Source organism: Myotis myotis, unplaced genomic scaffold (genome assembly GCF_014108235.1).
Source record: "Myotis myotis isolate mMyoMyo1 unplaced genomic scaffold, mMyoMyo1.p scaffold_m19_p_5, whole genome shotgun sequence".
Lineage (NCBI taxonomy): Eukaryota > Metazoa > Chordata > Mammalia > Chiroptera > Vespertilionidae > Myotis > Myotis myotis.
The window spans coordinates 13,198,890-14,352,322 of record NW_023416357.1 but is presented as its reverse complement, the minus strand read 5'-3'; the positions used below and the strand labels follow the sequence as shown (position 1 = coordinate 14,352,322).

The following is a 1,153,433-nucleotide window of genomic DNA, read 5'->3' as shown; positions in this document are numbered from 1 at the left end:
GAGCATCTGCCCCTGGTGGTCAGTGCACATCATATCAACCGGCCATTCCACCATTTGGACAATTTGCATATTAGGCTTTTATTATATAGGATTGTACTGTTTTCCATATGAATAACTTTAAACCTACTTGTGCCCTACCCTGTATTTTCTGAGTACCTAACCAGGTTCTGAGGGTACCAGAATACAACAGAACCAAGAAAAAGCCTGGCTCTCCTACTGCATACTTTCCAGTTTGGGAAGACAATGATAAACAAGCAAATCCATATGTAATGTGCAAGGTGGCTACAAGTGCTGGTATGAAAAACGAGGTGGGGTAATTGGTGGGTTAATATTTTATTTATTTTTTATTGATTTCAGAGAGAAGGAGAGAGGGACAGAAACATGAATGATGAGAGAGAAACATTGATAGGCTGCCACCTGCACACCCCCTACCGGGGATTGAGCCCACAACTTTGGCATGTGCCCTTGACCAGAATGGAACCCAGGACCCTTCAGTCCACAGGCCAATGCTCTAGCCACTGAGCCAAACCTGCTGGGGCGGGGGTTGATATTTTAGAAAGAATTGTCAGGGAAGCTCATTCTGCAAAAGTGAATTTGAGCATTCACTTTTATTAAATAAATAAAATAAAATAAAATGAATTAACTTCTAAGGAGAGGCTGCACCCAAGGAATTCTGCTGATGACTGAAGATATGAGGGTAACCATGGCTTGCATGAATACTAGTAACCAAGACAATGGCCACGTGAATGGCAAAACTAAATTCTAGAAAATAACAAGAGGGACAGGCTCTAGGTTTTGTTCCACTACTTATTTGATTCTTAACCCATGAATTTACATACAAATATACATAACCATACACACTTAATTTGTCATCTGGATATAATATTTTTATTCAGATTTTAAAACAATATCTTATTGGTAAACTTGAATGTGTCTCTCTTTTCTCTTAAAACTTAATCATGCAAAAATAGTTACTGGCTTTGTAAGTGAATTTTTGTTAGCTATGATCTAAAATAACTGTAAATAATTTGTGCCTGGACATTTTTTGTTTAGAAACTAGAGGCCTGGTGCACAGATTCGTGCACATTGAAAGGAAATTAATTAGAAGGTGGCTGGTGGGACGGGACGGGACTGGGTTAGATGGGCCAGACATGCCCTGGAGCCAACCTCCCATGGTGTCTCCTGCGGCCAGCTGCACCTGGGGTGGCACAGGGGCTCAAAGGATGTCTGTGGAGTGAGCAGAGTCCCTCCAGAAGGTGGGGTCCCTCAGCCTAGCCTGTGGGGATTGGGCCAAAACTAGCAGTCTGACATCCCCCACAGGGTCCCGGAGTGCAAGAGGGCACTCTGCAAAGTTGCTGTCACTCGGCAGCTCCTGTGTTGAGCATCTGCCCCCTGGTGGTCAATGCACATCATAGCTACCAGTTGGTCAGCCAGTCAGCCAGTCAGCTGGTTGCTTAGCCTTTTATATATATAGATTTCTGATTATGTTAACAGTTAAAGCTGAAGTTTCCAATAAGTTTTAATAATTTCCTACTTATATGCACAGAATGTCTTTGAGTGAGATTCCAATTGTAACTTATCTGTATGTGAGATGCAAGCACAAACTACCTTTTATTTACAACAGTTAGAAAATAAATACATTTTATAGAGTGTTATAATAAACTAAGATCACAATAAAACATTAAATAAACAACAAGTTGATCCATAGCAAGCTTTTGTTCCACTAAATCATAAAGAGGCTATTCCGGTTGTGTAACATACATATTCAATGACAACTCTAAAAACCATTTCAGAAAGAAATATGATGTGATTCCAAAATAGAATGTTCTGCTGGAATGTGATTTTAATTTATGGTATCTGATCATCTTTTCCTTCATATACATGCAGAGCCCAACTCAGAATGAAAACTTTATTTTATAGAGACTAAGATTAGAATGACTAAATTATTTTCATCATCTAAATTCAGTGTATGCTTTGAATTATATTATTTGGTAAAATGTAAATTTAAAATGGGCTGATTATTTTTTGCCTTTACTTAACAGGAAAAAATATTTCCAAAAAGCTTCAGTATACACACAACTTCATGATGATGAAAAATTGCCTCCTTCAATCAACTACCCTGAGTTCATTCATTCAACCAATACAGGGTGTGGCAAAAGTAGATAAAGTTGAAATTTGATAGTAAAATAAAGAAAACTTTGCAGACATGTCACAAATGTCTTAATCTCAGAGGAAAGCAGACTGGTTTCCTTTCGGTTCTGTGTGTGTTCTCACCCTCCCCATGAGCCTGTGATGGTTCAGGAGAGACATATAGAGGACAAGACCAACCAAGAGGATTAACCTGCATTGGGTATTTTTCCTTTGACCCTCATAGGTTTGATTGATATTTTCATCACTTTAATTGCTCTTAATTATACGATTTTTCTAATGAAAAAGAATAATTTACACCTATTAAAACAGAATTTTAATGTAAGTAATCATTTGGTTTCAGCAGTAAAATTTATGATAATACTTGTGCCATGCAAAAATGTTCTCTAATACTTCGCCCACACCTTCTGATAAAGAAAACCATTACCTAGAGTTATCCCTGTTGGTGGTGTATTCTTACTGAATGCTGAGACAGGAGTGTGAGAGAAATGTTTATGAAACACTGCACCTCCCAATTGTAGAATACAGTCACTTTTCATATTTATATGGTATGTTCACAAAGATGGACCACACAATGTGCCATAAAATAAGAATTTTAAAAAAATATTAGGGTTAAAACCCTATATATTATATATTATGAAATATTATGTTCTCTGAACAAAAATATTGAAGATATTTAGAAAAACCTCAAATAATTGGAAATTTTAAAATGCATTCCTAAATAATGCATCATTGGTGAAGACATAAAACAAGGGGTTAGAAAATGTTACAAACTCAATGACAATTCAAATGTAACATACAGAAAGTGTTAGGACTGTAGGGCAATACAATCCTTAATGGCCATTTGTAAGCTTCCCGCCACCGGAGAACAAAAGACCAGGAAAGATTTGCTGGACACCAGGAGTCAGACCATGTAAGGAATGGAAACGATCCTAAAGACACCTGATCGCACATCTGCATTCCCTCCACATTCCAAGCCCACCAGCTCGGCCCCCAGACCCACTGACAACAACAGTTTCCCACCAGTGACTGCATATAAGGGTGAAACTTCAGCTTCTGGGTGCTGCCATCATCGATCCAATGTCCCCTTGGCCTGGTGCTGTGTAGCCCTTCTCTTTGGATATCCCTTCCCCCAACCCCTTTCTTTAAATAATTTAAAATGTTCTTCATCACCCTCTGAGATGGCTATTTAACCTACCCACATGCACCACCCTGCTAGCCAACCATGTTAACCTTTCAGAAAGATGTTGAACTCAGCTAAAACCATACTTTTTAGGGTATTGATCACTTTAAATACTTAAATTAGAACTGAAAGTCTTAAATAAGTTATCTAAGCTTCCGTCTTAAGAACATAGAAAAGTGGAGCAAAATAAATCCAAATTAAGTAGAGGAAAGAAAAGTAAGAGCAAAGACCAGAAAGTTAGAAAAAAATACATAAATTTTTTAAAAAACAGTTTGAAAAGACCAATAAAGTCTATAAAAATCCCAGCTAGACTAATCAAGAGAGATAGAATAAATTATAAATATTAGAAATAAAAGGGGAGGTTATTACCATAGATACCACAGACATGGAAAGAATAATTATAAATAACATTATGATACCAAACTTGATGAACAAGCTGGATGAAATGGACAAACATGTTTAAAAAACAGCTCATCAAAGCAGACAGAAGATGAACAAAAAATCAGAATAGCCTTACTCTTTTTTTTAATTGAATTTGATTTTTTTAAAATTTCCTACAAATGAAACTACAGGCACATATAATTGCAATTGTGAATTCTGTAAAGCATTTAAAAAAAGAAATAAGACCAATTTATGCAAACTGAATAGGAAGAGGAGGGAAACCATTTCACTTTATGAAGCCAATATAGAACTGATACTAGACATTTCAAAAAAGAAAAGAAATACAAATAAAGTATTGATTGATTACAAACCAGTGTCATTTATGGAAAAAAAAAGGAAAAACACAATATTTGGTATACTAATATATACCAATATTTGGGTATATCAATATCAATATATATATCTCAATGGTCAATAACCTGTTTATTAATTAACAGGAAAGGAGTAATGGAAAGCCAGATAAACTAGGCATGCCATTCTTACAGCTTTGCCAGGAAGCTGCAGTTTAACACTCTCCAGGTCTGTTCCCAGCAGATCTCTGTGGGAAGGGACTGGACAACAGATGCATGCCCAGTAAGGTCTGGGTGACATGGGAAGGTGCTTGGCTGGCAGTCATATCTTCGGGAGCAGGGCATTGGCCAGAGTAGGCGTGGCCACTGCAAGGTCACAGAATCTGAGACTCAGAAACTCCTGAACAAAGCGAGTTCTCCCTCTTAGCCCTCTTGCCCTCCTGGTTCTCTTGTTGTAGGGGGCCTGCTCCCCTGCATTCACCCACATGTCTCATGACCATCTGGGACTCACACACAATGGACTAAAGGATTACAACTAGCCTGATGCTTTGGCCATGGAACAGAAACTTTAGACAGTGGTTTTGCTTTTAGCTCTACTAAAGCCCCGGCTGTATATTTTCCAGGTCTGGTTTAAGGGAAATGGAACTTTGCAACCCAAGAGATATAATTTCATGGGAATAAACCTTCCTACCACATCTCATTCTACCGTGCAAGTCTTAGAAAATTATTTTTCTCAAGATAGCATAAGAACCCCACTCCCACCAGCAATGGAGGAATTTCACCCATGCAATCCTCCAATAATAAAAAGAAGTGACTTTTAGAAGTATAGTACATCATGACCTAATAAGTTATTCCAAAGAATTCAAGGTTATTTTCACTTCCAAAAATCAATCCCTATCACAAAGCATGCCATATTCTGCATGGATTCTACCTGCATGACTCACCAGCACACTGATTTATCAATTTTATATTATCCTAATCTCTAATGACTTTCTACTTCACTCAATTCAGAACCTATTTTTAGTTACTTTCTGAAAATTTTCATCCTCTAAACTATTTTGGATTTGAAATTTTTACGACCATGAGCCAATTAACCCATTCAATTTTTACAAATCTTTTTACCCTATTAATTTTAGTCTCTAAGTTAGATTCCATAGCTGTAATCTCATCACTCTGTTGAGGATAATTTAAATTTAATTCATCTGTATTCATTCATGTTTTCTGACAATATTTCCATTCTAGAAAAGCCAGTGATTGAATCTATTCTCACATCCAGTTTTATACAATAAAATTTTATACAATTGTGATTCTCACACACTCACAGAATGAATGGTAATACCTAAATTCATAATCACTATTCTGAGCAGGACCCTCACCACTAATCAATACATTTTACAGGCAGGTAAACAAAACTCTTGGCATTCTACGTCAAAGAAAACACAAATAATCAGATTGATATTTCCTCAACTGTTTCTTACCAAATATAAAAAAATTGAAATGCATCATCCCCATCATTTCTCTTTCCATAAGATAATATAATAAGATCCTGTCTATGTACTACGAAAAAGCCAACTCCACTTTCTGTAGGCTGCTTTCCCACATCCCAGTGACCCAGGAAACTATGTTTTCCTATATCCTGCCTTCACAATATTTTTAATCTGGCATAGTCTCTCTCATGCCTCATGTTCTGCCAAGAAGCTCAGATGACACTTAGAGCTATTCATTAGGCTCACTGAGCAGCAACTTTGGTAAATGTGCATGGTGAAAACAGATGGGCTCCAGCTGCAATTTGCCTACAAAATCCCTTCTTTAACCTTAATTATGTTCCTTATCATCTCACCATCATTGAGGAATAATTGGTGCACTAAGAGAGACAGGACCTAAGAATATTTCATAACATGGAATTCAGGTAACATAATCTTTCCATTTTCTTACACCCTATGGTAAGGTTGTTAAATCACCCCATGTTCTTCTCCTTGCTTTGCTCTAAGAAGTGAATTAAATTAAGCATGTATTGTTAGCATCTTACTCTAGTCTGTTCCATGATCTCTAGAATAGCTTGCTTAGTATATATGAGACAGTACTAGGTAATTTTCCATACAACATTCCCCCGTCATCTTCTTGTACTTTCTGTCTCTCTAAATGGCACCAACATTTCTATAAACAAGTCTTCTTTAGAAATATTTCCAACAATGGATGCGATTGTTGAGTTCAGGGATTTATCTTACTTCTGTTTGGCATTATTGACTGAATTAGGACACCTTTTAATTTTCATAGCCCTTAATTTGTTAGGCATTATGTCTGAGTGTCTATCTACCAAAGTACTCTGTACATTCTATGAGGCAGGAACTAAGTTTCCATTCCCAACATTGTATTTAAACATCCAGCAGAGTACTGAGAGATGCTCTCTATGTATGTCCGTTTGCTAAATAAACACTCAATAGAGTTCCTTTCACATAGTAGGGATTCATACTGTGTGCAGAGATGGTTGGACCAGAAATAATCTTTAAGAAGAATTTAGAGTACAGTGGCAAAGTACCTTGAAAAAAAAAACGCATTGGCTCTATGATGGGACACATTGATAATAGTAACAGAAGTTGAAGAACAGCTGATCTTTGTTAAAAAAAAAAAAAAAAGTCACCTCATGCTTTGAAAACCCGAGATGCAAATAAATGTAGCAAATTTACTGAAAGTTCAACTTTCATCTATTTAGAATATTGACTCAGATGGCTGAGGGATTTTTAAAAAAATCTTCCCTTTTGTAGCAAAATAAGCTAAAAAATTACTAAAAATTAATCTTTTGCTTCATTTTTTCCACTGAATAACTGATAAAATATTCAATAAATTTATATTTGTATATTTAATTAAGATTAGATAAAGCTGTGTGAGGAAGTTTCAGTGGGACCAAGTATTCTTCCATTTTGAAGTAAAATTTTTTCGCTGCATATACCTGTAAAGGGAAATCTATTTCTACATTGCAAATCTTGTGCCAAAATAATAATTTTCAAAATAAGACCTAATTTGAGGCAAATGTTAGATGTTTTCTGATGTTTCATAGGAAATTTATCATTTCAAAAATCAAATAAAATTAAGTCTCATTTTCTTTCTGTACTTTTCCCTTTGGTCTTTTCACTATCTAATATATGATCTATTTAACTTGTTTTTTTCTTCTGTGTCATCACTGATTCTCCAGAGTTAGCACTGACTGACACGCAAAGCAGAGTAAGAATGTACTCAAATCCATTCTCTTTAATGAATAATTGAATTAATTAATAAAAAGAAACAAAATAAAGTTAAGATTGGAAAGCTATTAAGTAGAATTCACTCAAACTATGTCAGAACAAATTAGGAGGTTTACAAGCTGCCCAAATTAAGCATGATTGAAATATAAAGAAAAGGTGGTAATCAGCCATATAACCTTACGATAAATACATTCCTCCATACATATGCACACATGGGTACCTATTTTTCAAAAGAACATAGGATGCAAATGTCTGATAAGTAACAAAGTCTGAAAGTTAACTTCAAGAAGCAGAAGAAAACTCCCTTAAGTCTTTTTTAAATAGAACTTAATAAAAATATAAAGCAATAAATCAATAAACCAAGAACTTAAAATTATGATAAAACAATGGAATGTGAGCAAAAGGATATTGTTTGCCAAGAAAAATAGTTAATAACTCACATTAAAAATCCATAAAATAAATTAGGAGCAGCAAAGAACAGGATATACAAATTTGAAAGGAACTTGAATCAACATAATATTAAAATTACTTTGAATTAATTTGACAGGTCTCCAAAGGGTTGCTTATAGCTAGTGTGTAATTTCTGCCTGAAACTGACAGACATTTAGAACTTGATATATTCCACTGTTGAACTTAATTCCTCCACGAGAACACATAGATGATCTATTTGCATTTAGCCCTTTTCCTCTTTTCATATTATTATTGTCTTAAAGAAGCCTTATGTGAATTATTCAAGATGTCAATTTATATAATACTAGGGGCCTAGTGCATGAATTTGTGCACCTTGGTAGGAACTGTGGACCAAGGCTGCAGTGCCCACAGGGGTGGGTCTCAGCCCATCCCCCGCACCCCCACCTTGCCCCTCCCACTGCAGCCCCGGGTCCCCTCTCTGCCAGCAGCCCAGCTCCCGCCGCCACTCCCACGCACTCATGGCGTGCCAGCCCTCTCACCTGCTAACAGCGCAGAGTGATTGGGGCTGGCGCCAGCAGCGGGTACAAGCAGAGCCAGCGCCATCAGCGGGTGCAAGCTGCGGCTGCTGCCCCAATCGACCCTCAGGTGCAGGGGGAGGTGGAGAAGCCCTCAGGGGCAATTGGGGCAGCAGCTACTGCTCACATCCGCTGATGATGCTGAGCTATTGGGCAAGTGGGGCCAGCACCTGCAGCAGGTGTAAGTGTCGGGCAAGACAGCGGTGCACAGGAGCAAAGAATTTTCAGTAACCACCACTGGCTCACCCCGATGACAGCGACCGTCGCCCCACCTTGGTCTGGCGCCCCCACTCACCTGCTCCACCATTCTGCCACAGCCAACGCCACCATGTTCCGCTCTCTGCCACCTACTGCTGACGCCCGCCATGTTCTGCATATGCCCCCTGGTGGTCAGTGCACGTCACAGCAACTGGTTGTTTGGTTGTTCTGCTGTTCGGTCTATTTGCATATTAGGATTTTATATATATAGATCAGTTGGTGATTTTCCTTGGTTATTCAATATAATCTTTACTTAAATATATTTTCTTTTAATTTATTCTTCAAGTTCATCTTGTATAAATCAGAAGCTTTACTATAGAATTATATAAAAGCCTTGTTATTTAATTTTTTTGATAATTAGTCACTTTAAGAATTATTTAAATCTAATTTTTTATCCGTGATTTTTAACATAAGTTCAACCATTTGGAAACTCAGAATGTAGGTCAAGCATAGTACATTTAAAATGTTTAAATAAAACGTCAATAAACTAAGGCATTCCATGTCCATGGTAACCAGAGTAATCATGTACTTAAACATGGTATTTAATTGAACATGGTATTACACTGGCCAAAGCTTGGATTACCAACTCCATGCTGGTACCCTTCCCAGCTCCTCCTATCTGCAGTATCCTCTGACAGGAGCAATTCCTGAACATCCCGGAATTTTTTTTCTTGAGATGGATGAAGAGAATGCAGGAGATGTACCATATTATTCTGCTTAGAAACGCAATATAGTCCCAATATTAATAAGAAATTGCCTGAGACTAAGAAGTTTAAATATGTGCTGCCCTTCATTTGTCAAAACATATTTAACAATTGAATTGAAGCAGTACTCTTGAAGTTTGCTTAACAAATCTGCTAGAACACAGTGTAGGAATTATTTTTCTTATCTTGTTACCACAGGATCTCCAACACTTAGAACAAAGTCATGAACAAGTAGGCACTCTGTAAATATTTATCAAATACTATGTTTTTGATGTATATATGTAAGACATTTGTTTTTATTATTCCAACAAGTGGAGGAATGTTCTCATGAAATCACTGATGATTTTTTCTGGTTTTAGGAGTAAAGAAAATATTAATTTTCTTTGGGTAGCAGATGGGGATTTTTCACAACAATTTTAATCATCCACAATGTAACTATATTATAAAAATTTAATATTAACTTCTAATTTTGTTCTGCCTGCTAACAGAAAAATTACTTCTTTGACTCCAGGAAAACTTGGTGAATTGTTTTTTGATAGTGAAATTCTTTCCACTGAAAATGAAAACTTACTAGTAAACTCCTCTGTGAGTCCCTGTTCACATTTATTGGACTGTTGGCTGCAATCCTTGGACCCTGGACACTGTGTTTCATTCATCCACATGGATCCCCTAAGCCACTGCCGCCATATTGCTCACTTCTTCATAGTTATTCTACTTTCTGGCTCAGGATGGGACTTGCAGCTTCTGGGAATTACTCCTTGTTGCCTGTTGGTTATACCAGCTGAAGACAGGCAGGAGACCAAGCACTCTCATATTCCACCAAAAGAACTTGGTGTTTCTTTGTCTAATCTGCCCCGCCAAAGTTCTGTCCTGAGTGCCTTCAGAAACTTCCATCAGTAATTAAATCTATGGCTGCTTCTCCCAGTTCTTTATACTTCGCCAGCCATTTAAGTTTTCCTCACTTGGAGCTGTGAACCAAAGTCTCTCATTGTTGCATAGTATTTCCAAAGCTAGCATTTAGTCTCCAAAACAGGACACTGAAAATGAACCCTATGTGAACTTCTACTCCTATTTTTCTATTATTTTCTTTATAATTGTATTTTTGGTATGAAAATGTCAATGTAAATAATATAATAGTATGAAATATGCGTATTGGTTATAGATAAGTGTATATCTACATTAGCATTGGTGCTCCAAGCATCAATAAAGTTGGGCAACCTAAAATATGACACTTGTGCTTTAGGGCACAACATGTATGTACCAAAATCATAGCATTTAGGAATCAAATATAATGAAAACTCAATGAGGAGTTTCCCAAAATCAAAACATTCTCTCCAGCAAGAGAGAGCCTTTTTCTTTAAGACATCTCCCCTATGAGATTTAAGAGCCTATTTTACAACTCAAAGACTTGAGTTCCATTTTTTGGTTATGTATCTGTTTTACTAAACCTGGAAGAACAGTATCTAAATAAGCTGTTTTTGTCATTTTACTTTAGAAAATAATTATTTCAGCAATTTTGTCTATAATGTGCTAACTTATTTTCTCTACTTATGGTTTTGAAAAATGTCAATGTTATGAAGGAGTTAACAGAATAGTAAAATGGATGACATTTTACCTAGATTTATCAGATTATTAGCATTGGCAAATTTATGTTCTCTCTCTCTCTCATTCACAATTCTGAAAATTGAAGAATATATTCTTTAGACCATGTCATTTCACAAATAAATATTTCAAGATATTTTAAAAAAACAAGGACTTCCTTTTACATAACCAAAATACAGTCATCAAGTACAAGGAACTTAACACTGATATATTGTCAAAACTTCCCCAATTTTCCCAATGATATCCTTGATTACTGCCTCATCTCACCCCTGGATTCAACTGCCACCTACTACACACATTTTGCAGTTAGTAACCACTTTCTCAATCTTACAGTGAACCCAAATTTGTATGAAAATCATTATTTCCATAACATTACTAATAACAAAGCAACTAAGAAAAATTCAATATTACTTTGCAATTGTTTTCATGCTTAGAATACACCCCACTGAGAGTGAACAGTCAGAGCACTGAGATTAAAAGGTTCCTGGATGACCCTTTGCCTTCTGTATGCAAATCAATTTGATAGATATCTAAGTGGTAACTAAGCCTGCCTTAATGTTCCCCTCAGCCTGACCTCCCTTTCCTTAGTACTTAACTTTAGAAAAATCATAATTATAAAGTCTTCCTCTTCTACATCCCAGGAATGTCTTTATCACAGACCCTTTGAAATGTAATCATCAAGGAGATAGGGCTCCTACCTGTAGGACTCTATGGGTGGGTAAGAACGCAACTTTCCAAGTTGCAAAGCTACTTCCTGTCAAGAAGGTGCAAGAAAGCTGAGTTTTCCTAGGCATGCCATTTGTGCAGCATTGCCAGGAAGCTGCAGTTTAACTCTCTGGGAAACTACAGTTTTAGGGGCATGCCCAGTAAAATCTGGGGTGACGCAGGGAAGGTATATTCTGGAAACAGGTCATTGGCCAGAGTAGGCCTGGCCACTGCAAGCACAGGAAGATTTAAGATATTTAATCTTCTAAACAAGGAGCTGGCTCCCCTGGTTTGCTCTTGCTTGCTCACCCTCGACTCCTGACTTGCAGGGCTCTCAGGCTCCTGCCTTCATCCACATGGCAGCCATGTGGACCTCACACACAATGATCTCACAGACTGCAACTAGCCTAATGCTATGCTGGACCCAGCTCCAACGTGGAACGGAAGCTCTGGATGCTGGCTTTGCTTCTAGCTCTACTGAATCCTCAGCTATGCATCTTCCAGGACTGGATTTTAAGGGAAACGGGACATTGCAAACCAAGGGATATAATTCCATGCAAACAAAGCTTTATACCACATCGCAACGTCCCATGGGGACCTCCAGAAATTATTTTAGCGGTACCCCAAGAATCCACTCCCACTAGCAAAGGAGAAAGGCAATCCACGCATTTTTCCAATAACAAGATGGCTTCTGAATCTTGTAGCATTTAATGCGTGTCAGTCTGAATTTTTCCTGATATGAGAATTAAAATCCCTGCTGTCTATTTCCAGTTTTCTTTGTATCCCCTTATTCTTTTTCCCTTTCTGACTCCCTTCATTTTAGGGTTATCTCTTATATACAGCATTTTAGAGGTTGTGTTTTGCAGGCTGATTGGAAATTTCTGATATTTTAATGCTTGGATGAAGCCCATCCACATTTATTCCTATAACTAATTTGATTGTATTTACTTAGTTATTCTGCTTTCTATTGAGTCTTAAGGGATGTCTGTACTTTGCTCCAGAGGTTCTGTATATATACCAATGCAGTTACAAAGCCGTCAGTCCCTTTTCCCTTACTGTGGCATCTAATATTGTGTTTCAGTTCCGTGTGATTTATTTGACTCCCACTTACTAAAACTGTGACAATGAATAAATTTACATTAATTTTTCTTTTGGTTTACCCTACTCATCACAGTTTTTACACTGTAATATTTCTGTGTTGTTATACATATTGTCTTTTCATACATGAATCCATGTTTGTCTAAGTATGAAATCTACAATTTTATATATTCAATTCCCTCCATCAATCCTTTTGGAAATTATCCATTTTAATTCTTGATTGGATAAACCAATCTCTGAGTGAGTTATGTGGTATTTTTCATAAATGAATGTTCTCTGATTTTTTTGCATATTGAAAACTTTTCTAGCCTTGAATTTTGGATTACAGCTTGGCTAGATATAAAATCTCTCTTCACACTTTCTTTCCTTTATTTTATTGAAAATGCTGAAGTTTCTCTGATTTGTATATTTAAGTCCAATGCCAAATAGATTTTCATTCCACTGTAGCTGACTTATTTTTTTTTTTGCCTAAGGCCTTGAGTATTTACATTTATTATTAACATTTTTTCATAGTATGTCTTGATTTTGAAAGCTTTAGGTCAATTTTTCCAGGTACATAGTGACTCTTTAAAAATTCAGGTCTTCTTTTATTTCCAGAAATAATTTTTGGATTAGAGTATTAAAAGTTTTTATGTAGCATTGTTTTTTCATTGTCAAAGTTTCATTAAAGTATAATGAATTCTTGTCCTATCTTCTAGAGATAGAACTTGTTTTCTGATCCATTTTAAATCTTTAAAAATTTTTGTTTTCTTTATTTTTTTCAGTGCCATTATTATTATTTTTGGTGAAATCTAATTTCCCTTTAGTAATTTTGTATTTTTGTCCAAAATAATATACCTATTTTAATTTCACTCCACTTTGTTATTCTATTATTAAATCAATCTTTCTTCAATTAATTTATTGGTTTGTTTAATTTTCATTTTATGTTTTTTCTGATATTTTATTTCTTTTGTTGTTTTCATTTATTTCCCTAGTTTCTTAACACTTCTAAATAGGGAATTTTATCATGCCTGCAATAGCTTAATTAAGGATAATTAATTCTGGTTCAGAGAGTTTGTCAAAATTTTTTTTTTTTTTTTTTTTTTTTTATTGATTTTCCACAGAGAGGAAGGGAGAGAGATAGAGAGTTAGAAACATCGATGAGAGAGAAACATCGATCAGCTGCCTTCTGCACATCTCCCACTGGGGATGTGCCCGCAACCCAGGTACATGCCCCTGACCGGAATCGAACCCGGGACCCCTCAGTCCGCAGGCCGACGCTCCATCCACTGAGCCAAACCGGCCTCGGCTCAAAAATTTTTCTTTATTGTGATTAGTGTTTGTGGAGAATTTTTGATTAGCTGGGTTTTAATTCTCATAGCCTATTGTCTTCTTATTGTAGATACCATCTGCTAATTTCTACTTGCGTTGTAGCATCTTATTTTCCTAGATCAGTAAAATGGCTCTGGTTAGTTGGGATGGAGGGGGGCTTCTTGCCAGCTACATATCCACTGACATTAGCCATTGGACCTTGGTTTGAAATTATTAAAAAGGTTTTATGTGACATAATGTGCTCCACAAATCACTTTATTTAACAGTAAAAGACGCAAAGCAGAAAAAGAGCACACACCCAAATAATAGTTTCATCGGAAGTTTGTGAAAAATATCAGGTGTAAGTTCCAGACTGTACCACCCCTTCCCCTTCCGTCCCCCCCACCCCGCCACATACACACACACTCACACAACACACACACACACACACACACACACACACACACACACAATCATCCTCAGCTACAAGAGGGTTAGCCTTGTAATACAGCTACCAACTATCTAGTAAGTCTCATTAGTAATTTTTATATCTGGATATAGTTTCCTTGGTACTACATGAATCAGTGAACATAACTCAGCCATCTTACCAAATACATTCATCAGGCAGTACTGCACCCAGGTAAACCCATAGTCATGTATGTGCTCTGCCATAAATTTGGTGCAAGGTTTAGGTAGTCAGCACTTTCTGAGAAACCTACAATTTTCTTACCTAATTATAATAGAAGAGGATTTGTGCTTTAAAAGTAATTACTGAGAATGCAAACCTATTAAATATTATTTCAAAATATTATCCAGCAGTCATTACATTCCTCTGTTTTACTGCAACTTTAAAAATGGACAAGCATCCTATCTATAATTAAAATTAATTCTTAACAAAAATAAACTTACTCTCAATATGGATGGCTATAAACCTGCCATATGGTGATACTCTTAGGTAAGTAATGATATTTCTTGATAGCTTCTGTAATCTTTATAAGTCTGATTGATTATTTTGTTTCCCTCCAGAAATTTAATTATATTATTTATCAATATTTGCCTATGGTCAGGCATATTACAAACATTTAACACAGTCCCTTTACTTTTAGGAAAGGAAATTTCTGTTACTGAACTGCGTGAAGGCAAGTGTTTTCATCTCTTGGGCTTACTATTGAATTCTGATTCTCCCAGATGGGTGACTGAGGCATAGGCTTTGCTCACGAATCTTTTTTGTATGTTAAAAAAATAGTTGAATTTAATCACAGTATATATATATAGTCAAAATTGATTTTTTACAGCTATTAAAAAGAAAGGAGCCCTGACCAGCAGCCCAGTTGGTTAGAGCATTGTCTTAATACATCAAGGTTGTGGGTTCAATCCCTGGTTGGGGCACATGCAAGGAGCAACCAGTGAATGCATAAATAAGAGAATGTTTCTTATCTTTCTCTCTCTCCCTTTCCCTCCCTCCCATCCTTCCTCTCTAAGGATAAAAAATTTAATAAAGAAGAAAAAGAAAAAAAGAAGAGTCTGGATCTTGCCAATATCAATATACAATATCTAAGTTGGCTTAATAACTATTTTAGCTTTATGATATCCTTAGATGATAAACCAAAGGAAGTTTACCAACACAGCTGCATTTAGCATTGGGCAGAAACTGAGGGGAAGTTTAACTAGTTTACCTAGATAATACTCATGTAGTTAATATCTAACCCTTGAATTTAGGCAATCTCTCCACCACCAATTAAGAGTATAGTGTTAGAAAAAAATGAATTAATAGGAGAGTAAATATAGACATAAATTGACACAGGGAGCTGCTCCTATAAAATAGTACCCTATAATCTAAAAGTTACACAATGCATAAAGAAGCACAACACAGGCTCCAGAGGACCTGAGTGAGTCACTGGAGACAAAAAAATCTAAAAGACAACCTGAGTAGCATTCCTGAGTGTCTGGCAGATTAGGAATCAAATCCTTCCAACCAAAAAATTACACAAAAACTAAAATGAAAAGCTGTAACCTTACTGGTATCAGGAGGCTGTTGAAAATGTTGAAGGAACAGGCACCTGTTATTGGATTGTTCCTGCGGTGGGGGTAGTGGGGGGTGTCAGGTTAAAAATATCTCCCAGGCATGCTATGTGCTGAGATCGCTGTTACGGCTTTGGATGACTTACACTGGTGACACGAATCAGTTAGAAGCATTTACCAGCCAAGAAAAGTGATAGTTCCTGAGAACACCTAGTGCATCCAAGAAATTCATTCTTCTTTCACACACGCTGAGACATTCTCACACACGGGATCTCAGTCTTGGAATGCCCTTTTGTGGATTGTCAAGTTTAAGAGAGTTGCTTTTGTTATACTGGATAAGCTTCACATGCAGAAGGAAACTATAAAAATCTCTTGTTAAGCTGCTGGAGGAAGGAGTATGCATTACAAGATGCGAAATTTAATAACGAATTTGATATTCTGCTATGTATAGTTTGTCCTGAGGACTATTAAGAACTGAAAAAAAATTGTTTTTAGTCACTAAATATGCATTATATGTCAGTTTAGTCCACACGCTATCAAGTAATTTAAACTGAAGAAGTAAATTGATGATACATACATGATTGTATTTTTGGTAGTTTGACATTGTATCTGTCTTGATATTTTTTTCATTAGGAAACTTTCAAGCCATGTAAAGTTACTTGTCTGTTTCAGGCATTGGTGGGGGTGAGGGACAGCTTGTTTCAAGAACATTCCCAAGACATCCATTTACCCTCCAATCTTTTCTGTCTGTCGTATCTTGTCCCACCATGTGCCGCACTGTGCTGGTGGTCAACACTGGGGATCACAGGGACACAGTGTCCTAAGTGAACACTACTCTTCACCACAAATCTCAGCAAATGACTTGGTGCAGTGGTTGTAGGAGACTTCTCCCAGCCTCCCTTGCTTGCCTTGGTGATAATCATGAGCCATTAGTGTTCATAGAAAAGGAAGGAAACACTAAGAAAAGAACAATTTTAGATGGTATGCTACCATTAGAATATGTGGATGGAACTGGTACGGGAAGTCAGAAAGGAGAAGTCTGACACCAGGGTTGAGGGTCCTGCCTCTGGAGTCAGATTGCCCAGGTTTGAAACCACATTCTGGTGCTTACCATGCTGTGTGGTCTTAAGAAGTTTACTCACTGCTCTGAAATACAAGTTACTCGTTTATCGAAGGGACATCAAAGCACCAAAATCATGATGATGATCGAATTGTTATGAGGATTAAAGAACATAAAACAGTGAAACAACTTTTAGCAAAACCTGGGACATACACAGTGATCAAGACTAATTATAATTACAACTAGAGGCCCCATGCACAAAATTCATGCAAGGGGGCTTGACCCTCGCAGCCACGGCGGCTTGCCTAGGCCTTCGCAGCCCTGGCTTTGTCTGGAAGGTCATTTGGCTGTCCGGTCTAATTAGCATATTGCGCTTTTATCATTATAGATTGTCCAAGGGGAAACATTACCAGGTCCAGCATCTCTGCAGCAACACGTCCTTCAAGCCTCCACAGCAGGTACCTTTATCCCCCCCTTTTCAGTGTATTTCCCCTCATCACAGAGGTTGCTTTTGTCCTTTAATCTGTTTGGAAGAATAGATGCCAAACTCTGGTTGTTCTAGACCAACTCTCCAGTGCAGTTGTATCAAGAGAGTCCAGGTATTTTGCTCTATGAATCCAGTGCAGGTTTCGCCAACACAAACCTGATACATATTTGAGATCTCCTGCCAGAATGACACAACTTCACTCTCTTCAATTTCCACAGCTGATGGAAGTGGTACTTCTCAGTCGTGCATAGGTTGGGAAAATGTCTCTCTCACCATGCCTGCCCCTCTCTGCTTTGAAATCTGCCAGGTCTTAACCCCTCGTGAACTCACATTGTTCAGATACACTCTTCCTGACAATTTCTCCTGCACACAAAACCAGGCTAAAAACGGCCCTTCACAAGCTTACTCAGTTCTTAGAGAAGTGCCCCTGTGTCCCCTGAGTCTGCCTGGGTGTGTGTGGAAACATGGAGCCGTTTTGATGGGGTTGCTTTTTCTTCCAGCCTCAATCTTTTTTGAAAAATAAAAAAAATCACATATTTGATTTTTTTCAAATGTCTTTAAACAAACTGTAAAGTATAATATAATAGTCCACTGAGTTACATAATATTTCTTAGATTTATTTCCTTTTGTGACCCCATTATCCACTCTCAACACCCAGTAAGTAAAGTAGGGTCTTATTATCACATCTTAGCACTCGAGAGTAAGGGAATTTTCCAGTGTCAGAGATACTCAACTCTGGCAGGAAATATTTGGTTATATAAACATTTAGTTTAGGGGCATTAACTAATTACTAATAAGTTATTTATATATGTAAATATATTGCCATTTTATGTTATGGATATAAAATCCAATAATAATAATGCATCAATATGAACAGCAAAGTGTCCCTTATTTGCTTTCTGGTTCATTGTGATAATTAAAACATTGGTATTTATCATTTCTTTATGGTACTTTTTATACAATTTAACTTTTATTCCTAAGTATTGGATGTGAGGGCGATCTGGCTGCGACTTCTGTCACCCCATTGATCGCCAGGGTTGATTCGGCTGATCTGGCTGGCTAGGCGGGTGTCCCCCTCCTCCCTCACCGATCCATGTGCGTCCCTCCCGAAGCTGCGCGCTCGGTCGAAGAGGACGACCTTCCCCCCCGAGGAGAGGACCGGTCTTCGGTCAAGGGTATACGAGTAGCTGCGCTCCCCTGCTAGAACCTCCAAACAAGCTCTCAAGGTCCTAAGTATTATGTTGAACCATGTCAAATTGTCATTTGTGATCATCCTTAACCTACATAAACTGCAATTGATAGTGATTCAAGCTAATAGTAATACCAAGATCATATGGAGTATACAAAAATTAGATATCTTAGCATAAAATACTTCATTTAGGTGACACTGTGCAAGAGGAGAGAATGGACAAAGAGAGATATTTTCTCATAATCATTTTGCAATTTCTTTCACCCCAAGCCTGCATCTTATGTGTAGATCAATTATAAAGGTTAGGGATAACATACATCCCTCAACATATAATTATTAAAGAGCTAAATATGTTCTATTACAAAATACCCACCAAAGAACAATAATGAGGCCCAATGTATGCTAGTTTACTTTTTTGAACATGAAAAATATCTTTGTCTTCATAGGAAATATATTGAAATATAGTTTCTGGACTGAAGTGTCAATTTCTTATTTTTAAATATATTTTTACTGATTTCAGAGAAGAAGGGAGAGGGACAGAGAGATAGAAACATCAATGATGAGAATCATTGATCAGCTGCCTCCTGTACGCCCACACTGGAGATTGAGCAACCACTGAGCCACACTGGCTTGGCTGGTGTCAATTTATTTACAGAAAGATAATTAAGTATGAAAACTGGATATGCGTTCTCAATAGTTTTATATAGAGTTCAGCAAGTCAAACTGCTTTTATGACTTACATTAAAAAATATAGGGGAGGTATTAATAAAAGTCTACTTGATGAGCACACTGGGTCTGATGTAGGTAAACATTAGGAAGACATTTCCGACAGTGGTTGCCAGCTGTGCAGACCATGTGGGGAGGACACACTCCATGGACCAACATAAGGAGAAAAATCATGAGGCCTGCTGTAAAAGTAGAAAAACAGCAACGTGACTTTAAAATACATCTGGGAAATATAAGCCCAAAAAGTGAACTTTGATCCTTTGCAGTTGTTAAGTACTGACTGCAGAAAATGAATGACATATAGTTGAAGTCAGCAAAAAAAGGTTGCGATAGTAACTGAAACAATTACTGAAAATGGGCAAGGTGAATCCAGAAAAACAGCAAATGGGGAAGATTGTCATTACGTTTCCCATTTCCTCCAATTTTTCATTCTATAAATGCTGCTTACAGACAGTCCTCAGCTTGCTAAATGACCTCTATCTAGAGAACAGAGACACTCGCATTCCCAAACGGAGAGCCCACATTTCTTTACAAAGACAACAGCCCAACTGGTCCTGAGGGAGTAGGGTGGGGAAATGTACAAAGCTCTAAAAAGCATAAACAACTTAAAAGAACAGAGAGCAACACTGTAATTCATTGAATTTAAGACGCCATATATTTTACAGAGCATCATTATTTTATGTAGCATTAAGGAGAAAAAAAATCTAAGACAAACTATGGCCACAATGTTTCCTGATAATTTAGCTTTAGTTTTGTTCTTATTAAAAGAGCTCTTTCATAATTATTTAGACAGTGAGTTTTATCACTTATCTATGTCATTCATAGACAAAAATTAAAAATACCAAATAAATTAGATTTTTTAAACCCCCCAAAAAGAACAACCACAATGGATATTCTTCCTCCAAAGAATATTTGTCCCTGAGAAATATTTGTCCACGGCTCTCATTCTGTACATAATAATTTTTCTTTAGTACCGAGTCATAGTGTTGTCTTTGGAATATATTTCAAAAGGCAATTAAACTCATGGCATGCAGTTTACTTAACTGCAACTAAAGAGATGACGATATGAACCCCAGGGGCTGAGTTTATCATTGCACAGAAGCTATGACAACTATAAATAACAGGCACCTATCTATCTATTTATTTTTAAGGTTTTCACATTCCTTATTAGAGAGAGAGGAAGGGATAGGGAGAGAGAGAAACATCAACGTAAGAGCAGAACATCAGCATCCAATCGCACCAGCAACCTCTTGACGCTCAGGACAGGACGATGCCCAACCAACTGAGCCACAACACTGGCCAGGGAAATGGGTTCTGTATCTTAACCTGGTTAGTAGTCACCTGTGAACATATATAAAATCATGGACTGTACACTTCAGATTAGCATACTGAATATACTCTACCGCAGGTTTGTTATCCCTTCATTTAAAAATATTAAAAATAATTTATTCAAATAGTCTAACATGGTTTATTTGTGACTCAATTCAATATTCTTCAGTTCGTTCCAGTCCTCAGATATATTTAAGTCACTTATTGTCAAAAGTAACTCTCCCAACAGACTTAGTCTGGTATAAGTCATTTACTCTTTAGTGGACTTGAGTTCAAGTGCCTTGTTTTCCCTCCATCAGCAAACTGACAGCAACAAATTAGTTACTGTTTTAGGGTCAATGAGCAGAACAATATATGTTCAGCATGAAACCAACTGTGGTATTTGAGATTTTAGAAGAGTAAAACAGAATCACAGAAAGAATTACAGAAATGACCTAGGAAGTTATGCATTTAAAATATATGTTACCAGGATAGCCATAGAAGAAGAGAGATTTACCCACCTCCTATTATTCACTTTTGCAAAATTCAGTCTACTTTGAATACACTGGCTTAGATATATTATGAATAAAAATAGGTTCTGCGGAATGATACAAAAACATAAGCAGAAAACATTAGGTTAAGTGCATTATATGAACAAATTAATTATTAATTTCACCCCTTCCTCCCCAAACAGCACTCTACAGTGACCTTTTTAAAAATTCTATGTAAATTAGGGACAACCTATATACGGTACTAAAATACAGTTATTTCAAAGTAAACATGAAGTGTTCAAAGGCATTTTTGTCTGCATGTATCATGTTGGTTGCAATGTGTGCAGGTCTGAATTTCAAGTTGCTCCTTGGAGAAATGTGTAAAAGGCAAAACCTATCCAGAGAATAATCGGGGATGTATAAAATTTGGAAATGTGCAGATGCTTTGATTTCACAATGTAATTTTCAGAGTATCTGCCTAAGGGCACGTACTTTTAAGGACATGTGATGCAACTTAATTTAAAACGTAAAAAATTCAAAACAGCCTAAGCATTCCAGAGCTGGGAGCTGGTTTGGAATTCAGTGCTTCATCCAATGGAACACTTAGTAGCCACTGAAATTACAAGGCAGACATATGCATTATGACACTAAAAATTGCTCCTTATTAAAGGAAAAACTGTAATTGCTAAAAATATATAGAATACCATATATATTATACACCTAATTACCAAAGGCTATTTTCAGGGATAAACAATAGAAAATCTTCTAGTGTATTTTTAAGTTTTTACATTAAGCAAAAAATTGTATATACTCAGCAAAATCACAAATCACAATTCCGTTTTTTTCAAACCTGCAACAGCATGAATTAAAAGGTGAAGCTGGTCCAATCATAAACAGCATATTTTGTCAATAGCCTCAAAATTACATGTAATAAATCAACAACAAAAATGGTCCAATTTTTTTCCAATTTTCTCATGAAAGACACTAATTTTGTCTTAAGTAATAGAACAATATTTAAAGTATCTTTGTAAAAATTTATTAATTGTGAGAGTAATCACAGACTTTGCATAATTCTGTTTCTCAACGAATTCTATATTCAATTAGGAGACTGGTGAAGATGAAAAATGAATTTACAACTGGCCATATAATTGAGAAAGTAGCTCTATAAAAGAGGCTTTTATTCCTCTGTCTCTTGAATACATATTTCAAATCACCACATACATCACTTATTAAAGAATTAAATATTCTATTTTCTGACACCCATCTGCTATTTATTGTGTTGCAAATATCTATTCTCTGTTTCTTTATATTGCAATGCTACATATTTAAGTAAGGAAGTGCCTTTCCCTTTGAGATTGAGTAGGGCACTAGAAATATTAGAAAAAGATCGTCCACACCCTGAAGAGAAAGAGAGGTTTTAACTATTGTTATCCATTGCTCATTTTTCCAGCATCTACTGAGACCCCAATTGCCAACGTTAGCCATTCAGGTTTGTACGTCACAGCCTCTGACTACAAAGGGACACAGCTTGTAGGAAGCCAAACTATAATCACCTGGAGCAAAGCATCCTCCAAAGGCCAAGGGCAGAGTGCAATGGGACCCTTGGCTGCAGCTGGATGAAGGAGAGAGTCAGAGAAATAATTTGCTAAGGACATTCAAACTGCTTAAAATACAACCTCCTTTATCATCGCAATCATGATCATTTAATCAGAAATAAGATATCACTTCAGTTTATAACAAAACTATTTAAAAAAATAAAAAATAGAATCATCTCAAATGTATGTTAGTGCATTCATAGTCATACAAAGCAGGTTAGGAGTCTTTTAGAGGAGGGACTAAGCTAGAATTATATCCATTCGACCATGTCAACAAACCGGAAAAAAAAGATCAAGAAGGGACTTCGAATGATTGGCAGCTAGGAGACATGAGAAACAATATTGGAATGAAGATTTGTGTAGGAAAGAGTCAAGAGCTAGGACAAATCATGCTTGTTAACAAATGATAAGTAGCATTTTCTGTGTACCGGGCACCATTTTATGTAAAAGAGTTGGTAATGTTAAAAGACTGCAAAGAATATATATATATATATATATATATATATATATATAGAGAGAGAGAGAGAGAGAGAGAGAGAGAGAGAGAGAGAGAACATATAGTATATGTACTATATATAAAGTATTTAAAATTTTAATCCATCAGCTAAAGTTTCTGTTGAGGAGTTTGGAGTAGGTTATCATGATGACCACATTTGAATTTTAGAAAAGTAGCTTTGACAGTAGTGTAGTTCAAACGTGGAAGGCCTCTGGTTAGACAGATGTTGGAAAAATGATACCTATTCAAGGTTTGAATCAAAAAGTCTGTATCAGTGATGTGACCACTGGAATGGAGGAGTCTCAGCCAAGAGTATGGAGTAAAACAACCTAAATTTTGTAGGCAATTGGATGTAGGTATGGGAAAATAGGATACCTATGTTGACTGTAAGTTTTCTCTGTAGATTCAGTGGATGAATGCTCTAGTCACTAAATAAAAGTTATAATAAGAGAGAGAGGATTAAGAGCTTGTCTTACAAATGCTGAATTTCAGGAAGCTATGTCACTTCCTGGTAAAAATGATCTGTAAGCAGGAGAAAGTGCAAGATTCTAAATGCATATCTGTGCAGTTACCAGGAACTTTTTTTGAGCAGCAGCAAGATCTGCAAATAGAATAGGCATAACCCCATAGAAATATGAAGATATACTCGTAGATAAAGTATAATTGGTTGTGGCAAATTTTGTGGTTGACTCAAAAATCTCTATTTCTCAGCATGGTCAGTCTAAGCAAGGTTTAGACTTGAGAGTGTAGACCAGAAATGAAGAAGTGATTTTATTCTGTCTACTGAGCTGTGTGGAGAAGTTAGATGGTAGGATTTTTGGAAAAGCATTTCTTTACGTTAAGAAAGAGACAAAAAGAAACAGTTTTTCTCTTCTGTCTCTGGGATGCAAGGCTTCAAAGTGCTGTAGCTACATTACTGTAGGTTTGAGAGTAACATCAGCATGGAAAACAACAGACTGAAGGGACAGAAAGAATCTGGTTCTATCAACACTGGGGTCATGTTGGATTTCCTTGATGTGAGGTAATAAGTTTTCTTACTATTCAAGTCATTTGAATTTAGGGCTTCTGTCACGTGAAATCTTAGTTAAAGGTAGTGATAGTTAATTTTGTCTTAACTTGACAAAATTGTGGTGACAAAATGTTTGATCAAACATTTGTCTACATGTTTTTATAAAGATTTTTTTAGACATGATTAACATATACAATCAGTTAACTTTAAATAAAGCAGGGGTCCTCAAACTTTTTAAACAGGGGGCCAGTTCACTGTTCCTCAGACCGTTGGAGGGCCAGACTATAGTTAAAAAAAAAGCTATGAACAAATTCCTATGCACACTGCACATATCTTATTTTGAAGTAAAAAAACAAAACGGGAACAAATACAATATTTGTATTTGCATGTGGCCCGTGGGCCGTAGTTTGAGGACCCCTGAAATAAAGCATATTATTCCCCAGCTGGCGTGGTTCAGTGGTTGAGCGTTGACCTATGAAGCAGGAGGCCATGGTTCGATTACCGGTCAGGGCATATGCCCCGGCTATGGACTTGATCCCCAGTGTGGAGCATGCATAAGTCAGCCAATCAATGATTCTCTTTCATCATTGATGTTTCTATTTCTCTCCCTCTCCCTTCCTCTCTAAAATCAATAAAAATTATATTTAAAAATAAAATAAAGCATATTGCCTTCGATAATGTCTGTGGGCCTCATCCAATCAGCTGAGGCCTTAAGAGCAAAAGTGAAGGCTTCTTGAAAAAGAAATTTGGCCTCCACATTGCAAAATAGAAATTCTGCTACAGTTTCCACTTTTCAGACTCAAAACTGCACCGTCAGCTCTTACCTACATCTTCAACCTGACAGTTTGCCCTGTGAATTTTGGTCTCTCCTATTCACATTCCTTAAATCTCTTAACATATTAGTACACAACTGATGCTGTTTCTAGGAAGAAACTGACTAATACTTTGGTGCAGTAGCTTGATTTTATAGTTATTATTTCCAAATTATAGGTAATAATGATAATTTATAGGAAATAAATATAATTACATAAAATCCATCATCTGATTGTTTTTCTTTTAAGAAAAAAAAATCTACATTTAGTATGCATCTGGAAAACTAACAGATTTAAAAAATCTTAGTTTTAGGTTCATTTCATTAAATTTTTATTCATCTAAAACTAGTGTTTTCAAAAATACTAAGTGAATATTTTTATGATTATTTTTAACTTGAATTGAACATGGCCTATTTTACTTTGCTCCATTTCTTTTGTGTTCTCTGGATCTGGGTAAGTTTTTCATCTATTCTTTTATAATGGCAGAGTTATCTTACTTTTGTTTTGTACAAGGAATTTTCCCACAATAAGATTAAAAACAATGTGAATACTCATCAAATTATGATGCCCATGTGTTGAATTACTAAAATGGTAGGTTTTTTAATGCAAATGATTATTCTGTTTTCACTTTGTATGCTGCATTAAATTAATCATTGTAATTTATATTTGATGAAACAATTTTAAAGTGTTTGCCAATAAAACACATGAAAAATAGAACACAAATCCAACAGCAATTGCCATGAGATAGGCATCACTATGAGGGAAAAAATCTATTATCCATAAAGTGAAAAATATATGAAAATAATTATACATTCTTGGTAAAAATAAAAGTACTATAAATTTAAGTGAATAATGAGATGTGGTATTGTAATATGCTATATGAGTTAAGTCTCAAAGGAGGTGAAAACAATTTTGCCAAAAAATGATGAGATATAAAAATTTTCCAGTAACTACAGAGTGTAGGCAGTTTTATTATTATTTTTTTTTGCCTTAGGAATCATTAGGATATTGTAAATTCCACATAAAATCAGATGTACCTTTCATTTGTCTGATTGGTCTCAATCTGAAATACCATCAAATATATATAGAATGGGATTAATAACCAAAAGCCTCAAAAATGTAAGGCTAAACTACAAACATTCTAAATATCCATCAATGATTTTTCATGGATTTATAGAGATAGTTTTTAAGTGAAAGTAGGTAGATATCATTAACAGGTGTCTATTGGTGTACTTTAGCCCAAAACTTTGCTGGTGGCAAAAATGATAGAAGTGAAGCTGTCCTACTTTGGGCACATCATGAAAAGTCAGGTTCCTTAGAAAAGACATAATGCTGGAAAAATAGAAGTCAGCAGGAACAGAAAAGGACCAAATATGAGATGGATTGACTCCATAAAAGAACTGAGCAGGGAAGGAGAGGACAGGGCATGTGGACATCACTGAATCTATAGTTGGCTCTACTCATAGCATGTAACAATAGTAACACAGATGTAATGGGAGCACATACTTAAAAGATGCTGTGGAAAGCTGCAAAATCCTGATTGCCCTTACTTAATTGGCCAACATTTTCATTTTTTGGAAGGATATTTATTGGCTAAATATATGCTAGTAGTCTAATGGTGCTGAACATTATGCTGAAGGGCAAAGTGATGAAAATGAACATGTGCCTGCTTTCCTATGCAGGAGCCTGCCATTCTTGATTGCAGATCTGGGGCTAAGAAACACACGGACATGCAGACATTGCAACTTTATGACAAATAAATGAACAAAAAAACAAACAGGATGAAAATCAAGCAATTTATTTGGCAACAAGGGGCAAAAACTGGTAAAAAAAAAAAATACCCTGGATAATGATATGTATCACTAGAGAGAAATAATGACTAAGTCTCCAAGTTCATATGAACACACATGCACATTCAAATACACCCAGAGAATCATGGACACATACACACTTTGATATTTCCCAGCATTAACCAGCCATATATGTGTTGGGCTTTTAATATGCATATCTATTAATTTTGGCCTGTTGTGCATGTGAAGTGCTCTGAATCGACACAGATAATTATTTACTTTAAAAAATGACCACATGTTTCCCCACACTGACATTCTTATCCTGGGTAACACAATAAAAGCCAGATCAAATGTCCTATGCATAAAAATTTGATGTCTGTACCATAAGCAAGGGATGGGGTGAAATGAGTTATCTCTACTCACAATGGGGAGAGAGACAGCGGCTCTTTTCCTCTCCTATCGGGGTCTCCTTGGAAATGTAATGGGGCTGGGTCCTCCCTCCAATTCTTTAGAATAGGAATACAACTCTCCAAGAGTTCAGTAAATCATGTATCTCCAATATCCCTGTTGTCATTCCTCCTTGAAAGGTGGGAGTTTTCCCAATTTCTAGAGTTGTAAATTAATTTTTTATTTTCAGGAGAAATAATTAGAAACTTATTCTTAGCCCAGGAGCCCATTTCAGCAAAATTAGTTCAGAAAACCCTGTGTAGAAAAAAATAGAAGACATTTTCTCCATGATGCCACAATAGTTAAACAACATAATTCATTACATCTGATAATACAAATGGTAAAGAAAATTAATGGGGTGCTGGGGCGAAAATTAAAGGGGCATTTTTAAATGGCCAACAGAAACATGCCTGAGGAGGTAAATTTTAAACTAATACATGAAAGTGGAAAAGAGCAGACTATGAATTTTTAGACAAAATTAATAGCAAATGAAAGAACTTCCTGAGACAGGAAAAAGTTCAGTATATATAAAATTAAAATAATAGTAGTAATAAATAAGATTATTGAAAATGAGGTAAGGGAAATATGTTGAATTTAATTTCCATAGTTTATTTTCTGGATGAATTTCCTGAGTTTTGACCCTGTTCCTGTGGGAGTATCATTGAAAATCTTTACTATCCTATATAATAAAAGTCTAATATACTAAGTGTCCAGTTGTTCAGTTGGCCGTTCAACCAATCGAAGTGTAATATGCTAATGATATGCTAAGGCCACTCAATTGCTCGCTATGATGTGCACTGACCACCAGGGGGCAGACACTCCGACCGGTAGGTTAGCTTGCTGCTGGGGTCCAGCCGATAGGGACTGAGCAAGATGGGTTGGACACACCCTGGAGCCCTCCCGCAGTCCCTCCGGCTGGCCAAACTCCCGCATCCCTCCCTGGCCCTGATCATGCACTGGCGGGGTCCCTGCGGGGAGCAGACCTAAGCCGTCAGTCAGACATCCCCTGAGGGCTCCCGGACTGCAAGAGGGCGCAGACTGAGCTGAGGGCCCCTCTACCCACCGCCCCCCCACCGCCCTGAGTGCACAAATTTCATGCACTGGGCCTCTAGTATTATATAACAAACTAAGTTGTGAGGAAATACTGTATGTTGGCTAAGAATACAGCTACTAGACTCAGACTGTTCTGCCATGAACACTGGCCTCCAGACCACCATTGGTATAAATCAAGTATAAGAAAACTGTCCCTTTAGGAACTTGTGCTTTAAGATACCTGTTCTCAAACAACTCTTTGCGTGCACCAGTATCACCTAAAGTACTTTTAAGATACAGATGACTTGGCCCCACCCCAGAGCTTCTTATATAGTAGGCCTGGTTTGAAACTCAAGAATTTACATTTCTAAGATGTTTCCAGGTGTTGCTGCTGATGTTGCTGGTGGTGCAGAGACCACATAGTCTAGATTCAAGAGCTCTAAATATGCCGTTTTCTGAGGTTTGCATTACTGGCAGGAAGAATAAGAAAGCAATGGTATTTTCCATGGTCCAGGAAAATCCCCATTGCACACTTTCCTCAACAATCACAGTCTCTTCATCTCATGTGTCATAAAGAGACCTTGCAGATTAATCATAATCACATGGGCATCATGATGGTAAGTCCAGGACACCAGGTCAGCTCTCATCTCCTACACTGCAATTCTCCTATGCTTCTACACTTCTCTGTTTCATTTTCCTTAGCCTATCTTTCCATACAGGTCCCAAAACCCTTCCAAAGTGTCCTCTGAAACTCACTGTTTATCATTAACAAAACATTCTCTATTCTCAACTGCTTCTCTTTGACTTCATGTTTAACTAAAATTGGACTCTTCTCCACAGCCACTGAGTCCCCTTCAGTCCCCTCAAGCAAGAGATGTTTTGTCTTCCATACCTCCTTCTATTTAGCATAGAGGTAAAGTAGATATCTCTGTTTCTCTTCATTGCCATTTCCAAACCCTTCTCCCTTACTTTTTTCTAAACTTTGTCCCCAGCTTTGAATGTCATGTCAGCTGCCCACTCTGTGCATTATCTCCTAATCAGCTGTTTTGATGAAGATTTTATCACCTGGTTCACTTGGTCTCTGACAAACATTTTGACTTGATTCATGATAATTTCAGTCTATGAACCTTTCAGAATAGTTCCTTGAGAGATTGTATCCTCTATACACTTTCAGTCATTCATTCTTGGGACATATCCCACATTTTGTTATTGATTCTGTTGAATTTAATTTCCTAAACAAAATGAAAATACATTCCTTGTATACCCCCCCAAATAAAATAAATATTCTTTCAGATATATGGAGATTTGGAATTCAAAACTAAGCCATATTTTTAGATTAATAAAAATATCAGTATATAAAATCATATAAAGAAAAGTCGAAGCAAACTGAAGGTTATTGAAACTTAATAGGATCCTTTTCATAACACTCAAAGAAATTTGTTAATAGAAAACTTTTTTATTGAGTGGTAACATTCAATTTGGATAGCATACACACTTTACACTGCATATCAGATACAATAAAATGGCCAAATACAGATGTTTCAACCATCTGTTAGAAAAGAAAAAAATTATTTCAAAACTGTGATTGAAAGGATAATTAACAAATGAATAAAATGGAAATAGAGTCATTACTATTAATTTACGTTGAATTCCACATGAAAAGTTGGCAGATTTCAGGTCTCATTAGTATTATTGAGACTGTTAAAACAGAAAAAAATATCATTTTCTCATGAAATATTAGAAGACAGTCCCACTCAATAAAGAAACAGGCTAGATTAATCTACTCATTTATTCGACAATCTCATCCAACAGCCCAGTCTGCAGCATTAGTCCTAAGTTTAGGCAAAGCTCCTGTTTCTGAACTTCCGACATTCACTGTCTAATAGTAGAGTGGCCCTGGAAAACACTCCTTTTCATTCATCCACCCATAAGAAAAGCAGTGGGAAATCTTCACAATTTATGTTTAGGCTTTCAATACTTTCAGTCATTAAGATTTGCCTATTTTGCACTATGATATTGTGATTAGTAATAAGAAATAGATATTTGCTCCTCATTCCCAGTTCTATCTCAGAGCTTCTGAAACCCTTGGAATTTCCTAAGTGAAGTGAGTCATAAAGGAGTATTTTTATTATTATTATTATTTATGAGGTGACTTTTGTAATGCACCTACGAATGGGGGCAGGTTGCCAGAAGAACCAATCAGGGGAGGGGGGCTAGTGGTAGAATCAATTGCAAATGAGCAATGATTTAAACAATCATGTTTATGTAATGATGTTGCCTCTGGTAACATGTGGAGATTTGGAGAGGGTGGCTTGCTCATAAAAGTATGGATGGTCCAAGCTCTTTCCCTATACTTTGCCATAGTCATCGCTTCCATCTGGCTGTTTCTGAATATCATCCTGTAATAATACACTGGTACTCTATTAGGTAAATGTTTCTGAGTTCCATGAGCAGCTCTAGCAAATTCATCAAACCCAAAGAGGGAGTCACAGGAAACTTGGATTCCTGGCCAGTCAGTCTGAAATGCTGGGGTGGAGTGGGTGCACAGGCTTGTAGGGCTGAACCCTTAGCATGTCGGATCTGACTCTATCTCCAGATAAACAGTGTCATAATTGAGTTGAATTTAGGAGAACCAGTTGGTGTCTCAGAGCATTGGTTTTTGGAGATGTAGGGAAAAATCCACTCCACCCCTGCCCCAGAGATTAGTAGTTTAGCAAAATTTCAACAAGAATCTGTAAAATGGGGAATTCTTAGAAAACTGTAGTAGGCACTGCAGTACTACATAGAAAGATTTGATGGAAAGGGAAAATAAATATGTAAAGATAAATGTTTCTTTGTCTTATATTTATATAAAGCCAATCCTGTTGAAATACATAGCAGAAAACAATGCAAATAAATGTTTTGTGCCTTTATAATTTAAAGACCAACAATAGTACTCACCAATTCCAATTAAGCCAAGATTATATCTAAAACTGAGTTCAACTTTTATCTACAATAATCATAAAGTTGGCTGAAAATATTGGGTTTTAGTGTGAGGATTAAAATCTCTTTGTTACTGTAACAATCATAAGAACATATTAAATTAAAACATAATTATAGAGTTTGATTAATAATACCAACAATTTCAATGACTGGATATATAAAAAAACAGAAATTCCATTTAGGTAAAATAATCTTATAAATACTTCATAGAACTAATATATTCTTACCAGGGTGCAGCTAAGAAATTTGTAGGAAGAAACAGTGCAACAAGAATTCCAATCATATTACAAAATTAAGCCAAATTAAATAGAAGCCTTTCTAATAAGACTTTTTTTTAAAGAGTATGTGGGGCCAGATGACTGTTAAAGAACACAATTCAGCCCTACCTGGTTTGGCTCAGTGGCTAAAGCGTCTGCCTGCGGACTGAAGGGTCCCAGGTTCGATTCTGATCAAGGGTATATGCCTAGGTTGCGGGCTCGATCCCCAGTAGGGGGCATGCAGGAGGCAGCTGATCAGTGAATCTCATCATTGATGTTTCTATCTCTCTCTCCCTCTTCCCTTCCTCTCTGAAATCAATAAAAATATATTTAAATTTTTTTTTTTAAGTAACACAATTCAACTTAGTAACTGAAGATCTAATTGGCTTTTTTAAACAAGTCGTGAATCAAGCTTCATCCCACATAGCAGCTAGAAGGACATTCAGAGAGGTTGTATAAAATGGGAGGTTTTGTAGAAAGGAGAGTGGGGCAAGGGAGCTATTAACCAAAGATAAGAAAGGATTGTTTTTAGATCCGGACGTCTTTTGAGAGGAAGGAAAAGGGTAAGGGTTTTACCATGCAAATAGCCTCTTATTTCTAGAGGGATGGAGAGGGCCCAAGTGACAGATTACCTCTTAGGTGTTCAGAAAATTCCACACTGGTTGGTTAAGATTATATTTCTGGGAAAGGCTGAGACAGCAAGCAATTGGATCAGGTACTAAATCTGGTTTGGTATCATGAGCTTTAACTCAACTGAGGCCCTGTAAGGTCTGTGATTTTCTCTTTAATAATACTATATTGAAAAATTCAGAAATATCATAAAATGTGATTAAACCCATAATATAAACTCAGTAAATACTTGAAATAATGAATTGACTTACTGCTTCAAACTAACTAGAGATTTTTACATAAATTTACTTAAATCAGAGCCACTAATCAAAATGCTTCACCTCTGGATGCAGGACCTGAGTTACATGTGGCTTTATGTATAACTCAGAGCTAGACCACTCTAATCCCTTCGACAATAAACTCTGAATTACTGAGTTTCCCTCAGTAACTGCCTCCTAGAGCAAGTCATTTAAGCTTATTGACTCACAAGTTCCTCATTTTTAAAAAAATATTAAGAATATTAGCCCTAGCCGGTTTGGCTCAGTGGATCGAGCATCGGCCTGCATACCAAAGAGTCCTGGGTTTGATTCTGATCAAGGGCATGTTCCTTGGTTGCAGGCTCCTCCCCAGCCCGGGTCCTGTTCAGGGCTGGTGAAAGAGGGAACCAATCAATGTGTTTCTCTCACAGCAATATTTCTCTCTGTCATTCCCTCTCTCTTCCACCCTTGAAAAAATCAATGGAAAAATAGCCTCGGGTAAGGAATGAAAAAAAATAACAATAAAATAAAGAATATCAAAGTTTTCTTATGGGTATTAAATAAGATAATGAACTGAAAATGTTTTTTTTTCTATTACATAAAGCACTAATTACTATTAAAAATCATAGTAATTATAAATAAGGTGTTAAGAACATACGTAACTCACCCCAATCAAATAGCCTAAATAAAAATCTCTCCTTTCAACTCCAAAAAATTATCCAGAACAAATAAAGATGATCCACCCAACGAAACTAATTAAAATTTGTTTTAATCAAGTCCAATTGAGAGGCGTTAGAAACAGGATTAGGCAGGCAGGGCAAGGGGTGAAAGGAAGGAGGAAAGACAGACGTGACCTTTGGAGCCAGCTAAAACTGTTGCAGGATTCCAGGGCAGGAAGAATAGGGAAACTGAGACAGGAAAGTTAAAACAAGACCAAACAACGTGGGCAATTTGCAGCCAGCTTGTAACTAACAAACCATTATCTTCCCCAGCCAAGGACACCAGAGCAAATGGTTAAAAACAAAACAAAACAAAACAAAAAAACCTAACCTACTTGATGAGAGAATGCAGAAAGGGAGGGGCAAGAGGAAAGGAAACAGGACCTTTTTACCCCCTAAGCCAGTGGTTCTCAAACTTGGCTGCACATTAGAATCACCTGGGAATCTTTTTAAAATTCTGATTTCTGGGTCTCATCCTCCGGAAATTCTGTTTCTCTGTTACTAATGTTGTGGCCCCACCCCATAACAAAGAAACAGAATTTCCGGAGGAAGAGGCCCAGAAATCAGGATTTAAAAAAGATTCCCAGGTGATTCTAATGTGCAGCCAAGGTTGAGAACCACTGCCCTAAGCAGAGAAGCCAGCAGTCTCAAGGCTTGGCAAGATAAAGTTGCCAGGTGTTTTTTCATGAATTCTGGGAAAGCCACAACAAAGTAAAAAAGGAACCTTGAGAATTAATCTGTACCAAAACAGTCAGCAGAGGAATTTTGAAGCCTATGGACAGGAGGGTATATGATGCCTCCGACCCCCACCCAGCCCGCTCTTCAGATTAGCCAAGAGCCCGTCTGTGTTTCTTGAGCCACAATACAAATTGCTTGCTTTGCTTTGCTTTTTCAATAAAGATGCATGCTTTAATTGCTTTAATAAATTGGATTTTCACAACACAGTCAGGGTCTCTCATATAAATTCATTTATATGAGAAGACAAAGAGCAAGGCTGGGGACAGCCCTCCCCCACTGGCTCAGGGGGCTGACCTGTCCAGTAACTCTCCTCTGGTGTCCAGGAGAGGTGCCAATAACAAAACCATAGAAATGCTGGTCTTGCGGAAAAGCAGAATGCCACAAGACAAGAATGTTTATCTTACACGTGCAAAAGGTTGCAAGAGATAGGGGAGGAAGAGGTAAAAAGAGGGGGAGCACCAGCTGGATTTTAAAATTGTTGCTGGACAAAGAAGACAGAGGAACCAATCAGAAAGTGACCCGGGTAGATAAAGAACAGGCTTTGGGTAAATATAAAACCCCTAGACCAGTGAGCCTGAGTGGCAACCCATTAATGGGACCCATCCCTGTGTGGGGAGTTTGTATCCACTTACAGTAAATGTCCACACTTTTGCTCAAATCTTCTGGTCTGTGATTTTTATTCTTCAATTTCGTGAGACACAATCCATGGAAGAACATCAGCTCACCATTCAGGTAACACAATGACATAAGCAGGAGGCAGAGAACACTCCAAACACCCAGATCTAGCAAAGCCAGCTTGAGAATCCATTTGGGGGCAGATGGGGCAAGGAGATACTCTGTGGAAAACAGGGTAAGGAAGAAAGAACTAAAGATGCTCAGGTCACTAATCATCAGAAATGCAAATTAAAACCACAATGAGATAACACCTCACACCTGTCAGAATGGCTACCATCAATAAAACCTGTAGATTATTCATCACAAAGTGGAAATGATACTTTAACAATAAAGAAAACCATGTGATCCAACTGATTATCACCAAGTGTTGGTACAAACGCACATCATGTGAATCTACTCACGAGGAAACAGACAAAAGCAATTGTCTGACAACTTACCTAGGTTCTTCCAAATTATCAATGCTATGGGGAAAATAAAGAGGCCTGGAGCATTACTCTAGATTTGAAAAAGTTAAAGAAAGATGGAACCTTAATATAGTGCATACTTAAAATGGATTTTGTATTAAAACAATGCTATAAAACCTATCAGGAAATTGAGCAATTTGAAAATGTTATCAGTGCTAAATCTTTTAATGTGTTCATTATACTATTGTAATATCAGAGAGCATCCTTGTTCTTTGAAAACTCATGCTAAAGTACTTAGCAGTGAAGTGTATTATGTCTACAAAATTTTCAAATGGTTCATCAGAGAAAAATATGATTACATATATTTATCTAAAAGAATAAGAAATACAATGAAATTTAAATAATTTTGGTATAAAGGATCCGAGGATGCTCATTAAACTATTCATTCAACTTTTCTGTGTATTTGCAATTTTTAGCATAGTTATAAGAAAAAATATACTTGAATTCTTACCTGGGCTATCAGACATCATAATACAATGTTATTAGGCTGCTTAATATATTCAAAACCAACTGGAAAGGTACAATAAATTTCATATATCATCAACTTTTCCAAAATAATAGTTGTAAAATTCGTCATTGGTTACAAAAAATATTTTGAAAATAACTTGTTAAAATAACCCTTAAATTTCGTGGATTTATTTAGTTTTCTCTTAAGAAAATCACAACATAAGAAAACAGTATTATCCCTATCCTATATATTTTATAATGTTAACTGAAAACATGGATCCTGTCCAAAAAATATACATCTGGCAAAGGAAACCGCCATGTACAATACTGAAGGCAAGGTCTTCGGATCATGGCTTAACTAAAATGCTGATGGGCTGTGGCAGTGGCACTCCCGGGGACTCAGCTTTCCTCCTTGCCAGTACCATCACCATGACAACCTCAATTACATGTACTCATCAGCTAATTGATACTTCATTGGGTTTTAACATCTTGTTCCATGTTCTTCACTGAGAACATCAGAAAGGACTTTTGCTCTGGAAAGATCACAATAAAAGGCCTTGACCCTGGTCAATCTCATGCTAAAAGTCCAGGGTACTAAATAACCAATATGGCTTCTCTCCCAGCACAGTTATCTAAAGTGTGGATCTATGTTCATACATCAATTTTTGAGTGAAGAATAAAATAAACATGGCCTGAAAAAAGTGCTAACAAACCTATCAAATACATTAATTTTGGTGCACTTACTTCTCTTCTTCAATGTCAAATTTTAAAAGTACAAAAATTGCTACTGACATGGCATTCCTCCTTTGCTGTTGATCATAACTTGTCATATAATTTTTACTGGAATGCTTTCATAATAATTTTCAATTTCCTAATTACTACTAACATCTTAATGTGAACTATCTAAAATATATTTATTATACTTCATTCATTTTCCTTTGTGAAAATATTAGTAACTATTTAAGTGTGTATTTTTTTTCATATAAATTGCATTTTGTCCTATATCACCTTGCTAACATTTATCAAAATTCCTACTAGACTTGAAGTCCAGTCAGGGAGCCCAGCCTTTCTTAGTTACCATGGAAAGCCCAGTTGATAGCACAAATTCAGGGTTGCCAATTGTGGCAGGATGAATGACAGCCCCTCCAAAAATGCTCGTGTCCCACTTTTCAGAACTTGTGAAAATGTTGTCCTATATGACAAAAAAAAAAAATTGTATATCAGATAGTTAAGGATTTGGGGCTGGGGAGATGATCCTGGATTATCCCACTGAGCTCTGTGTGACCCCCTGGGATTTTATAGGAGGAAGGTCAGAGTAAGAGATCTGAAGAGGCTATGCCCCTGATTTGAAAATGGAGGAAGGGGCCAGCAGGAAGGCAGGTGTGTGGGAAAGCATGGGACTTGTTTGGAAAGTCTGTAAGGAGGATTCTCCAAAAGGTCAGGGGACTCTACGGCAGTGATTCTCAACCTGTGGGTCATGACCCCTTTGGCAGTCGAACAACCCTTTCACAGGGTCACCTAAGACCATCCTGCATATCAGATATTTATATTACGATTCATAACAGTAGCAACATTACAGTTATGAAGTAGCAACGAAAATAATTTTATGGTTGGGTCACAACAACCATAGGTTGAGAACCACTGTTCTAGGGGGACCTTGCTGAAGGCAGCAGCCCCTGCCTTGACTTCTATAAACAAGTTCAAGCTCCTGGGTGTTTTACTGGAATCTCTATGTTTAGTCTTTAGACACGATCTTGTAGAAACATGTGCTTTCTCAAGGATGCTTACCCTACTGATAGTATCTAATAGTTAATTTTAGTTCAAGCTGTTGTTACAATAAAAGCCTAAGGAGGCAGGTGAACAGGGCTGCTTGGTTGCTATAGCCAAGCAGTCCCTTAGCCCTCTTTTTCACAGAATCATATGTCAGAGTCGTCCATTCATCCGTCGCTCAGGGTCTGCTGGTCAGCCCCAGCACAGGTGGACTCTTAAAGCTGAAAAGACAGGAAAAGTATTCTTCCATAGAGCCTCCAGCCCTACTGACACACTGACTATAGTGTGGTGAGACTGATTTTAAATTTCTGCTGTCCAGAACTCTAAAATAATAATTTTTGTTGTTTTAAGTTATAACATAATTTCTTATAGTAGTAAAAATTAATTCCTCAATAAATAGTTTTTGGGGATTTTATTGTTACAAACTCAGTTTTTATGCATGAAGACAATTAGATCAATATGTAAATAGAGTCAGGATCCAGATAAGATTTTTCTGACAATAAACCCTATGCTACTTTTATTAGATTTGCTGAATTATGACAGTCATTCCCACAAGACAGTTGTATGAAAACTGGACTCTGCATTTGGTACTGAAATATTTTTCTGCATTAACTTTATTCATTTTAAGTAAAATAGAGAACAGCAAATAAATGAGTTTTAGTATGTTATGATGATTAATATGCATTTCTGGATTGAATGTGGTAGAATCAAAATGTTACCTATGAAATATACTGGTACCACTTTTTGGTATACTTGTAATTTATGCAGAATTTTTGCTTTCAGATAAACATAATTAAAATGGTGGAATGAATGCTAAAAGTGATTTCATATATTAAGTAGTCATTTTGAAATAAGTTTTAGATCTTCTCATTTATAATCATTTAGTACAAATTCAACTTCTATCAACAATTTCCATAATGTAAGGCATCAATTTTGGTGTTTCATGTTACAATTAATTATATATGTTTCAGCATGCACATCATAAAAATGCAAAGATTTCTAAAAATCCAGTTTATTGAAGTATAATTACTAGACAACACACCCTTAGAATGTGTGCTGTTTGTTGAGTTTTGATAAATGTATACTGTTCTGAATTCACTTCATTACTGCTGTGTATGTGCTCCACATGAGTGACGTAGGTGCTTATGTAGGTGGGTTCCGACTTACAGCAAAAATCGCATTATGTAGGAACAGATCTCAGACGTAACCAGAGGACCTACTGTATATTTTCTTTGTAGATCCTTTAGGTTTTTTATATAATCACTAGAGGCCTGATGCACGAAATCCTTGCAAGAGTAGGCCTTTCTTCCCCCAGCTGCCAGCACCGGCTTCCCTCTGGCACCCGGGGCCCAGGCTTCCCTCACAGCCCTGGCTTCATCTGGAAGGACATCTGGTCTAGTTAGCATATTAGGCTTTTATTATTATAGAAGTCATCTACTAATAAAGGCAATTTTACCTCTTCCCTTCCAATCTGTATTTTTAAAAATTTTTTATTAGTCAGTTGTAAAGTACTTATTCCTCCTGTTTTTCAAGATTTCATGTAGGTTTGGTACTATTTATTCTTTAACCATTGGTAGAATTTATCCTTAGAGCCACCTGAACCTGAAGTTTCTTTGTGGAAGGTGTTTAGTTATATATTCTATTTCTAAATTTGATGCAGGTCAATTCATATATTTACTTTTTCAAGGTTTTGCTGTGGTAATTTTTATGTTTCAAAGAATATGTCCAAAGTTGTCAAATTTGTTATCATAATATTTTGATAATATTACCTTGTTATCATTTTAATTTATCTGTAGGAATTTAACTGATGTTATAACATACACGAATTAGATATAATTTGTGTTTTCTTCATAGTCAGTTCAGCTATAATTTTATCAATTTTATTGATCTTTCATAACTTTGTATTTCTTGGATTTTCCTAATTGCTCTTTTTTTTTTTTTGCTTTAGCTAATATGTTTATTATTTCCTTCTTTCAGCTTTCTTGAGAATTAATTGGTCCTTTTTCTAGTTTCTGGCGATAAAAGATTAGATCATTATATGAGATTTCTCTTGTTTTTTTAATATAAATATTTAAAGTTATAAATTTACCTCTGAAACAGGAACTTTTGGGGGTGAAAAAGACAGGTTTTAGGAAATTTTGGAAATTAAGGGGACCATGGAGGAAGCACAGGGCTGCAGAGCAACAGAAGGTATATTTCCATAGAATAGGGGAGCTGGAAAGCTGCAACAGGTAGTTTTCCATAGAATGAGGAAGCTGGGAACAGCCAATGGTCTACATTTACAAAATAAAGGGAAGGAAGCCCTTCATCCAGAAGGAGAAGAAGAAATCCCAAAGGGAATAGGAAAACAATAAGGAAGGAAGGGGAATTACTATAGTCCAAGGGAATAGTGACCAATCAGAGAGATATTGTTATGCCCAGATTTCAAGGTCCCAATAGACCACCAGGGAGCCAGCTGAGTCTGAGGCAAAAGCAGAGAGTCTTTATTTAAACTAGTTTGCCCCCCTCCCTCCTCCCGTCAGCCACACTCGCTGACGCAGCAGCAAGCGGCCAAGAGAGCGCGAGCGGCCGAGAGAGCGCAAGAGCCCCGTGGGAAGAGGGGTTTAATAGGGGGGTTGGAGTAAGGGGAGGAGAGAGGACTGTGGGCCCTGCCGATTGGCCGGGCGCAAGTCGGTGTCTTGTTACACAGGATGTGGTCATATCTATGGCGCGCACGTCCCTTGATTGTCATTGGTTAGTTTAAAGAAATCCTGGGTGTGGCTAGCAGAGGCTTGGGCTTCCGGGAAGAAGCTCCTTGCCGAGCACATGGCTAAGGCTGCTGCCCCAAAATGGAAGATCCTGGGTAAGATGGAGGGTGTAGCCCTTGCCCTTTCAATATCAAGGCACCAGGATCTGCAGCCTTTATAAGCCATAGGGAAAAAGAACTCAGTGGGACCCTTTTCCCCCTCCCCACAAGGGAGTCCATTCTATGAGACTCCTCCCCCTCCCTATGAGGGAGTCTGTACTTGTTCTTTAATAAATCTCCACCTTCGCTATACCATCTCTGTCAGTGGATTCACTCTTCTACTCCGGTGGACAAAGAATCTGGGTTCCAGTCCAAAAAATTCATTTCACCTCTAACCACTGTGTTAGCCAAATACCACAAATCTTTTTATTTTCAATTACTTGAAAATATTTTAATTGAACTTTTCATTATTCAAAGTGTATTTTTATTTTCCAGATATTTTTGTGTTCATAGAGATTATTTGATCTCTAATTTAATTCCTCTATATTCAGAGCACATACCTTGAATTTTTTTCTCTCCTGTTTCCCTTCACCTGTTAAATCCATCCAATTATTTTTACTTTATTTCAGTTACTTAAATTTTCAGTCCTAGAATTTTTGTTCCTTTTTTTATTGTTTCTAATTCTCTGATAAGAGACTTCCTGTTTTCATACATTTTTTTGAAAGCTAAGTTTCCTTTACCTTTCTGAGTAATTAATCACAGCTCTCAAAATCCTGATTTTCTAATTCCACCTTTGGGCCATCTCCAGACTGATTTCATTTCATTGTATTTTCAATTGAGAATGCTACGTAATTTCTTGACCCTTTTCATGTTAGGAAATTGTTTCCTATGTTTAGAAAAAAAATTGTATTTCAATGGAAAACTACGAATTGTCTAGAAGACACTCTCCAGGTTATATTCTGACTCTAGTTTTTCGTCATTGAGCTATTTTATAATTCTGCAAATTTGGGGTAATTTATAGATCTACAAATTCTATTCTATCTGTTGAAAGTTCAATTGACTTTCTTCCTTGCTGTAGAAAAAAAAAAGTGTTGCCTCCATTTGGGAACACTCATTACAATATTCCTGATATATATCTTTGGAACTAGTTGTAACATCTACCTGGTCCCTTCCTTGACGAGTGAATAAAATAAAATATTTTACATATGTTCATTTTTGTACCTGTATAAGGCTCATAATTTTACCTTTTCTTTTTTGAAAATTATCTTTGACAGTGTCCTAGATATTATGATGTTAAGATGTGGAAACTCTGAAATCTATTACTATTCTCTATAAGTAATGTTACTTTTTTTTTAGCAGGCAATTAACTTGGTTCACCACAAAATGGAAATTGTTTCCTGGACAGTAGCTCTGGCCTCAGTTCTGACCTGTTGTCTCTGAGTCTGCTCCACTCAGGTGTGGTTCAAAGATCAGCCATAATGTAGTCAGACAGAAATCTGAGATCCCTTCTCTGGCCTTTCAGAGAAATTACCAGTCGTTGTGCTAAGTATCTTGCCCCATCTTCAATGTGACTGAATTACCCTGACCTCTAAATGTGACCCTGAGGCGAGAAAGATACTGGCCTTCTACCATGCCCATTTCCCAGCTCCATGTGAGCCCACTACTCCTGGACAAGAAACAATGGAAACAGACTCACTGCCCAACGTCTCTCAGAATCCGCGCTTCACACTGGCCTGCTTCTGTTCAGACAGCTGTGTATTATATCACGTTCAGATTTTATCATTGCTCTCTGTGGCAACATTTGTCCACCTGGACCTGCTCAGTCATTATGGAAAGTCCCATTCTGAATGTACTAAGGCTTTGAGCAAATGTAGGTCCGCTATGAAAATGAGCTCTGTGCTTAATAATGTATCAACATACTTAAGTTTATCATATGCTTCATAATATTGGGATACATGTACATATAATTGGAACACATACATTGAATATATATTATATTTCCCCACATTATAAATGCAGACAAATATTTGGATAATAGTGCAATTTTTATAATATAAAGAATTAAACATGTAATATTTTTTCTTTAAATTGGCTGTAGTACATATTATGTCTAAGAAAATAAAATAGGTAAAAATTGAACTTTTGAAGTTACATTCTATTGTGCCTTATTGAAAGAAAGAAATAGAAAAAAAAAGAAGACAGTGATTAAAAATCGTTATAAATGAAAGGCTTGATATAAAAATAGAATCAAATTTTCATGAGCTGCTCATTTATCTTCATGCACTTTCGTTATCACCCTTTACAAAATGCTCATCTTTACCTGTGACTACATCTTTTATTTCCCTTTCCTATAATAGCTTTGTATTTATCCTCTAGATGGGATTTTGCACTCATAACTCTCACACTCCTTATTTCCATGATGTAACAAAACACGGGCTGTTGCTATGGCAATGATCAGCATCTTACAGCCTGAGCCACTGTGATTACAGGTCCCTAGTGCTAGACTCTTTTTCTTTCAATCAACTGCAGAGATCGCTTTTGTTCCTCTATACACTCCAGATTCAGTGCTTAATGTGCTTTGATTAATATTTCAAAGTTTAACCAGTGTAGGAAGGTGTTAAGTGGTAGTGCTTTATCTGCATTTTTTAATAACTGCATTGCTCAGCCTATATTATTTCCCTGAATCGCAGTAAACTAGGTGTATCTGAAATTTGAAAAAATGTATTAATCAGTCTTGAAAAGGTAAATGTATTTTACAATGTATTTACATGCGATCTGGGTAGTCAGACTCGAATCTTACACATACAGATAGAATTATAAGAGAAATCTTTTTATTCAAGTCAGGTCATGACCCTGAATGTCTCCCTGCCAGAGGACAGGAAGGCTATTCAGGCCACATGGAGAAGTCAGCCAAAGCTGACACTACCAAAACAGTACCTTGCATTTATCAAGTTTCAGCCAAACATCTAGCTTGCAAGGTTAAATATGGGCATGAAATTAGACATAAATTCTGCCTTCTTTGCTAGGTATGTTCACAAGTGAAAGGCCCCTTCTCCATGGTGTAATATACGTATTTATTGTAAAGATGTTTGTTATACAACAATAGATAACTAATACAAATGGAAAGCTCATTTTATGTTCATCATTATACCGTTTATGCCACTTCAGTGGTTGGAAGATGAATAGAGACTCATTGCAAGATTCCATGGAAAAGGACCTCTTACCAGCTAGAGATCACAGTCAGCACTGTTTCTAGGTCCTGGCATGTTTGGTATCTTTCCCTGCTCACCTCACATCTGAGGTTAACCCAAGGACTCAGTGTATATTACGAGGTGAATTATTAATGTTTATTAGGAGTAGACAAAACAATTTTATGGGCATAATCAATTCTGTGCCTATAAATGGTAAAGAAGAAAACAAAGGTTGCATGCATGCTGCCCATTATTCCACTCCTCAGAATTAATTCTGGGACTATGATTATGCTATTATTTTTAACCATATTTCTACTAACTCGCTTAACCAATAGAATACTTCATGGGTTTAGTATATGCTACAACTTGAACACTTTTTTGAGATACGTAAAGGAGTATTAGCACTATGCATCAGTAAGAGGAAACTTTTAAATGGTAAGCTTATTCAGATTTTCAGTGGGATGTACCAAATTTAGGTGTCAGTTTTAACTCCCTTTTCCTAACCCTAATGGGAATATGTCTTCATATCTTTCTATCCTTACGAAAATATTTTTAATATATATTATTGATTTCGCAGAGGAAGGGAGAGGGAGAGAGAGAGACAGAAAATCAATGATGAGAGAGAATCATTGATGGGCTGCCTCCTGCATGCCCCCCATTGGGGTTCGAGCCTGCAACCTGAGCATGTACCCCGATTGGGAATCGAACCATAACCTCCTGGTTCATAGAGTGATGCTCAACCACTTACTGACCCACGCCAGCCAGGCAGGAAAATCTTTATTGAATATAACTGTTACTGAATTGATAGAAACTTACCACTAATTCTTCTGAATTGCAGGGTAAATTTTCAAGAATTTCTATTTCATTAAGAAATAGATATATCCAAAAGATCCGTTTATCAAAAAATATCTTCATCAACTGTTCAAATTTGGTGGAAAAAGCAATAGCAGCAAAAATCATTCTACATTGGTGATTCTAGCAAACAGCAAGTTTAAATATATCCAAAAGGGAGAAAAAATCAGTATTTTTGTTTAAAATGAAAGCCGAAGTGTAGCAAGCAAGTGAAGGCATGTTTATGAGGAATAAATATGCATGTGGCAGCTTAAAATGGTGAAAATGAAAATGCAATCAGTTCTCTAATGAATTAATAGGTACAGCCGGGACTCTCATGTTACTTTATGTGAAATAGCTAATGAGCAGAAGAGAAGTTGCCCAAACCAGGGTAGTCAGCACATCCCAGAAATCCACTTGCATTTTAAAAAGCACGTGGCTATAGCTTCAAAATCAATGTATTTTCCTTTCCCTTCTACATGTAGAATAGGTTGTTAATTTTTAAAATCTAGAGACATAATAAAAACAGGAAAAGCTTAAAACTACACACTGCATACATCGCATTTGCACTTTCTTTTTTACTTTTCTTAATTTGCATTGTTCTTTATATATGAAATGTATAACTAGTTCCTCTTAAAGAACTCCTTTGTCCATCCCAGGAGAATGATACTTCTAAGAACCTCTTCACTAACACAGGTAGAAGTAGCACATGTTGGCAGGACCAGGTAAGTAACTTAAAAGACTGGAGTTCATTATCTGGCACACTTGAAGGGGTTACCCCATCAAAAGGCCAACTTCTCTTGACTTAAGTCATTTGTGGACATGTGAGAATAAAAAGATAATATTGATTGATTAGTGAGTTTTCCAAGTGGGATTCAACTGCTTATTTAGATAGAACCTTCTGTTTTTTAAATACTGATACCCAGGTCAAACGATTTAAAATGTTGGGAAAGCTTAGTAAAATATGTCTGGTTGCAGGTGACTTGAAGTAGTTATAAGGTAACATACACTGCAATACTTCGCCAGTGGCCCAACCTGAACTCCCCCCTGGTTCTCCAGCTCAGAGAACTAAGTGAGAGGCTCATCGCCAAAACCGAACCAACCACACTCTCTGCTGGGGAGTTGAAATACAAGAGAAACCCAGGTAACTACTTTGGGGACAAATCATCTTATGAAGCATCAACAAATATAGTAAGAAGGCCCCAAAACTCTAGGGAATTATTCATGTCTAACCCTGCTTCAGTCTTTTAGGTGAGTTCCAGTAGTTCTGATAAATACATTTTCATTATCTCACCCCTCAGGTAGCCTGATTTGGGTTTTATTGCTTGAATGGGGAAGCAAAACAAACAAACAAAAAAACACCACCTACCACTTCCAACCAGAAAACCTTAATTGAGATGGGAATCAGTCATTTTCTTTACATACAACCCCTTTTTCTATTCAAGTGGTTTTCAACCTGGAGAAAGACTGAGCTTCTAGGGGTGTTTGAAGGAGGGGAGCAGCATTTTTTATTGTGCCTACAATTATGGGAGGCAGGTGTTTTAGGGGGTGGAGTTTGCAGAAGTTCCAGGGATGGTAAACATCCTGCAATTAGAGGCACAGCTCTATGCATAATGTTTTGTTCCATTCAAACACCAAAAGAAATATTGCTTTGTTTCTAGAGGATTCCAGGAGGAATGCAATGATATATCAAATAACATCAATAATTTGCTGTTATCAATAATTAACATCAAAATCCAAGATGTCAAATAATACCTTTTTATTTGTCTTCACAAACTTTAATTTTGTTCTTGAGTGGGTAGAATATGCAACAAGATATAAAGTGGCTTGGAATACTTTTTTTAAAGAGGAAGAAAAAAATAAAAGATATATAGTCTTGAGAATCTTAAAGCCAAAGATTATACTTTCACACTTATCTGTCTGCCAGCTTTTACAGAATGAAATCCTCTATCACCCATCTTTCTCTCTCATGTGATCACTAGAGAGAAACATGAAAATTTCTTCACTTTTCATTATCATTTATATTTGGATTCCCTACTAAAAGAAAATCAAAGTTTTCCCCTAAATGGCATCCACTTATTATTTAAGTAGAAAGTTAACCATTTTTACTGCTAAAATAACATGAATCCATTAGAGAAAGTATTTAATATATGCACTTGCAGAAATTAGGTTATATGCACTTTTGGTTCAGAACTCCTTGAAAACTTTGATGAGTATGCAAAGGTTGTGAGAAGTATGTTGTGTTGTAGGTTGCATTGTGATAAAGCTGAGTAAAGCAAGAATTGTTTACATTTCCTTTAGCCTCAGTGCAATCTCCTTTGTTATTCAAATTAAGCTACTTTCTTTAAACCCTTCAAACTCCTTCAAGTACATCTGTCATCCATATCAGATCTGGTGAACATATGCTTACTGAACATCTGCCACATATCAGAAGACACCTCTCAAATGCAAGAGTTGTTGGTTATAAATAGAAGCACAGTGACATCACAGTCACAAAGAAACTGATAGGGTAGTATTTTTTAAAATATGTTTTTATTGATTTGAGAGAGAGAGGAAGAGAAAGAGAAACACTGATGTGAGAGAGAAACATTAACAGGCTGCCTCCTGCATGGCCCCTACCGGGGATCGGGCCTGCAACCCTGGCATGTGCTCTGATCCGGATTCGAACTGCAACCTTTTGGTGCACTGAGCCACACCAGTCAGGGCATGATGCAGGATTATTTTTTATTATGGTTGTGGGGGAAGGGGGGATATTTCAGGCAATCAAAACTTTATTTCATTAAATATTGTATAAGTCTCTTCTTTTTTGTTACAATTCTATTGTAAATACTTGTATATTTACACAATAGCAACTTCACAATATTACTAGTTGCCCAGAGCAGTCATCATCTCACAGCTTATTGTAACATGTATAAGTAACTTGCCTGGAATATTGTAAAAACTGAATGTCTATGAATAAATATATAAAAAATTCTAAGTTATTGTTTTAATCAAGTTTCATTCTAAATCATTGACTTCTCAAGATTTTGAACTGTATTTGGAGCACTAGGTAGGTGACTGCCTGAAAAATATATCTTTCACTAAAATAAAGAAGGAAGGAAGGAAAAAAAGAAGGGAGGAAGGAAGGAAGGAAGGAAGGAAGGAAGGAAGGAAGGAAGGAAGGAAGGAAGGAAGGAAGGAAGGAAAGTTAGTTGACTTGCCATTCTTTAGTTAATTGATAAATGAGAGTTAATCTTGAAGACTGTGCTCCAGGCACTCACAATATCATTCCTTAATTCTGAGAGCAAGAACTAGACTGTGGTAAATGCATGGAAGGAAATATATTCATAAAGACAGGATGATTTGTTGCTGAACTTGGTGTGAAATTCTAAGTGAAAACCTGAGTCAAGCCCAGAATTGTGTGAAAACAGTTGACATGAGATCCCTACACTTCTAACTAGAATCACAAATACAATGTTCCCACTTGGAATATGAGTTACCATTTGTTCCTGAAAGATAACTAGGAAGGCATTGCTAGGAACTGCAAAACAGCAGGTGGTTTGGAAATGGATAAAACTGGACTGCTTTCTGATTCTGTCACGTATAATCTACAGAAAATCTCCTTAATGTTGCAGAGTCTCAAATTACTCATTTGTGAATATATGAATGATTATAATATATATCTTAAATGATTTTTATCTTAAAGGATTGAAAAGTGCTTTGCCAAGTGCCTGACACACAATAGGTGCTCGAATATATTACTTCTGTCCCCCCACTGAAATCAGGACAGACCCCGCCTATCCAACTCCTATATATTTTTTTTAAATTCAGCAAACATTTGTTGAGGACCACTTTGATAGGTATTATAGGAGATATAGGGCTGAAATAGATAACAACTCTGGCCTCTTAGAACCTTAACAACTTGAGTTCAGACTCAACCACATATATAACAAAGAAGGTGATGACTGCAATGTTAAAGTTCAAGTCATGTGGTGGAGAGTGAGATTAATGCGAGCTAGACAAATACCCAAAGGTTCCTTTGAGAATGTGTAGGGCAAACACAGACTAAAGCTTTGCATCTTGTGTTAAGCCTTCCCTGGTCAGTGCAACCACTAGTGAAATCTATTGCTTCATGTGTGGTAGTGTCAACTCAGTTATTGGATTAAAAAAAATGTTGTCTGGCCAATGTTGCTCAGTGGTTGAGCATCAACCTATGAACCAGGAGGTCAAGGTTAGATTCCCAGTCAGGCACATGCCCAGTTGCGGGCTGAATCCCCAGTGTGGGGTGTGCAGGAGGCAGCTGGATCAATGATTCTCTCTCATCATTGATGTTTCTATCTTTCCCTCTCCCTTCCTCTCTGAAATCAATTATATATATATATATATATATATATATATATATATATATATATTTTTTAATCTTGAGGTTAGTGATTTACATCAGGGTTATTCTAGTGCTGAATTACACAATGGGGTAATAGCAGGTAAAAACCCCTAATTGGTTTGAAATGTATATGTAACATTGTTCATTCTAAGGATGCTTTTATCTATAAAATGTAGTGCTCATCTTGCTAATCTTAAGAATTGGTATGATTTAACGAGAAAGTATCTATCTTGCCTGTCAAAAATTATAGAAATGGAGGTTATTTTTATTGTAAGTGTGGCTCAACTAGTAACTGTTGATTGACTAAAATTGTAATTATATGGATTTTCCATTCTCTAAGTGAATCACCGAGATGTTTCATTGAAGACATCTAAATGAATTTTTAACATCCTATTTTAAAATTAGTCAACCATACAAGTGATATATCCAGACAACTGCTAGAGTGCATTGAAAATAGTAATATTTTCATTGTTATAGTGCTGATAATATCTCAACTTTTGCTGTAGTAAAATGATGCAAAGCTTTGTTAAAATAAAAATGAAAATCTTATCTTCAACTCCACAGAAAACACTGAATTGAAAATTTTGAGAAAAATAAGTTTTTACCTTGAAAAGTTCATTGTGATTCAGATTTTTGGGCAATGGCCTTGCAAATAAATGGAATTATAATTTTTTTGCATTGTTTTCATCATTTCCCTAATGAATCCTGTACCTCCTCATTCCTAGAGCTGGAAAATTTAGAACACATAACTTTAAAAAGTAACCTAGTTTGTCAATTGAGTTTTCATTGATTTGATATTTTTACTTTATTAAGACAAAGGCAAGCTGTACTTAAATATCAGTCTACAGAAAAGCAAAAGGTGAGATTTAATTTAAAGTGGGGGCAGGGGAGTATTAAGGAGGACAATGCTTATCTGAGCCACAACAAGTGGGTCTACAATATAGGTCTAATCTACTGGACTATATTATTTTGCAAAATGTACACGATTACTTTGGCTTTAATTGTTTTTTCATGAAAATGAAGCTTGATAATGCCATCTTTGTAGGAAAATTTCAAGTGTCAGTAAGACTCTAGTTACAATTATATTTTAAATGTTTATTGAAAGGTACTATTTATAATTCAAACAATAAGTTTTCAAGCTCCTTAAAAGTTTCACATGCAATTTCACATTAATATTGTCTAGGAAACACTACTTAAACCATCAATTTGCCAGTTACGAACTATTTATTCATTAAAACAAGGCCCAATAAAAGCCATATTTAAAAAGAATAAAATTAGGTTTCAAAGTGTATTTTTTAATGCCAACCTTGTGCCAAATATAAATCTCTGCTAAGGCACAGTTATTAGTTAAAAAAATAATTTGTGGTTTTTACACTACTTTAGAGTTTGTTCAGTTATGTTCACATTTTAAAATCTTTGAAGGAACACCAAGGGTGGGCCTAAATGGAAGGCTGAATGAGGGGAGGACTCAGGAATTCAGAGACCATTGGTTCTACGCTCAGCTCTGACTCAATCAACTGGAAACTAGGCTGAGAGCCACCCACCCTCTTCTTGAAAGCTCTTTTCTTCTACAAACATGAGCTGGATGAACTAGATCATCTCTACATTTTGACAGAGCTCAAAAAATATATTTCTTTAACTAATGGAGGAGTGGCAGTAAGGAGATTAGTCTTTATATATAAAATACAATTCAATAGTAACAAGTCCCAAGCATTTAAAATAAATTAATATAAAAATTAGCAGTTAATTTCTTGGAGCCCAATATTACATCGTTAATAAAAAATCAGTTATCACAATAGTCATTTGAAAATAGAATCCCACCCTACCCAGTTTGGCTCAGTGGATACCTGCAAACTGAAGGGTCCCGGGTTAGATTCCAGTCAAAGGCACCTACCTTGATTGCAGACTCCCGGCCTTGGTTGGGGACATGCAGGAGGCAAACAATCAATGTGTCAATCTCACATCGATGTTTCTCTCTGTCTCTCCCTCTCCCTTCTACTCTCTCTAAAAATCAATGGAAAAAATATCCTCATGTGAGGATATTTTAATTATAAAGAAATCTTCCTTCTTTTGGAATACCTTAAGCAGAATCTGGACTAAAGGATTGGAATTCACCTAGCCAAATGTTCACATCTTTCCAGACACACTGTAACTGCCTCACTTCCACAAATCAAATGGTTTCCCACTTGAAGTTCTCTATACTTTTCATCATGTAACCATTCATAGCATACTTTCTTGTATTTGTCCCTAATTGCCTTCTTTAAAAACTTCAATGATAGTAGAAATCACTGAGATGATTAGAAACTTGAAGTTTAAATTAGGTACATTGTTCATAATCAAAGTAAAATAAGAGAATTTATCTAGTGGAGACATGCTAACTCTATATGGATAGTTTCAAAAATGTAAAATATATGAAGCTGCATATGTGATGCCTTCCTTCAGGCCATTAATACAGGATGTAGAAAATAACCCTGTACTGATGCTAGAGAAAAATTGTCACACAGCCTGTGCTCCCAAGGACTTTTCCCTCACATATGACCTTCATTTTTCTTTTTTTTGCAGTGCTACCATCTTGGTTCATACCACATCACTCAACACCTGGATTACTGTAATTGTTTCCTAAAAGTTCTTCCTGCTCTGCCCTAACGTATTTTCTTTAGATCTATTTTTATTGACTTCAGAGAGGAAGGGAGAGGGAAAGGAAGAGAGAAATAGAAACATCAATGATGAGAATCATTGATTGGCTGCCTCCTGCACTCCCTCTACTGGGGATGGAGCCTGCAACCCAGGCATGCGCCCTGACATGGAATCAAACCCTGATCTCCTGGTTCATAGGTTGAAGCTCAACCACTGAGCCACACCGGCTGGGCCCCACCGGTATTTTTCTTTTTTCTTTTTTTAAAATATATTTCTTTATTGATTTAAGAGAGGAAGGGAGAGGGAGGAAGAGATAGGAACATCAATGATGAGAGAGAATCAGTGATTGACTGCCTTCTGCACTGCCCCTACTGGGGATCAGCTTGCAATCCAGGCATGTGCCCTTGGCTGGAACTGAACCCGGTACTTTTCAGTCCACAGGCCGATGCTCTATCCACTGAGCGAAACCGGCTAGGGCGTCACCGGTATTTTCTTAAGTCAGCTGGAAAGATCCCCTTAAGAAGACAGTGAATTGTGACCCTCAGTTTCCCTCAGAGTTTTTGCTTTCTGGGATGTCTCTGATCTGCTCTTCCAGTTACGGCCCTCTTGCTCACATTACTCCATCCACACTGTTGACCATGCTTTGCATTTAAAAGTCCTATCATGTTCCTCATTTATAACCAGCTATTTCTTTTTCCTGAATTATTCTGCACCCAGGTAGCCACATGGTGAAAGCCCTCCTCTCCTTCAATTTTTGTTCAAGTATTGCTTGTCACAAAGCTTACCCAGATCACTCGATTTAATAGCGTCACATTCCACCCTCCTATGCCACTGCATCATGTCCCATCTGTGCTGCTCCTCATCTCCTTTCCTCAGTGTCATGTCACCAAATAACATACCAGATTGTTTGCATGTTCATTATAAGTATAGTTCTTTGTTTGTTGCTTCCGTTCATTCCCTGCTGCTAAAATTCAAGTTCCTTTAGAGTGGGGATATGTGTCTGCTTGGTTCACTGGCATTTCACAATCCCCAGGACACTGAGGAGCCATAACTGACACTTAGGAATAAATTGCTGAGTAATCAAAATGCAGTGAAGTTTATATGTAGGTACACTGTTAAATGCAAAAATCCATTTAAAAGTAAGTCAACAATATTCACTATCAGATATAAATATGTAGCTATCAATGGACTCTCTTGAATGAAGAGAAAAAAATAGTGTTTTCTTTGAATTTCCTACTTAATAAAACAGGAGTTTCTCCCTCCACCCTCTTCATTGAATAACAGATAATGAAATATAATCAATGTCCAATTTAACTCTATCAAGTTAAATTAAGCCTCTAACAGGCATAATAAAATGAAGTCATAAATGATAATCCTTCCACTAGGCATACGATTTTTGCAGGTTTAAAAGTTTTGGTAGGATTGAAAATTCTATGGTTTATCTCAGATGTTTGCCAATTTCTACCAGGTATGTGATAATATAATGAGTTTTTTTCTTTAACAAAAAAGATGTTTCTGTCTTAGAAGGTAAATCTCAAAATTTAGGGCTGTGTGAAGGCTCTAATTTTCATGGCCTACAAGAAGTTTCCATAATTGATTATCTCTGATTTTGAAAAATATAAGCTTTTTTTGCCTACTTTTGTGCTTCTACAGCCAAAATATGTGGTGAGGCAGAACGCCAGATAGCAGATTTATTTCCTAGGACCTTGTATTGGCCAAACATTATGACATAGACTTCATTAAATAGTGTTTTTTAAAAAAAATTCAGAAATATTAAGTTGATAATATGTTCTATTTTGCCTATTATATTTGTATAGGGTCACCTATGATAATGACTAATATAAAACATTATTCTTGTGGTACAGTTAACAAAACTAGAACTATAAAATAATCTAGACACTTTTAAAGCATTAGAGTTATTTACTCAGCATGTTTTTCCTGCAAAATATAACTTCATGGTCCTTTTCTTGTCATCATTCCAAGGATGGAAACCAGAATCTCCAAGTTCAATGATGTACTTGCCAAGAAATGGCATTCTCTATTTCCTGTGGGGCTGAATTCTGTAAATCCAGAGTAGCAACACACCCTTTTAATAGGAGGAACTTGCAGACATAATTTCCATGTATGAAACCCAGCCTTTATTTCCTTAATTGTGGGATGTCATATCTAATCCAATGGCATTTTATTTTGAATATTACATCTCTGGCATGGCCATGGTTGAAAATTTGATTGTTGTTTCCCTATGCAAATAAGTATTTTGCCATAAAATTAAAGGAATCAAAAAATCACTTAGATGAATAGTTAACAGTTGTTAGATAATAATTATGAATCTAATTCGTATTTTCAAAAGAATTTTATCTTTTAGCAATTCTTTGTTCATTTATACTACATATACAATTTCCCTAAGGTAAGTTTTCATGAATTCTGAGTGATCAGTTAGAAAAGTCACCTTTAAAAAGTGTGTCATTCCCATTTTCCCAAGTAAATCCTTTAAAGCTGAAGGCTAGATTTTTTTTTAAGTTTTTTTCACAGTCCTACCAGAAAATAGAACATTAAAACAATATCAGCAATATTTCACGGCAAATAAGTGCAGTTAAACTTTTCCTCTTTAGTTTCATCTTGACCTACATAACTAATTCTTATTCCCCTGATCTCTTGAATCAGCAGTTCATCTTAAGAAACCATCTGTTTCAGCAGAAATCTGGAAGCCATGGCTCAGTCATCTCAGAACATGAGATGTCTTCTGCTTCCAGAGGCAATGTCACCTGAGCCTGAGCCTGAGCCCACGTTCCTACTTCCTATCCCAACCATCAACCTGTCACAACCTTTCCTGATAACATTCTGAGAAACTGGTCTTTTTTGTTATTTCTCCCATGAGATTTAATTTCTGATTTATAAGCTGTAGCAGGAGTTTTAAAGCAATAACAAAAGAATAATGTTGACAACCTATTGAGATAAGACAAGATCAGAATGGAGGAAACTAGCCCTAACCAGTTTGGCTCAGTGGATAGAGCGTCAGCCTGCGGACTGAAGGGTGCCAGGTTTGATTCTGGTCAAAGGCATGTACCTTGGTTGCGGGCACATTCCCAGCAGGGGGTGTGCAGGAGGCAGCTGATCGATGTTTCTCTCTCATCAATGTTTCTAACTCTCTATCCCTCTCCCTTCCTCTCTGTAAAATATCAATAAAAAATATATATTAAAAAAAAAGAATGGGGGAAAATAGAATTCCTTATTGTCGCATGAAACACAACCAAACCATATGGAGTCAGGTACCCTGAAGAGAAGAAGATATTAAGACCAGTGAAGGCATTTTCTAAGTTTCCCAAACTTTCCAAACTTTTATGAAGCATGTGTTAAGATTTTCAACACTTACACGTGCATTTTATTTGTAGAAACAAAATTTTCTTAAAAATCAAATCACTAACAAATACTGTGCTAGAGTAGGCACATGCATTATGATGAGGATATATTTATGTCAATTATAAAATATAATATAGCTGAAACATTTGCGTTAAAATTATGGCAGTGATAAAAATAAATTTCCTTGCCTTATTGAGCTAATTCAAAATACAGAAAATAAATGTTCTACATAGCTACTTAATTTAGCATCCCTCCTTACTCACGAGTGTCATGCCTCCCAGTAACAAGTGTCTGGAGGGGGCACCACCCAGCAGCCACTTGTAAATCAGGGATTTTAGAAAGGCAATAACAACAAGCGTTATCAGAGGAGAGTTACTATTATGCCAATAGTTGAGTACAGTCATAGGCATCTCAGACAAGCAAGAGGTGCAGTCTTGTTTACATTGCTAAGGTTAGCACTCTTCATCTGAAGAAAACCAGCATTATTACAAATTTTATCTGTGATTAAAGTTAGAACTTTTATTAAAAACAACTCAAGGCCATAACAAAACCCAAACCAAAAGCACAATAAGTTAATGGGTTCTTAGGAAATAAGAGTGTTCCGCTAAAAATATTTGTTTTCTGGGAAGGATACACTGATGACATGCACTGTTTCTGTCTAAGAACAATTTCCTCCTGAGTATTTCATTCCTCTTTATTATTATGTATTTTTAATTATTTACTTAATTTTTGTTAATTATGATATGCATATGCATGTTAAGTTACATAATCATGTAATATAACATTAGCTTTAAAATATTCTAACTTAACATACTATAACTAATATATCACATTATTCCATATATATTACTAAAGGCCTGGTGCACAACATTCATGCACTGGGGAAGAGGGGAGCTCAGCTGGGCCTGCGCCCTCTAAGCCAGTGAGGTGATATCCCCCAAGGGGTCCTTAGCACTGCCATGGAGACAGGAGAGGCTCCGGCCACAGCTGCTGTGAGCCCAGCTTCTGGCTGAGCAGCACTCCCTCTGTGGGAGCGCACTGACCACAGGGGCAGCTCCTGCATTGAGCATCTGCCCCCCTAGTGGTCAGTGCATGTCATAGTGACCAATCGTTCCACTATTTGGTCAATTTGCATATTAGCCTTTCATTATATAGGATATTCAACATATATAACTGATATATCACATTACCCTCTTATTTACAATTTACTATGTTTTTAAAGAGATAAGAAAAATAAGCCAAATGTTGCTTTGTGACTAATTACTTTGGTTCCAAATAATCAAAGTTTAATCAATTTTTAAAAAGCCAAAATGTTGGAAATTATACTTTGAAGTTTCAGAGTAACACAGTCACTGAAACAGCAGCTTTCAGAGGGAATTTGTCTATTTTGCATTGTGACTAATTGCTGGAAAGGCGGTTTCTTTCACTTGAGAAGCGAAGGAAACAGGAGGAGGGCTTGAGGACATCCTGGCGAAGGTCTGAACTCCTGATGATGCTGAGCTGAGCTGAGCCCTAGGAAAGGGGGCGCCTCCCTCCCTCCCCTGTCCTTGGAAGGTGCATTCTACCCACTGTCCCCACAGAGGCAGCCACTTTCAAGGCTGCAGCCTGAGAGAACGAGGTGTTACTGGGATCACCTGACGGTCTATGTGACGCAATCCTGCTACGGCCTCCATCTGTAGCCAGAGAAAGCCCACACACTGAATTGAAGACACATGCACCCGCACGTTCACTGCGGCGTTCCTCACAATAGGCAGTGTGTGTAACAGTTAAGGTTTGGCGGGTGGGTGCACAAAGCTACCCTCTGGGCGCTCCCAAGACAAGCCTCCCACTTCCGTTCCGTTGCTTATTAACCCTGCCACCTACCAGTCTGGAGTCTTCGTCGTCCTCTTTCTCCATCGTCTCCTTGCCCTCCTGGATGGAGGCCGCTTTTTGGAAGGAAACTACGCTTGAGTTGAACAACGCAGGTTTGGACGGTGCAGGTCGGCATATAGGCGGATTGGTTTCCAGCCAGCAGAGCTGCCCATGCATCCCTGGGATTCGCATCGCTAGATTCCACAAACCGCGGATCAAAAGCAGTATTTTGGGTTTCGCAGCTGCAGTTTCTAAGCCGTGGACTCCCAGCCACGGGTTGATAATACTGCTTTCACAAAACCGCGAATACTACAGGGCTGACTATAATTAGGTTTGGATGAGTCCAATGGTGCACGGGGATTTTTGACTGTGAGGTGCCCCTAACCTCAGTGTTGTTCAAGGGTCGGTGGTAATAAACTGCTTTATCAAGCCAGGCATCAATGTCGGTCAGAGGAGCTTAATTCTGCAACCTAATTTCAGGGAGCCAGTGGAAGGCACATGCCTCTGTGTTATCATATCCAAATCGCATGTGAGTCAGGTCAGGTGGGTGAATTCTTGGTGGGATCTCCAAGTATTCTATAAGAGAAAAAAATAGTGTAAAAATAAGAGAGATCTCTACTCGCAGGTATAATGCATGTAGAGAGGGAGTCTAATTTTAAAGAGCTACTGGCATCCAGAATGTAAAAGGAAGTTGTCACCTATAATTGAAGTCATTGCATGGCGGTTGAAAATTTTGACTGGATAATGCCAGTTTCATTAAAAACCAGCCCTTACTACTTATCATGGCATATTTCAAAACAGCTTTTCAGATACTCCTGTTATCCAAACCTTCAAAAACTCGCGTTACTTGTGACATATCAGAATGCAAGGCTGTTAGAAATTTGTTTTCTGGGTTAGATAATTTGCTAATATAATCCAAGTGGCTAAGACAAAGGGAAACATTAATTTTGCTTTATCATTTTCTTTTTTTTTTCCTTTTTTTTCAAATACATTTTATTGATTTTTTACAGAGAGGAAGGGAGAGAGACAGAGAGCCAGAAACATCGATGAGAGAGAAACATCGATCAGCCGCATCCTGCACATCTCCCACCGGGGATGTACCAGCAACCCAGGCACATGCCCCCGACCGGTTTCGGCATATCATTTTCTTAATAATGGCAATACAGTCAAATAAAGTATACAATTGAAATGTGATATAAATATTTACATGAAATAGTTTATACCAGTTTATTATTTTAAAATATTTTAAGTATCGCCCTAACCGGTTTGGCTCAGTGGATAGAGCATCGGCCTGTGGACTCAAGGGTTCCAGGTTCGATTCCGGTGAAGGGCATGTACCTTGGTTGCGGGCACATCCCCAGTGGGGGGTGTGCAGGAGGCAGCTGATCGATGTTTCTCTCTCATCGATGTTTCTAACTCTCTATCCTTCTCCCTTCCTCTCTGTAAAAAATCAATAAAATATATTTTTAAAAAATATTTTAAGTATCATAAAAGATTAACATTTAGCTTAATATTAATGCTGAAAAGGTACTCTCCATGAAAATAACTCATTTGAATTATGAGAGCATGAACAAATACATTTATAAAGATCTGTTTGGCTTATGACTAAATTAGCTCATGCAGGAATACTCTGAGTATTGTAAGTAACTATTCTTCTATCTGTAGATAATAAAGTCATTTTGCAATTATATTAATAAACTAAATTTACAAGTTCAAATGATAAAGAAACAGAAAAATAAAACAAAACTGCACTTCTAAGCATAAATGTAGTAAACACACACACTTCACATAATGTGATTTTTTTAGATACTGCATTATGTGCCAAACCCTCACATGTTCTCAAAAATTTTGCCACACTTAGATTTCTTAAAGATAAGCATTTTAAAAACAGATGAACTGTGATGCGGGGAGTTGGTTCTCTCTGGCTAAAATATTTCTTAAAGCAAATAAATGATTTATCCTGAAGAAATGAAGAAGTATTTCAATGCCATCTTTCTCAACAAATGAATAAATGGGTTGATTAACAAACGAAATTGTATAGGAACACTGATTTGAGCTTTTTAAGAAGGCATGATCAGTGCTCTAGAAAATCAGTCATTGGCAAATAATAGAAAATAGAAAGAAGTATTTAGAAGCCCATTGCAGTTTGTTTATTTTATTTGATTTCACCCTCTCCCTTTTCTTCCAAGGCAGAATTGAAAAGCTCTTTTCCAGTGTCAGCCAATATCAGGCATTTTGCCAGACAGGCAAAAAAGCGAAGGTAATATCATAAAGAGTAATGACTAAATTTATTTTAGAGCCTCTGCTTCTGTAGCTTTGGAAAGACAGTGATTCATTGCCAGGGAATCAGGGTCATATAATCAAAAATCCCTGTGGTACCATTTTTGACCTTTAGACCAAACACGTGTTTGCAGAATGGAAAGCTGAGCAGGAAGCTTGTGTTCAAAACGTGGCGTAGTTATGCTTGGTGTTTCACCTGCTAGACAGTGCTCCTTACCAATATGTCCGTCTGTGGAGCAGGTGCCCTTGTAACCAAAGGTCATATTAAGAACTGAAAAATAGAATGGCTTAAAGGAAGTCATATCCAGTAGTACTAATCCTAGCTACCAAAGAATGTAGAAAATAATTTAAAAGGAAATATTTTGGGGGAAACATTTCAGAAATGGTATTCCTACTGGTAGACTTAAAGCAGAAGCTTCTAAAGCTAAAATGCTAATATATATATGGGTTGGCTTATGACTAAATTAGTTCATTCAGGGAAACACACACACACACACACACACACACACACACACACACACACACACATATATATAGTTTAAACACATAGATGATTTTATAATATTGTAGAACTAGAAAATATGTAATCCAAGCTATGTGAATCTGGAATTGGAAAGTGAGAAACTGATGCCATCTCTTCTTTTTATCTGTCTCTGACTGTATTATCTAATGCACTCTCCTACTTCCCTCAAAACACAAATTTGCTGATGAGAGATGGAGGGAGGAAGCTAAGGAAAGAGGGAAAAGAAAAGAGAAAAACAAAACAAAAGAAGGGAAAATGGCCCAATCACTTTCTTAGAATCCGAAGTCAGATTAGCAAATACTTTGGCAGAAAGAAAAAAAAATGAGGCATGATGGAATATGAAATGACAAGATTTCCTGATGCACTTAGGAATCTGTGAATCCACAATTGGAGTTTGAGTGACTTATGGATTTAACAACTCTCTTAACAGAAGTCCATACACCTGACTAGGGCCTACAAGGTCCTCCACCATCTACACCCTGCTAACTTTGCAACTCTAACCTCTCCTGGCTCTACTAATTTATTTACAGGTCCCATGCAAAACATCCTCCTGCTTCCCGGACTTGGCACAGCTACCTATACTTCCCCTGCTGGATGACGAAGTCCTGGCCATCTCTCCAGGCCTCCCCGTCTATAGGAGGTGTTCCCTAACTCACACTGAAAGACCTCAATGACCCTTCATCCATGGTTTTCATAGTGGATTTTACAAAGCATTTAGAAAACCTTGATGTATTTCTTTCTTGTATCTTTATGTCTCCCTGGTAAACTGAACACACTGAATGTAAACTAGATGAGGTGTCATCTGTGTCCATACAGTGCATTAGTTTGCAGCTGCTAAAAAATAACATAGACATAATTATAATATAAAATGCTTAAAAGACATTGTCTAATTGGCAACTGCAAGAATCAACAATAAGTAAAATAGTAAAATAATGGTTTAAGTCTTCTCCAGTACCAATGGCGATTATCTTTCAAGAAATTCCTTTTGAACAATTTGTAATTGGTTACATAAATAAGACATACAGTAAGTGTTAGATTGCTAGCAAAAAGTGATGCCCTCTCACCATTGGTAACATGACTTTGGAATTCTTCCCTTTGAATCTAGGCCAACTCTGTGACCTGCCTTAGCCCTTAGATGCTGATTCTGCTATTTTTTGTAAAGCCCCGCCCACATGAGAAGCAAGCTGGGCTGACCTCCTGAACCTGAGGGACCATGTGGAGCTGGGCACAGTCAAGTAGACCCAGCCTAGGTCTCCCAGTCCAGCTAGATCCCAGAAAACCAACACGGAAGCATGACAACTCAGCCTAATCATAAGACCATCACAGCAACATACCAGTAGATACATATGAAATAATAACTTTTTACTGTTTGGAGCTTCTAAGTTTGGGGGGGTAGTTAATTATTCAACAACAGTTAACTGACACAAAACAACACATAATTTTAAAAGAAGAAAAATATCCCCTTACCTTAGAATAGGGAGCAGACAAATGCAGCTAAGATCAAAATGATAAATATTTTACATAGAATAACAGATAAATGAATCAGTACAAACCAGTATCTAAACTAGATTAAATATTGTATTACAATTATCCTTTTTCATAGGAACATTTTTGTCAGATTACTTTGCGAAAAAGTTATCACTAGCTCAGGTTTTTATATTCACATAAAATAATAGTGTCATAATAAAAAAATTGTATTCATAAGAACATAAATATTTATATCAATTCCTATTACTATATTGCTGTCTGGAATCTAATATTCTTGTAAGTTATATATTTAGACTAACAAAAAAGTGATTGAAAATACGTCCTTCTTATTTGATTGCCTAGCTTTGCCATCACTAAGATGGAGAAACTGAAACATTAATTTCATTCTACTTCATTCCATTTTTTCTTTTTAATCTCTTGGATGAATGACTGATTTTTATCAATATCATGATTTATTAAGCTATTTCATTATCTGGAGTATTTATATAAAGATTAATAATCTTTCTATTAAATAACTACTGTCTATCAATAAAGGTTTTGAAAAATATATATCTTGTAGGTAAATGTCACCATACATATAATGAAGAACATAGTTCCATTTGAATCATGCTTTTTATCTCACAGACCAAAAGAAATCACATTTACTTTATTCTGTATGGGGATTTCAATATTGATTTGATTAATTTTGTGCATAAGTCTTCGTGTTTTTAAAATGAATCATAATGCATCTTTTCTGCTTTGTCCTAAAGAGTCAGGAGAGTAATTCAAGGGCCTTACCAAAGTTTTAAGATTAAGGGTTTTAAAGTCTAAGGACTTCAAACTAGATATTTGTGTTTAATAAATGTGTAGTTTATACACATTGGAAAATTCAGAACCATGTATGAAAGAAAAATGTGGAAATGTAGAAAATTTTACAATGCACTTAATTTATGCTCAAGGCTTCAATCACAGGATCATAGAGCATATTGCTGAAGACTATAATAATATCACATATATGTTGAATCTAAAAAAGCCAAACTTGTACAGACAGAGAGTAGAATGGTGGTTACCAAGGGCTGGGAGATAGGAACTGGAGGGAAACTTACAGACAATTTGGTACATATTCCTAATATCTCAGGTGAGCAGCCGGGGTCCAGGACATCACCTGAGCTCTAAAAGCCTACACGGTGCGGTGAGCAGTTGGAAATAGCATTCATATCGCCCACTGAAAACACAAGACCAGAGTTCTATTTTTGAGTGTGTGTTTTTTTCTGCACAATTTATTGTTTAATTAAATACTGTATCAGTCATCTTCCCCCAAAAGAGTATATAAATAATATACTGCCTACGGAATGTATTCCATCCACTTAGGTAAAAATTAAGAAGGTTCCTTGCTATGTACATCCACTGTCTTATTGTTTCCCTCAATAAGTATTATTAGTCTCGTAAGTTTCACTAGCAGAATTAACCTGCTGAAATGTCATTCTTCTCTACATGCCTAAATCATTATATTAACACGGTAGTGATTGGCCAATATAAATCTAAATAATAAAATTTTGTGTAAATAATTAAAGTCTTTCTGAGAAATCTATTTTTACTTAAACTTTTAGAGAGAAAGCAGTAATTGAGGCATTATGTTTCCTGTCAGCACTTTGAAAGCTGACTTATGGCCCACACTTATTTTAGGCTTGGGGGCTGAGATAATGTTCATTTAAATATAAAAAGTTTGCAATGCTTCACCATAAAGTAGCAATATATAAGCTTTCAAGAGCCAGATAATACTCCTCTGTGGTAACAGAATAACTGCCTGAGAAAAAATTCTGGATTAGTCATTGCTTTGACTCTTTCATTTTCTTGAGCACTAAGCCACATTTTATAAGACTTAAAGGCATTTCAAACAATGAAAATGCTGTTGGCTGCTATGCTTACTAATTTTGTTTCTCTATAAAATCGTAACAATTAAAAAAGTCATTTTTATTTTTTACTTTTTCTTTTCCCTTCTCTTTGTTATTGCTTTTAGTAGGTAGGGAGAAAAAGAAATAAAAATAATTGTTTTCCTTTTTCCCAGTAATCCAAAGAAATTCATGAGACATTCAATGAACAGAATTTATGCCATAATTTTAATGAAATTACAGCCATAGCTAGGTGATTGTCAGTTGTATTTTATATAAAGCAACTCCTGCATTTATGGCCTTTGGAGCATCTGTGTGTATATCACTTGAATATGGCTCAACCAACTTTCCCAAAGTAAACAGACCCATGATACCAGCACCCAGTTCAAGAAATGAAAAATTATCATAATACCAAACACACACCTATACTTCTGGGCATTACTCCTACCCACAAGGCAACAATTATCTTAACTTCTAGACCCTAAGTACCTTTTGCATGTTTTTTACCTTCTTATAAATGGCGTATGATAGGTCACTTTTGTGCTTAGCTTCTTTTGTTCAATATTAAGTTTAAAATATTTATCTATCTTGGTGTATATAGTTGCAGTACATTCCCATTGCTAATTAGTATTTTAATTATGCAAGCTTTAAAGAATTGAAAAATCAATATAGTTTATATATAATACATATATTTTGTTCTACATGGGTATATTCTATGACAATAATGAAATCTGCCAATTGACAAGTTTTTAAAATAAAAATAATTATTGCATTTTCCAATATTTTAAAATGTTGGCACTATTTTAAAACAGTGCCACTGTTTTCCTATAATGTTTTCCCTTTGCCTTTTGATTTGCTAAGGAGAAATATGGAAGAAATGTAGCAAGAAAGGAAAAGTAGGAAATATAGGTTACCATCTCCACAGTAAATATTAAAATTGCTCTATCCAAAATAATTACATTTCAAATATGTAAGTTGGTTTGCATTACATCTATGTTCTTCAATATAATGAGATTTTATATTTTGCGTTTGCATGATGCTTGAGATAATAGGTTTTTTCCCCCATTTATATTCCATGTAACTTAGAAAGGGCAGTTATATGACTAACTCTTGTACAATACTGTGGTGGAATATTTTAAAAAATAAATATCATCTACAAAATAAGACTTGCTATCACAATTATGATCTTAAGGAAAACCGTTTTGGGACCTGAATATGAGGAAGGCAGGTCTAGAGAAATAAGAGAAGCAATTAATCAAATATGAAGGATGCAATGGTCCTGTTTTCACAATACCTTTCATTCTTTTTCTCCCTTTTGAAAATATCACTTTCACATCCTGGCTTTTCACATCCCCTGCTTCTCCCTCACAATCAACTACATATGACTTTGAGGTTGAATTTGAACATGATATAGGCAGAACGTGATCATAAAGTTAGGCAATTATAGACAACTTTCAGGAGGATCTTCAAACTCAAAGATATATTTCTCCATGATAACTGTCTGTAGGCCTTATGTCATTTACGGCATTTCCTTAGCTGGTAGTGGAGAGCCACATCCATTTCTGGGAGGGTCAGTGCTGGCCACAGGGAGATCCACAGAAGTGGGAAGTCTTTCTTAGAGGAGTGAACTCTCAAACCAGATGGTTAGATTGCCAACATTTGAGAGTCTAGGGAAGTGGAATGATTCAGTTATGGGAAATGAGAACCAAGGGTCCTTCTACAGGCCATGCAAATTTGTGAGAAAGTCGGGGCCCATGTTCTAAAGGGCATTATGCGGGGACACAAGGAAATGATTTAGGTAATAGGAGCAAAAGTCACGCATTCACTATTTTAAAAGCAGGCAATTGGCAAAGGTTAGAATTCTAACACTCAGCTGCTGGTGGATGGATAGTCAAAGTTTCAACATTAGAAATTCTGATTTTAATCTGAATTATTCAGTGCTTAGTCTAGGATTTCTCATTCTTCTGCTGACTTGGGATACAATTGGCCTTGGACCTGCAGTTCTGTTGAAGGGAGACAGAGGATTTGACAGCCAACATTGGACAGATACAAGCTTAACTGTTCTTTCTCCACCTTCCTCTTTACAAAATTAGAAGGCTTATTAAGATCCTCCTGTCTCTAAGGCATTTTCTTGGTCTGCCATCCTCAATTTTTTCCCATCTTTTTAACATTTCCCCCCCACAATCTTTGTAGAGGTTAACATTTCTTAAATTCATCCCAATGATCTGATTCTGAAAATTCAGACTCATTGAAATAGCAGAATTAATCTAGCTATAAAAACAGACAGAGATCAATAGTATCTAAGGCCAAAGGAAAAAGTGAGGGAGACTGTGATGAGAAAATTATGCCCAACCTCACCTTTTTATTTCCCTTGGCTTTGGTTTTTATTGGATGCCATATTTCTGGGGGAACCATTTGCATTTGCTGCAGGTAAATGCTTACGTTCAGAATTTATTGAGACAGGCAGCAGAAGGCCAAGGTATAGGCCAAGGGTAACTAAAACAGGGAAGGAGCATTGGGCAATGATGTATATGAATATGAATATAAACTTTGTGGATTAGACAAGCGTTGGCATAAGGAGTGATAAGCATTTACAGAAAAATATAACAGACGTGCTTTTAAACAGATAGAACAAAGGAAAGGACTGACCCAGTTTTTGGTTGTTGTTTTTTTTTGGGGGGTGCGTTATTTTCATTTTCTTCATTCCTAAAGCTGCTCTGAGTTGCTACCAATAACTTCAAATAAAAGATGGTCCTTAAAATTGTAATGCATTGCATGTAGAAATAATTTTTTTTTAAATATATTTTATTGATTTTTTACAGAGAGGAAGGGAGAGGGATAGAGAGTCAGAAACATGATGAGAGAGAAACATCGATCAGCTGCCTCCTGCACACCTCCAACTGGGGATGTGCCCGCAACCAAGGTACATGCCCTTGACCGGAATCGAACCTGGGACCCCTCAGTCCGCAGGCTGACGCTCTATCCACTGAGCCAAACCAGCCAGGGTGGAAATAATTTTTGTTATAGTCATCTAACAAGTTTTAAGAGAAGTGGGATATAATTTATACTTAATATAAATCCAGTCTCTAGATCAAACTCTTAGGCAACACGTATGTAATTTACCCATTAGTATGATACCATTTCCCCCAATATAAATGCTCAATGATATTTTCCATTTGCAAACCTATGGGTTTAACTGAAGACAAATATTCTTATGAAAAATGAATAAAAGAAAAGAAAAAGCTATGAACTAAACATATTTTACACAGCTTCCTTTATAACAGGTATATTCTTTTAGCACAGATTAACTATATCCTCTCCTGAATAAGGGAGTTACTACAGAGGTCACCAGACAGGGTCAAAACAGAACTAGGGAAAAACTCAAATGTCTTCTTCTCAATGAGGCTTACACCGACCATCCCATTTATAAATAGTGCCTCCCATGCCTCTTGTTCTCTATTTCCCTTGGCACATATCCCTTCTGATTCGCTGCATGTTTTTCTTGTTTATTTTGCTTATTGTATTTTTCCTATCTTTCCAAGGTAGAATGCAATGCACTGGATCAAGTTATTTTTCTTGGGTCAGTAGCATACCCCCCAAAACTATAGAAGTTGAATAAATGGATGAACAGTTTAATTAAAACAGAAATTGTGGAGCCTGGCTCTGGGCAAGCAGCCTGTATAATGATTATTCTGCTTCACCTCTGAATCCAGTACTGAAGGTAACTCATAAGAGTTAACCCTTTTGGGTGAGGATAAAAGTGAGGATGTGTCCCTGCTAGTGGATTATTTTAGGGAGTCTTCTCTCGAGCTATTTTTAAAAAATATATTTTTTATTGATTTCAGAGAGGAAGGGATAGGGAGAGATAAATAGAAACATCAATGATGAGAGAGAATCATTGATTGGCCACCTCCTGCATACCCCACACTGGAGATCAAGACCACAACCCAGGCATGTGCCCTGACCGGGAATCGAACAATGACCTTCTAGTTCATAAATCAATGCTCAACCACTGAGCTACGCAGGCTGGGCTTATCTAGAGGTATTTAATCTTGCTGCCTTGCAAACAAGAGTTCAAACATATCTGAAGACCATGATAGCCACCTGATAATTACATTTTTTCCTCTCTAAAAAGCCTCTGCCTTCTCACAATACAGCCTGAGGTTTGCCTGTGAAGAATAGACCTGCCTTGGTAGCACATGAGGGCCTAGGCCATTGCCTGACTGGACACAGAAGGGGACACAGCTCAAGGATGTCCTGAGAGCAGTGTTCTTGCAATAGAGGAAACCTCTACTCACTGGTGGCTGGCCAACCCAATTTCTAAGCAAGGTTGAATATTGAAAGAAAAAAAAAGAAGAAAAGAGATGCAGAAAAGTAGAGAAACATACGTTTTATAGATGTCCAGTTTTCCACATAAGGCTTCTAAAATTGTTTTATCAATTATACATGCATTGATAGACCTGAAAAGGTGAAATAATACATATTTGCCACCAAAAGACATAAAGGATATCAAGGTTATGTATAACAATGTAATTATTTGATATTCTCTTACATTTGCAAACTATTACAATAATTTTCACTGGCAATAAAAATTCTCTCACATTCCAGAGTCAGATATAATTATAATAACTGCCATCAAATGTTAGCATTGTACCTTAGCAATTACAAAGAACTCCCTAGTATGTTGCTGCATTCAAATTTAAGGGAGAAATTGACTGTGAACTTTGAACCAATTTTAAAGCAATAAATCATTTCTTTCTCTTTTTTTTTCTTAAAATAAAGGATATACATGGGAGTAGATGGGTTGCCCCAGTATTCAGTGCAGTAGTAACTTTATAAACTCAACTATTACAGTTATTTCAAAGTTAAAGAGATTTACCCTTCACCTTGAAAGATTTATTAGATATACTAGCATCAGATCCGATCTCAATTCTACTCCAGAAGTGCCTATATTTCAATTTGTGAACTGTTTTAGCGATCTTTGGTTGACTACACACATGATGTGGAGGACTGTGTATTGCATATAAAGTATTCATTTCTACCAGTTTCCACTATGATTGCTATTTCATGTAATTACTTCTATTAAAAAAGATTTCATATATTCTCTTTCTATTCCATTTTTATAACATGGATGCAGCATTACTTACTTTGTATTCCAAGAAGACATTCAGTTTTCCCAAGGGTTTCTATGTTTCCTCCCACTTACATTGCAACCATATTGAGGACTTCAACAATTCATCAGGACTCTGACACCTTGCCAATCTGTCAGGAAAGGCAGCCGTTTTTTAATCAGCAAAGTGTGAGGGAAAGGAGAAAGAGAGAGGGAGGGTGAGAAAGAGTGAGGAAGGGTGAGAGAGAGAGAGAGAGAGAGAGAGAGAGAGAGAGAGAGACTTTTTTAAAACACAATTTCTTTCAGTCACTCCAGAATTACAGATTATATAAGAAATTATGTGTGAAATCTAATGAACAAAATAAACTGATGAATAAAATAGAACCAGAGGCATGAAAACAGATGGAGGAATCTCGAGGGCGGGGTAGGGGGTTGGGGGGAAATGGGGCGAGAAGAGATTAACCAAAGAACTTATGTGCATATATGCATTGCCCATGGCCGCAGACAAAAGGATGGTGAAGGCCTGGAGTGGGTGGGAACTGGGCGGAGGGAGGCACTGGGGAGAAACAAGAGGGACATCTCTAATACTCTCAACAATAAAGATTAAAAAAACAAAGCTTTTATGAATTTGAAAAAAAGAAATACATTACATTAGTCTAATAACTAACATGATATTGAAATAAATGAGGTTGCAATTTGTACACTAAGGATTTTCAGTGCTAATGTGAAGGAAAGGACTTAATTTTGTATTCATGACCATGAAATATGGCTACATAAAAGGTATATTTATGGTATAATTATTTCTCTAAAATTAAAAAGGTATCTAGCTTATTCTATATAATAAAAGGCTAATACGCAAATTGTCCCTTCAACCTAAGTTCCACCGGAAGTTTGACCAGGGAGCGGGGCCGGCCTGACAACCATTCGCATCCCTTCTCCCCTGCCGCCCACCCCGCCCCCCCCCCCCCCGCCCCCACCGGCCCAACCCAATCAGCCCCAATCAGGGCCAACCAGCCAGACCCCACCGGTGCCTCTAGTTAAATATAATGAATAAATATAATGGATATTTTTACATATAGTTATAATGGAGATGACAAAGAGAGTAGAAGAAAGAATCTTTGGTCCTTACCAATCTTTGGTCCTTACTCTAGACCAGGGGTGGGCAACCTTTTGTGAGTGCGTGCCAAAACCAGCAAAATCTCTGACTCAAAATTCTTCTGCATGCCAACCCTAATTTTTTGAGAACATGTTACGCCTAATTGATATCTCTTCAGGCGTACGTATGTGAAGAACCTTGAAGAAATAATAAAATTCATTCGTGCCACAAAAACACAGTATATGATGATGAAAAAATACATTTATTTTTTAATGTATACATGTACACTGATGCCCGACAGAAAACTTTATGACTCCGTTTGATATTATCAGTCGGACTTTTGCTGCTGCATCACTGATGACAGAGATTTTACATCAGGTTTATATTTCATGACCTTCAGAGATATGCACGAGCTACAACTTTCATCCGTCAGGCTACTCCTATTACGAGACTTAACAAAATTCATCACTGAGAACAAAGATTCACAAGCGTATGTGGATGAAACTAAAACACTGGTCGGATCTAGGAAGGCAGAGAGAGTTAAGACAGAGGCATAGAAATTGCTCTTCCCCTCTCTCATCAATCCATGTCTATGGTCTTTAAGATAACTTGTTATGTAAAATTATTTATTTATCTAAGATACACCTACACTGAATTTATCTGAAAAATAAAAAAGTAGATATTAAGAAAAAAATTGTAAATGGAAGATTACAATAGAGAGTTTCGCGTGCCAGCAAGAGTTACTGGTGTGCCATGTTTGGCACGCGTGCCAGGGGTTGCCCACCCCTGCTCTAGACTCCAGATTCTTTTCTTCTTTTTGTATTATTGGGGGGAGTAAAAAAAGCTTCTTAGTTAATTTTGGGTAAGAATGTGTCCTGTTTTCAATAAATTAGAGATCAACCCAAAGCCGTGATACACTGACAAATTTAAAAGGCACTCTTGGCCCACCTGGCTGATTTCCAACAGCACTTTAATTCACTGCTGTTCTCCGGACACCAGATCATATATGTCTTCGACTCCTCCTTATCTCATTTATGAAAAGGTTTTAAGCAAAGCCTTGTATTATTTATGTCAGCAATTATTATCCCTAGTCAAGGCTTCTCTCAAATGAAATGTATTAAAGATTTCCTCAAATAAAACCAGCCAGATATATTTAAATCAATGTTTTTCTGTGTCATGTGTTTATTACAAATTCTGGTCATTTTTGATAATTACTTTAATGAAATATGAACCATCCACATGTGCCTTCGAGGCAATTATAGCTGAAGTCTCTGATTAGAAAACAATTACCATATGAAATATCCAAATGACTGAAGGGTGTTTGTCACCAGCCATTTGCCTGGGAAGAGCTGGGATGTGAGTGCGCTGATGCAGTGGTGTTCCTCTGTATCCTCAGCACGCTTGTGTGTGTCGGGAGCACTCTGTCGTTGTGTGTCTCAACATTTTAAAGTTTTCTGAGAATTCCACCAGAAGCTCTAGCTTCTCTGCTATAAAGGACACGTGAGAGCAGGTGAAATTGTCAATGTACAGTGGAGTAACCTCAACGTGTGTTTCACTTAAATGCAAAGAGGAGACATTTGTTAAAGATGATTTCTTAACAGATTTATATATTATAAATATGTTGGCCAATTTTTTGCCAAATATGAAGAAAATAATTACAGAGACAGGACTTGGCTCTAATGTAAGTTTTAAAGATCCACTCAACTATTCAATGCTGGGCTTTCCACCATAATGAATAGCAGGTCCGATAAGTGAATATTAAACTTATGCATAGTAATAACAATATTATGGTATACTTACTACCTATATATCTTATATCTAAACTTTTTTTCTTCTAAATTCTTAGCTTCTCTGAATCTTTTGATATCTCCCATTGCCAGCTTTAGGACAGTTTCCAGAATTTCCCTAAGAGCAATTATTTTCTAAACCATTTATTTCACTACAATAACTGCAATTATCATATTTGGCACATCGATCTCCAGCTGAGAACTGTCCACACTGATTCTCTTATAGTTTTCCTTTTCTAAATGACTTTTTTATAATTTCTGTCACTTCAGGGTCATATTCTAAAACTGATGTAATTTACATGGATTGTCCAAGCTATTCTTCCTAGTTTACCACACATAGGTTTTTCACAGATAATCAAGTTATTATTGGGTTAAAACAAAGTTCTACCAAAATGGAGGATCACAATGCTTAGTAGAATTTAGGGAGGACTCTTTCTTGAGTCCTTATATATATTTTTTCAGGTGAGCATAAAAATATATACTTCATTTCCAAAATTGTTTTCATAGTAAGTCACTCTTAATCCAAAATAGTGAATCTAAATTGGAATACAATTTATTCATTATTTTCAAATAACAACATTTTTTTCTATGTATGCTAAGTTTTTAGATTTTGTGTGCCTGGTTAACTTAATTATATTATATTGATCTAAATAAATTTTTCATGTTTGGACATCAGTTTAAAAGCATGAACTATCTGTTGAACTTGGGTTTCGTCACTAGGAATTTCCAGCAATATTATAGAAAGGCAAAGATCACTGATATGCATGTTTTTCAAAGACCAGTTCCATATGATTAGCTAACATTTAGCTAATGAAATGTTGGTACTTCAATCATGAAAAACAAAAAACAAAAAAACACTGATCAGGAAATGATGAATCAGAGTAAAAACCTATGTATGTAGTCACTATTAAGCAATTGTTGAATATTTTATCTAAATGTTAAGGGCTTTTCTGTATAATGATTACAAAGTCAGAAAGGTTACCACTAAATTGCAGAATATTAATGGATAAAGAACTCTGTGAAGTCTTTCTCCATTAAAAGGAAGAAAGACTTCACAGAATTCATAGATACCTCCAACTGGGATTTTGTTGAATTCAGGAAACACTATCACCTTTACCTTCTACCTAGTAGATGCCAGTAGTGCCCCTTCCCCAGTTGAGACAAACAGAATGTTTCCAGTCTTTTGCAAATGTCTCCCAGTGGGCAACATTTTGGGGAAGCATTGTGTTTTAGATGAAAGTCAAGGAAACTTTTCTAAATTCCTACCATGTGCTTCATGTTCCATTTGTTAACTTATCTAATAGTAAGATATTTGACATTTTTAAACCTGTGCCTATAAAACTAGGGAATTTATCTAACACATTGAGTGTATAACTGGAAAAGTCATCCAGTACTTCCTGCCTGCACCAGCTCCTGCTCCAACAATGATTACCTACCCAGAACACCAATCAGGATTTCTCCCGTGGCCCTTGTTCACCACGGTATCCAGATTTTACTTATCCTGCTTGTTTCAGAAGATCTTTCCATTTAATTCTACAACTCATCTCCTGAACACTTTGATTCCCTATGCCACCTTCAGGAATATCTGCAGCACCTCAGAAGGCTGTTCCCTTGTAGTGTACTCCCTAAGCCCTGAATTTATACCCCTAAATTCAGGGCTTAAGGAGATTCACGTAAACTGTGAACAAGTGTACTGTTATCTTAGCTGGACTGTAATTTATCTGTGAACAGCTGCCATTCAGTATTCAATAATATGTCCTTTGATGCATATCACATATATTAGGACATTATTTTTTAATAGAGAAATGAAAGAGAAGAATTTCAAAGAGTGTAATAAAACACTCTAATGATTTTGTGCTTTCCCCTTCCGCCATACATTGCAGCCCTAACCTCACCTCTCCTGCTCTAATTCAAGGCCAATTGCCCATGGATGGGTAGGCTAATGCTCACCCCCAGGGCCAATACTGCAGTTTGACAGGGGATTCCCTTCTTCCTGGGTGATGCCCCTGGAGCTGAGTCCCTTGGTTTGGTCTGAAGATTGTGTGGTGGATTTCAGCTCCCACTGACTGCATAGGCTTGCCAGGTGCCTTGGTGGAGGGTCGTAATTGAACAATCAGTCTGAGACCTTTTATACCCTTATATAGTCCCTGAGGAGAATAATTTCTTATCTTTATCTCCATCATCATCATCATTTTGTGGAAATTATGCTATTTGAATGAGGGCATATGCTATTTATGTCCTTCTAAATATTCCACTTGAGATAAAGTCCCCAGTTATAAGCATTACATAGTCCTCATGTCTTAAAAGAAATTTTAATTTTGTATTAGTTAGGAAATAAAGTTTCTTTACTATCTTAAGAAGTGTATATGATAGTATATGAAAACAGACTTTATATTTAGGTCAAGATATGATCTGTAAATAGATTCAAAATTATCTCAAACTTACTTTTTGCCTGTGTATTATTTCTTTTGGGATAAGTCAAAAGGTGCCACAATCGACTGGAAATTCTATTAAATTAGAAAGAATACATGCTTTTTCAGAGACCTGCCATGCTGGGGACCCAGAATGCTTTCACATGCCTGTGTTCCAGGCCCCAAGCTCCATGAGGACCGAAGCTTCCTAGTTCAGGACCTTGCCCTCTGTATCTCTTCATTTGGCTATTGATTAGTGTCCTTTCATACCCTTTGTAATAAATCATTAATCTAGTGAAAAAAGAACAAATTGTAAGTGCCTAATGTCTAATGTTCATATAAATTTAAAATCTGGGCCTTCAGACAGAATTGAAAATCAAAATGACAGATTTTGAATAAATATAACATCACATCCTATTTTTAGAAGTTGCTGTTAGTAATTCAACTGACTATAGCTGAATTTTATGATGCTCAACTCACAACACTCTCACGGGTGTTAAAGGAGTTCCTGTTGTGATGCTCTTTAGATTATCAGAATTGTCAGCCCCGAAAAGATCACCAAGTTAATTGTGAAAAGCAGTGCTCCAAAGGGACACCCGCTGTGACTGTGTAGGCCAGTGGTTCTCAACCTTCTGGCCCTTTAAATACAGTTCCTCATGTTGTGACCCAACCATAAAATTATTTTTGTTGCTACTTCATAACTGTAATGTTGATACTGTTATGAATCGTAATGTAAATATCTGATATACAGGATGGTCTTAGGCGACCCCCGTGAAAGTTCGACCACCAAAGGGGTCGCGACCCACATGTTGAGAACCTCTGGTGTAGGCTCTCTTATGTTTGCCTCAAGGATAAGACATCTCCTGAAATCTCCTTTCAAATGGTTCTTCTGAACATACACAAGTTCCTGCTAAAGCCCTACCTTGTGCGACCACAGTGAGTAATAGCCCTTCCATGCAGAAAGGTTCCTCTGAGTAGAAAAACATATTTGGATTAGTTATAATTTGAGAACTTATACTTTCCTACACTTGAATAATTTAAAAGTTTCAAAGTTCACTCCTATTTACCATGACTTGTCAAGTAACTGGTACTTCACATGAAATCAATCAAAGCCTTGGTGCCGCTCCCTTGAATTGGTGGCTATGATCAAGAATTCTTAGTCATCCTCAGGTACTGAAGGGAACAGTACAAAGCACACTGCTGGCAGGCAGCCTAGTCACCTCTGATAATCATCTATGAATAGCAAATGCCTCCGCACCTTTATAATTTAAGACCTGAGCAGGCTACTGAAGCCTCCTTTGGGGGTACTGGTCTCCCCATGTGCCTTTATGTGGTCAGACCGTCTGAATAATAGGCGGCAAGGGAAGACAGAGTAAAAGTAGAGAAGAAGGTCACCAGCAGCCATCACTGCTCTTCTCTAGTGGCACCTCTATAAACCCTACACACCTCTCAAGGAAAGCTCTACCTTGTACTACAATGATCCCATCAAATTCTTAAGAAGTTTATTTTGTCTATGAACGTCATCTAATTTTTTTTATTTTTCAGGGTAACATTAATGAAGAGAATTTCTTAAACTTTTTGATAGGCAAAAGAAAGGAGCTGTCTAAAATGGACATATAGATTGCATATAGAGGACTGCTAATATGAGCTTCTGACCCAGATATGATTTTTCACTCATGACTCATCAAAAAGAACTCCAAAATAATATGCATATATATAAATACATATGCATATCTTGATATGTGTGTAACTTATAAAATCAAGTTCATTAGACACTGCAGCATCTTATTAACAGATATCAGTAGTGTCTGTTAGGGGAACATAGTGGAGTTATTTATATATCTTGGGGGGCTGGTTAAGCAGTTTAAGGCAGGATTTTCAAGGTGGGGAGCAAACTGTCATTATTTGTGATCTAATCATATAGGATTGGTAACCATAGTGACACTACATTCCTACAACAAATCTGATTGATAACTAAAGTGTTTGTTCACAATCTATTAGAATAATCTATTAATTTTATATGAGAACCTCTGGCCCAGATGAGCTGACTTTTGGCCTAGAATCAGTGTTCAGCAAACTCATTAGTCAACAGAACCAAATATCAACAGTACTTCTTCAAAACAGACTCGCCCAGGTCAAAAACCGACTTCTGCGCTTGGGCCAGGAAGTTTCAATCGCACTGTACGTGCGTTCCCGCACGTGGTATTTTGTGGAAAGAGCCACACTCAAGGGGCCAAAAAGCCGCATGTGGCTCTTGAGCCGCGATTTGCTGACCACGGGCCTAGATAAACTGTATTGCAAACTCTTCCTGAGTAAAAGTGATTTTTTCCATGAGATGATGTGTGGATGGATAATAGGAAGTGCGGAGGTAATATTGGGGGCTGGGAGACCACTAGTTATATATAGATCAAGGGTGTTGACTTGAAAAGGATGTTGATGGAGATACCAGTCAGTGAGCAGATGTGAAACACGTCTGAGAAACAGAATCAAGAGAGTGAAGATCAATGAGGGAGGTAGAAGGGCCAAGAATGGCTTCTGGATTTCTAGCTGGTACTCGAGATGGATGGTGATGTCATTCACTGAAATGAACACGGAAAACTTGAATCACCAACTGTTACAGAAACAGTTCTTGATCTTCACTAATAATTAGAGAAAGGCAAATTAATAGGAAAAGGAGCTATCCCATCATTTACTAACATCCAACACCTAACTTATAATTGGTGAGGGTGAAAATGAGAATACTAATACTAATTGATAAGACCTCCTGGAGCCATTTGCCAACTCTTAGTAACGTTGAAAATGCAAACACTCTGAGACTCAGCAATCCAGTGGTGTGACTAAAGAAACTACATTTGCCTGAGGACACTCATCCTCGCATCTTCACTGTAGCCCTGCTTTTTTGTTGCTGTTGTTAATCCTCATCTGAGGATATTTTTCCATTGATTGTTTTAGAGAGAGTGGAAGGGAGAGGGAGAGACCCACAGACAGAAACATTGATGTGAGAAAGACAACCAACACATATTGGTTGTCTCCCACACAAGCCTGACCAGGGATTGAGCCTGCAACAGAGGTATATACCCTTGACCAAAATCGTACCCAGGACCCTTCAGTCCACGGTCCAAGGCTCTGTCCACTGAGCAAAACCGGCTAGGGGTAGGCTTGCTTTTTATAGCAAGTGAGGGAACCTGCAGAGTTCCTTCTCAGGTATTAGTTATAATTATTTTCAAACATTGAAGTATTCTGTAACAGCAAAAAGGAAATAAATTGTACCTATATGTACTAACATGGAAAAATAACTAAAATGTGAAGTTAAGTTCAGAAATTGCAAAAGGTTATGTACATTGTCATACTGCTTATGTAAATTTTAAAGGCACAGAACAATACTATAAGTTGCTAATAGTAATACAAATTACAAAATGATAGCCAGGAATTACTAGCACTGTTTTATGGCAGTGACTCCCTCTGAGGACAAAAGGCATGGGGGCACCTTATATATGCAATGCTAAACAAACCAACAAATTCAAAATAATGATTTATTATTATTTTTGCCGATGGTCTTAGGCGACCTCTGTGAAAGGGTCATTCGACCCCCAAAGGGGCCGCGACCCACAAGTTGAGAACCGCTGCTTTAGTGTGTTGAATGCATTGGCATAGATGCGTTTTGTGTAAAGAAAATAAAAGGAGTTTTCAAAAATGAGAACTCTAAAGCACACAATAATGATAATAATCTAATGACAACCAGAGGAAATCAGCCAACTCCCAGGCGAAGCAGACAGTCTGCAGTTAGACTGGAGCCTTCCTCACTCGCCTCCCATAGGAGCCCTTAAATTAAAGCAATGTTTCCATGTCGTGATTATTTATTTAGTACCATCTAATTTGTCTTACCCACTTCCTCATCATTTTTCCTCTCTTTCGTTTTTTCCTCCCTATAAATGTTTCTTTGGAGATGTGGCTGGTGGAGCAATTACACTTAGAAAATAAAAGACTGTGATAAACGATAAATTATTTTGTCCTCTAATAAGTCTTGAATCATAAAACTAGTTCTAAGTTATATAAATAAAAAAATTAAAATGTATATATGCATAAGTACTGAGGGGTGAGAGCATCGAGGTTAGATGAAAGACACTTGGCCTATAACTACACTGAATATCTAGTACTAGGGGAAATCCCAAATGATTAAATGTATTATATATACTTTAATCACTGAATGTGATCTTAAGCTTTCCTTTGTAAAAATATATGCCCTTAACACTTGTAAAATTATACATCTTCCTAAGTCACCATAGCTCATTTCATGTCTGTATTTTAAGAACTTTTTGCCTTGTGTTTTGCCTCCAAGAATCTTTGAATTTTTGAAGATGAGATCAGTATGTCTCTGTGGAGAAGATCTTCATAATTTATATGTTTTTGATAATTTCTAAGCAAACAAATTCCGCTGTAGGGCCGACATCGTGATGAATTTCATGTCCCAGAGAATATTAGTAATTTAAGCTCTCTGCACACTGAAGTTCTTTATTGATTTTATTTAACCCTTAGGACCTAATTTAAACTGAAGTCTTCTCCGCTTCTAATAGAGATATGGAAAGAGTTTTGAAATAAAGGAATCATGCCAAAATAGTATTTCAGTTTTTATTTCTCAGTTCTTTCTCAATCCTCTCATCTAGTATTTCTTTTGTGTTAGGCAGGAATGGGACCTGGATGCCATTTCAAGGATCTTGAAAAAAGTAGAATTAACATAGGGAACCCATCCTGTTCCCGAGGTTCAATCCTGATTTCAGTAATTCTCAAGAAGATGGAGGATCTAAGGAAAGTCAGTACATTTGGGGGTTTCTCAGGACTGAAGTTATTTCTAGAACAGAAGGGAAGTTCTTGTTGATTCCTCTTTATATTGAAATTTATTCTTTGAATTTGGAATAAAAATGTCTCCACAATGCATTTTATTTATGCTTATTTAACAAGGACTACATAGGCACTGTTCTAAGGGCTTTATGTATAACAACGATGGTTATCCCTTTTTGAGGTAGACACCGCTATATCCCCATTTTGTAAATTAGAATTGTGAGGAGCAGAGAGATTGGGTCATTCACCACAAGGTCACATAAGTGGTTAGAATGGATCCCAGGTATTCTGCCCGCAGGACCTGTGCCCCTGACTACATGTGATGCTGGGACAGGCACAGAATCTTATCTGAGCTTTTGGTGCACAATGCTGTCTACCATATTGGAATGGCTGTTGGAATGATCTAAAAATAAAGTGCTCTCCATGTTTTAAGAATTTTTAAATTGTACTTAATTTTGTCCCATTTATTAAAGGGATATTTTCTCATCTGCTAAGAATATGTTCACCTGCCTCTCTGTCTTTTTGGACTATAACACTGTCAATCCTTCCATTCTTTGTCAGGATCAGAGCAGGGGAAAAAATGATGCCTGCTCTTCTACAATGTGTTCACACTTCACCCCTTTGTATTTATTCCTGCCACCCAGTATTAGTTCTATTCATTTTATTTTTCTCTTAGCCAAGTCTCCCTCCATCTATCATGGCTCTCTCTTGCTCAAAAAAGAACTTTAAATACCAGTGCTTGGTTCCTTATCACTTCAAAAAATGATTGATTTTTCCTAACAAAAGCCTGGAACATATCTAGACTCCCCTCTTATTGCTATTCTTAGTACCAATCCTGGTGAAGACAATGCTACACAAAGAAAACTTATCTGTGAGACCCTTCACCCTGACCCAACTCCAGTTCCGTGGAAACACAATCCTCAACATGGTCTTATTTTACCTTGTCATCCCATCTTATCTGTCTGTTGTCTGACCTTGCTAGGCCCACTGTTTTTCTAGCATGACCTCAAACTCATCCCATGAATGTGTAAACAGTGGTAAAACTTACACCCCTTTAAATCTGAGTAGAGCCTTCCTTTTCTCAGAATAATTTCATAAATACATGAAGTTGGAGAATTCTGATCCACTTTGAGGAAGTGTGCCTTTCTTTTGATGTATATTTAGTTACTAATTCATAAACGGTATATATTTAAAATATCTCTCTATTCCATTTCCAGATTTTATTATGTCTCTCCTGAACTGTTAGAATTGTTTTTAACTGACTTGTTTCGAGGCATTCTATCTCAATCCAGCCATTTAATATTTTTTTAAAATATATTTTATTGATGTTTTACAGAGAGGAAGGGAGATAGAGAGTTAGAAACATCGATGAGAGAGAAACATCGATCAGCTGCCTCCTGCACATCTCCTACTGGGGATGTGCCCGCAACCCAGGTACATGCCCTTGACCGGAATCGAACCTGGGACCTTCCAGTCCACAGGCCGATGCTCTATCCACTGAGCCAAACCGGTTTCGGCAACCAACCATTTAATATTTTAACAAATATTCTCAATGCATACTTACGCTTATATCCAAACAAAGTTTGGTAAAATGAAGTCAAATTACATATTGTTTCTTTCCTTTACAAAGCTCGATAGCCTAATTATGTGTATGTGTCTGTGAGTGTAGGTGTGTGTGTATGTGTGCTCATCTTTCAACATTGCAGCCACATTAACTTTCCTGACCATAGATTTGATTATTATATCCTCCTGCTTAAAAGGTTAACCCACACATTTGCCATCAACTAATCTTTGACAACACTGCCAAGAATATACAATAGGGGAAAGGACAGTCTATTCAATAAATAGCATTGGAAACTCTAATATACTGTTGGTGCAACTTTTCAGGAGATCTGATTCCACCAGGGCCAGTGAACATGCAGGGGCAGCTTATCAGCTGGCATAGTCAAGGGCCCACACTAAATTGTCTAATGTTTTCAGGTGCCTCTATGTGGGGAAATTGTCAGCAGCTTATCTTTTCAGGTTTCCTTAATTACTGAAATTTAATTTCCTATAAAGGCTCTTCTCTCTTTCCTTCTGCATGCCCTAGCCCTCTGCCTAACCTACATCTTTTAAAATTCTGTGCAAATGTTGATTTGCATTATGTGTATAAAATAACCCCCCCCCCAAAAAAATAAACAACTCTACTCTGAATTGAAATTTCCATGTAATCAGAAATAAAATCCAATACAGAGCCCTAAGAGAAAATGTAGATCAGAGCTCCTGTCAGACATATGTGGATATGAGGCCAGTTTCCCATACATCCCTTTATAGACAAGCTCACCACCTCTACTTCCCACCCCCTGCATGCACACACATCTCTGCACACACACACAGATAATCATGTGCACATGTGTACACACAGGAAACTTACTTGTATTTTATTTAGGAGCTGAAAGCACTAAAGATCACATAATACATGCCAGGTAGCTTGCCATTGCTCTCTCATTTCTGGGTTGTACATGGATAAATCACAAGTATCTCCATAACCCCATAAAGACATGCATGGGTCATTAAGACTATGTGTGTTTTTCTCAACAATTATAATTGCAAGCCATTTATATAGACAATCCCATTTAGAAAGATTTTCTTCTTTTTCTTATGTAACTTTTAAAATTCATTAAACATCTTTGAGAATAACTAACTAGTTGTATAATTATAAAGAAGAAAAGACACTATTAACCCATGTTACTGAGAATAACAGTCGGGTTGTATGTTTTGGTTGTGGATGCAAATGAGTAGTTCCTTGCTGATTCTAACCAGCCCTCTGTAGCTGGCAGTAGGGTTTAGAGATAACAATCCCAAAGAGAGATTTTATCATTAATTTGACCATAAAATCCACAGAATCTTTACAGCCAAGCGGAATAATACAGCCCAATCTTCCCACTTTATGGGAAAAACTGTAGCTCAGAGACTGAGGTGACTCAATTCAACTGGAATTAAATCTAGGCTAGCTGACATTCTTTTCCATAGTCAGCAATGTCTATAAAACAAGAATAAGTACACATTTAGGCTGATTCATATGCATTTCTATGCTCTGCATAATTACTAAATTGTTTTGTGAATGTTTTTGATGTACATACACTGAATTTTCTATAAGTGTGATTAGAGATTTACTCTGCAATCTGCTACCAAAATGGTATATAAGAATTGTACTTTCTTTCAAACCTTGTAAAACTTTCCCAGTCGTATATGGATGGTGTAATGTCAATCATATTTTAAAACAGAGATATCTCCTCTCTGAATTTTTAAGTATTCTGAAAAGCAGAAGAGGTTTCATTGTTCTGGAGCCAAATGTCTTAAGTATAAATGCATTACTAAAATAATTTTAACTGTACAGAGTCACTTAAAAAACAAATTGTGCTTAAAACCAGGTGAGTTGTTTGCCTTGCAGATCAATAAAGTAACGTTGGTGATTGCATTGTGAAAATTACAAAGGAAATAAACACAAGTTCAAAAAAATCTAAGTGCACTAAACAAAGAAGCACCAAGCCAAAATTATCGAAATGAATTATAGACATATGAATAACCACATGTGTTTTACACATGGGTGTTTCCAGTTGCACCAGTTTAGAGTGGCTTTTGTCAACTTTTAATGGGAAAGAAGTTTAAAATGATATCATATTAGTTTCCTAAAGATGCATTAACAGATTACCAAAAACTTGGTGGTTTAAAACACACACATTTCTTGTGTTACAGTTCCCAAGGCCAGAAGACTGCAGTCAGTTTCACTGGATTAAAATAAAGGTCTTAATGAGGCTTGTTCTGTCCAAATAGAGGCTCTGGAGGAGAAACTGGTCTGGTTTCTTCCATTTCTAGAACTGCCCACATTCCTTGGCTCCTGGCTGCATCACTACAATTTCTGTTGCTATAGTTACACTGCCTCCTACTCTGCTGTAGTCAAATCTACCTCTGGCTCTCTCTTTTAAGGATACTTTTTATTGCATTTGGATAATCAAGGATAATCTTCCCATCTCAAGATACTTAATCACATCCCTTTTGTGGTAGAGGGTAACAGGTTCCAGAGATTAGGATGTGGATGTCTTTGGGGCTATCATTTAGTCTTCCATGGAAATGCTGGGATTATTCCTGATGAACAGGTTAGCAAATGCAGTTAGACTTTCCTTAAATCTCTAGACTAGTAAGACATTAACCCTCTTTGTCACCATCAGTCATCAATAGGATTGATGTTGGAAATCTTACCTTAGGTGATGTCAATAATTTATTGAATCTGTACCATCACAAGAAACAAGTTTTGTCCAGAAAATAGATAATTTATCTGTGAATCTTTTCCTAGACAAGCCTTTGAGAGGGACTTTTAAACTACATTAAGAGAATGCTAGCATTGATCCTTGAAGCTATTCATTACTGCATTATTATTGGCATGTAGCCATCCCCTAATGAAATAATAAGCCCTAAACGCTGGGCAAAAATAGCCAAGTTATAACAAAGATTGAGTCATAATCTAGGCTTTGGATAAATAGATCAATGGTAGATGCCTGATTATTTTGCTTTTTTAAAATTAAAGTATCACCTAATTATAATATTCGATCATGTGAATGGGTGAGAGATAAAAGGCATTTATTCCATAGACTTATATACTACAAAGTAAAGCAACTATTTGAATAGTTCAGAAATTATGTAACAAGTTAAGCTTTTTGGTAAATATAATTTATTCAAGAGAAACATAACTGTTTTTAAATAGTTGTTTGTTTGTTTGTTTTTTGCTTAAATTTGCTACACCTCATCACTTTCTCATGCCGGCACAGCTTTAGCAAGACACATTGACCTTTTCCCCAATTAGATAAGAAGTTCACATTTACAGATGCAAACTCAGTATAAATTATTTTTCTAACTTCTCTGTGCATGGACCTGTCCCAGCACCTGCAAAACAACTGCATGTGGTAGAACTGAGGTCCAGTCAACTAAACAATCATAGATGTTTAAAAGAAGAGGAAGAAGAGAAAGAGGGGAAGGGGAGGAGGAGGAAGACCAGAAGGGGGAAGAAAGAGAAGGGAAGGGAAGGAAGTTTTTCATGATTATGAAATTAACTAAATTGGACTCCTCCAAACACAATTATCTGACTCATTCAAAAATGATGGCATCTTTAATGACTTTAGTAAGCCAAATCCCCAGAGAGTGGTAGATGATTCTCTCTGCTGATGGTGCATCCTCCCAGATTGCTTAAAGACTTCAATAGCATTATCTATTTTCAGCATAAAGCACTTATACAAATGTTTTACACATATTGTGAGACATACGCTCACTTTGTGCTGCTCTCAAGAAGATGCTTGAAAAGAAAAACATTATGGCACTTTCTAATGATTAGTTCTGGAATAAAAATATTAATAATTTTTGTTTGTTATCTGTTTCCATATATTCATTGAAATCACTTGTTAGTATTTTGTACAATTTCTTGAATTTTATATCATTTATTATTCCATTTTAATATTTTACCTCCTATTTTTCTAACAAAATTTCGCTGCTAATATTTTAATAATTTAAATAATGGATTAATGTTTAATAATGTAAAATAAATATATTATTAACTATTAGATATTAAGCACAGTTTTCTGTTTCTGACTTTAATGAACATGTTTGTGTTTTTCAGCACAAGTTTATCATATAGCACACAGTCATCTTGAGAATATCATGGCATTATTTTTTGAAAATTATCAGAATTATTTATTTTTTTTCTTTTTTGAATATATATATATATATATATATATATATATATATATATATATATCCTATCTAATAAAAGACAAAAAGGGTAATTAAACGTACCTCCGCTATGCTTCCCATTGGCTAATTGGGGTGATATGCAAATTAACTGCCAACAAATATGGCTTCCAAGAGCCATGCAGCTGAAGTGAATATGAGACTTGCTTGCTCCAGTGATGGAGGAAGCCAAGGTTCCCCGCCTGCCGCAGCCCGGCTCTGAGCTCTGAAAGCAACAAAGTTTCAATTATAGAAGTTAAACAAACCCCAGATACCTGCTTTCAGTGGGCCGTGGCCTCAGAGCTGGAGCCAGCTCTCAGCTCCAGTGACAGCAACAATGTTTCAATTATAGAAGGTAAATAAATCCCAGAATAAAAAAAATAGAAAAAAAGGAGAGGCTGGGAGCTTCAGTCGCTGGCCAGCCTGAAAACGGCCCTCAGCCCCTCACCCAGACTGGCCAGGCACCCCAGTGGGGACCCCCACCCTAAAGGGGGTGTGGTCGACCTGAAAACAGCCATCAGCCCCTCATCCAGGCTGGCCAGGCACCCAAGCGGGACCCCCACCCTGAAGGGGGTGTGACCAGCTGCAAACAGCCATCAGCCCCTCACCCAGGCTGGCCAGGCACCCAAGCAGGACCCCCACCCTGATCCGGGACACCCTTCAAGGCAAACCAGCCGGCCCCCACCCATTCATCAAGCCTCTATCCTGTATAGTAAAAGGGTAATATGCAAACTCACCCTAACAGCAGAAAGACTGGGAATGACTGGTCACTATGACACACACTGACCACCAGGGGGCAGATGCTCAATGCACGAGCTGCCCCCTGGTGGTCAGTGCACTCCCACATGGCGGACCTCTGCTCAGCCACAAGCCAGGCTGATGGCTGCCAGTACAGCGGTGGTGGTGGGAGCCTCTCCTGCCTCCTCAGCAGCGCTAAGGATGTCTGACTGCAGCTTAGGTCTGCTCCCCGCTGGCATGTGGACATCCCCCGAGGGCTGCCGGGCTGCCAGAGGGATGTCTGATTGCCAGCTTAGGCCCAATTTCCCGGGAAGCAGGCCTAAGCCAGCAGGTGGTCATCCCCCGAGGGGTCCCAGACTGCAAGAGGACACAGGCCGGGCTGAAGGATACCCACATCCCCGAGTGCACAAATTTTTGTGCACCGGGCCTCTAGTATACATATATACACTGAGCGGCCAGATTATTATGACCACCTTACATTTGTAGGCAAATTAGCTATAATTTCACACTGAAGTTGCTAGAGAACCAGACCATTATAAATAGGGAAGCAGGTTGTTTACCACAACAGTAGAAGTGATTTTTTTCTGAAGATATGGGTAAGCAACGTGACTTAATGGTCTTTGAATGTGGGATATGTATATATGTATGTATATACATATATATAGTATCCCAAAGAATGTATACACACCTTGAATGATTATAAAGTTAGTGTTTATTAATATTGAAAAGGAATAAAAGTTAAGTGAGTTATCAGCTATTAAAGTGTGTATACATTTGTTTGGGACACCCTATATACACTGCAATAAGAAGCTTGTTACACACCTTAAGTAACAAACTGCTTACATTTTTTTTCTATTCATTTTATAGATGTTATCTAAAATAAAATGTTAATTCTACTCAAAAATACATGTCTATATTCATTTAGAACATTTCATTGATTGAGTTCAATTGTATTTTTCCCACAAGTGTTGTGCCTTAGGCTTTGTTCAGATCATGTAAGATTTAATGTGCAAACAAATATACTGCCTGTCTAATATTCTGTGCTAAAATGACATGCTTTTTCAGATTACCTAATTATAGAACCACAGTGACAACCTGTAGACAAAAAGAGCCTATGGGGCAAAAACCTATGCTATCAAGACTCCCATTTCATTGCTTCCAGAATGGAAATGTGACACCCTTTGAATTATAACTATTCTTTCCATAAGTACAGTACATAAGCAATTTATTCAAATGTGCTCACATAGAATTGCATTTTTAGAACACAATGTGTGAGGAGTTCCTAAAAGTGATGCAGCATTTCAATGTTAAACAATGAACAACTAGCCAAGATGTATTCTATTCTGCATGATAAAACATCAGTGTCTTAAACATGTTAAATTGCTTTTGAGACGCTTCAGTGGTCTTGATGATACCATCTACCCTACTAAACCAATCCATGTCTGGGGAATAAAACTCTATTCAGAATTCTCCTTTCAATATAAATATGATGATATTGGCCAAAGTAAGATTTTTATGTAAGTGAATTTAGATTATAACTCAATTCTAAAATTTTAAAATAGTGGTATTAAAATGGAATGAAATAGCATGCTAGAAAGGGTTTTCTGCTCCTACATGTGAAACAATGTTAACTAATTTTCAGAATAAATTACACAATTATTTAAATTTATAATATTTAACAAAAATATATATTGTTTAATTAATGTCTAAATAACAAAGTTTAAATTCCATTTTTTTTTTGTCTAAATCTGTTTTTCCATCTTGATTTCCTTTTCCCTTTTATTCTAGCAAACCTACAGTCAATTAAATTTTATCATCCTGGAACAATTTCCAATAAATTCCTGTCTGTGTTTATTTGCTTCCATTCTTCCCTTCACCAAAAATAATTTTCTTTTTCCCAATGTTTGCCAGACAGGGTTTACCCAAATGTCATATTGTCCTCTGAAAATACATTGCATTTATGAACATTTATTAACCAATTTTATGAGGGTTACTTACTTGCAAACTACTTGAGTTCAAATTTTAGGAAATAGTAGATATATGCTTAAATTTTATTTTAGAAAATATTCATATGAATTAAGAGCTTTATTTCCCCACAAAGATACTCAAGTTCCTTTCACTTACATCATTAGGTCATTTTCTTCTCACTCTCAGCAGTCCCCTCTGGTTTTCATTGACCCCAAAGTGACCTATCTCTTAGTCAACCCCGGTATTTCCCAAGAGCCCACATCTACATGTGTGCTTCGTTGTTGCAGAGTTTCAACCTAATGTGCCCCTGGAAACACTAACTTAATTAGTCTAAGTCTGAGTTCACCATTCTTCTGCCATTGTGATATCTGCTGTTGGTGGTGCCACTATATTTTTAGTAACCAAGCCCAAAACTTGGACATTATTTTAGTCTTCACTTTCTAACCTCCTTTGTTCACTTCACCACCAAACCCTCAGCATTTTCCTTCTTGTCCAGTGATCTCATCATTATTCTTTTTCTTCATGATGACTATTGCCACTGCTTAACTCAGAGCCAGAATATGTTATGTGATCACAGTAGCTTTTTACCTTCATTTTATCTTCCACTCTATAATTATCTATCCTACAAACTGCTTTTAGTTCAACCTTTTTCCAAGTTGCCAATCTGTTATTGTAGAGATCAGCCTCAAACTATTAACTTTTTTATTGTCCTCAGAAAATATTTAACCTCTAACTATTACACATGGCTCTTTATAATCTGACTTCTTACGTTTGCTAAATGTTTTCACAAACACACATAACCAGTAATTTTTTCAACATTTTAAAATACAACTTGATAGAAGTTAGAGTACAGCTTAAAAATCATGTTTCCTTTCAGCGGTATGAAGTAAAGACCATCAGTGTTGCTGGTTAAGGATAATTCCTCCTCTGTTTAATGTCACAAAGAAGTATAGTCAATAAGGTTGGAATTATTTCAACAACAATTAGCAATTGTAACTGTGATTTTCAGATAAGTAGATGATCCTCTACACATCTTCAGTAGTGAGATAGACAAATGACCTTTCTGGGCCCATAGAAACTAAGCAAATGCCTGAAATCCCAATGGTTTCACACCTGACACCACTACTTAGAGCATTTGAGCCTGGAAAACTTCCCAGCAGGCAAAAGCTGTCAAGAGACTTGGTACTAGAGCAATCTCATTAATGATCTCATTTAAGTTCTGATTTTGCTCAGGATGGCTGGAAGAGTAAGTCAGCAGTGTAATGTGGGGCAACGTTTCCAATGCTGTTCCTTTGGGGTTCGTTCATTTCAATACACACTTGCTGAAAATATTTAAATCAAGTTAGTTATTGAGGCCATTCCTCTCTTATCAATATATACAATCAGACTTATAATTCCAATACCTATGATACTGGGATGTACAACCACATAATCTCAAACCATTTTCAAATGATAGAGATGCATGCCAAAAAGAATGTAGGAGAGATGGGTGTTGTTACAACCTTAAGATAATAAAGAAAATATATTTACCCTTCCCCTGTCTGCAAACAATGAAAACGAAGAAGGAATGGAAAAGAGAGAAACCTATAACCAAAACTACAATATCTGTGGGGAACTGCCGAGGGTGTTGAATATGTGGGCAAGGGGTAGAGGACAAAAGAGAGGACCCCTGGCTTAGAGAATCCAGTAAAATCTCAGAGCAGAGAGCTCCCCCGTAGGTGGCCTCATCCTCATCCTAAGGATAATAGCAAAGAACTGTTGTTTGAGACAAGACCTGAATAGAGAGAATGTTATGTGACCTACCCTGAACCATGTTGGATAGCATGGCATATTTAGGGAGGCGAGTATGAGTCTAGAAATCTCTGGATGAGTCAACTTTGCAAACCACAAGGCAAGGAAGACCCCAGGTGGTTGTGCACAGCACTGCACTACTAATCTTGGTCAGCTGAAATGTACCAAAGCTAACTCACTTTATTCACTCAATACATACTTATTTGAATGCGCATTATGTGCCAAGCATTCGTCTTTTGGGTGTCATGAATGAACACAGCAGACAATATCTCTGCCTCTATGATCTCTCCGTCCCATGCCGTCTCAGCCTGACCAATCACGCAGACACACTCACATAATACTAGGTTTTCATGAAAGGCGTGGGTCCTTCCTGCAGGCATTCCTGTACATTCTTATTTTTTGATATCTGTTCTAATAAGAATTCCTCCCATTTAAATACAAATAATGAAACAGAAATTAGACTTGAAGCTTAGTATAGGTATTCTGTAAGGAAGAAATGATAGTGAACAGAAAAAATAAAAATCAAGGCACATTTGAAAGAAAAAGTGTACTTTGTCAGGGAGCCAGACAGATTGCTTAATCAAATCCTTATAGAGTCCAACAATAATAAAAATGATCTCGGTAAACAGAGCTCAAAACAAAGGCTCATGTAGGACATTATAAAACAACATAAAGGGATTTTCAACATAAGAAGCCAGAGCTCAGGAAAGAAGTCTAATCAAAATATAAAACTGTCAGAAAACTTCTAGTCACATTGGAAGAGTGACAAGGAGAAAGGGTGCTTCATTTGAAAAAGACCTGGCAGAGGAGAATAAGAAAGTCTGTGAAATACAAAGAAACACACAAATAAAATAGGTTCAATATATGCTTAACTGTGTCCTTGGTGAATACAAAATAAATAAGACCAAATGATATAATTCAAAGAAACTTGTTTAAAATAAAGAAGACTTGACTCCATAAATTGAAAGATACCCCAATATCTCTCACACAATTAATGAACCGTTATCTATATGGAGTCCTGTCTCGTGATTTTATGAAGTCTCCAAAGTACTTACAATAACTGGGTAGAAAAGTGTGAAAACATTAAATGATAGAATGCTAAGGTTTGTAGCAAAGTGTCAGAAATACAAGGTGGTTAAAAATAAGTCTTATGACATGAATTTTTTCACTCTATTGCATATTTAATTATGTAGAGATTTTCTGTGGATCCCAAATGCCCCTGTTACACCTCTTCCTCCTGTTTGTCATTTACACATTTCGTAGTTTCTCAGCTCCGTGAGGATGAAGGGGCTCAAAGCAGCGGGTACACTTTCCTAACTGCCAGCAGCTCTAGTTAAAGGTTAGGAAGTAGAGACATTTAATATACTGAGCTAAATGTGACTAGGGAATCACTTGTGAATTTCAATTCATTCTACTCTCATATCTCCTCATCTTGGGTAATTAGAGTTAGCTGTGTTTATGTGATCAAGGAGAGATTCTGACTGTGTTGTTGGTAAAGTTATTATAGAACAAGAGATAGCTACTAATAGAATTTGAAATTTGTTATATGCTCAGTACACTTACTATTTTCTGAGCATGATGTTTTTACATGTATTTTTTAAATGTACCAGTATTGCTTACCTGTTCATATTATGCTGAAAACTACTAGTACATTTCACAAAATGAAGAGTTGAGAAAACAGATTGTTCATTGAGATGAAGATATAGAAAAGTGAACTACCATTTATTCAATATCCACTTAAATTTTATTTAGCTTCTCCTAGATACCAAGCACTCTTCTAGGAGGTATGGATACAGCCTTCAATTAGAGACAAAGTCTCTTTAGTCATAGATTGGACATTCTGGTGGAAGCAACATGTACATAGATTGGATAGATAGATAGATAGATAGATAGATAGATGGATAATAGATAGATAGATTTAGGAATCATTTTAAATGGTTATTATTTTTGTATTTTCATCTATTATGGAAAGTAGTGTTCATTTATTTTCTAAATGTTTTCAGTCAAATTTGTTTAATAGATTTTAATACCCCCACCCCTCCCGCATTGAATTCCTTTGGCATTTTCATATTAAAAACATAAAATTAGTCATAGCCAGTTTGGCTCAGTGGATATAGCATCAGCTTGTGGACTGAAGGGTCCCAGGTTCGACTGTGGTCAAGGGCACATGCTCTAGTTGTGGGCTCGATCCCTAGTAGGGGATATGCAGGAGGCAGCTTATCAATGATTCTCAGCATTGATGTTTCCACCTCTCTCCCTTCCTCTCTGAAATCAATAACAATATGTAAATTAAAAAATTCTAAAAACAATACCCCCCAAAAAAACACACCCATGAAATTACAAGTCTGGATCCATTTCTGAGTTCTCTTTTTTATTTCACTTATTTGTCATTTATTATGCCAGTAATATAGTCTCGATAAGTTCAGCTTCAAAATAAGTGTGAGGTCAAATAGTATAAGGCTTCAACTCTGTTATTTTTAAAATTGCTTGAGATATTCAGGCCTTTTACATTTACATATTAACTTTAAAATTAGCTCATTTATATCTAAAAAAAAACCCTCATTGCTCCTTTGATTGAGAGTGCATTGAATGAATCAAATTGCAGAAAAATGACATTGCATATTCTGATCTGTGAACACAGCTTATTTAATTTTTTAAGTCTTTTTAAAATTCCCATAAGCAGTATTATATTACTTTTATTGTACAATGTTAAGTTTATTCCTTAAGCATTTTATGTTTTTGAAAACTATTTCATTTGCAACAGATTATTTAATTTTATATTCTATTTTTTGCTGTTAGTTTACAAAAAAATTATTTTTTACATACTAGTTTTGTATACTGCAACTTTATACCTTAACTTACTAGTTAGTGCTAATAATTATTTTACAGGTTCCTTAGAAATTTCTACATAAACAATTGTGTCATATGCAAATAAACAGTTTTATTTTTTTCCTTTTTCCTCATTATAACATTTATTTTGTTTACTTACCGAATTGTAATAGCTAAGACCCAGTACAATATTGGTCATAAGTGGTAAGAGGAAGCATTTACCTTGTTTATTATTTTAAGAGCAAATGGTAAATACTCCACTATTGTTAATCATGTTAGACGTTGGGATGTCTTATGGCCTTTATTATATTCAGAAAGTTTGCTGCTTTCAGTAGTTAACTGAGAGTTTTATTATTATGAAGAAGTATGAGTGTTTTTTTCAAATGCTTTTGTACATTTATGGAAATGATTTTACAATGTCTCCTCTTTATTTTCTTAACAAAGTAAATTGCATTGACTTTCAAATTTTATATCAAACTTGTATTTCAGTGATAAACAATATTGACTTGATCATTATGTTATTAACTTTTTACATATTGCTGAATTCAATCTGCTAATGTTTTGCTGAATTAACTTTCAATCTATCATCTACTTACACCTTTAACCCTTTCGCTTTGGCCAGACATTTTTTAAAATCTTACTATTAGGTGCTTCTATATTTGTGATTGCAATGGACAGTTGACCCTTTTATCACTATCCATCTGTCTTCCCATTTTTCTATTTACATAAATAAATACCACCTTCTATGTGCCAGGCTCTGCTTTAGTTGTTGAAATACAAACAAACAAACAAAATATTAGAAGTAAGGCTTTCTCTAAGTAATTCACAATGTAATTATGGAGGAAAACAGCCAAACCAATAATCAAAAATTGGTGTGATAAGTCCTACATTTTAAATTATACATCACATAATATGTGAGCACAGAGGAAAATGCACCTTTACAGAGGAGTTGGCTTGACCCATCTGTAATCATCCAGTTGCATGTGTGCACAATAATGCATTTCAATGTGTCACTGTCCCTGATAAGAACAGCTACATAGATTTTGAGTAAAGATTTTATGATCCACTTTGCTGATGTTAAAAGATTGATGCATTGTCTTAAACTCTTGTTTAAACACAACACGTTTGCCTAACTACATCATTCTTTTAAAATATTTTTATGTGCCTGTAACCACATTGTGCAGTTGATTAATATGAAGTTATTCCGAACATAATCGTTTTCCTTCTTTAGGTTAGGATCTTTTGACTGAATTAATATTCATCATAGGTATTAGGCAGAAGGGAACTCCAATCTGGTTACTGGGTAGCAGTAATCTTGTACATTTGCCAATGCAGTGACTAGTACCTCCAGGACTTTCACATCAATAGGCAGTAGAGATGTTTTCACCAAGCAGCAGACAGGCTATCGCAGGCCCATAGATATCACTGTAACTTATCAAATAAATGGAATGTTGGATGAAACAGTTTCTCTCACAATTAATAACAAGAATACAAGCTCATTTCCGTATTGAGAAGCAATGAGAGATTGTGTCTACCTTCTCATGTGGGGTTTCAATCTATGTCTAACCAACTGCAGAAGTATATTGCAAGTTTCATTGCTTGGAAAAGAAGCTGATGAGTATCATGTTGAAAATTTGTGCTGTCTACAGGCAGTTATAAGCTAGGCAGTAATATAATGAGTCTGTCACCCAAAGTCATCTATCACCTGTCTCATCATTAAGATAGCTTAATTTCCATAATTGCTAAATTACATAATCACTTCTCAATGCATAATTATTAAATGGAGTTAAGCATTGCCTAGGCAGTGTCTGGATCATCAGCTTCAGGTATTTCAATTCCTTAAAGATGAAGCCAATGGCTGTGTCACACACATCTGCATGTTTCTAGAAAGAATTAGTAAATTGAACATATATTATAGATTGCATGGTTTTCTGTGAGCTCCAAATTGGTACATTTTGGTAATTTTACACATCACGTCCCCTTTTTGTGATCATTAAAATCCACTGACATAATCATTCTATAAATCCCTGGAAATCCACAGCTCTTGCCTTCATGAAAATTTATGTAAACTGATTTTTTGAAGGTTAAAAAGCAGTAATAAAATATGAAAACTATACACCTTTGAAACTTTAGGAATTACATAAATATGATTATTAAAGTAGATTTGTGATAATACTATGCTCAAAATATACACTGTGTCATAAATAAGCAATTTGCTTAAAAGTTATGTGGTCCGTTTCCTTTTATCATGGGATCATCGAAGATCATAAGACTAACATATGATGTTAAGACATGGTAGTTTACAGCCATTACTTTGCAGGACATCTCTAATGTAGACTGTCATTTCTTACTAACTTTTGATGCTTTCTGAGTAAGAAAAAATTATTTTTCTCGATTTATTCTATTTGTCTAATATACAACACTAACTCTGAATTTTCATGAGTCTTGTTCAAACATCCATTGATGAGCTGGTTTTTAGATTAATAAATTTTTATGTGGGCTTATACAAAATGATTGGGTTCTAGAGTTTTCCATTTGGTAAAATACTGAAACAATGTTCTATATAACAATTTGGTGGGGTTGGAGGGAGCTGGTTTAAATTAAAAACATCACTTCAGAAATGCTGTAAAATTCATGTTCTTCCTCAGTAGTGTGTAAAACTCCTTACATACCAGTAGATAACATCTGGATGTACCAACCCTAATTAAGCAAAGACAGCAGGAAAAGACCTCTTTATTGTTACTCATTTGACACCTGCATATTTCTCATTAAACCATACACACCAAAGAGAAGTTTCCAGGACTACCAAAACCTACCTCTACCTTTCACTGTTAAGCCTTAGACAAATCAGTAAAATGAAAAATCAACTCTGTATTACAATTTAGAGTCTCAATTGCCTTGCTTAACTTTAAAAGTTAGCACTTGCCCTGGCCAGTGTGGGTCAGCTTTGTCCTATTTACTGAAGTGTCACAGGTTTGATTCCTGGTCAGGGCACATAACCAGTTTGCAGGTTTGATCCCTGGTCAGGGAGAGTACAGGAGGCAACTGATCAATGTTTCTCTTTCTCCCTCCCTCCCTCCCTTCCTCTATCTCTCTCTAAAATCAATAAAAATATGTCCTCTGGTGAGTACTAAAAAAATTTTTTTTTAAGTTAGCACTAATGAATCTCAGAGGGAATGCAGAGGTGGGTGGTGGGTGTGTGGGAGGAGACTAACCAAATAACTTATATATGCATATATGCATAACCCATGGACATAATTTTATTATGTAACTGTTAAATTCAGTATATAACTTTTTATTCAAATGTACATGATGTATTTTAGGCTTTGAGTTTTAATAACACCAGAAATAAGGCCAATTATTTTTTCCTTTCAGAATGTGTTATCTTTCTTCAAGAAAAATAGTCCAAACAGGACCCACATAACTCTGTACTTGAGAAATATTTCCTGGGGGGGAAATGTTTTATGTACAAATAAGGTTTGGTAAATACTAAATTATTTTCTCTGTCTTGAACGGTCATGTTTCATACCAACACACTGCTGTCTCTGAAAACTGCTGCAGCAAAGACTCCCGTTTTCTTTGATGATAGAACCTTTTTGTGTCCCACTGAAATCCCTATTAGTATAAAATCTTGTGCAGCCTATCCTAGAATAGTCTCTTAGTTTAATTTAGTATTTGCGAAGAAGAATCTCATGCCAGAAAGCTAAATAGCTCCCCATGGAATACCAAGGCCCAATCCACTTGAAAGGTTGGCTTGCCTGGGACAACATGCCAACATCTGGCAGCTGGAAAAGTAGTGGGAAAGTCTGAATCAAATCAGGCCATGTCTTTCAATCCCTAAGCCCTCTTCTCTTCACCTAAAAAATAAAAAGTTTGAAAATGCCTTTTAATCAAATGTAACGCTAAGTGTTTTTCTGAATAATCACAGGGCCGCATTGAATAGCAAGTCTCTCGGGACCGCCAGAATGCTATCGTTTCCATGCTTTGGTTGGGTTGAAAAATGGCAGAGGTCCCTTCCAGAGCTACTTCATTTATTCTACAGAGGAAGCAATGACCTGTCTTTGTAATTCTTCGCAGTTGCACTGTCCTTTGTCATGTCACCACAGTACTTCCTTTGATGGAGCACACAACTAAAAATTAACATCCAACATAATTTCATATTTTTATTGATCATTTTCTACACATGATAATTTTGAGTGTAATACACAGCTCTTGAGTTTTCCATTCAATCAGTTTTGATAAATTAATACACTCACATAAACCACCCTCCTATTTTTTTATGTCTTTATTAATTTCAGAGAGAGGAAGGGAAAGGAGAGAGATAGAAACATCCATGATGAGAGAGAATCCTTGATCAGCTGCCTCCTGCATGCCCAGAGGGGACTGAGCCCACAGTGGCCTAGGCTTGTGCCCTGACTGGGAATGGAACCATGCCTCCTGGTTCATTGGTCAACACTCAATCACTGAACCACACTGGCTGGGCAACCCCACTGCTATTAAGATAAAAAATTATTTTGGGCTGTGCCAGGGGTCCCCAAGACCAACCCTCCTCCCAGATTAATGGTTTTCTTGGAGGACCTCAGGACTCAGAATATAGTCATACTCACAACAGTAACTTATTACAGCAAAAAGATATAAATCAAAATCAGCAAAGAGAAAAGGTGCATACAGCGATGTCTAGAGGAAACCAGGCAAATCTTTCAAGAGTCCTCAGTCAGTGGAGTCTCACAGGATGAGATTCATTCCCCCAGCAGCAAGTTCTGAGGATACATGTGGAATGCTGCCTGCCAGGGAAGTGCATTGCAAACTCAGTGCCCATGGTTTGTATTTGAGTTGTTCCTGTAGACATGATCTTCCCAGCATGTATGAAATGATTACACTCTGAGAAAGAAAGCAGGTCTTCGGCATAAATCAATTATTTGCATAAACAGTTTAGGCCAGTGAATCATTCTTATTAGAGAATTGTGAGAACCCTCCAGAAATACAAATTCTCACATGTCAGTCAAGGGCCAACCTTGCAAACAGTACGTGCTAAAGTTCAGATAAAATTCAAATAAATGAATGAGTTCTCAATATTTTAGTAACTAAAAGTACTATATTTAAATAAAATGTTTTGGCATTTTGTGGAAAGTAAATATGTTAAAATGAAACATTTCTGCCCTGCCTGCTGTGGCTCAGTTGGTTGAGCATCTCCCCTGGCACCTAGAGGTCACCTGTTTGATTGCCAGTTAGGGCACATGCCCTGGTTTCGACTCCATGCAGAGGGCATCCAGGAGGCAGCCTATCCATGTTTCACTCTCACATCAATGTTTCTCTTTCTCTTTTCCTCTCCCTTCCTCTCTCTCTAAAAATCAATTTATATGGTGGCGAACCTATGACACGCGAACTCATTTTTTTGGTTGATTTTTCTTTGTTAAATAGCATTTAAATATATAAAATAAATATCAAAAATATAAGTCTTTGTTTTACTATGATTGCAAATGTCAAAAAATTTCTGTATGTCACACGGCACCAGAGTTAAGTTAGGGTTTTTCAAAATGCTGACATGCCGAGCTCAAAAGGTTCGCCATCACTGGTCTAGAAGAATCATTTTTATCATGTCTACTATTATAAAGTATTTGACATTGAGCAAGATAACACAGTTATTCTTACCTCTAATTAATGATGAAGAAACCAAGGCTTACTCACTTGCCAAGTTTATAAATCCCAGAAACAGAGCTCAAACTCGGTCCTTTGAACTTCAGATGAAATGTTTTTCCCCTTTATCAAATTGCTCCTTGTTTGATAAATTTTAGAAACACGCACAGCTAATCCTTAATGTAGAATTAATTCATTATTCAGATGTCGAGGCTGCCACATTTCATTAACTTTCTGGGTGAGCAGGAAGAAGTGGTAAAATCTTAGAATGCTGATACTTTTAATTTTTAATGTAGCTGGTGCTTTTCAGGGCCTTAAATTGATTCTCCACAAGATGCAGTATCTTGATGTCAAGGGTAAACAGCTTAGGTAATCCAAAAATCTAAAGTAGGAATTCTTTTTTTATGATATCTGCTTTTGTTTTTCATTTCCTAGGAAACTTATTATAACCCCAGTAGTTTCCCTGTCAGTTACACATATGTACGTATTTGCAGTTCATCAAATGTATTAAATTGAATCTGCATATTTTAGATAGGAGCTTAAGTACTAGTATACTGTGACACCTACTGCGTCCCCAGCCCGGCTCACCAAATCTGTTCCACCCCAGCTTTCCGCATCGAATCCAATGGAACTGATTAGGTTATTTTCCTGCAGTGAGTGTTGGCTGATAACAGCCGCCTTACCTAAGGGGTTTTCTCTCCCTCACCTCAGAGGCTGCACACTCATCACATGTAGAGCTTGGCCAATGGTGACTGACACGCAGTACACATATCTGCTCACCCTGCACCAACCAAGGTAGGATAAGGAGCCCTTCGGTCAGGTTCAGAGCTCCGTGGGATTAGAGCGAAGCCAGCCTCCAGCTGAGACCACATTCTTGGCCTAGCTCCTCTGGCTAAGCTGTTGCACTGCCCTCATCCCCCCTCTGAGAGCACTCCCTCAGAACATCACTTAGAATAGAATCAGCATCTCAAGCTCTGCTTCTAGGGAAGCTGGACTAGAGCAGCGTTCAGTGAAAATCTTGTGAGTGAATGACTAGGGAGGAATTGCCCAGCGAGCTCTGTTCATGAAGGCGGTGGGCTTTCTCTACAAAGCAGAAGAAAATCTGGAGCATAGGATAAATCCATTTGACTCAACTTTTCTGAAAGTCTCAAAAGGCAACACTATTTTTGAAAAAGGAGAAAAGTATAGAAAGAAGGGGGAAAATGTCAGCTTTTCTTGTTAAATAAACATTACATGTATCACATCTTTATCCAGTCCTCTCTGGACCTTGAGAGCATTATGCTAAGTAAAATAAGTCAGTCAGAAAAAGCTAGGAATCCTATGATTTCACTCATATGTGGGATATGAAACATGGACACAAACAGCGGTGTGGTGGTTGCCAGAAGGAAGGCGATGAGGGAGAAGGAGATCCTAATATAAGGAGACAGGAGAAGATTTGACTTTGGGTGGTGGGCACAGGGTGCAATATACCAATCTTGTAACATAGAAACCCACACCTGAAACCAACATGTCCATGTTGGCCAATGTCATCCCAATAAATTTAATTTTAAAAAAAGCATTGCATGACCTAATCATCCCACAAAAATGCATAAAAATCATAACAACATATTAAAATAGCTAATTGTTTACTAGTAAAGGCCCTATAAAATATCCACACACTAACTCCTGGAGTTTGTGAGAACGCTACTTGGAGAGCAAGGGAAATTGCAGTTGCAGATAACATTAGGTTTGCTAATCAGCTGAGCATAAAATAAAGAGATTGTCCTGGATTGCCCAGGTGGGCTGAAGGTAATCACAAAGATCCTTTAAAACAGAGGCGGAAAGTAGAAAGGGGTTTGAAGTTGGAAAAAGATTCCCTGCCTGCTACCCTGCCTTTAACGATGAAGGAAGAGGCACCCATGCACCAGGCCTCTATCCTATATAGTAAAAGGGTAATATGCCTCCCAGCACCGGGATCAGCGGAGCCACAAGGCCTCCCGGCACCGAGATCAGTGTGACAGGGGGCAGCGCCCAAACCCCCTGATCGCCCTGCGGCTCTGTGTGTGACAGGGTGCGGTGCCCCAACCCCCTGATCGGCCCTGCTCTGTGCATAACAGGGGGCGGCGCCCCAACTCCCCAATCGGCCCTGCTCTGAGCCTGACCAGGGGCTGCACCTAGGGATTGGGCCTGCCCTCTGCCACCCGGGAGCAGGCCTAAGCCAGCAGGTCGTTATCTCCCGAGGAGTCCCAGACTGCGAGAGGGCACAGGCCGGGCTGAGGGACCCCCCTCCTCCCCGAGTGCACAAATTTTTGTGCACCGGGCCTCTAGTGTTACTTATAAATATTTATATAACTTTTGTTTCCAAAAGCCGTTTTTGAAAATAAATTGTAGAGCAGAGGAAATATTCAAATCACACAAAAAGAAAATGAGATTCCAACCATAAATTGGAAAATATAAAAGTTTATAATTGAGAGATTCCTAAAGAAAATGTGAAAGTGTGTTTTTTTTTTCTGTAAGTTACAGAACTTTGCAATTGTATTCCTGCTGAGCAGAAGGTAAATTGACCTAAATTTTATATGCTCTCCAATTTGTGTAGTAGAGAACGGCTTGAGGAAATAAAGTTAGAGAATTATCATTCAGTTTCTTGAAGGAACATGCCTTCGATTGCTGTATTTTATTTATTAATATTGATTTCTGTAACAACTTCACAAAGACACATATTTATTCTCCACTTCAAAATAAATTATTCTTTTTGGGGGGAGGGGAATGATATTTTAAGTTTTCCAGATGAAATGTTATCAACAAAATATTGAGCTGACAGCTTATGAAATCTATACTATTAGGCCATAGAGAAAGAAAAGAATAATTTCCTATCAAGAAGCATGTAGCCCAGCCGGCATGACTCAGTGGTTGAGCATCGACCTATGAACCAGGAGGTCACGGTTCAATTCCCGGTCAGGGCACAAGCCCCGGTTGCTCGGGCCTCGGTCCCCAGTGTGGGACATGTAGGAGGCAGCCAATCAATGATTTTCTCTCATCATTGATGTTTCTATCTGTCTTTCCCTCTCCCTCTCCCTTTCTTTCTGAAATCAATACAAATATATATTTTTAAAGAAGCATATAAATTAAGACAATATGAAGAGTGAGAACAAGAAATAGCATAGGTACCACTGTCCAGAGATAGAACCTGCTGGGATGTCTGAAGCAGATGCCTACGCAGTTGTAAGGTGAGTGTTGGGAAACCACAGGCTCCTGCACCCATTTTTACATCTACTCCAGCTTTCTACAAGTTCCTGGGTCTCTTTTTATCAGGCTTCACATCCTCAAACTACTTTCTTCCAAAAATCCCATATGTGGAGTCTAAAATGCAAACGCATCTGCAATACCTATACCTCAGAACAATGTGGAAAATTAAATCATGTGGGGGAAGATGAAGAGAATAAAGAACTTACCCCTTTCCCTCCGCCTCCATTTTTCTGTAACAATAGCCAAGGGATCTTCCTTCCAGGAGACCACCTTTCTGGTGGAAGTTGCAATGAGACAGAAAATGCCATCTAGGTGACTGGCCATTCCCTGTGAGAACGCACCATCTCACAGGCCTCTCAGCCAGAAGTCCAGTTCCCTGGGCTTTGCTGGCTGAGGAGAATTCATCCTGCCGACTTACATAATCAACTGGTGAAATGGCCAAAGTTTCAACATATTGGGACTAGGAAGGTAGCTGCAATTTACCAAGAAACACAATAAGAAGCAATGAGAAGGAATGGAAAAGCAAAGGAAAGGTTGAGAATGTGAAGGGAAGACATGACTGTGGAGTGTTCTCAGTGCGGACTCAGTGCAGAAGGTGGTGGTCCAGGCATTATAATCCAGATTCAGCAGGCCCAGCGCAGAGAGCCTCAGGGGTGAACTCTCATTCGCCATAGCAGCTAACATCTGCCTTCTATCAGGAGAAAGATACCTGTATGCTTGCATGGGACAAACAAGTCACCTCCTCAGGTTTCTCTAAGTACATACAATGGAATGTTAGGCTCTTGGTTCTTAGAAAACTTTTAATTTTTTTAAGAATTGATAAAGTTTGCATTTGATATAAATAAGGTTAGTAATTTTTTTAAAAAAAAATCTCAAGTCCTGGCTGGGTGGTTGGAGTAGCATTCTGTACACCAAAAGGTTACTGTTCCATTCCCAGTCAGGGCACATAACTAGATTTTGGGTTAGATCCTTGGCTGGGGGGCACGTAAGAGGCAACAGGTGGATGTTTCTCTCTCACATCCATGTTTCTCTCTCTGTGTGTCCCCTATCTCTCTATATATAAATAAATAAGCATATCCTTGGGTGATAATTAAAAATATCAAATTGAAGATCATTACTATTTGAATAAATATAATTTAATGTATGATTTCATATGAGGTCTTTATATAGTGTCAACCTTAAAATTTATTCTCTAATATGTATCTAAGCCTATCTTAAACATTACTTCAGTTTAATTGTACTTTATAATGTTATGGAAAAGTTTTTATTTAAGTATTAATAGTGCACAAGTAGTTGGTTCTTCCAGATTTTCCATTTGGCCATGGGTAATGTCAGTCATAATGGGAGGCAGTGAAACATCATTGTTGAGAATTTCAAAATCCTGAGATGCACTAAACAGAAGCTTGACAAAGGAGAAACACAGCAATAAAAATTTAGATGCTTGAAAAGCTACAATACAACTTTTCTTAATTAGAAGCGTAAATGATGTCATTAAAACCCTGGGATACATTCTTCATAATTCATATCTAGTTAATAATGCAACAAACTGTTATTTATACCAGATAGACATATGTGCCACAAAGAAGTGCCTACTAAGCCAATTAATGCTAAATTCTCACTACTGGGAAGGCAGTCTACTGTACCAGTAATGATAATTATATTATTATTATAGATAATATATAGCATTTGCTAGTTGCTAGTCTAAGTACTTGATATATGAGTTCACAATGATACTATGAAGTAGGCAATATTAGTATCCCTGTTTTCAGTTGAGAAATTGAAATTTGAGAAGTTTAATTTGCTTGTCTGAAGTCACACGGTTATTACGCTTGCCAAGATTGGATTCCAGAGTGTCTGTCTTCTAAGTCCAAGCTACTAGACGATGTGCCATTGTGCCTACACTATTTATTTTTCTATTCAAAAAAGTTAATTAATTCTGCTATCCTTTATTTATATAACAAATTAAAATACAAATTACAATTTTAGAAGAGATTATTTTGATGGTATCTCTCAATAATAATGATATTTTCTTTCTGAGAAGAATTGATATAATTACTTTTAAGGGTTTTGGATGATAATCATTCACATAAATACAATTTAAATTTAGAAAGCTAAATCTCATAGATTACAAGTTTATTCATGAGATTTCTTGTTAATACTGAATCAATATTCCTTTTCTCATCTAAATCAGCATATTATAATGGCAGTTGCTGATATTCATTTATTCAGGAATATTACTGAATACTTTTTTATGTACTAAGATAATTTCTAGGAATATCCAGCTGGATCAGACAATGAATCTTTAAATATATGGATGGAGAGTAAAAGACTTACTGAGACTTTAGAGGAAAAGATAAATACATCAATGCATTGCCATTCATGAATCACTTGCCATAAAATTTAGACAAACATATTTGAGCTAAGTTTCACTTTCATTTCTCAATGACAACAGAAAGCCATGCGATGAGATTTCGAAATGCAAGAGTTTAAACAAATATCTCATTGTCCTCCAAAGAGTGATACTTTCACAACTCCTGACCAGATGATATAACTGTAATTCTTTCAAAAGGTGCTCCTCATTCTAGTTATTTATAATGATTCTTGTTAAAATTCAAGAATCTTGGCCACACCCTAAGGTGCTCCTTTGCTCTTAGATGGAGGATATCTATGTTGTATCCCCAGTTTTCACAAGAGGGTGTCAATTCTATCTTAGTTCAACTAGTTTTTAAAAATGTGTTGTATACCTATCAAGTACCATATAATATCATTTTAGGTGTTTGTAAAAGGAATATGATATAGAACTGACTGCCATTCTGTATCATCAGAAAGTTTGGTTGAGACAAATATATATGAATATGATATGTGAGATTAATAAAGACATGAACTTCATTAGATTTTACATAACTAAAAGTATATAGAAAAATATCTTGCGTGTTATATGCCACCTTTCAATGTTCTCCCATAAAATGCTGACTATAATTTCTCCCAGTTTGGTCCAAATCATGTTTTAAAACTTATTGATGCAACTATTTCTTCATGATTCTATGTCATGAAGCAAAATTTAAGTTATTCCAGGCACAAGAGTTAATGGGGTCATTCTTCCAATAAGTCTGGAAAACTTAGTTATTCAATATTACTTAGAATTTATGTTTATGAGCACACTGATACTGGTATTGAGCATTTGTCTTTGGATTGAAAGGTAATTAACATAATCAGATATGGTATTAATTTCTAAAACTTCTGCCCTACATTGAAACAGAATAAGGAGAAAAAAAAGAAAAGAAATATATTCCACAGGCCCTCACTGATATCTTACAGAAAGGATATCTAAAAGCAACCAATATTCTATCACCATCCAAATGTACCAGTATGCTGATCATTATAGAACTGAAGTTCTGCACAAAATAAAGTTATAAACAAAAGGTATTCTCTCCCTGCCTCTTGAGAACCAGCTCAAATAAATAATTCTTGAAATTAATGCCAAACTGGTTTTAATTTAATCATTACATAGGTAGTTTATATATAATACAAGGCACCAGTTATCTTTCATATGTTTAAGCCCCAAAGGGATCTAAGGATCTCGGCCAAACCAAAGAATCTATTTGTTCAAAACAAGAATATGAAGAAGTAAAAATGTCTATACAAAGATGTCAAAGATTCTCATATTTTGTGATAATATTTTCCAGCCCCTTCAACTTAAAAAATGTCAGGGTAGTTAAATTTGGATTATTTTTTCCATATATTCTCTACCAACCTACTCTTAAGTAATTAGAAATCCATTAATGACATCAGATTTTTCTTTACCCAGTAGAGGGCAGTGCTACATACAGAAACCTGTATATTAACTAAGTTTTCCAGACTTTGTGGAAGAATGACCCCATTAACTCTTGTGCCTGGAATAACTTAATTTTGCTTCATGAAATAGAGTCAAATCCAGAGGAATTAAGAGGTAATCACGACATGAAGAAATAAAATATGCACATAGCTAAGCAATAACAAACCTGGCCAGAATTGATAACACTAATCTTATTGTTTAATATGAGTTATGGAGATGTTTTTGAATAATGGGTTAAATAGATATGAACATGAGAGTCATAAATTGGGCAGTTTTTCAAAATTAATATTCAAGAGTACTAGGAAATATATAAATTATCTTTGTTTTCCTCCTGCTTATTGGAATTAAGATGGGAAAAGTCCTTGAAGACCAATGTTCTGAATGACATCATATTTTGGTATGATGTAAATTCTAGCTGTTGAAGCTTTTACTACATTTGGATCCCCACATGAGTGACTCATTCCTTCAAATTGAAAATCCCAAATTTGTGATCTAGTTTTATGTCACCATATATCTTGTGATGACATCAACATACTAACACCAAAAATTGAAGTAATATTTCCTAACAAACCTCCTTCTCAAAGATATGGAAAAAAAAACCAAAAGATCATTTTTAGCCTTTGTGCACCTTACTTTAAAAATCCAGGAGATGCAATATGTGTGTCTGATCCTCAGGGGGAAATAAAATCTTGTCTTTTCTACTATCTATAGCTTTATTTATTTTTACTCAATATAATTGTCAAACCTGTTCCTAAAAATTGCTACTGATTTGTCAACTATACAACTTTGATACATCTTGAGTGTAATGTTTACCTTCAAACATTTCCACAATATTTCTTTACTGAAATATTCTTTTTAAAAAGATATATTTGTATTAATTTCAGAGAGGAAGGGAGAGGGAGAAAGAGATAGAAACATCAATGATGAGAGAGAACCATTGATTGGCTGCCTCCTGAACGCCCCTACTGGGGATCGAGCCTGCAACCTGGGCATGTGCCCTTGACTAGAATTGAACCCGGGACCCTTCAGTCCACAGGCCGACGCTCTAGCCACTGAGCCAAACCAACTAGGGCTGAAATTATTCTTTAAAACTTTGCTTTATTTGTAAACTTTATTCTGGATGTTTCGTCTTTAGACTTACCTCTTTCCAGACTACGTTTACGAAGAAGGAATTTTATCTTCTTAATTTTGTGATGTGCTTAGAAATATTTGATGATGAGGATGCTGATGACCATGAAACTTCCACGGGATTTCTTCTCTCCTCCATTATTTAAATCTCAGCTAAAAGGAATGTCTGAAGAAAAGATTTAATAAACAGGAGTGTGAGTTAGACATTCACAGCTAATTTATGTTGCAGCACCTAAGTCAACACTGCCGTATGCCGCCTCTCCTATTAAATTGCTCTGCGGGGAGGAGATGAAATTGGTAATTTGACGGAAAATTACTATTCAAAAGAGTTACTTTAAAAAGAAGACACCGTCCACCAAAATCTCCAGGAACCAACTACGAGTTGTTTTATGTTTAATCATTTGACCTGAAAAATATGAACCCAAATTATTCTGCTATCATAAAAAATTCATTGGCATAACTATTAAATGAGGAGAAAAGAAGCTAATGTGAATGAGAGGAAACTATCTTATGACACCGTGAAATGCTCTTAGTTTAGTTCTAAGCTCTGCCACTTAGTTGAGTTAACCCCAGCTCTTATATCATTTAATTGGTGGCAGCATTACTTGCCTTGGAAGACTGATGCTTGCATTGCAGGCAAAGGGTGACAGAGCACCTATCTTACTGGCCAGGCTGTATTTGTTGCTTCGTAAATGCTGATGACTCTTATTAGCTCTGCAAATCACTTTTTGTTTGATGTTGGGCAAATTACTGACTTCACTGAATCGCTTCTGCCACCCTCAAATTGGAACTATAATTCCCACCTATCTTACCAAGGAGTTTTGTTAATTTGAAAAGAGATAATAAATGAGTAAGTGTGAAATCATTTTGCAAGCGATAAAGTGCTGTGTAAATATTAGGATATATAATTAATTGAGAATATATAGAGGAATTAAACTGGCATAAGAAAAGCTCTTTTGCATATTCGATCATCTGGGGAAATTGTTTAGAAAGATTATTGTCAATGAGAAATTTACATTGGCTCGTAGAGAGCAGATTATTATTTACAGCACTGTTAGAATTTTTGTTTGTTTGTGGAAATCATGTTTATGTGCTTCAGACGTTAGCCTGAATACTGATGGATTGATTTAGGGGACTGGAACTAACCATGTATCAAGACTTCCAAGATACATTTGCAATTATCCTTGTAAATAAATTTTATTCTATAAATAGGCAAGTTCCATATTTTCACTCAAGAAAAGTTTTGTTACTAACATTTTACTGATAAGAAAACCCTGGTCAAGATTACAAGAATTATATATTCAGAATTACTGATTATATCTATTACTTGGGAGTTCCTTAAGGAAATAAGGACATGGATGCCTTAAACCTATAGTCTCTGAAAGAGCGGTGCAAATGAGAAAAAAATCCAATCTTAGGTCACTGTGAGGAGGGTCATTACATAACAAGCATCATCAAGAGCTAAGACCTTCTGAGGACCATCGTAGAAGGAGGTGCTGGAGAGCATTTCAGCGCCTCTTCCTCCAGACAACCACGGCTCCCTGTGTCCTCCAAATGCCCATTCACTCTGTCTTACTCAGTGGACAGGAAAAGACTAGGTCTATGCTTAAACAAACATTACTAGTAGTTGTGAGACTATTGTTAATATCTAATTTATCTGTCCACTAGTTTATCCATGATTCCCCAGCCTCCTAAACATAAACACTGATCAAACTAACATTTAGATATTGATAGATAGATGATAGACAGATAGATAGATAGATAGATAGATAGATAGATAGATAGATAGATGATAGATAGATAGATGATAGATAGATAGATAATTTGAAACTTGTGGAATTGTCAAGCCAAAGCTTTATTTTTTATCTTATAAGTGGTAACAGTCCATATTAATAAGAACAAATGGGGTATGAGAGGGGTGTATTGTCCACTCTGATGAGAAGATACCCTAGACAATGGTATCTTTAGAGACCTGATGTTTGAATCGGTTTGCCAATAAACACATAGATGAACATCATTTTCTATGGCAAGTCCAGCTGCTTAATAAATCAGAGCAACATCATATTTTGTAATTTCCCCTCTTTCATACTTACAAACCCTCTTTTGCCAGTTCCTAAAACATTCCATGCTACTTCCTACCACAGGCCCTTTTCACATCCTGCTTGTTCAATCAGGTCAGGCTCCTCTCGCATGGGCTGCCACAAAACTGAGACCCTTCCCTTAGGAGTACCTACCTGTAACATGTATTGTGTGACCGTTATGTCTATCAATATGTATTTCCCATAACAATGGAAAAGACTAGAAATGCCTTCCCACATGAAAAGCAGGGCTAGTGTCTATTTTATCATTCTTGTGCCTAGAGACCCTTGTACAGTGCCATACTCATAGTGGATACCCAGTCAATATTACTGGATAAATGCAGTTGAGAGGTGTAAGCAATTTAAGCAAAGTAGGCATTGCATTCACTTTTACAAGACTTTTGGGTTATTAGGTCTCATTTTTTAAAGCAAAAGATAATATAGGCTGTTTTATGGTTAGACTGTGGCAAAAGGAAAGAAAATCTGAGAAATAATGAGGTACTGGAAAGCATCTCTTGAATTCTGTGTGTAGCAGCATCAAATGTCACAAATAGGTGGAAGATTATGGCCACTGAGGGAGCTACTGATGTGGCCACATAAAGGACATTCTGTGGAGAACTTTCCAAAGAGCGTCAGGAACAGAGAGCACATGGAAGGTTGCTCCTTGAAGAGTGGGAGGTGATTTGGGAGTATTAATGTGTCCTTGTATACTACAGAAGACGGTAGCAGAGGGTGATTATATAAGAAAGATGATAAAATAATGCTTGCTAGAGGATCCTTGTGACTGTGAAATCATGGACATTTTCTCATAAAACTGGATAGGTGCTTGTTTGATATATGTTGAACCAATTGAAAATAATAACATGATTATACCTGAATAAGATGGAACAAAAATATCTTCAATTGTATCCATGGAAAGATAGCAATTTCAATTCCTACTTGTTACAATGAGGAAATGTAGTGTTTTCTTCCAGATAACCACACACGTTAAGGACAGAAGTGCAACTAGAACAGAGCTCAACATTTTTCACCAAATTTTACAAAGGCTTATCAGCATTATTGAATTATATTGTAATATGAATTTCAGCATATGATAAAGGAATGCAAAGTGAAATGCCCTTGTTCTAAAGAAACTGCTTCTACTAATTAAACCGTCATTAGTGAAAACCATGTAATTGTATTTAATTTTGATGAGATGATATGCCTTTACTCTTCAGAGCAGAGAGTGTTTCTATAGCTATGCTAACACTTTTCACTTGGTAGGTATCCAAGCACAGCCCTTTGAAAGTTATGTACCATATAAGCCAAGGACAATGTCTGGTGTTTGTTTCAGAATAGAAGCAATTCTAGATTAATGTGACAAGTGGCACTGCCCCAGCTGCACCCATAGTGACTGCATTTTGGCTTTACAGTCAGCGCCAAGACTAGATGGAGTCCAACATGTCTATCTCAATGCACTTTAAATCTGTAACATTCAGAAATTTAGGAATGGGAATACATTTGCTTCTCTGTGCTTTAATATATATGCATAATGGTAAATTCAACCTCATTTTCTTCATTTTATTTATTTGAGCAGCAAGTGAATGGTCAACAGTCAGGTGCAAAATAGGAGCCATGGGGAAAAGAAAAAATAATAAAAATTAATATATATATATATATATAGTGTAATATGCTAATTAGACCAGACATCCTTTCTTCCAGACAAAGCCTCGGGGTTGGAGGTGGGGAGGGGCGGGGGAGGGCGCGGCAGAGGCCCTCAGGCATGGCAGCCGGCCAGGGCCGGGGCCAAGGCCCTTGCACGGATTTTGTGCCTCTAATATATTTTGTCTTATAGTCCAGCAAGGGAGGATACCATGCTATACATATTTTTCCATTTAAAAAATTTATTTATACTCCCTTGAAACCCACTTAGATATTGTTGCTATGCCAAGTAAGAGTTGAAAATCATTACTATTTAGCTAAGAATTCAATAACAGTACAATTACATTATTAATAGTTATAATTAAATTATTTATTTTCAATATTTTCTTCCACTAAATAATGTTTTCAATTAGAACCACAGGAGTAATTTTTAAATGGTGAAGATTCGATTCCAAAGAATATCAAAAAAAGCAATTAAAAATGTCCAAAAATTCCATTCTCAGATCCATGCTTTTAAAACATTGTTTTTCCCCAAAACATATATTTTCCACAACTTCAAATAAATCTTTCCAGCCATCCAAGAAGTATTTCATTATCTGCAAGAAGAGTGAGCATTATTGTAGCACCCTGAAATATACCATCTGGGGTGTCAAGCTACGGCCAATAAATGGTTACTTATTTTTACCAAATTCCTGGGGCAATAGTGGGGACTGGTGTGGAGTAATCACTGGCAGTGATGAAGAGCTCTACAATCACTTGCTGACTGTGACAGGGGCTTGGTCCAAAAAGAAGAATATTTTCCTTTTGGCAGGAACTCACCTCTGAACTAGCAGCCCATGGATATTCATTAATTTTAATTAAATGAATTGAATGTCCAGTCTAGGTACAATTTTTCAAACCCAATTAATTAGGCACTTAAGGTGTTGGCAAAAGTCACCACAAGGCTTCTAGCTATAATTTTAAGAATTTAAAAGATGGGCAAGATGGCTAGGAATTATACAGGAGTCAATGCAGCAATTCTAGCTGAAATGGGGAGGGGTGGTGGTGATGCCGTATGCACTAGAAAGCTCAGCTTATTTATATACTTGAGCACAAGAAATTTAAATTAAAATGTCAGTTTTAAAACAACCAGGGTGAAGTCAGGGTACTAGGGAACAAACAACACTGCCTAAAGAAAGAAAAAGATGTCAGATTTATTTTATTTCTCACTGTGAATAGGAGCCAAGTTAACATCTTGTGCTGGGAACACCTTTTATCTTCTCAAGTCATATCTGACTTGTTAAGAATATTCATAATTTTTCTTCTTTTAGCAAAGTTTTAGTATTTTCTCACCTAAATTGACCATCACTTACGTTTAGTCATTATGCTCCAGGCTACATTTTCCTGAGAGAGTGACTTCATACACTGTGGCACGCATTTTTAAAACTTCTATCACAATCCATGCCGATGCTGCCTGATATACCATCCAAAATACATACATTCGCACGGATCCTGGCAACGTTCCCGCATGCAGAGCAGTGCTGGTTTTGCTAAGCCCGTTTTAAGGACGAGACGATTCTCTGGGGGGAGGAGGAGGAGCAGGCGCTGTGGCGAGTTCAGGAAGATTGGGGGCTAAGGGCTCCAGGTGAGGGATTGATCCGGAGCTGATGCAATGGGGTTTGACTAGACTCGCAGTGGTTCTCAACCTTCTGGCCCTTTAAATGCAGTTCCTCATGTTGTGACCCAACCATAAAATTATTTTTGTTGGTACTTCATCACTGTCATGTTGCTACTATTATGAATTGTAATGTAAATATCTGATATGCAGGATGGTCTTAGGCGACCCCAGTGAAAGGGTCGTTCGACCGCCAAAGGGGTCGCGAAGCACAGGTTGAGAACCCCTGGACTAGAGGAAAGACGGAGAGCGCCGATGTAGAATGAGGAGACTGATGCACTGTGTCCAGTCCAAAAGGCAACAAGATGCTGTAAGGGCAGGACGGGTCCCACTGCTGAGACTGGCAGCAGATCAGGACGCTATGTGTACAGTAAGTCAGAGTGGGTAGGGGACTCAGGTGGAGAGTGGTGTGGGACAAAGGCTGTGACTAATGTGAGGGTACAAAATAATTCTTTTCGGTTGCCCTGGCTCTAGGCTTTAGAGTAGAGTTCATGATCTATGAGACCCTTAGAGGACAGACAGAAAAGGAAGCAAACAAAAGTGAAATGCTAGTGATTAACTCATCGGGTTATGTATAGTAGTGAGTATCTATTACTGTATGTCATTGTAACCATATATTTTATATATTCTACATATGGAGAGATAGAGACAGAGGGGCAGAGACAGAGACAGGGCCTACTAGGTACATATGAATGTGTTAGATTCTGATCACTTAAAACTGAAAGCCTACATTTTGGATGCATAGGTCTGAGATTGAATCTAATTAAAATGCCTTTGAGAATGAAAGCCAGGCAGTGCATAATGAGCTCAGCCCTCCTGCTGAGCTGGCCTGACCAGAGCAGGGGAACTTTATGAGGAGAACAGGTGTCTCCGGGACTCAACGGGAGGGGGCAGCCCTGCCTCTGAATGGGACTGAAACAGGGTTTTCCTCCTCCCACCTCAGCTCATCTTAACTTCGTTTATTTAATCTTCTTCATCGGGCTTGCTTCTTTTTTCCCTGTCGTACGGAATAGAGAAACAATGTTTTCTCCATTGTCAAACTCTGAGACGCAGGTGAAGTGAATAAGTAAATGCCTGAGGAACACATTTTGCTCAGCTGAGCTGAGTCCAGGCAGCTCTGCAGAGGGCTGTGTTCAGGGCATAATGCCCTGCCTCTAGCCTCTGCTAAGTTGGAGGAGGAGAGAATTTAATAAAAACTGGAAGGGCCAAGTTTTAAAAATTGTTTCGATAGGGGTCTCACATGTTGTAAATTTTGCTCAGTATCTGATATGTCTGGATTGTGAAGTCATGTATATAACTCTGAAGGGTCAAATGCTGCTCAGAAACTTGTGGTAACTGAGGCGGGGGGCGGGGGGCGGGGGGCGCAGGATTTGTGCTTTGTCAACTGCCACCCTAAATAGGGACACAGTAGCAAAGATGCAGGGTCACTAAAACTATGGACGTCTCTATTGGAGGTTTTCCTTTTTCCTGGGTGAAGGCACCTGACTCCTGGTGTTTGTGAAAGGCCTGGGGCTGGAGGACCCGTGGGCTAGACTTCTTTACTCCAAGTTCTCCTCCAGGTTCTCGTGTTATTGCTGCCCCTTGTGCCTGGCGCTTGCCAGTCCTGAGCTGTCTGGGGAGCCAGAGGGATCAGCACGGCTGTCACCCCTACCTTGCTCCGCACCCAGCTTTCTCCACCCTGCTCTGCAAGTGAGCCTCGTCTGCATGCCTTCCTCCTGCCAAAGCACTGTCCTGTTGCTCTTCTGTTCACGTGCCCCTCCCAGGCCCTGCCTTGTCACTGTGAGATGGGACCTAGTTTACACTTCGACTGTCACTTTAGCAGCAGTCAGGTGGTGCTCAAGGGTCCCAGATATCAACCCCCACTGGGACAATCACCAGAGGTGCACACAGGACAGCTGTCCTTTGTACCAGGGGCAGCAGGGGCTGTGCTTTATCACCACACAGACAGTGCGCACCAGCATCAGCAAAGGAAAAAGGGACTGTTGGAATGGTCATCTAGAAGACAGGGCACCTGCAAGCTGGACCCTGAAATCACAGGCTCCTCTGTGTCCCCCCCCCCCCCCGCCGCGTCCTTACACTGTGTGCCTGCCCACTGTCCCCGCAGTGGGCACTGCTCCCAAGGACGCCGCCCCAAGGGAGCAGAGTGCTGTGGAGGCCATCTGGATAGGATACATGGCTGAACCCAGTTAAGGCCTCTATATAAAGCATTAAGATTCTGGTTGCTGGATGCAGAGATCTACTCGTCCGTCGTTGCCCATGAATAAGGCTTGTGCTGTTGCTCCCTAGGGAAGTAGGGGTGAGGCTTGGAGTCCACTCTGGACAGAGCTGCCCTCTGGCCTTGGCCTAGGAAGGGCAGCATAGGAGGCAGCTGTTGGCAGATAGCACAGGTATGGGTGCCACCCTGGTACTGACAGGCATCCCCTTCTTTCTTCAGTCTCCCCTTGTCCTCCACATATGGGCAGTTTCAGTGTTTACCCAGGAGTCCCTGAGGTTTGCTAACCAACAGACAGAGACTGGAGAAATGCATACCCAGGTCCCATGTCCTCTCCCCTCTGTGGGGAGCCGGCACGGCCATGGCAATACTCATGCCAGCTCAGCCTGGTTCAGTGGCCCTGAGTGGGGGCAATGAAGGATTAAGAAAAGACAGTCAAGGGAATGAAAGCTGGGTCTCGGTGGGACGCTGCCCCTCTGATGGACAGCGCCCATGCCCACAAGCCATGTCTTTATTTTATAGCAGATGCTGCCACGAGGCAAAGTAAGGGCATGATCAAGTTGTTTACATCATTCTCATGGGTTTCAGTCTCACTCAACTATATGCACCTGAACTCTATCACTCAGGCACATGGGGCCACGTGTTCGGACCACAGGTTCAAGCTTACAGCTATAGATGTTGGCTATAATTGTGCTGGGAAGGCTCTGCCCTCCAGCTGGGACTTGCACGTGGCAATGAGAGGACTGTGCCCTCTCCTCAGTCCAAGGCCTGAACCTGTCCAAAACACTGCAGCCACGCCCCACACCCCTCCAGCATGAAAAGTGTCCCACCAAGTGTGCTTTCTCCAGCAGTGAAAATGCAGCAACACCTTTGCCCTGTTTCTCCCAGGGGTCAGTTCAAGAGTCAGAGCTCAGGATTTTTATTAGGAGCTGGTCCTATAGGCTCCCTCTGCCCACGTGTACACCATAAATTGCATTGTTTGGACAAACAAACCAGGCACAATGAAACAAATTTATCCGTTAGGAACTGAGAGACCATTCTGAGAAACAAGTTCCCAGAGGCCAACTACAGGCCAGCCCTGCAAACAGGACCTTTTAAAGTTCAACCCTGCCATGTTAACTTAACTCTTTCCTGCACAGCTGATAAAGGGAGGTACATATATGTTAGGAAACAACATGAGTAACAAGACTAAAATCCCTTTTGGTTTAGGCAGCCACTCAAAAGGGAGGTTTATGCTATAATAAATCCATGCTAAAACCTGATTCAGGTAATAAATAATATTGGAAGTCAGAGAAGTAATTATTTTTTTCCTCGGCCAGCTGAGTTAAATCTCAGATTTTTATTTGGATTTTGAAGCATGGGCAGAGGGTAAATGAATTTAGAAAAGCATAAAACAGCATGAATTAGCATGTAATTTTCTAAATAAATGTACATCATAGGGCAAAAAATAAAAGCATCCATTTCTCTAGAAATGGAAGCACACTAGGAACCATATGGAGGTAAGAATTTATAGGTACAATAGTGGACAATGTTGAGCAATAAATGTTGACATTCTGCTATAAGCCAAGAGAGCTATGAAGGCTTTTTTCAGGAGAGGGACATAATGCAATTGATATTATTGACAGAAGCACCTGTGGCTGGTTCCTATGATGGTTCTCTTGGGTGATTCCGGAGCCTTATGTTGGGAATGCGTGTAGCCACCTGAAATTAGGCTGTTAAGAATTAAAGGTAACATATTATTCTAACATCAATGCTAGAATGAAAGTATGCATTAAAATAACCAGCTGTACCTACGGTGTTGGGGGAGGGGAGGAAGTGGTTGAAAGTAAATAAGAGCTTTTGAAGGGATGAAAATCAGAGAAAGTTCCAGATTTTGGTTCTCAGCTTCCTGACTACACAGTGAAAGAGAGCTGCAGAGGGTTGCTTGTTTAATTCTCAGAGTCACTGAGGAGAAAATATCCCCAAGCAGAAAAACTGTCCCTAGAATTATCTTGATATAACTTTCTCATCATGGGTCTCAGGTGAGAGTGGCATGATGTGTTCACCCGCAGACCATGCAGTAAGTTCTCACGGTGCTGTTTCCTACAACAGCGCCTCATGGGAGTCCAAGGAAAACTGCCCCAGGGAGCTGTCATGCTGTAAGAGTTCAGGACCAAATGGTTCCCAGATGCAAGGCTCAGGTGACCTGGTTTAATAAATGAGGAAATCTCAAGGACTCCAGAGTCAGCCTGGTCTTTCTTCCCGGATCATCCATAGTTTATAACTTCTTCCAAATCACCCTATGACAATGCTAGACAGAGACAGTCCCTGGTTGTGTTCTTTAGTGAAGAACTGGACTGTAAGTTCAATGAATCTGCCCACTGATAGTTAGCTTTATTTTATGTGATTTTAAACTAATTTTATGTTATAATATTTATAAAACTGTATCCAAGATAGCATGGTTGCTTCCCTTGGAGGTGAGTTTCATAGTTTTTCTACAAAGTTCAGCAATTTTGCTTTACCCCTCCTCATCTAGGTGTATCCCTAGCCTTGCTCTGGGGGTGTACCCACAGAGTGGTCTCTAGCCAAATCTCTAGATTGAACTACTAATCTCGGGTAGAAAATCCCAGGTACAGAAGAAAAAGCTACACAAAATCACAGCCAACACCAGATTGTGCTAAAATTTATAGCTCAAACAATCTGATTTCTTCCAACCAGTAAACTGCAGGATAAATAAAATTTAAAAAGGGTAGAGACTGGAAAAGGAAAAACAAAACTGTTTTATTTGCAGATGAAATGGCTCCCTACATAGAAAATCCAAGAGAATCATGGATGCTGGATAGAATATCAATAGAAAAATTGTATTTCTCTACAAAGTAATAAACAGAGAATCTAATTAAGAAATGCCCGCTTGTCATAGCAACAAAAATACAGTGTTCTTAGGAAGAAATCAAATGGAAGTTGGCCAAGGATTCTATATAATAACTTGGGGGGAAAAACACACACACAAAAGAGAAGTTCTCTAGTCAGAGGTTAGATTCAATTTTTAAAACAAAACTCAAAATGTGTTAACCATGAGCCATTCTGATTGTGGCTTGAAAGCAATTTTGACTCAAGTTTGAAATAAAATTTGGAGAGCAAGTTCTAAAATAAGTATGAATATTCAAAAGCTCACGAATGGCCTAAATACTTCTAAGGGAAGCAAGATAGGTGGGTTTGCCTGTCAGACACTAAAATATACTACAAATCTGTGGTCCAGGGATGAATATGTAATAACATAGAGTACAGAAAGAAAACATGAAATACAGAAACTATAAGAGAGATCCAGCATTGTAAATACAGGAGGGTGTGGAATTCTATACAAGAAACAGTGCTAATGTGATGGGCATTTGAGTTAGTCTATCATTTTGTGTTATACCTAATGCTGCTATGAGCAATTGTATGCATGTTTTTGCATGGACATCTATATATATAGACACCTAAGCAACCGTTTGACCATTTGAACATTCGACCGGTAGTTATGATGTGCACAACCACCAGGGAGCAGGTGCTCCAACCGGTAGGTTACCTTGCTGCTGGGGTCTAGCCCATTGGGACTGGGCGAGGTGGAGCGGTCCCTCCCCAGCCCCCATCGTGCACCTATGGGGTCCCTCAGCCTGGCCTGCACCCTCTTGCAATCTGGGACCTCTCGGAGATTTCAGAGAGCCACAGGCCAGGCCGAGGGATCCCACCAGTGCATGAATTCATCCACCTGGCCTCTGGTATGTAATACATTCTCTTGGGTATTTACCTGGGAATGAAATTGTTGGGTCCTATAACTCTATGTTCAACATTTTCACTTCTAACATTGATAAATGAATAAGCAAAATCTGGTATTTGGAGTATTATTTGTCTGGAGTATTATTGGCAATTAAAAAATGAGGTACTGATAGACACTACAATATGGATGAACCTTAAAAACACTATGCTCTGTGAAAAACGCCAGGCACACAAGACCACATTTTGTATGATTCCCTTCACACAGCATGTCCACAGTTGGCAAATCTTTAGGGACAGGATACACATTAGTGGTTCTGAGGGACTGGGGATAGTGGGAGATGGAGAGTGACTACTAGTGAGTATTAGATTTGTTTGGGGTGTTGAGAATGTTCTGAAATCAGAGTAGTGATTGTACAAGTCTGTGAGTGTACAAAAATCCCCACCAAGTTGTACATTTTTCAGACAACTTGAAGTTATGTGAATCTCTTAGAAGCTAGAATAAAAAGCATATTATCGCTGCTGAATTTTTAGATCCAGAGTGGGACTTCCTTATCTTTTCATTTACTGAATTGCCCATTTTAGAATTAGCGCTCTTTGAACTGAGATAAATTATGTTTTTGAAGATGAATGAATCAAAGTCAAGTGAAAGAAATTAGAACTTTTAAATGATGTCCAAACTTTAAATTATAAAATGATATTACCCATTTAAAAATATATTTTATTTTCATTTCATGTTATTCCACTTTCCGATTACTAAGAAGGCTAACCAGTCAAGGAAAATACTAATAATATATATTTCAACAGAAAGAAAAAGGAGAGAGTATCCTGTGCTGCTTGTAAAATGCTAATTATAACACAGTCATCCTTTATAATCATGCAAATTCTAGTTTTTATTAATTAACATTAGACAGATTCTGCTGTCTTTGATTTATTAGAATGTTTTACATAAGGATGATCTGCTCACTGCACTATTTTTTTATTTTTTTTAGCTAGCATAGGGTAGAAGTTTAAAATAGATTTCCACTTCATCTTTCTAAGTTGTAAATAAAATTCAGCACAGAATAACTGTATTGCTGGAATGATGAAAAACAAAACACCCCAAAACCAAAAATATCTTCTAGAAACAAAGAAACTTTCTTACTGATGAAACAAATGGCACCTTACATAGACTGGGATTGTCTTTGGGATGATTTATCAATATGCTTAGAGATAACTGGGATGTTTTCAACATGAGTGCATTATATAAAAACTAGAGGCCCAGTACACAACATTCATGTACTTGGGAGTGTCCCTCAGCCCAGCCTGCACCCTCTCGCAGTCCAGGACCCCTCGGGGGATGTCTGCCTTCTGGTAAGCCGGCAGTCGGACATCCCCTTGAGGAGTCCTTAGTGCTGCCTTGAAGGTGAGAGAGGCACTTGCCACCACCACTGCACTTGCCAGTCTTGAGCCCAGCTTCTGGCTGAGTGGCGCTCCCACTGTGGGAGCGCACTGACCACCAGGGGGCGTTGAGCGTCTGCCCCCTCATGGTCAGTGTGCATCATAGCGACCAGTTGTTCCTTCAGGTCATTCGATTTACATATTAGGGTTTTATTATATAGGATAATGGGACATACAGTTATATAAAGTAAAATCACTGTCGAGGTTTATTATATTTAAATTCCCTTTTGAAACAATCATTTTTATAGTTGTTTAATTTGTGTAGATAGTTAAATAAATTGAATGATGCCCCCACCATGTTTTATTGACTTTGGATTTTTTTAAAATAACTTCTAACTGGGGGATGCTACAATCAACATAATTTTTTATTGTTTACTTTTAGTGTTGCTTTCTATTTTCTTATGTATTTGTTTCTGTTTGTTGTGCCATGGAGGGCCCATTGATAGTGTGAGTTTGATTATGTGTTAAAGCTTCTACTTAGTGTATATATTATATTTGACTAATATCTTGGCCAGGATAAAAACAAATATTTCTGTCTTTATTGTGTATTAGCTGGGTTAAAAATTTGAAGAAACTTTCTTACTGATGAAAATTATTAAAGCATATATTACATTTAATAATAGCAAAGAACAAGGAAAGTAAGAATAAATTTAATAAAATATGTGCTAGAACTCTATGGAGAAGATTATAAAACTTTATTGAATGACATTAAAGAAAGCCTAAATAAACAAAAAGCTAATTTCTCAAAATTGTTCCATTCTTTGCATAAAAGGAGGAGTGCTTTGGAATCCCAAGCAATCCGGCTGATTCTAGAACATTTTGCTCGGCCTGCACTGAAGAACTGTTTATTCTAGGGTGTGGGAGATGGGCACAAAAGTTTGAAAGAAGGCACAGCCTCAGTCAAGACTGCATAGTATGATTTTTAAAAATTAACTAGGACGTGAACTGCCAAAACACCAGCCCTAACCTATTCCTGATGCTCTCAAGAGCCTTTGCACCTAATACCTCCCCCTCCAGCAGGCTGGGTTATGACTTGGGCACCGTATACGCATGCCAGTGTGTGAAGTAGCGACCGAGTTCTGCTCTGCTCCACCAGGAGGGGCTACATCGAGGGAAAGAACCCTTTTGTATTTGCCTCGGGAAGAATAGGTGCTCAATAAATAGACGTAAAAAAAAAAAAAAAAGTGTCCTGGATTTGATCCCTGTCTTAACAACTACGTATGTGAGTTAATTACCAAAAATGTAAATGTAGATTTTTCTCATTTATAAGATGGGGTCACTGATCCTGCTGCCCCTACACTGCAGTGTGGGTTAACGAATCAAATGAGATCGTCTGTGAAGGTGAGCTACAGACTGCACATCACTCCTCAGGGCAGAGGAAGGTGTTAGCTATCAGTTGTAACCTTTGTATTTTAGTTAGTTAGTTAGTTAGTTAGTTAGTTAGTTAGTTAGTATTTTCATTCTCAGCCGAGGATATATTTTTTGTGATTTTTTTGTTGGTGGTGGTGAGAAATAAGTGGAGTGAGAGTGAGAGCAAGAGCGAGAGCAAAAGACATTGATGTGAGAGAGAAACATCCATTGGTTGCCTCCCCTATGCACCCAGAATGGGGATCAAACCCGAAACCGGGGTACGTGCCCTGACTGAATTGAAGCTTTGACCCATTGGTGCAGGGAATGATGCTCCAACCAAATGAACCACCCAACCAAATGAACCATCCCACCCCAGTAAGATAAATGTACTTTATTTATCTTAGAATTTTATTAGTGTCAGTTTTATTGTTATTATTGATATGCACTCCAGTGATTAAAACTTACATAAACATTTTGATAGGTTTTTTTACAAATGATTCTTTTAAATATGAATTACTTCTAAACTTTTTAAAATGTCATGTATGTTATGATTCCCTCCTATTGTGATCTCCCAAGTGTGACACCTTTAAAAAGTGGCATGTGGGACAATATCGAGACATGCCAGACACTATCAGGACAGGCAGGCCAGGCAATCTGGTGACATGCCTGACAATAGAGAGATAGCAAGCACAACACAGTACAAAAGGAGAAGGAAATGTTGAATTTCACTGCAAGACTCTAACAGCACAATTAAGGAATCAGGCAGAAGCAACCATTTCTCAAAGACTGGAATTAGGTATTTATATTCAATTGGGATATTTTAAATCATTTTTTAGTTTCAATTAGAGTTGACATACTTCATTATATTCATTTTTAAGCTTTAAAAGTCCAATATAAGGAAGGGAACTGGGAAGAGAGAATGGGGGGAGGGTCTCAGCTTATCTACAATCACCAAAAAAATACACAAAAAATCACACACACACAGTAGTTCAACCACATGCAAAGTGGATGTTAAACCTGCCTGCATAGCCGGCAAATATTAAGAGCAAATGCCAAGGCAGTCAGGTCTAAGTGTTGATGTCACAACAGGCTAGAAAGGCGCCTGATTCAACCATCAGTTGTGCATGGGACACACAGCTACAGGCAGGACAATATCACCACACACAGCTACAAGGGCCATATGGCATTCATGAGAGGTAATAATACTAAGGTGTAAAAATACTCACAGTATAGTCTCAAATGGAAAGAGCCTAATTGTTTTTTAACCCAATATTTATTTATTTATGTTATGTTCACTATATTTATGCATCGCAAAAAGTTTGTAAGGAAATGCACAGGAAATGTTAGCCATATATTCAATAAAAATTTACAAAAATAAATTTGGAAAAGACAGAACAGCAGGAGTGAAGGGTCATTGATAAAATAGTATAAACAATCTGAGTTTTGCCTCTTGTATTTAGTAATTCATAAATTATTATGTAAAGAGAATCAGACGTTTGTGTTGGTTCCAAGTCTTGAAATTTCACTGCTACAAAGGAACTTGGAGCATGTTCTAAGAAATTAACATCTTTATTTTCATTAACCACCAAATAAAATATTCCATTTCCTCAATTACAAACATGGGCAACAAACCCCAGTGGTATCAGTAGTACTCTTGACTGTCACACAGAGAAATCGCTGATATTTTCATATCCTACTATGAACTTCATACATCTCAAATTATCATTATTTTGAAATTACAAAAGTTATTAGACACAATTGTTAGGCCTTTATACTTAATGTGTTAATAATTAAACACACATATTACTAAATAGTAAACTGTTACATAATAGTTTAATACAGATATTTATAATGCTCATTTTAGAATCTTATGTATTTTATGAACTTTATTATATTACTAGAGGCCCGATGCACAAAATTCATTCAAGAGTAGGCCTTCCTTCCCCTGGCTGCCGGCACTGGCTTCCCTCTGGCACCAGGGACCCAGGTTTCCCTCAGGCTGCTGGCAGGCACCAGGGACCCAGGTTTCCCTCGCAGCCCTGGTTTCATCCAGAAGGTCATCTAGAAGGTCATCTGGAAGGTCATTTGGCTGTCCAGTCTAATTAGCATATTATACTTTTATTATTATAGACTAGAGGCCCGGTGCACGACATTCATGCACTGGAGGGGGGTGTCCCTCAGCCTGGCCTGTGCCTTCTCCCAGTCCGGGACTCCTTGGGGGATGTCCCTGGGGAGCGGGCCTAAGCCAGCAGTCAGACATCCTCCAAGGGGTCCTTAGCACTGCCGCAGAGCCGGGGGAGACTCCCACCATTGCCACTTCACTCACCAGCCATGAGCCAGGCTTCTGGCTGAGTGGTGCTCCCCCTGTGGGAACACACTGACCACCAGGGTGCAGCTTGTGTATTGAGCATCTGCCCCCTGGTGGTCAGTGCACGTCACAGCAACCAGTCATTCCGCCATTCAGTCGATTTGCATAATAGGGCTTTATTATATAGGATTTTGAGAAAATCCCATAGGCTTTATTAACGTCTCAATGGAGCCTATGCATCATATTTTTTAAATGATTGAGAACCTGCCTTTGAGGACATCATATGCCCCATCCTCCTAGCCTTCCTCCTCCAAGGGGTGCCAGCCACATCCACATCACCTAGTAAAATGCAGCACCACTCTAAAACTGCTCAATCAGAACCTGCATTTCAACAATATCCTTTGGTGATTTTTCAGTGTGTTATTCTGTAATATTAATATATTTCCTATACTAGGACTCCCTTTAGCACATATACAACTTTGGGATATTACCTAAACATTAGTCAATTCACCAGCATAAAAATAAAACAGGGAGAGAGAGAGAGAGAGAAATAGAAATTCCCATTCTATTGCTAATAAACAATGAACTTTCTGGGTTTAATTAGAAACAGACACTATTTACCTGAAATAATTATATTAAATCCATGGAGGAAATAATGTTTCTAGGTTCCAAAAGATGGGACTTTGGAATTGTCAAATCAAAACAAAACAAAAAACCATCTTGCTTCTTTTTAGTCCAGTTTTGGAGTTTAAAAAAATCTATGAGAATATGTGCTTATCTTGAAGGCAGGGAAGAAGGAAGAAGAAATAAGTCGCTAGGGAACATTAGGTGCATCTGATGAGCAGTAGCATCTATATTTAAGGTTTGTGAAATGAGAAACAGGAGAGGAAAGAGATGACTGAAGGAAAGCAGACATGGGCATATTACTACACTTTATTTACCATCCAGTTTTGAAATTTAAACAGATATCTTAACATCTGCATTAATTTGAAGGGTGCTTAGAAGTAGTGGTAATACCTACATTGATTTTTCAAAGAACTCCAAAATGATGCTGAACTTTCAGAATTCCAAGTTCTTAAAGTAAATGATGCAATATCTTTCTTTGAAAATTTTGACTCAGTATTTTCCTGCCAAAAACCTTTTTAGAAATACTGCCTTCCAAGAATATAAATAAAATGATTAAGCACAGAATACTTTCGAAGTATGAGATAAGGCAACATGCTTATGTAATGACACTTTCTGCAATAAAGTTAAATGTGCATTTTTATTATTCCTTTTCAGCAATATTTATTGACTACAATGTCAAAATTCTGAACAGCTTATTAAGAAATGAGTGGGTGAGCAAATACTAATGCAGCAACTTCACTTTTTAATCCCATTGATTACAGTTTTAAAAGCTATATTCAGCCAGTAATTTTTTAAATAACTGCAAAGGTAGCACAGGAAAGAGTATATTATACCTTAAAGAGAACATTTTTCCTAAGAGAATCATAATCTATCATATCAGAAACTAACATGAACTTTTTCTTCATAAGAAAAAAAATGAAAAATATAGGTGAAAGAGATAAAAGATATTTGCAAATAAAATTGAATATTCATTGCCAACTTTACTATTAGAAAAACAGCTGCATAAATAAACATAAACAATGAGTGACTGAGTTACAGTTCTTTCCAGGGACAGAATTCAAGATTCAGTGTCACAGGAAATGGGCTTGCATTGAACACAGGCCACTTGGAAACAGGGCAGTGAGACCAAAATCACTCATCTTTGAGAATCAAAGAGTGACTACGATGGTGGGCTCTTCCCCACCTCACAGTGGTACCTGTGCCTTCAGGCGGGCAAGTGTCTCCTGTAGTCTGCCATCCTGAATTCTCTCTCAATCCCTGCTCCTGTCTTCTAAGCACACAATTTTATATCTCATTTCCTTTACTAGTCAAACATTTTGCTATAATTTGTTGAATGTTTACTGTTTTCAAGAGTTTGAAACTTAATGAGGACACAAGACAAGTAACCTGTGTGCTTGTGGTGCCATGTGGCAGCAGACTTCCCATCGGGGGGACTTTTCAACAGGGGGTGTCCGGCTAAGACACTGTGCAGAGAGCCCCTTCAAGGATCGTCTCAGCTTCAGAGTCCTCTCTCCCAAGATTTTGGCCACTGTGTTCTGGTCTTTATTCAAAGACTTAGGTGGCTGGGCTAGAATGGCTTGACCATTACATCCCACATGGAACAACTCTGCAGGCCCTTGTAGCTCCAGAGCACCTGTGGGCGTGGCCAGGATTTTATCTGTCTCTGTGGCACCTTTACCTCTCCCTCTGCACAGCCCTACCTGCTCCCTCTGCTATAAGTGACATTGAACGCATGGAAACTCCCTAAGGAGCACCTTGCTGCTTGGCCAATGCCTTTGTCTGAGACCCTGTTTTCTGGGACCCACACTGAGACGCTGCTGCTTTAGGAAAGCAAATAGGCAAGAATGGGTCTTGTTCTCTTTCCCCCTCTCTCTCCTATTAAATCCGCTCTGTCTATAAGTCTATTATTTCAGATGTATTTCAGTTATCTGCCAATTTAGTTCATGCTAAGCACCTCCCCAAAGTGTATTTTAATGAGGAGCTTTTTGAAGGTGACATTGCCTTGACAACCCAAAGGAATGAAGCAAAGATGCTAGAAAAAGAGGTAGGGGTTAACATTTTAATCCAGGCAACTTTTTAGCACAAGGCAATTATACAATTAAGGGACCATTGCTTTAAATTCTAGGAAAGCCAACGCTCAGGAGGTCTCCGACCTCAAAATTAACTCCTATGGAACCAACCAAAAGCACTGTCATGGACACAAAGCAACGCACTGATGAATCTCTGAGGATCATTTGAGGATCCACTTACCTTATTCCTTAATTGCTTCTAAAACCTCCCACACCCTTGCCGCCTCCCGAAACACACTTATAAGGATGTTCTATTGCCTGTTTGGAAATGTTAATGGATCACAGATGCTAGAATGCTTGCTGACTTTCCAGAATTGTCATCAGGGAGGGCCAGAAATCCAGGCCAAGGGAAGAAGTTATGTGGAGCCATAATTTGGCCTGTACCAAATGCCATTTATAAGAATATCTTGCAGGATCAGATATTCTCATCAGCACCTTACATAAACCATTTAAAAATCATTTACATAAATGACTCGGGATTTGTTCAAAAGCTTTTCAATATTTCTAATATGTCTAAACTATCCTTAAATTCATGCACATGCTAACAGATCTGTTTAAAACCCAATCCTGGGGTAACCGTGAATCAATAGTAAAAAGCAAACTAACCCCAAACTACTGTTTTGCTTTGCTTTTTAATTTACAGCTTCAAGGCAGTAGGAGTGGAGGGAAATCTAATTTACTTCTGGCAAATCTTGTTCCTCCTCTGAACTAGAACATGCGTCTCCTGAACATGTTCCTTTTTTTCATCCTTTTACTTTTTCCCCTGTTTTTTCCTCTTTGTCTTTTCACTTCCTTCCTACCAAGCAGAGATGTTGGGGAGTTTGAGTGTAAAGAAGCAGTTCAAGACTTTTTTCATAACCTGAGTGTATTTACACACGTGTGGACAAAAGACACGTCTGTCTTTCCTTCATGCTCCAATTAACTACATATATTGTAAGTTCCTAATTCAATTAAGCATTGCATAGGTTGTTCCTAAGTACAACAATAATCCCCAAAGTTTTGCCTCTCTGAAACTGGCTTCACAAACAAGGTCTCTTGCACATTGCTTGTAAAGGACCACTGACATATATAAAGAACTGTAACTGGACACCCTGGCTGGTTTGGCTCAGTGGATAGAGCATCAGCCTGCGGACTGAAAGGTCCCAGGTTCAATTTCAGTCAAGGGCACATGCCTGGGTTGTGGGCTTGATACCCAGTGGGGGGCGTGAAGGAGGCAGCCAATCAATGATTCTCTCCCATCATTGATATTTATATCTCTCTCTCCCTCTCCCTGCCTCTCTGAAATCAATAAAAATATATATTTTTTCAAAGTGTAGATGAGCCCTAACCGGTTTGGCTCAGTGGATAGAGTGTCACCCTGCGGACTCAAGGGTCCTAAGTTCAATTCCGGTCAAGGGCATGTACCTTGGTTGCGGGCACATCCCCAGTAGGGTGTGTGCAGGAGGCAGCTGATCAATGTTTCTCTCTCATCGATGTTTCTAACTCTCTATCCCTCTCCCTTCCTCTCTGTAAAAAAATCAATAAAATATATTTTAAAAAAATAAAAGTGTAGATGAAAATCTGAGAAAAAACAGAGATTTTTTTAAAAAAAGAACTGTAACTGGAAAATGCATTTGCAGTTATCTTGTAAGCAATGGAATCACAATAGTGGAAAAGAAGAAATCACTCTTTACTAAGGTTATCTTATAGTACACTGTGTTGTGTAGTAACCTTTCTATAACCTGTTATAAAATTCAAATATTGCAAATTCACAGAAACTTTATTTACACCATCTGACACCAGAATTATGAATATTATTGTTAGCAATATAATTAGTTGTATTTCTTGCTAATATAAAGAGATAATAACAAAATGTTATTCTTTATTCCTTGAGAATTTATGGATAATATTTAGTAATGAATTTAAATAATTATTGGAATTTTAATAATACATGTAAAAGCAACAGTAAAATATTTTATACATTTATGTATGTATTTAATGTTCATTTATGTATGTGTTTAAGCAATAACGCTTAAATACCATAGATGTTTGAACTTGGTTTATAACTTCAAACTGATATATATCCAGTTATTTTTACTAATAGTAAAACATTTACTTTAGTGTAGTCTGTCCCATTATGTTATAAATTATCATTAAAATATGCATCCTTTTTTATAAAAATGTATTCATGGTAATAATTAGGATGTTACACACTACTGAATACTTTAATGAAAAAAGACAAAGGCTAGAAGTCCAAGTATTTTATACATAAACTCTCAACAGGACCTTAAAAATGTCTCTCCCACTTCATCTTTAATTTTTGCAGAATCAGATACTCTCATCAGCACAATTTAAAAATTTAAATGAATTAAATGAGCTCCAAGTCCCATTGGTTGCTCCCAAAAATGTCATTATTCAAATGCATTCATTTTTAATCTATTTTGAAATATTCTAAATAACTATTGCTTCTCAGACCTATGAATAACATGTGAACTAGAGCAGTTTATATGTTACATGATATATATATATATTCTTCAGGAAAGCACCCTGGTTACATGGAATAAAATGCTTTTTTCAGCCCTAACCGGTTTGCTCAGTGGATAAAGCATCAGACTGCAGACTGAAGGGTCCTGGCTTCCATTCCAGTCAAGGGCATGTACCTTGGTTGCAGGCTCGATCCCCAGTAGGGGGCATGCAGAAGGCAGTTGCTGGATATTTCTACCTCTCTATCCTTCTTTGTTCCTCTCTGTAAAAAATCAATGAAATATAAAAATATGTGTGTTTTTTTCAAATTGTAAAAATAGTTATGTTTCTTTTCTTATTGAAAAGACTATATAATAAAGCAATATAAATTCATTATATCTAACCATTTAATTTTTCATTTAATATTTGTTAAAGCTCTGAGCTTTTTATACTGACAGAAGTGAGTCAATAGATTTCCAAGTCCTCTCATAACCTTCTATGCAATGTATAGGTGAGACTTAAAGCACCAGATCGTGTTGAAAGACTATGCACTTGGCCCTAGTTCAATAGGGGTTTTAAAAATATGTTTAGTTTTATTCACTTTTAATTTGAAATAAATGTAGACTTACAAAACAATTGCAAAGATAGTTCAGAGATTTCCTACAAACACTTTACTTAGATTCCACTTACGTTCATCATACAAATATTAAAAGTAAGAGGTAAACATTGACACCAGATTGTTAGCTGAACTACTGATCTTATTCCGATGCCCCCAGATTTTTCACAAATGTCCTCCTTTGGTTCCCGAATTCAAGGCCAGATATCACATTGCATTTAGTTGTCCTTACTTCTTGGTTTTCTCTAGCCTGTGACAGTCCCTGGCATGTTCCTGGGTCTTATCAATTGCTACGCATTGTCTGGAGCCTGAAACTAAACTCTATTGTGTGATTTTCGGATTTAGAACTTGGCTGTTGGCTAAAAAATCCATATAGATATGCACTCAACCACTTCTTCCAACCTACAGCAGTTATTTTTCCTATCTGAGCTTTTCTTTGATTTGCATTGTTTGCTCACTGGCTCAAGGATTTGCAAAATTGGTCCCATGGAATATCATACTTGTTTTTTTTAGCAGCTATCCTACTTTTCATTTCCCAAGTCAGCCCAGCTACTAAAAAAAGAAAAAAAAAATGCTTCCTCTACAGAACCAAGAATACATAGTCCTTTGATAAATTTCAGATGTTTTTCATTTGTTTGACCCCAGAAAGTTTTGCTTATTAGCTCGCCTTATTTTTTTGTTTGTTTTTCTGTCCCCCCCCCCACCCCCCGTATTCTGAGTTGCCAATGGCCTTATGTTCCTCTGCAAAGGAAGTCCTATGGCTTAAGGCAACGCATGAAATACATAGATAATGGTAATTTTTCTTCCAACTATCTATTGGCCATTGTCATGTTAATAGTGGGAAAGATTTTCTCCATAAGAAAATCTTTTCTTTTTGTATTTTGGTATAAGAATTAAGGTATTAAGATGATTAGATTTAGGTAAAGATAACTTAATGGAAATCATGCTTTATTTCTAACTTATCCATTATGGAATCTTAAGTATAGAGCATTATTCAGTTTCTCATTTGATTAAACTAGGAACCACATTCATATTCAGTTTATTTGGAAACAGTATCATTTATTTATATATTTCTACCTTAGAGTTTTCTTTTTAAGTTTTACTTTCCATATTATTTTTTATAAAGATCACTATGTTCTTAAAAACTTGCATAGACATCACTTTGGTTTTATTTTCCCACGGAAATAACAGAAGGTCTGAACCCTGAGAAACATATATTTGCTCTCTCTGCCTGTCACTTCTCTGACACTTTCCGAGGCTTATGAGGAGCTGGGTCATGTGCCGTTTTTCAGTTGCGTCATGTGCTGTTTTTCAGTTGCTTCATGTGCACTACCAAGCTTGTCATGTGCCATTTTTCAGTTGTGTTTCATAATATAACACCATTTTCTGTATTGACAGTTAACTGTTGAGACATTACTCAATATAGGCAGGTTCCTCCAGCATAAAACTCTCGCTCCCACGTGCAGTTTAAATCAGCAATGTCAGGTGTGGGGGCCAGGGCTTGGCCCAGATAAGAAGCAAGAGGGAAATAGACATGCACTCAAACATTCGGTATTAAACCATAGCTTGAATCAATCATAAGAATTATACTTGCATCCCAAAGCACACTTGGCAAAATATAATTCTCTGTTACTCTTTCCAGAATCTCCCTGTCCATAGTCACAGCCCACTAGAGTTCTGAGTTATTTGCAAAACAGAAGAGTTAGACCTATGGTGTGACTGTAATTTAAAGATGTTATTTTGCTCTTCAGAGTCCCCAAAGCCTATATAATTTGTGCATGCAATTAAATGTTTACCATCATCATTTAATCATCACCCTTTCAAAGCCATAAACACTTATATATTATCATGTTTGTGTGGAAGAAGGGAAGTCATTTGGAAAATCATTATTATAAGAAAGATCAAATAAGTCAGCTTGCCTCTGTCACATCAGCAAGTTGTCCTGGAAATTTCTATCCTAACTTCTTCTTTTGATCTCCTAGCATTTAATGACTCACTATCAGCATCAAGGCCTTTCCTGACATGTGGCACCAAATATTTTGGATAATTCCCATATCTAAAATCATCAGGCCTAATCAGTAGTAATGTTTCCTACATGAAGCCATGGGGGGAGTACAAGTACTACGTTAAACTAAGAATATAAGGAAAGAAGTTACCACACAGACATTAGATAAGAAAATACAAAATGATGTCCAACTCTATTAGAGTTGGACTATTATAACTCTGAACTTCTGAGGCTAACAAGGGGCTCTCAGAAGAATGCTACACCCCAGCTAAACCATCAGTACTGACTGTTCTCCAAAACAGCACCAGTCAGTGATCTCACTGTCCAGGAAACAGTGATACAGAAGCCACAAACAGCAGATGGCTTTCGGAGATGGGTGAAGCCCACTGGCAACACGTTAGCAGGTATATTACAGCTACATCTTACTCCTGATGGAAAAAAAGACAGAACAGTGCAAGACACAGGGAAGAGAAAACAGTAGCCTCTGGAGAAGAAAAGTATAAAACTATGAAAAGGAAGGGGGGTGGTGGGAGCTTGTAAAAATGAATAGAGCATTGAAGCTAAGCAATAACACAGAAAGATAGTGAAATTTGATATATTTTGGCCAGCGATGGAAGTTGGCTCAGTGAGGAAGAGATGAAGATGGCCTTGGGGAGTAATAGAATCAAAGAAGCAGGGAAAGAAAAGCTGCTCTGTATGGTCTCGTCGTTTGGAGGCTGAGTTTAATTTTTTAAAAGTCAGGTTTCATAGGACATAGATGTACAGAAGCAAATAAAATAAAAAATTTCTAACATACAGTGGAGTGTATCTGAAACTCTGCTACTCTGTTGTTGTTTTATTAAATCCAATATCAAGTTAGATAGAATACTAGACTTTACTACACAACACAAATTTTTAAAGAAAAAATAAAACCAGCCCTCAGCATTTTCCTGAGGAAGACTTAGGAAAAGTATGCAAAGACACTGCGTAGCTATTCTTAATAATATAATGCTGATAAACCTGAAGAGAAATTCAGGAATGAATCGTCCACTCACTTTTGTTCAATATTGTCAGGAAATAAAATTTGTAAGCATTCTTAATAGAAAATAACTAACCTTTATGTTCAGATTTCCAGTTGTCATTCCCTAAAGTACTGTAGGTATATCCATCTCTGCTCTATGATTCCTACATTCCTACCACTTTCCTCATCCCCAAACTCCGCACTCACCCTAGATACATTTTCTTCGATTTTCTCCTGCTGACAACTACATTTCCACTCCAATTGCATTTCCTATTTCAGGCTTGGAGCATCCAGTTCTTTCTTGATGCTCTGCATTGACAATAATGGCCAGACACTTTGCAGGTGAATGCATGATAAATATTTAGTCCAGTTCAGACAGTGGAACAGGGACCAGTATTCCCATACATCTGCCCCCATACAAAAACAGTCTCTCTAACAGAATAATTTTTTAAATATATTTTTATTGATTTCAGAGAAGGGAGAGGGAGAGAGAGAGAGAAACATCAATGACGTGAGAGAATCATCGATTGGCTTCCTTCTGCACGCCCCACACCTGGGATTGAGCCCACAACCTGGGCATGTGCCTGGAATCAAACTCTGCCCTCCTGGTTCATAGGTCAATGCTCAACCCCTGAGCCACACTGCCCGGGACCACAATAATTTTTTTAATGTTCATTGTCCACATGAATTTTGAGTCATTATACAAATTCTTATTCAGTGTTCCATAATATTGTAAGTAGAATGTCACAAGCCACACTTGTCCTTAATGATACATCAAGAATATTATTCCACTTTTGTAAGGTAATTTTATTTTCTTATCACCTATGTAAGTTATCTATTGCTCATAACAAACTATCATAAACTTAGCAGCTGAAAGCAACAAATATTTCTTATAGCATAGGTTCTGTGGGTCAGGAATCTGGGCACAGATTATCTGAGTGCCACTGGCTCAGGTTCTTTCACAGGCTGTAATCAAGGTGCCAGCAGGGGCTGCAGTCTCATCTGAAGGCTCAACTTGGGGAGGATCCACTTCTAAGCTCAGGCACATGGTTGTGGGCAAGATTCATTATCTTTTGGGTTTTGGACTGAGGGGCCTAGTTTGTCACTGATTATTGATTGGCGGTCTTCCTCCTTATCTGTGGGACACTAACTAGGGAAAGTCACAGCACGGCAACAGCCTTCCACCAGAATAATTAATGAACAAAAGAGGGTGAGCAGGATGTCTCTTTATAACCCAATCCCAGAAGAAACACTCTATTCTTTAATCCATGTTCTAATTGTTAGAAGTGAGTCACTAGGTACAGTTCACACTTGAGATAAGAAGATTACAGGAGGGCATGAATATTAGATGATGGAGATCTTGGAGGCCATCTCAGCGGCTGCTTACTGCATCATGTTTAACTGCTGATTTCCCAAAGCCACGTGGTAGACAAAAACTGAAATGGCCCAATGCCTCTGGCCTGTACAACCTCCTTTAAGAGAGGGAGGTTATCTGCATGAACCTATCTGAATCACACAAGCCCTTTCATAGCAGAACATTTTCTGCATTTGGTGGCAGAAGATGCATTCAAAGAGAGTAGATGTTTGAGAGGGATACAAAACAAAGGGGATTATTTCTTGTTGACTTTGAAGATGAAAAGGGTCACATGGAAAGAGACAGAGAGCAGCCTCTAAGACAGTGATGGCAAACCTATGACACACGTGTCAGAGGTGACACGGGAACTCAGTTTTTTGGTTGATTTTTCTTTGTTAAATGGCATTTAAATATATAAAATAAATATCAAAAATATAAGTCTTTGTTTTACTATGGTTGCAAATATCAAAAAATTTCTATATGTGACACGGCACCAGAGTTAAGTTAGGGTTTTTCAAAATGCTGACACGCCGAGCTCAAAAGGTTCGCCATCACTGCTCTAAGACATGGGAGGAACCCCAGGCTCACAGCCAGGCAGGGAGCAGGGATCTCTGACTTATAGCCACAAGGAAGTGAATTCTTTCAACAGCAAGCATGAGCTTTGAAGCAGGTACTTCCCCAGAGCCTCCAGATGAAAACTTAAAGCAGCCAACATTTTGATTTCAACCTTGAGGTACCCTCAAAGGAGAATTAACGCACATCCTGCCAGACTTCTGACTTACAGAATGGGAGATGATAAATGGGTGTTGATTTAATCCACTTAGTTTGTGATAATTCGCTATGCAGCAATAAAAAAGAATATACCCAGATAATCAATGCTAGCCTTCTGAGGCAAATTCCTCTCAGAGATTCTTTGGTGTTAAGGGCATTTTATACAAACATAAGCTTTTGTGTAGTAGTTCTGTTTTTATGGAATTTTAAAGCTATATTTAACAGTATGTATTACTAATACAGACCAATATAGTATATATTACCAACACACACACATATATAGAAGCATCAATGCATATGTACATACATATACGACAATATATTAAATATCTTATATAAAGAAATAGATATCTAATTTTAAAAATTAATCTCTGAGTATTGCTTTCTCATTTATTGCAGCATGGCCATTCCCCCAAGTTTGTAGTTAATATTCTCAATCAGTATTTCTCTAGAGTTGTGGGTGTTTGACAGCAAGCTCAAAATATTTTCATAATAATACTAAGACTTTGGTTACTTTCTCATTCTCTCACAAGCACATAGTATATTTTTCCAGAAGCTATAGAAAATGTGATACCACAATAGTTGGATAGAGAAGCAAATATGAATATTCAGGTATTTTCTATGAAGAAATTCAGTAAAGAGATTTTCAAAACGAAAATAATGCCACTTTTCTGTTATTTTTCATTTCTGAAAATGGTATTTTCCATAAAATTTTTGTATCTTAACAGATAGTAGATTTATTATCATATTGTAAAATTAACTCATACATAATGATTTTGCATTTTCTCAATATTAATTATGTATATTCTCAATAATTTTTAAAAATGTAAAGTAAACCTGAGACAAAACATTTGAGAATTCCTTATCTAAACGTTTCCTTTTCGTAGGTGCTTTAATAGTTCACTGAGTGAATGAATCACATTTTATACTGGGATATTTGTTGACTTTGTGAATATAAGATCACAATTAAAAGTAAATTTGAAAAGCCAAATAAAATAGACCATTAAGGAGAATCCAGAGAAATAATAAAGAACAGATTCAGACATCCTTCCCTGAATTATATACTTCAGATGATGTAATTTTTGAATGACAAATATAAATGTGGAAAATGTTTTTAAAAATCATAAGGAATCAAAAGAATAATGCCTTAGAGGAGTGATGAAAATTGAGCAAGTGTTTGCTATGGTACTTGAGTCATTCCAGCATCAAGTGTGAAGTCCAAAGTTTTATCCAAATATAATCTGAATCAGGTATGGGTGAGACTCAAGGTATAATTCACCCTTAAGCAAAATTTCTCTCCAGCTGTAAACCTGTGAACCCAGACAAGGTATGTGCTCCCAAAAATACAATGGTGGGACGGGCATAGGAAATACATTTTCTCCAAAAAGGGAGAAATAGTAAAGAAGGAAAAGGTGATGGGGTCCAAGCAAGTCCCAAAGCTAGCAAAGCAAATTCCATCTGTAGCTCAAAAGCTCAAAACCGAACCTCTTTGGTTCAGTGTTCTGCCCTCCGGGCCCACTAGGTGGCAGCATCCCCCCCACAGCTGGGAAGGGCTGCCCTGCCCTTCAGCTTAACAAGGTGTCACCCCTGTGTCTCAGTGATGGCCTTGCCTCTGATCACTGGGTGAGGACACCCAGGCCCATCAACCCCCAAACCAGAGAGGCTGCCCCACACTTTGAAAGCAAGGAGGAGCCAGCCCCACTTCTGGGTCAGTGATGGGAATGCCCCGAGGATCTGAGTCCTCTTAGGCACCATTCTGCAGTTTGACGGTGCAGTTCAGAGCCAAGCAGGGCTAGGGTACTATCTCTGAGAATCCGAGAATCCAACGTCCTCTTTTCATTTTCTCCCACATCCTCTGTTCCCTTTCGTTCAAAATGGCAGTGTCTCTGCTGATATAATCACATTTCTACTCCTGGCTTTTGCTGAATAGGGAGGAATAAAAGTTTAGAAGAAATACATGAAAGTACCTGTTACCACCACTTCTATTTAACAGTTTTTAAAATCTCAGGAAGTGATTTTAGTGGGGAAAATAAATAATATAAAAATGGGAAAATAAACCTGAAGTAACAAATTAGCATTATTTGCAGATGTTCAACTGTGAAACTACACAGAAAATGCAAGAATTTCTAAAAACAATTTAATAAGTAAGCAAGGTTGTTGACTAAAAAGGTAAATATGCTATATGTAAGAGCAGATTCATAACCTGGAAGAAAAATTAGAAGAAAAGTGTCAAAATAATAGAATTTTTAGAATGCCACTTACAATAGCAATAAAATATAAAATGCCCAGGAACAAACATGACAAAGGTTTGCATGAATTTTATGAAAATTAGTTACATTTTAAAAGAACTAAATGAATTGCATGATTGCCATAAGAAAAGATTGGAATACTAACATTTGTTAAGACGTTGGTCAAGTACAAATTGATTCATAATTATGGGCAAACTCCTGAATAAATTAGATGACTATCAAGAACTTTAAATGGCCTTAGAAAATATATTTTTAAAGAAGACAAAAGCAAAATACTAGTATGAATAATAACAATAAAGATTAAAAACTGTTTTTTACCTCAAAAAACAGTTCTTAAAAATGAGAAATGGAACTTTCCAACCAAAATATTTTTACTATTTACTTCAACAAATAATTTACTTTTCAAAATAACCTAGAGCTCCTAAAAATGAAACAACCAACCAATCCAATGGAAAAGACAAAATACATAATCAGGCAATTCACAGGAGAAGATATCCAAATAACCAATAAGCATTTGAAAAGTTGTTGTTCCACCCCTTAGTAACCAAAGACCAGCCAATTAAAACTAGAGGACAATTAAGTTAGTGTTAATTACAATTTAATGCTAAACAGATTGACAAATACCAAGTCTGAAGATACCGCGTGCTACTGAGGATATAAGCAATCAGATTCTTTATATCTACTGTTGGAAGTATTCATTGGCATATGATCTTTGAGAACCAGTTTGACAATATCTAGAAATAAAAAAAATAAAACAAAAACTCAGAAATTCCAGACATTGGTATATCCTAAAGAAGCTATCAATCATGTGAACAAGTGACATGCATACAAATGCTCAGAGCAATATTGGTTGCCTTTGGAAAATATCAGAAATAATATTCATGTTCATCAGCAGGCAACTAAGTAATCACCTGTGATATATTCTTGCAAAATAATAATGTACAGTGAAAATTACTACATTTCAGCCGCATGCACTCACAATCTATAATAATAAAAGCAAAATATGCTAATTAGACCAGACCAGACGTCCTTCCGGATGACCTTTCAGATGAAGCCAGGGCTGCAAAGGAAGCCTGGGTCCCGGGTGCCAGAGGAAAGCCGGTGCCGGCAGCCAGGGGAAGGAAGTCCTACTCTTGCATGAATCTCATGCATCGGGCCTCTAGCACTGAATATAATTTGAGTGGAATAAAAGTTAGGATACAGGAAAACAATTTTGTAAAGCTTTAAAACATGTAAAAATAAACATATTGTATATATGAAAAATTAACACCAAGTAAAGGAACTGGTTGTCTGTAGGGAGAGAGAAGGGCTTCAACTTATTTTGATGTTCAGTTCATGTTGAGGCTGAATTATTTCAAAGTATAACTCGACATAAATAAATATGTTACAACCTACATAAAATTTAAATTTGTTTTCCCCCTTCCTTCAACATATTTTAAATATATGCAAGAATTTAAAATTACTTGAAATAGGCAACCCTGAGTTGCCACTTTATCTTTAGATACAAAAAAATGTTTTAGAAGTTGCATTAATTGTCATTATTACTATTGTTTTTTCTAATAAATAACAAAAATCTCTTGTCCTTTTCCCAAGGATATCCAGGCATTAAAACAGTAAAATGATTTCATTGCAAGCAGCATTGAACATTACTAAAATCAAGCTGTACTTCAGCTACCTGGAAAGAAAATAAACCATGATTTTGACAATTGTAAATTAAGAGTTTGTATTTTCCTGGAAACGAATTAGTAGTTATAAATTAGTGCCACTTTTTGTGCTAAATGAAATTGGGTATAATTTTTATTAAATTTATATTGACATCTTTGAATTACATAAATAGTGATGATTTATATCTAAATTGAAGTTTAAAGCAATATATGAGAGAAAAACCTGGAAGACATTAATCAAATGATATAATATTCAGTTGAACATGCATTTCTGGTTTTTCTGCCAGACATGGTAAATATAAATCTGTTTCTCTAAAAGCAGTAAAACACCAATAAAATGATGAGGTATATTCCCAATTAGTAGTAATTCAACAATATATTTGAAAGCAAATTGGTAAATTATTAACTTTGTGTTTAAATATGTAGGCGACATTTTCTCAGATTTAGTAGATAGAGAAACAAGAATCAACTTACAGTATAAGTTATTGCTCTTATGGATTTATTGTTACATTCTATTTTATTACATTTACTCTCAATTTCAACTATTTTGAAAACAATTAAAAATTTTGATATGTTCACCTTTATATTTTCAATAAAATATGTATTATTCCAAATTTATTCATGTGACATTTACCATATCCCATCTTAAAACAACTTATTAATTCAAAGTTTTTAAATTATTCCTAAAACTTGGGGCAAAGAATATCAACAGACTATTTCCTCATCACTAAACATTTACTAAGCATGTTGTATAGTTTTCAATATATAAAAAATTGTGCACATTTTTAGACTGTTAATGTTTTAGACATGTTTATCTCCAGCACACACTTGTGACCTTTTCAAAAAATGTTCAGAGCCTCCAATTAATTTTGTAAGTAAAGACATTTTCACTCCTCTCTCTGAACAAAAGAAAGCAATAAAGAGCCTGCAGCATAGAAGAGGAAGAGGAAAGTATATAGTCAGTGTAACTAGGAAACACTATTAATTTTTAATTGGGAAGAGGGCCTCCCAGGCCCAGTGGGAATAGGTTAAGAGAGCGTGCCACAAGAGCACAGCGACCTCCTCACCCTGTTTCTGCGTCACTTAAAACTGTGGAACAAAACCCCTGGACAGGGGTCTCTGTCGTAGCTTACTGACTGTAATCAGGGGCTGGAGAATGAGGAGTTGAATGAGAAACTTACAACATTCTTTTACAAAAAAAATAAAAAAGGCTATTCACATAGCCATGTGGAGAGGGAAGCTGGAGTTCTGTGGCTGCTACTTGGGTTAGCTGAAGAGGAGTAAGGCTCCATACACACACACACAAAGAGAGAGAGAGAGAGAGAGAGAGAGAGAGAGAGAGAGAGAGAGAGAGAGAGAGAGAGACGTTATTGCATAGTGAGCTAAAAATTACCTCCTTTTTTTCTCAACTACATTCATATCTACCAGTGCAATTCATCATATTAATACAGTAAATAGGAAAAAAAACCTCATGAAAGTAATAATAATAAACCCTCAGGAGAGGTGGGAAAATTACTTGTAAATATTCAACACATTTATGATAAGCAAATACACTAGGAAAGTTCCTTACAGTGATAAGTGTATTAAAAATCCACAGCCAACACCACATTAAACGGAAAAATAGTAGAAGCATTTATTTTAAAGTCAGGAACCAAACACAGGTGACCACTCTGGCCAATAGTACAACGTGAAAACATGACAGAGAGTATTATGTACAAGACAAAGTGATGAAATATTTGAGATTGCAAGGAAAATATTAAACTATCATTGTTAAGAGGAAATATGTTTTTTTAGGAGAGTATTAGATACAAAGTGTATTAGGAGATTACGGAGACAAAAATCCATTATCTATTTCAGGAATATTGCCAGTTGCAAGATCAATATGTAAAAATAGGTAGTTTTTGATGAAACAACTGTAACAATTAGAACACTTTTTCAATAAAATAAAAATTTTGTTTTGATAGCAAAATGAAATAGAAGGTACCTAAGTATAAATCTTAACAAATGATGTATAACATTTCCATGAAAGAAACGATAAAGTATACATATAAATAAAGATGACTATACCATCAGATTTTATACTCTTCTATTCTGTGTTCTTAGAATTAGAAAATGCACATTTAAAAACCGCACTACAGGCCTGGCTGGTTTGACTCAGTGGATAGAGTGTTGACCCAGGGACTGAGGGTCCCAGGTTCGATTCTGGTCAAGGGCACATGCCTGGGTTGTGGGCTTGATCCCCAGTAGGGGGCATGCAGGAGGCAGCCAATCAATGATTCCCATCATTGATGTTTCAATCTCTCCCTCTTCCTTTCTCTCTGAAATCAATAAAAACATATTTACAAAAAAATAAATAAAAACCACACTATACACCTTGAGCTAGGTTTTTAAATATCTACTGATGCCAATATCCAAATAGTTTAACTTTGAAAATAGTACTACTCTTAAGGTAATAAATTAAGTAATTTTTTGTCTAATATATATTTGATATATGGATTTATATGAAGCAAGTTATTCATTTTATAGGTGTCATTAATGGAGAACTTTAAAAGCAGCCCAAAGACTCTGAAAAATGTTTTCTAACAAGCAGCCCATTGGCCCTAATTTTAGATCCAGGCTCTGATTCCTGAATATTCCCAATCAGACTGACAGCTCCTGTGATGTCGGCTTTATTTTCAGCATGCAAGTGGAGCATCCACCATTCTGTGGTCCTCCTTCCTTTTTACATTTTGTCTTTGCTTTTTTTTTTTTTTAAATCCCCAAACCATTGATTTCCCCAGGGTATGCCATTTGACAATTTGGCTACTGTCAGAACCTTCTCTTTGAACTTTTGTCTCCAAACTGAATTCCACAATTAATGAGCAAAACTTCCCAAGGCTTAAATACTCAAGCTTCAAAAGACCATTTTCAGGGAAAACATATAGAGATATAACCATTGGATTAAAAGCACGGGGTTCAAAGGTAGCCTTTAAATATATATATTTGATTTAAGAAAGGAAGGGAGAGGGAGAGAGAGAGAAACATCAATGATGATGAGAAATGAGAAAGAATCATTGATCAGCTGCCTCCTGCACGCCCCCACTGGGGATCAAGCCCATAATCCAGGCATATGCCCTTGACCAGAATCGAACTTCAGGACCCTTCAATCTGCAGGCCAACACTCTATCTACTGAGCCAAACCAGCTAGGCCAAAGGTGGCCTCTTTAAAGGGACAATACTTTGGATAGATAAGGTGACTCCAGGTCAGTAAATACTTTTGGAGTGCTTCCTGTTGAAAGGAAATAAATTCTCCACCTCTGCTCAGTATAATCATTTTAAACACATTATTTTAGAGTCACCATTGATTTTTAAATTTAATTCATATGTAAATATTTATTAACATTTCATTGGCATCAAGGTGTGCTTATTTGTAAAATTTTATTTAACTGCAAGAAAAACTCATGCACCTGGATATACAACTGTGATATTCTTGCATCCCAAGTCAACTTGGACTAAAAAAAAAAAAATTATTACAGATTAAAATATCTAAAATAAAATGAATTCCAAGATTGTCATCCATATTCATTTTGTCATCCAATTCAACCCTTCTGGATAATTGAGATATTTAGAGGACCAAATTTAGCTAACAGAAGGCTTTGGAGGTGATGAAGGACAGACAAAAGTCCCATGAGGTTCCTTCACCAACAGGAATTGCTGAGGTCCTCAAACCATTCACCTAAGGGCTCTGTCTTGAGAAAACTGTTTCTCAGCTGCTCTTTCTGCTATTCCTTTCAAAACTCCTCCTCCAAATTAACTAACAAAAAATGGATACTCTAGTTAACTGGACAATAATAAACAATATCCTATATAATAAAGATGTAATATGCAAATGGTCATTACACCGTGAAGCATAATGACCAACCTCGTAACAACGGGATCACGGATCAGCAGGAGGGTGGGGAAGCAAGCTACAAGTGAGTGGTGGAGAGCTACAGGAGGGGGCAGGGCAGCAAGCTATGAGAGGGGGTCAGGGGGAGCTCCAGAAGGGCGGGCAGCTGGTGGAAAGCTCCTGGAGGGCAGCAGCAAGCTATTGGCAAGCTACTGGCACATGGATTCATGCACAGGGCTACTAGTAGAACAATAAAAATGGAAATAAGTGTACTATAAAGGAAAAAACAGGAATAGGTGTGTGCTTTTAGACCAGTGATGTCTCCAGTTTTTAATAGTCCATTACATGTTTTAATGACAATCCAGGAACTCATTTATTGGGAGTGGGTTTTTACAGGTTTACATACTTGTAATTCTATCAAAAAAATTGATGGTAGGCTAAAATATAATGTGAAGTAGAAAGTAAAGTTTATTTGTATGTACAAGTCTTTATATACTTGAACACTAATACAGTTTTTTTACACGAAGGCAAGCATGGAAATTTAACGTGTGGTAAGGCAGGATATTTTCAAATTATTTCAAACCAATTTGGAATGCCTTGGAAAAGAACAGTCATTTATAGTTAGAGTGATTTCCTTATTTCTAGAAGAGAACAATTCACTCTTTACCACCATCACAGCTAATATTTCTGAACAAATAGGTCTGTCAAGAAATGAGAAGCCTCTAATAATCCTCAAAAATGTTCAGAATGGTGAAATTTCAGGAAAGATTTTCAATGATTGACTGTTCCATTTACATAAATTACATTTAAGACTCCTTTGTCATCTTCCCCTGGTGGTACCTTAATGTGCTCCTTCCCTAAATAATACGTTGTCAGTATGGAGTTCATCAGTCTCAAATGCTCTTACTCAAAATTTACAAATGCTATAGTAGCATTACTAATGTTTTATGTTCAGTTTTCTTAATCATGTGAAAATTATTTTTAAAGCCATAAAAAACAAAACATCACCATAAATAATTTATTTTACTTTCACAAATAACCTGAAATGATAGTGAGAGATAAGTGTACATAAAAGATGCATATCTTGCCCTAACCGGTTTGGCGCAGTGGATAGAGCGTCGGCCTGCGGACTCAAGGGTCCCAGGTTCGATTCCGATTAAGGGCATGCACATTGGCTGCGGACACATCCCCAGTGGGGGGCGTGCAGGAAGCGGCTGATCGACGTTTCTAACTCTCTATCCTTCTCCCTTCTTCTCTGTAAAAAATCAATAATATATATATTTTTTAAAAAAGATGCATATCTTACAAATTATTCTGGTCAATTTCCATTTGCTCAATTGGTTTATAGTTCTCTAATTTAATTTTTAATTAACAGACAATGTTGGATTTCAAGAAAAGAAATAAAGAAACATGAAGCCTATGATCTATTCTATTTGTTACATGTGACTTTTTAATTATAGCAGAAAGAAAATATTCTAAAATATTTTAATGAATTATAAATCTTAAAATTCAAAACATTCAAGTCCCAGAAATCTAAAAATGGTGACCCTCCAGTATAGTACCCTCTATATAAAGGAATGGGCCATGGTGCAAACATCAAAATGAAATGAAAACAATCACAATCAGGTTGAAGATACATTAAAAGATGATGGAAAATGATACCTACAGGTGAATCTAAAGAAAATTAATCCTGTGGAGATGCTTTAATCTTCAGTCTTGAAGAATATTGTGATAATTCCTTCATGAACCTTCACATGAAAAATGTGAAAGAAAACTTTGATTCGCTGTGTCTTAAAAATTTGTTGGTTTGTCTTAATCATCGAATGTATCATTGCAGGAGCATTTATTAATCTTCATACGTGCAGAATTATATTAAAATAAGCTTAGAATTTTTTAAAAGTACTAAAACTGTTACATTATTTACAAAGACCATAAATAATACAGTTCTAATTATTAAACATGGTATCATAAACCTAAAGACAGGCATTGTTATTTTAAAAAGACAATATTTTGCATAACAACAGTATAGAGACCAGTATAGAAATAAAAACATATGTGATTCTGATGGATGAGCAGAGATGGAAATTGAGAGAGTATAATGAGAAATTAAATTCTGTGAAGAGAGGGTTATTCACATATTTAAAAATTTGAAGTAATGATATATCATGTTTTTTTAAGAAATTACAGAAAAAAGCTATTTTTAATAAGTTGTCATCTTTACAATATTAAAGTAAAGAATTATTGCCAAAGGAGAGGGGGTGGAGTTGGGTATTAAAAAAAGAAAAAAAAGAAAAACTATACATCAAAATACCATTTCTCATCTACCAGCAAAAATCTGAAAGTCTGAAAAAAGATTCTGCGGACAATGTTGTAGAGAAATAAGCATGTCCATATATTGTTGTGCAAGTGAAACACATACATAATAACAATAAATACATTTTTAAAAACTCCACCTATAAAAATTGCGAAGCAGAAACTCTATAAAACATGCCAAAATGATCACTAAAATGTTGCTCTGCCTCGCTAGCTATCTGGGGTGAAGAGACCTGCTCCCATGCCTAATTCACACTACTGTGTTCTAATTCCTGCGAAAACTCTTCAAATTCTTGCCTGTGCTGCCCGATTGTTTTGGGTGGGCAGTCTCTGCGTAGCTGGCATATCTGAAAATGTAGCGCTCCTTTCACAACCCAGAAACAGAAATCAATTTCTAGACGCGCAGGAAAGAGTGCCTGCGTTAGCCTCCCCTGGCTTACGCTGCTTCAGTGATTACAAGTTAATTGATCTTTTCTCCTCTGAAAAACCAGCCTAAATCCATGGTTCTCTCTACGGAAGCTATAATGAGAAATGTTCTTCTGTCTTTGGAAGCACATATTTTAAGCCAATCTTCTGGAACAGATTTTTTAAGTGTAGAAGCCCCATCACTTCAAGAATACAGTTAATTTTCCCAATGATTGTATTTGAATCAAAACCTCACAAATATTCTTCTCGCAGGGTACTTTTGCGACGACGTTTCTAAGAGAGACTGTAGGAGGAGGGGAAACTATCCGCAGGAGTATACAGCTTAGATTTTTAGTGTTTTCTTTCCTGTTTCTTTTGTGGAAAAGAAGTGAAACGGAGGTGGTAGAGAGTTTTTCTGTTGAGGGTTTGGGTGTGAGATTTATATATTTGTTTCATCCCTCTGAGCAGTGGCAATAGAGGAAAAGCTATCAAAACCTTCCTTGTGCAAGGTTTCATGTGAGAGAATTTAATCTGAGTAGCAGATAGCATCAGGCTTGCAAGAGTCTAGACATTTCTGCCCCAGGGCTATTTTTAAGCAATTTCCCCTTTTCCTGTCAATAAAATTTGGCATAGTTCTACATGCTCCCTTAATAAAATAAGGGGAAGGGTAAATGGGAAGCCATTCTCCCATCTAATTAGACCTCAAAGGTGAAATCAACCAAACAAATAAAATTCTGACTTCCATATAGAAAAATATGACATATTGCACGTATTAAGTTTGTGTTATTCAGACTCCCTTTCTTCATCACATTTATATTATGTCACTAAAATCATAGATTAGGATTGTTTGGTTTTCTTTGAATTACCTAAGTTCTGATAGTTTTCTTTATAAAAACATGTGGATATTATCAGTTTTGGAATTTCTCCTTTAATAATATTGTGGGGAAAACAATTTGAATTTCATGATTTCTGTTAAGATAAAATAACACAATGGAGTGCTCGCTTCGGCAGCACATGTACTAAAAAATAACACAGTGGAATTGTACCCAGAGCCATTAGTGAAATACACAAATCATTTTTCAGAAATGATGCCAACTGAAATGTTTCTTATGTTTTAAATATGGCCCTTAAACAGAAAATGTTCTTTATATCCAAAGACACAACCATCTCTGATATTTGTTTAATAATATTTGTGCTTGTTTATTTTAATAGCAGACTGAGGTTTTCTAAGCAATGTCTTTTTCATGGAAGCATGGAACAGAATGCGGAATCTCAGGGGAGGGTGAGTGGGTGAGAGGTAATCAACCAAGGACCTAGTATGCATATATGCATGGCCCATGGACACAGACAATGGGTGGTGAGGGCCTAGGGCAGGGGATAGGGGCGGGCTGGAGGGGGTCAATGGGGGGGGGGGGAACATATGTAATACTTTCAACAATAAAGAATTATTTTTTTTAAAAAGAAATGTCTTTTTACCTATTGATGTAACTTAAATTATTTTCTCTAACAGCTTTGCTTTTTATTAAAAAGTGTATACCCAAACACCATACTAAAGATGTGTGGACAGAAATGCTGCCATACAGACACTTGGAAGCTTGGGAGATTGCTGAATCTTAGAGGGAAGGCGGGGATGGTGGGTAGGTGGGAAGAGATCAACCAAAGAACTTTTATGCATTTATGCATAACCCATGGACACAGACAATAGGGTGGAGAAAGCCTGGGGCAAGGGTGGGTGCAGACTATACAGGGTAAATGGGGGGAAAAAGGGGACAAATGTAATACTTTTAACAATAAGATTTTTTTTAATGCTGCCCTAAAACTGTTATTTTATTGTTAGAAAAACTGAAGCATAAAGATACCAAGTGACCTGAATTTATAGTAACAGACTGAAATATAACACATTTCTAGTATAATGTTCACTTGATTGATCAATACTAATGGCGGTTACCAATGAAATACTTGCTATTTTGGTAATAGTTGATAAGTATTAATGAGAATAATCATAATAATTTGTTTCATGCTATTTACCTTTTGTGTTTGTTTTGCTTCAAAATACTTCACAAACACCCTCGAAATGAAAATATACATTGTCTGATGTCAGAAATGGGGGAAAAATACAACAGGGAGAAATTTGAGGAAAGAGTCAACAATAACTAAAGACTCAAGTCAGAATTACAATTTAGATATCTCAAAAAGAAATGTAATTCTAAGCTACCTATAAGGCAGTGTCACTATCAGGTTACTTTTTTATTTTGCATCTTCTCTGCGCAGGAACCTCATTTACCAGATTTGCTTTCAATGCAATAGGCCTCTGTTTCTTAAGGTCGGGTACAATAATAGATACAAAGACCATTAAGGTAAACATTGCTTCTGTTTCACTTATTTATTTGATAATCCTGTTTATGCAAGCCAGACCAGGTAACCTTTCTTTAAGTTAAAAGTATAAATCCACCAAACACACTGACCCTTTCATGAATATTAGCATAACATTAATATAATTCATGGGGTTGTTTTGGGATATTATCATAGTGTTCATAAAGAAGCACATATGACAGGAGGTCACAAAGAGCTAAAAATAATAACTGGCAATCAGTTCAAACCATTCTTAGAGTCCCATGTGTAATACTGCAATATCTTCTGACTCCAAATCCTGAAGGGATTAGGACACATTTACAGCAATTAAACAACACTCCCTTTTAGCTCATGAAAGGGTCAAAATCTATTTTTGCAATCAACTGCAATTATTGGTCCATTATCCACTTACCCTCCGAGGATGGTATACGATCCTGGACCTCCTTAAACACATGTGCTCCCAACACGTCAACCTCAAGGGAACAGTCATCCAAATGTAAAGACTACTCAGTAATGGCCAATCATAAGATAAAGTTAGAGCACTCAAGATAGGTTGCCTGAGAATATTCAAGTAAATATGCAAAACTATTAGAGGCAGAAATAGAATATTGGGGACCAGCTATAATTGTAAGAAATATTGATCAGGCTCCGTTAACCGTGATTGCTTTGTTCTGATTAAAGAAGGCACATTCTAAATGGCTGGGAGTTGCACAGGGGACCTGAGAGCTCGCCTGGAAATGCAGCCCATCCTCCCCATCAGGGAGCTGCCTATTATCATGGAAAGATTAACAACCTTGTTGCAGAAACCAGAGCTGCCAGCCCTTTGAAGACCCCCAGCCTTTGCATACCTGCAGGCCTTTGCAAATCTCCAGCCTACTTTACCTGTTAACTGCCCATTTGGCTACCCTTTTGCCTACTTCCCCATGTAATCTTTGACCTCCTACCCAGTATAAGCAGCTGGTTTATGGCAGGGGCAGAGCAGATTTTTGTGGATGACCTGCTTCTTTCCCATACTGCCCCCACTTCATTGGCTCAAGTAGTGGCAGGCAGTGCAGACCCATTGATTGTCCGGTTATAAAAGTAATAAAGTAATTCTGAAAATGCCCATCATAAAACATATGAGCAAGCATATACTGATTATATCAATATAAATAATATTTGGAGAGTTGTGAGAAAAGTCACAAGAATTCAGATTTGACATTTCAAACACAGAAAACATAGAGTGTGCCTGTCATGTGCAAAGCAAGGTGCTGGTGCTGCCTTCCTCTCCAAGTTAAAAGCAGAACTCTACCTGCCAAGAGATTTAGTGAGGAGGTCCAACAGGTGATGGCTTTGAGGTGAGATGTGATTAACATCCTATTAGGGGTGCAAACTATGCTGGACCGTATTGCGACTTAAATCACTCCTGGCTGCAGTAGCCAGGGAACATTTAAATTTTTTTTAAAATTTAAAAATATATTTATTACAAAGAACATTTCATCTGATTGTCATCCTTTCTGGCTGCAGTAGCCAGGGAACATTTAAAAAATTTTTTAAATTTAAAAATATATTTATTACAAAGAACATTTCATCTGATTGTCATCCTTTCTGGGGAATCTCAAAGTTATCTGGGCGAGTTAAATTTATGCCAGTGCATTTTCTGAGCCAGGACAGGGTGGCGAGGCATCCCTAAGACCTGTACCCCTCTGTGTTTCAAGCTAATATGACAGAGAATGAAGTCATTATTCTAAGGAAGCACACATAGCTCAATTCTCAAGCCAGTAGGTGGCAAATGACAGGGAATCCTTTGGTTCTGACAGAGCCAAAGATTGTTCTGTCCCCCTGATATGCTGTACTGCTTGACCCTCTTTGGGACAAAGCCAACACGATTTGAAGTTCAGTGGCTTAGAACCACTTCTTGCCTCTAGGAAAACTGACAACATTTTTATAAAAGAAATGGAGCCACGTGGATAAGTGCTGGCTGAGTTCATGTGAGTCACAGCCATTTCCACATTTCCTGGAAGATGTTTCCGTTGGTTAAAGATTCCCAAGATGGGAAAACAATCTGCGATATCACAGCTACGCATTTTGTTTTCACCCAAGGACTTCCTCTCCAGATATTGATCCGCTGGCTGCCCATCTCTCCCCTGAGCCAGCTTGGTGAAAAATCATTACAGGGCACAGTGACAATGGTTTCCAGCACACACGAGGTAAAGCAAGTGTTAGGAAGGCTAAAAATGTCCTATTGTCATTGTCATATCGAGTTTATCCATTCATTTATGAATTAATATTCTGGTTAATCAAGGTTTAGTTAAACAACCCTTGGGGATATTTCCTTCTTACTAAATGAAAGAAGAAAGAAAACGGGGCCAATCTTGCATATGTATTTTGTTTATGCCAAAGTAAAACACGGATCTCATCAGAAAGTTTCTAAAGCAGTAACTTAAAAGCTCTTCCTTACCAAACTTTCCAGAGTAATCATGTTTTTACTTCATTCTGAGGTCAGGAAGAAACTCATGTCTTATGGCAGCTTTATTCTCTCTTTGTCCCTGTCAACTTATAGTTATTTTTTACAACTTTAATTACTAATGTTTCTCACATTTAGTGCAAAGTATGTAAATTTGAATTACATGTTCAAATTATTACAACACTTTATTTACAGTTTATTGAAACTATAAATAATTGGATTCTCTATTATTTACCTAGATTAAGATGCTCATGTAATTGGTGTCAAAGCTTTTCTGAAGTTATTTCTTCTCACTAGCATGCTGCTTTTTCTTGTTCCTGTGTAGAAAATCCTGCACTTCATTCAAGATTCATTTCAAATCCAAACCCTGTTTAACATCTTCATTAAAGAAATTAACCACTATGACTCCAGGGCATATAATTTTGCCACAGTTGCAACATTTACCAGTTTTGCCACTATCCTTGCATTTTTATGGTTTCTACATAAATATTTGTTTATTGACTCAGTTATTCAATGTCTATTGTTTAATAAATGCCATCAAGTATTCTAAATTTTGCAAAGAAGAAAAGATGACTCAGACATGGATATGTTACTCATAAATCTTTCTGTTCAGCATGAAAGGTAGAACAGTTACATAGATACCTTTCGTGTGGAACTGAGTATATAAAGGAACATGAGAGGCACAGATTAAAAGTTACAGGAGCTCATAAATAGGAAAGGGAACATCAGAATAAGATGAGGAGGAGTGCAGTGACCACATATCTGGGAATTTTGGGCTTTACTCTGTAACGTAAAAGGAATAAATCCAGTTTTTTGACAGGAGAGTTAAATAGTCAGTTGTAGCCTTAAAAAGAATTAATCTGACAGCAATGTTATGCTGAATCAGACTGAGGATAGCTGGGCTGTGGGAGAGCACTATCCTATGTGAAACTTAATGAGAACCAAGGTTAGGGAAGTGTCACTGGAAGTACAGAGAAGAAACAGATTGAGATATATGTTAAGGGTAATTAGCTACACCCAGGCACTATCAGTTGATAAGTTATTGGAGGTATGCGTGGGAATCAATGGTGTCCCCAAGTTTTTGGAAATGAATGACTGAAAGGTTTGTGGGAAAAGGAATGGTACATACAAAGAAAAAGAAACCTAGTCTGGGAAAGATGGGAATTTCAGATGGTTTACTCAATGAAGGTTAGCAAGTCCTCATCTAAATTTTAGAGGGCATGCATGCAATATGAGCAGGAACCTAAAATCTATGTAGAGATATGTGAAATCATGATATAATAGAACTTCTAGGGAAATGCATAGAAAGAAAGACAAAGACACCCTTCTTTTTTAGGGCGATTCCACAAGGGAATTGACAGAAGGCTGTGGTTATCTTGGTTTGGATTCCTGGATGGAGGGGACACACAGTATTGACTTTGAGAGATTTTTATATGGAGACTTTAAACCACATTGATGATATGTAATCATTTCAAAACCTGCCCCAAGGATTTTATGTACAGCAAAATAAGAGGACTGGATTATGTGATCCAGAAGTTTCTACTCTAATAGTTGCTAGTGTCTTGATCTTTATGCACTTTTCCAAAATTTACTCTAATCATGGATCTTGGACTTTCATAAGATGATAAGACATATAAGAAAGACTCTACCCTAGAGTGCATAACCCCAGAGATCTCACCACAGCTGCCTTCTTGTCTTTGGGCAAATTTCTTCTTTTCCTGACCCTCTTTTTCTTTTCAATCTGTGAAATGAAGATCTTGGGATAAATAGGCCTTTTTTCCTTTCCTTTTCTTTTCTTTTCATTTCTTTTCTTTTCTTTTCTTTTCTTTTCTTTTCTTTTCTTTTCTTTTCTTTTCTTTTCTTTTTAAACCTCACCTGAGGATATTTTTCCATTGATTTTTAGAGAGAGTGGAAAAGAGAGGGAAAGACAACAAAAAATATCAGTGTGAGACAAAAGCACATGCTCTTGACCAGAATCGAACCCAGGGCCCTTTGGTTCCCAGGCCAACGCTCTATCCACCGAGCCAAACAAACCAGAGCATAAATAAGTCTTAAGACACCACATGTCATGGGTCTAAGCTAAACAGCACCATGCCTACCTATGCTACCAGCACATTTTTTTTTTACAAACTTTCTATCACTTGTCAACTGTAATTCTCACTGCTGGTCCATTAGACTTCTGCAACTCACATAACCTCAGTTTAAACAGGAAAAGATGAAGGTCTACACCAGGGATTTCAAAGAGAGCCTCAGTCAGCACAGGGAGCACATACAAAGGAAGAATGACTCTCAGATGAATATTACTAATTAGATATAAAAGACAAAATGGAATCAGACATAATTCTGCCCGATAAGCCTAACATAATGATATTTGAAAACTATTGTATTTTTAGTAATAAATTAACTTTTAATATGGGTTTATAACACAATTATCACGTTAGTATTGAAATTTTATTTATTAAAATAAGCTTGAGGCTTGATATTATCCAGTGTGTATTTTAATTGTGTAAATGTTTCCCATTTATTTACTGTTCACTGGTATTAAAGATTGCAAAAACCTCTTACAAAAGTACTCATTTTTAATTATTGTGACTACTTTTACCAATTTATATTAGAACCATAAAATTGAAAGCTGAAAATAATTTCATGTGAAAAAATCAGTTTAATAACTGTCATAGTTTTATAAACCTTGGTTTCATATTCATGTTAATAACAAAAATCTGTGTCAGATATTTCCTTGGCTTTTAGTAATCAGATTGCTATAGAATTGAGAGCAAAAGTTCAACCCTAACATTTATGATTTGTTCTAAGTGTTCCTTTTGAGTATGTTGCTTTCTGTGGTAATGTATACTAATAAAAAATAATACTCAAACTAATTTTTTTTAATTGGTTGATTTTTTAAAATCTAACCCCAAAGCATATTTTAGTCTATTTTAAAAGTATAACCTCCATTAATAATAATAAAAGATAATACATGTGATTTAACTTATTTTTCATTCCATATCAAGTACAAGTATGGAGGGCCCTAGCTGGTTTTCTCAGTGCATAGAGCATCAGCCTGCAGACCGAAGAGCCCGGGGTTCAGTTCTGGTTAAGGGCATGTACCTTGATTGCAAGCTCTTCCCCAGCTTGGGACACAACCAATTGATGTGTTTCCCTCACATCAATGTTTTTCTCTCTTTCCCTCTTTTCTTCCACTCTCCCTAAAAATCAGTGGAAAAATATCCTCCAGTGACGATGAACAACAACAAAAAGATCAAGCATGGAGGGACCTGGAGAATATTATGCTAAACAAAATAAGCCCGTCAGAAAAAGACAAGTATCACAGGATCTCACTCATGTGTGGAATCTAATGAACAAAATAGATCCAGAGACAGAGAAGCATGGAACAGACTGATGGGATGTCAGAGGGAAGGAGAGGATGGTGAGTGGGTGGGAAGAGATCAACCAAAGAACTTGTATGCATATATGCATAACCTTTGGACACAGACAATAGGGTGGTGAAGGCCTGGGGCAGGGGTGTGGGGTGGGCTAGATGAGGTGGGGGTGGGGAGGGGAAGGGAACCTATGTAATACTTTCAACAATAAAGATTTAATTTTTTCAAAAAATCAAGTTCAGCCCTAACTGGTTTGGCTCAGTGGATAGAGCCTTGGCCTGCGGACTGAAAGGTCCTAGGTTTGGTTCCAGTCAAGGGCACGTACCTTGGTTGCGGCCACATCCCCAATGGGAGGTGTGCAGGAGGCAGCTGATTGATGTTTCACTCCCATCGATGTTTGTAACTCTCTAGCCCTCTACCTTCCTCTCTGAAGAAATATACACATACACACACACACACACACACACACACATATATATATATATATATATATATGATCAAGTTCAAATACATGAACTTAAAGTATGATCTTTCAGTGTCCCACAAAGTTCGGAACACTTTGAAATCCTTACTTCCGAGCCAATTTATATGGAAAGGCAATAGAAACCAATAAACACATTAGGATCTTATAAATAATTCCTTGATAATGAAGGAATAATATCATTGATAACTTTTAAAAACCAGTTAAAGGGCACTAACTATAAAGCACTGTTCAAAGCATTCCATTGTTACTGAATCAATGGGGGGAAAAGGGAACCCCTTTTTTGATGCGATCAGGTCAATACTACTGCTGTCCTTAGTGGGAAAAGGAGAAAACTGAGGTCCAGCAACATTTTTGTTTAGCTAGTTGCCTGTGGTCATGCAGCTGGTCTACATAATCCAACTAATTTCAGTCTGGCTAATTATAATTACGGGCAATGCCTATTATATCTATTGGGAAGCACATTTATCTGTAAATTTTATTTTGAGCCTCACACACACACACACATATACATACAAAAACAAAAAAAAACAAAACAAAAAACCCATAAATTAGATGAGGTTTTATAAACATTAAAAGGGTTAGATTCAGTTTCAATAAGTTTGTCACCCACACTATTAAGAGGCTTGTTCAAAATTAGACTATTTGTCATCTCTTTGTAGACTAGTTCATTTTAGATTTAAAAGAAAATATCCTGCCCTAACCGGTTTGGCTCAGTGGATAGAGCGTCAGCCTGCGGACTGAAAGGTCCCAGGTTCGATTCCGGCCAAGGGTGTGTACCTTGGTTGCGGGCACATCCCCAGTAGGAGGTGTGCAGGAGGCAGCTGATCGATGTTTCTCTCTCATCAATGTTTCTAACTCTCTATTCCTTTCCCTTCTCTCTGTAAAAATCAATAAAATTTGGTTTAAAAAAAAAAAAAAAAAGAAAATATCCTGATGGAATGGGATTAAGGAAATTGGTACTTGTAAACTTTTTTTACCACTTACTTTAGTTCTACCTACCCTGGGACTTTCACCTCTTTCTAAAATTAACTCAACTTCCTCATTATTAAAAATAAACCAACACTGAAATTATTAATTTCTAAAGTTACTTACCAGTGGCAAACCCTTTCTATTTGTATTAAAATCTACAAAATATTTTTATAAATAGTAGCAAACTATAAGATAATTTCTGATTATGCTACACCTAACAAGGAAAATAATTGTATTCTTTTAACTATAGAACATTAATGCATCAAATTTGCTTTACATACAGCACCTGCTACATATGAAACAAAAATATAATTTAATTGTAATATTTACTTCCTATAAGTGTATTATACCACTTTAGATTTCAACATAAAATCTCCTGACACAGGAGTAGAGTTTTGCTTTTAATTATAAATTGTCCAAGGGAACCATTAAACCATAGTGAAAAAAATATCTTACGGAAACAATTTTGAAATCATCGTTGCTATAAAACCACGATCTTTCCCAAGTTTGATACACAGTTTGTTTATGGGCCACCTTTCATTCTCCTTCTCAGGGCCTCATATTAAACATTCCCAGCTGTCTCTTACCCCGGAGACGGCAGCTCAGGCACAGACCAGAGCTGCACCTGGGAGAATCTGGATCCCTCTTTGTCAGTATCCCCCGGGAAGAAGATGCTCATTGGAGAAGGGAAGGGAAGAGGTAATTTGAGGGAATGATTGTTATATAGGCCGTGGATACCAACTTTCTTTTAATACAGACCCATTGAAATGCACCGCCGCAGCCCTGGTGTTATAATTGTTTTTTTAAAAAAACTTTTGATGAGCACTTGTGCTGCTTCCATACCATGGCTGTTGTAAATAAGGCTGCAATAAATATAGGGGTGCACATATTCTTTCAAATTTTGTGTTTTGTGTTTCTTTGGATATATACCCAGAAGTGAAATCACAGGGTCATAAAAAGGTTGTGGTACATAGATACAGTGAAATACTACTCAGCCGTAAAAGAAAATAAAATCTTACCATTTGCAACAGCATGGATGGACCTAGGGTATTATACTATGTGAAATAAGTCAGTCAGAGGAAGACAAATTCCACATGATTCTATTTGTATGTGGAATCTAAAGAACAAAATAAAATTGAAACAGACTTATAGGCACAGAGAACAGACTGATGGTTGCGAGGGGGAAGAGGGTTTGGGGGCCTGGGTGAAAAAGGTGAAGGGATCAAGAAGGACAAACTGATAGTGACCAAATAGTCAGGGGGATGGAAAGTACAGCACAGGGAATACGGTCAAAAACTTTGTAATAAGTATGTGTGGTGTCAGGGGGGTCCTGAAAATATTGGAGGGAAGACTTTGTAAAGTATATGATGTAAAGTGTCTAACCATTATGCTATATACCTGAAACCAATACAAAATAATATTGAATGGAAACTGTAATTGAAAATAAATTTTTAAAAGGAACAACAAATAAAAATATCTTAAACAGCCTCATTGAAATGTAATTGACAAACCATAAAAGAGAATCATCTAAAGTATAAGGTTCAATGGTTTTCAGTATGTTCAGAGAATTTCATCCCCTCAAAAGGAAACCCTTTACTGTCACCCCCGCCCCCCCAACCCTTCCCAGAACCCTAGTTCCCAGCCTTAGGCAATCATAGTCGGCTTTCTGTCTGGATAGATTTGCCTGTTCTCCCCATTTCAAATACACGGCATCGTTGTTTAAAGCACAACCCCTAACTTTACCCTGCCATCTAAAGCGCATCCCAACCCTGAAGTCCACTTATTACTCCTCCTAGTGGAAACCACACCTTTGTGACACTGAAGTCTTCCTCATTCTCTTCTGTTCCATGAGCGTCTGATATTAAACAACAATCAAACCCTCGCTTCCTTCAGCCAGCTGGCCATCATTCCTCCGCACGTGACGGCCAGCCCGCCAGCTGACTGCAGAGTGAGCTGCAGTATCACCGACTCCATTAGCTGCAGAGCTCCAGCGGGGAGCACACCTTCCGCCAGTTTATCCATCCTTGCTTGCCAAGCTGAGGAGAAGGTGGACCTGCAGAATGGAAAGTGGGAAGATGACCTTTGAAGAGTTAGTAAGGTGAGTTAATATGTTCACAAATTCACGATTCAGGTAGCAGATCAATATACAAATTAAATAACAATGCCCTTCGATGAGAATTTCCAGCAACGTTAGCCAGGTTTTGAAAAGAAAGGCCTCTCTTTTCAATCCCTTCACTTACCTGTTAGTTGAAAATGCAAATCTAAGTCCCTGATGTTTTTAATTTTGCTTCCTCTTGCCTATGCGGTGCTGCAAAACCCTCTTTCTGTTGTTCACCATCCACTGTAACTCTACTTTCCTGTTTCAACCTCCAAGTCATAGTTTTCTAGTAACTGTTACATTCTAAATGAATGGAATTCATGAATTCTAAGTAGGAGAAAATTACACTTGGAAGGAAAACTTATATTTATTGCTAAATGAAATATTATCAATCCAATTGCTCTTTTATTCTGAATAGCCAGAAAAAACACCAGTATCAGTCACCTTGGGATGTTATAACAATACCACAGGCTGGGGAGCTTAAGCAATCAAAATTAATTTTTTCTTAGTTCTGGAGATTGGAAGTCCCAGATCAGGGTCCAGAAGAGTCTGTTTCTCCTGATAGCTCTTTTCTTGAGTAATATCTCCTTGCAGTGCACATTTATGGTCTTTTTTGATTCATGTGCAGGTGTGCATGGGAGAGAGAGAGAGAGAGAGAGAGAGAGAGAGAGAGACAGAGAGACAGAGAGAGAGAGAGAGAGAAAGGTCTCTGGTTCCTCCTCATCATCATATAAGGTCATGGATCTCATCAGATCAGGGCCCTACTCCTATCATTTAACTGTAATCACCTCTCTAAAGTCACATCTCCAAATAACATCTCATGGAGATTTTAACATATGAATTAGAAGGGGACACAATTCATTCCTAACAAAATCCAAGTTGTAGTTGATTATACATAATAAATTTTCTACCATATTAATCACACAATATCAGGGAGATACACAGTAGACTCTCCATATTCTAACTATCTAGTTGATGTGACTTTCATGCATGCTGATACATTAATATTCATTAACCGATGTCTGCATTCCATGGCATTCTATTCCAATTTTTAAAACCAGGATTAATTAAAATAAAATAAACTTATTTCTATCAGATCATAAAATAGAACTGAAAAAAAACCCTTTTGAAAATATTTGTAAACCACACATCTAATAAGAGGTGACTATCCAAAATATATAATTAATTCATACAACTCAATAGCAAAAAATTAATAAATGAAATAACTCAATTGAAAGATGAGCAAATGAACAGAATAAACATTTTTCCAGGGGAGATGTATAAATGGCCAACAGGTATATAAAAAGGTTCTCAACATCATTAAACATTAGGAAAATTAAAATCATCACAAGATACCACCTCACACCTGTTAAGATGGATATTTTCCAAAAGACAAGTGATAACAAGTCTAGGCAGGGTAGATTTTAGGTGGGATTATGAAAAACAGCATGGAGTTTCCCCCAAGATATCAGAAATAGAACTACCATATGATCCAGCAATTCTATTTCTGGGTATATATCCAATGGAAATGAAATCAGGAACTTGAAGAGATATCTCCATTCCTAGATTCATAAAAAAGCTGTGTGACATATGGAATACTATACAGCTGTAAAAAAGAGCAATCTCTTACCCTTTGGGATAGCATGGATGGACCTGGAAAATATTATGCTAAGTGAAATAAGCCAAACTGAGAGAGACAAATATCACATGATCTCACTTATTTATGGAATCTAGTGAGCAAAATGAATTGACCCACAAAATAAGACCTGAAGCATAGAGGCAATGAACAGATTGACATACTAGTACTTCAATGTTGGGTTGGGGGGACGAGGAGAGATAAACCAAGGAACTTATCCTATATAATAAAGAGGTAATATGCAAATTGACCCTCATAGTGTAACTCCATCACAAGATGGTGGAGCGCACAGCGGGGGTGGGGCAACCAGGGCAGGGCCAGCGGCCAGTCTGCATGGCTTCCACCAGGGTTCCTGCAGCCCCATGGGGGCACGGGGTCCTGACAGCCGCTTCACATGGCTTCTGCCAGGGTTTCTGTGGCTCCGTGTGTGTGCCATGGGGGTGGGGCCCTGCAGCTGCTCCACTCAGCCCAGAGGCGGGGTATCGGGGCATAACTCCAGGACTCAGGGCCATCCTGTGGTGCTCCGGCCACACGGGTGGGACTCCAGTACTCGGGGTGGTCCCATGGCATGGGGGGGGGGGTGTCCTGGGTCCGAGTAATTTCGTGCAATGGGTCACTAGTATACTTACATGCATAGCCCATGGACACAGGCAGTAGGTTAATAAGACCTGGGGGACAAGGAGGGGAAGTGGGGAATGGGGGATATCTGCAACACTATCAACAATAAAAATATATATTAAAAAAGAAATTTGGCAGGTAAAATATTTGGCAACTTCAAATATTGGTATATATATTTAAATGGGATTTTGCCCAAATGTAGGTTTAAAAAAAAGGACTCATATTTGTCTCATGGAGGTGCTATCAGGATTCATGAGAAATGAGGCTAAACAGGCACAGAGCAAAGGCACATTGATGATGGTTCTTTCATTCCCATGGTGCAGTGAATTTCCAAGATGGAAATTCATCTCTTCTTACTGGGAGACAGGCACCCTCCCACACCCACAGACAAGTTCAGTCCTTTTCCTCCCACTGACACTGGAGGGGCTTCTGAATCCCTAGACGATGGAATACAACAAAGTGATAACACTTACCTTCTGAGGCAAGGTCATTCATTGAACACAGGTTCTTCTTGGCTCTCTCAGGGGTGTGTTCTTTCTCTCATTCTCTCCTGCTCTCACCCTCACTCTATCAGAGAAAGAACCACCATTGTGAGAGAAACCCCAGTCTCCATGAGAGACCACTTGGATGTATCCCAGCTGACAGTGCCAGCTAAGGTTTCAGCCAACAGCCAGCATTAAACCCAGATCCGTGGATGAATAAGCCTCCGATGGTCTTGCCCCAGCCTTCAGATCTTCCATCAGAGGCTGCACACCTGCAGCAGAGAATAGATGTCCTCACTGAGTCCTTCAATTCCTCACCTGCAGACACTGTGACAGGTCAATAAAGGATTGCTGTTGTTTTAAAGCCACAGAATATAGTGGCAATTTACTATACAGAAAAAGGTAGCTACTCCAACTTTTTTTTATATTCATTGATAGAAGTTTTAAAATGGGTAACTCCTCACCCCTAAACACCACTGCTACTTGTATTGACTGACGCAAATTTCATTTCACAAGCTAGTCTAGGGTATACCCCACAAATTGTGATCAGATCAAACTCTGAGATGGTGATAGTTGTAATAGCGGGCAAAAACAACCGTAGGCCCAATACAATCAGACAACTAAAGTCATGATACATGTCTTATATTTGTTGTCAAATCTCAATGAAAGTATACATTTTCTAAATATCATAGTACTTTATTTAATTTATATTGACAGAAAATAATAAATGTAATATATTTTTAAATGTAACTAAATTTAATATAAATGCTTCATACCTTGTATTTTGTTGTCATTGTCACTGAGCCTCTTCAGCCAATATCACAGTAGCAGCCAGCCCTCTCATATCACGCAGTGTCCTGCCAGGGCATCCACTTTGCAGAAAAGGAGTTGCAGGAGTAGGCCCACCTCCATGGGACCCACTTGTCTTATCACATTCCTCACCACTCAGGGGTGGCTGGTAGAGGCACAGCTGGAGTGCCAGCTCAGAGGTGACCTGCTCTCAGAACACAGTCTACATTGGGGTTGAAGGCCTTTATATAGTGCTGTGTCCCTGAGAAGAATACATGGGTCAGGAACCAAGGGGTATGAACAGGATAATCCCGTTTTACAAATTATGCTTTCTGTCCCTGTAATGCTGGACTCTTCAGGTTTAGAAGCCCTGAAGAAGGAACACTTTTACCAGGGGACACCACCAGTTGTCACTGTCCCCCAGGCCCTTTGGGCAAGGAGAGAAGTTTATTGGTTCCCTAGGTTTGCCATAACAATTCACCACATAGGGGAGGGGCTTAAAATCCACAGAGATCACTTCTCTGGCAGTTCTGGAGTCTGGACATCTAAAAATCAGAGTTTTGTCAAATCAGCAGGGCCTTGCTTCCTCTGAGGCTCAAAGGAAGAAACGCTTCTTGCCTCTTCCTAGCTTCTGATGGCTTCACGAATCCCTGGCTCATAGCTGCATTGCTCCAGTTTCTGCCTCCATCTTCCCCATGGCCTGCTTCCTTGTGATTGCTGTGTGCTCCTCCCTCTTCTTTAGAAAGGTGACCAGAGGGAGAAGAAAGATGGCGGCGGTATAGGCAGACGCGTCCCAGGTCGTGTCCCTGAGCAAATGGAGTGAGCAGCTGAAACTAGTAACATCCACCCCGAATTGGCGAAATTCCTCAGCTGGCGAGACGGTTTGCAGCCGGGAAGAGCAGAACTCCCCTGGAAAGGTAAAAAAATCAGGGATTTGGGCAGGAAAGTTCGCCAGACCTCTGAGCCCAGAGAGTCAGAGGGAGACCGCGTGGCAGACAGCCGAGTCCCTTGGGACAGGCACAGCCCCTGACGGGGGGAAAGGAGAACCACGGGATTCCTGGCGCCGCCGGGGGAATTGAGAGCTCGGTCTGTGATCACAGAGGACTGAGCCTAAAGGGGGCAGCCTGAAGAGCTGACCAGACCATGCAGTCCCGGTAAGAGAAGAAGCTTACAGAAACCAAGCCTTCCCCGTTTCCGCGGCCGGCGTTTGTTTGTTTGTTCTCACTGAATCCTGTTCATGGGACATTTCGGATACAGACACTCACCTGTGCTGAAGAGAGGGAGAGTGTGCGGAGGAGTGGAATCTGGGGAGAGACTGAGGAGAGAAGGGGGGCCGGGAGAGGTGGCAGCGAATTGAGTGCTGAGTCACCCCTGAGCCCAGGACTGAGGCAGCCATTCTCTCCGGAGAGTGAGACTCCTCCCCCCAGCCCCCAGGCAAGGAGCACAGCCACACCCAGATTCCACCCTGTAGGAGATCAAGGATTAAAATAACCTGATCAGTCCCTGGGAGTTAACAGGGTCTGGCCTATAGAGGGATTTTCAATCCCAGCAACAACACAGCACTGGTAACTCTTACGCAGCCAGCTCTGGGCAGTGAACTTCCACTGGACAGAGAGGCCCTATAGCCTCAGAGGCCAACCCCAGAACACTGCCACCCAGAGGCTGACCCACAAACTGACTCTTTGCTAAACACAAAATAAGGCAGTCTGGGAAACAAATGCGGCTTGCTTTAAAATAAGGACTGTGGTTTACAACACAGAGGAACAGGGTATCGCAGGGAAACTCAACACTCTCCTGAATACCTGGCAGGTCTAAGGTGAGCCACACTGAAGAATAGAAGAACCAAAGGACCTTCACTACTGCAATATTTTTTTTTTTCTTTTTTCACCTTTTAACTAAGAAACCAATTTTTTTCTTTTTTTTTCTTTTCTTTTTTTTCTTCTTCTTCTTCTTCTTTTTTTTTTTCCTCTTCTTTTTTCCATCACCTGATTTTACCCTTTTAATTACTACCTTCTTATTTTTAACCAGCATTATTACTGCTACCATTTTATCATTTTTTTTTAAAGTGCCATTTTATTTTCTCTTTATTTTATTTTGGGATTAGTGTTCTCCATTCTATTTTCATCGTTATATTATTGGTTGTTTCTAGTTTGCATTCATCTCCAGGGAGCTGTTGCTGGAATTTGTTGGGATTAATGGCTGTTCTATAGGAGTATTCTCCTCATATAAAAAAGTCTCTTCCCCTCTTCCACTTCATTCTCTCTTTTCGCTCTTTTTTTTTCTTTTCTTTTCTTTTCTTTTCTCGCTTTTATTTTCCCCCCTCCTTTTTCCCAATTTCATTTTTGCACTCCTTTTTTTGGTCCCTAATTTTCTTTTCTTTTTTCTCTTTTCTCTTTTTCTCTTCCTTCTTCCTTATCCCCTAATTCTCTTAATTCAGGTGGTCACCTTTATTTGGGGTTATTAATATCGTGAATATATTTGTGTATAGTGCCTGGTACGTGGTGCCTTGCTGTGTTGTATTTTGTGCCTTTAAAACAACGCAGCAGACCCAAGCAACAGCAACCTCCTGAGCACCACACCCTCTGCTGAGGAACAGCAGCTGTATGTGAAACCTTGCCCCAACAGCCAGAAGAGCCACCACAGCTGTGAACAGCACCCACCAGAGGAGCTGCTGCCAACTGAAGAGCAGCTGCTACCGCAACCGCCCGAAGAGCAACCACAGACCAAGGAGTCACTGCCACCAAGGGAGCAGCCACTGAACGACTCAACGTCTAGATATGTCAGCGAGATCAAACATGGGTAGACAAAGAAACCCCCAAAGGAAAGAGAAGGAGGACTCTCCAGAAAAGCAGCTAAGTAATACAGAGGCATGCAACATGACAGAAAAAGAATTCAGAATAAGGGTCCTAGAGTGCATAAACCGGATGGAGGAAAAAATCGACAACCTCTCCAAGAAGCTAGAAGAAACAGATGAAAAAATCAACAACTTAAGTAAGACCCAAGAAGAAATGAAGAGTGATATAGCTGCAATGAAAAACTCCATTGAAAGTATCAACAGTAGACTAGGAGAAGCAGAGGACCGAATTAGTGATTTAGAAGACAAGGAAGCAAAACACACCCAAAACGTACTGCAATTGGAGAAAAAAATGAAAAGACAGGAGGAGAGCCTAAGGGAGTTTTGGGACAACATGAAACGAAACAACATACGAATAATAGGGGTACCAGAACAACAGAAGGATGAACAAGGATTAGAAAACCTATTAGAAGAAATAATATCAGAAAACTTCCCTGAGGTGGGGAAGAAAAAAGTCACACAAGCCCAGAGAGTCCCAAACAAGGTGAACCCAAAAATACCCACACCAAGACACATCATAATTACCATGGCAAATGTTCAGGACAAAGAGAGAATCTTACAGGCTGCAAGAGAGAGACGGAAAGTTACATACAAGGGATCTCCCATTAGATTGTCAAATGATTTCTCAACAGAAACACATCAGGCCAGAAAAGAATGGACGGAAATTTACAAAGTGATGCAAAGCAAAGGACTGAATCCAAGAATACTCTATCCAGCAAGGCTATCATTCAAACTTGAAGGGGAAATAAGAAGCTTCACAGACAAAAAAAGGCTGAGGGAGTTTATCACCACCAAGCCAGCAATGCAAGGAATGCTAAAGGGACTGGTATAAAAAGAAGAAATAAAAAGCTCAGAAAGAAAACAGCCACACAAAACCAGAAATGCCTACAAACAAGTACCTTTCAATAATAACTTTAAACGTAAACGGACTAAATGCTCCAAACAAAAGACATCGAGTGGCTGAATGGATAAAAAAACATGACCCATACATCTGCTGTCTACAAGAAACCCACCTCATTAGAAGAGACTCACACAGACTGAAAGTGAAAGGATGGAAAAATATCTTTCAGGCAAATGGAAAGGAAAAGAAAGCTGGGGTAGCAATACTTATATCGGACAAAATAGACCTCAAAGTGAAGGCCATAACAAGAGATAAGGAAGGCCACTTCATAATACTAAAGGGATCAATACAACAAGAAGATATAACCCTGGTAAACATATACGCACCCAATGCAGGAGCACCCAAATTCATAAAAAAACTCCTAGAAGATATCAAAGGAGAGATCGACAACAATACAATCATAGTAGGGGACTTTAATACACCACTGACAGCACTGGATAAGTCCTCTAGACAAATAATCAGCAAAGATACAGCAATCCTAAATGACTCACTAGATCAGATGGACTTAATAGACATCTTCAGAACACTTCACCCGAAAGCCAGGGAATATACATTCTACTCAAATGCTCATAGGACATATTCAAAAATAGACCATATATTGGGTCACAAGCAAAGTATCCCCAAATTCAAGAAAATTGAAATCATAAAAAGCGTCTTCGCAGACCACGATGGCATAATATTAGAAATAAACTACAATAAAAACAACCCCAAATACTCAAACACCTGGAAGCTGAATAGCATGCTATTAAATATTGATTGGGTTACCAATGAAATCAAAGAAGAAATTCGAAATATCCTGGAAACTAATGACAATGAAAACACAACAATCCAAAACCTATGGGACACAATGAAAGCAGTCCTGAGAGGGAAGTTTATAGCTCTACAGGCCTATCTCAAAAAACAAGAAAAAATGGTAGTAAATCATCTAACTCTACAACTCAAAGAATTAGAAAGAGAGCAACAAGAAAACCCCAGAGTGAGCAGAAGGAAGGAGATAATAAAGATTAGAGCAGAAATAAATGACATAGAGACCAAAAAAACAATACAGAAAATCAATGAAACCAAGAGCTGGTTCTTTGAAAGGATAAACAAGATTGACAAACCTCTAGCCAGACTCACCAAGAAGCAAAGAGAGAGGACCCAAATAAACAAAATCAGAAACGATAGAGGCGAAATAACAACAGACCCCACAGAAATACAAATGATTGTTAAAAAATACTATGGACAGCTCTACTCCAACAAACTAGACAACCTGGAGGAAATGGACAAATTCCTAGAAAAATACAACATTCCAAAACTCAATCAGGAAGAATCTAAAAATCTCAACAGGCCAATAACTATGGAATAAATTGAAGCAGTCATCAAAAAGCTTCCAGCAAACAAAAGCCCAGGACCAGACGGCTTCACAGGGGAGTTTTACCAAACATTCAAGGAAGAACTAAAACCTATCCTCCTCAGACTACTACAAAAAATTCAAGAGGAAGGAACACTTCCAAGCTCATTCTATGAAGCCAGCATCACCCTAATACCAAAACCAGGTAAAGACAACACAATGAAAGAGAATTACAGGCCAATATCCCTCATGAACATAGATGCCAAAATCCTCAACAAAATCTTAGCAAATCGGATCCAGCAGTACATCAGAAAGATCATACACCATGACCAAGTAGGATTTATCCCAGGGATGCAAGGATGGTACAATATCCGCAAATCAATAAACGTGATACATCACATAAACAAATTGAAAGAAAAAAACCACATGGTCATATCAATTGATGCAGAAAAAACATTTGACAAAATTCAACACCCATTTTTGATAAAAGCTCTCAGCAAGGTGGGAGTAGAAGGATCATACCTCAACATAATAAAAGCCATATATGACAGGCCCACAGCCAACATCATACTCAATGGACAAAAACTAACACCATTTCCCCTAAGAACAGGAACAAGACAGGGATGCCCCCTCTCACCACTCCTGTTCAACATAGTACTGGAAGTGCTAGCCATTGCAATTCGGCAAGAAGAAGAAATAAAAGGCATCCAAATTGGAAAAGAGGAAGTAAAACTGTCCTTATTTGCAGACGACATGATATTATACATACAAAACCCTAGAGACTCCATCCAAAAGCTACTGGACTTAATACATGAATTTGGCAATGTAGCAGGATACAAAATTAACCCCAAGAAATCCGAGGCATTTCTATACACCAATAGTGAACTTTCAGAAAGAGAGATTATAAAAACAATCCCGTTTACCATCGCACCAAAAAAATTAAGCTACCTAGGAATAAACTTAACTAAAGAGGTAAAAGACCTCTACTCAGAAAACTACAGGACGTTGAAAAAAGATATAGAGGAAGACATAAACAGATGGAAGAACATACCGTGTTCATGGATTGGTAGAATCAACATCATTAAAATGTCCATACTACCCAAAGCAATCTATAAATTCAACGCACTTCCCATTAAAATACCAATGGCATACTTCAGAGATCTAGAATGAACTCTCCAAAAATTCATCTGGAATAAAAAAAGACCCCGAATAGCTGCAGCAATCCTGAAAAAGACCAAAGTAGGTGGGATCTCAATACCAGATATCAAGATGTATTACAAAGCCACTGTTCTCAAAACTGCCTGGTACTAGCACAAGAATAGGCATATAGATCAATGGAATAGAATAGAGAACCCAGAAATCGGCCCGAACCAATATGCTCAATTAATATTTGACAAAGGAGGCAAGAACATACAATGGAGCCAAGATAGTCTCTTCAATAAATGGTGCTGGGAAAATTGGACAGATATATGCAAGAAATTGAAACTAGACCACCAACTTACACCATACACAAAAATAAACTCAAAATGGATAAAGGACTTAAATGTACGACAGGAAACCATAAAAATTCTAGAAGAATCCAAAGGCAACAAAATCTCAGACATATGCCGAAGCAATTTCTTCATTGATACAGCTCCTAGGGCACTTGAAACGAAAGAGAAAATGAACAAATGGGACTACATCAAAATAAAAAGCTTCTGCACAGCAAAAGAAACCATCAACAAAACAACGAGAAAACCCACTGTGTGGGAAAACATATTTGCCAATGTCATATCTGATAAGGGCCTAATCTCCAAAATTTATAGGGAACTCATACAACTTAACAAAAGGAAGATAAACAATCCAATCAAAAAATGGGCAAAGGACCTAAATAGACACCTTTCAAAAGAGGACATTCAGAAAGCCAAGAGACATATGAAAACATGCTCAAGGTCACTAATCATCCGAGAGATGCAAATCAAAACAACAATGAGGTACCATCTCACACCTGTCAGACTGGCTATCATCAACAAATCAACAAACGACAAGTGCTGGAGAGGATGTGGAGAAAAAGGAACACTTGTGCACTGCTGGTGGGAATGCAGACTGGTGCAGCCACTATGGAAGACAGTATGGAGTTTCCTTAAAAAACTGAAAATGGAACTCCCATTTGACCCTGTGATCCCACTTCTAGGAATATATCCCAAGAAACCAGAAACACCAATCAGAAAGGATATATGCACCCCTATGTTCATAGCAGCACAATTCACCATAGCTAAGATCTGGAAACAGCCTAAGTGCCCATCAGTAGATGAATGGATCAGAAAACTGTGGTACATCTACACAATGGAATACTATGCTGCTCTAAAAAGGAAGGAACTCTTACCATTTGCAACGTCATGGATGGAACTGGAGAGCATTATGCTAAGTGAAATAAGCCAGTCAATGAAGGAAAAATACCACATGATCTCACTCATTCATGGATAATAGAGACCATTATAAACTTTTGAACAATAATAGATACAGAGGCAGAGCTGCCTCAAACAGATTGTCAAACTGCAGCAGGAAGGCCGGGGAGGGTTGCGGAGCAGGAGGTAGGGGGGTAAGAGGTCAACTAAAGGACTTGTATGCATGCATATAAGCATAACCAGTGGACATAAGACATTGGGGGATAGGGGAGGCTAGGGGACTGTCTAGGGCGGGGGGATAAAATGGACACATATGTAATACCCTTTGTAATACTTTAAGCAATAAAAAAAAAAAAAAAAAAAAAAAAAAAAATAGAAAGGTGACCATCACTGATTTTAGGGCCGCCCTAGCCCAGTATAACCTCATTTTGTCTTTTGCTTCCATCAGCAAAGGCTTTCTTCTCAAATAAGAGTACATTCTGAAGATCATAAGGTCTCATTCTGGTGGACATAAATATTGGGGGACCCTCTTTGACCTACTATGAGGAGGCCTGGCAGGGGTCACTAACCTTGGCAGGGGTTATCCTGGCAGGGGTCACTAACCTTGGTCATAAGGAGGTTAATGGCTATGTTACAATGGGAATAGGAAGGAACATAGGGAATATTACTAAATCCTTAAATATATAAACTATGATTTTATTAATACACTAGAGGCCCAGTGCACGGATTCGTGCACTGGTGGGGTCCCTCAGCCTGGCCTGTGCCCTCTTGCAATCCAGGACCCCTCGGGGGATGTCGGATAGCCGGTTTTGGCCCGATCCCCACAGGCCTGATCCAGACAGGAGGGAGCCAGATCCTGTGCATTGAGCATCTGTCCCCTGGTGGTCAGTGTGCATCATAGTGACTGGTTGAGAGGTCGCTCAGTCATTCGGTCATTTAGGCTTTTATATATATAGGTGATTAATACTGATGTTTTCTCAGATATATTCAACTCTATATTTTTCTATTGATATATAATTTACAGTCAGTGAAATTAATTTGGGGCATAAAGGTATATGCGTTTTGACAAAATTATTGGAAAAAATTGTTATCTCAAAGAAAAACCTAATTCCCAGGATTATATAAGAGAAACACAACTTTGTCCTTCGAAATCGTCTTTGTAACCCATATGGTGTTTACTCTAGCTACATATAGTGTTTCAAGGCAGGGGGCTTATTTATTTATTTATTTATTCATTTATTTATTTATTGTTGACAGTATTACAGATGTCCCCCATTTTCTCCCCATTTCCCCCCCTCCACTCAGCCCCCACCCCACTCCAAGCCTTCCCCTACTAGTATTGTCTGTGTCTGTGGGTTATGTATATATGTATATATGTATGTCCTTAGAAGACTCATAGTTCATATTGGTAAAGCCTGAAAAAGCAGTTCTCCAAATTACAGAGAACTGGTGTTAGAAACTGCATCCGCACATGGGGTCAGGCTCCCATATCATACTTCTATAAGTATGACTAGTTTATCCTCTTCCTTTAGCACAGCTCTGAGTTTCAATGCCTAAAATACACTACCCTTTGCTCACCAATGGAAGCTTTGCCAACAATTGCCTGACCCTAATATCTTCAAAGTAATGTGAATCTCCTCTGGCACCGGTCATATTAGTGATGTGCTCACAGCCATCAATGTAACCTTGAAACCAACCCCTTCCAGTGCAAAGCATGGGAACCTATACACCTACAAGTCAGTCTTATAAACTGTCGAAGGTACTCTATAGCAGGATTATCAATTATTTATAATATTATATTTTATTATTTTTCATCCTCACCTGAGGATATGTTTTTATTGATTCCTGAGGGGGAGAGAAATATCGATGCCTCCCATTCCTGACCGGGGATCAAACCTGCAACTGGGTATGTGCCCCTGACCACAAATCAAACCTGCTGCCCTTTGATGGTGCACTGATGACACTCCAACTAACTGAGCCCCACTGGCCAAGGCTATTCACAGTATTATAATTACTCATAGATGCAGGATATGACTAAGGTTTGAAGAGTAATGTGTCTTTAAAAGAATTTTGTAGGAAAAAAAAGTAAAAAGAGTTCGTGGTTACTAGAAAACGCATAAGGTTTTTTGCTTTGTTTTGCGTTTCACCTCTGAAAAACCCAGAGTTTAATTTTTCAAGTCCAAAGAAAAATGAAAGCAACAACAGCAGGTCTTGTTTCAAACTCCCTCTCCCCATGAACTTGAAAGGCACATACCACCTATGATCCTGATTAGCCTGAGTATTGAACCCTCACTCCCCGTGTGCGGTGCTGTGCACAGATTCCTCACTTTCTCCACTCCACAAGTGAAGGGGCTGTTTATTATTCTAGGAACATGAACATAATATGTGTAGCATATGTTAAAATATATATATATATATATATATATATATATATATATATATATATTAATTTGTTAAAATACAGGATTTTCCTGAAGGCACCAACAAATACTTTGCTAACCCTAGCTGGTTTGGCTCAGTGGATAGAGCATCGGCCTGTGGACTGAAGGGTCTGGGGTTCCATTCCGATCAACGACACATGCCTGCAGGCTCAATCCCCAGTTGGGAGTATGCAGGAGGCAGCCAATCATTGATTCTTTCTCATCATTGATGCTTCTATTTCTCTCTCCCTCTCCCTTCCTTTCTGAAATCAATAAAAATATATTTAAAAAAGACAAAAGAAACACTTTGCCGAAGAAGGGAAAAATAGAACTTTGGCCTGGATCTGAAAGAAGCATAGGTGTTGGCCCAGGCAACCAAATTGGGTAGAAGAGACACTAAGTTGAGGAAGTAAATTCCATATAAAGAGAAGTGATGAAAAAAAGGACAGAAAATGGTGGCCCCATAATACAAAATCTCATAGGAAAAACTTATGTGGAACATCATAGTTCGTGGTAAAATTTTAGAAGTATTAAAATTCAGTGCAACAACATAAAAAAAAAGTGTATAAGCTTTCAAAAAGGAAGACACCAAACAGTGATTATTTGTTGACAATACAGTTGCCTACCTAGAAAATGCAAATGAAAAATCCACAAGCTAGTAGAAGTACTGAGAGATGTTATCCAGGTTGCTGTCTCCTGCTGTTCCTGTGCGAGTTATGATTCTAGGTAGCCTTCCCTCTCCTAATCCTAATCCTTCCTCAGTTCACTATTTCCTCTCCTGACCACATTGTCTGGTACCTTAAGCTTAATTTTCCCATATAGATTTTTATTCTGATATCACCATTAGTCTAACTTTCTGTACATAAGTTAACCATTCATAGGAATTATGACGCCATTTTTTTTCTTATATGGAAGTGAAATTATCATGCCCTAACATATAAAGATATATGTGTCATTTACTTGACTTTCTCAATAGTTTCTGCCTTGTCTTTTATGCCAGATACATTTAATGGGGTCACCCCGGGGACCACAGCTCTGCAAATTCTACATTTCACTGCAGTTGGGGAAAGAAATACCCTGGTTAAGATTCAACTTTACAGAACTGAACCAGGCCCCACTCGCAAAGGGTCAGCTCTAATCTCAGAGGTTTATCAGAATGTTCCAACCAAGTGAATGACAGGCTGGACATTCAGTATTTAAGAATAATCAATAATCTTATATAAAAAACCATACTCCTTCTCCAACATCCAGTGATCTCAGTCTTGTTTCAGGAGTCCTGAACTGCTCCCTGTGCATGGAGTTCAGAATCCTTGTTTCTTTTTGTAGGGTTTAGTGACCAATAACAGAGAAAATATAACTAGCTTGGTACACGGCTATTTTCATATGCACTGTCTTTGTTTACTAGGGCTCCCATAACAAAGTGCCACAGGCTGGGGGTCTTAAACAACAGAAACATATTTTCTTACAATTCTGGAGGTTAGAAGTCTGAGATCACGATGTTAGTAGGGATGCATTCTTCTGAGGCTCTCTGCTTGTCTTGAGATGGCCATATTCCCCCTGTATCTTCACATGGTCTTTCCCCTGCATGTATCTGTCCTAATCTCTTCTTCTTATAAGGACACTAGCCTATTGGATTAAGGCTCAGCCCAATGACCTCACTTTAATTTTAATTACCTCTTTAAAGGCCCTATCTCAAAATACACTCGCTGGGGGTTTGGATTTCAACATATGAATGGGGTGAGCAAAAATTCAATCAGTTTCATACACCAAGGAACCATTTCCCAAAAGTCTTGTTTTGTAAATGAAATTGTCATAGATGGTCTTCATGTTGACTGATTCCTACACAATCTGCTCTGCTGGATGTTTCCCAGTATGTTTTGCTTATGATCTCTGGAAAAGAACCAATAGTGATTATAGATCTTATTATGCCCAAGGCACAACTAACACATTACAAGCATTTTGCATTGAGGATGGTCCCCATTGACCCTTCAGCACTCCCATCCAATTTGCTAAATTGAATGTGGCTTCACGTTTCAAAGTTTGATGCTTTGGGGACATTTCAATTCAGATAAATCACCATATGAATTAGTTATGCTTTTATATCTATAGTTATTTATCCTGACAAGAAATGCAAGGTCCGGGTAATAAAACAGAGCAATCTTAATGCTGGTTCCCCATGCCCAATTACCCCAGGGCAATGCAATATTGCCTGTTATCACCTGCACACACGTCTATAATGTAGACACACTGGACAAAGGGGTGACTCACACCTCAAGCCAGACAGCTTGAGATTTCACCACACTACTCAGAACAGCATGCAATTCAAAACTGATAAATTGTTTATCTCTGGAATTTTCCATTTAATATTTTTTAACTACACTTGATTGTGGGTAACTGAACCCCAGAAACTGGAACTGCAGATAAAGGGAGACTTTTGTACTTGGCATATAATATTGTGTAAAATTAAGGTCCAATATACAAATTTGGAGGCGATACAAATATTTAGTCCATTGCAGCCACTATGCTTCCATTCATCTTATCATACTTTTGAAGATTCCATCAAGCACAGCTTGTTTTTATGGGGGATTCCTGAAAAAATGGCACTTTTCAACCCAAAATTATCTGCCTCCATCTGTAGGACTCTCATCCATCTCTGTCTTGGTCTGACACAAGAGCATCTTGCTGCCATTGTTGCCTCCCCAAAACCAATTTTCCACAAAGCAACCAGAATTCTCCATTTAACTTTTAAATCGGATCGTGTCTTCCTTTTGATCCAAACTCTCCAGTGGCTTCCCACTACACTTAAAATGCAAAGGTCTTCCATGACTTAAATGCTCTTCATGGTCTCATCCCTGGCTGCCACAGTGGCTTTCTTGTCAGTCTTCACATTTGCTCAGAACCCTCTCCCAAGGCCTTCACTGTTGTGTGTCCTCTGCCTCAAGGCAAACATTCTTCTAGATACCCTTAAATCATTTTTTTCTCACTGTATTCAAATCTATACTCAGATGTCGCCTACTTAGAGACGTGTCACCTGGACACCCTTTCAAAAGTAGCACTCTTTAAAACTCTAGCACCATTTTCTTTGTTATTTTTCTTCAGAGACATTAGCACTTACAAACTGATGGTAAGGATGAGATCTGGTGTTTACTGACTTTCTTTCCCATAGAAATATCAGTTCTATGAGGGATGTAATACTGCTGTCGCATCAGTACCAAGAGCATGATCTGCAACTGAATTGGCTTTTGGTAAATATTTGATGAACAGATGAGTGAATGAATGATTGAATGAATTAGGAGGCCAAAAGAGTGAAATTAGAGGGTGACTGGCTGAAAGAACTAAACCCTAAATTATTGGTAAGTAGCTAAATTAGATATGCCAAGAATTAGTAGTAAAGAAACTTATTTAGAAATACAGAGGCAAGCACAGTAAAAAATAATGATGAAGGAACTAATGTTTGATGTATTAAGTATTTACTCAAAATTTAAAATCAAGCCTGAAAGACATTTTAATAAATAGGGAAATCAAACTTATGACAATATTTTATCTGGAAATAGATATAACTTATGTTTCTAAGTAGAAGACATTTAAATTACCTATTGTTAATTTTTGCTGAGAACTAGAAAAAAATTTAGCTTTAAATAAAGCTGATTGAGTGAAGCACAATTTGGTTGAATATTTCTGATTCAGAGCAACTTATTGAAGTTGAAATGAAAAATTTTGTATGACTTTAGCATATGATAGTTCATCAGTGTAAACAAATGAGGTTAATTTATGCTTAATGAAAAACAATGATAAATTATATGGAAAGAGTGAGAACTAGGAAACTTGAATTTAAAGATACATGTCAACCTTAAAATAGGTCTTTTAAAAATTGGTAGTGCAAATTCATGAATGTTAATAATAAAATTAAATCTAATTAAAAATGTAATTGGAAAAATAAAAATGATTAAAAAAACTAATTGAAAATAATTTAGGAGAGTTTAACTGTATGAAGTCAAAAATTCCAGGAGAGAACACAGAGTTGTGAGAGAGTAACAATTAATGAGAAGCAAAGAGACCAGAATTTTAGGTGGCAGCTATCAGCAGCTGTACTGAGAGTCACAACTAGGGAGACTCTAGATGAGGTACCAGGTGTAATTGCTGCTTAATTTTCATGTCCAATGATACTAGGATAAGGTAGCTGCCCACGCAGGTGGGGGATTAGATTAGCTGGTGTCACCAATGCTTGCTTCTGACTAGAATTAGCAGCAACTTGCAATAGTAGGAAATTAATCTTCCCTTGAAGGCATTAGAAGGAAATTTCCCTGAATAGATCCAGTGAAGTGGGAAGCAGTTGGTTCCATGAACACTAAACTTCTCACCACCTGGGAGCAGCCAGTGAGTGGCTTGCTGTCCAGAATCTCTGGCTTGCCTGGCCAGCGTGGCTCAGTGGTTGACCTTCGACCTATGAACCAGGAGGTCATGATTCCAGTCCTAGTCAGGGCACATGCGTAGGTTGCTGGCTCGATCTCTAGTGGTGGGGGAGGGAATGCAGGAGGCAGCCAGTCAATGATTCTCTCTCATCATTGATGTTTCTCTCTCTCTCTCCCTCTCCATTACTCTCTGAAATCTCTATCTATATCTCTATATCTCTATTATCTATATATCTATATAGCTATATATCTATCTATATAGCTATCTAATTATCATCCATCTATCTATCTATCAATCTATAACAAACAAACAAAAAACCAGGATCTCCAACTCCCCAGTTGGATTTGTTCATGCCATGGTATTCACCTAAGGGAAGAACTTCAGGTTTTCTCCATTTAATTTCATTTTGTTAATGTCAGACCATTGTGCTCATCTCCTGAAATATGTTTTGAGGCTTTGTGTTGTCTTCAATTCTTTGACTTTCTTTTCTCTTTGACATTTTTCTACTGTCCAACCTGATATTAGGCTTTCTGTACCTTCATTACATCTATCAGCTGACAGGATGACACACAGCAAGACCACTTACAAACTACTGGGAGGCCTTTTTTCAGGTTGATGTCTATCCCTTAAATAACCATAGAAATCCATTTCACAAAATTACTCTGCTCAGTATTTTTTTTTTTTTTGGTCTGGAAGCTTTTTGCAAAATATTTTATGTCCTATAAAAATGAAGATAGACAAGCTCTGGAGAAGTCTCCTGAACTCTACCAGTGCAGGGACTGTGTTACAGAAGGAGGAAGAAATCTTGATAGTGTGTGTGTGTGTGTATGTCCAGCTTGAAAGCAGAGTCACTCGAGTAACCCATATAGATAAGATAAACTTGTGCTTGGTAATGGCTAAGTGTTCAGAGAACAGGGTCATTAATATGGGGCAAGAGGCACTGTAATGACACCTGAGACTATCATGGTATCGAACTGCATTAACATTTATATTATTTTTCTGAGTTATCAAAGAAAGATTTAACTGTATTTTCCATGCTCTGCTTAATAAACCGAAAACGAGTCTTTCACAAACATTTTACATGAACTAGAGGAAGGTTCGAACGCTTTGTGGAATCTTGACATATATTGCAAGCTAACCACTAAAACTGATATGATGATGTGTATTTCATTAGCATTTCTCCATTCCAACCAACCAAATATTATATGCGAAAAAGACAGCAAATTTGATAGGGAAATATTGACATTGCAAAGCTGTTTAAATTTTTATGTATATTATTATTAAAATTATTTTAGTGATTACATATTTCATACTTTTATGTGTTTTTACAGATTTATATTTAGATATTATAAATATTCCATAACCACATGTATAATCAGTAATTTTAAAAAGAATAAAATAGCAACCTCCGTTTACTTACCAGTCAGCTTAAGAATGGGTACCTGAAAATGGCATGGAAGCTCTCTGGGTAAACCAATAGTCCCCACCTGGGACATGTTAACTCCTTATGGTACCATTCAGTTTAAGAAAGTCACTTAACATGTGACCAAATTTATATTTATATATTCTTCCCCTAAAATGTATATCCTCCATGACATGTCTGTGATAACAGGTTCCTTCCTTACTCCCCATTCAAAATTTCCTCCTTCACCAAGCTTATTTTTATTAAAGACAACACTAACACAATCATATTCTTTTATATCCTGATGAAATGTTCCTCTTTATCTCAGCATATTCTCTTTGTCTTGAAATTTATTTTATCTAACATTAATATTGACACTTTAGCGTTCTTTTGCTGATTTTTGCATGGCAGATCTTTTCCCATTATTTACCTTCAATATATTTGTGCCTTTGTATTTAGCCTCTGGTAGGCATCATACACTAGGATCTTGTTATTTCCACTGTCAATATCTGCTGTTTAAATGACTGAGCTATGAACACTTAACCTAATTATTAATAAGGTTTTAGACCTAACAACGTATTCAATTTTTCTTTGTTCCTTCTTTTCAGTTCCTCTCTTGCTTGCCTTACTTTGAATTATTTGAGTATCTTTAATATCCTAATTTGATTGATCTACTGTTTTTCTAGCAATATCTCCTGGTACTATTTTTACTGTATGTTGCTAGAGGACATAATGCACCACATCAATGAAGTTACAGAAAACTTGCAACTATATGAATCCCTTTACCTTACCACCAACTGACTGACACATATTTCATCCTTTCATTTGAGGATGTCTTTAATTTGTCATCATGCCTGAAGTATATTTTAATAAATTTCTAATTCTGTGTTGACATTCATTTCTTTCTGCATTTTAAATATTTTGTTTCATCCTTTTATGTGTTTATAAATTTCTTCAAAAAATCTATGATTTCCCCAAATTATTATTTTCCTGTATGCAATGTGTTATTTTTTTATCTGCTTTTAATTTTTTTTTCAATCTTTAGGTTTTCAACAAACTTATTGATCCCTTTTCCTTCTTTTTTGTATGGTTATTCTTCCTTTTTCTTTCTACACCTAGTATGTTTTTTAATGTATTCTGAATTTTTTAAGTAATATCTTGAAGAGGCCCTGGGTTAGTTATTTTTCCTCAAAAATTTGACTTTTATGTTGGCAGACAGTGAAGTATCAATGGAAGACATTGACCTGTCAGAACCTGGTTTTAAGCTTTCTTCAAAGAAGTCTAGTACAGCTTTCCACCCAGACTTCTATGCTGGAGCCCTCAAACTTAAAATGTAGCTAGCCTTATTTTTTGTATTAGTTTGCTGGTAACCCCACACTCTAACCTCTGCCTTTTCTGCCCAGTAAACCACTTCTCTTGCTTGCATAAATGAACCACACCCAGATGTTTTTCCTAGGAAAAAAGCCCGTATAAAAGTAGGGCATCCTTTGCCTGCCTACTCTCCCTCAAGGATAGCAGCCTCACATTGGCAGTTGTCCAATGCCTGCAACTTATTGCAGTCATATTTTTTTTTACTTGACATAATAGGTATTATAGATACTGTTGTTGTTGCATCTCACAGGCTTTAATACACATATATTGTTTATCTTTTATGTGAAAATAATTCAACTTTCTTAAGTAGATTTATATTGAAGTAGTATAGGACAAGTTCATAACAGGAAGAATATTTTATTTTCAATATCTTCTGAGTTACTAATTTCTGACTTAATTTTACTGTTGTCTAAGAATATACTCATATAATTCTATTCATTTTAAAGTTGTGACTTGTTTTCTAATCCAGCATATGGTTGATTTTGTCAAATGCTACATGTGCACGTTATAATAATTTATATGTAATGGGCTAAACAACATGTATTAATGAAATTAATTTCAGTTATTATATTTTTAAGTTCAGAAATTCCCAATAGATTCTTTCTAGATTCCAATTCTGTGGTGAATTTCTTCATCTTTTCATGTTTTCTTTTTTCTCTATCATTTCCTACAGTCTTATTTTCTTTTGAACATATTGGTCATTGTTATTTTAAACATCTTGTCTGCTAATTCCAATATCTGGGTCACGTATGGTTGTAATTCTTTTATATACTTGTTGATTGGTTATTGGCCATTTGCTCCATTTCTTGCATAATAAATGTTACTGAATACTGGAGACTATCCTATCTAATAAAAGAGAAACATGGTAATTGGCGTACGACCGCTACCCTTCCCATTGGATAGTCAGGGCGATATGCAAATTAACTGCCAGCCAAGATGGCGGCCGGCAGCCAGGCAACTTAAACTGAGCATGAGGCTTGCTTGCTTCAGTGACAGAGGACTCCAACATTCCCCGCCTGCCTTGCCGGCCTCTGAGCCTACAGTTTGAACATTGTAACAAATATAGAAGCTAAACAAAACCACAGAAACCTGCTTTCAGCGAGCCGGGATCGCAGAGCTAGAGTTGATACAATTTCGATTATAGAACCTAAACAAACCAGATACCTACTTTCAGCAGCTGAGGCCTCAGAGCAGGAGCCAAGCCTCAGAACTAAAGCTGGCCCAGAATAAAAAAAAAAAAAAGAAAAAAGGAGCGGTTGGAAGCTTCAGTCACCCGCCAGCCTGAAAACAGCCATCAGCCCCTCACCCAGACTGGCCTGGCACCCCAGTGGGGACCCCCACCCTGATCCAGGACACCCTTCAGGACAAACCAGCCAGCCCCCACCCATGCACCAGGTCTCTATTCTATATAGTAAAAGGGTAATATGCCTCCCAGCACCAGGATCAGTGGAGCCACGAGGCCTCTGGGCACCGGGATCAGTGTGACAGGGGACAGTGCCCAAACCCCCTGATCGGCCTTGCTCTGTGCCTGATAGGGGAGAGCTCCCCAACCCCATCATCGCCCTGCAGCTCTGTGTGTGACAGGGTGCGGCGCCCCCACCCCCCCACCCCACGGGCCCTACTCTGTGTGTGACAGGGTAGAGCCATAACCTCCCCATCGGCCCTGCCCTGAGTGTGAGAGTGGCGGCACCCCAACCCCCTGATTGGCCCTGCTCTGTGGGTGGTAGAGGGTGGTGCCCCAACCCCCTGACCCGCCCTGCTCTGTGCATGACAGTGGGGAGCTCCCCAACCACCTGATGGGCCCTGCTCTGTGAGTGACAGGGGGGAGCTCCCCAACCCCCTGATGGGCCCTGCTCTGTGAGTGACAGGGGGTGGTGCCACAACCTCCCCATCGACCCTGCCTTGAGTGTGACAGGGGGCTGTGCCCCAACCCCCCAATCGGCCCTACCCTGAGTGTGACTGAGGGTGGCATCGCAACCTCCCAACCCGCCCTGCTCTGTGCATGACGGGGGCAGCACCCCAACTCCCCAATCGTCCCTGCTCTGAGCCCGATCAGGGGCTGCACCTAGGGATTAGGCCTGCCCTCTGCCACCCGGGAGCAGACCTAAGCCAGTAGGTCGTTATCTCCCGAGGGGTCCCAGACTGCGAGAGGGCACAGACCGGGCTGAGGGACCCTCCTCCCCCCCGAGTGCACAAATTTTTGTGCACTGGGCCTCTAGTCTATTTTATAAAATGCCAGTGGCCATAATGCCATAACGCTGGAATGACCAAACGACCGGTCACCAAGAGGTGCATGATGGGTCCCATGGCGGCAGCAGGAGGGACTCTGGGTCTTGCGTGATTTCGTGTGCTGGGCCTCTAGTATTACATAATTGTGGGAGTTTGCCTGAAAGAGTTCACTCTTTCTCTGTTCACCGCTAATCCAATCAGGGACTTAGCTGAACTGGGCTGGGGTAATGCTTGGTTTGCAATCCTGAACAGAAATTCACAGATATTAAGTGACTTTTAAGGACCTACACAATCCTCCAACATAAATATAAAGAAGAAATAAAAAGAAAGACACCTAAAATATTATTTTACTTTGTGTAAGTGCTTGATCACAATTAGGTAGCAGAGCTAACGAAGTACTCATATACTTGCTCCCGTGGGTAGTAGCACCCCAACAATAATGGCTATACAGACAGACTGAGATAAGAGCATTCTTCGGGTGAGCTGTACAATACTGGTGATGTTACTCTTAATACTACGAACAAACCTGGATCAGCTTCTGAACAAACCAAAGTTAAATCTTTTTGTAATTTATATCTTAGCAGCATTCCTGCAAAATTCAATGTTCATAAAAATCATGCAAAAATGTTTCTTGCAGTAATGTAACCTTGGACACTTGTGAATAGGTTAACAATTATGAATGATGGGTAGAAGCCGTCCAAAGCCATGAAGGATACAGGCAACTTTTCCTCCCGTGGGACTGTCCATGTACTGCAGAATGTTTAGAATATGTGGCTTGTGACCATGAAATCCTAGTGACAGTTAGAAAATACCCTCACACATTTCTAAAATGCCTCTTAAAGAGGCACTAACCTTTCCATTAAGAACCATTGACCTAGATGTTTAGTGTAAAAACTAAAATTTTGTAGGTGACATTTAAAAAAAATATTTTATTGATTTTAGAGAGGAAGGGAGAGGGAGAGAGAAATAGAAATATCAGTGATGAGAGAGAATCATTGACTGGCTGCCTCCTGCACACCCACTACTGAGGATCGAGCCTACAACCCAGGCATGCGCCCTTGACTGGAATCGAACCTGGGACCCTTCAGTCCGCAGACCTACGCTCTATCCACTGAGCCAAACAAGCTAGGGCGTACTGGTGACATTTTTGTACTACATTAACCGTGCCTTAAAATTGAACTAGAAAGTCTAGATGAACCCTGATGAAAATTCCCTGGTCTACTCTTTGGATCTCATTGTATGCAATTTCTCCTTCCTATTCTTAAGTGTAGACATTAAGGCAGTCAATTTAGGGAGTCAATACCTTCATCCTCTAGAAGCCTGGTAAATCTATAAGCATTGCTGATAAATCATAGCATAGAATTTATTTTTCCTTCTGCCAGTGTCTGTTATTAAGATTCTGTGCCAAGCATCACACTCCATTATTTGATGCCTTCTCTATCTGTATATGCAATTCATCAATGTCCGTCAACCTAGACTTCTAACCCACTGTCCAATTCTGATCAATAATGTTGAACCTTTTTTCTCTATGCCTAACCAGCCTACATTGAATTTAGATATTTTAGTACCAGGTTGTGACTTCCGATTCACACATGTGGGCATTTACTTAGACATGCCACTGCTCTCTGACTGCTTCATTGAGTCCAGGTTCCATTGCATCTCTAAGAACCTCAACCACTGTGAATACACTCTCTCTATTCCTCTCCTTGCTTTGCTTCAGCACATGAGGTCCTATTTCCTCACCATGCTACCTCTGTCCTGGCATAAAAAACAAAAACCCTTGGAGAGGAAAGACATTGAGAAAACCTGGAAGGAAAGGAATTGAGTAAAAGAATTGTCAACACCTCATAGCACATAGACAATTAGGGGGAAATGTGGGTCTCTGAATGTGGTTATCTCCTCAGTGGCTTCCTTTTCTTCTATCATCCAAGAATGACAATCCTATACAATAAAAGCTTAATATGCAAATCGACCCAAGGGCAGAACGACTGGTCGCTATGATGCACACTGACCACCGGGGGGTAGATGATCAATGCAGGAGCTGCCCTGGTGGTCAGTGCACTCCCACAGGGGGAGCGCCGCTCAGCCAGAAGCCGGGCTCACATCTGGCGAGTGCAGTGGTGGTGAAAGGAGCCTCTCCTGCCTCCGTGGCAACGCTTAGGAGCAGTGATATGAGCAGTAAGGAGCAGCGAGCAGGCAGGTGGTAAGGAGCAAGGGGTCCCGGAAATCCCCTGAGAGCTGGGGTGAGGGATCCACTCCCCAGTGTACAAATTTCATGCACAGCGCCTCTAGTTTATACATAAACACCACAGGATAGGGATTTTGTCTTATCTATTGTTCACTATTGGCTCTCTAAATTTTGCCCAGTGTCTGAACCACAGTAGAAGCTCAATATACATTTGCTGGGAAATGAATGAATGAATAAACAAATGACACCATCATTTGAGTAGCAGTTGTATTAAGAGCTAGTTTGTGGGGAAGTGTGAAGTTTTTAATCAAATAGTGAAATGACCCGAACATTGATCTTCTCTAACATGCTTAATTCCAATTAGTTAACTATCTGGAAAGTCTTAAAAAACAGAGTAGAATTCTCTAGTAACAAATGCGTATCTTTTATGACCAATAACAGCGTTAATTAGCCTCCCCTACATATAGGTATATACATGTATAACATGGATAATTATTATGACACTACTGAGCTACTATTCTAGAGACTTTGGTTTAAAATTTAAATTGTATATTCTAAGGGACTGTCATTACTTTATTTAAATGTGGGCCATCAACAGTGATCACTAGCATAATTTATATCTGAACTTGAGAAATTTCCATTTGTTTATCAATGGGTAATTCACATTAAACATTACAGAAACATTACCTTCTATTTGAACTTCAACAGTAAGATGCAGTTCTTTGAATTGAACAAGGATCTACTCTCCTAACATTGGTATATTTTAAACTATAAAATGATACATAAATTTATAAAAATATTTTAATTATTGGGTTTTATCCCTAAAATTAATTAAAACTTCCATATAAAAATATATTTGCCTCAAGTTTTGGAAAGTGATTTGAAAAATCAAGAGATACAGGAGTTAGTATTTAGATGTGATTTCTGTATCACATAAATGTATTGATATATAAACAGAAGAAGAAACAATAAAGATTTCTCAATTAGAATTGAGATTTATAATTTGAAGAGAATAAGCTAATAATTTTCTGATCTCTTAATGAATTGAGGAATTCAGAACATTCCTTTTTACAGGAATTAGCAGAAGTAAGAGGCAAAAGATGGCAGTAGTGAGTCGTTCCAAGATCTAACACTACACATGATCTTTTTACTTTAATTTTTCAATATTACCTATTTGTGCATTTAATAATATCTTAAGTTACAAGTTATTTTAAAATAATAAAAATCACAAATGTCCCAATGGAATCAGGCACAGAATAAAATAAATCAAAGTAGTCAAGGGCATCACTGATTTCCTTAAATACCCACCTCACCCTCCCTCTGAAGAAGTCTATAGGGGCTGTCTATGCAGGGGTGGGCAAACTTTTTGACTCGAGGGCCACAATGGGTTCTTAAACTGGACTGGAGGGCCGGAACAAAAGCATGGATGGAGTGTTTGTGTGAACTAATATAAATTCAAAGTAAACATCATTACATAAAAGGGTACGGCCTTTTTTTTTTTTTTTTTTTTTAGTTTTATTCATTTCAAACGGGCCGGATCCGGCCCGCAGGCCGTAGTTTGCCCACGGCTGGTCTATGGGTTATTTCCAAAGATCACAATTAGAAGATCAGGTGTATAATTGCTCATCTCAAAAATTGACTCTAAAAAGTCAGTAAACAATTTTCTTAACTTATATATATATATATATATAGGCATAAAAGATATATACTGTCTGCAAAGTATCTATGCATCTACTTCAAATTTAATCCAAAGTGTAACTGATATGTTATACTTCCTTCCGCAAATGACTTCTTGAGTTAAAAGATGCAAAGAGGAGTGTAGATTTTAAAAAAATCTGACTAAAGCTAAGGTGGGAACAGAGCATCCTTTGAAAAGTAATGCGGCCTAATGGATACAGTGCTGCTAATTCGTCTTGTACCAAGTGCTCCACAGTAATTGAACTGCCTTTCTGACAACTAAAGTAACAAATATAGTTCAACATGCACTGAAAAATGGCCCTGCAGTGTCTTTCCTCACAGGAGTCGGGGCTGTTTCAATATGGAGAACTACTTTGGGAGGTGAGACCAAGCCAGTACATACAGGTCCAGCCTACGGGTAGGAGGATTAAAAATAAACATTTGCACTGCTGACAAAAGTCCCTGGTGTGATTTGCTGCTCCTTGCTTTTACCTATTTAACCTGTCTCAAAGTTTCCTCCTTTGCTCTTAAAGTTATATTTTAGCTTACTTCAAAGTATAATAAAGAATAGCCCTGAATAAATACTCAAGTCATGTGCCTTTGTTGGACAATGTCTTCTAACACAAGAGAAGTACTTTGTTGCCGAGACTCATCAGGCCCAAACTCCCTCTGATAACAATTTCCTGCATTCTGTCTGCTTATCTGGGTCTCAGAAACCAGCCCTTGGGAGGGATGGAGTGGAGAGATCACAACCCCAGACAGTCTTGTCTCTACAGGATCAGGGATAGTGAGCTGTGACCTAATTTGGGGGCCACTTGCCCTGGCCCCTGGGCAGGCTGTGCTCTGCCTGGGTGAAGGGGCGGGTGAAGGCCCAGAGGACTTCCTTGGCACATGGCATGAGTCCTGTTTCCTAATGAGACGTTCACTGTTCACTACAGTGATTGTACTTGCTGTATTTCACTGCAGGAGAGGCATGGATGGAGTCAATGAGCTGTCAAACCACGAGACCATAGAGAAAGCCAATCTGAAAATTAAGAACGCAGTCCAGGGCATATAGAAAGACTATGGGAAAAGAACAGGCGAGGGTTTGCATTTTAGCCCCGAGAGGGGAATGGGGAGGAGGAGGAAGAGAAAGGGGCAGAGGTGCGGAAGTAGAAAGAAGGACGAGTGGGAGCAGCAGCAGGAGGAGAGCCCTGTCCTTGAAATGTATCTCAGGTCCAGACTAGAGGAGGGTCTTTCTTGCAGAAAGTTTACATCTACTCCAGATTCAAAACCAGAGGGATTTTGTTTAGGGAGAAAGTCTTTCCATCTGTGAAAAGCATGTTTGATCTGAGCACTGGAGGTGACTGTAAGACTGGACGGGCACTGTGGGGAAGACTGTGTGTGGATGCACATCCTGCCTTCTTTGCTCTAGAACCATAGGATTGGAGAGCATCCTCTCCACCCAGCAGCATGCACATTCTCGAGCTATTCTAGAACCCCTCCGCCCTTGTCCCTTTGTTTGCAGGCTGACAGTTGCCCCCCCACAATAAACAGTCAGCATCTGCCACGGAAATGAAGGAACCGGCCCTTGGAGAACCGGTCCCAGGCCTTCCCCGTGTCCCTCCCAGCTCTAGCCGGGCTCCCCAGCAGCCTCCCATCTCGGGGCCGGGGCGTGCGTTCCCAAGGATGCTCGGCCCTCTCCCAGCCCGCGTCCTCCTCCCCTCTCTCCTGCTGCTGCTGCTGCTGCCTCGAAAACCAGGAGAAGTGGAATGCGCACGGCGAAGCCTCGCGCTCTCGCGGTGGCACTGGGCATGCTCGGTGCCCAGGGCAGGTTTGGGCGGCGGGGCGGACGCTTCCTCAGTCGCCGGGCGCCCGAGCCGGCCGCCGAGGCATAGGTGGAGGCTGAGGCTGCCGCGCGCCGCGGGAGGAGCCTCGCCCTCGGCGGCGGCGGCGGCGGCGGCACAGGTGGCGCGGGCCGCGCGCTGGGCGCAGCTCGGGAGCGCTCGGCGCCGGGCGCCGCGGCGGCTGCAGGCTCGCGCCCGTGGCGGCAGCCGGCCGAGCGGAGCGGCGGGTGCGGCGGTGGCGGCAGCTCTCCCAGCCCGGCCGGCGGCCGCGGTGCCCGGAGCCCAGAGGAGCCTCGAGGAGCCCGGAGGAGCGCCGGGGAGCCCCGAGTCCGCGGAGCGCGCGGGGCCGGGCAGGGGGCGCTGCGCTCGCCGCGCTCGGAGGGGCCGCCGGGCCGGGCGCCGCGCACTCGCGTCGGGAGCCGCCTCTCCCCCGCGGCGCTCGCCCCGGCTCCCCGCCAGCAGCCCTTGTCCCGCGGCAGCGCTCAGACAACAAAAGCGGACGATGCTGCAGGGCAAGGTCCTGACCTTGCCCTGAAGCCGGGCGGCGGCGCGCACGCCTTTCCCCGGACTGAGGAGCTGTCGCTCGTGGCGGGTGCATGTTCGCGAGGAAGAAATCGGGCGCCGCGCCGTTCGGTGAGTTGCGGGCGCCAGGCGCGTCCTTCCCCGCGTCGTCCTCCTCCTCCTCGCCGCGGGTTGGGGTTGGTCCTGGGCTCCGACTGGCGGCGGTGGCGGCTGCGTGGTCCTGGCCGCCGGGGGAGGACCGCGATCGCTCCGGGTCCCCTCTCGGATGACGGCTCTCCTGGGAAGGGGGGCCCGGGTTAGTGCCTTTCTTTGGAGCGTTTACCAAGTGGCTTCTCGGCGTGCTCCCCCTCCCTGCCGCCCGTCTCCCCTGGAGGAGGCGTATATAGGGCAACACCAACAATACTGCTCCCTACCACCGTCCACAACATACACGCTGCATATATGACGTCCCTAATATAGAGAAGAGGACGGGGTGGGGGCGGGGAGGACTTCCCTCCAGTCTTTTGCCCTTATGTTCAATGTCATTATGATGTTTGGCTAGAACAAAATGGAAATACTTAGTCATATGCATCCATGGCCGTGTCTTCGGTCTCCCGCGGCTTGCCAGCCCCACAGCCCCCCTGGGTCTATATTTAGCGGCTTCCAAGCGAGCATTTTCCGCCCGATTCACCGGTTTCGGGGGGCTTCTGCGTCCTGACAATAGATAGCGAGGTTCTGGAAGGCGCCACCTGAAACCCAGGTTTGGAGAGCTCTGACTGCGTGCGGGAGACTGCGTTGCGATATTTGGGTGACCGGTAATTAATGGCCGAGAGGAGAGCTGCTGCTCCCTTTTGCAGACCTTCCTCTTCTTCTGGTGTGTAATGTGTTTCCATCGATTGCTACTCAGCTGCTTGGAGCCACTATCGTTCAGAATTAAGTCATTAAATGTGGTGCAGCCTCCCTGGTCTGCATGGTAGGAACACAGTCTCAGGGATTGTTGGCGTGTGTGTGTGTGTGTGTGTGTGTGTGTGTGTGTTTCCCACAAAGAACAGTTACTTCCCAAACGCCTAAAGTTGTGTTTCGCAGTAAATGTGTGAGGGGGGTTGGGGGGCAGTGAAGGGTGTGGGAAAAGAGGAAAAGGGAAGCAGGTCGTGGTGCCAAGGTGTTTCCCCCCCTCGTGTGCCTCCGCTGCACGATCCCATCTGATTTGCTTTGGCTCTGAAAGGTGGCAGTCACATGCATGCCTAATGTTATCAAGTAGATACGTTGGTTTAAGGAAAGGGGTCTGTTGGACACCGAGTGCTGGGCCTGACAGGCATAGATGTTCACTTTGAGGAACTATGTGACCAGTGTTCTAGACGCTGGGCATTTTCTGCAGGGACTTCCGTGGAGACAGGGAGGTGCTGAAACTCCCTAAGAGTTACCTCATTGTGCATCCCTCCAGTCGCATTTGGGCTGCTGCTGGTAGTTCAGTTCATCTCTTTGCTGTTACTAATTCACCTGCAGGACTAAAAGGTTTTGGAGCGGCACCACTTCTAAAAATCCCATGAAGTGTTTAATACGACCATGATCGAGTTACAGGGATGAAATTGCATGATTCTGAGGGCTCGCTCTAGAAGTGTGACAGATAGGGGCGGGGGCATCCTCAAATACGGACTCGCTGCTTTAAACCGCTGTAAAATCTCTTTGCCACACGCAGAATCCATTTTCTCTGTTTTGGGGAGAATGTTAAGTGGCATCCGTACTGGTCTGTGGGTTACAAGATCGGAGGGCTTGAATGGAGATGGTTGCATTTGGAGTCAGATGTTGAAATCTGGGAGTCCTGTAATCATACAGCTCGCACGTCTCAGCATTGCAGAACGGTTAGGCAGGTTTGTACAGCGTGAGTTAAGTGGGGAGAGAGATTAGGTTTACCAATGTTGCGTTAGTTTCACCTCTGCCCACTCGAGAACTTTACAGGAGCACTTTGAACATGCTGTTTTGCTCATTGCATTGCTTTAATATAAAATTTCTTTCAAAAACAAGCAGTATGTGAAGTAAATGTCCATTTTTCTCTTTTCTCCTTTTGAGTCCTAGGTTACGGTTTCAAACATGGTTCTTAAAGGACTAGTAGATATTGTTCTGTGCCTATGTGTGCAGACAGAGAGCAGCTGAGAGGCATGGGAAAAACTACATGGATTGTATACGTGAGTTTTATGATATGTTGTAGATTGAAAGTGAGAGTACCTGATTGAATGGCAGTTGTAGTAGCTACATGAGTTTGTTGCTTTAATGAAATTGTCATAGCCCTGTGGAGTGAAGTTATTTAATTTGGTGTATGTTTGTGTAGTCGTATAACCTACTCATTATAGATGTCACTAATGTTTTCATTGTAATAAAAGTCATGCACTGTCAAATTGCAGTATTTCCATCAACTTCACATCTTTCACAGTAGAATACAGGCCAATTCCTTCTCCCAGTGAAACGATTCATCAGAGAGAAAAATGAAATTCAAATGATATTGGTTTGAAAATGCAGTTCATATTTTTGTTACATAATTTCTAAGGGTAATATCACTTTCATAATAACCTTTAAAATGAAAAAAAAAAGAAGTAATAATATTCTCAAATGTAACATTACTTTTGACATATAATTGAATACACGGCGCTCTTCCTGAAAATGTTATAGAACTCGCTAGTCACTGTTGTGCTCTATCGAAGTTGTCTTTTGTGTAGTATGCATGCATGTGGAAGAAAAGAGTTCTCCAGAATAATTTCATCAGGTTGTCCTTATGTAAGAAACATTAAGCTTACATTTAAAGTAATTTATAGTAGCTTGTCCATAAAGCCAGGTGTACTTTGTATGAACTAATGCATCTGGTTGTAACCAGCCAATTGAACTAAAATGGGAACTGTTGCGAAGTGTTCTTTGGCTTTCCTGATGATTAACCCTAGAAGATAAGGAGCACCCATTTATGCTTGTTTCTCTGTGAACATTATTTTCACTTTTTTAGTAGGGAATTAGTGATGTTAGTATCACTCTTTCTAAAAAGTTTCAGTTTTTTAAAATAAAGATTGGTTGAGAGTTCTTTCACTTGAACACTGTAATTCAGAGGATAAAAAGATACCTACAGAAAACAGGCAGATCCCTTTAAATCCAGTACTTCCATAGATGATTTGGTACAATGGGTCTTTGCTGGCTGATTTACAAGTCAAATTCCTCCCTTGGTTTCCATGATGGGTTTCATCATCCATGATGTGAAGGTGTCCTCAGGGCTAGATTCTCTGATGGCTTTGTGATACCTGGTGTGTGGATGTGGGAGAAAAGTTAATTTGAGTGGGAAGAGTTCATGATACTTGTTGCTGGCTTCAAGTTTATCTGATTATGTGCCAAAGCAACAGCTTTTATATCAATGTAAAATATTAAACATGTCATAGATAAATAGTTTCTATCACATTGTCTGCCAGTCTAGCTTACTGATTAAATAAACTGCCTGGTTGAGTTTAATGAATCCAATTATATTCACAAACAGAACTTTCAACACAGGAAACTCACAAGAAGTATTTTATCAGACTGTGCTTTTAGTCCATTAAAAATGTTAAGACTGATAACAAAAATATGCAGTTATGACACCTCTAGTTGTTTATCTTTTGATCACATAGCAGTTGAGTGTAATTTAAAGCTCTGTATCATGGTTAATTGATTTGTAGGAAATGACCTAGCCATATTAGGATATTGAAGTTATACTCTGTATCAACTAGTTTTTGACAAATTGGAAAAAATGGCTAAATAAGTGAAACAGTGCTTTTTAGAAGCTTCCTATGTGAGACAAATATTCACCTGTATCCTTTGGCGAGATTTTTGAAAAGTTATCTGTAAAAGGAATTACATATATCGAAATTTAATATTCCATTAATTGTAATTTTAAGTCACGATATATTTCTAGAGAAAAGCTGAGCTCTGCCGTATAATGAATATATATAAAAAATTGTAATATATCTTAAAATATTGGAATATATATAAGTGTAATGCTGGTTTGGATTCTGCTTCAGCTAGGTGCCGAGATGTGGAGAGAGCAATGGCTTTGGATGGATGGATCCTAGCTCAGTCTCTTCTTAGCTCAGCCCTTGGCCATTTATGTGATACTCAGATTTTAGCTCAGTATTATTAGCTATAAAATGGGTACAATAAGACAAAAGATAGGTTTTGGGATAACGTAAGTGAGTATATAAGGAACTTGTAAATTATAAACATTTGTAGAAACACAAGAGATCTTTATACACATATTAAGATGAATACTATGCTTCATTTATGTATTATAAAAATATGTTCTATAGGCCACCACTCTGTACAAAGGCTATTAAATGGATATATTCTCACCCTACCCCTATTTTAATATTATTTCATTATGTATATTTGCATATATAATATGTCAAATGTTCTACTCTGCAACGTAACAGTCCTTTATGTATATAATATTTAAGCTAAAAGAGAAGTAAATGATATATCCCAGCATCATTATTGAAAAAGATTCCAACCTAATCGTCAGAAATGGCAGACCTTTGATATTCTTTTGCTTTTTTAAACCTCATCCAGGGATATGTTCCCATTGATTTTAGGGAGCGAGGAAGAGTGAGAGAGAGAAACGTAGATGGGTCACCTCTGGCACGCGCCCTGACTAGGGATCAAACCCGTAACCTTGGTATGTGCCCTGATTGGGACCAGAACCCACCACCTTTTAGTCTGTGGGACTATGCACCAACCAACTGAGTCACCCAACCAGGGCAGAACTTTGATAGTGATTAAGATTAAATTTTCTACAATAATTAATATTGTACAAAGGATATTGTAGACAATTTAATAAGCATCACTCTTGGTTGAGGTCAGATGTTAAATATCTGCTCTGCTTAGAACCACAGAGCATGAGTTCCATCATAATATCGTTGTGACAAAGAAAAGAAACAATTTGTTTACCTAATAAATAGGAGGCCCACAGCATCCCATTCCACTCCATCTGCCTCCTGTTAAACTCAAGTTCTTAAGAAAATAAAGTGTGTGCATTGGTACCTTTTTGAAATAAGTGGTCATTTTCACATATCATTTCACTCTTAGTAGCTTCAGTGAAATACTCAACTCCTCTGGGCTTGATCACCCAGCTCCTGCGAGGTAGAGCTCTGATCTTCAGCAACGTGATTTTATGATAATAACGCTTGGATGTACCGTAGAATTTGCTGTAGACTGTGACCTGTGGAACAGTTGATAATTTATCTTCAGTGAGAAAAACATTCTGACAATGAATTTGGTTATTTATATTCAAATTTATGTGTCGTTGTAGGAACTGCCAATTATAAATTACCAGAGTAAAATACATGCTATAATAAAATACCTTTCTGTTTTTTTGGATGAAATAGGCAGGTGAGCCAATTATGTTTGACTAAAAAAAAATGTAAGTTTCAAAATTTCTACAAGTTTTGAGTGATACAGAACAGATTAATAAATGGGTTGTTGTTTTATAGTGTTGGATTACAGCAATAGTTAATTCTATCATTAAATTAGTATATTTGCTCTTTATAGGTAAGGGTGGAATTTTTCTTATTAATAACAGTTTTGTCTAATGTGGTTATCACAGCTGTCCTTAGAAATTCGATCAAGTATATATGTATTAATAAACATGCATTCAGTAACAGGTTTTATATAATTTATTGTTTTGGTTTAAAAGCCTTTTGGTTTGGTTCGTAATCTTATGCTTAGTGTAATCTTTTCTCATTTGAATATGCAACAACATAAACCACAGAAAGGTATATATTTACCTTAAATTATAAAATGAGCAGAAATGTGGATTGTTTGGTATTTTTTAAGGACCTCAATAAATATCGCCCCCACTAACCCTTCCAGGTTTTGAGGAAGTTGGAATATTGGAAGAAAAAATATAAAGGTGAAATGTTAGTTTTGATTAGATATAGTTTAGTATGATGCCAAAGGACATCCCAGGACACCTCCCCCCTCCCCCTTCCCTCCCTTCCCCCCTTCGTCCCCCCCCCTCCCCAGACACACACAGGGACAGAGCTTCCTCTGAGCACTAGAGCCCAAACCTTGCTCTCTCTAGGCAGAGAGACCTCCAGAGGAAGGAAGAGGCAGGGAACGTGGAGGGCTGGGGAAGGCCAGAAGTATTTCGTTAATTAAGTTCCCTTCCCCTGGAAGGAAGCATCCCAAGTAGGGAAGACATGTTCCTCAGTGACATGGTGTACAAAGAATTCTAGTTGTAGAATTTGGGATATGATAGCTTGCACAGTATTTTGCTTAGTACTTGAGCTTTTTAAATATTTCATGCTATTTTGACACTATATCAGGAATTATCAGGGGAGTGTCTAATGCCCTGGCTGATTTATAGAGAGTATGGTCCATGAAATTCAACTGATTTATGTATTGCCAGCTTTATAATAACTCACTCTCAGTATTTCTGCCTTACTCCCCATGCTAGAGTTTGACTGCCAGTAATTGGATGGCTTTGGAAGTGGTGAGAATTAGGCATAAAAAGGACAAAGTCAAAATCTGACTTCCCAACCATATATAAATGATGATCCATGCAAGCACTTTTCTCCCTCCGTGTTGATAATTAGAGTTCGGCTGTCTTTTAATGTTTTAACTTTTAATAGGAGCAATCATGGATACCGTCAATAAAGAAGAAGGAATTGAATTTCCAAATAGACATGATGTTTTATTTGACTCCGAGCATGGCTACTCAACCAAAAAAAAGCTCACTTCTTAAAATAAATTTTATTCTTCTCTCTCAAATATTTTATTTGGACTTTCAAACATTAGAGTAACATAGCAGTTATTACCTTCAATAACACAGAATAATTTAATTTCCAGGAAGAGCAACTTCTTTGGAAGCAAACCGTCTCCCAAATATAAAAGAGCCAAAATTCAGTCTCTCGTCTCTAATGCAGTCCTTACTGGTGCTGAGCATGCTTCTGTTTTGGAGTCCCTGGATGAGGGAGGCGGTAGGGAGTCCTCCAGAAAGGCACACAGGTGTAATGGGCTGTGTCAGAGACTAGAAATCATGTCACATTTACCCAGGACCTGAGGTGGTGCAGGGAGTCGGGGGCACATATTGGGTGGATGAGATTATCTGGCTTGAGTTGGGTTGGAAAGAATAATGTGAAATCCGTAGTACTAGTAGGTGCATGGATATATCAGGGAACCTCTTTCCAAAGAAGTGTCATGCAGCTATGAATTATCTTTTCAAATAATAATTATAGGGGAAGTATTCATGGTACTGAAGGTTAAGAAGAAAGTCAAGGCTAAATACTGTATTGAATATGATACCCAGAATACATACCCACACACGTATCCACACAAACACAAGAGCATAGCATTTATGGCAGGGTGTCAAATGTTTTGTTCTTTTTAGATGATATTTCCATCAAATATATCATAGTTTGATATCTATTGCTCAGAAAAAAAGCATATTTTTAAATTTTTGAAAATAATATTATATATTTGCTTTGGGATAAAGTTCATTAATTAGCTGGGTGTCTACATGGGGTGCATCTTCTGCATACTCTAATCAGGCCTATACCTAGATTTTCTTTTTTTTAAATTTGAGACGTATTGAGTAGATTTAGCAAGCTGATGGCTTCTTGAGAACTCTATGGCACTTGAGTGAACTATTCTTTTTTTTTTTAAATTCTCACTCGAGGATATTTTTCCATTGATTTTAGAGAGAGTGGAAGAGAGAGGGAAAGATGAGATAAATATCGATGTGAGAGAAACACATCAATTGGTTGCCTCCTGCACACGCCCTGACCAGGGCCCAGGCCAGGGAGGAGCCTGCAACCAAGGTATGTGTCCTTGACCGGAATCGAACCCAGGACCCTGCGGATTGCAGGCTGATGCTCTGTCCACTGAGCCAAACCGGCGAGGGCAGTGAACTATTCTTTTTCAAAAAAATGTGTGTTTTTTTCTGATTTCAGAAAGAATGCATGCTCATTAAAAATTTGAAATTATAACCTGGCCAGTGTTGCTCAGTGGTTGAGCATTGACATATCGATTCCCAGTCAGGGCACGTGCCCAGGTTGTGGGCTCCATCCTGAGTAGAAGGTAGCCAACCGATTCAGGAGGCAACCAACCAATTTGATGTTTCTCTCTCATCAGTGTTTCTATCTTGCTCTCTCTCTCCCTTCCACTCTCTAAAATCAATAAAAATATATTTAAAAAATTTTTTGAAAATATTGAAATGATAAAAAGAAGTTAAAGTTTATGCATAAGCTCAAACCCCAGAAATGACTATTTTTTTAAAAAAATATATATTTTATTTATCTTCCACAGAGAGGAAGGGAGAGAGATAGAGAGCCAGAAACATCGATGAGAGAGAAACATCGATCAGCTGCCTCCTACACACCTCCCACTGGGGATGTGCCCACAACCAAGGTACATGCCCTTGACTGGAATCGAACCTGGGACCTTTCAGTCCGCAGGCCGACGCTCTATCGACTGAGCCAAACTGGTCAGGGCATGACTATTTTTTTTTTTTATCAGAAATGCTAACCCCTACACATTTTTTATTAAAAGATTTATCATATTCTGTTTTGTTACTTTTTAACATGTAAGGTATTCATTTTTAGTGTTTGGGTTTCACACTTTTTATAACATCATTTACTTAAATAACTTGCTATTTTGGGGTATTTTCTGGCGGTATATATGATGCTGTAATTGAAACTACATAGTTTTCATCAGATTATTTCTGCAGATTAATTCCAAGAACTCGATGTTTTCAAGCCTGCAACCCTGGCATGTGCCCTGACAGGGAATAGAATTGGAGACCTTTTGGTGTATTGTATGACACCCAACTAACTGAGATGCAGAGTCCCGGGCCATTTTTTTTTTTTTTGTATGAGTTGGAATCAAAGATTTCCTTGTCTGTAAAACTAAATCTCTGACCTCTGTTACTAAATGGTTATAAAATATCCCATAGTTGTAAAGATATGCCATTGGATGTTGTCCATAGGAAGAATTCTCTTTTATTCATCATTGGAAGTAATTCCTGTTATCTCTTTATACCACTTCAAAAATTGTCACACCAAATAGCTCAAAAAATGGTTCCTCTGTGTTTTTGTCCCTTTTGCACAGATAATTGCTGTTTAAAAGGGGAGTAGAACGGAGCCCTGTTGTTCCTCAGAGATTGAAGTCTGCACAAATGTCCCCAGAATATTATTTTCTCCCCTGGTGGGCTGCTGAGTCTGGCACCTGGAAGGCTTTGTCAGAACAGTTTTAGAAGTGTGAACTGTAGCTGGCTTCCATTTTCCGAGCATCTTTCCTTAAATACTTTGAACAGAATTTCAGAGAATTCTGATCACTCTAACTAGAGCCTGTCAATAGAAAGAAATCATGTGTAAGTCATGAAAAACAAACTTTAATTTGGTTCTTATTCTCAAAACCTTTGAAGGAAGTACAGAGGGAAGTTGCTATTCCTCATTGTGTTTCCTAATGAGCAGCTAAGTGTGAGCCACTCAAGAAGAGATGCTACTCATGCTTATAGGAGTTTCAGATATGGGTCTTTTTTTCTTATACATCTAAAATCTTCTTTCTGTGGCTGAGGGCAGGTTGCATGATACATTATAGAGTGAGTTCACAGTTCTTGAGCAGCTGAGCAGATTCATGGGTGCCCTTAGCTTGTCCATGTGAAACCAAGGAAAGAACAGAGTGTGAGAGGAGAGCAGCAAGAGGATGGCTGGGGAGGTTGACACTTGCTTGGGTGACGAATGACGGGTGGCATCCCTTCTTCCTTGGCAAGTACAGCCTGTGGGCACAGAAGACTGTGTTCTGCTGACTCTGATAGAGGGGGTGGGAGTTTGGTTAACACTTAGTGAAAAGTGTGGACGTTTTAAGTAAGAAGAGGCAAGTAGCTTGAATTAGTTTTGGCAACAAAACTTTTTTAATGGGCTGGTCGATTGCTCATTGATTAATCCACTCACTCAATAAGTGGTGCTGATGATAAGTTTTGAAGAAGCACTAAGTTATAAACAGTAGCAAACAGCGTGCTACTCCAGAGCTAGAAAATCTGTCCCCATCCGAGTAGTTTAGCCATTTCCTCTGTCTGAAGGGTGGTGAGCTACTTCTGTTCTTTCCAAACTAGGATTTCAAATGCAGGTGACTAGTTCCCATCACAGGTTGGACATTCTTTCTTTTCTTCTATGTGTCAGCTCTATTAAAATGAAGGAATTGCTACTAGAACTCGAGCTCTTGTAGTACTCTACACAAATACTTTACACCGTGTAATATATGTGGCTTCTTCCTGGTGGCCTGATAGAGTATGCATTTCACAGGGGTGCAGTTATGCCTACAGAATGGCAGGTGACACACAGCCGCAACTGGGGGAGCAGGGTGACAGCTGATCAGGTGCTGCCTGGCATTGAAAAAGGCGTGGGAGGAAATATAAGCAAAGTGATTCTTTTGAGTTTTATGGCATGCTAGTTGTTGCAAGTGTTTTCCCATATGTTATCTTCTGAAAGTGAGGATCAGAATTTTGAAAACAACAGAAGAGATTTTTGAACCCAGAGTAGCGTTTGTCAGGTTCGGCTATTCTGAGACGCTCCTTAGTTGACATTCACCTGAGTTTAAAAGCATGTGCTATTTCTCAGTTAGTCATCATTCTAGCTTAATTGGCAGGTCCAGGATTTGGTGGCTAGATGCGTTTTTCAGTCCTGACCCAAAGAAGATGCTCTTAAATGCAGCTACTTTCACAGTTTCTGTCAATGTCCTTTATGCTTACACCCCTGTATTTGGTGCCCATGGACTTTTCTTCTTCTTTTTACTTTTTTGGACTGAATTGCTTGGTGGTCCATAAGGGAAAATTCTATTACTTAGATAGCTGCTCATATACTATCGGAGTAATTTCAGTTTTTCTGCTGAAGAGTTTTAGTATAAGTAGAACATTATTACCTATATGTTTCTTGCTAAGGTATCTTTGATGATAGATTTCGCTGGTTATTTGGCAAAAGGTAGGATTGCTTCCACATCCAGGAGGCATTGAGAAGGGCAGTCAAGGCAGGTGGGTTATCCCTGTATATGCACATGGTCATCAACACTTTGCATGTGGAAAAGTTTGCTGTCATCCTCAAGAAGCTAAGCTGCATATTAATCTAAATATATAGATATAGTATGAGGTTTCAGGTGTTGCAGTGTGCAGATGTGTGATGTTATACAGAATATCATGTCAGAATAATTTATGAAACTGTTTGTGGATCACCGGGAGAAGATGATAGAACATTTTGACAGCAGGTCTATAGACTGCTCTGTAGCACTGAGTGGATAATTGAGTACCATGCTGAATGGCATAAGTACTACCTCATTCCAAATGTGAGAATATACTATGTTCCCCTCAGTCACAGAAGTTAGAAGAAATATGTGTTCACTGGCTTGTCTGTTGTGATGGTGCAACCTGACTATGGAAGGAAATGAAAACACTCTAAGGGATAACTGAATACCAGGACTGCGTGGCTCAGACAACAGATACTGTTTCTCACAGTTCTGGAGGCTGGGAAGTCCAAGGTCAAAGTGCCTGCTCATTCGGTTCCTGGTGAGAGCCATCTTCCTGGCTTGCAGACAGCTGCCCTCTTTTTATGTCCTCGTCCAGCATTTTCTTGGTCTCTCTCTCTCTCTCTCTCTCTCTCTCTCTCTCTCTCTCTCTCTCTCTCTCTCTCTCTCCCCCTCTTCCTCTTATAAGACCACCAGTTCCCTCATGAAGGCCTCATCTCCTGACATAATCTAATGCTAACTCTCTCCACAGGCCCATCTCCTCTTTGAAGGTTGATCATTACAATTAATTCAAAATTCATCCTATACTGATGTAGTACAAATAGGAACTCACAAATATTAATATATATCTGGCTTCTAAGTGGATGCCCAGGCAGGATAAAATTTTAATATAGAATAATCATTGAATCATATAACAGAATATGTTGAAATGGGAAGATGGAAGACAATCTATGACTGCTTGAATGTCAGAGATCAGTGTGATTGGTTAATAAGCTGGTGTGTTTCCATGTACAGATGGAATAGGATGCTTCTCCCTATCAGGCTGGTTGTTGCATGATTTCCTGGTGTCCTCAAGTGTAGCAGGCTATTTTCAAAGGCCTATTGTCTCATATTAAATGAAATACAAATATGCCAGCAATTGTGCTGCTGGAGGATATTAAGCTTACTTTTAGAATAAAAAATAGACCTGTACAACGTTTGTGTTTTCATAGAACAGTAATTATCATCGTAAAGAAAAATAATGGGCTATAAAATAAAGGGAATGTTGATTTAAATAACTTTCCAGACTTTTTTTTTAAAAAAATGATGACATACATTATCTTAAGAGAAAGTATTGGTATTAAGGGAAAATTGTGAAAAATATTATAAATAATTATTGGTATTATTAAGGAAAAATTGTGAAAAATATTATATATAATCATCAGGAGTGGATTTATTTTCTCAAGATGAACTTATATTACATTTCTCATTATATTTAAATTGAAGATGCCATTTATGATTTGGAATATTGCCAACTGAAAGAAACGCTAATTATTTGAAATGAATACAGAATCATCCAAATGTCACACTTGACATAAATAAGGCCTTGAATGATATATGTTGAAAATTTTGTTATTTGTTTTATAAGGAGTAAATATTAGTGTCAGGGATATGGGATTTTTTAATGGCTACATAATAAAATATTAGCCAATTTATGTGATTTCAATAGTGGTATTTTAGTAATTACATGTTTACTTTTATTTCATCTCATACAGGAAATAGTTAATATTATCAGGAAGAGAAGTCTTTTGCTTATATAAACTTCTATATATCAGATTTGGATGCTGCTATCACAAAAATACCCCCCCCCCCAATTCTTTTGATTTAAATTAGCTATGCCTTTAGTCAAATGCAGTGAATTCTTGCAGTTATTGAACTAATATCATTAGGTTGGGGAGGCTCCTCTTACATAACAAGAGTATTTTAAATAGGTTCCTTTGATTCTTAATTTATTGCCACTTACTCAAGCAACAATTTGGAGTAAGTTGTTTCTTGGAGCACTGTGTTGGCTACATATTTCGGCATCTTTAACTCTGAATCTGTCTGTAAATCATGTCTTAAAATCACTGACATTGATCAGTGTTGGAGAGCAGTTTGGGGATTTGTCACTGAAAGTGTGTCATCTGTGTGCATGCCCAGATGCTGGTCACCCCATGAGCTCGGTGGAAGGTGGCATTCTGGCCCCTTCTCACAATACTCAACCGCACTGTTGACATTCAGCATGATGTCTAATAACTTCAGCTTTTGGCTCTAACTCTTATGCAAAGAAGGAAATGGGAACTTTCACACCTGATTGTTTACCAAGGGTAGTACATGCTTCGAAAAGCCTTTTATTTACAAGTTATTTTGGGAAATTGAAAAACACAGACCCAGGTCTAACATAGCTCTGTTGTTGAGAGTGTTGGTTGGAACCATTTGAAATTGCTAACATGCAACTGCCTTTGACCTACAAAAATGGCAATCTAAACCTAATCACTAATCTCATTAATTGAGGAGCTAATTTTAATAATTGCAAAATTACATATATCCTTTCCCCCTGAAATTCACCAGTTAGTGGGTTAATAACAAATAAGAGATTCAAATTCTTTTGTGTTTCAAGTACTATGGGACATGTGCCAACTCTTGGGTCATGGGGGAAATCATTGATTGGATTAAGGTTGGCAAGGCTGGAAAGAATTAACTTACATCCCTGCGACAGTTAAAGAACTGTCAGCTGGTATGCTGGCCCTGGGCAGCAGGATGCAGGCTGTTACTCTGTCATAGGTTAGGTCATTACTCTGCCTATCTACATCAGTGATTACCTTTCCTGTTTTCTTGGCCTACCTCTAGGCTTGTGACTTTGGTCTTTAAGCTGCACAGAATTCATTTAAAGGACAAATAAATGTAATGTTCTAATATTTTTATGAAACTCCTTTATCCCCACTTTAAAGTGTCATATCATTCTAAATGATACCAGAGCCCATATTTGAATGTCATTCATTTATATGATTGAAGCTCCTGAGTCTTGTTCAGACATTTACTTTAGGCTAGATGTGCTGCTAATACTACATTGGGGTCATTAAAATATACCTTAGTTTCCCAGAATATAAGGAAGCAATTAATAAAAAGTGTCAATTAGAAAATCTGGTTTATAACCTTGATATTATGTGTTGAAAATGGCAGTTGATGTTTGTGACTTCCTCCTAAAAACCTATAGCCCATTCAGTTATGAGAAAAACATCAGGCGAAGCCTAAATAAGAGACATCTAGGAGTGATCAGGACTCTTCAGAACTCCCAAGGTCATGAAAAAATAAGGAAAGTCAGAAACGGTCACTCAGAGGGAGTCCCAAGAGACTTGAGGGCTACATGGGATTTGGCCTCGAGGGGAGATTCTGGAACCGGATAAGGACTTAAGGAAAAATTAAGTAAATATGAGAACAGTATGGCCTTTAGTTAATAATAATATATTGCTACTGGTTCATTAATTGTAACAAATGTGTTATACTAATATAAAGTGTTTATAATAAGGTAAATTGGGTGTGGAGTATATGGGAATTCTCTGTATCATTTTTGCAACTTTTCTGTAAACCTAAAACTATCCTAAAAGATAAAGGTTATTTTTTAAATTTCATTTTCAGCCCTAGAAGTTTTTAAAACATATGTTTAAAGTTTTCAAAGATCTCAGTAAAGGAGAGGACATTTAAGTTTGATTTTAATAAGCTCAAACTGTCATTAAATTGATTTGTTAATTAATAAATAGCAGGTCAGCAGTAACTATCTTTTTTTAGCATTCATCTCCTGGATTTATGATTAGGGTGAGGGAAGGGAGAATCATTTCTCAAAATTACAAAAAAGCAGTAAGAAAGAAAACCTACTCTATTTTGTCTGATGATAGCTTATTATCTTAAGATATGGCTACATTTGCAAAATTTCGCACTTAATACATTTTGTTTAATATGTGGCTTTTAGAGAAGTAAAGGACATTTTCATCATCTGCTTTGAAAATATTTTAACAAGTAAATGGGAATCTTTACCTTCTTCAATTTACAAAACCAATAAATGCAATTAATTTTTATTTTATGAATCATCTTACTGATAACTTGAACGCCTAGCCACTAGCCAGCTTACACAAGCCATGCTATCCCCAGGTTACAAGATTTAGCAAATGAAAATATAGAACACATAGTTAAATTCAAATTGCAGATAAGCAATAGTTGTTTTTATTTTTTCAGTGTAAGTAGGTCACGATTCAATTCCTGGTTCAGGTACATGCCCGGGTTGTGGGCTCATCCCCAGTTTGGGGTGTGTAGGAGGCAGCCAATCAATAATTATCTCTCATCATTGATGCTCCTATCTCTCTCTTCCTCTCCCTTTCTCTAGGAAATCAATAAAAATAAAATAAAATAATAATAACTGTAATATTTGATGAGTCTTTATTGTATGTCATAGACACACGTTACTTGTAGTAGAAGGTCTTCTTGATTTATTAATTCTTCAACATCACCATGCTTAAATGCTACTTTCTTGCACCAAGCCTCCTAGTCTTACTCTCAGCTCAAAGTGAACTCTTATAGAAATTTTATTCTCTATTCACTATGGAGTATTTCATATATTACCTTTTATATTAATCATCTGCTAATTTGTCTGACTGTGACCTTGAAGAGAAAATCTGTCCTAATTCTCTAGATATGTCATATGAATGCACATAATACCTTAATTACATATTTTATGATTGAACCAGGAGGTTGTATATCCACTAAGATAAGCTAGGTTACGCTGCTTTACCAAATAGATACCAAATTTCAGCAGTTATTGCATTTCCATTGCTATGATCTTGCCTTTTCCATCTTAAGCCCTTCCTTGATTTCACTGTTCCTAGCTTTAACAAATGTACTCTCAACATGAAAATTAAAAAGGGTAGACATTGGTACATCCTCAGTATGGGTTGGTGGAAGGTGGGAATGGAGGCTTAGATGATCCTAGTCACTGAGGGCCCAGGCTAATGTCTCCTGCATCTTAGTACATTCTTCCGTGATCATTGAGGTAGAGAAAGGGAAGTGGAAAGTTAGGTCATCTGTCACTCAGTCCTATTCCAAGAAGCAGAGTGAATTATGAGCATATATCCATGCCCAACTCCAGGGGGAGAGGGAAGCCCCATCCTACAGTATGTCTAGAGTATGGGTCGGCAAACCGCGGCTCATGAGCCACATGCGGCTCTTTGGCCCCTTGAATGTGGCTCTTCCACAAAATACCACGTGCGGGCGCACACGTACAGTGCGAAGTTGACTTAAAACTTTAAGTAAAGTTTATTAAGTTAATTTTAGGGAACATTGTGGAGTGAAAGAAGATGTAGTGTTGAGGATTGAGAAAGGTATGTTGAGATGGTTTGGCCATATAGAGAGGATGAATGAAAGGAGATAGACGAAACAAGTATACAAGAGGAGTGTGGATGGGAGAGTTGGAAGGGGTCGACCTCAGCGAACATACCTCAGTCAGATTGAGGATGTTTTTAGCAAAGGCCAGCTTAGGAGTACCCTAATTAAGTTCATAACAATGTACCTACCTATATAGGTTAAGTTTAAAAAATTTGGCTCTCAAAAGCAATTTCAACCATTGTACTGTTGATATTTGGCCGTGTTGACTAATGAGTTTGCCGACCACTGGCCTAGAGAATGGGGAGAATGGGATACTGGTGCACAGCCCTAAGCACATCAGAGAAAAAAAATGCTGGTGGCAGCTTTGAATGCGAGTTGGGCAGCTTACAGTGACCTTTACCTTTATGGGTTAGCCTTTGTGAGCCTGCAGGTTTTATGAGTAAACAAAACTTGCTTCAGAATTCTTGTACATAAAAAACAACAACAGGATTTTGTACAAACATAGGAAGAAATGAATAGTAGCATCTCATTAATGGCACAGAATAAAGTGTGCATCATGATCAGAAATACATATTCTGATATCATGCTCCACTAAAATGGTTGCACACTCCAAAGTCATCTTGCTGGTTTTCGATATTTCCATGAAAATTAACTTTACCAGTAATGCTGTTCCCAGATGTGAAGAGAAGATCAAAATTTCCCATACTAACACACGCATGCATATCCATGCGCATATAGCGTTTTTTAAATAAACTTGAAGACCTGATTGCATTTCATTTTGGTGGAAGCTTTGCATCCTCTCCAGAGACACTTGCCAATTTTAAATGTCTCTCTTTCTCATCTCAGTCATTTCCTTGTTCTTCTTGACCTTGTTCTTCTTGCTAACACCTCCAGGACCTCAGGAGCTAGGGTGTTATGGTCAGATCGGGCTGCTCCAGTTGGCATTCTCCTCTCCATCCCCCTCCATGTGGGCACCGTCTCCATGGAAACCGCAGGCTGCTCTGCAGGCAGCTGGGTTGCGCCAGGCGGCTGGTGCTGGCAGAGGCAATCAAAGAGTGAGGAGGCCTTGAAGAGCCCTGGAAAAAAGCTTCCAGTATAATTGCTGAGACAGAAATGAAAAATGTTATTAATTTGAGACATCCATGCTAGTGATGAAACTCCCTGAATGCCGCATCTCTCCTTGCACCTTGCAGAGGTGGTCCTCCCACATCCACGTGCTGCCTGCTCCCCGGGGCCCCTGTTTTCTCCTGGGTTCTGAGGAAATTTGGGGAGGCAGCATGGAGGTTGGGCAGGAGACAGTCTCAATGCCAGGCAGCTGCTGACATGAGGGAACCTGCCATGGCTCTTAGAAAATAATATCTGGGGAAAAAACATAGACACCAAATGTTGTGGCTAGTCATTCTTAAGCTGCAAACTTCAGCTCAGGGTCTGGAAATAACTCCCAGTCACTTGTGCAGGTGCACAAGCTTTAGAAGAGTTTTCTGATCTGATTATACACAGTTTCAGATTTGAGTGATAGAACACTTGCCAAACACTTGCTCCCCCTGCATTCTCTAAGCATTGACCTACCCTGAGATGGGAATAAGTAGAAGTACAAATGCTGTTAGTTTCTCAGGAGCCTCTGAACCCGGCCTAACTGGGACCTGGCCTCCTCTCGGGGGAGCTCATCCTGGAGACAAGTGAGTGGACTTTTACAATAAATGGCACATCTTGCTGAGGAGAGAGAGCAAAGAAGACAGGGAAGACATTCTTTAGGGAACAGAAATGAGAAAAAAAAGTGCAGTTTTTATAATAGACTGTTTTATAACTCTGTTATTCCATGTTTGTTCATACACACTAATGTAGTTTTTTTAAAAATTGAATTTATTGGGTGACATTAGTTCACAAAACCATAAAGGTTGAAAGTGTACAACTCAATAAAGCATCATCTACACACTGCATCATGCACCCATTGCCCCAAGCAAAGTCTATTTTTCTCCCCGTCTTCCCCCACTAATGTAGTTTTTCAAGTATAAAATGAAAAACAATTCAGAAAAGATATAATCGCAACTCTGAGTATGTTTTTTATTGCTTCCAAAATTTCTGTTTCTTTTGTGTCCCTCCCTCTTAGTGTGTATGAAATTAAGTTATTCCGTAAAGCTCCTTTAAAAGAAGCAGGCTTGAATAGAAAGCCTCTGCATGTCTTTTCTTATATACAAGACGTATTGATTTGATTCTGCCATACAAAATGTCTAACAATTTTGCACGCTGCTCTCTGGTGCTTACATATTTTTGTTGTTAGGTGGGTTTATATATAGTTTATAGAATTTGATGTTTATAATTTGAAATTGTATTTTTTCTTTCCCTTGTACTATAGCACTTCTTCCCAAGTGAAATAAACGTTAGCCCTTCGCATTTTGATTCTCTCATGTCTTTCTAATATAATGTGATTATGATGATAATTATTTTTATTGAAAGTGAGGAATGCTCCTTCAAACTTATTTTCCAGCTGTGGATTGGGCAGTAATATGAAATACAAACTTCTCATTCTAGATACCATAAGCATTGGGGAATGTTTCCAAGCATATGCAATTATTAGTAATACTGAGAGTTCAAAATTACTTCCTTATATTTTGAAAATTGCTTCCTTTGCAAATTGAATATGGATGATTTCTTTCTTGCTTGATTTATAAGGATAGTTTAAATTACTTTCAGAAGTTAACTTTGAAACATCATAATCAATTATAGAAAGTGATTATAACTGAATAGCAATTAAAACAGCAAATGGCAAAACTCAAAGAATGTATCTAGTATAGTATATAGAGACTAATATTTAGCATTTCATTTATATATTGGAAAAGAATAATAATTGACTATTAATAATTGATGCGTTCATCTCAATAAATTAGAAAAAATGGGCAATGAAGTAAAATGAATAGAAGCAGATAAAAAGCAGCTATTACAAATATGCATCTAAAGTCAGTCCTAAGAATCCAAGCATGATTTAGTAATAGGAATCTGTTTTCTCAGTCACAGGTGACTGCAGCTTTTCCAGCAGAAGAAATTTAATGTAGGGTATTGGTTATATAGCTGAGAGAAAAGCTAAGAATTCAAACAAGAGCAGAGAAGTAACTCAAGAACAACAAGGAATTATGTGGCCCCCACATGTCAGTAGTGCCGAGATTGAGAAATGATGGCCTCAAGAATCCTAGCTCTGGGTTTTCCAGTGGGAGAGGCCCATCCAGCAGGATACAGAGCCGTGGAGAGGGTGCAGCAGCTGGCAGAGGCTGTGGGAGGTGAGGGGAAGGGTGGGTAATACTCTGCAGTCTCCTCCTACTCAGCCTCCAGCCTACTCTCAGGGCCTCTCATTGGCTCAAGTCAGCAGGAAGGTTGGTGCTACAGATGCACAGAAAACTGCCTGCAAGGCAACCCCTTGATATAGGACAGAGCTGGGAAGGTAGAGGGTGGACCTGAGGACATCATTATGGACTAGCCAGCAGTTACTGTAATTGCTTCATGTAACAGATGAGGGAAAGAAATAAATGGTCATTTCAATCAGTGTTTTAAAAGTTTCAATAAATTTCAATACTAGGTCATAATTAATAATTCTTAGTAAACTAGGAATTAAAGAGATTATTCTTAACCTAAGTAATACTGAATATATAGGTTTATAGTGTCATTTTAATCATGAAAACAAAAGAAGAGGTGTTCTCACCACTTTGTCCTCAGCCATCACAATAAGACAAGGAAAGACAGAAGAAACAATGAATTGGAAAAAGTAAAATGTTTAAAAATATTTGCAGATAGCATGAATGTTTACATATAAATCCTGAAGGAATTTTAGAATTAACTATCAAAACTATGAAGAGAATTCAGCATGTTTTCTGGATCAAGTATCAGCACGTTCAATATGGCTTATTTCTTTCATGCCTAATGTATAGTGACAATTCATTACTTTTAAAAGTTAACTTAGAGACATGATAACTAACTTTAGTAGAGAATGTTTATAATTCAAGGTCAACTAAAATGGTAAAAGAGAAAAGCAAAACAGTGTTAGGTTTAAATACTTGTTTCAATCCACAGCATTATTAAATGCTTACAAATACATGGTATGTTTTTAAGATAATCTTTTATCCAAATCACAATCTTAGGCTGTTTCTCTCAGCTTCATATTATATGTAAAGTTAGCTTATTATTTTGTTTAAATATTTATATGACTTTAATATGTATGTGTGTATTGAGAGTCAGTTGAAGGAATGTGATTAAATTAATTTTAGTTCTATGATTGTGTTAAACTTGTACACTTTTAGAAATAGAATTATCTGAGAAATGCATTTGTGACCCAGGTCACCTTGTTGAAAGATTATATATTACAATCTAATAAACATATGTATGTTTGTGTGTGTGTATATATATATATATGTATAGATATATATTTACATATATATAATCATAAACATGACATAGTTTTTCTGTTTTTTTCAAGAGAATAGAGCTGGCCATTCAGCTCTGCCAGAAATTAAAGAGATGCCATATTTTTAGTCCCATCCAATCTTTCTTAATTGTTTTAGAATGGAGAGGTGACTTATATGCAGTATGTTTATTTTTATTTTTAAGCATATGATTAGATGGAAAACTCATAGAGAGTCATTGAAATAGCCTTGTGACCTAATTCACTTTGAAAGATAAAAATATAGCGGTTAGTGAGAAGAAACCTTAGCTTTCTCAGGATATGTCTCTGTCCACGCCCTGTTCGTGGGAGCAGGTGCACCGTCGTTCACTGTCTGCTGGCTGCCTTGTTTGATTGGAAAAGATGATCATGGGTTAGAGTAACTGTTTCCATGTTAAAGTGTCAGTTCAGGTCATTTCAGGTAGTATCACGATAATCATGAATTTTTAAATATCTGTGCACAAGTGTGCTCTGCCTCACACATTATAAATTTTTTAGAACTACCTTTTAATTTTTATGTCATTGCATAGTAGTTCTGTACAGATGGGCAAGAGACCACTGAATAACTACTGAGGAATGAATAAGTTTCTGCAGAACATATCTAGAAATTATCAAATCAAATCATACTACTTCTTTTCCCATCTCCTCTAAAAAATGTTTAATCATCTCTTCTTCCCAATAATAAACCAGGAAAATTTCCAATGAAAACTCTTACTACCGCTTTGACTTTTATTCTCATTTCACCTCAAGTCTCATAAGTTGTGAATACTTGTTTAATTTTAAATTACTAAGACATTAACAACATCACAAGGAAGAACAAAGTGTTCCATGGAGATCATTCAGACACACAAGTTGAGCCTCTAGAGCAGCGGTTCTCAACCCGTGGGTTGCGACCCCTTTGGCAGTCGAACGATCCTTTCACAGGGGTCGCCTAAGACCATCCTGCATATCAGATATTTAAATTATGATTCATAACAGTAGCAACATTACAGTTATGAAGTAGCAATGAAAATAATTTTATGGTTGGGTCACAACATGGCCAGAAGGTTGAGAACCACTGATCTAGAGGGTGCCAGAAAGTCTGTCTTTGGTACAGTTTATGAGAACTTGGTAAATTGTCAGATAGATCTTACCATATTTTCTTTTTAAAAAAATAAGATTGCTATAAATCAGATAGTTCTGAAGTTAAATGGTAAACAGAAAGGATGGAATCCATGGAATAAGCCTTCATTGAATGCATTTTTATGGGTTTGCTTCAAAATAATACAGAGAATGAGCTATTTCAGTAGTTTGAATATAAATCAGCAGTTATGAAACCAATCCCACAATCAAATGACTAACTTAGTCTAGTCCTCTTACTTTATAGTGTCACATTCACTCTTCTTGTGGGTTTTAGAATAAAGGCTATTATTTGATTGTAAACTTGAGAAATATTACTTTGGCATCGATAACCTTATTAATTATTCCAAATTATAATGGGCTGACCACTGCTTAGAGATTACATGCAATATGAATATTTTTGACACAAAGTGAATAACATTTTTAATGTCAAAATATTGTCTCCCCTTAAGACACTCTCTCTCCCTCTCTCTCTCTCTCTCTCTCTCTCTCTCTCTCTCTCTCTCTCTCTCTATATATATATATATTCTCTCCCTCCCTCTCTCTCTCTCTCTCTCTCTATATATATATATATATATATATATATATATATATATATATATATAAAAGTTATGGCTAATTACCATGTTTCTCTTTTATTATATAGGATATATAATATATATTTATAGGATATATAATATAGGATTTATTATATAGGATATATATATATAGAGAGAGAGAGAGAGAGAGAGGGAGAGAGAGTATATATATATATATATATATATATATATATAGAGAGAGAGAGAGAGAGAGAGAGAGAGAGAGAGAGAGAGGGAGGCCCGGTGCACAAAAATTTGTGCGCTGGCGGGGGCGGGGTGTGTCCCTCAGCCCCACTTGTGTCCTCTCACAGTCTGGGACCCCTCGGGAGATAACGACCTGCTGGCTTAGGCCCACTCCCGGGTGGCAGAGGGCAGGCCCAATCCCTAGGTGCCTGCCCCGCAGCTTCTGGTTGGGCTCAGGGTAGGGCCGATTGGGGGTTGGGGCGCCGCCCCCTGTCACACTCAAGGCAGGGTCTATGGGGAGGTTGCGGCGCCACCCCCTGTCACACACACAGCAGGGCGATCAGGGGGTTGTGGTGCCACCCCTGTCACATACAGAGCCAGCCGATCAGGGGGTTGGGGCGCTGCCCCCTATCATGCACAGAGCAGGGCCCATCAGGGGGGTTGGGGCTCCGTACCCTGTCACACACAGAGCAGGGCCGATCAGGGGGTTGGGGAGCTCCCCCCTGTCACACAAAGAACAGGGCCGATCCGGGTGTTGGGGAACTCCCCCCTGTCACGCACAGAGCAGGGCCGATCAGAGGGTTGGGGAGCTCCCCCCTGTCACCCAAGAGCAGGGCCGATCAGGGGGTTGGGGAGCTCCCCCTGGTCACACGCAGAGCAGGGCCAATCAGGGGGTTGGGGAACTCCCCCCTGTTATGCACAGAGCAGGGCCGATCAGGAGGTTGTGATACCACCCTCAGTCACGCTCAGGGTGGGGCCGATTGGGGGGTTGAGGCGCTGCCCCCTGTCACACTCAAGGTAGGGTCGATGGGGAGGTTGGGGTGCCGCCCCCTGTCACCCACAGAACAGGGCCGATAAGGGGTTTGGGGCACTCCCCGCCCCCATCACACACAGAGCCGCAAGGTGATTAGGGGGTTTGGGCACTGCCCCCTGTCACGCTGCTCCAGGGGCCAGGAGGCCTCGCTGCTCCGCTGATCCCGGTGCTGGGAGGCATATTACCCTTTTACTATATAGGATAGAGGCCTGGTGCACGGGTGGGGCCTGGCTGGTTTACCCTGAAGGGTGTCCTGGATCAGGGTGGGGGTCCCCACTGGGGTGCCTGGCCAGCCTGGGTGAGGGGATGATGGCTGTATGCAGCTGGTAACACCCCCTTCAGGGTGGGGGTCCCCACTGGGGTGCCTGGCCAGTCTGGGTGAGGGGCTGAGGGCCGTTTTCAGACTGGCGGATGACTGAAGCTCCCAACCTCTCCTTTTTTCCTTTTTTTTTTTATTCTGGGATTTATTTACATTCTATGGCTGTCACTGGAGCTGAGAGCCTGCTTTAGCTCAGACCTCAGCTGCTGAAAGCAGGTTTCTGTGCTTTGTTTACTTTCTGTATTTGAAACTTTGTTGCTACTCCAGTTCTGAGATCCCCGCTGACTGAAAGCACGTTTCTGGGGTTTTGTTTAGCTTCTATATTTGTAACAATGTTTCTTAGAGAGCACCTCAGAGCCCAGCAGCGGCAGGCGGGGAACCTGGCTTCCTCCGTCACTGGAGCAAGCAAGCCTCCTGTTCGTGTCAGTAGCCTGGCTGCCAGCTGCCATCTTGGTTGGCAGTTTATTTGCATATCGCCCTGATTAGCCAATGGGAAGGGTAGCAAAGTTATGGCTAATTACCATGTTTCTCTTTTATTATATAGGATACACACACACACACACACACACACACACACACACACACACTAGAGGCCTGGTGCACAAAATTCGTGCATGGGGGTGTGTGTCCCTCAGCTCAGCCTGCACCCTCTTCAATCTGGGACCCCTCTCACAGGCCAGGACTGCTGGCTCCCAACTGCTCGCCTGCCTGCCTGCCTGATCACCCCCTAATCACTCCCCTGCCAGCCTGCCCCCCCCAACTGCCCTCCTCTGCAGGCCTGATCGCCCCCAACTGCCCTCCTCTGCCAGCCTGGTCACCCCTGACTGCTTTCCCCTGCAGGCCTGATCCCTCCCAACTGCCCTTCCCCTGTAGGCCTGGTCCCTCCCAACTGTCCTCCCTTGCAGGCCTGGTTTTGTGTGTTGGAGTGATGGTCAATTTGCATATTACCTCTTTATTATATAGGCAAGAACATTTTTGTGATATTGAGTGTTCAGATTGTAGCTACTCACCATTTCCATTTTAATATTGGCCTTAGATAATCTAGTATCTCAGGCATCACAGTGAACTTTTCTGAGCTTCAGATTCCTTCTCTAAAATGGTGGGGTTTGCAGCCTCTAAGATTAAATACTATTTACAGTCTGATAAGAACCAATTTTCTGGTTCATAGATGGCCATCTTCTTGCTGTGTCCTCACAGGGCAGATGGGACAAAGGAGCCCTCTGGGATTTCTTTTATAAGCCCATTTCATGAAAGCTCCACCCTTATCACACAATCACCTCCTGAAGGCCCAACCTTTAAATATTATCAGAGTGGGGGCTAGGATTTCAACATATGCATTTTTTTTGGGGGGGACACACAAACATTTAGTCCATTGTTGGTGGCTTAGAAGGAACCTAATTCCCGAGTCTCCACTAAAGGTTAATTTTCTTTTTCAAAAAATATTTTTATTAATTTTAGAGAGGAAGGGTAAGGGAGAGAGAGATAGAAATATCAATGATGAGAGAGACTCATTGATTGGCTGCCTCCTGCATGCCCAACACTGGGGATTGAGCCTGCAACCCAGGCATATGCCATGATTGCAAATAGAACCGTGACCTCCTGGTTCATAGGTCAATGCTCAACCACTGAGCTGTATCAGCTGGGCCAAAGGCTAATTTTCTATAAGTTAATGTAACAAACTTAGGTCTTGATCAGTCTGTAGTAAATTTGACCTTTATACCTCGTATCTGACTTGGAATTTGTGGAAGTTCCCTCCTGGTACTGAGCTTCATTGTCCTGTCAGTTCTTGCCCCAGCAGGTCCTGGGGCCAGTTCCCCAGGACTGGATGCTGCAGAGGCATCAATAGCATCAGGCGGTGAGAACTGTTCTTTGCTCCTCAGAGATGTGAAGATGACAGGTTTTCTTGCTCTGTCTTGTCAAAGCCAGCCTAGCACTTGATGCATTTTTAACACATCCTTTTTATAGGAAATTGAGCTAAGGGAAATTTTAGTTTATTACCAGGTTTATTGAATTCAGGGAACTTTGCAAAAGCATGTACATGGTTAGCAGATCTGGGTCTCAGATATTTCTACCTGCATAGCTAGGTCATGAGGGTCACTGTCTTTCCATTTCAATGGCTGGATAGACCACCAAGCAGGGCCAGCTTTCACGTGGAGCAGGGTTTCTCTACCTCAGCACTGTTGGCATTACAGGCCAGACAACTCTTGCTTGGGGGTAGCCACCCTCCTGGCCCTCTCCATGAGGCCACTTTGATGGGTGCAGTGGACTCCAGCATGGCGCCTTTCCCACTCACAGTCACTCTGCATGTATTTGCCCAGTGGTCATCATGCCCCAACATTCTAAATGCAGACATCCTGAGGTTTTCATCCTAATATCGATTAGCTGCTGTGTGAGTATAAATATCAGAGCCACTCTCCATCCTGGGAGACTGTTCATGCTGCTCCCATTCTGCACAGTTGGTTTTTCTTGGTTGATTAAAGATGAGACCCTGCAGATGGTACCAACTCTGTGCTGATTGGGGAAAAGACTCTCACGTGAGTTAAATCAGGACATGAGGAGAAATTTTAGATGTCCATCATGGCTTGGATTCTATTTCTGTTTTTAATATGTTCTTATGATATATAAATAGATTATTTTCTTAAGTCACAATATAAGTTGGCATTGCTCTGATCTGTGCAAGTTCTTGGATTAGGATCACAGCTTTGCATCTGACTGGCTGTGTGGTTCAGGAGTCCTTGTCTGACTATTTGATATTTGCCCAGGCGTTATTGAGCATCGATATTGTTCAATGCACGAGTGATTGAAAAGCGTCTCCGTGTCTTTCACTAAGGGAAAAGTGATTGATCTTCCAAGTTACTCTCAGTTATAATACAAAATGATTCTAAAAGTGAGGATTGTTTATCTCTCAGATAGTAACCTCCAAGTTTCCTGCTAGTGCGACAGAGCATCCACTTAATGCAACAGAACTGCCATCTTCATGGAAGAGAGAAAAATCTTAAACAACTCATTAAAGTTCTGATTGGCTGATTATACTAATCTGAGTTGTTCTTCTTCGTCTGTAATGTTTTATGGTGATTTCGTATTTTCTTCCCACAAATAAAAACAAAAACAGCAATTATTTCTCGCCTCAAATAATTATTGGATGTTTTTTTTTTTTTTTTTCTGAAATCGGTCCAAAGTCTGAGCAAAGGGCAATTTTCTTGGCTAGAATTCACATGGTGTAAAATTAGCACTGCAGCTTCTAGCAAGTTTGTACTTCTCTGGAATAACAACTTGTTGACACCGCCCCTGGCTTCACCATATATTCTGCACTAGCCAGCCAGCTGGATGTCCTAGGCAAGGTCATTATGCCTTGGCAGTCCAGAAGGCATCAAACTGCGAGTTCGGATCAGCCTCATGTGATATTCCATACTGACTTGTGATGTTCAGAGGAGGCTGGGTAGAGAAAGTTGAATGCTGTGTCATGCATTTGTCACAATGATAGATGTGCTTGCAAATACTCAGAAAAATTGTTACAGCTTATCTGCTGCTCCTGATAAGGTGTCAGGGAGGCAGCGACTTGGAGTGAGTTCATGATGACTGGAATCGTGTATCGATTGGGACCACACAGAATGGCACGCAGTTATTGATCATTCTCAGGATTCTAAGAGAGACCTAATGACACGTGATTTCTCTCTCTCCCTGTGCATTTTGCATGAGAGTAGTGTAGCTTGTTATCAGGCCAACACAGGAAAGATTATTCCATTATAGCAAGAGCTCTTTTACTTGTTCACGGGGAAAATGCAGTATAATATCCGTGATGAACATTTATTGAGCACTTAGGATGTTCCAGGCACTGCGCTCCACACTTTATATTCAAAATGTCCTTAATGTCTCCCAGTGAGTCTCTGAGATGGATTTATTTTTTAATTTCCTGTATCATCGATGTCAGCTAGAGCCTCCTGATTGTCGTAGCTGGTTAACCTTGGCCTGTAACTCCCATTTATATGGTCATTGGGCTATGGGCGTCTTCCACTGTTACAGTTCCTAATAGTTTACTTTCTTAGGTTTCCCTGTAGCCAGGCCCTGGGCCCTCACATGCTGTATCAGTTATAACCGATTGTATTAATTTTCTGTTGCTGCTGTAACAAATTACCGTATCTTTAGTGGCTTAAACAACACAAATCTATTCTTTTATAGTTCTTTAGGTTAGAAGTCCAACATGGGCCTGACCTGGCTGAACTCAAGGTGTCAGCAGGGCTGTGTTCCTTTCGGAAGCTTCCGGGGGAGGGTCCATTTTTTGCTTCTTCCAGCATCTAGACGCTGCCCACATTCTCTGGCTTGTGGCCCCTGCCTCCATCTTCAAAACCAGTGACACCTGGCTGACTCCTCATATCATATCCTTTTGACCTCCTAGTATGCATTCTTTGTTCACTTTTCAGAACCCTCGTGAGTTGCTTGACATAATTCAGGATGATTTCCCTAATTCATCAGCTGATTAGCAGCCTGTATTCTATCTGCAGTCTTAACTCCTTTTTGCATGTAACATGAAATAGTCACAGCTTCCCAGCATCAGGATGTAGACATCCCTGAGGGGTGTCCCTGCTTTTCCATACTGATTCTCTATTAATAAGCTGTTAACTTCTTTGCTGGTCTATTAATAAGCTATTTATTTCAAGTATGGTCAGAGTTTAAGTTTATTGAAGGCTAAAGAAGTTGATCATTAGACCACTTTCCCCTCATTTCTCTTTTTCTCTGTAGTTATTGGCAAACTTCCCTCCTTTCTCTTCCCATCTCAGGCCCCTTGAAATCTCTCTCTGTCAGTGACAGATGGGTTACTAAAACACCAAAACAAAACAAAACAAAACAAAACAAAAAATGAAATAAAACAAAACAAAACAGAAAGGAACTTCAGAATGATAGAGTATTCTTCCTGAAAAGAACCTTAGTGAGTATGCCTTTCTCTATCTCCTATTAATCCTGTTTACAGATTATGACCACCACCAACTGTGCTTACACAGGTTAGGGGCCACTTGACGCTGATTGGAGACATGTGCTCTTCGCAGGGGAGGATGGGTGGTGGTGCTACCTGCATCTAGTTTCTAGAGCAGGGGTGGGCAAACTTTTTGACTCGAGGGCCACAATGGGTTCTTAAACTGGACCGGAGGGCCGGAACAAAAGCATGGATGGAGTGTTTGTGAGAACTAATATAAATTCAAAGTAAACATCATTACATAAAAGGGTACGGTCTTTTTTTTTTTTTTTTTATTCATTTCAAACAGGCCGAATCCGGCCTGCGGGCCGTAGTTTGCCCACGGCTGTTCTAGAGTTAAGGGATGCTTCTAACATCCTTCAGTACACAGGCGGGTCCCCCACGAAGAGTTATCTGCCCCTAATGTTAGCAGCCTCAGGATTGAGAAGCTCAGCTGAAGATAATGGGGCTATGAGATGGGACCAGGCAGGGGTCTGCCGGAGTGCCAGGCCCAGGACTGCAGACAGCCAGGCAGGGGCTGAGACCAGGAAGTAGAGCTGTCATTAAGAGAAGCAAGATGACACTTTTGGATAAACTTTTCACTTTTCTTGGTTGTAAGACTATGCATTTGTTTTGCATGAATCATATTCAGAGAATTTGTGAATATCCAAATGCAATCTCTTGCCTATGTTTGGCTTCCACAGTTCTTGGTGCTACAACAATGTTTTCTACTAAATAACTGCAAAAATGTTTCTAAGAAGAGAGGCATAACTTGTCTCCCTTTAAAATTAAATGATGACTGGTTACTGTGAACTAAGCCTTTTTTTTTCTTGACTTGGATGTCAGTGAAGACCCTTGCTGGTGCATCCCTGAATCAGCTGTTAGAGGCCCACCTCTCATTGTGGAGGTCTGTGTTTCTTGTTTGATGGAAACAAATCAAATCAACGAATAATTTGGAAGTGGAGATGCTGACTGAGCAATTAAATAAAAATTTGCAAGTGTTTATGATCCACTTGTGGAGAGCCAAAAGAGAAGGCTCAAACCATCGGGGAACTGAATTTTGTTTTTAGATGGACCACAAATTAGACCTTAGATAAGAAGATGTTATCTGAGTAGACATCTACCAATCTCAAATATCTACCATAACTATTTCATAGAGAACGGTGGAGGGAATTCTAGAATTCAAAGGTATAAAGCCATGCCTTTGTCTCAGATAATTGTAAATCAGACTATTCTTCATTGTGTGTTAACTTCTATAGAATATGTTACCTTGAAAAATGTGAGTATATTTAGACAGAAGCGCTGTTTCGGTAGAAGAAGCAAGTTCTGGATGGTGATTACAATTTTATTCTGCTTATGTACTTGTAGCACATTGATATTTACCTAGATGTTGTTAAGTTGCGCTTCCAGTGCTCAGGTTTTATTATTTTCATAAAAATCAGCACTAAAAAGTAAGAGCTTCCCTCCCCTCCTGCTTTGCCCATGTAACACATATGCAAGTACCTATTGTCCTAATAATTGAATTTACTGCTGGAAGCTATTAATGATTTCATTGCCCTGGTAGCATCCTTCCATGTAATGCTTTTATCAATCAAAAATAATTGGTTTGGAAGCTAGGGCGGCTCTTGTGCCTGGGATCCTGTTGTGATATACCTGGCGCCATAATTTGATTTATCCCCATTGAGTATGGGGATCCTTGTGATCCACAGCCCTCAAGTTCTGAAAGGTAATAGTTTTCAGGGTATATTATTGATGCTAAGAAACAGCAGTTATTTGGTAATCAACAATTTTATTATTGAATATCTGTTTGCATAACAATATTGGGTACCATGAAGAATGTGTATGAATATTAACATATAACTTATTCTGTTTAAGAGAAAGCTTTCAACTTTATTAGGAAGACATGATTTAAACACAAGAATATTTTCACATTAGTTTAAGGGTTAAATGAAAAATGAGAAAATGGATGTGATCAGGTTGTATTGCTAAAACAGGGATCGCTAAGCTGGGTAGAGCCTCCAGATTGTATCTGAGCTGCAAAACTGAGTCTTGAAGTCTAATTAGTCTTTATATTTTATTTCAGCCCTGTGGGATACAGAAGACTATTTTTATCTTGTGTCTTCAGATGATGTTCACTGAATACCATATTCATATTCAATTTTGATATTCAATTTAATTTAGCTCTTTATTTCTATCACCTTACTTGTATTCAAAAATGGATTGGCAATAAATATGAAGGAGTTTGAGAAATGTTAGGAGGCTAATAATGGGAGAGATGGCTAGTGCAAAAGGAAATATACTGACATATAACCAAGAAATGATGTTTTAATAATTGTGATAAAGTGAAGACTCCTTTTTGAGGGAAGGGTAGTAACTTGTCAAAATTCATCTGTTTAGGATTATTTAACACATTAAAACTTCTACTTTAGTACTGATGTTAAGAAGTGCATCATTTTTTTCACTATCCTAATTATACTATACAAATGGGTGTTGGCTCTTTGAATAAATAGAATATAAGTTTATTTCAAAACTATAGTGCTTTTAAAGTATAAAAAGGTCACATTAATGAATATTTGGATGGATTCCATGATTTATAAGAAAACTTCCTCAAAATTTGACCAACTGCCCTTAAAGTACTATAGCAAACAATTATTGTAGCAAACACCATCATACTTACTAGTTTCTATTGGTTAAAACAGAACAGTCTGAGCAAAGTTTCATGACAATTGGTACATATTTATATGGTATAAATGTAGATATTTGGTTAAATCAGCACTTGGAAAAAGTCTTGATTTTTAAAAAAGAATATTTTTATTGATTTCAGAGAGGAAGGGAGATGGAGAGATAGAAACATGAGTGATGAGAGAGAATCATTGATTGGCTGCTCTCCTGCATGCCCCACACTGGGGATCGAGCCTGCAACCCAGGCGTATGCCCTGACTGGAAATCGAACAGTGACCTCCTGGTTCATAGGCCGATGCTCAACCACTGAGCTACTCTGGCCATGCAAGTCTTGATTTTTATTTTCCACTTAATTCCATTTCACCATAGAGTAGAAGGTGATAAAAGCTATGGGAAAAAATAGAGTAAGGTAGAAGAATCAGTATGAAGAGACGGGGAGAAGTATTTGACATTCAGAATAGAGTGGTCAGGGTAGGCTACATGAGAAAGTGTCGGTTGAGCTAAAGTTTCAAGAAGATGGGACAGTTAGCGTTGCATACCTGGGAGAAGAGCAAGGAAACAGTCAATGAGCCGCCTAGATATGAGAATGCCTAATATACTTGTTATAACAAGGAGGCCAATTGTGGCTAGAGCACAAGGGGCATACATCATAGGCAATGTAGTCCTGACATCAAAGTTTTTATGATGTCAATGTAGTTTGACATCAGTGGTAATGGGAGACAAATCCAGTGCTTTGTGGACCCCTGAGCAGGCACTTTGTCTCTCACTGTGCAGAGTTTTAAGAAGAGACATGTTAATTCACAGTTAAAAACATTTTAAAAAATATTTTTATTGATTTCAGAGAGGAATGGAAAAGGAAAGATAGAAACACCAATGATGAAAATCATTGATTGGCTGCCTCCCTCACAACCCACACTGGGGAGTGAGCCTACAACCCAGACATGTGCCCTGACCGGGCATTGTACTATGTCCCCTTGGCTCATAGGCCAATACTCAACCACTGAGCCAAGCCAGCTGGGCAGTTCACATTTTTAAAGAATTCTCTCATTGCTCTGTCAAATTGTGTTTGGGTGAGGGTGGAAGCTAAAGCTCAGTTGTGGGGCTCCTGTAGGGATCCATACAAGAGATGCTGGACTGAACAGTGGTATAGAGATGGTGATCATATTTTGGGTATGTTCTGAAGGTCAAAGGATTTGCTAACAGATTGGATGGCAGTGTTAGAAACAGAAGGGTAAAAGATGCCTCCAAGTTGTTGACATAGCATTGCCATCGGTTGAGAGGGGAGAGAGTGAAGTTTGAGAGGGGAGTTCAGTAAATCACTTTGGTTTTGTTATTGTGTTGCAATTATATTGTGTTATGCAGAGTCTATGTGACAACAGTTTATTAGTCATTGAAGTGGAGGTGTCTGGAGCTGATCGGAGAGGGCTGAATGGGACTCTACAATGTAAACGTGGTAATCATATCATCTACATAAAAGTGGACAACATATGTGCTGAGAATTGTGTGTTGTACTTTTTTTTCTTTTCAAGTCATTTTCAATGGTTTACAACCCAGTACCTTTGGGAAACTGTTCTTTAACAATGCTATTTAATTGTGATTTGCAATAGAGAGATTTCTGAAGACATGATATTTACCCTTTAACAACAAAAAGAAACCTTATATTTTATGGGGAGAAAATTTTTACTGACAGTACTTATAGGCATGTAGTGTTTTACGGGCGATCTTGGAATAATGGGGACTTGCCAATCTCCTTCGAAATCTCTGATATTTAAATGCCAAATCACAGTAGTTGAGGTCACTGCTTGAACTAAAGTCAATGAAAAGTTCTAATTTGTATTTAAATCACCTGGTTTAGCTTCTTTATAAATGTGCTGTCAGGTAAATTACAGCACTTCTTTAAAAAATGGACAACCAACCCAGCTCTGGCTTCCAAAGGAAGTAATTATTTCAATTGGTAAAGTTCTGTGCATGTTTTTAATTTTTCCTATTTTTTTAACTGCAATACAGCTTATGGATATCATAGAATTTTAGATGGAATTACCGGAAACCCAATTAAGATGCTAAAAAGCATCTTAAAATTTACAGATGAGCTTAAAAGTACTTAGTTCTAATAGAGAATTGGTTAGTAGCCTCTGTGTTAATACGTTATTGATCATGTATCATTGGAAATTTTGCAAAATATGGTATTATTAAAACAATAGCATTCACAACTATGCTTTAAGATTTACTAAGAAGGGAGTTGTCCAAAAGTGTTTACAGAATTGACCAGCAGTTGAGGCATTAGTAAAGCTGTAGAAAGTCATTGCATAGAGGGAAGTGCAAATACTATTTTGCTTGGAATATGTAATGCTTCTCAGCAGATAAATTGAACATGAGATTGAAATATTTTTATATCTAGTGAGCCTTGGTTACAAAACATCCCTATTAAAAATGGAACTTTATTACAAATACACCATCAATACATTCATATTCTTTATGGATTCACTTTATAATATGTAATGAAATCACTTGCTAGTTAATTCCAGTATGAGCGAGCAAGTATAATAGAGTTAAGAACCCTGCTTTAAAAAGTACGCATCAGAACCAGAATTGATTGCAAGAAGTAGCGATTTTTTTCTTTCTCATACTTCTGCACTTTGTATTTTTGTGGGAAATTGAAGTGGAGGTGCTGAAGTACTGATAGACTCGATGTTCCTCTGGCATTACCTGGCAGATTGGAAACCCGGGACATATAAAGGAAAGTCCAGTCTCTGAATGAATTTACACTTCAAATTCACTATCCAATAAAGTTGTTGAGTTTTGACATTTTGTACTGTAGCATCATCGGATGGAACCAGCAATATTTTAAAGATTTAACCCGGTTGGTTGTGATTCATGAGTTGAACATTGACATTTGTATAAAAATAGAGCAACAATTAAAAATTGATTGTTTTCTTTTCTTACTGTAACCGTTCTTTGCATATATGGTACATTAAAGACAGGGGTATACCTAACTTTTTCTGGCAGTATCTACTGCACTTTGCTATGGTAAGAGCAGATATTGAGGACAGAGTGCTTAATATAAATACATAAGCTACCTGCTTTCATGGTGCGCGGTCTTATGGGGGGCAGGGGGCAGATGTGCTGCTGAGTGAAAGGCTAAGTGGGACAAAGTCAGGATGCTGGGAGAGAGAATATTGGGAAGGGACTAATGTGGCATGAGGTGCACATGAGTAACAGACACCTAAGTGGGTCTAAAGGTGAACATTAATTATCAAGGGAATAAAGAGGTTGTGGAGAGGGCGTGTGTGTAAAGACTCTGGGACATGAAAAGTGTGGATCCTGAATTGAACGAAGGCCAGTGAGAAGCAGGATGGTGACCAGGACAAGCCCTCCAGGTCTATGTGGAGATTCAAGGGCCAGATCATACAGGACCTGAGAGTCCCCTTTTATCTAAGAACTGGCAGTTTATTCTTGTGTAATAAGTTCGTGATCATGCGTCTGTGGATTGATAGAAAGATGTTTTAATTATTTTTTGTCATTGCTGTTGTGTTTAGTATATCTTGTTTTTCCAGACTTGTAGCCCTCTGAAGGTGTGCATGGGGAACTTAACTTGGGTGGAGATAGGGCAAATTGCAGTCCCAGGCACTGTGTGTAAATATAACATGCTTGGCCCAGAAATGAACTGCTTAAATCATTCATAGGAAAGGGATGTCAGTGTTACAGGAGAGAAAGGATTCCACACAGGATGGAGCTTGGGCTGTGTGTCAGCAGAGAGTCCTGAAGGAGACACTACTGTAGCAGTTTAGAGTGTGGTCTAGGATCAGGCTGGACACATTAGCTTTGCAAACTTGGAGACCCTCTAAGTCTTAGCTGTGAAACAGGGACCATCACTGAGCTACTTCATTAGGTTTTTCAAATAAACGAGACAATGCATGTACAGCATGTAACCTGGGAATGGCATATCTAAGCTGGCTGAAATACTAGCTTTTATTTTTGCTGTTCCTACCACTTTTGTTGTTATTTGATTAGATTAGTTACAAGTAGAGTGGACAGGCACAGAGTAATTAATGTTTTGGAACTAAAGAATATGCACCTATTATAAATAAAAACACTGGATACACGATTCATGTAGAGCAGTACTAGAAGGTCAGATTAGAAAAATTGGAAAAATATTGGTGTTTTAGTTCTTGAAGTATAAACTAACACTTGTAGACAGCAAGTGGAAGCAGTTCTGGGTTTATTCACTTAACAAACACTTCAAGTTCTCAATGTCACCCAACCTTCCACCCTCTCACTCTATTCCTATCAACTGGGTATTTCACTATTAGTACCTGTAAAATGTGGGGATTTCTTTGTGTACCTCCATGCTGATGTCATTATCCAGAGGTACTTAGTAAGACCAGTCATGCCATTTATGTTACTGGACAGAGTCTAGAGTTGTTCTGGAAAATGGTTGAGATGGCTTATAGGGATGCATTGGTAATGAAGACTGAATTAAAACCAGAGGGAAAAGAGTGGAAAATAACCATGAGCAAATCTAGTGTAAAGTTACTGTAGGAAGAGGATAGAGCTGGGTCTGAGGCCCATTATCTGTAATTTCACTGTATCGCAATCATTTTGTGGAAGAAAGTCCATCACCAAGAACATGCTGTAAGGGGACCCAGACTTGTGTGGGCTCCAGGCGAGTTTCCTCAGGAACCCACAGTGGACATGCCTCCCATCAGAAAGTTCTCCCCGCTCCAGCACGAGCAGCCCTTGTCAGACTCATGGATCCTGGTTGGAAGATTTGCATTGAATTCTTAATATTTTACATTTGTATTCTTCCTTGTACTGTATGCTATGTGCTATTTCAAAACACATCAGAGAGCAGGGAGGCATACTCTCCCATACTAGTATATAAAGATGATTTTTTTTCTTTAAATAGCATAGGTAATCATCGATTAAATATATACATTTGTAGCTTAGTTCAAGCTTAATTAAATATGATATTAAATAGTTTAACCCCTAATTAATGTATATTAGCTCTTATGCTTATTGACCCCAAAGATCAAAGAGAACACCCTTATGAGTCAAGATCTTTTTACATTATTCTGGACCCAGATGATAAGATTTGCATTACTCATTAGAATACAAGTATAAATTCATTAGCAAAGTGTGGTTGGATCATATTATTCTCCTGCGTACCACCATCCCAGCAATTCCAACTACTAGGAAGAGCATCTTTACCATGGTCAGCAAGGACATGCCCCTTTGACCTCTGGACCCCAGCCGTGCATAGACCAGACGTGTCCCTGCCTCAGTGCCTTTGCAGCTGCCACATGTTCCTTTGTAAACGTTTTGAAAGAACTTCATATCTTGATACAGCTGGCTCGTCTTTATCATCTTGTGCCTTATTTAAAGGTTTTTGTCTATAGGGAGCCTCATTCCTATATTTGTTTCCTTATATAAGATTTAAATTAATCATGTGAGAGTAAATAATATAAAATATGAAACATATTTTTAAAAATTATTTAAAATGAACTTTATAAATTGTTATATATATTTATTTTTATTGATTTCAGAGAGGAAAGGAGGGGGAGAGAGAGAGAGAGAAACATCAATGATGAGAGAGAATCAATGATTGACTGCCTCCTGCATGCCCCATATTGTGGAGCAAGCCTACAATCCAGGCATGTTCCTGACTGGAAATTGAACTGTGACCTCCTGGTTCATAGGTTGACACTCAACCACTGAGCACCACTGGCCAGGATAAAATAAACTTTAGAATTCAGGAATCAAGTCCTGATGTGAGTACAGTAAGAATGGTTTTCAAATACAGATATCTAGTGAAGGATGTGATATTTTTTAAATGAACATTTTAAATCAACTAATTGGGCATTAATATATCTTTATCACTGACTAATTTTAACTATTTAGGGGGTTGTTTGGAAATTTGATAAATTCGAGAATAAACAGTCTTATGTAGTATTAAAGGGATTTCGATAATCATGTGTTCATTTTGGTTTGACATTCTAAAGTGTTGTGATTGTGCTTTTGTTTCTGTGAGAATAACATCGTATAAAACTCAAATTTATTCTGTCTGAATATACAATTTAATCATATTATTTATAGCCCAGTTTCAGCCACATTATCAGTAAAAGCATCATATCCCATACTACATACACATTGAAGGAAGATAAATATAATTAGTTTTAAACCTGGAACCACATTACACTCACCCATTAATTCATTCTGCAGACCTAGTCACTAATGCCCTGATACAGTCTGTCCTACCATGCTTCCTTCCATTTCATCCTCTTCACTTCTCTTTTCTGCACAATTGTCTGTTCTTTTAGTCTCCATGTAGCCTCTTCCCTTTTGGAAACTCAAATTCCTGTTACACCATCATCCTGAGCCGAGTCTCGTGGATAGAGAGAAATGTAGCCTTTCTCTAAAATCTTCAACTTTGTACTGAAAAAGTAATAAAGACTAAACTCTCACAGTGACACTCATGTCCCAATTACGTGTCCAGCCTCTTTTCCCACAGCATCCCTTGTTACCTCCTTTCCTCTGGCCGTGCCTGACCAACTGCTGTTGAGATCGTTCCTTGCATAGCTAACCTTCCAGAACTTTACTTAGCTTCTCCTCAGTGGTGACAGCTGGAGCTACATTTGGCTTCATATTTTTGGTAGTCTTGTCAGGTCTGAATACCTCCCAGTATTATAAACTCCAAGGAACCAAGCCTCGTGTTTTATTCTTACTGTCTTTGCCAGTTAATGGCATGGTGGCTGACACACAGTTATTGCTGGGTAGATATTTGTGAGTTGAAGATTGTGTCCTGCCAAGCACAGTACAATTTACCAATGACCACTCTATTTACTCAGTGTTTTCTACAGACATTTTCTTGCAACCAAACACTAGAAACTAGTCACTCAGACAAAGCAGCAAAGAATCAAGTTTGATTCTCCATCAGTATCTTTTCTCTTGGGAGTCAATGGGGAGGGCAGTGGGTCTCAGACGTTGGTTCATGTCCCCACCATCTGGGGGCTTGTTGTAACTTAGACTGCTGAGTCCCAGACCGACAGTTTCTGACTCCATTAGTCTTGCCGAGGTCCAGGAAGGTGCATGTCTAACAGGAATCCAGGGGATGTGGTTGCGACTGTACCAGCACCCCACCGAGAGAATTGCAGGTTTTGCGGGAGCAGCAATGGCTTGGTACTCTGTCCTGAATTACTGAGTCAGAGAATGCACACTTGGTGGATAATCAGGTCATGCATATTTCATGTGCCCCTTTGGTTTTTTAAATTAAATATTATTGGGGTGATATGTGCCCCTTTGGTTTTAGAGTTTCTTTACCTAATGAGAAGGTGCTTCCCCACCTCTGCTCCTCTGGACTTGACCTTATTGGCAGGGCGAATGTTTTAACCTACTGAGTGCGTACATGGAACGTTGCTTTTGTTTGTTTTCTCATGCTTGATTACCTACAAGAATTTATGTTGATCACAGATCTTCTCAGTGCTTCCCAGGTGGGAGCTCAGTTAATCCTCATGGTATTCCTAGGGGTTGATTCTATTTTTCCAATGAGGGCAGGTTAGGCCATCGGTCTGAGGTCATATCCACAGTAAAGGTATGTGAACCAGGGGTCTCATCAGGGCATCTCACCACTTCCTTTGGTCTCTCTTTAGGTAAAAAGAGCTGCTGTTGTCCTTGTTTCAACTGTGGCCTGATGCCTTCTCCACAAATCCTTTTGGCATCTCCTGTTAACCCCTGGTTTAAGGTGCCCTCCGGGAATCACAGGATTTTTACGCTTGAGTGCAAAAACCCAAGGAACCATCACTCTTTAAGAAAGTGTGTCTTAATCAGATTTATTTTGGTCTGTGAGTGCAGCTGCACATTACCATTACAGTATATTTTTACCACTGGCTTTATAAAAAATGACAGCGCACGGCAAATGGCCCTGTTCTGAAGAAAAGAGTGGGTCCTCTGATCATATGATCTTGCACTTTTGAATTTATAGTTTTACATGCATCATCATATTCGGTTTTAAACATAAAAGCAACAACAGAAAACTGTGAAACATGGTCCTGATTTTACAAAGAAGGAGCTGAGTCTCAGGGAGGTGGAAGAAATTATTTAAGGCCAAATCATAAAAGCAGAATCCAGATTTAGTTCTAGGTTTTTAGTTCTCAGTTCAGTGCGGATGTTCCTTCATATTAGGAAGGGACATTAAAATGAAGTATGCATGCTTTCTAAAATTTAGGGGAAATTTTGCAAATAATGAATACAATTTTTAAGTTAGATTTCTTAGTATTCACCTATTAAACACATGTTTACTGAGCCCCTTCTTCGAACCAGGCATTCTTCTAGGACCTAGGTGCTTGGAATATATTAGTGAACAAAACACAGAGACACTTATTACTCTGGAGTTTATACTGTAATGGTGGGAGACTGACAATAAGCAATAAACATAAACGAGTAAACTACATTATATGTTAGAAGCCAACATGTTTTATAGAACATAAAAGAGATGTATAACAAGGCAAGGGAGAAAGGAGAGCAGACAAGGGGATGTCATTGAAATTCTACTTTGGGTACTTAGGTAGAAGTGACCCTTATGCAAGAAGTAGAGGAGGTGAGGGAGTGGACCATTAACCTGTCTGGGAGAAGACTGGGCCAGGCGCAGAGAGCAGCAGGGATAAGGGACCACATATGGGGGTGGGATTTGTGAATAGCAAGAAGGGTGATGTGTGTATGGGGAGAATAAATGGGAATACTCTCAACCATAAGAAGAGAGGAAATATTGTTATTTGCGACACCATCAATGGTCTTTGAGACTACTATGCTATGTGAAATAAGTCAGAAAAAACTAAGAATCATATGATTTCACTCATATGTGGGCTATAAAACTGAAACTCATAGGCACAGACAACAGTATGGTGGCTACCAGAAGTAAAGGGTTAAGGGGACCAAATATATGGTGATGGATGATGATTTGACTTTGGGTGGTCGGAACACAATGCAACATACACTGAGTGGCCAGATTATTATGACCACCTGACGTTTGTAGGCAAATTAGCTATAATTTAGTGCTGAAGTTGCTAGAGGGCCAGATCATTATAAATGTCTGAATAGCACAACATACCTAAGTATCATTGCTGATCAAGTTCATCCTATCATGTTGATGGCATATCCCAATGGAAATGGCTTCTTCCAACAAGACAACGCGCCATGCCACGGTGCTCGTATTGTGCAGGAGTGGTTTCAAGAACATGAGGGAGACTTAACCTTGCTTAGGTGGCCCCCACAATCACCAGATCTCAATCCAATTGAGCATTTTGGGGATGAAGTTAAAAGAGCCATCAGGCAACTGGTTCCACAACCATCAAATCTCACAGAACTGGACAGTGCTATTCATCAGACATGGTGTCAGATTCCTTTCAACATCTCATGGAGTCAATGCCAAGAAGAATCGCCGCAGTATTGAAGGCAAAATATGGCCCAACGAAGTACTGATGGGGTGGTCATAATAAACTGGCTACTCAGTGTATACAGATCATGTATCATAGACATGTACACTTGAAACCTATATGATCCTATCAACCAGTGCCACCTCTGAAAGGCTTCTTTTCTTGAGCATCCAGATGTCAGTGTTGAGTCGGCAGAGGGAGGAGGACTCTAGGTCCAAGCTGGGGAGAGTGCCTCCATACTCATCAGCATGTGCATGTTGCTTAAAGCCAGGAGACTGGATGAGATTCCCAAGGAAGTGAGTGTGAATGGATAAGAGGAAGTAGGGCCATTGAGCTCTGGTGCAATGTTGTGGGGAGGTCAGGGAGAGGAAGAAACAACAGATGAGTGGGAGGAGTGGCCAGTGAAGTAGAAGTTAAACCAGCCAAGTATGATGTCCATGAAGTCAAACAGGACTAGGCAAGACTGTGGTTGTAATGAAGACTGCAATAGTGTGATAGCTAAACCAACCAGGCTTGAGAACTGGCCGTGCGTTTGGCACAGGTATGGCCACTGTGGGTCCTGAGAAGAGCAGTTGTCATGGGTGGCAGGAGTACACACACAGTGCAATATATAGGTCTTGTAATATAGAAGCCCACACCTGAAACCTGATGTTGACCAATGTCACCCCAATAAATTTAATTTAAAAAAATTGAATGGAGTGTACTCCATAGAATGTGAGACACAGGGGAGGTTGGGGAACGTGGATTCTTCGCAGAAGTTTGCTCTGAGAAGTACACCAGTTTTGGGCTGCTTTAGTTAGGTTTCCCTGATTCAGTTCTTTGGGGGGTGGTACAAAAAGAGAGAGACACACACACACACACACACACACACACACGCGCGCGCGCGCGCACAAACACAAACCAACATTGAAAAAGAGACACAGAGAAACAGCTAAAACAAAGACAGGAGAAAGGAAGGAGAGACACAACAGAATGGTTGACTCAGAGAGATCACTGGGGACACAGCTGCGAGAGGGCACGTGTTAAGGACAGACACATTATGAAACCTGTTCATTTCCAGCTTCCTCTTTTCTTTCTGATGAATAATTAATTGGGTCTTCTGTGAACAAGTGATTCAAATACACATTTTTAGCTTTCCATTATAATTTTTTTACTGTAGATTTCAGAGATTCCACGGGCTATTTCCAAAAGCTCAGTGTAATTTCAAGATCAATTTCAGAAAAGACTGTTTTCGAACACCATTTAAATAAAAATGTTGAGGTTTTAAAATTAAAATGTACAGTATCTTTGCCCTAGATGTGTGTCATGTACTCAATAGTATGTGCATCACCCCGATGGTGGTTTCTCTGACGAGTGATGCAGCCAGTCTCCTTTCAGGAAAGGGAGCTGTCAGCGGTCTCCTTTGCACAAGGCTGTGCCCATGGAAGTGCCCATGTAAATAACTTTTCTCACAATATGGTCCTCAGTTCGCTACCTATTCTTGCTGTTGTTCTTTATTGCCCTTAGACCACGATTTAGTGTTGAAATAGGAAAATAATGGTTCAGGATAATACTGATCATGTTTTGACTATCATTATAGAAGAAATATCCCAGTATTATTTTTTCTAATTTGAATAATGTACTATTTAAACCTCTTTTGGACTTTAAAACACCACCTTTGATTGTAATGAACAGCTTGTCGTGAGCGTTTTGAGGTTACTTGCTGGGTGGCATACTTGGGCTGAGCACAAAGCCGTTGACCATGATAGGCACTGAGAATAGGAAGTCAGTAACAAAGGTAATGATGAAAATGGGGAAGGATGGAACAAACGAATGGCATTGGGTATAGATAGGAAGGGAGCAAGGTTTAGATACATACACTAGTAAGTAAGCTGATTTTTAAGGAGAACAGATGTAGATGGAGAGGGAAAGAAAGCATGGGCTGACTTGAGCAGGAAGCAGAAACTACACCGTGACTGTTTGACCAGAAATCATACTCTTCTCAGAACCTTTCACTCGTCCCCTCTGGGAGCCTGGCATGCATTCAGCTGCCCTCTGTCCTAACCAGCTTGTCTTCTACTGAGTAAAATGTAAATAGCTTATTCTGGCTAAGTTTTTGGATCTCAAGACTTAGATTTTTTGAGATTACCATCAGCACATTATGAAACATGTGTCTACCAAAATCATAAATGGAATTGTCCAATGCCAAAGTGGAGACTTGGCAGCGACTCTTAGGCCAAGCCAACTCCCGGCATTATAAACAGGATTTCTTGTTTATTCGGTACCACACGCAGGACAGTGCTTCTGTGAGAAGGTCCTGCATACACTCTGTTGAATGACTTGAAAATAGGATCACCCGGCAGGCCTGTGTTGATTAACAAGGCTGCACAAAGCCAACTGCCCCTGTTGACTTTGGGTGGGTGAAACCAGTTACCATTGGGCCTAGGTTGGAGTCAGGAAATATTTTTAAGAAATAACTAGAACTAAGAAAACAGTACAATTTCTTTCAATCATACAGAGTAAAGACTTTTCTCCCAGCAGGTAGACTTTAGGCCAGGATCTTTTTGGTGGCATTTAAATATCATTCAAATAAATGAAATCCACTCCACGATGAACCATCTGAACAGCAATGCTTCTGTGTTTTCATCTTAAAGGTGACATTGTTATTGGTACATGTATTAGAGTTTTCCTGAGTAACAGACCCAGTAAGGCAGAGAGAAAGAGAGAGAGAGAGAAAGGGAGGAAGTGAAGGAGGGTGAAGGAAGATATATATAAATAGAGAGAGAGAGAGAGAGAGAGAGAGAGAGAGAGAGAGAGCGCGAGAATGTATTTTAAGGAATTGGCTCAAAAGTTTATGGGGACTAACAAATCTAAAATCTGTAGGGCAGGCTGGCAAACTGGAAATTTAGGTAAGAATTGATGTTTCTATCCTAGTCCATTTGGGCTGCTATAACAAAATACCTCAGACTGTGTAGCTTATAAACAACATACATTTCTTTCTCACTGTTCTGGAGGCTGGAGGTCTAAGATCAAGGCGTCAGCATGGTCAAGCAAGCAAGTTGCTGACTTGCAGACTTCTACTGTGCACTCATATGGTGTATGAGGCAAGGGAGCTCCCTTAGGCCCCTTCTATAAGAGCATTATCCTCACCTGTGAGGGCTTTGCCTTCATGACCTAATTACCTTCCATAGACCCAACTCTTAATGCCATCATATTGGGGGCTAGGATTTCAATATGTAAAATTTGGGGAGATGCAAATGTTCAGACCAAAGCTGTTATAGTCTTAAGCCCAAAGTCTGCATGACAAATTAGGCTGGGTTCTCAGGATGGGTTTCTATGTTGTCCTAAAGCAGAATTCTTTCCTCTTTGAGACACCACAGTCATTTTTCTTAAGGCTGATTGAATGAGGCCCTCCCACATTATGAAGGTAATCTACTTTACTTAAAGTCAACTGATTGTAAATGTTCCTCATATCCACAAATACCTTCACAGCAACGTCTATACTCATGCTTGACCAAAGAACTGGGCACCATAGCCTAGCCTAGCTGACACTTAATATTAAAAAAGTAAATGGGAAAGCTTAAGGTATTTATCCTATCTAATAAAAGAGAAACATAGTAATTGGTGTACGACCAATACCCTTCCCATTGGCTAATCAGGGCGATATGCAAATTAACTGCCAGCCAAGATGGCTGGCGACCGGCAGCCAGGCAGCTTGAAACTAACATGAGGCTTGCTTGCTTCAGTGACGGAGGACTCCAACATACCCCGCCTGCCACTGCAGGCCTCTGAGCTGCAACTATAAGCAACTATGTAACAAATATAGAAGCTAAACAAAACCCCAGAAACCTGCTTTAGTCCGACCAGCTTCAGCCAGCAGGATTGCAACATTGTAAGCAAAGGCCAGAAACCTACTTTCAGCAGCGGAGGCCTAAGAGCTGGAGTCAAGCCTCAAAGCTAAAGCTGGCCCAGAATGAAAAAGAAAAAAGTGCACAAATTTTTGTGCACTGGGCCTCTAGCTTTCTCTATAAAAAACTAGAGGCCCAATGCATGAAATTCGGGCATGGGTAGGGTCCCTAGGCCTGGCCGGTGATCAGGGCCAATCTGTGGGGCAACTGGTGGGATAATCAGTTGGGGGGAGCCCTGCTGGTGCTCCTCTTAGCCAGCCTGGCTCTGCCTGCTCACTGGCCTTACCCCCTGCCACCGCAGGTTGCCTCTCTCTACAGGGAAACTGGTGGGGTGGCCAGGGGGGGCCCCTGCTGGCACCCACTTTGGCTGGCCTGGGGCCTGCAGGCTGGGGGCAGCTCCTGCATTGAGTGTCTGCCCCCTGGTTGTCAGTGCATGTCATAACTATCAGTTGTTCTGATGTTTGTTCTGCTGTTCAGTTGACTTGCATATTAGGCTTTTATTATGTAGGACTAGAGGCCCAGTGCATGACATTCCTGCACTCGGTGGGGGGATGGTCCCCTCAGTCAGGCCTGTGCCCTTTTCCAGTCCAGGAGCCTTCGGGGGATGTCCGACTGTTGTGGAGGTGGGAGAGGCTCCCGCCACTGCCACTGCACTCACCAGCCATCAGCCCAGCTTGTGGCTGAGCAGTGCTCCCCCTGTGGGAGCACACTGATAACCAAGGGGAAGTTCCTGCATTGAGCGTCTGCACCGTGGTTGTCAGTGCACATCATAGCGACTGGTTGTCCTGCCGTTTGGTCGATTTGCATATTACCCTTTTATTATATAGGACAATATGTTTAAGGAAGTTTAGCTCAGATAGTACAAAGGGGTATTGCATCTATTTAATATAGAAACTTTTGTTCTTCATTAATGAGATGCAAATGTGTTTAAGTGAAATACTGTGATCTTGGATATGCACCCCAGATACTATTTTCTTGATCAGTTCTCAGTAGTAGAATGGATTTGAAAATAAATGACCAAAATAATTACCATTTATTTTTAGAAAAATTATGTGGTTTTTTTATCTTTATTGTTGAGATTATTACAGATTTCCCTCTTCCCCCCCCCCCTCCACTTCTCCCTCTCCCCCCAGTTCCCACCCCACCCCAGGCCTTCACCACCCTGTTGTCTATGTCCATAGGTAATGCATATTTGCATATAAGATCCTCATACACTACCCTCATATTTTTGGATTCTATTTTCTTTTGGCTCGTCTGGTTGAATGTTTTCTGCTTCCTCATTTTTCAAATTGTTGATTTGATTCTCAGAATCCTCTATTCTACTCTTGAATCCCTGAAATATTATTTTTTATTTCAGTCAGTGTGTACTTAATTTCTGACTGGTCCTTTTTCATTTTTTTTTTTTTTTGGAGGTTTCTAGCAGATTCTTGAGTAGCCTTATAACCATGGTTTGAACTCTTTATCCAGTAGTTGCTTTTTTCTATTTCTTTCATTTGTGACATGTTTCTTTGTCTCCACATTTTGGCTACTTCCCTGTGTTTGTTTCTATGTATTGGGTAGAGCTGCTATGCCTCCTTGAGTTGGTAGAGTGGCCTTGTGTAGTAGGTGTCTTGTAGGGCCTAGTGGCTCAGCCTCCCCAGTTACCTGAGCCTGGCACTCCAGGTGCACCCCTTTGTGGGCTGTGAGCACAGTCTTGTTGTAGTTGAGACTTTATTGCTGTTTGTATTACTGGGAAGAATTGACTTCCAGGCCAGTTGGTTGTGAGGACCAGCTGGGACTACATTGGGAGAGCTGCTGTGCAGGAAACACCTCTGTAGAGCAGGACTTGCTTCCATGGGGCTTTGGTGCTTACTGAGTCTGCCTCTTGAGCATGTCACTCATGGATGTGAAGGGTTGTAATCTGGTATGGTCTGACACTGACCACTGGATATACTGGCTCTTAGGTTTCCAGGGAGGTGTAAAATTAGCCACTGCCTTGGGCCACCCAACCCAGCAGGAGCTACAGAGAGATCCTTTTTGTATCAGGTTTGGAAGTGCCCAGATGAGGCCCAGCTATGAAGCAAGGCAGGCTGGTGCTGCTGCTGGGTCTTGGGCCTTTTATTGACCCAGCTTCAGCTTGTTTCAGAGATTTTACCCTGAACAAGGAAAGGCCATTCATATGCGAAAGCTGCTGCACACAGCATGGGTGGGGTTATAAATTGGATGAGGCTGGGTCTTAGCGAATCACCAGAGCAGACCAAACAGAAGTGGCTGCCAGTCAGCCCTGCGACCTGAAGGTCCCACCATAGGAACAATGATCCCTGGGAGCACATCTGCCTGGGAGAAAGCCGCCCTGAGTTCCTGCCCTGAAGCCAGACAATCCAGTTCCTCTTTGTATGTGTCTGTGTTGCCCAGAGCCTCACCCTGGTGCTAGAGCTACTAGGAAGCAGGACCTTGTAAGTTCAGTTCGTGGTGATGCCCTTTTAAGAGGAGCAGCTGGGTTTCTAGCAGTCTCTATGTCACTGAACTCCAATCCCCACTGGTTTTTACTGCCCGTAGGGACTTCTTTTCCCAGCTCTGGGACCCTGGGCTGGGAGTCTGGTGTGGAGCTGAGACCCCTTGCTCCTCCGGGCGGCCTCCACAGAGACAATCTCGCTCCAGATTAAAAACGTGGCCTATGTGGGTGCTGGTTCAGCCTGTTCCATGCCTCTGCACCTCCTACCAGCCTCAGTGCGCTTTCCTCTTTACTTCTGTAGTTGTAGGGCTTCCATTCAGCCAGCTTTCCCGTGGTTCTGGGTGATGGTTGTTCTGTATTTTAGTTGTAATTTTGATGTGGTTGCAGAAGGCGGCGAGTACAGGCATTTACCCGTGCTACCATCTTCATATCTCTATCAAATTATGTTTTTTATATAAATAATATTGGCCTTCTTTCTCATTCCTCAATCTTCTGTCAATTTATGCATTACAATGTATAGTAGGGGTAATACTAATATAAAAAAGTACATAAAGTGGTATATTTGGTATAAATAATGTGAATGAGTCCATGCTTTCTATATAAATTAGTTGTTTGTTAGCACCTACTTTATTGCCAATCTGTTCACCTTAGAATTTCATATCTGGGGAATATATTTGTCTTCACAAAACAATGTTCATCATTTTTAACTTGACATGAAATTTAAGCCTACCTTTTCCACTTATGTTTCCTATTTCCTTAGTTTCTGGCAAAGAGGAGTGAAACATCTTTTTATGTTGATACTCTCTTGTCTTTGTATGTGGAGTTTAAATGAGATTTCTCTATTAGCACCTTAGCTCATCTTTGTCCTCATCTCCTTTCCCCCAGCTGCTCCATGCATTTTAAAGCATGTACTTGTAGCCAGACTTCTGGAGATGACATGTGACACTGGCCTGGACTTGGCTTTTCCAGCCCTGCAACACCCGTGGTTTTCTGACTTGGCCATCCTGGGTTGCTGGCCATGAATAGAACTTGGCCCCGGGGTCCTAAGTTTAATGTCTGCTCTCTCTGTTTCCCACTGTACTAGTCTGAACGTAAGATTTCCTAGGAGGACTTTCCTAAGGGCTCTGAGAAGCATCTGGCACACCCCATCAGGTCGTCTGAACCTCCAGCCCCAGGTCTGAAGCTGCTTTGCTAACAGGAGTTTGATAGCTGCCTTGCTAGCAGAGAGAAATTCCTTCCTTTCCGGTCTGCCGGGAGCCGGTCCATGCTTGCTGTTTCAAGGGACCTGGCATATATGGCATACTGTTCTTAATATGTTTGCTCACCTTCTTGGCACTATGTGTTTTAACCGAGGTCTCTGAGAAAGGTTGTTTCCCCAGGTAGGGATTTTCCCCTGAAGTTAGGGAGGGAATAAAACCTCTTAACTAAGTGCCAGGCGGGTAATTAATCACTTTAACTACGAACAATCATGCTTAAGCTACATAATCTTTACTCCCTGGAATGGAGATAAGAAACGCCCTAACCTTTGGAATAGAGATTGATAGGATTGGAATCAACTGGTATAAATACAGATATAAGAAGACAGAACCAGGAGGCACAGAACCTACACAGAACGTTCTCTAGAGACAGAAGAACTTCGCTGGAGAGAACATGGCAAAAGATCCTGGACAGAAACTGGCCTCAGAACCTAGAGACAGAACCTAGCGAGAGAACATGGCAAAAGATCCTGGACTGAACCTGACTACAGAAATTGGCAAGAGAACCTGACTAGAACCTGGTGACTGAACCTGGCTGGAGAACCTGGACAGAACCTTGCTGGAGAGCCTAGCAAGGGAACATGGCTACAGAACCTGGCTGGAGAACCTGGAGAACCTAGCAAGAGAACATGGACACAGAACCTGGCTGGAGATCCTAAGCAGAACTTCGCTGGAGATCCAGACCAGAACTTGGCTGGAGATCCTGGCTAAAGGTCCTGGCTAGGCTGCTGATCAACTGAACGCTGCCTCTGTGTCATTCCTTCTTCGCCAACTCCGTCCACACCTTTGGGGACCCCTGGACCTGCTGGGATTGGACCCCGGCACCAGTCAAGGATAAAACATCTTAATTACAGAATCCCTCTGCCCAGATCAATCAGGTGTGGGCGTGGCAATGACTGCTGGGGCTGGATTGCTGATTAGTTGGCACACTTTTTTCAAATTACAAAAAAACCAACTTATTATGACCTAATGAGAACCTAATGGGTTTTATTGACGCTCAAGTGAAAGTTGTAAAGGCTTGTTTAGGTCCAGGCACTCTCCTCATGACATCCCTCTCTTCCCATCTCTTAGTTCTGCTTTCTTCTTTATCTTCAGCAGTGCCAATATGCCAACGGGAGTTCCAACTTTATATCCCGGGAGTTGAGCAATGATAGGATAGAGTGTGCTCTCTCCTGGTGATTCCAGAAGGCTAGAGATGGACTCTGGTTGGTCCAGTTGAAGTTTCATGGGCATCATACTGGCCTTGAGGATGGAATATTCTGCCTGAGCAGTCCTGGGTCAGGATTTTACTCACATATAATATATGACCCTCACAGTACCTGGGTTCATTATGGGTGGAGACAGATATGGAAGCAGTTGGTAGCAGAAGCTTTGGGTGTGAAGACATGACCTGAGCAAAGAAAAAAAGAATGGCATGGTGTAGGACTGAGGTAGTTCAGTACTCAAAGGTCAGATAGGGAAGGATGACCTGGCAAAGAGAGAACGTAGGACCACGAGAGAGGAGGAGGAAAACCAGTAGGATGGGGCATGCCCTTAAAGCCAAAGAGAAAGGATTACAAGGGAAGCATTTTGGGCACATCTGAAGTTGCCAGGGGGAGGCGTAGAAAGTATTAAAATGTGTTTCTTAGGTTTAGTGGCATGGGGCTGAACAGTGTTCTCAGCAAAAGTCTTCCCGTGAAGTGGTGTCAGGGGAAGCCAGGCAGGAGTGGGCTGAATAGGAGTTCATGCTCTGTGTTTATATCAGCGTTTATAAATACTTTTTGGTTTTTGTTGGCAAGAACAAGGATGGGCTTCTGTACAGTCATATGGATTTATGCAAAGTAGTGGCTATCTCTCTGTAGGAAGTAAGGTTTGGCATTGTGGGAATAAAGTAGGAGGAAAATGGAATGATCCTATGACACAACAAATTCGAAAAGATTTACAACCTACTGATCAGTCCTAAATTTGTGGTGTGAGTGGTAACTTATTTTCCTAAGCAGCATGGCCAGACACACTATATTGATGCTGTTGATTTGAACTTTATTTATTTTACAATAGTTTATATTTATTTTGTAACTTTAAAATATATATATATATATATATATATATATATATATTAGTTGTAAACTTAAGGAATTTTAGTCTTAGTGGCCTATTGGTCTTTATTAAGGTAACTTTACAATAAATGTAATTTAAAATTGGGTATCCTTTTTTTTTTTTTCTTGAAAGCTATACCCTTTAAGGCCAGGTTTTGTTTATTTTTCTCCCATAGGACCTAGTAGTGTTTGAACACAAGGAAGCAATTTGATAAATAGCTTATCATTTACTTTTGACCAAAATAAATTAAAGGTAGAAAGACAGAGGGCAGAAATTTACCTTGCGTAGCATGAAATCTGTGAATGTTAGTAGAAGTATGGAAAAATCTTATTACTATAATGTTCTTACTGGTATCTTATCATATTTTAAAGATAAGCATAAATAACTTTTTTACAGAATTCTAAGCAGTGGCCAGGTTTGTCACAACTACTATTGTTATTGAAAGATCTTCATATACTATTCAGTATAACCCACAAATAATTCATTAAGAAAGGTATCTATGGATATGTTGGCATAATTGTGTTTTTCATTTAAAAGTTTCAGTATCTATCTCCACATTATTTCCAGCCATCCCTTAAAAACACAGCAACTTTGCCATCTGCACAGCATGAAGCAAAAATTTGATAAATAGCTTAAAATGTTGAAGTGTCATTTTTCTGATATTTTTCTCAAGTTGATGACATATGGTGTACTTCTAATTTTTATACTAGGATTTCCTTTTCAGTCACTGACATATATTTGATTTTTTTTAAAAAATCACGATATTCCTCAGGTAGAACTGGTTAATAAAACAGTTGCTTTTTTTTTTTTTAATTGCTCTTTATGTAAATCTATTTCTAGTCTGAATTTTTAGTTTTTAACATTTTATTAAGCATGTTCACCAATTTGCTTCTGTATTTTAAGTTATACAGGGTGGGACAAAGTAGGTTTACAGTTGTTTGTATGCAAAATAATACAATAATTAATAATAAAAAATAAATTCTGTTTCATGTACTCACACTGTAAACCTACTTTTGCCCCACTCTGTACTTCTCTGTATTTCCCATTCATTCATTCATTCATTCATTCATTTAAAATGAGCTAGGCTATGTATTTTAGGTATTGGGGATGTGTCAATGGAAAAATGAAAGTTTCTTTTTTCAAAGGGCTTATGTTTTAGATATTTAATTTAGTTTATCTGTATATGCCTTTCTACATGAAGATGAGGTACAATTCTTGGGGATCTAAACATTAAATGAAAAGCCATTTCCAAGTTTTAATATTTTATTTTATGGGGATTTAAACTTTTCATTTTTTGTTTATATATATCAAGTCATAGGTTGTCTTGATTACCCTTGGTTTGCTAGGCTTGTTGTAACAAACTACCACAGACTGAGTGGTTTAAAGAACAGAAATTTATTATCTCACACTTTTGGAGGCCAGGAGTCCAAGACCACGGTGTCTTACTGAAGGCTGCGAGGGAGAATCTGTTTTGCATGACACCATGCCTGTGGTTGCCGGCAGTGGTTGGTGGTCCTTGGCTTCTATTGCATCACCCCAGACTGTACCACAGGCATCCTCCCTGTGTGCGTGGCATTTCTTCACGTGGTGTTTCTTTGTGACGGCACCAGTAACATTGGATTAGAGCAGTGGTTCTCAACCTTGGCTGCACATTAGAATCACCTGGGAATCTTTTTAAAATCCTGATTTCTGGGCCTCATCCTCCGGAAATTCTGTTTCTTTGTTATGCGGTGAGGCCACAACATGAGTAACAAAGAAACAGAATTTCTGGAGGATGAGGCCCAGAAATCAGGATTTTAAAAAGATTCCCAGGTGATTCTAATGCGCAGCCAAGGTCGAGAACCACTGGATGAGAGGCTCACTGCACTCCAAATAGAGCCTCATCTTAATTACTTCTGCAAAGACCCTGTTTTCCAATAAAGTCACATTCTGAGGTTTTGATGGTTAGGACTTCGTCGTATGAATTTTGGGGGAGATGCAATTTCACCCATAATTACCACCATGGAGTGGATGAAAATTATTCATTTAACGAATATTTATTATATACCTACTAAGTGTAGTATTGTGTTGAGGATAAGTGATGAAGTTATTGTGATAAGTGATATGGAAGTTATTTTCTAAAACCACATGTTAAGCCCCTGATTTTATAAATCTGACTGGCAGGTCAAACTCATAATGGTGATAAGACCCGTGCTCTCATCCCTGGATGTGCCATGACTAAACATTGATGACAGAAAGCTACTTTCCACCCTGGAACTGCTCTCCTACAGCCCCAGCTCCCTGGCCATCCTCAGCCCTGGAGCGCCTGGAGAGTGAGGCCCTTTGCCATGCCACGTTCGGTGACCCAGTGCAGGCCATCTCGCAGCTCCTTTCACTAAGTAAGCAAGGCCACAGCTTCCTGGGCGCCCAGTCCTTTAGGGGATTTCTCTGATCCTCGCCTTCCTGCTGCTCCTTGTGATGTGGGGATTTGACCCTGACACTGCCCACGAATCTTGACTAAGGGCACTAATAAGATTTACCATATATAGATTTACTCTTAAAAAAGTAGCTTTTGAGGTGAATATAGTGATTAACAAGAAAAAGGACCTAGCTTTGCAGATTTTCTGAAAACTCATCAATGCATTAAAAACCTGGCAACAGGATAAGCATGGCCTCTCTGAAAGAGACGAGATTCAAGTAAACTGCATGTGCTCCACGAACCCATCAGTTCCACAGTTAAAAATGCAATGATAGACGTTCTGGGCGATGCTACTTTACTCCATAACAGATTTCCCAATTTGCAGAATGAGTGAAATAATTATTGCTTTTGTTTTAATGAGAGTCTGCAAATGCAAATCCTAATTTGCTTCAGGAGGTGCATTATTAGACTTTAGAATCTGGCAAGGAATGGCATGTTGGTGTGCACACACGTGTGTGCATGTGAATGTGTGAGCCTGTGTGTGTGTGCGCGTGTGTATGTGTGTGTGCCTGTGCACTTGAATGCTGATGTATGTCAGCCTATACATCCCTTACTTAGAAGTACTCATAATGCATTCAAGATAGACGGCTTTATAAATTTTAAAAAGCCTTTGGGGAGCTATTACATATCCTTCTTAGAAATATGTATTAAAATATTTCTGTAAGGATATTCATTGTTAAATATCACCTAGGTTTTATTTGGAAAAATATGGATTTTCTTTGGTTAAACAGAAATTCCCTTCCATTTACATAGCACTAGGGGATGTGGAAAGTTAGAGCTGGGAGGCATGGTAGTGCAACAGCCAATGCCCTCATTAAGTGCTGAGCAAACGAAAATCTCAATAATTTGACCATGATGAGAGCAAGAACTGAATTATTTTGAATCTAAATCAGACAGCAGTGTTTGAATCACTCTGGGCCACTGATATTTCATAATTTGAAGATAGACCCAACTACTCTTAAGGTTCTCAGTGCCAGATCAAATGAGATAATCTTTCATTTCCCTTTAAAAAGCCTGGTTCTATTAAAACCAAATAAACAATCCTCGAAAACATTTATTTTTTGAGATGTTATTGATCCAAATAGGGTCAGAGTCAATCTCTTAGGACCATAAATAATTGCTGAGCATCTTTAATGGACATTTAGAAGACGAACTACTTGGAACTACTGAAGTATGAGCCAACATTTTGTAGTTTTATCTTGGAATGAAGACATGATAGTTATTTTCTTGGGCATTATCTTCAATATCATAATGGTGAGATAGATACTGCTTGCCAAACTGTTGTCAGTCTTGATTATATTTTGCTGAGATCAGGTTAATGGAAACAAGGAGGCTTCATTTGTTTAGTTATTCTTTTCTCCTGCAGTACTGAAGCGGGCTAGCTGGGAAGCTTGACAGTTTGGGTAATATTTGTTCTAATGGAAGATGTGTAATTTATCCATGAGGACGTTTAGCAAGGGTAAGTGGCACCTTCAGGAAAATATTCATCTGCAAGCATGAATGTCAGTTCCTCTGATCATGTTATTGTCTGCCTGGATTTCCACCATTCATTCTCTAAAGAGAAAATGAAATGTTGTAATTCTTTTCTGAAGGGAAAGAGAGTGCATTGGAAACTGCTCGTGAGGCAATGTTTTTTATAGGCTTTTATAGGTGGCTAGGTTTTCTTGTTTCTTTTTCATTGCCATATTTTCAGATTATTTTGTAAGATAAAAAATACAACCTTTTCATGACTCTTAGATTCAGTGATGAATCTGTGGTAGTGATGAAATTCCCTGTTGGGCTATCTCGGAAAACAAGTGGAGATTCTTTACCTGCCCTCGATCACATAACATTAAGGCCTGGCTCCAATCCTGGCTTCTGGACTGCGCCAGGTTAATACTTCCTCCATACAGTGGTGCTCCATATGTTTGAGGAGAACTACCATGCCCACTCCTGATGGTCTCTAAAGCAGAACTGTCCAGTCGAAATAAAATGAGAGCCACATAGGTAATTAAAACTTTTACGGTAACCATGTAAAAAAAGTGTGACTAGAATTAGATAAAATTAATTTTAGTAATATATTTGAGTTAAACCAACACATACAATACAACATATCATTTTAACATATTTAAAATAATAGTTATTGAAGCCATACTTCACATTTTTTTTCTTACTAAGTCTTTGCAGTCAGGGTATATTTTACACTTACGGAACAACTTAATTTGGGGCAGCCTCATTTTATTTTAATGCTCACTCGAGGATATGTTTATAGGAGAGAGGGAGAGAGAGAGAGAGAGAGAGAGAGAGAGAGAGAGAGAGAGAAAGAGAGAGAGAGAGAGAAACATCGGTCAATTGCCTCCCATACATGCCCTGACCAGGAACTAAACCTCCAACCTAGGTATGTCCCCTGACTGGGAATTGAACCCACGACTTTTTGGTGTACAGGACGATGCTCCAATCAACTTAGCCACCCAGCCAGAGCAGCCTCATTATAACCGCTAAATGTTCTCATGTTGCTGGCTACTGGCTACCTTGTGATAGCACATTCTGAACTAAACATCCCCATTGTCTTTGGATGACCTTGATAGTCTTAGATATTCGTGTTTTCCCCTGTCTAACTGATCTTATCTCATTAATGTGAGATCACAGGCACCCCTGTGTTGCAGATGTGGTCTTTTTAGACAAGAATTGAGCTTTACCTGGTCTCATCTGGTTAAAAGCCTCAGGGGTGCTTCCCAAATTTTGATGTGCATAAAAAATCACTAAGAATCTTTCTTTCCTCAGAGTGAGATCGTGTAGGTGTGAAGTGGGTGTTAAGATTCTGCATTTCTAACCAGGTGCAAAGAAATGCTGATAAAGCTGGCTCAGAGACCATACTTTAGATAGCAAAAGCCTAGAACAACTTTTTGAGGGAAACTCTTATTATCAGTTATTCCAAATTATACACATCACTGCCAAAATGCCTCCTGAGACTTTCTTCATATGTTTGCTACAAGACCTCTCCATGCTATTCTTCTTCATTTGGTTTTCTAATCCACAGTATTAAATTTTGCATTTGTTTCTGCTATGTCTTATAGATTCAGCCCACAGATGAATTGGGCATAAGAGGTCACTGGGGATCCTACTTCTTCAGTGATGTATTTAGAGTCACCTCCATCTTTATGTGATCCCTACTCCTGATGCCACTTACTCAGTATCATCCTTCATGTCATAAAAAAAGGTCAGGTTTTCTGCATTGAAGTTTATTTCATTTATTGGTATTTTTTAGAGTATGAGAATCTGAGTAGTAAATAATTCAACAAATTAGTTATTGCTATCTGATGAACAAGATAAGCCAATGTGGGATCCTGAAAATTCCTTGCTGATGTTCAGAAAAAATGCGTGTATTGTGTCTCTTCATTTATTGAAAGAATAAATGTGTTGGGAAAACCAGACAGCCACATGCAAAAGAATGAGACTAGATGACTATCTCACAACACACACAAGAGTTAACTCAACATAGATTTTATTCTTGAATGTAAGCCCTAAAATCATACAACTTCTAGAAGAAAACAGAGGTGATAAGCACTTTGACATCAGTCTTGGCAATGTATTTTGAATCTCTTAAAGCAAAGGCAACAAAAACAAAACTAAGTGAGACTACATCAAACCAAAAAGTTTCTGTATAGCAAAGGAAATCATCAACAAAACAGAAAGGCAGCCTATGGAATGGGAGAAAATATTTACAAATCATATATCTGATAAGGGGTTAATATCCAAAAGATAGAAAGAACTGACTCAACTCAATGGCATAAAAACAAAAACAAAACAACGCAGAACAAATTTGATTAAAAAATTGGGTAGATGCCCTAACTGGTTTGGCTCAGTGGATAGAGCGTCGGCCTGCGGACTGAAGGGTTTCGGGTTTGATTCCGGTCAAGGGCATGTACCTGGGTTGCAAGCACATCCCCAGTAGGGAGTGTGCAGGAGGCAGCTGATTGATGTTTCTCTCTCATCGATGTTTGTAACTCTCTATCCCTCTCCCATCCTCTCTGTGAAAAATCAATAAAATATATTTTTTAAAAATTGGGTAGAAGAGTCACCAGGTAGGGGTGAACAATGTGAAATGATTAAGAAGTGTAAATTGACAGTTATATATTAGCCATAGGAACATAAAGTACAGCATAGAGAATATAGTCAATGATATTGTACAAACTATGTCTGGTATCAGATGGGTACTAGAATTATGGGGGAATACTTTGTAAAGTATATGATTGTGTAACCACTATGCTGTACACTAATACAAAATAATATTGACTATAAACTGTAATGAGAGTAAAAAAAATAGAAGATCTGAATAATTTTTCTGAAGAGGACATACAGATGGTTAATAGCTACATGTAAAGTTGCTCAATATCACTAATCATCAGGCAAATCAAAATCATAGTGAGATATCACCTTATACCTTTTAGAATGACTATTATAATAAAAAAAGACACGACATAACAAATGTTAATGAGAATGTGGAGAAAAGGAAGCCCTTTTGCACCGTTGAAACCACTCAAGAAAACTGTATGAAGTTTTCTAAAAAACTAAAAGGGGAACTACCATATGATCCAGCAATACCACTTCTGGGTATTTATCTGAATAATTAGAAAACACTAATTCAAAAAGATATATGCAACCCTTTTTTATTGCAGCCAAGATGTGGAAGCATCATAAATGTTAATCAATGGATGAATGGACAGAAATGTGGTACATATATACAATGGAATATTATTCAGCCATAAAAAAGAATGAAGTCTTGCCATTTATGACAACTAAGATGGGCCTGTGGCTATGTGAATTAAGTCAGGAAGAGAAAGACAAATACCTTATGAATTACCCTATATGTGGAATCTAAAACCAACCAAACAAACCACCGCCACAAATCAAAAAACAAGCTCATATATACAGCAAACATGGTGCTGGTTGCCAGAAGTGGTGGTTGGGCGGGGTGGTGGGGGTGCGTGAAGGGGCTCAAAAGGTACGCAGTTCCGTTATAAAATAAATAGGTCGAAGGGATGTAAAAAAGAAAAACAAAAACAAATAAAGGAAGAAAGAGTGTGTCTATTGCACAGCAACTTTTGTTAAACAGCCTTCTTAGCTTCAAAAGAAGAGAGCAGACCGAGCCTCTAGACGGGGAATGTTGGGAAGGAAATGAAGCATAGTGATAGACTCATATGCTTGGTTCCAGGGTCAGAGGTTCTTCAGATGAGCAGATTGAGCAAACTCCTCACCGTATGGCTTTCTTCTGAATGAAAGGTCTCAGAGTCACAGGACTTCAGAGCCTGAGGTTCTATTAAATGCCGTTCCCGTCCAATTCTTAATTTTACAGAGCAGGAAACCCGGACATAAAGAGGCTACCTGATTTTTCCAGGGAAAGCAGGGCAGTTTCTAGACAAGATCTAATGCGTAATGTCCCCTCTGTGGAAATGCCACCACCCCAGAGAGCCATTCCCTGCCAGGGTCACTCCTGGCCCTACTTCATTTTTCTCTTGTACCGCCACCACTTTGCTATTTGTTTCCTGTCTAACTCAACCTCTAGACATGGAAGGTCCAAGAGAACAGCCATTGCTTGTTTTCCTGGTTTTATTCCAGGCGCCTGACACAGAGTGAATGGTCAATATTTGTACTGACTTAAGCATTGTAAGGCTTAAATTCAGTGATCCATATTTCAAGTTTAATTCTTTAACGGCAGTAATTTATGGGGTGGGGGAGTTGCAATGTCTCTAGGGTTTTTTCGTTTGTGTGTGTGTGTGTGTGTGTGTGTGTGTGTGTGTGTGATATTTTGTCTGGGATTAGTTAATTGCTGATCTGGGAGGTGCATGTCTTGAAAGGCTGGTGGTAATGCTATGGTGACCAGCGTGAGAAAATCTGGTTTTAAAAAACAGGCTAGTGAGAAAGGAGATGAAGAAAATTGCATGGTGGATGGTTATTTTTTCTTTCTTTGTTGTTTGTTGTGAGGAAATGATTCCTTGGCCATTTGTAGAAAATTGGGTGATTTTGACTGTAGCTTTCTCAGATCTAAAATTGAAGGGATATCATCAGGCTGAGAGGTTTGTGGTGAGAATTAAATGAAATAATACATTTCAGGTACTCATGATGGTGTTTAAAATAATGTTTATTATGTTAATACCATTTACATGAAAATATAATTTAAATACATATTTTATGTAATCTATTTCTCAATTACGTTGGAAACATATTTTTAAAACTTGTCAGTGGCTGTCTGTTAGGATAGGTATGGACATTTAAAAACTGGAGTTTCTAAATTACTCCATCACACATGGACAATCAGACAGATTTGGGGTGTTTCTTGTTTTAAAGTTGAATACACAATTTCCCAACATTCCTACCTATTAAACCTATAATGTCTCCTTGTCCCCACTTCCCACGAAAATTAACCTCAGAATGCTAATTCTGAAGACTCTTTACCCTGAAGAGCATGGAGTCCTATGCACAGGCACTCAAGATACTTAATATGAAGTTACACAGAATTACTTCGATGGGCCCAGCTTGCAGCATTCAATCCAAATGTGAAAGTCTTTAATGGTGAATCCATAGAGACTAGGCATCTGCTCATTTAACATTTATTTCATTGAAACATACACAGCAGAGAGCCCATGTGTATTGCTTTGACGATTCAGGTCACTAGGCTTCACATTTCTCTGGATGCAGTTCATAAATAAGAAATAAAAGCATCCACTAACCTGAGATAATTAATTTTGGGCACACAAATCCTTTCACAATGCATTTTTAAAATGATCTTCAACATATGGTAGTAAACAATATTTCATAAAGAAATATCATTTATACTATTTTAAGCTATGTTGTTGAGAGATTTTTGTACTGATTCCATTTCCTTAGGAAAGACATGCATTATATATCTGTGTGTGTGTGTGGGGGGAGTTGTTTGTTTGTTTTGTTTTTAGTTGTTTAGAATTCTGTCTGCCTCAGCAGAGAACTTACATGTAGTTATGATTTTTTCTTACAAATAAAAATATTGCAGTAATTTGAATAAAAATTTTAATTAAAAGATCAGATTATTTTAGTGATTAAGTTTCCCAGTAGAGGTTATTTAAAATGGAAGATGACTTTACTGTTCAAAGAATGATCACTTATATTTAAAATGCCTCTTTATGGCAGTTTTAAAACATATCCATAAATTTAATTCTTTTTCCCTTGAATATAGACTAGCTTTAGTGACTGGATTCTAACAAGTATGATACAGCAGACTTATGACTGCTTAGGCTGGATCATAAAGGGCTGAGCCGTTTCCACTGGCTCTCTCTGTCTCTGGAGACACTCACCATTACAGCGCTGAGCCTGCCTGTAGGAAAGCTGACTATGGTGAAGAGACCCGATGAACAAGTCACACAGAGATTGAGAGAGGTGCCCAGGGTCCCACATGTTCCAGCTCCCAGTTGTTTGTGTCTTATTTGAGGCATTAAACATGTGAGATGCCTCTAGTCCCAGTTGCTCGTGATCTGATTGCAACCACATGTAAGACCCCTAATGAACCTCACTTAGCTGAGCCCAGGTAACCCTTGGAGCCATGATAGGAAGCAATATTTTTTTTTAAATGTCATGTTTTATACCACTAAACATGGGGTAGTTTGTTACACAAAAATAGACACCTCCGGAACACTCGATATCTTCTGAAAGGTTCTCATGGTGAACCTAAGTTTGGTGACACAAGTCAAGAAGTGCAAAACTGGAATGGGGACCCTGCCTCCCCTTTCATGGCTCCTGGAAGGAAAGACCTCAGTTTTTAGGCAATTGTATCTAATAAAAGAGAAACATGGTAATTGGCGTATGACCGCTACCCTTCCCATTGGCTAATCAGGGAGATATGCAAATTAACTGCTAGCCAAGATGGCCGCCGGCAGCCAGGCAGCTTGAAACTAACATGAGGCTTGCTTGCTTCAGTGACGGAGGAAACCAACGTTCCCTGCCTGCCTTGCCGGCCTCTGAGCCTGCAGTTAGAAACATTGTAACAAATATAGAAGCTAAACAAAATCGCAGAAACCTGCTTTCAGCGAGCTGGGATCTCAGAGCTGGAGTTATACATTGTTTCAATTATAGAACACAAACAAACCAGATACCTGCTTTCAGCAGCAGAGGCCTAAGAGCTGGAGCCTCAGAGCTAAAGCTGGCCCAGAATAAAAAAAGAAAAAAGAAAAAAAGGAGAGGTTGGGAGCTTCCGTCACCCGCCAGCCTGAAAACAGCCCTCAGCCCCTCACCCAGACTGGCCAGGCACCCCAGTGGGGACCCTCACCCTGAAGGGTGTGTGACCAGCTGCAAACAGCCATCATCCCCTCATCCAGGCTGGCCAGGCACCCCAGTGGGGACCCCCACCCTGATCCAGGACACCCTTCAGGGCAAACCAGCCATCCCCCACCCGTGCACCAGGCCTCTATCCTATATAGTAAAAGGGTAACATGCCTCCCAGCACCAGGATCAGCAGAGCCGCAAGGCCTTCCAGCACCGGGATCAGCGTGACAGGGGGCAGCGCCCAAACCCCGTGATCGCCCTACGGCTCTGTGTGTGACAGGGGGCGGGGCCACAACCTCCCTATCCGCCCTGCTCTGTTCATGACAGGGGAAGGCACCCCAACCCCCTGATCAGCCCTGCTCTGTGCCTGATGGGGGGAGCTCCCCAACCCCCTGATCGCCCTGCAGCTCTGTGTGTGACAGGTTGCAGCACCCCAACCCCCTGATTGGCCCTGCTCTGTGTGTGACAGGGTGCAGTGCCCCAATCCCCCCCCCCCACGGGCCCTGCTCTGTGTGTGACAGGGTAGAATCATAACCTCCTCATTGGCCCTGCCCTGAGTGTGAGAGTGGGGGCGCCCCAACCCCCTGCTCCACCCTGCTCTGTGTGTGACAGGGGGCGGTGCCCCAACTCCCCTATCGGCCCTGCTCTGTGCGTGACAGGGGGGAGCTCCCCAACCCCCTGATTGACCCTGCTCTGTGTGTGACAGGGGCGGTGCCCCAACTCCCCTATCGGCCCTGCTCTGTGTGTGACAGGGGTCAGCGCCCCAACCCTCTGATCGGCCCTGCTCTGTGCATGACAGGGGGTGGCGTCGCAACCTCCCCATGGACCCTGCCTTGAGTGTGACAGGGGGCGGTGCCCCAACCCCCCAATCGGCCCTACCCTGAGCATGACTGAGGGTGGCATCGCAACCTCCCAATCTGCCCTGCTCTGTGCATGACAGGGGGCGGCGCCCCAACTCCCCAATCGGCCCTGCTCTGAGCCCGACCAGGGGCTGCACCTAGGGGTTGGGCCTGCCCTCTGCCACCCGGGAGCAGGCCTAAGCCAGCAGGGCGTTATCTCCCGAGGGGTCCCATACTGCGAGAGGGCACAGGCCGGGCTGAGGGTCCCCCCATGCCACCCCCCGAGTCCACAAATTTTTGTGCACCAGGCCTCTAGTCTATATAATAAAAGCCTAAGTGACCGTTATGGTGGAACGACCGGTCACTATGATGTGCACTGACCACCACGGGGCAGATGCTCAACACAGGAGCTGCCCCTGGTGATCAGTGCATTCCCACAGGGAAGTGCCACTCAGCCAGATGTTGGGCACATGGCTGGTGAGCGCAGCAACACTACTGAGCTGTGGCAGCAGGCGCAGCGCCGGGATGAATACAAGTGTTTCTACGCCTGGTCTCAATTTGGGCTCCTCCCTGGCCACCTGCCGCTTGGTGCACTGCTATATCCCCCAAGGGGTCCCGGACTGTGAGAGGGTGAAGGCTGGGCTGAGGGACCCCCCTCCCACCCCATGCATGAATTTCGTGCACCGGGCCTCTAGTTAGATAATAACACACCAAAATATCAATTCCTGTTTTCTACTTTCATATGTGAATATTCTGGACTTGAATTAAATGAATCATATAAATATTGTCATTCTATCACTTTACTTTCATATTAGAATAAATATTTGGTCATAGCTTCTCTTTTAAAGTTAGATTAGGATTTCTTACCTTTAAGTTTTATTTATTTTTTTTATTTTTATTTTTTTTTGGTTTGTAATTTACATAATCATGATTTATTTTCCTAATGTTTTTTTTTCATTTTTTTTTAATTAAATCTTTATTGTTCAGATTATTACATTTGTTCCTCTTTTTTTTCCCCCCATAACTCCCCTCCTCCCAGTTCCTGCCCCACCCTCCGCCCTCACTCCCCACCCACTGTCCTCATCCATAGGTGCACGATTTTTGTCCAGTCTCTTCCCGCATCTCCCACACCCCTTTCCCCCCCAGGAATAGTCAGTCCATTCCCTTTCTATGTCCCTGATTCTATTATAATCAACAGTTCATTCTGTTCATCAGATTATTTATTCACTTGATTCTTAGATTCACTTGTTGATAGATGCATATTTGTTGTTCATAATTTGTATCTTTACCTTTTTCTTCCTCTTCCTCTTCTTAAAGGATACCTTTCAGCATTTCATATAATCCTGGTTTGGTGGTGATGAACTCCTTTAGCTTTTCCTTATCTGTGAAGCTCTTTATCTGACCTTCAATTCTGAATGATAGCTTTGCTGGATAAAGTAATCTTGGTTGTAGGTTCTTGGTATTCATCACTTTGAATATTTCTTGCCACTCCCTTCTGGCCTGTAAAGTTTCTGTTGAGAAATCAGCTGACAGTCGTATGGGTATTCCCTTGTAGGTAACTGAGTTTCTTTCTCTTGCTGTTTTTAAGATTCTCTCTTTATCTTTTGCTCTTGGCATTTTAATTATGATGTGTCTTGGTGTGGTCCTCTTTGGATTCCTTTTGTTTGGGGTTCTCCGCGCTTCTTGGACCTGTAAGTCCATTTCTTTCACCAGGTGGGGGAAGTTTTCTGTCATTATTTCTTCAAATAGGTTTTCAATATCTTGCTCTCTCTCATCTTCTGGCACCCCTATAATTCTAATGTTGGTACGCTTGAAGCTGTCCCAGAGGCTCCTTACACTATCCTCGCATTTTTGGATTCTTTTTTCATTTTGCTTTTCCGGTTGGGTGTTTTTTGCTTCCTCGCATTTCAAATCATTGACTTGATTCTTGTGCTCCTCTGGTCTGCTGTCGGGAGTCTGTATAATATTCATTATTTCAGTCCGTGTATGCTTAATTTCTAGTTGGTTCCCCAATATAAGATCGAGGGTCTCATTAGTTTTCTTGTAGATCTCATTAAGTTTATCGGCGGCTTCTAAACAGTTCTTGAGAGACCTTAAAAGTGTGGTTTTGAACTCTATATCTTCCATTGACAATTTTGTCCTGTTTCTTTGTCTCCGCATTTTGTTATGCTTCCTTGGTGCACCCCCTAGTGGTCTTTGTTCGCAGTCTTATAGTTAAATCTTGATTGTTGTAGCTAATTCCAGGGAGGGTTTGACCTCCAGGCCAAGTGGCTATGAGAATCAGCTGTGTCAGCAGTGAGAGAACTTCTGTCCTCTAGGGAGGTGCTAATCTAGCCTTTGCCTGAGGCTATCCGGCAAATGCCTGTGTGCAGGGCTTGGGCAGGGCGGGTCGCACAGGATCAACAGGGTGGGCCGGAGAGAGCAGTTATGGCGGCTCTCAGTCCTGTCCCCAGGGGCTCTGCCTCTCTGAGTCCCAGCACCCGCTTCGAAGCTCAGAGAGAAAGCTGCACTCGCTCTGACCGAAGCCAGACAGTCCCGCTTCTCCCGTTTGAGTCTGGGTCCCTAAAGACTCGCCCGGATCTGGAGCTCAGAGTCTGCGACTCCCTCCCGATTGAAAACGCCAACCGCGCCCTCCGCCGCCAGCCCGCTCCGCGCACTCCGCACCTCAGAATTTGACTTCAGCACTGCGCCTCCTCTGAGTGTCCGTATGCGTTTCTCTTTCCTCCTAGTTGTAGGACTTCCACTCAGCCAGCGTTCCTGTGGTTCTGGGTGATGTCCCTTCCGTTTTTTGGTTTTACTTTTGAAGTAGTTTTTCAAAGCAGCAAACTCCGGCGTTAACCTATGCCGCCATCTTGGTTCTCTCCTTTAAGTTTTATTATAAGATGACCCAGTATGTCAGATGCCAATATAAAAAAAAAAAAGGGGGGACAAATATTTTTAAGATGAAGATTTTAAGGTAAACTTTACTATCAAAGATGTTAAAATGTGAAAAAGTGGATACAATAAATGGATGCAACATAATATTTGATATCAATATTCTCATATTCTACCAAATAATTTTAACAGTAAAAAATTAAGACAGGCTCCATGGAATGATGCTTGAGTTGGGTGGATCTGTGTTCTAGGGTCCGATCATTCTAATCTGTGGACAGCAGAATCATATTACCCCAGTTCCATAGCAGTGTAATTATCATGTATATCTGAATCTAAAACTGGGGAGCTGGCAGGAAAGGAATTACAAGAAGCATACGTAAATCCCAGGAATTGTGATGTGTTGTGGAAGCAAAAGGGTGGAGTTGTGGAGAATTTCCTAATGGGGACAGGAAATTCTCCTATGGGGACAGGAAACTATGTGAGCTACGAGACTCCATCTGGGATGTTGGGAAGGGCAGGTAACATGAAGATACAAAGGAGAGAAAGCACAAAGAACATGAGTCGTGTTTTCAGAACAGAAGCTGTGTGTGCAGTTGATTGTCCCAGCACAGTGAGAGTCCCGAATCAGGAAAACCTGTGGTAAGTGCCTGGTGATACTTCATGCTCCAGGTAGTGAGAATTTGTCATAGGGTCGTTGATATTCTGATGGAGGTGAGTAAAGGGGCTGGAATATTAATAAGAGCATAAGCATATCTATTTGACTGTTTCCAGAATTGATTTATTCTCAAAATGTGACACATAAATCCAATAACCAACTACTTTGTGGATATTTGTGACCAGAAATTGCGTACCTTATTTTCTTACTCTAGAATATAGAGTAAGTCAGTGGTTCTCAACCTTCCTAATGCCGCGACCCTTTAATACAGTTCCTCATGTTGTGGTGACCCCCAATTTCATTGTTACAAATTGAACATAATTAAAGCATAGTGATTAATCACAAAACAATATGTAATTATATATGTGTTTTCCGATGGTCTTAGGCAACCCCTGTGAAAGGGTCCTTCGACCCCCAAAGGGGTCGCGACCCACAGGTTGAGAACCGATGCTCTAGATTATGTGCCAGAGTCTTTGAGATTGAAGAAACAATCAAAAGTCTTTGAGCTGGGGAAACAAAAAGAAAAATTTCAAAAGTTCTTGTCCAAAGTAGCTGATTGGTCCTCAAAGATACTCATAGTAAAAGAGCTGAGAAACATACAAATCCAGTTACTCAAACCTAACAGCTAAGGCCATGGCATAACTTCCAGCTATGATTTGAGATTCCAGATTGCCACCTCTTACAGTGACCCGTCTTCCCTGTCCTTGACTGGTATTCCCTGCCTTATCATATACTAGTTAACACGCACCCACCCCCCCCCAAAAAAATAATTGCTAAACATTTCATAAAACAAAAAATAAAGATTTGCTAAAAATGTAATAAAAGCACTGAAGTCATGAGGCCTTATCAGTTCTGTTCCTCAGATTTTGATCACTGGCAATAATGTATGTTTGTATACATTTATTGTATATTTACACTTCATAAAGAAGCCAATCTCCAAAGGTTACATATTGCATGGTTTCATTTATGTGGTATTTATGAAAGGATAAAACTGTAAGTGACTGAGAACACATCTGTGGTTGCCAGGGCTTAAGGGTGAGAGGAGGGTTGACTGCAAGGGGACTGGGAGTATTTTGGGTGCTGGGAATGTTCTGTGTCTGTACTGTGTGCTGGTTATACAAATTTATACATATGTTAACATTCATAGAACTGTACATTAAAAAGTTAATTTTACTGTTTGTTAATTTGAAAATAAAATTTTAAAAATGTGAAGCCTACAAGTAAGGGAGAAGATGGATTCATGGTAAAAGCTAAACAAAAACTTATTCTATAGAGAGGATAAGGGTACCTGGGGGGGGGGGGGTATTCCACAACAGTGAATTTCCAAGATTCTTCTCTTGACTTACAAAAATAGATATGGATATGTGTGTCAATATATGCTATATATGTGTATGCATACACCTATGTATGCATATATGTATATATTTTTATAGTTGAACTAGAAGCCCAGTGCACGGATTCATGCATATTGAAAGGAAATTAATTAGAAGGTGGCTGGTGGGGCGATACTGTGTGAGATGGGCCGGGCACGCCCTGGAGGCAACCTCCTGTTGTTCCTCCCCGGCTGGCCACACCTGGGGCAGTGCCAGGATATGAAGGGCATCTGCGGAGTGAGCAGGGTCCTTTTGGCAGGTGGGGTCCCTTGGCCTGGCCTGCAGGGATTGTGCTGAAACCGGCAGTCCAACATCCCCCAAGGGGTCACGGAGTGTGAGAGAGCACTTTGTAGAGTTGCTGTCACTTGGCACCTCCTGCATTGAGTGTCCGCCCCCTGGTGGTCAGTGCGCGTCATACCTACCAGCCAGTCGGCTGGTCAGCCAGTCGGCCAGTCAGCCATTCGGCCAGTCGTTTAGCCTTTTATATATATATATATATATATATATATATATATATACATATATATATATATATATACACATACATATACACACATATATATATATACACACACACACACACACACACACACTAGAGGCCTGGTGCATGAAATTCATGCAAGGGTGGGGGGCGCTGTACCCTCCCACAATCTGGTAACCCTCGGGGGATGTCCTACTGCCCTGTGGATTGGTTCCAAACTGGCAGTCGGACATCTCTCTCGCAATCTGGGACCGCTGGCTCCCAACCGCTTGTGTGCTTGCCTGATCGCCCTTAACCACCTCTGCCTGCCTGCCTGATCACCCCTAACTGCTTCTGACTACCTGCCTGCCTGATTGCCCTTAACCCTAAGCTGCCTACCTGACTGCCTCTAACTGCCTCTGCCTTGGCCCCCACAACTGTGGCTTCGTCTGGAAGGCCATCCAGAATGACATCCAGAAGGTCGTTTGGCTGTCTGGTCTAATTAGCATATTATGCTTTTATTAGTATAGATATCCCTTACAATAAATGAAAGTGGTGTTACTTCTAAAATAGAAAATTTTACAATTGATATCATCTAAAGAAACATCTCATCACACTTCTGAGATGATCATATGCTTTATATGTTGTTACCTGGGAATGGGTCTGTGGCATGAACTGCCCTATATTACCTGAGAAATAGTCAGATAACCTTCTACATTAACCGGGAGTGACAATATAAAGAGGAAGTGCTGCTGAAGTTCTAGCCATTGGCTTTGATTTTACTTCTGCACAAGTACACAAGCTTTCTTCACTGATTTCTATCTTAAATATAGGATTAAGTTAAATTAATTTAAAGGAGCCCCTATTAGATATCCTGTCAGAACAATTGGTTGGAAAGAGATTGTTTTAAACAGGTAAATTAATTTATCTTCCAGTGGTGGTGTTATCTTTTTATTATTATCACTTACCGTTATTAAACTGTGATTTGTTATGTTCAGTGCATGGTATGCATTGAGTGGATTCTATGAGTATTAGAGCTTCATCTGAGAGCCAGGAGGCTCAGGGAGGCCCTGAGACACCGCCCACAGGGTGGGATGAACTGGGAGCCCAGCATAGCTTTGGTCTTTCCCTTTCCTCAGCCATGGACTTTAACATGTTCGTTAGTCCTATGTCTCCTCAGGGATCTCACCTTGAAAGGGGGCAACTGGAAAGGCCTTGCAGTTAGGAGGGTGGGAAGGTCTTGTATTTTGTAGTTCTGGTTCCTCCAAGGTGGGAGGCTGGATTTTTTACTCCGTGATGTAATAAAAGGTCATTTGTAATTGTATCCAACTCAGGGCCCAGTCGGACACAAGTGTGCAGGGACATATTCCATTTAACTGAGTGCTTTCAGATCACCTTTGATCTTAAATTTAGAAATCGAGGCGGGCAATTACTTGTTTTGACTTCTCATGTTATCTAGTGAAGGCAACTCAGAATGCATCAGAAGAATGCCTGCAGATGCTGGTGTTTGTAGGTGTTGTGGATGAGAGTTAACATGGGTGGAGTGGGAGCAAGAGAAGCAGAGGGAAAGATCATGATGTCATTTTGTAAAGCATTTTTTTTTCCAGTGCATATGTTTATGAAAGCGGCTATCTTATTTTTGTCACCATTTGGTGGTTCAAGTAATAAGAGTGTTAGTTTTTTGTCATTGGATGTGTGCTTTCATTTTATTCCTTAAATTTCTCTTTTTCTTAGATTTCACCTGCTTCCTGGCTGCTCCAGAACACACTACTCCCATCCCTCCTCCTAGCTCACCTGCCTCCCCCACAAATGTTTAATTTGTCATGACATTAGTCCTTTGGTTCTGTCATATGATTAACATTTTTCAGGATTCAAGTTTGTTCCAGGGTGCTTTGAAGATTTGGTGTATAATATATGTACAATTTAACAGATATGTTTTTTGGAAATACCTTCTTCCAATCTGTGACTTGTCTTCATTTCTATGACAATACATTTCAAAAAGCAGACATTTTATATTTTAGTGACATTCTGTTCTTTAATTTTTCTCTTTGATGATTCATACCTTTCTTGAGCTTGAGGTCTTTGCATGATGCAGGGTTACGAAGAGTTTCTCATGTTTTCTATAATTTTTACATGTTATTTTTACATTAGGTCTGAGATCCTTTTGAGTTGATTTTTTTTTATATAGTGGGATGTTCTTTTTGTGCATATTTTTACAAATATGTCCAGTTATAGCATCAGTTATTGGGAAGACTTTCTTATGTCCAGTGAATTGTGTTCATACATTTGTCAAAAAGCAGTTGACTTCCATATACGAGTGAGCATATTTCTAAATTCTTCTATTCCCTCATCCATATGTACATTCCTAAGTCAAAAGGCACTGCCTTGATTACGGTAGCTTCATATTATGTTTTTAACAAGGTGATATAAGTCCTTTAACTTAAAAATTTTTTTAAATTATTTTTGGTCTTCTCTATACCATGCAAAATTTAGTCAACCTGTCAATTTCTGTAGAAATTACTGTTGTAATTTTGATTAGGATTACATTGATTTAAAGATTAATTTGGATACATCAAAATAATATTGAGTCATCCAATTCATGAACAAAATATATACCTTTCCTTAAAAAAAAGATTTTTATTGATTTCAGAGAGAAGGGAGAGGGAAAGAGAGAGAATGATGAGAGAGAATCATTGACTGGCTGCTTCCTGCACACCCCCCACTGGGGATCAAGCCCACAGTCTGGGCATGTTTCCCTGACCAGGAATCAAATCCTAAATTCCTTGTTCATTAATCAAGGCTTAACCACCAAGCACCCCGGCCAGGCACCTTCTCTGTATTTTCTCAGATCATCTACTTATAATTTGTACTGCATAAATCTTGTGACATACCTACATATCTCATATTCTTTGATAATATAAATATAATTTTTATATCAATTTCCAATTGTTCACTACAAGTATACGTAGATATAGAGGAAAGTACTTAAGACAGCAAAAGCTTTCATTATTCTACTTAAATTGTTGACCTTTATACTCATGTGCATATTCATAACAATAAAGGATTGGATAAGGATGCTGGTAACACAGTGTAACTGCGTAATCTTTGGAGTTTAGTGCTTAGAAGTGCCCACACTGTGTATTATACTTTTCATGTAAGCATTTCCTTGGATGCCATTAGTAATTTCTACTAAAGTTTTGTATGCACAGTAGAAGATGGCACTATGTGATATGTAATAGCCTGCACATCTTTTACATATTATCATGAATAATACCTTCCCCCAAATTTACCACTAATATGAGATTATTGCTCTTATTTATGAAGTTTTTATCATGTAAAGATATATGACATCAATTTGGTTAATGAAAATTAACTGTGTAACAGCTAAAAATGCAGTGGGTTTTTTTTTAAAGACTAATCATTACACTGAAGATATGAGACTATCCGCAGTGACTAATAATTTGGGTAGGCCATGAGTGTGGCTGTAATGTTTTTAGAATCAAGCTAAAAATAATGCTGTTTTCTTTGAAAATATTTGAGAACAAAATTGAGTCAATACAATTCCTGATTGACTGTAATCATCCTTCTAACATAAGCCAGCCCAAACTTGAAAACACAGTCATCAGGAAAAGCTGCATCCATCATTGGTAGTTTCTGTTACCTCGATCTTTTCACCTTTTTGGAGGGTACTAAGTGTCCATGTTTGAAATCTTCACCGCCTGTAGCTCTTTAGCACTTCTTATTGTAATTAGTATTTTACTTCTGGAAAGAATTCTCATTAATTTAGCTCAGTATATATTTGTATCTTTGACACAAGTATTAAAATTATGCTCAGAATATGGACTCAAGGAAATGGGAATGAAATATAGATCATCAATGATTAGAATAATTAAATCATTTTAACATAGCAATATTAAATGTATTATTATCCTATCTAATAATAGAGAAACATGGTAATTAACCGTAACTTTGCTACCCTTCCCATTGGCTAATCAGCGAGATATGCAAATTAACTGCCAACCAAGATGGCGGCCGGCGGCCATGCAGCTGAAGCAAACAGGAGGCTTGCTTGCTCCAGTGAAGGAGGAAGCCAAGGTTCCCTGCCTGCCGCTGCCAGCCTCTGAGCTGCACTCTAAGAAACAATGTTACAAGTATAGAAGCTAAACAATCCCCAGAAACCTGCTTTCAGCCAGCCGGTCTCAGAGCTAGAGCTGAAACAGTGTTTCAGTTATAGAACCCAAACAAACCTAGGTCTCAGAGCTGGAGCCGAGCCTCGGAGCTAAAGCCATATAACATCAATTTGGTAAATAAATCCCAGAATATAAAAAAAAGAAAAAAAGGAGAGGTTGGGAGCTTCAGTCACCCGCCATCCTGAAAACGGCCCTCAGCCCCTCACCCAGACTGGCCAGGCACCCCAGTGGGGACTCCCACCCTGAAGGGGGTGTGACCAGCTGCAAACAGCCATCATCCCCTCATCCAGGCTGGCCAGGCACCCAGGCGGGACCTCCACCCTGATCCGGGACACCCTTCAGGGCAAACCAGCCAGCCCCCACCCGTGCACCAGGCCTCTATCCTATATAGTAAAAGGGTAATATTCCTCCCAGCACCAGGATCAGTGGAGCCGTGAGGCCTCCCAAACCTGGGGTCAGCGGAGCAGCGACGCCTCCCAGCACCGGGATCAGTGGAGCAGCGAGGCCTCCCAGCACCGGGATCAGCGGAGCCGCGAGGCCTCCTGGCCCCTGGAGCAGCGTGACAGGGGGCAGCGCCCCAACCCCCTGATCAGCCCTGCTCTGTGCATGACAGGGGGTGGCCCTGCAACCTCCCCATCAACCCTGCCTTGAGTGTAACGGGGGCGGCGCCCCAACCCCCCAATCGGCCCTACCCTGAGCGTGACTGGGGGTGGCATCGTAACCTCCCGATCCGCCCTGCTCTGTGCATGACAGGTGGTTGCGCCCCAACTCCCCAATCGGCCCTGCTCTGAGCCCAACCAGGGGCTGCGGGAGAGGCACCTAGGAATCGGGCCTAAGCCAGCAGGTCATTATCTCCCGAGGGGTCACAGACTGTGAGAGGGCACAAGTAGGGCTGAGGGCCCTCCCCACCCCTGCCAGTGCACAAATTTTTGTGCACCGGGCCTCTAGTTGTTTTATAAAACAAAAAACTGTAATTTAACAACTTAAAGCAATATACATTGAAAAATTTTTTAATTTTCATTGAGGAATTGCATTTTATTTTATTAATTATTTTTTAAAATGTATTTCTCAGTTAGAGTTGATATACTATGTTATATTAGTTTTAGGTGTACAACATAGTGACTAGACACATCTAGTTTATGATGTAAAAAGCCTAGTACCCATCTGACACCATACATAGGGAATATAGTCAGTAATACTGTAATACTAGGTTGTACTTTACATCCCTGTGACTGTTTTTATAACTGGCAATTTGTACTTAGTAATTCCTTCCACCTTTTTAACCCAGTCCTCCAAACCCCCCTCTCCTCTGGCAGCCCCTAATTCATTCTCTGTATCTTTGAGTTTGTTTCTGTTTAAAGCAATATTCCTTTATCGTCTACTACAGGCCTGGTGCACAAAATTTGTGCACAGGAGGGGAGGCCCTCAGCCCCGCCTGCACCCTCCAATCCGGGACCCCTTGGGGGATGTCCAACTAATGGTTGTCCAACTAAACCAGCAGTTGGACATCCCTCTCGCAATCTGGGACTGCTGGCTCCATACAACTCACCTGCCTACTGGCCTGATCCCCCTAACTGCTCTCTCTTCTGGCCTGATCCCCCTAACTGCTCTCCCCTGCTGGCCTGATCCCTCTAACTGCTCTCCCCTGCCAGCCTGATCGCCCCTAACCACCTCTGCCTCAGCCCCTCCACCATGGCTTTGTCCAGAAGGACATCCAGAAGGTCATCTGGAAGATGTCCAGTCTAATTAGCATATTACCCTTTTAATAGAATAGATGGTTTCTGTGGGCAAAGTGGGCCTCATGTTGCATAGTCTCTCACAAGGCCTAATTCATGCTCTACAGGATCATCTGAAGGTTTGACCGTGAAGAATCCCCTTCCATGCTCACTCAGTTCTGTTAGTAATATTGAGTTCCTTGCAAGTTGTCAGGGGTGGACAAAAGTCAGTTTACAGGTGTGAATATGCGAAACACAGTTTATTCTTGCATTATTATTTATTAACTAGAGGCCCGTTGCAGGAAGATTCCTGCAAGAATATGGCTTCCTGCGGCTGGAGCAAAGCAGAGAAGGGAGCGAAACAGAGAAGGGAGCGAAACCCGCTGAGACGGCCTTTGCTCCTGCCTCCGCCACCCCGCTTGCTTCCCTCCCACCTCCGCTGCCCCACTTGCTTCTCTGCAGCTTCGCTCTCTTCTGCAGCGCTTGGCTTCCTTCTACGTTGTCTTCAGTCTTCACTCCGTGTCTGCGTATGCAAATTAACCGCCATCTGATTGGCTGGTGGGAGTAGCAGAGTGATGCTAATTTGCATGTTTCTCTTTTATTAGTGTAGATTATTGTATTATTTGTATTACCACTATGAGCCAACCTGCCTTCCATATATAGTGCATAAGTATGTAAGTAGGTATAAGATGACAGTATTTTCTCCAACTTTATTATATAGAATAAGTAAAATAATATAGGTGAAAATTCTTCATTAATGTTGATTTTAAGTAACATTAAATTTTAATTTATTGGTACAGAAACTTTACATTGCTCTGCACTTTTGAATTGATTTAAATTTACTTATTTTCATTTCATTCTTGGCAATCTTCATGTCATTTCTTTATCTGGCTAATATCACTACTTAGTGAAATCTGTCCTCTCTTAATGAGCCTGCATTTTGCAGGGATTTTGATATTTAGATATAATTTGAAGATATAATTCCTTTAGCAAGCAGGATCCTGACATCCACAAAATTTTCATGAATGAGAATCCTACAAAATCAGAGGAGAGTTTAAAAATTAGTCCTTCAAATAGTATTTACTTCTTGTAATATACTAATAAATCTATTAAATAAGTCCTGAGAAATTATAATTTAGCACCAGTTTATCATAATAATGAAAATACAAATTCACTACTCATACTTAGAAAACTTAAGTCTATATCAACGGTTCTCAACCTGTGGATCACGACCCTTTTGGGGGTCGAACGACCCTTTCACAGGGGTCGCCTAAGACATTCGAAAAACACGTATATAATTACATATTGTTTTTGTGATTAATCCCTATGCTTTAATTATGTTCAATTTGTAACAATGAAATTGGGGGTCACCACAACATGAGGAACTGTATTAAAGGGTCACGGCATTAGGAAGGTTGAGAACCACTGGTCTATATAATAACCTCACAACCAGAATTGTATCATTCTCTCTGCAGTACTTTTATTTGATATTTGTTTTATTTTGATCCAGTGGAGAAAGCCTTTTATTTGAGTGATATTGCAGAGTCCTTCACAGAGTGAGGCATGGGCATTTCTAGCAAGATCCTTGACATTTTCCCATTAAAACTGCAGCCTGGATATGATTCAAAGTAGCTTAGTCTTAGCCATCAGTGGCTCATCCTTTGCTGTGTAGCTCTGCCTTTCCAACTGGCTGGGTGCCATTCACTTGGCTTTTCCAATATACCTTGCAGCTCTCCATCCATCAGCCCACGTACTGTCACTATTACTTGCAAACTTGAAGGTACTTAGGACAAACCTGTCTCACTGTCCTAGAACTATTTAAGTCAGCAATCTATTATAGTGTTAATGAACCCATCAGTGAATTCCCACACACAAGGACGTGAACTGCCATCATCTACCACATATTTTAGTTAAATGCATGTCCACTGGGAACTCAAGTGTTCTGCAGTGTCAAGGTATCATCACTACTTATATGTGAGACTCCTAATTGAGCTGTGTTGGTATGCAACAGTACATTCTGTTTCTAAATATACACACATTTTTAAATCTGCACTGGCATACTTTATAATGTTTTAGGTACCACCCAATGAATTTGTAAGTACTTAACTTTCATCATTGTTAAAAAGACATATAATGGAAAATAATTGATCTGTACAGTATATGTAAGTGATGGAAATATGTCAAGTATAAATAAGTAAGCAAGCACATATTAAAAAAATAAAATTACCATAATAGTTAATTCTATTAGGAATTTTATGGTAGCTATAATAGATTATACTTCTCAAATAATTATGCAAATTCTTACACAATTTACCTGGAGCAGTAAATGTGCCCATCAATGACTTGTGGTAAAGCATAAAAATTATAGCTTCATATTATAGTCTTATTAACATTTCAATTAAAATACTTATGAAAAGTGTTTGTTCTAGAACAGATGCAGACTATTTTAGAAAGTGGTTGATGACTTAAAGGAAATTTATGTATCACCAAAAATATTAGTTGCTAGGGAAATATTTGGATATGTATATGAGTTCATTCCAAACCCAATTAAAAGCAGAACTAGTTGAATACACTTCTGTAACAAGTAGTAGGGAGATGAGAGTTATTCAAACTATTAAAATGATAAATTAACAGAACACTTCAAATTGTGAAGACATTCCAAGGTTTGGGCAGTTGAGGCTGACCTATACTATTTCACTTCATTCTAGAAGAACATCATACAAGTAAGATTCTAAAAAAGCCCAATTATATGGCTTCATGAAGATATATTTCTGAGCATGTGTGCACATGGGGAGATGGGCATTTAGATTGCTTTGGTCCCATAAAGCATGAAAAAAAATTAAATAATCATGGGATTTTATTTGATATATCTTAAAAATCTGATAGAATGGGCTTCAGGAATGGTTTGATCAGGGTTTCATAACATGTCTATGTGATTACCTTCACTTTATCCTCTCCTAAGAGGAAGCTTGATCCCAGACTATCTTCCATTATCATAAAAACAAAGGCTCTGATAGTTGTGGGTTTCACATCTCCAAATACATTATCCAGATCAAGGAATCTTCTTTTTCTTCTTCTCTAAATGAAAGCACTCAACTTTGCTTTTATTTTCCTGTCTTAGGTTTTGCCCACATCTGAGGTCAGTAGAATGACCCACTTGGATATTAGATTTGGGATACTGGTACATCCCTATCCGAAGTTTTGTTTTAATGTGATGATCAAGGCAGTTCAGTAAAAAGCCCAGGACTACTGAAAAACGGGCTAGAAAAGTAATAAATGCTGGGGTGATTCCACAGTGTTTGCTATTAGGGGGGATGTGAAATAGAAAGCTGGAATGATAAATAAGGGCCTTAGCCTGTCAGCCTCAGGATAGTTTCCAGGCTTGCAGTTATGCAGTGACAGAAGGGACTGGGGCCTATTTCTAAACCAACCTTTTAGCTAAAGAATATATTTTCAGAGGAATAAAAATTTTCTACTATAACCTAATAGTAAAATAGGGCTAGAATATCAAAGATTGCAAACATAGAGTAATGATAATGATATGTGTTTGTAATTAACATTCTTAATTTGATTCCTGCCCCTCTGGTGACCTCTCATCTTTATTGATGTCAGCGTTCTCATCTTGATCCACTCCATATAAAAGAGAAATATCTTACTGAACACTTTCAGTTCACTTTCTCTGTTCGATTTCCCCTCTGTGACTGGCCATCTGTCATGTACTAATTTCACTTCTGTGTTTGGTATTTATGTCTCTTCTCTAGAAGGAAGCTCCATGAGGGCAGAGATTTCAGACTATTTTGAACATTGAATTGGAATCACTATTCCATTTGGTAGGTCTTTAAGAATTAGTTGATGGATACATTGCCATATCCTATCTAATAAAAGAGAAACATGGTAATTAGCGTACGACCGCTACCCTTCCCATTGGCTAATCAGGGCAATATGCAAATTAACTGCCAGCCAAGATGGCGACTGGCGGCCAGGCAGCTTGAAACTAACATGAGGCTTGCTTGCTTCAGTGATGGAGGACTCCAACGTTCCCCGCCTGCCGCTGCAGGCCTCTGAGCTGCAACTCTAAGCAACTATGTAACAAATATAGAAGTTAAACAAAACCCCAGAAACCTGCTTTAGTCCACTGGGCTTCAGCCAGCAGGATCGCAACATTGTAAGCAAAGGCCAGAAACCTACTTTCAGCAGCGGAGGCCTAAGAGCTGGAGCCAAGCCTCAAAGCTAAAACTGGCCCAGAATAAAAAAAAAAAAAGAAAAAAAGGAGCGGTTGGGAGCTTCAGTCACCCCAGCCTGAAAACAGCCCTCAGCCCCTCACCCAGACTGGCCAGGCACCCCAGTAGGGACTCCCACCCTGAAGAGTGTGTGACCAGCAGCAAAAAGCCATCATCCCCTCACCCAGGATGGCCAGGCACCCCAGTGGGGACCCCCACCCTGATCCAGGACACCCTTCATGGCAAACCAGCCGGCACCCACCCGTGCACCAGGCCTCTATCCTATATAGTAAAAGGGTAATATGCCTCCCAGCACCGGGATCAGCGGAGCCGCAAGGCCTCCCGGCACCAGGATCAGCATGACAGGGGGCAGCGCCCAAACCCCCTGATAGCCCTGCGGCTCTGTGTGTGACAGGGCGGGGCCACAACCTCCCTATCCACCCTGCTCTGTTTGTGACAGGGGAAGGCGCCCCAGCCCCCTGATCAGCCCTCCTCTGTGCCTGATAGGGGCTCCCCAACCCCCTGATCGCCCTGTGGCTCTGTGTGTGACAGGGTGCGGCGCCCCAAACCCCTGATCGGCCCTGCTCTGTGTGTGACAGGGTGTGGCTCCCCAGCCCTCCCCCCCTGCCCCACGGGCCCTGCTCTGTGTGTGACAGAGGGCAGTGCCCCAACCCCCTGATTGGCCCTGCTCTGTGCCTGACAGGGGGTGGCGCCGCAACCTCCCCATGGACCCTGCCTTGAGTGTGACAGGGGGCGGTGCCCCAACCCCCCAATCGGCCCTACCCTGAGCGTTACTGAGGGTGGCATCGCAACCTCCCGATCGCCCTGCTCTGTGCATGACAGGGGCGACGCCCCAACTCCCCAATCGGCCCTGCTCTGAGCCCAACCAGGGGCTGCACCTTGGGATTGGTGCCACCCAGGAGCAGGCCTAAGCCAGCAGGTCGTTATCTCCCGATGGGTCCCAGACTGTGAGAGAGCACAGGCCGGGCTGAGGGACCCCCCTCCCCGCCGAGTGCACAAAAATTTGTGCACTCTAGTATCCTTATATTATGTTACAGCAACACTTGAAGTTTATGAGGCTGGCATTTTACTAAAGATTTTTAAAGAATGTATTGACTGAAAGCACTCACATATGTTTCTTGGGACACTGTGACTGATGCTGTTCTTAACTTTCCTCTGTCCAGGAAGGACAGTGTATTAGTCAGCTCAGGCTGTAATAACAAAATACCAGTCAGGGCAGCTTAAACAACAGAGGTATGTTTAGTCACAGTCTGGAGTCTAGAAGCCCAAGGTCAAGGTTCAGGCCAGTTCAGTTTCTGGTACAAGCTCCCCTCTTTACTTGCAGATGGCCACCTTCTTGCTGTGTCCTCACAAGGTTCTATTCTCATGAACTCATTTAACCTTTATTACTTCTTTCCTCCAAATGCAGCCATACAGGCTTCAGCATACAACTTCGGTGCAGAGCGAGGAGACAGACATATATATTCAGTCCCTAACAGACAGCTTATCTGTAGGTCCAGTGTCTAGAAGGAGGTTGGGCTACTAAGCCTTAAATTAGAGAATGACAGTGTAACTAAATATCGTGTGATTTTACTGAACAGATAGCTGCTATTATTGAAATGGGGGAATTTATGACTAGTTGTCCCCTTTTATCTACTAGTATAAATGCCAAAATGAAAGTAAATCAGAAATTTAAATCACCTTTTAGCCCTTAAACCAAGGGTCCTCAAACCTTTTAAACAGGGGGCCAGTTCACTGTCCCTCAGACCGTTGGAGGGCCGGACTATAGTTTAAAAAAAAACTATGAACAAATTCCTATGCACACTGCACATATCTTATTTTGAAGTAAAAACAAAACAAAACAGGAACAAATACAATATTTGTATTTGCATGTGGCCCGTGGGCCGTAGTTTGAGGACCCCTGTCTTAAACAATGCACAGCATAAAACAAGGGCATCCGTTGGACCCTGTCTCCTACAAATTGAGAGGGGGTGTATCTGGCTTTTAAATGCACAAAATGGAAACTTTGGCCATTTACATCTTGACTTATGCAAAAAGAACTTCTGATGACCTTTTAGATTTATTTGTGTTAATACAGCATCTTATTTTATTACAGTCCCTTAAAAAAAATTGAATCTAGGATCATTCAGGTAAACAAACCCCAAGAGCACCTGCTTCCTAGGAAATCCAATATACATGATTGTGACCTGAAAAATCCTCATTTTTTTTCTAGCAATGTTTCTTCATTGCAAACTTTTCATTTTTAAGATGATCCCTTGTGACTTAAATTGTAATGAGCATATCTAAGTCATAATACAAACTACAGTGAAGTTCAGATGATTTGTATAAAATAATACTATCATGGATTCAGATATTACGAATCATTTTCGCTATTGCATATCATAAAGCATATCTTTCTTTAAAAAATAGGTCCATAAGTTCTGACTCCAGGTATTGACTAATTTACCCTGGGATTTGAAACTCACATTTAAGGTGGTACGATGATATTTAATTAGCTGATTTAAGAGGTTCATTGCTTTTCATTTTAATCAATAGTATACCTGAACAGATACACACACCCACCCACATACAAACACCAGTAATTTGTTTGCTCTCTAAATTATAATCATGCTGTACACTAAGCATTAGAAACAAAGTTGTCTTTCACGTTAATGAATTTTCTGACATAGTACAATTGATGTAATTGCAAATTATTTTTATAGTAAGTGGAAAATACGCTCATTTTTAACTTAGAAATCAACATTTGTTAAAAGTAGTAATCTACATTTTAAAATTTAATGCAATCCACATTTACTTTTCAAAACATTGCTTGAGGCAGTTGTTTGACATTTCTTATAATTTATCAGATTGCTTTTTAAGATTAAGCTGAAAAATTAATTTGTCATAGTAAATCTTTAAAAAAAAGTATGTCTTCCCAAACACCACAACCATCCTTAATGAAGGCCTTTCTTTGTTTTCATCATCAGTGTCACAGTTATTGTTAATTGCTTTTTAAGCTTATGTCATAATCTTAGCAATTTAACTCCAATTAACATGATAGCTCAGATGGCATCTTTAGCAAATGCTTAGGCAATGTACATCACACCATTTAAATTTGCGCTTGATACCAGATGCAGATTTTCCTTATAAACATGGTATATTATATGCAGATATTTCATATATTCAAGAATATGAAGTTCAAATTGGGTGCATCTGCTCTTACATTTACTCTGTATGTTTAGGGTGCCAAGTTTCTCTGTGCACATGGTTTTCTCAGTATTTAAAAAGTAGAGTATTATCAGGTTTCATGCGTTTGCTTAATAGACTGACACTGTCTTTGCTCCATTTACTGGATCATTAAGGACAGCATTCAGAGCTGATGAGTTTCTCAAATACTCATCTTCATTGAGAACTGGTGCAAATCCACCCTCCCAAAGCACTGACTTTTTACAGTAGGGCTCCAGTGACCTCCTTCACACCCTGCACCCTTGTAACTGTTATTGATTGAACTATGTATGCATTTGCCAAAGATTCTATTAACAGCTGTTTGCAGTTGTCATTTTGTTTCTATCCAACTACATGGCGAGCCTTCTATGAGCCATGTCCCATTCCTGTGTCTTGGTACAAAATGGAGTGTTACCCTGTCACTGTACACCGGTGATAAATCAATATTTAGTGATGAGGAGGAAGTGTCACTTATGTCGGAGACCCGGAAGTCCATTCTGCCTCAGTTAGTCCTTTCCCTGGTACAACATATGAACTTCTATCACGGATTTAGCATATGCTAGATTCATGCTTTAATGGTGTCTGATGGAGGTGGGTAAGTTCAAAATCAGGCAAAGAAATGTTCCTTGATTTATGATATAACCTTCTCAATGTATAGTCTGAGCCGCAGTGGTCAGCAAACTGTGGCTCGCGAGCCACATGTGGTTCTTTGGCCCCTTGAGTGTGGCTCTTCCACAAAATACCATGTGCACATACAGTGCGATTGAAACTTCGTGGCCCATGCACAGAAGTCAGTATTTTGTGGAAGAGCCACACTCAGGGGGCCAAAGAGCCGCATGTGGCTCGCGAGCCGCAGTTTGCCTACCACTGGTCTAAGGAAGGAGGACTAATTTAGAATCCTGCCAAATTATTTTGAGACACATATACTTTATTGTGTTATGTATGGCTTTACATCACTTTAAAGATTATGTAATTATATGGAATGCTAGAATAAATAGCACTAGGATTCAGTTGTACTAAGAGTCTTAAAATAAGGATGCTATAGTTAAAAACCGGGTTATGAAATACATCTAGATTCCCCACCCCTATCACAGAAAAGTTTGTGCTTTCATGGTTTACATAAACATTTGGAATTCAGCTCAGGGATCAACCTGCCCCCTTCCCAGGGGGTTGCATTCTGGGAATTCTCTTTCCCTGATGAACACAGATTGAAATCTCCCCCAGCAGTCTCAGTGGTGATAGGCGTGGCAGCTTTCCCTGCTTTTGGGCTTGTGTCATTAGTGGATCAAGTTAATTTCCTTAGTATCTTCTTGAATGATTTATCAGCAATTGGCAATACTCTCATTTCCACTTTCAACATCTTTTATAATGATATGTAGAATGAAATTTATTTATAACCACTAGTCTTCTGGTCACGTAAGTATGGTGGTGAAAATGTGCTGTGCCTTTCAGTACAAATTAGTTCTGCTGAAAGGTTTTTAGACCATGGATCCAGGTTCTGATGGACTGGAATGAATAATTGAAGAAGGATAAAATTGTTTTAGAGAAGAAATCTTGGTATAAGAGTTAACATGTCTGGATGATTGTTCAGAGGCCCAATAGTGTGATGTGTGCAAGTCCTCAATGACTAACCCGCAATTTGGATATGGAAAAATAAGGCTCTGAAAACCAAAAGCTCTTTATGTGTTCATGGGAAAGTCACCGGTGGCAAAATCTGACCTGGACTGATAACACAGTGTATGTGGGCATGGTTCCTCCCACTTAATGGGAATATTCATATTTCTGCCTCAGAAATATCACCATGTATGGTTACAAATACCACCCCAGATGCTGCTGGTAGGTCAATCTTTCTAAATCCAAGAGAATTTTAAAATAGAAACACATACAATTCCCAGGATCCAGATGACCAACCGAGGAGCCTGAAAATGATAAAGGTGAATTGTTTTTATTAAGAAAATGCTGAGAAGAGATCAACCAAAGGACTTGTATGAATGCATATAAGCATAACCAATGGACATAAGACACTGGGGGATAGGGGAAGCTAGGGGACTGTCAAGGGTGGGGGGAAAAATGGACACATATGTAATACCCTTTGTAATACTTTTACAAAAAAAAAAAAAAAAAAAAGAAAAGAAAATGCTGAGGTCATGATCAGGCATGGAGAAATGTTGCCATCGTTAGGAAAATGTCGGTTCGTGTTGCTAAGCTGCAGAGAATGGCTGTGACTTACAGTGTCATTGATGTTGGTGCCTCTAATAGAGAGATGATGGAAGCCAGATCCAGGTGAGTCCAAGGTGGTGGACAGACCACCCAGCAGAGGGAACCTATTAAAACGCGAGCTGTCTGGTTGTAACAGAGATGAACTCCTGGCGGCTCTGAAAAGCAGTTGGCATGAAAAGCCCAGAGCTACAGAAAAACCCTGAGAGGATCTGATTCTAAATTAAGGAATTCCCAGTGAAAGTTAGGGTTGGTTTAGGAGATAATGGATCTTTGTAATCATTGAGCTGCATTATTATTGCCTGTTAATGTCTCTGTACCCCCTCTAGACCACGGGGGCACATCTATATTGTTGAAGGAGGGGTCCTCAGCTTCAGGCACGTGGCTTGGCAGGAGGTGAATGCTCATTAAATATTCAGCAATAAGTGAATGAACTGTGCGTGGCTATGCTTCAGTGACTGTTTGCACATGATGTTTCAAATCTACGATGTTTGCTGTGTGGTAGAGTAAGGCAGGGGAAGAAAGGGGCCACGTGCTTCCAGGATCCATTGGGATGGAGAAGTGGGACTTATTTTCAACTGCGTGGTTCATGTCATCCCATCCAAATTCTAACATGTCATGGTACTCTCCATCTGTTGAGGATTTTCCTATTTTTCTTTATACCAAAGTGAAAAATAAGAGTGACAGTCACCTTAGCAAACAGCACATAACTTACTCAAATACAGCTGTGAATCAGACGTGTCAATTTATTTATAGGCTTAGCAGTTTGGATACTAATGGCCGTTTTAATATATATTTCATAGAAAACCATGGCATGCATTTCCTTTGAGTTAAGTAAGCCAACAGGAACATACATGGGTGGACTTGGTATGTGCAAATTGCAGACAGAGTGCCAAGGAGAAATGTCTAGTGTTTTACAGTTGGCTTTGCCATATCTTTAATGATCAGACAGTTTGCAATTCTCAAGTTATATTGAGATTAAGTCTGCATTTTCCAAAATTGTCAATAAACTGCACCATGGAGGTCACAACCATGGACTGTGGATTATATGCGCCCAATACCTTGGTACTGTATTTGCTGAAGTAATACTGGGGAACATTAATGGCAAAGGAAACAGAGGCTGATGAATATTATCTATAATAATAAAAGTGTAATATGTAATTAGACAGGACAGCCGAATGATCATCCGGACGTCCTTCTAGATGACCTTCCTGAAGAAGCCGGTGCTTTGAGGGCTGAGGCAAGCTGCCGCGGCTGTGAGGGCCGAGTCCCTTGCACAGATTTCATGCATTGGGCCTCTAAAGTCTGAGGAATTCAGGGACTTAAAAGTTATAAGTACCAAATACTGGGAAACAGATGATAATAGGGATAGTGTAAATGGGCTAATTCTCATTTATTAAAGTAGGAAGTCAAAAGGCGATGTCTAATTTGCTACAAGAGACATTTTTGATACATTATTTCAAGATCTGAAAATAACCACCAGGAGAAGCACAAATAGAAAAATGTTCAAGTCACCAACACTGAATGAGGAAATAAATGTGGAAGGAAATGAGGAAGAGTTGCTTTACAATATAAATCTCACTGAACACTTGACATTCTTAACATACATGTATTATCTTAATAATATAGAATTTAAAAAGAGGTGATATAAACATTGGCTTAAGATAGCACATTGATTCAGGATTTTAAATATTTTATCACAAGTTAATGCATATTTCTTAGTAATTTAATAAATACAGAAAAGCATAAGGAAAACTAAAATAACCTCTGATCCATTCATTAAAAGGTAATTGCTACTAAGAATGTAGTGTATATCTTACCAAATACCCCATCCCACACACACAACCCACGTGCACAGTGCTAGTATACTTAGTACAAATGAAATTAGGAGGGCAATTACTGATCATCTTTTTAAAGGAACATTTATTCATGATAATAAATAATCATAACTGATATTTATGTTTGTTATGGTAAATATTTTTATGTGGTTTATATATGTTAATTCCTTTTATTTCCTGGTGTCCTATAGGTGCTTTTACACTCTATGTTAGAGATGACAGAAATACAGAGTGTTAAGAACTTAAACAAGACACACTGCTAGCAAAAGGCAGATTCAGGAAATGAACCTTGGGTGTGAATAAGCAAAAGCTTGTCTACAAAATTATTATTGAGTGTGTCCTACCTTATGAAATGTAAATTGGATATTAAGATACCTTTGATCTTCAAATTCCTTCAGGTATTCATTCAGTATTCACCACATAATGTAGACTCTGGTTATCAGTTCTTATTGCTTTCCTTTGCTTTAAATTTTAGAGGTATAACATTTTTATTTTTATTTTTTTAATTTAAAGATTATAAAAATTGGTTTATTGTAAAAGCAATTCAATAAAACCCAGTTAAAATCGTATCCAAGTGATATCCAAAAACAACCAAGAAGAAGTTAAATGCTTTTACATTAGGAACAAGGACATAAAACAAGAAAGGCCACATTGAAGCTGTGATTAAACTCTGGAGGAGAAAGGACTCAGGTCTCCCTCAGGTCAGTACTGAGGGGATGATAAGATCAAAGTGCTGGTCAGGTACCTCTGCTAGAGCACTGAGGTATACCTGGGCAAATGAAAGTGGAGGGGAAATGGAGTCCATATTCTCATCTTGTGTGATTGAAATTTTAGGAACAACTGCCTTTAATGACAGCACGATGCAAGATAAGTCTTTTTTTTTTTAAGAAAAAGAAGGTTATAAAATTGTCTATCAAAGTCCTACTAAGTCTTTACAATCCCCCTCCCCATCCTGTACCTTACTTAGAGCTACTCTGCTGACATGTAAGATATGATCTTGATTTTTGGCTTACTGGGAAATTGTTGACACTCCTTCCGAGTATCTTTGATCTTCTGCACATTAAAAACCCGGCATGCTATATCCATATTCTCAATTATGCATTCTAGGTAGAATTTCATTATTACTCTAAAAAAAAAAATCAATGCATCTTCAGAGTGCCCATTTTCCCCCAGACTTAATTCAAGATTTAATCTTTTTGCTGTTTTCTTAATAAATGCCTTGGAGTTAATTATTATGAGTGATACAGCAGTGAATCATTATATACAACAAAGTGATTTCATTTTTTGAGCACTGAAAATACTTAATATAAAACTTCTGATTCCCAACTTTTTGCACTCCTCTAAATTTAAGTGTCAAAATACTTAGATTTTGTAATTAGGAAAAAAAATCTATCTTCCCTAGCTGAGGTTTTACATGGCAGTTTTAGACTTGCTCCTACTTCTGTATGCTGAGACTTGACCCTGGACAGTATGATACTGTAAGATCATGCTTTAGCTGGTAAAGTGATCAGGTAAATAAATGTATATTGGTAGTTGCATTTAGCAAACCACTGATCTTTTTATGCTCCCTATACTTTTGCCTTTCCCAGAATATCATATAATATTTTGAATCAGACAGTCTGTAGCCTTTTCAAACTGGCTTCTTTCACTTAACAATAGGCTTTTAAGAACCATCATTTCTTTCCATGGCATGATGGCTCTTTTATTATTATTTTTTAAGTGCAGAATAATATTCCATTGTACCACAGTTTATTCATTCATCTATTAAGACAAATCTTGGTTTCTTCCAGTTTTGGTAATAATGTATAAAGCTACTATAAAGCATCACATGCAGATTTTCCCCTCAGCTCTATTGAGATAAAATTTACATACAGCATGTAGGTTTTTAAAATTTTTTCTTTATTAAGGTATTACATATGTGTCCTTATCCCTCCATTGCCCCTCCAACCCCCCACTCATGCCCTCCTTCCCCTCCCCCCGGTGTCTGTATCCATTGATTAGGCCTATATGCATGCATACAAGTCCTTTGGTTGATCTCTCCCCCTTACCCCCATCCTCCCCTACCTTCCCTCTGAGGTTTGATGGTCTCATCAATGCTTTTCTGTCTCTGGATCTGTCCTTGTTCATCAGTTTATGTTGTTCATTATATATTCCACAAATGAGTGAGATCATGTGATAGTTATCTTTCTCTGGTTGCCTTATTTCGCTTAGCATAATGCTCTCCAGTTCCATCCATGCTTTTGCAAATGGTAAGAATTCCTTCTTCTTCTTCTTTTTTTTTTTTTTTTTTACCGCAGTGTAGTATTCCATTGTGTAGATGTACCACAGTTTTTAATTCACTCATCTGCTGATGGGCACTTGGGCTGTTTCCAAATCTTAGCTATGGTGAATTGTGCTGCTATGAACATAGAGGTGCATATATCCTTTCTGATTGGTTTCTAGTTTCTTGAGATATAGTCCTAGAAGTGGGATCACTGGGTCAAATGGGAGTTCCATTTTTAGATTTTTGAGGAAACTCCATTCTGTTCTCCACAGTGGCTGCACCAGTCTGCATTCTGCATAACCACCAGCAGTGTACGACAGTGTATACTGTGATTTGGTCACAGTGTCTTTCAAAGTGGCTGCGCTTTTTTACATTCCCATCAACAATGAATGTGACTGTTGTTCTTTATCCTCAACAGAAATTGGTGTTATTTTTTTTTAAGCTGTTCAAGTGGCTATATAGTGGTTATCTGATTGTTTCAATGTGTGATGTACTTTTTTTTTAAAGAAACCATGATTTCTACTTGAAATAGCATCTACCAAGAAGTCCCTGAATCAGTCTTTGCGAATCTTATTCCAGAAAGTGTCGAGACTTTGAAAAAGTGGGGAACTCATATGAATGCTCAGAATAAAGAGCAGGAGTTATAATTTAGTTACATTTTTTTCTGGTTAGATTAGAGCACAAATATGAGTGAAAAACAAAAAACAGACAGTATAGCAAGAGCAGAGATGGGGATGAGTGGACACTTGCAATAAAATGTTGATATCTAGGAGGAGAGGCATAACATTGTATCTCCCTTGGAAACAGTAAGAGAAACAGGCTGTAGAATAAGAAATCAACGCATCTCACACTAGACAGTGACAGCCTGCAAAAGCCCAGAAGATGAGCTGTATAAGTCAAATGGCAAGAGAAGGTTTAATTTCCTTATTATTTCACTAGCCTTAAATTCATGGGCTCTTATCTTTCTCTCTCCCCATGTGTTGAATCACTAAGAAGTCCTATTGAATCCACTTCTGAAAAAGCACTTGGCGCCCTAATTTGTGTCACCCAATCATAATTGGATAATGTTAAAGCAGCCAGCTCTATTCAATCTTGTATATGTCAGGTCCATTTTCCCCATTGTAATGAAAATAATCTCTTAAAAACACGAAGTTAAATATCTCAATAGCTCCTCTTCCTCTGAGTGTTGAGTTATTTAATTTTGTTAAAAGCCTTGTGTGGGCTCATTCCTTCTTAATAAACCTTTTATACATCAAGATTTCCACTTATTTTTATGCTCTAAGTATCTTGAAATGTGTCAAGGTTCCTAATGTTTGCTGTTTTAGAGCAAATCTAGTATACTAGAGTATACATTTTTGACAGCAAATATTGTATTTATTAGCTAGTTGCTCAAATATAGGATTCAAGTATTGTTAGTTGAATAGATACATATTTGCTAAAATAGTGTTTATTATCATGCAAGTAATAGTTAAATTATCCAAGTAGGTAATAGTAGGAAATTGTTAAATAAATTAGGCTAGAATCATGTAGTTAGTGGACAGCTCTGTATTATTAAAATCATGTTTGGGTTGTGTCCAACCTGGTAAAGTATTTGTACTATAGCAAACAATAAATAAAGCTATAATTGTAGTATGATTCTAATATGAAACACATATACAGATGAGTTTGGAAAAAAGTATATCAAAATATTAATATCTAACGAGTGTCAGGATTATTTTATTTTTTATGCTTTTTCTGTACTTTCAAATATCCTATAATTAGCCATGAAATTGCTCCCCTCCCCCCCCCCAAAAAAAAATCACTTAAATACCTTGGTTAGTGACTTGCTATTATAGTGTTACTTTAACTTTGACAATAGAAAGGTGCTGGTTTTATACTTGCACACACACACACACACACACACACACACACACACAAAACACCCACAAAAAACAAACAAACACAAAACAAAATAAAACAAAAAGGAATTGCTGCCTATGGAGATTGCTCAATTATTTACCTGGGATGTACCAGACATTCTCATTTCAAATGCTGTGCGATACAATGTCCTCCCAGAAGTATTGCAACAATGGAAACTATAATTAGAGAATTATCATGTATAAGAAAAACCCGGCATTGACTTTAAGCATCTCTGTGCCCACTCCAATTAGGTCATTTACAACTGAACAAAAGCCCAGGTTTTGTTACTAAACACAGAGCCAAAAGCAGATGTGAGTTAAAAGAGATTCCCAAAGAAGCTGTATCATCACTTCAGTGTTTCGCACTTAGAAAATGAAGCTAGCACTGTTACTCACCCTAGTTGGTAAGAGTTTGCTCATTATTACATTTGCTGTGTATTGGCTCAGAAAATAAAACCACTGTGCAAACATATACAAAAACTCCATGCTTAACTGGTACCTCTCGGCTACCAAGACATTTGCCAGTGTGCTATTCACTTAACCTGGGGAACAACTGCAACAAAATAATGTGTTTATTTTATAGGGTAACATTTTAAAAGATCATTATGGAAGAACACTCCAGATATTGTCCAAGCCATGTTTACTCTTATAGGAAATGAGTTTCTTAAATACCTTTTTCTTGCTTTTTTTTTTTTTTTTTTTTTTTTACCTTTTTAGCACTGAAAGTCAAGAAAGTATGAGAAGTAAATTCTAAAACGTATTTTTATGATTTATAAATACTGTAAAGTGTCTTTAAAATAAGACTTAATTTTAAATAAGAATGATTAGATTTCTCATTAGCTGAAGCTACTATGACCAAAGGTTATTTATTATTCTGCTGAAAGTAACTGTCTCTGCCTCATTATCTCAATCGATTCCATTTTTATCAATGGTTATTTCACATATGCAGAGGGGTCAAGTGAAAATATTGTTACACTAGAGGCCCGGTGCATGAAATTCGTGCACTTGGGGAGGAGGGTCCCTCAGCCCAGCCTGCGCCCTCTTGCAGTCCCGGAGCCCTTGGGGGATGTCCGAATGATGGCAGCCTGACATCTTTAGTGCTGCTGCAGAGGTGGGAGAGACCCCTGCCACAGCCCCTGCACTCGCCAGCCATGAGCCTGGCTCAGGGCTTCTGGCTGAGCGGCCCTCCCTCTGTGGTAGCGCACTGACCACCAGGGAGCAAGCAGCTCCTGTGTTGAGCGTCTGTCCCCTGGTGGTCAGTGCGTGGCATAGCGACCAGTCGTTCTGCTGTTTGGTTGATTTGCATATTAACCTTTTATTATATAGGACAAGCTTCTTTAGTGGACTGAAGGTGATGTCATTTTCTCCACTGTCACTTGGGCAGCCAGCAGAGTGTCTGGCACACAGTAGGACCACAATGAATATCTGACACGTGGAAGAATAAATTAAGGAATGTATGCTGGTCGTTTTCTCCTTATTCAGTCTGCTATTTAGATCACCAGACTCAATAATATTCTTCATATGTATTATATGGTTCTGTGATGACAGTACTGAGTATATCACTTCTACATTGAATTTCGAAGTATATGTCTCCAGGTGTTTTATGTCATCAAGCATTTTGTGTTTTTTTTTTGTTGTTTTATTTTTTAATATTTTTTTTATTGGTTTCATTGAGGAAGGGAGAGGGAGAGAGAGACAGAAATGTCAATGATGAGAGAGAATCAATGATGAGAGAGAATCACTGATTGGGCTCTTCCCGCACGCCCACCACTGGGGATCGAGCCCGCAACCAGGGCATGTGCCCCTGACTGGAATAGGACATGGGACCCTCCAGTCGGCAGGCTGACCCTCTAGCCACTGAGCCAAACCAGCCAGGGCTGTCACTAAGCATTTTGAATCACAGAGACAGGATCCAGTGTTAGGAGCCCAGATATCTGTATGCAATACCACATTGCATCCTCTTCGCTTTCAGTCCCTCTCAAGAGCTCTGTATATTTCGAATAGGTTGCTACACAGGAAAAGCCAACACTAATACTCTGTGACATTAGTAATTATTTGAAAATTTCAAATTCCATTCAAAGCTCAACATCTGTTTCTATCAGGGTTTTCCACATAGTTTACATATTCTGTTGTCACAATGTGTCATTGTTATGGACTAAAAGCTTGTTTTCAATCATTTAACAATATATTGCTTTTAAAAATCTTTTTTGAGGATAAGATTATTTTTCTGTGGCAATGGATTTCTAAAATATAAGCCTGCCTGAAAATATGTTGTCCAGTTTATCAGGCACAACTCTCATGTATTTAAGACTTCTTCTGATGCACTCTTTTTAAAAATTTGGCCTTTTCCTCTGAGTTATTCTCTAAATTTCTATACATTAAAATAAATTACTTATCCAGATTCTTCTGGGTAAAAATCATTTTTATTCAAACCTACTCATTTGCTATTTGATTCATACAAAATTGTGTTGTTTGTATGCCAGTGTGTACATATTTAAGATGTATTTTTCACAAAAGTATTGAATTGCAAACATAATTTTCTATTTAATATAACATATTAGGATAATGTATTTCATAATTCATATTACCTAGAAATTCTCTCTTTAAATGGTTTTACATTAGTATTCAAATTTGAAAATAAATGCTAGTACTATGTTGAAGATTTACAAAGAAGTAAATTGAGGTTTATAGAGGTTAACTTACTCAAAGAACGCTCAGAAAGGAAAAATATTGAAAATGCAAGATTTTATATCAGGTATTAGATTTCTGAAACAGCATTCTTATCTACGAATGGAAGTGCCAGTTGCCTGCACTAAATTCTGCAGATGAAAACAATGATCATTTATACCATGAGAGGCACATTTTCTAACCATGATTTATACTATATTTTATATGCCTAATAGAATGTATCCAGTATGTTTTAATGCAAAACTTTTTTTTCATGTTAGCTTTCTACTGAATACTTGTTCTATTATATTTGCAGAAAACATCATTAAAGCATGTGCTGTTACTTTACACACACGCATGCACACACAGGCATGTGCACACATCAGTTAGGACAGGAAGATTCTAACGTGCAAGAAAACAGTTTCCAGTGAAAAAAGCTAGTATTTCAAATACTTAAAGAAGTAAGTTAATATCTTGGTTTTAAAAAAAGTAAGCTATTAAAACACTTTCTCTTTTCACTTTGGTATATTTAAACTACATCAAGAGTTTTTAATAAAATTTACTGATAAACATATACAGGAAAAATATTGCATATTGCATATTACATGGTTACTGAAGAGACAAAGATGCATATTGACCATACCTTCGCTATGCCTTAAGCCACGCCCACCAGCCAATCAGAGCGACTGTATGCAAATTAACCCAACCAAGATGGCAGCCGGCAGCCACGGAGCTGGAGCGAGCAGGAGGCTTGGTTGCCCCAATGATGGACGAAGCCAAGCTTCCTGGCCGGCTGCTGCCTCCTCTCAAGGCAACAAAGTTTCAATTATAGAAGGTAAATAAACCCCAGATACCTGCTTCCAGTCGCCATGGCCACAGAGCTGGAGCGAATAAAAAAAACAAAAAACAAAGGAAAGACTGGGAGCTTTGGTTGCCGGGGGCTTGGTCAGTCTGAAAACAGCCATCAGCCCCTCACCCAGGCTGTCCAGGCACCCCAGTGGGGACCCCCACCCTGAAGAGGGTTTGGGCAGCCTGAAAATGGCCCTCAGCCCCTCACCCAGACTGGCCAAACCCCCATGGGGTGAGGGTCCCCACTGGGGGGCTTGACCAGCCTGCAAACACCTATCAGTCCCTCACCCAGGCTGGCCAGGCACCCCAGCGGGACCCCCACCCTGATCCAGTACACCCTTCAGGGCAAACCAGTCGGCCCCAGCTATGCACCAGGCCTCTATTCCATATAATAAAAGGGTAATATGCAAATTGACCCTAACAGCAGAACGACTGGGAATGAGTGGTCACTATTACACACACTGACCACCAGGGGCCAGATCTTCAATGCAGGAGCTGCCTCCTGGTGGTCAGTGTGCTCCCACAGGGGGAGCTCTGCTCAGCCACAAGCCAGGCTGATGGCTGCCAGCACAGCAGTGGTGCCGGGAACCTCTCCTGCCTCCTCAGCAGCACTAAGGATGTCCGACTGCAGCTTAGTTTGGCTCCCTGCTGGTAAGTGGACATCCCCCGAGGGCTGCCGGGCTGCCAGAGGGATGTCTGACTGCCAGCTTGGGCCCGCTCCCCCAGGCAACGGGCCTAAGCCAGCAGGTGGACATCCTCCGAGGGGTCCCAGACTACAAGAGGGCATAGGCTGAGCTGAGGGACCCCCCCGAGTGCACAAATTTTTGTGCACCGGGCCTCTAGTCCTATATAATAAAAGGGTAATATGCAAATCAACCGAACGGCAGAACTACTGGTTGCTATGCTGCGTACTGACCACCAGGGGGCAGATGCTCAATGCAGGAGCTGCCCCCTGGTGGTCAGTGTGCTCCCACAGGGGAAGCACTGCTCAGCCAGAAGCTGGACTGACAGCTGGCAAGTGCAGCGGCAGTGGCTGGAGCCTCTCCTGCCTCTGTGGCAGTCGGACTGACATCCCCCGAGGGCTCCCAGACTGTTAAAGGGCACAGGCTGGGCTGAGGGACACCCCCCCCCCCCCCAGTGCATGAATGCCATGCACCAGGCCTCTAGTCTATATATATAAAAGGTTAAGTGAACATCTGACCGTCCGACTGTCCTACCATCCAGTAGGTATGATGCGCACTGGCCACCAGGGGGCAGATGCTCAACACAGGATATGCTGAGCTGCGGTGACTTGGCAGCGGCAATTCTCAGGTGAGGCACCCCGGAACCAGAGAGGAGGGAGCCCGATGCCTCACTGGGCTGTGTGATTCCACCTTCAGCTATGGGTTATGTTGTTGCTGGGGCACTGTTGGCCCTCAATCTGCTTTAGTGCTGAGCTGCGGTGACTAGGCAGTGGTGGTCCTTGGTTGATGCATCCCGGGGGTAGAGAGGAGGGAGCCCAGGTCCTTGTGGGGCCGCATGATTCCACCTTTGGCTGTGAGTTATGTTGATACTGGGTCACTGTCGGCTCCAGTCTGGTTTACTGCACACTTTCATTTGCATTTCACACCCTGTACGACAGCGACTTTGCAGAGTGCCCTCTCACACTCCGGGACCCCTCGGACTGCCGGTTTCAGCCCGATCTGCGCAGGCCAGGCTGAGGGACCCCACCTGCCAGAGGGACCCTGCTCACTATGCAGATGCCCTTCGAGCTGCAGCGCTGCTCCATGGGCTGCCTGCAGCAGAGGGACTGCAGAAGACTGGCTCCAGGGCGTGTCAGGCCCTTCTGCTCAGTCCCGCCCTGCCCCGCCGGCCACCTTCTAATTTCCTTTCAATGTGCATGAATCCGTGCACTGGGCCACTAGTCTTTTTATAAGTCTGGCAACTATACTATAAATTTAGACTATTACAATATATAGATATAGGAAAAGTAAGTCTAAATCTAAAAATCAGTCTCACATTTTTATGGTATAGCAAATATTTATTACCAAACACATTTCGAAACAGTCTATTATTTTTATAATTGTTCTTGTATAAAAAGTACACATACAGTTCTTTTCTCCCTCCCTCTCTCCTTCCCTACCTTCCTCTCTATCTCTAAAAGTAATCAATAAAAATTTAAAATATTGAAAAATAAAATCCACATTCAGAAATATAATTCTATGCATTTATATTTAGATTATTCAAGTAAATAATGTGGAGACATAAATTTAGAGATGAGTTTCTTGAGAAGAACATATTCCATACTGAACTTTCAATTTAGGGTAGGATGTTTGCAGGTGATTATTACATAAAATACTTCTGCATTTTGATCTTTGGTCATAATTTTTTCCTGTGACATGCCATGGACGCCTAAATCTTGAGCTACATTCAAATGAAGTAAAGATTCGTCCCTCTTAACCCTGCCCATTTCAGTCGCCCTGGCTGGGGGCCAGGCCGTGCTGCAGCTTGTGCAGGAGCAGGCTGTGAGGATGACATGAATGCAGTGGCCCTCATGCCTTATCTGCAGCCAGGGGGCTCGCACTGCAATGGTCAGTGATCTTGTTGTTTTTCAGTTGTGGTGAATGGAGGAGACTTTTTAATATCTCTTCACAGTTGTTTCATCAAGAGAGCTCATTTAAGAAAAATATTTGGCTTTTTCACCAAGTCTCCCTAACCCCCCCCCCCCCCCCCCCGACAGTATGCTTTCTGTATCTATGAGTCAATTTCTGTTTTGTTTGTCAGTTTATTTTGTTCATTAGATTCCACAGATAAGCAAAGTTATTTACTATTTTTCTTTCTGACTGCCTTTTTTCACTTAGCTTAGTACTCTCCAGGTCCACCCATGTGGTCGCAAAAGGTAAGATTTCCTTTTATTTTAATTTATTTTGTTTTTTTTTCTTTACAGCCAAGTAGTATTCCATTGTGTAAATGTACCACAGCTTTTTAATCCACTCATCTACTGATGGGCACTGGGCTGCATGTGAAAAGATGTTTAATGTCACTAAATATTAAACATCTGATGAGAGAGATTCATATTAAAACCACTATAAGAGCCGAAACCAGTTTGGCTCAGTGGATAGAGTGTCGGTCTGTGGACTGAAAGCTCCTAGGTTCGATTCCGGTCAAGGGCATGTACCTGGGTTGCGGGCACATCCCCAGTAGGAGATGTGCAGGAGGCAGCTGATCGATGTTTCTCTTTCATCGATGTTTCTAACTCTCTATCTCTCTCCCTTCCTCTCTGTAAAAAATCAATAAAATATATTAAAAAAAATAAATAAAACCACTATAAGATATTACCTCATGCCTGTCAGAATGGTTTTCATCTATAAATCAACAAACACCAAATGTTGGCGAGGGTGCAAAGCAAAGGGAGCCCTTGTGCACTGGTGTTGGGAATGCAGACTGGTGCCCCCACTGTGGAAAGCTGTACGGAGTTACCTTAAAACCTTGAAAAATGGAACTGCCTTATGACCCAGCAATTCCACTTCAGGAAAACATATCCGAAGAAACACAAAACACTAATTCGAAAATATATATATATATATATATATATATATATATATATATATATATATATTTTTTTTTTTTCCTGTGTTCACTGCAGAATTATTTACAATAGCTACACTATTTTTTTTCTAAGTTTAGCTCATCTACCTTTTCAACATGTGTATTAAAAGACATTGAGAAATGATAGTGCTTAGTAACTTCCTTTGCCTTATTTGCTCATGCAAACAAGCATTGATATTAAAACAGTATTAATATGAAAAGTTTAACTGTGAGTAAAGGTGACTAGAGTCTAGTGTTGGATTATTGAAGCACAGCCTCTCCGAGGTGTGTTGACCTGCAGCAGGGAGACGGGCTTCCCTGTGGTCGGCAGGTGAGGGTGGAGGCAACAGCACAAGCTTTACACCTTTCACAGCATTCATTGTCAGTCCTTGTAAGTAACTCTATGATATGGGTATTGTAGTCAAGGTGAAACTAACACTATTTCTCCAAAAACTGCCTCACGGGAAATAAATCTGGGAATAATTCTAGTGTTAGAAGAAAAATAATTCCAAGTAATTTCATAGGTATATAGAACCAATAGAATTGGCTGATGGATTGAATATAGATTGTTAGGGCCACTGTGACCAAACACCACAAAGCAGGTGGCTTCAAACAACAGAACTTTATTTTCACACTGTTCTGCAGGCCAAGACCGATACCCGGGAGTCAGTAGGGCTGTGCTTCCTCTAAAGCAGGAGGGAAGGATCTGTCCAGGCTCTCCTGTAGCTTCTGGTAGTTTCTTAGCTGGTGACAGCATAACTTCAGTGTTCGCATGACATTCGCCCTGTGTGCCTGTCTGTGTCCCATATCTCCTTTTCATAAGGACCACAGTCATATTGGATTGGGAGATCACCTTACTCTAATTTGACCTCAACTAATGACATCTACAGTGACATGAGTTCCAAATAAGGCTACATTCTGAGCCATTGGTTAGGACCTCAACAAAGGAATTTGGGGGACACAATGTAACCCATAACCAGTGCTGTGTGTGAAAATAAGAAACGAATCCAGATTTTGGGGGGCTGGGCAATCAGAAAAAGGGAACTGCCATTCTCTGAGAAAGGGAAGACTGAGAGAAGCAAGTGGGTGGGGAAAATTAGATGTGGGACCCAGGAAAGACTGAGTTAGATAGGCCCATGTGAAAAGTGTAGGTGTAGAGTTAGGATCAGTGTTCCCATAAACCTGTGGGAAAAGAAGAAAATATTCATATGATTTTCTATCTATGGAAATTTATATCAATAACTCATTGTGTGGCCCAGCAGGCATAGGAGTTCTCTCAGTGTTTGAGCATCTACCTATGAACCAAGAGGTCACAGTTCAATTCCCTGTCAGGGCACAAGTCCGGGTTGTGGGCTCAGTCCCCCATATGGGGCGTGCAGGAGGCAGCTGATCAGTGGCTCTCTCTCATCATTGATGTTTCTATCTCTCCCTCTCCCTTTCTCTCTGAAATCAATAAAAAAATATATTTTAAAAAATAACTCATTGTGTGAAAAAATATGCTGTTCATTGAATAAGATAATTTTTAATTATCCAAAGCATCTATAATTTAAAAAATAGTTAATCATGGCATGTATTAAAGAGTTCTGTAAATGTAGACTGTTCCCCCCCCCCCCCCCTAAACAAATGTAGCTTATGCATTTGATCCCTGAGTTAGTTTATCATTTCAAGTCTTTGTTGGCAAGAGTTTATTGGCTGTGAATGGGATCTGGCAAGGAAGCTTTCCTTAGGGGATGAGGAAGTGGAAGCAGAATAGGAGCATTGTGCACTGCTAGAATATTTTTCTTTCAAGAGGACATTGCTGTTTTATTGGTGGAAGTAACCATGGAATTTGATAATTAAAAGAAAGAATAAGCAAAACTCTAGGCGACAAGAAGTGAGAATTTTATAAAAAGCCATGTCAAGCATGAAAAATATCTTGAACACTCTATTCATTGGCCTTGATATGCTTCCTCTTAGACCCCTGCTGTAATCATATTTGAGTATCTGAAAGCTCACGCTTGCACAAAAACGACACAGGGAAGAAGTCTCTCAGGGAGTTTCCCCCCTCCTTTTAGTAACATACATAACATGTGAGGATAAAATATTCATTGAGTTAAACAATATTTTTGAATTATTTGAAAACGGAAAGCAAAACATAAGGTTCAGAACTAATTTAATAGTAACAGGTTTGTGCTAAGAACCATTAATGATGGATTTTTCAAATATAACATATTTAGATAATAAAAATGTACATGCATTAATGTTTTAAAGAAAATTGGATCTTGGCAACTAAATCAATCATCTTGCCTGATAATTTTGGGGGGGTTGGACATTGCAATAATCATTATCAGTCCTTTCTTACTGTGTAATTAGAGCATTGAGTTTGGCAGGAGTTCTCTCATTTTAACTGATTATCATCAGAGAATAAAAATTTTTGAGACTGCCTAGTCTGGAGCAGAGAAAAGAGAACTGATGGTGAGAAATTCTGGTTTCATTCCCAGATTTAGAATAGCTCCATCATATGACTTGGAAAGCAAGTAAATTAATTCTATTTGTAGAATGTTAAATGCAGTCACCCACTTTCTTGGCATGGCATCCACATCTTTAATCTTGTTTGACCAGAGTGAAACCAGAATGCTGATTTTTGCTTGCCTAGAGAATCGGATCAGATGATATTAATTATCAACTTAGTTTTATCAATTAGAAAATATGGAGTGATGAGGAAGGTGAAATTCTAAAGAATGAGGTTGGCACTATCAAAGAAAGGTTTTGGATTTGAACGTTTGGCGGTAATGAACAGAGGCCATAAATGTGAGTTACAAGGCAAGAAGGAGTCTCAGTGCCCATGACGCTATTTCATCTTTGGTGATATAATAACATTTGGTGATATAATAACCTGTCTAGTGTCACTATGCCCCAAGAAATTGTGTTTTTATGGCGATGTTTGTTAAACATATTATCAAATATATTCCAGCAGTTAAAATTGCACCCATTACCAATGAAGAACATCCTAGACAATGTTAGTGATTCTTTACTACAGTTAGTCATTATGGTGTGAATGGCTGTTTTCTCTGTCCCTCTCAGCCATTGTTCATTTGTTCGGGTTGGTGCACAGTTCAGAACATGTTCCTACTTCTGCCCTTGCTGAGAGTACATTTGACTTAATAGCAACATTTCCCCATTTCTGGCACTGTACCACCTTCCTCTTGGTGTACTTCACTGACAACCTGCATCTCCAAGCCATTCCCTGGATCTGATCCATCATATCCTCCTAGGGCTGCCATAACAAGTTACTCCAACTGGGTGGTTTAAAACAACTAAACTATATTAACCTAGAGTCTTGGAAGCTAGAAGTCTAGAATCAAGGTGCTGGCTGAGCAATGCTCCCTCTGAAGCTCTCTAAGGGAGGACCCCTCCTTGCCTCTTCCAGAATCAGGAAGCCCCAGGCATTCCTTCCCTTGTAGCTGCATCACCATCATTCCAACCTCTGCCTCTCTCATCACCTGGCATTCTCTCTGTGTGCAAGTGTCTTCACACTGTCTTCCCTCTTTTTATAAGGACACCAGCCATTTAGGAGCAAGAGCCTGCTTTACTCCAGTGTGACCTCATCTTAACCAATTATATCCTCCGAGATCCTATTTCCAAGTAATGTCACCAGCAAGATACTTGGGATGGGAGAGCAGAGGCCCTCAACATACCTTCTGAGATGATGCAGCTCAATCCCAAACAATTGCTACTTGGGCTGCTATTCCTACCAGTTGGTTTTCATCCCCTCCACTGTCAGACTGCCCCAAGATCTGGCACCAGTTCACTCTCATAAGCCTACCAGTAATCCTTTCTTTTATGAGTGATATGTATGCATTTCTTGTGTAAATCCTGTGCATCACTTGATATGCAGAGACCAAGGAGACATTCAAAGAAGCAAATGTTTATGCCTGTGCTCATCAAGAAAAATCATCACCATCGTTATTTATAGGAAACCTTGTGTACCAGATACTCTATGACCATTAACTTAGTCCTTAAAGCAGTTTGCAGTATGGGTATTATATCAATTTTACAGAGAAGGACATAGGTCTCAATTTACACAGTAATGAGTCACAATGGGCCACCAGATGACTCCAAAGCTGGTGCTCATTCTGCAACTATATGACATTGCCACTGTAACCAGAGGGTTTTATTAAATTGTTCTTTGAACAAGCGGTGACAGCATATGGTGGGCACTCAATGGGTGAAACATAATCTGGAGGGATGGCGTTGCAAAGGCTGACAGGCCAGTGACATCCTGTAATTCGAGTTGGTTAACCAAGGGAGACTATTTTAGAGAAATTGAATCATATAAGCCAGCGGTTCTCAATCTGTGGGTCGTGACCCCTTTGGGGGTTGCCTTTCACAGGGGTTGCTTAAGACCATCGGAAAACACATATATAGTTACATATTGTTTTGTGATTAATCAGAATGCTTTAATTATGTTCAATTTGTAACAATGAAATTGGGGGTCACCACAACATGAGGAACTATATTAAAGGGTCGCGGCATTAGGAAGGTTGAGAACCACTAATATAAGCAATACAGGACCCTATTGCCCAAACTAGAAATGGAAAGCAGGTTAAGAAATTATAGGTCAACCTTCATTTTAAGCATTCAAGCAAAAATCCTAAATAATATAAAATCATACATATATAAAATAATCATATCAAACTCAGTTTCATTTCAGATATTCAAGAATGGCTCAACATTAGAACACTAATTAATGAAATTTCATATTTTGTTGTTAATTCTCACCAGAAGATATTTTTTGCATTGCTTTTTCAGAGAGTGTAAGAGAAGGAGAGAGAGGAGAGAGAGGAGAGAGAGAGAGAGAGAGAGAGAGAGAGAGAGAGAGAGAGAGAGAGAGAGAGAGAGAGAGAGACATTGATGTGAAAGACACATTAACTGGTTGCCTCCTGCAAGCATCCCTACCATGGGTGGGGAGCGAACTCACAACCCAGGTATGTGCCCTTGACTGGGAATCAGACTCGCTACCCTTCTTTCTGAGGGTCAGTGCTCTAACGACTGAGTAACCGGCCAAGGCTTAGTGTTTTAATATTAATCAGGGGGAAAAAGCCCATGGTCATTTCCACAGATGTCAAAAATATATTTGATAAAGTGTTATACTTTTAATCATAACTTAAAAAAGTATCATATATGTTAATCATAATTTAAGAAATAATTCTTTTGGCAGCCCTTGGCCTTTACTCGAATTGAAGGCAGTCCTCTGATAAATTTGAGGAGGGTACTAAGGGTACCTAGGGTACTTAGCACTGCCTTGAACATAAAATTATCAGGCTGACTTAATGTGCAGAAATAACTTTAATAGCTAGACCAGGAAAGTCCTGAATACCACATTGAGTTGTTTAAAATTTAAGTTGTTTAAAAAAGGAATCATCAAACCGAGCAAAACCAACTGGAGTTAAGTTTAGATGTGGCCATTCATGTAATAACTTCAAGTTTGAAATCTGGAAATTTTGATAAAGACAGTGAGAACAAAAGAAATAGCATTGGATTTTTTTAAGCATATCTTTTTTATTTGTTGGGAAATCTGACATTAATTTATAGAACTCTGTCACTACATATTAACTTCTGTACACATTCATGGAAAAGTACATTAAAAATTGAAATTCTTAGTAAAAAGTGAAGATGACCTCCCAACTAAATGCAGCTGTATTTTAAAATTACTTTCACCTATCTAACTTAAACTCCAAAAATAACTGTATTAAATGATCTTCCCAGAAAAGGCCCTTCCTAACTCATCTTAAATTCAAAATCCAGATTGTTCAAGCATACACTCACACACATGCCCACACATGTGTACACACACACACACACACACACACACACACACACACACACCAAGAGTCCTGTAATAAGTGGTGTAGTAATGTGAACAATGTCCAATTATTTTTAATATAAATCACAGAAATTTCAGGTGAAGTTTCAATAATCCTTTGTGTTCATTGAACATTTTAAAATGATTCAAATCCAGCCCACTAATAACTAGAAAGCAAACTTTACAATTCTACATAATTAGATCAATAGCAGATAAGATTAGAGTAGTCCTAACTGGAGAATCTATTTTATGGTGTGGCCACGATGGCTGTATGGTGGCATATACACAAGTCCCAAGAAACATGGCTGAAATATAGGATTTAATCAATCAACAATTACAGTTATTAGCATTGTTCCATATATTTTAACTATGATTTATGTTCATTCTCAAATCTTTTTCCGAGTTGGTAATGTAGTTGGAATCCTTCCGTATATCTTGATTATGAACAGACGTTTCAATCTAGGAGTACAAATGCATAACAATTTTGCTTAGGCCTATTTAAGCAGAACATTGTATAAAGATACCATTGTTTAAGTTAAGAAAATTTATTCATATTAATGAAGACTTGCACTAAAAGAAATTTTAGGAACTTTAATAACTTGCCCACTGTTGCATAGTCCAGAAGGCCTATATCAGGGTGATTCCAACCAAAGCATGTCAGACCCAGAGCTGATTTCTCTATGAGGACACCTAAATTGTTGCTTTGATGTGACTTTATTACTTAAGCATCATGATCATGGAGGACAAGTATTAGGAGGGTAAGGATTCCCTTCCTCCAACATTTCATGATTTGACTTCTGGTACCCAGTTCAATGCCAGTACTTAGAAAAAATGAAACTCTTGTGCAATAATAAAATAAAATGTAGCCCTAGGCGGTTTGGCCAGTGGATAGAGTGTTGGCCTGCAGACTGAAGGGCCCTAGTTTCAATTCTGGCCAAGGGCACATGCCCATGTTGCAAGCTCGATCCCCAGTGCGGGTCGTGCAGGAGGCAGCTGATCAGTGATTCTCTCTCATCATTGATGTTTCTATCTCTCTCTCCCCCTCCCTCACTCTTCCTCTCTGAAATCAATAAAAATATATTTTAAAAAATACATAAAGTAAAATGTGGGCAAACCCTAAAGTATCATTGGGTAGCACAAGCTCAGTCTATTAGCACATTGTGAGAACTTTGGAAATTGAAGATGGGTGTTTGTTTATGAAAGTTATTAAGGAAAAAATGCCAAACTTAGAAGGAGAGAGAGCTTGAGGAAAATTTCATTTTTTTTTTACTTCAGTTTCTTTATTCCTAAATAAACTAATTTACATCAATGGTCCTAGGACAGTTTCATATCACCTTTGTCACTTTGTTTTTGTTCTGTCTAGCATCTGAAATATCGGTCTTCTTGCTCCAGCCTTTACTAACTATAGGCAAGAAGTGGATTTTCAGCAACCCTTGTTTTTATATAACATCTCTCTGGAAAATCAGTAGCATTTACTTTTGTGAGCTAGGTACCAAGGGACTTAAGGTGTAATGCTTTGTTTACAATCACCTCAATGATTTATTAGAGAGCACCCTGGGAAGGTGCATCACTTTAAAAAGTGTTAATAAATTGAGTAACAGAAAAAAGCCTCCAGGAAATAAGCAAGTTGAAGAATTTCCTTCTTACACTCCACTTTTCTAAACTACAATAATGACAGCTATGGAAGTGGCTTGTGATTACTGAGAAAGAAAAAGCAGTCACTGTGACTGGGGAGCCGACCTGGTGCCCAGAGCTCCGCCTGGGTACTCACCTGGTGCTCACCATTACTTCTGGAATGGATGCTCCGGTTTAGTAGGGTGAGGCATGCAGCAGTGATCTGGGCACTGGGGATGCTCCAGGGAGCACAGGTGCTAAGGGTGACACCTACGGGACATCCATTCCTGGCTGTCCAGCTTGAGAGGCTAGTCATGCTGCAGGAGTGGTTTCCTTCCCTGTCTGGTAGCTGAGAACCAGGGAGGCGCTGAAGTTCGAACACCCTGATCCCTCTTACCAGCATGTCCTCTGTGAACGCTGCATCCATTGTGGCTAGGGTTTAAGGTCTGGAGAAGGAGCTGACGCACAAATGGATACACTAGACAAGAAATATAAATTTAGAAGGCATGGGGAGCCAGGCAGAGATCTTACTCTCTAGCAGAGAGGCTACCTGAATCCCCGCACACATTTGCCCTTTAGCAGAGCAAACAGGCATATCAAGGTAAAGTTTGTTAAACATAGAAGGATTATCAGGTTAGGGGATTGCCTTCAGCCATTTGGCCAAAAGCAGGGCAATATTATACTGATTTTCAGCCCTGTGGAATATCAAAGTCCATCAGCCTTCTAACGGACTTCTCGCATTTATAACTGCTTGTTGGTCTTAGCCTCTGGCAGTCCTCCTTCCTCTTTGGCAGCAGTTCTCAACCTGTGGGCCGTGACCATCGGAAAACACATATAGCATATCAGATATTTACATTACGATTCATAACAGTAGCAAAATTACAGTTATGAAGTAGCAACGAAAATAATTTTATGGTTGGGGGTCACCACAACATGAGGAACTGTATTAAAGGGCCGTGGCATTAGGAAGGTTGAGAACCACTGCTCTATGGGGAGTAAGGGGGGGGCCACAGAGTTCTCCTCTCCTCTTGAGAAAGTTGGGAGCAATCCTAGTAGCCCACCCCCCAAATTCAACCAAGGCAGTTCCTTCTGTGTGTAAATGCTATACTGGCTGCTAAGGGTTTTTTCCCCATATAACCAGCAAGTTTGGGATACTATTATACAGTCTCTTCTGCAGTTTCCTTTTAATTCCATTAACAGTATGTCATTAGCATATTTTCATTTCACTCCTTCTCTTGACTGTGTTTAATAATTTAGATTATTTTGGTAGAACACACATTAAGCAACCAATTCATATTTTATTCACTTTGAAATAAAGCTGAACTTAAAAGAATAGCTTTTAATATTTGATGTTCACGTGACTGAAAAGTATTTAAAACGGTTATCTTGTTAAAAACCATGATGATTTTCCTTTCTCTACATCATCATTATTTATGCTATTTCTTTAAATATCTCTACTTGTCCTACTTCCAGAGAGCTGGCTTGTAAAATAATTAGTGAGTGTTTTTGACCAACACTATCCTCTTCTAGGTCTATGTGGATACTATAATATCGGCACATGTTAATAATGGTTCACTGTACTACAATTCTCAATATACATGGTAACTCATGTGTTTTTTGTGATGAAAATTATGTATGCATAAATTATTGCGATTAGAGAAACAACTCTAATCAAGAGGAATTTTTCATTTTTAATGTGTGTGTGCATATGAGCAAGTCAGATACACATATAGTCACTTAATTTGCGTTAACATTAGATGAAAAATGCAGTGCAAATTATCTCTGTATCAATTGTATCCATAAAGCTGCATAACAAATATCACAGCATTAGTGGCTTATAACAATGCTCATCTGTTATCTCACAATATCCATAGGCCAGTGGTCCAGACAGGGCTTAGCTGGCCCTTCGCTCAGCATGTCACCAGGCTCAGGTGAAGGCATTGACCAGGCTGCAGTTCATCTGCAGAGTCAACTATGAAATGCTCCACATTCAAGATCCTTCAGATTGGTGGCAGAACTCATTTTCATTTGATTGTAGGATTAGGAGTCTTGCTTCTTTTTAAAAAAAATATGTATTTTTTTTAATTGATGAGAGGAAAGGAGAGAGAGAGATATAGAAACATCAATGATACCAGAGAATCATTGATCAGTTGCCTCATGCACGTCCCACACTAGGGATCAAGTCCGCAATCCAGGCATGTGCCCTGTCTGGGAATCAAACTGTGACTTCCTGGTTCGTAGGTGGATGCTCAACCACTGAGCCACACTAGCCGGGCTGAGTCTTGCTTCCTCAAAACCTATAACGGGATAGTCTTCTGCTTTAAGTCTCTCACTCCAGACCTGCCTTTTAAAAAAAAAAATTGACTTAAAGTTGTTTACAGTATTCTTAAACTATGTGTTTAAATTATCTGCACTAGACCTGTTTTTAAAAAGCTAACCTGATTAGGTCAGGCCCACCAGTATAATATCCCTTCTGATGAACTGTTAGTTGATTAGAAACCTTCTGCCTGAAAGAAAAAAATCACTTTATAGTCAGTGGAGAGTCGTTCATTATATTTACAAGCCTTGCCCACACTGAAGAGGAGGGCATAACAAAGGGCCTGAATATTTGAAGGCCATTTCAGAGTTTTGACTTCCATATCTCCATTCCTTGGAAATACCTCCCAAATTCTGTGATCACTGGTATTCTTTGACTCACTAGAATATGATAAAACCTGTATTATTTTCATTAGTTAAGCATTTAAAAGCAAGTTATTTTCACAAAATTTTTAAAGTTACATATTTTCCATTTCTTTTTCTCCCCATTGTCCATTTGAAGTCCATGAGCATTTGTTTGATTTCCTGTATGTTTTTGAGTATGTCAGCTATTATTATCATTTTGCCATAGTGTAGGCCATTTTCAATGAGTCCATAATAATCTTACAGTATGAAGTGTGTGTTTGTCCACTGATTCCCAATAGTAAGTCTACTTATTCCTTAGTTGTTTTTGTAAACTGTCTATGTTTTGGTTCTGCTTTGCTTTGTAGCAGCAACTTGGGGAAAATAGTAGGTAGTCCAACCACTAAACGTGGCTGTGACTTTCTGCTGTGTAAGTGGGTTTACAAATCTTCTCCCTGGCCCTTCTAGTTTCTCTGCTGACTGCTCAGGCTGCCCTGGAGAACCAACACCCAGGACATCCTGGGAAGGGGACCACAGCTCTGGTGATCAGGGCCTGACCTTCCCCTGGTGGACCTGGAAGGAAACTAGGGTTTCCCTGAGCTGTAAGGCAGGACAATGGTTTTTAGAAATAGAACAGGTATCATGGGTTTATTTAGATATTTTCCCAGAAGTGGGATCACTGGGACATCTTTACTTTTTTGAGGAAACGCCATACTGCTTTTCACAGTGGCTGAACCAGTCTGCATTCCCACCAGCATTGCATGAGGGTTCCATTTTCTCCACATCCTCGCCAGCAATTGTCGTTTGTTGATTTATTGATGATAGCCATTCTGTCAGGTGTGAAGTGATATCTCATCATAGTCTTAATTTGCATATTTCTGATGATCGATGACGTTGAGAAACACTGATTCTAAAGAATATATGTACCTCTATGTTCATTGCAGCGTTATTTACAACTAGAGGCCCAGTGCACGAATTCGTGCACAGGTAGGGCCCCTCGGCCTGACCAGTGATTGGGCTGATAGAAGCCATCTCGCCCAGTCCTAATCAGGGCTGATCGGGGCCAGCTGGTCAGGGGTAGGGGTCCATGGGAGGTTGGCCAGCTGCGGGAGGTTGGCTGTGGGAGCACATTGACCACCAGGTGGTCAGTGTGCATCATAGCGATTGGTCAACGTTTGTTCGGTAGCTTAGGCTTTTATATATATAGATAGCCAAGATTAGGAAGTAGCCTAAATGCGCATCAGTAGATGAGTGAATAAAAGTGCTGTGGTACATTTACACATGGAATACTATTTATCTGTTATATATATAAAAAAGGAAATCTTTTTCTTTGCCACAGCATGGATGGAACTGGAAAGCATTATGCTAAGTGAAATAAACCAGTCAAAAAAAGACATACCTTATGATTTCACTTGCATGTGGAATCTAATGAATAAAACAAACAAACAAACAAACAAACAAACAAAATAGAACCAGACTCATAGATCCATAAAACAGACTACTGTTAGAGGGGTTGGGGGCTGGGAACTGGGCAAAAAGGTGAAGGGATTAAGCAAAACAAACACCTCATAGAGGTAGCATTATGGTGATTGCCAGAGGAAAAGGGGAGTCGGGGGGAGGTAGAAGAGGGTAAAAGGGGGATAAATGGTGAAGGTGGAGACTTGACTTTGGGTGGTGAATACACAATACAATATACAGATGATGTATTATAGTATTGTACAGCCGAAACCCATATAATTTTATTAACCAATGTCACCCTAATAAACTCAATAGAAAAATAGAGCAGATGACATAATTGCAGGTGGCAAATGGGAAGAACTGCCAAGAGGAAATAGTGCACTTGGCAGTTCCTAGTGGGGTTCATGACCAGGTCTGCAGTATATCCAATACGTGAATGCAAGGGGCCAGAAACTTCTTTTGCCTGGCTCTCTTTTGCCACGTGGAGGTACACCAACTAGGGAAATCATCTTAACTTCTCTAAACCCCCTCACTCATCTCTCCTCAGGTGACTGGAGAACCTGGCTTTATATGATCTCTCTCTCTCTCTCTCTCTCTCTCTCTCTCTCTCTCTCTCTGTCTCTCTTCTCTCCATTTCTCTATTTTGTAATTCATTAAGTTGGCCAAAGGCAGCCTCAATCAATTGGTCTATTTATATATGTGCTTCAGTAACAAAATTCCTTTTGGCACACAACTATGAGCCACAGTCTTCAAAGCCCACTAGACCAGCATTAAAAGTAAATTTTTTTATGTCCACTTGCCTGAATCTTGCATCAGTCTTTGGTCCTAAACTTGGCCTCTAAACGTACGTTTAGAGTAATATTTTAGGGGACTGAACAATGTACTAAGCGCCCTAAAATATTAGCATCATAGATCTTGGGAAATTGGGTATAGTCATGAGATAGATCAACATGTAGCAGATAAATAAAATCCTAAAATCATAATGCAGTATGATAATGAAATATTATTGCCCTTGTGAGTCTTCAATCTGATTTCTTAAAAAGGAAATTATAAAAATAGTAAGTTTACAAAAGATAACTTTTATATTTAGTATTTAAGTAGAACAATGATTTTCAAACATTGCTGCATATGAAAATTATTTCCAGTCCACACCCCAGCCAAGTTCCCTCAGAATCTCTTCTGGACAGGGACCCAGGTATTAAGATACATTTTATAAAACCTATAAAAACTGGCTCCAAAGTATAGAGACATTTAAGCATCATTGCAGCCATAATTTAAAAGTAGTATGTTGCAAACGGTGTTTTGAAATGAGAAAGAGATGGTAGATAGCAAATACATGGTGATGCGATCCAATGTAATAATTGTGATGCTTTGTGAATGGCTTTCAGTGTGGAGAAATGCAGAGGAAAAAGGATTGCAAGTATAGTTTTTAAGCACAGATGATCAATCAGTTGTAAACGTGCATAAATTATCTATTGGGTAAATTATCTGTTAAGTCCAGGAGAAGCTGTGATAACAGCTGGCCTCCATCTAAGTGACTTGCATGGTCTAACAGCCCGTAACCAATGCCATAACTGCAGCCATATCCATGTTCAATTAGGACTGACACCAGCAGCTTGTTGGACACTCTCCCTACGAGGCAGCCTATGATTCTCCCTTCACAGGGGAATTGGAGTCAAGAAAGCTTGTTTCCATACCTGTTTGTGTCTGTTGTGTTAGCACAAACAGGTAATTTAGCTAAATAGCATCTAAGCCCGTGGAAAGGGAGGGCAACGTGCAACACTGTTATTGTTTAAAGGAAAGGTATGCTAAATGCTGGAAGGTCAGAATAAAAAGATAGCTGTTGGATTAGGATGTATGAGAAAGCAGTTAAAAGTATGGTAAAAACTCATAAACATACAGTAATGGTCTGCTGTCCTATTTCAGTTTTGTTTTTTAATTCCCCTCCTTCTTTCAGTAACCTGAGACAGGGGTCATGGAGGAAGTGCCATGTGTCACCTAGCATGCATGAGGATGATGCGGGCTTTGCATCCAAGGCCCAGAACCTTCCAGGGGCAGACCCAAAAAGGGCCTGTTCTGCCATGAAAAGGTGGGAGATTGAGTGTATATCATGTTCTGTGTTTGAAAAAGAAATGTAAGGATATGTCAATTTTTGTCATTTTTTTTTAACTGTCTTTTTAAAAATTTTGTTAGAAAACTCTTATTTTGGAATAGTTTTAGGTTTACAGGATTATTGTGAAAATAGTACAGAGAGCTTCCACATGCCTCACACCAAACTTTTTCTATTATTAACATCTTACATTCCTATACTACATTTCTCGTACTTAATGAACCTATGTTGATATATTACTACTAATTAAAGTCCATAGTTGATTTACATTTCCTCAGTGTTTTTTCTACCATTGCTTTCAGTGCCAGGATCCCGCCCAGGAGACCACATTGTATTTAGTGGTCCTGTCTCCTTAGGCTCCTCTGGGCTGTGCAGTGTTTCTGACCGTCCTTATTTTCAATGACCTTGTCAGTTTTGAGGACTACTGGTCAGGCATGTTTTTAGAATATCCTTTAACTGGGATTTGTCTGATGTTTTCCTCATGATTAGACTGGGGTTTATGGGTTTTGGAAGGAAGACCACAGAGATAACCTGTCATTCCCATCACATCATATTAAGGTTGTGTCCTGTCAACATGACTTATCTCTGTTGATGTTGATCTTGATCCCCTGGCTGAGGCTGCTGCTCAGAATCACTTGGATAACTGACCATTCACATCCTTGGGTCTGGAGATTTTGATTCTAAAATTAAAAGGTATAGATGACAGGTGGTTGGTACAGATAGTGCATGGGCTGGCATCTTTGGACTCTGAATTTTTTTTATTGTGGTCCCATCTTGGAACTGAGGAGACAGAAGGAAGCTAGGTAGGTAGGGGTGGGACCATAGGAGGAGGTAGTATAACCAGGAAACCAAGTTAGGCAGAGTTACTAAGACAACCCAGTTGGGTGGGGAAGGAAGGGCATATGCAGGAGACAAACTAAAATATATGGATGTTGCTTAGCAAGACTGGCAGCTTGCAAATAACCAATCACAAAGCAGTAAGGCATATAAACCAATCCCAAGGACGTTGCTAAGGGAAAATTCCTTGAAAGCACCAATCAAAAACTAGCAAGACATGTATTTGCCCCTAGATTAAAAAGGGCAAGCTTTCTCACTCCACTCCCTCTCCAAGGCTCACAGTGGTTCCCTGTCATTGTGAGACAACAAACTTGGACTCAAACACCCCACTTTGGTTTCAGAACCAAATACTAGGTTCTGAAACTTCTAAGTGTATGTCATAGACCAGTGGTTCTCAAGTGCTTAGGAATGTCAAATCACCTACGAAAGCTAATAAAGAACACAAGAGGGCCAATGAAAGAGTTAGCACCTAAGTGTTTGTATTTGTTATCAAGTTTTTCAGGTGAATTCTGATATGACTGATGTTTGAGAACTAAAAATAAAAAAATGTTGGATGCAGGATCATTTTTCTGTGGATGATGCCTGCTGTTCTTTTTTTCCTAACAAGCACCCAATTCCCTACCTCAGGCACAGTTCCTAACACTTTTAGAGAGCCTGCCTTTCCCAATTTTATGGTGGCTTCTGTTCAAGATTCAGGGAGCTAAGCTTTGACCAACACCTGGTTAGTCAACCAACTCCATGTTACTGGTCTCAGATCTTGATCCAGTGCTGGAAATATGAATCAAGTCAACCTCATTCACTGGAGTGCAACATATGAATGGGAAATAGTAATATAAACATTGCAGTAAGCAAACTCAATATATTGAATGCTGACACATGAAATGCCATGGACAACTTGACTCAAGAAGTGTTTTGTAGTCAATAGTCAATGAACTGATTATCTAGTCATGGGTAATATGCCATCTTTGGATGAATGATAGATGGGTATTGTTAAAGTAATTGTGTACAAAAGCTATGTTTATTGAAGAGAAAGGTGATTCATTTGTAGCTGAAAGGCAAATTCAGATGTCAAGAGATGTTCTTTGACATTTTGCTTCCTGAAGGTCAATTATGGTAGTTTATTTAAACAATTCACTGAGTATATTAAAAAAAAGTAATTGAAAGGGAGAATGTGGCTATACAATTAATTTTTTTGAAATGACAAAATTATATCACATCCCTATGTCAGGAATATTGCATATTTGTTGAATCTTTCTTAATGAAGATGAAAATATTTAACAAGTAATCATCCTATAAATTACCCTTTTTGAAATCTAGGTTTTATATACTGCTTTTTATTAAAAGCACTGACAGCCAATAATATAACTTACCTAATTATTTATTATAGGGTGCTTCTTAGGTCTCAATTATTTTGATCATTATTATTAAAGACTTGTAACTACTGAATGTTTAAAAATATTGCTATCCTCTGGTGTGCAAGATTATGCCTTTTTTTTTTAAAAAAAAGGAACATGCTACTTTTGTTTGCTACATGATTAATTTGGTAATAATTCCCTGGGCTAAAGAATCATGTAATAGCTATAATCACATATATTTTATGTGGAAATCCCAGATCAGTCTCTCATCAGCTGTTTGTGATGTTGAGTATGTTAATTAATCTTTCTAAGGATTCGTTTTTCTATCTATAAAGCAATTGGCATTTTGATATTTCTGATTCTGTGGATAAAAATAATTTATGCAATAAGCCTAGCATGCAGTACATATTTAAATAATGGTGCCTATTTTAGACTCTCAAAGATTGCTTCTGTTACTTTTTCCCATCACTGTCCCTACAGAAAACTAGAGGCTTATGATTAGGAATTTAATTCACAGAAAATATTCTTTAAAATGCATTGTTGATAAATATCATATAGAAGTTGAAAATTTCCAATTCCAGTGTTTTCAACATTTTTTGCCTTTCTTCCTGATGGATGAGATGGAGTTCTTAGCCCCCTGTTCCCCAAACTCACTGTTCTGCATCCTCAGGACCACAGCGAAACCAAGACTTGGGTGCCCTCCTGCTCCCCAAGTGTATTTGATTCCTAAGGCTGCTGTAACAAATTACCACAAACTGAGAGGCTTATGACAGCAGAAATTTATTCTTCTATCGTCGTGTCAGAAGGGCCAGCCATGCTTCCTCCAAAAGCTCAAAGGAGAACCCTTCCTTGCCTTTTCTAGCTCTAGTCGGTGGCCGGCAATCCCTGGTATTCCTTGGCTTGTGGCAGCATACACGGATCTCTGCCTCCATCATCACATGGACAACTTCCTTGCATGTGTGTCTGTGCCCACTTGCCCTCTTCTTCTAAGGATACCAGTCATTGGATTAGCTCCACCCTAGTCCAGTGTGACCTCTTCTTAATTTGATTTCATCTGCACTGACTCTATTAACAAATAGGGTCTCATTCACAGGTTCTAGGTGAACATACATTTTGGGGGACATGATTCAAGCCAGTACAGCAAGGCTACAGCCATATGCTTCATCCGTAGTCCCTTCTGGAAACCGGGGCTTCTCATATGCTTTTCCTCTCTGACTCCTCTGATGCAATCAGCAGTACCATCACAACCCATAGCCCTCCGTGAAATTCCAGGGGAACGGAAGGGGCCAAGCTCTCTGTGTGATATTATCCACGTCAACTCATTAGGTAAAATGTCACAGCTGTAAATCCTCCATGAGAGATATTCTCCATGAGAAAGTGATGTCGAATAACAAGAGAGTTGGGGACAATGCAATGGAGGGACAGGTGACAGTTTTTAAATAGTCACTGCTGTGCTGATCGTGTTTATCTCCGGATACAGGGTGGGGCAAAGGTAGGTTCGTTGTGAGTATGTGAAACACAGTTTATTATTGTATTATTTATTCATTATTGTATTTTTTCCATACCAACAATTGTAAACCTATTTTTGCCCCACCCTGTGGTATTATGTTATCTCAATTTTACAGATGAGGAAATGGACATTTAAGTTACATGACTTCTCCAAAGTCCTACAATTAATACTTGGCAGAGGAGATTTTTCTGTCCGATTTTCTCCAACTCAAACATCCACGTACTTTTCTGTTCTCCAAGAACTTAGGATATTTCTTTTTCTCTTTTTTTTTAACTGCCCACTGAACTTCTATCATCTCTTCTTACCTGAAGTCGGAATAGTGGGGTGCTCTGAGAAGACAGTGGGGTAGAAACTGTGCTTTTCCCCATTCATTGAAAGAGGTATGTTGCAACCACACGCTGACTTGTGACTGAAGACACATTTCCTCTACATCCTCTTTACTTCTCTGTTTTCTTAAGTCAGACAAGATGTGCGTTTTGAGGGACAGAAGGAAAACTAGAGTAGATATAAGAAGTGAGGAGCTGGTGACTGCTTTTCCGGCTGAACAGTATGGTAGGTGGAAAACCACCAGCATACCAGGACTGTCTCTTCTACCTGCAGAAAAGCCTGGTTAGCTGGACTGCACATTAGTTTAGGTGTTTGGATTAAGGACCACAGCCATTTTCATTTGAATCCTTGAAAAAAATTAAACAGTATCAATGAGTTAACACCAAATTGAGTCGTATTCTACAGTTGAAAAAATATACTCCTTAATCAACGTTGAGATATATTTTTTTCCATTTTGCAAATGAAAATTTAAGTGACTCCAATAATCAGCACCACTAGCATAAAAACCAGTGTTTCAGACAAAAGCCAGTATTATTTTTTTCTCTATCAACAAATAAGCAAATTGATTTAGGCCTGAAATATATTCCAGTGAAGTATTCTGTATATTTCTTGAATGATAAATGACACAGTAATTTTAAGGTCTAGTCAGGTTTTCTTTTTTTTTTTTTTTTTTTTCAAAACTACTACTTGAATTTCCTTCAGCTCAACATTATTTGATAACCAGTTTCCATCCTACAGATTAATGTACTAATTAATCTCTTCTTGTTTGACAACATGTTCACTATTTTATCTCCTCTAACAAATTGTTCAGAACAGCAGGTGCAAAATTTAAAAGATAATGTCTATGAATCAACCCTATTGTTCATTCTCTTAGTATTAAAAGTCGAATTTAATGGCTTCTACATGATGATTTCTTTTTAAAATTGATTGGGTATAAATTGGCATTTTTTTTCCCTGTGCTTTTTTTTTTATTAGGTTCTGATATATGAAAACTAGTTGTAAATCAAAAACAAAATTATTAGTGTTCTGTTCTTAAATAGCTTCTGGGGCTAAGGCTCAGCTTGGCATAATTTAATCTGCATCACAATAATTTCCAAATTAATTGGCAATATTCATTAAATAAAAATCCACTGTTTTGAGCAATATGATTAATACTGCATAAAATATGAAAGCTAAAAATAACAATTTGCTGCTTGAAAAAAGTCATTACATTTGTGTGGGCTTCCAGACATGTTTAAATTCATAGGCAGATGGATTTTTTTTCCTGCCCTCTTTTAAATGTGTTAATGAACATTATTGAGAGGAAATTTGGGCGGTTAGTGGCCTCCACTGGTATTTGAGACTGATTTCATTGTGGGCAGTCATCATTCAGCACAGAAATCTTGCTCCGTGATACCACAAATCCAACTCATGCCAGACAGACTGATACAAGATGGTGACCTGGGTCATCTTATATTCAGCTCTTTGAGGCAACAGCTCATCTCCCTTAACTAGTCCACTATGTAATTTCTTTTTCATATTCTACAATCATCACAAGTCTGAGTTCGGAGGAGTCATTCTGAGAACTTCTACCTGAAAAGGTAGAAGATATATTCATACGACATCTATTTTACCCCCTTGAACCATATTCTAATACAATATTTTTAAATTCTGCTCCAAATTTTCAGGCTCCCTGACTCCTGCTTTAAAAGAAGAACTTTGCTTTGATCTGTTGGGCTTTGTGTGGAATTTCATTGGGACAAAAGACTCAACAGGCAGAAGATCAGACAACTCTGTCTGTTCTTCTGAAATTGAAAGGGATTTGACACCTTTTAACGAAAGGGACCCCTGTGTGTTTTATCCATATTTTACTCTTTAGAGCAAAGTCCTTCACCATTTAGGATTCATGTACCTCTTTGAGAATTTTATGTCTGTTGAAGCTTCTTGGTAAAATTCACCAATGCATAGGCATCCAACTATTCAGAGGCAATTGAAAATATTACAAATCTACTATAAGCCCTTGGGCCCCAGGTTTAGAATTATTATCTAAATTTTGTGTCATTATTGTTATTAATACCACCATGAAGCCTGAGACAAAAAAGTCTTGCCACTTGACTTTATAGTCTTTATCAAAATAAACTCATAGAGGTATAATTTTAATCTAATAAGAAAAGTTTACACATAGTTACAAGAAAATATAAGTATTTATAAAATATCAGAAAATCAAAGGCAGAAATAATTAGGAAAAGAGTCCAAGATTGAATCAACATTAAAACTTCCAATTTCTAAACTGCAAAACCAATTGTAAAATATACAATAGTGTGACAAGGAATAATTTGATACATTCATATGCTAGTTAGAGAGTCAATCTCTCACCTATATAAGGAATAATCTATTAAGGAAAATCACTGTCCCACAGTAGAAAAATGGGCAAGACCATGAATGTGCAAATTGTAAAGTAAGGAATAAAAATGGCCAGGAGGAGGGAAATATTCATTTTCCCTCCTAATCAAAACTATGAGGTAACTCTTTGTCCTTCAAATAACAAACTTGATCAAGAACTCCTGGTATCCAGCATGGCATTCTGGTGTGCCTACTGAGCCCATAAATTGACCAACCTCCTTGGAGTGAAATTCTTCAATGTGTTTCAAAAGTCCTAACATGATCTAGGGCTTCAGGCAATAATCCCACACCAAATAACTTATTTAAGAAAATGGGCAAAGAAGCAAAAATATCTGTTGCAATCTCTTAAAATAGTGGAAAATTGTAGACAAGTTAAATATTCAAAACAGCAGATGGAATGGATAAATTACAATGCATCACCTAATTAGATATAATGAAGTCATTAAAATGACACTGAATAAATTATTTCTGATATAGAAGGGGATCAGGAGAAGATAGTCATTAAAGATTCCATGTTACAAATTGACATATAATCTTATTTGTAACTATGTGTCTGCTAAAAATATCACAGTCATACAAATTCAAATTTTTTAATATTGATTTTCTCTAAATGCTGGTGTGTTAAGTATTTTATCTCTATTCCTTTTAAAATATACCTGAGGCCCGGTGCACGAATTTCTGCACAGGTGGGATCCCTTGGCCTGGCTGGCAATCAAGGCCAATGGGTGGGGGGAGGAGGGCGGCTTGCTGAGGGGAGGGACCACGGGAGGTTGGCCCCAGCAGCAAGCTACCCAACAGCCAATTTTGGGAGGTATCGGGCTGCCTCCTTATTCCTGTCTGAATCTGGGGTGCGGGTGAACCAGATTCGGAGCTGTTAGGGCCCCAGCAGCAAGCTAACCGATGCCCGATTCTGCAAGGAATCAGGCTCCCTCCTCCCTCCTGTCTGGGTCCCGGGTGTGGGTGAACGAGATTCGAGGCTGTCAGGGCCCCAGCAGCAAGGTCTGGGTCAGTGTGCATCATAGCTACCGGCCAGTCATCCTGTCGTTCTGGTCATTCAGTTGTAACTGTCACTTAGGCTTTTATATATATAGATTGCTTCTCTGTATTTTATATTTTACAATATAGTCCTGCATTAATGGGATAAATGAAAAAATTTTAAAAAGTTTATATCAAATCCTAAAAATAATGCTGAAAATGTGCACCTATGAAAATTGTACATATTTCCAGGATGGTAAAAATCCAGATCCCTTTCCTTTTTATATTATAAAAACTTCTAATATTACATATAAATGTGTACATGTAATTTCATATATGTATATTCATATATAGTGATGTTATGAGTATATTAACAGGAATATTTAATTCTGATAGGACCCAACTCTCATACATGTTGAAGAAAAGAAGTGGTTTGTGTTTTGTTTATAAGGATATAGTTGAGTCTCCCATAACCCAAGAGGAACATGGCTGAGTCTCAGGAAATACATGAAGCTAATCTTTTAGGGCACTTGCTGTGTTTTTTTCTCTGTCTCTCTCCTCCTGTTAACCTCCCTTTTCTGGTCTGTATGGAGGGAATACAGAAACTCACTACTCTCAAATTTTACAATTTATAGCTGTGGCCATAAAAAAATGGGGTAGTCTCCCTGGGTCCCAAATTCAATAACCCGAGACCAGGCTCTCTCTGTCAGATGCCATGTACAGAGAGTGGCTCAGGTGGGATTTAGCATTGTATGAATACATGTCAGCTCCCTCCTGGATCACAGGGTGCACCTGGGTAGTTCCCTGCATACATTAGGAAAAATTCAACCAAATTGAAAATGCACCAACCATATTAAAGTTTTTTTTTTTTTTTTTTTTTTTGCATAACCCTTGACAAACTAATTCTGAATTTTCATTAGTGTTTCAAAACTTTTTACATATTCTAATTATGCCCACTTGATGCAATATTAGTTCAGTACTGAGGATCCCAATTAAGAATAATATGCTATTGTCCTGGTCAGGTAACTCATTGGCTAGAGTGCCGTCCCAATAAGTCAATGTTGTGGGTTAAATCCGGGGTCAGGGAACATTCGAGAAGCAATCAATGAATGCATAGATAAGTAGACAACAAGTTGATATTCTCTTTCTCTTCCTCTAAAATTAAAAAAAAAAAAAGAATAACAAGTTGCTATCAAATTCCATGATTACCAGTTCTGTGTTTTGAAAAATGTGGAGACCTGGAGACCTGGTTTCCGTGTGTCTCTAAGCCTGTGATGCTGGTGAGGGCTCCTAAGCCCCAGGACGTCTCTGTTTCTTCCTCTCTAATATGTGACTCTCCTTTCAGAAGCCTCTCCCATGCCTAAACGCATAGGCTATTCTTAAAAATGGAACCCATCGTGGTAGTTGACTTGAATAATTCTTACAGGCTGACTATATTCCTTTGAATTTATTAGTTTTTTTGAATTTCATACATTTCCCCAGAATTCTAGCAGAATATAGTCCTAAATAATCAAAAGTTATTAAACCTGGAATTAGACTGCCAACTTATTTTCAAATTGAACGTTTAATTTCATAATTGGAAAATAATACATCTGTCTGCAGAAAATCAGTGGGTTTGGAAAACAAATTGTGTGTCAATAGTGTTGGTACAGAAAAAGTGTACATCTTTATGAATGGCCCAATTATCTTATTCCAGGAATTCGAAAGTATAATTACCAATCATTTATAAGGTAATGATTTTATTTGAATTCCTTATCTTGGGGCATGTAGTGTGTGTGTGTGTGTGTGTGTGTGTGAATTTACATATATATGCTGTCGACTGTACAGTATCTCTAGGTACTGTCTGCTTTGATGTTTAAACTTTTATTAATGTAATTCAGATAATGTAATTCTGATACGAGGTAATCAAATAGCTACTTCAGTGCTGCAGGTAAATGGATACTATATAAAGATTAAGAAAATAAATTGCCATTTTTAAGCTCTAGAAGAATGCTATGTTATATAGTATTTTAATATTTATGTATAATGTACACTGTAAGTACCTTGTATGAATTATTCAAAGACCATATAAAACTAAGTTCTTTTAAGGATTTAGTTGTATAGCCATAAACGTGAAAGGATTGTCTTCCATTAACATGTTATTATTGTAGTACCTTATAAATATGTGTGTTATCTACGTCATTTTCTGTTCATACTGTTGGAACCAGGTGGTATCAGCCTTCAGAGAGACACCCTGGAAGCCCCACCACTGGGCCCCAGGAAGTTACCATGGAAACAGCCTCACTGCAGTTTTTGTCTGGGTTTTCAAAGAGAGGTGCCTGTGAAGTGACCCAGCACTAGATCCAAAGTTTGAGACCTACTGACTTGATTCAGAAGGGAAAGGTATCCATTATGTAATACTAGAGGCCCGCTGCACAACATTCGTGCACTGGTGGGGGGAGGAGTCCCCTCAATCTGGCCTGCTCCCTCTTGCAGTCCGCGACCCCTCAGGGGATGTCTAGCTGCCTGCAGTCAGACATCCCTCTTATAGTCCAGGGCTCTCACAGTCCAGGACCCCTTGCTCCTTACCGCCTGCCTGCAATGGAGGTGGGAAAGGCTCCCGTCACCGCAGCTACACTCACCAGCCACGAGCTGGGCTTCTGGCTGAGCAGTGCTCCCCCTGTGGGAGCTCCTGCATTGAGTGTCTGCCCTCTGGTGGTCAGGGCACGTTATAGCAACCGTTTGTTCCGCTGTTCGGTCTACTTGCATATTAGGCTTTTATTATATAGGATATGGAAGCCAAAGAAAAAGAAAACACTCTTCTTTCACCTTTAAGAGAAATTGACTTTATTATGTTAGCTGAGTGAGCTCTTTCCTACAGAAGCAAATCTGGGTCCATCACTGAGTTCTCCAAGTGTCTGGGGACCCAGGATCCTGAAGACATGGGATTCAGTGTCCTTGGGGACAGTCTGTTTTTCTTGGGAGCATTTCAGTGATTTATCTGTGGCACTGGTTTGTCCTTAGAAATGAACTTCAGGTAATGCCTGTCAGGCAGCCATAGATAGGATGTGTTTGTGAGAGCCAGGGTGCCTGGTTGCTGAACCCAGTCAGGCAGCCAGGTTCTGGGTCTCCTTAGTCACTCATTGCTTATGTAAGCTTTAGAAATGCTTAGGGTCCCAGAGGCCTTGGCTCTTTAATTACATCCTGACTGGGGAGGAGGCTCTTTGGGTTCTGGGTGGCCCTGTCTGCCCCTGATTTATCCTGTGTCTATGCTGTAGGACTGTGGTTGTCTGAAAGGCCACAGACTAACTGAGAACTCAGAAAACTTGGCTCATTCAGTTTTGTGAAGCTTCGTGTGAGAGCTTTTTCATGCTTAGTACTATAATTAGAAAAAAAATTGCTATGACCAGGCATGTCAACCAACATTTTGGATTATTGATAGAAATGAAGGAGTCTGTCATTTCAACCTAGAATTTTTATATTTTAAGAAGTTAGTGAAACATTATTGAAATATTCTCTTAATTGACCAATAAAACTATGAGGTATTATGCGTGATATTTGTATGTCACATATTTTTCTTTTTACTTAATTTGATAAATATTACCCAAATTTACTTAATTTGATAAATATACAGTGAAGTAGCCAGGGATACAACAGAGACTCTGTCAACAGAACTCACAGCGCTATTTATCAGATGTTTGTAGGTAACAAGCTTGCTTCAAGCTGCCTTCATTCCTTCATAAGTGGACATCCATACTTGGTCAATGGGAAACGAATACAGGTGCAAGAAGAATTGTGCCCTATGGCACTCTGCCTTGCTATGCATACTCCAGGAGTCCAATTCAATATTCTTACTGAAAACATTATGCTGCATGTTTACCAAAAGACAGCAAGAGAAAAGCAGGCATTCTTCTGACTCACCCTGCAGAGGGGATGTAATTCTCGTCTCACTTTTCAGTCATCTCTTGAGTGTACCATATGCTTGATAGTCTTTGTCTTAGAGGTGCTCAGGCATGACCTCTGAATCTCTGGGAGTGGAATTGGAGAAATTCAGTGGTCAGTGTGTATATATGAACAGACAGCGATATAAGCAGAGCACACTCACACTCACACTCTCATACCTGCAGGCCTATGGTACCTTAGTAATTAACAGACATTGTAGGCAATGGTTTTCCTGCCATCAAAGTAGTATTGAAGTGGTATTGAGGCTTCCATGTACAGCTGTATCGGTTTTATGCTGCTCAACTCTAGGGGACATCATTCATATATATCTGTGCTCCTCGGGTGTGCTTACGATCTTGTTACAATACTAATTCCATTCAGCTTCTGGATGATAGCCAATGCTGCTTGTGTACTGACCTAATTGAGTAGCCAGTACCCAGATATCAGCCTGGATGCTGACCCTAGACTTGAGCTCAGAGGTGGAGTTAAGTTGTCAGTGAAACACCACTCTCCTGGCCACAGCTATGTGTTACATTGATTGACCAGTATCTTGGTTCTCCTCACCTCTAGTGCCTATAACTGTGAATACTAACTCACAAACATTGCCCTCGAATACAGGGTTAGTTTGAGATTTATGTTACCATACTTTAAAAGCAAGGAAAGGAGAAGTAGAACTTATTACACATCAGTCCATGGGTAACAGGACTAAACAGCTTTACTTAATGACTTGCATGGAGCTCACAACAATACCCTGGTCTGAACCAAGGGTCAATTAAGTGTCCAGCAGGCTACCCCTTCTGAACATCAATGGCTCCAAGCCACCAACACTAATATTATTCTAACTTGCACTATTCCTATGCAGTGCTTGTTACTTATTCTCCCTATAGGATGTGCATTTACTCAGTCAGCCAATGACATGGTGAATACACAAGTATCCTATAAAATAAGAGGGTAATATGCAAGTTGACCGAATGGCGGAATGACCAGTTGCTATGACACACACTGACCACCAGCCTGCAGGCCCTGATCTCCTAATGGGGAACGGGGAACCGGGGGTGGGTGCTGGTGGACGTGGGTGGCACCAGGCCTAGGCCCCCGCCCCACACAGAGGCCGATCTACAGCGGGGGGTGGGGCTAGCGAGCGGGCTGGAATGGCCAACCTCTTGGATCCTCACCCCAGCATGCAAGCTCCGATTGCCTGATGGCGAATGGGGAACCGAAAGTGGGTGGCAGTGGGGGGGCGGGGGGGATGGAGCCAGCTGCCGGCAGCTGGGGAAGATGACCCTGATCGCAGGCTAGGCCTAGGGACCATACCCATGTATGAATTTCATCCACCGGGCCTCTAGTCTGTAAATAATTTATTACTGGAATGTGATTTAATTATTAAATTTAATGGAAAAATAACAAGCATGTATAACTTGAGTTCTCATTACAGGAGTGAAATGGTTAAAATGCCTGGTGTATATGTCATGGGATTTCCCAATATTAAATTTTATAGTACTGGCTTTATGGTACATCTTTTAGAAAATCTAAGCCTTTCTGTCTATCTCTTTGGTATCTACAGTTATTAAGAAATCATACACAATCCACAATGTATAATGGATGTATTCTACTGCAATGAATGGATAACAATTTAGTATTTCAAAAATAGTTTTAATTGAAAGTTTAAATAAATATTGTAATAACTCATTATTAATAAATTATTTAAGTCATGATCTGATCCTAAGAAGTTTTGAGTCACTTTGACAATCCTGTGACCATCTTGATGCTGATTCCTGGCATCCCTCGACTTTGCCCTGTTGTTACCTCCTTATCTGAGCCATTTGTACACAGATGACCAGAGGTGTCTTCTAACAAGGACTCTGTCTGAAGTCCTACACCTTTTTAAAAATAATTTTTAGACTGCACTTGGAAAAAAATGTTCAAAATGTTAAAATCTTACCTTGAAGGTCATTACTGCATGTATGAAATCCTTTAATTCATCACTAGGTTCTTCAGGATATCTAAAGAGTGCAAATTCAAAAGTGTGGACACAAACCCACTCTCTCTGGCCTGGACCTCCCTTTCTTTCCAGTCACATCTTCTAGGTTTTTTCTTTAGGTTTCTGCTCCACTTTTCTGATCCATTTGGAAGCCTTGCTGTTTGTGTTACTGCCTCAGGCCAGCACACATGCGCCCTGTGACAGGAGCTCACCTTTCCTCCATCCTCCTGCTGTTGCCTCTGCCTGTCCTGCAGGACTCAGCTCAGCGTGGTGTTCCCCAGGCACCCTCCTGACCTTCCTGTCCCTGCCTGGCTCTGTCAGAACATTAATCTCACTGCAGCCACTGTCTATTCTTCTGCGCCACCTGCCCCCCTTGGAACTCCTCACCCCCGCTCTGTGACTTTGCTCCTATGCCTGGTATTCCCTGGGCTCAGTGCATAAAAGAGGGGCTTCATGAACACCTGTTGTGTGAATAAATTGAAGGAAGAAAGAGAGGGAGGGAGGGCCATACCTGAAGAGAGATTTAGTGACTCACTTCTTGAGAATAGATTTTACAATATTCACAGTGCCCCAGGGCCAACAGAATCTTCACAAATTTACAGTCCTAGTTTGTGCTAGTGAGATGATGTTCCTTGCTTTATATCTAAACATATTTTTCATAGTAAAACTTTCATTTCTGTGAATTGAACCTGCAATCTTGGCTACTGGAATGTAAGCACTTTGTAGTAGACAATGCTTTTCTCATTCACTTCTTGACTATCAGTACCTAATTCATTGTCTGGTCCCTGGAAAATAAAGATTTTTAATTACACAATGAACCAAAGGCATCACTACAACAAGTTTAAGTAGCTAATTGAATGAACTGTATCAGTTGGCGTCCTTGGTTACAAGCATAGTTCCAGCGATTGGAGCATGGACATCTTTGGGGAGCCTTAGATTGTGAGCCCAATTAAGGGAAAAGATCATTTATTGGAACAATATGAGATGCTCATGAAAGAAAAGGAAATGTCCAAAAGCCAGGGTTTAGGAAGGGCAGGGCCCAGGAGAACGTTAGGGATATAAAGAGACTATTACTCAGTAACTATGGAGTGTCACCTTCGGGAGAATTACATGCAACTGTTTTCTATCTTTATGTTGTTTCCTGAAAATTCAGATCTCAGGAGGAGCCCATTCAATTAGGACATGCTCACAACTGGCCAGGAAAGCATGGTATGTTAGTTCCTACTATGACTCTAATATTACCACACGTTTAGTGTCTGAAGACAACATAAATGTATTGTTTTGTAATCTAGAGGTCAGTTGTCTAAAATGGGTCTCACTAAGCTAGAATGAAGGTGTTGGTAGCTGCATTGCTTCTGGAGGCTCTAGAGATAAACCCATTTCCTTCTGTTTTCCAACTTCTGGAGGCTGCCCACATTCCTTGGCTCATGAACCCTTTCCATCTTCAAAGTCAGCAACTGCATCACTCATTTTCTTCTGTTGTTACATCTCCGTCTCTGACTCTGATCCTATTGCCTCCCTTTTCCACTAATAAGGATCCTGTGATGATAGTAGGCCACCCAGATGACCCCAGATAAACTTCCCCGTTCAGGGCAGCTACTTAGCAACCTTCCTTCCATCTGCACCAATTCCCCTTTGTCATGTTTTGGAACATACGCATAGTTCCCTCGATTGGAGCATGGACATCTTTGGGGAGCCTTAGACTGTGAGCCCAAGAAGCTTCATGCACCCTGTGATGGATAATTCCTTTTAGGAAAGTCAAGTGCAACAAACAAAATCAGGGAGAGGGGCTACTGGCCAGACAGAAACAATAGATTTCCCCTGCACATGTTGAAGTTTATAGTGTCCAATTTTAACACTAAAAATTTCATTTGAAAGATGTTTCACCTTGCAGTGATGTCTGAAGTTAGATGAGTGAATTTGCCAATATTAAATGTCTAATGTAGTATTCAGGGAAGCCATTCCCCACTTCTTCATTACTCACTTTGAAAACTTTGGTGATGCCAGTTGACCACAATTAAAGCCAAACTAGAGTTTCTTCTACAAAAGAGTTGCCCTAGTCAGTTGACCCATAGGCAGGTGGGATACTAATAAGTAAAAAAAACAACAACACAAGAACAAAAACAGAAAAGCAACAACAATTATTACAGAACAGGTCACTTTCTCACAATGAAATAGTCTAAAGGATTTTCAGTCAGTTACCTTGTTTTCATAGGATTGGGTTGGCTGGAGTAACTGGGGAGAATGTAATAGCTCTTAAGGAAAATGTGTTTCTCCCATTTTTGTTGCCTCTCAAGCTTTACTAGCAGCTAGTGGAAAGGGGTTCTGTAGCTTCTATTAAGAACAATTGCCCAGACAAGAGTCAATTGATGAATTATCTTTCTTTTGCTAAGTCAAATGTGTGGTTTCAAATTCAAACCCACTGAGAAGCAGGAGAAAAGAGGACACAGGTCAGTGTTTTGGGTTGATTGGCCCGTGCAGCAGATGTACTTCCTGTCTGGAGCTGCTCCTTGCCATTCCAAGAGAGCTAATTCATATTGCCCTAGATTAAACTCACAAGGTCAATGCAGAGTACATGAAAGAAGCCAGCAAAGAAGAAATATGTTTGAACACTGTCATTTATCTTAAAGCAAGCTTTCATTTGGAAATTGTAATGCACCTTATTTCGTCTTTCATTTACTTTTTGAAATAATTCTTTTTTGGATCATTTCTTGTCTTGGATAAGCAAGTGTTTCATATTATACATAAGAGGGCTGTCCAGTGCCGGGTTCTTCCTTTTGGTTCATTGTGCAGGATTGGAAGCTTGCTCTAGACATTATAGTATGTATCTAATAGCCAAAACTTATGGTTTTATTCTCTGCTCTATTAAAGATGCAGGGTATGACCTTGAAAGCATTACTTAATCCCTTTATGCCTCATTACCCTCCCATTTATAAAATGTGTCTGCAAAGAGTCCTTGCTCTCCTCGGGGCTGCTCCTGTGCTTCTGGGGTTTTGCTCTGTGCCAAGAAGAAACAGAATGGTTGTCATTGCAGAGGCCTGGAGGTTCGAGGAAGTGAATTGAGATTTTACTTAGTTATACCAGCAAATATATTTTTCTTATTTAAAGGTTCAATTTACCTTGCACATAATTACAAACTAAGCATAGTAGAAATCACACATAAATGTGAATAACAGGTTTTCTTCTTACTAATTCAACCAATACGACTTGCTGTACATGATTCAGTCCTTCAATTTTTTTTAGTTCCCACATTTTTCTAATCATGATAGAGTCTAGTTTTCCAAAATTTCTTAATTTGTAAACTAAAGTGGTCAATTTAATCTTAAATCAGAAGTTTTCTTGGTGACCAATATATAAGCTACACTTCTTTTTTTTAATGAGGGTGGGCAAGGTATAAAATCATGTACCTAGGAGACTTTGGTTTTTGATCCTGTGTGTGCCTAAATGGCAACTGGATGAGGTCTGATCCGGCCAAAGCAGAGTTACTCTAGTAACTTGAATTTAATGACAGAGTGTGTGGTATGATATCCATTTAAATATGTAAAATTAAAATGCATTACTTTGTTATTTAGTTCTCTCTAGTTACCTATATAATGAGTACATTATGAGTAGTTACATATGATCTTGAAAATAAAATCTACATTAATTTAAGATGTTCTTCACCCTATTATTTGTTCAATTTGTTCAGTATATCAATGAAACTTTGATCCTGTGCTCAAAGTTTAGAGATGAAAAAACACAGTTAACTGAGAGAGATTTTTTTCTCAACTGTGCACATTATATGTGTGGTACACAGAAGTTAGATAATGATTTTCCAATAAGATGATGTGTAGGTTTGTTATTCTAAATTAAAATTCAGTCACTTGAACAATTTAATTTTAGCATGGTTCTCAGAGTAATTACTGTTTCATAAAAGTAGTCTATCAGACAGCTTTGCCTCCTGCGGATGCCACATACAGACACAAAGTCAGGGGAACTGAGTCAGGATCTGTGTGAAACAAAAGGTTCTTTCTAAACCCGCCGTTTTTTCCTTGTGGAATTGTTGACATCAACAAGTACCAGTAGCCACTTGTTTCTAAAATAAATTAATAAATGACTCATTGATCTGGTAAGTAAAGATTCCAGGCCAAACAAATGATTATACAATGAAAAGACCAGCTAAATAATCACATAACAGACAGAATAGGTTAAACGTTACAGTTCATTTAATAGTCATTTATTCATTCATTCATTGACTCACTACATAAGTATTGAGGAACTTACTGGTTTAAAAAAAAAAAGGAATGATAAAAGAAAACAGAAAAGAAACCAAAAATCTCTTTAAACCAAGAGGGCAGGGGAGTGTAGTGAGGTTCTGGGGTGGGGGAGGATGGGAATGGGCTGGAAGAGGTTAATGGGGGAAAAAGGAGGACCTATCTAATACTTTCAACAATAAAGATTAAAAAAACAAGAGATTGGGACCAGTCAGTAAAGAGAAGCCATTTAAAATTTGGGAGTCATTAACAAATACATAAAAGTGTATTCATTTGATTTTTAACTTAATTGTACCTGTGTTCACTAATTTTACAGGACCTAGGTCATTTATTTAAATATGGGTCTACCCCGAAGAGTGCCAGATAAACATTTTTCAGACCCCTCCCTTACCCTGATCTCCCCTGCTTGCATCCTTTACAATTTCTATAACGAATCTAAGACACCTGTGAAGCATTTTTAGGGAAGAATCCTTCTAGATGTTTATAAATTTTCCCTAGCCTCTTACATTAATCTATAATTAATTCCACAAAATTTTAAAATGGCTTATCTTAAAGGAGTCTCCCCAGAGCATTTATAAAGAAACATAAGTTCTTATTCTTGATGCAATTATGTCCAATGGTTTACATGTCTGTAACTGAATAATATAATTATAGCTTAAACTGGAATGAAGGATTTGGATACAAAACAATGAGCTCCTGGAAAGCTGCTCTGTAACTAGTGAGGGCAAGAGAGCCTCATGCAGCTGTGGAGTGGACAGCTGACCAGAGGTGCAGTAGGGTCCGGTCACTGCAAATGGAGCCAATTTAAAGCACTCCTAGAAATTATGCTGGTCATTGTGCTAGGCACTGGGACACCAAAATAATAAGTGATCTGAAGACATTCTGACTTTTAAACTTTCCCTCTTTGCAACAAAGATCCACAGTTTAGCTCCAATGTCCATGTTTATTATTTTCCCCCAGAGCACCCCCTAAGTGAGAGGAGACTACATACTATTTATTTTTTGTATGCAGTATTCAATGCCTGTTTCTGGCCTAGCATACTCTGTGGCCAGTGAATTATTTTTAAATTAATGAACTATTTTCAAAATTGGTATCAGCACTGAGGAATTCCATAGACTAACACGGATTAATAGTAGTTGAGAACAACAAGCTGTGTGGCTTTAAACAATCGCTCTTCCCTTGGTACCTTAGGGAGGTTAACTTCTCCAGACCCCAGTTTTATCATCTGGAAAATGGGGATAATAATAGAAGTGCAGTATAGGGTTTTAGTATTAATTGAGTCAATACTGGTGAAGAGTTTAGAAGAATGCCTATTGAAGAGTAAGTACACATTATTAACATTTTCATTTTATAAAAATATTTGTTCAATTGTAACTTAAAAACTTAAATATAATATCATAGCTATTTAAATATAACTTCATAGCTATTTCCTCATTTGCACAAGAATATTTATAGCTAATACTTTTTAGTAATACCTGCTAGGATTGGTATGACAGTTGTTTGCCTTTTTTATTGCTTTTTCATCGAAGAACTATAGAAATTAATTGATAGGGAATCTGACTATAGGAAAAATAAATACAAGAGAAAAAATTGTAGTTGACTATGTATAAGTTTTCTAAACAGATATTGTATTTACATAATTGAGATTTTAAATATTTTAAATATCTTTGGGTAATATTTCCTAACACCACTGGACATTAGTATTTTAAAAGATCAATCTCAAATGCTAATTACTATGTTTTTAATAACCCTTGCATGTTAATAAGATTTTCGCATTCATTAGAAATTAAACCTCCCCCCTTTTTGAAAAAAAAGTCCTTTTTTTTAGTCTTTATTGTTAAGATTATTACAGATATTCCTCTCCCCCCCATTGCCTCCCTCCACCCAGTTTCCTTCCCAACCCAGACCTTTGCCACCCTATTGTCTGTGTTCATAGGTAATGCATATATGCATATAAGATCTTTGTTTAATCTTTTCTCCCTTCCCCTTAACCCCCTTCCAGATGAGAATCATCAGTCTGTTCCATTTCCATGCCTCTGATTCTATTGTATTCACCAGTTTATTCTGTTCAATAGATTTCTTATTCATTTATTTTGATTTTTAGATTCAATTGTTGATAGGTATGTATTTGTTGCCATTTTGTAGTTCATATTTTTGGTCTTTTGCTGCTGCTGCTTCTTCTTCTTCTTCTTCTTCTTCTTCTTCTTCTTCTTCTTTCTTCTTCTTTCATCTTATTTCTTCTTCTTGTTCACTATACTTCAACATTTCATGTAATATTGGTTTGGTGATGATGAACTCCTTTAGCTTTTTGTTGTCTGTGAAGCTCTTTATCTGACCTTCAATTCTAAATTATAGATTTGCTAGGTAGAGTAATCTTGGTTGTAGGCCCTTGCTCATCACTTTGAATACTTCTTGCCACTCCCTTCTGTCCTGAATAGTTTCTGTTGAGAAATCAACTGACAGTTGTATGGACATTCCCTTGTAACTAAGTGCTTTTCTCTTGTTGCTTTTAAGATTCTCTCTTTGTCTTTAGCCCTTGGCATTTTAATTATGATGTGTCTTGGTGTGGTCCTCTTTGGGTTCCTCTTGTTTGGGGTTCTCTGTGCTTTCTGGACTTGTAAGTCTATTTCTTTCACCAGGTAGGGGAAGTTTTCTGTCATTATTTCTTCAAATAGGTTTTCAATATCTTGCTCTCTCTCTTCTTTTGGCACCCCCATAATGTGAATGTTGGTATGTTTGAAGTTGTCCCAGAGGCTCCTTATACTCTCTTCATATTTTTGGATTCTTTTTTCTTTTTTGCTGGTCTGGTGGGGTCTTTTTTGCTTCCTCATATTTCAAATCGTTGATTTGATTCTTAGAATTTTCTACTGTTGAATCCCTGTATATTATTCTTTATTTCAATCAGTGTATGCTTAATTTCTGACTGATGCTTTTCCATTTTTTTGGAGGTTTCTAGCAGATTTTTGAGTAACCTTGTAACAGTGGTTTTGAACTCTATATCCAGTAGTTTGCTTTCTTCCATTTCTTTCATTTGTAACATGTTTCTTTGTCTCCGCATTTTGGCTGTTTCCCTGTGTTTGTTTCTATGTATTGAGTAGAGCTGCTAAGTCTCCTTTAGTTGGTAGAGTGGCCTTGTATAGTAGGTGTTCTATAGGGCCCAGTGGCTCAGCCTCCCCAGTCACTTGAGCTGGGAGCTCTGGGTGCACCCTTTTGTGGGCTGTGAGCACAGTCTTGTTGTTGTTGAGACTTTATTGCTATTGGTGTCATGCGGAGGAATTGACTTCCAGGCCAATTGGCTGTGAGGTCCAGCTTTGACTATGGTGGGAGATCTGCTGTGTAGGAGACACCCCTATGGAGCAGAACTTGCTTCAGTGGGGCTTTGGTGCTCACTGAGCCTGCCCCTTGAGTGTGTTGTTTATGGATGTGTAGAGTTGTAATCTGGTATGGTATGACACTGACCACTGGGTACACTGGCTCTTGGGTCTCCAGAAAGGTGCAAAGTTAGCCACTGCCTGGGGCCACTCAACAGGCACTACAGAGAGATCAGTGGATTCCTCCTATTTGTATTGGGTTTGGAAGTGCCCAGATGAAGCCCAGTTATGAAGCAAGGCAGGCTGGTGCTGGTGCTGGTGCTGGTGCTGGTGCTGGATCTTTGGCCTTTTATTAATAGGTTTGGGACTCCCTGACCCAGCTGAAGCTTGTTTGAGAGATTTTAGCCTGAGCAAGCCCAGGGAATTCATATGCAAAAGCCACTGTACCCAGCTTGGGTGGGGTTGTAAATTGGATGAGGCGGGGTCTTGGGGAATCACCAGGGAAACAGAAATGGCTGCCAGTCAGCCCTGTAACTGGGGAGGTCCCAGCTCTGGAACAATGATCCCTACAAGCACCTCTGTCTGGGAGAAAGCCACCCCTGAGTTTCTGCCTTGATTCCAGACAATCCAGTTCCTCCCCTATGTGTCTATGTTCCCCAGAGCCTCACCCTGGAGCTCAGAGGAAGCAGGACCTTTTAAGTTCAGTTCATGGTGGCAGCCTTTTAAGAGGAACAGCTGGTTCTCCAGCAGCCTCTGTGTCACTGAGCCCCAATCCACACTGGTTTTTACAGCCCATCGTTCTTACTGCCTGTAGGGACTTCATAGGGCACTTCTTTTCCCAGCTCTGGGACCCTGGGCTGGGGGTCTGGAGTGAGGCTGGGATCCCTTGCTCCTCCGGGCCAGCCTCCGCAGAGACCATCTCTCTCCAGATTAAAAAAGCGACACTTGTGGGTTGCTGCCCAGCCCATTCTGCGTCTGTGCACCTCCTACCAGTCTCAGTGTGCTTTCTTCTTCTCTAGTTGTAGGACTTCATTCAGCCAGCTTCCCAGCAGCTATGGATGATGGTTACTCTGTATTTTAGTTGTAATTTTGATGTGATTGTGGGAGGTGGTGAGTACAGGCATTTACCTACGCTATCTTCTTTTTCAATATTGTCATTCTTGATTGAAATTTCATATATGAGTCATCTTTTGGAGGTAGTAAAAAGATTGACAATAAATAGAGACATAAAAATATTGATTATAATCAAGTTTATCTTGCACCTTTTTTTTTTTCAGAAAGACCAACAATAGCACAATAATATTGCCACATAAAACATATGAATTATTTACTTAATTGGCAAAAACTTTATTGCTGTCTCTAGACCAGCCATGGGCAAACTACAGCCCGCGGGCCGGATCCAGCCCGTTTAGCTGTTCTATCCGGCCCGCGGAGCTGAAAGAGCGGAGGGTTCTCTTGCTCTCCCCTCCGCTCCTTCACCAGCAGCAGTGTTAACATGTATTAGTTCACACAAACACTCCATCCATGCTTTTGTTCTGGCCCTCCAGTCCAGTTTAAGAACCCATTGTGGCCCTCAAGTCAAAAAGTTTGCCCACCCCTGCTAGACCTAAAGCCACAATTGCTTTTTTATAAGGGTTAGGCTTATTTCTTTAAATTCTTTAAATACTTGAAATCTTATAATTCACTAATTTTATAAGAACTGAATACCAAAATATATGACATTCTATTCAGGGATAATTTGTGTATTAGAGATTGGCCATTGCTGATAATGAGAGATACAAACATTTAGAAAAAGAAAAAAGTGGGAAAACTAATGTTGGAAAGAGACTTGTCCCCATATATAGAATACTTTAATTGTGAAATAAATTATCTTTAAAAATACAGTAGATAAATGGTATCTGGAAACATATAGAGAACACATATACAATACTGGAAACATATATAGAGAAATTTATTTTCAAACAACTTTCCTGAAGTTTGCCTTTGGGAGTTTGAACAAGTCTGGCCTCAGAGAAGATAAGGGGTTCATAACATATTAAAAAATGTAGGCATCATGATGACTTAAAAAGATGACATTCTATCTTCAAGATTTAGGTTTATTTAAAATTACAGTCATAAAAATTATTCCCCCAAACTGATGAACATTGTTTTGTAATTATTTTTGTAAAGTGTAATAAAAATTATTACATTCAAACCTTGAGAATCTTGAAGTCTAATTAGAATGATTTATGAGATGTCGGATGTTTGGTTTAAAATCCATGATCACTGTTGACTTCTGACTTCTGACACTGGACTTGCTATTCATTTTTTAAGTGTCATTATTCTTTTATGAAATGAAGTTTCTAGTAATTATTATATACATTTGATGTGAGGGTCAGAAGATTTTTATCTGTAATCTCAGTAAAGTGGATTAAGTGCTGTAAGAGAAACAACACTCACTTGAAAAGTCATAGAGTGAAAGATGACATTTTTTTTGTGTGTGGTTGGAATTGGTGTTTTGTCTGATGCATTCTACAGTTTAAAACGTCATTTTATGGACAGCGACACTGATAGACATTTTTTTCAAGGAAGACATATAAGTAGCCATGTATATGAAAAGTGCTCAGCACATTAATCATCAGGGAAATAAAAACCAAAATGACATATCGCATCAAATCTTTGGAATGGGAAAAAACAAGAGAGAAGTGTTGTCCAGGATGTGGAAAAAGGGGAATCCTTCTACACTGTTTTGGGGAATGTAATTTGGTATAGCCACTATGGAAAACAGTATGGGGGTTCCTCAAAAACTTAGAAGTAGAACTACCATATGATCCAGCAATTTGTGTTCTGGGTACATATTGTAAGAAAATGAAAACAGCATATTGAAGAGATATCTGCACCCCCGTGTTCATTGCAGCATTATCCACAGTGGCCAAGATAGGGAAGCAACCTACGTGTCCATCAATGGATGAATGGTTAAAGAAGAGATGAATATACTAGTATCTTCAGCCTTGAGAAAGAAGGAAATTCTGCCACTTGTGGCAACATGGATGGACCTTGAAGGCATTATGCTAAGTAAAAAGTCAGACAGAGAGAGACAGATACTGTATGAACTCATATATATTAGGGATCTAAAAAAGCCAAATTCATAGAAACAAAGACTAGAAAACCCGAACACAAATTGGCAAAAATTGGGTTAGGTATTGATAATCTCTTTTCATAATATCCAGTTATAAATCCATTTGAAATTATTTATTGATCAAATAATGGGATATTTGACCTCCCAATGTGTAATATTTAATGAATATATATGTACAAGACAATAAGAGGTATTTTGCTGCATAGCCTTTACAAGTACAATAAAACCTCTTGTACAGATATAATTTAGATTTAACTTCCTAAGAAAAGAAATTGTGGGTTGTAACATGCTAATTATATCACTTAAAATTTCAAAATTTCTTGTCTGTGGGTAAAAAATGTCAACATATCTTGGCAACTATCTAAAGTTATTCTGGCTCTTACTTAGTTTGTTTTTACTCTTGTCCTTTTAAGGCCAGTGGAGATACTTATTTTAAAAAGTTTCAAATCAGTGGTAGCAACTGAAGTTCTTTAAGAATAGGAAACTCTGTGTTCTATAGTTAGATGTAAAGCAATGGCAATTCCCCTGTTGTGATGGGCTATACATATTGGCTAAGGAGTGAGGATATTTCCAGTGTGAGATTTTGTTCTTGAGTGCCCATTGATAGTAATTTTTTTTTTTTGGGGGGGGGTGTTGTGGGAGGGGAGAAGTGTGGTTGAGCTCCAGTATCATGAGAAATTGTGAAGTGGCAGGCAATATTTATAATCAATATGCAGGCCAAATTCCCATAATTTGAGTCGACACTTTCAAGTAGTATGAAGAGAGAACATGGTGCAGGCCAATGTGTGACTGGCATTGGGGGCTTTTTGTCTAATAGATTGTGACAGTCAGAGTTGGTACTTTACAGTAGTTAAACTGTGGACTGGCTTTAGAGAATTATTTTTGAATTTATTTTATTTTTTTTACCAGACTTTGTCCTGTCAGTTTATGATTAGTAGAGGAATATAAAATAAAATAAAAACTGCATATTTATTTAAACTATTATTAGGAAGAATATTTGGGAAGACAGGTTGCTTTTCATTTATAAGCTTAAAAGCTATGGTTCAGTGATACAGTGTAGGAAATGGATGGTGAGTCTTTAGAAGCTGTGGGAAGGGAGACTCCAGCACCAGGGACATATGGCAGCAACAGTATGTTCTGGGCAGTCAATGTGTGTGAAAGCACTGTGTTAGAAGCTGTACTAAGCATGCTTCTCTGAAGTTCCAGCCAAAAGAATAGTCAATCTACCACTGAGCCTCTTTGTTACAGAATGAATTAGAAAACTCCTTCCTATTTAGGGAGAGTAAAATGGATGGTATTGTGCCTATGTCAATTTCTGTTCAACCTGCCATCATTGTGACGGGTCTCTAATTGCAGCATCTTAGACTTTATTTCTCTGGCATAAGAAGAAATGCTTCCATAGCTTACTAAACTCGTGAAATCAGCTGTTAAAACATTCATGGAATCTAGGGGAGCTTGGATGGTTATTGATTCCAGAATTGGGTCACTGTCTTTTTTATTTTCAGTAAAGATGAGCCCTGAAATTATATATTGTTATTATCACAATCATTAATTTCGTCCAGATATATTCCCCCCAGAAATGTAGACATATGTGTGGTTAGTAAAATTATACATGGTTTGGCTACTTTAATAGTATATATTTCCCAAACTCAATAATTTGAGCATTTCTATTTTATAAACTTGGGAAGATTTATAGGACATTTATGTACCAGTCACTATTGTAAGTGTAAAACCCTATGATAATTTTAAGTAGAGCTCATGATGAATTATAAATGTTCCTTCATTAGAACTTATTTAGTAAGCATTTAATGATGCCACCTCTTTGCCAGGCACTACTTTAGACCCTGTGGCTATAGATATGCATAAGACAGTTTCTGTGCTCAAAGAATTAATAATCAATTAGGAGACACATCATGGAAAATATATGGTGTTTCCATAAATCTAAGATAGTGAGTGATATACCATTGATTTAATATTCTTTTTAGTTGTGACAGAAAATCCATCCCAAATGGCTTAAAGGAAAGGGGTACGATAGTCACATTAAGAAGCATCCTAATTTCAGCAACATCAAGAGGTTTTCAAAAATCCCGAAAGAAGCAAGATCATTACAGCTCACAATGCTTGAGGAAATTTCACAAAGGTAATGAAAGGGGAAATGATTTGTCGGATTATTCAAAAAGGCTACAGAGAAGAAGAAATGCATCTATGGCACCACGAGACAGGAAGAATTTGACAGCCAAACAAGTCTTGGAGATGATAAAAGCCTACAGGAAGGGAAATTTGACTCACTAAGGTGTGTTCGGAACACCTGGAGGTTGGTGCGTCACTAGTGTAAGGTGTTAGAGGAGGAGCAATGGAACTTGAGAGTGGAGTTTATGCCACTAAGAATAACAATTCAGGTGGCCTTAAGTCTGTGGTGATATTTAGGTTGGTCCCATTTTCTTCAGTGATTAATAGCTGACCCAAAATGGATTTCCTGACCTTCCATGTTAGTAAGGTTCAACCTCTTAATGTTCCCAGAACACACAGAGCAATCATCCCGTGTTGACCTGTGAACTCGGCACTCAGATTCCATAGCTCTCCACCCTACCATCATGTCTTCCACTGCAGAACCAAGAGACTTGTGTCTCTCACTCCATGAATAATATCTCATGTCTCACCCTCACCTTGTCTGATAGAATTGGACATTTCTCTACCTCCTGGCTCTGCCTGCTGGCACCTTTGTAACTGTATATTTCAAATATGGCTCAGTGCTTCTTCCCATCCATGCATTGTGCTCTTCATGGATTTTTCCCAGATTCTGTTTGCAAGTTACAAGTTGCAAGTGTCAAGTCCCAGGAGCCCCAGAGCCTGCTTGATTGATGGCTCCATCTTAGAAGCCAACAACCCAGGGAGTATATATTCGGGCAGTGGACTAAGGCAAAAACCTTACACTAGGCCTACAATTTCAGAAAGCAGCTTTCTTGAATCTAAATAAAAAGGTGTCATCTCAAGTGCTATTTAGAGAAATGCTCCTAATGCAAAGCCCATTTTACTTATGTTACATGCTCTACTAAGCAACCATTATTGATTTTACAATAATGGTGCATACATTAACTCAACAAGTATTTATTAACTGGGTGCATAATAGATAGTGAACTAAGTGTGGGGAATTGAACGTAGAACAAGAAAGATTGAGTTTCTGCCCTAACTGTATTTAGTTATAACAACCATTAATTATTATATTATGTATATTATTAGGAAAAGCTGTAATTTTTAATTTCTCTTTGAAAGGAAGAAGCAGGGATGGATATTTTTTGTGTGTACAATGAATGATGCTGTGCCATTTCTCTTGGTAGTGACATACTAGTTATAATACAGAATTGCAGTTTTGGTGAGCAGAATGATTGCACAAATGAGGTATTCAATATTCTTGTTCATGTTGCTAATTTATATTAATCTACACATTCTCTGCACCCTAATATTAATAAGGTGGTTATGCTTATTCTTCAATTTTACATAATTGTGGTCTTTTAAATGTCCCTGTGGAGTGGTAGGCTATAAAAATCCATTCAATGTGTTAAATTATTCAATTTTAATACATTAAATTGCATATGTACATAGATATATAAATAACAATATTTGAAGTATTCTAGTGACCAATCATTATGATCTTGGGCATGAAGTGATGACAAATTATGAAAGTGATGCCTAACAATGGGAGCAAAGCTAAAGGTCAGTCTATTGTGCTAACATTTCTGTGTTTTAGAAAACAGGTTGGAGAACTGGGAGGGGGATTTTCTTAAAGAAGATGGGACACCTGAAAGAAGGAGATAAGGCTAGGTGTGGCAGCACACTCGGTTTACTTGTTGGTTTTGTGTGAGGGACAGGAAACCAAGGGTGTTAACACCAGAGATTCTCCAACTGAAGCCATCAGCTAAAAGGAAGAAGAGATTTTAGAAGTGTCTAGCAACTTTAAGGCAAAGAATAAAAAGGGACCTGCCTAAAGAAAGAGAAAAAAATAACATTTAACAAGTAGTGTTTAGAAAACCTCAATTTTTACATTCCCCCAGTCACATCAGAGTGTAGTTTCTGTCTAGAGTTGCTATCAGGTGAATTGGATGATTGCGCAATACAAGAACTCATCAGTTATTTTGTTGACGATGGCTATATCTTGATGCTAAAGTCATCAGTTTCTGGAGAGAAGTGGCTAAATAATTAACAAATTTGAATTATTTAATGCAAAATAATACTTTTATTTTCTTTCTGTGTGATAGAGGTCAGTAAAATATAACATTGAATGTAGTCCTTGAATTGAGAACAAGAGTTTGGCCTTCCAAAACATAGGTACGATTTTTTAGAAATATTTTTTTATTGATTCCAGAGAGGGAGGGAGTGGGAGAAAGAAATAGAAACATCAATGATGAAAGAGTATCATTGCCTCCTGCACACCCCACACTGGGGATCTAGCCTGCATGTGCCCTGAATGGGAATGGAACTATGATCTCCTGGTTCATAGGTTGGCGCTTAACTCTGATCCACACCGGCTGGCTAGATATGATTTTAACATGTTACCAAGTATAATGTAAATTTATAGTACTCATGCTTGGGAAATAAAAATTTAGAATATTCATGTGAACCTCATAATCTTATTACATGTGAATATAAGAGTTCAAATTGAAAAAGAGCCTCACTATATGGGGCTACCTGCTTTTGCTAGTATTGTCATCCCAGCCAATTTCTCTAAATGTTTTACTGTCTCCTGTCTGAAAGTGGTGGTAATATGGATGTTCTTAAGATCGTGTTTTGTGTACCAGGATTATTTCATACCAGTGGGCATTTTCTTTTGTGAGCTTGGATTACCCAGGTGTTCTGATTTGAAGTAGCACATGCCTTTTCCTGATGCCAACAGGATATATCCAGTGAAGGTGTCAACAGAGAGCTGTTTTAAATAGTTTTACCCTGCTACTCTTCTCAATTAGCTGTCCTCTCAAGCCGCCGCCTGAGGGGATTCAGAGGATGGAGCTGAGAACAATCTAATGTTGCCCATTCTCGTCTGCTTGGGCTGCCATAACATGATATCATAGCCTGGGTGGCTTAAACAACAGAAGTGTATTTTCTCAGAGTTCTGGAACCCAGAAGTCCAAGATCAGTATGCCGGCAGGGCACATTTATAGCGAATCTTCTTCCTGGCAGCCACCTGTTTTCTGTGTCTTCACAAGGTGGAGAGTAACACCTATGGTCTCTTCTTCTTCTAAGGACAACAGCCCTATGGGATTAGAACCTCACCCTGTGACCTCATTTAACCTTCATTACCTCTCTAAAGGCCCCTTCTACAAATATAGTTATACTGGGGACTAGGGCTTCAATTTATGTATTTGGGGGTGGGGTGGGGTGGGGATGCAGGTGGCGGTGGGGAGCAAGGAATTCGGTCTATAAAACTACTCATGCATGTGAGGGCATAGAACAACATGACTTGGAATTGCTGGGTTTTTGTTGTTGTTGTTCTGTATTTTCTAGACATAGCACTTGTAAGTTCTGCTAGAGAATTACCTCCCCCCAACCCCAAATTTGACACTATTCTTTCCTTATCATTGTCTCTTTTCCTCCTGTTGAAGATGGCTTTGTCTCGGTGTTTGTAGATTCCCATTTAACTACGGATATAAAGACTTATTGCACAGTAATTATATAAAGAATATGAAAAGGTGTTGTGTGTAGGATGGGAAATATGTAGGTGTTGTATGTGGGAAAATGTCCACTGTGCTTGTCAAATAAAAACAAAATCAAAGGGATGAATTTTTCTCTGTTAGTTGGTGAAAGCAGGACAGGATGTGAGGGGGACGTTCTCAGGGCACTGCTGGTGGGCAACAGGGCAGTTTGTTTTGGATCCTCAAAGTCTGAAGTATGCACAGCTTCCTCATTCCATCAATACCAGATCTAGGAATTTATCTATTAAAAATGTCAAAAATGTAAAAATGGAATAAAAATTGCAAAGAAAAGATAAATTATGATACCTATGGTTATTGAGTACTAAATATTTTGTTACATTACTATAGAAAAATTTTTGTTGATATAAGAAATAGTTCATCCCCTAGCTGGTTTGACTCAGAGGATACAGCGTCGGCCTGCAGACTGAAGGGTCCCAGGTTCGGTTCTGGTCAAGGGCACATGCCCAGGTCTGGGCTCGATCCCCAGTGGGGGGCATGCAAGAGGCAGCCGATCCATGATTCTCTCTCATCATGGATGTTTCTCTCTGTCTCCCTCTCCCTTCCTCTCTGAAATCAATCAATCAATCAATCAATCAATATATATATATCCTATCTAATAATAGAGGAACATGGTAATTAACCGTACCTCCAACATGCTTCCCATTGGCTAATCAGGGTGATATGCAAATTAACTGCCAACCAAGATGGCGGCCGGCAGCCAGGCAGCGAAGTGAACAGGAGGCTTGCTTGCTCCAGTGATGGAGGAAGCCAAGGTTCCCTGCCTGCCACTGCTGGGCTCTGAGCTTGCACTCTAAGAAACAATATTGCAATTATAGAAGGTAAATAAACCCCAGAAACCTGCTTTCAGCCATCAGAGCTGGAGCGAGCAGGACCGCAACAGTGTTACAATTATAGAACCCAAACAAACACAGATACCTGCTTTCAGCAGCTGAGGTATCAGAGCTGGAGCCGAGCCTCAGAGCTAAAGCCAGTTCTCAGCTCCAGTGACAGCCATAGAAGGTAAATAAATCCCAGAATAAAAAAAAAAGAAAAAAAGGAGAGGTTGGGAGCTTCAGTCACCTGCCAGCCTGAAAACGGCCCTCAGCCCCTCACTCAGACTGGCCAGGCACCCCAGTGGGGACCCCCACCCTGAAGGGGGTGTGACCAGCTGCAAACAGCCATCATCCCCTCATCCAGGCTGGCCAGACACCCCAGTCAGGGTGTGACCAGCTGCAAACAGCCATCATCGCCTCATCCAGGCTGGCCAGGCACCCAAGCTGGACCCCCACCCTGAAGGGGGTGTGACCAGCTGCAAACAGCCATCATTCCCTCATCCAGGCTGGCCAGGCACCCAAGCGGGACCCCCACCCTTATCCGGGACACCCTTCAGGGCAAACCAGCAGGCCCCCACCCGTGCACCAGGCCTCTATCCTATATAGTAAAAGGGTAATATGCAAACTGACCCTAACAGCAGAAGAACTGGGAATGACTGGTCACTATGACACACACTGACCACCAGGGGGCAGACGCTCAATGCAGGAGCTGCCCTCTGGTGGTCAGGGCGCTCTCACATGGGAGGAGCTGTGTTCAGCCACAAGCAAGGCTGATGGCTGCCAGTACAGCGGTGGTTTTGGGAGCCTCTCCTGCCTCCTCAGCAGCGCTAAGGATGTCCAACTGCAGCTTAGGTCTACTCCCTGCTGGCAAGTGGGCATCCCCCGAGGGCTGCCAGGCTGCTAGAGTGATGTCTGATTGCCATCTTAGGCCCAATCCCCCGGGGAGCGGGCCTAAGCCAGCAGGTGGTTATCCCCTGAGAGGTCCCAGACTGCGAGAGGGCACAGGCCGGGCTGAGGGATCCGCCCCCCCCCCCCCCGAGTGCACAAATTTTTGTGCACTGGGCCTCTAGTATATATATAAAATAGTTCATGATATTTTTCTGAGCAAAATAAAGTGTTTAATTAAAAAGCATTGTGTTGAGACCCCCTTATGTAAAAGTTATAATGCAGAATGAGTCATTTCAGAAAAAAAATCAATAAAATATATACCAAAATATCAAAGTGCATACACTATCTGGGGTGGCGGGTTTACTGCTGATTGCTATTCCTTTGCTGCATGTGTGTGTGTGTGTGTGTGTGTGTGTGTGTGTGTGTCTACATTTTTGGATTTAGCATAGATTAACTTCTAATTTTTAGTGGATTATCTCTAATTAAAACTGAAGTACTTACCCATAGACTGTGAAGTCAGGAGGCTTAAGGCTGTTTATGTTTACCATTCAGTGATCCATATCTCTGTTCTGGCAGACTTTGCACAGCCCTCCCGCTCCTCCCTGTGCTGTGAGATAAGGAGATCGGGAGTGGAGGCTGATAGGCTTCACCATCCATACATAGTGATGACCAAGTGGTTCAATGAACTCCGGATGTGAAAAATTATGAACCATGAAAATTATTCCAAGCCATTTTTGTTCAGGAACAGAGGTTGCCTGGGTCACAGTAGCTCTGTCTGAGGGGGATAAGCCTTGTGAATTTCACTACTCTTTCTTTTATTGCTATAGGAGAAAGGGGGTGTAGATAAACAAACTAAATTATTATTTATATTCTGTGGGTCAGAATTGTCAAGTGCCTAAGGATATACCTTGATTCATTGCCTATTAAATCACATATTTTATTATGACAGGTTACTGTCATAGTTTTAAGAGTTGCATTTCATATAAATTGGTGTGTAGACAGCATTTAGGAGACAGTACAGGTTATGCAAAATAGGTTGACACATCAAAGAACACTAAAATAGGAATGAAAGGAGAGAACATTTGGGCTCTCGGTCTACTTATGTTACCTAATAATTTTGGGACCTCATATAATTTTTCAAAAAAAAAATGTGTTGATGATAATACTGGCCCAGAGCCTGAATTCACGTAGGCCCAATAACATTTAGGAATCACAAATGTTAGAAAATAATTTAAAATATATGACTCCTCTTTTCTCAGCTTTGGGCTGTCCTTAGAATCCCCTTTGGAAGCCACAGGCATGGCTATGGGTGCAGATGCAAAGCCAAAGGTGCATCTTCCACTAAGCAACAGTGACTTAGCCTTTTTCTTTTCTTCTTACTTTCCGCTTCTCCCCCTTTCCTCATCTCCCAAACCTCTCCTAAACCTAAGGGCATGGCTTTCAGGCGATTTTACTTGGACACAGCATTTGTTCATCTGTTTATCTACATCCTCATAATTGAGACTTGAACAAATAAAAATAGCAGGTATGAAAGCAAGTTGAATACACAACTGCACTTTATTGTCTACCTGATTCCACCACCATAATTATTTAAATCTGTTCCTTTAATACTATTGGCATTCATCACCTAAACTACTTTCAATAGCCATGGCTGCATTTTACCAAATTATATTTACTTTGATCCTTACTCTTTTTTCAAACTCTGCTTCCTAGTATTATTTCCCCAACCCTCTTTGTATATATTGTTTGTAACAGACTTGTTTTTCCAATGCTGTTCCAATCCCTATTGGTAGCAGTATAAAGAATTTACTTCTAAAAAATTAAAAACAAGTTAAAACTAAGTGGAAATTTCCAATGAGCAAATTAGATGACCATTTTTTTTGTTTTTTTATTATATATTTATTGGCATAAGAAAAGGCCAAATTTATAGAGAATTTTCATGAGTTTACTTGAGTGGCCACATATACTGGGTGCAAGATCTCTGCTCTGAAGACTGCTTTGGAGTGTCTTTTATGCATTAAAATTAAGGAGAGGATATAGGAAAACTGGAAAAAGCACAGTGAGGATTGGATTACAGGAGAGTTAACAAGATTATGTGTTCCCTTGAGGGTTAATATTCTCATCAAGGGGTAGTACTTTTGGTATTTCAAAGGCATGTTAACCTAGATGCACAAGAACAATGGACAAGGCTGGCTTAAAACCTTTTACTAAAGTTATTGACTTAGGGCATTGACTACCCACCATGGTCTGCCCAGTTAGTAATTAATAGTCAGTTCACCCTATCAGGTTACTTTCCCTAGACTCCTTTTCTTCCCCCTACACATATTTTAAGGAAAATTTGTAATGGAGCCCTTTGGGTTTGCATATCCCTAAATTATTAGCTAATAATATAGTGTTAGGGCTGCTATGAAAATTATGTCACTTAGTGTAAAAGCCAGAATGTACAGACACAGTGTAATAGGAAATACCTTTTAGCATTCACAGAGCACAAGTGCCTGGAGGGACATGGAATAAGATAGCTTTAGGTAAGAAAATACCCTTTATTTAGTCCTAGCCTTTTATATGAATGATTTTGTAATGCCTCATTAAAAATGTTGTCAGTTGCCCAGCCAGCATGGCTCAGTGGTTGAGCATTGACCTATGAACCAGGAGGTCAAGGTTTGATTCCTGGTCAGGACACATGCCCAGGTTTCAGGCTCGATCCCCAAGTAGGGGATATGCAGGAGGCAGATGATCAGTGTTTCTCTCTCATCATTGGCATTTCTATCTCTCTCTCCCTCTCCCTTCTTTTCTGAAATCAATAAAAATATATTTAAGAAAACAAAACAGCCCTAGCTGGCTTGGCTCAGTGGATAGAGCTTCGGCCTGCGGACTGAAAGGTCCTGGGTTCGATTGCGGTCAAGGGCACATGCCCAGGTTGCAGGCTCCACCCCCAGTAGGGGGGCGTGCAGGAGGCAGCCAATCAATGATTCTCTCTCATCATTGATGTTTCTCTCTCTCTTTCCCTCTCCCTTCCTCTCTGAAATCAATAAAAATATATTTAAAAAGAAAACAAAACAAAAAATGTTTTCAGTTAATTATTATTTCCTATACTGATGAGCATTGCTAGATAACATATGTAACAATTATTTTGGTCTTATTCATTTGTTTAAGACAAATGCAATGGTATAAAATATTAGTATAACCTGTGCATGTGTGTTCATTTATGAACTGGGATGATGTTATGAGTTTCTCCTTTCTTTCATAAATGAACTCAGACAAAACAAACTATGGCAAATGAGCTTTGCTAGATTTAAGGAGCTTTGTTTGCACAGAGTAAGAACTTGGTAAATATTTGTGGAGTGGGCTAGTTATTTACTATATTTTAGAAAGCCAACTAAATTTCTTATGTTAATTGTGCTGTTTCTTAATTATTTATAAATTATTAACCATTTCTTTCTGTGATTTCTGTAGAAAGGGGAATATAACAGGTTTTCTTTTTAGGTTGAAATGTACCAATACCCAAGTAATAAATTTACCTAACAGATATGTAAAAGTGGTTTGACTAGCTTCTTTTTAAACTCAACATTTCTTTATATCTTTACTCTTTCTTGTAATCTTATTTTCCATTTTCCTTCCCCCATTTATCTCAAAGATGAAACACAAAGTTGTGCATGTATTGTGGAATTTGGTTGGGGTTGCTATAGGAGAAACTGTTCTATTTATTTGTTTCCCCTTCTGCCATTTTGTTACGGGTTTTCTCTGTAGTTCATAATTTTCATTTTGCCAAAGTATATGGCTTAGAGTTGCCTGATACTTGTGTTTGTTGACAGTGACAACATCAGATTGCATTGAGCGTGTCCTCTTGCATTGCAGGAGCTATGCCTGTCCCCGACCAGCCTTCGTCAGCCTCAGAGAAAACCAGCTCCCTGAGTCCTGGCCTAACCACCTCCAACGGGGATGGCTCAGAAACAGAAACCACCTCTGCCATTCTTGCCTCGGTCAAAGAACAGGTAGAAACATTCCACTTATACTTATGGGAGTATTTAAATAAAAAGTTCTTTCCTGTTGAATAATGATCATTGGAAAAATATTCATGATTTACTAGTGGATTGTTGGCATTCATTATCAAATTAATATAAATATATGATTACAGTTGTTTTTGACTCCATGTTTTTTTTTCATAATTCAGGCAGATATTCTTGAAATAATAGCCCATAGGGCAAATACAACTTTACAGTCATACTTACATATTGATGAAGTTTTGGCAGATTTGGTGACGGACCTAACTTTTAATACTATTAAATGCACTAAGTCAAATAATTCGTCTTTAGAAAATATAAAGTGTAATAAACTGTCAAAATGTATCCACAGGGCTGAAAAATTAGCATGTGTGATAACAGGTGAATGTAATGTTGGGTCAATGCAAATTTGCCTTCTCAGTGTTTCTGAGAGGATGGGTCTGGAAGAACACAAGAATTTCCCCTTTAAAACTAATTGACATTTTGATTGTTTCTTCTTTCAGCATTACTTTGCCATAAAAATGAATAAATAAATAAAATTTGAAGGCTTAGATCTAAGCAAATTATTTCTTAAAAGTCTTGTTCCTTGTAAATAAGAGGTAGTAACTAATTAAAGAAAGCTGGAAAGTCAGCATTTTTAATCACTTCTTTTAGCATGTGCTAGAATATAAGTGAGAATTGTTATTAACAAAGCATCCTGTGATTGGGTTATGTGATTTTTGGATGTTGAATTAACAACCACAGTGGGTGAGAGTGACATAACTTATCTAATTTCAAGAACATCTCAACCAAGCAATAGTCTAAATGGGGCAATAAAGGATCGTTACTCTACTCAAAAAGGGACTCTAGTTTTTTGTTTGTTTGTTTATTTTTTATAAGTAGGGACTAATTTAGGTAAAAGTAGGAAACCACCTTTATGCTCAAGCTATCAATAAGGAAATTGAAGGAAGAGCCATTGACAGGCCCTGGCCGGTTGTTCAGTGGTTAGAGCATAGGCCTATGAACTGATGGGTCTTGGGTTTGATTCCCAGTCAAGAACACATACTTTGGTTACAGGTTCAATTCCCGGCCCTGGTCAGGGCTCGTGCAGAAGCCAGCCAATTGCAGAAGCCAACCAACTGATGTGTCTCTTTCACATTGATGTCTCTCTCTCTCCGTCTCTACTCCTCCTTTCCATTCTCTCTACAAATCAGTGGGAAATGACGATTTAAAAAAATTAAGAAAAAAAAAACCAAAGTGTTCCACCAGATCTGGAGGTGTGCAGCTAAGTAGGTACACAAAAGAAAGTTAAATAGCTTGGTTGAATAATATAGTTTGTAAAAATAGTCAGTAAGCAGGAGATAAATTTGAGGCCTAGGCAATTGAGGCCTAAAACAATTGCCTGATTAGTTTACTTTCAAGTGCCAACCTGGGAGAGTTTTCTGATTATTTTTAAGGAACAATGGAAAAGGTGAGCACAGGTTCATGCCACTCGTCTCCATACACAGGGTACTGTTTGTAATGGTTGGATTATGCCACGCTTTCTTATTTTGGTATGATTTGGAAGCCCTGCTAGGCCAGTAAATTCAGAGTAGTGACAAAATATAAAACATAATACATAACTTTAACAAGAAAACTCCCAGACCTGTCTGATGACAACTATAACATTTTGTCAAAGGACATAAAGGGATTCAGAATAAATGAAAAGTCATGCCACAATCCTGTGTAGGAAAGCTTGATATCATAACCACATTACCCACTCCCAAATGGCATATAACGTTTAGACAGTTCTGATTAGGAAGCTGTGGCTGATGGTTCATTTCTTTGGCAAACTGGATCAGACTATATTAAAAATTACATGGGAAGTATAAATATATGAGGCCAAGGAAATTTTTTATAAGAGAGATTTTCACTTTACCAAATATGTTCATCACAGTAGTGTCCACCTGCCCACAGATAGAGAGAATGATTTCTAGAAGATATAGCTGCGGGTTCAGAACAGGTTCAAACATGTATTCGAGTTATATGTATTTGAAGTATTTTTGTTTTAGCACAAAGCAGTGGTTTAGATGGCATTAACATAATTGGCTAACCATCTGGAAGAAAATTAAAGAACATAACTCAAAACATATACAGAAATAAATCTCAAAAATAAGCAATGTAACTGTATAAAATAAACTATAAACACATTAGAAGAAACATTGGGAAAAAAGTTTATAAATTACAGATGGAGCCAACTTTTAAGTATGAAAGGAAATTCAGAAACCACACATGAATGATTGGTGCAAGTTGGCAAAGTGAATACCAAAAATAATAACAAGCAAAAACTCAACATAAAATGTAGAAAAATGGGCCAACAGAATATACGTGCCACAAATATATGCAAAGTATTGATATCATTAAAATAATAAGATTTCTGGTATTGATTAAAGACAAGTGAAAGAACAGAAAACTAGGCAAAAAAAATATGAACAGACAATTCACAGAGGTAAAATGCAAGTAACCAATGAATATTTCTCACCATAATGTGCTAATCAGGGACATAAATTTCAAAATAATATTATTTTCTTTAATCTACCAAATAATAAACATCTAAGTGTAGTATATATTGTAAGCGAGCCAAGGGTTAAGGTTTGAGGAAATTCACGTTCTTTTTAATTCAAAATGGGGATGTGCATTGTTGTTATATTTCTGAAAATGATATTTTCCTATGAATTAGTATTTGAAATGTTCAATAGCCTTTGATTAGCCTAGCTTAGACTGATGTTTTATAAAACTGAGTGAACTAGAACATAAGATTTTTATGCATATGAGAATTTACTGTAAAATTAGTTGCAATAGAAAAAAAACATAAAATTATACTGATTGATGAAGAGTTGAAAATATGATATATGTCTTTTATGTAAAATACTTCATATGAAAGATAGCAAACATATATTCTGAGCTGACTGCCATGTAATAGGTTACATAGTTGATTTGCTCATTCATTAAACATGCAGAGCAACTTATATAAGCAAAGCACAATAAAGGGTAATAAAGGAAAAGTATATGTAAAGAAAACTATCTGATAGAGGTCATTGGAATAAGTTGTTAATGAGACTAAGTACACAAGTTCTTAGGCAGGTTAACTGCATAGAAATAAATTCTAGTTTATCACTATATAATGAAACTTAAGTCATGCAAACCCCAGGTCATGAAATGCATCCCACATAGCATTATATGGCATGACTAAGATATTTGTAACTTAAACCTTAGTATCTTTGCACTCAGCAGCTATGGATTGCTCAATGAAGAGCTGTTCATTGATTTTTTTCCTTTGTTCTAATTTCCTGTTTTGATTGCTTTTTAACTGGTAAATTTTACACTTTTATATCAACATAAATAGAACCATGAATTCTGTTACACCCTGTGGGTAATTTCCTGTGTTTCAGACCATTTCATTTCTGACTGTTCCCAAGTCTTTCCTCGTATAGGGATTTAAGAGAGAGATAACTGGTCCCCATTTCCTGTCCTGTAAGTGAATGTCTTCCACCAGAAGAGGAGGAGAGGACAGAAGTGGGGTGTGTGATATCCCGGTCATATTATTTGAATAAATAACTGACAAAGGTGATTGATACCATTTATCACAGATGTGGAGGCTAATGAGTAAGACAAGTTGAGGGATTTATTTTTAAGGATGGGAAATATTCCTATGATGATGGCAATGACCAAGAAGATATTAATGATGCTTGGGGAAGGTGGAAGAGTTTGATAATTTCAGGAGAAAACTCACTGAGTAGGTGAGCGTGAACAGGATCCAGTACAACAGTGGAGGGAATAGCGATAATTCATTTGTGAGAGCAGGAGAGAGGCCACGGATGTGGTTGCAGGTAGGCGGATGGCTTGTAGTCTGTGTAGTGTTGGTCTGAGCCAAGGTGAAGAGGCAGAGGCCGTGAAGATGAAGGATGCAAGAGAGTGGTTATTACGATGGATCTTGGAATGACAGTGATTGTAAGGGGATAAAGACAGAAAAATGGATAGGGGTGGTGGATTCACAAAGTGAATTCATACACATGGTGATAGCTTGAGAACCTTGGGCTTGAAATCAAGAATTTAAAAACAATTATAATTAATGTCAAGACCTAGATATGCCTCTGGGAAACGAGATCAAAGAAAATCTTAGCAAATCGGATCCAGCAGTACATCAGAAAGATCATACACCATGACCAAGTAGGATTTATCCCAGGGATGCAAGGATGGTACAATATCCGCAAATCAATAAACGTGATACATCACATAAACAAATTGAAAGAAAAAAACCACATGGTCATATCAATTGATGCAGAAAAAGCATTTGACAAAATTCAACACCCACTTTTGATAAAAACTCTCAGTAAGGCGGGAGTAGAAGGATCATACCTCAACATAATAAAAGCCATATATGACAGGCCCACAGCCAACATCATACTCAATGGACAAAAACTAACACCATTTCCCCTAAGAACAGGAACAAGACAGGAATGCCCCCTCTCACCACTCCTGTTCAACATAGTACTGGAAGTGTTAGCCATTGCAATTAGGCAAGAAGAAGAAATAAAAGGCATCCAAATTGGAAAAGAGGAAGTAAAACTGTCCTTATTTGCAGACGACATGATATTATACATACAAAACCCTAGAGACTCCATCAAAAAGCTACTAGACTTAATACATGAATTTGGCAATGTAGCAGGATACAAAATTAACCCCAAGAAATCTGAGGCATTTCTATACACCAATAGTGAACTTTCAGAAAGAGAGATTATAAAAACAATCCCGTTTACCATCGCACCAAAAAAATTAAGCTACCTAGGAATAAACTTAACTAAAGAGGTAAAAGACCTCTACTCAGAAAACTACAGGACGTTGAAAAAAGATATAGAGGAAGACATAAACAGATGGAAGAACATACCGTATTCATGGATTGGTAGAATCAACATCATTAAAATGTCCATACTACCCAAAGCAATCTATAAATTCAACGCACTTCCCATTAAAATACCAACGGCATACTTCATAGATCTAGAACGAACTCTCCAAAAATTCATCTGGAATAAAAAAGACCCCGAATAGCGGCAGCAGTATGTATTACAAAGCCACTGTTCTCAAAACTGCCTGGTACTGGCACAAGAATAGGCATATAGATCAATGGAATAGAATAGAGAACCCAGAAATCGGCCCGAACCAATATGCTCAATTAATATTTGACAAAGGAGGCAAGAACATATAATGGAGCCAAGATAGTCTCTTCAATAAATGGTGTTGGGAAAATTGGACAGATATATGCAAGAAAATGAAACTAGACCACCAACTACACCATACACAAAAATAAACTCAAAATGGATAAAGGACTTAAATGTACAACAGGAAACCATAAAAATTCTAGAAGAATTCAGCGGCAACAAAATCTCAGACATATGCCGAAGCAATTTCTTCACTGATACAGCTCCTAGGACACTTGAAACTAAAGAGAAAATGAACAAATGGGACTACATCAAAATAAAAAGCTTCTGCACAGCAAAAGAAACCATCAACAAAACAACAAGAAAACCCACTGTGTGGGAAAACATATTTGCCAATGTCATATCTGATAAGGGCCTAATCTCCAAAATTTATAGGGAACTCATACAACTTAACAAAAGGAAGATAAACAATCCAATCAAAAAATGGGCAAAGGACCTAAATAGATACCTTTCAAAAGAGGACATTCAGAAAGCCAAGAGACATATGAAAACATGCTCAAAGTCACTAATCATCTGAGAGATGCAAATCAAAACAACAATGATGCCGAAACCGGTTTGGCTCAGTGGATAGAGCGTCGGCCTGCGGACTGAAAGGTCCCAGGTTCGATTCCGGTCAAGGGCATGTACCTGGGTTGCGTGCATATCCCCAGTAGGAGATGTGCAGGAGGCAGCTGATCGATGATTCTCTCTCATCGATGTTTCTAACTCTCTATCTCTCTCCCTTCCTCTCTGTAAAAAATCAATAAAATATATTAAAACAAAACAAAACAAAACAACAATGAGGTACCATCTCACACCTGTCAGACTGGCTATCATCAACAAATCAACAAACGACAAGTGCTGGAGAGGATGTGGAGAAAAAGAACACTTGTGCACTGCTGGTGGGAATGCAGACTGGTGCAGCCACTATGGAAGACAGTATGGAGTTTCCTCAAAAACCTGAAAATGGAACTCCCATTTGACCCTGTGATCCCACTTCTAGGAATATATCCCAAGAAACCAGAAACACCAATCAGAAAGGATATATGCACCCCTATGTTCATAGCAGCACAATTCACCATAGCTAAGATCTGGAAACAGCCTACGTGCCCATCAGTAGATGAATGGATTAGAAAACTGTGGTACATCTACACGATGGAATACTATGCTGCTCTAAAAAGGAAGGAACTCTTACCATTTGCAACGTCATGGATGGAACTGGAGAGCATTATGCTAAGTGAAATAAGCCAGTCAATGAAGGAAAAATACCACATGATCTCACTCATTCATGATAATAGAGACCATTATAAACTTTTGAACAATAATAGATACAGAGGCAGAGCTGCCTCAAACAGATTGTCAAACTGCAGCAGGAAGGCCGGGGAGGGTTGGGGGGCGGGAGGTAGGGGGGCAAGAGATCAACCAAAGGACTTGTATGCATGCATATAAGCATAACCAATGGACATAAGACACTGGGGGATAGGGGAGGCTAGGGGACTGTCTAGGGCGGGGGGAAAAAATGGACACATATGTAATACCCTTTGTAATACTTTAAGCAATAAAAAAACAAAAAAAACAAAAAAAAACAAGAAATGAGAGAGAAAGCTTTTTGTGGACTATGTGCAAGCCCGTGTGAGAATAATGACAAAGCAGTGGTGATGAGAGAGAGTGAGCTGAGCCTGAATCATCCATCAGTGGAGAGACCCGAGGTGGCCTCATGACCCTGAGAAGTACAGACACATCTGCTCATGATTGGCCCGAGCACAGCCACCCTGGTCTTCATTTGTGTGTTTACACTCTTTAAAAATTTGTTAATAATGTTGGACAAGACTTTGCATTAATGCATGCTATGTAGGTCTTTGTATTTTATCTTAAATCAGTGGTTCTCAACCTGTGGGTCGCGACCCCTTTGGCGGTCGAGTGACCCTTTCACAGGGGTCGCCTAAGACCATCCTGCATATCAGATATTTACATTACGATTCATACCAGTAGCAACATTACAGTGATGAAGTAGCAATGAAAATAATTTTATGGTTGGGTCACAACATGAGGAAAAGTATTTAAAGGGCCAGAAGGTTGAGAACCACTGCCTTAAATAAATGTTTACTGTATTCTTAAGAAAAAAACACATGACTTTCTGAAAAATATACTTGTTTCATAATAATATTTCTTTCCCTTCAGTTGATCAATGTTTCATCTGATCATCAATGCTTCCAAAGTTAGCATCGAAGGGGTCTTCATACATAAGTTAAAAAAATCCTGGGGCATTTTTTAAATCTTTAGAGTTCCTCTAGTTCATTGACCTTGGTAAATTATTATGGCTTGGCAAATGTTTGTAATAATTCTACTAGCCAGGTATATTCATGAATAGATTGCATAGCAAATGTCTGGGTATATACCAGTATATGCAAATGTGTCTATTCATTGCATTCAATTGTGTTAGTCAGGTGTCTACTTACTGTACGCCTGGAACTATGCTTCCTCTGGGTGATACATGGATTTAGAGTTTACCTTAAAGTAGTTATCAATGGAGTTAAAACTAAATACATAAAAGAGCCATAAACTCTTTAAAATCTGTACATAAAAGATTAAGAAAACTCTCTAGTCCTTAAATGATCAAACTGCAAATAATTTATGGTGATAAAAACATTCTTTAAAATTGACAGCATTTATAACCACAGACACACTATTTCTATAGTAATTTCTCTTGCTGTTTAAATTCCACACAGATTGTAAATCATAGTCTTGATTTTAGAGGAACTTTTCAGTACCATTATTTAGGATTTTGGTAATTGCTAGGTGGTAAAGCAGAAGTCCTCCTGCTTTTAATCATTTTTATTACTGTATTTGCTACAGGAAAGCAAGGGTAAAGGCCTTGCTGAGCTTTCACTATCGGCAAAACTGTTGTACAGAGCACTTTACATAGGCTGTGTCATATGAATGAAGGTAGTAAGCATTTAAATAGATGCCTCATTAAAAATCTAATGAAATCTTGATCTTTTACATGGATTCATGTGATGCTAGCATGCCTTTGTTTTTATTTAGCTTCTACACTTATAATTGTGAAAACACATTAGCTCTGTATAACAAGAATATTATTGGAAAGGAACACGTTATAAACTGCTTCCTTGATTAGTATTCTTCCAGTGCCACATATCACTGCAAGATCTTTCAGCATTATTAGTGTTACCATAATGTGCAGCAATAGTTTCTGATAATGAAATGTGGAAAATGACCTATAACTATTAATCAAATTTCAGAGTATATTTTGGAAAGCATCTTATAAAAGTAATGGCAAAATTATCATCCATGAAAAAAAGGAAATTAAAACACCTTTAAGAAAGGTCAAGAAGATAGAGACGGATTATGAGCAAAGACTAGTGAACTTTATATTCATTTAGTCAGAGAAGAAAAGAATTATACATATCACACACACACACACACACAATGCCACAGTTGAACTTTCTTTGTATATCAAAATTATAATGAGAATTACTTAATTGATGATCTTTCACCTTGTTTCAAGTCACATGCCCATTGAAATATTTAAGAAAAACATAATTTTCCTGAATTTTTATTATAGAACATAGACTACATTAGGATCATTGTTGGTTTCAAGATGGATTGAGATAGGAAGGCACAAGGTAGAACTCAGCCAGAAGCTGTGGAACTGGGTCCTAGTTAATGGTATAGCTCATATCAAGGAAGGGGCAGAGCCCAGAGTCAGAAAATATCAGAAAGCCTTGTGAATATCCTACGCACAGAATGGCAGGCAGGGGTAGACTGACCACATTGGGTGTTCATACTTCCAGCAGGGCAAAGAAAGACCAGGGCTTATGTCGAATTCTGGAGTTCAGAGTAGGAAGGAAAGACTGATGAGACTTACTAGGCTTGATGTGAGTCTGTTTCTTTATGGATCTTTTTCATCACAAAAATAATGGTAGGGACTAGAGATCAAGGAAAAACAAGGATCATAAACCACTTGTGTAAGAATTAATTTAAGAGTTCAGTCATGAGTGAATAATTCGGGAGTGGATAATCTTTTTTCTCAGCCCCCACTGCCATGCTCCCTTATGTGTATTCTATTCTTGCTGGTTAAGTTATTTTGACTTTTCTCCTAAAACATAATTTTTCCCTTAAAATTTTAGTTTGTAACTCAAGACACATATGCTTTAATCTATCTTTATAATCAGCTCAAATTCTCTTCTAAGTATTAATTTATTTCCTGTCTGCTCTTTCCCCTTTGAAGGTATTTTTTCTAGAGGCTATGATGAAGGAAATATAAATGGACTAAGCTTTCATATGCTAAATTAGGAGATAAGCTTTTAGTATGTGTGGCTTGTAACATGACATTATGGTGCATTTCTAATGCTTCTTTCACATTTATCATTAGAATTATTTGTTAGATATTTCTGTGTGAAATCACATTATTTTAAATGTGATATTTTAATATTTTAATGAATTTCCCATTATAAAATAATTCATGCACATTGTAGAAAAGTTTAAAAACTCAGGGAGGAATGAAGTTGAAAAGTTTATTTAGAATATTACTGCAACTAGAGGTTGTTGCAAAGATTTAGGGAGATTTCTTTCCAAGATTTATACAACTATATAATTATTTGTACAATGTTATATTTTGCTTTATAAATATTTATACTTGATATAGTTAACATTATATTAAGAGTAGTTTTTCATATCATTAAATATTATTTGTAAACATTTTCCTAATGGCTGTGAACTGTGATTCACTGTGAATTACTTAATATTACAATGTTATTTAACTTTTCCATCTTTGTTGATCACTTAGGTTGATTCAGTTTTCACAAAATGAGAAAAAAAAGACATGTCATGCTTCCTGGTACATAAATCATTGGGTCTACTTTGACAAGAGCTGCCTGGGGCAAAGTTTTGAGAAAGAGTTTTAAAGACCCTTACAAACTCACTGGGAAAATATCTACTACTTAATTACTGGGAACCACAGGCAGGACCTATGAAACAGGAGATCCTGGGTATAACAGTCAGTGCCCTACATAGGGTTTACAAAGTAGGAAATTAACAGACAGAATATTCTAAAAGGAGTAAATGGGGAAAACATGTTCAATATTCAGAGAAACTAAACCAAGTATCTTAGGAATTATCATAGAAGAAGAAATGATGTTAAATAGTATCTCAGAATAGCAAAAACATTTTTAAAGCATACATATTAAATTTATTTACAATTTATATTCTTTTCAAAATACATTATGAATATCTATAAAATAGAAAATATGGGTAACATTTTCTATTTATGATCAAGAGGTTGATAATTTAAAAAAATATATTCAGTTTTCCTACCTAAAGCCATGTAGTAAATTGTTGTACAATTGAAATGAAAAGTTAGATGGTTTTACTCTGAATCCAGTGCTCTTTTTATTATGCTACATTGTCTCATAATCTATAGTAATAAAAGCATAATATGCTAATTAGACCAGACGTCCTTCGGAGCATCCTTCTGGATGACCTTCTGGACGCTGGGGCTGCAAGGGAAGCCCGGGTTCTGGGTGCCAGAGGGAAGCTGGTGCCGGCAGCCGGGGGAAGGAAGGCCTACTCTTGCACGAATGTTGTGCATTGGGCCTCTAGTTTAGATATAAAATGGTTTATGATACATTTACTGTCTTATCCTTTTATAAGAGAAAAATTTCTCTATAACCAAGGTTTTGCTGATTTCAAGTTTAATGGTTCCCCTGCCTGCCTAGGTCTTATTTAACTAAGAAAAGGAAGGTGTGTAATTTTACACCAATTTGATCTGCCTTATATTTTTGGAGTCTGAAGGAATTGTTAATGGCAGTCCAAACAAAATGAATTCAAGGAACTTAGATACCTCATTGTGAATGTCTGCAGAGAAGATATGGGAGGAAGGGAGTTCTGTAGGTTGAACCACAGCATTGCTTTTCTCCAACATTCCTGTTTCTGAGAGGCAGTGGTTTAGATGGAAGTTATCTTTAGCCTACATCAGGAGCACAGGTAAACAAGCCCCAGGCAGCCCATCGATCATGTTCACGTTGCTATCACTCAGCTGCCATCATTAAAGGAATGTGCAGATCCATACCATGGGCTCTAAAGGAGCTAGCTATACGGTCCGCTTCCATAGAAGAGTGAAGACCAGCACCCTCCTTTTTGACTAATGACAAGTCCTGACTTTCACATTCTACTCAAGGCCTCTGGAAGCAGCTGGACCCCTTGCCTTAGGAGAACAGACACAGTATGAGTAAGACCAAAACTAACAAATATAACTTTTGACATGTAATCTTCAGCATTTAAAGTAGCCAATACTAAATAGATCCACTCACCAAGTCCATATATATTTACCTGGGGATGCCTCCCGAAGCTTACATGTCCTGGAAGGTCTGCGGGATGAGGAAGTTATGTACATAATTAAAACTTAGAATTACAAAATAGTTCATCCGAGATGATTCCCTCGTTGTTTTAGGCAAGTACAAGCAATCCCATGCACATTTTGAGATTGCCATCTCTTCTGCTCTGGGAAGTAGAATTCTGAGATATCAGTTCAAGGTGTTTAAGTCTGAGTTGATTTGTAGTTTTTGAAGTACAGTTGTAGCCCTGTTGGCCTGTACCCACACCCATGCCTGAACAGAGGAGAAGCCTCCATGAAAACAAAACATCTGCTTTGTATCCAATCCACCTATTAGCTAACTCAGACACTTTTCATAAATAGTACCATGTACTCCATTACTTGTCAGGGACCTGAAATTGCCTGCTATAGACCTCCTGTCAAAGGCCAGCGGCAATTTATTCTTTTTTTTCTTTTCTGTGTTCTTATATTTAAAGTTTCTTTTTTTAAATGTTTTTATTTGTTTATTTATTTTTAATTTAAATTACTTATTGTTTAAAGTATTATATAAGTCTCCCCCCCCATTGACTTCTCCCCAGCCACCCCCATCCCCTAGCACATGCCCTTCCTCCCCTCTCCCCCGCCCCATCTGTGTCCATTGGTTATGCTCATATGCATGCATACAAGTCCTTTGATTGATCTCTTACCTCCTCACCCCCCACCTTCCCTCATAGGTTGGACAGTCTGTTCTATGCTTCTATAACTGGTTTTATCTTTGTTCATCAGTTTATGTTGTTCATTATTTTCCACAAATGAGTAAGATCATGTGATATTCTTTCTCTGACTGGCTTATTTTTCTTAGCATAATGCTCTCCAGTTCCATCCATGCTGTTGCAAATGGTAAGAATTCCTTTTTTTTTACAGCATCGTAGTATTCCATTGTATAGACATACCACAGTTTTCTAATCCACTCATCTGCTGATGGGTACTTAGGGTGTTTCCAAATCTTAGCTATTGTAAATTGTGCTGCTATGAACATAGGTGTGCATATATCTTTTCTGATTGGTGTTTCTGTTTTCTTGGGATATATTACTATTAATAATCTAGAGTGTAATATCTGTATTTTGGGAATTCTGTTTATATCAGGAACAAGTTTTCAAACCTCTACTGAAACATCTTCCAACAACTCAACTTTAATAATGATGTAGTTATATGATGACTCAACTTTTATGGGGACACGAGATAAGAAATGACCAGACTGGGAACTTTTCTGGATTGTATGGAAACCTGATACTGAAAACCTTTCCCTCACTGTTGTGACTTGATTTAATAGAAATGAAATGTTTTAGTGCTAGGTATATAACACTGCTGTTAATATTAATAATAATTAACAACTACAGCATTTTCTGAAAAACACTTGATTTTATTGAATTATTTATGGAGTAGGGTTATGGCCAAGGGAGCCTCCTAACATTTGGTTGCCAGCCTCCAGAGCAGCTCCAGACACAAAAAATATTTCCATATATTTGTATTGAGGGTATGAGTTTATAAGTTAATTTAGTGTGTTTTCCTATTTTATTTTAGCTCAAAAGTAAATGTCTTGCTAAACTGTGATAAAAATCCTTGGCTTAGTTATGTGGAACAAGGGTCTTGTCTCCACTGTTATATTGATTATGTTCGTTTGCCCTTTTTAAATAGTTGTATTGGATCTCTGTCTAACCCTGTGAGCTACCTTCACATGGTTCAGAATTAGCCCATTTACATTGATGAATCCCAGGTCCCTGGAACTATAATTTCCTCTGTAAACAACCTGAATCGAAACTCATTTAATTGGTTGGAATGAGATATTTTCAGCTTAAAATTAGGTACATTAACTTAAACCTATTCTTCATTAATAAAATATATAGGAGATAGTCTTTGTCCTCAAACTAGACTGCATGCCTTATTTCAGCAAAAGGGAAAAAAATAAACAATTATCATGTTATCACATGAATCATCAACTTCACATAAAACACACGAATACCCAGTTCTTTTTGTTTATATGCAATTATGCCAAATATTTGTTGATTATATTTTTTAATAATTTTAAACTACCCTTTGAAAGCATACTGTTTCCCCAAGTATTGAGCGATCCAACTATTTGCTTATTATATGCTTATTTTGTATTTCCCTTGTATTGGGGATTTTTTTTTCTTATTTTTACTTTATATATATTTGTGAGTGCAGACACAGCACCATCTGTATTCCTGGCTGACACCAGCACCAACTTGCTAGCATTTCCAGTGAGCCATCTTCAGTTGAGCCTCTGGTCAAGTGGCCACAACTGATGTCATTTGGAGGAAAGGCAATCTGTTCTCACTGTTATTTGTACACTGATGACAAAAATAAACAGTTTTTATAGTTGTAAGCAATAAGTTTTGAGGTAATTTGCTGTTTAGAAGTTGATAACTGATTTACTCATTTTTCCTTATTTATAGAAGTCAGTTGGTCCTAGCCAGTTTGGCTCAGTAGATAGAGCATCAGTCTGTAGACTAATGGGTCCTGGGTTTGATTCCAGTCAAGGGCACATACCTCGGTTTCAGGCTTGATCCCCAGGCCTGGTTAGGCATGTGCGGGAGGCAGTAAATCAATGTGTCTCTCTCACATCGATGTTTCTCTCTGTTTCTTCCCCTGTCTTCTGCTCTCTCTTAAAAAATAAAAAAATTTTTAAAAAAAGCAATGGAGAAAATATCCTCAGGTGAGGATTAACCAAAACAAAAAAATAAAAGTCTGTTGTATTAGACCATCCCTATAGTTTTCTGTACTACTAAGTCTCATCATTCTACACATCCTGAGGTAACTTTCAAAGCCAGCTTATTGAAGTAGAACTCACATATTATACAGTTCATCCCATTCAATGGTTTCCAGTATATTCACAGAATTGTGCATCCATCACCATGATCTAATTTTGAAAACCTTTATCCTCTCAAAGACAAACTCTGTGCCCATTAACAGTCTCTTCCCATTCTCCTCAAACCCCACAGCCCTAGGAAACAACTAATATATTTTGTGTTTCTATAGATTTTCATTAGGCAGCCATTATATATCAATTAAATTTTAAATATATTTGTGAATGGCCCTTTTCACTTATCATACATAATGCCACAGGGTTCATCCATGTGGTAGTAGGCATCATCAGCACATTCCTTTTTATTTCCAAATAATATGCCATTATATTGCTATATCTCCTTTCATTTACCCATTCATCTCTTGATGGCCTTTTGGGTTTTTTCTACTTTGGGGTTATTGGGAATAATGTCATCATGAATAATTGTGTACAAGTTTTTGTGTGGACATATGTTTTATTTCCCTTTGATAGAGACCTAGCAGTAGAAATGCTAGGTCATGTGACCATTATGGGCTTCACATTTTGAGGAACTGCCAAACTATTTTGCAAACATGCTGCACCTATGAGAGTTCCAGTTTCTTCACATTTTTGCCAATACTTGTTGTCTGTCTCTTTTCTTATAGCCATCATAGTGAGCTGAGGTAATTTTTTGAAATGGACTGCTAAACCAGAGCCAAAGGAAACATGCCAAAAATCCTATGGCAAATTAATATTTTTTAAAAAATTTAAACATTACATTAAAAGTCTCTATCAGTATATTTACATTGCAGACAAAATAAGCTCCCTAATGTGAGTTATTATAAACCTCAGTATTCTTGGTTCAGCCTACCCATGCCTCTGAAGAGTCTAGAAGACAAATTATACAGGGCGGGGCAGAAATAGGTTTATAGTTGTTTGTATGGAAAATAAAACAATACTTAATAAGTGATAATATAAGAAAAAACTATCCTATACTCACAACTGTAAACCTACTTTTGCCCCACCCTATGTAAGTTTCAGATGGAATAACCAATGATATTTGGTGTGCAAATTATGATGGTAAGGTGGGATGGATGGGTAGGATGGGAAGGAAAGCTAGAGAAGATGTCTCCAAATATTCATGATGGAAAAGGAGTAAACTTCTATTGGTCAGCTGATAGACAACTGAGAAGGGAATTAGGTAGGATAAAGGAGCAAACTTAGGGAGAGACAGATTTCAGATTTGTGTTAGGAAGATTCTTAGTTGCAAACTGAGGCAGCTTCAAGCAGAAATGAAATAATTGAAAGACTTAGATAAGTAACAAAATAATTTGGAATGCCCAAATAGTCAGGCTTGGGGTTCATATTGCTAAGGGCGGTGGCCAGTTTATTGGCAGTCCACTTTGGGGGTGGGTTCAAAAGGTGGATATTTTCTTTTTTTTATAATATATTTTTATTGATTTTTAGAAAGGAAGGGAGAGGGATAGAGATAGAAACATCAATGATGAGAGAGAATCATTGATAGACTGCCTCCTGCACGCCCCCTACTGGGGATCAAGCCCACAACCCAGGCATGTGCCCTTGCTGGAATCAAACCGGAACCAAACCGGCCAGGGCAAAAGGTGGAAATTTTCAAAAGTGAAATAAATGTGCTCAAAGATGCTGGCAAGTGACAAATTTAGCAAAGTACCAAAAAGCATAGCTGGTTACTGCTTTCTCTTCAGGAAATCCACTAACAATCAGTGATCAATAGCAGGCTTTTAACCAGGGGGTGGTGGCACATGAAATGTGCAATGGCTACCTATACCTGTGGTGATTTGTGATCCTTGCAGTCCAGGGTGGTGCTGGGTGGGGCCTTTGCTGCCAACTTCATTCATGCCTTTCCACATCATACAACAAAATATAATTATTTTCTCCCTAGGTTATGAAACTAGAACATGAAAAGAGTTGGGAAGGATATGTGCTTAGTGTTACCTAACTTTTCCCCATTCCATCCCCCCAAAAACCAAAACTACCCATAAATTGAAAGAAAGAAATAGTGAATTTGTAGTCATTAGAATTAAATAAAGAGAATCTGAATGAGTATTATCAAGGACTCACATTGAATAGAAGGTTTAACTAAATGAACTCCGGTGTCCTCCAAATATTAAATATTTTTGAGTCTGGCATTCAACTTGTTAAGTGAAATCTGCTTATTAGTATTCCATCACTAGATTTAATTTTACAACTCGTAAAATTTATTACAACTTTTTAATATTGATAAAGTTTAAATATAGGATAGGACCAAAGTATGTTTATAGTTGTTAGTACATGAAGCACAGAGTTTATTCTTGTATTATTATTTATTAATTATTTTATTATTTTCCATATGAACAGCTGTAAACCTGCTTTTTCCATACCTTGCATATTCAGATTTCTTATACCTGTTAGAAGTGTTTTCTTATATGCATGCATTTCTAAATGTTTGGCATCTATTGACAGAGCAGTATTATATGTAGCATTAGAAGCTATTGCCTCTATAGTGAATCCAGTTAAAGACCTGAGCTAAGATATTTGATGAACCTTTGATAATTAGGGGATAAATCAGTTGCCATTACTGGTCTAAAACATTTCTTCCAGTTTCAAAGATAAGTTATATTTTCAGATCTTCTGCTATGACACAAAGTAAGCTAGTAGTGGCATTTGAAGAAAAGGTGTCATCATGTTTTAAGGATTTATTCTTAAGTAGATATGTGGTTTGGGCCAATATTCAGCATGGTGGAAAAAGTGATATATATGAGATGTGTAGATTTTGTTTAAATTACTCCAGCATTTTCTTACTGAATAGCCTTGGTTAAGGTAACATCTCCCAGAAATTGAGTTTGATTATCTAATAAAATAAAGGCAATCAAATCTTAGAATACAGATAACACATATTAGTTAATTAGTTGATTACAATCAAATGGGAATCCATGCTCCTTAATTAGTTTATATCAACTTGATGAGTTGTTCTTCGCCAGTCTTTCTTAGAAAATTAAACATATACACAACCTTAAACTCAGGATGAATTCATGAAACCCAAAGGTAAATAGAATTTGTTTGTTTGATTGTTTGTCTGTCACTTAGGAAATTGGGAAACAGGAAGAGGGCATTTGACTGAGATAGAACCATAATACATTAGCCTTTAGAATTTTATTTATTGTCAGATTCTTACATGAGATGGTCTATAAATATAATGTTGAAGAAAGAGTGTGGGAGGTTTTTGAAGCTCCTTGATTTACACTTAACTATGTTAAATTTCAACTTTCTGGGAGAATATGTAGATCATTTTTTCTCACTTTTCTTAATTAAACTCTTCATAAAGAAATAAAGAAATGTGTCTAGAAATCAGAACATTTGTGTTTATGTGATTTAAAATTCTCTGAAATCACAAGTGTGTAGCCAAGTCTCAGAGCATGTCTGATACCAGAAGTCTGGGGGAGGGGGGACTAAAGAAAGCAAGTTGCCTTCTTGTCTTGGTCTGCACATGGGACAGTTGTGTTTGAGAGAAGGGAAGACAGTTCCTACAGAGGAATGAGCTCAGAGCCAGAGCAATTTAACCCATGTAAATCAAATCCCTTATTTACTTAATTAGCTGTGTGCATAACTAAATTGCTACTCTTTTTATTTTTTTTTATTTTTAATTAGAATATAGATTTTTTTAAGTCTGATACTTTATAATAATGGAGGGTCCTTCAAACCTGGTATAAAGGACTCCAGAAGTACACCACGAGAGACATAACCTCGTAGGGGTGGCTGCCAGGCTCACCCTAAATTCCTACTCTATGCACTGTCCCAGACACCCAGTGTGTGTGTTGGCCACAGAGAACTGAAGCATAATTTCTCTGAGTCTTTTAGTCTCAGCAGTGTTTATTGAGTGAAGTCTGACAGTCTACTGTACATCATTTGGATAATTGGAGACCTTGTTTTCTACCCAGTGAAGCAATCCAGAGTGGTTGGTTCAACTTTTTGAGAGATTCAGTGAGATATCCCAATATCCTCCCAATAAATTATTTTTTGTTGTTTTGTAACCTGAAAACCAATGGACCAGGCTGTCTATTGCTACGTGAGTCAATTAAGCAGAGACTGGGTTGAATCATATGAGCATTTATTCCAATAATGCCAACAGTATGGGAGAGCAGCAGGTCATCCACAAAAATTGGCTCCGCCCCTCCCCATAAGCCAGCTGATTATATTGGGTAGAAGGTTACGTGGAAAGTAAGAATTATAAGCGTGGGGAAGGTTGTAGGTTACAGGCACTGTAGGCTGGGGGAGGGTCCCAGAAGGTGGTTGCCTCTGGGCACCTCCAGGACCAGATTACAGGCAATAAGGGTTGCAGGGGTTTTAAAGGGCATGTGCCTCTGGGACTAAATTGTTTCAGCCATGAGGTTGTAAGTCTTTCCATAATGATTGGCAGCTCTTGGGAAAGGAGGATATACTGACTACATTTTGATGTGAACTCCCATGTCCCAGGGCATACAACTCTCAGCCAGGTTAGAGTGGGCTTTCTCTAATCAGAACAGAACAATCATGGTTAACAGAGCATGATTAATATTTCTTATAATTATAACTGGTCCCTGAATTTCTCTTTCTGCCCCTAACTGTTGTTTCGTCATTATTGTTTTTTGCTAAACTAGTTCAGTTTGAGTATCTGTGACTTACAACCAAATGTGTCTTAGCTAAATCCTGTACTTTGGACTTGGTGGGTAGCTTTTTAAAGGAACACCCATGACTTTCCCTTCTCTAAAGATGCATACAAGATGCTCTTTAAGAGTGATCAGTGAGTTGAAGCATTATAGGACATTGACTCCTGGCAAAATCAAAAGAACTGAATTTCTAAAGAGCAGACAGAGAAATCTGCTCCCCTCACTTTGTGATTTGGGCAACATTCTGTCGTTGGTTATAGGATCTTTTCCTTAGGTGAAAAGACTTGATTGACTAATAAGAGAGTTCTGGAATTAACTATTAAGTCAATTATTTGGAATAGCTATTAAGAAGTCATCACAAGGAGCCAGTTTCCTAAGAAGGAACTATCACAACTTACCTTGTTCCTTGTTGTTGTTTTATATTACCATACGGATAAGAGCTGTGACAATCTGAAGATAAAGGCAGTGTCTGGTGATGCTATTCTTGTGTAAAATGAGTAAATCCGGAGTTTATGCCTGCTAGTACAGCTCACCTCTGCAGTGGTCAAGAAAGAATAAACTTGCTCAGAGAGAATTGAATATTAAATTGGGGCATGTTTTCTTTTTCTGTTTTTATATCAGTCTGCCTGGACATGGGCAGTAGAGGGAAATTCAATCTAAGACAGAAGTCATGCTCCCTCAAACTTAACATATTTTATTTTTACAAAACTACTATTGTTGCCCTTAATAATGATAATCATAATAATAACAGCTAAAAATTATATGCTGTTATGCAAATAAGTTTTCATTCTTTATCTTCCTGAATTCTTACAACTTAGATATAAAGAAAGTTGTATTATCCTCATGTTAAAACGAAATGAGACCAAGAGAAATTCTAAAGCTTGCTTAGAGCCTGTCAAATTTCAGAGTGGGATCCCAAACCTAAATTTTCTTGCCTTTAAAGTGAGTTTGCTTCCACACTACTCTCTAAATGTATGTGAGTGAAGCAACAAATGTTTTGCTCTATAACTAGTTGAGTAAGGTATTTTAGAGAAAAAAGAGAAATTCAGGCAATGATCTTTAAAAAAACAGAGTTTTTCCTAGAAATAAGTCATTATCCCTGGTACGATAAAAGCATTTAAAGATTTGTTGAGGCGTTTGTTTCTATCTCTGGAAGATCGACTCCCAGTCAATTTTGCTGGGGTTTTCCTTTTTCATTTTCTACAATTTTAGCTCCACAAGAGTACTCCACCATCAGATTCATTCACTCTGTTTTCAGATACAATCGTGAGGAAAATCTTTCAGGTTCTCTTTAAAAATAAATTAAGCCACCACTCACAGTAAACAAACACAGCTCATGCAACAAAATTAAGTATAGGGGATAATTTACAATTAAACTAAAACTCAACTTGCTGTTAAAGCTACAGTCTTGTTACAGCCATGGGTGTAACATGGAATCTTCAGGGCACCCAAATCGCCTTTGCCATACTTCTAGGAAAACAGTAGATCAAGACGGCAAGTTTAGGTTTTCTGGTTCCAACCACTAATGTTAGTCTTCAAATGCATCACAATTTTTCTTGTATTTTTGTACCTTAAAAAAGATTCGGAATTGTAGCCCTATATTACATTTTATAACTTCCTATTAAAATGGAGTTGACTTTGCCCTAGCCATTTTGCTCAGTGGTTACAGTACTGGCCCAGTGGACTGAAGAGTCCCAGGTTCAAGTCTGGTCAAGGGCACATACTGTGTTGCAAGCTCTATCTCTGGCCCAGGTTGGGAGAGTGCAGTAGGCAACCAATCCATGTCTCTCTACAATTGATGTTTCTCTCTCTCTGTCTCTCCCTCTTCTTTCCACACTCTCTAAAAATCAATGGAAAAAATGTCTTTGGGTGAGGATTAACAGAAAATAAATAAAATAAATAAAATGGAGCTGACTTTTAAATTCTCCAAGGATACTGAGGTTGTTGGCGTAGGCTCTTATCTTCCTGGTGAAAGTACTAGGAAAAGAACTGTTCTGTGTTTGTGTCTATTTGCATTTCTTATGTGGCTGAGTGCTAAATATCTCTATGGAAAATAAGTGTATTAGCCTTTATAATTTTCACTATGGAATATAATTAATAAAAATATTAACGTTATACAAATGTCTTTCTCATATTAGTATATATTTTTCATTTAAGCCATCAAGTATAGTGATTGTGGGATGTTCCTAAACTTTAGTTTCAGAAATTAATGACTGTTTAATGTTATTTTACTCTCTGTTTGCGATATGGAAAAGAATAAAATTATATCCCAAATTTATAAAAATATTATTTAAATTATTCCCATTTGCTCAGCATTAATTGTTAATTGAGTTTCAAATAGATAGGATAATTTACATTTCATTAGAGTTTGACCTTTATTAGCACTATGATATTCTTATTTAAATTATCTTCATAAATTAATTTTATCTTAAGAGTGTTCTGTGTGCTTTTAGTGAATTAAAAACTAACACTGAAAATGTTTTAACATTTTCCTGATGTCTTGGTGTTATTAGTGGGAATACTAAATTTACTGAGTTTCATCCATATTTATAGAAGCAAAGTCTATGCTAGAGGGTCCTATATCCCAGAAAGTCTATGAGAGTTCCTTTGTTTAATATATTCCCAAAAGCGATTTTTTTTAAGTCACCTACCACTTTGTCATTAAAAAAAAATGTAGTGAAAACATTTAGCTGTGTGAGCTCCGAATCTCTGACTTTCACAAGTGGTAATTATAGAATAAAAGGTCAAAGCAATTTTCTCCTAGTTGATTTTTAAAAAGTGATTGTATGTGGATAGCCTTTTACAATTTACTGACTTCTTCTGAAAACATATTTTGGTTTAATCTTGCACTACATCATGTGATTGGCAGGAGTCATTTAGTTAATTTCACCCCACAGGTAAGGAAACTGGGGAAACATAGGGCTTAAGTGTCTTCTCCAACATTACACAAATTAAAAGCTCCAGATCCAAGATTAGAATTCATGTTTGAATTTCTAAGAATCCTATATAATAAAAGGCCAGGGACCATAGGCATAATGACCAGAATGACCACTCGACCAGTCGCCATGAAGTACATTGACTACCTCTCGGTCCCTCCCCTCCCCCACTTCCTTCACCCTCCCACCCCTGCCCACAGGCAAATGAGGAACCACGGAGAAGCTGGGTGGGTAGTGGTGGGGCAGGACTGGGGACTGGCGAGCTGGTGGAATGGCTGACATCTTGGCCCCTCCCCCAAGCCCACAGGCTCCGACGGTGAATGGGGGAACCAGGGCGGGTGGCAGGAGGACCAGTCTGGCTGTCAGGCCATTGGGATCCTCAGCTCTTTCGGGCTGCTCTGGGGATCAGGCCGGTGGGAAAGCTGGCGCGGGCAACTTCACCTCCATGCGTGTGCGCGCTGCCTGCTCAGGGCAGCTCCTGCTGGCCCGCTGCCATCGCTGCTGTTGCTGGTGCTGGGGATTGCAGCGCTGATGGAACCTGCCGGGCAGGCCTGCAACCTACCTGCCCTGGCAGTGGAGGCAGCGTTTGGCCCTGATTGCAGGTTAGGCCTAGGGACCCTACCACACGATTTTGTGTGCTGAGCCTCTAGTAATAATAAAAATAACTAAAAATTGAGAACTTACTCTGAGCCAAGTACCTGTACCCCACCCATTATCTTACTAATCCTTCTCACCTAGAAGCTTATACAATTGCAATGTTCATCTGATACTTTAGTAAACGGAAGTTTAATGATAGGAGTTTCCCAATGCCATCTGGATATTATGTGGGAAAGAATGAATGCTTAAGATATGAAGGTTATTCATAACTGAGAATTTTACAAAATATATCTTAGTATATTTTGAAAATTCTCTATGCTTCAGTTTTGTTTTGTTTTCATCTGTTAACATGTGGTTAATAATATTATCTACCTCACAGGGTTGTAAGAATTTCAAAATTAATGTATGCAAAGAGCTTAAAACAATGCATGATATGTAGTAAATACATGATAAATATTAGCTATTATTCTTATGTGATATTAGCCTAAGGATATCTGCTTAATGTTTTATTTAAAAAGCAATAGTGAGAGCTGAACATTTATGTTAGGTAGCTTGGTATTAAGCCAATTGAAACAGAAAAATACATTTCACATATAACTAGCAAGTGGAGGAGGGAGCAGGCTCAGGTATTTAGTGAGACTAGATACATAAAGTTAAAGTTTATGTTGATCTTCATCAGTTCCTTCTTCCTGGATCTACCTTGAGGGCTTGCATTAATAAACCTTCAATGAAGAGAAAGTTTAGACATCCTTTCATTGCATCTGAGATAAGCGTGCAGGAAAACGATTTTTGGCTTCTTTCTCAACTACTTAACCACCGACTACATTTCTTTTTAACTTCCAAGAAGTATTTAGTTTATCACATATACACAGCCTTGGATTCATGTCTCAAAGCTGGAGAATAAATTCCTTATAATGGTTAGAGGCTCCACCCAGTTTAAGTTAGACATAACCCCTGTGTCTCTTCATATATATTGGGCTGGGGTTTTGAGAGCATCTGTTGAGGAGCATTGCAAGCGATGTCCTAAATGAGGTCATTTGCATCATATTGTGGGGGCAGCAAATTAGGTATACAATATCGTCTTGGGAAAGTTCATTCATTTGTTCATTCAACTAGATATAGATTTATCCAATCAACAAACATTTATTGCACTATGGTATGCCATAACTGGAAAGATTAATGAAAAATTGTGCTGTTTCAAGAAATTTAAATAGTAGAGCAGGAACGTATGGAATGACTGACAAAATCATAGGATAAAAATCATAGCAGATGAGCTGTATGATAACATAGAAAGAGAAATGGTTAATCCTAGTCTAAGAATTGAGGAGAAAAGAATGCCACCACGTAATCTGAGTCTTGAGGACTTAGTACAAGCAAAAAGTAAGGGGAGATGAGGGATAATGTAGTGAATATGCCTTCCTAATGTGTTTCTTCTCTAGTCGCTGTCTAGACCATATAGAATGAGGTTTTTTCTCAGAGGGTTTGCTGAAATCAAAGAAATAATCCTAGCCATGCTATTGGTGAGAAGGTTTATTACTTTGACCTATAAGTGGACCTGTTACAACAATAAATCCATATGTGTCACTGATGGAAAATATCCCTCTTGAAGTTGGTTGACTATGAAAGTTTCCCCAAATAACTCTTTTGGTCCATGAGCAGTCATTAAGGCTGCCTCCAGAACAGAGGCATTGTGATCTAAGGATAAAGTCTATAGTCCCCAGGCAGCAGGCAGTTCCTCTGAAGTTGCTAGCAGTTGCAGGGGGTAGGGGAGGTGGAGGATGGGGGAGGGCGAGGGTGGGGAGGGGCAGTGTTGCCATCCATATCTGGGGAATTCTGGGAGCAGGTGATGCCACTGTGGTATCGCATGGTGTCACCACAGGCACAGAGACGAGAGAGGAGATTGCCCAGGAATACTAGTAGAAGGCTTGGGACCACTATTCATTCATATTGTGTATTACTTTTCTGGGTCATCCTCTCTGTCACTCCAAGTTGAAAACTGTACCGTTTTCCTCGTGATAATAAAAGGCAGTGTGTTCCAACAGAGAGAGTTTTGATTCTGTTCTGTAGAGAGTGGAAAATCACAATAGAAGGTGGGGGTGGGGGTGGTAGTTGTTCTGGTGGCACTGGTTGTGTTTTAAAGCCGGGAGATGCTATGATCAGATAATCCTTTGAGGAAAAAAATGACCCCAGCAGTCTTGTTGAGAAGTTAGGAGCTTTTGCAAAGCTCCAGGAGAGAGAAAATGGGAGCCTAACCCAAGCAGGAAGCCTGGAGAATGGACAGGGGTAGGAGTGAGCTGGAATGAGAGGATTTGGTCCCTGGTTGGATGTTGACAGTCACAGGCAGGAGTTAGTGCATCCATGAACCCTCATGTGATTTAGGAAATGGAGACAAAGCAAAGCAGATCGAGAACCGAATTAAGTGTTCTTGGCTATACCCTGCCTACAGCTTCCCCAGGGAATAGTCACCTCCTTTGCCTGCACCCCTCTGGGGATCCTTAGTACCCTGTAAGTGGTATTAGAGTTAACTGTGTGCCTTTTCTCCCTAACTACATTGGAAGGTCTCTATGGGTTTAAGTTAATTTCTAAAATGAAAATGTGTTTTATATTCCATGTATCACAGAATACATTGCATTCATGGATTTTAAGTGAAGCACTGCAGGCATTTGCCTAAATAAGTACCTCTTGGTAATAATCTACCAATGAGATTTTTATAGTATCTACATTTAATTTTCTTTAAATGGGCGTATTTTCTGTTTTTAAAATATACTTAGATGACAGTTTCACTATAGTATGTTTTCGCTAACAATACACGAGTTTAATATTAAAATATAGTTCTTTACAAAATATCTCTGTATGAAAAATATCCCAATCTTATGTTTACTGACGACATCATTTGTATTCTTTTTACATAATCTGGATACTTTGTTTACCATTTTAAAAATGATGGAAGCAGTTCTCTCTGAGATGCGTTTTTGCTTTCTGCACATAACTTTGGACTTTGGACATTGTTTCTGCTGTTCATCATATGTTCCTAGTAAACAGGAAAAAATAAAATAACTCAGAAAGTGCTTGGCATTACTGTGTACAGTTTTACGGTGCAGTATTAGTTCAGCAACTTATTTGATCTGACATTTTGACAAGTATCTTAATAGATCAGAGAAAAGAGAAGCTTTTGCATGATTAAATTATACTATGAAACACACACACACATCCTGTCGCAGTGTAGTTGAGACTTCTCCCAGAATCTGCAGTCACTAAGAGATCACTGGCACCTCTGTTTAACTGGGCCAGGAGTTAAAGCCGCTAATGCCCTTAAAGAATAATGGCTGCAAAAGCACTTTGAACTCCTAAGTCTCTGCCAGACACTGCAGATTGGCCAAGTTCAACTACCTTCTCCCTCTTCCAAACTCTGTTCTAAAAATGGAAGAGGTGATTTTATCTTTCAGCGTCTTCTGTAGCCAGGCGTGCCCGGAGTCACAGATCTGACAAATAAAAGCAGAAACCAACTGAGATTTTTGAGACAGTTCTTGCTTTTTTGAAAATGGTCAATGCATTGTGATTCCCCATGATCCTTGCCTCAAAAGTGGACCCATGCCTGGAACTACAGCAGCAGCTCATGGCCCTGAGCTGGCCAGCAGCACACACCCAGGCAGGGGAAGCATCAAGAAAGATGGAGCCGGGGTCATAGCATCCTGGCTTTACACACAGAAGTCCTGGACTGAACACCTCCAGCCTCACATGCAAGAAAAATAAGCCTGTAGTGTTAGATGTACTTATTCAGATGGTACCGATGGACATCCTAGCAGATACAATAATAGCATGTTAAGGAAAGAGTCATTGTTAGTGCTGTTATAACATTACAAGTACTCGAATCTCTCTAATGTCTAAAGAGGACCCCGATTAAACCCTTTGCAGAAGGATGAAATCTTTTCTTATTTAAAACCTTTCAGCCCTAACCAGTTTGGCTCAGGGGATAGAGCGTCGGCCTGTGGACTGGAAGGTCCCAGGTTCGATTCCGGTCAAGGGCATGTACCTGGGTTGCGGGCACATCCCCAGTAGGAGGTGTGCAGGAGGCAGCTGATCAGTGTTTCTCTCTCATTGATGTTTCTACCTCTCTATCCCTCTCCCTTCCTCTCTCTAAAAAATCAATAAAATATATATATTTTTTTAAAAAAACAACCTTTCAGCCCCCTTTATTACTGTTTAACGGCTCTCTTTAATAAGCTGAGGCACATTTTACATTATTCTAGAAACGAGATCCAGCTGATTACTCTCCACTGGGTATTTTCATATTTTACCACTGATGAATCTACTCAGCTATTCTTTAGGTTTAAAAAATCACCTTTAAAACATATTTTAATCATGTCAATATATTTCCTATGAACATATATGAGCTACCATTTAAGGATAACAGACATCTCTGAAGATTTCTATAAGGAAGAACCTGCAATTCTAAAAATGCAGCGAAAGCTGCCTTGAAAGTATTGGGAAGAAATAAATCACCAGCTATCGATGGGATACCCATAGAATTATTTTAAGGCACAGAGACTGAATCTGTTGAAATCCTGACAAGAATATGTCAACAAATACGGGAAACAAAACAACTGCCTGTAGACTAGAAGCATTCAGTATGCATCCCAGTCTTCAAGAAAGGAGATGCCAAGGAGCACAGTAACTACAGGACCGCTGCTCTATTTCCCACTCAAGCAAATTCATCCTCGAGGTGATGTAGCAAAGGCTACCCTATATGGAGCCAGAAATGCTGGGTGTCCAGCTGGATTCAGAAAACAGGCACTTGAGATCCAATTGTGAGCACTCGCTGAATACTGGCGTGCTCCAAAAAATTTCAGAAGGTTACTCTATGCTCTATAGACTAAGTAAAGCCTTGATTATGTGGGTCATGAAAAGCCATGGGTTGTTCTGAAAGAAATGGGCGTGCCTCAGCACTCGATTATCCTGACATAGAACCTGGATTGTGAACAGGAAGCTGACAGGACAGAGTATGGAGAGAGAGATAGTTTCCCATGGGCAAAGGTGTCAGAGAAGGGTCCCCTTCACCTCCCCATTTCATCTGTATGCAGAACATACTGCAAGAAAAACTGGAGTAGACTCGGAGAGGAAGTTGGAGTGAAAATTGGTGGAAGAAATATTATTAACTTAAGATATGCCAATGACACCATCTTACTGGCAGAAGTTAGCAATGATCTGAAATGACCTCTGATGAAAGTGAAAGAAGAAAGTGCCAGAGCAGGGCTGCATCTGAACATCCAGAAGACAAAAATCATGACCACGGAAGAAACGTTCAACTTTAACACAGATAGTGAAGACACTGAAATGGTTAAAGATTTTACCTACCTTGGTTCAGTTATCAATTCAAATGCAGATCAACCAGGAAATCAAAGGAAGTCTGAGACTTGGAAGGGCAGTAATGGAAGAATTACAAAGATCACGAAGAACAAAGATGTGTCATTAGAGACCAAGGCTAAGGTCATCCATAGACTCCTATTTCTATTTACTATGTACAGGTGCGAAAGCTGGATAGTGAAGAAAGCTGATAGGGAAAAAACTGGGTTCATTGGAGATGTGGAAATGTGTGTCGAAGGAGAACTTTGAATACCCTGGGCTGCCTGAGGATGAACAGATGGGTCCTAGAGCAAATTGAACCGGAAACATCCCTGGAAGCCAACATGGTACAACTGCAGCTGTCCTACCCCAGGCACACCATGAGAAGGCAGGGTTCTTTGGAGAGGACGATTATGCTGGGAAAAATAAAAGTAGCAAGAAAAGAGAAAGACCAGATATGAGGTGGCTTGACTCCATAAAAGGAGCCATAGGCACAAGTGTGCAGGAGCTGAGTAGGGCAGGTGAGGACAGGACATTGTGGCCACCACTCACTCATGGGGTCACCAGGAGTCGGAGCTGACTGGATGTCACGTAGCACACAGGTTTAAAGTCCCACCTTTTAAAAGATAATATTTTTAACCGTGTTAATGTATTTTTCCTGACAATATATGAGTTACCATTTAGTGTCATAAATGAATGTCCTAGAATTAGCAAAATACAGAAATTTAGAGTTGAAAAGTTCTTAGAAATATTTAACTCTCTTTTAAGATGTAGAAACGAAAGCTCCAAAAGGTTAAGGAAAGTCAAACAGTGAGTTATCTACATGGTGACATTGAAGGCCTTCAAGGCTTTTTTGAAGCTTTTTTCCCTTGGGGAAGCAGAGGAAATTTTAATTTATGGATTTTGTAATCATAAGTTGTTGCTGTTCTAAAATTTTGCTTATAAAATGCTATTTCCATAATAGAGAGAGTAGGAAGAAAACATTAAAATTTTTATTTCCATTTAGGTTTTATCTAAAAAGTAATTGAACTTCTATCATTTACTCTGTACGGTGGCAGCCACATGCCCTTTGGTCCTGGTTTGGGCATGGTGGATTGTCACTCATCTGTTGTAGCCTTTTTTTTATTTTAAATATCTGTCTTGACTACAAAGCCTGGAAAAGTAAAAAACAACAACAACAACTATTTTCCAGGCTCCTTTTGATTTTGACTTTTGGATTTGTTTGAGGTTTTTAAGGGTTGGATCACTTGCAGTATGCATATATGCATAACCCATGAACACAGAGAATAGGGTGGTGAAGGCCTGCGGTGGAGGGGTGGGGATGGACTAGAAGAGGGGTCGTATGTAATAAGTTCAACAATAAAGATTTAAAAAAAAAGAAGGCAAACATCGCCTTAGCCAGTTTTGTCAGTGGATAGAGCATTGGCCTGCAGACTGAAGGGTCCTGGGTTTGGTTCTGGTCAAGGGCACCTACCTTGGTTGTAGGTTCTATCCCCAGCCCTGGTTGGGGAGAATACAGGAGGCAACCAGTCTATGCATTTCTCGCATGTGGATGTTTCTCTGTGTCTCTCCCCCTCTCTCTAAAAATCAATGGGAAAATCTCCTCAGGTAAAGATTAACAGAACAAAACAAAGGCAACTATCAGATGAGGTCTTCCTCTGCCTCTGAACGGAGGCTAGGGAACACCATTAGGTTCATGCATGTCAAGGAGAGGCTGGTTCTGGCAGGCCTGCTCTGTTTCCGAAGTCACGCATTGTCAAAATTCACAGTGATGGGATGCTTCATTTTCAATCTTTTACTGTAGTGGCTACCCTGGTGAGCAAGTTCAGAAAGTAAAAGGAGCTAATAATGCAGTGCCTAGATCAATCTCAAAAACATTATGTTAAGTGAAAGAAGGTAGACAGAAGAGGGCGCATAGTCTCTGATTCCATTTATAAGGCATTCACACAAAAACAAATTACAGACAGATATTTCAGTGGGTGCCTGGGGATCAGGGGCAGGGCTTGATGACAAATGGACAGGAGGATACTCCTTGGGGTGATAAAACTATTCTATATCTTTCTTGTCCTGATGCTTGCATGCTTGTAGACATTTGCCTAAATTTGTTAAACCTTATACCTAAGAAGGGTGAATTTTACTTAATGTAAGTTTTGCCTCTATAAATTTGACTTTTAAAAAATGGTTGGAGAACACTGGTCTCTCCCCGTGTGTGTTTTATCGCCATCGTTCAGATCACACCCAGGGAAACGATTTCGCTTTGGCCTAAAACAATACACATTTATTACTTCACTGTTTCTGTGGGTCTGAAGTCCAGAATCCAGTTCTCTGCTCAGGATCCAGATGTGTCTGGGCTGGGTTTTCTTCTGAAAGCTACCGGAAGCTATCTGCTTCCATGTTCACCCAAGTTCTTGGCAGAATTTATTTCCTTGCACCTTTAGGTCTGAGGGCCCAGGGTTCTTGCTGGTAAAGGGCTGGAGGCTGCCCTCAGCCTAAGAGGCAGACTGTGGGCCCACAGTTCCTAGCCCTGGGGGCTTCCCAGTGTGGCTGCTTACCTCCTCAAGCCAGCAGCAGAGCCCCTCCAATGAGTCTGTTAGCCAGATGGAATCTTAGATGATGTAGTGCAATCACAGGTATGACATCCCTTCACTTTGCCATTTTCTGTTTGTTAGAAGTAAGTCTCAGCTCCTGCCCACACTCAAGAGGAAAGGATAACACAATGTTGTAAATGCCAGGAGAGAGACAAGTGTGTCTATGGGTGGCGGGGGGAGGGGGGACAACCTAAAGTCTGTGTGCACCACGGACAGGAGGAAGCTGTAGGGGAGCTTGCTGGTTACTGATGGGGAGAATTTCAGGGCATGGTGGACACAGGTGTGAAATGGGGGAAGGAGGGAGGAGTGGGAGCTGAGTTAAGAGCAGGGAATTCCTGAGCATGTGAGGATGAGGGTTTGGCAGGGGGCGGATGGAGCAAAGGTTCAAATTTGACTCTACATTGCAGTACTTCCCTGAAGAAAGCTTCAGTCTCTCTAGATGCCAGCTCAACTCAGATGAAAAAAACAACAACACACCAACAAAACGATATTTCAAGAGAATCAAAATGTATCTATATGAATAAAATAGAGAGTAGAAGTTTCACATTTCTGCCTCTAACTCACAGCTCAGCCTCAGATGTCTTATCCCAAATATCACTTTATATATATCTATATATCTATATCTACATCTATATCTATGTCTATCTATATCTATATCTATATCTATATTTATATCCATATATCTATCTATATATATATGTATATATGTATACTTTTACAAAAACAGGATCTGCCTTTTGCCCTTTCCATTTTATACTACTTTTCTTTTTCTAGTAATTATTCGAATTATTTTTTAATAGCAGACTGGCTCAAGATGGGCTCAAGCATGGAACTGGGTGGGGGAGGTCCTTTTGGCTGGTATACTGCCCTGATGTGACCTGTTCCCACGTGTACAACGGGAAGCATCCTTGGACTGGAGGGAAAAGAGTGGATCAGCCTGGCAGAGGTCAGTGTGGTGTGTGCCCCTCATAGGTGTTTGATTGAGTATTTGATTATTTATTCCTGTACTACTGACAAATATCAGTTCTTCAAATGCTTGTAGCCATTTTCTTTCTTTACCCTCTGGCTTCATCTTCAGAGAGTTTCTCTATTTAACTGTCAGAAAATAGATCATTGGGTAAGACAGTGAGGATTCTCTTATTTAATTCCAGAGAAATCTGCCTTCTGCTCAAGCTCTGGAGAAAAACACATTGGCCTTGGTTATCCTCAGTTGGGTGTCACTGGGTTTGTGTTTGTGTTGTAGATATTTTCCGTGTTTCTTATTGTGATTGCATCAATTATTTTCTTTAATTCCAGCCAATTTCAGGGAAGGGGGCCAAGGAAATATCCTTCCCGGAAGTAGCTTTTCCCTTCAACTATGAGTCACAACTAAGTTGTAACAGCTATGTCATCATTAGGCCTGACAGAGAGTCTCCAAAGGAACAAGCCGAGTGTATATTCATTGAGCCTGTAAGCTTAAGTGTATTTGTCTTTTTACGGATTAAAGGTTGGAATGCATTCATTAGAGCTGTTTTAAATGGAATCTCTGGGACCAGCGCATTCAGTTCTAACTCTTAGGGACCTCCCTCATGTTTGCTATCACCTGGGAACCAGAACTTGAGCTGCATCCCTGATGCTCAGGGCTTGAGTCTGGGATCCCTATGTGTGATGGACGTGCCTTTAGCCCTTGAGAGGCAGTCACTCATATTTTCATCAGGGCCATGTTAAAGTTAACCATCTGCTACTTTCTGTCATCTGTTTCTTGACCTAAGTGAAAAATGGTATGTGTCACTTCAGTTCTCATTAGGTAGGCATCTGTATGCTGAGACGGCTCCGTAATTAATCTTCATGTAGTGAATGTCAGCCAAGGCCATGCGTGGAATTGTTCTGAAGTGTGAGCTGTCTTCACACCTTTGTAGGTGGTCCTTTGAGGTCAAGCCTGAACAAGATTGATAGGACGAGCACCATTGAGGATTCTTAGATAATTAATTTCAAAGAGTTTGACTACATTTAGTCTTTTGTCATTGCGATTAAAACAGCGTATTCAAAATTTTTGTTCAAAAGTCCTTTTTTTCTTCTTCTATATCCTCCTCATGAAAAATGCAAAAATTGTAGGATGTAACTAATGATGTCTTGAGTTAAAGATCCTAGTACACATGCTGAGATGCTACATAAAGATTTCAGGAGAACCTCTCAGACAAGGGATGATTTCTTGAATCTTTCCCTCCAGGATAATATTTCCTTGCTCCTTCTTCATATTTCAGCTACTAATTGGTTCTAATCAAAGACATTTGGTTTTGATAAAAATATATTTTGTATCTTCATTCCAAATTATTTGGAAAATATACAAGATATCTAGATAAATAATTAAAACCCAGTCTTTTAAAAGAACTATCTTTTTTTTTTTTTTTTTTTTTTTTGCCAGGGCCCCTGTGGCTCAGTAGGTTGAGTGTAACCCAGTGCACTGAAAGGTCGCCAGTTTGATTCCCGGTCAAGGCACATGCCCAGGTATGGGTTCAATCCCCGGCTGGGGTGCATATGGGAGGCAACCAATCGATGTTTCTCTCTCACATCAATGTTTTTTTCTCTCTCTCCTTCTCCCTTCTCTCTCTAAAATCAATCAAAACATAATAAAAAATCTTTTTCAGACAGAAGACTGAAAGTCATTTTTATTGATTTACTAAATACCCTGTGCAGTTATCTGTCTGCTCGCTGTGGAAGAGGAGATGGGAGATTTGGTAGGTAGATAGAAGAATTAAATGATATGGAAGAAGAAGACCAGAACAGGTCAAGGACAACAACTGGTCTACCCATGAGGCATCATGTTGGCAGGAAACACAATAAAGCAAGTGCTCTCGGGTACCTCCTTCATGACATGGAGATGTGAGTCTGAAACTAATTTTAAATAGTGTCTGTCAGAACGGAGAAATAAACTGGGAGCTACAATCAGATACCGAAGGATTGACAGCTGTGTTAGTTATCCCTTACCACAATAATGCTGTATAACAAACAGCTACAAAATCTCAGTGCTACACAAAAGGAAGCCTTTATCGCTCACAGCTCAGCTCTGCTGATCTGGACTGTATTCCCTTATGTGTCTGGGGTCAGCTGGATGTCAGCTGGGACAACAGGATGCCCAGTTTCTACTCACTATGTTTCATCCTCCCTAGGCATGTCCTTGCATATTCTCTTAGCAATGGCTGAGGCATGAGATGGAAGACACACCCAACTGCACAGTGCTTTTTATGCTTTTGCTTGTGTCATTTTGGCCATTACCAGTTACATGGTCAAGCCAAGAGACGGCATGCAAAATTCATTCTTATTAAACTCTTATTGAGTTAAACCACTAATATTTTTGGGTGTTTTTTAAAAATATATTTTTATTGATTTCAGAGAGGAAGGGGGGGAGAGAGAGAGAGAGAGAGAGAGAGAGAGAGAGAGAGAGAGAGAGAGAGAGAAACATCAATGATGAGAATCATTGATTGGCTGCCTCCTGCACAACCCCCTACTGGGGATTGAGCCCACAATCTGAGCACGTGCCTGACCGAGAATTGAACTGTGACCTCCTGGTTCATAGGTTGAAGCTCAACCACTGAGCCACACCAATTGGGCTAGGGTGTTTTTAATGCAGCATAATCCAGCCTATCTTGACTGATAAAATCATGAAATATTTTCTCAGCATTATTTTTGTGTGACAGATGACAAATTATATGGATAATAAATACTTACAGCCATATGTTTTCTAAGGCTTTATGAAGGAAATTCTATACTTACACTTTAAGGGGCTTATATACTTTATAAGGGGTCATAATATTTCTTTCTTATACGTTCTTATAGTTTCATTCTTATATGCATGTATAAGTATATATTTTTGTGAATTATAATATACAGATTGTTACAGTTAATGATGTGGATGAAATTGCATCCTCATATATTGTCATGGCATATACAATCTCATATGAAACTCATCAATAATAATTCCATATCTCATTATAATTTCAGTAGGTTAGCTTAAAGTAAAATAAATATAAATATTTAAATGTATAAAAATCCTTTGAGGTGTATGTATAATCACTTTGTCGAAGATGTCTATTGACTGAATTTGATAATATCATTAGGCTGTCAGTTAACTTCTATTTGGATTCACTTATACTTTACACCCTTTTATCGTGGGCATTCAGCTACCAGTTCCTCTTATCTGGCCAGCAGACTGGTTAAAATGCAGCCTTGTCTCTGATATCCAGTGGCAGATTTCTTCACATGGAAGGTTTCTAGCTGAGGGTGTAGTGCTGGGGGCTCCTCTTAGGAGCTTTCCTACTGAAAACTTTGGTCTTATTAAAGCAGGAATGAATACTCAGAAAGCCTGTTGTACCTTCAAAGAAAGAGGAGAAATGTCCACCTGTGGCCCATGAGTATCTTAAAAAACCCCTTTCAGGATTCTGACAATTCAGTCAGACACCACAGAAGATTATTTAATGTAGAACAATTTTAGATGATCACAGAATATTTAACCAAAATGAGCATCCTTTTAATAAAGCAGCTGCCATTTGATTACATGTGATACCAATGAAACAAAGCTAATCTTTTGAGAGTAATCCTGAGTTTGCATAGATTCTATCATCACTAACTTCTTAAGTATTCTCTCAGCAGAATGTTGACATCTTAACCCCAAGCCCCTAATTTCAAGTACATTGGTTGTTTTAAAATGGCCTTTCTCTCTTTAGCTCAGTTGTTCCATCGGACTCTCATTTCAGGATCTCTTGGTTGACTCCTAGTTTGCTGGGCTCTCTTACTCCTGCTCCCTTGCATTCGCTCACATGGCCCATGGTTATGTGGACCCCACACACGATGGCGTAATGAGGTGTAACTGGCCTGATGCTGAACTGGACCCGGCTGCAACATGAAGCAGAAACTCTGGACACTGGCTTTCCTTTGATCTCCACCGAATCCCCAGCTTCTATGACTAGACTAAGGGAAATGGGCTTTAGAAATCCAGGGATGCAGTTCCACACAAATAGAAATCACTCATCCTCCCACGGGGGTCTTTTTCTCGAGATATCAGAAGGATGCCATCTCCAGCACTCAGTGAGGAAAGGGATACCCTGCTTCCACCAATAACAGGACAAAATTTATTTTGGAGGTTCCTCCTTCTCTTCTTGTTTTTTAAATACTCTTTTCATCTTGGCTCTTTTCTGTTCCTCTCACTGTGCCTTTGAAGAATGTTATCTTCCCCTTATTTTCATTGCATTGCTGAAAATTTATAGAAGTTTTTATCCGATACTTTTTTTTCATTGATTTAGTGTTTTTCACTCACTTGCTTGTGCCCCAAGGACAATTTAAACTTAACACATCCATAGCTAATCTCAGTTTTTCTTTGTTTCTAACCTTCTCATCTTGTCACCCTTGCTCTGGTTCTCAGATGATTCAATCATCCTGCCACTTCCAGGAAAAAGCCCCTTCATTGCACACAGCCGATTAATTACCAAGCCCTAATTCTCCTCTTACCTCTTTAACATCTGCTCCCCTCCATCCCTACCTCCACTTAGTTCATGCTTTTATGACTCCCTACTCTCCGCTCTGTCTCCCAGTGGGCTCTTGGACTTTACTCTGATTTGTGCCAGCCTATTCACACAATGACAGAGCAATGTTTCTAAAATGTAAGCCTGGCCATATTGTCCCAACGCTTAATAGTAAGATTGAGTGTAACAGACCTTTTCCACAGATATTTACTTGATAAATGTTGGAATAATTTGTGGCGGTTTTAAAAAGATTGCTCTTGTGGGTGGGTGGGAAGAGATCAACCAAAGAACTTGTATGCATATATGCATAACCCATGGACACAGACAATAGGGCGGTGAACATATGTAATACTTTCAACAATAAAAAATGAAAAAAAAGAAATATAGTCAAATAGTAAGCCCTAAAAAGTATATACTAGTATACTTCTAAATAAGGTATAAGTCAAGAATAAATATCAAGAGGAATTTTTAAATGTTTATAACTAAATGAAAATAAAAACAATGTACCAAAATTTGGGGAATACAGCAAAAGCAGTGACTAGAAGAAAATTTATGGTATTGAATGCATATATTAAAAAAGAATGATCCAAAATCAATAATCTAAATTTCCATCTTAGGAAAGAAAAAAAAGGAAGGAAATTAAGTCAAAGTAAGCAGAGGAAAATAAATAAAGATAATTGGAGTAGAAATCAATGAAATTAAAAACAGTAAATCAATACAGAAAATCAGTGAAACCAAAACTGTTTTTTTAAAGAATCAATAAAATCAATAAGCCTTTAGCCAGGATACCTAGAAAAATAAGAAAGAGGACACAAATTACTAATATCAGAAATTAAAGAGAGGACATTACTAGATTCTATGGACATTAGAAAGATAATAAAGGAATACTATGAACAACTCTATGCCCACAAATTTGACACTCTTGATGAAATGGACCAACTTTTTGAAAAATACAATCTGCCAAAACTCAATCAAGAAGAAAAGATTATCTGAAAAGATGTTGTTTCATTCCTTGTAATCAATAATTAATAACATTCAAACAGAAAGTCACTGGCCCATATTGGTTCACTGGTGAATTCCACCAAACATTTAAGGAAGAAATGTTACCAGTTCTCTAAAATCTCTTTCAGAGGATAGACACAAAGGCACTACTTTCTAACTCATTCTGTGAGGCCAGCATTACCCAAATGCCATCACCAGACAAAGACATTACAAGAAAAGAAAACTACAGACCAATATCTCTCATGAACATAGATGCAAATATCCTCAACAAACTATTAGCAAGTTGAATAAAATAAAGTATGTAAGAATGCAACACTGTGACCAAGTGTGATTCATCCCAGACCTACAAGGCTAATTCACAATTCAATAAGCAATTAATGTTGCCCTCACATTAACAGACTACAAAAGAAAAATCACATCATCTTATCCATAGATGCAGAAAAAGCATTTGACAAAATCCAGTGCCCATTCATGATAAAAACTAAGTGTAAACTAGGAATAGGAAGGAACTTTTCTCAAAGTGGTAAAGACTATCTACAAAAATCGATTGCGCACATCATATTTAATGGTGAGAAACTTGAAGCTTCCCCACTAAGATCATGAGCAAGACAGAGATGTCCCGCTTACCACTCCCTTTTAACAGCTTACTGGCAGTCCTTGCGTGTTCGACATGCTTTGTTTGGGAATCTGGCTTTTTTTCATGGATGCTTCCTTCCCATCCTTCAGTTTCCATTTAAATTATCTCTGCTAAGACAGGCCTTCCCTGACAGCCCACTTGAATAACCCCCACTCTTCACCCAAAGTTAACTCTACCACACCTGGAAGTTACAGAGGTGAAGAGCACAGACTGGCCTCAAATTGGCCAGGTTAAAATTCAAAAACAAGAGTACTTATCCCTCTATCTCTGAGTTTCCTCATTTGAAAGGCAGAGATAATATTATGAGGAATAACTTACCTGATAAGGTTGTGGTTGGGGTTTTGAAAAGGTTGATGTGTGTCATGCACTGAGGATAGTGCCTGGGACATAGAAATCCCTCTGTTAGTGATTAGTATAATACTAGAGGCCTAGTGCATGAAATTTGTGCATGGGTAGGGTCCCTAGTGGCTTCTGACTGCTTGCTGGGATGCTTCCCTTCCCCCAGCCACCTGCCACTGCTGCTGCCAGCCCCGCCCCCTGGTTGAACTTATGGTCGAACTCCCGGTTGAGGGGACAATTTGCATATTAGGCTTTTATTGTATAGGACTAGTGACCTGGTGTACAGATTCATGCACATTGAAAGGAAATTAATTAGAAGGTGGCCGGCGAGGTGGGACTGGGCAAGACAGGCTGGACACACCCTGGAGCCAACCTCCCGTGGTCCTTTCCTGGCAGGCCGCACCTGGGGTGGCACTGTGGCTGGAAGGGCATCTGTGGAGTGAGCGGGGTCCCTCCAGCAGGTGGGGTCCCTCAGCCTGGCCTGTGGGGATTGGGCCCAAACCAGCTCTTCAACATCCCCCAAGGGGTCCTGGAGTGTGAGAAGGAATCTGCAAAGTTGCTGTCATACAGGGTGTGGAATGCAAATGCAAGTGTGCAGTAAACCAGATTTGGGGCTGACAGTACCCCAGCAACAACATAACCCACAGCCAAAGTTGGAATCACACAGCCCCACGAGGAATCAGGCTCTCTCCTCTCTGGCTCCGAGGTGTGTCACCTGAGAACCGCCACTGACAAGTCACTGCAGCTCAGCAGCTTCTGTGTTGAGCATCTGCCCCCTGGTCATCAGTGCATGTCATAGCTACCAGTCAGATGGACACTTAGCATATTAGCCTTTTATATATAGACTAGAGGCTGATTGCAGGAAGATTCTTGCAGGAATAGGGCTTCCTGCGGCTGGAGCAAAACCGAGAAGGAAGCGAAACCCGCTGAGGCGGGCTTCGCTCCCACCCCCAGCCACTGCGGCTGAATTTGCCCAATCCGCCCCCAGCCACTGTGGCTGGGTTTGCCCAACCTGCCCCCAGCCACTGCTGCTGGGTTTGCCTAACCGGCCCCCAGCCGCTCCGGCTGGGTTTCCCCTCCCGCCTCCCACCATTGCAGCCTTGGCTCCTTTACTGTGTCTGCGGCCTCTACTTTGCTCCCTTTTGTAGTGCTTGGCTTCCATGTTGCCTTCAGCCTTCGCTCAGAGCCGGTATATGCAAATTAACTTCCATCTTTGTTGGCGGTTAATTTGCATATCACCCTGATTAGCCAATGGGAAGCGTAGCAGAGGTACGGTTAATTACCCTTTTTGTCTTTTATTAGATAGGATATTAGCATTAGCTTATAAAATAGAAAATAAAGTTTAATACATTTTAGTTGCTTATTTTTTATTCCCTCTTCTACAATAACACTGTCAGGGCAGGAATTATATTTGCCTTTTTAAAGACTATGGCCCCAGCTATTTCTTGCACATGGGAAAACCTTAGAAAATATTTTCTGAAAAAAATGAATTCAGATTAGACTTTTGCAAATAAATTAAACTATGTTGCTGAGACAGAAATGGTTTTGTGAGGGCAATGGAATGACAGCTGCTAATAGAATTGGGTGAGGCTTTGTCATTTCCAACCTCTACATAGCAGCTAAAAGTGAAAGAAGTTCTCAGAACAAATCCTGCTGTGATGGCAGGCATTTTTAAGGCAAACATTGATCCTCAAGCAGGCACAAAGGAGTTCATAACATTGTCTGTGGGATCATAGAGAATCCTCTTAGGCATGGCTGATCTTCAGCTGCTACTCATTGGCACAACCGTATAGGCTGCATGAATCATCCTTCATGCTGGTTGGTATATAATTCCTGTCTGGGTTCCCAGAGGGCTCCTGACTTCCCTTAGGATCTGCAGGAAGTCAGCTTTAATGTCTCCCAAACAGTTAGTAGCTGGCACTTGGATGCCATTAATTTCAACAATGACAGGGCATTTCTAATATCTGTGATGCTAACAAACCACTAATTTCACCCATGCAAATTTATTATGATGCAAATTATTAAACTATCTGCTATTGATTGTATATAAAGATAGCTGAGACTCTGGCTGGCGCCTCCCTCTGGAAGAACTGGCTTCTGATTGGAAAGGGACTAGATCAGTCCTGGAATAGGAACTCCTTAGGAGGCCACGTGATCATCTTTCAGTGTGGCTTAGACCAGGACTGCAAAGTGCAGCCCCAGCACCAAATCCAGCTGCTGTCTGGTTTCCTGGGACCTGTGAGCTAAGAATATTTTCCAATTATTTTTAAATAATTGAAAAATATTCAAAAGAAGAAGAATATTCTGATATGAAAATTATGCAAAAGTCAACCTTTAGCATCTATACAGTTTTAGAGGAGCACAGCTTGCTCATTTGTTTATTCACTGTGTATCCCAGCTGTGGCAGTGACGTGGCAGAGAGGACGAGTTGGGACAAAGACCTTATGACCCATAAATCTGAAAATATTTACTGTTTGTCCATTTATGGAAAGACTTCATTGATCCTGGTTTAATATAAATGAGGGCAGTGTTACACTGTCCATGCTCAGTGTTTTAAAGTAAATTATAGATATCCATAAAAAGCATAAATATCTATAAAAAATGTGGTAAATGTTTAAAATAAATCAGACATTGCAGGTGATGTGAACTGTCTTGTAAGATTGTTTAGTGATATTGGACAATACTTAGCATGTACTAAATATTTAAAACAATGCAAGACAAAATCTATACTAATAATAGAGGAATATGCAAATTGCCCAGGACGCCATCACAGTAATAGTAATGACCAAACAACAGGCTGTGTGGGGCGACAAAGCCAGCAGGGGGGTTAGTGAAGGACAACAAAATGACTGAACAGCATTCGGCATGGGGTGACCAGGCTGGCAGGGGCGTTATTGAGGGACGAACAAATGACTGAACAGCAGGCTTTGTGGGGCAACCAGACCAGCAGGGGGTGTGGGAGGACAGTTAGGAGTGACCAGGCTGGCAGGGAGGGGAGCAGTAAGCGGCCACCAGGCCGGCAGTTGGGGGGGGCAGTAAAGGGCAACCAGGCCAGCAGATGGGGGCAGTTGTGGGTACCCCAGGCCAGCAGGGGGTGGCAGTAAGGGATAATGAGGCTGGCAGGGGGATAGTTGTGGGCGACCAGGCCAGCAGGGTGGGGGCGGTTGGGGGTGAACAGGCTGGTGGGGGGGGGGCAGTAAGGGGAAATCAGGCCAGCAGGCAGAGGCAGTTAGGGGTGATCAGGCAGGCAGGGGGGGCAGTTAGGGGCGATTAGGCAGGCATTGCTCCCAGATTGTGAGAAGGTTGTCTGACTGCCGGTTTAGGGATTGGGCCCAATCCCTAAACCGGCAGTCGGACACCCCCCGAGGGGTCCCAGATTGGAGAGGGTGCAGGCTGGGCTGAGGGGGACCCTGCCCCCATGCATGAGTTTTGTGCACTGGGCCTCTAGTACAATTTATAACCACAGTGTTAATATTTAATATATGTATTAATGAGAAAGAGGTGGAACAAATTAAGGGATAATGGGTAATAATATTTACTTTGCTGTATTGCCTTAATACATGTATATTTATTCTAATAAAAAAAAAACTTGCATCAGTTTTAAAATGACAATCCTATATAATAAAAGCCTAATATGCTAATTGTCCAGTCGACTGGTCTGCCATTCAACCAATCAAAGCGTAATATGCTAATGATATGCTAAGGCCGCTCAGATACTCACTATGATGTGCACTGACCACCAGGGGGCAGACAGTCACCCAATTGCTATGACGTGTACTGACTACCAGGGGGCAGACACTCTGACTTGTAGGTTAGCTTTCTGCTGGGGTCCGGCTGATGGGGACTGAGCAAAGCAGGCTAGACATGCCCTGGAGTCCTCCCATGGTCCCTTCCTGGCTGGCCAACCTCCTGTGTCCCTTCCCGGCCCCGATCGTGCACCAGTGGGGTTCCTCAGCCGGGCCTGTGACCTCTTACAATCCGGGACTCCTTAGGGGATGTCAGAGAGCTGATTTCAGCCTGATCCCACAGAAAGAGGATTGGTGGATTCTTTGTCCCTAGATCAGTGGTTCTCAACCTTCTGGCCCTTTAAATACAGTTCCTCATGTTGTGACCCAACCATAAAATTATTTTCATTGCTACTTCATAACTGTATTATTGTTACTGTTATGAATTATAATGTAAATATCTGATATTCAGGATGGTCTTAGGTGACCCCTGTGAAAGGGTCGTTCGACCGCCAAAGGGGTCACGACCCACAGGTTGAGAACCGCTGCCCTAGATCTTAACGATTCTAAGGTGGAAAATTCTACTCCTGAACCATGATGGAATGAGAAGTCCTAATCCAATAAGTAGGACACAAAGCTGTCAAGAGAAAAATATTGTCCCCTTAGGGCTTGCCACTGAACAAGAACTTGGATGGATTATGATGGGATATTCATTTCCTCTAAGGCCAGTTACTAGACACTGGTCTTGAACAATAAGTGATGTGACAGGACATGACAGAATCGGCATTTTTAATAATATACTATAGAAACCATCTTCCTCCTGTGTGTGATCCCTCTTCTTCAGGCTGCCTCTTCCTGATCTGACCTTTTTATGATTATAATCTGCCTGCAGTCCTCTAGTTCCACAAGCCAATAATGTTGACTGAAGGCCATACTTCTTTAGGTAACATCTTTCAAAATGACCTGCTGTATACCATAGTTTTGGAGACTCCCATGTGTATTTAAGGTGACAAGTAAAGTTGAGAGATTCTAAGTCCTATTTAGTTTCCATTGGACTGAGAATCTCCAAAAAGACTTGATTTTCCTATTCAGCCAACATTGATTGAGTGTTTACTTCTTGAAAAGCAGTACTCAAGATACTGCCGAACAGAGGGAGAGGGAGCAGGGGGAGATATACAGAATTAGAAATTGCAATCCTTATATGAGTATTTTCTGTTCTCTGTTAGATAAACAGTCAATCCTTTAATGCCCTTGGCTGGAGTTGTAGCCTGTATCGACTCCTTCTGCTTCAGTATGGTGCAGATCGTAGAAGTGCTACGCTTGTACTGCTTCGCCAAGTGGAGCCTTGACTTACGAGTTTAATTCGTTCCGTGACAGAGCTCGTAACTCAAATTACTTGTATGTCAAGTCAATTTTCACCATTACAATGAATTGAAATGCCATTAATCCGTTCCGGACACCCAAAAAACAACGCCATTGTTTTGTTAAATGTTTTTAAATAAGAAAAAAGTATTTAAAAATAACGAATATTGTATAAAAAAAATACTGAACAATAGAATGTAGTGCAATAAACTTGTTTTATTAAGTTTAATGTACAGCATTTACCTTGGAGATCAAACGACTTAAAGATGCTGATGGAGTTGGACGAGAAAGGCTGTACTGAATAACTGAATAACTGAATCTTATTTGCTGATTTTTGCCCTTTTTGCCACGCTTTCATCACTTTCATCTACAGGAGTTTTTGATAAAAACCTGTCCAATGAGATCTGTTTCATCCTCCCATTCAGAATATTTCTGAAATGAGTTAGGCAAGTGTCATTAAGTAGCTCCATCGCACGCCCAGTTGCATTTTTCTCTGGGTGTTTCTTTTGAATAAAGTCTGAAAGTTTCTCCAACATTCCCAACATTTCCTTTATCTCACTTATAGAGATAACCTCCCCCTCCTCCTCCTCCTCCTCCTCCTCCTCCTGCTCCTCCTCCTCCGTGTCATCTATTTCCTGCAAAACCTCCGTGTGCTGCTGCGTCTGGAGCTCCTTTAGCTCCTGCGTTGTCAGTTCCTCAGAGTGCTCCTCGATGAGCTCGTTGATGCCACCTTCCTGTATAACCGCGCTCGCTGCCTCACCATGTCGGACAACGGAGTGAATGCCGGTCCTCTTTTTAAAATTTTCGAACTAGCCCCAGCTGGCTTTAAACAGCTCGCCCTATGCCTCGTCCATTGAAGTGCCTGGGATCTGCTGCAGCAAATCAGCATAAATAGCTCGTGCCTTCTCGCAGATTATAGCCTTCGTCACGGTATCTCCTGCGAGCTGCTTCTCCGTTAACCACACCATTAGCAGCTTCTCCATATTTTCATGGATAGATGTCCGCTGTTTAGAAATTATTTTAACGCCCTTGGCTGGAGTTGTAGCCTGTATCGACTCCTTCTGCTTCAGTATGGTGCAGATCGTAGAAGTGCTACGCTTGTACTGCTTCGCCAAGTCAATTACATGCACACCTTGGCCATGTTTTTTGATAATTTCTTTCTTTAATTCAATGCACATCATCCGCTTCTTCTTCTCAGCACTGTCCTTCGCACTTACTTTCTTCAGACCCATGGTTGAAAAAACGAAGTTTTGCAAAATAACTGCAAGCACAAATGCGAGCACAACACTGATGCTTCAACTAAGAGCTAACCGCTTAAAGTGAACGAGTGAGACACGTGATGCTGGGCTGATGTTGTGGCGTTCACTGTGACGTTCGCTGCGCCAACTAGCGGTGGGGTATCTGAAGCTGGCTCGTAACCCAAATTTTAGCTCTCAACTAAAAGCAAAAAATCAACCGAGAGACGGCTCGTATCTCGAAAAACTCATTAGTCAGGACACTCGTAAGTCAAGGCCCCACTGTATTTGAAGACTCTACATTTTTTAGTTTGCCTACTTGCTAAACTTTGTTGGGAACCCCAAAATCAGTATTTACGTTTCCTTGGGTCATTAAGCAGAGTGGTGATAAATGTTAGTCACATTTGCCATGCACATTTCCAGCTGAGATCAAACAAGGTGACGCTTTACCTTCTGGGTCCAGCTCTCACAGTATAAACAAGGGTTCTTTTGGCAATCTACTCTGTGACCCTTTTTCCTCTTCTTTGATTTTTGTTTGTTTGTTTTGTTTTGTTGGTGCTTTTGCTGTTTAAAATGGCCCGGAAGCATAGTGCAGAAGTGCTGTTCTACTGTGCCCAAGTGAAGGAAGGTTGTGCTAGTGTGTGAGGTAGGCTTCATTCAGGCTTGAATTATAATGCTATTGGCTGTGAGTTCAATGCTAATGAATCAAAAAATATGTATTAAATAAGTGCCTTTAGAGAGAAACACACATAAAACAAGGTTATGTTGATAGGTTGATGACAGTATTATCATCAGGTTCAATTTTCAGTGCCTCAGGGCTCACATTGACTTTGTAGAACATCACTACTATGAATAATGAGATATTGTATTGTATTATGGTTAGGCTGGCACTTTAAGGAAAATTCTTAGAATAATAAGTCTTAGAATCATTTATTCAACAAATATGTGTTGAGCATTTCTGTTGGCTGACTGTGTCATAGAAATGTACAGTTTAAATCTATATATCTTATTAATCAATGTCACCCAATAAATTTAAATTTAATTAAAAATTAAAGTAAAGAAGTGATCAAAAGACACAAATATTTCTGCCCTCATTGAACTTCCATTATAATTAAGATTTATGAATTTCTAGGTGCCTGTGCCAAGTACTTCATGTGTATTATATAATACTTTCAACAACACTACAGAGTAGGTATTTTTTAGCCCCATCTTAAATAAACTAATTCAAATAATTTAAATAAGTTACAAGATAAAATACAGTATCTTGCAAACTTAGGTTTCAAACTCAAGTTGACTTGATCTATAGTCTGTTCTCCTAAATGATCAACAACCATATACTGAGAATATAGTCATAGAAAATCCATATGATTCCTGAATATTTAAGTTTCATATACTAAATGCCACAGGAGAGAGAAAGACTTCAGATTCAGGTGAATTTTGCCTCACGGTACTAATTTAGTTTTGCCTTTGGTAGACTCTCTATCATTTTGCTCTTTGGAAATTAGAGTTGACTTTTGGAAATGTTCTTGGTTTCTGGACTCTGTGAATTTACATGCAGCAATATATGAAAATGGACAGCGCAGCAACTTTTAGGATTAAACTTTGAAGAGGTATGGAGATTTTTACTAAAGTTTTGGGGGAGATAAGAAGAGATTTTAGCAAAACAATTTATTTTAAGATATTTTCTTTTTTATTTTTCTTTGTCCTTATCTTTTGGAGACTCACTGTCTGATGGAATTTTTAAAAAATCAAAACAATTCTGCTGTTTCCTTGGCTGAGATCATTACATTTTGTTAACAAAAGCTTTACTTTTTCTTTTCAACATGTTTTTATGTTAGTATGCTGTGATTCATCTGTGTGAAGTTATTGATTTTATATGAACCCATAGTGCACACAGCAATGTTTTCTATAATTAAATGATCAAGTTTATTGTTTTGTAAAAGGGGTGTATTGCTGACAGCACAATTTCTGAAGTGAGAGCCCCCACTTGCTTGAGTGGGAAGAGCTGGTTGTTCCTTTGAACTTTATTTCACTTCTAGGTGTTACTGTAAAAATGAAGAACCTTTTGAGTACCATGCAGTTTTCACTAAATAATTCTTTTTTTAATTAGTTTGTAACATTGTTTGACAGATTTTTTTCTTATTTTCCTGGTTAGTTGTACATTTAAGTTGCTGAGTTGCTGTGTAAATATTTGTCAACAGTTACATGGTTTAGAAGCCCTGTGCCAATGGCTGGTACATGGGATGCCTTCCCTTCTGGCTCATTCCTGGCACGGATTTTATTTCCACATCACAATGCATTTTCTTTGATTTTGTCACTTTCACTTTACAAATGTGACAATTTGAAAATTGCCAAACTTGGAATGATACCCTTTTAAAACTCATACTCACATTATTGTGTTTAAGAGAAACAGACAGATTCCTGATGTTTTGGCTAGTGCTAAGTTCTCCCGGTTTTGTGTAAGGAGGGAGAAGAATGGGGATTCGTTCACATTGTCCATTTGCTGTCCCAGACTCAAGGCCAGGCATCATAGTGCTGCTATGACAAAGTAACTTTCTCTACCACAATTACTCTATTGCAAAGCAATGAGAGGATCAGTAAGCCTCATATTAAGTTGGAGGAAATGAGTTTCCTTACTTAGCTTTCTAGGTAATTTGACATCACTTATCCCTTATTTCTTTATGATCACAGACTCTTATAACTTCTATTGTTAAATGTCACAATATCATCATAAAATATGGAAATTCCATTTTTTAAACTTCTTTACCAAGTTTTCTACTTTGTACTTTAAAATTAGTATATTTCATGAATGTATATTGTTCTGTAATATTAAATATTATATATATACTCATAATAAACCATGTTGTGTAATATTTTAATGGGCTAATAACTAGGCACGTGTTACCCTCATACAGTTCATTAGTGAGAGCTGTCTGTTGAGGAGGACCCAGAGATCCTGGCTCTGGGTCACCTGTCTGGAGCTCACAAATGCTCCTGGAAGAGCCCTGGGTCAGTGTACTAGTAACTGTGTTTGTACTAGTAATGTACTAGTAACTGTGGTTTGAAAGCCATCTTGACGTTCATAATTAGAAAGGACCTTTCTGGAGGGGGGGGGGGGGTGATACCTATCTGTCTAAGGACTAAAGCACATACTCTAAGATCACAACTTCTTTCTGAAAGCAAAATCACTGTGAAAGGCCTTCCATTCCTTGGGACATAGGAATATGGGCCAATGTGAATCAAACACAACCAAACAAACAAAAGCAATATTCATTTGTCTGTTTTTCCCCAGAGCTGGCACAGCTGCAGAGACCTTTTAACAATGCCTGGCTCTTCCCTGAAATGCTGCAATCCTAGCACTTTTGCCGGGGTAACATTTTAGAACCATTGAGAGCTCAGAATTCATTTCCTCCAAAACCTTCATGTTATACATGGGGGGCATGGAGACAAAGGCAGAATTTTGTGACTTGGAGCTAGTCTGTCGCTCAATCATCATGATGGAAATACACCTTTATGCTGCCTGCAGCTCCGTATGCTGTTTCTCCATGGGATTTCAACAGAGATTTCGGATTTGCCCTCTGTGATTTCAAGTGGCTTTTTGAAGGAGAGAGACTGAGAACTCATTGCTGCTGATTAAGGTATCTGCCCCCTGGATCATTTTAGCCATGACATGTCCAGTTCCTGGTGTATATTTACCTTCCCTTAAAAGTTTACGAAGGTATGCAGTCATTTTCTCTCTGAGCACTTTATAAAGAGCAGTCTTTAGAAAAGAAAAGGAAAATACTGATTATTGGTGAGGTACCATGAAATTCAAAGATAGTCTTCAATAACAATGGGACCATTAACTCAGGTTGTGCTATGAACCATTAAAAAAAGATAAATATGGGTTTGGAAGAAAATCACCTTTATACTGGATTATGAGTGTTATATTGATGATTTTACTGTAGATTATAAATCAAAGTTCATATAATTGATTTAGGAGAAAGTAAATATTAAATGCAAGTGAAACCTGCTGAGCATACTTAAAATTGTTTTGGTGACTTTTTAACACCTCATTGGAGTTTGCATTTTGACACAGAAACTTAATATTCTGGTTAATACACGTTTTTAATTTAAAAATGACTGTTCCTTATTTAAACTCCTTGAGGCTCCACTATGTGTCTATAGATTTCTAAGTGATATGCAGAAACTACTTACAGAGATAACCCAGAAACATATGGTAAGTTAGCAGGACAAACTGGCCAATAAAAAAAAAATTGGCATTATAAACCAATGCATGAATGACTGGCAAATAAATGATGTTCCAAGAAATTTAATAAGCATCCTTATTTAATTATTATGCTTTCCACACATTTAGCGTGTACATCCTAATTCCTTCTCCCTTTCTTTTCCTCCTCATTCATAGGTGTTTATTTCTGTGATATTTCAAGGGGCAGGGTTGTTTCTGTTGTTAGTTTTTAATCTCATTTTGAACAGCAGATGACAGGCCAACATGTTTAGTGTTTTAGTCTCATTATTTGTTTCATTTATAAGAACAAGGACTCTGCTTTACCTGCACTTAACAGAGTTCTTGATGCATTTTAGTTGGTTAGTAATTGCAGTGGTGCCACGGGCTATATTAACTGTCTCCTTCTACTGTTCACCTTCTGTTTGTTGTGAAATGTTAGGATTTATGTAGCACCAAGTCTATTGACCTTTGTGAATATAGCAAAAGGATTATTAAGAAATAAATTAAAGAAGAACGGTTATATTTTTTCTTCAAATTTATACACAAATGTCCTTCCGGGGTACATTGCATGGCATATTTTTATTTTAAGCACTCTCACCATTCTAGTAGGCATGCTCACATTTTTATGTGTGTATACAGATGTCATTGGCACACTGTGCAAGCAGTTCTTAGTAAATTGGTTTTGGATCACCTGTAGAATATTGCACGTTAGTGTACAGGGCAGCCCCCAGCACCTGGGTCTGTCTCTGTCATCTTACTTCCATCTGCTGGTTTCTGATCAATATTGTCCACAGCTCAGGAGAAGTACCCAGGGCTCAGATACAGAGAATAACTTCAATATTAAGATCTATGTATCTCGGAAGAGAATATGAAATTGCCATATGTTAAACCAGACTGCAGCCTCCCATGTCTTCTTCATAGAAACCAGAAAGAATTCAGATGCTACATAACTTTATGCTATGACTCAACCACAGGGAGTTACAGATAGGCCTTGGGCTGTTTCCAGGTCCCTGGGGGCGAACAAGCCGTGCACTTACCTATACATAAGGGAAGCAAGCTGTTCCAGTCATTTCCTATGTGGACAGCTTGTATGCTTCTTACTATATTGTGATAATTGCTTCAAAGTGTGGCCAAGAGAATGCCGCTGAGAAATAGTAACCTTTCCTGATAGGTCAGTGGGGCTTCATAACGGGTAATTAGTAAACTTGTGGGTACCTGGCAAGATCTTTCTTTTTGATGGATATAAGCTGATTTGGTTTCAGGAATTAAGCATGAAATTGTAGCATGCATCTACATGGATGGCCACTGTAATTGCCTTGCAATAAATGCCTCTATAATTAAGATTACTGTGTACTAATAAAAAGGGTTGGCTTGTGCAAATAAATTAGTCTTTCTACTTTCTGTTCCATTTATTCTCCCATCATTAACTTTACCAACTGGAAATGGAAAGGGCGTGTTTTGTTATCTCAAGAGCCAGGAGAGCCCTTTAGCAGGTACATGGTAGAAGCCCAGTGGAATAGTAGCAGGGTCACATTCATTTAAAAAGCTAAACCAGTGCTGTATGGTACCCTTGTATGTGGGATCTAAAAAGCTGAACTCAAAGAAGCAGACACTAAAATGGTAGCAGAGGCTGAGTGGTGAGAGAAAATGGGAGATGTGCTCAAGGAGTAAAACTTCCAACTACAAGAGGAATAAGTTCTGAGATTTTATGTACAGCCTAGTGCTTATGCTTCATGATAATACAGTATATGCTTGAAAGATGCTAAGACACTAGATGTTAAATGTTCTCACCACAAACAAGAAATAGAAATTATGTGATGTGATGCAGATGTTAGCTAACACTACGGTGGTTAATCTAATCATTTTGCAATATCTAGGTATATCAAATCAACACATAATACACCTTAAACTTACTCAATATTAGAAGTCACTGATATTTCAATAAAGCTAGGAGGGTGATGGGGGAGAAGAAGCCAAACCAAGAAAGAAGATGGTAAACTGAAAGGGCAGGACTTAGATGTCAGTGTGGACACAGGCTTTTGACTTTAAAAAAGTAAAGTTTTTATTACGTTCCCAAGATGTCAATCTGCAATCACTTAAATTCATTCATTTGTGTCTCAATCTGTGGACCTGTTTTTTTTTTCTTCTCATTTTACTTAATCTCCAGACTTCGTTCATATAATAATAGTATTCTACACAGTTGAACAATCCATCCTTGTTGAAATACTTCCCTTGTTCAGTACAAATATTCTTCTTCTCTGGGTTTCCTCTTACTCTTCTGGCTCTTCTGTTTTCTTGACCAGTTTATTCCTTCCCATCCAACTTTGAATATTAAGTAGAATAGGGCTCAGCTGGAGCCTTTCTTTGAATCTCATCCTGTCGTTCCTAGTTGAGCTCAACCTTGCCCATCACTGACATCTCTAAATGACAGCAACAGTCCAGTCTTATCCACTGCCTCTAACTTTGTACTTCACTGCCTCATAAGCAATACAGACCCAACGTGCCCACAACTGAATGTGTGGTTTTCTCTCAGAAACCTAGTTCTCCTGGAACATTCCCCTTGTTGGTGAATGGTATCTTTACTTACCCGACTGCAAAGCTAAAACTATGGGAGTCATTCTTAGAACCTTCTCTTTCCTTGCTTCTCATGACCAATTATGGAAAAAGCCTTGGGTGTTGGTTTTTGCTCCATAATGGATATATTATTGATTTCAGAGAGGAAGGGAGAGGGAGAGAGAGATAGAAACATCAATGATGAGAGAGAATCATTGATCGGCTGCCTGCCTCCTGCATGGCCCTCACTGGAGATAGAGCCTGCAACCCAGGCATGTGCCCTGACTTGGAATCAAACCGTGACCTCCAGGTTCATAGATCAACTCAAACATTGAGCCTCATCGGCTGGGCATCTCCATGATATTTCTTGAAAGTGACCATGCTACTCACCTTTACAGCTACCCCATTCATTTGTGCCATAATTTCTTTATGTCCTCCTGGACTAGTTCCCTGTTTGACATCTCTACAGCTATAATTACTCTCCTGTTCATGTTCCTAGCAGGAGTGTTAGTATTTTGGCTAATTGTAGTATATATTGTGCATATTTTAATGTGGTCCTTCTCTGCTTAAAACCTTTTTAGCTCTTTCCATTGTTTTAAAGCATGTTTTTTTTTAACCTCAGCATTATTAATATTTATGCCAAACAATTCATTTTTGTGGCAAAGACCTGTGCTTTGTAAGATATTTAGCATTATCCCTGGTCTCTAACCACTAGATGTCAGTAGCATCCCCATCCCTATAGTCCTGACAATCAAAAATGTCTCCATTTCATACTAAATGTCCTGTGGCCAGGGAGGGGGTGAGGGTGAGGGTGAGGGATAGGGCATGGGAGGGATTGTGGCAAATTTCTCTGCTCAAAAACCATTCCATATGATCTCACTAATATGTGGAATCTAATGAACAAAATAAACTGATGAACAAAATAGAACCAGAGGCATGGATACATGGAACAGACTGACAAATGTCATATTGCTGGGTGAGATCAGTTTGCATCACAAGGAAAGAAAGGAGAGACATTCATATTTAAAAAATGAAGTTTCTATGCCATTAAACAATGAGGACAGGCCCTGGTTTTTTCACCCAGTGCCCAGAGCAGGTGATGTTATAAGTATTATTAGGTAGAATTCAACAAATCACTATCAAGTGTGGTAGACTGAATAATGAGCCCTCCACCCCTTAATATATCCACACCCTAATCCTCAGAACCATGTTAACTTAATATGGCCAAAGGAACTTTGAGAATGGGATTAGAGATGTTTTTATTTTGGCACCAACTCATTCCATGTGGTTTCATTGGGGTCCTTGATTTTAGTACTAAAGGATAGGGATGTGACTTATGACTAGCCAAGCCAGGACCTGATCTCACTGATAAGTGATAAGACCTTGGGTGGGCATTATTTCAGGAAGGACCAACCAGAGTCCCTCCATGGAATATGGATATAAGGATGCTGGAAAACTACAGTCTCTCTGCTATAGACTGAATGTTTATGCCCTCCCTAAAATTCATATGTTGAAACCCAACTCTCAAAGATATCCTATTTGGAGATGGGGGCTTTAGGAGGTGAGTGGGCATGAGGATGGAACTCTTATAAATGGGGTTAGTGCCCTAATAAAGAGATGGCAGAGAGATCCCTCACCCCTTCCACCATGTGAGGACACAGTGTGAAGATTACTAATTATAGACTAGGAGGAAGCAATCCTTATCAGGCTCTAGCTCTGCCAGCACCTTGATCTTGGACATCCCAGCCTGCAGAGCTGTAAGAAATATATTTCTTTTGTTTATAAGCTACTTAGTTGTAGAATTTTGGTATAGCAACGTGAACAGATGAAGATATCATCTCTTTCTCTGAGATCTCAAACTTTTAGGATGATGTAACCCTAAAACCATTGGTATCCATCTTGCTATTACATGGAATATGCATATCTGTCAAGGTGACAAAGCACAGAAGGGCACTGAGGGATTGGGGAGGGGAGAATCACACACACACACACACACACACACACACACACACACACACACACACACACATCTTTCCTTGGTTTCTATAGAAAGCTGTGTCAGAAACTCACATACTCTGGACTTAACACTTATATGAGCCAGAAAATTTTACTTTTTTGCTTAAATTAAGCTGTAACTTGCTATAGTCCAAACACAGTACATTAAAATAGCATCTGTTAATTTTTACTAAAGGAAGGGTAGCCTTACTCTGTTCATGATCTGCATGGCTTGCATTTTTTTTAGCCCAATTAATTCGTGAGGTGATGCAAAGGATGCAGAACCTCATGTTAAACTTAATCCATGGCTAGTATCAATGGTGACTGGTGCCAGAGGGCTTTTCCTTAGTAACATTTAAATTCTGAACCAAGGCTGATGGTTGTCACAGCATTAATGAATCCTCCTAATTTCATTTGAAATCTTTTAAAGCTCTGCCATCTGCATGGTGGCAGCCTGGGCTATCCAACTGAAAGATCACTGGGTGGGGAGTTTTGCTTTAACTCTTGACTCAGCAGGTGCACAACTCTAGCCCCTCTGTTATTTTAAAATAGATTCCTGAAGTTTTGAAGTCGCCACTCACAACACCCAGTCTCTTCTTAGAAGTTAAGCTGCTGCTATGTAATTGGTAAATGAAAGCTTGTTTCTGTCAAAGTAGGATGTAACTCCAAGTTGGCACCCAGAGGATTGGTCTGATCTTTAGTTCCCTAAAATATCTGCTCAGCTTATTTTTCTGATAGTGAAAGGAATGCAGACAGTATATATATGCATGCTTATTGTCAAGTGCCAAGTAATGTTAAATTGCTTATTGTCGAAGTTCCAATTTGATATTGGATATTCTCCAAAGGTCTGTGGTAGAGTGGCTATTTTTCCTACAATGATGGAGTCTTTCCCCACTTTTTTGAGTTCACTACCTATTTATGGGAAAATTGGACCATAATAATATCTGGAAGGGTAGAAAATAAAGACGAAAATACATTTCCAACCTTAGTAAGACCATTGGATCAGATTAACTTGACCTCTGCCACTAATCCAGACTTCTGGTTACAAATGTCAATAATATCATTGGATAAACATGAATGACATTTAGGTGTTTTGTAAGGAAACGACACACACCAATGGTCAAAGTAGAATTAACTTGTATGTTCCCTTTCATGTTGTTGAACAACAGCAAATGGGAAAATACAAACTTGAATACAGGGGTTTGTATAAGACCATATGTACATTTTTGAATTGCACATGTTTCTCAAATACATTATTATGCATCAGAGGTTTAAATATTTCTACTCAAAGCCATTTCCTTTTCTGCCTCTTAACATGTTTTCGTATTAACCTCCAATTCTAGGGAATGGAATTCACTGTAATAGTCTCTCTGGTGTTTCTTAACTGGAAAACCACTTAGAACCCAAAAGTAACCATAGAATCCATTAGACAAGCCAGTAGAGAAAGGAAGGTGGGTTTACAATGGCAGCAACGAATTGAGAACTAAGCTTTGGATTATCCTTTAGAGAGAATGAGATAATTTTGAGGAAGTGAAATATTTGATATATTTAAATTTTACTGCTAATGCATAAACATGATCAAAGTAGTACATTTCATAAGAAAATTCTGAGATTAAGAATCAGAAGTCAAGAAGAATACTAGAAAACCTCAACAGAACATAAAATATAGTTTATTTGCTCCAAAGAGGAATGGCTCAATAGCTTTCTCACCTTGGGATGAAAATTCTGTGAATGCCTGGTAAATATGGCAAAATCATTTGTGATTAAAGTTTTTTCAGTTACTGTAAAAATACATAGCTCTGAGAGATCTGGAAGATGTTCATCTTTTTTTCTGTCACTGTAGTGAGCATCCCAAAACAACATAGACAGCTCAGTATTCTACTCGCTATTCTAAAACTTGGGAGATTTACATCACTCATAAATATCCATCCAGTTTTTGTTTGTGAGTTCCTCTCTACTCTGTTTAATCGCAGAATTTTACCTCACTCTTCTCCTTAACTCTTCCCATTAATTGGGCTCTAAACCCCCAGGACTGACAATGCTGAAGATGTGTGAAGCATTTATTTCAAGGCCATATTTCATGACTCTAAGAATTTCTCACCTATTTTCTAAGTTATTGTGACCCAGTTGAGAGTAACAAAAGAATGGTGACAATAATAAGCTATGATGTAGAATTTCTTACTGCTTCTAATAAGGCCCATCTCTTTAGAAAGCAAGGTGATAAATAAAACTTTTTATAGCCGAGAGGCAATAGAGAAAAACAGAGAAATTATATGTAAGCAATTGAAAAAGGTTATATATGCAGGACTTCCATTCTTAAACAGTTATATTCAGTGAATTTATACATGTGTCATTCACAGGGAACAGTTTTGATTATTGTTACATTAAAAAAAAAATCTCTTCAGACCTGGCTGGTGAGGCTCAATTATTGAACCAGGAGGTCAATTCTTGGTCAGGGCACATGTCCAAGTTGCAGGCTCGATTCCCAGTGCGGGGAGTGCAGGAGGCAGCTAATCAATGATTCTCATCATTGATGTTTCTATCTCTTTCCCTCTCCCTTCCTCTCTGAAATCAATAAAAATATATTTTAAAAAATTTCTTCAAGATCACCTATGATTTGAAGGACTGACAGAGGCAAAGTGCAGGGGGAAAAAAGGAAGAGAAAAATGAAAATATAAAAATTGGAGAGGGGTCTGGTTACACAGAGGTGGTGAGAGAAGGTGGGGTCTGAGAGGAGCAAGAACTAGCCCACTGCACCTGCTCTGTGATCACTCAGGTTTCCTTCCCCTCTTGCCCAGTGCCGTCCTAACCAGCATCCATCTGCTCTTGGATTCAAAATGTCTGTACTCACCTGGCGAACACAGGTTCCATTTAGATCAATCTCTGTTGGCTATGTCAGTGGATATTTCAAAAATGGGCTAAAAAAGATTGTACTTTGTTTTACCCTGGTTCCATGATCGGCAAACCGCGGCTCGAGAGCCACATGTGGCTCTTTGGCCCCTTGAGTGTGGCTCTCCCACAAAATAGCACATGCGGGCCCGCACGTACAGTGCTATTGAAACTTCGTGGCCCATGCGCAGAAGTCAGTATTTTGTGGAAGAGCCACACTCAAGGGGCCAAAGAGCCGGGTGTGGCTTGCGAGCCACGGTTTGCCAAGCCACAGTTTGCCGACCACTGACCTGGTTGGTTTATTTCCCATTTCAAGTAGAAGTATGGCTGATGAAGGACTCTCCTCCTCCTCTTCCTCCTCCCTTCCTGCCTCCTCCTTCCTCACCGTTTTTTTGTTTGTTTTTAAAGCAAATGCTGTGCTTTCTTCAGTGCTGTCTTACAGATTAGTTCCATCTGAAATATTATTCTAAGTATTTGAATCAACTCAAAAATTCTGCCTTCCCCAAGTAGCTTATGAAGCACTTAATGAAACTAGGTACATGTTGTATCAAATTGGCTCTTTTATACTTACTATCATTTTGAAAGCCCCTGGATAATTTCATGAAGAACAGCTCTCTAGATAGTATTTCATTTTAACATCTACTTGTGTACCTTACATTTGACATTCAAAGTACACTGAAAGACAACATCTAAACTAAACAAACTGTGTAGTTGTTTAGGACCCAAAAATTCACTACATTTACTCATTTTAATTTTCAGATAACTTTTTCTGGTAATTGCACACTTATATCTATTTCCTAACCTCTGCGAATGAATATGCCCCTCCTCTTTTTTTTTAAATGGGGATGAATATGCTGAAATCAGGTCAATTGTTTTAAATTGAATCGATCTTCCTTATATCTTGAACTTCTCCAGTCATAACTGGACTGGGGTGATGCACAAATCAATAACCTCACTCTAAGCCAACACCTGGGATACTTCACTACCCCTTTTCCTGGTTCTGATTTAGGATTTGTGTTGATCAATGACAGCCTTCAGCTAATGTCAAATTACAAATAAGTTTTTTCAGTTTTGTACCCTATTTTTTCTCTTATCTGAAGTCATGAATAAAGTCATGCCTAAAGTGTCATCTCACTTTTAATGTAAAAATCAGCTAAATTCCTAATATTGAATAAGTAAATCATCATGCTAATATTACTGGAATCCTTGATGCTTTGGGCTTGAGGCCATTGCAAAAATTCCCAAACAATAAAACACTTTCTTCGTAATAAAATTTTAAACTATGGGGGAAAAGAAGATTAGACTGAATTTCCAAATGTCAAGTAACAACATCTCAAGTTAATTTTAACTCATAAAAACTGAAGCATCTGAAAAATTATTTACTGTAATTTGAAATGTCTTCACTCAATGTTTGAAGCAGCTTTTCATAAATAAAAAAGAGATTGCAAAATCCACAAACATGCATTCATAATACAGTGTCATTTATATCTGTATCTATACATAGAGTGAGAGCTATATCTATAACTATATGGAGAAAATTTTTGTAGAGAGATAACTACAGACAGTAAAAATCGACAACACAGAGCTTCTATCTTCCTGCTCCCTACTTGGGTGGGAAAATTACATTGATCTCACTTAAGTTACAGACTTTCTGGAAAATTTGGAAGGAGTGATGTGTTCCCAAAATGGAGTCCCTGGATTTCATGATTGTATAACCTGTCAGTATTGAAGTGACCAGCTAAAACATTAGATTCAGCATTATTTGTATCCCAAATTTGTGGACTTCATCTCAGTTTCATCGAAATCAGATTCTGTTTGAAGTGGAGAAGAAACTGTTCACTTTACATGACAAAGGAGTAGTTAAGACTCACCAGTGCTTTTTATTTTGTACAGCACAGAAGTGGGCTAGGCGACTAGCAAAAAGAGAACAATTTCAGTGATGAGGCACAATCAGTTTCATTTTATGTTCCCATGACAGTGCACTTTTATTTTCATCCAAACATATTCCTCCAACTTAATCTTGGAAAAACTTTTTTTTTTAATTTTGTAAATTCTGACTATTCAAAGGATCCCATCTATGAAAATGCTTTGTGAAACTTCCTCTCTGAAGGGTGTGTCCATCTTTCTAGGAAAAAAACAATTCTTTCTGTAGCCTTTGTCCTCTTCTTAAAGTGTTGTTCCATTCCGGGTTTGTAAGGTTTGGTTTTCCCTTTGAGCTGATGTAAACCTGCTGACTTGAGCTGTTCTTTCTGGGAAGACACAGACCAGGGTGCATAGCTTAGCCAGGTAGTGAGGGGCAGATTGCAACCTCTCACGGCCTTCCTGTCCATTGCTTTTCTGACAGTGCACACACTGTGCAACGAGACCTGGATGCTGTGATTTTATCTCAGGTTGCAAATTGTCTACAGGCTCTTATCCCCGTAAAGCTTCTGTTTGGATCTTAAGTCTCATCTTTCCTCTCTATCCTTTTATAATACAAATTCCAGTTTGTTTGAAGTAAATTTAATAATAGTATGGTCACATTCTCAGAACTTTGGAAATTATATTTCTTTGCTTATAATACATGTGATTCCTAAGTGGTAATTAAGAAAAATATGCTGCATTTTACTTCCTCCTGACATAGCATCTTAAGCATGTCCCCGTTCTTGTGAAGTAGGAGAGTAACTGGTCCATTTGGAGGGACAAAAGCCAAGGATTCCTGAAGGTGAGGTGGGCAAGGCTGAGGGCAGTGACTGCCAAGAGCCGTCACTTGTCATTTAGCTGGTCTCTGAACACATATCTTACTCAGTTCTCAATTCTACATCCATAATAAGATGGAGAAAAGAATAGGAAGTTGATGATTTATTTAATACTAGAGGTCCGGTGCATGGGGTTTTTTGGCCTGGCCTGTGGGATAGGGCTGAAATTGGCTCTCTGACATCCCCTGAGGGGTCCCAGATTGCAAGATTGTGCAGGCCAGGCTGAGGGAACCCACCTATTCACGATTGGGGCTGGGGAGAGACACCGGAGGTTGGCCAGCTGGGGAAGGACTGCGGGAGGGCTCCAGGGTGTGTCCGGCCCATCTTGCTCAGACCTGATTGGCTGGACCCCAGCAGCAAGCTACCCTACCGGTTGGAGCGTCTGCCCCCTGGTGGTCAGTGCACATCAAAGTGAGTGGTTGAGTGGCCTTAGTATATCATTAGCATATTATGCTTTGATTGGTTGAACGGGTCACTGGACAACCGGACACTTAACGTACTAGGCTTTTATTATATAGAATGTGTGATATTATGTAAATCTGCCATTATGGAACCTTAAAACTATCCAGGAAATACCCATGTTCGATGCAATATCCCATAGAGCATAAAATATAAAAACCAAATTGTATCACCTAAAAAGAGAGAAAGCCCTTTTGTCACTAAGTTTACTAGTATTTTCCTCTAAGTACAATCCCTAAAGAAAGCAACATTGTGTTTGAGGAAATATAGTAAGAATTACAAGCAGGTCTCAGGAGTCCTGTTTTATTAAGTAATTGGCTTTATGCTAGAACTAGATGTGTGCAGAGCAATTTATATCACCCTCTACAACAGTTCTTTAATACAGGTGTCATATCCTCAATTCTACAATAAAACAACCAGTTGGAATACCTTGCTCACTATCTCAGAGCAGTGGAGCTGAGATTCCCAGGCAAAGTGCCCAATTGCCTGTGTGCTGGGCACCAAATCTGTGATTTACACATTTCACTGTTGAACTCTACACTGACATACACTATGCACCAATCAGAAATACATGCCCAGTTATCTATGAGCTCACCCAGGACGTTAGTTACTCAGAAAAAAATCTGTGTGTGGGGAAATTAACTTCCAGTTTATCCTCAGACTTATCAGCTAAAGAGGACCAGCACCTTGAACACTAAAAAACCAGGTGACACCAAAAGTAACCATTTCAGGGATTTCTCATTCAAAGGAGCCGTTCCTTTAACTGGAGTTCTTCCTTCAAAGCGATGATTTCACAAAGCAATTAATTTGCTTTCATTCTGTAATTACATACTTCATATGCCATTCCCTGAACAAGATCTATTGGAGCAGTTCATTCTGTGGAGAATGAAAAATAAGTTGTCAATTCCAGCTTTTCCCGGATCGGTATCCATGGGGGCAGGTAGCAAGTCACATGAATTAGAGCTGATAATTTGGAGGAAAGTATTATCAGCCCATCTGAGACTCAGGAAATGAACAAATGTTTTCCCGGTCACGAATTTATGTTATGGAACGTAAAGTAAGGTATCTATTTTGATTTTTAAAATCTTCTTAATACAATCAGGCCTGAAAAATTCCTTTTTTATGTTTCTCAAAGTATGGCACAGCATCACTTTTCTTTGCAAATGCTGTTTTGATAATAATATGGTATGTGCACAAGTTTGATAGACATATGACATTTTGAATACAGATATCAACGTTGGCAACCGATTTCTATTATTATAGAGCAGCATTTTCATTAGCAGCTTCAACTGAAGTATTCAGATATGAATGAATTTTAAGACTAAACCCTTTTAATTAACTCCTCTGTAGCTCTGAAACATGTTGGCAGCTAATGGAATTTGAAAATGGAGTAGCATCTGGTCTTGCGATGGTTTCTACCTCCTTGGCTCACTAAGAAATGCTTCTTTGGAGTATTGCCAATCAAATATCTTCTACCATCATTAACATTAAATTGACAAACTAATGTAATTCAAGGGCATAATAACTTAAGTTACTTAATGCTATTAGCCATGAATGCAATGGTAAAAATAAAGGATACTTTTAAATAATGTTATGCATATCTTAACATTGTATAATTATTATCTAACTAGAGGCCTGGTGCACAAATTCATGCACCAGTGGGGTCCCTCGGCCTGGCCTGCGGGATCGGGCCGAAACCAGCTCTCCGACATCCCCTGAGGGGTCCCAGATTGTGAGAGGGCACAGGCCAAGCCAAGGGACACCACCAGTGCACGGTTGGGGCTCGGGAAAGACGCAGGTGGTTGGCCAGCTGGGGAGAGACCACTGGAGGGCTCCAGGGTGTGTCTGGCCCATCTCGCTCAGTCCCAATGAGCCCGACCCCAGCAGCAAGCTAAGCTAGTAGTTGGAGCGTCTGCCCCCTGGAGGTCAGTGCATGTCATAATGACTGGTCGACCGATCTCCTGTCTGCCCCCTGGTGGTCAGTGCACATCATAGTGAGTGGTTGAGAGGCCTTACCATATCAATAGCATATCACACTTTGATTGGTTGAACTGCCCACTGGACGACTGGACACTTAGGATATTAGGCTTTTATTATATAGGACTAGAGGCCCGGTGCACGAAATCTGTACATGGGGGGGGGCGTGTCCTTTAGCCCGGCCTGCACCCTCTCCAATCTGGGACCCCTGGCTCCTAACTGCTCGCCTGCCTGCCTGCCTGATTGTCCCTAACCACCTCTGCCTGCCAGCCTGATCACCCCCTAACTGCTCCCCTGCCAGCCTGACTGATGCCTAATTGCTCCCCTGCCAACTTGATCGCCCCCAACTGCCCTCCCCTGCCAACCTGATTGCCCACAACTGCCCTTCCCTGCTGGCCATCTTTTGGCAGCCATCTTGTTGTGGCATCATGTGTGACGCCATCTAGGCTTTTATAGAGGATTCTTCCTAGATCAAGTTCTGAATCCCTTCTGGATTATTTTATTAGAAACTAGGGGCCCAGTGCATGTATTCGTGCACCTTGAACGGAACTGTGGGCCGCAAGGCTGCGGTGGGCACAGGGAGGGTCTCGGCCCATCCTCTGTGCCCCAGCCTGGTCCCCAGTCCCCTGTCTGCCAGCAGCCCTGCTCTCGTTACTGCCACTCCTATGCACTGATGGCGCCGGCCCCGCTTGCACCCGCTGATGGCATGGAGTGTTTAGGGCCAGCACCAGCAGTGGGTGCGAGCAGGGCCAGCGCCATCAGCGGGTGCAAGCGGCGTTGCTGCCCCGATTGCCCCTCAGGAGCAGGAGGAGGTGGAGAAGCCCTCAGGGGGCAATCGGGGCTGGTAGCCGCCCGTCTCACCCACTTACAGCACCGAGCAATTGGGACCGGCACCGGGCACTGGCAGCGGGTACGAGTGGTGCCTCCAGTGTTAGCAGCAGGTGCGAATGAGGCTGGCACCAGCAGTAGGTGCGAGCACTCAGTGGGACCACTGCGCACAGGAGCAAAGAATTTTCAGTAACCACCAGAGGCTCACCCTGATGACAGTGACCAGCACCCTGCCTTGGTCTGGCACCCCTGCTCCACCATCCTGCCATGGCCAACACCCGCCATGTTCTGCACGCACACACTGGTGGTCAGTGCACATCATAGTAACCGGTTGTTTGGTTGACCGGTTGTTCTGCCGTTCGATCTATTTGCATATTAGGGATTTATGTATATGTAGATAATCTTATATTTATAGAGAGTCTTTGAATTAAATACACATACTTTAAGACTGTGTGTGAGTTAAGAATCTGGCTTTATTAGTTTCCCATTTCTAAGACTTCATTAGAATTTAGTACTTGAAATAATAATTGATCAAGAAGGATTGTTCTACTGTAGCAATTGAAAACACATACATTTTTATATACAGATGTAATACTAATTTAAGGAGGGGTACTTCATAGTTCATGATTTTTCTGGTTGTTGTTATAAAGAAAAAGACCATCTGGTTTGCCAGCATTAGTTGTCTTTTCTTTCAGGAATATCTCTATATTACTCATTAATTACCTTAATAATTTGACTCTGTTTTCTACTTCATATATTGACAAGTGATATCAGTAACAGTGTACATTAAAATATTGATTGCAAATAGGAATGGAAACTTAAGTTCATGGTTGACTAATTCCTTTTTAATGGGAAATGTGATTTTATTTTCACTATAGATCAATACGTAGACAAGTGGAGAACATTAGTATAATCTAATTTTCATTAGAAATTTATATTTCAAATCAATTATGCAGATACACTTTCAACAATGCCATGGTCATTTTATTTCCAAAACATCCAAATGCATAGAAGGCCATCTGTATGACTTGGTGGGTGCAATGTTTGAGTCTTGCCTTTATTAAGACCCGGATTTAAGGCATTTATTTGAAATGAAAATTTTTAAAAGTAACTAGGAACCATTTGGTGTCTTCCTTACTTCCATAACTTCCTCTAACTCATTACTTAATGCAATCCTAGTTTTGACCTAATTTTCTGGTGCTTTTCCTCTCAAGCGAGTACAGGCTGGAAATATTTTGGCTACTTTATTTGCTGGTGGTGTTTGTCTAAGCAATTGTCTGGTAATCATGTTTAAGCTGGTAGAATGAGTTAAAATAAAAGACTGAGTTTGCTTTTCCCATTATCTACATTAATTAGGACTCACTCTTTACTCTGAATTTATTTATGTCTCTGAAAGTAATAAGGAAAAGAAAATGTATTTATTTCCATCTCTGGGCCAGAAATCTAAACTTTTTTTCCCTATTTAGTCTTTCCAGTCAGAAAGAAGTAATGGCTTTCCAAAGAGGAGGAAAATAGCTTTTTCCATTTTTGGCATCCACAGTGGCTCTCTCAATGCCCTAGCAAAGATAAAATTTGCCAGAAGCTTTAGATATGTGTTTTCATGAAACTCTTCTCTACATATTTTAACATTACATCAGAATAATTTTAAGATGATTTAGTCAGGTTAGGAAAAGCAAATTTTGAGAAATGTAAACTTCTGAAAAGATAACTTTAAAGAAATTTACAAGATTAAAAAGGGTTGACATTTCAAGTGCCTTCATTTAACAAGTCAGGTACTATGTTTTTTAACGGTCCAAGAGGTAGTTATTAAATGGCGAGAACTGTAGTTCTGGTTCTGTTACCTTTATTCATGCAGACTTTTCTTACCTTTTTGAACCTCAGATTTCCATCTCTAGCATGAACAATCTCTAAGATGTCTTCAAAGTAATATATTAGGATCTAAATGTGCCAAAACATAGAGCTTCTTGGCTTTATCTAGTACTAATTTCAAATCTAGAAGTTCCTGCTTATATCTAATCTCTTACTATCGATATATATAAAGAGGTAGTGTGCTAATTGGTCCTAGCAGTGTCACAGTCATGACTGCGAAGGAGGAGGCTGCCTGCGCATGCACGGTGGGGCATTGCTCCCAGAGACAGGGTGGAAGAGGCGAGGCACCCGGAGGAGGCCCGTGCCCGGAAGGGCGGGGGTGAGAGCCCATAGTGCCCCCCTCATCAGTCCTTCACCCACTGCTCACACTCAGAGTGCCCCGCCGCTCACCTTCCTGGGGAAGGAGCACAATGCAACAGGCGGTAGTTTTCCACACTCTCCTCTGGGGCCATGATGGAACAGAGCCGCCTCATTGCTCCTGAGATGGGGCGGAAGCAGGGAGGCTCCTGGAGAAGGTGGGACCAGCCCAAGGTGACTCCAGGGGCTGAGGGCAGGGCTTGAAGCGGCCAGAGAAGGCCAGAGGGGTCAGGGGGCTTGGCCAGGTGCACTGGAGCTCTACATGGAGAAGTTCGGGTGTCAAGGAAGGGCAGCGGTTGGGTGGGCAGGCTGCGCGATTTCGCGTGCTGGGCTCCTCATAATAATTATAATCGATCTTTTAAAAAGTTATTGATTTTCTAGTAACTTTTGTAACAAACTGCCTTCTGGGGCAGGGTGGGGGGTGGGGGGTGGTTGGTAAAACAAATGACCAAAAAGCAATCTCCATACATTTATATTTGAATCCCTAAGAAATTATTTTTTAGAAAAACTGGACTGACTTTTCTTTTATGTTTTCTTCTTTCTTAAAAATATATTTTCATTGATTTTAGAGAGGAAGGGAGAGATAGAAATATTAATGCTGAGAGAGAAGCATTGATTGGCTGCTTCCTGAAAGCCCCAAACTGGGCTTTATTATCACACTAGAGGCCCGGTGCACAAAAATTTGTGCACTCGGGGGGGGGGGGACCCACAGCCCGGCCTGTGCCCTCTCGCAGTCTGGGACCGCTCAGGGGATGACCATCTGCTGGCTTAGGCCTGCTCTCCGGGGGATTGGGCCTAAGCTGGCAATCAGACATCCCTCTGGCAGCCCGGCAGCCCTCAGGGGATGTCCACTTGCCAGCGGAGAGCAGGCCTAAGCTGCAGTCAGACATCCTTAGCACTGCTGAGGAGGCAGGAGAAACTCCCACCACCACAGCTGTACTGGCAGCAGTCAACCTGGCTTGTGGCTGAGCAGAGGTCCCCCATGTGGGAGCACCCTGACCACCAGAGGGCAGCTCCTGCATTGAGCATCTGCCCCCTGGTGGTCAGTGTGTGTCACAGTGACCAGTCATTCCCAGTCTTTCTGCTGTTAGGGTCAGTTTGCATATTACCCTTTTACTATATAGGATAGAGGCCTGGTGCATGGGTGGGGGCCAGCTGGTTTGCCCTGAAAGGTGTTCTGGGTCAGGGTGGGGGTCCTGCTGGGGTGCCTGATCAGCCTGGATGAGGGGCTGATGGCTGTTTTCAGGCTGGCCATACCCCCTTTCGGGTGGGGGTCCCCACTGGGGTACCTGGCCAGTCTGGGTGAGGGGCTAAGCGCCGTTTTCAGGCTGGCCAGTGACTGAAGCTCCCAGCCTCTCCTTTTTTTCTTTTATTCTGGGATTTATTTACCTTCTATAATTGAAACATTGTTTACGTCACTGACGCTCTCAGCTCTGAGGCTGCGGCCGGCCGAAACCAGGTATCTGGGGTTTGTTTAGCTTCTGTAATTGAAACATTGTTGCTTTCGGGCTCAGAACCGGGCCCTGGCAGGCCGGGAACCTTGGCTTCCTCCATCACTGGAGCAAGCAAGCCTCCTGCTCGCTTCAGCTGCATGGCTGCCGGCCACCAACTTTGTTGGCAATTAATTTGCATATCTCGCTAATTAGCCAATGGGAAGCATGGTGGAGGTATGGTTAATTACCCTTTTTGTCTTTTATTAGATAGGATGGATAATTTGTGTCATTACAACCAAACAGTTGAAAGATTTAATATGTCAACTTGGGACACACTCACATGCACAAACACTCAAACTAGATGAATACTTTAAATATGCAAGTGTTCAATAGTCCCAGACAATGTATGAATAATGGAAACAGTGTAAATATCACCATCTTCTGTTTCCCAATTTGGGTTTCCCCCCATTGTATAACTCACTCTTCTCCTACATATATACAGATATTCTCAAATTTCTGTGCAAAACTCAGCCCTATCTAGAGGCTCTAGACCAGCCGTGGGCAAACTACGGCCCGCGGGCCAGATCCGGCCCGTTTGAAATGAATAAAACTAAAAAAAAAAAAAGACCGTACCCTTTTATGTAATGATGTTTACTTTGAATTTATATTAGTTCACACAAACACTCCATCCATGCTTTTTTTCCGGCCCTCCAGTCCAGTTTAAGAACCCATTGTGGCCCTCGAGTCAAAAAGTTTGCCCACCCCTGCTCTAGACACATGTTTTTTCATCTACTGGTCATTTCCATCTGGGTATCTCCTCTTTCAACATGTTATCTTGGCAACTTAAGATGATAGAGTGATATAATTGTTCCTAAAGTCAGCTACTCTTTTCCAAATCCCTTATTTCTAGTGATTGTACCTCCCATTATCCCCAAATCAGGGAGGCTGCAGACCTTTGATTGTTCTTTGATTTATACATTCCTTGTACTGCACTAATCCGGTAGTAGATATTTCTAACATGATTAACTCCTGTGCTTGCATTAAATTCTAACATAACTTACTCCTGTGCTTGCATTAAATTCTAACATAACTAACTTCTGTCCTTAAATTAAACTCCTCACTGCCTCCATTATTCTTCATGACCTCATTGCTTCATGTGGCAGCATCATGACTGGTCTCTCTAGGCAGAGAGCATCCCATTCCCAATCACTTGTTCAATTAAACTTCCTCAAGTACAAGCTGCTGATCCCACCTCATCAACTCAGAATTCTCCAAAGCTTCCCCTTTGCCAATCTCATACTCTTTATTGGCAGCTCAAGAAGTCCAAAATCTAATTCCCTCCATCTTTTTACTACTTCAATACAAGTACCCAGTATTCTAATCTGTTTAGTATTTACTAGAAATACTAGTAAGGGTTCCCAAAAGGGTTCCTTAATGTTAGTTAAATACTATTACTACAACAATATCAGTTATTCTTAACTTATATTGACTGAAATTCTGTTTCTGGTCATAAAGAATTAACTGACAGATGATGGACTCTTCTGACATAAGCAATTAAGACACTGAATACATACCAGTACATGAGGCATTTGTTTTCAGGCTTTGGAAAACAGCTTGTGCAAGCTTGAGTCTTAAGAGCAAAGAAGGATCTGAGGAGTCCAGCTTTCTGCCTAGGTTTCCCAGTACTGACATGGAGGGGAAGTGGAGGACTAAATTAAGGAGCAGATAGAGTTTGGTGTTGCTGAAGAAATGAGGACTTGAATAGCAGGGTATCAGAGACGAGGAAAATGTAAAATTTGCATCGGTCAGTTCCTCAGGCACTTGGCTGAGGGCTGAGTGCTCATGCACAGAATGAGTCCCAAAAGTCTCAGCTAGAACAACTCATGGAAATCAGGAAAACAGTTCACTTGCTTTCAGTTACTGGTTTATTAAAATGGCCACAACTCAGAAACAGCCAAGTGAAAGAGATGTTTAGGAAAAGGTATTTGGGGGAGAGGAGTGTATGGCACTTCCATGCCCTCGGTGGGTGCACCATTCTCCCAGCACCTCAGTGTGCTCACCAACTGGGAAGCTTTCTGAACCCAATCATTAAGGGGTTTAGAAGGTATTATGGAGGTACCATTGCATAGACATCATTGTTAAATAAATGGCTGGCTGGTGATAACTCCATCTCCAGCATCTCTTCCTCCCCCAACCCTCAACTGGAGCTAAAATCCCAAGCTTCTAATAAAGGCTTGGACTTTCTAACAACCAGCCCCATCCTTGTTTCAAGAATAAGCAAAACTACTCAGTGATGACAGAAATCAGATACTGGTCAAGCACTGAGTAGAATGGGGGTACGGGGCAACTTTTAGAGGAGGTGGAAATGATCTATACCTTTATTCAGGTGTGAATTACCTGCTTGTATATACATAGAGAGAGAATTGTATCAGATTATATTCTTACTAGAGGCCCAATGCATGAGATTTGTGCAAGGGGCTCGGCCCTCGCAGCCCCAGCAGTCTCGAACCTTGGCTGTCTTGCAGCCCATCCCCGCTCACTGGTCATTCTGGAAGGTTGTTCCACCGACTGGTCTAATTAGCCTGTTAGCTCTTTATTATATAGGATGTGTATTTCACTTTCAGCAGATTTTATCTAAAATTTTGAAAAAATATTTAACTACTTCAATAAGTTCAATGTGAACTGGAACAACAACAAAAAAGAATAAGGAAAAATGCTTCTGCAGTTCACCTCTTCTGCTTTTTTGTTTACTTATTTTTTAAATTTATTTTCTCCTACTTAAATCTCACCAGTCTCCCAACCCCATTACAGATAGCCTCTGGAGGAATTGCCTTCAATATAAATGCATTTACATAGCAACAACCTTATAGCTATTTGTTTAAATAATATACCTATAGATATAAATGTGCACTGCCTAAGGCAAATAATATGCCTGTTCATTCAAGAAAGTAATGATTGAACCAGGCATTATGCTGTAAACTTAAGAAAAAAGATACTATCTTCGTCTTAAAGGGTATTTTTGTTTTGAATGATTTTGTTCATTGAATGAGTCTATTATTAGACTTCGACATTTATTTGACAGGAAATATTACCTAAGACACTCACTAAAATCTTTTCCAGACTTTAAAGATAACAATGTTGTCCATTCCATTGTGACTCATGACTTCAAGGACCTCACAGATAACGTTCAAATCAAACAACTGAATAAGTAACTTATAAAATTCAGACAAGTACCAAGTGCTCTATGAGGCTAAAGAAGCAGCCTAAGGAAATGCCCTGGAGGGAGGGACGTTTAACTAGAGACATGAAGAAAGAATATTAGGTTCAGCCTTACAACCTTACAATATTGCAGAGATCCCACCCTTTTTGACCTGCAGCAATGGCAGTTACATATGGCTCAAGCTAATATCTACAAGAGCAATGTTTCTGGCCAGAGAAGGACATGTGGAAAGGCCCCCAAAGAAAACCAATTTGTGTTGCATTCAAAGAGCTGAAAAATTTAGTTCGGTTCCGGGAAGGCTGAGCCCTAGGGTGAGAGTTGAAACTGGAGCGACATACAAGATAAACATTATAGAATCAGACACCCATTATTTCAGAATGGCAATGACAAGGAACAAACACTGGGCTTGGGGGAGAAAGAGAAAAAGACAGTGAGAGACAGAGAGCCCTGACACAAAAAATAATGGTTATCATCGAAGCTGTATTTGGTCTTCACATTCCTAAGCTGGGTTTTGGGAGCAGCCACTACACCTGTGTGGGGAGAGTCCACTTAGGCTCCACAAGTCTTTATTCCCATGTTCGCTCTTAAGTCCTGGCTGTAGGGCTGTTTGCCACCTGGTACACTTGCATTAATATACCTGCTAACTCTGGAAAGCTATAATGCACTAGAAAATATGAGAATTATGCTTGTATAGGTATAGTCCACAGCTAAGCTTATTCTTCTATAGGAATTAAGGATTTATTCTAAATACTATCCTATATAATAAAAGCCTAATATGCTAAGTGTCAGGTCGGCCATTCAACCCATCAAAGTGTAATACGCTAATGATATACTAAGGCCACTCAACAGCTCGCTATGATGTGCACTGACCACCAGGGGCAGACAGTTGACTGGTCGACCAGTCACTATGACATGCACTGACCACCAGGGGGCAGATGCTCCAACCTGTAGGTTAGCTTGCTGCTGGGGTCCAGCCAATCAGGACTGAGCAAGATGGGTTGGCCATGCCCTGGAGCCTTCCTGCGGTCCCTCATCAGCTGGCCAACCTCCCGCATCCCTCCCCAACCCCAATCGTGCACTGGTGGGGTCCCTCGGCCTGGCCTGCATCCTCTCGCAATCCGGGCTGAGGGACCCTCCCCCCCACCCCCCTGCCACCCCCGAGTGCATGAATTTCATGCACTGTGTCTCTAGTATACTATATTGACAATTTTTGCAACAAAACAACCTATTTGTGCACAGTAGACTGAAATTAATTTTTAAAATTTTTATTAAAATTTTAAATGTTTCCTAAATGCTATCTGGTTATACTCACCATCCTATTTAATAAAAGCCCAGCGACCAAATGGCAGAATGACCAGAACAACCAGTTGACTAGTTGCTATGATGCACAGTGACCACTAAGGGGCAGATGCTTAACACAGGAGCTGCCCCCTGGTGGTCAGTGCGCTCCCACAGTGGGAGTGCCGCTCAGCTGACCGGGATGAGGGGCTGCTCAGGCTGCAGCCACTCAGCTGACTGGGATGAGCAGCGCTCTCATAGCAGGCCGATCCCCGCAGACCACGCCCCCCACCAGTGCACGAATCCCATTCACTGGGCCTCTAGTTTTATGATAATATTTAATTCATTGTAGATGTCTAAATTCTTTTCACTTATCCTTTGTACACTAAATAAAAATGTGGCCCAGCTGACATGGCTCAGGGGTTGAGTGTCGGCCTATGAACCTGACTTCCGGTCAGAGCATATGCCTGGGTTACAGGCTTGGTTTCCAGTGGGGGGTGTGAGGGGAGTGAAGGATGTGGCCAATCAATGATTCTCATGTTTCTTTCTCTCTCTCCCTCTCCCTTTCTCTCTGAAATCATTAAAAGTATATATTTTTTAAATGTGACTTGTTTGTATTACACAAATCCTCGATATATAAAATTTCAAGTTCCGTAACTCTTTTTGAAACACATTTTAACAGCCAATAATGCTAATTGTCAGGAAATGCATTCATATAGTGCAGTGTAAATTTTTAATTCACTCATTTGTCACTTCCTCCTGTCAGCACTTTCCCATCATTTATGGAGAGCTACCATGCTGAGTGCACTGAGCCAGGGGCTTAAGGGACTTCCAGACATTTACTGTGCTGTGTTTAGGGCCTTGACAAAGATGAGGGATGTCAGGTTTATCAGTTTAGTGAGTTTCCCACTGAATACAGCAATACCCAGTAGCATAGGGAGTCAGGAAATAAGGGCTTTTCAGTAATGGATCCTGTTTATTTGTTGGTTGTCAGTAATTTAACTTGACTCCTTCTGATCCGCCCTCTAAGGGCGAATGAACCCAGAATGCACCACCACCATCAAGCAACCGAATGTTGCTGATATGCAGACCACTTTCCTTGATGCATATTTCTTTCTTTCTTCTCTTTGTTCTTGGTCTTGAATGGATGAGTTGAAATAAATCTTAAAATGTGTCTATGAGACTGATGCCATATACAGATGATGTATTATAGAATTGTACACTTGAAACCTATACAGTTCTATTAACCAGTGTCACCCCAGTAAATTTAGTAAAGTTTTCCAAAAGGAAAACAGAAGAGCTTTTCGAATGAAACACAGAGGGTCCATTTCCTACACATGCAGAGCTTGAGAACTGTGTGTGACATGACTACCATCTGCCTGAAAGGGATTGTAAGAGGCTGATTTTAAGATTTTAAAATGTGAAAAAGTGTGCATCTCAGAATTATTGGAATGCACTATTTTACCATTCACTTCTTTTGTTGCTATTACTGAGCTTGTGTAGTTAACTCAAAGGTAGTAATTGTTTATCTTATGGGGCTCTGCTTTAAAGCTCATCCAGCAGTTGAAAGCTTGGAGGCTTTCTCTCACGTAGATTCTCACCTTCCATGGGTCAGTAGGAGCAAGTTATCTCTTGAGGCGGGGAGCTAGTGGGTTTGTTGGAATCACCTCTTCGGTAGTTACTGGACTAGAGAATCTGGATAACAAATAAACCTCAACAAATACTCTGAAGACCAAAAATGTGTTTGTGTAATCTCTTCAGTCCACATTAATATGGAATTTTTCTCTGGCCACGCGCAGAGATCAGAAGTAGAGAGATTTCGTAGAGAAAACTTCAAAGGAAAGGTTCTAAAGGCCCACACTGCCCTTACTTTCTTGAGTGTTGGATGCGATCATTGCAAAGGGTGACATTGCAAACAGAATTATGCAAAGAGCAGAGACAAAAAGCCACTTATAGATTTTACTTCTTTTAAAAATATTTTTTTATTGATTTAAGAGAGGAAGGAAGGGAGAGGGAGAGAGAGAGACAAAAACATCAATGATGAGAGAGAATCATTGATTGGCGGCCTCCTGCATGCCCCCTCCTGGGGATCAAGCCTGCAACCCGAGCATGTTCCCTGACCTGGAATCTAACCATGACCTTTCGGTTCATAGGTTGATGCTCAAACACTGAGCCACACGGGCCCGGCGGATTTTATTTTTGTGTAACGTGTATGTGAATTAAAACTGAAGAAAACAACACATACATCATAGAGATTAAAAACATCCAGGTTCATCATGCTTGATATTCTGGTCTCTCTGACTTCAGTTTGTATTCCCATGCCAATTTAGAGGTGTGCATCTTTTGTGTAATTTGCATCTAAGTTCTAAAATCCTTAAAAAAAACACACGTTGGAGTGGCATGCAGTGGTTCTCAACCTTCCTAATGCCGCAACCCTTTAATACGGTTCCTCATGTTGTGGTGACCCCCAATTTCATTGTTACAAATTGAACATAATTAAAGCATAGTGATTAATCACAAAAACAATATGTAATTATATATGTGTTTTCCAATGGTCTTAGGCGACCCCTGTAAAGGGTCGCGACCCACAGGTTGAGAACCGCTGATTTAGAGCTTTTTTTTAAAGCTTAAATTATATATTTTTAATTAAGTCAAAGATTAACTTGCTTCAGGTATAACCTTTACAATTCTGTTACAGAAATAAGTCAGAGATTGTTGGCTCAGTACCTCCCATAGTAAAAACCATTAAAAGAAAAACAAACAAAACATGGGAACTTGGAGCCACTTTAGTGTCCATTTCAGTTACTGAAACCACAAGTGTGTGTAATGTGTACTTCCTGGGTAACCATACATGCCATGTCTGAAAGCTACTTAGGGCAGCTTCTAGCCCATTTGGGTTGATCTCATTTGATTCCTAAGCCTGAATGAAAATGAGCAATGCATGTAGCAAAACTCTCTGCCATTTGCATTGCGACTTATTTAAATAAAACGCACATGGCTTTGAACTGAACAATGCATGTCTTCCTTAAAATTTACCTTTTATATTACATTCAGAATGCTTTCAAGTGAACTTGGAAGGATTCATCATGACCAGAATAAGAGGAATAAACCCTTTCCCATGCTTCTCAATTTTATTCACATATACTAGTAGTATATCCATATTGTGGAAAGCAGAGTTCTACTTGGTGATGCACATCCTCAATTGAATGTGTGTAGCCTATTTTGCAGGATGTGAAAAAGCTCTGACACACTTTAATAATAAAAGATCCAAGAAATATGAATCAGTAACTGACTGAACGTCAGAATCTCAAAGCCCAGTGTTTCTTTAACAGGTTAGATAGTACACACATGACAAAAACAAATAGGAGAAGCTCTCTTACTTAGCAAAAACTAGAGGCATTCTCACTAAAGGGGAATATGGGACAAGTATGTCTAATGAAAAATATATTTATTTAAAATTTCTCAGAAATTATTAAACAAAATAATTTTTTAAAAGGATGTAAAATGATAAATTTGGATATTGAGAAAAAAACCTAGATTTATTTTGATGACCTCCCTAAATAACCCAGGCCAATCAACAAGTAAGCAATTGGAATTTATAGCTTTTAAACAGTGTAGTAAGATAATATACAAAAATGCTTTCCTGTAGACTAGTAATAATAAGATAGAAATAGAATGAAAAGTTCCCATTCACAGATATCAGTAATTATGAATAGCCAGAAATACACTTTCTCCATGATTTGAGAGGTAGACTGAGAGCTTAATGACCAAATGTCATAGGTTCTGAAGCCAAGACAGTGTATAAAAATACAAGCTTTGCCATGCATTGTCTATGTGATATGAAACCATTTTAAATTTGAAGAGACATCTTTTTGCCTGCATTCTTTGTGAAAAGAAAATAATAATGTCAATGCTGTAGGGCCGTGGTCGGCAAACTGCGGCTCATGAGCCACATGCGGCTCTTTGGCCCCTTGAGTGTGGCTATTCCTAAGCCTTAGGAGTACCCTTATTAAGTTAATAACAATGTACCTACCTATATAGTTTAAAAAATTTGGCTCTCAAAAGAAATTTCAATCATTGTACTGTTGATATTTGGCTCTGTTGACTAATGAGTTTGCCGACCACTGCCGTAGGGTCATGGTGAGAATTAGTTAATATTTGTGAAGCTTTAAATTATGCCTACAATGTAGAACTCTATCTATATTAATTATATTAACAATATAACATTTGAATAAAAAATGTAGACAATAATTGGATAAAGAATAATCGTAATACACAGGAAGGCTTAGTAGTCAACACTCAATTCTCCCAAATAAATATGTATATATTTTTCCAAATCTGAGCCAAATATCAAGAAGAATTTTTTTGTTTGTTTTGTTTTTATGATAGTGATAATGCATTATAATCATACTAGAGACCCAGTGCATGAAATTCATGCATAGGTAGGGTCCCTAGGCCTGGCTAGCATCAGGGCCGATTGGGGCCTTCCGGCTGCCGACCGGGGCTTTACTTCTGGCTGCCAGCTGGAGCCTTCCTTCCCTGGCTGCCAGCCTCTGGCCAGGGTCTTCCTTCATTCTATATAGAGATTGGGTACAAGTTTCAGAATCAGACAACCTGGGTCTCTTAGTTAATGGTTGCAGCCTTCATTCTCCTAACATCATATGATTAAATTAAATTATCAGTGTCTATAAAGCTCTTAACTTCATTCCTGATCCATAGAAAGCAATACTTAAATAATAGTCGGCTGTTATTAATATTTTGGGGGAAAGGATTTACTAAAAGTTAATTGCACAAAAAATAGCCAAATTATTATTAAACATAAGAAGTGGGATGTGGGGAGGAGAGTGTTGCTGACTCGGGGGATTATTCTCCTAGATATGGAAACCTGTTATCCTCCACGGCACTTAGCACAGTGTGGCACAGGCTCAACAATGAACAGGTGAGTGGAGCTGAAGGTAAAGTATAAACACAGATGACAGCGATAGTACACAGCAGCCCAGGGAGGTCTGTTTTATATCTGTCCTCCTTTAAGCATTTCGCATAGAAATTAACCACAACCCTGAAAGACAGTGACTGTGGTTACCCCTGAACTACAGAGGCACCGGGAGGCTAAGGGACCTGCTCAGAGTGTCGGCGTGGAATTGAATCTGGGCAGCTGGTTGTAGATTCCAATGGCAGTGGGAGATTTTACTGTTTAGTAGAGTCGAAATTATAGATCACTGAGACATATTTGAAGAGTTCAGTAAACAGTGCTCAGGTAAATAGCCAACTGGAAAATTATATATATCCTTACTTTCTAGGAATACAAATTCCAGATCCATGAAATATTTCATTCTGCTAAATAAATCGAAATAAACCTGAGTGAAATAATCATGGGGAGGACTTTTCAAAGTGTAGCAAGGTGTAAATCCGGACCCAAATGGATCCGTAGATGATTCTTTTCTGAGAAATGGTTGAGTCTGTGGCTTCATTGGCACCAATCAGCAAGGTTTGATCAGCTTGGTGTAGGGGCTTTTGAGGAAGATATCTGTTCAACCATCCATGAAAAGTGAGAGCTGAGACCTGGAGGTTAGCAGGGCAGGACAACAGCCTGGCTCTGGTGACCTACATATGAAGAGAGAACCCAGGCAGATTATATTCTGTTCAGTTCATTTCAGTAATAGAAGCACCCGCTAGGTGCACTGTGCTGTAAGTATTGTCAATACAGGAGTGGGAAAATAAGTAGTGCTTTCTCTGTCCTCATGGGGGCAGTTTACAGTCAGCTGAGAGATAGAGAAAACTGCATAAAAATTATAATACAGTCCGCTAAGCACTATGGTAGATGCCAGGGTACTTACTGTAGGGTAAGAGAGGCACTTAATACAGGCTTAGCACTTATGGAATGCTTCCGAGACAAAGCACTATCTAGGCTAAGATCTAAAAGTTAAGCAAGATGTAGCCAAGAGTTCCTTCCTGCTCCTCTTCCTGTGTCTGTTTGTGAACACAATTATATTCCATCCAGGTGGTAAAGAGAGAAATCTGGACTTCTGAGGAAGCCGGCAGCTAAGCAATTAGAAATGTAGGTTTGCAATCAGGAGCAAGAGCTTGGCTGGATTTTCTCTTCTGTTATGTTTTTATAAAACCAGCAGAATTTTTCAAAATACATTTCTGGGTATCATCCTTATTTAATGGTGACTGTTGTTAGAATCAGTGATTATAGCTATTTGCCTAATACGTCCAGCGGAGCTCTCGCTTCTGATTCCAAGCCTACTACATGTTCTAGAGATTCAAAGCAAGGAAATAAATTAATTTATGGCCATACATATTACATAAAGTGACACTTATATATCTGGCATGACATGTTCCTATCAACCTTTAAAATCCTATTATCGAGGTTGTTTTCACTTTTTCTTATTGATCCACTTATTGATTCGATTATTAATGAAACTTTCCCACTGTGGAGAAGAGCGGCCGGAGTAATGAAGCCAGCGCACTCTGGACTAAGTGATTTGGTTGTGCTTCATGCAGTAAATATTTACCAAACAAAACTGGGGGTCTGCCCGATCATTGGCCTGCCGTGTGTATTTGACAGCTGGAATGGGTCATTTCGTAGTGTTCCCTCCTCTGTACAAAAAGTTGTTCTCTATAATAATTATGAAATCAAGTCCATAATAATGACCTGAAGCAAAAGTGAAATGAAATTTTCTTTGATTTTACTTTGTATGTATCTTTGGGCTGATAGAGCCAAACAAACAGATATTACAGTACAAAAGAGAAAAGTAATGGCTTAATAGTTCTTAGTACATTAGTGGGGGAAAATTAGAAAAAACATTTTCGGCATCTCAGAGTAATGAGTAATAACATTACAATTTAATAAGAAGTTACATTATAAAAGATGACTAACAGCCATTTTTTATTCTGAACTTGTAATTGGTAACCAGTAAAATATTACATGCATGCATTAAAATTTGCATGTGTATGCACAACATTACAGTTTCCGGTTTGCAGTCTCTTGCTGTTTCAAATTTGAAATGCAAATAAAAGGGCACATGCTTACATAGAATGTAACTCAAGATGTGTTTCTTTGCGTTACCATCACTGCACTATCTTGACTTTGAATCTGAAGTCAGGACTCTAGTTCCACAAGGGGTTGCAGACACTGACTGCAAGTTCAAACATGCTGGACCACTGCAAAGTCCCCTTGAAATGAATGCAGGTGGCCGAGTCTGGAAGGTTTAGGGAGGTCGACTGTATAGCAGGAAGATATATTATGTGTATTACATACAATTAAAATTCCACAGTCACCACAGCAATTAAGTAGAACTTAGACCAATAGAGACTTTAGGGTTCAAGGAGTATTTGATCTGTGGCATGACTTAGAGATGCTGAACGCTGTGTGAAAGAAAAGCCCAGGAGTTTCCTTTGGTTTCTTAGTATCATTCTCCAAGGACAGAGTGTGCCCTATTGCCTGCGTCCAGGTGCTCTGCCCCCAGTGCCCCACCTATGGGCACCCTGCATCCTCTTCCTTTAAGACCTGGCAGTGACAACTGGTCTCCTGTTAGCACCCTGTCAGCTTCCCTGTGGGAAGGGTTAGGGATGGAGACATCTGTAATACTATCAACAAGAAAAAATACATTAAAAAAACAACATTAACAAATAAATAAAAATGCATTATGGCCCGCTTCCAACTGAATATGTAATTTGTAGATTTATTCTAATACTCATTATTTTCTGCCTCCTAATGTTAGAATCCGAGTTCCATGAAGACAGGGATTTCTGTGTGTCTTCATCACTGATATAGTCCAAACACCTGGTCAGTACCTGACATGTAATGGGCGCTCAGTCAATATTTGTTGAATAGCTATATCTAGAGTTTTACTATGTGTCATTGGGTACAAAGTTTTCAAAACTTTGTGTGTTTTTTTCCACTTTAAAAAACAGTTTTCCATCATTTTTCATGTCAAGCTTGTACCATTTAATATTCATGGAGAACAACAAACAATTACCCTAAGCCTTGTGGGAGAAGTGTGATTACGTTATGCACCATAAAGAAAAGGCTATTGGGAATGTAATGGAATCAATGAACAGCTTTATCATTCTTAAACATATAAATTGTTTTATATTACCTAAATGAATTCTTTCAATAAGCTGTGAGCAAGGCAAAAAAAAAAATCCCTTTTACTCTTTTTCTGTGAAGGGGATAGATGCTAAAATAGATTCAATGACTTTTTCTATGGGACACAATAATCGTAGTAGAATGGAGGTTGGAGTGCAGTTTATCTTGTTTCTGGACCAGTGATGTGTCTGGTTTACCTATTTAACTCTTGCATTGCACACATTAGAGTGAATTAAAAGGTACTTACTTGATGTTCTTATATCATTAAAAAAACAAAAACTATTCCATAATTTTACAGGGAATCACAAAAGGAGAGGATGGCTCACCTTTTCTGAATTCCTGCACTGAGAGAGGGGGCCTTGAATATATGCATGGCAACCTTTAGAAAAACACCTTTCCAGCACCTGGAGCTCACCCTGTGTCTCATAGTAAACCCCGGAGTTTATTTCATTTTTTCTGAATGAATGCTGCACTCAGTACAAGTGAAGTACTTTTAAGGCATGCTCCTAACGTATGTGGCTCTGGCATTTATCGTTCCGTTAATCAGCAGAATTGATTGGGCCTATTATTCCTTTATCACACCATTGATTGGCAGAGGTTATTGGGCTCATTATTCCCTCAGAAGCTCTGTCCAAGAGAATAGCTTTGATAAAATAAATGACTGTTTTTAACCAACAATGTCTGCGTAGCTCGGCAGCCTTAAAAACGTAAATATTAACAATATGAATTGCTGACAGTGATGCCTTATTAGATACTAGACCCTGTGTTCTGCTTTTCACATGTCACATATCTCATGCCACATCTGCACAAGTGCTTGAAGAGAAAGGTACAGCTCTTTCCTTTATGTTGCTGGGGACACTGGGCATGGGGAATTTTCAGGCCTGAATAAGTGGGGGCTGTTGAGGTTTGAACCCAGATATGTGTGACTCTAAATCCTGTCTCTTAATTATTAATCACAGTTATAAATGTACACATTTTTCCCTTGATAGAATAACACTATATTTATAGATATCTACATAAAATGAAATGCCAGGGATTTGAACTCAGTCTGTGCCAACCCTAATGAATTGTTAATTGCTGAGGAAATGTTCAAAGTTTGCAAAGCTGTCCACATCATGGTGATTCTATTCATTAAGTGAATCTTAAATAACCCTTAATATAATTAGCAATGAAAAGAGACAGTCTGTGACTCCATATAATTTATGTGCATAATAAAGTCACCATTGGCATTGAATTACTTGTTCCCCCCCCCTTTTTTTTTTGCAATTTGCTCTCAAGAATTGCTTGTTAAATATTTTTCCCCCTTTTATATATTTAGTAAACTGTTATATCACTAAAGCAGTAAGATAATATGAGGAAAGCATGTGCCTTTTACATGATTTCTGAGTGAGGAGTTCTGAGACTTCATCCCCAGCCTACTAGTACATTTGGTTTGAACTTTCAACATGCTACAGTACCCAAGAGACTTTTCTGTATTTTTGTATGTAAGGAATTCCATTTGCAAGATTCTACATGGGCATGGACTTGATAAAGGTTTGCTCTTGTTGAGGTTCTACAGGGTTTTCAGGCGACTTTCATTGTCAAGGTAGGCCTTGGGTTCTGCATTTTGTTGAAGTAGTATATTTCTTAGGTATTAAATAATTCAAGACTCTATTGAGAGCGATCTGAACTTTAATCAGTTTTTCTTTCGTTCCCATGCTGAGAAAGGGAAAATGTGTTCTGAGAAAACTTAGGTCTATTAAATAATCTGAGGAAGAATAGATTCTATAGTTAAATAATTTGTGAAAATGGTACATATGATAGCCCTTTTGGGGGACATCTTAAGGTGCATTAGCCCATTAGAGGTCCCAATGCATTTAAGTTTGCCTGACATAGAATTTTCCATATTATTGAGCAATGGATTTTCTTATATGTAACAATTACTAATATCCAATGGAACTCAGGGTAACGATGATAATATTGTATTAGAGACAGGATGCTGTAACAGTGAACCTATTATTTAAGTTGAGAGTATTATTTTGGGCTATAATACAGGTGATCTTTTAGAACACTTAAGGATTGCCTACGTGTTGTATAATCAGTGCTTGTCAAACTTGACTGTCCACATGAATTACCTGGCCATCTTGCTAATATAAATTGATCCCGTAGGCCTGTAATGGGGCTCAGGTTTCTAATAAGCTCTTAGAGAAGGCCAAAGCTGCCAGGAAGGAGACAACACTCTGAGTAACAAGAATTTAAATCAGGGTTCTCACCCTTGGCACTATTGACATTTTGTGCTGGATAATTCTTTGCTGTGTGTTGTGTCCTCTGCATTGTAGGGTGCTCAGTTACAATGCTGGCCTCGACCCACTAGATGATTATATAGCGGTAGGCAGCACCTCTTCACCCGTTTGGCTACCAAAAATGTATCCAGGCCTTGCCAAACGTCCCTTGGAAGTAGAATCACTCTCGTTTGAAAACCACCCATTAAAATGCTTGGTTGACTTCGAAAGTATTCCTTCTCAGTTCCGATGGAAATGATTGGCCAAAACCAGAAGGATATTTAAAATGTCACAAATCATGGATTTTTTTTTCCTTAAAAAGCAATAAGAAAGTAGCCTGTTCAAAATTGAGGTTACTGGAAAGTAGTGGGTGTCTATGGTTCTCTTCAATTTATGGAGATAGTTGGTGTGCACTTATTGACCTTTTCCCAGGGAACGTATTTATAGTTCTAAAGGACTTTCTAGAACCAGAGAGTGAATGGGCTTCAGAGAATTGAAGGGCTCGTGCAGACCCAACAAGGTAATTTAATAAGACGTCCAGTCTGTTACTGGAGTACCTGTTATTAGACTAATGTGAATGCTGCTTGCGATTTACTTTAAGTAAAAGTAGAATTAAGGCATAAAAAAAGATTAGTGAACATAAAATAAAATAACAAAAATAAATGTTGCTAGCTTTCTGAGGAGTGAATTCTTTAGTGAGAGAGCCAGGGGCAGAATGTATTTGAATGGAAAGCTCAGACTGGAGGGATTTGCATCATAGCTCGGAAGGCAAGAGACTTGCTTCAGCCAGGCCTGGGCACAAGTCATTACTCTCCCATCGGGACAGCTGGGAATAGGAAAATGCTACCTCCTCATCTGGTTCAACTAATCTAAAATTCTTAGAATGTGTTAACAAAACTTTAGTAAATCTGAAACTAATTCATTTGACTTTAAAAAAAGAGGCTATTATCTTTTCTCATTACAAGCAAAGACTTTGGAGACCAGTTCTTTACATTAAATTTTACATCTGACTTGTTATACAGTATTACTTTTCTTAGGCAGATTAAACTCATGTTCAATTTATATCACTTCCAGGGCCCTGATGGCTTTATCTATAAAATGAAGGCTTTAGATTAGATGATCACTATGGTCTCCTTCATTCAGGTTCAAGATAACATGTTTTAGTAATTCTATAATAGGTTTTGAATGGAGGGAGGAGAAACCAAAGTGGCTGTCAAAATGAAATGTAAATAATAATTTAAAAACACATAAATATGTATATTTTACAAACAGTTACTTTTTTTGGTGAATAGATTGATGGGCTTACGGTATGTCTTTTTTATGTTGCTAACAAAATTTCAAGGTCATTATCACTATTTTCAAACTGAAGACTGAGGCATTTATGTGAATTAGAAATTGATACCACAGATGTTGTGTGTCAGTTTAATTTTTAGTGGCATTCTTCTGAGGCTAAAGAAGTGGAATTCTGTACTAGGAGATTTTGATAAATAAGAAGCAATTCAAATAAGAATAACTTGTCATATAAAATTTTACAAGAAAAGGAATTGGGAGAAAATTAACTACAAGGTGTATTGACATACAAATTCTCAAGATGAAAATATTTTTAAAGTACATTATGATTGAGCAAAAGCCAGCATCTCAACTGGCTTTGGGCATTTGTACTGATTTTTTTCAAGGGAGCTATTAGCAAGACAGTCTTTTCATACACCTCTGTACCCCTGAGTTGTGTGTTTTATTAAAATGCTTTATTGGCAAGAACTCAATTTATTGGGGAGCATATACTTTCCCTCTATTATTTAAGCAAAACTCATTGGGCTTTTACAAATAGAAAACATTAAGTAAATATCTCTCAAGATCATGTTTGTATTATGAAGGTGAAAATTTTCCTTTAAAATTTTACAGCTGCTAAATGAAATGATTGTCTTGTCATTCAGAAATTGACATCTGTTGTGGTAGTAACTTCTTTTTCTTTCGGTAACTTTTTTTTTATGCTTTTCTGGATCATGATATTATTTATTCCTAATACAATACACCTACACCTTGGCACCCAGAGAAATAAATTCTAAATCATAAAAGCCCATGTGAGGAATTGCCTCCAACCACCAAAGGAAGGTCATTGGGTAAAATTTATGTGGTCTCCACTGCTCTTTTTTCATGCTCCATTCAACACCAATGTGCAGGTCTTAAGCTTGCTCTCTGTGTGCACTGATAAATAGATCTGCTTCAAATGGTTGCACTCCAGCTGGTTGTCAGGATGACACACTTTATAATGTTTCAGAAGCATCTTCCAGACTTGGGCCTGATTTCCTTTGATTAACAGTGTTCCACTTTTTCAGGCAATGGAGGTAGTTAGCTTGCCAAGTTGTATCAGAGGCTGCAAAATTATCAAGAGGGAATAGAAATACTCACTGAAGGTGGTCTGGACTATTGTATCTGCCTCCTATTAGTGTCTATTAGTCACTTGTACAGCTCCCCTCAACTTGGGCCTGCATTTTATTTCTAGTAAAAGTTTCATTCTGCTCTTACTGAGGACATGAAGCCTCTGCTATCACTCAAATCTGCATGGGCATAGCAAAGCACTATATATACTGCTTCTCAAAATTACTTCCTAATTTAATAGATATTTTATTCCATAACTAGAGGGCCAGTGCACAGATTCGTGCACCAGTGGGGCCCCTCGGCCTGGCCTGCGGGGATCAGGACAAAACCAGCTCTCTGACATCCCCCAAGGAGTCCCGGATTGTGAGAGGTTGTAGGCAAGGCCAAGGGACCCCACCGGTGCACAATTGGGGCCAGGGAGGGACCATGGGAGGGCTCCAGGGCGTGTCCAACCTGTCTAGCCCAGTCCCCATTGGCCAGACCCCAGCAGCAAGCTAACCTACTGGTAGGAGCATCTGCCCCCTGGTGGTCAGTGCTTGTCATAGTGACTGGTCGAACGATTGAATGAATGGTTGGACACTTATCATATTAGGCTTTTATTATATAGGATAGGAGAATGGGAAAGAAATGCTGATATTTCCTATAGAATGATCCCAGGCAAGTATAGATTTGAAGTTGGCTGTAGCTATAGCTATAAAACATTTTATAGTGAACTTATAGACAGTTTGTACGTGTCTTTAATTTCCATTGGAAGTATGATATATGTGCTAAATGGGATATGTTTCAAAGGATCATCTGTGGTGCTCATTTAAAGGGCAGGCTTTTTATTTTTTTCTTTCATCCACTGAAAACTTCCATTAAAAGGTTGTAGAATTGTGAATTCCAGTCTGCAAGGCAAGACTGGTAAGGTGCCTGCAAGCGGGGTGAGCATAATAGCCTACCTACAACACTAAGAATAAAGGATACTCCTTCCTATGGGAAATGCAAGGCACTGATTTACTCAAATACAGTCATCAAAACAAACAAAAAGTGAAGTTAGAAAAAAGACATGCAGAGTGTTGAGATGTGGTTGAGAAGTTGTGGCAATTCTGAAAAACAATCAGAGCAATTTTGAGAGCTCTAGAAGTTAGTAATAGAACTGTATTATCGAGGAGCAACTAAGATGGCGGCATAGGTAAACACCGGGAAATTATCGCCTCACACAACAATTGAAAATTACCGCAAAGGACTGAGCAAACATCATCCAGAACAACAGGAAGGCTGGCTGAGTGTAAATTCCACAACTAGAAGGAAAGAAAAGCACGCTGAGAGCCAGAGGCGCTGCGGAGGTGAAGTGCAGAGGTACGGCGGCGCGCGCGCGCGAGGAAAGGGGGTGGCGCCTGAGGACGCGGCTGTCTTTTTGAATCACAAACTCCCGACGGCTCTGAACTCCGGTTCCGGGAAGTCTCTGGGGACCCAGGTCTCATAAGGGGAGAAGCTGGTCTGTCCGGCAGCGAGCGAACTTGAGGGCGGCTTTCCCTCAGAGGTGCTTGCAGCCGTTACCGGAACACTGAGACGCGCGACTCCGGGCGGAGAATCGGCCATGGCCGCTTTCTCCGCCCTCTGACTCCCTGAGACCCCGCCCCACCCAGGCTGCGGCAGAGGCTTTTGCATGTGAATGTACCTAACTGCAGCCGAACCAGGCAGACCTGGAACTTCCAAGAGAAGGCCCAAGGCCCCGCAGCGGCTTGCATTGCTTCACAGCTGAGCCTCTTCGTGGCTCCTGCTGTGTGGCCTCAGGCAGAGGCTGAATTAGCACCTCCTTAGATCCAGGAGCCACTGTACCCAGTGGTCAGAGGGGGTCCATCCAGACTGCAACTCCTCAGATCCATAAGGGACGCACTCAGGGAGCAGACTCAGTGAGCACCAAAGCCCCACTGAAGCAAGTCTTGCCCCAGAAGGGTGTCTTCAGCACAGAAGTTCTCCCACTTTAGACACAGCTGATTCTCACAGCCAATTGGCCTGGAGGTCAATTCCTCCCAGTGATTCTACAACAACCAAGGCACCAAGAGTGCACCAAGAGTGTCCACCCCAGGTAACTGGGGAGGCTGAGCTACTGGGCCCTACAGGACACCTGGCGCACAGGGCCACTCTATCAACACAGGGAAGCTGCCAAAATGCGGAGACAAAGAAACAGGTCACAAATGGCAGAAATGGAGGAAAGCAAACGATTGGATATAGAGTTTAAGGCCACGGTTATAAGGTTTTTCAAGAATTTTATGGAAACCGCCGATAAATTTAATGAATCCCTCAATAAGTATAGGGAGACCATGGAGGACATGAAAAAGGACCAACTAGAAATTAAGCACACACTGACTGAAATAAAGAATAATTTACAGAGATCCAGCAGCAGAAAAGAGGATCCCAAGAATCAAGTCAAAGATTTGAAATACAAAGAAACAAAAAATACCCAACCGAAAAAGAAAAAAGAAAAGAGATTCCAAAAATATGAAGATAGTGTAAGGAACCTCTGGGACAACTTCAAGTGTACCAACATCAGAATTATAGGGGTACCAGAAGGAGAGAGAGGGCAAGATATTGAAAACCTTTTTGAAGAAATAATGACAGAAAACTTCCCCTACCTGGTGAAAGAAATGGACTTACAAGTCCAGGAAGCGCAGAGAACCCCAAACAAAAGGAATCCAAGGAGGACCACACCAAGACACATCATAATTAAAATGCCAAGAGCAAAAGAGAAAGAGAGAATCTTAAAAGCAGCAAGAGAAAGACAGTCAGTTACCTACAAGGGAGTACCCATACGACTGTCAGCTGATTTCTCAACAGAAACCATGCAGGCCAGAAGAGACTGGCGAGAGTTAGTTTTTCTATGTCCTAGACAACATTTGTTATTATTTGTCTTTATTTCAGATATTTTGAGGAGTGTGTAATGTTGTCTCACTTTAAATTTGTGATAATGAAAGTTATATTAGTGCCCCTAAGTAAAATATTTTACATTTTTCAAAATTACTGTAGATTTTCTCTAAAATATCTGAAGAAACTCTATTTTGTCCAAAAGGAAAACTGATATGTTATTGATATTATCTTAAGTGATATTACATATAATATTATTAAAATGATGATATGTACCAAAAATGATGAGCCATTCTTCCCCTGACATTTCACAACACAAAGAAAATTTCAGTAACATGTGTCTATATTATTTAGACATAGGGTGTCTTTTCGTACTAACATAAAATTGATTCTTAAGGACATTTGGACAATACCATTTTAGATATACGAATTTTATTTCATGAGGTACTTCTAATCCTTTTAGCTCATATTTTATTAAATTTTTCAACTTCATGAAGCATGTTTTATTACTAGGTATTAATTTTACATAAAATTTCATTGTTCTATGTTGCTTTTGCTATTTTTAATTTCCAAATAACCATTTTAGACCAAAGGTTGTTTCTATATCCTCAGTTGGTGCCCATGTGGTCTTATGTTTGAAAGGAGGCATGAAGGTGAATACACGAGGAAAGTCTACCTTCTAGGAAATTTGTCCAGAAATAGATATGGAAATTGCCTTTTTTTACTGAAATTTCTTTTTGGGTGGTTTTATTGGCTCATAAAAATTTTTAGAGCTTACGAAGACTTTCAGCAGTATCTTGTCCATTCATTTTATTTTAGAAATGAGAAAAATATGGCTTGACATCTGATTTAAGCTGTAGAAAACCTTGAACATTATCCAACTTTCCCTTATATTAAAAATTAACATTTGTTCTTAAGAATAAATAGGGTGAAGTGAGTCTTTATTAATGATAATTATGGATGTTTTTGTGGTAACTTAACACTGTGTCTCTTAATCTAGTTTGAATATCTTTAGTGACAATGTATTTATTCTATTTTGTAAAATACAGAATGCAGTGTTTTTTAATTTGAGCATCTTATCTTCAATATATATTTCAACTAGTAAGGCCTGTCTTTGCCAAATAAGTAATAACCATTTCATAGTAATAAAATCTGTGTATCCTTGTTCAGGAAAAGAGAAACAGATGGAATCCAGAAGAAATTCCCAAGAAATATGCAACTTTGATATGTGATAAGAATAGTATAACTTGCAAGGATCTTAGTTTACTATGGGCAGAGGATATAAAGCTTCAATATTTTAAAGACCTAAATGTGAAGATAATCTTTAAAATGTATAAAATATGAAATGTATAGAATAACATGTTAGAGAATATATTAATGACATCTGGATAGGAGAAGAGTTCATGAAGAAGTTTTGTTTTTGTTTTTTTCTAAAAAGCAAAAATCATAAGGGAACACATTGACATTATGTCTTTATCAGAATTAATATTTCTAATCAGGGAGGGCCAACATGGAGAAAGTAATGCATGAAATAGGTGACTGGGAAAAGATGTGTTTATTTACTAGCAGAGAATTAATACTGAAATTTATAAGGAAATAATCTAAAGAAGCGTAAAAAGGAAAAACTTATTCTATTAAAATGAGTAAAGTATGTAAGTGGACAAGTTGTAGAGACTGGAAACCTCTTTTAGTAACTTGTGAATGAAATTTAAGGAAAAGATTACCTCTCTACACTGGTCATTTTGGCAAGAATGGATTCTATCAAGCACTATCCAAAATAGAAGGCGGGAGGGAAGGGAAGCATCCTGCCGATGCTCTTGGTTGGCATGAGTACTGCCAGCCCCTCTGGAAGCCAGGGGAACTAACTGGGTGAAATTTGGTCTGCATGTTGCCCAGTGCCCCGCACTCCACCCAGGCATGCATTACCAGGGATATTTTCCTAGTCCCAAGGAGCCCTGTGACAGGCAAGCATCACAGCATTGTTTGGCTGCAGAGTGGCAAAGCTCTGTAGAGGAATGCATGAGCAAAGAGTGACGCATGGAGAACTCTGCATCAGCCCAAAGTAATGAATTAAATTTCTGTAGAGACACAGGCACTTAAGAGCAGAATGTTGGATGAAAAAATAGGAAACAGAATTAGAATTAGAATGCACAATATATCCTCTTCAAAGATAAACCTATAACTAGATCATATGGAGGTGGGATTAGAAGAACATATATTAAATACACTTAGTGAGTTACTTTGGAGACTGAATTGAAGATAGAAGATGAAGAGGAGGATGGCCAAATCAAACAAAAACAAACATTAAAAAAAAGACTGACTTTCTGTAGACCAACAAGAAGATTTTCACTGGGGAAGAGGGAGTACACAGATTTCAATTTTTTCTCCTATTAAAAAAGTAAGATATTTTAACTTACAATTAATTAGGTTTTTTCTCAACCAGTTAAATGTGGCATCTTATATCCTGTTTGATTTGGGGAACAACCATGTTTTAAAATAGCAATTGAAGAAGTGTTCAGATTTAAACAGTGTGTGGCTACAAACAAAACATACAATGGATAACACTGTACATGGGCATATCGGCCAGTGGTGTTAGCTCAGTGCTTGGTCACCAAGGCATGATGTCCCCTAATTGCTGCTAGTTTTTATTTGATAAGTTCAAGCTGCTCCGTTTCTGAAATGGCAATACTTAGATGTTTTCTAAACAGATACCATTATCACAACTGTTGATAGTTCACCACACAGATCTGGCCCATCTCCTTCTGTCTTCATTGGCTTCAGGCTTATTGACTCTCATAGGAGTAATTTTGCCTTTCTGGATTAGGAAATAGAAGTATAGCTATAGTTCAGTAATTCAGAGATGCTTAGCATGCATTTTTCAAAAATATTGACATGGAACTTACTTTTGAATAATAACTTTTAACATTTTCATGCTAACTAGATTGATTAATATTGAATTATAGCTACTTAGAGTGGCAAGGTAACTTTGTGGTCACCTGGTCAAACCTGCTGCCCTGGACTAGCTCCCAGGACTTGCATCAGCCACCTTCCACATAAATGCTCTCCTGCATAGAGGAATTTCTCCTCTCACAAATTACCCTGTTCTGTTTTTGGACACTTGCAATTGTTAAATAGTTTTTTCCCATCAGCTTTTGTCTCACTTTCTGGAGCTATGCCAAAAGTAAAATTCAATTTGCAAATAAGTTCTCCAGACATTTCAAGATGGCTGTCGTGTCCTTCCAAGTCTTCTTAAAACTTGTCATCACTCATTCTTTTATGGACCCTTTACCACCCTAAACATTCTGTAATTTGAACAACCATAAATCTATAATAATAAAAGCATAATATGCTAATTAGACTGGATGTCTTCCAGACGACCTTCCGGACAAAGCCAGGGCTGTAAGGGAAGCCTGGGTCCTGGGTGCCTGCTGGCGGCTGGAAGGAAATCCGGGTCCCAGGTGCCAGAGGTAGGCCAGTGCTGGCAGCCGGGGGAAGGAAGGCCTACTCTTGGCAAATTTTGTGCATCGGGCCTCTGATTTATAATAAGTAGAAACAGTGGTGAAGAACAGTCAACTTCCTTAGCCTGGTCTAAACACATTACTAATGCAGCATAAAATCTTACTGATATTTTTAGGGACCAAGTCATACCTACACCTCCTCCTATCAGTGTAGTGAGTTGGTCAACAGCCTGGCTTTAGACCCAGAGAGCCTAGGATCTGACTCCATGTTGTGTTACATATTGTTTGCATGACTTTGGGTGGGTTAGTTAAGCCCTCCCACTTGTCAATGGCCTCATCTTTTATTTAGAGAATTGGGTATCAAAACCTTTTAGTGTTAAAAGGATTGAGTTAACTGATATTTGTAAAATGCTTAGCACTTAAACTAATGCAGAACAAATGCTCAATAAATATTTCCTATGAATTTATGCTCTTCTATGCATGTTATTAAGCTTCAGTGCGTTTATCCCAGACTATAAAGTATTTTTACCTGAAATTAGAACTTTTTATTTTTCCTGTTTAAATGTCATCATTTAGGATTTAAGTCATTATTCCAGCATGAAGAAAACTCATTGATTTCCTCTGTCCTCCAAGTAATAGCTACCCCTATGCAAGTCACAAATTTAATAAGAAAGTCAGTTGGGTGCTGTAAGATAACACCCTTTCGTTTGAAATAGTAAATACTATTTTCATGTTGTCATTAAGCATCTACCTATACATACTGTTACCCATAGTAAATGTTTTCCATTTTGTCTGCAGGACTTCATCTACAACTTTCACAAAATATTTTTTGATATTTTAATGTAGGCAAACATTAGGTTATATTAAGGACCACATTCAAGTAGAGGAGGGAGGTGTTAAAACATTGCTAGAAGCACTGTATGCACATCTAATAAAATGCACAACAGAAAATCTGTTCAGTGGAACTACTGAACAGCTGCTGGTGACTCTACCTGGATTAACTAGGATCTGCTGTGCAGAGCTGGTGACACCTGGATAGGTCTTGAAGAATGAACAGATACAATGAGATTTAGAGGGCATTCCAGGATTCAGTGGTCCCTCCTTATCCTGTTTCACTTTTTGCACTTTCAGTTTCCCTTGTTCCACTGTGGTCCAAAATATTAAATGGAAAATTCCAGAAATGGACAATTTATAAGTTTTAAACTGTACATCTTTCTGAGCAGTGTGATGAAATCTCCAGCCATCCCACTCCTCCCCCTCCCAACATGAATCATGCCTTTGTCAAGAGTGTTTACACTTAGTAACCATCTCAGTTAATCATATTGACTGTCTCAATATCACTGTACTTATGTTCAAGTAACCCTTATACTACTTAATAATGGCCCCAAAGTGCAGGAATAGCGATGCTGGCAATTTGGATATGCCAGAGGGAAACCATGGTGTGTGTGTATGTCTAGGAAAAACCATGGTGTGTGTGTGTGTGTGTGTCTGTGTGTGTGTGTGTGTGTGTGTGTGTGTGTGTGTGTGATTCAATACAGTCTGGCATCCACTGTGGATTTTGAAATGTATCTCCAGTGGATAAGGGGGTACTGTACTAGGAACAACCTTCTCAAGTCCAGAAGCTTTGTTTCACAGAATTTCCTATTTCTCCCAGTTCTAATAAATCTATCAAAAAGACAAAAGATCTGTCTTACGGGATTTGTTCTAGATGACCCAATTTTGGAACCTAGTGGTCATAAGTAATTTTTCAAATGTTTTCCAAACATCTCTGCAAATTAACTCAAATTTTATTCACCATCTGTCCTCTACCTGGCAGCTAAAATAGATGAAACCAGCTTAGCAGAAATAGTGAAAGAGCTCCCAGCACATCAAATAAGATACAAAAACACTTTTGCAAGATTTTTACAACTTAGATTAAAATACCAGTGGGTTGGTTCTTCAAATTTGTGTGTATGTAAAACTCTTCCCATGCTTTTACTTTCCTACATGCATGTAAAATCTAATGTGTAGTCTGGAGTACAGAATTCATTTTGTAAAAAGCATGAGCCAGTGTGTGTGGTGGGTGGGATTGGGGTGTCATATATCAGTGGTAAACTTGCTGTCTTAGCTGTGCCACAGAGAGAACATTAATTACACAGTGCCAGCCACGAGAGACAAAGTTAGAGAGTTTAGCAAAATGGAAAATACATTTCAAGACCAAACCACTTAATGACTTAAGTGACTTGAACACCCTGACTCTTCAAGTTGTGATGGTTGAACATAATTTTGTAATTAGCAATGTGTATGTTTCTAATACATTAGTGTTTTATATAATTTCAATGAGTTATGCAAATGTCTTACCTGTAAGCTTACGTTTTAGTTTTTACCTCATTACTAAATATCATATATGCTATAGTGTTCACTTATAAGACAATGCAATTAAAAATTTTAAATGAGGTAATCAGCAGGCCAGAATAAGCAATCAGTCTGAAATATGCAATCAAATGAAATAAGAGGTCAACACTGCTTGGTGTTTGCGGGGACATAGACAAGTTGGTGTCACCATGTAACAAAAGACTTGGGTGGAAGAAACGTCCTTTTGATGTGCTTGCAAACAAACGCTTCATAACCAGTTCTTAGATTTTAGTTGGGTAGTACTTCCATTATGGCCTCAAGGCTTATTTTACATCAGATATCTGATATATAGTAGCAACCCCTTATCTGCTTGGGATATGTTCTGAGACCCCAGTGGAATACCTGAGACTGCCGATAGTACTAAACTATCTATCTATCTATCTATCTATCTATCTATCTATCTATCTAGCATCTATCTATCTATCTATCTATCTATCTATCTATCTATCTATCTATCTATCTACCTACCTACCTACCTACCTATCTATCTGCCTACCTACCTACCTACCTATATACCTGTCTATATGGTTGTTTTCTTCTATGTACGTTACGGGTTCCTTTTGGCATATCCAAATTTCCAGCATCACTACTCTTACACTTTTGAGTCATTATTAAATAATATAAGGGTAGCTTGAATATAAATACTGCCACACCAGCACAGTTAATCCGATGACTGAGATGACTACTGAGTGACTAATGGGTGGGGAGCATCTACATGGAGTTGCTGGTCACATCCCAGGCTGGGCAGAGTGGGAGAATAAGAGACTTCATCACTCAGAATGGTGCATAATTAAACGTTATGAATTGTTTATTTCTGAACTTTTTAACTTAATATGTTCAGACTGAGGTTTTCCTCAGCTAAGTGAAACCATGGAAAGGGAAACCATTGTTAAGGGTACCATTGTATCTAGTACTTTGTGCTCAGTCTCTGAAGAGGAAGATGATGCCATTTGATACTAGTCAGAAGATTGTTTTTAATTTAGTCATCATTTGGCTTCACGTTGTTTCTGTATTACTAGGTTTTGGCTTTGCATTTACATTTTTTATGACTGCTTGGCGTCACCCATTACTTCATGCCATAAGCATCTTTGACTCAAAACGTCATGTGTAGGGCTGGTCTGAAATAACTGATGTTCTTGGAATTGTGTCTATAATAAAAGTCATATATATGGTGGTAGGAGAAGGATATCGTTGACTGATCTAAGGGTTACATGCTATTCATGGTTGGATTTTTGCGAGATCCATTTGACCACTCAGGATTTTTGTATTGTATCTCAGATAGTGTCATTCAAAGCAGTGGGCTGCTAGCAAAAATCTCCAAATGGGATCAGTTTATCTTATTTCAAAAGTTACTTGGGATGCCTAGTTGATTCTTATAGTGGAAGCTTCCTCAAATGAAGATAGCTTGGGAAAGATAGACTGACTTACAGCTTAGATGAGGACAGTTTTTCCTGAAGTAGTGCTATAAGCAAGCCCTTGAACTCTAAAGATAGACACCTAGAGATGACAATTCTTCAAGCAAACCTATCAAGAGATGGGCACCAATATTAGAGGTTGCTAAGGTCCTATTGTAATGTTTTAAAACATCTTATTCCTGAGGTAATCTTACCAGTCTTCTCACCTCCTCATTGTGCTCATCCTTCCACACAAACCACCTTTCATGTCCTCACCTGGGGCCCTGCTGCTGGCACTCACTCTGCATAGGGGTGAGTCTGATTGACTCCCAGGGGGCCAGCGTACTCATTTTCATCTCAGTCTGTGCTTCCATGGAATTTTACATCTGAGGCACAATACTTCGAGAGGACCGATTTCTAGTCCTCCTAATATTTTTACTTCATTCTCCTGTATGCTATATTGCTGAAAGAAGCTACAGTAACTTTTCATATTGCCCTTTTCCATTGGCAGCAGCTGACTGACGAGAAGTTACATCCACCGAGGAGAATTTAGATGATCCTGTTTATGTTCACACAAATGAGTTTCACTCAGAATTCATTAAACTGAACTTCTTGTACTCCTCTGGAATAGGTATTAGCAGTGAAAAGTATATGCTAGTAATTTTAAAGCTTAATTTATTGTATGTATCTAATCTCTGTGGGAAACACCAACGCCATTAAATTTTTTTTTGTTACCTTTATTTATTGATTTTAAAAAATATATTTTTTCTCTCTTTATTGATTAAGGTATTACATTGTGTCCTTATCCCCCCAATGCCCCCCCCCCCCACTCATGCCCTCACCCACCTGGTGTCTGTGTCCATTGGTTAGGTTTATATGCATGCATACAAGTCCTTTGGTTGATCTCTCCACCTTACCCTCACTCTCCCCTGCCTTCCCTCTGAGGTTTGACGGTCTAATCGATGCTTCTCTGTCTCTGGATTTGTTTTTGTTCATCAGTTTATGTTGTTCATTATATTCCACAAATGAGTGAGATCATGTGATATTTATCTTTCTCTGACTGGCTTATTTCGCTTAGCATAATGCTCTCCAGTTCCATCCATGCTGCTGCAAATGGTAAAAGTTCCTTCTTTTTTATAGCAGCATAGTATTTCATATTGTAGAGGTACCACAGTTTTTTAATCCATTCATCTGCTGATAGGCACTTAGGCTGTTTCCAAATCTTAGCTATGGTAAATTGTGCTGCTATGAACATAGGGGTGCATTTATTCTTTCTGATGGGTGTTTCTAGTTTCTTGGGATATACTAGTATTCCTAGAAGTGGGATCACTGGGTCAAATGGGAGTTCCATTTTCAGTTTTTTGAGGAAACTCCATACTGTCTTCCATACTGGCTGCACCAGTCTGCATTTCCACCAGCAGTGCACGAGGGCTCCTTTTTCTCCGCATCCTCGCCAGCACTTGTCGTTTGTTGATTTCTTGATGATAGCCATCCTGACAGGTGTGAGATGGTACTGCATTGTCATTTTGATTTGCATCTCTTGGATGATTAGTGACTTTGAGCATGTTTTCATATGTCCCTTGGCCTTCCTTATGTCCTCCTTCAAAAACTAAATCTAGGTCCGTCGCGCATTTTTTGATTGGGTTGTTTATCTTCCCTTTGTTAAGTAGTATGAGTTCCCTGTAAATGTTGGAGGTTAAACCCTTCTTGGCGATAACATTGGCAAATATGTTATCCCACACAGTGGGATTTCTTGTTGTTTTGTTGATGGTTCCTTTTACTGTACAGAAGCTTTTTATTTTGATGTAGTCCCATTTGTTCATTTTATCTTTAGTTTTCATTGCCCTAGGAGCTGTATTGGTGAAGATACTGCTTCGGCATATGTCTGAGATTTTGCTGCCTGTGTATTCCTCTAATATTTTTATGGTTTCCTGTCTTATCAAAAAACTGACCACTTTTAAGAGTATATATAATTTAATGAGTTTGACAGATGTGGCCAGTCATGTAATGACCACCATGATCATGATAGGAAACCTTCCCATCACCCCAGAAAGTTCCCTGTGCCACTTTGAAATCAATGCCTTCTCTACACTCCCTTACCCCTGGCAACCCTTAAGTTATTTTCAGTCACTGTACTTGTGTTCTTCCTAGAATTTCATAGAGTATTTAGTCTTTTGTCTGATTTCTTTTAGTTAGCACAATACTTTTGAGGTTCATTTTTGTTATCAAGTGTATCAGTGATGTATTTCTTTTTTTACTTTTGACCAGTATTTTATTGTATTTGTTTATCTAATCCCCATTATTTCTATTTTTTGTGTGATTATGAATAACATTAAAGTACAAGACTGTACTTGGTCATATGTTCATCCTCTTGGATAGATACCTAGAGGTAGAATTGCTGGGTCATATGCTAAACTTATTTTTTTTTGGTTTTTGTTTTATTTTTAATATGTATTTTTTTATTGATTTCAGAGAGGGAGGGAAGGAGAGAGAGAGAGAGAGAGAGAGAGAGACATCAATGATGAGAGAGAATCATTGATTGGCTGCCTTCTGCACACCCCCTACTGGGGATGGAGCTCGCAACCCAGGCATGTGCCCTTGACCCAGGACTTTTCCGACACTCTATCCACTGAGCCAAACCAGCTAGGGCTAAATGTATATTTTTTAAAGGAAACCACCAAACTGTTTCCCAAAGTGCCTCTCACCTTTACTTTCCCTGGCAGTGTGGGAGCTCCAGTTTTAACACATCCTCACCGTTTTTATCAGTCTTTTCCCACTGTAATATTTCTAGGCGTTGTAGTGGTATCTCATTGTGTTTTTAATTTTTGTTTCTCCAGTGACTAGTCCTTGGATCTTTTTATATACCTATTTTATCATCTGTATATTTTTCTTTTTTGAAATGCTCATTTAAGTCATTTGCCTGTCTTTTTGAGACTTCTTCATTGTAATAATTACTATTACATTTATTATTAATTACTAGGGGCCCATGGTGCACCTTGAAAGGAACTGTGGGCCTCGAGGCTGTGGTGGTCACAGGGCGGGTCTCGGCCCATCCTCAGCGCCCCTGGCCAGCCCCTCCTGCCACAGCCCCTAGGCCCCTATCTGCCAGCAGTCCCATTCCCGCTGGCTGCCACTGCTCCCAAGCGCTGATGGCACCGGCCCCACTCACACCCACTGATGGCATGGTGGAATGAATTTTTGAGGACCAAGTTTTGTCCCTATGAAGACTAAAAGCAAGACACAAAAAACATACTGACTCATAGCTATTTTGTGAAATGTCATTAACTAAATATTCTTATCTACCTTTACGCTATAATACTTTCAGCATGTGCTTATTGTTCTATATGCTATTTACAATACATTTTGTTGATGATTATTGTAATTTTGGTTTTTCTTGTGGCTGTTGTTAATGCCAGATTAAAAAAAAATTTTTTTTTTGCAGATAACTGCCTCTAAAATATAAACCACAACTTGCAGTAGATTGCCTGCAGCTTTAAGCAATGGTGTGAATTAAGCAATGTATTTGCTTTTTGTCAGCTTAAGTGCTAATTCCTTAAAGACTTTGCTAGATTAGACCTTTCTATTCCAGATCACAGTCATTTAAAGACTTTCTCCATACAGTTATTCAGATGTGTAACTTTAAAACTGTATTGTATATTATTTTCTGTCTCTTCTAATAAAATATAAGCTTCAATAAGGCAGGGACTATTTCTGTCTTTCTGGTTTTATATGGCCTTCACATAGAATTGTGCCAAACACATGTAGAGTTTTTTTTTTTTTTAAGTATTAATTAATGAATCAAAAACAAAGACTTACATTTTCTGGTCTCTAGAATCTTCATCTGAAAACAGAGAGAACAATAGACTATGCTCTGAGCATCCAATGAAATCTATATATAGAATCCTCATCGGAGGATATGCTTGGAGAGAGGAAGGAAGAGAGAGAGAAACATCTATGTACATAGATCGCTTGCCTTCTGTAGGCCCCCGGACCTGGGAACCTACAACCCAGGCATATTCCCTGACTAAAAATTGAACTGGCAACCTTTTGGTGTAGAGGACAGTTCTCATGCAACTGCGCCACTCCAGCTGGGCCCCAATGAGATCTATTCTAAAGCCCTTAGCACTTTATGTCAGTTTGTATCCCTTAATTTTATACTTCCTTATCAGCCTATAAAGGAAATAAAAATAACCTAGTGCAAATTCATGAATGCATGCTTCTCCTGGTTTGACATTTTCCCCTATAAAATAAAGAGTAGTCTGCCTGGAGGTTAGAAGTCTCATACATTATATGGAGGAAGGAATAATTCAAAGACCAGCAGGGCAATTTAAGTACTATCTCATTCTCATCCAGTGGGAGTAGTTTGCCAGTAAATGTTCTTATGGTGCCAAAAAGAAGCATGCCATTTCATTAATGTTACTTTGAAGGACATAGTAATAGTAGGTTAAAATATTAACAATGAACCAAAAGGTTTTAAGAAGTGGAAATCTCACATGTTTGGGAGTAAAATGGCCGACTTAATCATTCTGAATGTAACGTGAAAGATATTAGTTTTATTTGCTGGTTTGCTCTTTTATTTCTTTCGGTTTTTTCTCCCTTGATATACCTTCTCAACTCAGTTTGAATGTAAATACATGCTTAAGAAGACGTTGTATGAAGGTGGGAAGCGCTCAGATCTCTGCCTTTGTGGGGACAGTTTTGCCTCTGTCAAAGGCATGGCTTTCTAGAAAGAACTGGGCAGAGCTGCAGTCAATATGATCATTTTAGCCATTTTAACTGCATGGCCAGTCTAATCAATGGTGCCAGTTAGGATGATTGAAATAAAACCAGATCAACAGAAACTATTCGATTCAAGAGCCAACATAAATACAGCTGTGATCTCTATTTTTGATAGGGGGCTTTTTACAAGAAAACAGTCCAAACTGCCTTGTATATTATCATTATTGTGTTTACTACAGAGTTCCTTAGATGTAGCTGCTTTTTATTGATGTTTTATATTAAGCTGGCTAGCCTTTATCTCCAATCGATGGTATAGTCATCATGCTTTACATTGGTAAGAAAATAAGTTCATTTAAGAATTAAAGTAAATCTTCCCATGGGAGATAGAATATATTTAATATAAATTCCTATAAAAATCATAATTTTAAAAGTATATTTAGAGCTTGCAGAACATATTACATCATTCCTAACCAAAATTTTATGTTAGGTAATTATTGGCAAATATGAAAGAATGCACAGGTGTTGTTCTATACTCTAAGTAAGCATATGATTTAAACCTTATATTCAGGGCCTAGTTTCTCATACTTAGAGACTATTGCATTTTAAAGTATCCATTGAACAAATTGGCATTTAGTTTTATATTGAAATGATGATGAATACTTTATTTTTGAAAGAGTATATCTTGCCTGTAGTATATTTAGAAATAATATATCTCTTCTTTCTCACAAATGTCTACTCTATTGTAAGAAAGAAGAAAGTCAATCCATAATTTCACCATTATACAAGCTACTTTAAACAGGATAATTGCTATATAAATGTCATCTTGACATTAAAATAGAAATATCTCCAGAGTAAAATGGATTTTGATTAATAAATTTTGACATTGGCAAAAAATTTATTAGAAAATATAACAAAAAGGCAGATGGTATGACACTCCAATGTATCTCATTGACAACATTATTCAGTTCAAAGGGGAAAAGGGTGTCTCAAGAACTGATGCCATACCCAGGACAGAAATTCTGTGACTATCCTATATAATAAAAGTCCAACGACCAAACGGTGGAATGACCAGATCAGTCAACCAGTCGCTATGACGCGCACTGACCAACAGGGGGCAGACGCTCAATGCAGGAGCTGCCCCCTGGTGGTTAGTGCATTCCCACAGCGGGAGTGCTGCTTGGCTGACCAGGATGAGTGATGTTCCCACAGCAGCCTATCCCCGTAGGCCACACCTTGTGCACTGGTCCTCAAGTTACATATCGGAATTAATGTAAATGTTGTTAATGAGCCTCAGAGGACACTGAAAGTTTTTTATATTTTTTTGTTTTTAGAGGTGGGTTGCACCTTAGTCTTATTAAGCAATCTAATCTCTTAAAACAATGTTATATGTGAAGAGTTTTCCTTTGCATTTAAATTTCCTGTATAACAGGTAACTTGAAAAAATAGGAAGGTGTACAGCTGGAATTCATTGTACCTTGGCATAAATTGGTTTATTTAGGTCATTAGAAATTCATATACATTTCAGGAATACTGAATATATATATATATAAATCTTTATTGTTGAGATTATTATGGATGTCCCTCTTTTCCCCCTACCCCCCACCCAGTTCCCACCCCACACCAGACCTTTGCCACCCTATTGTCTGTGCCCATAGGTAATACATATATGCATATAAGATCTTTGTTTAATCTCTTTCTCTCCCCCCCCCCCCCCCCCCCGCCATCCCCTTGCTTCTGAGAATTGTCAGTCTGTTCCATTTTCATGCCTCTGATTCCATTTTATTCACCCACTGCCTGGGGACACCCAGCAGGAGCTACAGAGAGATCTACAGATTCTTCCTTTATGTATCAGGTTTGGGAATGCCCAGATGAAGCCCAGCTATGAAGCAAGGCAGGCTGGTGCTGTTGCCAAGTCTTCAGCCTTTTATTGATAGGTTTGGGGCTCCCTGACCCAGCTGCAGCTTATTTGAGAGATTTTAGCTTGAGCAAGGACAGGCCATTTATATGCAAAAGCAGCTACAAGCAGCTTGGGTAGGATTATAAATTATATGAGGTGTGGTCTTAGGGAATCACCAGGGTGGAGCCCACAGAAATGGCTGCCAGTTAGCCCTGCATCCCACAGGGGCAGTCACAGCATAGGAACAATGATCCCTGTGAACACTTTAATCTGGGAGAAATTCCCCCCCCCCACCCCCCCCCCGAGTTCATGCCCCAATGCCAGACAATCCAGTTCCTCCTCATATGTGTCTGTGTTTCCCAGACCCTTGCTATGGTGCTGGAGCTCAGAGGAAGCAGGACCTTGTAAGTTCAGTTCTTGGTGTGGCCTTTAAAGAGGAACAGATGGGTCTCCAGCAGCCTCTGTATCATTGAGCCCCAATCTGCACTGGTTTTTAGAGCCCATAATTCTTACTGCCCATAGGGACTTTTTTCCTATTTCTGGGACCCTGGGCTGGGGGTCTTGACTGGAACCCCTTGCTCCTCCGGGTAAAAAAGCAGCATACTTGGGTGCCAGTCCGCCCATTCTAAGCCACTACACCTCCTACCAGTCTCAGTGTGCTTTCTTCTTTACTTCTCTAGTTATAGGACTTCCAATCAGCCAGCTTTCCAGGAGTTCTGGATGATGGTTGTTCTCTATTTTAGTTATAATTTTGATATGGTTGTGGGAGGTGGTGAGTATAGGTGTTTACCTATGCCACCATCTTCCTTCTTCCCCTTTATAATATTTTAAGGAGATGATTAATATTACTTCTGATTATTTTTGTTTCTATAAAAATAAAACTTCCAAATCAGAAGGCATGAGTAATAATATACTGAAAGATAGGGATTATCATCAAACAAAAAAATTTACTTTCAAAAGTTTCTTTTGTAAAATCACATCTCTTACTACCCAAAGCCAGTGCCACTGAAGAGATAGAACACAGTACCTGCTCTCTTCCTCTCAGTCTGCTTTTACATATACATATGTTTAGGTTTAAAGAGTTATACTCTTCACCTTTTGTAACTTTCCTTTTCAATTTAGGGTTTTTGAATACCTAATATTGGGATTTTATGTCAACAGAAATGAAAAGGATTTGATGTTTTGATTTTAGTGGAAAATATTTCTTGACACTTATTTGAGTTGGAAATACAATTAGTAGTAAGATACAGTCCTTGTGATCCAATAGCTCAAAGTCTAGAGAAGGCTGAATCTGCGAGGTGCCTGTGAGCACATGGTGATCCCTCTTTGTGGAGTGAGGAGCAAGGAAAGTGTCCTCTGACAGTTGACCCCTGAACTAGAGCTGAGCAAAGGTTTCCCATAGTGGAAAGGAGAGTGGTGATTGGTAAGGATTCCAATGGAAAGAACCAAACTGCAAAAGGCTGCAGTGGAGTAATGAAGGACTGAATCTTTGTGTGCATGATGCTGTCATTGTAGAGACACTTGGGGTTCTCAGGGCCTGTTTGCCAAACAGGACTCAGGAAAAGAGGACCTGGTTGGGGTGTCTACCTCCTCTTATCTGGGTTCAAGAAGACCTTTATTATTGCCTCCTGATAAACATTGTATAGGCTGCAAACCCAAAAGACTCCATGATTAAAGGCAGATGTACCAGGATGGTCCTAAATCTTGCTTCAGATGAAATGCTTATAAATTCTACTTGTAGAATTGACAGGTTTTTCCTGTCCAGAGAGAATTTTTCTACAGACTTAGACCTTAGATTTGTATTCCAACTTTTGGTTCCAAATCACGGCCTACCTCTAGTCTCTTTGCCTTAGGTAGAGTGTCTCCTCATTTCAGCAGAGAAGAGCATTCTTTAATAGTTTGAAATAGTGTTTTTTTCCCTAAATATATACGCAGTTAAATAAAGTTCAACAATTATAGCCAAATAAGTAATATATCATTTATATTGGAAATATGAAATTACCACAGTTCTTTAAGACAAATAGAACTCTGGATGATATTTTTGGATCAAAATTTTTGCTATGATTGATGTAGGCAACATTCATAATAATGTTTTATCGCTAGTTATGGATCATTAGAAACCAAAGGGTTTTTTTCTATAAACAGAGGAAGAAAAGTGGCGTATTGGAAGGTGGGTACCCTCCTCTGAGAGTAAAATTCAAGCATTAAAATTTAGTGGTTTGTAAACCTGGGGAACTCAGGTCTTCTCTGGGTCTCAGTTTCTCACTTTTGAAATGGGAATTCTATTGTTCTCATGCATGCCTTCAGGGATTGTGGTGACTATCACATCAGATTATCACAGGCTTATCTTTTAAAGTATTTTGAATGCTCAGCTATTCTTCAACAATTTCTCAACTAAACAGTTTAAAATCTCTAGTATTTTTAAATAAATCTACACAAAACAAAATGAAGCTTTTGAATGTTATTTCCTTGATGGTACAGACCCAGTATTTTTTCCATTCCAACCTAACAAGGGTTGCTTTGCTTGGCTTGGGTTCCATTTATGAAAGGCATTGCTTTCCTCTGGTTAGCTGGGCTTTTAGTATCTCTACTCCAGTGGAATGGCCTATAACTGTCCTCTGTGTGTTTAGAGAAAACTCAGTGTATGGAGAGCTAAAGTCAAACTTTGTATCTGGATGTAGTCATAAAATTCTTTGTCATGAACACTTATATTGTTATCATAAATCAGCATAACAAATACTAGGACTCAAACCAAATTGCTGCCAAATAAATCAGTTCTAAATTTCTCCACATGTTTAAAGGAGGTCATTGTGTAGGTTAAAAGATTCTCATTGTGATTTTGTAAGGAAGAAACTATAATGACAAAAGCTTGATATAGGCTGGTCAAGTGAAGGAAGTTTATTATCACTGAGTTGTAAGGTCATGATCCCAACCTTGGGTGTGAAGATGGGGAGCTCTCATGTTCAAGCTTCCCCTTGAAAGTTGGCTTCAAACCTCAGGACACCTGGATTCAGGCCAGACTTTGTCTAGATACATCTTCCCATGACTCAAACACAGATTGACAAAGCATTCATGTCTTCCTCTTATATCACTGGTCAGTGTTGGGCATTATTAGTCTCTATTGGACCAAAAAATAAGTTTTGAAATCTTGTTCATTATTGATATTATAAAATATACTATTGCTCTCCCAAAAGATTTTAAAAAAATCATTCTTCTGTTAGTGGTGAATAGCACCAGATGTTAGACCTCAGTCATTGAGTTCTGGCTAAGAAAGAATTCAGAGTCAAGATTCAGATACAAGCAAAAGTTTATTTGGAAAGTCACAGAGTAGTAAGTGAGCCATAGAAGAAGGGAGCCAGGTGAGTTGTGTGGACTCAGGAAACCAGTTACAGAGGCAAAAGCAGGGCCCTTGGAGCTTTATCAGTGAGTGATTAATAATCCTGCCTCATTTAAGGCTGACTGTCATAGTCACTGAGGGTCAACTGAGATCCACTGATTTCTAAAGAAATTCATACTCTTAAAGAGCATACATTTTCTGTGTTTGGTAGAAAAAAAATTGCATCCCTAGGTCAACTATTCATAATTCATCAAAAAGAAAAAATAGCTTCATGTTTTGTGAAAAGTAAACAGAAACTAAACCATACTGGCTTTCGGGGGAGATAAACAATAAATATGTAAGAATAAATAATAACCAAAGATAAAAAACAGGTAAGAAGTACATGTAATGTTAGGTAGTGGTTGGTTGTATGAAGATAATAAAATACATGGGGCAATGAAATTGAGAGAGAGTGGGAGAGGGGCTGTCAAGATTAGCTGAGGGAAGGCTTCTCTGGGTAAGAACCATATGTGCTAAGGCTTAGATGGAGAGCAGGAAGCAGCCAGGAAAGGGGCTGGGTAGAGAATGGTTCAGGCTAAAGAAACTGCTTCAGATAAGTGAAGAAGAAAATGCCATATGTTTAGAGCTTAGTAAAAAGGAAGAATGGTGGAGGCAACGTCAGAGAAGTAGGCAGGAATCAAATCCAGATAAACTATGATGAGATGACAATGATGGTGGTGGTGAGGATGATGATGATGATTGTTTTATCAGAAACCATTTGAATATCTTCAGCAAAGGAGTGAATGATGTGATTAAAATTAGAAAAACTCTCTGGCTGCTCTGTGGAAAATAAAGTCTAGAAAAAGTGGAGGTGGGGCAAGAAGGGAAACTGGGAAACCAGGTAGATGCTGTTGCAGAAATTCAGAGCTGAAATGATGGACTAGTTGGCATGAGTAAGGATGATGTGAAGGGGTAGAGTTCAGGGTATAATTTGCAGGAAAGCAGAACCAACAGGAAATTGCAGATACTTTTTTTGTGGGATATAGGAAAAGATTGGTCCAGAATCCTTTCTATGTTTTTGTCCCCAAGGACTAGTGGTTCCATTTACAGAGATGAGGAAAGATTTGGGGTGATGGTATGGGGATAATGGGAGAAATGACAAATTCTACTCTTTATATGTAAACTTAGAGAAATAAATACCCATTGGAAATGGGAACTAGGTAGTTCCCTGGCTGTGTCTGGAGCCCAGTGGGGAGGGCAGAGCTGGGATGAAAGCATTGGGAATCATCAGCATATAAATGAAGTTTAATGGCTTGGGCCTGGACCAGATAACATATATTAATTTTCTCCTTCTAGTCATATGCTTTCTGAGTGTCTGTGAATGATTGTTTTCCAGAATTTAACAGGACTCTATAGCTTCCATTGCTCTGGGTGGGTTGACAGTACATTTAGCATCCTACCTTAATTTCGCAGATTCTATTTTTAGGTTTGTTGCAAATTGTTGATAAAATTTACAAGTGCTACACCTTATAAGAGTATTTCCTGAATCCTTTTTATGGTTGATAATGAACTTGAGAGTCTCTTACGATGCACAGTGTCAACCGTAAGCACATTTCTTGCATATATTGTAGTCTTCCCTTAATAGAGGAGGGTTCTTTTCAAGACCCCCATGGGATCCCTGAAATCACACAGATACTACATCTACGATTCTTTCTTGTACATGCACACCTATGACAAAGTCTAATTTATAAATTAGGTGCAGTAAGAAATTAACACAGTAACTAATAATAAAATAGAATATACTGTAATAAAAGGTATGCAATTGTGATCTTTCTCTTTCTCAAACTATTTTATTGTACTACTAGAGGCCTGATGCACGAAATTTGTGCAAGAGTAGGCCTTCCTTCCCCCAGCTGCCGGCACCAGCTTCCCTCTGGCACCTGGAACCCAGGCTTCCCTCCCAGCCCCAGCTTTTTCCGGTTTAATTAGCATATTATGCTTTTGTTATTATATATATATATATATATATATATATATATATATATATGCCTAGCTTGAATACTCTGGACATAGTGTGTGAGATTTCATCACAGAACTCAGAATGGCATGCAATTTAAGACTTATGAATTGTTCATTTCTGAAATTTCCATTTAGTATTTTTAGGTTGTAGTTTACCATAGGTAACTGAAACAAGAAAGTGAACCATGGATGAGGGGAGGACTGCTTTTGGAATTTTCCTTATAACAGAAGGCATATGCCTTTTGAAGTTGGAGGATGTTATCAAAACTGCCTTGTTCATAGATGTTCAATTCAAGTTCTGAGTTTTTTCCACTTAGAATGTGGATAGTTTGACATTTGTAACAGGTCTAAGTGAAATAAAACAGTAGTTGAATAAACACAAGAAATGCCATGGAGAAGTGGTTTTATCATTAAGACTCTTGAGCTACTTATTCCATAATTTTGTATGGAGGATTAATGGTCAAATACTAGTAACTTGTGTCAATTGAATTGCAGATTTTTAAATCATCTAATAAAATAAAACTTTAACTTCTAAGTGATTTTATGCTTGATAATTAATATGTGCTTGCTGTTTCTTTAAAACTATATAATTAAAATTGTATGATTACTGTTTCAATTATTTTAATAGGTCATTTTTCCTTGCCATAGTTTCATCTATTTTATGTTAAATGGCTGATAATATTATATGTGTGAGCCAAACAGAGTGTATTGCTCAAAATATTTCTGTGCACCTGCCTCAGAATATTATGTGTGTGAATTAGTTATGGCCACTGTAACAAAGCACCACAAACTAGGTGGCTTGAAGAACAACAGAACTTTATTGTTTCTCAGTCCTGGAGGGTAAACATCAAAGTTCTGGGTGTGCTTCCTTCAAAGGCGTGACAGAGAGTCTGTTCCATGCTCCCCTCGGCTTCTGGTGGTTTGCTGGCCACCTTTGCTGCTTCGTGGCTTATAGACACATCACCCTTATCTCTGCCTTAAGCTTTAGTGCTTGTTTCTATCCAAATTTCCCCTTTTTATAAGTCGTTTTGGATTCAGAACCAACCTAATGACTCCACTTTAACCTGATTACATCTCTAAAGACCCTGTCTCCTATTACAGTCACATTGACATCTTCTGGGAATTAGGATGCCAGTATATCTTTTTGGGAGAATACAGTTCCACCCGTAAAAATGTGTGATCCCCTGTCCTTCCTAACATTTCCAGTTTTCTTTAGACACTTTATGAACAAATCCTGAAGGTGTTCTCTCGTATGTGTATTCGTAGAAGCACACATGTAGCCTGATTTATGTGTTTATGACACATTTATGAAGCTGATTTACATCTCTAGCTCTGACCACCCTTCTGCGCTTCGAACTTATATTTCCACCTGCTATTTAGTCACCTCCAACCAGAATAAAGATAGACATCTCAAGCTTAACATGTTCAAAGCAAATTTTTGTTTTCTATTTCCCTCCTCAAATGTTCTTCCATCATTCTTTTCCATCTCAGTAAATGTTCCCTTTATCCCTCTAAACTCCGTGCAAAGACCTGAGTCATCTTGATATGTCTCCTTCCCTTATTATCTTCTAATATTTATCCCATTGCTGTATATGTTTTGTATTTCTGCTGTAAGAAATCACCACAACTCACGCTTAAAGAAACACAGATGTATATATCTCATTGTCTCAGAAGTCACCAGGGGTCGGTCTCATTGGGCTAAAATCAAGGTGTCAGCAGGCCTTTCTTCTTTTTTGGAGTTGCTGGGGAAGAATCAGCCTCCACATTTATTCAAGTTGGCAGCCAAATGCAGTTTCATGCAGTTCTTGGGTTGAAATTTCCATTTCTTTGTGGCCTGGTGTCTGAGTCATCCCCAGCTTCTAGAGTTCACCTGTGTTCTTTGGCACACGGCTTTCTCTCTTCTTTTTCAGTCAGCATTTGTGGCTTCGAATCTCTCTGACCTCCTCTTCTATCTCTCTGGCTTGAGCCAGAGAAAATTCTGAGCTTTTCAGAGCTCGTGTAACTAAATTAAGCCAACCTGGATAATCCAGGGTAGCCTCCACATTTTTAGAGCAACTTATGTGTGACCTTAAGTCCATGTTTGAAGTTCCATTACAGTAGAACTTACTTGAATGTTTGGTTGAATAACCGGGGCACGGGATTTTGGGGGGCGGAGCATATTTTTAGAGTTCTAGTCACAATTTTCATGTTATTATCATACCCTGTTAGCTCCCATTTTTTAAATATATATTTTTTATTGATCTCAGAGAGGAAGGGAGAGGGAAAGAGAGAGAGAAACATCAATGATGAGAGAGAATCATTGATCAGCTGCCTCTTGCATGCCCCCCACTGGGGATTGAGCCTGCAACCCAGGATGTGCCTTGACAGGGAATTATACTGTGACCTCCTGGTTCATAGGTGGATACTCAACCACTGAGTGATGCTGGCTGGGCACTGTAGCTCCATTTTAGCACACTTTTGCTTTTCTTCCTCCACCACTACCAGCATATCACCAGACATCATCACAACTTATCCTCTTCACTGATCACTTGCATGATGTCTATGAATGGTGGCTTTTCAGGTCCAAACAGAACTATTTCTTCATAGCTTATATTGCTCCAGCTAGTTTCCTATTACATTAAGCATAACATATTAAGTTGATCTTCCTAAAAACAATCTGTCAGATTATGTCACTTAAATACCTCCAATGACTTCCTTTAAAACCAAACCCAAACCTTGAAATTATCTACAAAGCCCTGGTAACTCCTACAGAAGCTTGATCACTTTACCAGACTATTCTGTTTTCTTCATACATTTTTTCATGTGAGAGACCATCCTTTTCATTTAGTGTAGGTGTTAATTGTCTGTGATGCTCCTTGGAATGTAAGACTTGTCTGTTTTGTTAGCATCAAATCTTCAGCTCTTACAACACATTTGCATTGTCATTATTATTTAATATGTTCATATTCCTATAGAATTTAAATTGTTTGTTCAGGTACACATTTATTTCATAGCATGTGCCTATCTGCTGTGAGAGTGTCACTGTGCTGGGTACACTTCCTGACACGGACACTGTGATGAGTATAAATATGTATTAGACAAGCCCTTAAACCCACAGAACTTGTAGCTTTAATCTCATTGTGCTTTCTATCACCTTTGACTGAACTAGGCTGTCTGTAAAAATGTTACTCTAATTTTATAAAGAAAGGACCTTCATTTACGACAAGTTGAATGACTTCCCCAAGGAAACCTGGTGCTGTAACTAGCTGTTGTCCCTACTGATTCCTTTATGAATCACACCACCATTGTAATTTATCCCAATGTTCTTGGAGTACAATAAATAAATTAATTAGTCAATAATTTAATTCCAAGAGCGAATATATATCATCATCATGCTTTTGTTTTATGTCTTCTCTTTGTCATTTTTATTCCTACCAAATGAACAGTTATATGGGAGATGCCTGAAAAGAAGTGACAACATAATGCTACACAAAAGGAAAAGTTTGCAGACCAAGAAAGAAGGAAGGATAGAAAGGTGAGATGATCTGCTAAAGGGTTTGGAGTCATACCTAAGGCTGGTCATTCCTTCTCTAGTTCCCCTGGGAACCCAAGAGTAAGCACAGACTCATTCCTTTACGACTTGGGACCCAATCCTGACTGTGACTGTTAATTCCCCATTGTGTATTTCCTAGTGCCTGGAGGAACAAAGGCCAAAGTATGTCTGCAAACGCTAAAATGAAAGCATCCAAAAATGCTCATGAAAAATCTCCCTCTCATTCTTCCACTGATATTCTTGGGGATTATAGATGCTTCATTAATTTCTCTCTCAATGCAAGCATATCAAAGCAACTCTTTTAATAAGGTACTTTCTGAGGTATTGGGGTATGAGTGTTTAATTAGGGTCCAGATAATATTAGAGCATGTTGAAAAGGTGACCCCAGGCTTTCTAAGGGAGAGAGGAAGAACTAAGATTTGGAAAGCCAGAGAACATCACAGCATGGGGCAGGAGAATAAAAACTGCATACAGAAAGGGGGACACACAAAAGTAGGGTTAATACCCTGCAAGGGGGGCCCCAAGGCTTAAGGACACGCTGTGCTCAGATCCAGGCTCCATGAAACACCAGCTTGGTGCCTGACACAGATGCTCCCATTCTTGAATCTCTCTCATCTTTAATAAAGGAAAATAGCACTTTACTTGCAATTGTGAAATTTGTTGTGATATAGATAAAGAATTCTACGCAATGTCTACATTGTAGTTACTGTCTAATTCAGTGATGGCGAACCTTTTGAGCTCGGCGTGTCAGCATTTTGAAAAACCCTAACTTAACTCTGGTGCCGTGTCACATATAGAAATTTTTTGATATTTGCAACCATAGTAAAACAAAGATGTATATTTTTGATATTTATTTTATATATTTAAATGCCATTTAACAAAAAAAATCAACCAAAAAAAAAAATGAGTTCACGTGTCATAGGTTCGCCATCACTGGTCTAATTCATGGTAACAAGCAGAGCATTTGTAAGTTTCCCAGGTTAACTAGATGGCTATGGGGACACATGTTGCCTTAGCGAAATGCTGCATAAATGAAATACTGCCTTTATTCCAATAGCTGACCTCCATAGACCACTTTCAAAGGTAAAAGGAGAAGCAGCCTATGAATATGTTTGCTTGCCAAAAATGCAATAGTAACTTTCTGTATTCTATTTCCACACCTATGTGTGATAGTAAACTAATAAATACTTTTGAATTTCAGAATATCCCCTAATACTATACATTTTTCAGTTACAACTGAAAATACTAATTCATCTGTCAGGCCATGACTAAATGCTTACCATGTACAAGTCATTGTAAGAATAAAAAAATCTGATTTGTTTAAAAGGGATAAAATTGAGTTTCTAGAATAATCTGGGACAGATATCACATATTTAGTATTTCCAGAATAAAGGTGGAGGACTGTAAGCTATGTGAGGGTGGGGCCACTTCTGTGTTTTTTACTAGCCTTCAGGTTAGTACCTGGAGCATTATAGATGTTTAATAACTATTTGTTGAATGAATGAATGAAATGCAAATGAAAACAAGAATCTTCTCAAACTATTTAATAATTTGTTGTGCTGATAATTGACCTGTGTGTAGTATTTACCATCTGTCATAAACTCAGCTGCTGACCATCTATGATGGCTTTTATTTTTAGGAAAAATAATATTCCTGGGTTTTACATTAAAATAATATTATTACAAAGCTGAATGCAGCACTTCAATAATTAGCCATGTACCGTGGATTATTTTGGGGCCTTCAGTCTATTTCACTTTCAAAGCATGTATGGGGATGGGTGATCTTGGTTTCTTAACAACAGACGGGTGTTTCAAAAGTCCTGGTGCAACCCATGAAGTACTGGCGGTAACATAGACAAGGGATCCTAAAGTTGAAAACCGTCAACTGCTGCAACTGTGATATTTAAAATTATAATGTGTATAAACTCATTATGTTTATGGCATGGTATGGTTCAGGTTAAATGCATATACTTAGAATCTATTTTGGAAACTAGAATGGACGACTTCCATATTTATTGAAAAGTAGATGGCCACCTTTTTAATATAGAAATGCAGATGAGTTTGTTCAACAGATTTATGCAGCTGTGACATTTATACTTATATGCTGATGGTGAATACATGTTGCATTTTAGAGGTAAAGGCATAAAGCAAACATGTCAACCTCGCTGCCCTCGGGCCGCATGCCTTGTTTATTTGGCCCATGTTAGCCTTTGAGTTTGACATGCTTGGCATAAAGGGTCAGCAGTTTGTTTGGTAAGATACATGTTGTGAAATACCCTCCTCTAAATGCCTCTAAATGTGCACACTGACATATGTCCATGGGGAACTTGCATTGTGTTGCTTTGGATTCTGAAATCTTAGATGACAAAAACCATGGAGCTATTGTTGGTATCAACAGTGAAAAAAAAAAACCACCCCTAATTTTTCTCTACCTATAATTCTCTAGTTATATTAATATTGAAGTGGTGATACTAGTACATTATTCTGAGATATTTGCAGTGTTAAGAATAAAATTATGCCCTAGGGTTTGGATCAGTGGATAGATCATGGGCCTGAAGACTGAAGGGTCCCAGGTTCAATTCTGGTGACGGGCACATGCCTGGGTTGCGGGCTCGATCCCCAGTAAGGGGTGTGCAGGAGGCAGCCGATCAACGATTCTCTCTCATCATTGGTGTTTCTATCTCTCTCTTCTTCTCCCTTCCTTTCTGAAATCAATAAAAATATATTTTTTAAAAAAGAATAAAATTATTATGTTGGCATATGTCCCAATAATGAAATAGATTTTTTAAAAAAAGAAATTATGACAATTTCCATAACAAGAGAAACTGAAGCTCATAGTGCTTCATGTCCCCATATTATTGAAGGGCCTTAATTTCCACACCCTGGAGGCGTGTTCTTGCCTGCCTGCACAAAGGATCCTAGGAACAGGTCATTTTGTTCCTTTTGGCAAAACTTCCCAGAGAGTTGGGTGGGAGAGAAGGGTTGAAGGGGTTCAGTGCTTTCTTTAATAAGTATTACCTCAATATAGTATTTTAATATCTGCCTGAGTATTTTTTATAATTAGCTTGGTAATTTAACTTCCCAAATAAAAATTTTGATATGAATTATCTCTCTGTTATTAAAGTCATAATAGCTTTCTGGTTTTAGATATTACTATCTAATTAAATGACTATTAAGATCAAAAGTGATAATTTATATAAAATCATTTTGTAAACTATGTGGCAATAGATATATTTGTTATTATTATGATATATTTTCTCATTTAGAAAAGTATGAGTTATTAAAATCTTAATGAGTTGTGAGAAGTGAACAATTAAATATTAACAATTAAATCTAATGAAATAATTTTAATAAACTCACAGTGACCAAGGATATTCAAACAGACCACATTAGAATTTAGAAACCCAAGTTTTATTTTTAATGACTTGAATTAAATCTGTTCCAATTATTTATGGCTTATTATGATGCCACTTCCATTCAGGGAAATATTTTGCACAAGGGAATAAAATTCATATTATAGCAATATACCATTTTCTATAGCATTCTAAGAAGGAGTCTGAGAAATGGACCATAGTGGGAGAGGACCATTTCAATTACATCATAAAGCTGATGAAAATTATTCTATGGAAAAAGGAAGCAAAACATTTGTAAAACTAGCTTTCCTGTAATTGTCATATCATCTGTTGCTCAACATTATGTGTATGTGAAATGTACGTATGTGTGTCCTTGTTCATATATATATATATATATATATATATATATATAGCCACATAATTTACCTTCTTTTGTTTCATTGATGAGATATTCTAAAATATTTCTGCATCCATATATAGTATCACTAAAATAGTGTATTACTCATAAAAGATGTCATTGTTGCTTTATAAAAGTTGAATTACTGTATTTGTTAGATTTAGAATTCTTTACATTCTTTCATTTAATTCAGCTATTTATCTGTGAGTTTTCATTCTCCCCAGTAGACAGGCCCTCATGGATGCCCTCATAATACTGTTCTTATTGCATGTTTATCACTAATACTCTCATTACCTCCAACTTCTGTGCTATTCCTGCTGGGCTAATTGCTGACATTTCTTTCTAGGTAAAATCTTTCATTACCAGCATCATTGTCTGAAAGTGTTCTGCCCAATAATTTTAAAATACTATTTACTGCATTAGTCTTTATTTTAACAGATATGTCATAAAAATATGTTGACATATTTTTTTTCAACTTAGAAAAATAAAATATACAATGGACTTAATATATTTGTACAACATATTGATACATATTATACATAGATAGATATTTTTAATACTTTTTGGAAGATCCAAATCTCACTTAGAATTTAAATATCAACAAATGCTTTTCTCACATTGATCCAAAAAACAATGTGCTCACATATTGATATACTAGAGGCCCGGTGCATGAAATTCATGCACTGGTAGAGTCCCTAGGCCTAGCTGGCAATAAGGGCTGATCTGTGGGGCAACCGGTGGGGCCCCCGCTGGCACCCACATTGGCTGGCCTGGGGCCTGTGGGCTGAGGGCAGCTACTGTGTTGAGCATCTGCCCCCCTGGTGGGCAGTGCGTGTCATAGCAACCAGTCGTTCCACCAGTGGTTCCACTGTTTGGTCGATTTGCATATTAGGCTTTTATTATATAGGATTAGTAAAAATACATATGCAATCCTCTTAGTAGGTAAACACCTCAGTGTTTGTCTTGGACATCTAACTATATCAGATGAGGGAAACATTGTTGATTGATGGAGAAGTGGAAGTTGGAATCATCATGTGTTTTAATTATGGGTCATTTATGCTCAGTTTATATCTGTGATTCAGAATTGGATAACAAACATTTATGGTTCCAATATTTGGGATTTCCTGAAAGTAGGTACATTGATGCATTTTTGAGCCACTTCTTAATTTTGGTATTCCTCAGCATGTAACTGAAGTATCAATTTGGTGGCAATAAAATGTCATCAGAATATTAGAAGAAACTTATACCTTTGAGGTTCCCATGTTACGGTAAGAGCCTCAAGAAATTGGATAGTTATTTCCATGCACCGGATCTTATGGAAATAATAGCTATGTGGCCTAGGAACCCCAATGGGATGTCTAAACTACATTTCATTAATCCCTTTCTATTGTCTCTATCCATCACTGACCTGTACTCGCAGGCATAAAGGTCATTTTTGATCCATATAAATAAGCAGAGTTTCAAAACTGTTTGTTTTTTAGGAACTAGCAAAAATAAGGCAAAAACAGCAACAACAAAAAGACAGAAATCTTTATCAGCCATACATAACACATTTTGGAGAAAATACCATATTTGGTAAATACATGTGGCAAGTTCAAGATTTCATTAACAAATTGGGTTATGAAGAAAACAAAATACACAAAAATGTCATTAAATAAGTATAATTAAACATGTTTTGAACTTTACAAAAAAATGTTTTAAAAAACACAAGCTTCCAAAAAGATATATTAGAAATAAACTACTCATTTGAGATAAAACTTGCTGTGATAATTAACTTTCCTCCTTTGGCACTTATTTCTTTCATTTTTCCAGGACATTGCTGTGGCATCCTGATCTATTAAAGCAAATGGACCCTTGAATGTTTGTTATTGTTATAAACGCTGTACTTACTTTTGATGTTTATGAGCCAGTCCTTCATGTATTGCATACATACATGTATGGAATATAATGAATATTAAAGTTTTCGACTTGTACTTATTGATGAAATGTTTTAGTTCAGTTCTGTACTTTTTATAAATTATCATGGTGACTGAAGATAGATGTTTTCAGCTCTTGGTCTTCACTCCATTTGTTAAAAGGCTGTAAAAGTAATAGTAACTGCCGGGGTCCTGCCCCAGCAGGTCCAGGGGTCCCCAAAGGTGTGGACGGAGTCGGTGAAGAAGGAATGACACGGAGGCAATGTTCAGTTGATCAGCAGCCTTGCCAGGATCTCCAGCCAGGATCTCCAGCGAAGTTCTGGTTAGGATCTCCAGCCAGGTTCTGTGTCCATGTTCTCTTACTAGGTTCTCCAGGTTCTCCAGCCAGGTTCTGTAGCCATGTTCCCTCGCTAGGTTCTCCAGCCAGGTTCTGTCCAGGTTCTCCAGCCAGGTTCAGTCACCAGGTTCTAGTCAGGTTCTCTTGCCAATTTCTGTAGTCAGGTTCAGTCCAGGATCTTTTGCCATGTTCTCTCCAGCGAAGTTCTTCTGTCTGTAGGTTCTGTGTAGGTTCTGTCTTCTAAATTCTGTGTCCTAAGCTCTGTATTCTAAGTTCTGAGTCTTGCTGTCTTGTTACATCTGTATTTATACCAGTTGATTCAATCCTATCAATCTCTATTACAAAGGTTAGGGCGTTTCTTATCTCCATTCCAGGGAGTAAAGATTATGTAGCTTAAGCATGATTGTTCGTAGTTAAAGTGATTAATTACCCGCCTGGCACTTAGTTAAGAGGTTTTATTCCCTCCCTAACTTCAGGGGAAAATCCCTACCTGGGGAAACAACCTTTCTCAGAGACCTTGGTTAAAACACATAGTGCCAAGAAGGTGAGCAAACATATTAAGAACAGTATGCCATATATGCCAGGTCCCTTGAAACAGCAAGGATGGACCGGCTCCCAGCAATAGTAACTACTTGCTCTCTCCCCTCTACCTGTAAATCTTCCCATTGGAGGTTTAGTGAAGGGGAAAGTGACTTGCGTTTCCTTTCATTTAAGGAAGTGCAACTAAATCATCCAAATGTAAACAGATAAAGGATTTTTAAATCCCTGTATACAATATGGACCTTAAATGACCTATAAAATGATAAGTAAAATCATAGTTGGTGGAGGATTACTTAATAGGTAGATTTGATGGGGACAGCTTTGGAGGGCTGGCTGGCCTTGGAACCTGGCTGATTCACAGTGCTGGAATTACTCTTCATCAGAACTTTCTTCCTTGGTGTGGGGACAGGGGTAGACCGTCTGATTTTCGTAGTTGTACAAACTCCATAAAAACACGATGTTTTGGTTTTTAGGCGTGATTCCTGGAAGACACACGTAAAACTGCATAAATGATCGCTAGTGGTTCAGAACACCATGTGTGAAAGCACACTGTCTATTTCATCTTCTGGTTTCACTACTTATAATCTGTGCCATTTGGAGCAAATTACTTAATCTCTCTGAATGTCTTTCCCCATCTATAAATAAGATAAAAACTTTCTCCTTTCAGATATGTGCAGAAACAATAGTAAAATTCCTTTCTATGCTAAATTCCTTTCTATGCTTTTTTGTTGTTTTTTTAGTAAAATAAAAAAGACCTCTATTCCTTATTACATGAGGATGTGGACAAAGACAGTTCAGGGATGTGGTAAGCAAGGTCTTGTTATCCAATGGTGAGTTACCTACATAATATCATGCCAGCTCTTCTTATTGTCATTATTTTTTATATTCCCCAGTCCTGAATGCTCAACTGTGAAGTGAGGAAAATCACATCATTGGCAGAGGCCAAATTATGAACTTAGAACAAGAAATAGGTAACATAGCATAAATCTACAGAGCCCAGTGTTAAATTTTCCTCCAGTCCATCAAATAACATGAGAAGTTGTGAAAATGCCAAGGAAATATTTCATTCCAGGTGGGCAGTTATGGAGAACAGCCTCCTTATATAGGACATTTTTTTACTTCATTTTTATTTTTATTTAGGAGATTTTAAGAGGTGTAAACACAGCCTATAGCAGTGATGGTGAACCTTTTGAGCTCGGCATGTCAGCATTTTGAAAAACCCTAACTTAACTCTGGTGCCATGTCACATATAGAAATTTTTGATATTTGCAACCATAGTAAAACAAAGATTTATATTTTTGATATTTATTTTATATATTTAAATGCCATTTAACAAAGAAAAATCAACCAAAAAAATGAGTTCGCATGTCACCTCTGACACGCGAGTCATAGGTTCGCCATCACTGGCCTATAGGTTTCCAAACAAACACTAGTTTCAAATATGCAATATCAATTCTAGAACTAGCTTCAGTTGTGTCATAGAGCCAAGGCCTCAATCTTCTGGATTCCGTATTTGGGAAATGTATAGAAATAGAGATGTTTTCCAAATGTCTTGTACAAAATTCTTCAAAATTCTCTAAAAAGAATGAATTATTTTAACAAATGATAAGGCACTGAGTCTGTTGTGACTCACATCTGTTTCATATGTAGTGTTACAGAACGTACAAGCACGGCTCTTTTATTAAAGACTAGTGTCCTGGTGCACGAATTCGTGCACATTGAAAGGAAATTAATTAGAAAATGGCCGGTGGGGCAGGACTGGGCAAAATGGGCCAGACATGCCCTGTAGCCAACCTCCCGTGGTCCCTCCCTGGCTGGCCACTCCTGGGGTGGCTTGAAGGGCATCTGCGGAGTGAGCAGGGTCCCTCCGGTAGGTGGGGTCTCTCGGCCTGGCCTGTGGGGATTGGGTCGAAACTGACTGCCATCCCCCAAGGGGTCCCGGAGTGCTAGAGGGCACTCTGCAAAGTTGCTGTCATACAGGGTGTGCAACGCAAATGCAAGTGTGCAGTAAACCAGATTCAGGGCTGACAGTGTCCCAGCAACAATATAACCCACAGCTGAAGGTAGAATTGCGTGGCCCCACAAGGAATTGGGCTCCCTCCTCTATGGTTTCAGGGTGCATCACCCAAGAACTGCCACTGCCAAATCACTGCAGCTCGGCAGCTCCTGTGTTGAGCGTCTGCCCCCTGGTGGTCAGTGTGCATCATAGTGACCGGTCGGATGGGTGGAGAGAAACTTAGCATATTAGCTTTTTATATATAAAGATCAGTTTGGACTTGTGAAGGCTTGCTCCCTATGCTGCACCACACACATCCAACCCCAACGTAGGACAAAGAACCAACTCAGAGATTGTCCTGAGGCATTCAAGAAGAAATGGGACAAATACACTAGGATTCATAAAAGTTTGCTGACCAAATATTTCAATACTGCTTTCAGTTGAAAAAAAAATGTTGACAAACAAAAAGCATGAGGAGAGCGGTAGAGCGTAGAGTTACAGTAATGCCAGCCTATGGAACCTGTCCTTCTGTAACCCCTCTTCCATGACAGAGTACAGCAGCCACCCTCCTTTATAACTTCCTGAGACACAAGTTAGATATTGAAAATAAGAGGACAGTGTTCCAGAGGAAATGTAAGAATTGTGATACTACCCAAGAAGAACTTATCCTACAGGGAATCATTATACCAACATATTTATGTAGTTACGATTGGACATATTGAAATGTCTCACATTTTTAAGAATATACTCATGTTTGTATCAAATGCACCCCTGTGATTTCTTTGAACCTTAATTTTTTTTTAAAAGAATATTTTTAAAGTATTCTCTTTGGCCAGTGGTTTAGCCAAACACATTGTGGGAAGGACTTAAAATGCTTACTCATGTGCACTTTCTTATTGGTATTCCTTAGCTGTCTCAGCCCAGGGCAATGACATAATACTTAAGTCCTGCCAAAGAAACAGGGCCCACTCTGTTTTGACAGAGTATTATTCATGATCACCACTTTACATAAATGTTAAAGAATATCAAATAAAGACATGAGCTAATTATGCAAAAAAATGAAACAAACGCTTCTCTTAATACTCTGAGATTAAGATGCAATATTCTTAGTAGTCAGATAAAATGAGTTATGTCTTATAAGACAGTGTCTTCAATATGGGATTGAAATATGGAAAAGGGTAAAATATGATAGACACTTTCCATCTGAGTTCTGCCATAAGGAAACCCTCCTTTGTAAGTTAAAATTTTGCATTCTGCCAAGGCATTTGAGAGAGAGAGAGAGAGAGAACTTTAAAAATCTGCATTTGCTATCAATAATATTATTTGGAAAGTGCATATATTCATAGTAAAACTGGTGCCTTGTGGCATTTTAGGGGTACTCCATAGAGCATATGTGTTTCAGCCTCTGATTAATGCATTTTACAAATCGTGCCCTATATTCATTCTCTTGTAATAGTTGCTATCATGTAATTGGTAACTGGGGATTCCTGCCTTCAATCTTTGTTTATGCCAAAGATACACATTCATATGATTGCTCGCTTATATGGTCAGAAAGCCAAGGAGTTTGCTGAACTGTTGCCGCATGGTCAACTACATATCCTATTTGAGAAACCAAGGGTGCTTTGAGTACAGTGAAATTAATTTCATGCCAGGTTAGAGCACTGCCCTGAAATCCTCTGGTCTTCTTAATCTGTCCTTGCATGAGCTTTACTTTAAGGCATAGAGTGAATGAAAGTGAGCAACTTGTCTGGTGTAAAACTCCCATATAAAAAGTTTATGCCCAGATAGGGCAAATGAAAACTAAAATATATTTTATTAATGGGATTTAGTATAGCCTATACTCCTAATTACAGGGCTCAAACTTATACTTATTCAGGAGTGAGTGCTAATGTATGATGTCATGTGTTTCCCCCCTCTAAGTACCAAATGTCCTATTTCTGAGTGGATTTGACACTAGGTCATGTTTAGCAGCAGCAGGCAGCACAGGGCTTTTGGTCTTATGGGAGAAGCTGTCACTACCAAGGCCCCCAGGCAAATGTCCAGCATTGTTTGTTTGACTTCCTTCCTCTAGCTTTTCTCCTCTTCTTTCCTCTCCCACGGCCTGCAATCCATTCTCACCATGGACAGCAGAGATAACTGCGGACTACAAATGAAAAGCTGAGCTGGCCCTAAAAATATTACTCCTTGCAGCTATTTAATTGCAAAAGAACCTTTGCACTGGAGTTCCACTGTGCCCCTTGGAAGGCAGGCTCAGTAATTTGACTGTCAATCATTTGTAATTTTATACCTTAGAGTCTGGAGGGATAATAAATAGAATTAGAGAGTTTTTACACTGGAATGCTATTTCTCAGAAAACGAAAAGCCAAAATTTTTGGAGAGTCAAGCCTTTAAAAAATAGTTTGTAAAGATAATGTTTTATTAAAATAGCAAACCAAACTCTTTACATTAAACTTATTTGGAAACCGTTCTAAAGTTGGTCACTTATTTATAGCTAGAGGCCCGGTGCATGAAATTCATGCACTGGGGGGTGGGGGTCCCCTCAGCCAGGCCTGCGCCCTCTTGCAGTCCGGGACACCTCAGGGGATCAGGCCAAAGCTGGAAGGGCGACATCCCTCTCGCAATCCGTGATCCCTCCTTCCTTACCATCCGCCTGATCGCTGCTCCTTATCTCTTGGTGCTGCCACGGAGGTAGGAGAGGCTCCCGCCACCGCCGCTGCGCTTGCCAGCTGTGAGCCCGGCTTCTGGCTGAGAGGCGTTCCCCCTGCGAGAGCGCACTGACCACTAGGGGGTAGCTCCTGCATTGAGCGTCTGCCTCCTGGTGGTCAGTGTATATCATAGCAACTGGTCGTCTGGTTGTTCTGCCATAATGGTTGCTTAGGCTTTTATTATATAGATGTTAGTGCTTTCCTATATTTTTTTTAAAAAATATATTTTATTGATTTTTCACAGAGAGGAAGAGAGAGAGATAGAGAGCCAGAAACATCGATGAGAGAGAAACATCGACCAGCTGCCTCCCGCACATCTCCCACTGGGGATGTGCCTGCAACCAAGGCACATGCCCCTGACCGGAATCAAACCCGGGACCCCTCAGTCCACAGGCCGGCGCTCCATCCACTGAGCCAAACCGGCCTCGGCAGTGCTTTCCTATATTAGTGCTACTTATTCTTCTACCTTACTGTCACTGCTAGTAGATAAAAGTGGCCAGTACATTAAAATGCATTTTTTATTTCTTTTTAAAACTTTTTCTCAGCAATAGGATTAGTTGTTCAAAAGGACCACAACATAGTGAATTATTTTAGAATTGATGATGCCACAGCAAATAGTGATTTTTTCATCCTCCAGTTCTACTTTTATTTTGTAAGAATTAAAAATTCTTTATTTTCTTTTAAAACAAAAATGGTAAGGATATTGCTCAACACCTCTGAATTTAAAATGGTACATATTTATTTTTTAATCACAAACATTAATAGGTAATTAATGTTCCTATTTTCATGCATGTCTGTTATAATTTCTAAAAATCTAGGATTGTAAATAATTTAGAGTTTGTTTTTTAAGTATAACACACATAAGGAAAAAGGCATATATCAAGTATACAGCTTACTCAAGATTATGTGTGTAAAGACAGCTATAATAGTGCATTTGGTTATTAATTTATTTTCTTAACAGAATAGGATTTCATTTTGTACATGTATTATACTACTATCCTTTGTCATCTCTGGGCATTTCTGTAGTGTTCAGTTGGGGTTGATATGCATATTGCTGGTATGAGCATCACAGAAGATGTCTTCGGGTATACTTATGTCCACATTTCTCCTGAGTGTATGTCTAGGAGCAGAATTGCTGAGACAGAGCATGTATATAAATAGTTTTAAAAGAGTTTGGCAAACACCAAATTTCTTTTACCATTGTACATCCCCACTCAAAAGGCAGAGAACGTATAACTACAGAAAAATAAAACACCCCCCAAGTAACAAAGAAGCTGTTCTAGGTAGTGAGTCACATACTTTGTTTTCATAGCCTAAAGACATTTTAAAAAAAGAAAATGCATTGAATCAAATAGAGACAAAGAATACATCAAAGGAATAACAATGAGCTGGCCATGCTCATGGGGAAGTGGGAACAGATAAAACCATTGCTGAAATAAAATCATATCAGAAGCATCAAGAAGAAGAGATAATGCGGAAATACAAGGACTGCTAAGATGAAGTAAAATAGAAGAGAGGGGGAAAAAGACAAAAACAACTAAAAAGAAGGCAGTAGATATAGAAGAGAGAATGGATCTAATGTATGTGTGGTGGCTGCTCTCACCTGGGAGAGTAATTCTCCTAAAAGAGTAATATGAGCCTGGCTTTTTAATACTCTTTTTCAATGTTCAGTGTCAGAGACATGTGAATGATTTATTCGTAGATATTGTATAATCGTTTAAGTAGGGCCATGAGTTCTCCAACTCCAGGATTGTCCTCATGGAAAATGAGTGTGGGCTGTATTTTTGGAGGCAACATTTTAGTTGAATAAAGTGTCTGGGGTTGTGAAGCAGGGATATTTTCTTATCTTGCAGGCAACAGAAAATCTTATCAAATATGCATGGACAGGAAATACAGGCACCCATGAGCCTTTCTTACCTAATTGTCTTAGAAATGACAGACTCAATTAGGACCTAGATCAAAGTACGTGATTTAAGTTTAGTCATGCAACTGTATTAAAAGAGAGTGGGACTGGTGTGGGGAGATATGTACTGTCTGAAGGTTTAATAAAAGCTTGTATTGTTTTAAATATAATCAAACCTAATTTTAAAAGTCTCCTTGTTCTTAATTGAGTTAACGCTAAGTAGGATCCTTTTCAAATGAGAACTAGTAATTTTTCTTTTCAACATCATCAAATATGATGAAGAAAACATTTATTCAATAATATATCATCATATTAATAGCTATGATAGCCTAATTACTTTGGGGGGTTATCTCTGTTTTAAATAACTTGCTCCAGGTCATCTAATTATAAAATGTGGATCTGGGGAGCACTTGGTACATGGTTCAATAAAAAGTGTCTAAAATACTTTGCTCAATTTATGTTTTTTAGAAGTCATGGTTAAAAGAGATAATCAGGTAAAAGACTCAGAATTTATTCAAGGTACTATAATAGCTGGGGTGGCTATCAGCGCATAAAGTTTAGCTTCAAAGTCAGCATCTAGACAATTTCTCTTTTCTGTGAGTCTTTTGGGTTGTTCATAGTTTGCCACATTTTATGCCTTTTTTGAATTACAATGTCATTTTATAAATTGAAATAATTTCAGGAAACTGGTGTTTGTCACGCTGCCTGTCTTTGAGTCAAAAACTAAATAGGTTTTGAATATGAACTTCAAACAAATTTGAATCTGTCTCTTGCCTTTGAGTTCACCAAGGAAAAAAGAAGTCCAGATTCAGTTTGAGAAAATTTTATAATTCTGTGGGATTTCATTTTTTTTTTTTAATTTTCTTTTTGTTATTTTTATTTTTTTCACTGTTGAGATACAGAGCGCTAAGGATTCAGATGTACCAATTCAGGGCAAAGGAATGGAAGATTAGAAAACTAGAATTTGCTAGGCAGGGTAGTGGGAGGGTCCTTTTGTGATGAAATGTTGCATAAATAATGCCAATGGGGGTCTAAATTCACTGTTGCCATGGAGACCTTTGTGCCTGGCTGAACTCAATGCTTTTCTCTTTTTAAGAAGGCAACCACTAGGCTTGTGGTATCTCTGATGCGTCTTGCTTTGCTTTTTCTTAAACTGCTTGCAAGAGAAAGCAGAAATTAAACTATGATAATTTGGCATCCCGAATTTTTCAAGGCTGTTCTTCCCGTCCTTTCGTGATTTTTGAGCTCTTCTGGGGTCCTTTGGAAGCGGGGAGGGAGGAGCAGGTGGGAGAAGCCTGGAACCGCCTGCACTGCTGCCTGGGCTGCGGGGAGAAAGTCGCCCCTCATCTGTGTGACTAGGCGACTTGTTTGCCTAACTACAGTTTTGAAGTGTTTAAGGATCATTTGTTTCCAAAGGTAAAAGAGAAAAAGTGAAAACTAAACATATCTTTCTTTCTTTTCTTTTTGTTTCTTTTCTTTTCTTTTCTTTTTTCAATTCTTTCATTATTGATGTTGCTTTTGTGATGTTTTTGGCTAAAGTTTTAAAACTGCAGGTTGAGTGTTCTGGGTAGAAAACATGGGTGGGATTGATTTCTGGCCTCACGGTTGTCAGTTTATTCAGTGCATTGATGTTGAAATTGTAAATGGCAAGTAACTGAATTAAAGGAAAGCAATTGCAAGGATCGATGTGCCATTTTCTATCAGCTAACGGTTATAACTGCTTAATAATTGTTCTAGTAAGACTTAGGTTGTCATAGATATAGCCTTTAGATTTTGTGAAAGTTATGATTGCCCATGTAAAGAGCCATTTATATTTAAGTAGTAAGTAATTAAAAGTTGATTTGGAAACTGTGGGCCTTTTTCTCATTGGGTATACAATTCACTAGTAACCTCATCCAGAAAGACATTATTCATTGAGAATAAAGGCATAAAAATTCCCTGATCAATGTTACTGTGTAAAGCCACTGCGAAAATTCAGTATTGGACAGCTAACTTGTTGCATTGGCTTCCCTTTCTCATAGAGAATAGTTGGTTCTCAATGATCAGCTTTACATTGGAAATATAATACAATAATTACATGTTTTAATAATTCTAAAAGATATAAATGAGATGCACACATCTAATAATTATGGGAAAGCTTTACCATACAAATTTTTCTAGATTGCTTTTATTCAGATAACTCATTGAGAGAATCATTGACCCAAATTTAGGACTTCGTAGACACCAATTGTATCACCTTTAGAGTTAACAATATTTATAATGCTCCATAGATTTTTTAAAAAAATTGACTTCAGAATTTCAGACAGCTGATGATTATAAAGATGAAAATCTATGGGAGTTGTATATTCTAGTGTTAATGTATTTGTAAAACAGGTATACATTGGAGAATTGTAGGTAATACGGAATGCCTGGAAAGTCTTGAAGTTTTTATCTTTTGAGTGTTTCCAAATGAATGACAAATGACAGAGAATAATTTTCAAGTGATGTCAATCAAGATAAAATTTCTACTTGATTAAAATTATTTGAAATTTTAATGACTTCGTAGCTCATGTACTAAGTACAAATAATGACCATGTTGACACAAAGAAATTATTTATTTTTATCAAAAACATAGCACATGTTTTAGAATTTTAATCCTCTAACGTGGATAAGATTTATTTTGAAGATACTAACAAGGGAGTCTCACTTATTTTCTAGGGGTACCTCTTAGTAAATATTTCATTCAAATTAATTAGAAGTTACAAGTTTATGTTAATCCTATTAAGGCTCAGAGACCTTTTCATTTTTAGTGAATGAAAGTAAACCTTAATGATATAGATTGAAAATACTGAGTTAAGAAAACTTTAATGTTGAGAGTGTTTTTTATGCATTAACTGTTACTATTAATAATACTGCCAAAATGTAAAGGTAAATGATTGTGAAGCTGTACTTTAGGAATATAGGGTCTAGGCCAGTGATGGCAAACCTTTTGAGCTCGGCGTGTCAGCATTTTGAAAAACCCTAACTTAAACTCTGGTGCCGTGTCACATATAGAAATTTTTTGATATTTGCAACCATAGTAAAACAAAGACTTATATTTTTGATATTTATTTTATATATTTAAATGCCATTTAACAAAGAAAAATAAACCAAAAAAATGAGTTCGACATGCGTGTCATAGGTTCGCCGTCACTGGTCTAGGCATTCATACTTTGTGTAACATCAATGTAATGGGTTCAGGAGACATTAAGTCTTCATTATAATGCATGTTATCCAAATAAAGAGTTGTGTGTTTTTTTAAATAAAGGATTAACTAGCTAGATAGCCCATTACCCCCACAATGCCAGAGAGAAAAATTTTATATGGGAAGGAAATTTAAACTATTTGCAAGTTTTGTGTGTGTTTTAAATTCAGATATGTATATCATGTGGGTGCATCCAAAGATTCGTCCGGTTGTAGTCTAACACATAGCAGAAAGACAAACAAAATTTGACATCAAAGAAATATGCATTCTCAGGATTTCTAAATGCCTCTTTGCAAAATCCTTTCTGGGTTATTAAGTTTTATGCACACATTAAGAACAATAGTTTCAATTGTTTAAAAAATATATTTACCCAGACAATCACAGATTGGGTCCAACTCGGTTAATTACATTGTCAGGTTGTGGGATTATAGCTAGAAAGTCTAACCAAATGTTCTAGTTGGCATGATTTACCTACACAGATTTGTGTTTGTATTTTCACAAGTAGCTTACCAACTTGGAAATTCTGATTTAGAGTTCTGTTTTATGGTTTTATGATTCTTATGTTTGCAATACCTTATATTCAGCAACTTTTGTTTCTTCCCTCCTGTGTGCTAAAATAAACATTGCATGAGGTGCTGTGTACAAAAATAGAAAGAGGTATTCCCTAGGGTCCAAGAACTAAAAAATCAGGTAGGGATGCAGATGTGAGAACTAGTGACTGTAGTGCAGTAAGATAATTGCTATAATGGAGGCATGGCCAAGGAGAGCATGAAAAATGCTCTATACAGTGCATTAAAATACGCTAATATGCTCTTCCCAGCTTCACTGAGATAAAGCGAGGTTAAGTGACTTGCGTGAAATAACTGGTAATGGATGACTATGAAGATTATTTCCCGGTGGCAGCCAGAGAAATCCTATGAAAATGTAAATCCTATCATGTTACTACTTTATGCAGAGTAAATGCAAAGGACATACAAGCCCCATTGTGATCTGCAGCCCTGTCTATTCCACATTTCCTAAGTTTTCCTTCCCTCTTTTCTCTGCTCCAGCATACAAAACTCCTTGCTTCTAGGTCATAATCCCAGCACATGGCCTATGCATTTGCCATTTACCTATGCTTAAAACCTTACCTTCCGCCCTGGCAGGTTTGGCTCAGTGGACAGAGCGTCGGCCTGCGGACTGAAGGGTCCCAGGTTCGATTCCAGTCAAGGGCATGTACCTTGGTTGCAGGCATGTCCCCAGTAGGGAGTGTGCAGGAGGCAGCTGATCGATGTTTCTCTCTCATCGATGTTTCTAACTCTATCCCTCTCCCTTCCTCTCTGTAAAAAATCAATAAAATATATATTAAAACAAAAAACAAACAAACACTACCTCCCTATTAACCAGTCACCCCAATAAATCTAATAAAAAAAACCACACACACAAACCCCCCCCCCCACACACACACACACCACCTCACCTCCCCAAAGCCCAGCCCAGATAAGCACATGCCTCACTCCCTCATTTCTTTCTGATCTCGGCTCACATGTCACCTTGTCAGTGAGTTCATTCTTGGTAATCCAACTTAAATTGCCTCCCCCATCTTCTTTTCCTGCTTTATTTTCCTCCATTGCCTTTCCCTCCAATGGGTCTCTCTCTAATCATTGGCCCACTTGGTTTAACATCTGTTTTCTCCACTAGAAGGTGAACTCCAGGAGGGCAGGGGTTTTTGGCTGATTCTTTTGGTCAAATACAAATAGCAGAATAGGAGTTCAGAATGTCCCTGTCTATGGCAAGATCTGCGACCACTGATGGTCTCTTATCACTCTCTAGCTGTAGAAACTTGACCAGTGTACTACTCAGCCCCTGGAGCTGTCTATTGCCTCCACCAAAAGAGGTGTGCCTGTTACTATAACAGTGTATTCAATCTCTAAAATAATAAATTATGTATTTTTGTAATTTTTTAATATACATTGATGTGAAAAAATTATGCAATAGCCTATATTATTTATGTGGTCATATTCAGTAAGCAGTTCTGTCAAATTTCTACAGAAAAAAAACACACAACATACATTCTTAGGATCCTAAAAATCACCAATAAATATTAATCATGTCCACTGTGGTATTTTGTAGATTTTGGCCATATCTAATGCTGGCTTACCTCAAAATTTGTGGATCAGATCACTGGCCTCTGTCTCATTAAATTCATCCTACATTTGACAAATTTAATTAAACTCAGTGCATGTAGTTTTAAAAATAAACTCTGCCAGCTCTAGGAATAAACACTTTAATGTACCTAATTATATAATGACCTCCAGTGTGTGAACATTTTTCAAAGCCATGAGGGCCACTTCTTCTAAAAACCAAAGTATGGAGTTAGTCTACAGCTTCCAATGGCACTAGATTGTTTTTAAAGAAGAAAAGCTAATGTTCGCTGCTGGTGAACTGTCTATTCAGTATGAAGCAAAGAGATTTTATAGCCTTTCTGCATCCCATAAGCCTCAACTGCCATTTCACTTACAGTGTAACATTTAAGCACACACTCTCAGAGAGGAACTTGCTGGGGTCCAACCCCAGCGGGTCCAGGGGTCCCCAAAGGTGTGGACGGAGTCGGCGAGGAAGGAATGACACGAAGACAGTGTTCAGTTGATCAGCAGCCTATCCAGGATCTCTAGCCAGGATCTCCAGCCAAGTTCTGGTCTGGATCTCCAGCGAAGTTCTGCTTCGGATCTCCAGCCAGGTTCTGTAGCCATGTTCCCTCGCTAGGTTCTCCAGCCAGGTTCTGTAGCCAAGTTCCTTCACTAGGTTCTCCAGCCAGGTTCTGTCCAGGTTCTCCAGCCAGGTTCAGTCACCAGGTTCTAGTCAGGTTCTTTTGTCAATTTCTGTAGTCAGGTTCAGTCCAGGATCTTTTGCCATGTTCTCTCCAGCAAAGTTCTTCTGTCTGTAGGTTCTGTGTGGGTTCTGTCTTCTAAGTTCTGTGTGTAGGTTCTGTCTTCCTTGGTTCTGTCTTCTTAGTTCTGTGTTCTAAGTTCTGTATTCTAAGTTCTGTGTCTTACTGTCTTATTACATCTGTATTTATACCAGTTGATTCAATCCTATCAATCTCTATTACAAAGGTTAGGGCGTTTCTTATCTCCATTCCAGGGAGTAAAGATTATGTAGCTTAAGCATGATTGTTCATAGTTAAAGTGATTAATTACCCACCTGGCACTAGTTAAGAGGTTTTATTCCCTCCCTAACTTCAGGGGAAAATCCCTACCTGGGGAAACAACCTTTCTCAGAGACCTTGGTTAAAACACATAGTGCCAAGAAGGTGAGCAAACATATTAAGAACCGTATGCCATATATGCCAGGTCCCTTGAAACAGCGAGCATGGACCAGCTCCCAGCAAATTCCCCCTTTTTTATTTTTTAAAAGCAGGCATTAAAAAGAAAACCCCGAAATGCTCTCTTATATCCATTTTAAGAGTAGGATTGGCGCTTTCTGCTATTACCTGAGTCCTGATCTATCACCCCAGGGAGAGCTTGCCAATCCTGCACTTTCCTGGGGTGGAAAGGCTGCAGTGGGGTTAAGGCCTACCTTCTCCCATGCCTTTACATTTACCGTTCCTTCCTCAGAAAAGCATGGACATACTTCTTGTATAAAACGTTCTGTCTGACTGGGAGTAACCTTAATTCCTCTGCTAGCAAGCATATATGTTAAAAGATCAATACAGAGTCTTCTTTCTTTGGACTCAGTATGGCACATCTTCTCAATCTAAGGATCAATACAGAGTCTTCTTTCTTTGGACTCAGTATGGCACATCTTCTCAATCTAAGTTCTGTACTATCCACCTTCTTACCCTACTTATCTTCTATAGGGGGGTCTGTAGCACCCTGGTGGAGTCCTATCCGTCCCGAGTGTGGGGGTTCTCAATGGAGGGGGCTTACCTAGGGGAATCCTTTTCCAGGGGTTCCAAAAGGTGTGGACGGAGTCGGCGAAGACTATCCACCCTCTTCCTATGGTGGAGTCCTATCCGTCCCGACTGCGGGGCGCTTACCTAGGGGTCCCTGTTCGGGCGCCAGATGCTGGGGTCCAACCCCAGCGGGTCCAGGGGTCCCCAAAGGTGTGGACGGAGTCGGCGAGGAAGGAATGACACGAAGACAGTGTTCAGTTGATCAGCAGCCTATCCAGGATCTCTAGCCAGGATCTCCAGCCAAGTTCTGGTCTGGATCTCCAGCGAAGTTCTGCTTCGGATCTCCAGCCAGGTTCTGTAGCCATGTTCCCTCGCTAGGTTCTCCAGCCAGGTTCTGTAGCCAAGTTCCTTCACTAGGTTCTCCAGCCAGGTTCTGTCCAGGTTCTCCAGCCAGGTTCAGTCACCAGGTTCTAGTCAGGTTCTTTTGTCAATTTCTGTAGTCAGGTTCAGTCCAGGATCTTTTGCCATGTTCTCTCCAGCAAAGTTCTTCTGTCTGTAGGTTCTGTGTGGGTTCTGTCTTCTAAGTTCTGTGTGTAGGTTCTGTCTTCCTTGGTTCTGTCTTCTTAGTTCTGTGTTCTAAGTTCTGTATTCTAAGTTCTGTGTCTTACTGTCTTATTACATCTGTATTTATACCAGTTGATTCAATCCTATCAATCTCTATTACAAAGGTTAGGGCGTTTCTTATCTCCATTCCAGGGAGTAAAGATTATGTAGCTTAAGCATGATTGTTCGTAGTTAAAGTGATTAATTACCCACCTGGCACTAGTTAAGAGGTTTTATTCCCTCCCTAACTTCAGGGGAAAATCCCTACCTGGGGAAACAACCTTTCTCAGAGACCTTGGTTAAAACACATAGTGCCAAGAAGGTGAGCAAACATATTAAGAACCGTATGCCATATATGCCAGGTCCCTTGAAACAGCGAGCATGGACCAGCTCCCAGCAGGAACTCTGAATTCAGTCATATATTGCGTAGCCTCCACATCAATCACAGGTCCTTCTTCACGAATTTCAACTGCTTTCGCTCATTTCGAGCCCTCATGCCCTTCTGAACCAATTTCTGATCATTTGCATTAGCATTCATAGAGTTTATGTGAGGGATCCTATACTCAGCATTGTGATGGTAAAGGTAATGAAATGTAGGTGCCGAGGTTGGGGATCATCTGCGTGCACGTTACTCATGGAGCACTTCTGCCAGAAATTAGGAACTATAAACACAGGAGTGAAGATGAAAAAGCCTTATAGCGGGAACCTCTGACTCAGCTGTGGGGCTGTGCTGAGTAATCGCAGGCCCACGAGTTGTTCCTGGTTCGTTTTCAGCACAGGTAGCTGACCTGACACTATTTCGTAGACCCTGGCACATACCAGCATATATTTGGTCAGTTCAGTTCACACATATTGGCCACATGGCATATACTTTTCATGTAGGGTATATGGAATTAAATAGGAACTTCGCATTTTTCATTTAAAAACATAAATCTGACGTTATATTTGTTATTGCTCTGAAATAATAACTGATATACTTACTGGGCAGATCCAGTGACATCCTGATTATTTGCTTACAACATCTCACAAAGTCCCTACGTGTTAGATAGTATCTCTGTACAATAGCTGAGAAACATTAAGCTGAGTAATTATTTTGTTAGGCAGTATGTCTAAGATCCCAGAAATTAGTGCAAGAGTTAGGACCCACGTGTGCTTAACTCTGAAGCTCACTCACCTTCCGCCTTCTAACCATAAGCACTGATGAATTTAAGCACGTCACTTCGTTTTTGGAAAACTTACTTAGATTTTTTTTCCCGTTTACAGATATCCCTTTTACATCACCCCATCCCCATCCTGCCTCCCCCAGCCCCACACCCATCTCTCCCTCAGTTTTTCTTTACTCTTTACCTCTAGCCAGATACTCCAGGCTGTTCTCCCAAACTGTTTGACCCACTAGTCAGTGTGTTACTGTTTGGAATCCTACAGGGTCTGGAGCTCAGGGATTGGTAATGGGGTGCAACTGAATATCCATATTAGACTTACTTGAGCAGCTGTTAGAAATGCAGCTTCCTTCTCACTGTCTCCAAGGCTGGAGTTAGATATCTGCATTTTTAATGGGTTCCCTGGAGGATTGCTAGACCCATGAGCATTTGGAAACCAGCTATCTGATTTTATAGATTCAGAAACTGGCTGTGAGGGAGGAGGAGAGGGACAAGTTCAAGGGTGATCTGAGAAATCTCTGTAGAGAATTGGCGGCTGGATAGATTAGAGCAGTCCTGTCTGCCATGTTGGAGACTCATGCAGGTGTCAGGTTCAAGGTGATAAGAGATTAAAGGGGTCATCATTGGCATGTAATTGATCTCAATCTTGTATTATTCTAGGCCTACTTTCTTCCATGCTGTATGTGTGCATGCACTCATAATACAAAGAGAGAGGGAAATATGTGATCTAAGGGAAGGTACAGTTGGCCTGGATACAAGGATGGGCCTTTTAGTGCTAAGAAGGTGAATGGTAGACGTGGGTGATGGCCTGATCTTACCATGTCCTCCCCATTCCTCAGGCCACTTCTTCATTCTCTCCTCACTGCTTTCATTTGCAGCCATTGTGTTGCTTGTTTTATTGAGCAGCTTTGTGTATCATTTTCATCCTATCCAATAAGCCTATGGATGCTAATATTTCCAAATCATCTCATAAAGATGTTTTTAGTTAGATGGCATAACAGAGTTATTACTGCATTACAATTTACTGAACTTGTACCCAGTCGCTGTTCTAAAGACAGAAATAAAGAGATCTAAACCCACTGCCTTCGTGGCGCTATCAGTGCAGAGGATAAATCGATGACTATTATGACTATTATTCCTCCAAACAACAACAATCTAGGGATCGAGTGTGTTATGGTGACATGGAGGCCACATGCATCGAATTTATCAGTCAATGTCTGTAAGCTATACAACTTTCTTATCACCCTTTTTTGTAAAAAACATTGATATTGGGGGAAAACTTCAAGAACGTGTGAGTTTTTATTGGAGACAAAATTTTTATAGTATTTATCCAGGTTTGAAATAGGCCCCTTAGCTGTGGTGTAGTGGGAAAAAATAGGGGCCTGCAGGTCACAGGCTTGGTTTTTTATGCTCCCAGTACAGTCCAATTGTAGGACTTAAAGAAAATGTGGACATGCTTTGTGCATGACTTTCTCTCCATAAGAACTGTGATATTCTTAACATTGTGGTTCAAGTGCAAAGTGATAGCATTTATAAAGTATATGGTAACTTCCCCTTTCATCTATAGAAGGACATTTTACTGGATCAAGATTATGGGTGGAAGTTCCTGTATTGTACCAGTAGACCTTTATTTTTTGGTAACATGCTGTTCACCTTAGAACAATGTGGATGTTCACTACTTTTGAAGGCAGAATTATAAAGGGGCTTAACATTAGAAGATGAAGGTGCTGCCCTGCGGAATGTAGTCCATGTTCAGAAAGTTCACCGTTGGTATTAGCCCCCTGTGCTTCAGGCTGTCAGCAGAAAATTGGACAATGTAAGGGCAGTTCCAAAAGATGCAGTTGGGTGACTCTTGCCTTCTAATTCCTTCCTTTTCTTTCTTTATCGTTGTTTTTGGCTTTTGGGAATTTTGTTTCCTTGTTTGTTTGTTTCCTTATTGGGGTAATATATTTGGAGGAAGAACAGTGGAGTGCATTCAGGTCCAGCTCTGGTATTAACTCTACTTCATTTTGCTGTATTTCCCCTCAGAGGTCCCCGAAGAGCTTTGAAGCGGCTCAGCCTAGTCACTTAATCCCTCTGCACCTCAGTTTCTGGACCTGCAAAATTAAAGGCTTCACCACTGTGATCCCTTCCAAATGAAGTGAATAGGATTTTATTATTTCTTCTGTAGGGCATCCCAGTGCGAGGTAGGGGCACACTGTTTAGCTTTGGAACAGAGCAGGATGGCTAAGGCGGGATCTCACCTGGATCCCTGGCCCAGCCTGTGTGGGTTCTCACTTAGGGGTCTTCAGCCTTTGTTAATGTCACTCCTCAATCAGGAAAAGTCTTTTGAGTAAGAATATCCATTACTGCTCATTTATTTTTACATTGATATAAATATACCACTGTACCAAAAAATTTATATTTTAGAAAATACAGGGTATCCCCCCAAAATATATATACACACTTTGAATAATTATAAAGGCAGTGTTTTTTAAAATATATTTCATTGTCAAAATTGAGCTGTCAGCTGTTAAAGTGTATATACGTTTTATGGGGACACTCTATATAATAAAAACCTCATTTTAATAGTGAGAACAGTAAGTGTAAAGTGTAAACATAAGTGAAACTTTACTTTCCTTACCCCGGTGGATCATCTCATGTACCCCACTTCGGAGATGACTGCTGCCCTCATTGAGCTGCACAGCTAAGCACAGTATAGGGAAGTTAACAAATTCAAATTCAAAACCTGTGATATAAGAAATGGGTACATTTGTTAAGCTCGGTTATCTGTCCTTGTGAGACACTCTGTCTTGATTTAGGGGTCACTGATAAAGATGATCACATCATGGTGAATGACTGTTCATCATTTGTAAAATGAATGCATAATAAGTACCAACCATTCTATTCTGATTGGCCCAGAAAGGAGGCCAGTAAGACAAATGTAGTTACTAGAAGACAAACCAAGGCTTAAGCTGATCTTTGCATGCTGATGACATGTATTAGGCATGTGTTTATATATCTCTTTGGATCCACTGTTTAAGATTATTATAAACATGAAAATGAGTCTGTGGTGGAAAAGCATTGAGGTAGGTACTTTCTATTTAAAACTATAATTAGCCCTGGCTCAGTTGGTTGAGCATTGTCCCATGCACCAAAAGGTTACTGGTTTAACTCTCTATCAGGGCACATGCCCAGGTTTCAGGCTCAATCCCCAATAAGGGATATACAGGAGGTAGAGCCAAGTGATATTTCTTTCTCACATGGATGTGTCTTTCTCTCTCTCTCTCCCTTTCTCTCTCTCTCTCTCTCTCTCTCTCTCTCTCTCTCTCTCTCTCTCTCTCAGATAAATAAAAACATATTTTTTTAAAAAAACTATAACCAAAGAATTTGGCTCATGTCTTTAAAGCAGTCTTATAGAATTTTCTGACTACCCAAAACTAAGAAAATTACATGTGTGTGATAAAGATTTAGGTTCCAAGAAAAACCTAAAATTCTGAAAAAAACATGAGATTTCAAACAAAAAGTTAAAATCTGGTGTATATGTCCAGCCTTGTCTATATGCTCAAAGGTATAAATTGCAGATGTATATCATGTGTGGATGTATGGTTTGGCAGCAATTTGGGAAGAAGGTGCTAGAGGTTTACTTGAATTCAAGTTTCATATAAGGTAACTGTTAGGCAAGTTTAAGAAAGCTAATCCAATCCTAGGTTACATTGATGTTTCAATGCAACATGCAGTTTCAATGCTACAAGTCATGCTTAAGTACTTGACACTTTTCAGATTGAGTTTGGAATAGTGTATGAAATGTTGGGTATTTTGAACTAAGATTCAACAAATGAGAGAAAATGCAGAAGTGTGGCCAGAATGAGGAGACTCCTAAAAGCAATGCTGAGACCTCTGAACGGTTCCTGTTGAACTTACAGAAAAGAACATGTGGTTGCCCAGCCAGCATGGCTCAGTGGTTGACTGTCAATCTATGAACCAGGTCATGGTTCAATTCCAGGTCAGGGCACATGCCCAGGTTGCTGGCTTGATCCCCAGTGTGGGGCTTGCAGGAGGCAGCCAATCAATGGTTCGCTCTCATCATTGATGTTTTTATCCCTCTTTCCCTTCCTCTCTCTGAAGTCAATTATACGTGTATATATAGATTGATGAGAACGAGATGCAGTTTGGGTGTGTAAAAATCTAAAAACCCCACCATGGTACTAGCAGCACCCACTTTCTTGCATGCTAAGATTTCTGGAGATAAGAGGAGGGGTTTCAATTTTGAAAGCACTGCCCAAATGATTCATGTATACCCATTGTTTAAGGTAGAACAAGAATGGGGAAGTTAAATTATTCACATAGATATTTATTCATCGTAAACCTAAAATTCCATGAGAATACCTTAAATTACATACCGAATGTCTGTTCCTCTAACTTAGCAACCAGTTATCCATGGGCAATTTATTCCATTGTTTCCTGATATGTAAAATAGAAATAATAACTATTACTAAATAGTGATATTATTTCACAATCCCCATGGGTATCCACCACAAGAAGAGAAGGAGGACATTGCTTTTTTGGGAGGGATGGGGGGGAAATGGCTTAAGTTTATCAAAAGAGAAAGGTTCTCCATGCTGAATTTATTTAGTACGATACAATTTAAGTCATTTGGCTTAACTAAATACAAGTTCTACAGTATTTATTAGATATGCATGTCTTGTTGACTACTTAATTTCTGGATAGATTATTGATTTTCCCACTTGAATAGCAAGGGGAAATTGTTTTGCGGAAAACTGGCCTAGTATGTACAAAACAGCTGCTGGAACCCCACGCAGCCTGCTGCCCAGCTCTGCAGCCAGGGGGCTCTGCCTTCTCTAGCAGGTGAAACTCTAGCTGATGGAAATGACTGTCCCTCCTTTGGCTGTTCCTAAGAAGGCATAAACAAAATATTGGCTGAGCACAGACAGATGTTAAGGTTATACTCTGCACATGAATTCATGTACTAGAATTCACTTTAATGGAGTCGAGCTTATGGTGTAAGATCTTGGAGCTCATTATAACTAAGTTGTTATGGGCTGCTAATTTGCTAGAAGCTGCTGTATCATGAGCTAGCCCAACTGCCTTGATGGGTCTCCTGGTAGTTAATCTGGATTAAATGTGAGTCTTTTATTTTTTCCCCTATGGTCTCACATAATGATGTTAGCTTGTCTACAGTGTGACAAATTCAGTGTACCAGGAACATCTGGTACACTATTCTTTATGAGTGAAAATAAGCCTGCAAACTTTGATAATGCACATCCATTAAGACACTTCTACGTATTGGGGAGATGTAGAAGGATGGTGACGATAGAAGCGATTTATTGGTCACAGTTCATTTTGCTTCGACATACAGAAACTCATTCAACAGCGGCATATTCATCAATGCTACATTTCAGCAAGTTCTTGTGTGTTTATCAGGATGCAAATATGGATATATGCCTTGTTAGGCTGTATGTAATTCATTCCCAGCAGAGAAACTTCAAAAAGGGAAAAATAAAATTAAAGAGAAAGAAAACTAAAACCTTCACATCTTGAAGATAGGTTTAAATTCAGTCTTTTGAAGTTGATCTGAGAACTGATCATGCTGAAATGTTCCACGAAGCTACTCTAGTGAAGAGGGATTTTTTTTTTTTTTTTAATTAAATCTTTATTGTTCAGATTATTACATTTGTTCCTCTTTTTTTCCCCCCCATAACTCCCCTCCTCCCAGCTCCCGCCCCACCCTCCGCCCTCACTCCCCACCCACTGTCCTCTTCCATAGGTGCACGATTTTTGTCCAGTCTTGAAGAGGGATTTTTTAATTGAATGTGTAATGTTATAAGAAATGAAAAGTAGAATAAAATCCTGTCATCCCATTTTGGTTTACACAAGTGGATATAATAATGTTTTTAATATGTTACTACGTAAGAAATGGGGAAATATATTTCACAGACAAAACAAAGGAGTTGACATGAGTGTGCACATTCATATATCTTATCAAGAACAAGAAAGGTCACTGGGATGGCTGTCACTGTGATATTGTCTCTACTGTACCACCAGCTGAGTAATCTTGAATTATTCACTTAACCCCTCTAATTGCCAGTTTCCTCCTCTTCCCACAAATGGATTATATTTCTTAGACTTTATGTTCCACTGGGTCATTTGAAGATAAAATAGATGAACCATACAGCTGTTATTATATAAGTAAGAAAAGCATTATATTCTCATATTAGGGTGCAGTGATAATAACAACTCCCTCTTACTTGATGTCAGCCCCATAGGTTCCCTGAAGAGTAGATGTGACAGTAGCAATTAAAAATCACTCTGGAGGCAACGAGGAAGGGGGGCTCTGAAAGATACACACACGAAGAAAATCACAGGAAAGAAATGTCAACAATATAAATGAAGCAGAAGAGAAATGAGACTGTTTCCTGGGCTGTAGGGGCTGATAGCTATCTGTGACCACAGTGCCAGGGGACTTTACTCTGTCCACCTAATTATGAAAAGCGCTACAGTTGACAAGGACAGTTAGAGATAGGCGAACAAATACCCTACATTATATCCTTGTAATGTAGTCCATGTTAACACTGTTGACCTTCACATGTCAAAAAAAACAACAACAGTAAAGACCCTGGCCAGTGTGACTCAGTTGGTTGGGTGTCATCCTATGCACCCAAAGGTTGCTGGTTTGATTCCCAGTCAGGGCACATGCCTGGGTTACAAGCTTGATCCCCAGTAGATGGTGTATAGGGGACAGGTGATTGATGTTTTTCTCTCACATCCATGTTTCTCTCTCTCTCCCTCTCCATTCCTCTCTCTCTAAAAATCAATAGAAAAGGAACCAGTTAAGCTTTATTAACTATTTTCTTGTCAATAAAACAAATGACTTCAGTAAATTTTCAAAGGTTTTCTTACTTGGAGTACAGAAATAGATGAGATGGTGCATCACATTCAATGACTGAGGATATCAGTTCACTGTTGAATAGTTACCTTTTAAGTCAGAACTTTCAATCTACTTTGTCGAATATTTAATCGGGCTCTACACTCCAATCAAACTGAACTCTAATTACTATGTGAAACAACACATGCACACATTCTGCATTTGCCTAATTCAGTGCCTTCACTCATGCTTTTTCTCCTGTCTGTAATGCTTTTCCTCCACCCTTTCACATGGTCAGAGAGCGAGCTTCCATTGTACATCTCAGATGCATCCTTCTGCAGGTGCCTAATTTATTCCTTCTTCCCACCCCCTTCCAACATCCCTAATTTGTCGTCATCTTTTAAATCCATTTATGTCTCTCTCATCACAGTTTAGCATTTTACTTTGTATTCCAGTTAATGGTGTACGGATTTCCACTTGTTTACTACACTTAAATACTACCAACGTGGTCTGTATTAGCCAGGGTTCTCCAGAGAACAAGAATTGATAGGATATTTAGAGATACAGAGAAAAAGAGTTATTATGAGGGATTGGATCAGGCAATTATGGAGAGCGAGAAGTTCTACAACCTTCCATCTGTAAACTAGGGGCCCAGAAAAGCTGTTGGTGTAGTTCCAGGCCAAACACAAAGACCTGAGAACCAGGGGAACCAATTTTGAAGGCACAGAGAACCATTGAGTGCTGATGCCTGGAGGCAGGAGAAGATGGATGTCTGGGCTCAAGCAGAGGGAGCAATTGTCTTTCCTCTGCCTTTTCCTCTATCCAGGCCTTTAAGGAATTGGATGGTGCCCACCAGCATTGCTGAGGGTGATCTTTACTGAGTCTACTGATTCAAATGTTCATCTCTTCCTGAAACATTCTCACAGGCACACTGAGAAATAATGTGTTATCAGGTACCTGAGCATCTCTTAGCTCAGTCAAGTTGACACATAAAATTAACCATCAGGGCCTAGCTGGTTTGGCTCAGTGGATAGAGTCTTGATCTGAGGACTGAAGGGTTCAGGGTTTGATTCTTGGTTGCAGGCTCCATCCTCAGCCCTGGTCAGAGGAGTGCAGGAGGCAACTAATTAATCTGTCTCACATCAGTGTTTCTCTGTCCTTCCCCCTCACTTCCACTTTTTCTAAAAATCAATGGAAAAATATCCTCTGGTGAAGATTAACAACAACAATAAAAATAACCATCACAAGATTCATACCTGAAATAATTTTGTACCATGTCTTTTCTACCTGTCATTCAATACCTTGTAGAATGTTTCACACATAATATCTGTTGCCCTATTGTTATTTTATTCATTCATTCCCTAAATGTTTATTTGACATCTGTAGTGGGCACTACAGATGTGGATGAAAAGGTAGCATTGTCCTTGCCTTGGAATCAAACATAAAAACTCCAAAAATAATTGTGACTTGTGGTTTGCTGCCAGACAAGTAATCATGGGTGGCTCAATTCCCACTTATAGTTTCTGTTAGTGAGAAGGTGGTGGTCATTTATGTACCAGATAAATTTGGTATTGTAGAGCTGAAGAGCAGAAATTATGCAGAAATGTCACCATTCAGTTGGGGAATAATTTTGCTTTCCAAGGATCTATTTAGAATTTAGATCCCCCTGAAGAGATTTGAGACATCTCCTTATCCTGAAATACTGATAGATGCTCAGCTCTTAAAGAGCTACCAGTAAAATACATTAGAAAATTTTATGTTAGGAAGATGGTCCATCATAGGAAAATTGATTATTCTGCCAGCAAATGATATAGCATGAATGTAAAGGAAAATGTCACCTTCACAATTGAGTTGTTTTTTTTTTTTAATGTGGATTTCTTGAGTATAATTATTCCTATGGTTGGACATAGTAATTCTACTATTTTATTTATAGGAGGTAAGGAAAACTAAAATAAGAGTGTGTGAAATGGTAAGCAGTACTCATTCCCCATTAAGGAAATTTGTGTTATTATTTTGGCTGTAATAATAGCCTCTCTTAAAAACAGTAAGAGTAAATAGTCCTAGAGTTTTGAGTCAATGGGGTTCTGAAGAGTTAGTCGGAGTTAGACTTCCTAGTTCTAGTCCCAGCTCATCTTTTGGGGAAGCTACTTAAACTCTTTATATTTGAGATATCTCAGACAATAAAATGTCTACCTTATTAGGTCAGTGAAAGGAATGAATAAGCTAAAGCACTCAGAAGAGTATATGATACATGCTAAGTAAATACTTAAAATATTAATTTACTATTGTCATAAATAGTCATTCCCAAGCAGGTGTAGGCATGAACATTACAAACGGAAATGTTTCAAAAAGTGTGCATATCAGGTCCCCATTACCTATGAAATTTCATTCTGTAGTTCAGGCATTAAAATGAGTTTGTGAGATTATCATGACATAATTGAGAGTCACTAATATAATAGTATCACTAAATTATTTATTAAACCTAATGGGTTTTCACATCATCTTAAGCTACCAGGAAATGCTGCCTACTTTATTCCATCGAGTCTTTATTTTATTTAGATGAATTAAACTAAACATGTTTTATTTGGGTAACAAGGCACTTGGCAAGATAAAATGGCAGAACAAAGCAGACCCAGCTTAAAGGATTGGGTCAGAAAGATGTGTTTTATTATATTTTCGTTTTATTGAAACTGTTCTGGAAAGGGGCCTATGATTCCACTTCAGGGCGCTGATTCCTGTCATCTTCTGTCTTGCTAGGTGACCCAGGATGACATTGCGGTTGTTTAAAACATTTCTCTGTCAGTTTTGTGAACTTTTGCAGACAGCTCTTTGCCTCTGTTTTTGACTCTGCAGCGAGGTCTCCGTCGTTGTACAGCTGACACTGATTTGTTCCATTCCATCTTGACATCATGGCTTGTTCTTTCCAGATTTGTTGGACACTTTGCTGTAGGGTTCCTATTATTACCCCGTCAGTTGTGCCACCTTCCCTTCACATTTGGCTTCACAGCGTGTCTCAGTGGTATGAAATTAGCACTGCCAGGAGTTTGTGGCTACAAAGTCAACTCATTCATGTTAAATGGAAATGAAAAGTATTGCGGAGGGAAAAAGGCCACCCAGGATCAAAGCCTTGATGAATACAGGTATGAGAGACACCAGGAGCAAAGCCCATCTACACGGTGGAAAACTGGCCTTTCATCTTCTCTGCTGTGCCACAAACCAGAGGACAGGGAACCACAGCCCTAGACTCTGATCCTCTTCCAGGCAGAATAACATCTGAGGACCACAGATTTAAACAATGATGCCAACCATAGTTCTCTTTGTAATAAAATATATCAGAACATTTGCACAGTCATGGAGTCAGAGTCCCGGCAGTCATTGACTCTTAGAGCCTGGAGAGTAATAGCAGAAATGGGCCTCCATTCTCTCATTTTACATAGAACTGGCATGATTGTGTTGCTATTGGTGCTTCTAAGATCAGGGTCTTAGAACCTGATGTGGGATATGGTTTTGCTTGGAGGGAAAGTAGGAGGACCAACCTGTGTAACATAGAGTATACTGGTTTAGGGCGTTCGGCAGATGGTACAAAGGCCAAGGGCATTGTAGGTTCACCCTTAATCGGGTATGCACTCCTTTTTCTGAGAATTCCAAGTTCCTTTCAAAAGGGACCTGACCTACAAATAAAGAAGGTAAATTGGACTCTTAGATGAACTCCTACTCCCTCTTGGAAATGGCAATGTGGTAATGAGACTTTTTAAAAGGGAAAACACCATAAACCTAGAGAGTGGATGAATAATGAACTGTATTTCACCAAGTTTGAAAGGCTATAAAGTTAGTCACTTTGTGTACTACAAAGAAGGCAACAATGCTTTTTAAACTATCCTATATAATAAAGAGCTAATATGGAAATGGCCGTCATGCCGTAATAGCTCAGACACTCAACACTGGGGAGAGAGGAATGGGGACAAGCCAGGCACAAATGAGCTCGTGAGAGAGGAATGGGGACCAGCCAGGCTGTGGCCCGAGAGAGGGACAAGTCACCTGCCATGTGGTCCCAGGCACCAGTGGCTGTCCCTGCACCTGCAGCCCTAGAGAGGGACAAGCTGCCCGCCCTGTGGTCCCAGGTGCCTGCAGCTGCGGCCCAGGTGAAGCTGCCTTCCCATAGTCCCCTGCAGCTGTGGCTGGCCCGGTTGAAGCCGGCCTGGCTCCTGGGTGCCTGCGGCTGGCCAGAGGAAGGGAAACCCAGGTCCTGGGTGCCTGCTACCGACCAGAGGAGGGAATCCTGGGTCCCAGATGTGGGCAACGCAGAGGTGGTTAGGGTCAGTCAGGCCACCAGGGTAGCAGTTAGGGGTGATCAGGCAGGCAGGCAGAGGTGGTTAGGGGCAATCAGGCAGGCAGGCAGGCAAGCGGTTAGGAACCAGCGGTCCTGGATTGTGAGAGGCAGTCAGACATCTCCCGAGGGGTCCCAGATTGGGAGGGAAAGTAGGGGGACCAACCTGTGTAACTTAGGGAAAGGGGTCCCAGATTGGAGGGAAAGTAGGAGGACCTACTGTTGCAGGAGGCAGGTGACTGATATTGGAGAGGGTGCAGGCCAGGCTGAGGGACCCCTCCCCCCCATGTGTACAAATTTTGTGCATTGGGCCTCTAATCTCTATATATAAAACCCTAAGCGACCAGTAGACCGGTCGACCATTTGGTTGCTATGATGCGCAATGACCACCAGAGGAAGACGCTCAGTGCAGGAGCTGCCCCCTAGTGGTCAGTGTGCTCCCATAGCAGGAGCACTACTCAGCTGACAGGCGCCAGAAGCCAGGCTCATGGCTGGTGAGTGCAGCACGAGCCTCTCCTGCCTCCACGGTGGAGCTACCGGGCTGTGGTGGCGATGGAGGTGGCGGCAGCAGGTGCAGCGGGGCCAGGATGAGCAGCACAGCGCCCGACCTGGGCTCAGGCTCCTCCCCAGCCACCTGCCGCTTCATGCACTACTACATCCCTCAGGGGATACTGGACTGCCGGTGGGGTGTGCAGAAGGTAGCCAGTGATTCGCTCTCATCATTGATACCAGCAGTCCGACATCCCCCGGGATAAAATGAGTCTCAACTCCAGGATAACTCAGGAGAGTGTTTAAAGCAACGCATTGAAGTTGAGAGTGGGAGAAAGTGAAATTTTACTTATTAAATTGTGAGCCCCTCCCTGACCCTGGCCTCTACTCCACACAGTTTTTGATATAGGGGCAGCCAAATGTTTACACTTAAACCTGGAGCGTGGGAGAATCTTCTCTAGGAGTTTTGCATGCACACCTAGTGGTTCTGCAAGAGCATAGCTAGCAATTCCCACTTATGCTAAGAGTCTGACAGCTCACTAAACCTCACTCTGCCTCTCCAAATAAAAGCAGGGAACTTAGATGTCTCAAAATGCCTATTACATGAAAGATAGATTCTAAAACAAACAAAACCATTATAAACAGTAACTATGCTGAGAGAAGGAAACAGAACAGTATCATCATTGAGAGAGAAAAGAGATGGCTTCGCATCTATAAAATGAATCCTAGATGAAAAAAAGAAATATTCAGAGGAAAAACCATTTCCTAGAAATTAAAAGTATATTGTCCAGCTGGTGTTGCTCAGTGGTTGAGTGTCAACCTATGAACCAGGAGGTCACGGTTTGATTCCCTGTCAGGGCACATCCCTGGGTTGCAGGCTTGATCCCCAGTGTGGGGTTTGCAGGAGGCAGCCAATCAGTGATTCTGTCTCATCATTGATGTTTCTATCTGTCTTTCCCTCTCCTGTCCTCTCTGAAATCAATAAAAATATATTTTAAAAAAGTTTAACAACAGCAATGAACCATTTGTTAGTGACCTAAATAAGTAAACAGAGGAAACTTTCCAGAAAGTAAAGCAAGAGGTAAAGAGGTTGAAAACTGGAAGAGAAAAAGTACTAAAAGAAGACTCTTAAAGAACTGATGCAGATTTTAATATCTGAATGCTGAGTTAAATAAAAAACAATAGAAAGATGTTTAAAACAAAGAGGAGAAAAGCATAACTTTTCATTTCAGTAGAATAGACTAGGGTTGAACAACATAACTTTCTAAAATGTCCAGAAAATGTTTAAAAATATATTTATATCAAGACACATCACAATTAAATTTTAGAACAGTAGGGACCAATAGAAGACACAGTTTTTTAGGAGGAAGAAAAAGCATACAAAAATAACAAAAGCTCAGAACGTTTTGCAGTTCTCAACAGTGACACTGGAACTCAGAGGATAATGTAGTAGTATCTCAAAACACTTGAGGAAATAATCTGTCCGACCTAGAATTCTCTATTTCTCTACCCAGCCTTAGAATTACATGAGAGTAGAATAAAAATATAAAGTCTCAAAAAACTGCCTCCCACTTAGTCTCTCTCTGAAAAAACCTTTCGACTAGAAAAAGAAAGTGATATAGGAAAATGAAGACAACAGGTCCAGTAAAGAAGGAAACCACAGAAGAGGAACGAAGGAAATCCCCAGCATGGAGGTGAAGGGAGGTCCCCTGGTGACAGCTGTAAGGAGAGGCCAAATTAGAGCAAATTGGAAGGCATCAGAAGAGATTTCCTCCGTGGGTGGAAGTGACATATTTGATTATGTTGAGAGAAGTTTATACAAATTGAGGAAATTTTTTGGTTGGATTCATGATAAGTACATAGACAGTGGAATAAATGAACAATAATAATAAAAAAGGCAAGCTACTCACATAGGGAAAACAAAAAATTATGTATTGTTGTTAAAGAAATCATGTAATAAAGCGTTTCCAACATGATATTGTTCTACCTAAAATTGCAGGTTGTTTCTATGGGGAACCTGTGGGGAGATGAGAAATGTGTGTAGGCATGATGACAGTTGGAGAAATGGAGCTAAATTCTCATCTTCCATTGTGAGAATTCAATTGATGAGGCCTATAACTAAAAATTTAAGGAATAATAATATTAGGAAGTTAATTGAGATATGGAAATAAAAGTCAAAAGCACTTGCCTCTGAAGAAAGTAGGGATTGCTACTGTTTTTCAAATAAACTTGAGACATATTTGGCCCATTTCAATTTATGTATGTACAATAGGATTTAAAAATAATTACAGCCTGGCTAGTGTGGTTCAGTGGTTGAACAATGACCCGGGAACCAAGAGAGCACTGGTTTGATTCCAGTCAGGGCACATGCCCTGGTTATGGACTCAATCCCCAGTAATGGGTGTGCAGAAGGCAGCCGATCAATGATTTTCTCTCATCGATGTTTCTACCTCTCTATTCCTCTCCCTTATTCTCTCTATAAAAATCAATAAAAATATATTAAAAACAATTATAATTTTTCTTTATAGAGTGAAAATATGAATGACTGTGATATATAATTTTATATGGGTATTTATGTATTTTATACTTTATATATTTTATATGTATATATGTGATCAAGTATTCAATGACTCAAAAGAAAAAAAGCAAAGAAGAGGAAATTCCAACAAAAAAGACACCACCAGATAAATCTTTAACAGTTCTTTCACACACTTTTATTCTTACAAATGATTAGAATGATGAATTGAGAGAATAACATGATGATGAAGACTTTCCATAGAACTAGTGATTTTCTTAAATTTTTGAGAAGTATTCTCTCATGCAATTGGGGTCTTGAAATACCTTCTTTGAAAAAAACTATTGCATAACCAACCACTTGGCCATTCCATTCCAAGAAGCTGCAACACCAGGACCATTCATAAACAATCACTTACCTAGCCAAGTTACATATCAGGCACTTTGCTTTCAGATAAAATGATGATGTGTGGCCTAATTCCCTCCTTAATAAATTTACATCTAGGAGGACTACAAATGCTTGAACAGAAAGTCAGGATAAATACATAAAGTACAAGAATAAAGGCATAAACTGATTATCATTGGGTCACAAATAATAGTATTGTACACACTTGAGAAATCATTAGAATGGTGGTCCTTCTATTGCTCATTGATAGAATTCCCTTTCTCATTTAACTTAACTCAGCAGGAGGAGCATCCAGGAGAAGCCTGGAGCCTTCACTACAGTGGTAGACCTAGGAAGTCCCATGCCCCCTTCTGCTCTTGTCCCTCATGCCTTTCACCATTTGAAGGCTTTGCACAAGACCACTATCTTGTGTCTGAGTGGATGCTGGTCATCAATATTCCTTTTTTGTTTTTTTTTTCTATGGAAGGAGAGTTTGACAAAGAAGCATGGATGAGTCCACACAATCTCAGGATATGTTATGGGTCCACATTCCCACTTCGTCTAGCTGGCATGGGCAGTTCGAATCCTATCATTGGATTCTAGCAGTCAGATCCACATTGGATTCTAGCAACTAGATCCTCTGGGGATTCTAGCAATCAGAGCCACAACTGTGGAGTCATGTTGACTTCCAGTGTCTAGCATCTCATCCATCTTCTCCATTATCCACTCCTGTCTAGTCTCTTTCCCACCTTCTCATATTAGAGAAATCATGGCCAGTCTTTATTTACTTAATTCACTCTTTAGTCTGAGGTTTTGTATTTTCTCAAGTCTAGCTTGTATGATCCTAACTGATGTTATCCCACAATGTTAAATTATTTATTGAAAGAATTATTGAAAACATGAGTATTTGTTTTCTGATTTCATTTTTATGAGTTAGCTAAGCCTCTGTAAGAGATTTACATGCTTTTATCCATTTAAAATATTTAATAAACACCATTTAATTAAGCCAAATTAATGATTCATTTAGTCTATTTAGGGCAAAGTTAGAAAACTGTATAATTTTTTTCTTATAACCCGAATGTATTATGTGACTCAATGTGCTATTCTAGGAGAGGTGATCTTTTAAATCTGACTCCTCATAAATTTTAATGAACTTTGGCATCATACATTGGCTACTTTTATAAATTGTTATGATCTCTAAAACAAGACAATTTCTACATAATGGGGAGATTTAGGTCTAACACTACTTTGTGTTTTCTTAAAACTTCCTTTATTGCAGGCTGTCCTCTCTAATCCACCCACTGTTTTTCATTCCCATGAGTTCCCAATTTCTCTGGATTGTTTCTGAATCATATTTTGGAGTGGTTTTAAAGCAATTTTATTTAAGTATACCCGATATACCAAAAATAGCTTCATATATTTAATGTGTACAATTGATAAGTTCAGATACATATATCTACGTACACCCACAATAATCATCACTACAAGCAAGGTAAGAAACACATCCATCATCTTCACACATTTCCTTGTGTCCCTTTTACTTTTTTTGTCTTTGTTTTTGTTATACAAATGCTTAGTATGAAACATACCCTTTGACAAAATTTTAAGTGCACAACACTGTATTTTTAACTATAGGCACTATGTTGTATGACAGATTACCTAGAACTTCTTCATCTGGTATAACTGAAACATTTTACCCACTGAACATCAGTTCTATAATTCCTCCAGCTCCCAGCCCCCGAAGAGCACCATTCCATTTTCTGCTGCTATACATTTGACTCTTAGAGATTTCTAATATAAATGGAATCATGGGATTTTTGTCCTTCTGTAACTGACTTATATTACTTAGCATAATGTCTTCCAGGCCCATCTATTTTGTCACTAGTGGCATGATTTTCTCTTTTGGAAGGCTGACTAATATTGCATTGTATGTATGTATGAATGTAGTATATGTTTGTATGTAAATATATTTTTCTTTAATTATTTTGGGGGCATTTAAGTTGTTTACATATATTGGCTATTGTGAAGAATGTTGCAGTGAACATGGGAGTGAAGATACCTAGATCCGGATTTCAATCCTTTTAGATATGTACCCAGAAGTGAGATTACTAAGTCGTATAGTTCTATTTTTAATATGTATATATTAAAAATATATATATGCAGTTTTACTAGTGGCTACATCATTTTACATTTCCACCAACATTGCACAAATCTTCCGATTTCTTTACATCCTTGCCAAACTCATTATCTTTTGTGTTTTTATTATAGCCATAATAACAAATAAGAGGCGAAAACTCATTGTGGTTTCGATTTGCATTTCCTTGATGATTAGTGATGTAGAGCACCTTTTTATATGCCTGTTGTCCATTGTATGTCTTTTTTGGAGAAGTGTATATACAAGTATTTTGCCCATTTTTGTGTTTGTTGTTTACTATTGAGTTGTATGAGGTTCTTATGTATTTTAGAAATTGAGCACTTTAAATATCTTCTCCCATCCCATAGGTTGCCTTTTAACTCTGTTAAAAGAAAGGGAACTTAGCAAATAGAAGTTTTAAGATGTTCACACAAAGTAATATATGTAAAGCACTTAGCTCAGTGCACATACATTTATTTAACCCTTTGTATGCCATAATTTTTTAATTAAATTCAAAATATTGTGGCGTGTGGGGATTGTTCCCGTTTTGGACACATGGCAGTTAACTGCTTAACAGGTATTTATTAAGCACCTACTATGTGCCAGGACCACTCTAGACCCTATATACAGTAGCAACCTAGCAGGAAAAATTTCTGCCATGTATACTGTCCTAGTAATTAAGCACTCGATAGTCAGCACTCAATAAACATGTTAGCCTCCGGTTTTCTTAGGTATTGTGTTATTATATTAATAAAATGTAGTGTTTCAAGTGAAGAAGAGAAAAAAGTACTTGCTCCTTAAGGGCCTTGACATTTACTGTGTATTCCTTAGCAAAGCACAGAGGGATAATTCACTTAATTACTTGCTTGTTTCATATACGCAGTGACAAAGTAAGCATTTAATGAATGGACATTTTTAAAAGGCAGCACATTGATTCAGTTCCCTTAATAAAGAAAATGTCAATTCAATTAAAAAGTCATCCAGCAAATAAAAAAAAAAAACGACCCAAAGGTAGCCTCGAATTTTAATACTGCAATAGTGAACAACATTTTTTAAGTATAAAAACGTAAGTACTTAGCTGGTTACTTGTTTATTTTGTGTGAATTTTTAAATATGATGGAAAATATTTATTTAAAAATCAAGCATAGAGAAAATCTGTTAGTTCTTTAAAAATTATACAGCTTTCAACAAAGATATAGTGACAGGATCGGGAAATATTTTCAACAGCAACAAAAACATACAGACCAAAAAAATAAAACACCAGTTTTCAAGACCCTGAATTTTAGACACTGAAGGATGGTGATTCCTTAGAGACGTGAAACAGAAAAGGTGAGCCCTGCAGTTGTCCCAGCTTACTGCCTTGGGAGGCTTTCTTCCAGAACGTATAGAAGGGGTAACCCAGGCAGAGCCAGAGAACTTTCTGAGTTGGGGAGACAGCACTAAGAGTCCAGAAGCTAAAGGTGGCTAGAATTTTCAGGGAAAAATAGAAGAAATGATATTGCTATTCAAACAGAGAACCCCTGAGATCTGCAAAGGTTCACCTACTCTTATTCAGTAGAGAACTGAGCAGCCCATGTGTGTAAGGAAGCGAAGGGGCTGGAAGAGCACCATCTGAAAGAATGGGAGGAAATAACACCTATTGCTCACACCAGGGCTAAGATATGTGCCAGCACCCACCAGCCCAGCTGGGAAACCCCACGGTTCAAGTAATGCTGAGTAGAGGACACCAAAGGGACTGCCTAGGCAGTGTAGGGTAATTAGTCCTACACCCAATGCTGTTCTGTTGCTCCTAACAAATCGATACAAGACTCAAATGTAACAAATTCCTTCCACATAACTGTTCCCCTGAACAGACCTTAAGATATCTGTAGGAATATGAAGACAACCAGGACAAAACAAGGTAACATTCAAATGTTTTATGTTCAAAGATCACCACACGTGAAGAGGAGTAGAAGTGGAGCTTCATACCAAGGAGAAAAATCAGTCAGTTGAAATTGACACAGATGCTAGAATCAGGACATTTAAACAGTTTTTACATGTGTTCCATATGTTCAAAAGTTAAATAGAGCCATGGAAGATATAAAAATTTCCCCAAAGAAACTTCTGGAGATGTTTGATTCATCTGAGATAAAAAAATACACTCGATAGGGTTGATGGTAGATTTGGCATTGCACAAGAAAAGACTGGTTAACTCAAAGACACCAATAGAAATTATTGAAAATGAGATACAAAGGGAGAGAAAAAGTTTTTTAAATGGGAAAAGAATTTCTGAACTGTAGGACAATTCCCAGTGACCTAGTATACACTTAACTGTACTCACTGAAGAAGAGGAGACAGTAGGGAAGATAAAGAATTCTTTGAAGAAATAATGGCTGAAAATTTTTGAAATGTGAAGGAAACCATAAATCCACACATTGAAAAATCCCAATGAACCCCAAGCATAAGAAACATAAAGGAAACTACTCCAAGGAACATGAAAATCTAGTTATTCAGCACCAGTGAAAAAGAGAAAAATCTTAAAAGGAGTCAGAGAAAGAAGACATTATATTAAAAAGCAAACAAAGATAAGTAATACCATAGATTTTTTTCTTTGTCAGAAGCAATGCAAATGAGAGGACAGTGGAGCAAAAATGTCTTAAAAAATGAGGGGAAATAAAGACTCCTGTGAGCCATGTAAAGCTGGAAAAATTTATCACCTAAGGAACCACATACAAGAAATATTGAGGGAAGGTGTTTAAAAAGAAAGAAAATGATGCCAGATGGAAATACAGATCCATAAAAACTGATGAGGAGCACTGGAAGTTTTGACTATATTTGAAAGGCAGTTTGCAAATGAAAAAGTGTCTCCTATCACCTCCCATTGATAAGAGTGAAATGGAGAAAGTATGCAGTGATGTCACTGCCTTAGAGCAAGCACAGGCAAGACAGTGTCTGTCCCAGGACTCAGAATGCTGAGCTGTGTCACCCTATTGGACTGTTTGTAACATATGCAAACATGCAGCAAATTGAAGTCCTTTAAATTATACAAATAATGAATTTCCATCTATCTATAAGGAGTTCTCTATAGTCCTCAGGTATTGTGTTTTTAAGGTGTTATCAATTAAAAGATATGAGTTGGTTTACTGTTATACAGAGAAATTTAAGATACTATATTATACAGCCTGGGAATGAAGAATCTTCTAGAACTTTCATATTTTTGTGGATGAAACTGACAAAAAAGAGCAGAACTTGAAGGGAGAAGAAGGGGAACTTAGCTGCACAAAATATGCTCAGCATAAGTCTTGGTAGTCACTCTTTACAAAGAATCTTTGCTGTCCTTCTGGATTTATAAGAATAAAAGTTTGATCTCAAACAACAGCATGCTCCCTAAGTTTAGCACCCCAAAGGGAAAAGTTGAGCTGTCATATATAGAGTGTCTCAAACTTAGATCCCCTAAAAAATGTCAACAAAAATTTCTGCTCTTATGGAAAAGAGCAAGGATATTTTTAATTCATGTAGAGGACACAATAGTGGATCCCACTTTTTAAAGGCCTCACCCAAGAATGTTCCAGGATAGTACGTAGAAATAGCTCATCTTCTCTGGAAAGACAAATCCTTGCAACGTTGGGAGTTTTAGTTTTCCCAAACTGACCTCAACCCTATATTTCAATATTTTTCAGCATTCTTGTTTCTTAATCACCAAAATATAACTGTGCAGGTATTTTTAAAAGAAGTTAAATGTGACATTATAAAACATTTCTTTAGTTAAAACATGTAATTTGCTTTCATTATATTTATTTAAAAACTAAGTGTGTGGGAAAGTAAAATATAACAACTAAACTATTGTACAAAGTCCAATATTTGGAACAGCCAAGATTCTTGATGTACTCACTGAATCATTTTTCATTCAAGTTAATCCTTTAACAGTGGAATTTGGGCTGCTCTGTAGAACCATTCTTCATTGGTTTAATTGGCTATTTTAAAAAATAATATAGCAAAATGTCAAAAGTTATTTCCTCAGTAACTAGCCTGTATAGAATCAGTATCATTGCCTTTATGCTTAAATTTAAACCATAAAGAAGTATACTAGTAGGTTTAAGCACTGCTTTTTTCAGTCTACAATAGGTAAGTAATATGAAAATCAAATTAGTATATTGAGGCAACTGAAAAGCCAGTAGGGAATAAACACTATACTTCAGATGATAGAAAAATTAAACGTTCCACTTTTGGTATCTGGGGTTGCTGGTCATCTGCCAAACATAGCATAGGCTAATTTTTCATGGACACTGTCTCATTTAGTCCTCACCCAAACCCATTTTACAGATGAAACAATTGATATTTAGATTACATAACGTATTCAAGGCCCTGCAGCAAACGGGTCCCAGGACTCTGATATAAACTTGGGTCTGTCTGAACTGCAAATCCTTCTTTGATTCCACATCAACATTCTCTACTTCTTACATTTGACATTTTGGTTAACCAGATATTTCCCCTCAACTGTCCTGTCATTTGGGTCTAAATTCCACTTTTTATACAGATGACAGAATTAATCTTTTTGGTGGTTTTCTTTCAGGAATTACAGTTTGAAAGACTGACTCGAGAGCTGGAGGCAGAACGCCAGATCGTTGCCAGCCAGCTGGAGCGATGCAAGCTGGGGTCAGAGACGGGCAGCATGAGCAGCATCAGGTACTGGGGACCCCTTCCCCGTGGTTCTGTGCCTCGAGTTGCCAGGGAAAGTAAATGGTGGGGTTTATCTTCTCCTTACAAACCTGGCAGTGGAACCGGAGCATTCAGTCCGAAGTTGGAAAGGAATGGTAACCGACCTCATTTCAGATGTTCAAAAGAAGTCTGAAATGGCCTGGTTTGTACTTGAAACTCTTTTAACAAAATTACTCCCTGCCCTGAATGCAAATTATGCATCATTTTGTACAAAAGAAGGCTTTTCGTTCAGGCAGGTTGCTTCAAAGCAGGAGATGCCATATTACAGTCTCCCAGTTTGTTGCTCTTTTCTAATGATCTAGAGTTGCAGGTTCTGGAAATGAGAGAGAGAACGTTTCTATGCAACCTGTATTGTCTGCTAATATATGATGCTAAATTATAAAACTGCTCCTCTTGTATACACCACACATTCAATTGCCATGTGTAAAAAATATTTCAAATCCATAGGTAGAATGATTGATTATTAAATTAGGGGTTGGTTTGATGTTATGAAATATTTAAGAGCAAAACAAAATATAGTAATTTGGCCACAGAATAAATGCTCCACCTAGGGCCTTGTTTTTATATTTAAAAATAAAAGTGTGTGTGTGTTTGTTTGTGTGTGTGTGTGTGTGTGTGTGTGTGTGTGTGTATGAAATTGAAATAAACACATACAGTTCTATAAGTCAACTTTCATTTCTCAGAAATGCATTGTACTTTTCTGTCATCTTCTATGTTGTGTTCGATGCTACATTTCTTATGGACATATCTTGGTTAAGGAAATAATAGTTACTGTGGCAAATAAACTTCAACATTATAGTAACTTTACAAAATAGCAGATTGCTTTTCATTCATGCCACAGATAGAGGCAGGAGATGCCGGTCAGGGAGCTGCTTCCTTGCTTCCCTCTATGCCAGGAGCAAAGGCCTAATTCTTGAGAACCCCTATGGCCTCATTGTCAAACACATCACTGCACCCACAGCCCATTGGTGAGAATCAGTCACATAGCCTCTCATAGATTAGCTGGGCAGGGATTCCTAGTCCTGGGGTCAACAGGAAGCAGGAGCTTGAGTTTGGTGAGCTCTTAGCTACCTGCTGCCACAAAAGAATTAAAACACCGCTATATCCATTGCTCTAAAGCATTTATCATTGCAAGAGTAAATCTGTGGTTGGAATATTTCATTTTGGAGGCACCTGCCATTAGTCTTTTAACATTTTTCTTGTGTTCGTGGAGCAGTGGGTATACTTTAAATAGAAGTCATTGCGACTCTTACTGTTACTTGAATGGATAGCGTTTTCAATTGCAAAGCTGTATATGGAATGTGTGGAAACATATCCACTTCTGTAATACCTCAGTAGTAAGAAGCAGCAAGTAGATAAATTGTGGTCTCTTAAACTCATCACCAATTTGTCTGAACACCCAAATTAACAGAAACAGGATAGACAAGAAAAAGTGATTTGTGTCCATTTGAAATTGTGTTCAGAAGGTTGACTGGTGGAAGGTGGCGAGAAAAATATTTATAAGTGTAGGTTTTTATTACTGTATGTATTGAAGAGCTGGTTATTATTGCTGAGCACCTCCTCAGAAGCTAAGCCTGATTCGGGGGTTCATGAGCACCACTGAATTGACATCTCTTTGGCTTTGAAACCAGTTGTTTCCCAATTGGTCAGATTACCTGTTTAATGCATATTCTTAATCTTTCTGTGTGATATTTTTGCATACTATACATCTTTTATTTTGTTTCATCCACCCCCAGTCCCTGGTAGGAGAAGGTCTGGGGGACCATGTTGTACCCTGTGCCTCAATTTCCAACTTCTGATTGAATCAGAAATGGACATCTAACCCAAGGGCAATCCGTCCAGTGAATAGCCTGAAAGAAATTGGGCTCTTACTCTTGAGAAGGTGAAATAAGTGACCCCAAATCTGTGACCTCCTGTGGTGAATCCTAAGAGATGGTGGCCATGTGGTTTGTGTGCCAGTGGAGGAGCCTGTAGTGACAGAGACCATCTTGTTTCTGAATGTTACAGAGACCAGTTCAGTTATCACTAAGACTGCTGCATCTCTGATATTTCATTTACATTCTTAACCCCCCTCCCCTCATTTTATTGGATTGAGTTGATTTCTTTTCTCAGGTCCAAAGTGTCTTAGATAGAACACATAATTGAGCTACCAAACTAGACAGAAAAATTACCCATGATGGTGTTCGGTTCTTCACCTATAACTTGTATCCTTAGCTCGCAGCTCATAGTACATTAGCAGTAATTCTGTGTTAAATGTGTATTAAGTAGTAGTGTTAGGTGCAGCGGATACTGCCTAATGATTTCCCCTGCTATACACCTCTATAATATTCGGTCTTCATCAAGCTTAATTATTTTATATTTGGGAAGCCTCTAATGTATGAATCTGCATTTGAATAGTACAAGCAATTTACTGATATTTCACTGGACAAAATCCAATACATAGCTTCCGTTTTTTTGGTGTGTTTGGTCATAACCTAGTAGTTTGTTCAGCTTCAGAAATGCACCTTTGGAAATCCAAGTCTTTATAAAAGTAATAGACTAACCTAGTTAGCACATCAAAAGGGATATTTAAAAATAAAAAATAGAATATAAACAATTTTTGAAAAAGGAGGACAGGTAAAGAAGTCTGATAATTTAGATGTATCATATTCTGGAGGGGTAAGAGTTTTATAACAAAAATAAAACAAAATTAAATATTTTTCAGACTTCTTACATAAATGATAAAAATGATAATTCTATTTTGGTTTTCCTCTGCCTTTATTGGTGATAGGAAATTGCGTCATCTGATTTCTCAGACCTCATTTCTGGTAGTCACAATGACAGTTTGAACTTTTAGAAAAATGTTATTAGTATGCATTTAAACAGTCAACTTTATAATAGTCAATCAAATAAAAAACGAGAGCACTGAGAATTTGGAGAAGGGAGAATCTGGATCCCGTGTTGTAGCATATCAGCTTCTGCATTCAAGTGTCTACGGTAGAAGTAACTACAAATAGGACCATTGTGGTCTCGTAGTTAAACTCTTCACAGACTTTTCTAAACACCCAAATGCATGTTATAGCTTCCAGAATCCAGATCATTTAGTGGTTGTCTGAGTGTTATCATTCTCCTACCAAGAAATTATTAGTGCTTCTCATGGCAGCTATACTTCCACCATTTCTTCCTATGTTGGCTTTTCTCACTCTGCTTCCAGGCCAAACCTCTCCAATCTATTGGATACTTCTCCCATCCTACAATTAGTTTGGTTCCATACCTTCTCTCTGATTCCTCGAAACCATCCAGACCTGAAGCTAGAATATTATTTATTCTGATAGCTCCCTTTATTTAGGGTCATGATAAAAATCCCTCTTGCTAGTAACCCACTCCCACCCTTTGGCCAGTTGAGATTACTTGGCTCATACCTGTCCCTCAGCAAAGGTTTGCCCAGGAGGTCTTGTCTAGCAGCCCCATGATCCATTTATTCCCTCCTAGACTTGGACCCCTGTTTTGGTTTTATAAGCCCAGTGTTCTGAGGACCTTCCTGTGTCCACGCCCTTGTCATGCTCTACACCCCTGTAGCAGCATTCTAATTCACCTCTTTGGTTGCTATCTGCACAAATCTACTCTCTATGTGGTGTGAGTTAGATATGCATATGCATAACTCAGAATCATGTCTATAAAGGACCTTTCCCCCCACTTCTGCTAATTCATAAATATACCAGTATTTCCCAGTCGATGCCTATGACCAAGGAATCCCTTCCACCTAGAATACCCTCCCTTTTTTGCCTTGTCCCTTTCTCCTGGGGATCTATATACTCAGCTGAGGGCTCACACCCTTCTGAATGCCCTCTTGACCAGTCCAAACTGGGCCAGGTATCCCTTTCTTGGGAGTCATTAGAATTAACAAAGCAATGAGGATGAGCCTCTGTTGACCCTTCTAGAAGTTCCCTGCCACAGAATATTTTAACCTTCATTCAGAGGATGTATAGGGATTTCTTATGTGCTGCTGAAAATTTAATGACAACAAAATTGATGTCTACTTAAACCCCTTGATTCTCATGGGCACTAAAAACGTAATGGGAGAGAAATAGATTAAAATCACAGTTGTACATATCTTATAAACTCCTCCTAAGGAAGATCTGACTCTTGAAAGGCATGATGATGATGATGATGACAACAATGATGATAAGATGATGAAGATGATGATGGTTGATGATGGTCTAGAGCTAGAGATAAAGGAAGTCAAGAAATTCAGTGCTAGAGATATTTGACACATGATAAAGTCTTCCTTGCCAGTGTGGGTAGCAGTGCACGTGGCTCCTAAAGGCAGCGGACGATCCCTGACTTACAGAGAAGAGGACCTCAGTCTTATAACCAAAATAAATTGATTTCACAGCTTGAATGAATTTGGAAGTAAATTAGTTCCCAGAAATTTCCAGAAAGAAAAGTAGCCCAGGTGAAACTCTGGTGATAGACCTTATAAAACGGTGAACAGAGAACCCAATTATGCCATGCCTGAACTTTACAAAACTTGCAAAACTGTAACTTAAAAAAAAAAATAGGCATTGTTTTAAGTTGATAGTAATTGGTTACAATACTTTTTAATAGGTTGTGTTAGATATTCAGGGTGAGGCAAAAGTAGGTTTATGGTTGTTCGTATGGAAAATAATACAGTAATTAATAACTAATAATACAAGAATAAACTCTATTTTGCACACTCACAACTGTAAACCTACTTTTGCCTCACTTGCATATTATAGCAAGTTGAATTATGAAAGGTTTTTATTAGAGAAAATAAATTTTACTTTGTGACTGTATTCCATTCAAAAGTTTAATTTGTATATCCAATTTTATTTTTCATGCATATACACATGCATTTGAATTTACATTTTAAACAACATACTGTTTTGATTCTAAGAAGTGGAATGTATTTGAATGTGGAATGGAGTCGTTATTTAATGTAGAATAAGAACAACTAAATAAAGCAATCAATTTAGCTTCACCATTTTTAATGTAGATGCCCAAGCCTCTGATTGGAGTTATATATATTTAAAATGACAAATGTAATATATACATGAAAATGTCTTGCTCTCTTTTTCCCACAGGTGAGCTATTGAATTTCTTGCAAACACACTTTCACAAATATCTGCCATAGTTTGGATAGTGGAGTACAAAAGGAATTAATGTTACAAGTGCTATCAAAGGTTGTTCTCTTTATTAACTAACTCCTGTGAGCCCAAATGCCAACAATTCTATAAATAGCCTACAGATCTTCTTCATTCCTACAAAGAAGCCAGGCTCATTTTAGAGAAAATGCTGACTTCTGGTTTAATTAGTTACTGGTGAAGAAACACACGTCAAGTAGTCCCATACATTTATGTCACAATGAAATGTTTATATTTAAAAGCATGGTCACTGAACTTTCTTAAGGAAATAAATCATATATGAATATAATTGTTTCTCAAAGTCAGACATTTTGTGCATTTTTAAAATTTTTCTATAGGATATGACATCCTTAAAGAAGTAGATACTGACATTTATTCTTTTATATGCAGAAGGAATAAATCAATCAAAATATTTTATTTTGAAGACCAGACATCTTAGATAATTTAGTAATTTTAAAATTTTTAGTTTTTTAAGCATTTTATTATGTTATTTATATATACATACATTTCCAGAAAGAGTTATGTAGCCAAAGATTAAAAATTACTCATGGTCAGAATTCTAGATTCTGACCATGCTTGCAAATAAAAAATAATCATTTTCAAATAAATTATTTTTAATTTAATTTTTTATTAAACATTTTTTTAAATTAGAGAATAGCTGTTGATTTCATAATAATTTCTCATGTGGTTAAAATATTGCTCTTCCAACAAAGTCATACAGATTTATTTAAATGAGACATTTAATTTATTGAATTGGTAATCAGAAATAACACTGCAGTGGCATTTGTGAAGTCATTTAGAATGTCTGCTTCATTATAAAAACAGAAGAAAAGAACAAAATATAAGGACTATAGACATACTTTAGCGTTGTTTTCTGCATTGCCAATTTTATTTTCAAACAAGTATTTTTCTCTTGTTTCCTTCCAATCTAAATTCCAGAGCAGAAACCTCCCTCCAGAATATTCTCCATTTTCTTGATTGTCTTCATGAACCCCTGTTCTTCTTGTCTTAATATATTTTTTTCAATTGCTTGTTTTTAATGATGAGATAATTCTTTTAGGATTTCTTATTATAGTTTTCCCCTTTTCCTACATAAATTAGGAGAACATTCTAGAATACTTTCTGGGACTTCAGGGTTTATGTTCATGATTCCCAGCACCATCACATTTCTGTCCAGACCTCCACTCAGAACGCTTTCTCCTTCAGAGAGAACATTTACAGCTAATGCTTGTTTAACTGGGAAGCATTTATTTCTCTAGTTATTTTGTGTGTGTTTTTTATCTCCCAGTTGTCACGCCTCTGAGCCTTTCCCACCTGCCTGGAGTCCAAGGTCCCTATGCTGAGCCATTACTTTAGTACCCTAGTGCCTTTGAACTTCTAATCCTGTAGCAAAATTTACAACCTGGATTAAAGCTGCTGCCTTCTCCTCCCCTGCTGGGGTCCAGGGGTTCCCAAAGGCGTAGACGGAGTCGGCGAAGAAGGAAGGACACGGAGACAGTGTTCAGTTGATCAGCAGCCTAGCCAGGATCTCCAGCCAGGATCTGTGTCCATGTTCTCTTGCTAGGTTCTCCAGGTTCTCCAGCCAGGTTCTGTAGCCATGTTCCCTCGCTAGGTTCTCCAGCCAGGTTCTGTCCAGGTTCTCCAGCCAGGTTCAGTCACCAGGTTCTAGTCAGGTTCTCTTGCCAATTTCTGTAGTCAGGTTCAGTCCAGGATCTTTTGCCATGTTCTCTCCAGCGAAGTTCTTCTGTCTCTAGGTTCTGTGTAGGTTCTGTCTTCTAAGTTCTGTGTCTTGCTGTCTTGTTACATCTGTATTTATACCAGTTGATTCAATCCTATCAATCTCTATTACAAAGGTTAGGGCATTTCTTATCTCCATTCCAGGGAGTAAAGATTATGTAGCTAAAGCATGATTGTTCGTAGTTAAAGTGATTAATTACCTGCCTGGCACTTAGTTAAGAGGTTTTATTCCCTCCCTAACTTCAGGGGAAAATCCCTATCTGGGGAAACAACCTTTCTCAGAGACCTTGGTTAAAACACACCGGCTCCCGGCACTCACCTACAGGGAGCCATTGTTTAGCCTTCTCAGCAACTAGAAGTAAGTGCTGCCCCTCTTCTGTTTTCTCCCCTACTCTCTAATTCCCCAAGTGCACGGACTGGAAGTATATGCCCAAGAATGGTCAGCACATGATAACTGTTCAGTCAGTACTGAATGAATAAATGATGAATGAGTATACAGTACTTTTATTATTCTTATTCCATTGCTATTGTTGCAGAAAATTCACCAGTTTTATTAACCTGTAAATATTACCATCTCTCTATATTCCAGAATATATCTTATATATGATACATATATAATAAATTATAATTCATATAAAATATTATACATTTTTCTGACCAAGCTGGATCAGAATATTATGTTCATTATTCATTCTAGTCAGTTTTCTTTTTGGAATAGTACCTGGACACCAAGGCCTGTTGGTTTGATGTACTCTGTGTGTGTATCTGTGGTTGATTTGGTCTCATACTTTCACTCTGATCTTAAGAAGATGATGAGAATAGTGATAACAATATCAATAATAGTGCTAATTTTAATAATTATAATGGTAGTATTTATTGAGATTCCTATAGGCCAGGCACAGCATTAACTGGCTTATATACATCATGCCATTTATTCCTAATCAGCCCATGAGTTAAATTTTATTGTTAAATATTGTAGAATGGAGAACACTACAATTCAGAGAAGAAAATTCACTTTCCTAACATCCAACAGATAGTGACCAGTTACTGATGTTTGATCCCAGGTATCTTTATGTCTCAAGTACACATGCTAAAACGCCTCGCCACAATGCTTGTTCTTGAATTATGTTGTAAATGACCATCTAAAAACCCCAGTTCATTTTTACCCACTTCATTTTGGGACTTATTTTCTGTTTCTTTTTCCTCCTCCCTTCCCCATCCCAATGATTATTATTATTTTGAAGTCTTTATTGGAATATGTTTCTGAGATTCATTCTTATACAAATGAAGTAAAGGGTGTTCATATATGTTATCATTGCTTTTAAGTACATCCAGAGTAATTATTCATTATTCTCTTGCATATTTCCAATAAACAAATTATACTAATACTTATGTCTATAAAATGCTCATTATCCTATAATCTTAGTCTCTCCAGGCTGCTATAAAAGAACACTATAGATTGGGTGACTTATAAACAACATAAATTTATTTCTCACATTTCTGGGGGCAGGAAAGTCCAAGATCGTGGCACAGGCAAATTTGGTGTCTGCTGAGAGCCTGCTTCCTGGTTTATAGATTTTGAGATAGTTTGGCTAAATCCTGGGGTAAAGATAGGGAACTGGAACAGACTGTTTCACACTGAGCAATCACATGGAGTGGGTCTTTTAAGAAATAATAACTGGCTCCATTTAAACAAACGTGATGCCGTACTTCTGAGGGTCCAGCATGTTAATCAACATTTCTTGAGCTCCAGGTGTGAATATGATGCAGCTCCTGGCCTCCAGGTGTTCAGAGAGAGGCATCTAAGCACGGAAGGCATGAGATAATTCCTTGGTGCCGTGAAGGGAACAGGAAGTCATGAGATGGTTTCACAGACAGATATTTGTGTGTTAATCATGTGAAACATTAGCAGGGAATGAATCAGGATAAAGGCACTGCTCAGAGGGAGAGTGCAAAGTCAGAAAGACAAGAGTCAATTTTGGAATCAGTGTGGTTGGAATAGCAAGTCCAAGGGACAGAATATGTTGGATAAAGGTACAGACAGACATAACCATTCTTGTGAGCAGCCATATAGGTCAGGCCAGAGACCTAGAGACTTTGCGTTTTGTTGACTGGGCAATCAATAGAACGTGAAGATGGTTTTACCCAAGGACGTGATGAGGCCAGCTCTAGCTCTGCCAGCTGCATGGAGAATGAATGGGAGCTTGTGGAGGCTGGTCTTTGCAGCACAAGTTGGAGATGGTAGCTCTTGTCCAGGAGATAGGTCAGAAAACTTCCAGTAAGGTCCTGAGCCTTTACATTGGTTTCATTGTTAGAGTTGGCAGGGTCTGCAGATTCATCTGTATTAAAAGAGACAATGTAGGATTGCAAAATTATTTATTTAAAAAAAATGTAAACATTTGATAGGTGAGGCCAACAATCTGAGCTTAGTTTCTACCACAATGATTGCCCATTTTCAAGAAGGAAACGTGGATTTCTTTTTTATTTCATGTACGTGAATGTATCCTAATTCCCCTTTATCCAGGAGAAGCTATCATAGAATTTTAAATTTAAGAGATTGCTGCGTTAGCAGCAGGCAGCAAAGATGTTACCTAATTTGTTGACAGTAAAGCTGTATTCACAAGCCTCAGCCCTCTCAAACATCTGTTTGTTTAGTACCTCAAGAGCTGAGGAAGTTTAAAAAAATCTTCACACATTGTTGCTTAGTCTTACGCACTTATTTGAGAATTTAACTCTCAGCAAGATTTTATTGGAAAGCTCTATCCAAATGAATGACTGCCAACTTTACCCCAAACTTAGCAATTAACCTCTCTCTAACGTGTAAATGATGGTCTCCACCTGTGGAGAGCTCACTGCCGTGTCTTGACATTTCTCATTTAAGGCAATGAGTTTCATTCTGTCTTTTGGGATGTAGGTACTGCCTGTCATACCATAATTGCCCAACAAATTCGGAAGCTCTGATTTTAGGAGGTGGCACAGGGTGCTATTTATGACAATGGAGTTTGGAAACTATAAGGTTTGGATTAAAATCTTAGCTCTGCTTATTGCTATCTTATGTGACTTGGGAAATATACTGGTCCTTCAAAGACTCCATTCCTCTGCCTGTAAATTGTGAAGAATAGTACTTACCTTGGAAGTTGATTGTAAAAATTACATGTTAAACTGTGTTTAGAACAAATAACAGTGTTTGTCATTGAGAAACTATTAGATATTTGTGGGTTGGTCCTCATCCTGATTAGTTAATTAATTGCCATGACTATTACAGTTATGACTTATTTGTCACATGTACAAATAGATGTGAAATGTCATTATCTTCATAAAGAGATGCTATGTATTTATACCTTCTCTTCTTTTATTTAGTAAGTGGTTATGATGATATCAAGTTAACTGAAGACAGTGTATTCTAACTATTGCTGTTCTCTGCCAGGGAATACCACAGTAAAGAGGTGTTCTTAAATTAATGGGTGAACAATATGTATGTAATAATATAGACATGATTCACTGAAGCATCATACTGTTTAAGATACTTTCTCATTATCACAAAAATTGTATTTGCCCTCAAGTGGATAGTTGCTTAAAGTCTCTGTGATTTTGAGTGTCTATGTCCTACTATTAGTAAGTTTCACTTAATGCCTTTATAACCTGGTACTAGAAAAGAATTTTACCAAAGAGATGAAGGTGGGGACAGAGAATCCTCAACATTACTTAAACATTGGAATGGTTAGCATTTTTTAAGGCTTTTGGGGACTTTGATGGGCTTAGGGGCTTCCCTTTGGAATTTGTGACTGAAAGCTGAAGTCTGCCTATCAGGCCCCTAATCCAGGGAAGCATTGCCCATGGTCATATGGTGGGTTACTGGGGTCAACAAAACAAGGAAAAGTCTATAGGAATGTGGGTTTGCAAAGTCCTCCCTTTGTGAGTGTGAGATTGCATTAATCCACTCATTCATTCATTCATTCATTTACTTATTCAACATATAGAGATCATGGACCTATTATATGTGTGTAATAGACACTAGGAGTATAGCTCTGAATGAGGAAAGCAAGTTCCCTGACCTCATGTAGCCTTCAGCCTAATGCTGCCTTTAGGATGTGACTTTACTTAATAGGGATGTGAACAAGATCTTTCCCTTCTTAAAAATGCCCTCTCTTTAAAAGCATCACATGATCTCACTCATAAGTGGAATCTAATAAACAAAATGATGAAAAAAATAGATCCAGAGACATAGAAGCATAGGATAGACTGTGGAATTTCAGAGGGAAGATTGAGGTGGTGGGTGGGTAGGAAGAGATCGACCAAAGAACTTGTATGTACATAATACATAACCTATAGACACAGACAATAGTGTGGAAGGCCTGGGGCGGGGATGGGGGTGGTATAAGGGGTCAATGGGGGAAAAAAGGAGACATATGTAATACTTTCAACAATAAAGATTTAATTTAAATTTTTTAAAAAATAAATAAGACTAAAACTGCTCTTTTTAGTGTCTATAACAAAATGTTTTAATCAAGTTAACCTTCACGTGCATGATCAACCACCTAATACTAAGAGGACACAGCAAATGCAAAATCATATTTCCAAAGAGAGAATTAAATGAGCTCAATTCTATTTAATCTGCCCTTTGGGGTTGGGACGCAGACATGTATTTTAAGCTTAAATCTGGCCATTTCAAGTACATATTATATTTGGCTAATGGACTAGCATTCCAGAGGGAAAAAAATTAATCAGAACTCAGTTCCGTGTGCAACTCATGGAGTCAGAACAAAGGAATCAGAAACTAATGAAGAAATGAAGCTCCATAGAATATTTGAAAGTTTTTAAAGAAATAGTAAAAAACTACAAAACAAGGGAATTTTAGGAAGTAAGTTATAGAGGAGATGGCAGTCTTTCTACCAAGGGATTGGATTCACCATTTTTCACAGAAAATTTAACTTGAATTATTATTCCCAGGGAGAATTCTTTCAGTTAGAAAAGTACAAAATCAAGTAAAATTCTGAGATGCTATTTGAATACAATAATGGAATAAGATACTTCCAAATAAAATTATTCTATTAAAATGGACTGGTGGCCTATTTTTAAAATGCTATCATTTTGAATAGAGCTTTAGTAATAAAGAAAACATTTTAAGCTTATGCTATACAAACATAATTTTTGGAAACTAATCTTTTATTGTAAGATAGTGGTATGTAGAGTATTACATTACTATACTCCATCTGTAATATATACAGTGGAGAATCTGTGGTATTGTTATGTGTGTAGTTTAAAAATGCCATAGGCCTGCTGAGAAATAGAACTTGATCAGTAGTTGGAGACTTTCCTGCCATTCTCTCCTGGTATCTCTCACTCAGAGATCAACACTCCACTGAATCTGTGTTTATTCTTTCCCTTGAATTTCTTTGTTTCCCTACACATATGCATCCAAATATGCAAGATATTATTTGGTTTGCCTGTTTTTTAATCTTGCATGATTATGTTCCATATTCTTTGCAACATGCTTTTTTAAAACTCAACTGTAATGTTCTCCAGGTTTTTTTTTTTTTTTTTTTTTTTTTTTTTTTTTTTCATGTTGATATGGGTGCTTGAGGATTATGCCTTTTTTTTTTTTTTTTTTTTTTTTTTACTGATGCCTCCTAATTTATCATGTGAATATGCCAAATGCATTTATCTTTTCTCCTGAGAAGAACATTTGCAGACTTTGCAGGTTTTGCTTTTAGAAACATATGGCTTGGGACATAATTATGCAGGACTCCTCCTGAGAGTGTGTAAGCGTCTCTCTTGGGTGTGCATGGAAAAGCACTGGCTGTCTTGTAGGATATGAATATCTGCAAGTCCTCTATAAAGCCAAAGAGCTTTAAAAGTAGCTATTCAAACTTACATTCCCATCAGCAATGAATAATCTATTGCTCCATGTACTCAGAGAAACTTACTCTTTTCAAAGTACTTGTTGGTGCTGTTGGTGCAAATATGGTGGGTTTGAAGTTTGCATCTCCCTGACTTCTGCACCAAGAGCATTTTAAATAAATTTATTAAATATTCATTATTTTTCTTCCATTAAATGCCTGTTTATGTCTTTTGTACATCTCTTGATGGGTGGTTTTTCTTTTTTTCTTATTTTAATTCTCAATATATTTGGATACTAATCTTTTGTTAGCTGAATGTTACAATTATCTTATTGAAACTTGTTTCATTTTTTTATGTCTGTTTCCTTTATGATTTATGTTTTTGGAATATTTTTAAAGAAATCTTACCTACTAAAAACAACATTAAATCAATGTCTGCTATTTTAATAATTGCAGAGTAATACCTTTTGTTCAGTAAATTATTGAATTCATTTATAATTGTGTTTTGTTTGTTTGTTTTTGAACTTGCAAAGGTAGAGATTCAGTTTTCTTGCATGTAAATAAGTGGTTGTTCCAATACCAACTATTAGTTAAGATGCCATGTCTATCATGTATCAAATATTTACATATCTATATTATACTTTTGGAAATTGGGGGAAATTATAACTTAATCATTTTTATTGATTTTATATTTTTATTGATTTCAGAGAGGAATGGAGAGGGCGAGAGAGATAGGAGCATCAATAATGAGAGAGAATCATTTATTGGCTGCCTCCTGCATGGTCCCCACCGGGAATCAAGACCTCAATCCAGGCTTGTGCCCTCATGGGGAATCAAACAGTGACCTCCTGGTTCATAGGCCGATGCTCAACCACTGAGTCATGGTGGCCAGACTACAGCTTTATTATTTTGAGTCTTTCTATTTATGAACCTGATGTCAGTCTATTTTATTTAATGTCTTTCAATTAAGTTTATAAATTTATTCTCAAAGGCCTTGCACTATTCTTTGTTTCATTCATTCTTAAGTTCCTTGGAGTTTTTGTTGATCTTGGAAATGTTATCTTTTTTATAAGGTACAACTGCTAAGAGTTTCTTTTTTATATAAAAATGCAGTTGATTTTTATGTATTGATCTGATAATAAGCAAACTTGCTAAACTCTCTCATTACTTTTGTAATTTGTTCCTAGAATCTGACAGGGTATTTGTGTGAGTAATCTGTGAAGATTATAGAATTAGGTCTTCTTTTAAAGTCTTGTTAACTTTGCTCTAGCTGGTTTAGATCAGTGGACAGAGCATTGGCCTGCGAACTGAAGGGTCCTGGTTCCTTTCTGGTCAAAGGCACATGACCTGGTTGCGGCTCAATTCCCAGTAGGGGGCATGCAGGAGGCAGCTGATCAATGATTCTCTCTCATCATTGATGTTTCTCTCTCTCTCTCTTCCTCTCCGTTCCTCTCTGAAATCAATAAAAATATAAAAAAATAAATAAAATAAAATATTTTTAACTTTCACTTTGTTTTATTTTCTTTTTGTACTGGTAAGAAGTGGGGTAGAAGAGTAGACAACCTTTTTTAAAAAATGTAATTCCTTTAGTCTTTAGCATTGTAAGAACTGCTTTGAGGTTATTATTTTTTATGCTTCATTTATTTATTTTTTTAATTTACTTTTATTTTTGAAAATATTACAGATGTCCCCTTTGTGTTTTTCCCCACCATCCTGCAACCTCCCCTCCCAGGCCATTACCACACTATTGTCTGTGTCCATGGGCTATGCATATAAGTTCCCTAGTTAATCTTTCCCCACACACTTCCATCACCCCTCCTACTCTCTGGTTCTCAACCTTTCTGATGCCGCGATCCTTTAATACAGTTCCTCATGTTGTGCTGACCCCCAACCATAAAATTATTTTCGTTGCTACTTCATAACTGTAATTTTGCTACTGTTATGAATCATAATGTAAATATCTGATATGCAGGATGTATTTTCATTGCTACAAATTGAACATAATTAAAGCATAGTGATTAATCACAAAAACAATATGTAATTATATATGTGTTTTCCTATGGTCTTAGGTGACCCCTGTGAAAGGGTCATTCAACCCCCAAAGGGGTCGCGACCCACAGGTTAAGAACCGCTGCTCTAAAAGTTGTCAGTCTGTTATTTTTAATATTTTTATATCATTCAATTCACTCATTTAAAGTATAAAAGTTAATTATATATAAAATGGTTTTATAGATATATACAGTCTTGAAACCATTGCCAAAATGAAATTTAGAACATTTTCATCACCCCAAAAAGAATTCTCATACTCTTCCCAGCCTTTTCTGGTCATTTCATACAAATGGAATCATGCAATATGAAGTCTTTTATGATTGGCTCCATTTACTTATCATGTTTTCAGAGTTCATCCATGTTGAACCATGTATCAATGCTTCATTCCTTTTTATTGCCTAATAATATTCCTTTGTATGGCTATACCACAGTTTATTTATCCATTAATTTGTTGTTAGATGCTAGGTTGTTTCCTATCTTGGACTATTATGAGTAGTGCTGCTTTGAACATTAATGTGCAAGTCTTTATGTGCATATGTTTTCATTTCTGTTGGGTATATAGCTACAAGTGGGATTGCTAATCACTTGCTTAATGTAGTTTTTTTATAGATTCATTTAACCAAGTTAAAGTTACTCCTTTGAATTCTTTATTTGTGTTTCATCACAAAGAATTATTAAATTTTAGTTGTTATAGGTTTCAATAGCTCATTGCTTTGTGTGGCTTAGTATTCCATTGTATGGATGGATATACCACTACTTGTGTATTCAATTCAATGAGTGAGTTAAACATTAACAAATAGAGTGAAACCAGCCCATAAAAAGCCTTCAAACTATCTAGTTGTTACAAATAAGTAATAATATATCTTCTGCCCTAAACTCCATTGCCCTGCTACAGCGTCCTTAGATCATGGAGTGACTGTATATTTGTAGAATAATTACTTGGAGTGGACAGCACAGTTCATCACTTTTCTGATCAATTCCTCTTATACTTCAGCATATAGAAACATTTTTTACTGCCTGGGATGTTTACGGACTTAATCTACATAGAAGATGATAAGAAGACCTGTCCATGCCATCTATCTCTGAATAGTTTTCAGAGTTAGACCTGAGAAGAATTCAGCGACTTTAGCAGTAGTTGCTTGAGCGGATTCATAAACAAAGGTTCATTCCATTTACTTCCAATACCTTATTATGACCCCAGAGTGCAGTTAGAGGACGTACACATGTTTTTTATTGAGTTCTACATATGCCAACAATCATATATCTTGCTTACTCTGAGATTTTTATGTGAAGACTAGTGTTAATAAGTGAGAGTACTAGAATCAGAAATGAAGTTCAGGGAGAGCCTGTGGTGCTCACCCCAAATGTTTAGCCTCTGTTCCCTGCTGTAGGTGTTGCAGGGCCCACATAAATGGGAGGTAGTGTGATGCATTAATAAGGCCTTGTGGTACTCCAGAAGAGGCTTGGGTTGATTTACACACCATTAATAGTAAAAATGGAAGCCATTCTCTTTCATATGTTTACTGAGAAATTGCTTGAGTTGAGTTGTATAGCAAGCTTTTCATTTCTTTCAAAAGTATAATTTTAATAACTTGAATGGATTATATGCTTTCTTGAGTTTATTATTAAATACATAAGTCTTTCACTACCTTGCCATTATTTAAGTAATATAATGTATGTAAAAAATTTAAGTGGTGAAGTACGATGTAAATGGAAGTTGTTGTAGATAATAATAATAAAATATTTTGCAATACTAGCTGCTGTATATTACCAACTTATGACAGCATCTGTAGCCATCAAATTGTTTATTTTAACACTAAAGAAAGTTAACAGAATTATCATTCTGAGAGTTCACTCAAATAATGAGCAGAAAAATCTGCAATGTTAAAAGGATGTTTGAAATCATGAGTGAATAGAGTCATTTTAAAATTTTACATTTTCTACCTGTTTTTCTTTTCCTCAAAGGAAGGTTGCTTTTACCAGACATTAGGTTTCTGCAGCATGATACAGGGCAAGTGGTTAGAACTTGACACAGTTTGTTACTGACTGTGAATCTTTACTGAATCTAAGCTTTGAGAAGTATCCTCTTAAGTTTCCTCTGTAGCAACCCCTCCCTCACAGCTCATGCTCTCAACAGATAGAGCCTTTTAAATTGCAACAAACGTTCTCAATAGGGGGCAGTGATGGCTCCAAAGGGGCAGAACTTGTTTTCTGTTGGGAAGGGCAAAATCACCTTAGACATTGTAGTGCTCTGTGGTCCTCCAAAGGTCACAGTACATAAACAGATTTGCAGTGTATCTGTGGTGTTAAAATTGCATGGGGAATAGGGGTTTGAGAGGGAAAAGTCTAAAAAGACTCCTAAGGGGGCTAATAATGAAGAAAGGTAGGAAATGATGGCTCTGAGAATCTGGAAATGTCTCATATAGAACTCAACTGCTGAGGCCTGGTTTGCATTTGGATTCCTGTGCCCTGAGGAAAGTTTATTGTAATCAAATAATAGAATCCATTTACTGTAGGTGAAGTATATAAATGTTCCCTTGTCAAAGATAAAACTATTTCCTGTCCATTATCTCTAGCCCTTTATAGAAAAATGTAAGTGTGCTTGTAATTCTCTAAGGCTAGAAGCTTAGTTATGCTTTTTCCCTGATCCCTAAACTCTTGTTACTAAATTAACAATTTGAGGAAATCAAAGTCAGAAATTGATATTTTCCTAATTGGGGTGTGGGGACTCTTTTCTATAGTTGCTTAGCATCACAAAATCTAGTACTAAACTACTACAAGTAATAGTTAAGTGTGGTCCAAGGGTGTTTTACCTTAGCGGTTCTCAAGTCTGGCTGGACTGTTAGAATCACCTGGGAAACATAAAAACACTGATGCCTGGGCCCCAGCCTCAAGGAGTCTGATGTCACTAGTTGGAGAAGGAGCCTGGGGACTCATAGCTTTTAAAGTGCCCCTGGTGATTCCCTCATGCAGCCAGGGGTCATGGCCTCCTCTTTGAGCTCTCCAATAGCCTTTTTTCATCATTAAAGATGCCCAGGGATGTACACACCAGGCTTCAGATCAGACCAACAGCTTGGTATTCTATGGTCTAGTCCTCGGTGTCTCTATGGAAGGGCTGGACTCTGAGTCTACAAGAGACTAATTTGTAGCATTTGTCATTTTGAAATAATAATAATAGCAGATATTCATTGAACCCTTGCCTGTTTTAAGCACTTTTTGAGGAGTTAACTCATTTAATTTTCCTACCAATCTATGAGATAAGAATAAACCATTATTATTTCCATTTTCAAGTGGGGATAAACTGATAGGAAAGAATTACCTTGGGATTTAAACATGGGCATTATGACCACACATCCAGATAATAACCATTTCCTCTACTTCCTCTGGGATTCTCAATGACTCTTGCAAATAAAGTGTGAGCACTTGCTCACATGGAGCAAAGGGATCTATAAATACAAAGGTGAAGGGGAATGGGAGCAGCCCTCAAGAGGACCCGTCCTCAACAGCATAATGGTGAGGAACATGTCATAAAGAGCTATGCCGGCCACATGAAGGTGCCCTGAAGAGGGACTTTGAAGGAGACGGAGATTTCTTTTTTTTTTTTAATATATATATTTTATTGATTTTTTACAGAGAGGAAGGGAGAGAGATAGAGAGTTAGAAACATCGATGAGAGAGAAACATCGATCAGCTGCCTCCTGCACATCTCCTACTGGGGATGTGCTCGCAACCCAGGTACATGCCCTTGACCGGAATCGAACCTGGGACCTTTCAGTCCGCAAGCCGACGCTCTAGCCACCGAGCCAAACCGGTTTCGGCAAGAGATTTCTTGAAGCTGAAGTGAGCAGCAAGACCGTAGGTGTGCATGCAGTTCATTTTCAACTGGAGCCATGTGGAATAGTGTGTGGATTTATAGAAATATTAGGTCAAATGTATGAGATTTATAATAACCAGCCATGCAACCTTTATCTCTAGCAATTGCATATGGTTCAACCTATGAGAGAGGGCAGTTCCAGTAGAGAGACACATGACAGGGCCATGAATGTCTCTGTGGAGATGGATGACCTAGCATCGGCTGGAGAAGGGCTGTGAATTACACTGGTCATTGGAGTCACCCATGACCTGCTCATTGCATCAGTATTACATGGAGTCAACTCTTGCAACTGAATGACTTGCTCATCTAGACCACAGACCTGTACTAATGATTCTTCAAAGAACAGCAGCACAGAGTGACCCCAGTATCCCGAAGCCACTTGTAAATGACAAGGTGATTAGAAGACAGGTGCAGACATATTTCATTTGGGCTGACACCGCTTAGCTTCAGGCGGTGTGGGAAAAACTTGCTGAATGGTAGACCAAGGACTGCGCCCTGGGCCACAGAGACAAGTGAGCTCTCCCAAGACACCAGTCACTGGGAAGGGGTAAGAACTCAAATGTGGATGCACTCTGTAGACAGCCAGAGTGCCTTCTAAGTCAAAGAACAGCCTTAAGTGTCTTCACACGTACACACTGTTTAAGGAATCCCGTGTCTCGCATCTGCCATGGGGTGGACCTGGAGAGCAGCAACCCTGACATGTCCATCTTCCAATCCCCCACACACTGAATGCAGGGCACCAAGACCCATTTTACACTTAAAAGTTGAATTGATCTGAAGTAGACACCACACATCTAGGAAGCAGCAACTTAATGTTAATAGCGATACTTTTAATTAATCTTAATAACAATAATTTAGGGATTTAAAAATTGAGTGTACATGCCTCACATAATTTTTATAAGAATTATTTATGGCTTTTGTTGATGTCACTTAACGTTTATTATAGACAGCCAGGTGAAAATTCTTAGCCTACTGGAAAACTATGTAGAATTGTTTATAAGAACTTTGTCATTAAGAATAACATCCTGTGAATTGTTTGAGAGTCCTACAAAACAGAAGGCATCGACCTAAGTGTTCCCAGCCAGTCTGATTAGAAAAGAGCTCTTCACAAAAAAATAACTAACAAGGCACCAAGCCCTGGATTACTTCCTTTTCTCTTTATTAAGAGTCTGTATATTGAGTGGAATGTCATTGAGTAATGATGGAACATACAGAATAAAGTAGTTCAACTGCCACATTACTTACTGGGTGTCTTTGCACCCAGAAAGTGTTATGAAATTAGCAGAAGCAGCAGCATTAATGGTAGGATTAATCTTTGAAATTAAGGAAGAAAATCATTATAATAAATAAATGTCTTTGACCTGTTGATACAGCATCCCTTACTTTGATGTGGTAAGAATGCTCTTAAGCATAGTGGCCCTTGGTTAAATGAGAAAGCTATTAGGTTGATGAAAGTGTTGAAATGAGTACAAGTTATAACTGTGCTTCCTTTGGATGAGCAGAGATTTTGGGCAGAAAATTATTACATGATTGTCATAGATTTGTATGCTTCACTGCGTGTCTGCAAAAATTCATCATTTTTTCTTCCCTTCTCCCACCCTTCTGTTAGGTGGGAATCCTTACTTCTATACTATTCCAAATAATTGGAAACTGAGTCTGTCTAATACTTAAGGGATTCGAGTCTGTGCTCAATCTGCTAGTCCCAGGGAAGGGATTGGTTTATAGACACCTGCTACTTTGCTATTTGGAATAAACCAGTAGGCACATGGATATAATCTGCTCTAAAACAGTAATCATTCAGGAAGAGTTTCTTCAGATTTCCTCCATGGTGAATCCACCAAATGGCAGATTGGCTCTTGAGTTCCTTCAGGATATTCTAGGAATATTGTGTGTGAGTGTAGAATCTTAAACTGGTGATTAAGGAGCTGGGAAGTAGCACTTACTATTCAACACTTTATAATATTATTTTACCAGATAATATAATGAAGAAATATATATATAAAGCTTATGAGTATGTATTTTATTCAGTTCTATTTACTTCTTTTTTATAAAGGATATTAAAAATATGCTTTTCCTAACCCTATTTCTAAAGCTAATACCACGCTTTAAGGCTATACTTCACCCTTCTTCTTGCTTTTGGGAGGAGTCCTCCCTTCTAAACCCCATCCTACAAGAGCGCCCATTCCCCCAACCTAAGCATATCTTCATCATTTGTCATTGCTTTTCTTCCCCACCTCAAAACAGAATAAAAAGGAAATAACATCTTTAAGGTAACTATTTATTCTCTGCCTGTAGGATACTGATGCCTAACTCTAAAGAATCATATAATATCTGAGAATCAATGGATTTTTCAAAGCTATGAGCTGTACAATGTATATTAATTCTATTCAGTCCCATAATGTTTTTGATGAAAGTTTTTAATGCCAATATTTGCACTTAAGTTTGTATTGAGTTACACCATAACAAAACATGTAATTTCTACATTATCTTTCAGATATTTAATTTATTAACCTGCGGGCAAATTTTGCTTCAGAATATTGGAGTGCCAGAAAGATCATAACTATGTTAAGGTTACCTGGGTCATCTCTAAGTAGTGCTTTATAGATGTTAACCAGCATTTTCCTCAGAAACTCAAATTAATTCATGCATAAGGAACCATTGGGAATGCTTATCTATACAAAGGGTCAATGGTATATTCTGCCTTTATTCCAGTGGTTTGTGAACTTGAGAGTGCATCAGAATGACCTGGAAAGCTTATTAAAGACTAATTGCTGTGCCCGCTCTGCCCACCCCTCTAGTTTCTAGTTCAGTGGGTCTCGGATCAGGGCCAGGAAGCTGTATTTCTAAGTTTCCCAGTGATGCTGATCCTACAGGCCCATACCACACTGAGAACCACTGCTCCAAATAATTAAATGCATTTTGAAATCATAAAAGCTGATATTTATTGGGTGTTAACTATGAATCAAGGGCTTCTTTAAGCATTTCACTATAAGATTGCATTTAAATCTTACAGCAAGCCCATGAGGGTGGTTCTGGGGTAACGCTGTTTTACAGATGACGAAACAGAAGGTGACAGTTCAGGATACTTTTCTAAGTCACCCAACCGGTCAGGGTAGCCCTGGGATCTGAACTCAGGAGTGGAGGTCCAGAGCTCATACTTGTAACACCAGGTGGGGGGGGAAAAGCCTTCCTAAGTCAACCATTTTATAAGTTTCATTAATTGTATAATTTTCCCACTGCACATTTTTTTGCATTTCACCAATTCCATATTTCTGAGATGTGTCGAATATTGAAATACCATATATTTTATAATATCTGTGAGATTAAAGATGAAGTAATACTTTTAGCTTCCTTCAATCTGTAAGTACCCATGGAATAAACAAAGAAAAAGCTGGCTCCTACAAGATTACACTTGTCAAAATGATCACCTTTTAATGGAGAGTAAAGAAAGCATGGCAAGAAATTTCACATGATACTACCTAAGGGAAAATTATGTATAGGAAGCAAACAAACTGGAGAACAAAATATAGCGCAGCGCCATCGCACACACAAGAGGATTTCTACATGGGCATTTTGAAGCACACTTTATGCCACATTTCAGGCTGTTTCTTTGACAAGGCAGTGCAGTTGATAAAGTGAGAAAGTGAATCATTTTATTAGAATTGCTTCTCTATTTTAAATTAATACAGATTAATTAATGTTTCATAAGAAGAAAAATGTGGTTGTTTTTATTTTTTAAGTGTTAGAGCAGGATGAGTGGGTCCTCAGAAAAGTATTTGAGAAAAAGCTAGCTTATGTGTTTCTCAGAATATTTAGCTCACAAACAGGTCCCCTTACTCCAATGCATTTTATTCAGGTAAAAACTCTCTAAAGAGGAGGCGTCTCTCACAGTTTTAGACAAGGAGCCTGAGACTCCAATTTGAAATGCATGCGGCAGGTCCCGGGGCAGAGTTTCACCCCTGGAGCTACACTATTCCCCAAGTGTCCTTCCAGGAAAATGGAACTCTAATGCCTGTAACAACCTGGAGACCATGGGAGTTCACAGTTATATGCAACAACCTTGTGGTTTTCAATGTTACCACAAGATGTTCTTACTCATCAGATTAATTAAGAAGGTGGGAGGGAGAAAGGCTGTTTTTGTATTCCTGCCATTTGAGAAGGGAAGGATGGATGTTGATTTTTGAGGTGGAGGTGGAGGTGGGCTAAGGAGGGAACTGTTTGCTTAAGATGATCCTGTAAGTCACCGTGTACAGAAGCTGGCATGCTCTGAATACATTCATTCCCTCAAACAGGGAATGCAGGGCGCACTCAGCGATGCTGTGCAAGCTTCTCCCCCCTGTGCCGTCTAGATCACCAGGCCCTGTCTTCTCAGAGTGAGGTACCAGGCCCAGGCACATCATCACCTGGCAGCTTGTTTGACATGCAGCAGCTCAGGATGCTGGGGTAATTTGAAAACCTGTCAGGGTTTGAGAGAAGCTGCCTGAGCGCCCCTCTAATAGTAATACTTGTGTCTCCATGTAGCCAAAGAGAGGAGCTGCCTTAGATGAGGATGTTGATGTGGGCGGGGAGGCCTTTGAAGGAAGTTCATGGGCCACCAGGGACCGAGGGGCTGTGCTGGATATCAGGGCTTAGCTGGGGCCGGGTTCCCCTGTGCCTCCAGGCTCCAGCTGGACCGCTGGCCAAAGGGTGCTCACTACCCACGTTCTTAGCAGCTTTTGTTCATGATTCCCAGTGGCTGCTGGGAAAGTATTTTCTCCCTGGCGTAGCTGTGGGCTCCCAAGTTTCACCCCAGGGGGAAGGAGTATGAAGGTCAAGTCCCTATAGTACTTCAAGGAACCATTCTTGAGTATGATTTATTTAACAGAGCTGTTGAGGGCCATTAACTGATGGCTCGGAAATACAAGCGCAACCTATCGTGTTGTTTCCTACTAAAAATGCTTCTCTGTTTAGGAATTCAGTCTTATATTTGATGCAAGAATTAATGCACATTCGATACTTTTAGGGAAGACGGCTGACCTCTTCTGCACATGGATGTCAGCTCTTCCTGACTCCTCTTGGCTGGAGTGTCTCCGTGAACTTGCATTTCCACCTTTCCCCTTCTCAGCCCCCTGGGGCTGCCACTTCATGTAAACAGCAGTGGCTGGTGTTAAAGTTTCTACTAATTGCCTTATCATTTTAAAAGAGTCATTAATTGCTCACATAATTTCCTCTTTTCCTCTGAATCTCAGATTCCTTTTATGCAGAGTGACTACTTCAAGTGCTTCCCCATCCCCTTCCCCCCTTTTTCCCTGTCAGGGGGGCAACAACAGGCACCCCTTGGGTGAGTTAGGAAATCTTACCTCAGCAATTAATGTAAAAATGAATGCTATCAAATATTGCTTCAAGTTTACTTCCTGAGCTAGCAGATGTCTAGTTTTCTCCAAGCCCCCTTTTTATTTTCTTGAGCCTATAGAAATAATTGAAAATGATAGAAAAAAATATTTTAGACACAGTGTTTTTCTTATTTCCCACTAATTTCACTGATTTCATACCATATTTAAATAGTTCTGTTCTTTGTAGATTGCTCACCCCAACTTGCATATGTATATACAACACACAGTATACCACATACCACCCGCAGTAACTCACATGCGCGCGCACACACACACACACACACACACACACACACACGCACACAGAATTTATACATCAAGGGCGGTGCATCAAGGACTATGCCTGTTTAGTCATGTATTTCAGCCCCTGGCAAGGCCGATGCCCTACAGTAGATGCTCAATGGCTTAATAAAAATTTGCTTTATAGTTTAAAGATCTTTACATCCTTTTGACTAAAAGACTACTTTAAAATTTTGAAATTGAAATTATCTTATAGGTGCTATCTCAGAAACAGTTGGAAATTAAATACCTTTTTTTTCTAATAAGTGCTAGCGTTTAGGTTGGGTTCCCCAAGAAGCCCACTCTATATGAAGAGTAGCACATTGGAAGTTTTTGGGGTGCTCTTGGAGTTGGCGCTGTAGAAGGAAGCAGGACTGGGCTGAGGGAGAAGTTGAGCTGTTGGGTCCTCACAACAAATGCCCCAGTTGAACTACAGGGCAACTGTAGGGTTTGCTTGGGGCAAGGAGACTGAGCCTCTATACCCCAAAGTCAACAGGTCATGGGATACAGACTGCTCCAGGAAGGGAGAGAGAGTCTTTGGCTGGGCCCCTGTACAAGGGGCTGACAGCTGAGGTTGTCTGGTGGGTGGTCTAGCAGCTTGGGGAATTGGCACTCACTTCCTGAGGGGATCTGAGCAGAGCATCGCAGCACTCACTGCAGTTAACATGTCTTGCAATAATGTTACTGGACTTCAGCAGACAAGCCAAATCAATGATCAAAATAATTGTTAAGTGATGCTTAGTGTAAAATTTTGTGTAAACAGCAGACTATAAATATCCATGTGCAGTATATCAACTGTGTAAAATATTCATAGACAGGAAGCCTAGAAAAACATATCAAAATGATAGGTGGCTTTTATTTTGTTCTTTACTCTTTTTCAGAGTGGTCCTATTTTAATAATTAACATTGACTACCTATGGTAATAATCCCCATGGCATTGGCTCATCTTAACTGTTTGAATTTACCCCAGGGGCCATGATCCCCTTCTGTTCCCCACTTCCTTATCTGTCACACGCATAGTTTTGATTAATTTATTTAGTCCTTTCTTGTTTGCTTCTGTTCCAACACTTGCTGTGTTGCCATTGCCCTACTCCCATTTTTCTTGGCTACCCTTACTTTTTTTGGAGACAGTAGTTCACACTGGATCAAACCCTTTAGTAAATTCAGAATGAGCAGTTCTAATAAGGTATTGATGTTTTCTATCACTCCTCTCCCACCAGTGGAGTAAGCCACTAAGGATGATTATGTCTATAGCACGTTATTCTTATTGCTTGCAGGAGAAAAAGCCTTGTGTTCTATTGCTCCTGAGTGGTTTATTTTAAAAATTCTTCAGTGTTAACAGGGTGTGTGTTTGCAGGTTAACCTTACTTTTTACCCTAAGGAATATAATTGGCAGTTGAGAACCTGAAATAGGAATGGTCACTGCCTTCAAAAATGAGTACTGTAACCCATCCCAGGGGGCTGACCAATCAAAAAGAGTGATGGAGACAGGAAGTCATGGATGAGGCGTGATGTGAAGACATACATGTGGTGCAAAATGTTGGCAAGGCCCTACCACCCTCATGTGGTGTCAGATTCTGGGAAATCTTGCATACTAGGACTTTGAGGGCAGTGCCCTGTGGGACATCTCCCCAGCTTCAGAGGACTGGGTCTTAGAGGCTGGCCATTCCTGCCAGGCAAATGCTGCTATGTCCGTTTTGGAGTGAGCAGTCCTCTCACCTGGAAAGTTCTGGCCCCAAGGCCTGAAAGCAGAGAGAGTGACTCCCCCAAGCAATAAACATAAGCTCTATGACTTTTGTGTCTACGTGGCCCAATTGGATCTAAAACTGTATTCTTTTAAACCACGTAATGGTTGTAGTGACAGGATTATTCACCAATTTTTTACCATCTTAGGATATTGATATTTACCGAAATAAGCTTTCAGTTGTTTATTCATTATGAATTTAGATAGTATGAGCCACTCTGGAATCTGCCGGGAGCCGGTCCATGCTTGCTGTTTCAAGGGACCTGGCATATATGGCATACTGTTCTTAATATGTTTGCTCACCTTCTTGGCACTATGTGTTTTAACCAAGGTCTCTGAGAAAGGTTGTTTGCCCAGGTAGGGATTTTCCCCTGAAGTTAGGGAGGGAATAAAACCTCTTAACTAAGTGCCAGGCGGGTAATTAATCACTTTAACTACGAACAATCATGCTTAAGCTACATAATCTTTACTCCCTGGAATGGAGATAAGAAACGCCCTAACCTTTGTAATAGAGATTGATAGGATTGAATCAACTGGTATAAATACAGATGCAACAAGACAGCAAGAGGCAGAACTTAGAATACAGAGCTTTACAGAGAACTAAGAAGACAGAACCTACACAGAACCTACAGACAGAAGAACTTCGCTGGAGAGAACATGGCAAAAGATCCTGGACTGAACCTGACTACAGAAATTGGCAGAGAACCTGACTAGAACCTGGTGACTGAACCTGGTTGGAGAACCTGGACAGAACCTGGCTGGAGAACCTAGCGAGGGAACATGGCTACAGAACCTGGCTGGAGAACCTGGAGAACCTAGCAAGAGAACATGGACACAGACCCTGGCAGGAGATCCTAAGCAGAACCTCTCTGGAGATCCAGACCAGAACTTGGCTGGAGATCCTGGCTAGAGATCCTGGCTAGGCTGCTGATCAACTGAACACTGTCTTCGTGTCATTCCTTCTTCGCCGACTCCGTCCACACCTTTGGGGACCCCTGGACCTGCTGGGTCTGGACCCCGGCAGGAATCCTCATCTCACACTTGCTTACCAGATGGAATTATACTGACTGATTTGATGATGCAAACTTTGAGGTGGGCACTTAGAGAGTTAAAACCAAAGGGACTGTTGTCAGGGAGAATCTAGGATGCCCATTTGATAGAAACATTTTGGTATTCTCAACTTAGCAAACTACAGGATACAGTATAGCTTAAAGCTCAGGGAAAAGTACAGCTTAAAAAAGTAATCTTATGGCATACAATATGTAATTTTCAAGATAAATTGCTATTTCTAAATAATACAGGAATGATGGAGTTATCAGTGCAAAAGGATTTTGATAATTCTCTTCTAGATACCTAAGTGCATATTGTTCTGAGTAATTTTAAAGATGATAAACCAAAGAAAGATCTTTCAAATCCATGATTTTAGATTGTTTGAAAATACCATTAATCTCTTTCTAGCCCTTTTTTATGAAAATATTTCTAACTCTATTTGAAATTTTGCTCTGAATAAAGCTTAAACTAGCTGCATAATCTTGGGTTAACTCTGAAGTCCTCATTCATATTCATGGTTTTGCTAGAGATATAGTAAATCCATTGCATGCTTTGTATTTAGGAGACTACAAAACCAATTTCCAAACTAAACTTTATTTGATTATGCTCCTGTGAGGATATTGCTGTTTTTGTTTGTTTTCTTTTTAAAATTTACTTTATTTATTTATTTATTTATTTATTTATTTATTTATTTATTTATATTGCTTTTTATTGAATCTTTTTCTTTCCCTGTGAGTTTCTTGTGAGCACCAGAACAGAGTTAAAAATAGATCAGAGCTGGCTTGTGTGATGTAGAACCATAATGTGTATTTCTTATTTATGAGCTATAGAAGAATTTCCTTTCTCTTTCTCTCCTTTTCTGAATATCTACAAATCACAGATACTTCATGGAAAGAGGGCACTGGCTTTACAGAACATTTGATTTTTTAAACGAAATTAAATAAATCAGTTCTCAAACATAACAATATCTCCATTAAAAAAAAATCTATGTGTTTCACAAATGGATAGAACATTAGAGCTGAATCTGTCCCAGCCTCTGGTAGTGTGTTCATAATTAACATTCGTGGGTTAATTTGGGAAAACTTCTTATATGATGGAAAAAGTGCTGCCTTTGGGTCAGGCCTTGCTGTCCATCTCCCTTTGGTCAGGGGTCAGCAACACCTACTTCTCAGATTTCTCAGCTGTGAAACCAAACATAGCCAGGCTGCCTTGGTTTAAGCATTGCCACTTCCTGCAAGCACCCATCTGCCCAGGTTAGCACAGCGGGGTCCTGGGGTTTCTCTTTCCAAATATTTTTATAGCACCACAGATGTCCACACATGCCTTATGACATCTGTCAGAGGATCAGAAACTTGGGTGTGTCCCCTGAAGACAAAGGCATAAACTGCCAACCCCAGAAAGCTCTGGTTGGTCCTATAGCAGCAGGGGCCACTTGCTTCTGATGATGACACACAGCCTCTGTCCCCCACTGAGATCAGGGAAGACAGGGATTCATTCAAAGTAATGGCGGCCATACCTGTCTGACTGCTTCTGTTCCACAGGTGTCAGTGCTCATTTCCTGTGTGGTTCTGATCCAGACTGTCCCAGGTGTCCAGCTGGGAATGGCCAGCAGGTTCAGTTCTCAGTGGCCATCTCCCCTGATGCAGGCTCAGGCTGGATTGGGCGGGGGTTGGCATCTGTGTGTACTGGACATTTGGTATAGAGATCCCCGAGGACTCAGAAGTCCCTGCCACCAGCCCTAGATCCTGCATCTGCCTTCTGGTGGATTCATAGAGACCTTGTTCCCTATTCCATCAGGGCTGTCCCAGTCCTTCTCCTATATTTCAATTACTTTGACTTTCTAAAATCTCTAGTGAGATGGAGGACTAACTCCCACATATATATAAGAAGAAATTTCATTTTTAAGTGATCCATTGGGAACAAAGATTATTTCATGGGTTGCTGTGTTTTACTTGATGAATTCAAAGTATGCATACGAATGAAAAGCTGGCCAGTCATTCTTTAAGAGCATGGCTTTGAGGCCCCCAAAATATTTCAAAAAAAAGTCTGTGCATGCAGCCCAAAGCAGGCTTGGCTTGAATTTACGGTGATGCCTTCTTGATGGATGATATTGTCATTTGGCACCAAGTACAATTGCTGGAGTAACACCATGTTCATTCTTTCTGAACCCTTTATGAGATGTCTGGGCTTAGAGACCAATTGTGAAAATGACATTGATTGATAAGTCCTCTGGGGATTTTAAATGTGCCTCTCTTTGTATGTATGCCTATACATACTGAATGAGGTTTGTTTGTTTGTTTTTAATTGAACCCGTTAATGTTGTTGTATTACACTAGTTTATTTAATTTTCTAGAAGAATCTGTTTATACCTGTTTGGAAAACCACTCTAGAATCGTAATGCATCTCAGTGTCCAAATCATAGACTTTGCCATTATCTATAACACCTTAGGGTCCCATCAGGATGACATTCATTACTCAAATGTTTATTGTGTGTCTCTGTGTCTGTTGTTTTCTATTAAGTGGCAATGGAAAAATAAAGCATAAGATCACCCTCTTTTCTATAAGACTATAAAGTAAAGTTTAGAAGACACTAAGCTATTATGTCACTGTTTTTAATATTTTCATATATGAAACTAGAGGCCCAGTGCATGAAATTCATGCACTCTGGGAGTCCCTCAGCCTGGCCTGCACCCTCTCACAGTCTGAGAGCCCTTGAGAATATCTCACTGCTGGCTTAGGCCAGCTCCCTGTGGGCCTAAGCCAGCAGTCAAAGAGCCTTAGCGCTGCCACAGAGGCAGGAGAGGCTCCCGCCACTGCCACTGCACTCGCCAGCCGTGAGCCCGGCTTCTGGCTGAGTGGTGCTCCCCTTATGGGAATGCACTGACCACCAGGGGACAGCTCCTGTGTTGAGCGTCTGCCCCCTGGTGGTCAGTGCATATCATAGCGACCGGTTGTTCAGCCGTTCAGTCAATTTGCATATTAGCCTGTTATTATATAGGATATTAAATACAGTGAAATGGTAGCTTAGAAGAGTATTATTGGTGACAGAGTTATTGGTGAGAAACTATCATTAGAAGAGAAAATAATAAATTCCTAGACATACATACTGGCATGTCTTAGAAAGGGATATTGGTGGGACAGCCATTGACTCCGTCTGTACTTCTGTTGATCCAAACTGAATTTTGTTTGAAATAGGAAGGATGATCTGTGGAACATGGAGATAAAGAGAGGAGGCAGAGGGGAGGAGCTGAGGCAGGGCGAGTGCTGGAGATGTAGAGTCCGGTCCAAGTTGGAGGTGCGTTGGAGGGAAGGTGAGAGCCATGGGCATCCTTGCAGATGGCCTTGTTGAGGTCTCTTGGTGGTTTTGAGGTTGTGCCAGTGTGAATGGGAGTCAGTCATGAGTATCTTGGTCCATTCACACAAGTAGCCCTGTTGGCAGACCTGGGTGCTGGTGTGTGGGTGGTCTCAGGTGCCAGATTGCCTGAGGTCCAGGCCAAGCTCTGCCATTTACAAGCTCAAGGATTTGGAACATGGCATTCTACTTTTCTTTTGCAGCTTAGATTTCCCTTTTTAATTTTTTTTTTTTACTGTGGTAAAATATAGATAACAAAATTTATAATTTTAAGTGTATAATTCAATACCATTAAATACAGTCACAGTATTTTGTAACCATAACTATTTATTTCTAGAACTTTTGCATCTTCCAAAACGGAAACTCTGTGCCTTTAAGCAATAATTCTCCCCTCCCTCCTCCTAGTCTCTACTTTATCTCTATGAATTTGACTATGAATTTGACTCATCTAGGTCATTTACCTCCTGTAAACACAATTATATTACAACATTTCTTCTGTGTCTGACTTATTTCACTTAGCATATTGTCTTCATCATGTTGTAGCATACATCATAATTTTATTCCTTTTTAATATGCCACTGTTTGTATATATCCCATATTGTTAATCCACTCATCTACCAATGGACAATTAATTGTTTCCACCTTCTGGCTACTGTAAATACTGCTGCTGTGAACATGGGTGTACAATGATCAGTTTGAGTCCCTGCTTTCAATTCTTCTGGCAATGTATCTAGAACAGTGGTTCTCAACCTTCCTAATGCCGCGACCCTTTAATACAGTTCCTCATGTTGTGATGACCCCCAACCATAAAATTATTTTTTTGCTACCTCATAACTGTAATTTTGCTGCTGTTATGAACCGTAATGTAAATATCTGACATGCTGTATGTGTTTTCCGATGGTCACGACCCACAGGTTGAGAACCACTGATCTAGAAGAAGAAATTGTTGGTTCCAATGGTATTTCTGTGTTTAACTTTGTACCTTAGTTTTCTTATGTATGGAAGGGGGATAATGATAGTGCCTAATGAGCAGAGTTGTGAAGATTAAAGATTGGTGCATATGAAGTGTTTAGACATGTTTAGAGGGGAACTGGTGTATGGGAGCTGGTGGATTTTACCTGGAGACACTTTCTTGTAGAGCCCGCCTGGCAAGCACCTAGAGGTGGGGTCTGAGCATCAGCACTTTTACCCAACAAGGCAGCTTGCCTTCCTAAATTCTTTGGAAAATTAAATATGATTTATGTTTTCTAATGTGAAAATTTTATTCGTAGTATAAAACGACAGTGTATCTCTTTGTGCAGTCTATCATGTTAACTTGGAAACACCCTGTATATTGGCTAAAGCCTCCTGGTAAAGGGGGTTATTCAGAGATGCATTTCCTGTTGACAATTCAACAATTATTGATAACTGATCATCCAATAAACAATTCTTATGGCCAATTGTTCTCTGAGTGCTGTGAGTTGGGCTAAGAATGAAAACTCTCCTTAGAGTTATACCTCCAGCATGGACACTTGGCCATGGCTAAAGAGCACTAAAGCCCTGGACAGCGTATTTCCCGTGCGGGTGTTAGTACCATGGATGTGTTTGCTCACAGTCATTTGGAAAAGGTCATATTACAATAAACATCCAAACCGCTTTCAGCTTCTTTAGCCCACCTGCTTTTCTAAATCCATTGAAATTATTCTGTTTAAAGTCCTGTGTCAAATAATATACAGAGCATCTTGAGAATGTGAGTGAGCGATGGATCAATGAAGGCAGCAGCTAAAGGACTCCGGAAAAAGGACAACAATATAGTCTTTTTAAAAAGAAATCTGATGGGAAATGAAGGGACGTTTTGCGAAATGAATTGATTATACGAACAATTTGATATATGATACCAGTTCCAGTGTGTATTGCCATTGGAGAATGTTCATACTTCACTTATTTTGTTACGGACAATACTTGTATTGAAGTGTGTTGGTGCTTTGTTGAAAAGAGAAAAAGTGGACTTTTTTAGAGAGAGATACTTGCGAAGGAACAGACAGAAGCTCCTCACCCCGATTGTCCTCTCTCACCGATCTTCAAATTGCCTAAAATCCTTTTGGAGAGGGCTTTGTTGGGGAAAGTGTGTGAACAGAGTTCTCCATGCATGGCCTGTCGCGGTCGATACCCTCTCCAGGCCCACTGCTAAAGCAGCAAGAACTTGCGTGCCCCTTCACTGGTCCTTCTAGACCCCAAACAACAATAAAAATCCTGTTTACTGATGCTTGAAGTTCTATTAGCCAAAGAACAAAAGCTTTCACTCTGCAACTTACAACAAGAATACTTTCGGTTGAATGTTTTAATGTGTTTGTGTTGAAGTCAGGGTGTGCTAAGTCAGGGAGACCATTAAAAGGGCTGTTTTGTTATCAGGTGAAAGGGCAGGCATTGTGACTGAGTGCTGAACTGGAGGGGGAGTCAGGCAGAGTGGGGGTGGGAAGGTGGAGACCAAGAGTGGGCATAGGTGGGGTGGGATGCCAGAGCAGTGAAGGAATCGGAGATTCTAGCTCACGGCTTTACAGCTTCTCCTGTCTGTAGTCTTACCTTCAACTAAGACAGTTGCAAAAGGAACTGCCCCTTAAGGGATTTTTTCCTGAACAAGCATTTCTGCCCATCATGATTTATGAGGATCACTTTTTAAACATGGTTGAACTTGTATAACCAGGGGATTAATTAGCTAAGGAATCAGTGTGACAATAGCATAGATAAAGCACCAGGACCCAGGGCCGTGGGTAGAGACCTGGCTTTTGCTCAGGCAGTGCCTGGTGAAAGGGAAATGAGAGATGCGGGAGATCTGCGTTCCCCCGGTTATATCAAGGAGTGGTCAGCAGTGCTGACCGTGTTCAAAAGAGCTCATCAAGAGAGGGAGTAAGTAGACCTGCTGAGAAGGGTGAGCAGGATTTGGAGATTTCTAGTCAGGTTCTCTTGCCCATTTCTGTAGTCAGGTTCAGTCCAGGATCTTTTGCCATGTTCTCTCCAGCGAAGTTCTTCTGTCTCTAGTTCTGTGTAGGTTCTGTGCCTAGGTTCTGTCTCTCTTGGTTCCGCATTCTAAGTTCTGTGTTCTAAGCTCTGTATTCTAAGTTCTGTCTTCTTACAACTGTATTTATACCAGTTGATTCCAATCCTATCAATCTCTATTACAAAGGTTAGGGCGTTTCTTATCTCCATTCCAGGAAGTAAAGATTATGTAGCTTAAGCATGATTATTCATAGTTAAAGTGATTAATTACCCGCCTGACACTTAGTTAAGAGGTTTTATTCCCTCCCTAACTTCAGGGGAAAATCCCTACCTGGGGAAACAACCTTTCTCAGAGAGGAGACCTTGGTTAAAACACATAGTGCCAAGGTGAGCAAACATATTAAGAACAGTATGCCATATATGCCAGGTCCTTTGAAACAGCAAGGATGGACCGGCTCCCGGCAGCTTAGAAGCATTTCAGCCAGAGGAGGCCAGGTTGGGGGTGGGGAGAGGCAGGGTGGAGCTTCTCAGACACCAGTGAATGGGCCAGTCCATTCTTCTCAATGTATTCCACTTGGTCACTATAGTATATTTATCCTAAGTTCCTCTCTCAAGATTTGTGGACTCCAGCACCTGGTAATCTGCACCGGAACAGTCACTAAACCTGTGGACACCTGAGAAATGTCCTTATAGTATAGAGGGTTGAGATTATCTTGGTATAAAGTTATGAAATATAAATAAAGTATTAAAGGTTTTTGTTTTGGATATTGATGTGTAGGATCATTGATTGTGGGAGGGACTTGATGCTTATACAACTCTATGCATTTATGTCTACTGGAAAATTATTTTTAAAGGCATAGTAACAACTCCAAATCAGAAACCATAAGAATTTTAAACCAAAGTCTTATGTGATTTGAAAACACCAGTATTACACATCCACATATTACTGCAGATATTGTAGAATGATTTGCTTTAGAGATAGAACACACCTTGCAGAAAACCTAATTTTTTTCTTCATAATTGTAGTATGTATTAAGTCTTGAACAGGGCCAGTGTGTGTAGATTAAGTGTGAAATTAGTACCGATTGTGTGCTTTTTAAAAATATCTACATATTCAATAACAAATGACATGGGGAAGCCAGACCATGGCATATGCTCATGCCAAAATGTCCTAGTTTTCACACAAAAACTTAATTTTAAAAGTGATTAAGATGTATGTGTGCTTCTGTACAAAAATATATGTGTATGTGTGACTTATAAAGACATTATTTATTATGTTAATTTTTTTCTTCTGTTCAGAAATGCCTGTCTTCTTTTTTAATCACCAAGAATGGTCTCTGTGTCTATTTGGAATAAAGGGATTTAATTAGTCCTGAGTACTGTGATCTGATTCCTGCTATGGCCCTTATCACCTGCCGTCTTGTCACGGGCAGGCTGTGATGAGAATAAATGAGACCCACTGGTTTATGATGTCTTTGGACTGTGTGAGAGATTTTCATTCATGTGGAGAAGGAGCTGGCTGGCTGCAGCAAATCTGCATTGTGAGTGCTGATTGGATATTGTCTCCCTGAGATAGAGCCAGGATGGAATGTTGAATTCTAAGGGGGAAAATGGAGTTGATTGTAGTCTGTGGCACTGTTTCCGGAAGATGATGCTAACAAAACCCCAGATTGTGATGATGGGTTATTATTGGAAACTTAGAATTGTAGGATTGGAAGAGAACTGCCACGTTTCAGAGAAAAACTAAATCCTGGATGTAAGGTGACTTATCAAAAAAAATCACAAAGTCAGGACTATACAGAGAGAATTTGGGGACTTCCAGTCCAGGGCTCTTTCCACTAAACCATACAGTATAGGGATTGGATACTAAACTGTCTCCATTGTGTGGATCATGCAAAATGTATGATCTTTATTCCAACAAGAACAAACTTAAAAATCTTTTTAAGTGACAATATTAAGTAGATTGCACTGTATTTAACATTTGCCTATTTGCTATTTAATGGTTTTAATTCGTACATTCTTTCATGCCAGACAGAAGAGCTAATGGGCAGGCAGTGTGCCTGCTTGATTTGCGATGCATCTTTCCTCACTGTGCTTTAACAGTACTATGGAAGCTGGTCTCAGCCAGCTGATTATGCTGGATAGGTTACAGCACCGTTCTTCCTACATGTAATCAGTAATCAGTAATCAGTAAAGAGCAAGGCAGGAGAGTTTATACATTTTTTTTTATTGAGAGAGTGCTTAGTGTCACTTGTCATTGTAATGAATATGTAGCTCTCTGCATCATCTAATGGATTGTTTGTGATTGGCTGTGCGCCCTTCAGTCATGGAGCATCTATTGTGTCTGCTGTCCCTAACATTGTGTCCAGCCTAGGAGGGATGCTGCGTGCTCTGCCTCAGTGCAACTACAGAAAGGGAGTAATACATGACCAACACACAATATACATTTACTAAATGTTTAATTTCTGCCAAATACTGTGGTAAGACCAGAATGCTAATAATGTATAGCAGACTATTTTAAAAGAATGTTAAGAAAATTCAAAGTATGTGGGTTGATTATACAGTTGTTTAATGGTGATGGTAGTGAGTATGATGATGGATGCTCATGCATTGAGCATTTACTATATTTACTATGGGGCAAGCATTGTGTGAAATATTTTACTTGGATTATTTCATTCAATCTTTAGAACAACTCTTTTATTGTTTTTTATAAATATGGACCTCATTCTTTTTTTAAAATATAATTTTATTGATTTCAGAGAGGAAGGAAGAGGGAGAGATAGAAACATCAATGATGAGAGAGAATCATTGATCGGCTGCCTCCTGCACGCCCCCTAATGGGGATCGAGCCCACAACCTAGGCATGTGCCCTTGGCCGGAATGGAACCTGGGACCCTTCAGTCCGCAAGCCGACGCTCTTATCCACTGAGCCAAACCAGCTAAGGCACAACTCTTTTTAAAGAAAAAAAAACACCTCATCCAAGGATATGCTTTTTCAAAAACTATTTTTATTGATTTTTTAGAGAGAGAGAGAGGAAGGAAGAGGGAGAGAGAGAGAAATACTGACGAGAGAGAAACATCAACATTCATAGGCTGCCTCCTGCACACCCGCACCACCACCACCACCACCACCACCACCAGAGATTGAGCCTGCAATCTGGGCATGTGCCCTGACCGGGAATTGAACTGATGACCTCTTGGTGCTTCGATTGACACTCAACAACTGAGCCACACAGCCAGGCCAGAACAATGCTTTAAGGTAGAGCTATTATTATTCCTTTATGAGAATGATAAGGAAATAGAGTCTTAAATAGAGTAAATTAATTGCTCAAGAATAATCAAGCAAAATTCAGTTAGAGAGAAGGACCCTCTGATATACTAGTATGCCTGATGGTAGATACAATTCACCTGGCATTGCAGTTACTAGGGAGGGGGCAAAATTAAAAGAGCTATTGCAAAGTAAATAGCATTTAAACATGTGTGACCATTTAACTTTGAAAAAACATGACAAAAGTTTCGGTACGTCATTTTTCTGCAATGCCCAATTTTTCTTGGATATCAATGTTTACTTCTAAGTAGTAGTAAGTACATCATCAGCTTGAACATTCTAATTACTCCTCTACTTCTCCATGAAATAAAATAGGAAAGATAGTAAATAGGAAAACAATGAAAATTGCATTAAGGAAACTATAAACCAAACCGCACAAAGTAATAATTTCCATTTGTTTCTTTAGGTTCATGTAATCACACTTTCCCATTGTGAAATGTAAATTGTTATCATCATTAGCATTTCTTCTGAACAGAAATCCGGACTGTACTAAGTCTATTTATTGCAGACTGCTAAGTGCTGATCTCTGGCATATGGTAGATGAAATAATACAGCTTCCCCACAATAGCTGCTGAGCATCAGCTGGAGATAAAAGTGGGGGCTGCCCATCTGATGAGCTGTCACTGGATGAAGGCAATCAAAAGTAGGAGGGCCACACTTTAAGGCCAGTCTAGACAGCATTAGGCAGGACTCAAAGGAAATTAAATAAGGCCTTGGAGAGTTCTGTGGGTGACAGCTTGCTATGACTGAATTCAGGCCTGATGCTAAACCAGAGGCTTCTCAGAAACACCTGTAAGAGGTACCCTGCTACTTACTATAAGCTTAATCACCTTAGTACAAGCCTCACTCTGCCCCCATGATTTGGGGGATCCCTCCTTGATGAGAGGGTGGTTAAATCTAGCCTGATTTCATTCCCCAGTGGAAGACTTATACTCCTGGTAGGTATCAAGACTGAAATAGCCCTTCTTTTTAATCTAGGTTTATCTTAAGAGTCAGTATTGCAGGTTAATGGTAGTACTTGGAGTCAAAAATTATGATGCAGATTGACCTAGGACAGTGATGGCGAACCTATGACACGCGTGTCAGAGGTGACATGCGAACTCATTTTTTTGGTTGATTTTTCTTTGTTAAATGGCATTTAAATATATAACATAAATATCAAAAATATAAGTCTTTGTTTTACTATGGTTGCAAATATCAAAAAATTTCTATATGTGACACGGCACCAGAGTTAAGTTAGGGTTTTTCAAAATGCTGACACGCCGAGCTCAAAAGGTTCGCCATCACTGACCTAGGATGTGAGAATCAATGGGTTGCAAACTGCAGACAAAACAAATCCAAACTTCTTCAGAAAAGAGATCCCCAAAATAGAGATCTTCTACAGTCATTCCTTACCAGGTTAAGTCAGTTCTTCCAGAAAGAGGGGATTAAAGTTTGTTCAATTCCTTCCTTCCTTCCTTCCTTCCTTCCTTCCTTCCTTCCTTCCTTCCTTCCTTCCTTCCTTCCTTCCTCCCTCCCTCCCTCCCTTCCTCCCTTCCATTAATCATTAGTCCATTCATCATGCTTTCTTGGATGCAGAAAACCCTTATTAAATACTCCTGGAGCTTACATTCTAGTGTGGGAGACAATAAACCAGTAAATAAGAAAATAAAATCCAGATAATTTCAAACAGCTTGTGTCTACCTCTGGAAGTGCAGATACAGAAGCCAAGTTGCCAAAGGCTTAGGACTGAAGCACCCTAATATGTATCAGTTAAAAGAAAGAAAGAGGCCATAGAAGAGAATGAAAAATAAAACATAAAAGCCTGTAAGTCACAGCGGCCAAGAAGAGAGGATTTCAAGGGGAGTCTGCCAGGCATGTTAGATTAGAAAATGTGTAAGATGAGTTAAGACTAGTAATTGTCAGATGTGTTAAAATGGAAGGCCTTGATGATGTTGGCCAGGTCAATGTCAGAGAAATGGTGGGCATGAAAGTTCAATTAAAGTAGGTGAACATTAACAAAAGAAGTGGAAGCTTTTTTGAAAAGTTTTGCTGTTAAAGGGAGCATTAAATAGTATTGCTGGGCCCTATCCGGTTTGGCTCAGTGGATAGAGTGTTGGCCTGTGGACTGAAAGGTCCCAGGTTCGATTCTGGCAAAGGGCATGAACCTTGGTTGTGGGCACATCCCCAGTAGGGGGTGTGCAGGAGGCAGCTAATCGATGTTTCTCTCCCATCAATGTTTCTAACTCTCTATCCCTCTCCCTTCCTCTCTGTGAAAAATCAATAAAATATATTTTTAAAATAAATAAATAAATAGTGTTGCTGGTAAGATTGTAATGATCAAGTGCGTGGTGTATAAAATCAGACTGAGCTGAACCTTCTGGCTCCAGTGTTAGCGAGCCACGATAGAATGAACCAGTTGCTTAGCCTTACTGAGCCTCAGCTACTTCATCTATAAAATGAATTTAATACTTGGCACATGGGTTAATTTTTTTCTTTCCATATAGTTACATTTGAATGTATGTTTGGGAGTAAATAGAGGGCATAGAAATAATAATAAAAAAGAAGAATCAGTAGATATTTCGTGGGGAGTAAAATTTATATTATCTTAAAATTACTTCTGTAATATTATTACTTAAAGTAGTATTACCCTATCCTAGAGAGAATAATTTAGACATGTTGAGAATCACTTTAACTTGATTTTGCATGCAAGTAATTTAGTTTCGGTGAGGGTAGATGTAAAGGCTTGGCCTTTTCATATTCTTCTTAGATTTATTAATACATTTATGTTTTAGAGTAGTTAGTAGATGTGAAATTATAGAAGATCAAATTAAGTCAGTGATTGAAGGAATAAGTGGATAATTGAATGATGTGAGTGTATTTTGTGCTGAGTTCTTAGCACTGTGTACTTTACATATCTCATATGGGATTTATACATAGCAGTCAAGGGTTACTTATTCAGAAACTAGAACTCCCTGATATCTGAAATATTGAAATTTCTTTTGATATTGGGGAGCAATTATAATACATATAATACAAGAAATATACATTTCCTTTGCAAGATTTATTTTAGGCAGTAAGAACAATGCACATCAACAATGCAATAGTTATCACTATTAATAACTATAGTTACTCTATTTACTTAAGAGGGCAGTGCCTCTAAATATATCTGGTTTTAAGTTTGCAACATTTTTTTGGAAGCAGGAATGGGAAAAGAAAATCCTCACTTTCCAAATGGAAAGACTTGTTAACTTGGTGTGATCATTTGGAAGTAGACGAATGACTAAATGCTGGGCCTTCTGATGGTCATGTGTGACCTTTTGTAACTGGCTTCTTTAAGTTAGCATAATGTTTTCAAGGTTCATTCATTTTGTAACATATTAGTACTTCAATCCTGTTTATGTCTGAATAACATTCCATAGCCAACTTTATTCCTTTGCATGTATATACCCAGTTGTTGAAAAGAGTATTATTTCCCCCACAAATTATCTTTCACCATTATATAAATCAGTTGTCTTTATTTGAAGGATCTATTTCTGGATTCTCAATTCTATTCCATTGATCTACACTACACATCAATCCTTATGCCAGTATGGCACTGCCCTGATTACTGCAGCTTTTTAGTAATCTGCATGGAAAGTATGCGTTTTCCACATTTGTTCTTCCTTTTTAATATTATTGGGCTATTCTATCCCCTTGCATTTTTGTATGCATTTTAGGAATAGGTTGTCAATTTCTATAAAAAAGAAAAAAACTGAGATTTTTTTCATAGAGATTGTATTGCATCTATAGATTAATTTGAGTATTGCCATTTTAACAATTTTCAAATTTTCATGAAATGTCTGCAAATTTATTTAGATCTTTTTTGTTTTATTTTTTCAACAATTGTTTTAGAGTGTAGATTTTGTACTTCTTTTCTTAAATTTATTTCTGAATAATTTATTTTTGGTGCTCTCCTTTTTTTTTAATCTTCACCCAAGGATATTTTTCCATTGGTTTTTTTGAGAGAGTGGAGGAGAGAGGGAAAAACTATAAGAAATACCAATGTGAGAGAAACACATTGATTGGTTGACTTCTGCACAAGCCCTGAGCAGGGCCTGGGACAGGGAGGGGCCTGCAACTGAGGTCCATGCCCTTGACCAGAATTAAACCCTGGACCCTTCTGTCTGTAGACTGATGCTCTATCCATTGAGCGAAACCTCTATCCATTGGGCCAAACCATCTAGGGCTGGTGCTCTTCTAAGTGAAATTTTGTTCTTAATCTCATTTTCAGATTGTCTATTGCTAGAGAGTAGAAATGCAAATGAATTTTTATATTGATCCTGTGTTCTATAACCCTGCTAAGCTTGATTGTTGGTTTTAAAAGATATTTTATGAATTCTTAAGTTTTCTTTTGTGTAAGATCATATCATCTGTAAACAGAGAAATTTTTATTTCTTCCTTTCCAATATAAATGTCTTTTAGTTATTTTTCTTATTTAATTGTCTTGGCCAGGATCTCCATTTTCATGATCAGTAGAAATAGTGATAAGGAACAACTTTGTCTTGATCCCCGTTTTAGAGGTTGTAACTTAAGATGTCATTCTATATAATAACAGTCTAATTGCTAAGTGTCCGGTCGTCCATTCAACCAATCAAAGTGTAATATGCTCATGATATGGTAAGGCAACAAAACTGCTTGCTATGATATGCACTGACCACAAGGGGGCAGACAGCTGACTGGTAGGTTAGCTTGCTGCTGGGTTCTGGCCAGTCAGGACTGATTGAGATGAGCTGGAAACACCCTGGAGCCCTCCCGCAGTCCCTCCCCTGCTGGCCAATCTCCCACATCCCTCCCTGGCCCCGATTGTGCACTGGTGGGGTCCCTCAGCATGGCCTGCACCCTCTCGCAATCTGGGAACCCTCGGGGGATGTCAGAGAGCTGGTTTTGGCCCAATTCCACAGGCCAGGCCAAGGGACCCCACTGGTGCACAAATTCGTGCACTTGGTCTCTAGTTACTTATAATTACCTATATTGTCAGTGAATTTGAAAATTGTTACTCTTATTCACTTTCTTGTTTAATAATAATGAAACTATTGTACTTAATAAGTTAAGTAAGTATTTTTACCTGTATTGAACTATTAACAAGTTTTCTTTTAACTATATTAAAATATTTTATTAGAGAGTCTATAATTTTAGAGCATTTTAACAGAAAAGTGTACCTTTGAATATTTAGATTTTCCTTGTAATTGAAATTTTAACTGCATTAGTAATTTCTGCTGAAATTCAAACATAAATTTGTTATTTTTAAAGCCCAATGCCGTGCTATGTTCATAAAAAGACATACTTTGTAGTGTTGTAAAAATCATGTAATTATAACTTTGTGGTTTGCTTTTATGTCCAGGATTAACAGTTACAAAGAAATTCAAGGGTACACTATGGTATAGAATATATTCTACTTCAACTTAGATCACCCCTTGGTTATAACACGCTGAAGCCTCTTAACCATAAATTAAGTAACTATATGCACTTGTATATGTTACCTAGTAAAATGGAGCCCTGCTAGTTAAGCTACACCATGAATTGGATCTCATCTGAGACTCTATTCCTCTCTTTTGACATTGCATTTACTGTGGGCTTGTCAGCAGGAAGAAGCTAGTAGCTTCATTTTGTCTGCAGGGTTTCACATCATTAACCTTTCAGTGTCATTTTTATTATATGTGGAAAATAAATGGACTAATATTTGAAGGAAATCACTGTGGTATTCCCCATGCAGAGAAAATGCACTTTCAGAGTGAGGTGACCATGATGCTTCAGCAAAGAAAAGCACCCCCTTTTGTTAGGGAATTGGTTTTGTTGGTGTGGATTAATGAGATACATGTTTTTTGTTTGCTTGTTTGTTTGCCCTGCCTTTAAGGAAATTTGGTTGATTTCACATTCTCATTATAATATACAAATGTTGGAGCATATTCTTTTCATTAAGTCAATGCAAAAAATATGTGACTGTATTCTATAGAGATATCACTGCATAGGATTCTTTGAGGTGTGTGTGAGTGTGTGTGTGTGTGTGTGTGTGTTTGCAATTTTGGCAGGAGTAAGATTAGAGTTTAATCAAATGGGTACTTTAGAGGTTTATTTTAATATTTCCTGTGCATATGCCTTAAATACCAACTCTTGTGCATAACTGTCACTGAACATTCATGCAGCCTTGCTGTTTGAGGTCATACTGTGACATTTAAAGATGAGACAATTTTTTTACTGCAGGGAGTTTAAGGGACAGTAAAATAAGCTTGACAGCTGATCATGCTTGAAATGCATTGTGCAATTATATAGAGGAAAATAATTTTAAATATTTGTATTATATTCATACTCTTAAATGTATTAGTAGTTCAAAATTTGTCATGTGAATATAGCAAGGGAAAGAACATAACTATCTTCTTTCTAGAACAAGAAATATTGATACAACATCAATTCAAAACCCTAGATTATCTTGCCTGTATTGCCAAGTAGTAGGTTTTATCTCAAATCTTTTAATACAGGATGGGCAAAAGTGAATTACAGTTGTTCATATGGGAGAAAACATGCGGACTAAATAAATAATAATACAAGAATAAACTCTGGTTTTTTTACTCACAACTGTAAACTTACTTTTGTCCACCCCTGCATATATCAATCAAAACATATAGCTAACTACTGGTTGATATCTTCAGTGATTTATTTATTATAAATACACTAGAGGCCCAGTATATTTATGACATTTGTGCACTGTTGGGGGAGGGGGGGGAGTCCCTCAGCCTGGCCTTAACCCTCTTGCAGTCTGGGACTCCTTAGGGGATGTCCAATTGAGGGTTAGGGGGAGTGGGCCTAAGCTGGCAGTCAGACATCCTTCGCGCTCACCAGCCGTGAGCCCAGCTTCTGGCTGAGTGGCTCTCCCACTGTGGGAGCGCACTGACCACCAGGGGTCAGCTCCTGTGTTGAGCGTCTGCCCCTTGGTGGTCAGTGTGCATCAGAGTGATTGGTTGTTCCGCCTTTCAGTCAATTTGTATATTAGCCTTTTATTGTATACTAGAGGCCCGGTGCACAAAAATTTGTGCACTCGGGGGAAAGGGGGGGTCCCTCAGCCCGGCCTGTGCCCTCTCGCAGTCTGGGACCCCTCGGGAGATAACGACCTGCTGGCTTAGGCCTGCTCCCGGGTGGCAGAGGGCAGGCCCAATCCCTAGGTGCAGCCCCTGGTCAGGCTCAGAGCAGGGCTGATTGGGGAGTTGGGGTGCCGCCCCCTGTCATGCACAGAGCAGGGTGGATCGGGAGGTGGCGATGCCACCCTCAGTCACGCTCAGGGCAGGGCCGATTGGGGGGTTGGGGCACTGCCCCTTGTCACACTCAAGGCAGGGTCAATGGGGATGTTGCGGCGCCACCCCCTGTCATGCACAGAGCAGGGCCAATCAGGGTGTTGGGGCGCTGCCCGCTGTCACTCACAGAGCAGGGCCCATTAGGGGGGTTGGGGCTCCGTACCCTGTCACGCACAGAGCAGGGTCGATCAGGGTGTTGGGGAGCTCCCCCCTGTCACGCACAGAGCAGGGCTCATCAGGGGGTTGGGGAGCTACCCCCTGTCATGCACAGAGCAGGGCCCATCAGGGGGGTTGAGGAGCTCCCCCCTGTCACTCACAGAGTAGGGCCGATAGGGGAGTTGGGGCACCACCCCCTGTCACACACAGAGCAGGGCAGATCAGGGGGTTGGGGCGCTGCACCCTGTCACACTCAGGGCAGGGCCGATGGGGAGGTTATGGCTCTACCCTGTCACACACAGAGCCACAGGGCGATCAGGGGTTTGGGGAGCTCGGCGATCAGAGGGAAAGGCCTCAGCTCTGCTCATTCCTGTGCTGGGAGGCATAATACCCTTTTACTATATAGGATAGAGGCCTGGTGCACGGGTGGGGGCCGGCTGGTTTGCCCTGAAGGGTGTCCTGGATCAGGGTGCCTGGCCAGCCTGGATGAGGGGATGATGGCTGTTTGCAGCTGGTCACACACCCTTCAGGGTGGGGGTCCCCACTGGGGTGCCTGGCCAGTCTGGGTGAGAGGCTAAGGGCTGTTTTCAGGCTGGTGGGTGACTGAAGCTCCCAACCGCTCCTTTTTTTCTTTTTTTTTAAATTCTGGGCCAGCTTTAGCTCTGAGGCTTAGCTCCAGCTCTGAGGCCTCGGCTGCTGAAAGCAGGTATCTGGTTTGTTTGGGTTCTATAATTGTAACACTGTTGCGGTCCTGCTCACTCCAGCTCTGAGATCCCAGCTGGCTGAAAGCAGGGATCTGTGTTTGTTCTATAATTGAAACAATGTTGCAGTCCTGCTGGCTGAAGCCCAGCTGGCTGAAAGCAGGTTTCTGGAGTTTTGTTTAGCTTCTATATTTGTAACAATGTTTCAAACTGCAAGCTCAGAGGCCGGCAGCGGCAGGTGGGGAACACTGGATTCCTTCGTCACTGAAGCATGCAAGCCTCATGTTCGCTTCAAGCTGCCTGGCTGCCGGCCGCCATCTTGGCTGGCAGTTAATTTGCATATCGCCCTGATTAGCCAATGGGAAGGCTAGTGAAGGTACAGCTAATTACCATGTTTCTCTTTTTTTTTAATATATATATATATATATTTTATTGATTTTTTACAGAGATGAAGGGAGAGAGATAGAGAGCCAGAAACATCGATGAGAGAGAAACATCGATCAGTTGCCTCCTGCACATCTCCTACTGGGGATATGCCCGCAACCCAGGCACATGCCGTTGACCGGAATCGAACCTGGGACCCTCCAGTCCACAGGCCGACGCTCTATCCACTGAGCCAAACCGGTTTCGGCACCATGTTTCTCTTTTATTAGATAGGATTAGGATGGTAGTCTTTTCTCCATCACATTGACCAAACATTTTGCAGCCTATCTTATGAATTAGATGTGAGAAGATTCAGGAATAACAGGCATGACCTATGCTGTCTAGGCTTTCACTGTTGATTAGTTGGGGCCAGTTTGTAAAACAAGTGTAGTGTTAGGTTGTGCTTTCAGGGGCATGTGTCCAGGCCCCTTATTTCTTACAGAGAGAAAAGGAAAAAGAGAGGGAATTTTAGCAATTGAGTCCTGCAACTCATTGAAGGGATGAGGTGAGAATGAGTCATGCACACAGCTGAAGTGTAACCTAGTGGAGCTAGATTTCCCTTGAAACCATTCTGCAAGTGTCCCTTTGTAACCACTCCAGGGTCCTTGGAAACAGGGTTCTTCTACAGACTAATGTCTTTGTCGGGGGTGGGGGCAGGGTGCCACGTAAACTAAGTAGGCCATTATTAGAAGTGAATGAGTTAGTGCCACCTGCATGAAGATCTGGAAGGAATTAAGGGAGAGTTTTGTGCTATAGAGAAGCAATGAAGTCAAGAGAGGAATGATTTGGAATTAGTGTGAAAATACTAGTTTGAACTGGAGAGAAGATGTGGTATGGGAGCATCTTTTTGTTTTTCCCTGCTGATTTTGGTCAAAGCCAATGTAATTAATTATGTGCCCAAGTTGTCTCACTTGTTCTTGTCATTAGCCTTGCTTTCAGAAGAAATCATGGACCAGAAGAGTCATTTCTCTTTCCCTTAGTGCCCTGAGTCAATCAACTGGTAATTACTTCCTGTACCTACTCGGGGAGGGTGATGAAAGGTGAAGACTACATTAGCAAAATGGAATCTAGAAGGATGAGTAGAGTGTGTCAAAGATAGGAAGAAGAAAGTGACTTTAAGTCCTTGTGATAGTGACACAAATACATGAAATCTGGGGTGGGATGCAGGGGTAAAAATACATGGGAACTTATGCTGGTGGATTAACTGCAGTCAGGGCCCAAAGACATTTGTTTTAATTTCACTCTTTGGGAAACTGATAGCAGAATTTTAGCCTTAAAAATAATTTAATGGAGGCACTAACTGCTTGGATTTGATTTAGGAAAATATTTCAGCAACAGTATGTAGGGACAGTGTACAAAGAGAGGTGGGGCACTAAAGGCAGAACTTACAGGATTTGGGAACAAGGTCAGTCATACATAAATCACAGAGCTCAATTCAAAATGAAAATGTGGGACTTTTGTTCAAAATTGTTAAGAATTTTAGGATAGTAATATGAAAGCATTAAACTAAGCACAGACTTCTTCTAAGTGCAGAACTCTAAGCTACTGCACAAGTCATGTGCCCATGAGGCCAGCCCTGATTGGGGAATAAGTGGGAAGTGAGATAAATACAGGACACTTGTGGATTTATATTTGAATGAATGAATGTGCCATTGTTCCATCAAATGAGAATGAACTCAGACAGAAAATAGCTTCATAAGAATGCAAAGCAGATTTATCCTGATGATTTTGAACTGACTTCAAAAGAAATTTTTGGTAATGCCCACAGGCAGTCAGAAGTATGAATGTAGAGCTCAGCAGAGAGGTGAAATCTTGAAGAAAGAGCTGAGTATTAGCAATATGCAGGTGGCATATGATGCCCTCGGGGAAACTACGTAGAATGAGAGTGCACATGACCTAGGACAGAAGTCCATGGATCACCGGAATACAGAATGGGGGGGGGGGGATTTCTTATGATGTCTTTTCAACTCAGTATCCCAGCCTCAAGCTCAGTGCTTGGCATATAAAGGGGAAATTAATGGGCAGGAGAAAAATAAGAGATAAAATAATTATTTGGGACAAGATACAAGTTTTCACTACAGTTCTAGAAATTACATGATCATCTTCCAGATGTCCCCAGATGGACTTGTTCATCACCCTCTAAATTTGAGGAAAACTGAATGGAAGGGGAAGTCCTGGAAGTTAGGGCTCCTGGGTTTCTGTCTTGACTCCCTGCTCACTAACCTTTGCCAGCTTACCCTTCCTTCTAGAAACAGTCTTGGTTCTGCCATCTCTAATCTTCCCTACAGCCATGGCTCTGGATCAATTATTCTAATTTCCTGACACATCCTGGGTTAAAACTTTGGTTTTGATCTTTGCCTACAACAGATAGAAACCAAATAGAATGATATGTCTGTGACTCATTAAATGTTAGATATTTTTTCTTAGAAAAATGAAGTGACCTTTAACATTTTCTGAGAAAACATGATGGAAATGCTGAGAATAATGATTCCTTTAAAGAATAGCTCCAATCAGGTCTCAGCAGGACAGCGTGAAATGCCACAGGGCTTTTACTGTGCAAGGCCTTATTATCATAAAGTTCAAAATCTTGGACATACTACCGCATCATCCAAGTTTCCTGTGTTATCATGTAGAAACTCTGCTACATTTTCCTTTGTATGATATGCTGATGAAAGCTAGAGAGAGAATGTCTATTCAAATGCATTTTAATGAGTCTATTTACTTTTTAATTTCTTTCGTTTCTTACATAATTTTTAGTGCCAGTCGCAAATATGTGCAATTAGAGAGAGTCCTCATAATAATTAATAAAAGAAAAATACAATTTTAGATTATTCAATTACACAACCATAAACATAAAGTACAGTTGTCATAAATGATACTATGCCCTGGCTGGTTGCTCAAGACACATACCTCAGTTACAGGTTCAATCCCTTACCCCGGCACTCAGGGGCACATTCAGGAGGCAACCAATCTATGTGTCTCTTGACACATACCTCAGTTACAGGTTCAATCCCTTACCCTGGCCCTCAGGGGTACATTCAGGAGGCAACCAATGTGTCTCTTTCACATCAATGTTTCTCACATCAATGTTTCTCTCTCACGTCAGTGTCTCTCTCTCTCTCTCTCTCTCTCTCTCTCTCTCTCTCTCTCTCTTCCCCCCCCCTCTCTCTCTTCCCCCCCTCCCTCCCTCCCTCTCCAACTCCTTCCCCACCTCCCAACACATACTTTGTAAAAAAATAAATGGGAAAAATATCCTTGGGTGAGGATATAAAAAAATACCTAAACAACTCAATTATCTCCATTCTTTAATCCTCATCCTTTTCTTACTTTTCCCCATTATTTACTTTATTTTCTATTTCTTCCCCCCTCCCCCACAAAAAAAGATCTACTAGATAGGAGAAACAGGAGAAATGTAAAGCTTTGTCATATTAAATAAATGTTAGAAAATCTATGGGGTGGCTTTTTAAATAGATATTTTTTATAGTTCCATGTGTGTAATTTCTGGCATCCTCTATTTGTTTTATAAGCACCTTTTATAAGTATAAATGCCTGTATTTACAGAGAATTGTTCCCATTAGAGAATAAAACTCAAATCTGTTCAATGATGCAATGCCTCAGGGAAACCAACAGAATGCCAGACTGGAATTACTGTGAATGTGGTCTTTTTTATTAACGATTAATTATTTTATCTTTGCAATACTCTTTTGTATTTTAAAGCAATTGATGGATTTTGTCTTAAAAACATCAAAGGTATCAATAAGTTACCTATGTCAAAGGCAAGTTATATAAATGTCATATTAAAGTCACCCCAATTTTGCAATATTTCTAAGTAATTCTCTTCAATCATGCATTCATATTACCTGTTCTGTAGTTTTATGACAAGTTGGAAACTGTGCTGCATCCTGGAGAATATTTTTATATTACATGAATTTTTCTAACTCTAAACATTTTTTTATTTCCACACTAATATTAAAATTTTTTTTCAGAGTGCAACAGAAAAGAGATTATTTCACTTAATAATATGTTGATATATGATGTTTGGGGCTCCATTAAAGAAAACCAATTTTCTCTTTCGCTTTATCATATCAGAAGCAAAAGGGCAGTCCTTTCTCTCTACCACTGCATCTGTTGTTTCCACCTGAAATCTCAAGAACAAGGTAATTGCTTAGCAGGCCGTCAACATAAATGCTAGGAAAAAAGTCAGCCTAAAGCTTGTATTTAAATGAATATGTGGAAGAGACAACTTTGGCTACAAAACAGACTCCTGGTTTTCCCCTCAGAAAAGCAAGTAAGCAAAATTCTCCTGACCCAAGGAGAGACCAGCTATTACTAGTAGCTGCATTATTGCCTTAGGATAACTCCTCAGAGATAGAATATTATTTTATATGCTTAAAGTAATTCTAAATCATAACAGCCATAACATAAGGGACCTGAAGACAAAGAGATGTAGTAAATAATGTCACCCTCCTTAGTAGCGAATGCTGACAAAATAAAACTCCATTGCCTTATATGCCTAGTGTATCCTGGCATAACGCTTATCTGTCCTTGTTTGCTGGAGGTTAGCCCACTCAGAGTCACCCTAAGTATTTCTGAGCATTGCATGTGGGCCTTCCGGGCCTGGTCATGGAATGTGCACTCTATTACTTATGATGGGGAGAAAATTTTTTTTAGACCTTTCTAGGTTCTTCTGGTCTAATAAATCAACATCAGACAGATTAAGAGGAGAAAAGCAAATTTCACTATGTGCAAATGAGGGCCCCAAGGAGACAATGACACCCAAGGCCAAGCCAAGATATTGAGGCTTATATGCCATCTTGAGCTAAGGAATGGTATAGGGGCCTGGGACTTCAAAGGACAGGAGGATTGTTCACTGGACAGTAAAAACAGATGTATAGTAATTAGATGCTTGCCCTTCTATACAGACATGTCATTTATATAAAAGTTATCTCATTCTGGGTTAGGCCTCTGTCTAAATTTTTTAAGATAGTTAAGGGAGAAGTGAAAGTTTTTCTTGAGTCTGGTGGATCTTGATTACATTCTGCTCATTTTTGGCAATCTAACCCATGTTATGTGGGACCAAAACTCAGTCCATTTTCTAGTCATAGATTTTCCTTTTATGGGAGTTCAGGTTGGGAGCAGACCGCCCTTGTTACCTGCTCTCCCATCCACCCTCCTCCCCACCTGAGAACTGCTTGGAGTAAATGTGGACATCACTTAAACACAGACATAGAGCGCTGCTTCCATGCTTCTGCATAAGCATAATCTGGCTCAAAACACACTCAACGCAAATTACTAAACATTACTGAAAGTTCTAGGCTGAAGCACCTGCAGGGTTCATATGTACCATCTGTGTGACCAAAAGTACTCCCCAAAGTAATACCCTCACCCAAAGAGGAAAGTCTACTGTAAAGTCAAATTCCATTTGCCAGTATCAAATGCAAGACCTGCAATACTTCAAATAGCACAATTCTGGCTTCAGAAATTCCCCAACAAACCCCCATCATGACAGAACCAGAACACCATAATTAGCTGGAGATATTAATCAACCATGGCAGGAAAATGACGGCAGTTTCCAGAGATACCTAACATCTCCCCCAAATATAAAATGTGGGGGTTTTGGAACAATTTTCAGGATAAAGAATAAGCAGTTATTTTCCAACTTAATGTATAATCATTTAGATTGAATCGAACTCGGATTTTTTCAAGCAGTCATTCCACTAACATTTAAACTGATGATTCTGTGCTGGGGATTTTAACTGCAGTAGAAGCTAGATATTGTTAACCTAAAAGTAGTCCCTAGCCTCTAAGCACTCAAATGCCCCAGTGGCAGAGAAAGTCAGATGTTCAATACATAATGAGGCAATAAATATTTTTAAAAGGTGAGAAATAAAGCATGGGGAAAGAAGCAGCATCAGGGTAGGTTGCAGATGACCTTAGGAAGACTGTCTCATGTGAGTGTTGGAAGGTAAAAGTTCTCTGGTAAGCACTACGCTGACTTCATGGTACATTGATTTGCACGAAGGGAACAGGTAGAAATAGAGAATCTGAACATCATATACATCCCTATACTCTAATGAGGTACTGAATGCTTACTGAAACTTGGACACAAATGATAGTTAGACCATTCTTTTGCAGAGATCTCTTTTTAATGAGACTCTTGATACTGCTTTAATACGTCCCTTTTGGTGAACAAATAAGCTAAACAGTGCTTATTTTCTTCTTCTCAGAAGTGGCTTTTTAATCTGATTATCCTTTGTTATACATGAAAGGGAGATTATTCCCTAACAGTAGGTTGTTTCTTCTCTCACCAGAGACTTATGTCAGGTTAACAGGTGGTAAGGAAAGGATATCAAATTCCAGGAGAGAATTTGGTCTCTGGGAATTTGGGTTGGCACAATGTGGCTGTTCTAGGTGCATGGTGTGTGGAAGCAAGAGGATACATCTAAAAGAAAGGCCAAATAACAGCGCCAGGTGGGCCATCACCAGAATGTGCACCTAAGGGCCTACGGAGAAAGGAAGAAACTCTCAGAAACCCAACAGGCCTGGAAGTCCTAAGACAGTGAATGATCCAAGTGGAGAGAGAGAGACACAGAATAATTCTCTAGTTACTAGTCGGCACCAAGATAATTTACGTGATTTCTGCCCTCTAATGGGAATATGTGAATAATCTAGCACATAGTGAGCCCAAGTCAAACTCATATGAAGTCTGATCTTGATTTTTTCAACCAAAAAGTTTACTTAGATTGTGACAAATGTATAATTAGTAATAAATAAGCCAGTGTTGGCTAACAACTTTTGGGATTTATTTCATATGATTCAGAAAAATGTGTGTTTCCTGCCACATATTTCACAACACATTTCAAAATACCATTACTCATAATTAGATTTATATATAGTAGAATACATTCATGATTTTTTTTCATTTCTTTTCAACCCATCCATTACTGTATTACGGAAAATCCATAATGAACATATAGTCTATTTGAAGAGAGAGATGCTAGATAGATATAGATATCTACAGATATATTTCTCTCTCTCTCTCTCTCTCTCTCTCTCTCTCTCTCTCTCTCTCTCCATATATATATGTATATATATTCATATTTAACATGGTAAATATGTTTTTATAATAGTTTTGAAAAAATGTCATGAAAACATGGAGAAGGCACTCTTAATTTCAAAAACGTTTATTAAGGAGAACATCAGTTAGTGATGGACCTTGCAACAGAGGTAGGACTTTTATGGTCATAAACGAGCGCAGAATCTCTTCTGCACCAAGGGAATACAATGACTGGAGTGCTGGAAATGTGAAAAAGTGCTGTGGACAGCAAATCACAGGTACCTGCCTGCCAGTACCTGCGACAGGAAATTGGAAAGGTGGGTTGAGGTCAAATCATTAAATGCTTAGAAGCCTGGATTGATTCTTCAGGTGGTAAAGAACCATTGTACATTTCTGAGCCATTTAGAAACATTATTATTAGGTACATAATTGGCAACTATATAAGGGTGATTTAAAAGCAGAGAGGAACTATTATGGGTTAGTACTCTGCAAGGCAATTCATGTACAATATCCTGGCGAGGGGCCTACTGCAGGGGACCAGATGAAAGATGACCAGATGTAGGTTGATAACCATGTGAAAAAAAAAAAAGAACACAATTCAACTTAAGACTAAATCTGTAGATGTGTGGCAGGATTTGATAACTGATTGGATGTGAGGGTTAAGAAGAAAGTAAAAGTGACTCAGAAATCGATTACTAGTCTCAGTGTCGGGAGCTGTGACAATTTTGTTACTGAAGTTGGGCACAGAGCAGAAACACTCTTTGAATTTAAGGTAATGGATTAAGTTTTGGACAAATTTGAGGTGACATCAGTGCATCCATATTTAGCAAGCAGGTGAAGCTACCATTTATATAGGGCTTGCTGTGTATTGAACTTTGCTAAGCCCTTGATATGCATCATATTGTTTATAATATTATGTTTATCATTTGATTATCATTGCTGATATTTGATCACTTCTGTATTTTTAAATAAAGGAAAATAGTCTTAATTAAGTAACTTTTCCAAAGCCATACAACTTGCTAGCTTTGGAGATAAAGTCTCACCCTTGACCCCCCCTTTGGTCACTGCCCCTAGAACAGTCCTCAAACATGTAGATTTGGAGTCTGGGCGAAGTCAAGGTAACGATGTAGCTTTAGAAATTAATCATTTATTCACAGCTTTTGCTGAACTCCTGCCAGTGGCCAAGTACAATGCTCTGAGCTATGAAGTCCCAGACAAGACCACCCTAGAGATGTGAGTTGAAATAATAGGCTAGAATTAAGGAGTTGTGAGCAAGAGAAAGGTAATTTTCCAAAGCACAGGATCTTGGGTTGGGCCAATGAACACACCACCAAAGAACAGGAAACATAAGTAGTCAGAGAAATAGGAAGAAAAGCTAACCCAGTTAGCACAGACACCAGGAAAATGGTATGTCAGTACTTGAGAAAATAACTTGATGAGAGAAGATTGTGAGGAGCTGTTGACTTCTATAAATTGGCGGTAATGACATACCTTCTGGAAACCTGCCAGTAGTGAACTTTTGAGGGCATGTGAAGTGCATACCTGGAGATAGAAGGAAACTAACATTTTAAGAATTTTGAGCATGAAGGAAAACATAGAAATGGGAGAATGGCTTAAAGGAGAAGCCAGACTGAGAAGAGGGCTTGGTTTTTGTTTTGTGCCTCAGAGTTTTTTGTGTTTTCCTTTTGTTTTCTGACCCTACAACCTGAGAAATGGGGACAATATGGCAAAATGGAAGTACTCTGTTCTTAAAAAGTCAACAATGGTGGGCAGATGGTCAGGCAAATGAAAAAGCTGGCTGAGCCCTGGCCTGTTTGGAGCCTCGTCCCATACACCAAAAGGTTGTGGGTTCAATTACAGGTCATAGCACATACCTAGGGTGTGGGTTAGATCCCTGGTCAAGGTGCTTACCAGAGACAACTGATAGATATTTCTCTCATACATGATGTTCCTCTCTATCTCTATCTCTATCTCTATCTCTATCTCTATCTCTATCTCTATCTCTATCTCTATCTCTATCTCTATCTATCTCTATCTCTACCTCTATTGTCTCTGTCTCTGTCTCTACTTCTCTCTCTATCTTGCTCACTCCCTCTCTCTCTCTAAAATCAATAAACATTTCCTCAGGTGAGAACTAAAAATAAGTAAATAAAAGCTGATTTAAACAGAAAATCATAATGATGAAATGATGATACATACTTACATCAAGCATTTTATTTTAACAAAAACTGTACAAATATTAATTCCTTTGCTACACTTTGTGTGAAGCTGGGCCTTTTCTTCGAATGTGGGCGGGCTGATTTCCCGTCCTCCCATCCATCCTGCACTGTATAAACTGCACATCTAATCCAGCCTCGGCCTCTTCCAGTTCTGGTTTCGCTAAAGAGAAGGGATCTTAGAGTTACTTGCAAAGCTATTTGAGCACAGAAACCTTCTTGACTAATTTTTTAAAAATGTATTATTCTGTTTATCCTCTCCCATTTTTTTCATTAGTGATTCAACAGTTATTAATAATGGCTTTCTGGAGCATTCAACCTACTTTTCATAGAAACATCAACTTTCTTTTACAGAAATATTTTACCAGTTTATACTAGGACACAAGCCTACACCAGCCTCCAGGTGGGAAACTAGTTGAAGTCACCCAGGGCAGCAGAGGGGAGGGCCATGGAGAGACTATGGCCTTAGGACCACAGGGCAAACAGAGAGCAGTTGTGGCCTCTGTGGGTGGAAGTTCCGCTGGATTGTTTGGGAAGGAAGCCCAGGAGCAGGAAACCTCAGCAAAGGAGGGTGCAAGGGCACTGCCAGGTCCTAAAGCTGTTCTTGGGTAGATCTGAGTGAGAGGTGTTGTCCGGGTCCCATGCCCAGGAAGTGGTCTTCAGATGTTCCCTGGTAGAACATCTTGCCACAAGGGAAAGACTCAGCTCTCAACAAATGTCTAAGAAAAGAGCATGGAAGCCAGGCCATGATACTGGTCCTCAAATCAGACTCCTCCATCCCCACTACTCACCCCTCACCAAGTTGAACATTGACCTTGAAGGAGTGGGAAGCCCCGACCAGCAGGCTCAGGGTATAAAGGGAAAGAAATGCAAGGCAAGCAAATCAACAAGAAGTGAAGCACATCTCCATTTTAATAGCAGAGGCTTCTCAACTGAAGCAGGTCCTAGCTCAGGAAGAGGCTTGGTGAAATGTTACATATATTGTAGAATGTTGACTTCTAAAAGAGACTGGACATTTTAATTACTGATTTTATCTTGCTTTTGTGATGATAGTGACCAAAGGACTTCTGCAATTATAATTTGAATAAGTATAAAAGGATGAATAAGACTAGTAATAGAAAGGCAGAAAAATAAAAAGAAGTCCGGGGGGGGGTGGGGGGGGGAGACAAGACCACCTGCCCATGATTTTATCCGGGGAGTGGAAATGCCCCTACAGAGAGGGTGGAGTTGGGATTGGAGAAGCAAATGCTCTGTTGATACTTTTTGTAGTTATCCTATGTAATTTTAAAAATTACTAATAATGACCAAAAATTCAGTTTAGCTTCCAGATAATGTCAGGCATAAATGCAATGATTCTTTTGAACTCTCATTCATATTTTTGTGCTTTAATAATTATCTTTCAAAGTGAGGTAATAGTAAAGTCATTTAGATGGAAAGCCTGATCCAAAATAATTCTGAAAGAATTTTCTTTCTGGGAGTGAATTCCTGTCATGCTGCTCTTAGAATGGCTCCAACTCCCAAGATCAGAGATTGCAAAAGATCTAAGGATACATACTTAGGTTTAGATACTTTTTCTACCTCTTATTTACTATTACATTCTTATTTGTCCCATAAATAATGATCACATGGCATGTATGGGCATTGTAGAGGGTACAAGCAGATAGATATAAGCAGTTTGCAGAAAGAAAAATAATGCTCAATCTAATTGTAAAATATGTAAAGGTCTTCAGCTCTCTCTGGCTTGCCTAGAGTTTGGGTGAATTCTTTTTGTGTTTCCACCCTCATGACTAAAGCTGTCTATGTATGAGGTTAATAACCCTGCACAGAATATTTGCTTTTGAATACAAACAATATCTTAATCTACCTCCTTATGCCATTTGAATCCTTAACAAAGATGCATTTATTTATTTATTTGCTTATTTTTTTAAAGCATATCATCACTGTTTAAGAAATATGTCCAAAATGAAAGCTGGGAGCAAAAGTTGACAGTCATATAATAAACACCTCTAAGAAGTCACTTGGGCCCTTTGAGGCCACCTAGATTACTAATCTTTCCATTGATTTCAGTATTTCTAAGCTAAGTGTAATAGCCCAGAAGAAGTAAAGGATTATAGTCATTGTTTCTATCAGAGTAATGAATGTCAAGAAAGTAAGACTTGCCAACTCTTATTAATCAGGAAAATACCCCCCTTGTTCAGACACTTGCCCATGCGGGAGCTGTGATAAGCTGTGCTCTCCCTGCCTGCTATGTGCACTTGCAGGCTGTGTTTATGTGACTGCGGAAGGGACAGGTGCCTGCTGACCCCTATGGAGTCATAAATCCTATACTCCCTTCCTACAATTTCTAGGCTTATTTTGGTTTCTATCTTCAGTTTCATTCATTTATGCTATTTCTAATGTAAATGTAATAATCTAGATGGCATTTAGATTTTCATACACTAACTATAGGCATTATTAAAATGTACATTGGAGCTCATATTTGATGTTAAAATCCAAATTGCACACTTATACATGTATTTCCATTTCCAGTTCTCTATTCATTGTATTACCTTTGTGTAAAATGCACTTCGCCTCCATTTCAGACCATAAAATTTCTACCTGTATTTCAAGGTCCTCTCTTTCAGGGTGATTTCTTTAACACACTGCTTTGGGATTGAGAGCTTCCTTCTTCATCTTTTCATGAAGACAGGGTGAAAAAGAACATGGTAGAAAGATTCTGTTCCCCCCAATGGAAGCCTTGAGTTTCTAGTTTCTTTGGAAAAAAGGTATCAGTTTGTTTAGTCAGTTCCTAGAAAAAACACCTGGCACATCATCATAGTCACATAATAGATCTTTGTTGAATTGGACTGAACCTATGAGTGTAACTGTGAATTTCAAATTGTGTTAGAAGGCACTCTCTGTGTTCAGAGATAGGGCTTTGGTGGCTTTTGCTTTGGGCATGCTCGGGTGGTCCTAGGTCAGGAGAGATCCAACAGTCGCTGCCCATTGGTCATGGGTGGCAGCTCTTGCCAGGAGCACAGGGTTCTAGAGTGTCATCCTCATTCTGGGGGTATAGGGCCCTTATCTGGTAAGAGTTCATCTTGGAGGCTCCAGCCTTGTTCTTGTAATGTGTGAAGCTCCAGGCTTTCCCTCAGCTCTCAGGAATCCGCTGAAGATGAGCTCCAAGACACAAGTCTGTTGAGGACAAGAGCTGTGCCTTTTTCATCCTTTTATTTAGTGTTAGTTTGTTTTGAACTTGTAACCACAGTGCTTTAACAAGTTAATGATCAGTTAAGCCCTGTCTCCCTAAGTGAGTCTGCTGGAGTCCTCTGATTTCTAGGAGTTTCAAAATATGCTTGAGAAGCACAAAAAGTTAAACAAGAAAATTCAATGAGGAGATATTACAAGGCAGTTGTTGATTAATTACAAATTAAGAGGCAGTGACGGCTGACATGCTTACGTTCTGCCAAATACCATCCTTATATCAGGGATCATTAGGTTTTGACTACATAAGTAATAACAATCCTTTGTTTTCTATGAGTAGTAGATTTTGACTCTACCTGAGACAGTATAAAAAATCAATTCTATTTATGATCTTCAGATAAGATGATAGTCTGCTCTGAGATGCATTTAACATTGCATACTTCACAGCCTAGAGTTCAATATATTTTTTATAATATGGAGCTATTGAAATAAGGAGCTGGTCAATATGTGCAGTGACAGGCTGGGATAATTACATGCAGTACTCATTTTTCTTGCAGACAGACAAGCATGACTTTGAGACCCAGCTCTAGGGTTAAGTAGGCCTCCTCCTTCTCCAAGTGGCCTGGTGTGTCTGTGTGCACCACCTCTGTACTCCCCCACTCCGACTGCCTGTTTGAAGAGTAGTGAGAGAGCAGTTGCAGGGCCCCTGGCCTTGTGCAGTCACCCTCAAGAATTCAGGATGGATGCTGTCTCTCTCCTCCCCAGAGTGTGGGGCCAGTCCCACTCACCTACTGAATCACCAGCATTTCAGAGCCCTTGTCACACTCCCTGCTTAGTGTGGTCCAAAGAGTGCACTTAGTTGTTGTAGTAAAGTAATTTGGTGAGTGGAATGTGGAACTAGTGGTCATGTGTAATACCATTTCTATGAGAAAACGAATTTCACATTCAAAACAACTGGCTGATGAAGGGCTTTTGGAATATACTACATAAACAGAGGCTTCTAATCCTGGACATTCCCTTTATTGAGAGTAATGAGGGAATTCCGTGTCTTCTCCTAATTACACAGAACTCTCCCAAATTCATCACGTAGATGTGTAGTGTTTTATCCAAGTTCCTAACTTGGGGGAGGTAGGAGGGGAACTCTGAAAACCTTGTATGCATTTTTTGATGGATTAACACACATCCAGCACCACTTCCCCAGAAGAGCTCTATTTTGTACATCCTGTGCCTAAAGAACAGCTCTACTTGTACTAGCCCCATGAAGAAAGCTTGCAATCAACCAGTGATGACCTGAATCGCTTGTAAGATGAAAACCAAATGTGACTGATGTGAACTGCTTGATAATTAGGGTGCCCACTACTTGCCCAACAGAGAAATAAGACTGAACCTGGCCTGGTGGTTCTGAAACCTGTTTGTTCCCAAAAGTCCCTGAGGTTAGCACACACACTTCCATGGTCTCTACTATTTATTCATGCCTTACAACAATGTCAATAGATAAATAAACTTAAAACATAGCCCTGACAGGCTATCAACGGTGCTATTTTATCCAGATAAGGGGAGACAAATGAGGAGGCATTCTGAGGATTATTTAATGTAGCACTCTCAATTCTGAATATTATGATAGAGGATGCTGAGTAAGTCAGTTAATTAGGAGGGGCCATGAGGCAGGATATGGGATGAGGGCGGCAGAGGAATTGCAATAATATTATAGGAAATGACTTAAGACACTGCCAGCCATACAGTTTCTCTTGGGGAAGAAACATCCTTGGGGCCATTGGGTTGAGGCAATGTGCAGTATGTGTGTGTTGGGGTGGGGGGTTAGAGGAGATAGAGAGGGAGCTTGGAATGGCTTTGTGTGTCCCCAACCATATTCAGCCCTCTGCAAGGGAGACTGGACTCTGAACTTTGGCGAGATTATGTTGCAAAAGTCACCTAAGGGTTGAGCTTCATGACTTGGTCTACAAAGTGATGGGAGAAAGGTGGCAGCAAGAAGAGAGAAGTCCAAGAGCCAGGGATGAACGCTCTGCCCTGTCTGCTGGACTGTGCAATATCCAGTGAGGGACTGGGGTGTTCACCCACCCACATGATAAAAGGCTCCAATGCACCATGTTGTACACTTAAGAGGCAGTGATGGTCTCAGCTTATATGTAGGTTTTACACACAAGGGCAGTTCAAGGTTAAATGCTAGCATAAAAACCTGGGTTAAATCTGTTACTTGAGTCCTTTGGACTTAGCCCATGACTCACTTGGTGGGCCACTATGCCTTAGGTTGCAGGTGCATTTTGGAAATTCTTTAAATCTTTGGCATGTGAAGTCACTGATTGAGTAACTAATTATTATAAAGAAATGGAAGAAATAATGTAAATATTAGCAATGTTACTGAAGTCCTTAAGATACCTGTCCAGTTTTTAAAGTGAAATAATTGGCATTTAGTATGCCCTGATTAATATTTCAATTAGTTAAAATATTTTGATGAGTAGTAAAAATAGTTATTTGACTCAAAAATGTTTCCATTTTCAAAACAGAGTCAGTTAAATAGAGTCATTAAAACATTATAAGTCCTACTCGTATAGTTTTTGATCAGACAGTAACTGCAGGACGTACAGTAGGCAGATTATTGTCTTAGGGGCATCTGTTCCTTCAACTCTCATGCAAATTATATTCTTAGGGATGAAAGAAACTTTAGTGAACTTTTAAGAAAAGCAGAGAAGCCCCACCGGTGTTGCTCAGTGGTTGAGCATCAACCCATGAACCAGGAGGTCACGGTTCGATTCCCGGTCAGGGCACATGCCCAGGTTGCCGGCTCTATCCCCAGTGTGAGGCATGCAGGAGGCAGCCCATCAATGATTTTCTCTCATCATTGATGTTTCTATCTCTCTCTTCCTCTCTCTTTCTTTCTTAAATCAATAAAAGTATTTTTTTAAAAAAACAAAAGAAAAGCAGAGAAGATAAACTTTACCCCTCCTGTACTTAGAGAGTGGGATTAGTAAAATATATTAACAAATATGAGAAATAATCAATGATGAAATGAGACTTGGAGTCTAACTAGCATGCTGAGAATGGAATGTGTAAGTGATATTTTCTTGTCTTTTGCTCAATACAATAACTATTGCTTTTTATTTCCTCGATCCGTATCATAGGCATAGTATTAAATATGCCTGACCTCAATGAAATATGGAACATTTCTCCATTTCTGAAATGGAACTTTTCTATTTTATTGCTATATTAACATTTGAAAAAAATCACTTCATATCATTGAGTCTTTCTGAAACCTATCAGGAATAGTGAGAGCCATCTAAATAAGAAATATGAACATAATGGAATTGCCTACAGTTCTGACACATTCATGGCCGTTTCACTGAGCACTTTGCATGACTTTGCAAGCTTGCAGGAATGGGTGTGCATTTCACAGAAGAGCAACCAACAGGTGGCAGCACCTCTTTGAAAATTATTTATATTTATTTCATGCCAACATTTTTTTTTTTCAAATTCTTCTCACCCATAGTTGAGCCATATTATAATTGGCATGTATACATCAGAAAGCTCCCTTTCTTTGCAAATAAGATGACTGCAGTAACAGGACTGAGCTTTAAAAAATGTTTGCTTCCACTGAAAAATGAGACTTGTCCTCTTTAGTCAAATGGTCCATCATGTATGATGATACAGCAACAAACCCACTCCTCTTTCAGAGTCAGAAAATATCCATAAAGTCATCTAATCATTAGCAATTATTAATTATCCCTGGAAGATTTAGAATCTTGCTTATGAGGATGAAAACGAATATATTATTAGGGACCAAAAAGAGATCTTTAATTGTAAATTGAATTAACAATTTTTTAAATCTAAATATTTTTAGGCATAAATTATACCAGTTTTTTTTATAAAAAGCTTTTTAATCACTGTGATATTTGACAACTCTTTAATATTATGTATGTTAAAATTGTCAAAAAATATTTCAGACATTTATAAATCTAACTTTCTTCAACTATTAATTTGCATTTATACTAGACTAACATTTTGGGTATCCTTAACCTTTTTCATATACTAAAGATGTTATAGAGAAAATTAGCGAAGCTGAATTCAAAATTATTCCCCAAACAATAGCTTCCTATCTGGAAAAAAGTGTTACGTAAAACCTCATTGACTCAGGTAAAATAAAGTCTGGAGATTGGCATTCTGTTTAATGAAAGTTTATTATGAGCCTTTATAGTTAACCTAGATTAAGCTCAGTAAGGCTATAGCTTGTGTTAGTCATGCTTTGATAAATACATTTGTGTGTGTGTGTGTGTTTCTTTTTTTCATATAAATTTTAGGTAGATGTAAATGACCTAGGCAATTAGACTGTCAGCTCTATTAAAGCAGCCATATGATAATTTTCTGTATTTGGCATATCTAGATGTTTAGAGAATGAAGATGACATTCTCTATAGGATTGTAATAAATTTTAACTTTAATTTGTCTCTTTGAGGAATTACATGACAAAAATATACAGTTCTAAGCCATCTTAAAGATCAGAAGTTTCACATCTGCTTTTAAAGATCAGAGATTTTCATGTTTTGATCTAAAATTTCTGGTGAAATCTTCCTCAGAAATGCAGTCTTTAAGTCAGCCTAGATGGGTGACATTTTAAGTTGCTTGGTAGGTATGGAGCCTAGAATCTCACCTCCTTCCCCTGTACCCCAGTCAGCATGAGAGACCTGAAACCAGGGGATTTTGTAGACCTCAGGCTAAAAGGCAGGGATGTAGTTCGAGGCCTTAACCCTTTGGTTTAGTGGTGGTTTTTGTTGTTGTTGTTTATTTGTTTTAGTATAATGTTATTTATTTACTTATTTTCTCCTTAAATGGGCTTCCAGCATTTATTTGTTAATTTTTATTAAATTTATTGGGGTGACATGGGTTAATATGATTATATAGGTTTCAGGTGTGGGTTTCATCTGTGTATTTAAAAAAAGATTAAAAAATGTATATTGCACTGTGTGCCCACCACCCAAAGTTAAATCTTCTCCCATATATTAGGATCCCCTTCAGCCCCCCCCCCCCCCCCCCGCCCATTTCCTCTGGCAACCACCACACACTACTCAGCCAGAGAAAGGATGAAATACTGCAATTTGCAACCCTTTGTTTTTTCAAATGGCTAGTCAGGATTTGGATCAGAGCCATGAAGACTGTTAAATCAAACCCAGTAAATTGAATAATTGTATCAATAAAATATATATTTTCTTTTACAATGTGTTAGTCCATTTTTTTCACAACACCCAAAGAAAATCAATGCTGGTAGAAGAAAGAGAAAGTCTAGGTATAGATACAGGTATAGAAATGTATCTGAAAATTAATTCACAGAAATTATATATATATAATGAGATACATAGACATTTTCTGATAATTACACATACTTATAAATATGTGTAACACACACCCACACCATTGTCCTGGCAGCAAGACATCAAAATTTGAAGAATGAACAGCCTCTTCTAAAGGGAATAATCCTAGTCTATAAGCTAATTTGTCACATGTTTAGTAACACTAGTTTAGCGTTTAAACTTCCTGGAGCCTTGAAGACCTTTTCTGAGGAAAAGCAAGTAAAATACCTATTTACCCAACTTACCCGGTGGCTGTGGAGAGCCTGTGAATTAGCACTTGCAAATGTGTTTTACTCACATAAAGCGGCAGATATATGGATGTGTGCAAGATGGCATTATGTGTTATGAGATTTAAGGTAAATATTCAAGTGCAGTACCCAGTTTCCATTTCACACATAAAGATATCCAGCAGCTGATTTCATAATTCAAAGGTTATGATCATTTTTGACAGCTGTTCTCGCTCTTTTGAAAATATTTTTGCTAAGCAAGTTCTCCTGCATGAAGTAGTGTGTTGGTGACAGCAGAGTGTCTAGAGAACCAAATGTTCGATGGTAATTAGAAAGAATTTGTCATGAGTGGTGGCTGAGTCGCTGGATTCTGTCTAAAGTGTGTTATTTAAGACACTGACTGGGTATCTGCTTGGAAATCAGACTTGACACGTTAGCATCTTCCCATTGTGGCATCAGCGATTGCTTCATGGGTCCCAGCTCTGACAGGGAACCGGAGCGCTTGCCAAGAGGGGGTGTTATGTGATGACTGTTTAGGGGCGTCTCCAGTCTTTCCAGAGCATCCATATAGAACTGGCATCTGTTCTTCTTAGGAGGACGATCTGCATCTCTGTCGTAGGAGGCAGGATGGGGATAAGATTGTGGACTCTGGAGCCAGGCTGCCTGGCTTGGAATCTTAACTCTGCTTCTTCCTAGCCCTGGGAATTTAAATAAACTCTTTAATTTCTCTATGCCTTAGCCTGCTCACCCATGCATTGGGGATGGTATTAACAACATGCCTATCTCCTGGTATGGTTGAAAGCATGTATGGAAAGCACTTAGAAAGGTCCCTGGTACCCAGTAAGAGCTATTTAATGGTTTGCACTTGTTGTATAGCAAGTGGTCCATCCCATTACACATTCCAAAGTGGAGACCTTGCCCAAGAACCTGGAGGGGGTCATGCATTACTGGGGAAGCAGCGCAGTATCAGGGCAGGTGGGTCCCAAGTAGTGATCGTGATTATAATTGCATAGTACATGGAATTTGAAAAGCATCAGGCCTTATAAAAATTCACTCTGTCTAACTCCTCAAAAATCTGGAAATTAGCAGTCACATTTATCTCTCTTTTTGATTTCTTTATAATGGCTACAGTGTCCATCATAAGCAGTCTTTCCTGTTTTTATTATAATGTGTCTTCTTTGGCATATTTTATTTCAAAGAAGGAGTTGACTAGAAATTATTCAAGACTTGTGATTACTTGTGGTCATGCATCCTGATATATTTATTAACAGTTACGAATGTGAGGTTGCAGATTATCTAAGCAATGAAAACACAGTGGGTGTGTGTCCATACATGCATTGGTTCTATCTTTTCTTAAAGCCAACATTTGTTGTCAGGCACAAAAACTGGAATATAAAATTCAAAATGAAAAGGCTTGAGACATTTAAGTAATCCTCATTAAATGACATTTTGAGACTCGATCAGGTCTTTAGTTAGTGCCTAGGCCCTGTTCGCCCAAGAGAAAAATGTGTGAAAAATGTGCATTTAATTTCCAAAGCAATGAATGAGTTGAAAGCCATGGGGGCAAAAATCTATATTTTTTTTAATGTTTGTGTTTTATAAATAACACACAAAGGAAAAAACTCAACAGATTTCTCAAAATGTATTATCATTTTCAATTGGTAAAAAACATAATTGCGAAATATTTTTCCATTCTTTGTTAATATCTGGCTTCAAAACTGCATGCATCATTATTTTTTCATATGGAAATTTTGGAAATCTCATAGACTGGAGTTTTAAAAATGGTGTTGCAAGGTTCTGTAGCAAAAAGTCAAATTTTAACGCAATCAAGATACAAAGGGAGACTGAGCAGAAGTTTAGGTTTTGCTTTATTTTGAGGTTTGCTTCCCATCAGGGATGCTATGGGCCTTCAGTGTGGGCTGAAGCTGCCACTGGGCTGCCTGGTGAGCACTTTCTAGAATATGAATCCAAGCTTTTACTACAGCACGTGAAACCAAGAGGCATCGCAATAATCACAATAAACCTAGAACAAAATTTGTAGAAACTGCCTCGTTTGCATTCACTAAATTGTCATTTCACACACAGCTGTGCCTGCACATGATAAAATTGTTTTCCTAATAACAAATCTAGTTTTTAAAAAACTATAAATAAAATGAATAACAATTGAATGTGTGTTAGGACACCTCAGTGAGCCAGCACAGAGAGTAAAATGCGAATGTAAAAGTTATGTGGGCAGCAGTGTGCCAGTTGCTGACTGCATTATTGCTCATTAACTTTGTTCTCCTTTGCATATTTGGTTACATTATCCAGAATGCATCTCTCAATTCATTCTGTTCTCATTTCACTGGAAGGAAGTAGAACCGTGTGTTGAAAAGCTGCATTTTCACATATTTACTTCTATTCAGTGATTTGCAGAGCACATTTATTGAACTTATAAAAAGAAAATGAGTCGACAGCATAAAATATTCAAATAGATTGCCTAATCCAGCCATATTTTTATAGCTTATACATTTTATCTAGAAAAGGGACAAAGTACCTCTGTAGTTTAACATGAAAGGGACAGTGAGAATGTGAACAGAAACTTTGAGGAAGGAGAGAAAGGTGGCAAATAAGCACCTGGGACAATGTCCAGCATCATTATCCACTGAGGGAAGGCAAACGAAAAGCCTCTGCATACTTACTTATTGGAATGGCCCAAATTTCTTAACAAAGACATTTTTAACAGCCCTGGCAATCAAAGTTCTGGTGAGAGTGCAAAGGAACTGGAACTCTTTCTTATCTGTTGCTGAAAGGAATATGAAATGCTAGACTCTGAGAACAGTTTGGCAGTTTCTTATAACATAAAGCATAGCAGTACTTAATCATAATCCAGAATCAAACTTCAGGGTATTTACCCTAGTGAAATTTATACCAAAGCTGTGTATGCACATTGTCCGTACTACCTTTATTTGTGACGGTCAGAAGCTGGAAACTACCCACATGTCTTTGACAAGTGAATGTTTAACCTAACTGCGATAGAACCACTCCATGGAGTACTACTCAGCAGTGTACAAGGACAAACTGTGACCCCTGCAACCACTTCAGCGACCCCACAGATATTTGCTGAGTGAGGAAGACCATGACGTCAGACAGAGTCATAAAAGGGAAAACAGATCACTGACCGTCAGGGGCTGTGGGTGGGGAGGTGTATCCAAAGGGGTTGCATGAGGGAGGGTTTATGGAGCAATGGAACTGTTCTGGTCCTGATTATGCTGCTGTTCACATGTCTATGTCTGTGTTAAAATTCACAAAACTATCCATCACAAAGAAAATGACCAATTTTATTATGTGGTCACTTCAATATTTTTATTACCGTTGTAGGTTGGCATATGTCTAAGGTGCTTAAGTAAATTCAGATATGAAAAAGGTAAAATCATTGGCAATTTGAAAAAGTTTAAGATCTGGAAGGAAATTACATTTTTAGTAAGCATGTCCACGATAGCCGTTATGGAACAGAAGTGCCTGCATCCCAGGCAGCACTTCCTACATGGGGGAGTGAGGTGGTGGAGCATTTTCATGTTAACAGGTATATATTTATTTCAGTGGATATTTAAAAAACATGAATAACATGCCTGAGCCCCAATGTCATGGGTAGTGTTGCTTAAAAACAGGCTAGCTGTAAAAATGATGGAATGAAGTAAAGCCATTTCAATAAATTATATAAATAATGGTTGATTCAAATATAGCCAAGAAAATTGATTCAAAATTATGAAATACTGAGCAGGTCAGTATTTTTGACATAACCAGCCTTTTTTTAGATTACAAGCAGCAAGAAAGAAAAAGTTATATAAGGAAATGACCATGTGGTCAGATTTTTAAGTTACAGTAAAAACAGGAGTTTGTTTCTGGAAAAAGAACAAAACACAGCACTGAGAATTTCTGTTGTTTAAAAATAACGGTGTGTGTGTGCAAGTGTTATAAAGCAAACTCTAAAGTGCAGAACAGGCAAGAGAAAACCAGTTTTACATTTCACAAAATAAAAACTAATAAGACAGGTAAAATGAAATTCAAAAAAATGTGTTGTCTCAGTTTATTTCAAATTATTTCTGACATGACCATTTAAAGCCTGGATTCTATGTTTTATTAGGGCTATTCCAAGAAAGAAAAGACAATCTTATTAACATACAAATGCACAAAAATACATAACTTTTTTCGTATTTTAATTGAGCCAATTAAAGTATTGTTTTTATGTGAACCTAAGTATGGACATTAAAAAAAATTGAATAATGTTACATATTGTCCAGGGCTTTGGGTTCTTATTATGCATGTCACCTCCTTCCAAATAAACTATCGGTAGTATAAACTATATTTAGAACTATTAATAAACAAGTAGGAAACCACAGTTCTTCAGCAGTTGATTATGTCTATTAAATTTTTAATTATTTGGGGTAGGATTTTCTTAAGTTTGAGATGAAAAAGAGTTTCACATTGCAATACTACTATGCAGTTTGTTTAGGTTTGGAATCATTGGAGATAAACTGGTGATGGTTGTTGAATTTCTTTTTACTTAGTAAATCTCTCTTTTATCCTCCTTCATCCTCATCCTCCTTTTTCTTTTCCTTCTCCCACTCTCTTCCTTCCTCTCCATCTCCTTTGCTTTTCATTCATTCCTCTCCCCTCTTTACCTTCTACCCTCCTTCCCTCACTCCCTCTTTTTTCTTCCTCTCATTTGTCCCTACTTTATATCTTTCTTCCATCTTATTACCTTCTTTCCTTCCTTCCTGGACAGAGAATTTCTGGATCAAACAGTAAACACACTTTGTTCAGTAGTTACTGACAAACTCATTTCCTGAAAGGTTTTGCCAACTTAAGCCAGTATTGTGAGTGAGCATGTCTACCCATCCCCTGCCAGGCAGATGAACACTGGGCATTATCATCAATATCTGATTCTCATGTAAATTTGCATTTCCTGGATCACTCCTGAGAGTAAGCATATTTCCTTCTGTTTTTAAGCAATTTCTGTTTCTTCTCCAATAGTGAGTTCTCTACTTATGTATTTTGACCATTTTGGGGTTTTTGCCTTTTTCTTTTTTAAAATATATTTTTATTGATTTTACAGAGGAAGGGAGATGGAGAGAGGGATAGAAACATCAATGATGAGAGAGAATCATTAAGCTGCTGCCTCCTGCATGCCCCACACTGGGGATGAAGCCCGAAACCCTGTATATGCCCTAAGACTGGGAATGGAACCTCGAACCATGACCTCTTGGTTCCTAGGTTGACACTCAACCACTGAGCCAGGCCTGCAGGGCTAATCTTTTTTAATTAGTTAGTTAGTTAGTTAATTATTATTAACTTGGCTTTCTTTTATACTATTTTTATTAACTTTTTAAAATGTATTTTTCGCCCTGACCAGTTTGGCTAAGTGGATAGAGTGTCGGCCTGCGGACTGAAGGGTCCCGGGTTCAATTCCGGTCAAGGGCATGTACCTTGGTTGCGGACACATCCCCAGTAGGGGGTGTGCAGGAGGCAGCCAATCGATGTTTCTCTCTCATTGATGTTTCTAACTCTCTATCCCTCTCCCTTCCTCTCTGTAAAAAGATCAATAAAAATATAAAATAATTAAATAAAAAATAAATAAAATGTATTTTTCTCTTTTTCACCTTTTGACCCCCTTTTATCCAGTTTTTTCCTCTGGTACTCAACACTTCACCTCTGACAATCACTAATCTTTTTTTTCTGTATCTATGAGCTTGTTGTATTTTCTATCTACATACAACTGTGATCAAATGTTGTTGTTTTTTCTTTCTCTGACTCATTTCATTTAGCATAATACCTTCTAGGTCTATCCACATTGTCACCAATAGCAAGATTTCATTCTTTTTTATGGATGAATAATATTTCATTGTATAACTATACCACAATTTTTTTAAAATATATTTAAATTGATTTTTTACAGAGAGAAAGGGAGAGGGATAGAGAGTTAGAAACATTGATGAGAGAAAAACATCAATTCAGCTGCCTCCTGCACACTCCATCCTGGGGATGTGCCCACAACCAAGGCATATGCCCTTGACCGGAATCGAACCCGGGACCCTTCAGTCCGCAGGCCGGCGCTCTATCCACTGAGCCAAACCAGTCAGGGCTATACCGCAATTTTTAATCAGTTTTTATACCAGTGAGCACTTAAGTTGTTATAGTATTTTGGGTATTGTAAGCAAAGCTACAATGAACATGGAAGTGCATATATCTTTTGGGGTAGTGTTTTCATTTTCTTTGGATAAAGATCCAGAAGTGCAATTGCTGGATCATACGGTAGTTCTAATTTTAATTTTTTGAGGAACCTCCATGCTGGCTGTACCAATTTACATTCCCATCGGTGATGAACAAGGGTTCTCTTTTCTCTACATCTTCGCCAGCACTTGTTATTTCTTGTCTTTTTGATAAACCTATTCTAACAGGTGTGAGGTGATATGTTGTTGTTTTTTTATTTGCAGTTCCCTGATGTTTAAGGATTTGAACACTTTTTTATGTACCTGTTGGACATCTATCTGTAGAAAATTGTCTATTCAGGTCCGTAGAAAATTGTCTATTCAGGTCCTCTGCCCATTTTTAACCAGATTGTTTGCTTGTTTTTTGCTGTTGAGTTATATGACTTAATATATTTTGGATATCGGCCCCTTAGCAGACATAGGGGCAAAGTGCCTTACATGCCTTTTAGAAATAGAGAGTATATTTGTCACCAAATATTTATCCTCAGTCAAAGGTGGTCATTTTAGTGTCAGGTGTGAGAATTTAAATTAACATTCAAAAGACTGCTTTGTGAACATAAAATTTAGAGAGGAAAAAAACAAACAAACAATCAAACACAGGGGCAGCAAGGATCCATGGACCATGATCTGCAAGGTATAGATGCTGCTTTTCCTAGTGAGTAAAATGTTGCTTCCCTCTGGATATAGCACATTCCCATGAAAGACTCACCCTTCCTCCTTGTCAGCTCTCTGTTTTTAGATCCTGTGCTACATCAAACGTAACACACATTTACTCGTTCTCACACAGGCATTGTGCTACTGTCTGTACACGGTCTTCTGTGTATGCTTTGGTATATGTGAGCCAAATGACCAGTTCAGACCTGAAGTGAACTCTGCTCAACACCATGTGGCCGATTCTAAAGTTTGTATGCAGTAGTGATAGGAGATGTTAGAGAAGCAAAACTCTTGATGAGAGCTTTCCATATCAGTGAGTCCACAGGTTGCACAGCAGAGGAAGAGCATGGGGAGGAGTGCAAGCAAAGCCAAGGGTGTGTGAGAGCACTTGGAGCGTGTGTGGAATGTGGAGTGATCCTCAGCATAGCTACTAGAATGTGGGATGTGTGGTTGAGATGCCATTGCAAAAAGCCTGGCTGCGGAGAGCCAGTTGGTGAGGCCAGCAAATTTGTGCCGCCATGTTGACCCAGGCTTATTCTGATTTCTAGTTCTATCCTGTTTGTAATTGCCATCCTCATGTTCTCCCTCTTAAGTCACTTGTATTAGCAAGCTAGTTTTCCTTCCCCAAGGTCTTTCGAGGCTCTTTCCTGCCCCACTTTGTAATCTTCCAATATACTTCTAGGAGTTGACTCCCCTGTAGCCTTTATTGAGCAGTTTGTTTTCAGTACCAGAAATCATTCATTTGTTTGCCATATATTTACTGAGAATTGACACATGCTAAGAACATGCATTACTCAACCATAAGGATCAAGGTCCCTTCTCTTTCAGGGAACCACAGACTTTAGACACGAGAGAAGCAGGGCAGCTCTAAGGCAGCAAGAGTGATGGCCAGTGTAGAAAACCAGAAGTTACATGCTCCATCTAACAGCATACAAATTCCCTCTTTTAAAACACTGATCAGCACAATGAACCAAGCCTGCCAGTTGGGTCTACTCCAGCTTTAAATGCCATCTGTTCTCTGCCAACTGCCAAATATCTAAATCCAGCTCAGAATTCTCCCTTGAACTCCAAACAGCCCAGAATTCTCTCTTGAATTCAAAATTCCTTGCCCCTAATTCTCTTGACCACTTGGATATTTAATAGGCACCTCACACTCATCATGCCCAAAAGCAAACTTTTGATCTCACCCATAGCAAACCTGTTCTTTCTGCACCTTCTTCTCCAAGTCAGAAAATAGCAATTTCATGCTTCCAGCTGCTCAGATATGAAAACTCAGGGGTTGTCTTTGACTCACTTTTTATCACACCGAGTAATTCATTAGACCCATTGGCTCTTACTTAAAAAAAAAAAAATCTATAATGCAGACAATTCTTTTTGCTCATCTGCAACCACGTTTGTCCCAGCCACCACTGTCCACCTATTTCCAACGTTGTTCCCCTGCGAACTCCTATCAATAGCAGATAGAGGGAGCCCATAAACAAGTCAAACCTCTTTGGCCCACACCCCTCTATGGTTTCCCATCTCAGAGGAAAGCCGTATACCTTACAGTGGCCTTAAAGACTACGTACACAGTTTTCATTTTCCCTCTTCTCATTGCTTCCTTCTTCACATCCCACCCCCACACAATGCACCCCCCACCCAACACTTTTTGTCCAGAACTTTCATCTCCTGGTTGGTTGATACGTCTTTTAGATAATCTCCAGCATCAGGGACTTCACATTTGCTGAGCCCCCACCCCTACCCCACACACTAGTTAGTTATTCATTTCCTCACCTCCTTCACGTCTTTGTTTGAACAAATTTGTCTCAGTCACTTTTTGTAACCAAACTAAAATGACATTCACACACCCAGGCAGTCTCTATCCTCCACCGTTGTTTCATTTTTCTCTCCTGTCTGTTTTACTTATGTGTCTCCTTTTTGGCACCTTCTCCCCTGGAAAGTTAGTACCTGGAGGGCAGGGATTTTTGATCCTTTTACTCACTCCTTCACTCCTGGCCCCTAGAACAGTGTCTGACACATGAAAGGCACTCAGTGACTCCTTATATAAGGAATGGGTAAATGAATGCATTCAGGAAGGCTTCTGTTCACTGAATCTTGAATATTCTTGAGGTCAGTGCTCAGAACACTTACTATTCAAATGTTGTAAGCCTGGGTCCACATGGCAGCACAAATTTGCTGACGTTTTATAAAGGGGCCTTGCTCTGCAGACCTCTCTCTATAGAGACCTCATATGAGGATACAATCCCCAAACTGAGGAGCTGCCAGAAAGAGGTGATGCAGCATGCAGAGGAAAGGCCCTGGGAATCCGGACAGCGCCAGTGCCTGCTGCGTGGAGGTCAGTGCCATAGAGGCCAGAGCATAAACATGTTCATGTATGAATCTGGGCTTCAATGATGGGAGAGGGTTAGACTTCACAATACCTTTTGAACTGGTACAAAGACCTGTTCTTCAGACCCAGGGAAGCAATGGCAGGGGGTCAGGCACTTCGCTCACCCCCTGATGCTATGTGCTATTCTCTCTCCTTACAGTCAAAAGACTGCATAGGAATGCAGATAGAAACAACAGAATTGCAAACATTCCAAGCAGTGCATTCTGAGCCGTGCACAAGCTGCTTATGCCAGTGATGCTGATTTTGGTGACTTTTCAGCATGTCTAGGACTTCATCAGGGAATACACTTTATAACCTAACCCCGCCCACACAAATATGACTGTTAAAAATAAATAAGGCTTAAATTTTATATGCTTGAGGCACCCAGATAATTCCATTTTTTTAACTTTATTTTCTTAATTATTTTCTTAATTATGGCTGACAGGGTAAGGCAGGCGAGGAACTCCCCAAAGTCTTGACACTTAATGGAGAGCCAAGTAGCACAGTCAATCAAGACAAATGCTGTTTTCAGGCAATCTTTTTAAAAATCCAAATTAAGCTAAACAGCACATGCTGAATAAGATATGGGGATTATAAGTAAACACAGATAGTTGTGTGTTCTATGACCCTGCATTACCATGATCCTGCAGGTTACCGTGTTCTTTACAGTCCGCGGCACTGCTGCCTGGTGGGTTTCTGGGAGTTGACAATGGCATGCAGAAGATTGGGCGGCATGCGACTTCATAGTCATGCAGTTTGATTGTAGAACCTTGATTCACTTTTTCCATTGGTTCAAATTTGAGAGTGTACCTTGACGAGGGGATATAGGGTATATTTCTCCTTTTTGCCTCGGTTTCAACGTGACTCAACACAGCTGGTTGACTGCCCACTGCATTTATTTCCCACACTGCTGGATGGAAAACACAGCCCAAGTTCCTGCCTTCCGAGGGTCTCTGGCTTCTGCCAGCACAGGAAGTTTCCCCAACATCAACACTTTCCCCACCCACCTGACTTCCCGACAGCCCACCCCACGCACCACAAAACTACTGACTGCATGAGGACTCCTTATTTTCCAAGTTTTTTAAATATAATTAATCTTTCTAACTATGTCTACAGATAGACACACACACATATACAATAAACACACATATTGTTGGATCATAGAGAAGGTGTGTTATATTTTAGATTTAGTTAACAGGAACATGTCTAAGTAGTTCATCACAATGAAGAGCTATTACTGAACTGGCATCAGACATGCTACTGGGAGTCTGAAGGGAGTTTTCAGTGTTCTTCATCTAAGCCCCTAACTAACATCATGGCAGTAGCATGTGGGGAAGAAAGTTCTGTAATCAGTTCCTTAAAGTGATACCACAGGAGACACAAACTTTGTGTGCTCTGTGCTTTGCTGGTGGAAATCTTAAATCAGGAAGCAGACATTACCCTGTCCAGTTGCTCAGAGTGGCATTGGTGAATTTAGATTCCCAGTTTGTTTGCCCCTCTGGTGTTTAGTGTTTAGTGTGTAGAAGTGTTAAAAAATCCTCTAGGATTTTTTAAAAATTTGTTTTTGTTGATTTTTAGAGAAGGGAAGGGAGAGTGATAAAGAGATAGAAACATTGATGAGAGAAAAGTACCATTGATCAGCTGCCTCTTACTGGGGATCGAGCCAGCAACCCAGGCATGTGCCCTGACAGGAATCAAACCTTGACATCTCCGTTCCTGGGTCAATCCTCAGCCACTGAGCCCTCATGGGCTCCAGGAATTTTTAAATGCCTTCATTGCTAAAGTTGTTATGACAATGGCTAGGTTTTAAGTGAAGTAGACATGGAGCATAAGTCTCCATCTGACCTCTCCTAGCTGTAGATCTAAGCCTGCATGCATTTTTTTATGTTCAGATTTAAACTCCTGGGATTGACTTTGTTAAACAGTTCCAAGTTCACAATTAATTGCAGTGGTGATGACTAGCATTGCTTTCAGGGAGCAGGAGTGTTCAAAGACCAGTGCAAATTTCAAAGGACTGTGGAATAAAATGTGTAATTAGCTTGGGCCAATGGTTAGTTCAGCTCCTCTAGGGGAACAATGGCATATACCTTTGGGAGGAAATCAAGCAGCAGCAATATGCTTGGTTTAAGAAGATCTTAAAAGAGAGGCTGTTTTCTCCGGTTCAAATAAATGAGCAGATGTGGCTGGTATGATGTGTTTTGACAAAGTGCTCCAAAGATACGGTGCTTAAAAGACTGAAAAGCCACTGTTCCAGCAATTTCCATCATCTAAGAGCCACACGGCCAGATTTCACAGGTCACACACAGGAAATGAAAGCAGTTTATGAAAGTGCAAGGGACAGGGGCAATTTCAGAGCCACAGGTAAAATGCAGGATTTTACATTCAATCAGCTGCATTACAAAAACTGCTTTTTGTAAAATAGAGATCAAATTCAGAGGTCCTCTAAGCATAGCAAAGGCAGTAGACCCATGATAAAAAGCTACAAGTTGATAAAATACGGTGGGAGAAATTTAAAATAACTTTGTCTTCTATGAAATAGAAGAAAAATATGACACACATGTTTATATCTCTCTCCATTCATACATATGAAAGAGAAAGGCTAGTTGAGAGTCTAGTAAAGGCAGATAATGAAAAATAATTCTGGTGCACTTGTGAACAACAGGCAAGTTCAATTTTACCATAGTCATAATGTTTTTTTGACTGAGTCAATGTGAGATAAAACTCTCTCATCCCAAACTGGCTGATTTAGGGTAACATCCCACTATTTGACATCAATCATATTTATTTGCTTGATCTTAAATCCCTAAAAATTAATTAGGCAGCACAATAATACAAGAATCAGTGAGTCACTATTTATACACTGTTTTCTTCTTTGTCCCTACCCAAATGTTCTAAGGAAAAGTGAAAGCCATCACCAGTGAGAAGAAATTTCTCATAGACCATTGTAACCATAGTGGAAAGATGCACTTGTAAACTGGGGTTAGTGTCAAGATAGGCAATTCATATTCAACTCATCAACATTTTTCCTTGGACTGAGTCTACCTTCCTAATAGGAGTATGTCTACTCTGTTCAAGATTACCCTCATATAGTGAAGTTGTTAGAAAAAAGTACAAAATACAAAAGTTGCCTTTCAAAAATAGGTCTTATACAGTTGAGAGTTAATAATGGTTTGTGACAGTTAATAATTATGATAATTATGGTATAAATCACAACCTGTTAATAAAACAATGAGACATAAGAGATCTGCTTATAAAGCTGTGAGGCTGAATTCATAAAATAGTCATTCAATGTGGTATCATTCTTCTGATATTCAACTTATTCAGTCAAGGCAGAAAGAAACATGACTGAGGGCCAAGTATTTCCTTAGTCAAATAGTATTAAATGTTGACTCCACAATGTTCTATGTTAAAATGAGACCTTATATAAAAAGAGGGAAGTTTCATCACAGGCCCTTCAACAATAACTAGGACTCATTCATTCCTGTACGATATTATAGCTTGGAAGGGAAAGGCAAACAAATAAATAGCTAATAGCACAACAATTACTTCAGCAGTACACCATTATATACTATTGTTTTTAACTATAGAGAATGTGACAACCTTATATTTATGTAGGACTTTATACTTTAATATGTTTTGGGCTATATAATAGTAATCAGGTGAGTTGAGCATATATTTTTTGTTCTACTCAGAAATAACACCTTCTGGGTATATCTACATTACTGGATAGGAAATGAATGTTATTTACAGTAAGAGAAATTTGTGGAAAGATGTTATGGGAAATATTGCTGGGTGAGTGGGTGTGTGGAGTTTTTAATATGTGCAAGTGGTATGGAATCAGCCGCGTTTGTGTTCAGTTCTGCCTCTGTCTGCCGATAGGATCACTGGGAGGTTTCCTTACCCATCGGAGCCCTCCATTGCCTCACATAAAAACATAAATAAAAATACCTATCTTGCATTATTTTTGAGAAGTTAGAGGGAATTTGCATGTAACTCACGAATATGATGCTTGGCACCCAGTAAATTGTCCAAGTAATAACTCTTATTTGCAATTATAGCTGAGCACAGAATGGTCAAGTGGGAATTTAAAGACATTCAAAAATTCTGAAAAGTCATTAATAATGTAAGACTATTGATAGAGTTACAAGTCCTTAAGTGGTTTTCCAAAGTTAATTAGTTTCGGAATCATCTGGTTTGAGTCCGGTCAGGCTTGACAACAGGAAGTAATCTATTTCTTTTCTTCGTATGAATATAGGACATAAGATGCCCAAAGCAGCCCCAGATTTAAATATAGAAGTAGAAGAATATAAAGGTTTCATACTAGCCTCTACTTTTCTCTATCAGTTGACTTTGTGCACCACTCTTAGATTTTTTGTGTCTCAGGTTCTCAGTTTGCCTCAGTAGCATTGGAAATCTTAACATATCAAAGTTTGGACATTTCTTCTCTCTTGATTGAAGCTTACTCTTTATATGTATGACTCACATAAATTCCTTCAGAGCAAGAGTCTAACCAAAGGTTTTACACACCAAAATTAGGCACATGGGCCATCCTATTGGACACAAAGTGATTCAAAATTATGTACTGAAATTTTTATACAATTAGTTGTTCACTTTTCGGTTCTAAGGGGAATAAAAGGCAATAAGAATTAGTTGTTCACTACTCCTTGAGTATCTGGAATCCTAAATTTAATTTCTGGCAATATGGCCACTTGAGCAAGCTGTGACAAGTCATTGAACCTCTTGATCTTACTGGACAAAAAAGTGAAAACCAAAAACTCATCAATTCTATATTCTTTCACTTTCTGCCCATATTCAGTATAGCTCACAGGCTATACACATGAAATAAAGCCTGTGAGCTAAATGGTTTTGTTTGCAGTGTGAAGATAGAAGGGTGGTAATACCTGAGACTTGCTTAATGTATAACCTCTACTTTGAAGCCTTTCCATAGAAGCTGGGTTGGAGGTTCAGAAAACTCTCCCTGTAAAAGCAGCAAGACTTTGCTGGTCACCCCTCAGCTTTGCTAGGCAAATACAACAAGATGTCACAGTAGCATGTCTCTAACATGCAGAGCCATGAGGGACAAGTGGGTGTACACAGTGCCAGCACTGCAGACACTTCAGGGGCCTCATGGAAGTTAATATGCAATAATGAAGACAAGAGCTGAGAAATAGACATAGGCTACTTGCTGAACTAATGGAACTCAACCTAAGGGGTTTGGTTTGAATGCATAGAATGACTTCGAGACTGAGATATTGCTGTTATCGTGGCCTTCAAAAATACTTTAAAAGAAAAATAATAATTTTCCCCATCTAATATTCACAATGGCACTTCCATGATCTTTGAGCAGACACATGTGAGGGCCACTTCTGTCTTATTGCTGTCTCTGTGATTAGTCTTCCAAGAAAACCGCCAAGCCCCACTTCTGTCTTTTGAAAGCTACCCATCCTGGCATTGACTATCCATGCCAAGGTTAAATACTACTTCCTTCAAGGTGCTTTTCTGATTCTCATGTATTGACCAATTTCTGTCCTAGTCTGTTTGAGCTGCTATAATAACAATGCCATAGACTAGGTGGCTTATCAACAACATAAATTTATTTCTTACAGTTCTACAGGTTACAGGTCCAAGATCAGGGTGCCAGCATGGTCAGATTCTGGTGAGGGCTCTCTTCAGATTTTCAGACTGCTGATATGTGGCAGAGAGCAGAGAGAGAAAGCAAAATCTCTAAGACTCCTATAATGGCACTAATCCCATTCATGAGGGTCCCACCCTCATGGCTTCATCTAATCCTAATGACCTCCAAAGACCCACCCTCTTTGGGGAGTAGGGGACAACTATTTTTCTCTTTTCTCTGTATTATAATATTTAAGTGATTTGATATTCCCCTTGAATTCATTGGGAGAGCCTTAATAAGTCTTGCTTATTTGGGGGAGAGGAGGACACAATACCTTACCCAATACATGGATTAGAGGTTAATAATTAACAGGGTTATTAAATAAATAATAATTATCTATTTTAATAATTAATGAAGTCTTAACCATACATATCATGTTGCATTTTTTTCTAATTTCACATAGCCAGAACACAAAAATCTGAAGTTACTAAGGTTCAGAGTTTTTTCTCTGTGTGAACTAAATGATCATGTACAGATAGCTCTCATTTTGTGACCTTATTGGTAATAGCAGTGGTTCCTGCAGAGACTTTCATTAAATCCTCTGATCTCAGACCTTGCCTGCTATTCCTGATCCTGCTTTGCTAACTTTCTTCTCAGTTCCCCACCTCATCCTTGGTGCTCTCACAGCAAGTTGACTGTGCAGACATCTGCTGTGTCCTTTCCTTAGTGCTCCAGGGCAGGTTTTTAACTGTCCCCTTATAGGAACATCTTCCCGGGCTTGGTGACAGAGCCATTTGCCCCTGTTGGTGAGCACACCAGTGAATTCTCCTCTTCAGCAGTGAGAGCAAGCCTGCTTGGGCTCCCCGCTCCTGCTCTAGAAGGCACTGTCAGTGCTGCCCCATCCAGAACTCCATCACCTTCTCAGCTGAGTGGATGCCCTTGGGATGCCAGGTGTTACTTATGTCTTCATTACATGGGAGAGGGAAAGCTTATTACTTTCAGTAAACCACATGGATAGTCAATGCCAGGATGGGGCTAGAAGTTGCTGCAGTTACAGTTGCATCTTATTGATTTTGCATTTGCTCTCCTCCCTCTTTCCCACCATTGGCTTGCCTAAGGTGATGCCATAAAATCTTTGAGAATGTAATTATCATTCATTCTCATTAAGTCTGGTACTTGAAGGGTCTGGGTATAAAATGAATCCCATTATGTTAGCTCTTGAGGTCTGGCAATTCCTTTTCTATTTTCTGCTAAAGATTTTGACCTGCCACTAAATTTTGAATACCGGTGGCACTGCTAAATCTTAATCAGTAGTGGTCTCTCATTGGAGATGAGAGGAGGACACATTTTGTTTTATCCATTTTACTCTCTGTATTGAAATTGATGTCATGTAATTGTTGGTCGTTCTAACACTTTCATACTGTACATCTTCCCAAATTAGAAAATATACTTTAAAATAGAAATCAATAGCAGTCCTAGCTATCTGTAAGAACCTGTTAGAAAATGTAACAGTATCAGATTTCAGATTTATTATCAGCAAAACTGTAACATTCTTGGAAGTTATTTCAACAAAAAATGCATGGAATCTAAATGCAAAAACACCAAAATGACCCAAAGTATAATCAGTTGAAAGACTTTATGTATACACTAAACATTGAAAAGATATAAGTCCTTCCAAAATACATATAGATTGAATAAAACGTCAGTTAAAAACAATTCATTAGGGATGAGGTAAGAATATAGAAAAGAAAAATTAATTGAAAGTGTATCTGTAAAAATCAATGGCTAAAGCTATAACAATTTTTTAAAAAAACTAATGAGAGGTAATTTTTTTTCTTCAATTATAAAAGCCAAAACTTAATTAATTAGACCCGCAGGGTACTAGAGTTAAGCATGTGATTCAAAGCAATGGCAAAGCATGATAATTCTACTGATATTGCTGGTTTTCCCATCAACTAGAAAGTAAGAATTAACACGGCAGTAAGAGTCTAATAAGTTAAATGTTTTTTGGCAATCATAAGGATTAAATGAGAATCTACCCTAAATAAATCAGGGTGAATAACTACTCATATAAAATGAGAACCTCACACAGTGATAGCGTTTGCTTCCTCAGCACATAAATTTAAAAGCAAGAAATTAAGCAATTTCAGGGAATATCTTTGGATAGTGTAATGCTATCTCCTGAAAATAAATTGAAGACTGAATTGTTTTACATGTGGTAACAGGAAGGACAAATGGACTTGCCAGCCTGTGTTATGGACAAAATGGAATCACACAGATTTATTTGCCTTAACAATTTTAATATTTAAATGGTACCCCATTCCAGTACTGTGGCTTTACTTTGGGAACTATGTTAAATTCCATCTAATATCTATTCTTCTTGACAGTGATATTTTCTCTTTGGCCTTCAGAACTCCTACTTTGAAATTAAGTCTTTACAATGACAGGAAGTTCCCATATCAACTTTTCTCAAAATTATTTTGACACAGTATTTAATGGATTGACTTCTGGCCTTTATAGAATGATGTGTCTGAGTTTCTAAAAGTCACAGTCACTATGTGTCTGTCAGATAGAGAGGGACACACAAATCAGTAGCATGTACTCCCAATTTGTTTAGCATTTACTGTTGGTAAATACCTTTATCTAAAGCAATATTTTTTTTTCCTGGAATTTGATATTTACAGACATTGATAACATCACTAACTATCCTTCAAAGATAGTAAGAAAGAATGCATTCTGAGTATAACCAGTCTTTGTTTCTCCTTGTTAAAGAGAAAAAAACTTTTCTTTAGTAGAAAACATTCAAATGTATTAAATTTTATTTCTTAGATTATAACATATATATATATGGAATAAAAAGAAAATACAAAACTAAAGGCTAGAAAATACTTTAAAATTATACATTTTGTACCAAATAGTAGTTAGAATAGAAAGATTTGGAATCTGAGAAAACTGGGTTGAAGCCCAGTTCTGCCTATACTAGTCTCATAATTTGGGGAGGATTTTTGAGCCTGGCAATTCTCAGTTATTAGGGATATAAGTATTTACCATATCAGAATGTTATGAGTATTGAATGAGTTAAAGAACCTAAGTGCTTAGTGTAGGGCCTTGCAAAACAATGTCAGCCCACAATACCAAGGAACTAATATTGTTTCTTTGCTTTTGTTCAGATTAAGATAATACATTTCCTATTTCTCATGGAGTATGTTATCTATGCTGTCACAAAGCCACTGGATAAGCTGAGGCTTCGAGATATGTTGCTCTCTATTTCGTAGTTCAGGAGTTGGGCAAATAAGAAATTCTGATCATTGAAGTAGTCACCTCACAGACTTTGCCTTGTTTCTCCCCATCATCCTAATAAGGGAATATAGCATAATTAATAGCAGGCATGCAGGTTTTATCTCTAGACATCATGTGTTCAAATCCCTGCCCTCCAACTTACTTAGCAGCAGTTCAAGTTAGAACTTGTTTCAATTTTTTGTCTATAAAATGAAGGTAATAAGCTAGGCTACTTCCCAGGGCGGCATTGAGTGTATGCAATAAATATTAGTTAATCCTGTTGTTTTATTTTGCCCTGTAAGCAGAGGAAACCATGGCTCCAGTGTGCTTTGTAATATGCCAGTGGTCATGTAGTGGTAAAGATTTTACCCGGATGTCCAAGATCAAAGTCCTTGCCCTTTTCTCTGCATTTTGCTAGCTCTCCTGGGTTTAATGTTACAGGGGATATGAACATGCAGTGAATTAAACAAATTAAAATGGGTAATTGGGAAGAATCCTCAGAGAGGTTGGATTTTGAAAGACAAGTAAAGTATGGATAAAGGTATAGGGAAAACATAAGCTCAATGAACTATAACTTACATAAGTATGGATTTTATTAGGACCTACATTGAGTGCAGTGAATATTCATGAATGATTAGACAAATAACCCAGCAAACAGACTAGAGTCTGTTCTCAGGCGTGGGATCTTAAGGGGATTTCGTGGTCTCGGCATCATAAATCACAGGCTAGCAGAAGAGTAGTTTAGTGCCTGGTGTTGAAAATTGGCTCACTACATGGAGAAAGATTACTTTTATCTCAATATTAAATTGTATAATTTCATAATCTAGGACAATATATTGGTAACTATGAGAAAGAAAAATATTTCTTAAACAAAATACCCAAAGACTGAAGCATAAGCAGAGAATTTGATGTATGTGACTACATCAAAATAAAAGACTACTCCTTTAAGGAAAGACATCATAAAGGTGAAAGCTGGGGCAAGGTAATCGCAACATGAAAAAGGGACAAAAGATTCAATTATTTAGGGTACACAAAGGTTAGCACATACACTAGGGGGGCATAATAATAAAATACAAAATAAAAAAAAAAATGGACAAAGGAAATGATCAGGCAGTTCACAGTAAAGCAAATGCCAAGACGTGTAAAAGTAAGATAGACATTGCTAATTGTGATGGTTAATTTTCTGTGTCAGCTTGACTGTCCATCAGCTGAGAGAACCCTGACAAATACATTAATAATCAAAAAATGCAAATTAAAACAGTAAGGATGTAATACTTTATGCCCTTCCATGTGGAGATTATTAGAAAGTCAAACAATATTAAATCCTGGCTGGGATGTGGGCAAAGAGGCGCTCACATTCCATGTATAAACAGGCACAGCCACTCTGGAGCCAGACTGTGGCTAGCCCAGAACCCAGCATTTTCACCAATAGATATATACAAAGGAGAAATTGTACAGCAGGACCATTAAGAAACTCATCTCAGGTATCAAGTCCAGCATTTGGTATGGATACAGGAGCTGGAAGCATTTCAGTCTCCATCATTTGAGTCATGGACAAGAAAATGTGGTTGATGTACCTAAAGGGTTATTGGGCAGCAGTCAGCAGCAATGAACTGGATGGTTCTCCAAAACAGAATGTTGTGTAAAAAGAGATTATTTTAAAGGTATTAGAACATGTATGTGTTTTTAAAATTATTCATGCTAAAATATTACATTTTATCTGATAAACATAGAAAGGATAAATAGGACTGTTATATATTTAATTTATTAGAGAAATTGTGTTGGGGTTAGGTGTGGAGATAGAGGATGAAGGGAAAAAATAATAAAATACAATTGAACAACAGAGGAACCTTGCAGAAAACCTTCTTAAGGGTGTGCCATGAACCAATGTTGACCATTAGAAGTCAGTGTACCACAAGTCTTGAAAAGAGAAGAAACCTGACAAACGCCACCTCAGCCAGGTGATCAGGTCACCATCAACAGTACAGTTATATTGATGCCATGTACCTTGTTTGATGCAATGAAATTGTCACTTTACTTCTGTGGCCTTCCTCCCCAAATACATCATCACAGTCTTCTCATGAAAAAACATTAAGACATATCCCAATAATGAGACATTTCACAAAACTGCCAAGGTCATCAAAAAACAAGTCAGAGAAACTGTCACAGCAAAGAGGAGCCTGAGGTGACATAGCAACTACATGCAATGTGGAATCCTAGAGGATGGATTCCTGGGACCAAAAAGGAAAATTAGATGAAAACTAAGGCAATCAGAATAAATAACATAGAATTATTATACACCCTACAAAATTTATTTTGATAATTTTGGGGAACCTCTAAAGGATTGACTTATATTAATTCTAGAGCAGTGGTTCTCAACCTTCTGGCCCTTTAAATACAGTTCCTCATGTTGTGACCCTACCATAAAATTATTTTCGTTGCTACTTCATAACTGTAATGTTGCTACTGTTATAAATTGTAAAGTAAATATCTGATATGCAGGATGGTCTTAGGCGACCCCTGTGAAAGGGTCATTCGACCGCCGAAGGGGTAGCGACCCACAGGTTGAGAACCACTGTTCTAGAGCCTTGTGAATGCTACTGTGCACAAGGAACAGCAGATCATGGGACTTTATTTATTTTTTATTGATTTCAGAGAGGAAGGGAGAGGGAGAGAGAGAAACAGAAACATCAGCAATGAGGGAGAATCATTAATCAGCTAGCTGTCTCCTGCATGCCCCCTACTGGGTCTCGAGCCCGCTACCTAGACATGTGTGCTGACCAGGAATGGAAATGTGACCTTCTGGTTCATAGGTGGATGCTCAATACTGAGCTATGCCAGCTGGGCAAGATAAGGGGACTTTAAAGAGCCAGAGAAGACAAGGCTGAGTGCCTGAGCCTAATAGGGAGTAGTAGTGAGACTGAATAGGAGGCAGGTGGCAAGTGCATAAAGCATTGGAGCTAATGGCACTTAATCCCTGATTAAACAGGGTGAGGTGGGGAGAGGGGGGAAAAGTCTACTATGATGGTTTTCAAGTTGAAAATATAATGTTTGGAAAAGTTTACAAAAGAAAGAAAAATGGTCTTATTATTTAAAACAGTAAGAAAAAAAAATATGTGAGAAAGTCTTCTTAGAGTGGACGTCTAAGAAGGTGGAGAACTTTCTAAGGAACTGGCCTTAAATGTATGGCTGTGGCTTTTCTAGTCTTACCCAGACAACACGTAGAGGCTGTCATTTGTCAGCCACCATGATGTGATCATTTCTGTCTGTAAACAGCAGTGTCAAGTGATTGACTGACTTCTGTGAACATGAATCCAGGTTTCAGTGCCCTGTTGCTCCAATAAATGCAGCCGTTTTCCACCTGTCTGGCTGGGAGTGAATTAAGAGGATCCTGGGCTTACTGTGGTTCCTTCTATATTGATTTATTTGACTTTCGACAACATGGCTGACTGAGCTGATGTTGACTGGTCTTCCTTCTGTGTATGATAAACTGTTAGGAATTATCCATAAAATATAACCAAAAAATGTTTCATACATAGCTTATCTTTAGGGAAAAAAGGGAAATCTTTAGGAGAAAAATGGAGAAATCAAGGGATTGCCACATAAACTCAAGGCTTTAAGATCCAGATATAATCCAAGAAGAAAGAGGACCAGATACGAATGGCCTGCTGCTATAGACTCAATGTTTGTGTCCACCCAAAGTTTATGTATTTACAAATACCTAACTCCCAGTTGGTAGTATTTGGGGGTGGGGCTTTTGGGAATAATTAGGTCATGAAGGTGGAACCCTCATGAATAGGATTAGTGCCCATATATACAAGGCCCCAGATAGATCCCTCACCTCTCTGCCAGGTGAGGATATAGCAGGAAGCTGGCCCTCTACAATCCAGGAAGAGGACTCTCATCAGAATCTGGCCATGCTGACACCGTGATCTAGGACTTCCAGCCTCCAGAATTGTAAGAAATAAATTTCTGTTAAAGCCACCCACTGTATGGTACGTTGTTATAGCAGCTGAACAGGTTTAGATACCACCCACATAGGCTGGATGAGGAAGGAGCTAGAAGAAGGTATCTGTACAATGCCTGGCAACTGGAAGAGATCAACAGAGCAACTTGCACATTCAGTGCCTTGGGTGTTCTCCCTTAAGAAACCTAGACATCTTTGAAGGTAGGGTCTGAACTTACACTATGTATGTTGTGCAGAAAAGATTAAACTGAAAACTTGTCTAAACTGAGGACCCCAGCATAGGCAAATGTCATACTTCTCTGAAGGGCCCTTCCACAAAGCAGATCTTACAAGAATTCCACAGAAAAGAAGAGAAAACTCCACAGAAAATGAGCTCAGAGTTAAAAATGTCAAGTGACAAAAGGAATGAGTCACTATGAAGGAGTCGCCATTTTGAAAAAAAACAGAATGATTAACAATCCAGGAATGAGTTACTAGAGCAAGATGAAAGGAACAATAATTATATGACTACTAGAGGCCCGGTGCACAAAAATTTGTGCACTCTGGGGGGTAGGGAGGGTCCCTCAGCCCGGCCTGTGCCCTCTTGCAGTCTGGGACCCCTGGGGAGATAACGACCTTAGGCCTGCTCCCAGGTGGCAGAGGGCAGGCCCAATCCCTAGGTGCAGCCCCTGGTCAGGCTCAGAGCAGGGCTGATTGGGGAGTTAGGGCGCCGCCCCCTGTCATGCACAGAGCAGGGTTGATGGGGAGGTTGTGGCGCCACCCCCTGTCACACACAGAGCAGGGCCAATCAGGGGGTTGGGGCACTGCCCCCTGTCACTCACAGAGCAGGGCCCATCAGGGGGGTTGGGGCTCTGTACCCTGTCATGCACAGAGCAGGGCCCATCAGGGGGTTGGGGCGCCGCCACTCTCACACTCAGGGCAGAGCCGATCAGGGGGTTGCGGCGCCGCCACTCTCATACTCAGGGCAGGGACGATGGGGAGGTTATGGCTCTACCCCGTCACACACAGAGCAGGGCCCGTGGCGGGGGGGTGGGGAGGGTTGGGGCACCGCACCCTGTCACACACAGAGCAGGGCCGATCAGGGGGTTGGGGCGCCGCACCCTGTCACACACCGAGCCGCAGGGTGATCAGGGGGTTGGGGAGCTCCCCCCTATCAGGCACAGAGCAGGGCTGATCAGGGGGTTGGGGCACCTTCCCGTGTCACAAACAGAGCAGAGTGGATAGGGAGGTTGTGGCCCCGCCCCCTGTCACACACAGAGCCACAGGGCGATCAGGGGGTTTGGGCACTGCCCCCTGTTATGCTGATCCTGGTGCCAGGAGGCCTCGCGGCTCCGCTGATACCGGTCCTGGGAGGCATATTACCCTTTTACTATATAGGGTAGAGGCCTGGTGCACGGGTGGGTGCCGGCTGGTTTGCCCTGAAGGGTGTCCTGGATCAGGGTGGGGGTCCCAACTGGGGTGCCTGGGTGAGGGGATGATGGCTGTTTGCAGCTGGTCACACCCTTCAGGGTGGAGGTCCCCACTGGGGTGCCTGGCCAGTCTGGGTGAGGGGCTGAGGGCTGTTTTCAGGCTGGGGGTGACTGAAGCTCCCAAGTGCTCCTTTTTTTCTTTTTTATTCTGGGCCAGCATTAGCTTTGAGGCTTGGCTCTAGCTCTTAGGCCTCTGCAGCTGAAAGTAGGCTTCTGGCCTTTGCTTACAATGTTGCGATCCTGCTGGCTGAAGCCCGGTGGACTAAAACAGGTTTCTGGGGTTTTGTTTAGCTTCTATATTTGTTACATAGTTGCTTAGAGTTGCAGCTCAGAGGCCTGCAGCGGCAGGCGGGGAACGTTGGAGTCCTCCGTCACTGAAGCAAGCAAGCCTCATGTTAGTTTCAAGTTGCCTGGCTGCTGGCCGCCATCTTGGCTGGCAGTTAATTTGCATATTGCCCTGATTAGCCAATGGGAAGGGTAGTGGTCGTACGCCAATTACCATGTTTCTCTTTTATTAGATAGGATAAAATTTGAAGAAGGACCAAATAGAGTTTCTAGAAATGAACAAGTATAGTCACTAGCATTAAAGCCTCATGGGAATGTTTGAGTAGCCCAAGTATGTCCATACACTCCTTGGACATTTCAGGATAGTGGTCAAGAGCCTGACAAACTTCTTGGATACTGTCTCCAGAGGGTGATCTGAAAATGTGCTGTTCTTTTGATGGGTCATCACTTCCTGTGGTTTATGCCAATGAACCATTGAGATGGCTTCTTTCTCTCCCCACATTTTTATCCTGAGTGGGTTTATTTCGTTTGAAAGGTGGCTCATAATCCCCCTATTTTTACACCAAAAGTATCATAGTGGGTTTATTATTCATCTTAATGATTTTCTATTTTATGATCACACAATGAAAAAATCACTCTTCCCCTTTCCCCATCATCTCCATTGGCCAAAAACCTGATTGATACTTAGGGACTCTGATTCCAAAGGATCGGATTACCTACCAGTTGCTGATTCTCCTTCATGGGCTGAGAACCACCCTAACCCCAGGATACCTGGCACCCAGGTATCTCAGCAGAACAGTCTTCTGTTAATGTTAGTTGTGCCTCAGGCCTCATTCTTCCTGCTGCCTTTGCCATATCTTGGTGTAGATTTGAGTAATGATTCCAGCTTGGCATTTTATAGTGAGACATTTTTAACTCTCTAATTTGAATTAATGAAAGAAGTGCTTTACTTAAATGAGAAAACCTATGCCCAGCCAGCATGGTCATTGGTTGAGTATTTCAATTCCTGGTCAGGGCACATGCAGGGAAGTTGTGGGTGGCACTGGGAGTGGGACCTTTGGAAATGATTTGGTCATGAGGTTGGAGTCCTCAGGAATAGGATTAGTGCCCTTATAAAAAAGGCCCCAGAGAGATCCCTCACCCTCACCTCCCTGCCAGGTGAGAACATAGCAGGAAGCTAGCCCTCTGCAAGCCAGGAAGAGTACTCTCACCAGATTCTGGCCATGCTGGCTTCCCGATCTGGGACTTCTAGTCTCCAGAACTGTGTGGGGCTTGCAGGAGGCAGCTGCTCAATGATTCTCTCTCATCATTGATGTTTCTATTTCTCTCCCTTCCTCTCTGAAATCAATAAAAATATAGTTTTTTAAAAGGAAGACTAGCACAGTATCACTAAGAGTCAACACATTATTTCATCCTATTCTTTTTATAAACTAAATTTAAAGGGAGGGAATTTTTCTTATTTATCTCCTTGCCCCACAAAAGTCATGTGTATGTATTAGCTACTTAAAGACACTTATTAAAAGTTCTAAGTACTTCTGCATATCTTAAAAATGGAATATTAGTCACACAATACAACTAATTGGTAAGAATTCACTGGGACTAAGTCTCCAATAATTGCTGCTTAAATAACTCTTGAATTTTTGTAAATACATAAATACCCCCCACGAGCTCTAACACTTTTTTTTTTAAATTTCAAAAGTCTAGTCAAAATGTGCTTGTTTGTTTTCCTACTTATTTTTATACATAAATACACACATGGAGATAGGAAAAGAAATTACATTTCAAAGCCAGAACATGTCCCATATTATTTACCATCATGAATGTTCTTGGTAGGGTCCTGCACCAGCCCACCTTAGAGAACCGGAACTGACAGAGTTGTCACTCAGCCCAGAGACCCTCACAAATGTCATGACTCTCCTCAGCCTTGGGCATGTACTAAGACATGGCTGCAACCATAGAAAAGGAGAGGGGCATCTCAGAGCTGGACTATTGCAAATAAAGCCAGGTCAAGGGGAAACCACGCAGGAAGAGGAAGGTGAGGAGTGAAGGAGGAAGTGATCACATGTGCTAGCCGGCCTGTCGTGTCCGGCAAGTGTGGGGATCCTAGCTCTCCTCACCCTCTTGATGGAACCCACAGCCTGTGCAGACTCCATGGGCACTTTCTGCACATCTAGGCCATGTCGAAGACTTGGCTTCTGCCTGTGCTCTTATATGGCTTCCATGAGTAACCTGTGAGCAATCCCACCCTTGGGCCTGGCATCTGGGCCTTGTCTGGGCTCTGTGCCTTTACTGTGTTATCCCCCTCTCCCTTCCAGACCACACTCACCATGCCTGGAATCCTGGAAAGAGTGGCATAGCAGTTTCCTTTCATTGTTGATTCTACCTGTATAGCATCTCTGCTGCAGTACATGTGTGTGCCGAAATCCGACTGTCATGTAGAACATCATTTCCTTCGAGAATGAATTTGTCACAAGGAACTTATAGGTGATAGAGGGGCGGGCATGTGGATGAAAAAGTCTCCATCACTGTCATACAGATTCTTCCAGAATCAGCACTCACAGGGGCTTTGGATATACTGTCACCTCGTCGGTGTCTCAGGAGTCTGGGGTGGGGATGCTCTTCAACAAGAAGTTTCTTGCTGGTCATTTTTAGAGGCATGCTTTTTTTGTAAGTGCTCCCGATCAGACTGGAAGATGGTCGCTGGCAATATTTAACACTTTGGAAAAGGGAGAGACAGCAGACCAAATTTTCTCACTATTCTTAGTAGTTTTTTTTTTACACTTAAATCTGTAGACTCCTCTCTAAATGTGATGTGTCATAATCAGGCATTGATTTGATTGTAGAATTTGGAAGACACTAGCTAGTCCATTTTGTCATATATTGTTTTCAGTTATTTTTCAGAGACAATGGAATTGAAGGAACCCATTAGCAAACTGACAGTTGAAGGTCAGGATACTGACAAAAGGGCTGGAACTCAGTAGCTCTTTACGACAAAACATGTCTCTTTTAAAAATGTCTTATCTGTTTAAATTATAAAATAGAAACTTCCATCATCAATTTTAGTGGTGCCCCTAGTCTGTTTCCATAACACCAGGGAAAGGGTATCTCCAAGTGGCCAACTGCACTTGTGGACTGGGGTTGACCACAGCTCTGAGGGAGCCACCCTGCACTGTGGGAGCACCCACATTTTTATCATGAAATCCCAAGATATAACAAACTCCAGATGGATTTGGTCATCTTCTCACTGGTATTTTTGGAAAGGCGAAAGCAGACCAGCCTGCTAAATTTATTTAATCTGCTTAATTGGTTTTCATATTTTCAAGGTCTGAACCGTTTTGGAAGGAGAAGCAGATGTTGTGTGATAGCTCTGAGTTTTTCAGGAGCTGCTGCTGCAATAATTACAGATCTGGAGCCACACAGTCAAAGGTGATCTTCTCTTCCCGGCGGTTCAGCAGAAGTGACGATGACCAGAAAACTGTCTCATTTTTGTTTGTCTGCTTAACCCTCGCATTCCAAAATTGGGGCACAGTTCCAGTGAGGATGCCCAGGCGCCCAGTTGCTGCATTTATTACGTTTCAGATATTCACCACTTGCTAAGACATGCTTACTCATCCACAGTGATGGAGAGCAACCCATTAACTGTACTCACTTTGTGAAAGTAGCAACACAGGCTGGAAGAGAATGCAAATGAAGAACAGGCTAGCATTGGGTGCTTTGTACTATTTCATGAATGAGCATGTGTAATGAATGACTGGGTTTTTTAAGAAAAATTTTAATACAGCTAATGGGGAAACTTATGCAGATTAATAACAGACACCAGTAACTATGTGAAATTATAGAATGGTTTTAGTAATTTTTAACATAATTATTTAAGAAAAACATGTCCTCTGGAAGACAAATAGTTACTAAGACTATGAAGTCTAAAAAGTATTTTGGAATGAGAAGAAAGAAATAACCTTTTACCTAGGGATAACAAAACAGGCAAGGGGAGATCACTCTGGGATCTCTACCTGTAGTTAGGGTAAGTAGAGAAGGTATTTCCTCTTCCATGTTGTCAGGAATTCTTAGTAAATATGGTCAAAATAGCTGTGAGCACCTACATCAAAGCCATGCTTGAATATTCCTAGAATTTTTGTTAATAAAATATCTGAGTCAGTCTCTGCTCTTTTTATCTCTTAAACCCCATCTTCTATCCAATAACCAGTCCTGTCACCTTCCTTTCCTAATTCAAAGAGGATCAGGCAAGCGCCTCTCACCACCTCCTGGCCTGCCTGCTCCACTGCCCTGTTGAACCTGCAGAGTTGCCAGGGCCCCATCACTGGCCTTTTCAGGTTGAGTTCCCCGACAGCCTGTTCTCAGCAAGGGTCAGCATGATCCTTAAAAGCATAAGTCAGAGCTTTTCACTCCCGAGTTCAAATATTCCTGTGGCCTTTCAGGATGCTCAGGGTAAACTTCAAAGTCTTTATAGTGACTGAGCTCATCTTCTGATACTCCACCCCTCTCTGGGCTTCAGGTGCTCTGGCCTTAGGGTGCTCTCTCCCCTCCCCTCCAGGACATTGAAAATGCCCTTCCAGGCCTGGGACTTTGCTCCATTTCATCACCTGCTTGCTCTCAACACCTGCTCAGTGAAAGCCTCCCAATACTGTCTTTAGAACTGACCCTTTGGTACTGTGTATGCTTGTTTTCATTTTTATCGTCTTCTCATGTGCTACATATTTATTTACTTCTTTATCTTATTATCTTTCTTAAGTGTAAGTGAAGGATTTTTTTTTAATTGTTTGGTTAACTGTTGACTTATAGCAGCCTAGGAATGTTGTAGGGAATCAATAAATATCTGATGAATGCATGAAAAATCCAACATATTTACAATTTAGTTTCTTAATCACTTAGTTATTTAATCTCAAAAGTGAATTTTAGTTGTCACACAAGTTAACTGGAGATCATTAAAATTGCTTCTAAACTTACATTAATTTTGGCCGTCTTTGCAGCACTTGCCTTACCAATTACTTGTGAATGGAAAAGAAAACTAGAAATCTGTCTCTCATTTACATATAAAATTATATTTATAAGGAACATTTTCCTGGTAGCCAAAGCTTAGCTGCACCTGTGATCCATAAACACCGACCTCTTTGCCCAGTGATTTCTAATTCACATGTAAAAGCAACAACAACAAGGAATTGAGTTTTTGCTGTTTGCAAGCCAAAAGGAAAAAGGATTTCTAAAACTCCATATATGCTTTCTTGAGTATGAATACAGCGATGGCAAGGGGTTTGTGCTCTGAATTAATCCTGGTAAAGAGAAAGTCAGAAGTCGGGAGAGTGGAGAATGATTCTGGGAAGTGTTTTCCTCTCTAACTTATTAGGATTGAATAACCACAAGTGATTCCTGAAACCACATAACTGGGAACCCTGTTTCCATTACACTCCTGTTTATCAGCCTGAGTAAGTCAATGATGGAAGTCCCCTGTGTCAACTTATTACTAAAGTCACAAGTGTAAGATAGAAAAGTGGATGTACAAAAACCCAAAACAGCCAAAGGATAAACGATAGTCCCCTTATAGATTTATGGATATTTATATAACTGTACAATTTAAGGAATAGATTCCCTTATGAGTATATTTTCAAGTTCTGTGCATAGTTAACAGGAGGAATAGCCCTGTTAATGTACCATATACCAAAAATAAGATTATTATTTGAATGTGTTTTCTAACTTGGCCAGAAGCAATATAATATAATTACAGTACACTTGAAATGAAATGTTAAAGCAGGAGCATTTAAATTGGCAAAGCTATTATGTTAGACTTGTGCGATTAATCTTTGAGAGGAATGGCAAACACATTTTTAATGAGGTTTAAATGTAGGAGGAAGATTGATGGATAGTCCACACTTGGCATCAAGACTGAGGAGTCTGCCAATGCAGGGAAGGGGGGCACCACACAGAATCCGCATGGGGCAGAGGCGGTCTCTGGATGGTTAATTTTGCTGTCCTTTGGCTCGTTTTCTTACTCTGCGATCGTTTATTTACTGTAGACCAAAGTGAAGAAACACAGAGATTGGAATTGTAGCAGCTCATTTCTTTGTTGACATCTGTAATAATTTAAACAAAACACTGTTTCACATAAAAGTTAGTTGCTTTCCGAGATCCCATTAATGGAGTTTAGTTCTCATTTATATTTCTAAATGTAATTTTTATTTTTATTTTTGCTTCAGTTTTTGTGTTGACATTTTTCTAATCATAGCTCATTTCAATATCCTTATTATTCTGCAAAAATTAAATATAATATTTCACCCATAAATGCATCTGTAATATCTCAAGACTAGAGCCTGGTGACAAATAATGAACATTGACCAACACCATGCCAGGCAATGGGCAGTGAAGAGCTGGGAAACCAGGGCACACTGAGGCCTGGAGCCAATCTGAGAGTCGACGTCTGGCAGGCGTCAGTGCTTTGCCTTGGATCAAATCCAAAATGAATGCTAAGAAGCCAGGCCATGCCTGAAGGAAAGGAGGAGGATCACCTGAGTTCTCTGCTGGAGATAAAAATGATCTAGATTCTAGACTCTAAAATTAGAACTGTGATCTCTCTAGTTCCCAGCTCTTGGTTCTTGGTCAGAAATTATGCCCTCTGCTGGTACAAGTTGGCACAATGTACAGATGTGTGTTTAAACATCAGTGGAGTATAGTGAGGAGAGGGGCAATAATTCATCAGTGATGACAAATCTCTGTGATGTATAGTGAGAAGAGGGGCAATAATTCATCAGTGAGGACAAATCTCTGTGACCTTCTGTGGAGGCCTTGAAACCACCTGCTATGGTTGGAGTGTTTGTGTCTTTGTCCCCAGATTCATATGCTAAGGTCCTAACCCCCAGTGGGATGCTATTAGGAAGTGGGGTCTTTGAGAGATGCTTAAGTCATGAAGGTAGAGCTCTCATGAATGGGATTAGTGCTCTTATAAAAGAGACCCCAAAGCCCTCTCTCCTCTTTCACCTTGGGAGGATGCAATAAGAAGTCTACAACCTGGAAAAGGTTCCTCACACAACCATGCTGGCACCCTGACCTTGGACTTCCAGCCCCCAGGACTGTGAGAAATAAATGTCTGCTCTTTAGAAGACAGATTGTCTATGGCAGTTTTGTATAGCAGCCAGATAGATGAAGATATCACCATGCCCTGGTCACCACCTGGCAAGGGATGTCAGTCAGCTCCTACCCTTGTTTTCTTCAGTCACCTTTTGTTAATTCAGTTCAGACCACAGGACTCAGTATAATCTGGGTATCAACCATGAAACAGCCATACTTATATTGCTTTATTCTTGTGTGACTTTTTAAGCTTTACTGAGAATTTATGTAGATGGTACATAGCATCTCTCAGAAGCAATGACTCAATTCTTCTTTTTCTTATCTAAATTTATTTCTCAGAAAATAAATTCCCCAAATTTTGAGTGTAAACATTTAATTTTTTAAAAAAATATCACTCAATTGTTTCCTTATTTATAGGGAGTGTTGGCTCAACTATGCAAAAATTAATTCCAGCTTTGAAATTCAGTAATTTTATATTTGTTTATTAGAGCTACAGCATGCTTAGAGTGAGTTAGGTCAACCACATTGAGGGGACAGGAGTCTCAGGACCTGTTGTCTCTGGGCTAGTTCACCCCAAGAAAAAGTCAGTCATAGAGTTTTGAAACTAGGCTACCTTGAGACACACCTGGTTCTAAGAGCCGAGAGGCTCCTGGGCAATCTCTGATTCTAAACCTTAGTGGACCTACCTGGACATGTTCACCCCTTGGCTTTATTTCTACATTTAGTCTCTTGTGCTTATAAAAGGGTTGAGTGTCGACTGAGTTGGGGACTGTTATGCCTTCTGAACTTTGATGCATATCCAAGTTCATGTGCAGATGTGATTTCACGTATTTATTTATTTATTTATTTATGTACATTTACCCAACACATACTTATTTAGTGAAACCTTTCTATATAATAAAAGCATAATATGCTAATTAGGATGTCCTTCTGGACATCTTTCCAGACAACCTGTGAGGTGAAGCCGGGGCTGTGAGGGAAGCCTGGGTCCTGGGTGCCAGAGGGAAGCTGGTGCTGTTAGCTGGGAAAAGGAAGGCCTACTCTTGCACGAATTTTGTGTATTGGGCCTCTAGTATTTCATAAACTTCTAGAGCAGTGGTTCTCAACCTCCCTAATGCCGCGACCCTTTAATACAGTTCCTCCTGTTGTGGTGACCCCCAATTTCATTGTTACAAATTGAACATAATTAAAGCATAGTGATTAATCACAAAAACAATATATAATTATATATGTGTTTTCCGATGGTTTTAAGCGACCCCTGTGAAAGGGTCGTCCGACCCCCAAAGGGGTCGCGACCCACAGGTTGAGAACCGCTGTTCTAGAGGCTTAAGCTTCCTTCAACAGCAAACAATCTTAACAAAATATCTGCCTTTATGAAGTTCACACCTAGTGGGAGGAGAAAGAAATTGAAAAAGCATAAATAACAATGAGAAAGAACAGGCCGGGGAGAGTGAAGAGGGGAGTGCTATTGTACAGAGAAGAGTCAGTTAAGGTAACATGATATTTGGGCAGAGCCCTATGGAGAGAAGAGAGGGAGTAACTGAGCCTTGTCTGCAGAAAAAGTACCAGGATTAGCAAGTGATAGCACATGAGTAGCCTGAGTGAAGGACAGACCCAGGAACAGGTAGGAAAATCCAGAGGAGCCACGTTTGGGGGTAGAACATTATTCAATTAATAGTAGAAAATAGTAGAAGGTGCATGTTTTGGGTTCTCATGTACAAACGTGTTTCTCAACATTACAATACAAGTGAAATCTAGCATCTCAACATTTAAACTATTCCAATGTAAATCGAATTTAGAAATTGGCTGGACAACTAAAGAAACAGATGGCAAAGCTTTATTCTTTGCATTTCTTCCACTGGATTGTTTTCTTAGGCCACTCATGCTCTATTCCTTCTAACTCTTTCCTGAGATAGCGCATGCTCTGAGCAGGGTGGGATGCCTTCAGCAGGCTGTGGGTGAGGGGTGCCATGGTTGCACCTGTCTGAAGATGCCTTCTGACTGTATTTGTAGAGTGGACTGTTGGGGACAGAATGTGTTAGAAGCAAGATCATTAAATTTGCTCTCAGAAAGACCCAAGAATTCTGTCCATTCCAAGGGGGTGATCTTTCAAAATTGTGGTAAATATTATTTGAGAAGGGTTCACCTTCATCAAAATTCTAAGCATGAACTCTGTAATATAAGAATATCATTTTGTCAGGTGGCTGGAGGCATTAACCCTCAAGTTCTTTACCTGTACACAGACCACAAGGTTTGTGAGAGGTGAGCAAAAGAATTATGTTGAATCTGAATACATATGTAGGTACTTGCAACATGATATTAACCTTAAATATCAGGATTACAATATTGACCAAACTCACTCTGGCAAGTTTACACATAACCCCTTCCATGCAGGTTTGAAGTGATATTAGCAAGTATTCATTTTGCAGCTTTAAATGAAGTGTCTCTTAATACCTCTCTATAAGTTCTGGTTTTAGTGATAAATGGAGAAGAGTTACCTTTCTTGTCTTGAGACAAGAGAACTATCTGGAAACATTGTCCATCCTGAGAGCAGGGGTATTTAGCAGTGTATGTTCAGGAAGCACTTGAAAGTCTAACACCATGGTATTTCTCCTCTGGGCTCTTAAAAAGTACAAAGAAGATGAATATCTTTATCTTTATATAAGACAAAGAAATACCTTTTCATTGACTTGCCAAATAGAACTCTTTATGGTGTGGTTTTCGAGCTTAGGGCGCTACTTATTTTTTTCATAAAGTGACAAATTGAAGACTGACACATCCTTTAAAGAGATAAGATTCAAATGAAAATCTAGGACTCTGGTTATCATATTTTTAAGATAGAGTTTTGTTTTTTTTTATCACCAGCAGCCTTTATTTCTTACTGGTAACACATCTTTGAGGTAGACCAGCACTGTCTACTGCACAGATGAATAAAGTGAGATGGAACCGTGAGGGGGACCCATCCCCTAGTCTTTGGGTAAAGAGCTGGTTTTTACAACCTAGAAACATTTCCACTATGCACGTGGCTCACCAAATCCAAATGATCTTTGCAAAACTGAAGTTCCTGAAATTGTACACTCAGCCAATATTTTAAACATGGGCTTATATCACATTCTTTATTTTCTCCACGGTGCACATCTCAGATCTGATCTCCTGGATTTAGGTGAAGGTAAAGTAAAACTAAGACAAAAGTTAGGAACAACAAAAACAGCATTAAAAGAAGTTAAACCCACTGGCTTGCAGCAGGAATTCTAAGAAACTTCTCCTGTATGTTAATGTGTCTGTGATTCTCCAAGAGGAAAGTGGAACCTATATAGTGTTTCCCAAGTGCACATGGCCAAGTCAGGGAGCAACGATTAGTGTCTTGCAGGATACTGTCCCCCTGGTTCCGCTCAGAGAAATAATGAACTGAGAGGCAGGATTCGATCTCTCTGGTTCCCTTCCCAGACTGCTCAGGGACGTTCATATCCACAGATCTGCCCCGAAGTCTCCCATTCATGATGCTTGTGTGGAAATGCACGTCAGGATAACTCATCCCTGCTGATCTTTTCCTGGGTCACATTGTTTCCAGTTTTGTTATGTCACTCAGAATTCAACAGCTAGTTTATACATCCTATCTGTGGATGTATAAACTCTACCAACCATGCTTCCATCCATGCCTCCATGTGGGTATAGAACAGCTCTCATAGAGCTTACCCAGTAGGTTTCCACAAAGATGCTCTCTCCTTCTCTTACAGATACACAGCCACATGTTTTAGCTTTGAAGTCAGCAAATCCTCAGGGATTTCCCTGAGTTTACACATTGGGGAAGACTAGAGAGAAGGAAGGGGTCAAAGGTTGAATGGCTTAATAAAATGCTGTTTATTGCACACTAACTAAATAATGCTAGGCTGTTTAGCTCTTTAAATGTGTTAACTCATTTAATCTTAAAAGCTCTTTTAAGTACATATTCTTATCATGACACAAATACGTGCTCAGCTAGTAAATTGCAGAACTGGAATGGAGTTGAAGTCCAGGGATCAGATTCCAGAATCTGTGCAAACAACATTGTGCTGTTTTGCCTCCCATCAGTTAGCATGACTGTTAAGTTTCTAAGGGAGTTAGGAATAAAAGGGGTTACAATCAGAGAGATAACAGTGGACTCCAATAGGCAGCTGAAATGGAATGGAAGCAGATGTCCCTGCAGTGGAGATGGGCAAGGACCTAAAGGACAATGATTTGGGGTCCTGGAATCATTCATAATGATGGCAAGAATCTTCTGAGGAATGTTAGGAAGTGTGGCATTTGCATGAATAGAGAGGTGGCTCAACATGCCTGTATTTGGGAACAATGAAGCAGGACCCTCAGGAGCTACAAATGCTTTACCCCTTCTTTACCAATGAAGAATGAATGAGTGTTTAAATTTCTTAAGAAGATAAAGTGAAAAGAATGTTGACTATGGAATCTACAGTCCTAGCACCAGCACTAACTATCTCTGTGACCTGGAACAAAGTATGTTACCAATCTTGACCTTAAAAGCATGGCCAGTGCCACATAGGGTATCATATGAATTCACATGATGACATTTCAATTGTCATACAAATATGATGTGGCAAATTAATATTATTTCTCCATTGTGGAGCTGATATATGTAGAAATTCTGCTTCTAGAAAAGTTTAGGTTTTTGAGATGATCTGTACAGAATACTTTCTAGACCTTTACTCTGGATAATAGTTTAGAAAAAGGAAATTTATGATAACATTTTAATTAATAGAACAGATGTGATACTGCCCCCTCCCAGTGTTGGGGTTGAAATGTAGAAGTGTACAACTAAGGGCAAAGAAGTATTTTCTCTACTCACATGTGATATAGTTCTCTGCTGGGTTGGGCCATTGCCCCTGTGTCTAGACACGCTGTCAGACCATAAGTCTATAACTTCCCGTTCCTATGAATAGACTATCAAGTGAAGCTGGAGGACTTCCCTAACATGAGTGTCTATTACATACTCACCATGCCCTATTTTGCACAGCAAGCAGGCAGAGCAAGCATACCTCTGCATGGGTTAAAAACCAACGTTGTCTCCTTGATGCAGGGAGAAAAACCAAACACAATCCTTCTCCCCTTGGGGCACATCAAGAAGTTGCAGAACCTATTAAAATCTATTGCCCTGATGATTGAATTTGTTTCTAAATGAATGATGGTAATGTGTGCTTTTGCCCAAGTGGATAAAGACTAAAATATAATTTGCTGCCTTGTGGATGCTGTACTGTGCAAAGACTAATTCCTAATAGTGGATAAAAAGTCCTATTGCCTTTAATTGTATTAATTTACTAGCATTCATTTTCCTGGAACAACAGAAGTTTCATTTTTCCAAAATAAATAAGTAGGTAGATAGATAGATAAATAAAAGTCCCCAGTGCCAGTGGGGAAGATTTATGCTGACAGCTCTAATAGCATAAGTAATCTTGTGTTGTTTCTCAAAGGTGCCTGAGCAAGCAGTCTTGGTTTGGATGGAAAGCAAAATGCTAAACTTCTATTAGGTATGATCACTTTAATTCGGAGCAGAACAAACCTTCCTTTATAAGCATTAGTTACCATTATTTAAAGTAAGAAGTCATCTTTTCTCAAGCCCTTATTTTCTCTCCTGGTGGAAATGTATGATCATTCCTTGAATGACAAAATGATTTTTTTTTCCAACCAACACATTAAAAACTGAAAAGCAAAAAGGAGGAAGGAGGTAATGATTCCCACAGAACTTTCTAAGCTGTGTCTAGAAAGAGACTTTAAAGGTCACCTCTTGCTATTTAATTTGAAAGTCCCGGTGGATTCTTGGAAATCTAAATTAAGATCAGCCTTGTCAAGAGAGAAGCGGGACAGGCCACCTCTGTGGTAGGCACTGTGCTTCCAAAATATGTGTGGTTTGGATAAATCCTTTCCACTAACAATGGGAGAATCATAGTCATAGTGTGTGTACCCTGTGATAAAGTGAGCAAGACACAAATGATATTGGATCCAAAAAACAGTATTATTATCGCTATATCTGGTGAAACAAACATGGTTCTTTGCACCAGGCTTCACCTTGGTAATGAACAGAGAACACAATACTGACGTTCTCTTTCTTCTCTTCTGCATCTGAATAAAGCAGCTTTTAAGTCTACTTCAAGTTCATTTTCCAGTGACCCACTTCGCTTTCTTTACTACCAATATTTTAATAGTTTAAACTAAAGACCTAGCACCAAGTGGTCTTCCTACGCCTACCAAAAACATAGACAGGCAGAAACAAAACACAGCAGCTAGTCCCTATCCTGTTCAGCTTAGGCCTTGTACAGGTTGAATTCTTCCAACTTCAATGTCATGATGAGAAAAGGGGAGTTGAATTATTTACCAGCGTTCAGTTTCCGAATACTCAGAAAATTTCTATTTGTAAAAAATAACGTGAAGATTACTCTTTTCAAAAAAACCCCACTATAGCACTAAAACTTTCTGTCATAGATGTTCTATTACATTATGTCTTAAGAGTGTTTGATATGCAGCTAGCAGAGGGTTTCTCTAAACAAAGAATACTTTTGATTTGAATATATATGGATTGATTTAGAGTATATAAAAACAAAATGAATATTATGCTAATCCTATTTTATTTATTATATTTTTCTAAATAAAATCTGAATGTCATCTAAGATGTGTTTTAGAGAATATGGGGAGGAACAAATTAAATATTTCACTTCAAAGAGCTCCTTTTAAATATGTTAAAGCCTATTACTTGTGAATGCTGATAAGGTAAATTTTTATTTATAATAGCAGTTCATAGGAGAAGGAGTCTCAATTCTCTATAAAACAATCCTGTTTCTATTTATTTAAAAAGTTACGTCTCATCATATATTAAATAGCGTTCAAGCAGAGTACTATAAATCTGGCGGAAACACATGATCTTCAAATGGGAGAGAGCAAGTGCCCGTGGAAGGAAAAAAAAAAAAGAGCCATGTTATCATTTTACCTAATGAAAAACAAAATACCTATTCACACAAATGCATGTTGAGTTTGTTTTCTGTGAGGTTTTCTTTTTTTGAGGGACAGGATGTGCATTAGCTGCTAATACTGGGTTCTGTGTTTGGTCAGTATAATAGAACCAGAACACAACCTTGCATTGATGGAAAACTATTAACTACTTGTCATAAATAATTCTCGGGCTCCCTGACTTTCGAAGCCTAGCCCTTTTGGTTCAAACTGTATTTGATTTACCATAAGCCATGCCAGATTTCCCAGCGCTTAGAGCATCCTATACAGTGGGAAAGAAATTACAATTAGGTCCCAATAAATTTAGAAATGATATATTTACATTCTTATAGTGCCCTTTCTCCAAAGGTGTTAAAAAAAATTTTTGATAAAAAGTTGAGTGTTGCTCTGTGGCAGCTGATGTCATCGATTTTAGTGTTAGGAATCAGCTGTGATATTAGCTATCACCAATACTGGCGCATTAACTCATGAAGGTGGATTCACTATAGGGTAGTCGTGGCTAAATAAGAAGCCGTGTTTCAGGAGGGAGGCACAATGGAGAGGGCACAAGGCTTGAAGTCACTGAGATCTGGGTTTAAACTTCAGCTTTCTTTGGAACTGCCCCGCTCTGGTGAGTCACTCCAGCCCTCTACCCTGTAAAGTGGAGGTGATGACACCTGCCTCTCAGGGTAGTTGACAGAGTTCCTGTTGTTCATGGGAGCACCTGAAACGCCAGAGACTCATTATTGGTAGCTGTGGATGAGGGGGATGTAAGATTTTTCTCCAGGAATTTCTTCAACCTCAATTTGATAGATTTCAAACAGATGCATGTCAAACAAATATTTACACATATTCTGTGTATAAAAACTATAAAATTTCTCAAATGTTCATTTATATGAACTGTTTCAAATGAGGTTTAGGTTTTGTGTCTGAGCTTTTTTTTTTTCCTTCCTGGAAATCAGCCAATATTGTAGAAGTTACTAGGTGCAGGTCAAAATGTTTGTTGCTATAACAAGCTACAGAGAATAAATAGGTAGAAAGAACAGAACCCCAAATAATCTCATGTCAGCCAGCATTTAGCTGTATTTTGCTTTTTTGAAAAATATCATTATATATTGGTGTCTAATGGCATTCATTACTGAAACCCTGAACGAAGTTCTTTGTGTTAGCTGATCTGAACTGTAGAAAGTGAGTTTCCTATGGGAGGCAGCAACTTTACAACTGTTTCCAAGCTACTCCCTATGCATAAGTGTCTCTATTCACATAATTTATTTTTTTAATTCTGTAATAAAATTGTTTAAATGACATGACTTAAAATATTTGCATTTCTGAAAAACTTGAGACCTCCTGACATTTCAGAAAGGTTTAAATCACATTAATTGGGGGCAGGGGGATTTTTTTTTTTTTAAAAAAAAAAAACATAAACTTTTATTTTTATTTTGGCATATATTTTTCCATAGCAACGCAATTTCCCTTGGTACAGCATGAAATGCATTTCTATTTACCAATATATTCTCTTCATTAATTCAGAGACTTGCAATAAAACTGTATTGGCCATAATAGTTGAAAGACCAGGATACAAAAAACAAATATTGAATTCCATTTTCTCTTTTTATTGATGTTCTGTAGTCTGGCTCTTCATCCTGTTTATGCCAGCATCGGGTACTTAGCCCAGGGGGATGTAAAGTGTAACATCATTAAAATGAGCTAATCCATTATTTTTAAAGTTTCTTCCTGAAGCATGGTTAGACTTAAAATGTACAATTAAGCTTGGGATTATCCTGGTAATCACCATGGAAAGTATCACTAGTGGGCAAACAGCAAAGGGGAGCAATCTTTGCAATGCTGTGGCTGCCAGTGGTATTAATTTGGATATAAATAACAAAAGGATAATGCTAAGTAGAAGGAAATGCCATTATGTTCATTTTTTAAATGAAAGAGTGTGTCATTCACATGTATTGTTCAGTCTGAATAAGACTTAATCAGTTTTCTGTTTTGAATTTAAAATAAGCATATTATAGGATTTATGCAAACATTAGGTCTTTAATGTGTGAAGGTTATAAATAAAAATAATGTTGAAAAGGACTTTATAATAAATAATGTACCATTAGGATTTGATATTTTTGTCAGATGTTATTATAATGTTACCAATTCTAAAATCATTATGATGGGAAATTTTTAAAGAATATAAGGCCTCTCTGTGTCTTTGGCACATATGGTTTGGGGAGAAGAATTATACTGCACTTGGTATGTTTCTAAAGCCCCTTGTTCTAGCTATGACTCTGCTACTAAGTGAAGGTAATGTTGCGGGGGATAGAATGCCTCCAGCCTCCAACTTTTATATAAAATACTAGCGGCCCGGTGCACAGAATTGTGCACTGGTGGGGTTTCTCGGCCTGGCCTGCACCCTCTTGCAATCTGGGACCCCTCAGGTTGATGTTGGACTGCTGGTTTCGTCCTGATCCCCACAGGCCAGGCCGAGGGACCCCACCAATGCATGAATCTGTGCACCAGGCCTCTAGTATGGATATAAGATCTTTGGTTAATCTCTTCCAACCCTTCCCCATCCCTCTCTCGCTCTGAGATTCATCAGTCTGTTCCATATTTCCATGCCTGTGCATGGAGCATCTGCCCCCTGGTGGTCAGTGCACATCATAGCTACTGGTTGAATGTTTGAACGGTCAAATGGTTGGACGGTCACTTAGGCTTTTATATATATATAGATGACTTTTGCATTAGATGAGCTACAAAGCTCTTTTTCTTTCTTTCAGAGAAATTTTTATTTAACTTAAATTTATTGGGGTGATAGTGCTTGATGAGATTATATAGACTTCAAGTGTACAATTCCATGACACATCATCTGGATATTGCATTGTGTGTCCACCATCAAAGCCAAACCTTCTTTATTGACCAGCATAAGAGCTTATATACTGCAAGACTGTGATTATTGTACTTAAGAGATATTAATAATTCAGAAATGTTTAGGTACCATATGTATAACCCTAACCTGTCGCATACAGGAAACTCTGGTCTAAAGTTAATACTTTCGTCCTTTTTTTTTTTTTTTAGTTTCTATAAACCACAGAAATTTTGCAACAATAAAGTACTCCTTTATATTAAAGACCACTCCTATATTGCCTTCTATGCCTACCCTATATGATATTATGTAGTTGTGAGAATATTGTATTAAAAGACAAGCTAGACATTTGAAATGAGGATAATGGATTGTTACTATGATTAATAAGGAAAGAGTACTTACAAACAAGAACAGGAAATACTAAAATCCTAATGGAAGATTGTACAAAAACATGAGCATATCATTACCAAGAAAAGAGAAAATATTTACAAGATACATAAAAGTGGAGTCAAAGTTGTTGAAAATCAAAGAAATCAAAATGAAAAGAAGTGTTATAGGCTGAATGTTTGTGTCCCCCCGAAATTCATAGATTGAAATCCTCACTCCCAATGCAGGAATATTGGGAGGCAGAGCCGTTGGGAGGTCCTAAGAGTGGATCCCTCAAAATGGGGTTAGTACTCTCATAAAAAGGACCCCAGAGAGCTCCCCAGTGCTCTGTCTGCCATGTGAGGATATAAGAAAATGCCCCACTGCATCCGGGAAGCGGGGTCTCTTTGGAATCAGACCATCCTGGCAACCTGATTGCTGATTTCCAACTTCCAGAACTGTGAGAAATAAGTTTCTGTAGTTTATAATCCACCAGGTCTCTGATAGTCTGATAGTCTACTTTAGCAGTCCAAACAGATCAAGACAAGAAGCTATACCACTTTTATCTGCAGTGAGCCCCACCCCCAACACTTATAAACTGCAGGCAGAGAGAGAAAACTGTCTCAAGTTTTCTTTTAGAAACTGGCAATATGTATGGCACCTTTAAAAATGGTTACAGCCACTGACCATTCAATTCAATTTGCAGAAATCAGTCCTAGGAACTTTAAAGAAAGACTATGCACAAAAGCTTAGATATAATTTAATAAAAAATATACAAAGTTAACTCTCTGATAAAAGGTGGATAGTTAAGAAATCATGATACTCCATTGATTAGAGCATTATGCAGTCTTTAATTTTTAATATAATGCTATAGGAAAACTATGAACAATAATGTTAAGAGACAGTATCACACATGCCAATTATAATACACACATGAAAAACATGATATCTCTGGTTAAGTTGTATATTAATCTAATGTTATATTTACAGCTGTTGGTTGTGGATTGTGGTTAATTTTCATCTTAAATATAAATTTATTGTTCCTAAAATTTCAACAGTGTAAATGTGGATTTAGTAGTACGAAAAAGGGAGACAATCTGAACAAAATTTGCTCTCTAATATTGATAAATGAATCAACAAATAAACCTGTCCATAAAATGACTGCTTTGGAACATATTTTTTAACTTTTAATTCAGTCTTTTTCCAGAAAGTCATATTTGTCTTGAAGTTTTGATAATACACAGCCCTGTGAATAAGTTTGCTGTGGGCTGGACATTAGTGGAGCAACCCTGGGGAACCACTGGCTTCCTCTCCCTGTAAAATACTGGATGAATGGATGTGGCAGTTGACAATACAACTCTCTCCAACAGTGGTAGTCATTTTAAGAGCTTTAAGTTTTACCCACCGACACCATCACTGGAGGCAGGACTGTCCCCTTGCAGGCCACAACACTCCCATCCTAGAAATTTTTAGGCTGACATATGGAATAATGTCTTCTGTAGATTTTCTGACAGAACTTGCCAACAACACTTTTGACTTACCCAGGTTGGACATGTATAGGAAAGAATCTTGTGAGTGAAATTTATAATACATGTCACAGAAATGTAAAAAGCAACCCATTTTATAAAAGTGATATCTTGCCGAACCGGTTTGGCTCAGTGGATAGAGTGTCGGCCTGCGGACTCAAGGGTCCCAGGTTCGATTCCGGTCAAGGGCATGTACCTTGGTTGCGGGCACATCCCCACTGGGGGGCGTGCAGGAGGCGGCTGGTCGATGTTTCTCTCTCATCGATGTTTCTAACTCTCTATCCCTCTCCCTTCTTCTCTGTAGAAAATCAATAAAATATATTAAAAAAAAAAAGTGATATCTAGTTTGGGCGAGCTGTTGAAGCCCTGATCTGCAGAAAGCATCTTAAGAAGATGTAAGGTTCGTTACAGACAAACCAGCACTTTGCTAAGTCTGTGACGGGTGTTTTATCACTTGGTGTATGCTGATTCTATTAAAGGAAGGCCTCTTTCCAAATTTGTTGGAATACAACTGTAGCAGATCATACTATCTGGCAGCTGTGAAGATGCTGAATTCCTTGGAATGACATTCTACTCAGTGATTCAATGAATACTGTCTCATGTTCAGTCAACCTTTCCTGAGGGTCTGTGTGCCAGACGGATACAAGTGAACGAGACAGAAACGATCTTCCCTCTGGAGGAGAGTATTTCTAATGAAGGAGACAGATACTAGGAAACTGGCAATAAGTAACGTTACTTCCATATCGAACTCAGGCACATCTAAAAATGAATAATAATGCCATATCAGTTAGGACGCTTTCAAATGTAACAGAAAAAACCAACACGACGAATTAATTTAGTGTCTCATTTCTCTTGCAGTGACCATCCAGGCTGGTTGTCACTCAGCAGAGTCACTAGGGACCAGATGTTTTTGGAGTCTGCCCCCCTGTGCCTTATCCTATGGATGTGCAGCCCCTGCCTTCACTATCTGGTCCTCAGATGGCTCCTGCCTCTCGAAGGCCATCTGCTATTTATCCCTGTTAGATGGAAGGGACTAGCTTCTTGATGAAGGGCTGATCTTGTTGGCATCACAAAGGCCAGTAACCATGTGGTGTTTGGCTGGGCTAATGAAGTCTCATGTTTATTGACAAAGCCTAAAGATGCTAATTCTTCCAGGAATTCACTATTCATTTGAAACAGTTGATCAATTAATTTGCTTTCAAATACAGGGGCAATGAAATGTTAGTGAGACAAAGTGTAGGTTTCTCTTACAAACAATCAGTTAGCTTTTTTTAGTTACTGTTTCAGAACTGAGTTAATCAAAGCCAATATCCGCACTACTGGTGGAGAGTAATTAATCACTTTATTTATCCCTATGTGTGAATGAAATGGTGCCATTGTTAAGCAGCCAATAAACAGTTGGTGTCAGGGTGGAATAAATGGATTAAGCAGAAGGAAGCTGATGTTTATCCAGTGCATAGTTTTTGTTATGCCCACCCAATAACGTTGATATTATAATGCTATCTTGGAAAAGAAACCTGAAAACTCACAGGGTGTTTAAAAATCTCAACTTTAGGCTGTTGAGAAATAACACATTGAATTTGAACCTGATTTTATGTGGGTTCCAAATGAAAACTGTTTCCTCTGTAGTACAGGTTTCTCATTGTTTACAGTCCTGGTAAATATCATGTTTGGGTTAATATTTTTCTTTTACGCGTAACAGTGTATAATTTAAGGGACTGTAAACACAAGTACAAAAATAAATCAAAATAGAGAGCAAAATAAAGATAAAAATTTGGTAGAGAATTTTTAACTAGAGCATTTGAATTAATCTGTAGCTATCTGCATATGCTTATATATATAAAGACGTGTGTGTGTGTGTGTGTGTGTGTGTGAAGAATAAAGAGTCAAGGTGTAGATTTGTTGGTGTAAAATAAAAGAGTCCTGCATTGTATACAAATGCCATGGTGCCAGTGTAATTTCATGTGTGCCATCAGTGGCTTTTCTTCAGATCACTTGTGGTAAAATGCAGATATAAACCAATATACTGTTTGCTTATTTACTTCATTGTATATCATCTTTGTAATCCCATAAGATGGAATGTATTTCCCCCCAACTATCACACTGATGCAAGTCTCTTTCTAAAACTTCAGAAACTATTTAGATTCAAAACCAGAATACAGTACATCTTAATTTACTCTGTGGTCAGCCCATGAGCACTAAGAAAGCCTTTAACAAATGAAAACATATTTCCCAAAACTAACCCATATTCACAATAAGGAAATCTAGAAGTTTTGTCAAACTATCTCTTCTTTCTTCTACCAAGGGAGTATGAATAATCTGTTTAAGTTATTGTGTCAGATATTTCCATTCAGCATTAACAGGGTTGATTTTCTGTTTTCATAAGTTGAGTCACTAAGCCAAATCCATAACACACTAATTGGACACTATTTGTGTTGGCACAAGGGATTCTAATTTTGTCAGTCTACCCAGTATATATCCGTATCTATATCTACATACTTTTTTTATTATAAAAATGAGTAGTAAAAAACATATAAATGTTCTTTCTCTACATTCTATTAAACAGAATAGAATTTACCTGTTTGGTAGGTATATAGTACCTTTTTCATGGTTATTTTTTAGAAGCTATAGTGGAATATTACATGGATAGCTCTTCATTAAAATAAAGAAAAATTGAAGTTTTGTTAAATAAAAGATGAGATTGGTGAGGTTTTTACACTCTCAAAATCTAGATTCAAATTTCAGATACTATAATCATAAAAACATAAAAGATTTAATAATTAATGGTACTATTTCAAATGTTTATCTGTAAGCATTATTATAAAGAAAGACAATAACCCACTGAATAATCTAGTTGTTCTTTCTTGGTAAATTAAATTGAAATTGGTCAGAACCAAGGAAATTAACCCTATTATACGTAAGTGTATGGAGTTTTAATATTAGGAGAATTCCTGTTATAATTCTGTTGAGGAAAATAAGAATAACAAAAAGTAGATTTATTGTGTGTTTTATAAAAGGGCAAAGTGTTTTTTCAACATTCTCATCTGTTTGGATGTAATCTGTGTATAATTTATGGATCTTAAATATTCATATAAGTTATGCAATTAGGAAGTTGATTTTATTGAAAATTTCCTGTTTCTCTTTGACTGTGTCATTAAGTCTTAATATTAAATTCAGATATTTTTTAAAGCCTTATATTAGACTTGAACTTTCGTCAGACTAGCTGTAAATGGTGTATTTTGGAAAGGAATTTGTAAAATTAATCAAGAACACTAACATAGTTTCATTATGTGTCTCCACAATGCCACTTATAGAAATCTGTTCAAATAAAACAACCAGTCTTATATAGATATTTATTATAGCAATATATACAGTTAACCATATTTACTAATATACATATAATTTATTTAAATAAATAAATATTTAAATGAAAGAAATTGGAAGTAAACTAAATGATCAAAAATAAGTTAACAGCCCTAACCGGTTTGGCTCAGTGGATAGAGCGTCGGCCTGCGGACTCAAGGGTCCCAGGTTCAATTCCAGTCAAGGGCATGTACCTTGGTTGTGGGCACATACCCAGTAGGGAGTGTGCAGGAGGCAGCTGAATCGATGTTTGTAACTCTCTATCCCTCTCCCTTCCTCTCTGTAAAAAAATCAATAAAATATTAAAAAAAAAAATAAGTTAACACGCCCTGCTGGTGTGGCTCAGTGATTGAGCCTAACCTATGAACCAGGAGATCATGGTTCTATTCTGGGTCAGGGCGCATGCCCTGGTTGCAGGCTCAAACCCCATTGAAGGCATGTAGGAGGCATCCAATCAATAATTATCTCTCATCATTGATGTTACTATCTCTCTTTCCTTCTCCCTTCCTCTCTGAAATCAATAAAAATATATTTTAAAAAAGTAAGGCAACGTGAAATATTGCAGTACATCCATAGTGGCCTCATGGATAGCCATGATGAATTATTTTTCCACGGAATAAAAGTCCGGGGGAAATGCTTACAAAACAGTGCCAAGTGCAAAAGTAGTATGACTTTAATTTTCTAAAATAATAAAATCAAAAAATAAATATGTTAATGCATAAGAGTAGAAGAAATGCAAGGTTTACAATAATCATCTCTTATGTTATTAAAAGTAATTTTTAAACTTTACTGAATTTTTAGGTTTTCACCATCAATATGAATTACTTTTATTTTTGAAAAGTCTTAAGAAGTAATCAAGAGAAAATAGATGAAAAGGCACATAAAAGAATGTCATCCTGGACAAGTCTGGAAAAAAACTGGGTTAGAAAGCCACACAGGCCTATTTGCTACTGCAATTTTATGTGAGATATTTAAAGTCGAAAAAAGCATAAGGCAATTAGGGCTTGGAATTATGCTAATGGAAGCACATATTGTTGAAAATATCTGGTTAATAGTCACATTAACTGATGATTAAGGGAAAAGATGTTTGACTGATGTACTTTCCCCCAGACACAGTAATGGAGCTGAGATGCTGCCCAGCAGCAACCCGAGTGCAGTTGTAGACGGCACCCATACCTGTTGGAGACCTAAACAGTTTCTTTCTTTTAATTATAAATATAATGAACTCAATAATAAAATGGCTGGATAAAAAAATCAATATAATTGCAATACATTATATTTTCAGCTCCTTAGATGAACAGTAGCATATTCTTTAAATCCAAAAGTCTTGTCTTTCTGGCAACTCTGGATATTTTCTATATAGTTTTTTGTGTTTTTTTTTTCATGAAAGACCATTATGCATTGAGAAATATATGTTCTCCCTCTATGTGATTGTATTCATGTTATATTTAAGTTTGCATATGAATGTACTTAGCCTATTAGGGCTAAAATAAGGTTTGACAAGTTCATAGAAAATAGAGCATCATGAATTGCCGGGGTCCAACCCCAGCGGGTCCAGGGGTCCACAAAGGTGTGGACGGAGTCGGCGAAGAAGGAATGACACGGAGACAGTGTTCAGTTGATCAGCAGCCTAGCCAGGATCTCCAGCCAGGATCTCCAGCCAAGTTCTGGTCTGGATCTCCAGCGAAGTTCTGGTTCGGATCTCCAGCCAGGTTCTGTGTCCATGTTCTCTTGCTAGGTTCTCCAGGTTCTCCAGCCAGGTTCTGTAGCCATGTTCCCTTGCTATGTTCTCCAGCCAGGTTCTGTCCAGGTTCTCCAGCCAGGTTCAGTCACCAGGTTCTAGTCAGGTTCTCTTGCCAATTTCTGTAGTCAGGTTCAGCCCAGGATCTTTTGCCATGTTCTCTCGCTAGGTTCTGTCTCTAGGTTCTGTTGCCAGTTTCTGTCCAGGATCTTTTGCCATGTTCTCTCCAGCGAAGTTCTTCTGTCTCTAGGTTCTGTGTAGGTTCTGTCTCTAGGTTCTGTGACTAGGTTCTGTGATGGTTCTGTATTCTAAGTTCTGTCTCTCGCTGTCTTGTTACATCTGTATTTATACCAGTTGATTCAATCCTATCAATCTCTATTAAAAAGGTTAGGGCGTTTCTTATCTCCATTCCAGGGAGTAAAGATTATGTAGCCTAAGCATGATTGTTCATAGTTAAAGTGATTAATTACCCGCCTGGCACTTAGTTGAGGGGTTTTATTCCCTCCCTAACTTCAGGGGAAAATCCCTACCTGGGGAAACAACCTTTCTCAGAGAGGAGACCTTGGTTAAAACACATAGTGCCAAGAAAGTGAGCAAACATTTTAAGAACAGTGTGCCATATATGCCAGGTCCTTTGAAACAGCAAGGATGGACCGGCTCCCGGCAATGAATAGCTTTATTTTTGCTTTCTGGAAGTTAACTTCTAATTTTCAGAAGGAATATATCTGTTTGTGAATTACCTTTTCCCAAAATACACTTACATTATCATAAATATGTAAAAATATACATGTTGACACCCTAATGTATTCTAACATTAAATATCGGTATTTATATTTTATAATGCTGGTATTGTGAGCATTCCCAAATAGTAGTTGCAAGTCAAAATACATTTTAGTCTTCTCAATTTCTGAAATAAGGCTCAATTCTTTCCCAGTATTTCTCATTTGGGGATTCTCTGAAGTCAACATGTTCTCATCCAATAATAGTACATAAGAATTTGGAAGTATGTTTTATTTGCTCAGAGCTTTTCCTGGGAATTCCAGTATACTCAAGGTAAATTCCCTGTCTTATTAAATAATTTTCCAAAACCCACACACTAGGATCATAACATATCACAGGTAAAGACCTATGCTGCCAGTTGACTAGGAATGTAAAACTCAAGCTTGAGGAGAATAAAAAACCTACATGATTTCTTTTAAAGTTTGCAGTAAGATGAAGCGTTGATCACAGAGAATTTTGATGCAGGGAGCCATGTTCCACTACAGACTGGAGTAGTTGGAAAGCCACTATTTAGCATACATTAAAGTTAATGAGAGACTATGTAGGGATGAAGGGAAATATGTCATACTGAACAAAGAATCAGCTGTATGATGTTTTTACTTGAATATTAACAATGGCATCTTTGAAGTTCTGTTAATTACAGAGAGGGGAACCACATTCCTGGATTGCCCTGACAGCCTAGTTTATGCCAGTTGTCTGGGTATAACTATTGATAGACACACACACACCTCTTGATTTTATTTCAGAAATTGTCCCCGTTAGAACCATAAATCAAACTATTCAGGAGGAACTATTCATATGTATGTATCCCATCTTCTTCCATAGAGTCAATCCATTATTAAGAAATTAAAGGAATGAAAAGGAAAGGATGTTTGACCTTCACTTCTTTGCTAACAAGAGTGCCCCAGAACTTCTGAATAACTTATGGACAGAAGATGAACTCTTTGCAACTATTACAATCTCTGGGGACCCTCCACCATTCCCACCATCCACAAGTAATCTTCAATGCAGTGTAGGCCTTTCCCCAAGAGGAATGATTTTGATGCTCATTCAAGCATACCTAATGGTGCCTGGGAGAAGCATTGTGTGGCTTGACCTTCCAGTTCAACAGTGTGAATGTGGGGCTGGTGGCAGAGACCTGAGAAACCCATGCTTTGGGCCCCACGCTTGGTTGGCACAGGAATTGAGACCTCATTATTGAGCTGGCTGCCCTCTCTGCCAGGTAAATAAATTTCACATGTGGAAAAAGGCTTGTCTGCTGCTAGTTGTGGGTACACGCCAATTGTGGTGGTATGATTTACATCTCGAATCAACACTACTTAGCCCATTCAGAGCTATTAAGTAGCTGAACATGTATAATTTTAAGATGTAACCACTCTTAGAAGCTATGTTCACTTGCTCTGGGGAAAGGACTAAAGGATAAAGAGAAGATTTCCATGTGTATTAGATTTTCATGAAATGAAGTAAGTCCCTTAGCAGGACTATGAGCTGTATAGCTTACAAAGATAAAATTGAAGCATGTCTTTTGGAAAGAGCTAAATCATATTGTTGGATGTGTGTTTTTTTCCTCTAAAAGCTGATTAAAGCATCTCATCTCAATGGGGCTATGTAATAAGGCCATCAGTGATAATGAAGAAATTGTTTATCTTGTATATGAGGCCATCCAAATTTCTTCCTTGATAAACCCATAGATCACTAAGATTAACTGTTGTATTCATTCTTGGTAATTTGCTTCTTCTTACATAGCTTGAATCTTATAACTCAGAACTCTTTATCAAGTATAATGGTGAAATTGGATATACTTCTTTAATATAGGACTATATGCTTTTATTAGGACCATTTGTAGTTCATATACAGTATTAGATCTCAGAAACTCACTAACTCCTCCTGGAACCTTTCCCAGGCAGATCACCCTATACACCCATGTGGATTCTATATTCAAGGTGGTACCACCGTGTATGTTCATCATTGAACCCTCAGCCTCCAAAAGAGTGCTTGGTTCATTGTGGACACTTACACATATTTATTGATTGAATGAATATAAAATGAAAAAAAATGATTAAATACACTTTTGTAATTGCATATTCTCTATGATATTGCCTTTACTACTGAAAGTGCTTTGCAGATGAAGATCCGGCTTGTACATCCAGTCCAACAATAAGCAGATGGCCATTTTGTGTATTTTTGATTTCCTCTTATCAGCATCAGTTATGGTCAGACTTTTGGGTCTTCCTCCATGTCTCATACACTGCACACACCCCCTGAGATTGACTGAGTTGAGATTACCACATAACAGCCAATACTAAACCTGTGGAAAACCACTGGTGACCTCAGAAGAGGCCCAGCTACCCCTAAGCTTGTGATACCTGTGTGAAGATGCTTGTATAAAGTTCTTCCCACCTCCTTCTTTGACCAGGCCATCCTATTGCTCAGACTATTGCTCATAAATCTCCAGTGATCCTCAGGTCCTTCCAGAATAAATGGTAAGTATTGGCACTTGGGGTCTCTCACAAACTGGCTCTAATTTATCAGCTGAGACCATCTCCTACTACACCCCTTCACTTCTTTCTTGAAGGCACCTCCTTTGCTTCAGGCATACCAGGATACTGTCTGTGCCCCAAACATAATCTTCAGGTTCATATGTCTTTCAAACAAGTGCTCTCACTCACTGCACCCAGTCCCAGCTCTAATTACACTCCCATTATTTGTTTACTAGAGGCCTGGAGAACGAAATTCATGCATGTGTACAGTCCTTAGGCCTGGCCTGCAGTTAGGGCCATCTTCCCCAGCTGCCCACAGCAGGCCCTGCCCCCTGCCCCCTGCCACCACCCACCCCCGGTTCCGTGTTCACCACCGGGTGATCTGTGCTTGACAGCCAGGGGAAGGGACTGAGAGGTCAGCTGTTCCCGCCCACTCATTGGCCCCGCCCCCGCGCAGGTGGCCATCAGGTGATCGGAGCCTGCCAGCCGGAGAAAGGGACCAAGAGGTGGTCAGTGCACCTCATAGTGACTGGTCCAGCGGTCGTTCTGGTCGTTCTGGTGTTAGGATCAATTTGCATATTACCCTTTTATTATATAGGATACTCCCCTCCAACCTGTACAGCCAGAATTCATACTATCTCTCTGTTGACATGTCTGCCATTTCCTCCTTCACATGCAACCCTTCCCAAGACAATGCTGCTGATGCTGTCATATCTTAGACTTGGTTCTCCCGCCAGCCTATCCTCATTGCTGAGTCCTTCACACCTGTAGGGCAGGAGTGCAGAATGTTATCTGTCCCTCCAGTCCCTGGCACAGTGGTGGGCACAGACTGGACATATTAATATGATGATCAATGATCTGAACTCTTATTTGTTTCCTCTTTGGAAAATACCCTTTCAATGGAAAGGTATAAATCTTAAATCCAACTTAATTTCCTATACAAGGAATTGAGAATTGCTGTCATCAATTCACAGGAAGCAGTGCAATTGGCTCAATCTTTAAAGGGCCAAGAAACATAATACTAATTCAGTTCATTTTGCCGTTGCATAGATCAACAAGTGCATCATTTGATTATTGTCAGTGCTTCAGTATTTCTTTTGGTACTCCACTCCATTTCTTACAAAGTGATGAGTTTATTTTAAAATATTATGAAAAATATATGTCTTCAAACTTGGGTAGCTTTAATGAAGTTGGCTAGCTCCTATTGTTAATATTCATCATTTCCATTTAGTCATAAGCTAACAGTTTGAAGGTATGACTGATGAACTAATAAATAAAATACAATAATATTAATTAATGGAGGTGTTCTAGTTATTTAATTTTCATTACTTTTACCTTTTAATTCATATGGGACTCAATATCAGGGAATCAAATGAGCTTAAAAGCAATCAAAAGCAATTTTGAAAGTGTTATCAAAAAAATAAAGTTTTTGTTGTTTTATTTTCTAAATAAATCACTATGTTTAACCCCTACTTTTAAATGAAAGAATAGGTGGTTTACAATTTTTTAATTTTATTTACCATCTTTTGAAAGGCACTGACCATTGCCTTCTGCTGAATTTAGATAAAGGAAAGGTAAGAACAGGTAAAAAAAATTGAAATATGGTGCCCAATGAGTAACAAGTATGATTTATATAATTTAATATTTTCTCTCTTCCCATAATAAATCAAATTTTTAAATTGCTGCTTTATGCATGATATTCTGGATTTAGTCCTAATTGAGGCATTGCTTTAATAAACATGCCAGACTAGAGATCACACTTCTCTTTGATTACTTCCAGGGATGATGAGCTTCCTAGATGTCCAGGTACAAAATTCAACCCAGGTAGCTCTCATTACAGAAAGGTCTTTATAATGGGTGAATTTTTCTCCTCTTCACCTGTTGCCCACTTGTCCTGTCCCACAGGTTTACCAGTGTGTGCTCCTGAAGGACAGGAACTGTGTCTTGGTAGTGGTTGGTTCTCCCACCTCACCAGCACCTACTTGGAGCTCAATAAAGACAGCGTCTCAGCTGGGTGGACAAGCTCTTCGCGTATTGGAAGGCACTTAACTATCTCTGCTAGGTTTTCTTTCTCTACTCCAGCTCTCTCAATGCTCCTCTTACTTGTATCCCCAACTATCATTTTATCCTCATCATTATGCATGAATACTAAAATCCCAATTGGTAGGCACTCACGGAACAGAAACTTGACTATTTAACACTCAATGAATTTGAAAGGAAGACTTAGGCACCAAAGCATCTCCCAACCAGAAAATCATCTTGTAAAAAAGTCTTCAGATAATAAGAGCTATGTCCCTAAAGTCACTTGAATTGCAAGACTTGAAAAAATAAGATTGGCATACTAGTTGAATGTACTATCTGCAACCAATATGCACATTATAAATACTGTAAAATTTATGGTGTGAGGTTGCAGAGTAATTCAATTATGAATAGTCTTCAGATACATAGGAGTTGGCAAACTAGGGACTGAGGGCCCAATCCTGCCTGCTGTCTGCTTTGTTAATGAAGTTTTATGGGGATATATTTGCTGTTGCAGAACACACACACACATGCATGCACACACACACACACACACACACACACACTCTTATAGCAATAAGTCAGAAGCAATGTATCTCTGCAGTAGGTCTTCACTACTTTGTATTTCTTTTTTTGCTGATAGGTAAGTTGATTGGTTGGTTGATTGCTTTACTTTTGTTTGTTTGGTTTGGTTTATTTTCTCACACTCTCTTTTCATTCTATCCCAAATGTCACTTCTCAGTTGAAATAACCTCTTGCCACCCAATCCTTCCCTTTTATCAACCACAAGAGCATTGAGAGAAATATTTCAGGCTAAATTATACTCTGCAGAGCTTAGCTAGAGTGTTGTCTAGAAATGTTAAACTGACTTGAGTAAGTTATTGATTTTTCTTTTTCTTTCATCTTTAGCTCATATTAGTAATCTGCCATGTCAATACTTGTGTGAAATTCCCCTCCATTCCACTATCCAATTTTACCCAATATTTTTGTTCAAGATTTGGTTCAAACCACACTTCTGCCCAAATATCTCCCTGGTAAAGTTCACTTCATTTATTTTAGTTTATGTTGTCATATGCCCAGTTTATTCAAATGTGTAATATTTTCTATGTAGCCCAATATTAATTTCTAGTTTTAAACATCATTTCCATTTCAAACTACTTTGCTCAAGGTAACAAACCATAAATGCATTACTTTTTAAAAATTATCTCAACCCCAGAAACATACAATATGGAGTATATCTAGTGTTTTTCATTTTAATTCATTGAAAAATTACATTAAATAAAATATAAATTTACTCAGGGTTCAATGAAACAGGTAGTTAAATGTTTAACCCTGTGTTTCTGCAAGTATCTTTCTCTTCAAAATAATATGCAAAAATACATTATCCCTTGTAAATTGAAAAGTCATTCATTAGATCATTTCCCTCTACAATTGTTGGCTGCCAAGGAGTGTTCCGTGCAATGCACATTATTGTGGCTGTCTGTTACTTCCAGTGAACTAGGCCAGACCCTCTTGGCTTTAACAACACTGTTTTTACTTGCTCAGGTTCCAATGGCTCAAGAGTCCAGGAAGGGTTGATCTCATAGGTCTGTTGCATATGGCACTACTTGGGATCATCTACTCTACCCGCTGGTCTCAGAAGGAAGCACTAAAGAAGCTTCACTCATGTGTCAGGCACCCCAGTGTTCACTCTCCACGTGGCTAGCTTGGGCTTCCTCACAGCATGGATGTCACCAGTAGTCAGACTTCCAAAAAAGGAGCATTCTGTCAAGGTGTCTTACAGCTGTAGATCTCTTGAGACCAGAAAGATAGAAAGCATCACTTCTGCTGCATTTTAATGGGCTAAGCAGGTCATGGCCAGGCCAGATCCAAGGTCAGGGAGGGAAATAGACATCCCTTCTCAATGGCTGAAGTAGCAAGAATTGGTGCTAGCTTTGATTCGTCATATGCATTTATGGCATAAATGTGCCTATTTTAACTGGCTGGACCAGCCAGGATTAGCTGATGCATTGGAACTGTAGCATATCAGTCCAAAAGCTACAGGCTGATTTCTGATCCCTCTGTGGATTTATCGTGGTTTTTTCACCAAAAAAAAAAAAAAAGGCTCAGGAAAAAGTAGAAGAAATTGCATAAAAATTCTCTACTAAATGACATAACCCCAGCAAAGAATAGTTGCCTAATGCCATTTTATTTTATATAAAGGTATTTCTACTGACCTCTTCTCAATGGGTAATATATGTTGTTTTTTTTCAAATAGTGATGATACTTTTCAAGGACCCAGGCACATGAAGCTGCTCACATTTACAGCCTGACAGGCTAGAATTTTTTTTATTGAATCTCTAAAAAGGAGAAGAAAGAGAAAATATTAAGTATGACCCTTATGCTTTGTGTACACAAAAGTTACATTTTCCTTATATAAAACTGAAGGCTAAATACTGGACATTTCTGTTTTCTATTATTCCCTGACACAAAATGCTCTTCCAACTTCCAAATTAGGCCAAAAAGAATGTTGTCGCTATTGGTGGTGAGGTGTGTGTGTGTGGGGGGGGGGGGGACGGGGGATAGGGGGGAGAGGTAGGTATGTGTGTATACTTGCATGCAAGGCAGTCTAAATAGATAATATCAAAATAATGAAGCCCATATATTCATTAGCGTATCAAATTGACATTCTGAGTCTAGCTCATCTAGGGGGAAAATGAAGTCATGTCCCAGGACAGTGCATTAACTATATAAAATTCTAAGTTGGGAGGGTGAATTTGATATTGGTAGTAGTTTTCCACATTTTGAAGGTCAAAAAAGACAGAGAAAAGGAAGTGTTTTTATTCTTGTTTTGCCTTTATGCTTTTTCAAACAAATTTAAATCGTCCTTACCTGCACTATTATTTTTAAACTATTAATAATTTATAAATAGAGCACGAGAAGCATGTCTTCCCTGACTCTGGAGGGATCAGTTTATTCTATTTTAAGCCCCATTTCAACATTTTACTCCTTTTCATGAGAGAGAAGGAGAGGTTTAATATTAACTCATAATAGTAAAAGTAAAGTCACTTTATTTTTCTTTAGTGAAAATGGAGATCAAGACCACCACTTATAAATAAAACCAATATTACATTTTTTTAATTAAATCTTTATTGTTCAGATTATTACATTTGTTCCTCTTTTTTCCCCCCATAACTCCCCTCCTCCCAGTTCCCGCCCCACCCTCCGCCCTCACTCCCCACCCACTGTCCTCATCCATAGGTGCACGATTTTTGTCCAGTCTCTTCCCGCATCTCCCACACCTCTTCTCCCCCCAAGAATAGTCAGTCCATTCCCTTTCTATGTCCCTGATTCTATTATAATCACCAGTTCATTCTGTTCATCAGATTATTTATTCACTTGATTCTTAGATTCATTTGTTGATAGATGCATATTTGTTGTTCATAATTTGTATCTTTACCTTTTTCTTCCTCTTCCTCTTCTTAAAGGATACCTTTCAGCATTTCATATAATCCTGGTTTGGTGGTGATGAACTCCTTTAGCTTTTCCTTATCTGTGAAGCTCTTTATCTGACCTTCAATTCTGAATGATAGCTTTGCTGGATAAAGTAATCTTGGTTGTAGGTTCTTGGTATTCATCACTTTGAATATTTCTTGCCACTCCCTTCTGGCCTGCAAAGTTTCTGTTGAGAAATCAGCTGACAGTCGTATGGGTATTCCCTTGTAGGTAACTGAGTTTCTTTCTCTTGCTGCTTTTAAGATTCTCTCTTTGTCTTTTGTTCTTGGCATTTTAATTATGATGTGTCTTGGTGTGGTCCTCTTTGGATTCCTTTTGTTTGGGGTTCTCCGCGCTTCTTGGACCTGTAAGTCCATTTCTTTCACCAGGTGGGGGAAGTTTTCTGTACATTATTTCTTCAAATAGGTTTTCAATATCTTGCTCTCTCTCATCTTCTGGCACCCCTATAATTCTGATGTTGGTACGCTTAAAGCTGTCCCAGAGGCTCCTTACACTATCCTCGCATTTTTGGATTCTTTTTTCATTTTGCTTTTCCGGTTGGGTGTTTTTTGCTTCCTCGCATTTCAAATCATTGACTTGATTCTTGCGCTCCTCTGGTCTGCTGTTGGGAGTCTGTATAATATTCGTTTTTTCAGTCTGTGTATGCTTAATTTCTAGTTGGTTCCCCATCATAACATCGAGGGTCTCATTAGTTTTCTTGTAGATCTCATTAAGTTTATCGGCGGCTTCTAAACAGTTCTTGAGAGACCTTAAAAGTGTGGTTCTGAACTCTATGTCTTCCATTGACAATTTTGTCCTGTTTCTTTGTCTCCGCATTTTGTTATGCTTTCTTGGTGCACCCCCTAGTGGTCTTTGTGCGCAGTCTTGTAGTTAAGCCTTGATTGTTGTAGCTAATACCAGGGAGGGTTTGCCCTCCAGGCCAAGTGGCTGTGAGAATCAGCTGTGTCTGCCCAATATTACATTTTTTTGCCTGTTTTTTCTCTGTCTGAATAGAAAAAGAAATGAAAGAAAATCTCTCCTCCATTCGGGGTATGATTTTCTCCTTGGTTGAGAATGACCTGTGTTTTGAGGGGTGATAACCCACGTTCTAGAGACTCTTTCATCATTTCACTTTTTTGATGCTTTAGGAAAATCTTTACAAATGGCAAGGTCTGGTTTCCGTGGCAAATTTTCTGTGAGAAGGGCTCATTAGAGTAAATTTATGGGGGGTTTGTATGACTTCGAAATGGGTCCAGTAGGGACTAAACCAACACCATCAACTCATTTCATTTAGACCATTAAGCACATTAGGTGACGAGGATTTTGTCAGTTCCTCTCTAGCCAGATTAAACCAACAAATTAAAGATGAAAGATGTCCTTGCTGCCTGAGAAATCCCTGAGCTGCTTCATCAAAGCTCCCTCTGGGGCCCTGCTCTGCCCTATTGCCTTAAACCAACATGGAGCCCTCAGAAGCAGATCAGGGGCATGCTAATAACAGTTGCCACTGACGAGCTCTGATTTATCTTTGTATAATTGTCTTCAATTAGAAACCACTAGGAACACATCATGGAACATTTATAAGTGAAAATAATGTTTCATTTAACAGGAAGCTTGAGTGAACGGGCTTAATTAAGGGGAGGAAAATTACTTTGTTCAAGTCTATAGGATGCACAGAATTTAACATGTGAAAAAAAGAGTTTACTAAATATTGGCATAAGATGTAGTGTTTTCTTGAGAAGGATGGATTTTCCTTATATATGTGAAACCACATGATTGTCTCACCACTGTGCTGTACATCTGAAACTAATACATAATAATATTGATTGTGAAAAATGTAGAGTTGTTCCTATGCCAAATTGAAAAAGAACATCAATACTACATTGGCCCTTTTTGTCACAGTGCAATTGGTATGAAGACAAAATTCAGCAAAATAAATAAAGATTGTGTTGACGGTATGAACTGGAAATTCTTCCTTGTGCTAACGGTGCTGATCTTCATTCCTGAACAAACGTTTCAGGAGTATTAGAAACAGAGCTTCATACTGTGGAATACATGTGAATGCTATTTGGTCTCTGTCCCCAAAGAGCTCACAGTTTGACAAATATTAAAAAGCAAAGCATCGTAGCATGTTTTGATAAATGATAAAGCTGCTCTGGGGACTCAGAGGATGCAGAGTCTCAATCAGCCTAGACATCTAAGGCAGGCAGCTATGGGTCCTCACAGTCGGTCAAGGAGGTCCTCACAGACCACGCAAGTTCTGCAAAGGAGCTTGGGTTTCATGAACTTGCAGGCAATGGGAAACCACTGAAGACTTTTGAACTAGAGATTTCCACTGACAGATGTCTGCTTTAGGATGTTGGTTTCAGTAATATGGGGGATAATTGAATGGAGCAAACAAAGGCTGCAAGCATGAAGAATAGGAGGGAGGCTGCTAGAGTGAATCAAAGAGAGGTAGGAAAGGACTGGTTGATACTCTGTGCCTGGGACCTTCATCTGCATTATCATTTAAACCCCACAGTGGTGAGCTGAGGCAGCTCATGTTTGGAGTAGGCTACAAAATCGGCAGTGCCCAGTGAAAAATGAAAACATGAACCTGTTCCAAAAGCAGGGGCGGAGAAAATGCCATTAAAAGTACTAAATGATACTAAAGCTTTTTTCTTTCTTCATGGTCTCTCTCTTGACTTGTCATGATGTATTTTTATTTACTATGAAATGTCATTCTTAGTAAGTAAAAATTAACATTTTAAGTTATCGACATGAAGTTCACCATTTATCTTTATATTGTGCAGTGCCAGATTTAAATGCAAATATAGGAGCATTTACTTATACACAGAATCACTGAAATTAGGCAATTCATATTCCATAGCCCATATATGCATATGTATTTCGTTCTTATCAGAGCGGTGAAAACACTGCACAAGCCTACTTCAACTGTTTCTATCTCCCTCTGCAAAATGCAAATATTCTACCAACATTCTCTTATTGAAGAGAAAGAAGAACTGAATTAAAAAAAATAGATCTGCCGGTTCCCATGTCTTTCCCTTTCCTTCTAGGTCATCATTTCCAGCATAAGTAGTTGGCCAACATAGGGGAGTAACATGAGTAAGAAAGGGTATAATAACTATCATTCATGTTTTGTAGACAATCATTGCCTTCACCATTTAAAGCAAGTTCTACTTTGAAGGGAAAACATAGCCTTCTCGGTCTGTTGGTACTCCTGCCTATACTGTCATAAACATAACACACCTACCTTGTACTGGCCTTTAGTCTTGCTGGACTCCCACAATACATCACGGGTCCTGCAGCACATAGCAAAAGCTATATGTGAATGAGGCAGCAAGGAACAGAGAGCATGCAAAGTGTGTATATCTTCTCCACTCATGTACATGTTCCATTGTCTCATTGAATTTCACTTGCAAAAGTAGTCCAAAGGTAGAATTATTGAGTTTCAAGATGGCAACAGTAGAGCATTAAACCAAGGTTGGGGCTCTCTGGGTATGGGTCAGTTTTAAATTTGGGCAGCCACAGGTCTCAGTCCAATGAAGCTCACCCTGATAACGTTCTGCCAGTACATCTGAGGGGACTGAGAATAGAGAGGGCTTGTGACTTCGTCCATGTTCCTCTGGGGCAGTGGGAAGCTGTGATGATGTTTAAAAATTATTTGGTGATACTTGTTAAAGAATGGTAAGGCAGACTTTATACAAGAGGGTCTATACAATGTGGTTTTATAGTAAGGGAGAGAGATTGGGCTCAACTCTCAATACAAGGAAAAGTGGGGATTTCTGGCCACGGAGCAAAGTGGATGGGAAATTACTAGGAGGGAGCATCAGGAGAAAAGGAGGATTTTGGCTAAACCAACCTAACAGGATTCTTGCTACCCAGCCAGGGTGAGTAGACACCCATTCATAGACACCCCCAGGGGGATGGTGGAGGATGAAGAACCCTGTCAGATATTAAGAGTTATCAGATGTGGAGCATGCAGGATTCTGGTTATACTGACTTAGAATGACTCTTGCTAAAACTGAACTCCAAAGATTGGACCTAGTAAAAACGAGAGCATAGAAGAGCCAAACAAAACTTGGATCAAGGAGGAAATCTTTGTCCATGGAAAGAATTAACTCCTGTTCTCAAGGCACAGAGCTATTTCTACCACCAGGCAAGAGATGACAAAAAGTTCCAACCACATCATTTAAGGGGAGTAGTTTTCAAAGGACATTTACAAGGGAGAATGGATGGTAAATGCTTAGGATCTGAAAAGTGATGTTGCAGAAGATATGCTATTAAATATCTTAGAACATTAATAGATATTTCAGTTCGTACATTTGTAAATGATTTTATCCATCTGACTGGAAGTGCAATTGCTTAGTGAGACCTCCCATTTGAATCCTCATTCTTTCACGAAGGAGGACTTCAGCACAAGCACAGCTGCCATGCGATGGGGAGATGGGGAGAACATGAGGCTGACCCAGCTGCTCAGTTTCAAATATCAGATATTAAATGTTGGAAAAAAGTGATATTTTAATGTAACATTTTTCCATTGCAATAAATATGAAAAGAAACAGATGTAATCAAGTAGACCAGCTTCCAGGAGTTGGGACCGTGGGAAGGCAGCCATAGAAGCAGATTGGCAGGGCCGTAGCTCCCCTGTGAATTATCAAGAGCATATCTGCCCGGCGAAAACATAACTTTCATGAACACGTGCTCAGAGAACCAATGTGTACTATATGGGGTCCTGGACTCACACAGAATGCATTAGGACTTCTACTTAATACTGTAAGCCAAAATGCCATTTTTTATTTTCCCTGTAAACATATGGCAATGCAAGTGCATGCAGGGCTTTGATGAGCTTAGCTATAATGGATGAGTTTTCATTCAGAAACAGCACAGTTCTTGCATCCGATTTGCAGTGGTCAGTGTGATTAGTATATTATGTTCCAGGGCTAATGCCTTCATTCACAGAACAAAGCAGGACTGAGCCCAGGTGGTGTCACCTGAGCTCCAGTGGCTAAGACTGGAGAACAAAAAGGATAATCAGCACTGGTTTTCTTTCTTTCTTTCTTTCTTTCTTTCTTTCTTTCTTTCTTTCTTTCTTTCTTTCTTTCTTTCCTTCTTTCTTTCTCTCTCTCTCTCTCTCTCTCTCTCTCTCTCTCTCTCTCTCTCTCTCTCTTCTCCCTCCATTCCTTCATTCCTTTCTTTTTATTCCAATATATTTTTTTAATTCTACTGTAATTATTGCTAGGAAGTAATTGAGAGGCATATTGGAGAAGAGTAAAGTATATCAAACCATACCTTCCTATTTTTTTAGCTTTTTATTTTGAAATGCTTCTAATCTAGATTCATAGGAAGTTGCCAAGTGAAATACTTGGAGAAGTTTCCTGTAACTTCTCCCCATTCTCACAATAGAAACATCAGGCATAACTACATAGTACAGCATTTTAACCAGGAAATGGACATTGTACCGTCCATAGATTTCCCCAGCCTTACATGCATTAATTTGTGTGTATGTGTATGTGTGTTTCTATGTAATTTTACTGCATAAATACCTTTGTGTAACCGTCACTACAATCAACATACAAGACCACTGAATCACCACAGGCTCCTCATATTACCCCTTTATAACTGCCCCTCCTTTCCTATAGCCCAGGAAAAACTAACCTATTTTCTATAATTTTTCTATTTCAAGAAGAATGTTCTTTATCTTTTGCAGTCAGCATAATTTCCTGAGATTTCTCCAAGTTGTCACTGTAGTATATATCAACAACCCAATTTTTTATTGCTGCATACATCTTTCTTTTTTAATATATTTTATTGATTTTTTACAGAGAGGAAGGGAGAGGGATAGAGAGTTAGAAACATCGATGAGAGAGAAACATCGATCAGCTGCCTCCTGCACACTCCCTACTGGGGATGTGCTCGCAACCAAGGTACATGCCCTTGACCGGAATCGAACCTGGGACCCTTGAGTACGCAGGCTGACGCTCTATCCACTGAGCCAAACTGGTTAGGGCTGTATACATCTTTCTTGTATGGATGTATCCACTTGTTTAACCATTCACCTGTTGCAAGACATTTGGTTGTTTCTAGTTGTTGGCAATTAGGAATAGACCGCTATGAACATTTGGACACCCATTAAACTGAACCTTCAAATTGTTTATAAAGCACTGCTGCTCCAAAGGAAGTGATATAATACCAGGAGAGTTGTTTATGAATATTGCATAGGTTCTTCTCTGTAAGGACACTAAAATTGAAATTTATTTTTAAAAGCATCTGTTGGTATTCAAAGTCACAAAACAAAAGATCACTTTTCTTTTTCCTATGAAAGAGAAGTGGTTATTTGCATAAATTCCATTAAATATATGAGGTGTCAGCTTCACGTATATTAATGAAATCAATTTCAGTTCAGTTCAGTACCATAATAGACAACACACTCATGAGATAAGAGCAATTGAAAGAAAAGCTTTGAGCAAATCGGTGTGTTGTAGAGAAACAGAAAAGTGAGGTACACACATATGCATATTCACAGGCACATACACATAAACACACTTCTTACACACACACACACACACACACACACACATAGACATATACACACACACACACAGAGACATATACACACACAATCACAAGAAGCTAGAAAAATATAAACGTGACATCTCCTTTCGCCCAGAGATGCCTCCAAGGTGAAGGAGCTCCCTTCACAGATGGACCATAACAACAGGGACAATTCTGGGATATTCAGTACAGAAGACTAAAGCTTGAAACATCTGAGAACCTTAGTATAGATGCCACCTCTGTCAGCCAACACACCAACTGCTCTTCTCCTGCCTGAGGAATTAGCTGTGAATGATCAGACTGCAAAACACAGCGAGCGAGCTCTCCGCCTCAGGATCCGCGAATGAAGGGATCAGGTTAATCAAAGGTCTAACCATGAGGTATCATGAACACCACTGGAAGTCAGTAATATAACAATATAGAATGCATTTGGCACATAAACCACATGAACTGTTCAATTTTTGATAGTTTGAAGGCATTTGAGATTATTGTAAGATCTGAGTCATCGAGGCACAGTGTTTCCGGTCATCTGCAATTGTAATTCACCACATTCCAATTCATGCAGTGCTCACAGACAAAGGTATTTTGGCATTTATTGTCTAATGTGGCTGGCATTCAGAAACATAGCTTCAACTACAGGAAAATTCTGGCATATTGTATAAGCAGTTAAAAAAAGAATGCCTCGCTCCAGCCAGTTTTTGCTCAGTGGTTATAGTGTAGGCCCATGAACGGAAGGGTCTTGGGTTTAATTCTGGTCAAGGGCATGTACCTAGGTTGCAGGCCGCATGCAGGAGGCAACCAATCTATGTGTTTCTCTCACATCAATGTTTTTCTCTCTCTGTCTCTCCTCCTCCCTTTCACTCTCTCTAAAAAAAAATACATGGAAAAAATATCCTCGGGTGAGAATTAACAAAAATACAGAAAACAAAAACCTAGCCCATCATGAGAAGTCTCCCAGAAAACTATGGAGGGGGGTATAATGTGAGAATTTTCTAATTTATAATTCACCATTTGTTCCTCCTTCTGATATTAAATTATATATAGATATAGATATATATAGATATATAGATATATAGATATGTAGATATATAGATATATAGATATATAATTTCTCTTGTAATGTAAGTACAGAAACTTGAATGCATGTCTTTCCCATAGTAAGAGCTTGGCTTTTGTGTAGCTAGCACATTTTGGGTGGTTGAGCTTAGGACTTAATTCTTTGTGTTTGCTGGAAACTGGAGTATGTATTTTGAAGGAACACAAACAAAACAGAATTCATGTTAATTCTCCCTCATTTAGCTCTAGCTGGCCAGCTCACAAACCCGACAGTGTGGTGTGTTTTGTGATAAACATTGGAACCATGTGTATCCAGGCTACAGTGTGGGAGCTGGTACCTCTCTGCAGTATCAGTCGTCTGCATAATCTGTCCAACTCCAACGAAATTAGTTTATAATGTGAATTTCCTCTGCCTCAAACCAAAAAGAAAATTCATAATAGCAATTTTGGTCTGATTTATTTTCTCCCGAGGTTTTGAAAATAACAAGTGGTCTTTAAGCTTTCACTAAGGCAAGACCAGTATCAGTTGCAAAGAGAAGCATCCTGTGGGATGGATTGGAAAACTTACACTTTCAAAGAGAATCATCTTTCCTTGGTGAGGCAGCATTTGTTTTTCTTCCCCAGTTCAGTGTGGGAAAATGGACAATTTCAATTCCACAAAGCCTGTAACATATTTTCATGATAATATTTATTGGCCCCAAACGCAGACATGTTGAATTCCATGTTGTTGACCTGTTGGACTTTCTCTCCTCTGAGCTGTCTGTGCTCTCTCAGGCCTCCATTCCTCTTCTTGTGATAACAATAGCTTACTTCCCCCCCGACTTTAAAGTCTCATATGTTCCCAGCACTTGTTTGGCTTTTACATACATTACAGTCTTAACTTTAACATGATTTCCAGGAGGAAAATTCTAGTTATATCCACAGTTTCCAATTAGGGAAACTGAGGCTTGGAGAAAAGTATGTGATGTGCCCAAGGTCCCATGGCCTGGTGTGCAGGAATGCCTTGAATGCACCTCTTCTTGCCATGATCCTCAAGTACTGTGCGCTTTCCTACCCACACCCCTATTAGACTGCAGTCACGGGTAGCTCGCTCTGGGTCTCTCTACTCTGGATACGAAAAACCAAAGGGAGCTGTCACCAAGAGTTTGTGGTGAGCAAGTCTTACCATTTTCTCCAGGACTGGTTGTGACCAACAGCCTAGCCATAGAACCCACCTTGCCTGGGTATTTTCTTAAGGTCTGCTCTTCCCATTTCCCCATATCTGCCCCCTTTTGGCCCTCCCACAATGGCCTTCAGTATACTCCAAGGGATGAAATAGATTAGCATAAGCCATAATCTATAATCCATATAATAATATGTAGTAAAATAGGAAGCAAATCCATACTTGGTCAAAAGGTACCCAGCCCTGATCACCTGATAAGTCACTTGAGATAAACTAATTTATTCAATCCTCCAAATGCCTGTGAGATATAGCTATAGCTATAGCTATATCTATCTATCTATCTATCTATCTATCTATCTATCTATCTATCTATATCTATCTATCTATCTATCTATCTATCTATCTATCTATCTATACACACACACATATACTAGAGGCCGAGTGCAAGAATTTGTGCACAGGTGGGGCCCCTCTGGGTGGCCTGTAGGGATCGGGCCAAAACCTGCAGTCCAACACTGCCCGCAGCTCCTACCTGCGGCTTCTGCTCATCCTGACCCCACTATGCCTGCCTCAGGCTCACACCCAATCTGTCCCGATAGGGAGAGTTTCACGCTGTCGCAGCAGCGCTCACCAGCCATGAGCCCTGCATCTGGTGCCCTTCCAAGGGGAGTGGCCTGCGGGATCAGGCTGAAACCTGCTCTCCGACATCCCCCAAGGGGTCCCGGATTGCGAGAGGGTGCAGGCCAGGCTGAAAGACCCCACGGGGAGGGACTGCAGGAGGGCTCCAGGGCATGTTCGGCCCATCTCGCTCAGTCCCGATCAGCTGGACCCCAGCAGCAAGCTAACCAACCTACCAGTTGGAGCATCTGCCCCCTGGTTGTCAGTGCACAACATAGCAACTGGTCAACCAGTTGACTGTCTGCCCCCTGGTGGTCAGTGCACGTCATAGCGAGCAGTTGAGCAGCCTTAGCATATCATTAGCATATTACGCATTGATTGGTTGTTCTGCCATTTGGTCTATTTGTATATTACCCTTTTATTATAAAGGATACCATATATAGTATTCAGTCAGTATTGTTAAAATTCCCATTATTGGGATCACGCAGTACATTTCTTATGTGTAAGTTGCACTTTCTACTCTATTTTTGATTTTGAGAACTACCCATATTAATATATATGTGGTATCTGGCTAACTTATGTAAGAAATAAGATGAGCCCCCAAATTCAGGAGTCCTGGTAGAACACAAAACAGACTCGGGAGCCAGGCAGCAAGGCAAATATCTTCACGTCTATGTAGAAGGGTGCACAGCAAGCACATTGTCTGGAAGCATGCTCACACTGAGCAGGTGGTCTGCTCAGCATTTTAATCCTGACACACGTGACCTGTCCCTCACTCTTGATTGGAGCTCAGGTGCACAGTCTTTCACAGTTGGCTAGTTTGAAGGGAGGGGTTGACCTTTGCCGTTTCAAGATGGTGGCCCCCAGGGGAGCTGCAAGCCATGCAGCCAACATGGCGGCTGCCAACTTACACAGTCCAAAATGGCTGCTGCCTAAACTGTTCTTTGACAGAAAAGATGACTTGTTTTTTTCTCACACTTATTTCACCTGAGGAATAATTTAATCTAGATGTATGTCATATATGATATATAACCATATCAGTATATTTTTCTATTCCCCTATTGCTGATCACTTAGGTTGCTCCACTGTTTTGTTACTGTGGACATGAAGGCATGACCAGTCCTGTACAGTTTCCTGGGCTCAGGTGCATGGGTTTCTCTGGAGGCTCTACCCAGAGCAGACCGCTGGGTGGTTGGGTATTTGCATGTAAGACATTGCCAGGTATTGTCTCATAGCTCACCCAAGTGTTTCCTTAATTTACTCCCCGATGTACAATGTATGACAATTCTTATTTCCCTACCCGCTCCCAACACTGCGTACTGTCAGACTTTCTAATTGTTAGACAGCCTAGAGTATAAAGAGGTATCTTGTGGCTAATTTTCATTCCTCCGATTCCTAATAGGGTTGAGTATTTTTTAATGTGTTCAGTCACCATCCCTTATTGATTTTTCTATGCCTCAGCTATACATATATTTGTTTACCTCTCTTCTATTTGATCTTTTAATCTCTGTCTTATTACTTTGTAGGAGTTCTTCGTGTGTTCTAAAAAAGAACTCTTTGTATGTTAATTGCATTGCAAATAGCTTCTCCTAGGATGTGGCTTGTTTTACAACTTGATTTCTGGTGTTTATGTTTTAGTTTTTATCACCTAGGAGTTTACTTTTGATGCAGCCAACTGTGTGGATAGAATAGCAGTTAAGAATGTGGCCTTTAGTAGCAAATGGCAGCTACTTGCTAGCTTTGCAATCTCCAGCAAGTTCCTTAACATCTTTTTACCTCAGTTTCACTATCTGTAAAATGGGAAAGTATTACTAGTACTTCTCTTAAAAGATTTGGCATGAAGATCAACTACCATATTGCCTGGTATAAAGTGAGAGCTATATAGGTGTTAGCTACTAAAATTGGTCCTTTTCATATTTTGTTTTTGAAACTCTTTCCTAACATCACTGATTTATGTACATATTTAGGTATATGGTTAAAGGTTAAATATTACTTATGATAGTCTTCGTTATACATTTTTCTCACAATATTTGGATCCTGGAACTTAAACATAGTTATGATTAAATACATTTGGAATGATCTAAATTAAATTACATTTATATATTTCTGTACAATGACTTCTATTTCAATAAATAGCATTTTGTAATGAAAGCCAACTTTATTTCTTGAAATGGAACATGCATGTAGTTACAACATCTTCAAAAAATGACTTTTATGTTATAGTAAGTCGGATAATATTATTGGGAGAAAGTTCTCCATGAGTAATTCCTAAACACATGAAATAAGAAGGCCGGAGACACAGGCATAATCCATGTTCATTGAATGCATAAATAGTCTGTTTGCTTTCTAAAAAGCACCCACCTCTGAGCAGTTTTTAAGAGAAGGGATTAATGCATAAACTATGCAATTGCATAGAAACCCCTAACAGACAGAGTAAAGTGTACATCCAGAGGAAATAAAATCCAAACCAGGTCTCTCTTGGGACTTCCATTTTCTGTGACCATTCATACTTTTAATGCATTTTAACTGCACCCAGGGAATCAGGAAACCATGTACGTGATTAATGCTCTTTGACTGCCCCTAAGGAATGCCCTTTTGCTTGGAGAGAATAGTTTCATAGTCACTGCCAATGGTATTTTCTAATTGTAATAAAAAAATGTTTCTTCTTTCTTCTGTTGCATCTTAAAATAGAAACACTTTTGAAAGAGATGAACAAAAAGTAAGTATTATGTAATAGTGGGATGTGTAGTCCTGCACATGAAATCACCCATTATTGTCGATGAGGCTAAATCTCCGAGGATGGGTACAAGACATCTCCCAGCTCAATGTGTGGAAATGAAGAGAGAGAAGCAAGAAATGCCTTATGAATACAGATGATGGCACATTTCTTTTTTTTAATATATATTTTTAATTGATTTCAGAGAAGATAGGAGAGGGAGAGATAGAAACATCAATGATGAGAGAGAATCATTGATCAGATGCCCCTTCCTGGGGATCGAGCAGGCAACCTAGGCATGTACCATGACCTCTTGGTTCATAGGTTGATGCTCAATCACTGAGCCACGCCCGCCAGGTGATGGCACATTTTTGTGTTATTCAGTATGACATTTATTCTATTGAAACAACCCTCCAACATCAGAGTTTTAACAGAACAGTGGTTTGTGTCTTACTCATGCTTTGTCTTGAATTGAGTTGGTGGAGATCTTTCTTTTACATGGTTACTCACGGACCCATCTCAACACAGGTCTTAACAGGGAATGAGAGCGTGAAGATCTCATTCCTGCCTTTCTCTGCCTGGAGCCGGAGGTGGCACTTGTCCCTTCTTCTCACAGACTTTCACGTGGCTCCGTCTCTGTGCAAGGGGGCAGGAAGCGTGGTTTTCATTGTGCCTGCAAGGAGAGGAGTGTGGGACTTTGGTGAGCCCTGCGAGAAGCTTTCAGTGACTTGCTCACTCTTACTGCATTGGGTGAGAAGTATCCTTAGTGTGTTTCTCTCTATAGCTTTAGATTAGGAGGTAGGAATGTGAGTTTTGGAGTTGAATAGGTTAGTTTAATCCCCTACTGAGTTCCTTAAGATCCCTGTGGTCAAGTTATTTAGTATCAATAAGCCTGTTATTCGCCAACTGCCAAAATAAACGTGTGATTGATGAGAATTAGCAGAGACCTGGTATACAGTAAGTACTTACAAAAGGGCTTCACTGGTAAAAGGAACGTAGTAGTAAATCCTGAAGGATATAACAGAACATTTTGATTGTATCAGAAAAATAATGTCAGTTTCCTGGGACTGCCATAACAAATTACCACAATTGTGAGTCTTAAAACAAAGAAACTTATTCTTTCACAGTTTGAGGGGGAGGAGAAGTTCAAAGTCAAGGTGTGTAAGCAGGGCTGTGAACCCTATGAGGGCTCCGGAGATGGATCCTTTCTTATCTCTTCAGGGTTCCCATGGCTCCAGGCATTCCTTAGCTTATGGAGGCATAACTCCAACCTCTGCTTCCATCCTCCCTGGCCTTCTCTGTGTCTCTCTCTTCTTCTATCTTTCATAAGGACACTTATCATTGGATTCAGGACTATCTCATCTGAAGTTCTTTAATTAAATCTGCAAAACTGTTTTTTTTTCCAGTAATGATTTTTAATTTCTAGGGATTTGATGTGGATGTATCTTTGAGGAGAGAGGGACATCATTCCACTTGCTATAAGTATGAAAGTATTTTCTACTGCTATATTAGCATCACTTATTAAATGATCATATTCTGCAGTTTTTAAAATATTGATTATAGGATGACAATTCTGTTTTAAGTGGTAAGCTTTGTAGATAGATGGTACTGCTATATAATGTTACATCTTTTTAATGCAAGAAAAAGTTACATCGGACTGACTTTGTAATGTTATTAGTTCATATATCTAATGTCTAAAGCTCTCATCATTGTAAAACCATTTTCAAGTTTGCTCACATGCATTAGCTTCAGAGCAATATACCCTGTAAAAGTTGTATGTCTCTTAAGGGATTACTCATGTATTCATTTATGTCAATCATGGGTTTTCTGAACCCTGATTTATGCCAGAATTCCTTTTTCCTCCGGTAAATGTATTCAAAAGTCATCTCCAAGGTATAGATTAGAGTTCTAAAACCCACTTGCTGTTGGGAAACTGATGAGCTATTCATAGAAGCTAATGATCAGAGTAAAAGATGCAGTGGAATAAGTGTAGAAAATCATTCTGAAAGTGATGCCTGTCAATGATTGGCATCTAGATTTCTCAATTATTAACATATTAAATGGGCATATTGGAAGTATTTGTGTATATAATGATTTTTTTTATATTTAGACATTTTAAATTTATGTATATATTTAATAGAGCATTCCAAATGAATCTATGTTGCCTACATAGTTGCATTCTGCACAATATCTTTGGCATATCATGCATATGGACATATGCATACTGGGGTCATTTTATAAAATAAATGTATACAGTGAGAATTTGGGAACTGCATATTCAATTGGTGGTAAAGAGTTATAATTTTCAAATTACTTAATGTAAGCTATAATAATCAACTTAAAGGAACAGTTCACCTGAAATGTCTACAAGAAGGTATAGGTTTATTTTATGGTCCTTATAATGAAAAAGGGGAATGTTATTTCTTTTTTAAACTACCTCACAGAGTCTACATGAAATTTTTCAGACTTGTATTTTAAAAGCACTAAAATTGGGTAGAACTGCATGTATATAAAAACTATTATAAGGAACAAGTGTAATAGGTCTGGCTTTGTGAAAATTGAGCTGTTCTTCTGAAAATTACTGGACAATAAAAAATTTATAATCTGCTAATAAATGTGAATCAAAAGAGGTGTACATCAAATGGATTAAAGTTAAGATTGTATGAAAATGAGGTCTCTTTTCTCAGTAAGAAATTAAAGGAAGTGCCAGGCAGCCACCATTACGACCCTAATGCCTTTGTGTCTTGTGGTGTAGGGTCCTCTTGTTTCTAATCCATGCATTAAACCTCTGTGTTCTCTTTCTTACAGTTCAGCAGAAGAGCAGTTTCACTGGCAGTCACAAGGTAAAGTAAGCCTTCTTTTTTTTAAAAAAAATATGTTTTTATTGATTTATTGATTTCAGAGAGGAAGGAAGAGGGAGAGAGGGAAAAAAAAATCAGTGATGAGAGAGGATCATTGATTGGCTGCCTCCTGCATGCCCCACACTGGGGATGGAGCCTACAACCCGGGCAGATGGCTCGACTGAGAATTGAACCATGACCTCCTGGTTCATAGGTTGATGCTCAACCACTGAGCTAGGTCGGCCGGGCCAAGGGTGCCTTCTTGATGAACATTTACTACATGTATCTCTATTGATTAATTTCCTTGTGAACTTTAGAAAGAGACTTATGAAAGTGAACATGACAAACACCATAACACTAAAATTAAATGAAGCTGTGATAGCTCACAATTTCATGGGATCTAAATTCTCACAGTTCCCTAGTCACTTTCTGTTCTTCATGGACACATGGAATTGAGGGCGGAGGGTGCTTTAGCTTTTAGCACTGATTGACAGAAGATTACACTATGATACTGAGTGAGAATTTCATAGAGGTCATATGTTCATTTAGGGTACTTTTGGTTTTTAAGTGATTGCCTTATGCTTTAATATCATCTCATGTTTATGACTTTAAAATACTGCAATTTCAGATGGTCAAAAAGATATCGAAGACGAACTTACAACAGGTCTGGAGCTGGTGGACTCCTGTATTAGATCGCTGCAGGAATCAGGAATACTTGACCCACAGGATTATTCCACAAGTGAAAGTAAGTCGAGTGACAGTTATACTCGAAGACAATTAAAAGAGTAGTCTACCATTATTTTCTAATATAATTAATATTATGAGACATATCGGATAAGACTTCTAGATATGTTTATACTTATTTTATGTATTTCGCTTCACTCTCATCTACTTCCTTCCCACATTACCCCTCCCCAACCCACATGAGATTGCAAATGCTCTTAAATCAGTAATTGGCATCTAAATTTTCCACCAATTACTGATGTAATGATTATTTTCACCAATTACTGATGTAATGGTGATTCTCACCAATTCTCTGATAACCATTTTAGCCTCTAGACCAGCACATTGTATGAACACATCATATATGTGTTTAATCAACTCAGTGCCTGCTTTAAAATTAATTGACAATGCTTTACTCCTACAGATTATTGTTGGTAGAGATTTTAAACCATACAGCAATTATATAACAAAATAGGAAAAACGGATGTAATATATGCACTACTATTTAAGGGTAATACACTTTTTACATTTCTATATTTAGCAATTTTATATTGCTGTATTAATTTCAATAGAGTATTTAAAGATTTCTTTACCTCCACTTAATTACATATTTTTCAACCAGAGTGCTTGAGATGTAAAATAAAAGTGCTGAATTGAAATGAGCCTCACATTAATAAATCATAAAATTATCTTAACTTATTTCAATAAAGTCCCATAAAAAGCTAAAAATTAAATCATTAAAACTTGCATTATCTTGATAATTTCTATGTTAAAAATCAGTGGAGCATTTTATTCTTAATTTATAAAAATAAAATTTCCTTGAATATTCATCAAGGTTTGCCATAGAAAAAGAAGATATAAGAATAAATAGTATAGTGATCTTGAACCATTTAACTTACATATTAGTTTATTTTCTCTGTAATCTTTCTAATACCACTACTCTTAGGGCAGTATCATCATGAATACCCAGATTTATTTAAATCCATCCCCTCAATAAAGCTTCTAAAGTAAGATGCATGATTTGTAATATCCTTGTTCTCTCTATTTTGTATTTTAAAGTATATGATTGGGTTTTTTTATATATATATTTTATTGATTTTTTTACAGAGAGGAAGGGAGAGGGACAGAGAGTTAAAAACACCAATGAGAGAGAAAGACATCGATTAGCTGCCTCCTGCACACCCCCCACCGGGGATGCGCCCACAACCAAGGTACATGCCCCTGACCGGAATCGAACCCGGGACCCTTCAGTCCACAGGCTGACGCTCTATCCACTGAGCCAAACCAGTCAGGGATAAAATATAGGATTGTTACCTCTTCTCTCTGAGACAATAAATATATTTCCTTTGTAGGGGCAGTTGTACTTAAAATATATTTTACTAATATTTGATGTACTCAACTCCCCCTTTATTAGAGAGGAGGAAAGCAGAGATAAAATAGTGTATTTTGGGTGGGGGGTTATATTGGATATCTCACTTTTTGACACGATAATAAACATATTTGATTATGAGGTTAAAAGAGGGGATAAGTTTTAATACATGGAAAGTATATAAAAATAAGAAAGAGTAAAATTAAAATGCGATAAATCAACTCTACCAATCTAGCTCTACATGTAAGCACAGTGGATTCTTCTTTGAAAAGAATAAAAATTCAAGTTTGTAGTAAACAAAAAATATTAAAAATGATAAAGTTGAAAAATATTATGAATATGTCAATGCCTGTTTATCAATTAGACTGAATACTAGAGGGAAAAGCCATAGAAATTCGAAACAAATAATAAATTAACTTATATTTGCTGAATGGTAATATACATTTGTTATATATGTCCAAGGAATAATTATAAATATTGATCTGTTACCACATGGTAAAGACAATCCTAAACATTAAAAAGTATAGCCCTAAGGAGACATATGTAATACCCTTTGTAATACTTTAAGCAATAAAACAATTTAAAAATTTTTTTTAAAAAAGTATAGCCCTAGCCAGTTTGGTCAGTGGATAGAGCGTCAGCCTGCAGACTGAAAAGTCTCAGGTTCTATACCCATCAAGGGCACCTGCTGGGGTTTCGGGCTCAATCCCCAGTAGGGGGCATGGATGAGGCAGCCAATCAATGATTCTCTCTCATCGCTGATGTTTCTATCTCTCTCTCCTTCTCCCTTCCTCTCTGAAATCAATTTTAAAAAGCATGAAAAGATCACATTTTTAATAATAATTCAGTAAAATTAAATAATTAAAAATAAGCAAAAATATAATTATATTAAAATTAAGAACCAGGCTTTTGGATCTACTGAAACAAATTTGGTAACTGCTCAATTTTTGTTTTTCAGAAAGTTTAGTTATTCTGTGCTGAATTAGCTGTCTGAAAACTCCTAGGATTTTAGTTGATTGTTTTTTTTTATAAGCCTACAGTTCCTTGTTTGAAGATAGGAAAGAAATAAGGCAAACACAATAACAGCCAAAGAAAGAAACAGGTGGTGGAAGTGCCACCTAAAAGTTTTATGCCAAAGGATCTGAACCACAGTGAAATGTTAAATATTGTTGTTCTTAACATTTTCAGAGTCAGTTTGAGAAGAATTAATTGGGTAAAATTTAGAAAATTAATTTTAAAGTATTGAGTGGATAACTAATATTTCGGGTATTAACTGTTGCTAATTTTAAGTATTTATCAAATAAAATCCCAGGTTTTGTTTGTATCTGTATCAGGGTTCAGAATGGAAACAGATTCTTCTCAAAAGAGTTGAACTGAAGGGAATTTGAGGTACTATTTACAAAGATTAAGGGAATAAACGATGGCTGCTGAGGTTCACAGGGAACAGCAACAGACAGAAGCCCTTGCCACCATCAGTCCTGAAGGAAAGGGTAGGGAATAGTACCAGCAGAGTCAAGGCATTGCAGGAGCAGAGGAATAAACAGGACCTCTCTCTCCTCTCGCCTTCTCCTGCCCTTCTTGTGCCTTCCAGTAGCCAAATCCTATCAGAAAACAAACAGAAGGGACTCTCATGATACAGTGTATATGGGGTAAAGGGCAGAGAGTGAATATGGGGAGCAAAGAGAATAGGCAGCAGAACCTTCTGCTAAAGGCTAGAAGATACCATGTTTATATTCTTGATATATAAATTCAACACATAGACATGTGGTGGCTCTATGGCACATTTCATCTAGTTATTATGAGCCCATTGGATTCTGCTAGACCCTTGATTTTGTGGTTATTCAATCAGTGGACTCATTAGCTAGAACAGATATGAAATAGCTAATGCGAAATTGGACCTGGCACACTGCCCTTGAGAGCCAGCCTCTTAGCCCTAACTCAAAAAAGACAACACTAAATACAGTCTAAAAGCAGCTTGGAACAGTTCTAAGTGGCAACCAATCTCAACTCCTAAGTGCATAGCACTTAATTTGTTGTGTTTAAAAGCTTTTTCTATATTTCTTTCCAAGGTCTGATTAAAATAAAAGTTGAGTTTTAGTCAACCCATCTTCTTGACCCTCAGACTAGCAATAACTGCTCTACTATACCAACTATAGTATCATACAGTTACCAGTATTTCTCAACACGTGGCATTTTTTTAAAAAGTGCCATCTATCCTGAACAGTATGTAAATCATGTATACAACCTTAGCCACCACCACTATGTTGTGACTGCCAGCTGTGTCATTTCAATTCCAGCAAATATATGTCACAGAGTCACTAGGAGAATTGCTATTGGTTTTCTGGGGGGAAAAAAGTGTTACTGACAGAAGCTCGGGGCCATTAGCATCTCACATAATGTACAGCTTGACCCAAACTACTATGGACAAGCTACCCTATTTAATCCATGCATCCTTGGAGAAATAAACTCAGAGAAAGGGGTGATTATACCAGCCAAAAAGTAACAAAAATATGTCAGTCAAAATCAGAAATTGAATGGACAACTTGGGGGAAAAAAGGACTTATGTGTTTATAGAAATTGTCACTTGCTTTAAATATTATATTTTGAAATAGTAATTATTTCTGTCTGTAGCAAATTAAAGTTCCACTATATCCTAAAAAATACCAGCATCCAGCAGCAAGGAAATTTTAGGAGCTTAATATATTCTGAGTGTTATGGCCAAGAATGGAATGTTATCTTATTCTGAGTTTTCGAATCAGAATATATTCAAAAAAATCAAGAATCAGTCATAGAAGGTACCATCCTGAGCAGGTGAAATCCAAATAAAACAATCATATGTAGTTTGACAAAATGAATATATCATGTACTCTTGATTTATAGTCGATCATTTTCATTTAGTTACTGTGAATATACTTAATTCTGTGTAGTAAGAGATTTGTTGGGAGATCATGTTATTAAAATGCTTTAAAATATAATTCCATATATTCTTATGCAATAATAATAAAGATAAGAGACATCCTTATGAGGTGAATATTTGCATACTCCCAAGGAAGCCTGGCACCAAAGGATGCTGAAGTGGTTTAGAAGGGAAGGGTTTTTATAATAATTAAGCAAATCAAAAGGAGAAATATATTGATTATGTGACTCACATTATTAATGTCATGCTCAGGGAAAGAGGACTTACTGACTTGTTTGACTTTCTATTGTGGTGGCAGCTAAGTGCTTAGTTAGACCTGACAGGGTGGAGAGCCTCTAGGTGGGGGCACAGGTGGCCTATCCTCCCCTTGGAGCCAGGAGACTTGGATTCAAGTCCTACTGCTGCCTCACTTACCAATAGTTGAGGACTGTCACTGGGACTCTGGAGACCCTGAGTCCTTTCCTGGAAGCGTTTATTCAAATTAGTTGAGTTTATCCTCAGATTGTTCATTCCCCGTGAAATCACATCATCATATGCCTTTTGGTCCAAGTTTTGAAATACCAATGAGACAGTCTCCTTTCCAGAAGATTGTTATTGTTCCAAGTCTTTAGATACCAAATTCGCTCACACCTACCACTACCTTTCGTGTTCTAGAGCCCACGGGAAGCCAGCAGTGGCAGAAAAGGAAGGTATGATCAAAAGTCAAGGAAAAACCCAGGTGTCACACAGGGTGCCATTCTGTCTCCAGGGAGCTATAATTGTATTTCTTCCCAGATATTGTCACTACCTATTTTTTTAAGCTAATGTTCAATTTATTTTTCTGTTATATTCTTCTAACACATAGGTTTTTAAGAAGGATGTTATACCTTCTCCAAAGAGGTCACCAGCTCAGAAGCAAACCTAGGAATCGAGGAATAAGCAAAGACATAAACTACCAAATGCTCCTTAAGCAAGAGAGAACAATGTAGAGTTCTCATGAAAAACATTACTCTCGGGTCTTCTGGGATCAAGTAAAAAGTTAGCACCTGGTGGAAATTTCTAATGAAAATATAATTGGGTTTTGAATTGTCAATGCACCATAGATGCCCACAACTTTAATATGAGCACCAGGTGCAAGCTGGCGAAAGCGAGGACAGTATCAGAACTGGTACGAGCATGGGAAAAAGTAGAGGCTGAAAGCCCTTATTAGAAAATCAGAATAAGCAGACTTTCCCCCAGGGACAGCGGAAGGCGAGGTCTCCTGGTAACACCTTAAGGAGATGTGTTGTGGGATCCCTCAGAAGTTAAACCACTAAAACTGCCTCTGATCAAATAATAAGTCACTTCCACAGCAACTGATGTTAGCAAATCTTAATATACTGAGGTTTTATTTTGTCACTATAGGCCCAGGTAGGTGTTACAGTCACTCATTTTTTTACATATGTGTTTTAAACACTTATTCACAGTGGCACAGAGTCTGCCTTGTGGTCTTTATACTCTAGTCAGGAAATTCTGAAATCAAGCCATCTAAATACTGTAATTTCAGGTGGGTAATCACTGCAAGCAATGTCAGAGCCAGTACTGGGTACTTGGAAATCCTGGGGGTCCCTGAGACCCTCTCAGGGGCTCTGAAAAGGCACCAGTTTTCACAATAATCCTCCAATATTATTTCCCGTATCCATGCTCACCCCCACACAGAGAGAGTTAGGTGAGAGAACAAGGGTCTCACAGGATGAGAGAGCCACAGGGAATAAAAGCATCATTGTTCCGAGGGCTCATGGAGGGTGTTTGATGTATCCTCTTGTTTTAAATATTTTCCAGTTTTTATACACTAAGTAGCATTCTTTATCACCCATAGAAATAAAAGCTCTCTGGGGTCCTCAGTGACTCTCAAGAGTGAAAGTTCATGAGACCGGAAAGTTTGAGAGCCTCTCTAGTTTTGAGAGAATGATCAAAGGGCCAGGAAGTCTTCCACTGTGAGAAGGTGTTTGATCAGGGGCCTGAGTAAATTGCACAAGCAGGCCATGCGGGTATCTAAGGAAGAGATTTCCAGCAGATCCAAAGCTGGTTTTGATGCTGGTGTAAGTCCACAAATAAAGTATAGTGTCATCAGGATGGAGCTTTTAAATTTAGTTTTCTTCTAAATTTATTTGTATTAATTTTCAATTCTTTTCATAATTATTAATAACAAGAAATATGAACCCATTACCTTGGATAATTAATTTATAAAGGAATATATATATGATGTTTTCTGACTTTGTGCTACATTTATTTTTTTTAAATGGTAAATAATCTGAATGTAAACTTTTATAAGGAAATACTTAGAGAATGGAGCAAACTATAAAAATACCATTCTATGATTATTCAGGTCATATATGTCATGTCAACTCCAATGCACAAAAAACATTCTTGAACTATACAATTTTATTTAAAGTTGTACATTTGAACTTTAGTTTTTGCTCCTGTCCCTCCATTGTGCACAGAAGTAAAGAACTAAGTAAGTTATTACATAGTGTGGACACTTTACCAATGCTCAATTTTCCATACATGGTAAAACTTGAAAAAGCAAATTAATTAAGCCAGTAACATTGGTTGAATCTACATCAGTTTTAAAAGCTAAGTGAGTACCTCTCTATTCCTGAGACCATTACGGCTTTAATTTTCATATAAAGCATTAAACATGGAAAGCACTTGACCACATGGAATCGATCTTCTGGGGATTGACTTTGAAATGAAGTTTAAAAACACACCTGCCCATAGAACAACCACATCACTCTACGTTTCCTGGCATAACAAGCTTTCCCCTCAGTTAATTTTAGGAATGGTAGCTGGTTCAACCACTGTTTTCAGGGGATTCCTCGGCAGAGCTTGCACTATGAGGTTTTGGGGTTACTAATGAAGACTGGGGGGAAGGAACCAGTTTATCATGACTAGCAGCTTCTTATTCCAAGTTAAGTTTGTAAATTGGCAAGTTCATCCAAAGCCCATAAAGAAGAAACTGCTGCTATAAATGAAACTTATTAATAGGGCAATTTAAGCAAAAGCCAATATTTCTACTCTATAGAGTTAACTTGTAGTTAGGTATGACTAAAGTGCTTTGAGCTTGATTAAAATCAATTTGATAATCATACAAAGAATTGGTAGTTTTTCTTATTGATTTTGTAATTTATAGCAGTTCTTTTGTGTGTATATGTATATATAATTTCCACCCCCTCTTCTTTTTATTCTCACTTAATGCTTTCTATAAAGAGATTACCCCTTTCTCTTTATTTGATCTTGCTCTAACAATTTACTCTCATTTAAAATAAAGTAACACTTAACCTCCAAATCATTCTTAACCTTCCACAGAGATTGAATAGCAAGAGAGTGTGAATGAACTCAAATTCTCTGTCAGTTACAGATACCTGTGAATCTTCTTGGCATTATTTTTCAAGGGCTACATAAAGATTTGATATCATTTTGAAAGAATCAGTTTAACCTAAGAGTAATTATGGAATGTTTCTAAACTTTCTGACAAAGGTAAATCTTAATGAAGCCGCCACTGTCAAGTGTCCAGTGCTCAAAGCGTCCACCTCAATTTGTAGGGTTTTTATTCCTCTAACTGTCCTGATTTAGCAGGCTCACAAAGCACTCATGAGCGCCTATTTCAGACATTGCCTAGATCTCCTCCCTGTTTAACGCATTCTTGTTAACAACACTTTTCTTTTAATAGTAAAATGAGCCCTTGGAATTAAATTGATAACTCCTCTTTAGAGACCTTGTTTTATTCATGTGGCTTCAGCTTCCATACTGATCATTTTGATAGTTTTATCTCTGTCCTCAAATTTCATTTACACATAATCAAATGTTGAACTTGGAAATTATTTAAGTCCTAGAAAGATTAAATTTGTCAGATTATGTTAGAGCCAGTATTAAAATCAAGCCCAGGGTAGCTTTCTAACTACATACTAGTAAATTCCCACCATCTCCTCCAAGTAATTTAAAAACCAAGTCCATCCTTCCCCAAAACACTGAGTGGTCAACACACAATCTCCTGCCAATCTTTCCCTTGGGAATGCCACATGGTGGGAGTCTCTGCTTTTTCCATACCCATGGAGTGAATATATATTGTATTCCGGGACAGATGTTCAACTGAAGCAGACCAGAATGAGCAACTCTCGATAAATCACCTTAAAACTTGTGGAAACAGAAGGTTCATGGCTGATTGTCACAGGGCAGTTCTGTCTGCTCAATTTTCTGGAAGGACTCACTTTGTAGTGTGGGAAACTCCTGGGACTCATCGGAGTGTTGGCAGTAATATTATCCTTCCAGTGGTCGGCTGAAGAGTGTCCAGTAACTTTTGGCTCTTCTTCATTTCCTGTCTCCACTTGATCACCATGTCTTCATGAGCTTTTCCTTTAAAATGTAAGCAACTTTCTCTCCCTTCCTAATGAAGCCACTACCCCCATTAAGATTACTGTAGGTTTCCTTTCTCTGCACAGCAAAGCCCTGGTGCTGGTCTCTCCGGTATCTAAGCACAGAGCCCTGCTGCCTTTACCATAAATGTTCAGAATCTCTGCTTTCATCCTATCCCCCTCCTTCCAGATGTGTAATACTGTGCAAAATCCCTCTGCTAAACAATTAAAATCCCCAGTCTAGCCTGTTCAGAGGGTTAAGGTAACATAGAGGGATAGGATTAATATTCCCTGGACAGTCAGCCATCAGGGCAGGCTACATGGAGGTGACATTTAAACAGCATTTTAAGAATGAGTTTGAGGTTGACAGAGAATGGAATTTCAGGCTGAGAGAACAGAGAGAGAACTTTGTTTTTCTTATCTCGTTGCCCTGACACTAGGTTTTGTTTTTAATATCAAGCAGGCCATTTTAATGATCTCTGTCTTGAAAGTCTCATTTGTAAAATGAAAGCTCACAGGGTGTTGAAAGAAAGCACTAAGTGATATATGGGACAGTGCTGTTGTAAGGTTTTTAGGACAAACAAATTCCAATCAAGGCTTTATTATTCTCAGACCATGTGGCTATGCAATTAGATAATTAGATAATAATACTAATAACTAACGTTTATAGAGCAACTTATATTTTTCTAAGCATTTGCACATCCATTATCGCATTAGGTGCTCAAATTTGCAGAGATTACATTTGTAGAGACAGAAAGCTGCAGTGTGGTTAAGAGCAGACACCCTGAAACCAGACAGCCTTGTGAGCACCAAGCCCCACCACCAGCTCTGTGGTCTCTGAGTGGGACCTCCAGGTCTGTCACCGCAACTAGGGATGAGGGTACTTTCCTCACTGGAGTCTTGTGAAGATTCAAGAAGTTAATAGAAGTCAAGTGCCCAGGGCAGTCCATGGGACTTAGGAAGTGCTTGGTGGAGGCTAGCTGGTATTACTAGCAGCAGCATCTTCATCATCATCATCATCGTCATTATCCGTACTTTCACCAACAGAAGGTGGACTAGAGCCCAGGACTGCTGAATTCTAAATAATGCCTTGGGAATGCCGTACTGAAGACCTCTAGCATTTTCTGTATCATTGCAAAGAATCTAGTCTAGTTAAGGTTTCCTGTATTCTGGGACTGGTGTTCGGCTAAAGAGGAAATAATTAGTAATTCTAGATGAAGTCTCAACAAAATGAGTACACATGATTATGAAAACTCTAAAATATCTGGTTCCTTTCGGAAGAAATTGTCTTTCTCAGTTTGGCTTATTTCACTTAGCATAATATTTTCTAGGTCCATCCATGCTGTCCCAAAGGGTAAAAGGTCCCTCTTTTTTTACAGCCGCATGGAACAGACTAACATACCTTGATGTGGGGTTGGGGTGGGGGGGACGAGAAGTGCTAAACCAAAGAACTTATATACATATATACCTAGGTCATAGACATGGGCAATAGGGTAGTGAAGAGCTCGGAGGTGGGTAGGGACTGGGAAGGTGTGGCTGACTTGGCCACACCTCTACCAATAAGGGAAAGATACAAGGGCAGTTTTCTCACAGGTTGCTCTGTGGTCTGTAGTCACTTCATATATTTGAAAGCATAATGAGACATTAATGTTTCACTCCAGCTTTGCCCCAGGTGTCTTTCTAGGATCATTGGAAGATTCCATGACCCTCATCTCTTTAGCACCCTTAGAATTTCTCCCCTCTGTCCAGTTGGGACTAGTGTGTCTTGATCAGATCAAGGACACATGCTCTCTGGAGTTTCATCAGTTTATTAAAAAATGGTTTCACTTCCTCTTCCTGGCCCCTGGGCTGAGTTATCTTGAGTAGATATTGAGTTCAGCTTTGTCCCATGAGGAGCAAGGTGCAGAATGGTCCAAGACATCACTGTGACCAAGTCAATGTCCTGGAAGTGTACATGCCCGAGTGTGCCCTCTGCTCTCTGTTACCTCTGAGGACATTGTAACCCCCTGTTCCTCATAGTTGAAGTTTCTTCTGGAGCAATTAAGTGCAATGAAGGCAAGATTCCATTTCCCTGGTTGGAGTTTCAAGTCTAGGTCTCTTTCTCTCCTCCCACCCTAAGTGTTCTTGCATTGCCCCCATCACCTTGCAGATACATTGCGTCCTCAAGACTGCAGCCTAATTTTACCACTAGCCCAAAAGCAAGACTTGATGGAAACCCTTAAGTTTTAGAGGGAAAAAATCATGATTTACAGCTAAAAGCAATAAATGCTTTTGAAATCTATGGAAAATTGGTATTTTCTACTTCGATGAACAGTAATGTTGGTAAAGCTAATCAAGTGTTAGTTATATGTAAATTTTACTTGTATAATAAAGTAATTATGACTTGTTCTATCATATTAGCTTTTTCCATATTCTCATGTAGCTGTTCTTTCTAAATTGGAATGAATAATGCTGTTGATTTGAAACCTAGTGAGCGATGGTAAAATCGTTCTAAAATTTTTGCCTGTTGTCCTGACTGTTTCGTCCTTGACAGGTGATATGTCACTGTTGTAATATTATGATATATTGCTCATTACTTCAATTACCTTTGTCAGAGTACATTGACGTTTTATGCTGGAGATGTGTGAACAAAGTAATGAGATGGAGAATTTTGGTTTGTTTTCATTGAGTATTGATCAAATACATGGCTGATTGTATAAAAGATGAAAAAACCTGATTATTTTGTGATGTATATTTCAGGAGCACATAAATCATATTTTTAACTGAAATACCTTTTGAAAAGGATTTTCAATTGTCACCTTAAGATCCTACAAGGAAAGCATTTGTAGATTTCTGGAGCTAATTTTATGAATCTATTCAGAATTTATAAATCGTTTTGCTTGCTAACTATATCTATAATAAAGTTCATCAGTGTAAAGTCACATGGTTTTTTTTGAAAGGCAAATAACCAGGACATGCAACTCTTCTGCTTTATAGATTGTGTTAAACTATTGATATGAGAGTAAATATTTTATTTTATTCCATTTTATTGACATTTCCAAAGGTCTGTGCACTGTTGTATCTGTTTCAGTTTTCACTGCCCTGGAGATGCTTTATCTTGGGGCAGGAGACATGGCAGGGCTTGGGCAGAGAAATAGCCCAAGAAAGTCTAGTGGGAAGGTACCTGTTGTCAGTGACCACTAGCCTTAAAGGGCTTTGGCTCTTCCACCATAGCTTACTCTCTCCCATTGGGTTGTGGCTTTCAGGAAGGTAGGGACCAAGGAGAAAACCCTTGGGCAGAATTCATCACCATCTCCCAGTGCTCACTATACCTCCTCCTCCTAACAGTCAGTCCCCATCCATCCCTGCCCCCACCAATGGTCCCCCTTTCCCTTCCCATGTGTGGTCTCCCTTCCCTTCCAGAAGCTGTCCCGTACCTCAGCCTGCCCTCCCCTGTGCCTCAAAGACCACTTGTTGGCTCTGTCTCTCTTTTTGGCAGTTTCCACATCAGCAGTGGGGGCAGTATGTTCCTGGAGTCCAGAATGAAACACTCAGAATATGCACTCCCCATAGAGACATCATATAGCTGGTGATTGGGCCTGTAATACCATCAGTATGGATTAAACAATTTTTGTGCTGGCTATTGCAAACTTCGCCATCTGGTATATGCTGTTTTCTTGGGACTCTATTTTCTAAATTAAAAGAAAACGGATTACATTTGTACTTGTTATGCTCTTCATGATGAAATTGGGTTGGATGGAAATGTTTTTATTTTCTTCCTTGACTTTTTTTCCAGGAACTGTACAGATCCCAAAATACCAAGTCTTTATCATGTTAGTTAATTGGCTTATTATTTAATATCCAATGATGAAAAAATATTTTTACATTGTTCAGAATGTCCATCGGGGTATCAGAGGGGGTGGGAGGGTCTTAGACGGTAAAAATTACATGAACCAATGTTTTTTAAAGAGCACACATTATTTCATAAAAATAAGGCTTATGCCACATCGAATTTGCAGTCTTGGTTGAAATATAAAGTTACGTTCTATTCTTTAAAAGAAAGAAATAAAGATCTTGAAATTTGCTCACACTTATTAGAAAAGACTCTATTGTCTAAAACAGCCAGCCAGAGAGAGAGATATAAAGGAGGAGATAGCAATTATGTCTTAGTCTGTGTGTATGTAATTTCCTTCCATCCAAAAAGAAGTAACTTGCTCTATGGTTAACATAACATGAGAAAATTTGTGTTGCCAAATCCTCCTCCTCCCAACTCACTCTGCTTACTCCAATCCCTTTTCAAACATACACAATGGAAATTGACTAGTACACTTCCACTCCTCTATACTTCTTTTTTAATTCCCTAAGTAAATATGAAATTTGATTAAAGAAATTTTGCTTAAAAAGAACATGAACAAACTATTGCAAGGATCCCATCTACATGAAATGCAAGAAAATAAAATAATTTCTTTTGCAAAGTATAATTTAAGGCTGAAGCCAGGAACTTCTTCCCACTGCTCCATCACTTGCACTGTCAGCCATGTTAACATCACCATTTGTAGCACTGTGTCCTGTCTTTGTTCTCCTGCTGTGCACAGATGTGATGGCAAAGATTACTATCCATCAGAAATCCTCTGAGAAAGAGTGAATTCTACATTGTAGGAAGAGCTATTAATATTTTAAGCACTGTCAACCCTTCAGGGGTTGAGGTATTACGTCACCACAAAATTATGTTACTGATTGGAAGGTTTTGAGGGTTTTTGCAGCCTGATAATTAAGTAGGAGATATAATTATATTAATGCAATTAATATGTATTAATAGGTGGACTTTTAAATGTTTCTGATATTGTCTGATCCAAAAATAACTACTTGATTAACTAATGTGTCTCATAAGAAATATGTCTATGTAGGTCAGGATGAGATCATTTGAAAAAAAAAAAAAAAACTACTCATTTGAGAACTCTCAACCTCAAAAAAAAAAATCTCATTTAAGAGCTGGAGTCAAATTATATGGTCATTTTAGTTCTCAGAATTCAAAGCATAGATGGCTGGAATCATGTGTGTGATAATTCTAGGCTACTCTCAATAAATAATACATGTCATTTCTGCTTCACTGAGGCTGTCACTTACTGCTCTAAATGACTTTCAATGCAGGGCCCAGCCTGCTCTCCCAGAGTGCACTTCAGCTCAATTCCAAACCTGAAGGGTCCTTCCAGTATCCAGCCAGCTACCATAGCAACCAGACCCTGGCCCTGGGTGAGACAGCCCCATCGCTCCCTGCCCGCAGCACACAAGCCCGAGGTGCTGGCCAGAGCTTCAGCCAGGTATGTGAGAATGGGGCCCTCTGCTGTGTTGAGCCGTGGGGTCCAAGGGGGCAGTCCTGGAGCAGAGCTGTGAGAAAGCCACCGTGACCCCTCCTGCCTTTCTGCGACATGCCTCACAACTTCCTAAAGATGCCTCTGGTGCTGTGAGTGAGGGAAATGAATAATAAAATACCATTATGGAATAACACTGAGTTGTAAGCATGTGTTCTTTAGGAATATCTGTGAGTTGCTCATGCTATATTTACACTCTATATATTTATCTGTATGGGTATGTGATATGTGTCCTTACTATTTCTGTGTCTATATGAGATATAAATATGGCATACATTCTGCTTTTGTGTATGCACCTGAAATAATTTTTATTCTCCTAAAAAAGCATAAAATTATTCTTTGGGGTGACTCGTATAAAGAAACATAATGCCAATGTATAATCAAGTATGTAGAACTATTCTGAAGATAATTGTGATCATTCAGGAATAGTTACACTTTGTCAAGTTTTTTGAAATGTACCCTTAGTTGTTCCTTTAAGGTATATACTTGTTCTTATAGTTTCAGTGCACAGATTCATTAGCTGCCATTCAAACCAGCTCCAGGTTAGTAGACATTAGAAGTAGCTACTAATCTGAATTTTTTTTTCACAAAAAGTGTAAATGTTGTGCTAGATCCATAGATGGATGGGTGGATGGATGGATAGATGGATGGATAGGTATATAGCTAGGTAAGTATTTTTGTTTTGATAACTTTAGAATTCAAGATATATTCCATCAACCTAGAAGATGTATTATATCTTGTTTTAAGCTATTTTGAACTTATTTTCAGCAGGATAAGGCCCTTTTAATCCCTTGATCTTGGAATGAAGAACCCACAGCTCCAAAAGCAATCCCTTCAGCTGGCTAGATTGATTTCACCCTTTCTGCATTTACTGGCTTGTACATATGCTCTCTGACCCACCACTGGCTCCTATAACAACCAAACATCTTTGTCACCAGTTTATTGTCATTATTCCATCCATGTGTCTTTCCAACTAAACTGAAAGTTACTTGGGGACAGGATCATTTTCATCTTAATCAGCAGCTTCTTGCCATCCACATGGCCCCCAATAAATGTGTGCTGACAGAGAGGAGGCAGGGCGACTTAGAATGGCATAGTACAGTCACTGTGAGAGGCCTACTTTAGGAGACATGGATATACATGAAACAAAACCTGAAAAGTCTCAGTGCATTTCTATTATTAACTTATTTCCCAGCAATATATTTAAAAAATGATTGTGTTCTTCAAGCAAAAAACCCTTGTCCATCATTGCTTTATAACTTTTACGTGGTAATGCTGAGCTATAGAATTTGTGGATAAAAGGGAGTGGCAAATAAAAGATTTACTGAGAAGATAGGCCTGTCCCTTTTTCTTTATATGAGTAACTCCAAAGAATAATGTTATGCTTTTTTCGGAGAATAAAAAATTGTTATTTAATTTTTTGAAATAAACAAGTGAGATACAGCCATTTTTAATCCTGATATCCAGCCATACTTCTTAGTGGAAGAAGCTACATTCAGAAATAAGGCACATTTTTATACTCAAATTAACCTATGACAGCTATGGACTTAGCTTTTACCAGTTCCTAGAACTGTGCCTAGAAAAATCGTAAAGTTCTACTTTTCTCATAAATATCTGAGACCCCTGTAATTTGAGTTGTAAACACTGAGTCAACTTTAAAAAATCTGTATTTCCATATAGATGAGCATCATGAAAATGGAAATATCAATATAAAAGGCAAACTAAGTTAACTTCAACTTACCCACCTGCCAGGTAAATGAGTAATGCCAATAACCTTTGCCTCCAACTTATCACCTTTGTTATACCTAAACTGTAAGTATCCTGTAAACCTGTTCACACATAACTATGCAATAACTAGCTGCAAAATCAAAGCTTTCTTATAAAAGTAATAGTTACCATTTATTGAGCACCCACAAATAATCTGTTTTACATACATTCTCATATTTAATCTCCCCAAAAGGGCTGTATTACTATTTACATTTTTAGAGACTTGGAAACTCAAGCTCATCACATTTAGACAAGCTGTCATGCCCCATTTTAAGGCAGCAATAGTGAGAATAGGAACAGAATCTTGACTGAATTGAAATCTGATCATTCTAGGAGAAAGTGTTTCATAGGTTTTATTTATTTATTTATTTATTAAATTGATTGGGGTGACATTGGTCAACATGAACATATAGGTTTTAAGTGTGGGTATCTATGTCACAAGATCTGTATATTGCGCCATGTGCCCACCACCCAAAGTCTAGGCTTTATTATATATAGGCTTTATTATATATATATATATATACACACATACACACACACACACACACACACACACATATATATATATATATATATATATATTCACTTCAATCAGATGAATCTAGAGTTTGAACCTATTAAGAGGTGTATAAATGCAGACAAGCAATGTGGCAATGTATCTGTTTCCATGTTGAGGGTGTCCCTCCTTGTGAGAGTCTATTCTATCTTCCACTAACTGCTGTGGAGTAAAACGGTAGAAACTCTAAACTGACAAGATTGCGCTTCACATTAAAAGTCTGCTTTAAAGTTTCATCAGAAAGTATATCTAAGTTGTAAAGATACCAGAACTCTGTATTTGAAGTCATCAGGGTTATAGTTTGAAGGCATCTATAAATGTGAATGTTGAAGGTGATAAGTTGGAGGCAAAGGTTATTGGCATTACTCATTTACCTGGCAGGTGGGTAGGATCTAATCTAAATACTGAAATCTAATTCACCCCATTCATAGGAGGGAGGCTGTTGGTGACTATCTGAGTTCTGTTTATTTCAGCTAAGTGGTGGATGGATATCGGTACCAAGATTTATTTTCAGCTTTAGTGTGCTGCAGTATGAGAGGTGTGTTTTATTGAGTTATAGGACCTGTGACTCCCAAATTGCCAGAGAAATGCTGAACACGTAAGCCAATATTTTCACTCAGCAGTTAGCTTTATACCTTGAAAATTCCAGTAAGATCTCCTTCATAGGATTGTCTTGGGAATCCCTTTATTCCAGTGGTTTTGCAGAGTCCTGTGACTCATTCTTTTCAATATTCTGACGGGTGCTAAAGCTCATTACTTCAAGGCTAGATTAATTTTCAGAATATCCTGTAGTCATAAAGTCCCAAAAAGGGCTAGTAAATTTCAAATTATGGCAGTAGATATTAGACCAATTTAATAAGGTCAATAATCAACAGAAAAGCATTGCATTGCTTGGTCTGGAAGAGAAAGTGTAATTCTAAAGCAAGTGATTTTTCAATCTCAGTGATTTTCTCTCATTCATAAATCAAATTGGAATGCAATTTCAAAGCAATATCACAAACGTTCAATGATCCTAATTTCAATTTTTAAAAATCTAGTTTATTCAACATAATCATCGTTTCGGTTATCAACACCAGGCTCTATGCCAGGCCCTGGCAATATGTGCGCAGCCTGCATTGCCCCATTGTATCAGTTTGAATAAAACTGGGTCACAAAAATTGTCATAAAATATTCATTCTCTTGTATTTCCCTAACTAAAATCTTTTAAAGTCATTCTCCATAGGCTTTAGGATGAGTTTGTGGGGCTTGGCTGGAGGAGAGAGAGTATAAGATTCTTCCCAAGAACCCCAAGGCCTTTCCGGGAAGTAATAGGAGTCCATGTATAGCTACTCCTCTCCTTGCTCTCAGCATTCTTCTCAGCTACCCTGCTCCAGCATCTAACAGTCTGTAGGTTACCCCTCCATTCTTCCCTTCCTTTTCTAGGTCAACCGTGACCTTTGTGTGGCTGTTTTGAGGTGCCTCCATGAAAATAGATCCAGTCTTTCCATTACATTTACATGTCTGGGTTATTCTTTAAAGCACTCAGGGTGTTTATTGTGTGTCTGCTGTATGTCATGAGCTGATGTATCTGCTTGGTATGAAATAGTAAAAAAATAGGACCCTGACCTCCAAGAACGATTCTAGAATCAGTGGTAGGGACTCAGAAAATCAGCACAGTAAATAAGTCAATTGCATAGTTTTTTAGATGACAGTGATTCCTATAAGGTTTGCAGCCTTTCCTATAAGGAGGAAATGAATGCAGAATAGGATGAGTGGGACTCAAAGTGCAGGGTGGGTGTGGCATAGGAGGCCTTGTGGAAAAGGTGCCCTTTGGGTGAAGACATGAAAGAGAAGAGGGAGGAAGCTGGGGGACAGCGAATGCATGGCTCCTGGATGGGGTGGGCTGGCTTGCTAACAGGACAGCAAGGAGGTCAAGGTTGTTACAATGGGTGCAGGAATGGTGAGGGGATGGGAGACCCAGAGTAGATCATTGTGTGGAGCTTGTGTTTTACTCAGATTGAAATGAGGAGCGGGTAGAGAATGTTAAGCAGAGGCACAACATGGCCTGGTGTATATATTGAAAGCTTCATTCTGTCATATCACACATATAATAATACCCTACAGCAAGTTGTATGTAAGCCTATTTCTTCCCAAAAGATTGCCTTGCTGTAAGAGCAGAAACTTACAAAATTAATCTCCATATCCCAAGTAACTGGCTCAGGGTTCACCAGATGCACATCAGATTCCTCCAGCTCCAGTCTTACTCCTTATAATCATATTGCAAAAGGCTGTGGGTGGTGAGACGTTGAGAGAGTTGGCTCTCCTCCAGGCTCTGTCTGCTTCTACTCACATACCATTTCCTACGGATTACATGAAATGCTGAATGTAAAACTTCTGGCACAGAGCAGTCACTCTAAAAATGTTGGTTTCTCCTCATGTCCAAACATCAAGTAGTCTCATCAAGCATTTCGCCCTTCAAGGAAACCAAATATGCAAGATGTAAGAAAGTCTCACAGGAACCTAAAGATTTTAAAGCCACTTTCATGTTCCCCAGCAGAACTGAAGAAGTGTGTGCACAGGCATAATCCTAGGGAAACACCTGCTTGCTGCAGGAAGTTAAGAATTGTGCGATAGTTCTGTTAAAGAAAACTGAACAATAGCAGAGACTCTAGGAGAGCAATAAACTTTCAAGAAGCAAAATTGCCATTTCTTTTTTATCTGGCCTATCTATTTAATGTTGCACTGACTTCTGTGTCTTAAAAGTTCTCATTGGGCCCTAACTGGTTTGGCTCAGTGGATAGAGCATCGGCCTGTGGACTGAAAGGTCCCAGGTTCGATTCTGGTCAAGGGCATGTACCTTGGCTGTGGGCACATCCCCAGTAGGAGTGTGCAGGAGGCAGCTGATCGATGTTTTTCTCTCATCAATGTTTCTAACTCTCTATCTCTCTCCCTTCCTCCCTGTAAAAAAATCAATAAAATAAAATAAGTTCTCATTGATGCTATATCGTAATTATAAATATGCTGTGTGCTCACTTCTGCCAGAGGCTGGTGTGTTCGTTGAGTTTGGAACATTATGGATGGTGAACTCTCACATCAGGCAGTTGTGAAGGTCAAGGCCTGGTAGACACAGAGACCCACAGAGTGCAAAGGATGAGCAAATCCCCAGTAAACACCTACTTATTGATCGTTGAATGACGGGGGTTATACCGAAAGACTAGTGTAACATCTCTCCAGTTTGCTTAATTATGATACAAGCTGTTTACTTGGAAAACACAAAATCGCAGAGATATGTTTAGTGGACATCATGCAGCATTCGGAGGAGAAATCATATCACTTTGTATACTTTTCTTGTCATATCTTGGGGAAAGCGGCAGTTTATTTGCTTTTGAGAGAGTGTTCAGGTGCCTACCTACTGGAAATATTTTGTCATTGTTCTGCTTTAAAATCTTCTCCCTCCCTTTTCTCTTTCCAGCATAAATATATTTAATCTGACTTTAATAATTGAAAACGTTCTCATGGCAGGGAGAGCCATGTATGCATTCTAGTATAACATTTCCTGTTCTTAGCAAATATTTGAGCTATTGAAGTCATACTAAATGAGCATCTTGCTGAAATAAAAGTTTTATGCAGTGTAGTTTTGCCAAAGCTCATTTTTTTTTTTTTTTAGAAAGAGCTGCCATCAAGAAACCCCTCCTTATGTATTCTCAGAGATAAAGTTTTATTTTTTTCTTCTAAATGTTCTTTCCCCTGGCAGACCCTATTAGTGACCATATAAAATACTTTCAGAATACTCATTCATAATTTTCCTAATCATACTTTTATTAAAGGGAGGCCAGCAAGAAGGCAAACCACACAGGATGCAAAAGCCTACGGCACTCTGTTTCCTGGGAAATGGACCCACTGCCACCTTCGTCCAGCTCCACTGACAGGGACAGTGTGGTTTGCAAGATCTCTCTCACCCACACTCTCCACCTCTTTCATACTTTTGGGACAGTCGTGCAAAGAGAAAGCATTTGGGATAGTCTCCCTTATTGTCTCCAAAATCATAGCTCTCCTGGTTCTTTGAAATGAGATGTTCTCACCAGAGAAAGGCATTCCTTCCAAGTGCTTTGTTTTTTCAGTTGCTCAAGTTTACTTTGCTCTGGGCACGTTCCGTGTTAGCAGGATGTCACTGCCTGGTAACCCCAGCCTTTCCTCCTCCCAGCAGTGGTGACTCCAGGGACAGTCTGTGAACTGTGTACGGAGCCTCCTTTTTACTTCGTTTCGTGTTTTTACCAAAACCAGCCCTCCTCAAGGGAATTGCTAGACAAGGTACTTGATGATTTTACTTGGCTATTTCTGAAATCAAATGTTTCTCACGGTATCAGGATTTTCTGCCTTGGGAATTATTTTAGAAAGTGGCACTTTCTGAAGACAATTTCAAAGGAGAAGTAAAATTTAGGAAGCAATGATAGTAGTGTTCAAGCACATTTATCCCAGGGAGTAAGTTCAAGGGCACAAAACTTAGGTGGGGATGTAGATTCATTTTAATTGCATCATATTACAGGACATTTCATCTGCCACCTAAGTAAGACTGTTTACATTGTGGAGTTGCTGATTTCTTGTTTCCAAGTTGTGAGAGTAAATGTCTTTGCTCGTATACAAGTGCAAGTTTAATGCCCTATGCAAACGCAGCTTAGGAAAGCTCAACAAATCCTCAGATGTTTTAATCAGCATACATAGCTGATAGTACTAAATCACGCTACCAGTTTGTTTTGGTTTAGAGTGGATTTCTTCAAAGATGGTATTTTAAAGCATGTCCTGTTTTGGGGTATTTAAAAATTGTTCAGGCTTTTTAACTCATGGAAAGAAGTCTTCCGTCCTTGTTTTTACTTTCTCACAGCCCTGTCACCACTTAACCCTCTCTTCACTCCCCGATGGGTCCCGGATTGGAGAGGGTGCAGGCTGGGCTGAGGGACACCCCCCTCCCGTGCACGAATTTCGTGCACTGAGCCTCTAGTATAATATAAAAACCACTACTGTAGTATATTCTAAACCTGATCCCTCTGAAACTTACACGTAAACTATCATGCAGATGAAATATTTAATATGACAGAGCTTTATTGAGTTAGGTGTATTGCTCCTGTCTCATTAAAACACAATTCCTGCATGTTTTAAATCTGAGGTATAAGCTACATACGGCATTCATAGAAATTGGAAGTAATGTTTTTCATTTTTCTCTTGATGAAGTTTCCATAATAGGAAGCAAGAAAGGAATGACATTTTATGTTCACAAAACTCTGCCTGTCAGGGGCTATTCTGTCAGGGCATCTGCTGGCAATATTCTACTTGTCAATTTCACATACCTGGTCCCCCATTTTGGAGGGGTGGGAATGACAAAGTAGCCCTTCAAAGAGCTGAAAATAAAAACACCAACAGGAACTGTTCCTGCCAAGAGCTCATGCTGTGATCCAGGACAGTTTTGGATCCCAATCTTCTCCAAATCTATTGAAAAATTGTTATATCGTCTTTTCTCTTCTAAAGGTCTCATCATCAGTGAAAATAGTATTTTAATTCCCATTGCTAGTACATACACACGCCCAACTATCCTCAGGGATGAAGGGTGTGGTTGTCTTTTTTGATTTTTTAAGTGAAGTTTTGCAATTCTAACTTTAAAATTGGATTTACAGTTTAGTGGTGTTTACATACATTTAAGGTAGAATTGAGCTTTCACGACAGTAAAGTGGATGCAATTATTTGTGTGTTGAAATGTGTATATATTATATCTAATCCAATGAGCTAGGTAGTAATAAGCCAGCCTATGAATTGGGCAGTAGGCTTGAAGTGCAGCCTTTTGTATCCCTAACTGGCTAAGAATTGCTAAATGAATTACACAATGGAACAAAAAAATAAACACAAGAATGGAAACAAGCTCCCTAAAGATTACTGTTTTTGTCTAATTCATGTTAAAAACATATTTCTTAGTTTAGCCAAAGAACCACACTTTGTACTCCATAGGCCACTGAACGGAGTGTAACACCCCTGGATTATATATTGTAAACTGCAGAAGGGCTTATACAACTGTGTGATCCAGTAAGGTCGCCACTGGCCACACTTGAGTACTTAAATTCAACTTAAATCAAACAGCTCAGATCAAATGTGTGTTAAAATCCAGTGCACATGTCAAGTGCCCACTAGGCCACTGTGTCTGTTGGCTGTCATATTAGACAGTGAAGATTTTAAACATTTCCACCCTGAACAATATCAATCTGAAAGAGTATATAACATTTTAGTGGTTACGTTTTTCTCTTCTCATGTAAAGATTATTGGCTAAATTTCACCAATATCTTGCAATATTTAGAAATATTTTTGATTGGCTGCTACAGCCTGTCAAAATTTGTGGAGCTAGTGTGGCAGTTCTCAAAACTTCGGCAGATTCGAGGCTATTTAACAAACCTTATTAGACAATAGTATCCAGCAGAATTAGCATTCCTGAGACTCAAAGTTCCAACAAATTAAAAAAAAAAAAGTTCCAACGTATTAAAAGTGTTTGTAAAATTTATTCAAGGTTTCTCTAGGATCTGTGTCATTCTAATATTTAAATATTAGAATAATTTTTCATGTTGGTATCAAATTCGTGCACCAGTGGGGTCCCTCGGCCTGGCCTGCGGGATCAAGCCCAAACCAGCTCTCTGTCATCCCCCGAGGGGTCCTGGATTGCAAGAGGGCTCAGGCCAGGCCGAGGGACCCCAACAGTGCACAATCAGGGCCGGAGAGGGATGTGGGAGGGCTCCAGGGTGTGTCCGGCCCATCTTGCTATCTCCCGATTGGTGGGACCCCAGCAGCAAGCTAACCTACAGGTTGGAGCATCTGCCCCCTGGTGCTCAGTGCACATCATAGCAAGCAGTTGAACGGCCTTAGCATATCATAATATGCTTTGATTGGTTGAATGTATGACAAGACACTTAGCATATTAGGCTTTTATTATGTAGGATTCTGCTACTTGGTAATAGCATCATTAATGTCTTGTATGGTTATTATGAATATCATATATCCAAGACATAAGGAAAAGTATTTGTTGTGTTGTAAGCAAGGGGCTGTCGTCACACCCTCTGGTATTCTTTCTCCTGGTGCTCCTGCGGGAAGACTTCACAGAATTCGCTGCCTGAGGCTCTCCTGTCCCTTGCCTGCCGGGTTCTGTGCTGCTGAACATTGCTCAGGGCCCAGGAGAGTTGCAGAAATAAAGGGAAGGCAGAAGCTGACTGCCTGCACCTTAGCAAGTGCTTCCCAGACCAGCAGCAGCTGCTAGAAATGCAGACACTCTGTCCCACTCCATCCCCTGCAGCACAATCTCTTCTAGCTCAGTGGCTAGCAGACTTTAGGGATCACCAAATTCCCTGTGATCCAGAGAACTTGCTAAAATGCACACCTTTGGGCCCCTCCTTCTGAGTTTCTGAATCAGTAAAGAGGAGGTGATGCCAGCACTGCTCTGGATGCTAGCTGCTGGAACAGGGACCACACTTGGAAAACCACTGCTCTAGGGATAACTCTCACATTCGGTTGCACATTGGAATCACCTGGTGAGCTTCCAAAAAGCCTGATGGTTAAGCCTCACCTCCAGAGATTCTGAGTTAAATGGCTAGAGTACAGCATGGATACTGGGACCTCTTCAAAAGCTCCCCTGGCGATTATAACGTGCAGCCAGGTTTGAGAAGCCCAGTCTGTACATTTCATGCTCAGAACTTCTTCCAAGAGGAAAGCAAGAATTGGGTCTAAGCACCCCCATGTCTCTGGATGCTGCTGGAATATCTCTCGGGGGTTCAGGGTAAGCACAGCAGTTCTGCACTTCTCCACCTTCCTCTGCGCATGACAGCCCTCATTGCCAAAGCCTCGGGACCAGCTTTACTAACAGTTTTTTCATTCATTCCATAAACATTCGTGGCATCTCTGCTATGAATCAGTCTTTGCTCTAGTTTCTGGAGACACATCATGGAACAAATCATGAAGCTTACATTTACTTCCCACCGACTGTTAAACTCAAAATACGTGCTCTGTGGTGTGAGAGGAGAATCAAATCAGACTGAACAGAGGACTGGTAAATACAGATTTTATTCAGAAATAAATGATTGCAATAGGGGAAAGAGACCTCAGTCTAGACTGGGTTCAATTGCAAATATAACAACAGAAAAATGGGAATTTATAGCTGAAGACCAAGGTGGGGTCAGTGGGCAGAAAGTTGCTAAGAGGAAACACCATGTGGAAGGGGTTCTGGTTAAAGTGACCCGTCAGGATGCTTGCTGAAGGCAGGCCTGGGTGCTGAGATGCCGCCTGGGGACGGTGGCAGACGAGGAACTCTGCCTGATATGGAGGGTGAGCGGACATGGGGGAAGAGGAAGGAATTCTGTAGGATTCTTGCTAAAACTGTGCAATGCAGAGATGAGCACAGGGCCTCGTTCAAAACATAGGGGCTTGACTAGAGTTTGCTCAAGGAGAGAATCTTTGTCAGTGGAGAAAGAGAGAGAGAGAGAGAGAGAGAGAGAGAGAGAGAGAGAGAGACTTACACATACATACCAAATATGTATATTATATGTAAATAAATACACACACCCCTCACATGGAGAATGTCTTTCAACCGTTTGATTCCCTGTCATTCCATGCAGCTTACTAGAGGATTTTGATGTTGCTCCTTTAATTCCCTCAGTTTTTCGCATGAGTCTGACATCCCAGATAAAATTTGGAATGCTGGGGATGTGGGGATGGAAGAGCCCAGTCTGTTATTTGCCAGTTGCCATTCCAAAACGGGTGGAGAGGCATAATTGAAACTTTTAATGGATAGCATCTGTTCAGTCTCTCTCACCCTTCCCTTTATCTCGTCGGCTTCCTCCTCCCCACCCAATTCCCATCCCTAATTTCAAAGCCTTCCTTCCCAGGGCCTCTCTTTCTGTGTGTACAACCCCACCCGACTTTTCACACCAGCCTGCTCTCAGAAACCTCTCTGCTCCTCCGGGAAGCCGGGAACCGCCCAGACCTCCTGCCCAGAAGAGGTTGACAATGTAGTGTTTTCATTCGAATGCAAATTTGGCTCTGGATGAGATTCAAGGAAAGTGATTTCCCCTCCAACTGTCTCCGCCCCAGCCCTTGTGGTCTTTTGTGTTCCTGTATAGGAAGGGGGACCACTGACTTTTCAGTGTGAAGACACAGCTGCAGGGGACTCTTAAAAGTGAGCCACAGAAAGAGATGCTGAAAGATTTGGAGCGCAGCATTACAATCTAGAAAAGGGAGGCTTTTTAATTTGCAATTGCTCTGATTCCTCTAGAAGTGTGTGTGTGTGTGTGTGTGTGTGTGTGTGTGTGTGTGTGTGTGTGTGTGTGTTTCATCACACTGAAAGACCAAGCGTCTTTATTGCAAAATAATACTTTCCCCTCCTTTTTTGTTATCCAAGAAGAATTCGCAAAACACTTGCACAGAATAAACTCTAGGAAGTATGCTCTCCTTGCTGTTCTCCCGATAAGTATGCAGCTTGGCCAGTTTCGGAGGCAGAAACTGTTTCCAGTGGAATGCCCGTGGGGGCGGGGGGCGGGGGGGGAGATTTAATGCCTGAATTTCTCGTTAACACTAACAAATCGTGATTGCCCTCAGCTAGCTCAAGGTGGCCCTGTTGGGTGGCTTTTTAAAATCCTCATGTGACTACTGCGATGCCTCTGCTATTCCAGAAACATCTTCGCCCCGTAAGCAGAATCCTGTCCCCTTTACCACACCTGCTGCCACTGTCAGCCGCCTTTGCTAGCTGTTTTTTTCTTTCTGTTGGAGAAACACCTGCCTGACGCTGGAGGGCCATCGGGATCCCGCACGCCGTGGTGCTCTCGGGCGGCGGGGCGCCCCGCGTCCCTCCCTCGCCGGGCGGGGGGCGGGCGGGGCGCCGAGCTTCCCCGGCTAAACGCGCGTGTTCTCTGCTCTCCCGCGCACAGGGCACCACGAGCCGCGCGGGGCACCTGCCGGGGCCCGAGCCCGCGCCGCCGCCGCCGCCGCCGCCGCCGCGGGAGCCGTTCGCGCCCAGCCTGGGCAGCGCCTTCCACCTGCCGGACGCGCCGCCCGCCGCGCTCTACTACTCCAGCTCCACGCTGCCCGCGCCGCCGCGCGGGGGCTCCCCGCTGGCCGGCGCGCAGGGCGGCTCGCCCACCAAGCTGCAGCGGGGGGGCTCGGCCCCCGAGGGCGCCGCCTACGCCGCGCCGCGCGGCTCCTCGCCCAAGCAGTCGCCCAGCCGCCTGGCCAAGTCCTACAGCACCAGCTCGCCCATCAACATCGTCGTGTCCTCGGCCGGCCTGTCCCCGATCCGCGTGACCTCGCCCCCCACCGTGCAGTCCACCATCTCCTCCTCGCCCATCCACCAGCTGAGCTCCACCATCGGCACGTACGCCACCCTGTCGCCCACCAAGCGCCTGGTCCACGCGTCCGACCAGTACAGCAAGCACTCGCAGGAGCTGTATGCCACCGCCACCCTCCAGAGGCCGGGCAGCCTGGCAGGTAAAGGGCTCCCTGCCCACCTTCCCTGGCTCCGCCATGGGGACACCTGGGCACATTGTGGGGTGGCTGGTGGGCAGGATGGAGACCAACAGTTGGGTTGGAGCCATGCTCAAGCTGGGCCTGTCTGTGGGCCAGGGTCCAGCATCTGCAGGGCGTCCCTAGGCTGTGTGTGATTCTAAACTAAAATAGGCTGCTTCTTTTTAAAAAGTAATGCAGTCTCTCAAACTCTAATTCCTCCCCCATCAGAAGATTTAGACATTCGTAAAACTAAGTCAAATTTAATGAAGATTCTCATAGACCTGTTGATTGTATCCAGAAAAAGACCAAAGCAAGTAAAACTCACCATATTTATATGATTACCTATAGTGATCTACACTTAGCTGTAGAAGAAAGGATTGGATTTTCCCCAAAGTTGACATTCAGTTTACATTGATTTCAGTAGTAGTGAAAAAAGTAACCAATGATGAATTGCCTTGAAATTTTACTACTTGGTTATGGCTGGAATGTATTGTATTTTATCGAAATTTAGTTACTGGGAACAGTAAAGGACTCCCCCACACCTGTCAGTGAATTTACATGTGGGAAGGGTGACGATAATGAAGGCCCTTGAATTTGTACTTGTTTATTACAGGGAGTGAGGGGCTGGGGTTGGGAAAGAAAGCTGCTTTTCCCTGCCCATACAGAGTAGGTAACATGTCTGTGGTTGGTCCTTTTGTCCATCAGAAACCAGGCTGAGCAGGTGACTCTGCTGGTGGCACCATATGTTCAGCTAAACCAGACATGATGATTGAAAAACTAATGTGTTGTCTCCCAAACACCTGACAACTCACCTGGGTTTATTGGCAACTCTTTTCTTCTTATGAAAGTGCTAGGGGCCCAGTGCACGAATTCATGCACCTTGAAAGGAACTGTGCCTCACGAGGCTGCGGTGGGCACAGGGGAGGGTCTTGGCCCATCTTTCATGCCTCTCCCACCGCAGCCCCTGGTCCCCTGTCTGCCAGCAGCCCTGCTCTTGCCACCACTGCTCCCAGGCACTGACGGCGCCAGCCCCTCCTGCACCCTCTGATGCATGGAGCCATTGGGGCCAGAGCCAGCAGTGGGTGTGAGAGGGGCCGGCACCGTCAGCTGGTGCAAGCCGTGGCTGCTGCCCCCATCGCCCCCCCAGGGGCAGGGGGAGGTGGAGAAGCCCTCAGGGGCAATTGGGATTGGTGCCGGGTGCCTGGAGTGGGTGCGAGTGGCAGCGTCCGCTGCAGGTGCAAGAAGGGCTGGCACCAGCAGTGGGTGAAAGAGGCGGTTGCTGGCCCCGATCGCCCCTCAGGAACAGGGGGAAGTGGAGAAGCCCTGAGGGGTGATCGGGGACAGCAGCTGCTGCTGGCACCCGCTGATGGCACTGAGTGATCAGGGCCGGTGCCAGCAGCAGGTGCAAGCGCCAGGCGGGACTGCGGCACGTGGGAGTAAAGAATTTTCAGTAACCATTGAAGGCTCACCCTGATGACAGCGACTGGCACCCCGCCTTGGTCTGGCACCCCGCCTTGGTCTGGCACCCCCCACTCTCCTGCTCCACCATCCCACCGTGGCCACCACCACCATGTTCCGCTCTATGCCGCCTGCTGCTGCCGCCTGCCATGTTCTATGTGCACCCCCTGGTGGTCAGCGCATGTCATAGCGACTGGTTGTTTGGTTGATCAGTTGTTCCTCCATCTGGTCTATTTGCATAGAGGATATATATATATATATATATATATATATATATATATATATGTATATATATATATATATATATATATATATATATATATAGACTAGGGGCCTGGTGCATGAAATCCATGCACTGGGGAGGGGTCCCTCAGCCAGGCCTGCGCTATCTTGCAGTTCGGGAGCCCTTACTCCTTACAGCCCGCCTGCTTGCTGCTCCTTACCACTCGCCTCGCTGCTCCTTAGTGCTGCTGCAGAGGCAGGAGAGGCTCCCGCCACCACCGCTGCACTCGCCAGCCATGAGCCTGGCTCTGGCTGAGCAGCGCTCCCCCTGTGGGAGCACACTGACCACTAGGGGGCAGCTCCTGTGTTGAGCGTCTGCCCCCTGGTGGTCAGTGCACATCATAGCGACCAGTCGTTCTGGTTCTGTATAACAGTTGCTTAGGCTTTTATTATATAGACTAGAGGCCCGGTGCACAAAAATTTGTGCACTCGGGGGGGAGGGGGGTACCTCAGCCCGGCCTGTGCCCTCTCGCAGTCTGGGACCCCTCGGGAGATAACGACCTGCTGGCTTAGGCCTGTTCCTGGGTGGCAGAAGGCAGGCCCAATCCCTAGGTGCAGCCCCTGGTCGGGCTCAGAGCAGGGCCTATTGGGGAGTTGGGGCGCCGCCCCCTGTCATGCACAGAGCAGGGCAGATTGGGAGGTTGTGATGCCACCCTCAGTCACGCTCAGGGTAGGGCCAGTGGGGGGTTGGGGCACCTTCCCCTGTCACACTCAAGGCAGGGTCAATGGGGAGGTTGCGGTGCCACCCCCTGTCACGCACAGAGCAGGGCCAATCGGGGTTGGGGCGCTGCCCCCGTCACACACAGAGCAAGGCCCATCAGGGGATTGGGGCACCGCCCTCTATCACCCACAGAGCAGGGCCGATCAGGGGGTTGGGGCGCCACCACTCTCACACTCAGGGCAGGGCCGATGGGGAGGTTATGGCTCTACCCCATCACACACAGAGCAGGACCCGTGGCGGGGAGGGGGGTTGGGGAGCTCCCCCCTATCAGGCACAGAGCAGGGCTGCTCAGGGGGTTGGGGCCCCGCCCCCTGTCACACACAGAGCCGCAGGGCGATCAGGGGGTTTGGGCGCTGCCCCCTGTCACGCTGATCCCGGTGCTGGGAGGCATATTACCCTTTTACTATATAGGGTAGAGGCCTGGTGCATGGGTGGGGCCGGCTGGTTTGCCCTGAAGGGTGTCCTGGATCAGGGTGGGGGTCCCCACTGGGGTGCCTGGCCAGTCTGGGTGAGGGGCTGAGGGCTGTTTTCAGGCTGGGAGTGACTGAAGTTCCCAACCACTCCTTTTTTTCTTGTTTTTTTTTTTTTTTATTCTGGGCCAGCTTTACCTTGAGGCTTGGCTCCAGCTCTTAGGCCTCCGGGCAGCTGAAAGTAGGTTTCTGGCCTTTGCTTACAATGTTGCGAATCTGCTGGCTAAGTCCCGAGGTCCCGAGGTATTTGTTACAATGTTTCTTAAACTGCCCGCTCAGAGGCCTGCAGCTGCAGGCGGGGAACGTTGGTTTCCTCCAACGATCCTCCTTCACTGAGGTTAGTTTCAAGCTGCCTGGCTGCCGGCCGCCATCTTGGCTGACAGTTAATTTGCATATCTCGCTGATTAACCAATGAAAAGGGTAGCGGTCGTATGCGAATTACCATGTTTCTCTTTTATTAGTGGAGATATAGATTAGGTAATTAGATGCTGTGTTCATAGGTTTCCTTTTGTAATATAAATAGATGACTGTGAAGACATCCTATATAATAAAGAGCTAATATGCTAATTAGACCAGATGGCGGAATGACCTTCTGGAATGACCTTCCAGAATGACCTTCTGGAACGACCAGTGGGCAGGGAGCGGGGCCGTGAGGAAGCTGGGGCTGCAAGGGCCAAGGCAGCCGTGGCTGTGAGGGCCGAGCCCCTTGCAGAATTTTGTGCATCGGTCCTCTAGTTTAAAATAAAGAAAGGAACCTGGTGCATACGTGAAGCAGGTGTCCAAGGGTGTCTTTCATTTCTCACAGTAATTGCTGGAAATTACTGGTGTGGTATAACAGGGTGAAGGTGGCAATTCCCCTGCCCCAATTATGCTAAGTGTGTTTACTGAAGTGAACATAGTGTTGTCTTTCACTCACTCCCCCTTTCTCTTTAATAGAATTTTGGAGGTAGACCATTACTAATGCCAACCCGCTACTAGTACCAAAATATCCGTAAGGCAGGAACTAAGAAGCACTCTGGTTGGAAGAGAGGGCTAGGAGACATGTATGGAAACTTTGTTTTATAAGTTTACAAATAACTAGATCATGTCAAAGGGTGGGGAACTAACTGGTGGAGCTCTTGGGAGATTAAAGCTCCATGACATTCTTCCCATTCACCATCGAGAAGAGGAAACTGAGGCGCAACGTGTCCAGGTGACTTGCTGAAGGTTGTTTCATTGCCTTAGCTCCCAGCTCTGTCCCACTGGTTAGACATGCTAAGCTGTGCATGTTCTGCATTATTTTACTGAGAATAGGGAATGTGGTCTGGTGGAGAGGCTGGGGGTGTGCCAGTGGAGCAGTCCCATAGCTCCTTATATCGTGAATTAAGGAAACGGTTGTAAAAGTAAGTATGTTGTGAAAACTGATCCCACTCTAGTATCTAGCGTGAATGTTTCTGAGGGTCTGATGTGTGTGTGTGTATGTATGTATGTATGTATGGGTTGGGAGGCAGTGTAGAAGGCTTTGGCTAGAAAGAGAACTGCCATTGGTCAGCACAGTCTCTTGTGCCTTCTCTTCCCTCCCCATTTCCATCTGTTCCTCAGATTCTCTGACCATATTTCATTTTTGCTACCTGGTGAAAAAAATCAACTTGTCATTTAACATTTTTAATTTTAGAGTTTCAATGAACACTTGTAATGTTTGAAATACTTTGTTTAAAATGCATGCGTTTAGATGTTCATTTAAAGATTCTTTTTATGTAAATTGCTGCTGTTGGTTTTGAGTTTAAAATTCCAGGGTGGAGCAAAAGTAGATATACAGTCATAAGTACACAAAACAGATTTTATTCTTGTATTATTATTTATTTATTATTGTATTATTTTCTATATGAACAACTGTAAACCTACTGTGGCCCCACCTTATATTTTATAACTCCACATAAATACTTGGGTTGCATAAGATCAGATACCCCATTCAGAAATTAGAAAACTATGGCCGAGGAAAGTTATGGGGACAGACTCATGTTTGTGACAGACCAGGAATATTGGAGCTTTTGGACCCCATGCCTAAATCAGGGTGCCTGATAGCATTCCAGGTGTCGTAAACTTTGGAGCCACCTTGTTTGCTAATTGAAAGTACCATTACAGTCAAGACTGAAAAATAGCTTTCGGATTTTCAAGGCTGTGACTTTGTAGATTTGTCACTGATAACTAGGACATATAAATATGGAATAGGTACTGACTTTCACGTTTGAATGAATTAATTTATTCCATAATTATTTATTAAGCACCTCTGATTTACTGGCACTGATTTAGAGCTTAGAGAGTAGTGATCAATATCAACCAATATCTCTGAGCTCCTTTCAAATGGAGAAGACAAAATAATCAAGGTAAATATTTTTTTAATATATTTGTATTGATTTCAGAGAGGAAGGGAGAGGGAGATAGAAACATCAATGATGAGAAAGAATCATTTACCGACTGCCTCCTGCACGCTCCACACTGGGGATCGAGCCCACAACCCGGGCGTGTGCTCTGACCGGGAATCAAACCGTGACCTCCTGGTTCATAGATCGATGCTCAACCACTAAGCCATGTCAGCCAGGCAAGGTAAATATTTTTGATAGAGTGGCCAGGGACAGCTCTAATTCAGTGGTTCTCAACCTTCCTAATGCTGCGACCCTTTAATACAGTTCCTCATGTTGTGGTGACCCCCAACCATACAATTATTTTTGTTGCTACTTCATAACTTTAATTTTGCTACTGTTATGAATTGTAATGTAAATATCTGATATGCAGGATGTATTTTCATTGTTACAAATTGAACATAATTAAAGCTTAGTGATTAATCACAAAAACACTATGTAATTATATATGTGTTTTCCTATGGTCTTAGGCGACCCACAGGTTGAGAACCGCTGCTCTAGATACACTCTCCTTGCTGTCCTGCAAACATATCAGACATGCCCCTATTTATCAGCCTTGCACATCTGTTCCTTTTATTCAGAATGCCCTTACTCTAAATCAGCGGTTCTCAACCTGTGGGTCGCGACCCCTTTGGGAGTCGAACGACCCTTTCACAGGGGTCGCCTAAGACCATCGGAAAACACATATATAATTACATATTGTTTTTGTGATTAATCACTATGCTTTAATTATGTTCAATTTGTAACAATGAAAATACATCCTGCATATCAGATATTTACATTACGATTCATAACAGTAGCAAAATTATAGTTATGAAGTAGCAACAAAAATAATTGTATGGTTGGGGGTCACCACAACATGAGGAACTGTATTAAAGGGTCGCGGCATTAGGAAGGTTGAGAACCACTGATCTAGAGAAAGAGGGCAAAGAAATGGCATGAAGTCAGTGAAGTGACCAGCAAGGAAGGTCTTGTAAGTCTTGATGAGGATGCTAGCTGTGCTAAATCCATGTGAGCCATTGAAGATTTCAGCAGAGGAGTGACATAATCTGACGTAGTGTATATAACAGTCACCCGGGGTACTTGTAGAGAATACACTTTTGGGGGTTAAGGGCAAAAGCATGAATACCAGTTAAGGGTTATGGCAGTAATCTAAGCAAGAAATGATTATGATGTGGGCCAGGATGGTGGCATTGAAGGTTATGAAAAGTGGTGTAATTCTGGGTGTATATGTATGGTAGCGCCCACTGGATTTTACCACGGACTAGGTGATGATGATAAGAGAAAGAGGACTAAGGCTGTCACTGAACCAACAACCAGAAGAATGGAGTCACCACTGACTGAGACAGGTGTGCTGCAGAGGGATCTGGTTGGGTTTGGGGACAGTGCTCGTAAATATTAAGATTTTGGTTTTGGACATGTGGTGCCTATCAGAATCAAAATGCACATGTTAAGTATACAGTTGGATGTGCAAGTCAGAGTTCAGGGGAGAATCTCAGGCTGGTGATAAAAATTAGGGAGTGGAGTCATCATCAGGTAGATAGTATTTAAGACCAGGACTCTAGAAGAAGTTACCCTGGGAAGTAAGTATGGAGAGAAGAGGTCCAAGGACTGAGGAGCCCTAGTGCCTCCCACAAATGTATCCGTCTGATAGTTGAGAAGGTCAGTGCCATTTCTTAGAAGCCAAAAGAACAGCCTGTCACAATAAACTATGCCCAGTCCAGTTGAAAAGTCAAGACAAAGGAAGACTGTTGGCTGACATTGGTTTAGCAGAGTGTATTCATTGGCGAGTTTGAAAGAGTAGTTTCAGTGAAGGGTAGTGGTAAAATCCTACTGGAAGTGGGGATCCAAGAGATAATGAGAGGAGAAAAACTAGAGATCAAAAACATGCATAATGTGTTCAAGAAGTGGTTCTTATTTAGCTGCAAATATTTCCAAATTTGTAGAAGTTCTGTTTGAGGATTTTAGATCAGCAGTTGTGTGGACACTTGGTGAGGAACACACACCCACACGTTCCACTAGACCTTCCTGATGGCCAAGCTTTCTAAAGTCCTGCCCGTGATCTCAGAGTTCCACCTCTCTGGGAAAACAGCACACTTCAGAGTCAACCTAGAACAGTATAATTTCTCAGATGTTAAGCCATCAGACTCCAAAGACCTCTTAGAATTTTTTCTTTCTTTAAATTGTCTCTCTTTTCATCATCTAGTGATGCCTCCCTGGAAACCCAGCTCTGCCTTCCTGTTAAAGGTCCCTAACCTAGGGGCATGACTTGCCTGCTTAAAATTGTTCCCTTATCTAGGTTTTTACAACAATATGTATCTCACAATTTCAGACTAATAGAAGGAAATACATATAAAATTCTAGTACATTGGCCAGCTCAATAGAAGATAACTTTATTACTTAATAATACCTGCCATACCAACTTGGATGTGCAAGGAAGAGGTCATTTGTTTTTGTTTCAGATACAAAGCAGGTCTTTTGAGTCCCCAAACATGCCAGTGTCTGTGTTGGGCACACAAAGATGAGTGAAGGATAACCGCTGCCCTCAGGAGACCTAGTTGGTAATGGATATAAGAACAGACTGTTTGAAATCCCGTGCTCGGGTGAGGCACATTGGTTACTATGGGAACATGCTAGAGGGGCCTGTTATAGTGGGGATCAGACATGCTGCAAATGCTTCCTTAGTGCGGTGGCTCCAGAGCTAAGCACCAGCAATAGAACTAGTAAGAAAAGGTAGCTGGAGCAAAGTCAAAGAGTAGAGAAGGGGTGTGACGCAAGGTGCGGTGGAAAGGTGTAGGGATCATCAGCAGATCAGGCTTTCTTGAGGTAGAAATGAGTGATGGGCTTGGGGGTGGAGATGAGGGAGGAGATGAGTGGCAAAGGGCTTATAGTGAGTGTCATCCTTCCAACAGAGGACTGACCTGATCATATTAGAAACTTCATTCTGGGGGCTGTGCGGAGAAAGGATTTTCAGTGAAAAAATGGGCAGGGAAACACCTAGAAAGGCATTTAAAGAGTCCTTCCCTGCTCCCAGATCTAGTTATTAAACCTTTCACCCATTTATTTTGAAATGGGACAATTCAAAAATTATTACTCATAAATAGTACAGGAAGAAGAAGGCTAGATAAATGACATAAGTAGTTTTAACATGTTTCTCCTGACAAATAGGTTGTTTAATTTTATTGTTTATGAATTAAAAGTTAAATGTATTCATTTTATTCACAATGAATAAAATTAGGTAAAAAAAAAATAATTGCGATTTAAAGCATTTGCAAATGCCAGATATTGTGCCAGACACTTAACAAACTGTATCTCATGTTTTTTTCCAGCAACTTATGTACAATTTTCACCCCTGTTGTACAGATTCAAAAACTGAGACGGATTGGTGATAAGTTTCTTGCCCAAAGTTGTGTGTCTGGACCACAGAGATGTGATTTGAACCTCAATTACTTTGAGTCCATCTTTTCTATATCTTAAATATACATGATATGTGGGTAGAAAGTATATTGTGTTATTGAAGAAAAACATCAAGAATGTCAAATGCAATGTACGTTTTTAACTTTTGTAAATGACTAGTGATTTTAAAGAAAGCAAAAGTTTGCCTACCATATGGCAACCTTGCTAATTAAAATGAGGTTAACAGGCTTTCATCATTCTATCGAATATAACTTTACCAATTTGTGTTCACTTCTGTAAGAAAAATAGCACGATCCTTTCCTTTTCTGGCTTAGAGCACAATTAATCCCATTAGAAATAGAAATCTGAGTTATAAATATGCATTAAAGTTAAGTCAAACATCACAAGCATATTTTGAGGCAAACTTGAAATGGATTAAATGTAGATTTGTACATTTAATGATTGCAAAGAAAATTGACCTAATATGGAGAGGAATTTAGTTAAGGCGTGTCCACCTTGTACCCCAGCCAAATGGATATAAAACACAGTATTTTGAGTGGATCACATATTATAAACCCCGAATCTCACATATTTTCAGATTTCAGACTTGCTAGTTCTGCCAGGTGCACCTGTTATAAGAAAGAAAAAGGAAAAAAATAAAAAGCCTAATCCTAGAATAAAGCTTTGCCATCTCGGGTGCTGGTTCTCAAAGGAAACATGAAGTCTCCCCAGATAATGAGCCAGTTTGTTTCAGACACAGCACTTGAGATATGGTCAGAATGCAATAGGATATGTGGCTTCCACTCCTTTACATTGCATTTCCTGAAGGTGAAATTTGCCTGCAGGGCACAAATGCTTGATCAGTTCTTCTGAACCTCCTGCTCACCCAGAAGTAAAAAAATAAAATAAAATAAAGTCACAGTTTAGACCTGCTCATTAGAATGTGATCAACCAGTGAAATCAATCCACACTTTAATCTTCTTTCAAAGGTTGTTAAAAAAGCTGACTCTCCAGCAGAATTTCCGGGTTTTTTTGCAGCTAGACCCCTCCCCCAACCTCAGAAGCTTTCTGGCATTGCATAGAGGCTGTGCCTCTTAGCCCCAGCCCCTTCCCCCTGTGCTCTTGCTCTGGGGGCCGAACCCAGCCATCCTGGTGTAGATCAACAAGCTTGAGAAGTGCAGGTCTATTCCCACACATGGACCCTTCCCTGCTTCCACCATCAAAGTGAACATTCCTCAGCCTTTGCCCCCTAGATTCTGGGACCCCATTTTATAGCAGAGAACCTTCCTCCGAGTGGTCCCATGGAAGCCCCCTATCTCCCGGCCCTCCCTACCTAGAGCATGGATACTGCCATCTCTTCGGCACACCTCCTCTGCACCTGCTGACTCCTGCCTAACAGCCTCCATCTGCTCAGCGACCCAGAAACGGTGACCAGGCATTCCTTTGTAGTCACTTGACACAGCATCTCATTCCCAGTTATATTGGTATCTGATTTCCGTCCAGTTGTGTTTGGGTCAGACTGCAGCAGCGAAAGGCTGTTTTAACATCCAGTTACTGTAAGCGGGTGGCTGCTTCTGAAACTCAATATTTGGGATGCTAGGTGGCCCCAAAGGCCTCCCTGATGTCTTTCTTTTTTGTTGATTCACAGAAATTAATACCTCCCCTTCCTGCCTACCATATGGCAACCTTGCTAATTAAAATGAGGTTAGCAGGCTTTCTTTTGTTCAGGTTTTTGTTTGGTAGGAAAATGGTATTTTTATGTAGAACTCTATCAAAGCTTTTGCAATATTATTGATGCTTATATGATACTGATCATGCTTAACTAGGAAATGTAAATTTAAAAATGAAACTGTATCTTGGACAATAGTTCAAGATGGCATATTCTAACCACTCATGTCCCCTCTGTCTCAGACATCTTCCCTATGTCTCAGATCCCTTGAAAAATAACATACAGGACTGCAACCGAGAATGACGTCGTAAAAAAGACAAGAACACAGAGGCCCGAGGCCAGGGGGTGGGTGTCACCGACCAGTAAGCCTTTTTAGGAACTTTCTAGAAAGCCAAGTAGATAGGAGTGGTAAGCAATTAAAAATGTACAAGCTTCTCTCAAGAATCTGCTCTGTCAGCACAGCGGAGGTGGACTGGCTGCCTTCAGTGAATTCTTGGACAGGCTCAAGGGTCAGATTTAGTTGAGGGGCTGGGAGAGAAGAGAGGCCTCAAGATGAAGGGATCCATTGAAAGTCAGGGCTCCAGGCATTTCTAAGTTGGCTGCCTCCTCCCACTCATGTCCCCTCTCTCCTACCAAGATGTTGCCATGTAGCCCAGGCCTACTCCAAGGAGAAGAACAGGCGTTGACTATTGAAGAAACTGAACAACTGTCTGAGAAAGTAGACTCTGGTTATGGCTGCCCATGGTCTACTGCAGTCTATTTCATACCGTTCTGTGGGCAGTGAGCTGGCAGGTGGCTCAGGACTGCCCCTGACCTTCTCTTTCAGAAGGAAAGTGCCAGCCTGGATGTCCCACCTTCCCGTCCCAAAATCTCCCTCAGGAACGCATAATGGGAAACACTTGCATTTAGAAATGGGAACACTTCTCTTTAGATTGTAGCACAAGAAGAAGCTACCTCCGGGATTTTCTTTCTCAAATGTGATATGTTAGTAGGGATTACTGAGGAATTCGGGAGAATTAGAAGCCTAAAAAAAAATATAAAAAATGAACTGTACCTCAGCATAAATAGAGATAATTTACAGAATACAAGATATTAAAAGAAACAAGCAATAAGTTTAGGTTAAGTACTAAGAAGGATTTAAGACAATCTTGTGTTTATTAAGTAAGAACTAAATGATATGTAAAAGGATCAAATAACAAGAAAATCTTTTCTAGGCCACAAAAATATAACTACCCAAATTAAAGATTTTTATAGAAAGACTGGATGTGAGTCAAGGAAATCACTGGGAAGGGAGAACATAAAGGGGGAAAGACAGAAAATATCAGAATAATGCAGGAAGAGCCTTGCAGGACAAATCCAGGAGATCTAACATTACTAGAGTCACAGAAAGAGACTGGAGAGAAACATGTTATCAGTGAAGTAATATGGGAAAATTCCTCAGAGCTGAGGGACCTGTGCCTTCATAGGAAATGCCCTATGCTTGGAATAAAAAGTTAATGCATAGTCTACATCACAAAATTTGAAAGCACCAACATAAGAATACCCTAGCACCCTTGGGGAGAAATAAAACAGACGCCACCTGACTTGCAGTAGTGATACTACATGATAAAGAACAACCCAGTGATGCTCTCGGAATTCCGGGGTAAAATAACTCAACTCAAAATCTATATGCAGCCAAATTATCCATCATCATAAAGGGAGGACCAAATAATTTCAGATTCACAAATATTCATAAAATCTATCTCCTGTGTATCCTTCCCTAGAAAGTTAGAACACTTGATGTATTCTAGCTATATAAGGTCATGAAACGAGAAACATAGTACCCAGGACACAATGACCATGACTAGAGTGAAGGCCCAGGGCAATGAAGAGAAGGCGAGAGAGGGGAAAAACGGATAGATACATAGGAATACAGGTACTTGGCAGCAGGCTAGCAAGTAAGGAAAGGTGGGACTCAGCACAAAAAGTCCACAGTCATGAATGTAGGCATAAGTCTGAAAGAATCTAGGTCATTTTAATATCTAAGGGCAGAATAATTAAAAGGATGAGTAGGAATAGTGAAAATAATTGCGGATGAAGAAGAAAGAATTGTGTTGCATTCCATTGAGTTCAACAAATATAGGAGACTGTGATTAAGAGAATGGACTTAGGAACTGGACAGACATGGGACTTAGGAACTAGACAGACAATATTTCTAAGAGTAATGTCCAAGATTTTACTGCCTATGTTTTCTTCTAGGTGTTTTATGGTTTCACATCTTATATTTAAGTATTGAATCTATTTTGAGTTTATTATTATATATGGCATAAAAAGGTGGTCTAGTTTCTCTCCTCTTCTCTCCTCTCCTCTCCTCTCCTCTTCTCTTCTCTTCTCTTCTCTCCTCTCCTCTCCTCTCCCTCCCCTCCCCTCCCCTCCCCTCCCCTCCCCTCCCCTCCCCTCCCCTCCCCTCCCTCCCCTCCCCTCCCCTCCCCCCCCCTCCCCTCCCCTCTCCTCTCCTCTCCTCCCCTCTCCTCTCTTCTTTTTTGGAATGTATCTGTCCAAGTTCCCCAGCACCATTTATTGAATAGACTGTCCTTGTCCCATTGTATGTTCTTGCTTCCTTTGTCATAGATTGACCTCATAGGTGTTGGGTTATTTCTGGGCTCCCTATTTGCTTCCATTGATCTATGTGTCTATTTTCATGCCAGTATCATGCTGCTTTTGATTACTATAGCCTTGTAGTATAGTTTGATATCAGATAATGTGATACTACCCACTTTGTTCTTATTTTTCAAGATTTCTGTTGCTATTTGGGGTCTTTTGTGTTTACATACAAATATTTAGATTATTTGTTCTGGTTTTGTGAAATGTATCATGGGTATTTTGATGAGAATTGCATTGAATCTACAGATTTTTTGGGTGGTATAGACATTTAAATGATGTTAATTCTTCTTGCACATAAGCACAGAGTATGATTCTATTTATTGGCATCTTCAATTTCTTCAGTGTATCATAATCTTCTGAGTATAGGTCTTTTACCTCCTTGGTTAAATATATTCCTTGGTATTTTATATTTTTGATGCAGTTGTAAATGGGATTTTTTTCTTAGTTTTCCTTTCTGATAGTTTATTATTGGTATATAAAAATGAAATTGATTTCTGAATATTAATTTTCTATCCTGAGGCTTTTAAACATTTTTTAAAATTTTTATCAAAGTACCTGGGATTGTGTGGAGACCAACTGTTTTAGCAGATGTACAAATAACCTTAAGTAATAACTTAAAATTTCTCAAAATGGAGTTAATTCGCAACCAAGCCTACATTAGAATCTTTCCTACACTATCTTTAACCAAGGTGCATCTTGTAATTTTTATTACAAAATTATTTGTCATATATTTAGTCCATATTTTATATCGTACATATATGTAAATAGATAGGTAGATAGATAAAGATGTAGATACAGGTGGGGCAAAAGTAAATTTACAGTTGTTCATATGGAAAATAATACAATAATTAATAAATAATAATACAAGAATAAATTGCTTTGCATACTTACAACTGTAAACCTATTTTTGCCCCATTGTGTGTGTGCACACACGCATTTGCTATGGAATAACTAAAGTGAAAAGTCTAGAATCTATGAAGGCTAATCACAAATGGATCAATTTGTATTTATTGTGCTGTGTATTAATTACCAAAGCACTGACTGCCTTTGACACAAAGAAGGTATCTTGAATTTTCCTATAATCAAAAGAGGCAGGGTACTTGAATAAGTGGGCACATGGGCTCCCCAAGGGCAGCTGAGAGCCCTGCATATTTCAGAACTCCTCATCACTCCTTCTCTAGTAGATAGTCAACAAATATTTCTGACTGACTATTGTACAGTAGCTGGTGGGTGAAGTGTTATATACCCCTGAGAACTGCAAGTCTTCTGTAGTACAGGGAGAAGCATGGACACAGAAGGACCAGGTTCTCCCCAAAGTGATTAAAACATTAAAAAATTACCAACAGCTACCAGAAAGACTTGTCTCAGTGGGTATTGAAAATCTGTAAAGTAAAGTGTCTTCTCCCTTATCTCTGAGTTTCTCAGCTCTTTGGAAACTGGCTTCCTGTATGTTTTAGGTCTGAGTTGTAGTACTAATAGAGGCCTACACAGCGGTCCATGGACTACCAGAGGCTCACCTGTGGAATTAGCAGCTTGCTCTAGTGTAGTGCTAGAGATTATAAAGAAGTTAGTACATTTAGAGAACATAAAACAGATAATGCCTATTCTATAGTGTTTGTATCCTGAGCACCTGCCCAGGGACAAGCAGGTAGAGACTTGGTAGCAAAGGCACCCAAATAAACCATTAATGATTTTGACCCAGTGGACTTGGTGGTCCCTCAAATGATTGCTTGCTATGTAATATGTTCAAACAGACTCGATAGCATTGATTATTTCTGTTTGGCTTGCTAGATAGTACCTGGCCCATGGTGCTGTTATTACAGAGAAGAGCCCACACTTAACCTTAAATGATATCTGATCTCTCCTGATGTTTCTGGCTTCATCCTTAGTTCTCCTGAAATGGACTGGCAACATGTTAAAGAAGTCAAAACCTCCCTCAGAAGATAAGCTTCTTTTCAATAATTGATGTAGAAAAGGGAAGTCAGTACATATTCTCTTTAGAATGAAAGCACACTCACACACACACACACACACACACACACACACAATGAAAGCACACTCACACACACACACACACACACACACACACGCACGCGCGCGCGCGCACTCATTCATTCAGATATGGTGTCCAGAAGCAGGTAATACCTCAGTCCCTGGACCTCCATGATTGAGTCAGTTAGTTGGTTGTTGTTGACATGGCCCCAAACAGCCCGCTTCACCTGGACAACCTTCTAGCAAATCTGTAGGGTTTGTTTTGCATTGGAAGAGTCAACAGACATAGTTTTGTGTACGAGAAAAGCTCACTTAGCATCATTACCAGTTCAACTGGTGGTTTACTAGTAATTTCTTTGGGTGAAGACAACAGATGAAAAATGGGGTGGGAGAATTGTAGCTATATATGGTCTCATTGGTGGTGCATTGCATAAAGAAATTATGTTTTAATAAATATAGCTGGTATTCAAATAATTATATATAATTCAGTTACTGATTAGATTCTAAAACACACACACACACAAATATTAAAGCTTTAACTAGGAAAGAATCAAGCAACATTTTTAGTTCTCCCAGAACTGTTTATTATACAACATAATTCCTCTCTTTTCAAACTCTTTTATTTGCCAAATATTATGTTGAATAAAAGAATAAAAATTTAATAAAGTGTTTATATAAAGAATTTATAAAATGTAAATAGAGAGAACGACTAATCCTTGAAGCAGTTTATTTGCCATTTCCCCCTATAAATTATGCTGAGGGTTAATGGTGTCTTTTTCTCCTGAAATTACCACCAAGGCCACGGTGTGGGTGTTGGTGAAACATATAAAGCAGTAGAAAAATGAGACAGGGAGAATACTTTCTAAGTTTGTGTTTTAGAAGCTAAATGTCTAATTTTTGAAAATTAGGTCTTTATATTAGCTCTATGTATATATTAGATATATGCAGCCAATCTTTATCTGATTCAACCTGAGTAAAAAGGCCTGTGTTTATTATGATGCTGAGATGCAAAACAGCTTAGTTCACATATTTTTCAAAATACTTGAAACTATATATGGAGAAAACAACATACTGAAGCCTACTTTGATCTGATAAAACCCTTCTCCTTGTCCAAACATTGACAATATCACCTGCGCCCTGTGATGGGCAAAAACCACATAAACAAGAATGAAAACTGAGCTTCAGTTCCTATAGCAGTCAGCACCTCTGAAAGCAGGATGGGGACTTCTGGTCCCTTGAAGAGGAAGCCTGTCTGTCTGTCAGCAGAAACCTGTCTGTCTATCCTGCTGTGCATAAAAATATATATATACTTAAAAAAGATGGGTCAGGACCACCTTGTTCTGGATTCCTTCCATGAAAATATCCACAAGTACCCTTAGCAAATAGGTCTGAAGGTCAGACTCCAGATGTAGTGTTCCCGTATTTCACTAATGGGTGAGGGGCATTGAGAAGCAGCTGCGGAGAAATCAAATGGCACTCATTTAATTGAATCCACCTTGTTGATAAAGAAGAGTCCCTGTGTGAATATGAGACTGGCCTTTAAAAACTCTGATAAATAATTAATAAAGCACCAAGTCATGGATTGCTCTGCACCGGTCTTTGTGACAGTAAGAAGATCGCCTGAGCCAAGTGCCTGGTTCCTTCTACCCAGGATGCTGCTGCCACAGCTGCTCCCAGGGAGGAGCCGAGTTGGGAGCAACTTTTAACTAGGAGGCCCCTCCCAGTTAAAATTAACACTCACAGATTAAACTTTCTTACAAGCTTATGTCAAAAGGGTTTAATTACAAGCCTAAAATCAAATTAGGTTGCCCTTCTGTACGAAAGGATATTACAGTTCAAAATTGACCCCCCCAACTCCAATTTCTGACTCTGCTCAGTGTCAGCTGAGGATTTGGGGTGCCTGGGTAGAGTGTTTCTGGGAGTCCTTTCACCAGCCTCCTCAGGACTGTCTCTCACTTGAGCGGTTGTGATGCCACTGAAGTTATCTGTAGAACGACTCCTAAGAGTTCACAGAACACATGATTGTCACTGCAATGACCCCACCCTCCACTGATAGAGAAAATCAGACATTGCCCGAGAACTTGTTAAAAATGCAGAACCTCAGCCCTTCCCCTGACCCGCTGAGTCAGAACCTGAATTTTAATCAGGGGAATGGGATGCATATGGCATTTTGAGAAACACTGGAACTCATGGCTGGCATATTCAGACCTACTCTCTACCTCCCCTGCCACAGGAAACCACAGGTGGGTATCAGGCACAGGCGCCGAAACACCACAGTTTACCCATGCATTTCACTGGTGCCAGTACCATCTGAGACAAGCAGGTTCCGCAGGCCCTTCTTTAACTCAGAGCCGTCCCTGAATGCTGACACAGCACACCCTTCACCTCAGCATAGGTGCAGGGCCGCATGACCTTTGACTGAAAATAAAAATGGAAATGGCCCATCCTAAGAATGCAGACAGCAGACTCCACAGAGCTCATTAGACTCCATTACCCCTGTCTCATCACTTTCCACATGCTTGCCTGTCACAAAAGGAGCTGAACAAAAGAAGCCTGTTTTTCTAACAGCCTGGGGAGAACTGCTTGTGGTTAGAAAATAAAGGAACAAGGGGTGCCTGCTTTTCTAAAGGATGAGGTCACATGGGCACCCTCACTGCTGCATCCAGACCAATGACTTTGGCCTTTACGTTTTTCTTACTGCAAAGTACGTGACTCTCAGTAGAGTACATTATTCATTTGGTAATAGGTGTGGTGAAGCTTCATAGGAAATAATTGAAGACTAAAATTAAGTTCTGAATTAACATAGGCATAGGATGTAGATTTTGGAATTTTGATTTGAGTCAAAAGCAAAAATATCAAGAAGAAAACAAGTAAATTTTTATTGTGGAGAGGCATTCCTCAGATCCAAGATGTGATAGTTGCCTCTCTCAGAAATTAGCACACATTTATGATTTAATCACATTAACCAAAATTGTTATATTTTGTATTTCTGAAAGTGCTTATTTGTTGATGTCATATTTCCCCCTCAAGTTTAATGAAAACATATATAAAACTACATCTTTTAAGAGGCACAAAATAACTATTCAAAGCCATAAACACCACAGAGGGAAGGCGACCTAACTGCACAGGTCATGCTTCCTGGACACGTTGCTTAGTGATGGGCAGGGAACTTACCCCTGAAATCAGCAAGGTTTTAAGCAAGGGTGAGAGTTACAGCGGGGGCGTTTCAAAGGGAAATCTGCTTCTTTTTTAGGCTCTGCACTTTTCTATAAAAGTTCTATTTTGCCCTTCAAACATTTAATTGTGTTAATATCAGTGTGCAATTTTTTTAAAAACAACAACAGAATTCCTAGAATTTACTTTGGGCTTACCTTCATAGCACAGGAAATGTATAGCTCTTCTTCCGAAGACAGCTCTTTATCTCAGAAATGAGAGTGCTTATCTCTGGTGCCTGTGCACAGAGGCCTCTGTCTGCTGGCTCTGCTGGCTGACCCTGACCACCCTGGCATTTGGCCCTTCTTTCCTCCTTCCATTTCTTTGTAAATGACCATTTGAAACTGGCTCCCAAATTTGATGTGAAGAGATCAATGGCATTTTTTTTCTTTAAGGACCTTTTGATGTTTCTAAGTGAAAGCATGTAGAAATTTATTTCTTTGCATGGAAAGCAAGTTAATTTGCATTAAATTAGGGAGTCATCAATTATATAGTATAGAGATTAACAAATGTGAATGGGTAATAATGAAAAACGAAATAAATTTGTTTCATCCTATTCAGTAATTTGGCTTAACATAGTAGTAAATGATATTATTTGAAGAAATCAAGAAGTCATAAATTGAGGATTGTAAAACATTAGATATTTATTTCTTTTAACAATGCCTGTCTCCTATCTCTATATATTCTACTAATTATGAGGTGTGGGTGCCCATTAAACACACAGTGCCACTCCCCACTCAGGTGGACTGAGTCTAATTCTTTTGGAGGTTGTGTTCAGGAGTCACCATTTCAAAGAGTCCCCCAGAATATTCTTTGGAGAATAAACAAAGATTTGAGAATTAATCATATTCTCAGGAATGAAAATTCTAGTGTGTGTGTGTGTGTGTGTGTGTGTGTATTTGAGCTGAATCTTTAGTCATGAAATTCTCATGAGTTTATGTGTGATCTTCTGTTGAATATTTCAAATCCTTTTGATAGAAATGTAGTTACTGTGATTGTGACATTTTGAGTTAAGAAAATATCTGTTCAGTTCTTATCGTCAACTCAGTATGAACATATTTCTTTTACAACACAGTGGCTTAAATAGGTCCTAATAAAATCACTTCTATGAATATTATGAAATGAATCTCTACAGAGGGCCTTTGCTCTGGCTGCTAGTTCTCTCTGGCTGAGAAGTAGGCATCGTGCTGTTGTGACTCCTTCTCTGGTCCTATGAAGTTTGCTGCTGAAATGTCAGATGCTCAGAAAGAACCTCTTGACCCCACTATCAAAGCAATATACCCCCAATACTTCGTCTCCTCTCCCCTATCCTACTTAATTTTGCTTCAGCCTCTATGTCTATACCTGAATGTAATCTCTTACTTATTTCCAAGGCCAGAGACCTGGTCTGTCTTAAGCACCTTGGTGTCCTCAACTCCTAAAAGTTGCCCGGACACTCAGTAAATATGTGTTGAATGAATGAAAATATAGATCAATATAGATTAACTGGTACATATAAATGATACAAGCAATATCGAGCATATAGAGATTCATTTGCAAATCAATCTAAAAAATGATAAATGTTGCCTGTTGCTTGTCAGTTGCAAACAGAGCCTGTTGGATTCCCTGAGCCAGTGAAAATGTGGTGTTGAGGCTGAGACAAGCAAGGCAGTGAAAGATACTGCAGCCTTTTCAGCTCCTTAATTATTTTCCATGTCAACGACTCCCTACAAGTCTGTTGCTGGCTTCCTACTAGATTAGCAAATGTTTGTTTGTCCTCAATGTGCAGGTTTAATTTAGACCACACCCCTTTCTAAAAAGGATTCTGCCTTTTCTTGGTCATTTTAATATGTCTTCCCCTTTTGGACTTAATTCATTCCTGCATTCTTCACCGTTATCCATTACAAAGCAACCCTGATGTTGTTCCTTTAAGAACATAAAAATAAACTGTATGATTTACATTTTGTAATATTTTACAAAATTATCAAATTTTTGTCAGGTATATTTCCAAGTTAAATCTCTGTTTTGTTTTTGATATTTTGAAGGTTTCTGTTAAGAAGAGCTTGCTTTTCTCCCAATCAAAAGATGTATTTCATGAGATAACATAATTTGACTCTGAGGTTGAATGACATAGTAGGCTGTTTTAACACGTATTCATTTTCAGACGTGATCACTCTCATCTTGATCCTCCCACTCTCATCTTGATCCTCCCACTATTTCATGCCATACAAATGCATGCATTACTATCTATATTTTTACACTGGAGGAAACCTGGGCTCAGAGAGGTTCAGTGACTCGCCTTGACTCACCCAACTGGTTAGACATGGATCTGGAGCCCAAATTATGTCTTCTTATTTCAGGTTATTTGGGCAAAATTTACTTAAGAAACAACAGTAGAATTACTACTTTTGATGCAATTTATTTTTACTTTAAACTGTTGAACATTATACATCCACAGTCATACTGCCACCTTTCATGTGCAGAACTTTATGGTGAGCCATGATCTCTAGCTTCTACATAGGACTTGCTCATGTGAATCGTGGTGCTGGTGTGAAGATGCCTACACAGAAGCAAGGGATATCAGAGGTCTAGTGTCCTCTCCAGTGGTCCAGTCTTCCCACCCCTCTGAGCCCCTAGAACTTGTACCTCCCTTACTGCCACAGGACTGAACCCTCCTTCCCTCTCTCCTCCCACCACCAATGTCACAGCAGAATGGCCAGGTGATGGAAGTTTTATGACCAAAGGTAGCTCTTACATAACAGCTGTCTCAGGCCTGGTCTTATGTCAGTTTGCAGGTTCTCCCCTGTCCTCCAGGGCTCCTGGACCTCCCTCACAGAGCACCCTCATGAGTCACAACCTTTGTTAGCCTGCAAACCGACCATTCATGTTCCAGATATGAGCCCTCAAACCCATTAATTTCAGAATCACATTACAGATGAAAATTACCAGCGCCTGAGCTCTCTAGATCCAAATTTTGTCTTGTGAAGAGATGTAAGAAAAGTGAAATGTTATGGCAGCATTGAAAGGTGAGCATTGGATGAGGTAAGCATTGTTGAGAAAATTGGTCATAAAGTGCTATGTAGACACAGGTATTATACCTGCATGACCTCTGCCTGCAATGGTGGGGAACCTTTTGCTGCAGTTGGTCTAGCCTGTGGGGTCTGCTTTCCTTTTCTCTCCGGTCACTTGTGTTTCACTGCAACTTGTCATGCTGTAGTACTGCACCCTCATCTTGGTCAAGGTGAGGCTCTCAGAATTGTTCTTCATTGACCTGAACATCCGTGGCATTTTGGACAGTCAGTTTCTCCCGCATTTTTCCTTGCTATGATAACATCTTTTCAGTTCCTGTCAAAGACACAAGTGCTTACTAATGGTATTCTGAGTCCAGAATGCTGAGGACTTGTTGTCAAATAGACCATAATAGTGAAAGAAATTACTTCTAAAGAAAAGTACATTTTCTTTGGATCAGCAAATATATTCACCACCTCGTGAACTTTTGCAGCACATTCTCAGAAGAGGTTCTGTGAGAATTTTTTTCTTGGAATTACCCAGAATAAAATAGGTTTTGTTAGTATGGGTCTTACTTGAGCCTGAGTGGAAGAAAGCATGAATTCCTGAACTTGCACCTTTAGCCTTTCACTCCCTGCCTCTCTTCTGTCTCCTAGGTCTGTCTGTTTCACTTGCCAATAACTGTGCCCACCCATGATCAACTGAAAGGATCACAATGGATAGAAAGGCGTATAAACAATGCTCCTTTTAGAAAGCCTTATTTCATTCAGTGCTATGCATAATGCTTAAATATGCAAATGGATTTTGCACAAATGTTTCCACAGGGAAACACTGTGAACTTATAGTTTTATCAAGAACATGATAATTAAAAATATAGTATGTTGAAAAAAATAAAAATATAGATGTTGTTCAAATATTTAATAACTAGAGACCCATTGCACAAAAATTTGTGCACTTGCGGGGGGAGGGGGGGTCCCTCAGCTCGGCCTGTGCCCTCTCGCAGTCTGGGACCCCTCAGGAGATGACCACCTGCTGGCTTAGGCGTGCACCTCAGTGGATTGGACCTAAGCTGGCAATCAGACATCCATCTGGCAGCCCGGCACCGCTCGTGGGATGTCCACTTGCCAGCGGGGAGCAGACATAAGCTGCAGTCGGACATCCTTAGCGCTGCTGAGGAGGCAGGAGAGGCTCCCAACACCACCGCTGTACTGGCAGCCATCAGCCTGGCTTGTGAATGAGCAGAGCTCCTCCATGTGAGACCTCACTGAGCACCAGAGGGCAGCTTCTGCATTGAGCGTCTGCCCCCTGTTGGTCAGTGTGTGTCATAGTGACCAGTCATTCCAAGTCTTTCTGCTGTTAGGGTCAGTTTGCATATTACCCTCTATATAGGATAGAGGCCTGGTGCACGGGTGGGGGCTGGCTGGTTTGCCCTGAAGGGTGTCCTGGATCAGGGTAGGGGTCCTGCTTGGGTGCCTGGCCAGCCTGGATGAGGGGCTGATGGCTATTTTGAGGCTGCCTGCACCGCCTTTAGGGTGGGGGTTCCCATTGGGGTGCCTGGCCAGTCTGGATGAGGGGCTGATGGCTGTTTTCAGGCTGGCCAAGCCGGCGACTGAAGGTCCCGGCCTCTCCTTTTTTTCTTTTTTCTTTTTTATTCTGGGATTTATTTACCTTCTATACTTGAAACTTTGTTGCTGCTCCAGCTCCGAGGCCACGGCCTGCTGAAAGCAGGTATCTGGGGTTTGTTTATCTTCTATAATTGAAACTTTGTTGCTTAGAGTGGAGCTCAGAGCCCGTCCACAGCAGGGAGGAAGCTTGGCTTCCTCCATCACTGGAACAAGCAAGCCTCCTGCTCGCTTCAGCTGCGTGGCTGCCGGCCGCCATCTTGTTTGGGTTAATTTGCATATCCTGCTGATTAGCCAATGGGAAGCATAGCGGAGGTATGGTCAATTACCATATTTGTCTATTATTAGATTAGATTCTACTATTATATTTTTCTTACTGTCAGCATATAGTAACCGTGATATCCACAAAGGTAGACCTTATTGTAAGATTCGTGTCCCTTGGTCATTGATTTCTGATTCATTGTATGCTAATAAAAATGTCCTAATGCCCAGTAAATGCTTTTACTAAGAGGATTTTCACACATGCCCTCAGATCATATCACCACTTAAAAGGTCAGCAGGTGTTTTCATTGCATACCCTTAGATGTTTTCAGAGGCTTAGAATAAAGAATAGTGATAAAATTACATCTCTAACTCTATCAGTGATGGATAACATGCTTATTTAACTATAAAACATTTAGGTGTATTAACCCTTGAACAACACAGATTTGAAATGCACCAGTCCACTTATATGCAGCTTTTTTCATCTTGTAAACAGACAACATAAACTTTTGGTATCGATAAAAGCAGTACTGTAAATGTATTTTCTCTTCTGATTTTCTTCATATTTTTTCTCTATCTTACTTTATTGTAAGAATACAATATATAATACATGAAAAATATGTGTCAATCAACTATTTATGTTATTCGTAAGGCTTCTGGTCAGCATTAGGCTAGCAGTAGTTAAATTTTGGGAAGTCAGAAGTTACACAGGGATTTTTGACTGTGAGGGTTAGTGCCTCTAACACACGGGTTGTTCAATGGTCAATTGCAATGACTGTTTTCTTGCTTTTAGACTTGTAAGTTTTTGGCAATATTACTAAAACTTCCAAGTAGTATGAAAAATTGACAGCAGGAATGCAAGGATTATCACACTTAAAATATATTCTTGGAATATCAAAATGAGATAATATTCAGTGTGATGTTGGCATGTGATCAATGAGATGCAATGAACCCAATTATGCAAAGCAGTTATTTTGGACCTATCATTCATCTGCATGCTATTTGAATCAGGATTGAATTAATTACTAGCAAAGGGAAAGGTAAGGAACTTGCCTTTCCTCAAAACAGTCAGTGATTTTTAATTAACACTAAATTCATAGAATTCTTAGCACTGCTCCAATCATTCAGAAATCCTGTTTTCTGTTTGTTTGTTTTATTTACAGCACGCTGTGTAAAATGTATATTAGGAAAACATTTATTGCCAATTTAAAAACATTTGAGTAGTTTTTTTCTTAAATATACTAGACAAGAATATTGAAATCCTTGTGGTTAAGGGGTCCTCAGGAAGCAGGTTTTAAGGTGGTCCCCAGTGAAGGACTTGGACCAGAGGAACAGAGGTAAAGCTGTCTACAAATAGCTCCAAAATCAAGGAATTGCAACACCCTGTTACTGTAGGTTTGAATGGGGAGCTCAGAATTGGGGCTGTTCAAAGGGCAGTTGACAGTTAAATAAATCCCAGTGTGCCATGTGGGTATTAGCTTTGGAGATTTAGCCAAAGGGTCTTTCCTAACATCAGCTGCAGCCTCATTTGGCTCTTCTGTGTTCTCTGCTCACCTCATTAGATAACCATTTATTCTTGATGCCCACGCCCTTCATTGTCCCTAGGTGTCCTTTACTCCATCTGCCTCCATGGAGATGATTCTCCTGCCCCTCTGTCACTGTGATTCGTTTGTACCTCCCATGAAATACTGGCTCTCAATCAACGTCCTCTTTACCTTGTGTCAACTCAACCGCTTAGCCCTCATAAAACTTTATTTCCCAATGTGCAGAGGTTCACAGCATGGCTTCAAAGCCACACCTCTTCCCATACAATGCAAGGAAACGAAACATACAGTGATTTACAACTACTATAAGGCGAGTGATGTGTAGCCTCAATTTATAAATTAAACCAGTTATTTGTACCTTCTTCAGAGCAAGATGCACTAAGTGCAGATGCTTCAATTTAGAGGGTAAGGATAAAGCAAAATATAACTTGAAAACATTCTTTAAAAAAGTCTGCTTCTCTTAGAGACTTGGGTTGTTGTAAATCTGAACATTTTGGTTCATTCATTGTCCAGGGAAAAACTGCTGATGGGAACAAATTCGGGTTCACTTTTCAGAAACAACATAAAGATGGCTTGCCATCGTGGCTTATTCAGTGGCTCATGACTTTAATAATTTGTTGCAAAATTTAAGGTGCAAGGACTATGGGATAAGAGGGTTTTAGGTTTGACTGTCTGCCTGATCCCGTTAGTGAGGAAGCCAAGCAACATTCGTTAGACTGAGAAAACTGAAGTTTCAGTGGCCCTGTTCAGTGTGGATTTATCTCAAAATCATTATCCTTAGAGGGAGATAAGGTTTGGGAGCAAAGCTAGGCAGCTGGGTGTTGTCGATAAGCTGATTAACTTGACATATTTCTGCCATTTCATGTTATTCATTTGATATTCTGCAGATTTCAACATTTTTGTAAAAAAAAAATCAAATATGCCTTTGATAAAACAAGTTCTGTTTGAATATTGGTCGGGTCTTCATGTCTGCTGTTATTTTATTCCAGCTGGGTCCCGGGCCTCATACAGCAGCCAACACGGCCACCTGGGCCCAGAGCTGCGGGCCCTGCAGTCCCCAGAGCACCACATAGACCCCATCTATGAAGACCGCGTCTATCAGAAGCCCCCTATGAGGAGTCTCAGCCAGAGCCAGGGGGACCCTCTGCCGCCAGCACACACCGGCACCTACCGCACGAGCACAGGTGTGTATTCAGGACCCCGCCCCGTGCCCTCTCCAGGGTGGGTGGCATGCTTGGGAGCCCCACAACCCTCCCTCATGGGAGGAATGTGTGTGTGTGTGTATGTGTGTGTGTGTCCTCTCTCCTTACAAGCATTATGATGCTTGTATGATGGTGATGATGGAAACCAAACCTGAGTCCAGTTTACCTCCGTCAGTATGTTGTAAATGAAAGATATACCATGGAGGGTGTAAGCTTATTTTGTCAAACAGGCAAATTGAAGGAAGCAGGATTAATTCCTTAGTCATCCTTACTAATGTATTTAATGAATATAAGTCCTCGAGAAAGCACGGTCATTATATGGGATGTAAAAGGCATATACCTAATTCTGGTAAGTATTTTTTTTAAATGATATAGTCTACCTACTTGGCAAGCTTGGGGAAAAACACATATTGACTAAAAAATGTAGCATACTTTGTAAGGCAAACTGAGAATTTATTTTGTACACACTATTAGGCTGAATTATATGAAATTATTATTTAAAGATTGGATGTTGGCCATTGCATGTGGTTCAGTCAACTGTATAACTTTCCTGGATTAAATCTATATTTTGAATTGAATACCAGCAGAGGCCACATGAAGAAAGACATGTGTTTTCCCAGAATGAGCAGCCATTGGCAAAATAATGGTCAAATGTCATGACTCAGGGTACCAGAGAACACTTAACTATACAATGGATATCATTAAGATGTTGAGAATTGCACATATTATAAAGCTGAGCATTGATAAGTAATCTCAGAAAATATTCTGTAGATGATTTGCAGAGAGCAGCGCTCTCTCCTTCCTTCCTAATGATCCGCATTGGCCTGGACAGGGGCCGAGGCTGGGAAAGCAAAGCCCTGGTCTACACCTGGGCACACAGGGCTCTGCCTCTTCAGATGGTTCCTTCTAGTTATCACCAAGTAGAGCGAAGCAATTTTGTTAAACTGCATTATGATACTAAATTACACGTCTTGAAATCCAGTCAAGCTAAGTTGCTTTTATAGTTGATTATTGGTATTGACATTTCAGTTTTTTACAGCATCATAGGCAACAAGGGACAAAATATTCTTTATTTTATTTTTGACATTGTAAATTCCATCCAGTGTTAATAATAGCTATCTTGGTTTAGAAGAAAAAGAATACCCATTTATTCTTCTGTCAGAATCTCTCTCACCTTCAACCTGCTAAACCCACACCCATGTGAGATTGGGCTGGTTTAACATTTAGTTTGTTGCATGTTATTAAGGTAATTTTATAAAAGATGGTGATAACCTCAGAGATGTTCAATATCTAATCTGAATAAACACTGACAACCAAAGGGATTATGTTCATTCTCAGTTCTATATTCATATGCTCTTAGAATGATCTCATTAACAAACTTCTGGGGAGTTAATGAAAAATCAGCTATAATAAGAAATAAATACTTCATGCATGTATGTCAGATTAAAGACAAAGAAAGATGCTTGCACTTCTAAAAAATAAACAGAACTGTAGAGTTTTTTCTAAGGCAGGGGACCTGGGCCACATCCCGCTGGCCACCTGTTTCAGGAGTCCTGGTGAGCTCAGTAGGATTATTACATTTTTAAATGGCTTACAATGAAAAGATAGAATCTGTTTTGTGATATGAAAAATGTATATAAAATCAAAATTTGAGTGTTTATAAACAAAGGTCTTGGGGCGCCCGGCTAGCTCAGTCGGTAGAGCATGAGACTCTTAAACAAAGGTCTTGAAATGTGGCCGCACCCATTCATTTAGTATCAACTATAGCTGCTTTCCCGCTGCAGCGGCCGCATTGAGTAGCTATGACAGAGACTAGATGGTAAAGCTGAGAATCCTTACCTTTTGGCACTTTAAGGAGAAAGTTTGCCAGCCCCTGCTCTCAGCCATCGATGGAGGATGGGGCTGGATAAATGAATGAACAAGTGCTTTCCTTTGGTCCCTCCCATAAAGGAAGCAGCAGTGTCCTCTAAGGGCTTCACAGGGGAAACCTGTTTGCCTGGCTTCTGTAACAGTAACCTCTGCCCTGGCAGAGATCTGAGGCTGTGACAACCAGCTGTCAAAGACCCCACCCCAGCCTGCACCTTGGAACTTGAGACACTTTTGAGGAAATATGCTGACTTCATGCAACACTAGGGACATTTCCAGAAGTGCACTGGAAATCTCACGGGATTACATGTAGGGAGAACCATCTCCTCCAGCTCCTAAGCATAAAACCATGAGCTTTCACCCACCCTGGTTACTCGCTATTTCTACACTTAATTCCCTTCATTTAAAATCCTTACACTTTCTCAGCTAACCCTGTAACTCTAGGGACTATCAGAACCCACATGTTTGAGAAAATGCCTGTAAGATGGGCATATCATTTACTCATAAATTTTATACATATGATACAATATTATTAAATTGTACCTAGTAAATGTCAAGATTACAAATTGATATAAAGAAACATTGTAGGATGGCTTTCCCATTTCCAAGAGGACATTTTTCACATCCCCTGTGCTGTCTGTACATTCTACTGCAGACACTGGGTCAGACCTTTAAGAGGCTCCAGGGCCAGAGCAAATGCCCTAACTCTCTGGGGAAAGAGGACCTGTCCTTATGGGCCTGTCACACTTGATGTTCATGGCAGTGCTAGTTACAATAGCTAACATCTGGAAACAGCTCAGGTGCCCATCCGGAGGTGAGGGGATAAAAATGTTGTGGTACGTTTATGCCATAACTATGCAGCTGTAAAAATAGAGCCAGTCTTCTCCAGCTTTATGGCTCAGTGGTTGAGTGTAGACCTGTGAACCTGTAGGTCACAGTTCGATTCCCAGTCAGGGCATGTACCTGGTTGCTGGCTCAATCCCTACTAGGGGTTGAGCAGGAGGCAGCAGATTACTGATTCTCTCTCATCATCATTCTCTCTCTCTCTCTCTCTCTCTCTCTCTCTCTCTCTCTCTCTCTCTCTCTCTCTCTCTCTCTCCCTCTCTCTCCTCCTTCCTCTCTGAAATCAATAAAAAATATTTTTTAAAAAGAGAGCCAGTCTTTAAACCTTCACACCCAGGCAGTCTTGCCTTAGAACCTGAGCTCTTAATAGCCATCTTGGTTGACTGACCCTGCATTTATAAAAATCATCATTTAAAAACAAAATAAATGTAGATTCCTTCTCATCTATAGAGCTTCAGGATTTTCTATATCTTGTTATTCAAATAGTATCTGTTCAGGACATATCATGTGCTAGATGCACTGGCACATTCAAAGAAGCTTAAATAAACTCCTTGTCCTTGAGCATGTTCACTTTCGTATCACAGAAAATCACAAAAATTAACTGGTAGTGGATGGTAATATCTTAAGGGCTAAATAAATATTCTAGACAAAATTGAAGACAAAGTATTAATAAGAACACTAAACAACACATAGTGTCTTTCTTTCCTAGACAACATGTGACTCAATATTGTGTAGTCCGCAATCCCCCATCCTGCTTATCCCGAGACTGCCTTTCTCTATTTTCCTGGCAAGGAGTTGGGCTGCGGGAAGGTGTGGATTTTTCATCCACGTCCACCTTGGTCATTCAGGGCAGCGGCTGTGCTCCCTACCACCTCAGGTCCCAGACATCACTCCTGGCTGAGTGGCCACTTTCCTCTCCCTGCCCTGCTCAGCACTAGGCTGGCCCATCCCTGGATCTCCTTTGCCCCAAACACCACAAAGGCTTTCTTGAGTCACAGACAGTTCTAGAGCTGAGAGATACACAAGGAGATGACTGCACAGCAAAAACCAGAAAACAGCTGTAGATACTGAAGATGAGATATTAAAGCTCCCTCAACTTCCCACCAAAGGGGATTTCTCAGCGTTGCCCGTTGGGCTCAACCTCCCAGCATCTTTTCTCATCTGTCCTCTCGGTCTTCCTTCTCCATCTATCCTATTTGATTGCCATACTAAGCCACTCACCCTATGACTTTATTATAAAGGCTAACGCAAATCTCTGACATCAAGTCAGATGAGGAGCAGTGTACCTTTGGGTATTCAGAAAAACTTTTCTAGGCTTTCCTAAAATAAATCTCCCTAATGATGGAGATTTACCTACGAGTATTTATACTCATTTAAATACATGTTAGAGCAGTGGTCAATAAACTCCTTAGTCAACAGAGCCAAATATCAACAGTACAATGATTGAAATTTCTTTGAGAGCCAAATTTTTTAAACTTAAACTATATAGATAGGTACATTGTTATTAACTTAATTAGGGTACTCCTAAGGCTTAGGAAGAGCCACACTCAAGGGGCCAAAGAGCTGCATGTGGCTCGTGAGCCGCAGTTTGCCGACCACAGTGTTAGAGGATCAGGGTACATAAATCCTACTTCTCACCTCTCTTTTGCTCCAGGCTTGTGGATGGTGAAACATACAAATAAGTTCACTGTTCACATGGAAAATTAATAAGATTTTATTTAACTGAGCAGGCCCCCTATTGGCCACAGCTATGCCAGAGAACATGGTCTAAAGAGGATTTCCCTCCTCCCCCCCACCCCAGACCTCACTTAGATACTTCAGGCTCAGGCACCCCATCCACTGCAAGACAAGAACCGCAGACCTCTTGCCCACCAGGCCAGCAGAAGGGGGCAGGCTCTCAGGTGGCCCACCGGCCTCCTTGGGCCCAGATGTGCTCTTACTAGGGAGGCAGAGAGAAAGTTGAGACAGAAGCCAGCCTCACAGCCCCAGAGAAGGTAAAATCCTTCTGATTCAGGTAAAAATTACTGAATCTGCAGTGGTTCATGGTCAAGAGGGCTCCCCAGAGGGTGCCATCTCACCAGACATGGCAGTCACTTCTGTCTGTGGGCCAGTAAGTGAGGAGAGAGAGGCAGAGGCAGGCTGCCATTCATGCCCTCTCCCAGGGCAGGGAGGCACAATCGTGTGGCCGGCAGCAGGCAAAGCAGGCCTGTGAGGAGGACTGTGGTGTGAACAAGCCCACCTGCTTTTATAGGACAACCAGTCTAACATCCTGCACGATGAAAATCTAAAGAGGCACACTCTTAACTAGGGTGTCTGTTGAAATAAAACATACCTTTCATCTGGGAAAAGGATTCTCAAAACCAGAGTTTGTACAATAGACACAGCCAGACAAGGAATATGTGAGCCTCGTGAATTTGCTTACGCTGAAGTCTATTAAGCAAAAACAAAATAACACAGATTTGTATTTCAAACTCAAGGCATATCGATGACTGTCAACTTAAGAGTCATTTTATTCACACAGACTCTTGCCTCTGACAACCCCGCGAACACATCTCTCTAAACTAGTGAGAATGGCCGCCGTCTGCGTCAGTGATAGACACATGAATTTCCCGATAGATAAATGTGATTCTAAGTGAGTGGAGAAATTGAGCTTTTGGTAATGGAAGTGTCAGCTTGTAATAAAGAATGAATTATTGCCCTCACCGGTTTGGCTCAGTGGATAGAGCGTCGGCCTGCAGACTGAAGGGTCCCAGGTTCGATTCCGGTCAAGGGCATGTACCTGGGTTGCGGGCACATCCCCAATAGGAGGTGTGCAGGAGGCAGCCAATCGATGTTTCTTTCTCATCAATGTTTCTAACTCTCTCCCCCTCTCCCTCTCTGTAAAAAATCAATAAAATATATATTTTTAAAAAAGAATGAATTATCACAGACACATTGCAAGGGGAAAACATGCTGAATATTCTTATGAGGTTGACAAATATTGCAACATAAAAAGAAAAAAGAATGTGGTGAATGCCTGGCCAGTGTGCTCAGTGGTTGAGCGCTGACCCATGAACCCGGAGGTCAGGGTTCGATTCCTGGTCAGGGCACATGTCCAGGTTGCGGGCTGGACTCCCAGTGTGGGGCATGCAGGAAGCAGCCGATCAATAATTATCTCTCATCATTGATGTTTTTATTTCTCTCTCCTCCCTTCCTCTCTAAAATCAATAAAAATATTTTAATAAAATAAAAGAATGTGGTAAAAATATTTGCACATGTAGGCAAAATATTTTTTAAAATTTTTATTTTTTTTTTTTTTTTTTTTATTTTATTTTTTTTTTTATTTATTTATTTATTTTTTTTAACCCTGTTTGAAACTAGCCCATAGGCTGTAGGCACTGTGAGGCCAGCTTCACTATTACTTTTCCTCCTCTGCGACCACCAAGATCGGTGTTCAGATCCGATGGGAAAGGGAACTGGAGGGTTCTTTATTCTCTATAATACCAGCCAGTGCTTAATAAAGTTATAGAAGAATTACATAGAACCTTCATATTCATAAAATTTTTTATTTTTATTCTTTATTGATACATAAATAACATTTTCAGTTAAAATTATCAGTTAAGTCCAGAAAAATATGGGTTATTCACAGTTTATTGTTTATGAATGCTGTTACTTCAGACTGTAAAAATGATTACTTCCCATTGGAGCAAGTCAAATAACTTCTTAGTTTAAAATTTTACCTTTTTTTAATCTAAAAAGACAGGGGCACATTATCACCCAAATGGAAGTGTTTAATAAGCTCAACGATAAATAGTGTCTTAAAGCTAGGAAGAGCTTCCAGATGCTTACCTATATCAACTCATTTTATATGTAAAATGGTGTAAATAAAAAATCTAATTACAGCTGAAGGAAGACAGAGTGTTTGCTAGTAGAACAGTTCATGGTAAAATTCAGAAACATCAACTCCAATGATAATGATTCCACACTACTAAAAATTCTGCATTAAATGCCACTCCCCACAAATGTAATAATATCTGACATTAAAAGATTATCTTAAATTTACCTTGAGTATTTTCCATTGCGTTTGGCATGGATCAGCCTGTGCAGAGTGCAGAAAATTAAAAGACCTTTACGGTTAATTCTAAATGATAATCCTGTTGAAAATGTAGTGGCTTGGATGCTAAAGGTCCTTCATTCCTAAAGTAACAGAATTAAACTCTCTTGAAGAGTGTGTAGGCCTTGTTCTTGGACCCACTGTCACCTAAGCCATCTTTATTTTCTGAACTTGCAGAGGGAATTCATAGCATTTAATTAGCTTACTGCATGCTATCTATGTAACATATGTAAATGTGTGTTTTTTTTATGTTTTCATATTTCTGTATATACACATCTACCCATTCTGTTCTTTTTCCCACTGTCAGTAAATAATACATATAGCCATCTATCTTCATCAGAGTACCTGGAGAATGTTTGATTTTATTAAAAAGGATCTCTCTTCCTCTCTTTCAAATATAATGTGTAAAACATCTCTCTTTTTACACGCTAGACCTTTATTTGTGTAGCTCTATGGAAAACATATAATTTCATGAACAACATAGATGTCGGGTGAAGTTTCAAGTAACCTGCTGAAGAGGCAAATTCTAAAATCTCCTCAAAGAGACCAGTATGATGGTTCATTGAGTTCTAAGAGCTTATTGAGGGAGAAGAGGCTGTTTGCAGGGCAAGTGAGGAGGGGGGTGCTTACAGACCCGATGAAGCACCTTCCACTTCAAGTGTTTGCCACAAGAAGGTTCAATTGAATAGAGTAATCCTACCAGGCAGGTGATTTGGTCAACTGAGCTCTAAAATTTAAGTAAGGAAAATGTATAACAGGACAGGAATTAAGGGAAATATTGTATTAAAAGAAAATCTTCTAGTAGTGTGACCAACATCTGCTTACCCATGCAAATAAAGAGCCGTGGTTTGCATAAGCCACACCAGGTATGCACTGCAGAAAGGGAGAATTGAATCTTTATGTGTGGAAGTCGTTTTTTTAATGTCATGTTTAAAAGCATAAGGCAAGTACATGGTGGCATTACTGCTGGCTAGTTTGAGACCTGTTAGGTTCTCACACGTGTTTCTTGTTTTTTTCCGTATGGTCCTGTAACCTTTCTCCACATTTGTATTGGTATTTTACATTATTTGACTGCATTGATCAGTTTCTAATTTATTTCGATTTGGAGTTACCAACTTGAATTCTGATTTTATAGTTTTAAATTATCACCACTATCGTATTGATTGTGACCTAACAGACATAAAACAGATTTCCTGGTTGTAAACTTCATGTTTATTAGTCTGATCTGATCATTATGAAACTTAATCCATCAGAGCAGTCCTCATTTCAAAAGTCAGCTCCTCTGGAAATGTACATACTTTATTTTAGAAAGTTGTTCTTAAATATTTTTCTAGTTTTCACTGGTGCCTGTTCCCAGAATTTTGGTTATTATAAGATTAAGTATTAGAAGCTTTGGAAATAAGAAGTGCTGATCTCTTAGTTAAAAATCAGTTTTCAGTATTAGAATGTGTTCCTCCAGTTCACTTTGTGACTCTTTGGTCATTTCTACATGATTTCCTTAACTTCTTTTAACAGTTGTTTTCTTGATATGACATAATTTTTTTGTGTTTGACAAGCCCTATATCATTTAATGTAAGAGAGGATAAGTAAACTCTATCACCATCCACTAAGAAGCTCAGGGAGTCAAAGTTAATGGGGGAGGGGGGGCGGCGGGGGCACGGATATATAATTGGAACCTAATGCCATGTAGAGAGCATCCAGGGAAGAAATGGGCATACTAGACACTGGCTACCTTTTGGGTATATTCTAATCTACAAGGCCAGGAAGTAAATACCCTGCCTAAAATTGATCATGGCTATTCATTGTTGCAGCAATTAATACCTGGTCACATTCTATTAATATGAAAGATGCTTTCATTGTACAGGTCAACTAAAATCTTAGGTATCAAATTTTTTGAGACCCAGAAAAATCTCAGAAATCATGACAAGAAACGTACTGAAAAGAATCCATGGCTGAAACCGGTTTGGCTCAGTGGATAGAGCGTTGGCCTGCAAACTGAAAGGTCCCAGGTTCGATTCCCGTCAAGAGATGGGTTGTGGGCACATCGCCAGTAGGAGATTGGAGGATGCAGCTGATCGATGTTTCTAACTCTCTATCTCTTCTCCCTTCCTCTCTGTAAAAATCAATAAAAGAAAATAAAAGAATCCAGGAAGAATTTCAAAAAATTGAAATTCAGTTTAGAAATAGTCATACTGGTTTTGGTAACTGGTACAAAAATCTCCTCAAAATAATTTAGACACGTTGATAAGATGCAAATGCTTTGTGAAAGCCAAGAAAGCTCATTGTTTTGTCTGGGTTACAGTTGGGCTGGTCTTCCACTTCTCCTGCATGCCTACCCTTCTCCTAATCTATGTGTTACTCTGACAGCTTTGGGTAAAAAGAGATCTATGGAAATCTGTAGCGAACAACTTAACAAAAACTAGAGCAGTCCTGCATTTTTTGCCGTAGTGCTAATTAGGGAAACATGAACCCCACCTGCACCCATGCACACATTCCCTCACTTTTCCTTACTTTTTAACTCAGGAAAATTAACTACGTTCCTAAGTTTGTTTTGCACCCTCCATGAACTTAGCGTAACATCACATGAACAAACACTTTCTGAATTTTCTCAACATGAACAATAATTAACTGTCCACGATTCCCTATAAAATATTCCTTCTTCTGGGTTTGTTTTTACCTTAGATTAATAAACCTTCTCTTGGATGTTGGTAAGTAATAAACAGACAATAGATGCCTTGTCCTCTAGAGCAGAAAGGTGTATTTCTGAAATCGCATGCTAATTATCATTACTGGATCACATTGAGTATATTGGTTCAGATATGACCAATTATTTTTTTTTTATTCTTTCAAACCCTTGTTTTATGTGTGTAACTTTCCCCCTTGCTTAGACCTGGTTAACCATTTCTGTGAGCAGGTCCTCAATTTTTTACTTTGTCCCTACTTTCCTGTCCTAGCCCCATCTTCCCCTGGTGTCGACTCCGTCCCCTTGCAGCGCACAGGAAGCCAGCATGGCCCACCGAACGCCGCCACGGCCACCTTCCAGCGGGCCAGCTACGCCGCCGGCCCAGCCTCCAATTACGCCGACCCCTACCGACAGCTGCAGTATTGTCCCTCTGTTGAGTCTCCATACAGCAAATCCGGCCCTACCCTCCCGCCCGAAGGCACCTTGGCCAGATCCCCGTCCATTGACAGCATTCAGAAAGATCCCAGGTGGGTACGAACCTTTTTCTTTTCCCTACTTACGTCCAAGAGGCTCTCTTAACCAGTCATTGTATGAATGGCGTTATTTTTTCCTACATCACATTATGCATTCATGTCATGGGCTGAGTATGAAAGGGTTGACTTTGGTTTTATAATCTTTTGTCTGATTTGGAATGTGGGTGTTGGTCATGGATCCCAAGTATCTTTTGTGGTTCAATAGCAAGCAGTATAGATGATCTTTGGATCAGAACATCGGTAGATGCTTCAGCTACTTGATGAGATGTAGAACAACTATCTCTTTAATGCTCAGGAAACTGAGAATTGTGAATGATCTCAGTTGACTTCAAATATCACTGACTAGGTTTTTACTGTTTCAAAGGATGCATGTTTTGTCACTCTGCATGTCTCTATCAGCGAGTAAAGTGGGCCATATACCAGACTATACTAAAAATTGAAAAACTTAGAAAATGAATATTATCTTCATTTTTCTGTGTCTGAAAGTAAACATGAGGTTAAAGTTGTCTGGGCATTGATAAAAAACGTGTGTAATGTAGTAAAGAAATTGTTAGGTTGAGATATGTGGGGGTTTTTTTTTGCTTTCTTTTTCAACATTGGCAAGGGATATAGCGATACTCTACTTCTGAAGTTGGAATTGAATTCCGGCAGAATTAAATGATGTTTTATTCATAGCCATTTGATGTATGCTGACAGAGTCCCATAAATATATATCTGCATCTGTGAATACCATCGGCATGTCAGATTTCTGGTATTTCCGTAGAGCAGGGCCTGTGACTTGACTCTGGTGGCATACTTGAAATTTGTCTCCAGGAATTTTCTCTGATGGCGCGCACAAGTGCTTATGGACTGTGCTGAGGGGTTTGCATGGAGTATTTTATAAAAAGAAATCACTTCTACAAACATAAAGGCAGAATGGGATTATCTTATGGTATTCTTTGAGATAGCTACTTCAGCACAATTGCACCCCACTGGAGGGTTCATGCCAAATATTATATTTGATAGAACCTCCCTGGTAAAAGTGAGCTGGAGAAAATGTTCATTTCACTGTTAACTACTAGAACTAAGAAATATGCTTACATTTACATTGTGCCCCATCCTGCATATTCAGGTTTTCAATCTCAACAGCAATCTCTAGAGTATTGATCTTGAAATCTGTCCCCAATCCTTATATGTTTGGTCATGTGTAGATAGAATATTCTTCAGATTAGCAGCTCAACATTGCTATTTTAAAATAAATTTTCTTGACATGCAACTGAAAACATATAGAAATAGAATAACTTGCACACTCTTAAGAAATGCTAAGTAGAATATTGAATTGGCATTGCTTTATTTAACATTGCATATTTAAATTAAGGATAAGTGTCTTATCTCCAATGGGAAGGTTTTAAATGTTCATATTAAGGGAATTTGGCTTAATAAGAAACCAAATTTATGCTTCTCTAGCTACAGATAAGCTTCTTTATTTTTTGCTATGAGCTAAATGCATTTTATTTTACTAAGTGGCATATCCTTTCCATTTTATATTACTGTCACTTGTATAGCTTTTTTTCCTCTTTCAGTATATTGTCATGGCTCTTAGCTTTTCAAGTTATGGATTATGTCACTTATATTTATTGGGTGCACTCTATAAACCAAAAAAGAGAAACACCAATAAGAAATGTTAGAATGAATAAGAGAATGTTGGGCACTAATCTTTTGTATGTGTAAAATTTATATGCAGATTAGCATTATATGAATTGCAGACTCAGTATGTTATTTTCAAGAATGCTAGGCATTGGCCTTAATGTGTTCACTTTGAGAAAGAAAATCATACCACCATTCTGAGTCCAGCTGCACAAGTGAAACAGACAGAACCAGATCTAGAACCAGAACTGGCTTGTTGTGATTTAACACAAAAGGAACTAATACCCTGGCATCATGCAAAATCAATGGGGTATAAAATACAACAAGGCCTTGTAGCGTTTTCTTAAAATAAAGGACTAGAGTTAAGTGTTCATATTTAACTGAGATACATCCCAAATCCAAAATTCAAGTCTAAAACCTAATGATATTTTTATGACAACATTTTTACATTTTCCTTCAAATAATGAATTTTTATTTTCCCCAAGTGACTATTACTAGAACTAATATATTTAACTTCTAGGGTTCACAATTATTTATTTTGGCATTATTGCTTATGATTTAAGCTTTTTCAGTCTTTAGACTTCTTTCAGCTCTCTTACATATGTTTTTAAAGAGAGTGTTAACGTTTTATTTATCATTAAATACAAGACCATTTAAGCCTCTGTGCTGTTACAAACATGCCTCCATAGCACAATTTCATAGCAGTTTTATATACATCTTTGATGCAATTCTCCTTTGTGGGGGAAAACTAATATCTCCATATGCCTTAAATAAAGGGAAAACTGGAGTGTAAATGACTTACGAAGATCACAGTGCTGCCACAGGGGTACGCAGCTAAAATTCACACTTACGGGTACTGGGAGACAGATTGGCATGAACATTTTTATTTCCTTATAAAAAATAAAAAGGAAAAGGAAAGAATATACTCCCATCTTTTATGATTTTTTTGGAGGATGGTAGTACGAGGTATCTTTATGTAGGAGCTGGGAGAAATGAAGGAAAGGATGCAAATGGTCTGAGTAGATCTACTCTCTGATAATTGCTTTTTTGATTGGTCTTTGTTTTATTTCTCCTTTCTTTTCTAATATCTGTTTTATTTCTCTTATTGCAGACCAGTGTCTTTTCACTATTAAAGAGTTTTAGTATTATTCAATAAGAGGTTTTCAGAGTGTGCATTTTAAAATAATAAATTGAAATTAAGATGCCCCAATTCGGTCATTAGATTTGAAACCAGAGAACCCCTACTAACCCTTAATTCCTCTAAGCCAGTGGTTCTCAACCTGAGGGTCACCAACCTGTGGGTTGCAACCCCTTTGGGGGTCGAATGACCCTTTCACAGGGGTCACCTAAGACCATCGGAAAACACATATATAATTACATATTGTTTTTGTGATTAATCACTATGCTTTAATTATGTTCAATTTGTAATAATGAAAATACATCCTGCATATCAGATATTTACATTACTGATTGAAGAGTATGTACAAGGGTATGTACATGGGTTGTTATGATTCATAACAGTAGCAAAATTACAGATATGAAGTAGCAACGAAAATAATTTTATGGTTGGGGTCACCACAACATGAGGAACTGTATTAAAGGGTCGCAGCATTAGGAAGGTTGAGAACCACTGCTAAGCCCTGGGATGTGAAAGGCTTGGTTCTGAAGGGTTGGGGTTTTCTAGCTTGCTTGCCTCAGTCATATAGGTTTTTGTTGCAAAACTTTGGTCTTTCCATCATTAACTGCCCCTATTCTGTACTTCAACAAAGAATGTGCAGAAATCTTTTTATACAGGAGATGGTAAAGTCTAATTTCCTTTTTATAGTCACAAGTCACTTTGAAAATGTTTATATATATGAATTTTTCTTTTCAGCCACATTTGTGAAGCTTTTATTTCTTCATTGCATGTTATCTTCCATAAAATGTGAATCTCTTAAGAATTATTGTCATGGCTAATACATTTTTTGATGCTGTACCAAATATAGCATTATATACTGTTGTTTTTAAGTATATAGGTTAAATATAAATCTTCAAATCAAAATATATGCATGAGGTGTCAGTGATGTTAGGAGTGAGAAGACATAGCATTCTTATTTTGAAAATGTGATTAGTGAAATAGCTGGAGAAAAATAAAGCAAGACTGATATACCCGGTAGACTAACGGTACTATAAATGTTCTCTATAAAAGAAGAAAAGTTTGGGTGGGACATTTATTGACGTAGCTTAACATATAGGTAATAGCATCTTTTCATCATGTTTGATTACTCTCTTCTCAAGATATTGTATTCATTCATATACACTCTCAAAAACAATTTTTCAAAAAAGCTTAATGAATCTAAATTATTGTAAACATGATTTATAGTAAAAAATCTGTCTTATTTTTTTTTTTTACTCAACATAATAGAGAAATAAATACAAGGGCACTTCTTCACTGCTGAATGTGGTTCTGTCAAACTTATACAACATATTTTGTTCCAAGCTACATTTAAGATAATAATTTTTTCATTATTGGATATTATTAAATGTTATTATAAAATAATACTGCTTATAAATACCTTATAATTAGGTAAATCTGTGTTAAGAACATTTCCACATGTTTTTTCTTCATTGTTTGCCTACCCAGTTAAACAAATCACAGAGTGTGTAGTGAATTGAGGATTTAGAAAACAAAATGTACTCCAAAACTGATTTTTGAAAGGTAAAGTTTCAAAAAAATATTTTTAAAAAATCTTTATTAAATTTTAAAGTACTATTATTATGTAACCTAAGTAACATGGCTGAACTGTTTGCAATGAAACAGTAATATGATAGTCTTCATAGTTTAGTTTTCTTTTTAAAAATATGTTTTTCTTGATTTTTTTTAGAGAGGGAGAAAGGGAGAGGATAAAGAGATAGAAACATCCATGAGACATCAATCATTTGCCTCCTGCACACCCCCTACTGGGGATTGAGCCTGCAATCCGGGTATGTGCCTTGACCAGGAATGGAACTATTGACTTCTTGGTTCATGGGTTGATGATGCTCAATCACTGAGCCACAACATCCAGGCCAAAGTTTTGTTTTCTTAGGTGGGGAATCTCTGGGGAATTTGACTTAAAATGCCCACTAATTAATTATCTATTTAACTGGGGAACTGTCTGGGGGTGGGAGGAGGATAAAGCATGTGCAATCTGAAGACCTTCAGAGGATAAAGAGTACTGGGAAGGCATTTATTCAGTTAGGCTAAAAGCAAGTCTGACAAGTGGCCATTCATTCTATGCTTGGATGCCTTGGCCACTCACTATCTCTGGGAGAATTTTATGAATTCTTTGAATAACTCAAACCTTGAAAACTAATTTATATTGATAGAAAATCTGTATCTTTTGTACGCTCATTCCCTGATGTTATTTCTAACCTCCTAAATCACATGAGAAGCACCCATCCCTTCTTCAAAGGATAGCCTTTGCACACAGATACTAAATTGCCCAGCATTGCCTGGCCTCCTGCTCCCATGCAAGCTGCAATCCCTGTGCACATTGTTATGTCTAGGGCTCTTCTCTGGGCATCCTACAATGGCCAGTCTCCTTCCTAGTTCTGTCTCACACGTCATCGACATACAGGCAGAAAACAAGCGATACCAATGGGCAACCTGGGTTCATACTAGGTTTTCTTGATAGTTAAGATGAGAAAAATGTTTATAACAATGATGATGATAGCAATGATTATTAAAATTATTTAAGTCATGCCCTTGCTGGTGTTGCTAAGTGGTTAGGGCATTGGTCCCTCACAATGAAGGATCTCGGGTTCAATTCCCTGTCAAGGGTATGTACATGGGTTGTAGGCTCCATCCCGGCCCCATCAAGGCACATGTGGGAGGGAACCAATCAATGTGCGTCTCTCTCCCCCTCCCTTCATCCCTTCCATTATCTCTAAAAATCAATGGAAAAAATATCCTCAGATGAGAATTAACAACAATAAAAATTATTTAAGTAATATGTTTCATGCTCAGCATAAAACTTTTGTATTCATTATTGTATTTAACCCTCTTTAAATCCCTCCAACATGACTTGTTATGGTCCCCATTATACATATGAGGGAGCTGAGGCACAGAGAGCTGAAAACTGACTTCCAATCCCGTGTTTCTAACTACTGTGAAGACTGATAGGAACATAACTCTACAGTCAAATAAAATGCCCAGTCTTTTCACATGTGATTCCTGCAAAGCTATGAATCAATTATCTTTACCTTGAATGTTTAATATTCTTTTTATCTAATTAGGTATTTTACATTCGCTGCTTGTTAGGTGATTCCATTTTTTTGATACTACAGAAATCTTTTCTCGGTCCTAGCTGTTATCCAGTGTGCTTACTGTCCCCACTGCTCCTTGTCACTTGGAAATGTGACAGGCATACACATATGTCTTCAGTGAGGTTTTATTCATCCATGCTCAGAGCTGGCCCAGGGCCAGAGCCCTGCAGCTCTCACTCCTCTGGGCTGCTCCCTCCAGGTCCATCGAAGGCATCAGGTGTGTTCTCAGTGGCTTTCCTATGGAATATTCTCAGGTAGGCTCTACAGTGTGATGAAGGCATGGGATCAGCTTCATTCTTTAAAGAGCTTTCAGAATTATGGGAGAGAAAGATGTATCCACAAATGACAGTGATGCATGAGTAAATTAGACGGATGTGGTTAAGTATGGAGGAGGCATTGAGTATTTGGCACAAACTTTGAGGGGTAGACAATGTTTCCAATGGAAAAAAAATGGGAGAAAAAGCTTTCTAAGCAGAGAGAACAGTTAAAAAGAAAATAGGGCTGGAAATGGAGTGGACAGGGCCTGGTTGAATTACTCAAAGCTGGTTCTGTTAGGTAGAGGGCAGCTGTCTGTGAACCTCCCTGCCCACCCACCCAATCAGAAAAATGTTAGTTTACACCGCCATATGTGACTGTTTTTCACTTATACATTTTAAACATAGAGGACTGCTTTCTTAAGGCTTCCATCACAGACTACCAGGAACTGGGTGGCTTAAACCAATAAAAATTTATTCTTTCACAGTTCTAGAAGCTAGAAGTCCAAAATCAAGGTGTGGGTGCAGGGCCACATTGCTTCAAAGGCCCTGGCAAGAATTCTTCCTTGTCTCTTCCAGCCCCTTGTTGCCCCAGTTGCTCCTTGGATTGTGGCTGCACGACTCCAATCTCTGTCTTCATCTTCACAGGGTCTTCTTTTGGTCTCCGTATCTCCTCATCTCTTCTGATCAGGACACCAGTCATTGTATTTAGAATCCACTCTAATCCAATAAGACCTTGTGTTAATCAATCTGCAATGACCCAATTTCTAAATAAGGTCCCTCTCTGAGCTTATGAGTAGACATGAATTCTGGGGAGATACTAGTCAACTAATTACATATGCTTTGGATACAATTTATACTATATAATAAATGTACACTAAAGATAGAACTGAAAACAGTATGTTAAAGGTGGAACAACATCATTAAAACTTATTTCAATGTACATTTTAATCATAAAAACTTTTCTTTTGAAAGAGTTATACAGTTAAATATGTTAGACCTGAGCAGATTATTACTATTTTTACTGGTAAGATGACTGGTGTTCATCACTCCAGGTATAGACAGATGTGTGATGTGTGAGTTTGGCCATTTCTTGGCTTTTGAACCTGTGAGAATTGTTAGTGCTATCTTGTTCATATTGTGAGAGTTACTATAAAGATAGATTTTAAAAAAGATAGATAATATAATCCAAAATTTTGCATGGACCAACACACATCAGCAGCCATAAGGAGTCCTAGGTGAAGTGCCCAAATAAGCAGAGGTGTCATCATCAACCGCCATGTTGGAACTTCCAGTGACAGGCATGCTGTCATCTAAAATGTGAGCCCAGTGAGAGGGCCAGTGCCAACCCATGGGGTAAATATGACAGCTCTTCATTTCCTTGTTTTCTTCAGGTAAATGAATGAGTGGAAATTCAATGTTCTCCTCTCCTCCCCACCCCACCCCCATGGTGATCTTGGTGCAGCCCTACTGTGCATACTCTCACCCTCCAGGGGAACAGAGGATGCCTGGGCTGTGGAGGGTGTCCAATTTATGGTGAAAAGGGTTCTTAGCAAATGTTGATTCCGACCAGGATGCTCCTCAGCTCTACCCTCAAAGTGCCTGTATGTAAATGGGTATAATAACAGTCTTTTCCTCAGATAGTCGTTGTGAAAATGCAATATTTTAAGTCTTTGGGCCATTTCCTTGCACAGGAAGAGCCCATTGTTAGCTGAGATTCCTGCCACTGACTTCCTGCTGCCCCAAGCACTCCTGCCATCAGGAGCACCTGCAGACAGAGTCAGGCTGAGAAAGGCACTTGGAGTCAAAGATATGGAAGAAATGGGAGAAGGCAGAGGGGCTGGAAGCTGTCTAGTTGGAAAGACAAAGAGAGGCCCAGGAGCAGACCCTGGGGAATGCCCTGCTGGGAGACCAGTGGTGAGAGGGGATCTCATGAGGCCACAGCACAGGGAGGAGGGAAGATTGAGAGCTCGAGTCTCACAGCCAAGAAACAGAATTAAAAGATGGAAGGGAAGACTTCACTGCAAAAGAATTTTTTTGTTTGTTTCATAGAAGCCTCCTTTTCAGGATTCCTTTTATCAGTTTAAAGTAATGTTCACACACAATACTTGTCTGTACTAATATTGATTTTCCTGTAGCCTGGAATACTCCCTTTGTCTCCTGTCTTCATAGTCACTTGTAGAAGTAAACACTTGCATTTCTAACACAGTGAATCATTCTAACACTACCCCCACCTCGTTTTTACTGAAGAGTGTTCTGGCATAGGGGCCACCATGACACTCCTCAGTTAAGAGCGATGGAACATAGGCAGTCATGACTGAGGAGTAACTGTACACAGATCACTAATTAGTTAACTAATCGTTAGCAAATAGCCTATCAGATAAGATGGTGGAAATCTTCATTCTGTGCTTTTCTGGTGTACAGGTGTTCCTCTTGAGAGCCAACTCTTCTTTTCCCTCAACCCATATGCTTTCAGTAAAGCAGACATTTTCCCCAAGTTTAATAAACCGCACATGGCCCAGGAGCTAACCACCCATGGGGCCCCCACCCACTAGCCAGCCTCCAGGTGTGCAGTGGAATCTGAGGAACTCAAGTCCTACCTCTTAAAAGTGGGCTGTGTGCATTCTGGATTTTCCTACGTCATTTGGGGCAAAAAGCCAAATCCAAGTTAGCTAGAGCCAACATACAGAAGCAAAGGCTATTGCATACCCTGTTCTTCTCAAAAAAGTCCTCTCCCTAATGCTCACAGTTGTTCCCTCCCCACCCATCCTCTGGAGGTGGCCATGGTGGTCTTAGTTTTGGTCTCCAGAATGAAGCCAGGCGGAATATGTATTTGTCCTTTGCCACTTGAATCTCTAATGATTTTCCTTATACAGTCTGTCCAGAACTTTTTTTTAACCCTTCTATGTAAAACCAACTACACTCTGTGTCCTAGGAACAAAGATATTGTCTTTCCCCCAATTAATAACAACTAAGAAGTTCCACACAATAACTAAATTATCATGGATTCTTTACCAGATTGTCTAGAGAGTCTGGTGATAGGGGAGACTGAATCTCGTGACACCATTCAGCATCAGAGTGTGTTGGATCCCTAGAAATCAGATAGTGTTAAAACTAAAGTACCTTTAATCTTAGGGTCCCCAATAATGAGAAGTACAATGATAGCAGATAAAAATAATTGGTGGTTTAAAGAAATAGGGTCTTGAATTGCGAAGTAAGACAAATAATTATTTTGGAGTATAACTTTTATACCGAGTACATTTTCCCACTAGTAATTCATATTACTTTCTGCTTCATAATCTCTTTTTTCATTAAAAACCAGGTTTATGTGGTTAATGTGTGTCTCTTGTATTTAGATATTCTTATACTGAAAAGAGAGTGAGACTTGCAAATGAAGTCATTCCTTACACCAGTCATTTAGGATGAAGCAGAGCTCTGAGGCAGGAAGCTACAAGTGAGAAAGGAAGTACATCTCTCCCCCCAATTTCATTGTGGAATGAAAGACCAGAATATTTAAGAGCACAAAGTGTAAATATTAAAAATGGAACCCTTGGAAATAAGCCGAGAGCCCATTTCCCTGGAATCTCATAGAGAATTAGAGACCTGCAGACTCAGACAGGAGGCTCCAAAGTTCAACTCCATGTTAGCGCATGGTTTCTGTTTCATGTCCGTGTGCCCCTCGCTCACTTCCCACTTTATACCTTTTATGGTTCTGAGAGGTGGTTTTGTGCTTCAAAAGAAATCAAGGGATAGTTTTGTAGGTCCAGATCAGGGGTCCTCAAACTACGGCCCGCGGGCCACATGCAGCCCGCCGAAAACATTTATCCGGCCCGCCGGGTGTTTTTGCCGCCGCTGCCTGTCCTGCTTAGCAGCCGACTCGTCCCGGGCCCGCAGTGCGCATGTGTGGAATGTCTGAGGGACAGTGAACTGGCCCCCTGTTTAAAAAGTTTGAGGATCTCTGGCCCAGATCATAATAAAAATAAGATTATAAAAATGGACAGTAATATCTTTCCTCCCCCAAGGTTGGTCCTTATGAGTGGAAGCCCTCACCAGGAAAAGAGAGACCAAGAAAACTCAGGAAGACAGAATTGGTTCACTTGTTCAATCATTACTCAAAGGCTGAATTCTTCTAGGGGGAATCTTGACAGCCCTAGATTTTATTTAAGAAAAGTGGCATCTGCATATATGTGCCACTTAGATTATATGTGTGTATATACATAGAGAATGTGTTTGCATGTATATGCACGTAAACAGTCTGCCTACTTGTTTATTGGCTTTACACACATTTATCTAGAGGTAAGACCTATAAAACTTGCATAAGCACACTGTTTTTAAGTTGACAAAAGACACACAATAACAAGTATTGATTTTTCTTCTTGCCTATTAATCAGTCTGCTCTCTCAACTCTTATGCTTTGCTTTTATTTTGTCTGACCACTTAAAAATAAGTCATTCTAAACAGTTTGCACTCTTTAAATCGATATTGATAGAATGTTAAATACTAAAAACATAAATTCACAAAATTAGGGAAGTACAAGATTTGTTTCCCTTATGGAAATATGGATCTGTGAGAGCATTAAAAGGCATAGCCTCGTTGCTAATTTATGTGTTTTATAGGCATCCACATAGCTATGCTCAACCTCTTGAAATTACATGCTGTTTGAAGTGCTCCATGCTTGTCAGAGAACTTGACCAGTTCTGTTCTTAATTAAAAGAACTGTCTTCTTCAACTTATGCTGCTGTAACTATGGAAGGCCAATTTCATTTTTAGCAGATCTCAATTCATCCTCAGAACCTCCTTGTTTATTCCACCACAAGCAAAAATCTGAAGTAGCTTTGGTCATTTTATGTATAGTCCAGTTATAATATTTTTCTTGATGTCTTGTGACTTTGAACATTTACTGGAGGACAAAAATGGGGCATTCAAAACTTTTATTGTCTTACATGGCAGGTGGTAGTGGACTCTCAGTTGGTAACGAATGGGAATTAATTTCCATTGCATCTTGAGATGCTGTGCAGCTGTTTAATAGCACACATTAATTTGGAGATAGTGACAACTATTGAGAAAAAAATTCGCATTTTATAGAAAGAAAATTAACATTTTGAACAGAATTTCCCATTGCATGTGATACGTTGCAGCTTGAGAAGTCTAGTAACTTAAAGTATTGAATCTAGTGAGGGTCATAGTCAATTACCTTAACTGAACTGCTGAGCCAAGAGTGTTCTAGAGTCCAGGTAATTCTATTAGAAAGAGCGGGAGTCTGAGGGGGAGGAGGAATAGAAAGAAAAGGAGAGAAAGAGAAGAAGACATTGAGTGGGAAATTCAGTGGGAAAGGTTCCTGCAATACAGAATATTTTATGCACTTAATTGCATCTTGAGTGAGATGAAGCATATGTCCTCGCTTAAAATTTTATACTAGAACGTGGCCACGGAACACCAGTCCTCTTTAGAGGTGAAGTAAGTCACCACACCGAGAAAACTCTGATTGTGTTTGACAACTGAGCCATTTGCAGAGAAGCCCCTAAAGTGAGGGCCTCCATCTCCCCTCAGCTGCCCTGGCCTGAAGCTTGCTACAGGGCACCTCCAGGGTGGCTCCTGCTGGCTTTGAAGCTTAGCACATGCTTGCCCACAGTTTTGGAATTCAAACACTAGTTACGGAACTCTTGACAGCCCTAGATTTTATTTTACTAAGGAAGAGTAGCCAGTCTTTTACTTTGTAAATGATCTCCTCCAACCACTTCTTAGTACACGGGACAGGCAGACGTGAAATACGCCTGGAATATAGGAAAGCCTTTTCAGTTGCATGAAAAGGACCTTATGGAAAAAGCAAAGTTGGTTTCGGGCAAATGTTTGGAAACCACTGGCTTAGAAGCCACAATGGGGCAGAAATCACTTCTCTGAACCCAGTGAGTAATATAGATTAATCTTTTTTAAAAAATATATCTCTTTATTGATTCAGAGAGGAAGGGAGAAGGAAAGAGAGATAGAAACATCAATGATGAGAATCATTGATCGGCTGCCGCCTACACACCCCCTACTGGGGATCGAGCCCACAACCCAGGCATGTGCCCTTGGCCGGAATCTAACCTGGGACCCCTCAGTCCACAGGCTGTCGCTCTATCCACTGAGCCAAGCCGGCTAGGGCTAGAGTTATCTTAAGATATCCATATATGTCCCGTAAATGTGAAAAAGAAATCCTGGCTTTTTATCTTGTTTACTTTGCCTTATATGTTATTTGAATGCATTTGATGAATGAATGAATGACTAGAATTAAAATTTTTCTTTTGATTGTTTCCATGCATTTCAAGGCAGTAGTAAATTCTAAAATCATAATTATTTCTAAAAAGTTTCCATATAATTAGCTCACTCTGCGGAATTAACAGTAATAAGGTTTGTGGTAACCAGTATCCTGTAACCTCAGTGTCTAGGTGTTCCCACCTTTGTGTGCACCCACCCCAGTGAATAGGGCTGGCCTCTGTGATCAGCAGGAGACTGCTGAACTGAGTGTGTGACTGCGGTAGGTAGGGAAGCCAGTTCAACACCCTCAGGCACTCCGGCAGCCCTATGGAGAGGTCCATAGGGTGAAGGGCCAACCTGCCCACCCACCTTCCGAGCAAGTCCCCCAATGCCAGTCAGGGCTTTGGGTCTTCCAGCTTCGATTGCAGACCTTGTGGAGCAGAGATAAACCACCCGTGCTGGTCCCTGTCTTGAATTCCTGCATAAAGAAACCATGAGATCATAAATGATGATGACTGTCTTCAGCTATTGAGCTGTGAGATGATTTGTTAGACCTAATCTGCCTGGTTATCTCACCAAGCTATCATCTTCCCTCCCAATATCTCCTGGGAAATTCCCTTTTTACTTTTCTTACTTAAAAGAAAAAAGCCAAAAAGTTCAAACAATCTACACATCCATCCGTGGACAAATGGATAAACAAAATGTGGCCTGGACACACAATGGTGTTGTCATTAATACTTTGTCTTCCGTTACTCAGCCTGAAAAAGGAAGGGCATTCTGACACATGCTACATGGATGAACCTTGAAGACGTTATGCTGAGTGAAATAAGCCAGTCACAAGCAAGAACAAATACTATATGATTTCACATATAGGCAGTTCTCCGAGTCATCCAAAGCAGAGAGGCAGAAATTAGAATACTGGTTACCAGGGGATCGGAGGAGGGGGAGGGAGGAGTGGGGAGTTAGTGTTTAATGGAGTTTCAGTATAGGCAGATGAAAAAATTCTGGACAGCAATGCTAATGGACCTAATACCAGTGAACTGTGTACGTAAAAAAAATGGTTAAAATAGTAAATTTTATGTTGCTACAATAAAAACAAAAAGCAAAGAAAGGAGAAACTGAAAGAGCCATCCAACGGCTGCTCAGGCCCTACTCTTACAGACAGAAGCCAAGGTCAGACGGAGGAGCAGTGGATGAGGGTCCCTGGGATGAAGAATGAACAGAAGTGGGACCTGGATCCTGAGTGTTACCCTTTGCAGAGCAGCGCTTTCTGCTACTTTGTGGGCAGCTCCAAGGCCCATTTTTCAAGGAGAACATGCAGTGTCCTAGCCCATTTATTATTTGCCAATTATATCACCTAAGTAAGTCCTGTAATATCTTGCCTACATTTTCTTATGATTAAATAAAATAATAATATATATTACAATAATATATAACCTAATATATTAGCGATTAGACTCGGTTAAAATAATGAATGTGAGATTGCTTTTTAAAATTGATGGCACAATATTATTCTATAGAATAAAAATATTTATTAACATTGTTTGAGAAATGGTGTCTTATGGTGATCAGTTTTAAATATATTCATTCATTTATTTAGCAAATATTTATTGAGCACCCAGAACCACCAGGCACTGTTCTGGACACTAGAAATTTTTAGATAGGAGAGATGAGATAGGAACATTAACTAGGAAATAATCTCATTTAAAAATCATATAAACTTTAAAATAAATCAAATTTAAACTGAAACTATCCGCTACAGTTTTATTAAAAATTGCTCTTAGTAACTGATTATACCAGCTACCCCATAATTCTGCTGTAATAACCTCAGAGGCGCCTGCTGTGCTTTTGGCTTTCGGAGCCAACGTTCTATTCCATGACGTGCACGGAGTGTTTCCCCCTCACACTGAAGATGGAGGCAGCAACTCCTCCCTCCAAGACCCCAAATCAGAATGCCTTCAACCAACAGGAAGGTAGCAGACAGGGTAAAACACACCCCATCTTTCCCAGGAGCCAACAGAACTCCTATCCCTGTCTCTTTGTGACCAAGATGTCTGCTATATTTCAAGCCAGGTTATTTTATATTTGAAAAGAACTCATTAAGATAAGTGGCAATTAGCATCTATACTGCAGTAAAAGTGCTCCTGACATTAAGGAGGAAGCTATGAAGCATGGGCTCTGTTAGGTAGGCTGAAATGCTTCTGCAGGGCGCCATCCAAGGCCTTTGCTGGGTTTTGTTTTGAAGATTACGGAAACATTACCAGATTTAAATTTAGCATAAATCAGCCTGAAAGTAATAGGCAATACTGCTGCCCTGGTAAAAGTAGCCCTTAGAAACACAAACACGGGACTTGTCTGCTAGGCAGTGTGCATGCATGGTCACACACACACGCACGCTCAAGCACACGCATGCACAGACTAGACCTGCTCTGCTAAGTAACCGTGAACCTTTGATGACAACAAATTTTCATTTGTATCTACTAGAAAAGGGTTTGATTACCTTGCACTGTTGCTTTAATAAAAATGAAGACAAAGCTTGCAACGTGTAACAGGAGACCCCCACGTTCATCTGCATAGAATGTGCATGTCATCGAAGCCCATGCCGTCTACAGAAGCACTTGTATGTAACATGTCACATTTGCTCATTCGCGGTAATAAGCACTTACCAATTGCAAGGAATAAAGATGCACCCTGGTCGTCTCAGTCAATGGGAGCTTGTTGTAAGTTTCCAGAGGGTATGAAAGGGACAGGAAGCTGCCGCAGCAGCCTGGCCAGGCAGGTCTCATTGAAAACCCAATCACGGTACTGGATACAAAAGCTGCTTTGGGGCCATGGCAGGAACTCCGAGTGTGGTGCTGAGAACTGAGTGTTTGTGGTGTGGGGCGTCTGCCCCTGCCCCCTGCTTCCCTCTGACCTCCTTCTCTCAGCACTGCCAGCCAGGGCTGCTGCTGCCAGCTTCTGCCCTCTTCTCTTGCCTCTCTCTGGTCATGTGTCACTGTACAGTATTTTGAATTCATACTCGCTTAGGAGAGCTGCTAGGGCTGAATTGTGTCTCTCCAAATACATGTGTTTGAGAACCAGTCTCCAATATCTTAGAATGTAACTGTATTTGGAGAGAAGGTCTTTAAAGGGATACAGGGGCTCAACCTGTGGGTCGCGAACAATGAAAATACATCCTGCATATCAGATATTTACATTATTATTCATAACAGTAGCAAAATTACAGTTATGAAGTAGCAACGAAAATAATTTTATGGTTGGGTCACGGCAACATGAGGAACTGTATTAAAGGGTCACGGCATTAGGAAGGTTGAGAACCACTGAGGGTGAGGCCCTCATCCAATGTGACTGGTGTCTTTATAAAAGAAAAGACCATGTGAAGGAAGACACAGGGAGAAGGTGGCCATCTGCAAGCCAAGGAGAGAGGCCTCAGGAGAAACCCAACAGCTGGCACCTTGATCTTGGACTTCTCGCCTCCAGAACTGTGAGAAAACCCATTTCCAGCCTATGGTACTTTGTTACAGCAGCCCTAGCACACTGACAAATGCAAGAGGCTATGTTTGGAACATGAGTGGGTATTCGGGATAAAACTTGCTGGACAGAGCTCAGGCTGCCTCATCTGCCACCCCCAGGCAGAGTGGCCTTTGGATCCATGGGAACCCCAAGGCATTCAGCTGCTGTGGAATTTATAGGAATCTACACCTGTGTATCCTCAAAGGAGGCCTTTGGGGTGTGGCAGCCGCTCTCAGAAGGTCAGAGTGAGGCAGGTTAGCTGGCTGGTCATTTTGCTCATATAGACATTCCTTTGCTGAAGGGGAATTTTGAATGGTGTTTAAAATGCAACATGCAGGTGAACATATGTACATTTATCCTCTCTACATTTGAAAAGGTGTGTGACACATGAGAGGCAGGATTCTTTGGACAAGACAACAATGCTGGGAAAAATAGAAGGCAGTGGGAAAAGAGGAAGACCAGATATGAGATGATTGACAACATAGGCATGAGTCTACAGGAGCTGAGCAGCGCAGGTGAGAATAGGACATTGCAGACATCACTCATTCATAGGGTCGTCAGGAGTCAGAGCTGACTCAATGACATGTAACAACAACAGGTTATAGAAAATGAGATTACAAAAAAAATAGAGTAGTTTTTACTAGTTGCACATATAACTCATTAAACGTATGAAGACATCAATCTAATATAATAAATCACTATTGCTTTGATAAGCTGGATATACCCACTTGTGAAAATGGAATGATTTCTACAAAATAAGAATTGCTATCATTCATTTCATTCCTTCAGTTTTAAAATCATCGAAACAATGTACTCAGTCAACCACATTCTGAATTTTACATCAAAATATGTTGTTGTACTTAAAAAATTACAAATACTAGAATGACCAGAACTTTCTAGCACCTTCTCTAGAGCCTTGCTATCAAAGCGTGGTGTGGGACCCGGGTGCTGATTGTAAGTGCACTCCCTCCCTGAGAGTCTGCCCTTTGACGGGACGCCAAGAGGGATTCTGTGTACAAGAAAGTCCTAATCACTGATGGCTAGTCAGAACCTTCTCTCAAATGCCATGTCCGGTTTATTGCAGAAGTTAGAAATCAACCTATGAGATGAAGTTGTTAATCATATTTCACCTTGCAAATGTGATTTTTATTGTATTTAATTTTAGCATCATAATAAGGTACTAGGGTCATTTGACTGTTGCAGTCTTAGAGTTTTTCCTTATTTTATCAAAAGTCTGGAATATTTTGGAAACCAAGTGTTCAACATAATTAATATATAATTAATAACAAAATTCAGACTCACTTTTTAACATGTTGCAGAATGGATTTTTCAAGACATAAGTTACTTTAAAAAAATTCTCACAGTATATATTATCTTTATTTTTGAAATAATTATAATGTATCCTTATTATTCTGCAACTTTATTTTATTTACATCATATGATGTGGGAACATTTTCTGTCAAAATATGTAGACTGACTTTGTTCGTGTAAGCACTGCATCCATAGTATAGATGTAACACCATTTACATAATTATTCCCTCATAGATTGCTCTTATGTGCTCTTTTCTGGGAACTCTTTTCTTTGATTATTTATTATCCAGGGATTGTAGTTTATGAGATGGTGTTATTCCCTTTAAAACTGTCAAATTTTTCAACTTGCCTTTTAGAGATTTCCAGCAATTCTCCGCCTTCCCTGTCCCCAGCTAAACCCTCCGAATGTCTCTATTTTCTCCTAGTGAGCCTTTCTCAGCTAGCCAAGGTCATCTGAACTAATTGTGCAGAATTGGGCTTGCTCAGCGCTGTATCCCCTCTCTCTGCCCTTACCTGCCTGCCCTTGGCCTCCATCAGACCCAGTGTATTGCACAGCCACATCCCGTCATTCCTGGTTAACTTCAGCCCATAGCATCCTGCTCAGCCTGAGACCCTTCCATGAACGTCGGCACTTTGTGCTCTGTTGTGGTTCGGTGCTGCCTTTGTGGGTGCCTTGTACGTGTTCCTTACAGATTTGGTGGGTGCTCCTCATCACCTCACCAGCATGGAGGCAGATGCAAGACCATTCTCTCCAGCTGAAGCACATCCCCAGAGGTGCCTCAGACCCACCTTAGAGCTTGGAGCCTTTAGAAATGCAGAATCTCAGGCCCAGCCCAGACCTTCTGCCCAGAATCTGCATTTTAGCAAGATCCCTTTCGATTCATTTCTCATTAAAGTTTAAGAAGCCTTGCTCTGCAGGTCAGTGTTACCCAGTCATTCCCCTTTGCGTCACTAATAAAAGACCTTAATATTTCTTACACAATGTTGTGCATTTTGCACCCCCAGGGAAGAATCTGGGGCGAAGCTGTCAGAAAGCACGAGGTTCCAGAGAAAGTAAATTCTGGACCAGTGGCTTCCAGAAGGTGGCAGGTCGCAGGGTGAGGGGCACCAAGCACTCTAAGGCAATCAAAGTCAAGACCCTCATTTGCTCCAGTACCAATTTGCCCTCTACCCAGTCTTTCCACCTCCCTTTCACAGTGTCTCTTCCTTTTTTACAAATAAAGGCCAACCTCATACTCATCCCGAGCCTCACCGCATATTTATGTGAACAATTTTTTAATAGTTGTATCTATAAAAGTCCAGTATAGAAATTTTGGTACTGACCTGTCTTATTTGGCAAAAAATATAACACTTCTGCATGGATACATAAACTAATTTTGAATCCCCCACATCCATCTCATTAAGGGATGCATTTTCAATAAAATTATATTTCATGTTTCATAATGGCAGATCAAAATGTGTATGCTTAATTATCATACCTATGTTGATAACTCAATCCAAAGGAAAATAAAAAACTAAGTTATATCTACAAAGGAAACAAGGATATCTGCCTAAGTGTGGATGAGTTGATGTGTTGTTTTAATGAAAGAGCAAGTCACTGCCTTTGATCTCCTATATGTGATTATTTTAAAGGGAAAAATCCAGGGAGGTTCCTTCAACAACCGAGATTGCTTCATAGTCTAAATTTTATTGGGTCAGGCTCGGAGCCTTTTATTAAGACTGCAAAGGAAAACAAAACTTCTGAAGAATTCCATTAGGCGTGACCTTTGAACCAGTTTCTCAGAAGTGAGAAAGGAAACGCAGAGTGTCGTTTCTCTTAAACACCAGTTCAGGCAAAGAGGGTCAGTGCTTGCGCTTCAGACTTTGATTTCCATTTAAGGCTTTCACTCTTCAGAAAAGAAGGATAATGGGTTAGGTTGAAAGCTGGAAAAATTAAACTTGGCCTTGAGTTTTCTGAGAAATCAGCACCCATTTATCTAGCAAATTTCAGAAGCAAACTATTCTAGCCACAAAACCAATAGTGTCTTTCAATTAATAAACAGCAAATAAGGATGTCTGCAGCCCCATTTAAACAACGGGCCAACTATACTCTTTCCCATCCTGTTCCCCTCTCCATGGTCAATGGCACACTGTGCAGCAATGGCAGGCTGCCCTCGGGCTGGGAAGCCTCGGGCGTTTCATCTTTTCCAGAGAGCCAGGGTTCTTCCCTGCCAGTAACCTGACGTGCCCCCAACCCTGTTAGGAGCGCACCGCTTAGTTTTCTCACCATTATTAGAAAAAGAGAAGGGAAATATTCTCAACTACTCCCTAGTTGTTATGCAAGCGAAAAGCATGCTTTCTTCCAACGGTCATTGCAATGATCAGGAAGGCTCTTTGGTTAAGTTTCAAGGAGAGAAAAAGAGAGCATGTAATTCCTTTTTTCTCTATGCCCTTTAAGATTTTTCCTGCTCTCTTCCAACTGGTAACACGTGGAGAGCATGTAGGCTGTGACTTAGAGAATGTTCTGCGCATGAAGGAAGCATGTTGCATGCTGGTGTTACACGGCAGGAGTTCAGTCTGACAGGACAGTATCACCTGTGAAATGGCGTAGGCATTGTTTTTTAGTTGTATTGGATCATTTTGGCACTTGGCATAGGAACTTAAGAGAGGCTTCACTGGGCGTCCAGAGTCGCTTCTGCCCGCCCTCCCTCCCCACGAGCAGGTTTAGCCCCCTCCAGGCATTGGAATCAACCAGACTACAGTCAGAAAACTTGAAGGCCATGTCAGTCATGTTCCAAGAACCCAACATCAGGCTCCAACATCAAGCTCAGGCTGGTCCCCTTTTCACCTAGAACAGTGGTCGGCAAACTCATTAGTCAACAGAGCCAAATATCAACAGAACAACGATTGAAATTTCTTTTGAGAGCCAAAGTTTTTAAATTTAAACTATAAAGGTAGGTACATTCAACTTTAAATTCACGGTTTTCATCTTCCGTTTTTCTTTGCTTCTTCTTTGTAGCCATCTCAAACAGGGCACCTAAAAAAATGTTTCATTTTATAATAATAAAGCCACCAACACAAAAGAATTACAATTCTTAAATTGATGACAAAAATACCTGTAGGATTTGCAGCTGGTTGGAAAAATACAGGTAACTTTATGCTTGAGTAGGTACTTTTGTCACCCGCGCGCGATTTGCGGACGCACTAGCACTAACCACTGCACCATGAGACCGCTGACTGACTGGCTCACTCAATTCATGCATGAATCGCATGCGCCTCCCCTGCGCTGTGTCTCCTGTTGCCTGACAGACCGACACCCCCCACTTCTTCTAACGCCACTTCTTCAAAATAAACTCGCCCAGGCCGAAAACCGACTTCTGCTCATGAGCCATGAAGTTTCAGTCGCACTGTACGTGTGCGCCTGCACGTGGTATTTTGTGGAAGAGCCACACTCAAGGGGCCAAAGAGCCGCATGTGGCTCGCGAGCCACGGTTTGCCGACCACTGACCTAGAACCTGCCTTTTCTAGATTGCCAGTTTCCATACATCCGGTGACCAGATGAGGGTATGCTTCCCTGAGCCCTACCTTTAAAACACAGCACCTCATCAGCTCAACACCCCCAAAGCACGGTGCTTACTCTGTGCTGGTGATTCCCATTCTTTCCTGGGGGCTGGAATCCTGTCCATGGTGAGGACCTTGTTCCTCACTGGTCAGAATTCCCTGCTGCCATGTGCTTACCTGCTTTATGCCCCACCTGCCCAGCTAGAATCCCCAATGCCAGGCTCTTCTCCTGAGTGCCGTCTTTGCATCTATTGGGTAATTATTCCAGACATCTTAAAAGCATTGTATCTCATCTCTTAAGACTCTAAGAAGTCAGTTCTGCTTCCTTGAGCTGGTGCTCTGTGCAGCCTTCTACTTCTTAAACTAAAAATCTTGACAATCTTCAACTCCTTCTCCTCTTCACAAATCACAAAGCTGTCCATGACTTTGTCTCTGAAATTTGGCACCCATCTAGACTTACCCCCACCTCTGCTTTTCTCTTGTCATCACTCTCCTTGAAAGATGCCAAGCCTCTCACCTGGTCCCACTGCCCCCAGCTCTCTCTCTCAGTTCTAGGCATCCTCGTCCCAGCCACCAAAAACATCATCTTCAAAACTACTAGTAACTTAATTATTCCATTCCCCATTCTTAGTAGCTTCTACTCATTCTCTGTTGCCTACAGAATAAAATACAAATCTACATTCTGAAATAAAAGACTGCACAAAGCCAAAACCGGTTTGGCTCAGTGGATAGAGCGTCGGCCTGGGGACTGGAAGGTCCCAGGTTCGATTCCAGTCAAGGGCATGTACCTGGGTTGCGGGCACATCCCCAGTAGGAGATGTGCAGGAGGCAGCTGATTGATGTTTCTCTCTCATCGATGTTTCTAACTCTCTATCTCTCTCCCTTCCTCTCTGTAAAAAATCAATAAAATATGTTTAAAAAAAAAAAAAAAAAAAGACTGCACAAATTTGCCCCACCTGAGTCTCCAACTCCATCCCTATCATATTCCTCCATGTGATCCAGCTGCCATTGTAGGAGCTGCCCTGCCCTTGCAGGCATCTGTGCTTTTCACATGCTCTTCTCTCAACGGAAAGGCCCTTTCCCCTTTGCTCTTCTGCAATATTCAAATTACTCTTCCCATTTCGAGAATGATCTCTTTTGCTTTACTCTGTGCTCCCCCTGGAGGGTCTGCAGAAATCTGCAGGTCTGTCTAAAGAAGGGAAGGGAAGGGAGAAGGGGAAAGGAGGAATGAAACAGGGCCCAACTACTATGAGAAATCTTAAAGTGAAACAATTGAGTCAGAGGAGTGGAACTTTGGTAAATGCCCAGATTTCAAGGGCACGTACGCGTGCACGCCACACACACACACACACAGTTTGATTCTGGACACTAGAGACCACAATGCTTGAGATGTATCTTTTAGAAAAACAAAATAAAGTCAGGAAAATATTAATAAAATTGCCAGCACATTGCAAAGAAAGTAAGAACCATTAAAAGGCATCATATTTTTACCACAATTGACTAATGACAAGGTAATGTCATTTAGGTTTTGAATGCTGGCACAGTGCTGGAACAGTGCCAAGGCCATTAAGGCTGGCAAGTTATTTAGACATTAGGGACTATTCACTGATACGATATATATTTTTTCAAAAAAAACCTTGAAAAAGTTTATAATGTTGTTGTACAAAACATGACACACTGGTTGATTACCAGTTACATATTTCAAGAGTTTGTTTTATAATTCTTGAAATGACCACTGTCTCCTATGGGAATGTATTTCTCACCCCTGTCTGAGTCCCTTTATCCCTGGTGCAGGCGATTGTAGCCTCTTTATACTTCACTTTTATTAATCTTTCATTTGAAGCCATTCATAGTTTTAACAATAGAATAATGTGGAGAAAGGCTGGCTCTCTCCTCTGAATTAACCAAGCTTTCCCTAGACATGGGAAGTTTGAAAAGACACCAAGACCTTTGTGGCACAGTTATTTCTAGTAGAGAAGAAAAATTGAGTGATGATTTTCAAGTCTTGGATTCTATAGAGCAGCAGTTCTCAACCTGTGGGTCACAACCCCTTTGGGGGTCGAATGACCCTTTCACAGGGGTCGCCTAAATACATCCTGCATATCAGATATTTACATTACGATTCATAACAGTAGCAAAATTACAGTTATGAAGTAGCAACGAAAATAATTTTACAGTTGGGGGTCACCACAACATGAGGAACTGTATTAAAGGGTCGCGGCATTAGGAAGGTTCAGAACCACTGCAGAGGATTTTCTTGGTTGTCTGGCATCTTTTCAAGTTATCCTGAAGATAAGGGGGAAAGTAAACATGAAGTGTGACGTACTTAGAGGAGACATGAAAAGATGTCAGCAATGAGCCTTGTTAGTTGCTCTCAGTGGGTTGTCAGCACGTGATGTTTCCTTCTCTGTGGGGAGAGTTCAGAAATGTGGGTCCGAACTTCTTTTCAGGATGGTGTCCCTTCGAGGGAAAGGCTGCGCAAAGTGACTCACCTGGTCATCTGTTTCTTTGGGATGAGAGTGATGAGTGCCTTCTCCACTAGGTTGTCTCCATAGATCACGTGGCTCACGGGCTTCCAGATGCGTTGAATTTAAGAGTTAGAGTGTGGGGGGGGAAAGATCAGAAACGTATCACTAAAGTGGTGTCTCATGTCAGTGACATAAATTGACTGTGCTGTGTACAGTTATTGACAAATGATTGCCTCTGCTCCCAGAACTAAAGACCATGTTACTTTTTGCTTTCTAAACTCTAAGTTTACATGATTTTTTTTAAATGCCCTATAACCTTCTCTAGAGTTCATGTGTCTCCATATATAGAATAGGTCCACATATGAGCTTTTTAAAAGTTAAGCCATTAAAAAAACATACATGGGCTTTGTTTAACTTCCAAAGCAAAACACCCATACTTTGATAGAAACTAATTTTGACTTTGAATATAAGGTTTCTTCTATACTATACACATCTTAAGTCTGTTTGTAATAAAAGACTTTTTTATCCTATAACTGTCAAAATAAAAGAACTTTCATTGTGTATGCATTCAAGAGGCCACTGAAAATACATATAATTGAGCAATTTCATAAAATATTGAAAACATAATTATTACAGTGTAACTTTGCTGCATATATATATATATATATATATATATATATAAAAGCATAATATGCTAATTAGACCAGATGGCCAAACAGTGGAATGACCATCCAGATGATCTCTGGATGACCTACCGGATGAAGCTGGGCTGCCAGGGTCAGAGGTAGCTGCGTGGCTGTGAGGGCCAAGGCCGCCACGGCAGTTGCGAAGGCCAAGCCCCTTGTACAAATTTTGTGCACCGGGCCTCTAGTGTATATATAAAACACTTCAGTGAAACTCAGGCGGGACAGTGCATTTATGTCACTAATCGTTTTGGAGGCAATTCATAAATGTTTATTATATAATAGCATGCAAATATGCCTTCATTATGTCGACAGAGAGTCCCTGCAGCAAATGCTGTGATAACATTAACATTCCAGAGATGAGTAAGATGTACCCATGTCTTCAAGAAACTTTGGGATGTCTGTGGGGAAGTGACAGTTTAAGTCCTATGAGAATGCTAAGCTATTGGCATGTGAGGCGAGCACTTAATGAGAACGGGAGGTGGGGAAGACTTTCCAGAGATGCTGCATGGAGAAGAGGCAGGGCAGTTCCCAAGTCAGGTTCATGATGATGTGAAAGGAAAAGTGTGATGTGTGTAGGAAGCAAAAGGAATCCAGCCTGGGAGATGCTGATGCATGGAGGGAAGGGCAGCCCAGGTCACCACCAGGGGGCGAAGTGTGCGAGCCTTTCCATTGTTCTGAAGGGCATGGAGGTGGAAGATGGCAGGATTAGATTTCTTTCTTTCTTTTTTTTTTTTTTTTGTTGTTTTTTTTTTTCTTTCTTTTTTAATATATTTTTTATTGACTAAGATATTACATATGTGTCCTTGTCCCCACGTTACCCTCTACCCCCCCCCCACCCCCGCTCATGCTCTCACCCCCCCGTTGTCCATGTCCATTGATTAGGCCTATATGCTTGCATATAAGTCCTTTGGTTGATCTTTCCCCCGTACCCCCACCCTCCCCTACCTTCCCTCCAAGTCCCGACAGTCCAATCAATGCCTCTCCGTCTCTGGATCAGTCCTTGTTCATCAGCTTATGTTGTTCATTATATTCCACAAATGAGTGAGATCATGTGGTATTTATCCGCTCTCCAGTTCCATCCATGCTGTGGCAAATGGTAAGAGTTCCTTTTTCTTCTTCCTCTTCTTAAAGAATACCTTTCAGCATTTCATATAATGCTGGTTTGGTGGTGATGAACTCCTTTAGCTTTTTCTTATCCGTGAAGCTCTTTATCTGACCTTCTATTCTGAATGATAGCTTTGCTGGATAAAGTAATCTTGGTTGCAGGTTCTTGCTATTCATCACTTTGAATATTTCTTGCCACTCTCTTCTGGCCTGCATGGTTTCTGTTGAGAAATCAGCTGACAGTCGTATGGGTACTCCCTTGTAGGTAACTGTGACTGTCTTTCTCTTGCTGCTTTTAAGATTCTCTCTTTATCTTTTGCTCTTGGCATTTTAATTATGATGTGTCTTGGTGTGGTCCTCTTTGGATTCCTTTTGTTTGGGGTTCTCTGCGCTTCCTGGACTTGTAAGTCCATTTCTTTCACCAGGTAGGGGAAGTTTTCTGTCATTATTTCTTCAAAAAGGTTTTCAATATCTTGCCCTCTCTCTCCTTCTGGTACCCCTATAATTCTGATGTTGGTACGCTTGAAGTTGTCCCAGAGGTTCCTTACACTATCTTCATATTTTTGGAATCTCTTTTCTTTTTTCTTTTTCGGTTGGGTATTTTTTGTTTCTTTGTATTTCAAATCTTTGACTTGATTCTTGGGATCCTCTTGTCTGCTGCTGGATCTCTGTAAATTATTCTTTATTTCAGTCAGTGTATGCTTAATTTCTAGTTGGTCCTTTTTCATGTCCTCCATGGTCTCACTATACTTATTGAGGGATTCATTAAATTTATCGGCGGTTTCCATAAAATTCTTGAAAAACCTTATAAATGTGGCCTTGAACTCTATATCCAAGTGTTTGCTTTCCTCCATTTCTGCCATTTGTGACCTGTTTCTTTGTCTCCGCATTTTGGCAGCTTCCCTGTGTTGATAGAGTGGCCCTGCGTGCCAGGTGTCCTGTAGGGCCCAGTAGCTCAGCCTCCCCAGTTGCGTGGGGTAGACACTCTTGGTGCACTCTTGGTGCCTTGGTTGTTGTAGAATCACTGGGAGGAATTGACCTCCAGGCCAATTGGCTTTGAGAATCAGCTGTGTCTAAAGTGGGAGAACTTCTGTGCTGAAGACACCCTTCTGGGGCAAGACTTGCTTCAGTGGGGCTTTGGTGCTCACTGAGTCTGCTCCCTGAGTGTGTCCCTTATGGATCTGAGGAGTTGCAGTCTGGATGGTCCCCCTCTGACCACTGGGTACAGTGGCTCCTGGATCTAAGGAGGTGCTAATTCAGCCTCTGCCTGAGGCCACACAGCAGGAGCCACGAAGAGGCTCAGCTGTGAAGCAATGCAAGCCGCTGTGGGGCCTTGGGCCTTCTCTTGGAAGTTCCGGGTCTGCCTGGCTCGGCTGCAGTTAGGTACATTCACATGCAAAAGCCTCTGCCGCAGCCTGGGTGGGGCGGGGTCTCAGGGAATCAAAGGGCGGATCAAGGAGCTATGGCTGATTCTCCGCCCGGAGTCGTGGGTCTCAGTGATCCGCTAATTGCTGCAAGCACCTCTGAGGGAAAGCCGCCTTCAAGTTTGCCCGCTGCCGGACAGACCAGCTTCTCCCCATATGAGTCCTGGGTCCCCAGAGACTTCCCGGAACCGGAGTTCAGAGCAGTCGGGAGCTTGTGATTCAAAAAGACAGCCGCATCCTCAGGTGCCACCCCCTTTACTCGCGCGCCCGAGCCGCCGTACCTCTGCACTTCACCTCCGCAGCACCTCTGGCTCTCAGCGTGCTTTTCTTTCCTTCTAGTTGTAGAATTTACACTCAGTCAGCCTTTCTGTTGTTCTGGATGATGTTTGCTCAGTCCTTTGCGGTAATTTTCAATTGTTGTGTGAGGCGACAATTTCCCGGTGTTTACCTATGCCGCCATCTTAGTTTCCCCAGCAGGATTAGATTTCTTTATTGTGTCTTCAGTCAAGACCACAGAGGGTGGGAAAACATAAGGCTGGATCTAGGAAGTTGGCCTCTGATTTAGAATCAGACAGGGGAGGATAGTTGCCGGAAGCCGGTCCATCCTTGCTGCTTGACACAGTCGCTGCAGGAAAGAAACATCTGCACAGCATATGTTTCAAGGGACCTGGCGTATATAGCATACTGTTCTTAATATGTTTGCTCCCCTTAGCGCTGTGTGTTTTAACCAAGGTCACCTCTCCAAGAAAGGTTGTTTCCCCAGGTAGGAATTTTTCCCTGAAGTCAGGGAGGGGATGCCTCTCCTAGAAAGGTTGTTTCCCCAGGTAGGAATTTTTCCCTGAAGTCAGGGAGGGGATGAAACTCCTTAACTAAGTGCCAGGCGGGCAGTTAATCACTACAAACAATCATGCTTAAGCTACATAATCTTTACTCCCTGGAATGGAGATAAGAAACGCCCTAACCTTTGTAATAGAAATTGACAGGATTAAAATCAACTGGTATAAATATGGATGTAACAAGACAATAAACAGCAGAACTTCGCTGGAGATCCAGACCAGAACTTGGCTGGAGATCCTGGCTAGAGATCCTGGCTAGGCTGCTGATCAACTGAACGCTGTCTCCGTGTCCTTCCTTCTTCACCGACTCCGTCTACACCTTTGGGGACCCCTGGACCTGCTGGGGTTGGACCCCGGCAGATAGTGTTGTGAGCCAGCCTTCCATGTTCAAAGGACCACATCTCGACTGGGTGTTTGTTCAGTGTGTGTGTATGTGTGTGTGGGTGAGGGGGTGGGGGTGGGGGGTGGGGATGGGGGGGTGTTCTTTTTTCTCCAATGTTTTTGCAACAATACAATCTGGTCCCTCACACGTTTCCCATCTTTCTTTTTCAACTGTGTTACTTTCCATTTTTACGAACTTCTCAGAATTCCAACTTTGCACTTGTATTACAGCATTATCAAAATCTCTCCTGTTGATAAGGCCATAATATAGGATGGATATTACAGTGAGGACAGGACTTTCTTAAATGGCAACATGGGCGGGGGGCATGATGGAGAAAGGTGTCATGTCAGCAGTGAATTGGAGCTATTTGTTCCTGGCTTGATGGCTGCGGTTTGAACCTTTAAACCTGTATCCATTTACCACCATCACCTGGCAAATGCAGTGGGTGTTCCGTGGAGTGTAGTATTGATTTGACATAATCTTTCTTATCATACACAACTCTTGCAAGTGACAAGAAGGGAAAAGTAAATACCGTTTCAGTGTTTTAATGTAGAAAATCACTGTTTTGTAAAATATTATTCATTATTATGTCAATTTTTCTGAGAGCTTAAATGGTTTTCATTCTCTTTTGCTCGTGGATCCATTTCCATTTTAGTTTTATGTTACATGTATTAAAAAGGTGATAAAACTGATTTTTAGAATGCATTGCCACGTTCTGCATTTATTTGAGAAAAAAGGGATGGTGTGCATGATTTTCAACACAGGAGACATAATTTATTACATGAAATTATGAAGACAACTCTTTATTTATTAAGATGAAAAATAGGTTGCATAAAACTATGTTAAATTATGTTTTTTTAATCTTAAGAATCGGTGCCACTTTTTAGAAGTTTGGAAGATTATTGAGTATTCCTTTAGCTTTGTTTTATGATAGTTGTTTTCAATTTTTGGACTAATTAAATGTTTAGTATTCTGTACTTTTTCCTCACTCACAGATTTTTTTTTTAAATATATTTTATTGATTTTTTACAGAGAGGAAGGGAGAGAGATAGAGAGCCAGAAACATCGATGAGAGAGAAACATCGATCAGCTGCCTCCTGCACATCTCCCACTGGGGATATGCCCGCAACCAAGGCACATGCCCCTGACCGGAATTGAACCTGGGACCCTTCAGTCTGCAGGCCGACTCTCTATCCACTGAGCCAAACCGGTTTCGGCACTCACAGATGTTTTTTATTTATTTATTTATTTAATTTCTTTATTTCACAGATGTTTTTTTAAAGCTATGATTTAGTTGCTGGTTTTAATGAGGAAACCAATATCCTATATAACAAAAGCCTAATATGCTAAGTGCCCGGTCGTCTGGTAGGCCGTTCAGCCAGTCGACCAGTCACTATGACGTGCACTGACCACAGGGGACAGATGCTCTGACTGGTAGTTTAGCTTGCTGCTGGGGTTTGCCTGATCTGGAATGAGCGAGAGGGGCCGGACACGTCCTGGAGCCCTCCCACAGTCCCTTCCTGGTTGTCCAACCTCCTGCATCCCTCCCTGGCCCCGATCATGCACCAGTGGGGTCCCTCAGCCTGCCCTATGCCTTCTCGCAATCCGGGACCCCTCAGGGGATGTCAAAGAGCTGGTTTCGGCCCAATCCCTCGGGCCAGGCTGAGGGACCCCACTAGTGCACAAATTCGTGCACTGGGCCTCTAGTCTAGATAAATAAAAACCTAACGCAAAAAAGTAAAATAAAAACTGAAGTAACATTATTTATTTGAGCAAAAGAGATACCCAAGGAACTAAAACATGTCAACTGTCAGTTAAGTTTATAAACACTAAAAAAAAAAAGTTACACAAAATGTTGTATTTGAACAGCCATGTATTTCCTTTGGGTACTTGCTTCTCTTGTAAGTGGACTATGGCAGCAATGTGCCTATGACCAGTAAGCTTGGTTGTGAGCTCCAGATTGGATGGTACAAAGCACTCAGCATCATTTCCGTGTCACTGTGAGTAGTGTTCCTAAATACTGGGTCAGTGCCTGTGTGTGTTTAGCTTCTGTTTGTGAGGCTGCAAGCCCAACAGCTTCATGGAAATAGGAAATGAATTCTTCATTTTAGAGTAAAATAGGATGCATCAAAATATTCCCATCATCAAAGAAAATCCAAATATGAGAAATTGAATATAACTGTGGACTTATTCTGTGCTTTGTCATGCAAAAATAATTTTGTACATAACTTGACAGAATTACTTTAAATAGTATATCCATGGAATATACATTTTATTTACAAATAATTATGTTGTTTATTCTTCAAGCTATCTATCTTACGCAAAGTCATGGTGTAAGTATTTAACATTCTTTATTCAACAAATACTAATTGGCATCAACCATGGCCGTGGCACTGTTCCAGATACTGGAAACAGACACCGTTTCTATTCTGTTGGAATTTACACAGTAGTGAGAGGGAAGATTAAACAAGGAAATACAACCACAAATAGGCAGAATGTCCTGGAGAAATAAAGCAAGATAAGAAGATGTAGAATGAAGCAGTATGCTACTTTACCCACGGTGGTAAGGAAAAGCCTTTCTATGGAAGTGACATTTGAATAGAGACCCAAATAAGAGGTGGATGTCACCCAGCAGAGATATCTAAGAGAAGAGTCTGAGCTGGAGGGAACTAGAAGTGCAAAGGCCCTGAGTTCCAAACCCACTTGGTATATGTGCATAAAAGGATCGTGAAGGTGGAACCCACAGGATTTGCTGATGAATTAAATTTGTGGTTTCAGAAAAAAGGAGGAGGCAAGGACAACTGCTGTGGTTTTGTCCTGAGTTCTAGGAAGAACAGGGCTTCCATTTCCTGGAATGGGAAATTTCAGGAGATATGCAGGTTGGGATGCGGGAGGAGAGGAAGGTGGAAATAGTTTTGGGCTTGTCCATTTTGAGATACAGTTTTATATCCAAGTGGAGAAGTAGGAGACACAGGCAAGTGCTGTGTTCTGGAAGGCAAGAGAAGAAAGATGCTAAAGAAAGCGGCTGTGATCCCAAGTGCCATGGGCTGCTGAAGACTGAGAATGAACCACTGGGTTTCACATCACAAGGTTTGGGGAGTGGGGTGCTACGACCCTGATTTGCTGGATTCACCAGAATATGAGTGAGGAAATGTAGACAGTAGTGTGGATAAAAATCAGAGAGACAGTATGTTGTGCAGTCAAGGACATGAGCTACCTTGATTCAAACCTCAGCTCATCTGGGGCCTGGCTGGCATACCTTGGACCAGTCACTAATCTCTCTGTGACTCGTTTCAGTTAAATATGAAATGGCGACAATAACATCCCTTATTTTATACTTACCATCGTAGGATTCTTGTATGGAGTAATTAAACGGTGTTTGCTGGAGCTTTCAGTCTTCTCCAGGAGGGTGTGATAAGTACACAGGGGCTGGACTCCACAGGCGCTATCAGGGCCTTGTAATTCTCCACAGAGAGCACGAGTCAAAATAGATTCAAATGGTGTTTTGATTTGGAGATAAAGGAATTCTGGAAGGGTAAAACACCAAAGCAAAAATTTATTTAGAAAATAAACAGAGTATGTGAAAAAAAAGCCAGCTGTCTAGTGTAGTGTGGGAGGCTTTGAGTGTGGATAAGTGTGTAAGTGTGCATGTGCATGGTAATACGTGTGTGTGTGTGTGTGTGTGTGTGTGTGTGTGTGTGTGTGTCTCAGAGGGTAGGAGGGGATGAGAGGAAGGGGACATTGAACCTGGACCCCATGGAACACCTCCTCAGGAAGAGCAGCACAGCCTTTGTTTCTGAAAGTCAAGGACGACTCCCCAGGTGTTATGAATAAGGATTGACAGAATCAGAACTGAGTTGTAGGAAAATTAAAGTGATTATAACATGTAGGATGGAGTGAAGGGATGGATCCATGAGCTGTCACCAAAGATGACTTTGGGGATTTAAACCTGAGAAAACAATCTTATAAATAGAAGCAGTGAAGGCAGAAGGAGGTATTAAGTTTGAGGGGAAGCTAAGGATTCACTTTAGATGTGTCAAATATGATGCGGCAGTTCAGTCAATCAGCAAAGATGTTTTGAATACCTACTAGGCACCAGGCCTGGCCCAGCACTGGGTTTGTAATGAACAAGGCACTGAGGGCATTAAGACTCCACAGGAGCCTGGGGGTTAGCTTGGTTATTCTGTCTAGCCACTGCCTAACACAAGACCTCACCAATTGGAAGGGCTCAAATACTTGTTAATGAATGAAGACAGACACAGTCCAGCCAATGTGGCTCAGTGGTTAAGCATGGCCCCATGAACCAGGAGGTCACAGTTTGATTCCTGGTCAGGACAACTGCACAGTTTGTGGGCTCAATCCTCAATAGGGTGTGTATGGGAGGCAGCCGATTAGTGATTCTCTTTCATCATTGATGTTTCTCTCTCTCTCTCTCTCTCTTTTTCTCTCTCTCTCCCCCTTCCTCCCTCTGAAATTAGTAAATATATTTTTTAAAAGACGCATACAAACATACTGTGGCACATCCAAATGAAAAGATCTGAGCAATTAAAAATATTTCCCGGGTTGACATCAATATTAATTGCTTCAGATTACTTTTGCCTCAAATGAAGCTAAATCTACTTTTCAAAATAAAAACAAAACCAAAACATATTTAAAAAATTAACATAGGCTTCACATTGCATGTAGTCTATCACTAATTTAGAGTTTGTGATTCATGGAGCCTGGGGAGCATGGAACCTACATTTCCTAAATCAGGGTTGGTTGTAAATCAGATCTGTCCCACAGCCTGTTTTGTAAATAAAGTTTTATTGTAACAGCCATGCTCATCTGTTTATGCACTACTTTTGCACTGCAACAGAGGAGCTGGGTGAGTGTGAGACACTGTCCCGCAAAGCCTGACTGGCACTGCACAGAGAAAGTTTGCTGACTCCTGCTTCCAAACCAATCTGTGAAAAGTTATATCTAATACTCTCAACAATAAAAAATATATTTTTAAAAAAGAGTAGATTTATAAATGCAATAGATCAACAGCTTCCTTACAAAAAAAAATGTAATCCAAGCAGAGAGTAATGTGGCTTAGGCACACAATTTAAAAAACTAATTATGCAACATTTCTGTGTCTAGGAATTAAAGCAAAGCTTTTAATAGGCAGCACTATGAATACAATTTAATGAATGTACTTAGTAATAAATCTCCCTTATTCTGAAAATTATTTTTATAATTCACACTCTTTATGTAGTTAAACCAAATGACTGATGTTTTCTTATGGAACCATAATTTTTTTTCCTAGAAAACTCTTAGTGAGCACAAGTTAAAATGAGCATAAACTGATCTCATTAGACAATGAGTTAATAGAATACAAATTATTACCACTGAGAACGTATTAAAAAAAAAATACAGGCCATGCTCAACCACTGGCACTTCCCTCAACCCCTTGGCCTGTTTATTGTTTCACAACACGTCCACACAAAAGCCACCTCACATGAGCCGCCTCCTGCTGGGGATAAGGAGGCTTCCCTTCCACCAGCTTGCCTCCAGCTGTTGGACCCTTTGCTTTGTGCCCTGAGCCCATGAACACTTGGGAACACACACACACACACACACACCGCTTTGTGGTTTGCGTGCTACCTGAAGGGCATACACCTCTGATCTGTACTCTCTTCCTTATTGCCTCAAAAGCAGAGAAAGAAGGAAAGAAACACTTAGTATGGAAAGAATTACGATTGCTATAAAGACTAATTTGACCCTGAGGACTGATACAGGACTCCGGAGGCAATTCAGAGAAAAAGCTTAGACATCAAACTCCAAGCAAAGCAACCCATCTACTAGCACTCAGCCTCCCAAAGAGACCACAGTAAAGGACAGCAGTCACGCCAGTGGGCACCTCCCTGGACACTGGTTGGAGCTCTGCCTCCAGGCTGCAGGGGGAGCCTGCACCCAGGCCTCCAGCCTTCTCCCAGGCAGCACACGGAGGGGAACAGGGGCCAGTGAAGGTAGTAGTCCTCGCTGAGGCAGAAGGTGGGAGCTAACACTAAGGACAGAAGACTGGGTTTTATGAATTTAAGATCAAACTTGGTTCTCCGTGCCTTTCGCTGGGCACAACGCAAGCCAAACCTTTGAGGCATGTTGGCATTTTGATTCAGCAACACGGTCAAAGATCAAAGCATCCAACAGTCCTGTGCGTACATGGATATGAAAGCAACCCGTTCATTTTAAAGATAGCTGTGCCTTGCGTAACAGGCCCAAGGTGAACCTGTGTGTTCTGAAAAGATAGCAGATCAAGAGAGCTAAATTCTGTTTCCAAGGCAACCAAATGACAAATAGCTTGATTCTTAATCCAATGGATGGTGTGATAACTCTGGCACATTTCAATTAGAAAACGGCTATAGGAAAACAGACATCCCTGGACCCACCCCATGCTGGCTCCAGAAGCCTATTTTTCTAATAATAGTTTGAAAAGATTCCCTAACAACATTGATGGAAGCAGCATTTAGCTTCTTATCTATTGAGAAAAACAAAGGCAGAAAAACAGAAGTCATGAGCATGGGAAAGTCGATTCAAACCGTAGGAACTGGTGGGTAAGCCAGAGACCCACTGCAGTTAAGGAAAGAGGCACGTGGAAAGACAACCTAAAGAGCTGACTGATACGCGTCACTATCATTTTATCCTCTAATAGAACAATTCACTAACGAGACTGTCCTCAACTCGTGTTGAGAGTAAGCATTTGTTATCCTTTAAAGATTGTCGTACTGTTGTTAAGGCGTGAAGTTTCGATGACTCGATGCAGTGACAGTGGCGTAATCCCATATATAAAATGCATGACAGGCGCAGAAAGTCAAGAAAGGGGCCCCTGCACGGCTGTGCTCACCACCAGTGTCCCTCAGCACTAACTGCCCAGTGTGAGGTGCTGTTTGGGATTTTAACATTCAGATCACTGTGTTTTCACTTTGTCTTGATTATCACCGTGAATTTTGAAGTGAAAATAACTAAAAATGGGGTCCCTTGGAAATTTGTTAGAAGACGGTGGGCGGCATACATTTCTGCACTCTGGGATAAAACACAAACGCGTGCTTACTTCGGCATTTTGTTACATAGTCCCTACTCCTCCCTCTCAAATCCTCTGGGACGGCAGTTCTCAAACTTTTTGATAGACCCCCTTCCCTTATGTACTTAAAAATTACAGAAAAAGTCAAAGAGCTTTTGTCTCTGTGAGTTTCATCTTTTAATATTTACCATGTCAGATATTGAAATTCATAAGTGTTTAATATTTAATATAGTCATTAAATATTCATTTCTAATAAGTTTATTAAATTAACAATTTATTGAATTTATTTTAGTAATCGTAATAAACCCACTATATATTGATAAAAATATTTTATTTAAAAATAACTATGTTTTTCCAAGTATGACATTCTTTTATAATTTTGAATCTCTCATGTGTATGACTTCAGAGAAGGCAGCTATATTCTTATATCTGCTTCTTTGTCAGTCTGTTCAGCCTGTAATACATTTTGTTTGAAGTACATGAAGAAGATATGGCCTCATGCTAATATGGAAAAGGGATGAGTATTTTCATAGCTTTTTAGATAATTGTGAATATTCTTTGATACTGTACCAAAACTCTACAAGTTGTAGTTTCTTGCAGTGTAGTTGAAATAAGGAATTTTAATATATAGCAATGAACTTTTTATACTGGGTTACGTAAAATTCATTACTCTGCCTTGAATGGACCTCAGATGCTTTGAATGGATCTTTCACTTATGCATGGGGTCAGCATATATTGCTCTGACTTATGCAAATATTCTAAATGTTGATATATTTTATTGTACGATTTATGTTCATAGTGACTTTTTAAGGCCGTATGCGTTAGTGTCCCCAACACTCTTCTGCAGAGAGTCTTTAAGTGGTAGGAAAATTTTAAATTCAAAGTGACGGATTCAAGGTTTCTCATATTCTAATGCTTTCATGGAAGTTCGAACTTTGTCGTTGGCAATAAATACTGTCAGTTATTACCTTTGAGGTCAGAAGTTCACTCTGTTCATTGTTGTCCATGAGAAAAGGCCTGCAGATACCCAAACGAAGTGACCACAGTTTGTCTATCAGTCTTTCCTTCAAGTAAAATTCGTGTCCCCTGAAAAAGGCAGCTGGTTCACTTCACAACTCAACACACAGCCACTGCTTTTCCAGGAGCAGACCATTTTGTCACCCAGAATATTAGCAAGATGTGCAATCCAGGGTCAAGATTTAGTAAAAATTAATCATTTTTACCACTACATCAAGGGCATTCTTAATTGGAACTGGAGTGTGTGTGTGTGTGTGACATTGAGGAGTGTAAGTTTGGTCTCACTGTCATGATTCTGTTTTGGCACCGCAGTTTCATCGCCATTGCTTCTGCAGCTTTAGTGCAAATGTTAACAAAGCTGAAAGGGCAACTAGCATCGTAATTTCATTATGAAAATAGTCATAACCTTGTAATGTCTGAGAGGAGTCCAGGGTTCCTGAGCCAGACTTTAAGAATTGCTGCTCTAGCGTGGCTGGTGTGGCTCAGTGATTGACCTATGAACCAGGAGGCCATGGTTTGATTCCCATTCAGAGCACATGCCATGGTTGTGGGCAAAATCTGCAGTAGGGGGCGTGCAGGAGGCAGCTGATCAATGATTCTCTCTCATCATTGATGTTTCTATCTCTCTTTCCCTCTCTATTCCTCTCTGGAATCAATAAAAAATATATATACTAGTATATATTTTAAAAAGAATTGCTGCTCTAGGTTAGCCCTGGTCTGTGATGATTCAATGACTACTTCCAACACCAGGAAAATATTATAGAGTAACTCACACCTCTGCCCTAAAGTATTTTTTTAAAAAAACAGCACGTTTCATTGAATAGCGTTTACCTATGGCTAATGCTTAAAGAAAGGCGGTTATGTTCTGTGTTCAGTGGTATACATAATGCTTTGAATCAGTGAGTAATGTTTAGGTTGTTGATTGCTTTTTCATTCGGTTGCACACTACTTATTAAGAATAAATACATACTTTGAAATGTTTTCAGAATTTAATTTTCATTATTTATGCACAGCGTGATGCTACAATTTTAATTTCTTTTAGCAGTAGTAATATTATGTTGGCATTATAAAAGAAACAGTAAGAAGTATGCAGCCAAGCATGCTAGATTTGTTTATGCATCATTTTATTTTAAATAACACATCTGATAAACTAGATAAAAATAATGTCCCCTTTGGGGCCTTTTTGTGAATATGGTCTTGTCTACAATAAAATGAATTATTTTATTCAACTGTCTTTTCCATGGAGAGCTTGAGGAATGTCTTAAGTAGAAACTCTATGGTGCACTGGGATTGTGTGAGGGCCACCTGGGTGACCTTGTCCCAGCCTGAAGGTGTCAGGGAAGGTCCTCCAGAGGCTTAGAGCAGATGATCATGAACTTGGGTTTTGGAATCATAGTCACTTTGGTTTACTCTTCCCTTTATTATCTGGATGACCATGGCCTTTGTTTTCAAAACTGTAAAATGGGGTAATGATTGTATGAACCTCTAACTCAAGATGACTCAAATGCTATGAGCATTTGATGACTGTAAGTCGCTGGAGGGTTTTAGCCTATTGACCAGTTCCTAGTGAATTAGTTTGCTAAGTGCCACACACTGAGTGGCTTAAACAGTAGAAAATTCTCACCCCAAAGTTCTGGAAACAGCAAGTCTGAGATCAATGTGTTGGCAAGGTCACGCTCCTGAAGGTGCCAAGGGAGGCTCTCTTCAGGCCTCTCCTGTAGCTGTTGGTGGCTCCTTGGCTGGCGGCAGCATAGCTGTAACCTTCACCTGGCCTTTTCCCTGTGTGCGTGTCTGTGTCCAATTTCCCCTTCATATAAGGACTCTAGACACTCATATTGGTTAAGGGATTCACCCTGCTCCAGGATGACCTAGTTTTAATTAATTAAGTTTGCTGTGATTCTATTTCCAAATAAGGGCACATTCTGAAGTACTGGGGGTTAAGATTTCACATAGGAATTTTGGGGAGATACAACCCATAACCTTTTGTAAACCTTCCGTAAATGTAAGGTTTTGTTATTGTTGTTTTGTTGCTATATTGCAATAGAGATAACAAGGATGGGCAGAGAATTCTCTGGTCTCTAGTTTTGACAACCGAGTAAATACATAAGCTACAATGAACTAAGAAACTCAAAGGAGCAGGTCTTTGGGGAGAAGGGAGGATAAGTCAGGATGTGGATTTTAAAAAAATTTATGGATCTTTATAAATCTGGTTGGTATATCAAGTGAAAATTATAAATGCAAACCAGAATAGAATGGTGGGATGAAGATGCAGTTTTGCTAATCATCAGAAAATAAAAGTTTTGCCTGTATATTACCTACATATGCTTTCATTCTTTCATTCAGACATTTATCAGCTCCTTGTTTTGTACTAGACACTGAGGTAATTTTTACTGTAAGTATTTGTGTATTGGGGAAATTTGGGAGCTAAGTCATTAAACCAGAGCGATGTTTGGAGAAAAGTAGAGCAATTTGACAACAGGCACAAGAGAATTCCAGGAATTCCTCTGGAGAGAGAGACTGGTGCCAGGCAGAGGAGGACCAAACTAATTTTCTTTACGTTCATTGCTTTTCCTAAAGGCAATGGGAGCAATTGAGGGCTTTGGGCAGGAAACAGGCACAGGCAAGACTGTCTCTGAGGAAGACTAACCTGGAAATGATTGAGCGGTGGATTGGAAGTGGATTGGAAGTGAAGTGGCGGGCCCTGGTGCAGCAGGTGCGGAGGCATTTAGATTCACCCACAGGAAGTGGATGAAATTGGGGACCGATGGCGAGGAGAAAGCCCACGGAGGAAATGACAATGGTAATTGGAGACTGAAAGTAAACAGTGAGGGGGCAATCGAATTTACTCCAAAATCTCGAGTCTAGGATGATGAGCAAGTGTGGTATTACTGAAAAAAATGAAGGGAAGTGCAGAGGGGAATGGATTTGTGGGAAGCGGTGGCATTGGGGTTTGAATGGCTAGCCTTCAGTTGATAGCACATGCGGGGCGGAGGGGTCCCACGTGGAACCAGACCTGGACCTGGGTCAGGAGCAGGCGCACCGTGATGCCAGCAAACACTCCATTCCCTGACAATGATCAGTACAGCTTCTCTGCCTGTGTCCGACTTCTCTTTCCTCAGCGGCTTAACTAACTCTAATGCAGCAAAGTGTTCATTCCCTAGGACTCTGCTTACATCAGCAGTTTAGATAAACTTCACCAAACCAGCTGCCTGCACATGTCTTTTATTAGAGTCCCAGTATACCCTGCTTTACTATATTGAGGTAAGGAAACAACTAAGGTTACTCTGTTAAACTCAGTAGGGTCTGGGGAAGACTCAGATTTTGATTAATGCATTTTAATGTAAAAGAGGAATCAGAGCATGAGACTCAACCAGAGCACCAGGGTCACCTTCAAAAGTCATGGAGAAGGACCAATAATGGCTAATCCCAATGCCCTCCATGAATTGGAACCTTCTATATGACCCTTTTACAGTTTTTAAAAGCCCTCTCTGAAGGTAGATGACAGTTGCATTCAAAATCATTTGTTTCTCTGACACCATGAAATTTGAGCTCTTTATTCATATGAGTTCATTTGTACATGGAGAAGATGTAATTCTCACTGTAGAAGGGACAGCTATTTAAAGAGCAGAGACGTGGTGGAAGTAGAAATGGTAAACGACAAGCAGTCGTTTTTATTGCTGAAAGTGAAGGTGAGTGCAGCATTCACTGTCAACTTTGGGAGCAGCATATCACAAAGACACAATCGCGTGTATGTTTAGTGTAGCTTTTCTTGTGCAATGAGCTTCCTATTAGATACTTCATAGTTAGTTCTAAACAAAACTAAAAGCCTACTTTGATCTCACATAGTTTAAAATCTAGTTTAAGAGGAAATGGGATGATTTTTTAAATTACTTAAAGAGACTTATATAGTAAGTTTAGTATAGATCCTTGGTCATGAGTAGAGAGGAAATTGCTACAAATTAATATGGTAAACCATGTAAAAACGGTGATATTCTCTAGGAATGTGCAGTAGGCATCTCTCCGTTTATGTGCGCAGAGTAGTAGCTTTTTTTCTCCAGTGGTCACTGATCATAGTGCCCCACCTTCTGGGGACAGTGAGTGCTTCAGGACTCAGGTCCTCACCCAGGCAGAGCCCAGGAGAGCCCTTCCCTGGAACTTTGGACTTGAGACCAAATAGGATGATCTGCATTCATCTCTGGTGGTGAAGAGTGAGAAACCACCACCGAGAGTGGCCAGGGGCGTGATGAGGGGCAGTATTTGCAGAGAGGCAGTGATGGGGCCCGGAGAGGGGGACCCTGAGGCTCCTTCTGAACCGGCTCTTCGGAAGGTTGCTCAAGCCCAATGATAAGCTCCCTGGGCCCAGAGAGCCACTCACTTGTTGTTTTTTCCTCTCGCGTTGCTGTCACTTACAACCAGAGGACCCCACTGATGCAGTGGATGCTGCAGAAACTGAATCTGCAGAACAAACCTGTACTTGTGATGCCGACCACCAGTTTGAGAGCGAGGAGATGCTCTGTTGTGAGTAGACTGTGAATAACTTTCCCAGTGCGCAACTGCTGTTCTTTTGGCCATATTCAGTTTTATAAGAGAAGATGCCATATGCGGTCTAATTAGACAGTGTGGAATGTCTTCATTTGTGCTGCCAAATAGTTGTTCTTGCACTGGGAAATGGTATCAGAGCGTGACATTAAGATAGGGGTAACTATGAACATTTCAATAAAAATTGGAAAGACATGATATATTTTGTTCTTATAATGGACATTCCATGATTCCCTGCATTGTGTTGGGTATTGTGTTAGGTACTTTGAGTGCTAAGAGGAATAGTACAGGTTTCCTGCTTGAGGTGCTCAGAGCCACAGAAATAAATGACGGTACTACGACCTGATAAGACTTTGCTAGGGGCCCTTACCAGTTTGGCTCAGTGGATAGAGTGTTGGCCTGCAGACTGAAAGGTCCCAGGTTCGATTCCGGTAAAGGACATGTACCTTGGTTGTGGGCACATCCCCAGTAGGGTGTGTGCAGGAGGTAGCTGATCAGTGTTTCTCTCTCATCGGTGTTTCTAGCTCTCTATCCCTCTCCCTTCCTCTCTGTAAAAAATCAATAAAATATATTTTAAAAAAAAGACTTTGAAGGGGTGCAGCCAGTTGGCATGGGGACACAGCCAGGAAGATGGGCAAGCTAGAACAGGCTCACAGGTGAGGGGGACATCAGAGCTGAGGCTGATAGACTGTCCATAGCTACATGAAGGGACCATTAAGTACAAAGTCGTGGTGTTACTTTCAGGGCATTTGAGCCAGAAAAATGTGATGTAAGAAGCAGAACTAATGATTTTGGATGGGAAAAAAGCTAGAATATATGAAAGATAAAAAATTAAACATATCTTTGCAACTATCTTATGACGTTATTTACATCCTAATTCTGAACATGAAAGTATAATATTACTAAAAGGATATGCAGCATCTTAGTATAAACATATTTTCAGAAGAAAATACATGACAATTTTTTATTTAAATTGTGTCTTCTTTTAATTACTTTTTAAAAGTAATTATTTAAATTGTGTCTTCTTTTAATTACTAGAATTAATGGAAAATTGAGTATCAGATCTGACATTTAAATATACATTTGACATAGAATCATAAAATTCTTTGAAAGACAGAAAGAATATCCATCATCATTTCATCTCCTCTTCATTATTTTACCAAATAAGACAGTAAGCCACAGACAGGGATGGTTCCTTGAAGTACCTAGGAAGACTAGTCTAGACTAGTGATTTTTAAACTGCAGTTTGCAACCTATTGGTAAGGGTTGTGGAATCACTTTTGTGAAGCATGTTGAGTGTTAAGAGACAGAGAAGGAGAGAGAGAATGAATATGACAGAATGGAAGGTGTCAGGTTGTATCACATGTAGTAAAAATACAGTGTTATGACTTCTTTGTTTATATATTCAATAAATAACAAATATAGATAGACATATATGTATGTACACATGTACATGTGCTCTCACTGCTAAGCAAAATGTATTTCTACATTTGCAAGAAAAAAAGTGGGGGACCATGATGGTTAGGGCACTGGGACCAGGGTCCCAGCAGAAGTGATGATTGCTTGCTGTCCACTCAGCTGCTTGGGAAACTCCAGGATTTTTTGGAGTCCAGGCCGGTGCTCGGACCTCTCCTTAGCACACAGGTCTATCGCTGACTTCCTCACCCACAGCCTCCCTCATCTGCTTTCTTGGCTGGGCTTTTTCTTCCTCCTCCCCTCCGACACCCCCCTTTCACCATGCAGCCTTGAGAACTGGATTTGGTGATCTTTCTTTTCTAAGTCTGTCCTAAGTTTGGACCCCTAAAAGCAGAACCTGAGATAAGAACTTGGGTGCAGGTCATCTATTTAGGAAAAAATAACCTAAGGTTCATTATCAAGGTTACTGCCATAGGCACTGAGTGATGGGTTAATCAGCCAGTCCTTCTAAGAAGCATGCAGAATGCCTGCCCCAGTGGTCCGGGGAGGGGGTGTTAATTATCCACAGTGGTTGTGGGTTCCCTGGGGCATTAACTTTCCTGTACTTTTTGGCTCTGAGAACTTAGCCAAGTGAGTTGGCATGGTTCTGGTGAAGGACCTAGGCGGAAAACAACCAGACCATGGCAGGTACTCAAGTGTCCATCCAGCTCACAGGGAAATGTCCCCTGCAGTGGCGGCTGAAATTAGAGGTGGTCAGAGGCACTCGAGAGCTGCTGCTGTGTCCCTATGGCACTCGTAATACCTGTCACACAATTTGGACTTGGGTACTTTCCGTCTAGGGAAGTAACAGAGGCAGGAGTGGAATCAGGACCAGCCTGCTAATCCGCTGTCACCCATTGCCACCACCACGGATTTATTCTTAAAACTTTCGGGCATATTCTTCTTCTGCTAATGTAATTTCTCTGATATTCCCTTGAGTGTCCACATTTTTAATACAGAAAATTGTATTTACAAGTGACAATTATTTGCTTTCTACACAGAAAAATCCCTTCTTTCATTCTCATTTGAATTATTTATTTTTCTTTGAAGAACACTGAACATAAAAGTTCAGTTACATCCAGGAGAAAAGGTCTCCTGGAAATTAAGGACGCTAATGAGAGGGGCAATGAATCACCACATCACCATGTGCTTGGTCCCTCACACAGGAGAGGCCCATGTTCTGACGGGCTTTTCCCCAGCACACATGTATCAGGCTCGTCTGCCTGAAAATGAGGGTGCAAACACACGTGTTTTCCTAAGTGGAGAGGAGAGTTAGTGCCTTAGAATTTGCCTTTGCTTTTGATTAGCTTTCAGCGTTCTTTCCTTCCCTGGGTAGAATTTAGAAGTGGCGAAATCCTAATTATAGACTTTTCAGATTTATGAGCAAATATGTGCCGTGTGTGGTTTTCCAGAGCTCACATGTTTAGACGTAGATCGGCTCACTAACTGCACGCATATATGAAGAAGCAGGGGAGCTGTCCTCATCCTAATTAGCCGCCCTGTCTCATGGGACTCATGACAGGCTAGTGCCTTGCACTGATTTCTGTGGTGCATGACAGTCCAGTGCCCTGCACTGATTTCTGTGGTGTGTATAAAAATAAGAGCTTTTGCCATCCAATTGGATCCCCGGTCATGTAAATAAGGGCACGGTTCTGGAGGTGCCAGGCCTCTTCCCATTCTGTCCTCCCCCTGCACCATGAGGATGGCCACTTAGGAGCTTGAAGCCAGATGTTACTTTTCTCTAACCTAAGGGCCTTTCCTGCCTAGCAAATTCACTCGCAAATAAAAGAGAACTTTCACCATAAAATATTCACTCTCCATAATGGCTTTAAGCCCAGTCAGGATCTTGTTCCTTTTTCTCTTTCCAACCTCCTTTTTTATGAACCCCAAGGTTAAGCTCTACCCCAAGGCTAAGCTCCAACCACAGACTATGGCTAAACCTCTTCCCCCAATTAATTTCTCTCTCTCCTTTGGGAGGTTTTAGGCATGCTGTTTCTCTATGTGGAATGCCTTCTCACCCCCCATTGTCAATCTTCATATCATTTAGAGCCGTGCTTCACTGCCACCGCTTCCAGGAAGCCATCCAAGGTTCTCCACCTAGATGAGTTGCCCCATCATAGCACAACACACTCTGTATCACACTTTCTGGTTGACTGCTTCTGTCCCTGCCAGGCAGCATCCTGCTTTAAGGCAGGGTCTGTGTGTTGTCTAGTGGTATCCCCAGAACCTAGCCCAGGGCAGGCTGGTAATTCGGACTGAAATGAAAATGTGCATATTTGTTTTACTTGGGTTTCCACATTTAGCAGCAATTGGAGTTACAATATCCTGCACTCCCCCAAAGAACCCTTGTATCCTACAGCAAAGAAGTTGCTGTGATTTTCATATATATTTTTCATTGTACCAATCGCTTGTAATCTATCTGAAATATGACAGCTAACATCTCGAGTGTCCTATCCTCTGTTCCCTATTCCAAAAACAAAACAAAACACTGGTTCTGGCCCTGGCCAGGTAGCTCAGTAAGTTAAAGCGTTGTCCCAATATGCCAAAGTTGCCAGTTAAATCCCTAGTCAGGGCACATACAAGAATCAAGCAATGAATGCATAAATAAGTGAAATAACAAATCAGTGTTCCTCTCTCTCTCTAAAAATCAATAACCATAAAAAAGCTAGTTCTTAACTCTCGGTCCCTTCCTGCCTTCTGGGTTCTTTCATTTCCAGAATGAGCCATCCCTACTTTTATCTATGGCACTTAAATAGTAAGCTCTCTTCATTAATTTGCCCAGTGCTTATGCCAGGTAGAACTAGATATGTCAAAAGATCCACGTACAAGCCTACTGTTTAAGTTCATGATAAAGTTAATAAGCATCTGATGGCTTACAGCCTAAATAATAATTTACAAACAGGTATACTCATACAACACACAAAGACTGATTTACATCACAAGGATTTTAATTAGAATTTCATTAGCATAATTGACATGGTGTTAAAATTAATTATCAATTGGTTTTACCAAGTCTTCTTTAAAGAAATTACTTGCAGGTACACTGGAAAACATTCTGAGCCATTTATATACAAAAAGAAGAACATGAATGTATGCAGATGATTTTCAGTATGTCAGCATCATTTAGTGTTTGGGCTTCTTTTGGAATCATCATCTCATAGGATTTAGCTCTACAGCAGGCAGCTCCCATGCCACATCACCTCCATATATTGGCATATAATTTTGTGCAAAAAGAAAAATAACCTGCAGCTATGCATCTGTCTGCATAGCGTAATAGCTGAGAAGGCATTGAATTATTTAAGTGTCATACCTGAGTGATGTCTGACATGGTCCAGAAGCTAGTACAGCATATTTTTTCTCTAATTCATAATAAAAATACACATTGTAAATTATAATACACATCAGTATATAATTTATTTTCTGTTACAAAATAAAAAATAAGACATGACAGCCCAGGAGGATGGGTAATGTGTATTTATTGCATCCACTGAGTGATGTGGAGTGTTTATACTGATATAACACTTCCGTGTAGTTTTCAGATCAGGTCCAGTGATTCGAATTATAATTGAGGAAGAACAACTCTTCCTATGCTAGAAAGGGAGGCATAGTCACTTTCCTGCATAATGAAACCCTCTTTAAATGCAACTCTCAGAATTGTCTCTCTGTCCCTCAGCACTGTCTACATGTTCATATGATGCTGAAACCATCCTTGACAGCTGTGCAGGTGGCAGATGGACTATATTCACGCATGCTGAGGGTTGAGGAGATCACCACCTTGCACTGCTCCAGGGATGTCATTCACATATGTGTGTATCCATTAACTGCTGTGTGTGCTTTAAACATTTACATCATCAGGATGTCTATTAGTCAGACCTTTCCAAAGAAACAGAACCAACAGGATGTATCGATAAGATGAAGAGTTTTCTTTCAGGAATTGGCTCATGCAATTGTGAAGTGTTGACAAGTCCAAAATCTACAGGGTCGGCCAACATGCTGGAGACTCAGGGAAGAGTTGTGGTTTGATTCTGAAATCTGTCTCTTCTTCCCAGAATGTCAGTCTTTTTCTCTTCAGGCCTCCAGGTGATTCTACGAGGCCCACCCACATTATGGAGAGCAATCTGCTTTATACAAAATCGACCGATTTAAAGTTAATCTTATCTAAGAAGCACCTTCACAGAAACATCGATGATGATGTTCAACCAAATATCTGAGTATTGAGGCCTAGCCAAGTTGACACATAAAATGAACCATAACAGCTTCATAACAAAGATAAAAAGTAATACTTTGTATGTATTCATTTACTCACGGTTCATTTTTACAACACCAAGAGAGAACCTTACCGTAAATGTGATCTTGGGTGATAGTATCGTGTCAAAGTAGATTTATCAGTTGTAACAAATGTCCCACTCTGGTGGGGGATATTGTATCGGGGGAGGCCATGCCTGTGTGGAGCAGAGGGTATGGTGGGGGTGGGGGTGGTCTCTGTATCTCCCTCTCTGTTTTGCTATGAACATAAAACTGCTCTTTAAAAAAAGTTTATTCAATATAAAAACAAAAAATTAACCCCCGGTACCTCAGAATGTGACTGTATTTGGACATAGGAACTTTGAAGGGGCAATTAAGTTTAAATAAGGTCACAAGGGTGGGCCCTAGTCCAGCATTACTAGTGACCTTATAAGGAGAAATTTGAGCAGAAAAGACACATCAGGGATTCTCGTGCACAGAAAAAAGACCATGTTAGGACACAGTGAGATGAGGTCTGCAAGCCGAGGAGAGAGGCCCCAGAAGAAGCCAAACCTGCCGACACCTTGACCTTGGGCCTCTGGCCTCCAGAACTATGAAAAAATAAGTATCTATTGTTTAAGCCACCCAGTGCGTGGCATTTTGGCAGCCCTGGCAAACTAATACACATGGTAGGAAAACAGATTCTGTCTCCAGGTGTAGACTGCCTTCCGTACAACCCTTCAGATTGTTGCTCTTGTCTTTCATTTCCTTTTGCTGCATGGTATGCTGTTTCCTAGGACTGTCTGATTTCAGTAGCGTTAACACCTCTCGTGGGATGACAATGTTAGCAGTTAAAGGAACCTTTTATAAAAGCTGATGGATTTCATGAACTTCTAAAACATGGTTTACCCAAACCCCTTTTAGTCAGCAGTGTAAACACACATGACCTTTCCTTTCACTCACTGAACTTATCTCCTCTGGCATGTGCTGGGCTCCTGTAGTTATTTCTGAGAGGCGCAGAAAGCTTTCCCCCAGGAGCAGAGAGCTGCTGGGGAAAGGCCAAAAAGGTGAAATGTTTGATACAATTTTTTTTTTTCCCGTCGACTAGCTACATGTTCATTAATTCTGATTTATCTTGAGGATTTTGCATGTGGTGAATGTGTTACATACTGTTTCAAAGAAGATAAATACTGATTTATCTTATTTTTGTTTGTTCTTTTGCCACTGCTCTTGGGGCCATGCCAAGCTGTTGCTCCTGCTCCCTCCCACCTTGGTCAGGACTGAGCGTTTCCCCACCCGCCACCATCCACATCGCTTCCCTGTTTGCTTGTGTGCGGGGAGTTGAGACTCACAGTTAACAGGGGACTGCAGGAGGAGGAGACTGGACTGGTTAACAGTCTTTGGGGCTGTGATTCTTAACAGAGTCTGCAAACATCCTATTTCACATAAGATCCTATTTTCTATTCACAGGTACGGGAGGTCAGGATTTGAACATATCTCTTCAGGGGCCATTTTACAGCCTACTATACATAGTTTTGTAATTTGAGATGTGATTTTGTGTGTGTGTGTGTGTTTTTTTATATTGGCCATTATTTCACGTTCTGGAAAAGCACATCACTTAAAATAGTTACATAGCTTGATACAGTAATTTTTACTTTAAAAGAAACAACTAAGGCCATTCTTTAATTGCATTTTGTAGATCCTATGCAAGTAATGGATGATTTGGGAATTAAAATCAGATATTCAGCAATCTACAGATTGTATGTTTCTCTTGCTGACATTGAATGGATTAGAAAACACCATTAGTAAAATGTTGTCTGAAAAAATACATTTTCTTCAGTGCATTCCCTCACAGATTGGCCAAAACAGAATCCCAATTAATTTGAAATCTTGTCAATTAGTTGTTTCAAATGTTTGTTTCTCTGGAATATAGAGCTGTAGGAGTTTATGAATAAGCAGAGAACAGAGAAAAGTTGAAGGTATGAGTTGTAAGGGAGGGAAATGATGTTTATTGAGCATCTGTTTGGTTAAAAATCTGGAAAATCATTGGAATCAATGGAACATCATTTATTACCAGAGCAACCCAGGGAGGTGGATCAAGTCTTACCTGCCTTATAGCTGAAGCTACTAAGAAGCAAGAGGCATTCATCAAATGGCCCAGGACACAGCTAGCAATCAACAGAGGCAGGATTTGAATGTGGTGCATCAGTTTCATCCTGTCTGAATGTGTTCGTCCAATGACTTGAATGTAAGGATGGTTAGAGTGAGGCTCAGAGAGCTGGGTTCCTATTCTGACTTCACCACTAGCCCGAGACAGTGCTGAGGATCAAGAGTACCACCTCTGGCACAAGATGCCAGGGTTTGCATAGTTGCTAGCTATGTGACCTTGAGTTGAGTCATGTACTCCTATCTTTGGCCTCAGTTTGCCCTCTGTAAAGTGGGGATGATATTAGCACCTACCTCATACGGTTGTATGAGGATTAAACTGAGTGGTTTATGCATAAAGCACTTGTAGTGGTGCCTGGCACTTAGAATCCCTATTGAGGACACCTGCTCTCACCCTTGTCTTACCCTGTAGGTATTTATCTGCTCTCCACCAACCCTACACCATAATGAGATTGCTAAAGGCAGTGAAACACCCAAGGACAAAATGTCCATTAAGCCCAAAATGTACTGTTTATTTCCAATTTGAAATATTTTTGAAGTGTACGTTAGCTGAAGACAAAGAAATATTTAATGATTTTTTAGAACTTTCTTGTATCTGTTGTTGTAGACCTGCCTCATTCTTTATCCTTGAAAATCAACTCTCTGTTTAACAACAAAAAAAACCAAAACACCTTTGTTTGGATGAAAACCATTATTTTCATCAGAACTTTAAGAGCAAAAATAAACTACAATATTACACAAGGAGAAGATAATAATTAATTATTACACTTGATTATTTGAGTTTATAGTTTATTTCCAGACAGATGATATTTAATTTAATCTAAGTGGCAAAAGCATATTAACTAAACCTTGACTAAATCTTTTTCCAGGGAATTTTTTAACATGTTTTGCTTTTGTCATTTTTTTGTCAGCTAGCCTTTTGTGGAAGTTTTTTAATTTGTCTCTGCATGTTTGTTTTCTAATTACCCTCCAAACTGTGTTTTTAATTTGATATTGAGCATTTGTTTTCCTACCTTGGGCTTGTCTAACATTTATTCTGATGAGCCTCACTGCGAAATGAGAACTTAATAAGATGGTAGTTTCATAAGAAATGTTACTAATTATTCATAAAACAGACATATAACCAACAAAAATTTAATAAGGGCCCAAATTGCCATATGTATGTAAACCCAAAGGTTTTAAGAACAAGGCGTGGATTAAAATGCATCATGTGCACATTAAGATTTGCATTAAGTTGTAAAATATTGCCTGTAGGACAGGTAGCACCATCAGTGATTAGACCAGTGAACTCTACCTTGGCTCACTTCCTAGCTAACATGAGAACCAGTGGTGACTATTGATGGAGGTTGTTGTTTAAGGCTTTTTGTTAAATGTGTTCAAAGAGAAGTATTGATGGGGTGGGACACAGGAGGAGAATGAAGCAGGAGCACGCACGGTGTAAAACACGGTAAAAATTAAAAGCAGCAACCATGTAACTATTCCCTCGAAAATCTATGTGTTCATTCAAAGTGTGCTTTTCCAGCGCTAAATTTTAAAATCTTAATACTCAATAGAGCAAAACATCTTTTTAGGGAGACTAACTGTGTATTAGGATAGACTACAGTTTTGTTTTCTATTGGAAAATATACGCAGAGGGAACTGTACCATGCTGCTTCATGTCAACCCAAAAACAAATTAGAATTTCTTAAACATAATGAGCATGAGGCTGCTCAATAACACCATTTATCTGGGCCCATAAGTGGCAGTTATTCAGAATTCAGTTGCCGTTGCAAGGAAGACAGGAACTGCTTGCACTTTACTGAGATGCTTATTAAGTAGAATGTCTCCCACTGCAGCTCTGTGCACCTTTCCATGACATCGTGGGAATTAAGTGAAAAGCAATTTCATTGAACCAAAAGCCCAATTTTCCTTTGAGCTTATGGCTCTTAATAAACCAAAAGCAAAGTTATTTATAACTAAGACATCTGAGATTCTTGGCTAAAGAGAGGGCCTGCTCCTCAGAGAAACAGTTTTCCCTGGAACCAAGGGGACAATTTTACACCTGGAGCACAGGAGGGGGCTCCTGCATGTAGTCCGTCATATGCTTGGTGCATGTATCACCTGTGTGCCCACCTGGCACCAGAGTGTGGTTACAGTTGCAGCCAGATCACTGTCTGGGTCAACATGTGTCTACATTAATTAAAAACTAATGTTCTAATTAATGCATGGGTCATCAAACTTCCTGCAAAGGGTTAGATGGCATTTTAAGTTTCATAAACCAAGAGGCAAATCAAGAATATTATATTGATGCTTAAGTAATAGGAGAGGAAACAAACTTCCACAAATTATTAATGAAATCTAAAATATAATAAAATGTTAATAATGGTAATGTTTTGTAAACAGATCTATTGATAAGGATAGGGTTATTGTGGGGAGATAACATTTTGCCTAATTGGAGTTCAAAATTAGTGTTTCCTGGCACCCAATCTATCGTAAATGTTCGTCTGTAAAAACTGGTTGTAGCTCATGGGCCACACAAAAGCGGAAGTTGAACCAGATTTGGCCCAGGGGCTGACCCTGCTTTAACAAGGTATTTGTTTAAATGTTCTCAGGGGTATAGTGCTAGCATTCTTCTCTGAAATAGGAAAGTAATACTTTGCCAAAATATGTTTTAGTAAGGTAGCCCTTTTAGTCTGATTAAAATCAATGTCTATGATATTTTTATAAGATCGATGCATTCTACTCTCTCATAGATACAATTTAGGAATTCACATCCTGGCTGGTGTGGCTCCGTTGTTAGAGTGTCATCCTGTTCACTGAAAGGTCCTGGGTTTGTTTCCTGGTCAGAGCACATACCTAGGTTGCAGGTTCCATCCCTGTTGGGGCGTGTACTAGAGACAACTTTTGAATATTTCTCATGTTGATGTTTCTCTCTCTCCCTCTCCCTTCCTCTCTCTTTAAAAAATCAATAAAAACATATCCTCAGGTAAGGATTAAAAAAAAAAAATCAGGGGTCTGGGGCCTGATTGGATTAGCACAGTTTTCTTTTTCAGCTGTGGACCACCCATGAATGAGGAGTAAAATCAAGTTAAAGGGTTTGACCAGAATTTTAAAAAGGTTGAGTAGAATAGAGTAGATTAAAAACAGTAAAGTGGAATATGGAGGGGAGGGGAGAGGAGGGAAATAGTTACATTTTCTAGGGTACAGAAAGTTTGATTTTATGTTTTGGAAAAGGGATATCTGACTTGTATGGATGTGTGTGCATGTGTGAGTCTAAGATATATTTTTACTATGGGTCTTGATGTAGAATGCAAAACACTGAGAAATATTTACCTTTTTCGGAATAACAAAATAAAAAAAATTTTCTAGATGCTGACAGAGGAGCAATATTATCAAACATCTCCAGCTATTTGATGTTAATAAATCATGTAATAATTGATGGGTATAAAATAAATTGAGTGGGTAAAAAGTGAGTGATCAGACAAAGAAATGACATAATTTGGTTGGGAAAATGATCTCACATTGCTGTAAGTGTTTTCTGAATTAATCCACAAATTTGAGTGCAAAATAATCTAAACTCTTTCTCTGTTTATGTCTCAGGAATTGGTATTTTAAAAATTATAACTGCATATCTTTATTAGAAATAGACATTATAGTGGTAGAAAAAAATATTTTATAATACTTTAGTTTGCATTCTGCAAACAGCTTCAGCATGGTATTTTACACAATTTGACTCTTTGCTAAAGAGTTTTCTCCTTCTATTCAGTGGGGTGGTTCGTATCTCAGAGTGAAGTCTTTCTGTCTTTTTATTTCAATCTCCCTTTCATTTCTCACCCAGCCAGCCCTTGGTAGGGATGCCCCTGGTAGTTGGAGCCAAATTGCAGATGCCATGAGATACTCAAAGGGACAACATGATCTTTCCCCCATGGATCCCTCTTTATTTGAGTATAAAATAAGTCATAAGGCCTTTGGTGCCCACCTGAGAAATTGAGATCAGTGTCTAAATGGAAGTGGCCAATATTATTAATATCACTGTTCTCATCATCTTCATGTGTCTCTGAAAACTGTATCATATGTCTGTGTGGAGGAATGAAAGGGGAAAAATAGTGAGTAATCCAGGAATTTAAATAAAATTAAAATCACAAAAGAAAGCTTTTTCCTTAGCTATAAGTATTTAAAGATAGATATTACCCAAATTGTCAAACAATATTTTGTATGTGCAATATTGTATATGTGATGAGTGGGTATGTATAATTATCTAGCTCTCACATATTAATATGTATATACCTAAACTGCTGATTGTCACTCATTAGTGGGTAGTAAAATATTTTTATTGGTCATGTTTTGAAAATAATTTAATGGCATAGAACAGAGTAGACTATAATGGAACAGAAAATAACCTATCAAAATACACCTACCTTAATAAGGATACTTTTTCCCCCCATTCCATTATGCATACATTTATGTGTGTGCTTTGGTGTGTATGAACTGAGTTGCAGTGTAAATACTCCATATAGTGGCTCATTGCTAACATTTTTTGAAAAATAGTGCTAAAGTCATAGTGACAGCAATGATTAGCATGTTTGTTTTATTCTCCTACATATTGGTATTTTATTTCCAAATGCCAGTTCACAATAATTAGTAGATTACTTCCTGGAAATGCATCATACAATTTAATTTAGGTAAACATTTTAATGTTTGGTTCCACATGGCATTTACACAAACCCACTATTATTCGGTTAGCTTCTTCTGTCTGCTGGTTGTTGTGGCTTTCTTGTGGGCTATTTTAAGCTTTCTGATATTCAGGCTAAGGACTGGGCTGCAGTAGTCCAATAATGCCGACCGAAGAATTAAGAGATGTAGCCTAGATGTATAATGTTAAACCCTGGGCCCTGAGACAGGGACTCTTGGCAGCCTGACGATGTTGTGGCAGTGTGAAAGGGGGGAGGGGCAGCAGAGAGAAGCCTGTTTTGGAGGGGGGTGGGGACAGTAGATAGCATTCTGATTCTGAAGCCAAAGAGCTTGGTTCTCTACTAGTACGTATATGGGAGAAAAGAGCTTGGTCCTCTCTCATACTGCTTCTAATGGCACCATGTGTCCAAGCAGAGATTCTATATTTTTCTATGTAAATTATATAATCCATTGTCTCCCTGTTAAAGAAAAATCAGTCCAGCCAGCAATCTTACACTGCAGAAGTGTGAGAATTCTCACAGTCCAAATATTAACAGTGGCTGGATTATTTTCCCCGTGTTGTTTTCCTTTGAATAGGCATATGGAAATACAACAGTGTTCTTATGCATGGTATTTCACCAATCATTATTAGCCAATGCGTATAAACTATATATACATGTATTACTTAAGGTGTGGGTCTCTGGATCTATGAATTAGGAGTTGCTTGTTAGAACTTGAGAAATTATGTAGAAAAAATCCTACCATGCTGGCACTTCTTGTTTGTGAGCAACATGAAAATAACAACAGCTCCACATTGGGGAAGTTCTTCCAGCAGGAACAAATTTGAGTTAATTCCAACATTAGCATAAAGCGAATTCGAAATTTAGGGTTTAGATAAAAATTACATGTAAGTTCATCCTGAAGATTTTGTTTACGTCTTGGAATTCAGAAGTGGTGAAGTATAATGTTTGTGAATGTCAATGGTTTATAAACGTGGAAGCTTTTGAATGTTATGGGATTAGTCTTCCCAAGGTTACCATATCATGCAATTAAAGGTTGCGTATTCTATCATGTTTAATCACTAGTATAACTTTTGTATTCTGTAGCTCGTAAGTAGACATGTAACGCTCTGAGCAGTTCTGCTCTGGCTGATGTAATGTGAATGTGAATGTTGATGCTATCCTGCCTGTTCTGAGGGGGAGGGCTTACTCCTGTAAAATCATTCTGCAGGGTTCCAAAGGGCAAGTCTAGCGAGGAACTCTGGCAGCAATTGCAAAAAGAGGCACCTTTTTTGTAAGTATTTACATTTATGCCAAACGTATATTGTGAACTTCGTGTACATGTAGTCTTTGTTGAGACCAGAGCTCTGACTTCTTACATGAAACATGTAATTCCGTGTCAGTTCATAGGCCCTATTATAGAACTATGCGTTAAGTATGACCAGTGAAAGTGAGGTATGGACACAACATGCTTTTTTTGAATGCACATTGCTCACCATTAGGAAAATCCTGTTTCAAAATAAAAGAAACTTATCCACAATTGTGAAATAAATACAGATTTAATGGTTGAAAAGTGACTACCAAAAAATACAGATTATGATAACATGAATGAGCCTTCATTATACAACTTTGATCCCATTTAGTGTAAATAGTGTGATGATGCCTTACGTACATTCATTGTGTTATTTTTCAGTTGAACTTCTGGTGATTGAGAAAGTAAATGGGTACCTTGCTGAAATGACTCTAAGCTCACTCAGGGTTTGTTTAGAAGCATGCCTTCAGTTTCTAACGTACATCTGGAAAAGAAATGTGGAGATATTTGAGAGAGAGCAAGCACATGTTCTGTGTCTCATGGAACTACCTGGATTTTCCAGAAATGACATGATGTCAGACATGTAAAAACCCCCACTGCATGCAAGGCCCCTGAGTCACACCTTCTGCCGTCAGCACTTTTCATTAGACGCAGTGTTTTCCTGGGTTGCACCATTGTTGGTTTGACCCGTCTGCTTCCTTGGAAGTTTTCTTACTTTAAGCTTTTCTGCATAAGAGCAACATTTTCTCACTCCCTTCAAGCCTCACCTTCGTATCCCTTGTACGAAACTGTCACCTCTCTATGTGGCAAGCTCAGAGGAAGCAGGAGTGCTTCGTGAAAATGTTAACACCAAAAACATTGGCAAACACCTTTTGGTGAGGTTGTTTGAGTAGATACGTGCACATGTAAAATATATTGAGCTACTGGAACTGAAGATTTTCCTTTAACTCAGACAGTTTGGTTATTATCAGGACAAATTCGCAACCATTGCAAAATGTGTGCGGTGCCATTAAATCACACTGAAGGTAGTGGCCATTTCAGTGCCAGGTGAGTAGTGCGGCTCCCTTTTTTTGTTAATTGGTTTCCCGGGCAGGAGCTTTGGAGGGGAGACCAAGATGCCGAGGGTCTTTCAAGTTACTAAAAATCTCTTAAAGGTCTCATTTACCTAGATGCCAGTTAATAACTGATGACAGCTAGTTGAGGCACTCAAGTGGCCATCCCCTGGGGATACAGATCCAAAATAAACTATAGAGATGTTTCCAGACCTCAGGCTAGACATTTACAGACTGATGAGGTCAAACCCCAGCCCACATAGCACAATCGACAGATCACTCATCACCACCCCCGCCACACTCCCCCCAAAAAGTCTGGAGGGTGGGCCCTCTGCTGCTCATGCCCCAGTGGATGATGGTGGTTTGGGAGATTCCATCAGGTCCCCTCCTTGAGAGGCATGCCCTCCCCCCAATCAGCATTCATGGAAAGAAGGCTTCAGACATCTCCGTGCATTTGTGGCAATTCGTGAATAGGAGGCATTTGTCTCTCCTTATGATGTTCCCTGGAAGAGTTCCACATGGGGAGCCAACCCATAATGCAGCTTCTTTATTAAAATATGTGCAGTGGAAATTATGCTAATTTTGTTGCAGTGTAATTATAGACTAGAAAGATTCTTTGCACTCTGAATTAAATTGTTGTAGATAAATGTGCATTAACTTAATAATGTGCAGCTAATTGTGAAAGGTGAAGGAGAGAGAGATAATCAGTTACAGGATGTTTTAGAGATGCCTCTGTCCTGGGCATACACTCCCATCAAAGCCCATGTAACCCTGGGATGAGAATTCTTCCAGCTTTTTTCTATAATTTTTCAATCCAACAATGAAAATAGTCACTGGTGACTAAGTAACTCATTTAACTCAATTTGGCTGTGGCATTTATGACAGCAGAGAGTTAAATGTGGGGACACTTTGCAGCTTTATGTCCTATTCCAACTATCTTTGTGCAGTTAATTCTTTATTCTTCATTTTTGCCTGTGTGTACATTTATGATCATTATGAAAATGAGATAAGGATCTATCATCCCAAAGTGATTTGGCCATGCTCAACAAAAGCTGTATCCTGGGAAATAAATTCTTTTTACTTAGAAGTTTTCAAAGCTCAAGTAGTAGTCATATGCCTTTTGTTCCAAAGCTATCAGTTCAGAGGATCTGAGAGATACCATCATCATGCTGTGGTTACATGAAGAAAATGTTATTTAATCCCGTCAGCTACAGAGTTCTAAAACCTATCAGTAGGTGGGTTTTCTGTGCTCATTGATCAAAGTCACCTGAACCAGCTAAATGAGAGGTACCTTTAAAAAACAACAACAGAAAATACATTCAGGAATGCTGAGTGATCTTTCAACTAATATTGGCAAATTTAATGTTCACTTGTCATCACAGCAGAATGCCTTGACACCCCATTGAACAGTACTAAAGAGCTCAGAGAAACTACGATCCAACAAAGCACTAGGTGTTAAACGGACATGATGTAGAGTGGTCCTTTAGAGCGGATGTGACCATCCCATAAAAGATTGTGACGTGATGTACAGAGGTCCTTTGCAGAGGGTGTGACAGCTTGGAAAAAGGAGCGGGCTTGTTTTGTGCCACGTCACAGCTCACTCTTTCTTCTGTGTTTCCAAGGAACTTTTAAAAATCCCTTTCATGCTTTCTTCAGCTGGAAAACCAACAAAAGTGTTGAGATGTGCATCAAGCTTTTACTGATTCCCTTGAATTTCTATTGTCTCTCTTCTCTATTTACATTATTGCTATGGTGTTACATATAGATTATTTCAGACACTAACAACCTTGAAGGGAGTGAGAAAATAGCCCTGACGTTTAATTGAAATTTTCTAAATCTTTTCTGACACACCTCTGTGTTCTTTACATTTATAGAAATTCTCTGTTGACTTAATAAAATTTAGCCTGTCTTTGTTTTGCTTCTAACATGTCCTTACATTGCTTTTGCCAAGGTAATTTTGGCACAAGATTTTTAACTTTCAGCCTCAGTTTCCTCATCTCTGAACCAATAAAAATACTATGTTCTTTCTCAAAGGATTATAGCAAGGGTTAGCAATCTATAGCCCATGGGCCAAATCCAGCTCACCACCTACTTCTGTAAATGAATTTTTATTATAACACAGCCACATCCATTTTTACTTTTCACCTGTGGCTACTTTTGTGCTATAGCTGGAGACTTGAGTAGTTGCAACAGTGCCTGTGTGGCCAAAAACTTAAAATATTTATTTGATATCCCTTAACAAAAAAGGTTTGCTGCTCCCTAGATTAGAATATTAAATTTGTATGTTTGTGGATAAAACATATATAAGCATACATGTGTGGAATATAAGTCTATGTATGTGTGTGTAATCATGTAGCATGGATATAAAAGTATTTTCTAAAGTAAAGGCTTTGTTTATAATGTAAGCGGGTGTTGATTGTAAGAAAATATATCATGGCACTTTTTCTAATGTATTAGTTCTCTAGAACTACCATTAAAAATAACTCCCAACTTGGGTGGCTTGCAACAATAGAAATGAATTGTCTCAGTTCTAGAGCAGGACTGTAAAGATTTTTTAAAAATATATTTTATTGATTATTTTACAGAGAGGAAGGGAGAGGGATAGAGAGTTAGAAACATCGATGAGAGAGAAACATCGATCAGCTGCCTCCTGCATGCCCCCTACTGGGGATGTGCCCGCAACCAAGGTACATGCCCTTGACCAGAATCGAACCTGGGACCCTTCAGTCCGCAGGCCGACGCTCTATCCACTGAGCCAAACCGGTTAGGGCAGGACTGTAAAGATTTTAAGTGACATCAGCTCACACATCTTGGAGGGATGTGTCTGGTTCCATAGGCGGGTTGATGCAGGCAGGGGTTGACATTTTCAGCATGATACCACAGTCATGCATGTGCATGTATGTACTTATACTTCACCTTGGCCCAGAAAGAATTTAAGGTGATTTCCTTCCCCCTAATATAAAATTAAAAATCTACATGTGGAGGCAAAATGACCCCTTAAGCATTAGAAACAGGGCCACAGGTGTGCTTAGAGCTGCCTTAAGAACTATGTAACAAGCCAAACCGGTTTGGCTCAGTGGATAGAGCATCGGCCTGCGGACTGAGAGGTTCCAGGTTCGATTCCGGTCAAGGGCATGTGCCTTGGTTGCGGGCACATCCCCAGTAGGAGGTGTGCGGGAGGCAGCTGGTCGATGTTTCTCTCTCATTGATGTTTCTAACTCTCTATCCCTCTCCCTTCCTCTCTGTAAGAAATCAATAAAATATATTAAAAAAAAAAAAAAAAGAACTATGTAACAAAAGTTATTCCTACATGCTGGAATTATCTATTCCCATATAACAAACCACCTCAAAATTTATTGGCTTAAAACAACAGTATAACATAACCTCTTGCTTCTCAGGATACATTTGGATTAGCTGGAAGATTTAAATTTTTCTCTACCCTTCAGTTCTTTTGGCTGGTCTAATAATGTAAATCTACATAAGACAGATGAACATACAAATTTAGTTATAAATGTATGTATGGGAATCCCACATACATGAGAGGTTCAGAGACAGAAGGGTAAAATGAGGTATATGCAACATCCTAAGCTAAGGAATATAGAAAGAGGCCAGAAGCTTCAGAGGGGAGGAGAGCAATTCTCAGGTTACTAAGAAGAGCAGATGTTCAGTAATTAGATGTTTGCCTTGTCATATAAGTGGGTCATAAAAAGTTGTCTCTAGTGATAGGTCTTATTATGAGTGAGGCCCCTAATTTAAATTCTTCCAGGTACTTAAGGGACAAGTTTCTCCTGAGACCTCAGGGTTGCCTTCAGCTCAAAATAACCCACATGCCAAAGAAGCATGCATTAGGGAGGCCTGTTGAACCTCTTCAGTCTCCTCATCAGGATGTGGTGAGAGGTTGGTGGAGTGCAGTCATGTACCAGCCTCTCAGGACTGGACGTTGTAGGGGAGTAACAGTAATTTCCCCCGTCCTTTCTTTGTTATTGGCTAAGACACTCCCAGGTCATAATAGACGACAAATTAACAAGAAAAAAATCAAACAGTTTATTAACATGTGTACTTTGTGTAAGCATGGGAGTCACCCAGAAAAATGAGTGACTCCCTGAGAATGGCCCAACATACCACTTAAATACTGTCTTCAGCCAAAGACAAAAATGATGGTGGGGGTAGGGGTGAGGGAGAGGGTGGCCAGTTATGGGAAGGTAGCAGGGAAAGCCTGTTAAACACGGGTTAGGCTTGCTATGTGGATTTAAGGCCAGGCCTTCTCCATTGCTGAGTTTCTACTAATCGAGTCATCCTTCTCTCCCTAAATGGAGATTTCCTTTATAAATGTAATTTCTATTCCATTTTCAGAGCTTGTCTTATCTGTAGTTTCTCAAAAATAATCAGCTCAAAATAATCCTGATGCCAAAGAGGCATATTATGGAGTGGCATATTCTGGTACCCTCCAACGTCCAAGATGACACACTCTCACCCAGGCAGTCGATGCCAGGTGCCCACTGGAAGCTCAGCCGGGGCATTTGCCCAGAACTCCTAATCCATGTGCCTGGGATTTAAGAGAAAGTGTCTAGGAGTGAATATCCAAAGGCTAATGTGGAAGCTACACGGCTTCTTATGACCTGGCCTCAGAGCCACATTCGGTTAGTGCAGGCAGATCACTTAGTCCAGCCCAGATGTGAGGACAGGGCACGGAAGGAGCTGGCAGCTCCTTTGACTCCCTGCCACACTAAATACAGCCACCAGTACGGATCTGAGAAGAGAATTCTTATTATTTTTGTTGTTGTTGTTAATTCTCACCCTAGGATATTTTCCCATTGATTTTTTAGAGAGAGTAGGACACAGAGAGAGAAACATCGATGTGAGAGAGACACATAAATTGGTTGCCTTCCACACAAGCCCTGACTGGGGTGAGGGATGGAGCCTGCAATGGAGGTATAGGCCCTTGACAGGAACTGAACCTGGGACCCTTCAGTCCGAGGGCCTATGCTCTGTCCACTGAGCCAAACTGGCTAGGGCAAGAGAATTCTTTTTTTTTTTTTAAACTATATGTGTGTGTGTGTGTGTGTGTGTGTGTGTTTACATACATACACACATTATACATACACACACACTTAGAGAAAGAGAATTTAAGAAGTTGTCTCATGTGATTATGGGGTTACAAAGCCTGAAATCTGTAGGACAGGCAGGAGTTGAGACTGCAGTTCTCAGATAAAATTTCTTTTGGAAACCTCGCTCTTTACTTTTATGGACAATCAACTGATTGGATGAGGCCCACACACACTATTGAGGGTTGTCTCCTTTATATAAAGTCAACTGATTAGGGATGTTAACCACTTGTGCAGATACCTCCACGGCAACCCCTAGATTAGTCTTTGATCAAATAAATGGGTAGTGTAGCCTAGCCAAGTTTACACATAAAACTAACCATCACAATGTCTATAAAAAGGATAACCTGGTTTATCCAGTGGAGATGGATGCGCAGGAAGGAGAAAAACACAGGAATCTTCTCATTGGTTAATCTTTTCTAGCAGAGGGAAATCAGAAGTAAAAATAATAAAATAATGAAACGGTTAGAGAGAATGTGCAGACCTTTTCTGTTTAAATGAAGCTTGGTCAAAACTTTATGAAATCTAAAAATAGATATGCTATTTAAAATGACCTGAAATTCCTGGAGTTGTTTTCAATTATTTTTTTAAACTTGAGGAACATGATGTTTTTTGTCTTCATCATGATGAAGCTTATCTTTCTTCTTTCTATAGTCTTTATCTCAAATGTAATGACCTTTTATTCCAAAGGTGAAAAAACTACAGTGGTTTTCTTGGTAACCTCTTCTATTAAAACAAACAGCTAAAAACCTTTTTACTTAAAAGATTAGACGAAAGAGAAACTTACTAAGTTTGGGTTGAGGAGTTGCAACATGGAAGTCTTTTTCAGCTTCTGTAAGATTTTTGTGTGTTACCTTGAATAATTTGCCTGCCTAATTGGTGCCTCAGCATACACTTGTTTTGCAAGGTTGACAGGTGAATGCTTTAAGGGTTTGGGGGTGAGCAGATGGAAGCCACTCTGTTTCCAGGGAGAGACAGGTAAAGAGAACAGGGTCTGAGCCAGCCCCTGCAAATGCCTTCAGTTTTGCCAGCTATGCAGTGAGTGTCTCTGCTCCGGGCGTCTGCCACTGAACCTTGTTATAATGCAGGCATATGCTGGGTTCCCTGGTGGGCAGGGTTTTATTAGAGGAAATCCATTAAACCTAAGATAGGAGGCTGGCTTCCTACCATCACAGTGCTCATGAAAGTAGCACACAGAGCATCTGACTTTCAGCAAAATCTAAGACTGCTCACCAGGTCAGCCGAAAAGCATTATTCACCCCAGGAAGGTAGCAATTGAAAATGCCAGGGTGGTTCCATTAGTTAGAGCATCCTCCATACACCAAAAGGCTGGGGGTTTGATTCCCAGGCAGGGCTCCTACCCAGGTTTCAGGTTCAATCCCCAGTAAGGGCCCATATGGGAGGCAACTGATTGATGTTTCTCGCTCTCTCCCTCTCTCCCTCTTCCCCTTCCTCTCTCTCTCTCTCTCTCTCTCTCTCAAACCACCAAAATGTTCTTGAGTGAGGACATACATACATACATATATACATAAAATTAAAATTAAACAAAATGCTACCCCGGCTCCATTCCTTGATGGAAGCGGGTCTGGCAGGATCTGACGATTATGTAAAAATACAGGAGAAGAGTTATTTAGTACTTACCCCACCCGGCCCCCTCGCCCCCCAGACACCTTTCCTTGCAAATATGTGCAGAAACTGCCCAGTTACCTGTAAGAAGCCTACATAAAACAGACATTCATTCCCCAAAAAGTTTTCTGTGCACTAAGAAGACACAGTGTGCCATAGAAGGCCTGTGTGCCATCAGGCTGCCACAGCAGTGGCTAATGAACTGGCATGTAGCTACTTCACCTGCCCCCTGGTCACAGGTGGTTCCTGGGACTCAGGCCAGACTGACAGTTACCCATCCACTTAGGTGCCTGAACCAAAGGAAAGAAGAGGTGAGGACTGTGCACTTTCCTCAACTCTTTCCTTCATACCCACATCTCTAGACCCGGCCCACTGAAATGCAGTCAGGGAAGCCTATGCTACCTTTGGCTTCATTATCAACAGGAAAGGAGTAGGTGGAGGCCCAGGCATTATGACCAGAGCTGATTAGTGTCCTATGACCTTTCTCTGGGGACATCAGAGATCTATCTTCCTTGCACCAGTGTCTCCCAACAGGGACTGACTTTGCCCCTGTCCACTCTCAAAGGACTGTTTGGCAATATCTGGAGACATTTTGGGCTGTTACAAGGAGATGGGGATGCTGCTGGCATCTTGTTGGTAGAGACCAGGGATTTCACGAAATATCTTACAATGCAATGAAGCCCCCCTTTCCCCCACACAAGAATGATCTGCCTCAAAAAATCTGTGGTGCCAAGGTTGAGAGACCTTGACTTACCCTTGTTCCTTCTCCCTCCTAAATCCCCTCTCAACCTCCCAGAGGAAGCTTCTGGGGCCCAGCGATGGAGCAGTGTTCACTCTGCCTCCTTAACACTCAGTAAACCTTCAGTGAATGAATGAATGGGTCATGGAAGTGTGATATGCAAGGCAGCAAGAAACTATTAAATTACTACTCATGTGATATTTGCATTTCTGTGGTTGCTAATGTTTTTATCTTTGAAATGTTTTTATCTTGGAATGTTCCAATTGTTCATTGTGTGCCTACTCTATATAAGCTAGCAAATAGCATGAGGAGCATTAGGATGAGTTAAAACTAGCACAACTCCTGCCGTGGCTCAGTGGTTGAGCGTTGGCCTCTGAACCAGGGAGATCACGGTTCAATTCCCGGTCAGGGCAATACCTGAGTTGTGGGCTAGGTTCCCAGTGTAGGGAGTATAGGAGGCAGCCAGTCAATGATTCTCATTGTTGATGTTTCTATCTTTCTCTCTCCTCTCCCTTCCTCTTTGATATCAATAAAAATATACTTTAAAAACAACAGCAGGACCCCTGCTCACTGGCGTTTACTTCTCTAGTCAAGAGAAAACTGTCATTAACCAATTACACACTTAAGTGTAGAATTTCAGTGCGACGAGGGCTGCACGTTCTATGTGTGGCCACAAGAGAAACCGGGGAAGTGTCCATGGTGTCAAGAACTAGATAGCATTTTCCCCAGACTGGTGTGGCCCTCCAGGTCACAAATGTCAAGCTGATATTTCAGGAGTCTGTGTACACATACCAACATCACCTATGGATAGTATCAACTTCTTTGTCATCAGGTAAAAGCTTTTGCAGGTGCTGAGTGCTTGAGCAGACCAGCATTTGCCCAACAGCTGGGAAGTGGGCCAGGTTGGCAGTGGAGGACGTGACACTGTCAGGCTCTGCAGGAAACTACAAAAGTGCAGCAGAGGGAGGAGGCCGGGCCACCTACGGGGCCACTCTGGGGCAAAGTGACAGAGCACAAGTGGAGAGTTTGCAGAAGGTCAGGAAGATGTTCCAGTTTGCCTTTAGCGGCATGGCAGTGGGGATGGCGTGGAGGGAAGACGGGGGCCTCCAGCCTGGAGGGAGGGAGCCTATTAGAAAACATCAGGAGATAAAGGGGCCGAGGGGCCGTGGCTCCCCCAATGGGACTGTGATGAAAATTGAATTTACAGTCCTTGTGTCTGACTGCATGCTGCGTGTTCAGCGGGATAGAGGAGCTTCAAAACCACTCTTTTATTGCAGTCATATTTTTTCCCAATGGTTAATGAAGAAATAGTCCCTTACAAATATTTGTGTTTTTCCAAGATAAGGATGGCCACCCCCCTTTATCAGCATCCTGCTAGATGGGGTAGCCTTTATGTTCTTGGCAACTTTATGGATTTTGCATTTCAGAGAAAATGAGGCAAGATTGAATTTTTATTTGTTATAACACTATGGTGATTTTAGTTCTAAAAATCTTTTTCCAAAAATATTTGATAGCTCCCCAGCTGCTAAATGAAGATGAAAATGCTAGGATCCAAAGATGCTTTTTTGGTGTGTGTGTGTCACACACTTGCTTGCCTAACATCCTGGTTGGGTTGTGTGGAAAGCAAAGCGAGTACACAGCCTGCTTTCTGGGAAAGGTTCTCTGAATTAGCTGGAGCCCCAGCCGTAGAGGAGAGGAGTTCAGGCCTGGGGTCCTCGCTGCATCTGGGATGGCCCATGTTTTCCATAAAGTAAGGTTTATGCTTGCCCCCCCCCACACACACACACACAGTCCATTCAAGCCTTCTTCCCTTCTTCTATTTTACCACAAAACAAGTATTAAATCACACAATAGGCAATACACTTAAGTATCCAATATTGCTGAGACTTAAAACATAAATAGGTCAAGGTATATTTAGAAAGATTCATTGATGGCATGCACATACTTAATAGGGGATGGAAGGAAGTTGTTTAAAACTTACCTCTAAACTTTTAGCTCTGGCACCATCCAGAATTCAAATTTTAAATAACAACAACCCAAACCACTGGGCGCTACTCTGAGAATGAAGAGACTCAGTTTTCCACCTTAAGTCATACATTATGCACTTTATGTCTGGACTATCAGAATGGGTTTAATAGTTTAATCAATCATAAGTTTTCAAACCTGTTTCTCCTAACTCAGAGACATAGTTCATAGATCTTACACACTTCTATTTGAAGTTATAAAAACAAACATCCTTAACCAAATCTTCTGCTTTCCTATTTTGACATCCACTGACATAGAAAAAAATCTGAATGCTCTCATAACTGGAGGAAATATGCATGTGCTGTAACCTAGTGGAAGAAAGTTGTCTTTGAGATCTTGCATCTGAGCAATCTGTAACTCGGATACTTAGTGAAAGGAAAGTCAAACACTCCCAGAAAACCACTGGAAAAATTGAGTTGGTCAAGTCTATCCCGCAAAATAGGAACAGTGTTATTTGCACTACCTGTGAGTAAATTCCTCCTTTCTGTCAACACAGATTCCAGCTTTCTTAACCATCCCTGAGAACCAAGGCCCTGAGAACCAAGGCCCTGGGAGGGGTGGGCTCTACTCCATGTGACCAGCACAGGGTATGGACTCATTGAAACCCTTGGGACTTCCTTTCACCAACTTTGGGCAAGTCACTCAATCTCTCTGAGCCTCCATCTCCTGTCAATAAAGTAAAGATCATTATAGACCCTACCGCAAAGAGTCATTGGGAAGAAAACTACAATTTCTTTTTAAAAAAAATATATTTTTATTGATTTCAGAGAGGAAGGGAGAGGAAGAGAGAGATAGAAACATCAATGATGAGAGTGAATAATTGATCACTGCCTTCTGCATGACCCCCACTGGAGATCAAGCCCACAACCCAGGCATGAGCCCTGATCGGGAACCAAACCCTGACCTCCTGGTTCATAGGTTGATGCTTAACTACTGACCCATACTGGCCGGGCTACAATTTCTGATCACTCCATTGCAGTCAAGTCTAGAAAGAGATGCTTGTTACCTTCACCTGATAGCAGAGCTTTCTGAACTGTGGCTCTCCCGTCCCTCACGTGATTTCCTGTTCTGCACTCAAAGTCCATAGATGCCAACAAAGACCCTGGAGAAAGGCAGGAAATCGGCATGAAGAGGACCCTCAGAACCAAGCACAAGAAGGAAAACTTTAACAGCAATTTGAGACAGTGAAGAACATGCCGTATATGATGTGTTTGCAGTTATTCCGCTGCCACTAATGTGGTATTTTGTCATGAGCATGATCCCTTTGTACTATATATATATGTTCTTGCTAAGGTTAAAAGGAGAAGGCAATTTTAAGTGTTGGTCTATTCCCCAAGGTCTGTCATAAGCATCTTCTCAATATATAAAGAACCATTAAGGATTGTTATGATTTAGATCTTTAAAAGTCATAAATAATCCATTTCAAATATTCACCAAAGGAAAAATTGTTATGCATGAGGAAGACTATTTTCCAAAATGACAACTATTTATGTTTCATTGAACTTGTTGACAGTGTCACTTAGTTGAAATTCTAAATTTAAATCTTAACAATATAAATGTCCTACTCCTATATACATGAGCTCCCCTTTTCCCTATACTTATTCATTATGTAAATTCTTTAGGATTAGGTCACAGCTACTGGAAGGACCTTCATTTACCACTTTTTCCAAACTGTGTTCAAAAGTGTCCCAGAGTGACACAGAAAACCCAGAGGGGCCCCTCAGAATAGTTTTAAGTTGTCAAGGGAAACACAACTTCTGTCGGACACCAAGGGGAGCATGAGCTTAAATTAGTTTGGTTTCAAACTTCAGTTGTGTCACATTTATTTTGATGACGTAATAACATTGCACAAGCTTTCTGTCATGAAAAACAAAGACCATTGAAAATCAATATGAGAGGAACAGAAGACGGCAATGTCCGATTCTAAGGGTTGAGAAGTTGTGCACTGCCCCACGAGACACTAACTTGTTAGGATATAGATACTTCCTAAGTTGTTCAGACCTGACCACTTAATAAATGCAACCATCAGGCATTTCTTTGGGTCCAGGGGCACTGTGAAAATCTTACAAATGGCCCTGTGAGCCAATCCAGTTTGGGAACCTCTGCAGTTAGATAAAGTTAAGCTCTGCCCATTTATTGTGTTCAATTCTCACAAAGAAAAAATAAATTGGGGAAGCAATTATTGAATTAACCTTCTTAAAATCCAAATGTATTTTTCCTTGTGGCCTTAGTTTGCTGCTGTGAAGATAGAATGTAAAATGTTTTTTCTGGTGAATAAAAAATATTTAATGAAGAAACCATAATTCTTAATTAGTGAAAAAGATAATAGAAATAATGTATGCTTTTATTATTTGCATAAGTAAAATTCATCCATAAAACTATATTTATCTGCCACTTGCTCATTTTCCTGTAATCACACCTGTTCCCTTTGTCCTGTCCTCCCATCTATCCCATTTTAAACTATAAAGATCTGTGGCAGCAATAACAGAAAATATCTTTAAACTCATTGCAAACTGTACAATTGATTTTCAAATTAATCATAGCCACTCTACTGAGAGTTAGGTTACACAAAGGTAATAAAAGCCTAGTCTAAGACTTTACCAATGGGTAGAAATTAAAGGTAATTGGACACTATTATCTTGAAATGAATACCTTCTTTTTTTGTTATTGCACTTTAAAAAGAAGCTTATTAATGTATTCAGTTGCACAGATATGGAATTTCCCAGGATAATGGCATATAGCTTTCCTGTTCATGCACCTTTCACCCATGATCTGGAAGGACTACTAATAAATATTCATTGTTGGAAATTTTATTCAAAATGAAAGTTGAATATATCCTCTACATTTTATATTTAGAAACATCCAGATACCAGAAATGAAGGATAATTAATAGTTTTATAGCAATGAAATATGGTAAAAGAAATACTATGGATAGATTTTTTTTTGCATTTAATGTCTACTAGTGAGAAGTAATTGTGAATGGCCACTTGGACAAGGTAGTTCTTTTTATTTAATATTAAGAAATGTGCCCCAAAAGATTCATAGCTTCTTTATAACTCCTTTAAGGGCAAAGTGAAAAAATGGACCTAGACAAATGTGTTTTTGACCTGGGCACTAGTAACTATAGACCTACCTAAATGTCTAGTTTATTGTTGTCACTTTTTGTTGCGTTTTCCTTTTCTAGCTGCTAAGCAACAAAACCAAAATATTTTCTTCCATCCCTACTGCATTTTAGGTAACAACAATGACCAAAAAAATGCTAAGAAGATAATCAATGAAGTCACTAATTAGTTACATTCATTGTCAAATAACCAGTCAATGATGCAGAAAAAGTTAGACTGTGACTTTGCCAATGGTTTCTTCCCTTCCATTTCCTTTTATTTTTACTTGTAGTTTTGGTATCATGTTGACAGAGGTTAATAACACCATTTTAACCCCAGATGACACTTCCACAGAGGCAGCCAGTTGTAAATGTATACCTTTAGCAACGTCCCTCTTTCTGTGACCCCTGGGTCTTCTAGCTGGCAGCTCCATGCCTTGTGGCCAAATGAAAGAGAAGGGTAGCCTAGGCATTCGGCAGCTGGCCAGGCAACCACAGCCAAGTCTTGGTGTTCTTCTTTTAAGCATAAAGAAACAACATCGCATAAGGCATCTCATTCTGATGATGATGGATCAAGACAAAACCAAGACCCATCCATAATTATGCCTGAACACAGGCAAAACATGAATGTTTTCTGAATGACAGAACTGGTGAAAATAACCACGTGTCCTGGCTTACCTGCAATGAGTTCTGTTTCTTCATGTTTAAACCTTGTTCTATTCTTCCCTCTTTTGCAGAATAAGTGTTCTCTTCCTTCTTAGATAGCATGCATTTTATACTAGATAATTCTGCTCCCACATCATTGCCTACAGCAAACCAAAGACAGGAGCTGAAGTTTGAAACTAGAGGCTGGATGCATGCAGAGCAGACCGATAATGAGATATCTTGGCTCAGTGTAACTTTGAATAAGTTTTGAACCTACACAGTTGACCACCAGATTCCGTGCACTGGCTTACTTTTGATATTGGTCAAGTCACTAACCTGTTTGACCTGACTTCCCACTCTACACAATAAGCATGAGAAATGCTGGGTAAGGTGCCTTCCCATCCTGCAGTGTAAAGAAGATCAGATAAAATGCATGTTAAAAACATCTTTAAACACCTTTCTCACGTGGTGCCTTTCTAGACCATATTTTGTTATAAAGGGTGTCCCAAAATTCACGCAAGAAGTAATTTTGATAATAAACACAGGTTTATAATTAAAAATTGTAATTTTTTTATTGATTCATAAAGTATACAGTATAGGGTTATGTATGGAATAGCATCTCGGGTAAATGGTCTCCACAGCTTTGCTGGCCCATACTCATTCTTTTGTTGAAATTTTCCATGACCGTTTTGCATAAATGTGGCTGAATTTCGATGAGGCTTATTTTCATCTTGATGGCTTGGTTAATTGACAAAATTGTCGCATTTGGGGTTCAGAAAATCCACGAGTGATTGTTGAGAAACAAATGCATCCACGACATGTCACTGGTGCGGATTTTGGGCTGGAGGCATCATCGGACCATTCTTCTTTGAAAATGCGGCTACTCCGGCAATAACAAGAGTGCGTATGTGCCAGCAAAGCCATGGAGACCATTTACCCGAGATGCTATTCCGTACATAACCCTATACTGTATACTTTATGAATCAATAAAAAATTTACAATTTTTAATTATAAACCTGTGTTTTCTATCAAAATTACTTATTGCGTGAATTTTGGGACACCCTTTATTTTACTAAGACTTTCTTTAAAAGAAGTATCTCTGGTCAGTGTTGTCTGAAATCAGTTTAGTTGTGATTCTTTGGTGAACTAAGATGACAGAGATGAAATCATGTATCTAGAACATGCTACAAGACATTTGTAGGACTAAAATCGCTAAGTGATTGCTAGCCAAGACTGGACTATGGTTAGCAATCAGCCCTCACAACTTACATTGTAAAGACACCATGATTGGTGTGTGGGACGGGTTCTCACTTCCAGAAACATGGAGCCTAGCATGGAATCTTAAGAGATGGTGTTCTTGCATTTAGAATGTACTACTATGTAATTGTGACCTCTCTCAGAAGTTCAGAATGTTTTCAGAAACCAGATAATTAAAAGCACTATATTTTCACAGAGAAATGTCAAGTGATACAGTTACCTAATTTATAAGAAAATGTGCTATAGTCTGTGATTTATACACAGTATAATTCCGGTCCATTATTTAACATTAAGTTCCTTTTTATGTACATAATGTATGTGTACACACACACACACACACACACTGAAACCTTTGAGGGTGATCAGGCCCTTTTCTCAAATTCTTAATCTAATCCTGAGCCAAAATCCTGATCTTCTTCTGACAGTGACAAATTGAATCATGCATCCCTAACCCGGATCTTGGCCACCAAATTGCCTTCATTCTTGCTCCCACTAAAGGTTCACAAGTTCAGGTGATTTTGTAAGAAGCATTATGGGCAATTAATTTTAAAATAGGTATATAGTCATAGACTATAAACACTTTCCATACAGGGTAAAGTTTGTGGGTAATAAGTTGTTGCCCACCCCCCATGCTTTTGTCAGCAAACAGAGCCTGTTAGAATTTCCAGGGCAACTAAATTCTTACATGTATGAAATTAGTTTTTTATTGTGGAGTATATTTTTATTGAAAGAGTCTAGTTGCATCAGTTAATAAATAAATAGTATTTTAAAGTTAATTGATACTGAATAGGTATTATAATACAATTGATAATATTCTTTGTAATTTAATATTTACAAAGAATATTTATGTCTTAAATAGAAATTCACTGATACTTAAATTACATGTGACTGAAAATGATAAATAATAGCATAAATTTTGGCTAATCATTTCACATTAGTTTCCCTCTCAACTCCTAATAAATTGAAGTCAGAGAAGTCCATTGCTTGACTGAGATTAATTTAAACTACGCAGTACCCATAATAGTTTAGAAGTAACCAATTTCTCATTATTTTACTGTTTCCACTTCAGCAGAAAACTTGCTAGTTGAAATTATTCCTTCTTATTCTGAAATAATAGAGGCCCGTCCCCAAAACAGGGTCCTAGCCTGACCAACCCACCCACTGGCCCCAAGCTGGGCCTAAGAGATGAGGTAAAGCTTTGGGTGGGGAGCAAGTGGAGGATGCCCATCAGAGGGATGCTCTGAGCACCTCCTTCCCACACATTCATATGCAACCCATGAGAAATCCTACTGGCTCTGCCTTCAGAATGCATTCACACTCCCTGGCTTCTCAGCGCCCTCTGCTGGACCACCACCATTCTCCCTGCTCTGGTCTCCCCTGACATGCCAAGCACACTCCTGCCTCGGGGTCTTGTTACTGCTCTGCCTTTCTGAAACATTCCCTCTACCTGGCTTTAGGTCTCTGCTCCAAGGTCACCTTCTCAGTGAAGTCTTTCAGCTCCCATACTACAAACACCCTTACAGTCCACGTCTCTCTCTCTCTCTCTCTCTCTCTCTCGGTATTGCCTGTGTCGACCATGCTTTATTCTTCTCATCATGCTTGTGTTAGTTTCCCGTGGCTGCTGTGGCAAATACAATAAATTTATTTTGTATTAATTTAAATTTCTGTTGTATTAAATTTAAATTTCCGTGACTTACTACAACAGAAATGTATTCTCTAACAGTTCAGGAAATTAGAAGACCAAATCCAGGTATCAGCCGAGTGCATTCCCTCAGAGGCCCTGGCAGAGAAACACCCCATGCCCGTCTCCTTGCTTCTGGTGGTGGTCAGCAATTCTTGGTATCCCTTGGCTTGTAGCACATCATTCCAATCTCTGCCTCCACCTGCACATGCCTTCTTCTCTCCCTGTCTCTGTGTCCTTTTCTCTCTCTTATGCGGACACCCTCTTTGGATTTTAGACCCACCCTAATCCAATAAGGTCTTGTCCCAGTTATCAATGACATGTGCAGAGATCTTGTCTCCAATAAGGTACCATGCTGAGGTTTCAAGTGAACATGAATTTGGGGGGGCATGATTTAACTCAATAAACCTACTATCACTATCTGATGAATCATAGATTTGGCTCTTTTAAAAATGTATTGACAGCCAAACCGGTTTGGCTCAGTGGAGAGAGTGTCAGCCTGCAGACTCAAGGGTCCCAGTTTAAATTCCGGTCAAGGGCATGTACCTTGGTTGTGGGCACATCCCCCGTGGGGGGCATGCAAGAGGCAGCTGATCTATCTCTCTCATCGATGTTTCTAACTCTCTATCCCTCTCCTTTCTTCTCTGTAAAAAATCAATAAAATATATTTTTTTAAAAATGTATTGACAGTTACCATTAGAAACTAAGTTCACAGAGGACAGGAACCTTTGCTCTGTTCATTGTGTCCCCAGTGGCTAGACATCCAGTGGTTGTTCAGTGAACACTGGCTGGAGGAGAGTATTTCAGTGAACACTGGCTGGATGGCTAAGATGAAGCAGGCATCCAGGCAGCTTGTGGGAACAAAGCCAGAAGTAAAGGCTATGGGGCCTTCGTGAAATAATCTGAAGGTCAGAGAAGTTGGAGTGCTAGGTAGATAAACAAGAGGAAGTCAGAGAAAATTAACAGAGAAATCTGCCTGATAATCAAAAGTCATAGATAGAGAGGACCCCTAGAGGCATGAATTGGAGATAGTGCCTCTTGGAATATCTTAAGCAGCTCCCTCCTCCTCCTTCCCCAGTGGGGGTGGTCTCTTTCAGGCTTAAAAGGGTCACATCCTAGGGCAGTGATGGCGAACCTATGACACGTGTGTCAGAGGTGACACGCAAACTCATTTTTTTGGTTGATTTTTCTTTGTTAAATGGTATTTAAATATATAAAATAAATGTCAAAAATATAAGTCTTTGTTTTACTATGGCTGCAAATATCAAAAAATTTCTGTATGTGACACGGCACCAGAGTTAAGTTAGGGTTTTTCAAAATGCTGGCACGCCGAGCTCAAAAGGTTCGCCATCACTGTCCTAGGGTCAGATGGGCCCCTGCATTTGTTTGCTGATAATAACACAAAGTTGATGATTTAAAACGCACACATTTATTCTCTTGTAAGTCTGGCTCATTGGACCATAATCATGGTGTCATGGTGCCAGTAAGGCTAGGCTGCCTCCAGAGGTTCTAGGAAGGGGAAATCCTTTTCCTTGTCTTTTCCAGCCTCTACGGCTGCATTCCTTGCATTCCATGGCTCTTGGGCCCTTCCTCCCCCTTCACAGCATCTTACCTTCAGTGTTATGTTGCCTTGTTATTCTGTGCAAAATGTCTTTTGCCACATAAGGTCACAGGATCTAGAAGTTAGGGCCTGGATACCTTTGGGAGCCATCATTCAGTTTGCCATAATATCCTAACCAGCGATCTGCCACAGATATCGGGATAGGCTTAGAGTCCCACTCTTTCCTCCTGATTTCCTAGTTCACGAAGCAGTGGCCATTCTGTCTTTTCCTTTAACAGGAACTGCCCCTTCTCTCCTATATTAATTTATCTCCTGTTGGCAGGGCTACTAGTAAGGAAAGAGACAAACTTAAAACAAATTAAGCAAATGCTCAAATTAACCTTATGCTCATCATATTTAAATTTTCCTTCTGTGTGCTTGATTTCTTATTTCTGTTTTATCATATCATTATAGATGGTTTGCAGGAGTTGCTTTATTTTTTTTTTATTTTTTTTTGTAAGAAGGGAGGGCGTGATTTGTAATCCAGATTTCAGATGAGAAGAGGAGGGAGCTGCCAGCGGGGTGGTCCCCAGGAGCTGAGCCCACTTCCAGAGAGCAAGGTGGCTGCTCCATTGGGAAAAAGGCATGGTTGAGTGAACTCATGCTTATGATGTGGTTTTGGGAGTTACATCTTCTCAAAATATTAAACTTGGAGAAAGCTGTTTCTTTCTAAAATATGTCACAATTGAGCTTTCTTTCTAGACAGTCATCATTCTAGTGTGACTGCTTATATAAACACACAGGATGTTTTTAAATGGGATTAACCATATAGGGCAGCGTTTTTGCTTTGGTTGCAGAATCTCTACAAATGAGGATTAAGACATTAATGCTTCCACATGTTTATCATTGGGTAGGTTCTCCTTGTTCAACAAGAATTAAAATATCTTGCCCTGGCTGGTTTGGCTCAGTGGATAGAGTGTTGGCCTGCATACTGAAAGGTCCTAGGTTTGATTCTGGTCAAGGGCATGTACCTTGATTGCGGGCACATCCCCTACTGGGGATGTGCAGGAGGTAGCTGATCAATGTTTCTCTCTCATTGATGTTTCTAACTCTCTATCCCTCACCCTTCCTCTCTGTAAAAAATCAATAAAATATACTTTTAAGAAATCTCCATTTTTTTCATTACAAAAGATCCGCTAACATTTTTATGACCACTCTCTGTAGATCACCCCTCTCACCCCAACACCCACTCAGCCCTATCAACAAAAACAAATCAAAGGCAAAGCCTGCCACCTCTTGGCCCTGGGTGTAAAAATTAAAGCCAGTATGGTCTTTGAAACTCTTTGTTAGAGTTCAAAAGTTTAGAAATGATTGAGATTTTCATATGTAAACAATGTCCTTACAGCCCTGCCCCCAGTGGAAATGACGGAGGTATCCATCAACGTGAGCATTATCCCTCCGCCCTAAAGCCTTGCCCAAAATCACATTCTGCTTCCTGAAGGCTCTGGTTGTCCTGGGCTCTCTTCAGTGCAGAAGTGAATGTGATACAACGTTGTGACACTACATCAACTCTTTTGTGTAAGTGCCAGCATAACAGGCACGGATTTCAAACTGTTTGCTATTTAGCTCTGTGCTGAGCACGTTGTAGTTTAACAACCCAGACAGTCCCTATAAGAGTGAGGATTTAGTCACAATATTGTTGGTCTGTGTGACAAGTTTTAATGGAGAAAAGGTTACATTTGCATATGCTCCAGTTCCATTAACATTTCTAAAGCGAAGCCCAGTCAGGAATGAGATATGAGTTTGGCATCTTTAGGAAATCTTAGGTGGTTCTCATTTCTTACTCTTTTCTTTTGCATCTAGTTACATTTAATACTTGACATTTCTTGAGGGCCCACTCTATGTGCCAGATAGCGCGCTAAGGGGCTCATGTATATTATTTCTAATCATCCCAACAATTCTCCCAGGTAGGGATCATTATCTCAGTGTGACAGATGGACCCGATGCACGTGTATTCCGAGAAAACCTCGCATTCCAGCCCATAGAGATTCTGCACCAAGAGAGACTTCTGAGTTTTTGAATTGCTGACTAAACCTTCCTTATCCAAATATTATTTTTTAAATCCTTACACCATAATGGATTTGACATTATTTTATTGTGACACTATTAGAGATGTCATTAGATTTTTATGCATGTAAGCAGGGAGTCCCTAAGACTGTTCCCCTAGAGCAGTGGTTCTCCACCTTGGCTGCACATTAGAATCACCTGGGAATCTTTTAAAAATCCTGATCTCTGGGCCTCATCCTCTGGAAATTTTGTTTCTTTGTTACTAATGTTGTGGCCCCACCCCATAACAAAGAAACAGAATTTCTGGAGGATGAGGCCCAGAAATCAGGATTTTAAAAAGATTCCCAGGTGATTCTAATGTGCAGCCAAGGTTGAGAACCACTGAGTGTCTTTACATGGCACTTCTCATTTTAATTTACAGTTATTCTGTAGATTTTTTAAAAAGTGTACAAGAATATAATTTTAGGAGGCTGCTATTAAAAGAAGAGGGACTGTGCTATCCCGATGTTGCAGAAGTAGTTTAGAATCGTGCAACAAAAGGAAATTAAATTAAAAAGAAAAATAGGCTTGCTGTGTTTTAATCCATAATTGTTCTCCACTGTGATCACATCTCCAAGAAAACATCAATAGTTTGTCCATTATCAGCAATCATTTAATTATATTTTGTAGCAAAAGCATTACTGTACTATAAATGTCCTTTTGAAAATATGTGTGCGCCTAAGATTTTAGGGAAATTTGTTAAATGCTCACTGCATAGTAAGTTGAATGTTTTATCTTTCCAATAAAAATAAACTAAGCCAGTTCAAAAGGACTCCTGTTCCATAGTGTCTTCAGTAGATATAACGGAAACACCAACGGGTTCCAAGATTTGCTTGACAACCCCTCCCAGTTGTGATAAAGGAAAGATAAAGAGAACAGGTTAGAATCTACGAGGAAACTTTTAACCTCTGTCTGCTCCTTTCTCGCTCTCATTTTTCATGATGCTTATTCTCGGGTGGCAGCCCTGACCTGGCATCAGCAGGATGTACGCTTTTGAGCTGTTTCTCCAGGAGTAGAGTGGTTGTTGCAAAGCCTTCTCGTTTCTCTTCCTCCCCATCCTTCAGATAAATAGGACACTTTTGTGGCTCCTGGGGTCAAGTTTTTATCTGTGGTCTCAGAGGTTGCTTTTTTATTTCTCTGTTTTTAAAAAAAATTGGCTTCCTGTTAGATGAATAGAATCCAAATAGTTGGCTCTCTTAGCTTGATATTATAATTGGTGGAACTGACTTTAGAAAAATATTTATTTGTTTAATGGTGCAATCAACCTTATGTTTTAGAATGGATTTAAATATCTTAGGGCATTTTTCTTAAAATTATATAAACAATCAGCTTCTTGGAGTATCTAAGATATAAAAAGAAGAATACAGGAAAAGAATGTACAATGCATTAAATGTGTTAACATCGTATGACTAATCTCAGCTCTTTAAATAAATAATTTCCTTCTTGTTGATATACATTTATCCTCAGAGAATCATTTTAAAGAAGAGGCAATAGCAATAATGATAACCATAAAAATAATGATGACATTAACTGCTGTTATGACACTGTGGATTGTATCCATTCAGTTATATTTCTTCTTGTCTGATAATTTAGCTAAACACTGTACTGGAATCAGACTGTTGAAATACTATATTAGAAAATACATGTGACCTTGTAAATTATCCTGTTAAGCCCAAATTCAAAAGGTATCTATTAATAAAATCAGATGCTATTTTAAGTCATTTTTTTCACAATCTTCATACACATGTAACTTTAGTTGTTACATGTATGATAGTGTATGTAGACACACACATGTAGAATAGTATATGTGTAAAACAGTTTATATATATACAAACCATTTATTTAAGGAAGTCTTCTTAAGTGGGTTCATGTGTAAGAAAACCAGCACAATTGTGAAATATTCCCGTAACTGTGAAGGTAACTGAGTGTGGACAGTGTGGCAGGATTCCTCACTCATGTTCTCCTGCTTCCTTCTGTTCAGAGAATTTGGATGGAGAGACCCGGAGCTGCCTGAAGTGATTCAGATGTTGCAGCACCAGTTTCCTTCGGTCCAGTCCAATGCTGCAGCCTATTTACAGCACCTCTGCTTTGGAGACAATAAAATTAAAGCCGAGGTAAGCGCTACTGGTTTCTCCAATGACCAGTGCCAGGAGCATCATCAGTGAGGTTTTTAGAATAACATTACAACGGGAAAGAAATAAGAAAAGTGAAGCTTGAAAACTTTGATCCATTTAAAAGACTGAAACATAGCACTTTTCATTTAATTAATTGGCGTGCCTACCACTCGCACTTCTGTTTTAAAATCTGAATACTGGGTAGTGGAGGAGCAAGGATACATGTGTTAGTGTTAAGAAAGGTAAGATTGTCACCGCTGTATTTTGGGTGTGATTTGCCTTTCTCTTCCCAAATCCATCTCTGGAGTTGTTTCTGCCTTTAAATCCTACAAAAATACAAAGCATCCTATGTTGGCTCCTCAATTTTCAACAAGATCACTACACTCAATCTATGTTATCATCTGTCCTCCCTGGAAAACTCATTAATAGGATGGAAACTTTAGGCAATAAACCAGCTCTGTGTTATAACCAAGAATTTTGAGCCATTCACAAAAGTACCAGCAGATATAATACACATATGTGTCCCATTAAGGAGACTAATGTCTGGCCATCATATAAACAATTGTTAGCATGCTTTGTAATTCAGAAATATGTTAAAGTGTATAAATTATGGTGTGTGATATTTCAGGAAAATCATGGTGGTCGGCACAGCTAACTCTGATTTTTTAGATGAGGGGCAAGTATTTGCATATAAGCAGCTGAGTAATCATTTAAAATAAAGATTTTGTAAATTATGAATGTAATTTCTTGCATCCATACCATGTAAGCAATTTTTAGGATGAGTCTAAATTAGTTTAAGAGAGGAAAGAAATTTGAAGACAGAATTGCAATTTATTATAGGTTTTGCTTGCTTGCATTGGATATATATAGCCTAGCAGCTTTTCATTTTTTTCTGACTCTTCCGCTGGGACTCAAAGAACTTGATCCATGCTCAGTCTTATCAGGACAGTCAATTGTGGAATAAATACAGAGCAATGGTTCTCAACCAGGTGTGTTATCGCCCAAGGGACATTTGACAACATCAAGAGCCATTTTTTTATTGTCACCGTTGGAGAGGGTTGTGGTGGTGCCATTAGCATCTCAGCCAGGGATGCTTCAAGGCATTCACAATACACAGGACAGCACCCACCACAGAGAATTATTCAGATCCCATGGCCAGCAGTTCCAAAGTTGAGATGAAGAAAAATAGTGTCCATCTAAGATAAATTAAAAAATGCCAAAACACGCCACCTGTTGAACTGTCCTACAAATAAATTAAGCTTATGTGTGCCAAATGGAAGTCATCTTAATCTTTCTCTGTTTTTAATTTTTAAAAAATGGCCATTCAAAATGAAGGACAGATTTCTGCTTAAGGGACCACATACCATCATTTTTTGAAGATTACAACTTTGAGGGTTTCTCTAAGGGTCACGAAAGTATTTCATTCCATTGTTGATATAAAGTTAGTTCAGGAGTATGTGTTACCCCCACAAAAGCACGATGCCTTCCATCTTGAAATTTGGTCTCACGTCAAGACCAATGACAGGACACACATACCACGAGGGTGAGTTACTCACATAATGAGGCTTAATGGGGTGAGCAGCGTGGCTCCCAAGCAGGGCCCATTAGGCTTCTGAGAGGAAGAAAGGAGGCTGGCTCAGGATTTCCTGGTAGTTATAGGGGGTGGAGGCTGAGCAGGGTGAGGTTCCCACATGTGGGCAGGGACTTGCTGAGTTTAAAGTCTCTGCTGATGCCGCTGGAGAAAATACCGAGCTCTCCTATCAGCTTGCTCAGATATGGACAGAGGGGCAGAGGGAGAGTGAGGCTGAAAAGCTGTCAGAAGCAAAACATCAAAAATTGGAGTCCGACTCTATTACAAGGAGTCATGCTGTCAGGAAATACAGACATTGTGGCCTGGGCAGTTCACAGTCACTGGTCTGGCTGGCTCGGCTGTATGATCCATGGACTGGCCTTGAAGCCTCTCAGTGGCAGTGAAGCCTGGCAGCTGGCTGTGGACATAGGTGGCCACAGCAGAAGCACCCCAGGGCCCTAGGGTGGACAAGAGGCGGTGCAATGAAGCAGTGACCAACACACACATCAGTGTCAACAGATGCATCTTCCGATGGCACTTCCCTGCTCACCAGCTGTGTCTCCTGAAACAAGCAGCCTCAAATCCAAGTTCACTGGACCAGTAGGAAAACCTAGGGACAGGGCTTTGGTCTGCTGATTTATGGAAGTGAATTCTCAGCTTTGTTTTTATATGATCGGACATAATTTTGAACAAAACTGAATTTCTAGGCTTCGTTATGTGAACAATGTATAAAGTTCTGTAATAAGGAATGAGAAAGATATGATTTATGACCTTGCAAGCGCCCCCCCCCCTTCCCCTTTTTTTAATCTTTAAAAGAGAGCTGCTGCTACCTCCATTGTAGTCTTGTAGGGACTAAGTAACTTAATGTATGCACACTGACAGGCTCCAAATACTGCCAGGACCTCATGATAATATTTCCCTGGCACCTGGGAGTCTGGGATGAGAATAAAGAAAAGGGTGATGTAGGCTGATGCCAAGTTGACAAAGTGAGATGGAAGTTAGTAAAATCCAAAGGAACAGGAAATGTGTAAAGGGCCTAAATAAAATACAAAATAAGTCATCTGGAGTTTCCCTTTCTCCTTCAGTCACATAAGGAGTGCACATGTGTTTTCCTTATGCACATGCATAGAGATGTGTCACTTTCCATAGACCTATTCTGTTCTCTCATCCTAACTCGGGGCCCAAATCATTAGGAACAGTCCTCTGATTGTGACAGATGACTGCCAGTCGTGTTTTCATACACAGGTATTGAATTTTGTAATTACCTGTTGTCCAAATACTAACCTTGCAGGCTCTAGCCTTTTCACATTTACTCAGTCTTCTAGTTTTTCTATTGCATTTTATTCCATTGATTTAGCTCTTCAGTCTACATTTCATTATTGGTATTGACTTTGCTCACACAATGGATAAGCCATTGAGCAAAAAGCAGGATTAAATCTCCTAAATGTGGAGGGTCATAAATCATGTCTTTCTCATTCTTTATTACAGTACTTTGAACAGTTTTCACATAATGAAGCCTAGACATTCAGTTTTGTTCAAAATGATGCCAGATCTAATGAGAACAGAGCTGAGAACTCACTTCCATAAATCAGCAGAACAAGTTATCCTGCCGGTCACATTTTGAAATTTGGATTTGAGGAAGTCATCAGGGAGGTGGGACTGAGAGAGAGGACCCAGTGTGGTCAGTTCAGAACCACCTGTGACTAAGGTAGAGTCTGCAATCCACTGGCTGCCCTGACTCAGTCAGGAAAGAACACTCAGTTATACATACTTTGAAGATCAGCGAGTGTCCAAACATTGGGATAGGATGGCATAATGCAAACAGGAGATCCCAGCCAGACTAAGATCAGAAGAAAAGCAGTTGAGGAAAAATTGAAACCAATGTGGAAGGAGGAAGCAGAAGGAGAGGGTCTGGGTGATTCCCACCATCGCTCCAAGTTTGTGAAGTGCATTTTTATGAGCTAATGAATAGCTGATGTGTCGATGGGTCTTCCTACTAATTTCAAAGGAAGAGCCACGATTGGATGGATGTCAATAATATTAGAACTATGTCTACCATAGTCTATCTCCAGAATTGTTGTGGCTGTCACAATAAATTGAGCTGCAGATAATCTAGAGAGTTATTAACATGAAAACTTGCTCATATGTCTGTACTATAGGCATTTTTAAGAAGATGCCTAAACGTTGATAACTTCTTAGGATTTTTCCACAAGTCTTTCTTCATTCTATTTGGGAACTCTTCCTCAGTTATGAATTTTAAGGACACCCCATGGATTTGGGGACAATATGAGGTGCCTGTATGGGTTGTAATGGTTTAAGTTTATTTATGCTCCTCCCTCTTGCATCTCCCCTCATTTCTTCTCATGCACACATTAGAGCAGGTATGCTGCTAGGCACCCATAGTCACACCTGGACAATCATACATAAATGGGAGCATATATGTCTGTGTGTACGCTACATGGTGACATTCAAGGTGATATGTGACCTAGGGGTTAAAAAAAAGTATTTGCCCATTTTCAAATGACAAGAATGGATTCTTTTTAATATTGAAAAAATTTAAATATTTTTATTTGTTATTATAAATTTAAAAATTCAGTTCAATTAAAGTTTTAAATTAATATAACAATTTTAAACTTAAAATTTTAAATAGTTTCAATATGTATATTTTAAACATAAGACCATCCACTTAAATAACATGCCCTTTTTAAAAACTTACGTGATGTGACACGTGGGAAGGACTGAGCTATATTTACTTCTGTGTGATGGAAATGACTGGTGATCACCACTGATGAAGATTTAATTTACTTTTTTTGACCTGACTTACTCTTTTTCCATGAAAAATTAGCTTCATCTATCAAATATGCAACCAAAATGTTCCAAGTGTTTGAAGGTCTTATAGAGTAAACTTACACAGTTTGAAGACAAGAACAATGTATGTAGGAAACCATGCTAATTTTATCTTCCTAACTCCTAACAAACCTCTTATTAATTGCCTTACCATCCTACTTCCAATAAAGCACTTTTTGTTTTTAAAGAAATGGAATTTTTAGTTCTAGTGGGAAAAAGAGTTTTGTGTTTAGTAGGGGAATCAAATATTAAGAATATATAAATCCTATCTTAAGGCATCTACAACAGACAGTGGGTAGACAAGGCACTATCACATCAGGTGTTCAGCCCCTGGTAGGGCAGGTCCCCAGCCTGTGACAGTGCTTAGCACAGCTCCAAACCCAGCCTCGGGGAGTCAGAGCTTCCCGCTTCCTCTAGTGATTATGACACAAAATTTTAAATTAGAAGTTTCCAGAATAATATAGCTAATCTATACTCAGAATTGACAGAAGAGGGCTCAGATTTAAGGGTATAGGTCCTTTGGAGTGTGTGTGTGTGTGTGTGTGTGTGTGTGTGTGTGTGTGTTTGCACATGCATTTCCATATACTTTCAATATATTTGTACCATTTACACATATTTTTCCTAGATTGGCATTATCTTTTTTGGTGACATTAACTAAAACATAGAAAATAACTTCTGTATATAAAAATATGCATACCTTCCCCTCCCGTCCCCATCCCCCCCACTTTTTAGAATATTCCATAAGCGTAAAAAAATTCAGACTTGTTCCTGTCTACTACACTTAAAGTGCTTCATAATTTTTATTTTATTCTTGGTTCTTTCCACCTCATATAGTTCAAGAGAAGATGCTATCCATCTTTTCCGCTGATTACCTTTGAGCCATTTCTTCTCTTTCCTTCATCATAAATTGTTCAGTATTTTTGCAGAGGAGTCTGTGTCAGTTACTAGATGTCAGTAGAGAGTATACTGTCGAGCTTACAGCACTGGCTCTGGAGCCAGGCTCTCTGCCTTTGAACTCTACTCCTTTCCAACTCTGTGATCTTGGGCAAGTTTCTATACCTCTCTGAGCCTCAATTTCCCAGACTGTGAAATGGCAGGGGAATCCACATAACTCCAGAGAGAACACACATAGACTGCCAGCCACTGTGAGAGGTTAAGAAATGTGGGTTATGGTCAATATATGTCGCAAATGTAAATTAAGGAAATCTCTTCCTAATAGTTCAGTGTAAAATCAATCTCATAGTGTTATAGACAGAATGTCTGTCCATATTCTGCTTTACTTGTACTGTTCATCATTCATGTTTTGAAATTTATTATCAGCTATACGACGCACTAGAATCATGCATTGTTGAAACAAGTAGAATCTAAGAATCATTCATGCATGCAACATACAAGGGCAGTAAATATGTCCAAATGCTTAATTCACTGATATCATGGGAATGTGGAATTAATGAATACATTCATTCAACGATAGTCACTGAGCAGCCCAAAAGTTCCAGGCGCTGATGATACAACCAAGAACAGACTAGATCCAGATGACTAGACAAGTTAAGACCTATATCTATCATATGTCAGATGGTGTTAGTGGCCCTGAAGGAAACCAACACAGTAATGGGGGTAGAGAGTGATGGGGGTGGGGACCCACTGCTGTTCTACATCAGGTGGGTCAGGAGAGTCATCTCTGGGAGACGGTGTTTGAACAGAGCTGGAAGGCAGTGACAGAGAACCACAGACTGAGTTCTCTGAGGAGGAGTGTCCCCATGCACAGAGCAAACTAGCAAGCGGGAAGCAGGGGTGAGCTTGGCTGTGCTCGAGGAGTCTGTTAGTTTCCTGGGGCTGCTGTAACAAGTACTACACTAGGTGGCTCAGAACAACAGACATTCATTCTCCCAAGATTCTGGGGGACAGAAGCCCAAGACCAAGTTATCAGCAAGGCCAGGCTCCCCCTAGACTAGTGGTTCTCAACCTTCTGGCCCTTTAAATACAGTTCCTCATGTTGTGACCCCAACCATAAAATTATTTTTGTTGCTACTTCATAACTGTAATTTTGCTACTGTTATGAATTGTAATGTAAATATCTGATATGCAGGATAGTCTTAGGCAACCCCTGTGAAAGGGTCGTTTGACCGCCAAAGGGGTCGCGACCCGCAGGTTGAGAACCGCTGCCCTAGACTCTGGTTGAATGCTTCCTTGCCTCTTCCTAGCTTCTGATGTGGCCCTCAGTCCTTGGCTTGTGGACACGTCCCTGCTGCAGTCTCCGTGCTTTGTTTTGTTGGCACGTTTCTGAATGAGATTGCCTATGTCATATTTTTTAAAAGACCTATACCTGAGGAACTAATCCCTCCTTCAGGGGTATAGTCCCAGTTTACTAGTATAACCAACCTAAAGTTCTTTAGCTGGTGTTTCCATTCACTTCCTTCCCTCCAGTCTCCAGAGATGGCAGAAAACCCCTAGCCTCTGGCCTCTGGCCTCCTGCTAACACTATGCTTCTTAGTACTGCCCATTCACCTCCATTAGACCTTGTTTCCAAGTGATAAATTTCTAAATTGTTGAACCAAAGAAGAGACGTCTTGTTGATCTGTCATCCTTTTGCTTTTTCCCTTCCAGTCTTCATGTTTTCCTGCCCAACCACACAGACTAGAGAGAAAATTCCATCAGAGCACTGATGGAAATAACACAGGCCCTGGCCCTTGTGGTTCAGTTGATTGAACATCATCTCATCCACCAAAAACCTGCTGGTTTGATTCCCAGTTGTGCCAGGTTATGGACTCGATTCCCAGTAGAGGTTGTGTAGGAGTCAGCCAATCGATGTTTCTCACATCAGTCAGTCTCTCTCTCTCTCTCTCTCTCTCTCTCTCTCTCTCTCTCTCTCTCCCCCCTCTCTCTCCCTCTCTCTCCCTCTCTCTCCCTCTCTCTCCCTCCCTCTCCCTCCCTCCCTCCCTCTCTTCTCCCTCTCTCTCTTCCTTCCTCTCTAAAACTAAAAAAATTAAGAGAAAAAGTAAATAATAACACAAAGAGCCTCCATATCATCTTCTGTTTATACACACATTAAAATGCATGCTTCCCCTATTTATGGTTTCTTTGCAGTTCTGTGCCTTCCTATATTTCTGCAAGCACTTTCCTTAATCCACTCTAAGTAAATGATCTTGTACTCACACCTCTTGATCCTCTGACCATTTGTTTTTCTAACTTCTCCAATGTTATTGTTCCACTTCATTCTAGATTCAAAATTTCAGATCTCATCAACCTGATGGCACTTGCAAATGTGTTAATGACCAAGGTCTCTGCTCTTGTGTGCTCCATCCTGGAAGTGTTTCACAGAGCTGGAGCTAGGTACCATAGAAGACTGCAGCCTCCCTGACTTGAACTAGAGCCTCAATTGACCCATTTAAGTGTGTGTAGATTTCTAGCCCAGCCACACTTCTGTCATTCAAAAACAGATCCTTTTTAGAAAAAAATATGTCTCTATTCCAAAACTATCCCATAGATGTTTTGACACAATCTCTTCCCGATTAGGGCACTTCATCCTTGAAAATGGTTTTTAAATGTTTCATGTAAAGCTGTAGGTGATCATTGTAGGATGACTATTCTTGTCTGGTAGCTCCAGTGCACTGTTTAACCAAACCTCTAATATTAAAGTGAAAGAAAAAAATCTCTTTTGTTAGAAGAGCACTTCAAATTGCTCATCTACGTTTACAATCCCTCTTAATGAATTTGCCTCTTGAATACAAAGTAAAACATTGAGTAGATATTAAGTTTTATTTATATTAATTTTATGTATGAAACAGTTTCTGCATTCCCTTTGGATCTATGCAGGCTATCTTCAATTTCCAAAGATTTTTTTGAAAGAATCTTACTATTGAAAGTGTGTTTTCCCTGAAGACAGTTGTATATAAAAAGATCAGCTTTCCTAAGACAGCTCACAAAAGCCTCACTGAACCAAAACATCCCTGAACTATAGCAGTGGTGAAACTATAGCAGATAATCCGGAAAACCTTGCACCTCAAATTCCTTAATCTAAGCACCGCAGCTAAATCTTTTCTGCTGTGTAAAGAAATATATTTACAGGTTTCAGGATTGGGATGTGGGCATCCCCAACGGCGGGGAACTATTTGGCATACCACAGAAGTCCTTGTTCATTGGGGGAAAAAAACAAAACACCACCACTTGAGTACCTTGGAATTTTTAAAAAATCAGAATTGATGTTTTCCCTCCCCTGTAAAATTTCAAGTATTTATGCTTAACATCACTGATTTGAAAAAGATGTTGCTGGATGCTCAGAAATAGATGAGGCACAGTGAGCTTGGGAAAGTTTTGATTCAACTCATGTAATGATAGAAGGAACAGATCAGTGTGGCCCAGGTAAGGAAGAGCAACCAGGTAACCCTCCTGTATGTGGGGAGGGCTGGTTATTCTTATAACCCTCCCAGCAGGAGAATTGAGTCCACACTGATGCTTGTTGGATTGACAAGAGGCTGGGAAATGGCAATTTCTGGGCTTAATCAATGTAACTTTACCTGGCCATTGTACTAAAGAATTAGAGATTATTTGGGGAGAGAATGGATTGGTAGCTGTTCAAAAACAAAAGGTAATTTTTCATACCAACTGCCCAGACAGCACATGTACAGACCAGTGAATACATGCTCCTGTAACACATGTGGACAACAGATGTGGTGAAAGTGGCATCATAAGCCTGCTGTGATTGTGTAAACTAAGTGAGAGCCCCTTGGCCAGCCCAAAGCCAAAATTCTCAAAACTACAACAAAGATAGATTTCCTGAAAAAATATTGGCAATATCTGAATTAACAATGGTCCCCTGGCTCACAACACCTACTCAAAAGTAGTCAGCTTTTCTAGGTTACTTTATAGATCATCGGGGTCTGAATCAATTGGCTTTCTCTGTGGCTTTGATGGTGTCCAGTCTTATTCAAGCTAAAAAAAAAAAAAAAAAAGCGAAGCTCCGTGGACACTGGGATTTCAGTGCTGTTATTGGTAGGGAAAATTCCTTTTTTAAAATGTTTTTAAATTTTATTTTTATTGTTGAGAGTATTACAGATGTCCCCCATTTTTTTATCCCAATTTCTGAGAAAAAGTCAATCACTATCTTAAACTAAGAGACCATACAATCTATTTAAACGTTTTCACACAAAGATATGCTAATTCCCTTACCTGTGGCAAAAATTCCTTTGAAGAGACTAAAATTTACTGATGGTAAAAGATACTCTGAAATACAACTTTGATGATTGATGATTATCGGGCTTGCAAACAAGCATGCTGACAGAACTTGGAATTAGCATGACTCATAAGAAGGTGAGATTGGTTTGTAACTTCTGCAGATAAGGAGAGACCCAACATGGACAATTTGAAGAATCAGGAATATTTCTCTACTGATGAAAAATATTTCCCTAAAATGAATGTCTTTTCTCACTGAAGGTATCTGAAAAGAGAATCATGTAATACTGATTAGTGGTCCTTGTAGAACTCCTAGAGTCCTGAGAAATCATATCTCATATTTGGGGATATTACATTCCATTTAAAAAAAAGAAAGGAAAGGAAAAGAAAAGGAAAAAAGGAAAGAAAAGAAAAGAAAAGAAAAGAAAAGAAAAGAAAAGAAAAGAAAAGAAAAAAGAGGGAAAAGAAAAGAAAATTTATTTTTGAAGGTGGTTCCAAACAACAAAAAGTTTTTAAGGTTTTTGGTGTAAGATACTCTCAGGTGCCTAAGACCCGCAAGCTGTTTTACCATGACTAATACCTAGAGATTGGAGTTCATGGCAAAAGCCAGTAGGGGCACCAGAAAGACAACCTTAATGCTGACTACCATACACTATTAGGTAGTTTTTGAAAGGCCATGAGTGGCTTGCTACTGGTACTAGTGGAAACTGTTTGCATCCTTAAAGGAAATGTGAGACCTAAAATTCCTCTTAGACCCTAGAGATTGTCAGAAAACACTGTTATAAGAAAGGAACTACCTAAAAACTCTGATCAAGTGGAGGGATTTGCTCAATAACTCTCTACGTTTGGTTAATCCAGAGGTGTCTACTAGATGCATGAACAGGATGTCTCCGAATCTGGCTTCCCTGCCTTTTTCCTCTGATGCTGCATCCTGTTCTATAGAGAAATCATAGCCCCAACCTATGATTCCTTATCAGAATGATGGACAAGGAACACTGTTGGAAGACTGCCTTCCTCCCACCTAGTCTATAGGAAGGTTAATGTTAACAGGACAAAAACCAATACTCCAGAGCGCACCTTCACATTTGTTCAGGTTGTATTCTTTTGAATGATCATTTGAGAAGATACTTATAATAGTGAGTCATTCATTACTTGTGTGCAACCTGGATGTCAAGAAGACTCTTTCTGTCTTTCTCACTGAAGGTATCTGAAAAGAGAATCATGTAACACTGACTGGTGGTCATTGTCCAATAGGCTAGCCATTGAATCAAGAAAATGGGTAATGAGTAACTCCCTGTCCTCGGAACTTCTTTATGGAGAGCAGATATTGAAATGAGAGTGCCTTGGTCCTACTGGACTTCAGTTTGATCAGGTATGGAGGAACATCTCAGCCAGCAGCAAGGAATAAGCTGGTGGTTAAAGCAGGAGGTGATGGACTGCGTGGCTAGGAGATCTGAATGCCACCCAGATAACCCAGGATAAAAATTCATTTTAAGGTATTCTGGTTAGCAACCATAATTCCATCTGCAACTTTAATCTCCTATGCCATGTGACATACATATTTACAGGTTGGGGGATTAGGGCAGGGACATTCTTGGGGTGGGGTGGCGGCATTAATCTGCCTATACCACCTGTTAGAGGAACGCAGATTCTCACTCAGCACTTAGGAACCCTGGGAAGCACACCTCTGACTGAAGGATGCCTCATACCTCTTGCTCTGTGGGGCTGCAGATAGGATTCTGGAACTGTCCCACTAACAGACCGTTTTCCCCTTGACTCGGTTGGCTTTATCACATCAGGTTGCTCCATCTTGAGGACCACATGGTCTCAAAAGTTGGTTCATTAATCATATGTTGGGCAAGTGCCAACTATGGTTATTAAAATCCCCTTTTGAAAATTTCAAAGCTAATCATGATTTCCTTAATTTGGTCATTCAGATTTGCAATTTCCTCACCCCTGTAAGCATAGATATCTATATGAACAAATATTGCACAATGTTTTGTATGTCTCAGAGTTTCCAAAGCTAACGTTTTCCCCCTTTCTGCTAGTCCTCCATGCTCTAGATTTAATTTTTCTGCAATAAACACCCTAAAAAAATGAATCAATAGATGATCATTTTGTTTTGCAATTTAGATTTTTTCATTTTAATGTCTTAAGCCCTGAAGGGCAACAGCAGAATATGAAGATTGTGAATTATGAATAATCTTCCTTATTGTTCTGACTTCTCTGTCCCTCTACCATTTAGCCCCACCTCACCTAATAGAAATTGGGTGTTCAACCATGAGTCGGGGCACTATACTAGTTCCCATGCTTTTATATATTTTTTGCATTAAGGAAAAACAAGATATCTGCATATCTATAATTAGCTAATATATTCAGCATTGGCTCCTGTAAACAAGATGCAGGTGTGTGTACCACAGAAGCATTTTTTAAATGTAGTATTGGCTTTTCCTTGTGGGAAAAATCACTCTCCCTTCATGAAATGAAGACATGAACCTATAATAGTGGTTCTCAACCTGTGGGTCGCGACCCCTTTGGGGGTCAAACGACCCTTTCACAGGGGTCGCCTAAGACCATCGGAAAACATGTATATAATTACATATTGTTTTTGTGATTAATCACTATGCTTTAATTATGTTCAATTTGTAACAATGAAATTGGGTGTCACCACAACATGAGGAACTGTATTAAAGGGTCGCGGCCTTAGGAAGGTTGAGAACCACTGACCTATAAGAAAAACATTTTTATTATGTTCACAATGTTTGCTGGGCCAGTGTCAGTGTTCACCATTATATAATACTCTAAGCTTCTAAGATTTCTTCTTAGGCACCAGAATTCTTTGTTCTTAAGTACCAATTTGCTTGGCATTAGACGTTTTTCCTGCAGGGTGGACTGTAAACATTGGTTTGATTTCAAAATTTCAAAGTTCCTAGTCAAAGCTGCATTGTCAGAAAATAATGTGGAGCACCTGCTGTGAGCCAGGGCCTCCCCACGGTGCTGGGGATTCAGCATTGAAAAAAATGAGGCAAGATCCTCGTCCTCCCAGCACTTACCTCGCTCTGGGTAGGCATGGGGCAGAAAACCAGTACGAATATGACATATATCAGGTGGTAAATGGGAGCAAAGGCTGGATCTGGAGAAAGGGAGGTGGACTGAGAGTGGAGAGGAAGCGGGCGGGGCAGATGTGTTATTTTTTATGGTAGATCAGGTCGGGTGGACACCTGAGTGATGGAAAGGAAGCCACTCGGAGGAGGCCAGGGCAGCACGTTGGCTGCTCAGGATCTTCCAGGAGCCCAGGGGAACTGGAGCCAAAAGTGAGTAAAAGAGAGAACGATGAGCAATGGAGACAGAGAAAAGACAAGGGCAGGTCACACAGGACCAGAGGGCAATGCTAATGACCTTCTGATGGTGATGGGGATCATTTGAGGATTTTGAACAGACACCACTCGATTTGATTATGTATGCTTTAAGAAACAAAAGCAAAAAATTACTTTTTAAAAAGTAAGTTTTTATTGACTTTTAGAGAGAAAGGAAGAAAGAGGGAGAGAGAAACATCAACATCATTGGCTGCCTCCTGCACACCCCCTACTGGGGATTGAGTCTGAAACCCAGGCATGTGCCCTGACTGGGAATCAAACCATGACCTCCTGGTTCATGGGTCGACGCTCAACCATTGAGCCATAGTGGCCAGCAAAAAAGAATATTCTTACTATAGTGTATGCAGGATTTTTAAAACAAAACAAAACAAAACTCTTCCCTGAATCCCTGCTTCATTATTAGTCCTCGGCATTGACCAGCCTACTAAAAACTGAGAGTGTAACCGTTGCCTTTCTACTAGGCTGGGGAAAAAAACTTTATTCAATAACACAATAACGTATTTGAAAATTTTAAAGAATTAAAAATGCAAACCAGGACATTTATGTATCAAGTATTTTTTAAAGGCATAATTAGAAAATCAATAAATAAGACAGAAAATAAGGAAACTTGATTTTTTTAGCCTGGGTTTTATATGTTGAAGATATTTTAAAAGAGTTTATTAATAAACTGTGCTGGGAGCTAACATCTGACAGCGGAGTAAAATCAGAGCATTTGTGATTTATAATTGGGTCTCCAGTCCTCCAATCTGTTTCATTCCAGGTCTAAGAAACTTTGAACAGAAGTTATTAATTTAAAGAAATGATCTTCTCAGTCTCTGTGACGATTTTAATTATTGGAAAGTAGACTACCTAAAGGACAGGTCCTTTGAACCCACAAGTGATGGGTTATAAGAAAAAAAAATCATACTACAAAATTTAAATTGGAGAAACAATGAATAATTGAAGGAACAGAATGAATCACATTTTGGAGGAAAGGGAGGGTGACATTTCTGAATTACTTTCTATTTTAAAAAATGTTAACATTTATACACGTATTTATTATGTATTTATATATTGTGACACTATAGTGTATATGTACACAACATTATAGACATGTGGGTCTGACTGAAGTTACTAGACAGTTGTTATGCCATCAGAATCTCTGGGCTAACTATTTATGATGAGGAAGTCTAGAATCAAGCCCCCTTTTCCACTGAGATGACACGTGACCTAGGTGCGCTGCATTGCACTTGATGGGATTTCTTAGAACATAGTTTTTATTATCTCAAAGGTCAGCGATGCACTCTGCAAGTTTGTATTTTTATTATACCACGTTCCAAATGTGTAAATGTTCTCCTTGGGTTGATGGACAAAACGAAGAGTGAATAGTCGCACAGAATAACTCATATTTCAAGATTCTGTGCTGCAGACAAAGCCCTGGTAACAGCTTGCTTTGTGTTCAAGATAAACATGCTAGAGAATAGGGTTGACATGTTCCAGTTAGTGGATTCTCAAAAGAGCTGGTCACAGGGGTTGAATCCACCGGACGTGGGTGTTCCGGGAGCCTGAGTGGAGGAGCTCCTGGCTTTCCCTTTGCTCAGTCTCTGGATGCCCTGCATCCTCAGCTGTGATTCTGGGGATAGTTAACCAGGAATCACAAGGTGGTCTTCTCCAGTCACCTTGCTGGACCTCAGAGCACAGAGCTGTCAAAATAAGAAAATCAAAGTTAATTTAAACAAATGATTGAGAAATGTGGGAAACCCATGCATATTGAACTATTCATAAATTCCCAGATGGCAGGCAAATGGCTGAGAATGTTTCACAGCTAAGGTGTACTTCTGCACGACCCATGTGCCTTCTTTGGTACTGTCTCACAAATGAATCCTCTTGCCACATTGCCTTAACTTCTTCCCCTGTTAGTCCTCTGCTCAGAAAGCATGGGTCTCCATCCTAACACCGCAAGTAGTTTCTTATGTGGTGTTCAGTGCCAGCCCCAATTTGGCCTTTGCCTGGCATCCTACAGCACCCCCTGCATCCTGCCTCTGCAGACCTCCAGATGGGCAGACACCCTTCTCCACAGGCCTCACATTTTCTACTCCATAAATTGTCCAAGTCTGATAGTAATAATCATAATAATGCCTACCCCCACAATCTTCGAGTCAATTTAAGGGCCAAGAAGATATGGCAGCGTCTAATGCAGATACCTACTCTTTCCCCTCAACCCTACCACAAGTGTACCCCACTTTAAAAATCATGGACCTGCTATGCCCCAAACATTTTGGAATTTAATCATGGTCTGCATTATGTGGTTCACCAGTCCACAGCGGTCCTTAAACAAGTGTGATAGGTCCATTCTTGTTCCCATATTCCTCAGGGTGAACCCAGTGCCAACAGTGGCTAGAAGCCCCCAGATCTAGGCCGGCACCACCTTCCATTTGCTCTCATCTCTCCTTGCCTTTGCTTCAGCTACCTTGGCCTCCTGTCTCCTCCTTAGGACCCTCCACCACCCCTTTATGTCATTTTGTCTCTATTCGAATGTCCTCTGACCATGGTGCCCTGGCCAAACCCTCCCCTGCAACACCTTCCCTCATCTCCCTTCTTTTCTGCTCTATCTTTTTTATGGTTCTTTTTTTTAACCCAGTACCATTTATTTGAAACAAAGGGAGAAAGTGTGCTGATTAGAGGTAACAGACTGCCTGTACAGGCCTCTATTATGGTTCTGATCACAGGGGAGGATCCGGGTTTTGAGGGGCTTCAGCTTGTGCAATTTTGCAAATCCTCTTTAAGGAGCAGAATACCAAATAATAACTAAAAATTGCTAAGTCCTCTTCCACATAAAGCTATCTCTCTGTTTTTCACTATTCAAATGACTTATTGGCTTCTTTGTTTTCTTCACTTATTTTCTCACTACTTCACAGGTACAGGGGCTTGGTGCATCTCACTCACCTCTGAACACAGTACCTATACAGACTAGGGCCTCCATAAACATTGGTCAAATAAGAGACTGTCCAATTCATACAAAAATGATAATATTTGTAGGCTTAATATATATTCGTTCTGAGATGTGTTAATAATTTTCAAGTAGTTACCTGTCTACCTTACAGGGCTTGTGTTTCCAAAATGTATGTGTGCTCATCTAAAATTCTTATGAGATGTATATGAATTTAGCTTTGCCACCTACAAATATGTTAGATTCTATATTTTCCCAATGAAGAGGTACAAGATCAGCTTAGTAATTATTCATCTGAAAGTAGGTATTAGTACTTAAGGGAGATGACTGATTCATTATTTTAAAATTTAAGACCAGAATTTGAAGAGCATTTGTTTTTACTAGATCTTTTATCTTGACTTAAGTTTTCTATATTAAACCATTCAGTCTCAGGCCGGCCTCATTTATGGATGGATGGGAGGGGATAAAAGAGAAAGATAGAAAAAGAAGTGAAAATCTGAACCCTTGTTAGATGAAGATGTATCATAACTTCAGCATCTCAGTATGATCCCGGTGAGGATGTATTAAACTTAAATTCAAACTTCTAAAATCAGTATAATCAGGATATTAAAAGCTGAAGCAATATCTTATATCTGTATACAATTATTTTTAGAATGAAGTTATTTCCATTCTTGTTTGTGTACAGGACTCTTGCTAATCCTTAAATCATATAGATATTTACTTCCATTATTTTTGTCTTTAGTTGGCATATTTAGTTTTTAAATTCTTGGAATTTACATGATGTATAGTCAGCTTCCTTAAGCTTTAATTCAATCCTTCAACATTAGTTTGTAATTCTTCTTTTTATCACATTAACTTCTAAATACACTAGGCTCTGTTTCTTGCTACCATTTTCTTCTTTTGAGCCATCTGACTCATGCATCACTGTCACAGTGCTTTAATTACTGAGGATTTATGTAATACTTATATATGAAATGCAGTAATTCCCTCCTTCTACTTTTCTTCATCAAAAAAGTATTCTTCATTAACAAAGTATTCTTTGTTTTTATTGCTTGCTTACGATTCCAGATGAAAGAATCTTTTTATCTTGTTTGAAATAAATCTCTTTTGAATTTTGATTAAAATTATGTTGAAACTGTGTACATTTTGGAGAACCCCTAACCTTTTCAATATCCACTTTGTTTCATTCATAAAGAAGGAGGTGTTTCATTGTATTTATGACTGGTTTTGTTTATATTGCTCAGTAAAAACTCTAATTTTATTTAAGGAGATTCTGCGTGTCTTGGGTACAGAGTTTACTACGAGACTCAACCTCACTAGTAACAAGGGAAATGAGAATTAAAACTAAAAAGAGATGCCATCTCTTATTCAATATAAAAGAAGTCAACAATTTCAAGTATGGTCAAGGAGACTCTTACTCTCTCCCAATGGGGAATAAATTAGTGCAATAATTTATTGTGCACTAATACATTGTGGGCCACATCATGTAGTTGAATATAAACAGATCTAGATAGACCCCACCAATCCCAAGCATCTATCCTAGAGAAAGCCTTTCACGGTGCACACAGATGTACATGGCACCATTGCTTGTGTAAGCAGATCATTGGAAACAACCAAATCTCTACCATCATGAGACTGGTAGAATACACTGTGATTGGTCCTACAAAGGAATACTTCCCAGTAACAAAAGTCAATGCCTAGATGCCGTGCCTGTTGACTTGGATAAATATCACCAATGGAATGCTGTGTGATAAAAGCAAGCGAGAAAAAATAGGTGCCGCATGATACCACCGACATACATCTACAAATGTAAACCATGCTATGGACGGTTGGGAAGAAATACCGACAGCGTGAGACAGTGTTGTAGGGGTTCATTGCACAGACCTGGGCATGGGCTTGAGTCTTCACTCTGCTCCCGTGTGACATTGTCAGTCGCATCAGCTCCGTGTCTCAGTTTCATCATCTGTAAAGTAAGGACATAGCCCTTTAGCCACGCACTGCTTACATTTGTTTCTAATGTGTGTGTGTAGCACTCTTTTTCATGATAACTTCTGGCTTTGTTATCAGAAGTAGTTCTTTCTATCCCAGGTAATATAGAAACGTTCATTGATTCATTTTCCTAGAATTTTTTTGTTTGGGTTCACATTTTAATTTCCAATCCATATGAAATTTATTCTGTGTAAATGTGAAGACATCAAGTGTTATCCAGCCCCCCTCCAAATGGTGCACCTGTTTTCGCCAATTCTAGGCAATGAATCCCCACAGCTTCCCCACTATATCCTGAAGTCTGGATCTTTTCTGGGGGTTTTCTTCTCTTCCATCGTTGTGTGCTGATTCTTCAGCCATCGGTATATTGTTCTATTTGTTGGTGCTTTAGCGTATATTCAGTCTTCCATGCTTCTCTGTTTCTTCTGTGATTTTCCCCCCAGGTTTATTGTCCTATATGAAATTTAGAGTCATTATGTTCAAAATCAACTTCAACGTATATTGGGTTTTAAATTGGAATAGCTTCTATTGTTAAATTAATGAGAGGAAACAGAGATGTTTATAATACTGCATTTTCTCATACAGGAATATGATATACTTCCACATTTATTCACATCTGTTTTTTTTTTGTACCTCAGTAAGTTCATATAACTTCCTTCATACAAAAACTACTCAATTCTTATGTTTATTTTCTTAGTATTTTATATACCATACTAGAGGCCTGGTGCACAAAAATGTGTGCACTCGGGCGGGTCCCTCAGCCCGGCCTGTGCCCTCTCGCAGTCTGGGACCCCTCGGGGGATGTCCACTTGCTGGCTGAGGCCCACTCCCCAGGGGATCGGGCCTAAGCTGGCAGTCAGGCATCCCTCTGGCAGCCCTGGAGCCCTCGGGGGATGTCCACTTGCCAGCGGGGAGCTGGCCTAAGTTGCAGTCGGACATCCTTAGCGCTGCTGAGGAGGCGGGAGAGGCTCTCGCCACCACCACTGTGCTGATAGCCATAAGCCTGGCTTGTGGCTGAGCAGAGCTCCCCCTGTGGGGAGCGTCTGCCCCATGGTTGCCAGTGTGTGTCATAGTGACCAGTCATTCCCAGTCGTTCTATTGTTAGGGTCATATTACTCTTTTATTATATAGGATATATATATTTAAAAAAAATAAAGCAAACTTTTGAGTTCAGTTTGGAGCACAGTAAGGGAGACTTGTATTGGAGGCACTCTTTCTATTTCTCAGTACTTCATGATTTTGTATTCTCTATGTACAAGGCCTGCTCAAACGTACACCGGGTAATGGAAACTGCTAGACTTATTCGGAACACGTTGAGTGTGTCTGAAGGATGCCTTTAGAAAAGGAATGTGTGGAATCACTTGAAGTTCTTGTTAAAAAGAAGAGAAAAGAGGGGTCCCTTCCTGAGTGCTCTTAAAGGTAATGGACCTCGTCTTTGGCGTGCAGCAGTTCTGAGCACCCAGTAGTGGTTGTGGAATGTCAGCTCCCAGCCCCCAAAAGGACATTCTGAGGCCCCCTTTGACCTCCGTGCTGGCGTCATTGCTGGGCAGTAAGATTTTCAATAGACAGCCTGACTGCCACTGTGCATCCGCTTAGACCTGTCCTGAGACAGGGGACTGTCTAGGAAGCTTCCCTGCCTGTGATCCCAGTTAGCAAGAGGGGAATGAAAAGGATCAGGCACTGTGGTGTATGGAATCTGTGTGCCGTGTTTCAGGTGCTTTGTTCCTTTTAAAGTGTCTTACAAAATGCATCGCTGGGTGCATTTTACATTCTGACCAACTTGAAGGGCTTTTCCCAACTCTTATCTTTATCTCTTTAAGTGATGGGATCGTGAGGGTGAGGAGAACTTGAAAGTTTGAAATGCTGTAAAATAGGTCATTTCAGAGACTTTCATGGGAAATAGTTTTCTTTAGCCAGAGTTATGGGCAGAAACTATTATTCATACACGACTAGTACCTTATCAGCTACTTCACTTAAATTGAGGGTAATAAAAAAAAGAAAAAACGTTCAGATTCTCCCTTTCATCTGTTCATTTTGTTCTAAGTCAATGCGGTTCCCTCTGTGATGGTCTTCAGTGACAGCGGAAGGCTTGTTCAGGGGGCGGGAGCTGGGATTGGAAGTCTGTACAGGGTGACAAAGGTTCTAGGAATGCTGGGCCTGCAGACTGGAAAAATAAGGGAAATCAAGTAACAACGCTAATGTATGTGCAGACATTTTTATCTTTCTATATGAGTTTCAAAAACCAAATAGCTTTCTGCTAGACACAGATAGAGATGAAACCAAAACACCTACACATCCTTCATCGTTGCACATGAGTATTGTCTAGGAAGAACTACATGAGTCAGAACCTTCTGAGTCATTTAACTTGTTACTGGTTATATCTTTTGCTACTAGTTGCATTTTCTGTGTTTATTAGAAGTTAATTTGATACTAAAAACATGGCCCTTCTCTCTTCTTGCCTAATGATTCACTCTGTATTTCAAAAAAATTTGCTTTTCTTCAAGAACTAGTATTATAAATACATACCTTATATAATATCATTAGTTACATAACAACTTGAATTAATAATTTATTAAATAATATATATTTTACATACTAAATAAGATTTATAAAGTTATAACTTTGAAATAGCTGCCGTCTACTGATTCTATTATACATTAGCATATTATTAAGTTAATTCACATATTGACCAGATATAAGTCAATTCAGAATATCCTTTAAATAGATGATATAGTGCAGTGATAGTGAACCTTTTGAGCTCGGCATGTCAGCATTTTGAAAAACCCTAACTTAACTCTGGTGCCGTGTCACATATAGAAATTTTTTGATATTTGCAACCATAGTAAAAGATTCATATTTTTGATATTTATTTATTTATATATTTAAATGCCATTTAACAAAGAAAAATCAACCAAAAAAATGAGTTCACGTGTCACCTCTGACATGCGTGTCATAGGCTCGCCATCACTGATATAGTGGGTAGTTTCTTAACAAATGCTACTCATTGAGTTCTTTGGTGAACATTTCACAAGTGAAATTTCATTTAATCCTGAAAACAACCCTAGGAGACAGGTTTACATTTTGTTCATGTTGTACAGAATTATGAAGTTACTTACCTCAGGGGACACAGGTTTTAAGAGAAAGAGGAATGATTTAAACCCAGTTGCGCTAGCTTCAAAGCCAGCATCCCCAAACACTACACTATAGCCCCTCTCTAAAACATAATTTTAAAAGAAACATAATCCATCTTGGTTTACCTATTGAGTGGAGAAAATAGATTATTTTCCACAACCATAGAGAGAGAGATTTTCTCTCAAAATTCTCAAAAATAATTTCTACCTTAAAACTAAAAAAGGTTTTGGCCTTTATGTATTGTATTTCTCTTTTATTCAGAGGCAACTATGCATACATATATCAATTCAAATTATATGGGAACGTTGATTATTTAACTGGATTTACTATAAGGGCAAGGGATGGAGGTAAAATATGTATCTTACAAACTGATAACTTTGCAATTTCTACATTAATGTTGAGAAGTGAGATTCAGTGACCTCTGGTTAAGCCCCTAGTGGTGGATCCAGAAACTTTGTATCTTCCAATAGCCTTTTAAACAGAGAAAATTACTTAATTTTTAAACATTAATAAGGCATATAAATATATATAATTTTTTAAACCAACACCAATGAAGAATAACAGTTAACTGGAAACTTATTAAAATCACTGAGTCCAATATACTTCTTTTTAGTTAGATTTCTATAAGCCATTTCTCAGGCATTGTGACTTGGTTTTTCATAAATATCTAAAGCAAGAGAAGTGCTGTATATTATTAGTGCTGCAGACTACTACTTAAATTTACCTGAGTCTCAGGTCCAGGCTAGTTTCTTTTAGCACTAAACCAGAAGCCCGAAGTTATATCCCTTTTGCTTAAGACCAAATGGACCCTGGAGAGGTATGGAAATGTCTACCCAGGACCTTAACTCTTCGAAGTCCTTATCTCACCTACCCATAGGTTAACAGAAGGCCACTCAGCCTCTTCTCTCTTCTCCCCTCAGCTCTACTCTCTCCCCCTTTCAGATGCAGAGTATGTGAGCGACTTCTCATTGCTTGTTTATTGCTATGAACACCTACAGCCCAGGCCTTCAGGGTTTCACTATCCCTAAAAACAGGTACCCCGCAAGGGGAATTCTATTTCTTGTCAAAGTAAATTTTAACCCACTATACCTCATTATCATCATAATTTTGTGATGACTGTCATGAACTTACAAGCATGGTTGTAACTGGATACGTTATAAATTATTCACTGAGGCTGATATCAATTTAATGAGAACATCTAATATATTGGTAAATATATTTTATTCTCCATACATGCAGATAATGTTAAGAGTAACAAATTTCGTAAGTGGTAAGGCCTCATTTTTTGCAATGGGTGATATTATATTGCATTTTTCTTGTATTTAATTCAGTTGTCTACCTACCTATTTGTTTTCTGATTTAAACAGTGTGTGTGTATGTGTGTGTGTGTATGTGTGTGTGTGTGTGTATATATATATATATATATATTCTGGCTTCTAACGAAGGGATAAGGGGAAAAAAAGCATTGCATCCTACTCTTGAATGACTTTTAGATACATTTAGTTCTAAAGTTTAAATTGTAAAAATACTTTAAAGCAGTGGTTTGCATGGCAAAGGTGTGGAGGCCGATTTCATTCTCCCTCAACACAAACTGGGTGAGCTTCAGTGATTCTGTGCACACACATCCCAGCCTTCTCCCCAAGAGACTACATCAGGTTTAAGAACGCCCTCTCTGTAAACACTGGGGCGGACAGGCAGGAGAGCAGAGTTTTGCTTTGTTTGATTTGTTAATCCATTTTTAAATTTTTTCCTGGGTATGGGATCCATCAGCCCCCATCTTTCTCTCTCTGTCTAGATCCCTGAAGGTCATAGCTAAGTAGAAAAATGAAAGCTATTGATATAGGAACAATTTACTAAAGTGGACCATTTATCAGAGAATCATATAGTAAATGAATTTAAAACTGTCTACTCAGGTTATGTATGAAGAACTCTTTCTTATCATTCCCTGAGCCTGTCAAGTTCAAGGAAGTAGCAGATATAAAATTTGTTCATTTCAAATCCAATTCAAGCTACACCTCCCTATGTGGACCTCAACATTGTTTTTATTCAATCATTTCTGTTAATGTAAATAAACCTGAGTCACACAGTCTTAAAAAAGAAGAAAATGCAATGAGCTATCACTTCAACCTACCAGAATGGCCAAAACCCCGAACACTGACAAAACCAAATGCTGGCGAGGAAGTGGAGTAACAATGACTCTCATGCATTGCTGCTTGGAATGCAAAATGATACAGCCACTTTGGAAAAACAGTTTGGCAGTTTCTTACAAAACTATACATACCCTTACTGCACAAACCAGCAATCATGCTCCTTGGTCTTTACTCAGAGAAGTTGAAAACTTTGGTCTACACAAATACATGCAAAGGGATGTTTATAGCAGCTTTATTCATAATTGCCCAAACTTGGAAGCAACCAAGATGTTCTTTAATCAGTGAATGGATAAATAAACTGTGCTAGCCCTAGCCAGTTTGCTCAGTGGGTAGAGCATGGGCCTGTGGACCAAAGGGTCCCAGTTTTGATTCTGGTCTAGGGCACATACCTCTGTTGCAGGCTCCTCTCCAGCCTGGGCCCTTCCCAGGGTGTATGTGGGAGGCAACCAGTTGATGTGTTTCTCTCACATTAATGTTTCTTAACTCTCTTTCCTTCTCTCTTCTACTCTCTCTAAAAATCAATGGAAAAGTATCGTTGAGTGAGGATTAAATAAAAGATCAATAAACTGTGCTATACACAGATAGTGAATATAATTCACTACTATATAACTCAGTACTAAAAAGAAATAAGCTATCTATCAAAACATTAAATGCATACCAATCTGTATGAAGCCAATCTGTAAAGGCTACATACTTTATGATACTTTATGAGTTCAACCATATGACATTCTGGAAAAGGCAAAACCATAGAGGCAATAAAAAGATCAGTGTTTTCCAAAGGTTAGGGAGAAGGGTGGGAGGGGTGAACAAGCAGAGCACAGAGCATTTAGGATCGTGAAATTATTCTGTATGATACTATAATGATGAATACATGAGATTAGACATTTGTCAAGACCCCTAGAATGTGTAACACCAAGAGTGAACCCTAATTTAGATTATGGACTCGTGATAATGATGTGTCAGTGCAGGTTCTTCAGTTAGAACAAATGTACCCCTCTGGTGGGGGACCTTGATAATGGGGAGCCTGTGCATGCATGAGTACATGTTTAAGAACTGTACTTATTGCTCAATTTCACTGTGAACGTAAAACTGATCTAAAAAACTAGGTCTGTTTAAAGAGAGTGAAAAGGAGAGTCAGATAGAAGGACACTAACAGGTGGAAAACAACTGCACCCTTTTTCCATTCATTGATAAATATTTATTAATTTACTATCATGTGCACTTTATTTTGTTTTCCATATATTAGATATATAGCATTTGATTGATTTGTTTTACTAATATTAAACCTAGAATTAGTTAAGATTTGATTTGAAGAATTGTGCATGATGATACTTAGGGGCGTAAGGGAAGAGGGCAAACTGGCTAAAACAAGAGCCCGCCTGCTGTATGGGGAGTGACCAATGGGAAGGATAAATGGGGTGGAGATTGCTTGCCTTTTAGTGGGAGAGGGAATAAAGGTGCCATTTCAAAGAATAGAATTTTCCCTGATAGTTTTTCAAAGAGAAGCTGTACCTCATTAGTGTTTAAAATAGGTTTAGCGTCTTATACGGGTTTAAGGTTGGATATAAGAGGAAATTAGAAGAATAGGTGTGAGGAAAAGTCAAAGGGAGGGAGGATCCAGGAGAAAAGCAGAGGGGAAAGGCGGGGTGCAGCGTCGGACCCCTCCACAGCCACCCAGAGTCCCTGTAAGTACAAAAACCCTGTAAAAGAATTAGAAGTCTGCCTCCTGGCTTCCCTCTGGTCCTGCTGGGAGAGGGGAGGTGGTGGGAGAAGGAGGAAGAAGCTAGGACCCAACCATCACATTTCACATCCAGTGAATGTTTAAATATCAGCTCTGACTACTGTTTGGCCTCAGAAAAACTAAAGGAGGATTACCACATTCTTAGATAAATTTAACCCCAGGAAAACAAAAGTTTTTAATATTGATGATCTGGTGACCACTCCCTCCCCTCCATAAAAACAGCAGAAAGAAAAGTTTATTGTCTTATTTGTGTTTCTCTAAGTAGATTAAAATAGAATTTAAGATTTTGCTATAAATTTGGATATATGGCATTAATTAGGGTCACACTGAATACATTGTGTTCTCATTATGCCGTTAAGAATTGATATTGCATTTGTTTTGAATTCATTTTCCCTTTAGTGCTTTGCAATAATATTTTAATAGCTTGATTCATTATGTTGTATTAATGAGAATATATTATCATAAGTTAAGAATATTAACTATAATAAATAATATAGCTAATCTATAGATAAAATAGATTTACTATACCATCTGCTTTCAATATATAACCAATTGGTTAACTGTGAGAATGGCTTTATTAGCTCTTTTTCATGGTTTCATCATTATTAAGATAGCTAAACCCAGGGAATGTTTAAGTAAAGCACACACATGCAAATACACACATAGAGAAAATGACATTCATAGTTTAACTTTTTCATAAAACTGGAATATCCCTCCTGACATACTATAATAAAGTTGATGTTATTTCCCAGCTGTATGTAAAAGACACATGTATACAGTGATAAAAACTTTCATCTCCCTTGGATGGGTGCCAAACAGGTCCTTGGTAAAACTGTAAATTGGGAAAAAGTTTTTTTCTGATCCTTTCTCTCTGTTTAAAATTAACCCAATAACCCCTTCAGTCACCTTCCCTGGGTGCTGTCACCACCATAGACTATGCAGGCACCTCAGGTAAATTAATTCCCTTGACAACCAGGTCCTCCCTCTTCCTTTCCGTGTTCTGTTCTTACAGGAAGTAAACACATTCATGCTTTCCGTAGATGTGGAGTCTGTGAGTTCTAAGTATTACAACTTTTTGTGTTTTTATTTTATTGATGGATGAAAAGAATTCCTACAGGCACATTCTGAATCATCAGATGGCCCATCTTATATCATTTCATTTATAAGTTGGTGTGGGAAGGTCTGCTGTAGCCCCCAGAGATATTCTGACCTGGCCACAGAGGGTCTGGTCTTTTGTTTCCTTTGAAGAGGGATATTACTGGCTTTTGAAAAGCTGAGTGTTAGTTAATCTGAGAAACACTACTGTAACAAGTAATATACTCTCCCTCCTAATTCATTAGTTATTGAAAATCTACTCTGTGCCCGGCCTTTTACTTAGAATAGGCATAGAGTTTATGAAACTTGCTCTCCAAGAACATACTTCTAGCAGAAGATAGACAATAACAATAACCATAACAATGAAGTTAGAACATGACAAGTGCTATAAAGAATTCTATAACAGGTTAAATTAAAACAAGAATGCTGGATTGGGGTGGGGGGCATGGTTCAGATTGCAGTGTTAAATACTGTGGTTGGAGTAGCTTCATAGAGACAGTGGGATTTGAGCATCTTTGAAAGATTTGGGTCATTGAGCCACGTGCCCCAGCACATATGCAGGATGAATGGGTTTTCTATAATAAGAAAACTAAGTAGGGAAGGTGCCATATTATACGCTATCATGCCAAATTATAATTCTTCAGTTTCTGAGGGATATTGAAGTTAAAGAAAGAAAACAATATTACTGAATGGATTGTATTATTTTTTTTCATATAAATGCAGAAATATATAAGCACAGCTTTGTAAAAAATAGTCTGTATGTTAACTAGCCAGTTTTTTGCTTTAAATTTTTAAATTGGTTTAAAAAATTAAAGGGTAACACCATCTAGAAACATATTGCAATGTATGTTTTTATCAAAACATCAAAATTTTCTTTGGGTAAAAAGAACACCAAAATTAATTTTGTTGTTGCTATTAATCAAATAACTAAGTTAAGCATAACACACCTAGGTCTTAGTTTTCTGACTAGCTCTCATGGCGAGTGACTTTATTTTCCAGGTCTTCTCAGATGAAAATCCTCGTATGAAATCTTCTGGTTTCTCATTTAGCTTCTGGATCCTTTGAAATATTGGGAGCATTTCCCTATTAAGCATAATTTTAACATTTTGTACATCAGTTCTGCAGCCCTTTAAGACAGTGGTTAAATGTGGTCAGTCTTAGGAGTGAAAAGCATTCTCTTGGTCCTCTATCTGCTTCATGCCATGCGTTGTGGGCATATTTTTACAGAGAGATGGGTCTGAAATCCATTAGAAAGTTAAAATCTCCTTTCCAAAATTCCATAGCTTGAAAGGAAATGCATTTGAATGTTTATCAGTAGGATGTTAAAGCAAGTAAATGCAATAAAATCTAATGAGAGCACACATTTGTTTTCTTTTTTGTTTCTGTGCCTTAATTCAGTTCAGTGCAATTAATTGTAGCAGCTACTTCACATGAAAAAACCGTTTTGATTTAAGAGCCGAAAGCGTCCTCTCTGAGGCACAAGGTGTGTCCTTTGCTCTTTCAGATACGGAGACAAGGAGGCATCCAGCTCCTGGTGGACCTGTTGGACCATCGGATGACAGAAGTCCACCGTAGTGCCTGCGGAGCCTTGAGAAACTTGGTGTATGGGAAGGCCAACGATGACAACAAGATTGCTCTGAAAAACTGTGGTGGCATCCCAGCGCTGGTGAGGCTACTCCGAAAGACCACCGACCTGGAGATCCGGGAGCTGGTCACAGGTTAGAATCCTTATTAACAGCATCACTGTCTCTCAAGATCAATTTCCGTTCTCCAGCATAATAGCAAATGTGGAGAGTCCTGACTTCTCCGGAGGCTAACAGCCATAGGCAGTTCAAGTAGGTGTTTGCAAATGACGAGTCAAGTGACTAAGAGCATATTCAATGTAACACTAGGAGATTGATCAATTCAATAATTATAATTCCATAAACATAACCCTCATTAAATTCTGTGGCCATATTTCAGTCTTTGTCATTTGGCTTAGTACCCACAGGTCATCATTAGAATGGCATTAGTAATGATTAAAGGGGCCATTGCATTCCTCACTCAAGCTCCAAGGGCCCTTACTTTACCTTTATAACTTGTTTCCTAAGTTATAATTCATTTCTTCTATGAATTACTTCTTCTACCTCTGATTTTGTAAGTAACTGTTCTCTTATAGTTTGAAAAAAATAATGATGATTAAAGAGCCTGGTATCTGAATTATTGCTAAGAAGGGATATATTCTGGTTTATACTGTGGTTAACAACAGAGAACTTATCGTATTTAACAGTTTATTTCAGCTATAAAATATTTATGCCTACAAAGTCCCAAGGTTATATGGTATTAAATATTAAGGAACTTTTCAATTGTGAACATGAGAGAAAGCCTTTCCATAAACATAGAACTTTTGAGTTTTGTAAAATAGAGAAAATTGTCAAAGCCACCTCTTAGAGCTGTCAGGATTAATGAATTAGAACATGTAAAGCATTTTGCACATACCTTTCTTGGTATACATACGGACACAGTAAACATCAGCCATTCGCTATCATCCCTCACTTATAAAGCATGCAGTTTTACTTGTTGGAGTGCTAACAACATTGGTGTCCTCAACATGGGATTTTAGATTGCTCTTCTTGATTATACACATGGCTGTTCTGGGTGATATTTGGGTTCAACAAACTTTCCCATTCAAGCAAGTATTTTGCCAGTGGTTTGCAAGGTTGGCTCTCAAAAGTGGATGTTTTAATTATCTAGGATTCCACTGACCTCTGACTTGGCTCTAAAATGTTCTTATAGCTATGCTGATGAAGTCTGTGTGAATTTGTCTATTTAAGGAAGTACAGTACTCAAGCCGGAGTTATAAATATTTGTTCAATCTTGGTTCAAGACTCGCAGCATCAGCATCTTTTCTTAAAATGTACCTACACCCTTAAAGATTATTGTCATGTCTCTTTGCCATGATGGATTCTATTGAAAAACAACAAGCATTTTGGTCAAGCTCTACCACTCTAGAAATGGAAATCAGAAATGAGCATCTATAAGAACAGTCCAGTGTGAGACAAATCGCTTTAAGTAACAAAGTAATGACAAAGCCTTCAAAATATCTGCGCTGGCAGAAATCTGAGGGCTCCTGGAAACCGCAGGGCTCTGCTGATTTCTGCTTAGACACAGCGTCAGTGATGCACATCTAGCCAAAGCTGACTCCACTGCCTGATGCAAAAGGTAAAATGAGGCAGATGAATGCACCTCAGAGGGCCTTAAAGAGTCATGTTCATCTTCTGTACCAGCCTGTGGTCATCTGCCAAAGTGAGCTATTATGAGAGCTTGGAATCAGTGGACTCCCACAGAGCTGGGGGAATCCGGTGTTTTAGTACAGACAAGCCAATTTAACCTCAAGGTCATCCTTAGTTGTCTTTTCTCAAATGCTTTTGCATTTCTACAGGGTCAGGTATGTGCTACGCTTTAGACTTTTGCATGTGCAGGGTTGGCGTTAGCTGACCACACCCACACAGGCATGCTGATAACTAACACTAGTGCCCACTGTGATGGGTGTGCCCTGTTCTGAATTGTCGGACCGTATGTTCCTGACAGCTAGATATTAAAAGGGAAGTCCCTGACTTCCAAACATGTTCACATTTTGGAAACTTAACTAAATGAGCAGCAAGGGGGTCGATGGCTCTGGAGGGAGGAGCAGAGCATAAGAGTGAAGAGGCTTTCTTCATTTCTTCATTTCTTCATTTCTTCATTTCTTCATTTCTTCATTTCTGTTGTCACAAGCCCCCCCCCCCCCCCCAAATCCTTTTGGGAATTAGGCTGTATATGTATGCAAAAAATTTAAAAAGCGATGGTTTAAAAGTATCAAATATCACTTCCTTCATAATTCTCCAGTGGAACTAATACAGAGTTCAGCAAGGAGTAAGTACTGAGGACATTACAGGAGCCCCATTAGGACACAATGTGTATTAGCAAGTGCATGAAAACAAATGTGCTGAAAACATTATAGGGGGATAATGAGCTTTGAATACCTTTTTGGATATTTACAAACTAGGGTATTTTGTAAACAAACATTCAAAAGAACAATTTTAGTGTTTTTTTTTAATTAAGCATGTTTATAAACCAGATTTTAGATTAGATCTAGGTTCTATATACAGAGGAATCTAGAGTACCAAATTATAAGCAATAAAAGAAAGGAATGATATTGCATAGCTTTAAATTATTTACTGAGTATTCTTTGGCAAACTGTTTGAACAATAATGAAATATTAAAATTGAAGTATTTACATATATTTACATTCAACGCAAACATGCATGCTTTAAAAAACAGCTGCCTGTTTGCACTGCCGTATCTGTTCACAGTAGAATAGATAGTGCCCGTTAGGCCTTGCAATAAATAACTTTCTTCCTAAGCCATAATTGCTGTGAGATGATGATCAGAATTTTATTAGAATCCAGTTGAAGCCATTATATGCTAGCCATTACTTGAAATGCGCCAAAGCAAATAAACTTTGATTAGAAATGCTGCATGTCCTTTGGGCTTGACTAATATAATTTTTCTCTCTGTAAATATGGAAATAATCAACCTAAATTTTGAAATGCCCAACTAAAGATTTCACAGTGCTTTACAAATCATAATAAAACGGGTTTTATTGAACCATAAAACTTAATAAATAAGTTTTATTTTAGTTGAAAGCAAGAGTCCTTTTGATTTCTACTTCTTCAAGAATGGAGTGTATTCTTTGATCTAATGCTTCGCAGACCCAAATAGTCTTTCCTTTAATTAAGGAACCAGAGCTCACTTTACCTACTTCCCTTAGTAGTTTTAGGTTAGTTGTTTAGTCTCCAAGGCTCTGCTATAAGTTGAACTATGTTCCCCCAAAATTCACAGGTTGAAGTGCTAACCCATAGTCCCTCAAAATGTGACTCAGATGTAATAAGTTATGTTAGCATACTAGAGGAGAGTGAACCCTTAATCAGATAAGGCTGGTGTCCTTTTGGAAGGGGGAAATTTTTAACACAGATACGTACAGGGATAATGCCATGTGAAGATGAAGGCAGAGATCAAGGTGATGCTTCTACACGGCAAGGAACACCAAAGATAGCCCGAAAACCATCAGAAGCTCAGAGAGATGCATAGAACAGATTCTCCTCACAGCCCTCAAAAGAAACCAACCCTGGTGACATCTTGATTTTGGACTTGTAGCCTCCAGAACTGTGAGACAGTCAAGTTCCTGTTGTTTAAGTCATTCAGTCCGTGGTACTTAGTTATGGCAGCTCTAGGCAACAAATACAGACCTAAATCCAGACTGTGCATTCTCCTTTTCCCAGTAGTGAGCAAACACATTTACTGGTCATGGAAATAAAGCAATGCAAATAAATGTAAAACCATGATGGTTTAATAGCATCACTGTGTTTAAAATAAATGGGTCCCTATTGGTCTGATTTCTTAATTCATCTTCTTAAAGCAACTACTTGTGAAGGAATGGAAGCAGCAAAGGTGATAATTAGATACATTGCCTTCTTTTACTTTTTTCAATCAAAGTAATAGACATATGTGGTCCAAAAATAAAATAGTATGAAAATGCTTATAATGAAAATAGCAGTCCCCTGCCTCATCTGTCCTCCCAGATTCCTCACAGGCATTTGGCCTTAGCTTTTGTTTTGTTTTCCTTTATGGTTTTTTTTTTTTCATGGTTATTTTATGTATTTAAATAATATGTTTATTTTACTCTAAATCAATTATCATGGGCTTTTCATATTGACTTTCTATTATGATAGAGGAGAATTTTTTTTCCTTTTCATCATTCATGTCTTCTATTTCTTCTTACCAAAATGGTGGGATCATTGTCTTTGGTCCTTTTGCAAATTTAATCAGTAACTTTAAAGGTAAGTCTCCAGTTTTTTCATCTAACTCAGACTTTATCTCTTATCACTCATTTTGTAAGATCAGGGTGTTAGTTCTCCTATGCTTTCACCCTTCATATTCACAACCTCTGTCATCATACTTGACCTTTATATTGTTATGGTTTATTGCATTTGCCATCTCTTCTGTTACCATTGTCAATCTTCCAGTATTTTCTGTAGCTTGATTCAAGGACTTGAAAGCCAGAGACAAGCCTTTGCATTATGGTAGAAGGGCAGATCCAGGTGGGACCCAACAGTCACATTACCCCCGACCACCATGGATCCCGTGTGATGCCTGACAAAGGAGTACATTTCTAGCATCATATCTGAGTGGATCCTCCACCAATTATGATGCCTTTCAAATCACCTTTGTCCATGATTTCAATCATCATCAATTCCAAAGATTCTCACTACCACAATCCTCTGTTTGGGGCAGATTTGGCTGATTGCTCTCTAGACTTGCTGCACAGCTCTCCTGGTTTGGAACTTCTGTCTCTGAGATTCCATACCCTCCTCTTTCATGGTTTACTCTCTTATAAGTTTCTTTAAGAAAGCTGCTTAGAAGATGAAATTGTGAAAATGTCTGTATTGCATCTTCATACATGACTGATATTGGATATAGGTGGATAGATATTTATTTTCTAGTGAATATTTTATATAATTTAATTTTAATCTTGATACTATAAAAAGCCTGTGATGATATATCTAGGTTTATGCCGTTTAAAAAGGTCATTGGTATCAGATACTTCCAACTTAAAGAGTCATGGCCTTCAGTGTCAGAAAATTGTCTTGTTATTTTGTTAAAAATTTGTCCATTTTTGTGTACTCTCTGGAATTATTGTTTGTTAGATTTTGAACCTCATGGATTTTTCCTCTATTAAATTTTCTTATATAATTTGGAGCCCTTTGCCTTTTTGTCATACATTCTGAGAGATTTTTCAAGTACCCAACATTTTCCTCAATTTATCTATGAGGGACTTTGGGAGGAATCTAGGGAGATATCATCATCATTATTTCTGTACTTATAAAATGCTGTGCTATTTTTAATAACCTCTGTTCTTATTTTATAAATATAAACTATTCTTGAATTTCTGTAAGGATGTTATTTAGAACTGAGATTTGGTTTTCTCTTTATCATGAATCATCTCACTTTTCTCTGGTGTCATTTTTTTTCTACTTGGCTTTATAGGAGTCTTTCTCATTTTTGCAGGTTTCTTTTAAAGGTGTAGAGACCCTCAGTTCTCTCTTCATTTTTAAGACAAGAGAAATAGAGGGTTTGAGCTTTGTGCACATTGGTGAAGCTTGTTCATTGTGAGCTCAACTCCAGGTGAGCAGGTAGGTGAGCTTGTGTGCTGGGGAGTCCTTGAAGTATCCAAACGAGGAAAACTTTTCTCTAATGCTCAGATGTCCACATAGCTTTTTACTTCTCTCCCAGTGCATTCAACCTCTTTGGAAATATTCTTCTGAGTTGTTTATTTGTGTGGCCTGGAGGGAGGAGTCAGTTACTTACTGGCAGCTAGATGTTCTTGCCACCTAGGTAGGAGTAGAGAATGAGAAGGTGGGCCATTGTTTGCTTCAATCAGTCACCCTTCCATAGCCTCCCTTCTCATTTTTACATACTCATGCCCATCTTTCTGAGCATGAGTCTTTCCTGTCCACCAGGTCAGCCATCCCTCATTGGGTCATCAGGACAGAGGCTCCTCTCTGCATATTGAGCCATATTGGCCTCCCCTTAGTTTACCTGCCAGCTCACCTCCCTCTGTTTTTGTATCATGCAGAAATGTGATGAAATTTCTCATCTGCTGAATTATTCCTTCCATTGTCTTCTTTATTCCATTATGTTCCTAATAAAGAATATATTCCCTGCATGAGTTTTGAACAGTTTGATAAGACAAAGTGTAAATAGTACTACATACTACCTCTGTTGCTGATAGAAGCCCCTTTGGAGGCATTGCTTTAGGTCTGTTAGCCAAGTATAGGCTTACTATTTCAAACGGAGTCCTGGGTGTAATGTTAATTAAATATCTTCCATGGAAGGAGACATTGGAACAGAGAAGCATTTCCCCACTAACATCTTCCAGTCTGTTTTTTCCCTCTTATCCTATTTGCTATGATTGTCCCAAGGCCTGGCTCACATCTCCAAAGCAAGAGCTCAGCATTTTGTCTAGATAGCCTTTCCTTCATCTTCCTGAGGCCTTTTGGTGATGACCTGGAATCCTGGTGGGCTTGTTACTTATTATACCAAGAGGTGCTGAAGTGGGTCAAAGTAGCACATTATTTAAATCAAGTCCAGGGTCAATGTACTCCCAAGATTTAAAATTTAAAACCCAAATATTTCTTATCCCAAATGTCCAACATAGCATATCAGAGGTTCTGCAATAAGTTTTAACAGCATGATAAAGATACAAATGACTTAGAGACAACCAGTAATGAAACACCAGCAATGTAGAGATGCTCTGAATTTTTTTTTTCAGTTTTTTTTTTAAATATATTTTATTGATTTTTACAGAGAAGAAGGGAGAGGGATAGAGAGTTAGAAACATCGATGAGAGAGATCGATCAGCTGCCTCCTGCACGCCCCCTACTGGGGATGTGCCCGCAACCAAGGTACATGCCCTTGACCGGAATCGAACCCAGAACCCCTCAGCCTGCAGGCCGACGCTCTATCCACTGAGCCAAACCGGTTTGGCGTGATGCTCTGAATTTTAATGTAAACCCCACCAAATATCAAATTTCCAAGGAGGAATTAAAAATCAAAGTCCAAATCCACTTTTATGTTGAAGCTCAAAGACATTAAAGTTCAAAGGAATTAAACTCTAAAAATCAATATCTCTTCACCATTGTGTTTAAGTTCAAAGTCCACAATTTTCAAGTTAAAAAACCATTTTTCCAACTATTTTATTCTGCACAGTCTTTACCAGAAGGATTCTCTGGACCTCTTTGAGGTCTGATTTCTTTCAAAAATGGGGCTGCCTCACACTGGAGTTGGTGCCATACTTTCAGGGCCTCAAAAGCTGCATTATTTCAGTGTCAACTCCCACTTAACTCACTGTTCAAGGGTGTTCAGGAACCCTGGCCCATGACCATCACCTTCAGAAAAGAAGCCATCCCAAACCCTAAGAGTAGTTACCCTAGGCACATATATACCCAGAGACCAGTTCTAGCTGAGGCCATGGCAGCCACTCAGCTACGTCTGCATTGGTTACCTATTGCTGCTACACCAAATTGTCACATATTTAGCAGCTTAAAAAATGCAAATTTATTTTTCCCCAGTTTTGGAGGTTAGAGGTCCAACACAAGTCTCACTGGGCTAAAATGAAAATGCCAGCAGAGCTGTGTTCCTTTCTGGGGACTTTAGGAGACAGTCCTTGCCTTTTTCAGCGTCTAGAGCAGTGATGGCGAACCTTTTGAGCTCGGCATGTCAGCATTTTGAAAAACCCTAACTTAACTCTGGTGCCGTGTCACATATAGAAATTTTTTGATATTTGCAACCATAGTAAAACAAAGACTTATATTTGATATTTATTTTATATATTTAAATGCCATTTAACAAAGAAAAATCAACAAAAAAAATGAGTTCGTGTGTCACCTCTGACACACGTGTCATAGGTTCGCCATCACTGTTCTAGAGGCTGCCTATGTTTCTTGACTAGTGACCCACTTCCACTGTCTTCCAAGCCAGCAACATTGCGTCTCTGATGAATCTTCCATGGTCACATTTCCCTTGGGCTGCTGCAAGGAAGGGTTCTCTGCTTTTAACGAGCCATGGGATTAGATCGGGCCCACCTGGAAAATCTGGAATAATCTCCAGGATAATCACCCATCTCGACATCCTTACATTACATCTTCACAGGCCCTTTTGCTCTATAAGGTAACATACTGACAGGTTCTGGAGATTGGGATGGGGACACATTTGGAGGCCCATTATTCTGTCATCCACAGTATCAGCGGGAAGATGAGTAGATCTCCTTGGATTTAGTCACTCAGGTGAGGCCAGTCTGATGGTGCCTGGCTTCCAGAGTCCACAATCTGTGAGCTTAACTGAACCAGGAGAAAGAGTCCCAGCAAATGGTTATGCCTTTTGGTATTAGGCATTCACCAGGTACAGAGAAAATGAGTCCATCCATGCATATTGTCTATTCTTTAGGAAAATGGAATTACAAATATAGTTGTCATCTTGCAACATTTAGAGGCTGGCACCCTCTTTGCTGCAGGGAGTGTGTGACACGACTTCCACTATTGCCTGTTAGCAGGCATCCCTCCATCCTGTGTTACAACAGCTATTTCTCTGCTTTGTACTGTGAAGTCATGAGATCACCTGTCCTACAAAGGCTGCAGAATCACCTCAACAGACTCAAACCTGAGGCTGCTCTTGGCGTTACAGAAACCTGTGCTTGTTCGTGCTCAGGCCCCGAGGTCCTCATCTTCCAGTTCCCCCTTTTCACTGCTGTGATGGGATGTTTCTATGGCTCGTTTCCCTCCACTAGTCCCCTGTAATTTTCCAGAAGGCTCAGTTGAGTTTCTACCTGTTGAACCTTCTTACTCAGGTAGACACTCTGCTTTTGAATGTATGTAAGGATAGCAGTTTGCTGGAATGCAGTCCTGCCTGCCCTTCACTGTCCCTTTGCTCTCCTACCTGGAAACATTGGTCTAGTGGCATCATGCATTTCTAACACCCCTCAGGATTCCAGATTGGAGTTGGCAAATTTTTCTGGATTGAGTCAGATGGTAACTATTTTAGCTTGCTGGCCACAGGGTCTCTGTTACAATTCAGTTCTATCGATATTGGGTGAAAACAGTAGTAGATAATATGTAGACAAATGGGCATGGCTATGTTTCAATAAAACTTTTTGTATAAAAGCAGATGGCTGGCCCCCAGGCCATAGTTTATAGAACCCTCTATTGCACCCTCTCTTCCATAGCCTAGTTCTGAACAAAATGATGGTGGAAGCCACATTATTAACCCATTCCAGTAATTACTAGTACTGTTGGAGGCCAGTTTCTAGGCCTGTTTGCCAAGAATTAGGCAGAGGTATTCACCAATGCACAGGCAGCAGTTGGGTCAGGGCAACCCTTAGGACACATCCCATGGAGATCAGGAGAACTGGTGTTCCTGGGGGCCAATCAATCCCACGAGGAGCAAAGACAAGTTGAGCCAAGCCATGCATGCCCACAAATGACTTGGGTAAGTCCCTCTATCTCCCAGGGGAAGAATGAGGGAAAGGGTGGGAGAAGCCTGTGTTACATTAATTATGCTTCATTCACAGGAGGAAACAGCAGGCCTGGGGAAGAATCATTCCCCAGCAGCCAAGTGCTATTAATTCTAATGGGCCCCTGGAGGGGGAAAGAGAATTGTTTGTGTTTGGTCTGCTTCTTGGCCCCTATTCATCTTGTAATCAGCTATGCATTTCACACATTCTTTATAGAGATGTCTGTGTTAGGGTTATCTCTTTATAGCAGGTAGCTCAGTTATGCCAAATGCAGAGGGCAAAAACCAACAATCCTCAGCACTAGATCTGATTCTTAATTTTCTCCCAACCAGGCCAAGTCTAATCAAATTAAGAAATTCAAACCATTAACTTCCTGTCCACCCCCACTCTTTTTTAAAATTATATTTCTTTATTGATTTCAGAGAGGAAGTGAGAGGGAGAGAGAGATAGAAACATCAATGATGAGAGAGAATCATTGTTCGGCTGCCTCCTGCATGCCCCCTACTGGGAATCAAGCCCACAGCCCAGGCATGTGCCCTTGGCCAGAATCGAAACTGGGACCCTTCAGTCTGCAGGCCAACGCTCTATCTACTGAGCCAAACCGGCTACGGCCACCCCCACTCTTATTCCTAGAGATTGAAACAGCTCTAGGCTGTGTGTCTAACCCAGCCGTGGGCAAACTACGGCCTGCGGGCCGGATCCGGCCCGTTTGAAATGAATAAAACTAAAAAAAAAAAAAAGACCGTACCCTTTTATGTAATGATGTTTACTTTGAATTTATATTAGTTCACACAAACACTCCATCCATGCTTTTGTTCCAGCCCTCCGGTCCAGTTTAAGAACCCATTGTGGCCCTTGAGTCAAAAAGTTTGCCCACCCCTGGTCTAACCCATTCAGTCATTAAACCAATATTAGTTGAGTGTCTACTATGTGGCAGCGAGTTTGAGGTGCTTAGAATATAGGAGTTGAATACCCAGGTACCTTCTAGCTGTAGACCACTCCTAGAAACCTCTTCCTAATTGCCAATGTGGTGGTGCCTGTGCGCCAAGGAGCCAGATGGAGAAAGTGAGAAAGAAAGGGCACAGTTGGGAGGGGTCTTGGATTTCAATTAACTTATATAAAAAGAAGTGAACTATATGAAGACATGAAGTGTAATTTCAATATCCATTAGCAGAACCATTGTGGAATGTTTCATGTTTAAAACTCAGAGACCTGCCTTCCTGGAGGTTGTGTGCAGTGGACAAGATTGACAATAAATCTATAATTTCAAGGACTGGCAAGTGCTATGACAACAAATGAAGCAGGCTAAGGAGATTAGAAAGTGATGGGATTGAAGTTCAATTTAAAATAAATGAAAAGACCTAAATAATGGTGCGTTAACTTAGATGTGAGTTTCTTTCTTTCGCCCATAAATAAAGTATAGAGGTCAGTGTTCTAGGGTGATAATGTCTCTCTGTCCCATCGTCAGAAACCCAGCCTCCTTCCAGTCACAGATCACACTTCCCTAGGGCGTGGCTCTCTTATTAATGACCAAGATTGTGGCACCTGTGTTCCAATGAGCAAGACATTTTGATATAAAATATTTTTAAGGGAGTTGTAGTTTATGCTAGTTTATACTAGGATTCTGGTAAGAGACTTGTTGACTGTGTACATCAATCTTGTAAGCCTTCTTGACTACAGCTGCCAGAGAGTAGGGCACCGGTGGATGTTTCTAGAACTGATATGTCACATTATTTCCTGTCTTTTATATTCTTACTAGAGGCACGGAGCAGGATCCCTCAGCCTGGCCTGTGCCCTCTCACAATCCGGGACCCCTCGGGGGATGTCGGACTGCCAGTTTTAGCCCCTGCCACTACTCAGTAGTGGTAGCGCTGCTGTGGAGGCGCCAGTCGTGAACCCGGTGTCTGGCTCCCATTGGTCAGCTGAACAGTGCTCCCGCTGTGGGAGTTCACTGACCAACAGGGGGAAGTTCCTGCATGGAGTGTTTGCCCCCCTGGTGGTCAGTGCACATCATAGCAACCAGTCAACCAGTTGTTAGGTTGTCTGTTCGGTCATTCGGTGGCTTAGGCTTTTATATATGTAGGTTGTTCCCCAACGTGCCTAACCTGAGAATCAAAGCGTTCTCTGCATTCTTAAGTCCCAAGAAGGGATAAACAAACATTCATGAACACCCACCTTTTATCAGCCATTGTGCTGGGTGCCCTGAATGCAGATTTAAAAGAAAGTGCTCAGTGTTTCAGCTATAGTTTGGTACATTCCCTAAACCAGTTTCCTTAGCCTGTCTGCCTTACACAGTGATTTTCCAATTCCCCCTAATCAAATCCCAGAGTTTTGGGCCTCGAATCTCGATGCCTGGGAATCTGCATTTTATCAAGGCCCTCTTTCTGTTCTCATGACCATGCTTGTTTGAGGAACATCACTTTCGATTTTCCCCAGGGCAACAGTAACCAGGGTAGGCATCTGAGTGGTGAGGGGTTAGGAGGCATGGATGTGTTTTGAAAGATGCCTAAATCATTTGTTGCTGATAGTAGCTAAAGTATCTAAAAAAATGTGACTCATTCGTCATATTTACATCTTAGAATGAATTTAAGGTGACCTCTTATTAAAGTGTGCTTGTTTAAATGAGAGATAAAAAGTGGAGTGACTTCTAGCAAATGTGGCAGAAGGTGCCTACAACAATCCCCTACTGACAGCCAGCAGTAAGCAACTGTTATTGATGGTACAGTTCACTGGGGTGGGGCTTGCAACGATCATAGTCCTCAGCTTCCCTACAGTCCTCTTGGGGTTTCATCAGAACCTCAGTACACCCATCCCAGCATATTAAATGTGGTGTCATCAGGTTGTTTGAGGCCATCTTCATTTTTACTCTCCATGATCACTGGTGCTGGCGATGTGAAGTGTACCTGTGCTTGCCTACAATTAAGTTCAGAGTGTGCCAAAATGTTGTAAAGGTTCAAAGAAAAGTATTGCCAAGAGCATTTTGTTCTGTTTTGTTATTTGCCTGATGGAAATGCACAGCGCATTTTACTCGTTAGATCTGACAATGCATAACCGATTTGTAGTTCTACTTTGTGACTCACTAGTTACAAGTTAATTAAAAACACTTTTCCCTAATTATGTTTGAGAGTTTGCTCTATTTGCTCTACAATTATCACAAAAATTACATTAACTAGTGTTAACGAACACAAACATGGAAATCCCTACTGGATCCTGGAGGAGAGAGGAGAATTAAAGAATGTCTGCATCTCCTGTCCAACACCTGGTTTCCTTTCCAACAGGTGTTTTTCTTTGTTATTCCTGATGAAATGTTCAAAATAACTTTCTTCCTTAGAGGGTGAAACTCAGTGTGGTGGGGAGAAACCAGCTTTGTTGGCTTCACTCAGTGACTCACTCTTCCAATGGGCTGTCCGTCATGACTGATGGTATATTTGCCATCACCGCCGCTGTATGCCAGTAGCTAGGTGTCCTCCCAAAGGAATTCACAGAAGAAGAATCTCCCTGAAATGATTTATTGACACAGGTATCTGTAGCATGTAACTGTTTTAAAAATATGGAAACTTAAGCGTAAGGACATTCAGCACTGCACATCCAGCAGTCCCAGGACAATCACATGTAGCACTTAAAATAATGGTACACATGATCCAAGGGAGCCACTTGCCCTACATATCATTTGGCTTTCATGCATGTTGAATTTTTTTTTTGAGAAAGTGGATTTTAATTCGTGAACTCAGTCCCATTTTCAAGGGGCATACCTGTCTGTTCACAAATATATAGGGTGTCCCAAAATTCATGCAAGATTTGAATTTTGCGTGAGCATTAACAACAAAAAATAAAAGCCTAATTTTACTTGGTTTATTGAATCAGATTCTAATATCTGTTGCCCTTTGATTTCAACCCCTTCAATTTGATAAGCATTACCAAGTACCAGTTATTCCCCAGGAGCAGGGACAATGAAGACCAATGAAGACCACGGCTTTGCGTATGTGCCAGCAAAGCTGTGGAGGCCATTTACCCGATGTGCTATTCCATACATAATCCTATATTGTATACTTTATGAATCAATAAAAAATTTATAATTTTTAATTATAAACCTGTGTTTTCTATCAAAATTACTTCTTGCGTCAATTTTGGGACACCCTATAGTTTCCAAAGCTTATTTTCACAGTTACTTAATTAAGAGCAAACATGAACAGGCACTCTGATGTGGTTTCCTATTACGGGGTGGCCCCCGAATTACAGTGGTTCGACTTAGGATTTTTTGACTCTTTGATGGTGTGAAAGCTATATGCATTTATAAGCGACCATACTTCGAATTGTGAATGTTGATCTTTTCTGGGCTAGCGATATGTGGTAGATACTCCCATGGTGCTGGGCAGCAGGGAGCCTCCGCTACAGTAGGACTCGTGATCATGAGAACACACAGCAGGTGCTCCATGGTGTGCTCGCTTGCCTGTGTTTTTTGGATATTGTGTTCAGAGCACGTTTAAGGTAGGCTAGGCTAAGCTGATGTTTCGTAGGTTAGGGGCATTAAGTGCATCTTTGACTCATGTTATTTTCAACGTAGGATGGATTTATCAAGATGTAACCCCATCATAAGTCAGTGAACATGTGAAATTTATTATTTAACCATATTTATATTCATAAGTATCAGTAGTAAAAAGGTGACTTCCATCCCTCATCTTTTGAGATTTTTTAAGATTAGGAAACATTGTCTTCCATCTCTTATTCTTCATTCAAAATTCTTTCCATCTCAATTGAGTGAGAGCAGTAATGTGCTTGGAGATCTAAGGCTGAGAAATAGGAATTCCAAGGTCAAAAAGCAGTTCAGTGATACAAAGAATTCTTGGATATTAACTGCAGCAGTTTTTGTTTTGTTCTAGTTCTTTGCTTTGTAAGTGCTTTCATAGTCTGGATGGAGTAGATGTTTAATTTTATATTGGTTCCAAGCATGGTTAGGGCAATGAAAGAAAAGAGTGAAAAGGAGAGAGAGAAGAAACGAAATACAGTTGCTTTTCTTTGGCAGTGGAGCCTCAGCTTCGGGCTACTTTTCCCAGACAGAGGTGAGCGGAGATGCCTTCCTCTTTGCTCTTGTCCCTGACGGCACCTACTGGTACATGTGATCACATATCCACACCAACAGGTGCATCGTGAGTTAAGGACATTCATAGGCTGGATGGTGTTAATTTGTTTTACCTTCCATGCCACTTTCAGGAGACTTCCTAATGCCTTGTTAAATAAATGAACAGGAAGTAGAAATTTGTGTTTAACACACAGTTGTGGTTATGCGATGAACACGGATCATTTAGGATTTTCAATCAGTTTGTCAATTTAATAATATTCTGCAAAACAGCCTTGGCTATTAACTTGGCTATTGGAGTGTGTAAACACAGATGTGATGTTTTATTGTCATTTATAAACTTCACATTGAGCATGACTAGGCATTTTTTTTAATCCTCACTCAAGAACATGCTTAGAAGAGGGGAAAGAGGGAGAGTAGAGGAAAGAGAGAGAAAGGCACATTGATCAGTTGCCTTCAGTATGTGTCCCAACCGGGGATCGAAGCCACAACCCAGATATGTTCCCTGATTGGGAATTGAACTGGCAACCTTTGGCGCACAGGACGACGCTCAACCAACTGAGCCACTCTGGCCAGACATGACTAGGTGTTTTTAACTTGAACCTGATGAAAATGAGATTGAAAAGAAATAGTCATGTGATCCCAGGATGAGAACTCTCCCAAAAGCAAGCCACAGCACTGCTTAAATAAGCCACACAATTTTCGAAAGGAAAGGAATACTTTGCAGTTTGCTGATGAACCTTCAAACACCAGGGTCTTAGTAAAAGTCCTTTTATCCCTTGGCATGTCTACATAGCTTTGCTAAAGCTTCCATTAGGGCTGTGATGTAATATAACACGATTTCAGTTGCTATGGAAACAGCTATATCTATGCAAATTACTTTTTAAAAAATTATTAGGCCACAAAAAGTCTGCCTGACATTAAATTTGCAAGGCCTCCAGCCCACAGCTACTCTTGGCATTGTGTCTCCCCTCTAACCATTCCCAATTTATTTATTTTTACTTTATTAACAATTTCTTCTTTAAAAATTAAGTATATTGGGGTGACATTGGTTAATAACATTATATTTTCAAGTGTACAATTCTGTAACACATCTGCATAATGCATTGTATGTTCACCACCCAAACGCTAGTCCTCTTCCGTTACCTACTTTACCCTCTTTACCCTCTTCTGTGTGCCCCATCCTTCCCCTTTGGTAACCACCATACTGTTGCCTGTGTCTATGAATTTTTTTGTTTTGTTTCTTCATTTGTTGCTTTCTGTTTTATATCCCATGTATGAGTGACATCATATGGTTCTTATCCTTTTCTGTCTGAATTATTTCACTTAGCATAATTTTCTTAAGATCCATGAGGTTGTTGCAAATGGCAATATTTCATTCATTTATTTGCCTGAGTAGTATTCCATTGTATATATGTACCACATCTTCTATATCCAGTCATTCATTGAATGACATTTAGGTTGTATCCATGTCTTGGATACCATGAATAATGCTACAATGAACATAGGGTACATATATCTTTATAAATAAATGTTTTCAGTTTTGGGGGCTGGTACCCAGGACAGGGATATCTGGGTCATATATAACCCAGTTTATTTTGCTGTTATCTGTTTTATGCAAATACTGTTGAATCCTTGGGAGGGAGTACTTGCAGGAGGTAAGTTGAAGGAGCTAAGTTGAGGGCAGTCACCTGCATCAGAGTTTTGAGGGCATCTCTGTGCTGTAGAAGAATAAATTTACCTACATGTGGATGGGGAGGAAAGAGACTGAAGTTAAGGAAAATCTACTTAAAATGCCAACTATCTCCCATTCGTCTCTCTCTTCTGAAAAATAAAAGGCACTAGCATGCACACACAAGCATGCACACCCACACATAGGTGTGCACAAGCTTACATAGGCATGCTTACATACAGATGTAAGCATGCCTGTGCCATGCAGGCATACCCCCCCACCCACACACACACGCAAACATGCACACACACACACAGGCATGCTTACATACTCACATCATTCAAGGAGCCGCTGGGTTTGTCGCACATTTATGTCCCTCACACAGCCCTGCTCACCAGGCACAGGTCTGCATTAGAGTTGCTGTGCCTGGTTTCCTTTGTGTATCTGTTTCACACACTGGGCTTAGCATGAACCTCCACGGTGCTCTCACAGGCTTTGCAGTTCTACTGGACGCCACTGCTCCCCTGGGCACAGCGTGCACTGCTCTGATGGTTGTTATGGTCTCACCTGCTGCTCCCTGGGCAAAGTGCCCCCACAGGTGTCTGCCCTGAGCCCCCAGGAGGCTGCGCTAGGAGGCAGTTTGTGGCCCAGAGAGGGAAAATGGCCCACTGCCCTTTGCATTACAATTCGTTCTGGAGTCCCTGAACAGTGCTGCTTATGCCCCAGGCATTACAAAAATAGCTTTTTCCATCTTTCCCTGGTGCCTTTCTGGTTGCTGGGCTGGAGACATATTCAAGTCATGGCTCCCATTCTGGCCCTTGAGGCCACGCTCCCCGTTACTGCATCCTGCTCACGGTACCTGGCGGCTGCTTTTCACTCACTAACGGCAGTTCTCTCCTTGGAGATTTCCTGCCCCATTTGTCAGTCACTGCCTAGCTCGCCTCCCTCGTCAGACACTTGCAGGTCCCCACAGTGCACAGGGCAGGAGTTCTTCCCCAGAACTACGTTCTGCGCCAACATACTAACAGCCTCTGCCAGCCCCCGTCTCCAGGCTGCCAGGAGAGCTCGGTCCTGTCCCAGCTCAGCAGAGGACAGAAGTGTCAGCTCAGACGTGCCCCGGCCTCCCCGCTGCACAGGAACTCTCTTTGATTCGTCAGTTTACATCCTTACCAGTGTGCACATTTCACTTTGGTTCTCTGAGGAGCCAGCTCACTCTCCATGTGAACTGGACCAAAAGGTCATCAAAAGTTAACTGGTTCAATTCCAGGTCAGGGCACATGCCCAAGTTGTGGGCTTGATCCCCGGTAGGGCCATGCAGGAGGCAACCCATCAATGTCTATCACAATGATGCTTCTCTCTCTCTCTCTCTCTCACCCCTTCCCCCTTCCTCTCTCTCTAAAATCAATAAAAACATATTTAAAGGAAAAAAGAAAGTCTCCCCAGCTGAGCCCTTAGGGACCAGACTTGGTGAAGGGACTCGTGTTACCTGCCTGGGGGATCGGGGGCATTGACAGATGGGCCCACCCCCTTGCAGGCACCAGGATGCAGAGGTCCCCCACTGTGGCAGGCACACGAGCATCATTTATGCTCCAGTGTGTAAAATGTAAAAGTGAGTTCTCAACTAGTCACAGTTATCTTTTATCTTTCAATGCTTAAATATTAAGTTAGAATTCTACCTTCACAATCAACATGTTACATTTTAAGCCCCCATTATCCTACTTTCTTTGCTAGTAACATAATTAGTGCCCTATGCTCAGCCTTCTTTCTGTGGTCAGTTATTTCCTTCAGGAATAGAGTCCTTAATTCATTATTCCCAGCAAGTGAAAGTGTCTCATTGTCACTACCCCTACATTCATGTTATAAAGCAGAGATTTGATATCATCTCCCTCTGTTGTGAACATTAACCCATCAGCTCCTTGAGGCAGAGACAGTGTCATAGTCATCTTTGTATCCATGATGCTTGCTTGACCCAGCACATAGTTGGAGCTCGATAAATCCCTCCTGGTTAATTCGTTGGAAACTCTATTCCAGTCTCCCCCTTACTGAGCTGCATATCCACTAGTAAGTCTCAGACATACTCATCGGCTAATAACCAACCACTGTTCTGTCTTCCTTTTCGTTTCCTGAGAGGAGGATTAGAACTGTGGCAGACTTGCTTGTCTTCACTGACTGCTCATTCGTCTCTGACTTCATAGTGAGAACTTGCTGTGTGTCATCCAGGGCGGCAATCTGTTAACACCTCTGTAGTCAATACCAGGATACTATTGCAAGGATTCCAATGGCAATGAGATATCTCGCTTCCATGTCAAACAATAAAAACCCAGCTTGAATTCTAGGCCAACTTTTGTGTTTCTCACTTCTTGCTTTTCTGCTTTATTTCCTTCACTACCACCTCTACAACTTCCACCACCACCACAACCTCCACTACCTCCACCACCATCACCACCACCATACCAGTAGTTACTAGGAATTAATGTGTTACCTTATATACATTTATCTGATATAAACAATGTGACACAATTTCCCAATTAATTTAAATATGGCTTCCTATAATGGAATTGAGGATACTTCCATCAAATGATATGATTTTGTCATCACAAACCATAATTCATCCAAATAAATAATTGATAGTGCTATCTTATTATTATCATTAAGAACTCCATCACAAAGGGTTTTTCTGCAAAATGTTTTTCAGGATTTAAATGGATGATATAAACATCTCCATTTAATAGTAAATTTTATGTAGTTTAATGAGGGCATATTGTATATCTAATAGCTCTGAACAAAATTAAAAGAAATGATACCCCATAAAATCTCACTTTCCCTAAATATAATTTTGGTCTCCAGGAAATAAAAAGTAAAAGCTGTTCTTAATCATTTGCAATGCATAGATTTTATACATATATTATTTGTATATTTTTATTAATTTTTCTTTACAAAACTTGAGTCTCAAATAAGTAGTACCTTAGATCCTTGAATAGATGAATTTTTAGCCTGGTTTGGGATAAATAGAGGTGGTAAGAAGAGTTAGTTATTGTGATACTTCAAGCTGGGAATGATGTGGTATTTTAAGCTAGAAATAATGAATCTGAGTCATGATAATAGAGACTAATTAGGATGCTACCAATCCTGAGCTCCCCTTAGGGCAAGTTGCGCTTCACGGAGTGGTATGGAGAGGGGTAGAAATCACTTGCTCGGTAAGTAGGAGCTCGTTCCATGAGAGTTCATCCTGCTTTTCAATCACATCCATGCAACTGCCCTCAACCTACAAACATAATACAACGGATATATTTAGTCAAGTGGCTGTCTAGCGCTCTATGCCCTTAGACTCTGGCAACAGAGAAAAGAGTTTGCCATTGAAATAGTGTGTAAATGTTAATATCCCTTGCCAACAATGTGTATGTCTGTCGGCTGCAGGTTCCCAAAGCCTGTTTACACATTCTATTTATAACTGTTAAAGCTTGCTGCCTACAGGACACAAGGTAGGAGAATCATGTCAGTGGGAAACTATAACAAAGACAGATGTCACCTGGATTTTAAAAAGCAGGATTAGTAATAGAAAACAAATGAATTAAAAGATGACATTAAAAAATGAAAGGGGTTGGGGGCTGGGTAAAAAAAAGGTGAAGAGATTAAGAAAAAAAAAAAACTAGTCATAGACAACAGTGTGATGATAGCCAAAGTGAAAGGGGGGTTGAGGTAGGTGGAAGAGGGCAAAGGGAGATAAATGGGGATGAAAAGAGACTTTTCTTTGGGTGATGGGCACATGGTGCAGTATACGGATGATGTTTTATGAAGTTGTACACTTGAAACCTGTATGGTTTTGTTAGGTAATGTCACCCCCAATAAACTTAATTTTATAATAGTGAAATAAAGGGATCAGTAGACTAAGGGTTACACAAAATAAAGATTGAAAGTAAGAAAAATAGATAATGATTGTAGTCATTAATGCTAGTACTAATGCCTTCTAAATTTTTCAGGGTCTTCACAAGTTTGCAACTTTTAGTAGCTTCATTTATGTGCTGAGTACCATGCATGGCCCAGCTGGGAAACAGAATATCAAAACATGTGAACTGACTTTTCAGGAAACAGCATGCAAGCAGCTAATGTGCTCACAAGGAGTTTAATTAAGAGGAAGGCCAGTGGGAAGGAGACAGCGTGTTTTGGCTTAGTCTCTGGAGATGAGCATGATTGCTGGCATGCAGTGCTGGGCGGGGCCACAACACAGGCACTGCTGGTGAGGGGGCGGGGGCCTGGCTTTCGTGGAGAGCAGCTGGCAGGCTGCCTCACTTTTCACCCAGCCCTTAGGGTTTCAGGAATGGGTATTGAGGAGCTATTTAAAAAATCTTCAGAGCAAATGAGTTAATATGTATGGAAAAGATTTTTAAAAATCACAGTAAGAGCCACTGTTATGAAAAAAAAAAAAATGCATTAGAAACAACCTAAATGTCCATCAGTATGCAATTGGATGAAAACACTGCATCAAAGAGAACATTACGAGGCATTAAAAATTAAGATGCAGCTAGACATCTGTTGATACCAAAATGTATCCATGGCACACAAATGCAAAGAGCGAGTTAGCCAGCACGTGCTGTGGTTTATTTCTGTAAAGTGACACGTGATTGTATGATAAGCATAGAGACGTACAGCAGCTTTCCCCCAAAATCTGATGATCTTTGGGTGGATTTTTTTTTTTACCTTATTCTTTGTCCCTTTTTAATAGACTGATGGTTTTCAGGTTGCCATGTGTTAATGCTATAATCAGAAAAGATACTATTATTATCTTAGAAAACTTTAAAATATGTACCGAACCATGCATTGTGGGGTGGAGGGGAAGCTTAACATATGATAACAATTAACTATAATGTAAAAGGTAATTTATTTTATGTGCTGTATATTCACATGGAGAAACTGCTAATTTCAAAAAAAAGAGACACATTCTGAAATTTGGTTTGAGATAGACAAAGCATAGAAATTCCAAAGCGTCGGCAGAAAGACTCAATGACAGTTGCCTTCAATTCTCGGGAAATAATGTACTGTTTATACTAACCTAAAGGTTAGTCAGCAGATAAATGCATTACATGTGCTCAGCACATGCAACAATACCTCTGAAAGTCACTCTATCCATTCTGTAATTTTACTGGAAGAAGTGCTGTCAAATGTCACATAGCATTTGAATAAGCAAGAGTGTCGCTTTTCCTAAATTGTTTTCTGAAAATCCTCTTACCCTTTACATTCCAGTCATAATAGAGGCTTTATCATTATGCATGCTTTGCCACACTCTGGCTATTTTGTGACTGCCTTGATTCTGGAAATACCTAAAATAAGTGATTTTATTCCCTCATGTAGTTTGTTCTGCTTACAGTTCCTGAATGCATGCCATAATGATCAGCCGAATGACTCGTTTTTATTTGTCCTCAATCAACCCAATGATGGGCCTAAAACAGATGCTATTAAATGAGAACTGTGGATAGGTTTTTCATTAACAACCATAATAAAAGGAGAACTTTAACATTCAGATTACCTGTGAGATATAAATATTTAAATAAAAACCTCAGCAACTAACAGAAGAGGCACCAGCTCAGACTCAAAAGAAGTCGCGCTTTAACAGTTTGTGCAGCTGAACTTTTTATAGTGCTTTTCTTCTTTGTGCCAAACTGCCTTCTCCACTAGACTCTAGGTGTAAGTGTGCTCAGGACCAGCCTGGGCATTCAGATCTTTATTTAAACTCTATTTCTGTGACTTTCATCAAGTCCTGCAGCTTTAAATACCATCTCAATGTGGAGGGCTCTCAATCTGTCTCTAGTGCCGTGCTCCAGACTCATACAACGGCTGCCTCTGGGCATCTCTGTTGGCTGTCTCCCTGGCACCTCAAAGTTCCCACATCCAAAACTGCAAGGCTCATTTCCCGCCAGGCCTCCTCACCTCTGTAGTTCAAGGCCAGAATGTCTCCATTTCCCCCCACCCTATAGCTAATCCATCTGCCTGGCCAGACATGGTGTGCCAGACTTGACCACTTCCATCTCTGCTGACCTGGTTATTTCTCCCCTGGAATTTGGAGGGAGCCTTCTAACTGGTCTGCGCACATCTTACCTCATCTCAGCCCATTGTCTGCTGGAAGCTTCCAGACTGCTGTCTTTAAAAACCAGCTGTCCTTTTGGGGTGATGGAAGTGTATTGGAACTAGATAGACGTGATGGTTGTGTATCATTGCGAATATATGAAGTGCCACTGATTTGTACATGTTAAATGGTTAATTGCATATTACGCAAATTTCATCATAATTTAAAAAAAGATTTAAAAAAGTTACTCTTGTAATTGGGTGACCAATTGGGAATTTGTCTGGCACTTTGTTAGTGCTGTGGATGCACCAGGAAGGAGTGAAGCATTATAAAACATGTTATGACAGTTACCTGCTTAATGATGTCCCACTGCCCTTATAGATAAAACAGAAACTTTGTAGCATGTGCCCTCTGCTTACACACCCTATTCAGCATTTCAGGAGGACATGTAGGGCACACTCAGCTGAGATTCTGGGAGGATTTAATGAAGGGCCTCATTCCCAAGGTGTGGGCAGAGCTAAAGCACTGAGCCCGTGCAGTCAGGTGGCTGGTGACTGTCATCAGTGGAAATAGTGGAAGGACACAGTATTTCCAGAGCCCAGGAGATCAGGAGCCATGGAGAGTGGGCGTCATCCCAAGAGGTGTAACGGATGTGGAGCGTCAGGACCGAAAACATCTCAGCTCTCTCTCCTCCTGTCCTGTTCTGTCCTCTCCCACTGACTCCTCCATTGGCTGAACCCAACTGCAAGCTGGAGGGGTTGGGTGCCTGGCGGATTCAGCACAAGGGCATGGCATTTTATCAAGGGCAATGAGAGTCCTCACCACTGTCTCCCCAGCTGTGCAGAGGGATTGCACCAAAACTGCCCAAGGTTTGAGGACTTGAACCCTTAGGTGGCTTGCTCATACTAAGTCTGGGAAGAGTCCTGCTAAACCAGCGGTTCTCAACCTGTGGGTCGCGACTCCTTTGGGGGTCGAATGACCCTTTCACAGGGGTTGCCTAAGACCATCAGAAAACACACATATAATTACATATTGTTTTTGTGATTAATCACTATGCTTTAATTATGTTCAATTTGTAACAATGAAATTGGGGATCACCACAACATGAGGAACTGTATTAAAGGGTCGCGGCATTAGGAAGGTTGAGAACCACTGTGCTAAACAGTCAAAGTGTGTCTACTGAATGGATGAATAATCAAATAAATGAACACTCAAAGGATTGAATGAAGTTGTTGGGTCGTGTTGACATGAAAGTATAAAGATCTCTATTATAAAGCTCACTAGTCACTTTGATCATAGCAGATAACTTTTCTGTGTTCATCAGAACAAGTCATAGTGGAAGAAGCTGACATTGATGAACTCACTTAAATTCACCAGGGCTAGGATATAATAACTGCCACTGTTTCTTCACTTTGGCTACTTAAAAAACACACAAAAATACTGGTGACAGAGCCATCTGCAGACCACTTACATCAGAATTTACAGAAATAGAGCCTGTGCAGAGGTATTTTTTCTTAATTTCCCCATGACTGATAGGATGACTACCATTCTAATATAAAATGACGATTGCACAAATGATGAGTATCCTTTCGATTGTTAAGAAATATATATTTTTTATTAAATCTTTATTGTTCAGATTATTACATTTGTTTCTCTTTTTTCCCCCCATAACTCCCCTCCTTCCAGTTCCCAACCCACCCTCCGCCCTCACGCCCCACCCACTGTCCTCATCTATAGGTGCACAATTTTTGTCCAGTCTCTTCCCACATCTCCCACACCCTTCCCCCCCCAAGAATAGTCAGTCCATTCCCTTTCTATGTCCCTGATTCTATTATAATCACCAGTTCATTCTGTTCATCAGATTATTTATTCACTTGATTCTTAGATTCACTTGTCGATAGATGCATATTTGTTGTTCATAATTTGTATCTTTACCTTTTTCTTCTTCTTCCACTTCTTACCTTTCAGCATTTCATATAATGCTGGTTTGGTGGTGATGAACTCCTTTAGCTTTTCCTTATCTGTGAAGCTCTTTATCTGGCCTTCACTTTGAATGATAGCTTTGCTGGATAAAGTAATCTTGGTTGTAGGTTCTTGCTATTCATCACTTTGAATATTTCTTGCCACTCCCTTCTGGCCTGCAAAGTTTCTGTTGAGAAATCAGCTGACAGTCGAATGGGTATTCCCGTGTAGGTAACTGAGTTTCTTTCTCTTGCTGCTTTTAAGATTCTCTGTTTGTCTTTTGCTCTTGGCATTTTAATTATGATGTGTCTTGGTGTGGTCCTCTTTGGATTCCTTTTGTTTGGGGTTCTCTGCACTTCCTGGACCTGTAAGTCTATTTCTTTCACCAGGTGGGGGAAGTTTTCTGTCATTATTTCTTCAAATAGGTTTTCAATATCTTGCTCTCTCTCATCTTCTGGCACCCCTATAATTCTGATGTTGGTACGCTTGAAGCTGTCCCGGAGGCTCCTTACATTATCTTCGTATTTTCGGATTCTTTTTTCATTTTGCTTTTCTGGTTGGGTGTTTTTTGCTTCTTCGCATTTCAAATCTTTGACTTGATTCTTGCGCTCTTCTGGTCTGCTGTTGGGAGTCTGTATAGTATTCTTTATTTCAGTCAGTGTATGCTTAATTTCTAGTTGGTTCTTTATCATAACATCGAGGGTCTCATTAGATTTCTTGTAGATCTCATTAAGTTTATCGGCAGCTTCTAGACAGTTCTTGAGAGACCTTAGAAGTGTGGTTCTGAACTCTATATCTTCCATTGACAATTTTGTCCTGTTTTTTTGCCTCCGCATTTTTTTTATGCTTTCTTGGTGCACCCCCTAGTGGTCTTTGTTCGCAGTCTTGTTGTAGTTAAGCCTTGATTGTTGTAGTTAATACTGGGGGGATTTGACCTCCAGGCCAACTGGCTGTGAGAGTCAGCTGTGTCTGCAGTGGGAAAACTTCTGTCCTCTGGGGAGGTGCTAATCTAGCCTTTGCCTGAGGCTATCCGGAAAATGGCTCTGTGCAGGGCTTGGGCGGGGCGGGTCGCACGGGATCAACAGGGCTGGCAGAGGGAGCAGTTATGGCTGCTCTCAATCCCGTCCCCAGAGGCTCTGCCTCTCAGAGTCCCCGCAACCGCTGCAAACCTCGGAGAGAAAGCTGCCCTCGCGTTCCAACCAATGCCAGACAGTCCCGCTTCTCCCGTTTGAGTCTGGGTCCCTAGAGACTCGCCCAGAACTGGAGCTCAGAGCCTGAGCCTCCCTCCCGATTGAAAACGACAACCGCACCCTCAGCCACCAGCCCGCTCCGCGCGCACCTCCGTACCTTTGTATTTTCCGCACTGCGCCTCCTCTGAGTCTCAGTATGCTGTTCTCTTTCCTTCTAGTTGAAGAATTTCCCCTCAGCCAGCTTTCCTGTGGTTCTGGGTGATGTCCGTTCCCTCTTTTAGTTGTATTTTTGAAGTGGTTGTGCGAAGCAGCAATCTCTAGTGTTTACCTATGCCGCCACCTTGCTTCTCCCCAGGCCAAGAAATATATTTTTTATTCAATTAACATGTTAGGAGGCATCTACTTTACTACTGGACCCATTGACATTAGCACTATCACCTGTTGCCTATTCATATCTGCAAGCCTTTGCTCTCTCTAGATGCCTCGGTGCCTCAGTCCCATGCCCTGACTAATTCTTCTCATCCCTCAGGGATCAGCCAAAGACCCTTCTCCCATATAGCCTTCTGTGATCCCCTCCCTTGGTGATCTTTTGTTACTGAATGTCATGGCACATCATCTGTTAATGGATTCTGTCATAGACAACCCTATAGTGTAAGTGTTATCTTTCATCATACAAACACATGTTATACCTCCCCTAGTAGATTCTTTTTAATTCACTACATATTACCCAGAGCGCCTAGCAATACTTTGTTTTCATAGGCACTCACAAAATCTCTGCTGAAAAATGAAAACTGTAAAAGTGGCACAAGGAAAGGAAAGTTTCCCTAAATCTCTGATTTGGGTAGCAGATTAGCTTAGGGAATATGAGTGGGAAGAAAATATGTTTGGAGGAAAATATGCAAAACAAATGTACAAATTTGGAGTTGTTAGGGAAATGAAACTCAGAAATATCAATTTGAAAATGATCAGCAGAGATTACAGTTGAGTCTTCCTGTTCTTATCCACTATCATCATATTTTCCATGAAAAATAACCTCTGAATAGAGTGTCTCTGAGAGACAAGATAATGTGGAGTGTGAGAACCTGTATTTATATCCCAGCTGTGTCTCTTATTTGTTACCAGTCCTTGAGAGATTTTGCAACCTCACTAAATCTTTAGTTATGAATCTGTAAAATGAAATCAATAGCAGCGCCTCTCTCCCAGGGTTGGGGTAAGGATTTAATAAGACAGAGCATGTGACATGGTGATGGCTCAATAAATGAGGGTTATGATCACCATTGGTATTACTATAGTGGAGCAAAAGAATCAGACAATTTTGATTTAACTGAAAATAAGACCTAGTTTTAAAATTAATGTGGTAGCTAGATGAAGAATTTCATTTTTAAATTACCCTGCATGTCAATCTGGTTTTTGTCCAGTATTTTCAATGGAAAATGATAGCTGTATATTTTTTAATATTTTTATTGATTTCAGAAAGGAAAGGAGAGGGAGAGAGAGAGATAGAAACATCAAGATTGAGAGAGAATCATTAATTGGCTGCCTCCTGCGCTCCTCAAACTGATGATCGAGCCCATAACCCAGGAATATGCCCTGACTGCGAATTGAACTGTGACCTTCTGGTTCATAGGTCGACACTCAGCAACTGAGCCATGCTGGCTGGGCATAGCTGTATATATATTTTTTTATTTCTTTATTGATTAAGGTATTACATATGTGTCCTTATCCCCCCAATACCCCCCAGACTCACCCCCCACTCATGCCCTCACCCCCCTGTTGTCTGTGTCCATTGGTTAGGCTTATATGCATGTATTCAAGTCCTTTGGTTGATCTCTCCTACCCTACCTTCCCTCTGAGGTTTGATGGTCTGATTGATGCTTCTCTGTCTCTGGATCTGTTTTTGTTCATCAGTTTATGTTGTTCATTATATTCCATAAATGAGTGAGATCATGTGATATTTATTTTTTAATAGAGGTCAGCAGAATCAAGTGTTTGCAAGAAAAATGTATTTGTAAAAGTTGTTTCAAAACTTTGTTCTATTAACTCAGAATGTTCTTTGTTCTATTAACTCAAATGAGTTCTTGAAATGTCTCAAGCTACCTGACCTGAGGCTAAAGAGAAACTGGCAAAAGATGAAAAGCAGAACATTCTGTATTCATCTATGCTGCTTCTAAGCACTGCCAGCCCATCAGCTCTCTCTAATTTTAAGTAGCAAGTTTATGTGCCTGACATTTGTCTGATTGTTCATATGCGTCGTGGTCAAACTCTTGTCTGACCTTCATTTTCACCTACACATGAAATGCCATTGCACAAGTGGCTCAGTTCTCTGTGCCTCAGTTTTCTCATCTGTAGAATGGAAGTGGTGGAAGGTTTACATGAGTTAATGCATGCAAAGTAGTTAGCAGCGATCCCACTGTACAAGAATGCAGAAATGTTAGATAAGTTGGGCTGAGGTTTCTTTGTTGTTTGTTTTTTCCCCAATGTCATCTTATTTTGGGCACCCCGTAGAAATTTGAGATCCTTGACCCAACAATTTTATTTGTTTGATTATTCATCAATTTAGTCAGCACCTTTTTTCAATCTTGACTAGATGAGAGCTGAGTTAGAACCTCAGTCTCTGATTTCCAGCTGTCACTCTTCACTCCATCGCCATGTCTTCATAAAGGCTGCTTTTCTTTGAGAGCTACAGGGACCAAGGGTACACTTTAAAATGGCCCTGGTATGTAAAAGTGTCCCCAACTCTCTTCTTTTCAAGGGTTCTAGTTAGCGATACTCCCACAAATTCAATTTGAATCCTGATGTTGACTCCCATAAGAAGGATAAGGAGGATCTGCTACCAACAGTCTGAGAAAGAAATCCCCAATGTGATAGCCTTCCCTATCTTCACAGGGGTTACACAGCAGGCCCCTCACCTTAGGCCCATCCAGAGAGTTTACTATGAGAAGTGTGCGGGCTGTGTAACTTCTGGATTATAGTACTTACTAGAGCTGCACACAGCTTAGTAACCATTATTGCTCACATGAAGTTATCATGGTTAATGGATGCTCTGCAGATTCAGGCGTTTGCCAGGCTCTGTGTTTACCACGAATGAAGTTAGCTATTGACTGATTTTTAGTAATTCCCATGGTTGGTTAACTGCCAGCTCCCTCAAAGGCCACCAGAAAAACCTGTTGATCTAGATAGGCTTATTACTTACTGAAGTATGGGAGGATGCTCCCTGGAAAGAGGAAATGGTGACAGTGTTGAAAATTAGGCAGGGTTATTTATAAGGCCATGGGTCCCTGGCTGGGTGATTTTAAGGTGGGTATTGCAATGTAGGAAACAATTGGGATGGGGCAGAGTTTATAACATGCTAGCTGTGGACCCATGGTACAGTGAGGCAGGCGTCTTGGCATGTGTTCTGATGAGCAAACTTACTTTTGGTAGACGAACTAATTTATTCACAGTCTGAACTTCAGAGGCAGGTGTTTGCTGGAGCAAACAGTTAGATTAGTCTGTCCCAGTATCATTTAACCCAGGGCCAGAAACTATGGTGGTTTTTTCCTCCCATGCTTTTTTGTTTAAATCATCAGATAATCGGAATGGTTGTCTTTGAATCTCCCCTCCCCTCCCCTCCCCTCCCCTCCCCTCTCCTCCTCCTCTCCTCTCCTCTCTCTCTCTCTCTCTCTTCTCTCTCTCCTCTTCTCTTCTCTTCTTTTCTCTTCCCTTCTCTTCCCTCCCCTCCCTTCCCTCCCCTCCCCCCTCCCTCCCCCTCCCCCTCCCTTCCCCTCCCCTCTCCTCTCCTCTCTCTCTTCCTGCCCATCATTTATGAAAAGGACAAACTTAGTTACTTTATTTAATACATATAATTTGGAAAGCACAGAACTACTGAGAAACACAACCAAGTATAAGTAAGCTTTCATTTTTGTTAGCACATATGAGAACATGTCAGTTGTCAAATAAAAGGACATAATCTTTAACTGCAGTCACTTTTAGGAAGAATTTCCAGATGTTATAAAACTCAACCTGATGCTTTGGTGACATTTTTTTCAAGGTTCTGGAATACCCAAGGTCATTGAACGAAGGTATAGTTGCAAGCAAACCCAACTTTATATTCCTGACTGTTGATCCCTGGGGAATTGAGAAATACAGTATTCTATGATTCATTTATAATATGCTGTGATCAAACACGAACCCATGACTTTCACAGATGGTTGCTATCAGACGTTGACATCTCAGGAGGGGAGGAAAAAATGTATTCCTCTTCCCATCTTAGGTTCTCCAGCTGGGCTTCTGCTATTTAGACAGGCAAGAGACAAATGATCACTAGAAAAACAAACAGAAGTTTATTCATACGAGCATTGTTCACATACATGGAACACCCAGTGAAGAGGACCCTAAGAGGTGGCTGGATTTGGACTTGCATACATCTGAGGCAAGTTATGGAAGGTGACTGAAGAAGTATGATAAACAAGGATTGATTAGTAAGGTTTGTTATTTAGATTTAAGTCGGGAGAGAGAGAGACACCTTCCAAGTAGCTCAGTTGGTTGAGCACTGTTCTGATACAGAGAGACTGTGGGCACATACACGCGTTCAGGGCACATACACGCGTCAACAAATGAATGCATAAATAAGCAGAACAACAAGTTGATGTTTCTCTCCCTCTTCCTCTCTCTCTCTCAAAGTAATCAATAAAAAATGTTTAATGTAAATTTCCTTTATAAAAGGACAGCTCATGCCCTGTTTTTAGAGCTTTTCCTTCCTCTGTTGATGCTCATGGCCTTTAGCTCAGAATTATTCATAAACCAAAGAGGTATATTTGGGGATGGCATATTCTGGTACCCTTCACATGCAAATTGATTTTTAATACAATTTACTTTTCTAAAAATTGCTGTAGCACGAGCTTCCCCCTCTTAGATAGGAACTGCGTTGCCTTATCCCAATGGAGACAAGCCTTGTTTCTCATAACTGGAATCCGGCCTGACAGCCTGGATTGTAAGCATTTGAAAGAAGAAATCTAATGAAACTAGAATCTGAAGACTCTAACTTGGAATGAGACAGAGATAAGAGACACACTTGAGTTTTGATTCGTTCTTCAAAAGAAAAGTTTAGTCATCATCTTTTTTCTATAAAATTATCCAGCTTTAAATTAAATTCACTCAGGCCCTGAAAACAGCAGTGAAGATACTTTTTTGAAGTACTAATCAAAAATGTAAGCGAAGATGAGCCTCTTGCTTATACTAGTCTGTACCAGCGAGGTCTAAACTTCTGATGTATGATGTCTCTGCCAAAACTTGCGTGTCAGAGTGCTGTGGGATCAGTTTTGGCTGTGGAACAGGGCAGCATCTCAACTACCCATTTTTTAATTTTTAATAGAAGTCTTAATTTAGATTTATTTTAAATTGGGTGGTGAGATCGGTTATTGTCAAAGAATGAATTGCTCTTGAGGGAAGGTTTACAAAAGTAAGACGAAGCTTCAAATTTTAACATAGAATTTATTTTCCCCCCATACATGCTAGAAATACTGATATTCTATTGACAAAATCCATTAAGGCTCTGTCACAGTATTCATCATTCTATTAATTAGTGGAAGCAGAGTTCTTGGGGTGCCATGAGGAAAAGAATTTCATGAGCCCCCATAGGGGGTGGTGTTATGTGGAAAGCTTTATTGATTATGTAAAATTAAGGGAGTTTCCCTCTAAGTCCCAGCTCAGTCTATGCTGCAATGGAAGAAGTCCAATATTGTCCTCAGTAGGGTCATTGCCCATAGTTTCTGCTCCATATTAAAGTCCAGTCCAGTCCAGCATCTGGATAGCTTAGCTTGTTTTCCCAGCTGCAGTCCATTGTGTGGGGCCCACATGGCCACATGGCTATGGAGAGAGAACAGGTGTTCTCAGCGTTTATCAACATTTTGGTAAACTTTAGCATCAAATCAAGATCACTTTTACTTTTAAATAAATGACAGTTTTATTTTTAAAAACATTAAATCAGTGTGGTTCTGAATCTTTTTGAAGTTTTCACAAAACAATCCTAATTTACAGTCGCACTTTGAGGGTCATGACTTCTCAAGGGACAAGTTGGGAGTATTTATGTGAGGTACTCAAGTATACACATGCCCACACACACATAAACACAGATGCACACATGTGTGTGCACACAGTACACATATGCACATGCACCCGTGAATACACTTGCACATAGGCTAGTGCTTACGTACATGCTCAGAAACACATGTACATGCATGCATACACTGCACATCCACACACATACACTTTGCATGAGTTCAGGATGTCATGGGCCCCCAGATTTTGATCAGCCACCCTCTACCCACCCATGACTTAAGGTGTGAATGGGTATAGATGGGGAAGGTAGTGATGGATCCCCCAAGTCCCATTCCATTCCCACCCCAACCAGGGCTAACCTTGACTTTAAAAAAAATAAACTTGTTTGTCCCCATTCTTCTTCTTCTCTCCCTTCCCCAGGTGCACAAATTTCCACTGTCAGAATAAAATAAATGATATATTTGTTTAAAATAAATTTTCATATATACATTAAGTTGATTTTTAATTAATTTAAAAAAGTTTGAAGCATTCATTTAAAATTAATTCAGCCCAACTTTTCTTTTGGTTTTAGCTTTACCATGTTCGGGGATTTAATTTTAGGTCTAAAGATTAATAGCAACTGAGGGGGTCATAGGAAAGTCTTGCATAGCCACAGGCAGTATTTGATTTTATCATGATTTAAGGCTTGCAATTATTAAAATACTTCCTTTTGTCAATCTCAGTTTCTTTTTTTCATGATAGCCTACATCTCTTTTAGGAAAAACCCCACAATCACCCTCTATTAAAACAAAGTAAAGAAGCCTATGAAAGTAATTAAGATTTTATTAAAGAAATTTTAATAAACCAATTACTGCTCATGAATATGGATAATCTCAAGAAAAAGAGCCATCTTGTGCCTGAAATAATAATAAACTATATTTGAAATAGTTATTTAAATGTCTTCTCAACTAAGCCTACTGTCAAAATTATATTTGGAAACAGTAATAATTTTATACTGATAAAGGAAAGCTATTGAATACATATAATTTAGGGAAAGATGCAATAAAAACAATTTTATTACAGATTATAATCTGGAAAAATTTAGCATATTTTCATCGGGCAAATTAAAATTTGTTAGTGATCATCAACCAAAATGCTAAAATATAGCTATGTTACTTTCAGATAAGAATAAATGGGGTAGCTTGTTATGGCTGCTGAATACCACTGTGAATTCAATTTACTCCACAGTTTTTCCATGAATTGAATTTTTTGTATTGCTTTGGCTAATTTGAATTATGAGAGAGTTAATATAAGACAATTACTCAAATGAAGCACTGGAGATAAGCCTTCTAATGCTGAACTGATTAATGTTTTTTAGTGATGTAAATTCTTTTCTACTAGCTAAATGTAGTTCTGTAGAGTCAAAGGTTATAATCCCCTGAAATGACACTTTGTATTCTCATTTGGATTTATTATTTGTAACATTACATCTTGCATCTGTATTTTATTCTTTCACTTTGTTTTGCTAGCACTATGTTTTGCTATTTGTCACTTTGCTTTGCTAGCACTATGATACTTAAAGAATGTTTGATGCTAGGAGCACATGCCATCCTGTAAGGGTCGTGTTATCCATTCACTAATTCTTATTTATTTGGCATCTATTTGGTGAGCACCTAGTGTGTGTCAGAGCATGTTCTATGTGCTGCTTGTGTTCTGTATGCTGTGAGCACTCGGACAGGGTCCTTGCTTTCATTTCATGGCTGGGACCTTGTGAGGAAGAACAGTGAGCGAGCGAATGACAGAAAATCGAAGAATGAAAAAGCAGAGGAAGTAGGCATTCATGCTGAGGCCTCTGCTGAAAATTAAAATAGGATATCTGATAGCAAGTGTCTGGGAAGGTAGTTTAGACTGATCCAGAAAAGTGTCTCTGAGTTTGGCACATTTAAAGATGCCAGGATCAACCTTGGAAAGTCCTGGAAAAGAATGGTCCAGACAGAGAGCAGGAAGTCCAAGAGATCTGCCTGACAAATGAGTCTGTGTGCTCAAAGACAAGAAGTAGGGCCATGATGGCCAGAGCATAGGGACTGGAGTTGCAGTAATAAAAGGCCATGATGCCATTCACTAATGTGCCCAATGGATCCAGCAGAGCCTGGCACACAGCAGCAGGTCCTTAATACGCATGGAATGCAAATGGTGAATGAAAGGATCTGACTGAAGTAAATTTAGGGAAAGTCCTGATCATGAAGCTACAATTAGAGGTTTATTTTAAGCATAACAGAATGCTTTAAGGCTTCCTAATGCCGCAACCCTTTAATACAGTTCCTCATGTTGTGGTGACCCCCAATTTCACTATTACAAATTGAACATAATTAAAGCATAGTGATGAATCACAAAAACAATATGTAATTATATATGTGTTTTCCGATGGTCTTAGGCGACCCCTGTGAAAGGGTCGTTCGACCCCCAAAGGGCTTGCGACCCACAGGTTGAGAACTGCTGCTTTAAGGGGATGTGTGGTACACTAAATAATGGTCCCCGAAGGATGTCCTAATTCTCAGATTTTGTGAATGCTTTCTTACATAGAAAAAGGGACTTTTCACATGGGATTAAGTGAAGGATCTGGAGGTGGGGAGATTGTCCTGGTTATCCAGGTGGGCTCATGTCACCACAGTGTCATAATAGGATCAGAGTTAGAGAAGGAGAAGTGATGTGGATGCTGAGGTGAAAGTGACGCCAGCCTCAAGCCAAGGAACCCAGGCAGCCTTTAGAAGCCTAAAAAGACAAGGGCATCCTCCCTTAGTGTCTCCAGAGGAGCACAGTCTTGGGTTCCATTGGAGACTCAGACGTCTGGAAAGCTAAGATAATAAATCTGTGTTGTTTTGAGCCACTACATTTGTGGAATGTTGTTACAGCAGCAGTGTGAAACTAATACAGGATTATTCCAACTTAAAGAAAGTGTTCAGCCATTTATAAATTTCAAACATAAAGAGGACACATTTTTAAAAGTTAAATATCACTTGCAATCTAAGTTAAAATTCATTTTAAATGTAGTTACAAAGTTGAGCTGGATCCTCCTTCCTGTGTCTTCTATACTCTCAGGATAGACTTCAATAAGAGGATAGGGGACTTGCAAGGAATGAGGGAACAAATGGATCTAAGTTAGAATGAGGAGAAACTAGGGGATGAATGTGTTGTATGGGGAAGAATGAGCCCCATAGACAAAGGGAACAGAGAGGGCAGGAGAAAGGAAAAAGGAGAGTGGGAGGATGAGAGGGAAGGGAAGGGACATTAACTACTGTTGCTGCATAACAAATTACCCCAAGTTGTAGCAGCTTAAAACAGCAAACATTAACCGCATACAGTCTGAGTGTCAGGAGTCCAGGAGCAGCAGATTTGGCTGGTTCTTGGTCAGGCCCCTCATGAAGCTGCCAGCAGCTGAAGGCTGGTCTGGGCTGGAGGATCCATCCCTCAATGTGGCTGCTGGCTGGAGGCCTGAGTTCTTCTCCACTTGGGCCCATCCATTGTGATGCTTTGGGGTTCTCACACAGGAAACAGGCTGCCCCTCAAGCCATTTGCGACAGCTCAGAGGATGCCATGACCTAATCTATGACCTAATCTCAGAAGTCACTCCCGGTCACCTCCACCATATTCTGTTGGTCAGAGTGAATCACTCATGGGGAGAAGGATTGGGCTCCACCATTTGAAAGGAATGTCGGAAATGTTTGGGCATTTAAACCAACACAGAAGAAAGAGAAAGGAGTGAAGACAAGTTTGAGCAAAACACCTATTTCTCATGTGTTCACAAAGAATGTCTAAGTATGTTCATTTTTGTCCACTAATTGTTCTCTGGCCAATACTAATGGGGTGTGTGTGTGTGTGTGTGTGTGTGTGTCTCTGTTTGTTTCCCACCTTTGACTCCTGCCAGACATGTTGCCCATTATCTCAAATGTCCCCTGAGGCTGCTGATTCTACACTCAAGCTTATTTCTGGTGCCTGCATAATCTAATGAAAATTCTAAGTATTGAGGGCCCCCTGCAGCTAGTTTGCTGAACTCCCCCCAAAAGAAAGTCTGCCACATTTCATCCACTTTGCCAAGTCCTCGTCCAAACAGAGGTGGTAAAGCTGTCGGTGGTCAGAGATCCACCTGTAGTTCTCATAAGTTCAGGAATTGCTGTGGGCTGCAGATAGAAACAAAGCTGGAAAGTTTGGAGATTTGGGTCAGGCATTCTGATAAGTTCATTGGGATGTGAAGCACAGATGGAGCCAGCCTGGAAGGTGGAATGAATGTGAACTAGGAAACATCTGTCCATGCATGATTCTGAATTAGGTTACTCTAATTAATGAATTAATGAGAAAGGAAAGGAGAGAAAAGCCCAATAAAGAATTACCTTGGATCCCATCTTCTTTTCCAATTTTTTGCCTATGAGATATTAGGCCTTCACATATTTCTTTTTCTTTTCCCCTCTTCTGACCTCTTTTCTGATGGTTAGGAAATAGTAAAAATTGCTTTATTATCATAAAATCCCTTTACAATCCTTTAAATTTCATGCATGTAAAATTATAAAAGTCTCCCTTTTACTATATTTAGTTTCTATTTATTTATTTATTTTTTAAATATATTTTTTATTGATTAAGATATTACATATGTGTCCTTATCCCCACATTACCCTCTACCCCCCCAACCCCCGCTCATACCCTCACCCCCCCATTGTCCATGTCCATTGGTTAGGCCTATATGCTTGCATATAAGTCCTTTGGTTGATCTTTCCCCCTTACCCCCACCCTTCCCTCCAAGGCCCGACAGTCCAATCAATGCCTCTCCATCTCTGGATCAGTCCTTGTTCATCAGTTTATGTTGCTCATTATATTCCACAAATGAGTGAGATCATGTGGTATTTATCCGCTCTCCAGTTCCATCCAAGCTGTGACAAATGGTAAGAGTTACTTTTTCTTCTTCCTCTTCTTAAAGTATACCTTTCAGCATTTCATATAATGCTGGTTTGGTGATGATGAACTCCTTTAGCGTTTTCTTATCTGTGAAGCTCTTTATCTGACCTTCTATTCTGAATGATAGCTTTGCTGGATAAAGTAATCTTGGTTGTAGGTTCTTGCTATTCATCACTTTGAATATTTCTTGCCACTCTCTTCTGGCTTGCATGGTTTCTGTTGAGAAATCAGCTGACAGTCGTATGGGTATTCCCTTGTAGGTAACTGACTGTCTTTCTCTTGCTGCTTTTAAGATTCTCTCTTTGTCTTTTGCTCTTGGCATTTTAATTATAATGTGTCTTGGTGTGGTCCTCTTTGGGTTCCTTTTGTTTGGGGTTCTCTGTGCTTCCTGGACTTGTAAGACTATTTCTTTGACCAGGTAGGGGAAGTTTTCTGTCATTATTTCTTCAAATAGGTTTTCAATATCTTGCCCTCTCTCTTCTTCTGGTACCCCTATAATTCTGATGTTGGTACGCTTGAAGTTGTCCCGGAGGCTCCTTGCACTATCTACATATTTTTGGAATCTTTTTTCTTTTTTCTTTTTCGGTTGGGTCTTTTTTGTTTCTTTGTATTTCAAATCTTTGACTTGATTCTTGGGATCCTCTTTTCTGCTGTTGGATCTCTGTGTATCATTCTTTATTTCAGTCAGTGTATGCTTAATTTCTAGTTGGTCCTTTTTCATATCCTCGAGAGTCTCACTAGATTTATCGAGGGCCTCACTAAATTTATCGGTGGTTTCCATAAAATTCTTGAAAAACCTTATAAATGTGGCCTTGAACTCTATATCCAGTCGTTTGCTTTCCTCCATTTCTGTCATTTGTGACCTGTTTCTTTGTCTCCGCATTTTTTATGCTTCCCTGTGTTGGTAGAGTGGTTTTGTGTGCTAGGTGTCCTGTAGGGCCCAGTGGCTCAGCCTCCCCAGTTACCTGAGGTGGACACTCTTGGTGTACCCCCTTGTGGGCTTTTTGCACAGTCTTATTGTAGTTATGCCTTGATTGTTGTAGGATCACTGGGAGGAATTGACCTCCAGGCCAATTGGCAGTGAGAATCAGCTGTGTCTGCAGTGGGAGAACTTCTGTGCTGGAGACCCCCTTCTGGGGCAAGACTTGCTTCAGTGGGGTTTTGGTGCTCACTGAGTCTGCACTCTGAGTGTGTCCCTTATGGATCTGAGGAGTTGTAATCTGGATGGTCCCCCCCCTGACCACTGGGTACACTGGCTCTTGGATCTAAGGAGCTGCTAATTTAGCCTCTGCCTGAGGTTACACAGCAGGAGCTACGAAGAGAACTGCAGATTCCCCTTCCTTTTTTGGAGTTTGGAGGTACCCTGATGAGGCCCAGCTGTGAAGCAATGCAAGGTGCTGTGGGGCCTTGGGCCTTCTCTTGGAAGTTCTGGGTCTGTCTGGCCCAGCTGCAGTTAGGTAATTATCAGGTTGCAAAGGGCCGGGGCATTCATATGCAAAAGCCTCTGCTGCAGCCTGGGTGGGGCGGGGTCTCAGGGAATCAAAGGGCGGAGCAAGCAGCTATGGCAGATTCTCAGGCCTGCCCTAAGGGGGCCCGCGTCTAGGTGTCCGGGTAATTGCTGCAAGCACCTCTGAGGGAAAGCTGCCCTCAAGTTCCAAGTTCTGCCCGCTCCCAGACAGTCCAGTTTCTCCCCGTATGAGTCCTGGGTCCCCAGAGACTTCCCGGAACTGGAGTTCAGAGCAGTCGGGAGCTTGTGACTCCCTCCCGATTCAAAAAGACAGCCACGTCCTCAGGTGCCAGCCCCTTTCTGCGCGCGCGAGAGAGCCTCCGTACCTCTGCAGTTTACTTCCGCAGCTCATCTGGCTCTCAGCGTGCTTTTCTTTCCTTCTAGTTGTAGAATTTCCACTCAGCCAGCCTTCCTGTAGTTCTGGATGATGTCCGTTTTGTCTTTATGTTGTTTTTTTTGAAGTTGTTGTGGGAGGCAGCAATTTCCCGGTGTTTATCTAAGCCGCCATCTTAGTTTCCTCCCTCCATTGATTCTACTATTTAGTTTTTAGAGGGAGTATGTTTTTTTAGCACAGCATATCAACCATAATTTAAAACATTTGCAAACCTCAATTTTCATGTTTTGGTATTTTCAGATCAGGACTTTGGAATGAAAGAAACTTCTGTTTTTTTTCTGTATGCTTGCATTGTTTACTTAGAAGAACAGTCCCAAACTCTTTAATGTGATATTTTACAAAGTTATCCTCTAATTCTAGGGTAGATATTACTTTCATTTTAATGTGCTTGTTTAAAAATGAAAAACTAATTACTTAAAAAAAGAACATTTTTGTGAAACTGCAAATGAACAAAGATAATCATTTTGATTACCAAAAATTTCATAAAACATTTCTCAATGGGATGAATAAAGAAACAGGTTCATATAGTATTTAAAACAAAATAAATATATATGATAATATTTCAAATCAGCCCAAATCCAAATATATTTTTAAGCACCTTCTGTGTACCATTGAATATTTTTTGCATACTCAATTTAGGATCTTACTAGCAATGCAAACATGCAACTCAGAAAGGTAGAGAAAATATTGATGCTAACCCAGAAGTGGGCAAATCTTTCTATCAAGGTAAAAATCTTTCTATCATGGTAAGTTATTTAGGCTTTGTGAGTCCTGCAGTCTCTGTACCTAAAACTCAACTCTTCCCTTATAGGAAAAAAAGCAGCCATAGACAATTTGTAAATGAACAGGCATGACTGTGTTCTAATAAAACTTCATTTACAAAGAACAGGCAGGCAGGAATTGCCCTCAAGCCAGCCCCCTGTACTGAAGGATTGATTTGTACATACAAGGCAACATGTTGTTTCCTTTTCATTTACTTTAATAAAATTCCCAGCACAGGTTACTTTGAAAGGTAGTGGGAAGAGTTTGTCTCTAAAGTCACATGTTTATAGACTTAATTTAAAAGTGTTAGCTACGTTAGTTATTAACAATCTAACACTATTGACTTTCAGATTAGTGTTAATATGCTTTGATAGGTCAATATGCGCAATGCAAGAAACTAGCAAAGCAAATTTCAGAAGTAAATGTGGTCTGTTTGTTAGGGAGTAGAAAAAAATACAATCGCATGTTTGAAATTATTGAAAACCTATTAAACAAGTAAGTTTGAAGATGTGTTTCTCAAGACAACTGTGCTGTTTTTCCCCAATATCTGCAATGATGATGTCTATTTATGTCAGTCTTGAGAGAGAATGCAATCTTTTTTACTGTAAAATGGAGTAGCACTTTCAGTTTCTTTTCCCTCTATGTATACTGTTTGAACAACAAAAAGAATAATTGTTTTAAAATCATTTTCAAGTGATATTATTATATGTATATTCAGTACTTATGGCCTTTCTAAGATTAATGCCATTTTAAAGTCTCTTTTTAAAATATGTAGAAACTGGAAATATTTCATCTGTTCTAAAAATGTTTTATTTTGCTCGGCCTGCATTATAACTGTAATGCTCTGTCCTTGGAAGACATGGCCTACGGCTCTCTTTGTTGCTATATAAGAAAGAACAATCTGTAGCTCCTCCTTAAGCATTGCTTTCAGGGAAAGGCTGACAAAACTGTCACAAGTGACAGGAAATTTAGATTTCTTGTTAAGCCTTTCGTCATCAGACCTGATGCTGGATTCTCATAAGGTCATGCAATGATGGTTGGTTCTCCATGGACACTAAGTGAATCAGACAGACCACATGTGCATACAGAGGTCTTGGAGAAGACTAACATACCCTGGTAGTCCGATTCAGACAACTTTCACTGCTCTTTGGTCTTGGTTAGAATTTGGGTACTTGGGTCCATTGTATTAATAGTGAAATGGAAGCCTGATTGGTATCCTCAAGTCAATCAAATCTCTCAACCTTTTAGCCTCCCTGATGGAACAAAGTTAATCATGTCACAGTTTCTCTACCCACTTGTCAGATAGTCACAGCACTCTTTTTTTTGAAAAATATTTTTTATTGATTTCAGAGAGGAAGGGAGAGGGAGAGAGATAGACTCCTGCATGCCCCACACTGAGGATCAAGCTCGCAACCTGGTATGTGCCCTGACCAGGAATTGAACCATGACCTCCTAGTTCATAGGGCAATGCTCAACCACTGAGCCACACTGGCCGGGCCACAGCACTCTTTTAATGGGTTTACATAGATGTTCTAAAATTAAAGGTGCACTCTAGGACACACTACCTTAATCCCTCTGCTCATGCTGTTAACCTGATTAAGGAAAACCGTTTTGAGATGAGAGAAAACAGTGGCCATCCAAAAGCTCTGTTTGTGTCTATCTTGCAGGAGTCCTTTGGAATCTCTCATCTTGTGATGCTCTCAAAATGCCAATCATCCAGGACACCCTGGCAGTGTTGACCAATGCCGTGATCATCCCCCACTCGGGCTGGGAAAATTCACCCCTTCAGGACGACCGAAAAATACAGCTGCATTCCTCACAGGTGCTGCGAAATGCCACTGGATGCCTAAGGTGAGTCCCATGTCACTGCCGCCTCCTGCTGTCATCATACATGTTCACTCTTCCTGTAACTTTTTTTTTTTTTAATATATTTTATTGATTTTTTACAGAGAGGAAGGGAGAGAGATAGAGAGTTAGAAACATCGATGAGAGAGAATCATCGATCAGCTGCCTCCTGCACATCTCCTACTGGGGATATGCCCGCAACCCAGGTACATGCCCTTGACCGGAATCGAACCTGGGACCTCTCAGTCCGCAGGCCGATGCTCTATCCACTGAGCCAAACCGGTTTCGGCTCTTCCTGTAACTTTAATTGCTGTTTTACTCAAGATCAAAGTGTCTGAAAGGATGACTGCTGATATGGCAATGGAGTACGAGAAGTTAGTGAAAACATTTCTAGTGAGGTGCTGATGAGGTGTAGGCATCTCCCGCTGTCCTGTACCTATACCAGTATTCAACTTATTTATCATATTTTATGAGGTCTTGGGCAAAAAAACAGAACATTTTCATTTCAACCAAAATAGTTCTTTTTCTCTAATGGAAAATAGTACTTTCCAGTAATTTCCCATGTTATGGCATATCATGCACATAGGATAACCAGGCAGGTCAGCTGGTGGTTGGGGGCGAGTCCATGACCTATATACATAGGGATCTAGTTAATTATTGCCAATAGCTTTTTTTAAAATTTTCTTTGTGATTGCAAGAACCTATAATTCTTACAATAGCTATCTTATAAGGCCTATTGTATGAATAGTTTCAATAATAAAAGTAGTAAATGTGTTGTAATTTTCTCCCAATGCATTTTTATAAAAATCATTTCCCAGAAATCTCTTGAGGTATCTTTGAATCATCCTTATGTTTTGCTTAATTTTTGCTCTTAGTAAAGAATGTAATAATCAAGTTCTCCCAAACTCTAGAAACTGTGCTCCCAAGGATGTTGCATTGTACACCAGAGTTGGAATTCTCTACTGGATAAGATTTATGATGGGGCAGGGCAAAACATAACTTAAAATATCTACTCAAATAATCTATATTTCAAAAGTAAAACATGCAGGATTGCTTTTGTTGGGCTGGCGCAAAGCTGCCATTTCTCCTACAGTTGACTGGTTTCTAGGTGCAAAAACCCGTCTCTGTTGAGAAGGAACAAAATCACCTTGGTGACATTAATAATAATTACCTCATGAATATTTATAGCAGTGCTCTCGGCCTCCAGTGTTGAAGAGGGGCGTGTGTGCTTGTGTGAAATGTGCATGCATAGAGGGAGATAAAGAGAGTCTGCCTCCATAAACATCGACATGCATTCATGGGCAGGAATAGGAAATCCTCCGGCGAGTTTGCTTTCCCTCAAGGTCACAAAATAATGATCTTTGGACATGGTTTCTCTGGATAGGCTCCATCAAAAGCCAAATGTACAGCTCTCCAAACCCCCCTGTTGAGCCATCTATTTTATAACTTCTTAAAGTCTATTATCATCCTGAAACATCCTGTGGCAGCATAAGAAATGAAACTCTCCCAAAGCTAAAACTGCAGGCACTTTTGACCCTTTATACTTGATTTCAGTTATTTGCAACTATTCAAGTAATCTTTTCCTTCAGAGCATTCCTGACTGTAGTCTGTCGTCATTCCTAACGAAGATCACGGGGGTGCCTCAGAATCAATTGTAGAAGTACAGTCAGCAAAGACCTGGTTAGCGCCATCAAGTAAAATTCTCCCTGAATAATATAGCAACATAATTAAATATTCATGGTGGTTGAGATAAGGATGTAGGCCACTGCCAATTTGAGCATACATTCAACATTATTCGATGAAAACTCATATGGTAAGCTAGACCAATGTGGGTTCACAGATCCCTTTCGTAGCTCATCTGTCTGAGCTTAGGGTCTGGGATGTGACCTAGAGCAAAGAGGTTAGAATGGGATGCCGGTCCATTCATCTCTGTTCATGCACACAGGTGCTGCTTCTGCTACTGGCCAGGAGTGACCACATCATTGGGAGCAAAAAATGAGGATATCTGATTTAGATAAGAGTTTCCTATAACCACACTGACTTTCCTTAGTGTGGATACAACCAGAGTTAGGGTTTTCCCACTTTGAGCAACAAAGCCAAACTCATCAGTGTATGGTGAATATTTCACTTCCCCCTGAATTTAATTTCTGCCCTTCTACAGAAAGAAATATAATTTATCTTCTCTTATTTGAATGTGCTTATGAATCATTCCACATTGATAAGCAGGGTGGACAAAGAGAGGAAGAAAACAGCCCTGGTAAGGGGCTACAATTAATTTATCGAATTAAGTCTCAGTAAATGAAAGGTTTCAATAAATTTCTACTGTTATTTGCTACCTACTTAGAACCAATGTTGGCAACACACCAAAACAGTCGCAAATGTTTATAGCATGATGGAAGGTTCTAGATTTCAATATGTGAGGTATTTACATTCTTCATTTTTCAAACAAAGCCCAGAATTTATTTAAATTAAAGAAATTTCTTTGTGTGCTGTGCCTGCCTTTCAACAGCCTATCTGTAAGGATTTGCTGAGTCCCTGCTGTGTGCCCAGAGAGGCAGAGATAAATATGGAAGTCCCAGCCTTTCAGAAACTCAGAATCTACTGCAAGAAAATGGCACCCATACAATAAACCCTAGTGTAATATCTTAGGGTAGTGGGAAGGAAAGGCTGGGGAGAGGGTGATGAACTTAGCCAGTGTGGTCAAAAAGTCTTCAAGAATCAGGGGATGTTGGGCCAAACAGAGAAAGGACTTCATCAGTCAATGCAGTGGTTGAGCACTGTGCCCAGAAAGAGTGGCAGGCGTGCTCTGACACGGACACGGGGGGATTCCAGGATCTGCAGGTGGTCTATAACCCTAGGGGACTTCAGGAAATGCAGAGTTAGGAACATAGACCTGAGTCTCTAGGAGTAGAAAGCTATTGTGAATCTTGACCAAGAGAACACAATGGTCAGCTGCGTGTGGGAGCGATTGTGCAGGACAGAGTGGGGACAGGTGGGGACAGGTGACAGGAAGAGTGGAGCAGTGAATTTACCAGGAAACCCTGTGCACCTGATTGTTAAGATACTTCCTGTGGACAACAGTGAATATCAATATTTTGTTCCGTTCGATTAAATTTAACTGTCACTGATTTGTAGCTTTGTGAACTATTTCCAGAGATCCTTACATTAAATGCACCTAACCTACCAAACATCATAGCTCAGCCTCGCCCACCTTAAACATGCTCAAAACACAATAGCTTACCACTGGGCCATTCTCCTGACTTTCATCTCAAGAGTAATTGCCTCTCTCTCCTTTCTCACCAGAAGCAAAAGACACAGATGGGCATTTTGTAGATGGGATGCAAAAATCACAAAACGTAATGTCTAAAATGTGCCGGCAACGCAGTACACTGTAGAGTATCCGCTGTTTACCCTGGTGATGGCGTGGCTGGAGCCTCGGCTCACGGCTGCAGCCCAGCATCAGGAGAGAGTTTCTGTACTTCGTATCACTTGCCTGAGAAAAGATCAAAATAAAAAATGTGAAGTACAGTTTCTGTTGAATGCATATAGCTTTTGCACCAACTTTAAGTCCAAATACCGTAAGTTAAACCTTTATAAGTCAGGACTGTCTGTACGTTGTTTGTTCTCAAATTTATTATAAGTTCAGTAGCTCCTCCAGCAACATCCTAATTCTCAATTTAGATGATCAGCCAGAGCAATGGGGGGAGAGGGGGTGCCTTTCTTTTTGAAGATAAGACTGTATTTTAAGGCAGATCCTAGATAATAAAGTTAACATTATTTGTCCAATACTTTTTAAAATAAGGCTATATTTTAAGGCATATTCTAGATAATAAAGTGACATTATTTGTCCAGTACTTTTTAAGATAAGACTATATTTTAAGGCATATCCTAGGATATTAAAGTTGACATTATTTGTCCATATCCTTCATTCTTTTATCGATGACTTAAAATGAGTTAACATTTTTGTCTTATAGTTTCTGTAACTTTAGTTTCAAGGATAGGTAAATAAAATATATAAATATTATAATATGTAAAAGAATATATCAAAGATATGTTTACAATAATATGTTAAAGAAAGTAAAACTTTTCCTAACATAGTGTGACTCACAAGGCCAGCAGAAAGAGCTTATGGTAGGTAATTTATCAGATCATTATCAGAAATCATTACTCTTGGTTTTGGTTCCTAGCAGGATTCAAACTTGTTAATGTACTTTTAGGGTGGGAAGCGGAGGTTCAGATTTGAAGCAATTACCATTCTAAAGAATTTTGAATTTTCCGAAAGAAAAAAATGTTATAAGGGCGAATTTTGCCGCTTTTACATATCCAAAAGTTTATCAGAGTGAAATGTAAGTTAGAAAAAAGGCCAAAGCCTTACTTAATAGCGAAAATCTGGATGCTAACACTGTGTAATCCTCCGGCAGTTTGGTACAGTCTTTTACCCAGTTTCTCAAGCCTTCGGTTTGACGATAGATATTGAGCCAACATCAGTGGTGGTGCCATACCCCCCAAGCGTGGAGCACATGGCATGCTCATAGGGACACTCTAAAAGGAAGAGCCTCTTGCCTTACCTTCTCTAAAAGGCCTGGTAAACTTTCAGGGGAAGATGTCCTATGTTGACATAGCAAAAATTTAAGCGTATGTGAAATATAAAATGAAAAGTTAATGCCCCTAGCCCTTTTTCGTTTAAAATTTATTTTTGGGTAGGAAATGGAGTTTTTCAAAAGCAGATCTATTTGTTCCTGAACTATCTATCTGTCACTGAGGAAACAGTATAGAAATATAGAAATTTTTTTAATCTCTTCCATTTTGATAAAATGATGGTGGCTATATTGTGGGAAGCCGTGTCAGATGGGGGCAGTGGACCTCAGAGCCCGGGGTGATTAGCAGGGGGCGGGGCTCATCTCCACAGGCCTCCTTCCACCCACACCCTCCTCCCCGCACCTCACACCTGCACTAATGCTCACCATCTCCCTCATTTCTCTCCCTTTTCTAAATTCTGTCTTTTGCTCCAATTCTGCCTGACTAAAGCTTTAGCTGTTAATAAAAACCATTTTAAATCATGCCCTAATAGAAATGTGCTAGACCTGAGAAAGTTGTAGGATGTGGTAAGCATGAAGTTGTCCTGATAGTCTTCTTCCTCATCGCTGTGACTGAGGGTCCCCCAGGGAAACTGCTTCCCTGTGGCCTGAGCCAGGCCATTCAGCCCTGAAAATAGATTCAGTCTTGTACTCATGATTGTTTCATTGCACAATGTGTAACCGAATTCTTAATCTGTGGACAGAATAGTAATCACCTTCAACCAAAAACATGTGTTAACAACCGTGGCCTGGATGCTGCCTAGGCAAGGTTAGTCTGGCTCAGCCTGTGGACAAGCTTATCTTGGCTGAGGTCACTGTAGGGGTTGAATACATGTTCTCCCAAATTTTATATTCACCAGAAAACTCAGAATGTGACCTTATTTGGAAGTAAGGCCTTTGCTGGTATAATTATTAAAGTGAAGATGAGGTCTTACTGGATTAAAGTAACCCTAAATCCAATGAAGGTGCCCTTACAAGAAGAGGACATGCACACAGAGACTCACAGAGGAGATAATGTGAGGACACAGGCAGAAATGGGAGTGATGGAGCCACAGACGAGGATGTCCAAGGATTGCTGGAAGCTCCTAGGAAAAGGGGAAGAGGGTTATTCCCTAGAGCAGGGGTCCTCAAACTACGGCCCTCAGGCCACATGCAAATACAAATATTGTATTTGTTCCCATTTTGTTTTTTTACTCAAGATAAGATATGTGCAGTGTGCAAAGGAATTTGTTCATAGTTTTTTTTTAAACTATAGTCCGGCTCTCCAACGGTCTGAGGGACAGTGAACTGGCCCCCTGTTTAAAAAGTTTGAGGACCCCTGCCCTAGAGCCTTCACAGGGAGTGTGGCCCTGCTGACCTTGATTTTGGACACCTGACCTCCAGATTAAGAGAGAATAAACTGCTGTTGCTTTTAGCCACCTAGTTTGTTTTATTTTGTTCTGGCAGCCCTAGTCCCCCTACTACAGTCTTGGCGAACCTATGACACACGTGTCAGAGGTGACACGCAAACTCATTTTTTTGGTTGACTTTTCTTTGTTAAATGGCATTTAAATATATAAAATAAATATCAAAAATATAAAGCTTTGTTCTACTATGGTTGCAAATATCAAAAAATTTCTATATGTGACACGGCACCAGAGTTAAGTTAGGGTTTTTCAAAATGCTGACACGCCGAGCTCTTAAGGTTCGCCATCACTGCCCTACTAAGTAACCCAGAGGGGCCTGCAAAGCCAGGGAACCACTGGAGAACATAGCACAGGGAGAAAAATGGGATAAATAGCTCTAAGAAGTTGCCTGTCCTCAAACAGTGGCCACACACTGGAATGGACCCAGATGGGGAGCGGTTTTTCTCCATGCACAAGAGCGTTCCCCTCCATGGCTCAGGTGTAAAGCAAAACATCACCTATAACGGCATTGAGCTCTGCAGCCAGATGTGGCCGTCCTAGGGAGAGAAGGTTTATATCCAACTCCTTCACTGGTGGCCGGGAAACAACCTTTCCTCGTGTGGATCCGATGTGCGTGTTCTGCCCCTGTGGGTGAGCCTCCCTTCCCCTCCTGCCTTTGAACTAGCTTCTGAAAGTGGCATGGATTTGTTCGATACACCCGAGGGCTAAAAGTCATTGTAGGTGCTCATGCAGGGCACGTGACATGATGTCAGTATCATTTAAGGAAGCTGGCTCCAGCCGCTGGATGCTTTCTCAATTTAATGTGAAGCATGACCATGCTTCCCAATTACAGTATCACAAATCAATATCGTAAAGATCCCTGTCTCGGCCATTATCATCACTTCTGAGAGAACTGTAGGCGAAGCCCTGGCTGAACACCCTTTTCACGTTTTAACCTGGCAGCTCAGGAAGACAACTCTGCTCTCTGGGACTGTAGAGGCGGCTTCCCTTTAGTCATGCATGCTTAGGACTTATCTCCAGCTGAAGGATTTGCATAAGGCTGGCTTTGCTAACTTCCACAGCTCATTTCCTGCTGCTGTTGAGTCATTTATTTATTTTTATTATTCTGTTCCCACTTCGGCATCTTGTCCTGAAGGACAACAATATACAACCCTAATTTTTCCCATCGATCTCTGTGTACATGAGAATGTTATTAAGCCTGTCAGAGGAGCTGCACTATGCCTTTGCTTATGAATATAATTAAACTCACACCCTCAATTAGTCATTTTTACCCATATAATGGATGAGTGCTTGGTCCCATGGAACCACTAATTCCGGAGTGACCTTGAGAAACACTGTCACAAAGTAATACTAGTGATCATCGCACTCTGGCTGGAAAGCCCCGAGGACATGTATTTTATGGGACTCAACCACAGGTAAGAAGAATTATTATTGTTTTTCTATTATGTTCAGTTGGTTGCCAATATTATTCATCTAAGAAGGATCTGTTTTTAAAAATATTTTTTAAGTCTTGTATAATGAGCTCTGGATGTGTGCCAGCTGAATTGAACACTCTTATCCAGGTCCTTCAAAAGGGAAGGACCTGGTGTGTGTGGATGCTCTAAACAGAGGAGACCCCCTCACCCACTCACACCCGTTTTCCCACACCTGGCCCTAAAGCAAAAGATGCTCCTCGCCTGAGCAGCTCTCCACTTCTGGTCAGTTGTGTCTATTATGGATGCAGAGTGAATGTTTGGGGTTCAGAAAGCCTGACTCAGCAATGAACATCCCCTTCTAAGGAAGGGAACAGAGGTCGGGAGGGCAAAAGGAATAGGAGGTCTTAGGACCCCATCAGAGAGGATGGATGGGCTTCCCCCTCAGCAGCTCCACTGTTGATGAGGGCTCTGACCTCCCAAGATGCACTGCTCTAGTTCACTTCCTCCCAATCAGAGGAGATGGTGGTTGATATGAATTCATTTGGTAGGGCTGTCATTACAAAGCACCACAGATGGGGTGACTTAAATAACAGAAATTGATTGCCTCTCAGCTTTGGTGGTTAGATGTCTGAGATCAAGATGTCAGCAGGGCTGGTTCTCAGAGGTCTCTCTCATTGGCTTGTGGACAGCCACCTTCTCGTCGTGTCCTCACATGGTCTTTCCTCTGTGCATCTCTGTCCTAATCTCATCTTCTTATACGGCCCACGCTAAAGACCTCATTTATCTTAATTACCACTTTAAAGACACTATCTCCTAAAACAGTCACATTCCACATTCTGCAGTACTGGCTTTTAGGAACTCAACATATGAATTTGGGGTCGGCGGGGGGGGGGGGGGGAATGGGGGGACAATTTAGACTATAACAATACTGTAATAGTTGGCTTTCACTGTTTGTTTTCGCTTTGGGAAATAATTTTTTATTTATTTATTTATTTATTTATTTATTTATTTATTTTACAATTATAACAGGCCAGCTCATTTCAGATTTATTTTTTTTTAATTAAATCTTTATTGTTCAGATTATTACATTTGTTCCTCTTTTTCCCCCCCATAACTCCCCTCCTCCCAGTTCCCGCCCCACCCTCCGCCCTCACTCCCCACCCACTGTCCTCATCCATAGGTGCACGATTTTTGTCCAGTCTCTTCCCGCATCTCCCACACCCCTTTTCCCCCCAAGAATAGTCAGTCCATTCCCTTTCTATGTCCCTGATTCTATTATAATCACTAGTTCATTCTGTTCATCAGATTATTTATTCACTTGATTCTTAGATTCACTTGTTGATAGATGCATGTTTGTTGTTCATAATTTGTATCTTTACCTTTTTCTTCCTCTTCCTCTTCTTAAAGGATACCTTTCAGCATTTCATATAATCCTGGTTTGGTGGTGATGAACTCCTTTAGCTTTTCCTTATCTGTGAAGCTCTTTATCTGACCTTCAATTCTGAATGATAGCTTTGCTGGATAAAGTAATCTTGGTTGTAGGTTCTTGGTATTCATCACTTTGAATATTTCTTGCCACTCCCTTCTGGCCTGCAAAGTTTCTGTTGAGAAATCAGCTGACAGTCGTATGGGTATTCCCTTGTAGGTAACTGAGTTTCTTTCTCTTGCTGCTCTTAAGAGTCTCTCTTTATCTTTTGCTCTTGGCATTTTAATTATGATGTGTCTTGGTGTGGTCCTCTTTGGATTCCTTTTGTTTGGGGTTCTCCACGCTTCTTGGACCTGTAAGTCCATTTCTTTCACCAGGTGGGGGAAGTTTTCTGTCATTATTTCTTCAAATAGGTTTTCAATATCTTGCTCTCTCTCATCTTCTGGCACCCCTATAATTCTGATGTTGGTATGCTTGAAGCTGTCCCAGAGGCTCCTTACACTATCCTCGCATTTTTGGATTCTTTTTTCATTTTGCTTTTCCGGTTGGGTGTTTTTTGCTTCCTCGCATTTCAAATCATTGACTTGATTCTTGCGCTCCTCTGGTCTGCTGTCGGGAGTCTGTATAATATTCGTTATTTCAGTCCGTGTATGCTTAATTTCTAGTTGGTTCCCCAATATAGCATCAAGGGTCTCATTAGTTTTCTTGTAGATCTCATTACGTTTATCGGCGGCTTCTAAACAGTTCTTGAGAGACCTTAAAAGTGTGGTTCTGAACTCTATATCTTCCATTGACAATTTTGTCCTGTTTCTTTGTCTCCGCATTTTGTTATGCTTCCTTGGTGCACCCCCTAGTGGTCTTTGTTCGCAGTCTTATAATTAAACCTTGATTGTTGTAGCTAATACCAGGGAGGGTTTGACCTCCAGGCCAGGTGACTATGAGAATCAGCTGTGTCAGCAGTGAGAGAACTTCTGTCCTCTAGGGAGGTGCTAATCTAGCCTTTGCCTGAGGCTATCCGGCAAAAGCCTCTGTGCAGGGCTTGGGCGGGGTGGGTCGCACAGGATCAACAGGGTGGGCCGGAGAGAGCAGTTATGGCGGCTCTCAGTCCTGTCCCCAGGGGCTCTGCCTCTCTGAGTCCCAGCACCCGCTGCACACCTCGGAGAGAAAGCTGCACTCGCTCTGACCGAAGCCAGACAGTCCCGCTTCTCCCGTTTGAGTCTGGGTCGCTAAAGACTCGCCCGGATCTGGAGCTCAGAGTCTGCGACTCCCTCCCGATTGAAAACTCCAACCTCGCCCTCCGCCGCCAGCCCGCTCGCGCACTCCGCACCTCAGAATTTGACTTCAGCACTGCGCCTCCTCTGAGTGTCCCTATGCGTTTCTCTTTCCTCCTAGTTGTAGGACTTCCACTCAGCCAGCGTTCCTGTGGTTCTGGGTGATGTCCCTTCCGTCTTTTAGTTTCACTTTTGAAGTAGTTGTTCAAAGCAGCAAACTCCGGCGTTAACCTATGCCGCCATCTTGGTTCTCAATGGGAAATAATTTTTAGTAAATTAAAACATTCTTGCAAGGTCATGTTGACCAGTATGAAGCATATTTTGATTCATTCTATTATAGAAACCAAAGTATACTTATTCTCTAATTTTAATTATCGTTAATTTTCAGTCTCTATTTTCAAGTAGAAGTAATACTTTCCTTTCCTTACCTCCAAGAAAAGGTAGTCACCCATGGAACTTCAAGAAATTCTCTATATAACAGCATAAAAATTAAGACCAACTACTAAGTTTGTTCTTGAATTGAGGTTTACATAGTTAACTATTTTGAAGTCTTGTAGTTTGATGAAATTGTTAATGATTTAACAATAAAGGAAGGCTCTTAGAAAATCTCTATACATATTCCTCTTAAAATCTAAATATTGAATATATTTGAAATGACCTTTCATCTGGAATTAGGAAATCTATATTTGACCCCCAAATTTGATATATCTTGTGGGAAACGAGGCCACATGACCTTGGCCTCAAGTTCCAGGCCTGTGGAGGAGAGGTTTGGCCTACATGTCCCTGATTAGATGTAAGAGAAAATGTAAAGCATGGTTAGGGCATTTGCTAGCTGACCCCAAATGTTCTCTTACTTGATCCCTAATTGAGGACACCCAAAGTGGGGCATCACCCTTCTTGTATGGCTTGACCTTTGACCATACCTGGTCATAAATTGGACCTTGAAGCTGCAATACTATTAGGAGGAAATTAGCCTTTGGTTTAGCATTATTATAATGCTATGCTTCTTTAATATGCATGCTGTTTAATGCAATTATCTCAATAATCCAGTAAGGTAGGAGTTTCTATTCCATTTTAGAGATTACGAAGTGATGCTCATCAGGGTAAAGTAGCTTGCCTCAAGTCATAGAGCAAGTAAGAGAAGGAAAGGTGACAAATGCATGGTTGTGTGATGCCACAGCCGGGCTCCACCCACTTCACCACATTCCATTAGGCAGAGGCAAGAAGCAGCCCAAGAACATGTGTGCTTATTTACACTGAGGACAGGATGCTGCCTCAGGCAGATCCTATGAGAAGCAGACACCAGGAGAGAATTAGCAATCCGTGCAGGATATTTCATTAGGGCAACACTTGAGAGGAAAAATGGAAGGGAGCCAGAGGAACAAGGAGAACCATCAAACCATAATGCAGATCCAACTCCCAAGAAGGAAGGAAGGAAGGAAGGAGGGAGGGAGGGAGGGAGGGAGGGAGGGAGGGAGGGAGGGGAGGGAGGGAGGGAGGGAGGGAAGGAGGAAGGAAGGAAGGAAGGAAGGAAGGAAGAAAGGAAGGAAGGAAGGAAGGAAGGAAGGAAGGAAGGGAGGGAAGGAAAGAGGAGGAGATGGAGGGGAGGGGAGGGGAGAGAAAGGGAGGGGAGGGGAGGGGAGGGGAGGGGAGGTGCTGGGAAGGAAAGGTTATGTGAAAATGTCTTGGACTTCAAGGATGTTCAGTAAAACCATTGGAGAGTTCTTGAGCCTAAACAGTCCTTCCAAGGAGTCCTGTATCTCCCGGAATAGGTTGCCTTGTCACTGCTGCAAGCTCAGTCACTGGCTGGGAGCCTCTGTGAGAAATGAGGCCTCAGCAGGAAGACAGATACAATGGCAGGTTTCAGGGCTCAGCAGCCGGACCATCAGTCAGTGACATTCCTGCACTCAGAGGTTTGAGTGGGTGCATTTTCATGGACAGTCCGTAAGCCCAATCTTTCACCAGCACTTCCATTCTCTATCGACTAACCACTAAAAGTCACATTATCATCAGAAAGCTGCTTGGTGGTACCCAAATAAGAGGAGTTAGTTATATTGACTGAAAGTTTTATTCTCTCAACATCTATTCTTTTGAGTCCTTACTATGTGCTTGGAATTATGGTAAGCATGAAGGTTATGGTGAAGAGCAAATAGACACAGTTGCTGTTGAAAGTAACACGTAATGTCATGAAGACAACCTCATGTACCCTAAGTCCCATTAGGCCACCCGAAGACTAGACAAATTGAAGTGTATTTTTCCTAAATAATGCCTCAATAGGCAATATGCTTTTTTCAATATTTTCATGGGCTAACCAACCTCCCTCTTACTGATATACTCTTTCTTTACATATAAAAAGGTTTTGTTTTGTTTTTACCTTTACTTCGTTTACTGCCATATCTTGCAGGCCTGAAGCTTTCTGTCACTTCAAGATTTTTCATTTCTCGTATCTTTTCTATTAGGAATAGTCTGACAAAAACCAAAAAAACTTATTTTTCAGTTCTTTCAGAAGACCTTTCTATTTGCCAAGAGGACTATTTATAATTTTGCATAGTTCTTCCTGACGATCATATTCAATTAAATAGTAATTGGTATCATTTCTCCCCAAGCATTTTGTTTTCCTAAGTAAGGAAAAGTGAGAGTATAATGATTCACCTAAAATATTAATGATTAATATAAAATATCCCATCATTCCATACCTCCCTAAGTTTCCATCACTTATTTCTGCAAAATTTGATTTACTTAATTATGAAAATGTGCAGGATCTAACTAAAACTTGTTCTAAATTATTTATCTTATAATTTGGTTGCAAATATTGACTTCTTTTTAAAGGATAGCAAATATTAAAGTTTATCTTTTCAATAAGAATAGTCTTCTCGCTATTGGAGTATGAATATTCAAATATTTCCATTAGTGTGAACAAATTACTTCCTCTGAAAAAAAGATTAAATGAAAAAGCTCAGTTAATTCCCAGTTGGTACACAATGGAGTTTAATATTTATCTCTATAAAATATTGGGTTGTAAGATGTTAACTCTCTGATAAATAAAAAGCAAATTTTAAGAGATGGTTTACTCTTAAAATCCTTCATAATTTCTTTATATTAAAAAATATAATTTTTCCTCTTGCTGCCTTCCAAAGTATATTAGATTGTATCAGAAATAGTGTCCCTGGAGAAGAAGCAAAGAAATAAGTCTATTAACCATAAATTGAGGAAGAAAGAATTCGCCAGTTTCACTTATTGCTTATGTACTAAACTTCTCCAATATTTTAACATATCTGTTTTCATACCATTTCTACTTTCCCTTTTCAAAGCAGCACTTATTTTAAAATAAACAAAGCCAGCATTTACCAGAGTTGGGACAATCCAACCAAGGAGATGGACACAACTCATCAGAGAATACGCAGAGCATGTGTGGAGGCTAGCCCAGATTCATTCACATTAAATGAAAGTCTCCAACTTGCAGCTATGATTGCTCTTGAAGGACAGAGAAACATAACCATGAGAGCCATGAACAACATTTTCCAGAGGCACCAATTCAGAGAGCACATCTCCTGCCCACCTTTGTGTGAATTCAGAGTGGAGAGCTGGCTGCCAGCTCTGCTCTGCACAGCCTGTCTCAGTTCTATTACCCGCCTCATTCTCTTTTTCTGGAGTCCAGTTCCTTACTTAGCCGAGAATCTATATATATAAAAGTCTAAGCAACCTTTACGACCAGTCACTATGATGTGCACTGACCACCAGGGGACAGACACTCCCGTGGTCCGTCCCCCCCCCGCCACCCCCCACTGGCCAGCTACGTTTGCCCCGATTGGGACTGGGAGAGACATCCCAATCCCCCTCATCTCCTGCCAGGCTGAGGAACCCCACCCGTGCACGAATTTGTGCACCGGGCCCCTAGTATTTAAATAAATTTCATCTCTTCCTTAGTTGGCCAAGAATATTTGAAATAAAACAGTAAAAAATGTTCAATTTGTCATGCTGGTCTCATGTGCCATTTTCTTGGGTTGATGACTTCCTGTGTCATGCAGAGATGCCCATGACAGTTCACCTAAGGGCATTCGACAGCCCGCAATGGGGGAAGGTTGAGTGGGATACCTGATTCCCTGGGTTTATCTTCACCAGCTTTTGGAGCTGTGATAGGGAGGAGTGAGAAATGGGGTCTCTGAACCCAGAGAGCTATGGAGACAAGAGGATCATAGGAAGAAGGGGTACAGGTGGGCTGAATGGGAGAATCTGTACTTGCTTTTCTGCTCTGCATCATGGAACTCCCAGTGGCCTCTGTGTGATGGGATCCTCATCATCTCATAGAATTGCTCCTCTCATTGCTCATTCTGGAAACAGGGAATTGGGGAAACTACTGAAAGTAAAAAATATTCCTTTTTGTTAGAAAGTTTTTGTTCTGAGGTGGCAGAAGCTTCTGGAAGTACCAACTAAAATGTTTTCCCAAAGAGAGGGCAGCTCTACTCAGGTGTTATGCTTGGTTGACATTCTTGCCTCCAAAGGTTTAAGCACCAGAAGCAATAGTAATAACAGGTGCCACCAGATTGACAGCCTTCAACACTGGCTTTTTAGGACACTCTGCTTTTCTGCCTGTGTCAGAAATTCATTTCCAGTTTTTCAGTCTGGTAAGTAAAAGGACAGACATGCCAGGACTTCAGATTAACCCTACGTCCTTTGGTATTGTCCCGAAGAGGTACAAATACACCATTACTTCCCATTAGCAAGCACTCAACCAGCAAGGAAGATGCTGTTCCATGGATGTACTAACTGGAGCTAATGAATCCTAACAACTAATTACATTCCTCTTAAGGTAACTTAGGACCAGAGAGTAGCTATGTTAGCACAAAGATTTTATGTGAGAATGGCAATACGCAGGAAGAGGCCAGCTGATTAATCACTTCCCATAATTCTCCATAATAGTCCTGTCTGGACTTTTGTATCCAGACAATGCATTGTTCTTACCTGGGTTACATTGTGCCTGACCTTATTTTGGACCAACAATGTAACTGGTAATTGCAGACTAATTTATATAAACAAACAAGGGTCCTGCTAAATGAAGGCATTGTCACCATGATTGGTACTTACAGCTCTAAGAGCTCTCTATTCTGTACAAGTTTGTGGGTTATGTGGTTGGAGCAACGAAGCTTGCTGCAGAAAATAATTATCCCAAGTAAGAAAATGTATTATGTCCTTTTAAGGCTGCCAGTGTGTGCCCCCATGTTTTGGAAGAAAATGGTTTGGGGCCTTTGCTTAAAATCTCATAGGACCTGAAGGGCAGTAATTCTCCTTAGCATGTATAAGAGCAGTGTTGATAAGCTTCTTTCTAGAACATAAAGGAACCTTACTTATTTCTCCTCTGCAGGCAGCACTGCCTTCCTGACTAGCAAACATGATGAAATGTCATTTGTCCTTGACCCCTGTCACCCTTAAGCAGCTGAAATAGATTAAAGCTAGTACTTCTTGAATAAGATGGAGCAGAGTGGCTCAGCTAGGATCTGCAGGAATAGGCTCACAAATTAACTTGTACTGGGATTTTTTTTTAATGATTTTTCCAAGGCTCATTCCTATTTGAAGGGAGATAATTGAGGCAAATTATCATACTGTTCCCTCTCGAGCACCCAGCCAGAGTCCCCTTGGAGCTTAAATAGAGATATTTGTGGGGGACAACTGACTGAGCAGCCTCCTACAGAGACCACGGGGACATCAGCTCAGAGAGGCAGAGCTGTGTGGGGACAGGAGCACTGTTGGAGAAAGAGCCTCTCTCACCTCACCTCTCACACCTCTTTCTTTAGAAACGTCTTACAGTCCAAGGGCTTTAAGTCAAGTGTAGCCAAAGGTCAAGAAGCTCAATGCACCATGGAAATAAGATGAACCTGATCATGTGTCAGTCTGACCAGCAGCACAAACGTATCCTTCCACCCAGTGGACACCTTCAACTTGGACTCTAGCATGACTACCCACTCCTCAGTATTTCCTTCCTTACCCATTTCTTTCATTTTAAACAAGTTCAGATGAAATAAATTCACATGACATAAGAGTAACCACTTAAAAGTGAACAATTTTGTGGCATTCGGTACATTCACAACAACGTGCAACCACCTCTATCTAGTTCCAACATGTTTTCATCACCCCAAAAGGAAATTTGGTACCCACTAAGCAGTTACTCCCCATTATCCCTTCTGCAGCCCTGGCATTTACCAGTCTGCTTTCTGTCTTTATGGATTTACCTACTTTGGATATTTCATTTCATTTAAATAGAATCATGAAATATATGAATTTTGGTGACTGGCTTCTTTACTTAACATTTTTAAGGTGGTAGCATGTATGAGTACTTTGTTCCTTTCGGTAGAGGGATAGTATTCCATTGTATGGATAGACTACATTTTGTGTGTCCAATTCATCCATTGTTGGACATTTGGGCTGTACCCACCCTTTGGCTGTTGTGGCTGATGCTGATATTGACATGCGTGTACATGTATTTGGTTAAGCACCTGTTTTCAATTCTTTTGGGTACATGTTTAGGAGCATAATTTCTGGATCATATGGTACCTCTGTGTATAATTTTTTGAGGAACTGTCAACCTATTGTCTAGAGTCCTTCTCTACCCATTTTATATCTTTCTTTACCCATCTCCACTACATTTTCTGGTCCAGACTAACTTCTTTTTCTCACATTATTGGCCTTTTATCTTTTCATTACAAACAAGTTTTTTCTCCAACTTTTGGATTATTAAGGCCATTTGTCATTATATCACTCTGCATGAGTGCTCAGAAGAAAGAGACTACCTGATTGTTAGAGTTTTTATTTCAAAACTCTGATGACTGATATCAACTCACTGCAACGATGTGGACAGACTCTTTGAGTCTCCAGCCCCATACTGGGCCCCTCTGCCCTCACTATTTGCAGTACTGGCCTCCTTTTCGTTACTCTATACACCGAGATCTCTTCTACTTCAGGACCTTCACACATGACTCCCAGAGTCTGGATGACTTTATTCTCTTCTCTTTGTCTTTGTATCTCAGCTTCAATGTCTCCTATTCAGAGAGACCTTCCTCAACACCCTCCCTCACACATATATTAGGCCTTCCCTAATGCCTTTCAAAGCATCCTGGGCTTTTGATCAGATCTTCTGACAATTTGCAGTGATGTCCTGTCCCATGTGCTTATGCGTTTAAGGCCAGTTTCTCCATGAGCTACTTTCTTATCTACATGAGGATCATCATAGATTTCCCAACCTTAGAACCACATCAGGCACCTGATAGACCCCTGATAAATAACTCTTAACTGAATGAGTCAATGAATAAGTCAATCAGTGGATGGCCCTTCTCGTGCTGTTTTGCTGGCTGACTGATAATTGTCCTGTACTAATTTTCACCAAAGTAAGGAACCTTTTTACTCTCTTGGGTGCTCATTCATTCTTCCCAGTTGCAAAGGGAAGAATGCTACCTGCATGATCACTAGTTTTTGTATGAGATTAATTTCTTGGTTAGAAATCCATTGCTAACTTGTTTTTTGCTGTTTGATGTGTTTGTGATATTTCTGCTAGATAAAATGAACACATCAGTTAGTTTTATCAAACAGCAGAATATCTTTCTCTTGGACAGTCTTCTCTGGCCTGGTTAGTACATTTTGTCCTTGGAGTTTGCTCATTTTGCCCTTGATTCTTATGATACTGAATTCCTCATTCATCTCAAGTGAAAGAAGCTGTTGGTCTATCGGCTTATCAGCACAGTTAAATAGGCAAAAAGAAAATCACTGTAGTGCTTTATGGGTAAGAAACTCTTCAGTACCTCTAATCATCACTTAATTCTCATGACAGCTTTGTAAAGGACAGGTTGTTATGTTCTTTCCAATTTTAAATAAGAAAGTGAAACTTGGGAAATTGAGCAATTTGTCCTAGAGCTCATGGTGGAGAGTGAACCCAGATTCAAACCTGTGCTTTCAGAATCCAAATGGAATGCTTTCCTGTGATGTTGATGCCTGGAGTGGTCTATTAGCATTACACAGTGCAGCCTGTCTCCCTGTTTGTCACTAATTAAAACAGCCATAGCCATCTCATCGTCTCTTCCTTGGCCAAGTGCTAAATCAACAACCAAGATAGAATGAATGACACCTCTTATCCCATACAAACATGTATTCAGTTTCTAGGATGTGCCCAGAACTCTGCTAGGTACCAGAGGGAAAAAATTAATGAGATATGATGTTTATAACCTAAAAGATGGGAGGGAATCTGAGCCATGGTGCATAATGTATGTATTTAGTGCTGTTAAAAAAAAAAAAAAGTCTAGGCAGAGTTGCTGGAAGGCCTCTGAATGAGGGAGTCATGAATTCCACCTGAAAGACTCCAAGAAGACAGCCCACAGGCTGCACTGAGATGAGGGAGGGTTTGCAGGCAAAAGTGGAGAGGAGATGTGTGACCCACACCCAAAGATCCATGTGCATGTTTGGGGATGGACAAGTGTGGCTGGCCAGGGCATGGCTGGCAGGGAGGGACCCAAGAGGGAAAAGGTCTCCTGGGAGCTGGTCGTTAAGTGTGTTGGGTAGGGCCCAGCTGGTGTGGCTCAGTAGTTGAGGATTGGCCCATGAACCAGGAGGTCACGGGTTCAATTACTGGTCTGGGCACATGCCTGGGTTGAGGGCTCAATCTTCAGCAGGGGGTGTGCAGGAGGCAGCCAATCAATGATGTTTCTCTCTCATCAGTGTTTCTATTTCTCTATCCCTCTCCCTTCCTCTCTCAATAAAAATATATTTTTTAAGAAAGTGTTGGGTGGAGGGAGGTGTGGAGGATGGTATGGGAGGGATAAATAGTGATGGACGGAGATTTGACTTGGGTGATGCAAACACAATGCAGTGTACAGGTGGTGTGTTTAGAATTGTACACCTGAAACCTGTATAATTTTGTTAACCAGTGTCTTCCCAATAGATTCAATAAAATGAAAACAAGAGTGTTGGGGAAGAAGGGTCATTTCCAGGAGATTTCTTTGTCTTTGTTGGCCACGTGGAACCATGAGAGCTTGGTCAGCAGGTGGAGACACACTCTTTCCTGTGCCATAGAGACACAGTGGTTCCCGCAGGTCACGGAGTAGGCAGAGGGCCTGTGGAAGTGGTGGTAGTGCTGGCTGTGTTTGCCGATCCCAGACTGCAACCCAGGCATTACACTAGGACCGTTAGATGCCGTCTTTGTGAGGACTGTGATGCTGTGATGGAGATGTCATTGTGAGGGCAAAATCCAAACCAAGAGGACTGCCGGGGTCCAACCCCAGCAGGTCCAGGGGTCCCCAAAGGCGTAGACGGAGTCGGCGAAGAAGGAATGACATGGAGACAGCGTTCAGTTGATCAGCAGGCTAGCCAGGATCTCCAGCCAAGTTCTGGTCTGGATCTCCAGAGAGGTTCTGCTTAGGATCTCCTGCCAGGGTCTGTGTCCATGTTCTCTTGCTAGGTTCTCCAGGTCCTCCAGCCAGGTTCTGTAGCCAAGTTCCCTCACTAGGTTCTCCAGCCAGGTTCAGTCATCAGGTTCTAGTCAGGTTCTCTTGCCCATTTCTGTAGTCAGGTTCAGTCCAGGATCTTTTGCCATGTTCTCTCCAGCGAAGTTCTTCTGTCTCTAGTTCTGTGTGTTCTGTCTTCTTCATTCTGTCTTCTGAGTTCTGTGTTCTAAGCTCTGTATTCTAAGTTCTGAGTTCTAAGTTCTGTGTTCTAAGTTCTGTCTCTCTTGGTTCCGTATTCTAAGTTCTGTGTCTTGCTGTCTTATTACATCTGTATTTATACCAGTTGATTTAATCCTATCAATCTCTATTACAAAGGTTAGGGCGTTTCTTATCTCCATTCCAGGGAGTAAAGATTATGTAGCTTAATCATGATTGTTCATAGTTAAAGTGATTAATTACCCACCTGGCACTAGTTAAGAGGTTTTATTCCCTCCCTAACTTCAGGGGAAAATCCCTACCTGGGGAAACAACCTTTCTCAGAGACCTTGGTTAAAACACATAGTGCCAAGAAGGTGAGCAAACATATTAAGAACAGTATGCCATATATGCCAGGTCCCTTGAAACAGCAAGTATGGACCGGCTCCCGGCAAATTCCCCCTTTTTTATTTTTTAAAAGCGGGCATTAAAAAGAAAAACCCGAAATGCTCTCTTGTATCCATTTTAAGAGTAGGATTGTCGCTTTCCGCTATTACCTGAGTCCTGATCTATCACCTCAGGGAGAGCTTGCCAATCCTGCACTTTCCCGGGGTGGAAAGGCTGCAGTGGGGTTAAGGATAAGGCTCCTTGGGCCTACCTCCTCCCATGCCTTTACATTTACCTTTCCTTCCTCAGAAAAGCATGGACATACTTCTTGTATAAAAAGGTTCTGTCTGACTGGGAGTAACCTTAATTCCTCTGCTAGCACGCATATGTGTTAAAAGATCAATACAGAGTCTTATTTCTTTAGACTCAGTATGGCACATCTTCTTAATCTAAAGATCAATACAGAGTCTTCTTTCTTTGGACTCAGTATGGCACATCTTCTCAATCTAAGTTCTGTACTATCCACCTTCTTACCCTACTTATCCTCTATAGGGGGGTCTGAAGTGCCCTGGTGGAGTCCTATCCATCCCGAGTGTGGGGGTTCTCAATTGGGGGGGGGGGCTTACCTAGGGGAATCCTCTTCCAGGGGTTCCCAAAGGTGTGGACGGAGTCGGCGAAGACTATCCACCCTCTTCCTACGGTGGAGTCCTATCCATCCCGAGTGCGGGGCGCTTACCTAAGGGTCCCTGTTCGGGCGCCAGATGCCGGAGTCCAACCCCAGCAGGTCCAGGGGTCCCCAAAGGTGTGGATGGAGTCGGCGAAGAAGGAATGACACAGAAACAGCGTTCAGTTGATCAGCAGCCTAGCCAGGATCTCCAGCCAAGTTCTGGTCAGGATCTACAGTGAAGTTCTGCTCTGGATCTCCAGCCAGGTTCTGTGTCCATGTTCTCTTGCTAGGTTCTCCAGGTTCTCCAGCCAGGTTCTGTCCAGGTTCTCCAGCCAGGTTCAGTCACCAGGTTCTAGTCAGGTTCTCTTGCCAATTTCTGTAGTCAGGTTCAGTCCAGGATCTTTTGCCATGTTCTCTCGCTAGGTTCTGAGGCCAGTTCCTGTCCAGAATCTTTTGCCATGTTCTCTCCAGCGAAGTTCTTCTGTCTCTAGAGAACGTTCTGTGTAGGTTCTGTGCCTAGGTTCTGTCTCTCTTGGTTCTCTCTTCTAAGTTCTGTGTTCTAAGCTCTGTATTCTAAGTTCTGTGTTCTAAGTTCTGTCTTATTACATCTGTATTTATACCAGTTGATTCAATCCTATCAATCTCTATTACAAAGGTTAGGGCGTTTCTTATCTCCATTCCAGGGAGTAAAGATTATGTAGCTTAAGCATGATTGTTCATAGTTAAAGTGATTAATTACCCACCTGGCACTAGTTAAGAGGTTTTATTCCCTCCCTAACTTCAGGGGAAAATCCCTACCTGGGGAAACAACCTTTCTCAGAGACCTTGGTTAAAACACATAGTGCCAAGAAGGTGAGCAAACATATTAAGAACAGTATGCCATATATGCCAGGTCCCTTGAAACAGCAAGTATGGACCGGCTCCCGGCAGAGGACCTGGCATTCAAGTCCAGGTCTGGCTGGAAACCCACTAGTTGCATAATCTTGGATGATGGCAGTAGTCTCTCCAGTCTCAGTTTACCTGCCTTTAAATAGGAACAGTAGTGGTAATGCAGGGCTGGGATGAGGGTGAGGCAGGTGAGACTGAGCTGTGCAGGGATGGACCCTGCCTTTACTTACAACTTTCGTATTTTGTTCATAATGTATTTTCCCGTTATTAATTCAAATATTACTTAGCACAATAATTGAAGATTCTTACCACTACGGAACAACTGTACACTGAAAATGACCAAGATGGAAAATTTTATGTTATGTATATTTTACCACAACTTAAAAATGTATATTATTTATGATAATGAGTTTTATGGCAGCAACTTCTATTTTGTACTAAGTGAAGGTCTCACCTTACCCTCATGCAGGCCCTGTGGTCATGCACATTGATTGACACAGCGCCTGGCCCACAGGGAACTCCTTTTACCTGCTGGCAGCTAACTCTGGACCACTGCCTTTCTGTTGAGGCAACCATCTCGCAGTTGTAATGAAAATCTTGAGTGCTGCTGGGAATGACCACAGGAGAGTTAAGGCTAAGCACTTCCTCCCCTTATGCACCTTGGACATGGGATCCTGCGGACATCTCTCTTTTTGGGAAAATTTGTTCACCATCATGAGCCAGGTATCCCAGTGAAATAACCTGTTTGTCACCTTGATCCCTCCTCTCAGGGAAAGAGGAAGAGGCCCTCCCCTGAGGGAAACATAGCTTCTTCCCACCACTTGAAGGACACCTGGTGTTCCCTAAGACCTCATTCTCTGCTTCCATTTCTTTGGCCCAAAGGATGAGCCCCAGAGTTTCAACATCTTATGTGTCGGTTCCCTGCAGTAGCCCTTATCTTAACTCACTCAACCCTTCCTATCCCAGACACAGGAAGACCCCAGCTGGGCTCAGAGAGAAAGCCACAGTCAACACATCCCAAGGGGAGAACTGGGCCTCTGTCTGGCAGGCTGAATTTGGACGAGAGGCAGTGGGACCTCTGGCCACTTCCTGAACCTTCACAAGCCTTCTCGAGCCTCTGTTGCCTCTCTCATGCCTCCTTGCAGGCTTATGTTAGGATATGAGTGCCCAATAAGCATAAATTTTTTAACCCAACTTCATAACCAATTGGAAAATTAGACAAAGTAAACTGATGGGTGGATGAAAACCGAATAGTCTTTTTACCGCTGACAACACCAAGTGGAGATCATGGCTTCATGTCTGCAGCCAAAAGGCAGGCTAAGGACCAGCTCATTGCACTGTCTTGCCAGTGTATGGTAGACCTTGGGACTGCCCCATGGAAAAGTTGGGATCTGTAGAGCTGACAACCCACCCTACATCATACCCCCCACCCCACCCCCGACAGTCCCAGGGAGACCTGTTGATGGATTAGCTCCAACAGATGAGAAATAACCAGTGAATGGCAGAGCTTTCTCCCCTGCCAGTCAGACAGTTCGTTCTCCCTGTTGGGGGTACTACTATTTAAAATTATATGCTCCTTCAAATTCATATATTGAATTTCAAACCCCCAGTACATTAGAATGTGACCTGTGTGGAAATAGGGTCACTGCTGATGTACTTAGCTTTCATGATGTCATTAAGGTGACTGTAATCCAAGATGACTGATGCCCCCATGAGAAGGGGAAATTTGGACACAGATACACACTGGGAGAACACCACATGAAAGTAAAGACAAAGATGGGTGTTGCTTCTACAAGCCAAGAAATGCCAGAGATGGCCCCAAAACCACCAGAAGCACAAGAAAGTATGGAACAGACTCTTCCTCACAGCCTAAGAAGGAACCAGCCCTGCTGACACCTTGGTCTTAGACTTCTGCCCTTCAGAACTGAGAGAATGCATTTCTGTTGTTCAAGCCCCGCAGTCTATAGTACTCTTACGGCAGCCCTAGCAGACAAATACAGGGTGAAAGCATGCAAAACTTTCCCTTCTGGAGAGTTCCATGGAAAAAAGAAGCCAAGAAAATAGGTTCACCTTCCCAATTGATTGAATTAATATAATAGTTTTCTGTGTACTGCATAGGTTCTTTACATGTATTGTTCTCATTTTCTTTTTGTTAAAATAGGTCCCTCTGTCCTTTGCTCAGGCATACAGGGGTGGGCAAAAATAGGTTTATAGTTAATACAATAATTATAACAACAGTAAAATAATAATACATGAATAAACTCTGTGTTTTGTGTACTCACAACTGTAAACTGACTTTTGCCCAACCCTGTATATGCCCAGGTGAGCAGATGTCAAGAGGGAAAGAGTGAGGTGTGACTATATATCTGGTTCCCGTGTACTTCACAGATTTTGTCTCATCTCATGTTTCCAAAACATTAGCCCACTTTACAGATAGAGAAACTGAGGATCGGAGAGGTTAAATGTGTTGCTGAAGGCCAGACAGATAATAGCAAAGTTGAAATTTGACACCCAAGCTTTTCTACTCTCCTAGATTATCCTTTGGAGTATAAAATACTTTCGTTCTCTACAAATGAATGCCAGTACCTGCCAAAGTAGGGGTGTGGCGGTATTCCCGGTACATTTTCATTGTTCATATATTTCTCTCCATGAGTCCCCATTGCCTTCAACTACATAGTCTCTTGCTTGAAATTCCTTGGTCATGCTTGAGATAAGAATGTCATCTGGTCTGTCCCTGAACTTTCAATGGAATAGGGCTAGAGAAGGAGAAGGCGGTAGGAAGCTATTTGGTTGCTAGCTTTCAATTTTATTTCCTTTCTGATGCTAGAATTCATTAGCATTGATGTCGCTTAGTCCTGTTGTTTACTTTCCATTCTAGCCAGTTATTATCTATGTGACAAGCAAAGAAATCAATTAATTACAAGCAGCCTTGCATATTTAGTCACAGACCAAAACTGGCCCTGGATGGATATGCGGGACCATTGAGGGCTGCCTGCAGCCAGCCTGGGCTCGGGGCATAGATTCAGCCGGCAGGGCGCCTGCCTGGTTTCTCCTAACTTAATTGGAGTTTGTCCTCACTTTGTCAGCTTGCATGGCTGCCCATCGTCCCCGCAACTTGCCTTCTTATAGGCCAACTGCGCATCCCCCAGTCTCTCCCCAAAGCAGCCTGATGCTCTGTGACCTGAGTGTGGAATCCTGGCGGAAAGTAAACGGGTATTACAAGTGGGGTGAGAGTTATGAAAGGGAACCTTAAATGAGCAAGACCAAATGGACTTAACCTGCTTAGGGGAACAGGAAAGCCTTCTAGTGAAAAAGACATGAACAATGAGTAGGATTGGCCAAGTGAAAAGGAAAGAAGGGTCCTAGGCATGTGCCATGGACAGGACCTTGATACTGACTGAGAGAAATGGGAGGTCTTGGACTCTTATCCTGATGTACATTTTAGAAGAATCACAGAGCTTTCCTGGGAGGTGGAAGGAATGAGGGCAGAAGCCGAGAGACCCATTAAGAGACAGGAGAAGGTGGTGGTTGTGTACCTGGCCGGGACCATGGAGGAGGAGTGTGGAAGGAGATGCTTTGACGTTGGAGCCGACTGGATGTGCTAACTTGGATGTAGGTGTGCAGGAGAGACAGGAGTCAAGGATGAAGGACAACATATTTATAGGACAAGTTAATCAACCTGTTTTGTACACAAGAAAATACCTTTAGGGAAACCCCTGAAGCAGGTTCCAGTTAGCACTGCTTTTCCTTTTCCCCATTTTAGTTTTCTCTCTTTTTCTTTTTTTCTTTGCTTGTTTTTAAAAAATGGTCATTTCCTCCTATTTACTTCTCTTGCTCACTCTCATTCTTTCTATTTTATTCATCCCCAGTATGAGTTAGGATCTCTGTGGTAATGGAAATTTGTAATTAAAACCAAACAAGGAAAAGCTAACCAACACTGATGTAGAGGTAAGTGTCTCCACCCAGCCCCTCTGATGCAGATCGGATGGAAAGCAGGAGTGAGGCTGTGGCTGGCTGACTCATAACTGCTGTAACCCACAGCCCACCCACCTCTCTGCCCTATGAGTGGCCAGTTCTGATGGGAGAGTGTCAGTCATGGGCACACTATCCTTCAGCTGTGTCCATGTGGCAAAAAAGAGGGACTTGCTCTAAGATTTGCCAATAGAATGAACTGACACTACACATGTGATTTTTAGCACATGCTGTAATGGTGAGTATTTGTGATTAAAATATGGTGTTTCTTGGAGAATTTTAGGGAAATATTGGACCAGTTGATCCCTTGATCTACTGCTCTGATAACTGGTCTATTTGTATGATATATAAGGATCCTCTTCCTGCTTCTCTTTTGTACAAAAGTGGAAGTATTCCACTCTTTTCTATACTCATTCTTTCTTTTTCTGATTAACAAATCTCCAAAACCTTTGTATATTAGCACATATAAAGGGATTGATATTAAGAGCAATTGTATTAAGACGTGAGTTAAAAAAATTTTTTCCTTCTCGATTCTATTTTCTGGCTTATTTTTCTGATGCATTGGTGCCTGGAAATTCTTGCCATGAGATTTGCTGTAGTTTGTGGCAGAATTTCATGAACCATTATCATTTACAAAGAGCAGAGAAGCCAGAACGGCATATGTGCCCTGGGCCAGTGACGGAGGGCACAAGTCTTCTCTTTTCTTTTCCAGTTATTCTCAGGGTGGCCACTGAGCTGGTTCAGTGAACAGTTTTTAAATAAAACCCTAACCCTGGCTCAACCTCAAGACTGTGACACACATACCATAGCAGGTGAGAATCCCTTTGATTTCAGCACTTACTTAGTGTGACAGGAGAAACAATGAAACGAAGCTCTTTGTGGACAACTTGTGACCTGATTTTAATGAAGCTCTGTGGCTCCTCAAAGTGTCTTTGTTCTGTGACCTTTCTATGCAGCATTGCAATTCTTGGATTTTTGAAGCATTGCCCCTTCACAGGTAAAGCAGTAAGAGGAAATTGTCCACCCTGTGGTGCCATTATCCTCCACACATGTTGAGTGCCAACCATCTGGTAGCAGTAAACCAAGAAAAGTCACCTTTAGGTTACCTAGGATTGGTGAGAACCTCATCCAGGTTACCATTCCTGCAACAGGAGGCATCTGAATATTCTAATGACGTCATCTCATCATTAAGAGCGTCTAAAATACCTCCACTTGAAGATGCAGAAAGTTTATCTAAAAGTTTTGAAATATTTTAGCAGTATTTCATAAAATACTTTTATGGAAAATATTATGATAGTTTTTTTCTGTCTTATGAGGACATGTGAATGTAGTCATCTTCCATTGCTGCTATAATAAATTACCTATTGGGCTCGTACAACTCAAAATTCGTAACTCAGAATTGTGTAGGTCAGAAGTCCAGGGGACTGGGCTGGTTCCTCCTCTTGAAGCCTCATTATGTCTAAAATCAAGGTGTCTGCTGACGGACTCTTTCTTTTCAGGGACATCTGGGAAGAATCTGCTTCCTGGCTCGTTCGGGTCGTTGGCCAAATTCTGTTCCCAGCATTTGTAGACTGAGGGCTTCGTTTCCTTGCTGGCTGCTGGCGGGGAGCTGCCCTCCACTCCAGAGGCTGCCACGTGCTCTGGTTCCTGGCCACCTTCCTCAAAAGCAGCAATGCCAGGCTCTTCTTCTACAGCCATGTCTCTCAGAATGACTCTTCTCCCTTCCTCTTCACCATGAGGGGTTTATATGATGACATTGGGCCCAGCAGGGTAACCCAGGATCATCTCCCTATCTTAAGGCCAGTTGGTTGGTAACCTCAATTCCATCTGCAAAGCCCCTTCACAATAGTGCCTCGGTTAGCATTCTGTTGAACCACCAGGGGGCAGGAATCTTGTGAAGACCTCTTTCAAATTCTCCTACCATGTGAAGAAGAAAAAGTCCAGTCCTGATAGTAATGGGGGGAGACAGGGAATCTGCTAAGTGCTATAGCAGCTGAGATTTTAAAACGCAACGACTCTTAAAAAACTCATCCCTAATATGAATTAGGGTCTCTGTGGTAATGGAAAGACATGAAAGATCAGTAGAATTGGATATCAACTTTTCCAAAAATTATGGCAAAATTGTGATGAAGACCACATTAGTACTTCTTACAGAAGCCAATTCCTGCTTTCTTTTAATAAGTCAGAATTTTCCTGAAAATGTGAAAACATATCTTAATAATTAAGATTAAATTATACTTTCTCCCTTTCAGAAAAAAAAAGTGAAAAAGGCCAAGAGATCTTAGTTTTACTGAGTTTTCTGTAAATGTTTTTTTCTTATACAAAGTATATTTGTATTCTTATGGTTTCTCCTCCTTCTTCCCACCTCCCCAGCACCCCTACCCTACATATTTCCATTGTAAAACAAGATGAGAAGAAGGTAGCCTACAGATGCCCTCACAGTTTTAATTGATCTTTAACCAAACAAAGATTGGCTTTGTTCATCTATTTCACCTAGCCAGAACCACACAATAATCACTAGCCAAATCAACTGAAGTCTGGATTTTCTGTGGCCTGGAAAAAGACTACCAAGTGAGTCATCCACACGTCTAAATTTATCAGATAACAATTAGGAGAGATGGGTAAATGAAGAGATTAAAGGAAATGTGGTTTTTATTGTTAATCACTTCCTTCCCATTTGGACATGAAGCTTAAGCTGTTTAGATCCAGGGACTATTTTTATTAGCATTTTCCCACAAATGTAAGGAGACTTTTTTCCAAGGAAGAAATGTAAGAAGACAGGGGGTGGGGAGTCGGGGGCAAAGAGGAATAGACAGGTGGCTGATCAGGAACAGCAGAGTGACAGGGGTTTTCTCTTCTTTCTTCCCTACCTGGTGGCTACCTGTTTGGTCACTTAACCGTTCCATGCTGGGCAGAGTCACGAGCAGGCAACATAGAGAAATGTTGATGGCATCAGTATGACAGTGACTACCCAGAGTAAAACCATCTGGGAAGACCTGGGGAATTGCACAGAGTATCCTGGGGTAGAAGAAGAGAGTGATAGGACACAAGAGCTGAGGCAGTTCTTTCCTCTGAAGCCACTTTCTCGATTGTTCTCATTGGTGTCTAGTAAGGTATCAGTAAGTGATCAAAGCAATCATGAAAACAAGAAATTGACCCTGAGGATATTTATCACCTGGATAAGTGAGTTTTTAACAGTCAAACTGATTCCCAGCTTCAATAAGTCTTTGAATATGATTTGTTAAAAGTTCAAGCAAGTAGCTGAAACTGGTTTGGCTCAGTGGATGGAGCGTCGGCCTGCGGACGGAAAGGTCCCAGGTTCCATTCTGGTCAAGGGCATGTACCTGGGTTGCGGGCACATCCCCAATAGGAGATGTGCAGGAGGCAGCTGATCGATGTTTCTCTCTCATCGATGTTTCTAACTCACTCTATCTCTCTCCCTTCCTCTCTGTAAAAAATCAATAAAATATATTTAAAAAAAAAAAGTTCATGCAAGTAAAAACATTGAAAGATTACGTGACTGCATGTGGGGAATTAGGCGATGAATTGAAGTAAGAGTTGGAAGGGTTGTTTGAATAATAGCTATTAATAATCCAGAACATAAGGCCAAATCTTGAAATTCTTCAAACCCACAATCTGACATTTAAAAGACAAGTAGGCAATTACCTACAATCCCTTGATTAGTCAGCTTTGTTCTCCTACTTCTTAGAAGACAGAGGACTGGAAATACAAGGAAGTGGAGGGCCTCAGTGTTGCTCCTTTTTTATTTAGCCACAATGCTTGTTTTCCTGGAAGCTGCCTGCTTGGTGAAGCGAATATTGTGTTTCTGTTTTGCAGAGTTTTCTAGCCTATTAATTTATTATATGTATTTTATACGTACACTGACTTATGTCTGGTTGATAAATAATTCGGTGTAGCCAGGAAGAGAGAAAACACTCATTTTTATTCATTTTTTTAACTTAAATGGCATTTTGACCTCTAACATTTTCTTTTTGCTGCTGTTGCATTTGTAATAGGGCCATGGGCAGTGAATGGATTTGTTCTAGGGGAGCGCTTGCGACAGTGGGGAGGCTTGAGGGGAAGCCCCCCTGCTGAGCAGAGGTGCAAGGTGGGATGTGGCCGCTTTCAACATGAGATGCACTGGATTCCCAGTCAGCACAGTGGAAAGAAGAGCCCACTCCAGATGTGCTGTAGTGAAATGTTTTAGACGCTGATGGGACACGGGGCAGGTGGAGAGCAGCCAGGGGGTTGGGCCAGATGGCAATGCTCTAAGCCTGAGATACGGTCTGGTAACTGGAGGCACGGTGAGTGCAGCTCACTCCCCGAACACAAGTTAGGAAACAACAACTGTGGATGGTCACGGAGCACAAAGAGCCCCCAGCACAATTAAGTTCAGTTAACGGTGTTAGGCACACAGCACTCACCCTTTTCTTCCCTGTGATTTCCTTGTAATTTGGCCTAATGGGAAACGTTCAGAGGACATTTCCTAGAGCAGTTAACTCGGTGGCGTCCATCAATTTTAATTGGAATCGTGTAGCTAAAACCCTAGGCAGTACTTGAAAGCGATAGGGTGTGTTTTCACACAGGTATTCTGGTGCGCTCTGGGCTCCTCTGGAACAGTGCGCCCTGATGCAGAGCTGACTCCAGAAGGCACGGTCTGTGCAGAGCTTCACGGGGCCAGTGTTGCCTAATCAGCGGCAGAGGAGCTAATCGTCTCTCTGCTGGCTCACATTCCCCAGTGTGGTCAGGCTGGCGTAGGAGCTACCGAGAGGAGGGCAGCCTGCAGCAGTGTTCGCTTCCGGCCCAACGAGGTAGCTGGTCTTTAGGCCACTGAGGCATTCTGTCCCTGCAGCTCAGCAAAGTAATTACCAAGCCATCACTGTCCTGATTTATAAAGAAATTACCTTCCTTGGGAAAAGACAGTAAGGTGAACAGCAAGAATTCAAATGGAAGACTGCTAATCTTGAAAAGAGAAGAAGGGAAAATTTTTCTGCATTGGCTGTAATGAAGGACCAGTTTTTAAAAAAACAAATGTTGAGCCCTGGCTGGTGTGGCTCAGTTGGTTGGGTGCTGTCCCATGCACCGCAAGGTTGCCGGTTAGATTCTAGATCAGGGCACATGCCCAGGTTGTGGGCTCCATCCCCAGTAGGGGCGTGTAGTAGGCAGCCGATTGATGTTACACTCGCAGATTGATGTTTCTCTCTTCTTCTCCTTTCCTCTCTCTGTAAAAATAAATAAACTATTCTTTTTTTATTATTTTGTTTTAATGCTTAAAGTATTACAAAGAGTATTACATATGTCTCCTTTTTTCCCCCCTTGACATTCCCCCGGCCTCCCCTAAACTATTCTTTTTTAAAAATTAAAGATTTAAAAAACACAAATGTCAAGAGAGAAGTCGAGAGCTTTTCAAGTAAATTCAGCCTTTCATTATTTGTACCCAATAAATGTTTCCAGAGGTGTGGCTAATCTTACTACTGGTCACAGGACTGGGTCCTTATGGGTGGTGTTTCAGAAAGTCACTTAAAGTCATGAGGCCATAATACAGACTTTACTCCAGCAGAGCTAGGAAACTGCCTCATTCCTCTCCCTTGAATCCCGCATCCTCACTTCCCACATTATATAATCCCAACCCCTGCACTTTCTGTTCACTGGAAGCTGTGAAGACTGAGCTTTTCAGGGGCTTCTTCTGCTTGAAAGAGGACTGGCAGGAGTGCAAGATGTCAATCAGACAGGAGAGCAATCCAGACCAAGGTGATGGCCACACATTTGGAGGCACTCACACGGCTTCATCAGACTAGCAAGGGGCCAAAATAAAGCCAAGTGCATCACCACGTCACATCAGTGTTCTTTGCATAGTTGAGGGAAGATGCTTCGTAAGCCACCCGCCTCCTCTTCACACATGCCTCTAGGAAAAATGTTAATTTTCTTATATATGTGCCAGTTTGGTCCTGATCAAGTTAATACAATTATTTGATCATCTAGAAATATCTTCTAAAATCTTGCATGAGCCCACTGTAGCTAAGTAGTTTCCAGGAAAGCAGTGGCTTATGAAACATTTAGGGACGATGTTGAAAAAAATCCACTTATCCTTGAGTAAAACAAGCTTTGTATTTGTTTCCTTTTGCTACTGTGACAAATTACCACAGACTTAGTGACTTAGAACATGACAAATGTATTGTGCTACAGTTTCTGTCAGTTCCAAATCAGACACCAGTCTCACCAGTTTAAAATGGAGGTGTCAGCAGGCTGTGTTCCTTACTAATGGCTCTTGGGAGAATCTGGTTCCTTCACGTAGGACTGAGGTCTCTGTTTCCTTGCTGATGGTAAAATGTAAAAGAAATGTTTTATTTTTTTTATCGGTTAGATAAAAAGTATATAGAATTTCCCAGCTGGCATGGCTCAGTGGTAGAGCGTTGACCTCTGAAGGTCACGGTTCGATTCCCAGTTAGGTCCACATGCCCAGGCTACGGGCTTTATCCCCGGTATGGGGCATGCAGGAAGCAGCCAATCAGTGACTCTCCCTCATCATTGATGTTTCCATCTCTCTCTCCCTCTCCCTTCTTCTCTGAAATCAATAAAAATGTATTTTTTTAAAAAAAGCAACACCTCTTTCCTTTAAAAAAAAATGTATATAGAATCTACTTTAAGCAGAAATTTCCAAATGACATATCTACTGACATTTTAATACAGATTATAAAGATTATTCCTAAGGAATAGATATTACAGCTTCATTGCAGTCTTTATAAATAACCTACAAGTATTTGTTTTAATGTTATATTAATGCACAGAATTTTGCTGCGCCAGTTTCTAGCTAGACATGGAAACCACCTCCTCAAGACAGGTGTAAGGTGGTTAATGTACACGGGGAGGATGGAACTCTTTAAGTTAGACATTGGCTCATTGTCAAACACGTAGGACCAAAATTACAATAACTGCACAGTGACCAGCACACGTTGTTATTGGCTTTATAGAAATTTTAAACAGTGAAGCATGCATAGCATGGTAGATCTTGTGTTTGGGGGAAAGGGGAGAAAAAGAAAGCCCGCCTCTACTCCACAATGAAAAACCAAAGGTACTCACCATACGTTTCACTCATTCTGGAATAGGTGATTAAAAGTAGAAACCCATCCCCAAAGGCTTGTAGGACACTGCAACCCATTGAAAAAGAGACATGCATACTTCACTCTGTTTAAAAATTTATATTGATCCTCATCCTGCCTGCAGACACTGTGGTAACTCCATCCTACCTGCTGTATCAGAGGGGTGTGTGTGTGTGTGTGTGTGTGTGTGTGTGTGTGTCCACCCCAGTCATTTCCCCTGTAGGGACCCTAACTTATAAATCTTTCTCATTTTCCAATACCTTTAATGCTTTAATATAGAAGCCAGTTAATAACTTTTTTTAATTTTGGAGAAGACTAGACTAGAATGGAATCAAACAAAAACTAGAATAAAGAAAAATGCGTAGATTAATATTGGCAACTTATAATGTTGACAAAGTCATTAATTCTTCATCTTTCCCATTGGTTCATTGGTTGGCCCTGCCCATTCATTGATTACCAGTAAAAGATAGGCTGAACATTATAAAATTTATTTGTCAATCAGGATGCATTCACTGTCCCCATGGTGAACTTATTGAAAGGAAAGCGGTGTTCATGGGTACAGGAAGAGTACAGAGGATTTCAGACCAGGGTGTACATGAGCTGTCCTAAGGCTCTTTAAAGTCTAAATTCCATCGTTCTCTCTTTGAAGACACGACCTCCTTAGGGACAAAGAGGCAAGATTTCAAACACAATCACACATTGCCACAGCATTCTTCTGGCCAAAGAGGTCTGATTGGAATTTTTGAACAAACCTATTACTGTAAAGGCCTCAAAGCTTGACCTGATGAAAATCTCTTCGTGGAGGAATGGTCTATAAGTGATCTCTTTACAAAGCCCATGCTTCTGGTTTAGAGTAATTCCAGTATGCCTCTCACCACTTTTTCCCTAGTAGGAAGTTAGTTCTTCCTTTTCCAAGGGATCTTGTCAGAAAGGACGATTTGCCACCCCAAAGCAGAATCCATAACACTTTACATAAAAACGCTGTCAATACCTGTCCAGTTGTATTATCTAAGGAACCGAGGAATTTTGTTTATATTTTAAGATCAGCAAATGCCAAAAATACTAATTTGAATTGAATAACCTTTCCCAGTATTACATTAAAATGCTGGTAGATCCTATTTAATACATGTTCCACAGAACTTTTTAGATATCAAAGAAAACATTTATGTTCAGTAACATTTTAGCATTAGGCCTATTTTATTTTATTTCAATTCCTGAAAAGCATAGTCCATCTATATTGTGCATCAAGCCCTGGGTTTCTTTCAGCTTCTCCACTTGCCACCCATGTGGCTTTTGATAACTGCTTTGAGCCTCAGTTTTCTCATATGTAAAATAGAATGAAGTGTCACAATGAAGTATGTTGTGAAAATGAAATGAGAATGTGTGTGTCAATTACAGTGTGGGTGTGGAGATGTTCCCTATTCAACTTTTGCGGGCTCTGTCCCAGGCCACAGATTCTTGGGAACTGCCAGGTGGCTGCCTGGGGCTGTCAGCAAAAATCGATATCCTCCCCAACAAACTCTCCCCCTAGATTAGAGCTAGAGCAGTAGAAATTATCAGCACCAATACCCCCAAATATGCAACTGAAGACACTTTCTCAATTTTTTGAAAAAATCGAGAAAGTATCTTCAGATCGACTCCACCAGAGACCTCAGGGTGGGGTCTAACAATCTACATGAACACCCTCCAGGGGCTTCTGATACTAGTCAACTTTTGAGAGTCATTGCTCAGCCCAGATCATTCTCTCTCTTCCCCACAGCTTCTAAAATCATTCAGTCCCTTTGAACCTCTTTCTATAAACCCACCTCCTGCATCATCCCTCCCACAGGCTGTGTTGTTGGTAAGTCAGTCACTGCAAAAAATTCTTAACTGGAACCCAATCCTCTCCATGGTTAGGAGACCAAGAACATACTTTCAGGTGGTGGAGTATGAAAAAGCATCCCAAATGTGCATCTTTGACTAGGGTTATCTCCTGCTTTTTATAGGCCTGGTGACTAGGACTGTCTCATCGTTTTTATATCTCTCTGCTTCCCACCTGTGCATTGCATTACAGAAGGCTCCTTCTGTTGGCTCTAGCCCAGCATGTGCCAGTCCAAGAAGGAGTTTGGTTAATTCCTGCCTCTACAGGGGGCCATGGGCACCCCCATGGCTAAATTTTCACAGAAACCCCTCGCTATGTTCTTAGAATAAATTTCTAATTTACTCTGGCTGGACCAATGTAGGTATATTTTTGAGGCAGGTAAAATTAGCTCTCAAAAGTATTTTAGTAAGTTGGAAGCTCTGTCTTTGAAAAATGTTTCACACTTCTTGAAGAAGAAGAGTCCTTTGAATCAAAGAGCTCTGATTCCTTCATCGATGGTGAGGAAGGAAACTTTGAAGACTTTCCGAAAGTCTCCCATCCTCAGTGGTCACGGGACGCTCGCGGATCACATGTTTGAATTCTATGTTCTCCGTTTCTCTAGTTGCATTACAGCTATCTGTGACTTCCCCAGTTTTAGGATGGATTTGATGAGTTAGTAGAGGTGGTTGAAGCCATCCCTACTCAATAAAACTTCATTTTTGGTAAATATTCTGAAAAGGCAAGCAAAGCGTTTTCTTTGAAACTAGGAGAGGAGGCGTGTGTGGAAGAGCATTCTTTTGGTGATCACCCTGAAGGTTGCTAACAGGTCCTTTTGCTTTGCAGGAATGTGAGTTCAGCCGGCGAGGAGGCCCGCAGGAGGATGCGGGAATGTGAGGGGCTCACAGATGCCCTGCTCTACGTCATCCAGTCTGCGCTGGGGAGCAGTGAGATCGATAGCAAGGTTTGTTGTATTCGCATAGATTAAGCACCTTAGACAGTAAAGAAGCCCGAAGGACTAAGCAGTGACTGACAACAGCAGCGAGCTATGTTAATGCTTTCACTCTGAAGTACATCTTGGTCTTCTTGTATGAATCCAACATTTCCAAGACAGGGCCTCTAAGCCCAGCCTAGAACTACACTTGACTCTTGATTAGCCATGAGTAGAAATTGATTGTTTTAAGTTACTCAAACCACAGGTGTTGGGGGCGGGGCGGGGGGGGGGGGGGGGACAACAGAGATGAGTGTATAAACGTTTGCATACCACATTACTCTCAAACTTCTAGTTTTATATCATGAAATCAACTTTCAAAAGACAAAGAAATGTTAAAACTACCTGAGATATGAATAATCCTATATTCCTACAAGTTAGCTTTTTAACAATTGCTAATTGTACCAAACGGCATTTAAAAAATGCCGATGAAGTGTGAGTAAATGCTGTCAAAATGCTACATAAATGAGGCTGTCAGCACGTTAATTAATCATCAGTGTCTGTGCAGTTTTAGTTCACAAATCAAAATAGAACTGGGTGGGCTATTCCAGTGTCTGAGCTATTTTTGTTTGTCTTAATTTGTCTTTATATTCACTGCAAATATAAATTTATACTTTCAGAAGATCCCGATATAAATACAGACTTTACCAGCACGTTTTAAGTAGCAGGTGTGATAAATGTGATTCTTAGTAAGAGTTTCTCCAGAGCCACACTATTGACATTTTGGGCTGATTAATTCATTGTGGCGGGGGAGACAGTCCTGTGCACTGTAGGATGTTGAACAGCATCCCTGGCCTTTACTCATAGATGCCTATAGCATCCTCCCCGCTTCCCCACTTGTGTTCCACAGAAAAATGTCTTCAGCTGTTGCCAAATCGGGTCCCATGGGAGGCAGAATTGGCCCTGGTCGTGAACCACAGCACTGATCCCAGGGTTTTCAATGCTGACTCACCAGAATTGCCTTTGGAACGTTTAATAAACACATGAGTCTTGGAGCCCATCATAGACCTCTGAATCTCAGCATCTAACTCTTTTCTCTGATCTTTGCATCTTTAAAAATTCACCAGTGATTCAATGTGCATCTTGGATTGAGAGCCCACCTTAGTAGATACAGCATTAAACAGGCTCTAAGTGGGGTATAGTTTAGTGTAATTCAGTTGTGAAGTCGGATAAAGAACAAATAATGGTGATTTTATCCATTTAATTACTACCTGGCATGGCGGGTGATTTAACATAGCGCTTCTCAACGTAACTACACATGAGAGTGACTGGAAGTTTAGAGAATCACTGCTGCCTGAGCCCTCCTCCCTACGCTTCGGGTGGACAGTGTCTTCTGGGGCTCCAGCCCTTTGAGTACTAGTTGACTCCAGTTATGAACGCTGCTTGTCATCTCATTCCTGACACTCAGTCACGTTTGCATCCTTTTGTTCACTGTATAGATGTTAGCAATTCCCAAGACAGAATATGATATAATAAAGATTTAATTATCCCTTCTTGTAAACACCCTTAGCGGCCGCTTTAATATCATTGACATGAGTACTGAGTCCCTAAAGAAGTGTCCAGTCAAGATGTCTTGAGTATGCACAGATACCTGTTAACCTAATGGACACGTGTCTGAAGTTCATTCACTGAAGCCACAACGCCCGGGATCTTAATATTCAGATCAGTAAATTCTAAGACATTGAGACACTAAGCCTCTTGCTATACTGGATACCAAAAGAGTTGTAATACTGTCTGAGCCTTGCAATTGAAAATGGAGAGTCAGCAGCCTCTTGCCTTGGCCAGGGGCCATGCCACCATTGCCGGTGGGGATAGCAGCCTTCAGGAGCATGTCCAAATCCAGAGTGCTGCGGCACACTCACCTTTTTCTGGGGGTATCAGATGACTAGACTCCTGAAACTCTTGGAAGACTGTTGAGATTTTCCTTTAAATCCCATATCCCCCCCCCCAAAGAGGAAATTGGAGTAATTGGGACAGTTAAACTACCTGAGATTTGAATAATCAGATGTTCCTGATCGAGTAGCAAGAGCACTGGACTTGGCACCAGGGCATGCTGGGCCGGGGGGGGGGGGGGGGGGTTGCCATCCGTACCTTGCACTGACTAGGGGGCCACCCCCAGTGTCCTCAGCTTTGTGACAAGAAGGATCATCACGGCTGCTGAAAAGATCGCATGTGATAAATTGCTTGGCAGTGCTCTGCTGGCCAGAATGTGCTATTGAGTTTTGACGTATTATTATGATTGTCCCATAATTCCCCACTCAGCCCTCCGCTTGGCCACCTCTAAGCTTCCACAATGACAAGTTAGAAAGGGGAACAAAAATGAGTACACATTCTCTTTACGGCCAGCCACATTAATGAATACAAGAGCCTGGATTCCATGCTCACGCTCAGCCCGGCTCCTGTAATTGGGACAGTTTGTTGAATGGGTAACATATGGTAGAGCAGTCTCTGGACAACTTCCAAATTAGCCCTTTCTAATAGAAAATAAGGAGTCAAATGACCCCGGTGGCCACGAGGAACTGCTTAAAAGCACTGTTGACAGCAGTGGATGTCAAAAGCAAAACCACCAGCTGCCACTCGCCTTCTGCTGGCATCCCCGAGAAAGGCAGTGGCTGTCTGTCTTCTTTTTGCTGTCCCTCTAGAGAACAGTGCTTGAATTGGTAACCCTCCCAAACCAAACCCAATGGGAGAGGGAGGGAAAGAGACAGAGAGAAAGAGATTCAGTCCCTGTGATCTCCCTCGCTCCAGTCTTCTCTCTACACCACCTCCTCTCTCCCCTCCCACGCTCCCCTCCCAGGTTCTCTCTCCTGTTCACCTCTCCCCAAATCATCCCCCAGCCACAGGTCGATTATAAAGCACGTCCCGAAACTGCTGCAGATGTATCCCCCAGTTGTCATTTGTTAAACAGAGGCCTAGAGATGCCCCGGGGAAAATGAACAGGAGGATGAGAAAGAAGTTTATTCTCCCAAGTCTTTGATGTAAGAAAAACTCAGTTTGAGCTGATTTGAAAATCATTCTGACTTAATGCCGCAACATTTTCCTTCCAGGGAGGGACTCTCCTCTCTTTCATGCATCATCCTGTGTTTACCTGCTTTCATGCTGGTGCCTTTTTTTTTATGCTGAGAGGATGCTTGAAATGGAAAATCGAGTTGACTCAAAGCCGGTGGGATTAGCAGCCATGAAACCTTGAAAAGCTGACAAGAAAGGTCTAGAATGGCAAAGGCTCTAAAGACAGATTCTAAAGATCAGTTTCCCTGGTTGATTTCCATGCCCCCACAGACAAGTCAAAGACATATCCTGCCTTTTCCCAAATGTCAGGCGCAGTCAGGAGAAGTGCTGGGGCCCCCCTCCCGCCCTGATCCAGAACTAGAGAGAAGTGGCACAGTCCTCTGTGAGTTAGTAACAGCTTTAGATCTCGTTCCCTTCACCTGTACAATGGAACGAGGTTCTTTGCCTGAACTGTGGCTATCACACGGTAGGTGCCTGAAAAATAATGAAATAACACTTACTTCGATTATATTTTTCCACTATTATTCTGTTCTTTTCTTTTACATTAGGTTTTTTTTCCCTTAGCCCCAGTTCCTCAAATCCATAATGAAGGCCAAAAGGCTGATGTTTGGGCTGAATGTATCCTCACCAAATTCATATATTGAAACCTAATCTCCAATGTGATGGTATTTGGTGGTAGGGCCTTTGGGAGGAAATAGAGTCACAGAGAGGTTTAGCCCTCTGCATACAGCAAGGTCACAGCCCCTTAAAGGGTAGAGCCAGGACACAGATGCAGACAGGCCAGCTGTAGGTCATATGCCCTGGGCTTCCCCGAGGTGCTGTCTCTGCCACTGTTTTTGATATGAGGCCTTGTGTAGCCTCTACTGTGTGCCAGGCACTCTCCTCAGTATGTACACAACGGGTCTGTTTCCTGTTGCTGCTATAACAAATGGCTACATACACAGTAACTTAAAAACACAAATGTATTGTCTTATCATTTAGGCCAGGAGTCCAAATGGGTCTTGTTTGGGCTAAAATCAATGTGTGGACAGAGCTGTGCTCCTTCTGGAGGCTCCAGGAAGAAGCTGTTTCCTGGCCTTTCACAGCTTCTGGAGGCTGCAGGCATTCCTTGGCTCCTGGCCCCTTCTTCCATCTCTACAGCCGGCAATGGCAGGTCATGTCCTTCTTACCTCAGTTCACTCTAACTCCTCTGCCTCCCTCTATCACCTACAGGAGACACGTGATTTACACAGGTCCACCTGGATAACCCAGGATCATCTCCCCATCTCAAGGTCATCTGAGTGGCAACCTTAATTCCATTTGCAACCTCAATCCCCACACCACATAATCTAACATATTCACGGGCTACAGAGACTCAGATGTTGACACATTGGCGGGACATTATTCTGCCTGCCTCACTTACATCCTCTAGCTCACCTAATCCACACAGCAAACTAAAGCGTGGGTATAATGATGACCATTTTACAGAGGAGGTTATGGAGCCATGGAGATGCTGGGTGCCTTGTCCAAGTCAAACAGCCAGTATTCAGAGACCTAGGGTCTAGCTCTGCAACATGTGTCCTTAGCCGCTGTTTAGCCCCTTTGCTAAGAAAATAGGAGCACTGGCCATCTCAGAAAAAATCAGTAGCTTGATAAATGTATGGCCCCAGGTGACCACAGCACCTAGTGTGCCTGGGACAACTCTGGTTTGCGTCTCCTGCCCAATTCTACTCCCAGAAAGTGCCCTGGTAAATATTGGTGTCACCCTCCCAGAGCTGATGGAAATCTGATCATCCATGCATTTGGTGATTCTGAGCCCCAGTCCCCAGATGTCTGTTAAGTGGACAACATCTGGGTCCTCTTGTGATTGTAGGTTCTTTCCCACTCACAAGCGAATTTCAGTCATCAATGACAGCTAACTGTAGAAGTAACTATTCTTGATAACTAGTTTCTTTGTGGGGAGAAAAAGTCTTAAGACCTCTCTAAGCTTCTCAAATTCTTTCCATTGTGGCTGTCAAGGGAACTTTAAGAGCCCACAGCTAAATGCATCTAAAGAGAAATGTGTGTGTGGAGACTGATGGCTTTTTTTGGATGGAGCGCTAGCTAGTTTTTATTCATCCCTCTGTTTCCTTTTTCCTGGGTTCTGCAGACCGTTGAAAACTGTGTGTGCATTTTAAGGAACCTCTCATACCGGCTGGCGGCAGAAACGTCTCAGGGACAGCACATGGGCACGGATGAGCTGGACGGGCTGCTCTGTGGGGAGGCCGGTGGCAAAGACGCAGAGAGCTCCGGGTGCTGGGGAAAGAAGAAGAAGAAAAAGAAGTCCCAGGACCAGGTGATGCGCGACTCGCAGCTGCATGCAATTATTCCCTTCCCCAATTACAACATTAATATTTCATCTGCGTGTATAGGTGCAGGGCTTTCAACATGCGGAACATCACTAATGCATCCCACAATTTTCCGGTGGGAATTTCACAGCTGAGACAGTGGCACATTAAATGACTCCCCCATGTCCTGCCAACATAGGGAATTTCAAAAGGAGAACAGGTGGTCTGTAGGGTGCCAGCTCTTAAAGTCAGACCCAGGAGCTGCTTCTTCCATGTGTGGATTCCCACATTTATAGAGGTCCCTGGGGGATCCAGGTGAGGTGCCTCTCAGGTGGTTCCAATGCACGGAATAGGTGTGGCCTAAGGAAAAGAAGCTGAGGGAGAGAGATGCATGAAAGTCCAGCATGCATTTCATGTAGCGTTTTGAAACGTCAGGGCATGTGATCTTACTCTGGAAATGGGGTGGCAGCCTGAGACTCACAGTCCTTCCAGCAGAATGATGTCAGAAGCTTGGCTTTGGGGATCGATCCCTTGAATTCAGAAAGCTGCCTAGCTGGAGAGGCCTCTGCAAAACGGAGCAGCCTTTACCTGTGAGTAGGTTGCCCTGTAGTGAGGTCAAGGCCAAGAACAGCCTCTGTTCCCTTCCCCGGGAGCCTCAGGGAGGCTGAACCCCTCACCTACCAGCCCCCCAGGTGAGGGAGTATGTGGAGAAGTGTCCATCCTGCTGCTGACCAGACACCCCTGCCACCAGACTTCCCCATCTCCTCTTGGCACTGTGGTCATGCGTCCAGCTTTCCCTGGACACTGTGGTCACTTGTCCAACTTTCTCCTGGACACTGTGGTCATCTCCCAGCTCTAAGGGTTGTACCCAAGGTCTGACCGTTCCTGGGCTCAGATGCCAGAGAAAACAGAACAGAGCCCACAACACTCTCTCTTGACAGGTTAATAATTCAAAAGAAACTTGCTAAGTATGTTTAGATCACGCCACATCATTTTACAAGTATTTTAGAAACTATTTCACCTTGAGCAAGGGTTAAAAGAACTATTTTATTAAGAGTAAGGATTAGTGGGAATGCATTTTTTAAATAGAATTCCTAAGTTTGACTTGAATGCGTCAGCATTAGCATTTTTGTAGATCCCAGGTCTCTAGCTGTGCGAGGCCCCGAGGGCTGCTCCAGATACTTCCACAGGCAGATCTGTATGTTCCAGTGTAAACACACCTGTAGTTTAGGAGGGACATGTGCGCTGCTTCTTTGATGATGACCTTCTGCTCTGAGCACTAAATTCCCAGCCTTGCATTTTCTCCTGTTGTGGGTCAGTGCCCAGAGTCTTCTGTCCGTGCCCTGCATCAGAGGAGCCTTTTAAGAGGATTGAGCCCTGGCTCTGAATTCAGCCCCTTACAGCCATTCCACTGAGGGAATAAAATGGCCAGCCAGCAGGTATTTATTGAACATACTACGTGATGTCAGAGACCTCAGTTTTCCTACCCGGTACTTAAGAGAGCCAGGCCATTGTGGCTTCTGAACATTTTCAATCTCAAGTAAACTAAACCTGACCTTGCAAAGGTGTAATGGTTCTCAGCACTGTGATCCCATGGGGCCCAGGCCCTGCTCTGCTTTATTCTGGAAAGGGAGCAGGCACTGTAATGATTGCAAGGAAGAGCAGCAGGCGGGCAGGAATAGGGTTCTTCCCAATCTGCCCAGAGATCACAACCCCTGGGGCTCTCACACCACCTGAGGACTCAGAACCTCTGGACAGGCCCGGGCAACCTCAGAAGGCATATTTGGGAAGTCGCCTTAATACGATTTTTGCCTTGACTAAAAACACTTCAAACTGAGACTGAAGTCATTCTGATGGCAACAAGGCTTTCTCTCCAGTCTGTTGCTTGGATTCCAAAGTGCTTCCTTCTGATGTCCCTGGAGCCTGTCACTTGGTGTCTCATTTAGAAAGACTTTGCCTTGAACTCTTACCCCTTTCTTCACTGTTGCCAAGGTGGACTCACCTGGTTTGAAGTCTTTCAAGTGACAGGTGAGATTAGGGGTTCACTGGGTCCAGAGGAATCAGAGGTCAGAAGAGAACGTTCCTAGGCTTCACCCCGAAATAGAGCCCTGCTTTCAAGCTGTTAGCTGCGTCCTGAAACCTTGTGGTGAGCAATTCTCTAGGCTCAGAAAGCTGTCCTTTGCACCGTTTTATCACATCAATGAGCTCTTTCCTGAGTTGAGTAAAGTGGCATAGTTAATACAATTATGATTTTTGTCAGTCTAAATGCAAATTTATATGGTTCGTTTGTCTCATTTTTTTATTACAGTATTCTTTAAGAAAAAAGATTTCTGTTTTTAAAATATTTTTATTGATTTCAGAGAGGAAAGGAGAGGGAGAGAGAGAGATAGAAGTATCAATTATGGGAGAGAATCATTGATTGGCTGCCCAATGGGAACTGAGCCTGCAACCTGGACATGTGCCCTGACTGGGAATCAAATTGTGACTTCCTGGCTCATAGGTTGACACTCAACTACTGAGCCTCACCAGTCGGGCAAAAGAAGGTTTCTTTAATGAGTTTTGCTGAAACTACTGTAAGTTAAATACAGTGGAATACTGTTGTTTATAAGGAAGTTTCAAAGTTACAGTTTCAACCAAGTGTTAGTTTTTTAAAAGCTTTTTAACTGGGTTCTTTATAACACAGAAATTTTGAAGTGCCCAAAACTTAAGTATCAAGCTTAATGAGGATGTAAACAGATAACAATTATTCTTTTTTAAAGGACATTTGAGTATGTATTGTCCAGTTCAATTTATTTAAAGACAGTCAAAAATAAAAACTCTTTTGTCTTTAAAGACCGATGGAAGGAAATAGAAGCCAAAGGCCTGGGCTTGGGAGGAGAGTGTAGGCAGGACATAAGATGATGTGAAGAAGGAGGGTAGGAAGGCACCATCAAATCCAGGGGGCCTCCTAGCAGGGTGGCCCATCATAGGGAGAGAAGAGAGTCAAGATGGCGCCACCTGCTGGCAAAGATTGACATTTGAGCCAGCTTAGGGTCTCTGCAGGAAACAAGTGCTTCACCCTAGGGATTTCCTCCAGTCTTTTGCACTTGGGGAAAGCAGGCCGCCATTACAACAAAGGAGTCCAGGAGTCTAAAGGACTTAAAGTCTGGCTGCCTGGAGTGAGAGACAGAGCCCCGATTCACCAATGTTAATAGGTTGCAGCAACATGAGAAATAGATGTGTCCCAGGCCTCTCTGGGACAGCCCCATCTTAGCCAAAAACCAGACCAGCAGGTTACCTTCGGAGGCTGCAAAGTGATTTATCTCAGCTAGCAGCTTCTGGAGAGATCTAGGTTTACAGCTTCAAAGATGGTCAGATATCATCCATCCCCTGGTATCTCTACTCCTTGTCAAATCAGGTTTTTTAAAAACTTGTAGTGAATTTTTAAAAAAACACACACAATACAAAGTGAAGTGAAGAAAGAATACAAAAGCAGGTGTGTGCACAGGTACAGATATGATGTAGGTTAAACACAGCCAGTTTTGTAAAATAGGCGACATATGCAAATATAAAATATATGCATGTGCAAAAAAAGTATGTTTCTAGCAAAATTGTAGTAGCATCGAAGACAGGATTGTGACTGATTCTTTTCGTGCTTATGTATTTACAAATTTTCTACAATGGGCCTTCACACACCATTTAAAAAATAATATTCAGAAAGGCACTAGCTGCTTAAGTCAGTGTTTGCTTGTAAGAAGGTAGAAGTTTTCTTCTCTTAAATGTAAGATGCCTCAGAGGAAGGCACAGGGGCTATGTAAATGCGAAGTGGTCTAATCCGTAACAGACTTCCCAGGACATAGGAGCCAGAGGTTTCACCAGGAAGCAAAAGTGATGAAAATCATCACTGGTTTAATGACTGCCTCTGGCGCATTCTGTATCCTAGGAGGGTATGTTGACTCTCACCTTTGGCATTGATGTTCTGTGCATAAGAAAAATACTATACCATTCTTCAGGTTAGATTTAGTTTTAATAAAAATCTCAGAAACATTTTCATTAGATCCCTGATATGGATATTTCAGTATGTGGTACAAAGATATGCTTCATTCGTACTTTATTTCAAGAATGGTTGCTGTTGAAATGGACTAGAATGATCAGACTAAGGGCCTCTGTGTGTGAAGTATTTGACAGTTCTATGCATCATATTCTAGTCCAAACGGGCTTTGCTAATTCATTAATTCTCCAGTCTGTGTTTAGAGCCTATTGCTGAATTATAACAAATTGCTAGTTTCCCTAGCCCTTTCTGGGCAGAACCTCCGCCAAAGCAGTCTGCATGGCCTGTGCCAGGAAGCACATCTCACCTGGCAAGGTGCTCACTGCCTAGCAAGGCTTCGTGCCAGCAGCCTGGGACAGCAGTGCAGGCGTGGCAAGCCAAAGATTCAGGTCCAGGGAAATAGAAATAGACAAAACGGATTTATTTGCTTTTCCACATTTTGTGGAACTAAACATTTTTTGTTTTTCACTTTGGGATCTGGCCAAGGCTCCTGTGATGGGGGCCTGGGATCAGTGGTGCTCAAACACAGATTACAGGTGCCAGGACACTGCTGGCTGCCGGCCAGAGCAAACCTGGGCCTTCAAGACCCACTCAGTGTGCACTAGTCAGTGTGTGAACGGACAGTGTACAGAGAATCCGCTCGGGGAGGGGGGAACAGAAAAAGCGAGATCCCCCAGAACTTGAAACCTCTTTTTTCTTCTTGAATATCACTTGTGAATGTTTTGATTCACACGGGTATATATCCCTCTCCATGGGTGAAGGCATACACCCATCAGAATTCAAAGAGGATTCTGATCCAGGCCTTTTACATGGTCGACTGTCTCTCCGATAACCTCTGCTCCACTGGTCACTGAGTTGTGGTCAGTGTAAGAGTAAGTGTTATTGTCCTTTTTCATCTTGTTTTACAGTGTAGATTCCAAATTCACAATTAGCAGCAAGTTTCACTTATAGTATCACCATGATATTTTATATGCAAGAGCAGTATGCCTCTATACAGCCTTTGTTAACTTAAAAACAAAAGGTCCTCTCAAGGTGAGAGGCAAACAAGCATTTATTTTAAGTCAATAAGATTAAATATTTGGGAATCATTGATTCAGGCTGAAGCCCAAATAATGTTCTGATTAGGAGTTAACGGCAATAGATGTTTATTAGAAAGGGACAGGGAATGATTACATCCGTGGTTCTCAACCCGTGGGTCGCGACCCCTTTGGCGGTCGAACGACCCTTTCACAGGGGTCGCCTAAGACCTTCCTGCATATCAGATATTTACATTACGATTCATAACAGTAGTAACAGTACAGTTATGAAATAGCAACAAAAATAATTTTATGGTTGGGTCACAACATGAGGAACTGGATTTAAAGGGCCAGAAGGTTGCGAACCACTGGATTACATCAACAGAAGGCATTTCTATTGGTGCAGTTAACATAACATGGTGATGCTACTTCTAAGCAATGTTTTTAATTTTAGGTCTATTAATCATCAGTCCAGTAGTTATAATAATGGCTTTCTTGTTACCTTGGCAAACAGTTCTTTGGGACACACTGTTTTCTTAGGCCCAGTCAATGGTTATTTTGCCCTGTTTTTAACATTCCAAAAGTTTGAGGTTTAAGACATGCCAGGCAGTTCCTCTGGCATGGCAGCTCCAGCATTTGAAAGTGGCTCCATTTATAATATTGTTTTTGCCTTCAACACCCCCTTATTTTTTCCATTTGTTAACTTAAAAACAAAAGGTCCTCTCAATGTGATAATAGACACATCTTGGTAGAACCAAGGAAGCCTTTTCCCTGTACACATTCCTGACTCAGCTCAGCCTCCAAGCTTTTGCTCCTGCTGTTCCTCCGGCTGGCCTTCTCCCCCTCTCCTTCCACTACTTGGAGAATTATCCTTTCAGACCAAATGAAACATTGTCTCCACCCTTAAAAGACTTCCCTCATGTAAAAAAAACCACTCTCTAGCCCACTTCCGCATGGTTTTACTTGAACTTCTCTAGTGCTCATCACACTATGAGTTATGACAGCAATTGATCCCCATAGAGAGGGAATTTTCTGAGGGCAGGACTATGGGTCTCCTTTCTGTCTTTAGCTTCTAGCCCAGCGCCCAGCACCAGCTGTGCTGAATGAATGACGGTCAGTCTGGGGCACTGGGTGGCCTTTAGCTCTAGCTGTTGCGGGGGGGGGGGGGGGGGGTGCGGGTTTGAATAGATGTTCATAGTTGTGATTTGTCCCAGCCTTGTCCATTTCCTTTTTAGTGACTCTTTGCCTCCAAGGGCTGCTGTGAGCCAAGAATATTCATCAGATCTCCTCTTTCTGTTATGGTTCAAACTGTTCTTGTCCAGCTACTTATGGCTGGGCTGCATTTTATTCCATCATCAGTCAACATTCTGAAGTCATTACCAAACCCAATGATCATTCTTTCTCACAGTTGTCATCTGAGAACTTACAATTTGCATCAGCAAGTGGATATGGGCATCTAAAGGACAGTACTTTTGATCATGTCAGACTTAAAATTGCTTTGTTCTGAAGGCTTTAACATATGACGTATATAGTGGGATCACATGTCACAAAATCCCATCACTGTGAAGGTTTCCTTGGGTTTTCAGAACTTTGTTTTGGGTACCACTTCCTCAAGAGCCTCACCCATTCCTCACTTCATCAGATGGGTGCTATTGGGCCAGAAATGAGACTCTGAGACTAAATAGCAGTCAGTGTGCCAAAGCACAAAAATGAATTTCATTGCAAATCACCACATTAGAGATTTGAATTTTAAACTTAAGTTTTAAATAAGCTTCCCCTTATTTCAGACAAAATGGATGCTACTTATAAATATATATGTGTGTGTGTATAGACACACACACACACACATATGCACACATGTAAATATTATGTGAGTAAACATAATTCCAGTATGTGGAAGGGCTACCAAGAATTCCATTGTGGCACTATACCATCATGTGTGAACCAATCCCAATTGTCAGAAAGTTAGATTGCTTCTAAATTTTAGCTAATGCAAAGTATAACAAACATCTGTGTAATTAAATCTCACCTACATCCTTAATCACTTCTCAAGGATAAATTTTTAAATGTGAAATATCTAGACCAAATGAATGTTTTTAAGGCTTTGGATTCATCAGCCAACATTTACCTTAATCACTCTAGGTACCAGCGAGAATTGAAACACATTTTGATTTGATTTATTATTTCTTGATGGAGCTGTCCTTCATGATATTCTTGATGCCTTGCCTAATATTACAAGTTGTTTTTCTTTCTTTGAGACAGTTTTCATTTTCTTAATTAGTAACCATCCTTTTACTTTTGCTGCTTAATACCATTTCCTTTCTCACCATCTGCTGTGTCAGCTACTGCTCATTCCTCACGACCAGTTCCAGTAGAGTCTCACTCACCATATGCCGGGAGCTTGGTGAGTCAAGACATGGTATTTCATGTCCTCAAAGCAACAAATCGCAGGAGCCTGCAAAGACCATGGCTGCACATTTCCATGCAGTGACTCTCCTTTGCCATGCCCAGGAATGAATGAGATTCCTCTACTTCTTCTGAACCATATAAAACATAACCTACCAGCTAAAATTGCTGCTCTTCTAATTTCAATGAGTTTACAGACTTAAAACTTTATTTCAGGTTTTTCATTTAGGTTCCTTATTTACATTTTACAATGCAACACTTTCCCCCCATTAATAAATACTCTGTGTCTTGTACTACTAGACCATGGCTTCTCAACCTGGCACCGCTGACATTTTGAGCTGGATAATTCTATGCTGTGGAGCTTATTCTGTGCATTGTAGGATGTTGAGCAGCTGTCTACCCAGTAGATGCCAATAGCAACTCCTCCCCCAGTTGTGACAACCAAAAATGTCTCCAGACATAGCCAGTTGTCTCCTTAGGTGGTAAAATCATCCCAGTTGACCGTATTAGATTATCTTTGAGGGACATATCAGCAAAGATATAAACAAAGGAGACTACAAGATTACCTGAAGGAGGTCAGGAACAGAGCTCCCTTTAAAAGGCAGGAAATGGAGAGGGCTGTGGCCCAAGTGGATGCGAAGTTAAGAGCAGAGAGAATTCTAGGTGAGCATTACTGGTGTTCCAGTGGGTTCCACCATGATGACTTGGGGGAGGGCCAGGTGAGCTCCATGATGTTGACCAGCCTTGATAATACTCCTCTGTGAGGCACAGCCCAGGGGGGCCTAATTGTGCCAGTGTCTGGAGTAGGCACACTCCCAGCTTCCCTCCCACCTCTCCCTAAGGGAAAGGTGTGCCCTTAGCAAAGCTATCTCTGAGGTTTTGTTATTCTGTTTTGAGTGTGTTTTCCTGAGGCTTTGTTCAGAAACACATTCCTGCCTCTGCTTTAATACAGGTTTCTAATCTTGCAAATGCAAACCCCCTCCTATCTTCTGCAAGCCAAGCCTGGAGACTATGTGTGCCCCAGAAATACAGCACATTGGCCATCCTCTTTCACCTGCGTCCTTTGCTGCTCTGCACAGCTCAGCCCCCTGTAGCTGACAGCTTCTGAACGCCTGCAGGGGAATTCAGACACCTGAGTTACCCTTTCCTTTGAAATCCCCAAGAGTCAACACAAGAATCATTATTTATTCTGTCTTTTTACAGTTGCTTGGAGTTTTTTGTTGTTGTTGTTGTTGTTTTAATAACCATCACTTCTATTCCCTGTCTCCCTCTCCCCAACCCCATCTGAAAAAGCTGGAAGTGATAATGAAACAGTGTAAAGACAAAATCAATTCGTAACTCTGCTGTTCAGACCAAGTCAAGCAAGAATGACAGACGGTGGATGAACGTGTGTCTAGGCCATTGCTTCTTAATGTACTCAGTACCGACTGCAGCCTAATTCACCCAAACCCTGCATGAGAGAAATCCCCTGACAGTGTACCTTCCTAGAGCCATCTCACAGCCATTTTCTCTTCCTGTGACATGTGGCTTCTCCTGGGAGGAAGAGTAGGATTTAAAATAGGAATGCTTCCTGTGACAGCAGAACCACTCCCTTTGTCTTGCAATATCATCAGGCCCTGATTTATCTCACTGAAATCTCTGAAAAATAAAAGCCTGCCCATGTGTATTGATTGCAGTGGCCCCTCCTTGGTAGAGAAATCTAGGCAGTAGAGATGCATTCTGCTGATGAAGAGGCCTTTTTGTTTGTGTTGGGGGATACAGCTCAGCTGTGAAAGCTCTCTTCTTTGCATAGACATGAATGGCTGCGACATGTGCGAGGAGCAGCGTGTTTTAGCATTTCTCCTGGAATGTAAAGCCTTCTCCTGACTAGGAGAGCTCTTCCCGTTTGTACCTCCAAGGTACCCAGCCCAGTGCGTTGGAGATGGCGACTGGAGCAGGTGTAAACTCCTTCTCAGGAGAGGAGCTGAAGTCCTCTTGTTAATTCTCATTCAATAGGGGCTTTGATGAATGTGATCATTCAAGTGGTCTCGCGAGCTGCCATCCCTTAAAGGACCCCAGTGTACAAAGCCTCATTGTAAAGTGTATGGACATCTTTACTTTCTAGTTTTTGAACTTTCTGATTTTTATCCCCAAATCACATCTTTCTCTTCCTATAAGGAGCAATGACTTCCACTATTCCATCCTCAAGCCAACTAAGATAGAAATCTTTTAAATGGAATTTAAGCCCTAGAGGGAAGCAAAAGCATTAAAAGCAAATCAAAGGAAAGCCTTTTCCTTTTCTTTTATTTTTTTAACCCACACATTGAACACATCCCCTCACCGATGTGATTTCCTTCCTAAGCAGACATTTCTTGCAGGGGCCAGTGTGTCTGTCCCTCGTGCCTGCCTGGGACCATATCAGAAAGCACCGCATCCAAATTTCAGCAGCCCCTTGGCTTCTAAACTGGGAGCGTGTTATTCTCTTCTTTTCTAATAAGGTTTGAGCATTACCTTCTTGGAGAGATCATATATATTCACAATTTTATACAAGTTTAGAAAGTGAGTGACATACACTGTTCACTGATTTGATTATTGACAATTGTTATACAGTCATGCATTTAAAGCCAGTGAAAGAAGTACTGAGAACATGTTCTCGAGGGTGGCACTATTTGGGAAGACAAATCAATCTGTTGGTTTGCTCTGTGCTCTACTGGCAACACAATCCTGCCACTCACTTTCCTTGTTTTGCTTCCATCCTGTGTCTAAGAGGGCACCCTGACAGAAGTCATGGTGTAGCTAGAGGACCCTCCTAATACCAAGATTTCTTAGTCGTTCCTGTGGTTACTGTCGCAGCCAGCTTGGGCTGCTACAACAAAATACTGTAAACTGGGGGGCTTAAGCAATAAGCATTGTCACAGTTCTGGAGGCTGGGAGTCCAAGATCAAGGGACCAGCAAATTTGGTGTCTGTTGAGGGCCTTTTCCTGGTTCACAGGCAGCTGTCTTCTTGCTGTGTTCTCACAAGGCAGAAAGGGAAAACTCTGGTCCCTTCATCTCATGATAAGAACGCTAGTCCCATTGTGGGGGCTTCGCCCTCTTATCTTCATCTAAAGCTAATCACCTCCCAAAGCCCCACCTCCAAACACCATCACATTGGAGATTAGGGCCTTGGCATGTGAGTCTTGGGCAGGCACAAGCATTCAGGCCATGGTGTTATGCATAAAACATCTGAATCTTTAGCTTCATGAACTCTAACTGTATGCGCAAAATTCAAAATTCCTATAAACAAGAGAATGAAGAAGGGGAACTTTAAAGCTAAAGTGTGTTCTGTTATATTTTCCTACCTAACAACATAGGAATGACTTACACAAAATATCATTTGAACATTGAAGTAATACCTTTAAGAATCGAGAACAGCTAGAACTTTTGCAAATTTTATCTGTTGGAATATAGCAGATGAAAATGAAAAATGTGCCCAAAATTGAGGAACATTTATTTACCAAGTCTGAAGAGTAAAACCATGAGAAGAAAAGGGAATTTCCACTGAAAAGTTCTCCCCACGCTAGAATAAAACTTCTTAAAATCACAAATGCCTTTCTCCTTTTTTGTTCGCTTTTACTTTAATCTCAGCTTGATATCTCAATTTAAACCTGATAAATGAAGATACACACACAGCCATATGTTTATGTGTAAGGGGGGGGGGGGGGTTGTATGCCACAACCTGGCAATAGTACAGATAATATAATCAAATATACTCAGCCAGTATTGCGCCTGTTGGTTTTCTGGAAATACTTTGTCCTTTTGCTTGTGCCCTGTCTTCATTACATAGAACATTCTCTCTCCTGACTTGATGACATTTTGCTTCTTTATATGTCACTTTCATATTTCAAGCTCTTAAAGAATTTTTATAATATGCCCTCAAAATATAGTCTAAAATAAGCAGTTTGCATAAGACTCACTGTGTGCTGAGGACCGGTGAGCTGGATGATCAGTTTTGACAGAGTTAAAGGTTTAGCCACTGCTTGCCTTAGTCCATGTGCCCATTCTGTAGAAATTTTAGGGTGGGTACCTCTTCTGTTTAAGTTTATAAATGATGTATTTCCTCCGTGATTTCTCTGGATCCTCACTCTAGAAGAAGGGTACCAGTGGAAGTTTGCATGTGCAGAACTGTTTCACGTCTTCAGTCCAACCCTGTCAGCATCGATCTATAGTTCTATTATGTTGATTTTCTAGGCAACATAACATCAAATATGTTAGCACAATTCTTAAGATTCTGTTCTTTTTATGGGTAGTGAAAAACAGTTTCTTAATGGGTAGTTGATACTTCTTAGCTCAAGAGTCTGAATAAAGTATCCAGATGAAGGCCAGATCCATTGACTGATTTGAAACCGTTCTTTTTCTTCGAAGTTGACGGGGGCCAGAGTGCCATCAGCGTTTTGAAATAGCAGAGAATCCCCTTTGAGTTCCATCTCTAGCTGCCATCAAAGGTGATCCCTGTCATATTGGTTTTCCTTTTATTTCCTTCAGGTTCTCTATGTAATCCTTTTTTTTTTAATATATTTTATTGATTTTTACAGAGAGGAAGGGAGAGGGATAGAGAGTTAGAAACATCGATGAGAGAGAAATTGCTGGGGTCCAGGCCCAGCGGGCCCAGGGGTTCCCCAAAGGTGTGGACAGAGTCGGCGAAGAAGGAATGACACGGAGACAGCGTTCAGTTGATCAGCAGCCTAGCCAGGATCTCTAGCCAGGATCTCCAGCCAAGTTCTGGTCTGGATCTCCAGCCAAGTTCTGTTCAGGATCTCCAGCGAAGTTCTGGTTAGGATCTCCAGCCAGGTTCTGTAGCCATGTTCCCTCGCTAGGTTCTCCAGCCAGGTTCAGTCACCAGGTTCTAGTCAGGTTCTCTTGCCATGTTCTATCCAGGTTCTGTAGCCAGGTTCTGTCTCTAGGTTCTGTGGCCAGTTTCTGTCCAGGATCTTTTGCCATGTTCTCTCTAGCGAAGTTCTTCTGTCTCTAGATTCTGTGTAGGTTCTGTATCTAGGTTCTGTGTGTAGGTTCTGTGTCTCTATGTAATCCTTAACAAAGGATTGTAATGGAAAGTATTTAAGAGCTACAGAGATCGCATGTCAGAGCACAAGGAAATTGTGTATGATTTAGCCATTTATCCCAAATGACTAAATAAAACTTCCATTTTATTGCGCAGAAGTTAGAAAAGTAGAACAAGATGGAACCCAGCTAACACAACCCAGCTGCCTTTTGCTCTTCGTAGAGTTTGACTGTCACATATTGTCATGAGCATACAGATACTGTATATCTTTTGCTACTGTTATGTTAGCTCTGACAGGAGAGAGAAATTTCATCTATATTAGGCTCTAAATTCTATAGTCTGACTTTTCTCAATATTATTAAATATTTGTATGAAAAGGATATTTTAAAAGATAGAAGATGATAAAATAAAAACCCAAATGAAATAATTTTCCATTTCTTGTTGCACTAGCAAATAGATTCAGTACCCCAAGCTGGTTTCATTTAAGAAGTCAGTATCACCCCTCTCTCATCATCAATATCAACAAACCTACTTTCCTTGTGCTGTGTTTCTGTCCAAAGGAGTGGGCCAGTTTCAAATAGTGAACCACGTGCACTGTTACCAGACTGGTTCACTTTCATTTTTTAAGAAGTGTATTTAAAAGACATGTGCTGGTTTCATTGATGGGCTGTGCACAGATGCAAATTCATCTTTGAATGGTTTAGAAGTGGCTTTGGTTAAAAACAACACAAGAAGATTCCTACATTGAGTGTTCTTGTTAGAAAGTTGAAATTGAGTGACATTCTTACTGAAAAAGACCTTTAATGGGATGTCCAACATCCATCTGTGGGATGTCATTCATCTCTGAGATTTAGCCTTGACTTAAACTAAGCTGCATCATAACTGAGAAATAGAAAGCTTGAGTTTTCAGGGTTGCTTTTTTTTAAAGAAATGATGAAATTCTTGAAATTATTTATGACGGTGAAATAACTTTACATTATCTCTATCAACACTTCCTTTTTTATGTTATAAGGATATGAAGTAAGCCTATATTTTCTTCCATGAAATTTTCAGACCTTGCACAGATTCTGAAATATAATTGTAATTTTGTATTTATACGTACATGTATATATACACTGCACATATATATGAACAGAACATATCTGTGAGAAAGCATAGTGTATCACATTTAGACTATATTTATTTTAGGCATCATCAATAAACACAAATAAAGCAGTTAAATAACTTAGTAAGTACTTCACCCTAAAATTAAGGGTTATTTTGTTTTACTGTGATTTTTCTCAAAAGTGAACATGGGAATATTTTTTCTATACATACAGTTTATTTCATGTCTACCCTCATTATACTCGTTGCCTTTATTTTTCATAAAAGACAAAGGCTGTGTATAATCAAAGATCAGAATCAATAGTACAGTTTCTTATATTTTAAATAAAAGTAACACAACAAAAAATTTTAAATGTAGAAAAAATGAAAAAGTTTATTAATAAGTTTTTATTTCATTACATGGTTTTTATGATGCACTTTACATGCTATAAAACACAAACCCTTACCAATTTGTATACTGCTGTGTTCATTTAACTGTTAATGTAATCATTTGCCCAAGTTGCTGCAAGTTCTTTAAAATTATTCTTTTTAATGGTCTACTGATATGCCTTTGTGCAATAAGCTATAATTTCTAATTTCTTTGTAATTAATTTTCAACCACAGATTTTTCTGTTATATATTAGATTCAATTCAAAGCAAACTTAACTACCAGAATTGATATAAGATCTAGTGTGCCTATACTATCCTAATGCATCTAATAAACCATAGCAATTTTCTCTTTTGTTTATTCTGTCTTTTGATTGAAGCCTATATATACAATAATAGTACTAAAAATCAAACAAGTTATGTAGGAATTTATCAGAGTCCACATTTATCCATAAGAAGTGAAGGCATTTGATTATTACTAACTATAGTATGTCAGTGGTATGCTAACTATAAAATAAGCCACCTTGATCTGTAACCTTCTTCTTCGCTGCCCACTAGAAATCAATCCATCTCTTCTCCCTCCTTCCTGTAGCAATGGCCTAGAATTGTTCTCAGGGAGCTTATCCATTCTACTGCCAGTTACGTTCACTTTTTTCCAAGTTCCAACCCCATTCACCCTCCATCATAAGCTCCTGGTGGGCAGGAATGGCTCTCCGCTTTTTGGACAGCTACTGCATTACCCTACATGCCAAACATGTTCACCAAATGCTATGACACCCTGGTTTTGTTATGGTCTGTAATGTTTACAGAAGGCAATATTGGGAAGTGTAATGGTGTTAAAGATGTTTACTCTCTTATTTTTCTTCCTCCAGTGGGATGGAGTAGGACCTCTTCCCGACTGTGCAGAACCACCAAAAGGGATCCAGATGCTGTGGCACCCATCAATAGTCAAACCCTACCTCACACTGCTCTCTGAGTGCTCAAATGCAGACACGCTGGAAGGGGCAGCAGGCGCCCTGCAGAACTTGGCTGCAGGGAGCTGGAAGGTATGACTAGTTCGTTACCATAAAAAAGAAATCTGGGATTATGAGCACGACCTTAGAAAATAGCAGAAGTCCAGTTTTGAGGAATGCAATTCTAATGAAGTTTTTGAGGATGTGAGAGGAAGACCAGTTACACTGAACTGTTGGACTTAGGAAAGGTATTCCTTTGAAAAATTCTCCTTAAGGGCTCAGGGATCCTTGAAGATCAGTACAAAGCACAGGCGGCTAGATGTAAGCGTACTAGTAGTCATTGAAAATGCCGTGATGTGCTCTCCATTCTGCTTGTGCAGCTGAGCTACTTGGTTTTCAGAGGAGACTGGGACATGCTGACACTTTGCAAAGCACTGTCGTTGGCTGTTAAGGGAGCTAATACCCAACATCTTGTATACAAACTCATGTGATTTCTGTAATGTTATATAGGTGGTCCTGTTCCCAGAGGAAAAGAAGGTCTTGAATTTTTAAAAATTATTGGCTTTCAGAGAAGAGTAGCATTGCTAGTTATCTTTGTCAAAAATGTTAAAGTAAAACAAATATTTGATTGGGAATATTAGCGTCCTTATAAACACACACTGATTGGTTTTCACAGAAAATTTCCATGACCCTCATTTTGGGTAGGAAGAGATTCACCATAGCAAAGAATTCTTGAGTTTTATCACTAATTATTACATGAGCTAACTCACCTTATTGTATAAAAAAGTGTAACTTCTTAGAAGAATGAGTGCATATAGGGAAAAATATCAAAAGAAGAAGTTTGGGCGTCTGCCATCCATTTTTCACTCATATACTATTAAAGCCTCAGTTTAAAATATGCATAATCACTCTTTTAACATTTTATTGAAAACAATGTTAATATAGACACATAACTACAGATATTTCTCAGAAGCTTAATACTATAGGCACCACACATACTGGCCTCAGCATTGTCATACAATCACACCCTCTCTTCTTCTTATACCTTCCAATGTCTGGCTTCTTATCTCTCTCTCTCTCTCTCTCTCTCTCTCTCTCTCTCTCTCTCTCTCTCTCTCTCTCTCTCTGTGTGTGTGTGTGTGTGTGTGTGTGTGTGTGTGTGAGAGAGAGAGAGAGAGAGAGAGAGAGAGAGAGAGAGAGAGAGAGAGATATCCTTTGTTTCCATTGCTACCGTTTTGGCAGTAGCACTGCCTTCTCTCTCAGGTGTGCCCTCCCAACTTTGGGGGCCTAGTCTCTGACAGTATTTCCCAGGATCACTACTGGTGCCTGGGAGGCTCACCCCTTCTTCTTTTGAGAGTCTGGGGAATGAACATATTATCCCTTTCCTTCCCTGCTCATAGGCATCCCTAATGTTGTACTGGGAGAATTTAGGTTGGGGGAGAGGAAGTGAAGTTGTCGCTTGCTTTCAACCATAGAAAAGTTTGAAAGGCAGAGTCATGTCAGGCAGAATTCTAGAGACTAGTTTTGTATGAGTAGAAAAGAGATAATAATGGAAATCATTTCCTTGAACTAACCCTTAGATTTTATCTCCTTCTAAATTTAGGAGGCTTTGACTCAAGTCTCAATTCAAACATAGACTCTACCTCTTCTGATCTTTGTGACCCTTGGGCAAATTATAGCACCTCCTTATGTTCTCAGGTGTGTCATCTTTGAACAGAGAAGATTGTGGATGCTTCACGTCACATCCTGCAGGCCAGTCATGACACTGGATGCAAAGAGGAGAGCAGGATGTCATTGGTCAAGCAATTCTCAGTATATACAGCCAAGAGCACTTAGTGGCTACAGGTCCCCACCCAGCTCCCAAGTTAGAGGACTGACCAGATGGGCATGAGAAAGTGGGCTCTGGCCCATAGCAATGAGTCTAACCTGAACCACACAGCATCTAGGTGGTAGCATACCAAGTATGCCATCTTGAACCTATGATATTTTAGTGAATTATTATTTTCTTTAAGAAATACTTAGGTTCTTATGACAATTTAAACAATGGAGACATACCTTTGAGGCCTAGAGGATTTTAAATGCAAGACTACAACCTCTGCTTTAAAAATTAAAATCTATGTTCCACATATTCAAAAAGTTAATTGGAACCAATGGAAATATATTAAAGATCCAAATAACTTCTAAAGTTAATGTACAATGTTTGAAACAAAAATGCATGGAAATGGCAATTAACAGCATATAGACAATGCAGAAGAAAATATTAGTGAACTAGAAAACATCAGTGGAAACTATACAAAATGAAACACAGAAAAAAATGTACAGTGGCCTGATGTATATGTAATTGTGGTCCCCAAATGAGAGGAGAGATAAAGGAAGAAGAAAACAGAAAAAAATTATTTGAAAATGTAATTACTGAAAATTTTTTAAATTTAATGAAACCCATACACTCACAGATTCAAGCAGCTTATGGGACACTAAGCACAAGAAATATGAAGAAACTGTATCAAGGTACATCATAATCAAATTGTTCAAAATCAGTAGTAAAGAGAAAATCTTAAAAGCAGCCAGAGGAAAAAAAAGAAATGTTATGTACTAAGAACTCTACCACATCTAACATCAAAATTAAGGATCAGTGTCACCAATTATTCGTTTAGGTATAGACGTCTTTACCGAGCTACTAAGAATGTCCTCTAGAAAGGAATCTGGTCTGTAAATACTTTAAAGGCAGAAGCCAAGTCCCATGTATTTCTTTTTACCTGTTCATCCCTGTGACAGAAAAGTGTTATGGGAAAACTATGTTCTTTTCAGTTTTCAAACTCATCAGTGCTTTGCAGGCTGCAGGTTTTGATAGCATTTCCCAGTCCCACCGTTCCTGCAGGTTGAGCGTTCTGTTTAATTACCAGGCTCTGTGTCATAGCGGAGGTATGTTTGGGTCTTTAGGTACTTGGAACAAGAAAATAATGAGATTAAAAACTTTATGCTATTTTGATATTCAAAAATTCCTACTTTGGATTATAAAATAAGAATTATGGATGAACTATCATAAATTTTTTTCAGTATTTTCTGGTAATAATATCCTGCTGACTGTTTTCAGTGCATAAACCTGCCCATTAGTTCAGCACAGTCATCCCCAGTGTGAAATGTATCCCCACATATTGAGTAGACATTTATTTGGTACTTTTTTTCCATTACTAATAGAGACTAGTAAGGAGCAGATGAAGTCAGCATCACAAAAATTATTCTGTATTTTCAACAGAGTTTAACAAGTATGGCCATCAGATTTCCCAGTCCACATCGGATTAAAAAAAGCAAGGAGTGCCTCTTATAAAGAGGCATAAAGATCTGCCTACGAAGGGAGAGTAAATACTGTGATGGCAAAGAGAAAAGACAAAAGAATTAGAAAAAGTAACTACAAGGTAGCAAGAGAGGAGAACGGCCAGAGGCCATTAAATGTCTTGGCTGTTGCATATTTTCTAATAACTGATACTCCTAATGCTGACCCTCTGAAATGAAAAAAATGTTAAATTATTACTAATAATTTTAAAAGACAGAAATCATTTTAGAAATCTTTCCCTCCCAATGGGTAAAGTAGAATTTTGACTCTCAGAATGTCAGCCTTACTTATAAAGCACTAACCTTCCTTATTCTGCAACTTTAGTCAAATGGAATGGTGCTCAGGCAGAGCAGGGGACTGCTAAAGAATGTTTGTGTATAGTTAAAAGTATATGTGCTTCCATAAGAGCTTTACTATAAAAATGCAAATACACAGGCATGCGTAAAAGACAATTACATTATCATCATCTGTTGTGTAATTTATTAATTTATCATATTAAATGGTAAAGGATTATGTGGGTAGGGAAGATAATCCATAGGGATGATTTGAGAAAAATCTTCATTAAGCCAAACACTGATAAATTGTTATAATTTTTAAATGACTGAGAACAACTTGTACAAAGCATAAGTAAATCTTTACTTTAAAAAAAAGATTTCACTTAAGAAAAAATATTAAGTAAAAGATTAAATTGGGATACACAATAGCCTTAATTTTTGTATAGACAGTGTTACTATCTGAAACCTAGAATTTCAAGAATGTGATTTCATAGCAACTGTTGAAATTTAGTGACTTTTTTTTAGTGTCCTTAACTTTTTATGACCCAAACGAAAGCAGAAATGTGAAGGTAAAACACCAGTATTTTGCATAGAGATTGCTTTTTATAGACCTCATCTCCCAAAACAATAATTACTCTTTATGGGGAGATCATGCGCAGTCCTTTTATGTGACAAGTTGACTAGCAAACACATCTTCATAATGGCCCTAAATACTTTTTACATTTTAAAACCCTCATTACTTGGTTTATGAGCATCAGAAAAACATAATAGCAATGTGGCAGAAGCAAAGTGATAAATGTTTTTCATAGCCAATGTGGAATTCAGTTACCTTTTCCTCTTTTACAGCACAATGATGTTTTTGTCACAGAATAATAAAACTATTAGATATAGTAGATTAAAGATTTGTAAAAATGTGACCAAATGTTCTTTGAACTCCCATTTATGGGTTATTTCTATTGTAATTGAACCTTGTGAAAACCCAGGGTTTGAACTGTAGAACTATATCTGCCCTTGCTATTAAGCCAAACATTTTAGATATCTTTGTTTAGTCAACTTTCCCCCTAAAATGTGATTATTGTCAAGACTATTATTTCCTCATTTACTTTTAAAATAAGGTAGACTAAATAGATATTTGAATATTAATTTTTAATATTTGATGAGCTAACATAATAGCAACATAGATGTAGTGAAAACAGAATCTTCTGCCATGTGGCCCCAATGAATAAAAAAATAAGAGAACCAAGAAATTTGAGACTTGTCCCTAGAGACCTGGTCAACAGCCTCAAGAAAGATACTGAATTGAGCATAGCTTAGTTGTTCTCAGGGCTGAATTGAAATGTCCAGGACTTCCATTGCCAATATTCAAGGGTGTTTAACTCAGGAGTTTAGAGGAGGGCCAAATGAGTTATTGAAACACTAAAATAATAACATGAGTTATTAGACCAAGATTAATTGGTGAATTTTCAAAGAATTATATCACTATGATTGCAGATGTATATAATTTACATTTGTCTTTTTGAGATGCAGAAGAGAAGGGAAGTCAGGCACACCAACTCTAGGGCAGTGCTTCCTGGGTTCAAGACCTGGTCAAGCAGCCGCAGGCTGAGGGACCTTGCTGTGCCTCCCTATTCTCATCTGTAAAGTGGGAATAACACTAGCACATACTTCACAGGGATGAGATGAGGATTACGTGAATTAATACATGTAAAAAAATAGAACTGTGCCTGGCATTTGGTTAAGTGTTAGATTTCTTATAGTTGAGATTGTTATAAGGGCTTATAACTCTCCTGAGGTCCTCATTGGGAAAGCATTTCTGCAGGAGAAATTTGGGTCACATTTTTGTGCTTATAATTTATGCTTATAAATTGTTTTCTCTCACCTCCCTTCCTAGTTTTAAGCATCAATTGTTTTCTCCAGGACCAGCTCTTTTTTCTCCATCTTCTCTTTGTCATTCCCACCCTCCCCTTCCTACTCCTCTTCCTTCTCATCCTCTTGAATCATCAAGCATTCTCTCTTCCACTCCTGAGCCGTTCTTCTCAGAAGCATCCTGGTCCATGCCTGATAGCTCCCCTCTCTGTACACATGTGCTCAGTGCACAGTGCTCTCATTTTACCCAAAGACTTTCACTTCAACTACAATGGGTTATGATACACGTTTCTCTCTTGTTCATGTTGTTATGCCAGTGGTACTCTTACTTTTGTTTAGATTACAAAACACTTGGCAACCCATGCACCTCTAACCACCACAGTGGATGATTCCAAGGCAACTGACTTTTCTTTTGGGAAACTCTATAGGAACCTCATGGTTCTGTATTGAGTGTACCTGAAACCATACCTCATTTCCCAATGACACTGTCTGGTGACTTTCTCCTTTCCACCTCTAACTGGGGTTTACTCCTTTTTCGGTGGGTTACCCTTTGGTCACACATTACCTCTGAGACTGGTCAATTGTTTGGCTGCTACTTAAAAGGCATCACTATCACCTATTTTTGCATGTCAAGAAATCTTGTGGAAACTTGCAGCATGTTTTGAGTGAAATGTAAGTAGTTTATTCTGAGTCGTCCTATTCTAAACTGATATTGGGAATTTTCCATACCATACAAAACTAAAAGTTTCAAAATAAAAGTTATTTTCTATGCAGCAATTGTAATAATACGAGTTGAAATCTGTTGTCTGGTTATCCCTTTTCACTTAGGGAGAACATACCACTGTTGACCATTTTATGGTACCAAAAGGTGTATCTGTAACATTTTGGGCCATATATAGCCTCCTTTTTTTTTTTTTTTTTTTTTTTTTACTCTCAAATAAGTTCTCCACAAAGCTGAAGGACTCTCATTTATTTTCCAAACACTAAATCATCTTTCCATCCCACATGGGCAGGATATAATAGCTGGACTTCTAAAATGATACAATCATAAATTTCCCTTCTTGGCTTATTTCAAATATGGCCAAGTTCTTCTCTATCAATGTTTAGAAGGATGGAGGGGAGGGGAGAGCAAGGCAGTGTCTGGGGGACTGAGCACAGAGGATTAGGGGAGAGAGAATGAAATGCTGGCAGAGGAGGGAAAATTGTCAGCATCATAAAGAGAAGCAGATTTGGAGTAACAGGACTGGGGTCAGGGGCACAGTTGACCCTGATGAGCAGGTTACTTAACAACGTTGTGCCTAGATTTCCTCTCTATAAATAAGAATACTAATGCCACCTCCAGCGTCTTAGGGAATTAGAAGAGGTCACTAATGTTCAAAACAGCATCCTCAACTGGAATGAGGTGGTGCCGGAGAAGAGGCCATCTCTAGGACCCATGCATCAGCCTGCCCAAGTTGCCAAGAACATTCCCACTATCTCCCAAAGGGCCAGCACATCTCCCCAGTATACAGTCAATTGTTGATGTTCATCTCACAACTGGTAAACATTAAGCCTACCTTCTGATTTCGATTTTCTTCCTTTCTCTCACCTCCCTTCCTAGTTTTAAGGACGAACCCAACAATGCATGTGCTGCATTAGCTCAGGTTCTCCTGGGCCCTGGAGACCAGAGGTTTACAAGTCTAGTGGAGGCAGTAGATGAAAATCATGTCTCAGCATTTCAAATTGCGAATTAAATTTCTAGTGGACATGAAAGAGGTTCTGTACTATGTTCACAGAGCACCTCCCTCCAAATTCCAAGAAACAGCTTTCAAACCTGGATGCTTTTCCATGTCTAAGACTCCCTGACCACCCATTTTGCTGCTCCCTGAGAGCAGGTCTGTGAAATAGTTCATCGCAATCAAGAGATGCTTTAGTGATTCTAGCTGCTTCCCATCCCCTCAGGCTTCCTGGAGTGGGGGCAAGGGAAAGATTATGGGACGAGTTGATGGTGACAAGAAACTATGTGAATGTGACTTCTAACGTAGGATGGGATGAAGTTGTGTGTTTTTTTAATCTCATATTTCATGCAGGGCTGGGCTGAGGATGTGGCAGGCATGGCGTATGCCCTACGTTCACTACCAGAGGGGGCTCCCTGCCTGCCACAGGTGAGAGCCAGCTCTGGGGTGTCTGCCCCAATGGGGAAGGGGGGTGGAGGGGCCTGGTGGGGGGGGTTGGGGACTTTATTCCACCTTTGGTTGTCCCCCAGAGGACTCAACCACAGAATCCAAAACTTCCTGTCGTGAATGTCATTTTCTTACATCCTAAATGAAAATGTGACTGATTAAACCCTATGTGGGTTGATTTTTATAGTACACGTTCTTCTTTAGAACACCGTAAAATAGTATAAAGTGTATATGCAAATGTCGGAAGAATCTGGCCTTCCTACATTCTGTGACATGGATTGGTGTGCTTTATCATTCTGAATATTGCAAGTACATTTCAGTAGTAACATTAGGTGTGCTTCATTATGATCAATAATCACCAACCCAAAACAAATTATATATCTTATATTACAGAGTAAACATGGAATTATGGCCCTAGACCAGTGATGGCGAACCTTTTGAGCTCATCGTGTCAGCATTTTGAAAAACCCTAACTTAACTCTGGTGCCATGTCACATATAGAAATTTTTTGATTTTTGCAACCATAGTAAAACAAAGACTTATATTTTTGATATTTATTTTATATATTTAAATGCCATTTAACAAAGAAAAATCAACCAAAAAAATGAGTTTGCGTGTCACCTCTGACACGCGTGTCATAGGTTCGCCATCACTGCCCTAGACACAACACATTTTGATCTAAATATTTTCTAGTTTATAATTTTTACTGTTTATTTTAATGTCATATTTACCCCTCCTCACCCCTACCTTTTTCTGACTTATTTAATCTTTATTATTCAGCAAAGAACTTACTGATGATATGTTTAGCAACTCATCTCTATGCCCCACCTCCAAATTAAATCTCTGTTTTTAAACCAATCACCCACACTCAATCTTTTATCATTTTCTACTTTTTCCAGGGCTCATTTTATTATTCCTCTGAATGTCAGTAGCCCCCCTTTCTGTCCCAAACCTTCACATTTCAAAGTATCAAGTATATACATCATGCAAATGGCTACAGATGGCTTTCCAATCTAAGGAAAGGAAAGACTGGTACCAGAGAAGCAAAATGTGGCTAGCTGACTCACCCTGAAACCTTTCCCATATTGTGAAGGCAAAATATAACATGAAAACGTTTAAATACATGTCTAACCTATTCAACCTATTTTACAATTAGGTCTTGATAATTCAACCTTTTTGGTTCCTGCAAAGGACAGTCTGAAAACTGTACGTGCTATTTGCTCCTAGGGTTTGCCTCCTCCATTCCTAAGGTCTTTGCCTTCATCTTTTCGCAGTGGTCAGTGTACATCCGAGCTGCTGTCCGGAAAGAGAAAGGCCTGCCCATCCTCGTGGAGCTGCTCCGAATAGATAACGACCGTGTGGTGTGCGCAGTGGCCACGGCGCTCCGGAACATGGCCCTGGACGTCCGAAATAAGGAGCTCATTGGTATGTTCTCTCCGATTCTCTCACAGTGTCTCAGTTTTTCAATGAAAATATTTCCTGGCAGGGTCCATGTGATTGAATCTACTCACAGAACATATGTGCATGCAGAAATAGTGCATTTATTAGGGGCCACATTTTTCCTAGTTCTCCTAGCTTAAATCCAATGACCCGAATTATCTTTTAGAATTCAGAGGAAAATGCAACGTTTGTTGGCATTTCTAATCCTTGCAAATTAAAAGCTATGCTCAGCACGAGATACCATCTTCCTGATCCTTTAAATCCCTGTCAAGCTTTTTATTTTCCATGTGGGGAGCAGGAATTGTAATGGGATCCGCGCCACTTAGCTTCTCCTCTCAAATGTGTCATTTATTTTGGATGAGACCATGCTGGCTCTTTTATTGTTTACTGAATCTTCTTCCTTTAATTTGGTATTCAAGGAATAGGGAGGATCTTTTATTAATGAACATTAAAGAGGTCAAACATTTGTCTATATATTCACCAAATATGTATCATGACCTACGTTGCCCCAGGCCTGTTCGAGGTCCAGAGATTATTACATTAATGAACAAAGCAGACAGGAAGCCTGCCCTTGTGGAGTTTCCATCGGGAGAGCAGAGATGGGCTGTAAACAAGATGCACACATGAATCCCGTTGTGTGTTAGGAACATTCTAGGGGGAAAATGGACGTGGGTAAAGGAGACAGTAATTAGTGAGGTTGCCATCTTTTAAACTGTGGTTAAATTCACATAACATACAATTAACCATTTTAAAGTATACCACTGATACCAAATTCCAAAACACTGTCAGCGCCCTGAGGAAAACCCTGTACTCATTGAGTAGTTACCCCCACTTTCCCCTCCTCCAGGTGCTGGCACTCTCCAATGTGTGCCCTGTTTCTATGGATTCTCCTATTCAGGAAGTTTCATGTAAATGGGATCATAGAATATGAGAGCTTTGGTGTTGGCTTCTTTCACTTAGCATAAGGAGTTGTGATTTTAAATGAGATGTCAAGGTCAGGATGGGAGTTGTTGGGAAGGTAACATTTGAGCCTTGACTTGAAGGAGGTGAGACTGGGCCATGTGGATATTTGGGGGGATAGAGCATGTATATTGAAGGAGCTGCCTCTGCAGAAGGCCCCCTAGAAGGTCTGGAAGCAAGCCAGAGGGTTCAAGCCTTCATGGGACCTCGTGTGCCTAGGGCAGTGAGTGGTAGGAGCCCGGCTGGAGAGGCCTCCTTGTCCTTCCGTTTACAGTGGGTAGATGGGAGGCCAAGGATGATTGATGCCTAGAGAACCAAGGAACCACAGAGATCTACCTGGGAAGAGACACAAGTCTACCAAAGACCATCTTCCTAATGTAGGCATCTTGGATCAAAGAGATCATTCCAGAGGTCATTGGTCAGTCAGTACAGCAGGAAGCCTGGCAAGACTGAATGCAGGTAATAGGTGTCAATGAAGGCCAAGCAGCAGGGAGCTAGACCACCCACCATGCCAAAGGCTCAGGGTATATAGCCTCTGGGAATCTGAGAGAAAGCAGGTGAGTGGGCCAAAAGGCAAGATTTTTTTTCTGGGGCAGGTGGAATACTAGGTGTGGATCCAAATTTCATACACGAATTTTACATAAATACATAGGTTCATTTTTGCTATTCAAATTCCTGAGCATGGCACACTAGGCCCTTTGCAATTTTTTCCTCCATTTCACAGTACCCATTATATCTTCCAATAAACATCCAATTTGTACAGTATATGTTTACTTATAAGGAAACCAGACTTCAAATCTGTCTCTAATACATGCAATGATTTGTTATACTTGCAGTACATTATAAGGCATGAAACAAACATAATTTGATGTTTATGTTTGAATTTAATTTAAGTATTATTTGTGGATTTTTTAAAGTATTGAAACTAACCCATTAGCTCAAAAGGTCAAGGTACTCTCTCCCTGCTTGCTTTCCTTTTCTGTACGTAGTTGTTTCCGATAAAATCCCTCTGCTCCTCTAGAAAATGAAGGAAAAATCAATAGCTAATCAGTCTACTGCCTGGACACTCACCACTCAGTATTGTGGGTTTGTGTGTTTTATTTCTTTCGGTGGATTAAAATATAACAAAATAGGGAACTATTAATTGGTTTTCTAGCTTCCAGGCATCCCTTTTCCCTTGGAAGCCAGTTATCTAGCACTCTGTCTGAGGCAGGAACATTTGGAGCTCCATATTGCCCATGTTCAATTAAGCCTTTACTATCTAATGTCACCAGACAGGAAAGGGAGCCAGTCTCTTAAAAATAGGAGTGAAAATATCGCAGTCACAGGCTTTACGGAATCAATGACATTTTTCTTGAATGAAAAAAAAAAAAGGCAGAATTTCACAAAACAAAACAAAAAGCACACCATTGTATTCTATCTAGGAGAAAAGAAAGACCTTTGCTAATTCTCTTACTTTAAATAGTGTATCAGCCGAAACCGGTTTGGCTCAGTGGATAGAGCGTCGGCCTGCGGACTGAAGGGTCCCAGGTTCGATTCCGGTCAAGGGCATGTACCTGGGTTGCGGGCATATCCCCAGTGGGAGATGTGCAGGAGGCAGCTGATCGATGTTTCTCTCTTATCGATGTTTCTAACTCTCTATCTCTCTCCCTTCCTCTCTGTAAAAAATCAATAAAATATATTTTAAATAAATAAATAAATAAATAAATAAATAAATAGTGTATCAGAGGGGTGATTTTTATAGAAAAATGCTACATAGAACTTTACATGTTGAAAGAAAGTGGCAATGATTTTGAACCATGAACAAAACAATAAACTTCTACATCTTCTCTTTTCTACCAAATCTCACTCAAAGCTTTGGTGACCTGCTTCATGGTGTTGAAGATCATCCATATTCTGACCCAAATAGATATCTCTAGTATGAATCCCACATCTCTGTATCCACCTGTGTATCTCCACTGGATACCTAACAGGCATTTCAAGTATAACATCTCCATACCTGAGTTCCTTGTCTTCTCCCCAAGCTCGATCCTTCCACAGTCTCCCCACAATAGCCAATGGCAGTTTGTCTTTGCCGTGGTCCAGGCCAGGCACCTTACAGACCCCTTGGACTCCTCACCCTTCATATCCAATCCATCAACAAATCTGGTCTGTGTTTTCTCAGAATCTGACACCTCTCACCTTCATTGCTTTTCCCCCAACCTCCCATCGTCTCTCACCTGGATTATTACCATGGCCATCTACCTGGTCTCCCTGCCCACCCTTTTTTATCAAATATGTTCTTATTGATTTCAAAGAGAGGAAAGAAGAGGGAGAGATAGAAACATCAATTGCCGGGGTCCAACCCCAGCGGGTCCAGGGGTTCCCAAAGGCGTAGACGGAGTTGGCGAAGAAGGAATGACACGGAGACAGTGTTCAGTTGATCAGCAGCCTAGCCAGGATCTCCAGCCAGGATCTCCAGCCAAGTTCTGGTCTGGATCTCCAGAGAGGTTCTGCTTAGGATCTCCTGCCAGGGTCTGTGTCCATGTTCTCTTGCTAGGTTCTCCAGCCAGGTTCTGTAGCCATGTTCCCTTGCTAGATTCTCCAGCCAGGTTCTGTCCAGGTTCTTCAGCCAGGTTCAGTCACCAGGTTCTAGTCAGGTTCTCTTGCCAATTTCTGTAGTCAGGTTCAGTCCAGGATCTTTTGCCATGTTCTCTCGCTAGGTTCTGTCTCTAGGTTCTGAGGCCAGTTTCTGTCCAGGATCTTTTGCCATGTTCTCTCCATCGAAGTTCTTCTGTCTCTAGAGAACGTTCTGTGTAGGTTCTGTGCCTAGGTTCTGTCTCTCTTGGTTCCGTATTCTAAGTTCTGTGTCTAGCTGTCTTATTACATCTGTATTTATACCAGTTGATTCAATCCTATCAATCTCTATTACAAAGGTTAGGGCGTTTCTTATCTTCATTCCAGGGAGTAAAGATTATGTAGCTTAAGCATGATTGTTCATAGTTAAAGTGATTAATTACCCACCTGGCACTAGTTAAGAGGTTTTATTCCCTCCCTAACTTCACGGGAAAATCCCTACCTGGGGAAACACCCTTTCTCAGAGACCTTGGTTAAAACACATAGTGCCAAGAAGGTAAGCAAACATATTAAGAACCGTATGCCATATGCCAGGTCCCTTGAAACAGCAAGCATGGACCGGCTCCCGGCAATCAATGATGAGAGAGAATCATTGATCAGCTTCCTCCTACATGCCCCCTACTGGGGATTGAGCCCACAGTCCAGGCATGTGCTCTGACCAGGAGTCAAACCATGATCTCCTGGTTCATAGGTCAATGTTCAACCACTGAGTCACACCAGTTGGGCCTGGTCTCCCTGCTTCTACCCTTGCCCCCTACAGCTACTCTCAATGCAGAAACCAGAGTGGTCCTATTAAAACCTTAGAGCAGGTCATTTCTGCACTCAAAACTCTCAATAGCTCCTCATCTGTCTCACTATAAAACGAAGGCTTTTACAGCAGACACAACTCCGTACGATGCAGCTTGCTGTCCCTCTCTAACCTCACCCTCTCTCCTCCCTGTCACTAACTTTGCTGAGGCCCACCGGGTCACTATGGTTCCCATAGGAACAATCCTGCCTCAGGCCTTTGAACTTGCTGTTCCCTCTGGCTCGAATCCTCTTCCTCCAGGGGCCTATGCACCTCAGCTCTCATCCCATTCAGGTCTTTACCCAAGTGCCAGTTTCCCAACAGAACCTTCTCTGGCCTCCGTTTCTTCATTCTACCACCAACTCTTCTTCTCCCTGCTTCACTTTTCTCCACCGCACTGATCACCTTCTAATATACAGCATGTTATTTATTTCCCTGGTTACCTGTCCATCTCCCCACACTGGAATGGAAGCCCATGAAGGTCAGAAAAGTCTGTCTCATTTGTTCACTGATGTAGCCCATGTACCTAGAGCAGCCCTCAATCCACAGTAGGAACGTCATAAATATTTGCCAAATGACTGAACTACATATTTTCCTGTCTGACCATCATTTTTAAATGAATTCCAAATCAGCAAAACATTAAGTAAGCACATTAAGTAAAACAACAAAAGAAAATGATTTTATACTAATAAAGAAAGTCATCCAAAAGCCAGTTCATTTTCCTACGGAGGTTTACCAGACGTATGCAGGCGCTCCGGAGGTCAGAAGGAATCCAGTTCCTCCCACCACTGGTTCTGGGGGTTTGTTTTAAATTATATCTCTCCTTAGATCATTCTTTTAGCTCGGGATGGGGAGAGGAGCTGCTACCACACTACGGTCAGCAAATGGTTTATCTTCCTCTGACTCTCTTATCAGGAAAACTCCAGATAAGCTATTGAACAACCATCAGCCTACTGCATCAGCTCTAATGAGGGTCATATAGTAGCACCAAAAGGAACATCACACCCTGCCTCTCCCATGTCCCACTCAGGCTGTGCCCATGCTTCTGAGATGTCCCTGCCACCAGGCAGGCAGCGAGTCTATAGCTAGATCTTTGTGTTCTGAGTGACTTGGTGCAGTCGTCCAGCTTAATAAACATCCGTACATTCTTTTGTAATCTTTTGAAAATATTAATTATCCTTCCAAGTGTCATCTCATCATTCAGAAAAGTATTTTTTATTGTTTTTTTAATGAATGGTAAGATTTCCCTTCAGTGAAAAGAGAAAATAACATTATATCACTTTAACAAGTCTGCAAATTGCCCAACATTTCAGCAGGTTGACAGTTCCTGATGAAGATGGCAGATACTTATTTTAGCCAAATCCCCACCCCTCTCTGCCAACAGAACAAGCCAAACAAGACTCCAATAAAAATTTAAACGTACAGCACACATAAACACTAGAGAGGGGAGATGTCTTGCACTTGGCAAACATTGGTCCTTAACCCATGGCTACTCATCCATGGAAAATAACTCTGAAGAGAGTTATTTCATATGTGCTGTTTTGTTTTGCTGCATTTCCAGACAGCACAGAAAATCAAAAGGCTGTATCAAAATAGTTAGAACACAGGCACCACACGTGTATATTTCTCAGTATTTAAGGTTATCTGTTCCGTGAATGCCATGGTGTCACACTGGAGGCACTGTCCACGCTCCTCCCAAACTGCCCCTTTCTCTCACTACGCTTTTCATGAATTCTTCAGCCACACCAGTGTCTGCACCATCATTCTCACGCACACACCTTTGCTGCAGCTGTTTCTTCCCTGGCACACTCCTTCATAGTCTCTACGCACTGATCTCCACCCATCACTCAATGCCCAGCACAAGGTGGCCTTCCCACTGAGGACTGCTCTTTGAACTCAGAGTGGAGGTGGATAGCACCTACTTGATAAAAAAAAATGTTTTCATTCATCTTAGGTTTCCATTGTGTAGTTTTATTCCTGTATTGTCTTTTACTTTTATGTGCATGCATCACAACTTCTCCCGATGACTTCATAAGCAGGGATCTGGTACCCTATTTGTTTTTATTTCCTGCAGTGTCTAGCACTTTGCTACACCTGTAACAGGCACTCAGTACATATGTGCTACAATACATATGTACAGTACATATGTGGAGATGAATAACAAAGGTTAATTATTCTGAAGAATGGATCTAGAGGAGGTTTGGGGAACCCCAAATAAAGAGAGGAAGGTGTGGAGGGATATCTGTTTCAGCTTCTTCCCACAGCATCCAGGGAGTGGAGGAAAGAGGGGCAACTTAGGTATTCACTGAAGTCCAGGACTCTACTCACACTAGCTCATTCTCTGCCATGTGGCAAGGGCTTTGAGACTGGGTAGGAAATAGTAAGGCTTTCTCCTGTGTACCTCCATCTTTGCCGAAGATTGGCAGAGCTGCTGCTCCCTGCGGGTGGTATTGGCAGAGCTAATGGAGCAGCCTTCCTTCACTTCCCTGGGTGGTGGCTGCGTGCCACACTGTCTGGTAGGCCAGCCAAGGCTGGGATGCTGAAGCATTCTTCCCACGCCCATACCTTTCCCTGGACCGCAGAGAAGGGCCTTCCCTGCCACGTGGACCCGGCCTGCCCCAGTTTGCCTCCGTCCTTCCTCCTCACCCTCTCTGTTTTGCATGACCCTCTCCCCGTCTCTATTCTCATTTGGATGGTTGAGTCTCCACATTTGGAAGGATCTATAAGAACCCTTCTCTGATGCTCTAATACGATCATATTATATGATCCATTCTTCCCACTTGCCTGACCTTTTCACATTGACAGCTAGCTGAGCCTCTGTCCAGGCAACACCTTCTCGATCCATTCCAGCCTCAAAGGGAGCACCACACAGAACCTGACTCTCTGGGGTCAGGGAGGGGCCGTTTTCTAGGGGAGTCAGCTGGCTCCTAAACACCGCTAATTCTCCCAGGAGAGATGAAAGAGAAAGGAGCCCCAAATCTCCAGGTGTGCGTAGCAGTGCCCATCTCATACTTTCCCACACTAGTGAATCATGAACAAAATTCAGGTGGTTTCGACCTGAGAATTAGTTATGATTTAAGCAGTAAATCCAGTACTAGTTCTCTCGCCTCACATGGTTTTCAGTCATCCCTTTCATTCATTCTGGGAGGACAAGGTTTGAGGGATGGAGGACATTCCCAGCTCTTGCCACAATCTGTTTTAAATATTCAGATGAAAGATTCCATCTGGCCATTCTACAGACAATGATTGCTGGTTATATTTAAAGGGCAACTTTAATAAATAAATATAAATAAATAAATAAATAAATAAATAAATAAATGTTCTTAAATAAATATAAATGAGTAGTCTTGAAGTGAAAATAAAGACTGTATAAAGGAAAAAAATGTTGTTAATAGAATGACAGTTACCCCTCCTGTCCCCCCATGCCATCCCCACACATGCCAATCTTTATTTAGTGAGAAGTGTATTTTTTCTTTGGAGAAATGGAGGTGGGGGGGTGGGGGGAGCCTTCATTGTATCCACTCTGTTCTGAATGTTACATTGCTTTGTAAGCATTCTCTCTTTTTTCAAAATATTTTTTCAATTACAGTTGGCATACAATATTATATTACTTTCAGGTGCACAACCCAGTGATTAGACATTTATATAATTTACAAAATGATCACCCTGCTAAACCTAGTACCTACTTGGGACCATCCGTAGTTATTACAATATTATTGACTATACTCCCTATGCTGTACTTTACATCCCCATGACTGTTCTGTAATTAACAATTTGTACTTCTTAGTCCCTTCATCTTTTTCACCCATCCCCCCAACTTTCTCCCATCTGGCAACCGTCAAAATGTTCTCTGTATCTATAAGTCTGTTTCTGTCCTGCTTGTTTATTTATTTTGTTTCTTAGATTCCACCTATAAGTGAAATCATATATTATTTGTCTTCCTCTGTCTGACTTATTTCACTTAGCACAATATCTTCTAGGTCCATCCATGTGTTGCAGATGACAAGATTTGATTCTTTTTATGGCTGAATCATCTTCCACTGTATATATGCACCAAACATTCTCTTTCACTTAGTGTTCTCGCAACTGCATATCCATGGAATTCTAGGCCTGTGAATACTGATCTTCATCCAAACTTTGGGATACATTTTTACTCAGTCTCTAGTCATAAGAGTGTGTTCTCTGGGGAATAAAGTGATTCCACCATCATCATATAGCAGCATTCCAAATGCTACTCAGGAGATAATTTCACAAAATGTTGTCTAAATTTCTCAGCCTGAGATTGAAACGCATCCCAGTTATCATCCTTTGGGCACGCAGAATATTACTTTGCACCCACATTGTCTCCTTGCAAAACCAGGAAATAGGGGGCTCTAATAACGTATGGCACACCCATTAGTTAAAATATAGACATGTGTGTGTTTTGTTATTGTCTCATCTCATGCCAGTGGCACCCCGTTCTGGAGAGCAGACATCTCCCAGGCCACTCATCACATAGCACTGTGGGCACCTTCTCTAGCTTTCTTATTGATCTTGGGCACCTTCTCTACCTGTCCTATTGACTCTGTGCACCTTCTCTACCTGTCCTGTTAATCTTGGGCACCTTCTCTACCTGTCCTGTTAATGTTGTGCACCTTCTCTACCTGTCCTGTTAATCCTGAGCACCTTCTCTACCTGTCTTGTTGACACTTGGAACACAGTCCCGCCAGTACCCAGGGGCAAATTGAGGTTCTGGGACGTTTCTCACAGCAACCCGGGGAAGCTGTATGTTATTTTTATTCCTGGGAATATGAAAGCTTCACTTTATTAATTCAGTTTGAAGACCTTTTGTTGACATACCTTTTCTGCTTTTCAAAACATGTTTCTTCAGACCGTAGCAGATGTTGTTTTAATTAAAACATAGGCAATTTCAATTAGTATTTTAAAAAGAAGCCTGGTTTCCCAGACAAGGTGATGTATTGGAGCACTCTTTGCCAGCCCACTCTAATAACTGGATTTTACAAACCAAATCGTGGGCGGTGGCAAAGCTGTGTGCTTTGGCCAAAACTTGATATCTTCAAATTAACTTCCTGTGTTCAAGCTCATATCTCTCGAACCCAGTAACCTAATCTCATGAATGCTGCCTCCCTTTCCCATGCAGCCATGGGTTCTTCGTTAATTAACTTCAGACACCTGTTGGGGAATTTTGGCGGCTGGCTCTGGCAGATAAAAATTCCTTGGGAAGGGGACTTGTAAATAAATTGAACAGCCAATAATTATTTTATTAAACGAGACAATTACTCACCCCTTGGAAGTACTCCATGTGGGAAAAAGGCGAAACTGAGAGATTTCCAGTTGATTCAGAGTCAGGACTTTTTAAAGATCTCAAAAAAAGAGAGAGGGGGAAAAAAAGGCACCACTTACTCTAATTTGATTTTTACGTATTCATTTTATGCCTGGCCAAACAGTTTCAGAAGAAAAGCTTTAGAGAGAAGAAGGCATGAGAAATGAAATACCCCAAATCTTGAGATTCTAAAAATAGAAAAGAGGCTTTTAGCAGGATAACGTTTTTAAATTGTATTCCTTCTACGTGTTGACTGCCATCTTCCCCCCTTGCCAAACAAACAAAACTTGTAATCGTGGGAAGAAATTGTTCTTTTCACTCTCTGATACTAAAAATAATGGATTAGAAAGTAATTGAAAAGTTTACAGAATACTCCTTCAGCTACTTAGGCTTACATCTGGTTAAACGTATTATGCTGGACCTTGAGGAATTACAGGGCAGGCAAGGATGGCCGTATTGGGGGATTCTGCTTAAAAAGGGGGTGTAGGCTGACATCATAAATTGAATGGGCCAGTGGTTCTGTCCTGGAGGACACCTGAGGCAGTAACAGGAGAAGAGGAGGCACGACAAACCCAGGCAAGAGGCCAGGGAGCCAGGAGGTGGATGGAGGCCTGGAGGCCCAGCCCCCTGGCACCCAGGCAGCCTGAGGCAGGTACCAGGGGCTGACCTGTGAAATGGCATGAGCAGCAAGAGCAGATTTTGCTCCTGGAGAGGAAGAAGCCGGTCTGTTCATCCAGCCAGACTAGAGTCAACGAGATTTGGGGTAAGAGGGGAGAGGGACACCTCCTGATAGCTCCTCAGCAAAATGTTCTTAAAGTTCTTTCAGGAAACGTGGTTGAAATTCAGAGGTTTCTTCTCTTATAACCAAGATACTTCATGAAAATGTACTGCCAGGAAAGCCTGTTTTTCCAATTCAAAATGAAATTTCCCTATCCATTGTTGTATATTATAAGCCTTTGAACAATGTCCAGGGAAATAAATGGCTTTGGAGTGGAATGATGACAGACAAGTGGCTTGTTTCCTAAAGCACATACTATCCTTTGGGTCCCGAATTTGATCATCCTGTGATTTAATACAGGCAACTGAAGCCGAGGCAGTACAAATCAGGCTGCTGCAAGCGTACAGTGAAGTGCAACGTGTTGCTTTTAAGTTGGAGTCGCAAATGTTCCGTCAACAGTAGAGGGTGTTCAGCATGAAAGACAGACCAGAAGATAAAAAATGCCTGTGGGCCTCACCTTGAGCCTTGAACAATCTAATTTACTCATCACGGAAAGTTATAGCCATGAAATGGAAAATGGTGATGTTCAACTTTTAAATTGAATATTAACTCCACAGACTAATACTGCTTTGTGTCTGCGTGAGAGTCAGGTCCATTAAAACAGTGACCTTGCTATTCTTAAATGTCGGGATGTAGGTGCATGTGAGGGATGACCCGCAGTCTTCTCTCACAGCAAATAGTTACAAAGGGCCACCGCGTGCCACGGCCACCAGGGATACTGCAGTGGACAGGCCTCCTTTAGACCAGCATTCCCTACATGGCGCACCATGAATGGGTCACAAGTGTGCTAAAATTTTAACACCCTCAGCCCTTAGGAAGGTCTGGGGAGCATCTATTCTGCCCTAGCACCTGGATCTACGGCCTCCAATGGGGCACAGCCCCTGTCGTGGGACACATCATTGGTATTACCGTTTTCCACATGTGTCATGCTGAGGGCACGATGTGGAAGTTCTGCCCTAGACAGGCCTCTCGCTTACACTCCCCGGTACAAAAACATCATTCTGTCCCTCTATCTGAAACTCAAAAGGTGAACTGACTTTCAACTCATCGTCTCCTTTACAACTTACATACTCAAACCATTTTTCACACGCCCTCATTTTCATTTTTCGAGGGAGAGAAATGAATGGAAACTTTGGGACTTTTTTCCTCTTCTCTATCCTTGTACAGTAAATCCATTGCAATGTCTTGTTGACACTTTTTGAAGGAAGTTCTTCAATTATCTGTGCTATTCATGTGCATTTCACCTTTTCATTTCAGCCAGTAGCCTGGCAGGTGCGGGACACACAGTGCTTCCTACCTGGGCCACTTTGCCTCTCGCCCTTCCTGCACTCCCACCCCTCCCTGTTGCCACCCTGACCTTTACACAGGACTCCAGTAAAGGAATATTCAGTGCTTCCATGACGTGAATGACACAAAATAAACTCTGCTGCCTGATTGGTTTTCAGTGAACCATTTTCAATAAGGCCCCAGGAGTCTCTGTGCTTCCTAGTATGGGCATGTCTCTCTTCTAATCTTGCTCAAACCTCCCAGCAGCATTTGACATTTTCATATATTGTGCTTTCTCAGGTAAAACTTCCCTAGTTTTCTTCTCTTTTTGCCCCATTGGCTTTTTCTCCTCCCTCTGTGTCAAAGCTCTTTCCAGGGTTAATCTTCATATCACATACATTTTTTTATTTCTGATATTGTATTTTCCAGAATTTCCATGTGCTTCTTCCCTATCTTCTTCCCTATTTTCATTTATCTGCTGAATTTATCCATGGTTGTTCTTTTTTTAAATGCATGTTGTCCATTTATTCACTAGATAGTTTAACATGCATTACAGATAAAGTCCCTATTTACTTATTCTAACATCTGGGTTATTGTGGATTTGTCTATATTGATTAACTTTTCTCTTAAATTTTGTTCACTTTTTCCTGCTTCTTTGCATGTCTTGGGATTTGTTATTTGTGCCAGGCATTGTGTATTAAAATATTAGAATTGACATATGTAGGTAATACATGCCTCGGAAAAAAGGGGAGCACCCCATTTCTTCTATCAGATTGCTAAGGTGGAGAGTTGAGCTCATCTAACATGTTTTAGCTATATCTGGGCTTTAGTTAAATTCAACTTAGTTGCAGCTTTAGTTAAATTCAGATGTTTTAAGAACATGATCAGCGTTAGCCTACAGTTGGGCTTGGAAGCTGAGTGCCTACAGATTCCAGAGATCTCTCTGTGCATTGTAGCCCAGTCATCAGTTTTCTGAATCTAGGAACTCTCTCTCCCTCCCTCTTCTTTACCCCTCTCTGCCTCTCCCTCCCTTTCCCTCCCTCTTCTTTACCCCTCTCTGCCTCTCCCTCCCTCTCCCTCCCTTTCCTTTCCTCTCCTTCCCTCTCCCTCCCTGGGAAGCTCAGCTGCCAGCTGTTTAGATCACTGCGTGACCATCATTGTTCAGACAATTTTATTTGAACTTTCTCTGTCCATCCTCATTACTTACTATTGAAGTTTACAGCCTTCCTTCCAGTTGGGCACTCTCCCCACTGTCCCTGCTCTTACCACTCACTTTCCAACATCATCACTTCACCCCCCTCCCCCCATTATCCTTTCACCTCCTTTCTTATCCACTCCTTACCTATCTTCCTTGTCTATGTGCCCCCAAATTTAGCAGGCAAGGAATGCTGTGTACAAGACCCATAGTAGTCCACATTCTTCAGAGGGAGCAGTGTCATCTCCTTGGCCAAGCTGATAGCTCTTTAGGAACAAGAACATCTTTATCAAGTTTATAGGGGTTTTTTGAAGGCCCTGACAAGGCCACATGTTATGTGATTGTGATGACAGCAGCCATAGGTGTTGCGTTGTTACTGTCTTGCTAGAGTGTGAACCCCATGGGAACAGGAAAAGGATCTTCCCTGTTTGCTACTGGGACTCCCTCAACAGTAGATGCTGTTTGGACATCTACTAGGTACTTCTGAGTCTTATTTGAACACATAATAGGTTGGAGTCACAGTATTGTAGTTACATAAACCAAATTTCCATCGTCACACATAGATTTTCCTAATCATTCAACATTGGGCATAACCTGGACCATAGCATCTTTAGCAGGTGAGCCATCCCCGCATCCTCCTTCCGCACCCAGAATGCAGCACCACCACTGCACCTCTAAAACCAAAACTACACGCCTTATTTTTATTATGCAACCCAAGGCAGGTATGAAGCACTTTTTAAAATATAATTCTTTATCTCAGCTGTACTTTAGAATCCCCAGAGCCCATCCCCAGAGATGTTCAGGTGTTAGCCTTTGTTTTGAGGCTCCCTGAGGGATGGATGTGTTTTATGCTTAACCATCTCTTATTGGTCATCCTTTCGACAAACAAGATATAAACAAATAAAAACTTATTTTTTAATATTTTATGGCATTAGACTGTAAATTAAAATTGTCATATGGATTAAGTTACTACTATAGTTATTAGTAGGTTGCAATTGATCAAAATAACATATGTATCATACATCTTGATTAAAATTTTAAATATAAAAATTAATGCTGTATTGAAAATGTATTCCTTAGATGGATGAGCCCTTTCATTCCAATCAATTTATATAGTCAAAATTAATATTACTTAGTGCTTGAATGAACATGATTCTGTATCATCCATTTCTCAATTTTGGGGTTTTATAGATTTAAATGCTGAGAAACATCACTCACACATATAAGCTGAAGGAAAAAAAGATCTTTCCTTATAGCAATACCACTTGATTCTTTGAACTTATGCATATTATTTCCAAATCTCTTTGGGATCCATTATCAGAAGTTATTTTTAATTATCTACCAAATGACACTTTGATTCAGTTCTCCTTCAATGTGGGAGACAGTAAAGAATTGGAAACCACTTAATGGAGGGGGGTGGAGGGAAAAGGAACTGCTCAGCATTGGAGTTGCTTCCTTCTCCGCCCAGACACTAACACTTTTCAGAGCCTTGGGTTGGAGTCAGAGGCCGATGTCCACTCTGGAGCTGGGAGGTACTGCACTTGGTTTTGTACAGTCAGAGAAGGGAGGCCATGAAAGTGCACATGGGGTGTTTTCAAGCAGGTCAGTTTTGTTTTCAAACTGCATGGGAAAATTGCGGATGTAGAAATGGATTCCCTTAAAACCCCAAGCCCTGCATCCCGTGACAACTCTTCAGGTAGCCCCAGGCACACGGAGCCAGTTTGGAGACAGCTGCCCCAGGGCAGCCTGATCATGAAGGAACAGTAGCTATGACCTCTGCGTTGTTCCCACATGCCAGCAGCTGATGGTAGAAGAACGTGCTTCTCTGGTGCATGTGCTGTGTTTTTTGTTTTGTTTGGTTTCTAAATATGTTTTTATTGATTTCAGAGAGGAAGGGAGAGGGAAAGAGGGAGAGAAACATCAATGATGAGAGAAAATCATTGATCGGCTGCCTCCTGTACACCCCACACTAGGGATTGAGCCTGCAACCCAGGCATGTGTCCTTGGCCAGAATCGAACCCAGAACCCTTCAGTCCACAGGCCAACGCTCTATCTACTGAGCCAAACTGGCTAGGGCTGTGCTGTGCTTTCACACTCCATTTCCACATGTGCCATTTCTGAGCTGCAGTTCCCCAGAGGGAGCTCACCACATAGAGAAAAGCAGCCGGCCTCGTGGTGAGAAACACCAGGCAAGATTTAAGGATTACATTTGAATCTCATTAAGACTACAGTACAAATTTTATGCTAGATCATAATTTCTTATCTACATATAAAGTATCACTATTGGGACAATGAGTAGAGGATTTAAACCTTTCCTGGGACTAATTAAATAGAAAGAAGTCCAGCTTTCAGACTAGAAGTTCCACAATTCAGTTCTCATACCATAAAAATCTAATGTGATTGTTTAATGCTGTTGCCAAGATATTGTACTAAGAAATAACTGGATAGTTTAAGGGTTTAGCATAATTTTTGTCTTGTCTATCAGTTTCCAAGGTGTGAAATTATTTCATTCATTTATTCATTTGACCAATATTTATTGAGTGCCTACTGTGTGCCAATCTCAGGAGAGCATTAGAGTTTCTACTTCCTGGAGGTAATGGTCTAGTGGTGGAAAGTTTCAGAAGAAAGCAAACCATATTTACCCTCTGCTTTGGATATGAATAAAATAGCTTAAGGGATTAGAAAGTGACAAGGGGAAGGGTGTGCTTAATGCAATGATCCAGAAAGGCCTCTCTGAGGAGGTGACATCCAAGCAAATCCTGAGTGATGGACACTAAGCACACATTAAGAGGCAGACATTAAGCCATCTAGAGAGAGCTTTCTGGGCACATGGAGCAGCAAGAGCAAAAACTCCAGTGCAGGAGGGGTCTTAGCATGTGGCAGAAACAGTGCTGAGACCAATGGAGGAGACAGGGGAAGGCTGGAGATCGTGATGGTGAGCGAGAGATGACTTTAAGCCTGGATAAGGACTCTGACGGTCTTGGCTAGGAAGAGCAGGATAGGGCTTACATTACTTAAAGTCCTCTCTGGCTGCTGGTTGGAGACTACACTGTCGGGAGGCAGAAAGGCCAGTGAGGGCTTGACTTCGGGAGTCTGGGAAGGAGAACGCGCTGTGCTGGACCAGAGCTGTTGCAGAAGGGGTTGGGAAGTATTTTGAAGCAAGGCTTGCTGATGGATGGAGTACAAACTGCTGCGAATAGGAACGTGCCAGAGGAGACAGGCTGGTAGAATCAGGAGTTGGGTTTTTGACGGAAATTTTGAAATGTCTATTAGACATGAAAGGGAAGATGCCCAGTAGGAAGTTGAAAATATTGGTTTGAATCTCAGGACTGATATATTAATCGGTGTAGCATCAGTGAAGGAAAAACGATATTTAAAGTCATGGTCCAATTACTTTAATTCTCTAAATACAGAAACAGCATCAGAAAGCTTGATTTTAATTTAAAATGCCTAGCCACAGGTACACAGGCATTTCTTGGCTCATTAACCAAAGATAAGTTTCTTACGTAGTTTTCTTCTTAATTTTTTTCCCTTTGAATAAAGCAGACAAAAGACCATGTTGTTTCTTTGTGTGAGCCCTACTGGAAAGTAGGACACTATTGTGAAATAATTTTATAATTATCTTTAGGTCATCTTGTGAAGCACTTTTAAGTTTGTCTTGTTCAATATTGAAAACAGCAACTTATGCATATACTACAGTTGAGGCATCATGCCTGTTGATCCACCCCAGGAAAAAAACATGGGGTGGGTGGCAAGAGGGCCATCAGATGAGCAGTCTGGATTTCCATCCACTGGTCTAGACTCTTTTGTTGGCTATTATTTGTTTTACTGTTATTTCCTAAGTCTCATTATTTGGCATCATCACGTTTTACTACTGAAATTTTCGTCTGTCAAGTCATTTGTGTGTGTAGTCATCCCTTCCTATAGTGTTCCCGAGAATAGATGAATTTCTGTGAACAGGACAGCATACCTAGTCATTCTGTCTTGTTCAGTTCTCCATGTGGCAGAGATTGTTTTAGGGGTCTATGCGTGAAGTTCCAGGTTATTTACCCATGGAATATATTATAATGAAAATAATGGAAATGCTTCTTTGCTAGTACATTTATGAACACAGCAGGGGTAGCTACTTCCCCTTGACACCACTCATACAAATGCTCTGGTAGTGAACTTATCTCCCATTTTTCAGCTGTACGCAGGTCTTGGCAGGAGACTTTGTCAAACATTTAAGAGTGAGAGAATAGCCTGCGGTGAGGCAAATGCTTCAGGAGATATAAATCTAATTGATAGAAAACCATTAGAGACACCTTGTAGTCAAGTTCTCCTTATTTTGCAGAAAAAAATATTTTTGCTTTCTCCTCCTTTTTCAATCGTAGGTAAGGCTCAACAAAATTACAATTCTATTTCTATTTATAGTTATGGGTACAGATGTAAATATAGATGTCGACATTGGAAGCAGAGAATTTCTGTAATACTTTTTCTTATTAGTTGAATACTTTTTTCCATTTGAATTTTAGTTGGCTATGAATGAATGATTTTCTTAATCATATACATAACTGGATATCTGTATGCCACTGGCATTTTTATAAGCAATGTGATTTTTGTCCCAAGACATTTTTAGAGATGAATATGACTCATGTGAAATGGAAAATCATGGTGGTTCTGCCTTCAAAGTCCCATATTTTTTTTTGCTCATAACTGAGACCAGGGGCTTTTTTTGCTCATAACTGAGACCAGGTCTGTAGTATTGATGATCCACACAACCTACCCCATTAAATAGTCAATATTCCCCCTGCAAGCTTCCTGTTCCCTCGAGTTTCCTAGCTGCTCTATCAATGAAGCCACTTCCTGGTTTTGACGTCTGTCCTGGGACAGCTGTCCTGTAATTAGAAGCATTTGAGTTAGAGGAAGGATGTGGCAAATGCATATGACTTTCTCTAACACAGATTAAAGGACAGGCATAATTATATAGACAGAGATATGTCTATAGCAATATGGCACAAGGCAGGGGTTCCATACAAATAAGTAACTGAGATGTGCTCAGTATGGAATCAAATTCAAAAGTATTTAGAAAAACACATGTCCCACCTTGATGCCAAACCTCTTGAGTCTGGATCTCCAGCATAGGGCCTGAGTATCTCCATGTTTCCATTAGGTGATTCTGACACACAATCAAGGTTGGGCATCATAGAAATTGTTGTGCTAATTCTTACTAGGTCAGCCTTTTCATCTCATGAATGCACGCTGCCCTTCCACTCTTACTGGGCTACTTCTTACTGAGCTTTAAATTGTTATTTACAAAGGGTATTAGCCCCCAGAAAAGGCTCAAGTGCCATTTAGATTGTGCAATGAACTCATGAATTTAAAATACATAAGCAACTTGGAGGGGAAAAGATGTCATTATTTTGAAATATTTATATGAACTATCAGGCTCTGTTATATACTAAAAATAGGAATAAAATTTTTTCCCAGATTCATTTAAATTTATTTATTCTACACCCCCCTTGTCAATATTACTTCAGTAATAATTTAAATTAATTCAGTCAGTGAACATTAACTGAGTGATTACCATATTCAAGGCATCATACTAGCTGCTATGATTCAATGACGGGTATTTATTTAGATTCTCAAAAGATGATCCACAAATAGAATTGAGATGTGAAGGGCCTATTGTCAGAAATGAGAGCTGTTATTCAAACATCTAATTTTTATGCAAACATGTACCTAGCAAAGGTCCAATGGTCCAGGGTCCCAGCACAGAACTCAGTCCTCATGAGTGAGTATATCTAAGCCCCCATGCTACATGTGGGCTGTGAACATGGGAGCTGATGCATTCTTTCAGACAGGAAACTAGCTCACACTCAACTTTGTATTGTAGGTTAACCCCCAAACCCTGTCTTCAATGCGCACAGGTAACCCACCTTGAGCCAGTCCTCTCTGGCCCTGTGACTTGTAGCACTCTCACTGGTTCCTGTCACACAGCACCACCCACCACAATCTCAAGTCTTAAGCCAATGGCCGTTCAGCCCATTCTTTGCTCTTGCCTACATGTGTCTTCTCTCCCTAAAGCCAAAGACCACTTAGTACAGCACCATCGAGCACAGCTTACCTCTCAAACAACCCATCACCGGCTACCTTGAGACATGCATGTCCTGGAACACCCAGCTCCTAGTTTCGTATTGTTGAGAGGAAAACTTTTCTCCATGAACTTAGGTCCTAGTGATATAGTGATGGTAGTGGGGGTGAAAATTAATTGACAATAGACAAATTAATAGGGGAGGAAACAAAGTTTATTCACATGCATGCAGGATACTCAATAATCTGAGTAATTCACTGACTAGCTAGGAGTAATGGTTTATATAGTAGTTTAATAGGAGGATAATGAGGATAGGGCTTTTAGGGGACACATATGAAGGGCATGGCAGCTTCTATAAATTTTATTTATGTGATTTCTCATCCAAGTGCTAATGGTCAATCTCCTTTTTGGCTGGAAGTTCCCCAGAGAGAGGATTTGTGGCATCTTCCTTCTCAGATAAGGGAAGCTCCCAAAAGGCTTCTCTTCAGTCTGCTGTATCTCCAGGGCCTCCAGGTTAAAGTCATCTTCATGTCACTCTGCTGAGTCCCTTCAACATCTCAGGAGTACTTGTTGAGCTTTACTTCTGTCTACAGCTCCCATGTCCTTAACCCTATTTTCTCAGGCCCTTTTGCTTTTTTCTCTCTGCAAGCCTGTGCCATAAAAGAAATGATTTTATACCTCAAGTCTGTGGTATGAGAGAAATCATTTAGGTCTTGCTGGGCCTCAAGCAAGCATTCACAGGACAGGTGGAAAATTGGCCCCTTCGCGTCACTAAGCTTCAGCCAGGCAAACAGCTGTCATGTAGCCCATGCCTTGTTCTCAGAAAGCACGCCAAGCTCTTCGTCTACTGTTTGACATTAGAGGGTATATTAAAAGGAAGGAAGCAGAAGTAAATAGGCAATCTTGGCAGATGGAAATGTAGCTGCTTTTTGTATGCATATAAATAGAACTGTCTGGGACCGCTTTGTGTGGGCCCTTCATGAGAATATAAGTATCATACAGAAAAATAAATGATAACCCCTCAAAGGCCCTGAGTCATCCAGAAAGTGTTTAATTATATTGACTGTAGAGCAAGCCTTCAACTATTACAGTGAAAATGCTCCAAAACGCCAGTGACAATAGTGCCAGGCAAAAGGCAGGTGCTCTTCTCATGGAAAAGCTGGAGGAGTGAGTCAGTGAGTGGGAGGCAAGGATTGGGAAGAGCCAGGAGGTTGGGGCTGAGAGGTGACACAAGTGGACAGGAACTCTAAGTTGGGGTCTACAGGGAACCACTGACAAGGTCACAGAAGGTGTGGTTTTCACCCCACCCTTGGTATCTCTGATAATCCTTTTAGCATCTTTTCCCCTGTTTACCTTTATCTCTGATGCGTGTGTTGTGCATTTTCTAGCTTGGATCCTTTAAGCAAATTATTTGCCTTATCTATGTCTTTGTTTCTTCAAGTATGAAATAGAGATAATAATAGTGTTGACCTCCTAGGAGTATCCTGAGAAATAAATGCAGACCGAGTACTTAGAACAATACTTGGGACAGGGCAGGCCCTGAGTTAATGTTCACTGCAGCCATTGCCCTTATGCTCCACAGCAATAGTAGCAGTTCTAGTTCTAATACTAGTTCTAGCAGGAGTTTCTCACTTGTTTCTGCTCCTTTGTAGATTGCTTCTGGTTTAATGGAGGCCTCTGTTCTGTGAGAAAGAGATTAAAAACTTAATCAGTGTAGTATTTAAAGTTATCCCTAGCTTATTGTAATGAGGCCTGTTTTCCCCAATCACATTTCTTGTTTTATGGCAGGCACAAATCTTTTTTTTATGCAGATGCTTAATTTTTCCCATTAAGAAATGTTCTTCTGTCACCAAGATTCTTTCTTTAGGCATCATATCTGTAGTCTTCCAAGAAGCCCACTGATAAACACTGGAACAATGGGGGAAGGTGTTGGCAATAAAGAGCTATCTGCAAATGACATGAGTAGCTGGAATCCCAAGTACCTATAATTATATTCTACACACGTGTAGAGTTTGATAAAAGGAAAGAGCCTGTTTTGTTATTCCTCTTAATTTAAAGAGGAAAAAACTGCCAAGAACTCTCAGCTTTAATTACCGAAACAAGCTCGCCTGAAACCAATTCAGACACATGAACCCAAACCAGAAGATCAAATGCATTTTGTGACCCAGAGCATGTACACTCTCCACGGGGCTCTGTCTTTCCAGGTGAGCGTATCTCCCTTTGATGTGCCACTAACCCTGCACTGGCTAAAATGTGCGCCCAAAAAAGGGCCATCTCAGGGTGTCTGCAGGGAACCATAAAAAAATCTCAGGAGAAAAGTACATTTTAAGGCATATCCTCTGAGATGAGGATTCTCAGGAAGGATTTGAGCACATTAGCCAGTGTAGTTGAATTCTTTCTTTGGTACTAAATATGCTTTGCTTTATCCCCAAGAGCTCAGCCTCTTCCTACAGACATTGAAATTCATCTCTTTCACTCATGGCACCATTTAAGCTCCCCCTTCCCCCCCACCTCTGGAACTTCTCTGATAAGCTTGCCTCCACTTACAAAAACATCAAAGCCTGGAAAGAAATTATTAGAGGAGAGAAAAGGAAGGCACCTTTGGTTTAAGCTTCAAATGAGACCAAATTGATGAGTCATCTGAGATTAAGTTGGCCTGGCAGTAAGCTTACAGCAAGTCATCATCCTTTTCTTGTTCTAATTTATCTTTGAAACTTTCAATAAACTGCCTGCATTCAGTCATCTTTCAGAATGGCTGATTAAATCTAAAACTAAGCTAGCCATTGACCTATTTGAGTCTTGTTTATTCTAAATAATAAGAAATAAAGTAACTCATGGGAACAGGGCATTATAGGCACAGGCCAAGAATAATGCCGTCTTAATTAAAATATACAAACCTTAAATGTTCTGCAATGACTTTTTATAGCATATCTGATGAAGGACAAGCACAGAAGACTTGCTGCCTCACATGCCCTTGCATGGGTTCAGAATGAGTCTTCCCAGAAAGTGCCACTTGAGTATATGGACTACTTTGAGCTAATGACAACTGAAGCCCAAAGGACCCAGGAAGAGCTTTTTCCTCCTCCTTAACTGCCTAACAGAATTTAGAAAGAGGGTGTGGTCCATGAAAAGAGCTATTGCCAGAGAAGCTACAAAGAATGTGGGCCAGGTGTGGTGGACTGGGTGTGGGGAGCTCAGCAGCCTGTTTGTTCACAGCCCTCTCTGTGACTGTGCCCCCTTGTCTCTGCATGGCGTGACAAACATTTGTATATCAAACATTTGCTTTTCCCATCTCCCTGTAAATTGTCTTCCTCCCCTGTAAAGTCACAGATTCCTAATCCCTTCTCCTTAGCTCAAGATGGCATATAAACCTCAATTGCCTGACTGCTTGTGGTACTCATATTCTTATGGGGGCCCTGTACATACATAATTAAATTTGTTTTTCTCCTGTTAATTTTTCTCATGTCAGTTTGTTAGAACAGACAGAAGAACCTATAAGGGTAGAGAAAAATTCTTCCTCCCCAAAAGCCTTCTCTACTCAAATTTCTGGTGGGAAAACAATGGTCCCTGTGGAGTGTAACGCTGGCTCCCACACAGCCTGCTGCTAAAAAAAAAAAGCTGTATGATTGCTCCCCATGGTGAGGGATAACACCACTGTACAGCGCTTTGTCAGTGTTTTCAATGAGGTGACATCAGATTTTGTTGAGAATTTCATCTGGTTTAAGGAAGGCTCAGGATTGATAGGATCAGGAATTCAAAGAGTCATAGGACACAAACGGTTCATTGATACTTTCAACTAAAGACTTGATGGGTTTTCCCACAAATTTCTATATTGAACAATCAAGTTATTTGCCTGGGCAAGAATCTCCTGGAATAGGAGGGGCTGTTCATGAAGACAGTGAGATAATAAAGTGATGTTAATGAAGACAGGAGGCTATGCTGTGTCCTTGTTTCCCAAGCTGTGTGCATGCAGGAAGGGATGGTGGGGAGGTGAGAGTGGGGGGTAGTGGGTTTCAGTTCTTTTTCATCATGGACAGGCAGACAGGTAATACAAAGCTATCAATTATTGTAATTTATTTTTATTTAATTTTAATAGCATTTGGCTCTAGTATTTCCACCTCTGCACCCACATTCTATTACTACCTCCCAAGTAGGAAGGGGAATCTCTGCTCTCTGGAAGTGGGTGCTTCCTTCCTCTGGAGATGAGCATCAGCCCATTTGAAACCACATTTATGTGTCCACAGATGTTTGTATTACAGTGCATCCTATAAGCATGTGGGAATTCATAATGGAGTGAAGTGCTTATTAAATACATAGCTTTAAGTTGTAAATAAGCAATACATTAAAATTGAATATTCTTAAAGGGAAATTTAGTTTGAAGTTTATTCTGAGTTGATTTAGGACACAAGTCTGATCATGTCACTCCTATTTGTCTTTTGAATAAATCCAAAGCCAACAAAATCTCAGACTATCAATAAATATTTGTTGAAATAACAAACAGTTGGTTTTCACACTTTAAATTCATAGAAAGCAGACAATAAAGGATCTATACTTATAAATAAAAAATCTATTTCTAAAAAAGAATGTTTTGCAATTCTGATTTCTCAGTTACTAGAGGCCCCGTGCATGAAATTCATGCGGGGGGGGGGGAGGGGCAAGTGTCTCTCAGCCCAGCCTGCACCCTCTCCAATCTGGGATTGGTCTTAAACTGGCAGTTGGACATCCCTCTCACAATCCAGGACTGCTGGCTCCTAACCACTCACCTGCCTGTCTGCCTGATTGCCCCTAACCACTCTGTCTCCCAGCCTAATAGCCCCCTAACTGCTCCCCTGCCAGCCTGATTGATGCCTAACTGCTCCCCTGCTGGCATGATTGTCCCTAACTGCCCTCCCCTGCTGGCCTGATCGCCCCCAACTGTCTTCCCCTGCAGGGCCGAGGGGACTGGGGGATTCTGGCTGGATGAGGCTAAATGCTATGGGGACTGGGTGAGGCAGGGCTGAGGGAACTGGGGGACTCCAGCTGGATGAGGTGGGGATGAGGGGACCTGGTGCCGCCATTTTGTGAGGGTGGGCAGTCAATTAGCATATTCTCTCTTTATTGGCTGTGGGCACCGCATCTTGTGAGAGCGTGATGGTTAATTAGCATATTCCCTCTTTAATAGATAGGATTAGATGAGTTTCATATATCCTACAGACTTCTTTATTTGTGTCAAATATGTATATTTTTCTATTTCTTCTTTCTTACAAGAGGCAGACATGCCAAGAGAAGTTTCAAATAAGCCGAGATTGCATTGTGGCTCATAGTGTGGTAACAACTCCTGTCAGTTAAGACGAAGGTCTGGTCAATTCATTGCCACTCCCTATCAAGATTAGTGACGTTAACCAGGAATCATCTTTCCTGTTTTCACATGTTCATTGCCCTGGCCAAATTTCAGTATGGCTGATTGCTTGTCCTTCCTCCAGAATTCTCTTCCATTTCAATTAGCTCTTATATTTGCATGTTCTACTCTTAGTGAGTGCCCACCAGTGCTCTTAACCACTGTGCAGGTGCTGTGCTCAATCCTAGAGATGGAAGCATTTCCTAATAAAGAGCCTTCTTGAGAAAGAAAGCCACTAGCCAATCTGGGCAAGTTACTTAAGAATGCACATGTTCTCATGCTGGACCGTGGTGTGTGTGGTATAGGAATAAACAAAGACCAACCAAATGAGAGCGAAGGCTATCTATTCTGAGCTTCCTATAGCAAGGGAGTCAGCCACCAGCACTTGTGTTTGGCAGAGACTCATAGGCAGGCAGAGGAGATGGGCAGCTTCATAGCAGAAAACAGGGGAGGCTCAGGGCTACCCTGAGTGGAGGCTGTTGGCTTGGGGAAGCTGGTGGAGGGCCAACTGGAAGCAGGGCATCCTCCGTGATTGGCTAGGGGAGCATATTTAGCTTTCTCTGGTTGGTCCTAAATTGGTTCCTAAATTAGGGAAGCTGCCAGATATTAATCAAGTCCTGGCCAATATTTACAGAAGTTTTTGTTTAGCTTCCTAATATGACTTGGTATTTCATTGGATCTACTTTCCAGTGGGGCCTGAGTTGGTGGATACCTGAGTATGTTTCTTTCAAGGAAATATTCATGAACTCTAGGTCTAAAGGTCCAGGGACCAGCAGATCTGAGTGGAGAAAGACAATGGTTTGAAAGAGGAAGGAGATATATCAGATTGATAAGGAGGGAAGGAAAAGAGCATCCAGTTAAAATTCCAAGGGGGTAAATATTCAAAATTCTATAGTCTAAACTTTTTAAATAACAAATGGCTAAGACTAGATTATTGAAGTGGCTCTTTACTCAGCTCAATAGACTTTTTCACTGAACATTAATTAGGCCCCACTATGAGCTTAGAGCTAGAAATATCCCCATTATTACTTGTTAACAGTTGTCTGCAACCTCACAGGGAAAACTGCATATCTTCACTAAGACAGTGAATAGCTTGTGGCTTACACATGTAATACTTAATATGACTACGAATATGAGATATTTCCTCCTTGTGGAAAGAGTACTCTGTGTGTTACTTTTGAACAAATGGGATTGAAACCAAATTATTGAGCACATACCATGCACAAGGGACCAGGTTGGTGTCTGGAAAACAGAAACTATTTCCTGACCTGAAGGAATTTCGGGAAGCCTTATAGATAAGGGATAGACACACACACCTGCAATGTATCAGCAGATGGTAAACACGCCTCCTGAGTGGTATAAACTTGCCAGGATCTCCTTGGGGAGGGCGCTATTTCCTTGCCGCTGGTGAGCAAAGAAGTTATCATAACGCATTTGGCAAGTCTTACATTTTCATTTGTCAGGTTGAAAGTTACTACACCATCCCTGCCAATGCATGTTTAGACAGTTATTGTTCTCTGCGTGCATGTTCCCACCATTGCACTCTGCAGACAAGTAAGAGGGGAAATTTGACAAGCAATTTGTACTGTGTCAGTTACACCAACTCCCATCCCTCCTCTGCCCCTCTAATCACACAAAAGCCTCCGAAAGCCCATGAGGCGTGAAGTTCCCAGGGCTTACGAGGTTACTGAGGCGAAGTGAGAAGTACAGAGTCGACATGAGGAGACTTTAGCAAAAAGAATCTTGCCTTCAGCTCCTTAACACGACAGTCCCATGACTTTCAGAAAGTGGCTTGCCTTCACCCGTTTCTAGTAGCTATCTGCTGTCTTCCTCCCAAATTTATATGGTGAAGCTCTCACCCCAGCTGTGATGGTATTTGGAGGTGGAGCTTTTGGAAGGTGACCCTCACAGAGGTTTCCTCTTCTTAGAAGAGAGATTTTTCTCTCCATATACATGCACCAACGAAAGGCCACATGAGCGCACACACAGAGAGTGCTGTTACAAGCCTGGAACACCAGGAACCCAATGTACCAGCGCCTTGATCTTGGTCTTCCAGCCTCTAAAACTATGAGAAACAAATGCCTGTTGGTTAAGCCACACAGGCAGTGGTTTTTGGTTATAGCAGCCCGAGCTAAGACACCTGACCTCTCCTTGCTGTGAATCTCTAGGGCAGTGGCTCTCAACAAGGGGCAGTTTGCCCCTCCCGCGCCACCCTCCCCCAAGGGGATAGTTGGCAATTCTGGAGACTATTTTTCTCATCACACCTGGTGTGGGTGGTGAATCTGCCACTGGCATGTAGTGTGCAGAGACCAGGGATGCTGCAAACCACCCCACAGTGTTCAGGCCAGCGCCCCACAACGAAGCAGGATCCAGCCCAGAATAGCAAGAGTGCCAAAGTTGAGGAAACCTGCCCCGCGTCCTGTGCAGACACCTCCCGAGAAGTCCTGGAGACCTGAGAAATCCCATCTCTCCCAGCGGCTTTATTCTTTCCTCTTTTTCTAATGAGTCTGAACATCATTACATCGAAGAAACCCATCAAAACAGTACTCTTGGTGGCTGATGGAATTAGCTGGAAACACACTGGTGTGACCCACCTACAAATGATCGCACTGTGCCCGCTCATCTGTGCTGGAGTCACCTTCTTCTCCCTGTCGGCTCACTAGGGTAGTGGCGTGGGGTGGGTGAGTTCCAGCAGCTCGGGTGTGTGCGATGTGGGGCGGATGCCTGCACCATGAGAGAATGGTCCAGAAACACTTCTGAGGCCTGTTCTCTCCAAACCACTTATCTCTCGCTCCACACAGACCCTCTGGTTTCCCCGGCAACCAAATGCATTACTGAAATATGTGTGCATGCAAGATTTTATGGTGAAAATAAAACAACATAACATTAAATTTAGGACTGATTAATGTTAGAGATCTTCAAATCTCTGAAAACAACTACCTCCACTTGCAGAATATAGCTTATCCTTCAGTTTTAAATTCTATCTTGGGATGCTGACTAGTGTGTGCAGTGGTTGGGGTTGGGTGGGGTTCTGGTTTGTTTGTTCATGGCTACTTTTTAGGTGTAGAGTTTGGAGGAGTCATCATTTAGTGCAATGTCTGTGGAATGGCTACCTTGACCTAGGCCAGCCTCAGGTACTAGGAGCTCAGGTAACAGCATCATTCTCCCTTGCCTCAAGGAGGTTACTGAGGTGAGCAGACCCTCCTGTACATGCTGCTAGAGAGAGGTCTGCATTGGGGCGGGGGGGGGGGGGTTAAAACAGCCTCCAGAGGAGGGGGAGGGGATTTAGGACCATCCTCCTAAATGCTGTGACCCATGAGCTGAGCCTGGGGAAGTCGAAGTTAACCAGACAGAGGAGTGAACAACACAGAAAACATGAACAACAGGAGATAAACCCCAATGCCCCAACTCTGTGCAATATTTACAAAATTATAAACAGGGTCGATGAGTAGGAAGAGAGAGGCCTGCAGGGCCCTGTTCACTAGCCCCAAAGAGCCTGTGTTGTATCTGTTAACTGACGGGAGCCACAGATGTGGTCAACAGAAGGGTGATACACTGGGTGCATGATCCCAGTTTGATTGTACAAGGATAGCAATATACCTGATTGGCATTTATGAAGGCATCTGCAGGCCTATATTGTTACCGGAGGAGGACCGGGACCAGGGCAGATACCCCAGCACATTCTGGAGATAGGATTCTTCTCTGGTGATGCAGGAAAGGAATTTCAGGGGCACACACTTAGGAGGATTTTAAGTGATAATGGCAAGATCTATTAGAGTGGGAAGAGATAGTACACCCTCAGAGAGACAGTGAGCCAGCAGGCTATCACAGTGGCTGCGTGGACTTAGGAAAGGAAGTTAGAGGCACAAGGAGCATCCTCTGCCACTGCTCCCTGCTCCCCTGGTTGCAAGTCTTGTGGGGACCCTTAGAGTTTAGGAGAAAAAGCAAACACTACATTTCCAAGAGAAGGGCATGGGCATGTTCCAAAGACACGTACTGGGTTATTTGTCTAACTTCCATATATTTCCTGGGGTTGGGAGAAGAGCAGGCTTTCTTTCAAACTATCCAATCTCTTTCCTGGCTTTTCCCGTGGACCATGCCCATGCCCTCCCCCCATCCAATCCCTTTTCTGGATCTTTTGGTGTTTCGTGCCCTTATCCTAGCTGATCTTTTCCCAACATTTCCCCAGGCTAGGCCCCTCCCTCTTTATGGTCACCATCTTGGCTCCTGTGCATGCCGCAGTGAAAGGAATTTCCCTGCACTGTTTCCTCCCTCCCTGTTACTCTGGCAGAACAGAATGGTCCGGTTGGTCCCTGGGGTGACTGGAAGCATCTTTCCTGCCTACTCAGATCCCCAGAGTGACTGTGAAACTCTCCTTTCCTAGTTAATCTGGCTGAATCAGAAGTCTGGCTCCCTTTGCTCCCTTCCTAACTGCCTACTGTAACAATACCATGGAACCAGGCAGTGAACTCGATTGATTTTTCTGTTTTTTATTGACCTCCCAATGAATCAAGTCATAGTATTTATGTATGTTTTCCAAATTCTTCATACACCTAAATATACATGTGTATTGCCTCTCTCTCAGTTAGACAAGCCTTTGGTGGGTGATTGCTTGCCTTGCTGTAAACCCAGAGCTCTGCACAATGCCTTTTGCATTAAAAAAAAAAAAAAATTGTTGTTGCTACTGGATATAGAATATGTGTGAGGTCACTAATTTTCTGTATTCCTTCAGAAGCAATGTCCTAGCTCCCTGGTTGTGACATCATCTTGTTGGACAGGTATGGGTGGGTCCTGGCAGTTTAATCTGATTCTCTGAAACATGCAAAGCACTGTGTGCAGGTAATCTTTCATTTCCAAGGCAGGGATCCTGCTCATGCACTCACTTCCCTGGGAGAGTCGCACCTTCCCCACAGGTATTAGTGGTAATGACACCTGTCTACTTAACCCTCCTAAAATTCATGAGGTGACCCAGTGACAGGAGTAACTTATGATAGAATTTTAAACTTTATTTTCTGTATTTCATGTGGAAACACCTGACTTTGTTGCTGTTTAGGACTTCCTAGAGAAATTGATATTGAGCTTGCCTTACAAGTGTCCATGCTGGGTCTTTCCTTTGTAGACTCTGTAGAATGCAAAGTGACTTTTCTTTCTAACAGACTAGGACAAAGCAGAATCCAATGGTGATAAAAGCAATGATCCCAGGAGATGTTATGGTCTGAAAAGTTGTCATTTTATTTAAGTAATTTTTTTGCTTTTGCTCATTTTGTTCACTAATCTTCAATTTTAGAGACTTAGAAGGTAGGGGTGTCATTCAAGGACACTTCTAAGTGTGCTGAAAGTTGAATGACAAATAACATGGAATTACATATGACTGACAATATATGAATATCTGTCAAATAAAGGAAAAGATAATTAACTGTTATTTGTGGTTTTCTCTTCAAAGTATCTGCTCTACACATGGACCTACACTCAAATGCTGCAGTGTATTTATTTGCTAGGGCTTCAGTAACAAAGTACCATTAAATGGATGGATTAAATAGTAGGTATTTATTGTCTCACCGTTCTAGTGGTTAGAATCTGCTGGCAGGATTGATTCCTTCCGAGGTTCCAGGCTCTTCCTGGGGGTTTGCTGGCCATCTTTGTCATGTCTTGGCTTATAAAACCATCACCCTGATCTCTGCCTTCATCTTCACATGGGGTTCTCCTTATGTGTGTTCATTTCCAAATTTCTCCCCTTTCTAAGGACACCAGCCATACTAAAGTAGGGACCTACTTTGCTCCAGTATGACCTCATCTTAACTTCATAGCATCTGCAAGGACCCCATTTCCATATAAGGCCACATTCTGAGGTAATGGGACCAAGGACTTCAACGTACGAATGCAGGGAGAATGGGTTAGGGACACAGTTACACCTATTAAACAGCAGCCTTTCCATTTTCACCCCATTCCACCCAAACAGTCCCATGAAGGGCAGCCACTCTGCCCTTCACCACACGACGGGGGTCAGCCACGTAGTTTTTCAGATTACAACCAGCAAGGATGACAATCCTGAGTCTCTAACTAGAGAGAGGAAGGAAAGGAGAGAAGACAGAAAGGAGAGAGGGACATGTTTTAAGAAAACTCAATGGCAGGGAGAAGGAAGGGAGGTACAGTGAATTGAATGGTGGCCCCCCGAAGAGATAAGTCTACACTCAAACCCCTGGAATGTGTGAGTTTGGCCTCCTGTGGAAGAAGGGACTTTGCAGATGTAATTAAGGTCCTTGAGATGAGACCATTGCGGATTCCCCAGGAGGGCCCTAAATCCAATGACAAGCGTCCTTCCAGGAGGCAGGAGAGGAGATGACACAGACACACCGAGGAGGCCATGGGAAGATGGAGGCAGAGATCACAGAGATGCAGCCACAAGTCAATAAATGCCAGAAGCCACCACTAGCTGGAAGAGGCTTCTCTCTTGGAGCTTCCAGAGGAAGCACAGCCCTGCTGACACCTTGATTTCAGACCCTTGGCCTCAAGAACTGTGAGAAAATAAATTTTTAATTTTTAAAGCCCCCCAGTTTGTGGCAATTTCTACAACAGTCACAGGAAATGAATGCAGGAGGGAAGAAAGAAGCACCAGTGCAGAGACCTGAGTGTCAACAAGGGTAGCCAAGGGGGCACTGCCATGCAGTCCTCATTCCCTCCCCAGCTCCACCCTGGCCTGACTCCCTTGAGGAAGAACAGAATGACTAGATGATCTGCACCCTTTCCCAAGCCTCATTCCCCTCCTTGAACACGGCTGCCTATCCCAGTGCCTGCCCACCTCTCAGCTCCTGCACTTGACCTTTGCCATTTGTCACTGGGAGGAAAGTAGTTTCTGGAGACCTCTGTGTGGCTAATGGAATCGTGTCAAGCCAAACAAACTCCACTGAATCTTCATGCTGTCAAATAAGCCCACACATTCCCGGAAGCATGCCCGAAGATTCTGTCAACTTTGAAAATAAGGTGGCAGAGACAGCTTGTACTGGGTTATGAGATGTATGTAGAAAGCATTCCTCAGATATGAAGACTCCTACTTGGTTTTGCTTGGTGCTGGGTTTGGGTCCACGTGATTTGGGTTGTTTTGGTTTCATCTGATGGTGCTGACCGACCAGTCATCACATAATGATAACTAAGCTGTTAGCAGACCAGTGTGTAGGCTTTTGGGTGATCCTCTTAAATCACAGTGAACTGGCCTTGACAGAGACCCAGGACAGAGCCTGAAGCGCATGCTTGATGTCCCCATTTTAGAAGGTGACACTGCTAGGAAGTCATCCTTACCCAGGGAACGGACGGCCCATCACCAGACCTCACTGCAGCGAGAGCAGACAGCCAGGGAACACAGACTCCTGCGGGCAGAGGCTGCTGTCACCTCCGTGCAACCTGGGAGACCACGCAGGGCTGGTGCCTGCACCCAGGGTGACTACTCTCAGGCCAACGTGGGTGACTGCTGCTCGCCTGCCTGGGCTCCACAGTGGGAGAGGTGAATAAATGCTTCAAGTTTTCAAAAACCGCGACTGTATAGATAAGAAAACTCAAACACCAAATACTTTATTGGGATTTAGGGCAACTGATCTACAGAAACTTGGTGTCTATACTTTCCTGCTTTTTAATCTTCCATGCCATCTCACCCACTTATTGTATCTTTCTCCTCTGCTACAAGTAAAATCCCCCTACAATAAAGAAATGGCCAAAGGACTGTCTAGCTTTTTTTTTCTTTTCCTAGATTTTTACAGTTATATTAAATGTTGCTCATATTAAATAGATCATCATTTGGGCTCAGAGCTAATATTTCATCATTTTAACTGAGTGGGATTAGCAGAAATCAACTTTGGTCTGTTTTTTGGTCTTCTAGACTCATTTTTTACTTCTGCTTTTATATCTACTTGCTCTTTCTTTTCTTTTTTATTCTTCATGCCTTATCTTTTTTCCTATTTATCACCCTGTGAATAGTCAATAGTCAATAGTCTGCATAACATTTCAGTCAATGCAGACCACATATATGATGGTTGGTCCCATCAGAGTATAAGGGAGCTGAAAAATTCCTATTGCCTAGTAACATTCTTCTCATGTTTGTGGTGATGCTGGTATAAACAAACCTGTTGTGCTGCTGCTCATATAACAGTACTGTAATAATAACAGTTATTGATTTCTTTTTAGTATAGCATAAACACATTCACCAAAGTTTCAAACTCATTAAGGATAGACCCTATCAGTGTCAGTTTAAAAGCATAAGCCTACAATATAAACACTGGAATAAACAATGGATTTGTTAATAATTTCATATGAAATGTCCACTGTGGTTAATTAATAAAGAAACAGGCAATATTATCCAGCCCCAGATATTTTCACGGTTTATAGCAGGAATGTTTTCACTGCCTAGGGAATTTGGAGAAATATCTAAAACACAAACCAATTTTTATTAAAATAATTTGTCATCTCTTGAGTCTGTGGAATTCTGTGTACTGTAAAAATACAAAAGAAATGAAGAAATACTGCATTTCTTTATTCTGAAGAAAAAAAATCAAGACATCCATCGGCAGAAACTAAGCTCTGACCTAAACATCAAGTTTTCTAAACTAATTTATAATACTACTAAAAATTAATTTCAAAGTAAGGACAAATGACGAAAACATGTTCTTTTTAAAGAGAAGATATTATTAGTTGTATTAGTAAGGCCTTCTCTAAATTCTCTTGTGTTTGGGGAAGGAAATTTTCCCCAAAGCATAAGGTAGAGATGGATATTGCAAAATGTGGAATCTGATCAGGCCCCTGGCATATAATTTAGGGCCCCATGATGTGTGTTAGAAGGGTAGATTGATAGATGGTCCAGGCTGACCCAAGGTGCCTGCAGTTACCTGCTCTCTGAGGTTTATTTCAGCTGTGAAGATACATCCTCCACACCCAGGTTTTGTATAAGCAAAGTCCGACTCTGGGAAACCAGTCACCCAAAGCCAGGCAAGACCCATTGGTATTCTGAGCTCAGGTCAGTCATTTAAATTAGAATGAGAATTGCCTAGTGAAAAACAATGCTTGGCTTGGCTGGTAGATAGTAGAAAGAATCAACTTGGAAAACAAAATTGAGTGAATTTCCATCAGTGAACTTCTTCTCTGTGAAAACCTGTAGTGGGACTTCCTCCATAAGCAGCTGACTGGTTAACACGGAAGGTGGAATTACAGGCAAATAACTGTACATCCTTCTGTGAGATTTATCTCTCTGGTTTATGAAGTCCTCTGTGAGCAGAGCATGGGAGCAGAGGCAAGAAATCAGAGGGAGACAGATGCATTTAGGAATACGGTGTATTTAGAGCGAGCCATTCCTCTCAGTCAATGCTTAAAATATAGTACCACACACTCTCTCCAGCCATCAGTTTTGCAAAATTGGAGTACTTCTTTTGGTGCTGATTTTTATCAATATTAAATCAAGCTGTTAATAAATTAAGATTTCTTTGGTAGGAAAGATCTGTGGGTACTGGGTGATGTGTAAGCATAGTAACAGGAATAGAACATAGTTGCCCTTATTCATCAGGGCCACCCAGAGGGAGTCCCTCAGAACCCCAGTTCTGTGGGAAGGGCATGGGTGTCATGCTCAGAAAGGTTTCTCTCTGCAGATGAATTTGGGAAACCCTAGGTTAAACTAAGTTCTCTGAGTGGTTTTATTTTATCCAACTGCGGGACTGTGACCAGACTTTACTTCGCTAATATGCATTGTAAATCTCTGAGTGCCAAGTGCAGCGTTTCCCACACTTAGGCTACACTGAACCTCTTGTTAGAATACAGCATCCTGTAGGAGTATCCCAGAGGTGGGTAACAATAGCAGCGGGATGATGTGGATGCAGTTCTCATGGAAGGGCTATTGTTGCATCTTCTTACATTGTGTAGTCAAAGAGCCCATGTAAATTGCTTATTGATTTATCAGTAAACATAAGGTTATCAGATGTCATCCTGTTCTCAGCTTATATTATTGTTAGAAAGATCATTATACACAGAAACTATCTGGACACAACTTCAATGAGTGTCTAAGAAGGACTGAAAAAAATGACTTACAAGGTAGGTGTCATGTAGGTGGTAAAGATTATACCTGTGAAAGAGCTCGGAGGGGGAGTGAAGAGGGCTGAGTGGAGAGAGGAGTTTCTGGCCCAGAGACTCACAGAAGTGTACCAAATCCAAGAGACAGTGAGCTCTGTGACCTTCCATACTTCGTTTACTCTCATTTACTTGTCTTTGTGTAGTAAATGGGGAACTGTACCTGCCTTTTTTCCACCCCTAGATTCACAGCAGCAACTGAAACAAGAGATGTGACTTTCCTTGAAAGAGTTAAACCACTCTGTAACGTAATCTGTGAGTAGAGACACATGAAGAAAACCTATAGCTGATTCCCTCTCTTTGTGCCCTTTACTGAGACTCACTTTTGTTTTGACAGAGAGGTAGATCCATGTGGGAAAGCAAGACCTGGGGAATGCAATGTTGTAATTCATCGTTAGACTATTTGCATTGCTCGATCACTGTTATTCCAATGTGCTAACATCAGGTCAGAAGACAAACTTCAGGTTCTGTTCCTGAAAACAAACTTTTCTTTCCAACATACCCATCTCATCTTGTCTCTAACAGACTATTTTCTCCTATAATTTTTATCCTAGGAGAGGTCTTGAGTCTTTGTTGGATAACAGTCTTAACCTAAAAATAAAAAACCTTCCTAGGTTTTCTCCCTGAAACTAGAGTCAGTGTTTAAGTTTTTACCTTTACTTCCTTTCTACTAAAATTAGGCAATGAATTGAGATAAGTTTTTTTGCTATCATGCTTAGTATTTAATCAAATTATTTAAAGACTTTTAAAATGTATCATATCAGTCGCTTGTCTCATTTTCATTATTTCTTGGAAATCAATTTATTCCTATTTCAAAAAGGTACTCCGCAAACCTGTTAATTAACTGCCATTTCCGTTTTTAGATTGATTCTCATACAAATTAAGTATGCGTATTTTAGCCACCTTCTTGCCCGTATTTCTATTCATCACCTTAGTTCTTGACATCTCGACAATATGAGAGTTTCTCTGAATCTAATTCTGTGAAATCCTCTGGATAAAGTCTCATGGTGCCAAAAACACAATTCCTTCTGCCTGCCAAACAGATGGAATAGGTTATTTATTTGGAGGTAATAACTCTTGAAGGAATCACCTACCATATTTTGTAAACCTGTAAGATTCTGCTTTCTATGATTTCTATTTGGAGGGCTGAGTTACTATTTGAATCGTTGTCTCAGACCAAATGCTTACCAATTCTGGCATGTGAAATAGGATCCTCTATCTGTTATAAGGCTGTACGTGTTTTTTGTTGCTGTTCTTTATTTGGTTTTTACATCATAGTTACTAGGAAAAAAAAGCATAAGGAACTTTAATGTTTCTTCTAGAATTTGTCCTAACCTCCACGGACAGCTACCAGATTCCTGGGCTCCCGTGGATCCTGTCTTACTATGCCTTTTTCCCCCTCTCCTTCTCTTTCTCTATTTAGATACATCTTTAATTAATTAAAGACAGTGTCAGATACACAAAAGAAGGTTCATTGTTTTTTAAAATCAGTTCATCTCATTAGATATTTATTTCACTCCAGCAGGAACAAAGGGATATGGAGACGAACGGGTCCCCGGTTGGGAACAAGGGACAGGCATGACTGGACCAGATGGTTGGTGTCACCACAACCATTTTCCAATCTGTGAAAGGAAGACATGCAGACGAAAGCATCAACAGAAAGGGATTTTTCACTTATAAATTGTTGCAAGGGATCCATACTTAAATTGGCAAACAGCAGTTTCTTTCACAAGATAATCATACTGTCCCTCACTTCTCGGTATTGCAAATGTCAGCGATAAAGTTGATTTGGGAGTCAGCAACTGCTAGGAAATGTCGCAGTGATTCCTTATTTGGGACTAGAGCTAAAAGGGCAATCCTGTGTTTCTTTTTCTTTTTCCCCTCTTTGATTTGTTTTCCTGGGCTGATCCTTTTCTTTGTTCTGCTTTCCTGACTCCGGGCTGTGTCGAGCATGTGATACGCACACGGTCATAATGGAGGCAGAACAGGGTACCAGTTATCCTTCCTGGCCCCTCCCCGCCCAATGCTGATGTTCTGCTCCGATGATGCAGATTTAACCACAAATGTTTGTTTAGCAGTTTTCTTATTTGTGGCTATTAACTTATTTGACCAGTTGTATAGACATAGATAGGTGTAGTAAGCAGTGTGGGTTCATCTACAAAGACCTCTTTTCATGGTTATTAAAACTAGAGCTATCTATAATAATAAAAGCATAATATGCCAATCGACCAAATGGCTGAACAACAGTACAACCGTCTGGACAACTTTCCAGATGACCTTCTGGACGAAGCTAGGGCTGCAGCCACCATGGCTGCAAAGGATCAAGATAGCCAGCAGGCACTGGGGCTGTGAAGGCCTAATCTTGCATGAATTTCGTGCATTGGGCCTCTAGTCTATATATGTAGGGTGTCCCAAAATTCAGGCAAGAAGTAATTTTGATAGAAAACACAGGTTTATAATTAAAATTGTACATTTTTTATTGATTCGTAAAGTATACAATATAGGGTTATGTATGGAATAGCACATTGGGTAAATGGCCTCCACGACTTTGCTGGCACATACGCAAAGCCATGGTCTTCATTGGTCTTCATTGTCCCTGCTCCTGGGCCATAATTGGTACTTGGCAATGCTTATCAAATTGAAGGGATTGAAATCAAGGGGCAACAGATATTAGAATCTGATTCAGTAAACCAAGTAAAAATAGGCTTTTATTTTTTGTTGTTGTTGTTGTTAATGCTCACGCAAAATTCAAATCTTGCGTGAATTTTGGGACATCCTATATATATAAAAGCCTAAGTGACCGAATGACCGGTCACTATGATATGCACTGACCACCAGGGTGCAGACGCTCAACGTAGGAGCTGCCCCTTGGTGGTCATTGCGCTCCCACAGCGGGAGCGCCGCTTAGCTAACCAACATGCGCCAGACGCAGGGCTCACGGCTGGCCGCTGCAGCCCAGAGACTGCAGTGGAGCAGCAGCAAGCCTAGAGCAGCGGCAGCAGCAGGCGCAGCTGGGTCAGGATGAGCAGGAGCGGCAGGCAGGAGCAGCAAGCGGCATTGGACTGTTGGTTTCAGCCCAATCCCCACAGGCCATGCCTCTGGTATGATAATAAATGCTGAGAGTTAACTTTTGTTTTATTGGTATAGCTCCTAGGATTGTAGTTTTGGTGTCTTTATGTAGCAGAAGTATTTTGTTCCCTTTTACCTCATCTTCTGGGATCAGTGACCCAAGACTCGGGCTTCACTTCCATTACCTATAATTCAGAGATTATTCTATCCCTCTGAGCTCCAGCTTTTCAGTATTACTGGCCACGGTGCCTGTAGGGCTGAGCTTCCCTGAGTCACACAGCACAAACCACCTCAGTGTCCTGAGAGGATTTGCAGCATTAGTTCCACATAGGAAATGCACTGATTTTCTAATAGGCTTGTCAGGCCTAATTAAATTATTTTCTCTTTAAATGTGGCATCCATGGCATAGATAAAGATTTGATTTTTTTCATTGCTCTGTTTGAAAGGAGGACAAATTCTAGTTCAGTCTATTAAACCTGTGGCAAATAAAGTAAGCAAATTAGTCAAAACATTTTTATATGATTTAAATAACTCCTCTTTTAAGTGTGTAGATAAGACCAATCAACATTTGTTGTTATATTTACAGCATTATTATTATTAACCTTTCCCAATAACTTATCATCTTATCTATTTTAAGAACGTTCAAAGGATTTCCTTCTTATGAATTATGAAGGATCAATTAGAGTAAGAGTCCATTTAAAGTCGTTTTATTCTAGTTTTTATAAACATAACCTATTGAATCAAGCATTAAAGGCAGATGACATAGAAGGAACAAGGTTTTTATAACATACTCAATTCAAAGTAGAAGGTTAACCACTATTAAATTTGTTTTATTTAGTCCAGGTAATTAATCCTTGCTCTGTTTATATTGGATTACTTAGCAGTCCAGATTCTCAAAGTGAATGACTTCTGGAAATTGGGTTCGACCCCTTGGTCATCTGAGATGTTCATTTGTGGTGAGGCTATCAGCTTTACAGGAGTAGCCGTAACCAATAACCTATTTTCTATAGTGTCAAATGTTGAGTACCTGTTGGAGTTCTTTAATCAGCTATTTTGATGTTTCTTCCAACAGACCCCAGTTACTGTCTGTGCTGGCAGGGGCCTCAAGGTGAGCCTGAGAGGAAATTAGAAACCACCTATTGATGATAAGGCTGAATAGCTCTGAGAACTTATCTCAACCAATAATAGCAAAACTGAGACAAGAGACAAGTTTAGCTTTAGAAGGAGTTATTCAGTGACTACCATGAAAGTAAGTACATAGTATGGACAATGAGGGCATTGGGAGACCTTGAGGACCTCCTAATTTGCTCCATAAAGAGTGTGTTAGGATTACTACTAAGTAAAAAGTCTCCTTTAAACCTAGAAATACAATCTTTCTTTTAAAATCTTGACCATTATGGTACCATTCTTTAATATGAAAAGGAGCATGCTTCTAAGCAAATGAAAAGGTTCATAACTGCAGAAGCATAATCATGTAACTTGTCATAATTAACTGGAGGTTGAACTTCTCTTTTTTCATTTGCCAAGTCTTTTTATATCAGAGGCTTGATAAACCGGACAGCTCTCACAATAGTATTAAACCAAGTAAAACCCGCAGAATGCCAAGCATACCTAGTTAGTGCTAGCATCCTTATTTCATAAAGTGCAGAAGAAAACTCTTTGATGTTACCTAGCCGCAGTCTTGGAACCCCCGAAGATGGTTTAATGTAAAAGACACTTTTTAAGTTTTGATAGTTTAACTATAGAGTGTAGATTTGGAGAAGGCAATTTCAAATAGAGTTATTGTGGGACACAAAATGTAAGTCCTTCTTGCCTAGAGGAATTCCCAAGTAAACAAAGGCTGAGAGCATTTGTTATCACTAGACCTGTCCTGCAAGTAAAGGGAATTTTGTAGTTTGAAATAAAGGACAGAAACTAGAAGACAAAGAAAGAAATATTTATCTCAGTAAAAGTAAATACATGGGTCATTATAAAAGCTAGTGTTATTGTAAGAACAGTTTGTAACTCCACTTTTTGTTTTCACCATGATTTAAGAGAATACTGAATGAATTTTTTTAGAAGTATTAGTCTAAAAGCTTGTATTAGTATAACTTTGGTTTGTAACTCCACATTTTCTATTCTACATAAGTTAAGAGACTGATACTTTTACAAAAACAGTTATTTTATGTTTTCACACATACAACATACAGGGATGTAGTGTTGGGGCATCCATAAGTGAAAGGAGCAGGGATGGAGCTATAACGAGCAGAGTTTTGTATGTTGTTGAAGTTAAATTGGGATACATTTAAACTGGGTGTTATAACTTTAGGATATTAACTGGAATTGCCATGGTAACCACAAAGAAAATAGTTATAGGATATACACCACAGGAAATGAGTAGGGAATTAAAACATTTCACTGCAAAAAGTCAAATAAACACAAAAGAGGCAGTAAATGAGAGACTAAAAAAAATACAAGACATACAGATAACAAATAGCAAGATAACACAAGTTTCTCCTTATTAATAAATATTTTAAGTATAAATAGATTATTCTCTGTATTTATATGTTGTTTCTGTTACAGTTTGTGTTTTCTTTATATTCCACATATAGGTTAAATCATACAGTATTTATCTTTCTCTTAGCATATCACTTAGCATAATACACTTGTGTCCATCCATGTTGTCACAGATGGGAAGATTTCATTCTTTATTATTGCTAAGTGATATACCGAATCTTATTTATCCATTCATCTGTCAGTGAACACCTAGGTTGCTCTTATATCTTGGCTATTATAAATAATGCTGCAATGAAAAAAGTGAAAGTGAATAAGAGCTACAAACTTCCAGTTATAAAATAAATGTCATGGGGATGTAATGTAAATGTAGTTAATGATATTGTAATAACTTTGTATTCTGGCAGACAGAGCTACCATGGTGATCACTTCATAAAGTACATAAATGTTGAATCACTAAGTTGTACACCTGAAACTGATATAATATTGTATGTCAACTATACTGTATTAAAAAATAAATTTAAAATACACACACACACACACACACACACAGCTCTGGCCGGGTAGCTCAGTTGATTAGAGCATCATCTTGATATGCCAAGGTGTGGATTCGGTCCCACCCCTTCCCCCCATGGCCAACTCTTTGTAGTTACAAGTCCTTGTTTTTGTCCTGAAATATTACAATCACCTGCTCAGTCATATCATTAGCATGAATCACTCCCTCACTTTTGGTCTGTGTCATATAATTTACTTATTTATAAACCAAATTAAATTCAGAGGAAGGGGGGGTGGTAGTCAGTCTTCCCTGGTTGCTGGCCCCACTGCCCTTTTTGTGGACCTCACAGTTTATTCTAAGATGGGAAGCTCCTCTGCCTCATGCCAGCCTCAACCACAGGGTGAGGCCTGTGCTCACCACTGGGCACTGCTGAGCTTCAGGTGCCCTTGACGTTCCTGGGACAGTGCAGAACCTCAACTTGTTTCTCCTCAAGGTTCCTAAAGTGATAGCATCCTGGGGGTGAACCCCAAGATGAAATGTATCTCTATCCCTTTCTCTGTCTGAAACCAAACCAAAACAACAACAATTGGATCGCCTTGATGGTTAAGCTCTGAAAATTCAAGTTTGGCTCACCAGCCTTACAACTTTTCCTTATCACCACTGTGGCAAAGGAAAAGAATTGATTCCAAAAGTTAGTTAACTACTTTCACATCCAAAGAAATCTCAGACCTCAAATCTCACACCAAAAACCTGACAGAGGTGTAGCAGTGGAGGTGGGACAAGATTCCTTTTACTAGGTAACAAGAGCAGCTTTCTCACTCTTTCTGCTGTTTAGAAACTTAGGGACAAAAGAAAATAGGGAACATAGAACAATTATAACACAAGGTAATGCTTATAATTGCAATAGAAGTTTCAAGAGAGAGCTTCATTGTCAAGGAAAAGACTAGTAATATCTGATCCTTCCACCTTCAGTATCATTATTCTGAAACCTTCCGCCTTGATGCACAAGAATCTTCTTTGTAAAATATTTTGTTGTCCCACTGATCTATGGAACAAATTCTAGATGCCCACTTCCCATAGCAAACCTGCCATGACAACCCAGTCCAATCTACTTTCTCTGAATGCCTGTTATTAGCATGCCACTCAAGGTCACTTGTGGCTGAAATTATTCTATAGTCCTTATTTTCTCCCCACCTCCCACTCTTGCCAATAAGCTTCGAAGTTCCTATGCACAAGGAAAAGCTAAAAAGCTATTCTTGCTACCCGAATTTCACGTGAAGATATGATTCCAGTATGAGAAGGTGGCTTTTCTCAGCAGCATAATCAAAGGCTAACACAATTGCATGCCCTTAAAAGAATTAACAGGTTCTTCCCAGCGGTCTTCTGCCCTTTGGAATAATTTTACTTGATTTATTTCTTCACTTGGATGGTCAAAGTATAGTCTAAAATGTATCCCTTCAAATAGGTTAATACATAGACTGAATGAAGAATCTTGAATTGCCTAGTAAAATGTCAGTGAACTAGATTGGAAATAATAGAAATAAAATCTTCCAATGGGCTTCCTCGACAGCTTGTGGGGGTTATACACGACAGTGGCTCCTGCTGTTTTCCAGGCCGTGGAGCACATGGAAAATGATAGTGTTTACTCAGCACACAGGGCCGTTCTGGGGGAAGTGACTGTCTCTGCCACCTGATCCTTGCAGGGACACCTTGTAACTCATTAAGGGCTTACTGGTTAGAAAGCCGTGCAGGATGAAACCACATCTTCACATTTATCTGCTGTCGTTTAAAAAAAATGACAGTAACAACAAAAATGTTAAAATGCCGCAGCCGAATCCTCTCCCTCTCCTTGTTTTTGTTTTCAACCTTGACAATGTCCAAGGTCACAAAACCAGTCTTCCATACGCCATCAGGAGTGTGAATGCCCTGTATGCACAATAATTGAAACAGTTTTCTGATTCGTTCCTCCATCTCTTCCTTTATAAAGAAAAAAGAACTCATCCATCTTCAAGCTACTACAGAACTCAGGTTTGTCTTACAATGGCTTGTGGGTTGTGGGGGCTAAGGAACTGATAAAGTCATCACATGCTGAGCTCCACATGGTAAACTGTTAGCCAGAGTTGAATGTGACGTAATGATAAATAGATAAAGCAAGTTGCTCAGAGGAGTGCCCAGGTGCAAAAGATCTTTCCAAACAATTTTAAGTGCTTTCATTAGAAAATAAATATGCTGTCTGGAAACTGGTTCAGAGGTCACTGGTTCGATTCCTGGTCAGGGCACATGCCCAGGTTGTAGGCTCAATCCCCAGGAGGGTGTGTGCAGGAGGCAGCCAATAGATGTCTCTCTCTCATCGATGTTTCTATCTCTCCCTTCCTCTCTCTCTCAAAATGAAACAACAACCACAAAAAAATATATATTAAAAGAAAGTAAATGTGCTACATTTAGGGGTTTTCAGGCAAACCATTTTGTCACACATTTCTCAGCTATCATAAAGTGAATGAAGACATTTTCCTATTTCAGTAATTTTGACATCAGCATTTTTTGATCCCAACTAAAATAAGTCACCTATACATAGATAGGACAAGAGAAGATACCAAAATTACAAGGGCTTATGTTTTATTTTTTACTGCTTGGAATTAAGATATCATTGCTTCTTCCCAAGAGGTTCCTTTTCCTACCCCCAGGCACTAAGCACAAGAGAATTAGACAGCTAAAAAGAGGCTATCCCTTACAGGCATGTATGGAGGGAAAATATTTCAAATAGTTTTGAGCTGTTAGCTAAACATGTCTAATAAGGGATGGGAAGTAAGGAAGGGACTTAACTTTGGACATGTGCCAATTCTAAATGAAAAATTCAAGAACAGCCAACTTTGCTGCAGGCACTCATTTACTTAGTTCCAGGAGTAAATTAATGGGACAGAATTGGAAGCTGCAGGTGGGATGAATTAATTGTCTTGTGGGGTTATTGGTAATGCCTAAAGTGCTTTGTAAACTAGAAGTATTCCATAAAGATGTCATTATAAGTACCTTTGTCATTGGGAGTGGCAAAATTAATAATGATAAAACAAATTAATAATGCAGAGTTGGATTTTATTTTATTTTCACATGAAGAAAAACATGTCAAATTAGGAAATGTTATATGGTAGAACCATACCAGGACAGGAAATCCCATCATTGAGACAAGCAGATTATCCAGTTACTCTGGTTCAAAAGACACCTAGTCATATATTATTTGTAAAACTTCTCTCCCTCACCTTCTATGTTTCTCTTTGCTTCATAGGGGCCAGAACACAGAAGTAATATATCGATCATGTTCTTCACATATTTGCGGTGTGACTCTTGTAAAATAATACAGGTCCCAACATAGCTCCCATCAAAGCGTTTTTGTGGTTACGTTAGAATTACTGTGTTTTCTTGACTTCTGTGAATGCCAAGTAGTAAACTACTGATTGTTGACATCTATCCATGCCTCGGTCCTCAGTAACCATTGTGTGTTAAATGCTTTCCACATATTTACTAACTTAATCTTAACAAAAATCTTGTGAGATCTATCCCACCATTGTTCTTGCTTTACAGATGCGAAAAGCTGAGGTTTAGAGGCAATGAACTAACTTGCCCAAAGGTTCAATCTAAGGCCATGCATTCACCATGAGGAAATACTGTGTTCTCTGTATGTGTTCACAGTTACCCAATGGAGACTAATTCAGTAACGGGAAACAGACAAGATTGCATTAATCTTATCTCTTGTGTTTCTTTTTCTCCCCTGTTCCCGCCTCTCCCTCTGTCCTCTTCCTCCATTTTACCCTCATTTCAACTCTTCCCTTTATTTTTTCTTAAAGGCAAATATGCCATGAGAGACCTGGTCCACAGGCTTCCAGGCGGGAACAACAGCAACAATGCAGCAAGCAAGGCCATGTCGGACGATACGGTGACAGCCGTCTGCTGCACCCTACACGAAGTGATCACCAAGAACATGGAGAACGCCAAGGCCTTACGGGATGCAGGTGGCATCGAGAAGTTGGTTGGCATCTCCAAAAGCAAAGGAGATAAGTAAGTCAGATGGCATTGGTAGAATGGGTTCTAAGTGTGCCCGACAGTCCCTGGTAATGGGTAATACTATCGAATGTCACTGGAAAGCATTTGGCTCTGATAATCAAGAGAACGAAAACAGCAAATGGTTTCCAGTCTTCCCACCCCAGAGTGAAAGCTAGTCTCACTGGTAATTTCAATTTGATTAATAACTCATGACTCGGTTGACTACTGTGGTATTGGGAGGTTCTCTCACTATAGATTATCCCAGAAATGTTCTTTATTTGAAAGAAATTTCTTTATGGAATAGTCACTTGTTGCATCTCATTGTTTATCTTTTTTTTTCCACAATGTTAACAATCTGGATTTACATGTTTAATAAGAAGTGTTGCACTGAGTTGAGTCAAGCATCTTCCAAGTTATAGTCAGTTTCATCCATTCTTTCATGTAATTTATCTCCTGTTTATACAGTGGCTAATTTGGGGGTTAAAACAGGTTTTTATAGCTGCAGATATCCTCCTCTCTCACATTTATTTGGTTATTACCTCTCACCGCTCTTAAAATGAATCCAGAAGCACTGGTCTGAATCTTAGCACTAAACTCACCATTCATCATTCAGCTGTTACAACAGTAGTCAGAGAGAGACATCCATGTCCTTCTAGACAGGCTTTAATAAAATAGAAATTCTTTATTTAAAATAAAAGTTTGGGAATTGGGGATGATTTTGTAATTGGAAAAGGGAGGAATATCAATTTACTATAGTTAATTAATAAAATGCTTGCAAATCTGTCTGCCTTATATTGTCCTTTAAAAAGCATTTATAGAAATAAGTTTAATTCAAACCTGGTTTTTAAATTTAATATGAGAAAACAAAAAAATGGACCTACCTATGGTTTTCCATGTTACGTATCTATAAGTTTTATTTTTAAACTAGAGTCCTGGTTCACGGATTTGTGCACCGGTGGGGTCTCTTGGCCTGGCCTGTGCCCTCTTAAATTCGGGACCCCTTGGGGGATATCAGACTGCTGGTTTCAGCCCAATTCCCTGCAGGCCAGGCCGAGGGACCCCACCGGTGCACGAATCCGTGTACCAGGCCTCTGGTATGCATATAAGATCTTTCATTAATCTCTTCCCACCCTCTACTTTCCCCCCTTCCCTCTGAGATTCATCAGTCTCTTCCATGTTTCCATGCCTGTGCGTTGAGTATCTGCCCCTGGTGGTTAGTGCATGTCATAGCTACCGGCCGAACGGTTGCTTAGGCTTTTATATATAGACTAGAGGCCCGGTGCACAAAAATTTGTGCACTCAGGGCGGGGGGGGGGGGTGGAGGTGGTCTCTCAGCCCAGCCTGTGCCCTCTCGCAGTCTGGGACCCCTCGGGGGATGACCACCTGCTGGCTTAGGCCTGCTCCCCATGGGATTGGGCCTAAGCTGGCAATCAGACATCCTTAGTGCTGCTGAGGAGGCAGGAGAGGCTCCCACCACCACCACTGTACTGGCAGCCATCAGCCTGACTTGTCACTGAGCAGAGCTCCCCCATGTGGGAGCGCACTGACCACCAGAGGGCAGCTCCTGAATTGAGCATCTGCCCTCTGGTGGTCAGTGTGTGTCATAGTGACCAGTCATTCCCAGTCTTTCTGCTGTTAAGGTCAGTTTGCACATTACCCTTTTACTAAATAGGATAGAGGCCTGATACACGGGTTGGGGCTGGCTGGTTTGCCCTGAAGGGTGTCCCGGATCAGGGTGGGGGTCCCGCTTGGCCAGCCTGGGTGAGGGGCTGATGGCTGTTTGCAGTTGGTCACACCCCCTTTAGGATGGGGGTCCCCACTGGGGTGCCTGGCTATTCTAGGTGAGGGGCTGAGGGCTGTTTTCAGGCTGGCCGGCAACTGAAGCTCCCAGCCTCTCCTTTTTTTCTTTTTTTCTTTTTATTCTGGGATTTATTTACCTTCTATAATTGAAACTTTGTTGCCATCCTGCTCGCTCCAGCTCTGAGGCCGTGGCTGGCTGAAAGCAGGTATCTAGGGTTTGTTTGGCTTCTATAATTGAAACTTTGTTGCTTTTGGAGCTGTTGCTTTCGGAGCTCAGAGCCAGCCACGGCAGGCGGGGAACCTTGGCTTCCTCCATCACTGGAGCAAGCAAACCTCCTGCTCGCTTCAGCTGCGTGACTGCCAGCCGCCATCTTTGTTGGCAATTAATTTGCATATCTCGCTGATTAGCCCATGGGAAGCATAGCGGAGGTACGGTTAATTACCCTTTTTGTCTTTTATTAGATAGGATATCCACAGACTTAAACATGGATGATATTAATGAGTCACACTGTCAAGGTGCCAATCACAATCTGTTTGAGCTGCACAACACACTGTGTCTTGTGAACACAACCCTGGGAGTGGTGGTCTGGGTTCCTACTACTGGAATGGCTGTTTCAAACACCCACTATCAACTGAACCAACTGAAATCTTTAGCCGCCCTAATTTGACACCTCTGGTGAAGATCAGACATTGTGTGATTGTTAATGACTCTTACAGGAGCTGTATACATGCCATTTTGCAGTCTCAATAACATATATTATGCTGTTCACATCATTTTAAACACCCATTATGGACATCCTGTCACATCCATCTGTTTTAAAAGTACATTTGTTGTTTTTTTCTAATTTTAACAGTTATATAGGAAATAGTGTTGAATGTGCCATTGTATTTTGTCATAAGACAGAAAAGCCATTAACACACTCAACTGCTACTTGTCAGTAAGGAAGTGTGTATTGTGGCTGAGGTTAAAATCACTTGTCACATTTAAAACACTCAATTGTTCAAGTCCTTCAATCAATAGGTATAGTTTTTCAAGTAGAAGTTGCTATGGCACCACTCTAGCGGATGGATTTTTGTTAAAGGCCTTAAGAAAGCAATGATTCTTTAACCTTCACATGTTATTATAACACTGAGCTGTATTGGCATTTTAATTGAAAGGTTAAAACCTGCTATCATTACACATGCACAGTCTTTATTTTGTAACTAAGCAAGAAGTAGAAACAAAAAATTACTGTATCAGAGGAATTTTTGCATAATTAATGCATATGTTTCAACTACATTATCACTAGTTAATGTTTCTCTAGAGTTGTTTGATTATTGTCATGGATAAATATCTAGCTAACAATAATAAAACACAGCAAAACATAGGATTTTATCTTTGTTCAACATTAATTGTATGAGATTAAAATGTACCCGTATCTATATCCATGTAGAGATCTAAAATTCTCTGCCTTTAAGTCAAAGGAATTTAATATTACATGGTACTGGCATAAATGATGAACTCATTTAGCAATCATCCATTTTAGTAAAACGAAAATATATCTGTTACTTAACTATAATTCATCTCTCATAGAGGAACATAATTTAGAATTTATAATAACTCTATATTTTTTCTTTTAAAAGTACATGATATAACTAATAGATTTACCAACAGCCAATACTGAATTCCATCTCAGTAGTAATAATAGTAAGAGTGATTGTTACTGTTGCCAATGAAGAAACCTTAGACTTAGTTGGTCTAAATTGCTAACACGAAGATCCAGGAAAATAGCACACATTTAATTGACCATGTATTAATATCCCATAATTTCTTTACAAAATGCTTGTTCTCGCAACATCCATCCATTTTATTCCGGCTCTCAAATCCAACCTCAACCTGGTCTCATCTAACCATCTGCTCACATTCTATTTCAAAGGCATTTGCGGTCTCGATTCAGATATTCTCTCTCAGGGTGTCGATGGGCCACTGCCTCATGGGTCAGCTTTGGGAGTGGACTTTGCATTGGTTCTAATCTGTGCAGCTCCAGGAGTCACCATTCAGATAGACCAGGATGGACAAACTATGTGGCTCCTGGGCCAGATCTCAGCCACCAGCTGCTTTTATAAATTACACTTAATTGGCACAGCCACATCATTCCATTATGTATTATTTATGACTCCTCTCATGCTACAATGGCAGAATTGAGTAGCTGCAACTGAGACCGTATGGCCCCCAAAGCACAGAATATTCGTTATCTGATCCTTTATAGAAAAAGTGTGCCAGCCCCTGATATGGGCATGAGGTCAGTGGCAGCCATTAGACTTGGGTTGTAGAACCAGCCTGTTAGAACAAAGAATCCGCAGGTAGCTAATAGTTTTCCCTCACCACTAGTCTAAGCGACTTCCAAGAAGTTGATTGAATTACACCCACATGGACACATTGATCTGTCTGTTTTGAGATGCAGAGTGGCACGGAACCAAAAGGCAAAATATTTAGTTATAATTTCACAGGGATTTCAAAGCCATGACTCAAAAAAAAAAATGGTAAGAACCACTAATCCAAAGGTCTAATGTGACCTTACTTTCTCACTATGGCCCAAAGGATGGAGCGTTAATCGTAGGAAGGGTTGTCTTATAGACGCTTTCTCTTTCTCTGGGTACCTGTGAGAGCACACGCGGCAGCGTGTGCCCACTGTCTGTGGCACTGCCAATCTCTTGCTCTTGGCATTGGCAGCAGGTGAAGAGCAAGTCCCTGCAGCCGGGCAGGCATGTAGAGCCAACACTGGCTATGCTCTCACGCTTCTGCTGAGAAGATGAATATCGTTCATCTAACTGCACAGGTGCTGCACAACGTGCTGTTAAAACCCCTGAATCTGGCCCTTCCTAATCGCTATTTTTCTCTTCTGTTTCATAGTCAGATGCTAAACTTGTGCCTTCTGACTCTTCTGTTTGCATTTTGGACATTCTTTGGCAAACTGTGATGTGCTCCTGTCTCCTGCCCTCAGGGGTGTGTTGAGAATGAGGCAGGAGACTGGTGAACTATCCGCTGTGCTCCCCAAGCTGAAAGGAACAGCCAGGAAGCCAGGAGGGTGTCTGTTCTTGTCACGTCCTGACAATAGTGTGTTCACTCACCATCTTGCATGTCCTGTCTTTTTTACCAGACATTCTCCCAAAGTGGTCAAGGCCGCATCTCAGGTCCTCAACAGCATGTGGCAGTACCGAGACCTGAGGAGTCTCTACAAAAAGGTAAGGTTTGCTTTACCCTCTGGGCTCATGAGCGATACACAGCCCTCAGCCAAAGGACACTATACCTGGTCCTAGCACGATGCATCCTAGATGTGGAGGTTACTTGTCCCAACAGTCTGAGTAATGGAAGCAACTGAAAGGGAAGAATTGATGACGAAGCAGAAGAAACGATTCACCAAGTGTCTGGACATACACCAAGACCCAGGAACTTTCTGGATTGGACGGAAAGTCCAATAGGGCCTTAGCCTAGCTCTTCTGACAAGAAACAAAATAAGCTTTTTTTCCCTGAGCTTCCATATTTTATGATCAACTAAAAATTAATGAACTAAGGGATTTTGTAAAAGAAATTAAAAAAAAGAGAGACAAACAGCAAGCATCAACAAGTAATTGTGGAGAGGAGACAGAAAGAAATAGAAAAAGCAATTCAGGAAGTCCAGGAACACTGGGTGGAAGGCCCAACAGTCTGACCCGTGTTCCCAGCCCAGCCCTCACCAGGTTCCTGCCACCAGCCGGCCACGGAGCGTGAGGAAGAAGCTGAGTGTTCAGTGCCCTCTCTCAAGGCAGGCAGGAAATTTTTTAAATACATTTCAAAGAATTCTTCATCCCCAAAATGTTTTAAAAATAAAACCTGAAGAGAAAAATGTTGCATCTAGAAACTTAGATTCTACATCTCATTTCCAAATGCTACTAAAAAGGTATGCATAGCTTCTCTTTTTTTGCTTAGGAGGGGAGAATTCTTTAACAAGGTTTCCCAGAAGTTGTTGTTTTGTTGTTACCAAACCAGCAAACATGGGTAGTTTAAATGACTGGTGATTGCACAGTAGGTTTGAGTTAGCAAATAGGGGAGGAAAATATCATTGATTTCTGTGGGGACTCAGAAAGCATAACCTGGGCTGGAGGAGATTCATGGGCTTCCATCGACAACTGCCCCCGTGCCTCCTTGCTGCCCCTGGTGGCTGGCATGGCGGAGGAGCAGGAGAGAGAGCCCCCATGTCTTTGCCTGCCTCCCCAGCCTACCAGTTCTGGTCTGGGGGTGATGTTCAGCAGCAAGAAGCCCACATCAGAGGACACAAAACCCATCTTGCCAGAAGGAATATTTGTCCTTTGTTAAGCCGATGGGAAAATATAAATACTTAATAACTGGCTCTACTTACATATAGTCTATTTCTAGATTTCCCCAAGGTCTTCCTATTTCCCTTAGGGGTTCATACTTTGCACTTTAAATTTATGAAGTTTAGCCTATGTATTTCCCTTTCAAGATTTTCCTGTCCCCTGAGAGGAAGCTGAAACAGAGATTGCAAAATGCAGTGTGAAAGGAGCATTCTAGATAAATTATATCCTCTCCTATCGAGTATGCATATTGGGGTAAACCAGCGGTTCTCAACCTGTGGGCCGCGACCCCTTTGGCGGTCAAACGACCCTTTCACAGGGGTCACCTAAGACCATCCTGCATATCAGATATTTACATTACAATTCATAACAGTAGCAACATTACAGTTATGAAGTAGCAACGAAAATAATTTTATGGTTGGGTCACAACATGAGGAACTGTATTTAAAGAGCCAGAAGGTCGAGAACCACTGGTAAACCCTTCATCTCACATGTTGTGGGTTCCATTTTGGTTTGCCTGAAGCTCATATCCCAGCATCTCTGGTAACTGCCTCCTCAAGCCCCTCCAGCAGCCGAGTGAATTCTCTCGCAGGACAGGATCCTTCAGCTAAACAGGCAGCGAGACAAGAAGGACTCGCCATAAGTTAGAAAGGGGCCGGTCATTCTGAATAAGTGGTTCCAGAAGCTCCGAGAAATATTAGTGCCTCAAATAAACTCCACTCTACCTCCGATCCTTTGCTGAAATAATCCTCCTTGCATGTGCATTGGAGGGAAACTGCTTTGGGAGACTCAACAAGTTACTTGTTTTTGAGTAGTATGTTTTCAATCCTACTTTTTTTTCTATGTCAGTGGTAGAGTTCAAAAAGTATCATTGTCTTTCTGTTTCCATGTTAAAAAATAAAAAAGAATGTGTTGACAGGAATTTAATGGAGTTAAAACTTGAAAGTGAAAGATGGTTTAAAATGTGTTTCATGCGAGGAGATTCGAGAAGCATGAGCTGGAGAAACTGTCGGTGATGTTTTTAATTGACCCGTGACGAGAAAGGATGGAGAAGGAGCTGATGTTAATAATTCTCAAGTTACGCAGATGTGAAAGGAAGTGAGGACCTCTGTGCTCAGTATCTTAAGTGCTGCTAATAGCAAAGCTCAACATTCACAAAAGCACTTCTTTTGGAAACTCCCATTTGGGGAGAAAACCGAATTCATTCATCCTCGGGAATTGTTTTTATTCAGTGGGGGAATAGACTTCTATCTTGTTCTTCTTTGACAATTTTCATATCATTAAAAAAATGATCCATATCTTCTACTTATCTGTGCGTCAGATCTATTTGCTAAACACCTAATATAGGCTTAGAACAGGCAGAGTTTCAGAGAAAACACAAGAGCTGGAGAGTAGCTACCCTGGGTGAAAATGAAATATGGAATAATTATTGGCAACTTTATTCAGTTTGGAATTATACACCACAGACGTTAGGGATGAATTAAGAGTAGGAAAATTGTTGAGCAAAATCTTAAAACATTCATGGAGTTTGCATAAATTGGGACAAAAGAGGTGAGGGCATTAAGGATAAGAGGAAAAAGATGAGTGAAGACAAGAAATTTGAAATGAAAATGGCAGCCCTAACCGGTTTGGCTCAGTGGATAGAGTGTCGGCCTTTGGACTGAAGGGTCCCAGGTTCGATTCCGGTCAAGGGCATGTACCTTGGTTGTGGGCACATCCTCAGTAGGGGGTGTGTAGGAGGCAGCTGATCAATGTTTCTCCCTCATCAATGTTTCTAACTCTCTATCCCTCTCCCTTCCTCTCTGTAAAAAAATCAATAAAATGTATTTTTAAAAAAATGGCAAATCTATGGGACAGAATTAAAGGCCCATCTGTCCCTGGCTTATTTCTTCCTAGGACCCAGACAAGGGGGCTGGCATCTCATTTTATGAGCTCAACTCCTTCATTTTACTTAGAGATGTATTTAATACATCAAAGTATTCTTCTGGCCGAGTGTGTTGACCAATACAAAATGATGTTCAATTCCTTAGAGCGAAAACATATTTGTGTTAGCCATACCTTCAACTTCAGGGAGGCCTGGACTTCGGGTTCTCCCCGAAGGGAAAACAAGAACAGGAGAATATTATCACACACGGTCTAAATAATGCATTGCTTTAGAAAAATAAATAAATAAGCCAGTCCCCACATTTAGATAACCACAAATAGAACTTTAACATTTCCTTATCACCTGTGTCATTGCAGAAGATGTTTTCTAAAGGAAAAGAAGATGAGCCTTAGGAACAGGCCTGACATGGGGATAAAAGAGAATCAGGAGATCAAAAGTTCTTGACTTCTTTGAACCTTGGTACCTTAAAAAAACGAGGCCACTGACCTACTGGAGTACCTATGTTTGACTATGTTGAGGACTGTTGGGACAGCGGGTTTGGGAAGAAAGCAGATAAATCTTTCTTTTGGGAGGGATAGACATAGAATTATAAAATTACAGAAATCATTGCTTACAGTTCCTGATATAATACCTTAATAATCTGTACACATCCAAAAAAAATAGTTATACTAATCTGAACACAGCATTCTAGCAGAGGGACTCAAAAATACAGAAGCCCAAGCTACACAGGTATCTCTTTCCATATCTGCTTAGGCAGGTGGCCTGGGACCAGTGTGTGATCCTGGGATTGTCCTATTGCTTTGCCTGGCACGGGGGTGCTGTCCTTGCCTGTGTGGGCAAAGCTCCCTCGCCCTTCCCCCTCTCACTGCAGCCCATAGGAAGGGAGAAAGGAGAGAGGGCCGGTGATATCCTTTTAAGCAACTGGTACAAAAGTTGTCAGACTCCTGCTCATATCCCAGAACAAAGAACTCAGTCATACCACACGTCCTGCTGGGAGGGAGGACGGGCAAGGTGGCAGCAAGGCCTTTGTGGCAGGAGGAAGGTAGTTATGTTACCAGAGGCAAAAAGGCAGTATTGGCTCCAGACGTCATTTCATTTTGTTCAAATACCTTTAATATCAATTGCAATTACTACCTAATGAGGCATATTATTCCATTTCAGAATGGCTGTGCTTATTCAGAGCTTCTTACTTGCATTAAGCAAAAATCTTTATCTGACGCTTCTGCCCTTCAATGCCATTCTGCAAAAGTCAAATTTCTCTTCCTTCTGAAAGCCTTACCCTCTGTAACGTAGCCATCCCATCCCACAAGGCTGGCCCTTCCCAGGCCCGACATGCTCAGCTCTAATACACGGGCATTGCCATGGCCTTCACCATTGCCTTCCCTTTTTCCCGCATGCATGCAATTTCAACAGCACCCCTTCTGCAATGTAGCTCCCAAAATGAATCTGTCCCTCCAAAGGTTTTTTTTTAAATGTATTTTTATTGATTTCAGAGAGGAAGGGAGAGGGAGAGGGAGATAGAAACATCAATGATAAGAAAGAATCACTGATTGGCTGCCTGCTGCACACCTCACACTAGGGATCGAATCTGCAAGCCAGGCATGTGCCCTGACCGAGAATCGAACCATGACCATGACCTCCTGGTTCATAGGTCGATGCTCAACCACTGAGTCACGTGGGGGTGGGACCCTCCAAGTTTTTTTTGAAGCAGAAGAAACAGATGAGCTGATCCTTCCCTGAGGCTGAGACTCCCACTACTAACAAAGCTAGGGAGCGAATAGTGTCTGAGAGGCTCATTACACTATTTGGTGAAGTACAAAGAGCAAAGCACTTAGAATCAATGGCCAGACGTTAATGGCACCGCCTGCCACCTACCAGCAGTGTGGCACTGGGCAGGTTTTCTTGAGCCCCCTTGCCCATCAGCGTAGAATTGACTTTGGCTGAAAGGCAACAAGGAGCCCTCTAATTCACCAGGCCTCTCGGTCATCACACTGGACTTGTTCTCTCTCCAGTTATCCAAACCTGTGAGCATCCCTTCCTACCGGTCTCTACCCTTACAGTGGTCTGTGGCAGTTCTCCTGTCTGGCACAATGTTCTCTCCAGACTGCTGGACATGACCTCAGGCCCGTAGGGGTTTGTGCACCAGAGTTGAACTTTCCTGAACCCTTGCATCATAGAACCTTTGCATCCTTTCATGGAGATTGCGGCATCTCTCTGTTAGTCCAACCGCAGTCTCTTGGGTTTCTCATCCATGAAGTGTGTAGCATAACAGTGGCTTTCCAGGATTGCTGGTTGTCCCCAATGTGACAGCAGTCAGCAGAGAGCTCCATAAACTGGAGAGGCATATACCAACAAGACCACTGTTGTTAATTCTAAGACATTTCTCCATGCTGCTTGGCTGATAGATGCTCCTTGCCATCCTGTCCACAGGCAGCTAGACATGAGGATCCAGGATTTCATTTTGTCATCATCACCATCATTGTCACCATTCACTTCGACCTACATTTTCACAGATTGCTTTCTTCTTGGTTCCCTCTACCTATCTCCTCCCAGCCCTTAGATGCCTAACCCAGTGTCTCCTCCCACAGTCATTTTCCTCAGCAGCTGTGTCTGCCTAGGATATTTGCATTGAAACAGTCCCAGAAGGAAGAGTCTTGCACAGCGGGGTTTGGTTAAAACAAATTAAGTTTTATAGGAGGAGCATTAATGACAATGAGAGCTACCAGGGTTTTAGAAGTGGTTAGTGATTTTATTTCATTTTAGTGATGAATATGGCAGGTCAAGTATGTTGAAAACTAATGTTGTCTTGAGGACCATGGAGAAGTCTGGGGTTGGGATATGAAGATGTGAGTTCCAGCCCTGGCTCATTAAATAGCATGCATGCCATATTTCCCCGAGAAAAGGCCGTGCCATGATCCTGTTCATTTCTAGGTTGAAAATGTGGTAAAATAGCATGACCCACAACAATCATCTTCTCCTGACCCCCATGACATCGCCATCCCTGAGCTTCTTCAGGCTCTCTGGGTGCTACTTCTCCATCCTTAATTGGCTCCTCTTCCTGTTCATTCTGTAAATGTTGATGTCCCCAGGGTTCTGTGTTTAGATCTTTCTCACCTCACGCATGGCCTCTTCCTGGGTGTCCCTAATGCTCCCTGGGTTCAGTCACCATCCACAGTTGTGGTCTCTTGAATGTTTCTCCAGCCTAATCTCTCTTCCTACATCTAACCCCGTACTCAATAACCTACTCAGATGCCCACAGCAGCTCTAACAAATCAGATCTCAAACAGACCTACTTCTCCTGGACTCCACCCTTCTCCCTGCACCTCTGATCACTGATTAGCACAGCCCTCCACCCATCACCCAGGCCACTGCCAGGAGCCATCTGGCTCTTTCTTCTTCTTCACATGTCTACATCCAACCACCAGAAGGCCCAGACTTCCACCTCCATTCACTTCTTTTTTTGTAGTTATTTTTTTAATTACTTATTTTTTAAAGTATTACATAAGTCTCCTTTTTTCCCCATTGACCTCTCCCTGGCCACGCCCACCTCCCAGCATATGCCCTCACCCCCCTACTGTCTGTGTCCATTGGTTATGCTCATATGCATGCATACAAGTCCTTTGGTTTATCTCTTATCCCCTCACCCCCCGCCTTCCCTCATAGGTTGGACAGTCTGTTTGATGCTTCTATTTCTGTTCATCAGTTTATGTTGTTCATTATATTCCACAAATGAGTGAGATCATGTGATATTTATCTTTCTCTGACTGGCTTATTTCACTTAGCATAATGCTCTCCATTCACTTCTTTCTACAATCATGGCCACAGACCTCTGTCTTCATCTGCCAGATTATTGTCACAGACTCCTCACTCGGCCCCACCTTCATGATTCCTTCTGTCTAGTCCATTCTCCTCCAGAGGGTGGTAAGGGTGAACTTTCTAAAAAACAAATCTGATTAAATTAGTCCTCGGAGCAACATCTTTCCGCGGCTCCCATTGCCCTCAGGGCAGAGTCCAAACAGCTTAGCTCCCTAGCTCATGCCTGCTCTCCGCCCGCCCTTGGCCACCAGATGTACCTAACTCTGTGTTCCCAGCTCACGCACCATCCCTTCCCCTCCACCTTTCCACAAGTCTGTGCTTCATCCTCTACACTTCTTGCCCATCTAAATCTTCCTCATATCCCTTAAGTTTTTTATATCACCTTCCCTGCGAAACATCTCTAATCTCTTTCTCAAGTCTGAATTAAGGTCATTTCTTACTAATCTGAAATAATTGTAGGGTAAATCAGTTTGAATGAATAAAAAATTTTTAATTCAAACTTTTAAAGAATGACTTTTAAGACACACAAATAGCTTGGGCCTACTGCTTAAAGTATTGCCGCATTAGGTGCTATAATATTTAATATCTAGATAAGATTTATTTGTACTTTTATAGAAAACCACTTTCTTTCTTGGTTCAAATATTAATTGTGGGAGGATTTCCATTAGGAACTTACATTAAAAGTCATTCTGTCAGAGAAATTACAGGGAAACTTGCCTCCAACTGGAGTCCAATTAATATCAACTCCTAACGAACAGAACTCTGAATTAAGGGCCACCATAAATGTGTGTCATAAAATATACAAATGCTGCTTGAAAGAGGCTGCATTACTCTAAGCTAGAAAATAAGAATAAAGTGAAGAAATAAGTGAACTAAATCATCTCTATATCTTTGGTAAAAATAAAGTAGATGGTTTAACTTTTTAAAAATTGCAATTCTCAGTTTACTTAAACTGCTTGACTTCTGCTTCCCAAAGTCCTAAATTCCACTTTTGTCCACCAGTGTCTGTGAAGCTTCTGATGTAACCCTCAGCTTAATGACTAAGAAAATGGAAGTGTACCCAATTCCCAGCCAGTACAGACCACTGTTTTATTGGTCTTCATGATGCATTAAGTCCCAGACCAATTCAGTGGAGCTTCCTGAACACAAACTCAGTAACAGGCCTTGGTTTTAAAATGTATGTGGCCTATTTAGCTTCCAAGTGCTGTTTACATAGCAGTCACTTAAAATGTTAGCTTGTTTATCAATTGCACTCAGAAGCAACCAAGATTGAACACGTAGTTTTTAGGCTATGGATCAAAATCTTTCTTCAGTTATAGTTACATAGTCCTGTGTTAATGTTTAGTCATTAATAATGCAAACAAGATCTTCATGTTTCCTCTCAAGCTGGGGCCCAATAACTTCTTATTAAAGGATTACCACCAGCATGCCTGACTGTTTCTGGTGCCGGTGAGTATTCCTGCCTTTGTGTGCTTGGCCCCCAGGCCACGGTGCCAGCAGGAGACTCCCTTCCAGCTCCCATGACATCAGCCTTGGGTGGGACTCATTTCTAGATTCCTGGAGTAAACACACCAGCTCCGCATGATTCCCCGACTTCCACCTGCCCAGCAAAGCCCCAGAAAACTCCAGGCTACCATTGAGGTTTCCTAGAAAAGCAGCCTGGAGCCATCCCAGCCCATTCCGTGTGAAGACCTGAGATCATGGCAGTTGATCTATAGCAATTCTCAGGGTAATTGATCTATAGGAAATCACGGAGCTCCACATCCCCTGAACCTGCTCTGTCCTCTTAGGCACAGGCACGTCCCCACATGGAGTAGAAGAGCAGGAAGCCTAGGACACCATGATGAAAATGTCTCTGAGCATTGGGCACTGAAAGAAGCCCTGAGAACTGAGGGAAATCCACCTCTGTCCTCCCATTCCCTCGCTTCTCCCCGGGCTGCTTGTCTAGCAGACACCCAGGCCCTTAAAGCAGACCCTGTGAAGTTACCGTGGAAGTGGACAGGCCAGTCCCTATTGTCAAGTAGGAGGAGAGGATTTTCCAGTGTTTAGCTTATGGGACTGAGGCTCATTATTTTGCTCTAAGTATTTCAAAGGGCTTCAGAGAGAACACCATCTACTCAGCCTCTCCGTGAGTAATTAAAAGCCTTAGTTCATAAATGCAGGGATCAAATCAAAGATGGAGCAAATGTCAGAGCCAAACTCTTCTTGATAGGCAGCAAGGTTAGGACCAGACTCATTCTCCCGCACCAATATTCACAGCCAGCGTTTTTTCCAGTTGTGTCCCGGTAGTACATTCACCCTCCCACCCGCTCCGTGAAATATCAGTATCTTGCAACAATGAGCTTACAGAATGCCAGACCACCTGTGCTTGAAACTGAATTAGGTCGTGTTCCTCTAGGTAGAGATACTGCATTCACTATTGTCATTTGGATGAGAGAAACAAAACATAAAACTAATCTTTAAATGTCCTTCCTTTTGTTGTCGGGAAATAGACTCTCAGGTTGCACGTACCATTCCACCAGTGAATAATGAGCAAAGATGGGGAGGAGTCGTGCCCTTCTCGTTTGCCTCACACAGGGCTCTCTCTTCTTCCTGCTGTTGTCTTCATTGCATTGGCTCTGGCCACCACTGCACTCACAAAACAAGAAATCAATAAGTAATTATGGATGGGAGAGGGAGGCCTGCAGACTTCCTCAGATGTCCAAGCCATAGTGGGTGAGAGAGTGAACACAGCCCTCGCCTTGTCCTTTGCTGCTTCCAGGATGCTGGCCACTGACCGGTGATGAGCCCAGAGTCCTGCAAATTGAAGTCCTGGGCTCATGCTTCCCAGCCCTTCGTCACCCTCACCTGCTGGACGGTCAGTAATCAACACAGGACTCCAGTGAGAGCTGGGAAGATAGCTTGAAATGCTGTGAAGAAAAGAAAGCACAACACAGTCAACATTTTAAATTTTTTATCTTTAAGTCTTACAGTAAGAAGGGCGAGAAATACCTTGATACTTACATTAACATGTTACCATTTTGAAAATTAATAGATTTTTTACTTTGCAATATCTAAGATGATGATAGAAAAGCAGTAAACCCTCTACAGAAATAAATGAAACTACTGAATGCAGAACTGTCATTGTATCGAGGAAATTACTTCTCAGGAATTTATTAACCTTATTACTGTGCCAGAAAATTCTTCCCAAAGAAATGACTGGAGGGACAGAAGGACGTTTAGCCAGATTCTAAAACAGGTCTAGTGTCCTCAAGACTTACAGTTTCAGCTTCTCAGGTTCTTCCTTTTCTAAACCACTTGATGTCAGGTTGCGGGGGGAAGGAAAAGGCGGAGGTTAACTCAGCTATGATACTGTCTCCGCCACAATCCTAAGCGTTTGTTCGTGGATGTTTGTATTGACAAGTAAGGGCTTCCTTCATGAGGTCCCCTGACCTCTCTGAGACAATTCTCAGACACTCATCATATGATATCTGTCCAAAAACAGGCACAAATGGGAACAGAAGCAAAAATCAATTGTGCAGAAGTGGAAATCGATGCACATGGCAGCTGCTAAACCAGAAGTGACTAAGTTATAGCTGTCGGTGGGATGGATCCCCAAGTCCCTAGCAGAGCCCAAATTAAACGTTTCCTCTGTGCCTCACTCTTTCACGAGGCTTTACACATCACATTTTAAATAAAAACCTTCAAAAATACCCCAGAGACGAAAGCAGGGGGAAGGGGTGGGATCAGAAACTAGAAAGCTCCCTCAGTTTAATGCCAGTTCATCACCATTCAAGTTACTTCACTCCACCTCAGCCCTCCTTTCTCAGTAGACGGATGATGTTACGTCTATTAGAGTCTAATCCACTTGGCAGGAAAAGCCTGGTCCGTTTCTTCTCTTTCCATCTCCAGCTCTTCCCCCTCTCACAAGCTGTTCCCTCCCGTGTCTCAGTGCCCTTCACCCACCAGGCTCTAGCAGGGAAGTGGGAGGAGAGGAGAGCCTGGCCAGTGCTGTGCAGCCTGCCATAGGTCCATACGTCTGTGGGTGATGCCCACGTTCTAGCTCCTTCTCTCGTGGGACAGTGGTGTGTTTGCTCATTGTTACAGCCCCTAACTGAGGACCGCTGGCAGGACCTGGCCTCCTCCGGTAACTCCTCTGACCTCTCCATCACCTCAGGCTCTGCTGCTCCATGGCACATGGACCAAAGTGGATCAGAGTGTGTGCCCCTGCAGCTTAGATCATTTTGAAAGTCCCATTTAAGAAGAGTACACTTTAGGAATATAAAACTTGGCACAGGCCTCGGAGGGGACGTAAAACTTAAGCTTCCTGAGCTCCAGGGTCAGTATGTCCCCGGCACCGAGTCTATGAATCAACCTGCTAATGTCACTCAAGAAAAAGTCCCTGCAAACCCCAAACTCCAGAGAACCCGCGGTCGAGTTGAGTAAGTGGTTCGCGCCCTGGGCCCTGGAGCGGGAGGCGGGAATGCCTAGCCCCCACCTCCAAGGACGCTCTCACCACCAGCCCTTCCACCCTCTGGACAAGTTTCAGCCTAATCTAGACACTGGAGCTGGGTCACGTGCTAATACTCGAGAATTCTCTTTTGTCCTCCACCTTCACAACTATGGAGGGATGATCCGGTACTTTCCTTAGAGAATGTGGAGCGACCAATGGGGCATCTGTTATTCCTGCCTTATTCCTTAGCCAAAATGGAGACAACAGGAAAGTCACATGAGCAACCTGTTGCAGTGCCTTATCACAGGTATTTCATTAAAGCAAGTTGTCCACAGTTCTAATCAGTTGCATCTAGTCAGCATGGCTTTTAAGAAGTTAGAAATGTGTTGTTCTCTGTGTTAGTTTTCTGTTGCTGCGTGAATACATTATGATTAAACTCAGTGGCTTGAAAAAACACAAATTCATGATCTTACGGTTCTACAAATCAAAAGCCCAATGGGTTTCAACACTCTTCGCTAAAGCGTGCTGGTGTGGACGGGCTCCCTCTGAAGGTCCCAGAGAATCCCTTCCCTTGTCTTTTGCAGCTTCTAGAACAGCCGTGGGCAAACTACAGCCCGTAGGCCGGATCCGGCCCTTTTGAAATGAATAAAACTAAAAAAAAAAAAAAAAAGACCGTACCCTTTTATGTAATGATGTTTACTTTGAATTTATATTAGTTCACACAAACACTCCATCCATGCTTTTGTTCCGGCCCTCCGGTCCAGTTTAAGAGCCCATTGTGGCCCTCGAGTCAAAAAGTTTGCCCACTCCTGTTCTAGAAGCTGCCATTCTCCCTCCACAGTCTGAGCCAGCAGCCCAGCATCTTTGAATATCTTTCTCTGCTTCCACATCACCTTCTCGAGACCCTCCTTCATCTCTCTTATACGAACCCTTGTGATTACATTGGAGCCACTCAGAACTTCTCAATTAACTCCCCATCTCAACATCTCTAGCTTAAATCACACCTGCAGAGTCCTTTTGCCATGAAGGAACATTTTCACAGGTTCTGGGGAGTAGGACAAGGACTTCTTCAGGCAGTGGTCCCAGTCTGATATCACACCTCCAACCATGATCTCGGCTCCGTCTCACTCAGTGCTCTGGAGTGTCGCCCCATCTGCATCTCCTCAATGACCCTCAGTCCATCCACATTCCAGGCATTTGGAAGGGACAGGGGCAGGGAGGACATGCTTTTTTCATTTTAGGAGCATGCCTTTGGAAATACTTCCAGATCTTAGTGACATGGCCAAATACCCCTGCAAGGGAGGCTGAGAAATGGGCCGAACTGAAATGCAGAGTTTCCACTACAAAGTGGAAAAATGAACAAAAGGCTACCGAGATGCCTGTGCCCATGACATTCCTGCTGTGTGCGCACCAACACCAGGTCTCCTTCTGAAACCTCTGCCCGTTTTTTACAAGAATCACTTTCTTGAGAGCCCACAGTACTTCCACGAATTGAAAATGCTTCTGCAGTAATTACCAGTTGGCTTCAATTTTGAAAAGTGCCCCGAGTCCCTGACCCCTTAGTCTCATGCAGAAAGGCCAGCTCAGTGGGAAAAGAGGACGGACTATAAATTTCCAGACTCTCTTTTTGTAGCTCCAGCAACATCAAGAACATTACAGCACCTCGGGGAAGAAGTGAGGACGGCCTAGGCTATGGACACAGCTCGGTGCTGCCTGCTGTTGCTCCTTGCCCTGTCATAGCACAGTGCCTGTGCCAGGCTGTCAGCCGTCCCCATGTGAAGCCTGGGGACCTCACAGTGCCCACACACTCCATGGAGAGCCAGCCATGTTCTGCTCACTAGTAAAATATGTAGCATCAAAATATGAAATAAAACATATCAGTTGGGACTTATCACCTTCAATCTAGCATTCAGAATACACTTTTATAAATCAAAATCTAACCTTGTCAGTCCCCTGATTAAAACTCTTCAGCAGCTTCCAGTTCTCTTATGATAAAGTCCTACCCATCTCTCCAAGCTCACCTCCCTGTGGCCTCCCCGTCTATCACTTTGTCTCGGCAGCACTGGCCTCCTCGACCCTCCTTGCCCTTCCTTTCCTTCCCTCTCCTCCCACAAGGCCTGGCTGCTCCCAGCTCAGTATAACTGTCACTTCCTCAAGGAAACCTCCCTGACTCCCGCCAACTCTCCAAGGCCAGTTACCATCTCAGAGTAGCCTGTACTTTTCCTCCATGGCTCTTACTACCAGACGTGATGTGAGGGGATCATTTTTAAATGTCCATCTCCTGCTCAGGAGCTGTGCCTACCCTCTTTCCCTGTTCTTGCCTCTGTGTCTAGTACAGTGCGAGCTACTTATTAATGCTTACTAAATAACTGCATCGGTGTAGCCATACCAGCATTTTAGCTTCATTGACTCTGCTTCCATTCCCATGATCTGAAGCATGTAAAAATGGGGTGGAATGTGGAGACCTTGAGGTTAGGATCCAGGATGAGCTTTGAACTTATTGGCTGCTGTTGAGTATATATGTAAAATACCTGGCTTTTCTAATATTGAAATGATTTTTAGGCTAAAAGCCAGCCATTTGGATCAACAAACCTGAAGATTGAACTTCGCTTAGTTTCACCCTGAATCTCACTTTGCAGCCCCACTTGGAACACAAAGGCCATTGATAAAGACCATTATGTCAGACCTTTGTTTAAAGATCTCAAAGGTGGGACCCAGAAAACAGGAGGGCTAATCTAGTCTTATTTCAGTTTTTGGAGCAGGTTTTCTGCATTACATTGGTACCAATTAACTACTTTGCAGTTAACAATGGTACATTTTCTTCAACCAAATTATATAAAATTTCTTTCCAACTTGGCAGATCATCTTGTTGATATTGGTTGTTTAGAATTAGGCCAATGCAGTAACTTAAACTTCTAAAGTGGATTTACTCAGTATTTGCTTTTAAAATATGGTACTGCTGGAGATAGATTCTTATCCTTATACTAGAGGCCTGGTGCATGAATTCATGCATGGGGGGAGGGGGGTCCCTTGGGGTGGCCTGCGGAGATCGGGCCCCAGCTTGCGCCCCCAGCCTCACAGCCCCACAATCCCGCCTGGCACCCTGCCTTGGCCTGGCACCACCCCCTCACCTGCTCCACCATCCCGCCTGCACCTGTGGGGCAATCAGTTGGGGCCAGGTCCCCCACCTAGCTCCCTCAGTGCCTGGGAGCCAGGAGGCGGCCCTGTCCCCTGCTGCAGCTGCTGGTCGCCATCTGCAGGGTGATCAGCCGGGTGATCAGGCCCCCCCTCACACCCACCTTGACCTGGCGCCACCCACTCACCTCCAGCATCCTGCTGCTCTCCTCAGGGCCCATTAGGGCTGGCAGCACTTCCACTGCCACCAGCTGCCAGTGCCATGTCGCCCCCTGGTGGTCAGTGCACATCATAGCAAGCAGTTGAACTCCCAGTCAAAAGACCACCTGAGGGGACAATTTGCATATTAGGCTTTTCTTATATAGGATATACTGTAACTTTAAGTATCCAAACTAATTTAATTAAATTTTATTAGGAGCACCAAAGCTGAAACAAACTAATGAAGCAACTGGTATGTCAGGTGGCATTTATTTCTGCATCAAACTGCCAGTACTCCCTTTTGGCACTTACAATGTAGTTTAAATATTTAACTCTAATAGCTTTTGGAATTGTTGATGGAATTAGTTTTAATGACTCTTTAACAAACAGTTTGCCTTAAAAATAGATGGTAGCTTGTTTTATAACAGCAAAGAGGAGCTGAGGGATCATTGACATGCAAAATCTGGCTTGGTCTTCAACCACACAGACTATGAATATTCTATGTCCGTTGTCTCTATATTATTGATGTAAGAGCATCCAAACCTATAGAAAATTGTATAAGAGTTCATTTGAGCCAAACTCGGGACATGCCCAGAAGCAGGATCTCAACGGACTAAGAAAATGCTCCTGAGAATGGCAATCTCGCAGTTCTTTTATACCTTTGGAATCAGAGGAATGTAGGGAAGATGATATGAAATCCACTGGTCGTCGATTAAAGAGACAGAGAAAGCAAGTGGGGAAATCTCTGTGATTGGATTACAAGGCAGTTAACATTTAGCATTCACAATAAATAGGAATAGTATAAGGGCAACAAGCCCATGTGCTCCCTTGAGGGTGGTTATGCCTCCGAAGGGGTCTAAAAAAGAGAACTATTCTGGCATTTCAAAGGTATGTTAACCTAGATATACAAGAACAATGTATCTAGGCTTGCTTAAGGCAAAATAGACCTTTTACTAGGAAAGTTATAGGCCTGAACATCACTACCTACCATGAAATGCCCAGATAGGAATTTATGATCAAATCACCCTGTGTGCATACTTTTGGTCACTGACCTTGTCTTATTTATTACTGAGCTACTTTTACATCCCCAGTAAAATACCTTTTACTGAAATAAGGAGGATGTATGTAAAACTACCACTACCTTGCAATCTTTTCTTTCTCTGCTTCATGTCATTACATTAATGTGTTTATTCCACTTAAAAATGACTGGAAAACTGGCACAATTTTGAGCTATCAAATTTTTCATAAATGAGTAGTAATATCTTAACTGGGCACCATTTTTAGTGGATGGCAACAATTCATGTCTTGACTTCAAATTGAAAAGTAGGTTCCTGGTAAGGAAGTCCTGGTAGTGAATGCAAATAACAAGCTATAAGTGTTCTGAGTTGAATGAGTAGATGAACTTAGGTTGCTAAAAGCCCAAAGGACTTTCACCACACTTGCCTTATATCTCAAGTCACTCACAGCAAATTAGAATTGACAAGTTTTATGGGCTGTGAGCTTTCAAGGACAGCTAAAGCAAAAACTTGTATTTGTTACTTCAGAACCAAATAGTCCCTGTGTGCCTACTGAGAAATCTTTGTTTAGAGACCAAATAAATCTTATCAGGTTCAGAGCTGTTTTTAAAAGGGAGGAAAAAAACACCATTGACTATATACTACTAACTGTGTGTTAGAATATATGTTGAGTTCTAACTGATATGCCCATGGAAATAAACTAGTCTCCATTTTCAGGGTTAATTCTTTAGTAAAGCTTTTGTCTGAGTCAGAATTGCCACTTGTCATTAGAAAAGATTTGTTAAATCTACATTCTAAGTGCATCTTAGAAAACATGCTTTGGAACCACCTGTAAAAGGGAGCATCGCCATATGACTTACCGTCAGAGATGTGGGTATTCACTCACGCTGCCCCCCTCCACCCAATGGCTGGCGGTTCTCTAAAATGGGCCTTCTTCCAGAGGTCAGGGGTCACAACAGAAATGATGTGAAATTCCAGTTTCTGTTCCTCTCATCTCCTGAACACAGTAATGAGGATTTGGTATTTAGCCCTCTTCTTTCTCCCTCATCACCAGATCCTCAAATCAGCCCTTGAGATTTCTCTTCCTGGTTACCTTCTCTCTCCCTAATCCTCTCCTTCCTCCCCCAGCTGGCACTGTCCCTCATCCTGCCCTGATTCCGCATTGGTGGGGGTAGGGGTGTGCCCCGGTGGTCAGCAGGCGGTGATAGGATGCTCTGGGCAGTCAGGGGAGGAGAAAGTCTGTGAATACCCCCACAGGGCTCACTTTCCTTCCATCACACCAGATGCTCTGCTCACCTGCTGGCATGCACTGCCCTACTCCCAACACCACTGTTCCCTGCCCAGTAACCTTCCCACAGGTGACCCTTTCAGAAACCAGCCCCTTCCATCTTATGGGCACATTCCAGAGGTAGGTATGTGCTCCAGTGCCCAGCCCTGAAAAACATTGGAACATAGCTAATGAGAAATCAATGCACTCACCCTTCTCCTTTCTCCTGGCTCTCCTAAGGTTTGTGTTTGGGGAGAACTTAGTGTATCCTCCATGGACAGGTGCATGAACATCTGAACTGCCGGATGCAGGGAGCAGTAGAGATGGGGCTGGGGTGGCGGGCAAAGCTGTGCTCTGCGAGCTGTGGAAGGACTCAGCAGCAAGCCAGGACCAGCTGTGCCCAGGCATAATGATGCTTCAGAATTATTTACAAGATAGGTTAAAGGGGAGGCAGCTTTATATACCTCCCATGGAAACACGGGCGGCTGAGAAATTATTTTAAATGGAGCAGGCAGCCATTGGCCTTTTTTTGTCTTTTGTACCATTTTACCTAAACTTACACTGCCTTCAGCGTAGCTGCAAGTATATCATAAAAGACACATACCAACAGCAGAAGATAATACTGATGAAGTTAGCGCTAGGCTTTTTTAAAAAAAAAATCACAAAGCTCTGATGACCTTCATTTGTTATAGAACAATAAAGTATAAGAACTTAGAGGCTAGCAGTAAAGCCCATGACATTGGTCAGCATTTCATTTTACAATAATTAATGCAGTCATCTGAAATCACTGGATGCTACTGGCATACATTTGGCACTTCTACTAGGGACCAGGGCTCCAGAATTCAGCAAGGCTTTCTGTACTGTGATGTCACAGCACTTTGTTCACAGCAGGAGAAGAAAATGATGCTAAGTAGCCTTGCTCATATAGCTCCTCCGAAGCTCAGGGGCATACTTCATTTAACGACAGTGGTTTACTAAACATGTATTGCCTGCCTCCTGTTCCCCTAGCACAGAACTGGGCAGCAGAAGTTAGACTGGACAGGTATGAAAAGGGAAGGTGCTGTGTCAGGCCGTGGGGCTGACCGATCTGAGATGTAGACGTGTGAAATGGAATCACACAGCCCGTGGACAGCAGGTCATCAGGTGTGATTGAGGCTCAGTGTGTGTGTGGCACCTCTCTGCCCTGAGGTTGGGACCTATTTTTATTCCTGTGTAAGTCAACCTGGAGAATGCGTTATCTGACATCCCCAAATGAAGTCCGTGACCTCCTAGGATGTAGCACTTTAAGAATGCATTCGGTATCCCTATTGGTCACTGCCACCTCTGCACAGAAACTCCAAGCCAGTGCTTCTCGCCGTGTGTTCATTAACATCACCTGGGGGCTTTGAAAAATCCTGGTGACCAGGCCCAGCTCAGAACAATGTAAATAGGATCTCAGGGCCGGTGGCCCCGGCATTACTATTTTTAAAACTCTCCAAGCTGGTTTGAGTCATTTTGACCTTTATTTATGGAAAAGCAACTGACACAGAGCTTACCAGTAATTATGATACTAGTGTAAACTGGAGAGAAGCGCTGACTCCTGACAGCTTTCTGGTTTTACCTCTATCGACAGAGAGACCCAAGCGAACAGTTTCGAGCCCTGACTTGACAGACAGCGCTAGTTCATCTTTGCACACAAGCCTAGCTAATGTGTGTGCTGATCTTCATTGGAGATCCTACACAGTTTCCATAATAAGCAGCTGTGGGGCCACTACAGGTTATCCTAACCTCACACAGACCAGTCAGAAAGCCACTTACTTAGACCTTATTACAGGATGATAAAAAAATATATATAAAAATGGAGATTGTTATAAATTCAGGGATCTCAAAATGCTTAAGGGGAAGACTATAGAAATTAGAGTGACCGCCACATAGACATACCATGAAGACCGATGGTTGTGAGGCTGTGAAGAACATCACCTTGATGCTCTTGCATTCTGGACCATTGAAAGCACAATATGGATGATAGTAGCTTTGGAGACTAATACAGTGTCATAAAGAAACACATCAGGAATTTTAGCAGAGAAGCTGAAACTGGGGGAAGGACCAGAAAAGGGAAAGATAAAGAAAATCAGATTATTCCTCGTGGCAATTTAAAGTTCAATGACTTTGAACTCTTCTTCTCTTTTGGATTTCTATCTCTATACACTTGGAATTTAACACCCTCCAGTTTTAAGTTTAATGCATTAAAAATAAAAACCAATTTGAGGCGCCGATATCATATCACAGTTTGACAGTTTGGCTGGGTCTTGAGCTGAAGGGCACAACTTCTGGGTCGTTCTGCTGGAGGTGACCAATAGACACTAAAAGAGTTTCTTATCATCAATAGTAAGGATTAACGGCCCTTCCCTAGTCACTGTGGCTATTCTTCATCTATTTTTCTTCCCTGGGCTATTTTATTTAACCCCTAGAAGCCAAAGGGTTGATGCAAAAGGGAACTATGGTTAAGCACCCAATAAAATAGAATTCAGGAAAAAGCCTCTGAGGTCTACAGTGAGTTAAAACTTTAAGAAGAAAAGGTAGCAATCAAAGAGATAAATAAGGATTTTAAAGCTACATGCCCAATTGTATGTGTTCACGTAGACCACTTTTAAGCTTTCTGAATGACAGTGGGAAGTAAATGAGTAACAAATTGATTGCAAGCTGTCTAGGTAACAAATATTACATGGCTATTTGGTTAATAAAAGAGTGTTAGTTTAGCAATAACTCTTCCTTCTTTAGAAAGCAAGACATTTTTTTTTTCAACTGAATGATGAAACATTTCATGCAGTAAAAAAAAAAAAATGTGGAAGGGCAGGACACGTATCCTCACGGTCACTGATTATTCGGCATAATTAAAATGGGTGTTGATTGATCTGTACCCAGGTCTTCAGCATCCGGTGTTGCACTGTTTTCCATGGCATTTGGACGTATATTCCACCATCACAATGAAAACTGTGAGGTCCCTTCTAGGCCTTGTTGACTGTAGTGATGTTAGAGTTCTTTGTTTCCGTCATTGATCGCACCTTTCACTGCATCTGTGAGTGAGAGGAAGATGGAGAAGTAACCAGAGCTCCTCTTCTTGCACCTCCAGGAGCTCCCAAGCTGTGACTCGGAAACTAATCAAGAGCCTTGGTTGGGTTAACCCCATGGTCCGCAAACTGCGGCTCATGAGTCACATGCGGCTCTTTGGCCCCTTGAGTGTGGCTCTTCCTAAGCCTTAGGAGTACCCTAATTACGTTAATAACAATGTACCTACCTATACAGTTTAAGTTTAAAAAATTTGGCTCTCAAAAGAAATTTCAATCATTGTACTGTTGATATTTGGCTCTGTTGACTAATGAGTTTGCCAACCACTGGGTTAACCACTCTGCCCTGTTCTCTAAGCTCTTCCTCTCCCAACTCCATCCAGAGCTTCTGTGCCACACGCATACCATTGCTGGCCATGTGCAGAGGGGTCTGACTCAGGATGGCAGTCTTGGTGCCTCTGACACACTCATCATCCTCTGGGCTCTGCCAATCCCATCACCCATGGACAAGTAACCAGCAAGATCACATTTCTGTCATGCATTAGCGTTCTCAGAATTGAGTCTTTTGAAGTATTGGAAAGCTTTGGGGTTGTATCCTCATAAGAGTCCCTTCCTTCATATAGTTTTATTATTACATCCACAGTCTTGTCATTTCCAGAGATGTAAGTACTTACATGGTCCCATAGTAATCTAAGCATTATGAAATCTGAACTGCTGAGCAAAACCTATCTCCAAAAACCCACATAGGACAGCAGCGCTGAGTAATCCATTGATCTTGCCAATAAAACCAAGCCTAGGGTTGTGCCATACTTATATCCAGTTGTCCCCTTTGGTCTTAGAACATATCAATTATTAGCTGATTTTTGTTTCATAAAGTACATTGCTGGCTCACTTTTAATGACATATGCAATATTATTACTTATCCATGACCAAAGAAGCCAAACTTTTGACTAAAGCAATTTCCTGAGTTACTACTTATATATCCCATTGAGTTCCTTAAACGTCTAAATATCTTCAGGAAAAAAGAAAAAATTAAAAGACTGAAAATAATGGTTGCCTCTGTGAAGCAGGAATTGGGGGTTGGGTGGGTGTCTGCTTTTCTTATACCGCCAGTGCTATGTGACAGATTTCTCTGATAGAAGTAGACCTGACTTAAAAAAAAGAGAGAGGCCGGAAGAACTACCGTAACATTCTTTCAGGACATCCCAGGGAAGGTCGGAGGAATTGTTGGCTATTTTTATTTGTTTCTTCTTTATGCTTTCTAAATTCATAAAACCCTCCATAACGTATTTATATGGTTTTTATCATGAAAAATTGTATATATGCTTTTCACGTATTAACTAGATATTTGAAAGCTTCATGGAGGATTAATGTGGTAGGATGCATTCTGCATATGCTCTAAACTGAAAAATACCATTTCTGTGGCAAAGCAGAGAACATATGAGTCTAGGCCTGAATACTCAGTGGAAGGCAAGAACACTCCGTGTGAATATATGCTGAAGGTCTTGAGCAGGTGGGGATTGGGCATTTGTGGCAGAGAAGGAAGTGCAAAGCAATGTAAGGGAGGTAAGCCAGAGGGGGGATGCTGCTTGGCACCTGTCCCCTGTGAACAAGGGTAAACACTTTCAGAAGGTGGTTGAAAAGAGGGCCAGAGAGAGTTGGATCCAGGTAGGCAAAGAACAGACAGCTTCAGGGCCTTTCCACATTCTGAGCAGGATATTTCCATTTACATGGAAGCTGGCCAAAGCAGGTTTGCCAAGAGACCATTTATCCTGCATTTGGGAAGGAAAGCAAGCAATGAAAGCAGGCCCTGCCCTGTCAGCCTGTCTGGAGGGAACAGGAGGTGGGTCTCAATTCACATTCATCTGTTTTCACCTTGATGATCACAGAAATGGTTTGCTAATTCAGACACTTGGAACTTGGGAATGTCAGGAAGGGAAGAATCACTCTGCCTTCCCCACTTAATAAGAGCATTTTGTCTTCGCAGGACGGATGGTCCCAGTATCACTTTGTAGCCTCATCTTCAACCATCGAGAGGGATCGGCAAAGGCCCTACTCCTCCTCCCGCACGCCCTCCATCTCCCCTGTGCGTGTGTCTCCCAACAATCGCTCAGGTAAGAGACGCCCAAAACCAGCCCAGCCTGAGTCCCCTCCTTCCCAGCCCCTTAGCTGACCCCCACAGGGAGGAGAGCCATCCCCTTCCGGACGTTTGCTGGAAATATCAAATGACTGCTATCTTTTTATTGCAGTGGCAACTTTGGGTTACTCAGACTCAGAACTAATCTCTACCAGATTTCTAAAAATCTCTGACAGGCGGCGTGTCATGAAATGCATGTCACAGGCCTACCTTCAGTGAGGAGCAAAGATAAAGAAAACTGCCAGGTGTTTGCAAATCAGCATTTTCCAGGGATGTTTTTCCAACTTAAAATAGTTTGAGTTGCATTTTATTAATTGTAATTGGGATACAGAGTAGGGGCAGAGAGGACATGCTATTTCTTCATTCAGAATGACATATATCTGAACCACATCATTGAGGATTTCATTACTATTCCATATCTGATTAGCTTTTTATTACCTTTCAACCAATGAGTGAATCATTGATAAATTCTTATTACTACCAACCATAACTTTTAAGTCATTTATGTTTTGCTAATTTTGTCACCTGCTCATTACTTTACTTTTACACCCTTTTTCAATCATGTCATATAATGCCAAAGATGAGAGAAAGAAATTAAAGGCAAAATATGAGCACAATGTTTAGTATATACATGGCATAGATTTTATTGTGGTTTTACTCAAAGTATAAGTTTTTAAAACTTTTGTTTTTATTTCTGCATTTTGGTTTTTGTTGTGAGAAGGATGGATAAAGAATTATATGTACATATACATGCTCTCACATGTTCATGCACACATTCACACACACACACACACACACACACACACATACACACACACCTGCATAGGCTTCTATTTAAGAAAGTGTCTCCTGCTCCTCGCTGCCCTCTCACTGCTGAGGAAATAATATTTCCTGAAACTGCAGCTCAGCGGGCATGATAGAGAGCACACACCGCAGAGCCCCCTCTGTCCTTGAGAACGTCTGTCATAAACCTGCACCACACAGAACTGTCAGGATGACGAGGAAAATCAGAAACGAATGGGAAATGTGTGCCTGAAATAAATAACCCTCTCCTGGCCCCATAAACGCTTATATTTCTTAGTGTGGTCTTACTGCTTGTAACGTTTAGTCCCACACTAGACGAGTCAGGACCCCACCCCGTGTGACAGGAGAAATTCCCGCCTGTCTCAGAAGCACGGAAAAGGCCTGTTCTGCATTCTTTCCATCATTCTTAGAAAGATAAAGAGCAGTGAGTCTGGCAAGCATGAGGAAAGTGTCTTTGTAAAAGCTCTAATTACTCAGCGTTAGGATCATGAAATGACATAATACCTTGGAAGGTGCTGGAAGGAGCAGCAACACCCTATCAGGATGTCAACATCCTAGTCATTCAGCTTAAGGTGTTTCCTACGTGAGGCACATCAGAGACACCTCATAAACACTCATTTGCATGATATGATCTTTCCAGATATCAGGTAGGTTTATGGAGACCACTGTGTGTGAGGTCTCAGGAGATAATTACACACTTGACATAGTTTAATAAGGCTCACCATCTGTACAATATTAGATTCTAATTTTAGAAGCTTTGGTCAAGAGGCTCCAAAATATTGTCTCTTTGTGATTGCCTGCCACTGGCTAACAAAAGGCTCCCTTTGATGTAGAAAGGCCTAGAAGCAAAGGGGCAAGGGCAGGAAAGGGTCTCTCCCTTGAGGGAAGGTGTCTTCCCATTGGATTTACACCCAGAGGTTGTGGTCCAACTGGTTTTGTGTGGGACTCAAGCAACTGTATTTTTTAAAGTATTCCAAGTAATTCATTCTAATGGGCAGCCAGGTCTGGCAGCCTCTGGCAGTTCCAGGAGCTGAGCAGCGAGCCTCGATTTTATTTGATAGGTTTGGGAAGTGGGAGACAGGGAGCGATGGGAAGGCCCCTTTGTTTACCTTCCTAGCGTTTGGCTGTGACGCCCACAGAGCACCCGGCCTCTCATTCTGCTTTATTTGCACGTCCATTTCCTCACCTGACTGAGCTCCTCTGGTTCAGAAGGTGTGACGCATTCATCTTTCTGTCTCCCAGCATCTGGCACAGGGGTTTTCACATAGAAGACACTAAATTTGATGAAATGAAGCAAAGGTTCAGACAGTGAAAAGAGGGGTATGTTCAGGGACCAAGCTTACCCAGTGGGCTGGAGCTGAGGGATCCTGCAAAGGGTGTGAAGGATAAGCTACAGGGTAAACTGGGGCCTGATTGGGGAGAAGCTTGGGCCCTCGCCAAGGAAAGAGGATTTTATCCAAAAAATCAAAGTTCCCAGGCTTCCCCAAGCCTTAATAATCACCAAGTCCACTTGATAAATATGGATTCCTCGAACCATCTCCTGAAAACTCCAACGCAGAAGGTCCAGGGCTGGGTCCTGACATCCCTAGGTCCTCAGGTGAGTCTCAAGGTTAGGCACCTTTCTGAAGCACTGCCCAGAGCACAGGAGGCTGGGTGAGGCTTTGAGGCAGAACAGTACTTTGCTGAGCTCACACTGAGTAGATGCAATTGACTAAGCTCCGGACATGAGTAGCGTCTTATGGAGCATGGAGACCAATATGAGGACAACCACAGGTGGGCTGCACGCCAGCTGCCTCATTGCCACCATGCACAGGTATTACTCTACATCCTCCATCACGTCTCTGCATGGACAGGGCTGTTTAGTTCCACCCAGGTCATCCCATCTTTCAAGAAAAGTAAACTTTTTGTTTGCTTCTTGACTTCCAAGTTCTGCCTTTTCTGTGTTCTGGGACCAGTTTGTTAAAGAATCATGGGGACTCTTCTAGTTACAACCCATCGTTATAGAAATGGAGACACAGCCCTAACCGGTTTGGCTCAGTGGATAGAGCGTCGGCCTGCGGACTGAAAGGTCCCAGGTTCGATTCCGGTCAAGGGCATGTACCTTGGTTGCGGGCACATCCCCAGTGGGAGGTATGCAGGAGGCAGCTGATTGATGTTTCTCATCGATGTTTCTAACTCTTTATCCCTCTCCCTTCCTCTCTCTAAAAAAATCAATAAGATATATTTTTTTAAGAAAAAGAAATGGAGACACAGAGGAAGACGGGGCTCACTCCCTGGGGTCCAATAGGCAGCGAGAGTCCAAGGTGTAAGGTGTGGGTGCAGGATTGTTGGGGGCATTCATCCAAACAGCTGCAGCAGGACACCGCATCAGGAAGAGGGAGCTGTCCTCACACCCTGCCCCAGCCCACCCCAGCAGGCTGCTCTTTGCGGGTCGGGTTATGTTTGCCCCACAGATCATCCTGTGTGGAGAGCTGCTTCCTTTGCCTTCCTTTAGGGAGTTGCTGGGTGACTTGGTAGTTAAGTAAAACTGTGTTTATTTTCATCAGAGATTCTTCAATACTAGTAATAGCTCCTCTGAAACATGTCTAATTTTAAAAAAGGGAGGAAAGTAGAAGAGAGGAAGGAAAAGAGGGAGGGAACGAAAAGGAAAGAGAAATAAAGAAACAAAGATTCATCTCATTCTTAAAACTGTCCCATACACCTTGGGCAGGTCATGTCCCCACCAGGATGTCTCTCTATGAAAGATGGCCCCAGTATATAGTTCTTAATTACTTGCCTTCAAGCCATGTGTCCCCTCAACTATAAAGCACCAGGCGACACAGGGTAAGGGAATGGGTAACGACAAGAGCCAAAGAACAAGAAAATCGACACGTCCACGCACAGCATATTGACATATGTTGAGCCAGGTGTGTTTTGACCTTAACTGTTTGTGTGAAATGCTGTCTGTGCTATGGAATGAGACTCAGAAAGTCATCCTTTTGATTTCTTTATGTAGCAAGTGCCCCAGCTTCACCTCGGGAAATGATCAGCCTCAAAGAAAGGAAAACAGACTATGAGTCCACTGGCAGCAATGCCACTTACCACGGGACTAAAGGAGAACACACTTCCAGGAAAGACACCATGACAGGTGAGCTCAGCTTTGTGCGTTTCCCCCTTGGAGCTGGTGACTCGATCTGGGGTGGAGCAGAGGACTGGGGCGTCAGGCTTCAAGCCACGCTTGGCAGCTCAGCAGGACTCAGCAGTTAGCAGGTCACTGGAGAGTTTGACAGTGAAGACCCCCAGGAACTCGGGATGAGGAGATTAAGCCAGAAGTGTAAAAACTTAGCATCGTACTCCTGAAAAGAGCTAAGAGAAAATGTCCTCTACACACATTTTCCTCAGTCCTTCTTTGCCTGCCCTTTCCCTCTCACTTGCCCAGCTCACTTCTCTTGCATTAGAAAGAGAAATCATCATAGGTTTCTCCTTAGTTGGCATATCAAGTTTTGCCATTAGGAATGGAGGGAGGAAAAGGAGAATAAGAAAAGAAGAGGGAGAGGGAGGAGGAGCGGAAAGGACTGGGATGGCTGAAAAGGAAGAGGATTTAAGGAAAACCCACAGAACTTCTGTTAGGACATATTCTCCTCTTACCTTGAAACCAAACTCCCAAAGAGATTCATTCGAACAATGACCACAATTTCCCTAAGGACTAATTGATCTTTTATGCTCCTCATCTTTCACTACCCCAATCATACCCATTTGTCTTTCCTTTCTCATCAGCTAGGACTCTGTGGAGGCCAAACTTGGTGCCCTTCACCAGCCCTCCAGAGTGCCCTGCACAACCTGTTTAACAATCAGACTTGACATAACTCTCCTATTATTCTGTACAACTCTCTTTGGGGCAGGGTGTGCCTTTCACATTCATCATCCCATCCAGGCTCTCTGCACACCTACCCTCTGCCCCCATTTGCCCCTCCTCCAAGGACTTGGAGGCATTGATGTAGAGAGGGTTATGTATTAGACACAGAGCTGCCAGAGTCGTCAGAATCTCTAACTAAGGAGTCCCACCCTTCTTTGCCACATGGATATAGAGATGGGTCCCTCCTGAAAATCGGCCATGAGGAACAGGGCCAGACTGGGCCAGTCATTAAACTGGGGTGCGAAGAGTTCAGTCCTAAACACACAGTGAGACTCTCTTATCAGAAAAATCTTAAAAGCATAGGGTGCATTTCTCTAATATTATTTAGGTCTGGCCTGCAGGGAAGCAGAACAGACAAACTGGATGATTTATGAAGATTTCTTCCAGACCAGCATATCTAAGAAAATTTTTCTGATGGTAAATGTATTTACCCCAGAGGCAGTGTTTCCGTGGTAATTCTGCACGACTGCATAGAGAAAAGCATAGTAAACAGTTGCCCATGATCCCCACTCCTAGGTCAGCACTCTGCCTCCACACACAGACCCTATAAGGGAATGTCTACCCTCACTCTTGAAACATCTCCCGAATGAGAGGACTGAGCTCATTACAAAGGATGTACTATATCACTGGCTTTCCCCCCATCAATGTCACCCTGGTTATAGATGAGCATAAACAAAGGAAGTTTCGAATTTAGATGCCGAGTCCCTAGAGTCAACACATTCAGCAAAGAATCTAATTTGTCCTGATTACTCCAGAGTAATAGTGACACCAAATCCACCTGACCCGTTCATTTTGTGATTAGCCACCTCACTGGCAGTCTGGGATGATAAATTGAGATTATAATTACAAGAAAAATTGTGAAATTGACTGCATTGTTATTTAAGTGTAACTTTTCTCTTTAACTTTCTTGCCCAGTGTAATCATTCAAAGGCTTTTAAATGTGGATGTTTGTGTTGAAATAATTCCAATGGCACATGATCATGCCATGCACACATAATGAAATAAAATAAAATCTAATGTGCTTCTGATCTTTAGTCTTCCTAGAAAATGGCAGGGATCTTGACAACTCCAGGATTGAGATATGTATAAATTTTCAAACTCAAATAGAGGCTTAAACAGTGTTGCTCTAATTTATTAAAAACACAAGTCGATACTACACTGTCAGTCATGTAGCAAGCCTAGAAGAACATTGAGATCTTCATTGAATAGTGTGTTTATACTGAAAGGTTCCCTTTAAGCCAAAAAGACAGTTGTTGATGGTAGTGGTGATGATGTTGATGGCAATGGTGGTAATGGTAGTGTGCAGTATGCTGGTGGTGGTGATGGTGGTGGTGGTGGTGGTGATGGTGGGAGTGGTAGTGGTTATAATGGTGATGGTGATGGTGATGGTGATGGTGATGTGCAGTGATGATAGCAGTGATGGTGGTGGTGATGGTGATAATGGTGGTGGTGATGGTGATGGTGGTGTGCATTGATAGTTGTGATGGTAGTGGTGTGCAGTGATGGTGGTGGTGATGGAGGAAGTGGTGATGGTGATACTAGTAGTGATGATGATGGTGGTGTGCAGTGATGGTGATGATGGTGGTAGTGATGGAGGAAATGGTGATAGATGGGGTATTGGTAATGAGGATGATAGAGATAATAGTGTGCTGAGACTGGTGGTGGCACTGCCACTTTCTATAGTGGTATGAATAAGTCCCCAGCCAAGCCAGGTGAGAGACAATAAATCATATAGGAACAGAAAGAATGAATTGCCAACCTCCACTTGGCAACACTTCAGCAAGTGCCCATCGTTCCAGCATTTATCGACAGATCAGGTGTCTAGCGACCTCTGCATCAAGAGCACTACTTTTTCTCATTCACCAATAAATCCAGGGACACGTAAAGCTCAGGGCATTGAAACTGCCCCTTCTTTGTTTCTAAGGCATCAGAGGATGTCCCACCATTTCCCCCAAATGAAATAATCCCTCTGCTGTGGTAAACCAAGAGAAATTTCACCCTCAAAATGCAACCTGGGAAAAATGAAAAAGTAAAAGCAGTTTCTCGCCTGGGTTATAATCTCATCTATTAGGTCTTAGAAATACAGATCCACTTAGGATTTTATCCCAGGCTTCCCTCCACCCACCTTTTCTGGATTCATTTTCCACCTTAGATGGAGTCACTTAAAATGTATCTGTCTTTAGTGTTTCTTTGCCACTGAGGAGCCTTCAGAAGGCCAAAGTCAGCTGTTCATTCAAGCTTGCAGGACTGATAGCTTTTCCTGGTGGTCATGATCCCTGGGAACATTACATGTTCAGAAGCTCGCATCACAGGAGGGCTGTGCGATCCTGGCAACTAGACAGCCTGACCTGAATCTTCAACAGGGGATTTTGCCCTTTCTTCTAAGCTTCCCAAATGCCTTTACATCAAATGGTCTATCCTGTTTTTGTCAGTGTCTCTCGTATGCCTTTTGCAGCCATTCTAATCTTTATTATGTTGACTCAGTTAGAAATTGAGGCTTATAAAGAAAAGGAAAGGCCTTTTCCGATGAGCCCACTCTGAGCTCCACATACAGGGGAGAAGCATTCACGAAAACATCTGTTTCATGTGTCTGCAAAGGCCTCAAGTTCAATCTCAGCTACACACACTCTTCTAAATAGATGAAGGGGCCAAAGAGCAGGAGGAAAGAACTTCCAGTAGAGACAACTTTAGCTCAGAAGCCACAAACACGACAGGGAGGGAGGCCAAGGCTATCCTAGGGTATTGTCTACCAAATAAAATTACATTTAATTCTAATAGGAAACATGTTTTCACCTTATTCATGGAGTGATAAGTTCTATCAGAAAATTATGCCTCAGAAAGCAGGTTTTCTTTGGTTTACTCATTCGTTCATTCATTCATCCATTCAGCAAATAAAGCACTCATTCTGTGAGCATCACCAAGGCCAGGCACTGTCCCAGATGCTGGGATACCTGCAAAGGTGTCAGCTCATGGAGCTTCTGCTCCCATTAGGGAAGGCAGGTAGTACACAAGGTAAACAATAGAGCAAGCTCACCAACAGGGTAATGGCACACGGTTGTTGAGCATGATGGTGAAAATAAACAGGGTAATGAGATAGAGGATGACTTTAACTGACAAGGTCAGGGAGGAGACACTTGTGCCCAAACCTAACCAGCAGCAAGATGAGGCAGTCCAGAGTGTGCAAGCAACATCTATGTCAGAGGATCAGCAAGTACAACATCCCTGAAGCAACACAAACTTGGCAGGTTGGACCAGCATAGCTAGGGCTCACCACATAAGGGAAGAAGAGAGGGAGACATTTCAGAAAGTTAGGCAGAGGCCAGATCATTCAAAGCCTCATAAGCCATAAAAAGGAGCTTGGCTTTTACCATCATCCAGTTTGGCTAACAAGATGATTGCTCAGCTTGGGAACAGGATGGATGGAGGAGCAGGTTTGGGCAGAATGGACGCTGGGCCTTCAGGGAGGATTCTGTAGCCGTGGTGCAGCCGAGGTTTTCACAGCAATACGGAGACCGGAGTGATGTGTATTCAAACAGAATCTATCTGAGTGGTGTTTCACATTGAAAATAGGCTCTTAGCCCTCACTCCTCCAGTAAAATTTCAGAAGAGGAGTTTTATTGCACAGCTATTATATGCTTGTAGTAATAATCAGAGGTGAAATAGTAGCTTACACTGACTTTGTGTCTAGAGTGGCCTGTCTCTATGACAGAAAAGATGGTGTGTCATCTTATCTCATTATCCCATAGATACTGGAAGCAAAAGATAAGCCCTTCTTTATTTCTAGAGTGTTTTATACTCAATGACACTCTAGAAAGAAAAAAAGCTTTTCAAAATCTTTCTTTAATCATGACTTTATAGTTGCTATGAAGGGAGCGGTGCCTGGGGCCTTTCCTCTGGGCTTGTGGCAGGAGCCTCAAGGGTTCCAGGTGAAAAAGTGGGCAAATGAGCACCCTACCCAGGCCTTTGGAAGCTGCCAATAACTAGAAGAGACTTTCCTTTCTTTCAATTTGACCTTGGGCTGCTCACAAGACAGAGTGGGGCTCCTGTATGTGCCTAACAGGATTCCAGAGCCACAGCCACCCAGACACACAGGGCACCCGCAGGTGATGCTTTCCACCTGTCCTTCCGGCCTTTGAGAAACGAACAGTCTGAACGATGCCTAACCATTTCTGTGAACTCAAATTAGAAATTTCATTCTTGTCATTCTCCTGCTAAAAACTAAGCTGCTGTTACTGATTCTGGCATGCTTCAGTGCAAGTGACAAGCTTTTATTACCCGCCCGTGTTCACCAGGAAGGAAGGCCATAAAACTTTCAAAATGACCATCTGTCTGTCACACCTGCCCTGACCCTGTCTACTATCTGAACATTACTGCAGGAGACTGACATGCTATGGGGATTTTATAGAAGAGCTGTGCTTCTTTCTTAATTTCTGTATGCAAAGTGAGGTGTTTGAGGCCAAAGAATTTCTTCCACTTGGAATGGTTCAGGAGAAACCAAGCATGTTAGGGCAAGAACTTGCCTCGATAACCATTAGTCCTCCATTTGAAATCTTGCTCTCTTTGCTAATACATTTGTTTCCCTTTGCTTTCAGCTCAAAATACTGGAATTTCAACTTTGTATAGGAATTCATATGGTGCGCCCACTGAAGACATCAAACATAACCAGGTAAAGGAGATACAGAACGTTTGTAGTATTCATTTTCCCCTTCAACTCATGTCAGCTGTCCTGGAATTGTAAAAACACATTAACTTCTTTCTCCCAGGCATAAAGAACAGCAATGAAAAGGAAGTACTGTCCCCTGCTGCTCTTCCCTCTGGCGTCACCCAGCCTCTATGCAGGTGGTGGTAGTCATTAGAACAGCCGCACATTTGGAAAGAGTCTTAGATTTCACCACAACCACACACTTTATTTCATGGCAGAAAGCAAGTTTCCTACTATGATGCAAAACTTAAAAGAAATAAGGCAAGCCCCAATTATAGGAGCATAAGATGCTGGTTTCTAGACAAATTTCTCACTACTAGACAGGAATTAAGTAACTCCTATAACCCAGCCAACTCTCATTCAGAAGAAAGCATTCATTATGAGTGATAGTTACTAATGAGATAGACACATCAACTTCAATAGGAACAACTAGAATGCATTTTAATGTGCCTTGCAACTCCAAGTCCAATTGAAGAACCAGCAGTCCCAACATCACTGGGGGCTTATGAGAAATGCAGAGGAGATTCTTCTCTAACCCTTACCCCAACCAAGGGTTTGTCTGCATCAGACTCACATTTCATCCAGATATCCAGGTGATTTTGTGTCCGTTCAGGTTTAAGGAGCTCTGGGATGGTCAGTACTTAAAGAATTGATCTAAGTATGTATGTATGTGTTTTATTCTACAAACATTCATCAAGGCCCCTTTTCTCCATGGTTCTGTGGGGACTATAAAAGGCAAAAGGCACAGCCTGTGGTCCTTCATTGATGGACAACTTCATACTTTTCTCCCCCGTCAGTGGTCATTACGGAACGAATGACATGCTTGTAACTGTTGGCTACTAATATCTGTTGTGAGAACTGGCTTCTTGCTGATACGCTGGATTCCTCTCAGGCATTAGGAAAGTTGGGCTGAAAGGATAAACCTGAAACTGTTTGCTTGATCACAATATCCAGATGAAAGCCAACATGGAAGGCCAATGGGTTGTTTGTGGACATTTCTCAACACCCAGCAGGGCAGCATCTCTGAAAAGGGAAAGGCCCCTTCGAGCAGGTAGAATCTCCTCTGCAGGACCATTTCCAAGGAAGAAGAAGGAGGACATGAAAAGTATCTCCTAGACCTGAAATTATTTTTTGCTCTAATCAACCATCAACAGGAGAAATGAGAGTGGGTAGAGGTGTTATCCTCTTGCCCTCAATTTTCCAGTTCATGCACAGCCACTCCTGAAACATCTGGTGTTATTTGCAACCCCCCAGTGAATGCCTGGACCCTCCAGCCTGCCTGACACATGGCTAATATCTACTCGAACTCCCTCAGTTCTAGCCTTTGCTAAAAGCAAAAAAAGCCAATGAATAAACTGAATAGATAAGTCAGGGTATGAGCTCTAGAGGAGAGGTCACCAGGGATTTCCTCCAACTATTTACATGTCAACATGCCTGCCCAAACATAGAGGAAAATAGAAACAAAATAATTGGAAATGCCAATTCTGTTTAAGGAAATCAACCCTTTTTCTTTTAGCAAATATCAGGTACAGTGAGCAAACTGTCCTCAGCTTTGAAAGATGCGTGTAGGATGTGATAGGACCCTGATTTGCATCCAAGAGTGGAAGGTTAGTTTTTACTTTAAGTAGATCAAGAGAAGCTGGTCACCAGAATCCACTTATTCTACACCAGCCATTTTCTTGTGGAATTCTGCTGTTGTTGGCAATGAAGAAACACCTTCATGTGGTCCAGAGATCCTTAGCATCTTTCAGTGTGGCTGCAGGAGGCTCCAAAGGACTGCTTGCAATCTACCTTTAGAGGACAGTTCATAACGATTCTAGGGGCATGTTCTTCACCGAAGCCTCTTCTGAGCACTTAAGCAAATTACAATTAATGTGCTAAATTGGTGTTTCTACTACAAGAGAGGGCACAGCCTACTGTAGCCATTTCCCCAGGGTGCCCCAGAATGTACTCAACTCAGCCTCAGTGTGAATGTCAAAGCCACAACAGCTCAGGTGAATGCTGCTGAAACCCAGCAGGGATGGATACCAAGTCCTGCATCACTTGTCAGCCCAGAGGAGATGTTGTCAGCAGGCCACCAGCAGAGCTGGGTCCCATGGCCATAGTTTAGTGCCATCATTATTCCATGAGCAGGTTCAGCAAAGGGAAGTAGGCAGTCAGACTGTTAACACCATTCTAATATCAAGGAACATTATAAAATGTCAAAGAAAGTTGTTGTTTTTTCCTTAAAATTTTTCAAGGAAATCATTGCAACACGCCAATGAAAAACTTGAGAAAAGAATAAAGTGTTTTTTTTCTTTCGGACTGCTATGGAAATAAACTTTGGCTGTACCTGCAGTTCCCACTTGGGAACTAAATTAAGTTTGACCATCCTAACCATTTGAAAGAGGAGACAACCTGGTTCTCTTCCAGTTGGGTGGGTCTAGAGACCACCTGTAGACATCATCCATGACGCGGTTTCTCTGGCCACGTGAGCATCGCTGGCCACTCCAGATGGAATGCTTTCATTTGAGGAAGTTCCCTGAGCCAAAAGTGACTTCACAACCTTTCAGCTGGTAAAAAGCCAGCTTGAACCATTTAAGCAGGAGAGACACTCTGGGTTCATTCAGTTTTAGTGTCAAACTGCTGAGCATTCTAGTCTCCTGGGTGTCGTAGGCACCAGCTAGACCTCATGAGCTTCAGAGGTGGCTGGGCAGTGACTCATCTCACAGAAGAAATGATTCCCTAGTGCAGTGGTCAGCAAACTGCGGCTCGCGAGCCACATGCGGCTCTTTGGCCCTTTGAGTGTGGCCACGAAATTTCAATCACACTGTATGTGCGCGCCCACACGTGGTATTTTGTGGAAGAGCCACACTCAAGGGGCCGCAGTTTGCCGACCACTGCCCTAGTGGAAACTGGTTTTAGGTGCATCTCTAAAATAAAGCAAAAAACAATGAGAATGAGGCAACAGCAATGCATGGCCTGGTGAAGTCAGGGCCTGGGCAACAACTCTGAACCTGGCTCTCCTGACTCAGAGGAAAAGGAGCCAGGCTGCTATTAGCTATGACACTCCCCCTGTGACTACCTAGGACTCCAGTCTCACTCTCAGGGAATTCCATGCTCCTAAAGAAATACCCATTGATGTGATATAAGGTTTGTGATCCTTAGTTTTTATGTTTGGAGTCAACAGGTTATGCACATAATTTTAAGAGTTAACTACTGAAACACTTCAAAAATTCTACTGCGCTTTTAGCAGTCCATTCCATCCTTATAAAGAAAACTAGCAGGCTTAACTGCTATATCCAAATAGCAACAGAATTTTTGTTCATAAACAAGAAACCAAGGGATTTGGTGTTTTGATTCAAATTATTACTGATGACAACAAAACAGCCTCTTGAGTTCCTAGTTGGTTTCCCCAGTCTCGCTGCCAGGTGGGAAGGACTAAAATTATTGTCCCCAGAAATGAGGAAATTGACATTCCAGGTGGGTAAGGTTTGCCTTTGGTCACCCATCTAGGAAGAGGTAAAGACACCAACATAGTTCTCCTGCCTTCTTATTCCATTTTCCCTGCTCTGTGCCAATGGTGCTCTACTGTGAGCCTGTTAGACACAGATGAAGGAAGAAAAGGAGGGAAGAAGGGAGGGAGGAATTGAGGGAAGGAAAGGGAAATGGAGGAAAATTGACAGAGAGCTAGAGAGAGAAGAAGGGAGGAGGGGAGGAGCTAGATATAGAAAGACATAAACATACATGTATACATACATGTTTATGACTACTTGAAGATTAAACAAAGATTCTGTTAAATATTGAATATAGTGCGCACTGAAATAGCAACAAGCAACACAGTAAATTCTAGTTCCCTCCCAGCTCCAACCCTTTGAATGTTCTATGCTTGGGTAGCAGCACAGTGTCGCAGTGGAGAAGCTCAACATCACTTCACAGCTCTTCAAAGAAGAGCTTGTCCAAGTCATTTGGTAGACCTGGTCTTAGCAGCATTTAATCATATATATTTATGATTAAACATATCCTGCAGATTCGTTCCCAATGTCCTCTCATGGCCAGACTCTTAGATTCACAAACGTCTACGCCTTGTGGACTTTCACAGGTGGACAGAAATCTCATTCAACCACCCCTCGCTGGAAGTGTGGCAGGCACTGGATGGCAGCTGTGATGAAGTTCACCCCTTTGAAGAACAGGTTGATTGCTAGAATAAATCAATTACATAGAAGGGGGAGTTTTGTGTACTTGAGAGAAGAATTATGTGCAGGCCCTTAGAAGCATTCATTTACACACAACGTGCTAATTGCAAATCATTATCTATTAACTAAGACCAATTTCTAGAGGATGTTTCCATGCTAAACCTTAGTTAAATGAATAGGGAATTACTGAATTGGCTCGAAAATGATCAAACCGTTTCTTTAACAGTATTTTATCATTCACAGCAGACCTCCTCCCCGATTATTGCATGTGAGCAGAGCTTTGTGCATGCCTGTGTGCCCTGGCTGTGGGTCTGGCCCTCACCCCACGCCCTGGGAGGTTCTGCTTACTTCAAGGGCATGGTCTTAGAAAGGGACCCCAGCAAGGAGGGAGGTAGCTAGGCCCCTCACATACAAATGCTGATTATCAACCTATGAACGTGCCAAGCAGAGGGAACTAATTCTTGACTTCACATACCTCAAAGTATCCTGTGATCCCTTTAACCTTAAAGGCCCCCTAAATCAGACAGGAACCTCAGAGGACAAGAGTGCAAATGGGGAGCATTGAACTGGCAATTCTGAAGATTCCTCCCCACTAACCAAAGGCTTCATAATTCCACAGCTTTCTCGAGTTCTATCAGGTCTTAATTGAACCAAGTTAGAAACATTTTGGTCCTGCAGAGTATAATATATTTAGAGTGGATTCTTTCTTTTCATTATGTGCTTCTCTGTGTTTCTTTTTAAAGCTGTGGTACAGGTCACTTAGGCAGGTGTGATGGAATGGCCCTACTATGAGGAAGCTTTTTCCTGCAGAGAAGTATTGATCCCAGCCCTCTGCCCTGCCAGGAAGATGCCTGAGTATCATGAGACCTTGTACTGACTCTGTCTGGGATTGCAACTCCTAGGAATAATAGAGAAATGCAGGGAGGATCCAAATCAACTACTGTGTTCTATAGCATCTCATGTGTACCTCTGTAATTTATCAAGCTTATCTAGGAAAATGGAGTAGCTGTGGAAGTTTGGTGGTTCCTCAAAAAATTAAGCAGAATCACTACAAGATCCAGCAATTCCACTTCTAGGTACCAAAAATCCTTGAAAGAAAGGACTCCGACAGATTCTGGTACACATATTCATTGCAGCATTTTGATAATAGTCTAAAGATGGAAACAACCCAAGCAACCATCAACAGATGAAGGGATAAACAAAGGTGGTATCTCCATACCTGGTATATCACTTAGCCTTTAAAAAAATGGAACTCTCTTCACATGCTACAGCATGGATGAACTTTAAGGATATCATGCTAAGTGAAAGAAGCCAGACACAAAGACAAATATTACATGACTCCACTTTTATGAGACACCTAGGTTGTTCAAATTCCTAGAGACAGAAAGCAGAATGGTGGTTGCCACGGGTTAGGGGAGTGGGGAGTGGGGAGTTATGCTTAATGGGACAGAGTTCCTGTTTGGGATGATGAAAGTCCGAGAAATGGAAGGTGGCGGTGGTTGCACAACATGTGAATGTACTTAAGACCACTGAAGTATACACTTAAAAATGGTTAAAATGGTCAATTTTACGTTATGTATATTTCACCACAATAATAATTTTTCAAACTGAAGCTCTAGAATGTTAGCATGTGGACCCTGTAACCAATATTTTTAAAGAAGGGCAATCAGTAGTTGGCAGTATTGGGGGACGTGCCATGCTGGTTACTGCCTGGGTGACTGACGTTCCCAGCCTTGACCTTGAAGGAGCATGGAGTGCCTTGATCCAGGAGGAGGTTGGATCCAGGGGAAACGAACTAACCCAGGTGGGTCTTGTTTTCCGGGCAGGTTTCTGCACAGCCAGTCCCACAGGAGCCCAGCAGGAAAGATTACGAGACCTACCAGCCGTTTCAGAATTCCACGCGAAACTACGACGAGTCCTTCTTCGAGGACCAGGTCCACCATCGCCCTCCGGCCAGCGAGTACACCATGCACCTGGGACTCAAGTCCACCGGCAACTATGTCGACTTCTACTCGGCTGCCCGTCCCTACAGTGAACTGAACTATGAAACGAGCCACTACCCCGCCTCCCCCGACTCCTGGGTGTGAGGCGGGCGGCACGAGGCGCTCCGGGAACAGTGCATGTGCATGCATACCACGAGACATTGCTTCTTTTAATTTCCCCCCTGCAAGTTTAGTTTGCTAAAGCCTGTTCCGTAGGAAGGCTGTGATAACCAGTAAGGACATACGAAGAGCTATTTTAGAAAGCTAAACGAATCGAAAGTTAACGTGGACGTCAGTAGAAAGCTAAAGCGATCCTAAAGGTGACGACCTTGAGCGACACCTTTCTAGTTTGAGCTGTAGGGTATGGAGGGTATTGAACGTGGCTGGAGACAGCACAGGAGGCGGTCCCGTCGGGGCGGTGGGGCGCGAAGGTTATAAGCACAGAGGCAGGCAGCACGGGTCACACACTCTCGAAGGACGGCTTCTCATGCTTTGTTTCCTCTCTCCATCCGTTGTGATTCTAGGCTTCCGGTTGCATTGGGGTCCCTCTGTACAGCAAGACGTTTCTTGCCTTTTGTTAATGCATTGTTGTAAAGTATTTGATGTACATTACAGATTAAAGAAGAGAAGCGCGTTGTGTATATTACACCGATGCCGCAGTGTTTCCTCATCTATGGTTCTAAATATTGCTTCAATCTCAAACGTTTGAAAGATGTATGGATTTCCAGTTTTCCTTTCTTTTCTCTCTCTCGGTATGTTTTAACCAAGAAAAAAAAAATGGAGAAAAAGGAATATTTAGCAGTATTGTTCGTTCTGATATGTGAACTTGTTTGTGGCAACTAAGCAAGGCATTCAGCAGTTTCTGACAATTAACACACATCATTCCACACTCCTTGTCAACAAAGTGCTTTTTCACTGCCTAAAATTTTAGATGTAGATATTTGAAATAGATTTTTTCATTTATACCAGTTTTCTTTATGATGATACAGTGTTAAAAGAAAATAAATTACAATTGATCTGTCATCCATATTTGCTAAGAATGTCTATTTCCAAGGACCTATCTTACAAAATACACATTCTTGCTCGTGTGTCTGTGCGTGTGTGGGGTGTGTGTATGTCCATGTATGTACAAAAAAATGACCTGTGTGAGGTTTTATTTTGACAGAAGCGATTTCATTTGCTGTTCATCTTGTACAAACTGTTCCTGGTTTTCAGTATAAATGTACATCAGTTTGTTCCTTTCGTACTCTCTCTATTCTTCTGACCATCTAGTGACTCAGGACATTAGGCCAGTTGAAGTGAAGTTATAGGATTTTCACACATTCACACACTCTCCAATGCCAACTCTTTCTACAGGTCCATTTCCCTCCATGTTTTATGCCCTTAGAACACGCTAAACCATGGCCAACTCAATAATTTCATGTGGGGGCCAATTACTTGAAGTATCCACAGAAAATGTAAACTGCTCGCCTTATTCCTCCCCAGACTCTTTTTGTTCATGTCACAGGGAGCAGTAGACAATGATGGATTAGATTATTAAAAGTGAACTTGAAGCAAATGTTAGAATAGTGGTTAACAGAGCTAAGAAATAAGGCTAACGATTTAAAAGAACACGGGCTGTGGGTAAATTAGCTTTGCTCTTTAGATGCAAGTGACTGAGGCCAATAGGTGCCTAGTAAATGTTAACTGTTCTTGGAAAAAAAATAAAAAATTAAATAACAAAAGAAATTGGCTGCCATCTTCCTTTAAAACTTGCTCCCCTTCACTCTACCTAGTTTAATTCAGCTCAAAGTCTAAAATCACAGTTTCTTCTTCCAAATTTAAAAACAACCAAAAGATTCTTTTGTTCCTGCCTGTTTTTGTGATTGAAAAGCTGATTTCCAGAATATAGCAGTAGACAAATTTCCATATGAATTGTTCTACAAATTGCCTACATGCTGGACCTGTTGGGCTGTTTACTATAGGACTCTACATTTCTGGATTCCCTCCCAGGAATGCTTCAGTCCCTACAGGGAGAGATAAATATGTAGCATCAAACACAATGTTTCCACTTCGTCCTTGTCATAGAATGAAATAGTAAAGTTCATTGAGGTAGAGATTGTGGTATAGACGTTACTGTCAATTACCGAATAGCTGGTTTAACTTTTCCAAAAGTAACAATAGGACACATTCCCTGGTTTGATTTGTGCAGAGGGAATCCATGCATGTGTTAAAAAGTCCTCCTGGCAAGAACTTCCTGTTCCCTTTATGATTTTGAGTCCCTGCTTGCCTTACATTTGCAACCCCTTGAAGACCAGGACATCTCTGCTGTCGGTGATATTGTGAGAGCATTGTGCCAGGCTGGGATGAGCTAATTCAGTCAGGGGCCTCTGGCATCAGAGCTGCAGGTAGAAGAAATAGAATTGCATAAGTACTGCCTTCTCAGTTTCCATAACTCCCAGCCCCACACCTTCTGAGAAACTCATTGACATTGGTCCCTGGGGCCTGTTGAATATAAAGAGCATCCAAGCATTTGTAGCAATCGCTCCAGCTTCCAATCGCCAGGTGTCCAAGGCCAGGTGCTGTAATGGGTTCTTCAACAATTGCCCTACTGGTCCAGGAACATTCATGAGCTCCATTAGGGAAATATCCCAACCAGATACTCTGTTCACTCAAGACCTAAGATTCTGAAGGGCAGCTTTACTTACCTTCTCAATTTTTAAACCTAAAAAAAAATGTTGGCAAGAACAGACCTGGGGCCAAAGTGTGTTCGTGGCATCGAGTGTGCTGTTAGGACCTAGCAGGAAATGGCTGCTAAACTGTGTCATGAAAAGGACATAAATGGACAAAGAAAACTGTATTTTTTAATGGTTCTATTTTGTTTTAGACTGTTTTAGAGATGTCTAAAAAATCAGAAAGGAGACTGGTAGTCTTTTTTAGGTAGAATTTCATTGGGAGTTCAAAGTCGCTAGCCCAGTTACTAGGTGATCATAAGCAATTTTATGCAATTAATTTTGACCCTAGTAAAAGTTGAGAGAGCTGAATACAGTAAAGTAGTAAAGAGAGCGATATTTTTTAAATAATAGGGCTAAAGCAAGAACTCTTCCTAATTGTTAATATGCAAACATAATATTTCCTTGAGGTTGCCGGACGCAGCAAATAAAAATGCAAGACATTCAGTTAAAATTCAATTTCAGTGAAACAGCCAATATTTTTAAAATATAAGTATGTACCATTGCAATATTTGGAAACTTTTCACACTAGAAATTTTTTGTTTTCTGAAATTCAAATTTAATTGGACATCCTGTATTTTTCCTGGCGACCTTTCATTTAACCTATATTTCTGCCATTACTTTTCTAAGGAGTAATGCTTTATAGAAAAAGTGAAAATCAATTCAAAAATTCATACTTGATTAGTCTCAATTATTGTATTACTACTTGATCTTAGCCAAAAGGCTGAGAAGCAATTCAATTACCATAGATGTGACATACGTGTAAAATGCTGGAAATGTGGGGGTTGGACCCAGAAGCCTTGTTTGGGTAAGCTGGGTAACTTCTGGGTCTCTCTTTCCCTATTAGGAAATTGGGGGTAAGAATGCCATCTGACAGTTTTTGTGAAGATCTGGTTAGGTTTATGACCAGTGTTATACTAGTAAATGTTTAACAACTGACTCAGAGAAAAAATATTATTGGTTTATAACATTTGCCAATTTCTGTGCTGTTAGTGCACACACCAAGTTTTCAAGCTACCAATATGATGTCATTAATTCAGTTAGAAGTGATGGTCAGTAACAGACATATTCTCTTTGCAGGATACAGATAAAATAGATGTAAATAACTTCAAGAGCATAGGTAATAGTAAAATGCAGTGAAATAATTAGGTTGTGATGGGTTCTGAATATTTATTACCTTTATTTTCACTATCATTCATTTCATTGTAAGTTTATATAATTTAACTAGAGGCCCAGTACACGAATTCATGCACAGTGGGGTCCCTCTGGATGGCCTGCAGGGACTGGGCTGAAACCTGCAGTCCAACACTGCCTGCAGCTTCTACCTGCCGCGCGTGCTTATCTTGGCCCCACTGTGCCTGCTGCGGACTCACGCCCAATCAGTCCTGCATCTGGTGCCCTCCCAAGGGGAGTGGCCTGCAGGATCTGGCTGAAACTGGCTCTCCGACATTCCCCAAGGGGTCCCAGATGGCGAGAGGGCGAGAGGGCACAGGCCAGGCTGAGGGACACTACCAGTGCACAATTGGGCCAGGGAGAGACTGCGGGAGGGCTCCAGGGCATGTCCAGCCCATCTCGTTCAGTCCCAATTGGTCATACCCCAGCAGCAAGCTAACCTACCAATCAGAGCATCTGTCCCCTGGTGGTCAGTGCACATCAAAGCAACTGGTCAACCAGTTGACTGTCTGCCCCCTGGTGGTCAGTGCACATCATAGCAAGCAGTTGAGTAGCCTTAGCATCTCATTAGCATATTACACTTTGATTGGTTGTTTGGTTCTTCTGCCATTTGGTCTATTTGCATATTACCCTTTTATTATATAGGACTAGAGGCCTGGTGCACAAAAATTTGTGCACTGGGGGGGGAGGGTCCCTCAGCCCTGCCTGTGCCCTCTCACAGTCTGGGACCCCCTCGGGGGATGACCACCTGCTGGCTTAGGCCCACTCCCCAGGGGATTGGGCCTGAGCTGGCAATCAGACATCCCTCTGGCAGCCCGGGAGCCCTCGGGGGATGTCCACTTGCCAGCAGGGAGCAGGCCTAAGCTGCAGTCTGATATCCTTAGTGCTGCTGAGGAGGCGGGAGAGGCTCCCACCACAACCGTTGTACTGGCAGCCATCAGCCTGGCTTGTGGCTGAGCAGAGCTCCCCCTGTGGGAGCACACTGACCACCAGAGGGCAGCCCCTGCATTGGGTGTCTGCCCTCTGGTGGTCAGTGTGTGTCATAGTGACCAGTCATTCCTAGTCTTTCTGCTGTTAGGGTCAGTTTGCATATTACCCTTTTGTTATATAGAGGCCTGGTGCACGGGTGGGGGCTGGCTGGTTTGCCCTGGAGGGTGTCCCGGATCAGGGTGGGGGTCCTGCTGCGGTGCCTGGCCAAGCCTGGGTGAGGGGCTGATGGGTGTTTTCAGGCTGGTCACGCCCCCTTCAGGGTAGGGGTCCCCACTGGGGTGCCTGGCCAGCCTGGGTGAGGGGCTGATGGCTGTTTGCAGGCTGGCCACACCCCCTTAGGGTGAGGGGTCCCCACTGGAGTGCGTGGCCACTCTGGGTGAGGGGCTGAGGGCCGTTTTCAGGCTGGCCAAGCTCCCTGGCGATGGAAGCTCCCAGTCTCTCCTTTTTTTCTTTTTTTTTTTATTCTGAGATTTATTTACCTTCTATAATTAAAACTTTGTTGCCTTCAGTGGAGCTCAGAACCAGCCGCGGCAGGTGGGAAGCTTGGCTTCCTCCATCACTGGAGCAACCAAGCCTCCTGCTCACTCCAGCTGTGTGGCAATGGCCAGCTGAAAGCAGGTATCTGGGGTTTATTTATCTTCTATAATTGAAACTTTGTTGTCTTCAGTGGAGCTCAGAGCTGGCCGCGGCAGGCGGGAAGTTTGGCTTCCTCCATCACTGGAGCAACCAAGCCTCCTGCTTGCTCCAGCTCCGTGGCTGCTGGCCACCATCTTGGTTGGGTTAATTTGCATATAGTTGCTCTGATTGGCTGGTGGGCGTGGCTTAAGGCATAGCAAAGTGCCGGGAGCCAGTCCATCCTTGCTGTTTCAAAGAACCTGGCATATATGGCATACTGTTCTTAAAATGTTTGCTCACCTTCTTGGCACTATGTGTTTTAACCAAGGTCTCCTCTCTGAGAAAGGTTGTTTCCCCAGGTAGGGATTTTCCCCTGAAGTTAGGGAGGGAATAAAACCCCTCAACTAAGTGCCAGGCGGGTAATTAATCACTTTAACTACGAACAATCATGCTTAAGCTACATAATCTTTACTCCCTGGAATGGAGATAAGAAACGCCCTAACCTTTGTAATAGAGATTGATAGGATTGAATCAACTGGTATAAATACAGATGTAAGAAGACAGAACTTGGAAGACAGAACTTAGAAGACAGAACCCACACAGAACCGAGAGCACAGAACCGAGAGGACAGAACCTACACAGAACCTAGAGACAGAAGAACTTCGCTGGAGAGAACATGGCAAAAGATCCTGGACAGAAACTGGCCACAGAACCTAGAGACAGAACCTAGCGAGAGAACATGGCAAAAGATCCTGGACAGAAACTGGCCACAGAACCTAGAGACAGAACCTAGCGAGAGAACCTGGCTGAAAAACCTAGAGACAGAACCTGGCTACAGAATCTGATTAGAACATGGCTACAGAACCTGGCTGGAGAACCTGGAGAACCTGGCTGGAGAACCTAGCAAGAGAACATGGACACAGAACCTGGCTGGAGATTCTAACCAGAACTTTGCTGGAGATCCTGATCAGAACTTGTCTAGAGATCCTGGCTAGGCTACTGATCAACTGAACGCTGTCTCCGTGTCATTCCTTCTTCGCCGACTCCGTCCACACCTTTGGGGACCCCTGGACCTGCTGGGGCTGGACCCCGGCAGCAAAGGTGCAGTCAATTTGCATGTTTGTCTTTTATTAGATTAGATACTTAATAATGACTATTTAAGAACCAACTTGCAAATTCCTAAAAATTTATCAATCAGTTCTTGCAGTTCAATAAAGGCAGTGCTAGCACACCACTGCTTATGACATTGTAAACTGCCATACAAATGTGCAATTAATATTCACTCATTCAACCCACATTTATGGAAATTATCCTGTAAAAGGCACAATACAAAAATTCTTGGAAAACAGGTATAACAAGGAAAAAAGTGCTCTTCCTAAACACCGGTAGCTTCCCAAGGGGTGTGGGGTAGTGCTGGCCATCACCGCTGAGCCTGGGAATCCAGAACAGCCCAGAGCAGGGGAAGGCAGCCACATAAATGACCTGTACTGCATATTTTATTTTAGGAAAATGAAGAAGTAGAACACTGGTTGCAACCTTGGCCGCACTGAGGTCACTGTTCCTGTGTCCCTGCCATAATGTTATACGGTTGCTTCTGGCTGCTTCAGGTAAAACCCTGGTATATCAGTTCCTAGGGCTGCTATAACAAATTACCATCAATTTAATGGCTTTGAAAACAGAAATTTAGTAGCTCTGAAGATCAGAAGTCCAAGATGAGTCAGCAGCGTTGTGTTCCTTTGGGGCTTTAGCAGAGAATTCACTTCCTTGGTCTTTCCAACTTCTCTAGGCCACCTGTGTTCATTGGCACCACGTTTAAGGCCAGCAGGTGCATCTCCAATCAAATCTCTCTCTCTCTCCCCCGTTCCCCTCTGTTTTCTGCTTCCCTCTTTTCTCCCATAAGGACCCATGTGACACACTGATAATCTCCCCATCAAGCTCCTTAGACTCTAAAGCTTAGAGTATACTATCACATCTGCAAAGTCCGTTTTGCCATGTAAGGTAGCATGCCCACCGGTTACAGGGATTAGGACATCTTTGGGGAGGCCTCCACTCTGTCTACCACATCTGGCTTTTGCTTTAGCACTATCAGAGTCCAGGCAAAAAAATAAAAAAAAAGTCTTAAAATAGCTTTTTGCTGTATCTATATCTAAATTCCTAGAGTAAGGGCCTAAAATAATCTCGCTTATATTAAATTCTTTGGGGGGTGGGAATGAAACTCATTTTTTCCTGTAGTAATATCCTCAAGACTCTCTGAACAGGTGGCAATTTTCATGCATACTTCTGATTTTTAAAAAAACTTTTTTGCTACATTTATTTTTTTAACTAATAATATTTATGCAACTTGAGGTGGAGGCAGGAAAAGATTAAACACACATAAAACAAAAAGAATAAGAAGTAGAAGGAATATGTGTAACAAAAAGTCAAGAGTTTTTCAGTTTTATTGAGGTATAATTGACACATAAGATTATAAGATTCTTAAAGTGTATGATGTGACAATTTGATATACCAATACATTGTGAAAGGATTCCCCCATCGAGTTAATTAGCATAGTTTAGATTAAATTCTGCTCATTAACTGGAATTACAATTATAATGCGCGCCTTTCTATTGTGGTCTCATACAAAGAAATTATTTATTTTATTTGCAACCTGGTCTTCTTATGTCAGAGGTGAATGAAAGTTCCCAGTGTTGGTGGAAGTCAAGGTATGAATGTCCAGAGGGGACCCCTGGAGACTGGGATTCTCTGAGGGAAGATGGTGAGAAGCTGTTCTAGTGCCCCAGCTAATCCCACTGCCCCCTTCACCATTCATGTGGCCCATACTTTCTGAACTGAGTCACCATTCTGAGGTCTCATTCTGGCCTTGCCTCGTGGGCCTCCTGTTTCATGTCTCAACACTTCCTTGAAAGGTGGTCATAACTTTCAGAGAGAGAGCAATGCGCCAACAAAAGAGGGCACATGCTTTGCTCAGTCAGCACCAAGGTGTGGAATGGATTGTTTGGGGCTGAAATATGACCCCCAAACCCATCAATTGAATCCCTAAGCCCCAGTTTTGAAGATAGGATTGTTTAAAAGGTAATTGAGTTAAATAAGACCATTAGGGAGGACCCTAGTCCAATAGGACTGCTGTTCTTAAAACAAGAGAAAGTTAGAGCATGGACATGCACAGAGGGAAGATGACATGAAGACACAGAGAAGATGAAAATCGAGAAGCCTCAGAAAAAACCAGCTCTGCTGACACCATGACCTTGAAATCCCAGCCGCCAGAACTGTGAGGAAATAAATCTCTGTTGTTTAAGCCACCTGGTCTGTGCTACTTTGTTATGGCAGCCAAAATAGCCTTAGAGAACTGTATTTAAAGCCCTGGCATCCACCCATCTTGAGGACCGGTAGAAACAGAAAGGTCCCAGCTCCCACACTGGGCTTGTGCCCGCCCAGCTTTCCTGAAAGTCCTCTGAGTGAATAATAAGCCTTCTCTGAAATTCTCTGGTACATGGAGAATCATCAACCTCAATATTTGAAGCAAATTTTGGATGGGGGTGCTTACAGAGGAACTCTACAACCCCTACCAGAGGGAGGAGGCTCCTCTGGGGAAGACACCAACGTTGAATGACTGACGTTTACAGAATCCAATAGGACCTTAAAGCTCTTCCTCAGGCACCTACACCATCAACCTTCATGTTCAAGTCAGTCAGCAGAACCGCCTCTTTCCTCAGAGTTCCTGAGAAGCATTCCAGAGGTCTGTAGACAAGCCGCCATCTGAAAGAGCCGGCAGTGACCTTGACAACCTCATCAATCATAGCAACACAGATTTGGTGTCGCCTTACTTCAGCTTAAGCCAATTTTTTGCAGTTTGACAGGTTAATGTAATTAACAAGCAGATGAGGGCATCACTCTTACGAGAGAGAGAGAGAGAGAGAGAGAGAGAGAGAGAGAGAGAGAGAGAGAGAGAGGAAACTCCTGTGAGCATTGCTGTTTTGGTTACAACTTTTGCTTGCCATAGGACCCAGACCAGGCATTTACCTCCTCAGGCCAGATGCTAAATTAAGTTTGAAGACATTTGAGGTGTTCATTATTGATCAGGCTTTTGGCACCTGGGCGGAGAATTAAAGAAGAAACAGCTGGGGTTTAAAAGGTACTGTCTGTAAGCTGGGAGCCGCCAAGAATAACAAGTAAACTTTTCAGGTCAGGGCCTCCTTGATGTGTCACAGTTGGCTGTCCTGCACTCTACGCAGAGATGATGGAGGTAAGCGGTGCTCTCAGTGGCTCCATAGCTTCATGCAAGGAAGATAGGAGTAGCTGCCTGGTAGAGTCTTCACATTAAGCAATAATAAGAAATCTATAAAGATGTGAGACTGTCTCTCTTCAGGACTGCATCTGCCCCAATACTTGGGTTGCAGGAGGCTAAACCTGACCCAGACTGCAGTCAGTCAAATGGAATTAATTTACCTTGCAAATGAAAAGCTCAGAAGCCAGCAGGCTTCAGGCATGGCTGGATTCAAGATTCAGATAAAGTCATCAGGAGCCTGTTTCTTTCCATTTCTCAACTCCCTCTCCAGCTGTCCTGGCTGTGATATCCAGGTTCCGAGGTAATAGAATCTCCAGGAAGTTTGTCGTCTCAGCTTAAATCCATTAAGCAAGAATAACTCCAAGAAGCCTTTGCCAAAGTCTCAGGGCATCTCAGTAGTCAAAATGGGGTCACATGCGCATCCCTGAATGAGTTATACATGGAGGAAAGGAAAGCTCTAAAGACACAAACTTTTTAAAAATTGATCATGTACTAAGCACCACACAAGGAGCTTTGCTGTGCATTTCTTAAGTTGATTTTTTTAACCCTGCTATTAAAAAATATTTTAAAATATTTGTTTTTAGAGCCAAAGAAAGACTCAGAGAGATCAAATATCTTGTCTAAGGTCACACAGTAAGTGATGGAAATTGAAGAGTTATGCTAGCCTTTGGACTCATACACTTTAATTAAAGTGAGGCTAAGGGGCCGTCGTCCAAAGCGGAATCAAGTTTACAGCATCCCTGACACCCTATCAGAAACACACACCAAATTAAGAAAACCCCGTCTAATACAGTGTAAGGTCTGGGGCTGGGAAAATAGGGTCTTTCCTGATCCCACCAGCTGAGTTGGACAAAACAACCCAGAACTGCCGAGCCACATCCTGCTGGACAATAGCTGCCATCCTGGGACCCACCAGAGCATCCTGTTGTGCTGATGGCCAATAAATAACCACCGGAGACTTCTCAAGATGGCCAGGGTGCAGCTGCACCAACTTCCCACTCATCAATCACCCGCCACAAGCTACCTCAGATAAACCTGATTGGTCCAACAGCAGCATAAAAAATCTCTGCCAGGCACAGGGGGGTGTGACTCCCCAGGCCTGCACCCCCAGACCCTGGGACCTCACCCGAGAGCTTCCAATAAACGCGATATTTCGCTCTTACCCTGCTTGTCTTGGTCAATTTATTGGCTTTGGTCAGATTAAATCTCACATCTCAGATTAAACCTTACATTAAACCTAACATACAGTAATTAGCAGAAAATTTCCCTCTTGTATTGAACTTGTACCTGTTCACCCTGGATGTTTATTTCGCTAGGTCTTTTGGACAAAATTGTTACTACAGTTATGAAGTAGCAACGAAAATAATTTTATGGTTTTGGGTCACCACTACATGAGAAACTGTATTAAAGGGTCACGGCACTAGGAAGGTTGAGAACAACTGCAATATCCTCAGGGATTAAAATTACATATAACCATTGCCTGTCATCAGAGACCAGGAGAAACAGTGAGCAAGACATCCAGGGGTCAGACCTCCATAGCCAATGAGATTCTCTGCTTCCTCTAGTCCCACATGATCTCCTTAGGTCCAACCTCACTCCCAGCCTCACTCCCAGTAAATGTTGAGGGCCCAGAGAGAGTAACAGGCCAGGTTGACCCTCCCATTGTAAACACCTGGAAGAATAAATGCAACAAGGGTTTGGACAAAAGGCTGCATAGGATTATGGTCCATAAAAGGAAAAAAACAAGATGAGCCTGGCAATTGCACCAGCACCGCCCAGGGTATGCAGGGAGCGGAGCACAGCCTGGTGGAGTTGAGAAGAGCTAGAAGTTTGGGAAGGCAAGGAGGCTCAAATTTGTAGGATCGATACAGGAGAGAAGGAAGCTGCACAGAGTTAAGCTGGACAAGACTCCTCTCTCACTGATCCTGAAAAGTTCTTGCCCTGTCCTCCCTTCCTGGGCTCCTCCCAGACGAATATGAAACTACACTCCTTTTCACAGAGTCTTCAGCATGTTAGGAAACAGCTTTTCTGGTGCAGATTTCCTCAATTAGCACAGTATGGTCCAAAACACTTTTTGGATGGACATGGGTGCTTCATAACATCCCAGGACAGATGTTTAAAAATATCATCCTTTGATTTACTTCGGCAAATGTACTAATTAATTCAGTCTAAAATAGTCTTCTAACCAGCCTTTCTGCACCAAGCACCATGCTAAGTGGTGGCGAGACTGAGATAATGTCCTTGACCCTTAAGGAAATCAGCCTATTAAGGGACATAGGTCTGTTTCGCACTCCGTGAGGCAAAAATTTGATCATCAGATTTTCAGAAGATAACCTTCCCTCCAGGTCCTGGGAACATCTTTCCTTTTTCTGCTGAAGTTAAAGTTGATTTTCTTATCACTTGTTAAAGGGCCACGCGCCACCTGAAGCAAACCTACCCTTGCATTTTTAATAAAGGAATCTATAATTGCCCTTCTTCTGTCAAAGTTTGAGTTATGTTTTCCAGTACTGAATGACATTAGATAAGTTATTTGGGATGTTTTGTTTTCATTCGTGCCAATGTGCATTATGAATTTCCAAGGTTTAGTTGGCAACTGAATGTATCTTTCATGTAGCGACTACTACCTGCCAGGAAACTTGTGTCCTAAAGAATTTCAGTTAAAGCTTTGTGTTTCCAGTCATCCAGAGAGAATAACAGAATAAGGGTCCTTGCCAGAAGCCAATTCCAGCATGTCACCAGGGCTGAATCATCTGGAAATGGCTGAGAGCATTTTCCCAAACAGCTGAGGGCATTTTAATCTACAACTTTTTACCTCCTACTGGCCAAACACCTGAACAGCCATAGGCAATTCCCCCAATCTGACAATGGATTCTGTATACCAAACCTTACCCTTTGATATGTATATCTACCTTGCTTTAGGACAATTTGTGTGGATAAAAGCAAGGGGTCCTGAGACAAAAAGAACTTAGTTCCTTTAGCTAAGTCTTCTCTGGCTCCCCAAAATGCCTTCCAAAATTATGTTTGGTCTCTGGACTCTTGATTAATTTACACACAGCGCTGTCTCCAGATTCCTGAACCCTTCTAGATGCTAGATCAAGAACCCCAGCAGGTCCTCAGTGATAACTGGAAGGAATTTAATGACATTGCCCTCAAGAAAATATTTTCAGTTTCATGGCAGATGCTGGAAGGCAGTAGACGGGTAAGGTGGGAAAGCCCAGGTGAGGCTCTGTGCCAGGGGTCTTTGGAGAGTCCGGGAACTACATAGTAACATTGGGCACCTAGTGAAGTGGGAAGTAGGATGAGCAAAGAGTCAGAAAGGGCAGGACAGGGAGGTGTACAAACATTTCACAATGTGCTCAGAACAACCTTTAGAAATAACAGATGAATGAAGATGTACTTATTCCATAAAAATTTATTGATAATAGGACAAGCGTATGTCAATTTGGGTTTAAATGACTTTTTAAAGAAATACATTTATTAACAGAGGTTTTCTCATTCCAATAGAAACTCTTGTCAAATAGTTGGCACATTTAGACAATCACTGTGGGAAGAAATTCTCCTGGTATCAAGCTTTTACATGATTTAGAAAGTGATTGCTCTTAAAGTGGACCAGAGCACTTATATTGTTCACTAAGAGATGGAGGAAATAAGATGGAAAGCTGAGAAGTCAACTAATTTATAAATAAACTTGCAGTTCCACAATTTGCTACAGCTTTTTCAATATATCGTAGGACTCATTTATGTCTGTGGGAGTTTTAACTTATTTTGGTTGTACTTGTAACATTAACTATGCTACTTGAACAGATGAGACTTTTAAACATAAAAAATAATCAATAAAATGCATTGGCTCTGGGGCTACGATGAAGACATGGAGTTATGTTACTTATCATGCCTGCTGCCGAGCGCACAATGGGGCATTTTTCAGGCTGCCAGGATCCTTTGTGCTCTCCCCTATCTTGTCTCCTAAGTCATCCAGAATTGAGAGCTCATGTTATCATGTACAGGCTGTATATGCCCTTGATATATTAAAGGTATATAATCATTACTCCTGCTTTGGTCCTTTAAAAATCACTGTGTAAGGGTCAGAGAGGGTAAAGGGGGGATATGTGGTGATGGAAGGAGACTTGACTTGGGGTGGGTGAACACACAGTACAATATACAGGTGATGTATTATAGAAGTATACACCTGAAACCTATATAATTTTATTAACCAATGTCACCCCAATAAATTCAATTTAAAAATGATTGAGTAAGAATAGGATATGTGCAAAGAAGGCCAAAGAGGAGAGGCATGGGGAATAAACTTGGTCTCTAGAAGCTAGAAAAGGGAAATGCATACTCTCCTAAAGACTCCAGGAGGAACACATTTCTTCCCTATAAGACTCACCACAGGCTTCTGACCTCCAGACCTGTAAGATAATAAATTTGTGTTGTTTTCAGCCACTAAGTTTGTGGTGATTTGTTATAGCAGCAACAGGAAACTAATACAGACTCCATCCCATCTGGGCCCATTAGACCTCCTCTCATGCCTGCCCATTTTAATAAATAATTCACTTAGATGATGTTAAACACACTAAGTCATTGCAGAAAATATTCTTACATCTCTATTTCAAATTTTACTTAATTCACTCTGTTTAGGATAAATATGTCTAAAGGGCAAGTTTTCTGAAAACAAAGAAACTATTTTTAAAATAAGACAGCCACTCAAGCCAGTTCTCTATCCAAAAACAATGTGTTTCAAAGATGCAGGTCAACATTACAAAGTGTTTGAAAATAGCCAGTGACAGTGAGAGAGAAAACCTTATCACAATTAGTAAAATTTGTGTGAGACTCCTTTCTTTTTATACATATATTTTTTTTTAAATTGATATCAGAGAGGAAGGGAGAGGGAGAGATAGAAGCATCAATGATGAGAGAAAATCACTGATTGGCTATCTCCTGCATGCCTCCCCTCCCCCCAATTAGGGATCAAGCATGCAACCCAGGGATGTGCCCTGACGGGAATGAACTGTGATTTCCTGGTTCATAGGCTGATGCTCAACCACGGAGCCACATCGGCCAGGCTAGGCTCCTTTCTTATTGGAAAGAGATCTTCTCAAGATGTTCACATAGATAATTGCCGAGAGAGAACCAAGATGGCGGCATAGGTTAACGCCGGAGTTTGCTGCCTTGAACAACTACTTCAAAAGTGAAACTAAAAAACGGAACGGACATCACCCAGAACCACAGGAACGCTGGCTGAGTGGAAGTCCTACAACTAGGAGGAAAGAGAAACGCATACGGACACTCAGAGGAGGCGCAGTGCTGAAGTCAAATTCTGAGGTGCGGAGTGCGCGGAGCGGGCTGGCGGCGGAGGGCGCGGTTGGCGTTTTCAATCGGGAGGGAGTCGCAGACTCTGAGCTCCAGATACAGGCGAGTCTTTAGGGACCCAGACTCAAACGGGAGAAGCAGGACTGTCTGGCTTCGGTCAGAGCGAGTGCAGCTTTCTCTCCAAGCTTTGCAGCGGGTGCTGGGACTCAGAGAGGCAGAGCCCCTGGGGACAGGACTGAGAGCCGCCATAACTGCTCTCTCCGGCCCACCCTGTTGATCCTGTGCGACCCGCCCCGCCCAAGCCCTGCACACAGGCATTTGCCGGATAGCCTCAGGCAAAGGCTAGATTAGCACCTCCCTAGAGGACAGAAGTTCTCTCACTGCAGACACAGCTGATTCTCATAGCCACTTGGCCTGGAGGTCAAACCCTCCCTGGTATTAGCTACAACAATCAAGGCTTAACTACAAGACTGCGAACAAAGACCACTAGGGTGTGCACCAAGGAAGCATAACAAAATGCGGAGACAAAGAAATAGGACAAAATTGTCAATGGAAGATATAGAGTTCAGAACCACACTTTTAAGGTCTCTCAAGAACTGTTTAGAAGCCGCCGATAAACTTAATGAGATCTACAAGAAAACTAATGAGACCCTCGATGTTATATTGGGGAACCAACTAGAAATTAAGCATACACGGACTGAAATAACGAATATTATACAGACTCCCGACAGCAGACCAGAGGAGCGCAAGAATCAAGTCAATGATTTGAAATGCGAGGAAGCAAAAAACACCCAACCGGAAAAGCAAAATGAAAAAAGAATCCAAAAATGCGAGGATAGTGTAAGGAGCCTCTGGGACAGCTTCAAGCGTACCAACATCAGAATTATAGGGGTGCCAGAAGATGAGAGAGAGCAAGATATTGAAAACCTATTTGAAGAAATAATGACAGAAAACTTCCCCCACCTGGTGAAAGAAATGGACTTACAGGTCCAAGAAGCGCGGAGAACCCCAAACAAAAGGAATCCAAAGAGGACCACACCAAGACACATCGTAATTAAAATGCGAAGAGCAAAAGATAAAGAGAGAATCTTAAAAACAGCAAGAGAAAGAAACTCAGTTACCTACAAGGGAATACCCATACGACTGTCAGCTGATTTCTCAACAGAAACTTTGCAGGCCAGAAGGGAGTGGCAAGAAATATTCAAAGTGATGAATACCAAGAACCTACAACCAAGATTACTTTATCCAGCAAAGCTATCATTCAGAATTGAAGGTCAGATAAAGAGCTTCACAGATAAGGAAAAGCTAAAGGAGTTCATCACCACCAAACCAGGATTATATGAAATGCTGAAAGGTATCCTTTAAGAAGAGGAAGAGGAAGAGGAAGAAAAAGGTAAAGATACAAATTATGAACAACAAATATGCATCTATCAACAAGTGAATCTAAGAATCAAGTGAATAAATAATCTGATGAACAGAATGAACTGGTGATTATAATAGAATCAGGGACATAGAAAGGGAATGGACTGACTATTCTTGGGGGGGAAAGGGGTGTGGGAGATGCGGGAAGAGACTGAACAAAAATGGTGCACCTATGGATGAGGACAGTGGGTGGAGAGTGAGGGCGGAGGGTGGGGTGGGAACTGGGAGGAGGGGAGTTATGGGGGGGGGGGGGCAAAAAGAGGAACAAATGTAATAATCTGCACAATAAAGATTTAATTAAAAAAAAAGAAAGATGAAAAAAGAAAAAAAAAGGAAAAAAAAAGATGTTCACATAAAATAATGTTGTTTTAGCATATAATTTTGTTACTCTGTTTCTGCTGGGTCTAAAAATGAACCAACTATCAGAGAGAGTTGGAATCTTGGGAAGGCAACTGGTCTTTTTCCTGACATGTTGTCAGTCAACTTACCAATCAACTTATCAATATATATCCATTATTTCCCATAGAGAGGGTTAAATAAATACATAGAAATAAAAGAATGGTGCCTGTTCTCAAGGACTTTGTAATGCAATGTAATCAGAGTTTCCCCAATATACTAAATATCGGGATAAAAGAAAGGTTACGAGAGAATTGACACCTGGGAAAACTGGCTTAGGATCGTTCAATAAAAGACAAGTGCTGAGAAATAGTCATATCACAGTGACAGAATTCATCATAAATGTGTGAAAACAAGTACAATGTTAAGCAGTGATTGAGGAAAGTTATCTTGGACACCTAAGTTAGGAAAGATTTTAAGCAAAGTATAGGTCTATAAAAAATAATGATTTAATATGTTAGTTAATTTCTTTTGGCTCATTCTCCATTTTACTCAAACCATTGATCAGAAATTATCTGAGGAGATAACACTAATAAAAGTGGGCTCTATTCTAGGGAGTGAGTATTGTAAAAGACTCTATAAAGTAATAAATAAATCTTAGATGAAGTCTTCTCAAATCAGCCCCCAAAACTACTATACCTCTCTTTGGGGGATATTGACCTCTTTTTAAAGACACAACACCTCTCCATTGAAATATTCCTTTTTTTATTTTTACTGTTCCATGACTTACAACCCATTGTCATCCTTGAGATCTTTATTTCCTCTGGTATAAGCATTTATCCAAGAATATCTCAATGCACCTAAATTATGAAGAGACAAAACAAACAAATAAAGCCTAAAACCCTGTGGTACCCATACAGGTTTGGTAGTTTAACTATTTCTCATTTAGTAAAGAAAAATTTACACGCCTTCCACCCTTCCAGGCATTTCCCAAACTCCAATAACCACCGGGATGCCAAAGCCATTTGTTTTATCCAGTTGGTAACCTTACACATAGGAATGGAAGAGTTCAGGCATTAAAACACCATTAAGATCACTTTGGTTGTAAGATTCCCAAAGGCTCAGCAAATCAGGGCCTAGTAAATGCTATCTTTAATGTGAAAAGAGGATATTCTGAAGTTGCTTACAGGAAGGTCTTGCACAATTAAAAAAAATGAAAGTCAACAGTGAGAGAGTGGACAAGTTTAACTTAATTAAAAAATAGCTTCTAGTGAGAAAAGCAATGTACTCAGAATTGCTGATATAGAAACATTGAAATACCTGAAGTGGCCTAATAATTAAGCAATCAAAGCTCTTAGCAACCCTGCCTTCCTCTACTGCCATCACAGGACAGTTATGTGCTCCTCTTTAAAAAAATAAAAAAAAAAGGAAGACTATGGCCCCAGGAAAGTGAGTTTTGGATAGGAGGGTGACCAGGAAAAGGACCTGTGACAACAAGTGTGACCCTTTTTGAGGCAGACCAGAAAAAAGTTCAGTTCCTCTTCAACCAGCAACCTTCTTCTTCAGTCTCCCACTGAAGACCATCCTTTTCTTCCATTCCATCACTTCCTAATCTCCACTTGTGTACTGCTCTGTCCCTTAATTCACTCTTCTTCATTCCCTTTCCTCTTCCATCACTATTTGTGATACAAATTGGAAGGTTGAGAAATGGGTGCAGAAGTAAATTATTGTGGGTTTTCCCATATTGATGTTGCCTTGAGAGGAATAGTAACAGCTTGAGTCAACATTCTCACAGGAGCAATTCTGTCTTAGTATAATTGAAGTAAATTGTGCTGTGACTTGATATTAAGTAGGATATACAAAAATGGTTAAAAAGTCATTTGAATATTGTATCAAATCTTCTTTATAAGTTACCTCATATCAGTAAGCAGGGTGAGCTTACAGGTTTGGGAGAATATACAATCCCTATGCAATCTGGGGGTTGCTAAAGGAATTTTGATCTTCTCTCCCTGCCCTTGAGCCTCCTGTAGACCTCCCCTGTCTCCCTTATGTGCAACTCACAGCTATTGCCAACAGCCACGCGAGAGTCCATGTTGCAACTCACCCAAGGAGCCAACACCCTTCTATCCTATTTCTTCTTCCAGAACCTAAAAGGATAGTGCATCCTAGAAGGCCTGTCCTTTCATGGTCCACCACCCCAAAGCCAGCACATTAGACCAGTAAGTATATAGAGACAGATGACCTTATCCATAAGCTCATGTATTCAAGCACTATAACCTAATTTCTATGTAAAGCACCCCTCGGTTCCTGATGGGTGGTGGTGGAGGATGCCTCAGTTTTCAGGCTGCAGAACATCTCTCCTCTGCTCATCTTGGGGACAGGTGCAATCAGAGGCAGGAATTGAGGTGGGGGTGGAAAAGACCACTCTAGATCTAGTCCCATCTCCCCAGGGGTGAGAACTGCCTGCTGGCTCATGCCCTTTCCGATTATCAGTAAAGTAAGCAGAGCCTACAAAGACTAGACTGAGGTTTCCAAAGCACAGCAGTCCAATCCTGACTCCACCTTGAGGGATGTCCAGGGCAGCTTTGGCCACAGGTGAAAACTGATGCCACAAAGGGGAAGGAGATGGCAGGTGGGAGAAGGAGACCTAAGCCATGACTGAACTATTCTTTATCACTATGCTAAAAGCCAAAAATGATGAGCAATATGTGCCAGGAGAATAATGAAAATGACAACTCTGCATTTCCACCTCCTTATTAGTTAATAATTAAAACTGCCTTCAAGTAACTGTAAGAGTAACAACTGTCATACAGCTACAACTTCACCTGAAAGTAATATGTTGGTGAGTGTTTCGCTCTTAGCTCTTGAAACTAAAAAAACAAACAAACAAACAAACAAAAAAAAAACACTCTCATTATTCAGAAAGCTTCTAGCAATATTCTAACATATGAATTTCAAAAGTTCATTCTCAAAAACCTTATTTTATTGGACATTGTGTGAGGCTCAATAAAAGGCTCATAAGAAATGGAATCATAGGGCTGGAAAATATCTAAGTCATGAGGCCCAGCCCCTTTCCTTCAAGTAAGACCCATTCTAGTCTCTGTGCACACAGGGATGGACTCCATGTGATTTTAAAGACCTTCAGAGGAGAATGTGTCACCATTCTCTCCCAGCACTCTTATAGTTAGGACAACGCTTCTCGTATCAAAGTCCATCCCAACCATCTCTTTTGGCACAGCCCTCATTGGTTAATGCGCCATAATTGGTCACAAAAACTCCAAATGCTACCAGGTTAGGGACATCCATTATTGTGTATTTGAGACACTCAATAGGACTCAGTAAGATTCCACTACAACATGGTTCAGAATCAGAGAGACTACAGCCCAAGCCTTAGATTCCGAAACATAAAAGTTCCAGAATATCCTAATATAAAACCATCACACACATCCAGACGTCAGCAGTGTCCAAAGTCTCAGTGGGAATTCGTAAACTTTGGTCTGCCACAGCGGAATCATTGATCTCCAAAGAGTGAAGAGAAACAGCATGGAGGCTGATGGCTGATGGACAAACCCCAAGATCCAAGGCTAACCGTCAACTCTGAGCATAATGTCTCCACAGACAGAAACAACAGGCAGGTCACCTCCTTCTTCCTTTCTCCTGGTTTTACTGTCCTAACCACCTCTGGTCATGTCTACGTAAGATATGTCTAAGTAGCTCTAGAGAAGCATTACCTTTGATGAACCAACTCCACTCTGTTAAAAAATATATATACAAGGAAGATTTCTTTAAATTTAGCCCAAACTCTCCTAACTTCATGTCATGATGTCTTTGTGGCCTCAAATTAAAGAATCAATAATACATTCCATTGCCCTAATTGGTAGTCATGGATCTTCAATTCACACAGAAAATCTCCTCTGACATACTTTAAAGCCGGATTTGATAGTTTGCTGTGCAATTTGCAAAAGATTGTTTTAGCTTACAATGTTTTTGCCTTGGTTGAGGCCTTTGTCATATCTCCCCTGCATTCTTACAACTCTCCCATGCTGCTCACTCAGTTCATGTGCTGGCCTGTTCCTATCCTCCATGTCCTCCCTGCAACACACCCGACCCAGTGGCCACCCTGTGCATGCACTTTCAATAGTTCTGCCAACATTTTGGGAGGAAGTTGAATTCCCTTATAAAGTTCTTGACCCCCTTGCTCCACCATTCCAATCCTCCCATCCTCCCCTTCTCCCCTCCGTGCCTCCTCTCCAGCTGTACCAAACACTGACTGTTGCCCTAGATGTCAGGATAGTCCTGGTCTCCAATCCTTTTCAGATGCCATAGCTTCTGCCTAGAATTCTCTTTCTTGAACTTGAAGCCTCGGATTAACCATCATCTCCAGGGATCCACCCTCCACAATGATGCCTTCTAACATCAGGTTAGACATGCAGAGAAATGATAATGCTGAATGGCACCAAGTAATGAATGGATTGAGAGGCCACCAGAGGTTTCCCTGGCCAGAGAGATCAAACCCTGTCCCCTGGTCACTCCATACCCCACTCAGCTCCTCCAGAAGTGCAGAGATCAGTGTCATGGTACCCCACTCCACCAGGTGCTCATCATATGTGCACCTGCTTCTCCCTATTATTGAACTAATCCCACAGAATGAAGTTGTTTAATTATCTACTACAGGTAAGACAAGTGGTATCATGCTGTAGATTCCATGAAGGCAGGAGCTGTGGCCTTCGTGGGCACCACAGTGATCCCAGCACGGTGTCTAGTGCGTTGTTGACTCTCAGTGTGTTGACTGCTTGGCCAGTATAAAAAAATGTTAGCAAGGAACCTGGAATTATCCCTTTGCATTGATGTGCAACTGCACACTTATGTGACAGAAGTGACGAACTAACAAAGCAAACCCTGTGGCTGATTGCCTTTAAGATTGGCTCAAACCAATCGCTCTCCTTGCTGCTGTACCAAAGCTGGAAGAATTCTAAAGGTCAACAGAGAATGAATAACTGGCATTTCCTCTACATTGTAAATATAGAGTGATCCTCTCTACGGAGGAGTTGATTTTGTTCCTCCTTTTTTATATTCAACAGACTCGACTTCTCTGAATTTGAAGAATCTTCTGTAACTTGCCAGAGCTGGTTGTGATGAGGATTATTATTAGGCTACCAAGCAGCCAAGCAATTCCAGAGCCCTTCTTGGCACATCCATCTCACTGGGTTCTGCCTGGGAGCCTGCCACCAGCATCTCATGTAGAATTCAAAACTGAAATATAGTCTCATCATAATTACACAGATAGCATCATGTTCTGTCTCATTCGTATTGCCAAAACTAGTCTTTGCATTTTAGGTAACAAAGACTGGATATTATTACTATGCTCCTTCAGTTCAACATCAACTTATTTTTCCTGAGAGGGTTAATTTAAGAGTTAATATCAAGAGACTCTGTGGAGTTCCATGCAACCTAAGCACATCTGAAAAACAGAGCTGAGCGGAAGTGTCAGTTTTCAGAAGAGACAGAGGCTTAGTTTTGGGGGTTTTTTACTTACCTCGAACTGAACACTATTTTGAAATAAAATTACAGATTTGCTTTGCTGCAGGCCATGCAGCAAAGGCAAACAAAAGCTTTCCCACAACAGGCCTGTGATCCCACTGCCCATCACTGCTGTGGGTTGTCATCACCACTCTCCTTTTCATACCAAAGTAAACTTAGGTAGGACAAAAATAGAGGCAAGTAAAGCTATCGGCCATTTTATGTCTTCATTTTTCTGAATAGAATATTTTTCTTGGTCTATTAAAAACTACATGGCCGGTCATTTGAAGCTCTTCATTAATGGGACGTGTTAGGTCTAATCCATTTGCCACTTTAAAGCACAGTCTTCTGTCCGTTTAACAGCCTGCTCGCAGGGGGAGGTTAACACCTACACAGCCCCTACTTTCATTTTGCTCAAACTCCTAGCTTCAGTTACACAAGTCGTTTTTATTATGTCACTATGATTTATTTGAGAGCACAGCCCATGTTGTATCCAAAAGATTAATATATGCTACAGCATTTTTAGGCTCTAAAAATAAATACAAGCAGTAGCTACCTTTGTCATCCCTTCAACAACTAATGCACAGCAAAGCCTCAATCAATGTCCATTAAATGAACTTAAATGTGAACAAATAGGAAAGAAACAAAGGGAACTATTTCATGAGGATGATAATCAACCCAATATGCAGAATCCCCCACGGCGCCAGAATTGATGATTCTTTGGTGTTGGTCCAAGAGGACTCCTGAGACTGGATATGTCCCCATGAGCCAATGTGACTGTGGTCCCTCGAGATCCCCTGCTGCTGACCTACAGCTATAGTCAGTGCTCACAGTCCCCCCCAAAAGAAAACTGACTATTCAAGGCATTAGTGAGCAATGATATTCTACTGAAGATTCCACAGGGAGCCTGAGGACATCCCATCGCACACTGCGGGTGAGCGCTCTTCCTGGCTTCCCCAGACACAGGCCTCCACCACTGCTGCTCCAGTCTGATAACTGCCTGCTCTTGATTCAACACCGTCATCAAAGAGGTAAAAGGCAGCCACACTGAATACGCTTATCAAACAGAGGGTTTTCCAAATTGGGGACAGGAAAAAAGAGGTAAGGAGAGAAAAGAGTAACAAAGGACATAGCTCATCATGGACCAAACAATGAATAGCTTCAGTCTCACATGTCCTCTCCCACCACCCTGCCCCAGCTGTGTTAGTAAGCAGAAGTGTGGGTTTCTAAAAATACTTAACCCAGGTTCATGGGAACAACCTGTTTCTCAAATGCACATTTAACTTTTAAGTCAGTGGTTCTCAAAATGTGGTTCCCATCCCCACAGAATCACCACTGTCAGCTGGGAATTTATTTTTAAAGTAAATTATCCAGCCCCACCTCAAACCTGTTGAATCAGAATTCTATGTTTGATGAAGTCCACTGGGTGATTCTGATGCAGATTCAAATGTGAGAACCATGGTTTAAGTTAACAGGTTTTAAAAAGGTGATGCAACTTGTCTAGAATCACCTGTTGAGGTTGATCAAATAGTGTGAACTTAACTGACCCCACCTCCTATCCTCGTAAAAGTAGAGACTGCCTCGTGAACTGCATCAGGCAAAGTCTAAGGAATGTAAATAAAGGAATGGAAGAAAAAGGAGTGGGAGGGAGGAAAAGAAAAAGAGCTTAGCTTGTTGGGAAAATATAAAACTAGGATTAAAGCAGATCCTGACAAAATATAAGGCAGACACCCTGGCGACTCCCTGTGTCCGTCAGGGGTCTGGGTATGGTCTATGGTAGTGGTTATCAACCTTCTGGCCCTTTCAATACAGTTCCTCATGTTGTGACCCAACCATAAAATTATTTTCGTTCCTACTTCATAAGTGTAACGTTGCTACTGTTATGAATCATAATGTAAATATCTGATATGCAGGATGGTCTTAGGCGACCCCTGCAAAAGGGTCATTTGACTGCCAAAGGGGTCTCGACCCACAGGTTGAGAACCGCTGGTCTATGGGCTATGAGAAGAAAGCCCACTTCTGGGTGGGCATGTGTGAGAGCCAAGTGGCCATCCTCTAGCTAGCTCCTCTCTGATGCAGCAACCTAGGAGGCCACGTGTTAAGGTGGCAGAGCTGTAAGATGAAAGGATCCAGAGGATCCAGAACAAAGGCTTCCTGGGAAAGTCACTTGATTCCCAGTGGTCTTGAACAGAGCAAGAAACAAACCTTGGTGTTGTTTGGGCACTGAGATTACAAGGGTTAATTTGTTACTGCAGCCCAGCCTTGCTCAGCCTAACTAACAGCACCTGAGGAAATCAAACAAATATAAAGGATGTTAGCCTAAAGCAAGATGAAAGTCAAAGCCTATCTTAAGCTAAGAATTGTGAGGAAGGACTGACTGATTAAGAAGCACTAGCCACTGGCCCAGTATAACCAGACACAACCTACAAGAACGTGTAATGGAATGGGTGAGTAATACAAAGGGTAAATTCGATATTGTTCATGGTTGTGTCTGTGCTTGAGTCTAAAGAGAAGCAGGCCTCCTTCGGTAAAGGCTCTGGGAGAAGCTCAGATTCTCTGTTTATGTTGTGTGTTTTCCCCGTGTATTCCAGATATGGGCACGAAGACAGACACCTGTTGAGAGCAAGAGAAACCAGTAGGTCTCCACTGGTACCCCCAAGAAAGCAGCGTGCTAACAGTGTGGTAGGAAATACCGTAGTGGAAAAGCAAGTTTAACTTTCCCGGCCTCTCTGGTTCCAGCAGGCATCTACCAACCTAAGTAAGTAGACTCACACGACTTTCAGCGACCTCACAGCTTTTCCAGTAATCAGATTATTTCTTATACAGAAGATCCCTGTGAAACTCTTTCCACTGTCTATGTCAGCCTGTTATCACAGCAGGTGAAAGTAAAACACGGCAAAGCTGAATTCTTTTTCACAGGATCTGAAAAAATTGTATGCTCTGGATTCCCCCCTAGGATATTATTTGTGCCCCATTTGGTGCCCTGTTTAAGTTGGGATTACACATCATTTTAGGTCAGCATGAACTGGCAGTGTTGGTGACACGGCATAATACAGTCAGGGCAGGTGAGTATGGTCAGTGACCCCAGTTTAGAAAACACAGTGGGTGTTAAGTGATCATGGATGGGGTCCCTGTACCCAAAAAGCCTCCATGTGTAAACATTAAGCAGGGAAAAAAAGAATCTCCAAGGGGAAAAAAAGAAATCAAAAAGAAAATTTCAAAGGGAAAAAAGCCAGAGGGTTTTATAAACAGAGAAAACAAAAGCCCACCAATGACTGATGGCCTCCCCTGGCATTCTCCCCAAACAAAGAATTGAAACTGAATTCAAGTGCCAAATTGAAACTAAAAGGCTGAAGCTATAAATTCCTTGGGCCCCATTAGATGGTGGGATAATTTGGCTGGGGTATTTCAGACATCATAATGGTGACCTCAGACCCAACCTCACTCTTCGATGCCTACTCTGGGTGTGTGTTTCTGAGGACCCAAGTAGTTGCCTAGAAGACCAGGTATCTCCCTGACAAGAAGAATCCCTTCAGATGTGTCCACAAATTCTGTTGAGTTCTGGGTACCACTGGCAAGAGTCCTGCAGTCTCTAAGACTTGACATGCAGGGGAGAGAGAAAGGGTGGGAAGACTAGGGTGGCTTGTCCCCACATTTGCACTGTACCCTCTGTGCATGGGCCTTTGCTTTCGAAATATGGTTTTTATCACATGGATTAGGGAGGAAATTAGAAATTGGAATAAATGATAAGAACATTTATTAAAATAACTAGCAGACAAATAGGATAGAAAATCAGGAATTTCTGGTCTACTCATTTAAATCCACCAATTTATGCTGAAATTCATCCTTTTGAGCCATATCTCACTTCCTCTGTAGTCTAAATCCTTTTGGTTCATTTTCAAGTGTTTTATGAATTTCTGAAAGAGCTGTCTTATAAAGAGCCTTTATGTGTTATTTTTCCACTATATCATATTATGGCTACAGTGTTGACTTGTTTCTAGAAATTGTCAGAAAAATGTATGCTTGTATCTTCTCTTAAAATTTGTGTAGTTGAGCTGAGTGAGTTTGGGGGTATTTAACAGTTAAGATTGCTGGCTTTGAAAAATAATACCAATAATGACAATAAATTGTCAAAGTTTTGAGCCTAATTAAAGTCAACAGAATAAAAAATGGGACCCTTACACCATCTCCTCATAGCTTGGGGCCTATAAAACATATCAGAATACAATACGTGTTGTGATGAAGGCATTCACTTTGTGAGTCTATTTATTGTTCAATCTGTCCCACTCTCCTCTCATCCTTCCTGGAGTTAAAGAAAGGGGAGAAACACTAAGTTACAGCTTCACAGTTTGGGTTGGGTATATGCCTTTTCTGTGCTCTCCTTGTAGACTCTCAGCATCTCTCTAGGTAAAGAGAATGAGGTATGGGGACAGATATTCATCTCATGCGATATGGATAGAGACTCAATAGGAAAATACTAGATGCCAAGGGCCTGTGGACAGACCACATCTATGACTCTGGTCACTTTCTACATGTTGGCCACAGCTCTTTATTACAGTGACCCTATCTCTTATCCCCTTTTATTCGGGTCCTTTTTTGTGTGCAAGCATTTCAGTTGTTAAAGGTCTGTAGGTATTTCAAGGATGACTAGTGAGTGAGCGAGCTAAATTAGTGAGCTTTGGGGAGGATTAATCGACCAAGTTCAAAGGGAAGGGAAACAGCAGTCCATCCGAGTGTTAGGAAGAGAGACAACATTCATGGCCATTGTCCCTACAACCAGCATTCTTTGTCTTTGTCTTATTGAAATGTAATCAAAGAGAATTTCCAACATTCAGGTTTCTGACACCCAAAGCTGAGCAATCCAAGAGCTTCTGGTTGCTCTTTCTTGTAACTTTTCTCTTTCCAATTACCAGTCTCTCCTTTATCTTCAGTTTGAATTTGTTTCTTCTATATACCTGAGCCAAACACATCATCCATTTTAAATGCTCTTTTGTAAACTCAAGTGTCAATCACGTGTGAGTGAGTGGGGTCTCTGAATAAGTTAGGTATTCCTGGAGTTTCTAAATAATAATCCTTGACACTTGAATAGCAGGTTGCAGTTTGCAAAGTACCTTCACATACAACATGTTATTTGATTCTCACCTTAACCCTGTGGAACAGACAAGGGGGCCACTGCAGAAAGTGAGGTTCAGGGAGGTTTGTGGCTGCCTGAGGTTCCCTGTCCCTGGTGCACTTTCTGTTATGCCAGCCTCCCAACCTAATAAGGGAGGACTGTCTGACCATTTTTCAGCTGTTGTTTATTAATATCCTGCTGAAGGCCTAGGATCAGAGCCCAGCTCTGAGTCCCAGCTTCCGGCCTTAAAAGCTGCCCAATCCTTCTCATGACTATCTCTAAACCATATATATTCTAAATACTTTCCAATACAATTGCACCACTCCTAGACAATAGAATTTCCCTTTGAATTCACCCTGTGCACCACTATCAGAACAATTATGTTGCTAACACTTGCATTATCAACCTTGATAAACATCAACAATGACTCCCAGGAACTGGGAGTTTTCAAATGTCCAAAGATTTTTGGACTGACCCCCTTCATTTTATGTCCAAGATTTCCTCTCAAAACATTCTTTTCTTTACTCTGAAATATTCAGATTTGTTGTTGTTCTGACTATGCAGTATGTGCTAAGGGCTATGTGCCATGGGTGATACAAAGATGAATATGGTAGGAGCTTAAAATAAAATAATGCCATAAAACACACAAAGAGATAACTGATGAAAATAATGGGTGCTTTGACAGAGGAAGAGACATCAGACCAACAAGCTTCCAAAAGGGAAGTCATATTTGTGGCTCTGAGGATGGCAGTGGGCTCTGTAAGGAATATAATATTTTGAATATGCTTTTAAGGATGACTAAGACAAAAATGTGGAAAGAAAAGCAGTGTGGCCAATATATATATATATATATATATATATATATATATATATATATATATATATATATACCTAAGTGACCGCCAACCGGCCAACTGTTCAACTGTCCAACCAGTAGCTATGACGTGCACTGACCACCAGGGGGCAGACACTCAATGCAGGAGCAGAAACCACAGGCATGGAAACATGGAACAGACTGATGAATCTCAGAGGGAAGGGGGAAGGAGAGAGGATGGGAAGAGATTAACCAAAGATCTTATATGCATACTAGATGCCGGGTGCACAGAATCGTGCACCGGTGGGGTCCCTCAGCCTGGCCTGCACCCTCTAGCAATCCAGGATCCCTCGGGGGATGTCAAAGAGCGGTTTCGGCCTGATCCCCACAGGCCAGGCCAAGGGACCCCACCGGTGCACAAATCCGTGCACCAGGCCTCTAGTTAAAGTATAAAAGCATATCTGTCGAACAATGAATTCTACACAGTCCAGCTGAGATGAATAGAGAACCTGAAGCACAGGGGTGAGGAACAAGTTTAGGGAAGCAGGTTGGGGCCAAGTTCCAAAGAGCTCCATGCTTGCCTTCTAATGGAAGGAGACCAGTGGCCAGCACTTTCATTCTCTGATCAGAGGCTTTGCCCAGACCATGCCCAGGGTGTCCTCGGTCTCCCGCTGCTGACTTTGGATTCTGCAGTCTTTTCTAACCACTCTGGCAGGTGCTCCATTGCACCCATCAGTGCCACGTGATCAACCAGCCGGGGCTGCCCCTTCACTTACTTAGGCAATCACTCAATCTCTGAGCCTAAGCTTTCTTACCTGTGAAATGTAACCGAACCTTCCATCTTCAAACTGAGCTAATTGTGCTCAATTAAAATAAATGGGAGCTATTATTTTCAGGAGTGATATTAAAGATATTTGACAACCAGATTAGCACAGGCACTAATCAGTCAGAAAGAATACCAGCCATAAAGAACCTCCAATGTCTGTAGCAGTGCATCCCAGGCGATGTCAGCCCAGGCTGTTAATGTTATCTTTGATTTCCTCATCATTATCAGTACATAGCAACCCATCACTTCTCCTTATTACTCTAACCTCTCAGTAAACTTCTTTATAGTTTAGCAGTTAAATTACTATTAGGTGAGAACATTGTGAGGTGCATGAGGAGCAATCATGTCTTACCCAGCTTTGTACTTTCTAAAACATTAATATAATGTTTGGAAATATTTAGCTATTAGCTCAGGCCCAGGGAGATTCTCTTTGCACAAACATCCTCACTTTTTTCATGTCAATTCCACAATATTTGCCCAAAAAGAAAAAAGTTCAAAATGCACACCAAAGTGTTTGTTAAAGTAAAAAAATGCACATATCTGTGCACCAGCATTTTCACTTCTAGACATTATCTGTGGGAAATGAAAGAGTCAAACCCTAGCTGATTTGGCTCAGTGGATAGAGCCTCGGCCCATGGACTGAGGGTCTCAGGTTTGATTACAGTCAAGGGCACGCACCTCTGTTGCAGACTAGATCTCTGGCCCTGGTTGGAGCGCATGCAGGAGGCAAGCAATTGATGTCTCTCTCACAATGATGTTTCTCTCTGTCTCATCCACTCCCTTCCACTCTCTCTACAAATCAATAAAAAAAAAATATCCTCAGGTGAATATTAACCTCCCCAAAAAGAGTCAATGTACAGGATGTAGGCAAGTGGGTGACCATTGCAACTTTGTCTGAAATGGCTAAACTGGCGACATCTCCCTCAAACCTGGATGACTCAGTGCCCCATGAAACCTCCTGCCACTGGCTTCTATGCAGCTGTGAAGAATGAGGTCAACAGCACATAACATATTCAGAGGGGGCTGTCTCTGCAAGCTCAGGCTGCTGTAACAGAACACCATAGACAGGTGGGTTAAACAACAAACATTTATGTCTCAGTTCTAGAGGCTGGAGGTCTGAGGTCAGGGTGGCAGCATGGTCACACACAACCACCTTCCGTGTCCTCACATGTGGGAAAGAGAAAGCTAGGGTCCCTTCATTTCCTCTTAAGGGCACTACTCATCATGGGGGCTCCACCCTCATGATTTCATCGAAACCTAATTACCTCCCAAATACCATCACATTGGGGAATTAGGGCTTCCAGATATAATTTTTAGGACAACACCATTCAGTCCCTAGGATAGTGATGGCGAACCTTTTGAGCTCGGCGTGTCAGCATTTTGAAAAACCCTAACTTAACTCTGGTGCCGTGTCACATAGAGAAATTTTTTGATATTTGCAACCATAGTAAAACAAAGACTTATATTTTTGATATTTATTTTATATATTTAAATGCCCTTTAACAAAGAAAAATCAACCAAAAAAGATGAGTTCGTGTGTCACCTCTGACACGCATGTCATAGGTTCGCCATCACTGCCCTAGGAGATGATGATGATGTGGTCAATTATAAAAAGCAAATTAATGAATATCATGTTTAGTATAATATGGTAAACATAAAAAGATTATGCCCACATGTTTGTGTAACCAAAAAAAAGACTACAGGGGCAGGGGAGGGGGAAATGCATTGAATTGTTAATGATGATTATATCAGGGGTAGAGTTAGAAGGGGCTAAGGAGATTTTTTATTTGACTTCAGGCTCTTCTGCAGTGTTTGAACTTTCAATAGGAGCATGTATAACTTTTGAATTCTCCATAAATGACTTAAAACTAAAAACATGAATTAGGAAACCACAACTCTACTGCTCATTCCCAATAAGAATGCACTTCCAATATATACCACGCTGGAGATTTGGTCTCTTGAGAATGTACTTCTTAAAGAGCAGCACCTGAATAATAGCTATGCTCCGAGTACCATGATGGGGGCCAGAAGACATCTGGTCCTCAAGCCTGGGTGAGAAGGTGCACTGCGATTCCAGTCCTGAGGTGGCCCACCCTCTTTGGGATGGAATTAGTAAGCAGACTGCAGAGCCTGGAGATGTGCTGCACATCTCAAGAGCAGTTCCCTCCAGAAAATGAAAGAGAGCCAGAGATGAGGACTGCCAAAGTAATTACCACCTTCCCAATAAGAGGGGCATAGTAATTGCAGTGGGTGAACCATCCTATTTAGATTCACAACTGAGTCATGATTGAAAATGGTTGGCCACATAATTACAAAGTGTGGGTTCCTGGATGATAAATTAGATGCAGTGGCTTCATTTATGTACGTCCTACATAAAGCCACATTGCCTGAAATAGAGCCCCTTAGAAATGAATTACTCTGTGCACTAAGAAACTGGAAAAATAGATTACATTGAAAATGAATCCAAAAAATCCATTTCTTTCCTCTGACTGATCTGGCCAAAATTTTAAAACTTGTATTCATATTGGGCTCTTGAAGTATAGATCACAAACCATGCTATAAATCCTTTTAGGGAACTGAATTCTTTTCAAGTGTGAGGGGCGAGTGTTGACATTTTCCAGATCCACAGAACTAAAGTGATCTTCAGAGGACATCTGCAGGGTCACCTTACCCAATGTCAACTTGACCTTCTGGCACAGTCACTCCTCAGAAACTCGGCTAGCTAGTGGTCTTCTTTCTTTTTTAGATTTTTAATTGTGGTAGAACACATAATATAAAATGTACCATCTTAACCACTTTAAGTGTACTGATTGTAATGTTAAGTATATTCATATTGTTGTGCAACCAATCTCCAGAATGTTTATCTTGCTAAACTGAAACTCTGTATTCATTAAGCAACAGCTCCTCATTCTCCCTTCCCCCACCCCCTGACAACCACCATTCTACTTTCTGTTTCTATGAGTTTGACTGCTCTAGATACCTTATCTAAGTGGACTCATACAATAAGTCCTTGCTTATTTCAGTGAGCATAATGTCTTCAAGGTTTATCCATGTTGTAGCATGTGTCAGAAATTTTTTTCCTTTTTAAAGTTGAAAATACTCCATTGTAAATATAGACCACTTTTTATTTATCCATTCATCCACTGATGGACACCTGGGTTGCTTCCACCTTTTGGCCATTGTGAATAATGCTGTTATGAACCTTGGTATACTAATATTTTTTTGAGACCCTGCTTTAAATTCTTTTGGATAAATATCCAAATACCCTAGCTGGTCTAGAGCGTCGGCCTGTGGACTAAAGAGTCCCATGTTCAATTCCGGTCAAGGGCATGTACCTTGGTTGCAGGCTCCTCCCCATCGATATTTCTCTCCATCTTTTCCTCTCTCTTCCAATCTCCCTGAAAAAAAAAATCAATAGAAAAATATCCTCGGGTGACAATTAACAACAACAAAATACCCAGAAGTGAAATTGCTTGATCACATGGTAATTCTAGTTTTAATTTTTTAGAGCAACTTTCATTCTGTTTTCCATATCTTCTCCTTTCCTTTAAATTAGATTTGCTTGTGTTTTATTTTGGCAATGAAACTTATATATGTTCATGGCAAAGCTGTCAAAAGTGGAAATTGACTATGACCCTACCCAGCAAAAACTAATGTCAATGTAGCACATTGCCTTCAGATTTTATATATTTTTCCTAGTTTATTACCTGATTCCTCGTAGTCAACATATTTTAAAAGAAAATAAATACCTTAACTAACAATAACCACAAACAAGTTCCCCAGGTGATTCTAACGTGCAGCCAGGCTTGAGATAAATGACTAAATGGACTGTCCATGCTCCCAGCTAAGGCCAGCCCACACTGGTCCCTGGACCTAGTCCTCTGGCTGCTCCAGGATGTGGCTTGTGACATCGGCAATTTTCCTCTCTCCACCAGATCATTCCCATCAGTATGACTCAAACTGCTGCTATATCTCCCATCTCCCCCTCCCCAAGTCCTTTCCTTGACTCACTTTTGCCTCTAGATCTGTCTCATTTCTCTGCTTTTCTTCATAAAAACTCACTGAAAGAACTGTCTGCTCTTTCTCCTCTTCCTCTCATTGCAATAAGACCTTCTTCACCGCCTCTCCAGGAATGTTGCCCTTGTCCAGTGACTTTCTGGCAGCCAATCCAATAGCTAACTTATCGATCTTTTAAGCACTAAGGCATCTGTCCCTCCTTCCTGAGTCACTTCCTTCACTTGGCATCCAGGTGACCACTCTCTCTTGGTTTTCCTCCCTTCGCAGGCCCCTGTGTCTCAGTTTATTGTGTGCATTCCTCCATGTCTCCCAGGCCTGATCCAGACACATGAGTACCATGGTTGATCGTCAAACTTGTCAGGTTAATCCTGCCCCTGGTCTTTGCACCAGCTGTCCCCTCTGCCCAGAGCGCCCTTCCCTCAGCAACCACACCACTTTCTACAGGCCTTCTCTCAACTCCCAGGCTCACTACTATCCCTCACCTGGATCTGTTCTCCCTCTGGCACTTACCTGCGCGTTCCCACCTGTCTTTCCCTTCTGGAGAGTGAGCTCCAGGTAAGCCTAGTTATGTCCACTTTTTGCTGTATCTTCTGTTCCCACCAATGCTGGCATAGAGTAAGCGCATAATCGTTGTTGCTCATACACTCTTTGTAGGGGAAACTATGCCAACACAGCTTAGGATTCATTATTTTTTAAAATAGTGCTTAGTTGCCATTATATTTTTAATTTGGTTAAAAAAGAAAATATCCAGTTACTCAAAAACTTTATGTTCTTAGTTTTATGACTTTAAGATAAACTTATGAAATACCTTTCTTTTTTCTCATTTTTTTAAAATCCAAAATTTTAGGTAGATTTACATTAAATGACTGCTCTCTAATATCCCTTATCCTGATGTAGCAAGATTATATATTTCAGAAATGTATTGATATTGCAAATGCTGTTCTTAAATGGCATTTTCACTTACTACTATGTCTTAGACAGCTTCCTGTGTCAATAAACAGAATTTTGCATCATCATTTTAATGCCTGAAGGATTGCACAATATGGATAGACCTTAATAGTAATGGCAATGACAGTAGTGAAAATTTATGGAGTGCTTACAACATGTCAGGTGTTTTGTTAAGCACTTAACATGCGTTGCTCATTTAATTCTCACAACAACTCTGAGGTGTGATTGATCATATCTGTGGCACTCAGGAAGAAAGTCCTCGGCCTGGGACTCAAACCCAGGCCTGTGTGCCTGCGGACTGCATGCTCACACACCACACGCTGCTGCCCACACCTTCACTCCTGTCTCCATCTCCCTGGTGAGGAATTTCCAGAAATAGAACTTCCGTGTCAAAGCCAGTGCATAATTTGACTTCTGAAACATACAAGTGTGTTGTGCGTTTATGTTGCTGATTTCCCACAACTTAGCCTGAGCTTTCCCTCCCGGGTCACCAATCTTCTTCTCTTGCATTAAGCACTGTACTGTTTCAAATGAGTGATAAAATAATTTTATATCTGATAGAACTAGTTGCACCACCTTTCACTTTTCTTAAAAACAAATCATGGCTTCTTTTCCATTTATATTCTTTTTAAATATATAGGGGGGATGACTTTAGGTTTTAAACTTACAGAACAACTTAGATAAAAATTTTATTTTTTCAATTTAGGTCTTTGCGTCTAAAGAAAGTGTACATATCACTATTTACTTATTCAAGCCTTGTGTGTGATGGACATATGGATATGACATACATATACTTATGACTGATGTATATATAATTGATGTTGACATAAATGTGAATGAAGTGTGCCATACAATGTATACACAAGTTGTTGGGTGTATATTATAATGCACACATACATGTGATTGACATGTGTGTAGAAAGTGCATGTCTTGTGTTTTATATCTCATATATTACAACAAAGTAACTTGCTATCTATTTTAACAAGAATTTGGGGCATGATATATACATTGAATATCATTTCTTACATATAACTTTTCTCATTTTATCTATGACAAGAATCTGCTATATTTGTAAATTCTCTCACATTAAATCATACTTTCATTCCTAATGAAAGATATTGATCTATGGGTATTATTTTTAAAACACACTGCCATGCTTTATCTCCAACACTGTTATCGAGGGTTGCGTACATCTACACTCGAAGTGAGCAGGTTCTAAGTTTCCTCACTCAGCTCCCCACTGGTAACACAGTGGAATTAACATGAACAAAGCTTCATGCTTTCTGCTCTAGAACAGAGCTATGAGTCACTGGTTCCTTAAAGAAATGAAAGGATGGATTCTGAGGTGTGGGAGGGTGTGGGGCCCTTCTTTGACAGTTTTCTTAATTCACCCCTTTCTCTGATTTTCTTTTCATCTTAGGAAATCTAAAGGCGAGGTTGTGTTACAACCACCACAGCGACAACCATCCACAGACATTCCTCCTGCGCAGGTAAGATCATTCTTGTGTAAACTGAAGACATGTTCCACCACCCCCTACACGATGTGTCTTTTATCTGAGACTCTTTTTCAGACTTTCCTTTCCAAATAAAATAAAACTATCCCCTTCAGTCTTCCTGTTATGATTACTCAAGTTAAAGATAGCAGAGTAGGAAGCAATCGCCAGACTTTTATCTGAGTTATGACAACCTCAGGATGGTTAATAGAGCATTTTCAGCTGGCCACAGAGCCTTGGAATGATTAGCTACTTCTTGCTAAGAAAGAAAAAAAAACTAACAAAGAGATTTCAGGTGGAAAAAAAGATAAAGTAAAAATAGTCTTCTTTATAGCAGGATTTTAAGAGAGCAGCTGTAAGAAATCTCATATTTCTCTCTTAATGTTGACGAGTTTCTGCTATGAGGTAGACAGTAGAGGTCAGCTGAGATTATTGGTTGGAAAAGTTTTAGGCAGAGAAGCAGAAAATCCAATATCTCGGTCATAGCAATAAGGTCTACGTCAGAATGCAGGAAATTCTGAACACGGGCTTTCTACGCCATAGCAGCAAAATATCATCCATAATAATAAAAGCATAATATGCTAATTAGACCAGACATCCTTCCAGACGTCCTTCTGGACAACCTTCTGGATGAAGCCGGGGCTGTGAGGGAAGCCTGAGTCCCGGGTGCCAGAGGAAAGCCGGTGCCAGCACCAGGGAAAGGAAGGCCTACTCTTGCATGAATTTCATGCATCAGGCTTCTAGTTGTAAACAATTCTTAACTTTTTATAGCTACCTCATATTGCTTTACAATATAACCTTTATCAACAGTAATTACAATGGCTGTTATTATTTTATAAATGTTCGCAGTCAATAATCACTAAGAGATGTTTCTCTTATTGTTTTAGCAATTCCAAGAAATGATAGTAAGACCCAAGCATCATGCAACAGGAGGTTCATTATCACTTTTCAAACAGGTATTTCTGGAATACTGTGAACCTCTTCAAGCCTGAATTAGTATTGGATGTGCTCATAATTGCATGAAGAGAGTCAGCTTTTCTCCCTTTGTTTTCATTAAAATTTGGCAGCTTGGCTTTCCCCTGAGCAATGCTGCGGGGTAACACAGTGACTTACCTGCTGGTGGGCAAGACCAAGAACAGCAGAGGCAGCAGGGTCACTGTGGTCTTTAAAGCCAGGATCATCTCAGTTTCCCTTTGAGGTGTTACTTCTTCCACTGTCCTTACCGAGAGGAGGCATTAAAGTGATGGATCAGAGCAAGGGCTTTGCAGATCAATAACTGGAGAATCTAGGTTCTTCCATTTACTTCAGTGCTTAGCAAATTAACTTCTAAACCTCAGTTTCCCCATTGTAAAGATGTCCCTACCATAGGTAGGTTCTAAGAATTTTAAAAATACTATTTATAATGGGCTTCGCATGGTGTTCAGCACTTTGCCTGATTCTTAGATAATATTTCAAAGGCCTTGACAAATTATTACAAACAACATTATCCACTCCTTTCCTAAATGCCTATACAACATATAAGAATATTATTTTTTTATGTTTGTCATCTTTTGAAAAGTAAAATAATTATTTAAACAATGGAATACTAAATATATGTATATTTACCTTTTGTGGCAGCATGGATGGATCTGGAGATTATTATGCTAAGTAAAATAAGCCAGTCAGAGAAAGACAAATACCATATTATTTCATTTATATGTGGAATCTAATACAATAAACTGAAGAACAAAATAGAAACAGAGGTATGGATTCATGGAAGAGACTGACATCTGTTTGAGGGAAGTGAGGGGGGTGTGGAGGGGAGGGGGACTGGATGAAAGAGGGTGAAGGGATTAGCCAAGAAAATATATTTGTAGCCCATAAACACAGATAACAGTGTGGTCATGGCCAAAGAAAAAGGGGGCCAGGGGCTGGGTGGAGGGGGGCAAAAGAGGAGAAAATGGAACATCTATAATAGTGTCAACAATAAAGTAAAAATACATACATACATACATACATACATATATAAAAAGTAGAAGTATCAGTATCTTGGTGATGATGTGGGACCACTTGCTCGTAGTCCACCTGTTCTTGTGTTGATGTCTGTGCTAGGCGAAGGTCAAAAGCCCTGGCAGCAGATGGCATGGAGATTTCCAGTAGTTTAAACAGAGAAATGGGAGGCGAGAACTGAGTTGTCACCCAGCACCCAGGAGCATCAGCCAGCCAAGCCCAATACTGCCTGAGCTGCGATAGTGTCCCCACATTCAGGCCGCTAGCAGGTCAGGGCCACCATGTTGGGACAACTCATGGGCAATGAGCCTAGTGGCAATTATGCAATAAGTTGATGAACAAAATTTTTTTCATGAGATGACATTTTTACTTTTCATTGTTTTATTTGGGGGCCACTTTTACATTAATTGGCTTACTGAGATAATGTTTATTATATCATAATGAAAAAGGAACATTTAAAAATCATAATTGAGCTCTAGCCGGTTTGGCTCAGCAGATAGAGCATCAGCCTATGGACCAAAGGGTCCCAGGTTTGATTCCGGGCTTCCCTGGCCTGGGCCCTGGTCTGGGCTCATGCAGGAGGCCACCAGTCAATGTGTTTCTCTCACATATCAATGTGATTGCTATTTCTCTCTGTCTTTCCCTCTCTCTTCCACTCTCTCTAAAAATCAATGTAACAATATCCTCAGGTAAGGATTAAATAATAATAATAATAATAATAATAATAATAATAATAATTGACATTCATAATGCATGTGCTTTATACAATTGTACTGTACTCTCCTAAGTGCTTTATGTACATCACTTATTTATGTACATAGTTCACAACCTTATTAAAACATTGAAATTCTATAAATTCTTACTAAATTAAAATCCTGCTACTGTCTTACCCTCATTTTATAGATGAGGACAGCAAGGGACAGAGAAGTTAACTTTCCCAAGGCCAAATAACTCCTGAGTGGCAACCTCAGGCTTTAACATCCATGATTCTAACCATCACACAGTAGACCTTTTACAATGAGTCACTCAAATAATGATCCATCTTGGGGGAAATCATAACACAAGTTGATAAGAAAGAACCATAAATCTACTCTTCAGTCCATTGGAAGCGATTTAGTTTCAAGAAAACATTACCCATCAAAGAAAATTAAATTATATGGGAATGTTATTGGTTTCATAGTTTAGTTCATATATAATTTATAAGTATGCTATGCTATAATCCCAAGAAATGTTTCTATTTAAATAGCTTTATAATAAAAGTTGGTCAACACTGCAGGGTCAGAATATTTTTATAGGCTCCATCTATCTCAAGTTTAAGAATACAGTGGTGTCACATTTCTCATCTAGCTCACTCACTTTAGCGCTTACAGTGCACCTTCTGCTCTAAGGCCCAGTAGAATTGTTTTTCTTCTCATAAGAAATATGGACGAACACACCACCCTGCCCCAGGGTGAATGCCCAGAGATTTAGATTCCAGGTGTCCTCACGGATTCACTCAGTACTCTTCTTTGCCTTTTGATTCACTCCCTTGTACTATATATGTGTTCATCTCCTCAACCAAGTGTTCCCTTTAGTGAGGAGAGGAAGACACTCTCCTTACCTGTTCACTGCCTCCAGGCAACACCACAGGCTTCTGCACATAGCAGGTGCCCAGTGAATGTCTGTTAGTTCAAAAGAACCCAACCATAGACCAAGTCCACTCTGCACTGTTAATTCATCTATTTTTCACGGCATCTTGGGGATAGAGGGGAGTTCTGTTACATCATTGCGCCATCTCCACCAAGACCCACCTGGTCTGAGCTTGAATGCCCAGAAGAATGAGAGCTCACTGTAGAGAGAGGCAGCACACGTGTCATGGTCACCTTGGATGGTTAAGAAGTCCCTCCTGAGAATATACTGGAAAATCTTCCATTCCCCCATTCAGTCCAGTTCTGCTGTTGCTGTGGACAGATGTGAACACATTCTACCCGACAATTCATGGAAACACCCATGACAGGTGTTTTTAATATTCATTTCACTGAGAAAACTGAAGCTGTCAAAGATTTGTCCAAGGTCACTCAGCTAGTGAGAATGGGAACAGGAATAATGTCAAATATTTCAATGTGAACTTAGCCATCTGGACTGGAAGCTGCTAGAAGATAGGAGCCATGTCTCAAATCTATTTCATCCTCCTTACCTCTTGGCTAGTCCATAGTAGATTTAAAAAAAAGTGTGGAATTAATAAGTGCATAAATTATTGACTCTGGGGCCATAAATTCAGTCTAAATACTAGGACACTGTACCTTATACTTATCAGTGAATGGTGCTTTGTGGACCAAAGCCACATGGTGATTCATGATACTGTTTGGAGATAATACAGAACACTGGCAAGATTCTCACAAAAAAAATGAAACACTACAATATGCTTTGAAAGAGGCAGCATTTGGAATGTTGGCTCATGAGGCATACAACATGGGAACAGCCTGAACCACTGCTTGGCTCTGTGCTAGCATTTTTTTCTAATTCTCTAAAATAAATGTAGCAAGAACTCCAAAAGGAGAGGGGTGAGATCTGCCCAACCAGCCTCAGAGTATAGACACCAGCACTGCTCCCCCTCCCCTAGTTCCTGGGGGATCAAATGGGCAAAAACTAAAATGTGGGTGAGATGACCTTCTGTAACTTGCTCTAGTGGAGGGAAGGAAGAACCCAGAAGAGCAGCGACAGTTGGGCAGCCCTGGCCTGTCTAAGACAGATGGCTATTATGGCTCAGTGGCAGGAGGGAAAAGGGGGCGATGCCATCAGCAGCAAAGGCCAAGTGCCCTGGCAAGGTAAGTGCCTGTCCAAAGGTGATGACAATAGGTAGGCAACCAAGACTTGACCATGACCACAAGGACTGTTAGTTTGATGCGCCCTAAAGCAGAACACAAAGGAGTTCAAGGAGAAGGATTTGGCAGCATTTGCTAGAGGTTTGGAGGCTAATGCTCGAGAGCAGCACTGTGTAGCCCACTTCCCGGTGGACCCATAGCCCCTTGAACATGAACACTCTCAGGGCAGCACCTATGACCTAGTCACTCAGATCAGGATCCATACTAGATATGTGGGTAGGTGAAATGAGCTGGGAGCGGTCAAACACATGAACCTGTTGGATTCCATGGGGCCATTTGTAACCTCTGACCAAGGCTTCATCAGTGGGATTCTTGAGAGACTGAAATGAGAAGACTGAGAAGTTCTCTGTTTTAAAAAAGTTGTCAACTTGAATCTATACTGTTGAAGCAAGTCCTTTGTCCCAGGGTAACCATCCCCAACCTTAGTTATGCAAGCACCAAGCATGCCCCCATCATGGGAACAGAGTGGATTGCACGATGGTGTGCTGAACTAGGTGGTGGCTGACCTGACAATCAAGAGAGATTGGGAAACAGCTAAGAAATTCCTAAGGCTTCCCACATATACTTGGGGAGAAGAATGGATTTTCATGTAACTGAGCGAGTGATTATAATTTGAAAAGTTTAAGTAGTCTAGTGATACCTGGGCATGAAGAAATATCTGAATCTGTAGCATCCAATCAATTACTTGCCAGATTGGAGACATCCAAGAAGTGTTTGCAGCAATAAATGGACCTGTAGTTCACCAGGCTGATGACTTGCTAACCAGCCATTACATTAGACCTAGACCTGAAGAATCTTTGAACAAGTTGAGCAAGCTTTTGTGGATTCAGGATCACGCAAGGTGGCATTAATTCAGTATCATCAGAAGGACGGAATTAATGCCTTATCCATTTGGTTGACCTTATTCAATACAACATGCCCATTTCTCAGAAGTAAGCATACAACCCTTGACTCCTATATGCAATTATAAAATAAAGTGTCCAAGTTTACTATCTTTCTAGTTTTCTAAATTTATCTCCTTCATTTACTAAGCAGCTCATTAAATTTTCAATAGTGTCAGAAAGATCTAAAAGTCATCTTGAGTGAATTTATCTCTCTATTAGATGAAGGAAAGGACATTTTTAAATTTTTATTTTTCCTCTCTTTTCTCAGTTTTCCAGAGCACTGTCACACAGATGGCAGAGATTTGCTTATTAGCGTGCATCTAAGGTATGACAAATCATATAACTAAGGCACAGGTGCACATAAAAATGTTTTGCGCTTATTTTCTTTTGCCTTGCTTAATTCATCAATTGCCCCTCCCCCTACTAACCTATAAGACCAGTAGGTGGGGCCCTATACAGCAAGATGGCACAGAGCAAGCAGCTGGCTCAAAGAGAAAAGTCAGCTTTTATTGGATGGAATTAATTCCTTTTTCTTACCCTGATCTACTTTTAAAGTGGCTTCTTTCATTTTCTTTTTTGTTTAAGAATAAAACATGCAATTGAACTAAAACAGAGCAGTATTAACAGTCACATCAGAGAATCCTAGACTCCAGTTGAAACCAGGGCTGATCCCACCTGCTGCTCTTATCGCTTTTATTCAATGGTAAACCCATCTCTTTAAGTTCCTTTCTGCAAAAACTCCTTTTATCTTGCTTCTTAAAAGAATCTCATTAGCACATTTTGTCTTTCTCTAAGAATGTTACTGAGTGATAGCCATAGCAAAAGGAACTCTGTAATCAGCCACAATCTCTTAATTATGCTCCAGTGATTTGTAGAGGGAAGGAGATACCAAAACAATCCTTGACCTCAGGAAGGAAACGACAAGCAGCTTGAGCAGAGTTGGAGAAGTGAGTCTGGTGGGTAAGTTTCCCTGAGTCATACACAAATCAATGATCCTCCATTAAAGATGAAAAGATCTGACTGTTCTCCAGATTTCACTGGGAAAGAAAACATTACAGCCTCTTTTCTTGATTTTCAATGGGCCATTTAAACACACAGAGACAACAGGGAAACATTATTTACAAAGGCTCCATCCATGTGCAGCTGACACTCCAGGGCCAGGTGGCATCTCAGTGTTGGTCACAATTTGCAAGGTTCCTCTCCCCCTCTACTTCCACTCAATCCATTGCCACCCAAAGAATTCTTCAATCAGTAGCTTCAGAGAAGCCCCTCTGTGCGGGAGAGCATCTCTGTCCATTTGTGGGATGAACGGATGACCCTAAACAAGCCCTCAGCTATCGGCAAAGACTATGGGGTGCTGCTATATCCCGGTGCTTTCTTCCGTGGTCACCTCCAATTCAGCAGAACTCACCTACTGGCAATTAAGGAACTAAAACTCTGATGTGATGGGCAGAGTAATTTTTGTTCTTATACTGCCTGCCTCTAAAAAAAAAAAGATGGAAATTTTACCTTTTGTGACAGCATAGATGACCTGGAGATTATTATGCTAAGTGAAATAAGGCAGTCAGAAAAAGACAAGTACCAATATTTGCATGTATATATGGAATCTAATGAACAAAATAAACTGACAAAATAGAAACAGAGGCATGGATACATGGAACTGACTGACAACTATCAGATGGGAGCAGGGAGAGGGAGACTGGATGAAAGAAGGTGAAGGGATTAGTCAAAGAGCATATATGCATAACCCATAAGCACAGACAACAGTGCGGCGATGGCCAGAGGGAAGGAGGGGGGCTGGGGGGCGGGCTCAGACTGGATGGAGGGGGGCAAAGGAGGGGAAAATGAGGGCATCTATAATAGTGTCAAAAATAAAGTTAAAAAAACAACATATGTATGAAAAGTCTTGTGACAGTGTCAACTTTTAAGCTTTGCGGCAGATAAGTTTTGTGTAACAGACGAGGGAAAGCCCAGTCCTCCTGTAATTGAGTACTTAAAAGCGCACCATTTATTTGTTATTTATATAAGAAATATGTAACATGTTGTTGCTGCTAAACAAAATTTTTTTAAAATACAGAATTTATCACATAAATAAAATTCTCCCCTCAACCATCTGTTCCTAATCTCATTCCCCAGAGGTAGCCATTGCTAATTAGGAATGGGCTTTCAATGAAAAGAATGAAAGTGCATTAAATTGAGACTGGCCCCTAACTGTGGGCCACGTGGGAAGTAAAAAGAGCTGCCATGATGCAATCATTAATTCACCACCATTATTGTCTCACTCTCGCTCTCGCCCTCATGCTTAGCACCACAGGGTCCGTTCACTGCCTGGCTCAGCAGTGGTTTTGCCCAAATCTTACCCACATTCTGGTTGAACTCGTTCACCCTCCTACGTTGGCTCCTACATGCTCCAGTTCCCAGGCCAAGCCTTGCCTCCCTGTTAGACATGTCTCTCTAGACGTGCCATTGGCAACTCAGATACATCCTGAGACTGAAGCCATCATCAGCCCCCTGCCCCCTCCCCATTTATGCTTCATCATGCCTCTGTCTGTCCAAGGTACTGAGCCAGAAAACTGGAAATTATCCTAGGCTCTACCCTCCCCACACTCTTCATCACCAAGCCCCATGGATTTCCCTTTCTAACCTTCTTTCAAATCCATGCTGCCTCCCACAGAATTGATTCATAGCCTCATCTCTTCTTGCCCAGACTGCAGCTGTCCTGCCAACTTTATCTCCGCAATACATCTCCAATCAGCTTCCCCACATTTCCAAAGCCAGCACCTCGTCCCTGCCAGGGACAACCGAACCAGCTGCCCAGCTGGTTTCCCTGAGCCCTGTCTTGTTTAGCAGAGGAGCCAGGATGAATCCTACTCATCCTTTTGGTCACAGAATAAATGCCACTCCCTTAAGGGAGACTTCCTTTGCTCACCCATTGAAATGAAGCCCTCACCCCTCCATATATGCATGTAACATGCTGGAATTTCATTGATTGCATTTACTACAATTTATAAATATATATTTAATTTGGTTTCTATTTATTTAAGCCCAACTCTCTCATTAAATTATAAACTGTTTTGGTTACTACTATATCTGTAGCACCTACCCTGTCATATGACATCCAAAAAATATTTGTTGAATGAATGAATGAATGAATGAATGGCATTTTTGACTGGTTTCCCTGTCTTGGCTCATCTAACTGTTATTTCATTCTTAAGCTAGAGAGGACTTTCGAAGATGCACATATGATCTTGTCACTCTGCTGCTTAAAAATTTGAGCAAGGAAATTGCAAGAATCAATTCACGTTCTTTTATGCTATCCACCATTTCCCCAGGCACAGCTCATGCCATTCCGTACCGCTGCACTAACCCACCCTCCACAACTGCCCTTTCTCACATGGGCCGTGCTCTCTCGTGAATCTGTCTCCTTCTCCTTCCTCCAGGTCTCACTCATCGTGTCCTGCTCTAGAAGCCTCCGTCTGTTCTTCAAACACTGCACCCTGGTGCTACTGCTTAGATCAACTTTAGCCGTGAGTTTTTTCTTTAAGTGACTATGTTACCCCCTCTAATTTATATATTTCTTGAGGACAAGAATCACTCATGTTTATATTCCTGTACTTTCCAGAGTGCTTAGAGAACAGGGGGTGCTCCACTCGATTAATGGGGCAACCCTCACAATTAACATGGGGTACAGCAAAGGCAGCAACAGTCAGGACAGACCCATCAGACAGATGGTGGCTGTAAACACCGGTCACCCACGTGGACATGTGTTGGCCGAATATCAGCTGGGGTCTGAGGACTGAGTGAATGAATGAGTGAAACGGAAAGCCCTCCTTTCTGTGCTTATTCTCTGCACTTCTCCCAAGGACCAGCAGCAGCAGAGTGGGGATCAGGCTCCCTCTCACCTCACGGGGGCTCCTCAGGAAAGTTCCCACCGCCTGGCCATCAGCACCGGCTCCACGCAGCCTGTCTGCATGACTGGTTGCTGTAATCACAGCATCTGGTGCCATCTGTTTGGAGAGGGTTTCCTTGAAATGCATTCATGCCCCCATGTAGAGTGACCACAGTTCAGCCCCAGGGATTTCTTGTTTGGGGAGCAATGATCAGAACCTCTTGTCAACTCTGCTCTATTTTGCTGAGGGGGAAAGAAAGATGTACTGAGAACAAAACAAGTCCAGGACACAGCACCAGCAGGGAATCCACTGATGAAGGAGAGATAGAAGCAAAATGCCGGCCCATGTGGGGGTTGGAAACCTCACAGGATGAACTGGAATCAGCCTGCCTCTACATAAACGGGACTCTCCGTGGTGGACGCTCGCTTTGGGCTGCATCGGCAGTGAGCGTGCTTTCTTTCCCTGGGCGTGTGCAGTGTAAACTGGGGTTGGAGTAGCATTTCACCTTCTTCTCTTTCTTCTTTTTGCTCAGCTCAGCCAATGGTCCTGCTGTAAATGTGGTGCCCTATCCCCATCTCCAGGAAAGAGTCAGTTCTAATCTCCTACGCCTGAGGCCCACGAATCTTTAGAATCGATGAACTCTCCATTCCAGAGCAATGAGGAGAGGTGTGTTTGTCATGCACTGACAAATAGCCAGTAGCTACACATTGCGTCAGAGGGTGGCAAGTGATATATTTGATGTTTGATATATGTCACAGCAGAGATGCCAAGCCAAACCACATAAATTTAAAATGGGATTCTGTAATAAACTCATGAGATTGCTAGTAATTCAGAAAATGCTGGCCCAGTGAGCTGGATAGTGGTGCAGTGTGATGAGTTAACATCTCAGTGTCTGACCTTCTGCAATCCAATTTGACGCCTGAATTGGATTTGATCCACTTGGCAGGAAGGAGAGAAGGTTGAATAGAGACTGGGAGTAGAAAAATTAGGCCTTGTTCGGTCTGCTTAGGCCATGATCCTTTGCGTCTAATGCTATCTTCCCAGCAATCCACAGAAATCCACACATAAAGCAGGCATCGTTACTCCCAGTTTACAGACTGACAGCATGGGCTCCTAAAGATTGGGGAACATCAGGCAGAGTGGACACTGGGACTGCAGGTCCCCAGTGCCCTGCTCCAAACTTTTTTCCCACTGAAGCATGTTGCTTCTTAATAAAAATGGGTGCAGGTTTTCTAAAATAGTGAAAATAACAACAGCAACTAACAGTCAGAGCATCTCTGTGCTCAGCATTGTTCTAAAACGACGTGCATTAACTCTCTTAAGCCTCTCAACAAAACTGTACAGTATAGTCTACCTTCCACCCATCTTACAGTTGAGCAAACTGAGGCCCCAGGAGGTTATTCAACTTATGAGTGTCAGTAAGTGGTAGGACTTTGAAACTATGCAGGTTGGCTCCTGGGCCCAGGCTCTGCCTATGATCCTTAAACACAAATTGGTGCTAGACATCACAGTTTCAAGTTCAATCAATCCTACTCATTCCAGAATTCCCTAGTACCATTTCCCAGGATAAGCCCTGGGCACTGACCCTCATCATTGACCCCTGACTATTTAAAGCCAAACAGTCTGGTTGATGTGATTGCCCACATGGCCCCAGTTCCTGGTTCTGGACACCTATAAGGGTGACCTTTGGGAAGGATGAAGTCATTCTTTGGAGACAAGCCTGAGAACTTAGGGATAATAATTGCAACTTATTTTGCTTCTGCCTGGCTGAGGAATCATGGGATGTCTATTCTAATTTTATTTTTAATGTTTATGTGAGGAGATGTCCCGCCCACAACCTCCTCAGCATGGCATTATTTCTTCCAACCTTCTAATTCCCAGGTGGGGGGGGGGGGAGCCCTGGTTTGAGTTGTGTGCTTGTTATCCAGGATTTATTAATAGCCACCTGTGTCCAACAACTTGCTGTGGCTCCTCCAACGTGAGTACAATGAGAGCAGGGAACAGAGTGTTCTTTGGGTTAAAATAAATAAATAAAAAGACAATGTGTGGGAAGTGTGGCGAGTCAGTTGAGGAAGGGAGAGTGTCGGGTGTGTTATGCGGCCTCCTGGAGAAGTAAACAAGGCTCCAGGAAGCATGAATGCCTCCTCTGCCCTGCCAGAGAGACCGCAGCTTCAGAAACTTCTCAACTGCTCATTCTGTGATAGGAGGTGACGCTAGAAATACACATTCTGTTCTGTTTCATTTTGTGGTAATCTCAGATTTCAAAATAGAATCAAGACATGGGGTTGTGGGCTATTTGCAGGTGCCAGGAGCAGTCTGAGAGACAAAGCTGGCACAGCTGCATGCTAGGTGACCTCAGGCGCTTCTGTGGTTTATGGTGATGAGCAAACTGGACTGTAGAGATCAGTAATCAAGGATTCCACACCAGCATACGGGCCTTGCTGCCCTGAGTCAGGTACAGTGTTTAAGTGAATAAATAGGCAGTGTCAATGACAGTACATAGTATTTAGTAATGAGCTTTCTGGTGTAGGATTAGGCTGGATAGAAAGAGATTTTGGAGTTGGAGAGGCTATCTGGATCAGTAAAATCATACTTCACTGCCTCACTGTTGATTATATTTTCAGTACAGAAATTAAAGTGAAAAACACTAAGTTGTTTATTATTAATGGTAATTTCCCAACTTACTCCTAAAGGAGTTTCTCTTAACTTGCCCACGGCCACTGTGAGACAAGGGGCAGGTGGATCCAAACACACATGGAATTACATCCAGAAATGATGATGATGTCCCCATGATGTGACCATCTACACCTCACAGATGAACCCCTTAATTGACAGGGCTTGAGAAAGAATGAAGCTCTTCAAGCCTGTCAGGCGTCCCTCTGCACAGACCACCATAGCTGAGGTCTCCCACTGAACCCCTCCTGAAGGTCCTCAGGCTTGTTCATTGGGACAAGGGGATTTTTGTTTTCTAGGACGGTTGCTGATGAGTGAGCTAACGCATTCTCTGATTGGTTTGCCTATAAAGAGCTGATTACCTCCCCAGTCTGCTGGAGTTGTGGTCCTTGAACTTTAGGACAAATCAGAAGGGCCACGGCCTCTTAATTGGAGTGTTTAGTCCATTTACATTTAATATTCTTTTTGATGTGGTAGAATTTAGGTGTACCAATTTACTATGCTTTCTGCTTGTCCCATCTGTTTTGTGGTTACCCTGTGCTTCTTTCCTGTGGTTGTTGGCATTCATTGAATACTTATTAGAACTCTGTATAATGGTCATAAATGCCATCCCTGGTTCCCTGTCATCCTCATTGTTTCTGGTTTCCTGATTCTTGCAATTCTTTAGCTTGAGCCCTAAAGTAAATCCGATTCCCAGAATTGGGAGAAGGGGGTGATTTACACTTTATGTAAGTGATCTAATATATTCTGCTTGTCAGCCTGAGAAATACTGGACCACCTGCTATGCTCCATGCACACACGATCACACAGGATGCTTCCCTCAAACCAATTAATTCAGGATCTTGGGACTGGGCTCAGACAGCGGGTATTTTGTAAAGCTCTCCAGGTTATATCAACGCACAGCCAGGGTTAGTGACCAGTGAATTCATTGGTCTGGATTCTCAGCAGAGGCTACCACACCCCAGAGTTCATCTCATTTCTGATTTCCTCCGCCATCTCCTTTTCCTCTTTTCTCATTCATCCCAACTTTCTCTGGAGAACTCCACTCGAGGAGCACAGGGTAGAGTATCTGCAGTCGTGGTTTTTAACTGGGGACAATCCCCTCGCCACTCAGGGGACATTTGCCAATTCCTGGAGGCATTTTTGGTTGTCAATCATGGGGGAGAAGTGGATAAAAGCCACTTAGGTGCGCTCTGTCATGGAGATAAAAAAGCACGAATGCTGCTAAATGTATTACAATGAATCCAAACAGCACACCCCCCCCCCCCCCCGCCCCTTACAACAAAGAATTATTTCAGGCAAAAATTTAATAGTGTCAAGGTTGAGAAAACTTGGTCTACAGAGAGGTACAATGGGCTACAGGGCCTTCGGCCTATGGCTTCTCACCCTGGACACAGCTAGGGGACAGAGGGGCCTGTGCTGAAACTTCAAGCTCCAGTCCAATGCACCAGTTGCTGACTATGACCACTGGACCCCATCTACAAAGAGTTTTCTCACACCCCAGGTTGGCTAGTCGATCTGCTCTTATCAAACTAAACCAGATATGAGGAGGCGCTAAGAGCATGAAAAAACTAAAATTCCTAAGAGACCAAGAATGGCAGAGAGAGAGAGAGAGAGAGAGAGAGAGAGAGAGAGAGAGAGAGAGTTATTTACAAAGTCCATAAACCCAGCAGGTACACTGTAGCTATGCAAGACCATTAGCCCATGAAAAATTAATTCTAGTTTGCATTCAGTAGTAACTGACATTTAAAAAAAAAAAAAAAAAAAAAAAAAAAAAAGATGAGCAATTTCGAGTGGCATCATCCTGGCCAATGCCAGCTGTTTGACTATCTGGGGGAAGGCACTGTCAATCACTGAGTCTGTGAAGCAGAAAAACAGTAATTTCAGAGAGCTTGCAAATCACCCAAACAGCAGCCTGTTTTCAGTTCTTTTTTTTCCATTTAAAAGCATTTGAGAATCAGCTAGATGGAAAGCACTCCTCTGAAAATTTGAAGATAGAAGGTTTATTGGTTTTCTTCAGACCCGAAGAGGGAAAATAAGGTTGTGGCCACAAAGAAAATGAAGTGTGCATTTCTCTCACTCCACATCTAATGAATGGAATAGTCAGAGAGCCAACCTCCATTGAGAAGGGGAAAATGAGCTGTGCATCACTTGATTTACGGCTGTGAGTAGTGGGTGCCAGAGTCAGAGAAAAGAACCCTGATTCCTCAACAAATAAAAATGCCTGCCTTTTAGTGAAAATGTTTATGTCTGTAACACAGGCTGAAATTACTACCACGAAGGCAGAACCTTTTCTTCATAACAACCATGAGCATCCAATTGCCACATGGAGTCTGGAAATCAGCAGGAAAAAACCTCGGGTTCTATTTTGAGCCAGGACCTTTCTGGTTTGACAAGTGTTAGCAGGAGCCAGAGAATGTTTTACGAGGAGCACGGTGGTTACGGTGTCACCATTTGAGTTAGAGTGCGAGCCCCTTCCAATAAAGAAAATTTTACAGCAGAGTCAAAGACTCCTTCGCGCTCTTTTTATCTCCATGACAGAGTGCACCTAAGGGAGAACTCTGAGTTAGAAACCACTGGGAGTTTGTGGTGTTTCTGTGTCCAAGTGCTGGTTTCACTTTCTAAAGCTTTTTGTTCTCATTCTATCTTACCACGTTCCATTTGTTCTTGAGACTACAAATAAAAAAAAAGGTAATTGAATATCAGTTTGGTGGTAAAATATCCATGATTCTGCACACGTGTAACCATCCTAAAGCTAAAATCAGCGGAAGTAACTGCATCCCATTGATGGCCCCGACCTTGACTCCCCTGCACTGATTCTAGGTGTCTCTAAGTCAGAAGAAACAGGCCCTAGAATTTCCAGATTCTTAATCTAAAATTCAAACTGAGCATTTCTCTCTCAGCTCCCTGTTGGTCAAGAGGGCAAGCGAGCGAGAAGGTACTGAGGATGGGTTCTTCCAAGCCAACATAAAACCTGGCATGAGCCCTGGCCAGCTGGCTCAGTTGGTTGGAGCTTTATTCCATACACTAAAGAGTCCCGGGTTTGATTCCCAGTCAGGGCACATTCCCAGGTTGTGGATTCCATCCCCAGTATAGGCCTATGTGTGAGGCAACCAATTGATGTTTCTCTCACACATTGATCTTTCTCTCTCTATCCCTTCCCCTCTCTCTAAAATCAATGTAAAAACATTCTCTGGTGAGGATTAAAACAAAACCTGACATGGGATGACAAGCAGCATTCTGGAGGTGTTTTCTGGAATTGGCTGTCTACTCTGTGGCCTTGGAACCAAATGAAATCAATCTGATCCATGTGAAGGTCAAATCCAGGCTTAGGCACATATAGGGTTTAGATAGATATTTCTTCCATAGGTAGATGGAAGGAGTGCTGGATGAACAAGAACATGAGTAGATGGATGGGCCAAAGGATACATGAAAGAACGGGGAGATAGCTAAATGAGTGGGTAGCTGTGGATAGGGACGCAAATGGGGCAATTGTATGGTCACATTGCTAAGGGAACACAGAAAGGAGTGCTTAATACTGTCTGGCAGAAAGCAATAGAGAAGTTGTCAAGATAAAGCCATTAAACGTTATCAGAAGGAGATCCTTAGCAGAGAGAAAGGTTTGGAGCTTTTGAAGAGGGACCAATATGAGAAAAAGTGGTGTTGAAGGTGTTTCAAAGACTGATGAGTACTCCACAGTGGCAAAGGATAGGGCAATGAGAGATGAGAGTTTGTGCAGGAAAGGAGGATGTGCCAGCTACTCCATCACTACGTATTGCTTTTACCCCTCAGCACAACTATATTGTCACTATAACACTGCCCCACTGGATTTTTCATATCCTTCTGTTGGGAGGAAACCTTTTCCTGTGTCAACTTATGTTTGAGTGGTTGGGGCTGCGGATTAATTAACAACAGACAAATTAACCGAAGAAAAACTTAATGTGCATGCAGGAGCACTCTAGAAGGAGTGGCCCCTGAACAGCCAGGAGTAACGTTTATAAGCCAGTTTAGTGGGACTTAGCTTTGGTGGGAACTATGGAAGGTTCTGACAAGGCCTGCAAACGTCAAGAAGACTTGCATGGCCTGGGCTCCTTCCTGGGTGAAATTCTTCTCCACTCAGAGAATGCTGAGAGAATTTAAGGTTTTAACTATTGAGTCATCAGGTTTTTGTTATCAGAACTGCACTATGCCATAAACTTTATTTCTGTTCATTTCCATTTGGTACCTAAGAGGTATCCAATGGGCGATTAATGGGTTCCTTGGAATGTTCCCATAACAAACAGCAAACCCACCACTGTCAGCAGGCAAGTGAGTACAAATTATTCCAATTGCTCCCAAAAACTACACCAGGGGGGTTATTTTTATACTGCACACTTGTTAGTAGTCACTAAATAAGAGGATACTGGGGTGGCAATATTTTTTTTCCAACTTTTCCAGTCTCAGGTCATTCCTTCCATTCTGCCAGAAACCTCAGGGAAGCACATCTGTCAGGAGCAAGTGACAAAAATCCCCAAACAACAGGAATGTCCTCCCATATTTGTCTCGCTTAACCTGCGACTCAACAGCCTTTCCGAGTAGATCAGCCAGCTCAGGCAGTTGTCACATTATGCTGAAGGCACATGACACCGATCCTGTTTAGCATCTATTTAAAAGGACGTCTCATCCGGCAGGTGTGATGGTTTGTTTATTCTGATGATGCGGCTTTGTGAAGCCTGGAGATGGTGGTGTTGGCCTGTCCCTCATATTCCCACACCTTCCCTGGTTGCAGGCTTTTTTCCGAAAGGGAGGAGAACACCAGCGTTGCTTCCATTTCCAGCTAAAAAACAAAGAGAAGTTCCTTCTCAAACCCGAGTTGTCTTCTCCTCACCCCGGTCATGCCCCGCCCCATCCCATGTGAAAATGGGTCTCTTTTCTGATCCAAACATTTGGAAATATGAAGCAAGTGTTTAGGGCAGGGGTCCTCAAACTACGGCCCGCGGGCCAAATGCAAATACAAATATTGTATTTGTTCCCATTTTGTTTTTTTACTTCAAAATAAGATATGTGCAGTGCGCATAGGAATTTGTTCATAGTTTTTTTTAAACTATAGTCCGGCCCTCCAACGGTCTGAGGGACAGTGAACTGGCCCCCTGTTTAAAAAGTTTGAGGACCCCTGGTTTAGGGCAATTCTCAGTCATCATCATCTGACACCAAAATGTTAGAGGCAAAAGACCACCAGGCATCCAAACTGGGGACAGGGCTTTGGCTCCCCCGAAGGCATCAGACCTTCCTCTGTTTCCTTCTCCGTGTCCCAAAGCAGGTGACTCCCAGTTGCCACCACCAAACTGCCTCCATGCCCACCATTCCCTTCATCAAAGATGAAATATTTATGGATCAACTGCTTTGAGTAAGAGCAGGCCTTGACCTCCTGCAGAGCTGCGCTTTCAGCTTGAGAGACAAGACAAGTACCTTTGAAATATTTAGTAATGATACAAAGGCCAAAACAGGTGATTCAAGATAATAGCAGCCCTTGGTTCAGAGAGGAGGAAGATCAATAAGGCTGCCAGGGTTAGGAGAGGCTTTCTCACAGATATCAGACAGGGGATTCACTTTCTAGAGACCAAAAGCAGGGGAGCGGCCTTGGAGGGAGAGGCACACGGAACAAGCCAAGGTGAAAATGAGCAGATGGGGTTTTTGAAACTGGCTTGAACCATCAAGTTATCTTGAGCCAGAAAGACATATGCTGGGACACCATAGGAGGAGGAATGCTGGGGAAACAGTCCGACACCCACTGGAAGAGCCTCCTGACTTACTGACAGAGGCCCAGCCCTCATTTCTCTCAGGCAGAAGCTCTCACAGGATATTCTACTCTACAGCTGTTACTGGCTTATTTCTTCCAAAGATCTTGAAAAGGGATCAGAGAATCTAATTATGATTAACTTAAGCACTTCATCTTCCTGAAGGGAGCAAGAACTCAAAATAACTCTTTAGGCATATCCTGATCAAAACAGAATTATTCTGATGGTGCAAATTTGCTTCAAGGCACTCAGATGAGAGAAAGGTCACATGCTTTCTTTTTCCTAAATCAAATCACATCTAGTTAAACAGAACAGGGGGTCTAGAAACAAACCCACAAATTGGTGTTCATTTCATTGACATAGGTAACATTACAGTCACAATGAAAAGATGGTCCTTTAGTAAGTGGTACAGGGTCAGTTGAATAGTTATATTTTTAAAAATGAATCTTACCCTCTCACATCATACAAAAGAGCCGATTCCACTTACATACCTAGAAGATCACATAAGGGGATATCAGTCTGACCTTGAAACAGCAAAGATTTTATAAAATAATACAGCAGCACACTGACAAGAAAAAGTTTGATAAACTGGAATTGATGAAAATTAAGAGCTTTTGTTAATTAAAAGGCACCACTAAGAGAGTGAATATGAACTCACAGAGAGGGAGTTAATTTTCAATGCATATAGCTAGTAAAGAAGTTGGATCCAGAATATGTAAAGAACTTCTTCAAATCAGTAAGAATAAGACAGGCAAACCAACAGCACAGTAAGAAAAACATGTCAACAGGTAACTCATTCATTGAGAAGATAACCAAATGGTGAGTAAACATGTGAAGAGTCACTCAAATACATTAACGATCAGGGAAATGCTAACTGAAAGTACAATGAAATAAACACTATCATACATCCATCAGAATGGCTAACATGGAAAAGTGCCAGGTGTTGGCAAGAATATGCAACAGCTGGACTCTCACACAGTGCTGGGAGGTGGGTAAATTTATACAACCCCTTCTGAAAACTACTGGATACCATTTACTAAAGTTGGCCATATACAAACCCCATGACCCAACAATTCCAATTACTCCCAGTATTTACCAAAAAGAAATGAAAATATGTCCACACAAAGACTTACATTCAAATTTTTATAGCAGCTTTATTCATAATAGTAAAAACCTGGAAACAATCAAATGTCTACCAACGGGAAGAAAATAAGCAAATTGTAGTATAATTTGCTTTTTGTAGTATAATGGAATGTTGCTCAGCAACTAACTACTGACATATATAAAGAAATACACATATAAATATGTAGATTACATTGTAACGGCAAAGAAAATTCTGGAACTAATCTAAATTCTTGTATATATATATATATATGTTTAAATGTTTAAACAAATTATGGTACATCCATTCAATGGAATACTACACAACAGTTAAAAGAAATAAGATGAAATTGAATGTGTTGACAAGGAAAGAGTTCCAAATAAAATAACTGGAAAGTTCAAGAACAGAACAACATATATATCATTTTTCATTCATGGTAAAAATATACACTATATATGTGAAAACTTTCTGGAAGGGCACCTGAAAAACAGGTAACTATGGTTAGCTCTGGGGAAGGGTCTGGGGCTAGTATACAGTGGCCAACTGGCCACCGAGGCCAACCTAGTCTAGATAGAGTAAAAGGCCCTCACTTTCCCTGGCACACCTTTTGTATTGGTTAAATTTTTTAATCATAAGCATGTTATTTTCTTAGTTTAAGAGATTTGATTAAATAAAATACAAAGTTCTCTATAACTCCCTTTCTAATTAAAAAAAAAAAGGACATAGTGGTAATCCTGGTCAAACTTAATAATTTGAGTTCTAAGATGTGGTAAACAAAATAATCCCTGGAACCTGTGAATGTCATCTTCTACGAAAAATGTGACTTGCAGATGGAAGTTAAGGCTCTTGAGATGGGGCATTACCTGGATTAGCTGCGGGGCTCTAAGAGCGATCACAGTATCCTTGTAAGAGGAAGGCAGAGAAGGAGAAAGCAAGGTAATGACAGACACCGGGACTGGAGCGATGTGCTTTCAAGATGGAGACAGGAGCCACGAGGCCACGGGCAGAGCGGATAGAGGTGGCCACCAGAACCTGGAAAAGGCAAAGAAACAAATTCTCCCCCAGAGAACTCCTGGAGAGAATTCCACACTTGATCACACAACCTGCTGAGACCCATTTTAGACTTCTGGCTGCTACATCTGTAAGAGAATAAATTTGCATCCCTTTAAGCCACCACATCTGTGGTAATTCGTTAAAACATTCACAGGAGATTAATGCATAAGATTTTTAAGTGCAGGAAAGGAGTAAGTCCAGTCTTGCTAGACATGGCTATGTTGGCAAAGCCTCGCCACACAGAGAATCTGAGCATCTGCTTAAACCAGACTCACAGGCCTGGCTACTGCGAGATGGCGTCACCCATCCCTCCATGATGAGAATTGTATTTCTACGTCCCATTACCTTCACCGCTGACATTTACTGACTCTGGGTACAAAGTTTTGGAATTCAAAGATTGAATTCTGCAGCTGAATACAATTACTTTGCTTGGAAAACAATCCAAAACAGGTTTATAAATCAATACATACACCCTGACTCAAGCTCAAACTTTAGCCAATGTCTGTGACAGTTAAGGTCATTAACAAATGTGGGTCTTAATGAGGTTACTCTTTAATATCAACTAAAATCACATCTGTGTTCAGACTGAGATCTTCTTGTTTTATTACCATTTTCACTACAAGTTAATGAGAAATACACGACAAGTTTTCAACTATGTGGGAATTAAGCAGTTGTATTAATTACTAAAATTACTCTCCATTTGATAGTATAAATCAATTTCAGGTGTACTAATCATTGTCCAGTTTGTGATACTAACCTTAGGTGATCTTTCACCCTAACATTAAGTTGTCCAGAGATGCAATACCTACGTGCATTTATTCAAAACATTTTCTCAGGTGTATTGGTATGGGGGGCAGGGAGGTGAATGCATAGCCGTGCTAGGATTATCCTACCAACTTAGTTTGTAAATTCTGTTTTTAAAGTACTATGTTTTAACCTCTCTTGTTAAAAAGTTAAATCTAGGAAAGGAAGAGGCTTAAAAAGCCAGACTTTCTAGTGCTGAATTTTTACCATTGTCTTGGTGATTAATTTTCAAGTCCTCTCTCTCCCTCTCTCCCTCTCTCCCTCTCTCTCTCTCTCTTCCCCTTTCCCCCTCATGGGTATTTCAGTATTTCAGTCTTTTCAAATTTGTCTGTAAAGGAATGAGGACATGCCGGTTTCTAGGGCATCCCCTCTGGAATGGTTCTGATTTTTATAAAAGGGAAGCAGAGGGGCCTGTGTAAGGTAGGGTTAAAGAGGGAGAAATTTGTCAAGAAATTCACTCCACCCACACTTCTGACATCCACCATGAGGATCAGAACATGTGTGTGCTGACAAGGCTTGTGCAAGAGTTGTCATTTTAGTGCAGCTTCCACAGACGAAACGAAGTTCCTTCTCCCGCATCCTTCACCTTCTTAGGTCATTCTTGTTCTTGCCTCCAGCTCAAGACACCTAGACTCTGGCTAAATCCCCATACAGGGCCCTCTGCATTGTCAGCTACCAATCTCCAACTGCAGGCAGGATGGGATGAGGTCATAAAACAACAACAGCAACAACAGCACTTGTATCCTGGCCTCGGGAAGACCGTCTGCTTAACATGCCCCAAGAAGCACTTGTTGACTCTATTTTTTGACAGGGAGAAGCGTTTTAAAAATAGTTCCCTAACATAGAGGGTTATACAAAGAAGGAAGAGGAGGAGGAGGAGAAGAAACTGAATTGGGGATAAAGCTGTGTTGAGGTAAAGAGTTGTTGTTAATGTTAACTCCCGTTTTCTGACCCAATTCAGCTGAGCATTGCTAGTGGGGGGAATTCCATGTATATGGGGGGGATATACCCAGCAACTCTGAACTGCTGACCTTCTCAGCAGAGGCCATCAAAATAATCACCACCCTCTGACCTGGCTGTGGTCTGTCCCCCCACTCCTCCCACCCACACACCCACATCCACACACCCGGTTCTTTCCCAATGATAGACTTGAAGAAATCATTTCAACCCCACTTCCAAGAAGACTACATTTTTTTAAGCCCTACTTTCCCCAAAGATTTCCTTTTCCTTTCCTGTTCCCAGCCCTAATGTCTTTGTTTATGCGTTTGTCTCATGATGATGCCTGTCATTTATTAAGCTCTGATTATATGCTAGTTACATGCTAGAGCAATGTCTCTTTCCTTTTCAGCACAGGAGGCATAATTATAACCTTTTTGCACCTGAGAAAACTGAGATTCATGGGATTACATTTGCCCGAAGTCAGACAGTTTGCAATTGAAGGGCCAGCACCTGTTCTCTCCTGAAGCTGGAGGCCTTTAACAGCCTTGCCTCCAGCAGGTGAGCAGTAGCTCAGAATGGCTTGCATGGAAGAGTTTGTAGGCTTGTGCTGCCAAGAGATTTTTTAAATTTTTATAGAACTTTTGTAAGTTCACTTCTGAATTCACTCGAAACTTCCAGCAAATTATAAAGCTGTAGTCAAATTCAGGATAGAGAGGGCCTTTCCATCACGAAGTTTGAGGAGCTCTCCAGAGACCTAGGCCTCTCCTCAGGCCGGCGCTCACCCAGGAGAAGGCCAAGTTCAATTCCAGCGCCAACATTGTGAAGCCCAATGGCAAGAAGCCAGACAAGTTCGAGTCTGGCATCTCCCAGGCTTTGCTGGAGCTGGAGATGAACTCGGACCTCAAGGCCCAGCTATGGGAGCTGAACATCACAGCAGCCAAGGAAATTGAAATTGGGGGTGGTTGAAAAGCTGTTATAATCTTTGTTCCGGTTCTTCAACTCAAGTCTTTCCAAAAAATTCAAGTCCGGCTGCGCGTGAGCTGGAGAAAACACTCAGTGGGAAGCACCTGGTCTTTATCGCTCAGAGGAAAACTCTGCCGAAGCCAACGGGCAAAGAGCCAGACAGAATAAGCAAAAGCATCTGAGGAGCCGCACCCTGACCACCGTGCACGCCATCCTGGAGGACTTGGTTTTCCCGAGTGAAACGTGGGCAAGGGAATCCCTGTGAAGCTGGACGCAGCCGGCTCATAAGGGTGCATTTGGACAAAGCGCAGCAGAACAACGTGGAGCACAAAGTTAAAACCGTTTCCGGGTCTATAAGAAGCTCACGGGCAAGGATGCTAATTTTGAATTCCCAGAGTTTCAGCTGTAATGAAAACTGAGTAAATTAAATATCATTCTCAATAAAAAATAATAATAAGATAGGAAGGGAGGGAAAGAGGGAAGAGGAGAGGGAGCTAGAGGAAGAATAGAGTTTAGATTAATTGTTATTTTAAACCCAGAGAAATTGTGTAAAGGGCCCAAGTTTCTACCCACCTTCCCCTAAAATGGATCACTAATTCTGATGACCATTCCTCGTAATACACTGAATAAAAAGAGAATCATCTGTTGTAGGTTCCCCATTGACCTTACATTTCTGAAGCAGAGACTGTCAGCTCGCCGGAGGATCTGTTTTTTATGGCTCATTGAGCCTGGGCAAATGGACCACAGCGAAGGAGGGCATTAAATCAAGACAGTGGCCGGCCTGCAACTGCCTGGCACAGCGGCCAGGGTGTTACGTAAGTGCTGAACGACTCCGGGAGGACCAGAGGCGCCCTATCTGATTCTGGCTCTGATCTCCAAGGGCCAGTGCCAAAAGATAAACTAACCATCGGAGAGGAGAAGTTTCTGACTTGCCACCATTTTTTCTATATCCACAGAATGGAAAAAGCTGCTTTGAAGAAATTGGGTGTTTTGGGGTATTTTTTTTAAGGGGGAGAGGTTAGGAGGTGGGTTTATAAAACAAAGAATTCTGTAATAGAAAGCAGAATGGTAACATACAAGCTCTGAAAAGTCTCCAGTGGACCAAGTGAAAGCCTTGAATCAAAGAAAGTTAAACAGAGATATTTAAGCATCTCTTTCCATTGGCCCCACCCACTCTCCCCTTCACTGGAGCCACCAGGAACGTCACTGATGAGCAGGGGGAGGGTGAATGATGCTGAGAAAGATCTCTCAAGGCCTGTACAATTTCTGACCCACGCAGCTGCTGTGGCCCCTCCCAGAATTCTTGTTCTGATATATTCTGTCTGAGGTGGGTCCTCCCGGGACATCCTGAGCCAAGGATGCAGGCCCAGTGATTCACTGAGGTGGGCATGGTGTGGGCGGGGCCAATCTGGGAGAAGCAGATGCCAAGCAAAGGCACAATTTCAGATGAAGTCTCAGACTCAACCTGATTCCAAGAGGGGCTCTGGAGTGCACTTTGTACCTCAGGGTTGGCCCCACCTTTCAGCAAAGGCAACTGGTTTTTGTATGAGGGGCCATCCTTGTGGGAGGTGAGAGCAGCTTACACATCCAGGAAGGCACATCTTTGTTTATGGACAAGGAAGGCAGGCACCAGCGGGTGATTGTCTAGAGGTCACTGATAAGCCATAGCTGTGAAGTATGAGATTGCTGACAATGAGCTGGGTGCAGGTCCTCCCTCCTGCAGAATTCCTGCTCATCCTTCCAAACCCTATCCAGGTGCTAATGACACATTCTCTCATAGCTGGTAACCCAACTGGGGAACCTCTTCTTTCATTCTCCTCCTTTGCCTGTCATATCCTTCTAGAGTAGCATTTGTCATTATAAGTAGAGAACTCTTTCCCCAAGAGCCAACAGGGCTCCTTATTAATAAGTTTGATCCCTTTAATTTCAGAGAGGAAGGGAGAGGGAGAGAGAGATAGAAATATCAATGATGAGAGAGAAGCATTGATCCGCTGCCTCCTGCACAGTTCCTACTGGGGATTGAGCCCACAACCTGGGCGTGTGCCCCAACCCGGAATCAAATCATTCATAAGTCAATGCTCAACCATTGAGGCACACTGGCTGGACCCAGGAAACAGACAGTAACACATTTCTCCAAGACCCTAATTATCTCCAGGGAGGCAATGGGGAAAAGCTAGCCCACCAGTTGTGGTTAGTCATTTAATGTAGCGCTAAATGACCGCCAGCTATAGTAAAGTTTGTTTGCCAACTCATTCTTCTGAAGACACAGAGGGAACCATAGGAACAAGTCCCTAAGAAAACTTGGTTTCAAATAACAAATAACTTTGTTCAGAGAATAGCACATTATGTATCAAGAATCTTATAAAGTTCCTCCAGAACCTGGGCTTTTCTTAATGTTATAGCTAATTGTGTAGTGATAGTATCCATTGTGGGAATGCTCTAGGGATGTTGGGGTTTTCTAAAGAATATGAAACAGGCAAGATTAAAGTAATATCATGGTCAAGAAAATTCTCTCACTTTCACCCCGCATTTAGGTGTATAGTCCACTGATGTTCAAAGAGAAACACATTTAGCAAATAATCCTGGTCTATGAAGAATTTCTTTTCAATTATACCAGGCAAGTTCACAAATGTGTGTTACAAGACACAGGAAAAAAAAAGATCAATTCTACTGCTGAGAGAGAATCTGGGTCAATTTTATAGATTCACACTCACATGAAATCCACATAGGAATACATTTTGGGAAAGATTAGTTAAAAGAAAAATCATACCAATTATCAAAATAAGTTAAATTGCTATCTGTTTGCAGTTTGATAAATGGAAAGTATCCTAGATCTTTACCCAAATCAATTTATTTGGCATTTATGGAGTTGTCATGGGATTCTAATTATATATATATATATATATATATATATATATATATACACACTAATAAAAGACAAAGATGCTAATTGACTGTACCTTCGCTATGCCCACCAGCCAATCAGAGCGACTATATGCAAATTAACCCAACCAAGATGGCGGTTAATTTGTATATACCAACTGGGAGCGAAGACTGAAGACAACATAGAAGGAAGCCAAGTGCTGCAGAAGGGAGCAAAGTAGAGGCGGCGGAGACAGGAACGGAGCCAAGACGGCAGAGGTGGGAGGCGGGAGCGGAGCTGAGGCACTGCAGTTGGAGGGTGGGTGGTGGGCAGCAGCGGGAGGCAGCGGGAAACGGGAGGGAACCGAGGCGGCAGAGGCTGGAGCGAAGCCCTATTCTTGCAGGAATCTTCCTGCAATGGGCCTCTAGTATATATATATATTTGTTCAAAACATAATAAGCTTCTTTTTTTGTTTACATTGTTGGATCATATTACTTCAGTTTTTCATGGATCAATACTGAAGAATTTCAATAATTTAGAATTATATAAGAACAACAAATGGATTCATTAAAAAGAATTTAATTCAGTTGGAATGAACTGCTTATTGTTGAGAAAATACTTAAGAATAGCTCTATACAGCAAAATACAAACCATGGACTTATAAACCATTATATCCACAGTGTAAATTTGGCATTAATTACCAATTACATCTTTCTAAAGCATCTATAAAACTCTGGCGTGGAGGAATGAGGGTACTCTCACACCACAGTGCTCCTCAGGAAAGGAAGTAAAGACTGGTGGTCAAGTTTTCCATTTTTGCTCATCAAGAGTTCTATCAGTGTTACTTGAACAAGCAGTTTCATTCAATTCCCACTGATTAACTTGAGCCCAATCACTGAAAGCTGTGTAGGTCTGGGATATGGGTTTTAATTGTCTTCGTAATGTACCTGGAAGGCCACCGGGGAAACTGAACACACATTGTCTTCTAGGCAGTGCTGACACAGAAAGGCATCTGGACAGCTTGCCCCTCAGAAATCTCAATCTCAAACTGAACTTCTTTGTATCTTCTCTTTCTTCTCAGGGCGTGTTTCTCAGTATCTTCTTTTCTGTCAATATTTATGTAGGTGGTAGGTATACCCTTACCTGTCTCAAAATGCTGTTTTTTTCTAAGGCTCTCACATGAAACAAAATTTCAGTCAAAGCTGTGATATTTTTTATCCTCCCTCTATTTGTAGCAAAGAAGGGACTTGCTATGAATTTATAGAAGCGCAAAAAAAAAAAAAAAAAAAAAAAAAAAAAAAAAAAAAAAAAAAAAACCTCAGTAACCAAGATAAATAATGTCCTATTGCAGTATTTTTAAAAATAAAATTGAATATTAAAAAAGAACTCATGATGAGTAAAATATTCAGATTTTAATGACTTAGCCTCACTTGCCTCACTCCAGTCCCTAACTTTTAAGGGTCTCTGTGGTGGTCATAAGTGTTCATCAGTGCCTCCAGAATCATGGTGAGATCTTTTTCCTAGCTCCCTGGTGGACATGGGGCAGCAAACTGGAGAGAGGAGGTGCTGGGACATGAGTTAGTTGGACATGGAAAATGTGGAACCAGAGACACCAACTTAAGAGACAGAGAAATAGTACTGAAGAGCAGAAGAAACTCTCACTGTCATGTCAAAGGTTGGAGTCATCACATTTCATTGGCCATTTCAGTTAAGATTAACTGTAGGATGGTCCTTTCCATGATCCCTACTTCTAGAGACTTTCTTTATAAACTAGTAACTCGGGAGTACAGATTTCAGAGACATTTTGGGGATCTTCTAAGGTTTAAACCTTGGAAGAACTTCCTGCTCAAAGAAAAAAGAAGTCCAAGTATTTGTGTCCACCACTCTGAGAACCTACTATGCGGGCTTCTTGCAATTGTCCATATAGAAAACCATGGTCATCCTTGAATTCTTCTTACTCAGAGCTTCAGCTACCAGTGCACAAAATCATCTTTTGAGATCCCACCAGGAGTCCCCAAAGGAACCCAGTTAATAATAATGATAATAATAATAATAATAATAATAATAATACACCTTCCTTCCCAGCCCTTGGAATGTAGATCATGCTATTCAGCATTGTGTATCCACCTGGGCATTGGCTGTAATATTGTTTGATAACTCTAAGAGCACCAGTGTATGACTGGGGACCTATTGAGACACACAAAAATGAAAAGTTCCTCTCAGGAGGGTCTGCTGAGGAATTAAACTCGTGTTGTTTACATTATAGTATGGGGACCAGCTTGGCATGCTAACGTGTTTTTTGTGAGGCTCAAGCAAGTCAAGGCACCTCTCAAGTTCAGGGGAAAGGCCCACCAGGTGTCCTTGTATATGAGGGATTAAAAAGCTTCAGGAAAAGAACTCAAGCTTGTGGAAGAGAGAGACAGGGCATAAGAGTTGGATTAATGGCTCAGTATGAAAAGTGAGCATGATTGTGTGAAAATGGTCTTTGTAACTCTAAAGTCCTTTAACCCATGTCCCTATGGACTCATGCCTGAGTCTTGGTTGGAGAACTGCAATAAAGGGCAAGTAAAATATAAATGAGCTATGTCATCAATATCTCTGAACAACAATGAGAGCATAAGGCAGTAGCTCTTAAGTATTTCTACTTAGTAAACAGAGAAAAGAGACGGATGGACCTCTCAAAGAAGGTAGTTCCACTGTATAAAGCAACAAGGCATTAATGTCTTGAATAAACAAAGTTCTTTTTTTCTTAAGATCATACTTGGTTTTAAAAAAGAAACACTAATAACCAACAAGTATAAGTAGAGATGCTGAGTCATTAGCAATGGAGATGAAAACAATACAGTGATGGAAAACCGGCATCAAAATGGCAACACATGGAAGGGGAGACCTTCCCTGACGTTGGAGAGGATGTGCGGAAACAGGCGTGTTGCTGCTGGTTTATGCAGCTGCGTGGGAGCTGTGTGCAGGACCCCGTGAAGCTAAGCCTGAACATGCCTGGGGCTCAGGATCCACTCCAGGCTGTCCATTCAGAGAGATCATCACAGGAAGCTTCATTCAAGGATATCCTTGAAGGTCTTGCCTGTGGCCACGCAGAAGAAGAGGCAATCAAAGAGTTTCTCACTGGGGAGGTGGCCAGTTAGGTGTGGTAGCACACACTATGAAGCACACTCACTGCAGAAAGAAACAGCAGTTCTTTAAAGAACTTGTTTAAAGCAGACGGGATGAATGAATGGAGAGCAGGAGGGAAAGACTTGGGTAGACAGGGCTGCAAAGGAAGGGAGGGAAAGGCTGCGAGTTCATAGAGTAACTCCTCAAGTTGCCTAACACACACACACACAGCAACACTACATATTCTATGTGATACCAAGACAAGATTCAGATGTATGTGATGCTCTAAGAGAGGACTTTCATGAGAAAGGAGGTAAGGAAGTGAAATCGGCAGGGGAAGAAGTTCACCTAGGGTGTGGACTTGGGGAAAGTCTAGAAAGATCCCCAGAGGGCTCTAGAACATAAGACACATCCTACATTAATCCCACCTTGAGGCAAAGGACTGCCCTTTGGTACCCTTTATCTGCCAGTCACTGGCTGGGATTCCCTAGCCCCCATCCCCCCACTCCCCTCACCGAGTGTGTAAGTCTCAGCCAGGAACTCCCCGCAGTGAATGACTGTCACCATCCAGAGCTAGGGCAGCTGGAGCTGTCAGCACCCACCAGCACCAGCTGTCAGGTGCACCACCTGGGAAGGGATCCAGGTAGAGTGCGGTTAGCACCTCCTGCAGATACACTTATTGAGAGCGTAGGAACCCGTGGAGGAGATGGAGAGAGGGTAGGTGAAGAAAGCCGCATCTCAGACAGAATGATGACGTGAATGTGCTGGAAAGAAGAATGTGATTAACTCAGCTCTGAGCTTACAGCCCCTTCTTTGTCACTCGTATAGGAGGAAGCCACACATGGGGATGGATTGGCACTTGGTGTATCCCTAGGATCTGTTATGAAAGGGAGAAGGGTGAACACCTGCCACCTGCTGGCAAACGGCGCAGCACAATGTAGGCTGCATAGCGGTGGTGTCTCCGGGCCAGGCTTGTCTGTGAGCATGATCAGAGGTGACTAGAACAACAAAAGCACAGAAGGCTCAAAACGTCTTCTGTGTAATTGACACAGACAAGGCAGAGCGAAATGAAACGCTGGGCTTTGCTGGGTGGGGAGCAAGGCTGGAAAGAGTAAACCCCAAGGAGTCAGGAACTGCAAATCAGGAGGCAAGGGCTGTCATACAAAAATAGATTGCTGCACAGCAGAGTGAAACCCCAAATAGAAACAAAACAGTGTGTGTGCCTCTGTGTGTGTGTGTGTGTGTGTGTGTGTGTGTGTGTGTGTGTGTGTTGGGTGGGGCCATCTTGGCTTTTGTATTGGAAGCTGCTCCTGGTGGTGGCTCTGTCTTACACAGATAAAGTGGAAAGCACTCGGCAAGCCCATGACCAAATGAGTGTGCACACATGTACACACATGCACACATTTAGGTGCACACACAGATGCACAGGCATACATGAGAATGTCCTACTCCTCTTTTCTGAGTCATGCTTTGTCTTCCTTGCCCAACAGAATGGCTTGAAGGACCTCTCTGTCTCTGAGACTTTGGAACAAACAGTTCTGGGCTTCTGCCCACAGCTGTTCGCTCCTCCAGCTTCGACACAGACCAAGACCCAAAGACCAACCTTGGCAAACACACCAGCCTGACTCCCTCAACCCATCACACAGACTCTCCATTCTTAGCCGAACCTCAAAAGTCTTGCATGAAATGAATTTCCGCACACCTCTCCTGGCAGGCTTGCCCTCTCAGGACATCAGTCTTGCCCAGATGCCAGGGGATCCCATCAATCACCTAACTTAGGCCAGCAAGTCTTCTAAAATATTAGAAGCCGCACCACACCAGAGAGCTTGTTAGAAATGCAGGGTCCAGTTCTCGGGCTCCCTCCAGAGTCACTGAATCAGAATCTCTGGAGTTAGGCCCAGGAAGCTGTGTTTAAACAAGTTCTGAAGGTTCGGAATCCCTGCCTAGGTCATGCCTTACCCAGGAGGATGGGTAGAGCTGGGAAAAGTGTGTCCACCCCTGGGAGTCATAATCTGGGCAGAGGAGGGCTGGAGTGATACACTCTGGAGTGGGGAGGGAGGAAGCAGGACTGGCAGGAGGATGCAGGCAGCATTCTCAGAGAGGGGAGGACATCTGGGGCCCCACCTGGGAAAGGGACTCAGAGCAGCCTGGGAACCAGGCTAGGAATATCCTCTATTTAGCCTCCCCTGGATTCTTGCAATGTCTCGGCCTGCAGGATATTTGACCCTAGCACTGAAGAGAGACACATGGGGCAGGAGTGAGGTTTCTGGGTGAATTCCTTTCCCAGGGCTGCTATAAAGTGGCACAACTGAGTGGTTGAAATGACAGAAATTTGCTGTCTCACAGCTTTGGAGGCTAGAAGTCCACAATCAAGGTGTCTGCAGGGCCCTGTTCTGAGGGAGGCTCTAGGGAAGAATCCTTTCTGCCTCTTCCTACTTTCTGGTGGCCCCCAGCAATCCTTAGCATTCCCTGGATTGTAGATGCTTCACTCCGGTCTCTCGCACCACGGTCACATGGCCTTTGCTTTGTGTGTCTGTGTCCATGAATGTCCTCTCCGTTGCCCATGAGAACATGAACCATAGAGCTTAGGGGCCACGCTAATGTGGAATCATCTCATCTGATCCTTAACTACTTACATCTGCAAGGACTCTGTTTCCAACAAGGCCACCTTCACAGGTACCAGGGGCTAGGATGTCCACAGAGCTTTGGGGGTCACAATTTAACCCACAACGCTGAGGACGAAAGAGTGTCACAGGAGTCACTACACCCCAAGCCACCTCTCCAGGGAGCTTCGTGCCTATTCCTGCATTAGGAAGCTGCTGATAGAAAATACTAGGGCCAACTCTCAGAGGCTAGCAGAACAGTGACCGCCCAGGGACCCACTGACCTAAAGAAAAAGAACATTCGCACAGCCCAGAAAGTTCCTTTTCAGATGTGCTTCTCAGTACAGTGGGTGGAGTTTGGCCCTTGCAAGGATGTCAAAAGGCCAGCAAAGGCAACAGCCCGTGACCACCGCATGCCCACAGGGGGAGCAAGACCAGGTGCCAGACCAGGTGCTTCCAATGGCTGGAAGAACAGCCAGCTCTCACTGCCCACAGCGCTTTCCTTCCCAGGAACTCCCTTTGTAGTTTTGTGTTGTGCCCTGCAGCACTTCCTCCACTAAAACCGCACAGTGAGGCCCCAGGGAGGATCTGGCCCCAAAGAGGCAGCCAGAGCAAGTCACCAGACTCTCCAACAGGACTCTGGGGTGAACTTCCGGGAACTGAGAGTGGAGACCTGGTCTTGGAAGCCTGGATTTTATGTTGAAGAGCCACACAGGTGAGACAGGACGGATTGTTATTTCAAGTAATAATATTTTACTCATTATTTTAAGTAATGTCAGGGGCCAGCCTGGGGGCACCCAGAGCAAAGTACTTGACCCACAGCACACACGAGGACCAAGAGTCCTTCTTGGGTAGGCTGTGGAGGCAAGAGGGGTGAGGGGAGGGTGAGGCTCTGAACCTGCTCTTGAGATCAAACGCCCCCTTCCCATGAGGTTTGCAGCCCCAGAGCAAAGCAGATTGTCTGTGAGTCAGGGGTTGGGGGAGGGGAGGTCTGGCTCCCTAAATGCCCTGGCTCCACATGGGTGGTTCTTGTAGCACAGAAATGGGAGCAGAGCTGGTTTAGGGCCACCAGACACTGAGATGTCCCATCCCCTGGTGTCCCTCACTGCTGCAGGATGTGGACTCCAGGGTCCCCAAATGTTGCAGTGCGATGCCAAGGAGAGTGGAGACTTGACAGCTGATGCACCTGTCGGGGAAACAACTGTGCTGTGGGGTCAGGGACTGTGTGGGCAGCCCAGGCTGGGACCTAGATGGAGGGCATGGCTGAGTTTCTAGGGGCTGAACTAAGAGCTGGGTGTGGCTAGGGCCTGCAGTAATGAGCAGTCAGTGCCAATGAATCAATCAGAAGTCGGTGGTGGTGGTGGTGGTGGTGGTGGGGCGGGGGTCAGAGGTTGCCTCCTAGACCAGACATGTTGCCTCCTGGCCACACTTGCTAGAACATAGATCGCCCCCAAGGGAAAGGTTGGGGGTGAAGGGATTAGGATTCCTGAATTAACTAAGTATTTCCCTCAAAAGAAACCGTGTTTTAAACCAGGACTGACAGAATTGCCTGCAATCAGCAAGATTAAGTTATCCGCCATTAGCAGAAATGAGGGCTTGTGAGCTAAATTAAGCTCAATTATAAAACAATAAAGAAAGTTACATTTCTGCGCACCGGAGTTTTATGGTTGTGAAATTTGTATCCACCACACAAGAACTGTAATTGCAATTCAAGGCAATATGTGATACATGCCATATCAATTGTAGAAGCAAAGTGTTTTATGATTTCAAAGAAAGGAGAACGTGTGTTTGCTGGAGTTTTACAACCTGCCTCTGTAACTCAGCCTTTCCATCTTATGGATTACCTGACACCTTTCCTCAAACCCAACTTCCCATAACTGTATTACTTAAGATTCTTGCTTCTGCAGGTGACAAAACCCCTACCTCAAACCAATAAGAAAAGGAAAATGAATTTATTTGCTCACAAAACTGAAGTACCCAGAAGGACCTTCTGCTTCAGGTATGGCTTGATCCAGGGTCAAATGATTTCATTGGGCTGGAGCTTCTGTCTCTGGATTTCTCAGTTCTGTTTCCTTGGTGTTCAGTCCTTGCGCTAGACCCATGTGCTCGTGAGATGTCTACCACAATTCCAGCCCCATTGTCTTTTCACATAGATGCCAACAGGAAAAGGAAGTACGCATGCTTCCCTGATAACGAAAGCCTGCTGATTGAATCTCCTTAGCTGTGAAGGGCGGAATTCATGTCCTGTGACTATCAGGAAGCCAATCCCTCTGGTTAGAAGGATGGAAGGTGCCAATTGGCCTATACAAATGGAGTTATTCTGTAAACTTTGACCCCAAAGGCAGCCTCAGAGAATGGTGGGGCAAAGGCTCCACAGGGCAAGGAGAGGATGTGGGGCAGAAACCACAAGGGCCTAGTATTCTATCTCTGATTATGACACACAATTTAGTCACTTTTCCTCCTAAGACAGACAGACTGTCCTGGGGCTGGCAAACATTCCATTTGTTTTTCCACCACAGATTTATGAGCAGAGATGAGCCACTCCGATTAGTTCATTTTACTGGTACAAGTAATATAAACCCATTTCTGTTCATTCATTTGAGCTGTTATAACAAAATACTTTGTGCCAAGCATAGTTCTAAGCACCTCAGTCAAATAGCTCATTTAACCCTCAAAACATTCCATTAAGTGGAAAATAATTTGTAAATGTAGATGTTTTTACTTGCTGGGGTCCCACCCCAGCAGGTCCAGGGGTCCCCAAAGGTGTGGACGGATTCGGTGAAGAAGGAATGACACGGAGACAGCGTTCAGTTGATCAGCAGCCTAGCCAAGATCTCTAGCCAGGATCTACAGCCAAGTTCTGGTCTGGATCTCCAGCAAAGTTCTGGTTAGGATCTCCAGCCAGGTTCTGTCCAGGTTCTCCAGCCAGGTTCAGTCACCAGGTTCTAGTCAGGTTCTCTTGCCATGTTCTATAGTCAGGTTCAGTCCAGGATCTTTTGCCATGTTCTCTCGCTAGGTTCTGTCTCTAGGTTCTGTTGCCAGTTTCTGTCCAGGATCTTTTGCCATGTTCTCTCCAGCGAAGTTCTTCTGTCTCTAGGTTCTGTGTAGGTTCTGTCTTCTTGGTTCTGTCTTCTTAGTTCTGTGTCTTGCTGTCTTGTTGCATCTGTATTTATACCAGTTGATTCAATCCTATCAATCTCTATTACAAAGGTTAGGGCGTTTCTTATCTCCATTCCAGGGAGTAAAGATTATGTAGCTTAAGCATGATTGTTCATAGTTAAAGTGATTAATTACCCGCCTGGCACTTAGTTGAGGGGTTTTATTCCCTCCCTAACTTCAGGGGAAAATCCCTACCTGGGGAAACAACCTTTCTCAGAGAGGAGACCTTGGTTAAAACACATAGTGCCAAGAAGGTGAGCAAACATATCAAGAACAGTATGCCATATATGCCAGGTCCCTTGAAACAGCAAGGATGGACCGGCTCCCGGCATTTACTCACCAACAATATTGTAAAAGGCTTCGGGCCTATGTTCTTTTGGGGTGGTGGATGGAGGAGCAAAGAGTTGAACCTTGGATATGGTAGGCTCAGGACAAGTGGTAAGGGGCAAAGTTACCAGTGGAAGAAAACTTTCTCCATCTTCACCATCCCTTTTTCTCTACAACTTTTTATAAAATTTTCGCATATGCAGAAAAGTGTAACAAATAGTACAAGATCTAAGTTCTAAGCTCAAGAGTGTGTGTGTGTGTGTGTGTGTGTGTGTGTGTGTGTGTGTGTGTTTGCTGAATCACTTGAAAGTAAGTTGATAATATGCTGACATTTCATCCCTAAGATACAGCATGCATGTCCTTAAAATAAGAGCAATCTCTTAGATAACCATAACACTGTTATCACACCTGAGAAAATTAACAATAAAATTGAATATAGCTTGCCTTTTCCCTCCGCTACTATTTCACCAATAAAAATGCAATAGAAGAAAACATTGTGAACTTGAGTTCTAACAATCTAGTATTCCATATCCTTTGGTTATCTGTAAATGCTATAGGTTAGTTTTTTTTCTTATTTCCTGGAAAGCATTTGCTCTTTTGATGGGGACAGAGATGATTTTTAAAATAAATACCTTGCAGGTTAAAACTCACTCTCTGAATAAGGTAAATGTGAACATACCCCCACATGAATGGGAATATTTATAGATAAATAGTTTCAGCCTCTATGGATTAGAACTCTGGATTTTTCCAAAAAGTTCCAGTTAAAGTGAGAGCTAATCAATAATTCAGAGATGCAACCTCCGACCAGAGGATTTCACAGTTTAATGAACAAGAAACCATACACAGGCCCAAAATGTAACAGTTAATAGATGGGACTTCAACCTCCATTTTCAAGAGTGTGCACTAGGCAAGGATCCAGTCACATCAGCGGGCTAGTGACAGATCATGGCTTTCATTTCCCATTTATGAAGAAAATCACGATTTTGCTGACTACAGGAAACTGTAACTTTAAAAATCTTGAAAAAATATATACACCCCTATGTTCATTGCAGCGTTATTTGCAACAGCCAAGATTTGGAAGCCACTCAAATGCCCATCAGTAGATGAGGGATAACAAGGTTGTGGTACATTTACACCAGGGAATATTACTCAGTCATAAAAGGAAGGAAAGCTTACCTTTTGTGACAGCAACTTGATTTTAAATTCACTTAACTCTTTGTACGCCATAAGCATCTATAGACGCAAGCAGTGGACCTTCCCTACACGCCAGCAAACCTCACATATCAACTCTGGTTGCCCAATTTTAAAATCAGACTTGTTAGTGACATCTCTGGGTTTGTAAAGAAAATTATGGTAACTTAAATTCGTAAATATTCCAACGCAAATGGAAGAAATTGGGATGGTTTCCATTTTGGATGCATGGCAGTTAACTTTAAAGTATCTCCTGTGAAACCAGGCTGCCGTGGGTTGAATTGTGTCCCTCTGCCGGAAGCCGGTCCATCCTTGCTGCTTGACACAGTCGCTGCAGGATAGAAACATCTGCACAGCATATGTTTCAAGGGACCTGGTGTATATAGCATACTGTTCTTAATATGTTTGCCCCCCTTAGCGCTGTGTGTTTTAACCAAGGTCACCTCTCCAAGAAAGGTTGTTTCCCCAGGTAGGAATTTTTCCCTGAAGTCAGGGAGGGGATGCCTCTCCTAGAAAGGTTGTTTCCCCAGGTAGGAATTTTTCCCTGAAGTCAGGGAGGGGATGAAACTCCTTAACTAAGTGCCAGGCGGGTAGTTAATCACTACAAACAATCATGCTTAAGCTACATAATCTTTACTTCCTGGAATGGAGATAAGAAACGCCCTAACCTTTGTAATAGAAATTGACAGGATTAAAATCAACTGGGATAAATACGGATGTAACAAGACAATAAACAGCAGAACTTCGCTGGAGATAGACCAGAACTTGGCTGGAGATCCTGGCTAGAGATCCTGGCTAGGCTGCTGATCAACTGAACACTGTCTCTGTGTCCTTCCTTCTTCGCCGACTCCGTCTACACCTTTGGGGACCCCTGGACCTGCTGGGGTTGGACCCCGGCATCCTTCCAAAAGGCCATGTTGACGTCCTCAGCTCCAGGACCTCACAATGGGATCTTTTTGGGAAACAGAGTCTTTGCAGAGGCAGTCAAGTAAAGAGGAGGCTATTAGGGAGGTGTCCTTATAAAAATTTGGACACGACGTCACATGCACAAGGAGAATGCCAGGTGAAGGTCAAGGCAGAGATCAAAGTGATTCTGCCACAAGCCTAGGAATGCCAGAGATTGCCAGCAAACCACCGGACACTTAGAGGGAGGCACAGAACGGATTCCCACAGCCTCAGAAGGAGTCAGGCCCGCTGACATCTTGGTGTCAGACTTCTGGCCTCCAGAAGCATGAGACGCTAAATGCCTGTCATTTAAGCCTCTCCACTGTGGTATACAGTTTCTGCAGCCCTCTGAGACTAATGCCCAGGCCAAGTTCTTGAGTTGATGTCTCCTCAATGACTAAATGACAACTAATGTTAGTATAAAATTTCCTTCAGGGCACCAAATAGTGTTTCCTATATTTACTTAAGGAGACTTTTCTCTTGAGTTCTTTTGGCTATGTTATTTTACATTAAATCATGCAGACATCCCCTTGGAAATTTAATGAAATAACTCAAGTGATTAGCTAGTGGCCCTGAAATATCAGCAAAGATTACTTCTTTCTCCTTTGGGCGGTGAAGCGGAATATTCTTGATCTGTTCCTTATCTCATCTCAGACACCTAGCTGAACCACAGTAGAATCTCTGTGCTCCTCTAGTGGTGTGCATACAGCTGATTATGAATTTTAGATAGCCCCGAGGATAGCCAATAAGGGTTTTCCATTTCTCTCATCATTTGATTGGTTCAGTGATAAGCATATAATCCAAGCTAGACCAATCAGAGCATTCCCCAGAACTTGCCAGCATGATCAGAAAAAGAAAAAAATGCTCTTCTTATCAGGTATCAGAAGTCCTAAGGTCAGTGCAGACTTCTGTTTTGGGATGGAAACCTCACTGAAAATGGTAAAGCCACGCTGGGTAGAAGATACAGGGTCCATCAAAATCTTATTCCTTGATACACTCTACCTGAAATCAGAAATATTCTTTGGAATTTCCACTATGTGAGCCAAAACATTTTCTTTTGTGCATTAAGCCAGTTTGAGTTGAGTATTTGACACTTGTAATAAAAAGTGTCTTAATTCTCCTGCAAAATGTATTCTGACTCACGTTATTGCCCCCTCATGGCCTGTGGAAGCCTTGCATTGGTCCTGTGCTAGAGCTTTCTGGAACACAGTGAGCCTTCAGTAAGAGTTGATTGCATTTTTTATCCTACATTATCAGAATAAAATCGATACCCAAATTAAACAAAATGACCCTGAGATGGTTTTCCCTATAACGTGGGATGGTCAAGGTCTATTCACCAACATCATTGTGGCAGGTGGCGTTTCCAAAAATGGCTGCACGAATACACCTGTTCCTTTAGTCTCTTATTACAACACATTGTCTCTTTACCCCTGAGGGGTGGCATCTGTGTTTCTCCCCAGTGAAGTTGAGTGAGCCTGGGGACTGCTCCAACCAAGACAAAATGGCAGACATGATGCTAAATGACTTCCAGGCTAGGTTATAAAGATAGTGGCTTTCACTTGGTGCTATCTCAGATGTTTGCCCTTGAAACCCAGGTACCGTTCTGTGAAGGAGGCCAAACAAGGAGACACCTTGCATGGAGGGGAGCTGGGCCCCCAGCCTCCAGCTAGCATCGCGCACCAGACATCTGAGTGAACAGACTGCAGATGGTCCTAGCCTTCGGGCTTCAGACGAACTGTGGCCGCTATGCTGCCTCTGAATGCCTGACTCACTAAATACATGAGCATAACAAATGGTGGTTTCACACGTGAGTTTGAGGGTGATTTATCACACAGCCATGGCGAGGTCATTTGCAACGTGTCAGAGTTCCCTTCCCTGTATGTTTCCTGTCAGGGTGGGCCACAGCAGAGATCCTCCTGGAAGATCTGCAGGGTGGCAGCCATTTGCAGCTGACACACATTATTGCTGATCTGCAGACTCATGGGCCCGAGGCAGTCCTGGGGCCTGCGGCTGCCATTTTGGGCTAGTGTGTATTTAGCTCCACAATGAAGAGTAAGGTCACCCCCCTCACCATTAAGGTCAGAGGCAACAGGAACTGAGATGTGATGGAATCTAGGCTGTGCTGTGGGTACCAGCTTGACGTTGGTCCCTTCCAGTTTATAGCCATCTTCTCTTCCTGACTGCCACTCAGTGGACTTCAAGTCTAACATCAGGCTCTGGGGCAACAGTTCCCACAATTGCATGAGGTCAAATCTTCGTCTGTAATATATAATGTGTTTTATATAATGCATAATATATAATGGTTAATTATATAATCTATCCTATATAATAAAAGGGTAATATGCAAATTGACCCTGACAGCAGAACGACTAGGAATGGCTGGTCACTATGACACACACTGACCACCAGGGGGCAGACACTCAATGCAGGAGCTGCCCCCTGGTGGTCAGTGCACTCCCACAGGGGGAGCCTGCTCAGCCACAAGCAAGGCTGCCAGCTGCCAGCACAGCGGTGGTAGCGACAGCCTCTCCTGCCTCCTCAGCAGCGCTAAGTATGTGCGACTGCAGCTTCGGCCTGCTCCCTGCTGGCAACTGGACATCCAGGGCTCCCAGGCTGCCAGAGGGATGTCTGACTGCCAGCTTAGGCCCAATCCCCCGAGGTGGACATCCCCCAAGGGGTCCATATATATATACTATATATATGTAATATATATATATTATATATATATATATATATATATATGATATATATATGTAATATATATATATATATAATATATATATATATATATATATATATATATATATCCCAGATTCTGTTTCTTTGATTGAACTTGATTGATACACATAGGACTCAGTAGCTAGCTTTCTTCTTCTGTTTTCATTTTATCGCCCTCCCATTTGTCATTCAATGTTGTGCAGCCACTTGACTCTGGTTATCATCGCTCACAGCATCCCACACCTGTTCCCTGTTTACATTAGTGTTGCTGCAGTCCTCACTGATTTGCAAATCTGAATATATTTTGATGATGTAAATAACCTTTGGATGCAAGCTGTGCCTGAGAAAGATTTTCCCAAATATGTAAGAATAGATTTATATCCAGATTGGATCCTAAAAATATTCAAATTAAGGGAAAAGCTTGCTTCTATTTTTGTCATTCCTTGGATGACCCTTTTTTCCACTTTTTAGGCCAAGCTGTCTTAGTCTATTCAAACTTCTATAACAAAATATACTGTAGATTTTGCTACTTAGACAAGATCTTTATTTCTCACAGTTCTGGAGGCTGGAAAGTCTGAGATCAGGGTACAGTAAGGTCAGATTCTGGTGAGGACCCTCTTCCTGACTTGCAGACTGCCACCTTCTTGTGTCCTCAGATGGCAGAGAGAGAGGCCTCTCAGTCTCTTCCTATTAGAACACTATTCCCATCATGGGGCTTCACCCTTGTGACCTCATCTACATGTAATCACCTCCCAAAGGCCCCACCTCCAAATATCGTGACCTTTAGGGTTAGGTCTTTACCATGAGTGGACACAAGCAGTTAGTCTATAACACAAGATAAGAAACAAATCCAATTAACCTATAAGAACTTCTACAGAAGATTTACATGTTTATGAATGATTGAGTGTGTTTGGAATTTGGCAATTAAAAGTACACTTTGCACACTGGACATGCACTGGGAGGGGCAGACTTGAAGGGTTCTGTCTACAGCCCCTGCACAGTCCCTGAGGCTGATGGAAGTGGCCCCTCCAGCAGTAGTATTTAGTTGTACATGTTGGGAATTCCATTGTGTGCCAACTGAGAATCTTCCTCACCAAGAAGGAGGCTAAGGAAGCCAAGGACACTGGTGGAGAACATGCTGATGACTCAGAGTAAAACATGGCACCCCTTCAGAGAATGACAACCATTTCTCTGCTAGCGGAGGTCCCCTCAAGGAGAGATGTACCATTCACAACCCAGTATATTCTTAGCCCCAGATGTAGCAAGGTTCATCAATACACTGAGAACATAAACTAAGTAGGTTGAATTACTCTTTTTACCCCAGGGGCAAGAAAGGTCAGGGAAAGAGATCTAAGCATTAAGGAAATGATTAATTTTACTAAATCTATATCTCACAGAGCCACCTCTCCAACCACCTCAGATGCATAGCAACAAGCATTTGTTGCTGTGTACCATGTGGGTGCATGGTTATTTGTTACACATCATTGCTGTGGCAAGAGATAAATGCGGTACCAGTGTTATCATTGGGGCGCTCTCTTGGTCCCCACCTGTTGCTGGGGGATGTGGGTTTCTTGCGATGTCCTGAGAAAAAGAATTTTCTGAGACTCCCACAGGAGGATGAGACGTTGTAGAATTCTTTATTTTTGTGGAATTACACCCCTGAGTTTCCAAGGTCCCATTTCTCTCCATAGAAGAAGTGTAGCTGTGGCTTCAGCAGAGCTAGGATTAAAGCCATTGCCCAGAGTTTCTGCTCTAGTTCAGGGCACAGTCCAATCTAGCATGAGGCTAGCCTAATTGTGTCCCCAGCTATGATCCATCAGTCCATTGCAAGTGGGATCTGCAGGCTATGGAGGGAACAGGGGCAGGAGCAAAGCCAAAGGAACCAGAGAGCCAAGAGCCAAGACAGAGAACGCCTTTGACTCGGGAGTAATGCAAACCCAAATTTTCACAGGCTTGCATTGACTCCACTCCTTCTAGTCAATGATTTCTGTCCCCAGGTTTAACTGACAGGCACCTTCCCTGCCTCACCCAGAATCATTGCACATGCATCCATCTCCCCCTTTGTTGGATCCCTTAACTCAGTGATTTGTAGAGAATGGGCCGGTGGTTCCCTGGGAGCATAAAGTTGTAGGTTCCTGGTAAAACTGCACAGACGACATGCCTAGAATGTCTGGTCTTCCTTTTGCTCCTTTCCTATTATTAATAACTAGCTAATTACAACAATCACCAGAACCTTCCACCGTGCAGCCAAAGGGGAGAATCTCTGCTTTAGGTTCATCTAATCACATCTCTTGAGGTGTTCAGTGTGGTAGATTACAGGGAAGACCCAGGTGGCCAGCCTGGTGGATTACAGGGGAGGCCCCAGGTGTTCAGGATGGTGGATTACTAGGGAGGCCCCAGGTGTTCAATGTGGTTGATTATAACTGGGCCTCTGGTGGTCAGGGTAGTAGATTAGAGCAGTGGTTCTCAACCTTGGCTGCACATTAGAATCGCCTGGGAATCTTTTAAAAATCCTGATTTCTGGGCCTCATCCTCCGGAAATTCTGTTTCTTTGTTATGGGGTGGGGCCACAACATTAGTAACAAAGAAACAGAATTTCCGGAGGATGAGGCCCAGAAATCAGAATTTTAAAAAGATTCCCAGGTAATTCTAATGTGCAGCCAAGGTTGAGAACCACTGGATTAGAGGGAAGGCCTCAGGTGTACAGCCTCATTGATTACAGGTGGGCCCCAGGTGGTCAGGGTAGTGGATTAAAGTGGGGTCTCAGGTGTTCAAGGTGGTGGATTACAGAGTGGGGCCAGATGTTCAGCATTGTGTTCAGGATGGTGGATTACTAGGGAGGCCCCAGGTGTTCAACATGGTTGATTATTGTTGGGCCACTGGTGGTCAGGGTGGTGGATTAGAGGAGAAGCCCCAGGTGTACATTGTGGTTGATTACAGGTAGGCCCCAGGGGTTCAGTGTGGTGGATTACAGGGGGGCTCCAGGTATTCACTGTGTGGATTACAGAGGAGTCCCAGGTGTGCAGCATGGTTGATTACCTGGGGGCCCCCCTGTGATCAGGGTGGTGGATTACAGGGATGCCCAGAAGTTCAGTGTGGTGGATTACAGGGGGGCTCCAGGTATTCAGAGGGGTGGATTAGAGGGGAGGACCCAGGTGTTCAGTGCTGTGGATTACAGGGAAGGCCCCAGATGTTCAAGGTGGTAAATTACAGGTGTCCCCAGTTGTTCAGGGTGGTGAATTAGAGGGGTCCCCAGTGTTCAGTGTGGTTGATTGCAGATGGGTCCCAGGTGGTCATGGTGGTGGATTACAGAGGGACCCCAGGTGGTCTGGGTGGTGGATTAGAGGGGGGTCCCAGGTATACAGCGAGGTGGATTAGAGGGAAGACCCAAGATGTTCAACGTGGTGGATTACAGGTCCCAGGTGTTCAGCGTGGTAGATTACACGGGAGTCCCCAGGTGTTTAACATGGAGGATTACAGGGGGCTCCAGGTGTACACTGTGGTGGATTACAGGGGAGGCCTCAGGTGTTCAGCATGGTAGATTACAGGGGTCCGCAGGTGTTCAGCGTGGTTGATTACAAATTGGCCCAAGTTGGTCAGTCTGGTGGATAAAATAAAAATAAAAATAAAACACATCTCTTTATGCCCCAAACACTCAGGCTAACTCATACCCAATGGCACTGCACACATACCATCCTTCAAGTTGTTGGTGTAAAAATCACTTAGTCTGCAAATATCTTCTCTGATGTCTTCTCTCCCTCAGCTCCTCCCACCCCTGTTTCATTATTTACTTATTAAACTTCTATCTAGAGCACAAAATCCAAGAATTCAAAGCAACACCGTTTTAATTCCGAATGATCCTTCATAATCCTTCAAATAAATAAGAGATTGCCTCATTATCTAGCGTTATAAGACCAAATTTATCACTTTCCAATTAGCTATTGTTTGCACCTTTCATTTTTATGTGGCACCTAATTCCAATCTGGTCTAATTTTTGATCCACAAATATAAATTTCACATAGCATTTTACTTATCTCTGAAATAAAGTTAATGCCCTAGTTCTAAATTCCTTCCTCCAACACATTATTGTTTTTTGAAATATTAATCTTACTTGGAAAATTAGAATATTAGCTTTCAAGTCCTTTACATTAAAATGCTATTTGTTAATTTGCATTAAATAGCTGGCATGATGGGCCCACTGAGAATTAACTTTCCTTCTACATGTTACTAATTATTAACATTTTTTATTTTGGCCTTCAAGTATTTGTTTTGATACCCTGCTTTTCTAGCTGTTCCAAGTCATAAGTCATTAGTGAGGAAGCAATTAAGCCACCAGGTTGTCCTAATGGCATTCATCCTGCAACATCATTCATATTATGAACTAGAGTTTGTGTTTTAACCGCTTGTAAAGATCAATCTGTTTAAATATTGAAAATTAATATACAGATACTTCCTGATGTTATGTATGACTATCCTGAGTCTTCCGCTGGACTTAGGATTCCTGGCAATGAGGAGAACTGGGCAGATGGAGATGTCTGTTTCTTTCTCAAACACAGAGGAATCTTGGGTAAATATTACAGAATGTTTAAAAGTGCATAATCAAGTTCAAAAGTAAGGGAGTCTTTCCCATGCAGCCAGAAGCTAAGAGGGAGCCTGTAGGGACATGATGCTGTGAGATGGACATCCTGGACATGAGCACTAATAGCTGAGGGCCACGGTTTTAATGCTCATGTTGGGAGAGGTATGAGGTCGTGGGCCCTTAGGAGCTGGAGGTAAAGGTCTTAGACCCTTTGTAGATCTTCTGTCTCCATCAAAAGGTTATTCTGTTATCAGAGTAGGGTGATATTCGTTATCTATTGATGTGTAACTAATTGCCCCCAAACTTCTCAGCTTAAAATAACATTTATCATTTCACAGTTTCAGTGGGTTAGGCATCTGGATGTGACTTAGCTGGGGTCTCTGAGTCCCCTACAAGACTGCAATAGAGGTGTCAACTGGGGCTGGATCTAAGCTCACTCGTGTGGCTATTGGCAGGATTTCATTCCACATGAACTGAGAGCCTTGGTCCATTCTGAGTATTGGCCAGAGGTCTCTCACAGCTCCTCACCACTGGGTCTCCACATTGGACAGCTTGAAACATGGCAGCCAACTTCCATCAGAGCAGGCAAGCAAGAGAGTGAGAGAAGGCTAGCAAGGTGGAAGCCAGACTCCTCCTGTAACCAATCTTGCAATGGCATCCTATCATTTTGGCTGCATTCTATTTCTTTGTTATGTCTAGTTCATGCTCAAGGGGTAAGGATTACACCAGGCATAACTACCAGAAGACAGAAATGATTGCAAGCTATCTCAGAAGCCATTTAATAGACAGTTCCTAGTCTGAACCCAAATGTTCTTGCCAGAAGTGGGGTTATTACAACCTAGAACATAGGGTAGGTCTTTGCTGACCGAAGACCCAAAGCTCTGAGGAAGGAGTACTGCCCAGCTTGTATTGGTGTCTTGGGGGTGAGGCTGCCATTAGTGTTGTAAAAAGAAACTAGAGATTAAAACCATCACCATCACTGGGATTATGAACCATTGCGAAGGTGAAGCTTCAGGAATAGTGAGCAAAAAGGAAGTGGTCTCTTCTCTCCCCTTCTGTCTTCCATTCTCACTCTAAGCTCCCTATTGGCAAATGCTGGAAGACAGGCAAGTAGCTAAGGAAAGATGTGGTTTTCAGAGTCCCAGTCCTAGCATCACAAAACACATTATAGAGGAGGGGAGTTAAAGCAGAGAGGCCATAGCTTAATAACCAACACAAACAGCAATAACAAATATCCTCCCACTGGCCCAAGAAGGTGGCAAGGAGGCTTCTCTCTGCCCAGAGAGCTGGATGAAAAATAATATTGTCCTCCAATAAGGAATCAAAACAGTAATTTGTATATAGCATATGTGTGGAGTCTAAATTTGCACCATCCAAAAAATAGAGAAATTTCAAAAAATAACAACAACAACAAATTCCAGACAAGTGAACCTCTGTGGTTACCAGCAGGAGCAGAGGCAAAAATCCTCTGTTTATAATTCAGGACACATGGGCCTCCCACAGAAAAAAAGATATCTCCAATAATATAAGCTCATTATCAAAAGTTTTAAAAAGGAAATGATAACAGAAGAGGAAATGATTCACCATAATGGTGAGTCAGCCATCACAAAACCAGAGGAAAAGAAAGAAAACAGAAGCAGCATAGTCAAGGACTTGAGAGATTAGAAAAACAAAGTTCATCTGTTTAAAATCACAGAAAGATTTTTTAAAAAATCCTAATGAGAGAACAAGAAAACATGGGTGAAAGAGGCATATTTTTCTAACAGGTAAAATAGAAAATCTAGAAGAGTAAAATAGATCTATTAAAATTACAAACTTAAACAGCATAACAGACGAAATTGAAGAAAGATTTAGCCAACTGACTCAAGATCTGAACAAATTACCCAGAATGCAGCATGGAGAGATAAAGAGGTATCTTTTTAAAAAGAGAGTTTCTAGTTAAACATGGCACCTTTAACATAAACATTTATCACCTCTCTTTCCTGGAAATGCCACCAAAGAGATACTGGTGAAAAATAAAACAAAATAAAGACAAATGGAATCAGAGAGGAAAAGATGCAGTAATAAAACATTAGTAATAAACGTTTTGCCCAGAGAAAGCTCAAACCGAAGCCAACAATGGCAAACCTTAAAGCCGGATGTTTTATGCTGGCACATCTGAGAGCAGGGGTGTGTGCAGAATTCTAAGTAGAACTGGCTGAAAAACAATGAGTAAAGGCTGAATCCATTCCCTCCGCATTCCCTACAGAAAGTTTCTGGACAAGTTGAACCAGAGAGAGTCTGAATTCAGCAAAACCCTGGTAACTTTGGGCAAGGACCATGGTAAACTGAGGGCATAAGAGAAGTTCTGCACACTTTAGGATGGAGAGAACCATTGATGGGCTGCCTCCTGCATGCCCCCTACTAGGGATGGAGCCTGCAACCCTGGGCATGTGCCCTTACTGGGAATCTAACTGTGACCTGCTGGTTCATAGATCGACGCTCAACTACTGAGCCATACTGGTCAGGCTGTTTTCTTTTCTTTTTGACACAAAGTTTCCAATCAACTTTTTAATTATCACTCTTCTAAATGAACCTAGCCAAAAATGATCAAACAGTGGAGGAAGTGTATTTTGTATTAAAAAAAAAAAAAAGAGTAGAAAATTTCTCTTGAGGTGCTCAGTTTCCCAATGGGGACATACTGCACTTTCCTGGCTGAGAGGTGGACCTTGGCTGCTAATGTTTCCCAAGTCAAATGCAGGAAGGGGCAGGGCTCTCTCATCATTGATGTTTCGATCACTCTCTCCCTCTCCCTTCATCTCTGAAATCAATAAAAATATTTTTTAAAAGAGAAAACAGAAAAGAAACTCTAATGCAAATGAACCAATGCATACAAGCAGAAGAAACAGAAAAAGAAGCAAAGATATAGATAAATATTGATAACTAATACTTTCAGTTACAAGAGAAGACATTAAATAAGAACAGAAGATAATTTTAAAAAGAAACAAAAATAATCTTTTGGAAAATAAAAATACGATGGTAGAAAGAAAAACTTGCATGACAAGGTTGAAAGATAACGGAAGGAAGATGTGCATCAAAGAAGGTATAAACAAGAACTAACTTCTCATCATGTATAGTAGGAGTCAGGAGATGACAACCCAGTGATAGCATCAGCATATTGTAGAAATATGGAAGTGAATATTAGAAGAACAAATAAAAGAGTTGAAGTGATATGCTTGGAAGTTGAAATCCAGTGTGAAGCAGGGACTATTTATCTTGTCATAAGTCTTGTTGAACCATGTGTGTGGCTTTCAAACATTGCATAAGGCCGAAACCGGTTTGGCTCAGTGGATAGAGCGTCGGCCTGCGGACTGAAAGGTCCCAGGTTCGATTCCGGTCAAGGGCATGTACCTGGGTTGCGGGCACATCCCCAGTAGGAGATGTGCGGGAGGCAGCTGATCGATGTTTCTCTCTCATCAATGTTTCTAACTCTCTATCCCTCTCCCTTCCTCTCTGTAACAAATCAATAAAATATATTTAAAAAAAAAAAAAACAAAACATTGCATAATAAGTATTACTTTAACAAAAATAAATTTAAAATTACTTATATGCATATATGTTTGTATATGCATATATGTGTGTGTTTGTACGCACAGATGAAAGCATCATTAGGAATCACATTACATATAATGAGAAGGACCAACATAGGACTAAGAATAGTTTCAGAAGAAGAAATAGAGAAAATGGGGGAGATACAATATTTTTTAAAACATTGGTTAAGAACTTTGTATGTTTAAAGAAATACATGCTCTTTGGATAAAGAAGCTCTCTGGGTCACAGGCAAAATAAAGTTAAGTGCACCTATTACAGTAGATCACTTCCCCTGTGTTTTGCACTTGACTTCATTGTGAGCTCATCTTCACTGGGGTGTAGAAACGTCCCCACAGAGTGCTTTAGCCTTTGCTTCTGCTGAGCATCCATCCCAAAGGCTCCTGCTCTGGAGTCTGTTTCAAGCTCCTCTCTTGGCTTGGGATTCCAAACCACATGGATAGTGTGTGTTCAGACTGCATGCCATACTGCTCTATGGGGGAGAGGTGTGCTTTCTCTCAGGAGTCCTTTACTTGTTTATTTTATCCCCACTCAGACTCCTAGGCTGTGTTTCAAAAATGAAGAGTGAGCAACTATTGAAAACATTGTTGAAACTTGTGGAAAGGTCAAAGAAGAAAGTGAACCATTGGTTTGATCAGACTTAGATTATTATTGAACTTGTCAAGCAAAATCCTGATACAGAAAGTTTGATAATATATAATATAAAATATAATATAATATAATATAATATAATATAATATAATATAATATAATATAATCTATACTAATAAAAGTGTAATATGATAATTAGACCAGGAGGCCTTCTGGGAGACCTTCCGGACATCCTTCCAGGCAAGGCAAGGTGGCAGGGCTGAGACAGAGGCAATTAGGGTGATCAGGCCGATGGAGGGGGCACAGTTGGGGGCGAGCAGGCCAGTGGGGGATGGGGGCAATTGGGGGCAAGCAGGCCAGCAGGCAGGTGAGTGCTTAGGAGCCAGTGGTCCAGGATTATGGGAGGGATGTCCCACAGGGATCGGGCCTAAACTGGCAGTCGGACATCCCCCGAGGGGTCCCAGATTGGAGAGGGTGCAGGCCGGACTGAGGGACACCCTCCCCATGCATGAATTTCATGCACAGGGCCACTAGTATAATATAATATAATGAAAGTTTGCTAATATAACATAATCCAATATACAACACAATACATAGAAGGTTTAAAAGCAGAAGGGTGAAAGGATATCCCAAGCTAAAAAGCAGAAAAGGAAGTTTTCATGGCAATGGTAATATCAGAAAAGTAGCCTAAGCTTTGAACACTCAAGAGCCCCAGGAGATGGGCCATATTGGTAATTCCATCCAGCAAGTGTCATGTGGTCTGCAGCAGGAGTGTGGCTGCCAGGCCATCTGAAGAGCCCACTCTTCAATCCAGGCAGGTCTGTCTACTTTCTCCCCTCTGTCTGCAACACGAAAATCTTTTTCCATATGTGACAGTCCTCCGACACGCAACAGAGTGAGTTAGCATTTGTTTCTGCTAAGCATTTGTTTCAAGCTAATCTCTTGGCTTGGGAATAGATGCAAAATACAGAGGAAATTATCCTGTAGATAATCTGGCTGGAGTCATTTCAGAAAGTCTGTGATGTTGGGTCAAAAGAAGAAAAGTGAAAAATTGCCTGTTCGCACCCTACCCTGCCCCTCTCTTCTCTTAATCTCATTTCTTTTCAAAATGAGGCCTGAAAGGATAGGACATGTGGGCAGTGTTCTAGGGACCTGGACATGTGAAGAATCACTTTGCCACTGGAGCCTGAACCTGCAAAATCCATCATCCCTGGAATCTACCCATTGGGGAGACCACATGCAGGAGCCAGGCTTGTGGGGAATATTGTACTGCAGGAAAAAGTTGCTGCAAGGTAAACCTGACATGCTATACCTAAGAGTTAGTTGGCCTTCACAATAACTAGGAATCTACATTAATAAAAGAGAAACATGCAAATTGGTGTCACTCTGCTATGCCCACCAGCCAATCAGATGAGTATGCAAATTAACCCAACAAAGATGTTGGTTAATTTGCATATGCAGGCACGAAGCGAAGACTAAAGACAATGCAGAAGGAAGCCAAGTGCTGCAGAAGGGAGCGAAGCTGTGGAGAAGCAAGTGGGGCGGCAGGGGTGGGAGCGAACCCTGCCTCGGCGGGTTTCACTCCCTTCTCTGCTTCGCTCCGGCCACAGGAAGCCCTATTCTTGCAGGAATCTTCCTGCAACGGGCCTCTAGTAAACAATAAAAATCCACGGTTTAGTTTGTTTGGGACTTTATAATATACTGGCCCTCCAGTTTCTCCAGCTAACAATCTTCCCTGCTCCACAAGATTTCCCAGATTCTGTCCTGGGTCCCAACTTCAGCCTTCACATGCCCAGAGCCTCACATCCTTCCTCTTCATTCTCTTACCTGGAGCGTCTTTAATTGCCACCGGTGTTCAGGGCTCCACCACCAGCCCAGAGAATGTTGGCTTTGACTAGATGGATGAAAAGGAAGTCATGACTCTCAGAAAAGGAAGAAAAGGGAAACCTCAAATATTTGGAGATGCAGAATGTTGATCTCCAATTCTTCCAAGGCTACTTTATCTTACGTCTCTCCTTTTTCTTCTGAACACAATGGCTGAAAGTAAACTGAGAAAATGTAAGATACATGAAATGAAAACACATGAATAAGTACCGAGAGCATGGAACGGAGACTCTGATTCTGGAATCTAAGGATTTCTTTGAAAACTGTTTCTCACAATGTCCCTTTTAGACCCAGGGGCTCAGCCACACCACGACATTTAACGCACTTCTCACTGAGTTCATCCACATGCATAGGTAAGAGAGAAGGGGGATCAAGTTCATGGCCCAGATCAAGGTAGATTAATGTGCAGGAAAACCAGAAAGTCTGAAAAAAGACTGGAGCTGAATTTCAGGGAGAAGTTTTCATCACTAAAGGGTCAAGTAATCGGGTCTAGGTTTCCTAGTTCTGCATCATCGTGACACCTGCAATGATAAGCACGTCTACAAATGCTGCCAGTTGTGACCAACAGAAACTTCTAAATAACCAGCAAACAGGACTTCCTCCAAACATGGCTTCCTTCCTCCCACTTGAAGTAGAATTTCAGTATATCCACTCTCACATCAGGAGAAAAGGATAAAAAAGAGAGAGAGAGGAGGTGAATATCCAAGAAAAGCAGCTACATGCTGTGATGCTTATATAAAGCAAAAATATTGACTTGGTGTATTAATCAAGGGGAGGAGTGGCCCCATGCAATTTCCCAGATCAGAAGTAATGGTTGCTGCACTTTGGAAAGCAGGAGCGGAGGGAAAGTGTCACTCGAGATAATGGCAATTTAAGTCCAACAACAGCTTAATAAAGTGTCAGCAGCTCCCTCGCAGTTTTAAATAAGATGGGCTTTGCTACCCGGGAAGAAAGAATTTTTAGACGCGCTGTGATTTGGAGAGTCTATCATCACCCTTGCCTGACTCATTAAAACTCCAAAAAGCATGAATCAAATGATAAAATCTTCCTTTCACTTCAGAAACTTTGGTGTTCTACGTCTCATGTGGTTCACAGGCTAAAATCATCATCAATTATGATACAGAGAACAGACATTTATATATTTGCAAAATTTGAATAAGATTTTAGCCAAAGTATTGTAGAATCTTTTAATCTTTTTGCAAGAAATTAGCCAGGGTGCTTGCAAGGTGGCTAACATTTTAAGGTCAGACCAATGAATCATATTACATGCACGTGTGTGTGTGTGTGTGTGTGTGTGTGTGTGTGTGAGAGAGAGAGAGAGAGAGAGAGAGAGAGAGAGAGAGAGAGAGAGAGAGAGAGAGAGAGAGAGAGAGAGAGAGAGCGTAGAGAGAGGGAGAGAGAGAGAGAGAGAGAGAGAGAGAGAGAGAGAGAGAGATTTTGGCTATCAATAAATAGATGCACTTCCTGCCGCAAATGGATGAGCAACTTGTTCCAGTATGTTCAGAACTTTCCCAGTTGTAGCATGGGAAATTTTCAGTTTCCTGAAATTCCTCAAACCTGGGCAAAGCAGGACAGTTAGTTACCCTACCACAGGAGCCTTGGCCTCAATGCTTTCAGATGCTACAACAAATTATAGTAGAGTCCTCCTTCTTTCCTTTTCCAACTTTATTAAGGTATTATTGGCACAGCATTGTGTAAGTTCAAGGTGTGCAGGGTGTTGATTTGACACATCCGCGCCCGGTAATATGATTACCACCACTGTGTTAGCTGACTCCTCTATTACATCACAGTTACTGTGTCTTTTTGGGGGTGAGAATATTAAGGCCTACTCTCTCAACAAGTTTCAAGTATATATCACAATATTGCTATCTATCATCCCCATGCTCTGCATTTGGTCCCCACAACCTATTCATCTTCTAACTGGAAGTTTGTACCTTTGGACAGACATCTCCCCATTGCCCCCACCCTCAGCCCCTAGAACCACCAATCTACTCTGTTTCTACAAGTTTGGCTTTTTTAGATTCTACATATAAGTGACATCATATCATATTTGTCTTTCTGTGTCTGACTTATTTCACTTAGTGTAATGGCATCTAGGATCGCCACGTTACCCTCAAAAAACTGAAAACTACTAATGATCCAGTAACCCCACTCCTACATATATATCCAAAGGAAATGAAAACAGGACATCAAAAAGGTAGCTGCACCCCCATGTTTATCACAGCATCACTCACAATAGAGACTCTTCTCTTGACAGAAGGCCCTGGAACCTCAAAAAGCCGTGAGAACCTATTTCTATCCCTTATTCTAACATAAGACACTGGCATCTGCCTTATTTTCCATTTGGAACTGGAAACCAAACTATTAGAGATGAAATATGCAGTTGACCACACCTGTCCCACTAGGAAACTTGGGAGTTAACAAGACTTCCAGTTTTCTGTCCTCACAGGCGCTGCAGGGTATTTAAGAGGAGTGACTACAACAGCCGTGGGCAAACTACGGCCTGCTTTGAAATGAATAAAACTAAAAAAAAAAAAGACCGTACCCTTTTATGTAATGATGTTTACTTTGAATTTATATAGTTCACACAAACACTCCATCCATGCTTTTGTTCCGGCCCTCCTGGCCCTCGAGTCAAAAAGTTTGCCCACCCCTGGACTACAACATTCCCTCAAAAAGGTGGAAGCAGCCCTGGCCAGTGTGGGAGACCTGGGTTCTTGTCCTGGGACTGCTCTGACTAGCTACTACCCTTGGGTATGTCGATTCACCTACGTGGTTGACCACCCTGTTTGACCAGCCAGCTGGTGGGTTGGGCCAGGTTCTCCTTCCAGATGTCCAACTCTCTTTATTTTTCCTTCCCAGCTGTCTGGTATTAAGCCCCCACCCCCACCCCCTCTCTAATAAGCTTCATAAGCTTGTGTGTCTCAGATATTGGGCAACATGAGGTAATAATGTGAGGACATTTTTCTTTAAGCTACTGATAAGTTTCCACAGGGATGATAAGGTTAATGAACAACATTTTCCTAGAACAGTTACTCCCCTAATAATCAATGTTAACATTTCTCCCCAAACTCTGAAAGCAATTAGAATTTCTGCCACATAGAAGAAAGTTACTGAATGACTCTACACCTTTATGTTTAATTACTAAAGGGAACAATATGGCATCATTTAATCAAACCAATTGGCAGTATGGCTTTATGTAATAGAAGAAACTATGCTATAGTTACAACCTATCTCCTTTTAATGGAGAGATCTCACATATTTTTATTATAATGTTGTGTAATTTTTCCCATTAAAAATTGATCTCATTTTTGGTTATTAATCTCAAAATGGCATTTTATTTTTAAAAATAAGCTCTTATCACACCAACAGAAATAAATTAATAAAACAACATTGCATCCATTGCAGCTCATTATCAAAATTGCAGATTCTAACACAAGTTTTGTCCCAGACTAAAAGACAAAAAATAATTCATCTCCTTCATCTTCACTTTTTGACTCTGGAAGGTACTATCAATAAGCCTAATTCTTTCTAGCTTCACACCTTTTGAGTTAAAGGAGGTATAGGTCAGCGTTAATTAATTAAAAGAGCTACTTAAGCAGAAAAGAGAAATTTCCCACTTCTTGGTGAAAACTTCATCCTGGTCAATAGTGTAGCCTGAGCAAGTGGCTTTCTTTCTGATTTAACAGTAGGGTATTTCTTAGCTTCCTCCTCCGATCTGTATCCATTTGCACAATGACTGAACAAATGCAATTTGCTTGCAGTGAGCCAAGTGATGGTTTTCTTAAAAGACTGGAAACACTTTCTTAGACTCTAATGGGGAAGGATGCCTGCTGCAGCTTCTTCCAGCCGGGCTCCCGTTGGTAGCTACCACATGTCTTGTCCTACTATACCAAAATGGCAAATAATGCCAGGGGTCTGCAGGGCTAGTTGAGAGGGTTAGGGGGAGTGGGGAGAGATGCAGGGCCTCACTGTCATTTCTTGACTGTGAACTCTACCTGGAATGCAAGGAACTCACACACTCACGCACACCACTGAGTGCTAGGCGTGGCACTGATGCCCTATGCATCAGCATTCTAGAACGTCACTTCCCGCAGAGCAGGGACCTCCTCTATCTTGCTCACCATTGGATCCTGAGTACACATGAGGTTATATACTCATTGATAGATCCATATTTAAATTCAGTTGCTACATATAAAAAGAGAATTCTAATTTTTAACAATTAATACAAACCTATTTGGCAGGCTAAATTCTGCATGCCTCAAGTGTACTTTATTTTAGGTAGAATTAAGTGAGTTACTATAGCAGTCATGTCTGCAGTCTTATTTCTGGAACTTACACCACTATTGCTTGTTTTGTAGCCCAGGAACTTGCCCAAACAACTTTTTAGAGTAACTTTACTTGAAATCATTTCTATCTTTTTTGGCTCCTTAGAGGGGAAAAGTTTACTAAGTAGATTTTTTCATACGAAATAATCAAAACTTCCTAATTGTAATATCTAATATTGAATCTCAGAGAATTTTTAGTGTATAGAAAATTGATCAGTAAAGAAACTATAGTACTCTGGAAAGCTTCCTTATTTTTAGACTTATCACAGCAAAAACACTCAAATAGGAAAGCAAAAGGCATAAATATGAACCCCCTGCACCATCTGCCTCTCAAAGGAGAGGGATGGGTGCTGGTTGATAGCACCTGACATGTAATAGGCTGCTAATTAGCCTTTATTCATTGGATGGATGGATGGATGGATGGATGGATGGATGGATGGATGGATATATGGGTGACTTGCATCACCATGTAAGAAGCTGTGATAAGCAAAGGATATGTAGTTCCAGGACTACAGAACATTAAAGAACAGCTGTAAGAAACCAGCGTGAAGATCCTCTGGCTAGCAGAACACATTATCTGAGAAAAGTTAGCTAAAATGGAGGTCATTGTCTACTTCCTGTGGGGGTCTCGGATTTCTTCTGATCTGTAGAACCTGAGAGACTGTGCATGTTCACAGAAAAGAGGGAGGCAAGCTCAAGAAGAATATAGGTGGGCTTTCTAAATTGGGATAATTTAGGATTTACAGAGCCCAAGCACTGCTCTGTTGACTTCCCGTCATGGCCCCTGCAAGATCCACATAAAGTTTGTGTGGGTTACTTAGAAAATTAGATGACTTCATGAATCATTGCTTGGAAATTGCACAGTCCCTGGACAGGTTGCAGCAGAGATAAACCCCCCTCCCAAGTCCTTGTAATCTCAGTTTATACCCAGAGCTGATTCTCCTAAAATGTGATGCCTTCCTGAGGCTCCAGCCTGAAGGCCAAGAGTATAACTGATAGACTCAAGTCCTGAAAATACCTAATAGAGTGGCCAAAGGTAAACGGGACAGTCATTTGACTCCATTTAGCCCTGTCACATCTCCTAATTAAAGTGAAGGGACAGATTCTATATTGAACATTTCTGCCCACTGCCTTGGAAACCTCCCCAGCCTCAATAATGGTTGGGAGGCAGAGGTGGCTCCAGAGTCATCTTGCTTTGACTAATGCTCTGTCACAGCGGCTCAGCTGCCACAGAACTGCTGAGCTGGTTTTTACTTTGCCTCAGGTGTCACTGGCGACAGTCAGTTGAGCAGAGATTGCTGAATCTTTATTCCTGGCAATGAGGCGAGAAATAGCAAGTGCACAGCTGGGTTTTCTGATCACAGGTTGGGCTTGCAAGGCTCAGGGTCAGGAAGGGAGGGAGTCATCTTTTAATGTGCCAACCGAATAGTCAAGCTGGGAATCAAAATCCATAAAATTGAAGAGCGAATCCCATACTTTGTCTGCTTCCACTTCTCAGATAAGGCTGTTCTTTAAAAAGAAGTAACAATCTTCTTTCAGGTGATTAAATGAAACAAGTGACTACTCCCCAAAAGTAAAAATCATTGGATTTAAATAATTTATATACAAAACCTGTCTTCTCTTTACAGTTTGTCTATAAATGTCTTCAGAGTAGAGACCCTGTTTTCCACTTCTTTTGCTCCTCGCAATATAATTTCTGGTGCCATGCACACAGCAGGGAGTGAATAAATATTGTTAGTATGAGTGAAATGAAACGTACCTAACACAGCATAACTTCCCAACAAGCAGAAAATGGACAGGCCTGAAAGGAGGCATAAAAGGCATGCATAGAATAAAAAAATGTTGCAATTGCCCTAACCAGTTTGGCTCAGTGGATAGAGCATCAGCCTGCAGACTCAAGGGTCCCAGGTTTGATTCCGGTCAAGGGCATGTACCTTGGTTGTGGGCACATCCCCAATAGGGAGTGTGCAGGAGGCAGCTGATCGATGTTTCTCTCATCGATGTTTCTAACTCTCTATCCCTCTCCCTTCTTCTCTGTAAAAAATCAATAAAACATATTTTTTTAAAAAATGTTGCAACTAATATATTTGGAAGGAAATACCCCTAGAAGGTAGAGTAAGGACTTTAGAATAAGAGGACCTGGGATTAACTCTGTCTCCACCACCTTCTCTCTGTGCCACCATCAGGGAATTGCTCCTTTTCTTGAGCCTGAATTTCTGACTTTGCAGGGTTGTCATGATCCTGAGACAACATAGCCAGGCCATGCCAATCCTCTGCTCTAAGCCCTCCCTCCAGTGGCTTTCTAGCTCATTCCAGGTAAAAGCCAATGTCCTTACAAGAGCCTTCTCCCCACTATAGCCCCAACTTCTACTTTCTAGAGGAGTTGCACCACTTGGTTCTCTCTTGCAGTAATGAGAAGAAAGGTGTTGTTTTGTTTTGTTTTGTTTTGTTTTTGTTTTTTCAAATTTTGCAGGCATTTGGGGAAGGAGTAGTATTTTTGTACTTTGTTTTTATTTTTTTACCTCTGATTGGGTTCCTCACTCTAATGATGGCCCAGGGGTCAAATGGACAGGGAGCGATCCTATAAATCACTTTGTCTTTGATCATGTTTCAGCAGGTCTGGGTACAACTAATTAATAGGTTCCATGTGTTTGCAGAGCAGATGGCTTAAGGGTGTGTTTGTGCTGGGAAGCACGTGCCCGATGAACACTGCTGCCTGCTTCTTCCAAAGCATCTCAAAGGCAACTGAATTCAGAGAAAAAGGCTTCCAAAGCCCCTCAGGGGCCACTTTCCATGGCAAAGCTTCTGTGGCGGTGTCTACAAGGATCACATGTTTTCTTTCAGAAAATATTCAGAACATTTTCCAAAGTTCTATATTCAATAGCCTATAATTTTAAACTGAAGCTGCAGAAGCAGGGGCAGGAGTTAAGTCTTCATTCAGGGTTTCTCCCACCCAGGATTACATGGAGTCATCCCAAAACTGACACAGTTTTCATCCATCTTTCCTATTTTTTTAGTTTTATGGACTTTTGTTTTGTTTTGTTTGGGGTTTTTTCCTCTTTTTTTTATCCTAATTTTCAATCTGGCCTGTCAACTTAGTTCCACTCTCATCTTTGTGACAACATCCTCTATTGCAGATGGAAAGATGAGCAAGACATAGAATTTTACAGGGTGATCAGGAATGCACCAACATAGAATGTAGAGCACAACAAATGCCCATCATGAAGATTTTACAAAGTGAGGCAGGGGAGGGGGAAGAGCGATCCCACTCAACTGTGGGTTTGGGGAAGCACATGGCTTTATGAGAGAGTTGGCATTTGGGCGGGGTTTGAGGAATGGACATGATTTCTATAGTTAGAAATGGGAAGGGCATGATATGGGAATACAGAAATATTTTTCATGCAGGGAACAGCCTGTGCAAAGGCAGAGGCTGGGAAACGCAGGTCATGTCCACTCGATGGCAATCAGTCAGTGGGAGCCAAAGCACAGAAGATGGTATATAAGCTGTGAAGACAGTGAGAAGGTAGGTTAGTGGCAGATCATAAGGTCTCTTTTCTAAAAAAATATTTTTTCATTGCTTTCGGAGAGGAAGGGAAAGGGAGAGAGAGGTAGAAACATCAATGATGAGAGAATCGTTGATCGGCTGCCTCCTGCACGCCCCACACTGGGGATCAAGCCCACAGCCCGGGCATGTGCTCCTTACCAGGAATCAAACCTCGACCTCCTGATTCATAGGTCGATGCTCAACCACTGAGCCATGCCAGCCAGGCAGTCATAAAGTCTCTTAAAGGTCTGGGGGAGAAATTCTGCCTTAATGTTAGGAGCCATTATGAAATTTGTGATCAAATGAGTAATTTGATTATAAGTGGTCTGTATTTGTTTGCTAGGGCTTCCTTAGCAACGTACCATAGACCAGGTGGCTTCAACAATAGAAATTTATTTCTCACCGTCCTGGTGGCCAGAAGTTCAAGATCAAGGTGCCCATGGAGTTGATATCTTCTGAGCCCTCTCTCTTTAGCCTCTCTCTAGCCCCAGATGGCTGTCTTCTCCCTCTATTTCTTCACAGGGTCTTCCCTGTATGAACATCTCTGCGTCCTAATTTACTCTTCTTATAAGGACACCAGTCATATTGGACAGGGCTCATTTAATGACATCATGTTAACTTAATCATCTCTTTAAGGGCCGTATGTACAAATACAGTCACATTCTAAGGCAGTAAGATTGGGACGTTAACTCTTAAAAGAGGATGGAGACAGAACAAAACAAGAAAGCAGTGGCATATGGGAGGCCAGTGGAGGCTGGCCCAAAAGGTCCAGTGAGAAGCCATGAATAGACAGGAAATGAAGACCTGAAGAGGTTTTGTAAAGATGGATAATTAGAACTTGGCACTGATGGATATTAGGGATAGGGCTGGGGAACCAAAGATAGCACCATAACTGTCTCTGAGCCCACTTGAGACTGACATGAACCTTTGCATATAATAGCTCATCAATTAATAATGAAAAGAGGGAGGAATGGAATAGTGGAAGAGGTTATTTGGACAGAGACTAAGGTGGAAACAAATTTGTTTATAACAGTATTTTGTATTGCTTGAATTTTTAAAAAAATTATGTGTGCCAATTTTTAAAATTAAAACAAAAAATAAATAAATATGAAACTTCAAAGACTTTCCCTTTGGGGCTGGCTTTTCATATTATTGTACTCTCTTTCTGTCAACCACTAAAAAAAGAAGTTGAAATTCACCAGAACCATGGCAAAATGGTTATTTAGAGAAAGCAATTTGGTGTAAAAAGGAATAACCTTAGATTCTTCCAAGGAGCTGCAATTACTGAAGGTCCCTCCCACTTCAACCCAAATACCTCATTACAAGGGGGCTTCGGGCTGTTGAGATGATTGAATGAGATGATATCTTGAAAGTGCTTAGCAACCTATCTAGTGCAGAGTACCTGCCCAATATGTGCTAGTTGTTGTCGCAACACTGACATCTTATCTCTCATATCACTTTTTGAGAAGCCTGGGTCTATGAACCAGAGTGATGCAGCTGGTCTTGGTTGATGCTCTGACAGCTCTTCCTTTTCTTATTTGACAACAGAATTCCAACTGTGCTCAGAGATTGGAAGGCCTTGTGCTTCTGGGGACCAATCTCTCTCTCTCTCTCAAACCCCAGGATGAATCTTGATTGGCTTACACCAGTCACTGCCATTTCACTCCCCTGTGGGTGACATTTAAATTTGGAAAGGGGATGCAGTCATGGTTAAATGCAATGGGCAGGAGCATCTGCTGGAAAATTATTCCCCACTACTCTTCAAAAGACAGATATGTTGTCATCTGTGGTACACCTGGAATTGGTGCAGCCATCTTTAAACCATGAGAGAAGCCAGCCTAAAAGGAGAAACCAAGTCACCAAAGGTAGCAAGGAGGGAAGGTGGGATGCATTGAGTCCTAGACAATTTCCTTAAGCTACTGATTTGACCACTCCTGGTACTGACTCATCTCAGGATTTATCGTTAAGGTGGTAATAATGATCTTAACCTTGTTAGTTTGCCTGTTACTTGCAGCCAAAAGCACCCTAATAGGCATAAACTCTCTTTGGTTCATGTAGCAAAGTTTGGCTCCCCTTCATCTGGTACATCTCTCACTGTTTTCTTTACTCAGAGTCAGGGTAGTTTCGAGGTCCCTGTGCAAAGCCCTATTGCCCGGCACTCTCCAAGCCAGAGCACATTCCAGAAGCATCTTCTCCTTGGAAGATCCTGGAAAAACAAGTACAATTTCCTGGTAGCCAAAGCCCACACGTTTCCCACGGACTCCCTCCCAAGCTGGGCCTTTTGTTCTGGAGTGAAGAGCATCACTTTCCCTGGACTCCCTCCAATGTTTTCAGCATCCTGGTGCTCATGTTTCTAAACCCCAATGCAGAATTCCAACTGTGGGTTCATCAGCTTTCTCCACACTATTTTCTCTATGTTTGCCAGGCTCTTTCTCTGATATGAGTCACAGTGTTTTCCTACTTTATCTGCTGGTAAAGAAATGAGTCAGCCCCCTGGTTCTGCAGCCCTGGGCTGCCTGCCAGTCTTCCCAGATCCAATCTCCCCTGCTGGACGTAAAATGGTAGCAATCATAACAATGCCTCACATTGCACAACAGATTCTCCATAGTTTACAGAGCATCTCCACACGTGCCACCTAATTTAGTCCTTGCAATGATGTATGAGATAAGCAGAGCAGACAAAATTATTCCTATTTTGCAGAAGAAGAAATACAATTAGAGAGGACGACTGGTTGGGTCAAGGTCAAACAGCAGATAGCCGGCTGTAGAAAACAAATCAGAGGTAGACAGAGTTTCTCTCCATCTAATTCAGTTCTACTCCACAGGCAAGTACTCAGCCTTGCCTCTGTGCTCAGCCCTTTTGGGGTCCCCTGGGAATACTGTGAGGATGAAGACTGATGTAAATAACCCTGCTTAAAGAAGTAGCAGTTCAAATACATGCCAAACAGCAGTGCCTGGACTAGAGTCGCCTCTCACTTTATATTTGTTGTGTAAATCTAATGTGATTCCAGAAATTTGATGCACCCTGTCCTTTCTTCCACTAGGACAGTGATGGCGATCCTATGACACGCATGTCAGAGGTGACACGCGAACTCATTTTTTTTGGTTGATTTTTCTTTGTTAAATGGCATTTAAATATATAAAATAAATATCAAAAATATAAGTCTTTGTTTTACTATGGTTGCAAATATCAAAAAAATTCTATATGTGAAACAGCACCAGAGTTAAGTTAGGATTTTTCAAAATGCTGACACGCGGAGCTTAAAAGGTTCGCCACCACTGCACTAGGAAGAATCCCTTTAGTTTGAAATCTTTAACGGGAAGTAGAAGGCGGGTAGTAGAGGGTATTTAGTGTCTATGAGGCGGATGGATACATGGGCTTAGCACGGGGCCTTGCAGAAAAGCAAGTGGGGACTAGAGAGGAGAGACAAACCAAAAGGGGGTTCATAATGATGCAACCAGTACTGATTTGGTGAACTGAATAAAAACCAAAAATATTATCCAGGTTTACTGCTTACTGAGTTCCATGTGTATCAATTAGCTATTGACGAGTGAGAAGAAAAAAAAAAAAAAAAAAAAAGCTCCAAAACCTAGTGTCTTAAAACCACATCCATTTATCATTTCTGAGTTAGCCAGATGACTCTGGGGATCTGGGCTGGGCTGAACGTTCTAGGCTTGTCATGCTCACGTGTCTGTGATTAGTGGACAGCGTGGCTGGGGCTGGGATGATCTAGGGGGGCCTTGGCTGGGACAGTTTGGCTCTATTGCACACGGTCTTTCATCCTCAAATAGGCTAGCCTAGGCATATTCTCACGGCAAAGGAGAGAAGCGTGAGAAGGCAGAAGTTTTCTGTAGTCACAGGCTCAGACTTGCCACACTGTCACGTCCAATGCAGTTTGTGGGCCAATGCAAGTCACAAGGGTGGCCCACACCTAGGAGTGAGGAAGTGGCTGTCACCTCTTCATAAGCAGAGCTGCAAAGTTACTTGTAAAGGGCTTGGATAAAGGGAGGGGTGGAGAATGGGACCCATTAGGTATTGAAATTTGAGGACTCAGAGAAAACTATTTGTAAGATTGGGTTGTTCTTCCATATGAAGAAAAATTCCAGGTTGGTCCTACGACCGGTGAATGCTCGCTGAGTGGGATCACCAGAAAAGCATCATTCAAGACTTCTTGGATGATTACAAGGTCAAGGGGATGATTTTGCCTGAGAGAGGGTCACAGGACATACACCTGAAAAATGAAATTGCAGACCAAGAATGATGCATGGCTTTGGTCAAGATCAGGGCTGTTAGCACCACCTGGGGCAATCAACGCCTTTTGGGAGGTTGGAACACTCAGCAGACCCAGCTGTGTCTCATGCTCACCACACAAAGAGGGCTTTACACACTGTGTTGGGCACAGTCTCCACAATACCTGAGAGTAAGGAAAATTCTGAGATGTGTTATTGAGGGGTTTTATTCTTTATTGATTAAAGTATTACATATGTGTCCTTATCCCCCCATTGTCCCCCTCCCCCCTCCCCCCACTCATGCCCTCATGCCCCTGGGGTCTGTGTCCATTGGTTAGGCTTATATGCATGCATACAAGACCTTTGGTTGATCTCTTCCCCTTACGTCCACCTTCCCCTACCTTCCCTCTGAGGTTTGACGGTCTGATTGATGCTTCTCTATCTCTGGATCTGTTTGTTTTTTTTCCAATCAATTTATGTTGTTCATTATATTCCACAAATGAGTGAGATCATGTGATATTTATCTTTCTCTGACTGGCTTATTTCGCTTAGCATAATGCTCTCCAGGTCCATCCATGCTGTTGCAAATGGTAAGAATTCCTTCTTTTTTACCGCAGTGTAGTATTCCACTGTGTAGATGTACCACAGCTTTTTAATCCACTCATCTGCTGATGGACACTTAGGCTGTTTCCAAATCTTAGCTATTGTAAATTGTGCTGCTATGAACATAGGGGTGCATATATTCTTTCTGATTTGTGTTTCTAGTTTCTTGGGATATATTCCTAGAAGTGGGATCCCTGGGTCGAATGGGAGTTCCATTTTTAGTTTTTTGAGGAAATTCCATACTGTTGTCCACAGTGGCTGCACCAGTCTGCATTCCCACCAGCAGTGCAAGAGGGTTCCTTTTTCTCCACATCCTCGCCAGCATTTGTCATTTGTTGATTTGTTGATGATAGCCATCTTGACAGGTGTGAGATGGTACCGCATTGTCATTTTGATTTGCATCTCTCGGATGATTAGTGACTTTGAACATGTTTTCATATGTCTCTTGGCCTTCCTTATGTCCTCTTTCGAAAAGTATCTATTTAGGTCTGTTGCCCACTTTTTGATTAGGTTCTTTATCTTCCTTTTGTTAAGTTTTATAAGTTGCCTGTAAATGTTGGAGATTAAACACTTATTGGTGATGACATTGGCAAATATGTTCTCCCATACAGTGGGCTTTCTTGTTGTTTTGTTGATGGTTTCTTTTGCTGTACAGAAGCTTTTTATTTTGATGTAGTCCCATTTGTTTATTTTCTCTTTAGTTTCCATTGCCCTAAGAGCTGTATTGGTGAAGATATTGCTTCAGCATTAGTCTAAGATTTTGCTGCCTGTGGATTCCTCTAGTATTTTTATGGTTTCCCATCTTATGTTTAAGTCTTTTATCCATTTTGAGTTTATTTTTGTGTATGGTGTAAATTGGTGTTTTAGTTTCACTTTTTTTTTTTGCATGTATCTGTTCAATTTTCCCAACACCATTTATTGAAGAGAATCCATCAAAAAATTATTAGACTTAATAAATGAATTTGGCAATGTAGCATGATACGAAATTAACACCAAGAAATCTATGGCATTTTTATACACCAATAGTGAACTTACAGAAAGAGAGATTAAAAAATCAATCCCATTTACCATCGCACCAAAAAAAATTAAGATACCTAGGAATAAACTTAACTAAGGAGGTAAAAGACCTCTACTCAGAAAACTACAGGACACTGAAAAAAGAGATAGAGGAAGACACAAACAGGTGGAAGAACATACCATGTTCATGGATTGGTAAACTTAAGATCATTAAAATGTCCGTACTACCCAAAGCAATCTATAGATTCAATGCATTCCCCAATAAAATACCAATGGTATATTTCATAGATCTAGAACAAACTCTCCAAAAATTCATCTGGAATAAAAAAAGACACCGAATAGCTGCACCAATTCTGAGAAAGAAGAACAAAGTAGGAGGGATCTCAATACCAGATATCAAGCTGTATTACAAAGCCACTGTTCTCAAAACTGCCTGGTACTGGCACAAGAACGGACATATAGACCAACGGAATAGAATAGAGAACCTAGAAATTGACCCAAACCACTATGCTCAATAAATATTTGACAAAGGAGGCAAGAGCTTACAATGGAGTGTTATTGAGTTTTATTCAGCATACTTGTGAGAACTCTGATTGACAGAGCAGATGCCAGGTTCCTCTGAGAGGTACTGCATGAGGACACCTCTTCTTCTGAAGCAAAGAACAAAAGAATCTTTCTCCTCGACTCTGTGTGACACAAAAGAAGCACCACTATTTCCAAGTGGGCCCCTGAGAGCTGTAGAATATTTTAAGGCTCAACATTCTTCTATTTAAAACGAAACGGTACTGTTAGAAAAATACAGTGTCTGAAATGTATTACTCTGCATATATTTTTGTGATTATCTAAAGCCTAATAGTCAAATTTTTATGAGTACTAAAGACCAGATTGACTGCATACTTACTAGTAGTAAGCAGTTGGGACAAATACAGTCATCTCTCAATGAATCCAACCATGTGGATCCTTCTATTATGAAGAATGTTTTAGAAAAAATGCCGCCAGGGCGGGGAGATGTGGAATCAACCTGGAACCCCTACTAGCAATCAAAAATTTATGAAATGCATTAACTTGTAAAATTTGAGCATAGTTCCTTTTATTGGCAGGCAGCAAAACAACAGCCCTGCTCAGACAATCAAGCGGTTCCCATGAAGAAAAGTATAACCTTGGCCTGTCTGACCAGTGCTGAGGTTAGACCCCGGAAGAAGCCTGCCTTCGAGAGGAAACCACCAAAGACAGCCAAGCAGGTGAGCCATCGACATGCTGCTGTTTGGGCCTCTTTGCTTTGTTCGGCTGCCATCACACAGTGTGAGGGCTTGCCTCACGCAGGGCATCACCTCGGGGATAAAAATGTCCCTCTAGTCCTGTCATAGTTCTGTAAAGTCTGGGTTCTGTTGGGCGAACAAGAGGCCCCAGCCTCAGCAGTCGTGGCTTTTCAGGTCATTGCCCCAATGCCCACACTTACGTGGGTCCCCGCACCCCCATTGTGCACCTGGGACATTTTTGTAACTGTCCCCTAGACACAGCCTCTGCTTCTTCTGCAACTCCTCCTGGTGGCCCTCAGCAATGATCTCCTGTCTCCTCTCAGGGGTTCTCCTGCACCCACCACCCTCCACCCCAGGGCCCAGGGTGTGCCTTCAGGGGCAGGCCTGGGTTTGCCTGATTTAGCCTGAAGTCCACCTTCCAGGGATCTTGCCCTCTCTCCACTTTATTCCTCAGAGTAGAACAAAGTGAGAACAGAAAAGTCAGTGTTCATGCTGCCTGTTACTACCTGAACCAATAAGTAGAGACGACCATTGAATCTTTATGTGGCGCTGTATTCAGATGGTGGGTTATGTACCCTAAAAAGGCCATCTTACATCTCATCTCAAGCCAACTCTCTTTATAAGGAGAAGAAAAGTGTAAGTAAAGGGTTTAAAATTCAGGAGAAAATAGGTAAGGGGGTTGGAATTCAGGGAAAAGCTTAATCAGATAACAGCTACAGACCAGTGATTTTCTGAGCATCCCTTCACCTGCTGACCAGTGGGTGAGTCTTTATCTGCATCCTGAGCCCAAGCCATTCTCTCCCTGGAGCTCAGTGGCTCAGATACGGTCTTGGTCGCTTGCAGTCCTCCTGGGCCACACACAAGGGTCGAGTTGCTTGCAAGTCTCCTCAAATCAGAGCAGGTCCAGCCATACACCCCAGACCCTAAAACAATAGCTTTCTACATGCATTAATTACCAAGCCTGAAAACTATATATTTGAAGCTAAATTTTATAACTTCTTGAGGTCCTCATCAAAGGGGCCGGATCCAGGGATGAGTACTGGCCTCCAGCTCTACCTTCTGAGTCCAAAAGGGGCGAGTTCCTAGATCCAGCCAAGTCAGGGGTGTGGAGTGCAGAGAGGTAGAGACCCCACGGCAGAGCAGCCCTGCAACAGTGGATTCCACACCAAGACCCTCACCTGGCCTGGAAGGTGACATGTTTATGGTTACATTTGGGATTTTCTTAAAAATTGGTTGAGGAGAGAGTCACGTTCGAAATCACAGAAACTGGCAAATAAACTGGAAATTTGACAAGAGGTGTGGCTGGGAATCTGGAATGTTAGGTTCCAATTCTGCTTCTGCCACTTGCTGGCTGTGAGAGTTGGAGCAAGTTAATTCATGTGTTGGGACCTCAGTCTACCCAGCACTGAAATGGGATTTGAGGGGCCTCCCCAAGTAGATCCTGGGAGGTTTGAAGCAGCTATTGTGTATACAATTGTAGAGCAATGTAGGGAAACCATAAGCACATGTAAGGCCGGAGCAGCCCAGCCTCAGAGGAGACCCTGGCTCCTGCCCACTTCTCTAACTCTAGGTGGTGACTCAGGCCTCCACTCATAATAGCCTACGTGTAGCTACAGAGGCCAGACCAAAAGACCATGACACCAAGAGCTGGACAAAGGCTCAGGTCCCTGAGGTCAGTCTAAGTTTTCATTGGTGAGGAAGAGGAAGATGCCAGAAAATCCAAGAGACACCCAAGGCCCTGACATATGGGCAGTCCATGCACTCCCCGGACCACACTGCCAGGCAGACAGGCAGCATGAGCTCTTCCTCCTTCCTCCTTCCCTGCCAGCCTTCCTGAACATTGGGTTTACTGGATGGGAAGGAACCGAGGACAAGAGAAGGGAAGGAGTTCTGATCTTTGTATCCCGCTAGAGAGCCTTTCCTCCCTCTCCCAAGTCACGGACAGCTCAGAGCCGCTGTTAGCTCCTTTGCCCAGGCTAACGAACATCCAGCTGAGTCTGATGGGCTCAGGTAGGAGAGAAAGAGAAGCTGTGCAGGAGAGCAGGGGCTGCTGTGGGTACTTGCTGCAGGAGCTTCAGGGCCTACGTGTGCACACACACACACACAGGTTCTCACACACACAGGTGCACGCACAGTCACATGCATGAATACACACATGCATACACAGACACGCACACACATAGGTTCTCACACACAGGTGCACACACATACAGGTACAGCCACAACTGCCAGCTGAGTGATGGCAGAGGCAGTGGCAACAGGCATGTCCAACTTACCCATCTGTTGGCGAAGCCCCAGACCAGATTCCGGGACAGTGACTTTCTGTCCCACATTTGCAGCATGTCTTCTAGGGTTTGCGTCACTGAGATTTGACACCATAAACACTGGAGAGTTGTAAATGTTTAACAACGGGCTTTGTAAGCTAGGGTGGGTGGGGAGGCCCTGATGTGTAGAGGTTACCAATTTCCCTTGTGTAAGTACTCTCTTAGGGTTGATGTCAAGCCACCAACATGAAGTCACAGAAGGAGAAGTTAGGACAAGACATTGACAATCAGCTCTCGTGAGAACACTAGATGACTCCGGTCCTGAGGAGATACAAGTCAAGTGACTCCCAGGAGTGGCTTTCTTAGTCAAAAGACCGTGACACCAAACCCTAGAAAGAAACAGAATGACACCACCCCAGCTCCTGGCCAAAGCAGATTTGTTTAGTAGACAACGTTTACTCAAAGAAAACCAGGGAGAAATCTTAGGAAGAAGAAACTTCCTTCTGACTTTTGGCAAAATGTTAAGTTAACAAACATAGATTTTTTTTTCTGTTCAGAAGTTGGCAGAACTAATGTTATTGGGTAAACTCTAAGAGACATGACCTCATAAAATTTTTGTTTATTTTGGTTGAGTTTGATTTAAAATAATTTCAAACAGCCCTATGTCACACTAAGTCAGAAGAGAACTTTACTAGAACTGAACCCCCGTCTAAGTGAGGCCAGTGGTGAGGGATTCTCTGCCTCGTGTGTGTAGGATAGTTTTGCATGAGGGATAAGGGTCACTGAACCCTCAGGAAGGATGTCTGGGGTGGGCAGAAGCAAACTCCTCTCCCTAAGAAATCACTAAGTCCTCGCAAGCTTGTACCATTGTTCTGCAAAATCCTCATCAAACAGCTTCTTTTCATTCCTCTGCTTTCGCCCAATTGTTTGCAGCTCATATTTTATTAAGTTTCCTGAATGTAAACCTGAGATGACTCCCAATGCAAACAGAGAAAGTGCCGGTTACAGTCCATTTGAAAAAGTGCCCACTGGATAGGGGAAGAGAAAACACATTTTTGTATTCATCCGAAGGCAATGGAGCCTCAAACAATAAATTAAGGTTATAATATTCTTGAGGGAGGCAAAATCTTCAATTACAATATAAACTATACAATTGGTTATGACTATACCACTAAGAGAGTGTCTTAGCCGAATGAACTAAATATACTCCGGATAGCCAAGATCCTTTACAGAACAGCCAGGGAAACAAGGCAGAGAGGATATAAAAATAGAGCCTCTCCTCCTGACTGTAACCCCTAATCAGAAAACTACAAAGCTATTAGGAATGTGGGTTTAACATGTCATCCTTCAGAAGTTTATTAGGGACTATCAGAGCCTGAATTGACAAGACACAGCTTCAGGACTCCCCAGGACACCAGAACACCAGCCACATTCCCACCCCAGGAATGTGGAAGGGTGAGGACCAAACCCGAGTCCTCGGGCTCCAAGATCCATTATCTTTCCGCCAAGTCAGGAGGGTGTGGGGAATACCACATGATCAAATCATTCTTTCCATCGCTTTCCTTTCAAAAATAACTTGCCCCTTGTGAATTTGAAAAATACAAGCTCTCATTCTGTACACTTTCTAGAAACTCATACATTTAATGAACGGAGGTGAAGCTGCTTTTCCAGGAAACGGGGTTAAAACAGGGGCCGAGAAAGATGTAGCCTCATGTTCACCAGAAGGCGGGGGCATAAAGATCCCAGAGTCTTCTAGTCGATTCCTTCCTACACCATTTTGGAAATGTGCAATCTTTGGCAAGTTACTTAACTTCTCTGAATCTCAGTTGCCCTCATTTGAAAAAAAGGGAATTATAATAAGTACCATCCTATGAAATAGGCATCAAGGATGAAAATATTCAATGAGGAGAAACTAAGATGGCGGCATAGATAAACACCGGGAAATTGCCGCCTCCCACAACAATTGAAAAATACCGCAAAGGACAGAGCGGACATCATCCAGAACAACAGGAAGGCTGGCTGAGTGTAAATTCTACAACTAGAAGGAAAGAAAAGCACACTGAGAGCCAGAGGAGCTGCAGAGGTGAAGTGCAGAGGTACGGCGGCTCGCACGCACACGCGGAAAGGGGGTGGCACCTGAGGACGTGGCTGTCTTTTTGAATCACAAGCTCCTGACTGCTCTGAACTCCGGTTCTGGGAAGTCTCTGGGGACCCAGGACTCATACGGGGAGAAGCTGGTCTGTCGGGCACCAGGCGAACCTGAGGGCGGCTTTCCCTCAGAGGTGCTTGCAGCAATTATCGGGTCACTGAGACGCGGGACTCCTTAGAGCTGGGCGGAGAATCAGCCATAGCTGCTTGCTCCGCCCTTTGATTCCCTGAGACCCCGCCCCACCCAGGCTGCGGCAGAGGCTTTTGCATGTGAATGTACCTAACTGCAGCCAAGCCAGGCAGACCCGGAACTTCCAAGAGAAGGCCCAAGGCCCCGCAGCGGCTTGCATTGCTTCACAGCTGAGCCTCTTCGTGGCTCCTGCTGTGTGGCCTCAGGCAGGGGCTGAATTAGCACCTTCTTAGATCCAGGAGCCACTGTACCCAGTGGTCAGAGGGGGACCATCCAGATTGCAACTCCTCAGATCCATAAGGGACACACTCAGGGAGCAGACTCAGTGAGCACCAAAGCCCCACTGAAGCAAGTCTTGACCCAGAAGGGTGTCTTCAGCACAGAAGTTCTCCCACTTCAGACACAGCTGATTCTCACAGCCAATTAGCCTGGAGGTCAATTCCTCCCAGTGATCCTACAACAACCAAGGCACCAAGAGTGCACCAAGAGTGTCTACCCCAGGTAACTGGGGAGGCTGAGCCACTGGGCCCTACAGGACACCTGGCGCGCAGGGCCACTCTATCAACACAGGGAAGCAGCCAAAATGCGGAGACAAAGAAACAGGTCACAAATGGCAGAAATGGAGGAAAGCAAACGACTGGATATAGAGTTCAAGGCCACGTTTATAAGGTTTTTCAAGAATTTTATGGAAACCGCCAATAAATTTAATGAATCCCTCAATAAGTATAGTGAGACCATGGAGGACATGAAAAAGGACCAACTAGAAATTAAGCATACACTGACTGAAATAAAGAATAATTTACAGAGATCCAACAGCAGACAAGAGGATCCCAAGAATCAAGTCAAAGATTTGAAATACAAAGAAACAAAAAATACCCAACCGAAAAAGAAAAAAGAAAAGAGATTCCAAAAATATGAAGATAGTGTAAGGAACCTCTGGGACAACTTCAAGCGTACCAACATCAGAATTATAGGGGTACCAGAAGGAGAGAGAGGGCAATATATTGAAAACCTTTTTGAAGAAATAATGACAGAAAACTTCCCCTACCTGGTGAAAGAAATGGACTTACAAGTCCAGGAAGAGCAGAGAACCCCAAACAAAAGGAATCCAAAGAGGACCACACCAAGACACATCATAATTAAAATGCCAAGAGCAAAAGACAAAGAGAGAATCTTAAAAGCAGCAAGAGAAAGACAGTCAGTTACCTACAAGGGAGTACCCATACGACTGTCAGCTGATTTCTCAACAGAAACCATGCAGGCCAGAAGAGAGTGGCAAGAAATATTCAAAGTGATGAATAGCAAGAACCTGCAACCAAGATTACTTTATCCAGCAAAGCTATCATTCAGAATAGAAGGTCAGATAAAGAGCTTCACGGATAAGAAAAAGCTAAAGGAGTTCATCACCACCAAACCAGCATTATATGAAATGCTGAAAGGTATTCTTTAAGAAGAGGAAGAAGAAAAAGGAACTCTTACCATTTGCCACAGCATGGATGGAACTTGAGAGCGGATAAACACCACAGGATCTCACTCATTTGTGGAATATAATGAACAACATAAGCTGATGAACAAGGACTGATCCAGAGACGGAGAGGCATTGATTGGACTGTCGGGACTTGGAGGGAAGGTAGGGGAGGGTGGGAGTAAGGGGGAAAGATCAACCAAAGGACTTATATGCAAGCATATAGGCCTAATCAATGGACATGGACAACGGGGGGGTGAGGGCATGAGCGGGGGTGGGGGGGGTGGGGGGTAGAGGGTAACGTGGGGACAAGGACACATATGTAATATCTTAATCAATAAAAAATATATTTTAAAAAAAAAGAAAATATTCAATGAGATAAACTAGGCATGTAGTGAAGGTGCAGTGGTTGTCTGACTATGGTTTCTGCATTTTGTTGATCCAAAGATGCACATTTCCCCACATCTTAACATTGCATCTGATATTCAAGGCATCCTAGCATTGTGTCAAATCTTAATGGCACATCTTAACAACCAACGGGGCCTTGGTTTTATGAAGTACAGTGTTGTAATTACAGTATAATTATCATCAAAGAGATCTGATGATGAAATAATTATGAGACTGCTTCTGTGATGTGTGGACAATAAGCAGCCTTGTTATTGTATAACAGCACGTCACAGATTTCCCACACTGGAAGACTCTCCAGGGAGTCTCCGTGCAATGGCTGAGATGGATGAAGGTTGCCTCCAGGCAGTAATGGACTTCCTATAGATCTGCCTTACTTGAAGCAATCTCAAGGTATAAAACTCTAGATTTCTATTTAAAAAATTAATTAGGAGGTAACATTTTAAAATAGAAGACCTCCACAAAAGTATCCATTGAGCGGTGTTACCCAACCTTTTCTCAATCATTGCCCCTGCCTCCCCAACAAGCCGTTTTAGACATTTATGCCCTAATCACTCCCCAATGAAATTTTAATATTAAAGATGTACTATATATCTATTTATGTATTATGTATATATCCGTGCTTTAGGCATAAGAAGCTGTATAAATGATGTATAAAAGAGTATGATATTTTCCACCCCCTTCAGTGCAATATCATCCCATTTGAGAATGCATGTTTTAGAGACAGATCTTAAAGGGCATTTGAAATATTATATGACAGAAAATTTTTATTTGCACTCAGTTTTTCCATGATGCCTCAACTATGAAAAAGTGGAAACACAAGTAGCCTATCTGATAAAATGGCCACGGCAGGTGCCCCCTCCATGTTCATTACCAGCCGGTGTCTGCCTACTTGCTTTTTTGACCAGGCTACTGAGCAACATATCAGTAAGGTGGGGCACCTGTGAGCCAGATTTGACTTCGTAATTGAATAAAACTTGCCTCAAAGTTAAGTAGACCTTTTTAAACGTCCATACCTGCTTACCCCATGACAAATAGACATGGATGCCAAGTAGTTATTGTGGAAGTAATTTCACAACAACTCCCAACATTTTTTTCTTATCTCACATTGTTATTTCTCTAGTAGCTGGAATTGGCATCCTAGTCAACAATTTTCCTGAATATTCTCTACAGTTTTGCCCCCAAAGCAGGGTTCTCTGCATCCCTAATCTCACTGGCCAGGGTCAGGCTGGAGTTTCCTGGGCCCCAGGGAAGGTCACCTGAAGCAGCATAAACAACTGCTTCCTGCTTCCGTTTATGAACTAGATCTATGTATCATCAACACTTGAGTGAAGAAAGCAAGTTGCAAAGCAATGTACTGTATATTATAAACACATATATTACGCAATCATATATTATTTATATACGCATAGCCTGAAACTACTTCTGTAAAATTTTAAACTACACAATGCAATAGAGACATAAATGCTATAAATAGTATTAAAGCACAAATGCCAAATTTATAAGAGTGTTGACAGCTGGGTGGGAAGGGGGAGGGGGACAGGATTGATGATGGGTGGGCAAAAGGTGCTTCAACTTAATTGCTTAATTGCTTTATCACTTTTAAAAACACAAATTTGAAGTAGATGTGATAAAGTGTTAACAATTGAAAGTTATATGGAGTCCATATTGACAGTCACCATACAAGCAGAGAACAGATGACCTGTCAATTCTCCTGCTGCCTATAATCACAATGTAAATTGTGTGACTATTGAATCAATGGTGTGAGGGTAGTAAGACCTGAAATTGCCTGCAATCTTGCCTTCCCCATCCTAATGATGAATTTCTACCTAATCATGAACAACAGTGGTGCCATTCATTTCTTTTAGTTAATCACACACACACACACACACACACACACACACACACACACACACAAAACTGGGCTGACCATGAAAATCCCATCTGTTTTGTTGACACAGTTAATGTGTATGAAAGAAAAGGCTCACCATAATAACTATTAAACCTGAAATGAAGGTAGAGGACGAGGCTTGGTCATGAAGGCTTTCAAGTCTGAGTGCCTGGGAACAAAGAATCAGGCAAGTCACAAGTTCAAAGAAGTTTGATGAAATGTACACCGCAATGACTGTAGTCAACACTCCTCTATGGTGTATTTGAACGTTGTTAAGAGAGTAGAGTCTAAGAGTTCTCATCACAAGGAAAAATTTTGTTTTTCTTTTTTTTTCGGTATCTATATGAGATGATGGATGTCAACTAAACTTATTGTAATCACTTTACAATATATGTAAGTCAAATCATTATGCTGTACACATTACATTTATACAGTGTGGTATGTCAATTATATCTCAATGAACTGCCCCCCCCCCAAAAAAAAAGTTCTGATGGAATCTTTTCACTCATCATTCACCCACATAACCAGTAAATATATTCTTCCAAACATCAGCTGAAGGCTCTTCTTGGCATTTACCTTTCATATCCATTATTTACACTGCATTTCAGAATCCAAACATTTAAGCCCACTGTGCCCCAGACGCAGATTTTCTTACTCTTTAGATGTGGGCAATGGTGGGGAGGAGTCAGCAGCCCCAGAGGCAGCATCACAGCTCCTCTAAGCTGTTCTCAGGACTTGCCTGGAATCTGTAATCAGACTCCTATATGGCCTCCTGGGCCACACAGGGAGTTATCTGTAATCATAGCACATGGATATGCATAATCAGTCAACGTCATCCCCTCAGCTGTGATCAAAATTAATTTAAAGAGATTTAACTTTAAAAGGGGACATTGATGTGTCATTCATAAATCAATAAGCTAAATATTAGTCCTCATAAGTGTTATAAAATCAGCTAATGATCCTTTCTGCAGTGAGCACAATTCTTAATCATTAATGCCATTACGTACAGCTTCTCTTAAAAGGCCTCAGCCAATGCATCTTCACACGCAACAACTACTTTCTGATAAGGAGATATCAGAATTCAGAAAGTGCTGTGCAGCTTTGACTTGCTGGTAGGCTATCATTCCCTAAAAATTATAGGGGAAATTATATGTTCAGTGGCTCTTAAACTTTGGCATGAATCAGAATCACAACTTGCTGGGCCCCAACCCCAGAGTTTCTGACGGCATAGATGTAGGGTAAGGTGAAAACTTGCATTTCTTTACAAGGTTGCAGGTGATGCAGATGGCGCTGGTCCACAGACCACACTTTGAGAACCATTGCTCTGGCGAAGGAGTCTGCAAACTTTTGGTTAAGGACCAAATAATAAATATTTAGGCTCAGCAGCCTGTACCATATCTGCTGCAGCCATTCAGCTCTGCCACTGTAGCATGAAAGCAGCCAGAGACGATAGGTGATGAATGCATGTGGTTGTTTCAGTAAAACTTTATCACACAAAGGTGCTGGGCTGGACTTGGTTGGTGCGCACCATTGGCCCACCCCTGCTCCAGAGGATGGCATACCCTCACCACCAGCCTTGCCCTAGCTCCCGGGGCAGGAGCAACACCTGAAGGGATTAGGTGTCTGCAAGGCAATCCCTCCCACCCCAAGTTTCTTCCTGAAAGATCTTGTCTGTCCATGAACAGGAAACCAGAAACTTTATCTTTTAAAATGTGTCCCAAGGAATTCTATGTAGTATTTCTGTAGCAACAACACACATATTAACATCCCAAAGTTTCAGAAAGTGGGGAGTTAGCCAGCATTTCAGTTTCTTTTAGAGGACAACATTGGAAGCCTACCTCTGTCACTTGCCACAGTTTTGGCCTCCAATAGGCCAGAAGCTAAGCACTCAGAAAGCTGAGGCTTCATCTTCAACTTCTAGAAAAGTGCCTGGTATAGAGTAAAACCTCAAAAATCTTTGTTCAGTGAAATAATATCTATAGGGTGTCCCAAAATTCACGCAAGAAGTAATTTTGATATAAAACACGGGTTTATAATAAAAAATTGTAAATTTTTATTGATTCATAAAGTATACAGTATAGGGTTATGTATGGAATAGCACATCAGGTAAATGGTCTCCATGGCTTTGCTGGAACATACACAAAGCCATGGTCTTCATTGGTCTTCGTTGTCCCTGCTCCTGGGCCATAATTGGTACTTGGTAATGCTTATCAAATTGAAGGGATTGAAATCAAATGGCAACAGATATTAGAATCTGATTCAATAAACCAAGTAAAATTAGGCTTTTGTTTTTTGTTGTTGTTGTTAATGCTCACGCAAAATTCAAATCTTGCGTGAATTTTGGGACACCCTATATAATAGCTATAAAATTATTATTGGTGGAAGTGAAGTTCTTGGGGTACCTCGGCGAAAAGAATTTCCTGAGGCTCCCACAGGAGGATGGAATTTTGTGGACAGCTTTATTGATGATGTAAAATTAAGGGAGTTCCCCTCTAAGGTCCCATCTCCATCCATCCCACCCTGGAAAAGTTCAATCTTGTCTTCAGCAGGGCCAGAATTAAGGCAGCTGCCCAGAACCGCTGCTCCATATTAAAGTACACTATACAGTCCAGCATCTGGATAGCTTAGCTGTGTTCCCAGCTGCAGTCCATTGTGTGTGGTGTCTGCATGGCCATTGACCATGCAGCTGCTTAAGGCCACATGGCAAGCGAGTGCAGGTCACAGAGCAAAAAAGAGTAGGGGAAAATGAGAAGGCAAGAAGAAAGGAACTCTTTACCTGGGGACTTTACCCTTCCAAGAGTTTGCAGGTTTGCAGTGGCTCCGCCCTCCTAGCTAATTATCTTTTTCCCAGGCTCGACTGACAGGCAAGCACCTCCCTGCGTCACCCAGACTTCACTGCACATGCACCCATCTCCCCCTTTGTTCAATCCCTTTCACCAGTGATCTGCAGGGAATGGACCGCTGGTTACCAGAGGAGCATGACACTGCAGCTTCCTGGTGAAGCTGCCCCAATGATCATCTTTATAATGTCTGGCCTCCTCTTTACTCTCTTCCTATTATTAATATTAATAAACTAGCTAATTATGATGACAACAAAATCAATAAACCCCTTCCTAGTCTTGAGATTTCTAGATTTACCCTCAGAGCCCCGCAGCCAACTGTGGCTTTCTCTCCCTCCCACTACAATTCTGGGTGGTAGGAGCAAGACAGAGGCCCCAGGAGGGAGGCTCAGGGCCAACATCAGTCCAGCAGCACCACCTCACATGAGTAGATGGTAAGGCCAGGGTTTCTTTCCCTCTCTCCACTACAGGAGCAGCACCAGCTTGCTACCTGGAAACTTGAGGACCACTCAGCTCTGGTGAAAGGTGGGGAAGCAGGGAACGGACAGCAGGGAGCCTGGGTAAAAGCAGAGCAGTTTGTGGAGAAGGCCTGCAGGGAGCATTGGCTCTGATGGTGCAGAGCAGACTATAGTATCAGAAAAGCCAGCAAGGGAGAATCAGAAAGGAGGGTGGCCAGGGGGAGAAGGGGAGGGGAGAGCAAGACTTTCCACTGTGTGATGAATCCAGTTGAGGCATTGCTGTTGATTTATGTACAGTTTGCAAGTGCGCAAAGAAGAAAAACTAGACCCACGAGGTCTGAGAAGCTTCTGACAAGCCAGAGAATTTACATAAGATATATAATCTATGGTGGCGAGTTAAATTAATACAAGTCCAGTGAGGTCATTTTGCAGCTTAAGTCATTAATAGGCAACACGATTTATGAACTAAGACTATCCCCTACAAGGGGTAGGTTTCGTACTTGATGCAATTCTCTTAACTATATGCTACAACTTGGTGTTACACAAGGAATGGGGTTAAAGGATTACATTCTCAATGAGACAACAATAGCCAACAAGAGTATTGTCATCTCTTGACATCAGATTCTGGAAAACACTGATGAAATGCATTAGTAATGTTTCATGATAAATAACAGAGATAGTCAAATTTAATGTTACTTGATATCTTCTCACACTGATTATTTAATTAACAGGGCTCCTCCTTTAGCTCACTGGGATGTAAAGGTTCTATCCACTTCAGTTTATTTATGAGCACCCAGAAAGGTCAGTTAGAGCACAGCACCTGAATTAAAGAATGAGGCCCAAGGATATTTCCTGCTTCCGAATCAGATCTTCAATGGCGATTCAGGGACTGAAAATAGCTGTAGCTGAGGGCATTAGGGGTCTCCAGAGAAGCAGAACCAATTATAGATAGATAGGTAGATAGATGGATGGGAGAGAGAGAGAGAGAGAGAGAGAGAGAGAGAGGGAGAGAGAGAGAGAGAGAGAGAGAGAGAGAGAGAGAGAGAGAGATCTATAGATCTACAGAAAGATAGAGAGGTTTATTTTTTAAGAAATTGGCTCATGCATTTGGATTGGTAAGTTCAAAACCCTCAGGATAAGCCTGCAGGCTGGAGCCCAGGAAGGAGTTACAGTTTGAGTTTGAAGGAATCCTACTGTCAGAATTCCCTCATTCCCTGGGAGTTCAGTCCTTTCTTATTGAGGCCTTCAGTGGGTTGGATGAGGCCCATCATGGAGGGTAACCCACTTTACGTGAAGTCCACTAACTTAAATGTCCATCTCACCAAAAGGTACCTTCACAGAAACATGTAGAATAACGTTTGACCAAATACCGGGGCACGGTGGCCTAGCCAAGTCAACACATAAAATAAACCATCACGGGAGTCCTCCCCTGACAGCGAGCTAGAGAGAGCAGGTCAGGTATTGGTGTTTCCCTCCTCCCAGAGGCTGCAGGAGCCCCACCTTAATTTTGTGGGTTCCTCCATTATTTTGAAAATATTCCAGTAAATACTCAGGGTTCTTTTCTCTTTTTGAAAAGAAAGGAAAGGAGAGAGGAGGAGAGGGAAGGGGTGGGGAGGGGAGGGGAGGAGAGAACATCCTTAAGAGATAGGGAGCAGTAAATAAGCCAGACCCGCCCTCCTGGCCCAGCATGCTACTCTCCATTATCTGTGGGAGCAATGTCACATCAAGTTTTACCTTTTCCCGCGGCCCCTGCAAGGAACTGCTTAAGCATAATTTCCCTTTACCCAGATGCTCCATGGCTCTTTGCTAAGAGGATGAATAGTCACGTCGTAAGTCTCCTGCGAGTGCTGGCGCTTGTATATTTCCCTTCATGTTTTCCACGGCCAAAGGCAGTTTATTAGTTTATGTTGGTGAAAATCTCTGAGTGGTGCCGTGGAGGGCTCTTCCAAACCTGAGGGATGGGCCTGGGATTTCTTCTCATCTGGATTAACAGGAATCGTGCTTCTCAAGCTTGAACCTTTTTCTAAAACTTGAGCAAGAACAGAACGGGCTTTTCTGCAAACACAATGAAAACTAAGCTGCCAACCAAAGTCATCATTTATGACCTTCTTTAGCCTGCGACGTCACACAGATACTTCAGCCTGAATGGAATCAATCAGTCAATTACGTGAAATCATGAAATCACTTGCCTGAGAAGAAAGATGGTTTAAAAAGAAACCCAGATCATTTCAGCAGGGAAAATAAGCTTTACATTTGTTAGCAAACATGTTTGCCATCTATAACCCCAGATCAGTGAGAGTAAAACTGAGTTGGGAAGTGCCCAAAGGTATCCTCCAAAAATCACACTCAGGTATATGCTTGTAATAGAGACCCATCAATTATTGGGCAACTAGAAGGTAGCCCATGTTCACACTGGTTTCTTTTTTTTTTTTTTAATATATTTTATTGATTTTTTACATAGAGGAAGGGAGAGAGATAGAGAGTTAGAAACATCGATCAGCTGCCTCCTGCACATCTCCTACTGGGGATGTGCCCACAACCCAGGTACATGCCCTTGACCGGAATCGAACCTGGGACCCTTCAGTCCGCAGGCCGACGCTCTATCCAGTGAGCCAAACTGGTTTCGGCCACACTGGTTTCTAATAAATGCTGAACACAACAATAAATTAACTTAAATCTATAAAATAGCCATACTGGAAATTCTTTCTAGCAGCAAAGTTATTAAGATTAACATCCTCCATGAGAAGTCATCTTGATGGCATGTCTGTACCCTTAATATCTTGTGATGAAAATGACACTTCACTTCTATGGCCTTCCTCCCCCAAAAGCAGAACCCCTGTTTAACAGTTAGAGAAGCATCAGACAAACATACATTGAGAGATAATCTAAAAAATGAGATAGTGTAAAAGAATCTTTACCCTTTTTTGGAGGGGGAACCTGGAGGCTGCATACAAAGAAAGTTGTAAGTGGTCGATTCTAATGCATGTAGGGTCATTGAGGAGCATTGGGCATTGTTATTTAACACTTCCAAGATGTACTGTTTTTGTATTTTTTTAAAAATATATTCATAAAAAGTGTTTACTTCAAAGTGATCAAGATCCACATGGCCTATTGATGAAGGCACAACATGCAGCTTCAGAGGGGGGACGGGGGGTTGGGGGGGAATGACCAACAGCCTACTGTTTAATATATTTAACCATGCTTTGCTTAAAAATATGTGGATTGTATGGCGGTTTTTTTTTTCTATTTCTGTGAAAAATGCCATTAGAATTTTGATAGGAATTGCATTGAATCTATAGACGGCTTTGGGTAGCGTGGACACTTTAACAACATTAATTCTTCTGATCCATAAACATGAGGTATCATTCCGTGTGTTTGTGTCTTCTTCAGTTTATTTCCTTAAAAGCCTTCCAGTTTTCATTGAACAGAGCTGTTACTTCCTGTCAACCAAAAAGGGGTCCTGCTCAACCTTCAAGGCTCAAGTCCATACTCCCCCTCCCATGAAACCTGATCACTTCCACCATTCCTAAAGAGCCTTTTGAAAAAAAAAAATTAAGGGGAAAGGGGGAAAATAATAATATCCTAGTACCACTGAGTTCTGGATAGATTCGTTTTTGGAAAAAGCCAACAAAAATATGTTATTTTTCCATTTCAGATTTCAGACTCCCCAGAGATGATTTTATCTTGCTGAAAGCCTCTTTGTTCTCAATGTTTTTGTCATGTTTATGTGTTAAACTTATAACAATTCATATACTCTTGCAAGAAATTTTATACAAGGAGATAAATGCTAAGACATAATATTGAATAACTACTTGAATCCCATGTATGATTGGTATTATTGCCTCCACTATGGAACTATAATCAGAGAGTGAAAGTAGCCTGCACCAGGTCCAATAATGATTCAGCGAAAGAGCAAGAAATCAAATGATCCCCAAACTCATTTCTCTGCTAAAGCATATTTTTTCATAAATAACTTACACAGCATTTGCAATTCTGCAGGAAATCAGTAGTCATGGTTTCAATACCCTCATCTTTTTTGCAGTTTCTAACTTCCAAATAAAGAGGAATATTTTGCCACAATTAAGGCTGGTTATATTTTTCTTCAAATACCCTTAGCTAAAGGATAATTGATCTATGTGACTAAACTTGACCTTCATGTCCATTATAAGGTATGGAATTACTTTTAAAAAATGCTTTTCATCAGTGGATAGAGCATCAGCCCAAGGATTGAAGGGTATCAGGTTCAATTCCAGTCAAGGGCATGTACCAGTTGCAGTTTAATCCCTGGCCCTGGTTGGGGCCCATGTGAGAGGCAACCAATCATTGTGTCTCTCACATTAATGTTTCTATCTGTCTCTCCCTCTCCTTTCCACTCTCTCAAAAATCAATGGGTAAATATCCTCAGATGAGGATTAATAACAAGAAATGTCTCAACGTGCTTCTTAATTACCCTGTGACTGACTGACAAGGTGAAGCTCAGTGACACCAGAAGGATTGCTTGTGTGTGTGTGTGTGTGTGTGTGTGTGTGTGTGCGCACACACACACACACACATACACACACACATGCAAGACCTGTCTTATCATTTTTTACTTTGGGACATGCATATCCTGTTCAAGTGTTGTATGTGTATGTGTGGCTGTTAAATAAGTTACATTTACTATGACATTATTAAAACTTCCATAAAATAATAAGAAATATCCTGACTTTTACAAAGCAAAGTTAAGAATGACTGCTGCCCTCCCTTTCTGAGCAATATCAACAATGGGAGAGGATTTTGTGTGGTTAATAGGAATGTAAAAATTCCCATCGGACAACAGCACAAGAGGACAGAACATATGGGTCAGCCCAAAGCACTTCCAAATGTGCAACCAAGGCGATGGAGAGAGCTGGTTCTCTCTGGTCTCCCCACACAGCTACCAGACCCTGTGTTTACAGGCTCCATTCCTCCATGGGGGAGGGGGGTGGCAGGGGAGAAGCCCTCATGTCAGGATCTTATGGGGGCGTGAATGGGATATTGCAGACGAGCTTGTATTCGACACTTAGTCGGTCTTGAATTCTAACACCATCCCTGAAGGAAGAGAAGGAAACTGAGGCTCAGAAAGTTTCAGTGATGTAGCCAAGGCTATGAAAAGAGAATCTGCATTTTCTGTTTATTCTTTGAGTACTTTTTCCAGTGCTTACAGCATTCACATTAAGTAGTAGCTTAGATTCAGCACCATTTGGGGTTAGAAAACAGTCTACATAGAGAAGGGGAAGCAGCTCCCAAAATTCTACTCAGAAGGCAGCCAACAATGGGGAACGTGGGGTTGGGCCTTGAAATCCGTCTTCTGGTCCCAGAAATTGTGTCCCACCTAAGTCCAACAAGCTTTTGTTTTTCTTGGTAAAATGAGTTAATCTGCCTCACTTTCAGTTATAGTGAGCTTCACATAGGATTATTCACTCAGCAATTCTAATAATATCTATTGAGCATGTCCACATAGTAAGTTTCCATTGGGTGGTGACTGACATTTATCCTCAGCATCTAGGACTGGTGGTGCTGGACATACCCACGTGCACACCCACGCACACTCATGCACACACACACAAACATGCTCACAATGATCAGTGGCTTCCTGTATTAATGCTATCTACATACTCTGTACTATATTTTTCATTCTCTGTCCTTACTTGCAGCTCCTCCATTAGGTAACTGTGGTGAGAAATTAAATGTACCTGTGCTCCATAATTATGGGGGAGAACATCTACTGTATGTTTTTTTTTGTGCCTATTCTGTGTTTGATTGCTGGTAATACAGTGGGAAAGATAGCCAGGCAGACTGGAAATATGGTTGTTATTTTTTTCAAGCTATGTTTCTTAAACAACAGTATTTTCTTCAATAGGAATGTTCATTAGACAGATGCTCCACACTGTAATGAGAAGTGTGGGATTTATTCTAGATGGGAAGGTATTTGTGGGTTGGTGGGTGAATCGGGAGTTCTGCTTTGAACTTGTAAAACTAGACATGGCTCTTACACCAGTGTCCCCATCACTGTAGCCCCAGACCAGGTCTCAGGCAAAAAAATGGATTCTCTCATACCTTAGGGCAGCCCAGTGGTGTCTGGGGCTATTGGGGCCTTTGCTTAGTTTGTCTCCTTCCTCAGAAAGATCCTTCTTTTATCCCAGGGTTCCCTAGAAATACCACGTGCCATTAAATAGAAGATGCCATCAAGCATAACCTGCAACTTTATATACCACGGGGGGGGGGGGGGGGGGGGATACTGCCAAATAAACAAAAACAAAGTTTTCTAACATGGAATTTTTATTTTATACTTCTTAGTAATAGGTTGACTTATTAAGACATGACATTTTAACCATACAGCACTATTGCACATACATTAAAAATATTCGTAAGATCAGTTGATTAGGTGTTCTTAAAACTTCTTTTCATTCCAAATCCAGGTCGGTATCTGTAACTTTTCTTGCTCTGCTCCTTCAAGAGTGTTGGCCATGCTGTCTCTCGTAAGGAGTGTTCCACTGCCGACTTCAGGATTTTCTTCCAAACTACTGATCCCTGTCTGCAAGTTTTGATGTGAGTGCACGACAGTGATGACTATTATCATTACTGCCACCTGGCCAACAGCTATCTTGCCTCTCACATTTAGATATTAATTATATCTAAATGTGAGAGGGAACGTCCAAGATCAACGTATGGTATGCTCGTTTCTCTGTGCACTGTGATGCAGAATTGGCAACGCTGTGTTAGACATACAGGTAAAGAGGCCAAGGAGGCGGGTGGGTGTGAGTCTGGAGCTTAGGGGAGGGGCTGGAATCGAGCAATGGGTTTGCAGATTTGGCATCCATGAGGGTTTGGATGATAGTCATGCCCCCGGTCTGCATGTGCCCACTGAGACAGTCTCTAGATAGAGAAGAGGGCTGGTGTTGAGCCTTGGGATACTCAAAGGTTTAGAAATCGCGAACAGGAGCCAGCCAACCCTACTGAGATTTAGCAGCCAAGGTCGCTCCAACACTGGGTGCTGGGTAGCTATGTGGCATCCCAGAAACTAAGGAGAAGGGGGACCGTCAGCCAGGTCAAACGCTGCTGAGGTCAGGTGGGATGAGAGCGGAAGGGTGACCATTGATTGGGCAGCTTGGAGGTCATGAGCAACCTTGACAACATTAGTGTCCATGGTTGGAGCCAGCCTCTGTGTAGCAGCCTGGATGACAGCCAGATGGATTGGACTAGGTTGGGGGGGCGGCGGGGGGGGGGGGGGTGTTGAGACGAGTGAGGTGCCGAACCTCTTCCCGCATCTGTACTGTCAAAGGTCCAGCCAAGAGAGGTAGCGTGCTCCCTTTTCTAAAGACATCAGGCATGTTTGAACTCTGTCCAGCAAGACGAGACTGGTTCAGGGAAAGGGTAACTCATCGCCAAGTGCTTGAGAAGGCGAGAGGTATGCGAACCAGGTCACAAGAGCAACCAGGTCACAAGAGCAGCCGGTCCGCTTTGGACAGAATCCCCATCCCTGGCAACGGAAAGAGGGCAGAGGGAGCGGGCACAGACTCAGCCCTCCGAGAACTCGGTCCAGGCGTCCAGGCTTCAGAGCGCCGCCCTTCTCGGTTTTAACAAATCCCTGCTACCCTCGGGCCTGGGTCTCATTTCCCACCTATTAGTCACTCCAAGCGGGAGCTGGGCGAGGACATTTGGCCGGCGGTCCCCTGACCACACACCCCAGGCCCCGGGGCGGCCCCTGTGGCGGCTCCGCTTCCACCGCGGTCACCATCTACCCAGCGGGGTTGGTGGAGCAGCCATCCTCAGGCTGGGCCTTCCTCAGCCTCCGGCGACCGCCCTCGCCAGCCTCGGCGCCGAACTCCCGCAACCGCACACGCCCCGCCCCGCCCCGCTCGCCCGCAACCCGCTCCTCCTCCTCCTGCGGCCAAAGGTTCCGACGTGGCGCTGCCGACTGCGCATGCTCAGTACACCGGGCGCTCGGAGGCCAGAGGGGCGGGGCGGGGCGGGGCGGGGCGGGGCGGGCGCGGTGACGTCAACGCGCAGCCGCGCGCGGGCCTGGCAGCGCCACGTCGGCGCGCAGCAGCCGCGCCCCCTGACGGCCGCGGCCCGCCCCCCCCTCCCCCCCGCGCGGCCCCGCCCCCTCCCGTGCGCTGCCACCTGCCTCCGGCTCGTTCGCACATCTTACCGACCTACGAACCCGCCGCCACCTCCGCTGCCGTCCCAGCCGCTCCGGTCGCACCATGTCTTCGCCTCCCGAGGAGAAGCAAGAGACGAAAGCTGGACACCCGCCCGCTGGTAATGACTCGTTTCCACTTTCCCTCCCGTCGTGGGTCCCGAGAGCCGGCCCGAACCCGCGGGCCCGGGCGCCAGGCGCGGGGACCGGTTCACCAGCCTGGGACCTGCCCACTCGTGGCGTCTTCAGTTAAACTGAAGCCCGCGTTTGAAAAAACCCATTTCTTGCAAGTTGGGGAGGCATCGCAAGCCTGTGGCAGTTGCATGCAAATGGGAAGGACTTGGATAAGCCTAATTGCACAACTTCCAAAAAATAATAATAGTGGGCGGTGAACGCAGGATGTCCAGATGTTCGGAAAACCGGGTAGCCGACCCAAAAGTTAATGTTTTTAATGACAAGGTGGTGATGGTCGGCTGACGGAAATCATTTTTACCATCACTCACTCAATATGACTTTGCCCCGCAATTGCTTTCACATCCGCCTTTTCTCAAAAGTGGGGTTTTGGGGGGGGTTTTGGAGTGTTTTCTTGTTTGTTTGTGTTTTCAAATTCTAAACTCTGGGACAAGGAAGTTAGCCCAGGAAGGACTTGCATAGAAAATGTGAATCCGAGCCGCCCTTATGTTCACGCCGCCTCGCCCTTTCCTCGCCCCTTTCGGTCCCAGGACAGACAGTTCCTGTTCGCTCCCCGCGCGGTGCCGGCGGCTCCGTTTCCGGGTCTGCTCCCCGGTGGAATGACAGCCGATGCCGGTGCAAGGACCCTGGGGGAGAATGGAAGGTGCCTGGGTCCCAGAGGCCAGGCCCCCTCCACGTGTGGGGTTAGGGTTAGGGTCCAAATTGCACACCTTTGTGTTATAAACTCCGTCTCCTGATGCCAGAAGCCTCGGGGGGCCTGGCTGCTTTGTGGGGCACATTAGTGCCACCTTCTTCTTGTAGTAAAGACTCCCTGATCTCCCTCCCTCCGTCAGTCCGCCGTCCCCCAGGGTAGGGCCCTCGTTCTCTGCGTGAACACGTGACTAGGGCCGCTCTTCCAATAAATACTCGAGCTAATATTTGCACTGCTGAAAGCAGCTCTCAACAACCACCAAGAACAGCCTGGAATAGGGAAGGAAAACGGCTAACCGATGCCTGCGACTTAACGGGCATGGGGTTTTAGAAAGTAGTCCCGCTGCAGTGGGAAATGGGCTTTGGGGCTTTTGTGTTCCATTCGTTTAAAAAAATAAAATAAGAAGTACCTCAGAGAGATTTCCTGTAAAGATAACCTGACCTTTAGTGTCTGCCTCAGTGGGTCCGTGCCCATCTGCTGGCTGCTGATGACCTGGCAGCACTGCCGGCAGGAACGCCTTTCTTTGCACTCCCCTGTCCCAGGGTAAGGAGAGGCAGTAAAGCGGGTAAGTTGGGATGAGACCAAATCAAGGTAGTAGTAACTAAGTTGCACATAGAGGCATTTCCACGTGGAGATTTTTAAGATCGCAGACGTGAACTGTGCATATTAACTCCCTGGAGAAATTCCATGAAAGACTTCGACTAAACAACTAGGCCTTGTGAATTAAAATTAAATAGCTTATTTATGCTAAAGGAGAGAGGAGCCAACTTATTTGTGCTGGTGTAGCCATGAACTTGGGTTCTAAGTTTTGAGACCCATCGCTTCTCTAGGGCTTATTAGTTTTCCTAATCTATGAAATGGGAGGTGTCATCGTAGAGCAGAGCTACCTTTGCCACTGTAACTCTCACTGGAGCTCCCCCCTTCCATTCATCAGAATCCAAGTTCAAGGGCAGTTAATCCCACAGACAACCTCTTCAAGTGACTTCAGGGAAGATCCTGTAGCCTTTGGGGTCCCAGTCTCTCAGGAACTGCTTAAAGAACTGTCACTGACATTCCCCATTTTCCAAGGCCAGTCATATTTGCCCAGAGTTAGAGGTAGAACCTGGCATCTTGGTCCAGAGGTATAGGTTAGAAGGGGACTTTTTGTCATGTGCAGTATTTTGCCTCAGATCCACTTTCCTGTGGGAAAGCTCTTTTTAGCAAAAAGCTGGGGGTATTTGGATATTCTTATTTACTCTGGCGTGGCCAGAGAATAGGACATACTGCAGATGTTAAAAACAAACAAACATAAAGGCAACTCACTATAATAAAGATAATTATCAAGTATAGCCAAGAGCACAGTTCATAAATCAAAAATAACAGCCTTGAAAATTTTGGGTACACTTTCATTAAGTGCTTAAATTGGATAACACAGACTTGTGCCTAAATCCTCAATCGGAAACAATAAAATTATCTTTCATGACTATCTTCATGTTCTTTTGTGTTTTCTCATTGTTGCTGTCTGAACCGGTATCCAGTGCATTCTCACAAAATTAGCTGTTTTCCTTGTCACCTTTACCTCCACCTGTCTGCCTCTCTTCTTCTTGCTTCCAGGATTGGGTCTTAGTGAGAGCTTCATCCCCAGGAGCTGGCACAGTGCCTAGTACAAAAATACACAATAAGTAGCTTCTGAGTGAGTTTCTTCAGAGCCTCTTAGCAACCTCTCACTTCCCCAGAGCATGCGGGGCCTGCAGTGTTGTCTATCTCTGCGCTGTCTCCAGTGTGCAATAGGGATGCAGGTGTGACTCTCATCCAGTTTAGATAGCATCATAAGAGCAAGTAGTAACAACATTTACTGAGTGTTAATGTGCCTGGTATAGGGGAGGGTAAATAATTTTCCCTCTACCCTTCTAGGTTCCTGGCTGAGACACCTCTCCCCATCTCCTGTGATAAAGACAGATTAATAAGAGAAAAACAAACTGAAGTTTATTAACAGGAATACCTCCTCTACACATGGGAGAGACCCAAGAAAACTGAGTAATTCCCTGAAATGGCCCAAGCCACCACCATAAATACCAACTTCAACTAAAGACAAAAGAAAAACATTGGGGCCCTAGCCAATTTCAGTGGATAGAGCATCAGCTCATGAACTGAAGGGTCCTGGGTTTGATCCCGGTCAAGGGCACATACCTCAGTTGCAGGCTCAATCCCCCGCCCTGGTCAGGGTGCATGCGGGAGGCAACCTATCGATGTGTCTCTCTTACATCAATGTTTCTCTCTCTGTCTCTCCCCGTCTCTTCCACTCTCTCTTAAAATCAATGGAAAAATATCCTTGGGTGAGAATTAACAACACACACACAAAAAAAAAACATTGGGGGGTAGGGAGCCAGTTATGGGAGGTTTCCAGAAAAAGCCAGGTAAACCAGGGTAAGGTTGCTATACAGATTTCAGGTTCTCTTGTGATGTAGTCCTGCTTCCCTTTCTAGTACAGAGAGGGAGATACTTACACAGGGAAATTTCCATTACTAATGTAAACGTCCCTTACAAAAGGATAGCTTCTCAGTTTTCTGAGGTTTTCCTTCTCTGCTGGTTTTAATCAGCTCAAAACAGCCCTTCTGCCAAAGAGGCATATTTCGTGGTGGTGCATTCTGCTGGCCTTCACTGGCACTATTTTAAGCCCTTGCCTCTTGTTCACTCATTTAACTGACAGTTACCTTACAGTTGGGATAAAGAGGACAACTCCATTTTAAGAACTGGCCAAACCATTTGGAGTGTCTCCTTTCAAAGCTAGTGAGTTCAGGGGGACCAGCCTGTAGGTCCTTTGCCTCTTGGACTCTCAGCAGCCCTTTGCACAAGGAGCTCCATCACACACCCTGTGTCTCTTCCCAGGGTGTGAGATTAATGAGGCCGTTCGCACAGGCTTCTGCAGCGTGTAGGACAGGGCTGTGCAAATATAGAGCTCGTCACTGAAGAGTGGGGATGGTGCTGCTCCACGTCCTGGCCTCCTGGCAGTGTGCCGTGGAGGTAATCCGGTCTTAATGATTTCAGACCTCTCCACTGCTCTTGACTACAGAACATCTGCAGAGAAGTGGCGGGAGACTGCTTGTTCTGTGAGAGCTACTGCAAATGCAGACTAGCAGAGTTAGAATTAGTGAGGTTCTGTCTCATCTAACAGTCCGAGGGTGCCTCGGCAGAAGGAGGACGTAATTATAAGCCACACGATTACTCATTTCTCCCAGTCTCCATGAGTTGGTGGCAGTGATGTGGCTCACATCTCTTTATTAAATACATTTTGCTGGCCCCAGTCCTCTCCATTTGCCAGGGAAGCCAAAGCCATATGTCAGTACAGTTCTCATAAACCTAATATGTAATAGTGTTGAACATTATTAGTTCACATAAGGTTATGAAAAGTAGGCCTCACAGCCCTTCTAGACCTGAGTCAAATGGAAGTAGAAAACAATTGTATTTATTGAAAGTGAAGTGAGAAATAGTGATTTTTGTAGTGATTTTTGTAGATCTTTGTAGTGATTTCAAAATAATTCAGTTCTTTGTTATATTAATCAGACAGGAGTTAAAGATGCCTTATGGTTCAGCCTATGAGTGGCATGTGTCACTGTGTTAGTTTCCTATGACTGCACTAGCAAAGCATGACAAACAGAGGCTTAACAGAACACAGCTTTATTATCTTACAGTTCTACAGGTGAAAAGTCCAGATGGTCTCACCAGGCTAAAATCAAGGTGTCTGCAGGGTTGGTCCCTTCTGAAAGCTCAAGGAAAGAGTCTGTTTTCTTACCTCTCCGGCTTCCAGAGGCTGCCCCATGCCTTGGTGTGTGGCCCCTTCCTCCATCTTCAAAGCTGGCAATGGCTGGGCAAGTCTTTCTCAACTACATACTCTGACCCTGATTCTTCTTCCTCCCCCTGCTGCATTGCAGGACCCAGATGATGATAATGGGTTCACCTGGATAACCCAAAATAATCTTATTTTATGGGCAGCTTAAAACCATGAAATAGCAACCTTAATGCCCCTTGCCATGACACCCAATACATTCACAGGGCCCAGGAACATGAGTGTGGACATCTGTAGGGTGGGGACATTATGCTGCTTACCACGGGCTCTTTTCTCCCTGCTTGACCACAACCCAGGCAAATGGCCTCAAACCAACTGCAAGGGAGGCTGCTGTTGGGATGGGTGAATTCCTAGCCAGCCCCCAGTGCTAGGCTTTTCCAGAGCACCTCCAGCCATGGATCCCATTTTTCCCTGGACTTCCTGAAATCAGCCTCCCTTAACTCCAGGACAGCCCCACAGCTGCCTCTGGGCCCGTCACCAGGCAGTCTGCCCTTTGTGTCACAGCCACATTGTGGAATGGAGTGCACACTACTGTGGAAGACAGAGCATGGCGTGTCTAGCTCTGATCTGACGCTCCACGGCACAGCTCAACTTCATGGCCCCCTCTGGAAAGTGAATGGAGTGCCCCTGTATGGCTTAACAACCTTCCCACCTTGACAAACTATGATTCAAAGTGCAGAATAGCAGTTCCCTTCTTCCTCAGCTTTCTGAGACAGCAGGGGTCCAAGTTCTATAATTTATCCGGGGCTCACCTTTTAGCACAAGCTATGACTTCCACTCACCACCCACAGACCTGAAAGACCCCACTCGGTCTCGGGAACAGGGTTCTTCTTGGGTTCCCTGTAACTCTTCATCTGGGGTGCCCAGTCTCCCCACAGGTTCTCTCTGCCTCTCCCCCTTTATCCTCTCCACTTTCTCTTTGTGGGGCTCCCACCTCAGATCCAGCAGCCCCCACAGACATGAAGAAATGTTTGCTTGCCCAGGAGTCTTCCCTCTCCTGGTAGAGCCATTCTCTGCACTGAGATGGTCCTTCGGCCTTGTCCCTCCTCATCTCACTGGTCCCAGGGTGGGCCAGGTCCATTTCCACTTTGCTTACCTGCCACTGCATGGCTGTACTGGAGATGATTAGGTTCACTCTTGGACTACTGTCCTGATGGTCTTCTGTGTTGTTCCCACCTGAACAGTCCTCTCCTATTTGGTAGATTGCCTTTCCTTTGAGTAACATTCCAGTAGCTCTCTCAGCAAGAACGAAACTGACATACACTTGCAAGTCTCGCTCTAGCACCTGAGTCAGTGCTTTAGGGACATTTGTGTGAATTAACAGCCCCTCCCCCTTCCTGCTAAAACCCACACCCAGGTTCATGGGGCACTTACAAGTCGTGAGCAGCCCTGGGGAGACCCCTTCCATCCCCCTGCCTGTCTTCCAGTGGTGGGTCTTCCAGCCTGTTGAGCAGGAGTAGAGAGCGAGCTATCGGTGACTCCCTTTCCCAGGAGGCACCCCGACACCCGAGGGGCTGCCCGGCCATGGGAGTGTATGTGGTCAGTTGCTTCCTCATTATTTCTTACCTGGCCAAGTCTGACTGAGGAGCAAGCCTCCTTCACTCCCTTTGCCCCTGGGGCAGGAAGCTGCTCCGCAGAGAACTTTTAACATCAAAGGCAAGTCCACCCTCACCTGGGGCGCAGACTGCCCAGAACCTGCCCACAGGCCAGCACTTTGTGTTTCCTGGAAGGTCTGAGGAGGAAAGGCCTGCAGGGAGGGGTTCAGGGCACAGGCTGCTGGGGTCTGATCAGCTCTGCAGTCCTGGCTGTGTGACTGGGCCACTGGCTTCCCTCACTCATGCCTGGGGACCTACTCCCAGGGTTACTGTAAAGAGCGAGGACATGTGGCCAGTGGCTAGAAGGATGCCTGGCACATAGTGAGGTGAAGAGCAGCGAAGTTAGTTATCCAGGATCTGCGATTCTCCAGAAGCTTCCTTGCTGAGATGGTGCGCTGACGCCGTCCTGGTGAGGGGGAGCTGACCACGTCATTGGAGAGCCATGTGGGGAGCACTCTACAGGGTGTTACTTACTCCTTCATAACCCCATGAGTCACGGTAGCATCTGCAGTTTACATATAAGGACATGGCAATGAGGAGACATTGACATACCAAGGACTCGAAGACTGAAGTTTCTCCAAGTACTAGATGCCAATTGTTAAAACCCATTCAATGAGAATAGATGACAGATGAACATTTGCCATGTGCCAAGCCCCACTGGCAGTGTGTCACGTGTGTTAGCTCATTTAGTCCTCAGCGAACCCCTGGGGGACAGGGAGAGAGCATTGTCACCCTTTCTTCACACACAGGGGACCCTGTGGCACAGATAGAGTTAGCAACTCGCCCAGACACATGCACGCACGCGAGCACATGGGCAGAGCTGAGACCTGAGCCCAGGAGTCTGGCTCGAGGATCTGTGCCCGTAACCTCTGCCTGGCACTTCTGCTAGGAGGAAGCTTGTTATTCTTTAAATTTGAAGCTCTCATGTGAATAACAACCACAACAAAAATCTAGGATTTTTTTCTTAGGTCTTTCGTAAAAATACTTATATTTGCAAATATTCCACAAAGATTTCTGCAAAAATAATTCTGCTTTTGTATTTTCACAAGTGAAGAGTTCTAGTGGCATTGATAAAACAATCCCAATAAATACATGCTGTCATATTTTTGGCAGGATTTCAAGTTAAAATAAATCTGTCTCAGCCCTGAGTTATTATTTTTATTGCCACTTTTTATGGCTGCATTAATTACCACACACACTGTGAGGGGTGGGTGAAATTAATTGTTTTTATAAACTAAGTTAAAGGAAGGGCTAATGTAGAGTGACTGAGCTTTGTCATGTGAACTTACTTCAACAGAGGGGTGGACAGGCCACTCCGTGTGAGCTTCAGCTGACGGTTATTTTAAATGTCACCTGGACATGCATTATTTTCTTTGTAGTCACTTGCACAGCCCTTTTTACTTTGGTTTCTTGAAAACATCTGTGAGTTACAGTTTTTAAGTTTTTTGTCTGCTAAATTGAAATGATTCAGAGATCATTTTTAAATGAGCAACTATTAGCTTGCTCAGGCTGCTATAACAAAATATCACAGACTGGGTGACTTACACAACAAATTTATTTTCTCGCCGTTCTGGAGGCTGGAAGTCCAAGATCAAGATGCTGCAGGTCTGGTTTCTCCTGAGGCCTCTCCCCTTGGCTTGCAGATGGCTGCCTTCTCACTGTCCTCATGGGGCCTTTCCTCTGTGCACCTGCATCCTTGTGTCTTTTCTCCTCATAAGGACACCAGTCACATTAGATTAGGGCCTCACCTAACAGCCTCTTTTTAACCTAGTCACCTCTTAAAGGCCCTATCTCCAAGGTTATGGGAGTTAGGGCTTCAACAAATGAATTTGGAGAGACCACAGTTCAGCCCACAGGGGCACTCTTAATCAACTTCTAATGGACATGGGAAGGGGGTGGGGTAGAAACATGAATTTAAAAAACAATAACATTTAGTGGGACAATTCTTTCATTCTCCTTTGGCAAAACAAAAACACTCTAGCCAATTTTGCTCAGTGGCTAGAGTGTCGGCCTGCGGACTGAAGGGTCTTGGGTTCAATTGCAGTGAAGAGCACATACCTAGGTTTCAGGCTTGATCCCTGGCCCCAATGGGGGCATGTGGGGAAGGCAACCAGTCAATGTGTCTCTCTCACATCGATGTTTCTCTCTCTCTGTCTCTCCCCCTCCCTTCCATTCTCACTAAAAAAATCAATGGAAAAAATATCCTCTGGTGAGGATTATAAAGCAAAACAAAACAAAAAAACATTTATTTCAATAGAGTAGTAAATTATCTTAAACGTGCTACAGATTTTATTTTCAGTCTCCATTTCTTAAGGTTGGGCATACTACATAACAGAAATTTTGATAAGCCACCTGCAAATGGTATTTTTGTTTTCTTGTTTTTAAATTGAGTCCAAAGTGAGGGAAATCCCCCAAAGTGAGGGAACCACACTCAAAGGAGAAGCTGAAATTTATAGCAGAATGAGCCTTGGGTCCACCTGAGGCAGAGAGCGACCTGGTGTCTCTTCCTTTTCTTATTAGGACACCAGTCACACTGGACTAGGGCCCATCCCAACAGCCTCATTTAATCCAAAACGCCAGTGGAAAGCTGGGCACTCAGAGGCCAAACCCATGGAGAAAGGGTGGGGGAAAGCAATCTGGCAGTGGGATGATGAGAGAACTGCTCAGTTTTCGCCTGTGCCCAGATAGAGAAAGTATCCTTGGGAATCTGAATGCAGGCCTACCTTTGCATGGGCTGAGTTCAGATTTGCACTTTCCCAGTTCCTGAGGAATCTGACATAAAAAAAGTTTCCAGGTGCCTGTACTCCTGGCCAAACAGAGCTCCTGTAGCATCCCTCCAAAGGATGCTGTCTGAATGCCAGGCCCAGAGGATCCCACAGCTGAAGCCCTACTGGAAACAAGCTCATAACCTACAATCACCCAACAGGAGAGTCCGCAGACAAACACAGGCAGTAGATTAGACTCCCAAGGACCTCAGGTAATAAAATAATGGATAGACACCTATAAGACAAGTATGTCTAAAATGATTGCATATATAAAAGAATTAAAAACACAAGAAATGAGTAAACCCTGCCTTGCCTTTTTCTGATGGATACTGCGAGGGAATGTTGGCCATGGCGCTGGCATCACCAGCTTCAGGGGGCTGGCCAACCCTCCCAGGAACATTGAGAGCTAATCACCTCGAAGTGTGTGAGCCTGGGCAGGTATTTCACATTCTCTTTCCTGTTCTTCAGGATCATAAAGAAACTTGTCTGGACTTTCCTAATCAGCAGGGTCCAACCAAATTTGAAATGCCCGAGGACAGGGCCTGACAGGTGCACTGGATTGAGATGGGAGCTGAACCAGGACAGCCACTGGGAGAGCCTGTCCTAGGGGTGGGGGGGTGGGGGGATGCTGAGCCTGGGGGCCATGAGTGCAGTTGTGTGGCTCTGCTTTCTCTCGTATTCTTTCCTGTGCCAAGGCTACCACAGGCCTCTGTCTTAGCCCATTTGGGCTGCTTTGACAGACTACCACAGACGGGTGGTTTATAAACAGCAGCTCTTCAGGCTGCAAGTCCAAGGTCAGGGTGCCATCAGATTTGGTGTCTATGAGGGTCTATTTCCTGGTTCTTCTCTGTCCTCACGTGGTAAAGGGGCAAGGGAGCTCTCTGGGGTCTCCTTATAGGGGCTCTAACTCCATTTTTGAGAGCTCCACTCTCATGACCTAATCACCTCTCAAAGGCCCCGCCTCTAAACACCATCACATTGTGGATTAGGATTTCAACAGCCTCTTCTCATTCAGATTTATAGATTTTAGGATGCTGCTCTAATCCCCTTTTTGCAGATGAAACAGTGAGGCTTTAAGGGGCCGAGTCTGAGACCACATAGGTGAGGACATGGAGGAGCTTACTGACACAAAGCCCGGTCTAGTGACCACATAAGGCTGGTTTTTTGAAACAGGGCCAGCATTTCCAGACTCTATCCTGTGGAACACTATAGTCCTAAAGGATGATAACTTGGGATAAAAATTCTGTGGTCAAAGGCATTTGGGAAAGACAGCACACTGTGCGCCTCATAGAGCTTCATAATGCACACTAGGGGGCAAGAAATCTGGCTTGAAGAAACCCATTTAATGCTGTTCAACCTAGCATTTCCCACACTTAACAGATCCCAGAGTCCACTTTTTTTTGTTGTTTTTACAAAACAGTACTAATATATCAGCCATTGAGAAATGGAAATCAAACTACAATAAGGTATCACTTCAGACCCACTAGGGTGGCTGTGACTGAAAAGATAGGTGGTAACAGTGTTGGTGGGCATGCGGAGAAGTCGGAGCCCTCAGACTGTTGGAATAGAAAATGATGCTCTGGCTCTAGAGTTTCTCAAAATGGTAAATATAGAGTCATTCTGTAACCCAGCTATTCCACTGCTAGGTGTATACCCAAGAAAATGAAGGTGTATGTTCATGTATCTACACAGAACCTTGTACACAAGTTGTTCATGGCTGCATCATTTATAACAGCCAATGTAGAAACAACCAAATGTCCATCAGCAGATGATTCGATGAACTAAATGTGGTCTACCCAAGCAATGGAATATTATTCAATCATAAAAAAGAATGAATACTGACACCTGCTACAACATGGATGATCCTTGAAAACATTATGCTGAATGAAAGAAGCCGGTCAGCAAAGGCCACACATTTTATGATTCTATTGATGTCTGATGTCCAGAATAGGCAAATCCAGATGACTGGTTGCTGGGGGAGAGGACAGATTAGGGGGTGACCATTTTGATTTGAGGTTTCTGTTTGGGGAGATGAAACGTTCTCAAGTTGATTGTGTCGATGGTTGTACAACTCCGAATACACTCAAACACCATTGAGTTGTACGCTCTAAATAGGTGAATTGTATGTGAATTATATGTCAAGCTGTTTTTAAAAACTAACTTGACATCCACCAGCACTCGGTTTCACAGCACAGTCTGGGAAGGGCTTCAGCAGACAACTTGGCTGCCACCTGAGCAGCCTCTGTGAATGTGGCAGCAGCTGTCCCATGTCACCTGCAGCTGTGTCACCCCATCGGAAGCATCATTGGAGACAAATGCTGTATGATTTCACTTACAGGTGGAATCTAACAAACAAAATGAAACACGTAAACTCATAGATACAGAGAATAAACTGATATTTGCTAAAGGGGAGATGGTGAAAGATGGGCGAAAGGGGGGAGGGGATCAACAAGTACAAAATTCCAGTTATAAAATAAGTCATGGGGTGTAAAGTACAGCATAGGGAATATAGTCAATGATATTGTAATAACTACAGTGACAGATGAGTACTAGGCTTACAATGGGGATCACTTCGTGTAAGGTTTGTAAATGTTGAGTCACTGTGATGTACACCTGAAACTAATATATTGTATGTCAGCTGTTATTGAAAAATAAAAACTAATGCAGGACCAGTCAAAAAAAATTTTTTTAAAGCATCATCATTATTTGAGAAAGTATCACAGGGCAGGGATTCAGTGGAATCTTGTTGTGTCAAGAAGACATGCAGGACCTAAAGCAACAGCCACTCTGTCCAATGATTCGTACTCTGGTTACACTACTGCTCTTATGAAATACTTAAAAGCAAACCAAAAGCAAACAGGAGCCATGGAGAGTTTCTAAGTGGATCTGTGGGCTGGGCTGAGTGCTTTGTCAGAGTGACTCTTCCCCCAACAGCACTAACTTTCTGTTAATCACTGCCACTGATGCCAGGTTATCTGAACTAACTGGTGGCCATGGGGCAACTAAAAACTTTGGAGCTGGTTCCCCTGATCCTCCGAGGTTCCGTTTCCACACTGACCACACCCTCTTCGCTTTCTTTCTAGTGAAAGCTGGTGGAATGCGAATCGTGCAGAAACACCCGCATTCTGGAGACACCAAAGAAGAGAAAGACAAGGATGAGGAGGAGTGGGAGACCGAGCCCAGGTAGGAGAGTGCTGGTGAATCTCGGGCGTGTGGCACAAATAACCATTATTCAGTTACACATTAATGTTTGTTCTCTGTCCTGTGCTTCTGATAACTCCTGGGCTGTTTGGGGCCCCTGCTGTGTATTTTTCCTTTTCTAATCAGTGGGGAGTGGGGGGAGATATTTGTGTTCTCAGCCTGGGGAGGAAAGGGGCATCTGGAACACGCCCTCCCTGACTGCATCTGAGCATCTGTGGGCAGCAGCCTGGAGACCTTGAAAATGCCACACCAGCTGAATCTTGGGTGGGCCTGGTGTTCTGTGCAGCCAGGGGAGAGAACTGTTGATTGTAAAAAGGTCCACATGCACCTGGGCTTTCCCAGTTCTTCAGCCAAATCGAGAATCAGCGCAGCCACACACAGGTGTCCCTAAATGACATCTCTGTCCCAGGCCCCTGGCTCCCAGACAGCTCCTCGCCCTGCATTACAGCTCGTCTCCCTGCATTCCCCCATCTCTGTTAATGAACTATTTTCCTTGGAGGTTCTGATGTCAAGTTTGGTTCAAGGACCTGGGTATCAATCTGTATCCTCCCACCTTATAATACATAGACATGCACCAGAAATGCATATGCCTCCCTGAGCTTGTCCACATAGAAGAACATGATCACTGAGCTTTCTACCTTACAACTTGTCGCTGGATGGTGTCTCCCCCAGAGGAGGAAAGAACGTGTAGGAAGGGTGTGGAAAGCAGCTAACCTGTATTCCTGTGGATTAGGCGCATTGTTTAGTTTCAGTCCAGTAGTCCTTAATAGGAGGTGGTATTCTCCTACTTTACTCATGGGAAACTCAAGTCCAGAGAGACGATAAACTTGCCCACACTGTGTGCCTTGCAAGTGGATGGGGCAGGAATTTAAACCCAAGCCTTACAGGGTCCTGAGCAGGCCAGGCTTCCAACTGAATTGCTCCCACAAGCTTGTGCCCCCTAAAAAGGAACGTGCATATTCTTGTGGGCCCCACCGGTCCACTCATGTATGTGCTGAATCTCTGGATGTTTTCTGCAATCTTTGGATGCTATGAGTTACCCTGCAGTCACTTGAGGGGTAGACAAAATTTGGGGCGAAGTTTCTGAGTGACTCTTGCCCATTTTAAATCATGAGATCAGCAACTTGAAGGTCCAGCCAAGTTCTGGTTTTAAAATAAGCGGTTTAAAGAAAACTAGCATTATCTTCCTCACCAGCTATTTTCACAAAGCTGTGTTTGTAACATAACAGCATCAGTAACACCTACAGGTCCACAATCCTGGGTCTGAAAATCTTGGGGCCTGCTTCAGTTCAGTGAAAAATTTAGGGGTTTTTGGACCAGTGATACAGATTTTAGGAGAATAAAAGAGTGCACATTCCAATCAGAGCCCTTAGTGGGGTTTTGGGCAGTGTATTGTGACCTGGTGTGATGTTCACATTTTCAAATCTACATACTTGAGTCAGTTCAGATTAAGTTTTGTTTCCGTACAAGTTATAAGGAAACTGAACTTTCAGAAGATCCTTGAATGGAGGATGAGAGCATGTGGGCCTGGAGGTATTTCTGCACTAGAAAACCTGGGATGCCCCTTCTTCATATCCACTTGTTTCCTTAAGAGGGAAGAAAGAGGATGAGAGAGAAAGCCATGCCTGGAAAAAAAATTCCAGAAAGTTCATGTGATTGTAAGTGGCAGAAGGTACAAATAGCTTTTTCCTATGTAGCAGTGTCAATACAGTGAGAGGTGATAGTTTATTATCATGTTTAGAAATAAGGACATAACAGCCCATGTGTTTTCTTTCTATTGATTTTTTTCATGAGGTAGAATGTGGCATTTATGGAAGATGCGCCGTTTAAATAAATATGCCAAAGAATGAATGATTGCAGAGAAGGGAGCAGGCACCCAGGACTCTAGAGTTTAGCATCGCGCTCACCACGAAGGTGTGTTCTCTCTGGAACCAAGGATTGTGTAGCAGGCTGACTGCAGAGTAGGGTTTGCATAGCACACGAGCAAGGGTTCTTTGTTCCCTGCAGCCCAGTGGCTGTCATAGGTTTCCTGTAGGTGTGCTCGCTCTTGTCCTCCTGACTTCAGCTTTGCTCTTGACACACCATGGGCAGGTGGCTGGGGTGAGCCTCCGTGGAGTCAAGCTGTTGACCTATGCTCTGTGTACCGGTTTATTCCACCACCAGACTCTCCCCGTGTTCCCCCGGGCTGACTGAACAGTTCTAGTTAGTCATCCTCCCTAATATTTTAGAGTGCCACGAGTCTGGCCCTGTTCCAGCAGCTTAGAGAGGGCAAGTAACTTTTCGAAGCTCACACAGTAATGAGTGGCCGAGCCAGCTTCCTAGCAGTGGCGGCTGGGTCCAGAGACCTCACCCTTAGCCACTAGGCTGTGCTGACCAATGGTGTGCCTGCTTTGTGCTGGGCACTGCTGAGTGCTTCACGTTGAGTTTGAAGCTCACACACCTGTGCGTTGATATGACTGTGACCATGAGAAAGATGAAGAAACCAAGGCTTAGGAGGCTCTCCAACCCAGTGATACACAGCTGGCGGTGGCCAGGCCAGGAGTCATCCCTCAGTCTGACTTGACTTGGATGCCCCTGCCTCTAATATGCTACTGAAGTCCCCTGAATTGGCAGAATATTTCTAGGATCAACATAGACTGTGACTCTGGATCCCCTTATAAAATAAACGAATAAATTATGGGGTTGCCCATAACCATTTCCATATTCCTCAAGCCCATAATCCTACCCGTGCAGCCTCACATCAGTAGGTGGTCTAATTGTCAGGATAAAATGAGGTTTCAGTGACTGGAAACACTTCACATATGGAAAGGCCTATCTTTACTGCAGAATTTGTCAAAAGTTTAATTATTCTCTTGGAAACGTCATGGTGTGTGACTTCTACATCAAATTACCCTCATCCTGAAGTTTGTATGTTTTCAGGTTTGGATTCAAGTGTTCTCTGGATTTGAAAACAAGTACATGGTCTCGGGTGCCAATTTCCTCCCTTGCAAAACACTTGGCTTTTCTTCCCATAGTTTTTTAAACTGGTTTTATGTTTACCCACTCATCTCTGGTGGTCAAGTACTGATGACAGGGACAATGAACAACTAGAGCATTAAAGAGGTTGTTCTGTGACCAAAAGTACTAATACCACAGCTTTTACTTGTAATTTTTTATTGCAAATATTTATACAACTCTTAATCCTTTCAATCTTAAGTTTTTTGGAGATTTACAAATAATTTCCCATGTTGTCAAATTGTTTTGAGGTGCTACATTTTTTAAAAGAAATCTGAAAATGTTGCTCGAGAATTTCCGTCCAGCTGACTTCTAGTTACCTGTGGCCCTTCACATCCAAGAGGAGTAATAGGCTTCACTATTATTAACTAGCTAGAGGCCCAGTGCACGAATTCGTGCATGGGTGGGGTCCCTCAGCTTGGCTGGTGATCAAGGCCTATTGGGGGGCTGGCCGGCTGGGGGGAGGGGCCTGCGGGAGGTTGGCTGGCCGGCCAGGGGGGGGGGGGGGGGCGCGGGAGGTTGGCTGTGGGAGCGCACTGACCTAGGGGGCAGCTCCTGTGTTGGGCATCTGCCCCCTGGTGGTCAGCACGTATCATAGTGACTGGTTGACCAGCCATTCCGGGCATTCCGGTTATTCGGTCATAATGGTCACTTAGGTTTTTATATATATAGATACTTTCCTGAGTGGCTACTGGTTTCTATCTTAGAACTGACCCAATTAAGGAAAGCCATGATTTTCCTCAAAGCCTTTTGTTGAGCAAGTTGCATTATGTAAAGAAGTTGCAGACATAGCATGGAAATCAGGACTTAGTAGGAGCCACTAAAGAAAACAGTTTAGTGTCGAACATGTACTGAAGTCCTGTCAAGTACAAAGCCCAAACATGAATCTGGCTTGGTACAAGATAAAACAAGATAGGTGACAGGAAGAATGAACTAGAAATGGAAGGGTTTAGGTATGGACTGGGGGTGGGCTGAGCTCAGCTCTTTACAGCTCTGATTAGGATTGCAGTCCTGTTTCACATAACCCAAAAATAAGCATACAGCTCAAACCACCCGTCATGTGGGAAAGACCTGTAATGGGATACAAGCATTAACAGATGAACCTAACTGTAATACAAATGTTTACATAGTTACTATAACCAATCGAAAGGAGTGGAAAGAAAAAAACCTAACCTAAGTAACTTTGGATACAGTATTTTGATCAAATACTATAAGGTTAAAAAAATCATAAATGGTATACTCCAGTTAGTAAATATGTTTCTTACAGGAGTATATTGGGTTAGCGATCTGAAATTGCTTGATGTGTATACTAAGATTGAACAAATAAGTAAATATATTGTGGGTAGAGAGAGCCAAGTTGCTCACTGTCAGAGAAAGAGGTTACAAATAGGCAAGGGAGAAGATTAAAATGAACTTTGTGGTGTTGAGTTGGAACTGGAAGTATTAGTATGAGCTCCTAGTTTTAAATAGATGGATGGATGGGTGGGTGGATGGATGATGGGTGGTTGGGTGGATGGGTGGATGGATGGATGGATGGATGGATGGATGGATGGATGGATGCATCGATGGATCGATGGATGGATCGATGGATCGATGGATGGATAGGTAGATGGATACATGATTGGATGCATGGATGCATGAATGGATAGATGGATGGATAATAGATATATACTCATATACATACATGCAGAAATAGATCTAGATGGGGAGGATTAGTATGCACACCTATTGTTCCCAGCTGTGTTCACTGAGAAGATCTAAAAAAAAAAAAAAAAAATAAACACCTGACACCCATGTACCCATGAGCATCCTGAGGGCCCAGATCTTGGTTTTAAACACCATTACCCAATCAAGGGAACCAGGGTTTCTTGGAGAAGTGGTTAATTCCAGGGCCAGAGCAGGAAAAATAAATGTAAATAGATTTGCATGTTCCAAGCAGGAATAACGTGTAGTGCCAGAGCCCGAGGAAGTGCACTAAGCAGGATGGGGCTTGTCAGAACAGCACAGGCACCAGCGTGAAAGCACCCGAGTTGGCTGGGAGCACGCTGATGGCATCGGAGAGGCTGCTAGGGAGGGCGAGTCTGCCTGTGCTTACAGTCTGCAGTCCATCCTAATGGCAGCACCGCTCTCCGTGGCTCTGCAAGGGCTCAGAGGAACCCACTCTCATCCATTTTAGTGGGCAGAGCCTCCTCCTAGGCTGGCTGCCTCTCTCTAGAAGCAATGTGTCTGCTTCCTGGGGCTGTGTGCAAAGGACCACAAACTGGTGGTTTAAACTGTAGAAATGTATTCCTTTCAGATCTGAGGCCTGAGGTTCCAGGTCAGGTCAAGGTGTCAGCAGGGCCGCGCTCCCTCTGAAACATGAGGGAGGATCTATTCAGGCCTCTCCTGTAGCTGCTGGTAGCTCCCCCGCTGGTGGCAGCATAACTGTAACCTTCACCTGGCCTTCTCCCTGTGCCTGTCTGCGTCCAGTTTCCCTTTCCATAAGCACCCCAGGCATATTGGATTAGGGGCTCACCCTACTTTAGTATGACCTCATCTTAACTGTTTCCAAATAAGGTCACATTCTGGGGACTGGGGCTAGGACATTACCATAGGAATCTGGGGCGGGGGACACAATTCAACCCATTACAAGCAGGCAGCACCTCATGCCACTAGGCATCGTTGGCAGTCCCCAGCTCCGTTGACAGGCCAGCAGCAGTGGCAGTATAATAATAATTTATTAGCTGAGGCCAGCGGACAGTTGCCCAGTTGAGCACAGTCTGCCTCCCTGGACAGGTGATGCTCTGAGACCAGGAAGGGGGCTCAGGCTTGATCACGCAGCCCGTCAATTTAAAGACTGGTTTGTGCCTGCACCCCAATAAGTGTATATTCATTTCAAATTATACCTCATACAATCCTAACATTATATAAATTATACAATGGATGCAAATGTATATTAATGTGTTAGATAAAGTTGAAATAAGCACTACTTCAGTGTCGTGCTAATCATTATGAGTTTATAATATTAGTTACTACTATCTCAAGATCCCTGGAGGTGAGGGTTCTCATTGATGATTTAGGTTTAAATCTAAATTTCTAATGACCTTCTTGGTGATTTCAGGCTTTGTGGGGGAGGCAGCTTCTTGTCAAATCTGATTAGATGTGTAATGTGGCTCATGAAGTACTTAAACTAGGACATGTGTAACTTTTTTATTATTGTTCACTTGTGTTTTTATCCTCCAACAGTTTATTGTGCAGGAATCTTTTTAAGCCACTTGTTAATTTTGTAAAATTTATGTAAAATCCATTCATAATACATTTGAGTACAGTTCTAGGTGCTTGAGATATATCAAGGATAAAACTAGAGAATGTAGTTCACTACCCCATTAGCCAGACAGTGTCGTATAGATGTTGCAGGACATTGGAAGCAGCTGAGGGGTGCAGGGACCTGCAGGTGGTGCCCCACTCCTTCCTCCAAAGCCCTGAGAACCGTCAGGCAGACAATAAGACAGTCCACATAGTACATAGGGAGAAAGCTTAATTCATCTGGTGTTTTTGTTAGCTAAAAATAATGTAAATAGATTCGCATGTTTATCTCATTTGTCCTCTCAAGCACAAAGAACTGCCTTGTCCTTGATTGCTTAGTGGTGGCTCCACTACCAGTGTTCCTGTTGAATGCGGTATAAATTAAACATTTCCCCTGAAGCCTGTGGCTATGTGTATATTAGGATGATCAATAGGAACACAACCGTGGGCATTTTAAAAAATGTTTCCCAGAACTGCCCAATGAACACAGTATGATGTGTGTGACCCAGCACTTTGTGTCCTAGAAGTCGTGGGCATTAGCCTTGTCAGGAACTCAGTCTCTGAGTTCTTTTTTCATGAAGATGAGCACCAGAGGAAGGCACAAGGCTGACAGGTAGCAAGTCAAAGGCTCGCTGCTCTGCCAAGGAAGGGAGCATATGGGCCTCCATATGTCACAGGCGCCGGGCTGGACGCCTTGGGTTTGGGAGGGAGAAGGAAAGTGCTGAAGGCCCGGCTTTTCTCCAGTGCCCAGGCTGCTGGTAACTGGCTTGGAGGTAGTGTTGGCACAACATCTGGTTCCAAAACAGATGCGGAAATCAGGTGTGATTGATGAGCTTCTGAGCACCCCTTCCTGCTCCCTCTCCCTTCGCTGGCCTCCAACCTCCTTACAAGACTGTCGCTCCCCTCCACACTGGGAGAGCTCCTCTTATCAGATGGAAGGAGAGGAGGAAGGAAGTGGAGCTATCAATTTTCCCCTCCAGACACTGCTCTGCACATCTGCCTGGCGGCAGCCTCTTGGAACAGATGACTCTTTTGTTTTTTACAGTGTTGCTCAAAGGACTGCAGTATTTATCAACAGTGTTTTCTTATTACATAAACATGTGAACTGAATTTAAATCAACTCTCCAGTGGTTGGATTTTATAGGATGAAACATGTACTAACTTCATAGAATAATGCTACATATAAGAATAACTACAGAGAAACAAGAGCCTTTATTGAGTTTATTACATTACAGTTACTATGCCTGAAATTTTTAAACCCTCTATTAAATAGACTCCATTGACTTCAACTGTCTCAGAATGCAGAGCACTCAAAAAATGCAGTACTAACCCCCCCTTATCCACAGGGGACACGTTCCAAGACCCCCAGTGGATGCCTGAAACTGCAGATAGTACCAAGTCCTAGAGATACTATGTTTTTCTCCTCTACATACAGACTTATAAAGCTTAATGTATAAATTAGGTATAGTGATTAACAACAATAACTAATAAAATAGAACAATTATAATTTAATGTAATAAAAGTTGTGTGAATGATTTGGGGACTATTGTTAAGTAAAATAAGGGTGGACTTGTACACAAGCCCTGTGATGCCACCACAGTGGATCTGATAATTGGGATGACTATAGGTGACTAACAGGCAGGAGCATCTGCAGCATACAGCATGGAGATGCTGGAGAAAGGGATGATTCACATCCCAGGGGGAAATGGATGGGGCAAAACACCAAACTGGTAAAGACCCACGAAGTTTTTTATGTTAAAAAGAAGTATTTGTCCCCTTCTGGGTATATCTCCAAAAGAAATGAAAGAGAGATCTCAAATATTTGCACAATTTATAGCAACACAATTTATGATATCCAAGAGGTGGAAACAGTCCAAATGTCCATTGACAGAAGATTGGATAAACAAAACATGGTATATCCATACAGTGGAATGCTGTGCGACCTTAAAAAGGAAAGAACCCTTATCCCATCTACAACATGGATGCTACATGAGGTAAACTAGTCACAAAGGGACAAGCTAGTCAAATTCATAAAGACAGAAAATAAAATGGGAGTTGCCAGGGGTGGGGGTGGGGGGGGCAAGAGGGAGTGTTGTTTAATGGGCATAGAGTTTCAGTTCCGCAAGACAGAAGGGCTCTGGAGGTCTGTGTCACAGCAATGTGAATATACTTAACACTACTGAACCATATACTAAAAGTGGTTCTGATGGTAAAGTTTATGTTATATGTGTTTTGCCACAATAAAAAACTTGTTTTAGAAGAAACAAAAAAAGAAGACCTCACTGCTATGGACAGCAATTTGGTGGTTCCTAAAAAAGTTAAACATGGAATGGAGTGACCCAGCAACTCCACTCCTAGGTATATATCCAAGTGAACTGAAACAGTGTTCAAACAAAAGCTTCTACATGAATGTTTATCACATTATTATTCACAACAGTAAAAAAGTGGAAACAAGCCAAATGCCCACCAAATGACAACTGGATAAACAAAATATGGCATATCCATATAGTGGAATATGATTCAGCCATCCTATATAATAAAGTGGTAATATGCAAATTGACCATCACACCCTCACATCACAATATGGCCGCCCCCACATTGTCACAAGATGGCCGCCCCCATGACGTCACAAGATGGGCACCCGCATGTCATCAGTCACAAGATGGCCAGCAGGGGAGGGCAGTTGGGGAGGACCAGGCCTGCAGGGGAGGGCAGTTGGGGGCAACCGGGCCTGCAGGGGAGGGCAGTTGGAGGGGACCAGGCCTTCAGGGGAGGGCAATTGGGGGCGACCAGGCCTGCAGGGGAGGGCAGTTGGGGGTGATCGGGCTGGCAGGGGAGCAGTTAGGTGTCAATCAGGCCAGCAGGGGAGCAGTTTGGGGCAATCAGGCAGACAAGCGGTTAGGAGCCAGCAGTCCCGGATTGTGAGAGGGATGTCTGACTGCCAGCAGGATCGGGCCTAAGCTGGCAATCAGACATCCCCCAAGGGGTCCCAGATTGGAGAGGGTGCAGGCTGGGCTGAGGGCCACCGCCGCCGCCCCCGCCCCCCCCACCCCCCAGTGCACAAATTTCGTGCACCGGGCCTCTAGTAAAAAAGAATGAAGTGCTAACACATTACAACATTGGATGAACCTGGAAAGTATTATGCTAAGTGAAAGAAGCCAGACAAAAAAGGCCACATATTATATGATTCCATTTATATAGAATGCCCAAAATAAGCAAATCCAAAGAGATATAAAGCAGATTCCTGGCTAGGGGGAGGGAGAGGAAGAGGGCTAGGGAGTGACAGTTTAATGTGTTCTGTGGGGATGATAAAAATGTTCTGAAATTAGATAGGGGTGACAGTGGCATAAGAGTCAGTATATTAAAAGAGCCACTGAATTGTACTTGAAGCTGGTTCAAATGGTGGCTTATATGATATGTGAATAGTACCTCAATTAAAGAGAAGTCCTCATGCGTGAAAGGTTGGGCACCAGGGCTGTAATCCAATCCACGTTTTCTTAGCTGGGAAAGTGGAAATGAACTCTGGTGGCATGACTCTGGAAGGCCGTGGCTGCAGTACTTGGGGGACACCAGGACCTTCATGCAGAGGTGGGGAAAGGCATACTCTCCTGCAAGCAGCAGCACATCTCAGCTCAAACTGGACCTGAGCAAGGACAGGCTGTCTCCTGTGACAAGGCCTGGGGTAGGGCTGGCTGCAGGCAAGTGAGGTCCCTCGGGCTTGTTCAGGTCCACCTCTGCACCACTGGGAGCTGTGCCTTCCTCCTAGAGTGGCTTCTGTCACAGGTGGGTGGTAGGGTGACCACAGCAGGTCCAGCCTTCACATCCAAACATGTGGTATCCAGAGGAAGAAATGGGCATCTCTTCTTGAGTCTCTTTTGGATCAAGAAAAGCTGCCAGGAGCTAACAAACCTATTGGCCAGAATTGGGTCACAGGGCTCTCTCTAACTGAAACATTGCTGAGATGGTCTCAGACCTATGGTTTGAGCAGTGTGGTTGTTGGGGGGTCAGGCACCAGTACTGTAGGCTGTGTGAGCCACATGGAGGCCAAGCCAGAGAAGTCTCCTGGAGTCGGGGGGAGAACAGGCTCTCAGGTCTACACAGAAGAGGATTGAAGTCCCAGGAGGACAGCAGAGCCAGAGGACAGAACCTCGACCTGGAGCCTGGAGATCAAGGTTCTGGAGCCACAGCACAGTGTTCAGGATCCCAGGCCAGTGAGGCCAGCAGCAAGAGGTCAGAGCCTTGGCCCAGAGTCTGAATAAGGACTGGCCTCTGGTCAATGCCACAGAAAGATCCCCACCTCCGAGTGTGGTGCCACCCTCTTAAAGCCACACCCAGTCCCCAGAGCTTGCATGTTTGAACCCAGATATGGACATAGTAGTGGCCATACACACTTCTAATGAAAAATGGAGGGCTTTGTGAGTAAGACAAAACCTTCTTAAAGGTTAGTCCCTACGGGCACCATCAGAACTAACCAAAGAGCAATGGTTAAGTTACTGGAATAGCATTGTCCCCATTCTTCTGGTAGGTTTTTATGGAACTGAGAATGTTTGTGCCCCAATAATTTTTTCAAACAGCAGCCTTTAGCTACTTTCCCAGTGCACACACACCCAGTGTTCACTTCCCTGCTCGTGGCCATTCATTTATTCACGCAGTATCTGAAAGCGCCTACTATGTGCCAGGCACGCTGTGCCACAAATGGGACACAGTGAACAAAACACAATCCCTCTTCTCACAGAGCTTACAGTCGGGTGGGGGCGCCAGACGGTGCACACCTAGGCATGAATGTATGTATGTGCTGTGCAAGTAGAGCTAGCAGTGAGCTTACATTCAGGTAGGGGTGCCAGACGCATTTGACAACTGAATGCATGTATATGCTGCACACGTAGAGTTAGCAGTGCTGTGAAGGAAAACAAAGCAGGAAAAGGGACGCAAGTGCCCCTCATCTTCCAGGAAAAGCACTCATGGAGGATGGTCCAACAGATGTTCCTAACCACCGTTGATGCAGCCAGGGCCTTCTGCACAGGCATTCACAGTGGGGAGGAGAGGAATGAAGTGGGCTAGGGCTGCTGTCCTGGCATCTCTGTCAGACAGTGTCCTCCTGAGCCCACGGTGTGTTTCAGCTCGCTTAGTTATGCTCATGCTGATCTCCAAGAGAGCCAAGCACTTTCGCTCCACTGTTGATGTGGGGCCTCTGGAAAGATGAGTTTTCTGTGAGGAGAAGCCAGAGTGGGATCTGTGTGGTGATGGCTTCAAGAATGATGGTCAAGCCTGAGGCTAAGGAACTTGCAAATAAGGCACCATCATTATGGGTTATTTGGTGTGCGAGTGGGAAGGTGGTGGGCTGTGGCCTCCTTGGGAGGGCCATAAGGCACTAGAGAAAAAAGTGTGTCTGGGTCTACAAGGATTTGTCCAAGATATTGGACTGCTAACATGAACCTCTTATTCTGTATAGCTTTGAATTTATGTGTCAGGACTAAAGATTAAAGGTGTGAGAGTGAAGATTATAAATGAAAGCTAAGTGTTCCTTGTAGCAGGTTCTCTCAGTGTGATGATGAAATTTAGAGCATCTTGGGCCAGTCTTACTGAATGGAGAGAAGTAATTGCTGGGTACTCTTCGGGGAGGCGTCATGGGAGGTGGAAAATGAAGGGGAGGAAAGCTAAGATGATGGAGTAGAAAATATGCAAGTTCAGATGTGGGCACCTATTTTTGAAGGTGGCAGTTGAGTATAATGTTTGTTTGATTATAGGAGTACTAATTGGTTCCATTTATTTATTTAACAACATTCCTACCTACAGAATAGCTGACCTCTGCTGCTCAGGTTAACTTTTGCTACACATGGATTCAGAAAAGCAGACACTCTATTGGAGAAAGGGTTGTTATCCTGCAATATTGTTGAGTTCTGTGGTTGAGGGGGAAAGTAGGACAATTAACAAATGAGTGTTGTTAATTAACATGCTGTTTAATTAACAAGGAAAAGTTGAGACTCTCTGATAGGCAGACATATGGGGAGACTGGACTGGTCCGGGAGAGACGTAAATGGGCATTTTGGAAGGGCAGGGCAAATGTGCTGATGCTGGAGGGAGGGCCGGCTGGACTCCTGCCCCCTGCCCCCTCTCCATGTCTCCCCTCTCTTCACTCACACTTTGGCATAAGGGCTCTGTGTGGAGGATATCTCTGCATGTGGGTCTTGGCCAAAAACTCCTATCTTCAAGCAACATATGTTCCTCCTAGTTTGCAATTAATTTCAACCTAGGAGTTTGATGAGTATATCCATTTACCTGGACTTACTGGCAGGTCAGGTTTCTAAATAACATTCATGGACCATGATTATAAATCAGTAGCACTGCTTTAGTTTCTTGAACCCAGGATCTACCACTCTATACATCAATTTATATACCATTTCCCTGAAATTCTGAAAAATAAGGCAAAGAAATGGAATGTTGGTCCACCAGAGGTCTCCATTGCTATCTTTTCTGCCTGTCCTTTTGTACTCAGTCAGTGAATCTTTCCCCAACATTTTAAGTAACTCTATACTTATGTGTGTGTTTTTTTAAAAATAGTAGGGATAATTATAAACCTAATACAGACTGTGAAAATGAATGTCAGATTCCTATAAAGTAAGCATAGGGAATATAGTCAGTAATGTTGTGATAACTATGTGTGGTGCCAAGTGGGCACTGGAAATATCAAGGGAAACCCTTTGTCAAGTACATGGTTGTCCAACCACTGTGCTGGACTCCTGAAACTAATACAAAATAATATTGAATGTAAACTGTAATTGAAAAAAAAATAAGTAAAAAAGAAGAAAAATGTCAATTTCTCAATAAAACAAACATGAATAAACAGTTCACAAAACAGTGAATATTTGTAAACAAATATTATTAGTAAACAAATACAAAATAAAAGTTTACTTTCTGGTGTCCAAAAGTAAACTGAAATTGCCTCGATGTAATGTCTTATTGTCTATTAATTATATTAATTGGATATCTCAATCTGTGTTTTTTAAAATGTTTCAAATTGCCTACAGATTTGAACAATCATTTTCTTCCCCACACTTTGATCTCCTGTTTTTTTTTAATCTAATTTTCCCCAGCTTCATTGAACTATTATTGAACATATAACATGTATCTTTCAGATGTACAGCATGATTTGATACACATATATACTAAGAAATGGTTGGTTAACTCCTCAATCCCCTCACATAAATTAACATTTAAGACTCACTCTCATAATAACTTTAAAGTACATAATACACTATTGTTCATTATGGTCGCCTTGCTGTACATGAGATCTCCAGAACTTACTCATCGTCCACCTGGAAACTTCTACCCTTTGACTAGCATCTTCCCATACCCCCACCCCCAGCCACTGGCAGGCACCATTTGACTCTGTTTCTGAGTTACTGTATAGAAATGTAACTGACATCTGTATGTTGATTTTATATCCTGCATCTTTACTGAATTCATTTATCAGTTCTTACTGTTTTTTGGTGTAGTGTTTAAGATTTTCTAAGATCATATCACCTACAAACAGAGACAGTTATTCTTCTTCCTTTCCAATTTAGATGCCTATTGTTTCTTTTTCTTGCCAAATTGCTCTGGCTAGGACTTCCAGTACTATGTTGAATAGGAGTTTTAAGAAAAACACCCTTGTCTTGTTCCTGATTTTGTCGGTGAAAGCTTTCAACCTTTCACCATTGAGTATTATGTTAGCTATGGGCTTGTCCCAGAGATCTTGTCTTCTGTGCATGCAATCTCTCTCTCTCTCTCTCTCTCTCTCTCTCTCTCTCTCTCTCTCTCACACACACACACACACACACACACAGAAAGAGAGAGAGAGAGAGAGAGAGAGAGAGAGAGAGAGAGAGAGAGAGAGAGAGAGAGATGGGGTCCAACTCAGTTCCAGGAGCCATAGATTTGAGATTGCCAAAATTAGCTGCAAAGAAAGGAAATCAGACCAGAAAAGTATAATAAGAGGAAGTTGGCATCAGTATAAAACTGATGACTCATGGCTACTAAATTCATTAGGACTTTAAGTGGAAAAAAGAAATGTCTTAAATGGGAAGGGTGGTCCTCATGGGTACAAAACAAGTACTGTTAAAGGTTGGACGAGCCTGCTTTCATTTTGCCAGAGATTCCGAAGGTGATTATAGATAGAAACAAATGCACAGCCTTTCCAGCTCCAGCAGAGCTGGACGGACAGGGTGGGTTTGTGTGAGAAATGCTTTTGTTGCCTTTGTTGGGTCGGATGGGAGCCAGGAGGAGAGAGCTCAGGTCAGCAAGTGTCCACTGAACCCCACCTCTTCTCCTGGGGGAGGAGAGAATCTACCCTGAGCATCTTCTAGGCCTTTAGAGCGCATAACTTTGTGCCCAGATGGCCATCGTTCTGATGAGAGGGTTGGAAAGCCAGGCCTGGGGTGAGTATGAGGGCTCCCCACTCTGAGTCACTGAGTTTTCGTCCCTAGGGAATGAGGATTCAGAAAAGAGAAGTATTTTCCCTTAAAGCTTAAGTTGATTCAATTCAGTCCTTGCCTTAGTTTCTCTGTTAATCTTTTTAGCTTTCTTTTTCTGCATAGACCAAATTTATATCTACGAAATCAAGCAATTTGGGTGTACATCACCTCCAATAATCAGTCTTCCAGTGTCGGCTTGAAATGTGCGTAAAGTAGTTTAGCATGGGCAAATGCCAAGCTGGGGGGACAGAGTGAGTCCTGCTGAGTCCTGGCTCATGGCTCCTGGGTGGGCCCAGGTAAGGCACTAACCCTTCAGGCCCATCTCCTCATCTGTAACAGGAGATTTGCAGGCAAGACTATTTCTCTGAAGGGACTTACAGTAAATACAGAATGAGGAAAAATGAATACCTGCAAGCTTTGAAGAGGTGTAAAAACACACCTGAGTTAGTCACAGTCACACATTTATGGAGTTCCTGTTATGTGGCTAGAATGTTGCTAGAGGAGACAACCAAGCATAGGTGAGCCCTAGGGAAGATGGCTTCGCCCTCCCTGAGGCTGTCTGCATTCCTCGTTGATAGAGGATTCCTGGGTGGATGATTAGAAGTCATCTCAGGATCAAATAGGATCAAAGATACTGCTCTTTTCAAAGTTTTGCCCTGGCCAGGTGGCTTGGTTGGGAGCATCGTCCCATACACCAAAAAGTTGCAAATTCAATTCCTGGTCAGAGCACAAGCCTAGCTTTCAGGTTTGTTCCTGGTTGGGCGCATATGGGAGGCAAATGATCAGTGTTTCTCATACCAATGCCTCTCTCTCTCTCTCTCTCTCTCTCTCTCTCTCTCTCTCTCTCTCTCTCTCTCTCTCCCTCTTACACACACACACACACACCAATGCGCCTCCCCCCCCAACACACACACACACACACATACACACACACACACACACACCAATGCTTCTCTCTCCCCCCCTTCCTCTCTCTGAAATCAATAAAAACATATCCTTGGGTGAGGATTTAAGAAGTTTAAAGTTTTTACTAAGAATTACTTTGTGAGATAGCACAAGGCAGTGGACTGTCTGTGTGCTGGGGCTTGTATGTCCTCATTTTTCAAATCCTTTTGAAGTTTTCCCTTTATATTTTTCCTGGTTTTGCTTTTGTGGACTCATTACAGCTTTTCTCGCCATAAGAAGTGTGAAATCCCATTATCAAGATGTTAAATTATGACATTTATTTATATACTAGAGGCCTGGTGCACAAAAATTTGTGCACTCGGTGGGGAGAGGGGGTCCCTCAGCCCGGCCTGTGCCCTCTTGCAGTCTGGGACCCTTCAGGAGATAACGACCTGCTGGCTTAGGCCTGCTCCTGGGTGGCAGAGGGCAGGCCCAATCCCTAGGTGCAGCCCCTGGTCAGGCTCAGAGCAGGGCCGATTGGGGAGTTGGGGTGCCGCCCCCTGTCATGCACAGAGCAGGGCGGATCGGGAGGTTGCGATGCCACCCCTAGTCACGCTCAGGGTAGGGCCGATTGGGGGGTTGGGGCACCGCCCCCTGTCACACTCAAGGCAGGGTCGATGGGGAGGTTGCGGCGCCACCCCCTGTCACGCACAGAGCAGGGCCAATCGGGGTTGGGGCGCTGCCCCCTATCACGCACAGAGCAGGGCCCATCAGGGGGGTTGGGGCTCCGTACCCTGTCACACACAGAGCAGGGCCGATCAGGGGGTTGAGGAGCTCCCCCCTGTCACGCACAGAGCAGGGCCCATCAGAGGGTTGGGGAGCTACCCCCTGTCACGCACAGAGCAGGGCCGATCAGAGGGTTGGGGAGCTACCCCCTGTCACACACAGAGCCGCAGGGCGATCAGGGGGTTTGGGCGCTGCCCCCTGTCACGCTGATCCCGGTGCCGGGAGGCATATTACCCTTTTACTATATAGGATAGAGGCCTGGTGCACGGGTGGGGGCCGGCTGGTTTGCCCTGAAGGGTGTCCTGGATCAGGGTGGGGGTCCCGCTTGGGTGCCTGGCCAGCCTAGGTGAGGGGATGATGGCTGTTTGCAATTGGTCACACACCCTTTAGGGTGGGGGTCCCCACTGGGGTGCCTGGCCAGCCTGGGTGAGGGGCTGAGGGCCGTTTTCAGGCTGGTGGGTGACTGAAGCTCCCAACCTGTCCTTTTTTCCTTTTTTTTATTCTGGGCCAGCTTTAGCTCTGAGGCTCGGCTCCAGCTATGAGACCTCTGCTGCTGAAAGCAGGTTTCTGGCCTTTGTTTACCCTTCTGTAGTTGAAACAATGTTGCGGTCCTGCTGGCTGAAGCCTGGGGTTTTGTTTAGCTTCTATATTTGTTACAATGTTGCTTAGAGTGCAGCTGAGAGGCCGGCAAGGCAGGCGGGGAAGCTTGGCTTCCTCCTTCACTGAAGCAAGCAAGCCTCCCTGTTCGCGTCAGCTGCCTGGCTGCCGGCCGCCATCTTGGCTGGCAGTTAATTTGCATATTGCCCTGATTAGCCAATGGGAAGGGAAGCGGTTGTACGCTAATTACCATGTTTCTCTTTTATTAGGTAGGATTTATTTCTTCAAAGATTTAATAACAAGATCCCATGATAGGTCTAATCACTGCTGTCACTTTGAAGTAGTGACGAATGTAAACAGTATTTCAAAATACCTGCAACAACGGTAATGTGATATAAAGTTACAGGTACTGCTAATGTGACTGTGGTTTGTTGCCTGAATTCCTAAGGAAGGAGAATGCTAAATATCAGACGTGAATGAAAATAAAGCTACAGAGTTGGTGTTTTTTTCCTTCGCCTAGTTCATGGGAGCGTTTATTTCTGATTCTGCCCCTTGGGCTAAGAACCCTTATCCTATTCCTCTTAGAGCCGTGTGATATCAAACATACATGTCTAAATGTGTGCCGGTTTTACTGACTTTCCACTGCATCCAATCATGTTTCAGGGTCTGGATTCCAGCATGATTCTCACACATGTAAACCCACATGCCCCTCCAGTGTGGAGAGAACACACGGATTGGCGGAAGTGATTCACTGCAAGTCTGCAAGGCTGTCAGTCCTGATCCCCCTCTTCCCTTTCAAATGTAATGAGAGCACACACGGCAGAGGAGGCAGCTTCGCCTCCAGGATGCCTGTTCCTGAGGCTCAGCCCTCAGACCTCTCTCTGCTTTTGCCACTCATCCTTCACTAGAGAACCTGTGTGCCTCCTGCCATGGTCACACCCAGAGGGCTCTTCTCCCCTGGCTCCGGGACAGCACCTGGGGGCGCTCGGCCTCATCTCCCCTCTGCAGTGGGACGGGGTGCAGGGAGCACAGAGTTAGGGGCAGAAACCTTGGGTTTTAGTCCAGCTTTGTACGTGCTGCCTGTGTGATTGTGGGAAAAATGTAAATTCTTAGAGCCTGGGCTTCTTGAAATACAGTAGGGGTAAAAATAATCCCTTGGAAGCTGAAAAGACACTGACTTGTACAGGGTAAGGCCCAGAGCCACTCTGGCTTTGGCCACATACCTGCAACACTCTGAACCTCGGTTTCCCATCCTGGAAATGGGACAGTAATATCTTGTTCAGAGGAGTGAATGTGCTAGAGCAGCCGTGGGCAAACTACGGCCCGCGGGCCAGATCCGGCCTGTTTGAAATGAATAAAACTAAAAAAAATAAAAGACCGTACCCTTTTATGTAATGATGTTTACTTTGAATTTATATTAGTTCACACAAACACTCCATCCATGCTTTTGTTCCGGCCCTCCGGTCCAGTTTAAGAACCCATTGTGGCCCTCGAGTCAAAAAGTTTGCCCACCCCTGTGCTAGAGGCTGGTTAAGGCTTCTGCATGTGCCTGGCCAGTGCAAGCACTCAGGGATACCAGCTCTGCTCCGCCTAGCGCCTCAGGACCAGTCATTTCAGATGGGCGTTGGGGGAGGAAAGGAGACAGTTTCTACTGTGTGTGTGTGTGTGTGTGTGTGTGTGTGTGTGTGTGTGTGTGTGAGAGAGAGAGAGAGAGAGAGAGAGAGAGAGAGAGAGAGAGAGAGAGAGAATGCAGATTAAAACTGTTTCCTTGTCTGTCCTAGTCGCCTCAGCATGTGGTAGTGATTTTTCCCTAATCTGGTTCAGAAGGTGGAGGTGGCTGGACCCCCCAGTGGGGCTGCCCCTCTCCCCCAGGCACTGCGACCTTGGAGCAGCTCCTTCTCAGCCCTCATTACCAGGTCAGCGTCTCCTGGAGGCTGGTCCCTGTTGATTCTGGGTGAGCAGGTCTGGGGTGGGCCCGGGAGTGTGCATTTCCAGCCAGTTCCCGGGTGAATTGAGGCTGCTGCGTGGAGCCCACACGTTGAGCTACTGCCCTAAAGTCTGCGAGAGAGACATTGATAGATTGTGTTTAGCACAGACGGCTGCTCTTCCCTTTGAGGGCCTCCTCTGGGGCATGTTGCGAGTAGCTAAATGTCAGCTTATTTTACATTGGCCGCATTTTCATGCCGTGGTGAGATGTGGGAGCTTTTTAAAGCCTGCCTCCTAGCAGGCCTGTGAGGTACTCTCCGAAAAAGAGTCCTGTGGTCAGAGAAGTCAGGCAAGTGTCCTCCCGTGGTCCCCTCGGGGAGTTCCCAGTGCAACCTGTGACCTCACCAAGGAGGCTGTGCCTCAGAGAAAGCCACACACCCCCTGTAACCGGCGTTTGCCACAGCCATTTGCCGCCCTCTGTGCGGTGCAGCAGGAGGTCATGAGCACCCCTGGCTGACCCCTGCAGTGGTGGAGTACCTTCAGCATGTGACCTTTCACCCCAGGCCTCTCTGGCAGTACATTCTGTCTGGGTCTTGTATCCTGGGCAACAGTGACACTGTCTTAACCAGACTGTTGTGGATCCTGTGAAATTGGACTTTGTATTTGCTATCTGCCACCCCAAGTAATTAGCTGGCTTGTTATAGGAATGTGTGTACATATTCTGAATAGCAAACCTAGAAGCACTTAGAAAGTATAAACTCATGCAGTAGAATTTCAGTTTGTCTTCATTCTAGTGAATGGTAGTGTGATACACTTTTTAAAATTCCAGATTATAAAATATTTATAAAGAGATGTATTGTTACTTCCGTGACCACACTGTATATCAGACTTGACTAACTAGAGTGAAGCCACTGAAATTCCTGAAAGAGAAGACACGGTTTAATGCAAAAGTAAAAATTATTGTACCAATCATTTTCATTGTAGAATGTTTTGGGTTTCTTCTCAAAAACTTATTTTCTTAAGGGGTTCTAATATACTTCCTACCATATTTATGTTGTTCATTTCCTCCTTTCTCCTAATGAACATAAACTTCAAATTAGTCAAATCTGACTAAATAAGGTTATAGTCCTTTGGAGAATTATTTACCCAATAACAGACACCAGCCGCCCTCCAGTGCCCTGCATATCTGCTCCGAGGACATCTGATCAAGGTCAGAGCCTTAGCTGTTTATCTCCAAGCCCCTCCAGGAACTGACCTGCAGTGTAGGAGTTTACCTGCGGGACTTGACGGTGACTTTCATGCCTTGTTTATGATCACAGAGAGAAATGGAGGCTCAGAAAAGTTTACTGTTTTCTTAGGGTTAGAGTTAGCATTAGGGTTAGGGCTAGGGTTTTCCAAACTGTACGTTGTAGCCCATTGATGGGTCATAAAGTTGGTTCAGTGGGTAGAGACAGCATTATTTTTTAACGGAATAGGATCAAGCAGAAAATATTGCAGGGGTCTCAGGGTGTAAGAGTCAGAATTGTTTGTTCTAGGTATATCTGGGTGCGTGCACTGAGTCACTGTGTTAAATTTCCCAAGTTTTCATTGTAGCTCATGGTCAAAATGTGGGAAAGCCATTCAGTAGGAAATATTTTAAGCAGTTTCAGAGTACAGATGATTTCCTAAGTTAAGATTAAACTTTTCCTCCTTAAAGTTGTAATTTGACCTTACCTGCCCCCCAGGCCTCTCTGTGTTCTGGCATGCCTTTTATCATCCACCTGCTAACCTCAATGGGTGACAGCCATGCTCCAGTTGGCATCCCCCATGGAATTCCTTTGTGCTGTTAAAGAATGATTCAGCTCTTGAGGGTGACATCCAGCTCTTAGAACTAAATGAGAGTTGGAGCCCTTTGGAGGCAGTGATGGCTCAAAGTAGCAATGACCAGAATTTACCCCAAGAGAGAAGGGGCTGTGAGTGGGGTTGGTGCCACCAGTGCCATATGCCACCAGAATTCTACTGCACTTTGATCAGTGCCAGGTGCCATGTTAACTATTTTGAATATTAAACCTGAAATTGTTCAGGTGCAACCCAGTGTGCTGCTTTTTAGAAGACAGAAACTGCCTGGGTCCCTTCTCTGTGGCCCCTACCACCCTATGTGTCTGGTGCTCACTTGTTTGGAAATTCCACTGGACAGATGCCCATCTGTGCTCAGCTAACTTCCCATCTTCCAGCTCCCAGCCAAAACCTCTGGTCCTGCCCATCCCCCTGCTGTACCCAGGCCTCCAGCACCCGGTCCTTCCCTGTAACAGCTCTGCCTAAATGTAGGCCTTCAATGAAATTCCCATCACTTGTTTCACATTGGGCCCCAGCTGCCTCAGGCTCATTGGCTGCCTCGAAGACAGACTACTGGCTTCTCTCAAAGCCGATCCCTCTGAGTTCTCCGTGTGGGTTTTGGACTTAGCCGGCCCTCCTTGCATCTTAGAGTTGGGGGGATCCAGGTCAAGAAAGGAGAAATCACTTGGTCGAGGTTATGTGGTTAGAGGAAGACAGGGAGGTTTGCATTGATCCTGAAGAACCAGAATACTCTGTGCATTGGGGTTCCCTGGCACACTGACCACCACCTCACCTGCTTTCTCCACACCTGTTCTCTCTCCTATGGGGTGGGGTTTGCATGCACACGCCTGTCAACCTCTTAGGTGCAACTTATTGTATGAAGTTCAGACAAGCATGTCATGACCCTGGGTACTGTTTTTAAGTTGGTAAAACTGTTTCTTTGATAAAGATCCCCTCATAATTTTGTCTCAACACTGTTACAGGAAATTCCTCCTAGCTGGTCATTGATTAGTAAAGTGAGTTAGTCTCAATAAGTCTGTCTGTCTGTGTCTGCTTTTCTTATAAACCAAGCATTTGGGTAAATTCACACAATTGTGCCATAGCCATGATGGTTTGGACTTTGAAAAGCATGAGCTACTGTTAGGGGCCCAGGCTTGTGAGTTTGAACCCTGGCTTCCCCCTTATCAGTTGTGTAGCCTTGTGCAGCTTATTAAACCTCTCAGTGCCTCAGTGTCCTCATCTGTAAATCGTGGCTGATGATCAGGCTGTCGTGAATATTCCGTGAGTTCATGTGTCTGCAGCACTTACAATAGTTCTGGCAGAGTAAGAGAAAACAGTTAGCTCTTATTAGAGTGTGCTTGTTATTACTCCTCATCTCCTTATTTTACATTAAAAACCTAGAACTAGAAGGAATCCTCAAGCGCTGTAAGTAGTGTCATGGAATATTTAAGGCATAATGTGTTCAGGAGCTCACCTCAATTCCTAGTCCAGAATCGGATATCACTGTGGTGACTCCCGTCCCACCTGATAGCACATTCGAGAAATGCTTAGTTTCCAGGGACCTCACAGGACTTCAAGAGCAATAATTACCCAAACAAATGTCACTGTGTTAGGGCTCATGGAACTAATGTTCCACCAAGGACACCTGGTCCAGCTCCTTCACCTGACCGAGGGTTTCATCATTTCTAGAATTTCCCAATACGTAGGTACATCAAATAATTCCATGAAAATCAGAGGTCACTTTATTTATAAAGCTGCCTCCCTCCTTCATGCCCTTCTCATGAAAGGTTGAACTGGGTTGGAAAGGAACATGAGAGTCTCAGACCAAAGTTGAGTTCCCCTTTCTCCATCAGAAATGCCCATGGTCCACCAGGCTGGCACAGGTGCTGCCTGCCAATGAGGGCATTCGACCTTCGGTGGGCGCTCCTGCTTCACCACGAATGACAAGGCATGGACTGTGTCACCACCTTGCTCACAGCAGCGGGGCGGGTGCAGGCTGTGGACCCGGAGCCTCTGAGGGGTCTGCGGAGGTAGAGGAAAGGAGGAGGGTGGATTCCCTGGACATGGTCTCCTGATAACTCATTGTGATTTCTTTCAGCCCTCGCGGTAAAACTCTTTCCAAATGGATACGCTGCTTTCAACTGGACGTAAAATCTGGAACACAATTGAAACTGGGAAAATCAGTACCCCAGAATGATTGGGTGCTGTGGCAGTACTGGCCGAAGGGTTCCATGCAAATGCACTTAGGAAACATGGTTTAAGCGAAGCTAATCTGGTTTCCTTAGGAAGTCAGGGTCCTAGTACACTGAGGGGCATGTATATCTCCGTGAGGAAGATATAGGAAGCAGTGTTTCAAAACTCATTGAGCGAGGTTACTCGAGTCACCTTGCAGAACGAGAGTTGGGCAGAAGGTATTTGGGGCCACAGTCCTGAGGATTGTGCACTTGACAGGTGTAAGGAGGACAGTTGCCAGAGAACTTGAGGACCCAGGTTCTTGTCCTGACTCTACTTCCTCCCAGCCCCGTGTCCACAGGCCACCTGGCCTTCTTCACCTGTGTGCTGCCCACCCTGCACACCTCACCAAGGTCTCTGGAACTTGGACCAGTGGGCTCTGAAATCAGGGGAAGGCCTGCAAATGTAAGACACAGCGATTAGCACACATTTCTCTCAACCCAGAGAGGCTGGACAGGGAGCCAGCATTGGGAAGAAATTCCCTGTTTGCCTGTTTTATTTTGTCTTGCCAATGGTTTTGCCTAAATGCATGAATCAAATTCTACTCTGTACGGATAAATATACTAGTACAGAGCTGACCACAGCTTCTCTGTAATCCCAGAGTAATGCCTAGCACTCTGCTTGCCCCTTGACAGCTCTGCCGCCTTGTTTGGTTCAAATCCATGTCTTTCTTGGTGCAGATGGAGCAGTAGTCAGAGCCTCAGGGAGGCAGAAGTAGAAAGTGCCCAGTCTGGAGGGCTGGGAAAGCTGCAGAGGTTTTTATATTTTCACGCTAAAATCCATAAGCTGGCAAAAATTGGACTGATGTGAGGCTATTTATAGTCCTTATTTATCCTGCTTAGTGTCATCTCCATACATTTTGCTGTAGAGAGTATTAATGGGTTTGAATATGGGGTGCTGCCCCACACCCCTCCGGGGGGTGTCCATTATACATGATTTATGCAACATGTTGCCTTTATAAAACTTGAGAAAATCTGAATTCGGAAACTTGTCTGACCCCCAGGGTTCCAGATAAGAAATCGGGGTTCTCATGGAAACGCTGAGGCACCAGGCCCAGGTGAAGGTCAATGTCACCATGCTGGCCCAGCGTTTGAGGAACAGGCTGTTCTGTTAGTGGTTTCAGATGAGAGATTGCCGCACCCTGTGACTGCTGATCACTGTCCTGGCACCTGGCCAGAAGCCTTGGGGTGCTGCGGAACCCCTCCCTGCCTCCTCTCACCCAGAGACAAGCCAGTGCCTGGCCCATCGCACTATGGAGCCCTGCTTTCTCCTCCACCAGAGCTCCACAGGCTCGCTAGTACCGCCCCCACCCAGGCTTCCCTGTAAAGGAACAATTAGCACGCACCCAGAAAGCTAACTACCTCCAAAAGCCAGCAGTATTTTATGAGTCTTAGAAATCTTGTACCAGTCCATTATGAATTATTGAATTAACACCGTATATGTATAGCAGGGGTGGGGAATGTCCGGCCTGTGGGCCATATAAGTCTCATGAAATCATTTGATCTGGCCCTGCCAAGGCATTAGGGGTGAATTAGTTAAATGTTTGGCCAAATATAGCAGGCTAATTTTTAAGTCGATAATTTTGTATGGCCCCAAAATGATATTATAAATATCCAAATGGCCCTTGGCAGAAAAAAGGTTCCCCACCCCTGATTTTTATAGCAGCGTCTTAATAGTTTAATAATTTATTCATCTCTTAAGGATCCTATCAATATTTTTTTGAATTGTGAGGGAAAAAGAGTCCTTTTAGAACTAACTTCCCTGGGCTACTCTTCCCGTGATGCTTTCTGAACTCTGAAACAGAATCCCACACAACTCTTCCCAGGTGTAGAGTGCCTGACACACAGCAAACTGGCCAGCCCACTGGGGCCGGCGCTTCCCTCCCTGCCTGGGCCCAGGGCCTGCAAGGCTGTGGAAACCAGCCAGCCCTGAGACGCAGACCTGGCATCTAGTGTCCCACACTGGTTTGCATGGATTAGGAGATAGTATAGAGGCCTAAGCATCATTCATATCGTTTCTAAAGGGAAACATCCTACATCAAAACAGGTAATGGCCTGCTTGGAGAGCGCTCTTCTCCGTGAGTGTGGCCTGCTGCCCTGGAGTGAGTCCTCACCAGCCCTGTCCTCTCAGCGTGTGCTCTTAGGTGCCCGAGTTGAGTGGAAGGGAACGGAAGCAGCTCTTTCCTGACACTCAACGTGCAGATGACCAAAGCCAGGAGTCAGGGGTGGCCATGGTAAGGAGAAGCCATGTTCTAATTAAAGACCTGGATCCTTCAGGTATTGGAGAACCCAGCATGGTAAACTGTCCGTGTTGAGGTGGGCAGAGTGGCTGCATAATCTTTCTCTTCTCCAAGCTCCAGAGAAATGCCTTGGACATGAAGTTCCCCTTTGTTTCGCGTTGGTTCTATTGTCATGAGTGAAGTCACACTTTATAAAAAAGGATGTCAGTTTCTTCACCAGGTTGACTGCTTTTGAGCCTGGGCCTCAGTCTGATCACCTGTACTTTTTGAACCATTCCAGATTTTTTCTATGTTTTCAGTGATTTTCAGAGAGAGGAAGGGAGAGGGAGAGGGAGAGGGAGAGGGAGAGGGAGAGGGGAAGGGGGAGGGAGGGAGGGAGGGAGGGAGGGAGGGACATCAATGATGAGAGAGAATCAATCAGCTGCCTCCTGCATGTCCCCTACCAGGGATGGAGCCCACAAACCCCGGCATGTGCCCTGACCAGGAATCGAACCTCGACCTCCTGGTTCATGAGTCAAGGCTGGCCCCATTCCGGATTTTTAGGAAAATATGCCAAGAGTCCTGCAAAGAAATCCAGCCCTTATTGGTAGCTTCCAGGAATTGCCAGGAAGATGGGAATGTTGATGGGGTTTTTTTCCTATTAAATTTATTAATTCAGACTCTCAAAAGTGTTCTTACAAGACACTCCCTCTCTCCTTATTTAAGATTCAGTTTGTGGTTCCATCATCATTCTCAAGTTTGACTTGAGATGATCTGAGAAAGTACCTCTTAGCCCAGGGGTGGGCAAACTTTTTGACTCGAGGGCCACAGTGGGTTCTTAAACTGGACCGGAGGGCCGGAACAAAAGCATGGATGGAGTGTTTGTGTGAACTAATATAAATTCAAAGTAAACATCATTACATAAAAGGGTACGGTCTTTTTTTTTAGTTTTATTCATTTCAAATGGGCCGGATCCGGCCCGCGCGCCGTAGTTTGCCCACAGCTGTCTTAGCCTGACCTCTCTCTTAAAAGGGAGAAAAACTGTTTGCTAGTCTTCAAGTTCAGTGTGGCTCACACTGGAGCACAAGCCCATTTGCTTGGTTATCTCCCATCACCAGCAGATCCTGCCCAGCCAAATTGCAGGTAACAGAGGTGAATCCACATATCTCGGATTGCTCCTCTGCAAGCCTTGAGGCTCTCCGTGCACAAGGAGTTACGTGCCACAAACAACCCCAGTTAATCACCTGGGTTCATTCCCTCCCTGCACAGACTGTGCTGCTGACGCTCATTCAGTGCTGATGGCACCTGTTGAGTCTCTCAGTGTTCCAGACACTATGCCAGGTGCTGGGGACACAACAAATTCAATCATTGACCTTGACCTTGAAGGGGAGCTAGGTGTGTCAGAGCCTGCACCAGAGTGTGATAAATGGGAAGTTCTTGTGGAAATACAGCTGGGAAAGTCAGTTCATGCCACAGGGCCAGGGAAAGCAATGAAAAGATAACACATGAGCTCCTTCTGGACTGGTGTTTACCAACTGGCCAAGCTCGAGGCCTACAGGCAAAGAGAGGACCAGCATTTCTTCTCTGCAAGATGAAGCTCCTGGAGCCCCAGGAACGTTGGGGATCACTCTAGAATCTGTGTCTCGCAGGAGTGACTGTGCGGTGTGTGTAAGCCGGTGTGCTTTTGAGAGTGAAAGGAGGCACTGTTAGTAATCACACGGGGTAACTGGTCAAAGAAGAGGCAGCAGGGGTTGGCTGTTTTTTTCCTCCAGGAAAGGACAGGAAGACAAATACGATGCCATCTGCTTTGCAGTGATTGTTGAAGACTGCAGTACAGAGAGTGTTTATTCTTATGTCACCGATTCTCGTTTTAGGACTCCCTCACAGCCCTGTTACTAAACCTACAGATGCTGGGTTTGTCTTTATATTCAAATGAGCATCTTTTTGCGGCAAATGCTGAGGAAAAGCAACAGATTGCACCTTGAGCTTCAGAAGAACTCCTGTTTGGGATTCATGATAGAACTTCTTTTAAGAGTGTTCCCGAGTTAGTGCCCCCATTCCATCGCCACCTGCCTCTCTGAAACAGGCAACACAGATGCTGATGGTTTTATCTGGGTGCTTTGTTCACAGACCTTATTTGAAATACTGCACTCTTGGTTTCCTAGGGAAAGCCTCCTAGCAAAGGAGACCGTGCACCCACGTGCCCCAGGCAGACTCTGTGCCTCTCACCTTCCCAGGTTTCCTCCTGGGTATTACTGGTCCTTAGGGCCCTTCCTTCCAGTCTCCAAGGTGACCACTCAGTCATCAGCTGCTATAACCCAGGCGATTGATACCCACTCCTCCAGAGCGGGGGCCGGGGTGCGGATTTTCTGGAATAGTTCTGGTTTCCAGTATTCTTTCCCTTGTCCACACAAGGCCTTCTGTTTGTCAGGCAGTGTTTTCTGGTTCTGGCTAACAAAATGCAAAACAATGGGGTTATCTTACCTACAGCATGTGACCTGGGAACAAGGGCCCTGGGTCCATTAGCAAGGACGTCAAATCTGTTGTGAGTACTGGATCCACCCTGCAGAGCCCAGCGCCCTGGTGCCCTTAGGCCCCAGAAGGGCGTTCCCTTCTGGTTGATCACACCGGGTCTCCAGTACCCAGCCCTGTGGCTGGCACTGGTGGTTGCTCAGTAACTATTTATTCAATGCACAGGCACGGGCACAGTGTTGATGTGCAGGGATCCACATATACGGACCCGCCATGCCCTGGGCATTTGTGCAGCTGTGCCAGAATCAGCTCTCTGAGATCTTTTTCCCTCCCAACTAACAAACCACTCCCTGCTGGGCCGGCAGGTGTTAAAAGGAAGAAAAAGGCCCATTTCCTCCTTTCTCCCAACCTCAGCTGGCATCTAAATCATTTACATTGGTTGTGGTGCTTACCTGTTGGTCGGTAACCCTGGAGGCCTCTGAAATGTGGCCATGCTGTTCTCACACTTCCCATCACTCTCTTGGAATAGATGGGCCTTAGGTGCAGACTTACTTGCCCATCGGGTGGAAGGAGAGAGGCCCTGGTCTGAGGGCTAGGCCAAAGTGAGAATGATGAAATATTGGCTCTTCTTTGAGTTCTTAGACATTAAGTTTATATTTAGCCCTAACATCCTTCAGAGCATGTCATGTCCAGCCTGCTGAGAGATCAGCAGGCTGTCTCCTCCTGGCCGCCCTCTCTGTGGCTGTGGTGTACCATGGCCTGGTAGGGGAAGCCTGTGGTGCTGGAGTGTGGCCTCAGGTCACGGAGGCAAGCTATCCTCCAGGTGTAGGGAGGTGCTTCTCTGCCCCCATTTTTACAAGTGTGATAACCACCTCTAGCGAATGTGGATGTGACCTGGATAAAGCTGCTGCATTGCACATGCTAACCAACCCCTCAGAGTTCTCTCCTGAGTCTCACCTTGTATGTGCTGTGGGCCTCACACATGGGGGTGGGCTGGGGTGGGGCTCTTGGATTGAATGGAAGTCATCCTAATGCACGAGCTGGTTTAAAAAGTAAGCAGAATTGGCAGTGGGGTTAGTTTACATACTTGACATGGCTCCTCTTTTTCTGTTAATTCCTGAAAAGGCATGAAGGCATGGTGTGGTCTGAGGAGGGTCACAGAGCCAGGCAGCAGCTGAATTGACTGTCTGCCCGACTGGGGAGGGGCTGTGGCTGCCATGCGTTTGGAGGGTGGATTAAGAATATAATCACTGGTGAATCCAGCAACAGAGAAGTCCGAACACTCTTATCAGTCACTCCAGGTACTTGACTTTAACCTAAGCTGTGTTTAGTCTTCCCAGGACTTTTGACTTTTGCTGGATGCAAAGCTCCCTAAGAGAGGCCCCCTAAAAGTCCTCGAGAGCAAATTAAATCTGGCATCTCCTCTGATTGCTGGATTTTCCACCACCCATCCTGGAGACGCTAGTCTCACTTCAGGTCAGCCACCTGGACTTCCAGAGACAGAAGTAGGCCCAGACCACATCCGTTTTTGGTGTCTGCTATTTTATTGAGTACTAGAGGCCCAGTGCATGAAATTAGTGCACAGGGGGAGGGATGGGGTGTCCCTCAGCATAGCCTGCACCCTCTCCAATCTGGGACCTCTCAAGGGATGTCGGACCTCCCTCTCACAGTCCAGGACTGCTGGCTCCCAACCACTCTCCTGCCTGATTGCCCCTAACCATTTCTGCCTGCCAGCCTGATCACCTGCTAACCACTCCCCTGCCAGCCTAATTAATGCCTAACTGCTCCCCTGCCGGCCCGATTGCCCCTAACTGCCCTCCCCTGCCAGCCTGCCACCCCTAATTGTCCTCCCCTGAAGGCCTGGTCATCCCCACCTGCCCTCCCCTGCTGGCCCGGTCACCCCAACTGCCCTCCCCTGCTGGCCTGGTCACCCCTAACTGCCAGCCTGGTCACCCCTAACTGCCCTCCCCTGCAGGCCTGGTCCCCCCCAACTGCCCTCCCTTGCAGGCCTGGTCCCCCCCCCAATTGCCCTCCCTTGCAGGCCTGGTCCCCCCAACTGCCCTCCCATGCAGGCCTGATTGCCCTGCCCTCCCCTGCTGGCCATCTTTGACCACATGGGGGCGGCCATCTTGTGTGTTGGAGTGATGGTCAATTTGCATATTACTTCTATTAGATAGGATTAACATATACTTCTTTTTAATAGGAATTCTGCTAGCAGTTGTCAGATTTTTTTCTACGTATACATTCATTTTCCTTTCTTAAAGCTGTAATACATGTCCTCCTAGAACAGTGGTCCTCAACATTCTGGCCCTTTAAATACAGTTCCTCATGTTGTGACTCCACCATAAAATTATTTTCATTGCTACTTCATAACTGTAATGTTGCTACTGTTATGAATCGTAATGTAAATATCTGATATGCAGGATGGTCTTAGGCGACCCCTGTGAAAGGGTCATTTGACTGCCAAAGGGGTCACAACCCACAGGTTGAGAACCACTGTCCTAGAAGATATGTCCTTTGTACTTTGAACCATGGACACCCTCCTCCCCAAAATCACCCATTATAAGACGTGACTCTTGACCCAAAGACGCCTACTAGATCTGGTTTCACAATATACATAATAAATACTCTAATATTTTAGCACCCATCTGGTCAGCATTAACTATTCATTGGCACTTTCTTTTAATTGAAATTAAAAAGGAAGACACTAAAACAAATGTGTTCAGAATCAAAGATGGGATAGTTTTAAGTGTAAATGTTACTGAAATGAAGTAACATTTAGAACTTCTAATACATACCTGATAGTTGCACAGGTTGTATGATAACGATGCACATTGTTCTCGGGGTGTGTGGGAGAACAGGGTTTCCCTGCGTAAGGAGCTGTGAGAAGGCACTTCGGAGGCAGAGCCTAGGAGCCTCTCTGACTGTCAACTGCTCCATGAAATAGGGATTGTTCCCATTTATCAGATAGACACTGAGGCTCAGAGAGGCCTCTCGTCTCTGGAAGGGATTCCTATAGCCTGGACAAGGTTTTGTCCTGAAGTCACAGCAGCCTCAGGTCATTAGGTTAGAATAAGGGAGCAGAGAAAGCCACTGCTGACGCTGATGACTGAGGTTCAGTCCTTTGTTACAGGACCAGTTTGAACACGACCTCAAACGCTCTCCCCCAGGAGAGCCTGCGTATGCCCTTTAACAGAACCACTATAAATTCCGTGTCCCAAACCTAGAGGGAATTGGGGTCCAGAATATTTCCTCTCGGATTTAGAATGTAAAGCACTTAGGTTGTGTTTTATTTTACTGTAGTCACACTCACCGGAGAAGTACGTATTTCTTAGGGAAAAAGGGGGACATACTTGTCCTGAGGTGCCAGTAGCCCCTGCCAAGGATGTGGGCTCTCACTGTCCTCGGCCTGGCTGAGCCTGGCCAGCCTGAGCGCCCTGTATGAGGGCCCGCAGTGCCATCTTGTGGGAGCCCTCAGCCTCTGGAATCAGCTGGAAAAGAGAAACAACCTTGACTGTCAAACTTGGGAGAATGACATTGCAAAGAAATGTTGGGTGCAGTCGAGTAAGATGTTCCCCTCTGGTCACCAGCCACACTAAATATTATTTCCGTGTCTAGAAAATTAATAACCCAAATAAATGAACACCACGCTGGAAAGCTATTGCAAGAACTAAAATGACTAGAAAGGATTTGTTTTTCATCTATTTACTGGGAAATATATTTAAAATCACCGCAGGTGGGAATATATTCTTCCGTGAATTCCATGGAAACACAAAGCCACAGGTTTAGAGCAGAATCTGCTTCTAAGTTGCCATACGGCTCTGTCCTTCTTAGGGGGTTTGGCAAGAGGATGGTTTTTCCCAGGTGTTCATCATGCGAGTGGGCCACACCCCAAATCGCCCACCCCATCATTGTAGGAGAAGCGCCTCCCCCCCTCCGCCCCCAAGACCTTGCTGACTTTGTGCTAACAAAAGCAAATTAAATCGCGCCCCTTCCTTTGGTGCACGGGGCCCTGGCATTGTGTCCCCCTTCCTGTCACACTTGTCGTGCACAGGTGCGTACACCTGCACACACGGACCTCAGCTTAAACATCACCTCCCCAGGTCTGTATTGGCTCCCCTCTATGTATTAGGCCCCACAAGTGTATTTAGCAGAGCACCTGCCTGATTCTTTCCTAGCATCATCCCAACTTAAAATTTTAACCCTGACTCCTGCACTGGCGTGAGCTCGCTGAAGATGGAAGCTGTGCTGCCCTCGCTCTCTCTCTGGCCACGGGACGGGCTGGGCCAGCACTGTCAAGTCTGTGGGTGGCATTGTGGCTCCTCCAGGCACAGGGAAGCCCTCCATCCCATCAGTGGCGGGGTGCACTGTGTTTCCATTAGTGGGGCTGGATTTGGGGGAGTCAGGGTACCTCCCCATCCCCTTGTGGCCCTGCATAGATTCCCCAAAGGCCGCATGGTCTGGGAGCAGTGTGGTGTCCCTAGGTAGAAGGCTGCTGGTTAAATGGGGTGCCTCTGTCATTGGGCATCAGATGAGAAGGGGCCCTTCTCACAGAACTGTGTCCTGCTTGTTGGAAAATGAAATCGAGACTGTGACACAGTTCTCTGGGCCTGAATGTGTATGACAGCCGCTCCCTGACTCACAGGCAACTTGGGCTTTTAGGGAGATTTTAGGGGGAAATCCCTTCTGAGTACTCAAGCGCTTTCTTACCAGGAGGGGAGGGCGTGCCCCATGATGACCTCCTCCCAGGCCCTCATGTAGCCTTTCTGGGTGCCTCAGTGCTGCCGATGACCGCATGGGAGGGAAGCTGGGCTGCCAAGGTCAATTGGGACTGCTCAGAGCTGGGCAGAGAGCGTCATGTCGCCCGGGACCTACACCGACTGTCCAGGTATGAAGTCGTGGGGCACTCGAAGATGTCAACTACTATAATCTCAATGATTTTCCTAGTGATTGCACATTGGGCTGGTATGTTTTAGGTAAGTTGAGTTGAATAAAATATATTGACAGATATTTCAATAATCACTGTTTTAGAGTTCAGGGGAGTGTTATAAATATGAATTCCGTTTCTCAGCCCTGGGGACTTTTCATTTAACGATGAGATCACAAAACTGGTCCTGAGGGTGTCTGCATTCCCTGGGGTCACCCATTCACAAAGCATTTTCTGGCATTTCAATTCTGCCTGTCTGGAATGCCTATAAGGCATACACTTTATCCATCAAGGAAAATAAATAATAGGCAAGTTTTGTTCAGGAGAGATGACACTGGTAAGACTTTGGTGTGTTCCTTAACAGGGGTTCCCTGAAAAGCTATGTGCATCAAACCCTCAGGCCAACAGGCCAGTTGTGGAAGCCACAGTTTCTGCTGATGGATAGGAGGTGTTATCTGGGCTCTAGCCTCCACTAATTCTGCCTCACTTGCAGTTTCTTCCATTTTAAGTAAGTGTGGCTTTTAAAACTGAGAGGCCTGAGGGTGTGGGAAGGCAGGAGTGATATTTTTCAGTGTCTCTGTTTCCTGAGAGAAAGTCATGTTGCGTCTTCAAAACAGCAGCTGTCAGAATGATTTCCATCAGATTAAATAAATCCTGGGAGCCGTGATCACAGTTTCTAGAATCTTGGAAATGTAGGTTATGCTTTGCATGGAGCCCTAATGGAATTGAAAATACGCGTTTTTGCAAACATGGTTTTGCAAGCAGACGCTTTACCAGGGTTTCTCATGTGAATTTTGGTGTAAGCTACCATAGCTCAAGGAGTTGAGGAAGAGTTTTTCCTGTATAGATATAATAAACAAATGCTTACCAGTTTGAGATGCTATTAATTGTAGGTGAAAAAAGCAGTGAAGCTCAGGGCCAAGCTGGATGGAACGCGCAGTGCAACGCATGCTATGTCAGCGTGAGGCTGTATGGTACAGGCAGTGCTGGCGAGTGGTACACAGGAGGCGGTTGCCCTGCGTCCTCACCATCGAGTACGGCCTTTCCAGTTTTAGAAAAGAGAAGAAGACTTTTTTAGGGGTGGGGGGAGTTCGTGTCACAAAGACCTTGAATGAATGCTCAGTACAGATTAATATTCATTATTTCAAGATACAGAAAAGCTTATTCTTAAAATTATCTGCTAAATCTAAACCACAGTGAGATACCACTCACGCATTAGGATGAATACTATCAAAAAAACCAGACTGCCGAAACCGGTTTGGCTCAGTGGATAGAGCGTCAGCCTGCGGACTGAGAGGTCCCAGGTTCGATTCCGGTCAAGGGCATGTACCTGGGTTGCGGGCACATCCCCAGTAGGGGATGTGCAGGAGGCAGCTGATCGATGATTCTCTCTCATCGATGTTTCTAACTCTCTATCTCCCTTCCTCTCTGTAAAAAATCAATAAAATACATTTAAAAAAAAAACAAAACAGACAATAACAAGTGTTGGTGAGGTGTGAGACACCGGAACCGTGTGCATTGCTGGTGGGAATGTGAAATGTTGGGACTGTCGTGGACATCAAGATGATGGCTCCTCAGGTTAAACACAGGATTAACACATGGCCCAGCGACTCTACTTCTGAGTGTCCACACGGAAGAATTGAAAGTAGGGTCTCAGATCTCAGATACTGGTACACCCATGGCCATAGCATCATTAATCCCAATAGTCCAAAGGGAGAAACAACTTAAGAGTCCATCACAGATGAATGGATAAACAAAATGTGGTCTATCCACACAATGAAATACCACTCAGCATTTGAGAAGCAAGGAAATTCTGTCATGCTACAACATGGATGAACCTTGCAGACGTAATGTTCAGTGAAATAGCCAGTCACAAAAAGAGAAAGACTGTATGATTCCACTTACACGGGGTACTAGACTAGTAGAATTCTCAGGACAGAAAGTAGAACAGCAGCTACCAGGGTTTATGGGAAGGGGGACTGGGGAGTTACTGCTTACTAGGTGGAGTTTCTGTTGATGATCAAGTTCTGGAAATGGATCGTGGTGATGGTTGTATAACATTGTGAATGTACTTAATGGCACTGAATTGTACAATTAAAAATGGCTTACAGGTAAATTTTTTAAATGTTAATTAGTTGCTGAGCTAGCTGGGGTTTGCAGCACACTTGGCGGGGAGGGGAGAGCTTGCGCTCTGAGGAAGGTGGTGTAGCAGAGCAACACAGGCTGGAGTCTGCCCGCCAGCGTGGAGGAGACTCTGCAAGTCCAGCACAATTCTTCAGTGTTGTTTAAAAAACAACACAGAAATGGTGCACTCTGCAGCAAGAACCTCTTCTCCAACCTGCTGGATCCGCAGGACTATTGCCTTCCCTCTGAGTCCAACAGGCTCTTCTCTGCTACACTGTCCTTCGATGAGTGGAATCCAAAATGCCCTCAAAACTCAGCAGCTTAAGTGCTAACGAGTCAGAGTGGGCGCCTCTGTAAGATAGGGGTTAGCTAGGAGAATCGCTGTGTGGCCCTGAGGTCTGCTGTCAGTCTCTGACTCCCCTTAGGGACTGAGCTGGGACTGGCGGTGGGTGAGAGGTCTCCTTTAGCCCCAGAGTCCAAAGTGTTCTAGCCATTCGGCATCACACTGTGACTGTCTCCTTGAGAGGCTCGCTTGAGGGGAGATGCTAAAGTGGGTGCCAGGAAGGTAAGCGCTATACCTGCCACTGGGCAGCAGAGGGCAGGAATGAGGCTGCAGCATCTGCCTGCATTTTCTGATGTCCCGGCCGCAGCAGGGTCAGAGACCTCTGATCATAGCCATCCACACAGGCATTTCCTCAGGCATGCTCAGTCAAGACCTAGGACCCACCCTGGTCGTGTTTAACGTGGGAGACGCCCGGGGCCAGGGTGGGAAGGGTCACCTCTGAGGCTCCCTGAGGCCAGGGAGGCCACCGGTGGAAGTGCAGGGCCCCATGGCAGGGCACCGCGGCTGGAGACCCTTTCTCCACGCACACGCACACAGGGGTGAGCAGGTGCTGGGACAGACACTGCGGTGGGCGCTGCAGGCTGCTGTTCTGCCTGCAACAGGGCCAACCCTCTCCCAGGGGCCAGACACTCCACCTTCGCAGAGCGCAGCCTGCTCATTCAGGTACAGTTCTTTATAGTTCAGTTCTGTGCATCAGGGTCATACAGATCATAACAGAGAGAAGTGACTTTAATTTTTTTCTGCTTGTCTGCTTTTCAACAATACATCGAACATATATATCTAGAGAAACGGGATATGTGGCTCTTGCTGCGTGGGGAGGGTGTGTCTCTGTTTCTGCCTTCAGAGGCTTGATGTAGGTTACAAAACCAATGTAAACTGGCAATGATGGAAGTAGTCACGGGCTCACCGCACCTACAGATGGCCGGGCTTTACTGGAAGGTGATGCTGCATAATTATCAGAACAGAACCATCTCTATTTCAGGCTCCTCCTAGATTCTAACATGTTTGGGTTTGTCTGATTCTCAACTATGAACATGTATGACTTTGGCCCCTATGTCCATCCCCTCAGTTTTGGTGACAGTGGCGAGCTCAGTAGGATAGAAGATGTTGACATTGACAATAGCTTCGGAAGGACCTGCTTGGGGTCTCCTAGGGGCCAGGAGTGCATTGGCTGTGGGTCTTTCCCCTTAGCAGCTGCTGGAAGCCACGGGCCCCACGAGGACTGTGGAAGGGGGCCCTCAGCTCACAGAACAGGGAGCTTCCTAGAGTCTCCAGTTCATCCAGTGTGACCCTGACTTACTGCTTCAGGGACGCCTATGTCTGCAGTCTGAAACCAACACCACTGGGCTTGCCCGTAGTTACAAATTGAGGACTGAGGGCGAACCAAAGAACAAGAGGAAAGTGCTTTCCAGCCACTCCCCTGCCTGGCCTCCCTCCGGAGGACTCCACAGGTGTCCTGAGCCAGCGGCCAGGTGGTAGTTGTGGTGAAATAACCTTCCCACTTCTCTTCCCTCCTCAGCCATGCTTATTCCCTCCCCTCAAACTGACCTCATCCACCTGTTGTCGCTGCCACAGCCCCCTTTTGTGAGTTTTCTGCTAAATTGTCTTTTCCCTTCTTGTCTTACAGCCCGCCTAAACCCACCGTGTACATCTCCGGTGTCATCGCCCGGGTAAGAGCCTTCATCACATGGGCCTCAGCGTGAGGTCTTTCGGTCCCTTGTCTTTGCTAACCCCATTCTTCCATGGGGCCAGTGGTGTCCTGTGGTCTCCTGTCCACGAGCGCATAGGGGGAACTAGGGACAGTGACGGCATGGAGCACACAGCAGGGGTGGGAGCAGCTGCCTCTCCTCCTCCTCACCTGTCTCCCGTCTTTTTGAACTTGGCCGGGGACCACAGCTACCCACTGGCCAAGTGCTTCTGGGAGACTGAGCTGAGAATGCTTTTACATTTTTAAATAGTTGAAAAAAATCAAAGTAAGAAGTCTATATTCATGACATGTGAAAATTATATGCAATTCAGATTTCAGCGTGAAGTTTTCGTGGCACACAGCCACGCCCATCATGTATGCATCGTCTGCAGCTGCTTTCATGCTGCAGTGGCCAACCAAATAGTTGAGGCAGAGAGTATGACCTGCAAAGCCTAAAAATATTTACTACCTGACATATTACAGAAAGTGCTTGCCAACCCCTGGTCTAAACACATGGGCTTTAGTGATACCCTTTACAAAGAGCGCCCTCTTGTGGTGAACCCAGTGTTCTGTAACTCCAGCCCTCCCACCAGCTAACTCCCATTGTGAGGAGGATACGCTAACTAACACCACCCACAGTTCTGTGGCTCACAGTACAGCTGAGCACTTAGCATATGATGTGTGTCGTTGCTGGGGACAGCTCACCACAGCCGTGCTGAGACGCTGGGACAGATGAGTGGCACATCTACTACATGTGAGAAAATTAAATGCAGACACAAGTTTGAGGTCAACCATGGCCAGTTGGTTAGCCGGAGCAGCCCTGGCAGCAGCCTCACAGGCCCTGTGGCACCCAGTGATTCCTCCCTGGAGACAGGGGTACCTTCTCCAAGGCTCGGCAGGTGAAGACAGGTGCTGTCTCACACCTTATAGCTCTACCCTTTGGTATCCTTCCCGGCTCACAGCTGTGGTGGCAGATCTGAATGGAAGGCCTGGATTGGATTCTGTCTGGCCCCCAGTTCAGACAATTACAGGAGCAGTTCTAGCAGAAGACACCCAAACACATGTAGTTTCCAATCTCAGGCGTGTGGGCAAGGCGTGTGGGCAGAGACAGCCAGATCCTCACCTTCTGGGTGGTGTGTGGGCCTCAGTGCCCCCCCGCTCCCCAGGGAGCTTCAGGGACCCCACAGGCCAGGGGACAGGCTCCTGCCTGCCCACAGGCCCCCAGTCCATCACCCACGCTGCAGGGACACGGTGGACTCGGGGTTGGGGCCTTGCTCCTGCACGAACCCAGCTAGTCAGTGTTGATGACACCATGCCTTCCTTCTTTGTCTCCGACAGGGCGACAAGGACTTCCCCCCAGCAGCCGCTCAGGTGGCTCACCAGAAGCCCCACGCCTCCATGGACAAGTACCCGTCCCATAGAACCCAGCACATCCAGCAGCCTCGCAAGTGACCGCGAGGACCCAGCGCCCTCCCCTGCCGTGCCTGGTTCCCGACATTTGGTATTTCCCCGGCAAAGAAAACTGCATTTTCTTCCAAACACTTTTCCAGTGGGAGATCTAAGGCAAAGCAACGCGCCCTTCCTTTGCCTTATATTTCCAAATCAAAGCTAGAAACAAACCCCAAACCTTGTTCCCAGGGAGTCCTGTTTGGTGAGGGGCCATTAGCAGAACCTGCCGAGTTCTGAGCAAAATGAAGTTGCTCAGAGTTTAGCTTTAGAACTATTTCAGCCATTGACTAAAAGTCCTGCCTATGGTCTTAAAAACAAAGGGGCACAAATGTGGGAGGGTTGGATTGAGATTAGGAGGAAAGCTCAATCGTTTTATGCTTCTGAGTACCAGGACAATCAAATCTGCACACATAAGGGAGCACAAGAAATGAGGGTGTTCATTACGGGGGTGGGTTTCAGAAAGACATCAAAGAAAACTTAAAACGGACCATAGCAACCCTGAATGTCACTCCCTGTGCTACCAGGGGTCCCTGTGCAGGGCGACCCCAGAAGGACCAAAGAAAAGTTTGCATCTCTGAGATGGCTCTGTTATTACAGGAGTCATCTTGCTGAAAAATTGGAGGGCAGGTAGTTTGCCCAAAGGTAGTACCTCTGGGAGGAGATCTCAGTGTGGGTCCCAAGTCCAGCACTGCCCTGCCATCAAGGCAGCCTGCGCCCGAGCAATCAAGACAAATTCGTGTTTGTCGTCACTCACCTCTAGAGCTGTCTCTGAGTTCTGGAAGTGGCCACTGGCCAGGCAGACGGACAGCCAATTCTGGACACACAGCAAGAGCACAGACTGCATGGGGAGAGAAGTGAACACAGAGAGAACAGACCGAGCCTGCCCTTTGTCTCCCTGGGAACAAGAGACACCACATTCCATTAGAGCTAGAAAAGCCTGTGTGCCAGTGGCCCAGCTGTCCAGATTCCTTCTGCCTGTGCACGTTTGCTGGGCCCACCTTCACTTGGGCCCGTCAGATGGCCCCGCTTTCTGTGCGTTTCCTGCCCAGAGCCACGCTGGGCTGCTCTCTGGCTTGGGGGTGTAGTGCCTGCTTTTCTGAAAAGCCAAAGGTTCCTTCAGATCTTCCTGAGCAGAGGCCTGGGGAGGGCCCTCCCGTCAGCCACCCCACTTGCCAGCAGTGGCATTTGCTGCAGGCCAGCAGTGCGCTGTGAGCAGCGTGCCTGCCACCAGCCTTGCGATGCCATTCAGTCCAGAGCTGCGATGAGCAGGGGTGACTCAGACCGAGGCAGACCCATGCCCTCCCCTGAGGGAAAAGCCCTGCCTGGCTTTCTGAAGGCCGTGTCGTTTCCTCCCACTGGCTTGCAGAAGCTGGAGTCTAACCTTCAAGGTATCATGTGATCATATCTGGTATTTCTTAGTCTGAGAGGTTGGTATACACCAAGGCTGGCTTTGGAGAGGCACACTCTGTGGGCAGCATGGTCGTGGGGCACATGGAGCAAGCAGCTCCCCACCCCCACCCCACCCCCCAGAGTTGGCATCCCAGAAGGGCGCTGAGAGCAGACAGTGCAGGTCAGGCCTGTGCAGACCCTTGCACCTTCCGCTACAGAAATGTAGGCGCGATGTTGATACCTGGGTTTGCAGGCAGGAGCGCCGTGCTGTTTCCCAAGGGGCATGTTTATGTACTTGTAGTTGCACCTGGCCTGTATCTGTGGCTCGCTGAAAGCATACTGTTTCCTGAATGAGTACCAGTTGTTAACTTGAAGAATAATACTGATTATAATAAAGCCCCTGCATTTCTCCTCATGGCTTGTTTTTTCTTACATTTCAGAGATTTTTCTCTTACATTTTACTAGGGTTGCCAGATGGTTTCTATAGAAACACAAACATGCATGCATGATGGGTATTTTCACAAACTGTTTCACAGACACAAAGTCGGACTATTGGACATGTGGCACCTTGAGTCTAATCATCTACTTTAAAACGTCCTAAAATGGTAAAGCTTAAGGCAGTTGATTAAAACATCCTGCTTGGACCTAGCAGCTGGCCCTGTGCTATGGGCCCTTTGGGAACAGACTTAGGGAGGAACAATTAGCAGGAAGTCTGGGTGGCTGTGAGCAGCTTTTGACAAGCAAGACATTCGCCTCTCTTCTGTAACCCATATGAATGGGATGCAAAAATAATCACAACTATCCAACCTGAGGTCCATAGTCGGATCACAGGCTGACACCGGGAGGTGCCCCACTGGTCAGGGGAGGATCTGGGGTGTGTCAGGATCTGAAATGCTGACTCCCCCTGCACACAACACACACCCGAAGCGGAACGATACTGCTGCCCGTCCTCGGTCCCGGTCCTTTCACAAGCTAGCTGTGGACACACACGTGAGCCCGTGTGTGCGTCAGCGTGTCGTGGAGAACCAGCTGTAGGGCAGGGCTACGGGAGGGTCTGGGTGGGGAGGGGAGACATTGCCAGACCCAGCCAGGTTCTTAATTAATTAATTATTTTTGAGAACATCTGCCGCCTGCCCAGGCGGCCTGGGGTGCTCTTCTGCTGTTCCGCAGCTTTTTCCAACTTGACAGCTGCTGTGCTGCTTAAATGCTGCTTCTTACAAACCCAAAGTAAACCTTTTCCCCCCAAGACCTGGCATCCTGCTGGCCTCTGCAGAATCCAAAGGAGACAAAACAAAAACAAGGAAACAGTGCGTTGCGGAGCCCTCCCAGGCGGCGGCGACAGCCATATGCTCCTGGAAAACAGGGTGAGTGGGTGGTGACACTTAACCAAGAAACTGCTTGGGATTTCTCCTCTAGTTGTGTTAGCTAGGGTTCTCCAGAGAAGCCAAGCCAATAGGATGTGGATAGTAGGTAGGCAGATAAATAGATATTTGTTTTAAGTCCAAAATCTACAGGGTCAGTCAGCAAGCTGGAGACCCAGAGGAGAGCCAGTGTTGCAGTTCAAGTCCAAAGGCATCTTGGGAACAGGGGCAGGAGAGGTCAGTCTGTTCTACTGAAGGCTATCAACTGACTTGATGAGGTGCACCCACATTATGGAGGGCACTGCAGCTCACTCCAAGTCCACCGATTTAAATATATACGTCAACCCAAAGCACCCTCACAGAAACCTCCAGAATAATGTCTGACCAAATATCTGGGCGCCGTGGGCCAGCCAAGTCGGCACATGAAATGAACCATCATCACACGAGCTCACGGCTGCTCGTTCTTCTCCAGACCCTCCAAGCGTCTGGGGTCTGTTCTCCCTCTGACCAGGTTGAAGCATCCGCATGCCTCACAACATGTTGTCTGACGTCTAACTTCTTCCAACAGACTTTCTAAAATTCAATTAGGGGCACTGATAACGAGAAAATAAAAGTTTTCTCATCTTCCCTTTTAATCCTAAATATTATTAAAAATCCAACTGCCATGCTTTCAAAAATCAAAATCCAATTTGTCGCCTGGAAAAGACCCCACACAATATGAAATAATGAACTGATGTAATCGGAGGAAGCCCTGAGTGAGGTTTTGGATTGCGTTTCAGCATTGTCACCTAAAAGGCAGAGCCCAGCGTTTTGTCGCACAAAGGCTGTTTCTGTACAAATTGCCAGAGACCCGCTTGTGCCATTCTTTCAATAGAGCTGGTCTGGGAACATGGGATGTGCTTAGCGTTCTAATAATGATGTTCATTATCTCCGGGGCAGTGCTCTCCGCCTGGGGGCGACGTTGCCCTCAGAGGACATGAGCAGTGTGTGGAGATGCCTCTGGTTGTCACAGCGGAGGTTGGGGAGGGTGCTAGTGGGTCGCCCCTAGTGAACAGAGACCCAGGATGCTGCTAAAAATCGCCCGGTCCACAGGACAGCCCCACCACAAAGAATTATCCGGAGCCACATGTCGGCCATGCCGAGGCTCGGAAACCTTCACGACCCTATTCGAGAAGCTCATGTTACACAGTTAAAGGCCAGTTCCCCTCCTGCTGGAATCTTGGGGGGGAAATCTATGTTTCGGGGGCAAGGATACTGAAGTGGCAGTAGCTAAAGCTAAGCTGTGTCTGCTTTTCCGTCCCTGGAGCAGAAAATAGCAAATTGCTGTGATGCAGATTCGCTCCTGGATGCAATGGAAGTTTTTAGATAAAGCAGCCTTCTCCTTCGGGAGGCGGGCGACGGATCTGCAGCATCAGGCTGTGTTCTCAGTCACCGACACAAGACCAGCAGAGATAAACGTCCCTCGGTGGCCTCCCCAGCACACTCACCTAGACAGGCACGCCCAACACCAGGTGTTTGTCTCAGCTACGTACTAGCATTCTCCAAAGGAGATCTAGAAGCCTCTTCCCAACCCTTACAGCCTGTTTCCCGTGCCTGGACCGTGCGTGTCTCCAGCTGGTTAACCTCAGGGCTCTCGGCAGACGCAGCGGAGTGAAGAGCAAAGGAGGGAAACGGCGTCTCTCTGCCAAGCGAGCGCGCAGCTGAGCACGAGGCGAAGGCCAGGACTTCAGCGCGCCTCACATCACTGTCTCCCAGCACAGCCCCCTCCCCAGCCTCCTCCCCAGCACCCCTCCCCAGCACCCCTCCCCAGCACCCCTCCACAGCACCCCTCCCCAGCCCCCTCCCCAGCACCCCTCCACAGCCCCCTCCACAGCACCCCTCCACAGCCCCCTCCCCAGCACCCCTCCACAGACCCTCGTTTCCATCACAGGAGGAATAAAGGCTGCCTGTGAACTCCTGGAGCCGGGGCCATTTCTTACACCCCTGGCACTTTCCCGTCACCCCGCCATCACCCCCTACCTAGACTGTGGGCGTGGGATACTGGCATCCTTCCTATCAGACACCGAAGATGTTCCATGCGGCTTTTAGCTACAACGCGTACAACTAGATGACATCACACGGGGCAGAAAAAACACATTTCAGAAATGAGACGGACGGAACAAGTGTTTGCAAAAATCACGTGCTTTATCATCAAATTCTCTACCTTCGGTGCCAAGGATGCCTCTGCCCCGGTGCACCAGTGGGCTGAAGACTTTCAGGTTCAGTCACTTCTGAAAAGCACTATTTCTGGGTGCCATCGCTCATAGGGGAGCCCTGTGGGACTATAGAAGTGATTGGGTATCAGTGAGCCCCACTTTCAGTTAAGAAGACTCATCCTGCCCTAACCGGTTTGGCTCAGTGGATAGAGCGTCGGCCTGTGGACTTAAGGGTCCCAGGTTCGATTCCGGTCAAGGGCATGTACCTTGGTTGCGGGCACATCCCCAATAGGGGGTGTGCAGGAGGCAGCTGATGGATGTTTCTCTCTCATCGATGTTTCTAACTCTCTATCCCTCTCCCTTCCTCTCTGTAAAAAATCAATAAAATATATTTTAAAAAAAAACAAAAGAAGACTCATCCTAATTCCACTCACCAAAATGAACGACTATCACATGCTGCACCTATCATACCAGAGCCGAAGAGGCACCCTGGGACCAGAGCATGTGGGTGAGGTCTGTCCTCCCCCAACGGGACAGTGTGAGAACCCACATCCTGGCCGGTGCCACCTCTCAGGCTCGCGCCACCTGGGCCTGAGAAGGCAGACTTAGGAGAGGAAAGGCTCTCTGAACAAAAACAACAGCATTCCCTCCTTAAAAAAAAAAAAAAAAAAAAATCCTACAGGAACAAAACCCAAGAAACAGTATTTGGAGTAACCAGAAGCCAGATTTCCATAAAGCATAATAAGAAAACCCCCTCACATGATGTGTAATGTCACGTCATAGGTATGTAATAGCCCTCAGATGGCACTAAGCCCACCTTGCCAGTTAAAACAACTAATGAAATCCCTCATATATTTATTGTTTGCTTTTCAGAGCTCACGGTTTTTTTTCCTGCCTTAATGCTAATTTTTTCAACGTAATGGGTTAAGTTATTTAACTATCCTTACAGAGGAGAGCACAGCAGCTAAGCCCAGCACAGATG

At 40.6% G+C, this 1,153,433-nt stretch overlaps 2 protein-coding genes, 1 non-coding gene and 1 pseudogene across 5 annotated transcripts; 3 read left to right on the top strand and 1 right to left on the bottom strand.

Annotated features, from left to right (window-relative positions):
- Positions 1-182,863: 182,863 nt before the first annotated feature.
- Positions 182,864-977,890, top strand: CTNND2 (catenin delta 2). Of its 3 annotated transcripts, XM_036310691.1 has the most exons (23): positions 182,864-183,289; positions 328,227-328,363; positions 480,101-480,213; positions 615,075-615,109; positions 615,735-615,851; positions 629,619-629,788; positions 642,089-642,644; positions 668,313-668,507; positions 678,282-678,537; positions 755,476-755,608; positions 783,112-783,325; positions 823,954-824,137; positions 859,544-859,661; positions 864,826-865,011; positions 879,819-879,992; positions 887,444-887,518; positions 888,811-888,961; positions 933,350-933,560; positions 938,486-938,570; positions 960,464-960,590; positions 964,413-964,544; positions 969,905-969,978; positions 976,016-977,890. In XM_036310691.1, exons 1-23 carry the CDS (start codon positions 183,253-183,255, stop codon positions 976,274-976,276), a joined length of 3,741 nt encoding a protein of 1,246 aa, XP_036166584.1. In that variant the 5' UTR covers positions 182,864-183,252; the 3' UTR covers positions 976,277-977,890. The 3 variants fall into 3 exon arrangements, with proteins under 3 accessions (XP_036166584.1, XP_036166585.1, XP_036166586.1); XM_036310692.1 differs by lacking the exon at positions 887,444-887,518; XM_036310693.1 differs by lacking the exons at positions 182,864-183,289; positions 328,227-328,363 and adding an exon at positions 451,271-451,390.
- Positions 674,579-674,698, bottom strand: LOC118657201. The gene has a single exon (XR_004967925.1). It is a non-coding gene; the product is annotated as a small nucleolar RNA SNORA61 (small nucleolar RNA).
- Positions 977,891-1,016,504: 38,614 nt separating the features above from the next.
- Positions 1,016,505-1,035,091, top strand: LOC118655940 (annotated as a pseudogene).
- A 61,914-nt stretch (positions 1,035,092-1,097,005) lies between these two features.
- Positions 1,097,006-1,149,310, top strand: LOC118655674 (death associated protein). Its single transcript, XM_036307777.1, has 4 exons — positions 1,097,006-1,097,165; positions 1,109,196-1,109,295; positions 1,145,998-1,146,040; positions 1,147,396-1,149,310. The coding sequence occupies exons 1-4, from the start codon at positions 1,097,111-1,097,113 to the stop codon at positions 1,147,507-1,147,509; spliced, it is 312 nt and encodes a 103-aa protein (XP_036163670.1). The 5' UTR covers positions 1,097,006-1,097,110; the 3' UTR covers positions 1,147,510-1,149,310.
- The last annotated feature ends 4,123 nt before the right edge of the window (positions 1,149,311-1,153,433 follow it).

Excerpts from the sequence above, each read along its gene's own strand:
- CTNND2 (XM_036310691.1), top strand. The coding sequence starts at position 183,253 with ATGTTCGCGAGGAAGAAATCGGGCGCCGCGCCGTTCG. Across the intron at positions 824,138-859,543 it reads AATGCCACTGGATGCCTAAG|GAATGTGAGTTCAGCCGGCG; the intron begins GTGAGTCCCATG and ends TTTGCTTTGCAG. Across the intron at positions 964,545-969,904 it reads CAGGAAAGACACCATGACAG|CTCAAAATACTGGAATTTCA; the intron begins GTGAGCTCAGCT and ends CTTTGCTTTCAG.
- LOC118655674 (XM_036307777.1), top strand. The coding sequence starts at position 1,097,111 with ATGTCTTCGCCTCCCGAGGAGAAGCAAGAGACGAAAGCTGGACACCCG. Across the intron at positions 1,109,296-1,145,997 it reads GAGTGGGAGACCGAGCCCAG|CCCGCCTAAACCCACCGTGT; the intron begins GTAGGAGAGTGC and ends CTTGTCTTACAG. Across the intron at positions 1,146,041-1,147,395 it reads TCTCCGGTGTCATCGCCCGG|GGCGACAAGGACTTCCCCCC; the intron begins GTAAGAGCCTTC and ends TGTCTCCGACAG.